The sequence below is a fragment of the Mesoplodon mirus genome (genome assembly GCF_964341445.2).
Source record: "Mesoplodon mirus genome assembly, chromosome: 3".
In the NCBI taxonomy this organism is placed as follows: domain Eukaryota; kingdom Metazoa; phylum Chordata; class Mammalia; order Artiodactyla; family Ziphiidae; genus Mesoplodon; species Mesoplodon mirus.
Genome location: NC_138978.1, coordinates 63,071,079 through 64,173,439, shown reverse-complemented (window position 1 = coordinate 64,173,439; position 1,102,361 = coordinate 63,071,079). Strand labels below are relative to the sequence as shown.

The following is a 1,102,361-nucleotide window of genomic DNA, read 5'->3' as shown; positions in this document are numbered from 1 at the left end:
TGAAAATGGAAAGTAAGTGTTGTTTTGTTTGTTTATATATTCTTTGGTTTTTAGAAAAATTTGTAAAAACATGAATATTTAGGCATAAAATTTTTTTTACAGAGAATTATTAGTATAGTTTCATCTGAAGCAGTTCTTTTTCCTTTTAAAATATGGATGAAGGGGCTTCCCTGGTGGCGCAGTGGTTGAGAGTCCGCCTGCCGATGCAGGGGACACGGGTTTGTGACCCGGTCCGGGAAGATCCCACATGCCGTGGAGCAGCTGGGCCCGTGAGCCATGGCCGCTGAGCCTGTGTGTCCGGAGCCTGTGCTCCGCAACCGGAGAGGCCACAACAGTGAGAGGCCCGTGTACCACAAAAAAAAAAAAAAAAAAGATGGATGAAGCATGATGGAGAATCATCCCCAGTTACATTCTTTTTGAATAAGTTGTAGAGCCTTCTTTTTACATCCCTCTTGCCAATTTATATACACCAAAAAACCTATAGGACATTGTTCTAAGGAAATATGAGGACTTGCCCAATGCAGTTGCTTATTTGAGTTTTTGCACTGTATGATGAACTTTATATTCTGTTATTATCCAGAGTCTTTTGCAAGGTATGTAAGGCTACTCATTGTTTACCTACTTTTTGCCTTTCCAAGCTCATTTCCTGTCGTCATCTCTTTGTTTCAGCCTGTGCCAGACTACTTCTTACTATCCTTACCAAAGACGTTTGCTTAATGTTATATTGCTAATACTTAGTACCCAGTGCATAGTTTTTGTATCCAGTAAATACTTATTGAATAAAAGAATGATGAATGAATGGTTTATTTTGAATGAATAAATAAATAAGAATTTTTTTCTGGCTGACGATGTCAAAGAAAATGCAGTCCTTTGTAGAAAATATTCTTTTGGTGGAGAATAAAATATTACCTACCCTCATGCTTAGTAAGAAGTTGTCTTTTTTTTTATGTTGAAAGGTTTATTGTTATACTTTTTCTAACTTCTCTAAAATGTTTCTATCTTACAATATTCTACAAGTAATGTAAAATTCTGTATTCTTTACATCACTTCTTATTGATCAGTGCTGAGAACCATAGACAGTAAGAGATTGAATTGACTAAGTGATTTAAAAGATATAAAATATTTTTAAAGTTTGTTTTTTTCTATGGATTTGCTTTGTTATTAAAAATAGTGATTATTAAAATTCAGTATGAAATTTTCTGAGTTTTGATCATATTCTTCTGAACTTTTATGCTTTGCTATTTTCTTTTTCTTGTTACCCTTGTCTCATTTATTATACATGTTTCATTCCCTTTTAGCATAATTTTATTTCTATCAGAGTAAGAAAAGTTGAAATACTAATGAATGTCATAGGAAGATGACAGCATGTGGAAAAAATTTCCTAATATTTCTTTCTTTCTTTCTTTCCTTTTTCCTTTTTCATTTTAGAGCTCCTCATCTGGGTAGAGAACTGGTGTGCAAAGAGAGTAAGAAAACATTTAAAGCCACAATAGCCATGAGCCAGGAATTTCCCTTGGGAATTGAGTCGTAAGTTTGTTATTAACTGCACAAGTTTATGAAAGAAGCTATTAAACTCTAAAGGCTATAACAATGTTGGCATCTGAGTGGTGCATTTGAGGCCTTTGAAATGTAAAAGCAACCAGCCATTGCTTTGACAGTGTGTCGTGCTCCCTTCTAGAAATTTTCCAGCTCACAAAATATTAACATTTTAATTATTTTAACCAGATAAATTTTTGAATAATTATTTTTTAATTACAAAAGTAATACATGAATACATGCTTATTGTAAAAAACTAACAGTTTGGAAGTTTATAGAATAAAAATGGCAGTTTTCTTTCACCTCAGGTAAATAACTGCTGTATTTTTGTCTAGATTTTTTCTGTGTTTTTTTAGAATTTTTTATAAAAATGGGGGAACAGTCTACATTTTGTTCTGTTAGTTCCTTTTTTTCTTTTAAAAGTGAGTTATCTTGGAGTTCTTACAATAAATACATTATTATCTATCTTTTTCTTCTTTCCTTGGTATTTTGTAGTATTGATGTATTGCCATTTATTTTATCACCCCCCTACTGATAAACATTTTAATTATTTGTAGTTTGTCACCCTTATAAACAGTACTCCTGGAGTACTTGAATATATCCTTCCAAACCTGTATTCATCAGATGCTCATTAAAAAAAATCGATTTGGAGAGATGGATGGAATGGGAGGTGGGTAGCTAGAGCCGATTCTGACAGAACTGTACCTTTAGGCTTCTCATTAAAGTAAGGGATGAATTGAAGTCCTAGGCTTTCCTTTGTAGATCCTTCCACTTTCAGTCTGGCCTAATACATTAAAAAAAAAAAATTCTCACGGAAGAGAGCAGGACCCTTCTTTTCTACAAATTCTGTGCACATCTCATACTCCTCAATAGCCAAGCTTTGGAAGAGTAGATAGAATTTGGTATACAGTCCTCAAGTTATTGATCAAAGAGGGAAATAAATAAATAGTTCTCAGAAGATGTGGGAAGGGAATTAGCCATACATACAAATCTGCATAATTTATCATATCTTGGACCCAAATGACTCCAAGATGCACCAGATATATACTCTAATGAAGAAGAATAATGTGGCAAATTATAAGATGTTCTCAATTTTAGGAGTTATCCCAATTTCAGAGATGTTAATATGTGAAAAAAAATGGGTATTTTAGAATTTATAAAATGTGGAATTATAGCCATTCCCCCTGCAAAAAGTAAAATAAGGAATATAGATAGCATGTAAAAGCCAGAAAAAGAACTCATTCTAGAATAAAATATAAGTCAAAGAACAGAAGAAAATTCCTTGTAAATACTATAGGAAAACATAAAAAGAACATGAAATTGGTAAACTAGATCACTCTAAGATGAGATGGTAAGACAACAGGATGAAATGAAAAGGAGATTGTAAAGCTAAGGAAATAAATTAAGCACTAAATAGCACTATTGCAAAACAAATACAGTAGAAACAACAATGAACAGGATAGATGTGACCAAAAATTAAATTTTTATAGCTTATAGTGAATCCAGTGAAAGAAGAGGTTAAAGAAATTTGAGAAGTAATATTTATGGAGGAGAGTGGTTCAATATAAGGATCATTGCTGTTCCACTTAAATAGAAAGCCTCCAAAATGTAAACAAAATAGTATTCAAAATATGATAGAAGAAAATTTCTCTGTATGGAAGAACTAAATCTGTAGGCTAACATTAGGCTCCAAGAAAAATTGATAGAAAAGGATTAGTAACAATGATTATATTGGTTAAACTATTGTATTTCAATTATTAATAGAGAGCTCTAAAGGCATTCAGGTCAAAAAGGGTAAAAAACAGCCTGGTCTTACATTTTTTCACATCTTGACATTGTTGAGGCAAAGAAAGTGTGATCTGATAGTATATCTAGGTAAGATGTCATTTACATATCGCAATTGAAAAGGCACAGAAGAATTCAATAAATATAGCAGCCATGAGCCTTTTTTGAAAGAAAAATACTACTACTTGAAAATGAAATTCATCCAACCAAAGGATAAAAGAAGTTAAAATATAATGACTAACATAATACTGAATGCTAAGAGACCTCATGAAATTGTAGTTGAGGGAAGGATTATAAACTGAAATTTTATGCCAGTCGGATTTCCCTTTAGCATGTAAAAAAGAAACACTCAGTTATCAAATCTATAAGAAATCAAGGAATAATAAGTACATAAGAGCCCTTCACATACACAAAATTGACAGTGAAATTCAGGCGTCCAAACAGTGAGGCTAATTAAAGAACTTGGGAATTTGTAGACTTCAGGATGAAGACTAGTGTAAGCCTGAATCTGCTGAAATATAGATCTAAAATCAACAACTGTGGAAATTATGGCTGCCCAATAAAATGTGAAATTTATTAACTCTGACACAGTGAAAAGAATAATAAAACAAAAAATGAGGAGGTAGAAGGAGGTGTCATTTTCTCATCTTTAATATCTGGAAGTCAGTAATACTGTGTAAGTTTGAAGCATGTAGTTATAAAACAACATAAAGACACAATGAAATCAATTTGAAAAATTTTTTTCTCCTTCCATTTTTCAGATTATTGAATGTTTTGGAAGTAATAGCTCCCTTCAAGCACTTTAATAAGCTTAGAGAATTTGTTCAGATGAAGCTTCCTCCAGGCTTTCCTGTAAAACTAGGTAAGAGAAAAATTTTCATGTAAGTTCAGTGTCTATTAGAAATATGGAGCTGTTTACTAATATTTAAGAAGAAGAAATATGCTTTGAAGGAAAATGGATTTCCTAGTTTATATTTTTATATGGTTTTTCTGTAATTACATGTATTGATATTCATGTTTTGTCAAATATATAAAGTTCCTGATGAAAACTCTAATTCTACTTGATTTAAGTCAAATGTAATGGATATGCAAATATTTCATTCAAGAGGGTGTGGGTGAACTTATGCTGCACTGTGATAATGTTTTAATGTGAAATATAGGGAGACTGGATTTTAGCCCAAGTTTTCAGCAGACTCTGAGTTTCTGAATAGTGGGAATGTTTCTGTTGTCAACAGTCATTATTCAGGGATACAGTAATACTCCTTACATTTTATTTTTCAGTCTTAAATGTGTAAACTTAATTTTATTTTAAACAATGATCTTTCAAAACAGTAAACTCTCATTTTCATATATATTTATCTTCTTAACTATATTAGAAAACTGGGAGCAAGACACTATTTACAGGTTCTTTAGGAATTGAGGTTTAGATTTAGCATTGATTTAAGCTCCAGGAGGGCCTTCAATACCATCCATTGATCCAGCCACCAAATATTTAATCAGTGCCTGCTGTGTAATGGACCCTTTTCTATGGGGGGGATGAGAGACAGCAAAAAGCCCCTGCCATTTTGGTGTTTACATTATGGATGGGGTAGGGGGATATTATATAATAATATAACTTTTATATAATTCCTCTGATATATTTTATCTTGTTTCACTCAATATTACTGAAACCACATCTCAGAATAATTAGGCCAAAATGCTTTGCTCCCAGAAGTAATGCTTTTATTGCTAAAATTAAACTCAACCTTCTCAACTTTCCAAATTTGGGAATACATTTTGTGAATTAAAATTGATTTTAAAACATGTTCTAACTATGTCATTCTAGATTCCCTTTGTGATGTAAAAGCACTGGGAACCCAGTGTCTACTTGAGTAAACCAGTGATAAGATTCTAGGCAGAAACTGTTAGAAAACTAAAGCTGAGTGTTTGAGCTGTGGATCATTACATGAGTATTTCTGCAGAAGCTTAAAATCCCACTGTAATTGTCTGTAGCCAGAAAATAGTTCAAGCATTGGACTCTCTTCTATGTACTGTATTTAAGGGGCACAGCGACAAACTAGAATAGAGGGTAGGGATTAAATATATGAAACTATTACTGTATTCACATTTTTTTAAAGTCCCAAACACAAATCAAACCTTACAATACAAGTTTTTTTATGAAAAAGAAATACTTTGATTATATAGAAAGGAAAAAAGTCTACAATACTTTTTTGCAGGCATGTCTCTGATATAGAGCCATATTAACAAGGGATTTATAATTTTTTGCTTGTATATTTATTGGGAATTTGCTTACCTCTGTCTCTCTTGTCTCTTTGTCCTTCTTTCAAAATGACCCTATAAAACTCCAGTCCTACGTCAGTTTAATCTTCAGTCATTTCTGTTTCTATATTTAGGCTAGAAGGTACAATTGAGGGGAAAAATTGGGGTACTGTTAACACAATTACATGTTTTCAAAAGCAGCCAGAACTTTAAATGCTGATTTTGAATGATCTTTTCTCTGATTTACTGCTTCCCTCATTCTGCTTTCAAAGGTTAAATTTGAACCTCCTTCACCAGTCCCCATCCCCACCCCCCACTACTTCCTCCCACAGTCTAAGCAGATGAATTTTGTTTTCTTAGTTACAAAAAAATGCCATCAAAAATGAGACCTCCCTCATTACTCCCAACTTCTCATACAAACTTTTCTGCCCCAAGCCCTATCTTTTCCTCCATCTTTTCTATCTCAGTGGAAGTGGTGTCCCTTTTCTTAGCTTGATTATTCTCTTCATTTGTACTGTGGATCTGTTCTCCCCGCTTTTTTAAAAAGCTTGCTCTATCAGTTTCCCCTTATTTCTCCTTTATCTTCCAACTCCTTCTGTACAGCCTTTTTCCTCTTAGCCGTTAGGTTTTGTTCAGGTCTTTCTCCTTTTTTTTTTTTTTTAACAACTTTATTGAGTATAATTGCTTCACAATGGTGTGTTAGTTTCTCCTTTTAAAGTTAAACCAATTAAAGGTCTTTCTCCTTTTAAAATTCAGCCAATCTAGGGAGTATTCTGGGCTTTTACTGCCCTGGCCCGGGTTCAGTCCCTCGCTGGGGAACTGAGATCCTGCAAGCTGCACGGTATGGCCCAAAAAAAGAAAAGTCAGGCCCAGGGAGGTGAGGGGAAGATGGCCAAACTTCAGAAATAAAATTCAACCAATCTAATGAAACAATCCCTTTAGCTCCACCCTACCCAGCACTTGCCTTTAATCTTTGCTTTTCATAGCCGAGTTGCTTGAAAGTCTACTTTTATCTCTCCGTTCTTTCTTTCTATTTATAGTTATATTATAAATGGGGGAAGGTGAAAGGAGATAAAGGGAGGCAAAATTTTTCTACTTCATTTGAATTGCTAAAGTGATGACACCAGGAGCCTATGATAAATTAGTAACATATAATTCATACCTAGAGCAACCACTAAAGAAGGTGTACAAAGAGATACACTCAAAGAGATACACTCAAAAACAGTATAGATAAATAAAAATAAAATTCTAAAAAGTAGTCATGTTGGGACTTCCCGGGTGGTCCAGTGGTTAACACTCTGCGCTTCCACTGCAGGGGCACAGGTTCGATCCCTGGTTAAGGACATTTCACATGCTGTGCGGTGCAGCCAAACAAACAAACAAACAAATAAATAAATAGTAGTCATGTAACCTACAGGAAGGCAAGAAAAAGAAAAATATATGAAAAAAGAGAGACAACAAGCAAGAAAACAAAAAATGAAACAGCAGACTTAAGTCTTAAGTATATAAATCATTCCATTAAGTATAAATAGTCTAAATAGAACATTTAAAAGATATAGATTGGGGGCTTCCCTGGTGGTGCAGTGGTTGAGAGTCCGCCTGCCAATGCAGGGGACATGGGTTTGTGTCCCGGTCCGGGAGGATCACACATGCCGCGGAGCAGCTGGGCCCGTGAGCCATGGCCGCTGGGCCTGTGCGTCTGGAGCCTGTGCTCCGCAACGGGAGAGGCCGCAACAGTGAGAGGCCCACATACCGCAAAATAAAAATAAAAGATATAGATTGGAAAAACAGATTAAAAAAACATGACTCTACTACATGCTATCTTCAAGAAACTCCCTTCAAATATGATATTGGCAAGTTGAAAGTGAAAGGATGGAAAAAGATATATCATGCAAACATTAATCAAAGGATAACAGAACTAGCTTTATTAATATTAGATAAAGTAGATTTCAGAGCAAAGAAAACTACTGGAGTGCAGGGGGGCATTATATAATGATAAAGGTGTCAATCCATGAAGAAGAATAGCAATCTTAAATGTGTATACCAAACAACAGAGCTGCAGGATAAGTGAAGCAAAAACTGAAAGAAATGAAAGGAAAAATAGATTTTCAATTATAATAAGAGTCTTCAGCACCCTTCTCTCAATAGATGATACAACAACTTGAAAGAAAATCAGCAAGGATATTATAGAACATCTCTACAACACCATAAACCAAAGCACCTAATTGGCATTTATAGAACAGTTTACCCAACATCAGCAGAATACACATTTTTTTCAAGTACTCATGGAACATATACCAAGATAGGCCATATCTTGGGCTATAAAACAAACCTTAATAATTGAAAAACAATCACAGTAGAATCAAACTAGAAATTAATAATAGAAAGATAACGAGGCTCTCCAGTTTGTGATATTTTGTTATGCACTCTTCTAAATAATTTATAGGTCAGTGGTGAAATCTCAAGGAAAAGAATATATTGAGCTGGATGAAAGTAAAATCACAAATATCAAAATTTGTATAATATAGCTAAAGTCATGCTGAGAGTGAAATTTATAGTACTAAATGCATAATTACAAAAAGAGAAAAAGTCTTAAATCAATAATCTAAGCTCCTACTTCAAGAAGTTAGAAGAACATACAAACCCAAAGCAAGCAGAAGGAAGGAAATAATAAAGAGTAGAAATAAATGAAAGAGAAAACAGAGAATAAATAGAGAAAGTCAGTGATGCAAAGAGCTGGTCCTTTGAAAAGAGTGATAAAATCAACACATCTGTAGCAAGACAGGTAAAAAAGAGAGAATGAAACAGGATAGCATGACAGATCCTGCAGAAATCAAAAGGATATTAAGTGTAATAATGAATGAAAGGGAAAAAAAGGCATTCAGAGTAGAAAAAGGAAGAAATAAAATCTTCTCTATTTGCAAATGACATGATTCTATGAGTTGAATCCCAAAGGTTCTAGAAACAAACGAGTTAATGTATTCTGCAAGATGGCAGGATAAAAGTTAAACATACAAGAATCAGTAATATTTCTGTATATTAGCATTGAACACACTGACACCAAAATTAAAAATTAAATATTTTTTATGATTGCAAAAAAAAGGAAATAGATGTAAATTTAACAAAACATTTACAGTACTTGTATGCAGAAAATTATACAACACTGATGAAAGAAATAAAAGAAGATCTAAACAAAAGATTTACTTTTGTAGAAGATTGGATTGGAAGATTCAACATAGGAAAGATGTTAATTCTCCCCAAAGAGAAACATGGGTTTAACACAATTCTTATCACAATCCCAGCCATATTTTTATTTGTAGATTGAGAAAAGATTATTTTAAAATTTACATGGGATGGCAAAGAAACTAGAATATCTATATTAGTTTTCGAGGGCTGCATAACAGAATACCACAAACTGTGAGTGGCTTAAACAATAGAAATTTATTGTCTCCGTTCTGGAGATTAGAAATCTGAGATCAGGGTGTCAGCTGGGTTAGCTCCTTCTGCAGGCTATGAGAGGAAATCTGTTTCATGGCCCTCCTCTAACTTCTGGTGATGTTTTCTGGCTTGTAGAAGCATCACTCCAATCTTTGCCTTCATCTTCACATGGTGTTCTTTTCCTGTACGTGTGTCTTCGAATTTCCCCTTTTTGTAAGGACACTAGCCATTAGGTTAGGGACCACTCTAATGATTCTTAATTTGATTACTTCTGCAAAGACCCTGTCTCAAAAAACAGTCACATTCTTAGGTTCTGGGGGTTAGGACTGGAATAGATCCTTTTTGGAGGGGAAAGAATTTGACTCGGAACAATAGCCAAAACAATTGTGAAAAAGAATGAAGTGTGAGTAATCAGTCTACTCCATTTCAATATTTATTGTATAGCTATAGTAATCAAGACTGTATGGTATTGGTTGAGATATAAACATATAAGTCAACATAAGAAAAGAGAATTCAAACATAGATCCTTATAAATATGCTCAACTGATTTTTGATAAAGGTACAAAAGTAGTTCAGTAGAGGAAAGATAGCCTTTTCAACAAATGATGCTGGAGCAATTAGACATGCAAAGGCAAAAAAAAAAAAAGAAACTCCACCTTAATCCTACAGCTTATACAAAAATTAACTGAAAATGAATCATGGACTTAAATTTAAACGTAAAATAAAACAATAAAACTTAGGAAATAAACGTAGAAGAAATTCTTAGGGATCTAGGTTTAAGCAAAGAGTTCTTAGAGTTCACACCACAGTATGACCCATAAGAGAAAAAAAATCAATGAAATGGACTGCTTCAAAAGTAAAAAAACTCTTTACTCTGTGGAAGACCCAGTTAAGAGTAAAAACAAAAAACACAAGAATGCTTAAAACTCATCAGTAACAAAATAAACAAGCCAGTTAGAAAAGAGCAAAAGACACAAAAAGACATTTCACCAAAGAGGATATATAAATGGAAAATAAGCACAAAAACAGTGTTGAGAATCATTAGCCATTAGGGAAGTGCAAATTAAAACCACAGTGAGATATCATTACATACACCTAACAGAATGGCTGAAATAAAACATGGTGACAACTCCAAATGTTTGTGCAGATGTGGAAAAACTGGATTGCTCATACAAACTGGATTGCTGGTGGTTATGTAACATGGTACAGCCACCCTGGAAAACGTTTTAGCCGTTTCTTAAACAAACAAACGACTAACCACCCAACTTCCATGTGATCAGTCAATTGCATTCCTAGGCATTTATCCCAGAAAAATAAAGATATGTTCACACAAAAACCTGTATACAAAAATAAGTTTGTAATAGCCTCAAGCTAGAAACAACCCAGCTGCTCGGTACAGATTCTCTTCATCTCTTCCACTCTGTGTTTATTATTGATGTTCATATGGTTAAATCTACTGGACACTTTTCTGTTATCTGACTTAATCTCTCCAAGATTTCATTCTTTTTGTGGAGCCCTTGTCCCAGTGAAAGCTGGTAGTTTCTCTGCAGATTTCCTCCCACTTCTTTGATAGAGTCTCTCTTGATCTTCTTCCTGCCTCTCTGACTCCTCCTTCTGGAGCACATCCCTCCTATTACTTTTGTCACCCTACATTATATTCTCATTACATCTCCCTAAACTTAAGCCAGAACATGTTACTGCTATGCTCACAACCTTCCACTGGCTTTCCACCTCATCCAGAGTAAAAGCCGAAGACTTTTTCTTGACCTAAACCCCGCTTGATCTGGCTGCCTATTTCTTCTCAAACCTCATCTTCTGCTTATCTTTCCCATACTCATTTGGCTGTAGCCACACTGATCTCCTAGCTGTTCCCAGAATAAACCATACACTTTCATTTGAGGGCTTTTTTACTTATTCCCTCTACTTGGAATTTTCTTCCTCTAGGCAACTGTGTAGTTCTTATCTCAGGTGTTTGCTGAAAGGTCACTTTATTGAGGTTTTCCTTTGAACCCTAATCAAGAACTCTTACCCTCAACACTGAAACTCCCTATCCCCCTACTTGCTTTATTTTTGCCTACATACTTAGTCACAATTATTTTTTACCTATTTGTGGTTTGTATCTCCCAACCAGAATGTAATCTCCATAAATGCATGATTTGTTTTCTACTGTTTCCTGGTATATATCCAATGCCTAGAACAAGGGTCATCAAGGTCATCAAACTTTTTCTGAAAGATAGTAAATATTTTAGACTTTACAGGCCATATGGTTTCTGTCACAACTATTCAACTCTTGTTGGAGAATGAAAACAGCCATAGACAATAAGTAAACCACATGTTCCAATAAAACTTTACTATGGACAGTGAAGTTTGAATTTCATGTAATTTTATCTGCATGAAACATTATTCTTTGTGTTTTTTAAAAAACTACTAAATTATGTAAAATTTTTTCTTAGCCCACAGGCCTTACAAAAAAAGGCCAGGCAACAGGCCTTAGTTCGCTGACCTCTGAATTAGAACAGCATTTTTACTTAATAAGCACAAGTGAATGATCTTTTCCACCAGAAATAACTGGAAACTCTGTAATCCTTATGTTGATTTCTTTGTTTTTTTTTTTTTTTTTTAAATGAGAATATTACTTTCTGCAATAGAATACTAGGCTTGTAACAGTCAGCCTTAGTTTATGGTATGCCTTTATTCTAGGCATTCAACTTAGCTTTCACAGAATCATTTCAGAGTTTTAAGTAACCTTTAGAGTTTATTTTGTATACGAAATCCTTGAGCCTCATAAATTAAATGATTTGTAGGAATCAGAATCCAGGTTTTATAATGTGTTCTTTCCAATAAATCGTATTAGGAATAAAACTGCAGAGTGATTAAAGTATTTGGCCATTTTTGATGTCAGATATCACTCATAATTTCAGCTAGAAATGTATTTTATTTAGAAGAATATTAGGCTGTGGTGGTACGATATTACTCCAATTCTGATGAGATTATTTTTATCCCATATATTAAAGTGATGGATTGTTTTTTAGTGTTTTAAAACAAAAAAAGGATGAATGTATTTCATTTGTATTAAATGAAAAAAAAATAAGCTCAGATTCAGAGTATATACACTACAATCTGAAGAAAAGATATCAGAATGCAAAAAGTACAAATGTAGCCATCCCTTTGCCCCAAGAAAAAATAGTCTAGTGGAATCTGCCGTCATAGTGCTAAGACTGGGAAGCAGTGGGACCTTGAGTTTTTGATGTAATTCTTGATGCCTTGGTGTCTTTCTCTCCTCACAAGTAGCCAAACTCTTCCTGCAAACACACATACTCAATATTAGACGTATATTAGGATTTGTCTGGTCCTTGAATAACACTTTTTACATTTTAAGGAGTATAGATATCTCTAATAGTATTTCATAGTCTATAAATAGGTTACCATTTCATTTTACAGTGTTATCATTGATTGTCCTCTCTAGATATACCCGTGTTTCCTACGATCACAGCCACTGTGACTTTTCAGGAGTTTCGATATGATGAATTTGATGGCTCCATCTTTACCATACCTGAAGACTACAAGGAAGACCCAAGCCGTTTTCCTGATCTTTAACGGACACAGAAAATGATGCCATTCAACCAAGGAAAGCTAGAGAATGCAGAGACCCCAGAAGTGAATTCAAATAGAAGGGACAAACGTTTTCATCGAAGAAAAGGGAATTATGTTGGATCGACACATCAGTGATATGATATAATGAAATGGGCCTCTAATAAGAATTCCAGCAAGTTTCCTGATGTGCCATTTTCAGTCTTTTTAAAAAACACATATTATAAGTGTAATAGTTTGACATCTTAATGACCCCAAGTCCTTCTTATGTAAAACAGCTATGAGTGCTGTGATTTGTTTTTTAAAATTTTTACACTTCTTGTTGAAATATATATGCATATAAATATATCTATATCTATATCTAAAACACTCCTGGACCATTAACATAAATTAAATGTCTTAAGAGATATGAAACCCTTTTAAACTTGTCATCTTATATTCAAGGTGACCTTTATAAATATTCCTTCAAGCTTTGTTTTCATAAAATGTAAAGTATGTAACATTATGTATAGTTCAGTAATTTGAATGTTTGTTCAATATAATGAACTAGAAGGAATGCAGTTTTCTGTAGCTGAATGAACCAAATGGTAACCATTAAACAATTGCATTTATATGTTGCAATACACTTCAGAAGGAGCATTCTCTCTGCAGGGAATAAGGTACCTCCTTTAGCACCTTAGTGCAATTCATTGTGGTGCTATTTGTTTTTACCTGAATTATTTCTTCAATGGAAAATGTTTGTTAATAATCTTCCTTTCATAGAAACTTTTTTTTTCTAAACTTGAGTTTAAAAGTCCTTTTTGTGTTCATAATAAGCATGCTTAAAGATATTCTTCTTCCAAATCTGAGCACTTTAAAAAAAGTCCAAATTTTTAAACTTGCTTCCTAATAAGTGCACATCATTCTGATTATTTTGTTTTTAGTGGAATATGGATGCATTTGTGTCAGTTTTAAAAACAGTCCACATATTTTGGGCATCCCTACATATTTAATGCTTTCAAAATAAGGTAAAAACATTTTATATGCTAATAGAATATATTTGTTACAAGCTAAATTCCAGAAACATACACAAGATTGACAATTCCTACTGTTTATTTTTTTAAGTAAGTCACAAGAAAATATTGATTTTAATTATCTCCAAAGTGTTAAAATCATCCATTACTCATTTTTGCACATAACATTTTTCATACTTATTCCAAGATGGTTTGAAGGTCCAACAATGACAATAAATTAGGGAGAATAATGTATAACAGTCATAAAATGTTATGTTGTATTAAAGAGCTTAGCTAAAGAAATGTTTTTTAAATGTATCTTGAAAAATGTGTCAGAATGCATCTGTCAAGTTTTTTAGAGTGACCAGTAACTTTTTTCAGGATTTTAAATAATTTGAATGAGTTTAGAGACCTTTATTGAAGAGATGACTTAAAAATCCGAAGCATCAACCATAAGAAAAATTTTGTAATAAACATCTTTAAAGCTGCATCTTCCATGCTGGTACATACTACATTGCATATGTTGACATTTTATTAAATACATTTTATAATGAAGAAAAATAATCATAGTTAAAAATTCAAAGACCAGTTTCTACCTTATGTGGGTCTGTTGAATTTTGTGGAAAGGGTGGGTAAACCCAGACTAGTTTTATTAAATAGAAGTTGATCCCTATTATTTTGGGAATGTTTGTTGGATTTACAGATTCTATTATCCTGTCAATGATTATATGAGGTTTGAGATACTGAAAGGCAATGATCACTGTTGCTTTTAGGCTCCCTTACTTTGTGGGAATATGGTATACTTTCAGGAATATACTGCAGACTTTTTTTGTAATTCATTGGGGAAAAAACATGGTAAATTGCAGCTTGGGATTTATCAATTTCCTAAAAGCTGTGACTGTTTTGCTGGGGTACACTGGAGGTAGGAAGACTACTGAAAACTTTTGCACTTGAATTTTGTTTTTAACTTTTTCTTTCATAAAGAATAGTAGAGATTATCCATTCCAAAATGTCTTTTATCTGATCACAAAGGACAAGCAAATGTCAGTATCTCTTATGGTGGTAAAAATAGGAGTTATTTAATGCAAATAAACTTTTCAGTGTTAGACTTTTCAAAATGTGCCTTTTAATCCAGCTAATGAATGAAGCTATATGCCGTGTTTCCAGTAAGTAGATAAAAACGCTATATATTTTGATACTCTTACATGGTAATCTAGATTTTGTAATGTAGGTTCATAAAATTCTCTTTGCCTTCCATTTGTGACTGAAAAAATTGTTTAAAACTGGGGGGCTATAAAATGGTTACCTTAAATGGCCTTTAGAAATGTTCAGTATATCCTGCTACCAGTATGGTTTCAAAAGAATATAGGATTCTTTAAGAAAATTCCCTAGAGACAGTTTGCCTGTCTAGACATTCATGTACAGAAAATTATCAAGCTTCATAAAAAGGGAGGCAGAAAGCTGATGCTCTGATTATTGTGAGTATAGCTACATACAATTGTCTAGATATGAACACATTTCAGAGAAGCTGATAGCCAACAGAAGCTGAAAAAACTATTCAGTTTTTCTCCTGTTTAGAACTGGTATTGAGCCCCACTCACACTAATAAAAATGTGTTTTCATAGTGTTATTCATGCACAGCTTATCATTCACATCTTGGGGAAGGGTGGTGAATAATAAGTGCTTAAGTGAAATTTCTCCCTAGTTTTCACTAAGCCTAAAGCAGACAAAGAGCTTGTTTTGAGGCCACAAAAGGACTAAAGAAAATACTGAGTTACTTTTGCTGTTAACTTTTATTTGTCATAATATGGTTGAGAAAAAGTTGTAAAAAACGGGGTGAATTCAAAGTCCTACTTGTAGTATGCTAGCCTCTGAAATTGAGCAAATTACTTAGTATGGACACACTATGCCTGTGCTTAACTCCAGCAAAAGGTATCTTAACTGTGTTTTCCAAAATTAACAAAATGTATCCTTACCAAAGTTGCTATACTTGGGAACTTTCAAAGACAACTGACAGTGAAACTTAGATAAATGGACAGGAGGTATTAAATCACTTGTAAAAACATTAAAACTAAACTCGGTAAAAGCCCATCATTTGTATATTATGAATTAGCAAAAACTGCTTTTGTAAAGCATTTTATATCAGAAATCTGGGCCAATAGTATCTTAGAATGCCATCGAATGTCATCTAAAAATGTCATCTCAATAGCATATATATATATATATATATATATATATATATATATATATTTTTTTTTTTTTTTTTTTTTTTTTTTTTTTTGCGGTACACAGGCCTCTCACTGTTGTGGCCTCTCCCGTTGCGGAGCACAGGCTCCGGACACGCAGGCTCAGCGGCCATGGCTCACGGGCCCAGCCGCTCTGCGGCATGTGGGATCTTCCCGGACCGGGGCATGAACCCGTGTCCCCTGCATCGGCAGGCGGACTCTCAACCACTGCGCCACCAGGGAAGCCCAGTAGCACACTTTTTAGATCATGTGATCATCCTTGTAGTACTACCTAGTGATGAACTTTAAAAAAACTGTTACAGCTCATTTTAGGAATAGTACTTCTGGCCATAATGGCACATGGAATTAGAATTTTCCTTTTGCCACAGCACCTAAAAAAACTGAAGCAAATTTCCTAAGGGTTTTAAAGAAAGGTATTTGGCAATCATTCCTGAATTTGCTCGTGTTTTGCAGGTGAAAATGATTAATTAGCCTAAAGCAGAAACTGTGTAGTATAAAAATACAAAAATAAGACACACCTGTACCTCCCATAGAATTCTTGGTCACTGAAGAAGACTGACAGTGACTGGCAGGAATGTTTAAGTAATGAATATGGGTAGCGTAGGAATTGTGAAGAAGTGAAGCAGAAATTATGTAGTTCATACACGTGGCTTATCTACTTGGTCCTGCAGTTTCAGCCCATTCTTGTGGGTTCCAGCTTATGGTTCCAACTTATTCTTACCCCTCTCAACTATCCTTTTCTTGACTGCCTGTGGGCTTTAGTCTCCAGCATCAGATGCACAGCATAGACATCTTTGAGACTATTAAACCAGCTCCCACAATTAAGGTCAAGTCTCTGTCAACAAATCTTTTTGGGTCATTTGGCTCCCTGGATTGAATGCTGACTGATTGATAAGAACAAAATTACATGATGCTAACCTACAGTCCGAAACTTGATATTGAACGCCTACTGTAACATTTAAGTATATTCTTAAGAATATTCCCACTAGCAAAGAATTAGCATGGTTCACACGTTATTTTGCTGAAGAATGTCTATGAATTTTACATATTTTGATATTATAAAATGAAAATGGGAAAATAAAACTAAGTAAAACAGACTCAAAATCAACAACTCCAGAATTAGTCTCATTTAAAAACTACCTCTAATAAACTCTCAGTAACATATTCTGATGCTCTTTAAGAGTATCAGTAGAGTTTCCATATTTAAATACAACTACATATATTTGATCAGAGAAAATATTTTAGATAGGAGTGAAATGCACTAGCTAGATTTGAGACAAAAGGAACAGAAATCTCAATTCCAGTTTAGAAGATGTCTATCAATCTTCAAACAGCATAAACCACTTAATCTGGTGCCCAAGTGAAGAAAGTGGTATTGTTTTGCCAGAGGAAAAGTAGGCTTGTACAGGCTATATGACACTGAGAGCAGAACATGAGTTTTAAGATGCAACTCCAAGGTGAATGTAAAATTAGTTTTCACTATTCTAGTAGAAGCCCAGTTTGTCTTTCTTCCCTAAGTAACTAATATTCTTCTACCTTCCACATAGAATCACTACCAGGGAGCTTATTATCCAAAACCTATATTCACAAAAATGTAAAGGGAAACATAGCCATATCTGCATGCAATTTATCTTAGTGCTTTTGCTAAAACGTTACCCCAAACTAAATTTTCATATAGTTTTGAAAAGCTCCATAATTAAATAGCAGGTACCATTTACTGACCCAGGCACACAGGGCTACATTTTTTTCTACCAACTACTTTACAAGGTAGATATCACTCCCATTTTACAGACAGGAAAATGAAGGTAGGAAACACAGGTCTCCCCAGCTGTAAATGAAGCTGAAATTCATGACTGGGCTCTTAAATAGCTACTACCTCATTCACTCATGAAGAATTTAAGGAAATAAATAGCACAAACATTTTTCTAACAAAACCACTTTTATTTTAAAATCATTTCCACTACCAAATACAGAACAAAATTCAGTGTGGAGGCAGTGTTCACTTGATTTCGACTGGTTATGTGTTAAAAGGCTTCTGTCCCGTGCAACCCTACCTTTGTGCATAAATGTTCACTGAAAAATAACCTAAGTATAGACTCCCTTCACGACAGCATCTTAAGTGAGTGGTGCTATTTTAAAGCCCCAAATTTCTTAATCCCTTTTGAGAAATCAGCATACTATATATTCAAAGACTACAAGTGAGGGAATAAAATTTGAGTAGTATTAGGCTTAACCAAGTGAAACTACCAATATCTTACTTTTGACTTACAAAACTGACAATATCATTTGGTTCAATCTTTAAATGTTTTTCTACTAAAATTTTCTGTAAATTTAAAGAATGTCATTAGCGTTCAACTTCGTGTTTAAAAATGCAGTGATTTTTAGGACCATTACTAGAACGTCTTACTCACTACAGACAAAATTCCCTTCCATAAAATCTTTAAAAAGTTACTACAAACTGTAAAAACAACACTAGCTTATCTATACGGCATTTCACTTCTAAAAGTTAAAAAAAAATTATATTCCAATTTGGATAAAAGCTACAATTCCGGCTCATTTTCCCCTTAATCCCAGCCACTCAGACACTACTCATTTCATAAATGAATAAATATACTATTTAGTATTGTACAATAGATACATACCATTGAGTTTCTATACTATTCCAGAAAAGTATGTTTATATTCACCAAAAATATAAATTTACTAGATATAGGTGGGATCATTTATCCTAACGTTCATTGCTTTACTCAACCCAAGTCCTACACCCAAAATATAAGAAAATTACACTTAGAAAAAGACTGTTTTAGATAGAAATTAAACTAATTTTGACAATTCTAATGACAACTAATCACTACAGTGATGGATTCCATCTTACTACTATATTAAAATATGTGGACTGAAAGGAAAAAGAACTTGATATGTAAAATGAATGAGGTAAATGCCATACATTCAACAATGTAAATAAATACAAATACGGTTTTACAGGAACATAAACATAAGTTTAAGGGTTTTATTATCAAAGTCTTGTAAAACAATTTCAGAAACTGTACATCAACATGGCACAGACTGTAGCCTACTTTTGTTTTTACTGCACAAAAGTGAAGCTTGGAAACTCCTGTAAGAAAACAGTTGCCTAACTACTTTGCATTTAACATGGAATCACTGTGTGCATAAGATTACTACTGCAGTAACAGTAACACAAAATTTACTGGTTTTATACAACTTGAGATCAAATAAAAAGTACATTATCAAGTAGATCTGTCTTATTTTTAAAAGCATATGAAGGTCAATTTAAAATGCACTATCCCCCTTTTCCAACAATGAGATTAAAACAAATAAAAGAGTGGACAATTGAAAATCAGGACAAGAGATAACTTTCTTTTACAGATGGACTTCAGGATAGGCAGATAACTTTCACTGATGTAGATGTTCAATAAATTATTTTAGGAAAAAAAATTCCCAAACACCTTATGAAAAAGTATACAACTCTACTTCAAAATATGCTATTTACTCACTGCCAAAGACAGTTTCATTTGAAATCTTGTTTCTGTAATTAAAGCCTAATTATAGCCATCAAAAAAGGTTAGTGCATATATAACCCTTCAAAGTTAAACAAAAGCCACAAAAATTTAGCCACAAGGCTTAAAGGATTATCTATTTCAAATGCTCATTTCCAGATGTAACTATAAGAATGTTAATTTGTCATGTCAACAAACAAGACCATAAGTAGATCCATCATGTTGGAGGATTTGAATGACATTTAGAATATTCCTGCCACAATTAACATGCAATCAGTGCATTCCCTACATGGCTCTATTACGGCAATGAATCAAATTCTAGAAATACTATAAGTGAACTTAATAAAGGAGATCATACAACATAAACAATCCATGCCTGCTGTAGATGCATGCAGCTTTTCATTTTTGTTATGAAGCAGCACCAGAATAGTAAAACTGCTTGTTTACTCAATCAGATTTCAACCTGTCAAGAACTGGTTACCCATATATCATTTTTCTAAAAGCTTTTGGATGTAAATAACTAATATCAACATCAAGAGCTTTATAACCATTTATGACTCAGAGCTGTATACATCTAGATTTGAGATGAACAAATACAGCATTAAGAAATCACACAGAGGAATGACACTGATGCACGTATACAGTTGGGATTCCCACAGAGGAAATATTCAGTCACTCATATCCATGTCTTCTTCATGATGATCATCGCCATTCACTTTGGATTCTCTTAGTGAATCACCAGTTCCCTTTTCCACAGAACACTCTTTTGCTTTAGGAGAAGCTGACTCTGTCAGTTTCTTCTCCTCTTTCTTCTCTTTCTCGCTGTCATACCCCTGCTCCTCTTCATCATAGTCCCGTGTAACCTGCTTTGCCAAGGAGAATAAAAAAAGTAAACGTCTTCACAGGAAAATCACTTCTTTAAAGTACCAGCACCAGCCCAAACACCAAAATAAATTAGTTTGTAAACATACTTTTACATCTTTATCACTCTCTGATTTTCTTTCCCGTTCCTTTTCCTTATCTTTACTTTTCTTCTTCTTGCTTGTGGATCGTTCTCTTTCATCTCTGCTTCTTTCTTTGTCTTTATCTTTCTTCTTCTCCTTTTTATGTCTAGGATGACAGTAAAATGCTGACAAGATGCTTGAAACGAACTGCTCAAGAACTATCACCATTATTTAAATAGGAATAAGTTTAAACTTGTTTTAGATGGCAAACTTGACCCAAGTTCACTTGCTATAAAGAGGACAGCAAAGATCCAATTTCAAGTCCCTGGATACAAGCTGTATGTAAGTAATATAGGGATGAAGACTATAACTTGATAACAGGTCTAAAATGCCAATCCTAAACAGTATTTATTATAACACAGACTCAAGTCATGAAGGGAATGTATCAGCGCATTCTTAAGCATTTTAATTCCTGAAAAGGAAGAAAAACTCGGACAGTTCCTGAAAAACAGGATAGATTTAATAAAAGATTAATATCCTTACCTCCTAGGGGATGGTGAACGAGACAATTTTCTTTTGGGAGACCTAGGCTTTTTAGGAGATCTTGTGCCACTTCTGCTTCTTCGTCGTCGTCTCTCTCTAGAACCACAAATGTGCAAACTAGACTTTAAAATACAGTATTATCCAAAAAATGCAGACACATCATAGCAGATGTGTCTATGATGGAGCTCCACTAGAAAGAGAATTCTGACAACGAAAGACCCATTTTCAAATACTGTTCTGAGCCTAAGAAGCAAATGAATACTAAAAAACTGCAATTCTTTTTTGTAAACTATGTGCCTTTCCTTTAATGCCTAGCAATACTTCTTAAAGACATTATGTCATCAAAACATTAGAAATGTTAAACTTGGGGAAAAACTGATTAACAAAAGTTCTAACTCAAGGAAAAACAGTCTGAAGTAAATTATTATTTATGGAATCAGTTCTAGATTCATTCAGTGGCCAGAACGTGTATAGGATAATATGCTGTGTTATGGAAGGCAGTTGCTAATAAAATCCAAAATTACTTCTAAATCATTAGGTAAAAATTTAGAGAACTAGAGTTAGTGGTAACACAGATCAAACTGACTTCCTGTTGTCTAGCAAACCATGCCCAATTCATGCCCTACTTTGAGCAATTAGCGTTAAGATGTACCTCTCCTCTCTCTTTAAATTTTGACTTAAAAAAAATTCTGCGTCTACAACGCAAACAGATGGCAAGGAAAGTTCTGCCCTGTTCTTGGACTGGAAGAATCAATATTGTTAAAATGACCATACTACCCAAGTCAATCTACATATTCAATGCAATCTTTATCAAAATACCAATGGCATTTTCGTAGAACTAGAACAAATAATTTTAAAATTTGTATGGAAACACGAAAGACCCCGAATAGCCAAAACAATCTTGATAAAGAAAAACAGAGCTGGAGGAATCATACTCCATGTCTTCAGACTGTACCACCAAGCTACAGTAATCAAAACTGTATGGTACTGGCCCAAAAACAGACACACAGATCAATGGAACACCACAGAGAGTCCAGAAATAAACCCACACACTTATGGTCAATTAATCTATGACAAAGGAGGCAAGAATATACAATGGAGTAAAGACAGTCCCTTCAGTAAGTGGTGCTGGGAAAACTGGACAGCTACATGCAAAAGAGGGGCAGAACATTCTCTAACACCCTATCCAAAAATAAACTCGAAATGGGTTAAAGACCTAAATGTAAGACCAGATACTATAAAACTAGGGGAAAAGTAGAACACGCTTTAACATAAATCACAGCAATATTTTTTTGGATCCATCTCCTAAAGGAAATAAAAGCAAAAATGAACTAATGGGACCTAGTTAAACTTATAAGCTTTTGCATAGCAAAGGAAACCATAAACAAAACAAAAAGACAACCTACAGAATAGGAGAAAATACTTCCAAACAACGAGACTGACAAGGGATTAATCTCCAAAATATACAAACAGCTCAATATCAAAAAAACAACCCAATCAAAAAAAACGGGCAGAAGACCTAAACAGACATTTCTCCAAAGAATACACACAGATGGCCAACAAACACATGAAAGGATGCTCAACATCACTAGTCATTGGAGAAATGCATATCAAAACTACAACTGAGGTATCTGTCACCTCACACTGGTCAGAATGGCCATGATCAAAAGGTCTAAAAATAATAAATGCTGGAGAGCATGTAGAGAAAAGGGCACCCTCCTACACTGTTGGTAGAAATGTAAATTGATGCAGCCACTGTAGAAAACAGTATGGAGATTTCTCAAAACACTAAAAATGGAACTACCATATGACCCAAATTCCACTCCTGGGTACATATCCAAAAAGAAATCCACAAAAAAAACAAAAGAAAAAACAAACCCACAAACAAACAAAACCAAACCCCACACAATTTCGAAAAGATACATGCATCCCAATGTTCACAGCAACTTTTTTTTTTTTTTTTGTGGTACGCGGGCTTCTCACTGCTGTGGCCTCTCCCGTTGCGGAGCACAGGCTCCGGATGCGCAGGCTCAGCGGCCATGGCGCACGGACCCAGCCGCTCCGCGGCATGTGGGATCTTCCCAGACCGGGGCACGAACCCGTGTCCCCTGCATCGGCAGGCGGACTCTCAACCACTGCGCCACCAGGGAAGCCCACAGCAACATTTTTTAACAACTGCCAAGATATGGAAGCTATGTTAAGTGTTCATCAACAGAAGAATGGATAAAGAGAATGTGCTGTAACTATACAATAGAATATTAGTAAGCTATAAAAAAGAATGAAATTTTGCCATTTGCAGCAACATGGATGGACATGGAGGGCATTTAAGCTAAGTGAAATAAGTCAGACAGACAAAGGATAAATCTCCAAAACATACAAGCAACTCATGCAGCTCAGTATCAAAAAAAAACAAACAACCCAATCCAAAAATGGGCAGAAGACCTAAATAGACATTTCTCCAAAGAAGATATACAGATTGCCCAACAAACACATGAAAGAATGCTCAACATCATTAATCATTAGAGAAATGCAAATCAATACTACAATGACATATCATCTCACACCGGTCAGAATGGCCATCATCAAAAAATCTATGAACAATAAATGCTGGAGAGGGTGTGGAGAAAAGGGAATCCTCTTGCACTGTTGGTTGGAATTTAAATTGGTACAGCCACTATGGAGAACAGTATGGAGGTTCCTTAAAAACCTAAAAAGAGAACTACCATACAACCCAGCAATCCCACTACTGGGCATATACCCTGAGAAAACCATAATTCAAAAAGAGTCATGTACCAAAATGTTCACTGCTGCTCTGTTTACAATAGCCAGGACATGGAAGGAACCTATGTGTCCATCCACAGATGAATGGATAAAGAAGATGTGGCACATATATACAATGGAATATTACTCAGCCATAAAAAAGGAATGAGACTGAGTTATTTGTAGTGAGGTGAATGGACCTAGAGACTGTCATACAGAGTGAAGTAAGTCAGAAAGAGAAAAATACCATATGCTAACACATATATATGGAATCTAAAAAAAAAAAAAAAAAAAAAAGTTAAAAAGAAAAAAAATTGGTGAGGGCTTCCCTGGTGGCGCAGTGGTTGAGAGTCCGCCTGCCGAGGCAGGGGACACAGGTTCGTGCCCCGGTCCGGGAAGATCCCACATGCCAAGGAGGCCCGCGTACCGCAAAACAAACAAACAAACAAACCAAAAAAAGTCAGAAGAACCTAGGGGCAAGATGGGAATAAAGATGCAGACCTACTAGAGAATGGACTTGAGGATATGGGGAGGGGGAAGGGTAAGCTGGGACAAAGTGAGAGAGTGGCATGGACATATATACACTACCAAACGTAAAATAGATAGCTAGTGGGAAGCAGCAACTATACAGCAACATAGCACAGGGAGATCAACTTGGTGCTTTGTGACCATCTAGAGGGGTGGGATAGGGAGGGTGGGAGGGAGGGAGATGCAAGAGTGAAGAGATATGGGGACATATGTATAACTGATTCACTTTGTTATAAAGCAGAAACTAACACGAGATATGGGGACATATGTATAACTGATTCACTTTGTTATAAAGCAGAAACTAACACACCGTTGTAAAGCAATTATACTCCAATAAAGATGTTAAAAAAGAAATAAGTCAGACAGAGAAAGACAAATACTGCATGACATAAGTTATATATGGATCTAACAAATACAACAAACTAGTGAATATAACAAAAAAGAAGCAGGGACACAGACAGAGAAAACAAACTAGAGGTTACCAGTGGGAAGAGGGAAGGCAGGGGGCAATATATGGGTAGAGGATTAAGAGGCACAAACTATTAGGTATAAAATAAGCTATAAGGATACACTGTGCAACACAGGGAATATAGCCAATGTTTTATAATAAGTATAAATGGAGCATAATGTTTAAAAATTGTGAATCGCTATACTGTACAGCAACTAAACTTAAAAAAAACAAAACAAAAAACAAATCCCACCTAATGACAGCAAACTATCGGGTGTAAGACAGGCTCAAGTATGTACTGTACAACATGGGGAATACAGTCAATATTTTGTAATAACTGTAAGGGGCTAGTAACCTTAAAAATTGTATAAACATTAAAAAAAATTAATTAAATGAAAAAAAAGTATAGGACTTGGAAGATGACCATTATATGATTTAGGGACAAACAAAATAATCAAAAAAATAAATATAGCCCTATACCTTCAGTTGTCTTCAACTTAGCTTCCAAGTTAAGCTTTAAATAACAAAAACCACCTTACAAGTCATCTGTGACCCCTGTCCTGGAAGCCATTACCCAGAACTTTCCCTTCATCAAATATTTAAGTTTGTCAGGGTTGTATACCTTACACTTTATTGTACTGCTTTGTGTAACTAATATCCCAAATTCCTTAGATGGAAAAGATGTTTTTTATATGGTATTTCTGTGCCCTTTGATAGACTGTAGTACAGTGGCAAACAATAAAAATGTATAGAATATGCCATAATTTAAGAATGATTCAATAATTAAATAGGATAAGGTGCTTATGAATAAATCCATTAAATAAAAGAAACAGGCAAACAATATGCCTCCAGTTTTTAAGGTAAGAAAATACATACTGCACATCCCATCTTTTATGCCCCTTTGCCACCTCAGACCTACTCTGGCATTTCCCTGAGCACTTATATCTGGTTTAACTTTTTTTTTTAATATATTTATATGTATCTTTTTAAAGAAAATATTCAGCACCTTGAAAGAAACCCCATATCCTTTAGCTATCACACTCCGACCACTAATCTACTTTGCCGTTATAGATTTATCCATTCTGGGCATTTCATATGAATGAAATCATATACAACATGTGGTCTTTTGTGTCTAGCTTCTTTCACCCGGTATGTTTTCAAGGCTCATGCATATTGTAACATGTATCAGTACTTTGGTTCCTTTTTACTGCTGAATAGTAATCTAGTGTATGGAATGTACAACTTTGTTTTATTTGGGTTGACTTTTTGGTTTTGAATAATGTTGCCAAGAATATCCATGTACAAGTTTTCGTGTGGACATGTTTTTGTTTCTCTTGGGCATATCACTGGGAGCAAAAATGCTGTGTCAAAAAACGCTCCCTGTTTAATTTCTTTAGGAATTGCCAAACTGTTTTCCAATGCAGCTGCACAAGTCTACATTCTTTCTAAGAGTGAGCTGTAACAGTTTTTTATATATTCTAGATACAAGTCCATTATTGGAAACATTATTTTTCTAGCACTGACAATTGTCTTTACGTTCTGAGTGTTCTTTGAAACAAAAAAAGTTTTTAGTTTTCATTATCCCCAACTAATCTATTTCTCTTTTGGTGCTTATGCTTTTTGTCATATCTAAGGAATCACTTTCAGATACAAGGTCATGAAAGTTAACTTACATATTTTCTTCTAACAGGATTTTCGTTTTGGCTTTTAAGTCTTTTATCCATTTTTTTTAATCCATTTTGAGTTAATATTTATATACAATGTGAGACTCCTAAGTGAATTTAATCAAGATTAAGAAAACAAACACTGCAGTAAAATGTGTAAACAAGACTGGAAGAAAATGATTTGCTGAGAAATTCAACAGCTTTAAATTTTGAGAGAACTAAGCCTCATCTGTGTCTGTGGTAAAAGATTTACGGACTCTTAGCGATGCTAGGAGTCCTAACATTTGAAGGAGAATTATTTCCTTACAGTTTTAAAAAAGTACAATGACCCTTTACTTTTGCTTAATGGAAAATGAAAAATGTCAAGAAAATGTTACTGGGACTGACATATACACACCACTATATATAAAATAGGTAAGTAATAAGAACCTACTGTATAGCACAGGGAACTCTAGTCAGTACTCTGTAATGGCCTATATGGGGAAAGAATCTAAAAAAAGAGTGGATATGTGTATATGTATAACTGATTCACTTTGCTGTACACCTGAAACTAACACAACATTGTAAATCAACTATACTCCAATAAAAATTTTAAAATAAAATTTAAAAAAAGTAAAAAACAAAACAAAAAACAGAAGATTGGAAGAAAATGGAATTAAGTATGGCCAGGCCTTACTACTATCATATGAATTCCATTTTAAGTGTGAAAAATATATTTTCTGAGGAGAAAGTTTGCAACAAGGAATTTTCACTACAGCAGGTTAAAGATAGAATTACTACTCTAAGAATTACACAAATCAGAACTTGCATTGCCTCCAATTATTTTATCAATGAACCACTATATATGGGAAAAAATATTAACATGTAGGTATTTTAAATATAACTTACTATGATAAAATGAATTTAATGTGAAAATGCAGTATACTTTAGCCATTAAAACTCAGATGTTTAGGGGAAAAAAACCCACACAAACAATTCAAATTATGATGTGAAATGCATACAGCAAACATAAAAACAGACCTCTGCTCAATTCCCACATTATTTTAAATACACTGTACACCATAAAACATTAAGTGAAAAGAAAAATGAACTTTAGGTTATTCTCCACAAATTGCCTTTAAAAACACTTCACCACGGGCTTCTCTGGTGGCGCAGTGGTTGAGAGTCCACCTGCTGATGCAGGGGACACGGGTTTGTGCCCCGGTCCGGGAAGATCTCACATGCCGTGGAGCGGCTGGGCCTGTGAGCCATGGCCGCTGAGCCTGTGCGTCCGGGAGCCCGTGCTCCGCAACGGGAGATGCCACAACAGTGAGAGGCCTGCGTACCGCAAAAAAAAAAAAAAAAAAAAAAAAAAAAAAAAAAACCAAAAAACTTCACCACTGAAGTATGTAGCCATGTACTGGAAAACATTTCATGTTCACAGCCTATTGATAGTCTTGCAAACAAAGCTTAAAAAAATGAAAGCTTAGGAGAGGGGGAAAATGGAGGAAGAGTAAGATGTGGAGATCACCTTCCTCCCCACAGATACATCAGAAATACATCTACACGTGGAACAACTCCTGCAGAACACCTACTGAACGCTGGTGGAAGACCTCAGACCTTCCAAAAGGCAAGAAACTCCCCAAGTACCTGGGTAGGGCAAAAGAAAAAAGAATAAACAGAGACAAAAGAATAGGGACGGGACCAGTGGGAGGGAGCCGTAAAGGAGGAAAGGTTTCCACACACCACCAGAAGCCCCTTCTAGGGCGGAGACTGAGGGTGGCGGAGGGGGGAAGCTTCAGAGCCGTGGAGGAGAGCGCAGCAACAGGGGAGCAGCGGGCAAAGCAGAGATTTCCCCCACAGAGGATCAGTGCCGACCAGCACTCACCAGCCCGATAGGCTTGTCTGCTCATAGGCCGGGGTGGGCGGGGCTGGGAGCTGAGGCTCAGGCTTCGGTCAGAGCGCAGGAAGAGGACTGGCAGCATGAGCACAGCCTGAAGGGGTTAGTGCACCACGGCTAACAGGGAGGGAGTCCGGGAAAAAGTTAGGACCTGCCAAAGAGGCAAGAGACTTTTTCTTCCCTCTTTGTTTCCTGGTGCTCGAGGAGAGGGGATTAAGAGCTCTGCTTAAAGGAGCTCCAGAGACAGGCGCAAGCCGCAGCTAACAGCACGGACCCCAGAGACGGTCATGAGACTCTAAGGCTGCTGCTGCCGCCACCAAGAAGCCTGTGTGCGAGCACAGGTCACTCTCCACACCTCCCTTCCGGGGAGCCTGTGCAGCCCGCCACTGCCAGGGTCCCGGGATCCAGGGACAACCTCCCCGGGAGAACGCACAGCGTGCCTCAGGCTGGTGCAACAACATGGCAGCCTCTGCCGCCGCAGGCTTGCCCAGCATGCGAACCCCTCCCTCCCCCCGGCCTGAATGAGCCAAAGCCCCCGAATCTGCGGCTCCTTTAACCCCGTCCTGTCTGAGCGAAGTACAGACGCCCTCTGGTGACCTACACGCAGAGGCGGGGCCAAATCCAAAGCTGAACCCCAGGAACTTGCAAACAAAGAAGAGAAAGGGAAATCTCTCCCAGCCACCTCAGTAGCAGCGGATTTAATGTCCACAATCAACCTTGATGTACCCTAATATTCGGTGGAATACCTGAATACACAATGAATCATCCCAAATTGAGGAGGTTGACTTTGAGAGCAAGATTTATGATTTTTTCCCCTTTTCCTCTTTTTGTGAGTGTGTTATGTGTATGCTTCTGTGTGAGATTTTGTCTGTATAGCTTTCCTTTCACCATTTGTCCTAGGGTTCTATCCGTCCCTTTAAAAAAAAAATTTTTTTTCTTGATAATTATTTTTTAATTTTAATAACTTTATTTTACTTTATCTTACTTTATTTTATTTTCTTCCATCCTCTCTCTCTCTTTCTTTCTTTCCTTCCTTCTACTTTTTCTCCCTTTTATTCTGAGCCGTGTGGATGAAAGACTCTTGGTGCTGCAGCCATGAGTCAGTGCTGTGCCTCTGAGGTGGGAGAGCCAACTTCAGGACCATGGTCCACAAAAGACCTCCCAGATCCACGTAAAATCAAACGGCGAAAATGTCCCAGAGATCTCCATCTCAACACCAACACCCAGCTTCACTCAACGACCAGCAAGCTACAGTGCTGCACACCCTATGCCAAACAACTAGCAAGTCAGGAACACGACCCCACCCATTAGCAGAGAGGCTGCCTAAAATCATAAGCCCACAGACACACCAAAACACACCATCAGATATGGACCTACCCACTAGAAAGACAAGATCCAGCCTCATCCACCAGAACACAAGCACTACTCCCCTCCACCAGGAAGCCTACACAACACACTGAACCAACCTTAGCCACTGAGGACAGACACCAAAAACAACAGGTACTACGAACCTGCAGCCTGCAAAAAGGAGACCCCAAACACAGTAAGATAAGCAAAATGAGAAGACAGAGAAACACAGAGCACATAAAGGAGCAAGGCAAAACCCCACCAGACCTAACAAATGAAGAGGAAATAGGCAGTCTACCTGAAAAAGAATTCAGAATAATGATAGTAAAGATGATCCAAAATCTTGGAAATAGAATAGAGAAAACACAAGAAACATGTAACAAGGACCTAGAAGAACTAAAAAGCAAACAATCCGTGATGAACAACACAATAAATGAAATTGAAATTGTCTAGAAGGGATCAATAGCAGAATAACTGAGGCAGAATAACGGATAAGTGACCTGGAAGATAAAATAGTGGAAATAACTACTGCAGAGCAGAATAAAGAAAAAAGAACGAAAAGAATTGAGGACAGTCTCAGAGACCTCTGAGACAACATTAAAGGCACCAACATTCGAATTATAGGGGTTCCAGAAGAAGAGAGAAAAAGAAAGGGACTGAGAAAATATTTGAAGAGCTTATAGTTGAAAACTTCCCTAATATGGGAAAGGAAATAGTTAATCAAGTCCAGGAAGCACAGAGAGTCCCATACAGGACAACTACCAGGAGAAACACGCCAAGACACATATTAATCAAAATGTCAAATATTAAATACAAAGAAAACATATAAAAAGCAGCAAGGGAAAAACATCAAATAACACACAAGGGAATCCCCATGAGGTTAACAGCTGATCTTTCAGCAGAAACTCTGCAAGCCAGAAGGGACTGGCAGGACATATTTAAAGTGATGAAGGAGAAAAACCTACAACAAAGATTACTCTACCCAGCAAGGATCTCATTCAGATTTGATGGAGAAATTAAAACCTTTACAGACAAGGAAAGCTGAGAGTTCAGCACCACCAAACCAGCTTTACAACAAATGTTAAAGGATCTTCTCTAGGCAAGAAACACAAGAGAAGGAAAAGACCTACAATAACAAACCCAAAACAATTAAGAAAATGGGAATAGGAACATACATATCAATAATTACCTTAAATGTAAATGGATTAAAAGCTCCCACCAAAAGACACAGACTGGCTGAATGGATACAGAAAAAAAGACCCATATATATGCTGTCTACAAGAGACCCACTTCAGACCTAGAGACACATACAGACTAAAAGTGAGGTGATGGAAAAAGATATTCCATGCACATGGAAACCAAAAGAAAGCTGGAGTAGCAATTCTCATATCAGACAAAATAGACTTTAAAATAAAGACTATTAGAAGAGACAAAGAAGGACACTACATAATGATCAAGGGATCGATCCAAGGAGAAGATATAACAATCGTAAATATTTATGCACCCAATATAGGAGCATCTCAATACATAAGGCAAATACTAACAGCTATAAAAGGGGGAATCGACAGTAACATATTCATAGTAAGGGACTTTAACACCCCACTTTCACCAATGGACAAATCATCCAAAATGAAAGTAAATAAGGAAACACAAGCTTTAAATGATACATTAAACAAGATGGACTTAACTGATATTTATAGGACATTCTATCCAAAAACAACGAATACACATTTTTCTCAAGTGCTCATGGAATATTCTCCAGGATAGATCATATCTTAGGTCACAAATCAAGCCTTGGTAAATCTAAGAAAACTGAAATTTTATCAAGTATCTTTTCCGACCACAACGCTATGAGACTAGATATCAATTACAGGAAAAGATCTGTAAAACATACAAACACATGGAGGCTAAAAAATACACTACTTAATAACGAAGTGATCACTAAAAAATCAAAGAGGAAATCAAAAACTACCTAGAAACAAATGACAATGGAGAAACGACGACCCAAAACCTATGGGATGCAGCAAAAGCAGTTCTAAGAGGGAAGTTTACAGCAATACAATCGTACCTTAAGAAACAGGAAACATCTCGAATAAACAACCTAACCTCGCACCTAAAGCAATTAAAGAAGAACAAAGAAACCCCAAAGTTAGCAGAAGGAAAGAAATCATAAAGATCAGATCAGAAATAAATGAAAAAGAAATGAAGAAAACGATAGCAAAGATCAACAAAACTAAAAGCTGGTTCTTTGAGAAGATAAACAAAAGTGATAAACCATTAGCCAGACACATCAAGAAAAAAAGGGAGAAGCCTCAAGTCAATAGAATTAGAAATGAAAAAGGAGAAGTAACAACGTACACTGCAGGAATACAAAAGATCATGAGAGATTACTACAAGCAACTTTATGCCAATAAAATGGACAACCTGGAAGAAATGGACAAATTCTTAGAAATGCACAACCTGCCCAGAATGAATCAGGAAGAAATAGAAAATATGAACAGACCAATCACAAGCACTGAAATTGAAACTGTGATTAAAAATCTTCCAAAAAACAAAAGCCCAGGACCAGATGGCTTCACAGGCGAATTCTATCAAACATTTAGAGAAGAGCTAACACCCATCCTTCTCAAACTCTTCCAAAATAGAGCAGAGGGAGGAACACTCCCAAACTCATTCTACGAGGCCACCATCACCCTGATACCAAAACCAGACAAAGACGTCACAAAGAAAGAAAACTATAGGCCAATATCACTGATGAACATAGATGCAAAAATCCTCAACATAGCAAACAGAATCCAACAGCACATTAAAAGGATCATACACCATGATCAAGTGGGGTTTATTCCAGGAATGCAAGGATTCTTCAATATATGCAAATCAACCAATGTGATACACCATATTAACAAATTGAAGGAGAAAAACCATATCATCTCAATAGATACAGAGAAAGCTTTGGACAAAATTCAACACCCATAAAAACCCTCCAGAAAGTAGGCATAGAGGGAACTTTTCTCAACATAATAAAGGCCATATATGACAAACCCACAGCCAACATCGTCCTCAATGGTGAAAAACTGAAAGCATTTCCACTAAGATCAGGAACAAGACAAGGTTGCCCACTCTCACCACTGTTATTCAAAATAGTTTTGGAAGTTTTAGCCACAGCAATCAGAGAAGAAAAGGAAATAAAATGAATCCAAATCGGAAAAGAAGAAGTAAAGCTGTCACTGTTTGCAGATGACATGATACTATACATAGAGAATCCTAAAGATGCTATCAGAAAACTAGAGTTAATCAATGAATTCCATAAAGTAGCAGGATACAAAATTAATGTACAGAAATCTCTGGCATTCCTGTACACTAATGAAGAAAAATCTGAAAGTGAAATCAAGAAAACACTCCCATTTACCACTGCAACAAAAAGAATAAAATATCTAGGAATAAACCTACCTAAGGAGACAAAAGACCTGTATGCAGAAAATTATAAGACACTGATGAAAGAAATTAAAGATGATACAAATAGATGGAGAGATATACCATGTTCTTGGATTGGAAGAATCAATATTGTGAAAATGACTCTACTACCCAAAGCAATCTACAGATTCAATGCAATCCCTATCAAACTACCACTGGCATTTTTCACAGAACTAGAACAAAAAATTTCACAATTTGTATGAAAACACAAAAGACCCCAAATAGTCAAAGCAATCTTGAGAACGAAAAACGGAGCTGGAGGAATCAGGCTCCCTGACTTCAGACTATACTACAAAGCTACAGTAATCAAGACAGTATGGTACTGGCACAAAAACAGAAAGATAGATCAATGGAACAGGAACAGAAAGCCCAGAGATAAACCCACACACATATGGTCACCTTATCTTTGATAAAGGAGGCAGGAATGTACAGTGGAGAAAGGGCAGCCTCTTCAATAAGTCGTGCTGGAAAAACTGGACAGCTACATGTATAAGTATGAGATTAGATCACTTCCTAACACCATACACAAAAATAAGCTCCAAATGGATTAAAGACCTAAATGTAAGGCCAGAAACTATCAAACTCTTAGAGGAAAACATAGGCAGAACACTCACTCTATGACACAAATCACAGCAAGATCCTTTTTGACCCACCTCCTAGAGAAATGGAAACAAAAACAAAAATAAACAAATGGGATGTAATGAAACGTAAAAGCTTTTGCACAGTAAAGGAAACCATAAACAAGACGAAAAGGCAACCCTCAGAATGGGAGAAAATATTTGCAAATGAAGCAACTGACAAAGGATTAATCTCCCAAATTTACAGCAGCTCATGCAGCTCAATAACGAAAAAACAAACAACCCAATCCAAAAAATGGGCAGAAGACCTAAATAGACATTTCTCCAAAGAAGATATACAGACTCCCAACAAACACATGAGAGAATGCTCAACATCATTAATCATTAGAGAAATGCAAATCAAAACTACAATGAGATATCATCTCACAGCAGTCAGAATGGCCATCATCAAAAAATCTAGAAACAATAAATGCTTGAGAGGGTGTGGAGAAAAGGGAACCCTCTTGCACTGCTGGTGGGAGTGTGAATTGGTACAGCTACTATGGAGAACAGTATGGAGGTTCCTTAAAAAACTACAAAAAGAACTACCATATGACCCAGCAATCCCACTACTGGGCATATACCCTGAGAAAACCATAATTCAAAGAGTCATGTACCAAAATGTTCATTGCAGCTCTATTTACAATAGCTAGGAGATGGAAACAACTTAAGTGTCCATCATTGGCTGAATGGATAAAGAAGATGTGGCACATATATACAATGGAATATTACTCAGCCAAAAAAAGAAACGAAATTGAGTTATTTGTAGTGAGGTGGATGGACCTAGAGACTGTCATACAGAGTGAAGTAAGTCAGAAACAGAAAGACAAATACTGTATGCTAACACATACATATGGAATTTAAGAAAAAAAAATGTCATGAAGAACCTAGGGGTAAGACAGGAATAAAGACAGAGACCTACTGGAGAATGGACTTGAGGATATGGGGAGAGGGAAGGGTAAGCTGTGACAAAGTGAGAGAGTGGCATGGACATATATACACTACCAAACGTAAAACAGATAGCTAGGGGGAAGCAGCTGCATAGTACAGGGAGATCAGCTCGGTGCTTTGTGACCACCTAGAGGGGTGGGATAGGGAGGGTGGGAGGGAGACACAAGAGGGAAGAGATACGGGAACATATGTATATGTATAACTGTTTCATTTTGTTATAAAGCAGAAACTAACACACCATTGTAAAGCAATTATACTCCAATAACGATGTAAAAAAATAAAAAAAAAATGAAGGCTTAAAAAAATGGCGAGAATTCATAATGCTACCCTACCTGCTCGCACTTCTGGAACGTCTGGCTGTGCTGTAACTTTTTGGTGGTGTTTTGGAACGTTTCTTTTCTTTGTCTTCTTTCTTTTTGTCTCTAATAAATGAAAACAATTTATGAATGTATTAGAAGATTCAACTAATACATACTTCTATCATACTAAAAACATACTAAAAACAGAAGTACAGAAGTACAGAAGTACAGTGAAATCTAATCTGATTCTTTAATATTACTGTGATACAAACTTAAAAATAATAGTAACTCAAGTGGCGTATTTGTGGTAAACAAATTTTAAAAATCCTATTTTCCTGGTATTCCACGTAAAACTTCTCTCCATGAGCAAAGCAGACTATATGGCAAGAAAACAAGGATGTTGGCCAGTTTCTTAGTATGTCTGGCGATAAATGGTAAGAGTTTAAATAATTTTCTCTAGGCTCTTCAACACTGTTTTTCTCTCAGCTAAGTACCAGTTTCCCAACCGATCCTCGCTCTAAATCCTCTACTGACAGGCCAAAACCCCATCACTATTGTAAGTTCTTCTTTCAAAGCACACACCCGATGTAACTAACCTCTTCATGGATGAAGCCAACCTTGTAACTTTTTCCCTGCTGCTATATATTCTGGGCTATTCAATGCTTTTAGAAAATAAACATCAAAATGGACTGGTACTACAACCAAGCCTCAACTAAAATCTTTCTACAGATTCTTCTAAGTTTACTTTTATTCCCCACAGCATTTTTCGCCCCAAGATTCTAGACAAAAGGTAAAATATATACCTTTTTATAATATATGTATGTCCCTTATATCCTTATACTCGTAAACACACACCTATTTTCAACTGTTCTACAGTTTTAGAGATTAAAGTATCTCTTCCGTTGTTCTAGGCTAGTCCCACCCTATATCCTGTGTTTCATTCCCTCCCATCTTTGCTCATCCTGCTCCATCAGTTATCCTCTCTATTCATTCAAGTCTTTATCACTGAATTTCTAGATTATTTTAATAGTCCCTTAAGGGGCCCCAGTCATGTTTTCCACAAATTGATGCTATACCCCGAATCAGAAATCTTTCAAAATACAAACTTGAAAATATTAATTTCCTGCTCATCACTTTTCAATTCATTCCTGTTGCCTCCTGGATCAGCCGCAAACTCCTTAGTGTGAACAACAGAGCCTTCTATGGTGATATGTCTCTTTAACTTTCCTGGTCCTTCTATACCAAAATACTTGTTATTTCAAGAATTCATGCTAACTTTATAAACATTCTCTACCTGAAACCATGCCCCCCCCCAACCCGAGTCCAGTCAAATCTATCAGAATTCAATACTCAAGCGTCACCTCTCAATAAATCTCTTCTGACATCCGTAACAATGGCCCTTCCTTTGTAATTACATTCATCTCTCTTCTAGTATAAAGAAAGTTCCCTGAGGGAAGGAATGCCTAATTGCTTTGTATAAGAGATGTTTCATTAAGTAAGCTTGTTTGATTGACTGAATTAAGAGATGACTAACTGTAAAACATGAGTAAAAGCCTCATTAGAGGCTGAACACTCAGTAAAGCTATCCCAGAACCTGTCCCCACTTGAGTTATATGCTTACCAAGAATAAATTTTGTTGCCCCCTCCCTGTGATCCTTACTATTTTAATTACATAATTAAATATATAAATGGGTAAAGCAGTATAAAATATAGGGCTGCTTCTAGAAAATTAAGGCAAATATTTTAGAAAGAGATAAAGGACATTTGTTAAAAATTAAGTGTTGTGAAATTGTATTGTGTGACAACTAAAAATGGGGGAAAAAATCGAGGTATTTCCAAGTAACAGAGTTCTCAACACTTTTAAAGGTGGTTTAAATGAAAAGAAAGTGATTTGGTATGTATTACTCCAGACTAGGCCTAATTTCAAACAGTTTGGCCCTATATGAAAAACCAAATTACTAAATGCATGTTTAAGTTGAAATACAGTGTTAAGGTGGGGATGTGTTTTTTAATGAATCCTCACTTTAATTCTCTACTAGTCCCCAAACCATGGGATAAGACTGTTAAGTATGGTTCAGCCTCTGGAATATAGCAATACTGAATTCATATTTACAAAGGTGCTCACGATGAGGTATATAAAGATGAATTAGGAAGGTATGATTGTCTGCCATAAACTCTTTGGCATACCAAGAGATGTGGCTGGTAACACTAAATCCTTAGTAATGGTTGAATGGAAAAGAGGAAATGAAAAAAGGCAGTAGAAACAGCTAAGAATTTTTACTACGAAGAAATTTTATCTAGGCCTTTAGCTGTAAGCAGAAATCTCAAGTTTATGAAGGAGCACAAGAAAACAATGTCAGCCTCCTCCAACAGTTTCTTCCTCAGTATAGTCCTATCTCCTATCATAACCTCTTCTTTGTCATTAAAGCAGCAATATTTGGGGGTGTTGGGAACTCTAAAATGTGTCTTCCCACTCAGTGTTTGTTAATAGGTTTTTACTGTACCTGTTTTTTGATGTGCTCCTTGACCTTCTACCCCTCTCTCTGGAATGAGATCTTCTCCGTCTTGGACTTTTGGATCGTCGTCTACTCCTTGACTTAGAATGTGATCGCCTTCTTGATCTGCTTCTTGACCGCCTTATAATGTAAAAGGAAGCAAACACATGTATGTAAATGGAAAAAGACTAGCTCTGTTTCTGACTATTTCATATAAGCATCAGACAGAAGATTCAGACATGTGGACTAGCCATCAGTAAGTGAGGGTGATTTCCTGCCATTATTTATTTACTCCACACAACATGTTTGATATCCCAGAAATTAGTAAATACCTTTTAACACCTAGAATTCCTCACCTTTTAATCTTTTGCTCAACCTGTCAAACCAATCCTACTTTGCCCATTAAACTACAACTCCAAACTTAAAAATACTTCTAGAGAATGAAGAAAAACAATAAATATCTGACTCATATGCATCATTTCGCAATTACATAGCATTTTTGCAAGTACACCTTATTTGATTCCTCACTATTGCAAGTTAAACCCATTTACTACTTATCGAATACTTATTTATGCCCACTACATGCTTTACAAATACTAACTCATTTACCCTCATAATAAACCTAATAAAGTATGTACCATTATTATTCCCATTTAAAAAATGGAAACCATATAGTGTGTTGCCTTCTATGATTTCCAATTGTTGTTCCCTGAAATATATTCCACTTCTTCGATTTACAGTTTAAGAGAAATCCAAGTATGATACAGATATATTCAACTCAGCACAAACTGCCTTTTCTACTCTTATGTGTCCTCAACATTACATCATCATCTCTTTCCTGCCATGTAAGAGATGTTTCTCTCTGTGCCTACTGCATACCACCCTGACCCCCATACTTTCTCTAAAAGGTTAAGTGCAATTAACCTTTTGATGTTCTTTGATCCTCCTTCCTATATTTTATTCCTTTCTATTTTAAGAAATGAAAATAAATTGCAGTTCTTTGCTTAGACTTGGTCATTTAATTTCTAGTGGACCATTCAACCTCTTTCCATGGAACACTTCAAATACAATTTAAACTTTTTGCTTTCACTTTTTCAAAGTGCCAAAGGACGGACATTTTAGTAATGTAGAAGATTTGTGTTCAAATCTCATTTATAAGCCAGTTAACTGAGAGCATTCATTATTTAACCTCTTTGAGCCTATTACTTCAGCAAAGAAAAACAATAGCACCTCCATCACAGAATAGTTGAAATTATAAAGGCCAGCTCAGTGCCTTACTGTAGACATATATATTATATACCGACTCCCTCTTCTCTTACTAATATGCTAACGTAGTATTGCCATCATTCTCTAGAGCAGCAAAACCCATTGGTAGCAGTGTCTCATCAAATTCAGTAACTTTACGTTTTGCTCATTTCTTATTTGTGACCATATTTGAAACTATCTACTAAAGCAATCCCTCTCAATAACATGTCTATATCCTAGGAAATTTTCATGTAATGCTTACCTACCTTTTTCTAAGCTCCATAAGGACAAGGGGTATATATGTCTATCTTATTCACCACTGTACCCTTGAGCAACTACTACAGTGTCTTGACTAGTAAAAGGTACTACTAATATATTTTGAGTGAAATATTGACCCTATAAAATATCAGAACCATCACTTTCTTATTAAGAATTTTTTTAAAATTCTGGAAAACCAAAATTGATGCTATTAGAATTAAGTATTGTTCATCTTTTGAGAATTCTGGCTTTAACAAAAATTTAAGTCAACAATCATCTTAGCACAACGGTTACACATTTATCCTACCTCTAATGTATATAGAAAAAAATAGTTGTAGGAAAAAATCATAAGTGCATTCTTGTAGGTTTCCAGAAGGAAACAATATAAAATAGTTAAAAAAATCTAATAAGCAGAGGTATTACATCAATCAATTTATTATAAGGTGCTGAAAGTTATTCTTCAACAGCATTGCACTGCAGAGCCACTTCAACACAGTTTACGTAAGCTTTTAAAAATTAGAAAAATAAAGATCATATCATGTATCTAAATATGTAAAAAGCTTATTGAACGTAATGGTCATTTTATATACCAAGATGCTTAAAATACTACAGCAACTCATAATATTTATCTTTCTGTTATGAGGCATTACTACAAGTGTTCAAAAGCACTTTGTTCAGGGAAATAAATGTTTCATTGTTATTTCCCATTGGTCATAATTAAAATTATTATTTGAAAGCCTTAGCATGTCCCTGTTATGTACAAAGGAAAGAGATATAGGTTCTCCTTTTTAAGTCTTTTTAAGTGTTAAACTAAGCTATGAGAGCACCTGTCCTGGAAGGTTAGGATTCTAAGTACAGGCACAGCTCAGAGATTCTATGAGTTTGTTCCCAGACCACTGCAATAAACTGAGTAGCGCAATAAAGTGAGTCACAATGAATTTTTGGTTTCCCAGTGCATATAAAAGTTATGTTTATACTATACTGTAGTCTGTGAAGTGTGCAATAGCATTATGTCTAAAAAACAGTGTATGTAATTTAATTAAAAATGTGGCTAAAGATTGCTAAACATCACCTAAGCTTTCAGTGAGCCGTAATCTTTTTGCAATAGTAACAACATCAAAGATCACTAATCACAGATCACCATAACAAATATAATAATGAGGTTAGCTATTTTGGAGTGGCAATTGACAAGTGTGGAAAGATTAAACCCAGATGAATAGTAAAGATCCTTGAACACCATTCTAAGGTTTTATGTGTCAACTTATTAAGACAATAAGGATCTTCTAAAGGTTTCATAGAGCTGTGACATGTTCTAGATTTGGGTTTTTGAAAGACATCTTTAAGAATGAGATGGGCTGGGGGAAGGTGGGTGACAGACACACCAGACAAAACCACCCTGTAACATTCTGCTACAGACTGAATGTTTGTGTCCTCCCAAAATTCTTATGTAAAACTGAATAACCAATGTGATGACATTATGAGGTAGTGGCCTTTGGGAGGTGACTGCAGTATGAAGGTGCAGCTTTCATGAATAGGATTAATGCCCATATGAAAGAAGTCTCAGAAGACTCCCTGGTCCATTCCCCTATGTGAGGACACAGTGAAGAGACAGCAAAGTATAAATGAGGAAGCAGGTCCTCACCAGACACCAAATTTGCTGACACCTTGATCTTGAACTTCCCAGCTTCCAGCACTGTGAGAAGTAAATTTCTATTGTTTATAAACCACCCAGTCTATGGTATTGTTATAGCAGCCGAATGGACTAAGACACAGTAGTCTAAGAAATGACTTAACAATGTTATGGGGCCTGTCAATTTTTTTCTTCAAAATAATAACAAGATATTTTTTGCCTTTTCCACTGTGACATTTACACTAATGGTGCAAGAGCAATGGTGGTGTACAAGTGCTGGCATCTCCTTATTACAAATCAAGGTAGTGGTAACTGAACCTCCCTATTATCTACTGTATTCTTCACTGGCATTTGTAGTATGCACTTGCAGTAAAAAGAAAGAAAAAAAAAAAAACCCTGCCATTTTCACTAAGGATGTCTTTGATAAAGCCAGTAAAAACTCTTAATTTTATTAAATCTAGTCCCTTGAGTAATATTAGAGTAGTATTATTGACTAGTAATATTAAATCTAGTCCCTTCAGCAATATTCTGTGCAACAAAATGGGCAGTATGCGTAAATCACTTCTGATACTTTATAGTTCAATGACTGTGTCAAGGAAGACACCTGTGTGACTGAGTGTCAGCTCAGCTAATTGCATTTGCCATGAAACATCATCTTTACCTGAAAGAACAAGTGACAAACCATGGTTGTTCAGACTTGGGTATTTGGTAGAACACTTTCATGGAAAATGAGTAAGGTTTATCATTTCAAGGAAAACTAATTTGTTGCCAATAATAAAATTTGAGCTTTCAAGAGAAAATTAAATTTTGGAAAACTTGAACACACCATTGTGAACTTGACAGCTTCCTAACACTTTAAAAGGGTTTACCGATGAGATGTGTGGCGATATTACCAAGTCATTTTTTGATCTTGTGTAACAAAATGTGTCAACATTTGAAAACTTGCATAATGCAATAATCAATCATTTTCCAAACCACCAATGCATAACTGTACAAAAGCATGCCTGGGAAAAAGATCCATCAAGGTGTAAGAAAGATCAATAGATTTTAAAGTAGCAAAATATAAAAGGTTCACTATTACGGTTTCAGATTCCCTATTACTATTATCTTTTAAGAAAGCACTCTTGTTAAGTTTTGGTATTGTATCAAAGAATACTATTCCCAATTACCAGAAAAGACTATAAAATTACTTTTCCCTCTTCTCACTATATATTTGTGTAAGATTTTCTACATATGTTAACTAAAATATACTGCAATAAGTTGAATGCAGAATCCTGTACATGCCTTCTAGTAAGCCAAAGGTTAAAGAGATTTGCAAAGATTTAAAACAAAGCCATTCTTTTAATTTTTCTGGAAAAGTTTTGTTTCAAAGCTAAGTTAATACAAATGAGTTTACTATTGTTATTTCAGATGGTTTCAAATTTTATTATAGCCAACAATGATAGATATAACCCACATAAACAAAAGCTCATCGGAGTACTCAAATTTTCTACAAGTATAGAGGTCCTAATACCAGCAAGTTTGAGAGCCACTGGGCTAGAGAGACCCTTACAAACTTATATAGGAATGTCATGTGAAAAAGAAAATACACTGGTCCTTTTAAATTGCCTAGTCTTACTCTACGTAGGATAAAGAATAATCGGTACTATCATGTGGTCTGTCCAATAATACAAAGAACAATCTCAAAAAAGGATAACAAGTTGTCATCTGCAAATATTCAAGCTTTAGATGGTAATCTGCAGGCTGCATGACGACATTCCATGTTCAAACTCTCAGGAGTCCCGTGAAAAGTCAGAACTAGAATTCAAGTTAAAAGTTTCAAGTCCAGTGCTCTTTCTATAGTACTAATTCATTTTAGTGCTCAAATCCCAGTGGCTTCCTCCTAAGCCTGGATTTTTCGGGGTTTTAAAGTATCAATCATCCATGTCTTTTCTCCATTTATATGTGTGAACACTTATTCTCATACTCTGCTAATAGCAGTAGTTACCAAAAACTTTAACCAGGAGGTAATTAGGTTAAGAGATAATCAGATGTGACACATAGAGAAATTATCTTTGTCTAACCTACAACTTACTACCAAAAAGCAATCAATCTAATAACCTGTGCCTAGAAGATGAGGGAGTCCTCCTCCTCCTAGAACGTGATCTTGACCTCGAGTGCCTTCGTTTTTCTTCTTTCTTATCTGGATTTAAAAGAAAAGGAACCTGGCTTTAGACATCATCAAGCAGGAAGATTATTCCCATTCAGGAGTTATTTTTATAATTTATTACCTTAATTTTCAGCTTTAATACAAAATTCTTAAATTCAGGCAGCTAAAGGTTCCTTTGACTATTTCATTTGCCAGACTTAGGAGGCTGTCAAGTGTCACCCATAAAACAATCTATGAAAATAATTACCTTTCTCATTCTTGACCCTTTAGAGATTTCTAAATCATGAGCCTCTTTTTCCATTCCTAGGTTCTACTTCCCCAAATACAGCTACCATTCACCCAGATTAAAAGTATAATCTTTACATGTTTATGTATTAATAGCATCTCCCCAACCAGTACTTAAATGTAAAATGTTTAAAAAATACGTTTACGCTAAAAATATAAACATTAAAAATTGTTGGTCCAGCAAAATGTTCCTTCTTTCATTCATCACTTAGCTCTATGCTCCTTTCCTATATAAATAGTGTCTCATTCATTAACTCTTTTCACTATACTGCTGGGACAGAACTGGATTTTACTAAGCTAGCTCTTTTTTTAATCTGTCTGTCCTTCTTCTTCCTCACTGATTTTCAACTGTGTAAGTGCAGGGAGCAGAGCTAGAAAGATCTGTCATCATTTCCTAGTTTTAAAATAACACATAAACTCAACTTACTCCTTTAACTTAGAACATAATGAAAGAGAAATCCAGCCATTGCATTCTTCGTATATGGACTACCAAAGTGAGACGGAGTTCCTCTTTTACATTTAGATCATTTCATTAATAGGATTCAATTTATTGCGAATGTCATTACTAATAAATTAACAAAAATCTTGGGGCAAAAAAAAATTCATAAAGCAACCAATTTTAGTCATTTCAGTTATGAGTTTTCAATGAAAACAGAAATGGTGTTCTGGCTTTGGAGTCGTACAGGTCCAGTTGTCTATCAAAAGTTCCTACTGCTTGCCATGTGACCTTGGGCTAATTATTTAATAATCTGTTGATTAAATGAGATAATACACATAAAGCACCTGGTATTAATTTATCCATTATACTTAACAATTATTTGCCTAATACTATATATAATAAAAACCATCCCATTTATTAAGAAATAGAGTGAAAAATGAATAAAACATTGTTTTTAATGGGGGAAAAAAAAAATCAGGACCAAAGATCAAAATACATGCAGGAAGACAATGGGACAACCATTCATTTCATCTCAAAAAGACAATCTGCAAAGAATAACATATTTGCTTTTCTTTAAACAAATGGCATAAACAGAAGATCTTTAATAGGTTTTCTTGGTCAAATAAAAGACTGAAATCAATTAGGATACCCCAACTTAGGCAAACATAAATGATTAAAAACCACCAAAAAAAAAACCCAACCTCATAAATTAAAAACCACCAAAATATCACATGAAGCATTAGGTAATCCTAGGCACTAATGTTTCAGAATGAAGAATTCTTTGTTTAGGGAGTGGGAGGTGTTGGACACTGTAGGATGTTTAGTATATCCCTGGCCCTCTACCTACCGGATGCAGCTGTTACCAACATGACAACTAAGTGTCTCCAGATATTTCCAAATATGCCTGGGTAACAACTCTTACCCATATCACCCACCCACTCCCAAATGAGAATCACTGCACTAAATGATCTTTTATCAAAATACAGAAAATAAAATTTAAAAAAATTACTGAAGTATTATTCAACAAATTTCCAAACATAATTGCATAAACCTATTTTACCTGGTTCTATAGCAGCAGAAATTAGGGACTGTGCTTCTCGTACTCTCTTCATGGCTTCCTCTATTTCTTTACTAGAGGTATCTGATTTCAGACTTGGTGAAACAAGACCAGCAGCTACATGATTCAACCTGGAACAGAACCAAGAATTGCATCTGGAATATTTAAAAATGTACAACAGCACTTCAAATAAACACATGTTCCTATCATCATTTTAGTAAGATACTCCTTGAAAAAAAGTGGGAGGGGGGAAACTCCACAATTTTGATAAAATTATATGTAATACGTATATAGTATAGTAAGCTTTGGATATTTACACTGGCACCTGCATTTTAAAAGACTCAGAGATGTGTGGAATAAGAAAAAAAAATCTATTTAATTTTGCTCAACATCCATGAACTTTCTATACACATTTTGACAAATGTTAGTACATGGGAATATGCTGATGCTAAATATTTTTGATTAACAGAACCTTCCTTAATATGATTTAAAAACTTTCTACATCATCATAATTTTGTTGGGGAAGAGAATTACTTTTAAGCTTGCAGATGGGGAGAAACTGAGGCAGAAGCCAATGGCACACCAAAATTACTTATGAAATTCCTGAATGAAAAGGCTAAAGATACACCTTAAGGGTTTATAAAAGTGAAAAAATACTGTAGACACCAAGTTGAGGCTGGTAGTTATTTGTGGGTAGAGTGGGAAATGTAAACAAGAATGAGTACACAGGGAGTTTTTAAAAACTGTATTAGTGATTTTTTTTTTTTTTTTTGCGGTATGCAGGCCTCTCACTGTTGTGGCCTCTCCCACTGCGGAGCACAGGCTCCGGACGCTCAGGCTCAGCGGCCATGGCTCACGGGCCCAGCCGCTCCGCGGCACGTGGGATCCTCCCAGACCGGGGCACGAACCCGTGTCCCCTGCACTGGCAGGTGGACTCTCAACCACTGCGCCACCAGGGAAGCCCCTAAAAACTGTATTAGTGATATTTTTATAAGCAGGGTGGTAGACACTTGGATTTTACCTGGTAATTTTTAAGGAAAAAAATGCCACTAACTACTATAATCAAATGAGTCTGTCCTGCCTCCCCCACATGCTCTCCCACTTACCGACAGTGACTTTCACCAAGTTAAGAAGCATTAAGCTCAGATTTAATATACTAAGAAATTACCAATGAAAATATCTCATGAATTTGTGATATATCAAGTAGGAAGTATAAGTTACAGCATGAAGAAAACTTTTCAAAGCCCCTAAAAAGATGTTGACTATTATTATGTGACATGTATTACGCCTTTACTCTGGGCTAGTGTTTCCCTCACTTCTGTCTTGCTCTTATTCATCCCCTAGGGCAGTGGTCCCCAACCTTCCTGGCTCCAGGGACCAGTTCTGTGGAAGACAATTTTTCCACAGATGGACGGGGTGTGTGTGTGTGGGGGGTGTGTGTGGGGGGTGGTCCAGGCATAATGCGAGTGATGGGGAGCAGTAGACGAAGCTTCACTTGCTCGCCTGCCACTCACCTCCTGCTGTGCGGCCTGGTTCCTAACAGGCTGCTGTGGACCGGTATGGGCCGCGGCCTGGGGGTTGGGGACCCCTGCCCTAGGGCTTAGCCTCTCTGATCTTTGAACTAAGTTCTCCTCCTTGTAATAAGTTCCCATAGCACCTCTGTACTTCCTCTAGTTGGATGCACATGCTTTACTATAGTTAAATAGTGTCTCCCTTTCTGAGTATAAATGCTATGAAGGCACAAGCTTATAGTAGTAGTCAGTATAATTTTTTAAATGAATCAACTAAAGACAACACTTAGCTCTTTACTTGTCATCCTGGTTTAACCTATTTACAATGATTTTCAAAGACCAATACTTATTCCAAAACAAAAACCCTTTATAGATGGGCTTACCTCTGGATTTTTTCTCCTTGTTTCTAGAAAACAGGATTACATATTGCATGCCTTGAGAAAACCTTCTTTTAGCTATCAAAAATAAAATACCTGTTCTCTAGATATTACTATATCTCTATCACCAATGGAAACAGAAGAAAAAAATCCTTACTTGGGATCAACAGTACTCATAAGTTTCAGCAACTGATCTGCTGCAAGAGACTGGAAAAACAAAAAAATAGCAATGAGAACACACAGAACTATAAATGATTACTATTTTAATTTTTTTAGTATGTTGAAATGTCCTAGAACAATCTGGCAAACCCACAGAAACTAACATATCCCAAGCACAACAATGACCAACAGAAATATAATGCCAGCCAAATATATCATACTAAGTTTTCTAGTTGCAACATTAAAAAAGTAAACAGGTGACATTAGTGACTGTAGTACTGGATACCCAGAGCTGCTTTATCAGGTTAATTATGAAGATTATGAATCTGAACAGTCCAGATTTTATAGAATAATCACCTCCTCCTTATTTTAAGACTTTCTAAAGGCAAGTAACATTTTAAGGAAACATATAAAACAAAACTCAAAGTGCTTAGTCAGTATAATAGTCAAAAGAATTCCATGAAGTAAGGACTTCAGAAAAAAGTTTAGCTAACTCGCAAAGAGGGAAAACAAAAATTTCCAAGTGAGTAGATAAGAGAATAAATTATGAACACACATTCCTATCACTTCATGACTTTATTTTGACTTCGTAACATATTAATGTGGTGTGGGCTTCCTGTGAAACTAGTCTACTTTGAACTTTATCAAATGAGAAATTCTTTGATGGGCAAGGGGCCAATAATGCAGTGACCTTTTAAATCTCTCATTAACAAGTTTACATAAGAAAAAATTACTACAATATATAACAGTCAGTTATCTCCTGCTCTTGAAATGCAAACTAACATTTAATGAAGTAAATTTTTAAATTACAAAAATGAGCTCAGAGTTGAAGGGTATTAAGTTATACCTGAGAGTTCAAGTTTGCTCCAGGAAGCCCAAGTGCAGCAAGGGCAGGATCAAGAGTAGGAGCTCCCAAAGCAGCCAATGGAACAGCGCCAATCTGTGAAATTTCAATTTTTATTTATTTAAAATCTTGTTTCTGTTTCTTATACTGTGGGGGTTGGGGGAGTGCGTCAACTTTTATTTCCTCTAAAGGCCAGATAATAACTAGTTTAAGTCTGTAGGCTGTGGGGACTCCGGTGCAACTACTTAACTATGTCATTGTAGATCAAAAACAGTCAGAGACAATACATAAATAAGTGGCCATAATTGTGTTCCAATAAAAATTAACAGATAACGGGGGTCTGGCCCAAGAGCTATAGTTTGCCTATCCCTGCTATAACATGATGGCTTCATTTTTCACTCATCACAGCACATTTATCCCTAAAATCAGTATTTAGAAAAAATGCAAAGATTTTCACACATTCTTGTGCCATTTATGAATACTTACTGCTTCTTAGCTCCAAATCCACTGTTTGTTGTTCTATTGTGTAATACTGAAGGCAGCACCCTTATAAGCATTTCTCCTTTGACAGCTGGCACGATGTTAAGCTTTATTTTTCGGGGGGGGCTGGAAGGACACTGACTGTGGAAGGGATTCTTTCTAGTTCTTTTGTCTCCTTTCTGATTCTTATTGCAGTGCCACATGGGACACTCAGTGGCGTTCACCTCAGTGAGTTTCAGTGCCATCCTCTTAGGCAGCTTCCTAGTAAGTTCCGTGGTACCCCAGAGAACTTTCTACTGTATCTACCTCTTTGAAGGAGGTCTGAATCTTAGCCTTGAGGGGGAAGATGTGCCCGCTCACCTACATGTGTTTCTTTCTTGTGTTTTCTTCCTTAGCTTAGAAGTAGAGGTTGCTTCCTATACTTGCGATTCTGGTACTCATTAGAGTTCCCTTAGTAATCTCCTGTTACTAATTAGTAATTCCTTATACTAAAACTTTTCTCCTTCGAATTACGGTATGGTTCTGTCTCCTGCCTGACCTAATTCTGATTAGTCAGTTTAATGCACACATACCATGCAAAATCTTATAACTTTGGAGGCCGCTGACCTTCTCTACAAGCACTGTGCTGAAATTTCTCCTAGTTTCATTATTTAGTAAAAATAAGTTACCAAACTTCCTGCAATGTAACTGTTTACTGAGTTAAAACACTGTTAATACAGTTGATCCTTGAACAACATGGGGGCTGGGGTGCTGACTCCTCATGCAGTCGAAAATACACCTGTAACTTTACAGTGAGCCCTCCATATCTGCTGGTCCACATACCTGGATCATGCAGTACTATAATATGTATTAGTAGAAAAAAATCCTTATATAAATGGACAAAGCAGTTCAAACTCATGTTGTTCAAGGATCAACTGTACTATTATAAAAATGGTTTAGTTATTACACAATTTTATACATCAAAGGCATCTACAAATTACCCAGATCTTTGAATTCATCTTTATTTTAAGCCACCTACTTTTTAAAGCCCAAGAGCAAGATAACAACACATGAAGGAAAAAAAAAAAAAGTCTGAACTTCACCTTAATTTTCTTTTGTAGTTCAAATGAACATACTATTTTAAACAACATGTGCAATAGAAATCTTATGCCTCCTGACTTATGGGCTATTTTGAGAGCCAGTGACAAAACTGATAAAAGATATTTACAATTCTCAGAATGTTCTTAAAATGCAAACTACCACTTTAATATTTATGATTACAATACTACAACCTTCTACAATGCTCTGACCACGTGGTAACAGTATATGAACCAGAATCACAACAGCACTCAAAAAGCACAAATATATTTCCATTCTTTAAGAATTCAACAGAACTAATACCTGGGTAAGTGGGTTAGGAGTAGGCAGGAGTCCACCACCAGGCAGAAGACCTGCCACTGCGTTAGCTGGTGCCAACAGAGACAAAGCCTTAGTCTCATCAGGAATAACTCCTGCAGAGAAACATCCATGCATTAGAACACACTCTTTTGCAAGACAGAAAACACACAAAAACACCCAGAAAATGTCTCCCTGATACACCACCTGAGTTTGTTGAAAGCATTTATGTTCGCTAAAATATAAAGCTTGATTTCTATGATTATTTATCATTAATTTTATGTCAGAATGAAACTTCAATGTGTGAAAATCTGTATCCTTTTTCTCTACAAATGGTTAAGTTTCTAGAGTAAAAAAAAATAGCACAATACACACTACTTTTTTGTTAACACTGCCAAGATTTCATCACCTGTACTCGATTTTTAAGTCATGAACCAAACGTAAGCAAGCACAGTCGGTTCTCCAGGGGTGTGCTCTCAACTTTCAAAAGCTGTTTTATGAACAACGACTCGTGTCGGCTGCTTCACTATAAAGCACACAGAAAAATCAAGATACACAAGACAAAAAAAGTTTGATTTAGGGGTTAATAATATGGTACAGTTACTATGATTTTCTTTTACACCTACCATACAAATTTTGTAAAAATTAAGAGAAGAAAAGTATGTAAAGGAAATATTCTGTTGGAATCAAGCGTAGGGCTTTTGCTGACTCATGAAAATGAATATGAATGTTTCTGAAGGTCTCTGAATACACACAGGATGTGTGTGTGGGAGTGAGTGAGAGAGAAAGAGAGAATAAGTAAAACAACATGGCACATTCCTTACCTGTACTGTAAAATGCCTTATGTTCCAACATGTGCCATGCTAACCATACCAAAAATGCTGCTACATAGTGTCAGTTGAAAAGCTAACTTAGCCAAACTCCTAAGCCAAAAACAACATGTATGTCTGTTTTTAAAGCCTAATCTGTGTATTCAGATAAAATCTAAGGGCCCTAAGACAAATATTTATGTAGACAATTTAAATTCTATCCAACAGCAAAAGCCCTATACAGATGGATTAATCTGTTAATGTGCCCAAGCCCCCAAAATGAGAGTTCAATAATACAATTAAACTACATATTTGCAAATACCAGTAGTATTTCTGTAATACATATTAAGAAACTGCATCTCATCATAAAACATACAATATGTACAGGGCACTTAAGAGAAACTGGATAAGCTGCAGAAGAAAACTGTTGGGTGGTATTTTCAGCAGGGCCTGGTATATAGTTCAGGCTGAACCAGGGAAAAGAACTGTAAAACACAACAACAAAAAAGAAAAACCACTGTTAAATAAAGGTAATGGTTCCTTCCACCTAAACTGAGAAGTGCCGATAATATAAACAAATGTATACTACACAGCACTGTTATCTTGCTTGTGTCAGAGCTGTCATCAATTTAGATACCAAGAGTTATGGAGGGGGGAGGGGGGGAGAAGATCATTTAGATATAGGGCATTAATGCATCATTATTAACAAACCTACAAAGATTATGGGATAATTTTGCATGCAAAATTATGTCTCAAGAGGATAATATTAAGTATCAACATCTTACTAAAATTAGTGCATTTGCAACATTTCTGGCAAACTAAAATCCTCTTGAATTTATTGTGAGACACCTGATAGAAGATCTGCATCCATTAAAAAAAAAAAGTCATGCATCTGATCCTCTGATTAAAAAAAGACTATTTAAAAATAAAACTACAATTTAAAAATAGCAATGAGGCCCCTCACCAGTTAATTTTCATGCGTCAAGAGTATTTTTTTTTACTGCTGCTTTGATAGAACCATGAAATACTGCATGAATGTGTAGAAACGAAAGAAAAAGAAACAGACAAAAGAAACAAACATTAACCAAGGAACCTAAATAATCCCCAAATCCATTACTATTAAGAGTTCCTTCCAAATCCAGCTATCTCAGTTTTACCAGTTATGACTATTCCTTACCGTAGACTTTGTGTCTATTGTTCTAAAACACTGACCAAGAACCAACACCAAAGCGTTAAGAGCTAAAACCAGGGTGAATGGTGACAAAGGGATTGAGTACATCAGATATTTAGTGGAGATAACATTAATACAGCATACCATACCAAAAATTACAGTAATACACTAATAGATTCTGAAACTAAATATTTCTGTAATTCTATATATGTACTCCCTGAATATTTCACTTTCAAAACAGATCCAGAAAAATTATTATGGTCTAAAAATATTTATGAAAGCCAGTTATATGATATACTGTATTATGTTCAGGGCTTGGGAACTATAATACTTAGCCAATAAGAATTCTTTAAATTAAAAGGCTAACTAATGTTTTGTAAATTACTCACATGATTTGACCCTTGTTCCAAAAGCTATGTTCTACTTTTTACTTATCCTAAATTTGAATTCTGTAAATTTTCTCTTGGTGATAAGTCTTATCCTACAACAGGCACACTGATATAAAAGAAAATGCTCAATCAAAACATACTAACTCATAAGTTTATCAGCATATATATATTTTAAAACCTTAAAATTGGGCTCATACACTTTAATATCACGGACATAGATTTACTATTATTATATAGCATGCCTTAACCCAACTATGAATGCAATTTAATTTCTTTAGAAAACCACAGAGGCAATTTTTCTAAGTTTTAAGGACTAGACATTTCACAACTTTTACAAGGAATGGTGTAAATGTTCACATCAGTATTCAAAGATCTAAGATAGCATCTAAAGTTAACAATATCAAGATTCTGCTTCCACTGACCAGTTCACTAAGGAAAGGGGAAAGCATTTATATCCCGGTCAGCATATATGTTAATAAAATCCAGTAGTTTTAACATATTTCAGTGACTTCTTTGACTCAAATTTATAGTTACCAAAAAGCAAATAAAGTAGCAGTACATTGGGAACAAACTAATATATGTCTCAGAAAATTTTACAAAATGGAATTAATAGAGTGCTGTCTTGTCACAGTGGCTTTTTTAGATCCAAAAACCCTGCTCATTATTTTTCTGCCAAATTACTTTAACAGCCTAAAATGTAAAAAGAGAGAAAAATGTAGTTAACAAATGGTTACACCAGGAAAACACCTGGGGGACTTGAGTGCTTGCTGGCCTTTAGTTAATGTCTAGAATCCCCTGTAGCTGCAGAGGACCCACTGTTTTTCAGTCATCTGGAAGAGTTTTGCATTTGCCTTCTCCACTACAAAAATCACACACACAAATAACAGAGAGAAGAATTTATTATTTAGAGATATTCTAGAAAATATAGCAAGAATGAACAAGAAAATCTGGCATAAAAACAAAACACCCAGTGCCCATCTGGCACCTAAGCTATAGGAAATCTTGAACTTTCATAAAAACCAAAATCATTGCGACCCTTGGTATACTGAAATTCAATGTGGGATACATTTTTTAAAGTTATCAGTGAGAAGAATCACTAAGAGGAATCACTAAGGAATAAAACCAACCTGGTCACATTTATTCAAAACAGAAACAACATCATGCATTTATTTGAAGGTTTCTGTGTAAATGTACATGGCGTGAACTGTTCACCTTCAGGACTTTTTCATAAAACAACATTAAATTAACTAAGCAGATATTAGGGATATGGTTTTAATGAACTTAAAAATGCTTTAAAATAATGCAAAAGGTTAAATATCTTATAAAAACAGACCTGATTTCAAATTTTTAAGTTAAAAAGAAAGCCTTCAAGTAAAAATATGGACCACAGTATAACAAGGGTTTCAAAATGTTAATAGCTTAGATTTTTAACATGCTACTAATGCTCACTCTAAAACTACACTGAGGTAGATGGTCATCATAGGATGCCCACATAGGTAGTTAAACAAAGCACAAACCTTCTGCATATGGTACGACTATCAAAGCTCTGTCAACGAATACAGTGTTTGTCAGATGCTGTGCCACAACTGCTGAGTCCGGATCATGGAACTTAACAAAGCAGACTCGGGATGAGACTGGCAAAGGCGAATCACTAAAAAATAAACAGATAACATAAAAGAAGAGAAAAATATCAGCTAAAACAGAAATGAATGATTCACAAACGACGCTTGCATTCCAAAAGTAAAAGAGGCAGATAAAAATACATAACTGCACACATATTAGTTAACCAGTTCAAAAATACGTGACATTTCCAATAGAGTACTACCCACAGAACTGACTGTAGCAAACTGCACCTAGACAAAAACAATCACTGTTTAAACTTACAATGCATCAAGTTACAAACAGTTTGAAACTATAAAGTCTCAGAGTCTGAACAGGTCACAAAAATGTCAACATTTATTTCATAATAACAATACCAGCCATTTAAAAATACAGGTAACAAGTAATTAGTTTTGGCTTAGAGAACTTTTCATTACGGCTAACTTTTCAGAGTTAAAAACAAAACCTTTCCATTTTAGGGACATACGAATATTGTGGTTAAGTACATCTATTTGACAATGAGTTTTCTTGATCTGCCACTAAATGCCCTGTCCTATTAAACCTACAGCATATTAAAACTCCCAGGCATTATAAATAGTTAAGGCTCTCCCAGTAGAGCACTTTCACAGAGAAAAAGAAAATTAAGCACACATGGGAATAATACTACACCCCGCCCCCCCAATTAGGCAAAATTTCAGTAAGCAAAGAGTCACTCCCCTTGGCAATTGCGTTCTTATATAAAACAAAAACAAGTTGCTAAGGTGCAAGCAATGGTAGGTCTAAGTAAGATAAGATTAGAAAAAGCAGAGTTTTTGCTGTTTTTTAAAAATGTAAGATGGTTAAATTTCAGCCAGCCACTAAACTCTCTGTGAAAGGGAAAGATTAAATAAACAAAGGCAGGGGTTGCCTTAACACCAAACCAAAAGCTATTTGAAAATCAATACCCTAAGGCAGTAGTAATCACGTCATCCCTGGTTTATACTAGAATCATGGCGGGAGTGGGGGGGGGGTACGAAACTACAATTACATCAAGATCTCTGATGAATGAAGTACTGAGTGCTGCCTTCTTTAATTCTCCCTGACAATTTTAATATGCACCCACGGTAAAGATAGGTTCAAAGCAAAGCTGTCAATGTATATATCATAGATATCGAAATGGACTTAAACCATCTTGTTACAGAAGTTTACCGCAAAATGTCTTTGAAAGGATACATTTTTTTTTTAGTGTAAAGCATCACTGGTCTAAATTAACAATGTTGCACCCAGTATATTGAAAAGAATGCTGTTGCGTTAGTTTTAGTACTAAAGCTATAACAGCTCTTCGTATTTCTTTCCTGACTTTCACATTCTTACCACTAAATTAAAAAGCTCTTTAAACGCTATCATTTTATGTTCTTAACATTTAACACAATGCCTTGGCAGGTAGTGAGCACTTAGACTTCTTAAAAAGTGACCTCTACCATTTCTTTGATACCATCTATTGTCATTTAACTAAAAGAAAAAGATAATGACTATCAAATATTAGGTTTTTAAAGAATATAAACATAACACTTCTTTTAAAAAAATTAGGGGGCTTCCCTGGTGGTGCAGTGGTTAAGAATCCGCCTGCCAATGCAGGGGACACGGGTTCAAGCCCTGATCTGGGGAAGATTCCACATGCCACGGAGCAACTAAGCCCGGGCACCACAACTGCTGAGCCTGTGCTCTAGAGCCCGCGAGCCACAACTACTGAAGCTTGGGCGCCTAGAGCCCATGTTCCGCAAAAAGAGAAGCCACCGCAATGAGAAGCCTGCGCACCGCAATGAAGAGTAGCCCCCGCTCCCCTCAACTAGAGAAAGGCCGTGCGCCGCAACAGAGACCCAACACAGCCAAAAAATAAATAAATTTAAAAAAAAATTAGGAAAGTATGCCTACATTCTCCCAATGTATTTCCATTTACTTGGCAATCTTAAATAATTCACATTTTTTTCTACCCACTCATGTCTGTGCAACATTAGTTGGCTATATCAAACCTTTAAGTGGTGGTGAAGTAAAGATAAAATACAAACAATTTAAATATCACGGAAAAGACAGTCACAGTAAGACAACTCAGAAGAACATAATTCATTTCTCTCCACTTTAAATAGTCTTGTTTAAAACCATTGCTATTTGGTCCCACAAGTATACTGTCATACTTTCTCAGTTAAAATTAATAAGAGATGTTAAGATAAAGAATTGATACCGGAAATTAATTTTCATACCCTAGAATGTTGTGCAAGTATCACTGCTACAAATAAGATTGTCTTTGCTCCTTATCTTTAAGAATTAATACAGAAGAGGCAGTGCAGCTGAAAAGAACTGAGGAGCAAGACTGGTGGTGGTATTGTCTCTACTTTCTTAAGAGTGACCTCTAAGGGTTGTTTCAGAATCTTCTGGGATGCACATATAAAATTCAGATTACTCTTTTCCATCTCAAGCCCGCTGAATCTGAGAATCCCTTTTTTTAACGGGAAGGCTCTGATTCTTAACAAGATCCGTAGCTTATACTCGTGCCTGCTAAAGTAGAACTGCTGGTTTGGGTCAGAAGTTCTTTCAACCCTCAACTTAATACTGAGCTAACCATTTCTTTTTTTTTTTTTTTTTTGGTACGCGGGCCTCTCACTGTTGTGGCCTCTCCCGTTGCGGAGCACAGGCTCCGGACGCGCAGGCTCAGCGGCCATGGCTCACGGGCCCAGCCGCTCCGCGGCATGTGGGATCTTCCCGGACCGGGGCACGAACCCGTATCCCCTGCATCGGCAGGCGGACTCTCAACCACTGCGCCACCAGGGAAGCCCTGAGCTAACCATTTCTGAGCAGAGAATTTTGAGCTTATCAACAAAGCATCTCCTAAACCCTGCAAAACAGCAAGCGTGTGGCAAAGTTAACAACTCTGTTGACCTCATATGCCCTTTCCATCATATGCTCTTATTCAGTTCTAAAGAAATACAGTAAATTGTTGCATTTATTTAAAAAATTTTAAAAGGTTAACTATGTTCTTTCCCTTACCTAACTATACTTACTTATATGATCATTAAAGTATCTCTTTTTGGTCGCTGAAAAGTTAGTAATGAATTTATCTGCGGTGTTATAAGTAGCCTTCAGTTACTGCGTAACTGGCATATGCGTCTCAAGGATCATTACCTGATAAGGACTCCTGTTACATTCTCCACTCTGAAATCCCACTAAAATCAAACATTTGAAGAATACCTACCAGGCGTAAAAGAATGATTCCACTCACAAGTTGTTTGGTTAAATCAAGGAAATCCTTATCAAGTGGCAAAAAAGAATCAGAACATTGGGGTTCGAATAATAGTTCTGACACTAGTAGAGGGGCTTGTGTATACAGAACCTATGTGAATTTCAGTCCACTCATTTGTAAAACAGGGTAAAATACCTTCTTCTTCTGGATATGAAAGGACTGAGCAAGATAAAATAGGAAAGCATTTAGCATACAAGAGACAAACCATGTTGAATTTTCAATATGCATTTTAAGAAAAACCAGAATCAAAGTAACATTTTCTTTTAAAAAGGAAGAATGAGGGAACACTGACAGATGCTTTCAGATAGCTGTAGGTAGGGCTATCATACTGAAAAGAGGGATAGAATACTATTTCCTGTGAAGAGAGATTGTATTATCACTGCGTGAAACTATAAGCCAGCAATTTCTGGCTTAAAAGAACCAAGAAATAGATGGTTCAATAATGAAACAAAGGGAGACACCTTGAGGAGGTTGTCAGTGAAATGTCTGGCATAATCCCAGATCCTAGGAATTTTCCCCCTAAACAGGCACTTAGAACTGAAATTAGTTTCAGCAGGTATGGGTTGGGGCTCAGTCATGTAAGTTCTTTAAAAATGCCGCTAGGGTGATGTTGATGACCCCAAGGGACCTCATTCTAGAAGAGGGAGGAAGTCAAGCTTGTAAGCTGGTGAATGGTGCTACACACAAAAAGCAGTTAAACTGAATAGAGAAGGCAGGGAGAAGGGGTGTTGTATTTTTATATAGTGTGATTAGGTGACATTTGAGCAACAAAAGAAAGCAAGCCCGTCACGGGCATATCTAGGATAAGAGTTCCAGGTGGATAAGAATACCTTTTAGGAGAAATACACACATACCCATTAAAAGAAAAAAAAAAAATCAAACACCAAACGTGTTTACAATCAATAGAATTTTAAGTGATCCGAGTCATTCAATCTTATTCTACGTATAAGAGTAAATTTTTGGAGTATTTTTGGAATGATGAACCCCTTTTAGACTGCTAGGGATTCCATAGCACATTATCCCCAGCAAACTACTGTTGAAAACCGTAGCGAGCTTAAAGAAATTGTCAATAAAGTAATTCCAAACTGTGCAGGTCAGATTAGCTGAGGCTTAAATTAGTTAAAAAAACAACAAAAACAACAATGTTAAAATGAACAAAAGTAAGCATCTACATTCACACTATTCAAACCGGAAAGGCCACTAGCAATGTAACATTCACTGTATTGTTACCTTATGCATTTTCAGAAGAGAAAATGATCTGTATGTGGGAGTATATATGAAGGAGTCAAAGAGAAAAAATGTGTCAATATTTATCTATTCCTCCCAATATAGGGGAAAGAATCCTCTTAATGCATAGCACCCCCAGATCATGTTACCTGGTACACAAAACTCTCCTGGTTATGATGGAACCACTCCTTTGACTACAAATCAAAAGCCAGACTCTGTTCCATCGTGACTTCCTCTAAGATATGGACCATGCGTTAGGTAAAAGATCCAGTAAACTTCCCACACTTCTTTCTCATCTTTTTATAAAAGTATCATAAAAAGAACACCTTCAAAATAAGAGCATTTTACAGTCAGCACCTATAAAAAAGTTCTTAATGACTTGCTGGACCAGAAATAATTTTTTCATAAATAAATCCAGTATCTCACATATTTTGAGAAACAACATGATTACAATCAAGTCATCAATAACAATCAGATATGTCACTTTTATTTTCTGCCATTTACTGTTTATTAATTTCACTAACAATTTAATAAAGGGTATGTTGTGAGAAAATAAGAGCAAAACATCTATAAGTTCCTATTATGAAAGTTATTTGTCCTTCACTGTCAAAGCAAATTTCTGTTCAAAATAACTGTAACAAAAACTTGTTTGTTCCTAGACTTCTACACTTCATGTAAATTACTCTGAAATCTCCCTCCACATGTATATTCCCTCAAAATTAAAGACAACACAACACCTGCAAACAATAATAATCATCTGAAAATACTTCAAGTAGAAAGTGATGAAATACAGTAATAGTTAAATACCGCAGTATGATCAACTTCCATTAATTATTTCAGAGAAGTGTACAGAGATTAACGATTTATTACATCCACAACCGTGGATTCCTTGAAGATTCCAATTTCCTGTTTAGAACTTAAGTGACATCATAAAAACTCTTATGGTACAGCGGGTACTGAGTACCCACTGACAGTAAAATCTGAATTTTCACTCTTCCCAAAGAGCACTGGACTGTTTTATTATTTCAAATTTTTGCTCTAATATTTATCACATTTTGTCATAGCTTATTTTTTTTCTTTACAATTACTGCACTCATTCAATACTTTTGTGATACAAATAAGAAATGAGACAGTAGGATAAAAACAAAAACCATATACCCCAAATTAAAAAGTCTAACATTCTACAGAATTCCTTCTGAAGAACAATTCTGAAATATAAATATGTACATTATTTAAACAAAGGAAAACCCAAGGTTTCAGCTATAACTCATTCTCTCATTTTAAAAACTACTTAGGCTCACTGAATTAACTGTCTGTCCAAACGAGTATTAACTCTGAATTATGTTCACTGGGCCAGAATCACTGAACAACAATATTTAGCATTAAGTGAACAACAGCCTATAAAGTTCAATATCAAATTAACATAGAAATGAATATTTTTGTTACTTTCCAAAGAATTCAAACATTTGTTTTTTATAAAGAGATTAACCTATATACAAAATACATCAAGTGGGCAGTTCGCCTTGATTTAAGTGCCCAAAGAACGACCACGCTGGCACAATTTAAGGAAAAAGAAAAGAAAAGAAAAAAAAAAAATCCAAGATTAGAAGCGTCTCCTAATCCCCCAAACCCTGGCCCTGCTTCTCTGCATTATTATTAGGCCTAATGCACAGATTGCTTGCGTAAGTAAGTAAACGCAATAGCCAACCTCAACTAAAGCAGCCTAGCCCAGGGAAACATGAACAAGGGCCTGCAGGAAATGCTGTGCGTTAGGCCCAGGCTGAGGAGTTAGCAAAAACCGTGATGGTGGACGATACTCACTCAGGCGGGAAGAGGCGCAGTTCGTCGATCTTCCCTAGGAAACCGAAGAGGGTCCGCATCTGCTCAGAGCTAGCGCTCGGGGAGACATTAGTCACCTGGATTACCTCGGTGCCGCCGCCTCCGCCGCCGCCGCCGCCCCCCGGCCCGCCGCTGGGGCCGGGGCCCGCAGTGCTGGGGACGATGGTAGTGTTGCTCATGGCGCTGCTCGCGTACTCGCTCCTGCTTTAACACATCAAACACACAACAAACAGTGAGAGGGAGGGGAATAGGAACCGGTTCGCCGGAGAGGGGACAGGACGGTCCGAAGCTGCAGCCGCTGCTGCCGTCGCCGCCGTTTCTCCGCCCCGCCGGTCGCCGCGGGGAACGAAGAGGCCGCGCGAGCTCGACACCACGAGAAAACAAACGACCGCCCCCACCTCGCTCCAACCACCTTACTCGCGGCCCGAGCTCCCCACAATGCCTTGCGGCGCAAGGGCGCGTCACTATCGGCTCCGCCCCGTGCCGGCCCAGCAAGCCTCACTCACAGCCGGAGAAACGCGAGAGGGACCCCGGTCTCGTGAAAGGAGTCATCTCCATCCCTCTGTGCTCCCTTTTTTTTTTTAAAGACAAGAAAAGTGGAAGGCGTTAACTTTTTTTTTTTTTAAAGCAAGCCTCCACTCCCCGGCAAAAAACTGCATGCACACTTTAGCAACTATTCTTATTAAAAATGCCCACGATATTTCTTTCTTTGTACAGAGTATCTTCTACAGATCTGTCCAGTTACTAATGAAATTTATACCCTAGCTATCAAGACTTTCCTCCCTACCACTATAAAATTTTCTAAATCTTTACACACATCTTTGTAACACTGAATTTGTGACGAATTTGCTTTCCCACTAAAATCTTCAGAAACATATTTTAATGTTACACTCACTAGTGCTTTATAAGCTAATTTCACAAATTCACTCTTTTACACTTGATCTTAGCCAAAAGGCCGAGAAGCGATACAAATTCACTTTTTAAAAGAACATTTTACAGTACCTAAATATGTACAAGTATGTGATCTAAAATTTCTACAGAAAAACCTGCTTTACATGCATATTCTTGCTTAAAATAATTTTGAAGCTTTTGATCATAAAAAGATCCTTGCCTAATTTTTCAACCTCATGTGAATTATTCTCCCACTTTCATCCAGTGTTATCCAATGACTTGCAGTTCCCAAACCTGAAAAAATCTTTTATTTCACAGTGCCTTTACACAAATTATTAATGACCTCCCTCATTTTACCTAACTGCTGTCCCCCATAGGGCCTTCCTTGCCTCACTGACACAACTTCTGCAAGCAGAGTTAGGGTTTCCTTCTCACCACTCAACAACAGAGGTACATATATTTGTTATACTGACATGTACCCCACAAAACTCTGAGTTTTCTGGGTCAGTTTAGGACCTAGCACAATGTCTGTCACATAGTCAATGCCCAATAAATGTGTTGAACACATGCACAAATATGCCTTAATGACTCATTTATTCTAAGACAATTGTTAAAAAATTTACTTGATCCTAAATATTTCTGGAGGCCAAAATCTGAGGACTTATACAATGTTTTCTTTAGTAAATACTTCTATGGAATAATGCAACTGAAAGTGTAATTTGTTAGAGATTAGAAACTAAAGTTACTGAGATATGGATGTAGAGCCAATTGGCTAGGTTTTCTTACTATTACGTCATTTCTGCTTGTTCTTATACAAAGGGATGGGTAGGTTGAATATACGCCTAGAAAAATTACAATTAACTGCATGTCATTCATAAATGTGTACCTGTGAATATAAAAGATGCCAGATAATTAATTTTCTTATTTTGAATCAGACATATGTAACTGTCAAATACAGATTCTTAACAGTTTGATAAAGTTAATTAGTATATCAGTACCCACAAAATGGAGGCCGCCACAGTAGCCCAGCCCAAGTAACAAATCTAAACCTAAGTCAGCCGGCACTCACAGGAAACACCTGTCAAGGAAACCTAACATAGCAAATCGCAATCTTCCAACTCAGTTTTAGCTATATTACCTTGCCCTAGAAAATAGGACCTGCTAGCCTTATGAAGAAATTCTCCACCTCTTGGCCAATGCTTCTTCTAATTCTTTATAAAACTCCCTCTCGCCCAAAATCCCTTGTGAAGAGTGCTCCACGCTTGCCAGGCACTGTACTCTCCCAATCCATGGATTGTTTTCCTTTGAATAAATGGCATCAAACACCTTACTAAATTGTTTCAGTTTTGTCACTTGATACATTTAACTCTTATAAGAAGTGGCTATGATGTTCTATGACAAAAGGGCAAATAATACAGGGGCAGGGTTCATGCCTGTCTTGTTTTTTTAAATGTTAACATCTTTTTATTCTCTGTGGTGGATACACAGAAATCTTTTCTATTATTCCACACTTTTCTGTATGCTTGACATATTACATAATTAAAATTACAAATTGAAGCCAAAGAAAAACATAGTTCTGTGATAAGATAAATCTTTTAAGTCCTTAGAAACCAGGTTACACATAAAAACTAACTGAACACACAAATAGATGGTGCTTGCATATGGAGAAACAGTGGCAAAAAAAAAAATCGTTCTAATAAGGAGGATTTCTGAATATTTTATTTTCAAATCATCTAGCAGCTAAAAAAAAAAAAATGCTGGACTTACAGCCAGAAGACTGGCTTAAAATAAAATACTACCTTGTTATTAATTAAGTGTGATTTGAGGAAATTTCACTTCAAAGAACCTACTTCAGTCAGAAGCTGAGTGAGGAGCTGAATCATAATTTTGAAGATCCTTTTAGGTCTAATAAATAGATTAAATAACTAAGTAACTACCTTGTGTTATTACTGTCTGTTTCCCATAGAAATGAAATAGCTAAAGGCAAATAACTAATATACGAAAGCAAATAAATATATCCAATCTATACTAGTATTAAATCACTTTAGTTTTATTTAGCTTCCCAGTTGAACAAGACTATAAAAAGTACAGAATCTGGACACAAGTATCATGCCTGTCTTATTTACTTTAACCCCAGTATGATGAAAATGTTAAAAAAAAAAAAAAGCCTCACAAGTTCCTTCAAATATTATTATGCCCCTGCTATGTTTCAGGATTTTCCTAGCCCCTAGAAATACAGCAGAGAAAAAAGACAGGCAATGTTCCTGATCTCATGAAATGCCAGGTTCGGTATGGCAAACTCTCAATACAAAAACAAAGACGTAGGGCTTCCCTGGTGGCGCAGGGGTTGAGAGTCCGCCTGCCGATGCAGGGGATACGGGTTCGTACCCCGGTCCGGGAAGATCCCACATGCTGCGGAGCGGCTAGGCCCGTGAGCCATGGCCGCTGAGCCTGAGCGTCCGGAGCCTGTGCTCCGCAGTGGGAGAGGCCACAACAGTGAGAGGACCGCGTACCGCAAAACTAAAAACCCCCCAAAAAACAAAAAAAAAAACCAAAGACGTAAGGGAGTAATGTGCTGTGATGAAAATAAACCAGGATAGGAGATGGGGAGAAGGTGTTATCTGAGCTGAAACTTTATTAAAAGGAGGAAGCAAAGCAATCCAAGCGGAGGAAATAGACAACTAGAAAGGTACTCAGGATGAGAACAAGTTTGAAGCTTTCAAGGAAAGTAGGAAGACCATTTTCTTTGTTGATTAAATGCTTTACAGTTTATATTTCAGAGAGAGACTTATAAGAAAATCCTGTCAGTATCATGTGGAAAGTGAAGTGAAAGAAGCATGCATAGGGAAGAGCCACTGCTCATTTTTGGGAGTGGGTTTGGGAAGGCTTCCAGTTATATTTGAATGAAAATTATTACCAATCTTACTAATGGTTGATGCTATTTCCAAAGCAAAAAGTAACCTGTCATTTTGGCCTCTTTAGTCATATTATGGCCTATTAGTCATGTTTGGCCTATACATGCATATTATAGTGCATAATTTCTGATAGGCTTTTTTTTTTTTTTTCTTTTTTTCAGTACACGGGCCTCTCACTGCTGTGGCCTCTCCCATTGCGGAGCACAGGCTCCGGACGCCCAGGCCCAGCGGCCATGGCCCACGGGCCCAGCCGCTCCACGGCATGTGGGCTCCTCCCGGACCAGGGCACGAACCCGCATCCCCTGCATCGGCAGGCGGACTCCCAACCGCTGCGCCACCAGGGAAGCCCTCTGATAGGCTTTTGAAACATGAAAAATAAGACTCCCGATAGTAGTGCGCTATTGCTCACAGGTGGGGAACTGCTACTACCACCACACTGCTAAGAAAAAGTTAGAGGTGCTTGATATTGGAAAGAAAGTCTCTCAAAGAATATTAGAAAATAATACTTGATGCAAATCCTCAAAACAGTACCAATCCTATCAGTCATAATGAACAAGCTTTAGTTCTTTCCAGTATCAAGGTTCTAAAAGATCTCATGTATAAAAGAATGAAACTACACCCCTATCTTATACCACTCACAAAAATCTGAAATGGACTAAAGATTTAAATGTAACACCTGAAACAATAAAACTCCTAGAAGAAAACATAGGAAAAAAGTTCCCTGATGTAGGACTTGGTAATGATATTTTGAACGTAGAAAGCATTAAGCAACAAAATTAAAAATAAACAAGTGGGACTACATCAAACTAAAAAGCTTCTGTACAGCAAAGAAAACCATCAATAAAATGAAAAGACAACCTATGGAATAGGAGACAATATGTACAAACCATATATCTGATAAGGGGTTAATATCTAAAATATACAGGGAACTCCAAAACACCTCACATCTGTTAGAATGACTAGCATCAAAAAGGCAAGAGATAACAAGAGTTGAGGAGGGATGTGGAGAAAAAGGAAACCTTGTGTACTACTGGTAGGAATGTAAATTGGTGCAGCCACTATGGAAACAGAAACACCATGTTGAGATGTCTGTATCCCCATGTTCATAGCAGCATTATACACAATAGCCAAGACATGGAAAGTGTCCATCGATGGATGAATAGATAAAGAAGTTATATCTAAAAAACAAAGAAACAAACAAAACCAAACTCACAGAAAAAGAGATCAGATATGTGGTTATCAGAGGTGGGGGTGAGGGGAGGGAGAATGAGAAGAAGGTGGTCAAGTGGTACAGACTTCCAGTTATAAGATAAATAAGTACTTGCGATATAATGTATGACATAAGTATACTTAACAATGCTGTATGATATATATGAAAGTTGCTGAGAGAATAAATTCTAAGCAGTCTCATCACCAGGAAAAAGTTTTTTTTAATTTTTCTTTTATTTTCTATCTATATGTGACGATGGATATTAACTAACTTTGTTGTAATCATTTCAAGATAAAGGTAAGTAAAATTGTGATTCTGTACACTTAAAACTTATACAGTGCTGTATGTCAATTATATCTCAATAAAACTGGGAAAAAGAACAATTGCAATAAATACATTTCTAAGGGAAAGAAAAAGACCTCATGTATTTAAATGGAAATTCTTTAATTAAAAGATAGAATAGCCATAGGTATGTACAATAACTCTACCCACTGGACACCATGTTCCCAGTTGGGTAAGTCAACTTACCTGTTACTGTTAGCCACCTTTGTTCACACTACTGAAAAAGATTGTAGAGTCCTCTAAATCAGGGGTCCCCAATCCCCAGGCCACACCACTACGGGTTCATGGCCTCTTTGGAACCGGGTCGCACAGCAGGAGGCAGGCAAGGGAGCAAAGCTTCATCTGTATTTACAGCCGCTCCCCGTTGTTCGCATCACCACCTGAGCCCCGCCTCCTGTCAGATCAGCAACGGCATTAGATTCTCATAGGAGTGCAAACCCTACTGTGAACTGCGCATGAGAAGGATCTAGGTTGCGCACTCCTTATGAGAATCTAATGCCTGATGATCTGAGGTGGAGCTGACGCAGTGATGCTAGCGCTGGGGAGTGGCTGCAAATACAGATTATCATTAGCAGAGAGGTTTGACTGCACAGAGACCATAATAAGTCAATTGCTTGCATACTCATATCAAAACCCTGGGCTTCCCTGGTGGCGCAGTGGTTGAGAGTCCACCTGCCGATGCAGGGGACACGGGTTTGTGCCCCGGTCCAGGAAGATCCCACGTGCCGCAGAGCGGCTGGGCCCGTGAGCCATGGCCGCTGAGCCTGCGTGTCCGAAGCCTGTGCTCCGCAACGGGAGAGGCCACGACGGTGAGAGGCCCGCGTACCGCAAAAAAAAAAAAACCCTATCAGTGAGTGGCAAGTGAGAATTAAGCTGCATCTTACAGAGTAGACTGGACATAAGCAACAAACGTCAGGTGTCACTTTCTCCCATCACCCCCAGAGAGGACCACCTAGTTGCAGGAAAACAAGCTCAGGGGTCCCACTGATTCTGCATTATGGTGAGTTGTATAATTATTTCCTTATGTATTACAATGTAATAATAATAAAGTGCACAATAAATGTAATGTGCTTGAATCATCCTGAAACCACCTCCCCCAGCCCCCCACCCCCGGTCTGTGGAAAACCTGTCTTCCATGAAACCGGTCCCTGATGCCAAAAAGGTTGGGGACCGCTGCCGTAAATTGACACAATTTTGCAAATCTGCACAAGCAACAGGTCTTTTACCAAATTAGTTGTTAAGCAGCTCTTTCCCTCTACTGAATATACTTTTTGAGGACAGGGAAGGCAAAGTATTCATCTCTGTGTTTCTGATATCCAACAATATTTTACTGGAACAAAGTAAGCACTTGACAAAAACTTACTGGTATCATCTGTGTGCTAGAAGCTTTAAAAATGCCTTACACAATCTACTCAACAAAGGCTTGGTGAATGAAGGCAGGAATGCATTTGCTAGATTTACAAGGAAGTTTGGTTGAGAAACTCTCAAAGTATTTGGCTATACATTTTCCCCCCATAGCTATAGAAAGCAGTAAGAAAAACATGGGAAATAAATCGCTGCTTACAAACCATAACTTAAAAAAAAACCAAACTTACCTGCAGATCTGTTTTGTCTTTCTACTTCTGCAAATTAGATAACTGTATTTCTCTATTTCTAATTCTATTGATTAGATGATTCTATAATGATTAGTATCTACTTTAAAATCATAATCGTAAATCCCACACTCCTTTTTCTGCTCCATCTAAAATGAAGGGGAGAGACTAAAGGATAAGTCAGCATTAGGGGGCTACTGGACAGAATGATGGACGGACACACACCATAACAGAAAAAGTCTACTTACTTCCAAATACTTGTTTTGTTAACTTATATTGTCTGTCAATAGCAGAAATTCTATATCTACATTTTAAAATTGACAGCATAGGGTCTGTGAACACCTTGAAACTGTAGGCAAAAATCTGTATTTTTCATTTTATTTTTCAAAGTTTGTTTTTATGATTAACATAGAGAGAAAAGGAGTTAGAGCATTAGGATACTGTTGCCTATAGCCATACACACAGTACTCTCAGCTGTGGTCCATATAATCACAACCAATTTATTTGTAACAGATTTATTGGTGTTTGGATTGAATAGGGTCAACAGAAATATTTGCAGGGGAAAGCTCCAGGTACTGACTACTCACTAATATCCTCTATGTTATATGAGATTATTTTAGTCTCAACTGAGAAAAGGCCATTTGAGGGACTGCTTCATAATCTTAAAAAAAAAAAAGTGAAAAAAAATCCAGTACTTACATGTATCTTTATTCTAAGTAAATAGTTTCAAGCATTTTAATACTAAAGAGTTTTCCCTGATCAAGGAATTAGACATCTGCACAATTTGAGCTCTTTTTCCCCTTACGCTGTAAAATTAACTTTCTCATCATGAAGGAAAATTATTTCTAAAGAGTCATGAAACTGGTAAAACCGAAAATGTACTCAGCTCAGTAATTTAATGATCTACATTAGCTGAATGCTTTTAAAATGCACTTTAATCCTCACAACACTTAAGAAGTGCTACAGTGATTAAGAATGCAGGCCTAGAGTCAAACCAAAGGGGCTCTGCCACCAATTAAGGTATTTGCAATCTTTGGCTCACTACTTTGTGCTTCAATTTCCTCATGTGAACAATGAGGATAATAATAATTTCTAACTCACTGGGTTGTTTTTTGGATGAAGTGAGAATACAAATGCTTAGAAAACATAAATATCAACTACTATTATTATCCTTAATCTACAATTTAAAAACTTTCAGTTTGAAAAATGTTTACCTCAACTGTGTTCCATTTTATACCATCACTCTATTTTAGGCTAGTATCTTGGACTATTACTACTTCATCATTTACGTGAAAGATATCAATCAAAAGAGTTAATTTATACAGTAAGAGGAGTTTCTTACTTAAGATCCCACATTTTAATACAGGCTTTTGGTGGCATATTTTTTTTACAAAGATTATAAAATAATAAATGCAAAATGTAAAATATTAAAACTATATGAGTGTAAAAAAGTAGAAGTCTCTCATTCCCATTCCCCTATGCATGTTCTCAACTACTGTAATAGGCAATGTGAACCTCAATTTCCTTATGTGAAAAATGGAGATAACGATACCACTTAAAGTTTTTAAGATTAGAAATATTATGGATATGAAATACCTAGCACAGTGCCCAGGACATAGGTACTCAACAAATGCTTTATACCATTACAAGAAAGTCTGTGTTCCACTTCCTCTTCTCTTCAACAGATGAATAATAACAATAATACTTCTGGTCTAACCTTAGAGCATTACTGTCAAATGTGAAAATACTTCGTAAGTGGTAGTAAACATGTGAAGTATACTATTATTAGATGCTCCTTCTCCTTTAAGAGGCTGCTTCAATGGAAACATGATGACAGATTTCAGATTTTCATATTCATTTTGTTCCTAAAGCAGCACTTTACCAATAGCATGTGTAGATAGATGACAGCTAAACAAAACATTCTTTTTTTGATAAAACACAAATGCTTCATGGAAAACTCTTGCTAGGAAGGCTTCAATTACTTTTCCATATTTTTAGAACAAGATTGCTATTCTAATTTTCAAAAGACAAACAACTCCACATATGCTTGATCAATCTTAAAAGTACTGTGACATGGGTTAGAGCAACAGACTACCAAATAACCAAAGCACCGATTAAAAAAAAAAAAGCAAAATATTAGTAAATACACAAAACAATCTGAATTTCTGATACACGCTAAAGCAAAAGGCCACAATGCTTTTTTCCTTCAATTTCCATCTCAGCCACTTTTAACTATGAACTGCAGTTAGTTTCAAGCCACAATTAGCTCATGTTGAAGTCTAAAGCACGTGGAGACATTGATCAAATAATTATTTTGAAGGAAGGAAGAGATGGTGGAAAGGTAACTTTTTAGGAAACGAGGAATCAAAAGAGAAGCAAAAAGGTCAGAAGCTCTAATAATGGAAAAAAATCAAAGCTTTATTAACAGCAGATAAATTTAGTGATGAGTGCAAAACATGTATCTCTACAAAGATGAAGAGCAAAAGCTCTGGGTTCACAGATTTGCACTGTGGAGACCAAGTATTTAAATGTTCACTAGTATTTCAACCCCCCCCAGTAATAGTACCATTCAAATCACTTAAGCATATGTAACTGTGATATTTTAAAGGATGGAAAAAAAATGATGTAGAAAAAAAGTAGTGGACACTCTTGAAGGTATTTTGAAAGTTAAGCTAACGTTTTTCTTAATTGCAATTGTGAGTATAAATACTCCACCTCCAAATTTAACAATCAAATTTTTAAATAAAAATCTATCAATTGTGAATGTCAACAAACTATCAAATTATTACTATTTCCCCCGTATCAACTTCAGTTGGTACTAAGAATGAAGTCTCAGGGGCCATATCTTGTCTCATTAAAACTGTTGGGGACGTTTGCTTATACAGAACATTTACCATGTATAATTATTTAATGTCTCTTTTTGAAGTATTAAGCAAATGGAGTTGCAAGCCAAATCCAATAGAATAAAAATGTTGGCGGGGTGATATAAAGTCAAATTTTAAAATAGTGGATTTTGATTAAAATGATTTTTCTTTAAACAGATCCATTTGGTAGTTGTTTTGTATCTGTTAACACAAAGAAAGAATAGTATTATGAAGTACATTCTCAGATTTGGTGCCCTAATTTTATCTCTGTATTACTTTACTACTTTAAACAAATTCATAAAACCTACACAATTGATGTTAAAATTAAGAGTTGAAATCACACAACACATTAATCTTGGAAAAACGATCAAGAAAACAGCTATTTAATGTTAGGAGTAAGAATCACTAGGGATTATGGGAAATATTTTCAGCTGATTTTAGAAAAAGAAATAATACCATAAGTGCTTTTTATTTAGTGACATAAGCGACTGCTTTATAACCACCACCTGTGTTTTAGCTTTTTTAAAGACTATAAACAAACAAAAAAACTAAAAGTAATTAAAATAAAAAAACTTTAAAAAAAAACCTACTTCTTCCACTTCATGTGAAAAACATCAGCAATGTAAAAGCCTTTTTATAAGAGGAAAGTAAAAATATTTTCCTAAAGCTAGTGGACTGTAATTCTTTTACACTGAAAGTAGAGAGAAATAGAAGACAACATTTATATCAAATATTAAACCTAGAGCAAGCTCACTGCTTCCTGATTCAAAAGTAAGAAAGGGAAGCACAGGCAACATACAAAGGATGAAAATGCACCGTCTCCAGAAAAAATTACCACACAATGCTCCAATGACAACAAAATACAATTCAAAGCCACATTTGAAACTATGAATAAATATGCAAAATATGTACTACCTTCAAGGAAACAGCATGTTTTCTACTGACTACTTTTAAGTTGGCAGTTATAAGCCTAAATGGAAAATAAATGGGCAAAATGCAATTTTCAAAGGAAACTAAAGCACCATTAACGTTGAATATTTAAAACACGACGAGTCCATGTGCAATATAATTTTGCTCTCAATTTTGATAATTCAAACCAACTAATTTACAGAGTAAGGACAAACATAGAAAGAAAACTTTGAATAATAAGCATATGAGAATGTAAAAAATTCAACTCAAAGAATACTTAATAAGCAATACATGTTAGGTCCAACAGCTCCAGTCAATAATGACAGTATTAAAAAGTAGAATGTTCTCTCAATAAATAACGTTAGCATAAAACAGTTCTCACAGATAAGGCAATGTTCTGAAAGGTGAACATTATACTGATTCAGTATAGGCTAAATCTAAATCTCCTATTTTATAGAAAAAGAAAACTTCCTAGAGATGTCTGCAATCAAATTCACTTTGCTCCTGATGACATTAAAAAAAATTGTGCTCAAAAATTTGCACAAATTAATGCCATTTTCCTTTGCCACAATTTCTCAATTTGCCTCAATAAATTCATCTTACCAATTGTAGCTTTCAACTTTGAAAATATTTAACATGTAGCAATGTTCATAAGAATAACACAGCCATGTTTTAAAATCTTATTAAATTTTAATGGTAGTGATAAGCTGCGCTATCTTACTTTGATAAGTCATACTTTCCATTATGAAATAGAACGGCATTCTTTGGCCGATACAATTCTTAGGGTCAATATATTTTTGGTTTCTTCACTTTCTGTTTTCATTTAGCAAAGCTAGAAGACTGAAACCTTCCATACTTTAATAAAATGAATATAATAAACAGTAGCTAGGAAAATTCTGTTACAAATGGCAGCTATGCAGTAGTCTCCAGCCCCTACAGAGGAGATATCCATTTCATATTATTTTAATAATCCATCTTTTTTTTTAAAAAAAGCAAATACTTTAGCTTCATTGCTCATGTTGAAAAAGGTTCGGATTTTTTGTTTTAATGCATCTTTCAAAATACAATGAATATACAGTGTTAATTCCCACGAATATAACTATATATAACTACACTTTCTCATAAAGAAGCTCAATTAAGTTGATAAGCTTTCAGTTTGCATGAGTTTTAGATGAAACATGATTTTCCTGATTGCATGAGGTAATAATTTTCACCCTCACTTGTTCAATCTGCACTTGCTACAGAGGTACAATACACAGTGTACTACAGATATATACTTATAAAATTTTTATACATGTCGGTTCGTATCTATTGAAGTTTACCACAAGAGTGCAGTCACTTGGATTTTTCAGAAATACTCTGACATTAATCAGGATATGCTTCTCATACAAAATGCAACAATGTTTCAACATACTATAATTAAATGTCAATAATGAAATATTTAACTTCAAGTAGAACACAATAAATCAAAAAACTGTATCTTCCCTATAATTAAAATAAAAAATTGAACTAAAGAAGAATCTATTGTAGAGGGAGAGGTGGCTACTGTAAAATTTTATACTTGAGTAAATAATCCTCCAAAGGTAGGCTGCTACATCCTACAAAAGAGAAAAAGGGTTTTCTCTAATAAATAATTACCTTCTAAAACATAATTGAAGTCTTCCTAAAAAATGGTTTGAAGACAAAAGTTGAAAATGGTGAAATAAAAGCCACTAGGGAAATCATAATGATTAACAAGAAAGGTTTTAGAGAGAGAGAGAGAGATCTAGGTTCAAAGGCCTGGTTGTACCACTTATAGAAACTTATGACTTTTGGCAAGTTTCTTAATCCTTTTTAGCCTCAATTTCTTCACCTGTAAAACTGATCCTTGTGCTAAATAAGAGATAGTAAAAGAGGTATTATCAGCACTGAGCCTGATACTTAGGGCCCAGTAAGGTAACTATAATGATTATTGTCAAGACAAACTTGGGTGGGGGGGTGTTTATTAGTGACCTTGCAAAAACTGCTATGTTCCTGGCTTTAAAACCCACTCTGCTTGTTTGATAGTGTAATTACTGGTAGTTTTCTGCCGTTCACTTTCAATGCAAAGGACTCCAGAGAATTAAGAAGAAAAATAATCGAGGGGGTGGGGATTTAGAAACCTGATTTTACGGTTGGCAAGAACGTGGACTCAGGCAAAACCGTGTGCACTGCAGAATTTGTTAGCGGGCCGTCATATTCCCTTTTAATTATCCTAATGATCCCCAGCCGAGCTGATGGGGGTTAAAAGGATATCTCCCGGTATATGCTTTTTAAAACAAAATTACTTTAGGCAAAAGAAAAGTCTAGCACCCAGGACAATACTAAAGAGGATGAGTTATTAATTACTTATTGAATGACTCACTAAAGCTGTATATTTCAGGCAGAAACTAACTGTCCAAGATATACGACTTACTGCACAAAATTTTCATCTTCCATTCTGAACTGGATGGAATCCGTTTCCTCACCAAGCTCTCAATATTTAAAACTTCATCTTCGCTTAATTATTTCAAAAAACCCGAATGAAATAGGAATGATTAACCCTAAATTAATGAAAAAGGAGTGAGCTTTAAAAGCTGTCAAGTAAACTGCCTAAAGTTACACAGTTTGTAAGCTACATAAGGAGTTGGCATTCGAACTCGTAGCTCTCGGGCTCCAAAATCCAATAAATCTCGCTACACTCAAGCTTGCGCTTCCACTTGACTTCCCTAAACCATCCGGTAGAGAGAACATTCATTATGAAGCTTTTCTTTTCTTTTCTTTTTTTGTGTTTCCTTCTCTGTTGCCAACCCTTCCATTTCACACTACCTCCTATGTTGGGCTACAAATTCCATACAACAACAGTCGAGGTGCACTAAGGCTAGGAGTCGGAGTATAGGCCCGAAGAACAGAAATTGGTTTTACTTCCTACGCGGAATGGAGGTCTGGCGCCAGCACCAAAAGCGACAAACAGGCAGGGGTCCAGAGAGGCTGCAGACCGCGCCCAGGTCTCAAGTTTTAGTCAAGGCCCACGTTCCGGCCAGGCGAGGGGAGCAGAGAAGGTTATCCTTTCTTGACACCCTCGCCGCCGCGGGAACACAGAAGAGAAGGTTGGAGTCGCAGTAATAGTGCCCACAATAAATTAAAACCCCCTCTTCAGCCCGTTAAACGCACTTACTTGAGCGAAGTAATTTCCAAGACACAAGGCCGACACCGGCAACGGGAAGGGCCCCTCGGTCCTCCTGCCCGAGACGCTGGCGGTGACGACATCCGAGCCGCGCCGCCGAGAGCGAAGGCCCGGCGCACGGAGCGCGCGCTCCCGACAGGGGCTGGGCGGCTCCGCGGCGCCACCTTTAAGCGTCACTGGCGGGGCTCTGCTTCTAAACACCCGGGTTTGAACATGTCGCGGCTGAAGGGAGTAGCTGGGCGGGATCCCCGAGCGGGGTTCCGAGCTGAGAGGGGAGACTGCGGTGCCTCCGTACCCCAGGGGCTACTAAAGGCGGCGAGGAAGAGCGGGCAGTTAAACCTGTCGGGCCGCAACCTCAGTGAAGGTAAGATCCAGAGGTACGACCCGATTGTGCGACCTGGCAGAAAGCACTTGCCCCACGTAGCCTCCCTTTCCTCTGGCCTGGGTTTGGCCGCCTTTGGCCCAGGCTCCTAGCCAGGATCCCGGTGCTCGAATTCAGGCACTCATAACATTTCCACTGGTTCGGTCAGCTCGTTCGGTTCCTCCTTTCTCTCCAGGAGTGTCTGGTGCAGGGAATGTGCTGGGAATACGGTCAAAATTTAAACGGGGCGCTTTCTGGGATTCCTACATTCTGTGGAATAAACAACATAATGTTTGACTAAATTAGCTATCAAGTGATGGGCACATGCTTTGTTTCTTTGGCCCTCTGTTCCTCCTCTTAATTTAATCACTTAGGGCAGTTATCAGCGCTAAAATTCTGTATTTTATCTGCTCCTTTGTGAACTTAGAGTGAATGCCACTGTTCTCTATCAAGACGCTTTTCTGTGTGCAACTGGAGAGAATCCTAAATACAAGGAATAATGAACATAATCCTAAATTGAAGATCAAGGTGGATGCCATACAGAGTGAATTTGGGGCCATCCTGAAAATCTAGTAAAGATAAAAAGCACAAATCTGGACACCATGAATGAATAATAGCCAGATGCTCTTCTGATTTTCTGTTGTATATGGGAGGGAGTGGGAAGTAGGGAGAGAGAGATTATGGCATTCCTCCTGTTTTCCTCTACTTATATTTAGGTTTAAGGCTACCTGGGATTAAAAGCTTCCATTTCCTTGTAATGATTGCTTTTTTTTTTGTGCCATGTATAGAGTTGACCGTGCAGACAAATACTTGCTGAATGAATGAAAGGGTATATGACAAAATCTCTGCTCTACGTAGAAAAGCTTTTAATCAATGGGGACATTAGTATTCTAAAACTACAGATGTGCATATACACTTGCTTTTTCCAAAGCCTGGAACTTTCTATGTGATACCTGACTAGGGTTCACTCTGCTTCCTGTAGGACTCTGCTCAGATAGGCCCTTCCTAACTACCCTATCTAAATACCATTGCTAACATGTATTCTCTGTTTTTTTAATAACATTTATTACTATCAGAATTTATATTATGTATTTATTTGTTTATTGTCTTCTCTCCTCCACTAGAGTATTAGTTGTATGTGGTCAAGAAGCTTTGTTTTATTAATTGTTGTGTCCCTAGCACTCAAAATAGTGCTTAGTACATAGTAGATTCTTATTAAACATTTGTGGAAGGAATAAGTAAATGAATGAGTACTCCCAAATACTAAGTGTGTGCTGGAATGTACTTACTGATTGGATCCAGATGGTTTAGTCTATTAAAGTTTCAGGGAGCAAATGAATTTTGACTCCTAGCTTCATGATGACATGGATCAGGGCTGTTTAGGTCATTATTGTATAAACAAAGCCTAACATAATATCTGGCACATACTAGGTACTCAGCAAATTATGTTGAAGGTACAATATTTCATAAGAGACAAAAGATGTAAATGGAAGAGGCACATGGTATCTATAGCTTATATATAAAAAAGGAATTCTTGTTATCATAGTATAAAAGGTGTTTGTTTATCTAGTTGTAGCCTTCAACTTCATCTGTTGTCTCTCAGCCTTTGATATCCAAACTGCTGTAATTCTGAACTATTTGTAGTCCAGTATGGGGCCGTGTTTCTTATCTCCATATCTTTGCTCATGTAACTTTCAGATGCTTAATCTCCCTGTGTTTTATTTTCTCATTTATAGTGTGATAGTAGGAATAGGACCTACTAAGGTTTAAATGAGATTATACACAAAAAAGGCCTGGTACATAAAAAGTACATGGTAAAAATTGGCCATTGCTATTACTGTTGCAATAGCCTCCTAAGTGGTTTTCTGAATTTCTTGTCTTAAATCTCACCCTCTAAATCAGTGTCATTACCAAGAATTATCTTTCCAAAACAAAGATCTTACTATGTCATTCACATTTAATGACTCCCAGTAACCCACAAGATTCAGCATAAAGTTCTTAGTACAACAAACAAAAAAAGTCTTTTGAAATCTTGCCCCTAAGTGTCTACAATAAAGCCTCCTGTCTCTTTTCGAATCCTATACTTTACCAACAACAACAATAGCAAATCGTTTTTCCCCCCGAGCAACCGTACTTTAAGGTTTTTTTAGAACAGTTTTAGGATTCCAGAAAGTTGAACAGACAGTACAGAGAGTTCTCATATACCCTCTCTCCCCAGCTCATAGTTTCCCCTATTATTAACATCTTGCATTATGTGGTACATTTGCCACAATTGATCAGCCAATATTGATATGTCATTATTAATTAAAGTCCATTATTTACGTTACTGTTCACTCTTAGTCTTATACAGTTCTATGAGTTTTGACAAATGCATGTCATGTATCTACCATTCCAGTATCATATAGAATATTTTCACTGCCCTAAAAATCACCTGAGCCCTACCTATTTATTCCTTACCGTGCTTCTCCAGAAGCCCTGGCAGCCACTCATCTTTTTTTTTTAAAAATAAATTTATTTATTTATTTGTTTTTGGGTGTGTTGGGTCTTCGATGCTGCGCGTGGGCTTTCTCTAGTTGTGGAGAGCGGGGGCTACTCTTCGTTGTGGTGTGAGGGCTTCTGATCTCAGTGGCTTCTCTTGTTGTGGAGCATAGGCTCTAGATGCATGGGCTTCAGTAGTTGTGGCTCGCAGGCTCTAGAGCTGAGGCTCAGTAGTTGTGGTGCGTGGGCTTAGTTGCTCCGCGGCATGTGCACTCTTCCTGGGCAAGGCTCAAACCCGTGTCCCCTGCATTGGCAGGCTGATTCTTAACCACTGCACCACCAGGGAAGTCCCAGCCCCTCATCTTTTTACTCTTTCTATGGTTTTGCCTTTTCCAACATGTCATATAATTGGAATCATACAGTATGTAGCTTTTTCAGGCTGCCCTTTTTCACTAAGTAATGTGCGTTTAAGGTTCCTCCATGTCTTTCCATGGCTTGATAGCTCATTTCATTTAACACTGAATGATATTCTATGGTATGGATGTACCATTTTATTTATCCATTCACCTTTCAAAGGACATTTTGGTTGCTTCCAGTTTTTGGCAATTATGAATGAAGCTGCTGTTTGTGTTCAGGTTTTTGCGTGGACATAAGTTTTCAATTCATTTGGGTACAAACCTAGGAGTGCCTTTGTTTTGCTTTTTGGAGCTTTCTGGAATTTTTTTTTCCCTGAATATTTTTGATCTGCAGTTGGTTGAATATGCACATGCAGAACCCAACGATACAGAGGGCGGACTGTATACTCCAGGTCTTTCTTTCGTCCTTTATATTTATATGATTATATAAATGTATTTGTAAAGTGCAGTCATGTCAATTGTTTCTAAATTGGAAAAATAGAACCTAGCCTTTAATTTTGGTGTATATAACAAAAAGCAGTTAAAATTCTGTTGATTCTTTTTTTTAAGAGCAAATGTGGATTTTTATTTTGAAAGAAATCATAATACATTTTTAAAAAATTTAAAGCTAACAAATACCAAAAACATTCCAATTTTCAGAAAGGACAATATATATTTTTTACTAACTACCTAACAGCTATATACAGGGCATGATTTCTATAATGCTTTCTTTCCTACATTTTTGACATCAAATTCTTTAGTCACTTCTTCATATGACAGTGGTTTTGCAATATCATTTTCTGTTGTAAGAATGGAAAGGTAATTCAGCCCTTCCTGTAGCATGGTTGCTATAATCTTTTTTTCCTTTAATCACAGCATTTAATCTGTTTACATTTAATATAATTATTGATACATTTGAGTTTAAATCTATATTATTTTCATTCTTTCCATTTTGTTACTTTTTTCTTGTTTTATTTTGGTTTAATTTTTTTAAAATTTTTATTGGAGTATAGTTGATTTACAATGTTGTGTTAGTTTCAGGTGTACAGCAAAGTGAATCTGTTATACATATACATATATCCACTCTTTTTTAGATTCTTTTCCCATATAGGCTATTACAGAGTACTGAGTAGAGTTCCCTGTGCTATACAGTAGGTCCTTATTATTTAGTTATCTATTTTGTATATAATAGTGTGTATATGTCAATCCCAATCTTCCAATTTATCCCTCCCCACCAAAATTCTATTGATTCTTATTCTTAAGTGTTGGCCTCCTGAAATGGATTCTTCTTAATGCGGTCACTTCTAAGAGCTGTGAGGCATTTTATTAACTAGATGGGGTTGTTAACTGGTACCCGTACAGTGCAGATAAATATTTACCTGTAACTGAAATCTGTGTACTCTTGAGGGTTTTTAGATACGCTTTCTTTTCTAGTTCCTTTGCAAAAGAACTAGGTCCTAGTTCTTTTGTAAAAATACTATTTCTTATTTTCCTCTGTATATAACCAATATGTCTACTATAGAAAAAGTAGAATCTATATACAGCATAAAAAATGAAAATAACCAACTACGGTTATCACTGTTGATATTTTGGAGGTTTTTCTTTTATAGTTTTTTTTTGTGTGTGTGTGAATATATTTAATTTACTTTCTGTTTTTTATTTTTAACAAATTCGGAATTGTACTGAGTTCTGCTTTTTTGACTTCTATTTGTACATTTTTCAGGGACACTTGAAAAATAGTCATTAAAATAATCAGATAATAGTCTGTCTTATGAATATTGTGATTAATTTAAATATCCAAATATTGTTGGCAGTTTTAGAGTCATCATTCTGAGTGTCAGTTCTATAAGTTACTTAGAAAGGTATACCCAAACAAAATAACTAATAATAACAAACTTCAAAGAAGAACATTAGAAATATTCTGGAAATTTTAAGTGACAGCTCTTTTTATGAGCAGCAGTGTGGGAATATATTATCTTTTGTTCAATATAGATATTGCAGCTCTTTTTCATTGGACCAGATAAAATGAAAGTAGAATTGTAAAGGAGATATTGATTGTTGCCTCGTGCTTGCATGACCATGGCAGAACAGTAGTGTAGGAATGTTTTTGAGTGACTCATCAAAAACTCAGTGAAAGTAAGAGGGGCCAGTGTTTGGAACAAAAGAATGCTGTAAATTCTAAAGGAAACCACACTATTGAAGTGACAAGAACATTGGTAAGTGGATAATTTATTAAATAAGCCAATTAAATTTGTTTGGAAACCATATTATTTGAAAGAGAAATATGGGTGTAAGGCTATCATTCCTTATCTTGAAGAGAGCAGTTTGGTTAGTTTCTGTTTGTGGAATTAAGTAAATAGGTCTAGGGCTTCTAGGCCTCAAGATGTCATGTTGTCTGTTTTAGGGTAATGAAAATTTGCCATGTTCAGTTTGTACAGTTTGTTGTGACAGGATAAAAAGTGTAACACAAACCATATGTTTACTAAGATTTTAAATAACCATCCTTAAATCTGTATTAACCATGTTCTGCTTTACTATTTAGCTTAACTCTGTATTTTGACTCCTGATTGTCTTAATGGAATTTACTGTTATATTCTAAAAAGCTAATGAGAATTAACCAAAGTATCAGTTTTATAACAAATAATTCCAGAAAGATATGCTTCCAGCTTCAAAACAAGCTAATTCTTTTTTTTTTTTTTTTTTTTTTTTGCTGTACGCGGGCCTCTCACTGTTGTGGCCTCTCCCGTTGCGGAGCACAGGCTCCGGACGCACAGGCTCAGCGGCCATGGTTCATGGGCCCAGCCGCTCTGCGGCATGTGGGATCCTCCCGGGCTGGGGCATGAACCTGTGTCCCCTGCATCAGCAGGCGGACCCTCAACCACTGCGCCACCAGGGAAGCCCAAAAAACAAGCTAATTCTTAAACAGTTCTTAGAAATGAAAACACGAGAAAAGTGCCTTAATCCATATGTAATGGTAAAATCTGAGGTGAACATTTAATTTTTAGTATACTGAAATCCAGGGAAGTCTACTTGTTTAGATTATAAAACAAGGACCTTGACAGTTAATTGAAAATCCCATTCCTATTTCTTGATATGTTGATATATTTCTAAATGTTAGTATTTTAACCTGTTGGGATGTGTATCCCAAGTTATCGCCAATGCCAAAGTTTATTTAATAAATTAGTGCAAATTTAAACTTACCCCTATATTAATATCATGTTCACTCACTTGCATTTTAATATGTTTTCTTGAGTAGAAGAGAAAAAATACAGGCTGGGAAGAATGGAATTATAGTTTCAGTGAGGCTTGTCTTCACTATAAAACTGAATGTACCCTCAAGTTAATGTAATAAATTCAAGCATGTTTTTCTCTTAAAGTGATTAGTAAACATGTTTCCTTTTTATATGTTTAACATTGTTTCACTTTTTTCTTACAGTATCCTGGACTTCAGGAAAGAAGTGTTCGCTTCATGCATTCTAAAATAACAATGGTTCAGGTGTTCTAAACCACAAAGATATATTCCTTTGAATCAACCTAAAGCTGCAACTGAGTTAATGCCTTTCATATAACCTTTTAATTTTACTTTGGGGTGTTTGTGTGTGTGTGTGTGTGTGTGTGTGTGTGTGTGTGTGTGTGTGTTAAACTTTAAAGATAGCCTCAAAGTGGCACTATAATATTATGGTTTATCAATTTGGAATTCTTTGTTTAATTTAATGAGGCCATTGGTGGCCATACATAAACTACTGTGGAGAAAATTGGAATGTTTACCAATGAGCTTTCCCGGATCCTTTACAGAGTGACTTGATCTATTGGTTTATTCTTTTAAAGTGCTCATAATTGGGTAGACAGTTTAGTAAATGGCATTTGTAAGATAAACTATTATCAGAATATTACCCTGCATCTAGCAAAAGCCTTTTTGTGCTACTGTTATTGGATTCTAGCATTTAAGTGACAGTAGGGCCCTCTCATTTAATCAACGAGGAAACTGGGGACCAGAGATACTAGGTTACTGGCCAGTTTGATTAGTTATACAGTTTAAACCAGAGCCTTAGGTCCCTGACTCTTTGGTCAGTGGTATGTCCATGATGCTATACTGTGTATCATAGTTGAATATATTTACAATCTTTTAGAAGATGGTAATCAACTTAGACTAAATATAGACTTTAATGGGTATGATTTTCTGCCTTAAGTAAACAGTTATTATTGTATACTGTGCATGATCATTATATTTATGAAACTGTCCAAAGGAGTCCAAAAAATTTTTTAAATCTCATGATTTATTGCTCCTATAGTTTACTGGCTACACATTCTTTTATTCAGCCATGTAAACACCATTTTAGATGTGTTTTTTATTTCTTCTCTGTTTCTTCACCTACCCACTTGTATCGTCCTCAAATTAGACAGTTCTCTGCTGTCAACCCATTTGTGACTCCCTATTTCTGTAATTAGCTGTTGTCAATGGAAGAAGGAATGAATTGCCAAAAAAAACATGTAAAGAAATCGTTTTTCAGTGTTTGTTAAGGGTCATGCCATCCCTTGTGGAAGTCTCTAGTCACATATGGCTATTTAAATTTTAATTAACCAAAATTAAATAAAATTAAAAATCAAGTTCTTCAGTCACTTTAGCCACATTATAAGTGCTCATTGGCCATATGCAGCTAGTTGCTACCATATGGAATAGGGCAGATACAAGATATTTCCATCATTGCAGAAAGTTCTGTTGGGTAATGCTGCTTAAGGGTATTATCTACCCTGTGAGAAACATATATATGTATATGTATACATATATATGTATGTATGTATGTATACATATATATACACATACACATATATACACTTTAATTTTTTTATTCATTCACATATATACATATGTGTACATATGCATTCATAAGATTGTCTTGATATATTACATCATCTATATTTTAAAAATTTTCACTCTTTATCTTTAGTTATCTTTATTGGGGTATAATTTACAAACAGTATGTACATTCATTTTAAGTGTACACTTTAATGAGTTTTGACAAATATATACAGTTGTGTAACCTTTACCAAAATCAAGATAAAGAACATTTCCAGTACTTGGAAAGTTCCCCTTGCTGTCAGTCTACCCCCACTGCTAGCTCCATGGAACCATTGGTCTGCTTTTTGTCTGTATAGATTAGCCTCTTCTAGAATTTAGTTCAAATAGAATTATACATTTGCAAATTTTCCGTGTTAGGCTTCTTTTGCTTAGTATAACGTTTTTTGAGGGTCATCCATATTGTTTACAGAAGTAGTTCCTTTTTATTGTTGAACAGTAATAGTCCATTGTATGTATGTATTTCAGTTTGTTTATCCATTTACCTGTTGAGTTGGGTTTAGCTTTTGGCTATTATGAATAAAACTGCTTATGAGTTTTCAAGTACAGTCTTTGTGTAGACATATGTTATCATTTCTGTTGAGTTAAATACCTGAGAGTGGAATCGCTGGACATATAATAATACATGCATATTTAACTTTATAAGAATTCACTAAACTGTTTGTCCCTAGTAACATGAGAGATTCAGTTGCCATACATCATTACCAACACTTTGTATTGTCATTATTTTTAACATTAGCCATTCTTATGGTTGTGTTACAGTATCTCCTTATGGTTTTATTTACATTTCCTTGATGATTAATGATGTTGAGCATATTTTCAACTGCTCATTCGTTTTTTGTATATCTTTTGCCAAGTGTTCAGATTTTTTGTCTGTTATTAATTGGGCTGTTTGTCTTACTGAGTTATAAGACTTTCTATATTCTGGGGATGCAAGTCCTCAGATATATTGTATATCTATATTGGTATCTATCTAATATATTCTCTCAGTCTGTGACTTGCCTAATTTTCTGAACAATTTCTTTAGAAAAACATAAGATTTTTTAATTTTGATGGAGTCCAATTTATCCATTTTTTTCTTTTATGATTATACTTTTTCTATACTGAGAAATTTTATCCATCCCAAGGCTGTGAAGATTTTCTCCTCTGCTTTCTTATAGAATTTTTATAGTTTTATCTTTTACATTTAAGTCTGTGCTCTACTTGGCATTAATTTTAGAGTGTGTCACAAGGTAAAGGTTGAGGTTCATTTTTTATCTATACGAACATTTGTTGAAAAGACTATTCCTTTCTTATTAAATTACTTTGGCAACTTTGTTGAATATTAATTGACGTTATTTTATTGCCTGGAAATTTTTCTGAACTCATTTTTTTTTTTTTCCTGTTGGTCTATATGTCTGTCCTTATTCCACACTGTCTTGATAAGCTTTATGGTAAAAATTAAAATCAAGTACTGTTAAGTCCTATCGCTTTCTTCTGTTTCAAAATTGTTTAATCTATTTCAGTTCTTTTGCATTTCAGTATACATTTTAGAATTAGCTTGTTAGTTTCTACAGAAAGGCCTTCTGGGATTTTGATTAGGATTGTACTGAATCTATAAGTCACTTTGAGAAGTGACATCTTAACAATATTGAGTCTTCAAGCTGTAACATGGTATATTTCTCTACTTATCTAGACCTTCTTGAAGTTTTCACAGCAAAAACCACAGGTCTTTCATATATTTTGTATTTTCATACCATAGGTTTTGCATATATTTGTTAAATTTAACACTGAGTATTTCATGGTTTTAGATGTTATGTCTTGTAAATCCTTAAGCATTTAAGAATGTTTTCAGTTACTGATTGCTAATATGTAGAAACACAATTGATTTTTGTATATTAAGCTTGAAGTCTGTGACCTTTCTAAACTCATTACATATAACTTTTTTTGTAGCTTTCTTAGGATTTTCTATATAGATGTTCATGTCTGCTAATAGAGACAGTTTTACTTCTTCCTTTTCAATCTGAATGGCTTTTATTTATTTTTCTTGCCTTGTTGCATTAGTCAGAACTGCTAGTAAAATATTGACACAGTAAGAATGGGCATCCTCACTTTGTACCCAATTTTAGAGAGTAAGCACTGAGTTTTTCACCATTAAGTATATTGTTAGCTGTAGGTTTTTCAAAGATACCCTTTATCAGGTTGAAGGAGTTCCCTTTCATACCTAGTTTTTTGAGAGTTTTTATCTTGAATGATTGTTGAATTTTGTCAGATGCTTTTTTTTTTCATTCCTTGAGAGTCATATTGTGTTACTCTTTTTCTGTTAATATGGTCAACTGCATTGATTCATTTTCAAATGTTAAAGCAGCTTTGCATTCCTTATATAACTCACTTGATCATGGTGTTTAGATTTGGTTTTTGGTTTTTGGCTTTTTCCTCCCCCCCTTTTAATGTCTTTGATTTTGGTATCAGAGTAGTGCTGGCTTTATAAAATGAGCTGGGAATTTTTCTTTCCTCTATTTTCTGAAACAGTCTGTAGAATCAGTATCATTTCTACTCTAAATGTCTGTAGAATTCACCAGTGAAGCCATCTGGGCCTGGAGTTTTCTTTGTGCGAATGTTTTAAATAACAAGTTTAATTTCTTTGATAGATACAATGTGCGTTATTGTGATTTATAAGAAATATATATATTTGGTCATTCAGATGACCAAAATATATTTCTCAGAGATATTTGGTCTTCATCCATAGTTCCTGGCCCACAGCTCCAAAACCCTTGGAATTTCCTGAATAAGATCAATGGGAGCATCCTTTGTTATAATATTTGGTTTCTTGTCCTCAGTTCCTGAAAAACAAAAACAAACCCCCCCAAAAAAACTGCTTCAGAGCCATAAAAGTTAAATGGTGTCTTGTTAACAAGACTTTAGTACCACAAGTGAGTTTATGTTAATGAAAGTGACTTTTGCAAAACACCTAAGGATGGAGGCTGGTTGCCAGGAGAACTAACCACAGATAGAATCAGAATCAGAAACTCTGATTCTGGGGAGGAGAGAGGGGATAGAGGTTTAATCAATCACCAATGGCAAATGAGTTAATCAATCATGCCTATGTAATGAAGCCTCTGTAGAAACCAACAAAGGAGAGGGTTCTGAGAGCTTCTACATTAGGGAACCAGTATGCTCCCATGTGCCATTGTGCCAGACCATGAGCTCCACAAGGATGGAAGCTCCCTTTTTCAGACCTTGCCCTGTGTATCTCTTCATCTGGTTGTTGGTTTGTATCCTTTAATATTGTTCGTAATAAATCTGTGATCTAGTGAGTAAATGGGTTTTCCTGAGTTCTGTGGGCCATTCTAGCAAATTAACTGAACCCAAGGAGGGAGTCGTGGGAACCTCTGCTTTATAGCCAATTGATCAGAAGTACTGGTAATAAGCTGGGCTTGTGACTGGCCTCTGAAATGGAGGGCAGTTTTGTGGGACTGAGCCCTTTACTTGTGGAATCTGATTCTATGTCCCCTAGTAGTGTCAGAGTTGAGACACCAGGAGGGTGTCTGAGAACTGATTGTGTGGGGAACAATATGCACACTGGAATTGGGTCCAGGAACCCTTTCAAAAGGCTACTCAGATTTCCTGTTGCTGTTGTGCTTTATTTTTTTCCCCCCTGAGGGAATTTGTCCATATCCTCTAAGTTGTTGAATGTATGGATATAAAATTGTTCATCATATTCCCTTATCCTTTTTTAAAAAAATAAATTTATTTATTTATTTTTAGGGTCTTCATTGCTGCGCGCAGGCTTTCTCTAGTTGCAGTGAGCGGGGTGGGGGGGGATACTCTTCATTGTGCGCGGGCTTCTCACTGCAGTGGCTTCTCTTGTTGCGGAGCACGGGCTCTAGGCACGGGCTTCAGTAGTTGTGGAACACAGGCTCATTAGTTGTGGCTCACGGACTCAGTGTTGTAGCTCGTGGGCTCTAGAGCGCAGGCTCAGTAGTTGTGCACAGGCTTAGTTGCTCCATTTCTATCTTCCTAAGATTGTAGTTTAGATCATTGTGAGATGGGATTATATATGAGCAAGATTGGCCATGAGTTGATAACTGTTAAATGTGGGCGGTGGGTACGTGGAGCATTATTTCATTATACTATTTTTAAATTTATGTATATATTTGACATATTATATAACTTTAAAAATTACATAAGGCAAATAAACCTAACTCCATAGTAAATTTTTTTCACATTTATATGCCTATTGACATTTATTTTTTACCTGATAGTTTCTGTTTTGTGAATTGGTAAGCTACTTTTAGGATGGCTCCACTGAATTCCTCAATAATTAGAACAATATACCTTTCAGTGGTTCTTCATATTTGTGGGGAGGGAAGAAAAGTGACATGAATCTTGGTGCTATAAACTCTTGAAGAAATCGAGATATTTCACAAACAATGGGGAAAAGAATGAGCAGTAAGTCAATGTTTATGGAAAAGCAAAGTGATACATATTTAATAACAGTAGTATGGTATCAACAGTTATCCATCCCGTGATAGTTCCTACAAAGACAAATTTGGTTAACCAAAATATCTGAAGCAATAATGATAAAATTTTAACATTCATTTAGTGTAGTTGATGGGTAACAGATATTTTTGTTGTGTTGTATACAAATTTCTTGTGTTCTCCACCTTCCTCCTTACAAAAAAAGATATTTTCTATTTCATTGCCTTTTAAGTATAATCGTCTAAATGTATCTATGTATAGGTGTTAAGATAAAAATATATGCAAAATGCTCTACATATTTTCTTTAGGAGTAGACTTGTGCATATCACATAGCTTCTTCCATACATTTTTTTAAATGTTTTGTATTGTTTTGTCTTGCCTTGTTTTTTTTGTTGTTGTTCTTGTTCTGGAGCTTTTTGTTGGTGACCCAAACTGGTATGGCACATTTGTAACTTTTTTTGCTTAAGGGTAACATTGATTTTTAGTCAAATACATAAATGTACCCATTTCTGTTGACTCATTTGGTGTCAGTAACTTCACATGCTAGTGATGGGCTGATGTGTGTTTCTCATTCCTACTCAGTCATCCATATCTACCCACCAAAATAATAATAACAACAGTGAAGATACATTTTATGCTGCTTTTGTGCTCAGAGAGTTAGAAAGAGTGGTTTTTGTTTCTTTGCCTTGCTTTAAAAATAAACCTCTGTCCATAAACATGGGTGGATTTTCATTCTGTTTTATTCCCATTTGCTGGGGATTGATTGATAGAAGAGTAGAGAAATACAGATTGCTTAGGCATAGAGAAGGGTAGGAAAGGGATCTTATAATTTATTCTAATACAAATATAGGTACCTCATTTTTTTTGAGTGAACGGGTTTCAGGAACTTTGCTTTGCTTCTGTAAAACCATTGTATTGGATTGCTCGACCTGATTGTGTCCTGAACTTGAAACTTTGACCACACCTTTCCATTTAATGTCATTTTAAAATGATAGTCAGTAACTGTAAGGCATAACCAATGGTTGCCTTGATTAATATTAGCTAAAGTTCTAGATCATACCCATATATTGCCCTACTGGTATCAAGGAATGAAGGACTATTTAAAACAGTTCTGCTATAGCACTAGAGCAAGTTAATATTTTCTAGATCTTCAAGTGTTATAGTGATAAGCCTGGACTCTTTCTATTTATCTTGAACAGTCTTATTTGCAGTGTCAAAGGAATTGCTGTATATGCTGCAACAGAAATAATACAATGTTGTGTGATGGGATAAGAAATAAAATTGTACGTCAGATAAAATAGAGAGCAGCTACCAGAGTCAGATATACCTTACAAATATTCACTGAGAAGCAAGACAATTTAGTTTTTCCAGGGCTTAAATCCCATCTAGCTATATAACCCTGGGTAAATGATACATTCTCTGTGCCCCATTTTTCTCATCTGTAAAGTGAAAATAACACCTACCTCATGGAGTTGCTATGAGATATAAATGAGTTAGTTTAAATGTTGATTTCCATACGTTCTCTGTTATGGTAGCATAATGGTAGAGTCCATTCTTTATTTGTCTTGTAATCTAACGACTATGTGCTGTGCAGGGAATGTATATAGTAAATGTAGTTGAAGATAAGAGTGAGATCTAATATGAAAAATACATATCCAATATTCTGTTTTGGAATAAAGTCAACTTCCACTGTAATGTAGTTGTAATTCATTGCTATTTGTTTGATTTATTTGAAAGTGTTTTTTTAGTGTTTCAGAAACTTCTTTTCAGTAGATAAGCAGAATAGCTGTTATAAACATATGTACTTAGTATCTCACTTCTTTCCCTTCTTTTTTTTTTTTTTTTTTTTTGGTGTGGTGGTGGTGGAAATAGTGCCTCAGTGTGTTTGGAGAATAAATGTGGATATCCCTGAAGAAGCTAATCAGAATCTTTCATTCAGTGCCACTGAGCGATGGTGGGAACAGACAGATTTGACCAAACTAATCATATCAAACAATAAACTTCAGTCACTTACTGATGACCTCCGACTCCTTCCTGCACTGACTGTTCTTGATGTAAGTTGACTGATTATAAATATGGATCTTCGTCTGAAAAGACTCTAAAGTTAAATTTAGGCTTTGAGAAACAGAAGACCCATGTTCAATCGGTAGAGTGCAAGGAAGAATAACAAATTACTGTGTTCGGCATAGCATAATGGTTAAGAGTGCAGAGTCAGAACATCAGGCTTCAAATTTTGACTCTGCCACTTGATAGCTGTGTGATCTCGGGAAAGTTACCTCTTTGTGCTTCAGTTTCCACATTTATAAACCGAGACTAGTACTACTACCTGTTTTTAAAAATTGTTCTTTGAATTAAATGAGTTAATGCTTACAGACAGAATTGGTATTTAACAAGTGGTTGCTGCTGCTTGTCTTTTTTTTTTTTTTGCTATTATTTTTATCATCATTATTATTCTAGGTGTTAAAGCAAGTATTTAATATTGTTTTGTTTTTGTTTTTTTGGGTTTTTTTTTTTGGTAACTTATCTCCAAGACTGACTTAAATTATTGGGCTTAAGTTTTTGTGTGTTTATTCAGGGACTATGTTTTTAATACCTAGTTGCCATGTCATGAGTAGTTTATTTCATAATCCACAAACTTCTGATATACTTTACTTAGGATCATCAAAAATCTTCCATTTCATGTCTGAAAAAGTTGGATGTAGTCAGATTTCTAGAGAAGTTTTTATTTTCTTCATTTGTAAAATGAATGGATTGGCATAAGTGTTCTCTTAAAGGTTCCTTGTACCTTGAAAGCAATATGATTCTGTAAGAACATGAGAGAAGTCTCCCTCCTCATTTATTTTTTGGAAATGTTGACATAAATCATACCATCAGAGGGCTGTTAGTTTCTGACCCTGTCATCTCTCATTTGAGATTGAAGTTCCACTCAATGAGGTGAAGTTTTTTTTTTAACTGTAGTATTTTAAAATTGATCTCTTATCACTTCATGATTTATGAGCAGCAGTTTGGTCAAACTCCTTTTTCTCTTCTGTACTCAAAACAAATTACCAATAGCCCATCTATGCTCTTGAGCTAGAATAACGAGACTGTCATCAGAGAATATTGTACAATAGCAAAGCTCATGGTTAATTATAAGACTAAGATATTGACTGTGTCTTTTAATAACTTTTAGATACATGATAATCAGCTGACATCCCTTCCTTCTGCTATAAGAGAGCTAGAAAATCTTCAGAAACTTAATGTCAGGTAAAATTTAAACTTATTTCAGTATTGCTAGTATAAGGGTGTAAATCTAACATTCTTTAAAATTTTTTCAAACATTTTTTCTAACATGTAAAAAATGTTTTGTATTATCTCAGAAAGTGATTAAGCAGGATAATAATTTTAAGTTTTAATTCTCAGATTATTTTATTTTTTGTTTTAGAATTGCCTGCATGTTTTCTGGTTTTACAAATTTAAGGCCAGATGATTTTTTAAAAAATACTTTTTATTTTTATGAAATAATTTTTAGTGGTTATAATGAGGAAAATTTCATGTTTTCGATATTAGTAGTTTTTAAACTTTTCTGAGGACTCCTGGGATTCCATGGGTATGCGTCTGGTACTCACTGATGGGTACATGGGAAGCCAGGTGGCTAAGGCCCTAGCTAACTCTGTTTGCCCTTCAGTACACACTCAGACTTTCAAGAAAAATAACTGCCTTATATGTTATATATACACAGGGGGAAAGGGGTTAGGGAAGATTTAATTTAGGAGAAAAAAATGAAAAAGTTTAAGTGTTCAAAATGTAGTTTGAAAAGCTGGGGCTTATAAAATAGATATAAATCTATCTATCACAGCATGATAAAGTTGCAGTTTTCTGGAGTTAACTGGTTTGAGGGAGAACAGTTCCTCAAATAACAGTCCTTATTTGGTGAAAAATAAGACTGGAGTTGCATATTGCATTCATCTGGACATGCCAGGCCCTCAAACAGAAATAGCTATTTTTGTCTTGAGTGCTACGTTGAAACCTAATCCCCATGTAAAATGTGACTTCACTGTAGTGTATGTATGTGCACATCTTTGTCAAAATTCTAAAACTCATATGCAGTGTAAAAATTATAGCTCAATGTATTCATTTATATGTAAAATCAAGTTGATTAAAAGGAACCAATCAAAAGCTCACAAATTATATGTTTGGTTAAAAATCTTTATTTCTTTGAAACTCTCAATTTGATTACTTTAGATTACTGTCATTTTAATGGGTGTGTACTTTTAGGATGTAAAGTTTGTAAGTACTTAAAATTAGTAACCTTACTTCATTTTTTTTAATGAGCCCAGGTAGTCGATTAGCAAAAATGCCTTTATAAATATTTATTGTATTGTCACCAAATTGTTCAGCATTTGTTTTATCAATCAATAGCCATAACAAGCTGAAAATACTCCCTGAAGAAATTACAAATCTAAGAAACCTGAAGGGTCTATATCTCCAGCATAATGAACTAACTTGCATACCAAGGGGATTTGAACAACTTTCCAACTTAGAAGATTTAGTAAGTTTTGATTTTGCAATATTTATATAATTTGGGGCTGGTGGGATTTTTCATTAGGCTGAAAAATTGGATGTATGATGAAATCATGGGTACATGGGCAGCTGATTGTATGACTAGATTATCAGAAACTGTGAATTACAATTAGAGTGCTAAATTAGTAATTGTAAATTTGATTTTCTTATGTTTTTCTTATGAAGGAAATCACCTTAGATTTTAATTTAGGAATAGAGTTTGGGAAAGGAGCCATTGAGGATGACTTTGTTATTCAGAGGCTTTTATGGCTTAGCAAAATAGAGGAAAAGTGTTTTTAGCGTATACCAATTCCCTTTTTTATCTCCATTTTCATTTCCTCCTCTGTAGCCCTTATGGCCCTTTTGTCCTCTGAGTGTCCAGATAATGCCTTCAGGGCCTGCTTTTTCTACCCTATTTTTCAAAATGGCCATATTTCCTGGTAAAAATTTTTATTCTATCCGTTTCACATCTTAAATAGAGATAACCATAGAGCAATGCAAGTATTAGTTTAGTCATATTGTTAAGAATAATACAAACAATAGGCACTTTGCTATACATATAGCATATTACTATATTTACTGTACATATAGTATATTACATATTACTTTGCTGTGTATATAGCAAAGTAGATAGTTTTATCCCCATTACAGATAAGAAACTAAGACTTGTTAAAAAAAAAAAAAAGTAACTCATCCAAAGTCATATAACTAATATGTAAGGAATTTAGGAATTTAACATAAAATAATTTGACTTCAAAGTGTATCCTTTTTTTGTTCCCCCACTTTACCACAGAAGAAGTAAGACTCTACTGTAAGGTATCCTATCTGAAAGACTTCAGCTGTATTAGATCAGATGTTCTAATATAAATCTCTACTCCACATAGTTATTTCATGTTACATTCTTGTTCTAGTCACAATTACATGTTTTGAAAAACTCATTAGTCATTTTAGCCTTAAAGTTTATTTTTTATTCAAGGAAAAATTGCTTCTTTTACTTATTTTTTCTTGATATTTCACCCATCTGCTCTAGTGTTTGAAATCAAAATACATACTCTCTTCAACCATTTCTTCAGTAGCTCTTTGTTTTTCAACCTGATCAGATTGGAAATAGGTTTGGAAAGTTAAAGGCATAGGTAGGTGAAATGAGTGGTAAAGAAAGGAGCCATCAGATTTCCTTATAAAATCTACTGGTAAAAGATAGCAATTGATTTAAAAAGAAAAAAAAAAAAGAGCCTAGTAGAAAGCTTAAAGGAAACCTAATAAACTTTCCTTATGGGTTCCCAGATAGTCATTGCATAACGAAAGGATGTTGCAGCTGAGAACTGTGTTCTTAAGGACTCGTTATCAAATAAATCATAAATGTGAGCAACAATATATTAAAACATTAAAAGTATAAGATCTATAATAATTTAAGCTAGTAATATTTCTTAAAGTTATATAAAAACTGCTTAACACAATGGTACTAAATAAATATTGAAGAAATGACTTAGCATAATGATTAATTTATATGCACTGTACTTATTTTGTATCTAATTTAGTCATTAACTGCAGTAATTGAATATTTATTAGCAATTCTGTTGTTTTGGGTTCTTTAAAACTTAAGAATTTGTGAATCTTTATCAGAAACTTTTTTTATTTTTAACTTTTGATATTGGAATAATTTTAGATTTACAGAAAAGTTGTAAAGATAGTACAGAGAGATCCCATATACCCTTCACCCACCTTAATGGGCGAACTTTTTTTTTTTTTTTCTTGCGGTACGTGGGCCTCTCACTGCTGTGGCCTCTCCCATTGTGGAGCACAGGCTCCGGACGCGCAGGCTCAGCAGCCATGGCCCACGGGCCCAGCGGACTCTCAACTACTGCGCCACCAGGGAAGCCCTAATGGGTGAACATTTTACATAACTATGGGATATTTGTAAAAACTAAGAAATTAACGTTGGTACAATATTACAAACTAAACTACAGATTTTATAATATTTTCCCAGTTTTTCCACTAATGTCCTTTTTTTTTTGTTCCAGGATCCAATCCAGAATACTACATTGCATTTAGTGTCAGTAACTTTTGATATTACTAAATATTTATTTATTAGTAATCTGTTGATTCTTAGACCTTAGAGTATTTGAGTTATATATTATTATACTGATGTTGTAGATTATGATAATATGTTATTTTATGTTATTATAATAATAGTATGTTTTAAAAAATACACTGATCTAGCATTTTTCCTTTTTCTATCTTAATTTATTTGGAGTTACAGTTGTTTAACGTTAGACTAAATCATAGTCTTCAGAGAACAGTTCCTTTAAGTCATTTTTTTCTTATTTATTGTTGCCACTTGCCTTACCTAACAGTTTAATGATAGCTGGTGTAGTACTTATATCTGATTTGAATGTCGTAAGAAGAATACCTGATTCATAACATTGTCTTTTAAAGGGACTTTCAAAAAAATATTCTGTCATAAAAGACAAAACAGAAACAAAGACTTAAAACAACATCAAGGTATAGAGATTAATTAGGCAAGTTTGAATGAGTGAAAACTAGAGAGTAGAGTAGACTTCTGTACTTAGTTAAAGCAGACTTGCTGAGGTCAGCAGAACCAAGAGGGAATATTTTTTTTCCTCCCAAATTAAAATGGCCATTTTTTTTCAGCTTACTTTTTTTTCTTCCAAGAATTTTTCTTTCTTGCAAAGATGTTTTTCATTTAACCATACAGTTTGCCTGATTTATTATAGGTACTCAACAAATATTGGATGAAAAAATAGATTTTTTTTGAAAGCATGACTTAATATTAACAGAAACCTTTGTGTAAATTAGTTTTGAAGTCAGAATTCATTTTAATTCCTCTCTGCTACATTATTAGGCACATAGTAGGCCCACAGAGTATATTGAGGTAATGAATAATGATCTGTGAAATTGTCAGTGAATGAGAGTTACAAAACATATCATCTGTAAATAGTTTTTTTAATGTTGCAATGCCCTCAAAATTCTAAAATTCCCCTTAGGGATCCTTTCTTTTTTTATTTACTTGTTCATTCATTCATTTTGTCTTTCTCTTTTTAAAGGATCTTTCGAACAATCGTCTTACAACTGTTCCTGCTAGTTTTGCTTCTCTATCCAGCCTGCTAAAACTCAATCTTTCCAGTAATCAACTGAAGAGTTTGCCTGCAGAAATAAGTGGAATGAAAAGTAAATCTTCTCTATTTTAAAAAATAAAAAAATTTGAAGTTGGTGCAACTTACATTTAAAAAAATAAATTTTTATATAGTTAGTTACAGAGAAGTAAAATAATAGATTTTATGGTGGTAAATGCAAACAGTAACAACTGGTCAGATTTTCTCCAGGCCATTGTAGTCTAGCAAGTTTGTAAAGAATTACCACCAGGGGACTTCCCTGATGGTCCAGTGGGTAAGACTCCATGCTCCCAATGCAGGGGGCCCGGGTTCAATCCTTGGTCGGGGACCTAGATCCTGCATGCATGCCACAACTAAGAGTTTACATGCCGCAACTAAGAAGTCCGCATGCTGCAACTAAGAGTCCGCATGCCACAACTAAGATCTTGTGTGCCACAACTAAGACTTGGTGCAGCCTAAATAAATGAATAATAAAACAAAACAATAAAAAAAAAGAATTACTGCCAAAACAATACTTTGGCATATCAAGCAGAGAAAAAGAAAATAAGATTATAGATTGTGGTAATATTGTATACCTGAGAAATTGATTAAGGTTTTGAGCTATTCTATCTCTTCATTCATTTATTCAACATTTACTAAGAGGTCATTCCCCTTTCCTAGGTGATGCCACCTATGATACATGGTTATGTTATAGCTGTATCCTCCTTGAGGTCCATAAGTAATAATGTCAAGAGATAGTATAGTTTTACTCAAATTGTCAGTTCTTTTAAAAAAAAAAGTTAAAATTTAGTGGTTCCATTAAAGTTTACCATTGAACCATTATATTTGGTGTATTGTAGAACTAATATTAAGGGATAAAAAAAACTGAAGGTACATTTCAGTACCTTTTAAGTAAGTATACTTAATCACGTTAGAATTCTTGATTTAGAATCCAAAATCTTTATAGTGACTTTTTTTTTTTTTTGTCTAAAGGCAAACTATTATTATTTCTTAGTTGATGACCACACTGTGTCAGCTATAGACCTTACTACTCTTTTTTGCTAATCATATATGAGCCTTTTCATTTTTTTAAACCTCCCTTTTGTGGAGGAAGTCATAGATGTGATTTTGTACCATTGATTACAGATTATTTTGCAGTGAATTTGTACAATTGTGCTGTTTGACTTAAAAAATTAATGTATAATTGACTAACAATATTATATTATCTCAGGTGTATAAGATAGTGATATTTTTATACATTACAAAATGATCACTGCTGTTTAACTTTAGATTAATGGTTATTTGTAATTTATAACAGGAATGCATAAATTAAATCTGCCATAAATTCAATTGATATTTCAGGGGAGCCTTTAGTTGTGATACCAGTAGTTGATTCTGCTTGCCTTTGCCATTTTCAATAAAGGTATCAGAAAGTAGAGCTAAACATAAAATATGATACCTGGAGTGCATATGTAAGCATTTTTTTTTCACAAATTGAGTAGAAATGTTGAGAGAGAGGAGCAAATATTGAAGTCAATAGAAAAATACTTTGAACTTACAGCAGTTTTTTTAATATACTATATAATTATGCTCAGATGCTTTCTTTCCTTCAGCTATGACAATGATACTTTTAAGCTATCACCAGTAGGACATTTAGTTATTATTTCACTCTTCATGATGAGATTCCAAGAACAGTATCTAACATTTGCATGGCTCTTTGTAACTCAGAATACTTTTAAATATATTATTTTGCTGCCACAATAGTTCTACAAGTTAGTAGGGATGCATATTATTTACATTTTAAAGATTCAGAAACCTAGGCTTAGAAATTATGTAGTAAATTGTAGAGCCAGCGTTTGCATCTTCTTACTCCGTCCCCATTGCTCTTTTTTTTTACTTTTACTATTTATATTTTTTAATTTATTTTTTATTGAAGTATCATTGATTTACAATGTTGTGTTAATTTCTGCTGTACAGCAAAGTGATTCAGTTATACATATATAAGCAATCTTTTTTTTAAAAAAATAGATCTTTACTGGAGTATAATTGCTTCACAATACTGTGTTAGTTTCTGTTGTACACCAAAGTGAATCAGCCATATGCATATATATGTCCCCATATCCCCTCCTTCTTGAGCCTCCCGCCCATCCTCCCTATTCCACCCCTCTAGGTCATCGCAAAGCACCAAGCTGATCTCCCTGTGCCATGCTACTGCTTCCCACCAGCTAACTATTTTACATTTGGTAGTGTATATAAGTCGATGCTACTCTCACTTCACCCCAGCTTCCCCCTCCCACCCCGTGTCCTCAAGTCCATTCTATGTCTACATCTTTATTCCTGCCCTGCAACTAGGTTCATCAGTACCAATTTTTTTTTTTTTAGATTCCATATATATGCGTTAGCATACGGTATTTGTTTTCATCGTTCTGTCTTACTTCACTCTCTAGGACAGACTCTAGGTCCATCCACCTCACTTTCTTCTGTGTACTGCTTCTATTCTCAACCAGTGCTCTTAGATGCAAACACTTGTGAAAGCTAGTTTCTAAATTTAAAACAAACTTGCTTTATAGAATTTATTGGATCTAGGGTAGATCAGACTGTGACATTTTTCTCAGTGATCTAGCCAAATAATACATAAATTATCATATTATAAGTTGAAAGTAGTACTATTAAATTTGTTTTGGAAAGCAGTTAACTTCTTTAAACAATGAAAGAAGTAGTCTAAGGCAGTACATCAATTCAGTGTTGAATTATGTTAAAATTGACAGGCTCAAAGTACAGGAAAAAAAGTTGTAAAATGCATATTGCCTATTCAAACTATAGGGTTGAGAATATATAGTGGAAAATATATGGTGGCCATTGTAAGTGGAAGAATTTGTAATATGGATTAGGGAGAAAACTGCTTATTAAAGTCCTAAGAGAAAGAAGATCTTTACTTTTTTTCCATTTTTGTTTTCTGTTCTGCCTTTTAAGAAAGATCCAGGAGGTGAGAGAGATGCTGCAAGTGAGAACATTCTTCTTGAGCTATCTATACCTTCTTATCAAGAGTGTTAGCTAAGTTGTTAGTGAAAGAATGTAACTTAAAAAAAATTAGAAGAAGAAAGGAAGGAAAGAAGACAGGGAGAGAGGCAGTATGAGTAGATGAAAGAATAAGAGGGAATACATAGAAATCCAAGGGTTTTTGACAGAACATCAATTGCCTATTTTAAATACAGATGTGTCTAAGCTACTACTGGCCAGAGTTACTTGACATTCTTTCATACGAGTAGTATGCTTGTATGTTTACCTTAAGCTTTTTCTTTTTAAAGATGTATAATTACTGAGAGAAATAATCTCATAGTATATAGTTATATATAGTATATAATCTCATAGTATATAGTTTATATATTTTAGTGTACTTTAAAGGAGTACTAGAGTACTTTGTTTTTTAAATCTTTACAAAGATGACCTGCACTATTATTAAACATTGATTTTAATATCATTGTTTCTCTTTAATTATAACTAAATATAAAACATTTTTAGTTTAATTCAGTGGTATTCTACGATTCTTGATTATTATAGCAGTATAGAATATCACAGGTTTGTAAGTCCTCATGATTATGTACACATTATTTGAATGTATATACAATTATAAACCAGTATTTTTTCTGTATTAAAATATCTTTGTATTTCACTAAATATATATTACAGGATTAAAGCATTTGGATTGTAATTCAAATCTCTTGGAAACTATACCTTCTGAATTGGCTAGCATGGAATCACTAGAATTGCTTTATTTGCGGAGGAATAAATTACGTTTTCTACCGGAATTTCCTTCTTGTAAATTATTAAAGGTACTATTTAGTTGATTATTAAATAACTATACATTTTCTGAAAGTTAATCGTGAAAATCAAATTTTAAATGTATTTTACATTGAGAATATGTGTTAGTTATGTGTTATTTTTTCCTATATTCCTATTTTTCAGAATTTTAATGACTAAATATATTAATGGTATTGTTAATAATAGATTTTTTTTAAAAAAGCAGTAATCAATTTTAAAAATAAGAATTTGTCCATTTCATCTGGAGAGTAGTTTATAACTGGAGAAGTAGTAGATGATGAGGCTAACAAAGTAAGTTGGGACCATAGTGCAGGAAACCTGGAATACCAGGAATGAATATGTATCTAATTCTATAAGTTGCCAACTCATGTTTACCTCATCATAAAGTCTGTTTAAAATTAATTACTTTTTTTGGTATTAAGTGTATAGCATTAACATTGTATTTAAATTTGCTATGCTTTGCTTTTCTGTATGTATACTTTTATGCATTAGTGTTGAGTTTGTTTTGTTTTTTGTTTGTTTTTCTGAACATAGTTGCTTTACAATGTTGTGTTCCTTTTTGCTGTACAGCGAAGTGAGTCAGCTATATGTATGTATATATCTACTCCCTCTTGGACCTCTCTTCCAGCCCCCCCACCCCTTCACACCCATCTAGGTCATCACAGAGCACCGAGCTGAGCTCCCTGTGCTATACAGCAGGTTCCCACTAGCTATCAGTTTTACACATGGTACTGTGTATATGTCAATACTAATCTCCCAATTTGTCCCCCAATCCCCCTCTGTCCACACATCCATTTTCTATGTCTGTGTCTCTATTCCTGCCCTGCAAATAGGTTCATCTCTACCATTTTTCTAGATTCCACACATATGCGTTAATATACAATACTTGTTTTTTTCTTCCTGACTGACTTCACTCTGTATGACAGACTCTACATCCATCAACATCTCTACAAATGACCCAATTTCATTCTTTTTTATGGCTGAGTAATAATTCCATTATATATATATACCACATCTTCTTTATCCATTCATCTGTTGATGGACATTTAGGTTGCTTCCATGTCCTGGCTATTGTAAATAGTGCTGCAATGAATATTGGGGTACATGTGTCTTTTTGAATTATGGTTTTCTCAGGGTATGTGCTCAGTAGTGGGATTGCTGGGTCATATAGTAGTTCAATTTTTAGTTTTTTAAGGAATCTCCATGCTGTTCTGCATAGTGGCTGTATCAATTTACATTCCCACCAACAGTGCAAGAGGGTTCCTCTTTCACCACACCCTCTCCAGCGTTTATTGTTTGTAGATTTTTTTTGATGATCGCCATTCTGACCCGTGTGAGATGATACCTCATTGTAGTTTTTTTTTTTTTTTTTTTTTTATTTTTTGCGGTATGCGGGCCTCTCACTGTTGTGGCCACTCCCGTTGCAGAGCACAGGCTCCGGACGCGCAGGCTCAGCGGCCATGGCTCACGGGCCCAGCCGCTCTGCGGCATGTGGGATCTTCCCAGACCGGGGCACGAACCCGTATCCCCTGCATCGGCAGGCGGACTCTCAACCACTGCGCCACCAGGGAAGCCCCCTCATTGTAGTTTTGATTTGCATTTCTCTAATAATTAGTGATGTTGAGCATCTTTTCATGTGCCTCTTGGCCATCTATCTGTATGTCTTCTTTGGAGAAACGTCTATTTAGGTCTTCTGCCCATTTTTTGATTGGTTTGTTTGTTTTTTTAATATTGAGCTGCATGAGCTGTTTGTATATTTTGGAGATTAATCCTTTGTCAGTTGCTTTGTTTGCAAATACTTTCTTTCTGAAGGTTGTCTTTTCATCTTATTTATGGTTTCCTTTGCTGTGCAAAAGCTTTTAAGTTTAACATCATACACAAAAATACACAAAATGAATTAAAGACCTAAATGTAAGACTGAACACTATAAAACTCTTGGAGGAAAAAATAGGCAAAACACTCCTTGACATAAATCACAAAAAGATCTTTTTTGACCCACCCCCTAGAGTAATGAAAATAAAAACAAAAATAAACATATGGGACCTAATTAAACTTAAAAGCTTTCACACAGCAAAGAAAGCCATAAACGAGTTACTTTTAAACAGAATGGTGACAATGATATAAATAACTGAAAAAAATATCATTTAATAAGATTAATTATCTGATAATCTTAGATTCTGCTAGTGAGAAATCAGTATATATAATAATCACTAATAAAAATGTTGAGTAACAAACCTTTATTATAATATAAATAACTTTTTTAACTTGTACTGATTTGTTTTAAAACTTTAATTTTTTATCAGTATAGTTCTTGGATTTGTGTTTTTATTAATTCTGTAAATGTAACTACTAAATCATTTCTCTGCTTTGGTTTTATAAACTTTGAACTTTCTTCCAGATTAAACCTTTAATTAATTTTTAAATTACTAGGAAATTCTTGAAAATTTTCCTTTTTGTCATTTTTCTTTAACTGTAAGATTGCTTAAATATAATTAAAAATTTAAGCATCTTAGTAATTAGATAACTTTCCATGTATTTTTCAATGATTTGAAATCAAGATTTCAATTTTATTTTCATTATCTAGTATAAAGTTGAATACAGAAATATACATGATTGATCTTTGCTTTTGTAGGAATTACATGTAGGTGAAAACCAGATTGAAGTATTAGGGGCAGGACACCTTAAGCATCTGAATTCTATCCTTGTGCTAGACCTGCGAGATAACAAGTTAAAATCTGTTCCAGATGAAATTACACTCCTGCAATCTTTGGAAAGGCTTGACCTAAGCAACAATGATATTAGTAGGTAAGTTTAAAGATGGAATGAATAAGAAATCATTTCTGTATTTGGTTGTAATTCATAAGTTATAAAAGCATGTAGAGATCTCTTTTATAAATCAAATTCAATAACTGTTTATTGAGTAGGTATCATGTGTAGACCTACAAAGACTTTGTTCTTGGCAGCAAGCTTAATATGCTAATGGAATCAGTTACTCCAACTCAGTAGGACACAAACTCTACGGATAACTCCTAGATCAGTGCCTGGGTACATAGAAGCTGCCTGATAAATATTTGTTGAATTTGTTAAATGACGTAAAGCCATGGGAGAGATACGAAATACTTTGGGGGTTTAAAGGAGATACAGGAATCACAATTTATTGAGAAGACTCAGGGCAGACTTTGTGGAAGAAGTAAAATTTTTAGATGATATTATAGAACTGGGACCAGGGTGAAGCAAGTTAATTGCCTAGAGCACAAAATTTAAATGTACGCACAGGGTCATGCCTCATTATAGTCCTATCATGTGATCTTTGAAGGATGACCACTATTTTCAAGTGCATGTGTAAGGTGGTCAGAATGACTCATTTGGCAGGAGGAAACTGCACAAACAAAGCTCTGAAAGTTTAGAAAATGAATTGTAGGTACATATAGAGAGAACAGCAAGGAATCGAGTTGAGATGGTAGGGTGCATGAAAGGAGATTGTGAGAATTTAGTTCTTGAAAGATAAGTTGAGGCCATGTGAAAGAGTTCCTTAAAATGCCTGTGAAGAGCCAGTTTTCGTTAATTAAGAGGTGGGGAGATTAACAACAAAACCAACTTGATTGTAATCTCATTAAAAAATAAATTGGTGATAGTGGGTCAGATACTTTGGATAGGAGTGGTTTTGTAGATGGGAATTCTAAAAAATTCTATTAATCTAATAATGATCACTAAGGAGCACTTGCTATATCCAATTTACTGAGTTGACATCTTTGTAGATTTCTCTCTTATGTAATAAGGACCTAAACTGTAGTGATAATGGGAATGGAAAGAAGAGGAAAGATGTGAAAGGTGTGATGAGTTAGAATAAGTAGTATTTAGCAATTGATTGTGTTGGAGCTGTAGAGGAAGAGGGTAGTGAGCAAAGAATCATAAGGAGTTATAAAACCATAATATTTAGAGATGGAATTATTTTACAGATACATAAAAAAAAGACTCAGACTCACCTAAGATTGTATGCCAGTTAGGTGTCTGAAGTTTTATGTTTGGATGTCAGAAACATGGTTTGCTCTTCACAGAAGTAGAAAGGTTAAGCAAGGTAGACTTTCTTCTATGTGTATATTTCAATAACTTTTTAAAAATCAAAATTGTTTTCACAGTGTACATATGGCATATGGTACATCTTTTTATTTTATTTTATTTATTTATTGTTTCTGGCTGCGTTGGGTCTTCGTTTCTGTGTGCGGGCTTCTCTCTAGTTGCGGCGAGTGGGGGCTACTGTTCGTTGCGGTGCGCGGGCTTCTCGTTGTGGTGGTGTCTCTTGTTGTGGAGCATGGGCTCTAGGCATGCGGGCTTCAATAATTGTGGCTCGCAGGTTCTAGAGTGCAGGCTCAGTAGTTGTGGCGTGTGGGCTTAGTTGCTCCATGGCATATGCATGTGGGATCTTCCTGGACCAGGGCTAAAACCCATGTCCCCTGCATTGGCAGGCGGATTCTTAACCACCGTGCCACCAGGGAAGCCCCATATGGTACATCTTGACCATAGATTTGAATGCTTGGACAGTGACCATTCTTTCCACTCACTTCTATTTATGACAGAATTAATAAGTGACCTGGATATTCCTAAAAGTACTTATAACTAATGAATGAAATAATCGCTTGCCTCATAAATACTGACATATACATTTTCCCCCATAACAGTCTTATTTTGGCTACTACATGAAAGCAGCAGAAAGCAAATATTTAAAACAAAAATGATGACAAATAATATTAAATAAATAAAGTAATGGGTACAAATATTTCTGATATATCTGTTTCTCTTTCTCCAGAGCTCTGGATATAAAGTGTGTGTATATCACAGGGCCTAGAACATAATGAAACTAATAAGTATTTTCCTTCCTTTCATCTGATCTCATACTTCCTAGATATTAGACCATTCTATGCATTTTTTGCCCCTCCAGAATCTCCTCTAACTAAAATATTGATTCCTTGCAATGCTACCAGAGTAATTTTTATAAAGTACAAATTATCAGGTTGTTCTTCTACTAAAAAACTTTGATGATTCTCCATTCTTATAGCACTGTTTCCCAAATATGGTTATGTATCAGACCACATGAGAAGCTTTAAGAAAAAATGCAGATACTGAGGCAACAATGAATCAATCTTTAACAATGGAACCTTAGAATTGTTTTGAGTTTTATTTTTAAAAATTCCTAGGAGATTTTGATGCGTCTGGTTTTCCATCCAGCAGTTGGGAATCACTGTCTTGCAAGATAACATTCAGAATTTTTAGTGTAACAGCCAAGTACATCTCAGAGTCAGACTTCATTCAGTCTCTCTTTGTCATCTTTCACTTCCACAGGTATCCTACTCTGACAACACTGAACTGCAAATGTACTGACTTTTTCATTTTCTTTACCTTAGAATGCCCTTTTCCTGCCTGACTGCCTGATGGAATTCCATTCTTTTTAAGCCCAAATCCAGGCTTTGCTACTCCCTTCTCCCTCTACCCCCCTTGCTAATTTCTACTTCTGTACTCTCAGAGCAACTTTACTTGTTTAGCACTTGTCTTATTACATATATATAAAAAATATATTCATTTGTTGACATATAATCTGCATACAATAAAATCTACCAATTAAAATATACAATTTGATGATTTTTGACAAATGTATGTAATTGTATAACCATTGTTACAGTCATGAAGAACACTTCTGTTTCCCTAACTTCTCCTCCTACCCTTTGCAGTCAATCCCCTGTTCATATCCCCAACCCCTAGCAATCAGTGATGTGCTCTGTCACTGTAGTTTTGCCTTTTTAAAAATTTCATATAAATGAAATCACAGCATATAGTTTTTGTGTCTGTCTTTTTTCTTGTGGTATAAAGCTTTTGTGATTCATTCATGTGTATCAATAGTTTATTCATTTTTATTCATTTTTATTGCTGAGTGTTATTTCATTATACAGATATACCACAATTTATTCATCTCTTCACTAGTTAGTTGATGGATATTTGGATTACTTTCAATTTTCTGACTATTGTGAATATTCATGTAAGTCTTTGGTTGGACATTATTTTCATTTTTCCTGGGTAAATATGTAGGAGTGGGATTGCTTAGTTGTATGGTGAGTGTATATTTAACTTTAAAAAACTCCACTTTCTAGAGTGGCTGTGCTATTTTATATGCTCACCAGCAACATAAGATAATTCCTATATTTTGGTTAGCGATACATGTGTCCTTTTCCTTTGTTCAACTAAAAATTTTTTAAGGGAACGTTCTTGTTATCCCTACACCAATGCCTAGTATATTATAGATGCTTAACAGATTTTGAGATTTAATATTTATGTGTATAAACTGGTTATCTTTTTGTGTACCAAAGATAAAAATTACTTTCTTTACTGAATGAAAATATGAGTTATGCAATTGAAAATTATTTTTTCTCATTTTTTTTCAATTAGGAAATATTTTGTTTGCTTATATTTACTTTTTAGCACTGGATACAATTTAGCAAATGTTTTATAGCTCACATTCTTTTTTTAGTAATCACAATATGATAGTATCGAAACAAATTTCTCTCTTTTTTTTTTTTTTTAAAACAAGTTTGGCCTCTATTTCGAGAGGAAATATTTTAGGCCTAAATTACTTAGGCTTTCTTTGACACTATTTTATGGTGTATAGTTTGTCATATGTTAGTTTTATAATCTACTACTTGGTTGAATTATACTTACCCTTAATGTCTTCCTTGAAATCAATTTAATCTTTTGTAGTCTGCCCTGTTCATTGGGAGAACTTCATTTGAAATTCCTGGCACTAGAAGGAAATCCTTTGAGAACGATTCGAAGAGAAATTATAAATGTAAGCATATTTAGAATTCAGTGCTGGGTTTTTTTTTGTTTGTTTGTTTGTTTTGGTTTTTTTTGCGGTACGCGGGCCTCTCACTGTTGTGGCCTCTCCCGTTGCGGAGCACAGGCTCTGGACGCGCAGGCTCAGCAGCCATGGCTCACGGGCCCAGCCGCTCCACGGCATGTGGAATCTTCCCGGACCGGGGCATGAACCCATGTCCCCTGCCTCGGCAGGCGGACTCTCAACCACTGTGCCATCAGGGAAGCCCTCAGTGCTGGTTTTTAAATTTGATATTGAAACATACACATTGATCTATAAAACTGCAATGTATGTCTTGGTGAATATGTCTTTCTCCCCACATTTTCAGAAAGGAACCCAAGAAGTCTTAAAATATCTACGAAGCAAGATTAAAGGTACTTTTCTATTTTCTCCCATATTTTGAAGGATAACATGAAAAGTGGTAAAGAGTTAATAGTATATAAATTTACATGTATTTTTGGTGTAAATATTTAGAGAGAATGGTCCCTGGCAGGTGTGGCTCTAATTCTGAATCCACTAGGCCATAAATATGCTGAAATTATTTAAAAAAACATTAAATTCACAATAATACTGTTCTATCCTTAATCTCTTTGAGTTGTGTTATACTGTATCAATTAGAAAATATAAAAAAAGATTCTGTAAGCACCTAATGCTTTACCTTTGAAAAAAGCACAAAACTTGACTATTATGGTATAATATAAGGGTTCTATTGACTGGGAAATATATTAACAGGCATTTGAATATATGGTCCATTCATAGTTTTGGTAAGTTCTGACAAAAATAAAGACAAAACACATTTTTTAGGAATGCTAATTTAGCACAAACATGCACCAAAAGAAAAATTACCATAAATTTAATTTTTAATGTTTCACTAAAATTGTGATTTATTCCAGTTTTTATTTCATGTATGTTATTGTAGCACACACTACATGTAGAACATTAAGAAAAAATTTTTTGTGCCAGTGTAATGCCGCATAACAAACCACTCCGAAACTTAGTGGCTAAATACAGCAGCTATTAATTTAGCTCACAACTCTTGGTTATGCACAGCCTAGTCTAGCACCATATTGTCAGTCAGTGATGTTAAATAAATAAGATAATTGTATACTTAAGTAATTTATATTTTCCATTTTGCCCTTCAAATAAATTGACATAATTTTCTAAGACTCTCATTTTCTGACAATCAGATAATGTCCTTTTCTCTCCAGATATACTTTCTCCTCAAGCAAGATTGATTATTCTGATATAAATCAGTTAGAAGTCATGTCAGAATAATCAAAAAAAAATTTAAAGCCTTTTTTTTAGACTAGTTTAAGGTTTACAACAAAATTGAGAGGAAGTTACAGAGATTTCCCACATGTCCTCTGCCTGCACACATATACCCTCCCTCAATATCAGCAACACTCACTAGAATAGTACATTTTTTACAAAGGATGGAGCCTACGTTGACACATCATAATCACCCCAAGTGCATAGGTACCTTAGGGTTCACTCTTGGTGTTGTACATTCTATGGGTTTGGACAAATGTATAATGCCATATATTCATCATTGTAATATACAAAGTATTTTCACTGCTGTAAAAATCCTCTGTGATCTGCCTATTCATCCTCCCTCCCCCACACAATCCCTGCCATCCCTGACAACCACTGATCTTTTTCTTGTCTCTGTATTTATGTCTTTTCCAGAATGTCAAATAATTGGAATCATGCAGTCTGTAACCTTTTCAGATTGGCTTCTTTCACTTAGAAATATGCACTTAAGCTTCCCTCATGTCTTTTTAAGGCTTAATAGCTTATTTCCTTTTAACACTGAATGATATTTCACTGTCTGTATGTACCACAGTTTATCTACTCACCCACCTACTGCAAGACATCACGGTTGCTTCAAAGTTTTGACAGTTATGAATAAAGCTGCTATTTTTTGCATATGGATGTCCCATTGTTTCAGCATCATTGTGAAAAAGACTATCTTTGCCTTTGTATATTCCATTGTATTACCTTTGCTCCTTTGTCAAAGATCAGCTGACTACATTTATGGGGGTCTCTTTATGGATTGTCTATTCTGTTCATTGATCTGTTTGTTCTTTTGCCGTATCACACTGTCTTGATTACTATCTTTAAGTTGGATAGCATCAGTCTTCCAATTTTGTTCTTCTCTTCCAATACTATGTTGCCTGTTCTGGCTCTTTTGCCTCTCCATATAAACCTTAGAATCAATTTGTTGATACTGACAAAATAACTTGCTGGGATTTTGATTGGAATTACATTGAATATATAGATCAAATAGGGAAGAACTGACATCTTGACAGTATTGGATCTTTCCATCCATGAATATGGGATATCTCTCCATTTATTTAGATCTTCTTTGATTTCATTCATCAAAGTTTTGTAGTTTTCCTCATATAGTTCTTATTCACATTTATTAGATTTATACCCGAGTATTTCAGTTTTGGATGCTAATGTAAATGGTACTATGTTTTTAATTTCAAACTCTACTTGTTTATTGTTGATATAGAGGAAAACAATTTACTTTTATATATTAACCTTATATCCTGCAGCCTTACTATAGTATAATCACTTATTAGTTCCAGGGGGTTATTTTTGGATTTTCTAACAAGATGATTGTGCCATCTGTGAACAAAGACAGTTTTATGTCCCCCTTCCCAATCTGTGTACCTTTTATCTCTTTTCTTGTCTTATTGCATTAACAAGAACTTCCTCCAGTGCAGTGCTGAAGAGGAGTGAGTGGAGAGAGGGCACATCCTTGCCTTGTACCTGATCTTAGGGGGAAAGCTTCAAGTTTCTCAACATTAATTATGACAGCTGTAGGGCTGTTATAGTCTTTATTAAGTTGACAAAGTTCTCTTGTTTCTGTTTTACTGAGTTTTTATCATAAATGCCTGTAGGATTTTATCAAACACATTTTATACATCTATTGATATGACCATGTAATTTTTCTGTTTTAGCCTGTTGATACGAAGGATTACATTAGTTGATTTTTGAATGCTGAACTAGCCTTGCATACCTGGGTTAAATCCCAGTTGTTTATGGTGCATAATTCTTTTTATACTTTTTTAGATTTGATTTGCAAGTATTTTGTTGAGGATTTTTACATGTATGTTCATGAGAGATTTTGCTTTCTAGTTTTATTTTCTTGCAATTTCTTTGTCTGGTTTTGGTATTAGGGTAGTACTGGCCTCATGGAATGAGTTAGGAAGTATTCTCTCTGCTTCATTCCTTGGAAAAAGATTGTAGAGTATTGGTATAATTTCTTCCTTAAATGTTTGGTAGAATTCACCAGTCATACTGTCTGGGCCTGGTGCTTTCTGTTTCGGAAGGTTATTAATTATTGATTCGATTTCTTTAATAGATAATAGGCCTATTCAGATTGTCTGGTTTTTCTTGTGTGAGTTTTGGAAGATTGTGTATTTCTAGGAATTCACCCATTTCATCTAGGTTATCAAAATTGTGGACATAGAATTGTTCTTAGTATTCTTTCATTATCCTTTTTTGTGTGCATGGAACCTGCAGTGATGTCTTCTCTTTCATTTCTGATATTAGTCATTTGTGTCCTCTCTCCTTTTTTCTTAGCCTGGCATAGAGGCATACTAATTTTATTGATCTTTTCAAATAACTAGCTTTTGGTCTTATTGATTTTTCTCTATTGATCTCCTGTTTTCAATTTCATCAATTTCTACTCTAGTTCTTATTTCTTTTCTTCTTGATTTGGATTTAATTATCTCTTCTTTTTCTAATTTCCTAAAGTAGAAACTTCGATTGGCGATTTTAGATCTTTCTTTTTTTCTAGTACATGCATTGAATGCTGTGAGTTTCCCTCTAAACACTGCTTTCAGTGCAAACAACAGATTTCAATAAGTTGTGTTTTTATTTTTATGTAGAAATCTTTAGATTTCTTTTTTGAGCTATGTGTTATTTAGAAATGTGTTGTTTAATAATCACATATTTTGAGAATTTCCAGTTATCTTTCTGTTATTGATTTCTAGTTTAATTTCATTGTCCTCTGAGAGTAGACATTGATTGCTGTACTTTAAAAAGGTATGTTTTATGGCATTATAAGGTACAAGGTCGATTAAATATATTAGGATATATACTAAGCTGTTGTATTGTACATGACTTCTTCTCATATGCCATTGGTCAGAACTTATATTGCAGCCACTCATGTAAGGGGAGCTGGGAAATACAGCTTTTTTTTTTTTTTTAAATAAGAAGCAGCTTTATTGTCATGTAATTCACATGCCATACAATTCTTCCATTAGAATTGTACAACTACATGTTTTTTGCTATATTAACAGGTAAGTACAACCATTGCCATAGTCAATTTTAAACATTTTCATCACCTCAAAAAGAATTGCAGTACCTTTTGGCTATTATGGATAATGCAGTGATAAACATTTATTTACAAGTTTCAGTGTGAACGTGTCTTCATTTCTCTTGCATATACATCTAGGAGTGGAATTGCTGGGTCCTATGGTAATTTTATATTAAGTCATTTGAGAACTGCCAGACTGTTTTTCACAAAGCAGCTGCACCAGTTTACATTCTCATTAGTATTGTATTAGGGTTCTGATTCTTCCACATCCTCACAAACACTTGTTTTCTGACTTTCTGATTCTAGCCATTCTAGTGGGTATGAAGTGGTATCTCATTGTAGATTTGATTTGCATTTCCCTGATGAATAATAATGTTGAACATTATGTGCTTATTAGCCATTTGTACATCTTTGGAGAAATACATTGCCCAATTGAGATACATTGCCCAATTTTTAATTATTTTTATTATTGAGATGTAATAATTCTTTATGTAGTCTAGATATAAGTCTCTTGTCAGATATATGATGTGCAGATATTTTCCAGGCTTCTGTGGGTTTGTCTTTTCATTTTCTTGATAGGGTCCTTTGAAACACAAGTTTTTTTTGAATTTTGATGGAATCATTTTCTTTCTTTTTTTGCTTATGTGTTTGGTTTCATATCTAAAAGTCCTTTGCAAAATCCTGTTTTATGAAGATTTCTCCTATTTTTTCTTCTAAGAGTTTTATACTTTTGCTCTTACATTCATGTCTTTGATCCACTTTGAGTTAATTTTTATATATAGTATGAGATAAGGGTACAATTTCATTCTTTTGCTTGTGACTATCCAGTTTCTGTGTACCATTTGTTGAAAAGACTTCTTTTCTCACTGAATGGTCTTGGCATTTTTTGTTGAATATCACTTAACTATAAATGTAGGATTTATTCTGTACTCTCAATTTTATTCCATTGATCTATATATCTATCCTGTGCCAGTACTACACTATCTTGATTACCATTGCTTTGTACTAAGTTCTGAAATTGGGAAGTGTAAGTCCTACTTTATTCTTCTTTCTTGGGTTTGTCTTGGCTATTCTGGGTTTCTTGCAATCGCATACAAATTTTAGAATCAGCTTGTTAATTTCTACAAAGAAGTCAGCTGGGTTTCTGATAGGGATTGCATGGAATCTAGATCAGTTTATGGAATATCGCCACCTTAGTTTTTTTTAATCAAAAAGTCAATAAATGTATATGGTAAAAAAAATTCAAGCAATATACAAGAACATACAATGAAAAATAAATCTATTTCTAACAGTAGTCCCCTCCCAAGAGACAACAGCCTGTCTCTTTACATTCTCCTTGATGCTGATTATTAAAAATAGCTCTTTGGAAAGTATTGAGAATATTCTATTTCAATATGTAATCATGCTAATATACATGTATATTTAAAAAATAATGCTGGGTTTTGTTGCTGGTTTAATATGTCTCTCTGCTGATGTAATTTGGCAGTATATATTACATATTTTTTAAAGTGACATAACCAAATCGCTAGGGAACTTCTAAATACTAAAGCATTTCACTTGGTATTAATATTTCTCTCAGTGTCTTTTATTTCTATTTGATATTCTGTCATTTATTCTGTGCTACTTCTGTAAATAAAATATTTATATGATATGTATTTGTGTGGAAAATAATCACTTAATAATTATTGATTAATGAATAACTGATGAGCTTAATGCAAGAGAAATACACTTGGTATTATTTATCAAATGTTCACTAAATGCCTACTGGGTTGAAGCAAGATCAGGGATACTACTGATTTTTTTTTTTTTTAATGTTCTTTTGGCAAGCCTCTGCTCTTAACATATGAATAATAGGATCGTTTTATCATTTTTGCATCGCTAAAAATTAATAGACTTATTTTATTTCTGTCTAGATTGCTGAAGTCTCTTTTGCCAAAAAATCACAAAGCTGTCTCTTCAATGTGTATGATTTTTGTTTGTTTTGTTTTTTATGCCATATTATGACAGTGTGAAACATTAAACGGTCTCTGGAGATTAGTGAAAGTATTGATTGTATGTAAATGTGTAAGTAGGTATGCATGTTAGGAAATATCTATTTAAAATAAAGTCTTATATTTGCTAAGAAAGATCTTAATGTGAGTAATGTACCAAAAGCTTACTTGACTATGCAAATTGCCAGATTTTAAATGATTGGGGATAATCAGCTTCGTAGTATCCTAAACTGAAAAGATAGGCAGATGCCTATTTGGTAGAAATTTTGGGGAAATAATACTTTTCCTTTGTTAACAAATTACTTCATTAGAAGTAATACCATATTATTTTTGCTTAAGAGGAAGGATTGCTTGTCATTGTTTCTTCTGAGACATTGTAGTTATCCTTTATTCTTTCCTACTCCTAAATTTTCTTATGGTAGGATTTATTAAAATATTTTGAATTTTATTTCTATTAAATAAAGATTAAATTCTAGATCTAGATTTGAGATATTGGAAATAAAACATATGAAAAGATATTTTCACCAGTAATATCTATCAATAGAAATCATGTAAACTATTTTTAAGTATTTTTAAAAATTTTTTAAATGACTTTGCAGTATAAATATTGGTTTTTATATAACTTTTCTTTTGCCAGATGATGGACCTAGCCAAAGTGATTCTGTTACTGAGACTGCCATGACACTACCAAGTGAATCTAGAGTCAATGTACATGCCATCATCACATTAAAAATATTAGACTATAGGTATGTAATTCATTTTTTTAAAAATTGCAAAACACATAGGAAACTTTCAGAAATAATCCTTCAGAAAAATTGGTGAAGAATTCATCAGAGTGCATTAGTACTTAGAATAATAGCAATTGCAAAAACAGTGATGAGATAAAAGCATATTAAAAGTACAGTGAATTTAAATGCCCATTCCTTAGGTGATTTGTGTTTATTAGGCTTAAGAGATAGATAAATGGTCGCTAATAGTAAAATTTTTATAATAAAGAACATTTTATTATTATAAAAAATAAGAGTGACAGTATTCATTGGTAATAAAATTTTCTGACTCAGTTACCAGCATCCAGAGAGAATTTTATATTGGAGGGGCTCCTATATTGGTAACTAAAAAATAAGTATCATTTATTTAATGAACACCTCAAGCAGGCAAAGCGTGAGAGGTTGTACTCTGTTTATATATTTGAATACAAGTCAAATAATATGTCATAATAATGTGCTCTGGTAGCACATATGATAAACCTGAAATAATTACAATGTTGGTATATAAACTGAGGCAGAAGCCTAATAATTTTTATATATTATGTGTGTGTGTTCGATTGGAGAAAGAAGATACCTATGCATAGATTGGAAGTGGTTGTCAAGTATTCTTCAGTACCATCTAAGGCAGCAATGATAAAAACAACCAATACTGTCAAAACTCTTGCAGTGATTAGCTCATGTCTGGGTATTGTAATGAAAATAAAAAAGAATACAGACTCAAGTTAGATAGTGACTGGGTTTGTTCAGTTACCCACACAGCCAGCATTAATTTCTGGCCTCTTTTCCTTAACGTATCAGTAGGTACCACCTGCTGAACGGTTAAGATTCAGTCTCTGTTTCAGATTTGTTATGTTCCATTCACATAGAAATCACTACCCTAAACCACCTTCCTTCTCTGACACTGTAACACCGGGTAGTACTCTTCCCTACTTGTAGTTGTGTCCTTCTTCTCATAGCATAACATAGCAATTTAGCATATCTTATCTTACACATAATATAGCCATTTATTCAGTAGGTAGTTGGAGTCTACTAGGTATGTATCAAATTCTATGCTAGCTGTTGTACTACACTGAATGATCAGACAGACTTGATTCCTGCCTTGGAATTTCTTAGCTTAAATTTCCTTTTATCTCTGGCTTCCATTCTTCACCCTGCATGGATATGATTTATTGAGTTTCTATTCTGTGCGGGACATTGTACTAGGTACTTCACATATGCTCTTGCTTTTAATAATTTAAAAAATCTATAAAGTAGTAGTGATACAATTTTTTTTGGTGGGATATAATCATTCCCATTCTTTAAAGGTACAGATGTCACAAAAGCATAATGAAGATAGCACTTAAGACCATACATCTTAAATTGTTTTGATTCTAAATGTATTGTAATTTGTTTTCCTTGGAGGCTTTAATTGGACAGGAGTATCCTATTCAAAATATAAATTATTTCCCAATCTTAAGGCATAAATGCCTTCAACTAAAGTTTTAAACATAGCGTAAATCTTCAAAGTTTAATTTGAATAAATCAGTTTCCCATGACTTGAGCATTTCTGATGGAAAAGATAAAAGTGCTCCATCTGCACAGCAGAAAATGGGTCCTGAAAGCAAAAGTGGAAGGCATAATAACAGTGAAATCTAGGCGTTTTATCATTTTTTTATCCTTTTATCTTTCTGTATACTGTATGCTTTTCTTATACAGTTCTCCCATAACACACATTATATGTAATATTGTTTTCTTGCTCATACAGTCATTCGACATTCCATTGAAGATTCTTTTAAGTGGATGAGGTTAGGCATTAAAAATTGTAAAAGAATAACATAAGCATAACAGCTAATTATAACATCAAATTGTTAAATCTGCAAACGTCAGAGTTCTACTATACTTTCATTTAAGATTAAATTTATATTTTATTGAAAATATAACTGAAAATTTTAATGAAAAGGAAATGTATGTTTATATTTGCAAAAATTCTGACATAAATAACAATGAATAATTCTTCAGATTCTAATTTCATAGAACTGAGGTTTAAGGAAGGTAAATTACAAAGCTTATTTTATTAATGGAAGAACCAGGAATAGTTTAATCCAAGGTCACTACCCTGTGTACCTTTTCACATGCTAAATGAGAGAGAAACTGGTTTAGGTTATGAGAAAACTAGTTTAGTACAGTGTTGAACTTTTAAAAATGATTGTTGTCTTATAGTTAACTATATACCCAAAGAAAGCTAACCTCTGTTAGAGATTTTTAAGAAAAGGGGTGAGAACAGTTCTTTAAATTATACATTTAGTTTTACTCTGAGGTAGAGGAATCTATTTACTGTTCCTTTACTGTATGACTTTTGGACATCTTAGGCTCTGAAGATATCTCTCTGTTTTTATTCCCATTGAGTATATGACTACACAGAAGGTGTGGCACAGTGTTATGACACAATATGTTGTCTGAATTCCTAACAGTTAACATTTTGTGGGTTGGCAGGTTTTTTTAGTAGCATTTTTACAGAACTTCATAATCAACTGTCTTGAAAAATCTCCTTATGAAATCTTTAAAGGCCTTAAAAATGAAAAGCAATAATCATATCTTTCCAGATTGCTAAGAATGATGCATTTTAAACCATTTTTCATTTAGTGATAAACAAACAACTTTGATTCCTGATGAAGTGTTTGATGCAGTAAAAAGTAACATTATCACTTCTGTTAACTTCAGTAAGAATCAGCTATGTGAAATACCCAAAAGGTAAGAACTGTTCGTGATGCTATTTCTGTTAAGTTGTGAATCATTCTCAGTTGTACTTGCATCTTATTTGCAAGAATAATTACTTTTCATAGTTTTTTAATTAAAAAGTACATGTCAAAATTCTTACATTGTTAATATTTGAGGGATTTGGCAAAATTTACTTAAGTATTCCCTGAGACACTTTTAACATTGGTTCTGAGAGATAGATAGGTTAAAACTTTCTTTTTCTTTTACATTTTAAACTTGGAAAATAGGTATTAGAATTATTAAAAATATTACTTTTTTCCTATATAGTGAAATATCAGAGGAAAGTTTTAAGAGACCATCTAAAGCCAATTTCATGTAGATTAATAGGAATTTGGGGCTTTATGTTAATGAATTGCCAAGCCAGTGAATTTTTCCACTGATAGTAAAAGCAAAATTGACAACTCTGTTAACATTTTCCTCCTAGAAAAGGATCCTTCATTTACAAACATTAGAAATCATTTGCCTTGTACTTTGTACTATTTAATACATCTCTGGATGTTAATTATAGCAAAATCTTTAGGTTTTGAGAGAATATTAGTTTAGTATAGTGTTGAACTTCTAAAAATGATTGTTATCTTGCCATTAACTATATACCCAAAGAAAGTTGGCAAACAGCGTTGCAATTAAAACAGCAGTATGGGAGACAGGATAGGGTAATCATAAAGAATTAGGGCAATAGAGTCAGTTGCTTGTATCTATATCCCAGATCTATGAGCTTTGTGGCTTTAGGCAGGATAACTAGCTTCTCTTAGTTTCCTCAGGTGTGAAGTAGAGATAATAATAGACCTATTTATAAGAATTAAATTAAATGACATATCCACTTAAAGCATTTAACCAGTACCTAGCACTTAATAAATACTTAAGTACTTTTAAAAAAAAGAAAAAGAAAAAAGAAGGTGATGTATTGGGGAAATTTCATCTGACTGCCCCAAATTTTTTTAGATAGCTTAAAATTTTTAAAAAGTCAGACAAACTATTATTTGCTTTCTATTTACAGAGAATAGTTTGAGGAATGTAGATCTTGAAAGATGATAACCTTAAGAGATTCTACTGAGAAAGGGGATCTAGTTCATTTTCTTTTTCTTTTTCGTTTGAAGTGTTCAGAAGGTATTTGAGCATTTAGATTGGCTCTTAGATAAGACAAGTTTGCCTTGGGGATCCTAGATCAAACAAGCTGATTGGGGATGAAGATGGAAGGAGTTAAAAGATATTATGTTATTGCTTACTTTCTCATTTTATCCCACAGTCTGATTATTTTTATGCAAAACAGTATGCTATTCTGTTACTACAGTTATTTTGTCATGTTTTTTTCACAAGTCACAAAATTGATTGCAAAAATAATACTTATTTATAAAATATTGGACTAAATGAAGAGACAAGTAATTTATGGTCTCATCACTGATTTATTCTATTGACTTCCTGGCATATTTTATTTCAAGCTGCTACCCATTTAGAATTACACATATAATTCGTATCTTGACTGGTTTATTTGTCATAAACATTTTCCCATGTTGTAAACAATACTTTAAAAATGTAATTTATCTATATACCATAAGCTTGATTATGGCAGTAAATAAAACAAAACATTGTATCTCTAAGCCAAATTTTCAGAAGAATTACTAAATCAGAGTATGGCTCTCGATATATAAGTCCAAAAGCTTTCCAAAAAAGTTTTATCAGTTACATATCCAGACTTATGGTATCTTTCACAGAATCTTCTTTAGCACGGCATTTGATATTCTTTCTTTTTTTTTTCTTTGCTAATATGATAGACAAAAATGATTTACAGTTTAACTTTTGTTTTTTGGCAAATCATATGTAACATCTCTTGTTCTTAAATTAATATCATACTTTCAAACTACTAAGTTTGATCAGGTTTACTTAGAAGTATTTAATTCTTCCTCTCTAAGTATTTGGCTTAAGTTGCTTAGTAGTAACACTTAACAAACCTAGGAATTAACTTACTATTTTCTTGCCATCATGATTAAATGATAATTTGGATAAGATACTATACTTTTAAAATGTTGCCATATCATATTTAAAAAACATTTTGATGTATCAGATACTTCTGGTACGTAGATGGTTTTATATTATGGAATCTAAAACGATAACTATGATGTTACAGAATATATGTCTAACAATTTATTTTATGGATTCAAGTCACAGATATAGTATAAACATTGCCTAGATTGAATTTTTTTGGTCCATAATTGGTTTAAATATAAACTGAATGGTTTCTTAAACTTCAATCTACATTTAAGGTCAAATAGCAATTCTTGGATAGATAATATTATGGCTGTTTTTAAAAACCTATTTTTATCAGTTACACATCCAAACTGATTGCAATTTTTATGAGAAAAGTAACAGTTACAGAAAATCTTAATTAGCAAAAATAATGTAAGATTTTTTTCCTCTGCTTGTAGTTTTGAAGTTCTGACAGTGAATTCAAATAGTATTAACATTTAAAAATTATCTTTGTTTCAGGATTGTGGAACTGAAGGAAATGGTTTCTGATGTCAATCTCAGTTTTAATAAGCTTTCCTTTATATCCTTGGAATTATGTATGCTTCAAAAATTAACTTTTTTAGATCTCAGGTATTTATTGATACTATTGCTTCCCTTTTAAAAAAAATATTTATTTATTTTATTTATTTATTTTTGGCCACATTGGGTCTTCGTTGCTGTGTGTGTGCTTTCTCTAGTTGTGGCGAGTGGGGGCTACTCTGTTACGGTGCATGGGCTTCTCATTGTGGTGGCTTCTCATTGTGGAGACAGGCGCATGGGCTTCAGTAGTTGTGACTCGTGAGCTCTAGAGTGCAGGCTCAGTAGTGTGGCCCACGGGCTTAGTTGCTCTGCGGCATGTGGGATCTTCCCGGACCTGGGCTTGAAGCTGTGTCCCCTGCACTGGCAGGCAGATTCTTAACCACTGTACCACCGGGGAAGCCTTGCTTCCCTTTTCTAATAGTAACTTATCTTTGTGTTATACCTAACTTTTGCCCTTTCCCTCATGTTTTTCTAAGAAAAGAAATTGGTCTTTAGTTTATTAATAACATTTTAGAAGAAATCTGTAATTAAGCATTTAGGAAATATTTTAATCAGATGTCATCTGAAGGTAATTTACAAGTTATGTGACAAGACAAAATTACTTAAAATATTAGAAAATATTAATACATTATTTAGATTCATGCTTAGGCAAAATTACAGATAGCACATGGAAAGTGTTTGCTTCACATTGTTTCTTTTTTGCATAAAACTCTCAAAACCCTATGCTGGCACAGCAGCTAGCATGACTTCTCTCAAAAAGAACCTGTTTGGTTTCAAAATATTATATTAACCATGCAAGGCAAGAAATAAAGAAAAAGAACACTATGAGTGGCAATAAAAAGAAAAGAAACTATTTAAGGCTCTACAGAGGTAATAGGAAGTTTAGTTTAAATATGTCCTAAGTTGAAGTGACAGGATCAGAAGTGTCACAGTTTTGGGGGGGTAATAATAAGTATTTCAGGGTTAGATAGTCATTTATTTTCTTGGGCTTTAAAACTTAATTTGTAAAATATGTTTCTATTACCTGGGCTTCTTACTGCTCATGTGTTGTTATTTTTAGCTGCTCTTGCTTTGCTCAAACAATAAATTACAATAAGCTATTTATATCTGTTTGAAGATTTATTCTTCCTGTAGAGACAAAATTTTTTTTATGGGATTAAAGCAAATACACTAATAACTCTGCTCCTGCTAAATGCGGAATTGCTTCTTTTTTCCAGGGGTAATTACACTGGCAAAACAGTTTAAAACCTCATTTTAGTTCAGTATTAATGGAACAGTGAGAATAAATTCCTGCCTCCATTGCTGCTGACTTTATTTTTCATCCCATTCTCCTGTGTGTGTGTGTGTGTACGTGCGCATGCCTCTGTCTGTAACTATACCTGGAAATTTCTAATTAAGTGACTAAAATACGCCTTTATGTTTGCTATCAGTAGGTATAAGACTCCAGGAAAAGATAGAAACCATCATTGTGTTATTCAGCACAAATTAATAAAGGCAATAACTGGAAAAAAGTACAGAGAAAAGAAAACACAACATATGTTGAGAAAGTATGACTCATATATTAGGCTTGACTTCTGAATGCAAAGATATAGGTTAGAGAAAATTATTCAATTATGATAGATAGCCATCTAGTTGGATATAACTTTTTCACAAATATTTTCTATTATTAGAACTTATACGGCCTCTAGAGTGCTTCTACCTTCTTGTTAACCTTTCTTCTAAAATTGTTCCCAGATCTTTTCAGTAGTAAATGAGATTCCCTTTACTGCTGTGTTTTATTGTAAGATCTTAAAAAATTATACACTGTGCAAATTGAAATTCTAAACTTAGAGTAGAAATGGACTTACTTAATACTTATGTAGTAGAAAGCTCCAAGTTTCTAAATATATAGAATCTCTTTATTTTCCTGTTTCATCTTTTTCAAGTAATTTTTCAGTTGTTCTTGGAGTAGAATTTAATGTCTATATGTGAAATATTTCTATTAATCGAATACTTATAATACTTGTGATATCAAATAATGTAGTATTTATAAACATAACTAAAAGGGCTCTGGCTTTGGAAAATATTGTTGATTGCAGTTTGAAGGAGATAAGGGATTAGTTTACAGTGTTTACCCTGTTAAATCTATTATTAAAGAGTTAATTGCAGTATCAGTTGGTTGCACATTGCCATTAGGATTTGGCACATTAATCAAATACTTGAAGCAGCTGACCGATTCAGAATTCTCAGGACACAGCCTTAATGAAATCAAGAATTGACAAACTGAGCTGCATAAATTTTTGTCTGGTCAACATTTTAATTATAAACTAAAGTTGTACAAATTTTCAAACTTTGTAAATCATCTTTTTTCTCTCTAATTTAGGAATAATTTTTTAAATTCTTTGCCTGAAGAAATGGTATCATTGATAAGACTACAAACAATCAACCTTTCCTTTAATAGGTAAGAAACAGAACAGACAAATCTGAATAAAAATTTTCTGTGGAAAATTTGTAGGTCTTACTAGAGAATACAACTAGAAGAGCCAAATAAACAAAAAGGCCCTATATGTTTTCTTTATTTAAATATCCAGGTTTATTTTCACTTAGTTCTACTTAGAATTAAAAGTGATGTGGCTTTTTTAGAATTTTCACAACTGATGTCTAGTAGATTTTTTGTTTCTTTTAACCATTTTAAGAAACCTGTAACCTCGTAGGAAGACAGATATGCAAATAAATAATTCTAATCGCTGTAGTGGAAGCACAGTGCATAGACATAGGTGTTTCCAGAGATTACTTGAAGGTAGAGGAGGTAGCTCTGAAACTGAGGCTTGGAAAATAGACATTTGCCAGACACACAGGGATATGGCATCCCATGTAGAGCAAATAGCATGTACTAAGGCACAAGGATGTGAGAAAATGATGGGACACGTCAAGAAGTTCAGTATGGCTCGGACCATAAAGTGGCGAAGTAGAAGAGTGGAAGTCACAAATGAAGTTGGGTGTGTAAGCAGTAGCCCTTTAAGAGCTTTTTATGCCCAGTGAAATTTAGATTTTATTCTGTAAATACTATGAAGATACTAATAATTAAGAATAGCTAATATTTATTGGGAGCTTATTTATTAATATTTATTATCTGCTGACACTGGACTAAGTACTTTACATGTATTACCTCATTTAATCCTCACAAAAGCCCTACATGGTAGGTTCTGTTATTATGTCCATTTAGAAATGTAGGATTAGGAATTAAGTAACTCACTTAAGGTTCACATAGATTATAGAGCTGGGGTTTGAGCCCAGGTGGTTTGACTCTAGAAGTTGGGCTCTTAACTATGTCATATTGTTTCCTATGGTGAAAGTTGATTCTGGTAACAAGTTAATATAAATATTAGTAGCTATCATTTAATATATTACAGATACTATACCAAGGTCTTCAAGTATATAAGTTTAGTACTATTATTATTTCTCATTTACAGATGAGAAATCTAAGGCACAGTGATGTTAAAATATTACCTATTTAAGCTTTTGTTCCGTCTACTCTATTATTTGTGTTTTCTCATGTGTAGGTTATACCACTATTGTCATTATTTAAAAATATATGCACTTCTCAGATTTCTTCTCATTTTTATTTGTGAATTGAACTATCGGTTCTCTATTGAGCTATCAATTGCATTGTTAATTAATGTCTTTTGGGGAGCTGGCAAAACCTAACCCTAACTTCTGTGTTAACTGGTGAGCTACATCTTTTTTAATTACCTTGTTTATGGGTTGTGCGGGAAAAAGAGGAGATACTACTTAGGGTGGTTTGGTCCATCTGTACTCCTTGTTATTGATTGTCCGATCCCTCTGTAACTTCAGAGGTGCCTTGAGTTTACCCTTCATTATTGCTTTTTTTTTTTTTTTAACATCAAGGCAGCAAAGGAAGGGCAGTATGGGGAAGTGAAAAGGCCAACTATAAAGCTTTCTTTCAGCTCATCCTTGTCTTTTCTAGTTGAGGCAGCAGTTTGTCTCACACTAAAACCAAACTAGCTTCTGTCCCCCAAGAGATCCTCAGGGATTTTGTGTTAATTACTGAGAATTGCTCTGAGAGCCATAAGCTTTCCCGTCTCTCTTGTGGCATCTTCAGGGTTGCTTTGGGTGAGAAAGCCAGCAGCCTATAGTAGTTTTGTCATTTTTTCAAAAACCAAAATGAGTGTATTTTTGGTTGTTGAAAAAATGACAAAACTAGTCAGATTTGAAGCTTAAGTCAAAGCAAAGTATAAATCTCTAACTTTTACTTAAAATATTGGCAGTGATTCTCTTTCATAAGAAGTAAAAGTGAACTAAGGAAGAATACCTACATGGAGACATTATACAGAGAGCATTTCAGGAAGATTTCCTTGTCTCCTGAATGAGAAAAGAAAAACATAGGAAAATTTACTCCAAACTTTTGTTTGATTTTATACATTAAATAGGAACTGTTACAAGTCTGTCCACTTAACATATATTTCAAGGTTTCCAGAATTAATCCAGGTTTAAAAAATTTTCTGAAAAATTTAAATGCAGAACTTATACCAAATATTAAAAACTTACATTAAGAAAACTTTAGCTCATGGTATCAAACTTAGGACCATCTATTTGAAGGGATGATTTTGCTTCTGATTCTAATATATTTAGGTGTTCTGTTCATATTCTTATAGGTTCAAAATACTACCTGAAATTCTGTATCGAATTCCCACACTTGAAACAATTTTGATTAGTAACAATCAGGTTGGATCTTTGGACCCTCAGAAAATGAAGACAATGGAAAATCTGATTACATTGGACCTTCAAAATAATGACCTCCTACAAATTCCACCAGAGCTCGGTAATTGTGTGAACTTAAGGTAAATGCACCATTATACTAAGTTTTCCCATTCGATTTGTTGAAGGGTTGTTTTTCTGTTTTGTTTGTTTTTGTTTTTTGAGGTACTCTTGCAGGCAAGTTGAAATAAAAAATTTAATGTCCCATTAAAAAGAACAGGTAACAGGGCTTCCCTAGTGGCGCAGTGGTTGAGAGTCCGCCTGCTGATGCAGGGGACATGGGTTTGTGCCCCGGTCCAGGAAGATCCCACATGCTGCAGAGCTGCTGGACCTGTGAGCCATGGCCGCTGGGCCTGTGCGTTGGAGTCTGTGCTCTGCAGCGGGAGAGGCCACAGCGGTGACGGGCCCGCATACAGCAAAACAAACAAACAAACAAAAAACCAGGTAACAAAACTCCGAATCCCAATTCTGTTTTTCAGATGTTACCAAATATATTTTTTAGTTTTGTTTATACAGTATGTATATGTGTAAATACAGCAATTGATTGTTTCTAGTGATACTTTTCTCATCACTATGTATGTGTATAATCTGAAACTCTACTGCATAAAAATGTCAAGGAAATATAAATTCCTTAGCTGTGCATGTAAGTTTTTTCAATATCTGATTACAGCCTACTACCATTTTTTCAAGGCCAGCATGGTCCTTCTTACTCTGTGTTTGCTGTTACCTCAGCCTCAAGTGCCTTTATCCTGCTTTTATCAGTAATCAACCTAATTATCACCTTTGAAAACCTTTCCGATATTCCAGGCAGAGTTAGTCCCTTCTCTGATTTCCCATCCTGCTTTATGTGGACTCATTTATACCATTTCTTTGTCCTCCTTTGGAAAATAGTTACCCCAGTGCCTAGACCATAGTAAGCACCTAATAAGTGCTTGTTAAGTGAATATAAAGGGAATTTGAGACATGAACAGAAAGCCCAGTAGTTAACAGAATGTGTCAGAAAAATTTAATTATTGAAAATTATAGAAGACAAGTAAGTCGATTATTGTTATGTGTAATAGTTGTATTCTGTAAAGTCTCTGCGAACACCAAATTAGTGAGTACTAAACCATTACTCCCTAGGGGAAATAACAGAGTTAGGCTCTTTCAAGCCTCTGGTCACGTTTTCATCAGCCAATCAACATATAACCTTGTGTTACGTGTGTTTCTGTATTAAGATGCCTTATTTAATATTGTTGATTCATTAATATAGAGCTATGGCCAAACAGCACTGTGATTTATGCCTGAATGAAGCTTACCTAACATATGTATCTTCTGTGTAAGATACATGATATCCTTCTTGTGCTTAGAAAAACTAGACAACACTTCAACATTTTGCTTGCAGGCCATATTAAACAGTGAAATCACCAAGAAAAAGTACAATAATACAAAAAATGTTGCACTAAATAGGCCATGGAAGGAACATTTGTTTACAGTATGGGAGCTGAAACAAAAAAGGCAGAGTGTCACCTTGTTTGAGCTCAGTTGGGAATGTGCCTGTCAAGTGACTCAAATGTTTTGCTGCTCTGTGCATGTCCAAAATGACCTTCAAAATGCCACATGTATTGATTTGGAGGTTACTGGTAAATTTTAGTGAGTAGGCAAATTACCAAGTTTGGAGTCTGTTTGAGTAATGAAGATTGACTGTAATTAACTTTTTTTCTATAAATTAAGAAAATCATTCTTTAAAATAATTCCCAAGGCACAGGAATATTTGAAGATATAATTTAGATCTACGGTATAATATGTTGTGAATCCTTTGACTTTTATTTACATAAACACTTAAGTTATTGAAAATTAATATAAAAGTCTCTATCTTATAATTTAAGATATTTCATTAATTAAATAAAGAAACAAATCAACCAGCCCTTAGATCTTAAACTGAACCTCATTTCAGAACATTTAAAATAGATTTTGTATTTGTGTCTGGTCAAGGGAAGGAGTATGAGGGCAGGCGTGTTAATGTTCCCAGTGTGGAAAAGGATATATCGACTATGTTATAGTCTTTGGTATGAGTATTTGTCAGTTTGCTCATTCTAACACTTGTATAAATATAATTCAACCATTTAGTATATGATCATTATAGGATTGAGAATGTGATGGGTAAAATGATGGTTCATATCCCAGCTCTTCTGTTTAATAGCTGTGTGATCTTGGACAAGCCTTTCTTACCTTCCTGAACTTGTGTTTCCTTATCTATAAAATAGAAATATTAATGGTGCCTACATCACAGGGTTGTTAAGATAATTAAGAGAGTCAGTGAATGTAAGTTACTTAGAACAATACCTTCCACATAATATGTATTCATTTAATGTTGTTTCAGTCATTATTGTAGTTACAATTCCAATTGTTTTAATGCTTAGATTTGAAAAGGGACAAATTTTTTAAAACACACAAATTTTACTTATAAAATAGCAAATGAAATTAGAAGAAAAGCCTCCCTAATGGAAAATGTTTTAAATTCTTAATTTCTCTCCTTTGTTTAGGACATTGCTACTAGATGGAAATCCATTCCGCGTTCCTCGAGCAGCCATATTAATGAAAGGAACAGCTGCTATTCTGGAATATTTGAGAGACCGAATTCCTACTTAAGTTGGAGTTGTTACATAATCTTGGTCATGTTAATTCTTAGAGTTCTTAGATTGATAACTAACATATTTCTAAGGTATCATGTACATTTATAATGGTGTAACTACGTATAGTGTTCATACATTTGCTCTGAATGTTTTGCATAAGATTTATCCTCACTTTCATTCCCTTATAACACAGCAAACAGTTTCTTCAGAAGTGAATTTTTATTTATCACAGTTTAATATTTTTATAATGACAAAGCATTGTTGTAGAGGTGGGTTTTTTTTTCCCATTTCTGTTTGTGTTACGTATATTATGACCAATTGCATTGAATATGACCATCCAATTTCTACCTTTTTATTGGATATAAAATTGAATTGAATTTTATTTAATACTGTTCTTTGGCATTTAAAAAAATAAGACTTTTCATTATCCATAATAGGACTTTTATGATGTGGTTGGTGTCAGTATAAGTTTCAAATTAATATTTACCGGCTTGCTTTTGTTTATGTAGTTGAAATGTCTTTACCTAGCCTTTTTTACATGTTTCATGAAATCATTTTGTCGGGGTTTCTAATGTCACAGAAATGCTACATAAGATATAGTTATTGGTGGAGAAAATAGTAAAAGTGTTGTTATAATTGCTCTCACAATTCTGAATTTAAAACTTGACTGTGTTTTTTTTTTTTTTAAGATGTCTTAGTGTTAAGTTTCCATACAGTAATCTAGTACTTCTAGATTCAACAAATTTAAAGAAACTGGATCTGCATATTTTTCCCTCAGAGTGTGAGCATTTAAAAAATACCTTTTGTTCTTTAAAAAAAAAGTACTGAAATTTTATTAATTTTTATGGATAACAGCAACAGAAAATAATAGCATATACTACATAGAAATCTTGAAATGTATTTTGTTTAAATACTTACTAAGCAGGTATTTGTATATATAATTACTCTGTTGATGTGTTCTAATCCATCCTTGTGCATTTTTTTTATTTCCAGGGTCTTAATTTTTAAATTTGCTTGAAGTCATGTGGTAATTTTCTAAAAGGGAATTTGTTATATTTGATAAAAATCAAATATGAACATTTGTATTTATACCAAAAATATCAGAAGTAGGCTAGTCAGTCATTATAAAACATACTATGTGATTCTATTAAGTAACTAATCAATAAAATGTATATTAGTTGATATAAATAGATGGATGGATAGGTACGTAAGTAGGTAGATAGATAGGTGGATGGATGGATAGATAGCTTTTGGATGATTGAGACATGCTCATATTATGAAAAAAAAATCATTGCTAATAAAGATAAATACTACATGTTCATTAAAAAGTTACATTTTTCAAATATTGATTACAATGTTTATGTTTTTGGTTTAAAAGAAACATGCCCTTTTCATACAACTCTGTGGCTGCCTAAGAAATCTGCTTCGGTATTAAACAAAAGACATTTTACAATAAGGTGACATTTTATTATTTATACAATAAAGAGACTTTTATGTTATTCAAAACACTTTTTTAAATACTGAAAAAGTTGAGTACACCAAAGCCGAAAAATGGCTCTGCTATACACTGCACAGCATTATTTTAGTCCCTGTATTTTGTATCTGTACAGAAAGCATCTTCAAAATGCATTCTAATCACATTGTACACCTTTACTGATTAGTGTCAATACGTAAAATAAAACTGGAGAATACAGCTTGCATTTGCAAATTAACTGACAAAGTAATTTCACTGATTCAGTAAATTTAAAATATAGATTCATAGGACTTCTTTGCACATAAAATGAAGCAGCTTTCAAGGTTGTCATGGTCTCATACTGCAAAAAAAACATTAACTACATTCACAATCTATGTTAATAAAGTAGTAAATATGTCTTCATTCAGTTTTTATTTACATCAATATGTAATTCAACTAAAAAGTACTGTTAATTGTGATACAGTAATTTCTTTTTTAACACATACAAAAATGACAATTTTTATATATAATTTGAGCTCAAAATCACGATTATCTGAAAATATTAATTACAATACAGCCATTTCAATTAAACATGTCATGATTTAACTTTTTATAAAATGGTAAAATTTGTTATTAAAGTAAGCAATTTGTTTTGAATTGGCTAGAGTTCACCCACGTAGAAAACCTTAAATGGTAAGAGGTGTTTCCAGCCCCCTCCCACCCGAATTTGTATACAGCCACCTAAGCTAGCAAAGAGACAGAAAAGGCCCCAATTTATAAAGATTAAGCCTCTTTTGCTATACCGCTGTGGCTTGTTGTTTCTTCCATAAAAGCTTTACAAGGGTAGTGTCAATAAACTATGCAGTGAAATGCATGCATTAATATACAGTATGTCTGTAAAATGTTAGTGTTTAGTGCACATTAAAATGTTCACAAAGACTGCAAAAGAAGTCATAAATAAAGAAGCACTTACAAAGATCTACCAATTGTAAACTTGAAAATTACTTGATAATATAATGGAATTTCTTTGAAAACAGATCCCAATTCAAGTTCTTTCTCTGGCTAAAGGAGCTCTAGTTACTTGGCCTTAAGATGTCACTGTTTAGCTGCACATATGGTAGAGAAGTCAGATGTCATAAAAGAATATGAGTCTAGAGACTGTCTTCATTTTACTGAAATAGTGGCCCAATGTTGCATCACTGCTTAGGATTTTTTTTTAAACTTACAGAAGAGTGAAATATTTCACTAACTGAATTATATGACCTCAAATGAAAAATGGAAAATTTGTGTGTGTGTGCATGTGTTTAGCATATGGAAAAATATTAATATAAATAGGTGGAATTAGAGCTTCATTATACAGTAATAAAAGGATTATGCCCCAAAATAACCGAGGTCAAAAGAAATCAATTATCAAATAGTTTAGGAATGAGAGAATTTTCATGGATACTTAAAAATCCTAAAAACATAGTATCTAGTTTCTTTTTAATTCTTAACAAACCAATTAAAATTTAATCACTATCTTTGTTTAGAATTGCTGTTGTTAATTTAATATTTCTTCTCTGAATAAAAAGAGGCTATAGTTCATATTTATGGTTTACTTATATACAGCTGGGGGGTCATGCCCTTGGCTGGTTATAAAGTGGGAAAAATGAAACTACAGTACCTGCAAACCTTACTTTTTGCAAGGTTGTTTTTGATGGTCTTTGAAATTTATAAACAGAATTCAGTAGATTTTTACCTCTGATTTTTCAACTAGGAAAAAATTCCTCTTTCATATGAAGACAGTGTCATTGTCCTTAAGCTTCCTTTAGTCCCTTCTATACACTGAGTACAGAGAGAAACTTGATTGGCTCTTGACACAAAAATATCTGGTTTATCTATCAATTATCTTTCTCGTGAATACTAAGGCTTGCATTTTTGAGGAGGAAAACGTAGTTGAGGATGTTAAAAGGAAATGCCTAAAAACACCATAAAGCAGTATTAAACATTTATTGCATTCCATTGACACTAGGTGTCATCAAAGCTAAAACCAAATTTTCTAGAGTAAAACTTAACATAAAACGTTCCTTTCTGCCCTGAACAGATGCCTTTCCACATTCAAGACCAATCAGAGTCCTCTGAGTGGAAAGACTGCAAGTATTGAAAATAACATTTATTTTAGCAGTACATTCTGAAAATAAATTACCATAGCAAATATGGGAACTGCTTTATGTTCTATCTGCCTGAGAGTTTCATCTTGATTTTCCTGTGGACTATTCAAAAAATTACATAAGATCTCCTGACTAAATAAGGGAAGGGGATTGGGGAGAGAAAGATACAAAGAAATATAATGTGATTTTTTTTTCCCCATTCATCAAATACTTTCACTAATCTAGCTATCATAAAGGTCAGTTGACCTGCATACCTGGGCATTATTTAACCTCATTACATGTGCAAAACAAGTGCAAAGAAAAACACCTATGTATGTCTATACAGAGACATAAAACCTGAGTCACAATAAAAAGTTTTTAATATAAGAAAACTTCTCTTAATGTAGGAAAATAATTTCTAAAGGGCCAAAAATACCTTTATACAATATAATCTGCTAACTTTAAAACTCAGTGTGCATAAGCATCACATATTTTTTAAGACCCAACAAAAAAAGGAATCATTTACAGTTTTCTTAACTATAGCTTAGATACCTATATTTCAACTTCTAACATCTATTTTCATTCCCCTGAATTCATTAACTTTTCTAAAAGAAAAAAGTTAAAAGCACATTCAAATATGAGGACTGTTTAATTTCTGATTAACAGTTCCTGCTTTTTTCTAAATATTGAGGACATAGGAGATTCGGGGTTTCTAGGCATATAACTTAATGTCAAGCCACAAAGGAATTCTAAAATTCAAAAGAAAATATATAATAAACATTACTTGGAAAAATATTTTGTGGATAGAGTTGGGCCAAAGTCTGCATGAAGCCATTCTTATTTGCAGGCTCCCTTTCTGCAGATGATTCACTCTTAAAAACTCCTTTCCCTACACTCCCATTTCCTTAGCTTTCATTTTATTTCATTTCCTTAGATTTCCATACTTGAACCGTGAATTGTGCCGACTGAAGCTCCATGGTTCACATTCAGCCACAAGGTACAGTGTCTTCTTCACTTAACTAAATCTTTATCTTTTCCTCTTCAGGAGCTCAGTTTTCTGGGATGACTCCCTGGCCCCCTCTCATGTACCCCTTTACTTATTAGGAAAAAAATCTGTTTAAGTGTCCCTACTGTCTTATCACTAGACATTGATTTAAGAATAATTCAAGACATACTTATCTCCTGGGCTGTATACATCTCAGATGCATACTGAGAAAATTTTATAGAAAAATGAGGGCAAGTTGCTTCTCCATCTGCCCCCAGATAACATTGTCATTAATTATGCATTTATGTCAGGTAAGTCACTGACAGAACAGGAAGCCATCTGAACCAAAAGGTTCAATCCTTGCCTCTGTAGTTGGATATAGGGCCCTGGGCCTTTCAGTACTTGTATCAACAGGTGAATGGATTCTGGACAGTGTCCTTGAACGCTGACTTTCCTCTCTGGGGTCAGCAGGCCTGGTTTGGGGAATCGGGTGGGAAGTGCATGTGGTAGCTTAAGGGATTAGAGGCATTAACCTAGGGAACTGTACCCTTGCTGCCTTTTTATATGACACTTGCCTGAGGATCACTGCAAGGATTTTGTATTGTGCAGAAGGCTAAAAGCAGAGTTACACTTTCTCTGCCAACAGGCTTGTTACCATGGGAACCAATGCAGAAAAATGAAAAAATGACAAGAAGCTGAGAATTAAATGTGGAGAAAATTGATAGTTGGTTTCAACATGGCAATTTGAGCACTTGAGATTTAAACAGGATGTTCCTTGTGTGGCCAGACCAATGAAAATGGACAAAATGATGTGCTGGTCTCTGGTCCTGGAGGCTATCTGGGGAATGCAGGAAGAAAGCAGTAAGCGTGCTGTAGTTTGGATAAGGGGGGCTCTGTAAAATTCAGATCCATCTCTGGTGATGTTGAGCTCTTCAGCCCAAATGTTAAATTAACCATATGATCAAAGGTGTCCTTCAAAAGGCATGCCCATGCTTAACTTGATAAATGAAAGCAGCCTGCTGTAACAATTCTCACCTTTCCAAAGCCAACACACACTACCTGACAAGAGTATTGCATACCTAATATGTTATTGCTTGAAAACCTTCCCAAATTTAAAAAAAACAAAAACCAAAAAGACACAGCTTTCAAATCTGTGGTCCCTCTCCCCCCTCCCCCCAACAAGGCAGCTAATTAACCTAGAATTTAAATTAGTTTTATTCAGGAAACCACTATTTCACTTTACCTGATACAAGTACTCCTGTGTACCCTCCTTTGTTATTCTGGAGTTGATAATAAACTGATCAAACCAGATGAGGATTCCAAGACAATTTGTAAAAAGGACTTGGAGTTTCAGCCTAATCTGAGAAAGCAGACCTACATATTGCACTTTTGGAGGCTCCAGGGAGACACCTGTCCTGTCCTCTAGCTTCCCAAAAGGCTGCTTTCTGAAATCCTATGATTAATGCCTCATTCCTGTGACCAACCTTTGGCCCATATTTAAATGTAATTCCCCTGAGGAGATGAGGGAAGGTCACACTATAGAGGACTTGATTTCACCCTTCCTGCTGGAGAGCTAGTTTTCAAGTAGTAGTGAAACCCTTCACCTGATCCACCCTCCTAACAATTAAAAGCTAAAAACAACATCACCCAGGAAGTAGGAGACAAGCCATTATTGTATAGTTGTCTTTGGGGTATGTCTAACTTCAAATGGTCTGAATAAAATATGCTGTTTGTGTGGTTTAAAGTCCACTGGCCACAGATTTCACTAGAGATGCTTTTTTCTTTCTCACTAATGACTTGCTGTTCTAGTTGTTAGAATTCCTTACTGAATCCTTTGACAGTCTCAACAATGAGTTCTTGAAATGCTAGAAGCCCATTACATTTCTGTTTTTCCAAGTGTGCATACAGAGTTCTGAAATGCAGTAAAACACCTTATTTTCTACTACTTGCAGAGTTTGGAGGCAAACTTGATAATAAACAGAAATTTGAGTACAGTTTCTTGCTTCTTATATCAATATTTCAGTGAGTTTCAGGATTTGAGACATCTATGTTTCTGAGGGTAGGAAGCCTTAGAATAACCTGATGCAGGGCTAATCTTTAAAGCTGAAGCACTAAGGACAGTTCAGCAGATCTCTTTCTGAGATAGACAAATAAAATATAATAGGGTCTTCACAAGCAGTAATGCCTTTGAATTTGACATATGATAAATAAGAGACTGCTTCTTTTAATTTCTTTTATCTCTAAAATCAGGCAGCAGATGCTTGGAGGAAGACTAAATGGTCTGCCTTAAACTAAAGAATGATTATCTTTTTCTGTGAGTTTTAATACTAATTCTCTCACTGGTAGATCATACTTTGGACAAACTTGAGCTCTCCACCAGGCCAAGAGGCCACCTGACATTAATATATTTAATAGTCCTACAACATCCCTTCATTCTTTAGACAAGAATTTGAAACAGTTATAACACATCGCATGATATATTGAGAATTTAAATTTGATTCCTTCAGTTTTTTTAAACAATTGATTTCCCTTCTCAATTTTTTTGAGGTTGTGTGATTCCCTGCTGTATCATGTACCATAAAGATTTACAGACATAACTTTTACATAGTTTTCTCTAGTATATCATTCAGTTCAGCATATAGTTCACAAATAGCCAGTCTTGCCAATATTAGGACATTTATTGCTTTCAGCTACCACAAATATTTGGAAATCAAAAAAGTTGAGTGGAATGATGATCTCTGCATGGAAGGCATATGATGAATAGGTCTATAGATCTAATATGCATGATGACTATAGTTAACAATATTGAATACTGGAAATTTGTTAAAAGAGTAGATTTCAGATGCTCTCACCACACACAAAAATGGTAACTATGTAAGGAGATGAGATGTTAAATAGATAGACTGTAGTTATCATTTCACTATGTATTTGTATATCAAATCGTGTTGTACACCTTAAATATATGTAATTTTTATTAAAAAACTTAAAACAAAAGGAGGAGGCATCACACTCGATAGCTGTCCTTTCTGGATTAAGGTGAGGTGTTGACTAAATAAACAGATAGTTCAATTTAACAGAGCCAAAAGAAAAATAATGGCCTCTCATACTGACCACTGACCATACGTATATATGTAGATACTGGCCTTTTTTCAATACCTTTCAAACTTGATCTTAAGAAATATGCCCAAAGTGATATCTGTAGGTCAGAATCCCTCTGATTAAGAATTTAAGAAGCATGATCTCATTTTCAAATTCAAGCATGCTACACAGTCCATTGCAAATAGTTTTAATAAACTTCCATTTTCTAAGTTGCTGCACAAAGCCACTAAATTGCTTCAAGGTTAAACCCACCGCTTCATCACCAAATGGCAGCTAATTTTCCAGACCATGGTTGAACTCATATACTTTTTGAAACCCCCTTTATTATACAGTTGCTGTCCTACCTCTAGGCTAATCCTAACCTGAGTTTGACAATCCTTGATTTTAACCTCAAAGAGCAAATAAAAACTCAGGGGTTTTGTTGCATATAAAACCATATCTGCTATTTCTCTTCAGAATCTCCTTCAGAATAACTTGTGGGAATTTAGATGGCTTCCACTCCTTAGTGCTTAAGAGATGTTACCAGGGCAGCTGCAACGGTCAACACTTAGAGAAGGGTGTGGGGATTGGCCACATAGGTATTTCAGCTGTCCATCTAAATGGTATGTGTGAGAGTTGGTCTGTATCTGCATAGTTCTAGGCACTCTTTAGTTTTCTACTTTCTAGAAAATTTTATCATAGGTACTGCTCAAGTTGCATTTTTTACTGAACTCTAATGGATCCTGTTCTGTTCTTAAACACACAGAAAACATCTTCCTAACGTGGGGTTGTTTATCAATAGTCAAGAGTGTGATCTTTTCCTTATATATAGGTACATAAGTATTTAGAATATACAAGTCCACTAAAAGTATGTACATTTTTAAGGTGTTTAAAATACAAATTATTTTAAAGCAAAGATTTCAAGAGATACTAAAGGTTAACTGTTCTATTCTCTCCTTTCCTGATATTGATCTCTTCCAAGTGGAACAGTAGGCCTTTGTTATCAGGCTTTGGTGCCCTCCCTCCAGGAAGCTGGAGATGCCCTTGATTTCTGACTTTGACTCCTAAGGGGCAACCCCTAGGAAGGGCAAAGACAAATGAAAGAGGAAAGCGAGAATTTAGCTAGTGATCATCCCTCCCAGATATGATTTGTTCTAGACCATACTGCAGAGATTTACATTCTCACTGTCGCCTGAAACTTTGTCTTTTTTGGAAAAGAACATATATCAGGGATAGAATCCTGCCTTCCTACGGGAGTAGAAAAAAATTCCTCATCCACATTAGAAAAACTTAATAAAGCTGAAAGGAAGCATTTGCCATTTTATTACACTGAGACAAAAAGTGATAATACACTGTTCTCGCCTTATATTTTGTACCTACACAGTAGCATTTATTAGACTTTTTATGTGTCTGTCTCTCCATTAGATTGTGTTTCTTGAGGGGAGGAACCATGGCTTATTTATATTTATATTTCCCTCTGTTCTCAAAATCTTTTGCTCATTAAATATGTTTATTAAATTGAATGCACAGGAAGAAAAAATAAATTGTTTTTATCACTGATAATTTTTCTTAAAAGATAAACACATAGATTGGCTACAGGACAAATCTTAGGATAGTTCAGAGGAAGACTTAGGAGAGAATTACTTAACCACCTCTCCAAGCTATAGATCTATTCAAACTTACATACAGGTCTGGATAAATATTCTAAATATGAGTGTATATTGTTGTGGGAGTGTAGGTGAATGTACCGGGCATATTTATGGAAAGTTTAAAAAGAAAAGAAGACATAGTCCCTTACCCTTCAGTAGTTTATGATGATCTAGGTCCCTAGGTCACCGGGATAGTAACTATCATTTTGGGGAAGTACGTGAAAACCTAAAGAAAATAGTACCCGATTGTGTGTGTGTGTGTGTGTGTGTGTGTGTGTGTGAGAGAGAGAGAGAGAGAGAGTCTTGAGTTTGAATTTTTCTGAGAAATGGTCACAAACAGATTTGTAACATTTGCTAGCAATATTCATGGTTTTATAAAGAACACAGAGTAATGGCCTGCTAGAGAATCTGTCTTGATCACAACTTAGCAATAAGTATTTTGCATATCAAGTGCAAAATACTTATTGCTAAGTTGAATGACACCACAAGTAAGGCTGAAAATTTATGTCCAAAGACTTGCTATAAAAGATGGATAATTTAAAACAAACAGAAGGACAGCAAGTAAAATGTTACAAGTCAAGAACATAATGATAAAGGAAAAATCAGATTTGGAGATTGAGGCTTGCCCACGACTTAACAGCGTTTTCTTTTACAAGTGATTTCTGGCTTAATGAACATCAGTAGAAGTAAGTGGAGTCTTGAATATGTCCATCATTCACTTACTTTATAGGGAGATGACACAATTGGATAATCAGCATTCTGTTGGGAGGGGGGAGGCATGCAAGGAGTGTTGCAAAGGGATGCAGGCATTTTAAGCAACGGTTCCTCGCAGGTTTCTTCTTCCCTCAACTGCTTAGGGCTCCACACCCCAACCCAACCTTGGTGGTTTTCTCATTTGTTGTACCTAAAAACAGAGCTTCCCAACCTCTTTACATCATGGCACAGATAGAAAACGGTCGTGTTTGTTCTGAATAATGGGGTATAGGTGAGTAAAATAGATAAGGCCTCTCTGAGCCCCAAGTGAAAGCAATAAGTTACAAGCCCCTGTGCTCTGAGGGGATCAATATCTCAGTACTTGTGAGAGCTAAGCTGGCTGCTGAATGGAAAGCACTGACCTAGAAATTGCTCCCAGGAATACAAAACTAAGACTCTCCATACATGATAAAATATAATACTTTAGGTACTAGTTGATACCCAAGATCTAGAGATAGTCCAGTACCACAAGCATTAATAAACAAACAAAAAAACCCCACTATTGGAGTACAGAAATGGCTTTCAAGTAACTCTTCTCTCATTCTCAGTACAAATTCTTCCTAATTTATATTCTAATATTTAGTTCCAGTTTCTACAACCAAACCTATCATGGAAAGCTTTTGGAAGTCTGAGAAGGGATGAAAAAGATGATGAAATAGAAAATAAGGCAAATTAAACAAGCCAAAATCTGTATTCAAAAGAATAAAACCCTGGTGGACACCTTCTATATTTGCTTTAGAATGTGTGGCCATGTTGTGTACAATTTAAATTGTTTAGGAAATATTTTTCTTTTCTGAAAAGAGAAGAAGCATACTTCGTAAGCAAACCCAAGATGGTGCACTAAAATTGGCACATTTGAGGTCATAGAGAAGTTATAAAGCACCAACCCCCAAAGAAGCTTGACTGAATTTGCTAAGAACATACTGTGTTAGTGGTGGGTGATCATGTGGCCAGAGGAAACTGTTTCCTTTGGAGGAAAACACCAGAGGATTTAAATAGTTTTACCTAGACTTTGGGAAAGAACACTGTGTTTTCTTTCTACTTTTGCTTGGGTTTAAAAGAAGCAAAGATTAGATGATTGGCAGAGAAACACCATGAATAAGTAGGCCTTTGGTGGAATTAGTAAAGGGGAGGCTCAAACAAGGATGATGACTAAGCTCTGAGAGTGAGGGTATAATAAACTTAGAAGAGGTAAACAGAAAATTTTGGTTTTTTAAAACAATGCTCTAGCCAGTAGAGGCCCTGAAGTTCCAAATGCTTATGAACCAAAATAGCTTGAGGCCACAGGTCACCAGAGCTGCTCTGGGCTCTGTGCCAATACCCAGACATGCTGACTGAAAGAAGGGAGGTTGGGGGACATTGTAAACTACCCCTCGACTCTGTTTATCACTTTATGAGACATAGTTTGAAATACATTCCATATTCACTTTATAATAAAGTAAAATCTGATTATAATATTAGGCTAAGTATTTGTGCACATCGATAAAATGAAAAGTTAGGAGTTTATGCTAGATAACTTGTTACTGCCAGATGTCAGCTAGAAATAAAGCTGTATACAGATATACACATATTCAGATGTGGACTAGTTTTAGAACTATATAGTCAAGGCTATATGCTAGGCACACTTAATTCCTGATGTTTAAGTTTTGGAGAGCTCATTTAAAAATATATATTTTAAAAAATTTGTGGCAAATATCTTCCCACATATTTGGAATGAGCATATTTGAAGGAAACTCGTTAAAATAATGGCAGATAAGCTACAAAATATTTGGAAAACTGAAGCTAATTAGAGAACGATTAAACTGGCAGATGTCATAATTAAACTGAACAACTGGAACATCAGAATTTTAAATCACACATTCACCTGAGGCTGAGAGAGAGAAAGCAGAGTCTCTTTCTCTCTGTGATTGGCTACTAGGTGGTTGATACAACTGAGAGGTTTAGTCAAAAATTAGAAACTGCTTAAACTCAAAGCTTTTAATTGTTTTTCTTGTATTGTTTAAATTTAGAGCATTATTTCAAATTAATTCTCTCAAAAGAGTGTGGAAAGGGGTGTTAAAAGTTTTATCAACAGTTTATTAATATTTTTTTATGAACAGTTATATCAGTACAACAGGTATAAAAATGGACTGTCCAGAGCGTGTGGTCATCCAAGCTACAGCCTTGCTGACTTAGATATATAATATAGATATAAGGGCTCCATCTTGTGGCAGCTCTTCCAAACTGCAGACATGTTCCTAAAAAGTGTGGATCTGTCCTACTAAGTACGAGGATACTATTGATATGCTAGACTTGAATCCAGTGATTTTAAACAGAGGGTCTTATTGGGATGAAACATATGATTTGTTGCTTTATTAGGGTGGGTTAGTGAGGGAAGTGGTAGCCTCTTCTCTGGAGGTTTAATTCCCTGAAGGGGAACCAGATCCTCTCAAGGTCCTTTTCTGTCTTATGATAGAACAATAATTTTCCTCATCTTCTCGCAGAACTTTTACCTATGGCTATATTGTTTGTTATTGGCCTTTATTTCAGAAAAGTCCTATGGTAATATTTTTTTTATGAGCTAAGTTTTAGTGATTTTTTTTTTCCTTTACTGAGAAGTTACGTGACTAAAAAAAATTACCCACTATATTACAAAAATACTTTCTGGCATAAATAACGATTAAACGAAAGATATTTCTAATATATGCCTTATTTTTCATTTTGAATTCTTCTTTCTACTTCTGGAAGAGTATCAGGGAGGTCAACTACCAAGAAGAGCTGAAAGATCACTCTTCCTGCCAGGAGAGGAGGGAGAGGAAGGGAATTCTGGGGCTGGCTGAAGGAGGGGTGTGGTCACCGGGAGACCAGAGGGTGTGTCTGAATTTGGGTCTGATCTCTGCCGTCCAGTTTCTTTCATTCCTCTCTACCAGCCTTTTGTCTCCATTCTTTTCCCTTTCTCATTCTTACCCCCTTAATGACTTAATAATTTCTCCCCTTCATCCAGCCTATTCTTACTCTTCCTCACCTTTCTAAAATACTCTTACTGAAAATACTTAAAGAACTACTATTCTAAAATACTCTTACCCACTTACTACTCACCTGTTACTCTCTCAATTAATATTACCCTTTTCATTTTCACTTCATTTTTGTTCAAACAGAAATCGGCATTGTTTTCCTCATGTAAATATATAGACACTGGGCTATAAGACCAAGGTGTAGGCTTCTGGGCAGTTTGAGGCACCCTACTATCAAAGAAAATGATGGAAGTTTCCATCAAGATATACTTAACGGCTCCTAGATACAAAATTCCATGAAAAGATGCCCTAATCAGCCTGGTAGCAAGTTCTCCTCATATAAAGAAATTAAAAGGCAGAGGCAGATGGAGTAATTAGTATTTAGTATTATTAGTATAAACAAAACAGTAAATGAGAAATGGATTTAATGTTTGAGACGATTTCACTGAATTCTGTATTCAATTTTCTATGAAACCCAAATAGAAAAATACGGAAGATACCATTGAGAGAAAGCTAAGAAAGAAATGCTTTATTTCCAAGGAAAGCAAGATACTATGAGGTAATAAAGAAACTCTGGTTAGGAGGTTACCAACCTAGTGTTCTTCTCCCTTAGACCCTTTGGTTTTTTTTTTTCAGGGGCTGAATTATATTATTTTTGCCTCTAATGAAGGCAATGTATCTAATAAAGCCAATTCCAATGGCAGTATAAATAGTTTTCTTTCTACTTTGAGATCAGTAGGCCAGATTTTGACCTCTATAAAAGTTTGGGAGGGGGCATGGGGTTTTATCAAGGTAACCAAATTTTCTGTGATTTATGTAAATAGTTCATCATGTTAATTTAAAAGCTTTTACAGTGGCCTGAGAATTCTGGCTGGAGTGTATGACATTTCACTTTAAGGATGAATATGGTGGAATCTGTCCATGAAATGATCCAAAATGCAGTGTGAAAATATTGTTATGCTGAGCTATGGACAAAGGCCTGTGGACAGACTTTTCTTATTCTAGAACAGGCAGCATGAGGCAGTGGTTTCATTAAATTTTAGAGCTAAAATAGGATTGGGGATTCCCTCTTCTAACTACCTTTCCCTAGCCCCATCCCTATCACAACTTCGTTTACTATTGCCCACATCTCCAAATTTTAAAGATAGCCTTGGCAAAGTAATCTACCAAGTCACAGTGTACAGGTAGAAGAACCTTAAGTATGGACCTAAAACCAGATCTAACGATGTACTTTGTCTCCTTAGTTCACAGCGTTGCTTCACCTCTCCAGGCCTTGGGCCTCTGGTAAAATGAGGGAACTGGGCTTAATTATCTCTAAGCTGCCTGTAAGATCAAGACCATGGCACTAAAAGTTCAACCTTATGCACTCATTTCTCTGAGAGATTTCTGCATCAATCTGCATGACTCCTTCAAAGAAAAGAAGACTCAAACAAGTCAAAAGGATAGATATGATGTTACTCCAATTCAGTGAACAAAAGCCATTTCTTAAACTTTTTGGACAGTGTTAAGGTCCTTAGAACACATAAAAGGGAAACTAAATACAACTTTTGAAACACAGCACAGTAACCTAAAAGGTCTTAGAAGAAATGCTGAGGAGGAGAGGAGTATTGGGTTAAGAGGGAGAATTGAAGAAAGAAAAATTAGGAATGAACTGAGAAAATGAAAGTTTCATGGTTTAAGTTGATTATGTAAATTGAACATCAACTTCCTGTTAATTCAGTATTTATTAAATGTGTTTATGTGCCAGGCCTATCATCCACTTAATCATTGTGCAAATATTTATTGAGCATCTACTATGCTTCTGACACTATGACAGGCACTAAAGATACATACTAAAAACCAGATGTGCCTTCTCAAAGCTCTTCTGTCTAGAATGCCTCTCTTAAGTATTGTCTGATCCTCTCAAGGAGCATACAGGTGATAGGAGAGGAAAGAGCAAATATATATATATCAAACCTCTATGACTGTTGATAGAATGTGGTAAGTACTGTAAAACATACAAAAAATAATATGATGGTATTAATATGAGGGAAAGAAATTTCTTCCAATTAAGATTAGGGAAAGTTTCATGGTGGTAATGTTTGAACTGGACCCTGAAGGCCGCATATAATTTTGATAATGTAGAAAGAGAATGGGGAGAGGAAGACATTCCGGTAGAGGGACCATTATGGGCAAAGGTTGAGATTAGAAAGTACTAAGTGAAAGGTAAGGATTTTTAGGTGTCTAAAACACTGAGTATGTATAGATTAGGTGAAGAAAAACAAGCAATTCCTAGATTCAGATAATCAAACTTTCCTTGGAAGAATAAATAGATGTCTATGATATGTGAATATGTGTGATCCTACCTCATGCAAACAGTATTTTCATGGTCTGGGCTGAACAGCACACAGTGAAAATACTCTTCACCACACTGAAGGAACTGAAGTAAATAAACATGAAGTGCAGCCAGCTGAATGAATATTCAACTCATTGCATTTCTGAGGGGGTCACTCTAATATTGGACCCTATGGACTCACATGCTTCCTGACAGTCTATAAGAGGCAGTGGTCATAGGAGGGACTCTTTGGGGACATTCAACATAGAAGAATCTCTTCAATCAAACATGCCAAGCCTTTTAAAATACTGACTTCTATCTCTTTCTTCCATCATGTCAGAGGAATATAGACACAGTGCTGAGCCAGGTTGAGGGACATCATTTTTTCTAATAGTCTCTCTCTTCTTTGGAGCGAACAAATTGGCAAAATTCTCTTTCACAGATTCGAAGGATTATAGCTGCTATTTATCTTGTCCAGTAAGGCATCCACTCTTGCCATTTCTAGCCTATCAAATATTGTCCTAAGTCTTGGAAAACATTCATATTGCCTCCCAAAGGCCATAGGACCCAGTGGGGAGACCTATCTGTAGCTCCAAATGGAGAAACCATGCTCAAACCCAAAAGAGATTTGACTAGATAAAGATGCTGCTTCCTTTTGCAGTACATGGGCTGAGGGCAGGGACAAAGGGACTCACCATATGGCCTTGCACTGTCTTTGATCTGGAAGTTCTCTCATCTTTCCACTTGATTGTGAGATTCTGTGCAGAGGACACCATGTTACAGCCCTTGCAGTGCCTGGTATGTAGTAGATGCTCAACGAATATTTATTAACATTGCATTTAATGTTTTTGTTATATTCTTCAATAAAATGTCCCCAAATGTTTTGAAATTATGAATGACATACCTTAGGCATCTGAGATTCAGCTACAGTAACTGTTCTCCTATGGAGGAATTGTGGAGATTGGTGATGAAAATAAGTCTCTGTACTAAGATATTTTACTCTACGTATAGAGATACTTGACTATTTGTAGGCTGCTTACACATCATGTTATTTTAAAGCAGGAAAAAACCTGGCACAAATAATACAATTTGTGTGTTTGTACAACAGTGATAGTTTTAAGAAAAAATATTTGTATTTTCAAAAGTAGAGAATGGTTGGATGATTCATTTAACTTTTTTCCCCAACACCCTTTCCTACACACATTGAAAATTATGCTAGCTTAAAGAATGAAACATTTTAAAAGCTCCCCACCCCCACCCAGCCCCCCCAAAAGGGCGAGGCCTACAACCTCAAGAGTCACAGGATTTCAGTGCTTTCTACATAAACACTGCTTGAATTTCACAATCTTCCACTCTGAGGTGCTGCTATTAACAAAAACAAAATTAGGCAAAAAAAGTGAGTTTTGCAGCCCAGGCTAATTTGGGGAGATATTTGTGTGGCTGAAGAGATACCCTTCTCATCTGTGCCTGCCTTACATCCAGGTCCACTTCTTATCTTGTTCAGTGCTCAATGAGTTGTTACAAAGCATAAGCTAACTGTTACACAGCAAAATCCAACAAGGGAAACACTACCAGATAAAGTAATGCTTATAAAGTTGGAGCCAGTGAATTATTTTCCTCTCTTTACTTCCCATGGAACTGCTCTCAGGGAAGATTATGATAATCACATAGTTAAAAGCCCAAAGGCTTCAATATTCCTAGGTTTTCATTTACTCTTTTTAATCAAAACTTAGAGTGGACTTTCCCCCTCCATTTATCAGAAATCTCGGCATTCTCCAAAGTAAAAGTTGTACAATTTATACCCTCACAGTATAGTGTTTCCAAACCATTCTCTTGCAGACAGTGTCAAAGGTGAAGACGATTGCAACCTGTCCCCATAACAATCAAGTGGGAGCCTCAGAGAGAGTCCTCAATACCGTAAAGTTCAACATTTTAAAAACAGAAGTGGAAACAGTTCTATTAAGGCATTGCCACCTTCACCCTTGCATACAAGCTTTGTTTGATGTTGTCAGACTCATAAGTGCTTTCACCTTTGAGCCTTTGTTAATGCTACTATTCCAAGTTCCTTGATCACCCAAGAAAGTTCCTCCAAACTGGGAGCTGAAACCATCAGCTGATACTCAGGGGTCTCCAAACAGAACTCTAAGGGGGCCTCTTATTCTTGTGTCAGCAGGATAGAAGCGGCCATTTACTGCCTTTGGAACATCATGGGGAGTTGAAGGAATGGATGTTCAGCAGCAGCAACAGTGAGGAAGAGAGGTCAGTTTTGCATACTAGAAACAAAAATGCCCCCCAGAACGTTCAGAATATAACTAGAAAATTTGATTGTATCTGCCTTAGTTTTATACAGTGGGGTGTTTCAAAAAATATTCTCTGAATAGTTTAGATCAAATGAAGCTGAAAGATTGCATAGGAGAGCTGATACACAGGATCTCCTATAATATTGCCCTACATGCTTTCTTTGGTGCACATTTATTTTTCCACAGCCCACATTCTATTTTCTTGCTATAATGTATACTTGGGGGATGGTTTTGCTGAGCAATGGGGAAATACTCTGGGCCAAGTCAGGATGCTTTTCTTAATGGAAGGTGTATCGCTAAGGAAAAAGTTCATGCAAGTGATCTTAAATCTGAAGATTTCCCCCCAATTCCCAGATGATCAGGTAACTACAACCATAAGAGAGGGCACCTCACCAACCCAGTGTCTGAACATTTTATTAAGCCTCAGAATGGTTTATCATTTCTGTGAGAGGAACTTTACTAGACACTCAGCCCTAGTTTTCTGGATACTACATGAAGGACTCATCTTCTTAACTTATTATATTTCATTATTTGCATAATTTTTTACTGACCCAGTGTTTCAATAAACCTGCTGTTTTCTCAGTATATCAGGAATCAGTCGAATATGTTGTCTAATTGAATTTACCAAAGATTTAGAGTGGTGGTCTTATGCCAACGTGGCTTTTTATCTGGTTATGTTGTATTGCCCTTTGATAAGAGGGTATTCATCAGAATACACCTTCTTGATCTGTGTGCCAGTGAGGGGCAGAAATTTACTGAGGACAGCATTAAAAGCCAATGGAAAGACAAGTTGGCAAACACACTATATTTTCCAAAGCTTTAAGTTGTGGTGGAGATATTAAATCAATTTTATGAATAAAAGTAAAATGTTTTTCTGGCTTCATCAATTATTTTGGCAAATGCAGATACTTTTCACCTAATATATGACCATATAAGACTAATTTCTTCAAAGCCTTCCTCCCTTTGAATATTCCCTCTCTTTAGCTCTCCCAGTAAAAGGTATTTCAGTCCTGCTTTTAAAAAGTAATTATATTAGTGATATATGTATATCATCTTTAAGATTAAGAACTAATTAATGCTGATTTGTCACCCTCTCTTTAAAACTGCTTTCCATCCCAAAAACACAATCCAACATAAGGCCCCAAAACAACCAGGGCTGTTTGACATCTATGTAATTACAATTCTTATTAACTGGAACACATATATTTTTAGATTTCAATGAACAATAGATTAGCATGATGTACATATTTGTATATTATATTGACTTTCAATATTCCTTGTCAAAAGTACCCTTTTATTTTAAAATCGTTATGTTTGTTTAGGTAGCTTGTGTTGTCTGGCAGGCTGGAATTATCATAATAGAGCTTTTGTGACAATGTATGATAAGCCATGTAAATAGTTTTAAAAACTGTCCAGTAATGCCTATTTGGCTTGCAAAATCTGCAGCAATTCTACTAATAATTTTTAGTGCTTATTCTTTCCATCTCTGATTTTTCTCATTCCCCTCTGTTAGGTACAGGACAGCTTCCTCAGCAGAAAGATTCCAATAAAAATCAAAGACAAAGATGAGTCTATTGGAGTCATCATGAATTCCACTCCTTTTTTTGTGGTTGTTGGTTTTTCTTTTTTTTAAAGGCACACCCTCAACTTTTGTTGTTTGTTTTTGTTAAGATAAACCAGATTCTGATTTCAGAGAGTAAAGCCAATTATCCAAAAAAGACAATACTCAGAAATCAGTGTATTATTGGTTTTGGTCACCCATGGAATCAATTAGACTTTTGTCCCCTGTAAGTGATCAGTGATTTTTTTCAGTCCACCTAAAAAAAAAATACCTCTTTTCAATATTACCTGCCTTTTTTCAGTATGCAGCATGGCAGTACAATTGACAGTGAGGTGCTTTGGCACATCAGATTTCTTTTACAGTTGGTCAGGGATCACTTTTCTCTTTTCCTCATTTCCTGAGAACAGGAAGGATTAAAGCATGGCCCAAGACAATGTTGTCACATCAGGAGTGGTAGAGGTGTTTACTAGGATTATGATCCTCTCAGCTTGGCCTCAGAAGCATCTCCTGAAGCCCTGGGTTTGATGTGGAAACCTGACATAAAAAAAAAGACTTGGGAGGTCCTTTATCTGGCTCTTCTCCCACCTCTCCCATAAAAGATTAAACAAATCCAATGGGATGATTGGAGGTGCTTCATTGCCACTGAACTACTCCCATGGGTTTGTTGTTCCTTTAAGTGATCTTGCGAGGCCAGTGAGGGCCTCTATCTTGATTAATGATGATCATCCTATAACAGTGGCTGGATATGGTGGTTTGGTGTGAGGTTTTGACAAAGAAAAAATTAGGCTCTGAAAGACATTTCTCATCAGAAACTGTCAATATATTAAAATGCATTTAAAAGTTACTTCTGGGAAGCATATTAAAGAGGCCAATCACTTAATCATTTGCTAAATGTCAAAGCCTACAAAATCATAGTATAATTATAATGTCACTCTGACATAAAGCAACATCAACATTAGTGCCTCATCTATAAAGTGAAGTATCATTTGCCTTCAAGTGACAAATTCTATTGCCAAAAAAATACCACTGTACTTCTAATAAGTGACACTCATTTTAATAGACCCTACAAAAATACAATATTTTCAATGTCCCCATAAAACAGTTAACTTACAAATATTACTCTCAGAGCTTTGGTGACATCAATATGTGACACTTGTGAAAATCCTAACAAAATACTTGGAACGCTAGCATGTAAAGTAAATCCATTATATATATTTTAAAAAAGAGAGCTATGTGAAAATATGAGAAAGAATGCATATAACCAACTCTGGAAAATTATTCTGGAATTTCAAATTAATAATTTAATCAAATTAATGACTAATATATAAAAAATATTTTTAAAGGATTATAAAATGAATTTTGATCATTTATAGAGGAAAACATTTCCAATGTAAACATAACTAATTCTATACTAATTATGCTAATCTTTGTTTTCAGCGAGACAATTTAGAATTGTATATACTTTGAAACTTTGGGGGAAAAAAGGTATTTTCTCTATTTCTGCCCTCAAAAGCAGGCACAGAAATTAATAATTCAGGTAGACCATGGCTCTGAGAAATTATATTTGAAGTTTCATATTTAATTACCAAAGTTTTTTATCACCCACCATAACTTTCTAACAATAGTCTTTCTTAATGATAAATTTTATCAATACCCCAAACTCATTTTAAATGATTTAAAAGTAGCAAATTGGATAAAGCAACACACAAATAAATTCCACATTTACAAGTAAAGAAATCACAGGGGCTACAGTTTATAATCAACATAAACTTGAAAGAAATAAAGCAACACCTTTCCTGCCACCCATCATTCACTGCTTACATTTGGGGTGAAAAAGATTTATCTACAATGACCTTTAGTCTGTTTCTAAACTCTGCATGTTTTGTAATTAGCTAAAGGCATTGAACAAATTAGTTTGTCCTATTTTTATTCAGGTCCCAGAGATAAATGGCTAATTTATGAAATATTTCACTCTGTGTTATGAGAATTTAGCAAATGAATATGGAACCAAATATAAACACTTTATACCATATGTACAGTTGCTTTCATAAGGCATTATCTTGTAATTTTTATTGAAAAAGATTCAATATAGTAAAGTCTTATTTTAAGATATATTTTCTTTCTCAATCCGAGATGTTTAGTTTATGAAAATATTGTTTTTTCTCTATATTCTTTTTGTATATATGCCAACATGTACCTTGTGCTAGAAATATTTTATGGGAATTACAATTCTTTATATTTGTATTTTCTATATAAAGGCATATACAACTTTGAGGCAGTGTTTCTGATGGAGAGCAGAATTCGTAAAGAGCTTGTGTGTGCTTCCGTGCTCCGAAATTATATGAAATCCACTTCAAGAAGAAACTTATTTGATTAAAAAAAAAAACAAAAACAAAAACAAAACTGCACCAATGCACAGCCAGAGGCTGACAGTTAAAATAATACATGACCACATGAACATCATATTTATATAGTTAACATTTTTAAGGATGACCAGTGCTAACATATAGTATTATACATTTGGCACTAATGTTTGCCATTGGTCCAGCAATTGGCAAAATTTGTTTCTATGTATAAATTTATTTTTGAACATTAGGTCTGGCTAGACGTATCTTCACTATTTATAAAAAGTATTTAGACAGTAAGCTCACGTTGAATAACTAGGTCTACTGTGTTCTGGAAACTCTTCAGTAGTAATACAGCTTTTTCATGTTCCATATGTACAAAACTATGTCCATTTGCCTGTAAACACACAAATAAAACAGGGCAATCAATGTAAGATACTTGTTTACCACATTATCATTGTTTCTAACAAAAAAATTCAAGGGAGTATTGAGCAACCAAAAGTCATGTGTTTTTTAAATTCACAGCAGAATTGCAATTATGGGAACAACTAATTTCACCCAGCTTCAACTCAATTTATTAATTCAACAAATATTTATCAAGTATCTAGTATATGCTACTTAGGATTGTCCTAGTATAGTTCTAGTCACTGTGCTAATCATAGAGATATACTGGTCAGTAACAGACAGATACATTTGAAATTTAATAGTTGTTTTGTTGTTGTTCTGATTTGTTTGCAGGAACTTAGTTGAGATGGTTCGGAAGTGTTCATAGGACCACTGCCTTTTTGTTGCATAATCACTGATATAAACCCATCAACACAGTCAAATGTTTCACTCATGCAAACCATATAGTATAGTTAGATCTTATTTTGATCCACTGAAAAGTCCTTAATTTACACGTTTTTATATTAAAAAGATAATTTTTATTTCCCTCATTTTTGAATGCAAATATATTCATTATTTATACCAGTGGTTCTCAATCCCATCCAGAAATGAATAAATTTCTGTGTGGTCTAGATTCATCTTGTTATTTTATAAATGAAAGAGCTACACCTCAGAGAAGCCAAGCAACATGACTAAGGTCACACTGCTAAGCTAGGGCTGAGTCATCTGATACCATAATATTCTTACTATTTCTCTCAATACTTTACTGACATAACACTACAATTGTTTCTAGTGATTTGAACTGATATTTCATTGATCATGATAAAATAATCAACATTTTCCCTTTAAAATTTTGCTATATCACCTCCTACCATAATTTTTTTTCTTTACAGTGTTTGCAAAGCTGTAATTGTCATTCAGATTCCTAACAGGTTTAATTTAACCTATTCGAGTACTGGTAAAAATAACATTTAGTCCTAAATTTGGATCTACCAAAATGCTAAATCTCTCATTCTTATAGTTTTAACTCTGGCTTAATTGTGTTGTTGTAGTTACACGTGAACTATTTCAAAAGTAGAAAGACTAAGTCAGACTATCTGCTAGGGCAATGAGACTTGAGAGGAAATAAAAAGGAGAAAACTTTTAGGGTAGAATCAATAGATTTAGCATCTGATTGGACAAGTGTATAAAAACAAACAAGAATCAAACTGTGAGGCCATTAACAGAAAATGGAAACCTTGGAGGAGCAGCAGGCTTAGTTGGGAAGACAACAGAGTTTGTGGTACTGACGACACATGCAAGGAAAATGTTGCACATATATTTAGAAATAAGAGACTGGAGTTCAGGAAGGATGTCAGGGTGGCAGCATTAGAAACAGAAGTTAGGTTTTACCACACTCTGGTATTTACCACAGAGAATGCTGAGAGAATTATCAGAGAATAAGTTTAAAAGGGAGCATTGTGAAAGAAGGGAAATCTAACTAGGGGAGCAGGATGGAGCCATGGCTTTGGATGTGTAGAATAGAAGTTAAAGACAGTGTTTGCCGTTGACCCGGGCATCTAGGTAAATTTGTCTGAAGTGAGGGAGGGAAAGGTCAAACAGAGCCCCATCCTTCCTGCTAGAGGATGGCAGAAAGTAGACGCTAGCCTGATGGCTGAACTAAAGAATGAGGATACCAATGCACTGAGGGGAGGGAACAGGAAAACTGGCAGGAGGAGAACTGGAAAGGGTCATCCTAAAGGGGATCAAGGTAGAGGGCTCATAAAGGTAGCAGGAAATCCAAGAGGGTCAGGTATTTCCTAGCGGCTTCAATTAACCCTAGTTTTCTGAGGCACAGAGGAAAGAGCAGAGGAAGACCATAGCTTGATTAATTCTGTCCTGGAATCTGGGTCTGTTTCCAAGAAACAAGGCTTCAAGATGTTCAGACCCACAGTCCAGGTTCTGATTCAAGCTAGGGAGACTCCTTGTATAAATTAGCTTTTAATATTGCTTTAAAGCATTGGCTTTTAGTTTTCATGCTTTGTAGGTACAAATGATAGTTATATAGCTGGAAACACAAAGAGTTGATTTCCCAGAAGGAAATAAGCAGGTTGATAAATTAGACCACTGTGTCAAATAAACATTAGGACTCTACCTGTAATTCTAGTCCCCAGGAATGTGTTGGCTCTAAGCCAGAATTTAGGTGAATCTCAAGAGGCTTATTTAAAAGAGCATAACTAGGGACTGCCTGGGAATGGCTTCAAATTACCGAAAGGATTCTGGAAGATCAGAAAGCAAATTATTTTAGAAAGTTTATTAAAGATTAAATGAGTTAATATATGTTAACTGCTTAGGACAAGGCCTGGCACACTGTAAACGATCAATAAATGTTAGCTACTACTATTAATATTACTTCACTATTACTTTCTTGAATTTAAGAAATTCAATTTTCATTAAGCCATAAGAGTAGAAGGACGAAATGTCAGAGGAAGGAGCTGTTTAGTTAACCTTAACTTTTTTTTTAAGATGAAAATGTGAGGATCAGAGAGTTACACGAAATATCCAAGCTCACACAGCTAGTGGCTAGATGGGAATTTATGTCACAACTCTCTGTATCTTGACACAATTCGTTTCATTGGTGTTGTGAGGTTGAAACAAATGTTTTAGGTTCATTAAATGAATTCACTTGTTAAGATTAATTGCCCTATTTCTTGATATGGAACATTATGGTAGGCCTGATACCAGGGGAGGTAATGACAGAGGGGTTTGAATGGAAGGAGAAGATAGAATCTCAGTTCTAGAGAACTTTCTTTTATATTCTTAGGACAGAAGAGCCAAGAAAATTTATATTGTATTTGTTCAAATGAATATGGCTATCTGGCTTACATCTTAGATGGTTCAGACAGGGAATTAGACAATTATGTTACTACATGTGTGCAGGGCTTTTCCAATTAACATGAAGTTCAGAAAAATCACAATATTTCAACTAGAAATGTTTCATGGTTGTTTCATGTGTGTGAATAGAAGAGCTTAGGAAATAAAGGAGGATACTATTTAATATTAATTGCAGAGTATAAATCTCATGAAGCTTTGAAACGAAAATGCATATAATCTACATTTATGCATTTGACATTTTGAATATGTATATAATATAAATACAAAAGATGATTTGAAGGACAAATGTTAAATTAATAAAGTTTTAAAATATGTTGCCACGTTTGGCTACATATATGTTTTATATAAACACACAGACTATCATGGATTATAATAAAATGTGTGCAATTTTGAGGAAATTGCAACTTAAGTGAATGGTTTAAGTCAAAATGAAGTTAATAAGAAAACAATCTATGAAAGGAAAGATATTCTAAAAATTTTATGCTTCAAGAATATATAATTAATGGATTTCTGGCTTTAGCTGATTTGAAGTATAAAGGATCATTTTACAATAGTTTTTATGTTTTTTCCAGAAGGTATACTTCCTTGTTTTAATTCCACTTGACATCTGTGCCACAAAAGGTTTTTTAATTTCCCCTTTGCATGATTTAGACATGACAAGATAGAAGGTTAATGAAAATAACATTTGCAATTCTAACAAAAAGTAGAGCTTTGTGATTACAGCTCATCAATTTACTGTAAAATATACTCAGTTTCTGGATTTCATCCTCTTATTCCTTCCTGAATTTATCTTTGATTTTCTTCTGCTAAATGTTTTGTTAAGTGGATAAATTATGGATGTTTATATCAAAGAAATTCTCCAGAGGATGTTGTAATTCTCCCAGGAATTCTGTTGTATTCTTATTATTCAAAGCTCTAAATTTAAAAACTAGTTTCTTAGAAGGCTTGGCCACAAAATTGGTGGGATTATCCAATAAGAAGGACAGCACGATACTTTTAAGAATCCGAAAGAGAAATGGGATTAGAGACTTGGTGTATGATTTTGAATTGATTAAACTAACCCTCAAGGGACAAACATTTAAAGGGACAGTATACATGTATTTTGTATGTTAGATATACATTAGTACATTAATATAGTGTCCTTTGACTGACTGTAGCTCTTGGGATGAGGGAAAATGAAAATATACAGCAACCATATTAGAGTTATTGGGCAAGTCTTCATGTTGTCTAATCCTGACAGCCAGACTATATGAGACCAAACAGTGGGAATCTTAGGTAATTATAATTATGTTTCCCATTAACTACCTGGAATTATTTCCCATTGGAGAATTTTAATCTGATAGAGTAGTCTCATTAACTATTAGGATATATTTAGGGCTGAGTATACTGTATAAACAGTACTCCAATAACTGTATGCCAAGTCATTTGAAAAATTTTCCTATCAAAAAATCTGACCTACAGAACTTAAATTCTTAGAGAGTTCCAATGAAAAATTTACACTGCACTTTTTAAATGTGAGGAAGTTTGAAGTCTCAAGTGGCTTTTACTGTAGTATTAAAAAACATTCATGGCAATAGAATTAGAAATGAAAAAGGAGAAATAACAACTAACACTGCAGAAATACAAAGGATCATGAGAGATTACTACAAGCAACTATATACCAATAAAATGGACAACCTGGAAGAAATGGACAAATTCTTAGAAATGCACAACCTTCCAAGACTGAACCCAGAAGAAATAGAAAATATGAACAGACCAATCACAAGCACTGAAATTGAAACTGTGATTAAAAATCTTCCAACAAACAAAAGCCCAGGACCAGATGGCTTCACAGGTGAATTCTATCAAACATTTAGACAAGAGCTAACACCTATCCTTCTCAAACTCTTCCAAAATATAGCAGAGGGAGGAACACTCCCAAACTCATTCTACGAGGCCACCATCACCCTGATAACAAAACCAGACAAAGATATCACAAAGAAAGAAAACTACAGGCGAGTATCACTGATGAACATAGATGCAAAAATCCTCAACAAAATACTAGCAAACAGAATCCAACAGCACATTAAAAGGATCATACACCATGATCAAGTGGGGTTTATCCCAAGAATGCAAGGATTCTTCAATATACGCAAATCAACCAATGTGATCCACCATATTAACAAATTGAAGGAGAAAAACCATATGATCATCTCAATAGATGCAGAGAAAGCTTTCGACAAAATTCAACACCCATTTATGATAAAAACCCTCCAGAAAGTAGGCATAGAGGGAACTTACCTCAACATAACAAAGGCCATATATGACAAACCCACAGCCAACATCCTCCTCAATGGTGAAAAACTGAAAGCATTTCCACTAAGATCAGGAACAAGACAAGGTTGCCCACTCTCACCACTCTTATTCAACATAGTTTTGGAAGTTTTAACCACAGCAATCAGAGAAGAAAAAGAAATAAAAGGAATCCAAGTCGGAAGAGAAGAAGTAAAGCTGTCACTGTTTGCAGATGACAAGATACTATACATAGAGAATCCTGAGGATGCCACCAGAAAACTACTAGAGCTAATCAATGATTTTGGTAAAATTGCAGGATACAAAATTAATGCACAGAGATCTCTTGCATTCATATACACTAAAAATGAAAAATCTGAAAGTGAAATTAAGAAAACACTCCCATTTACCATTGCAACAAAAAGAATAAAATATCTGGGAATAAACCTACCTAAGGAGACAAATGACCTGTATGCAGAAAATTATAAGACACTGATGAAAGAAATTAAAGATGGTTCAAACAGTTGGAGAGATATACCATGTTCTTGGATTGGAAGAATCAACACTGTGAAAATGTCAATACTACCCAAAGCAATCTACAGATTCAATGCAATCCCTATCAAACTACCAATGGCATTTTTCACAGAACTAGAGCAAAAAATTTCACAATTTGTGTGGAAACACAAAAGACCCTGAATAGCCAAAGCAATCTTGGGAAAGAAAAATGGAGCTAGAGGAAGCAGGCTCCCAGACTTCAGACTATACCGCAAATCTACAGTAATCAAGACAGTATGGTACTGGCCCAAAAACAGAAATATAGATAAATGGAACAGGATAGAAAGCCCAGAGATAAACCCACGCACATATGATCACCTTATCTTTGATAAAGGAGGCAAGAATATACAATGGAGAAAAGACAGCCTCTTCAATAAGTGGTGCTGGGATAATTGGACAGCTACATATAAAAGAATGAAATTAGAACACTCTCTAACACCATACACAAAAATAAACTCAAAATGGATTAAAGACCTAAATGTAAGGCCAGACACTATCAAACACTTAGAGGAAAACATAGACAAAACACTCTATGACATAAATCACAGCGAGATCCTTTTTGACCCACCTCCTAGAGAAATGGAAATAAAAACAAAAATAAACAAATGGGACGTAATGAAACTTAAAAGCTTTTGCACAGCAAAGAAAACCATAAACAAGATGAAAAGACAACCATCATAATGGGAGAAAATATTTGCAAATGAAGCAACTGACAAAGGATTAATCTCCAAAATTTACAAGCAGCTCATGCAGCTCAATATCAAAAAAACAAACAACCCAATCCAAAAATGGGCAGAAGACCTAAATAGACATTTCTCCAAAGAAGATATACAGATTGCCAACAAACACATGAAAGAATGCTCAACATCATTAATCATTAGAGAAATGCAAATCAGAACTACAATGAGATATCATCTCACACTGGTCAGAATGACCATCATCAAAAATCTACAAACAATAAATGCTGGAGAGGGTGTTTAGAAAAGGGAACCCTCTTGCACTGTTGGTGGGAATGTAAATTAATACAGCCACTATGGAGAACAGTATGGAGGTTCCTTAAAAACTAAAAATAGAACTACCATACGACCCAGGAATCCCACTACTGGGCATATACCCTGACGAAGCCATAATTCAAAAAGAGTCATATACCAAAATGTTCATTGCAGCTCTATTTACAACAGCCAGGACATGGAAGCAACCTAAGTGTCCATCAACAGATGAATGGATAAAGAAGATGTGGCACATATATACAATGGAATATTACTCAGCCATAAAAAGAAACGACATTGAGTTATTTGTAGAGAGATGGATAGACCTAGAGTCTGTCATACAGAGTGAAGTAAGTCAGAAAGAGAAAAACAAATACCGTATACTAACACATATATATGGAATCTAAAAAAAAAAAGGAAAAGAAAAAACAAATTGTCATGAAGAACCTAGGGGCAAGACGGGAATAAAGACACAGACCTACTAGAGAATGGGCTTGAGGATATGGTGAAGGGGAAGGGGAAGTTGGGACAAAGTGAGAGAGTGGCATGGACATATATACACTACCAAACATAAAATATATAGCTAGTGGGAAGCAGCCGCATAGCACAGGGAGATCAGCTCGGTACTTTGTGACCACCTAGAGGGGTGGGATAGGGAGGGTGGGAGGGAGGGAGACGCAAGCAGGATGAGATATGGGGACATATGTATATGTATAACTGATTCACTTTGTTATAAAGCAGAAACTAACACACTGTTGTAAAGCAATTATACTCCAATAAAGATGTTAAAAAATATTCATGGAATAAAACATAAATAAGAATTTCTCTTCTGCCTTAATTTCACACATGTACTGCAGCTTGAATGTTTCATGAATTCAGGCTCAAAAAAAGACATGGCAAAATAGAAAAGACTCAACTGAAGAATCTGTCCATTATTTGTATAGAAAGTCAGGCATGGAAATGGTAATAAATAGTAATCCTGAGGATATTTACTTATTGATCTACTTTGACTTTAGAATGCCTGTTTTCTTCGAAAGAAGCATGTGGAATGAGCATCTCTAAAAACCTATCTTGGTTTGCAAGCAGTTCCCCAACAAGCTGCACTTTATTTCTGTACTTTACCACAAAAGGAACTGCAAAATCAGCCTCTCATTTTCAGGGAACTGTTTGTAGCCAGGTTGGTCTCTGTTTTGGTGGAGAGCTTGCTGTTAAGAAAAAACAGACTGGGAGTTGATTTTGTTGCATGTTTGAAGTCAGCTTTTTCCTGTCTCTCTTCCTCCATTTTCTGCTCTGTGTAATTTTGGGCACGTCTACTTCCTGGGCTAGGTGTGTAAAGGTAGAACCTTAGTTCTATTTCCTTGTTGCAGTGTTCACGCGGCTTGGCATAACACTTTGTATCTTGTGGGCATTTAATGCATATTTGACAAATCAGGAAATGGAAAATGTGATGCTATCAGTAAAATTTGCTCCAGGAGAATCAGTGTTGTATAATGGAAGAGGCTCAAATGAACTATTTAACCTCTGTCAACCACAGATACCTTGCAGGGTTGTTGTGTGTTCTAAATGACCCAAGATGGGTGCTTAATTGATATTTTTATTTCAGCCAAATTATGGAAGTTAGAGCCAGCTTAATGAACTTAATTTGTCTTTATTGTTTTTCATGTTTCACTTAGTACCTAAATATTATTTTTTTGATTTACAAAAAGTATTTACTCCGTCTCTAATTAGTTATCTGTGCTGAACTTTATACACTGTGAACAAACCATATGGATAAAAGTATGCAGTGAAACTGGCTTATAAAATCATACACGGTTAAAAAATTATTTTTGGTTATCTTCTAACCAAATGCTATTTTAAAATATTTGCACATGTATTTTATCATTATAAGCAATAATTTCTCTGAACATTAAGTGTTATATGATGCTGAACCCCCCCACCCCCTACCCCCCCACCCCCACCTTTCCCCAAACCTCCCCAATGTTTTTGATTTTCAACCACCAAATAAGATCAACAATAGAAAAGTGTTAACTTATTTAGCCTTGTTGGGAAATGCTTTAGTGAAATTTCCAAATACTTTATTTCTTTAAGGGTCCCACACTTCATTTTAACCATAACAAAAATTTCTCCTCTTTACTTTTTGTAGTCTTTTTGGGGGAGAAATCTTAAAGAATTCAGAGAAATAAATGTACTCTAACCCATTCTTAGTGACTCATGATAATAATTATGAACATGAACACTCTCTGGAATGAAGCTGTGGACCCAGTTAGTTTCTTACACTAGAGGTATTCCCCTAAGAGTGTTCTGTGGAAGTGGCTAATTGATGTTGTTGGTCAAGAGGGCTGCATGGTTAAATATGTTAGGATATATCATTTTGTACGATTTTTCAGGTTCTTAATATGCTTACAACGTTGTGAAATTCTGAAACAAAGGATTGAGTCTGAGGTGGCTCTGAACTTATTTGAGTAAGGAACTCTTTTTAAAAAAGATATTTTAAAAGATTCCATTAGGAAACACTATTCTATACTGAATGACTCTGTTTTACTTTTTGAATTTCTTTTCTTTCTTTTAAAAGACGTTTCTCTCTCTTCCTGGACAGTGAAACTGTCAGCTATGACTTCTTGCTTCTGGCAATGTGCCTGGATCCAGACGCTTTCCCCTCGGTGGTCTGAAAAACTAGGTAAAAGACTACATGTATGAAATAAAGTCTCTCTTATGAGTAAAAGGCATGAGATTTATTGCATGGAATTTGTGACACTTATTATGGCTTCTCATAGCACTTTGTTTGTTTAAGGTTGTTGAATAAATAAACTTTAGCTAAGTAAGATAATACCGTTAGCAGCTAACCACACGTACTTGTCATTAAAAGAGGTACAAAGCTTCCATTCAGATAAGGAAGGTTTGATTCAGTGATTGTATACAGATATAGCACCGTGTATCTGTATAAAACTGACCCAGCCATCCACTGACATTTATTTTGTTTAGACTTCTGAGAAGTTAAACTTTTTCTTCCCATTCTGAACATGGACAGCTGTAACTCACTATCTCCTCCTCACCTCCATCCCCACTCCAAGCCATGTCTATGTTGAATTCTCTAACTCAGTGAGAAACTTTAAAATCTTAGGGTTTTCTTTCTTCACACCTGGGATCCCTCTCCCCTCTCACTGTATTCCACACTCACCCATTCTGGCATAAGGCTCTCACCTCTGCTCCTGGAGACAGATGCCAGTCTAGCCCATGGGTATTCTTCCTCCTACTCATCCTCTTTCTCTCCTCTCTGTTAAGCCTGGAGTAATTCCTGCTCCATTAAGAGTAAACTGTCTTGATAGCATGCTCTGGCCCAAACAACCTACCAACAACTAACTGAAACTTGACAGACATATTTGTTGACAGTGATTTCTCGACTTGTCTCTATGAATTGGAGGACAAAGGTGTTTCAAGACTAAAAAAAAAAAAAAAAAAAAAAAAAGCGGGCTTCCCTTGTGGCTCAGTGGTTAAGAATCCACCTGCCAATGCAGGGGACACGGGTTTGATCCCTGGTCTGGGAAGATCCCACATGCCACGGAGCAGCTAAGCCGGTGCACCACAACTACTGAGCCTGCACTCTAGAGCCCGCGAGCCACAACTACTGAGCCCGTGTGCCACAACTACTGAAGCCCGCACGCCTAGAGCCCATGCTCTGCAGCAAGAGAAGCCACCGCGGTGAGAAGCCCGTGTGCCACAACAAAGAGTAATCCCCATCCACCACAACTAGAGAAAAGTCCGTGCCCAGCAACAAAGACCCAACTCAGCCAAAAATAAATAAATAAAATAAATAAATTTATTTAAAAAAAAGCACGACATATCAGGTTTGTTCGAATTATCATCTCTTTGATTATTCTATTTTGGTATCTTTGAGATATAGCCATAGACAAGGAATATACTTTGGATTACAAATTCCAAACTCTTAAAATTATTGCAAAGTAGAACTGGATGTCATAAACTAATTATAAATAATATAATTTCTCTTCGGTCAAAGTTAGGCTCTTGTCCTGGGAAGGGGTGGGGCAGGTAAATGAAGAGGATAGGTATTGACTACCATGATAGACTAGAATACAATATACTTACAAGTGAGCTGTAGGCTACAACTGTGAGTCATGTTAACTATCAAGTACAATATATTCTTTTTTTCCAGTCTATTCATCTTTTCAACAGAGTAACTATAATTAATAGATATTCTATATTTAAATATACTTTAAATTGTATAATGAATTAGAATGAATATTTTAACTGCAAAGAACATTAGAAAAAAGAAACTATGATGTTAAATCAACAAAACTGCTGCTTCAAAAATGGTCAGATATCGGAAAATTCACATAGCTCAATTTAATAACATTTTTTATGCTCCATGTGCTTTCCCTGGTTCTCTCTCACACTTCTGTAATTCGACTTGACAGAAGGTAAGGCTGTGAGGGGTCAGTTGTCCTAGCACAGTGCTCTTTCCTCATGCCACACTGTCTTAAACCAAAATGACTTTCTAAGCACAGCAAGTCATTTGAATATGCACATGAATTACAGTATCTATTCTAGGAAAATGAATAGTAAAATGACAGAATAATCATGTGCATATGTTTTAATTAACATCATCCCTTAATACACACATCTTCATGTAACTCAAATAACATGCTCATAATACCATAGCAGAATAAGAGAAAAGTGGGTAAAAAGATTTACAGGAAAAAAAAGATATAGCTCTTATATAACAAATTCTGGGTTTGGGGGAAATTTGGGAAAGATACATCTCTTGCTATTTTATATCTCTTTTGCTACTTGCTATTGGGTTAGATCAAACCCAATAACTGCCATCACTTAAAGGGGAGATCATTCGTTGTTTTTGTTTTTTCCTTTTACCTTGATTTTCCAGGTAGTATGCTTTCATAAAGGTTTGTAAATAAAGTTGCTCCAGTGAGGATATATTCTAATTATCTTGTAAGTGACAGATAACTCAATGTTATAAACTCATTTTTTCCCAGTGTTCTTTAAACTAAGAGCCACAGTATTATAAAGAGACAAATATATAATTTGCTCTCTTAGCATCTGATGTTGGCAATGATTTCAGTTTAGAATTAACAATTTTTATTTCCTTCAGAAAATATAATTGGCCACTTGTCCTTTTTAACTAGTATGAGTGAAACTAAACATAGCAATTTATTTGATTAAAGTCTATGGGCATTTTTCTTTTACTGAAAATGGACTTTGATTTTATTATACTAGATACAAATAACTTCTATAGCAAAAATAAAATGTTACATCATTTATAGTCATTTGTGGAGAGAAGAGAAAACCCAGGTGCAGCTCTTCTGCAGTTTTTGTGACTTTTAACTGATTTGGCTTATAATTCCTTCCTACTTCTTGCATTGGGAATTCATTTCTCTGTGCATTTTGCTGTTTCTGTATACATCTCAGGGACTAGAAATACTAAACCCTCATTTACCCACATATAACCCTTCTAGAATTTCACAGCCAGAAGTGTATTCTAACCCTGCAACTAGAGGGGTTGCAAAAAGTCACCTTGTATACAGCTAAACTTTTGTTCAAACATCTCAGCAGGGAGAGTAGAGAGATATAACCAGGTGTTTCATATTATTCAAACAGTAATAAGCTTACTGTTGAGAAATTAAACATGGACAGTCTCTTCTCCCTCATCTAAAGTCACATAGATACCCTATTTGGGTACTTCATTATTCTTACTACACTTGATACTTATGCATAGATTCCTGTATGTATCAATTCTTCTTTCATTCCCAAAATAACACCATTCATTTAAACATAAATATTCAGAACACTTGCCATGTGCCAGGTAATGGGGATATAGGATTCTATAGGTCTGAAATGGTTTCTGACCTGCCTCTCAACCCCAAAACAATAAAGGCAAATAAGAAATGTAAGAGGAGCTTATGTTCAATCACTTAATTCAAGTCATTCAGCTTAATAACTTGGGTACATATTTGTTTCAGTGTTGGCCTTAGAAAGCATTGCTTTTTATGTCTTACCTGAAGGATCTTATCACCAGGCTGCAGCAGGTTGGATGCTGGTCCATCAGGCTGAACCCTAGTAACAAAGATACCCTATAAGTCAGAAGTAACAGAGGTTAGGATTCTATTTTCAAGAACTAGATCTACTTAAAAACTTTTTCATTCACATAGAAAACAGTGAAAACAGATTAAAAAGTTTACACATGTGAGGTTAAAATATTATTATAGTATTTTAAGCAAAGCACCACCCTCTAAATCAAGTTTAAGAAAAGCAACATTTTTACTTGCACAAAAACGCTCATATTGTTTTGTTTTGTTTTTTTGTTTTTTTTGCGGTACGCGGGCCTCTCACTGTTGTGGCCTCTCCAGTTGTGGAGCACAGGCTCCGGACGCGCAGGGTCAGCGGCCATGGCTCACGGGCCCAGCTGCTCCGCGGCATGTGGGATCTTTCCGGACCGGGGCACGAACCCGTGTCCCCTGCTTCGGCAGGCGGACTCTAACCACTGCTCCACCAGGGAAGCCCTTGACTATTATTTTATCCCGGCAGTCAAAGTCTGTGCTACCTAGTTAATTTTGATTGCCGTTCTTCAGCTTATTGTACGGGAACAGTTTTAATAATTTTTGTATGAATCCAGACCATAGGAACTGAATTGTGGCCACCATATTGCAATGCTGAGAGGAACTAGCAACACTCCACAACCTGACTGCTGAAAGAATACCAAAGGCATGTCTCTAGCAGGTTTAATTTCAATCATCACAAAGCTCTGGGGGGTTCAACCACTGTTCTGGAGACTTGCTTTGAAGCTTTCTCTTATGGTGGCCTGAGTCTTCCTAAGCATTTATTGCTGTTTTCTAAAGCGTTAATATTTGTTTTCAATCAATAAATTTTACCAACTAAGAAATTGCTACTGCCCATTGGCATAGTTTCTCTTTCTCTCTGTCTCTTTCTCTCTCTCTATATATATATCCTATCAGCCAGCATATTGCCACATTAGTCAAAACAGATAGCAATGAGTGTTATGTTTGATAATGGTCTGTAGCATTCATTATTTTTGGAGGTGGAATGTTTCCCCAAAGACTGCCTGAAAAGGCCAGTGCCCTAATTTTTCACTGTATTTATGTATTGACATATAAACACTGTCATATGAAAGAGAGCAAATAACTCTGAACCCATTTTTGTGGTCTCTGTTATGATGAATATTGATGAGAAATATGAAAACTTTGACACTGTTTTCAAAAAGTTCATTGTAGCAGTGTGTGTGGCACTCAGTATAGGGTCTATAAATGTTATTCTAATTATTGAAAGTCTGAAGGTTGAGCTACAATCCAGGGTCTTTCTTTGCAGCAAAGCCTGCAGTAAGAGATTCTGAGTCTCCCAACTGTACCAGATTTACTGTCAGAAAATTCTTCATTATTCTTAGTCTTAGAGTACATTGAAAGGCCGACATTTGTTATCTTTACCTTGAATTCCCAACAGATAAGAGGATTTGCATCTTTGATTTAGGGAAGGGGAAGGCAAGAGGGCTGGAAAGTCTCTCCTGTATCATCTGTGGTTTCCTAGTGGGGGCTGTCAGTGATAATGGCTCCAATTATTGTTTACTCTCAATAATGGACATAGGTCCCAACAAGAGGGCTTTCTGATGGTTCTTAATAACTTTTAGAGGCTACTTCCTTTGGTAGCTCCAAGCCAACATCAGCTCTGTAACAATGGCTGCTAGAGTCTAGTTACTGGCTTATGGCATTTCTGACTGTGTTTCTCTAATGTTTTGCACCTCATCACCAGCTCTCATGTTCCTTAGTGGCTTGACAGCACAGTGGTTTTCCCTTAGCACCACCTCTAGAAGGTATCTCACAGCAGAGCAACAAGACAAGTATTGCAGTCCTTTCCAAAGAATGCAAGTCTTTTCTCCTATCAGACACCAATATCTGGGTGTGCTTGAGACAGACACAGACACAGACACAATGGACTCATGTATCACAGAGGGACCCCCATAGGTTTGAACCAAAGCTAATCTGGAGAGCACTGGCTGGATGCTACAAATAGGCTTGACCTTTTGCCATTTCATGTTTCTTCCCCAGTTTTTAAACCAGTCTTCATATAAGTCATAAATGAAGTTTTTCCAAAAGTACCCATAATGGGTTTTTTAAAAGTTTTACTTTTCACAAGTAATTTTGAAAATGGATGAGTATAGAAGGTTTTTCACAGTGTTAAAATCTGACCTTGTCTTATTGGTTACCTAGTCTCTGCACCTCTGGACATAAACCTTGAAGGACTCAAATTCCTTGAAAGTTAGTCTACAAGACCAACTTTTAACATTCTAACTTTAGAGGAGAAAGGAACTTTATATGGCTTTTTAATGATGAAGGTGAATGACTGTGACAGTCTCAGCTATTGTAAATGTAGACACCAAAATAGAACTTGTCTTAAGGGAATTACAAGTTCAATTTGTGAAATATGCTTTTCTTTAAAATTCTGAAAAAACTTGGCTCTAGCTGATGCTAAGAAATTGGTTTCTAGGAAGGCCATATCTCAGATAAAAATTGCATACAATTACAATTACAATTACAATTCAGAACACATTGGTTATATATTATAGAATATGGTATCATATGCTTTCATATAATTATAAAAGTTCAAAGAGCATTTCTGGAGAAAAAACTGACCCATAAAGATAGCAAACACAGCCATAGATTCAATAGCTTGCAAGGGGAAACTTTTTTTTTTTTGGCCAAATATTGGCAAATAATTTCTTTTTATGAATTGAGCAAGGTTAATATTAAGCTATGATGCAGTTCATAGAAGCAGCATTACACATACACAGTAGACTGTGTTTACTTAATCCCTGTGATTATTAGAAGACACATCAAGAATAAAGGTGTTTCAATAGATTTACTCTCTATGAGTCAAAGTGTGAAAACAAAATATTTTAAGGTTAATTGCTGAGAGACAAATCTTGAGCTTTGAACAATTTACTACCTTAACAACTGAGGAATTTATATGCAGCAAGTGAAGAGATTTATCCCATGACCATTAGAAACTGAAGGAGAGGGCAGAGGGAGGAAAGGAGAGAGGGAAGGAAAGGAAAGAAAGAGAAAAACAGGAGGGCATTGGCAGCTGCATATGATGATTCAGTGTATGACTGAACTTTAGCTGACAAAACAATGAATTGTAAAATCCATAAAAAATGAACAGAAAGAAGAATTGCTTTAGAAACCTAAAAAATTTGAGCCTCAAAAGACAGAGATAGAAATCATACAACTGACCAAAGTCCTCTAAAAATTTCACAAAAATCTTATGCACAGATGTTTAAAGGTATCCAAAACTCTCTTTCATTAAATTTTAAATAAAGAAATATTAAAATAAAAATCACTTGGTTGCATTTGTAAAAAATAAAACTACCATATGACCCAGCAATCCCACAACTGGGCATGTACTCTGAGAAAACCATAATTCAAAAAGAGACATACCGCAGTGTTCATCGCAGCACTATTTATGACAGCCAGGCCATGGAAGCAATCTAAATGTCCATCGACAGATGAATGGATAAAGAAGATGTGGCACATATATACAATGGAATATTACTCAGCCATAAAAAGAAACGAAATTGAGTTATTTGTAGTGAGGTGGATGGACCTAGAGTTTGTCATACAGAGTAAGTCAGAAAGAGAAAAACAAATACCGTATGCTAACACATATATATGGAATCTAAAAAAAAAAAAAAAAAAAAAAAAAGGTACTGATGAACCTAGTGGCAGGGCAGGAATAAAGACTAAAGACATAGACATAGAGAATGGACTTGAGGACACAGTGAGGTGGGGAGGGGGAAGCTGGGGTGAAGTGAGAGTAGCATCGACTTATATACACTACCTAATGTAAAATAGTTAGCTAGTGGGAAGCAGCAGCATAGCACACGGAGATCGGCTCAGTGCTTTGCGATCACCTAGAGGGGTGGGATAGGGAGGATGGGAGGGAGGCTCAAGAGGGAGGGGATATGGGGATATATGTATGCATATGCATATGACTTATTCACTTTGTTGTACAACAGAAACTAACACAGTATTGTGAAGCAATTATACTCCAATAAGGATCTATTAAAAAAAATAATGCATTGGAGCAACAGGAGACTAAACCCATAGAAATTGGCTATGTGATTACAAATATCTTAGTAACAACGTAATGGAGTGATCCTAACAGAAAAAATACACTTGCACCATTCTTTTATGTCATTGTAAAGATTTGTTTAGTAGCCAAAAAGAAAAATGTATATAAACAGTTTTCAAGATACTGCCCTTATGACTTGATAAAAACAACCAAGAAGTAAGCAGTTTATTTCCTTTTATCTGAGATTCCTGTTAGAAATGACAAATTGACTACTAAAAAATCGATTTTTTTTTAATAGTTTGGTGTTGATCACCAGGCACTACTCTCTTTTGGGGAATTTGAATATAAGAGTTGAAATTATGTTTGGCTTTGATTACTTTATACAGGCGTACCTTGTTTCACTGGGCTTCACTTTATTGCACTTTGCAGACAATGCAGTTTTAAAACTGAAGGTTTGTGGCAACTTTCTGTCAAGCAAGTCTATCAGCGCCATTTTTTCAACAACGTTTGCTCACTTCATGTTTCTCTGTCACATTTTGGTGACTCTTGCAATATTTCAAACTTTTTCATTATTATTCTGTTTGTTATGGTGGTCTGTGATCAGTGACCTTTGATGTTACTACTATGACTCGCTGAAGACTTAGATGATGGTTAGTATTTTTAGCAATAAAGTATTTTTGAATTAAGGTATCTACATTTTTTAGACATAATGCTACTGCACACTTAATAGACTACAGTATAGTGTAAATGTAACTTTTAAATGCACTGAGAAACCAAAAATTTCGAGGGACTTGCTTTATTGCAATATTCATCCTATTGCAGTGGTCTGGAAACAAACCCCAATATCTCTGAGGTATTCCTGTTAGGAATTATAATTGTAATTTTCCTTTTATTGATTGCTCCAGTATTGCAATTATTCCATAACAGTTAAAAATTTCTGGGAGTCTGTGTATTGTTGACTGAATGTACATTTTTTTTGACAATTAGATAATTCCTTTAATCAAATAACCATAAATTCCTACTCCATCCATTTCAAGAGAAATTTTACTTTTTTTTTTTGCTTTATAACAAATTTAATCAGTTATACATATACATATGTTCCCATATCCCCTCCCTTTTGCGTCTCCCTCCCACCCTCCCTATCCCACCCCTCCAGGCGGTCACAAAGCACCGAGCTGATCTCCCTGTGCTATGCGGCTGCTTCCCACTAGCTATCTACCTTACGTTTGGTAGTGTATATATGTCCATACCGCTCTTTCACTTTGTTACAGCTTACCCTTCCCCCTCCCCATATCCTCAAGTCCATTCTCTAGTAGGTCTGTGTCTTTATTCCTGTCTTACCCCTATGTTCTTCATGACATTTTTTTTTCTTAAATTCCATATATATGTGTCAGCATACAGTATTTGTCTTTCTCTTTCTGACTTACTTCACTCTGTATGACAGACTCTAGGTCCATCCACCTCACTACAAATAGCTCAATTTCATTTCTTTTTATGGCTGAGTAATATTCCATTGTATATATGTGCCACATCTTCTTTACCCATTCATCCGATGACGGACACTTAGGTTGTTTCCATCTCCGGGCTATTGTAAATAGGGCTGCTATGAACATTTTGGTACATGTCTCTTTTTGAATTATGGTTTTCTCAGGGTATATGCCCAGTAGTGGGATTGCTGGGTCATATGGTAGTTCTATTTGTAGTTTTTTAAGGAACCTCCATACCGTTCTCCATAGTGGCTGTACCAATTCACATTCCCACCAGCAGTGCAAGAGTGTTCCCTTTTTTCCACACCCTCTCCAGCATTTATTGTTTCTAGATTTTTTGATGATGGCCATTCTGACTGGTGTGAGATGATATCTCATTGTAGTTTTGATTTGCATTTCTCTGATGAGTAAAGATGTTGAGCATCCTTTCATGTGTTTGTTGGCAGTCTGTATATCTTCTGTGGAGAAATGTCTATTTAGGTCTTCTGCCCATTTTTGGATTGGGTTCTTTGTTTTTTTGTTATTGAGCTGCATGAGCTGCTTATAAATTTTGGAGATTAATCCTTTGTCAGTTGCTTCATTGGCAAATATTTTCTCCCATTCTGAGGGTTGTCTTTTGGTCTTGTTTATGGTTTCCTTTGCTGTGCAAAAGCTTTGAAGTTTCATTAGGTCCCATGTGTTTATTTTTGTCTTTATTTCCATTTCTCTAGGTGGGTCAAAAATGATCTTGCTGTGATTTATGTCATAGAGTGTTCTGCCTATGTTTTCCTCTAAGAGTTTGATAGTGTCTGGCCTTACATTTAGGTCTTTAATCCATTTTGAGCTTATTTTTGTGTATGGTGTTAGGGACTGATCTAATCTCATACTTTTACATGTCCCTGTCCAGTTTTCCCAGCACCACTTATTGAAGAGACTGTCCTTTCTCCACTGTATATTCCTGCCTCCTTTATCAAAGATAAGGTGACCATATGTCCATGGGTTTATCTCTGGGCTTTCTATCCTGTTCCATTGATCTATCTTTCTGTTTTTGTGCCAGTACCATACTGTCTTGATTACTGTAGCTTTGTAGTATAGTCTGAAGTCAGGGAGCCTGATTCCTCCAGCTCCATTTTTCGTTCTCAAGATTGCTTTGGCTATTCGGGGTCTTTTGTGTTTCCATACAAATTGTGAAATTTTTTGCTCTAGTTCTGTGAAAAATGCCAGTGGTAGTTTGATAGGGATTGCATTGAATCTGTAGATTGCTTTGGGTAGTAGAGTCATTTTCACAATGTTGATTCTTCCAATCCAAGAACATGGTACATCTCTCCATCTATTTGTATCATCTTTAATTTCTTTCATCAGTGTCTTATAATTTTCTGCATACAGGTCTTTTGTCTCCTTAGGTAGGTTTATTCCTAGATATTTTATTCTTTTTGTTGCAATGGTAAATGGGAGTGTTTCCTTGATTTCACTTTCAGATTTTTCATCATTAGTATATAGGAATGCCAGAGATTTCTGTGCATTAATTTTGTATCTTGCAACTTTACCAAATTCATTGATTAGCTCTAGTAGTTTTCTGGTAGCATCTTTAGGATTCTCTATGTATAGTATCATGTCATCTGCAAACAGTGACAGCTTTACTTCTTCTTTTCCGATTTGCATTCCTTTTATTTCCTTTTCTTCTCTGATTGCTGTGGCTAAAACTTCCAAAACTATGTTGAATAAGAGTGGTGAGAGTGGGCAACCTTGTCTTGTTCCTGATCTTAGTGGAAATGCTTTCAGTTTTTCACCATTGAGGACGATGCTGGCTGTGGGTTTGTCAAATATGGCCTTTATTATGTTGAGGAAGGTTCCCTCTATGCCTACTTTCTGGAGGGTTTTTATCATAAATGGGTGTTGAATTTTGTCGAAAGCTTTCTCTGCATCTATTGAGATGATCATATGGTTTTTCTCCTTCAGTTTGTTAATATGGTGTATCACGTTGATTGATTTGCGTATATTGAAGAATCCTTGCATTCCTGGAATAAACCCAACTTGATCATGGTGTATGGTCCTTTTAATGTGCTGTTGGATTCTGTTTGCTAGTATTTTGTTGAGGATTTTTGCATCTATGTTCATCAGTGATATTGGCCTGTAGTTTTCTTTCTTTGTGACATCCTTGTCTGGTTTTGGTATCAAGGTGATGGTGGCCTCGTAGAATGAGTTTGGGAGTGTTCCTCCCTCTGCTATATTTTGGAAGAGTTTGAGAAGGATAGGTGTTAGCTCTTCTCTAAATGCTTGATAGAATTCACCTGTGAAGCCATCTGGTCCTGGGCTTTTGTTTGTTGGAAGATATTTTATCACAGTTTCAATTTCAGTGCTTGTGATTGGTCTGTTCACATTTTCTATTTCTTCCTGATTCAGTCTTGGCAGGTTGTGCATTTCTAAGAATTTGTCCATTTCTTCCAGGTTGTCCATTTTATTGGCATAGAGTTGCTTGTAGTAATCTCTCATGATCTTTTGTATTTCTGCAGTGTCAGTTGTTACTTCTCCTTTTTCATTTCTAATTCTATTGATTTGAGTCTTCTCCCTTTTTCTCTTGATGAGTCTGGCTAATGGTTTATCAATTTTGTTTATCTTCTCAAAGAACCAGCTTTTAGTTTTATTGATCTTTGCTATCGTTTCCTTCTTTTCTTTTTCATTTATATCTGATCTGATCTTTATGATTTCTTTCCTTCTGCTAACTTTGGGATGTTTTTGTTCTTCTTTCTCTAATTGCTTTAGGTGCAAGGTTAGGTTGTTTATTCGAGATGTTTCCTGTTTCTTAAGGTGGGATTGTATTGCTATAAATTTCCCTCTTAGAACTGCTTTTGCTGCATCCCATAGGTTTTGGGTCGTCGTGTCTCCATTGTCATTTGTTTCTAGGTATTTTTTAATTTCCTCTTTGATTTCTTCAGTGATCACTTTGTTATTAAGTAGTGTATTGTTTAGCCTCCATGTGTTTGTATTTTTTACAGCTCTTTTCCTGTAATTGATATCTAGTCTCATAGCATTGTGGTCGGAAAAGATACTTGATACAATTTCAATTTTCTTAAATTTACCAAGGCTTGATTTGTGGCCCAAGATATGATCTATCCTGGAGAATGTTCCATGAGCACTTGAGAAAAATGTGTATTCTGTTGGTTTTGGATGGAATGTCCTATAAATATCAATTAAGTCCATCTTGTTTAATGTATCATTTAAAGCTTGTGTTTCCTTATTTATTTTCATTTTGGATGATCTGTCCATTGGTGAAAGTGGGGTGTTAATGTCCCCTACTATGATTGTGTTACTGTCGATTTCTCCTTTTATGGCTGTTAGTATTTGCCTTATGTGTTGAGGTGCTCCTATGTTGAGTGCATAAATATTTACAATTGTTATATCTTCTTCTTGGATTGATCCCTTGATCATTATGTAGTGTCCTTCTTTGTCTCTTCTAATGGTCTTTATTTTAAAGTTTATTTTGTCTGATATGAGAATTGCTACTCCAGCTTTCTTTTGGTTTCCATTTGCATGGAATATCTTTTTCCATCCCCTTACTTTCAGTTTGTATGTGTCTCTAGGTCTGAAGTGGGTCTCTTGTAGACAGCATATATATGGGTCTTGTTTTTGTATCCATTCAGCCAATCTTTGTCTTTTGGTGGGAGCATTTAGTCCATTTACATTTAAGGTAATTATCGATATGTATGTTCCTATTCCCATTTTCTTAATTGTTTTGGGTTCGTTATTGTAGGTCTTTTACTTCTGTTATGTTTCTTGCCTAGAGAAGTTCCTTTAGCATTTGTTGTAAAGCTGGTTTGGTGGTGCTGAACTCTCTCAGCTTTTGCTTGTCTGTAAAGGTTTTAATTTCTCCATCAAATCTGAATGAGATCCTTGCTGGGTAGAGTAATCTTGGTTGCAGGTTTTTCTCCTTCATCACTTTAATTATGTCCTGCCACTCCCTTCTGGCTTGTAGAGTTTCTGCTGAGAGATCAGCTGTTATCCTGATGGGGATTCCCTTGTGTGTTATTTGTTGTTTTTGCCTTGCTGCTTTTAATATGATTTCTTTGTGTTTAATTTTTGACAGTTTGATTAATATGTGTCTTGGCGTATTTCTCCTTGGATTTATTCTGTATGGGACTCTCTGTGCCTCTTGGACTTGATTAACTATTTCCTTTCCCATATTAGGGAAGTTTTCAACTATAATCTCTTCAAATATTTTCTCAGTTCCTTTCTTTTTCTCTTCTTCTTCTGGAACCCCTATAATTCGAATGTTGGTGCGTTTAATGTTGTCCCAGAGGTCTCTGAGACTGTCCTCTGTTCTTTTCATTCTTTTTTCTTTATTTTGCTCTGCATCAGTTATTTCCACTATTTTATCTTCCACCTCACTTATCCGTTCTTCTGCCTCAGTTATTCTGCTATTGATCCCATCTAGAGTATTTTTTATTTCATTTATTGTGTTTTTAATCGATGCTTGATTCATCTTTAGTTCTTCTAGGTCCTTGTTAACTGTTTCTTGCATTTTGTCTATTCTATTTCCAATATTTTGGATCTGGGAAATAGAATCTTGGATCATCTTTACCATCATTATTCTGAATTCTTTTTCAGGTAGACTGCCTATTACCTCTTCATTTGTTAGGTCTGGTGGGTTTTTATCTTGCTCCTTCTCCTGCTGTGTGTTTTTCTGTCTTCTCATTTTGCTTATGTTACTGTGTTTGGGGTCTCCTTTTTGCAGGCTGCAGGTTCGTAGTTCCCGTTGTTTTTGGTGTCTGTCCCCAGTGGCTAAGGTTGGTTTAGTGGGTTGTGTAGGCTTCCTGGTGGAGGGGACTAGTGCCTGTGTTCTGGTGGATGAGGCTGGATCTTGTCTTTCTGGTGGGCAGGTCCACGTCTGGTGGTGTGTTTTGGGGTGTCTGTGGACTTTTTATGATTTTAGGCAGCCTCTCTGCTAATGGGTGGCGTTGTGTTCCTGTCTTGCTAGTTGTTTGGCATAGGGTGTCAACACTGTAGCTTGCTGGTCGTTGAGTGAAGCTGGGTGCTGGTGTTGAGATGGAGATCTCTGGAAGATTTTCGCCATTTGATATTATGTGGAGCTGGGAGGTCTCTTGTGGACCAGTGTCCTGAAGTTGGCTCTCCCACCTCAGAGGCACAGCACTGACTCCTGGCTCCTCAATTTGGGATGATTTGTTGTCTATTCATGTATTCCACAGATGCAGGGTACATCAAGTTGATTGTGGAGCTTTAATCTGCTGCTTCTGAGGCTGCTGGGAGAGGTTTCCCTTTCTCTTCTTTGTTCTCACAGCTCCTGGGTCTCAGCTTTGGATTTGGCCCCGACTCTGCGTGTAGGTCGCCGGAGGGCATCTGTTCTTTGCTCAGACAGGACAGGGTTAAAGGAGCAGCCTCTTCGGGGACTCTGGCTCACTCAGGCCGGGCGGGAGGGAGGGGCACGGAGCGCGGGGCGAGCCTGCAGCGGCAGAGGTCGGCGTGACGTTGCACCAGCCCGAGGCGCGCCGTGCGTTCTCCCAGGGAAGCCGCCCCTGGATCCCGGGACCCCGGCAGTGGCGGGCTGCACAGGCTCCCGGAAGGGCGGTGTGGACAGTGACCTGCGCTCGCACACAGGCTTCTTGGCGGCGGCAGCAGCAGCAGCCCCAGCGTCCCACGCCCGTCACTGGGCTCCGCGCTTTCAGTCGTGACTCGCGCCCGTCTGTGGAGCCCCTTTAAGCAGCGCTCTTAATCCTCTCTCCTCGCGCACCAGAAAACCAAGAGGGAAGAAAAAGTCTCTTGCCTCTTCGGCAGCTCCAGAGTTTTCCCGGACTCCCTGCCGGCTAGCTGTGGCACATTAGCCCCCTTCAGGCTGAGTTCTCGCCGCCAGCTCCAGTCCTCTCCCTGCGCTCTGACCGAAGCCCGAGCCTCAGCTTCCAGCGCCGCCTGCCCCGGCGGGCGAGCAGAGAAGCCTCTCGGGCTGGTGAGTGCCGCTCGGCACTGCTCCTCTGTGCGGGAATCTCTCCGCTTTGCCCTACCCAGGTATGTGGGGAGTTTCTTGCCTTTTGGGAGGTCTGGGGTCTTCTGCCAGCGTTCAGTAGGTGTTCTGTAGGAGTTGTTCCACGTGTAGCTGTATTTCTGGTGTATCCGTGGGGAGGAAGGTGATCTCCGCGTCTTACTCTTCCGCCATCTTACCCGGAAGTCCCTGAATGTACATTTTATTCCTGTTTATTTCTTGGTAAAATTCTTAAGCTTAAAGATTTCTTAACTCTTTGGGAAAAATAGGTGAAATATTTTTCATTTCTTTTATTTTATGAATTCTTTAAAGCCTGTATTTAATATAAGACCTCAACTGGTGGTGAATATATGGATTGTTGAGCTTCATACAGTTTACTGATTTGATCAGAGTTCCTACTGGCTTTTCGTCTCAGCTTTTTTTCCCTTCTTTTAAATTAATTAATTAATTTTGGGCTGCATTGGGTCTTTGTTGTTGTGTGCAGGCTTTTTTCTAGTTGCAGTGCGCAGGCTTCTAACTACGGTGGCTTCTCTTGTTGTGGAATATGGGCTCTAGGTACGTGGTCTCAGTAGCTACGGCTCGTGGGCTCTAGAGTGCAGGCTCAGTAGTTGTGTTGCACGGGCTTAGTTGCTCCATGGCGTGTGGAATCTTCCCAGACCAGGGATTGAACCCGTGTCCCCTGCATTGGCGGGCTGATTCTTAACCACTGAGCCACCAGGGAAGTCCTCTTCTCAGCTTTATATATAGCATAAAATAGTAGATGACATTAAAAACAAGAGTGGGAAACTGTAGGTGGCTGTGGCGTCTCCTTCCTAGGTACTACTAAAATAGTATCAGTAATCAGCTTTCTGATTATCATCCTTTCAGTCTTCCTCAAAGCCCCTTCATTTGTCTAATTTTTTGACACTATCTACACCACTTCAAAATAATGGATTGAAAAGTGAAGAATTCGGTCAAAGCTTTTTTGTCACTTATGCTAAAATAAGGTTTTTAAAGTAAAAAATTATTGTAAACTACATTCAGTCAAACTATGATTCTTTTAGATAAAATATGGTTTTATGTAGAGTAGACCATACTAGAAGTATTGCTTAGAGATCACGGTGAAATCAGGAGGTCAAAAAGGCCAGTGACAAATGTCCAGAGGACACTCTAGTTGTGGATTCTTGATACATTGACTGACAAAGTGGCTCTTAGGCCACGGCTGTGCATTGGCAGTGTGAGGTGGAGTGAAAAGGGAGGGTTTTTTTCTCACTTTTTAGTCTCTGTATTTCTATATTATTTGAATTTTTATAGTGAGAGTGTTTTCATTTCTTACCTGTATAATTTTTAAGAGATATAAGTTAAAGAAAAAGGACGTTGCAGTTGTACACATCTGAGACTAAGAACATATTATGATTTTAAAGGATGATTATGTCGATTATGTTGAGAATGCCCTAGTTCACAATCAGTAGGAGGTGGCTAAGTAAAAGTGGTTCTCGATTCTCTGTCTCTTTCACCACTCTCACATTACAGCTCAGAGATGGACACCTTCAGAGAACTGAAGCCACCCCAGCTGGTGTGTGCAAGTCATACAAAACCCAGCATATGGTAGGGTCTTCTTGCAGTATAGGAATAAGCAAATCTTGTACCTTAGTCTACGTATCCTACTAAATTAGTCAGAGAGTCAAGGTGGAAACATTTTTTTAAAGTAGAGGATAGGATGAATGTATGATTTTTCTCTCAATAAACACACAGACCTTGGTATACCTCAATGAACAAAGAGAAACATAAATTTATGATACGATTTTTCTTTAATCACTTTAATGTTTACTCCAACACTTCCTATTTTCTATTAATAAATGTTCTTGGCGGTTAAATGATAGTGCCTTGTTATGGGAATGTGGTTTGTGTATGGTAATGGGGTTTGATCCAGTGGGTTTCAAAAATGGGAAATAATTTCTACTGCATTATACTTAAAAAATAGAATTGGTTACTAAGATCATGTATAGCTATGTTAATTATACTGTAAGGATGATTGCAATTAAACAAGTGCATATTTGTAATTTTGTACCTTATACAGTAATCATAAACTGTTACTACTTGTTTACTGCTTAATGTAACTCTGAATTTATTAACAATATATATTTTAAAAATATATACACACACATATATATATATACATATATATACATTTTAAAATAACATAGTCTAAATTCTGATCTAGTAGTCCAACTTTCCAGCATAATTCTAGCACCTTCAGGTTAACTTGGTGTCTGGAAATCTGTTCTCATCTGTTTATGGTTTTCCTTCAACTCATTCAAAGGATCTTAGGGAGGATTTAAGTTGGAACTTACAGAAGTTGAGAATCAACTCTTTGAGTTCTCATGATTTCCTTCACACGCCCAAAAGAGAAAAATGACACAATAAAAGTGTTTTGCAGTTACTTGGGTTTCCTTCTCAGCTGTTTTCGATTTCTCCGATCTTACCTATTGTTACCTAAAATTTTTTCCCATCTAAGTGTGTTGCCTCCAAACTTCCCGCTTTTTCTGATCAATATCATTTTCTAAACCACTTTCTTTCGCTGCCAAAGAACATAGATTTGGCTCAATTAGTGATTACTATCTCTTAGAGAGACTAAGACTATATTTGTAGAATATAGCAGTGTCTTTTTTAAGAAAAAAATTAATCAGAAAAATTACAAGTATTTAAAAGCAGATTTAATGGGTCTCATTGAAAAAACTATGACACAGCAAATTTCAGGATCCACACTGAAGTATCAGTTGCTTTGGCAATCCCTCTCAGTTAGATGCCATGGTTGAAAGCACTCAGGCAGTACTTCTCATAGATGAGCATATCAGAATTGCTGGTACTAAAGTACTTTTAGTTTGAAAGATGAAGAATATCCATTGTTTTCATAGTTGCATAATGGACGCTTTTGGGGACCTGCCCAGATTCCCTTTATCAGATTCATGCTCTCATCCTGCAGGTGCTGCTGGCAGCTCACATCTAATCCTTCTTTTGAAAATTACCCTCAGCCTGGAGCATCCTTACTGGGAAATGCTGGGAAGGTTATGCTCCTTCCCATATAGTTAATGACTGATACCAGGGTGCAAAAGGCTGTTACCCTCCTCAAGGTGAGACAACTCTGTGGTACCATTGATGCTCCAGAGCACCCTGTACCCTGTACCATCCGGTTTCCACTAAATTCACATCTTTGTGGATTTCCACTTTCTTCACCTGACCTATCCTGCATCCCTTATTCTCATATAGATTTCACTGGACAGCAATTCTTCAATTAACTACTTGCACAAAAGTCTTCATCTCCGGTTTTGCATCTTGGAGAGCTGGCTTTAGACAAATATAAACTACAAAAATTAAAGCTCTGCAGTATCTTCTTTCCTGGAAGGTATACATAGATTCTATATTTTGCTTACTAGCAATTCTTTGGAACCCAGTACCAGGAGATAAAATGCACCTCTGCTCCCCAAGCATAGAGCAACTTTGGGGGTAGATTGGGGGAAAAATGGATAATATTGTTATTAAATACATATTATTGAGATACATCTCAAATGTTATATAGGTAAATTTAAAAAAGCTAAACAATATTGCTACAGGCAGAGACATGGAAGTTATTACTTTTTAATTTATTTTTGTTTTATTTCTATTAATCTGGATTCACAATATTTTCAAGAATTCTAGTTGGTTGTAACATTTTCAAGCAGAAACTAGAAATACTATGGAGGTCCCTGCAATACCACTTAAAACTTGTGTTAGTAACTTTATAAATGGCATATGAAAGATTTCACAGGTTTCCCAAAGATCTTTTGGACCCTCAGTAATTAACTTTCTCTCATTGTTGGACCTGTCAATTCTTGTTAGTTATTACCTAAAATATTATTTATGAACTAATTTTAAGTGCTTTCACATTTTGATTGAGAAGTCTCTGACATTTTTCCATCAAATAGCAACAAACTTAAAAAGTCCCAAATCCTTTCCCACACCATTTTCTGTCTCCTTATTTAGCTTATTTTGTTCCATGCTAAATGGCTGAAATGATGCAGCAGACAGAACATAGATAATATTTAACTCTAGCAACTAGTATAGCTGGCTATGTACTTGGACTTTAATTTTAATGAAAATTGTTTTACTGATTGTTAAAGAATATCACAAAGTGATAGCAATCTCAATTCTAGTGACTTTCTAAATATATTGTTGAATTAAAATGTCCCAATCAATGTTCTTATTTAAAATGGTACTTTTAAATCGCCTTATTTTTTCATATGTATGATGGAATGATATTTTCTTAAAGAACCAAGTCTGTGTTGAGTTATATTTTATTATATCTTTTCACAAGCTGAAATCTTATATGTCTTCTTTATAATATAATATCTTGATATTGAAATTATCCAATTGGCTAAAGCACACTGCCATGCCTTCTTAAAAGGCCTCATATAGGTGGTCATACCTATAGGAATCCTATTAATAGGAGATTGCAAAGACTGCATTTCTATCAATATTTCTGAATAGATTCAGTTCTTTTTCAACATATAAGACAGAACAGAACAGGCAAAAATGCATTTTTTATTTAAAAAATTCTTGCTTTTAAAGTCCTCAAACAACCAAGTGGTGTTCTGAACCTCAAACTGCAGTGTGACTAAGATGCAGCTGAAGTAATTGTGTTGTAAAATAATTTGTTTGTTATTTATTTTTAAAAATTCAGTTTTATATATAAATTATATACATTTATATTATATCTATTCCTTGCTCCTGAATGTTACTTTCACATAATTAATAGATTCCCCAAATTACTTTGCATTACATAATCGCTTGAAGTAGAATTAAAGATGGGACAGATATATAAATTATATTATACTATTAACTTAGAAATATATAAAATAAATCACCTTTGTCTAGGAATTGTACAAAATGAAGGAACTATTATATGTAATTTAATGTTTATGTAGTAAATATAAATCATATGCTGTGTGGAGTTCTAGACAAATGTGTTTGCTATTCCTGATTTTTATATCCATGGAGAATACATGACAAGGTGTAGACATAGGATATGCACCTTTTTCATAAGTCAAGAGCATATCTTTTGCAACTTTTTATTTATGAATCACCCAGTGTCATGAGGCTGAACAAACCCAGAAAATTATTCTTTTGCATTTTCGAATTTGCTACTGCTAAGCATGCCTCTGGGTATTGTTATCCCCAGGTAAAGATGTCAAATAAATGCTTTGGATCTGCACATCTAACCTTTCTTCTCTTCGTAGTATTAATCGTATAAAACTTTTATTTGATGCAATACTCATCTCCACACAAATTTTCTTCTAGGGGTGGAAGGTGGGATGTAAATAGGAGGGAGGCTGTTTGGCACCTGGAATCAATTTTTTAGAATTTATGTAGAATTAGATATAGTAATTTATTCTGAAATTCCAGAACATTTATTTAGAGTATATTGGTGATTATAGTATTTTACATTTGCCATGCCTATAATATTCTTCCTTGGCTTGGGATTTTACCTGTACCATGGGCAAATTAAGGCATTAAAAAAAAAAAGGATTGTTTCTTCTATCATTTATGTGTCTACATGCCGATTGCCCAAATCAGTGGAAATATGGGTAGGCTCTCTGGCATCTGCTCAGCATGAGTGTTTATGATAAAACTGTGGAGAATAAGTGGTTCTTTCGGCCCAATGTCCTAGTATGTATATTTCCTGATATCAAGTGATTTGAGGATATTCATAATACAGCTTCCATTTTGATCCTGTGACTAGGTGATTGTTCATGGCATTGTTCAGTGCTGTACCTTTACAGTATATAGAGAAAGAGGCTATGAGTTCTTGTTAATATCTTTAAACTCCAGAAGCTTCGTCCTTCCTTCTAAAATGAGGCAAGGTGGGATATCAGTCCCTAAATGATGAACTGTGTGAATACATCATTAAAAATTTATTTATTTTCGGAGTCTCAGGCTGCCTTATGAAGTCACACAACAACATGATATCAGTCATCCATTAATCCAGTCTCTTCGTCCTAACAACATCTCGTGGAAACTGTATTGGTATATTACTTAAATTTTGTAATCATGAATTATTATTTTATGAACATTTAAATATAGGGAAAGATTACTGTGGTTTGTTCCATTGGCAGGATCTCCACTGTAATAATACCTTAGTCCAAAAGTTATATAAATGCTTAGCAATCTAATGTATATAGTATGCTTCTAATTATCTAAGTTCAGTAGAGAATACATGCTGACTTCCAAAGACTTGAAGCAAATATCTAGACTATAACTAATTACAGTGTTCTGTAACACTTTCAGTATTAGATTATTGTGTTAGTCTCAACTCTAGAGGGTATAAATTTGTCATGAGGCTCTTCAGCTAAGTGGTATTTGCAGATAGAGGTATGTATCATAGTTCTTGTTAAGAGAAAAGGATTTGGAATCAGATCAATTTGGGTTCAAATCTTATCTGCCACAGGTCAGCTAAATGACCTTGGGCAAGTTAATTAACCCCTCTGGGCCTCAACAAAATGGGGAATAATAATAATCAACTAACACAAGTTGCTAAGAAGATCAGATAAGTTCATGTATATAAAGAGCCTGATACAGTGACTAGCACATTACAGATACTCAGTAGAAGTCTATACTTTTATTATTATCATCAGATTTGTTGGATCAAAATCTTTTCTCTCTCTGGAGCATCGTGCCATCTTGACAGCAATTTTTCTCTATAATAATAAACCAGATAATGGCTCCATCCACTTCACAGGGAGGGCAAAGGCAAGCATTATATGAAGGCTTTTTCATCTGGTTTTCTACATTTTTCTCTTTCCAAGTATGTAAAAGCAGTTTTCACCTGGCAGTGAACCCAAAATAATGAACTCCATGATGAGTGAGTTGGGTTGTTCAACTACTAAACACTGTTCTGACAATGATATGAACTGCAGGACTAATTGTGCTCCATCCGTTTAACCTAAGGAGACCATAATCAGACTACCTTGGCGTCTTCGAAAAGAGTTAGATTTGCAAGACCAGATGCTGTTCTAAGCTCTCAAAGTCTGGTACAAAACAGTCTTCATATCTTAATCCTCAGTTCTCTCTAAAGCCTCAGTTAACTTTTGGGCTGTACCAAGAGTTTTTCTGCAATAGTCTCACATTACCACAGAACCTAAATTGGAACTTCTGCCAGACTGAACAACACAACTCACTTTTGTCCCAGTTTCATACTCTCAGCCCTTAGGGATGACTGCTTCATGCTTTTCCTATCTGGCTGTAAACCAGATAATCAGTTTGGATGCTATTTCACTTTAGTCCTTGGCATTTGGCTGAAACAGTGGTTCCTAGCAATCATAATGAAGAGAATGGAACAAATCTATTGGCTATTTTAGTACAGAAAGTCTTCAGTGACTCTAAGACATTCAGATATCTTGGATACTTAGAATTTTGAGTGTCATTACAAAACACTTAAACATTAATGAACAGTAAGTAAAATAATATAGTATGCTCAAAAGACTGCTTCTAACCCATGACTTGTTTATTGGAAGGGGGTATGTATCATAATAAAGTTTAAGCTTTTGCATGACTAGAACTCCTTATAAAGAAAGCATCAACCTCTGACCCAGGTTGAATTAAAACATCTGTTTATTTTGGTTCTCCTCATCCCTCCTCACAGCTGTAAATTAGCCAATTTATGATATAATTGTCCTTCAACATTGGAGAGAAGAGTATTTTTAAAGTTCATTTTCATTTTCTCACTGTTTGATATTTTTAGGTTGATATAGACACTGGATTCCACTCTAAATTTTATGCAACCTCTACAAGAATGGGGCACTGGGGATAAAAAAATGCAACTGAATTTCCTCAAGATTAATCCCTTTCCTTGTAAGTGGATTAAATTCTTATAGAAATTGTCAGAGCCAATGTCTTTAGATCGCCTCAACACTTTTTTTTTTTTTTTTTTTTTTTTTTTGCTGTACGCGGGCCTCTCACTGCCGTGGCCTCTCCCGTTGCGGAGCACAGGCTCCGGACACACAGGCTCCGCGGCCATGGCTCGCGGGCCCAGCCGCTCCGCGGCATGTGGGATCCTCCGGGATCGGGGCACGAACCCGTGTCCCCTGCATCGGCAGGCGGACTCTCAACCACTGCGCCACCAGGGAAGCCCCCGCCTCAACACTTTTAACTAAGTATCTACCATATGTTTGGTGTGGTCAATAAATTAAGAGCAGTCTGAGTCTTCTGTAGATTTGGAACTTTTAATTACTCTGATCAATTTTGCTGTAACAGAGATTCACTTTTCAGATTTTAAGTGTTTTAGAAAGTAATCAGGCAAAGAAAAGTGCTTTTGAGGGGAATCTTTCAATGGATAGATTATATAATTCAAGCTCTGTATCTGTTGCATTTAACCAAAAGAGAAATTATAAGATCATAGATATAGTTCAGTCTCACTAGAGTCATCAAAATGTTGCAATGAAAAAGTAAATGAATAGTTATAAAGTGTTCATATTTCATCACAGTGGAAGAATAACAGGCAATGATTTGAAAGCCTCACACCTGCTATCCCCTTCAGTTGAAAATAAAAGCAGAAAAGTAACAGCATTCATACATCTTGACTACTTAGCAACTTGTGCATCTTTTTTTTTTTTTTTTTTTTTTTTTTTTTTTTTTTTTTGCTGTACGCGGGCCTCTCACTGCTGTGGCCTCTCCCGTTGCGGAGCACAGGCTCCGGACACACAGGCTCCGCGGCCATGGCTCGCGGGCCCAGCCGCTCCGCGGCATGTGGGATCTTCCGAGATCGGGGCACGAACCCGTGTCCCCTGCATCGGCAGGCGGACTCTCAACCACTGCGCCACCAGGGAAGCCCTTGTGCATCTTTAATTGAAAAATATCTATTACCCTGTGCCTTCCAAAAATATCGTGAAAAGATATATCTGCTGATGAGATAGGAGAGGAAAACATGTCTTTTGAATTTCAACTATCTTATGAATGATAAGGTTGTTACCTTTTCATTGAAAGAACTTATGGAAGAGATGTAAAACCAGAGACAAAAAGAGGGGTCAAGATGAATAAGACAATGATTTGAGGCTTTTAAAAATACCATCATATGTTTCTGATAATTTTGACTTTTCATGCTTTTTGTCTTAAGATATATTAATAATTTATTAAAATTCAGTAAACACTTGGTCCTACTAGGCCATGAATATTTAAATTCTACTAAATCAATGATTATCCTCAACATCATTTCAAAAAGGAAATGTAGTAGTTACTTATACACAGACATTTCTAACTGGAATTTCCCTAATTATATATGGCTGCTTCATATACATTCCTTATATTTGAATACCTGCTCCAATCAGTTAACCAAAGAAACTCTTATCTATGGCCACTGGGGATTTCTTTCTACTCCTTTCCATCCAAATAGTCCAACCTCTTTCTTTCTTCCTCTTCAGAAAGGAAAGGAAGAGGTCATAACTAATGGTAGGAAACAAAAAGACTGGGAAGAAGTAGAGGAAAATAAGGGATTAAAGGCTATGGAAATCTCCAAAGTAGGGGCATCCAAATTTTTTCAGAAATATGTCTTTAAGCAGAAACTGATGTGTGGGTGATTTTTACAATAGTGTTAAGTTGAAAGGATCCTCACCACCTTGTGACTCAAAGGTTAAGTCGAGAGCCTGAGGAGGTTTTATTCATAGCTAATTTCTGTCTTTCTTCATCATCCCAAAGTTTTATGATGTCACTTAATGCAATTAAATTTGATGAGGTCAAAAGCAGACAGTTTCAATGATCATCAAATTATAATCACTAATTGTTTAAAAGCTGAGAGTATTAAACCCTGATGGCAGAAGGGAGGTTACATAGCTCAGGGTAAATTTTTTTGCTTAAAAAAGTCAAGTGGTCCATAATGGTATCAGACAGGCCAGATGTGAACATGTGCAGCATGGTGGATATTCAGCAACGTTTGAGGTTAGAGTTGGGAGTGGTGGTGAACCTTCACCCATGATTTGACAGACAGGGGTGAGCATAAGAGGAGGACCTCATTCCTCTGCCATGGCTAACACTGATTTTCTCACAGAATATTTGTTTCCCATGGTCTTTCAGTTCTACAATTCTATTAGTGAAGTACTTTAGAAACATGATGGATTAAAGAGATGGCAATCAGCTGGCCCTGGCATTGAATCATTATTTATTCATTCTGTTACTATGAGAAAACTTTTTCCCAAATCAGTGATCCACAAATAAAATTTTGGAAAAAACTTGTTAGAAATTGCCTATATAGCTTCGTTTACAAATATATACAACTGTGAACAAAACAAAAAGCAAAAACAAGCCACTTCCTTTTCAAAGAGAATGCTTAAATTTATTTTTTCTCATTCATAGGATTTGTCAAGCACTGCAGTGAATTCTTTTTTCCATTTGCTGAAAAAGTTTCTAATTGGCTTCATAGTTAGCTAGCTTATTAAAGCACAGTAAAACCAAAAAATTGAAAAAAGTTTTTTTGCTACAGTAGAATATAGTGTTTTTCTAATTAAAATTGACAATAAGAAATTCAGTTCTTACCTTGTCAGAAGGTTTAAATGGATTTCCTTGTCCACTAATTCCACCACTGATACTAAATCCAAGGCCAGGATTCTTTTCTATTCTCACACAAAACTATGCAAAAAAGATATAAAAAGGTAATCAAATACATATAAAAGCTAAATATCTTCAAATAACTGTATCCCAATAGAAAATATTCACATTTCACTTAAGTTCTCAGGGTTAGCCTATGTTAACTTGGTATATAAAAGACAATATAAACTCTGACAAAATAGTGTTTCTATAAGTATCAGTTATAATTGGAACTAACTTAAAATTACCTGGAAAGCAGACATGAGTAAATTTTTATTCGTTACCTGTGCAGGACTAAATTTTGATTAGCAGTTTTTAAAACTTAGAAAACTCCTTAAAAAAAAGATTGTACATTATTTTAATTATCTACTTTAAACATACATATTGTCTGACTAATTAGAAAGTACTGTATGAATAAGTGAAAGAAAATTTGCAAATGTAGAGTGAGGGAAAAGATGGCTATTTGATTAATTAGTTGATTAATTATTTACACATCTTTATTGGAATATAATTGCTTTACAATGTTGTGTTAGTTTCTGCTGTATAACAAAGTGAATCAGCTATATGTATACATATATCCCCCTAACCCCTCCCTCTTCCGTCTCCCTCCCACCCTCCCTAGCCCACCCCTCTAGGGGGTCACAAAGCACTAAGCTGATCTCCCTGTGTTATGCAGCTGCTTCTCATTAGCTAACTATTTTACATATGGTAGTGTATATATGTCAGTGCTACTCTCTCACTTCGCTCCAGCTTACCCTTCACCCTCCCTGTGTCCTCAAGTCCATCGTCTATGTCTGCATCTTTATTTCTGTCCTGCCCCTAGGTTCGTCAGAACCAATTTTCTTTTTTTTTAAGATTCCTTATATATGTGTTAGCATACAGTATTTGTTTTTCTCTTTCTAACTTATTTCACTCTGTATGACAGACTCTAGGTCCATCCACCTCACTACAAATAACTCAGTTTCGTTTCTTTTTATGGCTGAGTAATATTCCATAGAATATATGTGCCACATCTTCTTTATCCATTCGTCTGTTGATGGACACTTAGGTTTCTATCATGTCCTGGCTATTGTAAATAGTGCTGCAATGAATATTGTGGTACATATGGTTTTTCTCTGGGTATATGCCCAGTAGTGGGATTGCTGGGTCATATGGTAGTTCTATTTTTAGTTTTGTAAGGAACCTCCATACTGTTGTCCATAGCGGCTGTATCAATTTACATTCCCACCAATAGTGCAAGAGGGTTCCCTTTTCTCCACACCCTCTCCAGCATTTCTTGTTTGTAGATTTTTTGATGATGGCCATTATTACTGGTGTGAGGTGATACCTCATTGTAGTTTTGATTTGCATTTCTCTAATGATTAATGATGTTGAGCATCCATTCATGTGTTTGTTGGCGATCTGTATATCTTCTTTGGAAAAATGTCTATTTAGGTCTTCTGTTCATTTTTGGATTGGGTTGTTTGTTTTTTTGATATTGAGCTGCATGAGCTGCTTGTAAATTTTGGAGATTGATCCTTTGTCAGTTGCTTCATTTGCAAATATTTTCTCCCATTCTGAGGGTTGTCTTTTGGTCTTGTTTATGGTTTCCTTTGCTGTGCAAAAGCTTTTAAGTTTCATTAGGTCCCATTGTTTATTTTTGTTTTTATTTCCATTTCTCTAGGTGGTGGGTCAAAAAGGATCTTGCTGTGATTGATGTCATAGAGTGTTCTGCCTATGCTTTCCTCTAAGAGTTTGATAGTTTCTGGCCTTACATTTAGGTCTTTAATCCTTTTTGAGTTTATTTTTGTGTATGGTGTTAGGAAGTGTTCTAATTTCATTCTTTTACATTGTAGCTGTCCAATTTTCCCAGCACCACTTATTGAAGAGGCTGTCTTTTCTCCACTGTATATTCTTGCCTCCTTTATCAAAGACAAGGTGACTATATGTGCGTGGGCTTATCTCTGGGCTTTCTATCCTGTTCCATTTATCTATATTTCTGTTTTTGTGCCAGCGCCATAGTGGCTTCATTACTGTAGATTTGCAGTATAGACTGAAGTCTGGGAGCCTGCTTCCTCCAGCTCCATTTTTCTTTCCCAAGATTGCTTTGGCTATTCAGGGTCTTTTTTGTTTCCACACAAATTGTGAAATTTTTTGCTCTAGTTCTGTGAAAAATGCCATTGGTAGTTTGATAGGGATTGCATTGAATCTGTAGATTGCTTTGGGTAGTATAGTCATTTTCACAATATTGATTCTTCCAATCCAAGAACATGGTATATCTCTCCATCTGTTTGTATTGTCTTTAATTTCTTTCATCAGTGTCTTATAGTTTTCTGCATACAGGTCTTTTGCCTTCTTAGGTAAGTTTATTCATAGGTATTTTATTCTTTTTGTTGCAGTGGTAAATGAGAGGGTTTCCTTAGTTTCTCTTTCAGATTTTTCGTCATTACTGTGTAGGAATGCAAGAGATTCCTTGTTTTTTTAAATAAATTTATTTATTTATTTTTAAATTTTTGGCTGTGTTGCGTCTTTGTTGCTGTGTGTGGGCTTTCTCTAGTTGTGGTGGGCAGGGCTACTCTTTGTTGCGGTATGCGGGCTTCTCATTGTCGTGGCTTCTCTTGTTGTGGAGCATGGGCTCTAGGCACACAGGCTTCAATAGCTGTGGCACGTGGGCTCAGTAGTTGTGGCTTGCGGGCCCTAGAGGTCAAGTTCAGTAGTTGTGGCACACGGACTTATTTGCTCCATGGCATGTGGGAATTCCCAGGCCAGGGCTCGAACCCGTGTCCTGTGCATTGGTAGGCAGTTTCTTAACCACTGTGCCACCAGGGAAGCCCAAATGTAAGAGACTTCTGTGCATTAATTTTGTATCCTGCTGCTTTACCAAATTCATTGATTAACTCTGTAGCTTTCTGGTAGCATCTTTAGGATTCTCTATGTGTAGTATCATATCATCTGCAAACAGTGACAGCTTTACTTCTTCTTTTCCGATTTGGATTCCTTTTATTTCTTCTTCTCTAATTGCCATGGCTAAAACCTCCGAAACTATGTTGAATAATAGTGGTGAGAGTGGGCAACCTTGTCTTGTTCCTGATCTTAGAGGAAATGGTTTCAGTTTTTCACCATTGAGAATGATGTTGGCTGTGGGTTTGTCATATATGGCCTTTATTATGTTGAGGTAAGTTCCCTCTATGCCTCCTTTCTGGAGAGTTTTTATCATAAATGGATGTTGAATTTTGTCAAAAGCTTTATCTGCATCTATTGAGATGATCATAGGGTTTTTCTCCTTCAGTTTGTTAATATGGTGTATCACATTGATTGATTTGCATATATTGAAGAATCCTTGCATTCCTGGGATAAACCACATTGATCATAGCGTATGATCCTTTTAATGTGCTGTTGGATTCTGTTTGCTAGTATTTTGTTGAGGAGTTTTGTATCTATGTTCATCAGTAATATTGGCCTGTAGTTTTCTTGTTTTATGACATCTTTGTCTGGTTTTGGCATCAGGGTGATGGTGGCCTCGTAGAATGAGTTTGGGAGTGTTTCTCCCTCTGCTATATTTTGGAAGAGTTTGAGAAGGATAGGTGTTAGCTCTTCTCTAAATGATATAATTTGCCTGTGAAGCCATCTGGTCCTGGAGTTTTGTTTGTTGGAAGATTTATAATCACAGTTCCAATTTCAGTGCTTGTGATTGGTCTGTTTATATTTTCTATTTCTTCCCGGCTCAGTCTTGGAAGGTTGTTTTTTTCTAAGAATTTGTCCATTTCTTCCAGGTTGTCCATTTTATTGGCATAGAGTTGCTTGTAGTAATCTCTCATGATCCTTTGTATTTCTGCAGTGCCAGTTGTTACTTCTCCATTTTTGTTTCTAATTCTGTTGACTTGAGTTTTCTCACTTTTTTTCTTGATGAGTCTGGCTAATGGTTTATTAATTTTCTTTATCTTCTCAAAGAACCAGCTATTAGTTTTATTGATCTTTGTTATCATTTCCTTCTTTTCTTTTTCATTTATTTCTGACCTGATCTTTATGATTTCTTTCCTTCTGTTAACTTTGGGGATTTTTGTTCTTTCTCTAATTGCTTTAGGTGTAAGTTAGGTTGTTTATTTGAGATGTGTCTTGTTTCTTGAGGTAGGAATGTATTGCTATAAACTTCCCTCTTAGAATTGCTTCTGCTGCATCCCATAGGTTTTGGGTAGTCGTGTTTTCATTGTCATTTGTTTCTAGGTATTTTTTGATTTCCTCTTTGATTTCTTCAGTGATTTTTTGATTATTTAGTAGCATATTAGTGTTTGTATTTTTTACAGTTTTTTTCCTATACTTAGTACCTAGTCTTATAGCATTGTGGTCAGAAAAGATACTTTATATGATTTCAATTTTAGTAAATTTACCAAGGCTTGATTTGTGACCCAAGATATGATCTATCCAGGAGAATGCTCCATGAGCACTTGAGATGAAAGTGTATTCTGTTGTTTTTGGATGGAATGTCCTATAAATATCAATTAAGTCCATCTTGTCTAATATGTCATTTAAAGCTTGTGTTTCCTTATTTATTTTCATTTTGGATGATCTGCCCATTGGTAAAAGTGGGGTGTTAAAGTCCCCTACTATGATTGTGTTACTGTCGATTTCCCCTTTTATAGCTGTTAGCATTTGACTTATGTATTGAGATGCTTCTATGTTGGATGCATGTTTACAATTGTTATATCTTCTTCCTGGATTGATCCCTTGATCATTATGTAGTGTAGTTCTTTGTCTCTTATAATAGTCTTTATTTTAAAGTCTATTTTTTTCTGATATGAGAATTGCTATTCCAGCTTTCTTTTGATTTTCATTTTCATGGAATATTTTTTCCATCCCCTCATTTTCAGTCTGTATGTGTCCTTAGGTCTTGTACACAGCATATATATGGGTCTTGTTTTTGTATCCTTTCAGCCAGTCTATGTCTTTTGGTTGGAGCATTTAATCCATTTACATTTAAGGTAATTATCAATATGTATGTTCCTATTACCATTTTCTTAATTGTTTTGGGTTTGTTATTGTAGATCTTTTCCTTCTCTTGTGTTTCCTGCCTAGAGAAGTTCCTTTAGCATTTGTTGTAAAGCTGCTTTGGTGGGTTGAATTCTCTTAACTTATGCTTGTCTGTAAAGCTTTTAATTTCTCTCTTGAATCTGAAGGAGATCCTTGCTGGGTAGAGTAATCTTGGTTGTAGGTTTTTCCCTTTCATCACTTTAAATATGTCCTGCCACTCCCTTCTGGCTTGCAGAATTTCTGCTGAAAGATCAGCTGTTAACCTTACGGGGGTTCCCTTGTATCTTATTTGTTGTATTTCCCTTACTGCTTTTAATATTTTTTCTTTGTATTTAATTTTTGATAGTTTGATTAGTGTGTCTTGACATGTTTCTCCTTGGATTTATCCTGTATGGGACTCTGGGCTTCCTGGACTTGATTGACTATTTTCTTTCCCATGTTAGGGAAGTTTTCAACTATAATCTCCTCAGATATTTTCTCAGAAACTTTCTTTTCCTCTTCTTCTTCTGGGACCTCTATAATTCGAATGTTGGTGCATTTATGGTAGTTATTTCCACTATTATTTCTTCCAGGTCACTTATCCTTTCTTCTGCTTCAGTTATTCTGCTCTTGATTCCTTCTAGAGAGTTTTGTTTTTTGTTTTTTGCGGTATGTGAGCCTCTCACTGCTGTGGCCTCTCCTGTTGTGGAGCACAGGCTCCAGATGCTCAGGCTCAGTGGCCATGGCTCACGGGCCTAGCTGCTCCACAGCATGTGGGGTCTTCCCGGACAGGGGCACGAACCCTTGTCCCCTGCATCGGCAGGTGGACTCTTAACCACTGCACCACCAGGGAAGCCCTTTAGAGAGTTTTTTATTTCATTTATTGTGTTGTTCATCTTTGTTTGTTTGCTCTTTAATTCTTCTAGGTCCTTCTTAATCATTTCTTGTATTTTCTCCATTCTATTTCCAAGACTTTGGATCGTCTTTACTATCATTAATCTGAATTTTTTTTCAGGTAGACTGTCTATTTCCTCTTCATTTGTTTGGTCTGGCAGGGTTTTACCTTGTTCCTTCATCTGCTGCATGTTTCTCTGTCTTCTCATTTTGTTTAACTTACTGTGTTTGGGATCTCCTTTTTGCAGGCTGCAGGTTCATAATTCCCTTTGTTTTTGGTGTCTGCCCCCAGTGGGTGAGGTTTGGTTCAGTGACTTGTGTAGGCTTCCTGGTGGAGGGGACTGGTACCTGTGTTCAGGTGGGTGGGGCTGGATCATGTCTTTCTGGTGGGTAGGGCTGCATCTGGTGGTGTGTTTTGGGGTGTCTGTGAACTTAGTATCATTTTAGGCAGCCTTTTCTGCGAATGGGTGGTGTTGTGTTCCTGTTTTGCCAGTGGTTTGGCATGGGGCATCAAGCACTGGAGCTTGCTGGCCATTGGGTGGAGCTGGGTGTTAACGTTGAGACAGAGATCTCTGGGAGAGCTCTTGCCAATTGATATTACATGGGGCTGGGAGGTCTCTGGTGGTCCAATGTCCTGAAATTGGCTCTCCCACCTTAGAGGCTCAGGCCTGACATCCGGCCAGAGCACCAAGACCCTGTCAGCCACATGGCCAGGTACGTGGGGATTTTCTTGCCTTTTGGGAAGTCTGAGGTCTTCTGCCAGTGTTCAGTAGGTGTTCTGTAGGAGTTGTTCCACATGTAATTGTATTTTTGATGTGTTTGTGGGAAGGAGGGTGATCTCCACCTCTTACTCCTCTGACATCTTGAAGGTCCCCTGATGGCTATTTAATTTAAATCAGTTGTTACTGCTTTCTAGGAGAGTAGAATATTTCATCTTCTCGGTAGATAATTCTATTGTTTAGACATAGCAGGGGTTTTACTGGGTTGGCCAAAAAGTTCATTTGGTTTTTCCATAAGATCTCAACAGAAAAACCCAAATGAACTTTTGGGCCAGCCCAATAGTTTGAGAAAGGGGAGAAGTTTTATCCACAGTTAGAGTGAAGGTGAAACAAAAGAAGAAAGAAATACTCAGTAAAAAGAGTTTTGGGTTTTGGCAGCAGCTCCTGAAGAGGCAGTTACAAATGTTAGAGGAAAGAGGAAAACACTGTGAGAAAGAGAGAGGTCAAAAATATGGAGAAATTGTGACAGGGAAGAGTCAATAAATATTTAGGACCGTGAAGGCTAATATTCCAGTATTCTGTGCTCTATTACCTCCCCAAACCCGAAATCGTCAATGAAATATGTTAAACATCAGAGCCTTATCCTTTGCAGTACTGTTGGGTAATGATGGCATTAGGAGTAGGTCCACCTTGGGGTAAGGTTGGAGTAAAGATAACAGCTATTATAAGAATTGATACAGGGACTTCCCTAGTGGTCCAGTGGTTGGGACTCTGTGCTTCCACTGCAGGGGGCACGGGTTTTATCCCTGGTTGGGGAACTAGGATCCTGCATGCCACATGGTGTGGCAAAAAAAAAAAAAAAAAAAAAAGGAATTGATACAAGCAACGTAGATCAAGAATTCAGCAGAAGGGAAATCAGTGTCAGGATGATCTAGAGAAACTATAATAAACCTAGGAATTCCTGATGATCCTGAGCTGGGGATGTGTATGTGTGGGCTGTGGAGAAAATGTTAGCTTTCCATGTAAAGTGGGATGGGGTGACCCCAGATAACTGAAAGACTTGGCACCCCAGAGGTAGCATACACTTTGGTTACACAAAGGGAAAAAAAAACAACTTTTATGACTTTTAAGTACAGAATGAGTATTGGAACTAGGGTGAACCAAGTATTACCAGAGATTAGCAGGCAAAAGATTATCATTAAAGAGTTAAGAAAAAAATCTAAAGAAATATATTAGCATATATTTTGTATTTATATAAATATATATTGGAAATGTTCTTAAAGATGATTGGAAATATTTGCTTTTTTAAGTAGCTCAATGTTTTCCCCAGCAACATTGCTTAGCCTATTAATTTGCTTATGGGAAAATGCAAATGTCCCAAATGTTCTCTACATCTTTATTTTTAAGGTACCTTCAATACTTACCTCTTAGATAGTTCAAGGCAAACTTGAGTCCTATTCCTGACTTAATTAGCATATATTGTGAGTCAATGGGAGCTGGATCAGTTAGGTTTGGCCATTTAATAGGCCTATCCTTAATTCAGTCATATTCTTTCATAGTAAACAATGTTTATTACATAGTTCACTTGCAACACAAGGACCCAAAACTATCCACTAAAGTGATTTTTATGATAGAGTCATTAATGAACAGTTTCTAAATATGAGTAACTGCAATTACCATAAATACTCTCCTATATTTTTATTTTAAAGATTGGTTTAATTACAACTTTTCCTTTAATTGATCTAGATTTGTTAAAACTAGTTATCATAGGGTGGTAGAAACTACAGTTTCTAATAGTTTTGTATTTATATGGCTCACAGTCTGTGGATCTGAACATATGATAGTTTGATTAGCTCAAAGGAATACTTTAGCTTTATTCGTCACACCAGTTCACCTTGTAGTCCTTTTTTTGTTATTAGTGGTTAATTAGAAAATGACAAGAAAAGAACTAATACTATTTAAACATTTTACTGTTGCTTTTCCCATATATCTGTGCATTTCCAATAAAATTATTTAAAATTTGGGTTATATCTTTCTAATGTGAAAATTTTATATTGTATAACATAATATGTGGAAGGTGTACACTTTGGGCTTTCTCCAGGCCACTATAAAAACTGAAAGGAAACATATGTAACAGATTTTATTTACAAAGTAAGTTGCTGAGGGTACTTTCTAGTCATTCTCTTTCAAGGTAGTGACTATGTCTATTTTATATTATTGTCAATCTGGAAGACACTAAAAAATCTTAGGAAAACAAATTTCATACGTGCCAAGTATCTGAAGAACTGCTTCAATATATTTTTTAATAATAGAAATAATAAAGATGACACTGTGGTTTTATAAATGTGACAAACAACCACAAATTCTGATCTGAAGCTAGGCTCCCCTTGGGCACGCTATGGTATGGCTAATAGGTTGTGTTGGGACTGCTAGTTCCATAAAGCGTGTCAGACAGAGTATTCATCTCACATAGAAGGAGTTCCACCTGTCTGCTAAGGCCCAAAGGGGCCATAAAATGTAAGAGGAGGGAATGCCTCACAGCCAAGAAACAGTCTGAAACTAAAGGGGTTTAGCAAAGAGGAAAGGCAGTGTTCTAGAAAAAGGTCAGATCTAGGAGGCTAATAAATAGCTTATTCAATGAAAATCAGCTTTTCTATTTTTTGTTAAGTTATTGATATCAATGAGTGAAATTGCTGGCTGAAGATAACAGCAACAGTTTGGCAGTAAATGGTGCATTTGCTTCTTTCAGAGTCCACTTCCATCATTTGACTACTTGATATTTCTGGTTTGTGTTAATCTTGCTCTAATTAAAATACTGGGTCATAACTTGGAGAGGCCCATGACAAAATGGATTGTAATGTAGCAGTGAAGCTCTGTGAAGTCATAATGTATAATCTCTGGAAGGAAGTGATCTCATTTGGTCTTGCAATGCTCTAAAACCTAGTAGCAAGAACAAAGGAAATAGGTGTGTGGGGGGGGCGGGGGGGGCACGTGTGCATGAGGTGTAATTCAGGATTAGAGAATTGCATTGCAGAAAGATACCCGGTGATGCTGTAATTAACGTGCTTCCTATGCTTTCTTCTAGTGACCATTCACTTTCCTAGCAGTATGTATTATGAAGCTTTTAGTGGACACCTGCTGTTTTTGCTGCTCAAGATCCATTCATTCTTTGTCTGGCAATTATAACCTCAAATTCTCTTTGAAAACTACCCACTTCTTTATTCTCAGCCTATATGCTTTCAGTTAATCATGTTATCTAGACCTAAAACAAAGCACTGGATCCCCTAAAAATATGATTTATTATAGGATGAGCAGGTCACTTGATCAACTAGGAGTAATGAGATGCCTATTAGGATTTTCAGGAAAGAGAATCTTGCTCTTTCTTGCTTGTTTTAAGTCTGCGAGAGTCTGAAGCTCTTGAGCTATCTTTCTGTCACGAGGGGAAACCTTCTTGGCACAGGAACCAGCCGACAGAGAGAGAAGTCATGGTTTCCTCTGAGCCTAGCATTAAACCTTATCTGAAGCTTCCCCCATCTCTGGAGTTCCAGCTGATATGAGTTTAAACATTCTCCTTTGGCTTAAGTCTTATTAGGTTGAGTCACTCATAATCAAGAGGCATAGTTGACCAAAAAATATTGAGAAGAAACTTGCTTATTTGTAGATATAAAAGAATTGATTTATCTTTTATTTTAAAAAGAAAACAAATTATACACTTGTTAGAAAATTCTTTTGGGAAATGAAGTGAGCAGAATTTCAAATATTCTGTACTGTAAGAAATTCAAGGTAAATTTTTGATTTAAGGACTGTTAATTGCTGAAGCATCAAGAAAGGACCTTGTAACTAAAAATGTTTCACCTCTGAGGCCATTTCCAGGTTTGAACCCTGAGAGTATTAACATAGAGAAGGTCTGGTGAAGAGACATCCACATTCCACATGGAGTTTTAATCAAGTAGGACATCTGAATCATCTCTGAATGTCTATTATGTTATCTCTTCATTGACTATCTAGAACAGTGACTGGAACATAGTTAGCACTCAATTAACTTTTGGTTGAATAAATAAATCGGTAATATGCATATGTGACAAAAGATACTCTCAGTTATTCACTGTCAAAAGTGTATGATGACTCTTTCTTAAAACGTGGTGAGTTTTTCGAAGATATGCCAGTTATTCAAAGAAGTGCTCCAATTATATAATTAACTGCTTGGAAAAACCGCTGTAACTTTGAAAATGAAAATGATTGTAGAAATCATGATTCATGCCTTCATGCCACAAATATTTATTGATTTTCTACTAAGTGCTAGGCACCTTATCAGACAGACAAAAAATCCTTGCCCTCATGGAACTTACATTCTAATGGGGAAGACAGATAGTAAACATGTGAACAGGAAATAATTTCAGATAGTGATATGAGCTGTGAAAAAAAATAAAGCAGGAAAGTAAGTACAGTTTGACGGAACAGGAGTGAGGAGCTATTTTAGTTGGAGTAGCTAAGAAAGGCCTCTCTGAGGATGTGACATTTGAGCAGAAATGTGAATGAGGTAAAGGATCAAGCAACAGACAATAAGAAAAATGGGAAAACTATTCCAGGCAGGGAGAACAACAATTTTAAATGCCCTGAAGACAGATGGATCTTTGTAAAGTCAAAGAACAGCAAGACGGCATATGGACAGACATATAGATCAGTGAAATAGAATGGAGAATCAAGATATAAACCCTAACATTTGTGGTCATTTGATTTTCAACAAAAGGTCTAAGATAATTCAACGAGGAAAGAATAATCTTTTAAACAAATGGTATAGGGACAACTGAAAATAATGAAAAATAATGAAAAATAATGAAAAATAATGATTTTTACCTGTACCTAACACCATACACAAAAATTAATGCAAAATAAATCAGGGACTGAAGTGCAAGAGCTAAAACTATAAACCTTTAGGAAGAAAATACAAGTAAATCTCCGTCATCTTGAGTTAAGCAATGATTTCTTAGATATGAAACCAAATGTTATAAAGGAGATGACTGACTTTATCAAAATTAAAAACTTTGGTGCCTTAAAGAGACCATCAAGAAAGTGAAAAGACAACCTACAGAATGGGAGAAAATATTTTGTATCTGGAATATATGAACGACAGTTACAGTTCAAATAACCTAATTAAAAAATGGGCAAATAATTTTAATAGACATTTACCCAAAGAAGATATATGAATGACTAATAAACACATGAAAAGCTACTCAACATCATTAGTTATTAGAGAAATGTAGATTAAAAACACAATGAGATACTATCAATACTTCACAAGATGGCTATAATAAAAAAGAAAGACAATAACAAATATTGGTGAAGATGTGGAGAAATTAGAACACTCATTCATTGCTGGTGGGAGTAAAATGTGGCAGACACTTTAGAAAAGAGTTTAGAAGCTCCTTAAAATTGATAAACATAATTACCATATAACCCAGCAAGTTCATTCCTAGGTAACTACCCAAGCACAATAAAAATGTACCTTCACACACAAATTTGTACATGAATGTTCAAAAAGCGGAAAGAACGCAAATGTGTATCACCTGATGAATGCATAAGCAATATATGGTATAGCCACATAATGGAATATTATTTCACAGTCAAAAGGAATGAATTACTGATACATGCTACACTAAGCACATTATGCTAATTAAAATTAACCAGTCACAAAAAAACTTAATATATCATATGATCTTATTTATATGAAATGTCCAGAATAGACAAATGTATAGAGATACAATGTAGATGAATGATTGTCTAGGGCTGGGAGCAGAATAGAGGGCAGGGAGTATGGAAGATGACCGCTAATGGGTACAAGGTTTCTTTTTGGAATTATGAAAATGTTTAAAAATTAGATTATGGTGATGGTGGTACAACTGTATAAATATACTAAAAACCACTGAATTGTTCACTTTAAACAGGTGAACTTTACCGTGTGTAAACTATATCAATAAAGCAGTTAAAATCAGCAACAACAACATGATCAGCATGACGAGAGAGAAAATGGCTAAGGAGAGAGTAGAAGGAGAGGAGGCAGGGTCCAGGTCTGTAAGGACTTCATGCCATAGTGAGGATTTATAAGGGTTCAGAAGTTTTCAAGCCACTAGGGATTTTTAAGCAGAAGACTGACATGATCTGATTCATGTTTTAAAGAGATCACTCTGGCAGTGGAAAACAGACTGGAGAGAAGCAACCGGCAAAAGAGAAAACAATTGTGGAGCTACTGAAGTAGATAGGAGTGAGGTGATGGCTGATAAGGTGGTAGCAGTGCAGGTGATGAAAAGTGGTGAATTCAGAATATATTTTAATGGAATTGCTGTGTCTTGTACGTGGGCTGTGAGAAAGGGGAGCCAAAGATATTTGGCCATAGCAAAAAGATGAATAGAAGAGCCATTAACTGAAATGGGGAAATCTAGAAGAGAAGCAGGTTTGGTAGGGGCAGGGCCGGGAAACAAGAGTTTCTTTTGACTATGCTAAGTTTAAGAAATTCATTGGACATCAGGTTGAGATATCAACAAGTGGGTAATTGAATATAAACATCTGGAGTACAGGGGAGAGGCCAGAGCTGGAGATACGTAAATCTTGGACTCATCCATCCCAGAAGTGAATGAAATCATATAGGTGTGAGTATGGATACAAAAGAGAAGGGGGTCAAGGTTTGAGCACTGGATCACTCTATCATTTAAAGGTCAGGAACAGAAAAGGAGTCAATAAAGAAATCAGGAAAGAATGGCTAATGTGGAAAGAGGGAAAGCGATAGAATAGTGATAGCCAAGTGAAGAAAATTTAAAGAAAGAGTTCAGTCAAGCCACTTGCTGAGAGATCAAATGAGATGATGATGGCGATTTGATTATGGGACTTGACAGAAGTAGAGAGAATGCTTCATGGTACTGAAATTAAACTAGAGATTAAATTTGCTGCTACTTTCACTTTTAGTTCCTGGTCTTATAGGTTATTATATAACAGTGCTTGTACAATAAAGAGTGCTATGCAATGATAAGGTATTATAACTTTTGTTGTGATTTACACTATGTGTATTGCACAGCCATACAAAGTCTACATAAATCTTCTTTGCATTCCTAAAATTTCTAATGAGCCTGTGTCATAGACTAAAAAAGGTAATAATTATAAAAATATATAAATGTTAATATTAAAAAATATTTTTTTGATCCTTCTATTTTCATATCTTTTTCTGTTGTGTATCAGAGATGCAAGTCCAATGAAAAGTGCTAATTAAATCTTTTGAGGAAACATACTAATAGATTGATGAATAAAATCCTTTTAGTAGCATTTTCTAGATCTTTCAGAAAAAAATAGCCAACTCTGTATGTATCTAAAAAGTAGAAACTCAAATGTTTTTTAGTCTGTAAATGCATTTTAAAGGTTATTCACTTCATTTCCTTCATTTTAAACTTGAGGAAACCAAGAAGACCATACATGTATTTAGTGGAACACTGAAAGAGGCCTTCTGATTCCTACTGTAGTGTTTACTGAATCCTACTATTTAACTGCACATAATTCATAAAGTCAATTTGTAGAATTTGTGGTGTTGAGTTAGACATTATTTGTGTCAAAGTATGAATTTAGAGTTGCAGTATTACTTTGGTTACTGGAGAATAAAATTCTATGGGGAAAATATGCATAAATAGCAGTACTTTAAGTAGAGCAGGATGAGGTATGGGATGTCCCTGAAATCATTTGAGTAAATAATATACATTAAAACCATCTTAATATCTATTTTCTAACCATCTTTATTAAATTATTGCCTCTTAATTTTAAAATTCATAATTAAAAAACCCAAATATTTCCAAGTTTTTCTTCTTATATCAAACACTCAAATAGGATAATGTAGGATAATGTATTTTTCTTCACTTGGTTCCGAGTGAACCTCACCTGCAACCTCACCTGGATGAGGTGAGGTTAGATGAAGCCTCACCTGGAACCCTTGTGAGCCCTTCAGGCAACTGATCAGAGCATCTAAAGAGATGTCTGAAATCATGTCTTAGCCAAAAGCTTCATGTACTCCACATATTATTAAGTATCAAAATGATTTCTTCCAGGGTACACTATAGCATCTCCTTCAAGGAGGGTTTCAGAGCTTAACTGGTTTTTGTTAGTTTGTTTGTTTTGTTTTTTGTTTTTGGTACGCGGGCCTCTCACTGTTGTGGCCTCTCCCGCTGCGGAGCACAGGCTCCAGACGCACAGGCTCAGCGGCCACGGCTCACGGGCCCAGCCGCTCCGCTGCATGTGGGATCTTCCCGGACCGGGGCACAAACCCGTGTCCCCTGCATCGGCAGGCGGACTCTCAACCACTGCACCACCAGGGAAGCCCCAGAGCTTTGTTTTTATTTCCCCTTGAATATGATGGGTGTGAGCTGCTTTGTATAACTCACAAGGCTTATTCTAATGTAATTCTAATGTAATGTTACAAGTTCTCTTTTAGGCACAAACTTTAGTTCAAATGTATACTCACAGGAACTGGCAGGAAGCAGCTATGGAACTCTGGCCCTCCTGATATGTTAGGTTCATTAGCGGATATGTTCTCTTGTCTGGGGCAGACATGGACTTGAGTGTGCACTTTTCTATTTTTATTCTTCCAGTGTGGGCTTACTCTTGACCTCTATGTTTGGCTATAGTGCAGCAGGCTGTAGCATATTATGTGGTAGACTCATGAAACTGGATTTTAATTCTAGCTCGACTTCTCTGAATCTTAGATTTTTAGTCAGTAAAACAGGAACTGCTCTATCCACCACAACATTATTGATTAGATTAAATCAGTTAATACATGAAAGGATTTTGAGACATTTGAAGCATCATGCTGATGTTTTTCCTTCCTAATTCTGCTTTGAGGTCTATATGTTCCACATATACAGATATGCTTTGCCTTGGATTATACATTTGCAAAACAGAAAAACCAAGTTTATGTTAGTTTCTTTAAAAACTATTCAACAAGTTATGTATGACTTATGTATACTTCTAAATAGTGTTAATAACAATATGTTATTAAGCTGGCAAATTGCCGAGTTATGGAATATCTCGATATCAGTTCTCAGCCTTGGCTACACAATAGAATCATCTGGGGAGTTTCAAAAGTTCCCATTACCCAGCGCACATCCAGGCTAATGAAATCAGTTTCTTTGGGGATGAAGCCAGGGCATGAGTGTTTTTCAAAGCTCCTGAGCAGGGCTTCCCTGGTGGCACAGTGGTTGAGAGTCCACCTGCCAATGCAGGGGACACGGGTTCATGACCCGGTCCGGGAGGATCCCGCGTGCTGCGGAGCAGCTGGGCCCGTGAGCCGTGGCCACTGAGCCTGTGCGTCTGGAGCCTGTGCTCCGCAACAGGAGATGCCACAACAGTGAGAGGCCCGCGTACCAAAAAAAAAAAAAAAAAAAAAAATGCTCCTGAGCAACCTCCATCGGGCATCATGGAAGTTCCTCAAAAAACTAAAATAGAACTACCATATGATCCAGCAATTCGACTCCTGGGTATATATCCAGAAAAAACGAAAACACTAATTTGAAAAGATATATGCACCCCAATGTTCATAGAAGCACTGTTTACAATATCCAAGACATGGAAATAACCCAAGTGCCCATAAATACACAAATGGATAAAGAAAACATAGTATATATACACAATAGAATATTACTCAGCCATAAAAAAGGATGAAATTTTGCCATTCGCAACAACATGGATGAACTTGGAGGGTATTATGTTAAATGAAATAAGTCAGACAGAGAAAGACAAATACTGTATGATATCACTTATATGTGGAATCTAAAAAATAGTACAAATGGATATATGCAACACAGAAACAGACTCATAGGCATAGAAAACAACCTTGCAGTTACTAAAGGGAAAGGGTTGGGGGAGGGACACATTAGGGATATGGGATTAACAGATACAAACCATTATGTATAAAATAGATAAACAGCAAGGATATATTGTATATCACAGGGAATTATAGCCATTATCTTGTAGTAACTTATACTGGAATATAATCTGAAAAAAATACTGAATCACTATGCTGTATACCTAAAACTAACACGATATTGTTAATCAACTATACTTCAATTAAAAAAAAAGCTGAGCAGATTCTAATGTACAGCTGAGGTTGAGAACATCTGATAAAAAGTATTATTTTATTGTGAAGGGGATGATAAGCTGAATAGTCACTTGGACTGGGAAATAAAGGGAAGAGCTAAGAGAATGGATATGATGGCTAAGAGTTTTCATGTGGAATGGGAAGGAGTCAAATCTTACTTTCTGGCTTTCTTCAGCTCACTGTTTAGTACAACTCTATTATTCTCTATTATGTTCATCAATAATCAAAATGGTTTATGCATTATAATCCATTTTCTAAGTAAAATTCCCTGATAATGAATTTCAAGTGACATGCACATGATTTTGTTGTAGATAATTTGTTAAAAAGGATATCCATTATTATACATAAGATTTCTAGTCTATGGAAATTAATGCCTTGAATCTGGGTCGCACATTATGGTTTAAAAATCACTTCCATAGACCTAATGAAACTTAAAAGCTTTTGCACAGCAAAGGAAACCATAAACAAGACCAAAAGACAACCCTCAGAATGGGAGAAAATATTTGCAAATGAAGCAACTGACAAAGGATTAATCTCCAAAATTTATAAGCAGCTCAGGCAGCTCAATAACAAAAAAACAAACAACCCAATCCAAAAATGGGCAGAAGACCTAAATAGACACTTCTCCACAGAAGATATACAGACTGCCAACAAACACATGAAAAGAAAGGATGCTCAACATCTTTACTGATTAGAGAAATGCAAATCAAAACTACAATGAGATTTCATCTCACACCAGTCAGAATGGCCATCATCAAAAAATCTAGAAACAATAAATGCTGGAGAGGGTGTGGAAAAAAGGGAACACTCTTGCACTGCTGGTGGGAATGTGAATTGGTACAGCCACTATGGAGAACGGTATGGAGGTTCCTTAAAAAACTACAAATAGAACTACCATATGACCCAGCAATCCCACTACTGGGCATATACCCTGAGAAAACCATAATTCAAAAAGAGACATGTACCAAAATGTTCATAGCAGCCCTATTTACAATAGCCCAGAGATGGAAACAACCTAAGTGTCCATCATCGGATGAATGGGTAAAGAAGATGTGGCACATATATACAATGGAATATTACTCAGCCATAAAAAGAAATGAAATTGAGCTATTTGTAATGAGGTGGATGGACTAGAGTCTGTCATACAGAGTGAAGTAAGTCAGAAAGAGAAAGACAAATACTGTATGCTGACACATATATATGGAATTTAAGAAAAAAAAATGTCATGAAGAACATAGGGGTAAGACAGGAATAAAGACACAGACCTACTAGAGAATGGACTTGAGGATATGGGGAGGAGGAAGGGTAAGCTGTGACAAAGTGAAAGAGCGGCATGGACATATATACACTACCAAACGTAAGGTAGATAGCTAGTGGGAAGCAGCCGCATAGCACAGGGAGATCAGCTCGGTGCTTTGTGACCGCCTGGAGGGGTGGGATAGGGAGGGTGGGAGGGAGACACAAAAGGGAGGGGATATGGGAACATATATATATGTATAACTGATTTAATTTGTTATAAAGCAAAAAATTAAAAAATAAAAATAAAAAAAAGGAAAAAAAATCACTTCCATATATTTTATGCCATTTAATCCTAGAGTTGAAAACAGATGATACTTAACGTCTATGAAAAATAGATATGTAAAAGTGTATTAAATTAGAATTCTTAGATATTTTGCCTTGTTTTATTGTGATGGGTAGTTTGAAAGTTGAGATGGTTTCATCATTCAGGTGGAACATCAAAGTTTACTAAGTACTTCTTTATGGCTAAAAAAGGCTAAGTGTGCTGGTTAGGTAAAATATGACATTAATTTAAGTTCATTCAACTTCATTAGTGGTAGCATTTATTATGTATGTTCATTGCTATATGGAACTTATTTTAATCAGATTAGAAATTCATTAGTTCTTTAGGTCACATTAAGAGATACAGAGGTATACTTTTGCTAAAAATAAAACTTTCCATTCGTTGAGTATTTTTGCTTTTCAAAGCATTGGAAGTGTTCATGTGAGTTCCAGTCAGCATACCATCTGTATAAGGCAGTTCTATAACTCTGAATTGTAGCTGAAACACGTTTAACTAATATTATTTGACAGAAGGGGACACTGAGGCCACAGCAAGCATCTGGATCATGTGGTTAATTTAATGGTAAGATTGGTACACAGAACTTGGGTTCTGGGTTAGACAGACCTGGATTAAAATTCCAGCTTGACCAATTATACCTCTCACAAGTAGCTTGACCAATTATACCTCTTACAAGTTACTTATTTTCTCTGTGCCTTGGTTTCTTCATTTATAAAAAGGAAATGAGATTATTGTGAAGACTAAATGGAACAGCATGTGTAAGCAGGACCAGCTATGTAATTAGTGGGGCCTGATGCAAAATGAAAATGTGAACCTCCTTGTTGAATGATTTTTAAGAATTACAAGCTGGTGACAGCAGAGCATTAAACCAAGTGTGGGGCACTTCCAAGTGCAGGACTTTGTGCAGCTGCACAGTTCACACACCATGAAGCCAGGCCTGTGTGTAAGATACATGGTATTTATAGCATAAATACACTATATATAGTATAAATAGCATAGTAGGCAGTCAATGTATGGGAACTGTTGTCTTTTCTTTTCCTACTTTCATTCAGACTTCTCTTCCCTGAATTAAAAAAAATGTAGATTCGTTGTAATTGGTTGTTTTTCACCTGTAGCATTCCAATAAGTGATTACTTTTTTAAAGTAAAATCTCCAAGCTTTAGTAGAAATTATTGTGCTTTATCATGTTGCACACAGCATGTTTATTTGTACTGTTTATTTTTTATTTACTTTTTTTAACATCTTTATTGGAGTATAATTGCTTTACAATGTTGTGTTAGTTTATACTGTATAACAGAGTGAATCAGCTATACGTATACATATGTCCCCATATCCCCTCCCTCTTGCGTCTCCCTCCCACCCTCCCTATCCCACCCCCTTAGGTGGTCACAAAGCACCGAGCTGATCTCCCTGAGCTATGTGGCTGTTTCTCACTAGCTATCATTTTTACATTTGGTAGTGTATATATATCAATGCTACTCTCTCACTTCATCCCAGCTTACCCTTCTGTACTATGTTTATGATGTCTCCTTGCACTTAAAAATTATGAATGACTTAGATTTTTTCCATATTGTACTTGACCAAATTTAACATTGTTTTTGTAGTAATCATTTAAGAAAACTCTGTTTTCTCTTAATGGCTCTTTTAATGCACCACTAGAAATGCCTTATGAAAATAGAGTATCTTGATTTATATGCCTGAAACCCATATTAGAATTTTCAGTTACCTCCTTGGTCTTTGCAGTTCAATCGCTACTCTATAATTTTCGTGTGAAACTATACAGTTCTTAAATGCTTTAAATATTTTCCTCCTTTTTTTTCTTGTTAAATATGGAAAAAGTCTTGCTTTAAAGGGCACACACACATATTAGAGAGGTCTGAGTTTTCAAAAGAAAAATGAGTTAGGAAGGTAAAAAATACATAAAATATTTTTATTATGAGAGTGAATTATATAACCTCCGTCAGCCTCTTTCTGTTTGTTTGTTTGTTTGTTTTCTATCTATAGACTAGGGAGGTTGGACTGATATTCATTAAGTGCCCTCCAGTATTTTAATGCTTAAAATCTTGTATTTCTATTTCTTTTGTTTCCTATTTCTTTACTCTCAGTGCCAGGCTTACTTTGTGTGCATGTGTGTGCATGCAGAATTGTATCATTTGACTCTCTCAAAAACTTTTTGAATGTTGTTGGTGGATGGTAATGTTCTCATTTTATAAGGAGAAAAACAGAACCTCAGGAAAGAGTTAATGACTTGACCAGATTCACACACTTTAATAAAAGTTAACATGAAACTCGAACTCCAAATTCTGAGACCTATTCCTAGTATTCTCTTTCCTGAATGCTATAGAACTAAACAAAGAAGTGGAGAGGTTAGAAAAAGAAAAAGAGATGAAAGAAAACAGTGTAGTAGTTGTGGTGTGCTGGAAAATGTTTAAGAGCTGGCTGAGGGAAGGGGAGGGCCCTGGTTTGTAGTGTTTGCTTATTTCCTTGGTGTAATTATCCCCACAATTTCAACCTATCAGTGTGGTGTCGCTGAAGGTAGAGTTGGGAAGATATGCACACAGTAATGAGCCAGGACGAATATGCTCCAGCATGCCACTGGTAATGGATAAATATTACACTGAATCATGAAAAAGGTTTTGAGAAACTGTCTCCAGATTTATAACTCAGGGGAGGGGGGAGCATAGTTTGGGGACTAGTACTATTGGTTTAAATGCTCCTTAGGCTTTCTCGTGGTCACTCCAAAGTTTTCATCTCAGCATTCCAAACCATTTCAGTCTGAAACCAAGGCAGAAAAGACCAGGAATTCAAAAGGAATTACACTTAAGTACTTTCCTTAATATAACCATTGAATGTTTAAGTTTTTATCTCTCAGTTTGAAAGACACCTGATGTTGTTAGAGTTACAAATCAGAACACTTACAATGACTATAAATACATTCTTTGAAAGAATCATGATATTTTAAGTTTGATAAGCATGTAAACTAAAACTTAGTAATCCTGTCATTAAGTCAAGCTATATACTTTATATATTTTTTGAGAAATAATATAAAAAAGGCCTTTAAATATAGAGTGTTCAGAATAACTGTATGCTAATACTAACCCTACTATTCAAAGTAGGGGAAACAGAGGGCATTGATCTCAGTGGATTTTAAATGTGCTGATTCTGGGAGAAAAAAATTTTGTAATAACTTATTAATTATTCCTGTTAACAAGAATCATTAAATCAGAGAACTGGATTGAAGTTATGATATTTGTGGGGGAGAGGATATATGAACAATTTTTAACCTAAGATGCCTGTGGTAAAGCATAATTTAAAACTTTATTAACTTTTTAGAATCTCTGGAGAATTAAAAACCTCACCTCATTACCTGATTAAAGACACCTGTCTGATTTATTTTACCTTAAATCCAACATTTGGCCTAGATCAAGGCAGGATAGGAAGACGATTATCTTAAAAAACCCTATCTCAGCTTCAAGAAGGGTATTAAGAAACACAGGAGATGTCAGGATCAGCTGGGATCCAAATAATAAATGACTCAACAGCATAAAGGAAAAAACTGGAGGATGAAAATAATCTTGTCTGATATGTTTAGGAAATAAGGATGGTGATACGTGAAGCTTTGAATAAGCAATAATAAAGTGAAACCTTTATAAACCATATTAAGGGGTTAGAGAAGTCAGTGGGAGCTTTGCCTAGTTATCTGAAGAATGAAATAAGAGAAATTAATTTTAATTAAATTTAATTAATTTCTCTTATTAATTAATAAGAGAAATTAATTTCTGAGAGTATTAATATCTTGATGTCTTACTTTCTAACCTTAATATGACTCAACAGATGAGATCTTATTCAGTGTTCTGGCCTTAAGAAAGAAAAGCAGAGTCTACAATGGAAAACCAGATCCTAATTTAAATAGGTCAGAGGAGCAGCATTTTTTTTTTACTACATGGCACTTATCAATAGCTTTTGGAGCATTTCATAACTGTTTCCTTCCTAACTGCTCTTTATCATTTTGTTCATAGCAAAGCTTTATCTCTGTATTACTCAAAAATCAGAAGATAAAACTTTTAAAAAATGTTCCCACAAATCGAGGGGAATATACAGTTTAGTTTTTACACTGTCAATTTCACCAAAGGCCTTGGTAAATATACCGAATCCATTGAAGCTCTTTGTAACATTCAAAAGCTGTGCTGCAGAGCTAAGTTGGAGTTGGGAGTGGGCAGAAGGAGGTGCAGGATAAACCAGAAAAAAATATTCCAATTCATCAATTTTTCTTTATGTGAAATGGGCATCTTACCAACCATCAATTACTATATGTTGTAGTTCTTAGCCAATGAAAATAACGATAAAATCCCTACAAAGAGTGCTCTACTCCATTCAACATGGTGACAGCATTAATGTGTCCCAAACTACATTAATGAAGGAAGGCAAACCACGGATTTATGGGACTTTCCCCAAATATTTCCTGAAAATTGATCAATTATAAAAACTCTACTCACCTGCTCTGGATAGCCATCCATACTCCTTTGCCCTTTAGTTTGAATTAAGCACCGTCCAGGCTGAGGTCCCCGGGTGGCCTGTGAAGAGGGGATCTGAATAGGCAATGGTGACTGAAACTGCTGGATGGTCACTTTGTTTATGTTTCCTTCATATGGCTGCTGCTCCCGGCTACGATGTTGAAGGCTCTGGGACCCCATCAAGGTCTGGATGTGGCTGCCTGCCTGTGGAGAAGACAATCTGTCAGAAGATTTGTGGTGCTGAAAGGATGTGATTAAAGTAGAAAAAAAAAAAAAAGTACAGAATACCTCTCCGGTAAGTAAAGTGGCATCATTTGGGCTTTCAGCCATGACTAGGAAGGATAATGAAAAAACAGTAAGGGTCTGCCTGCCGTGGTTTGTGAAAATGCTAATATCGGAGCAAGGTCACGTTAAATACACTTGTCGTCATCTGATGGCTTGCCAAAGCTTATTTTAGCCCCCATTTTAAGGAAACAAAGTTCAGTTTGCAAAATCTCAAGAAGAAAAAAAAGTCACAACTTAAAAAATAAAGTGGAGTTCTATCTGGCATTTCATTTAGAATAATAGCAGGGAGAGAGATGTAATATATGAAACATCAGGGAGAAAATTATAGAAACTACTTTCTAATTCTGCAGCAGAAGAATTGACTTGCATATTTGCCTTTATGCCACACACGTATAGTAAGCTTGTTCAGGTGAGTATAATCAATATTTATTATTTTTCTGCAATATTAAATCAAGAGTATGGTTTTTGCAATCTTTAAGTTCCATTAAAAATTAATCATGTGATAAATTCCTGCGAATATCTGTAGCCTGTAGAGGCACTAGACATGGAAAGGTCTTTAAAGTGAACTCTGCATGCAGATCATCTTCACATGAGCTTTCAGAGAGACTCATCAGTACCTCATTCAAAACAACAATGATCATTTATCAGCCCCTGAGGGTGGTTGCTAGAGGAGAAAGGGCATGCTTACTTTGGTCTCCCATCTTTAAATGACTGGTGCCTAATCCTGTTTCTCGTTCATTCCGATTTTCTTACCTTCATTCTAGCATGGGCTCCTTGAGTCATTCTACCTGATATCTTTTCTGTCAAACAAGTAGTTCTGTTTGTGAGCTGATAACCTAGAACATGCCATTTATTTATTTATTTAGCCATGCCTCGCAGCTTGTGGGGCTCTTAATTCCCTGACCAGGGATCAAACCCGTGCCCCCTGCAATGGAGGGGTGGAGTCCTAACCACTGGACTGCCAGGGAAGTCCCCTAGAACCTGCCTTTTAAAATTAAGTATGGTTTAACATGGAGGTCTAACATGGGAAGTGAATGCTTATCTTTAATACTTTTAAACCTACGTTTTAATGCTGTGCTTGGTACTTCACCCATTATTATGGAAGGATCTGAGGAATTACTTCCTGAATTCATTGTCTTTCTTGTTGACCTTTTAAGGGTAGGCAATTTGGAATTTAAAAGTAAATTTCACCTTAGAATTCATTAGTTAGGAAAGTTTGTGAATTTTCCTGACTAATCAAGATTTTTAATTACTATGAAAAAGTCAGATTGGAGGTATAAAGGAAAAATTATTAAACAAGTAATCAAGGAAAAGATGAATTTTAATTATTTTAAAATTCTTAAAGAAGAGCAACATAAGAGACATAGGAGATGACAGTGATCATGCAAAATCATTTGGAGAGGGAAGGAATATTGTTTGATTCCAAACAAGAGGTAATTTCAGTGAAGAAAATATTCAAAATTATTATTTAGCAATATGCAAGGCAAAGAAAAAATAATTTGAATATATTTTAGATATCTAATTGATTGTCTTATTATGTACAACTTTTTACATTCAAAAACAGTAAAGATATTTCAGTCATGAGAAACTGGAGGAAAAGATGCAAAAAAAAGTTTCAGGCTATAACAGCACAATAACAAAACGATTAGCAATCTAATACTGTCTAATGCAACCAGGGATCAGAAAATTATGACATCATAAACACAACTAAGATAACCTCATAAAGGGCAAATGTGTATTTCTCTAATGTATCTATTTCCTTCTTAGAAATCTAAATGAAAGACGTCACAACTTTCTCAGCCATTCTAGAAGACTGAACACCCTTCTGGTCGAGTTTTTCCTTGTTGCAAATTCAATTCTCTCCTACCTCCTTGGAATTTCATGTTCTCTTGTTTGGTAGGCAAGGAAAGCCATGATAAATCCAGTATCACATTTGGAGCTGCTGTACTCTGAATGAAGTCACTGGCCTGATGAGTTATTTAGTTAGAGAAAACAATTTCCTGGAGTTATAGGAGCTGGGCGTGTAGGCCGACTAAGGCTTACTGGCCTGGCTACTGAACAAGCAATTGATTTTACATTTATATCTGCTTCTCACATCCACTGGTATAATACTCATGGGTCTTCAGTTAGTCCTTGAGCCAGTGGGAGAGAGGAAAATTGGTTGTTTAACTGAAAGTGACAGACAAGCAAAGAATTTTTACACCCAGAAAAACTTAGAGAGCTCCAGAACATAGCTTTAGTCCCACAATGCATAATCCATTAGAAAGTCAATAATGACTGCTTAATAATAATTTCATTGATTAGAATATTCTGGTAATGGTCTATCTAAGGGTAAAAAACCATAGATATTATAGAACTATAATAGCCTTTAGACTTATTTTTATGGTTTATTTTTTTCCTTCTGATGGGACAGTTTAAACTTTAATTATGCTTTGATTTGAAACACCTTGAGGGCAAGCACCACATATTACTTACCATCTTTAATAAACGGCACAGTAACTGGCACTTAAAAAACAATGGCTACTATTCAAATACTAGGTGCTAGATAATGTACTAAAACTTATCTTATACATATTGCCTCCTTTAATCCTTACAATAGCATTAAGGGATAATTATTATTAGTTATTATTATTTAATTTTACTAAGGAGGAAACTAAGGCTTGGAGAGGTTAAGTAACTTTCTCCAGTAATTTGCACAACTGGTAAACTGGCTGGACTGGGATTTGAACCAAGGCTGTCTGGCAATCAGAGTTCATGCTCTTAAACACAAAATTACATTGCAACCACCATTCCCCAAAATTGTCTCTCTTCCTACAATAGTTGAACTATGAAACGAAAAGAAACCACAGAAAGGAACAGAAGGATCTGATTGTTAAGAAAGGATATATTAAATTTCTTTAGCAGCTCTTCAATTTGCCAAAGGGCCATTCCTACTTATTGAATTAGGTCTATTATCTATTTTAGATCCTACGTATGTGACTTAGAACTTTATACTTGAGCAATTAGGAGGATACTCTGTGTATTTAGTAATCTTTCCATGATTATGAAATAATGACACTCAGGTTCACAGATGGCTTGGCAAAGCATAAAGTGGGCATGGAAAGAACATTCTGTAAAATGATTCTGTTCACATAAGTAGCAGTTTTTTCACTCTTTATTGGGGCTACCAGGTGCAATAAATGAGGATAGGGAATGACAGCTATAGAAAGCAAAGAATTAACACTAAATTCTTTGTGAAGGTAAGCAAATATAAATGACACAAGACATCTAAAGGGACAATTATGGTGTGGAGGGACTGTAAAGAGTAAGTTATTTTGACTGGCACAGAGGCTTAAGAAAGGTAATAAGGATGCTCATGGTGAAGTACAAAGGACTGATGAAAATGTAGGAAATATCGAGACTGGATTCTTTCAGATAGAGGGTTAGCTATGAGAACACTGACTCATACTGAAGGAGAATTTGAACATGAAGGTTTCTATAAAGGCTGAGGTACACATCTTGAATGATAAAAAGAAATAGAGATTTGACATTTGTTTTGAACTTTCAATGGGAGGTTGGACAAAATAACATGTATTTGAGAATGATGGAATATGATGTTTTCAAGTTGACCCAAAACCATACTGTCAAGGTTTATGGGGAAAACTTCAATATCCATAGGACCCAAGGAAATATTTATGTCAAAGTCACAGAAAGAAATGCGATTTGATACCAAATGGCACTGTTCATATGCAATTCATCTCACAGCTTATCAGGCTTATTATGTGGAAAGTTGAAGTGTTTGGGAGGTTTTGTATGGTATAAAATAAATGACTTTTTCACTACAACAAAATTTTGGTTCACATTATTTTCTTAGGAAAGAATGTTAGACTGAGAAGTGTATTACTCAATTTGTTTATCAGTTTTACTACCCATCGTCGCTCTTGGACCACTTGTGGTGCTCCCAAAAATCAAACACAGCCTCAAAGGATGACAGTTTATGCCACTGAGAATATTCAAATGGGTACAACTCATTCTCTAAAATTAAGTTCAAAAGAGTTCTAAAGATGTTTGGGATCAGTGTCAACAATACAGAATTACATACAAAGGATAATTAAGTAACTGATTTCAAGGAAACATCAGCACTCATTTAAATGAGTCAGTTTCAGTAATTTTGTAAAACAACAACAAAACAGTCCTATCACTTTCTATCTGCACCATGTACTCTGCAGTGTTTCTCCTTCCTTTGTTTTTTTTTTTAACATGCACTTTAGGTTTTAGAAATCGAGACACTAGGATTTCTGCTCCTGGTATATGGAGTAGATATACTATTCCCTATTCCCTCCATTAAGAACAACAAAAAACTCTGGACATTGTACATAAACAAATATAGGAAAACTCTGGGAAGTAGACTGAAGAAGCTAAGGACCAAATAACAAGATGGTGGTAAATTTCTCAGGTTTTATTTTTGTGTCATATATCCCAGACTAGGAGTTGAAAAAGTGGGCATCCCCTAAAATGCCAACCAGCGCAGACAACAAAAGCCCCAACAAAAGCCTACTCTCTCTAGCCAAAGAACCAAGAAATAGGGGCATCCTAGAAAGACAGAAAACTTTTAGATTGCTCTACTACAGCCAAACAACACGGAAAGAACTGTGGTCCCATCCCAACAATGCCAGCAAAGTCCAAGTGGGAAGCTGATACTTCTACCCTTATAAGGATTTAACAAGGCCCAACACTCCTGCTGGGGTGGTGTCAGAGAAGGCCAAGTAAGGTGTCACTGCATTCATCCCCACTGGCCAGTAGTAAGCCACTCCTCACCCAGTGGTGTTAATGGAGACCACATAAGGAGCATGAACTTACACTCTGACCCAGCAGTAATGAGGCACTCCTCTACCTTCCCATTAGAGTGGTTAGAGGAGGTCTTAGTAGAGAGTCAGGATTTTCTCCATCACCCAATTATAAAGTGGTATCAGTGGGGTCATCTGGGAGCTGGAACTTCAATCCCCACCTAGCAATAATGAGGAGACTTTGCCTCAAGTGTCACTGGATGCTAAATGGAAAAATTGGACTTGTACCTCCATTTGGCCAAAATGAGGTGCTCCACCATTCCCCAACTGGAGTGGTGTCAGAGAAGACCAGCTGCAACAGATGGTTAAATACAATCCAGAGTTTTGTAACATAATATGAAAATGTCTAGGTTTTAATCATACCAAGAACCAGGAAGATCTCAAACAATGAAAAAAGACCACCAATAGAGGCCAACATTGAGAAGACAGAAATTAGAATTACCTGACAAAGATTTTTAAGACAACAATTAAAAAAGTGCTTCAATGACCAATTACACACATGCTTGAAAAAAACTAAAAAATAGAAAACTTCTGAAGAGATATAATGTCTTAGCAAAGAAACAGAAGATATAAAGAAGAAACAAATAGAAATTTTAGAGCTGGAAAATACAATAACTGAAAAGCTCTGTGAGTAGACTTAATATCAGAATGTAGAGAACAGAGGAAAGAAACAATAAACTGAAAGATAAGACAGTAGAAATTATCTAATCTGTAATGGAGAGAAAACACATTGAAAAAACATGAACAGCCTCAGAGACTCTGTTCAGAAGTTCCAACAGTAAGGAATATTATCAAAAAAGACGAGAAAGAAAGTGGAGCTGAAAAATTAAAAGAAGAAATAATGGCTGAAAAATTCTGAAATTTGGCATATCTTATAGATTTAAGAAGCAGAGAGAATCCCACAAAGGGTAAACCCAAAGAAATCCATGCACAAACACATGATAATCAAACTTCTGAAAACTAAAGGCAAAGGAGAAATCTTAAAAGCAGCTGGAGAAAAATGATGTCTTACCTATAGAGGAAAAACAATTTGAATGACAGTGGATATCTCATCAAAAACCATGGAGGACAGAAGGAAGTGACACAATATTTTTCAAGTGCTGGAGGAAAAGAATTGTCACCCCAACATCCTATACTTGTGAAAATATTCTTCAGTAATCAAAGGGAAATTGAAACATTCTCAGCTGAGGGAAAATGAGGAGAATCTGTCACCACTAGACTTATCCTAAAATAATAGCTAAAGGAATTTCTCTAAATCAAAAGAAAATGATAAAAGAAGAAAATTTGGAACATTAGGAAAGGAGAAAGAACATGGCAAGCAAATATATGGGTAAAAAAATAAGCTTTCTTTTTCCTCTTGAATTTTCAAAATTATGTTTGATGATTGAAGTAAAATTATGTTACTGTCTGAGGTGATTCTAAATGTATATAGAGGAAATATTTAAGACAATTATACACTGAGGAGGGTGAAGGGACATAAAAGAAGGTAAGGTTTCTATACTTCAGTTGAACTGCTAAGTGATGATGCTAGTAGGCTCTTATAAGTTATATATATGTAATGCAATACCAGGAACAATAACTAAAAAAGCTACACAAAAAGATATACTAGAAACACTGTAGATAAATCAAAATTAAATTCTAAAAAGAATTCAAACAACTCAGGAGAAGCAGGAAAAAGAAATTAGAGAAGCAAAAAAAGAGAACAAACAGAAAACAAGGACTTAAAAAGACTTAAACCTTAATGTGCCAAATTAAATTAAATGCACAGAGATTAAATACACAAATTAAAAGACAGATCCTGGCAGGCTGGATTAAAGAACATTATTCAACTATATGCAGACTATAAGAAGTCACTTCAATTGTAATGAGCTAGGCAGGTAGATATTAAAAGAATCAAAAATAAATATCATGCAAATATGAATTAAAGGAAATGAGAGGTGGCTACATTAATACTATATAAAGTGGATTTCAGAGCAAAGGAAATGTACTAGGAATAAAGAGGATTTTTTTTTTTTTTTTTTTTTTTTTTTTTTGCGGTATGCGGGCCTCTCACTGTTGTGGCCTCTCCCGTTGCGGAGCACAGGCTCCGGATGCGCAGGCCCAGCGGCCATGGCTCACGGGCCCAGCCGCTCCGCGGCATATGGGATCCTCCCAGACCGGGGCACGAACCCGTATCCCCTGCATCGACAGGCGGACTCTCAACCACTGCGCCACCAGGGAGGCCCTAAAGAGGAATTTTATAGGATGAAGAAGAGTCAATTCACCAAGAAGACATAGCAATCCTAAATGTATACACAACAAACAACAGAGGTGCAAATGTGTAATGCAAAATTGATAGAACTAAGAAAAAAATAGACAAATTCGTTATTGTTATAATTGGAGATTTCAACACCCTTCTCTAAACAACTGATAGAAGAACTAGACTGAAAATTAGCAAGAAAAAGAAGAATTCAACAATACCATCAACCCACCAGATCCAATTATCACTTACAGAACATTCTATCTGACAGCAGCAGGATACACATTCTCTTCAAGTTCCTACAGAATATTTAATAAGACTATATCCTGATTTGGAAAACAAATCTCAACAAATTTAAAAGAACTGGAATCACACAGAATGTGTTCTCCAACCACAATAAATCAAACTAGGAATGAATGATAGAAAAATAAAAGGAAAATATTCAAATACTTGGGAGCTAAACAATGTAGTTCTAAATAATTCATGGATCAGAGAGGAAGTCTCAAGGGAAATAAAACAATATATTGAACTGAATGTAAATGCAAATTTGAAAAATACAGCTAAAGTAGTGCATATACTAGAAAAGAAGACACCTCAAATCAATAATTAAGATACTACCTCAATAGCTTAGAAAAATAGGAGTCAAATAAACCAAAAGCAAGCGAAGGTAGGAAATAATTAAAAAGTTCAGAAATTGCTGAAACTTAAAATGAATTACAGGTAAAATGAATAAAACAAAGAGCTGGTTCTTTGAAAAGATCAATAAAATTGACATACTTCTAGCAAGACTGGAAAAGAAAAAGAAGGCCACAAATTACCAAAATCAAGAGTGAAGGGGATATCAATAAAGGCCCTACCAACATAATAAGGATAATAAGGTATAATACTACGAATAGCTCTACATAAGTAAATTTGACAACTCATATGAAATGGATCATTTCCTCAAAAAACACAAACTACTATAACTCACACAATATGAACTAGGTAATTTGAATAGTCCTGAAGCTATCAAGGTTGGATATAATTTAAAAACTTCCAGGAAAAAAATCTCTGGACGCAGATGGTTACACTGGAGAATTCTATTAAAAGTTTAAATAAGAGTCAACAGTAATTCTACACATAGTTTTCCAGATAGTAGATGAGGCAGAAAAGCTTCCCAATTTGTGAATAAAACCACATAAGGACAGTACAAAAAAAAAAAAAAAGAAAGAAAGAAAGAAAGAAAGAAAAAGAAAACTACAGACTAATATCCTTTAGAATACAGATGCCAAAGTCCTTAACAAAATATTGGCAAATAGCATTCAGCAATATATAAAAAGAAACATCATGGCTGAGTGGGGGTTACTTGAATAATACAAAGTTTTTTCAGTATTTGAAAATCAACCAGTGCAATGCCTTGTATTAATGGGCTACAGAAGATAAATCATGTGATCATATCAAACGAAGCAGAATAATGTTGTCTTGAAGATGAGTGTATTTATGTTAAGCACCTTAGTACAATGCCTAATATGTATTGTAGATACTGTTTTATGATTATGACAACCAAACTGTTAAGCTTTATTTTTTTCTTCTTGTGGTGTTTGTATTCAGCTAGGGCAATTTTGATGCCAAAAATCTATGTTCTCCCATTTGGACATTAGAGGACAAACTTTTACAAATACATGAAAGGGAGATCTGAAGCTTGAAGGAGAGGGGGTAGGAAGTTGCTGTTTCTCTTGCCCTAGGGACTTGGTGACAGTGCATTCTGCTGGCACAGTGCAGTATTGGGGGGGGGGATTCAAATTATTTGCAGAGCTTAAATTTTTTAGAGCCAAATACTGGTGATATACTCCAGTGCTTCAAATGACAGATAAAAAAGTGAGGCAATAGGGCCTTTCCCTTCAGTGCATATGCCTTAGGATGGCTTATATGTGCAGGCAGTCATTTGTGGCTTAGTGTATCTCCATAAGCAAATTTTTCTGTGATTAAATGCCAACTTATAAAATATATCTCTGGAATTGGAAATTATTAATCAAAATGAAAAAAACAACAGAGGATCCATAATAGAAAAAATGGTGAAATTAGAGCTAAATCTACACATTCCACAGAGTTTGTTGTGTGATGATGCTGACTTTTACATTCCTGAAATAAAATGAAAAGGAAGATGTTAGCACTAACAATAAAAGTTTGACAATCACTTATCTTGCCCTTAAGATTTCTAGGAACTAAAGGTAGTGAAGTAAGTCAGATAAAAATCAAGTGTCAAGAAATGGCACCTTATCATTTTGACATCCTCTAGTTGGCAGCAATCCTTGATCATCTGCCAGTTGTCATGTGGTTTAGGTCTTCAAATTACATACTCAATCACGGACATTTTCATTACAATGGATTAATTTCACATTTTATTTTTGCTTTTATATTTCTTCTGAAATGAAGATAGTATAAATGTTATTGAGTTAGCTCCATTTTCTGAAGTAGAATAGTCGTTTGTTTTAAGGAATACCTATGTCAAGAATTGATGAAGTAAGTAGTTTTAATCTGTCACTGTTTTCTATTGCTTTAATCTGTGCCAAGATTTTTTTTCCTCTTACTTAATAGCCATTTGATAGGCACTCTTTGGGTTTGCACTTTTATTAAGGAAATAATTTAGAGTCAGTCTGGATAAGAGCAATCTCCTGATTTTATGACAGTAATGTCCCACACTACTGGAGATAGCTATATTGTTGCACTGGTATTAGGAGATAAAGTAATGTGCTTTGTGAATTAAAGAATTAATGTTGTATTAAGTATGAAAATCCAATACAAAAGCGACTGTGAAACTAAACAATACTTTATTCAGCTGTTGTTCTTGCTGTAAGTTAGAGAAGAATTTTCCATTCACATTTCTACAACTTCCTACCTGCACTATTTTTTAGAACAAATTTAATTACATAATAGGAATAAAGTAAGTTTCAAAAATACCTATGAATTAAATAATACTAAAATCAACTGATTAAAATATAGCATCCTGGCTGTTCAGATCGACAAAAGGAATATTTGAAATGGATCATTAAATACAGAAAATTAGTCCATTGATTTTTTTTCAAAAGCTTCTTCCTGATTTAGCCACTAAGTGTATGGAACTGCCTCTGAAGGATCCCATTTTCATGAAATTTTTGACTTCCTACTGGCCATGTACTCTTGCTTTGGCAATTAATTCTTGTTAAGCAAGCAAGTCTTTATATATTTTCAGCCTTCTCTCTCTTATATAAATAATTTCCAATTATAGGGAGATTTGAATCTAATTGGATGTATTCATTCTTATTTCTCTAGTATAGCAAAAGGCATGGCTTCATGGGCACACTGGAAAAGGTAACACAATCATCAACCAATAAGCCTTTTTTAAAAAGAGTACAATTTAGTTCATCTGAATAACAGTTCTGATACTGGTAAACCCAAAAGAAGTGCAATACAAAATTCTCAAGACTAGATTTGAACCTTAGCTTACAATTCCTATAATTGTTCTTTGGATTGTTCTATATATTTTAACCTGTACAACCCCAAACAGTGCATTTTTATCCTGTTCTAGAACAATAACATATTTATTCCATAAAGGCCATGCTGAGGCTAGTGTGGTAGAGACAGAGGCATGTATTTGTTAGGGAGGGAAATTAGTGGCTGTCTTAATATAGACAGTAAATATAAGCATCAAAAATTTCAATGAGCCTTCAATACATGTTTGATAGATGCCTAAAAATGTCATCAATAGTTGATCCTTAATCACAGAAGTCCCCTAAAATATAATTTTCATCTATTTACTTTATTCCTAATCCTTCCTAACCTGGAGTGATATTTATGACAGTGGGTATGTTCACCTCTCAGGCAACTGGTGTGATTGGAACTGTTGCTTAAAACTCCCTTTTCAACCTAAGGGTGAAATTAAGGTGTGGATACTTACTATTCACACAAATATTCAGTTCCAGATTATTTCTGAATACTAAAACTCAAAGGAAAGTGGAGTTGCATTATCATTGATCTAGAGAGTCAAAGTTCTGCTAGGGTTAGAGGTTCTTTTTCATTTGGACACATTTGGTATTTTCCCACAGTTCCACTTTCCTTTTTAAACTTATGTCCCTTGAAAAAAGTGGCTTTTGATCAAAAGAAAAACTCAATATATTTGCGTGAGAAATGTCTCTCTGGGGGCAACAGATAGTGCTAAAAGTTTTTGTTTATTTGTTTTTGATAATTAAAAAATCTATAATTGTATGACTTCATCAATCTACCCTTTCACTGACTCACTTCTCGTTTGGGGGGCAAAGCTCACTGATAACAAATACATTTGACTGCTATTTCTTTTTGAAGTCCAGCAGCCTCAGTAGAAGTGACACCAACATGAGTGAGGGTGATAGGAAGAGGATGGTTGAGGGAAGCAAGGAGAATCTCAACCTACCAACTGACTCAAAAAGATCTCTTTTCCTAATGTTTATAAAAATGTTTGGAGTTCAAAATGACTCTAAATGCAGGATTCCAGTCTGTTTTTGAGTTTCAGTGATGACCCAGTCTACCAGAAGAAAAATTTACCACAACCAGTGCAAAATTTGCTCCTATCAGAGGAGAAAAATGAGGCTTGGGAAAGAGAATCAGAAAATAGGGAGTCAGGATTGTGCTTGGCATTACTCACAGTAATAGAGAATATTGGTTTTGTTTGCTTATGGACTGATGAAGTCAAGTCATTACTCCTGGGCATTCTTCACTGTTAATAATGCATATTGCTTTAGGAGGGAAAAACTACAAAGCCTCAGGTGAAACTTACACTACTTGACATATTTCTTTCTGTACAAAAGGAGAGTTTAGCTACGGCATTGACATTCACTAAAGTTTCAGAAGCATTTTTTTAAAAATTTCAATATTACTTTAAACTAGAGCAGATATGCTTGACTTTTATGTTATTGATGGAAACAGGAAACATTTCTATTTCTCTGTCTCTTATCTCTCATATGTTAAGGTTTACCCAGTTGATTTTCATATCTGCTTCATCCACACCTTGACTTGCTCTCTTATAGCCTCAGGATTTGTTCTGATTATTGCCATTCTTATGTTTTCTAATATTTAAATCTTCACCTATCTTTCTTGTCTATTCCAGACTTTCCTCTATTTCTGTGTAAGTAAGTTACATCCGCCTTCCGCCCCTGCCCCACCTCCCGTCCCCTGTTTTTGATATAAGGGATTCCAACAGCAATAATGTCCATTCTCAGTTAAATACAAAAGCCAATAATTGTAGTTACATTTATTTCAGTTGCACATGTATAGAGTACTGATAGCAATATTTGTTTTTAAAGGCAGTAATTTTGGAGAAAATTACTTTTCAATGACTACAACTTAAAGATTATACATTTTAGATAAGATTTTTATAGCATAATAAAATGATTTTATTTAAATTACTAGATGTATAGCTTGATTTTTCTTAAGTTGATTTTCTTTTAAACATCTACTTATTTAAAAATGACATAAATTTATTCTTATCCTGTGAAAAATTCTACAACAGACTGATTTTTGTTACCAAGTGAAAAATCAATCCCAGTAGTAGTTTGATTCAGTTGTTTTAAACATAGATGATGGTGCGGTTGTATAGTCAATAGCAAAACAATTTAAGATTTTCAAAAGATATTTTAGACTTGATCTTTCTATATATGTATAAAAAGAAACAGTAAAATGCATTATACTAAGAAACATGACAAATGGCAAAATTATAATAAGGAATGAATGTTAATAAATTAAAAAAAATTTAATACGTCATATGGTCTGAAAAAGCAAAAATTTCGATTTGGGGGCCTGTGAAAGAAAGAATTAAAAGAACATAAAAATGATCAAACCCCACATAATTTCTTTTAGTTTCTGCTAATGAGTTCCTGGGCATGCCTCAGAGATGACGAGCATCTGGAAATCCTGACGCTCTTAATGGCTGAGCTTCCAATGCCTGGCATTGTAGATGTGAGAAAATCATGGGCAAGTTCAGCATAAGGGGCATGTCTGTGAGCCAAGACTAAATTAGCTACATTTTTATACCTTTTTCTTCAGCTATGTACATCCTGATGTTGACCCTTGATACCCACCTTTATTATTCTAACTGCCAAGTCATTATGCACTTAACCTAGAATAACAGACACTTGAGGAGGGAAGAGTCACTAATGCTGAAAGAGACCTTTGAATGTCTAGTCTTTACATATTAAAGAATTTTCAGATTTAATATCACTGGAATTTTAAAGTTTCTTGGATACCCTTTCAAGAAGAGAAACGTTTTAAGTTTCATTTGTTTTAATATGTCGCTTCAGCCTTTTTCCTGCAATGTTTTCCTGCTCCAGCATTTTAACATACCCTTACAGGTATTGTCCTTCAATTTAAAACCTTCTCAGGGATATTCAACCTTTTTAAGACTTTCAATACTTTTAACAGAGTTTGTCATGTCAGATTTAGAGAAAAACAGCCTTGTCATCCTTATGGAGAGTTCTACCAAATCAGAGTACAATGTCTGACTTTAAAATGAAAATGGTTTTCGTTTATATTTTACATTATGACCTTCATACTATATTCGGTTACATTTAGGAGGGTCATCTAAAATATTTAGTCACCCATGTGATCTTGGCAAGTAACCTAACCTCAATTCCAAGTCTCTAACTGAGAAAGTCTAAATTCAGTTTCTTCTTTCATTAAAGTGGACAAAAATAATAGTGTTTACCTCATATGATTGTTGTGACAATAAGACGAACAAATACATGAAAGCATTTAGCACAATGCCTGACACAGGGTAGTATTTAATGCATGGTACCTCATAGTTCTTACCGTGGTGACTGCGACTTAATCCAATAGACTGAAGCAGTAAAAGCAGTGATGCGATACGACTCTAAAATGCAAATACTCCTTCTGAGCACTTTTGTTAAAAACTAAACTTTTTAACAGCAATTCTCAAAGTGCTCAAGTAGTACTGTCTGGAATTTGAGGGTGTGAGGGTGGATTTACCTTACTGTGACATGTTCTTCTAGCAGTGGTTCCCAGACTTTTTGAATTAATGGACACCAGAATTTGAGATTTTGGAGACTGACATAGCAAGAGAGAATTTAAAAACTACCTCCTACTATTATGCCACTGAAAAAAGAGGGTAGGATTTAACACCCTCAACACTTTGCCATATATTAGCCACTCTCAGGTACATAGAACAATGATGGTAGATACAGGAGCAAAATTCTTTCTGATAGATGAACACATTGTGTTTATTTTATATATCTAAACCTCTGGATCCACAGCTTGGAGGGTACCCACATTTGTTCTCCTGTAATGCTTGGAGTACTGCTAGGCATAGCCATAGGTATTACCAATATTAGTTCAAAAGATACAATAACTAGAACAGAGAGCCACAAGTTCAATCATAGTCTTTCTAAAATGGATTTCCCACTGAATCTCTGCAGCATCACAGTACTTTCTGATCACAGTAGTATCACAGTACTAGTACTACACAGTAGTATTATCCTAGTAGTAGCATCATAGTAGTATCCCTTGGCATAGAGAAAAGATTTAAAAAATCTTCTGCAGAGACTTTGAGAAGCAGGCTGAAACGGGTACTGACTAAGACTTCTTCACCACTTATTATCCTTGATTCCTCATTCCATTTGTAGTTTAATTTCTGATTTTTCATTCTCATCCTATCTAGCCTAATGACTACTTACTTCAGGACAACGACAAAACCAACACTGACTTTTAAAAAAATTGATTGTAGAATAAAATATAAGCTCAAAGAATAATAGTACAACGTTCACCCCTATTTTGGTAAATCCAGCAGCCCAGGCTAATAATCCCATTACCATTTTCATTTCCTTAGGTTGATTCTCACTAGAATTTTAACTTGATATCCTCAATTAATATATAATAAACTAAAATTGAATATTTAAAGCATTCTTTATTCTCTTTAATCTGTGACATAATAGGTAAACATATCCATTATTAGGTTCTAAAGTCTCAGATTTTAGGCAAAAGTGTTATAACATGGGGTAGTCAGAAAATGCTTATGATAGTAGGAAGAAGCTATAAGTGAGTCTACACATGAAAGACATGGTAAAATTTTAAATACATATTACATTATTTTACATTTGACAAGATGTATAAAAGGCTACTGAAATTTTCAGATAGATTAAACAATTATTTTAGCCATTAACAAGAATAACTAGCTCACAAATGTTTAATCAATACAGAATTGCATGGGGTTCTCAAAGCAAGTAGAGAAGCAAGCAAATGATCATCATGATTTGTATTGATGATATGATTAAACATAATATTATGGACTTTGAAAATAGATTTTATGTAAAATGGATGCATGAATGGATAATGTAAACAACTGTTAATACCATTTAGAGTAATAAATGAATAAGGCTTTTCCTTTTATGGGAAAATTATAGTAGCCCTTTGCAACTAAGTATGTGATTACGGTTCTCTCCTTTGGTTAGGTTATGTAAGGGTCCCTTGGTTCTGATAGGTACTCCTTCAATTTCCTACCATCACATTCACAATCTCCTCTTTTTTCATAAAGAAGCAGATTTCCCTACTTTCCTGAGATTTCCAACTTCCTCTTCACCAATCGCTTCTCATCAGCCTTTAAATGTAATCAGGTGTTTGCCATCTTAAATATTCCTTCTATCTTCCTCATATCCCCTTCCAGATTCTACCATAATTCTCTTTCCTTTTAAAAGGAAACTCCTTTCCTGAGTTTTTTTAAAGTTTCTCTATTTCTTAATGTAGGTTCCTATGGATTCTGCCCCTTCAGTTAAGTAAATTACTTTTGCCAAGACCACCAATAACCTTTTTGTCGTTAAAGCCAAGGAGCCTTTACTCACCTTGCTTGATATTTTTTGCACCATGTGATACTGTTGACTCTTCCCTCCTTTAAACATTTTTTTCTACTTGATTTCTAAGGTGCCACTTTTCCTTGTTTTTCCTTCTACAGTTTTTTAGTGGTCATTGGAGTTGAAAGTGCATCTATTCTATTCCAACTGATTAGTCAAGGCCAATCATACAATTCCATTCATCTTGCTAGAGGTGAGAAGTCCTTAGCTATTTTGGATCAATGAGATGTAAAAAGAGGCTTGTGGGGGGATTTAGGGAAGACAGGTTTTGCTTGTAAGAGACAGCTATGGGAAACTTGGTTCTCTCTCCTGATGGATTGGAAGGAGGAAGCTTGTTATCTTCAATTGCCATGGGTAGCCATCTGATAATTATGAAAGGAACCAATTTTAGGATAAAGGCAACAATATGAATGGAAGAATGGACAGGGAAAAAAAACCCTAAATATTTAAAATTATCTAACTGAAGACTAATCTGAGCCTTACCCTAGATCTTGTCTACTTCTTATGTTAGCTAAATATTTTAGTGTTCAAGGCTGGAATTTTCTATAACTTGTGGTAGAAAGACACTTATTGACAAAATCGTTGGTCATTCCTTCTCTGTTCTTGTTTCTAAGGACATGCCTTAAATGTTGGTGTTCTGTGGAGTTCTATGTCGTCTATCTGTCTCACTCACGACTCAATTATGACTTATGTTTTAATGATTGCTAAATTTATATCGCCAACTAAGATTTCTCTCCTGAACTTCAGGAAAATATAGCTAAATATCCACGAAAAATTTCCACTCAGATTTCCTAAAGATACCTCAAATCTACATCTTAAAATTTAAACTTCCCTCCCCTCCTCCACTTACACCTATTACTCTTTTGCTTTCCCATCTCAGTGAATGGCACATCATGACTCATACAAATTAGAAACCTGGGGATTAGTCTTGGAACTCTTAGCTGTCTCTTAGGCCCTATGTCCAGTCAATCACAAGATCACGTTGGTTCTACCTTTTAAGAATATATTGGATCTTTGCATTTTCTCTCTACCACCCGTTGCTTCCATCTACTCTCCCTTGGATTACAAGAGAAGCTTTGTAACTCATTCCGTGGCCTCTAGTTTTTCTGCTCCCCAATTCATTCTCTGAAAAGCTGTCAAAGTGCTCTTTAGATGAAAATTTAATGACGTCTCTCCCCTGTTTAAAACACTTCTTCCCATTTCTTTCAGGATAAAGCCCAGCATAATCTGGTTTATGCTTATCCTCCTAGCTTTATTTTATGCCACCCTTCTCGCTTAACTTTCTTTAATTTCTTTACTAAACTGGTGTCCTCTCCAGGTGCTCTCCTAGCTATCTTCACAGGACTATATCTGCAGTGCAGGATATTGCTCAATAGGCAGATGAATAACGTGTATAACACCTGCAAATCAGAATATTAACAATTATTTTGGGTAAAATAATTTGATATTTAATATATCTTTTAAAAAAAGCACTGAAGTATTTATCAAGGGAAAAATCACCACTTATGTTACAAAGAAAGTATGGGATTATGTAGTGTATATGTTATGAAGCACAATTATAAAATGAACATTTATGAGCTTAAGAAATAGAGTGTAAGAATCACAATTCAGCTTAAGAAACAGAACAGTACTAAAACTAATAACAGCTTCCTCCCTGATTCTACCCCCAGCCTCTCCTTTAGAGATAACCATAATCCTAAATTTATGTTAACCATTCCCTTATAAAAAGTTTTCTCACTCATATACTTATGCTTAAATAATATATTTTTAGTTTTGCTTGTTTTAGAGATGTATAAATATGTAACTCTTGATGTGTGCCATCTTCTGAAACTTGTTTTTCACTCAAACTATGCTTCTAAAGTTTATAGACATTATCCTGATTATAGCTAACAAATGTTCATTGCTGTAAAGTATTCCCTTGTGTGAATATTTTTTATCACGTTTCTTGTGATAGACATTTAGGCTTATCCAGTATTCTACTATTGTAAGTGTTGGTACCTTGAATGACATACACAAGAGTTCTTCTAGGATAATATCTTAGGAAGGCACTTATTGGAATGTTGGGTATATGCATATTCAGCTTTATAAGATAATTTGTTGCCAATGTGATTGTGCTTTATACTCCCACAAGAAGTATAGAGTTTACATTGCTCTTATACTTGCAAAGAACTTATATTTTCATACTTCTTAATTTTTGTTAGTCCAGTAGGTATAAAATAGCATTTTTTCTGTTTTTCCCTGATTGATAAAAAGGTTCAGTTTTATTTTAATGTTAATTTACTCTCCTGATGCCCTTGTATTTCACCATACTTTTGGTACTGTGTTATATGTCTTTTCATAATGATTTGTAGGAGTTTTAAAAAATATATTTGGAATATAAATCCCTTGTCCCTCATATATGTTGCAATTATCTTCTCTGTTATAGCTTTCTTTTTGCTCCCTTTATGGTGATTTAACATGAAGTATTACAATTACCTACTTATCACTGAACTTACCTCACCAGACTAATAAGTCCTAGAGGTAAGACACCATACCATATCTTATTCATTTTTGTTCCCTAACGTCTAGCAAGTACTCAACACATAGTAGTGCTGCTTAGCACATACAGTTGCTCACTAAGTGTCTGATGAATGAATGACAGGATGAATGAGTTGCTATGACTTTAGAAATGGTGAATCAATCTTTTGTGGTCAAATTTCATTTTATGCAAATTGGCTACACCATTCTGCTGAATCCAACAGAGTCAGAAAGTATACATTACACAATTTCCTGTAGCTGCACTTCAAAGGTGGGTGTCAGACACAAATAAGAGGTGACAGATCTTCAGAGAGGTGGCAGGATGTTGTTTATAAAAATTCATTACCAGCTCTGAGCATTTGACAATGCTCACTTTTCATTCTTTTCAATGCACTTACAGTTAACCAGACTCCCTATTGTGGGATAGTATTTAGCCTAAATCTATCACAAAGTTAGAAATGATGTTAAGACGCAAGATATGGATTACATATTACAATGGATATGAAAGATTCATGGTTTGTGTCATTAATTTGAAATTGGTTACCTTTTTAGTAATGGTGTCCGGAGGTACATCCCGCCTCCCAAGAGGATAAGGATTCCACTGGCCACTAGGAGATACATCTTCTTGTCCATTGTCTAAAATGTTGCTTTGCTGGGACGGGGTCTATTGCAAAAATGGTATGGCATTCTTTAGTGATGTAATAGAAGTTTATCATAGTTTTCTGAAAAGAGTCCCTCATGATTATGGTAAAATTAATTTTGTTTAATCACAGAAAAACATATATCCTAAACTGGAGGTATTATTATACACTATTTACGTGGTAAGAATTGTAAATTAATAGCTTTTTGGAAGCAGTGAGAAATTCAATTAAAATAACCATCTTATAGTTATTTACTGAATTTTAAAGAGAAGTTTAAATTTACAGTACTGGAATAAAAATAATCAGGATAAAATTAACCAATTGTTAAAAACTACAACATTTAAAAGTTGCTTCATTTGTCTCTTTAGTGTGATCTTACCATTTAGAATATAAACTGAAACCATATAATACATAGTATGTAACTTCCAATATTCCAAACCATAACCTAAAACAAATTTTATAAGGCTGTATTGATTCTGGGAGAATGTGTCTTGCACTAATCCAAAATGGTATTAACACTAGCATAGTGCGAGATTCGTGGCACTATGACATTATCTACAGATCGCTTAGAGGAAAGATTAACACATCAAAAAATATTGTGCTGTTAGAATTTCAGTGTAAATAAGGCATAATTGTTTTGATTCCAAATTTATTTATATAGATCATTTATGCATTAAAGTTTACACTCTTCATATATATTTTATTTTTGGCTGATTTACTGCTTATTATTTTTAACAAATAATAATACTCCTGTCTTTATTGTTATTACTACTAGATACTTTGGGAGGCTTCTGTAGTCTGACCTGAGTAACAGAAAATAATCATACATCATCAGAAAGATGGCCTCCCGTGGAGGGATACAGTAATGGGATATTTTTCCTGTCAAAGCCGATTAACTTTTTCCATAGGCTTTTTCCTCCTCTAAACTATGGGATATACAAGTACTGCTTGATTTCCTGGGGAATTCTTATGTGGTGAGATATTATACTCAATGTTTCCTATGCCATTTTCTCCACATGTTTTGGAGGATCCCTATGGATAAAGAAAGCCTGGTTAGAGAGTGTATGTGCAGCTCTTTGTGTGAAGAATGGTCCTCCAACCCTGGAATGAGGGAACTGGGCCATTCTTTTCATAACATGGCACAGATGGACTGCTTGCCAGGGTTCACCCAGTTATACAGAGTGCTCCTTCCTAATTGTTCTCCTTTAGAAAACAATTATATAACCACCCTATCTGCATTTTGGCTACATGCATTTTTAAAAAGCATTGCTTGGAACTATTAAAAAATAATATTTATTATGACAAGATTAATTAAACAAAATTAGATGAAATTTTCCTGGGGTCTAGTGGATATGGTGAAAAGTAAGGAAATAATTCAATTTTCTTCTTTGACTTTGGCCGTGTGAATTCCTTTTTCATGAGCATATCAGAAAGTATGAAAAAAGAGAAAAAAGGTGCTGAATTGAGGCTCCTGGGTTAGTTAGGAATGAATTTACATGTGTTTGTTTGAAAATCAAATAGAGGTAACATATTTAAAGTATATATTACTTGAAAATAACCAGATAGCTATTCAATGACATCTGTCTGATTTCAAGCATTAATTTTCTAGTCTTTACCTTTTAGAGATTAATGTTTGCATATGCCCACACACGGTTTTTCTAGCTATTAATATGATAAACTAAACTGTTAAAATTAAGCAGTTAAAATATAATTATGCAGGGCAGGCACTACTGGACAGTTTTCTTTTTGAATTTTTAGTACTCATGTCTTTTCTGGTTTGGTTTCTTTGCCAATGAAGTGGAATAATAAATATATTCAACTAGCTGGGTCTGTGGAACACAGATTTTTGAGAAGTGGTCAAAATTCAACACATATAATCTTTTTTTCCTCCATGTCATCTTCATTTCCATCTTTATTTCCTCCACTAAACTCCCTTCAGCTACTCAGACATGACTCCTAGTCACAGAGAGCAACTGAGAATTGCAAGATTCTTTTCAACGTAAAAGAAGGCTAAAACCCCTAGTCAAAATCCTAATATCATGATAATGAGATTCTTCATTAATTTAGCAATTAATCTCTCTCTTTTTAAAATTAGAATTAACAACCGCACCAATTGCTTTATGTTATAGGGCCCAAAGAGAACATAAACATGCAGACACGTGAAAAAATACTTTGACTAGACACCAAAATTAAAGGAATTTCCTGAAAGCAATTTCCTTTTTTAATTTCAAGAATGCTCTGCCCTCTTTGTTTTTCTGAAGTGAGACACCCTAGGGGTGACAGGTTTGCAAAAAATAGACCGTGGAAAGAGTTTATTAATGTTTGGGAAGGAGGAACCCAAAAGAGAATTATGTAGTGGGTTCACATTCTTTCTCAAAAGGAGTGAGTATAGCTATTTACAAAAAAATGTACTTCTGATAAACTACTCCTGAACTTTACATAAATGCAGTTACTTAGTTGTTAAAATTCTATGAAAAGTTATAAGGAGCAACTGTCACTATTGAATTTTATTATTTCAAGGGAAATAAGCAAATTGAGGTTCAATTATCTTTAGTACCACATTCTAGTTATTTTCTTTAGATACTTCATAAGATTAAGAATTAGTCTTTTCCTCACCACATATGACCAATTAAATATAAAATACGTGGAAAATCATCACAATATACCATTTCTTCAGCTTCTAAATTCTGTAGATCCTTAATATTTCAAAATAAAAGAAAAACTCGTCAATGTGATTTAGTGAAAAGTCAGAAATTATATTTGTTAAGAAATTCGGTAATGCTAGTAGAAGTTTTGCTGAACGGATGCTAATCCCAGAGAAGACTGTGGACATTTGTATATTTAACATTTATGATTTTGACTACTGTGAATGATCACAAGCATCTATTGGAAGGAAGAAGTAATTTCTAATTTGCTGAGACATAAATGTACATGAATATGTGTCTCTATATATCTGTGTATGCATGAGCATGTATATGAGTGTATGCATGCAGGTATGCATATGTGTGCCCATATGTGAGGATATGTGTATGTAGAGGATTCACATATATGAGTAAATGAGCTTAGCTGATCCAGTAGCTTTGCTCTTGACTGTTAATTAATGGGTGCACTGACAATTTGGGAAATTCACTTATGGCATTTAGTTGGAGGAGAGTGGTATTAGAATTTGGCACTGTTCAAAGGTCTTGGGATATATTCCTTAAGAACTCAAGGATCTATTTTGCTTAGTAATTGGCACATGGTTCACAGAGGGCATTACCACAGCTTCAAAAAAAATGTGTGAAAACAACTTTCCCCAAAGTATTTTCAGTGAAATTATTCTTTTTCTGCATATTTTTTGAAAAAAGTAGATTATAAAGACAAATATACACCAAGTTTGGATCTTAATTATTGTGATTTCACAGGGTTCAATCTGAAGATGGTAATGTAATGTCCAGATGATTTTAAAGCTAGTATTTCATTATAATGGTGGGGAAGCATCTGTACGAGTACTAAGCTTATTTTGGTAATTTTAATCACTGTCTATGAGGATTTATGTGGATTTACAGGCTGAAGGCTTTTTTCATAATTAGAAAGATAAGTGAATCCTTCTTGAGCAATAGGTAGCCAATAATAAATGAAGCAAAATCAGTAGACACTACAGGCATAAGTTACTCCAAGGTGCTGCAGAAATATTACTTTGCTTTCAGCAAACAAAACAAAACAAAACAAAACAAAACTGGAATTAAGTAAGTAACACTTGGAACTAGGGTGAACGAATGCATATCAGATATTGTTACTATTTGATCCTGAGTCACTTGCATAGGTCTATAAGAAAGGACATTAGAAATTTGAAAAGAATTTAGGTGCAAACATTGCTATCTAAACTCTAATTCAAAAGATGGTGGAATAAGTATCAACTAATAAAACAGATACTGAGGCCATCTTCTTCCAGGCAAAATTATATGAAAAGATCATTGAATACATATGTTTCCATAATTTCAACTTCCCTTCCTCTGAAATTGTAATTTATATTAGTGTCTGTTTCAATAAGCCAATAAGCAGTAGGTACTATGGTGTAATATTATGTTGGTAAAAGTTAAAAAAAAAAAAGAAAAAAATTATCAATTTCTCCAGTGTAGAAGAGACCACACTATTTATATTGGCAGCTGGACACCTGCAGATGGGGAGTTAGAAAAGGCCAGGGATTTCTTTCCCAGCCTTACATATCTCTGGAGCAGGAGTATTATGGCTGATTAAGTTGTGATTTTCTTAGGTTCAAAATCTTTGGTCTTTTCCTGCTACCAAACATATTTCTTGGTGCTACTGACTGCTCAGGAAATGCAAGTGGATCTTAAAGAGGGCAAGGTAACTATTAGCATTTATTAAGCTCAGCTGAATAAAAGAGCACTGTATCTGTAGCACATAGGGGATGATTTGGGTCATGATATATTTTAGATTAGTTATTATGTTCTACTTGTGTATTCTTTTCTCCATCCCATAAGATCTACTTTTCTGGATTATTGTGAAGATACTATAATTATGTATATGAAAGAGCTTTATCAACCATTATGAATTACAGTCTATGAAACTGTCCGATTTTATAAAAATTTGAGAAGACATCATCATATACAAGAAATAGCAGGGACTTGAGTGCTAAGCAGAGTTGGATTCAAATTCTACTACCATGCTAGGTGTTGGGGTTACAACAGTAAAACAGTGAAAATATAGTTGAGTTCTTTTATGTAACACATGAGTCTCAGTTTCTTCTATACAATGGTGAGAAATAATTCCATTCACGGTTTTTGTGAGGGTTGTGCAAAAAACAAAAAATTTAAAGTATCTCATGGTACTATGTACATGGTAGATTTCCAATAAATCCTAGTCTTTATTCTTCTCCTATCAAAATATTTATTTTTTCTACCATTAATCTGGATAATAAAAATGACAGTTTGAACTGACATTTTACAATATTATATTTCTCTTTGATAACATAAAATTTCAAGACATTAGCTAAGCTCAATCACAACAGAACACATCCAAAGAAGCACATTGAACCATCAATAACATCATAGGAAGTTGTCCTAAATGCTTTTTGGAGAGGCAGTGAATAAATGACAAATGAATAAATGAATGAATAAGTGAATGAATAAGTAAATAAATAGAGAATACTAATAATTTATAATTTAATAGCTGACTTATATGCCTTAGATGTTCTGGTTATAAATACTATTAAATTTTTTACTAAATTAGAGTAAGCATCAAAAGATGAAAATATTAAAGGAAATTAAATTTATTAAACTAATTTTGTGGTTTTCTTTATTTACATTCTGTTAATATCAAAACACCTTCTGTAAAATTACCATAGAAAATATAATTTAATATCTATAATACAGAAAGACTATATTTAGCTTGTAGTCCATGAAAAATGTACAGTACTTGACCTGGAATATAATAAATATGAAAAAAATAGAAATATTCAAAACACATAGCAAAATCTGGGAGAGTTTTTTCTTTTTATCCACATAAATATTCACTGTGTAAATACTTCAAGTTCAGAGTTCTTCAATCTTTATTCAAAAATAGTTATATCATTTAAGTAGTTTATTACAAATTTGTTTAAAAGAAAATTGAGAAAAAATTATTAGATATGTTTTGGTAGTCTAAAAAAAAAAATCCAAACCGAAAAACAAATAATTTGCTCAGTCAGGACCTCAGGTAGTGCCCTTTTGTCAATTACCATAATGGAGGGATGGGGAGGTAGGAATCACAAAAAGGTGCCCTCTCTGGGTACATAACTTGCAAGAAGACAATCTCAGTGTAACAGAGAAAATACAAAAATGTGCTCCTTTCTTCTAATTACAAGAGGTTAAGTCTTGCCAGCAGAGAGTGTGGAGAAAGGGTCTGGATTTCAGCCCATGAATGTTCCCTGGGGAGGGCACCACCTATACAAAAGTATGCTGCAACTCCATACCCAGTTCTTAACTGGTAATACGTGAAAACATTCATTTAGATTCCTTAGGACACTTCATTTATTCTTTCTAGGACACCCCAAAATCATTTACCACAGTACTTAACTAGAGATAGCCAGTGTTATCATTCAGGAATTTTATGAATAAAAAGATAGCTCCAGGATTTTCACAGGAGAATGAACAGTTTTTGTCAATTTTATCTACTGAAATATTTTTATTTTGATCTTACTCTATATTTTAGTACAATTCTCATGGCTAACAATCATTTAGAGGCTGTAATGATATCTTAAATAGCTGCTACTAATTTTTATTATCTTAAGTGGCAAGATGAAAGTGCTGTAATAGGTTTTTATGTATTTGTAAATCAAAGGAAAATAATTTTTGCCTATCTCCTCTCCTGGTGAGAAGGGTTCCAGGAAACTGAGCCTCAATCATAGGACCGGTTATCAACAGTTAATGGAGAATCTGAAAGGCTGCACCTTAAGAAAGGTTGACTCTAAAGTTTGGCAGAAAAACCAAACAAATTTTCAAATTAAGGAGCTATGCAGAAGAGATGTACCTGAGCCAAAGGCAAAAGGGCAGAGACTTAGATTGGAATCCATGAAAGGAAGTAGAGCATGGAGTAGTCTTGAAAGTGATTAAACATCCAGTAACCAAACCTGATAATGTTCCTGCAATAGCAGCAAGGTAGCAAAGTTGTCCAGATGCTTAAATGTCTACAGTTTACAGGGCTTAAACTCATCATTTGGGTCATAAAATCTTTTGGGGGCAATGGAGTAGTTGCCCTGTTTATTTCCATCTCTTGCTTTCTTTCTTCTCCCTTTTATTTATTTATTTTTTGGTGTGTATAATAAAGTATTGATGATAATTCGTTTTGAGATAGACTATTTCAATACTTGAATTACTATTTTTGGGGGGCCTGGATGGCAGCTTGTTTATTTATTTATTTATTTGTTTGTTTATATTGAAGTATACTTGATTTACAATATTGTGTTAGTGTCAGTTGTATGCAAAGTAATTCAGTTCTATATATATGTGTGTGTATATATATACTGAAATGTATATATAAATTTTTATATATATTCTTTTTCAGATTCTTTTCCATACTTGAATTATTCTTGGTTTGCAAGTTAAGGTAGTTTCCAAAAAGAATTCCTTTAGGTCATCTCTGTGCCCAACTGAGTAAGGTTGCAATGTCTCCAAATATAACTGTAATATTTCTGTTACAGATCATCTTAGAGCTATAGTAATAGTTAATGAATCGATTCTATAGGGTACCCCCCAAAACATCAGGAAATTAATATAGCAACACAGAGGTACCTAATTTATATCTGGAGAATAATTTATACATTGAGAAACAGTGCTTCAAGTGTATTACCATTTTTCAGACACTGAATATATCTATATTATCCTATAGATTGATGAGAAAATAGGACTAAAAACTAAGCAAAATAAGGGGTTATCCATATGATATAATTTCAAGGGGTTCAAGCAATAGCTTCTTTCATACCAAGATCTCTCAAATCTGCTCACTGTATTTTGAAATTCTATGATTGTATTTTAAGGGTTTGATTTCTATTCAATTACCAAGCCCTCCAGGAAAGGTATCTATTTAAGTTGTGATAGCTCATCTGTTCCTTAGCACAAATAAGTTTCAAGAACTTTTTGAACACTGGTTTTGTTAAGGCAGAAGATGAAAGCCCTGGGCATCTAAGAGGACATGAAGAACAGACTAGAGGCTCCAGTGAAAAGGGTCTCACTGATGGTCGTGTGCTGGAGCCGACTTGTACTAGCTCATGAGAGCTGACTATTCTCAGTCCCAATTCTGAGTTCATTGATGTCAAATTACTACTTTGAAATTGGCCAGAGAGGGAGTGCTTTATCACTGACATAGGTAAACACCATAAATCAGTCATTTTTCTCCCTGGAGAGAGTTACCTACACAATACTGGTCCTGTAACAGGAGACTGAGGACAAGGAAAATAATTTTCAAAAGTTTTCAATTAAGTTAGCTTTTTTTTTTTCCCCCAAAGTGATCATGGGTGATAAAAAAGCTGTGAATTTAAATGTCTCTTTAATTTTATTACTCTCCTCAGAGTAGGAAGCAAACTATACAGAGTTAGGGGCTGTTATTAAGGCTAATTTGACAATAAAACATGAGTTTGTGGTCTTATAACACTCACTTTTCTGGGATGGGAGTTTGCTCCATATGTTCATTAATTTGATTAATAGAAGAGTGTTTGGAGGCTACCATCATTTTGTTATCCTTATTTTTGCATTGCTTTTTTTTTTGTAAAAACTTACTAGGTTAATGACTACATTAATAATATAGTCATAATGACATATTGTGTGAAAATGACTCATTAGTTTCCATCGAAAGGTAACTAAGAGTGCATTAGTCAATTTAAACAGGTAAAATGTGTATTCTCTGTTTTGCCTGAATAAAACAAGCAGAAACGGTCCTTTGACAATGGAAATGTTTCCTCTTACAGTATATTCTCTTTCAAATAAGCCTATATTTTCATTTAAAATCATGTGAACTTTCCACTTTTCCATTAACCCAGGATGAGTAAAAAGTTGCTAGCTAAGCTACAAATTTGTTTCTCATGTTTTACTTCTGCGTAATATTTCCTACAAAAAAAAAATGGGCTAAAGAAGTATTTAGAAGTGCCAAACACTTAATTTTCATTCTAATTTAGAACTCCATGTCTTTTCCAAAGGAATCAACTGAAATCCAATAATAATTTCTTTGTGTGTGTGTCTCTTTGTTTTGTTCTTTTATTTTTATTATTTCTTTCACTTCATGAGGATTAAAACTGTAGTTCACATCCATTCTCAATCTCAGCTCTTGTACTCAACCAGCATTTATTTAATCTTTTCTTCTGAGAATTCCTTACTTATAGCTAGTTCACTGGTACATTTAAGGCTTAGATTAATTGACCATAACTGTGTGGGTTTATTTCTCAGCTGTCTATTATGTTCCATTGATCTATGTGTCTGGTTTTATGCCAGTGCCATCCAGTAATAATTTCTAGTTCTGTTCTCAGAATGCATCAGCAAGAGAATAATAGGGTGGTCTCCAAAAAAGTAAAAAAAAAAAAAAAAAAAAGGTATATATCAATACATACATATACACACACAAAAGAAAGAGAAGCAAAGAATAAAAGAAAATGAATAATAAGAAAAAATGAGTCTTAAAGCAACACAAAAAGCCATGTACCTGCTCAATCCAAAAAGTAAAGCTGTTAAGCAGGAACCTGATAATCAATCTAGCTATAAATATTCATTCAGCAGCTAAGAGTTTGGGCTCTACATTGTTTGCCCTTGTGCTTTTTGGACTCCTGAGAGTCTATAAGCAGGGCCGTATGTACAGCCCAAACACATTACGTGAACAAACAACATTAATTGGCTTTGGTATGCTGACACATGTAGGGCAGTCCATACTTACTTTCTGAAGAGGTAGTTCTTGTAGATCAAATTTAGACTTAGTCTGCAAGTTTAAAGTCATGCTTCTGCCTGCATGCATTGCTGAAATACCTCCATAGGGCAGCATGCCAAGGTTAACTGTGCTGTGTTTGTAAGCAGCATTCTGAGTAGAGGAAATAATCATGTGACAGGATGTGAACACATGCTCAACAAACTGATTATTACATGAACATGTTTAAGTTTATAACATTTAACTTTAAGCAGGCAAACAGTAACTTTCCTTTTTAAACATGCACTTGATCAGACAGAAGCATACAGTAAACAGTGTTAGTTATGCACATAATGAGTACCATCCAAAACTACAGAAAAGACAAAAAGCAAAGATAACATTCATTTTACATTTGGTGCTAACTCAAAGGCATAAAATCTATCTCTTATATATCATGATTGTAGTGACTTTGGACAAATGTTCATCAGTGGCGGTCTATTAATTCAAAAATTTCAAACAGCAAGGTCTTAATCAAATTTTGTCAGCTGCAAATCTCATGGTCTCTTTCACATTGTAAGATTAGCACATACAAATTAGCTTAGCTTATAATTCTGCCTTAAAACTAATACACTGAAAAGTTAAAGCCAAAATCAGTTGCTTTTATCTCTCTGTCTATAGGCATAATTATGGCAACTCAGAAAAAAAGAGCTCATCAAAAAATCATACAATCTGACCAGTGGATGATTGAATTTGCTTATTAGTTTAGTTAAACCAGTCAACTTGTATGTGAATCCAAATATTCTAACTTTTTTGTTGTTTCTTAAAAATTACATTTTAAACTGGAAAAATTTCATAATGAAACTAAAGGAACTATGATTTGAACTATTGATGCTATTTATCTGATATACCTAGATACCTATAGAACATTCTAGTGATATTTGCATTGTAGCTACCCTTCAGTAGGTGCATCTAAAGTTATTCCAAGTGTCTGATAAGTAGTTTGTTTTTTTCTGCAGAACTTCATTTAAAAATTAAAACATTTTGTATACCATGTCATCAAATAGTTTCCATCAGTACAATCTCTACTTTCCACCTATCATGGACATGTAATAATTGACAGCATTTGGCCCTTTTAAGTAATTCTCTTAATTTGGAAAAAAAAATCTACAGAAGTTAACTTAGTATACTTTTAAAAATTGAATATTATTGAACATTAACAGCAGGCAGCTATTCTATTCTGAGGGCATTATTTGCAAAGAAGTGATTTTTAGCACCAGAATTCCATCAACTGAAAGACTATTATACTCCTGATGGTGTGCTGTCTACTAATCATATTTATTATGGATCCCTGATTATTTCATCCAGAGATTTTTTTTTCATTGTCACCATGCCAAAACTGAAAAGGACACTGAATATTTCAATCTAGCACTTGAATGATTCCTTAAGGGTTAAAATGACTCCAGTCTAGTGCTCTCTCAGCTCCTATGGAAGAGTAGCAGTCTTAGACATATGGGTTCATGTTTTCATTTATCTCAGTCAAATGGGGCTATATAGTGGAAGCATGAGCCTTGAGATAAAACTAAAGGAGAAAACAAGCATCTTTAATCTAGAGTAGTACTTGGAGCTGCCTCTCCAAGGTCAACACCGAGCAAGATCTTTAACCAACATTACGTAGAACACTTAAGCTTATCCAATGTCCAGGCTTCTAGGCAGTTCTCTTTTATAAGGAATGGACAAAGATCTTGTAGTTTCTAGTGTAACTATTTGATTTCCAGGGTTCAAATCACTCAACTAAATTTCACTGGAGGAAGCACACTGTGTCTGGGGCAATCTGACTTTGGGTAGAATGTTAAGAACAACAGTACAGAACTATTTTTACATAACAACTCTGTGTTCCAGCACCCTGAATTTATCTTGCTTTAAGTTTTAAGAAAGATACAGCCTGAATAGCTCAGTAACTCAATTTAGAGAGGGAAAGAAAAGTTACTTGGAGAAAAGAGGAAGAGCTTTCAAGATTTGATAGCTTGAAGCAATATTCTAAGGTAATTTAATTTCATGGAATTAAATGAGAAGCTATTGAATATACATTGAAATTGCTCTGAAAAATGAAAGACAGACTGAGGGAATTATAAAGACGGAGGATATGTGAAGACTAATTAAAAAGAGAGGTATTGTCACAGTAATGGAAAAATACATACAAATTTACTTTTAGTTATCTGGATCTGGAACAGGCAGGGCCTCCAGACTTCTGCTGATCCAAATCCCCCTTCCCCAGTCCTATTTTCCTCCCTCCAAATTCCTGCTCCAACTAGAGGGGTCACCTACTTTTCAGTAGCTCTGATCAAAGGAAAGGAACCATTTATTTGGGAAACCAGTAAATAAATGATGGTACCAAGTGCTTAAAATTTTGTCTTTTCTTTTTCATGCTTTGTTTTCACTCACTCCTCTGTTGCCTCAAATTACTAGTCATTGTATATATGCTCCAAAAAGCTTCTTATAACCTTTCTTGGCTAGTTCATCTTACCCTGTTACGTATGGTCGTGTCTACACGAGGCCAGAGTTCCCAAACTGTACTGTTTTATTTGGCCCCAAATATTTTCGCCCTCCAAGTTATCTGTCTACATGGAGGGTATAACTTGAGGTAAGGCATGGTGACAACCGACCAGGTGTCTCCCACTGACAGCCAGTCATGAGGCTTTGATGAGGCTCCCTTCAATGGGACTGAGCACACCTATTTGAAACAGACATTCTGATGAAATACTTTGCAAGGCAGAACCAGTTTCCACATTGAGAAACTAATACCCACACCCACACTTATTAGTTCACTCTTTCCCTATAAATAATTGTTTTCTTGTCATGTAGACACGACCTACAAACAATATAATTATTTTAAAAGAGTACACCTGAAAACATAAAATTCAGCATTAAGAAAATATATAATAAATTCAGTGACCTGTGTTTTTAGCAGGACACCAAATAAAATAAAACTATTGAGTGAAACATTCTAATGGTATATTATTACCCAGATCCCCAATTTACACTGAGCATTTAAATCTAGAAAATGAGAACAAAAGGCCCTATTTTCACAAAAAGGACTTTTAAGATTCTAAGGTCAATGCAGAGTACACAAAGCCCTCTACACCAAAGCCGCAAAGTATCAATACACTCAATGGTGATGGTCAATTGATCATAGTTCTAGAAAATGCAGACTTCTCTTGAGAGATACAAACAACAACAAAAAGTAATTCTAGGCCTTATACAAGTTTTTTTGTTTGTTTTTTTTTTTTGCTCTCCTCAATTGCTATGCATTTCATGATTTGTTGTGATTCAATTTTTAGCTGCATTGGGATTAATGTCCCCCCCCCCCTTTTTTGCTGCAATATACACACTAATTTGTACGTTTGTATTCTTTATAAAGACATCATCTATTTTTGTTGTCTGTAGTATGATTTGAATTTAACCATTTCTTTCTATATGAAAAACAACATTCTAAATGGCAGGATTTCATTGAGTAAAATAATGTGTATGAGGGCATTCAATCTCTGCTTATTTTATTTTTCTGTTTCTTGCTGAGAAGATTATTGCTCATTAGAAGTAATAACTTTAGTAGTCCCATAGCAGTAACTATATGCAAATTGTATAAACAAATTAGGTCTGATTTTAATATAAGTGAGTCTGTGCAGAAAGGGGTAGAATACTCACTTTTTATAGATTCAATAAAAATCATACTCTTTAGGTCACTAGAGAACAGTTTTGTGTCCTAGGAGATGCATTTTGCCTTAATGGCTAGAAAGCAATTGAAGCACTATCCCATATAACAGAGTCAAATTCTTTCTTACTAACCATATTTAGGATAGTTTTGATAAATAATTCACCTGTACATTATGAACTCTCAAAGAGCATCAAACAGTATCCATGAAAAACTATTATGATCAATTTCCCCACAATATAAAGATAAATAAAATGCTGATCATCTATTCATTCATGTAGTTCATGCTTCACTACATGTGCTTAGAAATGCCAATAAAGTAAAACTAAAGGCAGGAGGGATATTCTTACAGAGAAATGCCAAACATACCCTGTCTAACCTTCTAGCTTCTATATGTCTAAGCAGCTGTTGTCTCCAGTCTGCAGGCATTTTACCACAGCTCTCCTCTCCCTTCACAGGAGTAGGCCTCGTCTTTATATCACTGTTATCTGATGGCTTGTCACCATAGTTACCCAAGTTATAGTCAGATGGTATTTTTTCCAAAAGAGCTGCCATAGTAGGCCTAGCTGAAACTGGCCTGGTTTGGGAGGCACCATAACTCTCTGTACTGTAGCTTCTTGCAGACAATGGCCTCCTTTGGGTAAGGTTTTTAACTGGAAAACTTCCCGCCTGAGCTTTCACTTCTTGATATGAAGGGTGTTCATCTTCATACCTGCCATTCCTTTTCAGGAACTGGGACTCAGTCACTGAAACGCTGCTTTGGCGATCCAGACCTCCCCTATATGGAGGTCTGCCGTACCTATCATTCGGAGGCAGCTCATGAGGTTCACTGACCCTTCTAAACATGGCCATTTCTGTGGAACTTGCCAGGGAGTCAGCTCTTCTCAAGAAGCCTGCCCTGGCACCTTGGCTTGCAAACTGGGCATTTACTACAACATCCTCATTAACAGATGGCTGAGAAAATGAAAATATTTGCTCCATCGGTGGGTATCCTCTGTAAGCTCTAGGACTAACCAAATCCTTGGTGATGTTTTTGCCCGGCTGTTGCACGTACTCAGAATTGTGTTGAAATGGGGGTGGTATCCTCTTTTCAGCTTTAACCTCCACTGCTCCTTGGGGATTGAAGCTTTGGTCAAATTGATAGACTTTTTTTGTCATGGAAGCTTTTTGTTGTTGTGGCCCTTTACTACTTCCATAAGTGAGCATCTCATCATCCAGCATCGGGACTGACTGGCTTCGAGACATACTGGACATACCATGCTCTGGTCCTAACATTTTGTCAGGTCGTTCGTGACTTCCTAAGTGATCACTCCCAGAAGCATAGTTTTCTAATGGTATATTATAAACCTTGTATGTACCAATGTCAATCTCATCGATACTCTGTGACTTCTTGAATTTATTGGACTTGATGTCTTTCATTAGTGGGGAAAGCCTCTCTGTGCTTTTGCTAATTGAAATAACACCTTTAGAAGATTCTGGGCGGCAGTGGATTTGAGAAAAGACATTACTGAGACTCCTGTTGGGATTAGAATCATGATACTCCCATGGTACTCCTGGAGAAAAAGGACTAGGTATTTCAGCAGATTCTTTCATATGTTCTTTCCTTTCAGGCAGTGGGCTGGTGGTAGGGGTTGTCTCTAATTTGGAAGGGAAAGCAGTCCTGTCTTCAAAAGGACTAGGGGTTCTGGTCCAATTCTGCCAAGGATTGGAAGGAGGCACTTCTGTTTCTGGTGTGTGTCTGTGTGTAGACTGCTCAAGTTCCAGGGGAACACCAACAATCCTATCCTGCCTAATCAAAGGCCTGCGTCCATGAGAAGATGTGCTTCTAGATTTTGAACTCAGGAGAGGATTATTGTTGGCATTCTCGCCTGTGGTTTCCTCTGCAACAAACCCGGTGTTATCATAATGTGAGCCATCAGTCCAGTTGTCAGTGAAAGTGTCACTCAATGGCAGCCGGTCAGGACGCTGTGGTAGATTCCCTGGGGGGACAGCCTCCCGCTGGCTGAGCAATGGCTTTGCATCAAGAGGCTGTGGGAAAGATTGTGCAATCCTGTGAACACAATGGGAAGAAGGAACATGAAAATGAGGAAGATCTGGGTCTTTGCCAGAAAGAACAAGCAGGCAAGAATACCACCATCCTTTGTTCAACTGATCATTCATCCACACCTCAATTATGATTGACGATAGCATTATTATTCCATGTCCAAAAAAAGTCACCCCTTTACCCTGCTCTAACTTTTATTTCTTCTCAGTTATCATTACCTTCTAATATACACAGTTTACTTACCTATTATATGTCTTGTGTCCTCTGCTAGAATGTAAACTCATGAGGGCAGAGGTTTATTTCTCTTCAGGCCTAGCATAGTGCTTGGCACATAGTAGGTACTAAGTACATATTTGTTGAATGAATGAATGAATAAATGAGTGAATGAAAGAAATATAGATATTTTTAGTAATGGTCCTGAAACATGTCTGATAATTAGAGCTACCTGATTCCTGGTCCCCATCTCTGGAATTTCTGATTCAGTACATTTCCAAACTATTAGTTGAGAGTACATTTCTTATCAATGCTTCTTATATCTAATGAACCCAAGTTGTCTTCAAATAACATATTTGAGGGACAGGTATTGGAAGACATTAAACCCATTGTATAGTGTATGCATTCACATATCTTTTTCTAGAATGTAAATTAAATTAAATTAAATTAAATTATGAGTTCTGGTCATTGGCATGTTTATTCTGGTGACCACAGTGTCTCTACAAGATGCTCATTTTTCTAAGTTTATTCTAAACCGTTTCACACTAATATTGAATTATATATCTTTTATTAAAGACTTTTAAGTGCTTTTGCTAATTGGAAAAAAGTTCATTTAGAAGGCATCTTCCAAAAGTACCTAAATCAGTCTCAGCTTATATAACAAATAATAAATTTACAAACTGAAAGAGTTAAGATTTTTATCATGGGCATCAATGAGTAGAAATAGTTATCCGTCAATTACCAAAGAATATATTGTTAACAGTATTGACATTATCAGTAAATTTAAGTGAAAGTCATTGACTACCTATATCATATGACAATTTTTATTTGCTATTTGTACTGTGAAACATAGCAACCTGTTACAAAACAAGGGAATCAGCGCTGGGTAAATGCTACTTCACTGAGTCACTTTATTGACCTCCGTGGCTTTTGATTTTAATATATCTGTAAAATGGAAGTAATATAGAGTAAGAGCCATTTTGGAAGGATTAAATACTTTTACTTACATTCTAACTTTTCCAGGTGGTGATAAAATGATGATGATGAAGATGCTGATGAAAAATTTATTGAATGTTTACTCTGTACTTGGCACATTAGTGCTTTCCATGAATCTTTCTTTAATTCATAACACCATTTTGGATGGTGAATGCCCAAATGTGTCACTATTATGTACTAAGGCAAACACAATTTTTGATTTTCGATTAAAAATTTTTTTGGTTCTATCATCTCAACCTGTTAATGTACTACCCTCACTCCCGTAAACAATGGTTTTGCTGTGTAAAATGGATTTATCCACTCTTGGAAATCCCAGGGGGACTACATTTGCTTACCTTCCCCTCTGTCTTCTATGCCACTCATGTGCTGAATACAATCCCAAAATTAAGAAGATTCCATTTTTTAAAAATGTTGCTGAAAGTAAGCATTTGGGGACAGAAAAGAGGGAATTCTAAACACACCTGTTACCCCACAAAGAATTATGTACTGCCTCTTTAGCTGTTGTCTGCAAGGACCCCACTTTAACCCGGGTGTTAGAGGATCCTGAGGAAGCCTGGGAAGGCGAGTAGTCTGAGTAAGTGCCTGAGGAAACACTGTTATTCAGACAGTGAGTTTTGTCAACTTCAGACTCATCGGTTGATTCTGAAATGTAAATGGGAAAATATTATAATGCTGTGAACATTGACAAGTATAAACACAGAAAGGCAAGTATGAAAAACAGCATACCAATGAATATTAGAGATACATATTTATAAAATATTTCTATAGACTATGGTATATCATAATTTACAACTGGTGATTCATCATGCACATGCATTTGTGGCATATTTTCCACATCAGGTTCACAATGTTACCTTTTTTGTCCTTCCCTAGCAGAACAAGTTTGGGTGGGTACAGAGGGGTCTCAGCTAATGAAGGGTGAAGTTCCCCAATCCTCATTTCATTAGCTGGATGAACAAAAGAATCCTGAGAGATATAATAATACAGGACAAGGAAAGTAAACATTTAAACATTGGTTAACCAAGATAGCAATATCTTTATTTGGCTCAGATACAAGATGGGACTCCAGAATTTAATTCACCATGACGTACTAGGAGGAGTGAATCATATGTATCTCTGAGGTAAGCACTAAAATGTTTTTTTGTTTTTCTAATTTAAATGAGTCCATTTATTTAGCAGACATTTTTTGAAAGCTGTTTATATGCCTGGCACTGTGCAAAGAACTGTGGAGTTTCCAAAGAAAGACAAAATGTCACCAATGTCCTGTGGGAGTTTACAGTCTAGTTAGGGAGATAGATGTAACTCATAAAACACGACTGAATTATAATAAGTCATATATAAGTAATACAATACATAATCTATAACATATAAACATGTAAGAGTTCTAAGGGATGAACTCTTTTAAGAGTTCTAAGAGGGATATATTGCTGACCAACTAGTTTTTTTTTTTCAAATATTAACAAAGTTAATGCACAATTGGGCCCTATAAATACAGCTTTTACTGCCAATCTCCCTCTTAATTCCTACTGTTACCCAAGTGATCTTCTCAGTTTCTTTAGTTTTACCATGCATTCTTCCTAAGGTTTCTAGTTTTCTCATGATCAATCTAGCCTGCTAAATCTTCAATCTACATCCTTTCACTCAGTATAATGAGCAACACTGGTATAAGAATATAACTTTATGACAAATAAATGTATTTTAAAAAAACCGATGAATTTTAAACTTCTGTAACTCAAATTATTATTCCTGGTTAACCAGGTAGTGGGAGGACATTAGGAAAAGCAACATTCTCACTTCCTTCTAGGTATAAAAATGGCTTGTTTATGCTCAGGAGTAAGTAGTGATATAAATTTATGCACAGCAGTTATCTTTCTGTCTTTTCCCCTTAAACTCAATTTGAATTCAAAGAAGAATTTTCAGTTTTTTTCGTTCATTAGTACTTGTTTGTTTGAACATTAAGGTAATACATTTAGAAGTATTTTGTTAAATTGGAGAAAGAATACACTTGAGGACAAAATATAATAATGCAATGGTTCCTGCCTTATAACTAATTGGTTGGTAATATCAGAAAGAAACTCTTACTATACATTTTGTCTACCCCCGCCTGCTACCGCAAACATGGGTATATCTGACACTTAAAAAAATAATATTTCAGTGGGAGAAGATTGGAAGATCATCTAGTCCAATCCTTTCATTTCTTAAAGGTGGATTCTGAGACTCAGTGAGGCCCAGGCTTACATAGGTAAGTAGAGAAAGACCCCGCATACAGGTAGGATTCCTTTGGGCTCTAGTCCTATGATTATCCCTTACATTGCTGCCTCCTGGTTAGCTCAGCTTGAGCATATTAGAGACTTAAAATGCAGTATTGTATATATTTGAAGAGGAACGGAAAAGAGAATGGGATTGATGGAAATTCTGGAGATGAATAGGAAAATCTGTGTTTTCATGGATTTTGAAAATTATTTCAAAAGTCTAGCATAAGAAACTTTGGATAAAGTTTTGAGTTGAGAGAATAGAGTAAAAGCCTTCACACATCTTTAGAGACATTTATTAAGTAGAAGCATATGCAAGTTTGAGAAATGGTACTATGAAAGGCATAAAATATGTTAAGACTTTCAAAAATTTTTCAGTTACAAAGTCGCATATTTCTGTTTTATTACTGCTTTATCACTTATTAATCAGGTTGCTCGAGCAAGTCACTGTAACTCTCTGGATCTTATTCAATTTATCAATAAAATGGGGGTAATAGATAATAAGAATTAGTGCAAATTTCTGTCTAATACTAACATTCTATAAATATATAACTTATTTGTTGAAATAATATTTTAAAAAGGAAATATTCTTATGACATTTTATTATAGAAGTAAAAGCATTTTGTTTTAGTCAAAAACAAATAAACAAAATAGTTGTACAAGCACAGAAATGTAAATATAGTTAAGGGTTTCCACTACTTTTTTTTCCCCTTATGCCTTACACATTCAGTACTCGTTATCTTTTATGTATAGATCAAACATTTACACTTGTATCTCACAATTGTGACTGGAGCTCTGCATGGCAGCTATAGTTTGACTTAAATTCTAGTCTCTGACCCTGCTCAAGAATTTCTATTTTGAATTAAAAAAGAGCCCTCATGACTGGGAAGAATGATATCAGCTAATCATGAACTTGCATCTCTTCTCTAGAATTCTGTGGCCCTCCACCTAGGTAGAGGACTACTACTGAAACAAGAGTAATGGATTTACACTGACCCAGTTAGACTCTCTTATCTTTATGAGCAAAATAATGATGATGATGATGGTGGTCATCAGTTAAGAAGAATCTATTACCTGTCTACTATTGTGTTACTATGCTAAACACTATTTTATCCCTGTTGATTATTTAAATGATAATCTTATTTTTATTGTTATTTATTATTTTAAGTTGTTTATTATTATCATCTTTGTTTTACAAGTAAAGAAATGGAAGCTCAGAGGGGTAAGCTAATAATTCCAAGTCACAAGCTTAATAGGTGGTAGAGCTGGGATTTGAACTGGAATCTGTTCTTCTTGGAGGTCTTCTATTGGATACTGTATATGCTATATTGTCTATCCTAAGAAAAGCTCACTTCTCAAAGGGGCTTCACATAACAAAGTTAACTATCCAACAAAGGAAATTAATAATTGGCTTTGCCTGTATAAAATCTTATATAAATAGCTGGAAGAATCAAGTTCATGTTGGAAAAGTGGGTGAAACTTTTGGGACTACTATGGGTGAAGACAGTGGAAGTTACCAGTAGGGAATCAAATTTAGTGGAGTTCCCATTATAAGTAAATTGAGCCATAATTTTTTCTGGTGAGGGGACAGAGATTGAGGGGAAAGAAAAGTAAAATCTTTTTTTTTTTTTTTTAACCTCATTGCCCTTCCACTGGTCAAACTAAATCTTGGCTGATACTGCTGTAGTGAAAGGGAGCCTAAAGCCTAAGGTAGAAGTCAAAGGGGGAAAAAAAGCTTATGCCTGAGCTTTCGAGTCAAAATAAAGGCATTAATAAAAGCATTTAAGGAAACTTTCAAGGGTAATTGACTATTCTCTTTTTCCTGGAGAAAGATGTGATTCCTCTACAGAGAGAAATTGGACTGAGTCTCCTAAGAAATGGAAAAGTGCCTTCCTTTATGAAAGTGGTTAATGCAAGCTAGTGACTCAAAGAAGTATTAAAGGAGAATGTGGCAGGGTCTCCCTCTCTTGTGGATGGGAAAGGAATGGTCATTTACTGCAGCTTTCCTCTGTACCATGAACTGTGCTCAGAACTGTTATAAATATTTGTTTTCATCTGATTTCATCTCCACCAAAACTCTGAAAGACTGTTACTATTATCTGTATTTTTAAAGATAAAAAACCAAGGCTCAGAAAGTTTTCAGTGACTTGTCAAGGTCATACAATTGGTAACAAGGTGGAGTCAAACTTTGAATTCATGTATTCTAGACTTAAGTCCTTTCCCCTGTTCTGAAAACTGTGCTCTTGAGGCACTCACAGTGCTGTTGCTAATTCACAGGGACACATGGGTTATTTTAAATATTTGAGGGGAAAAAAACAATACTTGACATCAGTCAGATTCTGTAAGAACTGCTACCTTGAGGTAGCTCTCAGTTTCAACATTAGATTGCACACTTCTTTTGATTAATAGTCTTTGTGAATCTGGGTTTTTGGTGGTTGCTGTGATAAAAAATAATCAAGTGCCACTCGAAAATCAATGTGAAACAGAAATTAGAGTTGTAGTACCCAATATGATTCCAAGGTTTGAGAAGGTAGGTGGTGTCCAACAGGTGCACACATTCCATGAGTAAGTAGTTTTGGTTATTTAAGAATGAACTAAAACTATTATTTTCTCTTTCAATTTATGTGTATTGTTTTTTCAAATAACCACTAAGTGGGGCATAAATATTTATTAAGTTCTTCAGACCTAACAATAATAATTGGAACTGTTAGGTATTTCTTGGCTATCACTGTATATTAACCCCTGATACTTTTGAGCCTTTGAAATTTTGATTTTCAGTCTCATAAGCTTTGGTTTTTACATATAAATAAAATCTGGCTCCTTAAAAACTGTTTCTAAGTCACCCAGTCTATGGTTTTCTGTTATAGCCATCCAAATGGACTAAGATACTAGGGGAAAAACAAATGTAATCTCCACAAGGCATATATGAAGGAAAATGGGGGCAAAGGAGAACCTTCATATCTCTCTGACCTCCTTGTTCTCATGGCTCTCTTGGCCATATTCTCTATGTTAAAACTCTTGGCATAGGGTTGCAAATAGAAAGTGATCAATAAATGATATATCTTTCCTTTTCCCTCTTTCTCTGGTGCATTTGTAACCTATTTACCTTGCTTCTTCTTTCTGTTTTCTGCTTTTGCTTCTGCCTACCTCTGTTTGTTTTTTCTTGGTTTTCCATATTTAACAACATGGATAAATATGTCATACAGTGTGTGATACCCTCTTCCACCTTCTTGGTAGTATGATCTAAATAATGATAACCCAAAAATGTCAGGCACAGGTAAAACATATAATAAAAATGCATAGTATACACTGATCAGCTAGACACTTGGTTATTTGTATTTATTATATCTAGAAGTAGAATAGAATTAGGACCCCTTAATTTGGGTGCAGTAATGAGAAGGGAGGATGATACAGAAAAGGACATCTCCTAGCCCTAGGATGGCTAAAAGTTGGGGACAGAAGAAAAAATATTGATATTATCAGTGAAATTTCTATTCAAGAGGAAAAGGCTAGTAGATGAAGAAAACTAAGAAAGAGTGGGGTGAATCATAGAAATAAATATAAAGCTGAAAGTTGAGCTTCAGTGATATTTAGCTTGGCTGCTTTAGCAAATTAAGAAGATTAGATAGGCAATACAAAGTCACTATAGTGTTTTTTTTTAAGGAGGACAAGATTAGATATGTGTTTTAAAAGGATCATTAGCAAGGCAATGAGGGGGCTTGGGACAAGGTAAGCCAAGAAATTGACAGTTTTTACAGAAATGCAGGACAGAGTTGAGGACCTGAAGAGATAGAGGAGATACACGTAGATGAAAATGTATAGGAGTTAGTGACTGGAAGGGGCAGGGGGTGGGGAGAAAAAAGGAGAAAGAAATCAACATACCTCCCAAATTTCTAGCTTGAGTGAACCGGTAGATAATGGTGCCAGCTGACATCAAGACCAATTATACTGAAGCAGAAGCAAGTTTGAGGATGAAACATTAAAATTAATTTGGATTTGTTAAGTTTGAAGTGCTTGTGGGACAATTTTAAGATTTTTTTCTACTATTGGGATATTATTAAATTCATGACCAAAGCCATCTTTGTCTCATCTCTCCCATCCCTGTATTAAGCAATTTTAGGATCTATGTATTTTGCAGTAGTTATTCAGTTTATGGGTTATCATGACCTTACAGTTATTTTGATGTTAAACTGTGATGACATGAGATCTAAATATAAAGTGTATGTGTATTTAGGGTGTACCCACTAAATGTTAGTTTTCCTCCTTTTTATATTATTGCAGTATCTTAGAGATAAAAGAAAAGTATGTTGCTTTGCTATAGTATATCTGTAATGTATTAGAGATGAAAAAGTATAATAATATGAGTTTTATAAGCAAAATGAAAAAAACAATGAAAAGAAATATTTACTTAAATTTTCTTCCCTAGATATCCAGCTATATTCCTCTCTTTTGGGTCAGGCTTGTACTTCCACTGGCAGATATACACACCATGCTTATTTTTGCTTAAGCTTTCTTTTCTCTTTGCCTAGAATGCCTTCTTCTCTTTTTGACTTTAAAAGAATCATCTAATCTTTAATATGCAGTTCAATCTTAAGCATTTCACATAACTTTTAAAGTGATTGGCAGTGACTGCTTATCACTCCATTTTCTTAGAGTATTATATTCTCCATCACACAACCAACGATGTTATCATGTTTTATATAATACGTTCTCTAATGGCTTCATCTGTGTTAAGTTTACCTGGCTAGGCTCTCAATTATTTGGGGACTATTCACACATTTCATATTTCTTTTCTCTCTCTCACAGTGTTTAACACAGTGCTAAATATAGAGTTGGTGTTTAATGCAAAAAACTGATGCTTTGAATGCAGATTTGTAAAAGAGTTTTGTCAGCCTAGATTTTTGAGCAGCAGGTATAGGAACTTCTAGATGTACTCATATCAATTATGTTTCTAATGAAGATTAAAAGATGATAACCAAATTAGTTGAAGAGTAGATGAAATAGTACAGAGGTGGCATAAATGTAGTTGTATTCTTTTCAGACCATACAAGTTGATAAGGATGAATATCTAATTCATTCTAAAATATAGGAACTAAGCTTCATATTAGATTCCATAAAGCTAAATTTCAAAGTTATTGCCCCTTTTTATATAGTAGTGTTTCCTATAAAGGGTGTAACCCAAACACAAAAACATTTTAAAAAATTGGCTCTAAATCTGATCAAGAATTTTACTGAGATTTGCAGAATAATAATAATAATAAAAACTTCATTTAGGTTCTTCTAATGACTCATACAATAAAAGTTTGGGGTAGTCAAAGGAATATCATGAAAATGATTTAGTGCACTTACTGGCCAGGCCTAGCTGGGTGAGCGAATTATTCCTTCTGTGTGTATTGGAACTTTTGGAGCTGTATTAATGATTTTAGGCCATGAAGGTGCATTTATTAAATGCAACCCTCATAGTTTGGAAGAGTAGAGAGATTCATTTATATATTAGGAAAAAATGCACTTATCAAGGAAGATCTGTTCAGTTAAAAAAACATATCATTTAGTAATTCCAAAAAATCCAAACCACACTGGCAATTACCAATAACCTTGAAATACCTCCACTGTAATCTCCTTTGGGGCTACAGGCCACTTGTGTTCGTATTTTTCTTTCACAGTTTGCTCCGTGTTAGCAGTTGGATTTGAATTCTCAACACGCACTCCATGGCTTGGCTTACCCACCAGATTTTGAACAGATTTTACCATATTCTTTAAATCCTCTGGGTAAGGAGTTGGATATCGTTTTAGGTTTATTTCAACCTAGAAGTTTATAAAAAGAAATTTAACATAAAAATACCTTCAGCAAGCATGTTCACAAAACTACTCCATTTTATGTGCAGTAGTATAACCAAATGCAATATAGTGAGTGTTGAGCTGGCTGAAAAACTGTGTTGTAGAGTAGAACACACAGTGTTCTTTTCACATTCTGCCTCCTGGGACTTCTCCCCAGGCCTGGCCACCTTTCTAGATTAAAAACAATTTTTGGATTATATCTTATGTTTAGGTCTACTCTATAGATGGTTGAAATAGCAGTAGGTCAAACACTTAAGTGATTGGTAATCTCTGAAAAATTTAATTAAGTTACTATCAGCTGCTTTTATACTTTAGAGGCTGTTCCCTTACCTATTTTAATTATTTAAAAATAATCATTTTGACATTAAAAAATATCTTTGGAGTATCAATGCAGGTGATAGGAGAAGACCCCAAAAGATTTACAAGTGAGTTATCATGTATAAAAAAATGGGGAGTTGACAGTATCTGCCATCAAATATGCACCAGCTCTGTGTTAATTAGCATGTTACATCAAAAGGTAGGGTAGCTAATTCTTGTTAATAACTTAAAAAAAATCCTTCAAGGAGGCTTTTATATTTAGTTTTTACCATAATAAAGTAACATGCTTTATAGGTTACATCTTACAATAAAGAGAAATAAAAAATTGAGAACATTGTCTAGGGTATTCTAGGTAAATATGTAAATTTTGTCTTATACTTATCCAGAGACTTATTTCTATTCTTTTTTTTTTTTTTTTTTTTTTTTTTTTTTTTTTTTTTGCGGTGCGCGGGCCTCTCACTGTTGTGGCCTCTCCCGTTGTGGAGCACAGGCTCCGGACACGCAAGGCTCAGCGGGCATGGCTCACAGGGCCAGCCACTCCGCGGCATGTGGGGTTTTCCCGGACCGGGGCACAAACCCGTGTCTCCTGCATCGGCAGGTGGACTCTCAACCACTGCGCCACCAGGGAAGCCCTATTTCTATTCTTGAATTCATTTTTGGTGTATCAATCTGACTTTAGGGAATATATATATATATTAATTACTATTCTTCACATTTAATTCAGAGAGAGAAAATATGAGACATTCCATACAAAATATCCCACCTTCAGAGTACTTAAAATATACTTAAAATGGAATAGATACAAATTATCCAGGCTGATTAAAATGGAGTGGGAGGAAAAATAAGGGGGCATATTTACTTTGCTTGGTTTATTCCAATAGTCATGTCTTTTTGAATCTGAGTAGAGCCAACTTTACAAAATGCAATGATTTATGTGATTGTGGTGAGTATGTGTTGGGGAAAGTGTGTGTGAGGGTGCATTGGGGGAGGGTAGAGGTGGAAGAGAAGCTGAAAGGGAAGAAGAAAGAGGGGGATAAGAGATAAAAAGAGAAAGAGGGTGGGGCACACACATACACACCCCCTCCACACCTATGTAACACATGGGATGTAAGAAACTATGATAGTGATATAGATCTGAGGATTATAAATATGAATTAAAACACTTTTGCTCATCTTCAGTTTTAGCAAATCCACCAACTTTGTTATTCTAGTATTTCATCTTCCTGTGGCTCACTGTCCATGTCAAATACTGGGATTGGACTTCAGTAGATGATTTTTAACATTCCTTTCAGAACTAAAATTACAAAATTATTTTTCCAATAATTTTTTGGGAAGCTGGTGAAAAACCAGATAAATTTATTGTGTAAATCTCATTGAAATGTAATTTAATCTTTAATATGCTGAAACAAATATGATGAAGTTAATAATATATAGAAACAAGGCTACAAAAATATAACCCAAGAAAAAAAGTTAGGCTTTACCAAAAAAAAAAAAAGTATAAGTTGTTAGAGTGTAATATAAGTATATCTCAGGGTACTTTATAATGCATTCTTAAATAAACATAAAAAGGATGATAGCCATGCTAGACAAAATCCATTGGGATGAATGCATTCTTGGATCTGCTGTTTAAATTGGTATTAGAAATATTAATCACAAATTTGATCTACGTTTAAAAATTATATTGTTGAACTTGTTTAAAAGTCCTTGATATCAAAGGACTTAAAAGTCAAAAAACTACATTTAAAAAATGTAAATTGTAGAATGGTGTGACTATTATGCCAATTAAGAACATCTTTAAATTTTTAATATGAATGAAAAATAACTTTCAAATAGGTCCTTAAATTAAAATTCTACACACCTTAACAATCCTCAATATTAAAACTACACTTCTAAATTGAATCAAAGGCAAAAAATGGGACGTGTTCTTTTTTTTATATATAAATTTATTTATTTATTTTTCACTGTGTTGGGTTTTGGTTGCTGCACATGGGCTTTCTCTAGTTGTGGTGAGCGGGGGCTACTCTTCATTGCGGTGCACAGGGTTCTCATTGTGGTGGCTTCTCACATGGCAGAGCACAGGCTCTAGGTGCATGGGCTTCCGTAGTTGTGGCTCGTGGGCTCTAGAGCACAGGCCCAGTAGTTGCGGTGCACGGGCTTAGTTGCTCCGCGGCATGTGGGATCTTCCCGGACCAGGGCTCGAACCCATGTCCCCTGCATTGGCAGGTGGATTCTTAACCACTGCACCACCAGGGAAGCCCCCTGGGACGTGTTCTTTCTTAACTGAATTAAATACATCGAGTAATGTATTCTAATTTTTGTAGATGCTGTGTCTCTTCTGACGCAGAGGCCTATTTGCTAATGGCCATGGTACCGATATTTTCTGGTTATTTTATAAGCAAGTTAATGTTATATTTTGGTCACATCACCAGAATATATTTGGGTACTTTATCTCTGTAAAAATATTTAAATGTAGAAATAAAAGTGGATTTGCCATTAAGCTAAAGAAGCTTAAGTTTTAGGGACTGTCACCTGCATGGGCTCTTTCCAAAGCCTTGTGAGGAGCCCTACTTATGTATTTACATGGTTATTTTATATTATTTTCCTTAAAGAGGCTCCTCTCCAAATTGTGGAAGCTTCAGCTCTCATAAAACTTGGATCTGTTCCACCTATACAATAAGCTACTTGCTTCCCATTTACTAGTCTACTAGCAGAATTTACTGGACTTAGAGTCAGAAGACCCAAATTAAAACCACAGATTTACCCCCAACTAGCTATCAGCCACAATCTTTCTGTCCAGTTTCTACTCATGTAAAATGGGAATGATAATATCTTGGGTTAATCTAGAGCTCGAATGAGATAATAAATGTGAAGTCCCTTGAAAATGTATGATTTTTATGCAGAGATTAGATACTATTTCTAATATCAGATTCTTCTTATGTATTTTTTGAATCTGGAGTCTTTTGGCAATCTAGTTTTATTATATATATGTCTAACTATAATACCTGTAACTGGATTTTTTTCAGGTTGTATGCAGCAATAACTATCATTTACTCATTATCTGCCATGTGATAGGTACCATGCAAAGTATTTTATAAGAATATATAAAACTAATTATTATTAGTTATTTATATAATAAACAATACTTATTTTATTATTTACCATATGGATTTAATTATATATGAATAATAAATAGTTATAATTAATAATATTAATTAAAATCTATAATTATAATTAAATCTCATTTTAATTTCACAACCCATTTGTAGCATCTGTTACCATTTTACAGAAGGAAAACAGGGACTCAGATGGTGTAAGTTACTTGAAGGTCATACAGCTACAGGAATCAATGCCCATATTCAACCTCAGGTCTAACTCCAAAGCTTATGCTTCACAAGTGTTACTTGGCTCAGAGCTATTCTCTGGTATAGGTGCAGCATATATTTGTACAATCTTGTGGAAGAAGTAGTGTAAATCTAAAGTGTGAATTTTATTGAGTTAAATAAGATAATTTCAATTTTTAAAACATAAAGTTAACATAATATTTTATAATTAAAAACACGAAAGTATAGTATTTTATAATTCTGTTATGTTTGTAAGCTCTCTAAAAGCATATTTTTATACACTTTTACAGATTGTTTTGCCTCTCTATTTTTCAATGCATGTGTGAAGTGCTTCAGAAATGAATAACCATGATCATAAACACAATTATATTAATAGTTCAGTAATGCCCAGTTAGTTTCTTTATATTGCTAAATATATAGGCTATAAATATTCCCTTATTCTAATATGGGATATATGTAATAGGTGGGAAAAATTTGTCAATTATGTTCTTACCAAAATGTTGTGTTTATCACTCACCATAAAGTATTTGCTCATTTTACAGGTACATTTTATTAAAATCAATATTTTTACTGAAATGTTATTTTATTTTGGAAAATAGAAGTGTTTCACAACATTCTATATATCTCAGATCTTAAGAAAGTGCAGTAAATGCAAATAGTAGCTGCAAGATGTTGGAGACTCCCAAAGATTTAGCAATGAAGAAAGAAATAATGTTAATAGCTAGGGCATTTAGAAGTGATACCTTGAATTCACAAAGAACTATGCTTTTCTTATATAATGATTAAATTATAATTTGATTTGATTGTAAATTCCAGTAAGAGAAATAATAGTTAATGCTTTGGTTATTAATTGTGAAATATCTTATTCTAGGAATTAATTGGAACATTTTACATAGAAAGGAAACTTATAGCAGTTTTAGTTAGGATTCTCAGCTTGCCATATATTGTAGAAAGAATATAAGACACAGAATAAGAATTTAGTCCATTACATGTGGATAAGGTTTACAAAAAATGTAGTGTTCTTCCACAACCCATTAAGATTTTTTTTCATTAAACTCTTCAACACCCCACCCACTGAGATAATGAAGCCCTATCTGCCAGAATTCCCAGGCCAATCTTCTCTTACAGGAATTCTCATCATCTGTGCCTTCAAATTAAAGGGAAATTGATACTTTTCAACAGATGTCCATCTTTGTGCTCAAAGTCCACTCTCAGCAAATTTCAATTCAAATCTCATGCTGTTTTAGAATCAAGTTTTAATTATTTAATCTCCCCCAGAATTGATATTACAAAAAAATGTGTGTATGTCTGGGGACAATTTAGATTGCATCAGTAGTGTCATCAACATTCTGCCCGACTATTGGTATTCCCACACTTTAAATAAAAATCTTGAAAAATAAAAACATAAATAAAAATGAAGCACCCAACTTAAAAAACATGCCAGATATCCCACCAGTAGGCACATCATATCGATGTTCCCTCCCCCTCTGACTCAGTTCTCCCCACCCCATTGCCAATGTCAATGAATAAAAAATTAAACTGGGATCAAACACTGGCAATTGAAAGGTTTCTATATGATCAACATTTCTTAACCCAAATCATGCAGAACATACCCCATAAACCACTGTTCCAAGGTTGCCTCTACGTAAGGGATTCTCCTACCCCAAACACCTAGGCCTACCTGTCTGCCACTTAGAGAGGGAAGAGTGGTGGATTGTGCTGCAACTGGCAATGGAGTACACATGCTCCTTTCCTGCTGGAGGCCACTTATACAACCCCATGCCAGCTGTGGGTCATTCTGGGGGACGGGCATATCTTGGATCTGCTGATCACACCTGGCCCATGGTGTGCAGCAATCGCCAGACAGTCTGGCAGGTTGGAGAGTAATCCCACGCTGGCCCCTTTCCCAGGGGGCTTGGCAGGGGTGATCCTGTGGGAGAAGGAATCTCCATTTTCTGGGAGAAAGAGGAGCACTGTAGCAAAACTTTCACTTTATCATTTTTCTATTCTTGATTTTTTTTTTCATTCTGGGTAATGCATTTAAAACAATCATCAGAAAATTAGTTTTAATTCTATGTAATAAAACAGTACCAATATTATATGAAGCTAAAGGGTCACAATTTCTTCACACAATGCAGCTTTCATACTAAACTAAACTGAACTAAACTTTCATACTTTCATACACTAAACACATTATAAGTAGGGCATTATACTCTAGTCTATTTGGAAGTTGATGCCATAGGTCAGTGGTTCCCTTTAAAATTTTATGTAAATAAAAGGTAAAATGGTGCTAAATTTAATGTACATGTAATGAGCCAGAAAAGTATAATTAAGTTAGTTCAAGATTTCAGCATATTCCATTCATCATCATACTTCCATGATGATTTATTTAGAAATTTGTTTGTGTTCCAATTTGTCCAATAGCCAATGGCATTGGAAATACTCAAATTGGTCAAAACCAAGTAGTTTGAGATTTTGGAAACATATTATTTCACCAATATATAAAATAAATCAAATATAAATAAACATAGAGAAAATGTACTCTAAAGTATAATGAACCTACTCTAATTATAATCAAACTTGATCACATAACACACAAACAGGGCTTCTAAATGTCTGTTTGCATTTGCTATATTTTATGCTTTCAATGACACATATACCAGTATTAAATGCACTCTTTTCTTCTTGGAGCCTTTGAATATAGGTTACTTTTTAGGAAGAAGTATGTAGTTTTTGACATTCAATGAAGTAAAAGAATGAATCAGAGGTCCAGTATAGAATGCATCATCCATTTGTTCTGGATTTAACATATAAAATCCTTACAAGAAGAACTGAAATGCTCTAAAGATCTTTTTTTTTGTTTATTTTTAGTTAAAAAATGTCTCTTTGGTTATTAGATAGCATTAATCAACCATTCAGAAACATTTTTTAAGCCCAAATCTTTAATAAAATTGTCATTTTGATTTGGGAATCCATTTTGATTTCTCCACAATGATATAGGTAGGCTTTGTCAATTACCTTACTGACTAATTCCAGTAAGGTTCTAGAGTATGCTGGTTTGAGAAAAAAGTTTAGAAAATGTGAGAATGAGGGGATAGAAAAGAACACATCACACAATCCAGATCTATTAATAGGATGCATATACAATTACTTAGGTAATTAGTCACTAAGGGTGAGAGAGCTGTTAGTATCCATGATGGAAAAAGTGCAAAAATAATACCATAAAAAATTGATGAGAGATTCAAGATGTTGCCATGATGATAACATGAAGATCTGATGTTGATATAATCCATATAAATTCTGTTATTTTCAAATTTATATAATGTAAAAATACAGATTTTAAAATTCCGACCTTGTTACTTGACTTAGATTAGTGCCAATAAAGCATTTTTAAAAATATGCTTTAAGGTGAAAAATTTTAAGTAATTTTCCCTAAGGGGCATCACCTACTATTAAGCTCTTACCTCCATTAAAACTTGTCCTCACACTTAAGAAAACTCATAAAGTCTTCTCAAATATTCCAGAGACATAGAACCTTTCTGAGGTTTTAATGCCAATGTAATATATTAATCCAATGGTTCTTTCATAAATGTGTATTTTGGCTTCACACAGTCTGCATGATGCCTTGCCTTGATCAGTGATTAAAAAAATAAAAACACACATCTCAATGTTTCAAAGAGGTAATAAGGTGAAGCCCATCACCCAGACTTTTTTGTTTGATTTTTAGTTTTTTTTTTTTTTTTTTGGCTTTCTCTCAGCTTGAATCTCTTTCATGTTGCTATTCTGTAAGATGGGGTGGCATATGAAATTTTCTCAGTCAGGATGTTAGTCTCATTCCGAAGCACAAAAGTGCTTCCAAAATCATCGTCCTGCTATAATGAAAGGTATCACCATGAGACTTTAAGATGTATCTGACCTTCTAGCAGAGGTCAGTCAATTAGTCCCAAAGGCTATTTGAATAATAACAATGAACAAATAAAAATAATGAGAAGGAAGAGGAAACAAAAATTAAAAGGTTCACCTTAACTTTCCCAGCATTTTCATCATCTTCCTTTTTTTCTTCAAATTCAAAAGCAACAGTCATGCGTTGTTGTCTCTGTTCTTCCCACAGTGTAGGGTTAAAGCTGTCACTGTCTGACTGGAAATCTACAGTTAGATTCCAAAGTGTTATTGCTTTTTAAAAAAATCATAAATTGTTATTTAACAGAGCTTAGTATGCTATGCAAAAAATGGTGATAGGTACTAAAAACAAATACAGAAATAAAAAAAGAAAAGGAAAAATAAAGAAACAGAAAGAAAGAAAGAAGTAAAGAGGGAAAGAAAGAAAAAGAAAGAAGGAAAGAAAGAAAAAGAGGGAAAATATTCCCCTCATGTTTGTTACATAGTCTTTTAACATCTTAACTCACAGTCAGCTTTCTTAAGTATACATTAATTATATATTGGGGTTGAGAAGTTTTCCAGTGTAGAGAATGGGCTCTCCATAGCATAATTATGATAATAGACCTGAATTAGGTATTTTAAACCATTATCTCTTTTAATCTTCAAAACAGCACAATGATAGAAGTAATATAATCCTCAATTTAATAATGAGAAAACTATAGCTGAGTTTAAGAAACTTGTTCAAAGCCATGCAGCTTCTCCACAGACAATGCAGGATTCTATACCATGACTGTGTGATTATACAGTCCATAACTGTAACCACTAAATGCTATTAGGATGTTATAAAAGGTATTACATAACTTTGGTTTTGCAATAAACTGTCCAAGATTGCAACCTTTCTTGTCGTTGTTCGTTTTTGTTTGTTTGTTTGTTTTTTGCGGTACACGGGCCTCTCACTCTTGTGGCCTCTCCTGTTGCGGAGCACAGGCTCCGGACGCGCAGGCTCAGTGACCATGGCTCACGGGCCCAGCCGCTCCGCGGCATGTGGGATGTTTCCGGACCGGGGCAGGAACTCGTGTCCCCTGCATCAGCAGGCGGACTCTTAACCACTGCGCAACCAGGGAAGCCCTGTCGTTGTTCTTTTGTGTGTCTGGTAGGGGGCAATGTAGTGGTGCTTGGTTTTATGGTAAAAAAGCATTTGGAAAATAGTCTTTAACATTCAGGTCTCAATTAATCTAAATGTGTCTCAAATTAACAGGGAAAAGAAATGGCTTATCAATCTTTAACTTACATGTTGGTTAATGGTAATATCTTCTTTGCAACAATCCTGTGAAGATCACATGAAAATGCAATAAAAGCACTTCCCAAAGGATAACCTTTATTATATAAAACTTTGTGTGTTGCCAGGAATTCTGCAAATTTACTCATTACACTCCTGCTTGAAAAACCAAAGGGTGACTTGCTTAAATTTCAAGAAAACTTTTCTGTTACCAACTCTGCTTTCCTCAAAGGAAAACAAAGTGAAACAAATTAAGCTAATTCCTAAAACATCACATCTTACCTAACTAGCTCTACCTCATTCCATGGAACAATTTAGGGATTTAATCTGTCAGGCTAGATCTCAGAAATGGCCAGAAAATATGAGACACTTTTCATTTTCCCCTATATCCTTTCAAAATGAAATATTTTGTTAATCTAGGGATATTAAAATGAAAATGTAAGTAAAGTTGCATGAATAAAGCATAATCCTTATTTAAAACTGTTGTTATACCCTATGTAAACACAGTGGTTTTTCTTTCATAAATTCAAAAGATCAATTTTACTGAAGCCTGAAAAATACATATGAAACAATCTTTCCTTTTTCTACTTCTGTAAGTCAAAATTTGAATAAAAATATCCTAAAATATCTCAAAATAATTCATTTCCCTTTTTAAGTAAAAAACCTAAAGACATTTATTATAATCATCCTGAAAATAAGAACTACATAAGCAAATAGTTTCTTTTAAAAGTTGTTCTCTTTTAAATGGGTTGGGTGGATTTAATCCATGGGTGGATTAAAGTGGGTTTACTCTTTCAAGAATTACTATTACTGTTAGACTGTGGTAAATGTGCATGTCAGCCTGTGCTGGCTTGGGCTAAGGGGTCTGTGCTGAGTTCCAAATGGTAAAGGATAAAGCTACTTTAAAAATTTTATGAGTAATGTGATCATAGGAGAGAAAATTTTATTATTGAAAAAGGTTTAAGTCTTTCAAAAATTATTCCTATCATAATTGCTGACATTGTTTAGGAAAACTCAAGTTGAAAAATTAGTCGTTTGCAAGTCATCTCTTTACGGTTGACTCTTAACATGAAATAATTCGGGGCCTGAGATCAGGACTAAATGTTTAAATTGTGTTCATAAAATTAGTGAATGCAGGAAATAAACCAACTTATCTTCCTTAAGATCTGACTGTTCTTAGCTCATTTCAACTGGCTAGGTATCACCTTCTGTTAACTAGTCCTGGGTTTTGCAATCCACCAAGAGAAGATGTCGCTACTAAAAGTCAACATTATTTTCATGACAGATATAAAGAGGAAGAGTTATGTTTTTGAAATCTTACTTAGAATATTACAGTACGGAAGAGAAGATATCTGCTTAGAGTTAACCCCCAAATGATTTATGTGTGTCATGTAATTATGTGTCTTGCCCATGTGCCAGTATTGGCCAGAGATTAGAATAAAATTAATCCCTTTTATTGATAATCATACAAGCATAGGAGAAATTTCTACTGACTGTTTACCTTCATCACCACGAGGTTGCTGTGGAAACATGTAGTTAGTCAATACTCTTTGCTTTGTTTCTGGATGGGCTTCAGTTTGTAAAGGGATAAGGGCTTTGGACTGGAAGCAAAGGACATAAATTAGATTAATAAGATTGGAAGTATAAAGAATATTTCTTTTCTATAGCATAAAGGTCAATAGTCTGGCCTCACTGTGCTGAATGAACAGTTAAAGTAAGGAAAAAGGTAATGAAATAAGAAAGTATAACATAAAATAAGACTATTGTAGAGGAATATTTTGAAATTCTAAGGTTTTCATAATGAGATTTTCTTTTTCTTTAGAACGTGCTTTTATAAGACCTATTCATCTTCATTGAGTAATGTCAGTTTTGATCTTGAAGAGACCAAAATGTGTCAAACTGTTTCAACTAAGTAAACTTTTGGTATAGTCCTATATTTTCATGAACTGTTGCCCTAAAAAATAAATGGAATTTGCTATCGAATTTATACTATACAAGATCATCTATGAATTTAATTAGGTTAAAACATAAGCATTTATTTTAAAGAGATTTTTGTAACCAAAGACAGGGTCCACATACACATAAGCAACAATCCTTGTATTTGATATATCACAATATATTTACCTATGTATGGTAACATTTAATTCTCTATTATTAATTTTATTTCAGAAATACTATTTATGAAGGTATTTTTTAGAACTTTGATATTGTATACTATTTTTATATAAACATATTGAAAATAATCATATTATTTAATGTTTTAAAACACACTTATTTCATGACATTTATTAATAAGAGTGAAGCACAAAGGGGATTTGGGATACCAACTTGTCTCATGAAACTAAGTCAGAAACACATTAAATCACTGTTCTAAATAAAAGCTAAATGGTGCAGCCACTGTTCTGTTCATTCTCCCACAAGAATAATAAATCATGACATTAGGGGATTTTTTTTACAATGCAAGACTGTAGAAAAGACTGTTCCATTAGCATAGTTCACGTTGATTCCAGAAATGATTTATTTATAATGATATATTGATGCTTTGAAAAATCTACAGTCCATTGGTAAGACTTGAATTTGAATGACAATCTAATTTTTTTTAGTAGATGGAAGAAAGTGTTGTAATGACTGTAGGAATACAAACATTATTCTCACACTTATATTTCACATTTTGTAGAGGTTTATTTTAATTTTTTACAAAAGTAGCCCAATACCTATGTCTGAACAATTCATTTACCAGTAATGCTGTTTTTATGCTCAGAAAATAATCATAACAAACTAAATCCAAGATGATTTGTTTTTACTTGTTAATTCATATTTTGGGGTAGGATGTTTTAAAATTTTAGGATTACAAGAAAAAAGTAAAAAGAAGAAAAATAAACTATGTCAAAATCGTCTATCACCAGTTTTTCTGGTGGCAAATCAGATGTCTTCAACTATTTCTTTTTATTTTCCAGTTAATAAAATTATTCATTAACACTCAATTACTAATTCAATTATAATCTATTTTCATAAGTATAAGAATTAATATCAAAGCAATTTCACAGAAGATACTGGTAATAGTAACAAAAGACATCACAAATTTTTTGAATAAAGTTTTAGAATTAAGTTGATTATAATTAAAAGCACACACACACACACAAAAGGAACATGGAGGATAATAATTCCCTCTTGTGGGAATTGTGGTAATGATTTCTTATTCTTTACCTTCAGAGGTATAATTAAAGTACATCCTCTGAGGACATGTATGTACCACCTAGAAAAATGATCATTTTATGTATTAGATCTCTGAGAATGAAGTAGAAGCTAGATTGAAGCATTTAAAAGGGGTGAGAACTATAGTACTGTTTGTCCACAGCAATGAAATACTTATTTGTATTATTACCTTTACAAAAATCTCTCCTCCAGGGTATAAAGAATCTATATTTTGCAGTGATTGTCAAAGGTACCTATTGGGAATAAGTTAGTAATTCAAAGTTTCAACTGTAGTTCATTTGAATAAACAAAATAAATCAGGTAATAAAAAATTTTACCTGATTGTCAGAAAGCCACAAAGCTGCAAGCTCCTTAAGTTTGGTAAATGAGAATGGTAAATTCTTCAATCTGCAAAAATAAGAAAAGTCTAATAGCATGGGTGAAGATGGATAAATTTCATTTTTATGAAGAATTTTTAAAAATACTATAACTTATTTGTTTCATTCTTCTCTCTACTTCTTTCTCCATTGAGCAGCCTGAGTAATCTTTTAAAAGTGAAAATCTTGAGTTTACAACTTTTATCAGCCTACTCTGAGGATTAACCAAACTCTTTTCTTCTGTCTGGAATATTCTTTCTCCCATACTTCAATTAACTAAAATTCCACATATTCTTTAACTCTCAGCTTAAATGTCAGTTCCTCAAAGAGGCTTTTCTTGACTCCTCATTTAAATTTCTTTCCCCAGTTTAGTCTCAAAGCACTTTCATGGATCATATCACAGTTTGTAATTTTTTGTTTAGTTTTGTGGTTATTTTTTTACTGTCTGTTATCCCCATAAAATTGTAAGCTCTATGAGGGCAAGAGGCCATTTCCACCTTACCTCGAAAGGAATTTACAGCTCTTGAAAGAGTGTCCTTTTGTTCTTTCACCCTTCATATATTGTGTAATAGATATTCAAAGAGGGAATCTTTAAAAATAGCATTTTGAGATAAGTGAAGTTGGTATCAGCCTTGGTATTCAATCAAAATTATGTATTTAGCTTTGGCTTCAGCCTGTAGAGGGCCAAATCACCAACTGCCTGCTTCAACATACTGTATGATATCCCTGAAATTGTGTATGATCAATATATTGTCATTACATGGGTTACCACCATAGCTAGTCAACAGAGTGAATAATACAAACAAGGTACACCAATGAATTTATTGTTACTTTCTGCATGTTCACTTTCGAATACAAACATTTTAGATATGACTTGGAATGAAAATTTCCTTGAAAGTCTTTAATATGTTGGAATTCTATCAGCCAAATGATGAATAAAATATTTTGATAACAGAAGTGGAAAATGTTACAATAATTAATAAGGATGGTGGAAGTAGTTAATTGTATATGCAAAAACAATTAAGCACTATCAAATAATTTAATAAATATGAAAAGATATTGACAAGCCAAGAAACATATCAACAGAGTGTGTATTATCTAGGTAAGTTTAGGAAGGTTATAATAACCTTTCTGAGCTAACAGAAACATGTAAAACATAAATAAGTATATAAAGAATGACAGGGATTAAATTATATCACAATTATTTTAATAGAATTATTTATTATACTAGCATTTATAACATTAAACCAAATTGCCCATTAAAGTTTTCTAATTTTTTAGTTATTTAAATTAAGTCAGAAATTATGAAGTAATGTGTTATGAGGAGAAGTTTTTACATCATGTGGAGATGAATTAAAAGTAGAATATCAATTCTGCCACATAAAAATTACATGAGGGGAAAACTGTCCAGAATCATATACAATAGCCATGATAAATCATCAATCAAATAATAAATGTAGAGTATGGAAAGAAACTGTCAGAAAAGGATGTTAACCTCATTTTTCCTTGCTCTTCCAGTGACCACCATTGCAAGTGAGCATTTATTTAGTATCATAACTGTGTGGTGTATTGATCACAGGAGCAATCTTACAGTTGACAGTGTAAAAGAATCATTGTTCCTGAACTATAATGACAAACTTCTAAAATTTATTACATTTTAAATATAAAATAGGAATAATCATGACTTTGGGATAACATTTAATATTTAATCTTTTATCCAAGCAGTTTATTCTCTGACAGTGATGTTCAACTTTAGCCTCAGCTTTGACTGAATGTTGATTTTAATCTCAGGTTAAGATTCATTGATTAATTCATCAATTTAAAAATATTAATTTGGCTCTATACTATGTTCCAATCACTGTATCAGAAGACAAACTAGCTTATATTTCTGACCAGATGAAGTATTTTAAACTCCTACTATTATGAGATTCTCAATGTCTCATTAAAATCTTTTGCATTGGCATTTAGCAACGTGCTGTCCTATGATACATACTCACATGTGCTGTATTTGTTGGATAAGTAACTCCATTAGTAGTCCTAACTATGGGTCATTTAAAAATATTTTATAAGCATATTTTCCATATCATCATGTAAATTATTAATGTATAAAATTTGAGCAGACCAAGTATTTAGGAGAGACTTCCAGCTCACCATGAAAACCCTCCCTCCAGGTTGACAATAATGGAGCTTGGTTCCACCGGGGACTGTAATTGAATCCACTGGAATCCATCTTCCTATGGTATCTCTATGACCATGTTTCTAATCTTATTCACAAGAATATAATTAGAAAATTCTGAAAAATGTCTTACTGAAAGTTGGGCACATTTAATGCATTTCCTTCATTATCTTGTCTGTTAAGAGTCAAAACAAGAAATGGGGTTGATTTTACATGAATTACTCTTGATGCACCAAGCTATGAAGCTTCCGTGTCACCTTGATTTAAAAAAAAAATTCCAAAGCCTTTAAAAAATATTTTATTTCTTACATGGAATATTTTAAGCTACTAAGTGAATGGTTTTTGAAATTCACATTAGTAATTTTTTCTTAGACAAACTAACAAACAAATGAGAACTCCCACACTTAGTGAAACCTTAGAATCTGAACATTCTCTGTGATTCCATAAAAGCTAATCTTTGTTAGTTTTGTTGCAGTCTCTTAGCTTCTCATATTGTCATTTATCTGACTGAAACTTAATGAAAACAAAGAGTTCAAGTAGTCTATTCTAATCCACAATCACTTTATCTTCTTAGAAGTTATTTTTAGTCAGTATTGATTTTTATCCTTTCCTATTTGAGGATGACTGTGGTAGAAATAAAGATGAACAGCATTTTCAGCCATTCACCAATATAACAACTTTGTCACAAGAAGAGGACCTATCCTTTCTTTGTTCATCCTTTTCAGAACATGATTAAATAACCATTTGGTTGTCTTTACTATAATGTGCAAACATTATGACTTTTGAGTACTAGCTTCTTGGCAATATTCTCACCAGTGTTCTGGTGGTATGGACAGTATATACATAGCTCAGTTAATTTACTGGAGACATAAATATATACATGAAGACATATATGTATGCATACATACATAACTGTGTACATATTTTTATTAATAAATTTTGTAGATTTTCACTACAGTTATTTTTCCATGTTTTCATAATATTATGCTTTCTGCATATGGGAGGGTTTTGGTACATAAATTTGGGTGTATAAATTTTACATAATTTTAATATACAATATATGTTTCTATATAATCAAACAATAAAAGTTTGAAATATCAGTTTAAAAACAATTTAGATTCTGCCATTTTCTAAATGGATATTTGCATACTTATATAAATATTTGCATTCCATATACTTCATAAGACAGAAAAATTTTTCAAAATTATTGATAAGAAACAATAATTTGCTTTTAGAAAATAACATGTGATTGTGAAATATTGCAGAAATACCTGTTGTCACTCAAATTTAAGACTCTTAGTTTCTGCATCTGTCCAATCTCTTCAGGAAGAAATTCCAGTTTATTGGAGCGTAGAGACATAACTGTTACATTCTTACAGCTTCCAATCTATGGGTAACAAAAGAAAAAAAAAAGTAAAGAATCACAGTGTAAACTATTTTTATACTGACATTTATAATTTATAAAGTAATTTAATTAAGTTATAAATTTCTTTATCACTTTTAAGACTATCAGTATGTGTATTGTTTTATTTTTTATAATCTCACTCTCTAAAATATGTCTATAATACATATATTCCTTTAGATATTAAGACTGTGTATCTCATATTTTTTTACATATTATGAAGGAAAAATTTTCTTTTTAATTTCATGATTAGAATACTTGTTAGCTTCATTGTTTTCATAAATCACATTGTTTTTGTCTATCCGAGTAAATACTAATAATCTATGTTTATAATAGATCATATATACTCAAAAATGAAATATTGTTGATATTTCCTTTGAAAAGTTAGTTTTATTTAATGTTACATGGTATTTTTATTTTTATTCATAACTTTTGTCTCTAAATAATGATATATGAATTATTGTTTCTGTATTATGAAAACATTTAATAGAAAATGTTAAATTGAAAATATACTTCACAGTTTTTTCTTGACATGAATACATGAAAGTCCCATTTAGAGATGAATGCTAATGGACCATTTTGGTGGATCCTGAAGTTAAAACAATATTATGCAACATGATACTTTAAAAAACTTATTTATATTAAAAACTTTCACTTAGAACTGGAAGTATAGTTATCTCAAAATTTATTTATTGTTTTTAAAAGCAAAATATATAAGTTGGATTAGTTAAAATTGTATTCCTTAACATGAACTAATTTATAATATTTTATTACTATTTTTGGCAAGCAGTGTTTAAATCAAATGTATTTCCTGGGTCAAATATAAGAACTTATAACTTGCCATTTAAAAAAGAATGATTAACAAGTAAATAATTCCTATATACATTCACAGCTCAACTCATAAGCTACACTGCTACTGAACCTGTTAAGATTTAATCCCCAAACAGATTCATTAAAAGAAATTAATAGAAACAAGTTTATTCCTCACTTCTCTGGGTAATTCTGGAAGGAAATTCTCATCGACTGCTAATGTCCGAAGACTGTGAAGGTAGCCAATAGTAGAAGGTAGTGACTCCAGTTCGTTACAGCTACAGTCAAATTCTTCTAATAAAGATAAACTGAAAATTAAATATATTAGTTAGACATTTTAAAAGGTCATGTGGCACAAAAGTTTTGGAAAAACCATATATTCAAATTCACCAACCAAATTATTTATCTAGTGACTGCGTAATATTATATAAGTTAATTTATCAGTTCAACCAAATGGTTCAATACCATTTAATAAGTGGTTCAATTTGCTGAAATAAATGTAGTTCATTTTTCTCCTTTCTTAATTCACCTGTCATTTAAATGAGTCATTGAGAATGACAAAAGTTTTGTTTGTTTTTATACAACTTAGGTGTCACATATAGTCAGAGGCTCATAATGTATATCCTTGGAATAAGTGCATATAACTGGCATGGGCAGGTAGAAGGGTATAGAGGGTAGGTCCAAGAAAGGGAAGATGGGGGGGCAAAATATTAACAACAAAAACACTGATTAAATGCTAGGTATTTTACTAAGCATTTTAGAGATAAAAATAACTACTCTTTTCTTTAAAATAACTCTAGAAGATATCTATTATTTTAAACCCATTTTACACATAAGGAAATTGAGGCATAAAGAGGCTAAATAACTCGTCCAAGGCCACACAAAGTAGGAAAACTAGTACCTAAATGCAGACAATATGGCTCCACTCTATTTTCTTGCTTCTCAGCCTATGCATCAGTAGCGGAGGCTACGGACAGGGCTCATTTCAGCCTGCAGATGTGTTTTGGTTGGTTTACATAGTATTTTAAAAAGTGGTAAACTCTACATAATGACCCAGACTTTTGCAGCCTTTTGAAAAAGAAGAAGATCTGCAAATACTGGGCCTTTATTCTTGCATGACAATAATGGAAACAGAGTAATGGCTGCTGTCTTCAAATGAGCACAGCTCTCCAGTTTGCCAAAATCTCCACCACTCCAAACTTAGCCTGCTTTACCCCAAATCTACAGAAAGGAATTGTATGAGTACACTTTCAAGCTATTACAAGGGAACAAGACATTTCATTGTCTGGTTTGAGATAACTGGGAAAGAAAGAGTGCCTGGCACAGAGTAAGTGCTAGCTATATTTGAGTTGTCATGGATGTTAATATTATTACACTGTTATTACCATTCATATCATTGTTTTACTGTAATAGGAAGGAACCCTCAAGGATGATGATCTCACCAGTGTAAAGGGAAGAATGAATTAGAATTAGCTGGAGTAATATTGTAGAATCAACTTCCCTTTTTTATATCTTGGAACTAGCTGGCTTGAATGCAATTTATTCCCATAATTTAGTTAACAAGTGAACACAGAAATTAAGCATTTGGGTTTTAAGTTAGAATGGATTTGTGTCCCAGTCTTGTCACTTATTAGACATATTATCTTGGGTATCAAAAAATAAAACAAGGGGCTCCCTGGTGGCGCAGTGGTTCAGAGTCCGCCTGCCGATGCAGGGGACGCGGGTTCGTGCCCCGGTCCGGGAGGATCCCACATGCAGCGGAGCGGCTGGGCCCTTGAGCCATGGCCGCTGAGCCTGCGCGTCCAGAGCCTGTGCTCCGCAACGGGAGAGGCCCGCGTACCAAAAATAAATAAATAAATAAAACAAGGATCAGAGCTCAAAAATCAAAGCTGATTTTATTTACTGCCAGGAAAGGGAACACTCCCTGTTCACACTCAGAAGAAATTCACTTAGTAGTGCACTGTGGGGGGAAAAGTCAGTGCTAAAAGGGGGTGGTGACAGGAGGTCATGATGACCATGCTCATTAAAGATGAAAAATTTGCATTATGGAGAGGTTGGAATAAGTTCACAAGTCTGTGTACAAGTAGGTAAATCAAGTCCCATCATTCATGGGTCAGGGAAGAATCTAATTCAGTCAAGTTCAGTCTGACCCTGATCAGGGTAACTCATGATTTATGGTCCTTAACAGCTTCAACTGGTTAGAACCCAGAAGTGGTGAAACACAATATTCAGCTGTGAATAATAGCTCTTAGGCAAATGCTTTTCCTTTTGCATAGCCAAGTCATATTATTTTTCCACAGGCCTTAGTTTCTTTGTATTTGCGGTGAGGATACTAGTAATTCCTGCCTCATGCAGTTTCTCTGAGTATTTCATGAAATACTGTAAGTAAAGAACTTAGCACAATACCTGCCATAAAATACACACTCAGGAAATATTTTCTCTTTTTATTAGTGAACCCTGAGAAATTAATTTCTAAAGCCTTTGAGGCCCACACATGCAGGGGTGGTCATGTCAATGGGTACCAGACATACATGGCTGTGTGACTCGGTATGTATGCATTGGTGGTGGCAGAAACCAATGTATGTGGAAAACCCAGTAACAGATTATTTGTTTCTTAAAAAAAGTCCAGCACAGTGTCATACACATATAATACACTAAGAAAATTTGGTAGAATTGAATGAAAGAGGTTTCTATCTATGGTTTGTGGTCATGTACTCAGCAAGTGGTCATGAAAGTACGAGGGATTTTTAAAAATAAAAACTAGTGAGACAGTGGCATGTACATATATACACTACCAAATGTAAAACTGATAGCTAGTGGGAAGCAGCCGCATAGCACAGGGAGATCAGCTCTGTGCTTTGTGACCACCTAGAGGGGTGGGATAGAGAGGGTGGAAAGGAGGGAGATGCAAGAGGGAGGAGATATGGGGACATATGTATATGTATAGCTGATTCACTTTGTTATAAAGCAGAAATTAACACACCATTGTAAAGCAATTATACTCCAGCAAAGATGTTAAAAAAGTAAAACTTCAGATGTATGTTCAGAGGTAGAAGTCAAAGAATTAAACAATTAAATAATATAATTAAGGTTTCTTATTTTTCTTTCTTTTATAAAAACATTTTTGAAGTTAGTCTTGAATCATAGTAAGGCACTCCTTACTTTGCACAGATTTCAGTTATCATGGTTTCCTTGAATAACATTAGTCCCCCAACAACATTGCTTAAATTTCAGTTACCTCGGTATATTAACTGTGAGTAACGCATAAAGTAAAAACTTTGCTGCTAACTCTTCAGTCCACAAATTGCTGTGTAAATAACAGATGTACATCATTATCAGTGACTAGTCATATTACTTTTTTGAGTCTGTCAGTGATCAGCCTCTGCATATCCACTATTCAGTTCACACACAGACAGTAAGTCTTGTAGTTATGTTGCCTTCTTGTCAATCGGCTATAGAGAGATACTATAAGCACCATAATTTAACATTTAAAGTGCTACTCCTGTTGGATAATGCTCTTCGTCATCTTATTGCTCTTGGGGATTTAGATGAAAATGTGAAAATTTGCTTTTTATCACCAAGAACAACTTCATTAATCCAACCAGTGGACCAAGGAGTTATTTCAACTTTGAAGGCCTGTTATCTCACACAGACTTTTGAAGAGGCTATTGATGCTACAACTGGAGATCATACAGTTTCTTTAGCTGAGTTTTGGAAGAAATATGACATAAAGCATTCAATTGAAAATATTCAAACATCAGGGCAGGAAGTAACAGCAAGTAATACTCATGCATTGTAGCAGAAACTTTTAGCACACTGTGCAAATAACTTGGCAGGATTTGAACTGAACATACATGGGATTATAGAAGAAACAGCTGACTATGGGAATGCTGCCTGCCACTATTTGAGAGCCTGTAGATCTGCTGCCAGAGGAACTTAGTGAAGGAAAACTTGTTGACATCAATGAGGAAAGTGGTTGTAATGAAAAGGATGAAGATGTCTCAGAGGAAGTGACCCTGACAATAAACTTTACATTAAAGGAACTCTCAGAGATATTTCATGATATTGAAAGCACAAAGGGTAAAAGTTTGGAAGCTGATCCAAGCTTAAAAGGAGGATGACAATTCACTGACTCATAGAAAAGATATTCATTCTGAATTACAACTTACACAATGAAAAGAAGGCAAGCACTGTTCAAAATAATTTTGATAAGCTTTTTTTTAAAAAAAAAACCCACTTTAATTCTTGACGGTCCTAATGTTTACAATGACTGTGTATTAAATCCATTTTGATTTATTATTTTTCCATTTCTCTATACATTTATAACCAATAGCAATAGTACTTAATGTTTGAAAAGGTTTAAAGATTTTTTGTCAGAACAATCATAATTTCCTCCATTGATTCTTAAGACTATTTTGCATAGTTTCAGTGTGCGTGGTTGTTTTCATAGTCCCCACTACTGTGCAAAGTGAGGACTTCCTACAGTAAAAAGACAACATTTTTACTGCATCATGGGCTATACTGAATTATAATTTATAGCTGAAAGTATTTTACATTTTTGGGTTACAAAGAAAATCTATTATGTGCAAAACACATTCTTCAATGATCTCTGAATTCAAAGGATTCAAACTCAAAATCTAACAGTCCAGCTGACTTTATTGATGGTTATCTTGTTATAAATCACCTAAGGTATTTTAATACAGGATCCTATATGAATACAGTTGTACCACATTTACTCAGATTATCACTGGCATTCAAAAGATAGACCAAAATTAGTGAAATAAATCTGACAGAGAAAGACAAATACCATACAATTTCACTTATATGTGAAATCTAAAAACAAAAATAATCAAAAAAAAAAAAAAACCCACAACCAAGCTCATATATACAGCGAACAGTTTGGTGGTTGCCAGGAGTAGGGGATAGGGGGTAGAAAAAATGGGTGAAGGTGACTAAAAGGGATCAACTCCCCATTATAAAATAAATAAGTCATGGGGATGTAATGTATGACATCATATAGTTAGCAATACTGTACTTGAAAGTTGCTGAGAGTAGATCTTAAAAGTTCTCATCACAAGAAAAAGGTAACTATGTATGGTGAAAAATGTTAAGTAGATTTACTGTGGTGATCATTTTGCAATACATACTAATATGGAATCATCCTGCTGTACATCTGAAACTACATTACCCTTTGTACAAAAAAAAAAAGATAGACCAAAAGCTACCTTTTTTAGAAGTTTTCTCTATAGTCTATAATAGTACACATTAAAAGTGAAAACAGCTGCAAAGGAAGTATAAAGTACTTCAAAGCAGTGCTTCCCAAACATTAGTGTGCATATGAATCACCAGCAGAACTTGCTAAAATGCAGATTCAGTGATTTGGGGTGGGGCCCAGATTCTGCATTTGAAATAAGCTAGTGTGTGATGTAGAAGCTCCTGGTCCTGTGACCATACATTTTTAAATAAAGTACTTGCAAATATGGCAAGAGTAACATTAAAACACACACACACACACAGATGGAGAGATATACCATGTTCTTGGCTTGGAAGATTCAACATTGTGAAAATGACTTTACTATCCAAAGCAATATACAGAATCAATGAAATCCCTACCAAACTACCAATGGCATTTTTCACAGAACTAGAATAAAAAATTTCTCAATTTGTATGGAAACACAAAAAACCCCAAATAGCCAAAGCAATCTTGAGAAAGAAAAACAGGGCTGGAGGAATAAAGCTCCTGGACTTCAGACTATACTACAAAGCTACAAAGTAATCAAGACAGTATGGTACTGGCACAAAAACAGAAATATAGATCAATGGAACAGGATAGAAAGCCCAGAGATAAACCCATGGTCACCTTATTTGTGATAAAGGAGGCAAGAATATACAATGGAGAAAAGACAGCCTCTTCAATAAGTGGTGCTGGGAAAACTGGACAGCTACATGTAAAAGAATGAAATTAGAACACTCCCAAACACCACACATGAGAATAAACTCAAAATGGATTAAAGACCTAAATTTAAGGCCAGACACTATAAAACTCTTAGAGGAAAACATAGGCAGAACACTCTATGACATAAATCATAGCAAGATCCTTTTTGACCCACATCCTAGAGAAATGGAAATAAAAACAAAAATAAACAAATGGGACCTAATGAAACTTAAAAACTTTTGCACAGCAAAGGAAGCCATAAACAAGATGAAAAGACAACCCTCAGAATGAGAGAAAATATTTGCAAGTGAAGCAACTGACAAATGATTAATCTCCAAAATATACAAGCAGCTCATGCAACTCAATATCAAAAAAAGAAACAGCCCAATCCAAAAATGGGCAGAAGACCTAAATCGACATTTCTCCAAAGAAGATATACAGATTGCCAACATGAAAGAATTCTCAACGTCACTAATCATTAGAGAAATGTAAATCAAAGCTACAATGAGGTATCACTTCACACCAGTCAGAATGGCCATCATCAAAAAATCTACAAACAATAAATGCTGGAGAGGGTGTGGAGAAAGGGAACCCTCTTGCACTGTTGGTGGGAATGTAAATTGATACTGCCACTATGGAGAACAGTATGGAGGTTCCTTTAAAAAACTAAAATTAGAACTACCATATGACCCAGCAATCCCACTACTGGGCATATACCCAGAGAAAACCATAATTCAAAAAGACACATGTACCACAATGTTCATTGCAGCACTATTTACAATAGCCAGGACGTGGAAGCAACCTAAGTGTCCATCAACAGATGAATGGATAAAGAAGATGTGGCATACATATACAGTGGAATATTACTCAGCCATAAAAAGAAATGAAATTGAGTTATTTGTAGTAAGGTGGATGGACCTAGATTCTATCATACAGAATGAAGTTAAGTCAGAAAGAGAAAAACAAATACTGTATGCTAGCACACATATATGGAATCTAAAAAAAAAAAAAAAAAGGTTCTGAACAACCCAGGGGCAGGACAGGAATAAAGATGCAGACATAGAGAATGGGCTTGAGGACACGGGGAGGGGGAAGGGTAAGCTGGGACGAAGTGAGAGAGTGGCATGGACATATATACACTACCAAATTTAAAATAGATAGCTAGAGCCGCATAGCACAGGGAGATCAGCTCGGTGCTTTGTGACCGCCTGGAGGGGTGGGATAGGGAGGGTGGGAGGGAGGGAGACGTAAGAGGGAAGGGATGTGGGAACAGATGTATATGTATGACTGATTCACTTTGTTATAAAGCAGAAACTAATAAAAAAATAAAAATAATAAATAAAATAGATAGCTAGTGGGAAGCAGCTGCATAGCACAGGGAGATCAGCTCCGTGCTTTGTGAACACCTAGAGGGGTGGGGTAGGGAGGGTGGGAGGGAGACACAAGAAGGTGGGGATATGGTGATATATATGTATACATATAGCTGATTCAATTTGTTATACAGCAGAAACTAACACAAAATTGTAAAGCAATTATACTCCAATAAAGATATTAAACACACACACACCCCCCCACACACACACAAAAGATATGTCAATGATGGCTAAAATTCATGTATAAATATTATAAGAGTTGTGTTCGGTAAGGTTTTACCTTAGATCACATATCAGTACAAGCAACACTACTCCAAGTAGTAATGCTTGACATTAAACAACAGCAACAATATTGACTTAATTTTCTAAAAACATTCTCCACATTTTTCTCTACTTTAGTTTGGTCTTTATGAATCAGTCTTGGATGAGAAGATATTACTGTATCATTAACCCTCAATTACCTAGCTAATGGGGAAGAGGAATTGTGAATATACTACATAGATAATCTATGATTAAACTTTAACATCATTTATGACCATTAGAAACCATTAGATACCATTAAATCTTCTATTAATGTAGATGCTAATAAACATAAAAATAAATGACTTTGGGCTTCACTTTCTTAGTTCACTTTTAACTCTTAACAGAAGTAATGTAATTCCGTGAAAATGTTCAGACAGGCTTGGGTTCCAATTCTAGTGTGGCCACTTAATATCTGAGTGAACTTTATCTACTTATTAATCCCTGTTTTTTAATCTATAAAATTGGTTGATAATGCCTGATATGTAGAGTATCAGTGAGGATTCAATGTATGCTACCTTGCTAGCACATTTACCTTGGACTTCCCAGCTTCTAGAACTCTGAGAAATAAATTTCTGCTGTTTTAGTCACCCAGTCTATGCTACTTTGTTATGGCAGCCTGTGCAGAATAAGACAATGCATTATTATCATATTTGTAAATAAGTATAAAACATTTTTCTTGTTAAGAACTGGATCTTTCATTCATGTTATATTACTAATCCTTACACAGATGAGCATAAGAAAAATCAATAAACAAATGTTTTTTTGCTTATTATTATGGATGACTATTATAATTTATTGAAGGCTATCTAACACTCAGTCTCACAGTAACCTCAGAGATGTATTATTTCCATTTTACAGTTGAGAAAACTACAGCTCTGAGATGTGAAATGACGTGTCCAAGGTCAATTAGTTAATGAGTGGAGAAGCCAGTCTAGTTCCAAGTCTTGCAAATATTCCCCTGTGCCATACTGCCTAGGTACAATGAAAAGATTAAACATGTTCAAGACATGATACCAACATTTAAGGAGCCCATATACTAGTTGGGAGGGAATAACATTATAATTTAAAGGTAAATGATGATACAAAAGATAAATAAGAGACTTATTGGTGAAAATGTAAATTGATACAGCCACTATGGAGAACAGTATGGAGGTTCCTTAAAAAACTAAAAATAGAACTACCATACGACCCAGCAATCCCACTGCTGGGCATATACCCGTAGAAAACCATAGTTCAAAAAGAGTCATGTACTACAATGTTCATTGTAGCACTATTTACAATAGCCAGGACATGGAAGCAACTTAAGTGTCTATTGACAGATGAATGGATAAAGAAGATGTGGCACATATATACAATGGAATATTACTCAGTCATAAAAAAGAAACAAAATTGAGTTATTTGTAGTGAGGTGGATGGACCTAGAGTCTATCATACAGAATGAAGTAAGTCAGAAAGAGAAAAACAAATACCATATATTAATGCATATATCTGGAATCTAGAAAAAATGGTACACATGAACCAGTTTGCAAGGCAGAAATAGAGACGCATATGTAGAAAACAAATGTATGGACACCAAGGGGGGAAAGCGGAGATGGGGCGTGGTGGTGGTGGGATGAATTGGGAGATTGGGATTGACATGTATACATTAATATGTATAAAATAGATAACTAATAAGAACCTGCTGTATCATAAATAAATAAATAAATAAATAAAATTAAATTTTAAAAAAAGAAGCGACATAGGTCAATTAGCAGCTTAGATTTGAAATCTGATAACTTCTCTCAGCCTCTGTTTCTGTATCTGTTAATGGGGAGATAATAATACACATTGAATAGTGTTGATGGGGCCTTTAAATAAGAATACATGTAAAGCACCAAACATGGTATCTGGCACAATATGAGCAAACACAAAAAGTTGTTTGTTACTATTTTCATTGTACATTCAATTATTAGAGTGGCTGGAACTCCTAGGCACAACTTAAGATTCAACAACAAAAATAACTAATTTTACAAGTCATTTGGTACAAAAGTCATGGATGTTGAGAAATGAATTCTTTCAGCAATTTTTACTAGTTGGACTATTAAAAATTAATAAAGATAAGCCTAACCTATTGAAACATTCGATGTGCAGAATGAGAATATTTTTGGTCACTGCAGCTGATCTGAACATTTTGGTGCACAGAGTTCTAGGTAGAATGTCTCATAATAAAATAAAGACCATTTCACTACTTACAGAACACTTTCTGCATGTGATCTGGGGTGCCATTAAATAGGATTCTAATCAAATTTTATCTCTAGCCTTGAACTAAATCTCTGATCTATCAGTTCTGAATTCCCTAAAGAAAGCAAAGCCATTATATCATTATTATTATTTTTACTTCATACAGGTTGTTTATTAAGGTATACTATAAAATTTTAGAAATTTAGTTTATTTTTTGCCACAAGTGCTACCTTGAAGTGAGAACATGTTAGACAACGGCTGTCACAATTTTACCATCCAAGACATGATGTATTATAGAACTGAAATCTTCAAACTTTTTCATTTTAGGACCTCTTTACACTCTTAAAAATCATTGGTAATCTTAAAGTACTTTTAAAAATATGGTTTATACCTATTGGTATCTATAATATTATAAATTAAAAGAGGCATTTAAAATAGTTATTTATTATTCATTCTTAAATAACAATAATAAACCCATGACATGTTAATGTAGGTAACACATTTTTATAAAAGTAAGTATACTTTCCAAAACAAAAACCTTTAGTGAGAAGAGTGACTTTTTTATTTTTGTGAATCTCTTCAATGTTTAGCTTAATAGAAGGCAACTGTATTCTCATATCTGCTTTGTATTCAATTTGTTGTGGTATATTGTTTTGATTAAGTTATACATAAAAAAAGTCCAAACTCACACAGATAGGTAGTTGGAAAAGGAAGGAGTGTTTTCATGGTCTTTTTGGATAATTGTGATTATTCTTTGATACTACACCCAAACTCAACAAATGGCAGTCTTTTTAGGGGATACAGTAATTGCCATGTAGAATCTGAAATACATCAATGAACTTTTCTTACTTTTCATACCAATACATTAAAATCAACTAATCTTTTTGCACTTTGAATGGGTCTATTTCTCATGTGTGATTTTGTAGCTCACGCATTGGTCATTTGGAAAGTGTTGCTTCACTGAGTTGAACAGATTTTCCAAATGTTGACACATTTCATATTACAATATCAACAAATCACATTCATTATTACACCAGTGATATCACACCAGTCTTATCAGGAAAGGCTTTAAATATTGGGAAGCTGTCAAACTCATAGTGGCAGATACAAATTTTCCAAAATTCTAATTTTTACTTGATAGCTCAAATTTCACTGTTGGCAACAAATTCTGTCAGTTGTTTTCCTTGAAGGACAAGCTCACTTTGTTCATTTTTGACAAGATGTTTGCCAAATACTCAAGTCTGAGTAACCACAGTTTGTCAGTCATTCTTCCTTTTTTTTTAAATAGACTTTATTTTTATAGCCATTTTAGGTTCACAGCAAAACTGAGCAGAATGTAGAAATTTCGCATATACTTCCTACTGTTTTTTTTATTCTGCCTTTTTGTATTGTAATAAAATATAGTCATATAGTCCATTTCTTTAACACTTCCCCTAATGGCTTTATATGAGTGTCAAAACATCAAATTGTAGACTTTAAATATATGCAGTTTATTGTACATCAATTATAGCTAATAAATGTTTTTCTAAAAAAAAGCTAGGCTTTCTCCCTACCACCCCAAGTACACCCAAATCTGTTAAATTATGGATTTATATAATTCTTCACATGAAATGTGGGGCAAGATTCCTGTAAAATGGCCTTACATAATGTGAGAATAAAGACAGCTTATTGATTTCTCCCTTTACACAAGTTGTAAACAAAAGAATTTCAGTGCAACACTGATAATAACATACATATGTTTCTTAAAGAACTGTAAATCAAACATTAATGGCAACATAAAATTAGAAATAAATCACTCTCAAATAAATGGAATATATTTGTCCTTAAAAGGCAATGATGACCTTTCACCTTGCAGCTTTTTAAAATGCAAGCTAAAACAGATGCTTATCTCCTTAAAGTCTAAAAATACATTGTTTCCACAAATATCACATTTTACTAACAGTGTAGTGGTAACATATACATAATGCAGATCTTATAAAAATTGATTTGGTTTTGTAAGACATAAGTGAATTTAGAGCTGTTAGTCAAAAACATCAAATTAATAGTATCTGGAAAATTACAGGCAATGGTATAATTGAAGGTCTGGGTAATCAATTTGCTTATGAAAGAGTGATGGTTAAGTATTTCTTACGATATTATCAATATATAGTTGGGTGTCAATGCAGTGTCTAAATATAAAACTAAATTAAGATAAATTATATACAAATATATAACTAAATAAAATGTGGTCTAAAATGAGTTTACATATGAACAAAATTATTGATATCTCTAGCAGAAAATGTGTGAAAGTAGAAAACTCAATATATTCTTTTGTTTCTGGCTTTAGAGAGACTGACTGATATGAAACTTTGTCACTTACTTTCCGATTGTATTGGGTAGCATTGTAAGTTGATTGTCATCTACTTTTAGAGTAGTTAGTTTTTTCAACAAACCTAAAACAGAGAAGAAGATATATTAATATATAAGAATAGATTTCTGACAAAAAATACAATATAAAAGGAATCGCTTTTTACGAGTTGTAGTCCTGATCAAACTACTGCCCCTGCCCACCAGTGGAGCCAGAGGGGGGCTGACAGTCTCAACATCACTTGATTGGGTGATGAATGTTTGTCATGCTAATTGGCTGCACTCTGCTTATATCAACCTACAAACTGATATTAGTGTGTCTAGTTTTAACCTTCCAGTTACAAAAAATTTACTTACATCAATGAGAGTTCAAGTACATTGATGGAGACAATAAAGAAAACATAGGGCTCCATAGAAACCTGAGTTGGCAGTACTACTACCACATTTCCCTTTTCTATTATGCAGCAAATGGACCAGATGAAACTTTTCAAGCCAGCTGTGTTCAGTATTTAATTAACCCTAAGCACTAATAACTAACATTCCTGTTGTGATACAAATTGAAAACAAATCTGAATTAAGCCTAATAATCAACAAATGGGTACTGAAGTACTGCAGTGTAATGGTTATAATTATTGACTTGGAAAATTACAACATATGACTTCATACTCTTTCTGTTACCACAAATTCTTGACTTGGATCAGCAGTAAGCACAAAAACTTGTAGTTTTTAATCTATCAAGTAGAACTGGTCAAGAATTGAAGTTCCAACTATTTATATTTCACTGTCTGATTTATGCCCTCCATACCCTTACTGCTTGATCTACTCCTACTCTCAGGGTTTCAAAGAGCAAAAACCACAGAGTAATTGAAGAACAGCTTCCTTTACCCAGTCGTAACAGAACCCATTGTATCAATATGGCTTAAATAGCTAAAATCCAAGACAAAGCATTAACAGTGGCTAATTCTTTTTTTACATTGGAACTATAGATATACACTATAGATGACTTGTTTTGCAGAAAACTTGTTCTGATGGATATAGTAGGTTCCATGGTTGAAAGCGTTTGGGAAATCTAAATTAAACAAAATCAACCAGATTTCTTTAATGAAGTTTTTCTAGGAATTTTTAATATGCTAATATAACAGGGTGACGCTAAAGTTATTGGGCAACTTGTGTGTATGCACAGAGTATCTTGTATAGTGGTGTTTTGCGAACATGCTCTCAGAAGCACTGCTATAGCTCATGCCTACTCACCTCAAGTATTTTGAGCATACCTTAAAGGCAAAAAGTAAGTCACAAGAAGTCTGAAATAAAGCCATTGTTGCACTTTAAGTTTCACTATGCTCAGTTACGTATTCTGCAGAAGCACTCAGAATTTCTGCTCCGGTGGAGAGAAATGTTATCACTATCAGACTGCTGTGAGAAAATACCTACAATATTTGGAGATTAATACATCAGCTTGTGCTGTTAGGATACATGGCTGAAAACAGTAGCACCTGAGAAAGAAGACAATTCTCACTGGGGTAATTAATCTCTGAAATTTGAATACCCACTGCCATATTCATCTATGCTCAAAGGGTGACTGAATCACTTTAGCTTCTCTGGTGCATGTGTAAAAAACTATAGACCTTGGAAATATAAAAGAACTCCTGAGCTTGTTCATCAATTGTGAAAAGACAACAGGGGACTATGAATTACAGCTAACTTTTTTATGAGTTGTAGTCCTGATCAAACTACTGCCCCTGCCCACCAGTGGAGCCAGAGGAGGGCTGACAGTCTCAACATCGCTTGATTCAGTCACGAGAAATTTTGGGCTGGGTTACAGATGGCTCTGCAAACATGAAACCAGGTTGCAAAGCAGTCTTTAAGAGAATCACAGTTCCTAGGTCTGAAGTAGTGGTGAGAAAATTTCGAGGCAGGATAGGGATGAAGGCCAAAAGATTGATGCAACAGATTTTTTTTGAAGAATGGAGTAGTGGCTCTGAAAATTGACAGAAGCTTCTATAGCTTTAAAGGTTGAAGTGAGTTAGGGCTCCCTTCTTAGTTCCACGTCTGTGGACTTAAGGGAACTTCACTCATTTGTGGTGTGGCTACTTTGTTACTCACATAAATGTATCTCTTTGGGCACATTCTGGAGCTTCTGTAGGAATCTGGTTGTCCTTGGAGTGGAAATAGGCCACCAGCCTCAGCTCTGTTGCTCATGAATTCCTCTTGCAGATAAATACTACATAGCTATATCATATCTGCTTGGACTCTCTTCTACCCTCAGGCACCAAAGGTACTTTATCCTATTTCTTCCTCAATTCCCCACCTCTTTATCCTATATTCCCAACTCAGATATACTGAAGAGGAAGAAAAAGGAGGGTTTTTTTGGCTATGATTTTAGCTACTTATATATAACTATATAATAAGCAGTAATGTATTAAACATTAATATCAAAAATAGCTAATGTTTACATGGCATTTACCCTAGATAATAGAATTTTGAAATCCAAATGGTTGTGCACTCACTCATCATATCTACGATTATAATAATTATTATATTATGATAGTCCCTAACATTGATTGAACATTTATTATGTGCCAGGTACTGTTCGAAGCAAGTTTACATATATTAATTCATTTATTTCTCACAATAATACCCTGATGCAGGTACTATTACTTCCCCACTTAAAAGATGATAAAAATGAGGCACAGAGAGATTAAGTAGCTTGTGTGAAGTCACACATTTAGTAAGGTAGAAAACCCAGACTTTGAACTCGGGTAGCTTGACTACAAAACCTGTCTTTAACCACTAAGTGAATAAGATAAATTATTTTGGAAAGTAAAAAAATTGTATTCTCCTTTACTGAGTTTCTCTGTTATCCAAAGAAGATGGTTATTAAAGCTCTATCTAGAAAATGTAAAGAGCCCCCTTCATTTTCCCTGCAACCAGCACAAGGAAAGGGACTCAGCATACAGGGTTCATTGTTGAATATATCACTCCATTCAAATACCCCACAACTGCAGAATTAAAACAGGTGTAAAGGAAGTAAAGATTTTATTTTAGTTGCTATTTCCCTTTATTAATACTGTGACGTTTCTTGTCTTTTATTCTTTTAAATGTTGGTAGTTCAATAGACGATTTATGCTTAAATAAAGAAGAAGAGATGCAATTTACCATCCAATCAGAATCAACAAATTATTTTAGGACCTTTGAACAGAGTTCCCAGGTATTTCTCTTGACCAAGGAGGAAATTCTTAGAGGAAAGTCAACCATTCTACGTGTATAATCAGGTACTCTGGCAACTCTGCAGATATATAAATGCAATTTTCCCTAAAAGGTCAATAGCGTCCAAAGAGAGTTCCAGGAGTAAGCTACTAACATGTTATTTTCTTAATTTGAGAACCACTCAGATTCTAAGTGAAGGTGTTAAATATGTAATACCACCTGCCTGTGCTGGTCTGTTTTATCATCCCAGGATCTAGTCTGATATTTTCTATCATCTATACATGCTGCCTTCCCCAGACCAGAAGGCTAATTCCCTAGTCTGCTTTCTTAATGGAAGATATTTTAAACAAATAATCATATCATCTTTTATTTCACTATGTGACATTTTCATTTCCAGAATTTCTAATTGGTTCTTTTTTATAACCACCTGTTCTTAGTCACAGCTCCTGTTTTTGTTTTACAAGTTATTTTTATTTTTACAAATGTTATTCTTCCTTATATCTATTTGAGGATCTGCACATACTTAAACATTTTTTTTTTTTACATTTCTTGATAATTTTGGTTTCCCTTGGGGTAAATTTTCCTATTGTTTGAGTTTTTGGTTGTTGTAACATTAGTTTTCCTTTAAAATTTTTGTTTTCATGCCCATTTGTGAGGGTAAATATTTTTTCCTTAACTATGCTCACCCCTCCCTGTCTGGCACTTATGGTTACCTCCACCTGACCCCCAAGTTTCTGGAGTTCAGAACAAGGTCTTATATTAGCAACACGGTACTCTCATTTGAGGTGGATATTGCAGATTCAGTCCAAACCAGCTTGTGACGGGCCGTAATTTTCAGCAGTGAATCTGTATCTGTTCTCTCCTTCCACCCTAGCTCTACATATTAGTTGCAGGTTTTTTCAAGTCTCTCTTTGCAGAAAAGGGTTCCTTCCCTGCCTCAGTCCCTGTAAGTCTGTATTCTTCTGTTATGCTTAAGGTCTTTTTTTTTTAACTACAGGAACAATTTATGGCTACCACTTCTGTTTGTGGTCTGAAGACCATCAGTCAGGCCTGGGGTCACTGCTGTGTTTCCATTATGTCTCAAATCCAGGTATATGTTCATTCTTCTTAAGCAGGGTAAAATTATTTTATTTACTAAATACTTAAGGAGCACTTACCATACACCAGGCATAATTCTTTGTACAAAGGAGGCAGTAATGAACAAAAATATGTTCTTCTAATATAGTTTTTCCATTCTCATTGTGTCTTTGAAGAGGTATAGAGTGGTGATTGAGTAGGAGAGTAAGATATGTATTTTGACCATATGGTTATCTTGACCAGATGACCATGTCTATCATCTTGACTAGAGGATGCTCTTTTAAACTATTATATTTCCTTACCTTCTACAACACTAAATAGTATTTTCTAAGCTTATCTGATCATAAGTTTCATCTAGGATATTTAACAAGAATACATAACAGAGGGCTTATTACACATTTATTGAATCAGAATTTTCACAGAACGAGCCTGGAAATGTGGAACTGTTTAATAAAGCTCTCAGATAAGTCTTATGGTGGAATAAGTTGGAGAAACACTGTTATAAAAATATATAATTATATAAATAAAAAGGTCATCAAATCTACAAAGAAAAAAAAGCCAGCCTGTTCTGTTAAACTAGTATTCTCTATTAGCTTGAAAGAATAGTGAAAATGGAAGCAATAAAATATTGAAGAAAAATTTGGGAAACTGTTTTGTCTTCTAGCTTCCCTTCAATCAGGCTACCTAGGTTGTGACTCAATTTTCAGAAGCATTAATAAGTTCCGGAACATATGATACATCTAATTCAGAGTGTTAAAAACTACATTCCAAAGTTAAGTAGTTCGATAATTATTCTCCTAGCTGTTTCCTCTCATAAATAATAATAAGATATACATACAAAATGTTTACTCATATTTAAATTAGATTCTTTCATTATTTTACTCAGATAAAAAGTTATGACAAAAATAGATTGAGTGGTGAATATATACTAACCGACAAGATATCTGGCCTCATGAATCTTAAATATAAAGGTGAGATGTCTTTTTTGAATGATAGTAATATAAGATATTTCATATTGTGTTATTCCTAATTATAGTGATGTTACAATATTATTAAAAATAGAATATAGCCACACTGTGGATAGAAGCTACTATAATTCTATAGTAATAAAAGGAGACATACATGTTTATCAAAGTACTTAAATCTAAGATATAGATTCCTTATAATAACATTTTACAACTTAGGAGATCTAAAATTATTTAAAATATATCAATTTAGTAGGATCACTTTAATAGGAGAGTCTTCTTGAGTTTAACAACTATAGTTACCATTTCATTTTAAGATATTGGTAAAATATTTTATCACCTTGAGTAATGATCATGCTAATTTATTAATATCATGCTAAGAGTATATACCCTACATCTGTGAATGAGCTATAGAAAACAGTATATTTGACATAAACATTCGTGATGAGATATTATGTTCTCACCTATAGAGTCAGGCAACTGTTGCAACATATTGGATGATAGTAAGAGGTCCTCCAGGGCTTCACATCCAGAAATGTCCATGTCAACCGTTTCTATTCTGTTTTTTGACATATCCAGGTATACCAACGTCTTTAACTTCCCTATAGACTTGATGACATTGCATAAACTCAGGGTTAGTAGAGAAACTTTCAGGAAATATTTTAAAGTTGTAAAAACCACAACACTATAAATTAATTTTAAAAGCAAATGCAACAATAACAAGTTTTGGCGAGAATGTGGAGAAACCATAACCCTCATACATTTCTAGGAGGAATGTAAAATTATACAGCCACTTTGGAAAACAGTTTGGCCATTCCTCAAAATATTAAACATAGAGTTTCCATATGACCCAGAAATCCCTAGGTACATACTCAAGAATGAAATATACATCCACAAAGAAACACAAATGTTCAAAGCAGTGTTATTCACAACAGGCAAAAAGTGGAAACAACCCAATGTCCATCAAGTGATGAACAGTTAAACAAAATGTGGTATATCCATAAGCTGCAGTATTATTTAGCAATAAAGAGCAATAAAGTAGCGATACATGCTACAAAATGGATGAACCTTGAAACATGCAGTGAAAGATGCCAGTCACAAAAGACCACCTATTGTATGATTCCATTTATATGAATTGTCCAGAATAGGCAAATCTATGGAGTCAGAAAGTAGATAAGGATTGCTAGAGGCTGAAAGGTCAAGAGGAGGGGAGTAACTGCTAATGTTTCTTTCAGTGGTGATGGAAATGTTCAAAATTAGATTGTGGTGATGCCTGTTCAATTATGTGAGTGTTTTGAAAACCATTGAACTGTATACTTTAAATGGGTAAATTTTATGATATGTGAATATATTTCCCAATAGAGACAATATGTTAAAAGATAGCAGCAAATGGGCTTCCCTCGTGGCGCATTGGTTGAGAGTCTGCCTGCTGATGCAGGGGATGTGGGTTCATGCCCTGGTCCGGGAAGATCCCACATGCCACGGAGTGGCTGGGCCTGTGAGCCATGGCCGCTGAGCCTGTGCATCTGGAGCCTGTGCTCCTCAACGGGAGAGGCCACAACAGTGAGAGGCCCACGTACCGCAAAAAAAAAAAAAAAAAAAAAAAAAAAAAAAAAAAAATAGCAGCAATAATCTCAAAGTTGCTGTAGAATTAAGTAAATTGAAAGAAAGAAAGAAAAAGGAAGTAAGGAAAAGAAAGGAAAAAAGTTGCCACCTAAACAACATATGCTGACATTCTGATTCTTACAATTTCAAATGCATAAGAAACGTATTAAATCATGATTTGGACTTCATCTTACTACGCAGAATCAATTTGTTCATTCAACAGTCCTTTTGTTCTTTTGAGGATCTACTATGTACCAGGGCTTTTGTTATATACTGGAGAACAATCATGAATAAGTCAGCTATGTGAGGGAAGAGACTTGTCATGATATAGATAAAGTCTTGGAAAGAGACTTGTCATGATATAGATAAAGTCTTTAAGGTGCTTATAGCAGTGAAGGAAACTGTCAAATAAATAACTATAATACCCTATGATATGTACAATAAAAAAAGCATGTAGAGAATGCCCTAGAAACAAAGGGATGTAAATTGCCTGGAAGACACTGCTGTCAAGAAAAGGAGAAACTGTACCTGGAAGAGAGAACAGCACAGAGAAGTGTGAGGAAGCGTGGTGTGTTTGAGGGAGAGTGGGAGATTCAACGTCACTGAATACAGTGATGAAATTAAGCATCATAAGAAGCCAACTGTTAAACGGCCTTGCCTGTCATGTGAGGATTACGTGATCTCTATCTTATAGGCAAGGAGAGCTATTCAAAGCTTTTAAGATGGTGAATGACATAATCAGATTTGTGTTTTGAAATAATGACTTCAGGGAAATGTGAAGGGAAGATTCATGACTGGGGTTAGAGTAGATCTGAAAGGATTAGAAGGATTTGGAAGCAGTTTAGCTGAGGAGATGAAAGGGACCTGAGTTAAGGCAGCAGAAGTGAGGATGAAGAGGGGATGGATCGAGAAAAATTTAGATGTGAAATGATTGGATTAGTAACTGATTACTGAGGACAGGGGAGGAATCAGGTCATACATTGCACAGGGAGTGAATAGTGATTGTTTAGCTTGGATACGTACTATGGGAATTAGAGCAAGATAAAATCCTTCATTTTCCTTTTCTTTAAGGGCATGATTTGCAAATAAATGTCCCACATATATCTGTGTTCAATGGGTCATCTGCTTGTTGGTCTACCTGTATACAATTTACTATACTGTCTCTACTTATTTGACAGAGTATAAACACATAAATATTACATAAACAAATTTATTATGCAAGCACACACTTGGCACTGTGCTAAGTACTTTATACATATTACTTGACATAATACTTTATATTCTTGCTGCTCAGAACGTGTTTTACACAGCAGCAGCATTGGTACAACCAATGTTTGTCAGAAATGTGGAATCCAGACCCACTCCAGACCTATTGAATCAGAATCTGCACTTGGACACACATTAAATAAAGCTTAGAGGTTAAGTAATGTCACATGCTGGTTTCCCTGAGAACTGGAGACAAAGAGAAATTTATGAGAGAGATTCTTGGAATTAATACCAGGGGAAAGAAAGAGGGAAGGAAGGAAGCAGGATTGGACAGATGAAGGTGGGCTATGATGAAGTTTTGAGGAATTCCTCAGCTGACCCTTCAAATAGTATTGAAGTAGCAGGGAAGGGGCCAGGCCTTCAGAGTCTTATTTGATTGATCACTGGCTGCAGGTCTCCTGGAATAGGGGTGTAACCCTGCATGAGAAAGTTCTCTCAGCTGAGGCAATTCCTGAAGAGGATGGAGAGCTGCAAGCAGAATGCCCAGAAGCTGGGGAGTTCATTCAGGAGGATGATGCATGACAGGATATACTACAAGTAGCATTCCAAAGTTGCCCCATTAATAAGGGGTGGAGCTAAAATTCAAACTCGTTTTTACTGGAATTCAGACTACAAAGCCTACTGATTACATTAGCACTTTCTGACTGACGCCTTAATTAACTCAACTCACATCTCTAGCCCTGCTCCTCCAGTTCCCCATGTGGGCAGAGGGCGAACAGTCTTAGAACAGGTGAATAGTTGCTAGGCTCGGAACTGGGTACTCTGGGTGAGTCAGGCCACGGGACTGAGTTTCTCCTCATGCCTAGAAATATGTTCCTTGGAAAAATACTGTCACTTTACTTATAGCTCTCCACCCCAAGGAACTATTATGTTACCTTAGCTCATCTCTTCTGATGAGCATAGAAAGAATAATATATGTGATTATGTGTCTATGTGTGTGTATATTTCTTTTTTTGTTTCATTATGATGAGAAAATTTCTTTTCTCTTTGAAGCTTCCTGAATTGCTATTTCCAGCAAACTCAATAAATATTTTGGTGTGAAGTTTCTAAATATCTTTTTTCGGAAGCAAAATAACAATTTGGTGTTTATTTTTATCTTTCTAAACCCTTACTTTCAAATATCTTATAAAAGCAATAGTAGCCTGGAGTGTTAAAGGCCTTTGAGGCCCAATGTCTCAGAGTTCTTGAGGATGCTAAATGTTGCTCCAGCATCTCTCTGAACACAGAGGGGCCTACAGATGAGTGGTGGACAACAAATAAAATGTGGAAACCATCACAAGCAAAAGAAGATATTGGAGTTTGCTGTTTAGTCATATTTTGGTTGATTGATCTTAGAGTGATGGCCACAAGACAGAGCTATGTAGCAAACTAATTTTTGATCATTATCTATTTGCTTCTCTGATTTATGAAAAACAGTGGAAAAATGAAAGCCCAGGCTTCCAAAAGTATTTAAAAAGTATATTAGCTTAATGTATTTTGGTACATGAACTAAAAATAAAAAGGAACTTGCTTTTTTCCCTGTGTCTTATGACAGCAGTCCCCAACCTTTTTGGCACCAGGGATTGGTTTCATGGAAGACAATTTTTCCACAGACCGGGGTGGGGGAGGGAGGATGGTTTGGGGATGATTCAAGAGCATTACATTTGTTGTGCACTTTATTTCTATTATTATTACATTGTAATATATAATGAAATAATTATACAACTCACCATAATGCAGAATCAGTGGGAGCCCTGAGCTTGTTTTCACTTGCCACTCACTGATTGGGTTTTGATATGAGTCTGCAAGCAATCGATTTATTATGATCTCTGTGCAGTCAAACCTCCCTGCTAATGATGATCTGTATTTGCAGCTGCTCCCCAGAGCTAGTATCACTGCCTCAGCTCCACCTCAGATCATCAGGCCTTAGATTCTCATAATGAGCTCGCAACCTAGATCTCTCACACGCTCAGTTCACAGTAGGGTTCGTGCCCCTATGATAATCTAATGTCGCTGCTGATCTGACAGGAGGTGGAGGTCAGGCGGTAATGCCAGCGATGGGGAGAGGCTGTAAATACAGATGAAGCTTCGCTCGCTCACCCACTGTTCACCTCCTGCTGTGTGGCTTGGTTCCTAACAGGCCATGGAACAGTACCGGTCCATGGCCCAGGGGTTGGGGACCTCTGTTTTATAACACTAAATATTTAGGATTAATCATCCTGTGAAACTGACAGACATGGGCTGAAGACTGCATTCAAGATTAACCTTTCAAAGTCAAGCATTTCTAGGTAATTGCATAACAACTAATTGCCAACACTGGACATTAAAAAAACCATGCCTGTTTAGGGTAGGGAGATGTGGGGTATTCCCACAAAGAGCATCACAAAATGTGGAATTAAGTGTGCTAACTAAAGTGAGAAATCCACTTAAACTTGGCAGTATATAATAGAAAATCTACTTTTGAAGCAGAAAAAAATTAGGCAACACTGTTTTACAGAAGATTTAATCACTCCTTTTCCATTTAAATAATACACTAACTAAGGAATTAGAGGTCTGAGTTGATTTCCAAGGTTGGATTTTGGGAATGGAGTAACTGTGAAAAGTAAGATGAGCCTAATTCTCATTTATACCTTCTATTGATTCTATAGCAACAGAATTTTGGAGCATCAGAGGAACAAAAGCCTCTGGAGCTGGTATGAATTACAGATCCACCATTTACTGGCTGTGTGACCTTGGCCCAGTTACTTACTCTTTCTGTTTCAGTTTCCTCATCTATAACATGGGGTTGGTAATAAATCTGCTTCACAGGGTTGCTGTGAGAATTTGGTGAATCATTTGTAAAATATCTAGATAGTGCTTAGCCCATGATAAATGCTATGTAAGTGTTTTTGAATAAATGAATACATTGAAGAAGCAGATATAAACTTTTCCAACTAGACATACATTCTGATTCCTCAGTATTTGCATAAGGGATTGATCACTGTCTTACTTGTTGCCCCAGGGTTTGTACATAACTTGAATATGATACAAATCAGTCTCTGCTATGTGTAGTGGAATACAGATTTGTCTCTATGTTATATGTGAGCCCCTCAAACAAATATATTCAAGGTCATTGAGTATATTATTTTTGTAACCCTGACATTAACATGGCTTCTAGTTCATAGAGGTATATGTGTGGTTTCAAATGGTTTTTGAATAAATCAATAAATAGAAAACATGCATGCTTTTCTGTTTTGCATTTGTGATGATAGTAGAAATGTATTCCTTTGGTGAGAGGAGAAAGTATTTTTTCCCTAATCTTTTGTCATATTTTCTTCTTTATGTGGTCCCATCCTTGTTCAAAAGAGAATAAGCTTCCTGTTCTTGTTGCTTTTGCAAAAATTTAAAAAAAAATTTAAATGTTAATTCAAACTAGGAATAAGTTTGACTTTGGGAATGCACATCTAAACCTCAGTGACTGAAGAATTATTACACAACCAGCTGCCCTGGCTTCTTAGTCCAATGCAAGGAGTTTAGAGTTGGCTTTCACCAGAGACCCTTGTAGTTGTTGTTGGTGTTGGTGGTGGTGTGTGTGTGTGTGTGTACATGCTTATATTCAAGTGCACGTATTATGAGTGGTAAGAAGCAGTGTTTTATGGAAAGCCATTCTTTCACTGGATGAAAAAGGAATGAATAGTCACACTCAATGAGTTGACTGATAAACCTACTTTTCAGGAGGTATTGTTGGATTTTCTGTTATTTGAGAAGAAAAATCGATTCTAGTTTAACTTTCTATTTTTAACAATTTATGCTCCTTGCCTTTTTCAAAAAAACTCAAATGCGTTCTATTGGAAATCACCTGAACCAAGAGAGAGAGATTTATTTTGTGCAAGAGCTCTAACAATATGAGCAGAAACCATTATCTAGTTACCTACAAGAAGGTTGATTTTATAAAACTAAGACTTGGTATTATGTATAGCATTGTTTTTCATTTAACAATGTGAACTTTTCAGCTTTTGAAAAACAGTATATAGGGAAGGAGATGAAAAATATACTCCTAAGAGAATAAGAAAAAATTTCATACATTTTACACATCTATAACACTCATAAAAGTTATATGAAATATTAAAAAAACAAATTAGTGAAAAACACTTGATGACGGAACACTCCTAACAAATGTTTAACTTTGAAATGAAAACACTGGGATTTAAGATGTAAGATTAATCATTATCAGTTATAATTAATATACAACATAGATGCTAGACAACATGGAATAATAAAAACTTACATACCCCAGGTAGCACTTGCAATGCATTATTATCCATCCACAGCTCTCTTAAATTTTGTATTTGATCCATAACTTCAGGCTAGGAGAGGAGTAGGGAGAAAAGAGAGAGGAGAAGAAAACTAAATTACTCTTTTCTCGTCACAATATAACATGTAATTTCTTGGATCTGGAGCTTTGATTTGGGAATCTAGTGTTAATCCTCTAAAAAATTCCAAGTTTAACAGACCTCTTCCAGCAAAACTGGTAATCCCTGAGGTAGCTAACCTAGAATTTACGTGGAAACAATCAGAACAACAATAATAAAAGTTAAAATCTATTACTCTCCCTTAACACCTTACAATTATCCTTTGTAGTATTTATTATACTCTACTCTGTCTTCTTCACTAGAGTATAAGTTTTTGAAGGGCAGAGTAATGTTTGGTTTTTAATCACTGTATCCTCATATCCCCATTGTTTGCCATGATACTTGGTAAATAGTAGGTTTTGATCATATGTGTGTATTAACACCATACACACAAACATCTCCCCCCCTCGCCCCTCTCCCAGGCATTACATTACCATGATGTGATAATAGTATAAACCCACTCATTTCTTATCTTTTCATTTACTCAACAAATAATTAGTTGTTGAATAGTGTGGATGCCTACTACGTGGAACACACAGTGCACGATCCACAGTTATTCAAACTCAGTTCCTGCCTGGAAGTAGCTGATGATCTAATTGGGGAGACAAATGCATATAAATAACTAAAACACAAGACATCATATGGGAGAAAAGAATAATGTAGAGAAGTCCAGAGAAAAAAGGGAGATAATATAATCAAGATGTAACCTACAGTGCATAATGAAACACTTTAAGTCCCTAACTAGAAGCTGTCTCTAGCTTCTATCTCCTGGGCAGCAGACTATATAGAGAAGATAGATGTTGCTATTGCTGTCAGCATCATTTCTTGATTTATGATGACCTATTGCTGTTTTCTTTTCAGAAATCATCCCCTCCCTCACCCTAAGGCCACCTGCTTCCCTTGAAATTGAATCCTTTTTACCACTTCAGGGAACTGACAAAGGCCTGAGCTAATTAGTGCATTATCTTCACCTGGCCACAGGGTTTGGCTCAAGGATCCATTCAGAGCAGATAAGAAGAAATAGTTCTCTGACTGGGACTTCTGGGGAAAAGACTTGCTCTTGCCTACTGGATTTGAAACTGGAAGGGTACAGCCCTGGGGGCTTCAGGCACGAGGAAAGGGGAAAAGCCTGTTTGAGTTAAAAGATGGATCCTGATGACATCATATAAGCCTAGAATTAAGCCACACCTGAAGTCAGATTTTTTTTTGTCTCTTCCAACTGAAAAAAATATCACTGAAAGAAGATACAACCATAGTTTAATAAAATTTGAGACCTAATTAGGAAAGCCAGTGTATTTGATAGAATACTTGTGGAAAAGAATGGAATTGTATCAATGTTACTATTAGACTATTGATAATTGTGGGTCAGTACAATACACTTCAGAGACTTCCAGGACTACTTTGGAAATAGTCTCTGATACATTTAGCCTGCAATTGCAGTGGAAGGTGGTACTATTCCTGGGAGAAGTTTCATTTATAACAAGCATCAAAACTTAAAGTTACAACAGGGAAAAAAAAGGACTGCATGAGTAAGTGCAGGGGGATACTTTGTGTAGGAAATATTCCACTGTCACTTAGATCGTAGGGAACAGGCAGTGAACTACTGGAAAACATCAGTCACATGATGCAATTTTTCTAAGCCCAGGCATCATGCAGACCTTAGGAGAAGAGAAAGAGTTGCATACCTGATAAGTTCAACACAACTTTATGTATGTAATAAGATAGAGATTCGTGTATAAACTTGAAACAGTGAGCCTTATTCAGGATGGACTAGATTATGCTGTGGTAACAAATTAATCCTGAAATCTCAGTGTCTTAACACAACAGGATTACTTCTTACTCTCACTATATGTCCCATGTGGTTTTCTGCCCCCATGATCTTGTGTTACTTGCAAATCAAGACTTCCAAAAGAGCCAAAGCAGGAACGACTATGGAAAACTAGCCACTGCTCTTAAAGATCTCAGGCTGGAAGTGACACTTATCACTTCTGCTTATAGCTCATTGTCCAGAACTGTTTATATGGCCAGGACCTAAGTTTAGGGAAGGCTGGGAAATGTAGGAGGAATTCATGGAATATTTGGTGAACACTACTGCCCCTGCCACACAGTGACACCATATGAGAAAAAGAATGACAAGAAGGAATATATAGTACTTTCATAATTTAGTTATCCCTTCATTCAGTAAGTACTTATTAAGCAGCTTCTAGGTTCCAGACGCTGCACTAGAGTCATAATGCATGTTATGGTCTCTGCCTTCAAGAAACCCATGGTCTATTTCTTGAGCAAACATACAAAGAACAAATACATGACATTATGGGAATATAAAGAAGGGGGTACCTATATGCTTTAGTATTGAGGGAAACCAGACATGGATTCATGGAGCTGAGATGTGAAGGAGCTGGTCAGAAGAGAGGAGAGGAGAGGAGAGGAAACACATTTTAGCCAGAAGCAGAGTGGTGAGAAACACCATGGTGTAGGAATGTTAACAACAGGCAGTTTGCTTTACATGATTGTCAAGTTTAAAATGGAATAAGTAGCAGAAAATGAGCCTAACAAAAGAAGGTGCCGGTCTGTGAAGGCCTCATGTTTTGTTAGGGAGGTGGGACTTTACCTTATGGTCTAGAAGCATAAAAACTTTCTAAAGGAAAGTGATTTTGGAAGACCAATGTTTTATATGTATCACTCTATCCTGGTGGAAAAAGGAAACAAAGAAACCAGAAAAGCTTATTAGGACTAGTAATAAAAGAGATAATGAGGAATAAAGAGAAGTTGGATTCAGAAAACGTTTAGAAGATGCATGGCCCCCAGTTTCCCAGTACTTAGTAGTGCCACCAATGGAGGTGCAGAATTTGGAGGTAGGAGCAGATTTATGAAAGAGACTGAATTTAGTTTTGATCATGATTAGCTTTAGGTTCCTGTGAGACACAGGTGGAGATGTCCAGAAATCAGGTGGCTATTAAAATCTGAAGCTTAAGGAATAGGTCTGTGCTAAGGTTGTACGACTTAGGCATTTTGTGGAAATAGAAACCCATGTGGATGAGCTCCCTACGGGGAATGTGAAGGGACTCAGAGGTGCAGGTGACCGAGGAAGGAGCCCTGTGGAACACTAACACTTGAGAATTGAAAACAGGAAGTGCTGCTGGCAAAGCCCATTAACAATTCCCAAGAAATAAAAATAAGATCCTGGTAATAAAATAAATTCTAACCTTTTTTTTCCCTTTGTACTTCGTCTAGTTTCACTTGCTCATAGGGTGCCGGGTGCAGAGGCCTTGCCCCCCACACTTCAGACTAGAGTTTCTTGTGCAAAACAGCTGCGCCCAACACCTCAGCTCTAGGCCGTGTGCAGAAGTGCTGTGCATGATACCGAAATCCAAGATGGCGGCAGTGGGCCATGTGTAGAGACACTGTACCCAGCACTGTGATCTGGAGTGACTGCCGGAAGCAGCACAGCTGAACCAGACCCAGGAGAACGCTGTGCCTGCCCTGATGAGGAGACCCCTATGAAGCAGCTCAGCCCACAGCCCATGGGGGAGAACTTGTGCTGTAGGGCACGAGCTCACACCTCTCCATTCTCTGATCAAAGAATAAAGCTTTCCTTTGCTTCGGAACCAAATTCAGTCTCATTCTATTGGCACAAGCAACACCAAGCAGAAGGACCCTTGTTGGGGCCTGACTCGAAAGGGTCAGTAACAGAAGGGCAAACTACAGAAGAAGGCAAGAAGAAATGGAGTCCAGAGGAGTAAAGGGTTATTAAAGTCCAATGAACAGAATTGTGTTAAGAATAAGTAAGTGAACAAGAGTATCATATACTGGAGAAGTGTCCAGTAAAATAAGAGATGAAGATGTCCACTCAATTTTGGAAATAGTAGCATGCTGGTAGCCATTTCATGTGATAACTGTATTATAGTGGGTTGAAGATAAATGAGGCAAATAAATGGGGACAATACAGATAGAATATTCTTTGTAAAGTTTGGATGAGAGGTGAGGAGAGAAGTTGTGGGGCTAGGCAGAAATTGAGGAAGTTGAGAAAAAAGAAAGCTGATAACAAGACACTAGCAAAGAGGAACAGATTAAGGACAGACAAAATGGTATAAAATTAATGGAGTAAATTCCAAGAGGTGATAAAAAAAGATGGGATTGATAGCACAAAAAGAGAGTCTGCCCTTGAATAGAAGTGAGACACCTCATTTACTGAGACTCAAGGGAAGGTAGTAAGGTTGATGTGGTTGTAGGTGGGCATAGTGGGGGAAGGCTGGAAGTTGAGAGGGAGCATGTCTGAAGGTCTCAAATTCTCTTAATGAAGTAAGGAGCAAGGTAATCTGTTGAGCTGGCAGGGCAAGAATTTTTTATACGAAGAGCACTTTGGGAGAATGGTTCATACTGGAATTGTTGGAGGGGAATCAAAGAGGAAATTAAGGGCAATCAAAAGAGCTCTATCAATGGTAACTATTTTAACTTTTGGGGGAGCCAGGTGGGAAACTGACAGTCTAGGAAAAAAAAAAAAGAAATAGGAAATTTCAGGTTTCCATGAGGTCAAAGAGGAGTATAGTAGGAGTGACAGATTGAGAGAAGTAGAAGGATAAAAAATTAGATGAGAGAGCAAAAGTTCAGAGTTTAAGATTTCTGAAGTAGTTCCAGGCAATGAAAAAATTCAAGCTTGTAACCCTGGGTAGTATGACATCTTGGTGTGTGTGAGCAGGGGAGGAAGCTGTGGGAACATAAGGTCTTGCATGATCTCCAAGGATTTGGGTAACCTTTGGTGGACTGCATAGTTTGCTCCCTTGGCTGTGCTACACAAAGTGGCAGATAAAACTGATCAATTATACCTCTAAAATACCTCTCACAGTGGGTTCTACTGGGGACCCTAGACATCTAAGACAACTAGGAGAGGGATTACTGATGCTAACCTATATTTCTACTTTATTTCAAAAGTTCCCATTTAATTTATTTAATAATATAATAAGGTAATAATAGTCCTACTTTACAGATGAAGAATCCGATAATCATTTTCTGGGGAAAATGAGAATAGTTTGATGAGGGTTGCATAACTGCAGCTGGGATTATTACTCAAGTCTCCTGGCTCCAAAAATGACATCATTTTACAGCTTAAGACTGAAATTCTGAAATAATGAAGAATGCTGGTGATCACAAATGCCCAATAAAGAAAGTAGAGCATATGCTGGATTTCTAAAAAAGATAATATTTTTATTACTGGGTGTTATAATAAAATGTGTCACAGAGGAAATTTCAGCAACTTTCTAATAAAAACAGAGACAAAATGTATTCAGCAGATCAATACATAACCTTGTTGAAAAAACATGAAGATGCAATGACGTCTCATGACCAATAGACAATTTTAAAGTGGATCTCGGAGCTAAACTAAATGGCTTACACCCAACCAAACACATAAATTGCCTTTTTTCATACCGCTTAATTTCATTCTCAAAGTCAATTGTTTGCATTAAAAATGAGTGAATTAAATCAAGAATGGCTTGGCATATTCAATGCTGATGAAAGTGCTATGAGCTGGGCACTCACATAAACTGCTTTGATGATTATAAATTCATTTGGTCTTTTAGGAAAACATTTTCAAATATGTATCTCATTTCTCAAAAGTGTTCACATTTGTTTTGGGGCAACTATCTTACTGAAATCATCTGAAATATGGAAAAATCTTATTGCAGAAAAATTTCATTGTAGAATAATTAATAATATTAAAAAGTTGGTCACACTTTAAATAAACTACAGCATAAGGAAAGAGATAACCAAATTATGATAAAATGTGTTGGTATAGCATACAAAAATGAATTATCTATATTTTTATGTAAGATATACCTTGCAAATAATAGCGAATGAAAAACAAGTTTAGAAAATTCGTATAGCACAAATCAATTGAACATAAATTTTGAAAAGTTATATATTTATGAATACATAAACATACAGTGAAAATAGGAATATATAGAATAGATGCACACCAAATTAAAAATAGTAATTGTTCTGGGATTGGAGTAAGAGTAAGAAGGAGAACATAGAAGATTTCTACTTGATCTACAGTGTTTTATTTCTTTACAAAAAAAAATCTAACTCAAATACAAAAAAAATAGTTAACATTTGTTCCTTTTGGTTGGCAGGTGTTTAATACATTACTTTAAAATTTTTATATTTTTATATTTGTTTTCATTTTTAAAACATTAGAAAAATTATGATGGAATAATAATTTTTTTCTTCATTTGCATTTCTTCTGTATTTTCCAAATTTCCTACAGTATATAGGCATTAATTTAATAAAAAATTAGAGAACATTTCAGTGTCTTGTCTTACATTTACACTTACCTAAACCACTGTAGAATTATCTTTGAAGTGATCTTACTTTTATTAGCTGAAATGAGCTAAGAAAAGGGTTACATCAGTTTTAACAAAAATAGAACATATATTTTCCATGACTACAGACTACAACAAATTCAAATAACTCCTGTCATGTATATGCAGTTTTATCCTGTTCTCTCTCTTTTTTTTTTTTTGCAGTACGTGGGCCTGTCACTGCTGTGGCCTCTACCGTTGCAGAGCACAGGCTCCGGACGCACAGGATCAGTGGCCATGGCTCACGGGCCCAGCTGCTCCACGGTATGTGGGATCTTCCCAGACCGGGGCACGAACCCGTGTCCCCTGCATCGGCAGGCAGACTCTCAACCACTGTGCCACCAGGGAAGCCCTATTCTGTTCTCTTGATATGACTATATGTGTTACTTTTATTCCATTAATTTCGATAATAGAGTTTGATTCTATTTATTTATACATCTATTAATTTTTTTCTTCCAATGAGGCTAAGAGAAATGTTCACTGAAAAACATAACATCTGACATTTATCTAATTTTATCAAAATTAAACTAGGAAACTTTAAAATTTAAAAACAGAACTTTACATTTGAAATGTCTTAAAATTGTTGAGATTACCTGGCAGACACTGTAATAACAAAACTTTGTTATTTGCAGAAACTATGCGGAACTGGAAGGCAACAGTATGGAACCTGCTTCAAAATGCTGACAAATACACTAGAAAGTGGTTTTTCAAATCCATAAGCATAAAATAACCAACGCAAATTTAAAAAATTATATTCTCCAATCAAAGTGACCCAATTATGATATTTCATTGAGATGTTTCAGTTATTATAGTTTTTCTAAATTTTGAGATCAATACTTTAAAGTATTATTTTACTTTTTTTACTTTTACCATTTTTGTTTGATAATGTTAGAGTTTGCAATTTGCCAAGGAAACATGACTACATTTTAAGAAACTTTCCCTCATTTTCCTTCAATTTTTTATTTAATAATACACTTAGCTTATTACCAGCTCTATGGCTCTCACAACTGGGAAATCTTTTATTTATGAATTCCATGGTGCACTGTTGAAACTCTTTCTGATACACAAAATTACTAAAACTGTTCAGCTTTTTTTTTTTTTTTTTTTTTTTTTTTTTTTTTTTTTTTGGTATGTGGGCCTCTCACTGTTGTGGCCTCTCCCGTTGCGGAGCACCGGCTCTGGACGTGCAGCCTCAGCTGCCATGGCTCACGGGCCCAGCCGCTCCGTGGCATGTGGGATCTACCCGGACCGAGGCAAGAACCCGTGTCTCCTGCATCGGTAGGCGAACTCTCAACCACTGCGCCACCAGGAAAGCCCTGTTCGGCTCTTGATGACAAGCCTACTTGTTCATTCTCTCAATTTTTCTGTCCTACATGCCTTTAGACTGTTTAATTTCTTCAGTTAATTTCTTTGGATATAAAAACGTTAGCTCCATAGAGTCCGAGCCTATTTCCAGGTTACATTAGTTTCATGTTTCTCAATTTTATTTCAGATGTCACTCCTACTAAAATGTTCATAAATTTTGAAGCTTTGATTTTGGTTTAATTACTGTAATTAGGTAACATGTAGGAAAATATTTTTATATTTCAGAAATTATTGAATAAATAAATAAATAGACATTCTTAACAATAATAATAAAATGCGTTGCTGAGAAAACCAGATTAATTTATAATTAATTAAAACACTTTCAGCCATAAACTAATAGGAATATTTTAACATATATGTGAATGTAATACATTCCATTTAAATAATCAAGTGAATATATTGATGGCACACAGGAAGTAATCCACAGATGACATGATGTCGAGAGGGAGAGACAATCCATTAAATGACTGAATTAGTATCCAAAATAATCTGAAAATATTGGAAGACATTAATTTTCATTTGTTTATAAATAACATTCATTCAATCAAGAAGTACTATGCACCCCATGCAAAGAAGGCACTATAAAGGTCTTTGGGAATTTAATTCAGACTGTAATAGGGCTGTCCCTACATCTTTTCTGTCAATGTCCTGTTCTATATGCAAAATATGTGGGTTGTTGCCCTCTAAGTGCCTAAGCATTAAATGTCTTCAACAAACTAGAGTGTATTCAGAATATCTGGAAACCATGCCATAGAAGAAATGGTTAAAATGCCTTAAAATGTTGGGCTGAAAAATGGAAGATGTAGGTGTCAAAGATACCCATCTTTGAGTACCTGAGGGTTGCTGTAAGGAAGAGGGGTTGGGTTTGTTCTCTCTTCACCCCCAGGTCAGAACTAGAATCAATGAGGAAAGTTGCAGGAAACTGGATGTAAGTAAGTATTACACAGGAGTGACTTTTTCCCAGTTAGATCTCTCTAAAATGAAATAACCTAATTTCCTTTAGGAGACAGTGACTTTTCTCTCAAAGGAACACATAGCTCCTTAAGAAGATATAAATAAAAAGAACAAAGCAATTACAACAACAAAAGCTAATTTCTATTGGTCACTTGTGACATTCAGGCACTTTTCCAAATGCATTTACATAGATTATTCTCTGTGAATCTTCAGAACTATCATTGGACAGGTGGGTACTATTATTGGACAGGCAGTAAGCAGAATGACTAAGAGCATGGTTTCAGGAGCTAGCCTGAGTCCAGACCCAGGCTTTGTCACTTACTTGCTGTCAAATGTTGGCTCAGGTTCCTCTTCTGTAATGGGTAGATAACAGGAGTACTCCCCACATGGGGGGATAATGAGGAATAACTGTGTTACAACATTTAAAGTGCTTAGAATAGTGTCTGTTCTAAGTGTTAGTGCTCAATGCTCAGTGCGTGTTAGCTATTATCCCCATTTTATAGACAAGAAAATTTAGGCATAAAAAAGCAAATTACCATGCCCAGAATTATATGGCTAATATACACAGAAAGCAAGAGCATGATCTTGAAGTTTTGTAAGATATAATGAATAAGGTTCAAAAGGAGATGAATATTCCAGAGAAACGGTATGGTTCACATCTAGCATGATGCTACTTGGGCAGGTGGCCTTAGAATGAAGGTGCCAAAAGAAATCAGATGTTAAAGACAGATTTTAATTTACTGAACAATTTTACTCAGTTAATATTTATTAAGAGTCTATTATGTACCAGGCACTAGAGAAAGAGTAGTAAACAAAACAACCAAGCCCTCATGGAGATTACATTCTGGTGTTTCACGTTTCCTAGGCTGGGTCCTACTAAATGTTATTAACAACTGGACAAGGGAAGCAATTCTGGTTTCATGCTTTCCAATTTAATGTACTACCCTCCACCTAGATTGCAAACTTTGATGACCTAGTCTCAATCTAAATTTAAGAGTGAAAACTGTATAACAAATACATTCTTGTCTCATAATTTGAATTGGTTTTCTTGCCTTTCTTCTCTAAAGAACTGCAGCTACTTCCTTCCTCCACCCTCTGTCTACACTGCAGCCAGTAGGTCATTTCATTATGTCCATTCTTGCTTGAAACAGTTTTTCCATTATCCAAAGAATACAAAGCCCACATACCTTGACCATATCAGACAAAATGACCCTCATCTGACCTTTGTTTACTTCTCAGCCTTTTCTTTCACAGCACCCTCAGTTAAACGTGAGCCTCAAGGAAAACCCAACTCTTTGCTGTTCTCAAAGGCATCAAGATTTATCTTGCAGTCTGGTCTTTGCGAATGTTGTTCTTAAAACCTGTTCACCTGATCCCTGACTGGGTTAAGAATCCTTCCTTCTGTGTTGGTGTCCCTACTGTAGTATGCAAATTACACTGTATGATCTTTGAAGCAGGGAACTGAATCTTGTTCACCTCTGTATCTCCAATTCCTTCCATGGTAATTTGTGCATGCTAGTGCTTCAAAATTTCCATCTGAATTGAACAAAACAATCTACATTCATAATCAGTCTTTTCCTCTACACTATCTCAGTAACTCACTCCCAAGTTCCCACTTAAAGTTTGTCATCACAAGTATATGTATCACTTTTGAAGTCTCAATTGCAAATATACCACTGGCTGACCATAATCTCCTATACTTCCAGTTCACCTACTCCAGTACCCTAGAACTCCGTAGAAGAGGTTATTGATATGATATATCACTGATATGCTAAATTTACCTTTATTTGCCTATCTTTCTTTCCTTACCACATGTAGATTCATGATAAACATTCCATCATTATAAACAGTTTCTCTCAAACATCTCTCAGCAGATGTGTCCTCTTTCCTTCTGTCACATTTGCCTAGATGAACTTAGTGTTTGTTGAATCCAACTTTCCGCCTTTTCTGCTACTGCACCAGGATTAGCTGAAGAAAATCACACTTTGTTTGACTGGTTTTACTGTAAATTCATGACAAGTACCTGAAATGTACACTGAATACTGACAGCGACTCTATTACTTTTCCCTGAGAAGTTACTTTTCAACTCTCTGAGACTAGTTTATAGTTCTTCAATCTTGGATCCTCCTCTTACCCCAGTTTATAACTTAGCCTATATTTCTCTGAAACAAATGAACAAGCAAACACACAACCTGAGGTGGATTTGTTCCAAAGGTAATGAAGCTTAAGTTTCAGGCTTCCCACATGCATGGTTAGAAAAATTTGCAGAGGAATATATTTTAAAAACAATTAGTTAAGATTCCTGTTGTTTGCTACATAGACTTTCCCTCCATCATAGTTCCTTGGGTGTAATGTGGCACAATTGGAATTGTGTTTAGTTGAAGCTGAGTTGGGGATACATTTAGTTTGAATTTAGTGCATTATGTTTATGTGTTTTGTAATCACTTCTGGAGTTTTCTTTCACTAAGCACCTCTGGCCCTCCCAAATTTGTATCCCCTTTTGTCCATTTGAGATCTGGGTCATATCTCTTCCATCTTTTCTTGTCTTTGCAGGGATCCAGGCCTAGAGTAATCTTTTTTCCAACACACATCAATCTCTGTCTCTACTAGGTCGCCTCCAGCCACATTCAAACATGCTTTAGTTTGTCTCATTGCCTGTAGAGTCTCTTCCAGCTACTTTTCCATTTGTTTGCTCTTCTTCACAGAGACACTTTAGAAAAAGTTTGGCCACTATTTACCTTTGTTTTCTTATCTCCCATTTACCCTTCAAGACACTCTGATGTGTCCCTGAAAACTGCTCTTGTGCAGTTTTAGGACTGGGGTCCCTAAAATACAGCTACATGAGTCAGACTTTTAGCTGCTAAAGTCAGACAATAAAGGATAATTAGCAAATCAGGGGAAAAAAATCTTAAATGTAAAAATGAAAAACATATTAAAGACTAATTGATTAAAGAAAATTTTATAGTTATAAGTATTTTCAGGATACAGAAAAAAATTTGCAGTTGCCAGTGCAATTTTAAATTCTAGAATTGTTAGGTGATACATGGATGCTCATTAGTGCAAATTATAATTATGGTAAAATATAATTTCTATGTTATACCTATTTTCTCTATCTCTTATTAATGTTGAAAATACAGACATATACTTTTAGACACACCATATTCTATAATTTACAATTCCTATGAGCTAATCTATGAAAATATCTAAAATTGTTTTATTTCCTCTGTATCAGATAAATATTTTTTCCAATATAGTTATTTTACTGAATGAAAAACAAACCTGAGTCACTATTTTTTTATTTATCACTGTTAGTCAAGCCCACCCCCAAATGTGGATTAATTTACAATAGCAGTGAGAAATATTTTTTAATGAAACTGCTAAGATGTACGTAAGAATCTATGTATAGCATTAGTTGTATTTTCTATAGATATTGGGAAAATTCTTTTTATATTACTACTTGATGATAACACTATTGGATTTTACTTATTTAATACAGTGAAAGTTAGTTTATCTGGCAAACCAATAACCTGAAATCTCTTTAAACTGTTAGTTCCACTCTCATTATTGTAAGCCTCTGGAGCAGGGCTTACATCCCTGAATCCCTAACACTTAGCAGTACGCTTGTTGCAAGAATGCCAGCAATGACCCTTGAAGGTCAAACAGATGTACTGCAAAATTGATTTACCTTCTGAATCATAAAAGACTTCTTCTATTCAGAGTGATTTCAATGTAATTCAGAATTTAAATGCTTTGAAAATCAGTAATCAATATCTGGTGTATAAGTAATTAGTTTTCTATGAAGTATATAATGCCCAATTACTTGAACAAAAAATAATAGAGAAATTATGTCACCAATCTGTTAAACAGTAAGAAATGAAGCAAATAAGAAACTGGATTGTCAAGTATGCATGCATATCTTTTCGCTTGAAACCCAGTAAATGATAAGGCAGATCATTATGCCTTACATCAGTGGAAGTTAGAACCTATATTAAAAATTGTAAATCTTTCCATGTGAAGATCATGTTGTTAAGTGTTTGGTAGCAAGAGTAGCTCATTAGAGGTAGGTAAGAACAGAGTCAAGACAAGACCCATTCATATTTGGGTTCCAAAGTCATCCTGTCTTCAATTTAGCAATTAGGAAATGCTAAAAATGAGTCAACACCATTATATGCCTACCACTTAGCTTTATGTTTAATAAATATCTGTTAACTGAAAAAAAGAAAAAAAATAGTATTATCTATCAGTAGAAGCCTTTAACCATGCTGCATTTTAGTGTTCCCATTAGAGAAGTGGAAACACTTGTATCAATACTTATCCTAGTTTACTTCACTACACAGTAATGGCACTTACATCAATAAAATCTTGTATTACACATCACGAGCTTTTAAACTGTATTTTGAGAAATATAAATACTTTTAAACATTGGACTTTTTAAATAGAATTTGAGTTATTAAGTGTGCATATTTTAATTTTATTATCCTTAACATATTATAGTTTGTTTTATTTATTACTCCTGAATATGTTGTCCTCTACATTTACAATATATTCTAATATTTACTATTCACTTATACATTTATTCTCAAAGATCAGATCAGAACACAAAAGATATAAATATTGCTGCATATTTACTATGTTTGTTTGACCATATCTCACATAAAACAATATGAACTGGTAAAGAAAATTTATATCATTCTACAACATCTATCCTTAAACCCATTTACTCTAATACTTATTATCTTAATAATAATAATAAACAACTAAATCTAGCAACTTATAATACTTCTCATTATTAGTATTAAAACTTGGAATATTTATTTGTAAATATTCTAACTGGCCATTTCTGAACATTTAACAAGTACTTACCAAGCACCAAGCTCATGTCCAGCACTCTGTTATGGGATATAGGTGTATGTGCATGTGGGGAAGGGAAAACTCAAGAGTATTGTGATATGATTTTAACATCTCATTGTTTCTACATTTGCTTTAAAACACTTTAAAAGTCTTGGTTTTATTTTTTTCTGCACAAATTCTATCATGTGAACTACACCAATAAATTTTATATTTTTTAATAGTTTCACATAACAGTTGAATGAGCTGTTCGCCAGGGTATATATCTGTCAGTAGGTTTCTACATCAATATACCCAAATTATTCTTATGGTACTGTGCTGATTTCTTTATTAATTCCCATTTGAGAGCTAATTGCTGCTATGTAATTTAGTAAAATTATACTATTTATTGGTGCAATCTAGCAGGATCAAGGTTATGTAATTTGAAATTACATGCTTGATTATTTTGCTTGTCACTATAAAAAATATGGTACATTTTATCAGACAAATCTTTCTTTTATATTGCAAATTATCAAGGAGTTTTGAGGTTATAACTCAAATCAATTTGTATTGTATCAACTTTAAATGAGAAATTTCCTTACCTATGTAATCTTACTTACTATTTATATTCTGGAACTCCCTGAGTTGTCATCACATACTTATACCTTACCTACCTAGCTTTCCACCCTCACTTTTGTGACTCCCTCTCAATCTATATTGCAGTCACTCATCATGTTCCTTTCTACTACCCCTTCTGCCCAAAGTGCTTTTCCTCCTTTTCTTTGCCTGGTTAATTTCCACTCATCCTTTAGATTTCAGTTCAAGATCACTCCTTGAGGAGAGTCTTTGTATGGCCAAACTCCATTAGATGATCCTCAACACTTGTCATGGCTGGAATTTTACATTTCTGAATGCACTTGATTAATATTTGCTTTCCTCACTAGACTATCAACCCCACAAAGGCAGGGACTATCTCTGTTTTCACTTTATTTTGGATACTGGGAGTCTGACAGAGTGATCAATAAATATATTCATCCAACAGATTTGATTGACCACTTAACATACTTCAAGTGCTGTTCTTAGTGTGGGGGATATGACGGAGAATAAAACAAAGTCATAGAGCTACATTCATTCATCCAAGAAAGAATGAATGAATAATTTGTTGATACTAATTTTTCCATATCAACCTCTCTTCCATGTAAGAATGAACCTTTCAATTTGTGTCATGCACATTGTGCATTACCATTAACATTTGATGTACAGTGCTTTGCAAGTAGTAGATTGCTAATAACCATTTGCCAACTTGATGAATAAACTCATGTCCCACTGGATTAATTACAGATGTATAGGTCCTGCTATGTCACAGGAACAAAGGAATATATTTTAACTGCAAATTTATTATATTTTTTGTAACAAGTTATTCTTTTCTTCACGTGTGAACAGAATGATTTCTTAAATTTTTGCCTATCATATTATGGTTATTTAATGTTCAAATTCATATTAGCGAGTCAACAAGGAATATTGCTAAAATGTGAATTCCTACAAACATAATGTGAAAAAAAAGTTTCCCAGGCTTCCACTTGTAACATATGCTATGGCCTATTTTTTTCTTTTTCATAAGGAGTTGTGAACAGATGTTTGGGCAGGTTAATTCTGTACTAAATCTTGTACTTCTACATGTGCCGTGCTGGCCAAGTCAGCACTGTAGCTCTCTTGTTGGTCATTAATCACCTCAAAACCACTTATTTTTGCTATTATTAAATTAAAATGAAAATGAGAGTTCTACTAACAAAAGCTTACTTTATACAGTGGGGAAGCAGCCTCATCTCTCATTCCTCTGCCATGAGAACCTTTACTCTTGCTACACTAATCTAATAATAAACCCTCAGCATGCTTGTGTTTCCTCATCTCTATCTATTCTTGTGATCATATCAATCTCTTGGCCAGGATGCTCTCACCCCTCCCCACCCATCCAAAACCAGCTCATTCTTCATGGCCCAGCAACTTCTGTGCCTCACGGAAAGCTAAAATTACATCAGTCATTCCATTAACATTCATCAGCTCCACAGAGTTTGAGTTTCTGTTCAAACAGCTAGGCCATATACTCAGGGAAAATACAAAGATTAGGTAGTCACATGTCTTTCCCTTATGATGTTATAGTTTAAGAGAGAAAAAAAGTCAGCATTCACTCAATAAATACTTACTAACTGGTGACCACTTTAAAATTTGCTGTGGATAAGAATCATCTGAAGAGTCTGATAAAATGTAGATTCTTGGGCTCCTCATGAAACCCACTGAATCAGAATTTCTGAGAGTATGACCCAGAAGTCAAAAATTTTAACAAGTGTTGATGGTAATTTGAGCATGCTTCTCTACTATACATGGCTTGCATAGAGCGGTTACTAAGATGAATGAACAGATTCTCTGCCCTCAAGGAGCTCACATCCTAGTTAGGGCAGGTGGTTAATCACAATGCAAATGAAAGATTATGTAATTATTACATTAAAAAATAGAATAGGCTTGTAAGCCAGTTTCAGGGACCATAGGGGATGGAAAGAATCAATAGCATTGGATGCACTGAAACTACAAGTTAGCCTCATTGGGTTCTGAGGAATTAAAATCCCTTTAAGACAATATTCATCAGGAAGTAGAGGAGGTAGAAGGAAAGGTTGTTCTCTGTGACCATGCATCTACATGGATAGGGACAAGTATGACATAAGAAAGAAAGTAATGGGTGCAGTGGAGGTCCCCTTTGAGGGGCATTTATAGGAGGGAAAGATTATTTCTAGCTAGTAACATAAGGAAATTTTTGAGGAGGTGCTTCATTGGAGCTGGGTCTTGAGGAAGGGTAAGGTGTACAAACTATAATATAGACATGAGCATGAAGGAAAGCAAGGATATTCCAGAAGGAAGAATTAGTACAAGCAGGGACACAGAAGAAGGAAAGCAAGCTGAAGGCAGGGAGAATAGCAAGCAGTTTAATTTGGCTTAGAAAAGGGTATGAGAAGGATAATTTTCTTATAGTTGTGGATTTAGGGAAACACTCTAGGAAGGTAAACCAGACCAGATCTTAGGGAACCTTGAGTACTAGACCTCAGAGTAGCATTTACTCCTTGGACAACTTGTTTGACACAATATATGTTACTTTTTATACCTTGTCTCTCCAACAAGCTTATATTTTCCTTGAAGGCATGGGCATGTTTCACGTTTCCTTCAAAATCCCTCAGAATGTAGCACAACGTCTAGCATACAGCAGAAGTTCTAAAAATTTCTGTTGACTGATTAGGAGAGATTGTTTTTGTTCTCAGAAGGAGAGCTTTCATAGCATATAGGAGGACTATGTACCACTGGGGTTTTCTTCACTCTGTTGGCACCATGTTAAGCATATGAGAAGACTGTCACTGTTGACAATCACAGAGGTCATGCTGTATGTGGAGGTGTCTAAAAATGAATAATGCAATTTTAGCCCATTGGGAACTTTACTACAGATGCATGTTCTTTTTCATTTTCTGTACATTAACTGAACATATTTTCCTAAATTTGTAAAAATGTGTACGTGGAATGGAAATAAATAGTAACGACTACCCTGTAAAACAACTGTTGGAATATTTAAAAAGTAATGACGATTGTAGTTTTATTTGGGCTACACATTTAAGGAAGAAACCTTTTATATTGTTTTGTTTTGTTGGGTTTTCTTTTGTTCTTTAGAGTTAAAGAACTGGCTCTCAAATTCTTCATGGACTGTACGGCTGTTGAAGAGGGTTGTGAGATGTTTCTTCGGGAAAAGGCACGATAGCTAATCCACCCCCATAACAAATCCATATGGCCAAGACATTCAGTAAATACACCCAGACAAAACATAAATATTTAGTGAAAACCTACTACATGTATGAAAATGGTCTAGGTTCTGGGATATGTTGGTGAACAAGGGGAACAAATTCCCTAATTTTGTGAAACAAATTCTAATAAGATCTAGTAGTTTGGTGCAATTGTTCCAACATCAACAATAGCAATAATTAGCTATATTATACAATATTTTAAAGTTTGTAAAACTTTTACATGTGTGTTGTGTTATTTTTCACAACTCTCTTCCTTTCTGATTTTGCATACAATTTTCTTCTATTTTTATCTATTTCCATAGGGTCTATTATGCCAGTGATTCTCAAATCTCTATTGCTAGCTCAGACACATATGTTTTAGACATTTACACCTATGTGTTCCAAAGGTTATTCAAACTCAATGTGTTCAGAACTTCCATCTTCTCGTATTCAACCTCCTCTCTTCCTGTGTTCCTCTTATTTCAATTAATAACAACATTACCCAACAAATCATCCCTATTACAACTAGAAGCAACAGACCTGATTCTTTCTCCCTTTTATCCACCTTCCCCTTTCTGTCATTTCTTTATTTCTTGAATCCATGGATTTTTTTCTTCATTTCTTCTGTCTTCATGTCTTAGTTCTGGCTATATAATTCGTTTCCTAAACTATTATAGTAATTTTCACTTATCACTGTGCTTAATCTGTTCTTATTAAAGTTCTAGCTCCTATCACAATTTCTAACACAGAGTAGGTTATAAATTTTAAAAAAATGTTGATTTAGTGATTAATTCGTTCTTCAGATTAGGGGTAAAATTTAAAATGTAGGCTTAAACATATTATTCTCCTACATAAAAATTTTCAGGCTGTCATTCATGAGATAATACCAAATTCTTAGCATGACGTTCAAAGACTCTAGTGCTTTTACTTCAGTTGATTTTTCTAATCTTGTCTCCTTTTATCCTACAAAAGTACCTGTATGCCAACCATATCTAACCACTTAAAGCTCTCCAAGCCTACTCTTCTGTTTCATCCATCTGTAACTTCCATGAGCTGTTCTCTCTCCCCTACTTACCTTTCAAGTCTTTCTTTACCTTGAACCTCTCTGTCTTTCACTCTGAACATCACTCTTCAGTTCGCCTATCTTATTTTCTATCTATACATCTACCTTTGTATCTTATTTGTGTTGCTATCATTTGCATTTCTCTTATTAGGCTTGAATTTCTGAAAGGTAAAGTTTATGTTTTTTCATCTTTGTATCCTCAGTGCTTGCAGAGTACCTGCATAAACATAGTGTAAACATATGGTGAATGAATAAACAGCATGTTGATTCATATGTCAAAATGGGTTTATCTCTCACCTTTCCTGAAGTTTCACTGAAGCAAAAAAACAGAAACAAAACTGAAAACAAATAAAGGGGAAAAAATGCTGCTGCTAGTAAACAGGAAATGGTAAAACTAAGAAACCAGAACTTAGAGAATTTTGTAGAAGATACAAAGTAAATCCAATTACATTTAAAAAATCCAGTGCCAATCACCTGTGACTTAATAAAAACCAAAAGGAGTCCCTCTGGGAAGTCAGAATTACTTGGTTTCTCTAACAAGTTCTAAAAGTTTGTGTTAATTAGTACTGGTTTTGAGAGGGGAAACTTGCAGCATCTATTAAAATGAAATATGCATAGCTAGTCATCTGGCATTTCTGCCTCTAAGAAGCCATTCTTTGCAAATATTTGCATTTGTATGCGAAAAGTTGGTCACTGCATAATTAAAATAGCAAAATATTGGAAACTACATACATGTCCATCAATGGGTTACAGATTAAATAAATAATGTGACACCCACTGTAGGAAACCACATATAACTTTGAGAGAAGAATAAAAGATGTGCAATGACCATGATACATTCTTCAAGTGAAAAAAATGCATATGCATGTGCATGTACACATTTGTAAATGCATAGAAAAAAAGTGGGATGACAGACATTGAATTGTATGTACCTCTGGGGAGTGGGACTGGGAGGTTGCTAAGGGGGATTTTCCTCTTTTTCCTTTTTCACTTCTATATTACAATCACTTTTATAACTAAAGAGCAATATAAACAGTTTAACAATTTAAACAAAAAAAATTTCCAGACATGGAATAGGAGGGGCTGAGATCAAAACCGGCCATAGTTAGTCCATAAAGAACAATCGAAGGACTTCTAGATGGTCAGGATTAGTACTTAGAGTTATTTCACTATCTAGGACTGCTCATTACAGATCTGGCCCATTGCCTTCTAATATGAATAGTAGGGTCAGTTAGAGAAGGAGGCAGTATTCCAGCTAACTTCAGGTTGGTACGACAAAAGCAGCAGTGAAGTTCCACTATGTGTTTATCCTCATTAGTAATTCTTCCTCCACATCTTGCAAACAAGTACAGCTTTAGCCCCTAGGAATCCCCTAAGAATGGCTAGAAGAGATGGTGGGTTGAGAGAACTCAACTAGAGCACCTCACAACAGGTAGCTGACCACAGCGTTGATTATCCAGGCATGGACTGTGCATTGGACATTTGTCACCTAAAGAAGGGTCCTCTGCTGCCATCCACTCTTCCTAAAGGACCCAAATGATATTTACTTGTTTGTCTACCTGCTTTCTTACTCACCAGAGCCAGTATATAGTATCCTGCTTGAGGAGAGTGAAGTAGGGGAAGGGAAACAGAACCATATGAGACAGAATTGTTTTATAGTTGGAGAGGTTCAGTGCTGTGCTTATCTCTGGGTATAAGTCTGACACTGACTCTTGGCTGAGATAAGGACAGTGGGATAATTAATGATTTATAATGCACTAAAGTTTGAAACTGCCCTGGTGGTACCCACTGCTGGTTTATTAGGACTTATGCCTGGCATTACAAGTCAGATAGTCTGGCTTGGCTTTGTGTACAGAAGACCATGAAAGACACTACTGGAGACTTTTAGGATGCCTCCTGAAACTAAGATTTATCATACAAATCTTGGTGATTTTATCCAGAGAAGCAGCATGTCGTGTGTGAATAATGACTTTGGGAAGCTGTACTTGGAAGGCTCTTGGGCCCCTGATGTTTGCCTGCATTCTGTTTCTACTGCTTTACTGTATAATTTACATTTATTGAAAACCTTATGTGAGAATGCTCTGTGGAGTCTCACAAATCCTTTCAATTATCTGTGTTGTAATTTTTGCAAGAACCTTGAATAAAATATAGCTGTAGTAGTTTTTAATGCTGCATAACAAATTACTGAAAATTTAGCAGCTTAAACCAACACTCATTTATTAATTCAAGTTGGTCAGAAATCAGGGCGTGATGTAGTTGTGTTCTCTGCTTAGGGTCTCAAAAGACTAAGATGGTGGTATTGGCTAGACTGCATTATCATCTGGAGCTTGACCTCCTCTTGCAAACTCACACAGATGTGGCAGGATTCAGTTCTTTGGGGTTGTATGAAGGACGTCCTTGTTTCCTTGCTTGCTGTCAGCTACTTTCTTGTTGGGGTCACTCTCAGGCCTAGAGAGGCCTATATTCCTTGACTATGGCTCCTTTCAAGGGCCCTCTCACACTTTCAATCTCTTTAATTAAGAAGAGTCCATTCCCTTTTAAGGAATAACCTAATTAGGTCAGATTCATGCAGGATAATCTCTCTATTTAAGGCCATCTGATTTGGTATTTTAATTATATCTACAAAATCCCAGTAGCACTTATATTAGTGTTTGATTGAATAACTGAGAGAAGACCTCTGTATTCCAGAGGGTGCAGATCTTGGGGCCCATCTTAGAATTCTGCTTTCCTCAACTGCTCCCAATTGTTAACTGAGTTTATTAATACAGACCATAGCATTGTGTTCCATGGAGCCACAGGAAGTAGAAAAAGACTCTTGGGTATGAGAGCACTCCCTCACTTTAGCAGGACAATCCTACTTTTATCTATTGTACAAAATTACAGTCTGTAGAAATTACAGCTATTATATTTTGTTTATACTTTTTATTTTGGTAATCACATCTAAGCTCATAATTTTAAATTGTACATGTACACTTGTATTTCTTTCTTTCTTTCTTTCTTTGGCCTCACTGCACAGCTTGCAGGATCTTAGTTCCCCAACCAGGGATTGAACCTGGGCCTCAGCAGTGAAAGCACAGAGTCCTAACAACTGGACCTCCAGGGAATTCCCTATACTGGTATTTCTTAAGTGTATTGATCTGGCCTGAACTTCTGCCCAGACTCATAGTTAACAGCCTTCTTGACATCTCCATTTGGATACATAATAGGCATATCAAATTTAAGATTTCCAGAATAGAACTGATATTTCCCTCTAAAATTACATCTCTTGTCCTTAAAATATCTAGTTGGCTGATTGGTAAAGGTCCTCCCTTATACAAAGCTAGTCTGTACAAAATGGGCAACGTAGGTGTTTTTCAAATGTGCAGACACCAAAATAAATTGTCATAGAACATTAAGAAACAGGGAATGGCCCAAAGAAAGGAACAAAATAAATCTCTAAAAACCAACACTAAAGAAATAGAGACACATGGATTACCTGAAAAAGAATTCAAAATACCCATCATAAAAATGTTCAACAAACTTAGGAAAATGATACATGAAAAAACGAGTAAAAAATTAATTTAAAAATCCAGAAACTTTTGAGCTGAAAAACACGGTAGCTGAACTGGAAAATTCACTAGGATTATTCAACAGCTGACTTGATCAAGCAGAAGAAAAGATGAGACATTTGAAATTATGCAATCAGGGGAGAAAAAGGAAAAAGAATACAAAAGAGTGAAGAAAGCTCAAGGGACTTATGGGATACTGTAAAATGTATCAATATATGCATTATGAAAATTCTAGAAGAAGAAGAGAGAGACAAGGGCAGAAAGCTTATTTAAAGAAATAATGGTTGAAAACTTCCCAAATCTGGTGAAGGAAGTGGACATTCAAATGAAAGAAGCCTATAGTTCAAAATACTGTACTGAACACTTAAAAATTTGTTAAGAGGTTAAATCTCATGTTATGCACTTTTTTTTTTTGCCACAGTCAAACAAGCAAACAAACAAAACCCCTGCATCTTGTATAGTATTCTACTCAGAAGTAGAAATGTCATCTTTCAGTTGCTTAGTCTCAAATCTTAAACTCATCCTTAACTACTCTCCCTTTCATCCCTGACATCCCATCTGTCAACAAATCCTATTGCTTCTACTGAGAGACAGGTTTCCTCTAAACTTAATGAAGTTCAAACTTTCAGGCCCCTTACTTGCATGAACTCCTTTCCAGATCCTGGGAGGTGGCCTGGCAAAGTGTTCACATGGCCATATGTTTTTGTGCAATTTGCACAAATCTTTTTAAGGTTAAAAACTTAAAACATAATTCACATATCATACATTTTACCCTTTTAGAATATAAAACTGTGTGATTTTTAGAATATTTAAAAAGTTGTTCGACTACCATAACTATATAATTCTAGATCATTTTCATCACCCCCTCTTCCAAAAAAACCCATCTCATTCTTCCCATTCTTCCCTCCTCCCCAGACCCTGCAACTACTAATCTACTTTCTGTCTCTGTGAATTTGTCTATTCTGAACAGTTCATATAGCTGTAATCATATAACACATGGCTTTTGTTTCTAGCTTCTTTCATTTAGCATGATGTTTTCAAAGTTAATCTATATCAGTCCTTAATTCTTTGTTATTTCCAAATATTATTCCATTGTATGGATATACTGCATCATGCTTATCCATTTATCAGTTAATGGACATTTGGATTTTCTTTCTACTTTTTGGCTATTATGAATATGCTGCTATGAATATTCATGTACAAGTTTTTGTGTGGATATATGTTTTATTTTATTTTTATTTATTTATTTTTTGCGGTACGTGGGCCTCTCACTGTTGTGGCCTCTCCCGTTGCAGAGCACAGGCTCTGGACGCACAGGCTCAATGGCCATAGCTCACGGGCCCAGCCGCTCCACGGCATGTGGGATCTTCTCGGACCGGGGCATGAACCCGTGTCCCCTGCATCAGCAGGCAGACTCTCAACCGCTGCGCCACCAGGGAAGCCCCGGATATATGTTTTAAATTATCTTGGGTAGTGTGGTTGGGTGAATATTGTGTTGGCTCCCCACAGATATGCACATCTTACTCTCCAGGGCCTGTGAATATATTACCTTACATGGACAAAGAGAATTTGAAGATATGATTAATTTAAGGATCTTGAGTTGGAGAGATTATCTGAGTGTCCCAATGTAATCATAAGTGTCCTTATAAGAGGAAGGTAAGAAGTTCAGAGAAGGCAGAGAAGGAGAGGTCATGACAGAAGAGAAGTTGAAGTGATGCAAAGAAGGGGCTGTGAGCAGAGGAATGCAAGTGGCTTCTAGAAGCTGAAAAAGGAAAGAAAATGGATACTTCTCTCAGAAGAACACAGCCCTGATGATACCTACAGAACTTTAAAATAGTAATTTTGTGTTGTGTTGTATGTATTGTTTTAAGCTGCCAAATTTCTCATAATTTGTTACAGTTCAACCACAGGAATCGTATTTTGGAACTTGGAAGTGGGTTACTGCTGCAACAAATACCTAAAAATGCAGAAGTGGCTTTGGAACTGGGTAGTGAACAGAGCTGGAAAAATTCTAGCTAAGAATGCATGATCAAAAAAGCCTAGATTGCCTTGAACATACTGTTAATAGAAATATGGATGGTAATGAGTCCTCCTTGTCTCTACTAAGGAGGACTCAGAATGAAGTGAAGAGCATGGTACAGAAAATCTGTATCTTCTTAGAGAACATCTAAATGATCATGAAAACACTGCTGGTAGCAATGTGAACTCTAAGCCCTCACTACTAATGAGGGCTCGGAAGGAAATGAGGAACACGTTAACATGGAAAATGGAGTAAAGGAGATCTTTGTTATACAGTAGCTGAATTGTATCATACACTTATGTGGAAAGCATAACTTGTATGAGGTTAATTTGATATTTAGCTGAAGAGATTTCCAAGCAAAATTTAGAAGGTATGGCCTGATTTCTACTTGCTGTTTGTAGCAAAATACAAGAGGAAAGAGTAAATTGAAAGAACTATTAAGCAAAAAGAAACCAGGACTTGACTTGGGAAATGTTCATCCTATACAAAAAAATGCTAAAATTAGGAGATTCACTACCAGGAAAGTGTGCTCTGGAAATAAAGTCAGGGTGTGCTGAGGCAAACTTTTCTAAGGATTAAAGTGCCTTGTAAGGATCAAAGTGCTTAGGTAGGTGTTTCACGGAACCTGTTAGACATCTTAGAGGAAGCCAGGAATAGAGATGAGATTATCCAGGAAAGAACTGTGGGGAACCACTTGTGCAGTGGAGAAATCTTCAAGATATAAATGGGAGACCCACAAGGCTCTTTAGACTGTTGTATCAACAGAAACACTTCCAGCAAGGACTGAAAGGAATAGAGAGAGGACAAAATAAAAGAAGACTGCCAGACTCCTAAAATTCTGTAAGCAGAAAACAGGCTGATAAATCTACTCAGCTGCAAACCTTGCTTTCCTACCAGGAAAAGGAAGAATGATGCAGAGGGTAAAGCCAAAGGCACAGAGCAATGAGTCTTGAGCCACAGAGTTTATTCCCTCGCCTTGAAACCTCCTGGAGTTTGCGTGGGTGCATTTTGATATTGGTTTTGAGTGAAGAGACTACTTTTGTCCTTCCATTTTTTTTCCCGTTCTGCATGGGAATCTCTGTAACTGTTATCCTATGCTTATTGCACAATCATATTTTGGAAGCAGATTGACTGTTTTCTAGTTTTACAGGTCTACAGATGGAAGGTGATTTGGACCCAGGATAGATTGTATACAGAACCTTACTTATGCCTAATTTAGATGCTTTACATGATGAAATTTGGGACTTTTGAGCTGATGAGATTTAGATGAGATTTTTGTACATGAGTTGATTTTGTAATGAGTGAGAATTTTGGAGAACTTGAGTTGGGGTGGATGCATTTTCAAGTGGTTAAACATGAATCTTTAGGGACAGGGACCATACTGGTAGGCTAAACAATGGGCTTTCAAAGATGTCCACGTCCTGACCCCTGAACCTGTGAATATTCTACCTTACAGGATAAAAGAGAATCTGCAGATATTATTAATTTAAAGATATTGAGAAAGAGAGATTATCCTGGATTATGTCAGTGGTCCCAAAGTAATCACAAACGTACTTACATGAGGGAGACAGCAGAGTTGGAGAAGACAGAGAAAGAGATGCAATGATAGAAATAAAATCAAAGTAGGAGACATAATGACAGACACAGAGATTGAAGTAATGTGAGAAAGGGGTCACTAGTCAAGGAATGAGGTAGCCTCTAGGAGCTGGAAAATGTAAGGAACAGATTCTCTCATGAAGTCTCTAGAAGGATCAAAGCCCTGATGACACTTTGATTTTAGGACTTCTGACCTCCGGGACTATGAGACAATAAATCTGTATTGTTTTAAGCCACCAAGTCTGTGGTCATTTGCTACAGATCAGCAATAAGAAAGGAGTACAGGTATGTGCCTAGGCCTGAAATGCTAGGTAAAATTAAGATCTTTTAACTATAATTTCTACCCTGGCTTCCACTATGTTGCAATTTCTCTCATGTCATGTGGTGATGGAATGGCCACAGGCATTTTGGGGAGACAGATGAAAGGGAGTTACATGGAATACCTTTAGTATAGATTTAATGGAATATATTTATATGGTTTGCAATCATGTCTCCACGTAGTTAACCTGTTGTTAGCCACCTAGAGTAGAAATGGCTTCCAGAAATACTTTGTTCATTGTGTCAATTCCCCTGACCCTCATGACATGAAGGTACAGGGCCAAGGAAAGTATTGGGACATGAATATGTCCTTTGGTTCTCAGTGTGTAGGTGGATGAAGAGAAACAAGGCTTGAAATGCAGGGAGTCAGAGGTTTTCCCAAATTTGACAATCCTAGAATTTTACAAGCTGTATCAATGAAAAATTGTAAAGATGAAACAGATGTTTCCAAATTATCAGGAATAAAAACCATGGTAGAGGAAAGCCTGGATTATTTTTCTATTATCACTGTAGAAAATGATATTACAAAATATTTGTCATGTGAACAGACTGTCAAAGAGCATGAGGCCAACATGTAGGGGGAAAAAAGAGTATCACAGATATGTGCTATTATGTTATTTTTCTGGATTTAATGATATTTATGACATTTGTCAGCTTTTCAAATTGTATTCTATTAATTTTAATTTGTAATTTAAAATTCATAGTTTCTTTTTTTTCATCTTAAATAAACATTCACTTTTATACTTAATTATGTATTCCTAATTTTGTATTATTTTTTTGAAAGAAGGTGTCCCTAATTTACAAGTTCAGATCCTACTTCTGGCTATATCTTTAATATTTACCCAGAAATCCGTCCTTCTTACCACCCCCACTGCTACTGCCCCATTCCTGGACACTGCCATGTCTTGCCTATATTATTGCAATAACTTCCTAACTGGTCTCTTTGACTCCACTTTGACCCACTTTCCATTCATCCTCAACACAGCATTCAAAGTGATCCTGATAATATCATGTAATGCAGTGTAATTAAGGTAACATACTATAACCAAATGTAGTGTAATGTAACATGACAATGTACGTCAAACCATGGGTTCTACCTGTTCAAAACCTTCCAGAGGGTTTCCACTTTACTCAGAGTAAAAGCCAAAATCCTTGAAATGTCTTACAGGATTCTACCTCTCCCTGTGCAACTACCTCCGAACTCCCCAAATTAACTTATCACCTACTCTTCTCACTTACCCTTCTCCAGACCTTCTAGTCTCCTTGCTGTCCACAAGTCAGGCCTGCTTTCATGTCAGGTGCTTATACATCCTGTTCCCTCTGTTTAGAATGATCTTCCACCCAGATATTAGCATGATTTGCTCCCTCGCCTTCTTTAAGTTTTTGCTAAAATTTCACCTGCTGAATAAAGCTTCCCTGGCCACCCTAACAATTACACTCTCCATACCTGCATACACAAACACACCCAGACCCACACACCCACACACACACTGCCTCTCTCTCTTTCTCTCCATCCTCCTTTCTTTATATTTCTCCTTAGCATTTTCATTGTCTTCTGGGTTTGGTTTGTTGTGAAACCTGAAATCAAATAAATTTTTTATTGATTCAATTTCAGATAATACATCCAGATAGTATACATTTCAGCATATCAATGAGGAAGATGTCATGTTGAATTTGATTACTTTAAATACAGTTTTTGTTAGTTTTTGGATGATTCATAATCCCTATTCACAACTCAAGAATATTCTTGGGTTTACTCCCTGATTACATAATACACTTATTTTCCTTGTAAAGTGTTGGTTATAAATTTGTACTCTTATTTCACATAATTTTTCCTGGATCAATCAGAGAGCATTTCTTTTTTCTTTAACTTCTATTGTTGACACTATTGAAAGAATCACCAAGGCACTTGACTACATTGAGATATATGCCATTCTTAGAAAAATCTATTTATGGAAAGGGAAACAGAGCTAATTAATTTCATTTATAGTACCCAGTCTTATTGCAATAATAAGAAATGGCAGTGAGAGAAAAACTGCTTCCTTTGAAAACAGAGGCCAAGATAACTTATTTTATTGCTAGGAAAAGGAAAGTTTAAAAACAAAGAAATTAGTTTTTTGGTTTTTTTTTTTTTTTTTGTATGTGCAACATTGGAAATTGCTTTTTAAAGCCCTCGGTCAACAGATGTTGTACCTGTAAAAGCCGAGACCCCAGTTTGATCCTCCTATCTAAAAACTCCATAATTATTTTCAGACATAAAACACCTTTTAATTGAAAGATTCATCAAGGATTCCTTTCAAATTCCACTGTTGGTGGAAATACAGTTTTATTTATTGGTCACAGTTCTAAATTTTGTACTTTAAAGTTTCATGGAGAAACTCATTTAGAAGTATGTTTTAAAGTGAATTGAAATTGATTCCTAAAAGGATAGCTAATTATGGAATGATTGTTTTTCATATAAACTAAGCATTTCCTCCACCTCTATTATTGCTTAGTTTGAATCAAAAATTTTCAATTTATGTAGGCATGATTCTGATGAAGAGAATTGACTTAACTGTTTACTGTTAAAGTCAAATGATTCATTCATTCATTAGAAACAGTTATCATAAGCCAATTGGGAGTTGGTACTCTGCTAGGGCCTGGGAAAACTTTCTGGAGAAAATGATGCCAAAATTGAGTTGGCAAAAATAAACATTTGTTTTATTTTAAATGTTTAAGATATTGTCTTTTAGCTGTGGCTCACTTTTCTAATATTCTACTCCATAATTCTGAGGTTAACTACATTTCTTTTTCTTTTTTCTTTTTTTTTTTGCAGTACGCGGGCCTCTCACTGTTGTGGCCTTTCCCGTTGCAGAGCACAGGCCCCGGATGCACAGGCTCAGTGGCCATGGCTCACGGGCCTAGCCACTCCGTGGCATGTGGGTTCTTTCTGGACCTGGGCACGAACCCGTGTCCCCTGCATCGGCAGGCAGACTCTCAACCACTGCACCACCAGGGAAGACCTACATTTCTTTTTTGATAGTTGACTCTGCATCAGGCCCTGATGACTGGGTGTACTGCAGCGTGCTGGAAGGCTAGAGAAGGCAGAAGGGATTTGCTCATTCTACTTACTTCCTGGGCATTTAGTATCTCAACAGCAACACTGCTCCCTGCAGTGACAATAAACTCCAGCAACAGCAGTTGTTTTCAGCTTGTATTTTTTCCACACAATTAGAACTAGCCTTATTAGCTCCTTGAAGACATCAGATGACTGGTGCCCCTATTTAGAGGTCTGAGTGGCAGCTTCAAGTTTTCTTAATTCCTTACATTACCATCTTCCATTTGTCCCTTAAGCTAGAGGTGGTAGCTGCTTCCTAGAGTTATTACATCTGTGGTCCTTCAGAGTCCGCTTTCTGTCTTTCCAGTTTTCTAGTACATGATTATCCATTCCTTATATTAAACTTTCTTTGTTAAATACTTGATATAGTTTCTACCCCCTGCCTGGACCTTGACTGATACAGAAACTGATGTGTCTCCATTTTAAAAATTAGTTTCGGGCTTCCCTGGTGGTGCAGTGGTTGAGAGTCCTCCTGTCGATGCAGGGGACACGGGTTTGTGCCCCGGTCCGGGAAGATCCCACGTGCCGCGGAGCGGCTGGGCCCGTGAGCCGTGGCCGCTGAGCCTGCGCGTCCGGAGCCTGTGCTCCACAACGGGAGAGGCCACAACAGTGAGAGGCCCGCGTACAGCAAAGAAAAAAAAAATTAGTTTCATTTCTCAAGTTTCTCTTGATAACCTCTGGCAATGTCTGTGATCTATATAAATTCTATATGTGTATACACGCACACAAAATCTATGGCCTCAGTAGTTTTACAAATTCAGGAAATGGAAGTGTTACTAATTAGGATGTTTTAAATATCTTCCCTGAAAATGGGATGGCCTGTTATAAGATGATAGATTGTATTTTTATTACTCTGCTCTTTCTTATAAGCTTTACTTGAAGAATAATTAACAAAATTTTATTAGTAGGTGTGGCAAACCTACATTGTAATTATCTATAAAGGAAATTACCGGATATGTAAATATAATGCTTGCCCCAGGTATACATGCATCCTAGTTAATTAAGAATGAGCACACCAGGGCTTCCCTGGTGGCGCAGTGGTTGAGAGTCCGCCTGCCGATGCAGGGGACATGGGTTCGTGCCCCAGTCCGGGAAGATCCCACATGCTGCGGAGCGGCTGGGCCCGTGAGCCGTGAGCCATGGCCGCTAAGCCTGCGCGTCCGGAGCCTGTGCTCCGCAACGGGAGAGGCCACAACAGTGAGAGGCCCGCATACCGCAAAAAAAAAAAAAAAAAAAAAAGAATGAGCACACCTTGGGCAAACTAGGGAGTTGAACTCATTGGCTGTTACACTACTGGTAAAGCTTAATTTAATTCTAATCAATTTCAATTACAAGTTAAAACAGCACTCGGCTGTTTCAAATTTCTATGAAAACACATTCATATTATTTATAAAACCAAACAGGTAGTCCGTACAACTATTGGCATTTCTTCTCCATTATTTTGCTCAGAGTGACTCCATTCTTTACTTGATTTATCCATTTGATATTTTTGTTTGATTCTATGAAATAAAGTGAAAAAAGTCAACAGAAACAAATTCAGTTTGAATATTGAGATAAGAAATTCTTGCTTAGTGTGATCTGCAGCCTTATTAAGCATTTAAAATAGTGACTTGTAGAGTGCAGACTATTTTTTAAGTTTTTCTATAAAGAAGCTTTATAGAATATAAATCCTCTAATACAGTCCATGGATAGCTGAATTTATGAAATCTTTTTATAAAGATGACTTGACATACTGTTTCAAATATTAGATAGTTAAAACGATGCTATTGGGACTTCCCTGGTGGAGCAGTGGTTAAAAATCTGCCTGCCAGTGCAGGGGACATGGGTTCGATCCCTGGTCCAGGAGGATCCCACATGCTGTGGAGCAACTAAGCCCATGTGCCACAACTACTGAACCTGTGCTCTAGAGCCCATGCACCACAACTACTGAGCCCACATGCTGCAACTACTGAAGCCCACGCACCTAGAGCCCGTGCTCTGCAATGAGAAGCCACCGCAATGAGAAGCCTGTGCACCGCAAGGAAGAGTAGCCCCTGCTCGCTGCAACTCGAGAAAGTTAGCTCACAGCAACAAAGACCCAACGCAACCAAAAATAAAAAAACAAAACTAAACAAAAATGATGCTACTCATTTCCTGATGAATTCCCTGAACTTTTAAATTCAATCCATCTTTACATGTGTTTAAAAAATGTTTTTTTATCACAGAAAAATATATATTTTTTACTCTTTAAATATTTTTGTTGCTGTCATTTAGGTGTTTTGTTTTTTAAAATCCATGTTTTGTTCTTTAATCCAGAATTTGAATGGTCTGTAGTTTAGAAATATCTCTGTCAGTAACTGACACATTAAATAGCTCAAAGAGTTGAAAATACTCTTAAAATGATCTCATCATGATGCTTCAAACTCTGGAGAATGAATCCTGGCTAATTTTAGGTGCAGAGGCAGGAAGACTTTCTTTAAGGACATGAATAGATATTTTAAAATTACTCTTTATCTGATTACTTTTCCAGAAAAAACTTACAAAATAATTAATAAAATGGTATTTCAAAATCACTTATTTCAAAATCACTCATATTCATATTTAATCCAAATTCCAGCAGGAGAGACAGAAGATACAGTTAAAAGGCAACATTTGAGGAGATAAGGACTGTTAATTTTTCAAAACTGATAAAAAACAGGAACTCATGGATAAAGCACACAAGAATAATGTATACCAACCTCATGTATGAGCACAGATGTAAAAAATATCCCTGACAGTATGGAATTGAATATAGTTTATATAGAAGGTCATGATCATCGTTATATCATGATCATGGACTCTAAGGCATACACAGACCATTTCCCAGTCTGCTTTTAGCCTCCTCTGAGCTGAGCAATTTTCTCTTTCTGGCTTGCCGAAAAGCTTTCTTATTTTGCTTCTTATGACTGACTCTTTTGATGAAGGTTCCCTTAGCAGAGTTTTTGGGGGCTCTAAGTGACATTTTCCTGTATGCCACAGTCCTCTGCTTTTGAGGGAAGGGGGGGATGAAGAAAGGAAGTAAAGGAGCTGGAAGCTGGAGCTAGTTTTGGGGGATGGTCAACCATGATCCCATACTATTATTGGATCCATCTTATCTCCTCGGGGCTCTGCTACTCAATCTGCTCCATTTTCCAGTATTCTGGTTCATGGTGATTTGCTTTGGGGCTCCATTATTTCCTGCACCAGTTCAGGACAAATAGCAATTCTTAGTTCATTGGAGAATATATATATATACCTGAAATATAATCCTACCATACAGCTTTTGGACCCATGATAATCACTGAATTTGTTTTAGGGTCCCTGACCATTTCATGACATTGGGATGTTACTAATTATTGTAACAGTGTGAAGAATGTACTATATAGAGTGTACAGAGGATTTTTAAGGATTGATGCTATCCAACTACACACATCAACCTACTAGTGTCCCATCTCTGACCAGGCTCCAAATAATGCTCATATGACCTCATTAAAAGAAAATGGGGGAAGGGAGAAAGAATATACCAAAAATATTAATAATGATTATATATGGGGATGAGGTCACAGATTACTTTTACTATTATCTTTATACTTCTTTTAACTTTCTAATAATTTTAAATGAGCATTTATTAATTTTATATTGATAAAAAAGCCATGAAAGAAACACACATAAAAAAAGTTTTAAGAATCTATTATGTTCCTAGCACTGTGTCTAGTATCTTCTAGTGGTTATTCCTGTAGAAACATAAGATAATTTCTTTTGTTTACAATCTTTTATTGTTACAAAAGCATCCATAAGGAGATATTTCTACTTCAAACCTTATTTGGGATATGTACATTGCTCCTCTGGCAAGCAGACTTCTGTTCTCTTCATTAGGTTTTCTCATTCTCATTCTCTCTTTTTTTTTTTTTTTTTTTTACTTACTGCCATCTCTTCACATCTGTCTCTTTACCATGACACACAAAATGAATCATCTAATAGTAATCTCCTAGGTGTCAATATCTAGTTACAGATTGGAATTTAATTCCCTTTCCTCCATATGATCTTGGTTTTAGAGGCCTCTTATTAGAGCAAATTCTCTTATTTTCACATTAAAAATTGGTACAGCCACTATGGAGAACAGTATGGAAGTTAAAAATCTACAAATAGAACTACCATATGACCCAGCAATCCCACTACTGGACATATACCCCGAGAAAACCATAATTCAAAAAGAGTCATGTACCAAAATGTTCATTGCAGCTCTATTTACAATAGCCAGGATATGGAAACAACCTAAGTGTCCATCATCAGATGAATGGGTAAAGAAGATGTGGCACATATATACAATGGAATATTACTCAGCTATAAAAAGAAATGAAATTGAGCTATTTGTAATGAGGTGGATAGACCTAGAGTCTGTCATACAGAGTGAAGTAAGTCAGAAAGAGAAAGACAAATACCGTATGCTAACACATATAAATGGAAGCTAAGAAAAAAAATGTCATTAAATACCTAGGGCTAAGACACAGACCTACTAGAGAATGGACTTGAGGATATGGGGAGGGGAAAGGGTAAGCTGGGACAAAGTGAGAGAGTGGCATGGACATATACACACTACCAAATGTAAGGTAGATAGCTAGTGGGAAGCAGCCGCATAGCACAGGGAGATCAGCTCGATGCTTTGTGACTGCCTGGAGGGGTGGGATAGGGAGAGTGGGAGGGAGGAAGATGCAAGAGGGAAGAGATATGGGAACATATGTATATGTATAACTGATTCAATGTATATGTATAACTGATTCAATTTGTTATAAAGCAGAAACTGACACATTGTAAAGCAATTATACTCCAATAAAGATGTAAAAAAAAATTGTTACTGTCAGAGAAATAACAGCTAGTCCCACATATATGATGAATAAAATTCAAATATTTGATTAAAAGTAAATAACATTAAAAATGTGAAGTTCCAGAATTATACTCCCCCCAACCCCACCAAATAACTAGTATCAAATAAAGCACCCCAGTAGAAATGCAAAAAAAAATTTAAGAGACTTAACTTTGTGACAAGCATAAAATATTGGGAGTTCAAAAGTAAAAAATGCTTTTGCTCAGATAGCGATTTCTTAGACATCAGAAGCATAAGTCAAAATATGTGTATTCAAATTTTACTTTTAGTAAGCTTATTTTCAAAAAATAAACATGCCCTATTCAACTTTGTCGATGCAAATATTTATAGTAAAATATTGATTCACAAAATATCCATACAAAAGGCTTGCAAAATTATATACCTGACAGAATTGAAATTCGTTTCAAACATACATTAAGTGTTTATTATAGATTCTCTTGCATGAAATTCTTTCAAAAAGTCTGTGAGATATATGGGTTTGATACCCTTATTTTATTGAAAAGGAAGCTGAAGATAGGGAGAGAGCTATAGACTCAAAGGTACCTAGCTAACCAGTGATGGAGTTGAAAGTTAAACCTGAGTCATCTGAATCCATTGTCCATGTTCTTTCAATTACTAGGCCAAGCTACATGTCTTCATGGAATCATGGGTAGATCCTAACTTCTTAACAACTAATTTAAAAAACTTCCAATATAAACTAGTTTTGCCACTGTTATTCACAACCTTTACGTCTCTCTCTAATTACACTAATAAATATTTCCTTTAAAAATGCCAGAGGTACATTAAACTATGTACTGGGTCATTTTGCTTTACTGTGTTGAGGCCACCTTGCCAGCTGCCCAATAACAAAGTTGGGTGCATCCAAAGCAGAGCAAGCTTGGCGGTGCGATGCAGCAGGTAGAAGGAAGCTCTGAAGTTTATTTTTATTGGACCTCTTTCAGTTTGCCTATCATTTGGACTCTCAGAGCCTGTAGACTTGCTATGGGGTCACTATTAAGGTTATGGCTGGTGAGGTTCCTTCACAACAGAAATCGGGGATGGACTTCCAAGCATGGCGCTGGAGGGAAGACAGGACAGAGACTTATGCATGTATATGCAATGGTAACTGGGTGATGGTGCTGCCAGCAAGAGGAAGATGGCCAATGCTCCCAGGGGGTATTGCTTGAGCCCAAAGAACCAACTGGCAGGTTCAGAATTGCAGATTTAACACAGGAGGCAGTATTAGCTGCAGACATCAGCCCAGAGGCCAGCACTTCTGAAAACCAGCCTGAGGCCAAAGGGTATCTTTTCCTCATGTCAGAAAGATATGTACCTTCCTTCACACTCACTCAAATTCCATCTTAAGGACACAAGCAGGGGAAGGCAACAGGTTACAGAGAATTTCTATGCAGGGAAGATGAACACAACCTAAAGGAACCATGTAACTTCTAAAATTAGATTTAACTTCTAATCATAGAAGAATAAAAGAATAAAAGTCAGTTTTTACCCTCAATAAAGAGTTGATAGAGGCTGGGACAATGATCAAATTAGTTACGGTCAAAGTAAAACAAGTTAATTTTTTTGCACATTCAAGTTGTAGTGTGAATTATACCCTATCACCCCTATACACTGGCATTTACTGAGAATCACTTTTTCCAGGCCCTGTACATTTTTTTAGTTAATTCTCCTACAAACCTTGGAGGGGAGGAACCATTATAATCTCCATTTTATAGAAAAGGAAAATGAGGCTTAGAGAGGTTAAGTCATTTTCACAAGGTCATGTAGCTATTAACATAGCTGCAAAAGAAAAGCTGATTACTCACTTAAATGTTTTAATTTAAAAATAGTTAAAATATAATTTAGGTGAATTGATTTTTGAAATTTGAAGATGTTCAAGTGGAAGACCTCTGAGTAAAACAGGCTGGGTCTGCTGGTAAAAGAGTATTTTATTTTTAATTTGCATTTGAGATTTTGGTTTTCAGGAACATTTAAAGAAAACTTAAGCCTAAAAGGAGTAGTCAAAATTCTGTCAATTTTGCTGGCAGTGAGGTCATAACATATGTTCACTAGAAAGACACTTTCAATACAATTGGAAATAAAAGGCCATTGATCACTCCTCTCATGCTATGCCCATTAAGCAGCCAAAGCAGAAGTCTTCAAGGTATGGACTCTGAGTTAATCAAGTCTTGGTTTAATTCCTGTTCAACCACATAAAAGCTACATAAGTCAGTGACCACTTTGAGCTTGTTTCCATGTTCCATGGCAACATGGCAAATCAGGATTAAATGAGGCAACATATATAACACTCTGAACATGGTGCCTGCTATATAGGTGGTGCTCAAAACTGACAATTTGCATCTGCCTATCCATACCCTGGCTTTTTAAAGTTAATCCTAATATTATTCAGTTCCCTGTGGCTTACTATATAGATAAACAATCACTTTAATTCCAGATTTTATTTCATTTTTATATTTAGCAAATGTAAATGTGCACCTGATGATTTAATGCCTGGGGTTATAAAGACAGAGCAAAAGAAATAATCCCCTGGGTTATATTTATCACATTTAGAAAATGCATTCGCTTACCAGCTCACTGAATTCATTATTGCCTAGGTCAAGTCTTTCCAACTGGGCCAGTTTGTGCATTGACCTATAACAGATGGAGAAAAATATTATTGTGAGGCAGTGCATGACACATTGCTCCAAAAGACATTCCACCCACCTCCCCATCAGATTTACCTGGGTGTATAGTGCACAGATACGGGGGTATTTTTTAGGGAGAAGTAAGTTGCAAATATACAGTAACGTATGCAAACTGCTGCCTGAAAACCTTTAGTAGCTTACCATATTTCCAAATGCCAGTCTATGGATGGAGTTCTGGCCTGGATGCTTAACGAAAATCTGGGAAGCTTGTTAAAAATCTATACCAATAGGAGGTACCGATTGGGGCTCCAAAATCCATATTTTTAAGAAGCCCCACAGGTTTGGACACCAATGGATAAACCCAATTCTTAGTAAAGCGTTCTAAAATTCCACAATATGGCCACAAATTCATCATCAATCTTGTCATTTTTCACTTCCTTAAATGAAGTTCTGTTATAGCAAAACTTTGTTTTTCTTCTTTTATTGAGGTATAGGTTGATTTATAATATTATGTAAGCTTCAGATGTACAACATAGTGATTCACAATTTTTAAAGGTTAGATTCCATTTATAATTATCATAAAATATTGGCTATATTCCTTGTGTTGTACTTTATATCCTTGTAGCTCATTTATTTTATACACAGTAGTTTGTACCTCTTAATCCCCTACCCCTAACTTCTGTACTCATTGTCTCCTAAACATATTGGCTTGAATGATGCTGCAGCTTTGAACAACCTTAAACCTCGGGCAAGAGTTGGTGCCAAAGATTAGACATACCTTAGCACATGCCATGTGCAATCAGCATTTACCAAACCATTCTCAAGTATAACATACAACATAAGAAAAGAGAGCATTTTTCTGATTTTCAAGTTTTTTATCTCCCTACTAACCAGAATGCTGTCTCCAAGTCTTGACTATACAGAAATTCTGGAGGCATTGTTGACTCAAATCTCAAAAAGTTTTCGTTCCTTCACCTTTAAAATTCATGTAGTAATTATCTTATAGGGCTTTTATGAGTAGCAAATGAAATACTATTGTAATTCAGACTCTGGCAGGCACTCAGAAATGCAAAAAAAAATGTGTGTACTCTTTCTTCACTCAGCAACTGTTATTGAAGGATTATTATGTGCTAGACAATCTTCTGGGGCCTGGGGAATAGCACTGGATGAAAACAAACAAAAATTCCTCCTCGAAACTAGTTTACATTCCAGTGGAGATGATAATGACAATAAATAAAACAATTAAGTAAAATAAAATAATATACTAGAAGGTTATAAGTACTATGAAGAACACATAAGAAGAGGAGGAAGATAGGAAGAATGCATATAACATGACTGCAATTTTTAATAGGGTAATCAGGTCTCACTGAGAAGAAACTTGAGCCAATGCTTAAAGGAAATGAAGGAGCACCATAGTGCCTAGACTCTGCAGCAGGGACACGTTGCTTGCTTGAAGACATCTTAGGTAACCAGTGTGGCTGAAGTAGACTGAGGGACAGGAGAAGTAAAGAGATGATATTGGGGAGTTAGAAAAATGGGGTCTTATAACCCAAGACTTTGGCTTTGATTTTGAGTAAGATGGAGGGTCACTGAAAGGTTTTGATCAAAGGTATATTGAAGTGACTTGTTTTAAAAGGATACCTATGATTTCAGGCTTGTAGACAGACCGAGGAGGACGAAGGTGGAAGATGGGAGATCAAACAGGCAGTTAATGGAAAATGCCAAATGAGAGGTGATGGTGGTCCGGTCAGGTTGGTGGCAGTGGAGGGGGTGAGAAGTGGTTGAATTCTGGACATATTTAAGATTAGATTCAAATGTTTTGTTGATGAAATGATTTTGGGGAGTAAGAGAAAGTAGAGTCAAATGTGATTAAAGTGTGTTTTGGTCTGAACAACTAGAAGGATGAAGTGTAATTGACTGATGGAGAAGACACGGTGAGCAGGGTTTTGGGTTCATCAAAAGCTTGGTTTTAAATGTTCTCATCCTTGTCCATCCCCCCTCAAATTTCCTCCCCAAAAGATAAATATGTGAAGTGATGGATGTGTAATTAATTAGATGAGAAGAATCCTTTCATAATGTATACTTCTATTAAATCATCACAATGTACTTTAAATATCCTACAATTTTATTTATCAGTTATACCTCACCTCATAAGGTTGAAAAAAAATGTTAAATTTGAAATTTCTATTGTAAAGCCAACTAGAGATGTCAAGCAGGAAGTTACATACACAAGTCTGTAGTTCAGGGAAGAAGTCCAGGCAAAAAAGATCATTTGAGCATAGTCAGCATACAGATAGTATCAAGCCTTGAGCATGTGAGATCACCAAAGGAATGAGTGTAGATGAGAAGATAATAGGTCTAAGAAGACATGAGGATGAGCCAGGAAAGAAGACAGAGAAGCTACTAGGATCACAAGAGAAAAGCCAGAAGAGTGTGAAGAACTGGAAGCCAAGTAAAGACGGCATTTCAAGTTGGAAGAAATAACAAATTGTAAGAAAAATTGATGATATACCTGAAAAATGACCGCTTGATTGAACATGTAGGTTAGTGATGACTTTGAGAAGATCAGTTTTCTGTTTTAAGCTTTTGCTAATGCTTTTTCTCCCGTTCAATATGCCTTTATCCATACATCTTCAATACTCTTTATTCAATAACATAAACATACTGATTTCCTACTATCTCTCAACTTTTAAGGTTATCAAGATGAAAGGTGTTTTTCCTATTATCAGGTAGCTCATAATCTTGAAAGAAAATGGTTAAGACAGTGGGCCATGTTTATCCAATAGACTAAATGCCATAGAAAATATATGTGTAGGATTCTAAAGAAGTGCTTTTTCAGCATTGGGGAGTGGGAGTAAAAAATAGGAGACTCGGGCTTCCTTGGTGGCGCAGTGGTTGAGAGTCTGCCTGCCGATGCAGGGGACACGGGTTTGTGACCCGGTCCTGGAGGATCCCACATGCCGTGGAGCGGCTGGGCCCATGAGCCATGGCTGCTGAGCCTGTGCGTCCGGAGCCTGTGCTCCACAACGGGAGAGGCCACAACAGTGAGAGGCCTGCGTATGGCAAAAAAAAAAAAAAAAAAAAGAAAGAAAGAAGAAATAATATGTAGACAAGGGCCAGATCATGAGATCATCCATGTTAAACAAAGAAGTTTGAGTTTTACGTTGAAGGCAATGGAAACTTTAAGATTTAGATAGGGAAGATATATCAAATTTTTATTTTAGAAAGATCACTTTGACAGCTTGGAGTGGTGTGGGAAATGTGGAGAAGATGTGCTAGCAAAAAGGTCAAATAAAAAGAGTGTCCTGAAATCTATGTGGGATATAATTGTGGCCAGAAATAAGACAATGGCAGTGTGGATGATATGGTGGGAACTATAAGGGATGCATTGGTGAAGACATACTTGGTAATGATGATAGTTGGTTGCATGTGGAAGATAAAGAAGAGGAAGGAATTGAAGCTAGTTTCTGGATTGAGTAGCACTGTGGGAATGTTGCAAAGGAATAAATCTGAGGTGGAGAGAGCTGGATGTAGTGAATACTTTAAAAAATACTATAGAGAATTTGAGGTGAATGTGTGAGTCCTATGTTAGGAGAAAATGTGTGTGTGTGTGTGCACACATGCTCACACACATGCACATGTGTGCCTGTGTAAGACTGGAGCTCAGGTGAAAGGTCTTGACTAGAAATAAATATTTGAAAAATAAATAAGTGATGTTTCTTGTCTACTCCATCACAAAGTTATCTCTCCTTTTAAGCTCACATACTATCTGCTTTCTTTTCCATGATTTATTTGGCATTGGTCACTAACTTTCTTGAATTGTTAGTTTTTTCATATATATATATATATATATATATATATATATATATATGTTTCCTTTATGTTTCAAGATGCCCAGAAGGGTCTGTGTGGGACCACTAGCAGTCCAAAGATGGCTGTGAAACATTGGCCAGCATTGTAAGAACATCTGACTCACCTCTTGCCAAACCTATACCACTGGATAGGTGCTTCTAGGGGAAGGGGTGGTAGTGGCTGTGCTCCATGAAGAGAGAATTAGATTTTCTTCTAAGCCTTGGAATACTGAGGAGCAGCAGATTATCTCAAGCTTTGTTCCTAGACCACATTGTAGTCCAACAAACAATGAACACCAAAACTTTGGGAACCAAGGTGAAGGACCAAGTGACCAAGTATGGCAATGAATGAAAAATGACCACAGGAGTAGTAAAGCCACCTGCATTTGACTTGACCATGTAGCCTTAGGCAAAAAGTATTCTAGTGAGAACCATCATGAGCTGAAGACCAGAAGCCTTTCCACAACTTCCTGTAGTTCTCACTATCTCCAAGATGCGTATCACATAAACCTGAGAATATACATTTTTTCTAGACATGGTGGTTAAAGAGAAAGACACAATTATTTTTATTAAATGAAGACATGAGTGATGTCTTGTACTTGAGTGTCCTAAAGTAAATTTTATTGGTTCTGGGATTTATCTCTTTTTTCTAGGCTAAATATTGGTGACCTCTTAAATCATTTCTTACATGATGGGGTTTCCAGAAACCTAAACACCCTGATCATCTTTATCAAAGCTTCTCTTCCAAACAGGATGAGATACAAACCTGGCACTTTTGTTTTTATAGATAAAGCTTTACTGGAACATAGTCCTGCTCATTTGTTAACATATAATCTATGGCTATTTTGCATTGCAATGGCAGAATTGAGCAGTGAGACAGACCATATGGACCACAGAATCTGAAACATTTCTATCTCTGAAGGCCAACTGGCACTCAGAATTAAACACTGTTCTTTAGACGTGGGCTGACCAAGACAATGTATAAATGTATCTATTATGTCTTATGTTTCTATTAGTGTAGTTTGTTTGATTCCTTTTGTATGGGGATAGGTAGCCTCTCTGCCACCTCTAAGACTTTTTCTTTTCCCATCCTAGTTTTAGGCTACTGCTTTTGAAATCTTTGACTCATAAATTCATACGTAAAAACTATATTTTAAGTTTATAACATAGCTTCCTACGATTCCTTTGCCATTCTTCTGAATGAGCAACAATTTTCCTTTTGTTTGCTCTGGAACAACAATGACAAAAGGCTTTCTCATGAGGTTTTCTAAACTATTTCCTGAAGCTTATTTAAGTTCTGTTGTTTAAAATATCTTTTCTTCTATTTTAATTTTATCTCATTTTATTTTCTTGATCCTAGTTTCCATTAATTACTATCAGCAAAGTTTCATTCTACCATTACATTCTTACTTCCATTTTTAAAGTTACTTTCCAATATGATTTCTTACATATCTTTAAAATTTTACACTCTTATCTCTGCTTTTTGAAAATGTCATTCTATATTATTTCTTACATTCTACACCTTTCAAAATGACTGTCTTTACCCACAAGATTTTAGACAGTCTGTAATGCAGCCTGTTGCTTTTCTTGTTCGTGTGCTAGTTACTAAACTATAATCATTGTCAAATTGTCCAAAAAAAGTTCCTTTTAGATGAAATATGTAATAGGTTTTTAATTTAATTAGGACACAAACAAGTAAGGCTTTGTCAGAAAAATAAAATAGAACTCATGGTATTTTTATGTTAGTAGTGTTTGTGAGCGTTCATTCATTCAATTTGTGCTTCCTTATGGCAGGTGTCACGTGAACACTGAAGTTACAAAGATTTCTGGGATGCAGGGTTTCTCAACCTTGGCATTATTGACATTTTGGGCCAGTTAATTCTTTGATATAGGGGACTACTTTGTGCACTGTAGGATGTTTAGCACATCTTACATAGTCTCTACCCAGAAAGACCTATTTTTAAAATGGGAATGACATTTCAATGAATAATTACTTCACAGGGTGATAAATGCTAGGATAAAAGTATGCATAGATTGCCATAGGAGCTCAGAAGAAGGAACATTTGACAGTTTGGTAATTATGGAAAACTTTAAGAAAAGGTGAAGTTTGAGCTGGTTTTTGGATAACTTTGTTATATGAGTCATATATGTGAAAAGAAAGAATGAAAATGCTCAAAGAGTACATCTGAAGCTGAGGTTTTTCTGTGATTATAGCTTAAGTCCACAATACTAACATGTATCCTTAAAGAATGTAAGAGACTTTGGTCCAAAGTGAAGAAATTCTAAAAATTCCCATTAGAGTTTCTTGCACGAATCCCTGTCATTCTATCCTCACGGCTGGATAAGGGGACACTTGGGATGCAGCTATCTTGTGCCCTGTAGGATGTTTAGCAGCATCCAAGGCCTCTACCTACCTAATATCAGTAGTACTCTCTGCAGTTTTCACAACCACAATGTCTCCAGGCATTGTCAAATGTCCCCAGGGTAGAGGTTAGGGAGGCAAAATTACTTCTAGTTGAGATCCACTGTGCTAGAGGAATATTCCAGGCTTTTATCTCCTCTCCTTGCTGATTCCTTGGAGGGTGAGCCTCTTATCTCCATTTGTTTACCTCTTTACTCTACTAGGTGGGGTCCCATGTGGCCTGTTCTTATACACTTCAAGCAGCCTACTTGATTATGTACTCATTTGACTGTACTCCTTTGTCCTTACAGTAAACACATGTGGGTCTGGGGTCTATCTCTATGTCCCAACACAGGAATCTAACTGGTGTGACTTCCCCTTACAAATGGCTTGAAGGCATGATCACTGCCATAAGTTAGGGAGAAAATATCAGGACTTGTTACAGTTTGGGTCACATTCTCTATCAGTTATGCCTACAATTTGATCATCTCCTGTCTGAACCGAATATCTTTCTGATTATTTAGATTCATTTGTAAAGTTCACCTAGTTATCTGAATGAGCAAGTTCTAATGAAATTGGTTGTATTAAATGATGTTTACCAACTTACGTTCATATTATGTATGTAAAAATTGTAGAAATGTATAAAATTTCCATGATTGTTACATTTAACATTGCTGCTTCTCTTGCCTGTAATGTTCTAACTCATAAATCTTCTCATAGCTGGCTCCTTTTCAACTCAGCTCATATTTTTCCTCCTCATATCCCTTTACCCAAAATTAAATCTCCTTCCCATCTTCATGTTATATATTGCCCTGTTTCATTTTCTTCTTAACACTTACCCCTGAAAATATTTAATTTAATTTTTTAGGTTAATTTTGTATTTTAATATTTAATACTGAAAATTAAAACTTGTTTACTTGCTAATTATTTTCCCCCTGCTAGACTGAAGCTTCATGAGAGCAAGTAAGTTATTGATCTTACAAATAGCTTCTCAATCAGTTTGTTTAATGAAGATATTCATATGTGCATGAATGAATAACTCTTTACCAGTGAGCTGTTTGAATTCTAGAATATTTACAAAGGAAAACCACTCAATTTTTATCAGGCATCTACAGTTAATTAACAGTTTCCAAGGAGAGATCCTGATAGGCCTGTTTTAATGAATATTGTAATGAATATACATTAGCTTACTTATTGTAAACTATGCGTGATGATAGAGGCAGATAAGGCTGAGATTCATCCGTCCCAGGATATCTGCATCTTGTGTTAAGTTGACTTCCTGACATTTTCAATAGTAGGTTTTAAAAAATCCAAATAATAAAAAATACTAAGTGAAATATTTAGATGAGTTTTTCATTTGTTTGGATATCTGAAATATAGCAACAAAACTCTAAATGGAGAGTAGTTTAGGGCATAGACTCTGAATTCAGACAACCTGGGTATAAATCCTGATTCTACCACTCACTTAGCTGTTTGACTTTAAACCAATAAGAACATCTTTGCACCTCAGTTTTCTCATCTGTAATATGGGAATGATAATAAGAATCCTTACATCATAAGGTTATTTTGATGATTAAAATAGTTAATACAGGTAAAGCACATAAATTGTGATTGACATATGGTAGGTGTTCTTTAAGAGTTAGGTATTGAAATACTTACAGAAGAATTTCAGAGTTGGAAATATTTTGAGAGATTATTGAGGTCAGAGTTTCTTGAAGTTTTCCTAAGGACTTATAAATGTTGCATGATTTAAAAAAATTTTCAGGTGGCCAGTACATTTTGGCAAATCTTACTTTAAAAATGTTAAATAGATTTCTTATCAGTAGGACTTCTTATAAAACATACAAATGTTCATTGTGATTATTTAACAGATTCAATTAGTTTAGACAATATCCTGTTTATGTGACCAAAAACATTTTTCTTTTCTTTCCCACAGGACATTTCTTAGACTAGGAGAACACTGTAAATGCTTTTTTGCAGATGATGAAATTGAGGTCTTGTCCATCCCAGTCCATGGAATCATGGACATACTTAGTCCATGAAAACACAGGCATGTGTGTTTCCCTATAATGAATATAGGATTTAAATTTGATCGAATCATCTTCTTTTGTCTTCTTGAAACTCTGACCTGTCAGGCCCTGCATCTTAACTCCCAATATTAACTTCAGGCTCTTCTTGCATTTATGACTGTTTTGGACATGCTTCCCTGGTTTGACTTTCACATTCTCCTTAAAAGACCATGTTGATTTTTGCCATTTGGCCTTATGCACAGCAACCTCAGGAAAAAGAAGTGCTCCCTTACTAGAAGAGACTTGGTGACTTGTTCAATGTCACACAGAAAGTTAATGACAGAGCTGGCACAGGATCTCTTTTCACAGCAGTGGCCAATCATCTAAACCTGGCCTGGACTGTTTGGTTGACCATTGTTTAAATATGAATGTTTTTATGAAAAGTATATTTTCTAGAGCTCACTGTAGTCTATGCCAGGGGTCAAGAAACTTTTTCTATTAAAGACTAGACAAGAAGGGTTTCATGCTCTATAGGCCATATGGTCTCTGTCTCAACTACTCAGTTTTGCCATTGTAGTGCAAAAGTAGCCATATATGACATATTAACAAATGGACATGGCTGCGTTCCAATAAAGCTTTATTTATAAAAGGGGGGCCACCAAATTTGGACCATAAGCCATAGTTTTCCAACCCCTGGTCTACATCAGTCCTTAAGACCTTACATCTAGATAGCTCCATGGGTTTATGATATAAGCTTGATCCCTAAGAATATTTAAATTTTTAAAACTTGATACAATAGATAAATTAAGAACTGGAAATATTTATTATTAGATAATTGCCACTAGATAACTATATTTATATACTATTTGAAATTCTCATTTCTTAGGGTACATGTTACTGGAATCTAGGGACATTTATTCTTAATACTGTCCTTTGGTTGCATTTATGAAAATTAAGTCCTTACTAGCATGCTATTACTTTATAGCATTTATCCAATTGCAAATCTGGTAAAAGATTCCAATTGGAGCAATGACGGGAAATAACACAATATCTTGGTGCATCTGTCACTTTGATAAAATTATACAGTCTATGATTCGTTTTTTATCAGACTGAGAGGTTTTATCTATTCAAGTGTACAATTACTTCTGAAGCCACGTAAAGTTGGCAGAATTTTGTTTCTCCATAAATTCCCAGTGCAGTAACATGGGTTTGCTGACTCTCACAAGATTCTGCAAATTTTTGGCATGGGCTTATTCATTCCATCTTTTAACTTGTCTTTCAAATGTTCTCAAACACTCTCTAATTAGTGGCTATTCACGCCACAAGGATAGGAAAACTCCCCTCAGTTGCTACTGTCCAATGTTTCTCTTGTATTGGAACTTAGGGAAAGAATATATTATCTTTCCACTTTACTTAAACCATGTCCTATGTTAAATGGACATTTACATTTTATACTTTGGACCTACTGATTCTACCATATTATCATGTTCTTCTCTTGTTCACAATCTTTCTTTAAATGAACCTTGTATTATACATTTTTCTTTTCTTTCTTTTTTTTTTTTTTTTTTTTTTTTTTGCGGTACGCGGGCCTCTCACTGTTGTGGCCTCTCCCGTTGTGGAGCACAAGCTCTGGACGCGCAGGCTCAACGGCCATGGCTCATGGGCCCAGCCGCTCAGCGGCATGTGGGATCTTCCCAGACCGGGGCACAAACCCGTGTCCCCTGCATTGGCAGGCGGACTCTCAACCACTGTGCCACCAGGAAGCCCTGTATTATACATTTTGAAATAAATCATTCCTTACAACACAAGTACTAAAGACAAGAAGGCCCAGGAATTGATATTCTTTAAAAATGCAACTAGCAGCATACCTCATGTTGAAGAAACATAAACTTATCTTTACAAACAAGGAAAAATTTAAAACCCATTGTCCAATAACGTAATATAATTTCTATGATAAAATGTTTTCTATAAAGATTCTCCCTTAATGGCCTACATGAGAAAATAATCTTAAAAAAAAAGAGTGGATATATGTATATGCATAACTGATTCACTTTGCTGTACACCTGAAACTGATACAACATTGTAAATCGACTATACTCCAATAAAAATTAAAAAAAAATCTTCCTCGATTATTACTATAACTTAAGCCAATGTTACAGCTACAATATTTATGTACTCTCCATCATTTCAATTCAACTTTCCCCTAAGAACAGCAACGAAAAGCTAAACTGGCTTCTTGGATCTCCCAGAAGGATATGTAACCAAACTAAACATCTATTATTTTGTCAAAGAATATTGGGAAGACAATTTTTTAGAATTCTTCTAATTAAGCAATTTGTGAATGCTTCTAATTAAGATGTTCCTCCTTGCAGTATTTAAATTTTTAGAATAAATATTTAAAATATATAATTTATATCAAGCTCTCACATATTTTGAGTATTTCCTTGGGAAATATCTTTTCCTTTTAAATATTCAACATTTAAAAGTTTAAGCTGATTTCATGATGTCTTATTGAAAAAATTTTCTTTCCTATAACTACGTATCTCTAATTTAATGCATAACATGAAAAAAAGATTCTGTATGAAGAAATAAACTTACAAGTAACCTCTCAAGAATAGCTTTAGTTTATATAGTAAGATAAACTTCTCCAGTGAAATAGATTAAAGTATAAAATAGAACCTTGTGAACAGCAGCCAGCTGTAAGACAAATTCTGCACTACTCTAATTAGATTAAGGAGAAGACTGAATTTCATTTGTCTCTCTCTAGTCTTCTTGGGTTTATGACCAGAACTAGTCATTCATTCACTCTGAACGTGACTTTTCCCACTGGCCAAAAATTATTGTGCATTCCTAACTCATGACAATGCAGTAAAGATAAAATTGTACTTGTAAGATTTTTTGAACTCTTTCTGGAGAAACGGTGCCATATGAGCAGAAACCATGACAATTATCTCTGTGTATGGCCACACTTCAGGAACTGAAGCTCCTGGCTTGCACTGAAGCAGTCTAATCAAGAAGTTATGGGAAACATAATCAGCTATGAAGATGCTCATTTTCACTAGAATATGCTGCAACCTACATTATAAGCTCATGAAGAGATTTCGAACGCTACTGAAAAAATACTCAGGCACAGTTAAGCTATTTTAAAACTCATAGATAACTGAGCAGGGAAAAACAAGTTTCTTTCCTAAGAGACTCTTCTCACACACACACACACACACACACACACACACACACACAGGCTCATTGTTTCAGGCTCATTATTTCTTCCTATTATTCAATGAAAAAATTACAACTTGTCACTTTGGGCTTTGTAAATATTAATTCATGTACTTTTATCTAGATCTGGCCTTAGATTGTTGATACCCTGACTGATGTAAAATACAGAAACAACCCTGTGACTAAGATGTCGGAGAAGTTGACCTTTAGCAGATAAAGGCCTTTGAAAATAATCTGCCAAGGTAGCCACGGCTGGTTTCCCAGGCAACTGTCATTTCCTTTCCCTTTCTTCCTTGCCAGCGGTATCTGCCCTGCATCAGAGACTGGAAATCCCAAATAGTCATGAGGCAAACCTCCTCTGCAGCTAGGATATGAGCATATGACTCAGTGCTGGCCACTAGAACAGGAAGAGGAGAAGAAGAGATTCTGAGGGAGATCCTGAGAAAGATTTTTCCCCTTGGTTTAAAAGAGGGAGAGAGGCATGAGAACTTTTTTACCTGTCCCTCTTTTTCCTCTTTTTTCCATGGTTGGATGAGAATGTGATGTCTGGAGTTGCAGCAGACACTATGAAACCATGAGGTAACAAGTCCAAGGATGAAAGCCAACACGCTGGGAATAGCAGTGTAGAAAATTCGAAAAAGACCGAGCGTTTGGTAAAATCATTAAGCTACTGAAACAAACTTTGGAACTGCTTATGTTGAGACTTTGTTATGGACAACAATGTACCTATTATTTAAAAAGTCACTTTTACTCGGAATTCTGTTTCTTATTGCCAAAAGCATACTTCTAAATACACTCATTCTACTGAGCTATTAGGTACCTAAAAGAGCATCACATGGTTTGTTGGTGGCAGACCTAAAGTAAAAATAGAGGCCTTTTAAGGCCCAGAAGTGTCTGATACACCACACATTAAAAAAATTCCCGATTTATTAATTTGAGTTTTAGTAGCTTTTAGGCAAAAAAATATAAAATAAATAGTTTTAACACTTTTGTTCTTGATTAGAAAAAAACTTTTTGATAATACTAAGCTAGCAAAGAAATTAATATATTACTACTTAAATTAAGTACAAAGGTGCTTTTGGGATCATGAGAGATAATGTGCATTGACATATATACACTAATATGTATAAAATAGATAACTAATAAGAACATGCTGTATAAAAAATTAAATTAAATTTAAAAAACAGAAAATATGTATAAAAGTATTTGCACAGCATTTGCAGCTTTAATTGATTTTATTTTTTCTTCCACTTTTATTGAGCTATAACTGAAATATAGCACTGTATAAGTTTAAGGTGTACAGCATGATGATTTGACTTATATACATCATGAAGTGATTACCACAATAAGTTTAGTCAACATCCATCATCTCATGTAGATACAAAATAAAAGAAAAAGGAAAAATATTTTTTCCTGTGATGAGAACTCTTGGTACTTACTCTCTTAACAACTTTCCTATATAACATACAGCAGTGTTCATTATGTTAATCATGTTATGCACTACATCCTTAGTACTTATTTACCTTATCACTGGAAATTTGTATCTTTTAATCACCTTCATTCAATTACCCCTCCTTGCCCCCTCATCTCTGGTAACCACAAACCTGATCTCTTTTTCTATGAGCTTGTTTTCTTGTAGGTTTTTGAAGTAGAACTGACCTACAACACTATGTTAGTTCCTGGGGCACAACATAGTGATTTGACATGTCTATACATTACAAATCGATCAACGTGATGTCTAGTTACCATCTGTCACCATACAAAGTTAAAACATTATTATTGACTATATTCCCCATGCTGTACATTTCATCCTTGTTACTCATTTATTTTGTAACTAGAAGTTGTACTACTTTCCCTCACCTATTTCACTCATCCTCCTGATTGCTCTTCCCTCTGGCAACCATCTGTTCTCTGTGTCTATGACTCTTTCTGTTTTGTTTTGTTTGTTCATGTGCTTTGTTTTTCAGACTCCACATGTAAGTGAAATCATATAGTATTTGTCTTTCTCTGTCTGACTTATTTTACTTAGCATAATACTTTCTAGGTCCACCAATGTTCAAAGTAGTTTAAGTTTTTTCCTTCCTGCATTTGACTTATCAATATTCTAGTTTTCCATTTTGACTATTTCTTTTTCATAAATTATTCTGTGGGTTTTTGTATGATTTCTGATGTTTATAATTTCAACTTTTCAGAAACCATGACTGTGATTCTATATATATTCTGTTTCTTTTATTTTTTATTACTTTATAGTTTTGAAAATATGGTAAAGATGTTAATATTTTCAAGTTTGTATACCTCTTCACATTTATGTTTATTATATCTTCAAAGAAAATTATTCCACAAATCTTTTTTTCTAAATTCAATTAATTAGAAAAAAATATTTTTAATTATTATTATGATTATAAATTAAAATTATTAATTTTTCTTAATTTCCTGAATTAAGTTTCTTCTTAAAATAATATTTGCCTCAGACTCAACTAGATATTTTTTCTTCTATGTATTTATTATTAGAGATTCTTCCCTTAGTATTTGAATGCTAAAACCTGCATTACTGGTATATTTTTTCATAGTGTCTATCAATACATAGAAATAAAATTAGCTTTTATTTAATAATTGGAACTATATGTGCTTTTAGATGCATATGTTCACTTAAAATAGCAATTTAGGAAAAAATTTCACTTAGGATAACATTTTGATTGGTCTTAATCAGAACTAATTTTTCCCCATGGATATAAATTGGCATAAAGATTATCATGCTAAAATATGATTATAACAATCAGTACTTAGAAGTTGTGAAATAAAATATGATAGGATAGCAATCAGAAATAACAGACTGTACAATAGAAACCAAATAGAACAATGGGAAAAAATCAACTCTAGATGAGACCATTGTGAAATGTGCCTCATAATGAAAGCTCATTTCAATAAAAGAACTGTAAAAGGCATTGAAGTCTAATAGCATTATTTCTTATGGGTAATTATATTTATATAAAGGCAATCTTCCTTTAAAAAAGTCAAAAGTTCAGCCATTGATTCTCAACATGCTGTCAAAAAAATAATATTTCTGAACCTGAATTTTACTGAGGAAAGATTAACTTTTGTCAATGTTAAAAACACTTAGCTAACTGTCCAAAAAGGAAGAAAGGTCTGATTCTTCATATCATCATTATCATTGTAGACAAAATAACAAGTTGACTATCTTACTTTTGTACTACCCTGATACTTCATTTTACAAACTCCTTGTAAATTATGCCTTTTAAATTCATTAACCAAACAATTCTTTCATTAATATAACAAACAGCTCTTGAGTACATATCAGATGGCTAGGCTAAGGGCTGGCACTAAGATGTGGTCACTTCCTTCAGGTACCTCACAACTTAGTGAAGTGTACATAAAAACCTACAATTAACAATAATAATGGATAATATGAAATTTTTATTATGTGTTTAACAGTAATTCAAGGATTTACACAACAAAACACAGTCCCTGCCCTGCTGGAGCTTATATTCTATGAGAAAATTAAGAAATTAAGTAATTTTGAAACTAATGTGTTAATTTATTATGCCTGGGATTCATGCTACCCAGAAGACGTCATGTTTTGAGAACTTGTAATTCAGGAACTGACCCAGAGATGGCTTCATATCAGATAATATTGACATTAGGGGTTATGAGATGAAGAGTTCACCAGATCGAGGAGGCAGAAAGAGATTTTCAAGCAAGGAAAATGACACGAGCATCGGCATTCTCCTAGGTATTAAAGTATTCGATATGTTTGGGAAATAGAAAAGTATTTTCTCAATAAAATTCTCAGCAACATGAAGGGACTCAGAGGACTTCTTTGTTTCCTTAGCCTTAAAGCCCAAAGAAGACAGAAAGTTCTTTCTCAAAGCAGTTCACTCATGGAGAAGACTGGTTCAGAGAATTATTCCCTTACCAGGCCACAGTGGGTTATGTTCCCAGGGCAAACTGGACCTTCACACTGTGGGCAGAGCTCACAGGTCTTGTGAATGGAGAACCATCAGTGCCAAAATAAGAAGATGGAGCCCAAGTCCCTTTAAAGAAAGGAAGGACTGGTTGTCCCAATAAAGCAATGGTAGAAAGAACTTGCCTCTTACTTCTCTATTTCCTATTTTGATGAATGTTACCACTACCTCCCTTGTAGCCTAAAATAGAAACTTGGAAGCTATTCTGAACTTGTTTTTTCTCTATCACCTTCCAAATTAGTCAATTACAAGCACCTGTTTAGTCTACCTCTGTTATATGTCTTGAATATATGTTCTCTTTTCATCCTCTCTGCCTGACCCAAAGAAGGCTTCATATCAAATAATACTAGAACTAGGGTTTAAGAGATGAAGAGTTCCTTAGCTCCTCTCACTTGTTAGTTTACTTACTTCTTGGTTTAACCTCTTTTACTTCTTGGACTATGGTGACACAGGCCTTGTAACAGCCTCTTTGCTAGTCTGCCTGCCTCTAGTTTCAACTTCTTCCAATCCATACTTATCATTGTCACAAGAGTAATCCCCCAAATAATTTGGTCATGTCATTTCTGGGCTCAGAAATCAAATTATTTCAGGAAAAGGTCCAAATTCCTCAACATTGCATTCAAGGAAATTATAATTTGACACCAGTTTACCTTTCTGGTTTTATTGCCTGCAAAACCTCTACACATATTATTATCTACGGCCATTTATAGTGTCCTAAATGAGCTAGGTTCTCTAATGGGAGCCATTCTCTGGTAGACTTATCTTTGGAGGTCATGAGACTAAATTTAGCCCTTTTAAATATATCTCAGAGGACTTCTCAGATTAAAAAATACAATTGAGAATAATTGAATTTTTATGAGGAGCAATTACTGGGGAAAATATTTGTTATGGTTTTGCCACTTGAAAAGTATTAGGTTATCAAAAGAATATATTATCAAATAAACTGTTATAATTTTTATAGGTCAAAAAAATACCAAAGCTTTTGGTTTGTATGCAACTAATATGAAGTCTCTCATGTGAAGCTGAGCAATAGAAAATAATATTTAAAAATCTATGTAAGGGATGTAATGTACAACATGATGACTACAGGTAACACTGCTGTATGATATATATGAAAGTTGTTGAGAGGAAATCCTAAGTATTCTCATCATAAGAAAAAAAAAATTTTCTTTTTTTACTTTTTATTTTTTTTTGCATCTAAATGAGATAATGGTTGCTAATTAAACTTATTGCAGTAATCATTTCATTATATATATATATATATATATATATATATATATATATATATATATATATAAAACCATTATGTTGTACACTTTAAACTTATACAGTGATGTACTTCAATTATATCTTGATAAAATTGGGAAAAAATTAAAAAAAAAACTAACTGTAAGTGAGTCATAATGTACCAAATAAAAGGAAATTTAAAAATTCTATGTAAAGAAGCTTTCCTAGAACATCAGTGAAGTAGTAGGTAGAGTCTGTCACTCTCTCCTAATTTAAGAGCTATTAAAATAGACATGGATTCTGAGATTTACAATAAGGACCCAGAAGTAATGGAATCTCTATTATGGTGACTTCTAATTCCACATGATGTGTTCTTTTGAACTAATCAACACCACTGGATCTTCTCTCTTCATATCAGTTCACAGGCAAACGACTCATCAATAATATCACTTCTTAGCTAGAGCAGGGGTTTTCAGACTATGGCCTGCAGGCCAAATCTGGTCCACTGCTTGTTGTTATATAGTCTACAAATTAGGAATAGTTTTTATATTTTTAAATAGTTGAAAAAATCAAAAGAAGAATAATATTTCATGACATGAAAATGATATGAAATCAAATTTTTCAGTGTCCATAAATAAAGTTTTTTGGAACACAGCCATACTTGTTTGTTTACATATTGTCTTTGGCTGCTTTTGTGCTACAATGACTGAATAGTTGTGATGGAGACCCTATGGCATGCAAAACTTAAATATTTGCCATTTGGCCTATTGCGGGAAAAAGTTTGCTGATCCCTGATTTAAAGTGACACGTCTTATGCACTGAATGTTTGTGTCCCCTCAAAATTCATATGCTGAAGTCCCAACCCTCAAGGCAATGGTATTTGGAGGTGGGCCCTTTGGGAGGTAATCAGATTCAGATGAGGTCATAACGGTGGAACCTCACCTCCTGCAATTGGATTAGTGTCCTTATAAGAAGAGGAAGAGAGACCAGAGCTCCCTCTTTCCCTGCCATGTGAGGATACAGCATAAAGGCATAATCTTCTAGCCAGGAAAAGGGCCGTCCCTGGGGGACAGAATCAGCCAGCACCTTGACCTTAGGCCTCCAGCCTCCAGAACTATGAGAAATAAATTCCTGCTGTTTAAACCACTCAGTCAAGGCCATCTGAGCTGACTAATACAATACCTAATATTTGGAAATTATAGGTTTGGTAATTTTTTAATTGGCTGCCCAGCATCTGGCATTTTGGTCATTTCCATTTTAGGAATCTTGGTAGGAGGCAAAGCGTACCTACTGAAAAGGGAAGAGCAACCCTGACAGCTGACAGCTGGTAGCTAGCCTGGCTGCTACCACCAAGCCATGGTATTTCTCTGCTGATCATAAGCAATTTCACAAAATTATCAGTTGAGGACTCTTCAGACAATGATGGAATAAAACAAAAACAAGTCAACTACAAAATCAGACCTGGATAGAGACAAAAGCAGACCTTGTGCTTCTATTACTATAAGGAATTACTTCTTCTCCAATGGCAACTCCAGCTACTCTCCATTCCCCTGGTCTCAAAGGTTAAAAAATGCCCAAATCTCCAATAACCAAATGCCCCACTTTCAGAGAATACCTGATCCAGAAAAAGAACCACATTCTTAAACCTTCTCCAAAATCACCTAAAACCCTTCCTAACTCCCTCTTACTGAGGTGTTCCATGGTTTTCCATGGTATGCAGCCTCCCTTGCTGCAACAATTAATAAACCTAATGTTGGTGGTAAGTGTACATGGTGGTTTTTGGCTGCTGGGGATCAACATCCTTTTTAGAAGCCACATACCTGGTTTTCAAGTCTCTCTGGCATCAGTGAATTGGGGCCAGGGGCTATATAAGTCAGACACATACTCCCTTCTCGCCACAGAAGCTAACTGTGGAGAATTCATTATGGCTTGAGCAGCAGCAGCAGCGAGAGTAACACATTGCAGGGTGATGGTGCAGTAACAGTGGTCGGTACCTAATGCTTGCAGGGTGCTGGTGCAAACTGTGGCGTTCAGCATTCAGTGGTGACAATGATGGTATTACACCACACTGTTCTTTCAAAAATTGCTTTTGCCTTTTTTCTAAGTTTCACTTGTTGTCTTATAGCCTGTTCTTTCATTTATTCAATGTCCTATCATTAAAGTCTCTTTCAACTTAAATCATGCAGAGTTGGTTATCGTGTGACTAGTTAAGAATCTGTTGATACTGGAACAACATTCTACATAGTATCCCCCTAAGCAACTTCATGCATTTGATGACCGAAATATAACTCTCTAGTCACAGATGCTCTTCTAAGTTCCAGGTCTAATTTTTTTTTATTGTTTACTGAACAGTTTTGAATATACCATATGAACTTCCAATTTATCATGTTGGAAACAAAATTAGTCATCTTCCCAGACCTCCTCTATTTCCTGCCTGTGAGTTGACACTACCTAAATCAGAAACCCACGACTAATTATTCACAAGTTCCATGGATTCTACTCTCTCTGAAATCTATTTCTTCTCATCTCTATGGTCATTGTCATAGGTCTAGTTCAAAGTTTTGTTTCTCCCATGAATTACTTCCATGGCCTCGATAACTGATTACTGTGTCTTCCATTGTGCCCTCTATAACACACTCTCCACTTAGAAGCCACAGATATCTTTTAAAAATGCAAATTATATGATGACAAATAAATTTCCTTTGCCAGAACAAAGTTGCTTCTAGAATGAAAATTCACATGATACTGGCATGTTCAGAAATGCTCTTGAGTTACTACTTCCAGGATATGTTCAATTGGAATGTGTAATGGTGTCTGTGTTTCTGTCCAATAGAGATCCTTTTTGGTCTCTATTGTAAGCAAGAAGTGACTCTGCTAAAGGGATTTTTAAAAACCTCTGCCAACCCTGTAGCACAAAAGTGTCACAGTGTAAGTTGATTCTATGAAGCATTTATTTGTTCATTTAACAAATACTTATTAAGCATCTACTATGTATTAGGCTTTATTATAAGATATAACATTGTAGATAAAAGTAAAACAGATAAAACCTCCGCCCTTGTAGAGCTACCATTTTAGTGGGAGAGATGTCTGAGAAGGAAATAAACATAAATGTACAATATAGCATGTGGTGAAATGCGCTATGAAGAAAATAAAGCAGGGTGAGAACGATTGAGAGCGTCTGGAGAGCTTCTATTTCATATAAAGTGGTCAGAGAGAGCCACTGTTGAAAGTTAATATTTTATCCAATTTCTGAAGGCAATGAAGAAATGCTATGACATAATGTAGTGTATATAAACACAGAAGGCTATACTGTATAAAATCATGACTTACGTAGTTAGACTGTCTGGGATTAAATATGAGCTCTGTAACTTACAAGACCTTATAACCTAGGGCAAGATATTTAACATCCCTGTGCCTCAGTTTCTCCATAAAATGGGAAAAATATGAGTATCTACATTGTTGGATGGTGCATCTTAAATAAATTAGTAGATGTAAAGTGCTCAGAGCACATGATAAACACTAAAAAATAGAAGTTATTATTATTTTGAAAAATGTATGGTAAAACAAAGAATTGAGGTTAGGAGGAAAAACTTTTAATATCACACAATATAATCCATAATTTGTAGACAGTAGGGGAAGCAAAACCTTCAGTAGAAAACAAATAATGAAGACTCAGAGGCTAAACTTGGAGCAGGTACACAAGAAACCAGAAAGAAAAATTATGTATCATTCATCCAAGTATTCGTTGAATACCTACTATGTACCAAGAACCATGCCCACAATGGACATGGAGGTAAGAAAGTTAGATATTACCTTCTTTTACAGAAATTTTATAATTTGACAAGAAAGGCATACAGTAAAATAGTAATTACAGTAAAAGGTGTAAATGTAATGGTATAGAATGTACAAGGAGGATATTATAGGAGTAGATAATTGGAATATTAATAAGAGCTATGGAATAAAAAGCATACATGCCAGATAACATATGGAAAATTATCTAGACTGAACCAAATGATTTCACTTTTACTTTAGCTGTTTAGCCTCACTTTTACTTTAACTGTTAATCAAAGTGTAAGATACCTATAGAAGAGTATGTAGCAGAAATGTAATGGTCACTGAATTTTCATATACTGAACTGGTTACCCATGTAAACAATATCAAGATGAAGAAACAAAATGCTTTCAGAGTCCAAAAGCAGTCTCCCTCATGCATGCTTTTAGTCACTAATTACCTCCCAAAAGATAACCACTATTATAATTTCTGATAAGATAGACTAGTTTTGCCTCACATTATATTCTACATAAATGAAAACATATATATTCCTTGTGCCTGACTTCTCTCCTTAAGCATTCATGCAGAGACTTGTACGTGACCATTCAGAGCAGCCAGATCGTAACAGAGAAAAACTGGAAAAAAACTTTCAACTCAGATATCCATCAAGAGGGGAAAAGATAAAAAAAATTGTGCTATATTTATACAATGGAATACTATTCAGCAATAAAAACTGATAACCATTACAACATAGACAAATAAAATAATAATGCTCATTGAAAAAAGCCAGACCCCCCAAAAAAGATGATATACTCTAAGATAACATTTACATAAAATTCTGGAAAATTCAAACTAATTGGTAGTGATAGAAAGCAGAATAGTATTTGCCTGGGTGGGGAGTGAGTAAGCAGTGCCATGAGGAACCTTTTTTGGACGATGGATATGTTCATTATCTTTACTGTGGTGATGCTTTTGGTGATGTATATATGTTTCAAAACTTATCAAATTGCTACTTTCAATATGTGCAATTTATTAGATATCAATTATACTTCAATAAAGCTGTTTATTTTTTTAAAAGAGTTGGATACTTTACTAACAAATGTTACCAAAACTTTCCCGAATTCAGTATGTATTCAAATCTCTAAAAAAAGATATCATCACATATCCTCAAAACTTCAGTCCAGTTTGAGTGGACTCTACCTTGTTGTGCCATGGCTATTAAGAACAAGGCTTCTGAGTCAGGCTGCCAGGGTTAGAATCCTTCCACCTCACCCTACCAACTTTGTGACATTGGGTAAGTGATTTCTTTATGTTTCAGTGTCCTTACTTATAAAATAAGGATAGTACTAATACCTACTTCAGAGAGTTAATGTAAGGGCTATATGAGTTAATATATGTAAAGAATTTAGAACTCAATAAATATTAGCAATTATATGACCTATAAGAGTTAAATTCTAATGCCCATATTAGGTAAAATTAAATGGCCAGTATTCCTTGCAAAATTCACTGAATTAGACTTATTTCTCTTTATGGATCTAACCATTATACTGGCATACAAAACACTACTCGAATAGGCTTTTCTCTACTTTTCAAACCCCATCTTTTTATACGCACAAGCCAATACATACAACACAAATGAATCTCCTAGTACTTTGCATAATTCATCAGTTTCCATTCATCTCTCTGCTTTTGCACATGATCTTCCTTGGCTAGAATATCTCTTCCACAGAACCAAAAACTCAGTAAAAGGACCCAATATATCTTTGAAATTCTCAACACATAGTACAGTGCTCAATTGTAAGTTTTCAATAAATGTTGGGAAAGTTTTCCTTGATTCTAACTTTCTTTCTCTTATTGAGTTTTCTGTCACTGTGTTTAATACATTTATTTCTTGTGCCCTAAGCTTGGTATTAAAGGAATATACTGTTTTGCTCTTCTGTTAGAATTACTAAATGACAAAACTAGAACAACAGTTTGTATGTTGCCATCTCAGTGTATCCATATTTACTGCTGTTTTTTAATCCTCTTTATTTCCAAGTCTTTTTTTTTTTAACAATTTTAGATGCCCACATAAACCTGTTGATCCAGAGAGAAGACTGATGAGAATTACATTCTTCTGCTTTTTCCTAAAAATTTTCCAGTTTCTGTTTGTTTTCCTAAAGAGTAAAATGTATATCAATTATGTACACAGAAAAAAAGTTTGATTTCAAGCATGATCAATTTTATATTAAAAAGTAAATTTAGAAATATCTTAGAGTAACAAATGCTTTGATATTAGAAGCTACATAATTTCTATATTTACTTATATCAAAAATACTGAAAGCACATTGTTCAGTAATTACTATAGAAACATCCTGAACTACTTAACTGTATTTTGTGGTAATTACCATAGAAAAAAATGTATATTTCAAAGTTTTACCAGTTTTTGCGAAATCCTTCTGCAAAGCATCAACTTAAAATGAAAATTGCAATTCTAAACATTTGCCCTCGAGAAAAAATATAATATAGAATTAATATATACCAATAAATAGCATAAGCTGACACAAAAATCATTGCATTGTCTGTGGGGCTAAGAATATTATTTATATGGTGGCAAATAACATTAAAGTTCCTATTACCTGAATGGAAAATATCTTTTATGCCTTCCTTACCAAGTTAACGTGCAGATCAAAAAATTACTATTGAAAGCTTTGAAAAATGTAATACACGTTTGCTGAATAAGGTATTGGTACCTTTACAATCTTGTATGTTAGGAAATGCTAAAGAAGAAATCACCTTGATTTTAAAAGGTTGGAGAGATAAAATTGATAGTTAAAGACACTCAACCATAAATTAAAGGCAGGAACAAAACCTTACGTTATCACAAATAAACTGACACTCATAACCTTATGAAACTCATTGATCATCTTAATTTATCACCATGAGGACTGAATGGTTAACCTCTGATTCCAGAACCCAAAATGTACCCTGATGTATTTTTTTTAAATGGAAAACACCTCAAAAGAATAAGCAATTCTTGCCATATGTGACAAATATCTATAATCTAGAAGAGGCATTAATAAGATTTGATTCCTAATCAAGTACCTTGGAGATAAATCAATCAAGAACACCATCAGCATAAATTGAAGTTGCTAAAAATATCATTTAAGCAGGACTACAATCTGTACGTAAAACAGTGAAGTCAGTACATTATGGAGCACAGGAGAGAGAAATGGGTTTGAATCCAGGTTTTGCCACTTTCTACCCTGCTTAATTTCTGAGACTCAGTTTCCTCGTCAGTTAAAAAAAGTGGCAAGCCCTACCTTACACTGTTATAAGGTTTAATAAAATAAGGTTCGTGGATAAAGAGCCTAGTATATCCACTAAATAAATATTTGTTCCCGTTCACTGTCAAGGAATTCAAGACCACTTATGGGCTAAAACAATTTTGTCTAGATTACTGTTTTACTGGAGGAGAAGACAAAGACTGAGATGTAGTGCATATGACTTCATCTATCTTCAGTGCCAGCCACTCACAAGAGACTGAAAAAATGTGTACTGCACTGTGTTTAAGTACATCATTTGCTTTATTTATGAAATGTTGCTGTAACATTTATTTTCTCTTTTTTGAGTTTTTCACTGCTGCCTTAAATGCCAACTCTTCCCTATTACTCATGTAGTCAAACATTTTTAGTAGCTGTCAGTTAGCCAGGACCACCTCAATCCACCTTTCAACTTTTACTTCCACTGCTCATTTTAACTTATTCAACTGTCAGCAAAATCAGGTCATTCCGTAACTATGCCCTCTACGTTCTTATATCCTTCATTTCCTCTGCAAGTATACCACTGCTTTCTTCCCAATAGTTGAAATATAGCTTCCCCTTTAAAACCTAGATCAAATGTCCTCAAATATGTCCTCCTTATCTCTCACTGGAAGTAATCTTATTTTCTTTAAGTATTTGGGGGGATTACTTTTCTTCCTTTCTTTTCTTTCTTCTTCATTAGCTATTCATACTATTTGCAAGCCACCATTCTAGGCATTCTGGAGAATGAATAAAACAGCATACCTCGTCCTCAAGAAATCTACAATTTAGAAAAATGTAAAAGGCAAGTACATAAATAAATAAGACAGAAAGATAGATGTATAGGCCTGATACATTGGAAGATTAAAGGATGGATAGTAAGAAACCAGTCAAGTAGGTGAAGAGAGAAGAGAAAGGGCAGGGTCATTACCTTATTTAAAAGATACCTGCTAAATTTTAGAATGATGGACTAAAACTATATTTTAGTAATTCAGATAAAAGTGACACCTATACAAGTACTCAACAATATTCTAGTAGCCTGAGACTTCTGGTTTTCTGCCAATAAATACATATAAATTATCAGTCTTTATCCAATTTATATTGATTGCTGTAGCAGAAGCAAATAATATAAAACTGACAACACCTAATGTAACTTTGTTATGTTTTGTTTATGACTAAAAATTTGTAAAATAATCATATTCTTTTGTGACAAAATTCAGATCTGCCAGTTTTGCTCCAGGAAAAGTTGACTTGATTTAAAAGAAAATAAAAATGGCAGAAATCATAGTTGGTAAAATTTGATATGAACAAAAAAATAAGGATGGGAGAGTATATGAAATTCTTAATAAATATGCAGGAACCTGTAATTTCTGAGAAACGTAGGGAGATGTATTCTATTTTCTAAGACGCTGCTAAGAGCTATAAAAGTTGACTTCTCTCCATGAGATGTCAACAAGATGTTGAAAGGCAATTCAATATGTTGCTCAAATGGTGGCCCAGGTTCCCAGGAGGGACACTTATCTTACAAGGAAAGAAGGGGTTCTGTTGTAATATTTGGTATCCTGGAGAATGGGTAAGCACCTCTTGTGCTGCCTTCTTCTTAAGAGTTATTTTTTGTTTTAGTTATTATTGTATATTTAGTCAAATTCTGGTTTGATATGCATATTCCACTACCCATGAATGTATAATCAATAGAATATATTTCTAAAAGATAGCTCAATAGGAGATTACTGTTATTTCAATAATAACAAATGTACATAAACGCATCTTATCCTTTTACCAGTTTATCTAGTTTAAAAAATATATATACCTAGAGGCTAAAAATTATGTAACTTTATGAAATGAACACATTTAATATTTTTGTTAAATTGGTGTATGTGACTCCTCTTAGCATAAAAGATTAGAGCGCCATAAACATTGTGAAGGAATTTATAATCACTTCCACTTGTTGGAACACTACAGTGACATAGCATGAACACTGGGCAAAAATGAATCAAGTATCATATTCACTGGTATTTGATTTATTTTTTACTTTTTTTTTCTTTTTTCTTTCTTTTTCTTTTTTTTTAATTTTTTGCTTTATAACAAATTTAATCAGTTATACATATACATATGTTTCCATATCCCCTCCCTTTTGCGTCTCCCTCCCACCCTCCCTATCCCACCCCTCCAGGCGGTCACAAAGCACCGAGCTGATCTCCCTGTGCTATGCGGCTGCTTCCCACTAGCTATCTACCTTACGTTTGGTAGTGTATATATGTCCATGCCTCTCTTTTACTTTGTCACAGCTTACCCTTCCCCCTCCCCATATCCTCAAGTCCATTCTCTAGTAGGTCTGTGTCTTTATTCCTGTCTTACCCCTATGTTCTTCATGACATTTTTTTTCTTAAATTCCATATATATGTGTCAGCATACAGTATTTGTCTTTCTCTTTCTGACTTACTTCACTCTGTATGACAGACTCTAGGTCCATCCACCTCATTACAAATAGCTCAATTTCATTTCTTTTTATGGCTGAGTAATATTCCATTGTATATATGTGCCACATCATCTTTATCCATTCATCCGATGATGGACACTTAGGTTGTTTCCATCTCCGGGCTATTGTAAATAGGGCTGCTATGAACATTTTGGTACATGTCTCTTTTTGAGTTATGGTTTTCTCAGGGTATATGCCCAGTAGTGGGATTGCTGGGTCATATGGTAGTTCTATTTGTAGTTTTTTAAGGAACCTCCATACCATTCTCCATAGCGGCTGTACCAATTCACATTCCCACCAGCAGTGCAAGAGTGTTCCCTTTTTTCCACACCCTCTCCAGCATTTATTGTTTCTAGATTTTTTGATGATGGCCATTCTGACTGGTGTGAGATGATATCTCATTGTAGTTTTGATTTTAGTTTTTAATTTTTTACTTTTGTAATCACTTCTGCTGATGCAGTTTTAAACCATTCCAACTTGATAACAATTATTTGTTACTTGTTAATGTCTTTTCCTTAAGAAAAGTTTCCTTTATCCTATATATACAAGGTCTCAATTGTAATATGTTATCATAAGACAGGAATGCAACATGGTTTACTGCAGTTTGGTCACGCCACCAAAATAATTATCAAACAAAACTACTGCACTATGCTGTAGATTTTAACTGCAGCTCTGTAAGACTTTCAAAATTTAACAATGGAATATCCAGTTCCTTACTTGGAACATGATAGAGGAAGAAGTATTTCTTAAATACTTTAAAGCTACTTTCATGCAGAATGTTTTAAGTAATCTTGAAAATGACATTTGAAGGACATGATGAGAGCACATTATAAAACTATACTAAAATAGCACAATTTGTTTTAAAGCAGAGTCAGAGATTTACTTTTGTGTTCTTAGAAGAGCAACATACCTTTCAATATACAGTTTCTAGAGACATATGCAATATATTGTGAAAATGACAGAAGTCAATGAGTATATGACACACAGGTTAAAACTATTTTGTACAAACTCCATTAAGTAGTTTTATGAATTTTTACATAAGATCTTTATGAGTACTCATGGAAAAATCAGTGTTTACACAATTTTAACTAAAAAAACAACATCCACTTTCAAATATATATGTACTTTTTACAAAGGTCTATGCATTTAGGGCCATTATTTTATAAATTCACATAATTAAAATACATTAAGACAGAATGGAAATATTCAGAAAAGTACATTTCAACTCCATAGTGTAGATTTGGCGAAAAATGACAATTCGTAATTTCCTAATAAGGAAATAAAACAGAAAAAAACGAAAAAAAACAAAAAATAAAAATACCATTAAGGTCAATGTATCTATCCTGCTCATATCTGGTTTATGCAAAGAATGTTCAAATTATATTTAATCAAGCAATAGTTCCAATAGAACTAGTATAAATTCTTTGTATCTTGCCTTGTTCCAAAAAGGAGTGAAGATGGGGTGAAGAATGAATTTGTTGGACTGCACCAAGATGAAGATCTCTGGATGCTGAATTTCAAACTCTTCAAAATTTCAATATGAAACATACCCTACTTTTCTAAGTCAAATGTATAACATGTTAAAAGCAAATGCACCCATTGTGTCAATTGTTATTTATTTTGCAAAGACATCATTACAGAGGTTCATTCTACATGCAAATTGAAACGTTATGTCATTGAACTGTATAGATAAAGCCAATGTGGTTAATTAACAAATATGTTTTATAGCTACAAAATAATTATTTCACATTAAATTACATAAAACGAAAGGATATATAAAACCAATCAATCACTGGCCTTTCATGTTTTGACTGGGACCATCTGGGAATAATCTTTCACTTTGCAAAATAAGTTCACAATGGAACATCATTAAGTGGTCCACACAGAAAACCTGGGCAACCCTATTCAGTCTCTGAAGTATATAACTGACTAGAGAAATTCTCTTATTTACTTCATTAGGATGTCTTTTAAAATGATGGCTTATTCTGGTCTAGTCAAAAAAATTTATACAAAAAGTATATATGACAGCAGCTTTATATAAACTAAGAGTGAAATAAACTGGACAAAGATATGAGTATTAATGTTTTTTTAGACTGATAAAATTTCATGTTAATTGAAAGTTAAGGCAACTGAACACACTTGGAAAAAAAATCAGGTTGCTCTATATTAGTCAGAAATGTTATTGTTAAGCTTTAACAAAGACCAAACATTTTGCATAACACTAGGCAGTAAGAAGGCAGCCCCTGTCAGCAGGTAGCACACCAAAAATGTTTGGTTTCATAATACAGTTTGGGAGAACTACCTCTACAAAGTCTATTCGTGCTGATGCTCCTGATGCTGCCATTTCTGGTGCCCGAAAGCTGCTGACTCCACATCCTCTGTTGTAGGTGTCACTGTATAGTCTCAGGCGATTGGGCAAGGGGCACACTCTGGATCTTCAGATGCTAAGATGAGAAAAATCAATTTCAATGCCCAAAAGATGGAACTCCTAATGCAGAAGGCGACTAAAATAGTTACCAATTGGTCTACAGTACAGGGATGTGAAATGTTTGTTTGTTTTCATATAATTCTATATAAATATGTTATAAACAAGATTTTCATAAAGTGGTGCAGTTCTAGGATTAGACAGGTACTAGATAGGATAGAAACAGAAAATCAGACTGAGTGGTATTTGACAAGATGACTAAAAACATGCATACTTCCTAAAAGAAGAAAGCAAAATATTCATATAAAAATCATTGCATAATAAACCAGTCTCATGAAAATAACTTGCTTAAACTTTTATTTCCAAGGTTATTTCTACTCATTTAAATTAATTCTACAATAACAAGCATTATTGATGTCTGCTGTTTAAGGCAGAACACAAATGAGCCCATTGGTATTTTACTCTGAGTTTGTGTCCCTTTTTCTCTCTGAAAATGACAAAATTTGGTTTATGAATGTCCTCTGTTAAATAAAATTTTCTTCTCAGATTTATCAGTTCCCATGATATGTAGAATAATTCAGCTTAATCTATAGTTTTTAACAAAAACTCTTATATGAGATAACAACACTGAAGAAATCAGTGAGATACAGAAGGGAACATACTGTAAAAGAGTACATTTTATTATATTAAAAGAATTTTGAGTGAAAGAATGTTTTGGGTTGTAAAAAAAAATCATTCCTTCTATTTATTTTTTACTAAATATTTAAAAAAACAACTTTTGTCCAGTATCTTCATGTTTTAATAAAAACATGTGAAATTTGTATCTTGAAATATATTTTAAAAAAATAATTGATTTGATTTTTTAAATGATATATGCATATATGAGAACAAAATCATTTACAAACTATTTACCATCTCTGGAAACACAGCAATAGCTCAAATTAATATACAATGAGTTTTGAATTAAATCAGTAAAATAACCATCTTTTTTATTTAAAAAATTGGCATTTTTATGACAGTCATTTATACAGCTTGTGCACCTGAATCCACTATATATGATATACTGTAAAGTGACAAATGATCACAAATTATAACGACAAACTCCTACTGAACATAATTTTTCATCAGAAGCCATCCTGAATCAATTAATTACGCTATTACTGTACCTTAATTGTTCTCTCCTTTATTTCCAGAAAAGCTACCAATCGCATATTTCAATTAATGACTTATACATATTTTGCTTACAACTTTGATGTACATTTTATTCAAATTAATTAAATGCTACAATTTTACTAACATATGATTTAAAAATTGGATATGCTTAAATAGCAAAACAAAGCAAATTATGTTTTCTCAGATAAATGCAATTATGGTTACACATAATGTTAAATGATGATTGAATAGCTTATCTGCATTAGAAATTTCTCTTTGCTCCAGTTAGACTTACATTTTCAATTAAAAAAATAAAAACATAATCTTACATTACAATATTTTTGCATACAACTGAAATTAATGCACATTAATCTTAAAGCATTTTCATAGTAGAAAGAAAGAACTAGAGTCTTCAAATCCATATGATTATTAATTACATTGGAACTTGGCAAATGTTCTAAAAGTTGAACAATTCAATGCTTACATTAGGTAGATTAAAAATGTACATAGACTGAGCAAAAATTACCAATCTGCAAGTTTAATTGACAGGCAATACATACACAGATTATTTGTGAGGATATTTTGTCTCAGATTCTGCTAGAGTTTTAGTTTTATTTATGTATTTTTGGGTATAATATTAAATAGTTATTTAAAGAGGTGTTTATGGACAAATTGATACAGCTATTCCACATTATCTTAACTCTCCCAATATATGCTTATTAAGTTCACATTCTTAATTTAGTGATAAAAGGAAAATATTAGCATGTGCAAAGTGTTACAAAGAATGCTATATTTCATATTTCATATATACCAGTATATTTTATAAATTAGATGAGGATAATTCTATATAGCTCAAGTTCAAGCTCAAGTTGAATATAATTGTGCACTTTGTGTATTTTTCTTAGATAATTTGAAATATGCAACTGGATATCTGCCAAACTCAAAACAATGAAATCTTAGAGTTTTGTTTCAGATCTTTCTGCCTTATCATTTGACCTTCCCATAGGGCATATAGATTATTCAAGAATGAATTTGTTTAACAGAATAGTAATATAGCAGTCAGTAATCTCATCCCACTATTGAACCAGCCAAAATTCAACACCAGCTGAAAGCTTAAAGTATTACAGCACACAATTTGGCTTTGAAGATAGTGAAGCTAGGGCACAAGTACAAATCATTTTCTTTAAACATCACAGTGATCAATAGATAAATCTTTATAATGGCAAGTGACATTTTATTCTTTAAATACATTGCATAAAATTTTCCAACCTATGTGTCATTTGCAGTATGAGATTATTAAAACTCAATGAATTAAGAATGTGCTTTTATTACAAAATGCAGTCATCTAACAGAATAGTCTTTAGCTGACTAGTAAGAAAATTTAAAACATATATTATTTTATATATAAAAGTTGAATTAATAAATACAATTTTGTCCAAGCTAAATCAGCTTATGAAATTCCTTTGCTTTAAAATATTCCATATAACATTTTGAAATATTTTGTTGATATGCTAAGGTATTTCAAAGGCACTTAATAAATAAATGTAAGAGTGTTTTATCTACGGCCTCCAAGTCACTACAGGATTGCATTAAGAGATAGAAAAGAGAGGGAGTGACAGATTCTGTTTGGAGAATTGAATAAATAATTCTAAGAGATAACCTGTGATCTAAGTCTTTATCTTGCAATAAAAGATCACCATACAGTGAAAAAGAGGGAAATCTAGGCACGGGGCATTACATGTATGAATTTATTAAAACTTTAAAGCAAATAACTTATTGGAAACGGTGAGATATTCTTTCCTGAAGAAGCTTAATATGGAGAGGATTGTTAAAAGATGAAGCAACTTGTCACGTGTCGTTACATACTTATTTTTATACTTCCCTTTTTTTGTTCAACCATAAAGAAGGTGTTTTGGGTGAAATTCTTACTTGTGCTCTTTTTTTTTTTTTTTTTTCGTGCAGGCTCAGCGGTCATGGCTCACGGACCCAGCTGCTCCGAGGCACGTGGGATCTTCCCAGACCAGGGCATGAACCCGTGTGCGCTGCATTGGCAGGAGGACTCTCAACCACTGCGCCACCAGGGAAGCCCTTAGTTGTGCTTTTGATCCTGAACCCTAGTAACATTTTCTAGGAAGCACCTGGCTTAAGTTTTCTTCTCTTTCTTCTTCAGTGTTAATCCTCCCCACTTTTTTTCCCCCCTTGGGCTGCATGCAATCTCCTCTGCTGCCTCCTCTTCCATGTACACCTTATTCCTAACTCATGTCAACATTTATTTCTTGTTCATTGAACTAAAATTTATTGAGCATCTACTGTGTTCCAGGCAATGTACTAAACAAAGGAGAGCAAGATGGGTTGGTGTCTGTCCTACTTTCTTCTCTTCTGAAAAGGGTAGTCTATTTTTCTTCCTCACCATTCACTCACCAACCCACAGCTCTCTGGAATTCTAGTCCTTCCAAGTTAATAAAACTGCCTCACTTTTAGGGAGTTAGTATTACTAGTGGTTAATCATGCCAGTTTTGGTGACAGAAAGAAGTCTAGAGCTGACTTGCACTGATCTGCTGCTGTCTGTTGATCTTGAGATAGTACTTTGACTTTCCTGAGCCATTGTTTTCTTAATCTGTAAAACAGACATAGTAACCCTTCTCTCAGTCTTAAGTGAAACTCAAAGTGAAATATAATTATATGCTTTATAATGCTTCACCCAGTGTCTAGCACATAGAAGTTCAAGGAATTGTCCTTAAGTATCCACGTCCAAAAGTCCGTCTAATTCCAAATCCAACTAACGTTTCTCAGTTTTTGTCTTTAGGATCTCAAAGCTCTCTTTGACTATTGATTATTCCCTTCATCAAAACTCTCTATTTCCTTAGATTCTATGATGAGGCACTCTTCTGCTTTACCTCACATTTTCATATCTCTTTCATGGGCTCATTTTTTGACTGATCTGTAAATGTTGGTTTTCTGTTCTAAATCCATTGCTCTCATCACTCAGATACACTGATCTGCTCCCACTGTTTCAAATAACATATGTACTAATGATGCCCAAATCCAGAATTCCATCCCAACAATCTGTCTTTGAGCTTCAGAATCCTATATCTAACTCTATACTAGGTATAGAATTGAATCTTCCCAAATTGAATTAATTATTTCCCCTCTAACCTAGCTGCTCTCTCTGGAATTATTATGATTACATGTGTTTTACATTCATTGATTTATATACATTCACTGTTCTAAACAACATAATGATTTCTTGCCTACATTATTAAAACAGCCTGTTCATCCATCTTTTCTCCCTCAAATCCATATTCCACATGGTTAACAAAGGAAATTTAACCATATCACTCTCTGTTATGTACTGAATTGTGTCTCCCTTTCCTCCAAATTCATATGTTGAAGTCTTAACCCCTGGTAACTCAGAATAGGACTGTATTTAAAAATAGGTCTTTAAAGAGGTCATTAACTTAAAATGAGGTCACCAGGGTGGACTTTAATGTAATAAGGATACCAGTTATTGGTGTTCTTATAAGAAGAGGATATATGGGCACAGATTCATGGAGGGAAGACCATGTGAAGACATAGAGAGAAGTCAGCTCTGTGCAAGTCAAGGTGAGAGACCTAAGAAGAAACCAGCCCTGCTGACACCTTGATCTTAGACTGCTAACCTCCAAAATTGTGAGAAAATAAATTTCTATTGTTTGAGCCAGTCTGTGTTACTCTGTTGTGGTGACCCTAGCAAATGAATACACTACCCTGTGTATATATGTCTTTAACAGATGCTCAGAGTACACTGGATAGAATCTCAACATAACAAGCTGTCATAGGGCTAACACACCTTCCTATCTAGCTTCCTTTCTGACCACTCTCTGACATCATGAATGTTTCAACAACCCTCAACTGCTTACAGATCCCTGTGCACACTGTATTCCTCACTTATGTACCTCTATTACTGTAATCCTCTTCATCTGGTTAATTTCTATCTAGACCTTTAAAGTCAGCTTAATCATTATCTTTCCAGGAAGCCATCCCTTACCCTAACTTGATTTTTGAGTAATGCACATAGAAAACTTATAAAATATAAATAAATAGAAGGATGGGGAAAAGTCACCATAAATGTTTAACCCTAGTAGGACCATTATAACTCTAATGCTTTTCTTTCCAGCCTTTTTAAGGCCAATTTTTACACAATTGAGATTTTACTGCACAAGCAATTTTGTTTTCTGTTTTTATTTGATATGATATTATTATTTGAGCATTTTCTTATCATTAAAAACATAATTTTAGTGACTTCATAAAATATCTCACCATGTTGACTCATCTCAATTAATCTAATCATCCTACTAGAACTAGAAATTCATCCCTGATTGGTCTGGGCTTAATAATGAATTTTATGGTATTATTCTCAAACTTCTAATTCTAGATTTCTCTCCTGGTCTTTGGATCTGTATATCAGTTGGACTTCTTCATCAGAGCATTTCACTAAAACTTAAATCAGTTCCAAACTAAACTCAATATTTCTAACTAGTATCTGTCCTACCCTTTCTATCTCTCCCAAACCTTCTTATATCTCTGTTTATAGCACAATAATTCACCAAGTTTTCCAAACTTGCAACCAGTGGTTCATCCTGATGTCTCTTTTCCTTCAATCTTTCCCAACTCAAATTCAATCATTTACTAAAGCGTTTTTGACTCTGTCTTTTAACTATATCTTGTGTCTTTACTCTCCACTCCATTGTTATTCATTTAAACTGGTCCACATGATCTTTAAGCTACTGAAATGTTCTCTAACTCCATCTCTCTGTCTCCAGACACCTCAATTCCTTCCTCCATAAATTTGCTTCATAACTGCTAATGTAACTGTTAAAGATTCAAAGTGATCATGTCACTCCTTAGCTTAATATTCTTCAGTGGATTACTGAATCTTTCAACACCATATTCTGACCCTTAAAATTGCTCTGTACTTAGGGTTTTACATGTGTTATTCAATCCTTCTTGCACTCCTCTGAGGGAATCAGCTGACTTCTCCATTCTTAAAGAACTTGTCTTAAAGAACTTTTTGTGACTCTTTACTTATGTGTCTATTCTCATACTGGGAACTTGCAAGAACAAGTTATAAAACTAAAAATAATTGCTAACAGATCTAAGTATCTATGTTGACAAAAATCTTCACTGTAGGTTCACGGTAGGAAGGATATTAAAAGAGAAAGAGGAGACTAAAAACTAAGCAACTTGTAATAAAATAACAACCAGAAATGAAATAAAAATATATTTTTTTATATTTCTAAGTTCCTTTGGCATGGAAATGTATGATAATTTTGTAATAGAGCCTTCACTAAACTAATGTATTTATACCAATGTCCCTAAGGGCCTGAAAAAATATGACGTAGTACTCCAACTGTGAGTTTAAATGTATATGTACACTTTTCAAGGTTTAGTATATTCATAAATGTTGGAAAAACTAAACATATTGCTAAAAACATCATTATTCTAAGAATAACTCAATCACAAGCAGTAATCAATAAAGGTACACATTCATCATTTCAAACATGGAATCTTAATGGATCCTTGACGGTAAGCAATAATTACCAGAGGAGTACTAATGCAGAATTGATATTCAGTGTTAACAAATTAATTTTGAAGCTAATTGAAAAGAAACTTTGCTTTGAATAACACCACTATAAATAATGGTTGTTGTTATGATTTTTATTATGATTTTTAAGAATGTTCTGATGTATACCTTATATGGGACACCTGGTAATACATATATTCTTAAGGCAGGATTATAGTAAGATGTTTTATAAATAGAAAATGGTAAGTAACCCTTGAAGTCAGAAGGTCTGTGTCTAAAAAGTCTGGATGCCATCAGATCCTAACCTCTAAAAAGTTCTTTAAATTTACTTTGGGAGGATGAAAGGACACACTGTTCTACCATCCAGCCTGCTGCCGTGGGCCACACATTGCTGGTTCTTCAGATTCTCTTTAGCTTTATGGCTATACTTCCAGACCCTGCAGCCACCCCAAGCCTGACACAGCAACCTTGTCTCCCTTGAAAACCACATCTCCCATAAAAAAAAAAAAAACCCAAAACATTAGCTTTAGTGGAGAGGAAGTAGGAAGAAGACTCCACTTTCTCTCATTTTTACTATCTATTCTTTTCTTTTCAGACCTAGTGACTTACACACACACACACACACACACACACACACACACCAAATCTCCTTTATTCCATTAGAAGACTCACTCACCTTCCTTTCCAATATTTGAGTGTTAAAATGATAACAAATTTATAGAAAAAGAATCTTGTTGAATTTATCTTAGGTTTCATTCCTTTGTCATTTGAGAATTTGCCACCTTGACAAATGCAAATCAACTCATGATCAAGTGTTATATAAGATATATTTAGACACAGTTATTCCTTTCCAAATATTCCATATACCCCAAAATGTTCTTTTCCTTTTGGCAGTAGCACCTAGGAGTTATGTCTTCACTCATTACTGTTGGTGGATCTGAAGTTATCCTGTTCACAGGCTGATTTTTCAGATAACTTCTGAGGTGACTGGTACTTTGTTCAGATACTCTGCCTTTCTGTCATCTATTATATAAAAAGAACTGTCATCAGTGACTCACTTATTCTGAGACTCTTAAGGACCTTACTTCCTTGGCTGCTGGAATCTAATTTAATTGGCTACTAGTGTTGACTCCTAAAATTTCACCATTGCTTCATTCTTTCAGCCACCCTTAGTTCTTCCTTCTAATAATTAGGGTTCGTGTAGCCTCATGCTTGATATAGCTGGTACTTAATGAATAGTTGCTGAATATTGGATGGATGTTTTACAGATGGTCAACTGACACCTCTACTAGGACCATAGCTGGTACGTAAGTACCTGCACTAGTAATTAGTTTACCCTTTTTGGGCAAGGGAAGTTATTTTCTCTAGATTTGTTGCGGGTAACGTGAAAGTAGTTCCCTCTGCTAGGATGTTCTCCAGTAGAATAACTAGAATCATCCTATTTTTATACTGGGTTGGCCAAAATGTTCATTCATGCTTTTCTGTAAGATGTTACAGAAAACCCGAACGAACTTTTTGACCAAGCCAATACTTTCTGTTCAATACTCATTCTGTCCCTAATGGCCAACAGCAGCAAAAACCTTTCTGCTTGCAAACATGCTGAGACCTTCTCAAGGACCAGTTTATCTTTGTGCCCTCATATTCCTCTTCACTAGAAACAAATAGCGAACTTCCCTAGCAGAGCAGTTGTTGCCATATACTAATTAGTAAGTCTAAACCTGCACTATATTTTATTTGTCTAAATATTCAAATTTCTCTAACATATGGTATTGCTTCCAAGATTCCATGTATCTAGTGAAAAAAGATTGTCACCATACCTTTTTTCTTCTTTGGTTACAGAGCTGCTATTGAAGATTAGAGGGTTTTAATACCCTTTGTTTTCAGGGTTAATATCCTTTGTTTAAGTGTGTGTTTCATCAGTGGTAGAAATCTTGCAAACTGTCCTTCAATCTGATAATACGATTGCTATGTTGCCTTACCTTCTAACATTTCAAACATAGGGCTATGGATAGTTAATGGTTTTTTCTTAACAACAAACATGGAATATATTTAGTGAACTTATTAGTGAGTGCTACCCTCTACAGTGCTTGGAAGATTCAAAATGGGCTTCAACCCTTCTGTTCTGGCCAATATTTTTTCCACACTTCTTTTTTTTAACATCTTTATTGGAGAATAATTGCTTTACAATAGTGTGTTAGTTTCTGCTGTATAACAAAGTGAGTCAGCTATACATAAACATATATCATCATATCTCCTCCCTCTTGGATCTCCCTTCCACCTTCCCTATCCCACCCCTCTAGGTGGTCACAAAGCACTGAGCTGATCTCCCCATGCTATGTGGCTGCTTCCCACTAGCTATCTATTTTACATTTCTTAGTGTATATAGGTCCATGCCATTCTCTCACTTTGTCCCAGCTTACACTTCCCCCTCCCCCTGTCCTCAAGTCCATTCTCTAAGACTGTGTCTTTATTCCTGTCCTACCCCTAGGTTCTTCAGAACCATTTTTTTTTAGATTCCATATATATGTGTTAGAATACGGTATTTGTTTATTCTTTCTGACTTACTTCACTCTATATGATAGTCTCTAGGTCCATCCACCTTACTACAAATAACTCAATTTTGTTTCTTTTTAGGGCTGAATAATATTCCATTGTATATATGTGCCACATCCTCTTTCTCCACGCATCTGTTGATGGACACTTAGGTTGCTTCCATATCCTGGCTATTATAAATAGAGCTGCAATGAACATTGGGGTACATGACACTTTTTGAATTATGGTTTTCTCAGGGTATATGCCCAGTAGTGGGATTGCTGGGTCATATGGTAGTACTACTTTTAGTATTTTAAGGAACCTCCATACTATTCTCCATAGTGGCTGTATCAATTTATATTCCCACCAACAGTGCAAGAGGGTTCCCTTTTCTCCACACCCTCTCCAGCATTTGTTGTTTGTAGATTTTTTGATGATGGCCATTCTGACTGGTGTGAGGTGATACCTCACTGTAGTTTTGATTTGCAGTTCTCTAATGATTAGTGATGTTGAGCATCATTTCATGTGTTTGTTGGCAGTCTGTATATCTTCTGTGGGGAAATGTCTATTTAGATCTTCTGCCCATTCTTGGATTGGGTTGTTGTTTTTTTCTAATATTGAGCTATAGGAGCTGCCTGTATATTTGGGAAATTGATTCTTTGTCAGTTGCTTCATTTGCAAATATTTTCTCCCATTCTGAGGGTTGTCTTTTTATCTTGTTTATGGTTTCCTTTGCTGTGCAAAAGCTTTTAAGTTTCATTAGGTCCCATTTGTTTATTTTTGTTTTTATTTCCATTTCTCTAGGAGGTGGGTGAAAAAGGATCTTGTTATATGTATGTCATAGAGTGTTCTGCCTATGTTTTCCTCTAAGAGTTTTATAGTGTCTGGTCTTACATTTAGGTCTTTAATCCATTTTGAGTTTATTTTTGTGTTTGGTGTTAGGGAGTGTTCTAATTTCATTCTTTTACATGTAGCTGTCCAGTTTTCCCAGCACCGCTTATTCAAGAGGCTGTCTTTTCTCCATTGTATATTCTTGCCTCCTTTGTCAAAATTAAGGTGACCATAAGTGTGTGGGTTTATTTGTGGGCCTTCTATCCTGTTCCATTGATCTATATTTCTGTTTTTGAGGTAGTACCATACTCTCTTCATTAGTGTAGCTTTGTAGTATAGTGTGAAGTCAGAGAACCTGATTCCTCCAGTCCCGTTTTTCTTTCTCAAGATTGCTTTGGCTATTGGAGGTCTTTGTGTTTCCATACAAATTGTGAAATATTTTTGTTCTAGCTCTGTGAAAAATGCCATTGGTAGTTTGATAGGGATTGCATTGAATCTGTAGATTGCTTTGGGTAGGAGAGTCATTTTCACAATGTTGATTCTTCCAATTTAAGAACATGGTATATCTCTCCATCTGTTCGTATCATCTTTAATTTCTTTCATCAGTGTCTTATAGTTTTCTGCATACAGGTCTTTTGTCTCCTTAGGTAGGTTTATTCCTGGGTATTTTATTCCTTTTGTTGCAGTGGTAAATGGGAGTGTTTCCTTTATTTCCCTTTTAGATTTTTCATCATTAATGTAAAGGGATGCAAGAGATTTCTGTGCATTAATTTTATATCCTGCTACTTTACCAAATTCATTGATTAGTTCTAGTAGTTTTCTGGTGGCATCTTTGGGATTCTTTATGTATAGTATCATGTCGCCCGCAAAAGTGACAGTTTTACTTCTTCTTTTCTGATTTGGATTCCTTTTATTTCTTTTTCTTCTCTGATTGCTGTGGCTAAAACTTCCAAACTTATGTTGAATAATAGTGGTGAGAGCAGGGAACCTTGTCTTGTTCCTGATCTTAGTGGAAATGGTTTCAGTTTTTCACCATTGAGAACAATGTTGGCTGTGGGTTCACCACTGAGAATGATACTGGCTGTGGGATATATGGCCTTTGTTATGTTGAGGTAATTTCCCTCTTTGCCTACTTTCTGGGGAGTTTTTATCATAAATATGTGTTGAATTTTGTCAAAAGCTTTTTCTGCATCTATTGAGATGATCATATGGTTTTTATCCTTTGATTTGTTAATATGGTGTATCACATTGATTGATTTGCATATATGGAAGAATTCTTGCATTCCTGGGATAAAGCCCACTTGATCATGGTGTATGATCCTTTTCATGTGCTGTTGGATTCTGTTTGCTAGTATTTTGTTGAGGATTGTTGCATCTATGTTCATCAGTGATATTGGTCTTTAGTTTTCTTTTTTTGTGACATCTTTGTCTGGTTTTGGTATCAGGGTGATGGTGGCCTCTTAGAATGAGTTGGGGAGTGTTTCCCCCTCTGCTGTATTTTGGAAGCGCTTGAGAAGGATAGGTGTTAGCGCTTCTCTAAATGTGTGATAGAATTCGCCTGTGAAACCATCTGGTCCTGGGCTTTTGTCTGTTGGAAGATATTTAATCACTTTTTCAATTTCAGTGCTTGTGATTGGTCTGTTAATATTTTCTATTTCTTCCTGATCCAGTCTCAGGAAATTGTGCTTTTCAAAGAATTTACCCATCTGTTCCAGGTTGTCCATTTTATTGGCATATTGTTGTTTGTAGTAATCTCTCATGATTCTTTGTATTTCTGCAGTGTCAGTTGTTACTTCTCCTTTTTCATTTCTAATTCTATTGATTTGAGTCTTCTCCCTTTTTTTCTTGATGAGTCTGGCTAATGGTTTATTAATTTTGTTTATCTTCTTGAAGAACCAACTTTTAGTTTTATTGATCTTAACTATTGTTTCCTTCATTTCTTTTTCATTTATTTCTGATCTGACCTTTATGATTTCTTTCCTTCAGCTAACTTTGGTGTTTTTTTTGTTCTTTCTCTTATTGCTTTAGGTGTAAGGTTAGGTTGTTTATTTGAGATGCTTCTTGTTTCTTGAGGTAGGATTATATTGCTCTAAACTTCCCTCCTGGAACTGCTTTTGCTGTGCCCCATAGGTTTTGGGTCATCGTGTTTCATTGTCATTCGTTTCTAGGTATTTTTTGACTTTCTCTTTGATTTCTTCAGTGATCTCTTGGTTATTTAATAGTGTATTGTTTAGCCTCCATGTGTTTGTATTTTTTACAGTTTTTTTCCTGTAATTGACAGCTAATCTCAGCATTATGGTCAGAAAAGATAACTGATACGATTTCAATTTTCTTAAATTTACCAAGGCTTGATTTGTGACCCAAGATATGATCTATCCTGGAGAATGTTCCATGAGCACTTGAGAAGAAAGTCTATTCTGTTGTTTTTGGCTGGAATGTCCTATAAATACAAATTAAATCCATCTTGTTTAATGTATCATTTAAAGCTGTGTTTCCTTGTTTATATTCACTTTGGATGATCTGCCCATTGGTGAAAGTGGGGTGTTAGAGTCCTCTACTATGGTTGTGTTACTGTCGATTTCCCCTTTTATGGCTGTTAGCATTTGCCTTAAATACTGAGGTGCTCCTATGTTGGGTGCATAAATATTTACAGTTGTTTTATCTTCTTCTTGGATTGATCCCTTAATCATTATGTCATGTCCTTCTTTTTCTCTTGTAATAGTCTTTATTTTAAAGTCTACTTTGTCTGATATGAGAATTAATACCTCAGCTTTCTTTTGATTTCCATTTTCATGGAATATCTTTTTCCATTCCCTCACTGTCAGTCTGTATGTGTCCCTATGTCTGAGGTGGGTCTCTTGTAGACAGCATATAGACAGGTCTTGTGTTTCTAGCTATTCAGCCAGTCTATGCCTTTTGGTTGGAGCATTTAATCCATTTACATTTAAGGTAATTATCGATATGTATGTTCCTATTACAATTTTCTTAATTGTTTTGGGTTTGTTATTGTAGGTGTTTTCCTTCTCTTGTGGTTCCGGCCTAGAGAAGTTCCTTTAGCAGTTGTAAAGCTGGTTTGGTTGTGCTGAATTCTCTTAGCTTTTGCTTGTCTGGAGAGCTTTTAACCTCTTTTTTTTTTCTTTTTTTTTTTTATTAGTTTCTGCTTTATAACAAAGTGAATCAGTCATACATATACATCTGTTCCCACATCCCTTCCCTCATGCATCTCCCTCCCTCCCACCCTCCCCATCCCACCCCTCCGGGCGGTCACAAAGCACCGAGCTGATCTCCCTGTGCTCTGCGGCTGCTTCCCACTATCTATCTACCTTATGTTTGGCAGTGTATATATGTCCATGCCTCTCTTTCGCTTTGTCACAGCTTACCCTTCCCCCTCCCCATATCCTCAAGTCCATTCTCAAGTAGGTCTGTGTCTTTATTCCTGTTTTATCCCTAGGTTCTTCATGACATTTTTTTTTTTATCTGAATGAGATCCTTGCTGGGTAGAGTAATCTTGGTTGTAGGTTTTTCTCTTTCATCACTTTAAATATGTCCTGCCACTCCCTTGTGGCTTGCAGAGTTCCTACTGAAAGATCAGCTGTTAACCTTATGGGGATTCCCTTGTATGTTATTTGTTACTTTTCCCTTGCTGCTTTTAATATTTTTTCTTTGTATTTAATTTTTGATAGTTGATTAATGTGTGTCTTGGTGTGTTTTTCCTTGGAATTATCCTGTATGGGACTCTCTGTGCTTTCTGGATTTGATTGACTCTTTCCATTCCCATATTAGGGAAGTTTTCAACTATAAGTTCTTCAAATATTTTCTCAGAAACTTTTTTTTCTCTTCTTCTTGTAGGACCCCTATATTTCAAATGTTGGTGAGCTTAATGTTGTCCCAGAGGTCTCTGAGACTGTTCTCAATTCTCTTCATTCTTTTTTCTTTATTCTGCTCTACAGTAGTTATTTCCAATATTTTATCTTCCAGGTCACTTATGCATTCTTCTGCCTCAGTTACTCTGCTATTGATTCCTTCTAAAGAATTTCAAATTTCATTTATTGTGTTGTTCATCATTGTTTATTTGCTCTTTAGTTCTTCTAGGTCCTTGTTAAACATTTCTTGTATTTTCTCCATTCTATTTCCAAGATTTTAGATCATCTTTACTATCATTACTCTGCATTCTTTTTCAGGTAGACTGCCTTTTTCCTCTTCATTTTTTTGGTTTGGTGGGTTTTTATCTTGCTCCTTCATCTGCTAGGTATTTCTCTGTCTTCTCATTTTGCTTAACTTACTGTTTACACATATTCTTAATAGTACATGTTTGAAGCTGTGTTGAATATTGCCTTAGACTTTTATTTTTAACTTTGTCAAGGGAACTCATCCATCCATTCATCCATCCAGCCATCTTTCCATTTATTCTACATACTTGCTACTGCTCTAGGCAAAGGAGATAGAAATATTAAAGACACTCTGCCACAAAGGAAATCATTGGCCTTGAAAGTAAATAAACAGTTATAGCACAACAGGATAACCTTTTTTATCCTAAGAGAACACAGAAAATGGCTGGCTGAGCCAGGCTGAGTGAGTTCAGAAAGGGCCCTCTGGGGGAGTTTATCTCCACTGAATTATAAGTAAATGAATCACTTAATCAAAGAGTAGGGAAATATGTACAGGGCAGAAGGAACAACATACATAAAGGCCAAGAGATAAGAGTGTAATTCAGGGGTGACTGGAGCATAGTGTGTGAGGAGGGGAAGAAGAGATAGTTGAAAGGTAGGTCATAAATGGCCATTATCTTAAAGAGTTTAAATATTTGTTCTTGAAGGCCATTGAAGTTATTAAGGATTTTTATGTAGATAATGAGTTAATATTTGCACTTCAGTTTTGGAAAAACATAGTGGAGGGTGCAAGAGTGGAGGCAGGGAAATAGATAATTTTAATAGCTGAGGCATGAGACAATGATAACCTAAACTAAAGCAATGGTAATGGAGATAAAGAGAAGGGAAAACAGATGAAAGTCACTACTTATAGTTGTAATTTTACATTTATTTATGTGATTATTTGATTAGTATATATCTCTTTTATTAAATATAAGATCCATGAGTACAAAGGTAGGTTTCATTTCTGCTTACCATCGTATCTCCTATGCCTAACACAGTGCCTGGCACACAAATGCTTAATAAGTGTTTGTTGTGTGAATTCGATAATGAATGAATTTAAAATGTACATTCATGTTAAATGCATACTATGAACTGAACAGTGTACAAGGCAGTGAAGATTCAGTGATGAATAAGCTATGCAAGATCCCTTCTCTCAAGGAGAAATTTTAGAAAGGGGAGAAACAAGTAATAAGTAAGAGAATTTGCAATAGTAATCAGTGTTACAAAGAAATTAAAATAGGGTTTTTGGGAAGTGCTGGTGTGGGAGAGGCTACTTTAGATGGAAGGGTCATCAAAGAGTTCTAGGGCAAGTGACATTTGATTTAAGATACAGATGATAACAGAGGAGCCAGTCATGGGTGGCTCTGGGGGCAGACAGTTCCAGACAGAAGGCAATGAATAAGCAAATTAGACAGATTTGACAGGACTTGTTGACTGATGGGAAGAAATAGGCCTAAGATGATTCACAGGATCTAGAAAATGTTATTTCTGTTCTTTCTAAATGAGCTTGGGAATACTGGAAAGACTACTGACAGTGATGGAAACGTGAAGTTCAGCCCTGGAACTGTGGACTTTAAGGTACTTGTGATGCACTGAAATAGTAGATGGCAATTCATCTCCAAGATACTTTCTTTCTAAGAACAGAAAGGATATAGGCCACAACTCTAAAAGATTGTTACAACAGTGTTCTCCAGATGAAACTTTTTAGCTGACAATATCTTCAGTTGACTACGTTTCCTGAAAGTCTTCCCAAAATCTCCTACAATTCAGGACCAGTAGACTGTGTTCTGTCTGGAATTCTCTAACATCATGGTCACCCAAACATAACATGATTATTAGTTATTGGTAGGCTTTAGACGGGACTAATTATTTCCAGGCAGAAATCTGGAAATCTAGACTCTTTTACTGAGCTCTTCACTACAGTGCTTTAATACTGTTTTAATTTTTGCTTTCCTATAAAAAGAGATTCACGGGCTTCCCTGGTGGCGCAGTGGTTGAGAGTCCGCCTGCCGGTGCAGGGGACGCAGGTTCATGCCCCGGTCTGGGAGGATCCCACATGCTGCGGAGTGGCTGGGCCCGTGAGCCATGGCCACTGAGCCTGCGCGTCCGGAGCCTGTGCTCCACAACGGGAGAGGCCACAACAGTGAGAGGCCCGCGTACCACAAAAAAAAAAAATAAAGAGTTTCACTTATGTTGAAAGAGGCCCAATGGTTGGGGGATCTCATCCACTATTTTTGCCTATATGTCATATGTAAAAACCTACTACCATTTTTTTTCGTGTTCAACCTAGTCTTGGGGATTGGGCTCAGATCTGTGTGGTGTACTGCAAATATGTTTCAATACTATCTTGGGCCATAGATCCCTTTAGGCCATTGATGAGAAGGGAGAAAATAAAACTTCTTTACTGAGGATACTTTTGTGGTTAGCTCGTAAGGTGTTGTACAGACTAATGACCATCCAAGGTAGAAAGTGTCCTTTGTGTGCAGACAAACCAGAGACTGCCCTGCTACATACACAGCTACTGCAACTTCACAATGAAATATTATCTCAATAGAGAAGGCTCAACTATAAGGAATTTGACCTGATAAGCCTGTCTTATTTGTCAGATAACTTTAAAAGAGTGCCAGAAAGCTAGACTTTAGCAACTGATTTTATCAAGTGCAGGTAGGACCTGATAGCCTCTTGTCTTTGAACTACTAAAACCTATGATTTCTAGCTGTACCACACACTGATATAAGGCATAAAGCAAAGAGCCTCTGGTCTAGAATTAAGATTCTTGATTAATTTCTTCTGCCATGGCTATATGAGTTGGACACTTCCAATGATAGCTGGATACTGCCTGCATTTTTTAGCTCTAGGCTACCAGTTTTACACTTCCTTCCCTTGAGCTTGATTTCCTGCCTTCTTGGATGTACTTAGCTTTTATCAAACTTTTTGCTAGGCTCCTCCTCTTTAGTCTGATTTCTACACTTAGCTCTCTGTAAGCTAGATTGGATAAATTGCTTCTCATGTTCAGCAGGACTCATAATGTAAATTGAATCTGCTACATTTTAGGAGTCCAAGTCCAGTAAAGAGTATTTGCAAATTCTCATGTTCCCACTGCTAGATTTTTGCTGACACTCTCGTTTTTCTAAAGCAATATGTTGATACAAGGTCGTATTAAGTTGTGCCCATTGAATATTGTTTAAGAATCCCATTTACTGAATTTATTCAAAGAACATTATGTATGAACTTAGAGAAATATCAACACTGTTGAAGATGTGGCAGATTATAACGCAGACTCATAAATTGCTGATAACAAGTGAAGTAATTAATTTGTAGTTCTTTTCAACTTCTTTTATATTTGAAAATGTTTTATATATATGTTAAAATAAGCTATCGCTTATAAATTCATAAATGTGATTGTCATATATGCTTTTTGCAGTGCAGTTTTAATTAAATTATTTTTTTTTACTTTTGTTATCTTTTCCTCCTTTCCCTTCCACTCTTTTACTTACTTCTCATCCTGAATCCAGCCTCAAGTGACCCAAATATATAATCTAGTATGTAGCCTATTATATTTTTCTTGATGCTTATAAAATTACATACAAATACACACAAATATAAGAAGTGCTGGCATTGTTTGTTTTTTAAAAATTAAATTATACTGCATGCCATCTTCTGAATCTTTCTTCCCCCTTCAATAATAACTTGTAGAAATCATCACTTTAATGACTTTATCATGTCTCTGCACCATTATTTAGTCAGCCTTCATTCTGTTAATTTTTATTTTATTTTTCCAATTTTTTTTACTCCAAACAATACTGCCATAACCTTGTAAGTTAAGTAATCACTGACAGTTTTTATATACTGTAGAGATACAGTCTAGCTCCATTTTATTTCAAATGAATCATCAATTGCACCAATAGCATTTATTATGTAATATACCCTTTTCTACTGCTTTAAAATACATTTTGTCATCTTTAAAACTATTATAGATACTAAGATCTATTTCTGATTTTGTGTTTATTCTATTGACTTACTTCTTATCTTATGACAATATTTATTTGATAAGAATAGTTAATATTATATTCCAATATTTGACAAGGTAAGTGCTTCCATCATTAATACTTTTTGTTATACATTCTTGACTGTTATCCATAATTTTTTTTCTCATACAAATTTTAAGATTATTTTATCCAATTAAAAACTTTTGAACTTAGAAGATGGGTTAAATAAATGTTGAATTTCATTAATAATAATTTCAGAGAATAACTTTTTATATTAAACTTCCCATTTAAAAATGATTTGTCTTTTCATTCATTCAGATCTTCTTTTATGCCTTTCAATAAGAATTTATATTTTTCTTTCATAAGCATTATGTCTTTCTTGTTACATTGATTCCTGAATACTACTTCATTTCTGTTTCTATTGGGAATGGAATATATATTTCAGTTTCTTTCATCAGTGTTTTTTCTAGAATGGAAAAAATACCCCTACTCATATTCATATCCTTACTTTTTTCTCCAAACATCTTGCAAATACCTTTATTCTTTTTAATAGTGTATTAGGGCTCAGATCTGCTAAATGTACAGAAGTATGACTATATGGTAAGCAAATAATATAACTGTTACTGTCAGTTATTCCTACACTGATTTATGTCAGGCAGATCTACCTTTGAAATCCTAATCTATCTTTGAGAGTAGTGCAATATTGGGCAAGTTGTTCAACCTCCTTAAGTCTTATTTTCCTCATCTATAAAGTGGAAACTGATAATGGTAACTATATTATAGTGATTACATGTGGATTAAATATATTGACAAAAATAAAACACTTTAATACAGTGCCTGGCAGATATAAGACATTGGGAAATGATGGCTACTATTATTACTACAGCTGCTGAAGAATTCATAGACAAAAACCAGTTTAAGGAGTAAAAGTAAATTTTCCAGCAGCATTGTTTCTTAAATTTTAAATGACAAATAGATATAAGATGTTAAATATGCAAGCTTGAAGAGCTTGGATTCTTCTGAGTGCCAGGAGATTCTCCAGATAATATGGAGCAAAGAATGACCCAAACAGGAAATACAATGATAGTTGACTATTTTGCAAAATAAAATCCAACGAAGAATATGTATTTCACCTAATAAGGCTTTTAAAGTTTAAGAAACAACAATTAAAAAAAAAACACTTATCAGGAAATTAATGTTTGCATAAACAAAGAAAAATAATGGAGAACTAGAATGGTAACTTAAACTGTGTGAATTGTGGGAACCATTGGAAAAAAAGATAATTGAGCTCATAAGTTGACTGTAGTAGAAATGGATACATCCCATATAAATGTCTACTCACATCATTTAGTTCAAGGTAACTTATTAATAAAGGAAGATTAGTGCAGTTTTTAAAAAATATTAATACATCTTATTAAAATCTAACTAATTGGAGTAAGTTCTCTAGGAAAGATTTTGTTGCTTTAAAAAACAGGTCAAAATGAACATATATTTTGTCAGTTTAAAGAAACTTTTTCCAGTTTTAGATTTCTTACTCCTTTCTCAACTTTGCTAGTTCTTAACAAAGGCATTATATGTAGAGAAAAAATTTAAGTTTTTGTAAAAAAATCTTAAATTTTTATAATTTAGCTAAGAAAATCTCCCCAAAAGTGATTAACTTACAGTTGTCAAAAGAAAGAGACTTGGGACTTCCCTGGTGGTGCAGCGGTTAAGAATCCACCTGCCAATGCAGGGACACGGGTTTGATCCCTGGTCCGGGAGGATCCCACATGCTGCAGAGCAACTAAGCCCGTGTGCCACAACTACTGAGCCTGCACTCTAGAGCCCAAGAGCCACAATTACTGAGCCCGCATGCCACAACTGCCGAAGCCCGTGCGCCTGGAGCTCATGCTCCACAACAAGAGAAGCCACTGCAATGAGAAGCCCGTGCACCACGACAAAGCATAGCCCCCGCTCGCCGCAACTAGAGAAAACCTGCGTGCAGCAACGAAAACCCAACGTAGCCAAAAATAAAAATAAATAAATAAATAAAAGAGACTTAGTAGCAGAATTCATTAACCCTAACTGCCACCAGAACAAAATCAAAGGGAATAAAAATTTTGACTCAGCTTATAATAAAAGCCTTTTAACCAAAAAGAAAATACTGGATATTCAGATTAGCTGTCTGTCAATAGCGTGTTGAATTTGGGGATCATAATTGATATAATAATAATAGTTTTGATAACATATATATATAATAAATCTACTATATACGTATGTGATACTAATATATTATGTTAGAAAAGCTATTGAATACATTTAGTCTGAATAATGAAAGACTAATAATGCATGTTTTTATTGTCTGAAAATATAAAAAACTGTCTTCATCTAGTTGCTGGAAATTATCAAAACTCTCAATTCTTATACATTTACTAATGTGATCCTTATGTACACAGATGGTATAAACTGAGCCACTCTCAGCAGAAACATGCAATAATATGGGTTGTATGTGAAGCAATGGGTTGATCTGGGAAAACTCTTTTGGGGGAAGAAGGGGAGCTTATTTTTGTTTGTGAATAATGACATTCATTTCCTGATCAGTTACCTAGGGTTAAGAGTGGCAATTTATCATTGCAAAACCCATTTCCTTCAACTTAACCCTTTCCAGATCTTTACAGAAAGTTTGTCCTTGATTGCCTCATAAGTCCCATTTTTTTTTTTATTAAACACCTGATTGGAATATGAATACAATCCAAATTTTACCGTTCTTATTTCTGTATAAAGGGGCTTTTTGTTGTATACCAACACAGAAGCTCAACTAAACTGTGTTTTGTGCATGTCTTGATTGAAAAATTTATAGTCTTATAAAAAACAACAGTGAGTTATCTTGACTATTTAAAGCTATGTGGAGCAGGATCATCATTCAAATGACGATATTCTTTTTTCTTTTCTTTTTTCTTTTTCTTTTTTTTTTTTTTTTTTGCGGTACGCAGGCCTCTCACTGCTGTGGCCTCTCCTGTTGTGGAGCACAGGCTCCGGACGCTCAGGCTCAGCGGCCATGGCTCACGGGCCCAGCCACTCAGCGGCATGTGGGATCTTCCCGGAGTGGGGCACGAACCCGTTTCCCCTGCATCGGCAGGCGGACTCTCAACCACTGCGCCACCAGGGGAGCCTCACTCTATTCTTTGTACGTCACAGAATCAGGAAGAAGAGCCTTTGCTAAATATTTTCCTCACCACCAGTGATTATCTATTTCCCTTGCTTAACAGGAAGAATCACGAAGAAAACAGGTACATTAGGGAAGAATTGGATTATTAAAACAAGTCAAACATATAAAAATACTTCCTAAGTTTTCATAAATTCAAATGGATTATTTTAGGCAGAAATTCTCACATTTTTGTGTGTTCTCTGTAGGTTTTCTCATACTATGAGTTGCGGTGGCATGCTTTGAATGCATTACAAAACTCATGGCAACATTAAACAAATCAGCAGTGATTCAATGCAATAGCTATGAGAGTATAACAATATCATACAATATTTATGAAAGCATCCAGAACGTTAAATTATTCCTGTTCATCTTTATATACAATTTGGCTGTTTGAATAATACTGCTCACTGCCTTTACCTGAACTAGAACTTGTTATAGAGGGTCATGGACCTGAACAAGGCAAAGCAAAAACAACATTTAAATGTTAATTGGAATTTGGCATGTATGTGAAGTGTTGATGGGGTTCTCATGTACCACAGCATTCTGGTTAAGAACAACTTTTCTAAATTGGCTGGAAATAATTCTAAGGATTTTGAATTTATCTTTATATCATCTTGATGGATATTCAGGAAATTGTATTGTTTTTATCTAAGACAAGAACATTTTGAAAACATAACAGATCTTAACCTATTTACTATCAAGTAAGTATGGAAATAACAAAGAAAGGTGAATACTTGACCTTAAAAGTATTGTAAAATGTATATAAATATCAGCAAATAACAAAATATACACATCTTCATTATCCACTGTGTGAACAAAAAATAATAATTTGATGTGTTTCTAAGATTGTTTCTATAAATAAAGACATCTTTCTTCAGTCACATTAATGATCAGGCTTTGATTAATTGTTTTGACTTGAGTAAGTTTGCCAGATTTCAGCATATGAATATGGGACACATAATGTCTGATTTGGAGTGTGGTGTACAGTAGTGCACATACAATATTGCCAGGTTGCAATTATGCTATAGGTTTATTGCCTTCTGGTTATGCCTTCTGATTCCAAGATAAATATGAATTCTCTGAAAACAAGTGACATTTATTTCTTCATTTATTCAACAATAATTGACTGATTGTTTAACTCTGTGCAAGGTAGGATTCTAGGCATTGAGGAGGTTACTATGATAAATAAGGTAAAAGGACTCAGAGGACAGTTCTCAGGAACTAGAGGTCAGATAAAACAGGAAATGCAAAATGGGCACTTTTGCCATGGCAATTTAGTGCAAATATGTTATGACTCATGGTTTAGCGGGTCAGAGTGGGTGATTATAATACCAGTATTTTGGTTTCCTGAGCAATGGCTATCTGGATCCTGCTGTGTAACTGCCAGTGTGAGGTACAGCAGACAAAGCAGGAACAGAACTCGTAAACTTGGAATGAGTAAACTCAAAATTCCCAATTCAAAGGGTGAAAGAAAAAAGAGAAAAGAGAACATCCGGAGAGCCCTTCTAGAATGGTAATACTGTGTAGCCCGCATGGGTATAGCACCCTTCTCTATGAATTTCTTTTTATCTTGAGCAAGGACTGCTGAATATTTGAGTCCCTCTGAGAAGCTTCTCTTGGCTTCCTTTTTGTTCCCTCCCTCTGCAAGCTTAAGAACCATTTATTATGCATCCACTGCGGGTAAGCATTATTGGGTATAATATATATGTAGTATTATCTATAGTGTCTAAGTACATAATACATGTGGAAAACTGAAGTTGAAAGAAAGTAAGTCACTTTCTCTAAGGCACAGAGTACTAAGGCGTGAAAGAGATTTCAATTCATGTTTGTCCACTGTAGAGCTCAAGACCCCTTCTCTTGGCCATGGTTTCCTTCTCTTGATGTAGGCAGGGAACCACAGGTTGAGTTAAGAAAAAATATTCCAGACTTTATTCTGTAAACCCCAAAAGAATCACCAATTGAATTTTTGATTTTTTAAGCATATTGATATATTCTGGAAATTTGAATTAGATTTTAAAAGAAGATTTTTAATTTTACTATTAACCTGTTGGAACAGCTCATCTAACAGTTGTTTTTTTCAAAGCAATACTTATTTTTTATTACATACTTTTCAAGCAATAACTTCATTATGTGTGAGATTAATAAAGATTTCTGGATTCCCTTTGCATCAGACCACCCCAAGTATGATGTTAAAAAAACAGTTTATGATATACCAAAAATTCTGTTCTTGTTTAATCATACTTGTTTAGTAGTCACAGAGGGAAAATCAGTATGAATTTTTGTTTGAAAATGCAAATAGAGAAAAGTAACAGAAAAATACTTTTTTCAGAAGAAATTTTCGGGAAGTTAATTATCCTTGTTATAATTACATTCAAGGTTTCAACTTAAAAAGAAACCAGATTTACCTATTTAATACTTACTTCTCAGGTAGAATAAGAATGGCAAACACAATCAGTTTGTTTAACGGGATTTTGTATCATCTATCCAAAACCTTATAAATGGAACGTCTGCCAGAGTTTTATAAGGGGGTAAATTTTATTCATGAACCAATATTGAATGTTAGCCATTGTAGTTGATAGAAAACATACAAAATATTATATATGTTACTGAATTACACCTGAAACAAGAATTTCAGGTTTCCCACTGTTACTATAAAAGGTAACATCTATCCCTTGCCCAAATCAATTGAGTTCATATTTCTCATCTATTTTCTCCCACAGTTTGCTGAGTTTCAGTTTTGCTTTCATCTTGGATTGAACTCTTTCGACATACTTCTTCCTATGATAGTCTAAATACTTTTAAATGCAAAATTTCCTGTCAGGAATTTTATCTAAAAGGAAAAAATAAAAGGTGCTAATTTCTTAACGACAATTCAAGGAGAACAGAATTAAAACGTTGCTTATCTTAAAATTTCAGGTAGATCACAGACCACCAAATAATGGTTCCTTCACTACAACGATCACACTGTGTATCATCTATTAGTGTTCTTTCTTTGTTGTGCTTTATTGTTCATAATAGCAGTCTCATCAAGGGGGTGTGTAGTACCTGTATATGGGTATCAGGGATGATTTAAAGATTTTGTAAACATTTCCAAGCAAAATGCATTTGATAAGCTATAGAAACTTTGGTAAACTACGTCTATAGAAAATTATAATTACTTTATGGATTTTCTGATACAAAGTGTTTTAAATGGTTTGCTTCCCAAGCAACAACATTTGGCCACCTAGAAGAGGTCATATTGCCTCACAGTACACTGTACCTTCGTTATCTCTTTCTTTAGAACACATTTTCATTTTATATAATGCTATGGAAATTCATTCCATATGAAGAGTACTATAATAAATTTTCTTATAAGGAAACATAGTCAAAGAATATACCCAGAGATGATATTTATTTTTTAATTAAAGTAGATAACACATTGATTAACTAATCCAAGAAAGTAAATAAAGCCCATGTGTAACTAACAGTGTCAGTTTAAGCCATATCTTTATATGGCTAACTTTTTTTTGTTAACGTATAATTGATTTACAATGTTGTGTTAATTTCTGCTGTACAGCAAAGTGATTCAGTTATACATACATATACATTCTTTTCCAGTTTTGGCCTTGGCTTGCGGGATGTTAGTTCCTTGGCCAGGGACTGAACCCACACCGTCAGCAGCGAAAGCATGGAGCCCTAACCACTGGACCACCAGGGAATTCCCCTACATTCTTTTTTATATTGTTTTCCATTATGGTTTATTAGGATATTGAATATAGTTCCCTGTGCTATACAGTAGAACCTTGTTATTTATCCATTCTATATAATAGTTTGCATCTGTTAACCCCAAACTCCCACTCCATCCCTCCCACGAATCCCCCCCACCACTTGGCAACTACATTGCTAATATTTTCTTAAAGACAAAGTAGAGCAACACCAACTTGACATCTGTAGTGTACTCTCTTCAAGGGTAAGGATGAGTGGGAAGACTAAAAGGTATGTGGGTGAAATAAAAAGAAAGAAAAACAATGTGCCTTATGTGTGACAATTTTTCAATAATCAAGAGCCAACTGCAGTGGACAAATTATTTAATGAGAAAAAATCACAGAGTTTAACTTTCTATTCATTTCTGGTTCTTACAATCAATCAGGTATACACCAGGTGCCCACTGAATGCTTGGTAACGTTTGAGGAACTAAAACACTTCTTTCCACGTTACACTGTCTGCCTTCATTCATCAAGTGTTCTCTGAAAACCCTCCTTATGCTCCACTTTGTTGCAAATAGAAAGATAAATAAATAAGATATAGTTATTTCCTTTAAAAGTTTACAGTCTTCTTGGGGATATACTCATAGGCAACAAATCCAATATAACGTAATAAAGGCTATCATAGAGACATGTACAAAATGCTGTGGTAGCAAAGTGGAAGGAATAATTACTTGTGCCTGCAGTGTCAGGAGACACTTTATAGAGAAAGTGGCATTTGGACTGTAAAGATTCATAGTATATCAAAAAAGAGAGAAGGGCAAATAAGACATATCTTCTGACCCTTTAATATCCTCAGTTACTTCCATCCTCCATCTTGGATTCTGTAGCCCCAGATCCCAGTCACTCTTCTGTAAACACCCCAAGTTCCCTTGCCCCTCTCCTCCTCCATCTGGCATGCCTGGTAAACCCAGCCACCTGTCTCCTTCTAAGCCTGCAGTAATGTAACCGACTTTCTGAAGAAGTCTGCTCAACTTTCCTGAATGGACTTCTTTCACATATATAACCTTAAATTCCAAATGGGCAGTCAGCACTGCCAGATGATTCTATGACACTGCCTTAGTGTATTCACTTTCCCATTCTCTAAGAGACTTATCTTTCACACTCTCTCTCACCTCCTCAAATCTCCATTATTCCCTACTCCCTCTCAGGTGATGACACTTCTTCATGCCCCATAGAGAAAATCAAAGCAATTGGTTGAGAATGTTCTTATCTTTCCACTCCCAAGCCATCAATCTATCTATATTTATATCTATTTTCTCTAGGACACATGTTTCCATGTGAGAAGCATCCTTGCTTCTTCGGCCACTTCCTCCACTTGTGTTCTGCATCTCATTCCCTCACTTCCTCAAGCATTTGGTCTTGTAGTTATTTTCCTTCTCTCCTGCATTATTAATTCTTTTGTTTCTACTGACTCATTCCCGTCATTGTGAAAATACGCTTTAACATTATCCTTCTTAACAAATCCTTTTCCTGACACCATACTCCCATCCAGTTACTGCCACCTTTTCACTGTTCATTCTGCAACTAAACTCCTAGAAGGAACAATCTGTACTTGTTATCTTCCTTTGTTTTTTGTTTTTTTTTTTTTTTTTTTGCTGTACGCGGGCCTCTCACTGCTGTGGCCTCTCCCGTTGCGGAGCACAGGCTCCGGACACACAGGCTCCGCGGCCATGGCTCGCGGGCCCAGCCGCTCCGCGGCATGTGGGATCTTCCGGGATAGGGGCACGAACCCGTGTCCCCTGCATCGGCAGGCGGACTCTCAACCACTGCGCCACCAGGGAAGCCCTATCTTCCTTTGTTAATCCCTACTCTCTCCTCAACCACTCCAGTGAGGCTGCACATAATGCATTATTGAAATAGCTCTTACCAAGCTCCCATCAATGACCTAGATTTTGCTAATGCCAATGCTCAGTTTTCTGTTCCCATCACACTTGACCTCCAACTAGTGTTTGATACAATTGACTCCTCCCTCCCTCTTTTTTCTAGACTTCTGTGGCACTTCCTACGTTTGGTTTCCTTCTTAACTCTCTGGTTGTTCATTCTGAGGATCTTCTGTAGAATCCCCTTCCATACTTAAACTATGAATATTAAATTGTCCTAGGTTTAATTTTGGGTCCTCAGTTCTTCTCTATTTATACTCTCAATTGGTTAACTCGACCAATCTTATTTTTAAATATCATCTATAGTGTGATAACTCTTAAATTTATATCTCTATCTTCCTGAGCATATGGCTTATGTATTCCACTGCCTACACTTGATGTTCTAATAGGCATCTCCAACTTTTCTTTGCCAAGATCAAACTTCCGATTCCCCACATCTACTCCTCTTCAAATTTCCTCTACATCAAGAAATTATGCCACCAGTCACCTTGTTAGTCAAACCCAATCTTTGGGAATGCTCCTTAATTCCTCCTTAAATCCTTAACTTTTCCTCTCACCACAGATCCTTTCCATCAGCAAGGTTCCACCTCCAAATGGATCCCAAATCTGACCACTTACCACCTCCAGAGTACAATCCTAGACCAAACTACCATAATTTCTTGTCTACACTATTGCAATCATCTCCTAATTTGTATCTTTTCAGTTTTGTCCACCTAGAAACTCTTCTCTGCAGAGTGGCCAGACAGATCTTTGTAAGGTTTGGTCAAATCACACTTCTCCCTTGCTCAAATCCTCAAAGGGCTTTTCATTGCAATTAGAATATAGTCTTTATTTCCAAACATAGCTCACAAGGCACGTCATCATTTTGCCCCACCTGTCTCTCCAACCTTATCTCATACTCCTTCACTTTGTGCTCATTATGTTCTGGCTACACTGGCCTTTTTGTTCATGACACAACAGTCTTGCTCCCTTCACAAGTGTTTTTACACCTGCTGTTCCTTATTGTTGTTTTTGCTCTTCCTCTAGAACTTTGTATTACTTTCATCATTTAAATCGTGCAAAGCCCACCTTTTCATAAAGGTCTTTTCTGACCAGCCTAGCCAAAAAACAAAGAATAAAAAAAATCCAAAAACCAACAATCAACCAATTAAACAACCAAAAAAAACCCCAAATCCAATCACTTCCTATAACATCATCCTGTTTTCTTTATAGCAATTGCTTGCCTTATTCACTTATTTGTTTATGTGTTTGTCATCTGTCTCCCTTAATTAGACTTGAAAGTCTTTAAAGAAAAGAGGATCTGTCTTTATTGTTCATTGTCATATTGTCACATCCTCTAGCACATAGAATAGTGTCTGACACATGTTAGGTACATACTCAATTAAAGTTTAAACTGACTTGTTCATTATATGAAGTGAGAATTTATTGGTAAGTGTACAGAGGCACAAATCTGCAAGTCATATTTAGGGGATTAAGTGGGGAGTAATTGGAGGGAACTTGGGGGTCAGGCTGTGAAGGGTCTTGAATGTCATGTTTAGTGGTTTGGACATTATTGTAAAGGCATGGGAAGCCAAAGATTTTAAATATTAAATTCTCTCTTAAATAAAACCTTGAGTTATGAGATCTTCCTTTTATAAGACTAAAGTATGTTAAGTATATTTTAAAATGTATTTCTACTTAGTTGGATGTAATATTTAAAGAGATGCCCTTTAAGATTCTATTTAGTATAAGAAATGTTTTTACTTTTGCTTCTAAAATTTCATGAGATATTTAATCAAAATAAAGCTTTTGCCTGTAAAAATCTGTTTAATTTAGAAATGTTTTATGATAATCAGAAGAGTCAATAGCTTTAATGTAACTTAAACACACAATTTATTTATCTAAGTTGCTATTGAACATTTCTTAATAGAGATGTGTTATTCTTACTTTTTAACCACTTCATGTAGCATATTTTCTACCCCATCTTTATAGAACAAACATAAATCTGAAGAGCTAATGCTTGATAAGAGTCACAGTGCTTTAATCTGATTAATTTTATTTCTAATCTTACTTATAAAATTATACAGCATTTACTTTATAACTAGAAAAGATTGTTATTATGTACTAAATGTTAACAGAGGTACTTTTAATGTACTGAATTAAGTTTAACTATAAAGAGAAAATGAATAGAAATACAGTGTAGTTAGGTAAAGGTTTGGGATAATTTTGAATATAGATAATGGAAAACTAAACATAATGGAATAGGAAGTTTGGCAAGGAAGAATTCACAGTTTTTTAAAGCCATAAAAGGGCAAACTAAAATCTCATATTACTAAAAGGAAATGCAAAATATACATTCAAGGAAAGTAATGTCATGAAGTTAGTATCTTATGTGAATGTTTATTTTTAATATTGCTCAGGTATTGATCTTAAATGTCACAGAAACTGTGGAAAACTATAGCAACTTAGAAATATTTCTCTTTCATCTGTTCAGCAGGAAATCAAGCTTTTTTAGGATGTATTTTGCATATTGAAAGACCTGATTTAACCCTGCCTTGAATAGAGAGAAGAACGGAGGCACGAAGAAAGCAGAAAATCTATGGAGAGTTAGATATATTTCACTTGTTTTCATGTGTCTTATTGAGCCAATTATCAGTAATAGTTTGTTATTTACTCATCAAGAGTCTTTTAAAAAATGAAAATCAAAACAGGTGGCAGGGAAAGCTTTTCAAATGCTGGAATAAAACATATCTCCTAACGATTAGTTTTTTCATGCACTTTCTAAAATACCAGAGAAGGACCCCAGTGAAAATCAATTCACCATTTCCTCTTGAATGCCCACTGTTGCTGAAACTGTTCCATCCCAAAATTAGTAATTGGAAAGAAAAAATCATGCTGCTCAGCAGTTGCTTCCTTGAGAGTTGGACTGTGGGGTTGGACCTTCAAATAACATAGTCAAAATGACAAAAAAGTCTCTCACAAAATGAAACTTATTAGATTCCTGAGTCAAACTATAATCAGATTAAAATTCCTGCAAAACTCTGCCTTGAAAAAACTCTAGCAGAGTTTCTAAGCTACCACTCTGAATGCAGAATCCATGGCTAATTTCACAGCAAAACTGATGGGAAAATTAAGGGATGATTTGGAGTTTTTCAGAGAGAAAAAGGGAAGGTTCTAAGGAAGATGCTTGGAGATACAAAGGTGCATTGTATACTGTATATAGCAGAGACACTCTGTGGGATGGTGAATGTTGAAAGATAATGACACTGGAAATGTTGACTCTAAGCTGTGAAGTGTCTTGACATGTTTGTCTTCTGCAAGCTGTGGGCAGTCATTGTGAGGTTTTACATTAACATGTGTCATGGTGTATTTTAGTAAGAAAGCTCTGACAAGAATAAGGAGATGGATTACAATGGAGGAGGTAGGAAGAATGAGTTACTGCAGGCTAAGACGGGTAATATTAAAGACCTCAAGTAGGGCAATGACAGAAAGTAGAGAAGAGTGTTTAGATGTGGCATAAGTTGATGGACAGTGGATTTGGGGGTAGTAGGGGAGGAAAATAGAATTGAGATTTCTAATTTCTGTAATTAGGTGGATGGTACTGTCACTAGGCAGTATATAATAAGATGCCTGGGATTTCTGTTTTGTTTTGTTTGGTTTGATTTGGTTTTTCTTGGAGTGGTGAGTGGAGAAGAGAGATGAAGGTGATTTCAGTTTTGAAATGTGGTGAATACTCCATTTGGGTTCTGGCTATTGGAATATGGAATTTGAAATCAAGTAAATCTGTGTAATTCACCATATCTGAGACCACAGGAGTAGTCTGTTAGCTAGGTCCTTTGCGTCTTTGTATATTTTTACAAGACTCTGAGACCAAGATCAACACTAATGTAAAGTTCAGAATATATTATATCTCTAGTAAAGATATTACATTTTTTCATAAAGGGGAGAGCAATCATCCACATTAAATTGTTTGAATTTGTAAATCTGCAAATGTTGAATATGTTCCTCTCAGTTCTTGTTGAGAGTTTTTATTTATTTTTTATCATGTATTTTACTATCTGAGTTCAATTCACCCAAAGAAACCACAAACCTTAAAAAGAAAAAAAAATAGTCTTTAAGAATTGATTAGTAGCTTCATTTGCAAATATTTTCTCCCATTCTGAGGGTTGTCTTTTCATCTCGTTTATGCTAATCTTTCCTTGAATGCTTTTAAGTTGTCTAAGTACCATAGAACACACCTTTGTTTAAATGCTTTTATGGTTCTAAATAATCATGACTCATTTTCATCAACTATTATGCAAAATATATTTCACAGTTTAAAGACGGCAATGACCACCCAATATTCTTTTAACATAAAGACACTGAAGTTCAAAGAATTTAAATAATTCATAAACAAGAAGCAAGGGCCTGAATACAAGTCCAGGTTTGTCTGACTGCAAAGTATACCCTCATTCAAGTACATTCTGGCTCTTCTTACGTGAAATAGAACTAAGTATAGGCTAATTGTTCCATGAGAGACTAAGCCTTGAGATCTTATGAAACTGAAGTCATAGCACTTTCAACCTCGCTATTATACCAGGACGTTTTCATCTTTTGGTAAATTTAATCATCAGGGATCAGAGTGGCTATTGATTGAAGTATTCTGAAAACAGCGATTTGATCCCATGGTTTTATGTGGTTTTTGTGCCCTCCCCCTAACTCCTCACTGGACTCAACACAACCTTAGCTAACCATAATACTCTCAACCTTAATTTTATGTTGAAAATACAAGGCTAAAAAGAAATATAATTAGCTCACATGTTAGGGAGCTCACACTCTTTTGTGAATCGTTGGAAAGCATATATTTGATAATTTAGAAGGGAATCTAATAATTATATTGTTAGAATGCATTATAATTTGTTGAATGCTTTTAAATATAACATGTCATAATTACCGCTTATTTCATTTGAATTTTAAATATAAGACCCTGTGAGAAGAAGTAAAAAAAAATCCTAGTTCTAAGTGCGATTCTCTAAAGCCAGAGGGCACTAATACGGTTACCCTTGATTAGCTAGCTTGTCACATTATCACCTTCGAAAAAGAAAACCCAGAATGGGAGGGTACCATGGGTGTAACAAAACACCATACCTTGTAAATTGATATTCATTCGTAAAAGCATAAGGTAGTACCATTATAAAAATACACTGTATCCAGTTATGTATTACAGTCACAAAAACAGTTAATAGAAACATCAAAAAGCTATTTTGTAAGCTGTGCCTGACAAAGGAATTTTTTGTTACAATAGCACTAAGGAAACTATTGATGTATTTCATTGTAGTAACCAGTACAGTAATGCCAAATGAGACAAATTCATTAATAGGACACGGAAATGAGAATAGAAAATGACTTATTCACACCTGTCCAGTTTAGAATACATATTGTTTTATGACTTTTTCTTCATTATGCTGACAATGATAACTGGTAGAAAAATAGATAATAAAGGAAGAGAGGTTTTAAAAAAGAAAACATGACAAATACATTATATTTTTGTAAGTCTGCCTAAAGAGTAATCTTATTTAAAAAATATAAATGAACTTATATGAAAACTAAAAACATGTTATTTGCAAATAAACAGAAATTTGAGTGAAAATTATGAATATGGAGTATTTATTGCCATTCAGGTTAGGAAAAAATCCACAATATATATATTATTCACATATATAAAACCTCTATCACTGAAATTCTCATTTTTATAAATAGTTAAGCATTTTAGCACATAAATACATACTCTCCCTGGCCCTCTATATCTACAAGAATTTCGGACATAAAGCTGATAATTTTCTCAGTGTTAATAGTGTTTATTTTTTAATTTTTGTATGAAAATAGCTTTTTAAAATAAGTTTTTATGTTGAAACAATGCAAAAAATTATAAAAAGCTTCAAAGTACTATACAAATAACTTTTGTGAACTACTCGATGGTAAACTACAAACCTGGTGCCCCATCATTCCCCTGTATTTTAGTGTGTATTTCTTACAAACAAGAACATTCTCCTACCAAACCAAAGCAACCATCCAAATTACGAAATTAACATTGATACATTGCTACCATCTAATCATCAGACCCTACCCAAGTTTTGCAAGTTTTGCCAGGTGTCCCAATAATTTTTTTTTAATAGAAGAATCAATTCAGAAACACTACTTTTAGTTATAATGCCTCTTTAGTCTTCTTCAGTCTGAAACATTCCCTCCGTCTTTTCTTAACTTTCATGATCTAGTGTCTCTCATTAACAGTGCTTTAATGTAACTCTGGTTTCAATTTATATTTATAATTCAAGGTTATCTTTTTCTTAGAGTATTTCCAGATAACATACGATGCTTCTGCACCTTCTGTGAATATATGTGTGTTGTGTGTGTGTGTCTTTAGACATTCACAGAGAGGGAATACTGTAGAGTTTCTGAACCTTTGTCTTTGGGTGGGGGGGAACACAATAAAAGCAATGATGCTCAAGGAATAAAATCATGTAAATAATAAATACATTATTTACTAGTTTTCAAGTTTACATAGCTTAGTAGTTTCAAAGTATCATTCATGCTTATACTTGGAAAGTTTTCCATTCAATTATTCCTTAATGATTTTTTTTCTATGGAGAGTCCAAAAATTGTCATAGATGATAGTGAAATAGAATTCTATTAATAACCCCAAAGAAAATTTGCTCAACAGAATGTTATCTTTTGAGTGAATATACTAGAAACAATTATATGATTAAAATAATCCACTCAACAAATTTAGTTCTTTAAAATTGAGAGGGCCCTCTTTTTGGTGCTCTGTCATAGTATACTAGGTATTTTGACATGGCTTATTTTACATAAAAAGCCAAATCTACTTCTAGGTGAAAATAAAAATGTGAAAACTCACAATGGGCTATGAATATATTGGAAATAGAGACAATTAGGATTTTACAATTAATCTGTTTCTGGATTCCATAGCTTTTTCCAGCTTCACAAAGAGTCTAGGATCTAAAAGAAGTCGTTGCTCCTTCAGACTTATCATTTCTCTAATGGAATCCCTTCTTCTAACAACTTTTAGAGTTCCTTATCCATCAAGTTCATCCATTTTTCCCTTTTTGGATCTGTTCACCAGGGTTTACTTACTTATTGATATTTCCCCAGCAATTCCACTGCAACATGTTTGAAATATTCCTCTCTTAGTTATTCTATTATGACAGCAGATTGAGGAATCACATTTCATGCCTTGTGTTCCCAGGTGGCAGGGCAAATATAAACATTAATATTAGCTTAACCTGTGTTTCTTTTCTTCATATTATTTCATATTTTTATAATTATCACAGACAAATTTACACAAGATCATATTTTGGCTCAATTTGAAACAAAGTTACAGTCATAATGTTATCAACGGACAGGCCATATTTTAACTTTAAGGTTTTAGAAAAGTTCTCATAAAAATGGAAAAATTTTATTTAAAGATAAAACCCACCATTATTACTAACCATTTGTATGCTGTTATGTTACTTCCATGGAAATGGTTCCTCAATTTCATTTTAAAATATTATCTTATCCCTTTATTTTTATCTTGACATATGTTTCTTAACTAAATGTATCACTTTTTAATGACAAAGTCAAAGAAATAAGTCATAATACTTTTGGATTTTCTTTAGTTGTTATAAATATTAATTGCCTTAATTTGAAATTATTTTCTTCCATTGTCATGACTTGGTTATTATATGTAACTTGAAACCACCTGAAAAAGAGAGTGTGTAAGTGTGTGTGTGTGTGTGTGTGTGTGTGTGTGTATAGGTTTAAAATTCAAGGCTCAGGCTTCCCTGGTGGTGCAGTGGTTGAGAGTCCACCTGCCGATGCAGGGGACACGGGTTTGTGCCCCGCTTTGGGAAGATCCCACATGCCGCGGAGCGGCTGGGCCCGTGAGCCATGGCCGCTGAGCCTGTGCTTCCGGAGCCTGTGCTCCGCAACAGGAGAGGCCACAACAGTGAGAGGCCCGCATACCGCAAAAAAAAAAAAAAAGAAAAAAGAAATTCAAGGCTCAGCTATCAGCCACTGAGAATCCACTAACCATTTATTCTTTTTGCCTTCATGATGCTCACCAAAGACTCATCCTATTTATTTATTTTTTTTGGCGATATGTGGGCCTCTCACTGTTGTGGCCTCTCTCGTTGTGGAGCACAGGCTCCGGAAGCGCAGACTCAGCGGGCATGGCCCACGGGACTAGCCGCTCCGCGGCATGTGGGATCTTCCCGGAATGGGGCACGAACCCATGTCCCCTGCATCGGCAGGCGGACTCTCAACCACTGCGCCACCAGGGAAGCCCTCATCTTATTTTAATATTTTGTATCCTATATTATTTTCTATGGGAAAAAATAATCAAGTGACACAAAATGTCCAGGTCACATGACAGATATTTCTTATTGTGAATCAATATATCAGCATTCTTGTTTATTTATTGAGTACTCCCCTATATGCTGGGCACTGATTTAGGCACTGATTTAGGAGATTCAGCAGGGACAAAACAGAAAAAATTCCTTTTCTGAACAGAACTTATGTTCTCCTGAGGAGATCATCTCCAAGCAAACAAAAAGTCAATACAATTTAGAGAACCATAGGTGTGAAAAATCAAATGGAAGAGTGAAATGGTATAAAGGCTAAGGGGGAGCAACCTTATATGATGTGATCGGGGAAAGCCTCCAAGGAGGCACCATTTGAAGAAAGATAGGAATCCTAAGGAAGCTGTAGCCTGAACAGATTTGAGGTAAGAGAATTCCAGAGAGAAACAGTTAGTGCAAAATCTCCAAAATGGGAACAAATTCATTTTTGGACTAGCCTTCAAAATTAATTAAGAGGATACTTCTGCTATGAGGACAAATTTTATCATAGAAGTTAAAGGTTTTTTCTTTTGAGTTATCTAGTTTTTTCCAGATATTCAATGTCCTCAATTATTAAACACAATCAAGAATGACTGTATCAATGAGTTTTAAGCAAATGTGTACCTTAGGAAAGGAACAGTGTGAAAAAATTGATAATACTAAATTCTATTTAATAACAGAAAGAATTTGTCCTAGAATCTGCACATATCAAAATGTCTCTATCAGTTTACTTTAAAGAGACATTTTAATGTATGTTATATCATAATTCTTCACATTTTTACATTTTTCATAGCTTGCCAGGCATTTAGACTTTAAGACAGAAGATGAAAAGAAGAGAAAATCACTGAAGACCTGCTAAAGATTTGACATCTTGTTTGTGTCCATGAGGAAATCATGAGCTATCTCTTCTTGGAGTAATTATTAAAAAGCTATAATTGTTTTTCCTAAAACTGTCTTTCTTCCTTTATTTTCATTAGAAGTGTAAAAATAAAGGATAGTAGAAAGCTCTCATATATCTCTCTATTACAGGTCTAGATTGGTGATCAGAAGGTACTACGTATAATACATAGTAAAAACAGAGTTTATCTTTATTCTCAACAGAACTTTCTGCAATTCTCATTTTTATAGACATCAAAACTAAGATAAAGTTCACCATACATTATGCATGTCCTTGGTTCTTTTGATTTTTGTCTATAAGGTAAAAAATAAGCACACTAGATTGAAAATAATTTTGCAAATTTTTTAAATGTAAAAACTGTAACAGCTATACATATTGTACAAATATAACAGTCTACCAAGGAAACCCCGTGTCATTTCCACACATCTTTACAAGTTTTTTAAAAATTTCCAAACAAAGTTAAATGCATATTATTCTACTTATTTGAATTCTGTTTGATACTGGGCCACTGCCTCACAGCCTACAGAATACCCATGCACCAATTATGAGCATTGTTATTCATTACTCTGAACTGTTCACACATCTATCTCATATAAAGTCCATATTACCCATCTATGGTCAGGCTTTATATTTAAATTTATATTTTAATAATACATAGTTAAAAATCTGACAACCTGTGTCAGATTTATTTTTTATTTCATTTCAAAACTGTAATTTAAGAGCAGAGGGGAAAGGATTCTCCTCCACACCTTCAATATTTTCTCTTTGACCCAAATGTTCATGGTTAGGTGAAGGAGACAATTACTCTTTCACCGTAGTTTAGTGTGTAATTAGCCTTGTTTTCACTTTACGTTAAATGTAGACATTTAAAACATGGGGGTTGGAAATGCATTTGCAGTAGATTAATGCTGAACAAGTAACACCTTCAACCATATTCGCATTTCTGTTTGTGCCCCCAACGTGGAAGAGGTGCCTTCTAAGACTATGCATAGTGCTTTGGCTTAGAGAAAGACCACTCAAAAGTGCAGGGTATCCAGATATGGTGACATTCCTCCTTTTCACGTTCTCTCCTTGTCTTCCACTTATGGAGGAATGAATAGATATTTTATCTCTATGTATATATTTAAATTAAATCTGTATAATTATTAAAAGTTTTATATTGCCCTGACAGAATTTCCATACATATCTGTGTAACAAAATGTACTTGAGAGTATTGTATTGATATACTGGCTCAAAAAAATCAATGAAATTCAGTGTAGTTTGCTTAGAGAAGGAATATAAAAAGAAAAAAAATAAAATTAAGTTTTGGTTCAGCAGACGAAAGGTCTCTAAATCCTGCTGACATGTTTCAAAAATTAATCACTGTACTCAATATTTTTCAGCAATACTGCAGGAGGGTTAAAAATAGCAACATAGTACTTTCAATATTTTAACTGTAACATATACAAGTCATAATTATTTATTTGAGTAAAAAAATCCCCACTTTAAATAATTTTTGACTTTCAAAGATATTTTTTTCTGTACAGCACAAAATTCTATCATTAGACATAAATAAGACAAAGCAGGATGAAACAATTTTATTAAACTAAACATTGAATAAAATGTTGGAGATTAGTTTTTACATAAAAATATTCTGTATTTTTATGTAAACCAGATTTTAAACAGACTATTAAAAAGGTACAGTTTGAAAGAATGTATAAATATAAATTTTCTGCCAAATCATTTTAGGATCTCTGGAAACATTTTAATCATTTTTATGAAATATTTTTGTATATTTTTGATTTAAAAACTGAAAATTATCTCAAACCATAAATTAACTTGAAATGTTAAGCATTCTATTAGGTTGAACCTTTTGAAGCTGTTGATGATTTGGGGGCTATAAAAATGTCAGTTTCTTAAGTTTCAATGCAGTAACTTCCTGGTGTGTATGTTCAGCTATGAGAAGAATCTTAAATGGTCTCTTCCCACCTTTACTTGTAATTACACAGTTTTATAAAGCAGATACATTCTTAATATGAATCCCTTATAATACTGTACATTTTAGCCTCTAGAAAAAAATTGTAGAAAAATTAACTCAATCATAATGACAAAGCATAGCCAAGGTAAAAATAGCTGTCTTTTTCCTACTAATAAAAAGTCACAATTCAAATTTAGAAAATACTCAGCCACTTACTTTGGTAGAGTTTTCAAGTGATTTTCTCTTAACTCCAATATCCGCAATTTGGCAAGTCTGTAGAAATAAATTTAAAAATTGCTTCTTAATATTTCTCTATAAAACAATATTCTTATGGTAAAGTAAACTGTTACTTTATTATCCAAACAACTATGTTCAAACATTACATACCACGGTTACAGGTTTTTAAGAATTATGCAAATTGGTTATGAGTAGGGTTGAATCAACATTGGAGAATAACAAATATCCCTTTCTTAAAAATAAAGTTTTTTCAAAGATATCATTGAGACCAAGTCATCTAAATCTCCCATGTTTTATAAAATTATATTCACTGTTGTTTGATTGTATGCATTCAACAGATTATTGAATATCTACTAAATACTAGATGCTGCATTCACTGAAACATGGTGATACTTCCCCTCAAGAGACAATAAATGAAGTTGTAATGCAAATAATATAGCATAGTGGTTAAAAGCTTGAGCTTTGTGATCAGACAGATCTGGGTAAAATTCAGACTCTTTCATATCCTATCTGTTTTTTGCTGTGTGACACTGGGCAAAGTAATTAACTCCTCATAACTCCAGTTTCCTCATCTATAATGAGCATGTGATAATAGTACAAAATTTATAGGGTTTTGAATATTAAATGATGGCACACATGTAAAGCATAATGCCTGGCACACCATAAGTTTTAGTATGTTTTAGGTTATTACTATTCTTTAATTGAAAAATGGGAAAAGTGCTGTATAATATACCACATTTAATTGACTCTGAGATTAACATCTGAACATTTCAAGTGGATGCACATTTAAAAATTTATAGTATCATCTAGCCTATGATAGTACTGGAGTTGGGATAATCTTGTGAAGGGGATGAGAAGTGTTCACAGTTTCTGTTGCTTGCATAACATTTGTAATTAGAAATGCATTTCACATTTAAGTATTTGTTAGTGTTTGCAATCTGGGACATGCTATTGTTATTAATGCCTATACTGAGCTTTAAAATGTACTCAGTTGAGGCTACTTTAGGACAAATGTTAATTGAATTATCCAAATCCTTAGTGATGTGGGAATATTTCACTATTTGAACTATACAATTCACCTACAAGGTCCCATATTTACTGTGCTTTTAGATATTCAACTAGTTCTCTTCTCCTTTCCTTTTTGTTTTGAGTTCTACCAAATTTCCAATTTAGTTTTAATCTTATAACTCAACCTTTATTTGAAATAAAGTGATTTAGTTCTTCATAGCATGGGTATATCACTAGTTAAAGAAGTTTCTTAAACATTTATATATCTCAAATCTTCTTATATTTGTACTATTGTAATAATATTTTATGACTTAGTTTGGCCTTTAGGAACACTAAATCTCAGGTTTTAGAAAGTATCTTAAAACATTCTTTTGTTAAATTATCCAGCTGAAAGTTATAGAGCTTTTTAGATTACAATAATAAAATAGAGCATTTTTTTGGCAGACAATTCACATAAAATTGAATTCTAATTCCTAAGTGGTTTGGATTTTGGAATTATGTTATCTGTTTGCCCAAATTTCTTCCCCTATATTAGGACTAGTAAAAAAGAACTGACAAAATGCAAGACAAAAAAGTGTGTCTTAGGGAGATAAACATTTCCTGATTTAATAAACCAAAGGTATATTTGTAGTGTTGTCATTAGTACAAGAAGGAAAATCTACTTTATGTGGACAAATGGTGAAGTATCAATTCATTTAGAAATGAGGCAAATGCTCTTTTGAATATCTGTGAATTTTCAGAACTGCCCAAGTGTATGGTATTCATAGGTATTGTGAAATCATGATGTACAAAAGTAAGGGAGTTTGGAAAAAACTTTCGAGGTGATTTCTGTGTGCAAATGGAGGCTACTACCTGTTAAGGGACTTCATTATTCCACTGGGTTCTTCTTAATGTCATATATTAGCTTCTGCCAACAGATTGGTGCCGAGTTATACTCAGTCAGTTATTTGAACAATTTTAAAGATGATCATTTAGAAAAATGCAGTTAACAATAAATTTAAAATGTCTTAACTTTCAAGATATATCTTTTATATTTAAAATAGCCAAGACATGGAAACAAACTTTCCATTGACAGATAAATGGATAAAGAAAATGTGTGAATATACATGTATGCATGTGTGTGTATATGTGTGTGTATATCTATCTATCTATCTATCTATATATATATATATAGTCATAAAAAAGAAGAAAATCCTGCCATTTGCAACAACATGGATGGACCTTCAGGGCATTATGCTGAGTGAAACAAGTTGGGCAGAGAAAGATGAATACTGCATGATATCACTTACATGTGAAATCTAAAAAGAAAAAAAAAACCTCATAGAAAAAGAGATCAGTTTTGTGGTTACTAGAGGTGGGGGTGGGGTGGGGGAACTGGGTGAAGGTAGTCAAAAGATACAACTTTACAGTTATAAGATAAATAAGTACTGGGGATGTAATGCACAACAGTATTATTATAGTTAACACTGCTGTATGGCACATGGTATATTTGAAAGCTCCTAAGAGAGTAAATTCTAAAAATTCTCATCACAAGGCAAAAAACTTTTTCTTTGTAATTATATGAGGTAATGGATGTTAACTAAATTTATTGTCCCAATCATTTTGTAATAAATTTGTCATTACTATGTTATATACCTTAAACTCATATAGTGCTATGTGTCAATTATACCTCAATAAAACTGAAAGAAAAAAATTCACTCTAGAACATCTAGAAAACATTGAAAATATAAAGATGAAAATAAAAATCATCCATAATTTCACTTCCAAGGAAATAGTCTTTTATTTCATGTACATTCATATTAGTATGGAAAACAGTTTATATATAGCTATGATATGTTTTGAACATAACATCATAGGAATTAAAAGATATTCCTCTAGGCAAAATTATAAATTGCTACATGGTATTGTCATATGGATGTACCATAATATATTCAACCAATCTCCTAGATGGATGTGTGCTTCCATATTTTTCATATTGTAAATAATGATAAACATCCTTGTCCATAAATCCTAGTGTGATACATGATGATATGATACATTTCTAGGAATGAATTACAAAGGCAGTGGTTGTAAATATTTTCAAATCTTTTAAAGCTCACTGCCCTGCAAGGAGTATATAACATTCTACAGTTTCATCAGCAGTGTGAGGTTATCTCTCTTCTCATAGTCTATAAATAAATTTACACTTTTTATAACACGCTAGAGCACAAAGACCCTTTGTTGTCATATTAACTTGTACTATTTTTATTATTTATGATGATAAACATTTTTTGTGTTGCCAATTTGTACATTTATTATGAACTGCCAGTATGTGTCATTTACCCATTTTTTTCTAATGAGAACTTTAACTTCATACGCATTTGTAAGAATTCTTTATAAGTTAAGGATATGATTTACTTTCCATATTCAGTGGAAATATTTTCCTATTTATTGTTTTACCTTAATTAAAAATTTTTTTTCTAATATTATTTTATTTTAAAAGCATTTTATGAATTCAAATCTATCCATTTATGATATTTTCTTTTGTTTCTATGCTATAAAGGCATTTTCCAACTCAAGAGTCAAAAATATTCATGTGCATTGTTTTCCAGATCATTTCTGATTTTATTTTTTTTTATATTTAACTCTTTAATTCATCTGGAATTTGATTATTAATGACATGTAAAGACCTAACTTTATTTTTTGCAAAATGTTTCATTAATTGACATGGTCTCATTTACTGGACAAGAATGAGGGTGTCTTTAATTCCAATGGTCACTTTTGAAGCCTCACCTACTGGTGCTGGTACAGTACTTACCTAAAGTGAAAGAAAATTGTATCATTTAAACTTCTTATTCTTACCTTCCAAAATTGGCTGGAAGAAATTCAAGAAAGGCATCATTCAGGTAGAGCTGGGTCAGGTTTAGAAGCTGTGTGAAGCCATCAGGGAGTCTAGAAAGGAGTTAAAGGTTTAGTCATTGCATAGATGTTGCCATAGAAACAGAACAAAAATATATATCTCTAAGGAGAAAAAATAGAAGTGTAATACATTTTCAAATCTCCTTTGGTATCACAGTAATGGAAGAATTTACTGAGCATGTTGTTACAGCTTGAAAATTTTGCCTGTTATTTAAATAAATTGGCATTCACCCACCTCCGCACTGCTTTCCTATGCTGAGATTTGTCATTGCCAAAGACAGAGACAACATTTATTACTGTTGCCCTAACCTTATGCACACCAGTGAGATATTTTTATGGAAATTTCAAGTTGTATGACATGTTTTGTAATTTTAAATTTAATGTATTTTCTCAATAGCATATTCACATATATAGTCAGGCAATGCTATCTACTCATTCAGGTAATAATTAAAATTTGTCTACAGTTTGTGACAATGATGACTAAAGCTGCCCAACATGAAGAGGGAAGGAGTATTTTGTCCCTTTAACTGATAATTTCTTTAATGCAGGCCCAACATACATGTACATTATAATTCAAATTGATCCAATTCATGTGCATTGAACAAGAACATTGTCACAGTAATTAAACCGAATCCTAAAGATTTTAAGAAGCATTAAAAGAGTTGAGAAAATATCCTACGGGAAAATCTTACTAGTTAGATAAAACAATTATTTGAAATGTTTAAATCAGTTTTACCAAAAAGATTTAACTCCAGGATTTTTCTTAAAAGGATAATTTTTTTTAAATAATTAAATTCCAACTTAAAAATTTAAATGTCTTTATCTAGGCTTTAGACAAGACCATGTTCTTTCACAAAATACTTCTAAATACTGTTCATATCTGCCTTCCCCTAAAATTCCAACCTATCTCCTTCCTTGAATTTACTGACAAAATTATTTAAAGAGCTGCCTCTACTAACTATTTTTTACTTTACTCCGCAAGCTATTGCTTTCTGGCATCTACCCTAACTCTATTCCTGAAACTGCACTCACCAAAGGCTCTTAAGCCCTAATTCCATTAACTTCATTTCATTTTGTAACCCACACTGCCTAGAAACAGTTGCCATCACTGATTGTTCTCTCCTTCTGGACTCCTAATATACTCTTCCTGTTCTTCCCCCTACTCCTGGAACACTATATCTGAGTTTCATTGCACGGTTTCTCTCTTTCCTCTGACCAATCTTTGGTAATGAAATGTTTTATGTATATAAAAGAGTATAGCAGAACACTCTATACAAAAATCACAGCAAGTTCCTTTTTGACCTACCCCTTGGAGAAATGGAGATAAAACCAAAAATAAACAAATGGGACCTAATGAAACTTAAAAGCTTTTGCACAGCAAAGGAAACCATAAACAAGATGAAAAGACAACCCTCAGAATGGGAGAAAATATTTGCAAATGAAGCAACTGACAAAGAATCAATTTCCCAAATATACAGGCAGCTCCTATAGCTCAATATTAGAAAAAAACAACAACCCAATCCAAGAATGGGCAGAAGATCTAAATAGACATTTCCCCACAGAAGATATACAGACTGCCAACAAACACATGAAATGATGCTCAACATCACTAATCATTAGAGAACTGCAAATCAAAACTACAGTGAGGTATCACCTCACACCAGTCAGAATGGCCATCATCAAAAAATCTACAAACAACAAATGCTGGAGAGGGTGTGGAGAAAAGGGAACCCTCTTGCACTGTTGGTGGGAATATAAATTGATACAGCCACTATGGAGAATAGTATGGAGGTTCCTTAAAATACTAAAAGTAGTACTACCATATGACCCAGCAATCCCACTACTGGGCATATACCCTGAGAAAACCATAATTCAAAAAGAGACATGTACCCCAATGTTCATTGCAGCTCTATTTACAATATCTAGGACATGGTAGCAACCTAAGTGTCCACTGACAGATGAATGGATAAAGAAGATGTGGCACATATATACAATGGAATATTACTCAGCCTTAAAAAGAAATGAAATTGTTATTTGTAGTGAGGTGGATGGACCTAAAGTCTGTCATACAGAGTGAAGTAAGTCAGAAAGAGAAAAACAAATACCGTATGCTAACACATATATATGGAATCTAAAAAAAAAAAAAAGTTTCTGAAGAACCTTAGGGTAGAACAGGAATAAAGATAGAGAATGGACTTGAGGACACAGGGAGGGGGAAGGGTAAGCTGGGATGAAGTGAGATAGTGGCATGGACTTATATATACTACCAAATGTAAAATAGATAGCTAGTGGAAAGCAGCCGCATAGCACAGGGAGATCAGCTCGGTGCTTTGTGACCACCTAGAGGGGTGGGATAGGGAGGGAGTGTGGGAGGGAGATGCAGGAGGGAGGAGATATGGGGATATATGTATATGTATAGCTGATTCACTTTGTTATAAAGCAGAAAGTAGCACACCATTTTAAAGCAATTATACTCCAATAAAGATGTTAAAAAAAATAAAAGAGTATATATGTACCCACAGTATAATTTAATAAATAGAACCGGTACCTTTAACACCCTCTAGGTGTCCCTCCCTGACTACATCTATTTGCTCCACAAATTCCTGAATGATGTTTACTTTTCTGCTTTTTAAGGAGTTTTACCACACCTATTTAAATCCCTAAAAAAAGAAAAAAATGTCACATGGCTTTGCATGTATTTAAACATTATATAAATCAAATCATACCATGAATATTTTTCTGAGACTTTTAATAATTCATATTATTAAATAATTCACTGATTAGTTAAATGAAATTCATTCATTTTGATGTAGAGGACTGATCACCATAACACAGTATTCCACTGTATGAATATACCACTATTTATTTATCATTCTCCATCTAATTGAACATTACAGCTGCTTCTAGTTTTTTGTTTGTATTTCTATCATATGTTCTATTTATTTTTAACATATATTCCAGTGTACAAGAGTTTACTTAAGCCCCCGCGCCTTGAGCACCTCTGGCCCAGCCATGACTGCGCTGTGCCCGGATATAGGGTGGCGGGAAGAGAGCCTGAAGGGGTTAGTGCACCACGGCTAGCCCGGAGGGAGTCCGGGAGAAAGACTGGAGCTGCCGAAGAGGCAAGAGACTTTTTCTTCCCTCTTGGTTTCCTGGTGCGCGAGGAGAGGGGATTAAGAGCGCTGCTTAAAGGAGCTCCAGAGACGGGCGCGAGCCGCGGCTAAAGGCACGGACCCTGGAGATGGGCGTGGGACGCTGGGGCTGCTGCTGCTGCCGCTGCCACGAGGCCTGTGTGTGAGCACAAGTCACTGTCCACACCCCACTTCCGGGGAGCCTGTGCAGCCCACCACTGCCGGGGTCCCGGGATCCAGGGAAGGTTTCCCCGGGAAAGCGCACGGAGTGCCTCGGGCTGGTGCAACGTCATGCCGGCCGCTGCCGCTGCAGGCTCGCCCCGCACTCCGTGCCCCTCCCTCCCCCCCGGCCTGAGTGAGCCAGAGCCCCCAAATCAGCGGCTTCTTTAAACCCGTCCTGTCTGAGCGAAGAACAGACGCCCTCCGGCGACCCACACACAGAGGCGGGGCCAAATCCAAAGCTGAGACCTGGGAGCTGTGAGGACAAAGAAGAGACAGGGAAATCTCTCTGTGCAGCCTCAGAAGCAGCGGATTAGAGCTCCACAATCAACTTGATGTACCTTGCATCTGTGGAATACATGAATAGACAACGAATCATCCCAAATTGAGGAGGTGGACTTTGAGAGCAAGATTTATGATTTTCTCCCCCTGTTCTCTTTTTGTGAATGTGTATGTGTATGCTTCTGTGTGAGATTTTCTCTGTATAGCTTTGCTTCCACCATTTGTCCCAGGGTTCTATCCATCCGTTTTTTTTTTGTTTTGTTTTTTTTTTCTGTATGCGGGCCTCTCATTGTTGTGGCCTCTCCTGTTGTGGAGCACAGGCTCCGGACGCGTAGGCTCAGCGGCCATGGATCACGGGCCCAGACGCTCCGCAGCATGTGGGATCCTCCCAGACCGGGGCACGAACCCATGTTCCCTCCATCGGCAGGCGGACTCTCGACCACTGCGCCACCAGGGAAGCCCTCCGTTTTTTTTAAATTAATTACTTTTTTATTTTAATAATGCTACTATATTTTATCATACTTTATTCTATTTTACTTTATCTTCTCTCTTTCTTTTTTCCTACCTTACCTTCCTCCCTCCCTCCCTCCCTCCTTTCTTGCTTTCTTCTTTCCTTTCGTTCCTTCTTTCTTTCTCTCTTTCTTTCTTCTACTAATTCTTTCTTTCTACTTTTTCTCCCTTTTATTCTGAGCTGGGTAGATGAAAGGCTCTTCATGCTGCAGCCAGGAGTCAGTGCTGTGCCTCTAAAGTGGGAGAGCCAACTTCAGGACACGGGTCCACAAGAGAACTCCCAGCTCAACATAATATCAAGCGGCGAAAGTCTCCCAGAGATCTCCATCTCAACACAAGCACCCAGCTTCAGTCAACGACCAGCAAGCTACAGTGTGGGTCACCTTATGCCAAGCAACTAGCAAGACAGGAACACAACCCCACCCATTAACAGAGAGGCTGCCTAAAAACATAATAAGGCCACAGGCACCCCAAAACACACCACCAGACGTGGACCTGTCCACCAGAAAGACAAGATCGAGCCTCAACCACCAGAACACAGGAACTAGTTCCCCCCACCGGGAAGCCTACACAAGCTACTGAAACGATGTTAGCCACTGGGGACAGACACCGAAAACAACAGGAACTACGAATCTGCAGCCTGCAAAAAGGAGACCCAAAACACAGTAACATAAGGAAAATCAGAAGACAGAAAAACACACAGCAGGTGAAGGAGCAAGATAAAAACCTACCAGACCTAACAAATGAAGAGGTAATAGGCAGTCTACCTGAAAAAGAATTCAGAATAATGATTGTAAAGATGATTCAAGATTCTATTTCCAAGATCCAAAATCTTGGAAACAGAATAGACAAAATGCAAGAAACAGTTAACAAGGACCTAAAAGAACTAAAGATGAATCAAGCATTGATTATAAACACAATAGATGAAATGAAAAATACTCTAGATGGGATCAATAGCAGAATAACTGAGGCAGAAGAATGGATAAGTGAGGTGGAAGATAAAATAGTGGAAATAACAGCTGCAGCGCAGAATAAAGAAAAAGGAATGAAAAGAACAGAAGAGTCTCAGAGACCTCTGGGACAACATTAAACACACCAACATTCGAATTATAGGGGTTCCAGAAGAAGAAGAGAAAAAGAAAGGGACTGAGAAAATATTTGAAGAGATTATAGTTGAAAACTTCCCTAATATGGGAAAGGAAATAGTTAATCAAGTCCAGGAGGCACAGAGAGTCCCATACATAATAAATCCAAGGAGAAATACACCAAGACACATATTAATCAAACTGTCAAAAATTAAACACAAAGAAATCATATTAAAAGCAGAAAGGGAAAAACAACAAATAACACACAAGGGAATCCCCATCAGGTTAACAGCTGATCTCTCAGCAGAAACTCTACAAGCCAGAAGGGAGTGGCAGGAAATAATTAAAGTGATGAAGGAGAGAAACCTGCACCCAAGATTACTCTACCCAGCAAGGATCTCATTCAGATTTGATGGAGAAATTAAAACGTTTACAGACAAGCAAAAGCTAAGAGAGTTCAGCACCACCAAACCAGCTTTACAACAAATGCTAAAGGAACTTCTCTAGGCAAGAAACACAACAGAATTAAAAGACCTACAATAACGAACCCAAAACAATTAAGGAAATGGGAATAGGAACATACATATCAATAATTACCTTAAATGTAAATGGATTAAATGCTCCCACCAAAAGACACAGACTGGCTGAATGGATACAAAAACAAGACCCATATATATGCTGTCTACAAGAGACCCACTTCAGACCTAGAGACACATACAGATTGAAAGTAAGGGGATGGAAAAAGATATTCCATGCAAATGGAAATCAAAAGAAAGCCGGAGTAGCAATTCTTATATCAGACAAAATAGACTTTAAAATAAAGACTATTAGAAGAGACAAAGAAGGACACTACATAATGATAAAGGGATCGAACCAAGAAGAAGATATAACAATTGTAAATATTTATGCACCCAACATAGGAGCACCTCAATACATAAGGCAAATACTAACAGCCATAAAAGGGGAAATTGACAGTAACACACTCATAGTAGGGGACTTTAACACCCCACTTTCACCAATGGACAGATCATCCAAAATGAAAATAAATAAGGAAACACAAGCTTTAAATGATACATTAAACAAGATGGACTTAATTGATATTTATAGGACATTCCATCCAAAAACAACAGAATACACATTTTTCTCAAGTGCTCATGGAACATTCTCCAGGATAGATCATATCTTGGGTCACAAATCAAGCCTTGGTAAATTTAAGAAAATTGAAATTGTATCAAGTATCTTTTCTGACCACAATGCTATGAGACTAGACATCAATTACAGGAAAAGAGCTGTAAAAAATACAAACACATGGAGGCTAAACAATACACTACTCAATAACGAAGTGATCACTGAAGAAATCAAAGAGGAAATAAAAAAATACGTAGAAACAAATGACAATGGAGACACGACGACCCAAAACCTATGGGACGCAGCAAAAGCAGTTCTAAGGGGGAAGTTTATAGCAATACAATCCCACCTTAAGAAACAGAAAACATCTCGAGCAAACAACCTGACCATGCACCTAAAGCAATTAGAGAAAGAAGAACAAAAAACCCCCAAAGTTAGCAGAAGGAAAGAAATCATAAAGATCAGATCAGAAATAAATGAAAAAGAAATGAAGGAAACGATAACAAAGATCAATAAAACTAAAAGCTGGTTCTTTGAGAAGATAAACAAAATAGACAAACCATTAGCCAGACTCATCAAGAAAAAAAGGGAGAAGACTCAAATCAATAGAATTAGAAATGAAAAAGGAGAAGTAACAACTGCCACTGCAGAAATACAAAAGATCATGAGAGATTACTACAAGCAACTCTATGCCAATAAAATGGACAACCTGGAAGAAATGGACAAATTCTTAGAAATGCACAACCTGCCAAGACTGAATCAGGAAGAAATAGAAAATATGAACAGACCAATCACAAGTACTGAAATTGAAACTGTGATTAAAAATCTTCCAACAAACAAAAGCACAGGACCAGATGGCTTCACAGCCGAATTCTATTAAACATTTAGAGAAGAGCTAACACCCATCCTTCTCAAACTCTTCCAAACAATATCAGAGGAAGGAACACACCCAAACTCATTCTACGAGGCCACCATCACCTTGATACCAAAAGCAGGCAAGGATGTCACAAAGAAAGAAAACTACAGGCCAATATCACTGATGAACATAGATGCAAAAATCCTCAACAAAATACTAGCAAACAGAATCCAACAGCACATGAAAAGGATCATACACCATGATCAAGTGGGCTTTATCCCAGGAATGCAAGGATTCTTCAATATATGCAAATCAATCAATGTGATACACCATATTAAAAAGTTTTAGGAGAAAAACCATATGATCATCTCAATAGATGCAGAGAAAGCTTTTGACAAAATTCAACACCTATTTATGATAAAAACCCTGCAGAAAGTAGGCATAGAGGGAACTTTCCTCAACATAATAAAGGCCATATATGACAAACCCACAGCCAACCTTGTCCTCAATGGTGAAAAAGTGAAACCACTTCCACTAAGATCAGGAACAAGACAAGGCTGCCCACTCTCACCACTCTTATTCAACCTAGTTTTGGAAGTTTTAGCCACAGCAATCAGAGAAGAAAAGGAAATAAATGGAATCCAAATTGGAAAAGAAGAAGTAGAGCTGTCACTGTTTGCAGATGACATGATACTATACATAGAGAATCCTAAAGATGCTACCAGAAAACTACTAGAGCTAATCAATGAATTTGGTAAAGTAGCAGGATACAAAATTAATGCACAGAAATCTCTGGCATTCCTGTACACTAATGACGAAAAATCTGAAAATGAAATCAAGAAAACACTCCCATTTACCATTGCAACAAAAAGAATAAAATATCTAGGAATAAACCTACCTAAGGAGACAAAGACCTATATGCAGAAAATTATAAGACACTGATGAAAGAAATTAAAGATGATACAAATAGATGGAGAGATATACCATGCTCCTGGATTCGAAGAATCAATATTGTGAAAATGACTCTACTACCCAAAGCAATCTACAGATTCAATGCAATCCCTATCAAACTACCACTGGCATTTTTCACAGAACTAGAGCAAAAAATTTCAAAATTTGTTTGGAAAAACAAAAGGCCCCGAATAGCCAAAACAATCTTGAGAACGAAAAACGGAGCTGGAGGGAGCAGGCTCCCTGACTTCAGACTATACTACAAAGCTACAGAAATCAAGACAGTGTGGTACTGGCACAAAAACAGAAAGATAGATCAATGGAACAGGATAGAAAGCCCAGAGATAAACCCATGCACATATGGTCAACTTATCTTTGATAAAGGAGGCAGGAATGTACAGTGGAGAAAGGACAGCCTCTTCAATAAGTGGTGCTGGGAAAACTGGACAGGGACATGTAAAAGTATGAGATTAGATCATTCCCTAACACCATACACAAAAATAAGTTCAAAATGGATTAAAGACCTAAATATAAGGCCAGAAACTATCAAACTCTTAGAGGAAAACATAGGCAGAACACTCTATGACATAAATCACAGCAAGATCCTTTTGGACCCACCTCCTAGAGAAATGGAAATAAAAACAAAGATAAACACATGGAACCTAATGAAACTTCAAAGCTTTTGCACAGCAAAGGAAACCATAAACAAGACCAAAAGACAACCCTCAGAATGGGAGAAAATATTTGCAAATGAAGCAACTGACAAAGGATTAATCTCCAAAATTTATAAACAGCTCATGCAGCTCAATAGCAAAAAAACAAACAACCCAATCCAAAAGTGGGCAGAAGACTTAAATAGGCATTTCTCCAAAGAAGATATACAGACTTCCAACAAACACATGAAAGAATGCTCAACATCATTAATCATTAGAGAAATGCAAATCAAAACTACAATGAGATATCATCTCACACCAGTCAGAATGGCCATCAACAAGAAATCTAGAAACAATAAATGCTGGAGAGGGTGTGGAGAACAGGGAACACTCTTGCAGTGCTCTTGGGAATGTGAATTGGTACAGCCACTATGGAGAACAGTATGGAGGTTCCTTAAAAAACTAAAAATAGAACTACCATATGATCCAGCAATCCCACTACTAGGCATATACCCTGAGTAAACCATAATTCAAAAAGAGACATGTACCAAAATGTTCATTGCAGCTCTATTCACAATAGCCCGGAGCTGGAAACAACCTAAGTGTCCATCATCAGATGAATGGATAAAGAAGATGTGGCACATATATACAATGGAATATTACTCAGCCATAAAAAGAAAGGAAACTGAGCTATTTGTAATCAGGTGGATAGACCTAGAGTGTGTCATACAGAGTGAAGTTAGTCAGAAAGAGAAAGACAAATACCGTATACTAACACATATATATGGAATTTAAGAAAAAAAAATGTCATGAAGAACCTAGGGGTAAAACAGGAATAAAGACACAGACCTACTTGAGAATGGACTTGAGGATATTGGGAGGGGGAAGGGTAAGCTCTGACAAAACGAAAGAGAGGCATGGACATATATACACTACCAAACGTAATGTAGATAGATAGTGGGAAGCAGCCACAGAGCACAGGGAGATCAGCTCGGTGCTTTGTGACTGCCTGGAGGTGTGGGATGGGGAGGGTGGGAGGGAGGGAGATGCATGAGGGAAGGGATGTGGGAACAGATGTATATGTATTACTGATTCACTTTGTTATAATGCAGAAACTAATAAAAAATAAAAAAAAATTAAAAATATAAACTATGGAAATCAGGAATAATAAAATAAATAAAAATGTATTTTCTTGAAGTATAGTTGAAAAAAAAAAAAGATTTGGCAGATTCTAAGGCAGACCGCATAATCTTCGCTTTCAGAAGTTCATGCCCTGCTAAAATCTTCTCTTCTTGAGTATTGGTAGGACTTGTTACTTGCTTCTAATCAATGGAATGTGGCAAATAGAATATGATGTCATTCTCATAACTATATTACATTATGTGACTCCATCTTGCTACGATACTCACTCTACTCTGCTGTTGGCCTTGAAGAAACAAGATGATATGTTGTGAACTGTCTATGGAGAGAGTCACCTGGCTGGGAACTGCATCAGCCTTTAGGAGGCAAAAGTGGCCTCTATCTGTCAACCAGCAAAATACTGGGGCTCACAGGTTTATAACAGCGAGAAAATGAATTCTGCCAATAACCTGAATGAGCTTGAAAATGTATTTCTCTCCAGTTGAGCCTCCTGATGAGACTGTAGTTTGACTGATCCCTTGATGGTAGCCTGGTGAAACTCTCAAACAGGGAACCCAGCTAGAGCATGTCCAGATTTCTGAGCCACAGAAACTTAGAGATAGTAAATATGTGTTGTTTTAAGCCACAAAGTATGTGGTAATTTCTTGCACAGCATTATAAAACTAACACAGATTTTGGTATCTGGTATTGGGATTCTGCTGTAATAAATTCCTAAAAAATGTGGAGTGGCTTTGGAACCAGGAAGTGGTCAGAGATTGCATGACTGTTGAAGAGCATCATAGAGAAAGCCTTCATTTTCTTGAAAAGTTTGAAAGTAGAAATCTAAACTTTGACAGCCCTTCTGGTAAAAGTTCAAAAGGAAGTGAGAAATGTATTATTTTAAATTCCCTCAGCCTGATAAAGGGAATGTATTAAAAAAATAGGTAACAATCATATATAATGGTGAAAGTCTGAATGCTTTCTCCCTAAGATTGGGAACAAGGCAATAATATCTGTTTTTACCTCTTCTATTCAACATTATACAGGAGGTCCTAACCAGGACAATAAGGCTAAATAAATAAATAAAAGAAGTACAGATTGAAAAGGATGAAATAAAACTGTCTTTATTCACAGGTAACATGATAGTCTACACAGAAAATCATATCCTTTCCCCCACAAAGCTACAAAGTATTTACTAGTACTAATAAGTGAATCTAATAAAGTTGCAGGATATAAGGTCAATATACAACAATCAATTATATTTCTATGATAGAAAAATTATTTGTAATTGTCCCCAAAGCATGAAGTACTTGAAATAAGATGAACAAAACTTGTACAATATTTGTAAACTTAAATCTACAAAACATTGATAAAAATTTTTAAAAGATCAAATAAGTATAGAAATATATTATGTTCAGAAAAAGGAATACTCAATATTTTTGACATGTCAATTCTGCCCAAATTGATCTACAGATTCAATAAATCCTTATCTAAATTCCATATTTTTTGGCAAGCTGATTATAAAAATTATATGGAAAAGCAAAGGGCATAGAAGACCCCAAATAATTTTGATAAAGAACAAAGTTGAAGGACTCACATTCCCTGACTGTGTGAATTACTACAAAGTTACAGTAATTAAGATAGTATAAAACTGGTGTTAGGAGAGGCATATAGATTAACATAAAAAAATGTTTATTAACATAAACCTATCAAATAATTTTGATAAAGAACAAAGTTGAAGGACTCACATTCCCTGACTGTGTGAATTACTACAAAGTTACAGTAATTAAGATAGTATAAAACTGGTGTTAGGAGAGGCATATAGATTAACATAAAAAATAGAGAATTCAGAAATGGATCCAAACACATATGATCAATTCATTTACAAAACAGGTACTCAGATAATTTTATAAAGAAATCTATATGCAATAAATAAATAAAAAAAAGAACCACAACCTTCACACCTTACATTATATATTTCCAAAAATCAACTTTAAATGGATCATAGACCTAAATGTAAAACCAAAACCACAAAAGTTCCAGAGGAAAGCATAAGGGAAAATCTTTATAACTATAAATTTAGTAATGAGCTAGACAGGGACAAGAAGAATAAACCATAAAAAAATTATAAATAGGGCTTCATGAAAATGAAAATCTTTTTATATTTGAAAGTCACTATTTAGGAAGTGAAAAGATAAGTCATAAGAGCAAACAAATATCTGATTTTTAGCCAGAATTTATAAAGAATTCTTATAATTCAATAATAAAAATACAAGTCAATAAATATGAACCAAAAATCTGAACTTTTAACAAAGAAGCAATACAGATTGTAAATAAATACAAGGAAAGATGCTAATTTGACATTTAAACTATAAATTAAAACTACAGTGAGATATGACAATGAGATACTATATCTACTAGACTGGCTAAAATAGAAAAAAAAACTGACAGTACCAAATTCTGACAATAATGAGGAACAATGGAAACTCAGATTGCTGGTTGGAATGCACAGTGAAATAGTTATTTTGGAAAACAGTTTGGAAATTTCTTATAAGGTTATGCATACATGTACCATACTACAGAGGAAACTAATCCTAGGTGTTTACCCAACAGAAGTGAAAACAGATGCTTACACAAACACCTGTACAGAAAGGTTTATACCCACTTTATTCATAATAGCCCCAAACTGGAAATAACTTAAAAGTCTATCAACTGAGGAATAGATAAACAAATTGTGTTATATTCATACAATGGAATTCTACCTAGAAATAAATGGTAATGTAGTACCAATTCTTGAAATGGCAGGAATCAATCTCAAAATCACTGTGTTAAGAAAAAAAAACACAAATTATGACACCATTTATATGATATTTTGGAAAAGGCAAAACCATGGGGACAGAAATCAGATCAATGGATGACTGGGCTGAGGGAAATTTTGGGGATAAAGGAAATAGTCTATATCTTGATGATTATGGTGATTCCATAACTATATACATTTGTCAAAATTCACTGAGCCGTACACCTAAAAGAGTGAATTTTACTGTATGTGAATTATTGGGTTGGCCAAAAAGTTCATTTGGGTTTTTGCATACATCTTAGGGAAAAACCCAAATGAACTTTTTGGCCAACCCAATATATCTTAAAAAAACCCAACCCTGACTTTAAAATTGATATACTATTTAAATTGACTTTTTTTTGAGTAATTTTTTAATGAATTCCCAAACTTGCTTTTAGTGTTAGACACTTTTTGATGAAACCAGTTATATTCATTTATCTTTTAAAAAGTTAAATATATGAAAGGAATTCAGAGGCATAGCCAATAAAACTATAGATTTTAAGCTTTTTAAATATGTAATTTATCATCTGACTTCCACGCTCAAAGACCTGACCACGATTCCTAAGTACAATGAGCTATTAGAATGAAAGAGATAGAAATCAAAATATTTCATCATCTGCCCTGGATTATGACTTAAGTCAAGGACATGTCTATAGTCCTGTTGTGAGGTTAGCAATATTTATTTCTTTTATGAGAAAGTTGCATTTTTGTCTAAGTATTTTGGAGAATACTTTTCACCTTTTTTTCCCCTCATCATATTCTACATTTGAGGTAGAATATGGTTTATTCAAACATAGTTTATTCCTTGATGTTCCACACTTTCTATGAAAGGCCTCAAATTATTTCACAAACCATTCACTGTAAAGAGCCTCATCTAAACTTCTACCTCGTTCTTTTACATTCTATTTCATTTCTAGTTTCACCTACATCCTCTTCTCATGATCCATAGAGAAACCATCCTCACTACTCCCTCTCCTCAACCCTATTGGTGAAAATTTTCCCTTTAAATTCCCTTTGATGAACTTCCTTTTGTCTTCTTCTGGAAACACTAGATTCATTCAATGCCTTTCCTATGAACTTCAGTTTCTCCCAGTCTCCCCATCTTCATGTGGACAAAAGACTGAGGGATTTTGCTCAAATCCTGTCAGTTTTTGTATTATTAAAATGCCAGTCTTACTTTGCAACTCATTATCTCATTACCACTGATTAATTTCATCCACTTCCAAATATTACTACAACTTTCAATAGACTTTCTAGATTTTACATCCACTTCCATAGATAAGCGACTTTAACATTCAGGTCCAGGGCTTACCCAATCCATTCACTTCATGGTTTCTTGACCTATTTGATTCCACAATATACCCTATCACTATGGCATATCGTAATTTGAAACATGGTCACATGCTGGGTTTCACTTTCCCTTGGCATTTCTCTACTAACAGATCATGACACACAAATAACATATTTCTGATCACAGTATTTTTACCATCCATGTCTTCCATTAGGCTATCCTCACAAAATTGTCTTTTTGCTCTTCCTGTGATATCTGGTACCTAAATACAGTACTCCCTTTTTCTGATCATACTTAATTCATTTTCCACCTTGAATCACATGACAGCTATTTGCATGCGCCTTATACACTTGCACTCTCTTGAACTTTCATCAGAACCTTGATGCTAATTTTCCAGCATGACCATAACTAATAACTGTTTTCTTAGTTTTGGCGCTCTTCCATGGAATGTTGCTTGAGAACCACAAAAAATGATGACATGGTTTCCTTCAAAGTAATGCCATCTTGTGTCAATTAGGCCTTCATTGTTACTCAGCAATGCTTTTACTCATTTTTTATTGAACTATCCTGATTTGATTATTCCTTTCCCATCATTCTATTAAACTGAATTTTAAATACAGCATTTAAAATTCATTTACTATGCGAGTTTCCTTTATCTTGGTACATTATTATCCAATGGAAATATAAAGATAAATAAAATGTAATCACTCATACTCACTTAGAAATTGGATTGACACTGGCTTCAATAATTGTTAAACACTTACAGCACTTTATGTTTTCTGGAAATTCTTGTACACCTAAAATTAAGAAAATAGTACATAAAACATACTAAATAATAGTTTTAAGATTAAGAATAATTAATTAAATACACAGTGTAAACACCATATGGGTAATCACATGTAAGAATAATAACTTATTAATATTATACATTAGTGTTATATAATATACATACATTTTAAAAATAAAGTATGAGTGTTAAATAATATTTTATGATAGTAATAATTGGAAATTAGATATAAAATTGAGAACAACTTAGCATAGGATATACCTTGGCTGTTTACTAATCTAAAGCAATAAAAATAGTTGGGATTATTTAGTTATTATAATGCTGCTACAAAAGAAAGGGGAAATCAGCAGATATAAGAAAACAGAAAATGACATCTTTACTCCCTTCATTTTGTAAGATTGAGAAGATTGAACATGTACAATGTAAAGATACCTAAGGAGAATTCACAAAACTGATAGATATTCCCAAACTATTAAGAAGCTCTAACAAATTTTGTGCACCTCTTTCTTGTTGGCACAGAGTGCAGCTCTACATCTGCCTGAAAGGGTGGCAAGGTGAGCAACCCTTCCTGGGGTCCTCTCTGGAGTCTCTGAGGTACCCAGCCTGGCTGACTGCCCTTGTAGAACTGCTCATCTGCTGTCACAGCTGTGCTGTTGGCTATGTGACAGAAAAACACAAGTTTTTCTTACTGGAAATCAGTAAGCCAAAACCCAATCCATAAATTAGGATTTTATTCAGAGGAATAAAAGATGTGGAGGATGCTTCAATCAGTTGATACAAATGAATTAAATATGTAGTTGGCCCTCCATATCCACGAGTTCCACATCCACAGATTCAACAAAGCGCAGGTAGAAAATATTAAAAAAACAAAAACAAAACTCAGAAAGTTCCAGAAAGCAAAATTTGCTTGAATTAAATTTGCTACACATTGGCAACTATAAACATAACATTTGCATTTCATTAAGTATTATAAATAATCTAGAGGTGACTTAAAGTATACAGGTGGATGTACATAGGTTATATGTAAATACTACGCCATTTTATATAAGAGACTTGAGCACCTGTGGATTTTGGTATCTGCAGGGAACCAACCAATTTTGGTATTTTCTGGAACCAATCTCCCACAGATACTGAAGGATGATTGAAATAAGCCCTACAAAAATTAGAAGGGAAAACAGCTATATGAAGCCATTCCTATATCCCTGCAGTACTGCTTGCTCTCAATTTTTGAAACTATTGTTAAGCGTTTAAAAAAATGTCTATGAAGTACTAGTCCTGCCAAGTACTTCGTATATTACAGAAGGATAAGGAACACTTTGTGGTAGGATTTAGTTGAACTTTTTGATGATAGATAATCAAGAAAAAAAAAACCCTCCACCTTCCTAGATTCTGTTGACCTAGACCACCATGTCCACAGGGTTTCAAGGTCCAGAGAAGCAGCAGGAGGAGAGCCAAACCAAACAACTCATTTACCAATGCAAAGTGAGGGTATGAAAGATGGTGTGAAGGCATTTCTCATGCCACTTCTCTCTATGTGAAGATTCACCAGAAACTGTGCTGTCCTAAAATTATTGCTGAAGGATTTTGCCTTCTTAATAAAAACCCAAGGAAGTTTAGGAGCACCATTACATATGAATTGAATGAGAAAAGCAATTACCTTTTCTGGAAAGGTCATAACACCTAGAGTTGTCCTTATTAACTAGAGGTTAACAAAATGTCACAGAAGTCAATAACTTAACGCTTAGCTATCCCCAACTTTTCCCCTGAGCATTCGTAGTCACTTTGGATATCTGCAACCAACAGGAGTATAAGGCTTTTTCTTTTCTCCCTTTAGCTTTTTCTGCCCAGTTACCAATCTGGGCTCATTACAAGCCAGTATGCCTGATGCCTTATCTCCACAGGTGCCTGCCATAGGATGATATTTCCTGAAATTATGTGTAAACCAAGACATGGAAGTAGAAGCAAATTAAAGTATGATTTTAAAGAAAAGACTGTAGTGTATCTCTTTATCTTCTGCTGAAAATGGAATTCCCTGCTGTGGTGAAAATGCTACCACATTATTTGTTTAAAAAAAAAAACTCATATTATATTGTTTACAGTTAAACTTAAAATTGTTCAGAGCAGAGTCCATTGGATTAAAATGGAATTTCAACGTTATAATTTACTGTTTGGGTAACCCTAGGCAAGTCATTTAAATGTTCAATGTCTTAGTTTCCTACTCTGAAATATGATTATTATATGAATGGTTTCATCAGAGAGTTGCAGAGAGGATGGAGGGAGATAAAGAAAGTAAAGTAATTGGCACAAAGTGCTGAATATCTGTTATCTATAATTATTAGAAACAAATAGAAGCAGAGGGTGTCCGTCAACAAAGGAACCAACAATCATGTCGAGATGAGCTGGCTAGTATAAACTTGTAAAATTTATCTACCCAAGAGAACAGCAAAGAGGTAGGAATTAGTGTGCTGAAAGAACATCTCAGTATCTTATCAATATAATAGCTGCAATAAATGCTCTTGCAGATGGGAAGTAAATAATAAACATATATTTATAAATAAATATTTGTATGTTATAATGTAAATATTTAAACATATATAACTAGTCTATGCTGAGCAATATTTTTGTATGTTTGTAGAGGTTTTTATAGCTGCTTAATTTGCTTATGAAAGTCAGAACACATTTGGAAAAATAGGTTGTCAGGGGAACTTTACCATATATACTAATATATGGACCTTAGACTTTAGGAAAAGTTCTTAGAGCATATCTTTAACTTATAGTTCAGTCTAAACATGGAGAGGTACTAAAGCACAGTAGTTAAAAGCATGGGTTGGAAGGATAACCTAATCTCAGTATTGTCACTTAACTAGCTATGTAATCTTAGTCAGACATTTTAATATTTGAACGTCACTTTCTCATTTCTTGCCTAATTCAAAGGGCTGTTCCGATTATTAGATAGCATGTTGTAAAACACTTAGTATCATGTCAGCCACTTAATAAGTATCTAATAAACGAGATAAAATTCATGTATTAATAAGAGGAAAGTTAACTTACACTTCTTTATGCCACTGTGTAAAATAATTTAATTCTCTTAATAATCCTATGAGGAAGATATATTAGGCAATATTATTTTCATTTTATGGATGAAGAATCATGCATTCACAAAGATTAGGTGACTTATTTAAATACCTAATGGATGTGTATAGATGGGAACGAATATAGGTGGGATTTATTTAATTTTTTTAACACCATGTCTATTGTTCCTCTTTATTACATTACTTTATTACATTACTTATTAAAATTGTTTACTGTTCCTCTTTATTACGTTACTATATTAAAAATGTAGAGCCCACTTTTTTTTAAGCGTCTTGCTTCTTTTCCTTTTTTTTTTTTTTTAATTTATTTTTGGCCTTGCCAACCGGCTCGCAGGATCTTAGTTCCTGGACCAGGGATCAAACCCGCACCCTCGGCAGTGAAAGCACAGAGCCTAACCACTGGACCACCAAGGAATTCCCCACAGAGCTCACATTTTTATTAACCGATTTTTGAGATTGGTCTGTCTGGTCCTCTGAAACACAGTGTGTTTGATTTTTAAAAAGGTTATAAATACATATATTTATACACATATATATTGATATAATATATATAAATATACACACGCTATTCAATTCTAAAAAAGTTCATACACACTTTTTTTTTTTTTTTTTTTTTTTTTTTTGCAGTACACAGGCCTCTCACTGTTGTGGCCTCTCCCATTGCGAAGCACAAGCTCCAGACGTGCAGGCTAAGCGGCCGTGGCTCACGGGCCCAGCCACTCCGCGACATGTGGGATCTTTCCACACCGGGGCACAAACCCACATCCCCTGCATCGGCAGGCGGACTCTCAACCACTGTGCCACCAGGGAAACCCCACACACACAATTTTTAAGATTAACTTTGTTTTGATTTTCAAATTATGCATCCAGAAATAGGATTTCACTTTAACAATTTATCTTATTCCAGCCATTTTTATTTGTGATTATTGTAAAAAACCAGATTCAAGTATTTGTAGGCCATGCAACTCAAGTTTTAATCCCTATTTTTCAGTTGAGACATCACATAAATTTTCTAACACAGGCCTATAAGGAACTCTCTTCTAAAGGCATTATGAGTTCAATTCTTTTGGGAATCCGGGAGATTCAAGCTCATGGTATTTAGCTTAGATTCAAACCTAGGCTGCACAACAAATAAAGACTGTACTCTGAAATAATTACACTGGAAGCACTGTGTTTTACAAGCAAAATGATATATTTAGTTTAAAAAATGGACAATTGCCTCATTCACAAATATCAGATGACATCAATAGATATTTACCCTTCAAATTAGGACACTGTGATAATATTTTCCCAATATGTTCACTTCAGTAACTATGCCATTAAATCTATTTTCAATATGTTCACAGAAATTCCATCAAATGAGAAATAGCATTTCTGCATTTTGAACTTAAAACACCTTGGAAACAAAGCTTTTAATGCAATGGAGTTATGCAAAATTGTGTTAATAAGCTATTAATATCTTGAGGAAGGAAAGATGTAAAAGTCTACTTTATCTGATTGGTTTCTTTGTCCTTACCCTTTTAAAAAAATTAGGTTGAGAAAGCTCCTGCTTGCTCAACTTTTAATTATTCAAGAACTAATCCACTTTGTGGAGCTTTTATTTTTCTCTTTCCTGCTGTTTTCATTTGACCATTGCAGTGCTCAGACATTCTTCCACCAGAGAAGGGAAAGGGGAGAATTCTGAAATCATCAAATGTGGCTCTTTCCTTCTTAGCATGGGAGAAGTTGAAAGTCATGGCTACATTTAGGTTTTAGTAATTCAGTTAATTATTTTTATTTAGACTACCCTTTCTATTACTAATGGAGGCAACCAAGTCTTGACAGGAGAATCTTAAATCTGTAATTAATATAGTTTTCAACTTTATTTAATTATAAAAAGATTATTGATGTCAAAATTAAAATCAAAACAAAAATGTCACTAAAAGTGTGTTAGACTTTAAGTTGGTTTTAAGTTGGTATTAAAGTATGAAAGCAAATATTTTTCCCAATGCAGTAGATAAATATGGAATCTAAATGTGGCAAAAATTTGTGATAATCAAATATAGAACCTAACATTAGCAATAGCATCACTGATTCCTATGTCATAAATGGAAGATCCTTTAAAGGCAAACCTGAGTGTAAGACATTTCTATAACATATAGCTACCTTTAATATCATCACTTTTTGAATATATTTAAATAGTGTGTTATAATGTTTACCTGTCCCTGTCTACCCTTTCATCTGAATCATCAGTCTAAATATTATCCATATAAACACATTTAAATTCTATCATCTGCATGAAAGTTTGTTCAACTATTTTAGTCCATATGACCTTCTCTTCTTAAGACTAGCATCTTAGATTGTATTATTTCTGAAATTAAGACTGAAAGTTAATGAGACACAATATATGGTCATAAATTGAGGAATTATTGCTTTATCATCTTGTCTTACATGGCTCCCTGATATTTTAATTATAAGGTCCCTAAAAGGGAAAGTCAACATTCAACAAATATTGAGTGTTTACTCTGTGTTAGGAATTGTATTAAACTTTGGTGATACAGTGTAAGAAAAATGGATACATTCTCTTCATTTGTGGAGCTTATATTCTGGCAAAGGAACACATACAATAAACCATAGAGAATTAGCATACACATGAAATACATTAAATAGTATTTAATTTTTGAGATATGCTATGGAAAATGTAATTAGAGCAGAATAAAGATAGATCAGAAATGCCTGAAGATTTCAAACTTAACTAGGGTGATTAGGGTGAGCCTTATTAATTGGAAAGATGGCAGTTGAGAAAAGACTTGAAGAAGGTGAGAGAGATAGGAATACAGATATCTGGAAACTGAAGGTGGACAGTAGGAGAATTTTAGACAGAGTGAATAGACATGAAGATTAATTATTCCTGGTGTATTCTAGGAATAGCAAAGAGGTCAGTGTGACTGGAACACAGTGAGGAAGAGAAGAGTAGCAAATAATTAGGTTAGAGAAGTAATAAGGGGTGTATGATGGGGAGACGGGGGTGTTGACTCATGTAGGTGTTCTTAGGCCATTACAAGAATGGTTTTTACTCTGAATGAAATAGAGAGGCATTGAAGGATGTGTGATACAGTCTGATTTTTAATTCGAGAGGATCACTCTGGCTCCTGAGTAGAGTGGTCTTTCTGAAAGGGAGGTCAATTAGGTGTTATTGTAATAAACCATAAGGAGAATTGATGGTGGCTTGCATCAGGGTGGGAGCAATGGAGGGAGAAGGAAGTGAGTGGAATCTGGATGAATTGTGAACATAAGACCAATAAGATAGCATGATGGATTGGATGAAGAGTATGAAAGAAAAATGGAAATCAAGAACAACTCCAGGTTCTTTGTCCTAAGCAACTTGAATAAAGGAGTTATCTTGAACTTAGATGGGAAAAACAATATGTGAAATAGGTTTTGGAAAGAAGATAAATAGTTCACTTTTGGACATGTGTAATTTGAGATGTCTGTAAGACTTCTAAGAGAAGTTGTCAGATGGGTGTAGGAGAGAGGTCTAGACTGTAAATTTCAAGATGTAGGATTCATTATCATTTAGATCAGGGATCCCCAACCCCCAGGCCATAGACCAGTATAGGTCTGTGGGCTGTTAGAAACCCGGCCGCACAGCAGGATGTGAGCAGTGGGTGAGCGAGCGAAGCTTCATCTGTATTTACAGCCGCTCCCCATCACTCGCATTACCACCTGAGCTCCGCCTCCTGTCAGATCAGACATGGCATTAGATTCTCATAGGAACCTACTGTGAACTGCGCATGCGAGGGATCTAGGTTGTATGTTCCTTATGAGAATCTAAGGCCTGATGATCTGAGGTGGAGCTGAGGCAGTGATGCTAGCGCTGGGGAGTGGCTGCAAATACAGATCATCATTAGCAGAGAGGTTTGACTGCACAGAGACCGTAATAAATCAATTGCTTGGAGACATATCAAAACCCTGTCAGTGAGTGGCAAGTGACAAGCTGCATCTGATGGCAGGCTTTATAGTGGCAAGTGAGTTGATGTACCTCAATTGTACAGCTGCATCTGGTGACAGGCTTTAAGTCAGAATCTGACACTTATTTTAGTCCGTGTGTGGCTCACCCATTATTTTATTTATCACTTCCATCCACGCCTTTCCACACTGCACACTTATCTCAGTCACAGTTTTGGTAAGCCCACAAGCTAACCCTAGCCAAAATGAGTAAAAAACAAACATCACTGGAGAGCTTCTTTGAAAAGGGGGAAAGACCCAATGATGAGACAGCAGAAGACTCTACGACTGCCAAGAAAAAGGAAGATGTATTTAAAAGAAAATACCAAGAGTCCTACTTAAATTATGGGTTCATTGCAACAGCTGATTCACATTCTCCAAGCCCACGTTCTATAGTATGTGGTAACTGGCTCTCCAATGAAGCCATGAAACCTTCAAAACTGCTTCGCCACATGCAGACCAAGCACCCTGCATTAAAAGACAAACCTTTGGAGTTTTTCAAAAGAAGAAAAACATGAACACGAAGAATGGAAGCAATTACTGAAGGCCACCACTTCATCAAATGTGTCTCCACTGAGAGCATCATCCTTAGTGGTTAACCACATTGCTAAAGCTAAGAAGCCCTTTACTCTTGGTGAAGAGTTGATCCTGCCTGCTGCTAAGGACATTTGTCATGAACTTTTAGGAGAGGCTGCAGTTCAAATGGTTGCATATGTTTCTCTATCGTCTAGCACCAAAACTAGACGAATTGATGAAATAGCAGAGGATATTGAGGCACAATTGTTAGAGAGGATTAATGAGTCACCGTGGTACGCCATACAGGTTGACAACTCTACTGATGTTGACGACAAGGCAACAATGCTTGTTTTTGTGCCATATATTTTCCAGAAGGATGCACATGAGGATACGTTATGTACACTTTTGTTGCCAACCAACGCCACAGCTGCAAAACTATTCAAGTCTTTGAATGATTACATGTCAGGAAAACTGAATTGGTCATTCTGTGTTGATATATGCACGGACAGAGAGGCTGCCATGACTGGACCGCTTTCTGGTTTCACTACTCGGGTCAAAGAGGTCGCTTCTGAATGTGAGTCCACACACTGTCATCCATAAAGAAACGCTGGCTATCCGAAAAATGTCACCTGAACTTAAAGACGTTTTGCAGGATGTGATTAAAATTATCAACCACATTAAAGTACATGCCTTAACTCACAGCTGTTCATGCAGCTCTGTGAGGAGATGGATGTAGAGCACACATGTCTTCTCTTATACATATACACAGAAGTGAGATGGCTTTCTAAAGGCAGATTACTGGTCAGAGTTTTTGAGTTACGAGAGCTGCTCCAGAGATTTCTTTTAGAAAAACAGTCACCACTGGCAGTACATTTCAGTGACACAGAATGTGTCGCAAATCTTGCTTACTTGTGTGACATATTCAACCTGCCCAACGAACTCAATCTGTCACTTCAGGGGAGAACGACAAGTGTGTTCAAGTTGGCAGATAATGTGGCTGCATTCAAAGCCAAACTGGACTTATGGGGGTGACGAGCGAACATTGGGATTTTTTTTTTTTTTTTGGTGTTTATTTATTTATTTATTTATTTATTTTATTTTTATTTTATTTTTACAAATTTAATCAGTTATACATATACATATGTTTCCATATCCCCTCCCTTTTGCGTCTCCCTCCCACCCTCCCTATCCCACCCCTCCAGGCGGTCACAAAGCACCGAGCTGATCTCCCTGTGCTATGCGGCTGCTTCCCACTAGCTATCTACCTTACATTTGGTAGTGTATATATGTCCATGCTGCTCTTTCACTTTGTCACAGCTTACCCTTCCCCCTCCCCATATCCTCAAGTCCATTCTCTAGTAGGTCTGTGTCTTTATTCCTGTCTTACCCCTATGTGCTTCATGACATTTTTTTTTTCTTAAATTCCATATATATGTGTTAGCATACAGTATTTGTCTTTCTCTTTCTGACTTACTTCACTCTGTATGACAGACTCTAGGTCTATCCACCTCATTACAAATAGCTCAATTTCATTTCTTTTTATGGCTGAGTAATATTCCATTGTATATATGTGCCACATCATCTTTATCCATTCATCCGATGATGGACACTTAGGTTGTTTCCATCTCCGGGCTATTGTAAATAGGGCTGCTATGAACATTTTGGTACATGTCTCTTTTTGAATTATGGTTTTCTCAGGGTATATGCCCAGTAGTGGGATTGCTGGGTCATATGGTAGTTCTATTTGTAGTTTTTTAAGGAACCTCCATACCGTTCTCCATAGCGGCTGTACCAATTCACATTCCCACCAGCAGTGCAAGAGTGTTCCCTTTTTTCCACACCCTCTCCAGCATTTATTGTTTCTAGATTTTTTGATGATGGCCATTCTGACTGGTGTGAGATGATATCTCATTGTAGTTTTGATTTGCATTTCTCTAATGAGTAAAGATGTTGAGCATCCTTTCATGTGTTTGTTGGCAGTCTGTATATCTTCTGTGGAGAAATGTCTATTTAGGTCTTCTGCCCATTTTTGGATTGGGTTGTTTGTTTTTTTGTTATTGAGCTGCATGAGCTACTTATAAATTTTGGAGATTAATCCTTTGTCAGTTGCTTCATTGGCAAATATTTTCTCCCATTCTGAGGGTTGTCTTTTGGTCTTGTTTATGGTTTCCTTTGCTGTGCAAAAGCTTTGAAGTTTCATTAGGTCCCATGTGTTTATTTTTGTCTTTATTTCCATTTCTCTAGGAGGTGGATCAAAAAGGATCTTGCTGTGATTTATGTCATAGAGTGTTCTGCCTATGTTTTCCTCTAAGAGTTTGATAGTGTCTGGCCTTACATTTAGGTCTTTAATCCATTTTGAGCTTATTTTTGTGTATGGTGTTAGGGAGTGATCTAATCTCATACTTTTACATGTCCCTATCCAGTTTTCCCAGCACCACTTATTGAAGAGACTGTCCTTTCTCCACTGTACATTCCTGCCTCCTTTATCAAAGATAAGGTGACCATATGTCCGTGGGTTTAACTCTGGGCTTTCTATCCTGTTCCATTGATCTATCTTTCTGTTTTTGTGCCAGTACCATACTGTCTTGATTACTGTAGCTTTGTAGTATAGTCTGAAGTCAGGGAGCCTGATTCCTCCAGCTCCATTTTTCGTTCTCAAGATTGCTTTGGTTATTCGGGGTCTTTTGTGTTTCCATACAAATTGTGAAATTTTTTGTTCTAGTTCTGTGAAAAATGCCAGTGGTAGTTTGATAGGGATTGCATTGAATCTGTAGATTGCTTTGGGTAGTAGAGTCATTTTCACAATGTTGATTCTTCCAATCCAAGAACATGGTACATCTCTCCATCTATTTGTATCATCTTTAATTTCTTTCATCAGTGTCTTATAATTTTCTGCATACAGGTCTTTTGTCTCCTTAGGTAGGTTTATTCCTAGATATTTTATTCTTTTTGTTGCAATGGTAAATGGGAGTGTTTCCTTGATTTCACTTTCAGATTTTTCATCATTAGTATATAGGAATGCCAGAGATTTCTGTGCATTAATTTTGTATCCTGCAACTTTACCAAATTCATTGATTAACTCTAGTAGTTTTCTGGTAGCATCTTTAGGATTCTCTATGTATAGTATCATGTCATCTGCAAACAGTGACAGCTTTACTTCTTCTTTTCCGACTTGGATTCCTTTTATTTCCTTTTCTTCTCTGATTGCTGTGGCTAAAACTTCCAAAACTAGGTTGAATAAGAGTGGTGAGAGTGGGCAACCTTGTCTTGTTCCTGATCTTAGTGGAAATGGTTTCAGTGTTTCACCATTGAAGATGATGCTGGCTGTGGGTTTGTCATATATGGCCTTTATTATGTTGAGGAAGGTTCCCTCTATGCCTACTTTCTGCAGGGTTTTTATCATAAATGGGTGTTGAATTTTGTCGAAAGCTTTCTCTGAATCTCTTGAGATGATCATATGGTTTTTCTCCTTCAATTTGTTAATATGGTGTATCACATTGATTGATTTGCGTATATTGAAGAATCCTTGCATTCCTGGAATAAACCCAACTTGATCATGGTGTATGGTCCTTTTAATGTGCTGTTGGATTCTGTTTGCTAGTATTTTGTTGAGGATTTTTGCATCTATGTTCATCAGTGATATTGGCCTGTAGTTTTCTTTCTTTGTGACATCCTTGCCTGCTTTTGGTATCAAGGTGATGGTGGCCTCGTAGAATGAGTTTGGGACTGTTCCTCCCTCTGCTATATTTTGGAAGAGTTTGAGAAGGATAGGTGTTAGCTCTTCTCTAAATGCTTGATAGAATTCGCCTGTGAAGCCATCTGGTCCTGGGCTTTTGTTTGTTGGAAGATTTTTTATCACAGTTTCAATTTCAGTGCTTGTGATTGGTCTGTTCATATTTTCTATTTCTTCCTGATTCAGTCTTGGCAGGTTGTGCATTTCTAAGAATTTGTCCATTTCTTCCAGGTTGTCCATTTTATTGGCATAGAGTTGCTTATAGTAATCTCTCATGATCTTTTGTATTTCTGCAGTGTCAGTTGTTACTTCTCCTTTTTCATTTCTACTTCTATTGATTTGAGTCTTCTCCCTTTTTTTCTTGATGAGTCTGGCTAATGGTTTATCGATTTTGTTTATCTTCTCAAAGAACCAGCTTTTAGTTTTATTGATCTTTGCTATCGTTTCCTTCATTTCTTTTTCATTTATTTCTGATCTGATTTTTATGATTTCTTTCCTTCTGCTAACTTTGGGATGTTTTTGTTCTTCTTTCTCTAATTGCTTTAGGTGCAAGGTTAGGTTGTTTATTCGAGATGTTTCCTGTTTCTTAAGGTGGGATTGTATTGCTATAAACTTCCCTCTTAGAACTGCTTTTGCTGCATCCCATAGGTTTTGGGTCATCGTGTCTCCATTGTCATTTGTTTCTAGGTATTTTTTAATTTCCTCTTTGATTTCTTCAGTGATCACTTCGTTATGAAGTAGTGTATTGTTTAACCTCCATGTGTTTGTATTTTTTACAGCTCTTTTCCTGTAATTGATATCTAGTCTCATAGCATTGTGGTCGGAAAAGATACTTGATACAATTTCAATTTTCTTAAATTTACCAAGGCTTGATTTGTGACCCAAGATATGATCTATCCTGGAGAATGTTCCATGAGCACTTGAGAAAAATGTGTATTCTGTTGTTTTTGGATGGAATGTCCTATAAATATCAATTAAGTCCATCTTGTTTAATGTATCATTTAAAGCTTGTGTTTCCTTATTTATTTTCATTTTGGATGATCTGTCCATTGGTGAAAGTGGGGTGTTAAAGTCCCCTACTATGATGGTGTTACTGTCGATTTCTCCTTTTATGGCTGTTAGTATTTGCCTTATGTACTGAGGTGCTCCTATGTTGGGTGCATAAATATTTACAATTGTTATATCTTCTTCTTGGTTCGATCCCTTTATCATTATGTAGTGTCCTTCTTTGTCTCTTCTAGTAGTCTTTATTTTAAAGTCTATTTTGTCTGATATGAGAATTGCTACTCCAGCTTTCTTTTGGTTTCCATTTGCATGGAATATCTTTTTCCATCCCCTTACTTTCAGTCTGTATGTGTCTCTAGGTCTGAAGTGGGTCTCTTGTAGACAGCATATATATGGGTCTTGTTTTTGTATCCATTCAGCCAATCTGTATCTTTTGGTGGGAGCATTTAGTCCATTTACATTTAAGGTAATTATTGATATGTATATTCCTATTCCCATTTTCTTAATTGTTTTGTGTTCGTTATTGTAGGTCTTTTACTTCTGTTGTGTTTCTTGCCTAGAGAAGTTCCTTTAGCATTTGTTGTAAAGCTGGTTTGGTGGTGCTGAACTCTCTCAGCTTTTGCTTGTCTGTAAACGTTTTAATTTCTCCATCAAATCTGAATGAGATCCTTGCTGGGTAGAGTAATCTTGGTTGCAGGTTTTTCTCCTTCATCACTTTAATTATGTCCTGCCACTCCCTTCTGGCTTGTAGAGTTTCTGCTGAGAGATCAGCTGTTATCCTGATGGGGATTCCCTTGTGTGTTATTTGTTGTTTTTGCTTGCTGCTTTTAATATGATTTCTTTGTGTTTAATTTTTGACAGTTTGATTAATATGTGTCTTGGTGTATTTCTCCTTGGATTTATTCTGTATGGGACTCTCTGTGCCTCCTGGACTTGATTAACTATTTCCTTTCCCATATTAGGGAAGTTTTCAACTATAATCTCTTCAAATATTTTCTCAGTCCCTTTCTTTTTCTCTTCTTCTTCTGGAACCCCTATAATTTGAATGTTGGTGCGTTTAATGTTGTCCCAGAGGTCTCTGAGACTGTCCTCTGTTCTTTTCATTCTTTTTTCTTTATTTTGCTCTGCAGCAGTTATTTCCACTATTTTATCTTCCACCTCACTTATCCGTTCTTCTGCCTCAGTTATTCTGCTATTGATCCCATCTAGAGTATTTTTTATTTCATGTATTGTGTTTTTAATCGATGCTTGATTAATCTTTAGTTCTTCTAGGTCCTTGTTAACTGTTTCTTGCATTTTGTCTATTCTATTTCCAAGATTTTGGATCTGGGAAATAGAATCTTGGATCATCTTTACCATCATTATTCTGAATTCTTTTTCAGGTAGACTGCCTATTACCTCTTCATTTGTTAGATCTGGTGGGTTTTTATCTTGCTCCTTCTCCTGCTGTGTGTTTTTCTGTCTTCTCATTTTGCTTATGTTACTGTGTTTGGGGTCTCCTTTTTGCAGGCTGCAGGTTCGTAGTTCCCATTGTTTTTGGTGTCTGTCCCCAGTGGCTAAGGTTGGTTTAGTGGGTTGTGTAGGCTTCCTGGTGGAGGGGACTAGTGCCTGTGTTCTGGTGGATGAGGCTGGATCTTGACTTTCTGGTGGGCAGGTCCACGTCTGGTGGTGTGTTTTGGGGTGTCTGCGGACTTTTTATGATTTTAGGCCACCTCTCTGCTAATGGGTGGCGTTGTGTTCCTGTCTTGCTAGTTGTTTGGCATAGGGTGTCCAGCACTGTAGCTTGCTGGTCGTTGAGTGAAGCTGGGTGCTGGTGTTGAGATGGAGATCTCTGGAAGATTTTCGCCATTTGATATTATGTGGAGCTGGGAGGTCTCTTGTGGACCAGTGTCCTGAAGTTGTCTCTCCCACCTCAGAGGCCCAGCACTGACTCCGGGCTCCTCAGTTTGGGATGATGTGTTGTCTATTCATGTATTCCACAGATGCAGGGTACATCAAGTTGATTGTGGAGCTTTAATCCGCTGCTTCTGAGGCTGCTGGGAGAGGTTTCCCTTTCTCTTCTTTGTTCTCACAGCTCCTGGGTCTCAGCTTTGGATTTGGCCCCTCCTCTGCGTGTAGGTCGCCGGAGGGCGTCTGTTCTTCGCTCAGACAGGACAGGGTTAAAGGAGCAGCCTCTTCGGGGACTCTGGCTCACTCAGGCCGGGCGGGAGGGAGGGGCACGGAGTGCGGGGCGAGCCTGCAGCAGCAGAGTTCGGCGTGACGTTGCACCAGCCCGAGGCGCGCCGTGCGTTCTCCCAGGGAAGCCGCCCCTGGATCCCGGGACCCCGGCAGTGGCGGGCTGCACAGGCTCCCGGAAGGGCGGTGTGGGCAGTGACCTGCGCTCGCACACAGGCTTCTTGGCGGCGGCAGCAGCAGCCCCAGCGTCCCACGCCCGTCACTGGGCTCCGCGCTTTCAGTCGCGACTCGCGCCCGTCTGTGGAGCCCCTTTAAGCAGCCCTCTTAATCCCCTCTCCTCGCGCACCAGGAAACCAAGAGGGAAGAAAAAGTCTCTTCCCTCTTCGGCAGCTCCAGAGTTTTCCCGGACTCCCTCCCGGCTAGCTGTGGCACATTAGCCCCCTTCAGGCTGAGTTCTCGCCGCCAGCCCCAGTCCTCTCCCTGCGCTCTGACCGAAGCCCGAGCCTCAGCTTCCAGCGCTGCGCGCCCCGGCGGGCGAGCAGACAAGCCTCTCGGGCTGGTGAGTGCCGCTCGGCACCGATCCTCTGTGTGGGGATCTCTCCGCTTTGCCCTACCCAGGTATGTGGGGAGTTTCTTGCCTTTTGGGAGGTCTGGGGTCTTCTGCCAGCGTTCAGTAGGTGTTCTGTAGGAGTTGTTCCACGTGTAGCTGTATTTCTGGTGTATCCGTGGGGAGGAAGGTGATCTCCACGTCTTACTCTTCCGCCATCTTACCCGGAAGTCCCAGGATGTGAACATTGGGATTTTTGACATGTTTCAAACATTAGCAGAGATTGTGAAAGAGACGGAGCCAGGGCCTTCTTTCTCCCAGCTGGTGCATGATCACTTATCTCAGCTTTCAAAAGAGTTTGAGCATTACTTTCCAACCACAAAAGACCTCCGAACAGGGAAGGAATGGATCCATGACCCATTTGTGCATAAGCCAGGTGAATTGACTTTCTCTGTTTTAGAAGAGGATCAACTGCTTGAGATCGTAAATGATGGGGGCCTTAAAAGTATGTTTGAGACAACTTCAAATCTCCATACCTTCTGTATTAAAGTCAAGGCGGAATAACCTGAGATTGCCATAAAAGTACTGAAAAGCCTGCTTCAATATCCAACATCCTATCTTTGTGAAGCAGGGTTTTCTGCAGTGACAGCAACCAAAATGAGATTATGGAGTAGACTGGACATAGCAACAAACTTCGGGTGTCACTGTCTCCCATCACCCCCAGATGGGACCATCTAGTTGCAGGAAAACAAGCTCAGGGCTCCCACTGATTCTACATTCTGGTGAGTTGTATAATTATTTCATTTTATATTACAATGTAATAATAATAGAAATAAAGTGCACAATAAATGTAATGTGCTTGAATCATCCTGAAACCATCCCCCCACCCCACCCCGGTTTGTGGAAAAATTGTCTTCCACGAAACCGGTCCCTGGTGTCCAAAAGGTTGGGAACCGCTGATTTAAACAGTATTTAAACCATGAGACAAAATGTGAGCACCAGTGATGTAAATGTAGATAATGAAGAAAAAAGGACAAGGGGCTGAACCATGAAATACTCCAAAATGAGGTTGGGGAGAAGAGGAAGAATCAACATAGAAACCTGAACAAGATCAATCAGTGAGATGGGAGCAAAAATAAGAGTATTGAATCCTAGAAATCAAATGAAGAAAATGTGCAAAGTAGGAAGAAGTGTTCAACTGTTTCAAATGATGTTGCTAGGTCAAGTAACATGATGACCAAATATTGCCTTTGGATTTAGTAATGAGGAGATCTGTATGACCTCATCTGGAATTGTTTTGGAGCGGAGGGCTTAAAGACAGGGGAAGGTTTAAGAGAGGATGAGAGGAAAGAATTGTAGATAGAGGATATAGAGAACTCCATCTAGAGCTTTTGCTGCAAGGGAGTGAGGGACTATTAAGGGAAGAAAATCCAAGAAATTTTCTATAGAACAGAAGAATAATAGCATGTGTGTATACTGATTAGAATAAACAAGTAGAGAGGAAAATCTTGATGATGTGGTAGAGACTGAGGATAATTTCTACAGTGATATCCATGGGTCAGCAAGAGAGTATGGTTAACCAGTGGAGAGACTGGCTTTAGAGAGAAACAGGAGTAGTTTACCTATACTAATTTGGCAGAAATGAGAGAATATGGGTGCAGACACTGGTAGATGAATTGATAGGATGTTGACAGTCTGGAAATTATCTTTCAAGAGTTTTGATTTTCTCAGTGGAGTAGGATAAATAACCATGAACATGGGACAGGAGATGTGGGAGTTTGAAGACAGAAGAGAACATGTGAAATAGTCACCAGAAAAGAATGAGAGTCAATAGACGAAGGAAGTACAACATGATTGTTGGGAAGCATTAAGGCTCCACTTCAGAACAGCAATCATGAACTTAAAGTCATATCAATCAGTGTGACTGTTTTCTTCCGGATCTTTTCAGCCATAGGTAGAGAGCTGGATTCAGTCAGGGTTGTAATTTTACTGAGCATACGTAGATATAAAAAAGAGAAGCAGGGCTTCCCTGGTGGCGCAGTGGTTGAGAGTCCGCCTGCCGATGCAGGGGACACGGGTTCGTGCCCCGATCCCGGAAGATCCCACGTGCCACGGAGCGGCTGGGCCCGCGAGCCATGGCCGCGGAGCCTGTGTGTCCGGAGCCTGTGCTCCGCGACGGGAGAGGCCACAGCAGTGAGAGGCCCGCGTACAGCAAAAAAAAAAAAAAAAAAAAAAAAGAGAAGCAAAGGTATCAAGGGGGTCATTTGATGACTGACCATAAAATTCAAGCCATGCAAAAAGGGCAGAGCAAACATCTGCCCTTGAGAGAGGTTGAGAGAATTCATGAAAAGGTGGTGGTACTAATAGATTGGTGGTTCTGATGGGGTCAAAGGAAGGTTGGAGTGGTATAAGAGGGAGTGTTCTGGAAAGATAGGAGGATGGAGTCAGTTGATATTCAATTTCTTGATATTTCTGACAGTACCTAGACCAGACCTAGGAAAACAACAGAAACTGAGCAAGTGTCTATTAAATTGGATCTAATTATATTTTTGCATCAATATCCTGAAGCAATGAACTAAAACGCTACAAACATGGAAAAAAACATACGATCTTAAGTACAGATGCTTTAGATTGAAATTACCTTTTCTAAGATGAAACAGGTAACTCTCTTTTCATACAAAAATAATATAAAGGACTTCCTACAAATACCAAATCTTAAATGATTTAGTGTTCTCTCAAATGCATTAAAGTTTATGTTTATTGCTTTAAAAAATTTATATAAACCTGTATACATGATAATAGTTATAGATAGTGCATTTTGAAATGCTTCTCTGAATTCTCTGAATTTCAGAGGTATCATCAGCCCAAATGGTCTACCCCATAATGTAAGTGCCGTAGGCTGAAAAAGGATTAAAACCTTGATTTTATAGTTTGTATAAAAAAGGAGGGATATATATTGATAACACTTTAATATTTTCATCTGATATTTTAAATGTGATACCAATTTTTATATATATTTTTTTCAATTTTGAGAAAGCAAGTAGGTTTTTCGATATCTAGTAAATTGGATTAGATTTAGGAGCAGAAAGAATGGAATTTATTGAGGAAACATTAACATTATAAACACTTTGCTTTAGTTCATCTTCACAACAATTTTATAAGATGATTTATTATTGCTATTTAAACTAATGAAGAAACCGAGGCTCAGAGGTTTTGAAACCAGGACAAGCTTATTCCAAACACTGTCACATTATATGTTTATTAAGCTGCCTCCATCAAATCCAGGATTTAAACTATTTGGGGGTATAAATTTTAGCTACTCAAAATTGACAATGCAACATTCATAATAGAGCACAATATATTGGATTTGTTGCATACATACTCTCCAGATCAAATACAAACAGCCCCAACTTTCTAGAACTCTGAGTTTAATGCATAGTCAAGATTGACCATGTGGCATTCTTATAGGGGCACTGTAAACTGTATTTGTTCTATAATTACCTTTGGTCAAATTTCAGGTAGTACTATCAACTTTCTGGAACTTTGAGTGCATTGCTCAGGTCATAATGTTCTTTATTTCTGAATTTAATATACTCACAAGTACTATAAGCTTAGTTCCAAGTCTATGTCCTCTTTCTATATAGTTCAACCAATAGCTATTAGAAGGAACAAATAAGAAGAGGGGGCTACTCAAGATAGGCAGAATGTCGATATGAAGACTTGATAACTCATGGTCTGATAATAAAGGAGGTGATGGGAAAAACTACAAAGTTAACACCAGAACTCTTAAAGTCTACCATTCTTTGCATAGAGGCAAGCATCTACACATACTAAAAATTTAATAACATAAACCATAATGAACTCAAGTCAACCTGGAAATGTTCAATTGCATTCATTATACTAATTGAAAGAAAATAATGTGATATGAAACATTTCTGGGATAATTTCCATTCAGAATGATTCAAATAAAATTTAAAATTTGAGGTGTAAAAAGATAAACTGTAATTTTTTTTGAAAATTATTTTGTGTATAAACCCACATTCCCCAAGGGTATTTGGTAAATGAGGCAATACTGTATTAAGTAGGAAGTACTGATTAGAGTTAGATTTCAGAGACACAATCTATTATATGGGAGAAAGCAAAAGCATCCAGCAGTTAGGTTAGTAAATTTGGGAGAAAATGTACAGGCTAGTCATATATTAAAGACAGAGAGAGAGAGAGAAAAGAACAAACAGACTGGAATTATTTGCTTTACCTCCAACCCTTCAAATGAAGGGAGCCAAGAACTCAGTAGGGACCCAAGCAAGAAGAATTAAAGGTCTCCTGTAAGACTCTGCCTATCTTAGTGGTATTATAAAGAGAAAAGCCAAATACAGGTAAAGTAATCAATACTTTGAGGTAATCATGCAACTGATTCTGACTTTAGGACATGTCTGCCTAGAGAAAATTTTGAGAAATCTTTATGACCTTGACCAACAAGTTCTTTCATAGAGGAATGAATAAGACTTAGTCAAAAGGAGTTAAAATGACACCTGCCCTCCTAATCTTCTCTCTGCTTCAACAACAAATATATTGAGTCACTACTATATTAAATGGACCTATTTAATCTTACCTCATTTTTGGCTAATGATTTTTTTTCATTCATTATCAATCAACTGCTTTATTGAGCAGTTACTATGCCTGCACTTTGATAGTGGCTATTGTGAGTCTAGAAACAGTGCAAGGTGCAGCAGTTCTTTTCAGGAGTTTATCCTGAGGCTGAAAGGGAGTATGGCCTAGTAGAGAGAGGACTCACAATGCTTCATTGCCAGTTCAATTCTGTTATTTTACAAGTTCTAGGAATTACTGGGGCACACGAAGACAGGTTAATCAATCAGCTCAGGAAAGACTCTGCTGACTCTAGGTGACAGAACCCAACACAGACGTCAGAAGGATGAGGGGGTGGGAACAGTTCCTTTCTCCCTTATATTTAAATATATTACCAGATTGGAGGCTCTATCCCCCATGGAGTAAGTGCTGGCAACACAAATAAAAATTATATGTTGGTTTTATTTCCTCATGAAGACATTAGAAAGAGTTAAAAATCCTGGCATCTAGCTAAGAAGGTGGCAGGAGAACAGACCTGGTTTTTGTTGCCATCATATTCCTCTATGGAAATAGAGGAGTCAATCCTCTATTTTAACACTATAATCTTGAGCAGAAGTAGACTCTGTAGAAAGGAAAGTAGTCTTACAGTAAGGGAAGTGCTAGTGATTTTCAGATAAATAGCACATTAAGAGCGTTGAAAGTGAGGTATTTAATAGGGCAAAATAATAGGCTTCACTCTAAACAAATGGCCTAATGATTTGCCAAACATCAAAGAACATATTTATTGCTAATTGAAAACAACTGCAGGGTAATATTTTCTCCCCAACCCACATAAGGCATCCCAAAATAGACTTCCTTAAGAATTTATATATATACTACTAGAGTCTCTATTCTTTTCTGAATATGCTCAAAATTTTAAAGATTTTCATCATTTAACTGGTTACTCATATCTTCTTTCTCTGGTGTGTTTGACAGAAACTCCTCCTCTTCACTGAAAGCTGAAGATATTATTTGTCTTCAGTGTTTTGTATGCATTTGGAGAAGGGGTGGAATAATTGGCAAGTCAGTAAAACACATAATAATACCTTCAACTCTGATCGCCTTTCATTATAACTAACAACAGTGAATTGGCCCACTATGATGCTGTTCAAATTCATTCTTGTATAGAAATAAGTTTTAGAGGATGAGAGAAAAAATAACTTAATTGCTGCAGAATTAGGAAGCATTTTCACATTAATTCATTTTCATTAAAGTCCTTAAATTAGAGTGTCATAGTCTCTCTGAAGCTATGACAAATCAACAATCAGACCTAAAACTGAATCACTGCCCAGTTAAACCTTATCATTCATTATCTTGCTTTATCATATAAAACAATTTACTCCATTATGACCATGTATCAGCTCTGCAAACAGGAATAGACTATTTATTCAGATACCACACTATCATAAAATGCAGTTATCTCTGATGGACATAAGATTATAGTTTTACTGTTGGATTAAGATCTGAGCAAGAAAGGATAAAAAATCCATTGGCATGGAAAGCCAATGATTTACTCATGGATTGCTGTATGTAATTTTTGGGAATTTTCCTGAGAGAGGAAGGGTGATTTACATGCAGCATGAATTTTTATTTACATCTCTCTCTCTCACTCTCTCTCTCAAGAAAGATAAAGGTTAATGTACTTATTTTTAAAAAGAAAGACTAGAATCTTTATTGAACACAAGAGGTTGAAATCTGCTTTCAATGTTCAAGCATATAGGAATCACTAAGATACAGTATTTGTCCTAGAAAAGCCTACAATGTAATGAAGAATAAAGAATATTATTAGATGATCCCTAGCCTGTACTCAATAATCTGAGAATAGGTATTTTTATCACAAGCAACCAAGAATATTTTTAAAAATTGACCATATCCTAGGCCACAATATGAAAGTCAATGAATAAAGAGAAATCATGCAGACTATGTAGTCTTCAACATATTTCAATAAAAATAATTTGATAACTAAAAAAGCTTCAAGTTTATTGGAATACTATAAACAACTGAGGAAACTGTAAGAAAGTAGGAGGGGCATAATAAAAAAGCTGCAGTATAAAGTAGAATAATAGAAATTAATGATTGGAGAAAAAGCCAGCCAACCAAAAAGTATTGAGAAAAATAAGTCAAAAAAGTATTATTTGAAAGATTAGTAAAGTAGAAAAACCTCTGGCCATATGGGAGATAAAAACATACAAGATAGATGGAACAATTAAAAAACGTTAAGAATACAAAGAAAGAAACAGCCATGGATATGGTAGAGATTTATAAAACACATAAAAGAAGTCTATGGACAATGCTTTACAATAAAATTGAACATCTGGTGATGGAATAGATTATTTCCCAGGAAATTATAACTTATAAAAAAGTCATCAAGAAGATATAAAGGGATGTGGATGTATGTAGAGACTATCATACAGAGTGAAGTAAATCAAAAAGAGAAAAACAAATATCATATATTAACGCATATATGTGGAATCTAGAAAAATGGTACAGATGAACCAGTTTGCAGGGTAGAAATAGAAACACAGATGTAGAGAACAAACGTACTGACACCAAGGGGGGAAGTGGGTTGGGGGTGATGGTGGGATGAATTGGGAGATTGGGATTGACATATATACACTAATATGTATATAAGAACCTGCTGTATAAAAATAAATAAATAAAATTCGAAAACAAAAAAGAAGATATAAAGGTATAAGAATGGGAAAGAAAAGAAAATTGTCACATGCAGATGATATAATTTTATATACAATAATTCAAAAGAAACTACTGGTTATATATTAGAATTTATATTTCAGCACCATGGCTGATTGTAAGATCAAAATATCAAAATTAGCAATGTTTCTATATAGGATCAACTAAAATTTACTTAAAATTTCTAAAAGGAATACACGAATTCCATGGCGGTACAGTGGTTAAGACTCCGCGCTTCCACTGCAGGGAACACGGGTTCGATCTCTGGTCAGGGAACTAAGATCCCGCATACCGTGCAGTGTGGCCAGAATAAATAAATAAATAAATACAAATAGAAGGAATACAATTTATAAAACTAGAAACTTAAACTACTCAGAGATAACTCTAATGAAATGTGTGCAGCTCTTTCTTGAAAGAAATCACAACTTTATTGAAAGACACAAAATAAGATCTAAATAAAGGTAAGTACCATGTTCACGGATTACAATACTTATGTCACAAAGATATCAATTCATCCCAAATGAATCTTTAAATTCAAGCCAATTAAAAATATTCTAATAGATTGTTTGTGAACTTCATCAAGTTAATCTAAAATTTATATAAATAACTGAGTACCAAGAACAGGGAGACACATTTTAAAAAGAAAGAAGACCTGTAGTATCAAATATTAAAACTTAATGTTAAGTTATAATGCTTAGAACAACGTGATATTGGTACAAGAATAGGCAAGTAAGCTGATGGAGCAAGACAAAGAGTTTGGAAAAAATGTCTTTTATATGTAAAATAGGTATATTTATAAATTAGAAAACAAGAGACTAATAAATGTTGATGGAACAATTAATCATCTATTCAAATGGAAAAAATAAATTTTGATAATATACAGCACAAAAGATAAATTGCAAATGAATTAAAGGCCTAAATGTGAAAAGAAAACTAATGGTTTTGGAAGAAAATGTAGAAAAACAGCTTTATGATATTAGCATATAAAAGAATTTCTTAAATAAGCTGTAAAAATACAGCCTACAAGAGAAGAGTGATAAATTTTAGTATATTAAAATTGGCAACTTCTCTACAACAAATGACATCCCGAGCAAAACAAAAAGACAAACCACAAACTGGGAGGGGATATTTGTAACCTATTTAACCAATAAGAGAATAGTGTTCACAGTATGTAAATCTTTCAAATCATCAAGAACCTAACAAACAATCCAAAATAAAAATGGATCAAAAAGTCAATTTGCAGAGAAAGATACTCTACACTTGTTAATAAAAAGAAATGAAAAAGCGCCAACTTCACTGGTGATTAATGAAATATAAATTAAAATATTGAGCTATCCTTATATATCCATCTGACTGGCCAACATTTAAAATATCGAATAACCCCAGGTATTAGCAAGGATATGGAGCAGTGGAAACTATGGTACTATGCTGGTGCAATTATATTCACATTGATCATTAAGGACAAATTTTAGAAACATAATGTAGAATGAAAACTTACAGAATAACATACACAATGTGTTAGCACTTCATTGAAATTTTAAACACACTAACTCAGAGGAAGGAAAAAGGGATGGAGATGAGAATTTACAAGTTTCATTAAAAAAAAGCTACAGTGTTATATCTATAATAAATGCCATCAGTTTAATCTACATGGTGGGCACATTACTGTCTCATATAATTTTCTTCATGGTTAAAATGTTTACCGTTAAAAAATTAAAGCTACATGATCTTTTTTTTTTTTGCCTGTGTTGGGTCTTCGTTGCTGAGTGTTGACTTTCTCTAATTGCAGCAAGTGGGGGCTACTCTTCCTTGCTGTGCGTGGGCTTCTCATTGCAGTGGCTTCTCTTGTGGAGCACGGGTCTAGGTGCGTGGGCTTCAGTAGTTGCAGCAGGGGGGCTCAGTAATTGTGGCTCATGGGCTCTAGAGCGCAGGCTTAGTAGTTGTGGCTCACGGACTTAGTTGCTCCGTGGCATGTGGGATCTTCCTGGACCAGGGATTGAACCCATGTCCCCTGCACTGGCAGGCGGATTCTTAACCACTGCACCACAAGGGAAGTCCCTATTTAAATATTTTAATATAACTAAGTGTCAAGTGTTTTCAATACTAAATTGAGTTTTGAATGATAAGTAAGTTTGAACCATGGGAAAAGAGGTGTGAAAGGTGATTTAGGCAGAGGAAATTATATAAATAGAGTCACAGAGTTATTGTAACAGCATTAAACATTTGAGGCAGCTCTTCAATATCTAGACCATAAAGTTAAAAAGTATAAATCATCTTTGTGAGATGAGCAGATGGAATGGAAGTGTAGGTGATCAATTGTGGGAACTTGTAATGCTTTGTTAGGGAGCCTATGCTCTATCCTAGATCAACTGAAGTATCTTAAGAAGGAGAGCCACCTAGTCATATTTACAATTTAGAAAGTGCTGAAGCTACTTTGTGGAGGATAGGTTTGGGAATCGTGGTGGCGATAATGAGAGGGGGAGACCAATTAGAAGGCTACGTTAACCAGTCTGGAAACAGACAAGACACTAAATTAACATGGTAACAATGGGAATGGTAAGAAAGAAACAGACTAGACATATATTTAGGAGGTAAAATTGGTAGAATTTGTTGACAGTGCATATGGGAGCCAGAAGAAAGAATGGATTTTTGCATTGAATATCTATGTGGATAATAGTAACATTAACAGAAAACTGGATATAATGGAGGAAAAGCAGATTAGGGTGGATGATGAGCTTCGTTTTAAATATGTTATGTTTGGAGGTGTTTATGGAACATATTATAGCTATGTCCAGCCTGCAGTTGGCTATACCAGTCTAAAACTCAAGGGAAAGGTCAAAGCTTGACATGAAGTAGTCATTCTCCCAAGAACAGAATATTAAATATATTTCTATATGGAAGGTTGGAGCTGATTTTAGTGGTTACTCATCACTTACTGCAGCATCATTTCTGTCTTTTCCAGCACTCAGTTACAACATTTAACATATCCCAGTATAAGAGGTGGGGACCCTATACTATGCAGGGTCCCTAATGTAATATAATATAAAAATATATTATATATTTTAAAAGAATGCTAAAGTATAATGTTTATTTACCGACCAGACATTTACTGAGCACCTGCCATGTATAGATATTGTGTTAGTAGCTCCAAATAGAGAAATGAATAAGATAGTCTCTGACTTCAAGGGTTTTACAATCTTGTCAAATACATAGGGATATATAGAAATTAAATTACAGTATACCTGAAACTAACACAACATTGTAAGTCAACTATACTTCAGTAAAAAGTTTAAAAAAAATTAAGAATAGAATTGCGATATGATCCAGATATTTCACTTCTGGGTAGTTTTCTAAAGAAAACAAAAACACTAATACAAATAGATATATGCACCCCAATGTTCATTGCAGCATTATTTACAATACCAAAGATATGGAAGCAACTGAAATGTCCATCCACAAATGATTGGATGAAGATATGTCATACATATACAATGGAGTATTACTCAGCCTTAAAAAACTCTGAAACTGCAACAAAATGAATAGATCTAGAGGGTAGTATGCTAAGTGAAATAGAGAAAGACAAACACTGCATGATCTCATGTTTAGAATCTAGAAAACAAAGCAAAATGAAAACAAACTCATAGATATAGAGAAAAAAATGGGTGACTGCCAGAGGGGAGGGAATGGGGACTGGGAGAAATAGGTGAAGGGGAATAAGAGGTAAAAACCTACAGTTATAAAATAAATGAGCCACGAGGTTGTAATATACAGCATAAGGAATATGATCAATAATTCCCTAATAACTTTGTATGGGGACAGATTGTTCTTAGACATCTTGGTGATTATTTCATGTATGCAAATGTCAAATCACTATGTAGTACACCTGAAACTAACATAATATTGTATCAATTATATTTCAATAATTAAAAAATGTGTCTTTTAAACAGCCAAAACATTTGAAAATATCAATAAAATAAAATTTACCTTTTGAAATATTAAAAAAATAAATTACAAAGTGAGACGGAAGTATAAAGATATACAGAGGAAGAAGCAATTAATTCTCTTTGTGTATAGGATGTCAGGAAAGTTTTCCAGAATACATAACATCAGAGATGTCTTTTTAAAGGTGAAGAGGACTCTGGTTGATGAGGGACAACAGTGGGAGGAAGAAATATTTTGGGCAGAGAAAATAGTATCATTTCTTGTGTCACAGTAACCAGCCTGATGCATTTGAGAATGATAATTTGGCATTACCTGGGGATGAAATGGAAGGGAGATCGTTTAGCTGGCAGTATGATTAGAGAGGTAGTGAAAGCTATTCACAAAAAATTTCTAGGTACCTTTCTGTCCACAATAGTTCACTTATCTAAAGGTTTTAATATAAAGTAGTATTTTTGAATTATGGAAGGAGAAATGGTGAATCAGGATAAGTGGAAGAATTAGACATGACAAGTAAAGATTGGAGGCACAGGCACAACCAAGATCAGATTTAACCTCAGCCTCCAATTGAATTAATTTCATCAAGGGTCACTTATCAAATTCCAACACAAGTCAGGCAAATGTTTACCTAGATTGACTAGCAATTACATGAGTACTTGCCTCCAAATAAACATTCATTTTCTGTCCCTAAATCCCAATACTGATTATATTCTCTCATGTCTTGACTCTTTTCCACTGGGGCTATTCTAACCTTGTCAAACTGTGATGCTGACACTGCATTTACTTTCTGCTATCTGCTCTTTCTTCACTTGACAGATTCCCAAAGGATGTATTATGTTCCTTAAGTAACTGTCTAGGTCTCTGCCACAGAATTCAGTGACAGCTTTTTAGGTATGATTTTGTGAAAGGACTGATGTGTTGAAATCTTTTACTGTTTGTGTCAATTCTAGCAATGGCTGATATGTCATCATGCTCATTAAACCTTTTTACTATACTAACCTTGCAGAATGATTTGTCATTCTTTGCTTTGTCTTTTTCCATAATGTAGCAATCATAAGCATAGCTAAAAGCCCCTAAATACTACTTACTAGGACTTCTAATGATGCTCACAGACTTACTTCTAAGTAGGAGTATAACCTGCAGTTTACATACTGACAACACAAATTTCTTGATGCAAGAGGACTGCTAGGAGATGATTATAATGCTCATAAAAATGTCATATTTCTTAGGAGTTTTGTGTTTATATTTGGTGATGAATTTTCTTCTGATTCTCTTTAAGAACAAGATAGATTTTTGTTTTGTTTTGTTTTTGCAGTACGCGGGCCTCTCACTGTTGTGGCCTCACCCGTTGCGGAGCACAGGCTCTGAGGCCATGGCTCACAGGCCCAGCCACTCTGCGGTATGTGGGATCTTCCTGGACCAGGGCACGAACCCGTGTCCCCTGCATCAGCAGGTGGACTCTCAACCACTGTGCCACCAGGGAAGCCCTAGATTTTTTATTTACATGAACTATCCAGCCAAACCTGCCTGAAGGCCAAGTGATGTGTTATATTTGACCATATGACATTTCTCAGAAATTGTAATTTGAAAATAGAATTTGATGTGTGAATGTATATAAATAGCATTATTTGTTATTAAAGTACAGAACTATCAATTCATAATAATATGTGACCTGTAAATCTATTTTTAAAACAATAAATGTAGGCCTTTATGTTATCTTTCAATGGGCCTAAATCTAGTTGCTGTTCTCTCTCTAAATCGGCAAATGGTCCTTTTAGGTTTGGCTTCATGAAAACCCCTTAAGTGGTAAATCAAGTTGGTATAGAAAGACGTGTGTGTCCCCCATTTGAAAATTTTATTTATTTATTTATTTTTGGCCGCAACACACAGCATGCGGGATCTCAGTTTCCCTACCAGGGATCGAACCCGTGCCCCCTGCAGTGGAAGCGCAGAGTCTTAACAATTGGACTGTCAAGGAAGTCCCATGCACTCTATCTGTTTCCTTCAAATGAAATGCTCTCCTTTATTCAGATGCTACTGTGCTTCATGGAATTCCTCAAGCCATATGCCTTACTTGAACTCTGATATTCATTGATTATTTGTAAGTGTTAGTCTTCTTTCCCCAGTGATACTCTAAACTTTTCTATGACTCTCACATACTTGAACTGAAGAAATCACTAGCCATTTAAACTGGTACATTTCAACAAATGTTCAATGTTCCAGAAGGATCATTCATTCGTGAATTCATTCAATAAATTTTATTGAACTCTTACAATATGCCACACACTGTTTTAGGCAACAGAGATGTATCAGTGACCAAGACAACAATAAAAAATTAGAACATCACTGAATTTTAGTTTTAGTTAGGGGAATCTAGACAATACATAAACAAGTTAAAAATATAGTATGTCAGTTTCTCATAAAGACTATTAAGAAAATAAAACAGGCAAGGGACATAGGGTATGCTTCTAGTGCATAATAAGAATAGTTGTTTTGAAGTGCATAATATTGTATTGTTAGCTATGGGCACTATGTTGTGTTGGATGGCAGATCTCTAGAATTTATTCATCCAGCACAAATGAAACTTTATACCCATTGAATAACAACTCTTATTTGTCCTGTCTGGGCTTGGTTATCATCTCTTAGGGTAACTTTACTTAACTACTCTGACTGGATTATGTCCTACTAGTATGCATATCCTTCCCCTCCAATGTATCTTCACACTCAATTGTTTATTTAATCATCCATAATTATGTGTTTAATGTCTAACGCATGTACTAGAATGCAAGTTTCATGAGGGCAGGGATCTGTTTTGTTGATACCTATTCCTTTCGCACCAAGCATATTGCCTGAAGTTACCAAAGCAATACATACATACACACACAAAGTTTAACTGACTAGCTTAATGGTGAAGGGGTCATGTTTTATATCCTCATAGTGTCTAGACATAACTCTTTTTGACTGATCCTTGCTTTATTGTAATAAAACAGTTAGCCAAGTTTGCATGGAAGGAAATGAGGATTTAGTGAACGTATTAGGACACAGGAGACTTCCACAAACATTTAGAAGAAAAGATCATCAACATGAATATCAACAAAATCACCAGATATAACAAGTTTAGCCAAAAATATAACAAATACTACTGAGCACTTATTATTCACCAGGCATTGCTCTAAATGTTTGAGATACATCAGTGACTAAAACAGAGTAAAATCCCTCCTGCCACATAATGGAGTTTGCATTTTGGGGCAGGAGAAGATAGACAAGACCATAAAAAATCAGTAAGTCATATATACTGAGAAGATGGTCAGTGCTGTGTGAAAAAAATGGAGCAGAGTAAAGGAAACTGGGAATTCAATTCCAAGAAGGGTTAACAGGTAAGCCTCATTGAGCAAGTGATACTTGAGACATGTTGGAAAAAATTTTACCCTGAGAATGAGGAAAATAAGTGGTGCAAAGTCAGTAAAATAGTCTAGAAAAGATTAAATCACATATCTGAGTGCAGAGGGAAATAAGGCCTGAGTGAGTCAGGGACATTAGTAAGAGGGGAGAGAAGTTTTCTGTTCGATTTATAATTAGGATTTAGCTTTTCAACAAAAATTAAGCTAGAGTTGCAACAAAATCAAAGAAAAAGTGTATATCATTTGCTAAGAGAAAACATTAAAACATATTTTCAGTTAAAAGTTCAAGCTATTTAGAGATGAAATGAGAATCTTACCATTTTTACTGATGTCGAGTTCTTTAAGGTTAACTAAACTAGCAATAGTGGTTGGCAAATTTGAAAGGTCATTGTCAGGAATACTTAGTTTTCTTAGAGCTTGACAGTTGAACAATTGCTGTAAAAAGAAAATAATAATTCATTAGATCTCAATTTGGTTAAGTCCATTCATATACAAACTTAGTAACAAAATTCAATTCACCATCTTTACAAATGTGATAGTAAAAGGGCCCAACCCGAAAAGGCTCACCTTCTTCCACACTCATCTTCTGGATTCTCTTCAGAGTTTTTTCACATTCCATTGCCATGTTAGTACCTCCCTACTCTCTGCTGCCCACATTCGCCACCCAAGGTATTCTACTTTTCCCCTTCTGTTTAACATTAGTGTTCAATTTGCCACTGAACCAATTGATTTATTTTTTTCTTTGAAATAACTTCTGGAGTAGCCCCTTCCTTTTTATTCTCACAGCTACCAGGATTACCTCAATTCTCTTTCTCCACAACCACAAATTTCTTCCATTTAATCATGTTGAACAGTTGTTTATCTGACATGCAAGAACTGCAATACAGTTGAATACATGAGCTCACATTTCTTTTGTGTGTCCCCACACTGCTTCATAAATATCTACCAAATGAAACATTTAATCTCTGATACTTGGTGAAAAATAACCACTAGTGATTGGTTCACTTCTTCAACCAATCCAAAAGTACTAGATGGGGAAGAGTCAAGTGTTAATGTAATGGTTCTTAAATCCAGCATGGTTTTAATCACTGGTGGGTGGAGATGCTTGGTTAAAATGTGGGTCCTTGGGCTTTACCCAAAGAAGTACTGATATGGTGGGTCTGGGATGAAGATCAAAATCTTCATTTTTAACAAACACTCTAGTTGTCTGGTTATTTTTATGTAGGTGTTTCCAGTATCACATTTCTGGAAACAATATGGTTAGATTTTTTAGCTATGTCCATCTCATCTTGACTAATCAAGATTTGAACAGCTGGATCAGAATTTTTGATTCATTTCTGGAAAAATTATCTTAATGAGATCTTTTCTGTTGGACATTTCTAATTCTGTTCTGCTGAATTTCCACAGATGAAGTCTCTGGTATCCATGACTATGCAATTGGCCCACAGTACATTTAACTGCTGCTTGTTCTTAAATGTAATTCATAATTTATAGACAAAACAATGTAGTATGTGGTTGTTATTTCTTAACTCATTAGCTTTTAAAAAAATAGATTGTGCTGGTTATTACTTAAGATAGAATATGTAGTTTCTTGCTTTTGGCTCCTTACAAAGATCATTTGCAATACTTCATGTAGTACTAGGATTTCAATATTCTCCATAGAAATGTTGCTACTTCTTTTTATAAAGTCTAAAAATGAGAACTTTGATAGATAGTTTCCGCTAACTACTAATTTTCCCTTTAAAAATAGAAAAAAAAAATGTCTACACTCATGGCCAAAGTTAATTTAAGTTTTTGTCCAGTCTCTATCATTCTGTTAGGACCATTGCACTACATGCAATGTGGTTAGTTATAGATGCATAGATTTAAAAATATCAATTGCCTCTTGGCTGATACTGGTAAGATGTATTAACTAATTTTTAGTCTGATTGTTATAACCATTTTATGTAAAATTCAGACAAATTATTTTCAAAACTGTTTTTTGCTTTGTAAATTCAAGCCTCATCTCAACTAAATACTCAGTTTATCTCAAGAATTAATAGAGGTCCCTATATTCTTCTTCAATTTTAAATGAAGCCACATCAGGAACAAAAGATTTGGGCACTCCTGAACACCTTATTACATAAGAGCATCCAAGATCCTAAGATCTTGAGAGAGGCTAAGAGCATGGCATTTGGAATCAGATTCATGTAGATTTAATCCCCACTTACCTACTCACTTGCTGTGTGATCTTGGGAAAGTTACCTAATATCTCTGAATTCTATCAATTTCCTCATCTGTAAAGTGGGGACAATAACATTGCCTAACTTGAAGGATTGTTGAGAGGATTAAATGAGTTACTATATGTCATCAGTTCTAAGTCTTGCACTTTTTCATGTATTAACATCTTTGCTGTCTGGGATTCATCTTCCAATCAACATTGTTATATCTGTAAGCAGTGTTTTTTTTTTCTTAGTGGTACTACAATAATGGTAATGGTGTTTCTTATAATCAATGGCCTTGGGTTTGATGAAATGAATTACTTGTAAAAGTGTAAAACTGTGTTTGGCACATAGTAAGAGTTTGACAACTGTTAGCAATTACTAGTATTTAAATGTTAATACAGAAAGAGAAATATACCTATATAATAATCTATTTCTTACTTTTCTAGATGATGAGGTCTCTGAAGGCAGGAGTCATGTCTGATTCATCTTGGTGTCAACCTGTTTCACCTTTGTATATATCAAAGTGACTAGCACAGTGTCTTTTACATAGTGTATGTTGCATAAATATCTTTGAAAATATACTTAGATAAGTAAAGAGAAAATGAAGAGAATGGTAAGCTCCAGCTGAGTGGTACTTCACTGGTTTGGAAGTTTCAGATAGATAAACAATCTCAATGGAATCTAAATTTAATAAACAAACAGTGAACTCTTGAATATGAGTCATGATGTCTATAAAGTGGCAAAGAAATTAAGAAGACATTTTAGTGATTCTTTCAATATTCATGTTTTGAATGAAAATGATGTAAAGAATGATCATGAAATAGCTGTAATTCTTCAATATAGTATAAAACAAAAACTCTAATAGCTAATTAAAGGAAGACTTAATGACTATGCCAAGGTAAATATCAGATATAATGAAAACACACTGGTAGAATATCTGCCCTAAGTTATGTTGATGATGGTGACAAGGTTGACTCATGAAAGTATTTCTGGAAGAGGTAATAAAAAATGGATCACCTAAGAGCCAGCACAAATTAGCCAGATGAAGGCTAAAGAGGGATAATGTTGTATTTGTAGAAACTAAAGATACTCCAAATTCAAAGACTGTGTAACTCAAACTAGTTTCAAATATTTGCCTGACAGCATGAGGATATTTGGATCATGGAGTGAAATCTCTGCATCCACAACATCTACATGTATTTAAAATATATTTATTGAACACCTATTATATAGTATGGTCTATGTTCAGCACTGAGGGTAAGAATGTGAAAAGATACCCATCAATTTCTATTTTCAGCAGTATGATGGACTAAATATTCAAAGAAAAACTTTTTAGTACAGCAAAATCATACACACACACACACACACATTCCTTTAATGCATAGGTGAGCTATGGCTGCAAAATACTGGAATTTCTCAAACTCTAGAATAACAAGAAAATGCTAATACACCGAGTTAAGTGGGTCTGTATTTAGCTTTTGCTCTGGTGGTATCTGTTGGTTTCTGGTGGCTGAAGACTGAGGGTTTTTTTGTTTGTTTGTTTGTTTGTTTTGCAACTGGAAGCATAGAAGACTGCTTGGGATTTGAACAGAGGTTGGAGATTGGCTTAGAGACCACTCCATACCTAGTTGGGTTCTCCTGAGAGTGATGCCATCAGTGAGTGAAGTTAAAAAAACAAACTGGGTCCTGCAAAAGGAGTCAGTGGTGAATGCATGATTTTCTCAGTTTTGTCTCTGAGTAAAGCGAGAAGAAAGAAAGGAAGGAAGGAAAGAAGGAAGAAAGAAAGAAAGGAAGGAAGGAAGGAAAGAAGGAAGGAAGGAAGGAAGGAAGAATGAAAGAATAGAAAGAAAGAAAGAAAAAAAAAGAAAGAGAAAGAAAGAAAAAAGAAAGAGGGAGGAAAAGAGGGAGGAGGAAGAAAAGGAGGGAGAAAGGAAGGAGGGAGGGAAGGAAAGTAGGAAGGAAGGAAGGGAAAAGAGAGAGGGAGGGAGGGAGGGAGAAAAAAGAAGATAGGGAGAAAAAGAGAGAGAGAACAAATAAAACAAAAACAAAATGTCTAATTGTGGGATTAAAAAGTCAGTGTAGGTCAAAACAGAAAGCGGTATGGTAGTGGCATAAAAACAGATATACAGATCAATGGAGCAGAATTGAGAGCCCAGAAATAAACCCACTGATGTATGGTCAACAAATGTTTGACAAGAGAGCCAAAAGGATGCAATGGGAAAAGGATAGTCTCTTCAATAAATGGTGTTGGGAAAACTGGATAACCACAAGCAGAAAATGAAATTGGACACATATCTTATACCACTCACAAAAAAAAACTCAAAATAAATTAAAAACTTAAATGTGAGACCTGAAACTGTAGAATTCCTAGAAGAAAACATAGGAAAAAATCTCCTTGACATTGGTTTTGGCAAAGATTTTTTGTGTATGATACCAAAAGCAAGGTCAACAAAAACAAAAATAAACAAGTAGGACTACATCAAACTAAAAAGTTTGTGCAGAGCAAAAGAAGCAATCAGCAAAAATAAAAAGGTAACCTCTGGAATGGGAGAAAATACCTGCAAACCATTTATCTGAAAAGGGGTTAATATCCAAAATACACATGAAACTCATACAACTCAATAGTAAAAAAAAAAAAAAAAAATCTAATTAAAAAATGGGCAAAATATTTGAATAGACACTTTTCCAAAGAAGACATACAGATGGTCAATAGGTATATGAAAAGATGCTTGTCATCACCAGTCATCAGGGAAATGCAAATCAAAATCACAATGAGATAAGAACTCACACCTGCTGTCATCAAAAAGACCAGAAACAAGTGTTGGCAAGGGTGTGGAGGAAAGGGAACCTATGTACATTACTGGTGGCAATGTAATTGGCACAGCCATCATGAAAAACAACATGGAGGTTCCTCAAAATATTAAAAATAGAACCACCATATGATACAGTAATCCCTGTAACTTCTGCATATATATCCAAAAGAAATAAAAACACTATCTCAAAGATGTATCTGCACCCCAATTTCACTGCAGACAAGACATGGAAACAACCTAAGGGTCCATCAATAGGTGAATGGATAAAGATGTGAGATCTATACATATGTATATATATATATGCACTATACTATCCATGAACGGTTGAATTCTCAGATGTGGAACCATGGATCTGGAGAGCCAACTATGGCACTTGAGCATCCACAGATTTTGGTATCCGTGGCAGGTCCTGAAACAAATCCCTCACAGAAGCTGAGGGAAGACTATATACAGATTTACAGCTGTCTGGGGGTTTACGCCCCTAACTCCCATGTTGTTCAAGAGTCAACTGTATATACAATGAAATATTATTCATCCATAAAAAACATAAAAATTCTGTCTTTTGTCACAAAATGGATGGACCTTGAAGGCATTATGCTAAATGAAATAAATCAGATAAAGACAAATATTTACTGTATGATCTCATGTATATGTGGAATCTAAAAAAGCTGAACTCATAGAAATAGAGAGTAGGATGGTGATTGTCAGAAGCTGGGGGGTGGGAGAAATGGGAAGATGTTGGTTAAAGGGCACAAATTCCCAGCTGTAAGATAAATAAGATCTTGAGAGGTAATGCACAGCATAGTGACTATAATTATCAACACTGTATTATATACTTGAAAGTTTTTAAGAAAGTAGATCTTAACTGTTATCAGCACACACACACAAACTGTAATTATGTGAAGGGATTGAGATGTGGTACGCTATTGGTAACTTACTACATTATTGTGGTACTCATTTTGCAATATATACATGTATCTAATCATCACATTGTACACTTTAAACTTACATATGTTACATGTCAATAATATCTCAGTAAAGCTGAGAAAAATCAACATAGAACTAAAATTCTGAACAACAGAGGCCTATGTGTCAGAAAAAAGGGAAACAAAAACATTCTTAGATTTTTGCATTGTTTGGGAGGAGGGTAAAGACACTAATTAACTTTAGATTAAAATTAAGTATGAATGTTAAAATTTCTAGGGTAACAATTAAAGAAATATAAATAAGGTGTATGATTTCATAGTGGGTAGAAACAAAATAAATGGAATGAGATAGAGAAAATAAAGATCTTTAATACACATAAGTAAATATTTACATATAATATAATCTTTAATACATATAAGTAAATACTTTGAAGAAATACGACAGATAGAAATGAAGAGTAGAATGGGATAAATTAATACAAATATACCAATAGCTGCCATTAATAAATATGGATTAATCTCTCCAATTAAAAAAAAGACTATCAGAGTGGACTAAAATTAAACATAATCAAGTTATATCCTATTACCAGTGATACACCCAAAACTTGATGGAAGAAAGATAAAACTGGCAAAATTAACCAAAAGAAAGCTAATGCAGCAATACTGATTTAAAGCAAAATGCATTACTAGAGAGATAGTGACTTTATGTTAGTAAACACTTCATCTCACCAGGAATATATAATTCTAAACTTGTATGCACCTAGTATCATAGCTTTAAAATAGTTAAAGAAAAAGTTGACATATCTACAAGGAGACATTGCAAATCTACTATCATAATAGGGTATTTTAACATGTATCTCTCAATAATTAATTTAAAACAGATAAAAATAAAAGAAAAGGTACAGAAGAATTGATGGCCACTAGCTTGTCCTAGTGGACACATATAGAACATTAAACTCAACTACTATAGAGTACTTTTTTAAAAAGCGCATATGAAAACCTTGTGATTAGCCATGTACTAGAAAGACATAAAGGAAGGCTCAACAGACTTCAAAGAATTAGTAATAAAAATACCAAAATCTTGGACCATAATGCAATTGTTATAAATTATTAACCAAAAGATAGCTTTAAAAGCTTCTATATTTGGATATACATAAAGTTAAATTTAATAATCCTGGGTCAGAGAAGAAATCACACTGGAAATTACAAAATATAAGCAAATAATAGCAAAATATTAGCAAATAATAACAAAATATTACCTGTCTAAAATGGCAGAATACAGCTAGAGTAATTGGCAGTAAATTGTAGCCTGAAATGCTTACATTAGGAAAGATAATCAGGTGAAAATGAATGAGTTAAGCATACAGCTTAAGAAGACAAAAAAATGTTAACAGAATGTAGAAGGGAAACAACAATAAAGAAGAGTCCTTTGCAACTCACAGTGGTCTATGAAGTAGGAAAGCTAGAGATTCTGAAACAAGCCCCAGAGTGGGAACTCCTCAAACAGAGGGACCACGTCTCTTCCAGGTCACTGTATGTATCTTATGATAGTTTTTGTCTTTTTAACATTTTTTACTGTGAAATCTAAATACACAAGAGTGTATATAATATGTATTTTTTTAAATTATGATATTATAAAATAAAGAGCCATACTCCTCAATCCAGCTTAAGAAAGCTACTTTATTCTCCTCCCAATCATGTCCCTTTGTCACCTACCTGATCCAGCAAAAAACAACCAATTTCTCATTCTCTTGCTTTTTACCACAGTTCTAGTAATCCTAAATATAGATATTGTTTAGATTTGTCTGTTAATTTTTATATAAATGGAATAATAGGGTATACTTTCTTCTGTAACTTGACTTTTTCATTCAATGCTGTGTTTTAACATTATTCCATGTTTATGCATATAATCGATTAATTCACCTTTACTACTTTATGCTTCATATAACACAATTTTCTCATGTAGTCTACTGTTCACAGACTTTTGGGTTATTTCATTTTTTTGAACAACGTTGCTGAGAATATTCTTATATACATCTGCTAGTGCACATATACAAATGTTTCTCTGAGGAGGTAGGAAAATTTACTAAGTAATAGAATTTGTATTTTTCCCAATGTGACTGTAACAATTTAAAGTCCCACCAACAGGGATAAGAATTATTTCTTCATATTATTTCCAAAATTTGATATTTTCAGTCTATTTTTCCAATCTGTGGTATGTAAAATGGTAACAATTTATTACTAAAAAAGTTGAACACCTTTTCGTGTTTTATCCATTTGAAAGAGTTCATCACATATTCTGAATATGAATTTTTGGACAGTTCTCTCAATATATGGCTCATCATTCCATTCTTTTTATGGTAGTTCTGATAAAAAGACGTTTACAATAGTCAAATTTATCTCTCAGTTTGAATGTGTGCAGATGGTCTCCTATTTTTTCCCTACCTAAAAGTTTTAATGCTTTGATTTGACTCATTTGGAATTTATTTTTGAGAATGATGTGAAGCAAGGATTCATTCTTTTCTCTTTATAGATGACCAGTTGTTCCATTTAAAAATAGGTCATTAATTTGTCCACTGATTTGCAAGACAAGTTCTGTTGTATTTCCACATAAGTACGGGTCAGTCTTTGGACTTTCTATTTCTAGTCCACTGGTCTATTTGTCTATCTCTCATTCCATCTGGGTCACCAGAAATCTAAGACTCTGATTTGTGTTTGTGCCAGAAAAGAATGGGGAAGGAATATAGAGAATTCCTGGAGAAGGAAGAAAGAGTCCATCTAGGTTTTGAGAGAGAAGTTCTGTGAGCAGAAGGTAGGGTGGGGAAGTAGGGGTAGATTGGGAAGCACAGAGCAGTTCAGGAAGCTGTAAGAGGAGGAAAGGACCAGAGGTATGTTAGGAATGGCAAAAAATTAAAAGTGACTCTAAGTTTTGTGGAGGGGGATAGAAAATGTAGATTTCAGCCAGAAAGTGAAAGGGTTTAACAGTCAGGGCTTTATCCCACAGGAGGTGTTCAGATGGTGATTTTTAATCATTTTTGAGTCAACCTTACTGAGACTCTCTTCAGAAACACACACACACACACACACACACACACATACACATTTGCCGCCAATTTCAAGGAGCTTGCAAATCACTGGAAGCCCATGCATGGTTCTGTGGACCACATTAAGGACCTCCATGTGACTTCTAAAAAGGCAAATGTGATCAGGTCCATCTCCTGCTTATACCTTTTCAGTGGCTCTCTTCTCTCTTCAGGACAAAGTCCAAGTTTCTTAATATGGCTTTCAATGCCCTTTACCTCTATAGAGTCTTATCTTGTCATTCCCCTGTCTCTTGTCTTTTTCTCATACCTTCCCTCCTACCATCCTGCATGACCACATCTCCAGACACACTGAGCAGCTGCCAGTTTCTGTATCCACCATGCTCTGCCTTTGTAAATGCCAGGTCTCCAGCTGAAGCTTTTTTCCACCTCGCCCTATCTCACCTCCCTTCTACCGTCTTTTCCAAGCTCAGGCCCTCTAACCTTTCTGGTCACAGCTTAAGACTGGTTCACATGCTCCATTTGTGTACTTTCATAACATTCTGTATTTATCTCTATTGAAGCCTGGATGCCCCTGTTTTGGGATTACTAGACCGTAAGCTTCTTTAGTTTCTGCAGCATCTTCAGTGTATAATGTAACGCCCGACACGTTGTACTTTCTCAGTAAATAGTTGTCCTTTCATGAAAATTCTTAGGCAGGGGAGTGGCAAATAATAAGATAGTGCCATTTCTTAAGTGCCTATTATATAGGTGCAAGGCACTAACCTAGATTTTATAGTATATATCTACTTCTTGCAACAATGTTGTAAGGAAGGTATTATTATTTCTACTTTGCAGATGAGAAAACTCAGGAGGTTAACTTTTACAAGGTCATATATGTAGGAAGTGCCAGAACCAGCATTCAAATTCAGTTTTGTCTGGTACAAGGCCATTTCTACTTCAGTGCATTGTTTCCTCTGTACCATCAGATCTGTGCTTGGGAGAGACAATAGTGATGACTGACAACAGCTGGTGGCTGTCTGGTAGGGGAAAGTGAATGAGATAGGCGGAGTCTTCCACCCATAATAATGGTCCTACGGGGGTTAGAGGAGAAGACTCGGATTCAGTGACTATCTTTTGACAGCAAAAATCTAAATTAGAGTAAATCTGAGTATATGTTATAGCACTTTGCTAACCCTGAAGTGCTACATAAATGCAAAGTATTATAATTTGGATTAGCATTTTATTATCACCTTTACACTCAAGCTTGGAAAATTAAGGACACAATGACGACATCATGAATGTGAATGACCAGATCTCAAAACATAGTTCCTTAGAAAAAATAAGATAGGGTGTTTATTTTTTCCACTACAAATTTAAAAAGCATTAGTTGCTTCTGAATTGTAGAGACAAACCCCTTTCCTGAGAAGTTTCATGTAAGATTATAAATATTCAATGAGACTATTATTGATGCCCTATGTTGGCACAAGTGGATTCCACCAGGGAAAAGAACTAATTGTCTAATGAGTTGGCATTACTGAATGGCTGGTTTCGTAGAAGTTCTTCCTTTGAATTCCTTTACAATTATTTAGGCTACAGTGTTTCCAAATTCATTTGAAAGCTGTTTCAAAGAAATAATTATTTTGTACACATTACAATGAAATGTTTTAAACTTCTTTAGTTTAATACAAGTGTTAATAATTATCTTTAGTTAGAAAAGGGCCAACTCAAAAATAATAGAATAAAAATAGTTTTAATGTATGCACTTGGTGAAATTGTAGGCTTCTAAATATGACATTCATTCACTTCTTTCTTTCTTTACTTCCTCCCTCTTTCCTTCCTTCCTCCCTTCCCTCTCTCCTTCCTTTTCTTCCTATCTTCTTCCTTTCTTTCCTGCCTATTTCCCTTCCTTCCTGACTGCTTATATTCAGTGAGCACTTCTTGAACATCTACTTAGTGACAGACACAGCACCAGGACCCAAAGAAGAATAACAAAGTATCCCCTTCCTCAAGAATACAGTCACCTAGCGGTTATAAATACACACAAAAAATAAGATGCAATGTAGTAAATACTAGATAAATACTACAACAGAGAGAGGGCTTTGCAAAGTGCATATTATTCCAAAAGAAACATTGCTAGACTTTGCCTTTAACCTAGAGAATTTGGATGCTTGGATTTGTGTGCCTTTTCAATGATTCTACACTGCTCTCTCACATTATCATCCACCTTGTAGAGGTTCATAAGCAGGAAAGGGGCTGACTCAGATTTTTGTTTTTGAGAAACTGACTCCTGTGACCAGAAGGAGGCAGAAGGACAATGAGAAAACATCTAGGTGAAAAATAACGAGAATATTAGTTAAGGCACTGTCAGGAAGAGTGAGGCACTCTGGGAGGAGAAATCATTAAGACTTGGTGCCAGTAATACATAGGCAGTTAAAGGAGGGAGGATTTTGTGGTCCAACAACACTTTAAGGTCTCTAGTAGTAGTGGAGTTGTGGGCTGGTGTGGGAGGTATGGAGCTGGACAAATGCTGGTAGCATCAAATAAGATTGAGGCTGTAGGGGAAGGGAACACTTATAATCCCTTCTAGTGCATTTTAGCAATATTGGATGTGTTGCAGAGACAAGATCTTTTCTTCCCTGGAGAAAGATGGCAACTACAATAAATACTCAGGCATTTTATCCTAGAAAACAGTAAATATTATTGCTGCTGTTTTAAAAATACACACCTTTTCAGCAACAATTTGCCCATTGGTGGTGTTGAATCATTTCTCCCTTTGGAACAGCAAGTTTATTTTACCATTTGTCAGTGTCTTAGAAAGAAGGGACTATATCTGTTTTATTGGAATAAGAGCTGTCTGTTTGAATATATAAGACATAGCACCTTGCCTTACCCATTCTGCTTGATAACAATTTTCATTTAAAATTTTTTAAATGAATATATTCTTTAATTTACATACTCATGATTACTTCACTTGATGGTGCAAGCTTATAACACCAGGAAATAAATAGGAAGAGTGAAAAGCTGGATATAAAAGTTCTATAAATGTTCTTAATTTTGACGTAGCTTAATGGCTGCTAAGAGTTTGGGGTAAAATCTTGTTATCTCTTTAGTACTTAAGACAAGTGATGTGTGTCCTTTGGGATTTTCTTTTGTTGCCTTTTTAATAACTACTAGCTGGTAAAAAAATTTTGGTTAATTCACATTTATAAAAGTATTGGCTTTGTCTTTAGAGAGTAATCAATATGGTGTGTGAACAACTGGGTTGAATGGCATTAATTTAGACCTTCATATTAGTATAAGTTGATATATATGTATATATACATATATAGATATTAGTGTAAGCTGGTATATATATATATATATATTTTTTAAATTTTTAATGTCTATGCCCTAATTAGTTCTAGGTACTAAAAACCTAACCTGTGCTGACTAGCTCTGCCTAGGTCAGTAAACCAAAGGGAAGATGACTAATGGTATAGCTGCAGTCTCTTTTTCACTTATAGTCATAATGAAAAGGTTATAAACTTTGGAAGCAAACAGACCTAGATTTGAATTCTGATTTCATGGTTAACAGGTGACATGCTATTCAGCAAGTTCCATACATTTTCTCTAAGGCTCAATTTATCATTTAAAAAGCCCAATTAGACTGTGCCCTAATTTTATCTTTAACAATGTGTTTCTGCCAAGCCGACTTCCTTGACCCTCCAGCATAACAAGATGTGTTGTCTCTCTACCGTGGTTGTGTATAATCTTGTGGACATATTTCTACAATCCACTTTTGCAAACTCAAATTCTTTATGCAACAAATATTCAGTGAAATCTAACTTTGAACCAAACATTGTGTTTCCTGTCGAAACAAAGATTAAATAGACATAGTCCCATATTTTAGTGTATTTCTTTTTCAATCTTATTTCCCCAGAGTAGAGTAGGTATTCAGCAAATATGTATTGAATGAATAACTACAACAGGTTTGGTGAGTGTAATTGTAGAATTGTACACATGGTAATACATAGGCACAGAGGAGAGTTAAATAACCATGCCAGTGAGTGAAGCATGAAGATTGTAGGAGAAGGTGACAACTGAGATGAACCTTGAAGTAGCATGTGAGGCAGAGAAAACAGGATGAGCTCAGAGGCAAGAAAGAGCTTTGTGTTTCAGGAACACTTCCTGTGAGAGCAAGAGTAAGAGATTGGAGAGGCAAGTTGTAGCTGGACCATGGGAGGCCTCCTATTAGCATTACATGCTCAGTTGTGTGGTTTTTTTCCTGCAGGTTAGAGAGGAGACAGGGAATAGGCTTAACCTTGGGGGTAGCCTGGTCATATTTACATTTGGATCTACCACTGTTGGCTGTGTGAATAATAAATTGGGAAAAAGAAAATCAGGTTTAAGACACATCATCAATAAGGAGACTGTTTCATTAGTCTGTTGAGAGATGATGAGTGCCTGACAAAGCCTCTGTTCATAGGGTGGAGAGAGCAGATTTAGGAAATATTTAGGTGGCAAAGGTGATAGGACTTGGCCACTGATGTGATGTGGAAGGTGAGTAAGTAGGAAGAGTAAAAAATGACAGGGTCCTGGCATTGGGACTGAATGGATAGTCACCAACTGAAACAGAGAATATAGGACAGGAGACAGGTTTCTAGGGGGAAATCAGACGTGCTGAGTGTGAATATTCAAGTAGGTCCAGAACACACATTTAATCTGAGGACTGAGGGGTAGGGCTGAGCTGCCACAAGAGATTTGTGAGTCTTCAGTACAGTGGCTGAAAACGTGTGTCTGGATGAGTGCGATAACCTAAAGAAAACAGGAAGCTCCTTCCTCCTCTCCCCTGAAGTTTGTATTGTAAAAGTCACAAATGAAACTTTATTGCCCCGTTTAATGGATTATCTAGTTTTCGCCTTACTTGGCCTCCCTATTCCATTTGACCATGTCATCACTCCTTCCTTAGAAGTCTTCACTCCCTCAGTTCCGTGACTATGCTTCTAAACAGAGTTCCCACTTCTGTCTGCCAGCACCTCCCCATGTCCCGCCCTGCTGGCCTTGGTCCTTCTCCAGTTCTCTGGAGGCAGTTTCCCTGCAGGTTGATGGCAGCATTTCATGGGCAGTGAAGAAGCAGCCACCATGGATGTTAATGAGTAAATTCACGTGGTGAACGTATATGCAGTCAGTTCTTAATTATTTAGAACAAAGAAAGAGAAACTTTATTCCTATTAAAGGCCACTGCCACACAGAAAAGAGACAACTGAGAGCCATGGGACTTAAATTCAACACAATTAACCTTTTTTGCCCCCTCAAAAAAAAGAAAAGAAAAGAAAAAAAAAAAGAACAAACGTTTATCATCCACTTCAAATTTAAAGAAAACAGAAAACTCTCTAGGCAGTCAAGTAGCATGCACACGTATACACATATGCCAAAATGAAAAATCAACAGCAAGGCTACATTGTTTCCAGGAAATCAAGAAGCAGCAAAAACTTCCTAAAGAGAGAGAGAGAGACTATTGTCACTTTCTGGAATCTCTGGTCAAGATTCAACTCATGTATTGCTGTTTTGGGTTCATTACAGAAACAGCAAACTATCTCTTTGTATAGAAAGGATAAAATCGCTAGGATTTTGTTAAAATTAATTTTCACATAAATTTTGAAAGAAAAGATATCTGCAAAAGATTTTCTCTCTTTTTATATCACTATTAATTTAGAAAAAATAACTTCCTTTCTGCAAAGTGATACTATCATTTCTCATTTTATAGAAGAAGGTCAACTTTTTGGTTTTCTTTATGGTATTACAGCTCATAAAAATCGTCAACATTTGTTGAAGGTTTTATGCTTTGCCAGGCCCCATACTCACACTTCACATACGTTATGTTATTTAATCTATAACAATGAAGAAAAATTACCACAAAGTCAATAGTTAACAAAAATAAGATGTAGGTAAAACAGTCCAACAAGGTAGATGGTATCTCCTAGATGGGGAAGAAACTGAGATTGAAAACCTTCCCCAAACTCAAATTCAAATTTAAATCTGCCTGATTCTAAACCTCTACAGCTTTCCACTACACCAGACATTTAACTGCTAATTGCTCTTCATCTCAGCAACTAGAGTTCTAGTGAAATTTTGGAGCTGACCTTTGAAGTTAAATATACCATCCAGCCAGCAAAAACTGTGAGCTTACATTATTCATATCCTTGGCTTCTCTTCTTTTCCATCACCACTCAGCACCTGACTGTTCACTATCTGTGGAGTCTAGTCAAAGGCCTCTTCACCATCTACCTCAGCACCTCTAACAACAGAATACAACCAAAACAATTTTTTGTCTTCATAATTCAGATGAATTTTGTGTTTGATTCCATAACATATTCACTTTTCTCTCTTAGAAATATTTTACTTAATTGTCAACCTAGAAAAATGTGCTACATGTATGCTATAGTAGATGCTAACATATCTGTATTAATTTTTGGAAGCAAATGTTCACATGTTGATTTTTACATATTACTATAGGTCAGTTTTATGTTAGGTCAGCTTCATTGTAATCACACTGACATAATCCCATGTTTCTATATCAAGTTGAGAATAGCCTGACTTCTCAGGAGTCCCTGGTCAAGAATTGGATCATGAAATTTTTCTAAGCCTCATAAACACTCTAGAGAAATTATTTCTCTAGAAATTTAGAGGATCAATATATAGAAAACCAAACAAATAAAAATGAAGCAAATTTAGAAAAAAAAAGAAACACTTAAAAAATACACTAGAGAAATAATCCTCCATCAATTTCCTAAAGGCCAATTTCATTCTGGGAGTCCAAATTGCTGCATTAGTAGAATGCTCTCTCTGATTTAGAACCACTTCATATACTAAGGATGTAGCTGGGAAATGAATAATACTAAAACCTGTATTAATCAGTTAACTATTATAAGAACAATTGAAAAGAATAGATAGCAGATATTGACCCTCCTTTATAAATTTACATTTTCATTTTTTATGTCATTTAACTTGCTCAAATGATACCTTATAATTTACTTGAGCATCAGACATTTACCAATGTGTCTTATGGATCATTTTCAAAAGAAAGTACCATAATATGGTCAGATTTGGTCAATGCTGCCAAAAGGTTAACCCCTGGTGCTACTTCTATTCCAGCTCAATTCTCTTATTTTTCTTTTTATTATTTTGAAATTAATTTTTATTTTTATAAAAGCATTATATCAATTTGTTGCATCTTATCATTTGCATCTTATTATTCCTCCTCTAAAGGTAGTTGCTTTAAACTGTTTAAGATACTATTTCTTGTATTTTCATCTGTATTTCTAGAGAACACAATGCGTTTTTACTTGTTTATCAATTGCAGACATTGTCTATTTATTTCAGATATTGCAGTTGAAAAGTCATATCACTTTGCCACCTCCACCATCACTCTCTTTTTCTTCATCTTTTCAGTATACTTACATCTGAATTTTTAGTTAAATCAGTAATGTTTGTTTGCACATTGCGTTTGTTTTTTACTCATAAAAATTTGTTTCCCTTGAAGTTTCTTCACTTTTTATTTGCTTGGTTTTCTATGCATATATCTTTAATTGTTTCCAAATGCTCCAGCAGCTCTGCCAAATGCCCAAGAGTAATATTTCAAAATGCTAAAGCACATCAGATTTTGCTAGGCCCACATTTTATTCTGGAGGACCTCACTCCTGCACCCAGTATAGCCAGCTCCAGTATGGGCAGATAGCTCTGTCACTGTGATGCACACATGGCTTCCACAGATACTCATTTGCTACTCCACTGAATTGGGCTCTGGTTTCCTGGATCTCATACCTTCCTTCTTTTGGTTCACTCTCACATCCTCTAGTAGAAAACTGGGAGTCACCTGTGACTCATTTTTATCCTTACCCAGAAATCAAGATATCAAACAGATGACCAAACCCAGTAAATTCTGCCTCCCCAAATCCTCTCCAATCTGTGTCCATTGTGTAATCTTTAGGGTCATTACCCTGGGCCAGGACACCATCACCTCTCAGATTCCTACAAGCTCTGCCTAACTGGTCTCCTCGCCTCTGGGCTTAAACTTTTATGTCTATTCTTAGTGCAGCTAGAACTATCTTTCTAAAATATATATATATCTGATCTTGCTACTACCCAGGTAAAACTTTAAATGAATTTCCACAAATTTCAGTATAAAATTCAAACTCCATATCTTAGCATGGAAGGCCTCTACAATTTCTCCAGCCTCATTTCTCCCATTGTCTCTTTTGCACTACATATTTAAGCAATACTTAACCTACAGTTTCTTACCTATCTTTGTCTTAGTTGCAATGATATTCCTCAGGGGGAACTCCACTGAATGTTTCCAAAACACCCATTGTTTCCCACCCATCATAGTAGACAGCATGCAACATACTTGATGCAATTACTTGTTCAATGTCTGTTTTTCTTGCTAAAGAGTACCTAAATCCATTCAGTCATTATTTTCCTAGTGACTAGCAAGTATCTGGCACATAGTAAGTATTTTTTCATGAAGAAATTAATGAATATACATACTCGGTTGCAAACTCAATTTCCTATAGGATCTAGATGGGTAACTTCATTGCTGGGGGCAGCCTGAGTGGGATCTGTGGCAAACTAGATCTGCTCAATCAAAAGAGCCTATTGATATGAGACACTAAGTCCCACCTAACTGCTACCAATTGAGCATATGGACACCACCAGATCTTCCTTTTTTTTTTTTTTTTAAATAGAGGCCAGGAATCTGGACTTTTTTTGTAAAAGTTGGTATTTTACAAGTTGGCTACAGCTCATTTTCAAAAATAGGCCAAACAAAACATGGCTGCAAAGATAGGTTTGTATTGTCAGCCCTGCTCTGATGAGGCTCAGTTTGAGATCTCTCAGCATCTTTTGGGGTCTTTGTGAGAATGCTCGGCTGATAGCTCACATTTTGCATCTAAAGCAGAATTTGTCATGTTTTTGTGCACAATAGCCCCTTCCAATATATTTTTAATAATATCATTTTTAAAATCATTTTAATTGTATCAGTTCTCTAGCTTGAAAATCATATCATCCTTGATTCCTCCTTCTTGTTTATCCTCCAGTCTAGACAAATGCTAAATTCTAGAAGGAAGGTCTTTTTTTCAGATTAGTCAAGTGGAAAGGACATGAGATTTGGAGTAACATTCTATTGCTAGTCCATAGTTTCTATTATATGGACTTTGCCTTTTTCTAATTGTATAACATTTGGTAAATTTTTTTAAACTCATTGTGCTTCAGTGTCCTTGGACTTAAAATTAGGATAACAAAACTTATTTGTCAGAGTTGCTCTAAGGACAAAAGAGCTACTTCATATGAAGTGCCTAGCACAGAGCAGATGCTCAATAAATGTTGAATTTCCTGTCTTCTGCTCTTTTCTCACCTCTTCCATCTGTCTTCTTTTCCTTTTCTACTGCTAATACACAGGTCCAGGCATATGAGCTAATATGAGTTTAGAGGAACTTGGCTTTTGCATCTGTTTCTCAACTACCTGCCACTTCAAGGAAAAACTTCACAAAATAGAGGTAATTTATATACTTAGGAACCTTAATTCATTTGTAAATTATATTCCTCTGTAACCCTAAGCTTCACATACCTCATTCTCCCATGCTCTCAGCTCACAGTAGGATCGCCACCTGTCATCTTCTTGGCTCACTGATTCCAGTATTTCTCTAACATATTGAAACCATTATCATTTGAATTAAATTTCAATATCTATCATGTCCCTTAAGTCCTACCAACCATCATCATCTGTACCCATATTTTCTTTCTTCTCTCTTATTAAAATGGATGAAATGTGCCTGTTCCTCTCAAAGGCAACCCCTTCATGCATTCTGTGAATCCTGTGTCCTTTTGCATTCAGGACTTTGCTCATATAATTATCCCATAAATTTCCTTCATTTAGTTTCTCCCCCCTTTCTTTTAATTTATTCTCATTAGTGTACAAATGTGCTTTAATGTCATTGATCTTAAAAAGCAAATAAACAAAGATTATTTTGACCTGAAACTTATCTCTAGCTTGTCTCATTTCTCTTCTTTCTCTTGCAAAACCTCTTAAGAGAGATCTATATATCATATATATATATATCCACCATTGTCTCTTCAAGCCATTTCATTGGGTTTCCACCCAACTATTCCTATCAAGGTCACCAACTACTTCTATACTAGCAAATACAATGGTACCTCTTCTGATCTAAGTCAATTTCTTCTCTTAAAACATCTCTGTTCTTAGCTTCCATGACAATAGCACATGGGTTCCTCCAATATCCATAGCAACACTTTCTCTCCTTGCTTTCCTAATTTATCAATGGAAACTCTTTCTAAATCCCTTTTTAGGCTTTAATCTCCTATCTCCCAAATCCATTCTAATAGCAAATCCTATTAACTTTACCTACAGAGCATGCTTCTATTTTCTTCACTACCACCAATCTAGTTGAAACTACTAACTTCTCACCCATATAACTACTGTAGCCTCTAATCTCCTTGCTTCCACTCTTAACTTACCACAATGTATTCCCACATTGCACCCAAAGTGGTATTTTAAAATATATATATATAAGTTATTTACTATCACCATTAAAAAAATTCTTCAGTGGTCCCCTATCTCACTTTGGATAAAATCTTAAGCCCTTTCCTGGCTTGCTTGAACTTACAGGATTTAGCCCTGCTGTCTACCTACATCTCCTACTGCACCTTATACAGCTTTCTCTTCATTCATTACACATCCATCTTCTTTCTGTTCTTTGAACATGCCTCACTTATTCCTACCCTAGAGTATTTCCTCTGTCTGGAATGCTCTTTCTCAGATCTGCATGGAGGATTCCCCTTGTCATCCAAAGCACAACATAAAAGGTCACTCCTTAGAGAGGCATTTACTGTCCTCTCAACCTAAAGTAGTCTCTCAGCAATTTCCTTGCTTTAATTTCATCATGATACTTGCCATTATCTAACATTTTCTCTTAAATATTATTTTCATTCATTTTTTGCAGCAATGTAACTTTTGTGAGAACAGGAAGTTGTTGATCTTGCTCAATAATGTATCTCCAGCGCTAGAAGAGTTGTCTACACATATTTGATACTCAAGAAAGGTTTGTTGAATGAATGAACAAATCAATGGATATATTTTACCTAAAATTTATTTTTTATATAATTTCCCCAAAACTGGCAGTAAAAATTAGCAAATGAGTTTCATTCTCATTGAAATTTCAGTGAGATTTGATATTTGGGTAAAGGTTAGTAATAAATGATGGGATGAGTAAGTCTTTAGCTGGAAGATAAAACAGTTCAAAAACTGACTGGGCTACTATAGAAGTCCCAGTTTCTCACTGACACACATAATAAAGAGTTGTTGGTACTATCAACTTTTGAAACAAAAGAACATTGTAAACAAAAATAGAAATCTGAGTAAGAAAAAAATATCTAAAATTTTCCACATATAAACAATGTTTTTTACAAATTTGTCCTTCATCTTACTTTCCTTTGGACCCCTAGAGAGTCCATCTACATTATTTATTTATTGAAAAAAAAAAAAACCTACGCATTTGAATGCCAAAATGATTGCAATAAAAGAACAGATTTGGATAAAGACTTTTCAGGCAAGAGATTAAACAGAGTCAGATTTTGATTATTTATGCATCACTCATGTGACAGTTTTATTTTGGACATTGTTTTTAATCATATTCAGATGAATTCTATACCTTTGGCGCTGGAGGACAGAGTAAATTCACACTGTGCACACTGAACACCTTTGAGGGAGTGAGAGAGTTGGAAAAGGCCATTGTTTTCACCTTTATTGGATCTTCAGAGAGCCCTCCATAGATATATGTGGAGCTACTTATGTAACATGCCATGGTTATAGACAATTCTATGTTTCTACAAGACAAACACTTAAGGAATTATCTGTTAATGTGAAAGTTGTTTTTAAAAATGAGGCAATTTTATTAAAGAAGTGGCAGCTTTTATACTCTACATTTGCAAATTTAGCCCATGTTTAATCTAGAGCAAAGTTTTTCATATTTTTTACACATGACAATTGTTTAATCAGCAGCTATAGTGATTCAAGTAGTTTCTTTTATTTTGAAAGATTCCTCTTGAGTAGAAGAAAAAAATAATCAATGATCATTCAAGCTTTGATAAACAAATCATAATTATGAACAAGCAACTCAGAATTTGTACCCCTAAAATATTTCTTCTCTGGTTCCTTTGATGTCATTAGACTTCTCACAAAATAAGCAAGTGCTCTTGATTTCAAACAATTTTATTTAAAGTTGTAAGAAAAACATGGCTTCAGGCTCCCAAATTCTAAGTAGCAGACATCAGTGAATTAAAAGAAGAAAGAATCAATAAAATTGCAGATATATGATGTGTAGAATACTGGAGGACACTTTGTTTTTGTTTGGCTTGTCTGGAAGCCATTTCCTTTTTTCCATTAGAACCTCAACCTTCTTTTTAAGAGCATCCTTAATTGTATAATAATATTTTGGGAGGCATCTGGAATTTGAATCTTGAATAAATGTCATGGTTACATGGGGGTGTTTGGAGGTACACTCCTCACAAGAGCAGCAGTGTGTGGTCCGTACTGTCATTGTGCTGTGAATTCTGTGCAGCAACTCAGAGCTCTCTTGGTTTCTACCCTTTTTTTTTTCATGTAAAGATCTTCAGGCTCCTATTGATTTTAAGCCTGAGATATATTTTGAATAGATGTTCATCTTTACCATACCTTTTTATGGCCTATAATAAAAAATAAATAAAAACAAAAACTGACACAACTGTAAATCCATATTAAATAGTAAATCATAGCCATTTGTTGACCAATTAACATTTTCTTGTTATTGTAGTATGGTATTTGTCTAAATTTATGTTAAAGAAGCCAATCAACTTCATTAAATATATGCCCTTTCTTATCAAAATAAGCTATTTCTCTTAGTTCAAGAGTTATATATCACTTTGCCATTTTTATAGGGCTTTCATGTACTTTATATTATTTGGTGCTCACTGTGATCCTAGGAGATGGGCAGAAATAAATTTGTTAGCATCTAATGCAGAAGAGGAAGCTAAGGTTCAAAGGGGTTAAGTAAGATGTCTGAAGTCATATGATGAGCTCATTTCAGAACTTGTGTTAAACCTAGGTCTTCTCTCTTCAGAACTTACGTCTACTGTAGTACTTCTGTGATAATAACCAGTAACTACAGTCACTACTCTGTTTGTCAGAATACTTCCTTATACTGTTCATCATTTTTATCTATTTAAAATGAATCTCAGATGAGTGAATCACAAAACGTTAAGTGTGAAAGGAATTTTAGAGGGATTTTTCCACCCTCTACCACGATACATGTAAAAGTATGTTCTTTGACATCTATCCTTTGACTGCTTCTAGAGTCAAAGAGCACATTCCTTAACTTGGGAAAATATTATGTTGAAGCTCTATTTTATATGGATAAAATACTTAGAGTTTGGGAGTAAGAAAAAATGCAGAGTGTACTATATTAAGTAGTGGATTATGGAGGAGCCACAAAAATTATCTCACCTCACTTCAACCCCAAGAATCAGCATCAAAACTTAAGAAAAAGAAAAAAACCAAATTAAATGAGAGAGTTTGATTTTCTCTGTTCTCTGCAGATATGTGCCCACATTTCCTGTCCTTCCTTACCTCTGGCCACTGTCAGAGGGCTTACTCTGCAAAATAATACACATTGTTTCAGAGGGAGCTATGCTGATATTTTATAACAATGAAAACTTATTTCACAGTATCTTACTACTGGTTAACACTATTGAATTGTACTCGAAATCTTCTAGAGATATAATTAAGCCTAAAGTTTTGTTGGGGGAGTAAGTGGCAATGGTGGGCATTGTTATTTTGTGTAAGATAATGGGTAAAGCTTCTCTAGGAAGGTGATACTTGAGCAAAGACCTGAAGGAAATGAAGCAGCAGGCCATGTGGAAGAGCAGCGCTAGCAGAGGAAAGAGTGGGGACCAAATCTCTGAGTGGAAAGCTTGCTTGGCTTTTATGTGTAGGCTCGGCACAAACAACTCCAATATAGTTGTCAGAACCCGTTCATTGGTCATTAACTTGGAGCTCTATTTTACCTGCTGGCTGCTGGCAAATGATTCAGGTGCGGTTTTTTTTTGTTTGTTTTGTGTTTTTTTTTTTTTTTTTTTTGCTTATTTATTTTCTTAAGAGTCCGTAGGGATTTCTTCCATTTCATGGTCAATGACTGGATCCAAGCCATGACAAAATTTTCACCAGTCTAAAATGTCCCTCTTTGATAAATTTTTGTCTGTTTTATATTGGATGATCAATGTCTTAGCTAAACAGCCCTGCATGAGTGGTCAACACAGAATCGTGAGCACCATGCAAGTGTTTTTCGGTAGCCCTTGCCTGGTACCTGGCTTCTCAATGTCTGTTTTCTTCCCAGAAGAAGCAACTGCAGATATGCAGGTGCTTTTTTTCCCTAGCATCTCTTAGCTCACTGACAATATTCTACACTAGACATAATATTGTTAAGATGATGAAGCATCTGGGAAGCATGTCCTTGAAAAGCGGTCTAAGGAACTTGGAAACTTGTCTTGGAAAACAGAACTCTAAGGCAAAACAGAACTCTAAGGAATTCTATGAATTCCTTTAAAATATTTTAAGGATCAAGGCAGTAATGCCAGAAGCATAATTCCTCGTCCAAGGAAGGCAGGCCTTAATAATCTTAGTAGCACTCTGAGTGCCCAGCCAAGTTTTAGATGGATAGATAGGTGAATGGATCTATACCATCAACATACTGCAGAACTTTCTAACAATCAGAACTTTCCAACAATACAATGGTCTACTTCTTAATTGAGTGACTTCTTCCATAATAAAAAGGTTCATGGAAAGGTTGGATGACTATTATAATAGAAATAAGAGGTAGACATTTCTGCACTGGGGGGAAAGTTGGACTAATTTCTAGTTATAGGATCTTGGAAAGCAGTGGTCCCTGGCAACACTCATGGGGCACAAAGCAAAACTTTAGTGATACATTTTGACTTGTTACTGTAGCACAATCTATTCTATCCTAACTAACACATAGTCTTTGGTGTTAGTTTTGGATAGGAATTTAATATCCCATGTGGCCTAAGATAAGTTAATTAACTTTTCTGGCCTTGATTTGCTTATTATAATAATTGAGGGCTTAAATAAAATAATTTCCAAAGTTGCATTTACTCAAAAATGACATAACGTGATTCTGTGAATCAAGGAAATTCTCAGGGGAAGTGGTGGTATTAGCCCTCACAAATGTGCAGGTGTAGCTATATGGGTCAATAACCTATCTCTCACTATGGGCAGAGGGTTGTTTTTCTAGAAGCTGTCTTTGGAGATTTCAGTTAGAAATGACATCATGCCACAACATTTTTTGAGAGAGTCAATACCCAGAACTATCTTGAAATGTTACAAAATCTTACTATTGTACCCCGGGTAATTAACATAGAGAATTTCCTTTATCTGTGGGAGGAGAATGATAAATACCAATTATTATTATTTTTCTATTTCAGGTACTCCACAAACATTATCACACCAAGTACCCTACCCTCCTATGTATCTATCTATTTATCTATCTATCTATCTATCTATCTGTTTAATCCCAGGAGTTGATGATATTATTTTCCCAGCTAAACAGTTTCTCCTAGTTTCTGAAGAAACTGAGGCTTTCAGAAAATAAAATACCTTCCCAACTAATTAGCAGTGCTAGGAGCTAATCCCAGGTTTGTCTGAGTCCAAAGCCTAAGTTCTTAATCTCTAAAATACATCTGGATAGTTTATATGGGGAAAACTTTGTAAGTACAGTACTGCAGATTTAGTCCCATCCTCTTTTATACGTGGATAAATTAACCTCTTCTACCAAATTCACTCTGTGTCTTTCAATTTTGGTCACATATTGACTTTAACAAAATTATTTCTTTAATCTTTTTTAAAGTTCCTCTTCAGTTTCAAGAAGTTTCTCTGTAGGTTTTCTCTTTATTGCTCTTCTTTTTCACATTTGTCTTCCCACTCTATTACTTCATATATAATATACATCTGTGATTGTCTCTTACTCTGTGTATAATTTTAAGTTTCCAGTTCCAAATAACAAGCAAAGCAGTACTAAATTATAAGCTGTGTGGGTTTCTATCACTCTGTGAAAAGCATGTTATTTTGTATTTTTACCTTTTACTACAAAAAATTAAGCAACACAGATTGAACTATTCCTAATCAAAACACTACCTGTTCTTTCATATCTATTTTTTGCATCTTTTCTAACACACTCTTGACATTCTTTTCCTAATGCCATTAACCTTGACTCTGTTCTCTACCTGCTTTATAAGAATGCACAGTACAGACTCTTGGCCAGCTAGAACATTCTCAGTATAAAATATCGGAATGAAAATAATTTTTAAAATGTATAAAAGGTAATTCTTGCCATAATGTAATATCAAGAATAAAAATGGTTATCTCATTACTCAATAAATCTGAAATCACAATGGTAATAATGTCAAAATAATACCAAGAAAACAGTAAAATAAGATGGCAGACAAAAAATACTTCACTTAATCTAACTTTGAAAGGTTTAAATCCCCTAAGGGCTCAATACTTTGCCTACAAGTCCTTACAAACTTTGATTAAGAGGAACTTTTCCTCGCAAAACAGCGATTTTATAGCATTTTGTTTGTGGTGTACATTGTGGTAATCTCTCCAACAGTTCTTCCACCTCATTTCCTTGTGTTGCAGCCAGTAACCACAACTCCACAGAGGTGGCCCATCATTGTTTAACCCAATCAGAGTAATCTCATTTTTCTTGACATAGTGTATCCCATAGCAAATAGACTGGATCGACAATGAACATGTGACACAATTAAGGTCAATGAGACCTAAGGACAAGTTAACTGAAGAATTCTGAGGGAGACACTTCTCGTCCTTCTCAGAAAAAGAAAGAGTTTTCAGAAGCCAAAAATGTCTAATTTGGGATGCTGTGGACGTGAACACTAGAACAGTTCTAGCCATTCTGCCCCATGAGAGAAAGCCAGCCTCAGAATAAAGCTGATCCCACACAAAGCAAATAGAAACATACCAAGTCTGGAGCTTGTTCTGAGATGCATTTTCCACTTATGTGAGCCAATCAAGCCTATTTCTTGTTTAAATCAGTTTGGATTGGGTTTTGTATTACTTGAAACACACATAATGAGCCCTAATTGATATGTCAGTCCTTTTGTTTCTTAATTTACCTATTTTTCTAATAATGTACAATTATATCCATGTATTATTATAATAAAATCTCAAAGTCAGATAATTTAGATCATATCTCAATAACAGATACTTTAGAAGAAAGGAACTTACAGGGCTGTTTTAGGAAACTAATAATATTGAACTTTGGGAGTCAAAGAAACCTTGAGAGATTATGTGAAAGGTCTTTGAAATAAAGCATACCAATAACAAAAGATAACAATTTCTCCTGAATTCTAATACATTGCAAAAGTGTTATTAAATCCTCGGTTCACTTGTATTATTTTTATTTATTGTTAATCCAAGCTCTCTTCATTACGCCCTTAGTGACTGACTTGATATGTAAAACTCTCCAATGGCATTTTCTGCCTGATGCATCAAGTCAAACAATGCTGTGTAACTCTCAAGACCTTTCATAATCTGGGTTCCCTCTGCTCTCCCTACTTTACCTACATATGTCAACACTCTCCCACTTGCGCCTGCAGCTGCAGAATCTTCACAGCTTTGCTGCTCCTCTCCTCCCCCTCTACATATATTCCATCTTAGTTTTTGCATCTGTGCTTTTTGGTCAGGCCCTTCCCCATCCCCTCCAAGAGTGGACCTCTTCTCTATACATAAGCCCTACCACAGGATTTGGTTCTTTGGCTCTGATTATACTTTATTGTGTATTCACCTCTAATGCTTCAGTTTTCTCTGTGATTAGGTTGTCAGATCCTTGAGAGCAAGGGTTGAGATTTATTTCTATTATAACCCCCCTAAAACTTCAAATACTGTGTTGCAGAGTAGATATTAAATGAGTATGTAGTTGATTAATTAACCATGTTTTTACTATTTGTCTTATAGACTCTGTTGCATGCATCTAGAAAAAGATTTTAAATGGCTGGATTGCCTTAGGGCTGCCAGATTTAGTAAATAAAAATATAAAATGACCAGTTAAATTTTTATTTCAAAGAAATAACAATCTGTTTTGTGTTTTAGTATAAGTATATCCAATGCAATATTTGGGATGGAATTATACTGAAAAATGGCCTGCTTTTTAGTTTAAAATTTAAACTCTACTGGATGTCTTTTATTTCATCTGGCAATTCTAGATTGACCTGACCTAAAAAAACACAAAACTTCGTGCTTAATTTCTTAAATTAGAGCTAAATGCCACATTTATGAATTGCTTAACCTTATACAGCCCTACTAATCAAGTCCTGTAGTACATGAAGTTCTCTGCAGTGTTTCATCTAGCAGCAACAACACATAGATTGATTATCCATTATGTGAAGGTCACCATGAATCCTTCTGTAAAGGGAGGCAAAGATGAATAAGAATGAAAGATTCATCTAAGATGAATAAGCTCTTTCCTTCTACCCTCAAGTAGTTCATAGCCTGGAGGAAGACACAGCCCATTTCAGTCCAGCCTCCACTTATGTGCAATATGGATGTTAATCCATATGGCCAAATTTTTTTTAGGTCTAACTCAGCCCTCCTGGGCAAAGATTCAAGATGACACTATACACACAGGTTGTCATAAATGAAGGATATTTGTTTTGAAGTACACATTAAATAGTTCCTGTCTCTGAAGTGTTATATAAACACTGTAATGCATCATCCTAAATGAAAACAATTATTCAAAAATCCTTTTCATCAGAACATTTTACTCTGCTTTTGATATTAAGTTAGTTTTTATGATGGGAGATATATTTTTCTGGTTCTTGGATATTTAACATGCATTTTTTTTTAGCGTAAGCAATGGAAATGTATTGCATGACATTTTTCCCCTCTTGGCCATTAAGTTCTTCAGGGTTGAATGTCATTCCAGCAACTTAATCTGAGTCATTTATTTAGGTGAACAATAGGATCCAATGATTTAGATTTTGAACCTTCGGCTGTGTGGCCTTAGTCTGCTTTAGCTAATCTCTCCAGTGTTTTCTGGTCACAGGAGACATTTTCTTTGCATAACATAATGGCAGTGTGTGTGTATGTGTGTGTAAAGTTTGACATTAGTTAAAAAATTTTAGCTACACTATATTTATAAATTATATGCCATATAAATTCAGTGATGTTTGTAATAACAAAAGATTTCAAATTCTAGAAATAACAGCATGTTTTTCATAATAGTATACTTGACTCTTTGTGTGTGTGAGTGTGTGTGTGTATGTAAAAGCATTTCTTAGACTTGTAACATATAATTCAAGGCTTTAAAACAATGTCACCTTAACATACAACATACAAATTTTCAGTTCTGGAATAGAGGGTACCATATTTTCCCTTTCTTTTCTAAACATAAGCTATTGATCTCAATCCACCAACCTGTTATTTTCTTGGAGATCATCTTAAGTTAAAATAAAAAGGCATATTACATAAAATGATGATTTCAATGGAGTTCAATTGGTTATTGGCATATTACATGAAGTTGCAAATGGAGTCGCATTAAAAGGTAATGAGAATATTGGGAAAAGTTATTAATTTGAATGATTTGTCAATTACCTAGATAGAAGGCTGTAGTTAGCATTATCATTATGCCAAGTCTCTGGAGTTATGAAATACTCATTTGAAGTACATATTTTAGGTTGTCAAAAATTACCTTTGGTAGCTCTTCAATTTGATTGGCATCTAGGTAAAGTTCCTCTAATGTCCGTTCAAAGTTAAAGACCTCCTTTGGCACCTGCTGAAGACTGCAGTGGGAGTAATCTAAAACTGAGATGATTTCTTCTTCACCTCGGAAACATCGGCACGGCACAAGTCGGCCGATGATTTTCCGCTTGGTGGTCATCTCCAGGCACTGCACTAGAGAAAAACAGAAAACAAACCAACTGCTTAACCACCTGCATTTGGAAGGCATTCTTATAATATTTAAAGCTTAGAAATTTACTTATGTTGTATATTTTATAATTATATAAGGCCGTAAAGAAGTTTACATAAGACATGCACATTCAATAGATCATTTAATCCTTAAACAGCTCTCCAAGGTATGTAAAGACACGTTCTTATTCCCATTTAACAAATAAAGAAATGGATTCAGAAAGGATCAGAATCCCATCATCACACAGTTTTGGAATGGCAGAACTGGGCCAGAATACAATCCTGACTTAGTGCAATGCTTACACTCACACTTGAAACATGGAACGATAATATGTTTTTTTTTTAAATTTTATACAAATTGCAGTGCAGAACAGAAACCTCCAGAATTTGTTGAAAAAAACCCACATTTCTCTCATTTCTGCAAAATAGTCAAGTTTTACTCATAAGGTTTATGATATCCTCTTTTTGACTCAAATTTATTCCATTAATCGATAATTATTTATTAAATACCTAATATGTTCCAAGCATTGAACTAGGTACTGGGGATAGAGAGATGAATTGAACAAAGCTCCTATTGGAGCTACAGTTGTATTGGTTATTCACTTCAGAATAAGAATCGGTCCCTGTGAATTCTTTTATTTTAATGGGAGAAAACAATCATGGCAGAAAGTTCTGACATCCTGGCATGTCTTTTTCTAGGTTAAAATGACCCAAATGCCATGAAATCTTGCACAAAATTGGTATCATGGCATCTATAACACTTTATTAAAGTTACTGTTTTTCATATCATTCTTTCCCTAGACTGCAAGGCTATTGAGGGTAGTAACTGTGTTTTGTTCATTTTTACAGTTGTATAGGTTCTTGACATATAGTAGATATTCAATAACAAATGTAAAATGAACAAATCAGTTCATGAATGAATAGATGGATACATTTGGGACTCTCTCCACAACCACCAACAGATACTGATAATTTGCTTGAAAATTTTTACATTCTAACTAAAATGTCACTATCTCTGTGAATGTCTCCCCAGGATAAATGAATAGCGTCTTCCTCTGAGCTCCCAGGGCACTAAATCACATTGCTTCCTAATTATGTGTACTATTTCCTTGTGTACTGGGTGAGTTCTTGAAGGAGAGGATCTTGTCTTATTCATCTTTGGATTCACAATAATAGTACACAGTTTGCCATCTGCAGAAATAGTACTGAATGAGCATCAATTTGAAACTCGCATTTTAGTCATTGATTTGATTTACTTATCAGCATAAACTTACTGCTGAAACAGAAAGTAGTGATAGTTCACAAAAATAATATAGCATTTTGTTTTGAAATGGCTTAGATTAAATCAAATTTGGAGGCAAATGAATACAATATGTTTAAGAGATGTTGAAAGTGCAGCCCAAAGTCATTTTTATTCCTCCTTTTACTTATGAAATTAATAAAATTATATTTTGGGACAGGTTCATGAGTCAGCTCTTATAGAAGGTTATAAGAACATGGTAATCTTTAGAAGGTTTAACTAAAACAGTAAGAAGATGGTCTTTCCTCTCCATTACTTTCTATCTCTTGAACTCCTACACTTCTCATTTCTGGGAGCTTGAATCACAAGGTTTTGTAACTTTTATTTTACTCGACTTTCCTTGAAAGCCCTGATTGTAGGTTGATCTCTACATGGGATCTAGCACATATCAAGCAACCAGTAAATGCATCTAGTAAATCTATGACATATATTAGGTACCTAGTTAATATTTGTTGAGGTTATTGCAGTTGTAAAGGTAAGTGATGATGGCTCAGACTATGATAGTTGTAGTGAGCATGGGGAGAAGTGATAGACTGGAAAGGTATTTAAGAAGCAGAATCCAAAGTGTGGGTAATGGATTAGATAAGAGGTGGAAGGGGTGCTGTGGAGAGAGGGAGAAGTCTTGAAAAATTCCCAGGTTTTTAATTTATCACTAGTAGCCACATTGACTACCCAGCTGTGATGCCATCGAGCTGACTCAAGGTGTGTATCCTGTCTGTCTCTATGACTCACAGGTGAGGAATCAATTGTTCATATGTTGTTTTTGCCCAGTTCCTTGCACTCACCATTTTGTGCTGAACCTTGTAGCTACTTCTTGATACCCATCTGTTGCTGCATTGCAATTTTTTTTATTATGAAGAGAAAAAAGAGAATATCCAGGCCTGGACCTGAACCATTTGGCCAGAGAGCCCACTGTCCACTAAGACTTTTGCAATTTAGTTCACTTAGGACTGCTTTCCCTTTTGTTGATCAGAAACGTAGCCTCTTCTAGTCATCTTTCCGGTCCCTTGTCTCATTCTTACAATGTGCTGGGCTTTCCCCCTGACCCAACTTCTCTTTCCTTCAATCCCACTAAATTCTGAAATTGTGCCTTATGTCATGATCAGTAACTTCATTGATCCTTTCCACTGAAGGCTTCCTCGCCTTCATAGTCTCAACTTAAAACATGGTTCACTTATAGCCTTTAAAAGTGGAGCATGCTGATTTTCTCATACCTTAAACACTTCAGGGTTGGAAAGTAGAATTGATATCCTCCCTTGCTCTCTAAAAATTATTAATCTTCTCTCATCCTAAAAAAGTCCTGCTCCTTTGATGGTCTCATTACCTGGTAGTAACATCTTTCTACTCTTTTTCATATCATTCATTACCACCTCTAGAACCCATTGATGACTTTGGTATCTGATTCATGGACTATCTCTCAATGGGAACTCCTTCCATTCCTGATTTATGCTCTCTACACATTATAGCTTTCAACTTTTTTTCATCTTAAATTTCTAAGTAACTTGATTGTAGTGCTACTCCATAATTTTTCCCTTGCAGATATCTAGTATGTAACATGGTAGTTCACCTTTCTTCTAACAAAGTTTCAACGAACTTCTAACCAACCAAAGTATATATAGCAATTTTGTTTTAAATGAATAGTACTTATTTTATTATAGCTATAAATATCACTGTAATTCAGTCACATTTTATTTCTTCTGCATCTTATTGTTTCTTTAAAAATTGCTTGTTTTTTCTTTGTTTGGTTTGTCTATGTGTCTTTCATAAATTCAATTTCCTGACTATCTCCTCTTCTCTTGATATAGTGAAAAATGTGTAATCTGCATATTTCCCCCTGGAATAATCTTTTAGGGGCTCTATATCTTCCTGCTTCAGTCTGGAGTGGTCACTTCACTTTTCTAGACCTGATATGTGTGTGTGTGTGTGTGTGTGTGTGTGTGTGTGTGTGTGTGAGATCCTGGAATTTCTCTTCACTGTCATTCTGTGAATTTTATATTTCCTTCTGTTTTATTCCTATTTCCTGGACCACATGTCTTTTCTTTCTAGACTTATTGGACTATAACATCCAATGGTGAAATATAACATCCAGTAACTTACTGAGAAAGAATCTACAGTAGGAACAATTTTGAGACCTCTGCATATACGAACATGATTTCATTTCACCCACAAACAATTGAAGGTTTGGCTGGATATATACTTCTAGGTCAAAAATAATTTTCTTTATAAATTCGAAGAAATTTTTAAAGTATTATTTTCTAGCTTTTAAGGTTGTTGTCAGGAAATCCAGCTCTATTACTATTCAAAATCCTGTTTTACGCCCACCTTCCCCTTTCCCAAAATATTTTAGAACTTTTATTCTTAGTATTTTGAAATTTCATGACAATGTACTTTGATGTGTTTTTATCCATTGTACTGGGTACTAGATGGGCCCTTTCACGTTGGAAGCCTTTATCGTTAAATTATGTTAAATTTTCTGTTATTATTTAATTGATGATTTCCTCCTCCTCTTCATTTTTTTTATTTTCTTTTCCTGTAATCCTGATTAGTTGAAAGTAGGAAATGTCCAGTAATTTAATTATTTTTTCTCTTGTAATTTCCATGTCTTTGTTTCTTTATTTTATTTTCTGGAAGATTTTCTCAACTTCATCTTCTGAATACATCTCCTGTATTATCTTTTATTAGATAACATATTTTTATTGTCCAAAAATTGGTTGTTGCTTCCTAAATGCATTCTCCTTTTTAACAGTATCATGATTGTATTTCAGGGTGCCATATCATTTCATTTCTCTAAGAAGATATTAGCTATAGACTTTTTTTTTGCCTTTTTCCCCTGCTCCTTGCATTTTTTCTGAGTTCCATTTTCTGTTTGTTTCTTTTCATCTTTATTTTTCATGATAGGGGTCTTCCACAAATATCTGGTGATCCCTGGCTGTCCTTCAATATTGAAGAGTGACTTTCTAAAGAACTAATTGGAAGTTTTGTATGCATAATAGGTATCACTGCAGGACGATTGGCAGCAAGCCAAAGAATGTTCTGGTCTTCAGCCTGAGGCATAGCTATGAAACAGGAGGGAAGGAGGCAGGGCACAACCTTTAAAAGAATGACATAGCCATAGTACATGATGAAAACTAGTGAGAACCAACTAGGTACAAGATGGAGGAAGATTCAACTTCCAGTGGACCTTGAGCATAATTATTCACTCATTGTAATACATTAGCATGTTAAATGACACTCCCACAGGTGCCACGACAGTTACAAGGCTGACCATAAAAGGCCAAAAAGTGGGTGGTAGCCGAATTCCTGGAAATCTCTGCCCCTTCCCCAAAGTAATTGGAATAATCCTCCCACTCATTAGCCTATGAAATATGCAGCCCATAAAAACTAACCATGTCATATTTCGAGGCTTCTTGCCTCTTGCCTTCCAAGATGGCTCACACTCTGTCTGTGGAGTGTGTTTCTATCTAAATAAATCTGTTTCTTACCTATCACTTTGTCTCTGAATTCTTTGGCGATGAAGAAAGACCTTAAATTCACTGGGAAGAGCTATGCAGTTTTGTAAATAAAGATTTAAGTCGATTTTTCTATTTTCAGTACTAAGTCTCCTCAGTTCTTTGTCTGGTACCTGTTGTCTCCAAGACTCTAAGGAAGACTATGAAGCAAATCAATTTTTACATCCCTTTGTGGGTGCTTTATAATGTAACTGACAATGTACTTTTTATATACGTGAATATAAACTACATCTTCTTTCCCTGTCTTCTTAAGATTTGTTGAAATCTCTTATCTCCTGGTGTCTTCTTTTCAATTTTGTCTCTCCTTGTGAGTATATGCATTTTAAAACTTCTTTTAGTTTAGTGGAATTTTGGTTGTAAGTATAGATCAATAAGGAAGGTGGGAGATTAACTTTCATGTTTAAAAGAAAGTTTTCCTTTAAGCCCCTTCATACTTTTAATCTCTTCTTACTTGACCTATTAGGAGCATTGGACAGAAAATTATAATTTTCTTTCAGAAACACTCTCTTCCTTTGGCTCCCCTGACTTCACAATCTTCTGACATTTATCCTTCCACTTCGGTTCCTCAATTTCAATCTTTTAAGAAGATCCATCTTCTCTACCAAATATTGACATTTATAGTACTAGAGAGTTATTCCCTTGCTAGGCTTGTTGCCCTTCTAATTGTACGCTCTCTCCCTTTCAATCTTTACAATCTCACTCACCTTTCCCATCTCTTTTCATTTAACTTTGATGAGTGATGGCTATAAAGCTTCTCAAATTTCTACTCAGATTTATTTCCCTCATCATTTCCACTGTGTGTTTTATGAGCATCTCAAACATAATATGTTCAAAATTGAAGTGATGCTCTTCAAAGGTATGGAGCCCATCATCATAGTCAAGACCTTGGACACTGAAGCCAACTCCCTGGCTGTGTGACTCTCAGCTCATATTTAACCTCTATCAATTTAGTCATCTCTAAGATAACAGAGTACATACCAAGCTCATAGAATTGTGTCTTCAAGTTTTAAGCATTCACTAAGCATTGGCAATTATTGTTCTGCCCAAACCTCCTCCTCCTCCTCCTGTGCTCTCAGACTCAGTGAATGACAATACAGTTCACCTAGTTTCTCAAGGTGGAAAGCTTGGCAATGTTCTTGACTCTTCTCATTCCCTCACTTCCCACATCCAACAATCACCAAGTCCTAATCCTTCAATAGCCTAAACATATCCTGATTCAAGTCTGTTTTTATTCATTTCAACTGCCTAGCAACATAGTTCAAACTATTTTCTCTCGCATATGTACTTGTCTCTCTCTTTCTATTGTTCTTCCACCACAGTGAACCTGGAGTGACCTTTAAAAGCACTAACATTATTATGTCACCTTCTTGCTTCAAATACTTCAATGATTCCTCTCTGCCCCCCAGACAGTCTAAAGTCTTTATTGCAGCTTAAAAGTATGATATGGTCCTCTGGCCTGACTGCTGTCTTCCACACTCACATCCAGCTCTCTGTGCAGCCTGGCCACGTACCACTCTTCTCATTGTTTTCTTTGCTCTTCTTATTCATGGCTTCCTTTGCATTTCTAGGACTACATGATCTTTCTTCTACTAGGGCCTTCAGAAATAGGGCTGCCTTTGCACAGGGTACATTTCCTTGCTCTTTTAAAAAATTTTAGATTAGAAGGGAAAGTAGCCTCTCTTTATTCAATATGTTCCAACTCTGTATGTCCTCGTCTCTATATGTTTCAATTATATGCTGCCATACCGTTTGATCACATTTTAATTATGTATTCAAATCAATCTTGTGCACTAGATTGAAACTTCTGTGAGGACAGGGACCATGTCTAGCCTTTAAACACTGTATATTTCCAGTAACTTTAGTATCTAGTTCAGAGTAGATACTTTAAAAACATTAACTGTATTAGTAAATGCATATGGTAAGTAAAGATGATTATAATGACTTTTATTTGTATAGTCCTTGCAAAATTTCAAAACAATTTACAATTTATCACCTTTTTTTCTTAATGAATAAGCATTCATATATTATTTTCTGTATTTCAATAATAAACTAATTAAGGTTTAGTGAGTTTGTAATGTGCATAAGGTCACACACAGAGTAATTAGTAGAACTAGGATTAGATCTCATTTTTCTTGACCCCAAAGTCATCATTTTTTCCCATTAGCAGACCCTGCATTACATTTACAGTGATACACATAGATCAGCATATGAGAATTTATCAAACATGAATTTATTAGTTGTTCTATACCAAACACACATACACACACACATACACACACACACTCACACACTTGATAGTTATTTACACATAGACTACTTCATAGGTGCAAACAGAATGATGGGGTAACAGTGAGGGAAATAACATCGTTCTCTTCTCTGGTGATAAGAGTTTAAACATTTTTTTGCATGTCAAAAGTATGAAAATACAGTAGGGTAGAATGAGTAGAGCATAACATACAAGAAAGCACATAAATGTTACATACATGATATATAGAAGCAACTTTTGCTTTTTCCTGAAACATGACCATTGCCCAGTATACCATAGAAGCATGTGGCTTCACATCTAGTGTATGGACATTGACTCAAAAGCAACCAGATTTCCTGTTTTACTACTATCCTTAGCAAACATCCAAAAGAGGAATTCTTAGATTTTCAGTTTTTCAAAGGGATTTAAAAAGGCAAGAGGAAAACAAGTTTTCATCTCTTCCTGTTAAAGTCCTTCCAATAAATTCCTTAAGTCAAAGATAAGAGTATTATCTTTTTTGGATTCTCATTGCATGGATTCTCTTCTCTCTTGAATCATATATATATATATATATATATATATATATATATATATATATATATATTTAAAATCTGAATTGAATAGCTAAAGGGGATTTTTCTTTTTCTATAGCCACAGCATGCAGTCAACAGTCTCCCTTTCAACACTCTCCCTGAGTCAAATGTATTTAAATAGCAGGGCTCACTAACATAGCCTAACATAGGTGAAACAGCAAAAAGACTCATCTTGCTACAGTCATCAGATCCTTCTGTATTCATAATTTAAACCAAAGAGAATTTCAACCACTTGAGAATTATGCCTGCAGTAGTTGACCCAAGCAATAAGAATATATGTATCAAAACACCTGATATCCAGTACCACTGCATTCTCTAGGATTTTAGACCCATGTATGCCAATGTTACCCTTGCCTAATATTTCATCCCTGGAAAGTTAAAGGGATAAGGAAAAGTTCAATCTTTCCAAGATTTCTTGTGATAAATACTCTGGCTGTCCTCATTAGTTGGCACAGTCTTACATTTTTCAAATGACAAATGTTTCTAATTTATTCACTGAGAAACCCTTTGCTTCACTAAGTGTGCCACAGGGATATGGAAACCTGCCAAACTCTCTCCATGTCCTACTTCAAGAAACATCTTTAAAACCATTACCTAATCTGAAGTAGTCTCTGAAACTCCCTTATCAAGACAACATACATGGTGATTCTTGGACTTCAAGTGGAGCATCTGAGGTTTGTTTGTTTTTTGATTGTTGAAATGTTCACATTTCAAAAATACTCAGATTTCATGGGTTTGTTTTCATCTTATCATTACAATATCTGAAAGCCTGCCATTGTTATCCACAATTTGATTTGATATCATTACAAGGAAACCAGTTTGTCTTCATGAAGATCAATGGACTGTTATTAGGATAAACACATTAGTGGTCTTTAATGCTGATATTATCACATCAGCAATCAAAACAAGAAATCAAGAAGGAAAGCATGGTGTCTGGTGCCAAGAAAAAGCTTTTTTAATATTTTTAATTCTGCTTTTAGACAAGTGAGTTTTAAGAATAGCAATGCTTCCATTCTCCTTCCTCACATATTTCCCAGGAATTTTCATCCACTGACTTCAGAAAGTCTCTTTCTATGAACGAGTCCTAATATAAACCATCATCTCTGATTTAGTTTCTAACTGCTTAATGAGCCACCTATCTTTAAATAAAACTCTAGTTGTCTAAAGGAGAACGTGAAAATATTTACTAAGTTCCTACTCTGTACCAGACACTGTGCTTTCCCTCTTGATTTCTTGCTTTGATTAGTTGTGTTTTAATTCTCTTAATGCTGTACTTTGGAGTCATCTTTTACTACTCCTTTCTTTCCTTCTGTATTAGGCATTCAATGTCTCCCCTTTCTTTTCCTTACCATTCAGTCAATCTAGTTCAAATCCATACCATCTCCTAGTAGTACTGCCCAAAGTAATACAGTACAAAAGTATACTATTTCCAGACACCTTTCCTTTACAATCATTTATGCAGCAAATATTTATTAAGTGTCTACTATGTGCTGGGTACTGGGTTATATGGTGGGAAAAACCAGTGGGTAAAAGAGCTATGTTCCCTGCTCTAATAAATTTCCTGGATAGTGAGGGAGATAAACATTGAACAAAAAATTAAACAAATAAATCCATACTTGTACATTGTAATAATTGCTTTAAAAGAAAATATTAGAGTTTTATCCATTTTATATATTTACACATTAAGTATCTTGATTAATCCCCTAAAATGCATGTCCATTCCCCAGTTCTAAAAGCTTCACTGTGTCTACATTTTCAATAGCAGTATTTCCCAGTCCATGTCTTTCCCAGTCCATGTCTCCGTATCTTCTTCTAAGAAATAAGCACTGTGCATTAGCAAATTAAGGGCTCAGAGAGGTTTTGTGACAAAGAAATATGCTTATTTTTGTTCAAACCAGTGTTTCCTAAACCACTTAAAATTTAAAACATGTAAAATGTTATAGTTTATCACCATAATTAGGAATTAGTCTTCTGAATCACACATTTTAGTAAAGGCTGGTCTACAAGATTCTTTAGCTTGACAATCAAGCTCTCTTTAATCTACTTTTCAGCTGTTTTATCTAGTACTTCCAAGTCTGTGCTCTACCTTAAACCACACCCAATACTTAATGTCCCTGATCCACTTTCTTCATCTATACCAATCCTGCCAATCTATGGTAATACCATTACATCTTTATAAGTCATGTTGAGTAATTTTATTTATTGGTTATTATAATGTGTTCACAGGTCTTAAAACATCACAGTAGCCGATGTTAAAGAAGCTTGTGTTTTGGAACTTCTGGGAATGACAAATAGAATGTTTTGTTTTACTCTTTAATTTATTTAAGTCCTTGCCTACTAGTCATAGTGTGCTCCAGTAGAAAAGAGATCCACAGAATCTGAGTTTGGATCATTTATTGAAGCTCAAATTCTTCTTTATAAAGTCTTCTCTAACTGTTCCAGACTATAAATAATGCTGCTTTCCTTGTCTTCCTCCTCTTCCTTACTATTATTATTGTCGTTTTAACACTAATTACCCTAAAGAACATCAACGTAAGGCTTATAGAATCAATCTGAAAAAAAATCTCGAGAGAAGATTTGTACTGAGTAGTGGCATTTACGAGCTTACTAAAAAATTTCTCCTTATTTTTACATAGGTGAAAAACAATATTTTAATACTCCTGTCCTTCTTTCTCCATACATCCTCTCCTAGAATTTTTATCTACTGACTTACTTAAATATGCAAACATGACTGTAGAGGACAGTAGAAAGCAAACTTCAAGCTTAGCTTAAAAATGGCCCAAGTTCAGGAAAAAGTTCTAATTCTATAATAAAATGTTACAGCTATGTTTCTTGAAGAATTTTGCTTTCAGGCAAGTTGTGAACCTGAGCCATGAGCAGTATGAATAAACAAATTTCTAAGTATTAGGGTACTCTCAAAGATCTAACTTTCAAAATGTGGTAACCTAAAGTAATGAGTCTCTGGAATAATATCTGAAGACTTGTTTATACAGAGGTACAGAATAAGAAAATAGAAGAGAAGTAGTCAGATATAGGCAATTTAATTAATAGTATCTTAGGTTTGGTTGGAACCTTAGTCTAATCACTTGTCTCATCCTTGAATAAATTACTCAGATCATGGTCTTATACCTTACTATCTCTTGACATATTTTGATTTTGTGATATAAGGTAATTATTTATGTTCTTAATGATGACTGAGTTATTATGAAAAAGATCAATTATTCAGCATGATTTATTGAGAAGCCAGAGATATGTATAGTACATTTAGATGTAATTTAATGAAATATTTTATTTAATAAAAATTGCAGTATATGATGGTTAATATTTAAAAAATATTTGTAAAAATTTGTAAAAAATATTTGTAAAAATTTCACCTTATGTGAAACACTTTACTCCACACTTTATTCCAAGGATTTGAATAGGAGTTTCAGTAGGAGCTAGTAAGAAAACATTTTCCATGCAGTTGTCTCAGCTCAGGGATCCTTGCCTTTTGTGATGTGACACAATGTCAATATGGTGCCCTTCACAAGACACCATGAAAGGCCCATGTTTTCAATCTGATATAAACAACTTAGAGAAAGCATTTTTAAATGGGATTTCATGCTGCTTTATATTCATTCTTCAATCATAAGTACAGATAACTTCTGATATTATCTCTGTTTATTAATATTTTAATTAATTCTGATGACGGTGGTACTTATGCCTTCAGGATAGTTAGAACAAATGTTGCAATTTTGAAACTCAACTAAATAAACAGGACTTCTGGAGATAATTTTTTAATCAATTAAGTTTCTTTTTGTATAAATCTAGGCAGTTACTTTATAATTGGAAAGATTTTAAGAGATTCATGAAACACATAAGCCTGCTTGAGGTCACCCTCGGGCTGAAAGAAGAGTAAAAAATAAAAGAAAAATTAATTTAAAAAGCTTTCTGCAAGGAAGTTAAAGGCATGTGAGAATGCACTCATAGATTTAATAGTTGTTAAATGAAAAGTTCATGAAAGCTTAAAATGGAAGAATCAGAGGCTCATTTTAAAATTGAAATATTTTGTTATGATTCTGAATTTTTTTCATTGTTAGTCTCTCATATGAGATTAAAAGAATAATTTCAAACAAGAATTTAAAACATCCTGAGTATTTAAATACTTATCTTTATTAATTTTGTAAATGCTCTATGTTATATATGGAATTTTTTGGTTTATATTCTTACTGAATTAAATTATTTAGGAGATGATGAAAGGCAACAGGATTTGAGAGAATTAAGAGAATAAAATCAGGAGCAAAAGTTTTGCAAAGAGAATTGGAAAAGGCTTAAAGAAGGCAGGTGAGCTCTTTGAATGAAAAGAACATGCCGAACTAACAGAGTCCTGCTGGTAGATGGAATGTACTTCAAAAAGACCACATGTTACCAGAATAACCATTTCTAAAATTCAAATCTGAACATGTGTAAAACTCTTCACAGGCTCCCTGCTACCTCACCATGAATTCTGCACTCAAAAGCCAGATGTATAATCCTCTGCCAAGACTTCAGTCTCCCTGTGGACCACACTCACACCTTACCTTCCAGGCCTTCTTGCCTTTGCATTTCCTGTTCTCATGAACCATATTGCTTGCTCATCTCTCCTGAGTTACTCTTCCTTATCCTTTACAATGAATTCAAGGATTACCCTTGTAGGAAAATGTGCCTCTACTCTCCCTGTTACAGGTGAATATTGTCCTCCCCAAATTCATGTGCTGAAGTTCTAACCTTCAGTACCTCAGAATGTGACCTTATTTGAAAATAGGGTTGCTGCAGGTGTAATTAGTTAAAATGAGGTCCTACCATTGTAGGGTAGGGCGCTACTCCAGTATGACTAGTATACTTAGAAAAAGAATGCATGTGAAGAGAGAGACACACATAGTGAGAAAATGGAGAGAGACATGGAGAAGATGCCCATCTGTAAGCCCAGGAGAGAGTCCTGGAACAAATCCTTCTCTCACAGTCCTCAGAAGGAACAAACACGTTGATTTAGTACTCCTAGTCTACAGCATTATGAGACAATGATTCCTGTTGAGTGAGCCACCTAGTTTGTGGTCTTTTTTACAGCAGCCTTAGCAAACTGATACAACCCCCTCTGCAGCTTCCAAGCAAAAGTAGGTGGCTCTTCTACAGAATCTATAGAACCCGGGACCCAATCTGGCACAGACTTATTAAAATTGTTTCCTTGTGAATCTCTTGAGGTAGCATTAATTAGACCATGAACTCTCTTTTTTTTCTGTTTGTTCTCTTAGTCTAAGGCAGACAGGCATTGTGAAATTCTCTTTTGTACAGATTAATGAAAAAAGGGAACAATGGAAATTTTGTTTGGCCTTAGATTCACCAACCTGTTGAAGAAGATTTAAAACTGCAATTTCAGATGCAGATAAAATTGTACAACAAAAGTATAAAGTTAGATATTCTAAAGAACAACATGTGTGATATCACAGAATGAACAAAATGTATAGGTAACCTCCTTAATTCTCAGAAATAAACATCCTGGAAAATAAGTGACTCTCAATGTCTTTAATCAACACACTTAGGGAATATAATAAACTACTTGAACCTAAAAATTTAACACAAAGAGTTAAATAAAGATTTCAGAAGTGTCTTGAAAAATTGATATGATGGTTCTCATATGGAAACGATAGGCATATCTTGTTTAGAAGTGGTTCTAATAGAAAAAAGAGAGCACTCTATGTCAATATGGATATATTAAATGGATAGTGGAGGGAAATTGAAGAACATTTTGGAGAGGATAAAAATAGAAATTATATTACCTTAGAAAATACACTATTAACCTCCAGATCATGTGAAAGATATATGAATGATGCTTTCCTAATGAACATTATCACATTGGCATGAAGAGAAAAAATAGAAGTAATGAGAGAAGAGCTCTTTAGACATTTTGGACACATAATTCTGCTCAATCAAAATTTTGCTTTTTAAAATTCAGTTATTTTCTTCAGAACATAAAAGCAATGTCTATTTATTATTAAGAATTTGGAAAATATAGAAAAGTATAATAGGAAAATAAAATTTGCCATACTTCTATCATCCAGAAATAAAGCACTATTAACATAGTGGAGTATTTTCTATCATTCATTTAAGGTTGCACTCTGAATACACACATACAGACACACACATACATGCACACACATACAACACATACAGATATTACTAAGATTAAACATGTTTTGTCGTGCTTTTCTACTTAGCATTATACTATAAACATTTTCTCATATCATTAAACATTCCTTAAAATATACTTTTTGAAGACTATGAAATATTGTTGTGAATATTTCTACCAATTTATTTGACCAATCTTCTTCTTATCCTAGAAATTTATATAGCTTGCTATTTTCCCAAATTATAACAAGTGCCTTGATAAAACAACCTCAAATATAAGTTCTTGTGCATTTACTAGGTGAAAAGAATTTGAATTTTTATTCTTCTTGATAAATATTGCAAAATTGTTCAATTATTTGTACCAATTGATATTGTCCAGAGTATTATATATGAATATCCAGTTCCTTGCACCAGTGCCAGCAGATGTTATCAGTTTATTTTCAATCTTTGTCAGTTTTATAGTGTTTAATTTGAGGTGTTTCTAATCTCTTCCTTTATTTGTTCCTCCTTTAATTTACGCTTATAAAATCAGTTTGCTGAATGCACTTGACTCAATGGATTATAAATAGGAAACACTTTATTTTTTATCAGTCACTGCCTTTAAACATCATCTTTGGGAACTCTCTTCTCGCCTCCTGGACAAGAACTTTTGTCAATTCCATACCCTTCTAAATTTTCAATTAGAGGAACAATCTCATTTAGATAATTGTATAGTTCCAATACAGTGTGTGAATAATCCAAATATTTTTGGAAGTTTTCTATTGGCCATGGTTTTTGAGCAGGTGGTTCCATTATAAGAGAACCAAGTAAATGATTATATAAAGGATACATCTTTATATGTGAAAGGTTAATAGAATTTAATCTCTCACTTGGTTGGGTGTTTTAGGTTGTATATAAGGTTAATAGAATTTAATCTCTCACTTAGTTGTGTGTTTTAGGTTGTGTGTTTACAGTACCATGAATAAATGGGGAAAATATTTCTAAGATTTTGTTCTCCATTGTCACTAATGGACTCTTTCAAATGGAAATGCCTCTTGATAGCACTTCTGCTGACTGACCTTGAAATCCAAATATTCTAAGCTTTAAATCAAGAATATTTATTTTTCTTACTGACACAGGATGCCACAGACCAAATAATTCTTTTACTAATATAAATTCAATGTTTTATTTTGTTTATAAACCCAGTTAGAGCTCAATCCACCTCTAGCAATTATAGTGGGATTAACATATGAATGCTGTCAGAACAAATCTTTTTAATTCACATTTTCTAGATATACGTAGAACAAAACAAGGTACAGAAATGAGCATCAATGGAGAAAAAATGCACCTGGTTTCTCATTAAGTAGCAACAACTGTCTCCCTAGACTGGCTCTGAACCAAGGGCTAATCTAACCTGAAGCAGAAAAGCAACGTAATTTCATCATTCTCCTGGGCCATCTGCTTAGTTCTTAAGGATGGTAGAAAAAATTCATTAAAAGGGTTTATATGCATTGTGCTAGTGTGTTTGTATGTGTGCATTGGGGTTGAGAGCATGCTGTGTCAAAGTAGGGGAAAAGTTGAACACTTTGAGATGAGTGAATATACCAAATAATTAGAGGAAACTTTTTAGCTTTTTAGATTAAGCATTTAATTTATATTGTAAAAATGTTTTTTTTCCATAATAAAGGGAATATACATATTTAGAATAATTAATTTTTTTTCTGCCACCCTCAGAGTTATCAGGAGTACTGGTGGTCTGTTTTGCAAAGATTATAATAGATATAATTGGGTAGAGTATAGAAACTAAAGGGAATTTTATCAAATTTTTAAAAACATTTTTCACTGAGAAATAGAGTAAATATGTAGTCATACAATCAAGATATCAAAGAGGCAAAAGATTTTTTTTTCTTGTTAAAAGGTTATACTTCAGGTGAGTCTCTCAGATGGTTTTCCCCAGTGAATTTCTCCCCTGTACAGATTCTCTTATTTACTACTACTCTCTTTAAAGTGATAACAATGGTTAACACATGCTCCCATTATTTTCTCCCCCAAATCTGACCTTAATGTATTGCCATCTTTGAGTTAATAGGTCAACACTCATCCAGTCTCCTAAGCTACACCTTTGGAACCATCCTCCACACTATATTTTCTGTCATTATACATTTTCAATAACACAGATGAGTCAGAGCTTTCATATGCACCCCTCTGCCCCCACCCCACCCTGTAATCATTGTTGGAATGTTAGATCCTTTTGCTTTTACTTCCTCTGACTTCTTAAATAGCTTTCTAGTTGGTTTCTACGTAGCCTATCCTGTGAATGCCGTCAACTTCTTCCACCCAGCATACCTCCACAATGCCTCGGCATTCTGCCATGCTTTCGCAAAAGCATTTCTCTGCCAGTAATGATCTTCACTCTTTTTTTAACTTGGAGAAATCTTATTCCTCCTGAAGACAGCTCAAATGACACTCCCTCTGCAAATCTCTTCCATCTTCCTCAGCATGTAAGTTACATCCCTTCTTTTGCCCTTTGACTTCTAGCATTTATTCTGGTAAATTGTCAAAGCTCATTCTGTGGATTATCGTGACCCCAACCTGCTCATCCCTGACCAAGACAGACAATTCCAGAATTCTTTACTTTAAAAGTATCCATTCTTAGTCAGCTGAGGATTCAAATTTCTTTTTTAAATTTCAAAAGAAAGTCAAAGCACTTTCATGCTTTACTATACATTACATATAGATGACATCTGAATGATTTATCATCTTCCTTATGAAATGTCTTCTATAGTCATATTTGTGTTCTAAGTAACACCTTGGCAGGTTATAATAAACATAACCAGATGCCAACTCTGTTTTCCTTCACAATAAAATATTTTGTTTTTTTTTTCCTTTAGTAAATCTATGGCTCAGAAATGCTAGTCTGCTTCTAGTACAAAATAATATGTATCAATTTTTAAAAATTATTTGTTAGTTATAAATTACAATTATGCTCTTTAAACAGTAACAAAATTATCGACAACATTGAAAGCACTAATATAATTATATTTTCAATCACAAAGATTTAAGATAATGAAGGTCTATCTACAGTATATCTCTGTGAAATAATAGTCACCCTATTTTCGTGTTTTAATCTGAAAATGACTGACCATGCTAGTGCAGAATTTCAAAAACATTATCAAATAAATGCGTCTCATATCCCCAAATTATTCACAGCAATTACTGAGATATCTCACAATATTTATACACATACACATAAATATATACACACACATATATAAATATCTTCTAATGCCATATAATCTGAAGACACTAAACATACCCAAAATAAAATGTATAAGATAATACAAAATTATTTTACTCATAAAAATATTTTTCCTCTAAAATTACTATTGGTTTGGAAATCTTTTCATTGGAAATATTTTGCCAGTTGATTATATATAACTTATACAAAGCAGCACGATTATAAGTATACTATATCAAGATATCAAGAAACCTGTATCATAATCCTAATTTTGATACAAACCTATAAGTGTTTTAAACTATTTGATGGTTAGTTTTTCATAGGCAAATAATAATTTTAGACTGAAATAGCTCAGATCTTTACCAGAAGTTATACCTTATGATTCGAATTATTTCATATACTTAGCACTGCTTTATTCAACTTGGAATACATGAGGATTTTAGGCAGTTTTCCTTCTGAGTTTTATGTTACATAATTTGCATAAACACACACATACACAAATATAGTTCTGTTCTTGTTCTTTCAAAATTATGTTCAAATCTTCATCACTTTTTAAATTTTAGCATCACTGTCTGAATAATTTGTGTTGGCTTAAACAAATAAATGTCCATCTTGAAATGTCCTGAGGGTTCAAATGGGGAAAAGATCTGATCAGATCTGCATTTGTATCTTGCTCCCCACTGAAGAATAGTTGGAAGAAGGCTCAGAAACCAATCAGGAGGTTCTTGAGGAAGTTGTGTCCAGAAAGGAGGTAGAGATGTGAGAAGTAAACACAGTAAAATATTTAGTAAATAAATAAATTAAAGTTACAATCAGTAAGACTGGTGATAGCCTGGTCATGGTTGGTAAGTCTCCTTTAGCTTGTTCCTATACTGAATACCTTTGGAGGCTGGTAGAATTTGGTTATTTCTTCCATCTCCTCATGCATGTCTCTGTTCTTTATTTTTACCACTAATCATTGTCAAATGTCTGCTTCTCACCACTGGTTCTCATCTACACAGCATTTTGGTGATCTCTACCTTCAGTATTGGCATCCAGCATTTTTCTCTTGTCTGAGGTTCTCTTCTTTTCTTTTCCTTTCTTTTGGTTTCTTATTCTTTTCCTGCTCTTACTCATTCTCTCAGGTCTTAGGATACATGTCACCTTTGTGGAGTTTTCCTGATCATATAGTAGATACTTAATAAACATATATCTTGTGTAAATTTATGAATGGATACTTCCACTAATCTGCTCTGTTTTGGGGGTTGGCAACTGTTATGGACTGAATTGTATCCCCTCAAAATTCGTAGGTTGAAGCCCTAATCCCCAACGTGACTGAGAGGGCCTTTATAGAGATAACTAAGGTTAAATGAAGTCAAAAGTGTAGGTCCCAATCCAATAGGACTGTTGTCTGTTTAAGAAGAGGAAGACATACTGGGGATGTGCACACACAAAGAAAAGGCCTATGTGACAGCAAGAAGGCACTGTCTGCAAGCCAAGGAGGGAGACCTCAGCAGAAACCAACTCTGCCAGCACCTTGATCTTGGACTTCCAGCCTCCAGAACTGTCAGAAAATTAATTTCTGTTGTTTAAGCCACCCAGTTTGTGATATTTTGTTGTTAGCTCAAGTAGAATAATACAGCAATCCTTGATGTGTATGGCTATCATAAATAAATATATTTCTTCCTTTTAATTTAGAAAACTGACCAATCATACAATAGAGCCCATAAGCTCTCATCTCTTGCTTATTTTCCCCATTTGTTTGTTCACTATCTTAGAGGCATTTTTCTGATGTTATTCATCGGTGAATGCTGGACAGTTATGAAAGCAGATTCTGACTAATAGATGACAAAGGCTTTTTTTTTTTTTTTTTTACTGTAAACTTTATAAGTGAATTTACTTTGACTAATGATAGCTCTTTGTTTAATAGCTTATACCAGCATCCAGTTTCTTCTCTGGTGATTGACATCTTGAAAATTCAGATTTATAGTCACCATTATATACAAATTAAACTTGTTTTTGGCAAAGTATGACTTTATATCTTTAATAACTAACTCTTCATTAAATTAAATTAAATGTAAATTATCTAGCATAGTTAACCAGTGAGTTGCCCATTTAACCAATAAATAGCTTGCTTTTCCTTTGATAATAAAAATGTAAATATTCAGAGCAATTAAAAGAAAAAGAACACAAAGGTCTACAGTCAAATCACTTAACTTCTAAAAGTGTGCTCCCAATCTTATTTTAATCTTGTGCTCTCTCATTCTGTATTCATTCTGAGACTCTCCAGTTTAAATATCCTGTAGCTGCTAAGCAGTCTTGGTGGTAGGAAGATAGGTTCAAGCCATCCTGATGCTTGGTGGGTTGGAAGCATTCCTCTTATATTCCTGGGTTTACAGTGGACCTGCTGAAAGCCCATGGCTGTCCCCCACTGTGACTAACACCTTTAATTACCATCCTTATCCTTATCTCAGCCTGCCTTCGCTAGCTCCAGCAAGGCCAAGGGCAACTATATAACTTATACTATGATACTTCCTAGCTAGTGCTTATCTCTCTACCTTTTCTTTTCCAAGTCAGACAGGAATAGATGGAAAAAAGCAACTTGATTTTCTTTCTCTATGGCCTTTATATATAAGCTCAACCTTATCTTAACAGTGTTCTTTCCCAATGACATCACTTCACCTCTGTTACCATAGTGACCGGCTACTGCTATCTTGCTTTTAGTCAGGTCTCTCAAACCCACTTTATTTTTCAATATAGGAATTTTGCATTAGACTCAGTAACCTAAAAACTGCTGTTTGGGGTATTAATTATAGTCTGTTTCTTCTCTCTAAGGAATTTCTCACTTGGCCATCTTTTTCTAGGTCCTATTTGTTTCCAAGCTATTAAGAGTCCTCCAAGAGCTTACTCCTGCATACCTACTTTCTACTATCTCTCCAGGGTTCACTTAAGTTTTTTTTCAAAGCTGCCGAGAAATAGTCAATTTTGTAATTCCTGATAGTTTATTAAGTAAATCAGTTTAGCTCTTTCTGTGTCTTATTTCTCTCACATAAACTACCCCTGTGGGGGGTGGGGGGGCTTGCCTTTTACAACTGTTTTTGAATAAAAACAGCCTTTTTTTCTGTCTTTCTCAAAGGGGTGCTATTCAATATTTCTAAGCAACTGGCTCAAACAGCAGCCTACTGATAAACTAACACTATGCTTAATAAGAAAAACACATAAAGGCAATTTTTTTAAAAGTAGGCCTTTTGTTTTAAAGAGTTCCAGATTTCAATTTTATAAGATATTCAATGAACTGACTATGGAGAAAAATAAAGAAGTAAAAACTGGCAGGAAAAAAAAATCTTAAATAGGTTTGTATCATTCATAGATCCTATAAAATACTCAATTACAGATTAGTACCAGCTCTGGGGTAGGTAAAGCAGAATGATGAGAGGGTAAGACCTACGAAATTACAAGATCAAGGTTCAAATTTCAGCTCTACTCATTACTAGCACTACCATCCCAGTTACCTTCCAAATGAAATAGTAATGTTCCCTTCTAAATAGGACTGAGTGAAGTAATCAATGAAAAATTTCTCATTAGATCTCAGTACATTCTTCTCCTATGGTCTCAGTGAGACAAGGTGGCCTTCCTCAAGCAATTCAGCTCTCACTTGGCACCCAAAATAGTTGTCAGTAAGCCCAAACAAAATAAGCTTTCCCTCTGGAATAAAATAAGGCAGTTTCTGCCCAAAACAGTCAGATTTCTTTGTTGGACAAGTGCAATGTGAGCCCACAATCAAATTCCTTGGTTTGTGAAATAAATGCATCAAAAGCCCCTTCTTCCCCTTCTTTCTTGTCACAAAAAGAAGCAAAGAGTAAATTCCAGCCATAATATTTATTAAAAGACTCAGCTTCTTAGTCTTTAATCCAAAACTTGAGTATAAGACTGGTATGTTTAAGGATACCAGGGCTGACCAAGGGAAAGACACAACCACAAGACGGCAGTATTTCACAACAAGCTCTATAGGTGGCACTTGGACAAGTTTGCAAGCAAACTTTGGGAAGTGCTTGCTTCAGAGTGGGAGACCTTCTGGAGACAGTGGTGTGGGACTACTGCCCAGGAGGGGACTAGGACAAGAGAAAGGAATTGGAGGAGGGGCTTATATATCCAGATGATGTTGTTCATTAGCAGCAAGATAGGAAGACTCTGAGTTGGAGAACTGCAAAGGGTAGCAGGCTCTTCTGTAGCCTTTGGGTTTGTCTTATCCATGGCTAGCACATATTGGGTGCAGTTTTGTGAGGCATGCAAAGCAGGCAGGCTCTAAATGGCTGATATTATGCTTTGGGGGCTCTATTTAAAGTAATTGGATGTGTAAGAATTTGAGTTCGGCTCTGGCAGGCTTTAAGCTAGCAGTCTTAGCCTGCTGTGAAGACAAACTATAGGGGACAATACACAGGTCATACTTGTAGAACTTTGGTTTACAACTTTATTGTCTCCAATAAATTCAAGGGCTCATAAGTATCAAAGGCAAAGTAAAGATAATGATGGTGATAATAATAATCATGATGGCTACATTTAATTAGGTGAGGGCCTACCCTGAATCTCATAACAAGGAGAAAAATCTGGCAGTTTTATTCCCTTTATACAGACAAGAAGACTAAATACCAAAGTAGTGAATGCATTGAGATTCAATCACAGGACAGTTTAACTTAAAAACTATATTTATCCTCTATACAAGCTCCCTTCTTATCACGAGAATAGACTTTTGTATTAAAATTAACTGAAATTTTCTGCAACTTTCTAGAAAGAAATTTTCATCTTTCAGAAGATGTTCTTTTCCTCTGAAAGAGAATCATTACTTAACTTATTCACAAACACTGATGAGATATTTTTGAAAGTCAATTTTTGATGACCTAAAATGTCTCATTGTCATTCAACTACTATTGGATTATGTTAAAATATGAAGAAAATATTCAGCAATTTTTATTTCTATAAAAAACTAAAAATAAAAAAACTAGTACTTATAAAGTTCCTTGTTTTTTCTCAGAGGTGAAGATACAGCAAAGTGACTTAGCAAGTGTTTGCATATTAAACATTGCAGAGTTGCTGAATAAATTAATAATTGCCTGTTCTTAGTCAATCAGTCAAAAATAGTAATTGAATCTTATAGGAATTTAAAAAGCAAGCTCTATAACACTTTTTCTGCAGTGCTTAGTCTTACAAATTCCAAATGCCACTTTTGGAAATAGAAAATTGTGAAATAATTTCAACGTATGTCATGGAGACTTGCAGAAAAGCAGAAAAACTATTATTTTAAAAATAATGGGGCAATGTTAGTGTTACTAAATATATACATTTTCCCAAGCACCAAATTCTGAGCATTTTTATCAGCCAAAGTGAACTAGACTGACAATTAAATCTCTATTGCTTTCGTTGAATTAAACACAAATATTTGGGCTAAAAACAAATTCATGAGTAGTCCACAATGCTGAGAGACTGAGAGAAAGAAAAAGAGAGAGAGATAAAAAGGGAACTTCTTGAAATAATATTAATACAGTGTATGAAAATGATACAATATGCCCATTTTGCAATCCCTAATGGCAATTCAGTAAAGGGTCATCAATGGACGCTAAGACTGCTGGGTAAAAAGTTATCGGAGTCAGGATATTCACATACTTTCAAAACCCACACATTATTTACCAATTACAAAGGAGAAAATATACAATGGAGGGATTTGGCACCACCTCAATTAAGTGGTCAAATTTAGTATCATCAATTGAGGGACAAACTGACATTCTATACTTTCTGATGTGATAAGAAGCAATCAGTACCAACAATCTAAAGTTTGTGCAATGAGGCTATGATTAACAAATCTAGTATCTTGGACATTTTAAAAGATGACTGGCCAAGACTTTTTAAAAATTTAATGTCATGTAAATGTTATTAGTACTAAAGGGATATAATAACCAAAATGTATGAACATAGACTGGATTCAAAACAAAAAAGTCATAAATGGCATTTGGGGGACAATCTGAGAAATTTAAATGTGGACCACATATTGGATGATATTATTGAGCAATTGTAAATATCTTAGACCTGACAATGGCACTGTAGTTGTGGAAAAGAATGCCCTTATTTTAGGAGCAATAAGGTACAATTTTTAAAGGTAAAGTATCATAATGTCTGTGACTTACAGAGAAAGAGATAAAGCTAATGTGGCTAAATGCTGACAATTGGTGAATCTAGGAAGAGGATATAAAGGCACTTTTTTGTCTATTTTTTTATAGATATGGAGATTTCTGAAAATTTGGAAAATATTTTTATTGTTTCATGATATTTCTTTGCATGTTGCCATTGGATAAGGAGGCTGTTTATCCACACAACTTTTAAAAATTATTTACCAGGCATTTTGCCCATAGTGTACTAAAACTGAATTTAAAAAAAATGTCTCAAGCAAAAAAAAAAAAAAAAAAAGAAAAAAAAAAAAGAATTACCAATGGGAATAGGAAGTCAAGGAATAAGAAGTGAAGAGTTCAAAACTCTTATTCAAAAATTTTATTTGAACAGTAATTCTATCCATAAAAATATACCCAGAATTGAATGTGTAGAAAGACATGCATAATTGCTCATAAAAGCAAAGAAAATTTAAAATAACTTAAAATATAGCTATAAAGGGTTAGTTAAATAAATATAGAATGTACTCATAGTAGAATACTGTGCAACCTTTAAAAATGATGCAGATAAATAACGTTTACATTGGTTATATACCCTACTCCGGTTCATATATCTCTCATTCATTCAGAGATAATATTAATGTAAAATCCACATGCTTACTATTTTTTAATTCAAAATTGATTACATTAATGAGAAAATCTTTGCCATATATTGCTCAGAGCAAAAAACCTTAACAAGTTACATATTCAGAATTATTCCTTTTCATGTGTGAGTGTGTGTGCATGTAAGTGTGTTCAGATAAAAGTACCCAAAGCTTAATAGCTTCTTAATAGCTTCTCTGATGGCTAATGGATACTTCCAATTTTCTTTGTTTTGACTGTATGTATTTTATAATTTTTCTATAATCACTGTATTTTTCCCCAGTAAAAAGGTAAAACATTAATATAAAATAAAATAAAATAAATTAAGCAGGATCTTGGATTCTTGATAAATATATGTGACACTCTCAATCTGATATTCATGCTATTTTACATGAGGCTCTAACTTTTGCAACGTACCTCATTCCAAATAAAAGTACATCATCAACTCATACTCCTATTTATGACCACCTGAAGACTGCAACAGGAGACAGTAAGCCTAGCTGAGTTGCTTATGGTAGATTAGTGCAGTTAACAATGATAAGAAAGCATGAGGATGATTTCTAAGATGGAAAACTTCTGCTTGTACAGATGCATAATTGGAAGTTAAATGCCTTTAAAAAATTACAATTTTATCAGAGACATGATTTCTCTGCATAAAAGAGTTGCTGTGTTGAGAAATCAGTGAAAGAAGTTTTTAATGCTAGCAAAGAATGGTTTGCTAGCTTAAAGAAGTGAAAAGTTGATCACGACATATAACTACCAAAATTCAGGAGAGACATGCAAGAATTGATGTAGGAGGGCCTAATTTATGACAAATTTCCTACCATTATTCAAAAATAAAATTAAAAATAAATTGGGAGTCACTTGAACCTCAGATGAGTCAGGTGCTCAGTTAATGCAAATAAGGAAACATAAGCAGAAAATAACAAATAATCAAATCATGTTATTATCCTTGTTTTCTGGATAATTTAAATAAAATTACTTCACTGACTTAATTTTCATGCTCTCTTCTCTGTCCCTGGGTTAATAATGTGCCCTCTCACAGAATCTGAAGAAAGGCATGTTCACAGAGAAGTGGAACAAGGACCAATTATAAGCTTAATTGCATGTCTAACAGGGAACATCAAGTCTCATCAAGAATCTTGCCAGAATTCCACTAAAGGGCTTTGGATTAAGAGTCAGGAAACCTGAATGCTAGTCCCAGTTCTGCCATTAAGTAGCCACATGATTTGAGTCAAATTACCTTTTTTCCCCACTACAGTGTTCTCATCTATAAATAGAGTATATGGGGACCCATTTCTATGATTCTCTAACCTTACCATGTCTTAAATAGATAAGAAAATACAGGCTCCATGTATTTTTTTCTTTAATTATGTTTTCTACCAAAAACATCTAGATCTTCTCCTACACTGGGATCTCCCCTAGGAATTAGATATTCTTTTCACATCTAGCCAGTACAGAGCCTCTGGATGGATTCCTGAGCTGTTGATGAACTCCTACTGTTTCAGAAATGTATGGAGGCCCTACTAACTACAAAATGCTTTATGTCTGAGGTGTAAAAGTGGTTTACTATGAAAGTATGTTTTGGCAAAGCTATGTTCAAAGGAGCATGTAGGTTACAATCCAGTCTGCATTCACGTCTAATTTTTTTAGTTCAATGAAAATAAAGCATTTTTGTTTCTTAAAAGGGGACAGAGACAACTCTTCATTCACTTTGTCAAAATTTAGGGTCAAAATATTGCAAGTGGGTTTCCCTGGTGGCACAGTGGTTAAGAGTCCGCCTGCCGATGCAGGGGACACGGGTTCGTGCCCCGGTCCAGGAGGATCCCACATGCCGCAGAGCCGAGCGGCTGGGCCCGCGACCCATGGCTGCTGAGCCTGCGCGTCCGGAGCCTGTGCTCTGCAACGGGAGAAGCAACAACAGTGAGAGGCCCGTGTACCGCAAAAAAAAAAAAATAATAATAATAATAATAAATAAAATTGCAAGTCTCTATATCTTCTTCAGTAGAGGGGCTCCATTATTTACTGAAATTGAATTTTTCCTCTTGATTTTTGTCCCTGTTTGTCAATATGAAATAATTTTATTTCAACCCCTCACAACAGAATATTAACACATAGAACATTAAAATAATTACTGTTTTACAGTTCCTAAATTTGGACAAGATGTTTAGAGTCTTTATTTCTAAACTTTTAGGTAACCTTTTTAATTGAGTAGAGCTTTTTGAATTTCTCAGTGATTGCATACCTTAGTCATAATTGTGTGCATCTTCTTTTGGACAATTAGCTACATGCATGTTTCCTATTTTTCCTTAGATTGTGAAACACTGTCCAATTTTCTAAAACTATGAAAAATCTTTAAAATTTTTATCTACCATAGTGTTAAATGTTTCTTTCATTAAAAAATACCCACCTTTGGGCTTCCCTGGTAGCGCAGTGGTTGGGAGTCCGCCTGCCGATGCAGGGGACACGGGTTCGTGCCCCGGCCCGGGAAGATCCCACATGCGCCGGAGCGGCTGGGCCTGTGAGCCATGGCTGCTAAGCCTGCGTGTCCGGAGCCTGTGCTCCGCAATGGGAGAGGCCACAACAGTGAGAGGCCCGCGTATCACAAAACAAACAAACAAACAAACAAAAACCCACTTTTTCTTCAAGTTATTTTCAGATCTTTTTAACAAAAAGTATTTTTAAAATTAGCTGATTATGATTACTACTAAATTGGAATTACTTTTGCAACTTGTAATACATTTTTATTGAGAAACTGTTTTTCTATTTTATTATATTTTCTAGGAACTAAGTGGTTTGAAGAATAGTTCCATAGTTTGTATAAAACAAAACAAGTAAAATACTCTGTCTAGTGTTTTCAAATAAATTATCTAGTTAGCCATCAAAATGTCATATTTTTCTTAAAAAGTGAGTAAACTTAAGACAATATAAAGGACATTTTCACGTTTTACCTGAAAATACCAAATAACTTATTGTTAATAATAAGCAAGATTTTTTAACATCATCACTCCTTTCTCAGAAGCACTTATAAACTGCTGAGAACATCTGATGCTATTCTCTCACTCTCAAAATGCATCAACAGAGAAGCCTTGGATAGCTTTGCTAACATTTACAGATGGAGACCACTTTCAATAAGTTTAGCATTGAACATTTTGTTTTGGATAATTGTTTTCCGCTTTGCTATTTGACAGAGAAGTGAACACCTTTCAAAATTACAATCTGAGCAAAAATGTACTTTGGAAAAGGACATCTAAATGCTTTGACTTTTTTTTTTTTTTCAGCAGGTTAAGTTAGATGTAATTTATTTTCTGTTAGCTACTCCAAATGAATCTTATTTTCTTGTGTTGCTTCTACATTTTGATAAAACAATAGAAAATTTATATAATTGCCCAATAGCTAGTCTATCAGCATACCCTTTAGAAATTTGTTCCTTTCCCTTAGGCATAGCTGCAAAACTGTAAGGCAATCCACTTCTTTCACTTGCCAAATAGGTAATAATATTAATGGAATGTCAGTCTTCTTGATTGTAAAAAAAAGTTGTGGGATTTATTTTCCTAGTTGAAAAAGTTGATCTGCTTTCTTAAAATGAAAGGAAGTGTAATTAATTTTCACATTTCTTGGCTAATAATCATGGAAAGAGCTGGGATTTGGAGTCCAGTGTTCCCTTTCCAATTCTCTTACTCTCCACAATGGCAGATATTTTGATGTAGCGATAACTACCCAATCTGTCTTGTTCACAAGGAGAGCTCTGCACAGTAGATGAAGCCAATGAACTGAAGGATGGCTTTATCCTTCTTTCCCTTGCTGCATATTTTATGGCCTTTAATGTAGCTTCATTCCTTGTTAAATGCATTCTCCAGGCAATTTGACAGATGGGACTGATTTTCTTTTTTTCTTTTTCTTTTTTCTTTTTCATTTTTTTGGTGTTTATATGGTTTAAAGCAAGGATAAATCTTCCTTTTTCAGACAGTCTACAGTTAGAACTCCATAAAGCTGTACATAATTCAGGGTTTTTTTAGGGGGATGGTTATATGGGGATTTAGTATATTACAACTTCATAATTTCCAAAAGAACCCTGCCAATACATCTTAAATATTAAACTATTCTATTGATAATTTAAAAAGAGAAATAAAAATATGGTCCTATATATGCTATAAAAAGTAATAAAACTGCCAGTAAATACACATCCCCGGTAACTGCTACAGACAGTTGATGTTGCATTAAGCGCCTATAGGAAGCATAAGGATGCAGGGTGATAAAAGTGGTTGACATGATGGTATAAGTGCATATCGACTCAAGTCCCTCCTGGGAACTATTTTTACACTATCCTCACACTCAGAGCTGCCATAAATTAATAATCACTAAAATGATGAACAGCTTTTATTTAACCTTCTTCTTTATTCATGAGCATGTGATTATGGTAAGATTTCATATTTGTAATTGTACAGCCTGTTTACTTAGTGTCTTCTTCTAAGGAAATGGAAAGCCCCACATGAAATATGTAAAACTAGACTGTTCAATGCAGTCAGAGCCTTGCAGTGATACACCAAGTCTTGGTTTGTAATTTCTAAGTTCCTTAACTTAGAGCTCCCATGGAAAGCCTCTTTTCTATTGGTAATTGATTTAGGAAAAGCAATTCCATAAAATATGGTTATTTTTTCACATAACACATATTAATGGCAATGGCCATGGAAATCCACTTAGGCTCACATCTGCCCATATGGTACAAGATAAGCTAAGAGTAACAATTAATGAAGAACAGTGAAGGAAAAGAGAGCTACCTAACTGGAGGCCATATAAGTAAATGAAGCATCTAGCTAAGAAGAAAATCTGGCAGTAATGGAGTTAGCCGGCAAGAAGATGGTGGTGGGAAAGAATTTGGAAAAGATTATTGGCCGCAATAATAAAATCTCTTACAGCAAAGTATTTAAGATAGTAGCCTAATCCTTTACATTCATTTTTTCCACTCTCTCCTGGGGTGCTTTGAGGAGCTGCCAAACCTAGATCCCCTTGTAGGATGGAACCATTCATTCTTCCAGCTGCTGGAAGGTTGACTACCAATGGCTCATAGGTGCATCCCTCTCTGGGCACTGCCTTTTTCTGAAGGCAATGACCTCCCCTGGTTACACTCCTCCAAAGACTGCCTGATGCTTGTTTAAAAGCCCAGATACCTTGCTTCACTTTGGCATAATTCTGAAGGGCTTCCCCAGCGCCAGTGCTATCTGTAGGGTCTCTTGAGTCCTCTTGTTGCAATGTCATCATAGTTTAATTTCTCTCTCTACCCAGCACTCCTAAATAATCCTTATCTTTATCTTGGAGCCTGTTTCAAGAAAACCCAAAATAATAAGATAATAATCTTTATCTCAGAGCCTGTTTCCAAGGAACTCAACTGAAGACACACTCAGTTCCTTACCCTATACTATTATGAATTTCTTCTACAGTTCCCTTACAATACCTTAACCACCAGATTCCATGAATGCTTAAGTTTCTTTGCAGCTTTTATTTAACTCTGTTGACCATTTTTTTCCCCTTAGCACACTCCTTTTTTGCTTCCATAAACCTGCTTAACCCTGATACTCTCCCTACCTCTCTAAATGCTTTTGTTATTGTTTTTGTTTTTCTCTTTTTTTTAACCCAAGTTTTGCTCTTGGTTCTCTTCTGTAGGAGTTTTTCCACGTGTAGATGTATTTCTCATGTATCTGTGGGGAGGAGGGTGATCTCCACGTCTTACTCTTCTGCCATCTTCCCCCAAAATCTCTGGTTCTCTTCTTATTTTGTTTTTTACTTTAGTTTTCACTTCATGGTAAAACCTCCTGAATCCACATTTTTAGCTCAGATCTGTCCTATGTTTCAAAAACCTACTTGCGGGCTTCCCTGGTGGCGTAGTGACTGAGAGTCCACCTGCCGCTTCAGGGGACATGGGTTCATGCCCCGGTCCGGGAAGATCCCACATGCCATGGAGCGGCTGGCCCGTGAGCCATGGCCGCTGAGCCTGCGCGTCCAGAGCCTGTGCTCCACAACGGGAGAGGCCACAACAGTGAGAAGCCCACGTACTGCAAAACAAACAAACAAACAAACAAACAAAAAAACACCTACTTGGTATTATCCCCTGAATATCCTATGGCTGCTCCTCACAGCCACTCCGCCTGTCTCCTGCCATGGTCTTCATAAATCTACCCTCTATCCTATGGTCAGAGCCGCCATGCTCAGTGCATCAATACTGACAGCTATTGTCATTGTTCCATTTTTGTTGCTTTAAGAAGGCTTGTTCCATTTCTATTTCATAAACATATGACTCTAGAGTTTTATAATTCTGGTAAAATTTTATGATGTTCTCTCCATCCAATTTTTCTCATGCAAGCTCTTTTCTCCTGGCAATACAGTAGAAAGAGAATGGTCCTTTGAGTCATATAGAAATAGATTGCAATACTGATTTTCCCTTTAGTAGTTGTAGTGACCATGGAAATGTCACTTAACTATCTTCTCTGCAGCTCAATTTCTCATGTCTCTTATAGAGGTATTATGAGGGTTAGAAAGCGAGAAAGTTTGTGTATAGATGAACTTGGCCTACATAAGAGTTACTCAATAAGTGTTAATTTCCCTCTCTTCTGCCCTTCCTTTCCTCTCCAGGTTTTTGGTTCCAGTTATGATTTAAAGAACTATCAGTTCCTAAATTCCAGCTAGAAAGTTCTCAACCAGATCACAGGTAGGAACTGGGCTCTTTCTTCAGCACAGATAGGAATAAAGTCAGACATGACAGCATCAGGAGCTCATTCACCTGGCATCAGAATACCTCAGGACACAGAAGCTAGGATGCTGGCTCATGCAGAGATCTCCAAAGCAGCACAGGTATGGCCAGGAGCCTGGAGTGTGCAGCTGGTAGTAGTCTTTCTCTGCCCATCATAGCTTGAGAGTCAAGTACAGTCTGTGTCAACTTTCCTCCTAACCTCCAGCTTCCCTCTCATATGATCACTACTTTGTGACTCACCCACAATTACTTTCTTTTCTATCATAATATTCATAACCTTTAGACATCTAAGTTGTATATTGGCATTACAGGATCTGAAGAATCACGTCATCAATTTCATTCTTTAAATTTTGAATTTCTGTCCATATAGATGCCATATGTAACCTGTAACAACTGGCTATCAATTTTAGGTTATTCTTCATGGACAATATTATATTATTTTTATTTCTCTCTGAGTGTCTAGCAACAAAATGACTGTTGCACACTCAGTAGAATATACACTTGGAGGTTTTGGGTTTTTTTAAAGTAGTAGTATAGGCTTATCTCACTTTAAGGAGTAAATAGATAATTATTTGTAATAACAGTTGAAGAGGATTTATTTAAAATAGTAAGTTCCCATAGTACACTGAAAATATTTTATTTACAGAAATTCAGTAACCACACAATTGTGGAATTTTTGTGGCTCTCTCTGGCATTCACAAGTACAGGTCTCCGTGACTTTTCATCTCAAAAGAAGATAGCCTCCTGACTGATTTCTACATCTCCTGCTTCTCCCTATTCCAGTACGTTTCTCAAGTGGTTAGCAGGATTCATTTTTCAAATTAATAGCCCTATCACTCTTCTGTGCAAAACACACACACACTCATGAGAGTGTGGATTTCTTCTGTTTGTTTTATTTACTGCTATATTCTAGCACCTAGAACAGGGGTTAGCATACAGTAGATGCTCAATAAATATTGGTTGAATAAATAAATCCTAGTATAAAAGTAGCACAAATTTGTCCTTCTTTTGGGTATAATTTTCCAATTTTATATTCTTCTTTACAAACTATGAAAGAAACTTTTTTTTCAAAAAAGTTTAGAAGAGGTTCATAAGTTTTAAATACAAATTATGTTCTAAATATACTTTCTTTTGAAATAAATTTGTCCAATTTGATTTGTATTTCTTGATTCTTAAAAAATTATTATAAGTAATGTTTATTGTGTGCTCACTATGTGCCATGTGTCCTGTTGCTTCTTATTCCAATCCATTTCTCATACTGTTCTCAGATTCATATTTCATATGAATAGCCCCAATAACATCATTTATGAAGGCGTGGGTTTTGTCATCTCTGTTTGCTGCTTTATTCCCAACACCTAGACAATCTCATAAGACAAGTACAATAAGCCCCATTTTACAGATGAGGAACACAGAGGCAATGAAAGGTTAAGGAATATACTCAGTTTTATACAGCCTTAAACAGTAATGCTGGATTTCAAACTAGATGATTCAACTCCAGAACGTGCACTTTAACCACTGACTCTGACCTCATGACTTACATGTCTTTGCTACCCTTCATACCCAACTAACACTGTAACTTGTAAAGAAGAAAGGCTCTCTAACCATCACATAAGCTGAATAGTAATAGAAGTAAAAGTTTTAATTCCCACATACTCTTCCAAATAATTTGTGGCAATTATCCAGTAAAACATGGAGTAAGTAAGAAATAACCCAAGAGGACTTCTGACAACTTTTTTAACATCAGAAAAAAAAACAAAAAACAAAAAAAACCCCCAGTATTCTTCTCCCTTTCCTGGCATTTTGAGATCAAGTTTTTTTCTCTTAACCCAGTTAAGTCTAAAACAAGGTTTACTATCTCTTGTTCACTGACATTTCTTCTTTAGGAAATAACATTTTCAGGATAGCTGCATAAAAGTGTGAAGCCATCTCTGAATTTCACATTAAATATAAAACATTCCATAATTGTATAAACTGACTCTTCCACAATCATAAATGAATTAAGATTAAGGTAATGAGATAATTTAGGAAGACAGACTTCCTGTCATCATAATCTATGAGAACTACACAACTCCTTCCAGAGAATTAATTACCATTATAAATTATATAGAAGGATTATAGCAGAAGCAAGTTAATTTTATTACAAGAAAAGATGTATTTTGCCTCACATAGCTAAAAAAATGACAAAAAGTAACATACACAAAATCAAATTTTAGCTAGGAAAAATATTTGTAATGTATTTGAAAGACAAGGGTTGATATATATATATAATATACAAAGTGTAGTCACAAAGTGATAAGAAGACAACAATTAAAAAGTAGGCAATAATATACAATTTACAGAAGAGCATATGACAAATATAAAACAATGCTGAATTTCTGTAGTAGTCAAGAAAATGCAACTTGAAGGAATTCAGATATTACTATATATTCAGCACAACGAGAATAAGAAAAGAGTTTACAACCTACTTCTGGGTGGCAGTGTAGGACAGGATATTTACATATAATCCTGTAGCAATCTAAACCATCACAGCTTTTGAGTACAATACCCATCGATTAAATTTAGCAAGTCATATGCTTCACATTATAGATAATGGTAAAAATTGGAACAAAGTCTATGCAGGAGAATTTTACAAAATCTACCAAAATTGCAAAAAGGCATACCATTATATATAACAATTAAATTTTTCCTATAATATGCTTGCATGGATGCAAATAATCTATGTATGCAAAGACTGGAAATGACATAAATCCACACGATGTACTATTAAGGAGTTGTAAAAAAAAATAAAAATTAAAATAAAACAAGAAAATTCTTTACAAACAGATTTCAAATTATCTCCTATATTTTCTACTATGTGGAAAAAGCAAGTTTATCAAACAGTGTCTAAAATGCTATCTATGTGTCCGTAGACTTATGAAAAATATCTCTGGAAATTTATATAAGAAACTGATAATAGCAATTATCTCCCTCTAAAGAGGGAAATTGGTTGGCTGGGGATAGAATTGAAAAAGACTTTTTTCAGTTTATATCATTTGGAATTTTGATTTTTTTTTTTTTTTCTTTTTGCGGTATGCGGGCCTCCCACTGCTGTGGCCTCTCCCGTTGCGGAGCACAGGCTTCGGACGCGCAGGCCCAGCGGCCATGGCTCATGGGCCCAGCCGCTCCGCGGCATATGGGATCCTCCCAGACCGGGGCACGAACCCGTATCCCCTGCATCGGCAGGCGGACTCTCAACCACTGCGCCACCAGGGAGGCCCTGGAATTTTGATTTTTGAACTATATAACTTTTTACCTATTAACATTAATAATAATAATAATGCTTTGGTATAATAATGTTAATGTACTTACTGTCACTGAATTGTATGCTTAAAATGGTAAATTTTATTTTATGCATATTTTACCATAATAAAATGATTTTTAATTATATATGTGTGTATATGTATATATACATTTAAAGTATATTTATGTTCCAATAAGCCTGTACCTGGGTGTGTATCCTTTGGAAACAAATATAAATAAATAAGTATATATTCAGGCTCATATACCTTTATATTAGGTGGTAAAAAATTGGAAATTGTCCCTAAGTAGGAGATTGTTTAATAAAACTTATCCATATATCATAGACTCTAATGAAGCTGTTAAAAAGAATACATTTATGAATGGATAAATAAACTGTGCTACATCCAGACAATGGAATATTATTCAGTGCTAGAAAAATAAGTTATCAAGCCATGAAAAGATATGGAGGAAACTTAAATGAGTATAACTAAGTGAAAGAAGCCAAACTAAAAAGGCTACTTTTTGATTCCAATTATGTGACATTCTGGAAAAGACAAAACTATAGACAATGAAAAGATCAGTGTTGCCAGAAATTAGGGAACATGGAAGACAGAAGATTTTTAAGGCAGTGAAACTGTTCTGTGGGATACTATAATGATAGATGTCATCATACATTTGTCCAAACCCATAGAATGTACTACACCAAGAATGAGCCCTAATGTGAACCATGGGCTTTGAGTGAAAATGATGTCGATGTAGGTCATCAACTGTAACAAAAGTGTCACTCTGGTGAGGGATGTTGATCATGGAGAGGGCTATGTATGTGTCCAGTCAGGTGATATATGAGAAATATCTGTACTTTCTGCTGAATTTTGCTGTGAATCTAAAACTGCTCTAAAAACAGTTTATTTTAAGAAGACTTCTAATGAGAGAGAAAAAAAAAGAAAAGAAAAAATACATTAGTCTATTTTAGTTGACATGTAAATGTTTCTATTCTACTGGAAAACAATGCATAAAAAGTGGTTTTGGCAGCACCAATTCTCCTAGAGAGAGAAACTGGAAAAGCCACACAAACATCTGCTTTCATGCGTCAGAGAGCTAATGAAGCTACAAAGCTAGTTGCTAAGTTTTCAGAGTGGGGAGAAACAAAAAGAGATGAGCTGAATGTCAGAAGCTCCTTTTTCTGTAGACATGTGCCAATTCTATGACAGAAAACAGAGTCTGAGAATCTGGCTTTATTATACTTTGATCAGAAAGCCACAACTAGGGAAAGATAAGTAAGATGATCTTGTGAGCCTAATGTGAAAATTAAAGAATTGAGAAACCTTAGATTTATATTTGATCTCTCCTTTGAGTAATTTGCTGTACTTTGATGCTTCATGACAGAGAAAACTAGAGTTTTATTTAAATACCTCTGAAACACAGGGCAGAATGTGCTGCCTTACTGACAAAGATTCATGAGGGGACAACTATCATGATGAACACACCAAGATTTCAGTTGAAAATCTTAGAGGGCTACATGTTAAAAACAGAGATCAAGCAGAGATAGACTGACACCTAGCCTGTACTCACCTCTGTCCCTGAAAAAAAAATAGGTAGAACACTTTTTCTACTTTATTTGCCTAAATATTATCCCCTAGAGACTCTAAACTTTTGTATACTCAATGTCTGGCATTCAATAAAAAAATTACTTAAACAGATGAGTTCATAATGACCAAAATATATGGGAATAAACAGACACTAAAAATAGATGCATAGGTGATCAAGATATTACAGTTATTAGACAAGACTTTAGAGTAACTGTGATTGACAGGTTCAAGAAAATAGTAGAAAAGATGTACACAATAGGTCAGATGAAAATAAATAGACTTTCACCAGATAATTCGAATATGTATAAAAGGATCAAATAGATATTTTATAACTGAAAAATATAGACTCTGAAATTCAGAACTCAATAAATGAAATTTAAAATCAGATTAGAAATTGGACTAGTGAACTGGAACACAGATGAGTAGGTACTATCCAATTAAAGTAAGACTGAAAAAGGATATGCAGTAACGAATAGAATACAAGAGAAATGTGGGGCACACAGTGGAAAGATCTAACATATATGTAGTTGAGGTCCCAGAAAGAAGAAAGAAGGAGTTGAAACAGTACTTGCAAAGATGATGGCAAAGAACATTCCAAAATTGATAAAAAGCTTTAACCTAGAAATTCAAGAAAATTTACAAACTCCAAGCAAAATACCTGGAAAGAAAACCACACCTAAGCTTATCATAATCAAAGCACTGAAAATAAAGAGAAGATCTTAAAAGGAGTGTAAACAAAAATGCAAAAACAACACAGTTAAAAAATAGGCAAAGGACTTGCACAGACATTTTTCCAAAGAAGATAAAGGGCAATGAGCAAAGAAAAGGTGTTCAACATTATTGATTACTACGGAAATGCAAATGAAAACCACCATGAGATATCATCTCATGTCCATTAGGACGGCTGCTATTAAAAACAACCCACAAAATAATGAGTGTTGGTTAGGATATGGAAAAATTGGTTTGCTTGTGGCTTGTGCACTGTTGGTGGGAATATAAAATTTTGCAACCACCACAGAAAACAGCATGGCACTTCCTCAGAAAACTACAAAGAAAATTATCATATGATCCAGAAATTTCATTTCTGGATATATACACAAAATAATTGAAAGCAGAGATCTGAAGAGATATTTGTACACCCATGTTCATAGTAGCATTATTCACAGTAGGCAAAAGGTGGAAGCATATTTATTTATTTCTAGCACATTGGCATTAAAAGAAATACTAAATAGAGTCCTTCAGATATAAGGAAATTATTCCCAAATGGAAACACAGACATGCAAGAAGAAATGAAAGACAGTGGAAAGGGTAAACATGCAGGTAAATATAGATAGATATTGATTCTACAAAACAATAATGGAAACCTCTTAAGTGAGGGTTAGGATAGCTGTAGAAAAACATATCACAATAATAAAGTCCTCTAAGATTCAATCAGTATCAGAGAACTGTTGAAAGTTACTATTTGTATTAAGCAGTCATATGTCAAGAATGAACGTTGATATCTCTAGAGTAACCACTATAATATCACTATAAGTATCTATTTAATACAAAATCCGAAAGAATGCAATAAAGGAGAAAAAAGGAACCTGATCAGTGAGTTAAAGAGAAAATAAATAGTAACATAGTAGATATAACCTAACTATATTAGCAATTATATAAATGTAAAAGGACTAAATACTCCAAGTAAAAGATCAATATTAGATTAGATTTTTTAAAGGCTACTATATTATGCTTACAAGAAATCATAGATATAACAACACAAGAAGGTTAGCAAAAAGAAATACCATGCAAATATTAACTAAAAGAAGCTGGCAGTATTGTACTAAAAGCAAAAAGAGTAGATTTTTAAAGCAAGAATCATCATTAAAGGCAAAAAAGTCATATCATAATGATAAAGTTTTAAGTCCATGAGGAATATAAATGTTAATTGTGCTGATATCACTTGGGTGGCTTTTCAGGTAATTTTTACTTTCTTCAGCATACTTTCATGTATTGTTTGAACTTTTTACAATGAGCATGGATTATTTATATAATCTGACATAAAACAATAAAGCTACTTTTATTGTGGACAAAGAAAGAAATAAAACAATACAAAGATTTAAGAGTAATATGTTTTCTCAATTAAAACTTTAGAAAGACTTGATGGCTATTATGCCCTAATGACAACTATAAAAATTAAGCCTATAGTAACAGAACAAAAAATATTAAAATAGCACTGAGGAGAATCAGGTAGAAAATCTCACACAAAAGTGTTACATAATCTCATTTCCCTTAGTTTTATTTGTTTATTTAAGGATTTGAAGACAGTCAAATAATTCTGAGTGTATTTTCTGCAAGAAGAGGATAGTAATACTTTTTTTTTTCAAGTAACATTCCTGGAGACACACTTTATTATTATTTTTTATTTATTTTTTATTAGTTTCTGCTTTTGGATAGTAATACTTTAAAAAGAATGTGGGAATAATCCAAAGGGAGAAAAGCACTGATTCATTTGTTCATTCAATAACTACTTATAAGTAATTATAATTAAGTACTATGTGCCAGGTACTAATTGAAATGATTACTTATGATGCTGTGAAATAATAGTATATATATATATATATATATATATATATATATATATATATATATATATACACATACATATGTCTCTGCCCCTAGTCCTTGACACAGGGTTCCTGAAACCCTTTATAAGTTTCTAAGTGATAAGAGCACTAGGTACATCTCTTGTTCTAATATTTGGTCTTTGACCCTGGTTCCTGACACCCTGATCCTAAGTCCCTTGGAGTTTCCTGGGCGATAGGAGTGTCTTTTACTCTAATGAGGCAACTTTGAGTGGGCTCCTGGATGGCTCCTGGGTTGGGGCTGGTCCCCAGAAAGACCATGGTTAGAAGCTTGGAATTTTCAGGCTCATCTCCCATTCTCCAGAAAGGGGAGAGGGGTTGAAAATGGAGTCAATAATTGATCATGCCTATGTGAGGATGCTTCCATAAAATCCTAATAGTGTGGGGTTTGGAGTGCTTCCAGATCGTGAATACATCCACATACTGGGAGGGTGACACATTCCAACTCCACGGGGACAGAAGCTCCTGCTCTCGGGACCTTCCCAGACCTTGCTCTATGTATCTTTTCACCTGGCTGTTCATCTGTATCCTTCATCATACCCTTTAATAAACTGGTAAATGTTAAGTGTTTCCCTGAGTTCTGTAAGCTATTCTATCAAATAATAGAGTCCAAAGGGAAACCAAAAGTCTTGGGACACTACGATCTGTAGCCTGGTCAGACAGAAGCTGTGGATAACCCAGGGACCTACTGCTTGCAATTGTCATCTAAAGTGTGTGTGTTGGGGGGCAGTCTTTGGGACTGAGCCCTAAACCTGTGGGATCTGACAATATCTTCAGGTAAAGAGTGTCATAATTGACTTAAATTATGACACCCAGCTGGTATCACAGAAAATTGCTTGTTGTGGGAAAAAATCTCCATACATTGGTGTCAGAAGTGTTGTGAGTGTGATAGTAGTGTGAGAGGAGAGACACAGGAGGACTGAATTTTTCCCAACCCAGCAAATAGAGTATTTGTCAGCCTACTGTGGAAAATCATTTATGAGGTTACTAAATGAAATAATAATAGGCCATTTATATTTGATACAATTACCCAGCAATAAAGATTCCCTTAACCAAAGTATATTAAATTGAATTAGTTCTTCAAATTATGGGAAGTTTTAGGGTGTTTTAAACTGAATTATACTCTGAGATTAAGTAAATCTGAATTAAGAAAATAAAACTACCCAAAGATAAATCTGAAAAACATAAATCTATTATTGTGATTGACATAGGAAGGAGATAAGGTAGAGAATAAAGGCACTGTATTGAAAAGGATTCATAAATCCATCTGGCTTCCAAAGTTGGATTATCTCCACGAGGGCTCCCAATGACTGCCTAATTGTGATATCCAAAAGCTTTTTCTCCCTCAGTCATCCTCCTTCTAGGCTTTTCAGCAGCATTTAACACAGTTAACCTTTTTGGATCTCTCTGCTTCTTTGGTTCTTTTAAAACAAAACAAAAACACTGAAAGCCAGTTTTCCTCTTACTTGTGACTATTGCCCTGTTTTTGTTGCCAATTCCACTTCCTCCAAACAGAATTTTGATGACTAAATATTGATGATCCCAGGAATTGTACTAGGGTAATGTTCCCTTTTCACTCTGTATGTTTTCTGCCTGGTTAAATTCTGGTGGCTTCAACCATCATCCCTACTCAGAAAAAAAGCCAATGTAATCTAGTTCTAGAGCTCCAGTTCTGCATTTCCACCAACCCTGTGATATCCCCATTTTACTATGCTACAGACACATGAATTTCACATTAAAACTAAAGATACCATTTCAACATCCTTTACTAAAAGTAAACGGCTCTTCTTTTACTGTTCCAGATCTCAAATAGTGGAAAAACTATTCATCCAAACCAGGTTCCTGTAGAAACCAGTGAAGAAGATATTTATTTCAAATCGAAATCCTTCTATCTCTACTGACACCATTTAGTTTGGCTCCTAAAATTTCCCACCTGGGTTACCGCAAGCATCAATTTCTTTGTGTCCAGACTCTCTCCCAGCAGTTCACCAGATTTTTTTTTTCCTTTGTGAGCTCTTCAATACCTTCAAAGTTATGGTCCTCTTCATTTCTTTCTGAGCTAAATTTGATGCTGACTATTACAAATGTATTTCTAAACATATTTTGATAACGTTCTCTCCTTTAGTACCAAGGTAGCCTAACAGAACTATTTAAAAAAGAATCTGAAAAATATATATATAACTGAATCACTTTGCTGTAACACCTGAATCTAACAGCACACCGTATATCAACTATACTTCAATTTTAAAAAAGTCATTGAATTTTGAAGGTGCTTTCCTTTCCAGTGCCTTATAGTGTAAGCTTGTATCACTGTATGACAATCCAAGATAAAAAGTCCAAATTTATAAACCAAATACATTAAGGACTAATAATTTACATTATAATGAGGTTTTTCATCTCTATTGAGTTATTGCTTAGCATTTTTCTTTTCAAAATGAGTGGCTCAAATTGTATAAATATTTGATAGAGTTTAGAGGAAAGGTGTTTATCATCCATGACTTGTCATTTATAAAGCCTTAAAAGAAGATTGAAAAGGAAGAAACTTCTGTTGGTTTATTTAATTATTTAGGAATGTGTAACGTTAAAACACAATTTTAAACATTTTTTATAATTATAGAAATTTCTACTATAGGATTTTAAACATAAAAAAAATTTATGGACAATTTCTCAAATATTTTGATTGTGGATACTGCCATTATTTCGTATATATTTATCTTTGCAAATATATTTTAATCACCATTACCACAGAAAATACCTGTTGAATTAATAACTATTAATTTTATCTTAAAATATATGTATATTATGTGTATATGTGCATATAAAGGTATTTATGTGTATATATGTATAATTTTAACACGTAAAGTCAGTTTCTACATGCAAACTTAGTTCCTTAATCCATACCAATGAAAGAGTTGATGTAAATACTTTCTAAAATCCTTTTAGCTTTAACATGTTCTGATTCTATTACAACCTTCAAGATACATTTGAGGAGAAAGAATCAACTCCATCCACTTTAATATGCAACAGTGAGATTTTCAAAGATTCTTCTTTCTATTGAAATAATCTTATTTACCCTTTCCACATTCTTTAAGTCCTTTTTGTATTCATTCATCCAAACATTGCATGTTTTTATCATTGAACCTCCTATTTCATTTCTTGCAAATGTCAGTGAGTACTAATAAATGGAAAGCTCCTGCTTTGTGCCTGGATTTTATTTGATATAACCTTGAAATTTTGAAATGTAACCTTCAAAAGTGAATGTAATTTCTCTCTAGTTCTTAAAAGCATGATTGTAATATAATTTCTGTTAATGGTTTAGGAGAGGAATTAATACATTTATATAGCAGTTAAATATGTCACAAGGCAAAGGGAGATCTTATTCTTAGATTGTTGAATTAGGGTTCTGAAAATAAGACCTGAGAGAGAATACAGTATTTAAATTCATCTTTCTGTCCATAATAATTTCATTATTATGGACAGAAAATTAACTTCCTGAAATACATAGTTATCATTTTTCTTCCTAGCTATTTTTGTGATGTAATATACTTAACACAAATAATACTAAGTATAAATTTAAAATTATAAGACTATTTGGTCATTATAGAGGAAAATTCCCAGAATACTACTTAATTCTATATACTTAAGCATAGTAAAATAACACAGTATCTACTTGCTAGTTATTCTGTCTCTGCAGACTTCTAGGTTGTGACCACTTTGACTTGCATTTTTTTCATGTAGCGGGCTCCTTTAAAAAAAAAAGAAAATGTAAAAAATTTTAATTAACTGTTCTTATAAATTGACAAATGCATCTAAAACATAAAAAACAAGAATGGGTTGTGAAGAGCTTAATCAGATGCTTTTCTAATCGTCAGGTTACACATCCTATTAGCATATTTCCACAAACACTATCACTTTAGGTATTTGAGCTGTGAATATATAAACTCAGTGTGGAACAAAAGGATGATACTGTTGTCTAATATTCCTTCTTAAAGTAACACTTCAATAGCTGCAAGGAAAATTCTTTCACTAGTGATTTTCCTCCTTGCCTGTTTTATACTTAATAACTAAATAAATGTGCAATGTATCTCCTTTGTTTCTAAAAATTATAAAAACAAAATTTCTTATAAAATATTTCATAATTTAGATTCTTACAGGTCAGAGTTGCCTTTTACTCTAGTTATTCTGAATGAATAAAGTTTTAAGATCTTACTGTTAAACTTTAAACCCTGATTTGGTAATTCCCAGTAATCATTAAAGCATAGTGCTTATTATATGTGTATATATTCATAGCTTAATGTGTACTATATATTATAATTACAATAATTGAGCCTAAAATACTCATATGCATTTGTAATAATCAAGTATTTTAGAAAAGTGACCTCCACGAGATTTATTTTTTTTGACTTCCACAAGATTAATGCAGATATACATTTATTTAGTTTTATAGTTTTCACTCTGATACATTTACAACCCATGGATGATATGGGAAATTAAGAAAACAGTGATAGCTTGAAATTATTTATTTGAATACTTAATGTAAAACCTTTATGTTTATAAAGCCCATGAATCTCTGTATAAATGTGTGAGTCAGGACTGTATGGAACCTCCATTTATTTGTAGAACAGAGAAGTATCTAGTCCATGCACAGAGTCAGGCAGAGCCTGATGTGTTTCAAAAGTCATAAAGGGAAGATTTCTTGTTATTATTTAGTGCAATTTTCTCACCAAAAATTTAAAAAGGGGAGTGAAAGAACCAAGAAAATATTCAAGATAGGCTTAATAAAGTCAATTGTACACAGTAAGATTTAGATATTAAAAAAATCTCTTCTTGAAATTAGGACTCTACAGGATATTCTGGAAAAGAGTAACTGTAGTGAAAATATATAAATAGCAGTCAAAATGCTGGAGATTATGTTTATTTAATTAATGTAATTCTTTATTTGTATAAAATACAAAATAAAATCGTAAATAAAATTTAGCAAACCATGTGTTTAGGCTGAAGTAATTTTCTGATTACAAATGCATTATTAAAATGAAATAGAAATTAATAAATTTTATAGTTGTAATTATTGTTAATAATTGTATCTTTTAACCTTTATATGAAAATTAAAAGTGATTTACACACCACCATTACAGTGTTACATTATGAAATGCTTACAGTCTGCAATATATTATCCTGAATTTTATAGAAACAAAAATATATAGTCTGATTAAATACTATTTATAATAGTCTAGGCCTACAGATTAGAAAACTGGAATCATCTATTTTAACTTCTCTAGCTGTAAAATGGCAATCATAATTAACCTTAAGGGTCCCATAAAGATTTTTTTTTAATTATATAAATTCTTAATAGTTGAGCGCTCTCCTTAGGAGAAAGGTATTTATTATTATTTTATTATAACAAGTAAAATTATAAGCCTAAAATATATTATTCCAGTATCCAAGAAAGTGATATATATTTAAAAATAACTTATTATATTCTTGTTTTCTGTTATCTTGTTGCTACTTGGTTGAAGACAAAAACTGCATCTCCACTTTTCAGGCAGATTCACTATTCACTATAATGAGAGAAATATATGTCTGAATTAGAACAATAAATTATTATTATTATTACTATATTGTTATATGATACTGTACTGTAGTACAATATACTATTATAATAACAATTATATTATTATTATAGTTATAATATTGTAGCATAATATATAGTTATGTTATTTTAAGGATAGTTGCTTTTGTTTTCTGCAAATCAATGGAACTGGGTCCTGCCACAGCTGGTGTAAATATACACTCTTCAGAGAAGTTTATTAGGATATGAGGAAGATACTTACTCTTAAACACAGTATTTTAATTTTGCAAGAGACCTAATATTCTTGGTTACAGGTAACATCACAGTTTTAAGGCCATGTTGAAGGGGAAGAAAAAGAACCTTTTGGTTATAATAAAGACCAGCATACCAGTCTTGATGGTTTCTTTTTACTAAATAACTTAAAATATCTTAAAAAAATAATAAATTTTTTAGCTTTCTTTTTTTTTTTCAGTGCTATCATTGGCCTGGTTGGTCCAGGGTATGCCTGGCTAAGTGCCTGAGCCTCCAGGTTAAAATCCATTTTAAAAGACTTAATGGGTTTGTATATATATGGAAGCATTGTTTGAAAGCTTTTTGAAAGGCTCCTTGCTTTGGGCTAAATTCTTTCTGTGTATTTCTGGCTTCCAGTTTTTAGTCAAAAATTTTGAAATATAACCTCATTTAGTGCCTTAATTGTATTTATATGATGAGACAAAAAATAAAAAATTCACTGTGTGCAATAGGTGGATGTTAATTCTCACTAGCTTGTGCTCATTACACAGCCCTTTCCTTCCCGCACTTTCTATAGTTTTTGATGTCCCGAGCTGCATTTAACCCCTGTTTGAGCTGCCTCTTTGTCCTGCTACTACTCAAAAGTAGAAAGTACACATGAAAAGTCCTTAAGGTATAAGTTCTTACTTAAAATATGGTCTCCCGGGGACAAGGCCTATGTTCAGTTACACTCCTTTTTTTTTTTTTTTTTTTTTTTACGGTACGCGGGCCTCTCACTGTTGTGGCCTCTCCCGTTGCGGAGCACAGGCTCCGGATGCGCAGGCTCAGCGGCCATGGCTCACGGGCCCAGCCGCTCCGCGGCATGTGGGATCCTCCCGGACCGGGGCACGAACCCGTGTCCCCTGCACCGGCAGGCGGACTCTCAACCACTGCGCCACAAGGGAAGCCCTGATCACTTAATTTAAAGACACATACCCCAGTTTTCTATCACTTGTCCTTTCCTTCTGAGCCCTTATCAGAATTGATCACTATTAATTTGTTTCTTTTCTTGTATATTTTCTATATTTGTTCCTAGACTGTGAACATAATGAGGTCAAGAACTGAGTTTATTTTGTTCAACACCTAGCACAAAGTAGAAATCCAGTATTTGCTGAATCAAGTATTGAATGACAGCCCTATAAGCTAGGTAGTGTAATCTTCATTACTGGATGGGAATACTAAGGCCATATTAGTGGTGACAGAATTCCAATCCAGGAAGGTCTGACATAAAATCCCATACTCTTTACCACACTGTGATAATGATACCATGCTGTTTTCCTATTTCCTGTCTCAGAAAACTCAATTATTTCCTATTTCTTACATCATTAAATCTAATTTCCTCTGCCTGACTTTCAGTTCCTTCTATAATCTGGCTAGTTAGACCAGTCGTGCATCTTAAAAAAAATTAGTGCACAAATACACTATGGGATGAATGAAATGTTGTTTAAAACCATAAGAGAAAATGATTTCAGGTTGCTTTTTGTCAAAAATTAGTGTAATATGAGAAAACAGTGTGATCTGGCTTCTAAAAAGTCCAATGAAAAGGCTAAATGAATGTAAATGTAATTTCTAGAGCAGTCAGAGGGGTGGGTGTTAATGATGGTGCATGTAAGACTCTGTTTCTGAGGACAAAATGACTGGAACTCAGAAAAACTGATAACAGGACAGCAAAATTCCTTTTATCCATGCATGATAAATGATTTTGCTTTAGGCTTTGGGCCTGAACAAAAAACACTCTACCACACAAGCAAAATGGAACCAGGAAAAATGAAGTAGGAAACAAGAGAGGAAAAAAAAATGTGTTTCTACTTATATTTGATAACAATGTGTAGATGCTTTCATTTACATTATCTCATTTAAGCCTTAGAACCAGGTCATTAGCATGACTGTAGGGCCTGACAAAAGCATGAAATAATTTAGCATTCAGTCATGCAGTAACAAAATTACTGAAAATAAAAGAGTTACAGCCTGAGTACCAGGGTGAAAAGTCACATAAGAAACACTTAGGTAATCAGATGACCTTTTTTTTTTTTTCCCCTTTTTTTTGGAGGAAAGATATGGTAGAATGCATTGATTGATTAAAACTATTTGAAGCATTTCCCTATCCTACTGCTCCTCTTTATGGGTGCTTCCTCCATGGGAGGATAGTACTCCCTGCCCCAATGATATTAGCCTAGGCCAAGTGACTTGCTTAGGCTAATGGAATACCAGCCAAGGGGAAGCTTTAAGCCAGCATGCGTTCTCTGTCCTTTGTGGCAAATCTTAGCTATGGGCTCCATTTTCTTTCTAGACTTTAGAACAAAGAGATAATGGAGCAGAATCACAGTCAATATGCAGCCAACATGTAATGGTAATGAAAAATAAACCTTTGTTCTTGTAAACACTAAGGTTTAAGGTTGTTTATTATTACAATGGTAAAAGCTGTGTATGAATAAGTAGGTAAAAGTGTCTTTCTAATTCTGGGAAAGTTTACAAATCAAAAATTGAGATCTTGAAGAAAACCACTTTCCATTCATAACTTTAAAAGTTTACCGCAAGAAAAATTTATAAATGTTGTTTATAATATTTAAAAAACTTTGACGTGTTAGGCCATATGGGCACATGATTCCAAATGAAACGAGAAATAAATTATTTACTGAGTTGTGACATTGAGTTCAAATATGCAGGAGAATTTTATTTAGTTGATTTATAATAGTATTGTAATGCTTACAAAAACTTGAAATTTACTATGTTTATACATTAATTGCTTAGATTTTTAAGAGTGGTTTAAGTCTTTGGGAAGGTTTTACTTGTTACCTCAGGGTTTGAAATAATAAAGAAGAGAAAATTTATTAGATTTATGAAGAAAAACATATTTAACAATTTTAAGTAAAAGTTTTCAAGCGATTGTTAAAACTTACCTGATTTATAAATAGAATAAGATTTGTATGTTCAGTCTCAAAAAAATACTGAAAAACTAGGTGTAAGTTAAAAACTTTAACTTTTATAAAATGAAAATTAAAAACTGCAAATAAATAATAATTTCTTTATTAAATAAATAATCTTTCTGTGCACAGAATTCATCCTATAACATTAAGAACTCACAGCAACAAAAGTCACTATGAAGTAGTAAAGTATTTCCCATTTTATAAATAAGGAAATGAAGACTCAGAGAAATTAAAGTTGACCCAAACCAAAATTATGGTAATTCTACAGTTTTGTAATTCTACAATTTGTAAAATGGCTTTCAAATGCATCATAAAATGTACTTTATTCTCTTTTTTTGCATTTAAAATGTAAATGTATGTTCATTTATAAAATCTTTCTAAATCATCACATATAAATAAAGTCTTAGCTATTATAGATACTTGTATATTGAAAAAATTATTCTCTGGTTGATTTTTCTTTTGAAATTTTTTTGCTTCCTCACCTGGATGGGTTATTGCTGAAGAAGAGAAGAGATTTATTCTACCCCAAGTGACCAATAAAAAAAAAAAATGTGAACATAGCAAGTTCTTGGTAAGTGCTCACTGAACTAATGAATAAAATGCACATAAAAAGCACATTTTATTTATTATCCTTTTATATCCTTTTCTTTATCTCCTTCATAAAAGAATCTGAGGAGGCTTATAAATAAAAGATAGATACAAACTTGTTTTAAGTAAAAAAAAATATTAGAACCATAAAAAGGAAAAGAAAGAAAAGATCTTATTATAAGACTAACATTTACTGTGACTTAGCATGGAATGTATCTGTTTGCTTCCCTGGAAGACAGGCAACAGGGCAAAAGTAGAGGCTATACATGTTCTTAATCTGTTTCAAGGAAGCACATTAATTCTGATGCAGAATTCTTAAAGGTGTTTAATTTGTTGATTCACATAACATACAACCGAAAATACCTGTAAATAATAACATTGACCAAATCCTTAACTTTTTCAAGTTTAGAAAAGAAACAGAAGACCTTTCAATAATGTAAAGAATAGTGATTAAGTCAAATGCATGAAATATCTGTCCATCTATCTATACATCCTTTTATGTTAATAGCCTTTACTATGAAGTATTTTTATGTTAGTTAAAGGGCAAGCCTCAAAATTAAGCTAATATTCATTAACTCACACATTATATACATGATATATATGTGTACATACACACACAAATGTATCTGTGCAATTTTGGGAATTTGAAGCAACAATTTATATAATCTGTTGGATTCCTATAGATCAGAGATTTAAACTTATTCTTGGAATAGATATGTAGATATGTAACTAGTGGTATATCTTAAAGGATTTTAAAGTTATGCCACCATTGGATAAACTAGAGACAGTGCAATTTAAGATTAAAATATAACCTCCTTCTAAATTCGCTTAGTCCTACCTAAAAACTTATCGAAAACATTTAGAATTGACATTGAAATAGAAAAATTGAGCACCAACTTTATGAAACAAAGTGAAGTAAGATTTGTTTTTGTCTTAAAGCATTAAACTATTAGAGAAAGTAAATAATCTATTTTTTAACCACTTATAATATTCATAAATAATGACAGAGAGACTCATTTCCATGAGATTTTTCAAGATAAAGTAAATCAGGACAAGGTAAAAGTGAAATGTGGTTTGTAAATTGGAGGTAAGATTCCTCTAAAACTTTTGGTGTTTTCAGACTCTTTTAGGTTATCACATTAAGTAATTGAAAAAGCATTGAAAAGCATTAAGTAATTGAAGACTGGAGTCTATGCAGATGCATCAATGAGCTCATGAACAGGCTGCCTCATGAACTTTCTTAATGATGGTGTGGAAAATACATGGCACCAGAAATATGTTATGTTTATGTAATAAACATTGCAGTTGATCCTAGGAGAGGAAAACTTGTCTGGATAATGGCTAGTCATAAAACTGCTCACCCTTTTCTGACTGCCATCAAAAAATCGTTTCTGATTTTTTTTAAACACAAAAAGTCATTATGGCTATTAAGTACATATTATAGTATGCCTAGAATACTGTCTACAATTCATATATCATCAGAAATATTCATCTCATTAATATGCTTTCTAAGTGCTATAATTATCTATTCAATCAAAACTAATTTTTGCATCCTTTATATTTTTTAAGTTCACCTCTTAATCACACTCAGCCTTGACTGTACCTTCAGTATTCATTTCGTCTCTTAAAAGTTGGCAAACACAGCCTTTGAATCCAGAATTAAAGAGTGAGCCTTTAATGGTCTCTTTTCCCTTTTTTGCCCTTCCCAATTAATTTTATAACAAGTTTAGTTAAGCGTTTGGCCTAAAGGGGAAAAAATCTGAAAAACAAAAAAGCCTCAGAAAAAGCTTAGAAATCATTTTGTGGTTGATGATGCAGGAATGATTGCACCACCATGGATTATTCCTGGTAATACTAACCAAAGTATTATTAATAACAGGATGCCAGCAAAAATGCTGATCACAAAAGCTGTCATGTTTACTGTCATCTGTAGTGCTTGACTTTAAAAGACAGCAATAAGAACTGATGGACTTTATGATGTGCTCTATCTTGCCTGACAGTAAACTGATAGGCATGTGGCATGTCAAACGCTACAAGTGAAAATACGTTCTTGATTAAACATGATGCGTGAAGACCTGTGAGCAGAGAGGTAACATTATTCACTCTTCACGCATGCAACCAAATGGCACAAAAAGTCATATATAGTTTGCTTTTAAAATTAAAGAGGAAGTATTTAGCTTTGGTCTTGATGACAGGAGATTCAAATTCACACAAAATAAAACAATGTCTGGTTTTCAAATATTTTTTATAAAAAATGTAAATTAATTAAAAACAGAATGTAGAAAGTATTGATGCAAAGACTTTCTTGCCTTTATACCTTATGGACACACCATCAATTCAAACAAACATGTAAAATGTAATCTTTTCTTTGGCCTATACAACACTGGAGATACCATTTAAAAATCTTTGAGTACAAATATCTTTTGTGCAGTAGTTTGAAAATAAATTAAGCCAACTCTTTCTAAAATAGCATGCTCTAATTAAATAGTTAAGTTTTCTTTAAACTAATAAAACCAGAGAATCTTCCAAGGGAGCTAGAATACATTCATTTCTTTCAGGACTTTTATTTCATAGGAACACTTACTTATTCTGTATATAGAACAGTCTCACATGGATCAGAGTTTTAGTTGTGTTGGGGCCAAGGGCAGGCCACCCCAAAATATGCCTCAATGACATATTGATTATTCTGAATTAAAGTTACTTAAGAAATGGCCAATACAAGAGGGACACTTTGAGCCTCCTCTGCCTCCCTGAAAGCAGTAAAAAAAAACTTCCCATGTGAAAAGTCCACCTCTAGTGGTAGGACCCCCTTATCTCCAGAGATAAGGAATTAGGAGCAGAGAAGCCTATATAAGCAAACCTTGTTACTTTAATTTACTATCCAAGCCCAAACTCTCTTTAGATTCTTCACAAATTGAATCCCCGGAACCTAAGTTTCCTTGTACTGTCAACTCCTCTCAAATATATTGTTTCTTTATTTAAAAAGTATAAAAGCTGCCTGCTTTTGCCTCTTCTTAGATCCTATTTCTATGAGACTTCCATGAATATGAATTAAAATTTGTTTCTTTTGTTAATCTGTTAACAGATTCTCCTGTTAATCTGTCTTGTGTCGATTTTATTATTAGTGTAGCTAAAAGAACTCAAAAGGGGTCAAAGAGGGAAATGTCTCCCTCCCCGACAGTTGATATTGAGTCCAGCTGTAAATTCCAAGGAATGTGAATTCATAAATATACCACTACTTTACTACGTTATCAATGTAATGACTTTGTTTCATTTAATATGAGCAATTAAACAACAAAAATTGAAGTGTATGTATTTTTTAATGAAGATGTATTCTGCTATTCATTAATTATTTCATTCATTGGGCAAGTATTTACCAAGCATCTCCATGTGCCTGGCACTGGGTTCAGCATAGGTAATGCAGGTAGAACAGAGGTCCAGTCCCTGTCTCCACAGGGCTGACTCTAGTGGAGCAAAATTCCAAACATGACATTCTACTAATAGTGTTACTGTTTTGGGGGATATTTTATGCTAACTTTATACAAATAAGCCTGAAACATTTGAAATGCATTGATTTTCTAACTAATATGTTGTTGTTCTTTTAATATACTTAGTTTCTTTATATGCAACATATGATTTGACAATTTAGAGAGAAAGTTTCTTGAGGCTTGGTCTGTATCATCCATCATTTTAAAGCCACAAGTATAGTTTTATCTAGCACAACTAAAAAAATAACTTGATCTTAAAACAAATCACCGTGGTTTTGCAGCTAGAGCTGCAGCAGGTCAAAGTCAAGATTGTCAGAAGTTAACAAGAGAAAGGTACTCACAGTGGGGCACAGAAGGGTCATGGGCTCCAAACTAAGGTGGACATCTCCTGGGAAGTTGTCAGGCCAACAAGGATTCCTTCTTTCTGAGAATGGCCTTAATACAAAACACAATATTACCCTGGACTTGGACATAGAGAAGTGACTCAAACTGGGCTGATCAAATTCTCTCTTTGCTGAGAAATAAAACTTGAAATGCAGAGATAGTGATTTTGAATCTTTGGAACTGAATCACATTAATTGTTTTTTATGTTTTTTTCTCTTTGAGAGAGAACAGCCACGAACTTCTATTGCTGAATTCCCTAGAATTTTCTAGGTTCCTGTCCCTTTTTTCCTCTTTTGCTCCTCTCTTCCCCCTTGGATTGAATGAGGAAGTTGAATGTGTCTCCCAGATCCTAGATAATTTTTTTCAGGAGCTAGTATTGCTATTCTATGAAGTAATGGAACCAGCCTCACCAGAGGTGGAAATAGCTCGTGGCATCATGGTTATTCTGGCTTCCCATCCAGTACTGTAAGGATGGACATGAAGGTGCCAGGTTAATTTGGTTTTTTTGCTAGGCCAGCAGAAGAACTAGATGGACTCACAATTATAATGGGTTGCTCAAACATAGACTTCAGTAGAGGCAGCAAGATACTATAGAGGTGATATTCCAAAGCCAGACTGATGTATGTGGAATTTATGAAGTAATAATAATAGCAAATAATTATATAGAGCCAGAAATTGTTCTAAAAGCTTTACATATATTAGCTAATTTAATCTTCCCTATTGTTTTCAATGAATAAGCTGAGGCACAGAGAGATTAAGTAACTTGCCTACATCACACAGCTGGTAGGTAGTAAAGTTGGCACTCAGATGCCAGTGGCTTGGCTCCAGGATCTGTGCTCTGAACTACGCCTAGCTGGTCTATGCTAGCTAAATTCAGGTTCTACTGTTTTGGACCCCCACCCCAGCCAGATCAATGATTTAAAAGGGATCAGATTATTGAAAGAGAAGGAGACTTTGTGAAGGAATTTCACTGGAGTAGCTATTTCCATGGTATGAGTACCCTTTCCACCTAGGGGTAAGGAAGCTCTCTTGGTTGGTTTTTCATTCTGCAACAGGAGTTCTAGACATCGATGTGCAGTCACATCATGGCAGACAAAAGCTGTAAGGACTTCTGCCAGAGTTGGTTCCTGGTTGTGAGTGCCACAGGAGTGCTGGAGGTGGGGTCAGACATGTTGCCTACTTCTCAGGATTCTACAAGGAGACATTTTCCCTACCCTTCCTGGGCTCTTGCCCCATTTTCTCTTTTCCAGGGATGCTGATTGGTGAGTTCTGAAGAAGAACTGAGAGTAGATGCTACACTCAGAACCCCTCCCCTCCCTCCTCTGGATCCTGCCTGGGACATCTTGTTTCACCCTGCAAGTTTCTAGTTGTACAGCACTAGGCCCCGTGGAATGAAGCTACATGAGCTAATTCATAGGAAGATCACGGTAGCCAGGCACTTGAGCTACATCCTCAAGTGTTAGTGTTATCAGTAATAAAAACAAATAGGCAAAAAGTGAATTTTGGTGAGGTAAATAGCACCTGGAGAAGTTTTTGATGGGGCCAGGACATGGAACTATGGGCTTTCAGCTTTAGCAAGTAGGCCACACAAGATTTGATTGGGGGTTTATTACAGTTCACAGCAGTTTTATTCTTAGGCAAGCAGTTGTTTTTGCACAGATAGGGCTGTTTTATCAACACTGTATTGGCCTTGCTGATCTTAGTGGGCATTGGCCACAGTGTTTAAGCTGCTGTAGTTTGACCTTGAACTTTGGGCTTGATACCCACATAAGCCCTGTCCATGGCCTTATAAATTAGAGAACTCTCATTGTGGATGTATCCACAGAAGAGTAGTGAATTTGATTAATAAACAAATGAAAAGTAACAGGGAGCCCTTTTAATGAAGAGAATCTGCCCTCTCCTAGGTGGAATTGAAAAAGATAACAAACATGTCACTGAAAAGACTGCATATATAAAGGTCACAAAAAGAAATAATAAAGTCTGTTTGGAGCACTTGGTCTTTAAGAATTGAGTTTGTTAAGGTATCCAGGAGGAATTGAAATGGTATGAAAAGAAATATGCTTCAGTTTTACTATCAGAACAGAAGCAGTAGAAGAATAGAAACAAAATAAAGGAAAACTGGCTAATTATATTGGAGGAAAAGAGAACTTTCCTTAGGAGAAATATTGAGATTTTATAGGATATATTAGACAGATATGAAATAGAAAATGGGAACTTCCAGGCCAAGAGATACAAATATTAAAAGGAAATGGACAGACTCAGCTCTGATGAATCTTAAAGAAGAAAGTCGAAAAGCGAGAGATGTTTCAGCTATACCAAGTCAAACAATTATGACAGGAGCCTAAAGAAATCTAACCAAAACAGAGAGACAGAATTTTAGAGAGCAATCTGGAACGAATCCCCAAGAGATGGCAGGGTCTGGGAAACTACTGAGAATGTGGCTTTTCAAAGTGACAGCAATTGGGAACCACAACTTGAAGAATGGGGACATGATACCAAAGCATCACAAAACCTGGACAAATTTAAGGATAGGAAAAAATATATTTAAAGCATTATTAGGGGAGTTTCAAAGTGATAAAATCATTATAGATGAGGGTACAGGTATTGCCTTGCCCTAAGGAAACCCTCCAGAAATTTATAAAGTTAGCATTTTAAAGGAAGATCCAGCAAAGACAAAGCATATTAAAGGAGACATATTACAGGAAAAGGCATGCAGAACAATAAGAGATCAAGTCTGGATTTTGATCCTGACTTCATGGGAAATTTTTTCCTCAATGGGATTATCCAACCCAGACAGGTGAGGATGGATATGATTTATTTGAATAGTGAAGTCTATTGAAAGACTCATAATTTACTGATTTCATATTTCTCATATAAGAGACCTCATGAGACAAAGTTTAGAAAAATATGTTACAAAAAATATGAGTCCAAAAGCAGTGAAAACCTAAAAAACAAAGTACTAGGAAATAGTACTAGTTTTACACTATTAAAGAAAGAAATAGATCACCTATAGGAACAATATAAACTCTTAGAAACTCAGTTCAGACCCCCTGAAATAGAGCTGCCAGATTTAATGAATAAAAATAAGACACTGTAATAGTTAGTTTTATGTGTCAAACTGATTGGTACACAATGCCTGGGTATGTGGTCAAACATTATTCTGGGTGCTTCTGTGAGGGTGTTTTTGGATGAAATTTACATTTAAATCAGTAGATTTTGAGTAAAACAGATTGCCCTCCATACAGTGGGTGGGGCTTATCAAATCAGTTGAAGGTCTTTATAGAAAGAGACTGACTTCCCTGGAGAAAGAAGGAATTCTTCTAGCAGATGGACTTCGGATTTGTATTGATGTATCAGCTTCTTCCTGGCTCTTCAGCCTGCAGGTTTTGGACCTGCCAGCCACAATAATCATGTGAACCAATTCCTTAAATATATATAAACACACACACACACACACACACACACACACACACATATATGCTACTATTTTTGTTTTTCTGTAGAATCCAAATACAAACAGCTTTACCTGAGTTTCAGATAAGGAATGAATAATATTTTCATTTTAAATGTGACCTAAATCTCATATGAGATGTACTTACAGTAAAAAAATTTTTGTTGCTTATCTGAACTCAAATTTAATCAGGTGTCTTGTATTTTATCTGGCAACATTACCCTAAAATCAGTAGAACAATAGAGGGAGATGAAACACTATGGGCCTATTTCACTTCTGTGAAAAAGATATACAGAAAGAGATTCTACTCAAGGCCTGCATGGAATAGCCCAATGTTGAAAAAAGCAAGTTTATTGAAAGAGCAGACGCTTAGCCTCATTAGGTCCCTAGAGGAACGCATTTCTGAAGTAACAACAGCTGCTTTAGGCCAGGAGCATGCTGAAGTTAATTCTCCAGATGAAACAGATAACAATGACAGCAGCTACATAGGCCTCAGCAATTCCATAACAGTACATATGGCAAAGGGCACTAGGGTTCCAGGACTAAAGACACTTGTTCACCCGACTTTTAGAAACCATGCTATTAGACAGACCCACATTCAGCCCATCTCTGGCACTCAAAGAGGCAACAATTTTCAAAGGTTTGAAAATATTGCCTGGGGAAAAAGGCACTGCAAACAAGCTGAACTAGGGTATTCAGCATTGCACATTTCTAAACCTTGCAAAAAGGCAAAGTGTCTTAATAGCTTCTCTCTGAGAGAGGAGATAGTATGTATAGGTAACTATTCCCCATTATATCACCTATGCATCATGCCAAAATTAACCTATGGATGGGAGAGTTCTTCCAGTTAAATTTAAATACAGAAGTCATAGAGTTTACAATTTGTAAACTGGTGTGGCTAACTCCTTCATCTCCTTGTACATATGCCATCTTTTGTAAAAGTTCTACATATTCTAGTCTCCCTACTTGAAATTGCCCTCAAATCTCTCTCTAATCCTAAACCCCCATAACTTTGCACTTTTATCCACTGTCTGAATCATTTTCTAATGAATTATAACTCATTTATTTTGTTTAATGTCTGCTTTCCCCAACAAGAGCAAAACTGTTGAGAATGGAAATGTTTGCCTTTTTTGGTTTGATTTTTAATTTTTTTCTCACAATGTATCACAAACACCCAGAACAGGGAGAGAGGCACATGGTAGGCACTCAAACAGTAGATATTTGTTGAATAAATGAATGTAATTTAATCATATTGCAGAAGCCTTGCTAACCATGCAGGACATTATTTGGGATGACAAGTAGAACATGAAGTGTCAAGATTTTGGTTTACAGTGGTCTTGGAGTTAAATCTACCCTGCTCCTCCTCTCTGTCCCTGATGATACCAGAAGAGTCCATGAAAGAATAGCAGTTTATATATGGCAGAGACTGCCCTAATAAATGTTTAAGCTCAGTAGTTTAAGAGATAAAAATTCTAAGGAACATTGCAAGTGGAGGTGCTTCTTATCCACTCACTTATTTTCTTTGTGGAGAGATTTCCCCAACACTATTGACCTCTTATCTCATTTCTAACTCTTATTAGGAAATGCAATTATTTACCAATTATTTGAAGAACTTGACATGCATAGCCCAACACTTTCCTCCATCTTTCTTTGGGGTGAAGCTGCTTCAGGAAAGACACAGTACACTGGTCTGTTTCTCATTGCTATAAATTTTATAGGAGGAATTCCCCACATGAGGAGGCCTGTGGCTTTTCTGTACTGCTGTGGCTGAGTCAGTTAAGTATGCATAAATCTTGAGTACAGTATGAAGAAGTCCATTGTTGCCAAACATCACAGCTATGTCCTCCAATCTAGCTTTTAAAAGTAATAAAGTTGATGATTGATCTCTAACTTCCTGACATCTTGTCAATATCTTAATTGGTTCCAAAATTGGTCTGGAATACGGAAACTACTTATTGGATGCCTTTAAACTCCAATAAGTATCATGGCATGAATCAAGTTGTATCTTTTATAGTTCATTTGTTTTTGGTAAATCTCTATTAGAGTGATACTTATATATCAAATATTGTGCTTAATGCTAGTGGTAGACAAATGAATAAGATGTATCTGCCTGCCCTTAAGCAACTAACAACCCAACGGGGAAAAAATAGACATGAAAGCAAATGATAAAATACTGTGTTGTAAGTACTGCATTAATAATCTGTGCAAAGTGTTTCAGGGACTAATAGGAGGGAGGTCCTGCCCTCTGCCAAGGAGAGAAGGAGAACTTTTCATAAAGAAGGAATAAATTAGTAGAGTGGTAACTACTGAAATATACAGAAGGATATAGAAAGGACTGAAATTTTATTTGAAGAAGGCTTTCACCAGATAAAAGAACCAACGCTTAGCAAAAATATGTAGCAAGTGAATTTGTTTTTCAAACTCCTCACCTATGTAACCATTTTTTGACCTTTCCTTTCTCTTCCTGGGCATTCAAACATCTCTTGAAATTTGATTCCTTGCGATTACTGAGATTAGTGATCTAAAATCACTTTTATGATAGTCTTAAGATTTGACTAGCATTACCCTCAAATGAATTTGCATTTTAAAAGAAGTCCAGGGACTTCCCTGGTGGCACAGTGGTGGAGAATCTGCCTGACAATTCAGGGGACATGGGTTCAATCCCTGGTCTGGGAAGATCCCACATGCCGCAAAGCAACAAAGCCTGTATGCCACTACTACTGAGCCTGCACTCTAGAGCCTGTAAGCCACAACTACTGAGCCCACGTGTCACAACTACTGAAGCCCACGCACCTAGAGCCTGAGCTCTGCAGCAAGAGAAGCCACCGCAATGAGAAGGCCGTGCACCACAGCGAAGACCCAACAACGAAGACACAATGCAGCCAAAAAAAAAAAAAAATTAATTAATTTAAACAAACAAAAAGAGAAGTCCAGTGAAGAGTCAAGCCCTAACTCAAGCGAATGGTTTGCTAAGCCAAAGGTGCTAGGAAAATTAGTGCTAGTGGATCTTTTCTAAAATTATATCCTAAATAGAATCTTGGGAGAAATATGGCTGCAGATAGCTAAGGAAGCTGGTTTAAACCTGGAGATATTCCAGAGAAGAGTTTAAGACATATTTTTGCCTGAATTTCTATTATTACCTTGAATGGAAAAACTGTCTAAAATACATCAACTTTGTACAAAGTTTGCTTGAGCCTGATTTCAATTTTCCAATTGGTCTAAGAAGGTTCAGGCTGTAAGTCTAATTTAATCTAACCTCCCTTTAATCTTACTTTTACCTCATGCCAAAATTATTAGTAAGCAACATGTAATAATTTCAGGTGTGCTGATAAAATTCAAGTTGAAAATGCAACGTTATTTTTTGTTATGACACTGTATAGTCACAATCTAAGATATTAATAAAGTTAAACAAGAGTAAGATTTTCTAGCTAATGAGAAAACACTGACCACTTGTTTCTCTTGAGCCCCCTTGTACTAAAACCATGTATATTATTCCTTTGGCTTTGTTGTAGGAATTAAGAAAGGGTCACCTAAAGAAAGACCTAAGAAATGAGGAGTGGGAAGGACTAGTCTCCTAGAATGGATATGCTAACTAAAACGATAAGCAGAGCTGGGTAGGAATGTGTAATTCAGCAAACCTGATGTTTTAGATACATGACTGTTAATTTACAATTCTTTAAGCTATATACACATTATATACATTTCTTTGTATGATAGTTTATGTTTAAAAATTCAGAAAATGAATCCTGGAGAGCTAAAATGAGGACACAGAATACTGTAGTGTAGGTATATAGCATGGAACAGTAGGAATAAGGTAGCTTCTGGAGTCAAACGAACGTTTGCATCCCAGCTTTGGCACTTACTAGCTGTGTGACCTTGCATAAATTATTTAACATGTCTGAGACCCTACAGCTTCATCTATACAATATGGCTAATAATAGTTCAAATTTGAAAGAAAGAAGGGCTGGCTCTAGAATGGAAGGGAGATGTAGGGAAATGGGTCTCATTCCAAACCAGAAGGAACTGTATTTTAAGGAAAGTTAAAGGAGCAGTTGAAGATAATGGACACATAACTGCCCACAAATTGTAGGGCTTAGATAGGAAAAGAGGGCTGTGAATGATTAATAGAGGCCTGGAAGTCACTTTAATATCAGTGCCCAGATTCTTGATCTCCCAAGTACCACCTCTTCTGTTCCTTGTTCCCATTCCCATCCCTAAAATATTTTGGGATAGCTAAGTATATACAGACAAATATACAATACAAACAATAGCATAGGATACCGTGCTGAATAACCTTACCTGTTCCATTATGCTAGGTCAAATGGCAAATACATAATCTTACTTTCATTTCCTTACCTTATCTAGGATTACTTTTAATACCAAACCAGTTCTTGAACCTGATCGGTCCAGTATAACAGGCTTAAGCCAATGAGTGCATAGCAGTCTTATGGTGTATAGTAATGGTACAGGAATAGGAATTTATCCCAATTTAGGCTAGTGAAATGACAGGGAACATTTTCTAGGATCATCTAGGAGGTTTGCTAGCGTAAAGAGAAGCCCGAGAAAAGATAGTAACTCTTCTGCATACTGACATTGTTATGCACATGTGTGAGGCCTATAACTACATAACATGGTGTTACCATCCTGAGGATTACTTCAAATTTCCTTAGCAGATATGCGCCCTTCCCCACACCCACTGCATAAGCCCCCAGACCAAGTGAGTGAGATGACAGTAACACCCGGTCATCAACATCATACTTGAGTCATTAATACATAGTTTGAAATAGGAACCTGGTAAAGAATACAAGTATCTGGGGATTCACCACAAAATTGAGATGAAGTCCATGAGAAGAAGGGTAGCCTTAGGATCTTCTTAATTAAGGCACTCCACTTCTTACAATGTGTCTAGTGTTCCCTACTCCTTTATCCTATTTACCATAAATCATCCAAGGCTTGACTGGTTTTCAATCCTTGATTCATTGACACATACTTAATATAAACTTCTTAATAAGGATGGTGCATCAGCTCTCTGAAGGAGAAAACTAAAATGGGAAACAGAATGCCAAAAGAATGGGTAACTAAAAAGCAAGAACAATCACAACAGAAGTGAAAGATGACAACTTGATTTGGAGGGATGCCCAGATGGAATTCTAGACAGAAATGTGTATTTATAAAACTGTCCTTGAATCATCAGCGAAAGGTTAAATCATGTTCAGTAACTTCTAATATGAAGGCAGGAACCTGACTAATTATCATGATTTTCACCAAACTGGTTAATACAAGAATATTTTGACATTTGGAAAGGTAGCATTCAGTTATTTGAAAACAAAATAATTTTAAATGTTATCTCCTGATAATATAAAACAGATTGTTTATATTAAGGAAAAGTAAAATATCAATGCTATAAGGATAGAATTATGTTATTAGGAATTTAAATTTTATGATGGTAAAATAAAGAAAGAAAAACTTTTCAATTAATTTTTCTTATTCTTCAGAAACTGAACAGAAAGGCTCTGTGGAATTTTAGTTCACACAGTATGGACTCAGGGAAATTTTGAGGAAAAATTATACCTTCATAGATATTTCTCTATATGAAAACAATTGTGTTGTTTTTTTTTTCTTTTAAACAGGCCACAATCACAACTATGCTACCAAGAATTACTTAGCTATTGAAAACTAAATTGGACTGAGTAAAAAATTTAAAAGAGACAACATAGCAAAGTTATTGAAACAAAGTTTAAGAAAATACAAATTTGTAAAAAACTAAATTGAAGTCATAAACATTTAGGATTGTTTAGGACTGTTATATCCTCTTGGTGAACTGACCTCTTTATCATTATGAAATTATCTTCTTTACTATGTTTTACTCTGGACTTACTTTTTTCTGATATAAATATAGTCATTCAAGCTTTCATTTAAATACTTTTTCTATCCTTTTATGTATAACCTTTTCATATTTTTACATTTAAAAGGCATTTTGTATAGCAACTTTTTCTCTCTCTTTTTTTTTTTTCTTAACCAATCTGACAGGTTTTCTCTCTCTCTTTTTTTTTTTTTTTTTTTTTTTTTTTTCGGTATGCAGGCCTCTCACTGTTGTGGCCTCTCCCATTGCGGAGCACAGGTTCCGGACGCGCAGGCTCAGCAGCCATGGATCACGGGCCCAGCCGCTCCGTGGAATGTGGGATCTTCCCGGACTGGGGCACGAACCCGTGTCCCCTGCATCGGCAGGCGGACTCCCAACCACTGCGTCACCAGGGAAGCCCCCCTTGGTTTCTAATTCCTCTATTTTTTTTCTCTTGACTTCCTGTGGGTTACTTGAATATTTTTTAGTTCAACTTTTATTTATTTATAAGTTTTTAGTATAAATAATGAAGTAAACAGCCATACTGAGAATGTACATATATCAAGGAACTGCAGAGATCTCTAGACCCTAAAGATGGCCCTCAGCTGGAAGTCAGCAAAAAGAGGGGCCCTTGGTCATAGAACCACAAGAAAGTGAATACACAAGAAAGTGAATTCAAGCCTAAGTAAGCTTGGAAGTAGGTTCTTCCCCAATTGAGCTCATGATGAAACTTCAGCCTGGTGAGACCCTGAGGCAGAGAACCTAGACAAGCCCTACCTGGATTCTTGACCCAAAGAAACTGTGAGATAAAGTGTTTTAAGCCAGTAAGTTTGTGGTAATTTATTACATAGCAATATAAAACTAATATAGTATCATAAAGAGACTATTAGTGGTCTGAATGAAAGCCGTTTCAGCAGAGTGATTGGGTAGGAGCCAGACTGCATTGATTTGGAGGAATGAGTCGGGGGTAAGTAAATGGAGTGAGTATAGATAACTCCTTTGAGAAGTTAGCCTGAGAACAGTCTGAGAATGTAGGGCTGTAGCTGAATGGTGCTTTGGTTTTGAGGACAAAGTTTTTATTTTTATTTTTTAATGGTAAGTAACTTGAACATATTTAAAAGTCTGTCTTTTACAAGAATCAATTTTTACTGAAAGTTTGCTTGACTATGTTAAATGTAATATAGTTAGATATAATTCACATGAAATAATTGGTTAAGAGCTATGTCTGGTGACCTAATGTTGATATTAATATTGATAATATTGTAAAAACTATAAAAGATTATAAAAGACAGCAGTATGAATTCTGTTATTTAGCAAAATCCTCTTATTTGCAATATCTCCAAATTCAAGAGGGCTCACCTTGCATTTGGAGGATCCTATTGCCTGAGTCAAGTTCCACTATTCTTTCAATTCTCAGTAAAACAAAGCCACTATCATTTGGCTTTCTATGATGATTTTCTAAGGTGGCAGCTTTCCATGAGAACTGACCAGTAAGTCTTGGTCTAGATCCCATGTTGAATTTGTAGAATCATAGGGAAAGAACTTGTGTGAGACAAATTACTATCTAACACGAATTACTATCTAATATTGCTGCAAGAATTCCAGCTTTATGTCATTTGTTTACAACCTGTTCCTTGTTTTATATTATTATTTCTAAAAATAGTGGTTATAATTTCTGTAGATTTTCATTTCTATGATCAAATCATGCTTTCTATTCTCAGATGGTTAGTTTGAAAAAAGAAGAACAATAATAATAAATGAAGCGGAAGAGAGAGAGGAGGAAAATAATTTGCCACGTCCTAAGTTCTATACCAGGTACTTAATAAAAATCTTCCTTAAATCTCCAAATAACCCTTCAAGGTAGGCTCTTTAATTAATCTCATTGTTCAAATAAGTAAACTGAGTCTTAGATTAAGGAAATAATACCCAGGGTCCTGCAGCTGTTCATTAGGTGTCACATTAAAACACCCTTATGGTGACTTTTAAGTTAATGTCTTAATTAACTACTATATTGCTCCCATTCTAAAAAAGAGGATTCTTTCTTAGAGAGTTAACAGTGGTCTGTACAGGACAAGAAGGACTGTTCATTAAACTAACAAGGGATAATGAAGACCTCTCTGGCAGAGAATAATACTTTACATGTTTCTCATTTCTCATTATGTCTTTCCATGTTCAATAACATAGTCAATCCAGCTGAGCTCCTGTAGTGATATTTCAAAAATTGTCCTGACTGCCACAATTCAATTGTTGAGGACTTGCTTGTTACAACACAGGAAACAGTTATATTATGTATCTTACGTTATAAAACAATAAGACTTAACTCTGAAATATGTCTATCATTAGTCTTTTGTATCCATGGTGATTTAATGTCATCTTGCCGTCAGTCATTGACTTAGGCTAGTGGTTTTCAGACTGGAGCTTTCATCAGAGTCTCCTGTAGGGCTTCTTCGAAACACACAGATTACTGGATCCGACTCTCAGACATTTGGATTCAGTAGATGTGGTTTGTAGACCTTAAAATTTGTGTTTCTTACAAGTTCCCAGGTGCTGCTAATGCTGCTGCTGGTCTGAAGACCACACTTTGAGAACCACTCACCCAGACCAGGGTTTTAAAACTTGTTCTGTAAAGAATCAGGTATATACTTTTGGCTTTGTGGACCATATAGTCTCTGTCACACTGCTTAACTCTTTCTTTGCCATGGAAAGCAGCCATACACAATAGCTAAATAAGTAGGAGATGGCTGTGTTTCAATAAAATTTTATTTACAGAAACAGGTGTCGGGATGGATTTGGTAAATGGACCATAGGTGGTCAACCTCTGGCACAGACCAACTCAGTATAAGAGGCCTGAAAAATAACTTTGTATATATTAAATATACTCTGTGACTCCATGAGAATCAACTATAGATTTATCCACAAAAACCCTCTCTAAGTTTCTAAATAAAATCTGCAGAACTATAACAGAGACTAAGCTGATTGTGTTAAACCAGCACAGAGGAGAAACCCCAAAGCTTTCCGATGAACCCAATAAAAAAGCAATAGTTTTATGCACGAGTCTGAATCTTATAAACAGTTTTTGTTCTAACATGCCCATGAACTATAACTTCATTTTCAAATTTTAGTTTTAATTGGATATTGTTTATAATGCTAGAAACTATAAATATACCAAATAAAAGAAAACTAACACTATATTGAATGACATAGATGCCAACCCAATCAGATTATCTATTGACTTTATAATAAAATGAAACAAAACAAAGGTACTCTACTTGCCATAAGTGTGCCCAGATTTAATATATTTGGTCTTTACCTGGAATGGTGTACTTCAAACTAATTTAAAATGCCAATATAACCCTAAAAATCTACTAAACTATATACACCAGTGAACCCACTGCATTAGCTCTATGGTTACAAAATGTAAACTCCTGTAAAAAGACATCATTCAGAAATTTTTTTCTGAATTTTTGTCATAATGGATTGTGATTTAGTACCCTGAAAATAATTAGATGCAAGTGCCACGAGGAAAGCTAGTATTATGGGTCATCTTATAAACTTAAAATGCAAGTATTATGTTAACCATCTCCAACAATGCTATATTTAGATGCAATATTTAGATAAAATCCCTACAATTATATATTGTAACATTTTGATAATTTAAAGATGGATTAAAATGGCTTTCTGAGGGGATACATGACTTATTTCAAAATCTTTTCCTAAATTCGATTAAATCAAATGTTTCATTTTGATCAATGGATTTAGATTTGCTACTAGACATTTATTCTTTAGTCTAATGAAGTTATTTTCAAAGAGTCCTCAGTTTAAAAAAAAAAGGTTGAAATAGAATTGTGGTCAAATGACAATGGAAAATGTTCACTTTAAACACACTAAAAGTTTTTTGTTTTGTTTTTGTTTTTTTGTTTTTTTACTTCAGGACTCTTTGGAAATAATATTTATGGTACAGATATCTAAGAAAGATGTGGTAAATTGTGTAGCTTTTTCCAATCTCATTTGAACATGGAACCAAATTATTAGTAGAGCATTTTGAAGTACAAGAGAAACACTTAAGAAAACAATGTTCTTAGTGCCTGAATCCAGGTACCATATGATATCTTTTTAAAAATAAATTCAATTAGAATCAACAAGTATTTGTTAAGTACCTCTGTTATTTGACTTATCACTTAAAGGTTAACGTTTTACTTTTACTATGCCACTCACCTAAGTCTATCTAGAACGTAGTTAAACCTATTAAACATACTTACACTCCTCTTCAGGCCTCTTCCGAAGGGCTGCACGAACTTCTTTACAAGGACTTCTCTGATATTGTGGGGGATTCCTTCCCCTTATTAGGTTCTCCATCCTACAGGAGGGAATTAACAGAATATTTTAATACCAAAATCTTGATAAATTTTAACAAGTTAAATGGTTTAAATCAAGAGTCAACAATTCAGGTAGACCACACCATTAAGAGTATCTAGCAAGGAGTAAGACAGTAGGGAGTGGCAGTGAATGTGGTAAACTGGAGAGTGCTTGACTTTTCTTAGACATTCCAATTTTAAAAATATAAAAACACATGTGGATGAAACTCATACGCACAGTCTCCAGTTAGAGACTGTTATGGACTGAATGTTTGTGTCCCCATCCCCTCCATTCCTCCAACCCTTCCCCTCCACCCCCCCATTCATATGTTGAAACTCTAATCCCCAGGGTAATGGTATTTGGATGTGGAGCCCTTGATAGGTAACTAAGTTTAGTTGAGGTCATGAGGGTAGGACACGCATGATGGAATTAGTATTTTTATAAGATGAGGAAGAGAGACCAGAGCTCATTCTCCCCTGCCATATGAGGACACAGTGAGAAGGTAGTCATCTACAAACCAGGAAGAGGGCTTGCACCAGGAACAGAATCTGCTGGTGCCTTGATAGTAGGCTTCTAAGACTCCAAAACTGTTAGAAATAAATGTCTATTGTTTCAGCCACCCAGTCTGTGGTATTTTGTTATAGTCCAAACTAAGTCAGAGACCCATTAACTAAAGAATGATTACTTATAAAGCAAACACATTTATCAAAAATCAGGTTACCCTTTAGAAAGAAAGATCATATCTTTCACCAACATTCTGAATACCAGTTTTCAGGAGTTTTAATTGCTGCTTTCCTCTGTGCTAATGATTAAATTGGGAGGAGTTTTCTAATTCTAATCATTGTGCCTTCTTGAAAATATGGTTAATATAAAGTGCACTTCTCAGTTACTTCTGATGCTGACAACCAGAAAATAATAATAAATGGACCAAATGCAACTTGGGTTGGCATATTAAACAGCATATACTCTGTGGTTAGTATTTTCTGGTTTTAGTAAACCTTACAGTTTTGTGCCACCAATGCACACTCTGCTTATTTTGAAAACATTAAACAACTATTGAGTGTTTAGGATTTGAAAATTCAGAAAACAATGATATTTATCATTTTAAAAATATAAACATAGCTTTTAACATCTACATAATTATTCTAATGGGATATCACTGGTTTTAACAAACATGCTGGCTGATAGCATGTATTGAAAATGGTGTGGTTGTTGTGGGTTATGGTGGTAGAAGGTCTCCTAGGGTGAGTAGTACAGAGAATTATATTTCTAGTGTCTAGAGAGGAAATTGGGAAAGGATAATCCAATAAAATCAATATGTAAAATGGTGTGAAATATGAGATAAATAACCTTTTGTACTGGAAGAATAACATAACACTATTTCTGTGAGAAGCTATCACTGGTTCTTAGAAATACTTTTCCAAATACACTTCCTTAAATCAAACCATTCATAGGTAGGGACTACTTTATATTCGTGTGTATGCTCACTCATATGCCCATGCTTGTGTATGTAAAGTACAAAAAAACATTTCTCAATGTGTGATGATAACTTGAAACTTAGTTTCACTTGAAGATCATTTCAAGTGAGAGAAAGAGTTCAAGGTTATAATAATACAATGACAGGAAATCAAGTGAAAACCTCAAGAGTTTAAGACATAATTTGGGGGCAAAATTAATCTTCCAGGACCACCCCTGCAGTTTCAGTACAAGGATTAGCCATGTAAATTATATAAAATGTTCTAGATTCTGACTCGAATTAATTCAGTCCACTATTTTGATTACATGTTTCAGAAAATACATGAAGTTTCATGATGATATAATAACAATTTAAGTGAACTTTAGTTAATCACTAGTATTTACAAGCTCAAGATAGTAAAATACAACAAACATAACCTACAAATGCAAGTATCTACATAAAATTGTGATTTAATTTTAAAAACCAATTAGTCATCGTGATTATACAGATGAGGATGACAACTTACCCTGGTTGGAAATCTATGTAAACCAGTCTCTTAGATAGGCTATTACTTTTCCTTTTATGTATCTGACTATAGAGAATGTGAAAACAAAAATGGTCTAGTTGATTTCGATGTAATTATATTTGAGGGTATGTCAGAAAAACTAAAATACAAGTTAGAAAGTACTGCCAAAGGCTCCAGGAGAGTTTCACTTACATGGTTGCTATTGGCATCAAAGATCACCAAGAATCATGGTGCCCAAATGTTGCATTATGGGAATGCTCACAAGCAGATATGCAAGAGATTATGCAATGTTAGCAATGCCGCATAGTTTAACTGTGATGAGCCTAGGTTCTGGAATAGACTGCCTGGGCTAAACTCCCATTCTGTCTCTTAAAGGATGATTTTAGGGAAAGATACTTAGCTACTTTATACCTTAATTTCCTCAGCAATAAATGGGGATAACATTAGCTACCTCATAGGACGGTTGTGAGGATTAAATACGTTAATAGTGTACATGTGCTTATACTGTGTCCGCCACGATACAAGAGCTCAGCAAGTGTAGTTATTATTAATCATAATTATCCCAAATAAGAATGAAATCATATACTAAAATTTTAAATGTCTGGTATGTTAGGAGAAATATGAAAACTAGCCTTTAATAAAGAAAAAGAACAGATGACACTGTTGAGAAAAAAAATTCTGGCTAAACAATGTTCTGGTTATTGGAAAAATACAAAACATCCATGCACATAAATGGCCAATTTTCAAAATGAAGAACTTAATAAACTGTATTTCATTTTATTCAGTAAGATTTAAAGGATTACTCTATGACAATCTTCCAAGGATACTCAGATGGATAAAAGTGGGCTGGTATCCTCATGAATTAAAGTGCTAAATAACTTATTCTTTCTTAGAGAGTTCAGAAGATGTTACAAAACTGTATAGTGCCCTTTGACCTTAGCAAGAACAATGAATATATCTTACAATGTATTACCATTTATCATTTATTCCATCTAATCCTTACAATAACCTTCTGAAAGAACATTTTGAAGATGAGGAAGCTAATGTTCAAAAATGTTCAGTGACCTGATCCTGGCCACACAGGAATTAAGAGGTGCAACTGAGATTTAATCAAGGTTTTCTGATTTTTTAAATCTTTTTCTAGTTGCTTTTTAACCCACTATTTCCATGAGTCTATGATTAGCTATAGATAATTTCACTAGGAGACTAAATGCTTGCGATTCTACTATATCGTGCTTATTTAATTTTGATGGAATTCTTATTGAACATAATATTAATATTTAAATTAGTATATACTCATATATAAATAGTATATATTACATTAAATATAATACTACACAAATATATATATTTGTAAAAATGTTTATCTGCTAATTACATGTTGAGTTTTTTATCATTTAGGTTTTTTCATTGAAATGTTTGCTTCTATTAGTGATATTTTAAGTTTTTAGAACCACGAAAAAGATAACTGGGGTCAAGGAAACTCACTGTAAACTAAAATACAACACAGTAATAGATGAATAAAATTAAAATAGCACTAAAAGTCATTGAAATGCTAAATGTTACACCCAGTGGAAAATACACTTTGAATAAAATTAAATGTTTTATACAGCAATGTTCATGTACAAACTATTATATAACTCTGAGACTTCCATCCTCTTGAGATTACACTTCTGGCCACTTGAACTCTTCCACCAGTGTCAGCTATGATCTACAGTTTGCATTAGATGGTCAGACAAAATGACCAAGAATGAAGTCTTAGAGCACAGCCGGGACACAGCTATTCTAGCTACTCTCAAGCTTGGCATGTCACCAGAGGGAATGTGTTAATAGTTCCAGCAAGGAGAGATTAAGTGTGATGACCACAGGCAAGACAGATGCTCTAACAACTCATTGAAGAGCTCTGAAAAGTGCAGCCTACATGTCAACTGCTGGGAAGAAATAGGGGCATCCAGATTAATATCAAACAGCATGAAAAAGCAATCAGAGGCTATAAGCAACAGTATCCACAACTCTCTTGGTGGTGTCTCCAAAATTTAGGTCACAAAATCATCTGCAGAGCTTTATACAACTACAGATTCCCCCATTTCCAGTACTAAAGATTTCCATTCAGTAGACTGGGGTCAGGCCCAGGTAGATATATTTTTCAACATTAATCAAGTACTTCTAAAGTAGCCTTACACTGGTCCCAATACTGGCATTGGGAACCCCTGTAAATAAAAATATATATATATACTTGAAGAGGTAGGAAAGGGAAGTTCAGTGAATTCATTCTGCTGATACAGAGGTGAGGTGAGGGCCTAGTGAGGAGGCTGCAGTTAGGATAGGTACTATCAAAGATGAAAAGAGTAGCGAAAGCAAAAGATTCAAAGGCTTGCCAAGTTGGCTGGAGGTCAACTAGATGAACCTGGAGGCTGACCATTTATAATGCTGATCATCTCAACAGTGAATTGATTTCCTCTACCAAGCTTTGGCAGACTCAGCTGGATCAGAGAATAAGTCTGGATTGACCTAGAATTGTGGATTGGGTTGATGGTCTGGCCAGTGAATAAAGCAAGGGAAGCATGGGTGAAAATATGGATGAAGTGGATTTACTCAGTATGGAGGAGGAAGAGGAAGAACGATTGAGTGCCTGGAGGAAAAGAGAGTTCGACTAAGAAAATAGAGGTATCAGGTATTGGTATTTCTAAATGTCTATTATGTGCCAGGTGATTTATTAGGTTCTTTATATATATTACTCATGCTATTCTTATTTTTTCATGGCTAATCTGAGGCTCAGTGATGTTAAATAACTTGCTTAGGATCACACAGCAAGTGCAAAAATTAGAATTTAAATCCAGATCTGACTCCAGAGCCCATGGGGTTAGCTACTATGTGGACTGTGTAACAGAAATTTCTTTAATGGTGCTAATGCTCAGTATCTGTGCTGTCCAGTACAGTAGCTGCTAGACATATACACAGTATATTCCCACTTGGAATGTGGCTAGTGTGACCAAGGAGCTGAATTTGTAATTTCTAAAATTTGATTGAATTTTAGTTTATTTAAATTTCAATTTCAATATGACAAGTAATCACTCTATTAGACAGCATTGCATATCTAGAAGGCCCTATTAACTTAGCACATGACTGGTGAAAATCCAGTTCTCCACTGAAGACCTCTAAATTAAAGTCAACATGAGCAGGAAAGTAAAGTTATGGAAAAGTATTCTGTATGAGGATCTTTTGGAGACAAATAAACAACTTAACTTCTCACTGTAGAACTGGCTTACAGTAACCCCCTAGGAGCTTCCTTGCAAAAACACACTTTTCATGCAACTATGGTTTTCAATTACGGAGCTCTCCTCCTAGCACATTGAAGTACCTTGGATACTCACTTGAAACTTCTTCCTATTTCAGGGACTTCTTACATGCTGTTTCCTTTGCCTCAAATGATCTTCCTCCTATTATCTAAATAACTCCTAATCACTGTTCCAATCTTCACTATAACATGACTTTTTAAGAGAGTTTTCTTTAACTCCTTCATCTAACTAGATCTCCAAATATGGTTCAACCCTGCAGCCTAGAATTTTCTATCATAGCACTTATCACATATTGCAATTACATATCAGACTTCTGGATTTCTGTTTAATGCCTGCCTTTCTCCTGAACTGTAAGTTCCATGGAGGCACAGACAATGTCAGTTTTATTCTCCATTCTATTGGAGAATTTAGTACGGTGCTTCATGTTCATACTCGTTGCTTGAATGAATGAATGAATCTATCTCTCCTAATCTTGCCATAACGGAAAATAGATGATGCTGGGATCATTCTGTGTGACCTAGGTGGTCAACCTAGTGAGTGGCCTTTCAAATACTGTGGCTATCATACCTTTACCCCCAACTCATGTGCTTCCTCTCAGTCATTCATTGGCACCCCTAACACTTTCCTAGTAGGACATCACCTTTCACTGAACAGCCTCTCACCACCCTACTCTGCACCAGCTGCCAAGCATGAACAGACATTGGATAGCAGGTTAAACTGCCCCAGGTTCCCTTTGCTGCAAGACCAAGGAGATGAGAGGGGGTGGAGGAGACAAGATAGATAGAACATCAGGAGCTGCTCTCCTCAGGGTGATGCATCCCTGTGGGGACTTTCTCCAGCAGAACCAGGGGAATTCCCTGTGTTCCCACAGGTAGATTACAGGGGATTATGAGTAACGAAAAGAGATTTTATCATGACATCAAAAAATCGATTAAAAAGCAAAATCAACTTGTTTTGCTTACAAGATTCCAACGATATGGAGGCTATTTTTCTCCCTCATTGAACTTATTACTATACTTGCTGCTTTGTGAGCACAACCCAGACTGGAAGTATGTAGTGCTTAATGGGTCTATTTGATAATTAGACAACTTAGATAAGCCCCTAAATGACGTTCAGTGCACAAGTAATGAATTGAGTATTTGCAAACCCCTTTGCTTTGTGGTCTGTAGGCTTCCTAAGACTCCTTAAGGAAATTTTAAAAAATCTGTAAACTAGATATAAAATAAATTACAAAGAGTAAATATCCTTAATTTATTACTTTCTAGGAAAGTAAAAATTCCAATTTTGTGTTAATAATTATCTTTAATTAAACAATCTGAAATAAATGCAGACATTTTTCAAAAAATCAGACTGGCATTTCATTGAGCATTTATTTAACTTGATTATAAGCAGAATTGGACGCAATAAGCTACACACCTATAAATAAACACAATCTTTTATATTTAGAGTGACAATCTACATGAGTAGGAAGCTTAGTAAGATCTGTAATAAAATATGGTAGCATTTGTTACCTTCAAACTTGACAATGAATGTACAGGAGCATTTCTTTTAAAGTACAATGGCATACAATATTGACTACAATCTGAAATTTCATCCAATTAGTTCTGGGGTAAACAGGGTACTACCTTTCAATTAGTTGGAGTCCAAAGTTTAAAGTGTCTATCATGTGACATAAGTCAAAGATCTTTTTTCTTTCCATAGCTACTCCATCTTTCTTGGTATTCCTTAGCACAGTGCCTAGACTATGGTAAATGCTCCATAAATATTTAATTAATGATTTAATGGATGGATGATTGAAGTCTGCTCCTTCCTGGCAGTAATATTTGGAAGATTTTCATTTTTCATTCCAAATTTTACCCATCCTTGAAGATATATTTTTAAGTTCCAATTCTACTAAGAAACAAATCCAACCACTTCAAATATACTCAGTGCTTGCCTTCCGAATCTTCTATATGATATTTATTAAATGTTTGGAAGTGTAACCAGTGATTTTCTAGCTAGTATTATTCTTCAGTTCAATGTTTGAAATGAAGAATTACTCATCTGTATTACTCATATAGATTCTAGACCATTTGAGGGCTTTGACATAACACACTACAGTTGTTGAAATACTTCCATATAATTTATTTCATTTCATTTTCTTGACAATTCTGAAGTAGGTATCAGTGCATTACTATTTATAGATGAGACAACAGGAAGTCTGAGCAATTAAGTGACATATGCAGAGTAACACAGGAGGGCCAGAGGAAGGACTTGAACTCTGGTCTTTGGACTCCTAAAATGCAGTTTTCATTTCATAATGCTGAGAAAATATTATCAGTCTTTTCTTTTTTCTAATGTCTAGTGGATCATAAAGCAGTTCTCTTACTGAGTTGTAGGTGTTCACTAAACCTTAAAATATGGAATATTTATGTTATTGTGGTTTTGACTTACACGTCTACAAGTCTAAAAACTAAATAGAAATAATTAATGGAAAATAAAAATATAAATAAATAAATAAATAAATAAAATAATAAGAATTTAAAAAATGAAAGTGTGCTTAAGCCTGCATATGGGAAAAGGAAAATTAAGATTGCTCTATTATTTTTAGAAATAATAATTAGTAGTCTGTTCTACCCAGGAAAAGAGAATAATAAGGGGCAGCATGCTGTGACCATCCATCTTTACAACGTTCTAAAGCCAAGTAACCCCCCAGCACTTCAGAATTCCTTCGTTGGCTTTGAATTCAAGAAAAAAGAGGAAAGAGTTGAAAAAGCAGTGGAAAGTGTTCTTGCTTTATCACTGAGCTGCTGTTTCTTTCTTTCTTTTCTTTTTTTTCCTTTTTTATGGAAAGTTGAGCCTGAATTCAGCACAGTGAAACAATCTCCAAACCAAACTAAAACTATGCATGCATATTAAGCATAAGGTAGCCATTAAAAAGTCTCAAGTGTTTATAAAGATCCAATTTGAACTGCACATAACAGTGCAAAAATAATCAGTACCCAATTATCTCAGTCAAATATTTTGAGTTGATATTTAATAAGGACAAACTGGATGAAATTAAACAGCAAGATTGTTGCAGGAAAAAAAAAACACATCTTAACTACACTTAAACTGCTTGGAAACAGAGTGAAATGCCTAACATAACAAAATGATAGGTAAAGCACTGTCCACTTGGAAAAGAGCCAGATGCCTGATTTTTAAGGTCAGTGATGATTTACCAAATATTCAAGGATCATCAATAGTCTCAAAGGAGAAACTTGTTTTTACGTTGCCATGTCACACATTTAGGGGATGACAAATATAACAGTATTGTTTTCACCTTTTTTCAAGAAAATAGAATTCAAAATAGATGGGTATCATTATGGACTTGAAAATGTAGATTCTACCTTTTCTAAATGACAAATCAAAACTGGAATGTGAATGGTATATAATTTACTCTATAGAGGTTGTAGCAAACAACTGTTCCATGAAAATCTATGAAATTAATGAGAAGAGCTTGGGTAGCAATGGGAAAAAAAAAAGTCCAGCTCCTCATAAATTCAGGAAGCACACTATTACAAAATTCTAGTTTAAATTGATTTACTTTCCTCCTATTTAAAAGAAAAAAATCTTTGTATTTTTTACCCTCACAAAAAGTAGTACTATATCAGAAGTCTGTTATCTTTATGAAGGTATTTTATTAACAAATTGAACTGGTACAAAGAATAACAATCTTCCCTCAGTGAAGCTCCTTACAGAAATAAGTGAGTTACATGAAATATTTAGGAATATGTTCATTGCCAAAATCACACACACACACACACACACACACATACACAAAACATTAAGTTCACTAAAATCAGAGTTATTCAGAAAATAAATCCCTTAAAGCTATGTATATCAAGTGGATGAATTAATAAAATATTTGCCTATAAAAAGGAATGACATTCACAGGATGGAAAAAATGTAAAGAAGGCATAATAAGAAATAAATCAATACATCCAAAATATTCAAAACGTGTTTAGTTTACTCTTAAAAGCAAAAACAGAGCTGGCAATGTAGAAGAAATATATCAATTAAAAATGGTGAGAATTCTTGAAAAAGTTCTAACGTTGAATCAACATAATTATGCAAAGATAAAATTGATGCTAAAAAATAGAGAAAAATGCTAGTGCTTTAATAAGATTATTAACACTCAGGTTTTAATACTATTACCAAAATTATATCTGAACTGTCCATCATTTTTAAAATTTAAGAGCATATGGAAACTATTTATTTAAAAATTTGTATTTTGAATACCATGAAATACAGAGATACAATATAATTACCTACCATCTAGAAATTAATACAATATAATATATATTTATAAGTCCAGTCAGATTCCTTTTCTCCATTCTTTCTTTCCTTCCCCCACACACTTTGACTCTAAAGATTGAGGAAAATACCTGTCAATATTTGGGTTTCATGGTTTTTGGTCAACATTTATGAAATGAGAATACTAATGCCACCGGAATATAGAATCATCTCTCCTCTGGAAAGTCTTCTGTGATTTCACCCACCTCCCCAACTATCTTCTGTCTCTCTGTCCTATTATGGGATCCTACACATATGTCTTACTGCCTCAGCCTCCACTAAAAATCCCTGAGGACAGAAGTTGTATCATTCCTGGGGATCTAGCACAATTCACTGAACATAGAAGAAATTAAATATTCATTTTAAATGATTGAATGAATGAGTGGTGTGAGGAATAAATGTATGTCCTGTACTGCTCTAATGTGATCTACAGTTATACAACCTCTTCATATATATTATTTATTCCTCATAAAGAGACTATGGGCTTAATATTTTACAGATGAAGAAATTGAGACTCACTTCCCCAAGGTCAGCAGCAAAGCCAGACTAACGTCTAGACTTTCTGATTCCTGCTGCCCTTTGTACCTGAGCACAGCTGCCTAAATGAAGGCTCTGCTCATTTCCAGGTGATTCCACTTTCACCTGGAGCCTCATTAAGTCTCAGAGGAGGGACTACTAACATATATAGCAGTTGTTTAGATGCAGAAAAAAAATGTGTGTGGAAGGACTTAATTATTTCTCAAGAAAAGCATATACTCCTTTCTCTAAGTGAAATAGGGAGAGTTGGCAAATATGAAGTAATATTATCTTCCAAATGTGCATAAATATCTAAACATATACTATAATGTATAATGCAAATGACATCACAATCTTTTAATCAGGCATGTAAAGATCAAGTTCTTCCCTAGAGTTCTGCCTTCAGCCTGTTATCCTGCATCCTATCTCTGAGTAACCTCTTTTTGGTAGTTGTAGCCCACAGGCCAATGGCTCTGTCACTGGACTGAGATTTTTGAATGTTAGGACAATGTTGCCCTAGTAAATTCTGTAGAATTGTCACACATGGCACAGAGACACAGAAGATACTCAGCATTTTTATGACTGAGTACTGGGTTTGATGGCTATCATTCTTATTGATGAGAAAAAAGAAAACTTCATAATCAGAATCATATTTGTAATTTCTAGGATGTCTTAAAGCACAAATACTTTCAATCTCTTAGTATTTTATACTAAGATGAGAAAAAATGGAACATCTTGTATCTTTTACTAAGGAAAGAAGGGTCAAGATGACTCATCTATTCCGGAAGATAGGTTTCTGGGAAAAACCCAATTTAGTTTCTATTTGAGACTGAGTGAGTACCTGAACAGCCTGAACCACTCAGATGGACATCACATAATTATGTGCCAATTCTAGGAGCATTTAGAAGCACCTTTTGGCATTTTATAAAAATTTATGGGGTCACAACAAAGAATCATATCCCATGGAGCATAGCAATTTCACCTTGTAAGTCCTCACCTGGCATTTCCTTTCTCAGTTCCTTCCCTCTGCATGGCCAGAAGGGTTTACTTTTCTTTGTTTCCTTTTGCTTATCTTCTACTGGTTTCTTTTGTGGGTAAGTAAATACATTATCCACTAAAAGAATGTTAGAGCATATGTTCACAGCCTCTGTCATACAACCTTTGCTTCCCTATGGTCTACTATCAATTCAGCAGCCAGGGAGTCTTTTAAAATCATGAGTCAGATTGTGTCACTGTGTTGAGCCAGAAAGCTGAGGATTTCCCTTCTACTCAGAGCAAAAGCCAAAGTCCTTTACGATGGCCCATGAAGCCCTTTGTGTTCTGCTTCCTGTAACCTCTCCTCACATCCTCTCCTTCCCCTCTTAATCAGTTCCAATAGTTCATTCCTCCACTAACACTGACTCTGATTTATGGTGATTTATTGTGATTTTATATGATGCTATGCTATAAGACCTCTGTTAACACTGGCATCTTTGTATATATCAGAATTATATTGTTAAGAATATATAAAATTACTTTAGGCTCAAGTAAGAGCCATTAAATGCCCAAGCTATCAGTATAAAAGTGATGAGTTAAAAAACAGCTGCTATAAGGTACACTAGAGAGAATCAATAAAATGGTATACAGATTTTAATAGATTCCCTCATTTTCAATATTAATAAACCAAATGAATTTATCTCACTTGGAAGAAATGTTCTGTGAAGAAGAATGGAGGATAAATAAATCCATGTATACTTGGTGAAGAACTTGAAATAAATGGATGGCCTAAAAGACAACATGATAAAAATAGGTGATTTCATCAGGACTATTCTAGACAAAATTTTTAAACAGGAAAAAATTCAACCGCATGAACCCTCAACTTTCTTTTTGTTCATTTTCCTCATTTCCTATGTTTTCTCTGCTTTTATTCTACCTAGTTTCTCTGAAGATCTGGGTAAGTCAATAACATCTTATGGTGGATTCATTCAATATTACCCCTTACAATATTGTATAGGTAGAAGATACATAAGGCAAAAAATAATATGAATGCATTTTACTTATAGTGGTTCAGATGCATAGCACCTGGATGAAGGGCAGCCTTGGGAGCACTTTTCAAATTGGACAATATAGGTAACCTTGGAATCTGATTCTACCTATGGTTCTATTGTTAGCCTGAAGTAATTCTACCTACAAGAAATATCTTGAAGTACTGGCAATCCTTTACATAAAATCATCTATTTAAAAGACAGTGGATTAAGATTTCAATAAACTGTTGTTTTAAACAAATAATTATAATGTTCTTGATTAGCTATTATACTTTAAAATATTATTATGCTCTTGGTATTTCAGATTAATCATAGAGTAACAATATTTCAGGAATGGTTCTCACTATTAGAAACATACAAGTGCTGGTGAAAAACTAGGTCAGTGTGAATATGGGTCAGTTACCAGTACCTCCTCGCACTCACAGACTCACAATGCAAGTACCTAATTCGGAGTCTACAACCGACTATGGATTCTTATGCCTTAATGAATCACCATGATTTTGCTTTTAATTGAATATTTATGTCTCCTACTTTCCTTTTCTTCCCTTAGTTTTTATAACTGTAAGGTAGTGAAGGATTATAGTAGTTATTTCTTGATGCTTTCCATTTTATTGTCACTAAAATGATTTATCTCTACTATCACTAATATCATAGACATTTATCAGCAGTTAATCAATCTTTAGGACCTAAAGGTTCTAATGAATGGAAACACCCTTTCGAAATTCTTTTTATATTGAGAGAAAGGTTTGTGCTACAAGATATTTTAAATAACCTAGAGAATCTTGTTAGGAAACTAAAGCCACGAGTGGATGACTTCACAATTTTTTAAAAATAATATTCTTTCTCATTTATCTACTACTATATACAAAATAAGCTAAATGTCATTCTTTCAAATGTTACACAGCAACAATCTTTTTGATGTTTTAATTAGAAAATGAGTAACAGGTTGAGAAGCGATGTACTATTTCACACATAGGTCTTTAATTAGTCCTCTTGATATTTACTGCCGCTCTTTCTCTCTATTCTGTTTTCTGGATTAGTGGTTCTCAAATTTTGTACTGTGGATGACAAAATTTTCACTGGGGAAATGAGAAAAATAGGCAATATTTTGAGGCTTGCTTTAAGCAATCTTTTTGGTACTAAAATGTTCTTTCTCATAAATTGATGGTGATAATCAATGGTAAATCTGTCCTTATTATTCTAATAAAATGTCCCAATTAAAAAAAATAGCATTGCTCTGTGAAATTCCAATGTCTGGGGACCACTGAATTGCATGATCTTGGGGAGGATCATGGCATTCTTGACCAACTTGATAAGTTGGAGGTTGGTGATACCTTTGCTTAGAGAAAATACAAAAAGCAAGGGGAGGTGCTTAGCACCATTCCTGGCACACAGCAGGCATTCCAAACATAGTAGCTGAGTGAATGTTAAGTGAATGAAAGCACAATTGTAAATATGGACAGATATATTTGAATATGTGTTGCCCAGTCAGAAGTTTTGCACACTGAATTGATTTTGAAGCCTATCTGCCTGGCAGCACTCTAACAATAAGCAGTATAATACGCACCAGTGAAATACAGAACCAAAGAAATACCAATAACTGATCCACATCATAAATACCCTTAACCAAAATCTATCTGAAGACCTAGGAGAGAAAAAAAAAAGTATTTTCCTTCATAAATCCAGCTTAATTCCAGGAGAAAACTCAGAGGATAAAAATATCAAAAGATAAAACAATCTTTCTTGAATGTACCTTCCTTTACATGAAAATTTATTTTCTCATTCTTTTAGCAATCTTATTTTACATAGGAGTCTCTAAACATGATTATAGCTATATTTGCTAGTATTGAATGATACAATTCCTAAATCTTTGACTTAGAGTGGCATTTTCTTCTACAATGGCTAGCATTATTTAAATAGGCATTGGTTATTTTTACCAAAGTTAGATAAACAGATGCATTAATCAGATATTATATGTCTATTTTATGATCTATTTTGAAATAACTACCATCACTAAAACTAAGATTTTATTAGATGTTTTCCTCGTGTTTATTAAAATAACAAACACATTCTTGATCAGAAAATCATGACGTGTTACTACAACATGAAAAAAATACATCATTTCATATTACTGATTTGTTTTGTGCATTTTAGCTGAAGTCTAATGTCTAGTAACCAGAAGGTATGGAAGAAAAGTGATCTTTAAATTGATTGTGTTATGGGCTGAACTGTGTCCCTCCCCAAATTCATATGTTAAGGTCCTAACTCCCCCGTACTTCAGAATGTAGCTATACTTGGAAATAGGGCCTTTAAAGATATGACTAAGTTGAAATCAGGCTGCTAGGGTGGGCATTAGTCCAAAATGACTGATGTCCCTATAAAAAGAGGAGATTTGGACACACAAAGAGATACCAGGGGTATGCACAGAGAAAAGACCACGTGAGGACATAGTGCAAAGGCGGCTGCCTGCAAGGGAAGGGGAGAAGGCTCAGAAGAAATCAAACCCACTGCTACCTTGATCTTGGACTTCTAGCCTTCAGAACCTTGAGAAAATAAATTTCTGTTATTTAAGCCATCTAATCTGTGATATTTTGTCATGACATTCCTAGCAAATAATAAGGTCTTTTGTGCTAAAGGTTAATTGATTATTTTATTAACTAAGGTTTTAGATCTGATTACTGCCAAATGAGGAACTCTTTCCTGAGCTTGCCTTGGTCACTTTGGATTGAGATGGGAGAGAGACTGACTCTATGGTATGGGTGTTAAGTCAACATTTAAAAAAATTAGAATCATTTTAATATAAAAGCTTAACTCTTCAATAATCTCTCCTATAGTTTTGGAATTTTATATTAATATTAAATAGTTTTCTTTGGATAGGATTTTTTAAAATAAATAACACCAAGAGCAATAACTCTTAATAGGGGGTAAGTTAAATAGCTACAGTTGGTGTGGGAGTAGAGACAACTTCCCAGGTCAGAATCACAGCTACACTTTCTATTGGGCAAAATAAAAAGGCAATCTTTTTTATCTTGGAAAAAAATTAAGAAACATTGATCTAGAATGCTACTGTGAGTTTAACAGTGTTCATTGCAAAGTACTAAAAATATTCATGTTTACCTATCTTGTATTCAGTTATTGAGAAGCCTCAACTACCTGAATTATAGCTGAGACTATGCAAGGAAGCCAATAACAAAACAAAAATAACACCTCTAAATCTTAATAACAACAAACTTTGTTCTGAGACTCAAATGAGGTTATACATGTGAAACACTTACAGGAGTACTTGGTGCTCAGTAAGCAATCAATAAATTTAAGCTAATTTTATTCTAGTATAATATCAATATTTGTAATAATGGTACTTACACATGAGGAAAAGTTTAAACTATATTTATTCTATTTTATTGACAAAAGCAAAGAAAAATGTACACAACAGTTAGAAAAATGTCCATCAAATACTGTTCAACAAAATGGATGCTGAGGCTTAATAATGCACGTTCAGTGAATAAGCTGATAACCAAAATGTATTGTGAATGTATGATTACAGGAATTATATAACTCATTTTCTCCTCTCTGTAACCCTATGAGGTCAGCATTTCATGGAGGAGGACATAACATTGTTCAAGGTCATTTGCAGCTAGAAAGTGGTGGAGCCAGAATTTGAATTCAGGCCATTTGGCTCTAGAGACCAAACTATTAACCAAGACAATTGGACAATGTTTCTTTTAAAACTAAAATTTATTGTACCTATGTAATGCCTGTATGCTCTTATTTAACTTTCCAAACACCATTATCCAGTAACATTTTTCCCCTTCAGAAAAATATCACTTCCTAATTATGCTGGAAAAGTGAAAGTAATTGTAATACACAAGTGGTTTACCTGGAGCCTTCTCATTATAACCACCTGGGGAGGCATCTTTCACTTAGAATACAATGTTAATGGTGGCCTGTGGAATTGTGGATCCTGGCAACCATGGGTTACCACAGGCATTCACTAGACCAGACTATCAACTCCGGAAAGCGGAAACTGAGCCATATTCACTAGCAGCCTCAATGTCAATCAAAGTGGTTAGGATAAAGAAGTACTCAATTTGATGAATGTTAGACTAGTGCTGGCATACGTTTTTGATAACCCAAGACCTTGAGTTTAAACTACAATGCATTATTTCAGGGGACACTGGTCAACAAGAAAAAGTTACAATTCCACATAATGCAAATTAAACCAACTACCACATTGTTTCAAAGAGTATTAGTCAGCCCTAGTCCTGAAAGCTCATATAAAAAATGCTATATAACATTTTCTATTTTCAGGATAACTCATCAGGCCTTGTTAACATTATTGAAACACTTGCAGTTTTGTTCATATTATTACATAGCTTATTATTATTACAAAAGTCATTAGGTCAACCTGATAATTAATATACCATCTCATAAATTTAAGAACTCAAATTTTCATCAATCCTTAGAGCAAAGTTTGAGGGTAAAATTTCAAAACTTGACAAGTAAGCAGGAATGCTTCCGTTTTGGTGGTTACTGTACTGTGAATTCTTTAAATTCTTAGAAGCATTCTAGTAGATGCCTTGTGCCCCTTTTTCCCCCTTTTTACTAATACAGCCCCAATTTTTCTCAAGGTAGTAGGTTTCAAACTCCTTTGACTCTAGGGGTGGCAATGGGACCCAGTCCAGGCTGAAGTTCTGTAAGCCAAGGTCACTAGGGGCTTCTGGGAAAGCTCTTTAAAAGAGACAGACTTGGTTGGGCTTTGTCTCTGTGTTTCTTCCCTTTGCCCTTTCTCTTCCTCTTGACTGTAACATGGGTATGACGGTAGAGATGGTCCACGCAAACGTGCAAGCAGTAAGCAGGGCAAAAGCCAAATGTCTGGGTAGACAGCTGGAAAAAGCTGGGGTTTCCAGTGGCAACTCTGAGCTACTTCACTGGCCTGATCTTACTACTTACAGTGGAGGTAAGTATAGAAAAATAAAACACATGTTGGTTTAAGTTAGTGTGGGGGGGACTTATATTACCAGCAATTAAATGTAATTCATAACGTATACAAATGTCTTTTAGTAATAAATGTATTTAGGCATACATATAAAATTTGTGAATTCTTTTATTTAATTCTATTATTTAGCGAGTAGAAATTTATCACAGAAATCCGAGCAAGTCATAGCTTTCTCAATGTGCCTAACTTGCTTCAGGGATTCATTTGCTTATTGGCTTGATGAGACCAGTTAGCTGTGAGATATGGAATATTGCACCATCTTAGAAGAAAACCTCGATTATGATGAATGGCAACAGGGTACACAAACTGAAGCCAATCTGTTTGAAATACTGGCCAGAATATCTGGTATGAGTAATTCTGATAGTTTATCACCAAATTGTGTATCTTTTATTAATTTCATTTCTGAGAAGTACAGCCCATTTATGTTATTAAAACAATTTATCACTTATTAATAGTGAATAAATGGCAGGCAAGCTGCCATATTTGCTATTAACTTGTCTTAACTTTTCTCTCACTTGTTTTCAGAAGACAATTAAGTGCAGCTTCTCTTGTAGCCTAGTAACAGCTATCATCTATTTAAAAATGAACCTATAATGCATAGAAGAAGTATACTGGGCAAGGGTTCAGAAACGACTTTTTAAAACTGAAAAGCTAGATTATCTGTGTTAGAATGGTAACTTTGCTTTTTTGCCTAGCATCACTACAACAGTGCACTGTTGGGAGGCATCTTAAGGTCTATCTGGCATGTACTCTGTGACAAGTTTGGCAATTTAAATAAAGGTTGTTGTTTCTTCTTAACACAACTCTTATTTTGGAAGCAAGTATCTCCTAGGAATTTATATCGGAATAACCACAATTAAGATATATCTTTTTTCATCGGATTTGTTTAAGTAAAAGGTAAAGAGATCAGCAGTTTTCATTTTAATATTTCACCCAAAACTGTGTTTTGAATTTTATACATACAGTTTTTTGTGTTTGTTTTTAAGATGAAGAAGGAGATTCACTAAAAGAGAAGTGAATTAACAACCTAACTAAACCAGTGACATAAATTTAAAACTTCCACATTTGGGGGGTATTTTTCTGAAGTTTCTTATACTGCCGTATTTTGATATTTTTGTCCCATTTCTAAGATAAATATAGGATTCTTAGTGTCATGTCTTTGCTCTTCCCACTGTGCTTTTGACTTTTAAATAAATTACCAAGTTTATTTTATCTGCTGCTGCCTTTTAAAATAGCTCTAATAGATACGAGGTAAAATGTTCTTTGCACTGACAGAAGTTCTTGGATATCCGAAGTTCCATTATGACCAAAGAAGATGCATAATTTGGTCTCAACTACAAAGAAAGTTAGAGGTAAGTTTCTTTCAAACTTTAATTTTTTTTTTCCCTAAATCACTATTATAGTTAATTTGTAAACTAGGTTAAACTTGCCTGGAAAACAATTTTATTTATTTATTTATTTATTTATTTATTTATTTATTTATTTATTTTATTTCTTTAAGTAGATTTACACATGTGAAACTATATATAAACAATATGAATAAAATATTAAAGAGTTATTATTTATGTCTAATTTATGTCTAATTTCATTTCAAAACTTAGCTATATTCAGGTGGTACCTCTGGCTTGTCAACTAATTAGAAAGAGTTGACATTCATCACTTATTTTTATGAATCTAGATGTGCCAAACTGTCTTGGTGGATGATTTAGCTGGAGGCCTCAGTCCATAATTCTTGAATTGACATCTATACTTGTCAACACTGCTGTAACTTTCATATGAGGATAGCATGCCTATCTGTGGCAGCTATAATCGAATGAAAAATGTGCTAAAATACACCCATTAAATTAGGTAAGCTATTGACAGTGACAAAGAAATGATGCTTGCAAATTGCTCCCAAATTCTGCCTAAGTATGTCTGCAAATTTGATACACTCGAAGTGCATTTAAAAAGAAAGAATTAAAATTTTCAGATTATAAGAAATTGCACATTACATTTTATTCTGAAGGTGTGGTTTAGAAACACTGATTGAATACAAACCTTACAGCCGTGCAAGTATCAAAGACTTCACAGACAGCCCACAATGGGTGCTTAATGAATATATGCTATGTATATGAAAGGATGCATTCATTTGTAACAAATGACATAGATGCTTAGGCTTTTTATTAGAAAGTTTTTTGAGAATACGCCAAACCATTTTTTAAAACATAAATTCGCTCTTTTTTTATGAGGAAGAAATAGAACTAATAGTGAGGTAAGAGGGAAAGAATTTGCCTTGAAGGAAAAAAAAAACACAAAACAAATAAAGAAGTAACATTTTTACTACTGTGCTATATCCTTGAGTTTCATTAGCAGAAAGTCACACTGACTTTAACATTTTGTTTGGGAATATTGATAGATTTTCTTACTGTACCTTGTAATCTTTACTGCATGCTTGTCTGTTATCATTCGCAAAGCATTCATATTGGTACTGAGGTTAAACCTCCTTGAGGATTGAGCCTCATCTCCACATGACTGTCATTGAAGCCTAAGAATTAGCCTATGAGGGAGTCTCTTGAAATCCACCTTATTCCTTAAGTCATTCTTACCAGCCTTTCTCAGGCCCTAGGACAAGTCTAGGGTTGCTTGCAGTATAAACTGGCAGTTTGTTAATTGCATAAAGCCCTTCAGGTTAGGAAATCTGTTCACCAAACCTTACGCTCGTTCCTGCATGGAGCTGCACCTGCATGTAGGAAGGGATGTCACGTGGCTCACAAAGGTGCTAGATGGATTAGTGGTGTCTTTGCTGACATCTGTCCTAGAGGGTTTCTAGAGCTTTGTGAATTCCTTCTAGTTTCCACTCCTACCTTCCTCCAATTCCATTATCCAAAGGTAACAGAGATTATTTTCTTAAAAAGATAATTATAAAAAGATAAATATAACTACCTCTCTAACAGTTTTATGGTTCCTCGTATTCCAAATAATTAATGAAATTTTATGTCTCATACAAGGTCCTTCAAAATCTGAAGCCTATCAACCTTTCCAGCATTCACTTCCATTCTTCCATAGCCCTGCAAGTCTGCTTAGAGTCTAGGTTAGGCAAAGCAAAGGGATCATTCCTCACTTCCCAGAGCAAAAAATAGTGTTTTCTCCTTCAAAATTGGGAAATAATAGTAACAACTAACAATTTTGGAGCATCCATTGTGTCTAGGCACCATTCTAAACACTTTACAAGGTAAAGTAGTTACTATTATTATTCCCATTTTACAGGTGAGTAAACTGAGGCACAGAGAAGTAAAGTAACTTACACAGCATCATGTAACTAATAAGTGGTGTAGCCAGGATTTGACTACAGAGAGTATGACACAGAATCCAAGACTATCTGTAAGTTCATATTCCCATGAAAAACAACCCCTTAGAAAACTGAAAATCTTGAAAAACTGCAACTCAAGATCATTCATAAATTTTTACTTCTATGTCAGCACACTATTATTTTTTCAAAATAATAATAATATATTCTCAACATTTTCTGGTGGTTTTCCATACCATAGAAACTGTATTTCCTTCAAATATATACTTTGTGCTGTCTAGAACATGTCTCATCACCTATTTTTACCTGGTGTCTCAAAAAACCAAAAACCACTTCAAATGCTTATAACAGAGAACTGAATGCAGGGACACTGGTGACACAGGAGGTGGAGGAGCTGAGAAGCCCAAAAGGGGACAGAGATTAGCAACAGCAGGAAATCACTATCAATATTACTTTGTAGAAACAGAGGGAGGAGGCGTGTTTCTGAAGCCTGGGTGTGGATTCACCTGGCAGAAACTGAACCACAGTAGGCTTGTCTGGGAGGAGCCAGCACCAAAGGGAGATGTAGCCTTTGCAAGCTCAGCCCTTTGCATCAAAGAAGTGGGAGAGAACTACTCTGTCTTCTCCCTTTCTTCTTTCTCTTTTCTTCAAACCTTTCTTCTTTCTCTCTTCTTCAAACAGAATCTTCCACCACTAGTTCCAGCCAGAAACCAGCTAACAGGTCACCACCACAGGGAGCATGGACAAGGCAGAGGAAGGGCAAGGCTTGGCCCTGAGGCACAGAGTCTCATGTCCTGCACATCTGGTGAATGTCTCATTCTTAGGCCTTCCTCACTAAGATCTCCCTGCTCCTCTTAGATTCTCCCACAGAACCATACAATTCACTTCTTTTAACACCTAAGTATTACACAAATGAACTTTTCTACAAAACAGAAACAGATCACAGACTTAGAAAACGAACTTATGGTTACCAGGGGGGAAGGGTGAGGGGAGCGATAGATTGGGAGTTTGGGATTGACATGTACACACTGCTATATTTAAACCAGACAGGCAACAAGGACCTACTCTATAGCACAGGGAACTCTGCTCAACACTCTGCAATAATCTAAATGGGAAAAGAATTTGAAAAAGAATAGATACATGTATACATATAATTGAATCACTGTGCTGTACACCTGAAACTAACACAACATTGTTAATTAACTATAGGTCTGCAAACTAACAAATGGCACAATTTCACTCCACAAGAGTGATAGATAATAGAAGCTGTAGAATGAAACATTTTTTAGTGTTCAAAGATATAAAGGAAGACTTATGTTCCAGAAAGCAAGGATCTGTGTGTGTATCTAAAATACATCTAGGGCCTCCCTGGTGGCGCAGTGGTTGAGAGTCCGCCTGCCGATGCAGGGGATACGGGTTCGTGCCCCGGTCTGGGAGGATCCCATATGCCGCGGAGCGGCTGGGCCCGTGAGCCATGGCCGCTGGGCCTGCGCATCCGGAGCCTGTGCTCCGCAACGGGAGAGGCCACAACAGTGAGAGGCCCGCATACCGCAAAAAGAAAAAAAAATAAATAAATAAATAAATAAAATACATCTAGTTAGCTAGCTATGTCAGGTGAATTTGGAAATGAAGCAAGTACAAATTAAATATATAATCTCTGAAATAAATAAAACATCAGTGGAAAGGTTAAACAGCAGAATAAAACCAACAGAAGAAAAAACTAGTTTATTATAAGGTTGTCCTGAAAAAGCACCCCATATGCAGACTAAAGTAGATGAGAAATATGAGGGAAATATTAAAAAGCATGCATGATTATGTATAGTCAAGGCACATTTAATAGGATTTTAGAAAGGAAAGAATGAGGTAGAAATATTCAAATAATTGACAGAAATTTTTCCAGAAGTAAATAAATATATAAATTTCAAATGGAAGGAGATCACAAGATTTGAGCAAAATAAATGAAAACAAATCTACACCTAAATAAATTGTAGTGTGAATACAAAACATTAAACAAAATAATAAGGTCTTAAAAGAGATAGAATGGTAGCAGACTTCTCATGTGCAAAAGTGGTAGCCAGAATTAAAATACCTTCAGTGTTGAAAAAAGTAGGTGAAAACTTAAAATTTCACTTTATGTACACTATCTTTATACTCAAGACTGAGAGCAAAAATAAAGATGTTTCATTAAAAAGTTGAGATACTTCTGCTTCACAGAATCTTTAAAGAACGTATTATAAGAAGAAAGCTAAATTTGGTAGGGGATGTAGGAAGGAAAAGTCACTGGTCAGCAAAGAAATTAGTAAAATATATTGATAAATCTAAATTCGTATTGACCTTAGAAATTAAATAAGACTAAAATTGATAGCCTTTAAAGTTAATAATGGAACTAAAATGCTAGACAGTAGCAAAATGGGAAATTAGACAACAATTATTCTATTGTTTTTTCATCCCATCCAAATCCTACCCTATAGCTCTCTTCCTCCATTCTTACAGACCACAACTCTTCATTCAGTATTTGCCAAACAGTTCTATCTCACGTTTCAGTCTTTCTTTGTCTTCACAGCTAATTTGTCATATGCTTCAGGAGACTGCATCAAGGACTACTAGCTAGATTAGAAAATGCTGACATTCAAATTGGAACTCAAAATTTAACTTGCATTATGCTAGGAAACTACAAAGCCAAATGTGGATAATTCTCTAATATCTTGTTTTTATATGAGTGCTATTCTGAATGTCGTATATGTACCACATGCTATTATAACTGTTTGAATTATACTGGATTTGCTAATTTACACTAGTTTATTGCTTTACTCCAAAAAGATGAAGAAAAATGTGAAATAATGGATTAAGTGAAAATCTATGCAAAAATACTCATCAGACCCTCAAATCGTTTTAAAAAAAGAATAAAGTAAAATAAATATATGAGGCTCTAGCACTTTAATAGCAATTCTAAGTTATTGTGTTTTTTTTAATTTTTTTAATTTTTTATTTTTTTTGCGGTATGCGGGCCTCTCACCACTGCGGCCTCTCCCGCCGCGGAGCACAGGCTCCGGACGTGCAGGCTCAGCGGCCACGGCTCACGGACCCAGCCGCTCCGCGGCACGCGGGATCCTCCCAGACAGGGGCACGAACCCATGTCCCCTGCATCGGCAGGCGGACTCTCAACCACTGCGCCACCAGGGAAGCCCCTAAGTTATTGTTATAGCCACAAAAATGAAATTTAAAAGATATGGCATGTAGCATCCATACTTCTCCATTTTGAAAAAGGAAGTAGAGCTGCCAGCTTAACTTTAAGTATGCTGTCCAATTAGCCATTGTGTATATTTTTAATCATTCATATAAATAATATACTGTCCATAATCTTTGAATGTCAGTGATGCATCATTCATAACAAACTATTATAAATTCTCCACTATAAATTATGAAACTTAACATAACATGGTCTCTGACCTTGAGGATTTTGCAATCTGGGACAAGAATAAAAATCCCCATTAGATTTTATTTTAAGTGTTTACTGGAAAAATCTTTTGGGCACCAAGATATCATAGCTCTAAATTAAAAACAGTTGGGACCTTTTATAGTATGATTCCTATAAAACTTTATCTTTAATTACAGCATTATAAATGCATAGTAATATCTTTTTCTAATTTATTGTTTTTAAGACATATTTCTTCATTAAACATCAACTTATTTATTACAAACGTATTTTCTAAAAGAGGGAGTAGAGTGTAATGGCTAAGATCCTGTGCTCTGGAGTCACATGACCAGCTTTCAAATAGCAGTTCAAACACTGATTAGCTGAATGATCTGGGGATGATTATTTTTTCTTCTTTTTTCTTTTTCTGGATGATTACTTGTGCTCTGTGCCTCTCTTTCCTAATCTATAAAAAAAGAAGGATGATGGAAAACATGAAGAAAATTTCCTAAAGTTGAACAAGTAGAGAAAAGAAAATTAGAGATATCAATTTTGAGGGTTAAGTATCTTAACATTAAAATTCCAAGAAGAACACAAAAATGGAGAAAAATTATGGAAAGACAAGGTTATTTTCCAGAACTGAAGTCCTGAGCCTCTATGTTGTGAAGGCCCACTATATGACTAAATATTTTTTGATGTTTAATGCTATATATAGTAAATGCAATTAAAAAATTCATTTTGGAAAGGTTTGTTGCTATTATATAGAAATGCAATAGATTTTTCCATATTGAATTTACATATTTTGAATTTGCTAACTTTACTTAGTTCTAGTTTTTGTTTTACGGATTCCTTTGGGTTTTTGATGAAATCAATCATGTCATCTGAGAATAAAAAAAGGGTTTTACTTCTTGTTTTCCAAACTTTATGCCTTACTTTACTGAGGAGCTAGAACCTCCAGTATAATGTCAAATATAAGTCATGGGAGTAGATATACTTGCTTTGTTCCCTATTTTAGGGGAATACTTTCAATTAATTATTAAGTAAAATATTAGCTGTGGATTTTCATGTGTACTCTTATTAGGTGGAGAAAGTTCTTTTCTATTCCAGAAATTGCTAAGGATTTTTATGATTAAAGGGTATTGTATTTTGTCAAACACTTTTTCTGCACCTATTGTGATGGTCATATGTGTTCTCTTCTTTATTCTGTTAATATGGTGATTTACATTAATTTGTGAATGTTAACCCTCAGATAAACCTCACTCATTCATGATGTATTCTCATTTTTATATATCGCCAGATTAAATTTGCTAGCATTTTGTTATCAATAAGAATATGGAAGACTGGAATATCACTCTTAATCATCTTAATCTTATTGACATTTATTGAATACTATGCCCAACGACTGCACAATACCTATTTTTTCAGGTGCACATGAGACATACTGCAAGATAATGAAATACAAGACAATGAACGAATAAAATCTTTCAAATTTAAAAATTTTTCTCCAAGCACTACTTTAGCTGCATCCCATAGATTTGGGTATATCTTTTTTTTTTTTTTTTTTTTTTTTGTGGTATGCGGGCCTCTCACTGTTGTGACCTCTCCCGTTGGGGAGCACAGGCTCCGGACGTGCAGGCTCAGTGGCCATGGCTCACGGGCCCAGCCACTCCGTGGCATGTGGGATCTTCCTGGACTGGGGCACGAACCCGTGTCCCCTGCGTCGGCAGGTATTTTTTTTTTAATTCAGTTTGAAATATTTTCTAAAGTTTGTGATATCTTTTTCACCCAACGGTTACTTTTAAATGTGTGTGTGTGTGGGGGGGGTTTATTTCAAATATTTAGGGATTTTCTAGTTTTTTGAAAAATAAAATTCTAATTTAATTCCACTGTAATCAGAGAACATATCCCATGAGTTAGCGAAGGTGTTACATGGCATTCTTCCTAAACCAAGCAAGGGGGGAGATTCTAAAATAATTACACAATTTTGAGATTTCTGTAAAGTGTTTATATTAATCTGACATTAATCCTTCCACCTGTTGAGTAAAGCAATAATTTGAGAGTAACAGAAGAACAGAGAGAGAGTTTGGGGTAATTGAGATGCACCCACCACTTGGCCTAGCAAGGAACAAACTATGGTCAATCAATCATAAGACAAATTGCTTATCATTAAGAAAGAGAACTTGAATTGCAAAAGAATGTGGGCTGTACCTTTGAGAAAACAGCTAAAGGAAGCTGGAGGAGAAAGAGCTGGACAGGAATTTCTATTATACAAGAGTAGAGGCATGATGGACCCACATCTACAGGATCCTTTGCAGTTATTAGTACCTAAGCCCTAAAAGAAATTTAGCAATGAGCATCCTCCACCCAGAAAGCACTGACAGAAGATGACATGTGGCAGTAGTCAACTCAGGTCTTTGATAGGGGCCAGATCAGCAAGAGGCACTTGTCCTTCATCTCTCTCTTTCAGGACCAACACATAAGAGGAGAAACTGTTTTAGAAGAGGAGGAGGAGGAGAAGGGAAGGAGCAGATCATTCCCCTCACCTACTGAACTGATGACTTTCCTGGTTCATTCTAGCAGAAAAGAGAGAAGGATTTGTCTTGTGGTTGAAATTTTAAACTAAGTTGAAAATTTAAATATTAGAAACCGATCAGAAAATTATGGAATCTGCCTAAAATGTTTTTAAGGGGCAGCAAAGGCAGAGTGTTGTTGAAAATAGTGGTCAATCGAGGAAAAAACCCTCAAAACTGATGTTTGAATCCCACTGAATTAAGAACGTTTATAAGTAGGATTAATTATAAAACAGTTTAATATAAAAACCATGAAAAGGTGTAGGAAAATGGTATGGGAATACAAAAAAAGAAAAGATCAATTTCCACTTTGAAAGATAGGAAAATAATGTATATGATTATAAACGCATAATTACATGACCCAGTGAGAAGAGAAATAGCTAAATCATCCCTGCTATACAAGCCATCTCACTGGAATTTTATAGATATTCTCCCATGTAATTTTCAGCAACCTTGTTTTATCCATTTAGCAGATGAAGAAATGAAAGCTCAGAAAGCTGAAGTAATGAAGTAATTATGCCTTAAATTGGAAATGGCAAAACTGAGATTTGAATGCTCATGTGACAGATTTTACTCTGTGCCTCTTGTCAATGTATATTATTTCTATACATAATTTAGAAAGACATGTTCTAAATTAAGTTTAATATGTCATTAACCACTCAGTTATTTAGTTTGTGGTTATTTCTAGGATATATAATTAACCAAGGTAGACATTGTGTCTTATACAGAAGATTTGCCTTTTTTTTTTTTATCTTCTAGAGATTATGTATATGATACATAGCTCTCTACTTTGAGGACTGATTTAACATCATGTCACCCTCAAGGCCACTAACTGAATTGAAGCTCACTATGTAAGGGCTATCTCGAACAGTCAGTCAGTTTAAAATGACACTTCTCCTGAGGGCTCATTCTGCAGTGGTGTTAAGAGGCATAGGACTAATCTAGGATAAGTGATGGCACTGTTGGTTCAGCATACCAATTAGTGGCAGACTGCTAAGCATGTAAGCATGCCAAACTCTCTAGTGAATTATTATCACTGCTATTAACAAAATAAATCTAATGTGGTCTACTGTGAAAGGCACCGCACCATTTATCAACGCATATATCAGGTTCTTGATTCATAGGCTGAGACTTCCCACTTAAAATGTACATTTTAAATAACTAAAAAACATTTAAAGTATTAATTTCATACTATGTTGAACTTAGAGAATATATGTTTTCTTTGAAAAAGTATGTAATTCATGTGACAGTGAATAATTTTCCTTGCTGATAGAAGAAATGATACAGACAATTCAAAAGTCATTGAGATTTAAATTAAGATTACATTAAATTTTCTTTTAACAGACTTGTCTTCTAATGTTAACATACTTACATTAATGTTAAGAATAAAAACCAACATGATTTTCTATCTCTGTGTTTAACAATTCTGGGTGCAAGCATCTCTTTCTGTCCCAGGTTTAAACAACACTGAAAACAACAGCAATAACTTGTTACAGGAAATAGTTGACAATGTAAGATGAGACTGTGAACTAACTAAAACTGAAATAGTTTGCTAAGATTAAATAGTAAACTAAAATAGTTTATATGTCAAGCCTATCAGCTTACTCATCAAGATACACTTTCCTAGCTGTGCTCAACAATTCGAAGCTATTGTCAAAACTATCCAAAACCGAACCAGTTCTCTACCTTGCAAGATCCACCTTAAAATCATCCAACTCAGGGCCTAAAATCCTATAAATTTTTCCTCAGACCTCTCCATTCTATACTATTAAAACTGTGTCATGATGATCTTCTCTAACTATTGCACTAGGTTGACTACACTAAGCTTTGTTTAATCAATGAGTCTTTGGGGAGCTCCATTGAGAAGTGGACAGTAGACAATTTTTGGAAGTCCCACTGAGATCCAGTCAGGATATCCTAAAGGCTATGGCTCAAAACCCTTGGCATGGAAGAGGCTCTCCCTTATATTTCCTTGGATCTCTTACTCAGGGGTGTCTCCAATTGTGATAGTGAGGAAAGTTCTTCATTGGATTTGAGCTCCAATTTCTTTTTAAAAGCTTCCAAATGCTATATTTATTTTGGTCTAGGAATCTTTTGACTATCTGTTCAGATTTTAAAATGGTTATCTCTGGTGGAAAAGATAACACAACTAACAATACAACCAATGGTTTCTTTATCTATCCTTGGCACTTTCCATGGTGAGCCTTTAAAAAACAGTCAATTGAAAGAAAATGTTTATAAGTTTGATAAGCCCAGCCTAAGTCTATTCTACAGCTTCAAAAGAGACAAGTTTAGAGGGATTGTCAGACTTGCTGCTTTTGAAATTACTCTGCCTTGTTTTGCACTGTTACAACATGTTCTTCTCCCACTGCAGTCATGGATTACATCTTTAAAACTTAATTGTCTGCTACACCTAAATAAAGGATTTCAATCTCTACCATTATGATAACGTTTCTGGAGATTTCATCAACTGGAAAAATATCAGAAAAAACTCTACATTAAGACAGTGAAAGGACAGTATCATACACTATATTTTTAAATAATTTTTTATAGATTTATTTATTTTTGGCTGCATTGGGTTTTCATTGCTGCGTGTGGGCCCTCTCTAGTTGCAGCGAGTGGGGGCTACTCTTTGTTGCGGTGCGCATGCTTCTCATTGCAGTGGCTTCTCTTGCTGCGGATCACGGGCTCTAGGTGCACCGGCTTCAGTAGTTGTGGCTCGCGGGCTCAGTAGTTGTGGCGCATGGGCTTAGTTGCTCCACGGCATGTGGGATCTTCCCAGACCAGGGCTCGAACCCGTGTCGCCTGCACTGGCAGGTGGATTCTTAACCACTGCACTACCAGGGAAGTCCTATCGTATACTGTTAATAATGAATATAACCGTAAAAGGCTAGAGTGTTGTTCCTCACATCTATATCCTTCTGAAGACCTCAAGCTAAAGGCTTTAGGAATCCTCAAGAAGCAGACAAACTCTGAGAGCATGATAAAGTGTTTGCCTAGAACTTCAGAGCAAGTAGACAACTCTACAAAGTAGACAGCTCCCACCAAACATCTTCTGATAAAGATGGCAACTGCATGAAATAGGTTCCACCCAAAACCCACAGAGCAAAATCCACGTATCTAGAGTCACAGACTCACAGTCTTACCTTGATCTGCATGCTTTTGGGTTTTCTTCATTTTTCATAGCTATTTTATTTCCCTTTTACGGTTTTGAAATTTGGTATAATTAACAGATATTTTTCGCCTGGTAATTATGATACCTCAAAGTCCCTATATTTAATATTGGTTTTTGCATTTTTAGGCCTTGGTGTAAGTCAAATATCAGGCAACAATTAACCTGCTTGTGTTAGACTAAAACATACGACCAATCCAGCTGTTGGGTCTGTATTCATTTTTATTTCAGTTCCATCCAGTTTCCTAAGATATCAATTTAAAAAAATCAGTAAGTTGGTCTCCGGGTAGTTGGGCTGAACTACTAAGGCATTTGTAGAGGGCAAACAATGCAACAAGACAGAAAGCCAGATATCTAAAACTGCTTTAAGGATGCACCTATATGGGAAGGCTCTTGTCTTCACAGAAATAACACCCTGAGTCCTTTCACAGGGGCTTGTTTTGGTAGTAAAATTTTCACAGAAATAGAGCCTTGCAAAAAAGCTTAATAAGTACTGGTATGTATTCTGAGGTTGTTTGACTTTTACAGAAGTGATAAGAAAACCACACCATTCAGACTCAAATCTAAACTCTTGCTTTGTGTCTATCAGTTGATCTCTACATTAGACAAGTCATTGTCTGGTGCATTGGTAATTACTGATGAATGATGTCAGACAATTAAATGCTATTCAACAATACCATTTGATTATTCAAATGAAAGAAATCATTGATAGGCCTCTAAAAACTATTATTGAATTTGGGACACAAAAGCCTATTGGTTACTACCTACAATTTAGATAGGATCTTCTATCTCAATAAACTAATACTTTGCAATCAATATGGTCTCCAGTATTATGCAGAGTCCAGTTTGGACCATTAATTTTCCCCCTTTGAAGGAAAATAGACAATTTGATCCAGGAAGGATAAAAGAGGGTCTCAGTTTGAGTTCAAAACTTTAATTTTTATTTGACTTACACCACGGCTTAAGAATACAAATTTTTTTATTGATCTCTTCATCTTCCAAGCTTATTTATTTCTCATTGTATAAGAGACCTGAAAACTTGGTGGACGCCTACCTGCTTTAGAACAGGGAATAGTAGGACAACAAGACAGTAGGCCGTAGAACTTCTCACCCAAGAAATCCATAAAATTGGACAGGTGATGGCTCAAAGTACAGCTCCTTTAGATATTATAATTCTGACAACTTTAAGTGGAACATGTGTTTTCTTAGGTGAAGAATGTTGTACTTATATTCTGACAGTTCTCTGTGGTTCCAGAAAAAAAAAACAAACTAATTCCAGAAAAGAAATAAATAATACAATTAGGTGATTTCTCTAATGTCTCCATATCGGTTCTGCAGATTCTTTAGAGTGTGGATGGGTGCTGGTCTCTTGACTTAATTTATGCTCTTAATTTGGAAGTAGACTGCAAACTCTTTTTTTTTTTTTAACATCTTTATTGGAGTATAATTGCTTTACAATGTTGTGTTAGTTTCTGCTGTACAACAAAGTGAATCAGCTATATGTATACATATATCCCCATATCCCCTCCCTCTTGCGTTTGCCTCCCACCCTCCCTATCCCACCCCTCTAGGTGGTCAAAAAGCACCAAGCTGATCTCCCCGTGCAATGCAGCTGCTTCCCACTAGCTATTTTACATTTGATAGTGTATATATGTCAATGCTACTCTCTCACTTCGTCCCAACTTACCCTTTCCCCCCCATGTCAAGTCGACTCTCTACATCTGAGTCTTTATTTCTGTCCTGCCCCTAAGTTCATCAGAAACATTTTTTTTTAGATTCCATATATATATTAGCATCTGGTATCTGTTTTTCTCTTTCTGACTCACTTCACTCTATATGACAGACTCTAGGTCCATCCACCTCACTACAGGTAACTCAATTTCATTTCTTTATATGGCTGAGTAATATTCCATGGTATATATGTGCCACATCTTCTTTATCCATTCATCTTAGACTGCAAACTCTGATTATAATACTTCTGTTTTTGTATGTGTTGCAGGGATCAAATTTGGATTTCCAGAGTTTTAAATGCTGTCACACAGTGACTGTTTCACCTCATCAAATGATACAACAAATAATCTCCCAACAAAAAGAACAAGAATATATGCCACTTACAAAAACTGGAATGACTGACATCAGAAGATGTACACATGATCATGACATATCAAACAGAATTATGGATCTGTATTAATCATTACTAGACCATAATGATCTATATCACAGTTTAGGATTAGAAATGACCAAAAGAATGTGACTGAAAACTGCAATAAATGTACACCCTTGACACCGTGTTAAACAATAATGAGAGCAGGATTTCTTTCCTGTACCTAAATTAAGCAATACTGAGACACTGCATGATTTCCTGCCCAGTGTTACTATTGAGAACAAACAAAATAAACCTGGTTATAGTTCTAGGAAATACTTGCTTCTGAAAGATAATTCTGTGAAGTAACCAAATATTTTATTTGCCAAGATTAATATATTATTTACCAAAACTTACTTCATTATACCCTCCAATCCCAACCTATTCTTCTGCTTGCAAAGCCTGCCTTAAAATCTCAGACAAGACTCAGACCCTAAAAAAGTCCTACCCTGACCTCCCTATTCTGAGACACTAATAAGATTCTCTCAAGGTGGTGTTTTGTCTTATTGCACTGAACTTAAGAAACTTAGCTTTGTTCCATCAATATGCTTCTTCGCTTATCTTTTAAGAAATTCTTTGTTATTCTTTTAGAAAATCAACTGTTGGCATATAAAACTTATTCTATATAATTAAATATGGATCACACAAGAAGAAATAAATATATCAGGAAATACGTTAGCTATAAGGAGAGGGATTACATGAGGTAAAGAAATCACTAAAGGTAATTCACAGAATAGATATCTACAAATAGTCATAAAAGGGAAGAGAGAGAGAGAAAGAGAACTAACATATATCTGGAAACCCCTCTTGCAAAGACGTTTGATATTTTACATATACTATCTCATTTAATTATCAAAACAACCCTATCGATTTCCCAAAATTTTAGGCAAGGAAATAGAATTGATGAGATAAAACATTTTGCCTAAGCCACCATGTATACTTAATGACAGAGATGTGATAAGAAATCAGGTCTTCTAACTACCAGTCCTGTATTACTATTTCCTGCTCAGTTCTGCAGTTCTGAATTATTTACTTAGAAATAACCTCAAGACTATGAACAATATTAGTTTTTTTAAATTTAAAATGTAAAAGAAATGACCATTTTATTGGAAAATATAAACAACTGCAGCAGACTCAAGGAAGAATTAGAAAATCTAAATTTATTTAGGACTATTAAAGATATTTATCCAGTAATCTAAAACCTACTCCCATCACACAAAATCAAACAGACACCACCACAAAATCCCCACTGAGTCTAGATGGTTTGGGTAATCTAAATCTTCCTTACACAAACTATTCTAGAGAAATGAGAAAAAGGGAAAGAAAGTGAGAGAAAATAGAAAATGGTAGGGAAAGTGGAAGGGAAACAGGGGAGAGGAAGGAAGAGAAAAGAAAGAGAATGTTCTCCAAGTAATATGAAGTCACTGTAAGCTTTATGTCAAAGAATAAGACAAGGGCAATATGAGAAGAAAATTAGAGTCTAATTTCATTCATAAACATAGTTGAAATATCATGAATAAAATATTAGCAAGCTAAATCCAGTCAGTATAAATATTTATATCTTTCATGATCAATATACATTCATTCCAAGAACGCACGGTTGGTTTAACTTTAATCATTCTATTATTGTAATTCCCCCAGTGAAATTATTAAAGGAGAAAAACCATATGACTACTTCAGTAGGTGCAAAAATGAATTTTAACTCTGAGTTTTTCACGTCAACTAACTATTTTAAATACCAAAATTTCTTTAACCTGAAAAAGTTACCCACCCAATACCTTCAGCAAACATCATACTTAATAGTAAACATCAGAAATATTTTCTCTATATTCAGAGAGAAACAAAAAATACATCCACTATCAACGTTTGTATTTGACATTGTACTGGAGCACCAAAGAAACTCATAATAAGAAAACAAATAATTAAAAGATCCTAGAAGTTCTTTAGATAATCACAGCCTTTCTTCCTCCTACAAAATTTACCTCTGTTATATATACATTTATTCACATTTATACACACATGTATATTTATATGTGTGTGCATGTTCATGTATAAAATTCTTTGGATCTGTAGGGATGTTAGATTTCATTTATTTAGTTACTTGAGAAGATATCCTAAAGTTTAACTGGACTTTACTCTTTCCTTTTGCCTCTGAAAAAACAATGCAAGCTTTCTACCAGAAAAACTGTCATATACTAGGAACAGAAAAAGTATTCAATAGATTCAGAGTATAAAATAATTAAATAGAATCGTATATGTTGTTGCATGGCCTGAAAACATGAAGCTGACCATTTTTTTTCCCAAGAAATGCATAACTCTACAACTTTTCCTAGGTAGTATTGAACTGATGCACAGTAGGTTCTCTCAAACCAGGAATTAAGTTCAGCATTCATTAATTTATTCAATCACTCAATAAATATGTCTTAAACAAAGCCTACCACTTAAAATGGTGAATTAATCCCACATATTAAGGGAACTTGTTTTAATCTACTTTATAATATCTATTTTCTAACATCAGCATGGTTTGTGGTTATACACTGCACTGTGCTCATTTTTACAAATTTAGTACCCTATATGGGATTATTTCATATGTTGTCAATATTGACATATTTTTAATTGAGATATAATTCACATATAACATTGCGTAAGGTTAAGGTATATGACATATTTATTTGATACATTTATAGATTGCAATAATATTGCCACCCATAGTGTTAACTAACTCCTCTGTGTGACTGTATGAAGTCACATAATTAACATTTCTTTTTGGTAGTGAGAAAATTTAAGATCTACTTTCTTAGAAATCTTAAAGTATATAACATAGTATTGTTGACTATGCTGTGCATTGGATCTCCAGAACTTATTCATCTTCTAACTGCAAGTTTGTATCGTATGACCAATATCTCCCCAATTCCCCCACCTCACATCTCCTGGTAAGTACCATTCTACTTTCTGTTTTTACAGTTCACCTTTATTAGATTCCACATATAAGCAGTATCATATAGTGTTTGTCTTTCTCTTTTAGACTTATCTCACTTTGCCATGTTGTCACAAAAGGTAGGATTTCTTTCTTTCTTAATGATGAATAATATTATATATAAATTATACATATATATATATATTTCTTTATCAATTTATCCACTGACAGACACTTAGGTTGCTTCCATATCTTGGCAATTGTAAATAACCTGTTAGAATGGCTATTGTCAAGAAAACTAGAGATAGGTATTGGTGAGAATATGGAGAAGAGGGAACACTTGTACACTGTTAGTGGGAATGTAAATTGATTTAGCCACTATGGAGGTTCCTCAAAATGTTAAAAATAGAACTATCATATTATGCAGCAATCCACCTTTGGGTATATACTCAAAATAAATAAAAACAGGGTATTGAAAAGATATCTGCACTCCCATGTTTATTGCAGCATTATTCACAATAGCCATACTGTTTTTAAAATAAACAAATAATGTATGACATATACCTTATTTTGATATTTAACTACATTAGTTTCATAGGTACTGGATGGGTATTGCTAATTCTTACGCACACACTATCAGCTTTTTGGTTGTTTTCCTTAAGCAAACATTATATTTTTGCCCTGGGTTATTATTTTAAAAATACAGAAGTGGAAAAAGCAAAGATTACATTACAATGTTGCCTGTAAAATAAATTCCAGTACAAAAAGTCCAATTATTTTCATTACACAAGTATTTCAGGTGGACAAAAAGATTAAAAATTCTGTCAATATTTTTTGTCAAAAATACAAAGTTATTTAATTTAAAAAAATACAAAGTTATATTACTTGGTTACCCATACCATATATGCTATTAGCTCTGATTTCTACTTTTTTGATCTTATCTTTATTATCTATTTTAGATTTCTATAATTACTACTTTGCCACATTGATTCAATACACCAAAATTATTATTTTCATAATAGATTCCATAATTATTTAAAAGTAGTTTTAATATCATTTTCTTCCTTTTAGTCTTTTAGTAATTAAAGATTAATCATTTCCGGGGAAGATGGCGGAAGAGTAAGACGCAGAGATCACCTTCCTCCCCACAGATACACCAGAAATACATCTACACATGGAACAACTCCTACAGAACACCTACTGAACGCTGGCAGAAGACCTCAGACCTCCCAACAGGCAAGAAACTCCCCATGTACCTGGGTAGGGCAAAGCGGAGAGATTCCCACACAGAGGATCGGTTCCGACCAGCACTCACCAGCCCGAGAGGCTTGTCTGCTCACCGCCAGGACGGGCGGGGGCTGGGAGCTGAGGCTCGGGCTTCGGTCGGAGAGCAGGGAGAGGACTGTGGTTGGTGGTGTGAACACAGCCTGAAGGGGCTAGTGCACCACAGCTAGCCGGGAGGGAGTCCGGGGAAAAGTCTGGACCTGCCGAAGAGGCAAGAGACTTTTTCTTCCCTCTTTGATTCCTGGTGCGCAAGAAGAGGGGATTCAGAGCGCTGCTTAAAGGAGCTCCAGAGACGGGCGCGAGCCAAGGCTAAAAGCCCGGACCCCAGAGAAGAGCGTGGGACCCTGGGGCTGCTGCTGCCGCCGCCAAGAGGCCTGTATGAGGGCGCAGGTCACTGTCCACGCCCCCCTTCTGGGGAGCCTGTGCAGCCCTCCACTGCCAGGGTCCCGTGATCCAGGGACAACTTCCCTGGGAGAAAGCACGGCACGCCTCGGGCTGGTGCTACGTCACGCTGGCCTCTGCCAATGCAGGCTCGCTCCACACTCCGTACCCCTCCTCCCCCTGGCCTGAGTGAGCCAGAGTCCCCTAAGCGGCTGCTCCTTTAACCCCCGTCCTGTCTGAGCAAAGAACAGACTCCCTCCGGCGACCTACACGCAGAGGCGGGGCCAAATCCAAAGCTGAGACCTGGGAGCTGTGAGAACAAAGAAGAGAAAGGGAAATCTCTCCCAGCAGCCTCAGAAGCAACGGATTAAAGCTCCACAATCAACTTGATGTACCCTGCATCTGTGGAATACATGAATAGACAACGAATCATACCAAATTGAGGAGGTGGACTTGGAGAGCAAGATTTATGATTTTTTCCCCTTTTCCTCTTTTTGTGAGAGTGTCTGTGTATGCTTCTGTGTGAGATTTTGTCTGTATAGCTTTGCTTCCACCATTTGTCCCAGGGTTCTATCTGTCCGTTTTTGTTTGTTTGTTTGTTTGTTTTTTCTTAATAATTATTTTTTACTTTAATAACTTTATTATATTTTAGCATACTTTATTTTATTTTACTTTATCTTCTTTCTTTTTTTGTCCTTCCTTCCCTCCTTCCTCCCTCCCTCCGTTTTTTCTTTCTTTGTTTCTTTTTTCTACTTCTACTAATTCTTTCTTTCTACTTTTTCTGCCTTTTATTCTGAGCTGTGTGGATGAAAGGCTCTTGGTGCTGCACCCAGGAGTCAGTGCTGTGCCTCTGAGGTGGGAGAGCCAACTTCAGGACACTGGTCCACAAAAGACCTCCCAGCTCCACATAATATCAAACGGCGAACATCTCCCAGAGACCTCCATCTCAACACCAGCACCCAGCTTCACTCAACCACCAGCAAGCTACAGTGCTGGACACCCTATGCCAAACAACTAGCAAGACAGGAACACAACGCCACCCATTAGCAGAGAGGCTGCCTAAAATCATAATAAGTCCACAGACACCCCAAAACACACCACCAGACGTAGACCTGCCCACCAGAAAGACAAGATCCAGCCTCATCCACCAGAACACAGGCACTAGTCCCCTCCACCAGGAAGCCTACACAACCCACTGAACCAACCTTAGCCACTGGGGACAGATACCAAAAACAACGGGAACTACGAACCTGCAGCCTGCAAAAAGGAGACCCCAAACACAGTAAGATAAGCAAAATGAGAAGACAGAAAAAAATGGAGCAGGTGAAGAAGCAAGATAAAAACCCACCAGACCTAACAAATGAAGAGGAAATAGGCAGTCTACCTGAAAAAGAATTCAGAATAATGATAGTAAAGATGACCCAAAATCTTGGAAATAGAATAGACAAAATGCAAGAAACATTTAACAAGGACCTAGAAGAACTAAAGATGAAACAAGCAACAATGAACAACACAATAAATGAAACTAAAAATACTCTAGATGGGACCAATAGCAGAATAACTGAGGCAGAAGAACGGATAAGTGACATGGAAGATAAAATAGTGGAAATAACTACTGCAGAGCAGAATAAAGAAAAAAGAATGAAAAGAACTGAGGACAGTCTCAGAGACCTCTGGGACAACATTAAATGCACCAACATTCTAATCATAAGGGTTCCAGAAGAAGAAGAGAAAAAGAAAGGGAATGAGAAAATATTTGAAGAGATTATAGTTGAAAACTTCCCTAATACGAGAAAGGAAATAGTTAATCAAGTCCAGGAGGCACAGAGAGTCCCATATAGAATAAATGCAAGGAGAAATATGCCAAGACACATTAATCAAACTGTCAAAAATTAAACACAAAGAAAACATATTAAAAGCAGCAAGGGATAAACAACAAATAACACACAAGGGAATCCCCATAAGGTTAACAGCTGATCTTTCAGCAGAAACTCTGCAACCCAGAAGGGACTAGCAGGACATATTTAAAGTGATGAAGGAGAAAAACCTGCAACCAAGATTACTCTACCCAGCAAGCATCTCATTCAGATTTGATGAAGAAATTAAAATGTTTACAGACAAGAAAAAGCTGAGAGAGCTCAGCACCACCAAACCAGCTTTACAACAAATGCTAAAGGAACTTCTCTAGGCAAGAAACACAACAGAAGGAAAATACCTACAATAATGAACCCAAAACAATTAAGAAAATGGGAATAAGAACATACATATCTATAATTACCTTAAATGTAAATGGACTAAATGCTCCCACCAAAAGACACAGAGTGGCTGAATGGATACAAAAACAAGACTCATATATATGCTGTCTCCAAGAAACCCATTTCAGACCTAGAGACACATACAGACTGAAAGTAAGGGGATGGAAAAAGATATTCCATGAAAATGGAAATCAAAAGAAAGCTGGAGTAGCAATTCTCATATCAGACAAATTAGACTTTAAAATAAATACTATTAGAAGAGAAAAAGAAGGACACTATATAATGATCAAGGGATCGAACCAAGAAGAAGATATAACAACTGTAAATATTTATGCACCCAACATAGGAACACAGCAATACATAAGGCAAATACTAACAGCCATAAAAGGGGAAATCGACAGTAACACATTCAAAGTAGGGGACTTTAACACGCCACTTTCACCAATGGACGGATCATCCAAAATGAAAATAAATAAGGAAATACAAGTTTTAAATGTTACATTAAACAAGATGGACTTAATTGATATTTATAGGACATTCCATCCTAAAACAACAGAATACACATTTTTCTCAAGTGCTCATGGAACATTCTCCAGGATAGATCATATCTTGGGTCACAAATCAAGCCTTGGTAAATTCAAGAAAATTGAAATTGTATCAAGTATCTTTTCCGACAACATTGCTATGAGACTAGATATCAGGAAAAGATCTGTAAAAAATACAAACACATGGAGGCTAAACAATACACTATTTAATAACGAAGTGATCACTAAAGAAATCAAACAGGAAATCAAAAAATACCTAGAAACAAGTGCAATGGAGACACGACGACCCAAAACCTATGGGACGCAGCAAAAGCAGTTCTAAGGGGGAAGTTTATAGCAATACAATCCCACCTTAAGAAACAGGAAATATCTCCAATAAACAACCTGACTTTGCACCTAAAGCAATTAGAGAAAGAAGAACAAAAAAAAACCCAAAGTTAGCAGAAGGAAAGAAATCATACAGGTCAGATCAGAAATAAATGAAAAAGAAATGAAGGAAATGATAGCAAAGATCAATAAAACTAAAAGCTGGTTCTTTGAAAAGATCAACAAAATTGATAAACCATTAGCCAGACTCATCAAGAAAAAAAGGGAGAAGACTCAAATCAATAGAATTAGAAATGAAAAAGGAGAAGTAACAACTGACACTGCAGAAATACAAAAGATCATGAGATTACTACAAGCAACTCTATGCAAATAAAATGGACAACCTGGAAGAAATGGACAAATTCTTAGAAATACACAACCTGCAAAGACTGAATCAGGAAGAAACAGAAAATATGAACAGACCAATCACAAGCACTGAAATTGAAACTGTGATTAAAAATCTTCCATCAAACAAAAGCCCAGGACCAGATGGCTTCACAGGCGCATTCTATCAAACATTTAGAGAAGAGCTAACACCTATCCTTTTCAAACTCTTCCAAAGTATAGCAGAAGGAGGAACACTCCCAAACTCATTCTATGAGGCCACCATCACCTTGTTACCAAAGCCATACAAGGATGTCACAAAGAAAGAAAACTACAGGCCAATATCACTGATGAACATAGATGCAAAAATCCTCAACAAAATACTAGCAAACAGAATCCAACAGCACATTAAAAGGATCATACACCATGACCAAGTGGGGTTTAATCCAGGAATGCAAGGATTCTTCAGTATACACAAATCAATCACCATGATACACCATATTAACAAATGGAAGGGGAAAAACCATAGGATCATCTCAATAGATATAGAGAAAGCTTTCAACAAAATTCAACACCCATTTATGATAAAATCCCTGCAGAAAGTAGGCATAGAGGGAACTTTCCTCAACATAATAAAGGCCATATATGACAAACCCACAGCCAGCATCGTCCTCAATGGTGAAAAACTGAAACCATTTCCACTAAGATCAGGAACAAGACAAGGTTGCCCACTCTCACCGCTCTTATTCAACATAGTTTTGGAAGTTTTAGCCAAAGCAATCAGAGAAGTAAAGGAAATAAAACGAATCAAAATTGGAAAAGAAGAAGTAAAGCTGTCACTGTTTGCTGATGACATAATAGTATACATAGAGAATTTTAAAGGTTCTACCAGAAAACTACTAGAGCTAATCAATGAATTTGGTAACATAGCAGGATACAAAAGTAATGCACAGAAATCTCTGGCATTCCTATACACTAATGATGAAAAATCAGAAAGTGAAATGAAGGAACCACTCCCATTTACCATTGCAACATAAAGAATAAAATATCTAGGAATAAACCTACCTAAGGAGACAAAAGACCTGTATGCAGAAAATTATAAGACACTGATGAAAGTAATTAAAGATGATACAAATAGATTGAGAGATATACCATGTTCTTGCATTGGAAGAATCAATATTGTGAAAATGACTCTACTACCCAAAGCAATCTACAGATTCAATGCAATCCCTATCAAACTGCCACAGGCATTTTTCACAGAACTAGAACAAAAAATTTCACAATTTGTATGGAAACACAAAAGACCCCGAGTACCCAAAGCAATCTTCAGAACAAAATATGGAGCTGGAGGAATCAGGCTCCCTGACTTCAGACTATACTACAAAGCTACAGTAATCAAGACAGTATGGTAATGGCACAGAAACAGGAAGATAGATCAATGGAACAGGATAGAAAGCCCAGAGATAAACCCACGCACATATGGTCACCTTATCTTTGATAAAGGAGGCAGGAATGTACAGTGGAGAAAGGACAGCCTCTTCAATAAGTGGTGCTGGGAAAACTGGACAGGTACATGTAAAAGTATGAGATTAGATCATTCCCTAACACCATACACAAAAATAAGCTCAAAATGGATTAAAGACCTAAATGTAAGGCCAGACACTATCAAACTCTTAGAGGAAAAATAGACAGAACACTCTATGACATAAATCACAGCAAGATCCTTTTTGACCCACTTACTAAAGAAATGGAAATAAAAACAAAAATAAACAAGTGGGACCTAATGAAACTTCAAAGCTTTTGCACAGCAAAGGAAACCATAAAGAAGACCAAAAGACAACCCTCAGAATGGGAGAAAATATTTGCAAATGAAGCAACTGACAAAGGATTAATCTCCAAAATACATAAGCAGCTCATGCAGCTCAATAACACCAAAAAAAAAACCCAATCCAAAAATGGGCAGAAGACCTATATAGACATTTCTCCAAAGAAGATATACAGACTGCAAACAAAGACATGAAAGAATACTCAACATCATTAATCATTAGAGAAATGCAAATCAAAACTACAATGAGATATCATCTCACACCAGTCAGAATGGCCATCATCAAAAAATCTAGAAACAATAAATGCTGAAGAGGGTGTGGAGAAAAGGGAACACTCTTGCACTGTTGGTGGGAATGTGAATTGGTACAGCCACTATGGAGAACAGTATGGAGGTTCCTTAAAAAACTAGAAATAGAACTGCCATATGACCCAGCAATCCCTCTACTGGGCATATACCCTGAGAAAACCATAATTCAAAAAGAGTCATGTACCAAATTGTTCATTGTAGCTCTATTTACAATAACCCGGAGATGGAAACAACCTAAGTGTCCATTGACAGATGAATGGATAAAGAAGATGTGGCACATATATACAATGGAATATTACTCAGCCATAAAAAGAAATGAAATTGAGCTATTTTTAATGAGGTGGATAGACCTAGAGTCTGTCATACAGAGTGAAGTAAGTCAGAAAGAGAAAGACAAATACCATATGCTAACACATATATATGGAATTTAAGAAAAAAAAATGTCATGAAGAACCTAGGGGTAAAACAGGAATAAAGACACAGACCTACTTGAGAATGGACTTGAGGATATGGGGAGGGGGAATCGTAAGCTGTGACAAAGCGAGGGAGAGGCATGGACATATATACACTACCAAATGTAAGGTAGACAGCTAGTGGGAAGCAGCTGCATAGCACAGGGAGATCAGATCAGTGCTTTGTGACCACCTGGAGGGGTGGGATAGCAAGGGTGGGAGGAAGGGCGACGCAAGAGGGAAGGGATATGGGAACATAGGTATATGTATAACTGATTCACTTTGTTATAAAGCAGAAACTAACACACCATTGTAAAGCAATTATACTCTAATAAAGTTATATAAAAAAAGATTAATCACATTCACTAAGCTTAAAGCAAACACTAAAGTTATTTTAAATACTTGAATGTCAGACACTTCCCACTCCTCATTCCTCAATTTTTCTTCTCAAGTCAGATTTTCTTTTATACTTACTTCAAACTTCAGTCAAGTGTCTGCCTATACTTTTAGATCTGTTGGCCTCCTGTGACCATCCTTAAGCTTAAAAACCATAACCTGTCATGTTTCCAGGGCTGAGATGTCAGTGGCTGCATTGTAACAATTCCGAAGTATCCTAAGAGAGGTGGTCACAGGCACTGTGGCCATACAGAGCCATAAAGTTAAGAGAGGAAAGGGTAATTTGGATTCTATGGACACAAAGGAGTAAGAATGTAGAGCTGATTAGTGGAATTCTTAGGTTCGCAGAGAGTGAGCCTTGCCTTCACCCCTCACCCAGAAAGCATAAAATGATACAAAGTTTCAACAGAAACACAAATAAGGCATGTAGAACAATGTTATTCCAGAATCGAGAGGTAATTTTATGATTCAGAGCATAGATGAAAACTATAACAGAACAGCTGAACTACATGGAAAAACATGTATTTGCAACAACTTGAAATGACTATCTCAAAGATCTTTGTAGACCACACAATGAGTATGTAAGGTACTACCTAAAGTTTTCAAAATCAACATAAAACTAGATGGCAATAAAGCTTGGTGGTTAAAGCAGGCTCTACAGCCAGACTGCTTAGGTACACTTCCTGGCTCTTCTGCTTTTTATCCCTGTAACCATAGTAAGTCACTTAGGATTTCTTTGTGTCCCAGTTTTCAGATCTGTAAAATGTGTATATTAGTATCACTGACTTGATTGGGCTGTTATAAGAATTAAATATGTTATTAGATAAAAGTATTTAAAATAGTACATAACACACTGTAAGTACCTCTAAAATATTAACTATTATGAACATTAGCTTTTATGTCACTAAGTATAAATGAGTTAATTCCTCTTATACTGCAAAGACTCTAAGATTTGATCATTAAACAAAGTCCAAATGTAAGTTAATTCATAAGACTAGTACTCAAAAAAATAAGAGAAAACGTTAAAAGTAAAGTATTAGTCAGAACTATACCAGCAAACATGAACCAAATAAAAACTCAAATATTAAGAAGATACTAAAAAAAAATTTTATTTATTTTTATTTTTTGGCCATGCAGCTTGCAAGATCCTAGTTCCCTGACCAGGGATCAAACCCATGCCCCCTGCAGTGGAAGCACAGAGTCCTAACCACTGGACCACCAGGGAATTCACCTAAAAAACATTTTTTAGCACCTTTATTGGAGTATAATTGCTTCACAATAGTGTCTTAGTTTCTGCTTTATAACAAAGTGAATCAGCTATACATATACATACAACCCCATATCTCCTCCCACTTGTGTCTTCCTGCCATCCTCCTTATCCCACCCCTCTAGGTGGTCACAAAGCACCAAGCTGATCTCCCTGTGCTATGTGGCTGCTTCCCACTAGCTATCTATTTACATTTGGTAGTGTATATATGTCCATGCCACTCTCTCACTTCATCCTAGCTTACCCTTCCACCTCCCCGTGTCCTCAAGTCCATTCTCTACATCTGAGTCTTTATTCCTGTCCTGCCCCTAGGTTCTTCAGAACAATTTTTTTTTTTTTAGATTCCACATATATGTGTTAGCATATGGTATTTGTTTTTCTCTTTCTGACTTACTTCACTCTTTATGACAGACTCTAGGTTCATCTACCTCACTACAAATAACTCAGTTTTGTTTCTTTTTATGACTGAGTAATATGCCATTGTATATATGTGCCACATCTTTATCCATTCATCTGTTGATGGACATTGGACAGATATGGTTATTTAACTTTGAAAAAATGTATAATGCATAATCATGAATCCTTATGTAATAAATAATAGGGTATTAAAATATAATCTGCAGAAGTGTAAAAACACAAAAAATAAAATAATGGAATAATGATTGAAAATGCAACTCATTTTTTAGAAATTTTTTTCCAAAATAAGTATGCCAAAAAAAAAAAAGTAATGAGATTTGGATACTATATTCTTGTTGATTTAATATTTGCAAGTAAAACTTGGTAAAATATGGAAACTTCTTATTTAAGTAATGATGAAAGATTAAAAACACTATCAGATATTATCCCACAAAGGAAACCCCAACAAATTATCAAAAGAACAAATTGTAAATGCTCTATTTTTGTGATTTCGTTGCATGAAAACTGTAAAGTTTGGAAATTATAAAAATACCCTACTTAACTCTTAGGCTAGAGAGAACATTAAAACAGGAACTTGAAACCATTTAACAAAATTATAGCCTTAAAATTAAGTATTTATTCATTAATCTCATATCACTGAGTTTCCAGTGATGAACAAGGCAAACACAGTCCTTGCTTAGTTGGCTTACAGTTTTGTTGGGGAAGGGATAGAAACACTTACTCATTAATTCATTCATTCACCCATACACTCAATAAACCAATAAGTTTTCAAATAATCAAAGTGGGGAAAACCCTGAGAAAAGAAAGAACAAAATATAATAGTAAATAAAACAGTGATTTGGAGTGTCAAAAGTTATAAAAGAGAAAAATAAATGTAAAACAGTTTCTTGAAAAAAATTAGTAGAATGAGATTTTATATAGTAATTATGTAAAAAGATTAATCAAAAGTATGCAAAATTAAGAATGAAAGATATAGAAAATTTTAAATGGTATAAGGGAATACTTGGCACTGAATTATTAATTCAACAAATATTTATAGACCATATAATACATCCCAGGTACTGTGCTAGATGTTGAGGATAAAATGGTGAACAAAACTGTCTTCTTTCCCCACATAGTTCAAAATCTATTGTGGAGTCTACAAAAAAGTATCCAAGGAAGTAAAATATAATGTGATAAGTACCGGAGTTTTGGAGCCATGCAATAGGCTATGGGCACACCTAAGAATGGCCACTCACCCTGTCTTTGAAATCCAAGGAAGTGTTATAGGAAGAAATGCATGAGGTTCTGCCAGAAGGAAAAGCTTGCAAAAAAGTCTGTAAGGTTAGAGAGAACACATTTTATTAGATAATCTAAACAAGATTAAGACTGCCTGGTGCAGAGAGAAAGAAAGAAAAAAGAGGCTGTATTGAAAACAGAGGTTAATCAAAAAGTCTTTGGAAGCATAATAAAGGTTTTGAATTTTAACCTTAGGTCAACAGGGAATCTTTGGAGTGACTTGAGTAAGAGGTAGACATGATCAGATCTAAGATTAAGATAAACACACAGGCTAGCTACAGAGTCGAAAATTGTGAACACGCTGAGAATGCTGAAAATTGGGTTGAATTTCTTTATCAAGCAGCTAGCCAGAGTGTAGTAAAATAACAAAAGTAAAGACTGGGGTTTTAGGGAAAAGTAGTGGCAGAAGTCTAAATGACACACTATTACCTAATTTAACAGAGTTCTTTTTTGAGGGTTATCTGAAACCAGCCAAGCTTTGATAATAAAATGCCATCTTCCCTCCCCTTTCTGGCTATTGCTCTTGGTCAAAAGCTATTTTAGGGCTTTATGGAGAGAGGAAAGAAAGGAGACTGGCAGGCAGGCCCCTGGTATTCCTTAGTCCCTGGTCACAATGATATCAAATGGACTAGAAGATCACTCTATCCCAAAATTATCAAAATTACATTGAACTCAGAGATGATTATTATCGTTACAAGACACACTGCATGTAAAATGAAGAGAGATGAGGTTCTGTGGCAAAACTTGGAGGGATATCAACAATTAAGAAATTTTAGTTAAAGGGGTGTAAAGACTGAGAGGTAGTCAGAAAGCAAGGAGCAAATAAAATAAGTAGGGTATGGTATCATGTAAAACAGCAGAAAAGAGGATTTCATGGAAGTTGTCATTATGGCCATTAGCAGTTTTGGCAAGAGCAAGTTCAGTGTAGTGATGAAGACTGAAATCACACTGCAGTAGATTAAGTTGTGTAACAGGGTTTTGAAAAGTGAAGGCAATCAATGTAGACAATTTCCTCAGAGGCAGTCATTTTTGAAGCATGTGACCCAGGAGCTAGAAAGGAAAAGAGTGACAGATTTGGCTACATAACTATCAAGCAATTTATAAGACAAATGGGAAAATTTTTATAATACATTTTAGTAAATTTATAAGTAGCTCCTCGAAATATAAAGACAAAAGGTTAAAGGGTACAAACCAGCAATTAGTAGAAAAAGAAATAGCCAATGAATATTCGAGAAGGTGCCAATATCATTGCTGAAAAATAATTAAAGCAATGAAGTACAATATTCAACTTTTAGATTATCCAAAATTAATTATACATAGTAAAGGTGGCAAGTATAGGTAAATGGAACTCTGGATGGGTTGGTAACTGTTACACACATTTTTGTAAGGTAATTTGGCAGTAACTATCGAGCTTTAAATACTGAAATCTCATGACATATCAATAACAATCTTGTAAATCTACCTTACAGAAATATGTGCTAATTTCACTATAGTCTGGAATAGCACAATACTGAAAAGTCCTCTATACCAAAGAGACAACCCTTTTAAGGAGGTTTGTTGGGAATTGGAGGAAAGCAATGGATTGTAGAGAGGGGAGACAGGAGATAAAGTAGTGGAGGGCAAGTTGTTTGTTTGTAATGGGAGATACTTGTGGAAGATTAAATGAGAAAGGGAAGGAACAAGTAAAAGGAGATATGTTAAAATACAGAGACAGTGGATAATGGATGGATGGAGGAAGAAACAATGTAATCCCAAGCATTGGATAAGAACTGTGATAAAGGAGAGGAGAAAAGAGGACCAGTACACATGCCAGTATGATTATAGATTTGGTCACAGAAGTTTGAAAAATTCAAATTGGACGATGTCTATATTCTCTATAATTTAAGAAGAAAAGTAGCTCAGTTGTTGAGAGTTGGAGGAGATGTATTCAAGTTAGATTTTGCAGATGTGAAAAAGATAAGAAGTAGGCAGTGTATACAATAAGAACAACAAAAAAAGTAAAATACAGAAATATTAACTCTAACGACATCAATTTATGGGGCGATTTACTCTTGTCAATAGTTAATAAAGGCAGAAAGAGAACTTGTCAGTGAGTAAGAAGGACAAAGAGAAAAGAACTGAGGATACATTGGAGAGACAGTGGTTAAAGGGATATATTAAGGAGTCAAAAGTAGGTCAAAATGGAAATGAAACAGAATCGATAGAAAGTGTAGAGTTGTTATGGGAACGGGGTCTCAATGTCTTTGAAGAATAGGTGATAAGCGGCTGAGTGACTGAGCTTGGAGAAATGCAGGTTGCAGAGAGTGAGATGCTTAAATAAGGTTATAAAGAGTTCGTGTTTCCAGCTGATTAAGAACCAAGGTATGAATAACATGTTCCTCGAAGGAAATACTATACTAAGTATATCAAACTCTCAATCAATCTTAATTTATAGATTGATTTGCAGTTTAAACAAAATCCCTATGCAACTGAAAATATTGTCCAAGTTGTTATTATAATGCCTTTTTGAGAAGAGCCAATAGATTTTTAATAGGTTTTACATTTTTAAAGAAGTCTTAAGTTTACAGCAAAACTAAACAGAAAGTACACAGAGTTTTCGTATACTCTCTGCCCCCTTCCAACCCACAGCCTCTCCACCTAACCACAACCACACCAGAATGGTACATTAGTTACAAATGATATGTCATTATGTATCGTTCCTCTTGTTGTACAATGTATGGGTTTTGACATATATATAAATCATATATTATGTATGTATTATGTATTACCATATAAATAACACAAATATAAAATACATGGGGGCCTCCCTGGTGGCGCAGTGGTTGAGAGTCCGCCTGCCGATGCAGGGGATACGGGTTCGTGCCCCGGTCTGGGAGGATCCCATATGCCGCGGAGCGGCTGGGCCCGTGAGCCATGGCCGCTGGGCCTGCGCATCCGGAGCCTGTGCTCCGCAACGGGAGAGGCCACAACAGTGAGAGGCCCGCATACCGCAAAAAGAAAAAAAAAATACATGTATGTAGCTACCACTATAAGATAATGCAGAATAGTTTCACTGCTCTAAAAATCCTGTGTGTTCTGCCTATGCAACCTTTCCTGCAACCTCTATAACCTGGAAGCCACTGATTTTTTTAATGTCTCAACAGTTTTGCCATTTCCAGAATATCATATAGTTGGACTCATATAATATTTAGCCTTTTCAGATTGGCTTCTTTAACTTAGTAATATGAATTTAAGTTTCCTCAATGTCTACTCATGACTTGGATAGCTCATTTATTTTCAGCACTGAATAATGTTCCTTGTCTGGATGTACCACAGTTTATTTATCCATTCACTGACTGGAGGACATTTTGGTTGCTTCCAAGTTATGTGAATTATAAATAAAGCTGCTGTAAAGGTCCACATGCAGGTTTTTGTGCAAATTTTTAACTCCTTTGGCTTTATACCAAGGAGTGTGATTATTGGAGAGTAAGTGTAGTTTTGTTAGAAACTGCCATACTGACATCCAAAGTGACTATATCATATTGCATTCCCACCAGCAATGAATGAGAGTTGCTGTTGCTCCACAACTTCACCAGCGTTTAGTGTTGTGAGTGCTCTGGATTTTTGCCATTCTAATAGATGTGCAGTAATATCTCATTGTTGTTTTAATTGCAGTTCCCTAATGGCATATGATGTTGAGCATCTTCTCAAATATTTATTTGTCATCTGTATATCTTGTTTGGTTAGATGTCTTTTCAGAATTTTTGCCCATTTTTTAACCATTCATGTTCTTATTGTTGAGTTTTAAGAGTTCTTTGTATAAATTGTATAACAGTCTTTTATCAGATATGTTTTTGGCAAATATTTTCTTTCATTCAATGGCTTGTCATCTCATCCTCTTGAAAGTGTTTTTTTGTATAGCAGAAGTTTTTAATTTTAATGAAGTTCAGCTTATGAATTATTTCTTTCATGGATCATGTCTTTGGAGATGTGCCTAAAAAATTAACCTCAAGGTCATCCAGATTTTATCTTGTTATCTTCTAGGAGTTTCTTAGTATTGTAATTTACATTGATGTGGGTGACCCATTTTAAGTTAATTTTTGTGAATGTGTAAGATCTGTGTCTAGATTAATTTTTTTTTGCATGTAGATGTCCAGCTATTCCAGAACAGAAGATTCTCTGTTCTCTATTGCTGCTTTATTTCTTTTTCAAAGATAAGTTAATTATATTTGCATGGGTTCATTTCTGAGCTCTCTATTATGTTACATTGACCTATTTGTCTGTTCTTTCACCAATTCCACATTGTCTTGATTACTGGGGCCTTATAGTAAGCTTTAAGTTGGGTAGTGAGTCGTCTTACTTTGTTCTTCTCCTTCAATATTGTGTTGGCTATCCTAGGCCTCTCCATATAAACTTTAGAATCAATTTATTGATATCCACAAAATAACTTGCTGAGATTTTCATTGAGACTGTGTTGAACCTACAGATTAAGAACTGACATCTTGAAAATATTGAGTATTTCTATCAATAAACATGGAATGGGGCCTCCCTGGTGGCGCAGTGGTTGAGAGTCCGCCTGCCGATGCAGGGGATACGGGTTCGTGCCCCGGTCTGGGAGGATCCCATATGCCGTGGAGCGGCTGGGCCCGTGAGCCATGGCCGCTGGGCCTGCGCATCCGGAGCCTGTGCTCCGCAGCGGGAGAGGCCACAACAGTGAGAGGCCCGCATACCGCAAAAAGAAAAATAAATAAATAAATAAATAAATAAATAAATAAATAAACATGGAATGTACCTCTATGTTTTAGTTCTTTGATTTCATCAGAATTTTGTAGTTTTTCTTGGATAGATTTTATACATATTATGTTAGATTTATGCCTAAGTATTTCATATTTTAGGGTGCTAATACAGATGGTATAGTGCTTTTAATTTAAAATTTCAATTCTTCATGCTGCTAAATAAGAAAACAAGTCTAGATATTTTGTAAATGCAGAATAAATATTATAAATAACCCATGGATCAAAGAAGAAAGAAAAATGGAAATTAGAAAATATTTTTGAAAGAATAATAGTAAAAATGCTACATACCAAAACTTGTGAGAAGTTTGTAAGTGTATTTGTTTACAGTTAAACTTGTTTATAGCCAAACTCTTGAGGAAATTATAGCCATAAAATCATGTATTAATTAAAAAGTAAGACTGAAAACTGATAATTAAGAATCTATTTACAGAAATTAGAAAAAGAACATCAAGTTAAGCTTCTGAAAGTACGGAAGTTGGGAAATATTAAAGGAAATAGAATAAATTAATGAAATAAAAGTAAACATACAGTAGAGAAAATTAATAATGCTGAATATTGGTTATTTGGAAAGACTGACAAAACTGATGAAGCTCCTGACTGTGATTAATTCAGAAAAAATAGGGAAGGCAAATATAATATCAGGAATGAAAATTAGGCCATCACCAGATGTTCTGCAACATTAAAAATTATTAAAGGCTATTATGAACAACATTATGCTCATATATTTGAAATTTAGATGAAAGAAAAATTCCAAATAAAATACAGCCTATCAAAATGTGGGCAAATAAAAGTCAGAGTACCCCTATAATTATTATTATTATTATTTTTTGTGGGCCTCTCACTGCTGTGGCCCCTCCCACTGCAGAGCACAGGCTCTGGATGTGCAGGCCCAGCAGCCATGGCCCATGGGCCCAGCCACTCCGTGGCACGCGGGATCCTCCCGGACCGGGGCACGAACCCGTGTCCCCTGCATCAGCAGGGGAACTCCTAACCACTGCGCCACCAGGGAAGCCCCCCCATAATTATTAAAGGCATATAATTTGTAATTAAAACTTCCCCCCAAAATCTCCTTGTTCACATAGCTTTAGCAATAAATTTTACTAATTATTTAAGGAAGAAATAATGCCAACCTTACACAAACTTTCTGAGAATAGAATAAGGAAAACTGTCCAACTCATTTATGCAGTCATTTTAATCCTGATATTAAATAAATGTGTCAGAACAGTATGAGAAAAAATTTTTAGCCCAATCAAACATAAATACAAGTTACTAAAAAAAATGAGGCAATTGAGTCTTTCAATATATGAAAATGATATTATATCATGATCTAGTTGGGTTCACTACAGGAATGCAAGGTTGCTTGAACTTCCAAAAAATAAATCAATGTAATCCACCACATTGAATAAAGAGGAAATAATTTTAAAATCATAATATTTTTTTTCAAAAAGTATATGATAAATCTCAATATTTAACCATGAAAATATACTCTTAACAAAAAAAGGAATAGCAAAGGATTTACTTAATCTGATAAAGGTTATCTACCAAAACTTATCTCACACATCATACTTAATGGTGGAATGTTGAAATCTTACTCTGATTCTGAAAACCAGACAAAAGTGCTCCCCATAACTGTTTATATTTTATGTTGTATGTATAGTGCCATAAGATAAAAAAAAAAGAAAAACAATGTATAAAGATTGTGAAAGATGATACAAATATATATATAGAAAATTACCAAAGTCTAGAATAAATTATTATAATTAACAAGAGAGTTTATCAAAGTTCTTGGCTACAAGACTAATATTTAAAAATCAACCTTATTTCCAAATACTAGAAACAAAATTTGGGGAAATTGTAGAAGTTGAAAAAATGGCATTCACAATAGCATAAAAATATATGAGGATAGAATAAATTATGTATACAATATCTTACAGAATACCATAAAATATTATTGGGGAAATGTAAAGAAGACCTATAGAGCTAGAGGATATGTGGATTGGACGATGTGATAGTAAGATGTCAATTCTCTGCAGATTTATCCTTTATTTATATTTTAATAAAATCCTAATCAAAATCACAATGGGGTGGTTTTTTTTTTTCTGAGGGATTAGACAAATTGTTTCTAAAATGCCTTTGAAAATGGATCTAGTATAGTCTGACATCATGTAACAAAGATAATGGCCTGTGTAAGTATAGGCAATTATAGTCTAGTATATAGGCATATAGACAAGACAATATAGAATAAAAACAAGGATGGGGGGCCTAATCTCATGAATAATATGAATTATTACAAAACGACAGCAATTAAAATATGAAGTAATGGCTTAAGGATGGAGAAATAAATCAATGTAAAAGAATAAGGTCCAGAAAAGATGATGCATATATGGATATTTGATTAGTAATAAAGATGACGCTGCTAAACATAGGAAAATGATTATTTTTTCAATAAATACTGCTAGACAAACTAGGCAACCATCTTGGAAACAACTAGATAAAACTTGATATCTACCTTACATCACATATGAAAATCAAATCTAAATGAGTATAGATTGAAATGTAAAAAGCAAAAAAAAAAATCTAGGAAATAATACAAGAGAGTATCTTCATGACTGTGATAGCCAAATATTTGGATATGAAAAGCATATATCACTCAAAAAAGACTGATAAATTACATGTTAAAAATTTTAAAAACTTCTTTGTTAAAAGATAAGTGGAAAAAACAAACTATAGATTGGGAGAGAATATTTAAATCGCATATAATTAATATAAAATATTTATACAGAATATTTAAAGACATTCTACTAATAAATAAGAAAAGGAAGAGCTGAAAAAAATACATGTGAGTCTTAAACAGGAATTTCATAAATAATCATACCCAAATGACTAATATGCATATAAAAGGTGCTCAACATCATTAGTCATCAGGAAAATGTTATTTTAAACCACAATGAGATTCTACTACATGCCCGCTGGAATGGCTAAAAGTAAAAACTACTGACAATACTGTTGATAGGGGCTGATGTGTAATAATAGGAACTCTCTGCTGAAGTGACTAAATATCAATAGTTCAATAACTTTGAAAAACAATTTAGCATTATTTACTAGAGCTGAATATACATATATTTTGTTATCAAGCCATTCGACTACTGGGTGTAAAAGAAATGTGTGCACATGTACATGAAGTGAATGTTTACTGCAGCATTATTTATAGTAGCCCCAAACTGGGAACACACAAAGCTCACCTCACGAAATGGAAACTATGCAAAAATGAACATGGATAAACTGAATCTCATAAATACAATATTCAGCAAAAGAAGAAGACAAAAACAAAGTGAAAGAAGTTTTTAAAATGATAATTAAAATTTAATTTTCAAAATTTTTTGAAGTCTTGATTCTTACAGTAAGGAGGCTTAAATTTATACCTGATTATTGCACTGTTAGAAAAAAAACCACCTCTATGGGTTTTTATAAAGTCCTAGCTCTTGGGACATATTTCAATATGGTAAAGCAGATGATTAAACTGAGAAATTAAATATTTAGTCATATAAACCTGTTGTTTCTTTTAGCAAAGATACCTATCTTTGGAATTTGGATAGAAATGTTGGTATTCTCTCAGTTGACTGAGAGTATTCTATGCCAATAGATAATCTCTCCATTTCCGAATCACTGAGGACTGAAGAAAATATATCTTTTGCCTCGTGATGCCATTTAAAACTCTATAACACAGAAATATTGATTTAAGTCAACTGAATTTTAAATTAATTGTCCTTCAGAAGGTGTCTAAGACATGTGCCTATGGTTGGGCCTGGGGTTCCCTTGAAGGAGTGTCCATTTCCACTGTCAGTTGTACGGGGAAGAATTTTATCTTCAGATTGGATCAGAAGTCAAGGTAAGGATAACAAGCTCTTCTTCCTTTCTCAAAGCTCCAAGGGGAAGTAAACTTGATTTATAAAAATGCTCTGAGCACTTCCAGGAATGCCAGACAAGTTTGTCCCTGCCCAGAGGAGGCTGACCAGGAACCAAGATGTAGCTTGAGAAAGACCTGAGGCCAGTCCCAAGCCTGTCATCTATTAAGAGCAGTCACCTCCAATAAAGTTGTAAGCTTCTAACTCGTGAGTATACTTAGTATCTTTAGTTTTTACTTGCTAAATTGAATAATAGTCTAATCTCTAACATGTTTCAGATAATTATTGGGAAGATCTTTCCTACACTTGAAAAAGCATATGATTAGGGCACTGTACTGTTCTCCTGAGACACTGAGCCTCCTAAAAATCCATTATAGTTCTCTGTACCACCTCCACTTCAAGATGAGTTTCTATACAGTTCTCTTCATTTTGAACAGTATGTCAGGTATTGGGTTTCAATTAAGTCAGTATTTCCTAAGAGTCAGATATTGATGTATAAAGTCCATCATCACTTCTTTTGGTTATAGAAAAACCATGAAGTCCATAATCAGAGATGCTAAGGCCAGACAAAATAATGGAGTATCATCAAGTTATAAGAAAAAGGACAATCTTTGTTTTTTTCATGACCTTGTTGAATAGACTAGTATGTAAGAAATGGACCTGAACTAGGTGAATAGCCATATCTAGACAAGAGTCATTTGGATAGTAACTATAATGAAAGTATGTTATACACATGGACAAGAAAGTTTCTGTCCCAAAACTAGTGCCAAGGCAATAGTGATTTAGAAAATCAGCTACTTTCCATGTGACATTTATTCTCATAGAATTTTCCACCAATATTGAGCAACTAGTAACCTTAGAAGGGTAGAAATCATTTTCATCTATAGTTATACAGAATGAATTACCATCATATATAAGACATTATTGAGATAGAAGATGAATATGGCAGGATTTCTTTGTTTAAGAAAGTTATGAGTTTAGTTTCAAAGTAGGCCAAATAATGTACACAAATAATGTAAAATAAAGTATAATAGAGGCTCTAGGAAAGATCCAAATAGAAAATTGAGAGTTCAGAGAAGAATAATATTACATATAATCATCTGGTAAAGCTTTGGGTAAAGGTCAGTACTCAGAGAGACACTGAATAATCAAAAGGACTTAATTAGGCATAAACAGGATGGAGAGAACATTACTGATGAAAGAAAAGGCATGGGCAGGTAAAAGGCTGAGAGAGTGCAACCCAAGTTAGAAAAAAAGTGGTCCAGTCCAATAAGGGCTTGGAGAAAGTACATGGCAGTAAGGAAAGAAATGTCAAGGCATAGAAAGAGGCTTTGAATACATTCCAAGTTGGAATTTTTACTTAATTCAGGAGACACTTGAGGGCATTGAATGAAGGAACTATGGAAGTTGCTCTATCAGTTAATAATGAGTAGGAATATTTGAAATGAGGCAAATAGAAAAAAGATGAAAAGCAGGTGAATTATGTAGCCTATTTATTGTAACAGTTCTAGAAGAGGGTTGTGAGATACTTAACAGGCAGAATGACAGAAAAAAATGGAGGGTGGTGGTAAATTTACCTCTTCCAGAGACTGAACTTGCTAGAGCAGTTGCTACTAGACTAGTTAGGAAGTCTGGCACGGACATACCTTTACAAATGAAAATGGTGGAACCTGACAAGGCAATCTGCAAGCTACCACTTCGAAAGTAGAAAAATAAACATATTTTAGTAAAGAGATTGAGTATGATTACTAAAGAGATATGATATTTCAGCCAGGAAGTTTTCTAGTGAGAGAAAATCTTCCATATGCATCTGAGACTAGAACATAATCTAAGTTCAGTTCTAGAGGTTTCCCTAAAACCCTAAGATTCCAAACAGTCTGAGTTAGAGAATCTATGAAAACTAATAAAATCTGTAGAAAATCAGATGGCCAGGCTTTGACTTGGGAACAGTCATTTTTTTTACAACAGAGTATTTAAAAAAAAAAAAAGGGGGAAGGATAGGGAATATGGAGTTAGATAAATCTAGGTTTGAATTCCAGTTCCAGAAGATGTTGTATAAGTTTCCTCACCATCTTGCACCTAGGTTTTCTCTTCTGTAAAGTGAGGATAACAATGCTACGTCTTGGGATTTTTAATGAGTATTACTTCAAATTTAAAATTAAAGCACCTTGTCCAGACCAATTCATAGTGAAGGCTCAATAAACGGTAATTACAAAAAAAAAAAAAAAAGAGACATATTTACAAAACAAGAAGCAAATATCAAGTAGAAATGAACATTTCTTCCTTGGAAGAAATACTGTCAAGGACTTTCCATTTTATTTCCATTAAAATAGCTATAATTTCAAAACAAAAGCAAAAAGTTAGTGAGAAGAGTAGCATTATTTACATTATTGAAAATTTCTTTAATGTTGGTTTAATGTAAGTAACTGGATTTTCATATCTGTTTCTGCATATGAAGAAAATTTAGCCTCACATAGATAAGTAGTTGGAAAAGGAAGAAGTATTTTAAAATGATTTTGGATACTCTTCTTTGATGCTACATGAAAACTCCTTGTTTCTTAAAGCCTCATTGCAATATGGAATCTGAAATCAGATCAACAAACCTTTAATCTTCTATTACATTAAAATCCATGACTCTGTCTTTCACTTTGAATGGATAGTTTACCAATATATGATTTTGTAATATAAAGCATTGATCATTTGCACAACACTAGAGCACTGAGTTGTCTTCCAAATGCTGACACATGTCATTATACAATATCATAGTACCGCCAACCTCATCAGAAAATCCTCTGAACACTGGGAAGCCTTCAAGGTCATAGTGGCACAAACAAGTTTTTCAAAATTCTAATTTTTACTTGAAACCTTGAATGTTACCATTTGCCACTACAATTATTGCCCTTGAAATAATTGACTCACTTTGTTAACTCTTAAGGAAATTTCTGCTAAATATCCAAGTTTGAATTGTCTGTTCTTTCAAGCAGAAATAGTATACTAAGGAAACAAACAAACAAAAAAAGACAAGTTCAGTTTGAAACTCCAACAATAGAACGAGGACTTTTCCATGAGACAACCATTGGACTTTGGTATGCAGCAGAAATACCCTATGCATAATTCCCATTACTTCATGCAGAATAAAAAAAGATTTTCACTCAAAAGTTAGGATTTATTAAAATAATTAATCTTCCTTCATCAAGGACATTCTTAAAAGAAACTGATGATATTTTGATTGCAAGTGAGTGGCAGTGAAGAAGATAGTACTATTTCAGTTTGATGCCACTGCTTTGATTCTTGTGAAGGCACAAGCAGCTTTACTCACCATTGCTTTTTTACCATCAGTGCAAATGTCAACACACTGAAAAAGACACATAATTTTCATTAGTTACTAAGAAAAAGTTTGACCTTACTGGCCTCCCCAGCCCAAAGGTCCACGGACCACACTTTGAGAACTGCTGAACTAGAAGTAGTCACAGATGAATGGGACAGGGGTCTTTGAAGCCTGCACACATGCCAACCCCTCCACCAAACAGAGAGCTATATTGGACTGTGACATGAGTAAGAAATGAACTTGTATTGCTCAAGCCACTCGAGGTGGAGGTTGTTTATTGCAGCAAAAAGCGTCTCTAATTTAGAAAGTTATACCCTGAAGTTCGGTGTTAACATGACAAAAACTAAAATATGGGCATTAAGCTAATGCTAGATATTTGGGCTATAGATGGCAAGGAGACAGAAGCTATAAGGCTGGAAAACCCTATTCTGCTTTTTCAAACATTTGGTGAAAATTTCACTAGTGAAAGCTCGGAAGCAGGCACCTGCTCACAGAGCCTGTAGCTCTGGAGGAAAGAATGAACATGATCATGTGTATCAGATGCTACTGCTGTTTTCAGTAGAATATAAGAACGAGATGAACTTAAACGAGAATTGGCGGATTTGTGAGCAGAAATGACAGGGAAGAGAGAGCCAATAAACTTAAGGCCTTCAAGGAATGTTAGAGACAACAACTTCTAGGTGCCAAACCATAGGAAATAAGACCCCCAAAATTTGCCTCTCAGAGTCAAAGTTCTACTGAGTTTTAGCCATCATAACAAAGGTCAGATTTAGGATATAGCCTCTCTAGCCATGTCTGAAGGCCTAAGGTAGCTACCATTAAGTAGAGTCAGACTGGCATACACAGGAAAGAACTTAGGGTATAGCTACTGATACAGAGTTGACTTGAATCACATAGATCAAAGGCCTACTACACCCTTCTCTTTCCCAGCTTTATGTATATATATATATATATATATATATATATATATATATATATATATATGTATGTCAATAGAACCTTGTTCACATTTTAAAAAAAAAGCCTACTACGTTTTTAAGAAAATTTTATGGCCAAAGAAATCAGGATCCTGAACTTACTTGATATTTAAAATGACTCTCTGGCCCCAATACTTGCACGTGCCAGAAGTAAGTTGTGAATATTGGGCATCCACCAAGATAGACATACCCACCAATTCTCACATCAGATCTGGTGATGGAGGCTAATAGAAAAGAAAGAACTTCCCAGACATAGCCTGGAGCCAGGGAACTTTAAAAAAATGGATGAATGTGTTCTTCTTATTAGAATTGGAGTCTAATTAAGAAACATTCCTCCCATCCCCCTCACAGCAGGTGTCTTCACATCCTGCCTAGTTATGTTTCATAATTGTTATGGCCCAGTGTCTTCCATTCTTCCACTATCTAAAAATAAGTTTCTACTATTTTTTAAATTATGCTCCATCATTGCACATTATTGTTATGCATGAGGTTGTGGATTACTTTTTCTTTTCGTTCTTAGGCTGTTGGCCCACATGGAACCACATTTAGGTCTCATGAAGAGGACTGCCTATCACCCAAGTAGTGTCCCTACACTTTGGTGTGGATCCAGGGACTAAATGGGATTTTGGGTTGCCTTTCTGGAGGGGAAATGAATCTGTCCTATACATGGGAAAAAGAGTAAAACAAGTATGTGATGTTCTGAAGAGTGGACTGTAAAAGACAGTGCGAGTACTCACCAGTTCCCATGTTCTCCCCTTCTTCCTGAGGAAAGTAAGAGTACATTTTCCACACCCTTTTGGCATGGCCTTCTGACTTATTTTTGGACCATGGAATGTGAGTGGAAGTGATGCATGCCAATTTCTGAGTACGTTTATACCTCATTCTCTTCCCTCATCTTCTGGTTGATGATGAAAATTCCAAAGATTTAAAGGAACTAAATGCAAAAAAAATAAAAGGAGTCCAGACCTCTGGACAGCTGCTTATATAGAGTGTACTCTGTTGACCTGCACTGGACTTTGAAAAAAAAAAATGTGAAGTAAGCCTTTTATTACAATTGTTTACTGAGATTTAGTTTTTTGCTTGTTTGTTTCTTTTATACCAGTCAGCTACCTTGACCTGAAGGGTTGAGACGTTGAGTCCTGCAGACAAAATCATTTCCTCCCCTTGCAGACCCAAGCCCCACAAGCAATCTGGGCATTTCTGAGTTTTGACTCTAAATATATAACATACTCTTCAGCTCACAAAGATTTTTGCATCACACTCTATCCTTGCTGCTAATGTGTTCTTATAAATAACACTCCCAAGATAATTCTGACCTTTCTTTTTAAACTGGAGATTTGATAACTGTTGACTTGGAACCTACTATGTGCCAGACATTGTAGTAGATGCTGGTGATACAGTGATAAGCAAATCAGATGTGATCCCTCACCGCATATTAATAATGTGCTTGCTTCTGTTGACTCATTTGCATCTGACTTATATCCTCTTGATTTATGTTAGATGCCATCTTAGTCCTGCTTAGAGATGAATTCTAATCTCTAGCTGCTGCCACCCATATTCCAAGGTAATTGGGACATCCATTCAACTATCACAGCTGTGAGTAAAATGTTTGAAAAAGAGAAAGGCAATAATGAAACTGGCCACCAGACAATTGCTGGTTTTGTTACTGATTAGAAATTTAATGTCTTTGTCATGTAACTTGGGACAAATAGATGTAGCATTAAAAGTGCAAATACGGTATGGAAATTAAATTATCCTCAAAGAACAATGAATGACCTTGGCTTCCAACATTTAGAGTTAGGCACAAGTTTTGACAGCATTTTTTTCAAAAACACACGTTCCTCTCATTTTCCTGCAGTATTGTCTAAACATGGAAGTTTCCTTGGGTTGGAGAAGTACTGCATTATGGAACAATTAGTCAATTAACTTCATTATTCCTACTCTAGCCTATCCTTTGCCATTATGAATATGTCTCTTCCACTTTGAAATACAGGCTATTTAATTTCTCTGGAAACCTGGTAAAGCTAACATTTTTGACAACATATCTTTAAGGTAGAATCGAAGCTAACCTTGGTCATTCATTAGCAAGGACCTTAAGTAAAATTTATTTTTCAATTAGTCTTTCTAGGCTTCAGATTATTATTTTCCCTCATCATAAAGTCCATGAATATATCAAATCATTAAGGCTTTGGAAAAGAGTTTCCCATTAAGTTTTCCACATTACAAAAATGATACATTTAAATAAAATATTGCTGAATTAATTGAGGAAGCAAACACACATGACTTGAAGGCTTCATTTTTATTTTACCAAACATCTGATTATGAGAGCTCTGTGCATATATGGTAGAGTACTACTAAATATTTTTATTATAACAGAATTATTGACCTATTAATATTTTAGAATGTAAGTACAAAAAAGTTAGGCATACTTTTTTATAGTAACCAAAAGAATCTGGATTTTACTAATAAAAATTCACTTTCTAGATATCTAAAATTGACATTAAATTTTATTTGCTGCACCATGATTACAAGCCTAAAGGTTTTAGAAAATATAGTCACTGTTTCTTGTAAGCTTCTTGTAAGCTTCTTGTAAGAGGCTGATATTAAGAATCATACTTTTTTGTATACCTTGCAGTGCTAGCACAGCACTGCTTTCAAAAATGCACTTGAGAAATATTTACTGAATTCCTTTGACAATCACATTTAAATTTTGCTTTATCTTTTAAATTACAGTAAATTAATAATTTCATTAAACTTGATAATACATACTTGGTGATTAAGTCCCATCCTCTAGCCCACCCCCCTCCCCAAGGGAGTTAAAAATTCTTGTCTTCTCTGTGTTGAGGGTGTTGGGGGTGGGTTGGGGGGGTAATGTTAGGAAGGGATTGCTTCCTGCTCATTGGGGATTTTCTCAATTCAATGTGTGCTTATAACATTATAATTTTTTAACTTATTTACAATTATACTAATTTTGCAAAAATAATGATTTTCATTAAACTCATAGTAACGTGAACCTACATTTCATACAATTGATTTTTTTGCACCCCCTCCAAATTTCTTACTTCATTAACATATGTATATGCATATATATACAATATATATATATACAATTGAATGTATATCTATAGTCTCTTATCTTGTCTCAGCTTAACCACTTACAGAGGTTTATTTTTCCTCACGTTATTAGAATTCTGAAAGTAGGAAGCTGTTGGCACTGATTTAATAGCTCAACAAAGTCATCTCCTTGTTCTTTTTATTATTTTGGCCTTTTCCTCAAGATAGCTACTGCAGATTTCTTTCAACTTGATAAGCCTCTGTTTCCTTTACTAGAAAAGCAAAATCATTTCAAGAACACCCCAGTAGTCTTCTGCTAAAATTTCACTGACTGGAACTATTGTTACAAGACCAAGCCTAGCTGCAAGGGAGGCTGGGGAAATGAGGAATTATTCTTTTAGCTCCAATAGATGCAAGTGGCAAGGGAGAAGGAAACTGAGTGTTTAGCACAAAAGCATTTAAGTTCTTTATAAAAGGGATTAAATAGTTGATAAAATCTAACAAGTTATTTTAAAGTAGGAAGAGTAATTATATGGATCTACAGTCCAGCATATTTATATTTAATCTGAATATCTTATACTAAATATTTGGCTAAAAGTAAAGAAAAGAAGAAGAAAACTACCCCAGGCTCTTGTAAAGACAGAAATACAGTATACCTAAACTAGTTTTTATCCTATGCAGTGGGATACATTGTGGAGACATCTATATGTTACACTGAGAAAGATTTGATATAACCTGTGTCTTGCCTCCAAATTTGTGGTAAATTTTTTCTAGTCATTCAAGTAATTACAGTTGCCTGGTGTTATTACAAATTCCACACATTGCCACAGTAAGTAGATTAGTTGCATTTTACAAATGAGATAGATCACACAAGTTGTTAAATTCTGTATCCCTCAAGTCACACAGAGTTAATAGGAGGGCCAAGATAAGTAATCAGTGCCAGGAAAGGGAACATGAATGAGGCAATGAAAGTTGCCTAAGCGTGATTTAAATTGCTCCTGTTCCTTCTTTCACAAAAGAACAGCCCAAATTGGTGTTTGGTCAGTGATATCAACATGACACAGAGGCCAGGACAAATAAAGCTTTATCTGCCTACAGCACTGATAGGTAAAAATGAACACATCCCTAGCTGATTTGCATTCAGTTTTAGTGGCATAGAAAAGAGTGATACACAGTTGTCACATACTCCAGGGTTGTATTCCAATTGTATTTAATATTGCTTGAAATATGTTGACAATGGGATTGGGTATGGAAATTGTTATAACGAACAGTTTATTATTATGCTCCTGAGTGTTTGTCTTAACAATAAAGTTCTCTGAGAAGAGAACTTGTGTCTGTCAGATTCATTTTACACTGGTGTCCCTCCCATGTGCCACTGCAAGCACAAACGTGATTAGCAAATGCTCTTGATAATGTAAGTAAACCAATAAATTTTTCCAGTGGAGAGCTTGTGTATGTATAGGATGTATACATATATATCTTAATATGAAAAAACAAGTGAACTGGTTTGTCAAGAACAGAGCTATTAGATGTATAATTAGATGAATGGTTTCCAATTGCTGAAACTTTATGAATGATAATATTGTGTTCTCACAATTATATGCTAGATAAATATTCTTATATTTTTCTCATTAGTCCTTACTCTTTGCCAGGCTATTAATGAAAATCCATAATTGTTTTTCATTATCCCTTCCTCTTGGATATATGTTTTTTTTTCTGCCTTTTATCCTGTGAGTGTAATTAATGACACATCTTTCCAGAATAATTCTTCTCCAGCTTCCTCATGTAAATGGGGTTTCAGGAAGTTCTCACCTCAGAAGTTATCAAAATGCTTACATTTGCCAAATCTAGAAACATGTTGCTTTGCTCAACATTTGTAAATATATGTTCACTTAAGCAGCAAATATTTCAAATCAAATGGTCTTACTGTACACTAGTCAGTGTGCTAGGGGCTGAGAATACAACAGTGAACAAGGCATACCCCCTGATCTCACTCATTGTACATACAAGCAAAAAACACAGCAAAGATAATACATTGTGGTCCACATCAACAAGGATGCACTGAATGTTCACACACTGAGGTCACTGAGACACACCTCATGAGGACTGGAAGATGATGCCTGGTGTGAAAACCGAAGGCTGAGTGAAAGTTCATTGTGTGAAGATGGTGTGGGAAGGTAAGATTGTTTCAGGAAGAAGAACTAGCATATGGAAAGGCCAAGAAGTGAGAAAAATAGGCCAAATTAGAGAACCTGAAGTTGTTTAATGTACCTAGAGCTTACAGTGCAAAGAGTGAAAAGATGAGTCTTGCTTTAGTACTTACTTGTTATGTGATCTTGGGCAAGTTACTTGAGTTGGATAAGTTATTTAAACCCCTGGATCTCAGTGTCCTCATTTGCATAGCAGAGATAGTTATATCTTTAATGCAGAGTTGTAAAAATGACAATATGTGTACATATATTTAATTTACAAAATTAAGTTAAAAACATTAGAGATGTTTTAGGTAAATTACATTACCTAGTATAAAATACACAGACTAATTTAACAAAATAGTCCCTCACACCAATGCTCTAAAATCCCTGACGTGTTCCTTCACCATTATGGGTATTCCCTCAAGTCAAAATAAAGCTTCTATGTCAGTGACAAGAGTTTCAGAATAAACCTATTCTTCTCATTAAGAATATTTCATAACAATTTATTTTCAAGTCAGGCCGTGGCTACTTTCTATTAATTAAACCCTGTGTATCAAATCTTATAGCAGAATGCCCAATAACCTAATTCTTAAACTTCTCACAAATTTAATTTACATGTATTTAAATGTATTAGAATATTGGGCTTCCCTGGTGGCGCAGTGGTTGAGAGTCCGCCTGCCGATGCAGGGGACACGGGTTTGTGCCCGGTCTGGGAAGATCCCACATGCCATGGAGCAGCTAGGCCCATGAGCCATGGCCGCTGAGCTTGTGCGTCCGGAGCCTGTGCTCCACAACGGGAGAGGCCACAAGAGTGAGAGGCCCGCGTAACGCAAAAAATAAATAAATAAATAAAAATAAATAAATAAATAAATAAATATATAAAATGGAAAAAAAAATTCAAGAAGTGTTTTTTGTGTAACTGTGAGCCTGAAAGTGTCTGTTATAAAAAAAACTTTATTTGGTAAAATATTCTGTGTAGAAAACTGTGCTTTTCCTTAAATTTCTGAAGTATTTTTTCCTTGGGGATTAAATATACTCACCAGTCTTGTAAGAGTTTAACCACTATGTGTCAATTAAACTAGTATACAAGAAATGAATTTCCTTGTTAGATTAGGAACGTTTTTTTAAAGGACTGTCTCTTAAAAATGTGCCATGTAAAAAATCAAACATATCCCTAATCTAATTACATTAAAATACACACACAAAAAAAGAACCCCAAAGACCCTCTTCATTCTTCCACAGAGGCAAATAGTGAAACAAACAAAAGACAAAGAGGCAATTTGTTAAGGCACTTCAAAAGGCCAATAAGCATGTTGAAAAAATCAAAATCACTAGTAATCATGGAAATGGAAAACAAAAATTAGTTACGAATTCAGGATATCAGACTGGAAAAGATTTAGAAAGAAGGAGGGGAAGAGAAGTAAAGAAAGAAGGAAGATAGACTAAAGGACATGTGCCTGAACCCAGTGACAATCTTGTCATCATTGAAAATAGGGCAACCTGAAATTGTATGCTTCCTAATATGGTATATAACACCACCAATAAAGCATTTTTGTAAAAAAAAAAAAAAAAAGAACTTGAATCCCATCAAGCCTTTAGATATAACCACCAGTGTATATGAAGAACAAAAAAAGAAAAAAAAAAGAGGGAAAAAAGAACAGGTTAAACAACACCACAACTGATTAGTCAAATCTAGATCATGGAAAATTGTTGAGGAAAAATGATCCTATTTCTTCAACATATAAATTGAAAAAAAAAAAAGAAAAACAGGAAATCATTACAGAGTTCAATTCTTATCTATTAGAGATATGCAATGAATCACTTATGAGTGAAATGATATATGGATTTTCTTTACAATATTATAGTAAACAAAATAAATATCAGCATAGATGAAACAGAAGCAGTAAAATAATGATCACTGTTGAAGATGGCTGATGGGATATATTGGGGTTCATTTTAACGTTCTTTCTACTTGTTTGTATATTTGAAAAAAACATGGAAAATAATTCTGGAAGGTCGTTTGTAAACTGCCAGTGGTACAAGTCCTCATTGCTATATATATTATTCTATATAAACAGTAGGCAAGAATGTTCAGTGTTTATTGTAGCATTGTATAAGAAAAAACTATGAAACAACCTGAATATCCAAAAATGGAGTATTAGTTAAATAAACTACACATATGTCACTCATTAGAAATCATAACTTACAAGAACAATTATTCACTTTGGCTAAAAAGAGGGCTTTGAAGTTAAGTAGACAGGTTCAAATCACATCTATGTCCCCTACCAGCTGGGCACCACTGTATGTTACCTAACCCATGTAAACCTCAACTTCTCCATCCATAAAATGGTAAGTGTAACAGTACTTATATTAATGAGGTATTTTCAGGGTTAAGTGTTATTAATTTCTGGGTAGTGGGATCATTGTTGATTTTTCCTTCCTTACAATTTTAGGTTTTTCTACTCTCTCTGTCTGTCTCTGTCTCTCTCTCTCTGTGTATAAACGTCTCCCTCTCTCTGTATGTATAAATGTAAAAAATTAACTCACAATTTTTATAGACTCATAACTTTATCTAACCTTTTGATTTCATATGGTAAAATTTTTTCTTCAGCTAAGAATAGAAAAATGTAAATATTAACATATTGAATCATCCTCTACTATTGTTCTGTCTAATTAATCATCTTTATGAATATGTAGAAGTGGGTTAGATTTGAATATTCAAAGGTTAAAATATCATGTTATTGGGATGAATGCACAGAATAAAAGTAACATTCTAAGCATTGTAAGAAAACAAGGCTGGTCCAAGTTCAAATTGTGAAGCCCACGGTCTCCCTCCATTCTCCTTTCTCTGATTTTACAGACTAGTTCTTTCCCTTCCCAACTAAAAAGCTTAATGTTTTCATGCTGCCTCTGCTAATTGTCAAATATCCTATTATCTTGAAATATTTCCTATGGAGAAATACCAATTTTATAAATATCATGTTGTATTAGACTACATGAACATGTTTTCTGCTATGTATCATTAAGTTAAAGATACATATGGCAACTTAGGGGAAATTCCACGTCCTATTTTAAAGGTATTTGGGTAAGATATTTGGTAGAATATAAGATTTCTGAGGACAGGGTTCTCACAGGTCTTGTTTGCTTCTGTATCTCTACCACCCAACAAAATGTCCAGTATGTTGAAACACTTAACAAATATTTACTAAATTTGTTGAAGAAACTGAAAAGAAATTAAGTTAGAGACTGAATGTGGTAAGGTGACTGTTCTGTCATATTTTTAAAGTTATTTTAAGGGGTTGTGGAAGCTGCCTGACAGAGCAGGACTCTACCTGAGTGCCTGGCAGAGCCATCGCATCACATGACCACCTCCAGACAGCTGATGGGTGAGTGCAGCAGAGAGTTTCAACTGTGGTCTCAGAATTCTCAGGCGGCAGGAGATGATGCCACAGTCTTTGGGGTTGAGGGTCATGCCAACAGCTTTGCAGAGCCTTGGAATGTGAGGAGGAGGGCTCTGGCAGAGGCAGGGGCCAAAGCCAAAGATGGCCAAAGAAATGTGCCTCGAAGAGTCCTTTCAAGTTAGTCTTGAAGGCACAAAGAAACAAAAGAGAAAAGGAATAAAAACTTGGTAGAAATTGGCAAAAGCCAAGTCATTTGTAGTTGGGCCATGCCAAATGATCACCAGCATTTCTACACTGTTGAAAAATTACCTGAACTATAATAAAATGTTAGTGTTAGACTTGGGCAATGAAAAATCCAAAATGAGAAAGCCCAAGATATCATCCTAAGGTCAGAAAAGAATGTTACTACCTTGAATGTCAGCTATTTCCTTTGAAAGAAAGATATATTTCAGAACAAAGAGAAGAACCTGCTCAAAACCAGTAGGTATGTCCCTTTAGCATGAACTCCAACAGTAATGACTCCATGGACTTATTTTTGAAGGGTTTACCTCAAGTTTCTCTTCAGGAAGCTGACTTTTTAGAACAAGGAGAATCATTATAAACAGAAGAACCAATACCAGCTATTCCTCAAGACCGACAGATTTGATTTTGAATATTCTAGTTCAGGTGACATAATCTACTGACAATGTCCTTTATGGAACATCCATCCATGGCAGTTTAAAGAGTAGTTTTAACAATTTTGGTAATTTGATACCATGGATGACTTTGAAAGAAGTCATGAATCAGGGACATTTTTTTAATTGGAAAGAATTATATTTGCAGATTCAGCTAGAAAGAATTACTAACATAAAAGAAGTTATTTTCGAGCCTAAATTTGAACAAACTACACCTAACCTTAGAGATTCACATGAAAGAAAAAGATAAAAGAAAAGCTAATGTAAAGAGAAAATCAAATTGTGTATTAAGGTATAGAGGGAGAAAAAAATGAAAATTAAACAGCAACCAAAAAAATCTGTCCCCAAAAACATTTGGATGGTTCTGTCAGTTTCAGTAATGCTTACAATCTTATTTTGGTATTATGTTACTCCTTTCTGACAAAATAAAATGAGAAATGATTCTAAAAGAGAAGAAAGTAACAATGAGTCTGAAATGAGCACTAGTGAATTATGTCTAGGAGATGACAATGATGACTTTTATTTGCCTTCCAAAACACTTGGCTAGTACATTCAAAATCTTGTCAACTAATGAGACAGGAGCTGCATCACCAGGTCTCCATTAAAAGCACTAAAACATACTGATGAACAAAAGACTGAGGATCCCAAACCAACACAAACTCTTATCAATGCACCACCTGAAACTCTTCAGTCAACTCATCTTATTCTGAAGGATATCACCAGTGTCAATTTGTCTCCTGTAGTGAAAAACCAGAAAATCAAATCGTTTTCCAAAAAAGAATAAAGAATAAAGAAAGCACAGCCTTGACCTTGCCTAAGTGTAGGTGCGCAGTCAGAGTGAACTATCAGGCTCTGATTCATTTTGAAACTAAAAAGAGCGGACCTTTTTAGACTTGTGTTTCTTGAAATCTACCATTTCCAACAATAAAAAAACCCCACAACTCAAAAAAATCAATCAAATATAATGATGTTTTTGTTGGATGGATGTTGTTGAAATTGTCCCACACCCCTCTCCTTCCTTTGCTCAAAGAGAGAATCTGTAAGATAGTATATACCCGGGTCAAACTGCCATGGCCATTCTTCAAAACTATTCTGAAAATATGACATTTTACCTTAAGTCTTTAATAAATTTAGGCTGCTTTTTTTTTCTTTTAAACATAAATAGCTAGAATTGAATACTAAAATAGTGTATATTTCTTACACTGCCTAAAACCTTAATTATAATCAAAATATATATTATACTTACTTTATTAGAAACCAATAGGATGTTTTAATTATGTTTTGGCAACTTCGTGTTTTTAAAGTCGGAGATATGATAGTGAGTGATTTTTGAAGATGGATGGAGGAGCTTTTGAAACTCCTTACTACAATATTTGAGTAAAGTAACTCCTTGATATTCAGAGTAGGATACATCCTAAGTTGCTTGTGAACCCCTTATACCACTGTTGTATTTAATTTCTCAAACACAGTTGCCCCTTGAACAACATGGGGGTTAATCAGCCTATAATTTATAGTCTACCCTCTTTATCCAGAGTTCCTCCAAACCCACAGATTTAACCAACCACGAACAGTGTAGTACTATAGTATTTACTACTGAAAAATATCAGCATAGAAGTGGACCAGTGCAGTTCAAACCCACCTTGTTCAAGGGTCAACTGTAAAGTCTGTTTGAGATCATGACAAGAGAATTGATGGTTCCTTAAGATCAGGGACTAGATAAGTGACTAGATCTGAATGTTCTCTAAAGTACACTATTTAAAGTAATGCCTCAGTAAAATCACAAATGTTAAATGTGTGAATTCCAAGGGTATTTTGTACTTGCTTTATAGAAAGTTTTCCATCAACCACATGAGAGGGAATTATTCAGTTCAGAAAATTTGAGACATATACAGACACATATGTATATGTATATATATATTTCAGTTTTTAAAGCAACTGTAGTTTGTCCCTTTAAAAATAAAATTCTTTATAAGATAAAATAGTAACTTTGAGTTTAATTTTCAATTTAATATTTAGGGATTATTACCCTAGCCTTTTGGCTTAGCACTAGGATCATTCTCTACATCCTACATCTTGGCACACTTATTTTTCCAGCCATAATTGTCAATGAGGCCTATGTTCTAGCAAAGTCAATTTTCATTCTAAATAAATAAATAAGAAGAACTCATGCCCTCCTACTTGTTATGTGTGTTCTTCCATACCACATCTTTACCTTATCTCAGACTATTGAAATCCTTTTCATCTTTCAAGACCTACATCGAATATAACCTCTTCTAGGAACTGTCCTCCAGTATCTAGAGTCAGGGACCAATTAATGTCCCTATCTAAATGGAACTACAGTTATATGGCAACTAAACCACGTATCTCAATTGCAATTATCCGTATACACATTCCATCCCCCTAATAGACCTAATGGCTTCTAAAGAAGACATTTTGTCCTATTATTTCTGGCATCCTCTACAGCATATAGTCAAGAGCCTTGCACAAAACAAGTTGTCAATAGCTTTGTTGAATGCATTCTATATATTTAATAGAACAGTCCAGTTCTGTCAGGACAATCATCTTCACTAAGGTGAGAAGATACCTGCCTAGCCAACCAATCACTCTGAGGTCCAATGGGATGCCATATGTCAAAACCAGATTGCTCTCACACATTTAGTGAATGACTGATTTTTAATATTTTTCTTACATATACATGATGTGTCTTTTTACCTCATTGGCATAACACCATGAGTAGTAAATTGTTTAATTTTCTTTTACAGAGTAGATATTATTTAATTTGTATTATTTTATCTCTCTAACCCTACCATGTAGAAAGTTTCTCAGAGCCACCCTAATATATGTTACCTCACCTAATGCCAGCAAACCCAGGGGATTGTGATAAAAATGTTGGTAGATTCACATCTACTTATAAAATAATTACAACAAAGCCCATAAAACAATAAAAAGTGATGTTAAGACATCATAGTCCTTTTCCAAAACCTAATCTATCATGCATAGTATTCTCTTGTGGTCCTGCTCTATGCTAGAGCTAATCCAGTAAACCAACTCACTAAATCAAGTTAAGGTATTAATGAGTTAATGTTTTTCTAGTTCCAAATAGCATCTTGATATTAATGAAGGACTTCTGTAACTCATCTGCCTCTCACTAATAGCAAGGATTATTTGGGGATTTTACAAGTTGTAAATTGTTCTAAAGGGCCAATACAAAATATCCCATTATTTTTTATAGACACTTATTTAAAATGAAAAATGATTTTGTTTTGAAGGGCAAAAATAAAATTGTGGTATTTAGCTCTGTGGCCTAGGATCAAATCTGGAATGACTACTAAACAAAATAAAATTAGTAAACTGTATAATTTTTAAGGGGCTTGGAATTTTAGACTTTGAAAATAACATATCTACGTAGGTAAAACCCTAGAAATAGCAACATGGAAGTCATAACTTGTCTTCTAAAAAAGTCCCAGATATACACTTTTTCCCCCCGGGTCCAAAGAAAAGGAAAAAACAAACCTTAAAATATTCAAGAACTTGATAAGGCAAAAAAAAAAAAAGCAATTTATAAAGCTGATGTAAATAAATTATAAATTTTATACTGTTCATATGTTTGAAAAGTGATTCATTTATTTTCTAACCATATTTTTGAAAGTTAAATCAAACTAATAAGGATACAGGAAGAAAAAGGCACAAGCAGGACAACTACAGGGAGACTGGTTACTATTCTTCCTAACTTGTCATTCACATTCTGGTATCTCAAAGAATATACAATAAATTTAAATACAAACATAATCAGAAATGTGGAGATTATTAAAGAAATACTACATAAGAATGAAAGGATTTTAGAGTTGTATGATACAAAATATCTAGCCCCTATGATCTAAAAAGCAATAAATGAAACCAAAATTTCCACTTATTTTTTGCTTAAAAATCTGTTTCCATTAGATATTGGAGTGATGCATGTATAAACCAAAGATCGCTAAGGGCTGCCTAAGCTTAAGTGATCAGAATCTAGAAGAGAGGCATGGGACAGACTGATTTTTCCCTTTGAGCCTCCAGAAGGAATCAACCCTGCTAACACCTTGATTTCAGACTTCTGGTTTCCAAAATTATAAGGGAATATGTTTCTGTTGTTTTAAGTCACCCAGTTTGCAGTAATTTGTTATAGTAGTCCTGGGAAACTAATATAATACAAAAGAACAAGGGGGTAAAAATAGTAAAGAAATTCAATAATTTAAAAATTAATTTTAATTTGCTTTACCAAAATCCATTTCATTTGAAATTTTCCATTTTCAGGCTTTGTAAAATTCAGATATATAATAAAATATGTATCATAACATCTAGCTATATGCCACTTTTAAGAATCACTGGTCTATTTCAAAGAACATTTACTCTCTTGTAGTTTACTTTGTGTACAGTATTCTAATCATTAAGCATTATGGTCAATCTTGCACTGCCAACTAGAAATATTGCTTTTGTCATTAGTACTATCAAGTAATTATGACAATGTAAAAACAAATGTATTCGAGTGAATCTATTTGGAGATGGCAAAAAAAAAATGCTGTCAAAATTATAACTGAACAGGGAGACAGAAGATCTCTGTTCTGTTTCTTGCTCGGGCATTTTAAAGTCATATGGACATGGGACTAACTAAATCTCAATTTCTTTACTTGCAAAGTAAAACTGACAAAATTTGCCCATCTATCTCCTTAAGATTCTTTTTGAAAAAAGATGAAAAAAAATGAAAATGTTTTGTACATTATTGGGGTTAGATACTTCAAAGTTTTCTTAAGAGTAATGTTTTTTAATCATAAAACTGCAAAGAAAGTATATGTGTGAACCAGTATAAGTACCTTTACAAAACTATACAGCTATCAAAAGCAGTAGCTTATTGAAAAGAAAAAAAAAATAGCAGCAGCTTCTTTTAAAGGTGAAGAATAAAAATTTGATTAACAATTTTTAAATTTGAATATCATTTGGGCCTCAAATAAATGTATATTCACCTTATTCTTGTTAATAAATGAAAAAGAAGAAATTAGGAAAAGTTTGGAGCATTACATGATGCTTTTTATTTTATCTTGTTGATCTGGCAAAAGTTTTATATATTGATATATTTTTAAAAATTATTATCTTTAACAATTTGAAGATTATGCTGTTATGCTGAAAATTACTATATTGGCAGGGGAAAAGGGTGTTAACCTAAGTAACTCTAAATGAAAGGAGTCCACTAAAGGCAAAAATAACTGCACATAAGTACTGTTCTCTAGCTGATAAGTTGTTTCCCACAAGAAAATGATTTAACAGTTCTGAAACCACTATACATATATAGTGGGACTGAACAACTAAGCAAATGGATAGGAAAAGGTGGAAAGTAGGTTCTTACTATTGGGACAGGTGGTTACAGAGAAATAAGAAGAGGTGGGTAGAATGATACAGGTGGTAATGGATTAGAGTTGGAGAGAGAAGGAACTCATGTTTGGCTTAATATAGATACAGAGAGTTATATATAGAAGTATTTTGGGGCATATATATACACAGGTTAGTATGCACACATATATTTTCTTGTTCTGTCAGCTGAGAAGACCTGGAGGCAATGACACCCCAGTAGTGATAACACACCTAGTGCCTTGATATTGGTTTCTAAAACCATTCTTTAATAAAAGATTCCAGAGCTCCTTGGAGAGATGGCTGATTCTAAAACTGGGATAGGAAATATACAAGATGAGCCAGGAGCATCTTGTAGCACCACAAAGTAAGGAAGTGACAAAACTATGGGTGTGTGTCAGAGGAACTCAGAAATCAAATAGAGCATTAATAATGGTTAAAACTGGAACAATTTGAGCAATAAAATAAAGTTGTATTGTATTATAACCCAAAGTATAAAATAAACATCCATGAGTCACTATTGGCACTTTATCACTGTGTTCTTCCTCCCCAAGTCCTATAGCCCCAGTCTAATCATAAGTAAAACATAACACAAGTCTCAATAGAGGGATATTCTAAAAAATATCTGACCAGCATGCCTCAAAACTGTTAAGATCATCAAAAACAAGGAAAATCTGAAAAACTAACACAGTCAAGAGGAGTCCAGGGAGACATGATGACTGAATGCAATGTCATATCCTGGATGATAGAGACAGAAAAGGACATTAGGTAAAAACTAAGAAAACATGAATAAAGTATGGACTTTAATGAATAACAATGCATCACTATTTGCTAATTAATGGTGACAAATGTACCATACTAACGTAAGATAAAAAAGGGGAAAGTTGGCATGGGGGTATATGGAAGCTCCCTGTAACATCTTGTAATTTTTCTATAAATGTAAATACCTGTATTACTTCTACAAACGTTTTTAAAAATGATTATAGTTATGGAATTCTACAGAAAGAAGAAGATTATTCCCCCATTCCAATGACTTCATCTTATATGTGAAACTAAGACACATACTTGCTCATGGTCACAAAAGTTATTGAATGAACTAAACTGAAATTTGTACTTAGTTCAAAGTATTGTCCTCTGTAGTATAATATCAATTTATTACTGAAGACAAATGTAAAATTCATGGTTTTATATTTCTGTTACTTGTTGATGATGCCATTTCAGTAGACCCTTTACATAATTCAGTAATACTTTATATGGTATTAGTTCACAGTAATTTGCTACTAGTAGCTTTAACTAAAAGATTCTAAGTAGCACGTATAGAATATCACATTGTACATTTTACTTTTTAAGTTAACAGAATATACTGAATATGACCTTTTCTAAACATCATGTATGTGCTTTTCTATAATAGACTGATTCCCTAAGTTTAGTTCAGATGTGTATTTTTGCTTGCCTTACAGTTCTAAACTTCGTCCTTGCAGTCACTTTGTGGAGCTCATCTATCTCTTCTTCCATTACCGTATTTCTAGTTTTTACTTTGTTATACACTTTGCAAGTGTTTAGCAGCCAGTTCCCTTCTTCAGTTCTGTTACTTCTGAGAAGTCTGCTATGTTGTATGAAAGAGAGCACCAAAAACACAGAAGTCTTGGGTTTTGCTACTTTTTACCAATGTAATTTGAAGTAAATCTGTAATCTTTGTGAGCTTTTAAGGATTGTATAAAGATGCAAGTAGATATATGCTACAGTCTATATATGTCTTTAATTTTGTTTTCTGTAGGAAATGAAAGTAGGTAACTAAGCTTATAATAAGATTTTTGAAACAAAAATAGTCACAGTAGAAATAAATAGCACCAATAACCAATAAACATTTATTGAGAATTAACATTTAGAGCTTCTAAGATGTCCTGCACTATACTACTTTACATCCATTATTATATTAAATCTCTATGTAGTATATTTATTACCATTTCCATTGACAGTTAAGGAAATCAAACCCCAGAGAGGTTAAATGACTTGTCCACATGAGTTTTAGTGCTGAAATTTGGGAGGGGGGCATTATTTTTTCAACTTAGAGTAGTTTGTTTTATTTTATTCTTGCTAAATTTTAATTTTTCTAATATGCATAAAAAGCAGCAAAAACAAAAATATAAACCCAGAAAAAAAACAAGGCTCATAGAATCACCACAGATAAGGTGCTGCTTTTTCTTCATTGAAAGTAAATTGTATCATTTAGAATGTATTTGGCTGAAAGTAATAGAAAACATGGCTTACAGTGGCTTAAACAATAAAAAAATATTGTTTTAGCTTGATGTATGAGGTAAAGTATAGTGGTAGAGTGGCTCTAGACTTAGTCTGTGTCTCAAAAGGGTCACCATGGAACTGGTGAGCTTCCCTCCCTATTCTGCCAACTCCTGAATCAGATTCATTCTAAGACCGGCTAATTTTGTGGTCAAATATAAATGCATTGGTTTCAGGTATAATATAAATAAGAAAATATGCATAGGAACAAAAGGAGCAGTTTAATTTATCTGTATTTTCTTAGGAGTAAGGAAACTTTTGCAAACCTCCTTTCATGTTTCATTGGCCAGAAGTGGGTCTAAACCAACCACTGGCAAAGGATTGGAATGGTCATGATCGGGCTAGACCAATCATGATTTACCCTGCAGCTGGAAATAGATACATCCTTCCCTGAGACTTGTGGGGGAGAGAGATATCCAAATAAAAATGGGGTTCTGCCAGCAAGCAAGAAAAAGGGACTGGATGGCAAGTAGATAACTAGTCATGTCTGCTGCCATCCCACAATCAAGTAAATGAAGGGGCCAAGGCTAAAAAACTCCAGGCTCCTACACCCACTACTTTTCATTTATATTATGTTGTTTCTGGTTTATCAAATGTGACTTTCTGATGAATGATATTATTTTCCAAAGCTTATATAATTAAAGGTCTTGTTATAGTTTTATTGTACTGAGTTTAAAAAAAAAAAACCTGACAACTTACGACATGGCTTAGAATGTAAAGACTGTAGTTCACCCTATATTAGGTCTAGTTTCCTGTTATAATTTACATAAATTATTTCTTGAGACTAGAAGGTCTCAAGCAATGTATGGAAGTTCCCAGTGAATATTTAGCCTGCATATATGCTCACAGAGTAAAGAAGCACTGTAACAAGATAAATGATTAAGAAAGCTGCCAGTCTGCTTCCTCAGGTACCTAAAAGAATCCTTGGTAAATGTAGCAAAATGAAAAAAACAGGTACACCAAAAAGAAGTTGATGTGAACACTATCTGTACTCCATTTTATTTGTGTGATCCTAGGTCTATTACTTACCCTCTCTGGTCCTTTGATTCTTCATTTGTATACTGAGATAATTTCTTCTTCAACCTTATGTGGTACATATTAGCTAAATGTAGGAGATGAGTAATGCACACTGTTTTTTCCTTTTCATACTTTCCCTGTAGAGATTCTTCCTAGAGCTTGAGACACATTTGAGGCAATTACTATGTTTCATTTGCCATGTCAAGTCAGGTAAGAAAACTGTGTGGACAAAATATATGAAATCCATGGTGACTCTGAAAAGTCTGAAGAACATGTATATAAAAGAAAGAGAGCAAAAGGCTCAAATGGGACCAAAGTTAATAATGTTCAGTAGAAATACCTGGAATGTGAAATCTGTAGAATGTTGGATCACTGACTTTGCTAATGGTATCCATGACTTAATTAATTTTGTCTAATATCCCTTTGTGCATTCTGGCTAGAAACACCTTGGTATGTGTTATGGTTAATTTTATGTGTGAACTTGTCTGGGCTACAGTGCCCAGATATTTGGTCAAACATCATTCTGGATATTTCTGTGAAGGTGTTTTTTTTGGGATGATATTAAAATTTAAACTGGTAGACTTTGAAGAAGCAGATTACCTTCTGTAATGTAGACAGACTTCTTTCAATAGTTGAAGACCTTAATAGAAAAAGACTGACCTTCCTTCCCATCTCCCTGCACCTCCCTGCCACACACACACACACACACACACAGAGCAAGAGTGAATTCTGCCAGAAACTCCCTTTGGACTGGAACTGAAACTTCTATGAGTCTCCAGCTTGCTGGCCTGACCCATGTGATTTGGGAGTCATCAAAGCAGAATCATGTGAGCCAATTCCCCAATTCCTTAAAAAAAACCTGTGTGTGTGTGTGTGCGTGCATGTGTGTAGATATATACATACATACATACATATATATATATATATATATATATATATATATATATATATATATATATACATATATATATCCCATTGGTTCTGTTTCTATGCAGAACTCTGACTAAGAGAGTATGTATCCTGGGCCTGACTTAAACATTTCACAATGTAATGAAAAGACACATATAATGGGAACAGAAGACATGCTTTCAGATGGAGTCTGCCATTTCCTAATTCTTGGTAAGTTTCCTTGGTTGTTTCTTATTTGCTCTGCCCCCAATGGGCTTCTATTTTCTTTATTTACTATATGGTGATAATCACATCTACCTTACAAGATAGCTATGAATGTCAATATACGTGAAAGGTATTTTCTAATTACAAAGTATAATATTGGTTATCATAGTTATTCTTACCATGTTAAGCATCATTATTCACATTGCTTGCTAGAAAAAGACCAGTTGTTCAATGGAGACAAAGGGACTTTTCCCTAGGGAAGCATAGCCTACGCCTCAAAAATCTAAATCTGGCTTTTGGAAAATTCTTAGGAAAAAAATTCTAATGCAAGGAAATATCTCATAAGTTCTGACAATAACAATGAGCCTGCCCCCATGTCAACTATACACCAACTTACTGTTCAAGAAGGCCTTTACAAAGACTACCAGCCCAGAATTGTACTGTGTTTGCTTAAGATATTACCATCACTACATATTTTAATTTATTTAAACTGGATCAAAACATGCTCCCTGAGATTCCCCATAGATTACATTCCTGAATGTTTAGTCTCTGGATTGCAGGTAAATTAAGTTTAGTAACATGACACTCAATAGAAACAGAGTAGGAAGAACTCACACTTTGTTTTTAACTTTTTAGCTACAATTATATAACTGTGACCAAATGCATCTTTCCCAGTATGCATTAGTAGAAGGGACAACATGTTTGTATTTAAATTTATTCAAGTGATACATTAACAGAATTTTGCTCCTTAAATCAATTTACCTCCATTTGGTGGATGGAAACAGTCCCTCATCCTCATAGAATATTCTATTGTGATTTTTTTTTTCTGTCAAATCTTCCTTGCTTATTCTCTCCCTATTTCTATGACTGTGATTTAAATGATATCACTGAGTCACAAAAGTATTTGCAAAGGTGCAAACTACAAAGAAAGTGACCATATAGCTGTATGTTAATATGTGATATTGTTTGAACTAATATCCTAGTAGTTTATGTTGAAGTTAGAGGTAAATGGACATCATCAGAAATAGGTTAGTCAGTCTAGCAGACTGTACTTCAGACATCTCTTCTTAGTATCATCCCACACTCCCTCTAAAACCCGGCCACTTGGAGGTTTCAAGTCCATAAACTTACTTCAGTCAACAGCAATATTAAGCATTTATTATGGGCCAGGCATTTTCCTAGATGCTGGAGACAGCTTGCTTGATGCTGTGATTCAAATTAAATCTTGAAGATCTATTATTTAAATTACACCTATTGGAACCAGTCTAATTTAAGGAACATTTTTATTTATAGTATATGGTGAAAGGAGACAAATTCTAGAGGAGGTAGGAAAGGCAGTAAGTTGTTCTTCCTTCTAAAGACTCAGAGAACTCAAACCCTTTAGTTTAGAAAATCAGTTGTACTCTTTGTAGTCTCTGGACCTTTGTACATGAAATTATTTTTAGTTTTAAACTTTAAAAATTATTTATTTTTTAATCTATTGACTGTGTCTCTCTCCAACATCTTCCCCTTCTCTTCCCAAGATGTAAATGTCATTTCCACCCAGCAGTTCTCCTGTCTTTCTGTGTCTAGGTTTGATGACTACTTTCCTCTCTCATATCATCATGTATTTTCCCAGTCATAGAATTAGAATGCTAGCCTTGGTTTTGTTTTGTCTCTTCCACAAAACTATTAACATTCTGCCATCCTGCATTTCTTTATTGATATTTACCTTTAGGGCACAGAGTATGCACTCAAAATATAATTGTCAAATAAATGGATCAGTTAAGCCACAATCAGTATAGAAATTCCAGACCCTTTCCCTAAACCTAATGACCTTCATGTCTCTACCCCATTCATTCTTTCATTTATTCATTCACAATTATGTATTAAGCCTCTACATCTGTATTTTGAAATCAGAATTAAATATGCAGCATGTTCTGCTTAAGAAAATATATCTGGATATGAATTAGTTAATTAACAAGGTCATCAGTAACTGATATTGAAATACATATTATTTTCAATATACTCTATAAATTACTTAGTTTTTACTCATCACATATCATCTATTTCCCTCCCCCTCCTCCCCAGCCAGAGTATAAGCCCCTTGAGGACAGGGATTTTTGACTATTTTGTTCAGTGTTTTACCCTAAGTTCTTGGAATAGACCTGGTACACAATAATTACTCAATACATATTTGTTGCATTAATAAAATAATAAATTAAGGAATATACAGTAGAAAGAACTCTGGTTTGCAAGTTAAAGCCCTGGATTCAAGCCCTGGCTGGGAAACTCTGATAGTACCAACTCCACAGAGTTTTGCAAAGATTAAATAAAATAATGTTTGTAAAAGCAAATTGGGAAACACTGAGTGTAAGGAATTATCGGTAATATTGAATCAGGAACACATCCTCTTATAATAAGACTGATAAAAGATAACAGTAGTATGTATTAGGTTTTATTTTTCAGTTTTATAAGATAGTCAATGAAAATTTAAATAATTTCTGAAATTAATCTGCCTGCCCCACCAACACACAAGACGATACCAGACTGTTGTTCCTAATCAGCATGCTGTAACTAGCTCTGTGTAGATCCTGCATAGCTCTTACACCAATGAGAGAGGGGAAGGAGAGGAAACGCTGCTCACAGACTAAGCACATGTGCCACAACTGAATCCAAAAATGCATTTGTGGGTGAACTCCCTTTCTGTTACCAAAATAGGTATGAAGAAAAAATTTTCAAATAAGTTGTAATTCCAAATGAGAAAAAGACACTACTCCAACTGGCTTCCCCAAATCTATCAGGAGAAACAGCCACCCGGACTGGGGAAGACTAATATACTTCACACCACCAAACCTATATAAACTTGCACCATTGTTTCCTTCTATTTTCAGTGGAGAAAGCATCTCTCTACCTTTCAATGACTCCACAATTAGATTTCTTTCCTTCTTGCTTTTCAACAGCCTTCGTCTTTGGCTAGTCACTCTCTACTGCATCATTGAAAGAATATATATATATATATATATATATATATATATATATATATATATATATATATATAATTCTTTTAATTCTTTTTATATGTATGTGTGTGTATATATATATATATATATATATATATATATATATATATATAACTGAATCACTTTGCTGTACACCCAAAACTAACACAACGTGTAAATCAACTATATTTCAAAAAAAAAAAAAAGAAAATTCTTTGCTTCTCTAGTGGATCTTTCCAAACAAACAAACAAAAAAATGAGAATATAAGTGGGTCCGCTTTCAGCTAAACCTGGTAACAAATTTCCCCACAAATCCAAAAGACTGAGTTCCTATTCATTTGAGATGAAAGAAGAAGGTTTGTCCCAATTAAAGCTGAAAATGTATTTATAGCCACCATTTAGTTATGAAACAGGTTATCTTTCTGAGACACTTTAATATATTCTATCATTTTCATCCATGGTTTTATCTCCAGTGGTTAACAGTAAGGGCTCTAGAATCAAATGGCCTGCATTTTTGTTCTGTTTTCACCATATAATATGCTATGTGGTCTTGAGCAAGTTACTTAATCTCTGGGTTTTTTTTTATCCAGAAATTATACTAACACTAGGGTTGTGAAGAGTAAAGACAGTAATCCTAATAAAGTAGTTAGAATAATGCTTGACACAAATGAAGTGCTCTTATTATGAAGAAGGACTTGTCTCAGAAGAGAAAACAAAAAGTCTTTGCCTTAAAGTACCTGGATAGTCCTTCTCCTATAGACACAGACCCATAGGTATTATTGTTCAGTTACGTGTAATTGAGGATAATTACTTAGAAGAGTCAAGTAAAAGGTAATTAAATTACATAATCTACTCTATGTGAGACAGTTTAATAGCCTGAGTAGGCAGTCACTTGCTGAATATATTATTAAATATATATTTTAAGTAAAAATACGTGCTTTATTATAAAAGCTAAGCAAGTTAAAGAAAATTTACTGGAAACTTAAATGGTATAATTGTAGTTAAATATTTTCAAAAGGGGCAAATGATGGGATATTTGTACAGATTTCCTAATATACCAAATATATTATTAAAGTGCCATCTGGCAGAGTTAATTGCTGTTGGAATAAGTAACGTTATACATCATTTCACCACACTTGACATGGAGTAAACCCAGCACAGGTTAAACTTTACTATGTGTGGTAGTGCCTATTGTACCATTAGAGCAAGAAAACTAAGGTAAGGAAAATAATGTTGTAAGGGTAGCAGCTGCAGTGGAGTAATTTCTATTGAAAAAAAATATGAATTACCAGGCAGCTTTTGGTCCAGTAGTGGTTAAAAGCCAGACTTCCCAGGTTTGAAATCCAACACTATTCATTACCAGCTGTAGACCTTGGTAAGTTAGTCAACTTTCTTGTGCCTTACTTTCTTCATTGGCAAAATGGACACTATGATAGTAACTCTTTCCTAAGACAGTTGTGAGGTTTAAATGAATTAATTCATGGGACGTTTAAAATAGTGCCTGATATATGGTAAATACTCAAAAAGTGACAACAAGCATTTTTACAAAACTCTTTTTATGTACAGTGACATCATTTTCTACATATGTTGATATTAAAAGGGAATGATATGACTCCTTTTCACGCTTTAGGATAGTTTAGGTAACACTTCCTCCAGGTTGAGTAGGAGTTAGCCAGGTATATGGGTAGCAAAAGCATTGAGGAGAGAAGCAATGTAAGGAATGGAAAGCAAATGCAGGATTTGACCAGATCTAGGTTTTGAAAAGATACCTGTTGGCACCAGAGACTATGACTCAGAGGGCTAAAATATGGGAGGCAGAGAGACCAGTTAAAATACCATTGGAATATTTCAGGCCAGAGATTTTGAGGATCAGGACTAAGGCATTGATAACAAGAAGAGAAAATCACAGGTGAGCATGAAAGTCTGTATAAATAGAGTATGGACAGCACTTAGTAATGAATAAGATACAGGAAGCTAAGAAAAGGGAGAATTCAATACCAAGCTCTGAGGAGCATGTTATAAAAGTAATTCCAAAGGCATTTTAGAACCGTTAGGAGCCATAATAGAACTGTTAGCATGAGAACAGAGCTTTCCTGGAGTGACTTTGAGGAAGAGAGTACAATTGCACTTATGTTACTATTTATATTCTGGAATGCTTTCCAAATAAAATTGGTCACAGTAAGCACAAACAATACTACTATAATCCTTTCGGAAAATAATTTCATGGTATGCATAAAGAAGCATAAAACTGTTTACAATCAATCATACAAGAATTTTACTTCTAATAGATTATTCCAATGTGTTTAGTAAGTAAGGGGATAAAGAGGTATATACACAAAAATGTAATTTGGACATTATTGATAATAGGAAAAATGTCTGCAGAGCCTGAATGACCTTTAGGAGAAAGCTAGTTATGTAGTATATCAACTTCATAGAATGTTATACAGACAATAAGAATTACACATTTTAATAACCCCTACCACTTACTGAGTTCACTGTATTAGACACTTTATAGATTATTTCATGTAACCATCATAATTCTCAACAGTAAGTATTGTTATCCCCATTTTACAAGGAAAATATTAGACTGCAGAGAAATTAAGACAGTTTCCCAAGGTCACCCAGCTAATGAGTGGCAAAGGGACTGAAGATGTTGCCTATGGATAGGTTGTGTTAAGGGATTAGGATCAGTTTCTGGGTACACAGCTGTAAGAAGTTCCCAGCCTCTGTTTCCACAGCTGGGACATAGCAGAACAAAGATTTAAGCTCAGATCAGGTTCAGCTGAATACAAAGCCTGTTCTCTGAACACCAGCTTAGCAAGTCATGTTTAAACGAGGAGAGCTGAACATCTATGGTTTCAAATGTGAAATGTGTACACCAAAAAGGTAAAGAAATAAGGCTACAGGAGAAATGAGAACTGTTGTGTTGTGAAAGTTTAAAAAATTTCCTTAGATATTGTTGCAGTTTGGTTTCACAAAGAAACATTTAAAAATAAATAAGTATTTAATTTTTAAAAATCTTTTATAGCATATTTCACACACCCAAGACTCTTGCTGATATTTTAAACTGTCAGTATATTTTTTTAAATCAAGGAATATTTATTGAATATTTACTATTTACTTAAAAATAAATGTGAAACATTGCTATAACCACATGTGAATTGGTTCTAAAAGCAAAACAATATAAAAAGTATAAAGCATGTGTTAAATGTTCAAATATAGTTTTACTATTATTAAAACCACTTGGATTCTACTGTGGGTTTTTCATGAACTTACATTATTTTTTAATTAATTTGCTTATAATAGAAGGTGATTCCTTTCTCAATTATTCCAAGAATAATCAAATTTCTAAATACAGAATTTTAATTTTATATGCTCCATTACTCACCCTCCCTTCCATGCTACATACTGCAAAGTCAAACAAATTTAATTCACTGAAAAAAAATGGATTCTTTGAAAAAACTGTATACAAAATGAAACAATGTATTAATTCGAAATAGTTATGAAAAAAAAAAACTTAAAACTTATATGAGGCATTAAAAGGTAGCATTTAAATGTCAGGATTTCTAGGTTTGGATCCTAGCTCTGTCTCTTAAGACCTTGAGAAAAATCATCCTTTTCAATCACGCCTTATGTTTTCCTTATTTGTAAAATTTAGAAGATAAAATTTCCTTTCTCCCATAGATGTTGTGAAGCTTAAATACATGTCAGACATTTATAAAAGTATTCCTGATACATGAAAATATTAGCTGTGATCAATAAATCTAAAAGTAAGATGCTTGCCATTTCTACTCCCAATATAAGTTCTTAAATTTCCACAGTGTCCCCTAAATGATCAGTAATGCTTTAGCCAAAACCTTAGTAGAGGAAACACTGCCATAAATTTAGTCCTGACCTCAAATCAAATCTTCGCCCTCCAGATAGAAAATTTACATCAGCATTTGGCTAGCATTAGGTACTTTATAAATGACCTAAAACTCAATAGTTATGAAAATGTTCAAGTGCTTCCAAAACGTCAGCTTTTTTTGAGAAAAAAAGAATTGCGCCCTCTCTCCTTTTTTTTTTTTTCCTTTTTATCATTTTGTTAGGGATAAAATACAATCTCTGAATTTTTCATTCTTGATCCCTTTCAGGTGATGTCCTTATGTTCTTTTGAATCAGCAGATTTTAAATCATGATTTAATTTCATTTAAAACTTTTATTAAATTGGAGCATCTACTCCTTTTTACAGACTGAAAGGATAAGGGATGTGTGTGTTGGCTTGTGTGTGTGGGGTGTGTGTGTGTGTGTGTGTGTGTCTGTGTGTGGAAGGGACAGGAAAGAGAAAAAGAATATGAGATAGGCAAGATAACCTACATTACCGTATTGTAGCATGTGACACAAAGTAATTTCCTTTATTCCCCTCTAGACTATAAAGCATTTAATGGTAGGAATTAAGTCCATCCCCAGCACTTCACATAGTGCCTTGCATATATGGAACATAATTAGATTAATATAATTTTTAATAAGTGTTTACAGGGCAAGAAGGAGAAAAAAATTAAAAAGGAAATAAATGGAGGAATGGAAATAGTGAGAGAGATGAGAAAAGTTTTTGTATAACTGAGGTAAAATGGTAGATCTGCCTTAAAGAGCTATTATACAGACAGATGTGTCAAATTTGCTAATGTTTTACTAATAAGAATTTTAAAATGCCCATTTTTTGGTTGATCTGATTCCTGTTTATTCTAATTAGATGAAGAAATGGACAGTTAATTACCCACTTGATCATCAATCCTGAATCACAGATTAGATTTCTGATGAATTTGCATATAGTATAGAAAAAGAAATATTTATCTTGGTGATATTGGGTTATGAAAAATTGTGGAATCAGAGGGAGTTGTCAAAATACTAAAGATCAGATTTATAAATGTGTAGAGAATGGAAATCCATCATGAAAGCTATTATTTTTATTATGCTTTTCTATAGGGAGATTATTTGAGGATCATATGGCTTTACTTCAAAGCATGTAAAATTGATGCCCACTAGGCAGAGAGATTTTTCCTCTTGACATCTATGAGGAACCACTATTCTGTCAAACAGCTCCTTACTCTCCACCCTTTTCATGAAGTGGCAACATAAAGCGTTCCCAACAATATTAGAAACTGGTGTGAACAAATGGAACCAAATGTATGTGAAGTGGAAACTCTTTCATGGTAATTGAACAACTCATTTTTGGAACACTGATTATCGACTGTTTTATTTCTGCCTGTTTATTTTGAGGAAATCTTTGGAAAGTTTCAAGGAGTAAAGCAAATGAACCCCTATAACTGCTGGGTACAACATCTCCCTCTGGTACACTATCCAGAATCAGTGATCAGTGATTGTACCCTGCTATTTTCATAGGATTTCCTAGAGTTTATTTTCCCATTTCAAGTAATCATTATCATCCTCATCTAACAAAAATTAAACTTCAATTAATGTATGGCTAAGATTTCCTGTATTTAAGCAAAATGGCTATACTTTCTAACCACCACTTCTTAATGTAACAATATTAATAAATGATTATCAATGATATTTTATAGCATCTTATATATTAAAAAGTGTTTTCAGATTTATTTTCTTTCAATTCTTACATCTCTGTGAAACCAACAGAATTCAGAGACTTTCTACAAAGGTCATACACTGTATGTATTTGTTTTATTTTATTGAATTATAGTTGATTTACAATGTTGTATTAATTTCTGCTGTGCAGCAAAGTGATTCCATTATACATGTATATTCTTTTTCATATGCTTTTCATTATCTTTTATCACAGAATATTGATTATAGTTCCTTGTGCTATACAGTAGGACCTTGTTGTCACTTTATGCATTTTTGATATCTGTAGCTTAAATGTAATATTAAGCATGGGCTAATGAACTGGCTAGAACTGGACATGGTTAGCTGAACAGCAAATCTGTGACCAGATGCAACTAGGCTATGGTTGGCATTGTCAGGATTAATTGGACACAACATCACTTAAGAAACCTGGAACATGTATATACTTCTACTACCTCCTTAATGCTCTAAAGACATGTATTCACCTGACATTCTAGTAAATTTTATATTAGTGTATCACTTGTTGAGACAGAGATTTCTAAAAAAGGCTTACCAATCCCCACTGTTGCTGACATTTTTGGAATACAATAGGCTCCCTTTGCGCAGAATAGTATATATTTTTAGGCTTCTGCAAAGGTTGCAAAAGTTCATGGCTGATAAAGCAATAATTGTTAGCTGTTGCATTTATTGTTAATATCATTAGACTTTGCTGATTCTGATTGCCAACCAACTCTGTTAAGAATGATGGAAGAATACAACATAACTTTATTGAGCACCTATATATGCTAGGAATTTACTGGGTACTCTATTTACATTATCACATTTAATACTCACAAATATTTATGAGATATTAGCCCCTGTTTGTAGATAAAGACACTTAAGCATAGCTTTTATCTTCAATTTATACTCTGAGGATATGGAATGTACAGAATAAACAATCAAATTTTTTACCTATCTTTTTTGGGGAAATTTTAGGATATAATTTTAAAAAAACAATAGAATCTCTAAATCGCAGAAACTAATAATAAGACCAAATATTTGGATATATTTCATGGATAATATTCATTCTTACATTTTATTCCCACCCTCTTGTGTCCCTTAAGCTGTGGAGCTGGTGATCTTCACTGCAGAGATAGAGGATGAACACAATTAAGAACAAAGAAGTTATTGTTCAGCCTTGAATTTCAAAATAGAGCATTTAAGTCCTTATCTGGAACAATAGGCGGAAATCCAAACACTTGTTGAGACAGAGGTTTTTCTTGTAATTTCAAAAGCTGGACATTAAGTATCAAAGATCAAGCTAGAAAAAAAAATGGCACAGATTGTGACTATCAGCCACAGAGTACAAACAAGTGCTTGGTGACTTAATATCTGACTTCCGACCCCAAAAGAAACACGTATTTCACCGTATAGGAAGAGGAAATGATTCAAAGTGAACGGAACTAGAGTATGGATACAGTGGGTGCCTAATGATTGGCTCACTATTAGGATTAAAACCTCAGGGTGAGTGTGACAGAAATATCCAAATGGCTCTAATGGCATCTCTTCAGGGCTTGTGCTTCTCTTCCCAAAATATAACCCTGGAAGTCTACAAGCCTCTTAAAACACCTCAGATCCACAAATGGTATCTGGGCAACAGCCCAGGAAGGTTTCTACAGACATGGGCCCAAGGACCACCTCATAGAGTACTTTGTATTCCAGTGATACCTGAAAGTTTCTAAACTAAATGTTTCTGAGGTGAGCATGAAGTGCTGAAGGGACAGATGTATATAAAGAGATGGGGAGGTGAGATAAGAACATAAAATACAGACACCTGAGTGATCGATGGTCCAGGTGGGTTATACAGAAATGTTAAGGGCAGCTGTAGTGTGGACTGGGTTGACCCAGAGGTTGAAAACTTCAGTAGAGGCCAGAGAACAAAAGAAGAGGGGGGCATGGGGGATAGGTACCCCTCCCCCAGGATGTCTCTCTCTCTCACACACACACACACACACACACACACACACACACACACACACGTACCAGCAGTAGCAGCAGCATGAAAAAGAAGAAGAATATACTGTTTTAGATAAAATGTGACTTGGTAAATTTGTCAGGAAAATATAAATTTACCAAATACCAACTGAGAACTTTTGTGAGATACTTTGATATAGGTTATAAATAGATTTTAAGAGTTGTATTTTGGAACATCAGAGTTTGTGACTCTAAGTTTAAACCTACTAAACTATTAAATTAATATTTTAATAATATTCAATAGCTTACAGAATATTTCCATCTATTCTTCTTTAATACTTTACAAAACATTTCCATCTATCTTACTTGATTCTCATGGCCAAATGGTGAGGTAAATATAAATATTATTATTTTCTTTACACAGATGCAAAAAACCAACCCTTAGAAAAATTATGCAGCCTGCTCCAAATTTCCTAGTTATTACTTGGTAAAGCTAGAGCCTAAATCCAGCTTTGATAATGCCAAAGCTTAGACTTTCTCCACTTTTTTGTATCGTCTTTACTTTATTTAATGTTGATATACTCAATTTGGAAAATTAAATGTTTAGAATCTTCTTTCATCTGCATCTAACAACAAGAAGAAACAGACAATTTAGAGTATAGGCCTGATCACATTATCCTTGATGGATCTATATGTATATACTGGTTCGTTGTCAATTTTTTGTTGTTCATTTATTCCCTTGTTATTCATTTATCCCTGAAATATTTATTGACTAGGTACTGTATGATAAGAGCTGGGTGTACAAAAAAGAATAAGGCGCTATTTCTGATATCATAATGCTCATCCTAGGAGAAAAGACACATAAACAATTAAAATATAATTAGATTTCTGGTAGAGGTATATGCAAATTACTTCCAAAACACAGAGGAAAAGCCACTAACTTTCTCTGGACTAGAAGGAGGAGAAAAGTTATAGAAAGTCTTCATGGAGAAAGTGATATTTCTAAGAGCTAAAGAATGAGTAAAAGTTTGCCAGTATTTCCGGCAGAGAACATGGCTTGGAGCAAGGCAGGGTATATTTTTGGAGCTTCTAGTAGTGTGACAGGGCTAGAATATTAAAGGCATCTAGGAGGGGAAGTTAGAGCAGAAGTCATTGTGTATATATGTAATCCATGGCAAAGAGTTTGAACACAGGGAGTCAAGGATGATTTTGAATCAGGAGAGCTGTCATAAGTAGAACTCCTGAATTTCACAAACTCTCAAGGCCAGAGAGCCCCACAGAGGTTGGATTGGAGGAAGAAGAGTCCAGAGGGAATAAGGGGCTGTCAGGGGCCACTGCAGTAGGGCAGAGGAGACATAAAGAGGTCCTGAACAGAAAGAGCAGTAGTGAAACCAATGAGGGTAAAGGGATTTGAAAATATTTGAGAATTAGAGCTCACAGAACTAGAAGAAAAAGCCTATGTTGATAAGGGAGGGAAGAAGTAAGAGATTTTAAATTTGGGTGACTGAGTAAGAAATATAAGCAATAATCAAAGAGAAGTGATATAAGAAGGAAGACACTTCCTATCAGTAAAGTACTCTATGTATTATACCATATTTTAACACATGCATACTTAAAAATATCCCAATAGACATCTAAGTATACAAACATGTACAATATATTTCTTCAGGTAAATATACTAAAGGCAAGAAAATAGTACCTCCTACAAATGACATTGTTTGGATATAGTTGTGAAAAGGGCATAAGCATGTTAGGAGTTACTAGAATCGCTTGGATTCTGTTTTGTTCCTCAGAATTCAGAAAACAGTAATTCCAAGGTTTAACAATAAATGAGATTCCTTAGAATCTTTGATTTTGTTGCTTAGTAAGGGACAAAAGACAGTATTTTGGAGAAATAACAAGTATTTAAGTAATACCCATTAAATTCTTAAATAACACTTGAAATGCCAAAAATAAAAGTCAGCTAAAAATTCCTTTTTAAAAAAATTGGGGTATAGTTGCTTTACAATGTTGTGTTAGTTTCTGCTGTACAACAAAGTGAATCAGTTATATGTATACATATATGCCTTCTCTCTTGGACCTCCCTCCCACCCCCCCCATCCCACCCATCTAGGTCACCACAGAGCACCAAGCTGAGCTCCCTGCGCTATACAGCAGGTTCCCACTAGCTATCTGTTTTACACCTGGCAGTTCACATACGTCAATCCCCATCTCCCAATTCATCCCCCCACCGCCATGTCCACACTGCTATTCTCTACATCTGTATCTCTATTCCTGCCCTGAAAATAGGTTCTTCTGTACCATTTTTCATATATACAATGGAATATTACTCAGCCATTAAAAGGAACGAAATTGGGTCACTTGTAGAGGCGTGGATGGATCTAGAGACTGTCATACAGAGTGAAGTAAGTCAGGAAGAGAAAAACAAATATCGTATATTAATGCATATATGTGGAATCTAGAAAAATGGTAAAAAATGCCTTTTTAAAAATAATAGTTTGATTTAAAAAATCTTCATTGCCATTTACTAAACTGAAAAGACTTATTTTTCAATTAAAAGAAAAAAATAACATTTATCAAGAGTTATTGGAATTATTTTAGTTACTGGCATGCATTAGCTCATCTAACCCCCCACCCCCACCCCAATACCCTATCAGAACAGGATTACTTGGCATATTTTACACATCAGAACCCAAGGCTCAGGAAGACTAATCTGTCCATGGTCTCACAGCTGGAAAAAAGCAGCATTAGAGCCTGTTCCAGAACAGCTGAAGCTAAAGCCCTTGCTCCTGACCAAAACTGCTACATGATCTCCCTTCATGTTTTGTCTTTGTAATCAACAGAACATATACTTCACTGTGACCTTGGGCAATTCATTGGTACTTTTAGGGGAAGTATGAACTCAATATGGCAAGTGGTATAAGGAGCAGCATTTATTAAGACTCAACTAGCAGTGTTAGGCTCTTTACTTGTTGCTTTGTACCTATTATCCTATGTAATCTTCAAAACACTCCTTTGAGGGAGCTTATAGTTATTATTTCAATTGTCCCCATTTTACAGAGGGGTAAACTGAAGATCAGAGGGGAGGGGAGGAAGCGTTAGACATACAACACATACAGCTTACTGGTAAAGCGGGTAAAGAGTATGGAAATCCATAGAACTCCTCAACCACTTCCTCACAATGCCTCCTCCTTGAAGGCATATACAAGGTCTCTTTGGAGACCTCAGCTCAGTTTAAACTGAGAGGAATATAAATAAAAAGAAGGAGCAGAGAATAAGTTTAAGTTGTAAGTGAAATTTGAAAGCTTGTGAGCTTCAGCTTAAGAAATTGAGACTTTTTATAAGCAGTGGGGAATTACTGGAGATCTCCCAGAAGGAAAATTAATTTTGTATGGAAGGCCTTCACAAAGATTAATTTGACAGATGGGTGAGGGAGATTAAAGTCAGAAAAACTTATTAAAATAATATATTAAATTCTTACATATAGGGAAAGAGATAGGAGGAAACAAAACATTTTTAAATGGGTCAATATTTTAAATTGACAAAAATTGAAATTAATTTTATTTTGAAATTTTGGTTTATCATGTAACATAACTGGAGAGAGTAAGCTTGACTGAGTGTCAGACCAGCTCTTGCTACCCCTGCTTTTTAACAATAGTAGATTTAATTCTGCAAAAACCTTCTGTTCTCTATAGATTCATACTAGCATCCATAATCCTTCCTTTTTTTTTTTTTTTTTTTTTTGCATTACGCGGGCCTCTCACTGCTGTGGTCTCTCCCGTTGCGGAGCACAGGCTCCGGACGCGCAGGCTCAGCGGCCATGGCTCACGGGCCCAGCCGCTCCTCGGCACGTGGGATCTTCCCAGACCGGGGCACGAACCCGTGTCCCCTGCATCGGCAGGCGGACTCTCAACCACTGCACCACCAGGGAAGCCCAATCCTTCCATTTTAAGAATCACTTTTGTAAGCAAAGTTTTGTATTTAGTTGACATTCACCATTTTTGTGATATAAAGGAACCAAAGGCACTACCTTATAAAATGTATAAGGTAAACAATGGAACAGTTTGCTAATTAAAAATTTTAGAAAGATATATATTTTGGTAATAGTTCATGTACTTCTTCCTGAATTCACTGGTGGCTGAAGGTGTCATTCTGACCAGGTCAGTGGCCCTCATTTAACTGGCTGCAAGTGTTTTATCACATATTTCACTTCTAAGAATGTTAACTGTGATTGCCCACAATTTATTCTTGACATCTGCAAGCTTTTCCAAAGCTTCTCTTTTTTGTGTTTATGGTGCAGATGAGTATCAACATCATAGACATTTCCATGTGTGATGGGAATTATCTTCATAATAGTGACTTAATTTACAAATATATAAATTATGTGTAAGATATAGACTATCATCTTTTCAAAGGCTTTATATTTCATCTAGCCTGATCTATGCAAATGGTAAATATATCCCTGGAAAAAAAAAAAAGAACTACAACATTCTACAACGTGAACTTTTCCTTATGCAATAAAACTTCCTGTTACTCTCTATCTTTTCAACAAAAGAGAAAATTACTTTTTAGTCTATAAATTGTGCATGCTTCCCTTTCTCTTAATTTGGCACAAAGACCTTTAATGAACATATATGTAATATAATATTACATATAATTTTATTTTTTCCTAAAAATCATATTTGCTCACAGAGCCAGTGAGCATTACATAAGGAAAAAAAAATTATAGCATGCCTAGATGAGTTCCTGAAATGACAGTAGTTCATTAATAAATGTTATCTTTCTTCTTCTCCTTTTACTCCATTTGTATGTGTATTCATTTTGAAGCATTTTTATAAACGTCCAAGATAAGACAGTTTGAAGAATAAGAAAGATAAAACTGTACATGAGTAGAGCAGTTCACACTCAATAAACATGTATGGAACATTTTGTATGGCATTGTGCAGTGCCAAAAGAGAATGTGGTGGCAGAGGCTTTCCACAGGAAGTGAGCACTCATTTGAAAAAGGAAAGTAGACTAGGAGTTAACCAGGCGAAGAGAGCACTTAATGAGAACAGCACAGGAAAAGACCCTAAGGTTGTAGGTAACAGGCCTGTTCGAGGCATTGAAAGAGGACCAACATTTTCGGACATGTAGGAAGTCAAGTTGGAGTGTGGATAACAGGCAGACTTGTGGGACTTGTGGAAAAAACTTTGGATTTTGGTCTTTGTCCCAAAACAAATGGCAAATTAATAAACTTTTCACTGATAAGGTGACTTAATTTGCATGTCCAAAGTATTACTAATACAACACTGTGCTAGATACTTTTTCTTACATAAATTATTTAATCATCACAACATTTATGTGAAATGAGTATTATTATGTTTGTTTCAAGGGTGAGTAAATTATGACGTGAGAATTAAAAATAACTTTCCTAAGTTTACCCAGCAAAAAAGTAACAGAAAAAAGTTTAAAAGCATATTTTTGATCTGACTGCAATTCAACTATTCATATCACTAAACCACAGAGGGCAGCAAAATAAAATTTTGACAGACATTTGATAAAATAAAAATTTAAGGCCAGGACGGCAGAAGGCAAGAGAGTAATATAGGTTAACCAACAAAGGTAATAAGAATTCCATGTCTTCTAAAATAGAAGAGCCCCAAAATACCCTCAAATATTTCTGTTGTATAGGATAGTAGAGAAATGAAATTCTGAGGAAATAATCATTCTGTCCCCCTTTGACACTGAAGCTCTTTTTTGTTGATCTGCTTGGAGTTCACTTTCATAAAAACTATAACCAGTCACAACAGGATATTTAGGATGAGGGAAGTAAGTGATCCCAAGCTCTGACAAAATCAAAAACCAAAGCCAAAGCCAAAACTAATGCCAAAACTAAAGAGTTATATTCAGCAAAATGAGTAAGCCTTTCCAACTGCCTCAGATTATCCTGGAGTCGTGTTCTCTCTACCATTTTGCTTATTTAACTGAGCACAGAAGATACTCAAGGGGTAACGCTGGCAGTCCCAAATACCTTTCTGTCCTTCAGAGTCCTCGAATATACACTGATAATTTGGTGTGATAAAGTGAAACCCTCCGGGAGTTACAGTGCAGATATCACCCTCTGTCAATCGAAGGAAAAAAAAAAGGAAGAGCTAATGCAATGCAATCCTGTTTGGACCATAAGACAGCTCAAATGACTTTGCTGAACTCTAATTCTGTTGGTAACCTGTAACTGAAAATAAATAATGTCTATATTTTCTTAAAATTTCCCCAGTTGGGGGTAAAATGTTTTTCTGTTAAAATAGAAAGTGAGAAACTATAAAATAATTATATTTTAGCATGATAATTCTTGAATATAAAACATAGTCATTTTCAAACACAGCAACCTTACTTGCCTCTGTTTTATGCATTGGAGTTTTTTTGTACTGTTTCACTTGATAAAAACATTCCATGGGCTTCCCTGGTGGCGCATTGGTTAAGAATCCACCTGCCAATGCAGGGGACACGGGTTTGAGCCCTGTTCTGGGAAGGTCCCGCATGCCGCGCAGCAACTAAGCCCGTGCGCCACACCTACTGAAGCCCATACACCCTAGAGACCGTGCTCTCCAACAAGAGAAGCCACCGCAATGAGGAGCCCGTGCACCGCAACGAAGAGTAGCCCCTGATTGCCACAACTAGAGAAAGCTGTGCACAGCAATGAAGTCAAGTGGTTTCAAAAGAACACCAAAGAGGGCTTCCCTGGTGGCGCAGTGGTTGAGAATCTGCCTGCTAATGCCAGGGACACGGGTTCGAGTCCTGGTCTGGGAGGATCCCATATGCCGCAGAGCAACTAGGCCCGTGAGCCACAACCACTGAGCCTGCGCGTCTGGAGCTTGTGCTCCTCAACAAGAGAGGCCACGATAGTGAGAGGCCCATGCACCGCGATGAAGAGTGGCCCCCACTTGCCACAACTAGAGAAAGCCCTGGCAGAGAAACGAAGACCCAACACAGCAAAAATTAATTAATTAATTAATAAAAGAACACCAAAGAAGTTTAAACACAAATGCTCTTACATATTTACTTTCAAAGAATTTATTTTAATCATAAATACATCCAATTTTAAGGATTCCATCTAAAAAAAAAAAACTTTGTGAAAATACGATTCATGAAATAAATAATAGTCATAAACCACAGTTCTAGATAAAGTAGACCTGAATAAAAATAAAATATACAAGGTTTTGAACATTAAAAGGAATTTCAGATTATAGCTTTATCAGTTGATAGTTAACTATCAGTTATCTGAGAGTTCCAAAGTACAACTATTCTTAAACCCTAAATCACTCCACGGATCCTCCAGATTTTCATAAAAGAATAAAATTTTACTTCATAACTAAGCTTCAATGTTTGAAAAATAAACTCTCTTCCCTCAAGCTAAAACTGAATTATTATTTATCTAAATTTCAATATGAATGTTATTTTTTCCAAGTGCCCCATGGTAGGGTAATAGCTATGCTAGGGAAATAGCAGGGCATAGTCCAAGTAATTTATTTGAGAAATTTATAAAATACATTTGAACTCAAAAAAAAAAATCAAAATATATACACAAGTAGTACTGTATTAAACAGACCTGCATGCTGGCCAGGATAAAAGGGGGAAAAAACAAAAGCAAAAACAAAGAAGAGAACTAAGAGAACTCACAGTTGATATCCACTGCCTCTATTATATTTGGTGCCAATCCACTTGAAGGCAGTTCTGTTATGGTAGGAAAACTCTTTTCAAGCATAAATGCTAAGAATGCTACCCAAGCCATAAGCAATGATTTGAAAAGAGTCAGAGTCCCTAACAGCATCACTGAGCCTTGATTATAGTTACATGATTTGTTTTAGCCAATGGAATGTGAATGGACATAAAATACACTATGTGTGAGCAGAAGCTTTCACTGAACTTGAGTGGGTCAGTTTGGACTCTTGTTCCTGTCCTCTACCAGGAAAACAACACATCCCAGATAAGGGTACTCCTTCAGCCTGGAGGCTGGAGTGAGAAGACTGGGTGAACAGAGCAATGCAAAGTTGGTGCTGTAAGTGAGAAATAAATGTTTGTGGTTGTAAGCCACTGAAATGTTTTGGGGTTTTTAGTTACCACTGCAAATACTAACTGGAAGAAGGGGTAAAATAATATTTTACTCAGTTAAGCCACAAATTGTTGGTTACTTGCAGCTGAACATATTCCTAAATAATATATCCATAATATGTACATAAATAAAAAGATTATCATTTTACTTACATATGCACTCTCTGGGCAGCAATTTACAATGTGTCTGAACTGACAGAACTTAGCATTAGAAAATTATAGGTGTGAAGGCCTAAAGGAAAGGGACCACACAGGTGATAACTTGCAAATGTGTGTGGCCTTGCCCAGAGAAGTACGCAGCATGGATACCAGGGTAGTTACAGGGCTACAAGAGAATAGGAAATACTTGAGATGGGCTGCTTAAAACAAACTATACCAACAGTTAACAGCCTTCTGTTCATCTCAGGCAACCAAATGTAAAAGGACCAGAAGTAAATTGCTCTTTCCAAACTTTAAAGTGTAACAGAAACAGGTGGAAGAAATTAGTGTTCAAAAGGAATGGATACACATTCATGTTTTCTTTTCATGCCAGAGAATAATTAGAAGAAAAGCAAGAGAGCAAAATCAAGCGAGTCACTCTAATGCATACTCAATTATCATTTATTTGAAAACTTTTTTTCCTTAAAAAGAGGCTTTAATTATTTTCCCCACAACAGTATTCACTACATTTCCAGTAATTTTATATAGGGATGTTTAGGTTTATAAACTGATGCTCTGATTCATGCTTCCTCAATATCTCAGTCAGTTATTCAGTTTCCTTAATATTAGTGTCAATGTTCTAGTTACGCTTGAATAGATTAGCTCCCTATCCAGGATTCTTCAGACAATAAATTGTACCTCCATGTGTCCAGTTGTTCCTGTCAGAAATCTTGAAATAATCATTGATACCATACTTATTATCTCTAGCCCTCTCCCACTATCAATTCAGCAAAGAATACAAGAGGTTCTACAAGGCATACTCACTTCTATCCACCTCTTTGCATTTCTATGACCAAAATCCTAGCACAAGATACCTTAATATCTTGCCCAACCTACTGTAAACATCTCCTAATTTAAAAATCCCTACTTCCTCTCTGACCTTCTGGTAATGCATTTTAAACAAAGCAACTCAAGTGATCACTTAAAAATATGAATCAGTTCACACCACTCTTGTGTTTAAAAATGCTTAATGACTTCACATAGGATGTAGAATAAAAATCTTATATTCTTAACTGGGTCAATAAATTCTGAAGTGATCTGGTTCATGCCTGTCTCATATTAATGCCAGTCTCTCCTTGCTCCCTAATATTCAGACACACCTCTTTCCAACTACACTGCCCTCCATTGCACCACCTTCTTCTGATTTAGAGTCTTTGCATACACCATTTGCCCAGCCTGGAATTCTCTTTCTCCCTCTCTTTGCTTGGCTAACTCCTATCATCTAAGATGTCTTACTTAAATATCAGTTCATCAGAGATGCTACTTCTCCTGCTCAGATCCCTATTACATTCACTCTCAGTACCTTGGTCTTTTCCTTCTTAGCTCTTATCATAACTTGAAGTCGTATATTCCTAGAGTGATTAGTTGTTTAATGTCTGCCTACCCCATTAGGCTATAAGTGCCATGAAAACAGGGGTCACATGTGTAATCAGCCTTGTCTAGCACAGGGCATGGCACAGAGTAACAGCACAATAAATTTTCAGAATGGATGAATGAATAAATGCATGAACATGGATAAAATGTATTAAACTGAGAAAATGTTGCAGATTCTAGTAGATTTGGTAGAGTTTTTATCATAAGTATTGTCCCAACAAGCTACAGAATGAGAAAATATGTATCTCACTGGTTTCTTCAATTTGTTCACAAATCAGAGGAGCTACTTCTGTGTTGTACAAGAACAATGGCAGAGTTCTTAGAATTTAGGTGTATCAAAATATGTGTGAACACACAATTATAAACTGAGAAAGTCAAAGTGCTTCAAACATAAAAATTTCTCAACTAGATTGATCTTTGTATCTTTTAAATATAGCTTTTTAAATTACTAAAATTTTTTTTTTTTTTTTTTTTTTCTTTTTGCGATATGCGGGCCTCTCACTGTTGTGGCCTCTCCCGTTGCGGAGCACAGGCTCCGGACGCGCAGGCCCAGCGGCCATGGCTCACGGGCCCAGCCGCTCCGCGGCACATGGGATCCTCCCAGACCGGGGCACGAACCCGTATCCCCTGCATCGGCAGGCGGACTCTCAACCACTGCGCCACCAGGGAGGCCCTAAATTACTAAAATTTTAATCACACAAAACAGAATACATTTTTTATACAGCAGGTTCTTATTAATTACCTATTTTATACATATTAGTGTATATATGTCAAACCCAACCCCCCAGTTCATCCCACCACCAGTCCCCACCCCTTGACAACTGCTTTCCCCCCCTTGGTGTCCATACGTTTGTTCTCTATGTCTGTGTCTATATTTCTGCCTTGCAAAATGGTTCATCTGTACCATTTTTCTAGATTCCACATATATGCATTAATATACAATATTTGTTTTTCTCTTTCTGACTTACTTCACTCTGTATGCAGTCTCTAGGTCCATCCACGTCTCTACAAATGACCCAATTTCATTCCTTTTTATGGCTGAGTAATATTCCATTGTATATATGTGCTACATCTTCTTTATCCATTCATCTCTCAATGGATATTTAGGTTGGTTCCATGTCCGGGCTATTGTAAATAGTGCTGCAGTGAACATTGGGGTGCATGTGTCTTTTTGAATGACAGTCTTCTCTGGGTATATGCCCAGTAGTGGGACTGCTGGGTCATATGGTAATTCTATTCTTAGTTTTCTAAGAAACCTCCATATGGTTCTCCATAATGGCTGTATCAATTTACATTCCCACCAACAGAGCAAGAGGGTTCCCTTTTCTCCACACCCTGTCCACCATTTGTTGTTTGTAGATTTTCTGATAATGGCCATTCTGACTGGTGTGAGGTGATGCCTCATTGTAGTTGTGATTTGCATTTCTCTAATAATTAGTGATGTTGAGCATCTTTTCATGTGCCTCTTGGCCATCTGTATGTCTTCTCTGGAGAGATGTCTATTTAGGGCTTCTGCCCATTTTTTGATTGGGTTGTCTGTTTTGTTAATATTGAGCTGCATGAGCTGCTTATATATTTTGGAGATTAATCCTTTGTACATTGATTCATTTGCAAATATTTTCTCCAATTCTCAGGGATGTCTTTTCATCTTGTTTATAGTTTCCTTTGCTGTGCAAAAGCTTTTAAGTTTCATTAGGTCCCATTTGATTATTTTTGTTTTTATTTCCATTACTCTATGAGGTAAGTCAAAAAGGATCTTGCTGTGATTTATGTCAAAGAGTTTTCTTCCTGTGTTTTCCTCTAAGAGTTTTATAGTATCCGGTCTTACATTTAGATCTTTAATCCATTTGGAATTTATTTTTGTGTATGGTGTTAGGGAGTGTTCTAATTTCATTCTTTTACATGTAGCTGTCCAGTTTTCCCAGCACCATTTATTGAAGAGACTGTCTTTTCTCCATTGTATATCATTGCCTCCTTTGTCATAGATTAGTTGACCATAGGTGCATGGGTTTATCTCTGGACTCTCTTTCCTGTTCCATTGATCTATATTTCTGTTTCGGTGCCAGTACCATAGTGTCTTGATTACTGTAGGTTTGTAGTATACTCTGAAGTCAGGGAGTCTGATTCCTCCAGCTCCGTTTCTTTACCCTCAAGATTGCTTTGGCTATTCAGGGTCATTTTTGTCTCCAAGCAAATTTTAAGATTTTTTTTTTCTAGTTCTGTAAAAAATGCCATTGGTAATTTGATAAGGAGTGCATTGAATCTGTAGATTGCTTTGTGTAGTATAGTCATTTTAACAATATTGATTCTTCCAATCCAAGAACATGTTATATCTCTCTATTTGTGTCATCTTTGATTTCTTTCATCAGTGTCTTATACTTTTCTGAGTACAGGTCTTTTACCTACTTAGGTGGGTTTATTCCTAGTTATTTTATTATTTTTGTTGCAATGGTGAATGGGATTGTTTCCTTAATTTCTCTTTCTGATCTTTTGTTGTTAGTGTATAGGAATGTAAGAGATTTCTGTGCATTAATTTTGTATCCTGCAACTTTCTAAATTCATTGATTAGCTCTAGTAGTTCTCTGGTAGCATCTTTAGGATTCTCTATGTATAGTATCATGTCATCTGCAAACAGTGACAGTTTTATTTCTTTTCCCAATTGTATTCCTTTTATTTCTTCTTCTTCTCTGATTGCTGTGGCTAGGACTTCCAAAACTATGCTGAATGATGGTGGCAAGAGTGGATATCCTTGTCTTCTTCCTGATCTTAGAGGAAATTCTTTCAGTTTTTCACCATTGAGAATGATGTTTGCTATGGGTTTGTCATATATGACCTTTATTATGTTGAGGTAGGTTCCCTCTATGCCCACTTTCTGGAGAGTTTTTTATCATAAATGGATGTTGAATTTTGTCAAAAGCTTTTTCTGCATCGATTGAGATGATCATATGGTTTTTATTCTTCAATTTGTTAATATGGTCTATCACATTGATTGATTTGTGTATATTGAAGAATCCTTGCATCCCTGGGATAAATCCCACTTGAGCATAGTGTATGATCCTTTTAATGTGTTATTGGATTCTGTTTGCTAGTATTTTGTTGAGGTTTTTTGCATCCATATTCATCAGTGATATTGGTCTATAATTTTCTTTTTTACAGAAATATAGATTAATGGAAGAAGATAGAAAGCCCAGGGTGATGGTGGCCTAGTAGAATGAGTTTGGGAGTGTTCCTTCCTCTGCAATTTTTTGGAAGAGTTTGAGAAGGATGGGTGTTAGCTCTTCTCTAAATGTTTGATAGAAGCCATCTGGTGCTGTACTTTTGTGAAGTTGGAAGATTTTTAATCACAGTTTCAATTTCATTACTTGTGATTGGTCTGTTCATAGTTTCCATTTCTTCCTGCTTCAGTCTTGGAAGGTTATATCTTTCTAAGAGTTTGTCCATTTCTTCCAGGTTGTCCATTTTATTGGCATAGAGTTGCTTGTAGTAGTCTTTTATGATGCTTTGTATTTCTGCAGTGTCCATTGTAACTTCTCCTTTTTCATTTCTAATTTTATTGATTTGAGTCCTCTCCCTCATTTTTCTTGATGAGTCTGGCTAAAGGTTTATCAATTTTGTTTATCTTCTCAAAGAACCAGCTTTTAGTTTTATTGATCTTTGCTATTGTTTTCTTCATTTCTATTTCATTTATTTCTGATCTGGTTTTTATGATTTCTTTCCTTCTACTAACTTTGCGTTTTGTTTGTTTTCCTTTCTCTAGTTCCTTTAGGTGTAAAGTTAAATTTTTCTTATTTCCTGAGGTAGTATTGTATTGCTATAAACTTCCCTCTTAGAACTGCTTTTGCTGTATCCCATAGGTTTTGGATCATCGTGTTTTCATTGTCATTTGTCTCTAGGTATTTGTTGATTTCATTTTTGATTTCTTCAGTGATCTCTTGGGTATTTAGTAATTATTCTTTAGCCTCCATGTGTTTTTTACATTTTTTCCCCTGTAATTGATTTCTAATTTCATAGCATTGTGGTTGGGAAAGATGCTTTATATGATTTCAATTTTCTTAAATTTACCGAGGCTTGATTTGTGACCCAAGATATGATCTATCCTGGAGAATCTTCTGTGTACCCTTGAGAAGGAAGTGTAATCTGCTGTTTTTGGATGGAATGTCCTATATATCAATTAAATGTCTGGTCTATTGTGTCATTTAAAGCTTGTGTTTCCTTATTAATTTTCTGTTTGGATGATCTGCCCATTGGTGTAAGTGAGGTGTTAAAGTCCCCCAGTATTATTGTGTTACTGTCAATTTCCTCTTTTATAGCTGTTAGCATTTGCTCTATGTATTGGGGTACTTCTATGTTAGGTGCATATATATTTATAATTGTTATATCTTCTTCTTGGATTGATCTGTTGATCATTATGTAGTGTCCTTCCTTGTCTCTTGTAACTGTTTTATTTTAAAGTCTTTTATCTGATATGAGTATTGCTACCTCAGTTTTCTTTTGATTTTCATTTGCATGAAATCTCTTTTTCCATCCCCTCACTTTCAGTCTGTATGTGTCCCTAGGTCTGAAGTGGGTCTCTTGGGAATTGAATGGGTTGAGTGGGTTCAATGGGAATTGAATACAATTTTATATTAAAATGTAAACTAGAGGCATGTCCATAAAACAGCCCTATAATTGTGACACCATAAACTGGACATCAGGATTCTTTCAATAGAATTTCACTCAGTGAATTTGAAAGGAAGAAATGTCTAGGTTATCTTGAGTAACAAACACTGCCCCAAATCTTAACGCAACAATGCATTCACTCTTGCTCATGTTACATGTTGAAAGGGGTGACTTTATTTAGTGTAATTGTTAATGGGCCAGGCTAATGGAGGCCCCATTATGACAAATGTGTCTGTAATTGCTGTATCAGGTGAAGAGCAAATAGTGTACTAGGTCATAAATACTTGTACTCAAAAGACATACTCCTCACTTTTAGCTCCTATTGCATTGGCCAAATTAAGTCACATGTCAGCCTAACTGCAAAGAGGGACTGGGGACTTAAATCCTATGATGTTCTCAAAAAGGAAAGAGAGGAAAATCCAGAGGAACCACACTAAATGCTGCAAGAGTCAGAGACATTCAGAGGCATAAATGAAACAATTCATTCACACAACATGCGTTTTTTCTGCACTATGCTGTGAACTAGTATGCTAGGAATAAAAATCAAGTGAGCCACTATACATGTGCTAGTTTTGGAGACAGCCACTTAATCAATTATTTAAGGATGCTAAGAATGATACATATTCACATTTTGAAGAATCCCCAAAAGACCAACTTACAGTGATCTTGGGTGATCACACAAATCACACAGTTTAAAGCTTTGATCTTTTTTAAAAATGTAATCAAATCACTCTAAAGTTTCATTAAAGTGTATTAATAGTCATATATATTTCATTTAACTAAGCAGTCTAAAAAGAATGTACCAACTTAACAGTGATCTTTACTCAGCTTAAGGGTACATTTCTCACATGTCTCAGAACGAGAAGAGAGTGTAAAACCTTTCAAGTAACATAGGGTTTTTTGTTGCCTTCCTTCTCAGTGTAAATACTGGAAGCTATTATATTACTTTTTATAATATGAGCCCATCAGACTATAATTCTTAACTCTCAGTAAATGTCCTAAAATGCCCTACTTTTATACCAAAAAATATATTTTGTCCATTGTTAAACAAAAATATTAAAAACATTAAGTGACATTTAAGACAAGAAAATATTCATCCATATTCCCAGAATCCAAATTCAATTTTCTTTTTTCTGCATTCCTATCTTTCACACATTATCATACAAAGAAATTCTACTTGGAAAAAGGAGAAGAAGATTAAGAATATATCCCATTCTAAAAATCGTGGATAACTTTACACATGCAAAGAAGACATGTACTCTTGAGCTTTGGGGCTGTCCTTGTCACATGCAGAGCCAAAAAGGGTGACAAGTGCATCCCCAAGACTGTGTGCAAAAAGACTGATGTTATTCCACTAGCAGTCACTATTACACCATGTATTCACAGCTGAATTTATGTTAATTAACAAAGAGTAGAGAAGATATATACCTTGCCAACTGTTCCAGGAGACAAGGGCCCCTGGCCTGGCTCAGAGGGTGTATTTAGGATAAGATGTATAGAGAATGCACCTAGGACTAAGAGCTTGACATATATACAATTATATTTAGGAAAGGCAGACATTAAACACTGTTTGTACAAACCATGCTCTAACTTTTTACTCACCAGTACATTTTAGACTTTAAGATAAATGCATTCTCAATTACCCATCTTCCTAGTTTTTCCAATATATTTTCGTAAATGAGCATGTACCCAATCTGTTAATTCATATATTTATTAACTATTAATAACTATATTTAGTAACTATATTAATAACTATATTTACTAATAAACCTTATTTTCTTCATAAGTGTTATATAGAAATTAGATATACGTTGCAGTTCTAGTAGTTTCTGTACCAAAGTACAAAGAATACATCACCTTTGCACCTCTCCCCTTGTTCATATCCCACTTTGGTATCCACTATGTTTGAGTTTCAGCAGCTTGCTTTTATTCTGCAGGAAGCAAACCTTATTTATGTCGAGATAGAAAAAGCAAGCAAGCAAGAAAATAAGCAAGCTAGCAAGCAAGGAAGCAAATACAAAAGATCCCTTACTCCTTGTAGTACCTGTCTAAATAATGTCTCTTTAAATAGCATTAGATAATTTGAAAGACAAAACAAGAATTATTATGGAGGTAATTCAAACCCTGGGCCGGTAAAAGTTGACATTTTGTCTTACCTTTAACACCTAGTCTTAGGACATTCAGATTTTGTCATGTAAAATGGTGTGTGGGATTATATTCACAGATACTGAAATATGTTCCATTCTATAACACCCACGAGTCCCAGAACAGTACACTGAAAGCTGGCATGAATAAGAACCATTCCACAAATGAAAAGCAGAGCTAACGTTCTGATATGTAATGAACTAATTTAGTCACTATATTTTTTTCTTCAATTTTAAACATTATTGCTACACTAAGTTTTCATTTGTCCTTTAAAAATGGTTATGAGATGTGGCTATGCAGGTAGTCTTGTTAAGTAAAATTTTGTTTGTAGATATTTCTGTATGCCATTATTTATAAGCCAAATACATATTTTAAGAGATGTACATCATCATTTCAAAAATGTTTTATAATTGTTGCTAATATGTTTTGGTAGTAGGTTAGAAAACATCTTGTCTTAAGTTTCCCAGTAACTGAAGATTCTAGATAAAATGTGTTCAGAATTTTAGCATTAGAGAAAACATTAAATGAGAAATATTTGTTTCAGTTTGTCTCATGAAAGAACAGAGAATTCCCTTCTTTAAAGTCATAACAGTCATAACATAACAGATAAGTAAGTAGATATTTAGCAGTAAGAGGGAATTTATTATTTCAAAGGACCCTTCAAAATATAACTTTGTAATGCAAAACAAATTAACAGAAATGAGTATATTTTTAAAAATTTCAACTATATCATATTTTATTTTCCTGATTAAAATGTTTTCCTAATCAATATTCAAGGCAATATTTTATAGAAAGGCCTAACCTAACTTTAAATAATTCTTGTTTTCTGGTAAGAAAAATCATTGATTATCCTTAATGAAATTAGCAAATTTAGAAGAAAATTCATTTATTTAAAAGGAATTGAACTTTCCTCCATCATCTAATATTTAGTTGGCATTATTCTAAATAGATCAATAATTTAAAAGAACATTTTAATTCATTAAAAAGGCTGTAGTATCCAAACTTAGAATACTTTAATATTAGTGAAATGAATTCCATATTTCTTAAATAATGGTACATTTTTTAAAATAGAATACTTAACAGATGGTAAATTTATAGAATTAAACTGCCTAGATAGTCAAATCAAAGTGGAAAGATAAGGCAATTGTCCAAAAAACTTAGGCTAAATAAAAACTCAGGCCAAAATTCAAGCCAAAAATGAAATGAGAAAGAAATGTATTTTGGGTGCGTCATCTTGTTGGCTGACTTCATGAAGTGAATTTAGTAGACTAAGGTTTCCATCCTTATTTCCCTTTGCTAAGATGTAAAATTTCCAGTAGTTCCAAGGGTGTGGTTTTAGTGGCCGAGGTTGGAAGCCAAGAGATCTGGTTCTATTTATGTTTCTCTCACTAACAGATGTGTGACCTTGTACAAGAAAGCACACTTATCTGGGCTTAGTTTCCTCTTTGGTAAAATAAGACCCTCTAAAGTCTTTTCCTTCTCTGAAATGTTATGAACTCATGAAATAGTAAGATGACAGCTATGTGAGAGTATGTATTATAAAACAGAGTAATTACAGCTGTATGTGTATGTGTGTGGTATGCTCAATGTTCAACAATATGGTATTACCCTAAGGATATTGCTAATATTTAACAATCACTCGAAGTTTAAATAGGTATTTGATTTAATTATAATAGCTTTTATAATTGTCTTAAGAAATTAATCACACTTGAAGTAGGGAAGAAAATTTTTTTCATGTCTTGAGTTACACCAACTCAGAATAACACCGGAATAAATATTCAATGTGATGTCAGTGCTAAGAATATGTATTCGGAGGTACATCTCCATTCTAATGACTCTGTAAGATGCCTACTCATGGTAAGAACTGCAATGGTGAATGCATTAGATGCAGAAAACCTAACCAGTTAATATTCAAGAAGTCTAATTATTTGCATTTTTATTTTAGTTACACCATTTGTGTCACATTAATTCTTCAAATTCAGCTGACACATTTTAGCTTTGTATCCATTACTCACCTTTTTAGTACAGCAAAGGTCTTCATAACATTTAGGCACTATCTCAGTAAGGTTCATTTCTTGCCTTTCCTTCCATTATCAAATAATTTGATAATGCAGACAGCCATCTATAAAATATTTTGCCACTACACAAACCTATATTTATCTCTTTTAGTATAATAATAGCATAAAAGCCTGTAATTTTTTTCTTGGGGAATTAAATCAAATGCTCTCTTAGACTGTTTTTCCCATCTTTTCCTCTGCTAGCTCTGTATACCACCTCCTTCTCTTTCTCCCTGTGAAAATCTCATAATGATAGTACTTACACTATCAGTATTTTTCTTTTCAGGTCACCTACCTCTTTTGTATAACTGAAACCTACAGAGTCTCACTTGTTCTCATACTATTTTACCTCTTGAAGAGCACAAAATTTAATTCTGTCCATCTGAACATACACACACACCACACACACACTTCCACATATATCCTGCTATTCTCTTGCTCTTAGCAAATTTGTTATGCTACCACCTTGGGCCTGGGATAACCATCACCTGAGGCTAAACATGCTCTCAACTTACTGAACTTCATGTAGAGTAAAAGTACCCTGGCACAACTGAAGAAACTGCATCTTTAAGAAGCCAGTAAATGAAGTATTTAAACAATGTTAAGCATCTACGCTAGTGTTAAAATATTTAAATAGATCATGTCAATGCTAATATAAATTTCAGTACTTCATCTCTGGTAACTACTGTTGCTTTCATGTTTATTAAAGTGAAATAATATTTTTCTACAGAGATTTTAAGTAATTTATCAAGCAGTGAACAGTACAGTGAAAGTGAGTATATGCAGGAAATCCTTTGGGTTATTAAATTTATTTAATAATTTTTCCATGTGTCATTGAATGACAAATGATAATTTTTCTTTTATGGTTAATAATTTACATAGCATATGTGATAACTCTCCAGAGGTTTATATATCAAATCACAATTTCAAAGTAGATATTACAGCTATTGACTCAAAATTGCTTTATTGAAAACTCCCTTAATGTACTTTTATATGACAGATTCTAATAGTCTATTAAATGTTTCTGTCATGAATTAATTATGCCAGGAATATAAGCAGCAGTATCTTCTGTACCAATATTAAATAGTGGTCACAAAAGCAATATGGTGCATTATTGCCAAATAGGTCGACCACTTTGAAAAGTTGTTTCAAAATATTAAGTTTTTTTTATTCATTAGGAAATAATTCAATGATCTACAGATTTCTGTCATCTAACAAGCAACAATTTTTGCCTATGAAGGAGAAGGCATAGTATGGAGAAAATGGTACAGGAGCCAAATCTGGGTTTAAATCATCACCTTGTAGCTATGTGATATGGACGTATCACTTCTGTCTTTGAATCTAAATTTTCTAATCTTTCAAATGGTGAGAATAATGCTTCTTAAAGGATTATTTTGAAATAAGGCACCTGACTCATGGTAGGTCTTTAGGAGCTACTATAATTATACACTATGGTAAGAAAAGCCAGATGACAAGGGATGGTTCCTGACCACAAAAGCTCAAGAATTTTAAGCATATCACTTAATTCCAAGATAGGAAATAAACATATTTAACTATTTAAATGGATACCTTAAAAACATACTATGCCATCACTACATATAACCACACACACACACACACACACACACACACACACACATTACTATAGAAAACTTCATTTGTACCAAAAAGTTTATGTTGCACTCCTCTAAAATGTACCATTTTGTCTTATTATTTGCTATGTGCTAGAATTATAAATTAGCAACTATTACTACTTCTATTTTACAGCATTAAAAGAGTCTGGTTTGTAGTTCCAGGATCACATGTTAATTCTGGGAGTACCTATGGTTTTCTTAATCCTCTTTCACTACCTCAGGATAATTCACTAGAGTATTTTCTATAAAAACATGGATATTTCTAATGATTCAAACCCTATTCACAAAACCTGGCTAAAAACTTCATAAAGGAAAAATATTACTGTTTTGTGGCCATCATTTTTCAAACATTGTTGATTTATAGTACCACTTTAAAATTTGAGTTTTCATTGACAATTCATGAATCAGTATTTTAACATACATACAAAACCTACCATCTAGGCATCTCTTTTCTGATTTTGTGGTTCCTCAGAGTAGAATTTAATAGCTACACTATATGGTCAAATTGCTATTTTAATCTTAAAATTCCAATTTTTAATCCTGAGACATTAAAAACCCTCCACTGAATACTGATGTAGTAAACGGCTTCAAAGTAAAAATGTCAAGGTTCTCAGAAGATCCTAGAATCATCTTCAGTATGTCCTTCCTTGAAGATATGAATTACTTAATGGTCATTTGGCTTGGCACAAACTAAAGGTCTGTTCTGTGTCACAGATGTGAATTAACGTTTCCCACAAAGCCATCTTGCCAATTCACGTGACTGACTAGACCCAGCCAAAAAAGAATATGGATGATACTCTACAAAGCAGCCATTCTTACTGGAGAGACCAAAGTACTCCAAGTAATGTCTTTCATTGGTTATGTGGTTGTTATAATTATTATACTCAATGAATAGCATATATTCTCTAAATGAAGAATTTTCCAAAAATTACGAAATAATTTATGTGAAGGAAAAAGAATGGAATATAGATCCAGAAATAACTCAGATGGTAATTTATCAATAGTTGGTTACTCTTTGTGCACTCTGTTAATTTGGATATGAAATGAAATTATAATATCATGGAATGAGGGATCCATCCTTATACTGGGGCAACAGTCATCAGAAGATAAAATTATAGTAAAAATGGGTGTAATTTTGATACATCAATGAAAACATAACTTATCTTCAAATTTTCAACTGTCTTATTTATTTTTTCAACTATTTTTAAAAGGTGGACATTTTAAGTCATAATTAAAGACACTAGGTTTTTATATCAAGTATTACCATGTACTATGAACTGCAAATGAGAGAGATCTAAGAAATACCCCTGAGAATTAACACCATGTGGATAATACAGTCATTTAATGATTTCATAATTGATAAAAATTCATAGTGATATTAATCTATATCTTTGCAATTTTTTAAATCAAAAGCACACAAAAATACAGATGCACAAAAGCACTTTAAGCTATGTTCTATATTTTATAGAGGAAGTAGAAAAATTAAAAGCTTACAAACAAAAGTGGAATGAGATTTTAACTAAGAAATTTTAATGCCAGACTAAAGCAGCACTAAAATTCGGAATAAAACATGGCTGTAACTGAAGCAGGTTTATTTCTTTAAGAAGTGCTTTCTAATTCTGAAGCTGCATATGTGCAGGCACACGTGATGGGGAATGTAAGGGTTGCCATGGTAAGTACACATCTTTTCTTGGGCAGTCAAGTATTTTTAAAACTGTATAAAGAACTCTCACTTCATAATATGTCATGGAAATTGACTCTGCTTTCCTTACCAACACATATTAGTATGATGCAATGCAGCACAGGACAGAAATAGCCCACATTTCTAAAAACTTCAGCCCATTAAGATCGCTTATAAAACATGGAGTGAAAATGAAATAAGAAATCTCCAAGTCAGGGAACTAATTAAATGGTGGGTCTAGAACAAGTTCTACCTCCATTAAATTAATAAATAATCACACCCCAGGACATTCCACATGCCTGATACACTCCTCGGGAGTCCAAAACGCAAAGAGCACTAAACACCACCCTTAATATACTTTAGTCATATGACATTACTTTTAAGGAAAATTAAAATCATTCCTACAGCCCTACTTTCTCATTCTTTCCCGGTGCGATCAATGGTTTCCAAGAAGCAAGGATGTGACTCTGCTCTACTGTCTTTTGCACAAAATCTCGTGGTGTTTCTCTTAAGAGTCTGTGAAGTCAGTTCAAGACGCCTGGATGGAGGCGTGACACTTGGACTGGGGAGGTGGCAGAATCTGTTGAGAAACGCAGCAGGTTCTGAGGCGCTAGAGAACCCACGTGTGCAGGGGCTGGAGAACTTTTCCGCCACGTCTCCCGGAAGGAATGCCTCACTTTTAAATAGGGGGCTAGCTGGGGCGAGGGGCGGGGGTGGGTGGAAGGTGGGCAGTAAAAGAGGAGAGGTGGGCGGCAGAGCAGAAGGTTCAAACCCTTCACAGGTATCTACTCGTGCTTCTCCACATTCTATTCTCGCCCCCTTCAACTTTATTATTTTTCCCCCTTAAAGGAGGACTTAAGCCACACGGATGCCGAGCATCTCATAGGCTCAGCCTGGAACAAAGAAAATCGAGTTCCTAATACTGTATCGCTCCTGTTGGAGATCACGTGTCCTGCTTTCAGTGGAATGCACTCTTCTCGCCCACGCTATAAAATCTCTACTGTGCTTAGAAATTTTACCCAGGTTAAAATATGCTCACATACAAATTGCTTTTCATCTACCAAGAGAACCACATTTCAATGTAAACAGGTACACATCTTTACGTGGTGACCCAGTTACCATTGCAGGTAAATTCGAAAGTGTATTGGGAAAGTAATGGAAAAGAGCAGGTGGAGGACCTTTTATGTCTCACTGAGCGTAACCCCCTTACCCCCCATACACACACCTTTTCTAATTTCTTTTAAAGGACAACTTCGAAAGGAACGTGGGAGTCGTGGGAGTCTCAGATGCTTCCTTCCTGAAGCCGATTCCCGGGAGTTGTGAAAGTGACCCTTCCCTTCTCTGCCTGGCGCTGTGCCCTCTCGCCCAGCCCGCTCGCTTTGTGACTTGATGGGGAGGAGACAGCGAGGGAGAGGGCGGAGGCGGGTCCTTTATGCAGCCCTGATGGGCAAGAAGTAGTATAATGAAGCAATTCTGCAGCCATCTCCGTTATTATTAAGTCACACTCATTTTAAAGGCATTCTGTACAAGCCGCATCCCCTCACCCCCATTCTTGACTCTGCAAACTGTAAGGCAGGACACCCTGTGGCAGCCAATTGAGTTGTCCGTGAGCTAAGGTGCTGTGGTTATCGTCATGTTAATGTGCTTCCCTCCCTCTTTCCACGTCGGATCTGAAACTAGTCCTGCATCCTTAATGACTCTAAGAGGAGGATGCAAGAGGCTGAAGGGGGCTGAGCACTGAGATTGGGAATAGATCTGGCTCACCAGCTTCACCGTGCAGCACAAAGAAGATGTGTGGGCAGGAGTTGTCTAGCTTAGGGGGAAGGAGACATCGCTTTCCCTGACTCCCAGGGAGAAAGCTTTCGCTCCATCGCTCCCCCAGTTCTTTCGGTCTTCCAGTCTCTCATACTCCTTCTTTCCCTTCATCCCCTCCCCAAAACCCCACCCGTTCCCTTCAATCCCCAAAGGCATAAAGATTTTCTAATTGTATTTTTCAAACAAATAGACATCAAACAGGAATACTACAGCTTCTAAGATAAAGGGACAAACGCGACCTGCCACAAGTGTGTGTGTGTGTGTGTGTGTGTGTGTGTGTGTGTGTGTGTGTGAGAGAGAGAGAGAGAGAGAGAGAGAGAGAGCGAGAATATCAAACGAGTGCTTCATCCTTCAGACATCTCCAGGAAAAAACTGACTGGAGATACCCAAGATAATAAAGAACTAAGATCAATCTCAGCTCAACCAACGGTCCCAGCACCAGCACCCCAATCTAGCTCTTTACCTTTCCTTTTTGCAGTATGTAACCCTTTAAGCTCACCCTCCAGCCCAGGCCGCTTGGCGCTCCCCTGCACCCGCACAGCTAGCACCCCATTCTAAATGCCCCGCAACCTACCACCTCCCCGCCGCCTCCGCGGGCAACCGCGCAAGCAGCTCCCAGAGGGCGCTGAAGGCTCCGGTCCTCCCACCCCCGCCCCCGTCGGCCACCCGGGTCCCACACCTCGGGCGCTGTGGCTGTCGTGGCGAGGCCCCCGCAACCCCCTTGCCGACGGAGCAATAGTGTCCTACTCACATCGCCGGCGGGAGAAACTGCCCATGAGGTTCCGGAGAGAGTGAATCGTGCAGTTGCCAAGGGTTATTCCTTTAAGTGTTCGGGGGTCCGCAGTGGAGTGGGCACGAGGGTCCTCGGAGGAGAGGAGGGGTGAAGGAGGAGAAAGAGGGGATTCCAGGCAGGTGCCACGTTAGACCATGATGCTCGTGCCCTTCAGGTGGACACCTGGAGAGGTTCCGGCGGGAAGCAGCCGAGGGGAAGCCCGAAGCGCTGGCGGGGGAGGCAGGAGCGCATCCACTGCCCAGCTTCCGCCTGCCCTGCGCGCCGCGCTAGCGACCGCAGCAGAAGAGGCAGCGGCGGTGGCGGAGGCGCAGCTTCCTCCCCACCCCCAGAAGGCTCCACAGACAATGAATCCTGGGCGGAGAAGATCCGAGCAGAAAAGGCGAATCTTGCACCCAACTCCGTAACACCCCCTGCCCGCTGCCGCGCCTCTCCTGGGCGAGGATCCCCGGGGATCGGGGCGCAGCGGGCGGTTCGGAGGGGCAGTGCGCTCCCGCGGCTGCAGGCGGTGGCCGAGTGGGCGGTTGCAGGTCCCTCCAGCGAGAACCCGCTGCCCAGGGGCTGAGTGTCCGTGGCTTCGAGCCCAGGGTTCGCCCGGAGTGGGGTCCTCCTCGGTGCAGTGGCTCGGTGAACAGGTGCCAGGATTGGCAGGCGAGGAGGCGCTGCTCCTGGCTCTTGGCTGTGTCTCCGTGCTCTCCCCGCCCCCTCTCTTTTTTCCCACCCCCTTTTCCGACGACACCAGCTGCAGCTGCTTCAAAGTGTAAAAAATGTCAAGGAGATTTTCCAGCAATAGGGGAGGGGGTGACCACATTCACAGCCCTCGGCCTCTTTTTGAGATACTCGCCTGCCCCTCTGACCTCCACTCGGGCTTCCCCAAATTGTGAGAAGAAAAATCCCAGTCCGGCGGAGAACTGAAATGGTCGCCTTCTCCCGGCTCCGGCACAGGCTGTTGTTAGAGAACGGGACAACAGGCCGAGCTCTCTCGGTTCTTTCAGTCGTCCGCCGTGCGCCAGGCAGGTGCCCGAGGCACGGCGCCGGGCAGCGCTGGGCCGCCGGTTCCTCCCGTTGCCGGACCGGCCCGTGGCGCTCGGGCGGCGCGGCGTCCTGCAGCGCGGGCGACTCCGCCGCACCAGCGCCCCCGGGCCTCTGCGCCTTCCAGAGCGCCCCTGCACCCGCACCGGCTCGGTGACGCTGCGCTCGTGGCTCCGCAGGCTGCCGCTCCTGCTATCTCAGCAAAGAGGCGGCCGGGAGCGCCTCCTCGGGGTTTCCTCCCCCTCCCGCCTTTCCCGCTGCAGGTTGTTGGCTGACAAGGAGAAAAGTCTCTGCTAGCGGGTCGGTCGCTTCACGTCAGTCAAGGCAATGACCTTTGTGCCTGCTCTCACGTTCCCTTCTCTTTCTGGGGCCGGGGTTGCTGCCCTGGGAGTGCGCAAAATGAGAAGGGGTTTTCTAACGATCCTTCACGTTTTCACTGCCACGCCTCCTGCCATGAACACACACTCTCACACTCACACACACTCATCTGCTCCCTCACGTAAAAGCACACACAGACACTTTATTATCTCACACTTGTCTTTAAACTCTCATAAGCAGCAATATGTTAAGACATATTGACGAAGCTGGTACTATATTTAGACTTCTCGTTTATTCTCTAAACCCATTGGGTCAATTCTCTCTTTAAAATAAGATTTATTATCCTGGAATCACTTTTTTTTTTCTTTTCCTGGAATATAGGCTATAGCCTTTTTGTTTCCTCATTATAAGAGAGAAAGGATTTCCCTTTAGTTCTCTACATCGCTAATACAGTCAGATGTCATGGTATTCATTTGCCACTCTGGGGTGGATGCAAACTCACAGTTTACTAAAAAGAAAATGCATTTGCTCATATTCTTGGATTTGCAATGCTAAAATCTTCAAGGTCAAAAATCATCTTTTCTGGCTGCTAAGGATTGTCTAGGAAGAGACTTTGGAGATTGACACCTAATCTGCAGAGTACCAAGAATGATTATTTTCCACTTTACCTGGTCCATGAAAGTGGGCTGACTTTTAAGGATAACTTCCCAGTATATCATATTATTTGCATGTAAAAGGAAAGAGGAATGAGAGCATATTTTGAAAATCCAGATCATTTTAAAAGTGTATTATAAAACACCACTGAGAAAGGGTTCTGAAACGGCAAGGAGATGAAAAAAAATTTTTTAAGGACAAATTTTGAATTGACCTCTGTGGAGCTCTATTTTATTCACCCATGGTTTTGTCCTTGTAAACATTTGCCACATCTTAGTATCTCAGCTGGATGGAGTGATATGAAAAATTTTAGGTACTGATTGAAAATCTAAAAAAGGCATAACCTCACACAACAGTTATACAATTGCAGCAATCCTTTACAGGCCTCCAGTTCTTTTGGATACAGTTTACACAGAACTTTCACATATATTCTTTTATTTAATCCTTTCCTAAAACTATTTGGTGGGTAACGTTTTCCACACTTATAGGAAGGGCACAAGGCTCATCTCAGAAACGTACCCAATTGCCCTGTACTTGAACTCAGAATTTCTTATTTTAACTCCAGGATTCATTCCCTTTTACCAAAATATTTGACAAAAAAAAAAATTATATGTAAAATCACAGCCAATTATGAGGAAACTGCAGATCATTGCAAACAGGTAACATACCTACCAATGAACTTACATCTCAGGTGTTCAGTGGAACTTTCCTAAATGAAAACAAAATTGTTCCCTTCTAATGGGGAAAAAGATATTTTATTGGAACTCCAAATTAAAAATTGATGATGCCCCTGTAATATATTTCAAACCATACACCCTCCTTTCCTCTTTGTCATATCCTAGAAACTTGATTTCAGACTATAGAGGTTCAAATGGATAAAAGATTTTAAATATGTGCAGGTGTGATGTAGTGCCTATGGGTTTTTAACAAACATGATTTTAGCATGAAAAAAATAAGAAGGAAGTATTCTCTGTAGAATGGACTTTGGATACAATGGCCCAATTTTTTTTCTAAGGTTTATGAATCTTGAACAAATTTTGGCCACCTTCGCTATTTAAACAATGAAGCATACTGAAGAGATTTCAGTGGTTTCATAGAATTAAGGAACTATTGAAATGCAAATGCAGATGCTGTATTTGAACTCCAAGTTGCCCTCTCATCAACCCTCTGGAAATGCAGATGACTGCCTGTAAATTGGAGAAAGATGAATGCAGAATATCCTTAGGCTGTCACTCAAGCAGAGGTCCAACACCAAAAACAGTAACAACTCAAAATTAGGTCAAGGCAGTTTTAACAGATTAGCTGTTCAGATTACACCTAAGAATGGCTAGAATTGAATCCATAAAATTTTGTAAACTGTTAATCAATTCCTTTGACTCACACTGCTAAAATTTTTGAAAGGATAAGCTGTTTCCAGGATAAGCAGGACTAACCTTATTTGAAAATAAAAGACATATGGTGATATTCACAATCAGGCGCCAACTATCTTTCTAATATTTTTCTTTGGAGGCCTGGTATGTCACACTTGTCTTAAAAAGATTTCCTCTTCGGCAATTCCTGATTTTAAAAAAACCCACTTATAGAAAGCACAATACTTTCAGTTTTACCAACCATTAGTGTCTTAACAGGATTAGCTTAATTAGATATTGGTCCTTGGGGAAATAAAAAAAACTTTGTTAAATTCTGATGTATGGGGACATAGATCTCAAGAGCTCGGAGCTGGTAGAGCTTGGTAGGACAGGGTCAGTATCAGTGGGGTACCATAAGAGTATGGAGTACTGTTAGCTTTTGAAAAACAGGGAGAAACTCTGAACAGGAAGTGGGAGTCATTAGATTCTTCTTCAAGTTAATCTGTTAGACAGCCTTTACTGTGAAACTAATCTCTCAGTTTAACAATCTAGTCTAGCTAAAGAGAATGGTTATTGTTATATTGAATTCATTTGGATAATTATTTTTCATTTTTAAACATTAATTTGCATATTTATGATATACAAAATACAATGAACACTAATGTACACATCATGCATTTCTTTTAAGAAGAAAAATATGATTGATAAGATTGAAACTTCCAGGACTTCCCTGGTGGTCCAGTGGTTAAGACTTCACCTTCCAATGCAGGGGGTGTGGGTTGGATCCCTGGTCAGGGAGCTAAGATCCCACATGCCTTGTGGTCAAAAAACCAAAGCATAAAACAGAAGCAATGTTGTAACAAATTCAATAAGGACTTTAAAAAACATGGTCCACGTTAAAAAAAAAATCTTAAAAAAAAATAGGATTGAAGCTTCCTCTCCCATTCCTCTATTTCTTCTCCCCTTACCCACAGAGGTAACCTCATTCCTAAATTTTTGTATTTATTTGCACATTTGTACATTACTAAATTTCATGCCCTTATACTGCTAACAACATGTTTATATTGCTTTGCAAATTTTACTCTTACAGAAGTGATATAGTGCAATATATATTCTTTTGCAACTTGCTTTTGATTTTGAAAGAAAATGACATTATGTCTGTGAGTGTGAATTGTCTTGATATGTGACACTCTGGTTCACTAATTTTTACTGCTGCATGATACTTGACTTTATGAATTTGTCATTTTCACCTTCTGATGACAATTTTTATTTTAGTAATGCTGTTAGGAACATGTTTGTTTACATCTCTTTATGTATATGGATGAGAGTTTTTCTATTTTATATACCATATAGGAGTGGATTTCCTGGGTTGTGGAGTATATTCAATATTCAATTGTTTTCAAACAATTTACATTCCTGCTATCATTTGTAAGAGTTTTCTTTGATCCACATCCTGGCAGTACTTGGTATTATCAGATACTCTCACATTGTCCAGTCCAGTCCGAGGCATGTAAAATGGTATTTCATTATGGTTTAAATGCGTATCTTCCAGCTTAATTATAAGGTTGAGAACCTTTTTATATTTATTAACAATCCACATTTCCAATATGAATTGGTTTGTTTATATATTTCATGAATTTTTCAATTGAGTTTTCTTGGTGTGTGTGTGTGTATTTGTGTGTGTGTGTATCCTGGATTCTAATCCTTTGTCAGATCTCATCTTTAATTTTCACTCTTAAGATGATGTATTTTTATGAAAAGAAGTTTTAATTTAATACTGTCAACTTTATCAGTACTTTCCTTTATGATATGTGCTTTGTATCTAGTTTAAGAAACCCTTTACTATCCCAAGATTATATATTTTCCTATATTGTATGCTAAAATCTTTAGAATTTGAATATTTTACCTTTCAGACTTTAAACTATCTGAAATTGACTAGATAGAATAAGGTCTTGTGATTTCACAATCTGTTTTCAAGAGATCAGTGGCATGAGAAAAATTAAAGAAGCTATCATGGATTTACCCTGTACTTAAGAATTAATAGTCCAAAAAGAAAGGATAAAGAAAAGTCAAAGACATTTTGAAAAAGAATAATATGAGGTGCCTTGTCTTCCTTGTCAATATTGATTGTGAAACTACAGTAATTTAGGACAGTTTTCAATTGAAACAGTTTAGAGAGATAGGTGAAACCAAATACAAAGGCCAAAAAATTGAGCAATGAGCTTTTATACAACAGAGGAGGCAGAAGGCAATCAGCTACCTCCTGAAGAATAAAATGGAAACTTAAACAAAAATTAATACCTTACTTCACACTATAGACAGAACAAAATCATATTGGCAGTTTTCTCTCACAAGCAGTTCAGACAAAATTTAATATACTAATACTCCAACAGGAAGGTTATCTTAAATGAAATATAAGTAAAAAGACCAGCTAAGAGTAATTCAATATATTTTTAAAAAAATAACAATATAGGTGAGTTCACTAACACATTATGGTATAAATATTTTCTAAGAATGTCTTTGCTATCTCTGGGTAGTTTCCTACCTATATAAAATTTTAAAATACATTTTCTTCATTCTAAAATGAATATGTATAGTTAAAGCAACCAGAAGTTCTTTATGATTATAAAATTACATTATCCCATGATCTTAATTTTTAATACAGTATATTATTATTAAGTTGAGTAGTTAGGAATTTTAAAAAACAGGTAAGGAATTGATGGTTTTACTAGCAAAGTTTTTTTTAACGACAGCTATAAACTGCTGAAGAATTTTCAGTGGTCTGTAAATATAGGAATTCAAACTGCATAACTAACCAGAGTTCAGAAGGTTTCATGCACGCACAATCCAGAACATATACAACGTTCACCTTCCCTTAGATAACATAATCCTTTAACCCAAGAACCTGTACGTTGTTAACATTAAGTTGTTTCTATGCTAAATTAGTCAGTAAGAAAACACCAATTATCTTTCCTTAGAAGTTAAGGTAAAATAATATTTGTTGCTTTTTTTCTGCTTTGTACTTTGTCATACCTTAGCTGAGATAGGCTGAAAGCTAGGCATCTTTCATGAAACAGTTAGCCAAGTTGTGAACGCAAAGGAAGAGTTCTTGAATGAAATTAAAAGTGCTACTCCAACGAACACACATATGATAAGAAAGCAGAACAGTCTTATTGAAAAGAAAACTTTTAGTGGTCTGGATAGAAGATCAAACCAACCACAACATTCCTTAAGCCAAAGCCTAATTCAGAGCAAGGCCATTACTCTCTTTAATTCTATGAAGCCTGAGAGAAGTGAGGAAGCTGCAGAAGAAAATTTTGAAGCTAGCAGATGTTGGTTCATTATGTTTAAGAAAAGAAGCCATTTCCATAAAATAAGAGTGTCAAGTGAGGCAGAATGTACTGATGTAGAAGCTGAAGCAAGTTATCCAGCAGGTCTAGCTGAGATAATTAATGAAGATGGCTACACTAAACAACAGATTTTCAATGTAGCAAAATAGCCTTCTATTGGAAGAAGATCCCACCTAGGACTTTCATAGCCAGAGAGAAGTCAATGCCTGACTTCAAAGCTTCAAAGGACAGACTGACTCTCTTGTTATTTGTTAACACAGCTGGTGACTTTAAGTTGAGGCCAATGTTTGTTAACCTTTCCAAAAATCCTAGGACCCTTAAGAATTATGCTAAATCTACTCTGCTCTATAAACTGAACAACAAAGCCTGGATGACAGCACATCTGTTTACAACATGGTTTATTGAATATTTTAAGCCCACTGTTGAAATCTGCCACTCAGAAGTAGACTCCTTTCAAAATATTACTGCTCATTGACAGTGCATCTAGTTACCCAAGAGCTCTGATGGAGATGTACAATGAGATTAATGTTGTTTTCATGCCTGCTACCACAATATCTATTCTGCAGTCCATAGATCAAGGAGTCATTTTGACTTTCAAGTCTTATTATTTAAGAAATACATTTTTTAAGGCTATAGCTGCCATAGGTAGTGATTCCTCTGATGGACCTGGGCAAAATAAATTGAAAACCTTCTGTAAAGTGTTTACCTTTCTAGATGTCTTTAGAAACATTTGTGATCCATGGGAAGAGGTCAAAATATCAACATTAGCTGGAATTTGGTAGAAGTTGATTCCAACTCTCATGGATGATTTTGAGGGGTTCAAGACTTCAGTGGATGAAGTAACTGCACTAGTGGTGGAAATAGCAAGAGTACTTTAGAAGTGGAGCCTAAAGATATGACTGAATTGCTGCAATCACAGGATAAAACTTTAATGGATGAGGAGTTACTTTTTATGGCTGAGCAAAGAAAGTTGTTTCTTGAGATGGAATCTAGTCCTGGTGAAGATGATGTGATGGTTGTTGAAATGATAACAAAGGATTTAGAATACTACATAAACTTATTTGATAAAGCAGTGGCAGGTTTTGAGAGGATTGGCTCCATTTTTGAAAGAAGTTCTACTGTGGACAAAATGCTATCAAACAGTATTGCATGCTTCAGAGAAACTTTTCATGAAAGGAAGAGTCAATTGATATGGAAAACTTTAATGTTGTCTTATTTCTAAAAAACTGCCGAAGTAACCCCAGCCTTCAGCAGTCACCAACTTGATTAGTCCAGCAGCCATCAACTTTGAGGCAAGAACCCCCACCAGCAAAACCATTACGACTTGCCAAAGGCTCAGATAATGGTTAGCATTTTTTAGCAATCAATTATTTTTAAATTAAGGTATGTACATTGCTTTTTTAGACATAATGCTATTACAAACTTAATAGACTACCATATAGTGTAAACATAATTTTATATGCACTTAGAAACCAAAATATTTGTGTAACTTGCTTTATTGTGATGTTCACTTTATTGTAGTGGTCTGGAACTGAACCCACAATATCTCCAAGGTATGGCTATAATTGTTTTCTTGTATAACACAAGTCTTGGAACCTCAATTATAGTGTCAGGAATTTGCTTTGTTCTAGAAAAAGAATTCTTAGGAAAGAAAGTCTTTCCATTCAAAGATGGGAAAATAGACATAGCCAGAAAGATATTTATCCTATATTTTTGCTTATTATGTGAGACCACATCTAAAACCTAAATGGAAATGATGGAGGAAAGTATAAGTTGAACACAATTCTAAATTGATTATAAGGCAAGGTATACTAAGCTGTGATGATTTTGTTTATTTGCCTGACAGAAAATAGTCAAATAGTGGTGCCAGACACAGTAAGTTCAGCAATTTGAGGTTTTAAAAATTACTTATTTTTAGTAAAAGCAGGAGTAGTTTGGACATATGTAGTCAGGACCCCAGAACTTTTTGTTTAGGTCTCACTGTTATGCTTACTTCAAGATGAAAGAAATGGCTTTGAGTATATAAATCATACTGGAATATTTCAATGTATTCCAGAATGGTACTATTTAGCATAGAATCTAATCATAGTTCAGAGTGGAGACTTCATACTATTGACTATTAAGAATAACTGATATAAAGTTACACTGCTTGCTATTATCCAATTTTATTTATGTCTTCAGCTCTATCATTAGAAAAAATGTTTGTTAACATGAAACAAGTAGAGATTCATTTAGATCCAGGATAACATTTTATTTCAGTGAATTTTTCTTCTCAACAGTTTACACTTAATACTTTATCATCTATAATTATAAAACCCCACAGTTTCAAAATTTTGGGTTAGATGAAAATGTCTTTTTTTACACTTTATTCTTGAATAATAATTTAGTTGGTATATAATTCAAAGTTGACAGTTACTATTCCTTAGTATTTTGAAGATATTATTCCATGTGTTTTGGTCTTCATTGTTACTGTTGAAATATCTGCTCTCAGTCTAATTGTCATTTCTCTGTAGACAATCATTCCTTTCATTTTTGCTGTCATTGAGATATTCTCTTTTTTTCTTTGTACACTGATGTATTTAGGCATCGATTTCCTTCCATTTTATTTTCTAGTTTTTAAATTTTTATTTCTCTTATTTATTTCTATTTATGCTGTTAGAGATTAAAAATTAATTTTTAAAAAAATTTCAGCTTTTATCTCTTTAAATGCTGTCTCTCCTCCATTCTCTATATTGTCTCTTTCTTATTTTATCTTCCATATCACTAACTACTCTATAACATTTTTCTCTCTTCTGTCTCTCTGTGTTACATTTTCTGTAATTAGTGGCCTTTATCTTTCAGTTAATTGATTCTTTTTCAACTATCTAATGTGATGTTTAACCTACCATTAAATTTTGAATCTCACTAATTATATTTATAATTTCAACAAGTTTTTTTTGTTATGTATAAGATTTTCTGATCTGTTCTGAAAGCATATTTCTTGCTCATGTTTTTGATTCACTCTTTTATTTTGCATGCTGGTCTAATAATTTCAATATCTGAAATTCTAGAAGTCTAATTTGGGGTGCTGATTTATTTTCTCTTGACTCTTGCTCATAGTGGTATATTTCCTTGGATTCAGAGCTAATTTTCAGTTGGATGTCACATGTGGGAATAATGTGAACCCTTGGTTAAGGATGTTTCCCTCCGGGCTTCCCTGGTGGTGCAGTGGTTGAGAGTCCACCTGCCGATGCAGGGGACATGGGTTCATGCCCCTGTCCGGGAAGATCCCACATGCCGCAGAGCGGCTGAGCCTGTGAGCCATGGCCGCTTGAGCCTGCGTGTCTGGAGCCTGTGCTCAGCAACGGGAGAGGCCACAGCAGCGAGAGACCCACGTACCACAAAAAAAAAAAAGATGTTTTCCTCCAATAAGGATTTGTATTTGTTTTTTTTCAGATGACCCAAGGAGTTAGCTACCCAAATCATTTTAATTTTTAGCTGTGGGTTTCCCAGATCATCAAATAAGTCCCAAGTGCTCGAAAGACCATGCCTGTGATTACAAAGAAAATACTTTCTTCCCAAGCAAAAGACAAGGTTGAAGCAGACAATGTGCTTTGTAATTCCTGTTTTCCAGGGGTAAATATTTTTAAATTAAACAGTGAAAATGTAAGCCTTCAAGGGTTCTATCTTTAAGTTAATTCCCACCTATTCTAGGCTAAAGGTCTAGTGTCCTATTCAGCTGCCTGTTAATAGGGAGATTCTGTTATAGATTACTTATTGGCAAATGCCTTCAGAGGAGTTGTATATTTAATGCTTCTTACCACTATGGTTTCCTATTTTATCAATTGTTTGGCTTTCAAGAATTAATCTTCTTTCTTGAAAGTTAATTGTCTGCAAAACAATGACAAAAAAAGGGTAGTTTTAAAATTTTTATCCAGTTTTTCTAGATGTTTTGTCCTAAAAGTATTTTGATGATATTCAGACTGCCATGTTTTGGAAGTGGAAATAATTTATCTATTACATCACAATTTTTGAGGTGATATTTTTCAGTGTCAAAATGTTGAAGTTACTTAGGTTAAATAGCATTTGTATATTTCCTTTCTATGAAGCATGCTGTTAGAGGAGACAGTAGAAATGAGCCTTGCCACCATGATGTTGTTACAAAGGACTTTACGGACTGATAGCTTCTAAGTGAAGCAAACAGAAACATACTTGGTTATTATTTTTGATGACCCTAATCTATTTTCAGGATCAGTGTAAGCAAAAGTCTCTTTTAATACCAGGTATCGCCATCAGATAATAAACACGTTCCTCTAAATGAGTTAGTTTTTTATTATAGAACACACTAATAGATAGCATTAATGATTATTATTTGATTAAAATCTACTCTCCTGATAGCAGTATGCACAAACAACTTGAGTCATAAATGATGTTCCAAACATTCATCTAACAATTGAGAATTTATATCTGAGACATAAAAGGTAGAAAACCAATCAAATTTAGCTCCTTTTGAAATAGATGGATTCTGTGATAAAGATATAAGAGAATTCAATAATCTAGAAAATTATGAAAGAAGAAAAAGACTAGTAGCAATATAGCATTGTTAAAGAAAAGGGTATATTAAAAATTACCAAAATGTTTCTCTGATATTTTTAATGTTTTTTTTCTTATCACAGAAATGTTATGCTTATTGTTAAAATCTCAAGCAGTACAGATTTTATAAAGTAAAATATGAAAGTACTCTATAATTTTTTTCCTTTAAATAACCATAGTTATTAGTGTGGTGTACTCTTCTGAATTTATCTCAACATATAGTAACATAAAGTTACATATATTCTTAAATTGACCCCTCAGAAGTATATTGTTTATATGTATGCATATTGCCTTATTACTTGCTTTTGCTGAACAATATATGGTGAAAGATTCTTCTGTTTCAGTTCTAATATAGTAAGATATCCTGTTCCTTTTTAATAGCTTTATAGAATGCCATTGCATTGATATACCATTATTTATGTAACCTCTTTTCTATTAATGGCTATTTGGTTAATTTTAATTTTTTTCACTATTGCAACAATTTTGCAATTAATTTCCTTGTATATATGTCCTTACATTCTTATGCATAACTTTTATAGCATATATTTTTTAGAAATATAATTAGAAAACTGTATATTTTATATAATATTAATATGAATCCAATATATTAATAATTATTGTAATATAATAATATGATTACATAAAATAATTATAGTATTATTGAAAACTATACATATACAAAAATTTAATAGATAGTACCAAAATCCCTCCCAAAATGCTAAACTAATTTATGTTGTCACCAGCTGTTCATCAAAATTTTTGTTTTTCACCTACTGTTGACCTTAGGTACCAATCATCTTTTAAACCTTTCCAATCTAATAAACAAGGACATCTCATGATTAATTTGTATATCTGCAACAGTTATTAAATTGAGGTTAAGCTTTATGCCTTTTATGAAAGTTTGAAATGCGATGGTCTTGTTTCATCATATTTTTTATCTGTGGCAAGAAAATAAGCAGAAATGAGGCAACAATATAGAAATCAAAATATTACCTATAGAAAATTAGTTTTTAGGTAAGTCTGATAAGAGTTTAGTAAAAGGAATAGGTGTTGAAGTTTTCTCAGTTCATTACATATCCCTAAAATCCCATCCCCCCAGCTCCTTCTCATTTCTTTACCAAGAAAAAGGTCACAGATCTGAGCATCTCTGATATCCTCTTGCATTTAAACCACATCAGTAAAGTAAACTTCACCCAGTTGATTTAAAGGAATGTTTTAGTGTTTGGACTGGAATTTGGCACCACATGGATATAGTCAAAGGTTTTTGATAACCTATTCTTCCCACGAGACACTAACACTTCACATTATGTAATCTTCAACCTCACTAACACTTGCTTAGTTTCATTGCTTGAAAATGACACAGACCAGTATCTCTGAGCTTGGGTTACTTAGTGTATTTATTCCTGCATAAGAAAATAAAATTAAATGCAGTTCACTGTCAGTCATTTTGTTTTAAGCTTGATATTTGGTTTGAAATAAAAACAAGTAGTATTTGTTTCTCTACAGTGGTTTCTCTATGCACTACGAAGCATTTTAAAATAATAAGTAAGAATCAAGGAGTGCTGAGAATGAATAGACAATACGTAAATCACTATGAATGTAATTTATTCAAAGTATTAAAACAGTGGAGGTGGTTTTTACTTTCATCATATGAATAGATACTGGATCAGGATGCAGACATTATCTTTTAAATTAAACAAGGTGTTTTATAATGTTAAATGCATGTCTAAAATAACTGGGAAGATTTTACCATTGTTATTTAACCCTTATGTATTGTACATCTCTAAACATGTCAAGATATATTTCTGTTTCCCTAAAGTACACACTCGGATAATTTAAGAATTCTATGCTTATAATAACATTACATTTAAAGAGATTATTTTACTTCTCTGGAAATAAATCAAAATTTTATAAAGGTAGCAGAGTAATTACATAAAAAATTGAATTTAAAATTGAGCTGCCTGCTTATATTACCCACAATGTGTTTAAATATCTTTATGACTGTAAGCTATACCAAAATGATCTAAGTAAAAATTCATTTTTATTTATACTTTACCACTGTTTTTTCTATGCCCATTAATATGACTGATTTTTGGAAATTATATGCTATTAGCAGATTTCCCTAAAAATGACTACGAAACTTAAGGCTTTTTGAGTTCTGTTTTCAAATTCTACTTCTACTGAATATATGGTTAATTGTATAAAATGAGGTTCAACATATTTAATGAATACCTACTATGTGTAAAACACTTTCATTGAAAAGAAGAATATAAATTACACTGCCTGATTTGCAGTTACCAGCTGGGACAACTAAAGCTTTTAGAGAATAGAAAGAAGGTCAAAAACTCCATTCACTTGATGAGATTTATTCAGCAATTTATAGAGTTGATGCTAATGTCTGTTACTTTGCCCCACTGTGATGTTTGCCCCACTGTGATGTTGAGAAAATCTTTACATCTGGAAGTAGACTCTCTTTTAAATTATTTTTTCCAAGAGGGAATCCAAAATTTCAACCCCCAGAAGGCTGCTTTCTGTTGTACCATTTTTGTACAATTGTACTCTGTTGATGTACCTATCAATTCCTGCCTATAAATTCCCATGAACTTCCACAATGAAGATGAAATAGACTAAGTCTTTGTCTTACAGGAGCTTAAAGTCAAGTGAGCTCACATAGGTATTGTTTGGAAAACTCCTAACAAAAATGGGCTACTGGATTCTCTCCTTCCAGTAACATAAAATTCAACTATACATACTATTCAAGAAATATTGGAGATAAGGGAATATTCCTTTTGTTAATTCACTTTCCTAGATGGCCTATTCTATAAATAAACCAAATAACATATAGTAGAGCATTTACCTAGTGCAGAGAACTAGTGGTGACATAGACAAGTGAGGCGCAATCCCTTGAAGTAAGTTCAATCTAGTGAGAGGTGTAAAATATATATATATCTTTGAAAATTATTTATACCTTTTATTGTTTTCTAGAATGGGATGATTCATAGTAGCTGGATGAGTTTATTATTTTATTTTATTTTTCTGAGGACTGGAATGGGCCTGGGTATGAAAGCTGAGGGTAGAAGCTGATACTGGATACATTATTCTGCAAAATCAAGTGGGCAGTGGTAGTGTTAACAGATGACATGAACAAGAAATCAAAGAGGAAGGTAGAGGTTACAAACCTGGGCACTATTTGGTGCAGAATTATTGAAGAGATCCCAGAGAAGGACATAGTTTGAGGAAGAAAAACCGACGGTAAGATTATGGAAGTCAAATGCCACAATGTGATTCAGCTCAACTCCATCAAATCTGTACAGAAGGGACTAAACTGAAGAAATTCTGATTGTGTTTAGATTTCTTATAGTAAGCAGTAAAGGAACAGCAACCACAAACCATCTTCTGGAGGGATGAGACAAAATCACCACATGAGGATGATCAGCTTACAGTGGGTTACATATATATATAAGGTAAATAATAATTTATGGTATAACATGACTGATTTTGAGTAAATACATCAACAGGAAGTATTTTATAAGTTCAAGAGAAGATTGGTGAGGAAAAATTTTTATAAAGAGATCTTGCCAATTTATGTCAAAAAAACACCCACTGTCAAACAGGGACCCAAGCAGCAGTTTTCTATATACCTCACAAAGTTCCAAAAGATGGCATGCATGTGTGTACCTGGGGAGGATACTCATATCAGAATATGAGTTTGTGTTCCAGAGAATGTGAGAATATGTTCCAGCCCTGTACTTATCCTGGCAGTTAGAGATTAGATTATAGTTGTTGTCCATGGGGACAAAGTACCTATCAGAGAAATCAATACTAACCTCTGCTTAAAACTCTGATATAAAAGCATTTCCATTAAAGGTTTTGGCAGTTCTCTGTTTAGATCATTGGACAGAGGAGCAAACTCAGCCTTTTTTTTTTTTTTTAATGGGAATTCTCGAAAAGACATACTGTCAACTTAAGACATGGTATCTTAAAATTACATTCTTATAATTAATCCAAGCAACCATGAAGTGCTTATAAAGGAGTATATAAAAAGCCTTGAAAAAACAGCTAATTAGAATAATTAGGTATTACTTTCACTGAATATCAATATCCTTAGACTATCCTATCTTTGAGTAGTCCTAAGTCCTACTTATACTCTTCACTATCTTTTGAACTATGATTACTCATCCACTCATTTTCAATATTATGTCAAATAATATAACTTGGATATACAAGGACATTAAAAACATTATGGGGAAACTAAAATACGATGAGTCCTGAAGAACCTGTACTTCTCCCTGACATAAAACATTAAATACAAAACTTCAGATGATACACTAAAGAGGTAATCATTGGAAGTACACTAGTTATGGGGTTAAGAACAAGGTGTCAAATCTACATTCAAATCCCAGTTCTGCTAAACACTGTCCAAAGGTTGGCAATTTTATTTTTGAATTTAATTTTATTTATTTTTTTATACAGCAGGTTCTTATTAGTCATCCATTTTATACACATCAGTGTATACATGTCAATCCCAATCTCCCAATTCTTCACACCACCACTCCCACCCACACTGCTTTCCCCCCTTGGTGTCCATACATTTGTTCTCTACATCTGTGTCTCTATTTCTGACCTGCAAACCAGTTCATCTGTACCATTTTTCTAGGTTGCACATATATACGTTAATATACGATATTTGTTTTTCTCTTTCTGACTTACTTCACTCTGTATGACAGTCTCTAGATCCTTCCACGTCTCAACAAATGACCCAATTTCGTTCCTTTTTATGGCTGAGTAATATTCCATTGTATATATGGGCCACATCTTCTTTATCCATTCGTCTGTCAATGGGCATTTAGGTTGCTTCCATGACCTGGTTATTGTAAATAGTGCTGTAATGAACACTGGGGTGCATGTGTCTTTTTGAATTATGGTTTTCTCTGGGTATATGCCCATTAGTGGTGTTGCTGGGTCATATGGTAATTCTATTTTTAGTTTTTTAAGGAACCTCCATACTGTTCTCCCTAGTGGCTGTATCCATTTACATTCCCACCAACAGTGCAAGAGGGTTCCTTTTTCTCCATACCCTCTCCAGCATTTGTTGCTTGTAAATTTTCTGATAATGCCCATTCTAACTGGTGTGAGGTAATACCTCATTGTACTTTTGGTTTGTATTTCTCTAATAATTAGTGATGTTGAGCATCTTTTCATGTGCTTCTTGGCCATCTGTATGTCTTCTTTGGAGAAATGTCTACTTAGGTCTTCTGCCCATTTTTGGATTGGGTTGTTTGTTTCTTTAATATTGAGCTGTATGAGCTGTTTATATATTTTGGAGATTAATCCTTTGTCCATTGATTTGTTTACAAATATTTTCTCCCATTTTGAGGATTGTCTTTTCATCTTGTTTATGGTTTCCTTTGCAGTGCAAAAGCTTTTAAGTTTCATTAGGTCCCATTTGATTATTTTTGTTTTTATTTCCATTACTCTAGGAGGTGGATCAAAAAAGATCTTTCTGTGATTATGTCAAAGAGTATTTTTCCTATGTTTTCCTCTAAGAGTTTTATAGTGCCTGGTCTTACATTTAGGTCTCTAATTCATTTTGAGTTTATTTTTGTGTATAGTGTTAGGGAGTGTTCTAATTTCATTTTTTACATGTAGTTGTCCAGTTTTCCCAGCACCACTTATTGAAGAGACTGTCTTCTCTCCATTGTATATCCTTGCCTCCTTTGTCATAGATTAGTTGACCATAAGTGCGTGGGTTTATCTCTGGGCTTTCTATCTTGTCCACTGATCTATGTTTCTGTTTTTGTGCCAGCACCATATTGTCTTGATTACTGTAGCTTTGTAGTATAGTCTGAAGTCAGGGAGCCTGATTCCTCCAGCTACTTTTTTTTCCCTCAAGACTGCTTTGGTTACTCGGGGTCTTTTGTGTCTCCATATAAATTTTAAGATTTTTTGTTCTAGTTCCATAAAAAATGCCATTGGTAATTTGATAGGGATTGCATTGAATCTGCAGATTGCTTTGGGTAGTATAGTCATTTTCACAATACTGATTCTTCCAATCCAAGAACATGGTATATCTCTCCATCTTATTTGTATCACCTTTAATTTCTTTCATCAGTGTCTTATAGTTTTCTGCATACAGTTCTTTTGTCTCCCTAGGTAGGTTTATTCCTAGGTGTTTTATTCTTTTTGTTGCAATGGTAAATGGGAGTATTTCCTTAATTTCTCTTTAAGATTTTTCGTCATTAGTATATAGGAATGCGAGAGCAAATCTTGGAAATTTTTGAAAAACCTGTCAGTGCCTCAGTGTCTTAATCTGTAAAATAGAAATATCTACTTATCTAGATTGTAAGAACGTTAAATTAAAACCCAAAAAAGTGCTTAACATGTGCTTGATACATAGTAAGGGCTCTATAAGTGATAGATACTATTTACCACTAACTGTCGTATTTAAATGTTAATTTAGACTATAAACAAAACCAATTACTTTCAGAAACATTGCAACTACAAATAATGACTCTCTTTCCCACTGGAGTATAAGATTTATTCAAGCAAGAATAATGTCTATCATATTCAACAACCATTCTCATAAGCCTTGTCACATGGATGTTGTTGAATTGTATTTGTTGACTTATTGAATGAATATGCATCATCTGTGGAATTTTTACAGAACATTAATAATCCCAAATAAATTTGAAAGACTACATATCTACACAGGGTCAATCAGATAGTTGAACTATGTCTAAAAAAAAAAAAAATAGTCAATTTCACCAAATCCTACTTTGGCTGTTGTGAAGGTGGAGCCAAGTTTGTAGTCATTTGTTTATGATAAAAACACCAATAAAGGTCAACACAGTTACTTAGATTTTATTCTCATATTTTTGTGGTCAGCAATTCTCTTCAGGTAATATTGTAAGGTACAAAATGATGAATAGTGTTTAATCTGAGAATCTAATAGAGTAGAAAAGCCATGGATACAAGGAAAGTGATAAGGACCATTAAGGGAGTACTATTAAAAAGCACTGTGAGTGCTCAAGTAGGAAACTATTTATTTATTGTTAATTATAAAAACTACTAATAACTAATTGATACATTTGATAACAAAATCCTTATATGATCAATGTTCTCCCATCATTTTTGACCTCATTCTCTACTTACTACTCTCACTTCCTCTAGCTATACAGGCCCCCTCACTGTTCCTCCAACCTTCTAAACATAATTCCTTTCCAGAAAATTTTGTATTTTCTCTTCCCTCTGCTTAGACTGATTCTTTACCAGATTTTCATAGAACTCAGCCTCTTATTTACAGATTATTAATCAAAACTTGATTTCTCAATGAGACCTTCCTTCCTCTGAAAATTTTAGCCACATACACAAGCTTCATATCACTCTTTTCTGTTTATTTTTTTTTCTCCTGAGTACTTAGCATTAAGTATGATATATCTTATCTTGTTTATTGTTGGTTTTATCCTATTATAAAGTAAACTCCATGAGAGATTTTTGCCTTCTTCTTAACTTGTCCATGTCCAGTGCCTGGAAGAATGCTGGCACATTACAGGTGATCAATATATTTTTCATGGATTAAAGAATGAATAAACTAATGATTGTTTGAGCCTTTATGGTTCAGAAGGGGCACTCACACACATTTGTTCTTTTGCTCTTCCTAATGATTCTGTGCAGTAGATACTATTACTTTTAGCAGAGGAATCACTTGAAGACTTCTTAGAAGAGATGGATGGCATTTGATAAGACCTTGAAGATTGAGAAGGAGATTTGGAAAATAATATTTAAAATACTACATTTCCAAATTAAAAAAAAATTAAGAATCCTTATTGGTCCTACCATTTGATTAAAAAGAAATATTATCTTTGTGACTGTGATTAATATTTTAAGTTCAGATGTGTTTTTTATGCACGTGTGCTTACAATTCCCCAACTTCCATGCCATGGGCACCTGACATCACAAATGGCCCTGATCATTCTTTGCATGACTTTTTCCTCTTCCAAACTTTCCCCTCCAGCTTCTTTATTCTCTGTCTGTCTTTTTAACAGGAAAGTATTATAGAGCTTTGATTTAAAAAGAAATCAATTTCATTATGTTCAAATTGTGTTTAAAATACTCAAAAAATATTGTCTGGAGAGTAGTATGCGTGAGTAATTTGCCATGTTAGGCACCAATGTTGCCTATTAAAAAATCAGAATCAAGTTTTCAAATGTGATAAAATAGATTCCACTGTATTGTGAGCTCCTTGAGATCACAAGCTTTATCTCTCCATTTCCAGGCATGTAGTGTGTGCTTATTCAATTTTTGTTTAATGGATATTTGCTGCATTAATATAAATCATTCACTGATTAGTCAAGAATGGAGAAGTTGAATAGGGTTATGAATTTATTTACTTATTACTTCAACAAAAACTGAGTAAGTTCTAACAATGTTTAAGGAACTATTCCTGGTACTGGAGATATAATGAACTAGTAAGTTTTGACTGCCTTCAAGGAGATTGCAAGATAGTAGGAAAGACAGACATCAAGTCATAATTTAATTCTCCTTGTGGTAAGTGTTATGGAGAAAGTGCTATGAGAGTAAGTAACAAGAGAGGGTTCCTGATTATAACGCTACCACTATAACTTAAAAAAAAAAATTTAAGTTTTTCTCCTAAAAATTGAGCAGACACGTGGAGTAAATAACACTAAGAACCTAAACAGGAAAATTAAGATGAAAAGGTCCTTCTTTTCTCTGATAAGTTTTAAACAAGATGTTTTAATGCTTTGGAAACCTGAAGAAACAGAATTGGGGAATGAGGAGGGTAACTGACAGAATGGATCTGATTCTATACATCACCGTATTCTTAAATCATTATGTTTTACATGCAGTATAAGCTCAATAAGTGTTACTCTACTAAATTTATTTATTTATTTATTTATTTATTTATTTATTTATTTAAGAAAGCAACACAAGATAATGGGTTAAAAGGTACTTAGACTTAAGAGGCTATAAGAGTTGAATTATTTTAATTGGGGACTGGAAGTAAAATTTAGAGAGAAATAATATGGACTTGTACAAATGGATATGAATTTCTTTTAAATCTTCTTCTTCAGTGCCTCAGTTTGTTTCAATATTACTTCTAATGTGTCCTTAGCTCGCTTACATGGTTGTGCTAAGAATCAGTGCTGATCCAGAGGAATATTAAAAAAATTAAAAAGTCTATCTCTCTATCTACCTACTATCTATCTATCTATCTATCTATCTATCTATCTATATCTATCTATCTGTCTATCAATGTAGGTTACAACTGTACCACTCTTCATTAAAACTCTCATTTTGAGATTATGCCATTTCTAATTTTTAAAGTTGAAACATCATTCTTCTAAGAAATATATAATATTTGTTAAATCACAAGGCATTAAGTGAACTGGATTAGGTCATTTTTTTCTATCACAGGTGACTGATTTGTAGAGACACTGATGTTCATATTAATCCTTCCTCTCTCACCTTGGTTTGCACTAACCACCTGCTTATCTTCTGAGGTAGTTAAAAACAACTCTGATTATCCAAAGTGGTAAGTGGTAGACTTTGGTGGGAGTAGAGTTGTTTAGAAGAAACAGTGTTAAATTACATTTTATACAGGAGATAGTACGGGACAGATATTGTTGGTTGCATATGCTCAGCCATTATCGTCTTCTTACTTATCAACAGAATCCAAATTTTGTTCAGATATTGAGCACTGATATGATAAAGGAAAAAAGGCCAGTGTATTATGAAAACACTTTACCCATGCTTGGTTTGCATTTGCCATAATTTAGGAGGAATAGTGTGCTGTGATTTTTCTGGGGCATTATTTTCCTTTCTGATAAAAAAGAAAGAGAAATATAGAAAAATCTTGTCCCTACCCTTGCTTCAGACTTTGAATGATATGAGCTGAGGCAGTCATGTGGAACTGTGACAGTCATCTTCAGACCGTGAAGAAAAGACAAGAGAACCACTGATAGGCTGACCCAGCACCCTGAATTTGTTCACCTGTTGAACTGATCCTGGGCCCACCTACTTTCAGACATTTTGTTATTATAGAAAGTCAAACTATTTTAAGCCACTTTTAGTTGTTCATTCTCTAATATAAAATCAAAATCATTATAACTGATTCATGGGGAGTTTGTGTGAATCTAAAAGAAATCAACTATGTAGTTAGTTTATATCTTAATTTATTGACATAGTATCTTGATCACAAGTGAAAATTATATACAAAATGTACATAGTATACATTCTGAATAAAATAGTAACATCCTTGGATAGCCATCAATGAAACACTTCATTTGGTATACTATTACTCTTAAGTAAAGTTCTAAAAGTGCTGAAAAGATAAGAATGCATTGGTTAAAGCACTACCAATTGTAGTTAAACAACATATCTGTAAGTGCAGTATCATAAATTTTTATTGCTATGAAAAATATAAAGCCAAAGTTTTAAAAGACCTTACCTGAGGCCTGAATCAATCAGCCAAATGGTGGGGAGGGTGTTCTAGACAAATGGAAGAGCATGAACACCAGTTGTCCTGAAAATGCCGCCAATGAGGGTCCAAACCCTATAAAATTCTACTTGGTGAGAAGGCTGAGAATAAAACGTAGCTTTCTTACTGTACTTAGGGTGCTTTTGGCTGCAGAGATCAGAAAATAGGACTCTGATATATAAGGAGTATATATCAGAAAGCCATTGGCTTAAATAATATGAACTCTAGACAGAGAGAAGTTCTCAGAGGTGGTTGGCCTAGCACCTCAACAGCGTCGTCAGAGACCCAGGTTCCTTCAGTGCTCTTACTCACAGACACCCTAAGTGATTGGGTGGTTGCCAGTAGTAATTGAAGCCACGTTCTTTCTCGTTCATATACAAACACATGGCGTGAGAGGAAGAAAGGCTTTTCATGACTCTCTTTTAAATGTTAGAAACAAATTTTTTTCTAGAAGCTTCTACCAAACTTTCTCGTTCTTACTGGTTGGAATTGAATCACTTGTCCATTCTTCCATCAGTTCCAGACAAGGAGGAATGGGACTCTTAAAACAATGAGAACTATTCCAGAGCTAAGAGGTGGGGGCATTTTTCCTGAGCCATGTGAGCTGCATGAGAAGGGCAATTATACCTGAATAAAAGTGAGGTTCTGATAAAAAGACAGAAGAAATAGATGGGTGAGAATAAACAAAAAAAGAAGCCAATTGTTTGTTATTCACCAAGAGCCTACTATATTCAGATTTGGTAGTAATAACTCTTTATTAAATTATGTAATTATCATATTGTCTACACAAGATAGTGAACATCGTGGTAGACACTACTAGTGACCTAGTGTATCTATCAAATTTGCTGGGTTATGCTGAGGTAATAACCCACAAACCTCAGTGTCTTACAAAACCAGTGCTTCATTTCTTGTTCATGTTACATGGCCCAAGCAGCTTTGCTCCATGTTTTCCTCTTTCCAGAACCTGGGTTGAAGGCATATCCTTGCATGAGATCTGTGGGCCTTTTTGGGAAAGGGAAAAGGATGATGTCAGAACTTCATGATGCAGTAAAAACTTCTGGTCAGAAGTGGCTTATGTTACTTTCTACTCACACTTAATTAAGTAAAATAAATTTCATGGCCAATCCTGATGTCATTGAGTCAAGGAAGTCAAATCTTCTCACAGGCAACTAATAATTGGGAACAATAATACACTAATACACTGTACCACCCCTAAGTAGAACATTCAGTTCCTCCTCCTTCCTCACTCCTGATGTGTCTAAGTGGTGTGGCCAGGATTTGAACATTGGTCTGCCTACTTCTGTGCACCTTTTCTAACTAGTGGTCTAAGGGACCACACGAGGATATAGAATAAATTACTTTTAGATGTATTTTAAAGTAAATAGTTGAATTATTTTACCAATTTAGGAATCGGTGGTATTCTTAAAAATAATTCTATGTCAGTGTTTGCAGCTTAAGATACATGTCACTACAGCCATAGTCCATGAACAATTTGGTCTCAGGGCCTCTTTACACTCTTAAAAATTGTTGAGGACCATAAAGCGTTCTTATAATGTGGGTTAATCCTACTATCTGTATTTACCATAATAGAATTTAAAACTAAAAAAAAATTAAAACTAATTTATTAATTCATTTAAAATTATCAATATTAGGCTCATTACATATTAACATAAATCATGTATTTTGTTAAAATAATTATATATCTCAAATTTTAAAAAGTGAGAAGAGAGGCATTGTTATGTGCACTATTGCAAATTTCTTTAATGTTTGATTTAATAGAAGACAGGTTATTTTATATGCTAGATCTGTGATATATATTTTTTTGGTTGAAGTACATGAAGAAAGTTCTTACATAGATAGATAGGGAGAAAAAGGAGGAGTATTTTTAGACAATTTTGGATATTCTTCTTTGATACTACACTAAAGCTTGACAAGTGACAGCTTCTTGAAAGTTAGTTTCAAACAGAATCTGAAACCATATCAATAAACTTTCTGTATTCTGTTACAACAAAATCCTTTGGTTTCTTCTGCATTTTGAATATATCTTTTATCCATGCCTGATTTTGTACCATCAAGCACATTAATTTGAAAATATTAGTTCACTAATTTATGCAGATCTTTCTGCATAATTATGTTGCAAAAATATGTTGATGCATTTCATCATACAATAAAAATTATATTTATTAGTATTGACACTGATCCCATCAGAAAAGTTTTTAAGTATTGGGCAGCTACAAGCTCAAGATGGCTGACATAAGTTTTCTAAAGTTCTAATTTTTGCTTAAAAGCCCAAATTTTATCACTGGCAACAGTACTGTCAATGTTGTCTTTGAAATGGAAGGCTCACTTTGTTGATTTTTGAAAAAATGTTTGCAAAATAGTCAAATAGTTTGTCTACTTGTCATTCTTTCAAACAAAAAATGGTGTTTTGTGGAAAAAAGTGATTATTTCAGCTTGCACCTTAAACAATTACACAAGTGCTTTTCTTGATTCAGATACAGATTTTTTGTGTTATTCAGAAATGTTGTGGCATACTTCCCACTTTTGTCACAAGGAATATATTAAAAAGAAGTGCATTCAAAGGTAGAGTTTTAATAGAATTAATAATTTTTATTTCTTCATCAAGAACATTCTTAAGTGAAAATGTCACTTTTATTATTTATTATTTTGTTATTATTATTTTTCATGAGAGTGTGTGGTGAAATACAGTATAGATAGGTGCCACTGCCTTGATTTTTGTTAAGAAGCCAGCAATCTAACCCACCATTTCTTTGGTACCATCAGTATAAATTTCAACATAGTGAATAAAGCAAATAATGTCTTGGTATTATAATGAAAATAGTTTTGGCCTTGTGGATTCCTTGTAAGCGCTTTGAGTTTATCCAGGGCTCCACACACCAGTCTGAGAACTATTGCTCTATAAAACCCTTGTAAAGTGTAACCAATTTAACTTACATATTCAGCTTAGTTTAACAAAAAATTGCAAGCTCGTTCTCTTCTTGGCATTGTGATAGGTGATAGAGTTAAAAAGATGTATAATAATGTTCATGTTTTCAAGAAACAAGAGCACTCAAGAGATATTACTCAGCCATAAAAAAGAATGAAATAATGCCATTTGTAACAACGTGGATGGATTTAGAGATTATCATACTAAGTAAGTCAGACAGAGAAAGAAAAATATCATATGATATCATTTATATAGAGAATCTAAAAAAATGATACAAATGAACTTATTTACAAAACAGAAACAGACTCACAGACTTAGATAAAAAACTTATGGTTACCAAAGGGGAAAGGTGGGGGGAGGGATAAATTAGGAGGTTGGGATTAACATATACACAATACTATATATGAAATAATCAACAGGGACATACTGTATACCACAAGGAACTCACTCAATACTCTGTAATAACCTATGTAGGAAAAGAATCTGAAAAAGAATATATATATATATATATATATATGTATATGTATGTATATATATATATATATATATATATATATATAAAACTAAATCACTTTGTTGTACACCTGAAACTAACACAACATTGTAAATCAACTATGCTCCAATATAAAGTAAAAATTTTTTTAAATAAATAAAAGCCCCAATAGGAAAAAATAAATAAGCAGCAAGGACCTACTTAATATCACAGGAAACTATACTCAGGATCTTGTAATAACCTGCAATGGAAAAGAATGTAAAAAAAGAATACACACACACACACACACACACATATATAACTGAATCACTCTGCTGTACATCTGAAACTAACACAACACTTTAAATCTACTATACTTCAATAAATATTAAAAAAAAATTTCATTCTAGGCCCAGGAGTAGAACTGTGAACAGATAACTGCCTTACAGTGTCATAAGTGTTCTGATAGGCAGAGGGAATGATTGGAACAGGGAGTGACCCTAGTTTAGTCTCTGATTTAGGTAACAATATCCAGAGCTGAAAGGAGTTTAGCCAGGTGAATAAATGGGTGATAGAAGAGTGTTCTGGCCAAAAAAAAAAAAAAAAAAACCTCTGAAAAAAAGGTATAGAGGCGTTAAGACTTATATGTAGTTTAATATCTCAAAAGGTGAAGTTAGGAACAAGAAAATTGGGGTAAGTTTTAGATCACTTAGGTCTTTGTGTGTCTAGCTAATGGTTAAGACTTTAAAATGCTGGGATTAAATCAGCAAAACAAGGGAATAGTTAGGCATAAGTATTGTTGAAATAAGATTTGGGAGAGGTGATGTGTGGGAAAGGGGCAGCTGTAAGAGTTTAATTTGGAAGCTCTTGAGTTTGTGTTCATGAGACACCAAATAAATTGGTGCTCCTAGAATATGAAGCTTAAAGGTGATATCATAAGTAGGGATATAAATTTGCTTCATTAGTGTAGAGATGGCACATGAAATTGTGACTGGATTAGATTGCTAAAAGAATGAAAATAGAAAGTAGTGAACCAAGAACGGATCTCTTGGGAAATGGGTTTTAGCAGGGGAAAAAAGAACCTGTGAAGGACATTGCAAGCAAAAAGGTAGAGAGAAGGGTGGGAAACTGTTTTTGGATGAGATCAGCACTTAAATCAATGAACTTTTAGTAAGCTGATTGTTCTCCACAATGTTGGTGGGCCTCGCCCAATCAGTTGAAGGTCTAAATAGCATAAAATGTCAGCTTCGTCCAGCAAGAGTGTTTCTCCAGCAGCCAGCTTTTGGACTTCATCTGCACCATCAGCTCTCTGGGGTCTCCGCCTGTCAGCCACACTGCAGATTTGGACTTGGAAGTCTCCATAATTGCATGAGACAATTTTTTATAATAAATCATATACATATATGATTATACATATGACATTTATATATAATATTGCTATTTATATATGTATGCCTATCTGCATCTATATCTATATTTACCTATAGCTATATCATTATCTCTCTGTATATCCCCTATTGGTTCTGTTTCTCTGGAGAGTCTTAAGAAATATAGAAACAGTAAATGTATAGTATCATGAGAACAAAGTTGTAGAGCAGAGAGTAACCAAATATGTTCCTCAGGATATCTTTTCTGTGCATGTTAATGGGTACCAAAAAACGTTTTGTTGTAATTATATCTGGGAATTTCTTGGTGCCTTTTAAAATGCACTCATAGTACAACCCACAAAATTGTAAAATGTGTAGATTTTTAATATTTCAAATCTAATCTTTCTCATTCATCATCACTCTTCTGGGTAGTCAGGAGGTTGTTTTCTGTTTTTTAAAAAACTACTCTAAACTTTAAAAGATTACCTAGTTGTAATAGTTTTCAGTTTAGGTTAGTCCTTTATTGGTAAAGGCTCTGTTTCTCAGAGTTTTACACCCTCCCCCTGTTCTTCCCTCAAATGTCATTTAGATTTCTGGGGGAAATTACTGTGTCCTTGTTGGGGCTACCAGTGATTGCAAAGTCACTTAGTATCCATGGAGTCATAAGGTGTCTTTTTGAACTCTGTACGGATTATTCCCTGTCCATTTGGTCATTGCTCTTGCAGCTGACATTTGGTGCCCAAGTTGGCAGATCATGAGCATATGATATTTTTCCTGAGCTTAGCCAAGGACCTTTTGTCCTCCCTGATGACTTGGCTCCACCTTGGTCCTCACCAGCACTTGAAGTTTGGATACACCCTAATTGAGCCATAACCTGTAGCTAGAGTTACATTCCCCTGTCCCAGCACTCTCTCTAGTAAACTCTTTAGCCAGATGCTTTCTGTACCCACTGCAGGGCACTTGGGAAGGTCTGGACACCTGCCAAACCACAGGGCACCCCGGCATTGACACTGTTGGCAAGTAACTCCGGTTAGCCTCTGTCCAAACACACGATGCCACCACCTGTACTTTGTTTAATATGGTTGCCTCTGGTTGTGCAGAATCATTCTGCAGGGGACTCACCTAACCAACGCTAGTGAGGGGATAGCCTTTCTGCTCCAGAATTGCCCCTCATCTACATAGCAAACAGCCCTTCCTTAAGGCTGAAGATGAAAGTTTAGAACACACACGTCCCCTCAAAACCTAATTCTTCTACTTCGGGATTTCTTCATATTCCCAACATTCATCAACATTGTCAGAAAAGGCAAAATTTCCCCTTTCCCTCATTTTATTTTCCTTTCCTCTCTTGATCTGAAGTTTATATGCTACACACATTCTTTAAGTAAATACTTGACTCAATGAAGTTTATTCTTATTACATTACATATTTCTGGCTTACTCCAGAAAACTACAGGGACCTTGAAACATTAAATCTCCCCTTACCATCTCTATCTGATGTCCGGTATTTTAGGTTCAACCTGATTATACACTGAAATTAGTCACTATCATCATTATTGTTTTATACAGTTGATGCTTATTTAGATTTGCCAATATCAATTACTATGCTCATCATATTTCTTATATCACATTCTTTCTTTCTGGATTTAAAAATCTCCATACCAAAATGTAGAATTTAGTAGCTATTTCAAACAGTCTATGAATCACAAACTCTCTTAAGCTTTGTCTAAAATGTGTTTGCTTTCACTCCTGATTCACAATTTATGTGAGAATAGAATTTTATATTGATGTTATTTTTCTGTAGCATTTTGAAGAAGATATTCTAACATTTTTCTATCTCCAAGACTGTTCTATTATTGCTGTCTACCTAAATATCATTCTTTCTAGGTAAACTCTCTTTTGTTTTAAGCTTTTTTTATGTTATACATGCAATTTTTAAAATAAGTAACAATGCATATAAAGCGAGTAGAACAGAGCATGGCACATAGTAAGTACAGAATAAATCTTAACCACTGCTATTGCTGTTACTTTAAACATACAAATTTTTCTCTTGCAAGTTTCTTTATTTCAAGTTCTTAAGTTGCTGATTCTTTTGTATGCATTTTCTGTTAACTCTCCCTCATTATGTATTGGTTCCTTACATGGTAGTGGTTTGTCACGTTTTGTGTGTGTTTGTTTTTGTGTTTTTGTCTTTGGTAGGGAGGGGTGTGATTATAGCCATTTCCCTGTGGGAGCTCCCAGAACTGGTTGGTTTTTTGTTTTGTTTTATTTTACTTTTTATTGACTTATATTTGACATACAACATTCTGTTAAGTTTAAGATGTACAGCATATTGATTTGATGCATTTATGTTGCAATATGACTGTCATAGCAGCCTTAGCTAATACCTCTATCATGTCACATAGTTATTTCTTCTAGTGTTGGGAACAATAAAATATAGTCTCTTAGCAAATTCAATGTTTATTATAAAGTGTTATTGTGTGTAATCATTATACTGTGTATTAGGTCTCCAGGATTTATTTATTTATTAATTGTAAGTATATACTCTAAAACAACATTTCTCCCATTCCCTCACCCCAGCTGCTTGTAACCATCATTTTACTCTCTGCTTTTATGATCTCAGTTTTTTTAGATTCCACATATAAAAGATCTCATACAGTATTTGTCTTTGTCTGACTTATCTCACTCTACATAATGTCCTCAAGATTTATCCATGTTGTTGCAAATGGCAGGGTTCCCTTCTTTCTCATGGCTGAATAATGTTCAATTATGTACATACACCACTTCTTTATCTATTCATCTGTCAGTAGATATTTAGGTTGCTTCCATATCTTGGCTATTGTGAATAATGCTGCACTAAATATTTCTACATATTTTTATGGGAGACTGTTCCATGCCAACTCAATTTACCATAATTTTGGAAATCTATTTATTTTTTATCTTGACATATAATAAGTGCTCATTACCACCATTTTTTTAACCTCTTTATTGGAGTATAATTGTTTACAATGGTGTGTTAGTTTCTGCTGTATAACAAAGTGAATCAGCTATACATATACATATATCACCATATCTCCTTCCTCTTGCATCTCCCTCCCACTCTCCTTATCACACCCCTCTAGGTGGACACAAACCACTGAGCTGATCTCCCTGTGCTATGAGGTTGCTTCTCACTAGCTATCTGTTTTGCATTTGGTAGTGTATATTTGTCCATGCCACTCTTTCACTTTGTCCCAGCTTACCCTTCCCCCTCCCTGTGTCATCAAGTCCATTCTCTACGTCTGCATCCTTATTCCTGTCCAGCCTCTAGGTTCTTCAGAACCATTCTTTTTCTTTAGATTCCATATATATGTGTTAGCATACAGTATTTGTTTTTCTCTTCCTGACTTATCTCACTCTGTATGCCAGACTCTAGGTCCATCCGTCTCACTACAAATAACTCAATTTTGTTTCTTTTTATGGCTGAGTAATATTCCATGGAATATATGTGCTACATTTTCTTTATCCATTCATCTGTTGATAGACACTTAGGTTGCTTCCATGTCCTGACTATTGTAAGTAGAGCTGCAATTAATATTGTGGTACATGACTCTTTTTGAATTATAGTTTTCTCAGGGTATGCCCAGCAGTGGGATTGCTGGGTCATAGGCTAGTTCTATTTTTAGTTTTTTAAGGACCCTCCATACTATCCTCCATAGTGGCTGTATCAATTTACATTCCCACCATCAGTGCAAGAGGGTTCCCTTTGCTCCACACCCTCTCCAGCATTTATTGTTTGTACATTTTTTTATGATGGCCATTCTCACTGGTGTGAGGTGATACCTCATTGTAGTTTTGATTTGCATTTCTCTAATGATTAGTGATGCTGAGCATCCTTTCATGTGTTTGTTAGCAATCTGTATATGTTTGGAGAAATGTCTATTTAGGTCTTCTGCCCATTTTTGAATTGGGTTGTTTGATTTTTTTTGTATTGAACTGCATGAGCTGTTTATGTATTTTGGAGATTAATCCTTTGTCAGTTGCTTCATTTGCAAAGATTTTCTCTCATTCTAAGTGTTCTCTTTTCATCTTCTTTTTGGTTTCCTTTGCTGTGCAGAAGCTTTTAAGTTTCATTAGGTCCCATTTGTTTATTTTTGTTTTTATTTCCATTTCTCCAGGAGGTGGGTCAAAAAGGATCTTGCTGTGATTTATGTCATAGAGTGTTCTGCCTATGTTTTCCTCTAAGACTTTTATAGTGTCTGGCCTTACATTTAGGTCTTTAATGCATTTTGAGTTTATTTTTGTGTATGGTGTTAGGGAGTGTTCTAATATCATTCTTTAACCTGTAGCTGTCCAGTTTTCCCAGCACCACTTATTGAAGAGACTGTCTTTTCTCCATTGTATATTCTTGTCTCATTTATCAAAGATAAGGTAACCATATGTGCGTCAGTTTATCTCTGGGCTTTCTATCCTGTTCCATTGATCTATCTTTCTGTTTTTGTGCCAGTACCATACTGTCTTGATTACTGTAGCTTTGTAGTATAGTCTGAAGTCAGGGAGCCTGATTCCTACAGCTCTGTTTTTCTTTCTCAAGATAGCTTTGGCTATTCAGGGTCTTTTGTGTTTCCGTACAAATTATGAAATTCTTTTGTTCCAGTTCTGTGAAAAATGCAATTGGTAGTTTGATAGGGATTACATTGCATCTGTAGATTTCTTTCGGTAGTATAGTCATTTAGAAATTGTGGATTCTTCCAAGCCAGGATCATGGTATATCTCTCCATCTGTTTGTATCTTCTTTAATTTCTTTCATCAGTGTCTTATAGTTTTCTGCATACAGGTCTTTTGTCTCCTTAGGTAGGTTTATTCCTAGGTATTTTATTTTTTTGTTGTTGCAGTGGTAAATGGGATTGTTTTCTTAATTTCTCCTTCAGATTTCCCATCATTAGTGTAGAGGAATGCAAGAGATTTCTGTGCATTAATTTTGTATCCTGCTACTTAACCAAATTCATTGATTAGCTCTAGTAGTTTTCTGGTAGCATCTTTAGGATTCTCTATGTATAGTATCGTATCATCTGCAAACAGTGATAGCTTTACTTCTTTTCTGGTTTGGATTCCTTTTATTCCTTTTTCTTCTCTGATTGCTCTGGTTAAAACTTCCAAAACTATGTTGAATAATAGTGGTGAGTGTGGGCAACCTTGTCTTGTTCCTGATCTTAGAGGAAATGGTTTCAGTTTTTCACTATTGAGAATGATGTTGGCTGTGGGTTTGTCATACATGGCCTTTATTATGTTGAGGTAAGTTCCCTCTGTGATTCCTTTCCAGAGGGTTTTTATCATAAATGTGTGTTGAATTTTGTCAAAAAATTTTTCTGCATCTATTGAGATGACCATATGATTTTTCTCCCTCAACTTGTTATTATGGTGTATCACATTGGTTGATTTGCTTATATTGAAGAATCCTTGCATTCCTGGGATAAACTCCACTTGATCACTGTATGTGATCCTTTTAATGTGTTATTGGATTCTGTTTGTTAGTATTTTATTGAGGATTTTTGCAGCTATGTTCATCAGTGATATTGACCTGTAGTTTTCCTTTTCTGTGACATCTTTGTCTGGTTTTGTTCAGTGTGATGGTAACCTCATAGAATGAGTTTGGGATTGTTCCTCCCTCTGCTATATTTTGGAAGAGTTTGAGAAGGATAGGTGTTAGCTCTTCTCTAAATATTTGATAGAATTCGCCTGTGAAGCCACCTCATCCTGGACTTTTGTTTGTTGGAAGATTTTTAATCACAGTTTCAATTTCAATACTTGTGTTTGGTCTGCTCATATTTTCTATTTCTTCCTGGCTCAGCCTTGGAAAGTTGTGCTTTTCTAAGAATTTGTCCATTTCTTCCAGGTTGTGCATTTTACTGGCATATATTTGCTTGTAGTAATCTTTCGTGATCCTTTGTATTTCTGCAGTGTCAGTTGTTACTTCTCTTTCATTTCTAATTCAGTTGATTTGAGTCTTCTCCCTTTTTTTCTTGATGAGTCTGGCTAATGGTTTATCAACTTTATTTGTCTTCTCAAAAACCAGCTTTTAGTTTTATTGATCATTGCTATCAGTTTCTTCATTTCTTTTTCATTTATTTCTGATCTGATCTTTATTATTTCTTTCCTTCTGTTAACTTTTGGGTTTTCTGTTCTTCTTTCTCTAATTGCTTAGGTGTAAGGTTAGGTTGTTTATTTGAGATGTTTCTTGAGGTAGGATTTTATTGCTATAAACTTCACTCTTACAACTGGTTTTGCTGCATCCCATAGGTTTTGGGTCACCGTGCTTTCATTGTCATTTGTTTCTAGGGATTTTTTGATTTCCTGTTTGATTTCTTCAGTGATCTCTTGTTTTCTTAGTAATGTATTGTTTAGTCTCCATGTGTTTGTACTTTTTACAGATTTTTTCTTGTAATTGATATCTAGTCTCATAGCATTGTGGTTGGAAAAGATACTTGATATGATTTCAACTTTCTTAAATTTACCAGTGCTTGATTTGTGACCCAAGGTATGATCTATCCTAGAGAATGTTTCATGAGCACTTGAGAAGAAAGTGTATTCTGTTGTTTTTGGATGGAATGTCCTGTAAACACCAATTAAGTCCATCTTGCTTAATGTATCATTTAAAGCTGTGTTTTCTTATTTCTATTCATTTTGAATGATATGTCCATTGGTGAAAGTGGGGTGTTAAAGTTCCCTAACATTATTGTCTTACTGTCAATTTCCCCTTATATGGCTGTTAATGTTTGCCTTATGTATTGAGGTATTCCTATGTTGGGTGCATAAATATTTACAATTTTTATACCTTCTTCTTGGATTGATCCCTTGATCATTATGTCGTGTCCTTCTTTGTCTCCTGTAATAGTCTTTATCTTAAAGTCTATTTTGTCTGATATGAGTATTGCTACTCCAGCTATCTTTTTATTTCTGTTTGCATGAAATAACTTTTTCCATCTCCTCACTTTCAGTCTGTATGTGCCCCTAGATCTGAAGTAAACAGCTTATATACGGGTGTTGTTTTTGTATCCATTCAGCCAGTCTATGTCTTTTGGTTGGAACATTTAATCCATTTACAGTTAAGGTAATTATTGATATGTATGTTCTTATTACCATTTTGTTAATTGTTTTGAGTTTGTAGTTGTAGATCTTTTCCTTCTCTTGTGTTTCCTGCCTAGAGAAGTTCCTTTAGCATTTGTTGTAAAGCTAGTTTGGTGGTGCTGAATTCTCTTAGCTTTTGCTTGTCTGTAAAGCTTTTAATTTCTCTGGCAAACCTGAATGAGATCTTTGCTGGGTAGAATAATCTTGGTTGTAAGTTTTTCCCTTTCATCACTTTAAATATGTCCTGCCACTCCCTTCTGGCTTGCAGAGTTTCTGCTGAAAGATCAGCTGTTAACCTTGCAGTGATTCCCTTGTATGTTATTTGTTGCTTTTCCCTTTCTGCTTTTAATTTTTTTCCTCTTATTTAATTTTTGATAGTTTGATTAATATTCCTCCTGGTGTGTTTCTCCTTGGATTTATCCTGTCTGAGACTCTGTGATTCCTGGACTTGATTGACTATTTCCTCTCCCATGTTAGGCAAGTTTTCAACTATAATCTCTTCAAATATTTTCTCAGTCCATTTGTTTCTCTCTTCTTCTTCTGGGAACCTTATAATTTGAAATTTGGTGTGTTTAATGTTGTCCCAAATGTCTCTGAGACTGTCCTCAGTTATTTTCATTCTTTTTTCTTTATTCTGCTCTGTGGTAGTTATTTCCACTATTTTATCTTCCACATCACTTATCCATTCTTCTGCCTCAGTTATTCTGCTATTGATTCCTTCTAGAAAATTTTTAATTTCATTTATTGTGTGATTCATCATTGTTTGTTTGCTCTTTAGTTCTTCTAGGTCCTTCTTAAATGTTTCTTGTATTTTCTCTATTCTATTTCCAAGATTTTGGATCATCTTTACTATCATTATTCTGAATTCTTTTTCATGTAGACTGCCTATTTCCTCTTCATTTGTTTGGTCTGATGGGTTTTTACCTTGCTCCTTCATCTGCTACATATTTCTCTCTTTTCATTTTGTTTAACTTACTGTATTTGGGGTCTCCTTTTCACAGGCTGCAGTTTCATAGTTCATGTTGTTTTTGGTGTCTGCCCCCAGTGGGTGAGGTTTGTTCAGTGGCTTGTGTAGGCTTTCTGGTGGAGGGGACTGGTGTCTGTGTTCTTCTGATGAGGCTGGGTCTTGTGTTTCTGGTGAGCAGGATCACATCCGGAGTTGTGTTTTGGGGTGTCTGTGAACTTATTATGATTGTAGGCAGCCTCTCTGCTAATGGGTGTGGTTGTGTTCCTGTTTTGTTAGTTGTTTGGTATGGGGTGTCTGGCACTGGAGCTTGCTGGTCATTGAGTGGGGCTGGGTTTTATCGTTGAGATGGAGATCTCTGGGAGAGCTCTTGCCGATTGATATTATGTGGGGCTGGGAGGTCTCTGGTGGTCCAGTGTCCTGAACTCAGCTCTCCCACCTCAGAAGCTGAGGCCTGAGACCCAGCTGGAGCACCAAGACTCTGTCAGCCACATGGCTTAGAAAATAAAATGGAGAGAAAGGAAGAAAGGAAGGAAGGAAGGAAAGAAAGAAAGGAAGGAAGAATAGAGCAACCAAACCAAAAAAACAAATCCACCAATGATAATAAGTGCTAAAAACTATACTAAAAAGAAACAGACAGACAGAACCCTAGGACAAATGGTAAAAGCAAAGCTATTCAGAGAAAATCACACAAAGAGCATACACATACACACAAGCAAAAAGAGAAAAAGAAAAATATATATATATATTTTTTAAAAAAGGAAGAGAGCAACCAAATCAATAAACAAATCTACTAATGCTAATAAGGTCTAAATACTAAACTAAGATAAACATAAAACCAGAAACAAATTAGATGCAGAAAGCAAACCCCAAGTCTACAGGTGCTCCAGAAGTCCACCACCTCAATTTTGGGATAATTTGTTGTCTATTCAGGTATTCCACAGATGCAGGGTACATCAAGGTGATTGTGGAGATTTAATCTGCTGCTTCTGAGGCTGCTGGGAGAAATTTCCCTTTCTCTTCTCACAGCTCCTGGGGTTCAGCTTTGGATTTGTCCCCTCCTCTGCGTGTAGGTCGCCAGAGGGCATCTGTTCTTCGCTCAGAGAGGACGGGGTTAAAGGAGCAGCTGATTCGGGGGCTCTGGCTCACTCAGGCCGTGGGGAGGGAGGGGTATGGAATATGAGGCGAACCTGCTGTGGCAGAGGCCAGCGTGACGTTGCAACAGCCTGAGGCACATCGTGTATTCTTCCGGGGAAGTTGTCCTTGGATCATGGGACTCTGGCAGTGGTGGGCTGCACAGGCTCCTGGGAGGGGAGGTGTGGATAGTGACCTGTGCTTGCACACAGGCTTCTTGATGGCGGCAGCAACAGCCTTAGCATTTCATGCCCGTCTCTGGGGTCCACGCTGATAGCCGGGGCTCGCTCCCATCTCTGGAGCTCATTTAGGCGGTGCTCTGAATCCCCTCTCCTCGTGCACCCCTAAACAATGGTCTCTTGCCTCTTAGGCAGTTCTAAACTCTTCCCCAAACTCCCTCCCAGCTATCTATGGTTCACTAGCCCCCTTCAGGCTGTGTTCACGCTGCCAACCCCAGTCCTCTCCCTGGGATCCGACCTCCGAAGCCCGAGCCTCTGCTCCCAGACCCTGCCCGCCCTGGCGTGTGAGCCGACAAGCCTCTCGGGCTGGTGAGTGCTGGTTGGCACCAATCTTCTGTGCAGGAATCTTTCCGCTTTGCCCTCCGCACCCCTGTTGCTGCACTCTCCTCCATGGCTCCAAAGCTTCTCCCTTCCGCCACCCTCAGTCTCCGCCCACAAAGGGGCTTCTAGTGTATGGAAACCTTTCCTCCTTCACAGCTCCCTCCCAGAGGTGTACGTCCCATCCCTGTTCTTTTGTCTCCGTTTTTTCTTTTTTCTTTTGCCCTAACCAGGTACGTGGGGAGTTTCTTGCCTTTTGAGAGGTCTGAGGTCTTCTGCCAGCATTCAGTAAGTATTCTATAGGAGTTGTTCCATATGTAGATGTATTTCTGATGTATTTGTTGTGAGTAAGGTGAACTCCATGTCTTACTCCTCCGCCATCTTGAAGGTCCCTCCCAGTTTTTTGTTTTATTATTGCACATCTGGGTGGATATAGAGATCCAGTGCTTAGGAAAGAGATCCGTAGTCATTTATTGTACTCATTTACTAAGAAGATCATACAATTTAGCTTATTAGAGACTTCATAACAGCATCATTCTCATTATTTGGTAAGCAGCATCCTCATTCTCTTTTTACAAGTAAGGAAACCAAAGATGAGATTAAATTAATTACCCTCAGGCAACAGATACAACCAGGATGATTATCCAACACATTAACTCCAAATACGGAGTTCTTTCTTTTGTAAGTTTGCTTATAAGTTTAGGTGAAAATCTCCAACAAAGTGAATATTATTCTATGTAATGAAGGTTTAACTCCTTACCCTCATTAAGTATTATTATAAAATATCAGAGGCATATAGAAATAAGTCAGAATTCCTGTCAGCATTTTGTGTGCTGTTTCTATTTTAGCTGCCCTGAAATCTAAAATGCGGCCAAAGGCCTTGGGTCAAGGGTAATATATGACAAGCAACTACTTTCATAAGAATTATGTAGGTGAAAATGGAAAATTAATGTGTGATGATTTTGTGTTCAATGTCAAAAAGTTAAAGTTACTTTTTCTTTTAAACTGACTTGATTCAAAGAAGGGCACCATAATTGGGATTTAAAACCATACAGCTATCTTATTTCTTTTTAAAATACTAATAAAACTATCTATGTTTTTAACAGATTTACCCCAAACTTGCCTATGGAAATTTAGTCTGCAGTCATTTGTTTCAGATAGAGAAGCTTATTTGTTTAATTAATATATTATCTAAAACTGTGTGTATGTGTGAATGGACTCACACCTAGATACATATACATTATATTTATAAATGTTTTAGTGTAAAAATTCAGATGACTTTGGACTTTATAGTATAATTACTTTAACTTCATATGGCATGAAACTGTAGGAAATACATTTTATAGGTAAAATATAAGATATTTTATCAGTTTTCTATCTATGAATGTAAAAGCTAGAAGCAAAATTAGAGATAATCTAATTCTCCCTTTGCATTTCAAAGATGAAATAACATCATATCATAGAACCAAGATTAAAATCCTGGTTTTTGCACCTTTCAATATGTTATGATTCTTCTCAATATATTAAAATATAAAGGGTAAAGTCATGAAATTTAACAAAGTTAAATGCTTATTTTATTTATTTTAAATTGGGGTGTATAAACTATTTAATGAGATTCATTTATTCTGTGTTTTCCCAGAACAAGTTACATCTATTTAGACAACAGAATTGATTTGTTTGAAAATTCATAGTTTTTAATGTGGCTGCTTTACATGGTGAAATCAATTGAGTCAATGATACAAAGCTCACATTAAAATATTTTTTAAATGTTAGAGCTAGCATTTTTGCTTTAATGTTTGTCACTAGATTTGAAATCAGACACCATCAATATTGACTTCTTCCAATAATAACTCTCTTGAAATAAAGAATAGTAATAATAAAATAGGTAACAGTTTTCCACTGGCATAGCAGTTTTTCAATTATGAACTGTCTGGATTCAACACTGGGCCAGTTACTTAAACTTTCTGTGCCTGTGTTCCATCTGAAGAATGGGGATCATGATACCACTGTGAGAATGAAATGTGTTAAATATGTAAAGCACCTAGAAGAATGGCTGTTGCATAGTTAATAGTGAATGAGTCAGCTATTACTGTTTTCGTTGGTGGTGGTATTATTTTTGACTTATTTATTTTATTGTTAGGAACACTTAACATGAGATCTACTCTCTTAACAAATTTCGAAATGTTCAATACATTATTGTTGACTCTAGTTACAATGCTGTTCAGTAGCTCCTTAGAGCTTAGTCATTTTGCATAGCTGAAACTTTAAGCCCATTGATAAGGAACTCTCCGTTTCCTCCTCCCGCCAGTTCCTGGCAGCCACCCTTTGACTCTTGGAACCTAACATTTTGACTATTCGTTGTTATTACCATTATAATAACCCTGACAGTTGGGAGTCTTCAAAAGAGCTTAGACCACCTGATAAACGGGGGTAGAAAAATGTACTGATATCTTTAATTGTTTAGGTCATTAAGATTTATAGGGTAATTAAATTATTATAGAATTTAATTATGCTAACCAAATGTGCTGTTTCCAGTTAGATATTTAGTCCTGGTCAAGAACAGCACTGTAGGGCTTCCCTGGTGGCGCAGTGGTTGAGAGTCCGCCTGCCGATGCAGGGGACACAGGTTCGTGCCCCGGTCCGGGAAGATCCCACGTGCCACAGAGCAGCTAAGCCTGTGAGCCATGGCCGCTGAGCCTGCACGTCCAGAGCCTGTGCTCTGCAACGGGAGAGACCACAACAGTGAGAGGCCCGAATATCGCAAAAAAACAAAAACAAAAACAAAAAAAAAACAAAAAAAAACAGCACTGTAATAGTGTGATTCCAGATGATCTAAAGCTCTTTTCATATTCTGGATTTGTGTTAAGCATGGTTCTCAACATCTTAAAGAGGGCTAAAATAATTAAAGATAATATTAATATTTCATATCACTGGTAAACTTGAGTATTTAGTAAGGCCAAAGGTGAACAGTAAAATCAAAGGTTATTAATTCAAAGATAGTATAACTAGGATAGACTGAGATTTACTAAGGCAGCCTTCTCTGAGGTATTGCCTAGTTCATCTGTCAAGTATGAATGATACTTTATTTAAAATATTAGATCAGATTAGATCTTCTTATCTTCTTTTCTATTTTTTCCATATGTGGTCCTGTGTGCCCAGCAAAGGGTAAAGACATTCATAATTGGCAGTTGAAAGATTAGCAACTCTCCTGATGTTTATCTACTTTTTCTCACTTCAAAACATTGTAATGAACTATACTGTGATGCTTTGGCTTATATTTGATCATATTTACTAATGAAGTCATAGGTTTAAGGTGGAAAACAACTTTTAGACTGCAGAGTTGTATTTGTAATAGATATTGTGTTTGCCTTGCCAGTATCTCTATTACCTCTTTCTCATTTTGTAGCCACCATTATGGAATTTTGACCACACCATGAGCAACAGTTGAGTTGAAGCAATAAAGGAAATTCTGCATTTCTTGCTACAGTTAATGGTTTAGGGATGGTCATATAGATTAAGCCAGGCTTAAGCCATCTGGTACAAGATATTCTCTTGGTTACAGTGAATGTAACCTAAGTTATTTCATTCAGAGGGGATCTTAGGACATTATTAGCAATGGTTGGAGAAAGAGAAGCCCCCTTTCTCTGGGATGTTATCAAGGAAGCATTAAGCAGTTGTTTTTCTGCCATGAGAAAAGCAATCTGAAGATGTAGCTAGTCCATAATGATGGCAGAATTGAGAGAATCAGAAAGAAATGTAGCTGCAAATACATGTAGATGCATCTTTGAAGATATCTGCTCTTTAAAGAAAAAATTTCCCAGCAAATCCTTTGACTCTATATTTAAAACACATTCAGGATCTGACCAACTTGCACATTTGTTGCTATGCCCTTGTCCAAGACACTTTACCTCTTGCTTGCCTTATTGCAATAGCCTTTGAACTGGTCTCCCTGCTTCTATGCTTGTCCCCATTTAGTCTATTCTCAGCACAGCAGCCAAGTAACTTGTTGAAGTGTGTGACCTTGCCACTTCTCAGTATCCCCTAATAGCTCCTCATCTCATTCAGAGTCAAATCTAAGGTTCTTATAGTAGCCTATAGAGTTCTTTCTATGTGCTCTGAACAGTATTTCCTCTCTTGACCTATCTTTCTCCACCTTCACTCTCCCTGAATCTGCTCAGACCTAAGTGACTTCCTTTCTGCTTCTTAACATTCCAGGCAAACCCCTACTTCTTTCACTATTAATTCCCTCTGCCTGGAATGCTTTACACCAAGATTTTCTCATGGACCGCTCCTTCATTGCATCAAGGTCTTTATTCATATGTTACTTTTTCAGTGAGACCTTTCAAGATCAAACTATTCATACAAGCACCAACCCCTTATACACACACATGCACACACATATCCCAACTCTACTTGATTCCTTCTCAGCTTTATTTTTTTCTCTATAGTCCTTATCATCATCTAATTATTATTTTACTTATTAATTTTACTTATTTTGTCTTCTCTTTATTGAATACAAGTTCCAGGAATGTTTCTGTTTGATTTGCTGTTATATCTCCAAAACATTTCCTGGCACAGAGTTGGCACTTAATAAAAACTTGTTGAATGACTCATGGATCTCTGGATGAAATTATTCCTAAAGTCAATCTCCCTTTGAATTTTCAATTTACATAAAGAATACATTCTTTTTATTATTGAAGTCAATTTAAGTTTAACTATCTTTTCCTTGCAACTAAAAGCACTGTAACTGAGACAGTAAATATCTGATGGACAGAATGAGCTTGCCAGAAGCAAAACTTGAGATGAGAATTCATGTGAAAGTGATTTATTAGGAAAAACTTTGTTATGGGTTGAACTGTGTCCCGTGAAAAGATGTTCAAGTCCTAACACCCCCTCCTCATACCTGAGAACGTGACCTAATTTGGAAATAAGGTAATTGAATATGTAATTAGTTAAGATGAGGTCATACTGGAGCTCTTAATCCAATATGACTGGTGTCCTTATAAAAAGGAGAAATTTAGACATAGCCATGAGCCAAGGAGAAGCCCATGTGAGCATGAAGGCCAAGTATAGATGATGCTTCTACAAGTTAAGCAACTACAAAGTCTGCCAGCAGCCCACTAGAAGCTAGGTCAGAAGCATGAGACAGATTCTCACAGCGCTCAGATGGAAGTAACGCTGCTGACACCTTGATCTCAAGCTTCTAGCCTCCAGAACTGTGAGGCAACTCCAACCCATTGGTTTGTTATGGCAATCCCAGGAAATAAATACAGACTGCTAGGGGATTTCAGAAGTGGGACTGGGACAGGAAGAAAAGCAAGAAAAGGGGCAAAGCTCTACAAAAGGTAACTTTTGTTCAATCTCACAGAATTCTATGAACAGTATAGGTACCACTTCTGAGTTGTCCTGGTCATGGCAAGGAGAGCAGGAGCTTTAGAACTTCAGTCCAGAGCAGCCATTGGTTAGGGGTGCCCACTTAGTTTGTGTGGATAGAAGAGGTTCTTCAGGGTTTCCCTGTGCTCAGACAAAGCTTGTTCCAGAAGCCAGAGACCAGCCTTTGAAAATGATCCATGAGTGCTTACTGCCAGCTCTTGGGAGGACAAGAACAATGGTGGATTATATGAGGAAAATTGGCAAAGGGCTGGAGGATGTGGGTAAAACACTGAGAGCATCTGCCACAGTGGGTTGGGAAGCAATAAGGGACACTGAATAGCTGGAGAAAAGGAGGATGTAAATCATATATACAATCCATTGCTTTTCTGTCTAGTAAGGCTCTGTGGTTATATTTATCTACATTATTTGAGTTAATAAACTTGAAAAGACCCCTATTGTAAACATAAGATGTGTGCTGAGTATCTATAAATAATTTCCTAGTGTTTAAAATCATATTTGATTTGAGAAAAACAAAAATGGGAACAAATGAGAAAGTAAAATACTGACATAAAAATTTAAAAATGTATGAAGGTCACAACTGTCTTTTAAAAAATGTGTGTGTGAAGAGAGAATTGGAGGAATTCATATTTGTCTGCAGAGCCGTGGAAATACAGGAAAAGCAAAAAAGGACCTAATAATTGGCATTCTTTTAATCAAATATACTTGTTGTTGGTTCCCAGGTACAGAGGCAGTTTCATTTTGAAATATTTTCTTGCTTGCCTGCAGCTGAGAGACAGAGGGACTGGTTTCTAAAAGTTAGACAAGAAACTCCTGATTCCACTGCTTATTAAAAAAGAATGTGCCTGTATGTTTACCTAGCTCCAGTAAGGTTAAAGAATTGTATCAATAAAAGATATTGTCACCAACTGTATGGTTGATCTTTTCTGTGCAGGAATCCACTGTCTTTCCTACTATACATAGGTCAAGATTGCATTTTAGTTTTCATTTGTGACTTTTCTTTAAAAGGCTTTTCATTTCTTACAGGTCATTATTTTTGATACATTTGATTGAATCCTTGCACTACCTGACGCAGGATTGATTCTGACCCTAATATGTACAAAAAGTAAGGTTTTGTAGTCATAGATCATTGCATTGTCTTTATTTATTTATTATTTTTTTTCTATTGTAAGGTATCTTGTATATAATGGGCATGTCTTTTATTTTGGAAGACTTTTTCAGTGGCTTAATCAACAGCATTTTATTACTTCCTCTTGTTAATAAAACCATAATTTCATTCAAGAAACTATGTGTCTGGCCTCATCAATATTTGTCAAAGCCCATCATAACTTGAACATTTCCATTCGTCCTAGTCAGTTACTGTTTTGACCAATGGAACGCAAACATCTGTGAAAGGACTTCTGGGAAATATTTTTCTTCCTGGTAAAGATCCACAAAAGGGAGAAAGGAGAACTCTTCCATCTCTTCCTCATTTAGATACCTGTGACCTTGAGGAAACATGCCAAAGGGAAAAAAGCCAGCAAGATGCATTTGCCTGAGAGGAAGGATTGAAAACCACCTGGTATCTTAACAATGTTGTTGAGCTGCTAGAAACAAACTTGCGACAATCACCTTCTAGTTTTGTTAATAAACACTAAGTACCTGTAGAGTATAAGCTACTATCATTCACGTCTGTCTCCTTTTATTTGGTACTGAATGCAACCTAGCTGAGGCACTTATCTTTTGCATACTTATTATGTGTTTGCCTAAAGTATTTCTTTATTTTTGATATCTGAACATGAAGCTGTGCACCTGTGTTCATTATTTCCCAATACTCTGCTGTGCATTATTCCTTAATGTCACACATTTGTGATGTGTGTGATCATCATATCATTTTTTTCCAGTCGCTCTGTTTTAGCTCATCTTCTACCTATGGTGTTTTATTTTTTTTTTATTTTTTATTTATTTATTTATTTTTTTTTTTCTTTTTGCGGTATGCGGGCCTCTCACTGTTGTGGCCTCTCCCGTTGCGGAGCACAGGCTCCGGATGCGCAGGCCCAGCGGCCATGGCTCACGGGCCCAGCCGCTCCGCGGCATATGGGATCCTCCCAGACCGGGGCACGAACCCGTATCCCCTGCATCGGCAGGCGGACTCTCAACCACTGCGCCACCAGGGAGGCCCTATGGTGTTTTATTGATCTTAATTCAGCATGATACTATAATGTAGGGTCCTTGCATTACACAAAGTTGAGTTCAAGCTCCTATTGTGCCATTTAACATCTGTGTCAAGTTAATCAAGGTACTTAACCTCTCTGAGGCTTCAATTTTCTCATCTGTAAAATGAGGAAACCAATGTATCTTCATTATCTTTTATTATGAGGATTAAATAAATGCTTAGTAAGTAACCAGCAGTGATGCTTATAAAGATAATGCTTCTGCCCTAAACATTTGCATTATTCATAATCTAGTGTGTTGGCTTGTTTGCCAATGAACTCAGTTCCATTAATACAGGGGGTTTTTTTGTTCTGTTTATTTTCACTGCTGTATCTCTAGTGCCTTGAATAGTGCCTGGAACAGTGTAGGCACTTGATAAATATTTGTTAAATTATTGAATGGATTGAGTTACTGACCTTGGTTTTGGTGACCCTGTAGTATAGGGCTCATAGTCTTAGAGAAAATTGCACAGTATTATAGGAAATAATTCATCTATTTAACAGTGTTTACATAAGCAGGTACTTTGCAAAGAAATCTGAAGATCAGGGGTTGCCTACATGCTGGATCTGGCTGACAGACAAGTTTTGTTTGTCTTAAAAATGTTTCAATTTTTTTTTTCAATTAGTTGTCAAACAAATTTTTCTAAAAAAGAAACTCTACATAAAATTAGTTTCTCTTTGCCACTGGAAGATTTTAAATCACTGCATGGCAATCATCTGAAACTGTTTAGTAGCTGCCTGCTTTAGATTGTGCAGGTTCTCAGAATCCCTGCACTCACTCCCATTTGCTGACACTGGTTGTTCACCATTCAGTACACTTGCACTGTAGTTTTGGTTTTGTTTTTTAATTTTCAACTTTATTGAGGTACAAGTAACAAATGAAACTGTAAGATATTTCAAGTGTACATTGTGGTATCTTGGTTATTTGATATATATAAACATTGTGAAAGGATTCCCCCATCAGTTAATTAACATATCCTTGTCTCACATATTTATTTATTTTATTTCTTTATTTTTTTTTTATGAGATTGCACCATAGTTTTTGTTAGGGTTACTCTACTTCATGTGTGACTATTATCTGTCCGGTTCTTGTGGGCATTTGAGTTTGTGATTTTTGCAGATCTGACCCTTGAATTTTACCTGAAGTTTGCTGCTTCATGATGACCTGTATCATACCCAAGTCTTCCTTTATCAAGGAATTTTACCAAAAAACTCAGGATTATAAACTATTATTTAACTTATACTGTGTGGTCTCATTACTTTAGAAAAATTAACCTTCATTTTTAGTTCAAATAAAAAATGCACATAGTTCAAAAAATAGTACCAAAAAACTAATGCAGCAGGATAATAAAATAGAATCTCTTTTTCAGTTTCGTCTGATGCCCAAAGGCCAAGAACAAAACAATTGCTACCAAACACCCCTATATTCTGAAGCTGGGTGCTTATAGACCTGTGTTGTACAGACTAGCCAATCGTGGAACTGATTCTCCCAGCTTTGATGATCCTCCACATCATGCAATAATAGGGGAGGCTGAAGAGTTGGAAGAGAGGATTCCTGGAGAGTTTTGTCATGTGCTGTGTGATTTTCACCTCTATGAGGTGGTGGGGGAGGGATGCCTCCCTCTCATCTCAAGATGCATGAGAGGATCCTTGAAAAGATCACTCTGATAATTTGCATGTATCTCTTGGATTTTCATAAGTGCTGGTAGCTGACTCACATCTGGGAAAACTAAAGGTGAACAGTAATAAGTGAAGTCACTTGCCTGGCAGCAGAGCAAACAGATGAAGTTTTTCCAATTTTTCCCTTCCTTGGAAGGAAGCTGCATTTCCATTTTGTCTGGCAGGAACGTGAGACCGTCCTAGGAGCCCTGTGGACCTATAAGATGTACATAGTCTGGAGTCAAGTTAAAACAGTATATTTTAAAGGCTGAAAGTGTTATTTGATACAGAAACTGAGTGTACCATCCTAAGAGAACAAGTAACCAGTGGAGAACTGTTACTGTTCACAGCAAAAACGTTTAAGGGAGCCCCAGAAAAAACACCCCTGAGAAACTCACAAAAGTGCCACTACCCACAAGAGGAAAAATCAGAGGGTGAAGGAAAAGGAAAAGCATTAATTAGAGAAGAAGGCTTCCATTCTCTCCCATCATCACTCCCAACGTTCACTGAAGTCTCCCAGCCTAAAACAATCCTGAGGATTGGGGAAAGGGTTTTTTGCCCGCCTCTCACTGTTGTGGCCTCTCCCGTTGCAGAGCACAGGCTCCAGACGCGCAGGCTCAGTGGTCATGGCTCACAGGCACAGCCGCTCCGCGGCATGTGGGATCTTCCCGGACAGGGGCACGAACCCGTGTCCCCTGCACCGGCAGGTGGACTCTCAACCACTGCGCCACCAGGGAAGCCCCAGGAAGCCCCTGGGGAAAGGTTTTAAAATGGGCAAAACTGTGGAACTCTGCAATTATGACCTGAGTTTGGATTATGTAGTTACTATGCTTAGATCTAAAAATGACCAGAGGACATTTTACTGTCTGAGAATGATCTGAAATACTTATTGTACCTGCTAGAAATTTTACCCAAGGGGTAGCGAAAAAAGAGACTGCATATTGTATTTGAAAGAGTAGGACAGGCATCAATTAATTTTCTACTTGCACCTTATTGGATCCTGCCCATATAATAAAAGAGTTGCCATTATATTAAAAGATATCTTTATACAGCACATCCTCTCCATTGTTATGCTTCCCAGAGGCAGCCACTTTTGAAATTTTTAGCTGCACCTTTTAGTATTTACATCCGTACTTCTATATACTATGCATACTCAGATTTCTCTTGATTGATTAATTTTGACAGAATCTTTTTTTTTTTTTTTTTTTGCAGTACGCGGGCCTCTCACTGTTGCTGCCTCTGCCGTTGCGGAGCACAGGCTCTGGACACGCAGGCTCAGCGGCCATGGCTTACGGGCCCAGCCGCTCCGCGGCATGTGGGATCCTCCCAGACCGGGGCATGAACCCGTGTCCCCTGCCCCGGCAGGTGGACGCTCAAGCACTGCGCCACCAGGGAAGCCCCTATTAAGCTTTTTATTATAGCAGTTAAGAGTTCGGATGAGCTAACAATCCTTCCTCTTATCTTCCCAATATAATTATATCATAATTCTTGGTAAAATCATTAGTTTTACATTACTAGGATTATGCAAATTATTGAGCCATGTAGTATACTATGAATACATTTCTTTAAAAAATTTTTAATTTTACCTAGAGCTAATTATTGTCTCACTTTTATCCATTTGCTTAGTGTTACATGTACCAATTGCTATTATTTTTCTAATAGGCCTGCCAATTCCTTACACTAATGTTCACAAATACTGCCAAACATCAGATGATTTATCATTTCCATGCTTTTATTTTCATCTCCTTTCTCTTCATCTCCCTCCCCACTCCAGTTTTTCTTCATCTTTTATTCCTTATTTCTGATGAATAAGCTGTCACCCAGGGACTTCCTTCACTTTTATTTTAGAAATTCCCTTTGCTTATCTTCCATGTTGCTCAGATTTTTCTTTCTTTGTTTATCTCCTTGTTTTGCTGAGATATATCATTTGTTGGTCTCCTAAGAAGGTGCATGAGATGTATTTTTTTTACTCTTTACATGTAAGAAAACTTTGTCCTCACAAGTGATTGAGAATTTGATTAAATATACTATTTTAATTTGGAACTCATTTTTTCTAACTATATTGAAGACATTGCTGATTGCTTTCTAGTAACTGAAGTTGCTGTTGAGAAGTCCAATGCCGTGTTTTCTTCTTATTCCTTTGTATCTGACTTGTTTTCCCTGTCAGAAGGTTTTTAGGATCTTCTTGGTATCCACAGTGCTCTGATATTTTATAATGCTGTCTTGGTATGGATCACTTTTATTCAATGTGTTAGATCCTTGCTGGCTCTTATCAATGCAAAATTCAAGTACTTTGGTAATGGAAAATCTTTTAAAATTAATTCTTTGGAAATATTTCTCTTCTTTTTCTCTAGTTTTTCAAGAACTTCTATTATTCAGATATGTGACCCCCTACACTGACTTTAATTTTCTCTTTCCTTCCTATTTTTGATATATTTGTCTTTTTATTTTCCTCTTAGATGATGCTATTTTCAACACTTTGAATTTTTCTTGAGTATTTTTATTTTAGCCATCATATTTCTTATTTTAAAGAACTCATTCTTCTCTGTTTCATTTTTATAGAATTCTGTTTTATCAATGCAATGTTTTATATTTCTGATAATATCAATTATGGTTTTTCATTGCTTTTTTCAAAACAAACTGGTCAGGAGATGTGACTTAGGAGTGATTTCACTGTCATCATTTCTTGACTGCTATACTTTAATTTTAAGGCTTTTATTAAAAAAAAAACCTCACCTGATTATTAAAAAGTCTACTTCTTTCATTCTATTATTTTCATTTAACTATAAGACTATTTGTTATTATATAGACAATGTAAGTAATACAAAATAACAGTTATTTACACCACTTTACACACTAGAAATTATTTCTTCCATATGCACTTATAAAGTTTGTGGATGATACTTTTGATATTCTGGTCACAAAACTACTATTTTAATAAGTCAAGAATGACATTTACATTTCATTCAAAATCTATATTTTGGGGTCATTAATAATGCAGGAAAAATATTTTGCAGATTAGTATATGTGTACAAAATTATTGAAATAAATGTTCCATTTATAAAAAAAACTGCAACTGTTGCAGTAAATAGTACTTGGTTTTTGTGTTTTGTTTCAGTACACACTAATTTGGGGGCCATACTTTCACAAAAAAATATGCAGTAGTTTCCCCTTGGACTGAAGAACAGCATATATTTACTATTTGCTGCAGTCTGCTGAAAGCCTGCAGCAGTTTGTGCCAAATGCATTGCAGATGCTGCAGGAACAATAATGTATTCATGATGTGTTCAACTACATTTTGACAGGAGCAGTTTCTAGATGTGTTTAGTCAACTCCTGGCCTTTGCAAGGAACATAAATATAGATTGTTTCATATTCTATGCATATCCATCAAATTTGAAATAGAATGGACCCTTATAAATGGTAATATAAAAATCCATGAAGGTGATGAAGAATAAAGTAATAAAAATTTCATTCAATATAATTTGGAATCTGACAGGTAACCTATGAAGTATTTGTTGTTTGGATGTAGAGTGTCTACTTAATTCATGCTATAATCTATGAGCCAAGTAATTGAACAAGTCAAAGAATGTTCCACATAATACCTAAAACTAAATATAATGAAAGGTGGAGTTAGCACCACTCAAAGATGAATATGATTCTTCAGATGGTTAGTGTAATTGAAGTACATATATCAGTAAAGCTTTAAACTGTGCTATAATTGATAGATTTTTGTGATTACAATTATGAATATTTTCTTTTTAGAAAGTGTGGTATAGATTTCTCATTTTCCATCAGAGTTTATCTTCCCTCTTCCAGAGAAATAGATTTTTAGCTAAGTAGAATGCAACTCACAATAAAGATTACATTTCCAAACCCCCATGTGCAGCTAAGTTGCCCACGTGACTAAATGTTTGACCAACAAAAGGTAAGTAAAAGTGATGTGTGTAATTTTCATGTCTTACCCTTATTGGGAAGAGATAATGCCCTTTGCCTTCCCTTTCCTCTTTCTGCTAGCTGCAATATCAACATAGTGGGAGACATACTACTCAGACAAAAGCAACACTTTACAAATGATGGCAACTTTATGAAGTCATGTGGCAGGGTCAGCAAACAAACTCACACTTTTACATAAACAAGAAATAAACCCCTTCCTTTAAAGTCTTTCACAGAATCGTGCTTGATCCAATATGTCAGAATTAATCTCTTTCACCTCTATATTTACTTAGCATGTAATTAGAACCCTTGTGTTTTCATCTTATCCTGTTTTGGATTGTTGTTGTTTTTTAATTAATTTATTTATTTATTTATTTTTGGCTGCATTGGGTCTTCATTGCTGCGTGCAGGCTTTCTCTAGTTGCGGTGAGCAGGGGTTACTCTTCATTGTGGTACATGGGCTTCTCATTGCAGTGGCTTCTATTCTTGCAGAGCATGGACTCTAGGCTCTTGGACTTCAGTAGTTGTGGCATGTGGGCTCAGTAGTTGTGGCTCCCAAGCCTAGTTGTTCCGTGACATGTGACATCTTCCCGGACCAGGGCACAAACCCGTGTCCCCTGCATTGTCAGGCGGATTCTTAACCACTGCACCACCAAAGAAGTCCTGGATTGCTTTTTATGTGTGTGTATTTGTTACTCTCATAACACCATTACACAGTGATGGTTTTTCCTATCTCAATTCCACCAAAAACAACTAGCATGCTATACTCCAGTCCCACTGGATTCTTTGAATGGTTTAAAAATAATTTTCTCTCAGGGTCTTCACACTTGCTATTCCCACTACCTGGAATACTAGTCTCACTGACATGTTATATAATATTATATAAGATAATATAACTTATTTTGTTCAAGTCTCTATTGAAACGTAACCTCTCCCAGATGTCTTCCCTCATCCTATTTCACTTTCTTTACTCTGCTGATATGCAATCAACAAGGGTCCTGGAGCAGAAATTTTGAGGAATTGCTGAGACAGAAAGTAGGAAATATCAGGGAAAGATTCCTGAGGTGATGGGAGTTATTTTGGGAAACTGAGCTGAGAGAACACAGGTACAAGTGGAAGGAAGGAGAATTTTAGGGTCATCTCTTGGTGTGCATTTGGAGAAGTTGAGGGGTTGTCCCTTTCTTTTCTTATGGTTGGCTGAATGGTGAGTAGTCAGAGTATTTGCCCACAGGTTTTAAGGAATAAAAGTGTACATTGAAACCTGGTAAACAGAGTACCCACATTAGCAAATAACACAAACTGGAGTTTGGCATCCAACTTGCTTGCCAAACCCAACTGATTTGGCACCTAAACTCCGAAGATATGTCCAGCCATCCCAGTGTCCCATCACAAGCACCACAGGCAGAGAGATAAAGAGAATAACCAAGAACCACTGACTGTTCAAGAAAAACTGACACCATGAAAGAGACACAAAACTCTACAAAAATATTAGAACAAACAGAAAAAGAAGTAACTATGAGTTTTTCTGAGCCTACTGCATGTAATTTAAAAACTAGAAACACTAGAAATCAGAGAGAAGGCAGATAATGACTAGAACAAAAAAGTCGTTGCTCAGTTTTGAGTTTCAAAGGAGAGATTTAAATTCCAAGACTGAGACAATGGTTTGAAAACCAAACATATTTGACTTTAGTTGAAAGGAAAGGTTGTCCTTGTTTTCATAAGTTGAGCTGTAACTATAAAAAACAAAACACGGAGGACTGAAACAAAGATTGCCATGGAAAGAGGAAGCTCAGGGGTGAGAAGCCTGGTGCTTTTTAGCTGGTAAGTTCCTAAGAAGTGGCTATCTCTACATTACCTTCTGCAAATAAAATCCTGATGTTCATGCATGTGTGTATGTGGGTGAATGTGTATTTGATAAAGATGACCTTTCTCTCAGAGACCTGCCAAAACATACTTATACAGAGTAGCAGGGATTTGGCTTCACACTTCCAAATCCAGAGAGCCTGCAAACTTCCTAGAGATGCCCACTAAGGTTGAAGAAAATGGGAAGGAATGTGTCTAGACCGATAACCTGAAGACAACTGCTACTAGGTGAAGGCAAACAGCTAAGAAATTCAGAGCTCCCCACCCTTACCCCCTTTACCATCAGCAGTGTTGGAGGGGCAAAGATACTGAAAGGGCAAAGGAAGAGGATGTAGAGTCTATGGAACATGGAACAAGAGCTCAAGTGACACCAGATAACAGCAGCTGATGCTAGTGCAGAGTGAGATTCAAGACTAGGTGTAACCATATATGTGGAGATCAGTAGAAGAGAGGAGAGAGGCTGGCATTCACAGCAGATTGCTCTTTCCTGACATCAGGATTATATATGCCTAGGTAACAGTTTTCACTTTTATAACAGAAACTCCTCTAGCTAGTTTAAGCAGAAGATTAAATCACACTCACATTCAGTTTTACAACCACAATTGTGATAGATATTTATATTTACTTTTGAATTTAAATGAAATTATGAATAAATACTTTATGAGTAAAATACATGTAACATTTCTTAAATTATTTTTTTATTTTATCAGTCTTTTATTTTTATGATGTTACTATGAAAATTCTTTGATTCATCTTTCATTTGACTGGATTACTTCAAACAAAATTTAAGAAATCATACATGGGTGATATATTTGAAAATGTCTTTTTATTGTCAACACATGTGAATGATGATCTGGATGGGTAAAGGTTTTTGATTTGTACTCTTATCCCTCAGCTTTGGACACTGTTCCACTGTCAACAGCTAAAGTTGCCAAAGAGAATTGGGAGGTAAACCTATTTGTTTGTTTTCCTTTATAGGAGACTTAGTTCTTTTTGCTGAATGTTTCTTAGATAAGCTAAGTATTAATATAAAATTTGTGACAAGTAAAATTGTCAATCTTTGCTATTTGTTTTTTGCTTGCTTGTTTTTATTTTTCTGACAAGCAGACCTCAGTGAATCCTTTGGAGATTCAGATTTATGTAATCTTTCATTTCAGGAAATTTTTCTTTCATTCATATTTGAATTTGGTTTTGTTCTTATTTACTAGCTCAGTTGTATTCTTTAGGCATAACAATAATCTTTGCGTTAGATAGTTGTTTTTTTCCTTCTATTACCTTTTTTAAACTGTTTTCCAATGTATTATGTATAATTTTCTGAAATCTCTGCCCCATGCCATTGATTTGACCCTCTGAAAAGTGGGCTGCATTCTTTCTTTTCTCTGGCTTGTTTGTAAGTTTTACTCTATCTTTACTTTTCTCTTTAATTTATTTTCTTATTCTGCTACTGTCTCTTTCATATAATTTATTATCATAACTTCTATTTCATAAAAGTTGTTTTCCTCAATGTCCTTAATTGTAATAAAAATATTTCTTTTTTATCTTTTGTCAAATTTTTGCTGAAGTTCTATTTTTTCTGTTTACTTATGTTTATGTAAGATAAGTTCTATTTTAAGTCCCTGTGTCACAGAGTACTATAAGTAGAATCGCCTCGACTCTCTTTATGTTCATCTGTGCAGTCAATGCACGTATATTTATGGAGTCTCTGCTCTGCTCTCCACCAGGCACTATTTTTGGCCCTGGACAAAAATAAAGGTTAACAAGACAGACAACCGACCAGCTCTCTAGTAGGTTACATTCTAGTGTGGAAACTTAGGCCATAAATATATACATAGGATACTGTTAAACATCTGTAAGCACTATGGAGAAAGTGACATGTGGGAATGCAGCAAAGCATGACTTTAGGGCTGGTGCATATTTAACTACTATTAGGCTTTCCTGAGGCTGCTAGAAACTAACGTTATAAATTCAGTGTTTAGCACCGTGGTTGCTGAATGGGAGCCCAAAGAACTGGGACAGTGAGCAATGCAATCTAAGTTATCTTTTTTTATTAATCATATTTTTCCATTAGACTAGGAATATGTTTTGTCTCATTGATAGTGTTTCCTTAGAGTTCACTTTCTTCTATTTTGAGTGAAACAGTTATCTTGCTGAAAATTTGTTAGCTGCCACATAATTACTAAAGGATTTTATATCACAGCCCAAATATTATTTATCTCTATATGGTTGTTTCTAATAAGTTAGCCTCCAACTCTCACTTTTTCTCATGAGAAGGTCAGGTTAGATGATAGATGTTCTAACCCTGCCTATACTGATGACTTGAAGAAATATGTCTTTTACATTTTGCCACAGAGCTGCCTACTTTTATTTTTAACCTTTATCTATCAGAACCTAGACAAACCAGTAGAACTTCCTGACTTATACTTCATACAACTGTAGTATACGTTGGTTAACAGCGTCTTTCCTTAAGGTGGCCTAGAAGTTTTTGTATCAGATGCGTTTTCACCAGAATCTTTGGTAGGAGGTTGAGCTCTCTGGTTTTGGATTAAATAATATTTTTATCTTTATTTGGACTTTTTGTGGTTATTAAATTCCTTTGTTTTTAAAGGGGATTATTTGCTGACGTACTTATTCTAAAAATTTCACCATAATTGTTGGATGTCCTACTTCTTAGTGTTCTTCATTGTGCATTTAGAATATTTGTTATTACTTTGTCATTATTTTGTCCTTTATATGCAAACATTATTTCTAACATTTACTTACCAAAGTAAATCTACTGGTCATATAAGAAGAAATGCAACACAACACTGTCCTGTCTTTATGAAACCCTCCAGATTTATTTGTTCTGACCCATTTCATAAACTACAGAAAAAATAAACAGAAGACAGAAACATTTTATGATAATGTATTTAGTTAAGTGAGTCCTAATCATCTTTCAGTAGTACTGAATATTAAAATATACATACATGCATGCATACCACGAACAACTTACAGCTCTCAATCACTAAATAGTTTGCAAGGAGATATAATGATGATAGTATAAGGGGAGATTGGTTATGAGAAAATTTAAAAGTTCATTTTGGTTTACTGCACTCTTAGCACTATAGGACTTACCATACATATTTTAAAAATAATGAGCAAACTCAAGATTCTTCACATTTCTCTTGCCTCCAGAAACTGGTTAAGTTTCCACTATTAATAATACAAAAACTATTCTCTGGAGAATCAATGTACTCTCTGACTAACACTGTGAGACTATATCACCTATGTTATTTAGTTATTTCAGGGCAATGACCTAAGGGCCAAAAAAATGAACACAAAATTCATACTGAAACCAAAGGAAAAAAAATCCTTTAATAACTTCCCTTTGTTTACAAAGGCCGTTGTAAAACTGCCAGTGCTTGTGTCCTCAGGGTATACAAGATGATCCACTGTGGTGTAGAAATAAAATTTTAAAATTCCTCATTATATTTACCTTTATCTTATACTTTAAAACTGTTTATAATTTGCATATGCTTTTCAGAATAAGTACAGTAAAACACATCTAAATTATAAACAATTAAGTTAGTCTGCAAATCTTGGAGTTGCAAAGTCAGACTTTTTTTTACTAATACAAATCTTGGAGTTGCAAAGTCAGACTTTTATTTACTAATAAAGTACATAATAAAGAAAAAAATGGATGTCACTGGATGTAGATAAAACTTCCCCTCATCATCCATTGAATTATTTTTGCACCTTCATCAGAAATCAATTGCTGAATTTGCATGGGCCTATTTCTAGATTTTTGAACTGTTCCATTGATACAGGTGTCTGTCCCTTCACTAATATCACATTGTCCTGATCAGTGGAACTATATAGCAGGCCTTAATATCAAAAAGAGGTGCATCGGTGGCTTGGACCTCCTGGTCAATAGGAGCATGGGGCTGAGCTGCCCATGCAACCGTCAAGTTGCTAACATGATTATGCAGATCTATCAGACATAGGGGAAAAATTCAGCCACCTCACCCAGATTCTGCAATCCCTATGAGGCTGCAGCTGAAATACTGAAGAGCTGTGTGGCTGACAGGGTCTTTGTGCTATGGCCTCATGTCAGGCGTGAGCCTAGGAGGTGGGAGAGCCAAGTTTAGGACATTGGACCACACAGAGGCCTCCCAGCCCAACATAATATCAATCGGCAAGAGCTTTCCCAGAGATCTCCATCTCAATGATAAGACCCAGTTACACCAAACGGCCAGCAAGCGCCAGTGCTGGACGCCCCATGCCAAACAACAAGCAAGACAGGCACACATCCCACCCATTAACAGAGAGGCTGCCTAAAATCATTATAAGTTCATGGTCACCCCAAAACACACCACAGGACACAGTCCTGCTCACCAGAAAGACAAGATCCAGCCCCACCCACCAGAAAACAGTCACCAGTACCCTCCACCAGGAAGCCTACACAAACCACTGAACAAACCTCACTCACTGGGAGCAGACACCAAAAACAACAGAAACTATGAACCTGCAGGTTGCAAAATGGAGACCCCAAACACAGTATGATAAACAAAATGAGAAGACAGAGAAATATGCAGCAGATGAAGGAGCAAGGTAAAAATCCACCAGACCAAACAAATGAAGAGGAAATAGGCAGTCTACATGAAAAAGAATTCAGAGTATTGATAGGAAAGATGATACAAAATCTTGAAAATAGAATGGACAAAATACAAGAAATGTTTAAGAAGGACCTAGAAGAACTAAAGAGCAAACAAACAATGATGAACCACACAATAAATGAAATTAAAATTTTCTAGAAGGAATCTATAGCAGAATAACTGAGGCAGAAGAATAGATAAGCAATCTGGAAGATAAAATAGTGGAAATAACTGCTGCAGAGCAGAATAAAGAAAATAGAATGAAAAGAATTGAGGACCATCTCAGAGACATTTGGTACAACATTGAATGCAGCAACATTTGAATTATAGGGGTCTCAGAAGAAGAAGAGAAAAAGAAAGGTCTGAGAAAATATTTGAAGAGATTATAGTTGAAAACTTCCCTAACATGGGAAGGAAATAGTCAATCAAGTCCAGGAAGCACAGAGAGGCCCATAGAGGATAAATCCAAGGAGAAACACACCAAGGCACATATTAATCAAACTGTCAAAAATTAAATACAAAGAAAAATATTAAAAGCAGCAAGGGAAATACAACAAATAACATACAAGGGAATCACCATAAGATTAACAGCTGTTCTTTCAGCAGAAACTCTGTAGGCTAGAACGGGGTGGCAGGACATACTTAAAGTGATGAAAGGGAGAAACCTACCAACAAGATTGCTCTATCCAGCAAGGATCTCATTCAGATTCGATGGAAAAATTAAAACCTTTACAGACAAGCAAAAGTTAAGAGAATTCAGCACCACCAAACCAGCTATACAACAAATGCTAAAGGAACTTCTCTAGGCAGAAAAGACAAGAGAAGGAAAAGATCTACAAAAACAAACCCAAAACTATTAAGAAAATGGTAATAGGAACATACATATCTGTAACTACCTTAAATGTAAATGGATTAAATGTTTCAGCCCAAAGACGTAGACTGGCTGAATGGATACAAAAACAAGACCCATATATATGCTGTCTACAAGAGACCCACTTCAGACCTAGGGACACATACAGACTGAAAATGAGGGGATGGAAAAAATATTCCATGCATGCAAATGGAAATCAAAAGAAAGCTGCAGTAGCGGTTCTCATACCAGACAAAATAGACTTTAAAATAAAGACTATTACAAGAGACAAAGAAGGACACTACATAATGATCAAGGGATCAATCCAAGACAAATATATAACAATTGTAAAAATTTATGCACCCAACATAGGAGCACCTCAATACATAAGGCAAATGCTAACAGCTATAAAAGGGGAAATCAACATTAATACAATAGTAGTAGGGGACTTTAACACCCCACCTTCACCAATGGACAGATCATCCAAAGTGAAAATAAATAAGGAAACACAAGCTTTAAATGACACATTAAATTAGAACAAAAAATTTTACAGTTTGTATGGAAACACAACAGACCCCGAATAGCCAAAGCAATCTTGAGAGAGAAAAACGGACCTGGAACAATCAGGCTCCTTGATTTCAGACTATACTACAAAGCTACAGTAATCAAGACAGTATGGTATTGGCACAAATACAGAAATATAGATCAATGGAACAGGATAGAAAGCCCAGAGATAAACTGACGCACATATGGTCACCTTATCTTTGATAAAGGAAGCAAGAATATACAATGGAGAAAAGACAGCCTCTTCAATAAGTGGTGCTGGGAAAAGTGGACAGCTACATGGAAAAGAATGAAATTAGAACACTCCCTCACACCCTATACAAAAATAAACTCAAAATGGATTAGAGACCTAAATGTAAGTCCATTCACTATAAAACTCTTAGGGGAAAACATAGGCAGAACACTCTATGACATAAATCACAGCAAGATCCTTTTTGACCCACCTCCTAGAGAAATGGAAATAAAAACAAAACAAAACAAAAAACAAATGGGACCTAATGAAACTTAAAAACTTTTGCACAGCAAAGGAAACCATAAACAAGACAAAAAGGTAACCCTCAAAATGGGAGAAAATATTTGCAAACAAAGGATTAATCTCCAAAATATGCAAGCAGCTCATGCAGCTCAATATCAAAAAAACAAACAACCCAATCCAAAAACGGGCAGAAGACCTAAATAGACATTTGTCCAAAGAAGATATACAGATTGCCAACAAATGCATGAAAGGATGCTCAACATCACTAATCATTAGAGAAATGCAAATCAAAACTGCAATGAGGTATCACCTCACACTGGTCAGAATGGCCATTGTCAAAAAATCTATAAACAATAAATGCTGGAGAGGATGTGGAGAAGAGGGAACCCTCTTGCACTGCTGATCGGAATGTAAATTGATACAGCTACTATGGAGAACAATATGGAGGTTCCCTTAAAAACTAAAAATAGAGCTACCATATTACCCAGCAATCCCTCTACTGGGCATATACCCTGAGAAAACTATATTCAAAATGAGTTATGTACCTCAATGTTCATTGCAGCACTATTTACAATAGCCAGGCTATGGAAGCAACCTAAGTGTCCATCAACAGATGAATGGATAAAGAAGATGTGGCACATATATACAATGGAATATTACTCAGCCATAAAAAGGAATGAAACTGAGTTATTTGTAGTGAGGTGGGTGAACCTAGAGTCTGTCATACAGAGTGAAGTAAATCAGAAAGAGAAAAACAAATACTTTTGCTAAAACATATATATGGAATCTAACAACAACAAAAAAGGTTCTGATGAACCTAGGGGCAGGACAGAAATAAAGACGTAGACATAGAGAATGGACTTGAGGATAAAGGGGCGGGGAAGTGTAAGCTGGGACGTAGTGAGAGAGTAGCATTGACATAAATACACTACCAAATGTAAAATAGATAGCTAGTGGGAAGCAGCTGCATAGCACAGGGAGATCTGCTCGATGCTTAGGGACCACCTAGAGCTGTGGGATAGGGAGTATAGGAGGGAGATGCAAAAGGGAGGGGATATGGGGATATATGTATACATATAGCTGATTCACTTTGTTATACAGCAGAAACTAACACAACACTGTAAAGAAATTATACTTCAATAAAGATGTTAAAAAAACAAAAAAGAATATCAAAAATAGTGATTTCATCCACTTTGTTATACATTGTCAATATTAGATTAGCTATTCTAGAGCCTGTATCTTTCCATATTAATTTTAGAATAAGCTCCTATATGTATATAAAAATACCTAACACGATTTTAATAAAAATTGAATTAACCTATAGAACAACTTGGAAAGAATTGACATTTTTAATATGTTAAACTTTCCAATCCTTGAACATGGGATTAATCCTTCTTCCCCTCAAAAAGTTTCTGTGAATATCATTTAACTAATATACTGAAATAATATGAATATTATTCAGGTAATATGGTAACACACAGAAACTTGGTCTTATTAATTTAGATTTCTATTTCTCTTTTTTCCCATAACCACTTTTTTCATAATTTCTCCTGTGAGTTGCACTGTTATTTAATGTTTGTTTTTTTAACCACTTTATTGAGGTGTAATAGTCATACAAAAAGCTGTACATTTTTAATGAATACCATTTAATAAGTTCAGAGATGTTTATACTCATGAAAGCATCAGCACAATCCATGCCATAAACATATCCATCCTCTCCAAAAGTTTCTGTCCACTCTTTTTATTTATTACTATTATTATTTTGTGATAATAACACTTACTATAAGATACACTCCCTTGAAATTTTAAAGTATATAATATAGTATTTTTTACTATAGGGGCTATGCTGTATAGCAGATCTCCAGGATTATTCATTTTGTGTCACTGAAACTTTGTACATTTGTGATATCACTTCCCATTCTGTCTTACTTCCAGCCTCTGGAAACCACCATTTTATTCTCTCCTTCTATGAATCTGGCTTTTCTGAATCCTCATATAAGTGATATCATGTAATATTTGTCTTTCTGTATCAGGCTTATATCACTTAGCATAATCTCCTCCAGGTTTATCCATGTTGTCATAAATAACAGTATTTCCTACTTTTTAAGGCTGAATAATATAAAATTGTATGCATATACCACCTTTTCTTTCTTTATTCATCCACCAATGGACATTTAGGTTTCTTCTACATCTTGACAATTGTGAATAATACTGAAATGAACATGAGAGTAAAGATATCTCTTTGAAATCCTGACTTCAGTTCCACTGGGCATTTAGTGCTCCGAAGTGGGATTGCTCAACCACATGGTAGTTTTATTTTTAATTTTTTGAGAAATTTCCATACTGTTTTTCATAGTAACTGCTCCAAATTACATTCTCACCAACAGTGTCCAAGGGTTCCCTTTTCTCTATATCTTTGTCAATACAATTTTTTTTAAATAATAGTCATTCCAACAGGTGAGAGGTGATATCTTATTTTGGTTTTGATTTCCATTTGCCTAATGATAAGTGATGTTGAGCACCTTTTCAAATATTTGTTGGCCATTTGTATTTCTTCTTTGAAGAAATGTCTATTTACTTCCTTTGCACATTTAAAAATTAGGATTATTTGTTTTTTTCTTTTGTTTTGTTTGCTATTGAGTTGTAGAAGTTCCTTATATTTTTTTGGATACTACCCCTTTATCATATATATGGGTTGCAAATACTTTATTCCATTTTGCAGGTTGCCTTTCGTTTTGTTGATTGTTTCCTTCACTGTGGTGAAGATTGTCAGTTTCATGTAATCCCACTAGTCTATTTTTACTTTTGTTACATATAATTTTGGTGTTCTTTCTAAGAAATAATTGCCATAGCCAACATCAAAAAGATTTTTCCCTGTGTTTTCTTCAAGGAGTTTTGCAGTTTTAGGTCTTACATTTAAGATTTTAATCCATTTTGAGTTGATTTTTGTGTATGGTTTACGATAAAGATCCATTTTCATTCTTTTGCATGTAGATATCCAGTTTTCCCAACATCATTTATTGAAGAGACTATGCTTTCCCCATTGTGTATTCTTTGCAGTCTTGTTGAAAATCAGTTGACTGTACACTCTTTACTTCTTTTTCTTATCTTATTGCTGTGGCTATTCCTAATTTTCTGAGTGCTTTTATTATGAATGAGTGTAAGATTTTATGAAATGTTTTTTCTGCACCAATTGATATCACCATATGATATTTCTTCTTTCATCTGTTGATATGATCAATTAAATGACTAATTTATTTTCAAATATTGAACCAGACTTGCATACCTGGAATAAAAACTACTTGGTCATGGTATATAGTTCTTCTTTTATACATTGTTGGAATCTTCTTGCTAACACTTTGAATATTTTTGCATCTTGTCCATGAGTAACATTAGTCTGTAGTTTTCTTTGTTGTACTCTCTTTTTCTAGTTTTGGTATCAGGATGATGCTTGTTTCATAATATGAATTGATAAATTTTTCTTCCTAATCTATTTTCTGGAAGAAATTGTGTAAAATTGGTGTTAATTCTTCTTTAAAACTTTGATAGAATTCTCCAGTAAATCCATCTTGACCTGAAGACTTATTCTTTGGAAACTTTAAAATAATATTTAAATTTCTTTAATTTCTTAAACTTAAATTTCTTTAATGATCATAGGACTATTCAGGTTGTCTCTTTCATCTTGGTTGAATTTTTGTTGTTCATAGTATTCTCTAGTATGTGTAGTGATATCCCTAGTTTCATTTCTGAAGTTGGTGATTTGTATCTCCTGTTTATTTTGGCCAGCCTTCCTATTACTTGATCAATTTTATTGATTTTTAAAAAATAATCAGTTCTTCATTTCACTAATTTTCTCTATTTTTTTCCTGTTCCAATTTCATTGAGGTTTTTATCTCTTATCTTTATTGTTTCCTTTCTTCTGCTTGCTTTGGGCTTATTTTGCTCTTCTTTTTCTAATTATTTGACAGAAAGAAATAAAATGAGGTGTGATCAATGCTGTGCTGCCTTATCTGAGGCTGTGACCATAGAATAACACCAAATAAAAGTAAAACACATATTTCATTTATATTCAAAATTGAAATCTCCCATCTGAATTTTGGTAAACAGCTGGATGAACTAGAACAACTGTATAGTTAGTGTCCTGAAATATGAGAAGTTGTGGGAAAATTCACTTTCTTTCATGAAAAATATGCTAAAGTTGAATTGTTGATTTGGGGTGGTATTTGCAATGTCCCCAGCTGATCCAAATTAACTGAATGTTTGACCTCAATCTAGATGTATGACAGAGCCTAAGTGGAATGAATGCTGCTTGATTATGATAAAATCAAAGCAGTGAGCAAGGGTTTTTTTGGTATCTTTTTTAGACAACATTTTAACTAAAACAAATATAACTCATTATAAAATATATGAAAATTTTGGTCTGCAAGTGTACCAGCAATAACCAAACTAAAGTATTTTTATATTGGATCAGAGAACCTTACATTAAAACAAATCTTTGATAAAGATGAAAATTTTAGACAGATACAAAATATAATACTATAACTTTAATATTTTCAATTAATTTCTTTGAAAATACTGCATTTTACTCTGGGTTAAATCTTAAAATAATAATAAAATCTTTAAATGAGTCTTGAGAAGAGTGACCATGAAACACAGAGTAAGTGTTTGATATAAGATTTTTAATGACAGGATAATTTTTTATAAAAGTTCTAAAAACTTTTGGTAACTGTGTAAACTTTACTTTCATATGGATGACCTTTAAGATTTTATAACCCTTAAAACTCAACTTGCTCATAATTAATTAAAAACTTTTCACCTTTTTCATTTTCTTTTAAAAGCCTGTTTACTTTCATTTCACTTTCTTCCTTTCTTTTCTTTAATGCCCTCTTAACTTCCAAGTATTAATCTAGACTAATAATTCCAGGTTTTTAAAAATATCTTTTCCTGTCACCACATCTCCACTTAATTCAGTTTATCACCTGTCACCCACAACATTGCAGTTGTCTCCAATTTCCCTGCCACTAGTCCTGCCCCCAACCAAAGCAACTTCCATCCATTGCTTCTAAAAGTAGGGGTCATTCATCAGATCACTGGAATCATATAAAGTTTTCTTCACCTGGCTTTACAAAAGGATAAATGTAGAAGTAGAACATGCCTTCCAAACACCGGAATGCCTTGAGATAAATGAAAGAAATTTCCTGTGAATTATCAAAGTGCCAAGCCTTAGAAATAGCTCAATTTAAATTATATGTATATATTTTTATGTGAGTGATATATATTCTATATCATGATATAAATGATATTCATATAGATGATTTTACATATATTTCATGAATATCATAATTATGGCATCATTGCAAATTGCCCTGAAGGGACAGGATGAGCAATAGAGTGCAGTTTGGCTACTCTGAATGCTGATCTTTAAACTTGGTGTTTGTATGTTTTCTTTTTGCCATTTTTCTTTAAACTCATTGCTTGACTCAACACTTAGAGCTCTTAAGCTCATACTCTGCCTCTAAGAAAATAATAAATATTATTTCTCTCAAGCAGAAATAGCATACTGTAGTACAGTAAAAAATTTAGCTTGGGAGTCAGTCAGAAAGTAATGCAGACTTCTCAGAACCCAGTGCAGAGCTCCTTCACTGTCCCCTGTCTACACACTTAGCTTCAGGTCTGCCCAATTTGGGATCCTTTTCCCTCTTCTCTTTTCCCTTTACAGGGAAGGCACAGAGATGGTGGCAGCTAGATTTGCAGAGCCAAAGCTACTTAGTAATAAAAAGTAGTGGTCTCTGGAACAATACCATGTGAAAAACAATAGGAGCCAGAATGTATGAGAAAACAATTATTATCTTTCTTTCTCAACCCACCCAGGATACAGAATATCAACCAACTCCCTGCCTAGACGTGGGATGCAGTTTTTAATCATTCTGAAAACAGCAGTATCTGCTTAGGTATTTGTGGAAAGCAAGGTACCAAAAAAAAAAAAAAAAAAAAAGACAGGTTTTAAATTCTAAATCTTTCATTCCACTTAGATTTTCAAGTTACCTGAAATCTTTAAACCTTAGTTTGTCTTCGATACAACTGGACTTAGAATACCTTCCGTTTCAGAAGTAATTAGTAATAACAACAGTAATAACTGATCTATTTACTGTTTACTCTGGTATCAGGATAATCTAAGTGCTTTGCATGCATTACTTCATCATCCAGCAACACTGCTGAGTGGCTTCTGTAATTATCAAAATGAGGAAATTTAGGCTTACTTTGCTTAAGGTGACTTACACAAAAATTACCAAATAGGCAATTCAAACCTAGGACTGCCTGATTCTGGAACATGATTTTCAACCATCATACAATACTGCATTGGATTAAATGAAAATATGTATGTAAAAGAAACTGATACATAACATGTGCTAACTAACTACATGTCAGTTTCTTTCTCTATTTATGTTTATAATAATGTTAGCATCTGAACAATGAAATCATAAAAATATTGGTTTTGTTTTACAGATTCATATATCAACAAGTCTTTGACGTTTTAAAATAATTTTACAGTATTAAAAATAAACATAAAAGTATAGGAATAATCAAGGAAAATCTCTTGGAGAAGGTAAAATATAAAATGACTTTAAAGAGATGGTACATACTAACCAAAAGGAGGGAAGTGAGAAGGTGCTTTGCCCTATACATAAATATATATATATATACTATTGTTTTAAATGGAATTAGTTGTACTTTTTTATAGATCTTACAAAGTCCCTGTTACAAAGGTCTTCATTTGTCAATAGAAGTTAAGAGTTTTACTTCCCCCATAAAACTGACTTTGAGTTGTAATGACCTATTTTAGCTCTATGAGCCATATCCTGGGAACTCTTTAAATGAAGAACTCAGTTCTTCATTAACATCCTGACTTACATGTCCCTAGTGTTGCTACAGCTGCTTAATTCAGCATAAGATCCTTGTTGGGAATGCTTTGATGGAATCAGAGGCAAATGTTCCCTTGCTTCAGTGGATGTATTCTGAACAACCAGACGTATTCATAAGCCAAAAAAAAAAAAAAAGCTTAAAAAATAAAACATAGGTAACAAAACTAGACAGTCACAGATTTTTTTTTTGGCAGAGATAATATATGTCTGTGAGGCTATTTACCAAATTAAGTGAATAGAACTTGATTTATGATCATTTTTATTAACTTACTACTTATGAGTAGTTTTACTTGGGCTAGGTCCACATACATAAATTTGCTGCACTTGGTCGAATAATAGATTAAGTTCCACCCATATCCAGACATAAGTGTTTGAGTGTAGACTCCAAATTAAAGTTCTCCATATACTTAGACTATGTGGTATGCTGCCATCCTGTTACAGGAATAACTCAGTAAAACACCAGGTTAAACACTTGTACTTACAGAGTGTTCCTGAAATGTTGGTGGAGATATGTTAATAATCATCAAGGGATCCAATTTTACTATATATTTATAAATAAAAATCCAATGTGTTTGCATTTAAAAGTCAATAAAGTTTATAAAGAATGAATGAAGGTATTCCTGAAAAGGATAATTAATGGAACTAATGATTAATAATAATTTGGACCAAGTACTATGGTAGGTGCTGTGATGGAGATTACAACTCTCTTCCAGCATCCATTTTCCTCTTATTTATTTTGGTATTAGACCCCAAAACTCCAAAATTAAGGCTGAGAAACAGGATGGTCTGCTAGAGACTACACTGTCCATGTAGAAATCAATATAACATACAACATGTTTCAACTTCTTGAAGACAAGCTGTCTGACCTAGACTTCCTCTCTTTCTTGCTCCCAAAACAGGAATGCAGACGTGGGGTTAGCCAGCTTCAACCACAAGTGCAAGCATGCCATAGGTTTTAATAAACCATTATGATGGAAAAATATAAGTTCCTGGATGGCTTTGTGAAGCAGGGCTCACCTACCCACCCTGGTCTGTTAGATGGCAGAGAAACACATTTTTTTTTTTGAAGTAACTATAATTTTAGGTCTTTTTGTTGTAGTATCTTAGCCAACACCCAGTATAATAAATGGGCTTTACATATTTCTATTCATTTAACCTTTAAAACAACTGGATAGCATGGGTCCTATTATCCCTATGTTAATGTTCAAGAAACTGGTCTATGTAACAATCGAGTCTCCAGTTCATATACAGGTTTGAATACAGAACTCATGCCTTTTTAACAACTATATGACTTTTGTTCTAAATTCATATCCCCCTTCCATTCACATATGTTTGTTACTGAACGTCTTTCTCTCCTCTTCTCCTAGGTGTCTAGCTCCTCTATGACTTCCCTGGTGTTGTCTTGCTTCATCAACAGCTATTCTCAATCACTTCTGGATTCAGCATTTCCCAGAACTGCAGTGATGAGTTGTTTTGGTTTGTAATGCATATGTTTTCAGGGTACATAATCGAAAAATAATATTGAAAAAGTTCCATTTTTCACAAGATCATGTAAACCAAAGAGAAATATATCTGATTGCATTAAAAAAGAAACAGTTCAATGAAATAAATATACCGTATCCCTTGTAGGTGTAGTGACTGAAATCTGGTTTAATACATACATTGAAAACTGTTCCTGGCTTACATTCTTCCTCTCCTTCCAGAGTCTTAGTGACTTACATTATCACTGATCTCTACGGAAACTGGAATCTCAGTTCTTTGCCTCTCCGCCTCCAATGACTATTTCTTCCACTCCACCTCAGCCATCTGCCCTTCTGGATACACACTGGATGTTGTCATCATCAGGAACTCAGCCTTCTCTTAGATCGGGATTTCTAACATCCCAATATTTAACCATAACTTTCTATACTTCTACAACATTTGCTCTAGAACAACAACTCCTTTAATTCCTCAACTTCCTTGAGACCTTAGTATGACTCCACCCTTTCTCATTATCTCTTTGCCTCTTCCCTCTCATATTCCTGAATTCCTTGTTCAAGTTTAGTTCCATAGTCTATCATTATAATCACAACTTGGCAAACATCCCTTGCTCACTTACTCCTCTCTCCCTCTGTTATTATCTGATATACTATCCCCAACCCTAGAGAAACCAAATTCTTTTCTCCCCCGTGCCTGTACCCAAGGAAAGGAAGATTGCCAGAGAAAATCACATAACACTTTTCACTTTAAATTCATAATTACAAACCTCAAACAGGTCCCTGATTCGGCACATCAGTTCTGTTGTGTTTTCCTATAAAATTCATTTCTCACTCTCTGAAGTAATTATTTCACATCTTGTTCCACCTGCTCCTGTTTCCTCCTGTTTTGGTAAATAAAGTCTCCTTTTTTCTTTGTTTTCTATACTGCATCCTTCTCATCTTCTTGAGGAACTGGCTTTTACTTTTATCACTCCAATCTTCTGGCACTCCCTTTCTTTGTTTTATCTCTACCTCAGTCACACAGAGGGATGTTCTGACAATAACCCCTCTTTTCTGTATCATCATTTTCTCCTTTTCTATTGTGTATCATTCCCATTAGTATATAAATTCCCATCTTACAAAAAAATCTGCCCTCGATCTAGCATGTGCTCACTATTTTCTCTACATTTCTTTGTTTCCCTTCATGGTATAAAATATTTTGAGAGAATCTCCTAATGTCTTCATTTTTTCAAATACTTATTATTCTGTTAACTTTTCTAGTCAGTCTTTTATTCCCACTGGGCCACTGAAATTGCCATTTTCTATGCTCATCTTATTGGACCCTGAAGCATCTTTCAACATAGTTGACCACTCTCTTTTTGAATAAACCCTTTTAATTTTCATAACACTATGCTCTACTGGCTTTCTTCCAAAGGTTTTAGCTGTTATTTTTATATGCAACTATTAAAATTCTTTGCAGAGCTTAGTTCTTGGTCCTCATCTTTATATTTTCTTGCTAGATGAGCTCATCCATTTCTATGACTTTAAAATCATCTTTATGTTGTTAATTCTTATACTTACATTTACAGTACTGACATTTTTTCTGATATTTTTACTTCTATAACTGAAGGAATATTTGACTTTCTCACTTACATATTTCATAAGCATTTCAGAGGTAACATATCCCCAAATAGAACTATTGAGTTTTCCCCAAATCTTTCCCCCCCTAATATTTTCTCATCTCAATAAATGGCATTAAAACTGGATCAGTTGCTCAATTCAGAAACCTGATAGTCTTTTCTGACATCTCCATGTCTTGTAGATTTTATATCCAATCCACCCCCAGTTCCTTTGGTTCTACATAATGTATTTCAAATATGTCTGCTCCACCCCATCATCATTTCTTCTACCTTAGTGTAAGTAACCATCAACCCCAATCTGAATTATGTCCTAACTGGACTCCATAGTTTCACTTTGCACATTTACAATCTATTCACTAAACCCTCATATGATCAAAATATTTTCTACCTTAAAAGTCATCTCAGGCTTCCCTGGTGGCGCAGTGGTTGAGAGTCCGCCTGCCGATGCAGGGGACACGGGTTCGTGCCCCGGTCCGGGAAGACCTCACATGCCGCGGAGCAGGTGGGCCCGTGAGCCATGGCCGCTGAGCCTGTGCATCCGGAGCCTGTGCTCCGCAACGGGAGAGGCCACAACAGTGAGAGGCCCGCGTACCGCAAAAAAAAAAAAAAAAAAAAGCCATCTCTATCTGCCCATTGTCCTTGGAATAAAGTCTGTTTTTGTTGTGGTTGTTGTTTGTTTGTTTTTCAAATCACGCATACACTTCCTGCTCACAGGGATGCACAGTTGCTTGTCTACCCTCCAAACTCATGTTGTGTCATTCTCCCTCTTGCTTCACTTCTGCACTTCAGCCACACTCACCTTCTGATAGTCCTTTGTATATGCTAAGCTCTTTTCTATCTTAGGCTCTGCACTTTTCTTTCCCTGTAACTAGAACCATCTTCCTGGACTTTCTTTAAATCTGGCTTATCATATTTTAGATTTAAGTTTAAATATCTGTGGAAGCACCTTTTTTCTATTTGTTAATTTCTAGTAAAAATAATTTAGCAGGAGTTTTTTGTTGTTGCTCTTGTTGCTAATGCACATCAATCTGTCTGTGTTACCTCACCTCCATGGTGTACAGCATTTAATATAGGAAGTATTATAGAATTTGCTCTGTTTTCAAAATTATTGACTCGGAGAAGTGCTAATGAAGAGAAGACTTTATGGACAATTTCTTTGATAATAAAAGTTCAGCTTAGTTATTCAAGGTGAAAATTAATGCAAAGGTTTTTGTTTTTTTTTCTGATTATTCAGGTCACAGTCAAGTTGCTGCAGTTTGTGCTTAGCTGTGAAATAGCAACAAAAGCCAGTCTGTCTATGGTTTGCATACTACTCTTAGATACTGTACTGAGCTGTTTATCTATTCATTACAATTTCTCACTCCAGATTTAATCCTGCAAAGAACCCTAGGGAACGGGATTAAAGCCAATATGGATTAAGGTCCTTAGAAAACTATTCATGACACAGAGTGTATAATCGAGTGTGTATTCGGTGCAAAACAGTCAAAAATTCAATTTGATTGATAATATGTGTTACTGAATGTTATATTGGTATGGTGCTGCTCTTGAAATAGTAATTAAATGTCTGCCTGGCTTTTATAAAACCTTTATAGAAGGTTGAAAAGAACTGTCTAAAGGTGAAACTGGACTCAGCAGGACTGTAATTTTATTTCACTACCTTTCAAAAATACAGTCAGCTTTTGTTAAAAAGTGTAAATAACATAGACATTACTCAAAATTTATCTTTAACTAAAGGAGTCTTGCTCAAACTTAGGTGTATCTTTGTGTAGTGATACCTGCCTTCAAATGTTTAGAATTACACATTCTTACTGAAGCCGGTTATGAGTAAGCCATACATCATAAGTTACCTAGAGACATCATGTACCTCCCCTCTTAACTTTTCTCTGATTTCTACCTTATAAGACACTTATGTCTTTGAAAGAAATTCTATGAATTCCATTCTTTACTGGCTCTGATATATACTATCTACTAATTCAACATTAAATAATAAAAATATTGTCATCATATTTAATTGCCTTTAATCACAGGTTCTACTCAAGGGTCATTTTTACAATGCTGTTTTGAAAAAACAGTTTCTGTAATTTGATTTTCTCTTTTTGAAAGAACAATGTTAAGTGGCTAACCTTAAATAATATGATGTAAATTTTAACTGGAACATAAAAGCAGGTTTTATTCCTTTTATTTGTGAATGTACTAATATGTGTAAAAATCTAAATTCTAAAATGTTTGTGGTAGGGACTTCCCTGGTGGCGCAGTGGTTGAGAGTCCGCCTGCTGATGCAGGAGACACGGGTTCGTGCCCCGGTCCGGGAGGATCTCACACGCCGCAGAACGGCTGGGCCCATTAGCCATTGCCACTGAGCCTGCGCATCCGGAGCCTGTGCTCCGCAAGGAGAGAGGCCACAACAGTGAGAGACCCGCGTACCTCAAAAAAATAATAATAATAAATAATAAATAAATAAATAAATAAAATGTTCGTGGTATATACCTATACTAATCAACAGGGAATGCCTACTGAATTCTAAACCTTGTGGTAAGCTCAGAAGCCATACACAATTGTAAAAACAATCATACCAACAATTATAGATGACCACAAAAATCTTTTATATCCTTCCTACTGAGTATTCTGTGTGAGATAAACAACTGCTTTCATTGGCAGAATAAAGTAGAAATGATGTTGTACCAATTTCTGAATACATACCCCCAAATTGACTGAACCACTGTGTCACTTGCCACTTCCTGTATTGTGGTTGCCTTGCATTTTCTTTCTCTTGAGACTTTTTCACCATGCTGTGAGGAAGCCCAAATAGTCTTATGCTGAAGCACAGGTAACAGCCAATGTCAATGTGTCAGCTGTGGTAGTCAGCCTCTAAAGTGGCCCGCAATGATCCCTGCCTTCTGGTATCATGACCGTGCAGGCCCCTCCCACACTAAATAAAGCTGAACTGTGTGACCAATAGGATACTGCAGAAACAGCAGTATGTGACTTCTTAGGCTAAGTATAAAAAGCCATTGCAACTTCTGTTTTGCTCTCGCTTGGATTACTCAGGGGAAAGACAGCTGCCATTTAATAGGGTCATAGAAGCAGTTCTGTGGAGAGGTCCAAAGGGTGAGGGACTGGTCTACTGCCAATAGCCAGTACCAAATCATCTTCCATCTGAGTGAACCATCTTGGAAGCAGATTCTACAGCTTCAGTCAAGCCTTCATATGACTGCAGCCCTAGTTAGTGTCTTGGCTGCAGTGTCATGAAAGACCCTGAGCAGAACCACTCAGCTAATTCTCAAACTCCTGACCTACAGAAATCATGTGAACAAAGCCAAATGTTTATTGCCTTTGTAAGTGATAAATTGGAGTTAAATTGTTATGCAGTAATAGATAACAAAGACACCAGCCATTGAATGAAGCCAATTTGGAAATAGATTTTCTAGTCCCAGTTCAGCTTCCACACTGCTACTGTGTAGGACAAAGACAAACCATCCTTGCTAAGTCCTGTCTGAATGGCAGATTTGTGAACAAAATAAATGATTGTTGTTTCAAACCACAAATTTTTGGAGTCATTTGTGTGCAGCAATCAATAACTGGAATGTACCATGACCAAGTAATATATGTTTCTACTACCAGAGAATTTACCATACAGAGGCAGATAAATAAATTCACCAAAGTATTATAATGGGGTGATAAATCAGGTTATTAGTGTACAGAGGAGGATTGCCTAACCTAGACAGAATGGTCAGAATTCTGAGAAGGCTTCCTAGAGTAAATGATATCTGAGTCTTGTAAGATAAGATTTTATTGTGATATTTGGAAATATGGTATGCCCATATGAATGAGTATTATTTACTTTACTCCTCACTGCCCTTGGAAATCCAGTTTATAGTCTTCTATAAATATCGATAAATAATAACTATCTTAACATAAATACTATTCTAAAATTGGTCATTATTATTGTCTTACAAAAATCAAAGCCACTGTTTATAGGAACAAGCACATTTAATATCTCTGATTAAATTAAGATTTGTATTCTAGCTCTAATTAACCATCATTATATCTGTGGAGAGAACAGTTAGTCCCACCATCATCAAAATAAAAACATTTTATGCTGATTACAGATCTGGTCTCAGAATGTTTTTGGAATATTTATTGAGCCATTAAGGTTTTCTTATTAAACTATTAAGACCTTTGCCTCTCTGTCTTGCTCCCTTTGCTTCTTCTGGGCCATTCCAATCCTCCTGGTTGCTAGGATAAGTGTGTGGAAGCAATCTAAGCATCAAGTTTCTGCAATCATTCTTCAGCTTACATTGCTCATCAAGAAAAAGAACTTACACCACTTTCAGATAACGAGTTCTTCAAGACAGTGACACCAAGAGCAGAACTGATGATACGTGGGTATGCAATTACATACTTCCTATATACACTCTTAGCAAAATCATAGAGAAAAACAGGTGTGCCACTCACAGAAGATTTTTTAAGCACAGGTTCACATTAAGCATTGGTGATACAATTAAAATTCTTTCACTCAGGACCTTAGATTTTGTTGGCACAAAGACCTGGACCTACTTACTCTAAAATGGTGTTAATTAGGCAATGTGTGGCTGGTTCTATTTCTAATTTATTTCATTGGCATACAGTGCTATTCACCATAATGGCATTAGTGTAGAGAAGGAGCCCTCCTTTGGGGGAAATCAGGAGGAGGAAATATGCACACAGCCTTAACCACTGTCTTAACTATACTTGGGAAAACATCCACTTTGTTGTTTATTTACTTAATTTTTTTGATTTGAGAACATATAAACTTTGGCCAAGTTTCCTCTTCTTTTTTTGTCTATTTCTTACAACATTTTGGTGAAGTATGCCCTTGCTAAAAAATTCCAAAACCAAACCATTTTATTTCATTTGATTGTCTTTGATGCTTTTCCTGCCTCCTATTAGCAGAATCTCCTTCTCATCATTGCTGTCTATGCTTGTTAAAATATCTTTTTGGCTGTTCTAACAAAGACAAACTAACACTGTTTTAAATAACATAGAAATTTCATGCAAGGATACAAGTATAAACAGTCTAGATCTTAAATGGAGGGTCCATACATCAGAGACTGCCATCATCATAGTGTGACTACTATATCATAATCTAAGATGATTGCTATTATAATGGCTACAATCCAGCCAATGGGAAAGAGATAAAGGGGAGTAGAGAGCATGCTTTTTCACTTGAAAACACCAACCTGGAAGTTTCACATATCACTTTCATTCAAAACTAGAACCAGTCATATAACCCCACTTAGCTGCAAGGGATACAGAATTTTATTGGACACATGGCATACTAAAACTTGGAGGTTCTGCTACTAAATAGAAAGAAAGAAATGGTAATGGACTCTGTGATGAAGAATTACAGAAATGTTGTATACTATTTTTAATTATGGCTTCTGAGGAGATTTTTGTATATGCTGAATAAATATTGTTGCATAGCTATGTAGAATCTATGTTTAAGGATATGATAACATTAGAAATCATAATTATTCTTTCTTCAGAGGCAGAGCCTCCTGAAACTCTTAAGATTCTTCTGGTATCAAGGAACAGAAAACTATTCAAGGATCTTATGGATCTTAGAGAGGAAAAACTAGAAGGGGGAATTTCAAGTGGAAAATTATAGGTGGTCCCTTGCCTCTCTCAGGCACTGTGTAGGCTCTCTGTACTCTGCTGCTCTCCTGAGTTGGCTGCATTTATCTCTACAACAACCCTCAACCCACTCCAACTTAATCAATTTCCACATATACATATATTCAGAAAATAGCCACCAACTCCAACTTAATGTCATGACCTCCCAACTATAGTACATATTATTAACAAAGTTGTTTTAGATCCCAAATTCCTGGAATTGAAATCAGGCTGAGCCAATTTCTATTTAACCACAATTCCATAGTCACTGACCAGCCTATGTGTGTTTTCTCTGAGTCTTCACTCATAACGTAATCATCACTGCCAGGTATCATTTTGTTTGCTTGTCTCACTTAGGGAAAAAAATTAAAACAAAACGTTAAAGTTCATTTTATATTAAAATGAGAGAGGATAGGGTGGGCAGTGGTAAATGCCAGAAGTCCACTCTGCACGTCATTTGCCAGCATCATCATTATCATTCTTATACATCTATGATTATCTTCACATTTTGTAGGGGGAACATCATATGATAGACATTTAAATAGAATTTTTGAGATAGGCATCAATGCAAATAGCAAAACAAATGAGTTTAAAATCACTGAAAAGCTGGAAAACTGCTTAGTTTCTTTTTTTTAAATTAATTTTTATTGGTGCATAGTTGCTTTACAATGTTGTGTTAGTTTCTACTGTACTGCGAAGTGAGTCAGCTATATGTATGCATATATCCCCTCTTTTTTTGGATTCCCTTCCCATTTAGGTCACCAGAGAGCACTGAGTAGAGTTCCCTGTGCTACACAGTAGGTTCTCATTAGTTATCTATTTTATACATAGTATCAATGGTGTATATATGTCAATCCCAATCTCCCAGTTCATCCCACCTCCCCTTTCCCCCACTTGGTGTCCATACGTTTGTTCTCTATGTCTGTGTCTAGTTTCAAATGCTTATTGAAGGACTAAATAATATTACAGGAGATGGAGAAGGGCAATATTAAACCTAAATCACTGTAAAGAAAAAAACAGAAATGAGAAGTGTAAAAAAGAAAGGATAGTAAAAGTAAAGAAAGACACAGAAAGAAGAAATGAACATAAAATAAAGAAAATAGAAATGCACATATTTGCATTAAGAATTGGGTGCAAGCATGTATTAAAAGATGAATTTCAAAAATTTTCAAAAATTAGTTTAAGCACCACTCAGTGATGTCAGAAACACAAAGCCCAGGCTAAATGATTTTTTTAATTGTTTAAGGAATTTATGTAATAAATGACATCACCGTTTTGATATTTTTAGTTAGCTTATGCTATCTCAGGAAGCAAGGAGGAATGCATGCTACTCACAGCCAACTTCTATTCATATATTCCATACATATTTATTGAATGCCCAGTATGTGCCAAGTACAATTGGCCTTCAAGTTGGGATTCTTAATCAACAGCTCTTTCAGCAAACTGGTCTTGCATGTATGTCAATATTAGTAAACGTTGCAGGTGCTTTGAATGTAGAGTTATCTAGAGGAAGGGGAACATTTCTCAGAATAGTGGACTCTCACACCCACTTTCTATGGTTATTAAGCAAACACATAATTCTTTTTTTTTTTTTTTTTTTGCGGCACGCGGACCTCTCACTGTTGTGACCTCTCCCATTGCAGAGCACAGGCTCCAGATGCACAGGCTCAATGGCCATGGCTCATGGGCCTAGCCGCTCCACGGCATGTGGGATCTTCCCGGACCGGGGCACGAACCCGTGTCCCCTGCATCGGCAGGTAGACTCTCAACCACTGTGCCACCAGGGAAGCTCAGCAAACACATAATTCTGTAGCACATTTTGAGCAAATGTATTGACTACTAAGTAAATGCAAAGATGTGTATGCCTGAAATGCTGATACTGATATGAGCTGTGACAAGTTTATTATTTATTGAATAATTGTACACAGACAAAGGAATAATTTATATTTAGAAGGACTTCTCTAACAATGTGTTTATGATTTTGGAAAGCAAGGTTAGATTTTAAAAATCAATGTATTATATTAATACTGTGATGGTAGATTTTATATGTCAACTTGGCTGGGCCATGGTGTCCAAATATATGGTCAAACATTATTCTGGATGTTTCTGTGAGGGCGTTTTTAAATAAGATTAACATTCAAATCAGTAGACTTTGCATATAGCAGTTTGCTCTCCATAATGTGGGTGGGCCTCATCCAATCAGTTGAAGACCTTGATAGAAAAAGGCTGCCTCTCCCAAGTGAGAAAGAATGTTACCAGAAACTGCAACATTGGCTTTTTCCTGGTTCTCCAGATCACTGGCCTTTGGACTTGAACTGTACTATCAACTCTTCCTGGGTCTCTAGCCTGCTGACCCACCTTAGATTTTAGACTTTCCACCCTCCATAATCACACAGTTAATTGCTTAAAATAAAACTCTTTACACACACACACATACATACACACAAACACACACACATACCTTATGGTCCTGTTTCTCTGGAGAATCTTGACTAATATGATAAAAACACACTTTCTTTTAATATTTTCATCTCATTCATGTGACATGTTTGAAAAAATGACCAATTTAAGCTTAAACATTCATTTCAAGTGTCTTCGTTTCTGAGGCATTATCTTTAGTTTGTCAAAAGAATTTTTTTCTGATACCATCTCCAAAAGAAAGCATTTTGGGGGCTTCCCTGGTGACGCAGTGGTTGAGAGTCCACCTGCCGATGCTGGGGACACGGGTTCGTGCCCCGGTCTGGGAAGATCCCACTTGCTGCAGAGCAGCTAGACCCATGAGCCATGGCCGCTGAGCCTGCGCATCCGGAGCCTGTGCTCCGCAACGGGAGAGGCCACAACAGTGAGAGACCCGCATACCGCAAAAAAAAAAAAAAAAAAAAAGGCATTTTGTCTTCTCATTGAATATCACACAAAATTTTGTAGGATAACAAATGATGACTATTTCTCCTTGGAGGAAAGACTGAACTGTTTTAATGTATCTTTCCAAAGGAGATAGTTTTGGCAAAATTCCTGTGAAGCTAAACTGATATGGACCAGAGACAGATCTATGTGTCAGATCTAGTACTTGTGCCTCAGTTTGGCAGATCTTTATCTTGTGCTGTCAGAATTAAGTAAAACACTGCTATGTTTACAAATTCATATAATCTTCACTGTAGAGATGTATTTTCATTTTCTTCTGCTTTTAGCCTTACTGTTACTGTTAATTTCTTTCTTTAAGAAATACATCCTCCCAACTTCCCCACCCCAGGACCCAGCTTCACCCACCAGCAGCCTGCACGAGCTCTGGGACCCTCTCCCTGCCCACCCCTCCCCATCCGCCAGTAGGCCAACACCAGCTCCAGGACCCCTGGCCTGCATACATATCTTTGTATGGTAACAGATGGATGGTAACTAGACTTATCACGGTGATAATTTTGCAATGTAGAGAAATATTGAATCCCTATGTTGTGCACCAAGAATTAACAGTGTTGTAGGTCAAATATACTTCAAAACCAAAGAAACTTACAGAGAAGGAGATCAGATTTGTGGTTATCAGAGGTGGGGGTGGAGGGTGAGGGAACTGGGTAAAGGTAGCCAAAAGGTATAAACTTCCAGTTAGAAGATAATTAGTAGAGATGGAATGTACAACGTGATAAATATAATTAACACTGCTTTATTTCATATATGGAAGTTGTTAAAAGAGTAAAGTCTAAGAGCTTTCATCACAAGAAAAACAATGTTTTATCTTTTTCTTTTATTTTGAATCGATATGAGAAGATGAACGTTCACTAATCTTATTGTGGTAATCATCTCATGATGTATGTTAGTCAAATAATTATAATGTACACCTTAAACTTATACAAGGTTGTTTGTCAATTACATCTCAATAAAACTGGAAGTGAAAAAAGAAATACTTTCTCCCCCACGTGCATCACTGACTAGTTTTTAGATGTATTTAGTATTTGTGTGTATTTGTGTGTATGTATTTGTGTGGCTCTTGCATCCATGCCATTTATGGATTGTATGGATAATAGGAATAGCTTGAAAAAGCAAATTTGGCTCCAAGTTAAACTGAGTGAAAACATGAGACTCAAGTCCCTTGACTATCTAGCAGTGTCTTTGGTAAAGAGCCTCCTTGTCCACCATTTCTGTGACATTTATCATTCTTCCTGATGAGCTAGAAGTGTCACTGCTATTCCTCTAGCCTGTAAGGGTAATCTAAACTGCCTAAAGTCCCATGTGAGTCTGAGTCTTCTTAAAATTCTACTGCCATCCATCTCCTTCATATTTAGGGCCTTCAAAATATGACCTCACTACTTCAGTATTTTGTCATATCACCATATCCTCTACAAGAGTATCAGAAAACCAGGCATTAGCCTCCCAGTTTTCTTCCATAATCCTTCTCTCTAGGTCTCTGAGGCAAATTCCAATCAAGCTAACACAAAGTACATTTGAATGACATCACTCAATAACCTGTTAATAAATGTCCTTTGCTACCACGCAAACGAACTCTCAAAATGTGTTGTGTGTGCTTAAGCTCTCTGAGTTTTAGATAAATGGCTGTTTATCCAAACTGGCAATAGCCCTTTATTTTCCATGTTTTTGAATTTTAATCCTGGTGTCCTGGAACCCAACATCTTTACTTCTGGAGCCCATTTTCAAGCAGTAGTACTCCTTTGGGCTGCTGGATTTCCGTAAATGGAAAATTTCTTTAAAGTGGCTTTATTCTCCACTGCCTTAGACTAGCTACTGATGTTAGTTACACAAGATCTTTGTTAACTTCAAATCATCAGGGTCTCACAGGACCTTTCAAGCTCTCAAAACACTCGTACCATTAAGTGAAGATCAAATGTCACCAGTTTTGTCAGTTCTCAACCCCATTGCTTCCTATCACTCCACATTAATATTATGGTTCAGTAAGATTTTGGTAGCCCCTCAGGTTAGTCCATACTTTCTTCTCCTTTGAGATGGTTGCATGTCACAAGAGATGTCTAACAAACTGTGATCTGAGCCACAAAGAGGCTAGCCCATGCACTAGGTTAAATAGTGGAATTGAGAGATTATGTTCCCACCTCATCATGCTGGCTGTATGCATGGTCCCAGACTAGTTCTTAGATATATGTAGGGCAGAAAAGTTAGAATTGAAGGTATCCACAAAGGCACAAAGCATGATTAATCCATATACATATAAGTACATATATATATATATATATATATATATATATATATATATATATATATATATGTTACACACACTCACACAAAAGCAACAACAATATGCTCCTTCACTTTGATGGATAATGTTAAGACATTTTAAGACTTATTAAGAGATTGTCTCTAGTCAGACAGATAGTAATGCCATGAATGGTCTATAACCAAAGAAAAATAAACTTGAAAGTAAAGAATACTCTTCACTTTTGTCATTTCTGGTGAAAATTGTGGATCACTTACTGAGTGTAGTCTGTCAACTTAATGAGAAAAATATAGACGGCTAATTAGTGGTTTAGAAAAGAATATTCCAATTGCTTGCCCTTTTTTGGAAGTAAAATTATAATTGGTATATTGATCAACATTTATCAGGCTAATTAAGCAAATAATGAAAATGTTGATTTAAAATCCGTTATTGAATGATACATTTCCTCCAGGTAAGATACAGATCTAAGCAAATTAATTATCACTAGATCAATGTGCTCCAAATTTTTAAAAATCATTAGTATTACTCACTATTGATTACTTTCACACTGATCAAATAATTCTGGTACTATGACATAATATTACATAGTTTGTGCTATTTCTTAAGTAATAAACTTTATGTTTTAAGGTAGCTTTAAGTTCACAGGAAAATCGAGTGTTCCCATATAATCATCCTCATATGTACACAACCTGGCCCACTATTGACTTCCTCATCACAGTGGTACAGTTGTTACAATTGATGAACCTACATTGACACACCAATATCAGCTAAATTCCATGGTTTATTAGGGTTCATCAAGGTGTTGTATATTTGATAGCTTTGGGCAAATGTAAAATGACATGCATCCATCATATACAGAAGAGTCTCACTGCCCTAAGTGGTCAAAGTGTATGGCCATGAAGTTGTATACCTTGCTTTCCAGTAGAAAAAACAGAGACCAATCACACGTTGCTTCCTGATGAGCTCAAGGAAAGTGACTAAGCCTGTTCTGCCTATGTTTGTTAGGTATATGTATATGGTCTGATTAGCTCTTTTGCATTTAAAGTAACTTGGTGACAATCTCTGGTCAATGAGGGTCACTTTCCATGCTCTGGGAAAATGTCAGGAAATCATAAGATGAATTTCCTGGGATTTACCAGGTCTTTGTAGTAAAATCAGCCTTTGGCAGAGTGCCTTAGTAGGTTTCCAATAAATAATTAAGAATTTGATTTAAGCAGATAGAAAAATCTAGAATACAGTTTAGTCCACATTAAAATCATTTGCTAAGCTTTTAAAACTGTAGATGCCTGGGCTCTACCTCATTAAAATTTCTGATTATGTCGATTTGTAGTATAACTTAGATATATGGACTTCAAGAAATCTAAGCAAATAATATGGAAGCAGATGAACTAGGCCAAATTGATGGGATAGAACGCAGATGCCATCCATTTGGGCAGCTTTCTTTCCTGCTCAGGGACTACTTCCTGTCTTGCTCAGTAATAACATGGACTATATAAAGACAGAACCACAATTGACATGTCTTATTGATAATGTGACACTATGGAATGAGTAAGGGCTTTAAAATCGGTTTGACCTGGATTTTAACCCTGGCTTGGCTACTTATTTGAGTCAGTTTCCTCCTTTATGAAAAGCAAATACAAATACCTACTGGGTTCCTGTAATGATTAAATAGTCATGTGATAAAACTGACCCAACACCAGACAAAGAGTTAGTGCTGAGTAAATATTTCTCTCATACAATACCCCATCTCTGAACATGCTACACTCACAATATGACACATGTGACTGAACACAACTGAGAATGGTGGGCCCACCACATAGACATGCTAATTCAACTGCTCATATCTATAGCAACAGACTTGCCCAGATTTATAAAGAGAAATTGATTGTATTATTTTAATTAAAATAGGTGGTCCCTAGATTGCTATTAATAGATTATCCCTTAGGAAAAGAGTATGCTTTGGTTTTAAAATTCTCCATTGTCAGCATCTGTTACTTTACTGCATTAAAAAAAAAAATAAAGCATGTATTTGTGGGTATAAAGGTGGGATGATCTTATGCAGAGAGATGACGGTACATTTTTCTCCTTAATCTAGGTGGAGCATATCCGGGTGCAGACATCATTTTCCTTTACCCTTGTTCTTTTATTTTCTGAACTTCATTCTGTCTTGAACCAGGTTGTGAAGTTTTACTAAATTTTCCCTGTGAAAAAATGATTTTGAACTTGTCAATCCATCAGGCATGATCACTGGGAAATATTTGTACAAAATGTACGTACCAGGAAGCTGAAACTATAAAGCTGTGTTTTCTACTTGTCACTGTAAAAGAACATGACAAATTCATTGTTATTCTGACTTCACTGTTAGCTATTCTACATACAGTGGTCACATAAGCGCTATGATTGTCACAAGCAGTAGAACTGGATGTATCTTTACAAAAATATCAAACATCACTGCACTACCAGGGAAATGCCCATTATTCCTAGTAAGACAAGGTATATCAAAAGGTCTTTGATTAGTTCACTATGTGGTTGGATAACTTTGGCAGTGAGCTAATTGTGTTGTTTTAATAGGTATTGGGGGAAGGTAGGTTTGTTACTTTTACTTTTCAACCCACTTTCTAGCTGGTTTTTCTATAAATGTATGCAGTTGCTCATTAAAAATATCATATTAAAGCACATTTATCAATTATCAAAGTAAAAGACAAAAAAATAAAATTTTCAGGGAGACTACCATGTGCTAGACATTGTGTAAAATACTGGGGATACATGGGTGACTACATAAGATCCTAATTTTCAAAATACAGTTGACCCTTGTTGTAGGTTTGAACAACATAGGTCCACTTGTACGTGGACTTTTTTCCAATAAATTGCTGGAAAATTTCCCTTGAGAGTTGCAACAATTTGAAAAAGACTTGTTGATGAACTACATAGTCTAGAAATATTGAAAAAATTAAGAAAAATTTAAGTATGTAATGAATGCATAAAATATATATAGATACTAGTCTATTTTTATCATTTGCTACCATAAAATATAACAAATCTACTATAAAAAGTTAAAATTTATCAACACTTACCCACACAAACATTCACAGATCATATATGGTGCTAGAGAAATGTAAACAAATGTAAAGATGTAGTATTAAATCATAACTGCATAAAGTTAACTGTATAAAGTTAATATACTGTACCACTGTAATAACTTCATAGCCACCTCCTGTTGCTATTTTGGTGAGCTCAAGAGTTTCATGTTTCTGCTTAAAATGCCCTGGGACACTAATCATCTCCCAGTGAGCAGTTCTTCTATAAATTGCATATCAGAGTAAAAAGTGATCTTTTGTTGTTCTCCCCTATTTTGCATGGTGCTTAACCCAATCCTGTAAACCTTGAATCCTACCAGGGATCCATACGAAGTGCCACTAGTGATGCTGGAAGTGCTCCAGAGAAGAAGAGAAAAGTCATGACATTACAAGAAAAAGTTGAATTGCTTGATATGTACCCTAGATTGAGGTCTGCAGCTGGGTTTTCCCACCATTTCAAGAAAAATGAATCCAGCATAAAGACGATTATAAAAACAGAAAAGGAAATTCATGAAGCTGTCCCTCTAGCTATACCAGCAGTCATGAACACCTTGCACTTTTTGCAAAATACCTTTTTATCTTTTTTTTTTTTTTTTTTAGACTTTAACAACTGTTTACTACTGTTGGGTCCCCGCCGTTTAAGATTACACAGTAAATCCTCTTTCAAATCTTTGTTGAAATGCTCAACAGAAAAGCTTACTGCACAACAAATGCCACACATTACTATGTAAAATCAAGTTGACTATTTCTTGATTTTGGTCTTCTCTGAGTTTTCTATTTCTTGGTATTCTTTCCTCAGCTCATCCAATGTATTTTTGCTTTCAGAAAGCATTTCTGTTCGGTCTGCAAGAAAGAATATGTCGCTGTTCTGCTGCTGCCTATATACTTTCCTGTTCTTCTTCAGGTTAGAAAGTTCATCCATAACAATTTTTTGTTCTTTAATCTTGCTGCTGAGATCTTCCTTGTGCTGGGTCGAGTTGTCGGTAGGGACCAGCCCAGAGCCGTCCTCGGGTCGTGCACCTCGGCTGGGCATCTCCACGGAGCGTCAAATATGCAGGATGTGCAGCCCGGAGAGCGTTCTAGCGGCTTCCAGTCCACAGCCCCAGAATGTCTGAGCTCCCAGCGGCTCCATCCCCCCCCCTTTTTATCTTGTATTGAAAATGCAGTTTTTATGTGGGTGCAGGTTTGCTGTAAGAAAGGCATACCTATAGTCTAATATGAGTTGAGAAAAAGCAAAGTCATTATGTGACAACTTAAAGCAAAAAGAAGATGAAGGATCTAAAACTGGATAATGTAATGCTAGCAAAGGATGGTTTGATAATTTCAGAAAGAGATTTGGGTTAAAACTTGTCTCTGAAGTTAGAAGTTCCAACTAGTATAGGGACTACTTTTTGAAGTTCTTTTGATATTGGATAATGCCCCTGGCCACCCAGAACCCCATAAGTTAAGTTTTGGGGGTGTCAAAACTTACATGCAGATTTTCGACTGCAGAGGGTGGTGGTTAATGCCCCTCATCCCCTGGTTGTTGAAGGGTCACTCACAATCTATGGGAGGGCAAAATAAAGGCTTCTATATAAGTGTGATTTGTGCTGGGGTGGAGCTGCACACAGAGTGCCGTGGTAGCATAGAGATGGGCTGCAGTTAGGGGAGGCTTATTTGATGAGATTATAACTCTTGGTGTATATAATGCAGGAGAAAGGTGGTAGAAAAGGGCATTTTAGGCAAATGGAGTTGCTGGCACAAAGCCGCAGAGGCAAGAATGAGTGTGGGGCTTTGGGGAGCTGGTGGTTCAATGTGGTTGGAGTCTGAGTGGAGGTAGTCATGACAACAGATAATGCAGATAAGTCAGAAAGTAACCAGATCAGAAAGGTTCTCAATGCCACAAAGAAGACTATATTTTACCCCCAAATTTACAAGACACCAGTGTAAAGGCAATGAACATATTTGCAGAGAAGTTTTGTAGCAGCATGGAAAATAGATAGGATGGGAATAATGTTAGAATTAAATTAAATCCCTTTGGTTAAGTGCTGTTAATACTGTTACTCAACTTTTACTCTCCCGGAGTGATTCCTACAAATGCTGCAAGAGGAGGATGTTAAATTACACAGAACAGATCATCACTATTTCTGTAACCAGGGACAAAAAATACACCTCTCATAAGCAAGCAAGATTCATGTCTGCCTCCAGGGACACTTCTCATTAGATAAGGGCAGCACTGTTACAGCACTCCATAGGACAGAAAATCAGGCTGCACAGGAGGACTCGTGGTGGAAATGCATTTTCAGCAGTTAAAGAACAGAGTACACCTTCAGCCGTTTGATGCAGGAATGCAGTCCCAAATCCTACCAAGAAAAGTCTTCTGGCACTCTGTGGGTAAGGTCTCTGATTACTGCTTCTTACTTCAAAGATGTCCACCAGGGGCTTCCCTGGTGGCGCAGTGGTTGAGAGTCCGTCTGCCGATGCAGGGACGCAAGTTCGTGCCCCGGTCCGGGAAGATCTCACATGCCGCGAAACGGCTGGGCCCGTGAGCCATGGCCGCTGAGCCTGTGCGTCTGGAGCCTGTGCTCCGCAATGGGAGAGGCCACAACAGTGGGAGGCCCGTGTATCGAAAAAAAAAAAAAAAAAAAAAGATGTCCACCATTATCTGAAGCTCACATATCTGCTTGAATTCAGATAAAATCAAGAAATAAATAATTCATTAAATTGTAAAAATTGCCCTCAATATGTTCAAGGCTTTGGGTTGTAGAAGTCCCCAAAAATGATAAAATGTGACAGGAAGATACTTAGAAACTGCTAATATGATTCTAACATTTTTACTTCAATAATTGTCTTAATACTTGTAGGGCTGTGTTTCAGAAAAGGAGAATAGACTTATTCCACAGGGTTCTAAAAGACTCTTTAAAAGAGTATGTGGGGGGAAATGATAGAAAAATTGACTTTATTTCAAAATAATAAAAGTATTTCTGAAAATTCAGAGCTTCCTCATTTTAAAAAGCACTGAGTTTTCTGTGGCTGGAGGTGTCGAAATGTATGTTAGTCTAAGAACTGTCTTTAGTCCGCAAAGATTTTTTTTTTAATTTTAAATAATTTTTGTTTTATTGAGGCAAAGTGAACACATCCATGTAACCAATACTCAGCTTGGGAATAAAATATTATGTAATGAAGATAAAAGTGAAAAAAACATTGTAATGACTTTTCTACAAGGTTAAATGTATCTAGTGAAAAGCCTGTTTTATCCTGAGCTTATGTCTTTCTTTTCTCCTTTCTTTTTTTTTTTTTTTTTTTTTTTTTTTTTTGGTGTTTAGATACCCTTTCTACTGGAAAATGATATTTGTAGATCTTAGACTTTCTTGGTCGATGTTTTTACTGTCTTTAACTTGACAAAATAAAGTTATTAAAGCAACACTGGCTTCCCTCGTTACTTATTGAAATGCCTGTCTTTCATCAGCCATTAAACCTAGAGTGTAGGTAACTACCTATAAGAGATGATAGAAAGGATATTTACTCATTGTATACATGAGGAGTAGAATATCTTTAAAAGTTTTTTTTTTTCAAATCTGGAAATCAAACCAATTAAATAAAATTTTATTTCAAGAGTTAAAGGACTTTTTGAAAAATTTTTCTTTTCTACCTGTTTGTTTCTCTGAAAGTGAGTAGATCTAAATAATGTATTTGCTTTATGGTTTTTTTAAAGATTTTTTTTGATGTGGACCTTTTTTTAAAAATTAATTAATTTATTTATATTTATTTTTGTCTGTGTTGGGTCTTCGTTTCTGTGCAAGGTCTTTCTCCAGTTGTGGTAAGTGGGGGCCACTCTTCATCACGGTGTGCGGGCCTCTCACTGTCACGGCCTCTACTGTTGTGGAGCACAGGCTCCAGATGCACAGGCTCAGTAGTTGTGGCTCACGGGCTTATCTGCTCTGCAGCATGTGGGATCTTCCCAGACCAGGGGTCGAACCCGTGTCCCCTGCATTGGCAGGCAGACTCTTAACCACTGCACTACCAGGGAAGCCCGCTTTTTGTTTTTTTTAACAAATGTGTTTTCTTGTTTTCACAAATTTTAGCCTACTTCTCAATAGCTCAAGAGATGCTAGAATCCTTAATGGTAAGTACGTTATGGTTTCACATTTAAAAAAAGAAACAACTACAAACAAATTCATTAGGACATTTTTAATTGTTCTTGAATAAACTATACTTCTAAATTTAATACAGCAAACATAGTGATTTTTATGAAAAAATCAAAACATATATTTTATGCTTTTAAATTATTCTAGAGTTATAAAACATTTTAAATTGCATTGTATATTTTAATGTGAAATTTTTTTTCCTGAAAATATTATTAACAACAATAAACTGCTTTGCTATAATTTCAACTTGCCCAGAAATTTTGCAAACTACAAGAAAGGGTCATTGCAAATTGATTGCTACTCCCAGAGAAGCAACTCAAAACCGCATTACTGCTGACATGTTAGTTGAATTATCTTTGCTTGCTGAAAGATAGGAGTTTAGAGAATGATGGTTGAGCAGAACTGACTGTTTTTCCAATCAAAACTCTGGCTGACATGCTTTATCTAGCAGGTTTGAGTAATGTCCTCATTTTTTAAAACTCTGTTATTATGTGTCTGCTAAAGTCCAGAAATACAGTTATGTCCCCTTTGTCAGTTTGCTACAGATAAAAAGAAAAATCGACCAATATAAGTCTAGATAACAGATATATAACTTATGAATCTATTATTTCTCATGATGGTAAAATAGATCAGAATGAGACATCCATGAAAGGAGGGTATTGGACATATGGTAAGTGGTTTAAACAGATAAGCCACAACTTTGTACCACGTCCAACCACAACCTCTGCAGTATTATTTGAAGAGTGTTTAAAATTACTGAAAAGTGAAAGAAACAGTGATATTTAATTTAATAAATGTTTAATGAGTACATTCTATATCTTGGAAATTATATAAAATTCTGAAGAGAATACAAGGAAAAGCATACCAGAAACAACTGGAGAAATGGACTAATTTATTGTTATAATTATGAAAATTTACCAAGTGGCTCAACTGACATGCAGTCTTTGAAATTACTCCTTCCCAAATATAACACAATTTTTAACTTTGTAAGTGATCAAAGCAAATTCAAATTGAAATAAGATGTATGATTTATAATTACTAATTCATCCAAAATTAAATATTTTAAAATTCTTCAACACTGGAAAACTTGTAATAAAACTACAGCAATTATGTATTGTAAGTGGTATTGTAGATTGGCACAAATATGTTTTAAAGTCTATCAAGAAATGTCTTTAATGAGTGGTACATTGTTCATATCTTTTGAAATATTAATGGACCATTTGTTCCTGAGAATTAATTTTGAAAACATAACTCTTTGGGGAAAAAGTTATATGAATTTGGAGGCTCATCACAAAAAAAAATTTAAATGAGATTATTGCTAATGTTGTGAAATAGGAAGATACTGAGGAAGTTACAGAACACCAGTTCCATGAAATATAATGTGATCATAAACATTTGTTATAAAAATAATTTAGCATATTTCTAGAATGATTTTTATGTCAGGGAAAAAAAACCTCCACAGAAATGATAATGAAAATATTAGAGTTTCTAGGGTAGCCAGAACTTGAGGGACCAGATGAAAGGGAGAAGGGGAATTCATCAAGGTGTGCTCAACTTTCTACATGCTGTTTTTCCTCTTAAGGCATTTGCTCATTTTCAATAAAAGTCAGGAGGCCAAAAGGCCAAGAAGCTTGCCAGAACAGATGCTGCCAAAGAAGCTAGTGAAGTTTCAAGGCAATCTCATTAGGCTGGGAAGATAAAATTTGAGTCTGAGATGGCCAAAACACCTACATGTGAAAGTTCAAGATCTCAGTGAGAAGAAAAGTGCAAATAAGTCAACCTTACACATGTTTAACTCCCAAAACATTTGCTATTTCAGCTGCACATGACAAAAAAAGGTAAGAAATCAAGCAGAAAGTTACTGTGAAGCAGAATAGAACTTTTGGCAGTTTTCTGGTGCTGAAAAAAATGGAGTTTAGTAGTTACCAAGAATGAGGGCTTTAAAATATAACCCAGGCTGTCAGTGGGGACTCCAGGAACATAGGCAAAAAAGAGGAAGCTGGAACCTAATAGAGACTGAAAACCAGCCTCAAGTCTGTTCTGTCCATGACTAGATTGAGGTGATATACCTATCAGGGTACAGTGTACACTATCTCTAAAGGGAGATAGCATTATGCCAAGGCCACAGATTTTCAGATGTAACATCTGGCATTAAAAAATATATTATTGACACACAAAGAAACAAGATTAAAGGGAAAAACAGGCAATCCAAACAAATCCAAACTCTTCAGGAGACTGTAAGAGAATCCAGAGTTGCAAATATAACATTCACAACATCCACAATGTTAAAGAAAAGAAAAAAACATACGAAAATATGACCCATTCTCAAGAGAAAAGACAAAATGGAGGCCATCCCCAAGAAGACCTATATATGGAATTAATCTCAAAGGATTTTATAATAAATGTAGAACTGTGCTCAATGATGAAAAAGAAAATCACTGATTTCTCATTAAAAACTATGTAGTCAAGGGGCTTCCCTGGTGGCACAGTGGTTGAGAGTCTGCCTGCTGATGCAGGGGACACGGGTTCATGCCCCTGTCTGGGAGGATCCCACATGCCACGGTGCAGCTGGGCCCGTGAGCCATGGCTGCTGAGCCTGTGCGTCCGTAGCCTGTGCTCCACAATGGGAGAGGCCGCAACAGTGAGAGGCCCGCGTACTGCAAAAAAAAAAAAAACAACAACAAAAGAACTATGTAGTCAAGAAGATAAGGAAATAACATTTTTAAAGTGTTAAAAGTAAATTTTAACCCAGAATTCTATATACAATGAAAATATTCTATAATATAGGAGGCAAAATGAAGATATTTTGAAATAAAAGATAACTAAGAGAATTCATTGTTGGCAGACCTCTACTTCAAGGATTGCTAAAAATAAAGTCCTTCAGATTGAACAGAAATGATACCAGATAGGAATTTGGCACTTTAGGAGAAAATAAATAGCATCAGCATTTGTTAAATATCTGGATGATTGTAAATATCTTCTTCTAATTTCTTTAAAATACATATACTATTTAAAGCAAAATTATTTTTTCTTGTGGAGTTTGTTATGTATGTTAGATATGTTACATAACTATAACATAAAGAATGGAGGGAGATAAATGGACTTATATGGTGGCAGGGTTTCCAATTTTTTTTTTAATAGTACAATATTACCTCTAACTAGACTGTTAAACATTATGGAAGTATATCAAAATATCTTGAGAAACAAGAAAAAAAATGACAAAAAGTATAACTAAAACACCCATAAAGAAATTAAAATGGAATCCTAAAACTATTCACATAATCAAAAAGAAGTCAAGAAAGGAGGAATAGAAACCAAAATCACAGACTGAGGGGCAGTGTCAAACAGCAAATGAATAATAAAAACATCAGGTCTAAATTCAACCTAAAATTATCAACCATATTAATAATTGTATTAAAGTTTCAAACATTAGCAAACATTAAACTCAGAGACTGTCAGATTCAAAAGAGGAAGACCAAACTATTTGTTGTCATAAGGGATGTACTTTAAATACAAAGACAAAGGGAAGTTGAAAACAAATAGAAAAAATATACTATGCAAACAGCAAGCATAGGAAATTGAGAATCATTATATTAATATCAGATAAAACAGACTTCAAAATAAAGGATGTTACAAGAGATAGAGAAGAACACTTCTAAATGATAAAAAGAGTCAAAACATAAGGATGAACTAAAAACCATATGTGTGTATGTACCTAATGTCAAAATCTCAAAGTAGGTAACACAAAAATCCGTAAGATTAAAGAAAGAAACAGATAATTCCACATAGTCAAAGACTTTTTCTTTTCTCCTTTGTCAATTAATAGAACAATTAGAAAAAAAAAACTCAGTAAAGACATAGATGATCTGAACAGCACTGTCAGCCCTTTTGACCTAATTAATATTTATACAATCCTATATCCAGCAATCTTAGAATATACATTTTTCAAGTGCACATTGTATGTCCATCAATACAGACTATATGTTAAACTATAAAACAAACCTAAATAAATTTTTCAAAATTCAAATCATACAGCATATATTCTCTGACCACAATGTAATTAAATTAGAAACTAGGAGTTATTAGATAATAGTAAGATATTAGGAAAGCATAAAATACTTGAAAACTAAATTACAAACTACTAAATAATTCATAGGTCAGAGAAGAAACTATAAGGGAAATTATTAAACATTTCCAACTAAATGATAAGGAAAATTGAGCTCACTAAAAAGTACGGGATGTAACTAAACCAGTGCTTAGAGGGAAATGTATAGCTTTAAATAGATATTTTAGGAAAGAAAGGTATTTAAAATTAATGACCTAGGTTTCCATCTTAAAAAGATAGAAAAATAGAAAAAATTAAAGCCAGAATAGGTAACAAGGATGAAATAAGAAATAAAATAATGGAAATCAATGGAAAACAAACAATGGAGAAAATTTTAAAAACTAGGCTTAGCAATATTGATGAAATATAAAACAAAGAAAACAGACTCCCAGTATCAGGAATAAAAGATTATCATTTTGAATTGCACAGATATTAAAACGATAATAAGGTAGTTTTATGACCAAGTTTATGCCTATAAATTTGTCAACTTAGATGAGAAAATTAATATTTAAAAAATATACCTAGTCCAAATTGATACAAGATAAAACAGAAAAATCTGTTTAGCCCTACATATATTAAAGTTAATGAACTTCTTATCCAAAATCTATAGGCACTCCAGACTCGCATGGTCTCTCTCAAAAAATTCTCTCAAATATTTAAGGAAGAAATATCACCAGTCTTAAGCTTAGTGAAAAAAAGAGTAGGGAAGAATTAGCAAGTTATTGTTACAAAACCAGCACAATCCTAATATTAAAATCTTACAAGGCGAGTACAAAAAAAATTGCAGCCCCCCAAATCCTCTTTACTATTGGTAAAGATATTACCAAAATACTAGCCAAATACAGCAGTATATAAAGAGGATACTATATCAAGATTAAGTAAGGTTAATATAGAAAAATCAATTTCATTTTTATATGTCAGTAGCAAAAAATTAGAAAATGAAATTTAAAAAACAATTCACTTTACCATAAAAACAAAAGCCACAAACTAAGTAGTAAATTAAACAAAAGATGTGTAAGACTTCTACCCTGAAAACTGAAAAAGTGAGAAAATATTTAAGAAGATCTAAATAAACAGACAATTCATATATTCCACTGATTGGAAATTTTTAATTCTATACAGAAATGAAAAAGGCTTAGAATTTCCAAAGCTAGATTGAAAAAGTACAGAATAGAAGACTTACACTATCTGACTTCCAGACATACTGTAAATCAAAACGATGTGGTACTGTATAAGGGTTGATAGAATAAGGAGCTCCCAAATAGATCCTCACTTTCAACAAAGGTGCCACATCCAATGGAGAAAGGAAAACCTTTTTAACTAATGATTCAGTTATATATATATATATATATGTTTCATCTATATATATATGTTTTCAGATTATTTTCCATTATAGGTTATTACAAGATATTGAATATAGTTCCCTGTGCTATACAGTAAACCCTTATTTTTATCTATTTTATGTATAGTAGTTTATATGTATTAATCCCATACTCCTAATTTATTCCCCCACTTCCCCTTTGGTAACCATAATTTTGTTTCTATGTCTGTGAATCTGTTTCTGTTTATTTATGTAGATTCATTTGTACTTTTTTAGATTCCACTCATAAATGATATCATATAATACTTGTCTTTCTCTGTCTGACTTCACTTAGTATGATATTCTCTAGGTCCATCCATGTTGCTGCAAATGGCAATATTTCATTCTTTTTTAGGGCTGAGTAATATTCCATTAATATAATGGAATATTAATACATATATTCTAAATAGTGCTGTTATGAACATTGAGGTGCATGTATCTTTTCAAATTAGAGTTTTCATCTTTTCTGGATATATGCCCAGGAATGGGATTGCTGGATCTTATGGTAGCTCTATTTTCAGTTTTTAAGTAACCTCCATACTGTTTTCCATAGTGGCTACAACAGTTTACATTCCCACCAACAGTGTAAGAAAATATATACCTTTACTTTTCTTAATCTCAATTTCTTCTTCTGTAAAATGATATTTATAAAGATTAATTAATTATAAAACATAAATTATAATTACATACTATATACAAATATTTATTAATTACCAATATAAAGGAATGTTATGAAGTTTACATGAGATAATGAATACAGTCTACACACTGTGTATTGTAAATGGTAGATTCTATTACTGCTGTGATTATATTAAAAATCACATTTAAACTGCAAGGGTCAGAGCCACAGCTTGAAAAATCTGTTATGCTGTGAAAGGATTTTAGATTTCATATATGGTAGACAATGGAAAGGCATTGAATAATTTTATCCAGAAGAGTACCATGATACAGTTTGCATTTTAAAGAGATCATTCTTCTTGCAGTATAGAGGTGAATTGGAGGGCACAATAAGAAAACAGATATAAGACTATTTCAGTTGTCCATGAGAGAAATAAAAAAAGTTTTAACCAAGTCAACCACAGAAACAGAGAAAAAAGTATAAGTATGAGATTATAAAAAGCTGGAAATAATGGAGCATGGTTACCAATATAATGTTGCAACATGGAAAAGGAAGGAATCAAGAATGACATTCAGCCCCCAGAAGGATGATGACTTCATCAAGATAGCAAATCCAATAGGAAGTACAGGTAGGAAGGTAGGCGGTAGGAGGGTAGGACTAGATTAATAAGATAAGGTTGGTTTTGAAGAAGTAGAGTTTGAGTTGCCTATAATACATAAAAGCACAGGGATCTATCACACAATTCGGTTATGTTGGCTTCAACTCGGAGTTTAGGACATTTGTGGGTTTCCTACATATAATACTTAAAGTTATGAGACCATATGTGACTGCTTATAGAGATTAGAGTGATAAAAAGAGAGCTAAGGATTAAACTTTGGAAAACATAAATATATAAAACATAGGTAGAAGAAAAAGAACTCAAAAATGGAGGCCGAGAAAACACATCCATATAGTACAAGGGAAATCAGGAGATACTCATGCTGAGGAAGCCAAGGTGGAAGTGTAACAAGAAGGAAACCGTCAACCTTACCAAATGCTACAGGTAAGTAAACTAAGATTAGGAGAGAAGAAATGCCATATGATTTAACAATCACTGGGTGGTTTGTGATGTCTATAGAGGAGTTTCATTGCAATGGTGATCAGACTGTAGATAATAATCAGACTGTAGAAGGTTGAAGTATGAATGAAACATTCTAGTAAACTGTTTTTTTTTTTTTTCCCAAAACTAAGCACAGCAATGTTTCAGGTCCCAAGTCTTCTTCCAGAATTTTGCTACACCCTATCAAAGGTGAAGTCTATTTCTTATTTCCTTGAACTGGAATAAGACTTTGTGACTGTCTCAATGAACAAACTATAGCAGTGTGACTTCCAAGTTTAGATCATAAAGGAAATAAAGATTTTGCCTCTCTCTCTGTCTGTCTCTCTTCTTTCTCTCCTTCTCTCCCTTTCTCTCTCATCGCTGGTTCTTGAAACTTACCAACCATGTTGTGAGGAAGCCTAGGTCACATGGAGATTCTACATATATTCTGGCCAAAGGACCCAGCTAACTTCTCAGTGCTAACACCAGCACCAACTTCAAGAGTGAGCAATTCTTTGAATGATTTTAGTCCCTATCTTTTGAGCTGCTCCAGCTGAGACATCTGAGGCAGAGATGAGCTATCCCCTTTAAGCCATTCTCAAATGGTAGATTACATATGCTAGATGTTTTAGGCCACTAGGTTTTTGACAATATTTTACAGCCACAATAAATAGTACAGATGCAAAGGAAAAGAAACCATAAATGTAAATTATTCTTTGGAAGTCCTTAGCACTGAAGAATTACAGGAGAAAATGAAATTAATATCCAGATGAAGATAGAAGGTCAAGAATGTTTGGGAGTTTTTAATTTTGTTATCAAAACAGGGTCATCATAAGAGGAATCAACATGGTGGAGTAGGAGGACATGGAACTCACCTCCCCCATGAATGCATCAAAAATACATCTGCATGTAGAAAAACTCTCACTGAAAACTAAATGGAGGCTAGCAGAAAGACTCCTATACAACCAAGGCTGTAAGAATGGAAAGAGAAGCAATCAGGTTGGGACCTGTGCCCCTGGGAGGGAACTCAGAGAAAAAGCAAAATTGCATGGACAGAGACCCTCAATGGGAAGTGAGCAGCTGGAGCCACATATTGGGCACCCCAGCCCTAGGGTCCAACAAATGGAAGACAAGTCGCCTTCTCTTGTTGGAGGGCTGGTGGGACTAACAAGAGGGCTATGGGAAGCCCAGACTCTCCTCATGAGGAATGTGTGAATGCTTGCTTGTTCCCAAAGTAGGGTGAAGAGGCTGGATTGAAATTAAAACTGCACAGTTGGCTGACTCATTTCCCACACCACTCCAGCATGCATCTAACCTAAGCTGGCTGTTTGTGTCCTGTAGCAGCTCCACACAGGAGCAAGCAGGGCTGCAGTGGCCAAGGAAACTACTTGGCCAGCCATGAGACCCTGAGGCGGCTCAAACCTTAAGTGACATCTAAACAGGAAGGTGGTAGCTATTACTGGTGATTGCACAGGCTGTGCATCAGAGGCAGTCCAGACTTGTGACAGTGACCAGACCACCACAGCCTGCACCCCAGCCCTTGTCAAATACTCACACCCGCCCCTCTTGTTCCAGCACTGTTCCTCTCTGGGGTGAGGTAAGCCAGTGCCTGGAGGGGGAACCGAGCTAGCTCAGAACCAACCATCAGGACTTCTGCTCCAGCAACTTGAGACCTGACCCTGCCCTCAATAGGGCAGTGACACCAACCGAGCAGAAGGGAAGCTCTGCGTCACACCTGGCTCCAGGCCTAACCCCTCCTTATCCAGCCCCACCTCTATCAAAGTAATAGCTGCCAGCACACTCTGAGAAAAGACATGACTTCTGTTCACATGAAAACCAGCTGCCCCATCAAATCCAACAAGACAGCAAAAAGAAAAAACAAATTAAAAAAAAAGGAAAACAATTTTTCTATTAAAAATGAAGGTGCTGGGATTATTTCAAACTATGTACGTAGCTAAGGGATACATGTTTATGCTGTTTGGAGGATGCTCCATTTCATTTTGACAACAAAACCAGATTCAAGTATGTACAATAAGAAATCACTGTGAATTTTCTTCTGACCATTCTTATAACTGCAGAAGTGGTTCAAAGACCTATGTTCAATTTGCAGATGTGCATGTACCTGCATGGGAAGTACTGAATTATATAAATGTTTATTTCCTGTTTGTCCTATTTAGTACATACTATGAAGCAAATTCTCCATGCTTTGTTCTTTATTAGATAAATGAATCCATAATCAGTCTTTGCACAGTGAAAATAAGCAGTAAGAAAAAATTCCCATTAAAGTTTGTTCTGAATTATGTTCTGTTTTTCTAGCTCAGCACTGGAGACTTTCCTGTATTTGATAATCTCTTATGTAACTACCATTATTGCTAATATTTCTTCTTTCTCTCACCTCAGTGATAAATGTGTACTTCTTGTTCATAATTTTTAGCCCAATTTTAAAGAGATAAGTGGATCATTTTCATTATGAACATGGAGCTGTGAGTTAACTTCGTGGCACTTCAGCTTGTTTCTTTGTAACACGGAACAATTATAGCAACTTCATGGATTTTGGTCAGTACCAAAGATATACCACTCTTGATGTGTAAATCTGTAAGCTATGAATTATTCTCCCCAACAGTTTCATCTTAGAAAGACTCTTGTTTAAAGACTATTTTCTATGCTGAAAGAACCTAAAATATTTGCAATATTTAAAAATATTTTGAAACTCTATATTTGTTTAGTAGTAAGAAGATTACTTTCTCATCTTCATCTATAAAATGAGGATAATAATATCCAACTTGTAGGATTGTGGTAGGAGTTCAGTGAAAAACTTATATACAAATCCCTAAGAAGAGCACAGGGCATATGGTAAGCACACAGTAAATACATTGTTATTATCAATATTGCATAACCATGTCCACACACAAACATTCGGAGACAACAGGGACCAATATGGAAAATAATCTGTTGTTTTCATTACATGAGGTTAGTTGATTTTCTCCAGGGAACATGTCCCAAGATACTGGATATGAACAGGGGCTGAAGATTTTTGCCAGCATATATAAAGATCTATTCCTCTTTTTCTTTTACTTTATGCACTCAATAACACATTTTGTAAATTTCCTGAACATGTTATTTGTTAAGTGTCAGCCTAGTCAGCTTGCATTTGTAAGAAAAATGGATTTCTCAATTGGAAGAAGAAGCTATGTCTCATCAAGTAGGAGACACAAGAAAGATAAGAACTGTGAGGATTATTTATTTACACACTTAGATGCTGTTTCCTATGTGGTATCCATTGTTTTAAGCACTTTAACCATATTAATTAATTTAGAAATCATTTTATATATATATATATATATAGATAGATAGATAGATATGATTATGGTAGCCTCTATTACTCTTTCTGTTTTACATATAGGAAAATTGACACACACAGGGTTAAGCAAATTTTTCAAGATCATACTGCTAATAATTGGAGTTGACTTGAACACAGGGAGCCTGGGTCCAGAGCCCTTGCTGTTAAGCACTACATAGGCTCTTTCTAGAAACTGTTGGTGCCCTCTGTCATACAGCTTTTTTTTTGTATTCTGGTCACTATCTCACCTTTTGGCCTTTTGCTTTACTGGGTCATTGATTCAATCTCCATGTGAGAATGTTTACTATCTTATCACTACTTGGCCAAGCAAGCATGGTTAGTGGAAAGCACTCAGATCTGAGAATCAAAATTTAGATATTGTTATCTTTGTTGTGTGAACTCTATTTATTCCACTATCTTCCATAAAGCCTTATTTTTTTGTCTGAATTTCATAAGGGAAGATCTATGCTTAAGTAAGAGGGAAATGATAAGATAAAGAAACTTAAATAGAAATTTTAAATCACAGAATTTCCAAAAAACTGATATTCTGGGATTCTTCACAGATAAATCTAAGAAAAATTATTTTACAAACTCATTTTGAATGAAATACTTTTTATACAGAAAATCTCAAAATTTCATACCACTAATGTTTTGAAGAAAAGATTTTGGAAATTCTTGTTTACTTAGTTTAACTCTGAAACATAGTTTCTTATTTTTATGAAAAAGAGTTTATTTTGTATGATTCTAAATAGAAAAAAATGCTTTAATTATGAAAAATAAGGAAGGAAATCAATGGTATTTATATTCACTTTGATTCATTATTATGTTTTCATGCAAAATCTGATCAAATATCTAGAAAATTTCTTCTTAGGAAGCTGGAAGATAAACTAAAAACCAGGCTGAAATTAATACTCAAACTAATACTAATACAGTGAGTCTTCTGTAAATTTGTGTCTCATTTCTTAATGGCAGAAAATCTATATTACTCATCTTTGTATCCCTTGTGCCTAGCGGAGTTCTTTGCACAGAATAGCTCTGGATGGAATGAAACTAGTATGGCAAGCTTTTTCCAGAAAATTCCAAGTAAGAATGACCACTGAGAGTGCCATTTAGGTTTGTTTTCACTAACATTGCAATGTTTTTGTAATACAAAAGATATGCCCCTTAAATCCAAGGACAGCTTTATTGTTGACCAAATACAGAAAAAAAAATACGCTTGTTGATGGGTGGAAAACAACTTCTGAAGATCTGAACAGAAGTATTTAAAATGAAGTGTTTTCAATTTGTCATTTCTTATCTTTTCCTAAAGTTACAAAATAATTTCTATTCAAAAATGATTTTTTAATGGATCAATTCTCTCATTGTAGTGTGATAATTTTTAACACCTGAAATGTCTCTTCAAATCCAAGAACTTCTTCAGTCCGTGGTGCTCAGTGCTTTATACTGAATTTCTATAAGCCACATCAAAGCTTTCTTTAACAAGCCTTTTTGAGTATCTACTGTGTAATCATTCAGTTTCCTTTCTCTCACCAAAGTTCAATGTTTTATAGGTCCTAGAGTTAACAATAAAAACTCTGACACCCAATCATGTTAACTTAGACCATCACAGACATAACCTCAGGTTTTGTAAAAAAAAATCTGCTTTGTTTTGTGGGACATAGAAAGAGACAGAACATTAATTTTATTGACACGTTATACCATTGTACAATTAACAGTATTGCTACTAAAAGTATGGAGACCCTGGATATCTTAAAGTCATATGGATTAATGTCTAGTGTCTAAAAACTGAGACTTTGGGGCAGCGCCAAAGGAGACAGTAGTTCTCAAAAGCATGTAAGTGGTCCCAGGGTGAATCAACGCAGGCTGACAGTGCTACTTATGAAAAGTGCTGCTCATCTATATCCACAGGAGGTGAAGATATAGAACCAGAACATAGGAAGAAAATATCTTCTTCCAGACTCAAATATGAAGTCTACCTCTGTTGCCTGCTAACAATAGAAGGCCCAAGCACTTCTATTTTAACACCCTGTATTCAGCATACTGAATTGTTCTGTTAAATTTGGATATGGCTAATATAAATATAACTCTTCCACAATGGTGGAATATGAAACTCACTGAAAATATTATATCTTGTTATACATCCTTTTCTTCTCTCTCTGTTTCTGTCTCTCTCTTCACAGTCATGTAGGATATTTTTCTCCACAAATATTTTTCAGTATGTAATTCTTGGGCTCTAAAACCATAAGTAATGATGTCATACACCCAGACTTTAAATATCTAGCTCTGACCTATGTGTTACTGACTTAACAAAGTCTATAAAAATTTCAAATGCTTGGCAGATTTTTCTTCATTTTAATAGCAACTGTTAGATTTTTTTTTTAAGATGTTGGGGGTAGGAGTTTATTAATTAATTTATTTATTTTTGTTGTTTTGGGTCTTCGTTTCTGTGCAAGGGCTTTCTCTAGTTGTGGTAAGTGGAGGCCACTTTTCATCGCGGTGCGCGGGCCTCTCCCTATCATGGCCTCTCTTGTTGCGGAGCACAGGCTCCAGACACGCAGGCTCAGTAGTTGTGGCTCATGGGCCCAGTTGCTCTGTGGCATGTGCGATCCTCCCAGACCAGGGCTCGAACCCATGTCCCCTGCATTAGCAGGCAGATTCTCAACCACTGAGCCACCAGGGAAGCCCAGCAATCGTTAGATTTTTAAAAATAATTATTGGTTCTATATTTATATCCTTAATGCCTCAGGGCAAAAGCAAATATCTTCCAAATACAACCTACTTCCTTAATAAAGGTGATATTTATTTGAGATTCGTTTAGTAGAGACTTTCAACAAATACATGTCATGCACTCTTACATAGAAAGGTATTAGAAAATGTCAAAATAAAACAATAAATCCAATAACGAATATATGGTGACTTAAATAGTGACTTTAATTATACACCTAAACTGTAGAATTACACCCTGTAATGAGATACACATACCAATCCCCCCCCGACATCTCAGACAAAACTTTACTCTTCTTAGATATAGAATTTAGACTTTATTTTGAAGTTAATTCAAAAGTAAAAAATAAAACAATAAAAAGCAAAACAAGATAGATACTATAATTACTCTACACAATTTCTGATGTTTAATTAAGAATTAACATTTAAGGAAGCAGGACCAAATGGCAAAAAATTTGCAATAGAAATGGACCTACATATCATCCAGGGTAATGGGACATGGACATAAAATAATTATTATGGATATGTTCATAGAAATAGAGGGAAATGTCAAGAGAGAGAACTGATCTGTGTAAAAAAAAAAAGAATCATATGTATATACTAATGGAGATGAAGAACTTGATAGATTTGTTATAACAACAAATTAGACATGCAATAAGAACAATAGTAAATTAGAGGACAGAGCAAATCAGTACACAAAGAGAAAAAATAAAGGATGAAAATACCAAAAGGAGTGAAAAGGGTATGGTGAAAAGATTTAATACCAAATATAATTGGAATTACAGAGGAGGAGAAAAACGGGAGTGGGGTAAAAACAATAGTTGAAAACATAGTAGTTGAAAATTTTCTAAAACTGATCAAAGGTATCAGTCAGTGTGATTCAATAATTTCTATGGACCTAGGAACAAATGGCACACACCTAGGCACATAATAATAAAATCTACTTCAAAAAAAAAAAAAAGAAAAGAAAAGAAAATTGAAAACCTTTAGAGTAAGCAGAGAAAAAGCAGATCGAGGGAACATCAGTGAGACTGACAGCTGACTCATCAACAGAAATGATAAAACCAAAGACAACAAATTGCTTTGTTAAAGTGCTGAAAGCAGTAGCTGTCAACCTCAGATTCTACACAGAGGAAAAAGTATTCATTAATAGATAATGCAAAATAAATCATTTCTAGACAAAGTTTGAGATAATTTACTGTCAACAGTCATGCACTTCAAAAAATACTAAAGGATGCTCTTCAGACGAAAGAAAATAATCTCAGATGGAATCACAGAAATACAGAAAGGAATGAAGAGCACCAGACATGGTAAATAATGGAAAACACCACTAGAAATCTGAGTATATTGGTTAGGATCTAACAAGGAGACAGAAACCAAACCAATTATTAGAACAGAGAAAATTTTATGTAAATATTTGTTCACTAATAAAAGAAAGCTAACTATTAAAAAGGGCAAAAGAAGACTCTAAGAAGCACATAAGTAGCACATACAAACAAAACAAACAAACAGAAAAACCCAGTTGTTATTCCTAGGCAGAGAGAGAATGAAAAATAAAAAAAACTGAAGCCTCAGAGATTGTCCCTCCCTACTCTCCCCCTGCGTCTTCCCAAAACTGAGATTCATCTTTTTTTCTTTTTAAGAAGGCATGACTTCCATAGGAACACACTACCTCATAGGGTGAAGAAAGATTCCAGAAGGTACAGGCCAGAAATGGTCTTTAGAAATGATTGGCCACAGATGGAAATTGTCAGCAGGCTGGAGCTGATTTAAGGAAATAGCTCTCTAAGTTGGGAAACAGTTCCCTGAGGATATGACCAGAGCTGCTGTGCAAGCAGCCCACTGGAGCATCTCAGAAGCAGCCATTGGGTAGCTAGAAATAGGTTCAGCCAGGGCTACCAAAAAAGCACAACTAGAGCTTATGGAAATGGCCACTGAGTAGGGAGAGCAAGGCCTGAGGGTGCAGATAAAACTGGCCTGTGAGGTCTGTAGGGCACCCTTGCTAAATAAACCATGGAGGACCTTTACATAGAAGAAAAGTGTCTTCCTGCTTCTTTACCTTCTGTTGTCACTACAGTTTCCTCTATTAGCAAAGTCTGACCTTGCTTCAGACAGCAGAAGAAATGTTCAGAGGGTACAGCCCGAGTATCACAAAGCAGGAAAAGAAAGGTGGATTTGTAGATGAGAACAATAACTTGATATTGGTTCACTGATATTGTCTTGTGTGGTTTAATAATGTGTATAATTGCAATGCATGTGAATAATAGCATAAAATTGAGAATTAGCTGAAAGAGTTATTTTCCTGGGCTCTTTATTATATCTACAAAACAGAAAATGTACCAATTTAAAGTAGAATGTACCAAGTCAAAGGTATTTATTGGTATCTCTAAGGAACGTACTAGAAGAATAGTAAAAGACAATATGACTAATAAGCTCAGTTGGGAACAGATAGAATCATGAAACATGCTTGATTCAACAAATAGAATATAAGAAAGGGAATAGAAAAAAAGTAATGAAGCAAAAAGCAAAAAATAATGTGGTAGATAAAACTCAAATCAGTATTTACATTATGGGTATAAGCTAAATTCACAGTTTAAAAGAAAGATTTTAAAACTGGAATAAAAAGATACAAAGACAGGGCTTCCCTGGTGGCTCAGTGGTTGAGAGTCCACCTGCCAATGCAGGGGACATGGGTTTGTGTCCCGGTCCGGGAGGATCTCACATGCTGCGGAGTGGCTGGGCCCGTGAGCCATGGTCACTGAGCCTGTGCGTCCGGAGCCTGTGCTCCGCAACGGGAGAGGCCACAGTGGTGAGAGGTCCGCGTACCACAAAAAAAAAAAAAAAAAGATACAAAGACAGATTGAGATTGAAAGTAAAATAATAAAAAAGATACACTGTAAAAACTGTAACTAAAAGAAAGCCAGGAAAAGTATATAATAATAGACAACTCAGACTTGGAGGCATGAAGTATTGCCAGGAACAAAAAGGGAGTTTTCACAATAATAAAAGGGTTAATTCAACAGAAACATAATATTCCATAATTTATAAAATTCATATAATATAATTCATATCATAGATATAAAATATCCATAGAAAATTCTAGCAGGATTATAGGAGAAATAGAAAAACCTATAATTATAGCTGGAGATTTTATCATACCTCTGTCACTGAGGAAAAAAAAAAAGACCAAAATTTAGTAAAGAATAGAAGATTTAGACATCATGATTAACAAAATGTTCTAATTTACATGTTTAAGCATGGCATCAACAAATGTGGAAAACATTTTATATTCAAGTACTCATGGAACATTTACCAAAATTGACAAATTATTATGCCATAAAGCAAGCCACATCTTGATTCAGAGGATTTGCCCCCCATGGGGAATTTAAGCTAATACTCAATAATTTTTTAAAAATCTAGAAACTCCCCAAATGTTTGACATTAAGCCAACACTTGTACATAACCCATGGGTTATTTCAAAATGAATATTAGAATATATTTTGAATAAATATTAAAATGCTACTTATCAAAATGTGAGGAGCAGCTAAAGAGACATGTTTAGATATAAGTGCATAAATTAAAATATAAAAATGGTTAAAAGTTAACAATTAAAATTATCTATCTCAGAAACCTACAAAAAAGAACAGCAAATTATCTCCAAAATATGGAAAAAGGAAATAATGACAGTATGAGCAGAATTTCATGAAATAAAAACAGACATGCAATAGAGAAGGGCAGAAAATCCAAAAGCTGATTCTTTGTAAGAGCAAATAAAATTGTTTATCCCTTAGCAAGACTGAAAAAAAAAGAGAGAGAGAAAGAACAAAAACAATTTCAGGGATAATATGGAGGACATAATCACATATCCAGACATATTATACAAGTTAGGAGAGAATATTAAGAAAACTAAGCCAACAAAATTAAAATATAAATAAGATGAAAATTTTTAGAAAAATATTTAACAAAAGTAAGGAGTAAAAATTTCAATGACCTTATGTTCATTAAAGAAATTTAATCCATATCTAAAACTTTACCACAAAGAAAACTCCAGATCCAGATTGCCTCAACAGTAAATGAAACTGATTTTTTCATTTTCAATGTAACACTCTTACACAACTCTTTCAGAGGGTATAAAAAGACTTCCCAAGCTGTTTTATGAGATCAGTATTATGTTGAGCACAAAAGTTGAAAATGGCATTACTAAGAAAAATAAATTACAAAACAGTGGCAAAATCCTAAACATAATATCAACAAGTGTAATCTAACAGTATATAAAAAGGATGCCACATCATGACTAAGCAGAGTTACTTCCAAGAATGCATGTTTGATTTTGCGTTAGGCAGTTAATAAAAATAATTCACTATATCAGCAAGATGAAGGAGAAAAACCACCTGATTGTAAATATACCCAAATCACTCGATAAGATGCAAAACTCATAATAAAAACCATTGGCACACTAAGAGTAGGTGGGACTGTTGTTAACCTAATAACCTACAAAAAATTCTTTAGCAAAAAATTATATTTAATGATGAGCTACCAAGTTTCTTGTGTGTAGAAACAAAATAAGATAACAGAGTACTAACACCAATTTTATTTAACATTGACCTGGAAAACAAGCTATTCCAATAAGGTAAGAAACATATAAAAAATATAAAGTTTAGAAAGAAATAAGTAGATTTTCATTATTCACAGAAGATTTGATTATGGATACAGAAAATCCAAAATAAAATACAAATAAATTATTGGAATTAGTGAATGAATTTAGCAAGTTCACCAAATACAAAGTCAAAATTTAAAAAATCATTTGTATTCTAATCATTACCAATAAATTAGAAAATGGTGTAGAAAAAAACAATCTTTGAAACTAGGTGATGAAATTTCATTTAACTGAGAATAAATTTAATGCAAGACTTCAACAGGTAAAACTACAAAATACCAAGAAAAATGAAAAACCTAAATAAATGATGGAATATTGTGTATCCATGGATTGGTAAAGTCAATGTTGTAAAGATGTTATTTCTACCCTAATTATTTACAGATTCAATACAATCTCAATTAAAATTCTAAGAGATTTTTTTTGTTTGGTTGTTTTTTGGGGGCAGGGTGGAGGGGTAGAAACTGACAAGCCAATTTAAAAAACGTTTATGGAAATCTAAAAAATCAAGAATAGCAAAAACAATATTAAAAGAAGAACAAAGTTGAGTGAGGACTTATACTACCAGGTATAAAAACTTATTACAGAGCTAGTGTAATTAAAACAGTATGGTTCTTGTGCAAGGGAAAACAAATAGATTGATGGCAAATAATCTGAAAGTCCAAAAACAAACCCATGTCTCTGTGGTCATTTTACAACAAAGGTGACACAGTAGTGCAGTTGGGAAAGGATGGTCTTTTAAATAAATAATGTTGTGTTTATTGGTGTAGTTATCAGAAAAAGATGCACCTTAACCTCTAATTCACACATATAAATATAATTTTTTACCTCCTTTGTAGGTATAAATGTGAAATTTAAAACAATAAACCTTCTAGAAAATAACATAAGAGAATATTGTTGTGGCCTTGAGATTGGCAAATATTTAAAAAATAGGAATCAGAGAACACCTATTATAAAGGAAAAGATAGAAATTAAACTGCCTCTAAGTAAAAAATCTTTTCTTCATCAAATATTCCACTGATAAAGTGAAAACCCCAACCACAGAGTAGATAACAGTTTTTGAAATACTGATATTTTTACAAAGGACTCATATCCAGATCATGTACAAAATTTGTATTAAGCCATAAAAAAAAGGACAGGTGGCACAACAGAAATATTAGCAAAATATCTGAACAAAAAGAATATATCAAATTGACTATAAGCATATTAAAAGGTGTTGAATGTCATCAATCATCAGGATAATGCAAGCTACACCCTCAATCATATGCCATTCTACTTAGAATGGTTTAAAATTCATAATACCCAGTTTGGGTTCAAATGTGGAGCAACTGCGACTCTCATGCATTGCTAGTGGGAGTGTAAATTAGTTCAACCACTTGGAAAATTACTTTGAAATATCTACTAAAATTGAAAATATGCATCTTTTGGTCCTGCAATTCTAAACTAGGTAAAAATATAACAAAAATGAGAACTAAAGACATATACAAGAATGTTCATAGCAACATTATTCAAAATAATTCCAAACCAGAAGTAAATGTTAAAAACATTTAACAATAGAATAAGCATCAACAAAAGAATGAATAAAATCATTTTATATTAATATAACCCAGAAATTAGAATGAACAAAGTGTTGCCTTAGGCAGAAACAGGAAGAAACCACAGATATAATATTGAAAAGAGGAAGTCAAACACAGAAGAGTACATATAATATTATTCTATTCATGTAAAACACACACACACACACACACACACACAATAAAAGGACAAAACCAAAAACTAGTTGATGGGGATAGAAGTAAAAATATGGTTTCCTTAAGATAGTTAATGACTACATGGAGGCTTAAGCAAGGATTTGTGGGTACTGGTATCTTGGACTTGTGTGGAGTCTACATGGTTGCATTCATTCAGTTTATGGAGCTATATGCCAAAGATTTTGGGGGGTTTCATATTATATTTAATTAAAAATATATCTACAATAATATCAACAACAATAATAAATATGACTCTCTTTTGTTGACAAATTTTCCTAAGTTAATGTACACAGTGCTTTTTAGTCTGTTTCATTTAATTCTCACATCAGTCTTATGAGTATATTTATTAACTATGTTGATAACGCATTGATTCTAGGAAGGTTAATCAACTTCCTTGTCACTGGTAAAGCTGCGATTAAAGCCCAGGTCTGCTGACTTCAGAAGACATGCTCTAAATCACTCTACGGTACCTTCCCCAATACATTGAATCATATCGCATGCACTGAAGGGAACAGCTTCAGGCTGAAGGTCTGTCTTACTAGAGGAGATAAAAATGAGAAGTATGATAAAACATTTAGGCTAGAATGACTGAGTGCCACTTGGGACATAATTGCTGCAATCAAGTTATGAAAGAATCCAGACAACACTGGCAGAATTACTGCTATTGACTCAGATGAGCTGAGGTCTGAAAGAATGTGCTGTTGGTTATCTAAAATGTCAGCTGGTCACAGGCACCATCCAAAATGGTTCAGAATCATGACAAGCAGGGTAGTCCAAGAGGTAGGAAAAATGACAAGAAAGTCAGTGAATATTAATGAAACATTCTCAGATAGCACAAGGGTGGAGTAAGGTGGGTTGTTTTCATCTTCTTAGAGCACCTATTCATTTCTCATGTGGTCCAGGGAGTACCTGGTTGAGAGGTTTTAAAAGTGGGTAGTGGGAAAGGCAGGAAATAGAGAATATGGCTTGAAAACCTTAAAATCTACCCTACAACCATAAAAATCACCCTGATCCACTTAGTAAAATTAATAAAATTTCTTATCTGATTCATAGGCTTCGAACAAAATGTTATGTATCAGTGCATCTCAAACTTTCTCCCAAATACCCTCAATGGCTGAAGACAGTGAAGTCAAAACCCTCAGGGTTCTAGGAAACAGTGCAAATTATCTGAAGCAAGCATAAAATTTCTTTGAAAGTTAGTGTTTTATTTTAAAATTTCATGCTTATTTTGCCTTCTACTTCATAATACACCTATGTTTGACTTAATATGAAATCATTAATATGAAATCATAAGTAATGTTTCACATTACTTAGAATAAAATTGGTCTTCTAGGAAGCTTTGCCAACCCCTTTCATGCTTAAGTATCTCCATTGTATATACCCATGGAATCTGAGAAAAGCTGCTATAAGAAAAAGACTTTAATGCTATTAACTGTAAAAGCCTGTGAGAGTATTGTTTGTCATCATTGTTATTATTGTTTTTATCATAAGACCACTACTTTGGTAAGAAAATTAGTTAGGAAGCAAATATTCAGCTGTGTTTTCCATTGGACATCTGTCCTAATGGGTAGATGCAGTGTGATGAGGGCTGGCTCTATGCTTCAGGGCCAGACCATCCTGGGGTTTCCATCCTGCTTCCTATCCCAGGGATTAGCAACAATCCAGGTGGTTTGCCTTACAGCTTGGTGCCTGACAGTATGGGCTTCTGCCCATTAAAAACTATTTCAACAAATCACTGAACACGGAGTTTCTATGAAAACCGAGAATGTCAGGCACTACTTGACAATTTAACTGCATATGTACCTGCCATGAGTTATTTACCTGCCTGTTAATCAATTTAACCATAAATACTATTGTAAGAAAAAGAGAAACTAATTAAAAATCAGCTTACATGTGAATCAATAATCCCTCCAATGCATGATTTGTGAAAAGAGAACTAGATGACTAATAAATCAATTAGGGTCTCTCTTCTACCCTGGGGCTCAGAAAAGACAAGAGATTGTTTCATAGTATGAAATGGATAGTGCCTTGTGACTTAGGGGCAATTCAATTCTTTAACTTGCCTGAATAAAACATTTTAAATATCTAGTGACTCTGTTACTGCTTCTACTGAAAACTCCAAATAGTCCACTGGTCAAAAGGAAAAAGGTGCTAGAACAGAAAGACCTATACACATGACAGTTTAGAATTTAAGACAAGACTGGCATCAAATGGTCCTGGTACAACTTTCAACCTCATCACTTACTGGCTGTGTGAATTTGGGGAAATGACTTCATGTGGGGAGTCTTGGTTTCCTCATTTGTAAAATGGAGTACATACCTCACATGGTTATCCTAAGGATCAAATATGATGTTTGAAGATGCTTGGGGTAGTGCATTTTATATGAAGTAGGGAATACACTCTATTGTTATGAGTACAGGTACAGGAGGCAGACAGAATATGATTTAAGTCTGGGTTCTTCTGTTTTTTAGATGTGTCATCTTAGGCACATTTCAAGAACTTTCTGAGCCTCAGTTTCCTTATTTCTAAAATTGGAATACTAAAACCTATCATCCTAGATGAATAGATAATATAGTGTCTGACATATGTAAGCATTTAGTGAATGATAGCTACTTGTATTACATTCTGGCTTTTCCCCCAAATTTTCTGAATCTACATGCATATTAATGGATGTGACTGGCAAAATATATTTATTCTGCTATTGATTATACCTAACCATTAGTGAGTCATAACATACATGTATTATAATTACTTAGCAATGAGAAGTGTGTGGACAAGAATACCATCTTACTTTCTGTGCAGTAGTTAATAGTAACTGTTTCGGGCAAGGCTCAATGCAAAGTACCGTAGGGAGCTGGTATAGGACATGCTGAGGTAAATAGGTGTCTGCCCCCATGGAGCTAAAGATGCATTGCATGAAATAAACTATGGCTGTATATAAATAAGAGAGAAAGCTGAATATAGTGAATGATCTCACGGAAGATAAAAAGGTAAATTTGATCTGACTTAGAGAATAAGAGATGGATTAATGGGGCATTGACAGTTCAGAAGAATTTCAAAGAAATGTGAAAGTTGGATAAGTATATCCTAGGTGAAGACAAGATGAGCCACAACACAAAAGAAATGAACTACAGGGTATGCTTGTAGAATGGTGAATTTTGGCCCAAAGAGAAATTGTCTTCTGGAATCTTCAAGTGGTCTCAGTTTAGTTCTGCTGGAACCCAGAGTGGTGTGAGTTTTTGTGTGTTATTGAGAACTGAAGCTGAAAAAGTAAATTCGGGGTAAAAATTATGGAGGGCTGACTACAGGCTAAGGGATTTTAGGTTTAAAAAATAGATGGTAGGGAGTTTTTGAAGTTTTTTTTTTTTTAGCAAAAGTATGGCAAAATGGATTTTAATTAAACATGAAAATTAGTTCTAGTATACATACTATACATCAGGAATTGTGCTAGGCAGTGGGGATATAAAGAAAAAATGAGACCTGTACCTTATCTTCATTGTGCTTATAGTGTAATAATGGAAACAGATGTGGTAACAATAATTACAATAGAAGTCTGTACAAGTGTCATAGACTTCATTGATTAAAAGAAGCTATTAATTCTATTGGGAGTATGTGTATGTGCATTAGGGGGGTAGTTTAAAATATAAAAGTGGGGGCTTCCCTGGTGGCACAGTGGTTGAGAATTCGCCTGCCGATGCAGAGGACACAGGTTCGTGCCCCGGTCTGGGAAGATCCCACATGCCGTGGAGCAGCTGGGCCCGTGAGCCATGGCCGCTGAGCCTGCGCGTCCAGAGCCTGTGCTCCACAACGGGAGAGGCCACAACAGGGAGAGGCCCGCGTACCTCAAAAACTAAATAACTAAATAAAATATAAAAGTGCTCTCTAAGCTGATTAGGTGATAAAGTCAGATAGGACATACTAGGTAGGGAGGAAGCATATGCAAGAGAATTTAAGTAATGATCAATGGGTAGTGTTACAAGAAACTTCAGTTCCATATTTGAAGTTTGAAGAGCATGTGTGTGTGTGTGCATGTGTGTGCATGTGAACATCCATGCACATGTGGGGACATGTGAATACATATATTGGGGAGGTTCAGCAAAAGTGAGAGAGAGAAGAGACTGGAGAGTGGTTGGGAATCCATACCGTCAAACTGAATTATAAAATATAACATAGATTTGAGAATTATAAAATTTTAACTTCATAGGTAGTAAAACACCTTGGTTAAGAGCATGCATGACTTCTAGAGTCAGACTGTATGGTTCAATAAATCCACTTCTAGTACTTATTATCTCTGTGCTTTCAAGTTACTTAACCTTTATTTTCTTCAGTTCTCATCTGTAACATGGAGGTAATAGCAGTACCTGTTTCATAAAGTGTGTATGTGGATTAATGGGTTAATATTTTTAAAATACTTAAAGCAATATTTGTTAGATGAAAAAAACTAGATAACTCATATATGAATATAGAAAATCTACCAGGTTGGTAGGAGTTAACTGTAACTTAATCACCAACATTGACCTATCTACCAAAAACAAAAGATTAGGGACAGAAGAGGGATGGCCAGCAAAGACACTGAGTCCAGAGAAGCAGTGAGAATTGACCCTCATTAGTTGTTGAAGTTGAGGAGGACCCATGCAGTCCACGCTGAAACAAATGCCTGTGCTTGGATGTATTGAAAGTCTCTAGGCTTCTACTTCCTCAACATATTTCTAAATTAAAAGAAATTTGTTGGGAAAACAAATCAACAAAAATAAATGCCGTGGAAGAGTAGTTCTAGAGACTGTGGGAGGCACTCAATTGAGATTAGAAGACGAAAGAATGTAGAAGCTATTCTTCGGGAAGTGGCAGCAGCAGTAGCTCCAGCAATGTCCATTTCAAGTAGTGGCTCCAGAAGTGGCAAAGGTGAGAGGCACTCCCTCCACTCCTGCTAAATAACAGAGATGGCAGCTCAAGGAATATCAGCTGTGTGTGAACTCTTGGGCTCCTGCAGAGTGATGATGACTTCCTATAGTTTTTAACCTAAGGGTAATAACACAAACCCTTTGTTCCATCAGCCCTTTCAACATTTTTATATCTAACACCCTGAATTAAACGTCTGTCTACTTCAAAAACCTTTCTGTTTCTCTGATTTGATGCTTTATCTAGGACCAATAATCTTAGACTTTGGGTAGCCAGGCTTTTTGTGTTTTACCCCACTCTCTTAAGCAGTGGCTATGATGAAGGATTCTTGAGAGGCTGAATAGCTACTACACTGGGAATGTCAAAGAATTTTATATGGGTTATAGAGTTACAACATAATTTGAATTCAGCCTTGTCATGTTTCTGATATTAAGGTAATGACTGACACCCTAAGAATGAAAATAGTTGCATTTGGGTGGATTTGGATGAATCTGAGAACTTTGAAGCTCTGTATTACCATGAGGTTCCCTTGAATATTGATGTAGCCCTTTCTTTTCTATTTGTGGAAACTAGGAAACTCTTGCTTAAAGAAAATCAATGACCTTGCCTGACAATGTCTATTTTTCTCAATTTCCATTCCACTAACCTCCATTTCTATGACTATAATCAAAAACCCCAGATATACCCCAGTGGAAAAAGTACAAAGTCTTAGTATGGAGGAGGCACCTACTCACTAATAAGTATGGTGAGGTTTTTATTTATATCAGCAGAGACTAAAAATACAGTACAAACAAACATACAAACCTTCAAGTTGCAAACTTTCAAAGATGTGAACATGCATTCCATCAACATCAGGCGTGAGTGAACTTGCAGCCTCCCTCCATCTCCTATTGCTGATGATCCTTCACCTCTACCATCTCCCACCTCCTCTCCCTCCTCCAGTCATTAACTCTTCTTGCTTGTTCACTCGATGCCAGCCCCTGGATGCCAGCTGTTGTACTGTACTACTGTATTTTTCAAGCTACCGTACTGTATGATTAAAAATGTTTCCTTTATTTTTTGTGTTCATTGTTTTTTATATATTATTTGTGTGAAAAGTATTATAAACCTATTATGGTGCAGTACTGCATAGTCGATTGTGTTAGTTGGGTACCTAGGCTAACTTTGTTGGACTTAACAAGGTGGACTTACCAACGTGCTCTCTGAATGGAACTTGTTGGTATGCAAGGGACTTACTGTATGTATGAGAATGTATGTTGTGCTAGATCAAGGAAGATGAAATCACATTACACTGGGATGATTTTACTGATATGGCTGCACTTAACTAACAGTTATGGACTGAACTGCCTTCTCCTCCCAGTGTCTCATGGTATAACCATATTTGAAGACAGACTCTTTTTTTTTTTTTTTTTTTTTGCAGTACGTGGGCCTCTCACTGTTGTGGCCTCTCCCGTTGTGGAGCACAGGCTCCGGACGCTCAGACTCAGTGGCCATGGCTCACTGGCCCAGCCACTCCGTGGCATGTGGGATCTTCCCACACCAGGGCACGAACCCGCGTCTGCTGCATCGGCAGGCGGACTCTCAACCACTGTGCCGCCAGGGAAGTCCGAAGACAGACTCTTCAAAGAGGTAAAGTTATATGAGGTCATTGAGTAGATCCTAGTCCATGTGACTATAGTTGAAGATAGGGCCTTCAATGAAGTGACTGAATTAAAATGATGCCATTAGGGTTAGGCTGTAAGCCAGTATCGCTGGTGTCTTTATAAGAAGGAGAGACATGAGTATGAACAAGGAAAGGCCATATGAGGGATGCATTGAGAAGGTGGCTATCTGTAAGCCAAGAAGAGAGTTCTCACGAGAAAGCAAATCCGTCAATAGTTTGATCTTCGACTTCTGGCCTCCAAAACTATGAGGAAATAAAATTTTATTGTTTAAGCCACCTTGTCTGTGGTATTTTGTTATGACAGCCCTAGCCAACACTGACTCACATATTTAATGTGTTAGCCCCAGAAGCCAGGAGTGAATTAGGCAGTTCATTTAAATGATGGGAAGCCTTTGGACTCATTTGATACCTCAATGCAGTGATGACTAACATTCTATTCCAGGATTTACCTGGAATAATGGAGAATGGTGGTGCTTGGTGGGGGTAGGGTGCAAATGAGAATTACTTGGGAGGCTTGTTAAAACATGGATTACTGGACCCCACTCCCAAAATTTTGATTTAGTAAGTCTGGGCTGAAGGAAGAGAATTTGCATTTTTAACAATTTCCCAAGTGGTCCAGGGGCCATAATTTGAGAATCACCAAGGCAAGTCAAAGGTACTCTTTTTACCAAGGAGCTTCTCAAAATCTTGGTAAAGGGAGCACCATAATTCATCAAAAGTTTTCTAGTAAATTTCCTCTGCAGATCGGGAAAAATGGTTGTAAAACAAGGGGCAATAATAGGATGCTGGAGTGGTGAATGCCTGGTGGCAATACTTAAAACCCCAGACACAAGATAGGATAGAGTTAATAGGCAGCAAAGCCAGAGGACAAACAAAAACCCACAGGGAGTTTTAGTAGTGGCTAAGTAATCACTTTGTTCCTTGGAATGGAAGAGATGGACAGCTTACTAAAATATTACTTGATCTAAATAAAATAAAAATAAAATTCTGGGTCTGGTGGCCAGAATTTTGACTTGAATTACCACAAAGGGCTTTTTTCCAATTCATAGATCAAGAGTCACTTTATTCAAGGGAAGGTCAAGTTCTCTTGCACTGCCACAAGTAATACTGTAAATCTTCAACTGTTTACTAAAGGAAATGGAGGGAAGTAGACATGGGGAGGATTATTAAACAATGGCTCAGATTTGACACTAATCCTCAGAGACCTAAAATAACACTGTGGTCCAATAGTCCAAGTAGGGGTTTGTACAGGTCAGATATTAAATCAAACCTTGGTTTTAGACTTTCTCAAAGATAAGTGATTATCATACATAATCGTTCCTGAAAGTACAGTTGAAATGACATTTTTTGTCAAACAGTAAATCCCATATTGACTTCCTGACCCATACAGTAAGGTCTATTATTAGGAAGGGCCAAGTAGAAGCCACTGAAATGTCAATAATAATGAAAATAGAAAATCAAATGAAATATCACAACCATGGGGACATTTCAGAAAGCAGTGCCACTATCAGAGATTTGAAAGCTGCAAGGTAGTGATTGCTATAACATCTTCACTTAACTTACTTTTTGACTTGTGAATAAGACCAATGGATCCTGGAGAATGTGCATTGTCATGAACCTAACCAACTGGTTACTCCAATTGCAGCTTCTGTGCCAGGTTGATCTCTTTATTTTTAACATCTTTGTTGGAGTATAATTGCTTTACATTGTTGTGTTAGTTTCTGCTGTATAACAAAGTGAATCAGCTATACGTATACATATATCCCCATATCCCCTCCCTCTTGTGTCTCCCTCCCACCCTCCCTATCCCACTCCCTAGGTGGTCACAAAGCACCCAGCTGATCTCCCTGTGCTATGCAGCTGCTTCCCACTAGCTATCTATTTTACATTTGGTAGTGTATATATGTTCATGCCACTCTCTCACTTCGTCCCAGCTTCCCCTTCCCCCACCCCATGTCCTCAAGTCCATTCTCTATATCTGCATCTTTATTCCTGTCCTGCCCCTAGGTACTTCAGAACTTTTTTTTTTTTTTAAGATTCCATATATATATGTTAGCGTACTGTATTTGTTTTTCTCTTTCTGACTTAATTCACTCTGCATGACAGATTCTAAGTCCATCCACCTCACTACAAAAAACTCAATTTCGTTTCTTTTTAAGGCTGAGTAATATTCTATTGTATATATGTGCCACATCTTTGTCTATTTGTCGATGGACACTTAGGCTGCTCTCATGTCCAGGCTATTGTAAACAGTGCTGCAATGAATATTGTGGTACATGACTCTTTTTGAATTATGGTTTTCTCAGGGTATATGCCCAGTAGTGGGATTGCTGGGTCATATGGTATTTCTAGTTTTAGTTCTTAAAGGAACCTCCATACTGTTTTCCATAGTTGTTGTATCAATTTACATTCCCACTAACAGTGCAGGACTGTTCCCTTTCCATGACACCCTTTTCAGCATTTATTGTTACTAGATTTTTTGAATGGCCGTTCTGACCAGTGTGAGATGGTACCTCACTGTAGTTTTGATTTGCATTTCTCTAATAATTAGTGATGTTGAACATCTTTTCATGTGCCTCTAGGCTATCTGTATGTCTTCCTTGGTGAAATGTCTATTTACTTTTTCTGCCCATTTTTTAACTGGATTGTTTGCTTTTTGGTATTGAGCTCCATGAGCTACTTGTAAATTTTGTAGATTAATCCTTTATCAGTTGCTTCTTTTGCAACTATTTTCTCCCATTCTGAGGGTTGCCTTTTCATCTTGTTTATGGTTTCCTTTGCTGTGCAGAAGCTTTTAAGTTTCATTAGGTCCCATTTGTTTATTTTTGTTCTTATTTCCATTACTATAGGAGGTGAGTCAAAAAGGATCTTGCTGCAATTTATGTCATAGAGTGTTCTGCCTATGTTTTCCTCTAAGAGTTTGATAGTGTCTGGCCTTACATTTAGGTTTTTAATCCATTCTGAGTTTATATTTGTGTATGGTGTGAGGGAGTGTTCTAATTTCATTCTTTTCCATGTAGCTGTCCACTTTTCCCAGCACCATTTATTGAAGAGGCTGTCTTTTCTCCATTGTATATTCTTGCCTCCTTTATCAAAGATAAGGTGACCATATGTGCGAGGGTTTATCTCTGGGCTTCCTACCCTGTTCCACTTATCTATATTTCTGTTTGTGTGCCAGTACCATACTGTCTTGATTACTGTAGCTTTGTAGGATAGTCTAAAGACAGGGAGCCTGATTCCTCCAACTTCGTTTTTCTTTCTCAAGATTGCTTTGGCTATTCGGGGTCTTTTGTGTTTCCATATAAATTGTGGAATTTTTTCTTCTAGTTCTGTTAAAAATGCCATTGTTAGTTTGATAGGGATTGCACTGAATCTGTAGATTGCTTTGGGTAGTATAGTCATTTTCACAATGTTGATTCTTTCAATCCAAGAACATGGTATATCTCTCCATCTGTTTGTATTTTCTTTCATTTCTTTCATCAGTGTCTTATAGTTTTCTGCATACAGGTCTTTTGTCTTCTTAGGTAGTTTATACCTAGGTATTTTATTCTTTTTGTTGCAGTGGTAAAGGGGAGTGTTTCCTTAATTTCTCTTTCAGATTTTTCAACATTACTGTATAGGAATGCAAGAGATATCTGTGCATTAATTTTATATCCTGCTACTTTACCAAATTCATTGATTAGCTCTAGTAGCTTTCTGGTGTATTCTATATGTACAGTATCATGTCATCTGTAAACAGTGACAGATTTACTCCTTCTTTTCTGATTTGGATTCCTTTTATTTCTTTTAATTCTCTGATTGCTGTGGCTAAAACTTCCAAAACTATGTTGAATAATAGTGGTGAGAGTGGGCAATCTTGTCTTGTTCCTGATATTAGTGTAAATGGTTTCAGTTATTCACCATTGAGGATGATATTGGCTATGGGTTTGCCATATATGGTCTTTATTATGTTGAGGAAAGTTCCCTCTATGCATATTTTCTGGAGGGTTTTTATCATAAGTGGGTGCTGAATTTTGTCAAAAGATTTCTCTGCATCTATTGAGATGATATTATGGTTCTTCTCCTTCAATTTGTTAATATGGTGTATCACATTGATTGATTTGCATATATTGAAGAATCCTTGCATTCCTGGGATAAACCCCACTTGATCATGGTGTGTGATCCTTTTAATCTGCTGTTGGATTTTGTTTGCTAGTATTTTGTTGAGGATTTTTACATCTATGTTCATCAGTGATATTGGCCTGTAGTTTTCTTTCTTTGTGACATCCTTGTCTGGTTTTGATATCAGGGTGATGGTGGCCTCATAGAATGAGTTTGGGATTGTTCCTCCCTCTGCTATATTTTGGAAGAGTTTGAGAAGGATAGGTGTTAGCTCTTCTCTAAATGTTTGATAGAATTCACCTGTGAAGCCATCTGGTCCTGGGCTTTTGTTTGTTGGAAGATTTTTAATCACAGTTTCAATTTCAGTGCTTGTGATTGGTCTGTTCATATTTTCTATTTCTTCCTGGTTCAGTCTCGGAAGGTTGTGCATTTCTAAGAATGTGTCCATTTCTTCCAGGTTGTCCATTTTATTGGCATATAGTTGCTTGTAGTAATCTCTCATGACTTTTTGTATTTCTGCAGTGTCAGGTGTTACTTCTCCTTTTTAATTTCTAATTCTATTGATCTGAGTCTTCTCCTTTTTTTTCTTGATGAGTATGGCTAATGGTTTATCAATGTTGTTTATCTTCTCAAAGAATCAGCTTTTAGTTTTATTGATCTTAACTATTGTTTCCTTCATTTCTTTTTCATTTTTTTCTGATCTGATCTTTATGATTTCTTTCCTTCTGCTAACTTTGGGGCGTTTTTGTTCTTCTTTCTCTAATTGCTTACATGTAAGGTTAGGTTGTTTATTTGAGATATTTCTTGTTTCTTGAGGTAGGATTGTATTGCTATAAACTTCACTCTTAGAACTGCTTTTGCTGTGTCCCAAAGGTTTTGGGCCATCATGTTTTCATTGTCATTTGTTTCTAGATATTTTTTTGATTTCCTCTTTGATTTCTTCAGTGATCTCTTGGTTATTAAGTAGCCTATAGTTTAGCCTCAATGTGTTTGTAGTTTTTACAGTTTTTTCCTGTAATTGATATCTAGTCTCAGAGTGTTGTGGTCAGAAAAGACGCTTGATAAAATTTCAATTTTCTTAACTTTACCAAAGCTTGTTTTGTGACCCAAGGAATGATCTATCCTGGAGAATGTTCCATGTGCACTTGAGAAGAAAGTGTATTCTGTTGTTTTTGGACGGAATGTCCTATAAATATCCATTAAGTCCATCCTTTTTAATGTGTCATTTAAAGCTTGTGTTTCCTTATTTATTTTCATTTTGGTTGATCTGTCCATTGGTGAAAGTGCAGTGTTAAAGTCCCATACTATGATTGTGTTACTGTCTATTTCCCCTTTTATAGTTGTTAGCATTTGCCTTATGTATTGAGGCATCCCTATTTTGGGTACATAAATATTTACAATTATTATATCTTTTACTTGAATTGATCCCGTATCTTTATGTAGTGTCCTTCTTTGTCTCTTGTAACAGTCTTTATTTTAAAGTCGATTGTGTCTGAAATGAGAATTGCTACTCCTGCTCTCTTTTGATTTCCATTTGCATGGAATGTCTTTTTCCATCCCCTCACTTTCAGCCTGTATGTTTCCCTAGGTCGGTAGCGGGTCTCTTGTAGACAGCACATATACGGGTCTTGTTTTTGTAGCCATTCAGCCATTCTATGTCTTTTGGCTGGAGGATTTTATCCATTTACATTTAAGGCAGTTATTGATATGTATGTTCATATTTAAGGTAGTTATCTATATGTATGTTCCTACCCAATAGGTAGTGTTCTTATTACCATTTTCTTAATTGTTTTGGGTTTCTTATTGTAGGTCTTTTCCTTCTCTTGTGTTTCCTGCCTAGAGAAGTTCCTTTAGCATTTGTTGTATAGCTAGTTTTGTGGTGCTGAATTCTTTTAGCTTTTGCTTGTCTCTAAAGGTTTTAATTTCTCTGTCAACTCTGAATGAGACACTTGCTGGGTAGTGTAATCTTGGTTGTAGGTTTTTCCCTTTCATCACTTTATATATGTCCTGGCACACCCTTCAGGCTTGCAGAGTTTCTGCTGAAAGATCAGCTGTTAATCTATAAGGATTCCCTTATATGTAATTTGTTGCTTTTCCCTTGCTGCTTTTAACATTTTTTCTTTGTATTTTATTTTTCAGTTTGAATAATATGTGTCTTGGCATGTTTCTCTTTGGATTTATCCTGTCTGGGAGTCTGTGCTCTCTGGACTTGATTATTTCCTTTCCCATGTTAGGGAAGTGTTCAACTATAATCTCTTCAAATATTTTCTCAGTCCCTTTCTTTTTATCTTCTTCTGGGACCCCTATAATTTGAATGTTGGTGCATTTAATGTTGTCCCAGAAGTCTCTGAGACAGTCCTCAGTTCTTTTCATTCTTTTTTCTTCATTCTGCTCTGCAGAAGTTACTTCCACTATTTTATCTTCCAGGTCATTTATCCGTTCTTCTGCCTCTGTTATTCTGCCATTGATTCCTTCCAGGGATTTTTAAATTTCATTTATTGTGTTGCTCATCATTGTTTGTTTGCTCTTTAGTTCTTCCAGGTCCTTGTTAAACGTTTGTTGTGTTTTCTCCATTCTATTTCCAAGATTTTGGATCATCTTTACTATCATTACTCTGAATTCTTTTTCAGGTAGACTGCCTATTTCTTCTTCATTTGTTTCATCTGATGGGTTTTTACCTTGCTCCTTCATCTGCTGCATATTTCTCTGTGGTCTCATTTTGCTTAACTTACTGTATTTAGGGGTCTCCTTTTTGCAGGCTGCAGGTTCATAATTCCCGTTGTTTTTGGTGTCTGCCCCAATGGGTAAGGTTGGTTCAGTGGGTTGTGTAGGCTTCCTGGTGGAGGGGTCTGGTGCCTGTGTTCTGGTGGATGAGGCTGGATCTTGTCTTTCTGGTGGGCAGGACCACGTCCCGTGGTGTGTTTTGTGGCACCTGTGAACTTATAATGATTTTAGGCAGCCTCTCTGCTAATGGGTTGTGTTGTGTTGCTGTCTTGCTAGTTGTTTGGCATGGGGTGTCCAGCACTGGAGCTTGCTGGTTGTTGAGTGGATCTGGGTCTTAGCATTGAGACAGAGATCTCTGAGAGAATTCTTGCTGATTGATACTACATTGGGCTGGGAGGTCTCTGGTGGCCCAATGTCCTGAATTTGGAAATTGGCTCTCTCACCTCCAAGGCTCAAGCCTGACACCTGGCTGGAGCAAAAAGACCCAGTCAGCCACATGGCTCAGAAGAAAGGGGAGAAAAAAAAGGGAAAGAAAGAAAAATAAGTAAATAAAATTAAAAAGTTATTAATAGAAAAAAATTTTTTAATATTATTAAAATAAAAAAGTAAGAAAAAAGAAGAGAGAAACCAAGCCGATAAATAATCCAGCAATGGTAACAAGTGTTAAAAACTAAAGTAAGATAAATATATAAATCAGAAACTGGTCAGTTGCATACAGCAAACCTCAGGTCTACAGTTGCTTCCAAAGTCCACTGCCTCAATTTTAGAATGATTCTTTGTCTATTCAGGTATTTCACAGATGCAGGGTACATCAAGTTTATCGTGGAGATTTAATCCACTGCTCCTGAGGCTGCATGGAGAAATTTCCCTTTCTCTTCTTTGTTTGCACAGCTCCTTGCGTTCAGCTTTGGATTTGACCCTGCCTCTGCATTTAGGTTGCCCTCTGGAATCTGCTTTTGGCCCAGACAGGAGGGGACTAAAGAAGCAACTGATTAGGGGTCTCTCAGGCCATGGGGAGGCTCACTCGGGCCATAGGGAAGGAGGGATATGGAATGCGGGGTGAGCCTGTGGTGGCAGAGGCCGGCATGATGCTGCAACAGCCTGAGGCGCACCGTATGTTCTCCCGGGGATGTTGTCCCTGGATCACTGGACCCTGGCAGTGGCTGGCTGCACAGGTTCCTGGGAGGGGAGTGTGGATAGTGATCTGCGTTTGCACACAGGCTTCTTGGTGGCTGCAGCGGCGGCCTTGGAGTCTCATGACCATCTCTGGTGTCTGCACTAATCACCGCGGCTCACGCCCATCTCTGGAGATCGTTTAGCAGTTCTCTGAATCCCCTCTCCTCACACACACCGAAACAATGGTCTCTTGCCTGTTAGGCAAGTCCAGACTTTTTCCTGTACTCCCTCCCGGCTAGCTGTGGCACACTAGCTCCCTTCAGGCTGTGTTCACGCAGCCAACCCCAGTCCTCTCCCTGGGATCTAAGCTCCAAAGCCTGAGCCTCAGCTCCCAGCCTCCATCCATCCTGGCGGGTGAGCAGACAAGCCTCTAGGGCTGGTGAGTGCTGGTCGGCACTGATCCTCTGGGCGGGAATCTCTCCACTTTGCTCTCTGCACCCCTGTTGCTGTGTTCTCTCCGTGGCTCTGAAGATTCCCCACCACCACCCCGTCTCCACCAGTGAAGGGGCTTCTAGTGTGTGGAAACTTTTCCTCCTTCACAGCTCCCTTCCAGAGGGGCAGGTCCCATCCCTATTCTTTTGTCTCCATTCTTTCTTTTTCTTTTGCCCTACCCAAGTACGTGGGGAGTCTCCTGCCTTTTGGGAAGTCTGAGGTTTTCTGCCAGCATTCAGTAGGTGTTTTGTAGGAGTTGTTCCACATGTAGATGTATTTCTGTTGTATTTGTGAGGAGGAAGGTGATCTCCACGTCTTACTCCTCTGCCATCTTAAAGGTCCTCCCAGGTTGATCTCTTAACTGGAATAAATCAGCATAGTCCCTGGCATTTCGTATGGAGCTATTAACCTGAAAAATGTTTTTCTTATAGTGTTTACTAAGAACTATGATAAGTATTGGTTTCATATGACAATGACAACCGTATACCTTTACTGTTTTATCACAGAGCTATGTCAGGTCTATGGCTCTCTTGATATGATCTAGGCTATAGGAATGTTGACCATTCTGCCTTTACAAAAATATCACACTAGTCCCCTATATTGATGACATCATGCTATTTGGACATTATAACCAGAAGTGTTCTAACTGACTTGGTAAGACTCAAAAATCCCAGTGCAAGAGATACATTAATAAAAACTAAGGGGCACCTAGTAAAATTGCCTTGAATATAGTGATCTGGGACATGAACAAATTGAAAGGCAAATTTCAGTCCATACATAACCTACTACCAAGAAAGAAGCACAATGTTTGATGGACCTATTTGGATTTCAGAAACAATACATAACCATCCTTCAGGGTGTTTCTCTCATTCAATTACTAAATAACACATAAACTTAACTTCTGAGAGGTGCCTAGAGTAAGAGGAGGTTTTATAACAGTTTCAGTGCATATTGCAAGTTTTCCTCCACTTGGTCCATATTGCCCATTATATTAAATGATGCTGAAAGCATACACAGTAAGTTCCCTACATATGAACCTTCAAGTTGCAAACTTTCAAAGATGCGATTGTGCATTCCCATGTCCAATAATGTAAGTTAGTTCACGTGTCTGGCATACGTTGTCATGTGTGTGCACCCTCTACAAGTGGTTGTGTTTTTGCATACTTTACTGTATACTACTATAAAGAGTACTGTAGTATAGTATCTTTATTTCAAGCCCAGGACGTTCAGAAGCAAGAGTTAAAAGCAGTGGTGATGTGGCTGTTACTGCTAAGAAGGGCCAGGAATTGGAGGCCAAGAGAAAGGACAAAGAGAGACAAGAGGAAGAAGAAGTAACTGTAGAACCAAAGAGATGCACAATGCAGGAAATGGCAAGGGGATTTTCTTTATTTGAGGAGTCACTACTAGTTTTTGAGGCACAGGACCAGACCTCAACATAGAACAGTACACGAAGGTTGCAACAGCCATTCTGAATGCAATCCAGTGCTACTGTGTCATCTATGATGCAAAAAAGAGTGCTACTACCCAGACGTCACTGGATCATTTTTTCAAGAAGATAGATTGAATTGAATCCAGCAAGGAACCAGAACCTGTGCCATCAACGTCAGGCATGAGTGAAAGTGCAGCTTGCCCTCTGTCTCCTATTGCTGATGATCGTTCAGCTCTACCATCTCCCACCTCCTCTCCCTCCTCCAGTCAGTAACTCTTCTTGCCTTTTCACTCGATGTCAGCCCTGTATGCCAGCTGTTATACTGTACTACTGTACTTTTCAAGGTACTGTACTATAAGATTAAGAATGATTTCTTTATTTTTTGTGCTTGTCTTTTATCTATTATTTGTGTGAAAAGTATTATAAATCTATTACAGTACAGTACTATATAGCCGATTGAGTTAGTTGGGTAACCAGGTTAAATTTGTTGGACTTACAAACCAACTGGACTTAACGAACATGTCTCAGAATGGAACTCATTTGTATGTAGGGGACTTACTGTATGATAAATAGAAATCCTATTGATACAAGCCTGGGGGGGGTAAATCACAATGTTTAGGGAAAAAAAAGTCTCAAGTTCTCTTTAGAAAATAACTATTCTCTTTAAAAAAAAACAGCATCTTGCTTGCTATTGGCCACAAGTAATGTCTGAATCCCAGACTGTGAGACAGAAAGTGACAAAATTGGGTTCACCTGCTCCACCAAGCCAGTGAATGCATACATCAAGTAGAAGTGAGTAATACAAAATTGGGCTTGATCAGGTTTTGAAGGCACAAGTAAATTGCATGACCTTAGACCGTTATGGTAACTATATTGTTTGCTCTCCTGCAACACAGAGGTTGACAAACTTTTTCTCTAAAGCACTAGATAGTAAATATTTTAAGCTTTGTGGGTGTTAATGATCGTGGTCACACCTACTCAGCTCTGCCATTATAGAGTATACATAAAGGATTGTGACTATGTTCACATATACCTTTATAAAAGCAGCTTGGATTTGACCTATGGGCCATAGTTTGCCAACTCCTGTCATACAGAGTTCCTTACAATTAGTTTACTGAAGGAGAAAAATATTAGGCCTGTGCTTAGTAAGCATTTGGCCCAATATGCTGGCACCACTCAGAAGAGAACTGTGCAACATTACAGGCAGGCATACTCAAGGAAAGTCCTGAAAGATAGAAGGGTAAGGGAATTCCCTCAAAGAGCAGAAATTCAAACAGTACATCTAACTGACACTTTAATAGAGATATGATGGGCCTACAATGTGTGTATCTACACTGATTTATGGAACATAGCTGACAGCTTGGCCAGGTAGTCAGAGAAAAAGTTTGGCAAATTGTTAACAAAATGATATACAGGTGAGGTATGTGGATGACATCTCATGAGAGACACAGGTTGTGATTATGTTTTTGTTCCATGTGAATAACCAATAGAGGACATTCAGAGCAGAAGAGTATCTCAATAGTCAGGGAGATAAGATGGAATTTTGTTATAGTCAGTCAAGTTCAGTCAATGTCTTTTTTCATCCTACTGTGTGTAGTGGGTTGAATTGTGTCCTGAAAAAAGATATGTCCAAATCTTAGCCCCTGGAACTTATGAATATGACCTTATTTGGAAACAGGGTCTTCATACATATAATTAAGTTAAGGATCTTGAGATAATGTCATCCTGGATTTAGGTGTTTTCTAAATCCAATGACCAGTATCCTTATAAAAGAAAGAAGAGGAAGGACTGAGACATAGAGACACAGGGAAGAAGACCATGTATGTAAATATGGAGGCACAGATTAGAGTTTTTGCTAAGAGTTGCTGGCAGCCTTCAGAAGTAGGAGAGAGGCATGAAACAGATTTTTCCTTAAGGCCTCCCATAGGAACCCATCCTGCCAACATTGATTTCAGACTTCTGGCCTCCAGTACTATGAGAGAACAAATTTGTATTGTTTTATGCCATCCAGTTTGAGGTGTTATAGCAACCCTAGGAAACTAATATATTATTTTTGCTTAATGAAAAAGTGGACTTGGCATCAAGGGTTGAAGGCTCTACACATGCTCAATCACCAAGGCTGATATGGTTATTGCCCATGCAGTGTTCCCAGCCTGCCAACAATGAGATCAGTGTGAGCACAGAACACAGCACCATTTGAGGGGAAGATCAAGCCATCCAGCACCAGATTGATTGTAGTGAACCCTTTCCCTCATAGAGTGGGCAGTGGTTTATCTCCACTTCATGATATGAATAACGCCTTCCATACTTGCAATACTTTCACATGTGAACTCATAGAATGCCTTATTTAAGGTCATAATATTCCACAAAATATTGCTCCTGAGCAAATAACTAATTTTACATCAAAAGAAATATAATAAGAGATTAAAACTATAGAACTCATTTTTTCTCCATTATCTTGTTGCAGATGGCCTTGTGAGATGTAGGAATGGCCCATTAACTAATCAGTTATGGTGCCTCGTGGGAGGCAAAACCTTGTGAGGTTAAGATGTTCTGTAAGATCTGGAATATGTTTAAGACACGCTGCTGTTTCTTCCATGGCCATGACTGGACTTCAAAAAAATAGTTGAGGAAGGGGGGTAGAAGAATTAAATTTGACCAAGATTCTGTGAGGAGGTATAGCATGTATTGAAAAGGATAAAATTTGATTTCAGCACATTCGTTTGTAGGAAATTTCACATTTGTCTTTAAAAGAAAAATAGTCTTTTTATTTTTCATAGGTGGATAGCTAAGGTAATTAAAATAAACACTTTGAAAAAACTAGCATAGTAGAGCAGAACAGGAGTACTAGTCTATTCAGCAGATGTGAACCTCCATTAATGTGAATTTAGAGCTATTCCAATATTAATAGCTATGCAAAAGTAACAAGCTGTTCTACTTTGGTTAAGTAATGAGTGCTTGGAAAATATTACATTAGAAATCCTATGATCCAATGATAGAGTTTCAGTGTTCCTACCCCAACCCTTAGTACCACTATTCTTTTTATAATTAAATTTTAATTGTTGATGATTTTCTATTTCCTTCCCTTGATAGTCTTATTTTTATAAGTTAGCCCACTGTTGTACTATTGGAATTTGGGACATTTTATTTTCTGATTTTATGTTCAATTTTTGTTGTGCACTCTGTCCTCATTATTACAAGTATAGTTTACCTCTATTCTTTAGACAATGATAGCTCAGATAGAGAATGATGAAGCACACGTATTACCAGCTGTAAATATCACTGTCAAAAAGTCATTGTGTTACATTGAACATCAAAGTGTTTCTAATCACATCTATAAATCTTAGGAATATGATTAGAATATACAAGCCAAAAATAATGATTTCTATAACATGCCTAGAAATGGAACATAATGAAACATTCAATATGTAAACTTACAGAACCTAAACGTTGTGGTATTATATAGTAGAATTTCAAGCCAAAGAACAATGGCATTTTTAAAATGATGCTTTTAAAATAAATGTATTGCATGCTGCATTACATAGGCATACCTCAGATATATTGCAGGTTCCATTCCAGACCACTGTAATAAAGTGATTATTGCAATAAGGCCAGTCACATGAATTTTTTGGTTTTTCAGTGCATTTAAAAGTTTTGTTTACACTATGCTGTAGTCTGTTAAGTGTACATACCTTAATTAAAAACACTTTATTGTTAAAAAATGTTAACCATTATCTGAGCCTTCACCTAGTTGTAATCTTTTTGCCAGTGGAGGGTCCTGCCTCAGTGTCAATGACTGCTGACTGATCCGGGTTGTGGTTGCTGAAGTTTGGGATGGCTGTGACAATTTCTTCGAATAAGATAATGAAGTTTCTCCATCAATTGACTCTTCCTTCATGAAAAATTTCTCTGAATATGCAATGCTGTCTGACAGTATTTTATGCAAAGTAGAACTTCTTTCAAAACTGGACTCAGTCCTCCCAAACCCAGCCACTGCCTTAGCAACTAAGCTTATGTACTATTCTAAAACCTTTGCTGTCATTTCAACAATCTTCACAGCATCTTCATAAGGAGTAGATTCCATCTCAAGAAACCACTTTCTTTGCCTATCCATAAGAAGCAACTCCTCATCTGTTCAACTTTTATTGCAACAATTGCAACAAAGTTATATCTTCAGGCTCTCTTTTAAATTCTAGTTTTCTTGCTAGTTCCACTACATTTGCAGTTACTTCCTCCACTGAAGTCTTGAACCCCTCAAAGTCCTCCATGAGGGTTGGAATCTTCTTCCAAAGTCCTGTTAGTGTTGATATTTTGACTTTTTCCCATGAGTCACAAGTGTTCTTAATGGCATCTAGAATGATGAATTCTTTTCAAAAGGTGTTCAGTTTACTTTGCTTAGATCCATCAGAGGAATCACTATGGCAGCTACAGACTTACAAACTATATTTCTTAAATAATAAGACATGAAAGTCAAAATTACTCCTTGTTCCATGGGCTGTAGAATAGATATTGTGTTAGCAGGCATGAAAACAACATGACTCTCATTGTACATCTCCATCAGAGCTCTTGGGTGACCAGGTGCATTGTTAATGAACAGTAATATTTTGAAAGTAATCTTTCTTTCTGAGCAGTGGGTTCAAAATATTCAGTAAACCATGTTGTAAACAGGTGTCCTGTCATCCAGACTTCATTGTTCTGTATATAGTGCACAGGCAGAGTAGGTTTAGCATTATTTTTAAGGGCTCTAGGATTTTCAGAATGGTAACTTAGCATTTGCTTCAATTTAAAGTTACCACACCGGTCAGGATGGCCATCATCAAAAAAATCTACAAACAATAAATGCTGGAGAGGATGTGGAGAAAAGGGAACCCTCCTACACTGTTGGTGGGAATGTAAATTGGTACAGCCACTATGGAGGACAGTATGGAGGGTCCTCAAAAAACTAAAAATAGAACTACCATATGACCCAGCAATCTTACTCCTGGGCATATACCCAGAGAAAACCATAATTCAAAAAGACACACACACACCACAATGTTCATTGCAGCACTATTTACAATAGCCAGAACATGGAAGCAACCTAAATGTCCATTAATGGAGGGATGGGTAAGGAAGATTTGGTGCATATATACAATGGAATACTACTCAGCCATAAAAAGGAATGAAATAGTGCCACTTGCAGAGACGTGGCCTCCCCTCATAAGTAAGTCCCCCTGGTGGACTTACTTCACAGAGTGAAGTAAGTCAGAAAGAGAAAAACAAATATCATATAATATTGCTTATATGTGGAATCTCAAAAATGGTACAGATGAACTTATTTGCAAAGCAGAAATAGAGACACAGGTGTAGAGAACAGACTTATGGTTACTAAGGGGGGAAGGGGAGGTGGGATGAATTGGGAGATTGGGATTGGCATATATACAGTACTATGTATAAAATAGATAACTAATGAGAGCCTACTGTATAGCACAGGGAACTCTACTCAGGGCTCTGTGGTGACCTAAATGGGAAGGAAATCTAAAAAAGAGGGGATATGTGTATACGTATAACTGATTCACTTTGCTGTACAGCCGAAACTAACACAACATTGTAAAGCAACTATACTCCAATAAAAATTAATAGAAAAAATAAAGTCTCCAAAAAAAAAAAAATAAGATTACCAGCTGCATTAGCCCCTAACAAAAGAGTCAGTCTGTCCTTTGAGGTTTGAAGCCAAGCATTGACTTCTCCACTTCAGATATGAAATTCCTAAATGGCATCTTCTTCCAATATAAAAGGCTGTTTAATCTACATTAAAAACCTATTATTTTAAGTGGCTACATTCATTAATTATCTTACTTTCTCCATCACTTGCTGAAGCTTCTACATCAGTACCTGCTTCTTTACCTTGAACTTTTATGTTACAGAGATTGCTTCTTTCCTTAAACCTCATGAACAAACCTCTGATAGTTTCAAACTTTTCTCTTGTAGTTTCCTCATCTATCTCAGCCTTCAGAGAATTGAAGAGAGTTAGGGCTTTGCTCTAAATTAGGCTTTGGCTAAAGGAAAGATTGTGGCTGGTTTGTTCATCTATCCAGATCACCAAAACTTTCTCCGTATCAGCAATAAGGCTGTTTCACTTTCTTATCATTCATTTGTTGACTGGAGTAGCAATTTTAATTTTCTTCAAGAAAATTGCATTCACAACTTGGCTGTTTGGCATAAGAGGTATAGCTTTTGGCTTGTTTCAGCTTTCAACATGCCTTCCTCATTTCCAGCTTAATCACTTCTAGCTTTTTATTTAAACTGAAAGACATGTGTTTCTTCTTTTCACTTGAACACTTGGAGACCATTGTATAGTTATCAACTGGCCTAATTTCAATATTGCTGTGTCTCAGGGAATAGGGAGGCCTGAAGAGAGGGAGAGAGATGGGGAATGGCTGGTTGGTGGAGCAGTCAGAACACACACAGCATTTATTGATTAGGTTTGTGACTCCTCAAAACAATTCCAACATTAACATCAGAGGTCACTAATCACAGAGCATCATGACAAATATAATAACAATGAAAAAGTTTGAAATATTGGGACAATTGCCAAAATGAGACACAGAGATATGAAGTGAGCAATGCTGTTGGAAAAAATGGTACTGATAGATCTACTTCAGGCAGGGTTGCCACAAATGTTCAATTTGTGAAAAACACAGTATCTGTGAATCACAATAAAGTGAAACATGAGAAAAGGAGGTACCGCTGTACAGTAATGCCTCAGCTGTATAGAGAACTCTTTTAATGAGAATCATGTAATTGAAACAGAATCATTGATAATGTTAAATAGAGCTGCACAACCACACAAAATCCCTCAGTGTCCACATCTATATGTCAAGGCCCAACTGAACATAAATAAAGTAATTTTTGAAAAACCAGGATAACATCTGTATTAAAAAGTTCCCCTTTATAATTTTTTTTGCATTTGTCTCTCTAAAAATCCTGGTGGACAATTCCTAGAAACTGAAGCACTTAGTAACCTGTACCTCCACCTATTAAAATTAAGGCAGTTCTTATAGTTGGTGATCTAAACTTGTGTATTGACTGGTACAAATTTCAATCATGAATACATTACCTTATTTGAGTAATTACCTTTTAACTCTACTTTCCTCCAATTTTGTTAAATTAAAATGACTAGGACATTCCTTGGCACATAGTAGAAACGTTACTCAATGAATGATAGGTGCTTTGTTCATTACTCCTCTCCTCTCTCTGCACTTAATAAATTATCCTGAAGACTAATTCTCTGATGGTTCTGAGAAAGAACTTTTTGTAGTGAAGCAGTGCATTTGGAGAAGGAGAAAACCATGATTTACCCATCTCTTTATCTACCATTATGCTTTCGTGTATGGGAATAGGGAGTGGGATGCTTATGTGGCTTCACTGGACAGTTGAGCAAGGAATGTCTTTCTTGCAACCAGCTGAATCTTAGGAGGAGCTGTTAAGTGAGGGTTGTTCCATGTTCTAATGCCTGCTTAAGCTCCCAATGCTTGTTTAAACGCAATGGCCTAGGGGAAGGAGAGAAGTCTGATTACAGATTGGTCAAGTCAAATGAGTGGGCATTTGGTCCAGATTGGTCAATTGGGACAAACAGTGTTGTTAATCATTATGAGTCAAATAATGTGGATTTGGAGAGTCTGTGGCCTTGTCATAGATAAGCAAGGACATCATCTGGGAGCCTTATCTAAGTCATATGGGGAAGAATGTTTCTTTGTAGTAAACCATTTCCTGGAATACAAAAGAGTGGAGGGATTTCTTAACCTTTGCTCTTTTCCAGGATCACATGCTTCAAGTAAAGTTCAGCAATGTCAGTCCTCTCTTTTATGTAAAATAGTAAAATGTTGGAAATAACACCAGCCCCTCTTTGAATTCACTCTATTTTATAGACAAATTTTGGCTGCAAATCTCAGGTAAATCTATGTACCATCCACTCCCAGGGCCAGGTGAATTGCACCAGTTCCAGTTTCCAGGAACTGTTTGTGGTACTTAGAGAATTCCACCCTCAGGCAACGTTACCAACAGTTCAGGTGATACCTGGTTTATTCCAACATTGTATTTAATAGGGAATAAAGGGAACATGAAATCTTTTTACCTTCTATCTCTTTAGTGTCTTATTTTTTTTTTATTTTTATTTTTTGCGGTATGCGGGCCTTTCACTGTTGTGGCCTCTCCCGTTGCGGAGCACAGGTTCCGGACGCACAGGCCCAGTGGCCATGGCTCACAGACCCAGCCGCTCTGCAGAACGTGGGATCTTCCCGGACCGGGGCACAAACCCGTGTCCCCTGCATCGGCAGGCGGACCCTCAACCACTGCACCACCAGGGAAGCCCTCTTTAGTGTCTTATAATTATTGCTTCAGTGAAATCAAATAATCAAATAAACAGAATACAGTTTTCAATTTTGTCAGGTGTTTCTAACATAAGGTTAATAATGTTTTTATCTCTTGGTCTTATTGTGAAGATTTAGAGATAATATTTAATGATAGTTCAGATAAGAGAAGAAAGCTTACGGAGGAAATACTTTTCATATGCAGGTGACCTAAATCTTTAAATAATCCCAAGTAAGTGATTTTCTAACACTTATTAGTTTCTTCTTTCAGCCAATGAATACTTTATTTAGCACCTAGTATATGCCAGGCCCTGGATAATGGTAACATAAGAATGAATGGGATGCTTTCCTGCTGTCATGCCTTTATAGTCTAGTAGAGAGGTCTAACATATAAAATTTACTTATAACCCAATTCCAGGAGTACAAGTAGAGATTAGTACAGGATATTACTAAAAAGTAGAAGAAGGTGTAACTAACTTCTCTCTGAGAGAACTCAGGGATCTTCTCACACAGGAGTGACATTTGAATGAAATGCTGAAAGAAGAATGGAAATTAGCCAGACAGAAGGTGAGGAAGGACTTTCCAGGAAGTAGAAATAGCAGTTGTAGAGGCAAAAAGGCATTTAAAGCATGTCATGTTTGAAGACCCACCAGTCATATAAGGTGGACAGAGGGTAGGGGTAGTGGAGAAATGGTTGGCTATGGGGATATAGAGCAGAGTATTTCTCAAAAGGTGATCTCAGGAACGCTGAATCTGAATGTCCTGGCCTGACTGTTAAAAAATCAAACTTGTGGTCTTTAATTGAGACACCATTCAAGACTTGCCCGTGGAGTAAGAATCTAAAATCTTCATTTTAAACAAACATCCCAGAGGACTCTGATCCACTCTGAAGTTTGATCTTCACTGCTATAAATGTTGACAAATTTAGATGATGAGGTTCATATCTACTAAATGATAGAGATTAAACTTTATAAGTATTTGCATTAAAATGAAGGTTTTAAAATTGGAGTTAGACTGATTACATTTTCCATACAGTAAGATCACTGGCTGCAGTGTAAGTGATAATTAGGGAAGGGGGGTAGGAGGATGACACAACGATAATAATAAAAAATGAGTTAAGACCTGGTTGCTACAGACCCAGCAAGAGATGTTGTTGTTAAGGGTTTAAAGTAAGGTGTGAAAATATTTGAAAGATATTTAAAAGGCAAATTTTGTGAGAAATTAGAGGTAGAAGATAAAGTAGAGGAAGGAGCCTGAAATGACTGTGAGCTTTCTTGCTTTGGTGACAGTATTTCATAAAAGTGTGTGTGTTATTACAAACAAAGCAACTGGCAAGGGATTAATCTTCAAAATATACAAACATCTCATGCAGCTCAATATCAAAAAAACAAACAACCCAAATCAAAAAATGGGTGAAGATCTAAATAAACATTTCTCCAAAGAAGACATACAGATGGCTAAAAAGCAAATGAAAAGATGCTCAACATCACTAGTTATTGGAGAAATGCAAATCAAGACTACAATGAGGTATCACCTCACACTGGTCACAATGGCCATCATCAAAAAGTCTACAAAAAATACATGCTGGAAAGGGTATGGAGATAAGGGAACCCTCCTACACTGTTGGTGGGAATGTAAACTAGTGTGGCCATTATTGAGAACAGCATGGAGGTTCCTTAAAACACTAAAAATAGAGCTACCATATGATCCAGCAATCCCACTTCTGGACATATATCCTGAGAAAACCATAATTTGAAAAGATACATGCACCCCAACATTCATTGTCCATCAACAGAGGAATGGATAAAGAAGATGTGGTACATATATACAATGGAATATTACTTAGCCATAAAAAAGAACAAAAGAATGTCATTTGCAGCAACATGGATGGACCTAGAGATTGTCATACTGAGTGAAGTAAGTCAGACAGAGAAAGACAAATATCATATGATATCACTTATATGTGGAATCTAAAAAAGGTACAAATGAACTTTCTACAAAACAGAAATAGAGTTACAGATGTAGAAAATAAACTTATGGCTACTGGAGGTAAGGGGGAAGGGATAAATTTGAAGATTGGGATTGACATATACACACTACTATATATAAAATAGATGACTAATAAGGACCTACTGTATAGCACAGGGAACTCTACTCAATACTCTGTAATGACCTATATAAGAAAAGAATATAAAAAAGAGTGGATATATGTATATGTACAACTGATTCACTTTGCTGTATACCTGAAATTAACACAACATTGTAAATCAACTATACTCCCATACATTTTTTTAAAATATGTGTGTCAAATGCTTTACACACTTCACTATGTTAATACTTTCAACAACTCTGAAGGAGCCAAGATATTTGTCTTTATTTTATTTCTCTGTTACAGTTCATGAGACAGGGTCTTAGAAATGTTAGTCAAGTTGTCCTCAGTCCCAAAGTACATAACAATTAAGTACCAGTGACAGGATTCAAATGCAGGCAGTCTGGGTCTAGGCTCCACACTTTTACTCTCACACCTACCATGTTTTCCTACAGAATTAACCAAAACATTGCTTAGGAAGGGAGGATTGTTATTGTTTCACTCTTGCACATAGCATTGAAGACCTCACTCAGGAAGTCTATGATGTCCTGGATAGATTATTAAACTAGTACTGATGAGAGTTTGTTTCTTTGTACACTGTAGTTTTTACCTTGCTTCTGTATTAATTGCTCAGTTCTCTCTTTTATGAGGTTAAGATCTGAGAATTAAAGAGTTGGTCTTCCTTTAAATAGCATAGTACCAAACAAATTGCTCTGTTTAGAATCACAGTATTGGCCACAACTTCTGTCCGTATGGGAATGGCATCATTTCTTTTCATAGTAAATGATCTTTCACTTAACAAAGTATCTTCATAGGCTGTTTTGGGTAGAGGGAATGAGAACTTCCTTATCTCCCTGTACCCCACGGTAGAAGGAAACTGTGAAACTTATGTCCTGCATAAGAAATGATGAGAGATGGGGAGCTGGAAAGAAAGGAAGAAGACAGAAAAAGAGAGGACATAAAGGGGCAAGTGAATCTATCAGGAAACACTTTCTGGTGGTAAAGGTGGCCAAAGGAAGAAAAGATCCAGTTTTATCCTTGCTTCGTGATGCTGTGATGTAATCCTTACCCTGTTAGACCAAGTGTTTCTTACTGATGGTGCTGTGAAAAAATAAAGAAAAAGGGGTAATGTCCCATGTATGAGTCACTATACATCAGAGAGTATATTTTTCTATAAGAGGTGATCACATTCTCATAAACCTGTAAAATTAAAAAAAATTATCATCAAGCAGGCCTTGGAAATTTACATAAAATTGCCTAGAAATATCAATCTCACATCCAGTAGGAAATCCCAAGCCTACTTAATGATTTTTTTTTTTTTGCAGCGCTGCATGTGGGATGGAAACCATGCCCCTTTCATTGGAAGCACGGAATCTTAACCACTGGACTGCCAGGGAAGTCCCAAGGGGTTTAGTTTTTAAGTTGAGCAGCAAAAGAAAGGGATGGTGAGGGAAGGAAATAGGGAAGAGAGAATAAAAGGGAGGGAAGTGAAAGATTTAGGGGCAGAGAATTAGGATCTAAAAGGTAAAGAGGAGCAGCAGGGTGTGGGAGAGGTTTGAGGTGGTGATACAAGGAGAAATGTTGCTGGTTGTCATGAATTAATCCTCTTCAAAGTTTTATTAAGAATAAAAAGTAGCATGCTCATTTAATTCTGCAAGCAGCAAAATCCTCCTAATGTTTCCTCTGTTTCACAGTGGCTGGGTATTAGGAGCCAGATTCTCTTGGCTCCAGGGCTTGGAATACAATTACTGTTCTACTAAGAGGGGCGTTTGAGCAGGATTTGGAAGGTGGAGGGGAGGCAGAGCCATATTCCTTTTTTCTTTGGCGGTGGTAGGTGAGTGCATGGGCTTTAGCAGATGTAAGATTTTGTAGAGGTTTTGCTGTGATTGTTAAGAACAGCATCTGCAGGTTTCCGTTCTGTTTGGAAAAACCTGGTTACCACCTGGTTCTCCACACTGCACCTGTAGTGTTGAACCTGAAAGCTAGTGGAAGTTTCTCCTGATGTTTGCATCTTCAACCCTTCCAGTGGTTTTGCAAACAACTGATTCTCTGTATTAAGCCCTCTTTTGCTAAAAATTCTTAGAGTGATTTCTGTGTCCTGACTGAAACTTGGGTTTGGAATTGATGATGTTGAACTTTACCTGAGCCCAGTATGCCTAGAAAATACTAATAGTTCTGAAATACCCCACCCTTTTGTTCTCAGAGGCACCTGCCTGCTAATATTCCAAGATAAGACCTTGCTCCATCTTTCCTCATAACTCCTGTACCACTGCAATGATTTCCTGTGTACCTGCTTCTGTAATACCAGGGCCCCTTCCTTCTCTTTGAGACAGTCTTCTTTAATAAATGTTCCCCCTGTTAACAATAGCCTGAACAGTCATCTTGATTGTCTGGTGCACTTTGTCTTTCACAGGATCACGCTTTGTTAATATGACTCTGCACAGAAACTACTTACGTCAGGATTTCATAAGGGCTATATCAGCAAATTTTTCAAGATCAATGGATGATACTTTTTCATTGCTTTCTATCGTCCTCCTGAGACACATAGTTTAAAGAAATTTTCTAACACCCCGGTGTCATTGTGGGTTCAAATGACATCATAATTAAGAATTTATTGTAACTTTCTCTAATATAGGATTTTTCCTCTGATCTTCAATTTTTTAAAACTGCCCATTATGTTAAAATTGCTTTTTGGCTCTCAGGAAGGAGACTGTAAAAACACAAGCTTTCCCAAGACCACATGGGTAGGTCACATTATTCTTTAAAACTTCTACTGCTTGCATTTATGTCCTAGAGCAGGTCACTTATCTTTAAAGTTTAGATCCTCTGTAAAAGAAAATAATTTATTGAAATTTTATGATAGTATACAGCAAAGGTAGCACTCTTATTTAGAAAGGTATAATAATATACTTATGTATTAATATAAATTTCTGCTATGAGCATGTTTATCTAATAAAAATCCAGATTTTAACATAGAAAAGTTTACCTTTCTAATCATAGCCTAAAACCCAAACTTTTTTATTAGTTGCATTCATCATCTTGTCTTTCTTTTATAAAGAATTGTCAAAATAAACAAAAAATGTCCATAGGAATTTGAGACTGTAGTATCACATTCATGGCATTTTCCACTTGAAATAAAGCTAAATCCTTTCTTCTTTTCTCAAGAATTTTTTTCTGTTATGCCCCTTTGTTTTCACTATAGAAGTCCCTTTCCGTATCCAGTTCATAATAGCTAATTTTCCCCATCAATGATTCCATCTTCTTTTCACATGTGCATAAATTATGGCTGATGTTCTAAGCAGTGGGTGACAAGAAGTGTGATGCAAAGAAAAGTGAGAAATGAAAAACTGTACAGATTTTATGTTATTAAACACATCCAGGCTTGCTAGATTGAAAAGAAAATAAAGGTACCATCAGAGTAGACTGTGGTAACAAATAACTCAAATTCTCAGTGATTTGAATATCATGTTTTTTTTTTCTTGTTCATGTAGGTCAATAGGGAGCTCTCTTCATTTTAATGTCCCAGGGACCCAGAGGACGGAGCAGCAGCATCTCAAGTGAAATAAGTTACCATATCAGAGTGAACGGAGGACTGAAAGTCCCACTTAAGCAATTAAATGTTCTGTGGCTGAACTGGTAGATGTCACTTTCACTCAAATCCATTGGTCAAGAATAATCACCTGGCCCCACTCAATCACAAATTGTGCCTGGAGAGTAGATAGAAGAAAGCCAGAAATATTTGGTACATAGCACCATTAATGACTGCCACGGAAACTGAGGCAGATAATTAATTCTGTAAGATTTTTATAAATGGTATTATTTGGGTTGCACTAACTGGGTCATACTCATATGTTGTATTGGGTTTTACCTACATGAAGCAATTTAGAGAAATTGGCTTCTTTTATGCAGGAAATGATTAATGTCTACAGGTATAGCTATTGTATCCAATGTTCTTTTCATTGTAAGATCACTCATGTATTTATTGAATATCCAGCATATATAAGGCACTCAGGAATATGAAGATGAATCATCATGTATGGTGTACTCAGAGAATTCACACCATACAAAAAGAGATAAGATAGATGCATATTATTATAGAATTTATGAAATACTAAATGTGAGAATCTGAATCAGGAAAAGATTACTTTGGGCTGGGCAGGGAAATGAGAGTAGAAGAGATCATATTTTTGTTGGGTCTTGAAGATTATCAGTTGAATGCCTGTAGAAGTATGGGAGCATTGTAGAGAAAAGAATGGTATGAACAAAGCAATGGTGGTAGAACATTGTGGTTTGTGTGAGAAACAGAGGATATCAGCAAAAAATATGTGAAGTGAAGAAGAGAGAATATTGCAAGTGTAGTAAAAAAGATGGCAATAAAGCAGATGAACTTAACTGCAAATATCAGCAAAGAATTTCATCTGATATCATATCAAATGTCATAAAGTTTAGAAAATGATCTAGGGGAGCTCAGGTGAGCCAAAAGATGAAATAATACCTCTATTTATGATATGACATTGAAGAAATTAAGAACTTTAGCTGTGAATGAATTTTGAAACAGAGTTCTCAGGGAAAGAGTTCAAAATGATTTAAGGTTAACTCTAGCACATTTAACATGTGGAGCTGACACAATTGATTACTAGGTAGGACCAAGACTACAGAGAAAGCAGTAATAAAAATTCATTCATCTGTTCACACATTTATTATTTTAGCAAGCACTCAGTCCAAGAAACCACAAGTAACTCAATGCTGCCAATAATCACGTAAGCCTGGAAGTAGATCCAACCTCAGTTGAGTCTCACATGACACTGCACCCTGGCGGACAACTTGAGGTGTTGTGAGACCCAGAAACAGAAGACCCAGCTAAGCATTGCCCAGACTACTGAACCACAGAAACCATGAAATAATAAATGTGCATTGTCTTAAGCCACTAAGTGTGTGGTAATTGTTATACAGCAATAGACAAGAAATACAGTGACTGAGCCTAGACTTTAGGCCTGCACACTATATATAAGAAAAGTTGGAAAAATGAGCATTTGAACTTGCTAATTTCTCAAACACAGGAGATAGTCTCAGAGGTTGGGAACCTGTCTGTATTTTTTGTTTCCTAAGGTTGATGCAACAAATTACTACAAACATGGGGATGTAGAACAAAAGCAATTTATTCTCCAACAGTTTTGGGGGTCAGAAGTCCAAAATCAAGGTGTTTCCTGGACCAAACTCCCTCCAAAGGGACAAATCTGCTTTGCTGTTTTCAGCTTCTAGTGGCTTCTGGCATTCATTGGCTTGTCGCAATGTAACTTAAATCTCTGTCTCTGTTTTCAAATCACCTTCTTTTCTGTGTCTCTGTGTGTCTTTTTCTGTGTTTTATAAGCCCACTCTCATTAAATTTAAGACCCACCCTAATCCAGTATGACATCATTTCAATCCTTACCTTAATTACCTTCACACTAAATTTCCATAAACACAAATGTGCTTCCTGACCAGGAGGAAGTTCTCCAAAAGTATTGCCATGTGATTAATTTACTATATCTTGATTTACCTGGTAAAGGTGACCTAGACAGGCCATTTTTTTCAGTATGGCTTGAACTACTTATTTATAATTCAATACTTCAATCAAACACACATTTTGGGGAGATTTAGGGGAGATTTCATTTTTGCAGGAGAAAATATCTTAGAGCTTAATACCAAACGAACGATTACTCTATTTTAATTTAAGCTCCCATCCTTGCTCTATTCAACACTTATATGTGAAGCAAGAGTTCATATGCAAGTCCACTGAAATATAGAAGGGAATACAACTATACATTTGTAGTAGTGACATGAAGACCCTAAAATAATGCTCTGAGTAGAAGAAGGAAATGGAAGATTTTTCTTTGAATAGGAAGTTGTTTGAACTCTGAGAGTATTTCCAATTGTCCTTCATTCAACTTCAGAGGCAAAAAGTTTTGTCAGAAAATTTTGAAGTCAACTGATTCTTTGCTTATGAATTATGGCCAGTGAGGTCATGTTTATTGTTTTAAAGGTTCTGTCTGCATTCTGATAGTGAGCTCCAATAAAGAACCCTCCATATATTTTCTTCTGAATTTCTACATGCTCAGCAGGATTGAGTTCTGGAGGCAGGAGGAGAGTTTATAAAGGAAAAACATTATTTTTAACATGATTTACTATAAGACACAATAGCCACTTTTTGTGATTCAAAATAAAACCAGTTTCAGAAATTCTATGTAAAATTTTATAAGGATCTGGTTATGAATCCAACCTTTAGGTTGATTCTACTAGACGTTGAAGATGGATATGAGCTATCCTTAAACTGTGAACTATGCACTCTGCCACCACTTTTTATCAACTATGTTTTCTACATGCCTTCCTTATCTGAAGTTAGGTATTATCTTCTGCTTATGTAACAAACTCTTAAAGTAATATTGATTTGGGGTTATTAAATGTCAATCCTCCTACTTCATATATTGACTGATTCTCTGCTTTTCAAGCATTAAATTAAGAAATACTTTGTACTGTTAGTCATCATCATGCTATAGTTTAATGGTATTAAGTAGAATCATGATATAGCATGTAGTCTTGACAAATGCAATTTTTATTTACTGTACAATGTTGAAAGTTACTGGTATATTCTCCTATCTATAGAGTAAGCTCTTAAGCAATGCACGAATAAAGAAGGAATGTAAGTTTGAATTATATAACTCAAAATTTTTATTGGCAATCTTCTAAACATTGTTAAATTATATCAACTTCAAATTTGACTATATTTATCACTTATTAATAACCAAGGTTGATTCAGTATCAAATTCTAGTTCAAGGTATAGAAACCAAATCCAACATGTTGTCTCTATTATTCAGTTTAAATATAGATATAATTCTGACCTCCAACTCTATATTTAGACTGGTATCAAATGTTCTTTAATTGCCAACTTTCTTCTGATGGCAAGAAAAGATAACCAACAGGATTCTTTAAAGATATGTCTAATCAGTCAACACAGCAAAAACTTAACACCATTCAAAGAAGCTTCCTAGAAGTAAGAATGTCTTATTTATTCATTCATTTAAAAATCTTCATTAATCTGCCACTATGGATCAGCCCCTGTGATAGGTATTTTTACCCTGTATCAGGTGTTTTGTTGCCCTTTGTCCTCATAATTCTTCAGAGTAGCTGGAATTTTCTTCTTTTTGCAGATAAAAAAGTGAGAATCAGAAAAGTTAAATGAATTTAGCAAATAAATTACTTGACTTTAACCAAACATACTCTATAGATTTATGTATAGTTAAGATTTACATAAAATAAATAAACATTACATGCTAATTAGGAACTCTTTTTTAACAGCAAATAAACTAAAAGTGAATTAAGCAATTTAAGGTTACTTTTATCATATGTCAGATATCTATAGATTTCTGCTGACATTGGTTCAATAGCTCAAATATATAGAAACCAATATTTCTGAAATTCTTTACCCTACACCCCTGCCCCAGCTACAAGAATTATCATATACACATTCCAGGAAAAAGAAAAGAGGAAGAAAGTAGTGGCAATGACACTGATTCAGACCTTTTAACCTAGAAAGCAAGAGCTTTCCCAGGAGCCATTCTAGCAGATTTCCAATTATGCATCAAGATCTGTATCACATGACCACTCTCTTCTTACAAAAGAATATGAGAAAGTGAATATTCTTTCAGCCTCAGTGATAGAAACAGCAAAGGGAAAAGGGTAGGAAATGGCTGTTGTATTTCCCATACAATACAACCAGAAATCATCACAATACTTGTCTAAAAATACTGCCTATACTTCATGGTAGGAAAGAAAAAAATCCACAAACAAAAACAAAACAACAGGCTTCCCTGGTGGCGCAGTGGTTGAGAGTCCGCCTGCCAATGCAGGGGACATGGGTTCGTGCCCCGGTCCGGAGGATCCCACATACCATGGAGCGGCTGAGCCCCTGAGCCATGGCCGCTGAGCCTGCACGTCCGGAGCCTGTGCTCCGCAACGGGAGAGGCCACAACAGTGAGAGGCCCGCGTACCGCGCAAAAAAACAAAACAAAACAAAACAAAACAAAAAACAGTAAGGCAGTTCGGAGAAGAGCATGCCAAAGTGTGTGTACCCGTGTTCATTTACATGTGGGCCTGTATGTGTGTGGGAAGGGTGAGTGAAATATAAAGATCAACATCTGGAACCTACATAAAAGATATAGACATAGGAAACAGGACCAGGAAAAAACAATAAAGGTTAGTTTTTAAATATGACAGCTAATTTGTAATCCAGGAAAAGTTGCAGAAAACACACTCCACATAATATTCATTCCCTCAGTGGCTTCTCATTGCTTATTAATTTTGGTAGATACTCCTAACTTGATCTTTAAGGTTCTTCAGTAAATGGTTTCAGAACAATTTTTAGTTTACCTTCTACTCTTAATAATTCTATATTACAGACACTCAGGTCAAACCTATTCCTTGGATATGCCCCATATTTTTCCAACTTACTCATGCTATCCTCCATCTTAATGACCTTTCTTATTTATATTTTCTTGTTTTTAAACAGGATGCCTGCTATTCAAATCTCAGGCATCCTTTAAGCATGTCTTAGGTGACAGTTTCTCTATGAAGACTTTTAATTTCTCCAGTTGAATGTGAACATTCATACAACTGAATTTTCATAACACTAACACTTTTTTCCTTATAGGATGCCTGATGCTTGCCACGTATTTGTTTCATTTAATTATGTACTTGTTTTCCTTTAATAAGAATATATATTTTTTAACCTTTTGCTACCTTCAGCAGTGAGTCTAGTACCTTGGATAGAAAAAAAAAAAAGACTGAGTGAAAAAAATGTGTTGATTTAATGAACAACACAGAATTTTCTACAGATGACTTTTATTGATGTTTACTTACATCTCATCATACCAGATAAGATTTTCAGGAATCCTTAGTCAAGACAAATATTATTCACAGTAGCTGGATGATCTATATAAACACATTAAGATGGAATAATAGATTATGAGGATGAGAATTGGTGCAATAGGTCTATTAGAAATGTAAATGCCCATTTATAACATTTTGTAGGAAAAGCATTTAGAGCATCCCATCTCCCTTCCCTTCCAAGTACTCTGTGCTATATATAAATTTAAAATGACTTTGAAGTCTGAATTTGATGGCATGAGATCAACTGTTAGATATAAAGGAAAGAGTGATATTATTTTAATAATGTTTTTCATATAAGACAAAGGATTTTTGTTAGGTTCTGGAAGGGATTTGTTTCAGAAGATTAAAATCTTTCCACTTAATTAATCACTAAAGGTTAATTTTATACAAGATTTATGTCTCATGAGCATGGAATCCATGGTCTCCCAGTTACACGTTGGTCTTGTAGAAAATCCAGCTGCTATCCTTGAGGCCAAGATTAAGGCAGTATCAATTACTTATTAACCATATTACTCTTGAAATATAGCATTGACATCTGCACTGTGCTCACTAGAAGAGTCATTTACTCTAATACTCTTGATTTTGAACCACTGCACGTGATTCTTCCTCAACAACAGCAGCTCATATTGGATCTCATCCTACTAAAGTAGCTCATTTTTGATCTGTACTGATGGCTTGGCATTAAGCATATCAATTGTATTTCAGAGTTTATTACATGTGTCTGAAGCTCATACAATATTGAGTATAATATGATTACCTGATTATTCTGCTAGGCTTCAAATACAGTAAATAGGATGGGGTTATGACAGAGTGGAGCATATTGAATAACATAGCTCAGCAGGTGTCATGACATCCATATTTCTTCCCAGTGCAGGGGGTACTAATGTCATAAACAGAAAATTAAAAATGAGCTCTTTTGTAGGAAAAGTAAAGTTGCCTGTTGTTGTTGCAGTTTGTGTAGAAGACAGAGGCAACTGGAGGAGAAATACGCATATACAAAACAGTGCTGAAAGGCATAGCAGGGTGCATACAAAGCACTTTAAAAGAAAGCAAATATCAAGGCAAATATTTGACATATTTACCAAGGAATTTTCCTCAGATCTTCTCTTACCCTTTGCACTCCCCCCTTTGGAGGGACAATGTAGCATAAAAACATTAAAAAAGTTAAATCACTTAGGATTACAAAAGTCTAGTCTTTAGGGTTTTTTTAAGTCTAGACTTTAAAGAGCTCAGATATAACATGCCACAAATGATGACTTTGAAAGAAAAGATGAAGAAATAGACTACCCACCTCATCTCTCTCTCCAGACTAGAAGTAAATGAGAAAAAGACCACAGAGAAAAGTAAATAACTTAGTCTATGATGTTTACCCAAGAAGTGGATTTATGCCTTGCCCTTGCCCCACCACATACAGAGCTCTTGGGGAAGGATAGGGGAGAATATTCTGGATATACTTAGAGATCTACGAGCAGAGAGGAATTGTAACCTTGTCTTCAGAGTAGAGCCTAGAGTAACCACACAACCAGTATGTTGCTAGAGCAAAAGCCAAAGCAAGAACTAAGCCAACACCCTTCAAAGTAGAAGTACAAAAGGTACCCATAGTCTGATGGGTTTAGAATTAGCAGAATGTATCTTTTGTACATGGAGAGCAGTGTGGCCATGCTGGAGGGATTGGTGCCCTGAGTTTAGAACAAAGAGAGTGAGCAGCTCCCTGGGTGAATCCTTGTCTATAGGTGAGATGGGAACAAGCAATGATGGTTAGAGTAGGTAAATGAAAATTGAGATTTTATTGTGCTATCCCACTCTTAACATGACAAGACCAGAGTGCTACATAGTCCCCTCTTCCTATAGAATTTGGATATAACCTCTGGGAAAGGATGGTGAGACTCCAAGTTAACTGAACATAAATTTCCAATTTCTAGAGGAATGTGGATTTAAAATAAAGTCCATTAATACAAAACATAACACTCCACTTCTTACACACTCCAGTTTATGGCTTGCCCAATATATACAACATATCACTGATAAAGACTTGGTGCTTAACCTGAATTTTAAAGAAAGATAACATAATTTTATCCATCTTGTAACATTAGAACCAAACACAAGATATCACCATTCTACAGCAAGTGGGTTTAAACAAGAGTACCCCATGCCTCAGAATACAGACCACATAGGCAGAAGAAGAGTGGGGAGTAGAAGAGCATCAGAATAGAAACTTAGTCTTAAAGCTATAGAATTTAATTTTTTGTCATTTTCTTAAGTGAGAGAAGTTAAATTTTTTTTTTTTTTTTTTTTTTTTTTTGCGGTACGCGGACCTGTTACTGTTGTGGCCTCTCCCGTTGCAGAGCACAGGCTCTGGACACGCAGGCTCAGCGGCCATGGCCCATGGGCCCAGCCGCTCTGCAGTATGTGGGATCTTCCCAGACCGGGGCACAAACCCGTGTCCCCTGCACCAGCAGGCGGACTCTCAACCACTGATCCACCAGGGAAGCCCAGAAGTTTAAATTTTTTATTGTAACCTGGATATATGTTATTAAGAGTAAACAGTACATAATTACATATAGTAAAATAAACTGACTTCTGTTTCTACATCGGGGGTTTGGTCATTCTTAACAAATCCTTTTGTCTTAATATGTTCTGAGATTGGGAACATTTTCAGGCATTGTTACAGATCTATATTTGACCAAAGTATCTCCCATCTGCCTTTTATAATTAGGAGTGACCTGTGTGAAAAAAATAAGTTAGTTATACACCTTATGAAATGTACTTTATCAAGATTTCTTTCTTTCTAGATTTGCTGAATACTAAACATTCATTTTGGAGTCCTTGGATTTAACTTGTTTGACCTAGATATTACAATAGTGTGGTGTTCTAATTAAATATAGATGGATACAATTTTCCCTAAATCTTTATCAAGTACATATTTGAAAATAAGCAGATTTCATAGGTCTTGAGGAATGGCATTGATATGCCATCTCCCATCAACTCTACTCCAACACCAATATGTTGAAAAAGTATTTTGATACATAACTTAGATCCTTCATGTAGAAGCCTGATATTTTCTCAAAAATATTCAGTGTGTTAGTAGAGAAGTGGGAGAAAAAAGAACTTAATATTCTTTTCCACTTAGAACACTAAATGTCTATCAGTGGAGGGGAAATAACATTTCAAAATGTAAAAGAAATGATAAGAATAGACTTAACTATCTACATGTTTAAATGCCCACCCCCCCACCAAAAGATCTCAGTATAAAAATGTGATATTCTCCACAGTACATGGCACACCTATTTTAACCAGGGATGTATTAACATAGGACAGGGGGATGATAGGAGGGGTTAGCTGGAGCATGCATAATCAGTTGAGAGATTTTCTTTTTCATTCTGAATCCTAAAATGCAATTTTGAGATAAAGGTGAACAATTTCAAATTAGTCTCATAGTCAATGTCTAACTAAGCTCTCTGGATAAACCTTTAAAAATACTCTTAAACCTACTAAACAAAGGAGAATAGCAACTTAATATTTGTTGTTGTTCTGAGTGTAAGTACACAATTTCAAAATTTTCCACAGGCTGAAAACCTGTGGAAAATGCATTTTGCTATGAAAATTTGGTATCAGAGTTTTTTGTCAGCGTATGTATTCTAGGGCAAGCAAGTGGTCCTCTGTTATGGATTCAATGTTTGTATCCTTTCCCCACCCCCAGATTAACATACGGAAGCTCTAGCCATCAATATGATGGTATTTGGAGATGAGTTCTTTAGAAGGTAATTAGGGTTAGATGAAGTCATGAGGATGGTGCTCTCATGATGGCATTAGTGACCTCATACGAAGAGCCACCAGAGAGCTCACTCTTTCTCTCTTAGCACAAAGAAGAGGTCATATGAACACACAATGAGATGTCTGCAAGCCAGCTCTCACCAGAACCTGACCAAGCTGGCACTCAAAGCTTGGACTTCCAGCCTCCAAAACTGTGAGAAAATACATTTCTATTGTTTAAGCCACACAATTTATGGTATTTTGTTATGGCGCCTTCTACTACAGCCTCTTAACTAATGAGTAGGATCAGAGTTCCAGGGGGTCAAGAGAGGGAGGGAGGCGTTTTCAGCCATAACTTCCTGTGTTGCCCGTGCTTACAAAGCTCTTAGTCTTGGGGCTCCTACACAATTACCTCTTACATTTCCTCCTAAAGGCCTCCTTTCCTTTTCTCTGTATTTCATGACTTTCACTTCTGATCTCCTTTGACAATAGCAAGCAATAGGGCTTTCTAGGGTTTTTTTCTGCTTTTAGTATTGCTACCTGTGTCTCTGAGACCTACTTTAGATCAGGCATCCATCTGCTCACTGTTATTTCAATGAAGAAGCAGGTAGGGCATTTGAGTGTTTAGGCTGAGGTTGCAAGTAAGATGAAGAGATAGAGAAGAGAAGTAGAAATTATCAGTTTACTATGTGAGAAAACAGAAGTAAGTTGAGGAAGGATGCACTACTCTTTAAGGGTGATTTAATAGGAAATGAACAAACAAAAGAACTGCAGTTGTTACACAGTCCAGGTTACTGCTAAGAGCTACAACCTGCATACCAGGAATTGGTTGGTTTGCCCACCTTTTAGAGATGTGAACTTGTTATAATCTTAGGTAGGTCACATCAACTCTCTAGGCCTCAGTTTTCTCATTGGTAAAATTAAAAGTTTGGATCAGATGAATTCTGGGCTTGCTTTCAGATCTTTTTGGAACAGGATGCTTTTATTTTTGCTTTGAATTCTGTCAAACAAAGTTTCTATTAAAAAAAAAGATAGGTCACCTTTATTCATTTTTTTTTTTTTTGGAACCAGTTGATCTGTCCTTCTTTACATCAGAAACCCTGCAAGAGGGAATCTTAGACTCTGGGTTCAAAAGGAGTTGAGATCATGTACTCCATTTTACTCAATGCAGCCAATACAAACAATGCAGTCTTGATGTCCAGTAGACACTTGGCAGGCTTCTGGTTAGCTCTCCTAGAAAATTTTCACAAATAATTTAGGAAAAATAAATTGATTTTGTTGAAAAAATCAAGATCTTTGATATTTCTTCTGAATAGTAATTTGTATTCAGTGTCTGCCTATTGGTACTAGTCTGTTAGTGATCACTAAATATGCTTGATTTCCACCTGGTTGAATGTCTTTCATTTCTTGCATTGTTCTTCATATGACATGGGTTCTAGAGCCCTCAGGCCAATGTCAACGTTACTATAAACATGCTCTGTTCTTGAAACATTTCTAATTAATTGGATGGTCTATAGTTGAGTGCTTGTGCCAAAATTCAAGACACCCTACAGCCAATGGAGAGCCTGAGAGTTTCATTCGCATTGTAAACTGAGGACAAACCATCATGGGTTACAGTACAGAAGGCCATCGTCTGCTAAAGAAACCATGACAAGGTTTGGAGGATTGTAAAGCATGAAGCTCTGGAGTTTGTGAAACAAAGGGGAAAATGGCTTCGTTATAGCTGAATATATGATACACTAAAACTCTGAGAGAAATGACATCCTTTGCAGTTAAAATGATGGATAATTAGGGGGAAAAAAGGTTTTCTTAATTTGTACTTTAAAAAGCTGTCACAGATGCAATACTGATGAGACACTTGCCTTAAATCTGCAAGGCACAAATAAATACAAACATGAGTCCATTTACACATCATTTCTTGACATAAAGGGGAGAAGGCTAGTAATTTCTAAAACATCAAACTGTTCTTAACAAATATTTCCAGCCAAAGGCAAATTCCAACATGATAGGATTTTCATAAGGATTTTCATAGGATCTTCACATCTGTAAGATCACCTATGACAAGAAACTAAGTCTCTTTGAGATCAAACCCATTTTATAGTGATATTTTTTCTTTTTGTGAATAATGCCTCATTTCACACAGAACTGTTTTTAAAGTTCTGCATTACAGTGACAGAAGCTTTTCCTTTAGGCATTTCTTGAACTTTGCCATTTTTAAACATGTGTAATTTTTTCTGTGATTTCCCATTGCCTATGGAATACCCCACCTCCTATCCTAAACTTAAGGTGTGATACACTTCCAGCCCACCCTATTCTTTCCCCTTCCACCTCCCAAGGTGATTAAGGTCCTCATCCCATTACAGCGTCAGTTCAAAGTCCAAAACTCCACCACTGAAAGCTTCTAAATAAGGTACCAATGAGTAATCAGTTAAATAAAATTTGGGGCAAAATTCTTCTCCATCCCCGGACTTTTGAAACAAATGAAACAAGTTATCTGCCCCCAAACGTCCCAACATATAATCGTGGTGCAGGCACAGGATATAAACACTACTGTTAAAAAAAAAAAAAAAAGGTGGAAAATGGAAGGTAAGACAGAGTCACAGATCTAATGCAATTCTGAAATCCATCTGGGCATAATCCAGCCAGAGTTCTTTGATTAGATTTCAAGGCCTGGGAACTCTCAGTTCTGCCTTCTGGGTACTTGCTTATACCCACTGGGCCCTTGGTTCTGCCTTCTGAATCATCATTCCTTTTTCATGAAAAATAGCAAGTGTTTGCAGCTATTTTTATCAGCCTGCCAGTAGAATTTTGAGAGTTCGGGAGCTTCTTTTAATTTCACACTCTCTGTTTCTTATAGTCCGAGCTGGAAGTATCTCTGCTGACATAATTTCCACAAGAATCTTGTGGGTCTGTTGTGAATTTCACAGGGACTCATTCCATCACACAAAAACTACATGCACAGATTTTTAAGATAATGCCTTCTCTAGCCCAACCTCCTGTCGAGGTGACTTAGAGAAAATATTCTCAAGCTTCCTAGAGGCCCTCTGGTTTGATTGAGAGGATCTGTAAGCACATCCTTAATCTCTTATGAATGAATCCTCTGATTTTTTTTGATCTTTCTGAGGTTTCAACAAAGGACTATAGAGTCACGCTCTCAGCCTTTTCTCCAGAGTATGCTTTCCAGACTGTGAGTCTCTTAAATAGTTCTTCCCTCAATCTGTCTGTTTCCTGTCCCATTTTAACATTTTAACATAAGCAACAAGAAGAGACTAGGTGGAATTTTCTTTTTTTTTTTTTTTTTGTGGCACGCGGGCCTCTCACTGTTGTGGCCTCTCCCATTGCGGAGCACAGGCTCCGGACGCGCAGGCTCAGCGGCCATGGCTCACCGGCACAGCCGCTCCGCAGCACGTGGGATCTTCCCAGACCGGGGCACGAACCCGTGTCCCCTGCATCGGCAGGCGGACTCTCAACCACTGCGCCACCAGGGAAGCCCCAGGTGGAACTTTCATATCTTTGCTTGGAAATCTCTTTAGCCATACACCCAGATTCATCACTTACGAGTCCTGATTTCCACATAACTGTAGGACACAATTTCTGCCACTACGTAATGAAGATCCATCCCTCTTGCCTTAATTTCCAATAATGACATCCACACTTCTTCCAGAACCTTCGTCAACAACATTTTCAACATCCATGTTTCTCTGAACAGTCTGCTCAAGGTCACTTTGACTTTCTCTAGCATGCTTCTCACCATTTTCGTTAAACTTCTCCCAGCTTCTGCTCACTGTTTAGTTCCAAAACTATTCCATTTATAAGTATTTGTTGCAGTAGCACCACAGTTCCAGGTCCAAAATCTCTATTAGTTTTCTATTATGATGTAATAAATTACAATTTAGCATCTTAAAACAATGCCCATTTTTAACTCACACTGTATGTAGGTCAGAAATCTGGACATGGCATGGCTAGGTTCTCTATTCAGGGTAGAACAAGGCTGAAAAACAGATTTCTGCTGGGGCAGCACTTCTCATCTGTGGCTTGAGATCCTCCAAACTCACTGATTGTTGGAAGAATTCAGTTCCTAAGGATTGTAGGCCTGAGGTCCCCCTTTCCTTGCTGGCTGTCAGTAGGGCCACTGTCAGCCCCCTCAAGGCACTCCTCTCCATGGGCAGTTCAACAACATGGATATTTGCTTTCCTCCAGGTCAGCCAGAATGCGTCTCTCTGACAATTTATTCTGCGACCAGCCAGAGAAAATTCTCTACTTCTAAAGGGCGCATATGATTATGTCAGGCCCATCTGGACGATCTCCCTTTTATAAGTCAACTGAGCCATATGATATAACATAATCACAGGAATAAAATCTATTATTTTCATTAGAGGTACATAATTTAAAATTCCTGGAATTATACAGGACATGTACATCAGAAATTTTGGAATTCTTCCTACTATTATAATAATATACTGAACAATGTCATCTAGCCCACAGTCTGTCTCTAAAGACCTATATAAATCAGGCTCAATTATTTTTTTCCCATCCAGATACAATATCAAAGATACTATAACAAAATTCCCAAAATTACTGTATTATAAGCTTTACTATTTTAAGTAATACTTAAGGAATCCCAGTGAAATCTATATTGAGATTACAGGATTCAATTTACTAAATATAATACAACAGAAACTTAAATTTTACATATAATCATTTATGGAAAAAAAAGTATTTTAAGCACAAGTAATTCAATTTGTACTCAAAGATCAATCATCTTCTTTTATTACAAAAACTGAGCTTACAGAAATCTTTATGGAAAGAGGAAACAATTATGTGTGTTCTCACATTATACATATTTGCATATCAATAAATATAAAGGTTGAATATCAAATGGGAAAAATAGCTTTGTGTATATAAATGCAACTGAGAAAGGCTTGGAGGTCCTTGCATAGTAGTTCTCAGTCTTGGCTGCCAAAATGTATTCAGGGAGATTGAAAAAAAACAAACTTCTGGGTACCATGTCTAAAGATATTAATTCAGTTGCAGGTCATGGTCTAATTATTCTTGTAAATGTCTCAAGGAGTTGACAATTTAAAGTGAGAAAAAAGACACTACAAAAGTTAGCTGTTTTCACCAAGGATTTAATATTAACTTTTAAAGTTTAATACAGAGAAAAATACAAAGTCAAAAGTGTATAGCTCAATGAATGATCACAAAGGAACATACCCATGGAAGGTCCACTCATGTCAAGAACAAAGAACCAGAGCATCCCTCATAATACTTCCAAAGTATTAAATACCTCCTCCCCAAGAGTAACCATTTTCTTGAATTTTAACACCACAGATTAATTTTGCCTACTTTGAATTTCATACAAATTAAATAATAAAATTTTTAAAATCTGATTGTTTCACTCAACATTATGTGTGTGAGATTCGTTAATGCTGTCATATGTAGCAGAGATTTGTTTTCTTCCATACTCTATATTTCCTGAATTGTATAAATGTATTGCAGTTTGTTTACTCCTCGATTACTAGACATTTGGGTTATTTCCCAGTTTGGGACAATTATAATAATGTGATAAACAATCTTGACTTATACATAGATGTCTTTTGGTGCACATATGTACACATTCCTCAGTCTGGGATTGCTGGCCCATAAAGTATTCACATGTTCACTTTAATAGTTACTTCCATGTAGCTTTCTTAGAGTGATTGTACCAGCTTATACTCCTACCAGCCTGTGTGATAGTTCTCATTGATCCACATATTTGCCAACAGGACTAGTGTAAATCTTCTCAATTTTTAGCTGTTATAGTAGCTGTGCAGTGATGGCTCATTGCAGTATTATTTTTTATTTCATTCCATTTCTCTGATTGTGGCAATTTGAAAATTCTCTCATATGAAGTGCCTGTTCAAGTCTTTTTGCCCATTTTTCTATTGAGCTGTCTGATTTTTCTTATTGATTTATAGAAATTCTTTATATAATTTGACCACAAGTTCCCATTTAAGTATGTTTTGCAAATGTCAAAACTACATAGATTGGTTTTGCCCTCTTTTAAGGGTTTCTTTTTGTTTAAGAGTAATTTTAATTTTAGTGTAGTCAAAGATGTACTCCTGGAAACTTATTGTTTCTACCTTATAATCTATAAGCCTGACTGTTTGCCTTTCAGTTTAAGCTTTATTAAACATAGTTTTTATGTGTAGATAATTAAGTAAAGATCAGGTCATTGTTTTTCTGCACAGATACCCAGTTAACCCAGCACCATTGACTGGAAATATTAGATGAAATTCTCTAGAGATAACTTAAGGTTCTAAATAATGTCATCTTACACTAGTGGGGTTTTAAAATTTCTTCTGTAAGATGCTAGGTTAAGGGCATTTAACTTTAATGGAAACAGGGATTTAGAAAATTTGAAGCCCCAAGAGGGCTGGTATATTTCAGATTGACCCTTATTCCTGGGGCATAAGTTTTTGGTGTACTATTTTGGGACCCCTCCATTCTTGGTGGGCTCTGATCTGTTTCTCCAGATAGTGAGTCTGCCAAAAGTTCTGTTCACTTTCCTAACCTTTCAGTTACTACTTTCAAATAAGCAAATGCTTGAGGGGAAAGCTGTCCTAAGTGTCAGGTTCACTTTTTTATGTTTTCTTCATCTTTGGGACCTTAGTCTGGTGAACCTTACTTCCTTGGTAGCTTACAAACAAGGCTTACACACAGATCTTGTTATTTTGTCTAAATTTTTTCTAGATGTTTTAAGCAGGAGAGTTGGTTCAAAATAAACTAGTCTACATTGTCTAAAACAAAACTTTGTACACACTGCTATATTCAAAAATGTAATTAAGGCCCCTAATGGCTATCTAATTTCTTAAAAGAGATAGGAACTCAGTGATTTTCTGTTTATCTGATTTCTCATGATATGGAATAACATATATGTTTAATTTATTATAAGTACTTAGCTCTTTTAAAAGAGGTCAATTTGGAATCAACTGGTGACAAATCAGTGGAAGAAATAAATTTTTGGCCAGAGAAGGGAGTCCTTTAGGCACCTTTCAAGTGATAACTCAGAGGTAGATATTAACTCCGTCCCTGTAAAGGCTCTCCCGGTAATGGGGGTGGTAGAGATTTTCTGTGTTTGTAATAGTGGTGTCTGGAAACTAATGACAACATCTGTTTCTGTTGTACAATGACAACTATGGCTCAGCACCTGGTTTGGGGAGAGCAGAAATACTGTGATATTTTTTCTCATTTTGATTTTCCCCCATTTATTGCTCTGTCCTAAATCTTTGTATTGATTAAGAGAAACACGAGTTATGTTTGAAGCTATAGCTAGATGGTTAAGGAGAATCCATAGGTCAGCTTATTCCAACCAAAACAGATCAGTTTGATCTATATCACCCCTGTTTTCTCTCTTGGTCTTTCTACTCACGTTTAAGCCTTAAGTATATTTAAGCATATGATGTTATGATGGTTAGGACAATAGAATCTGTCTTTACTTATTAGCACATTAATGTTTTCAGCTCTTGCTTCACTGTTGATAATAATTATGCTAAAAAGAGTGGGGAGGAAAGGGACATTCTGAATCCATAGAGTTCTCTCAGGGTTTTCATATTCGATAATTTTCAAACATTAGAGAAAAGAATTTGGTACATTTCCTTCTCTTCTGACCATTAGTAGTACTAAATAACTCAAAAGTATACAATAGGGCTTCCCTGGTGGCACAGTGATTGACAGTCCACCTGCCGATGCAGGGCACACGGGTTTGTGCCCCGGTCCGGGAGGATCCCACATGCCGCGGAGCGGCTGGGCCCGTGAGCCATGGCCGCTGAGCCTGCGCGTCCGGAGCCTGTGCTCAGCAACGGGAGAGGCCACAACAGTGAGAGGCCCGCGTACCGCAAAAAAAAAAAAAAGTATACAATATACAAAATATTGAGATTTCTGAAAGTGTGGTCCAGAGATAAACTGCACAGAGTCTGAGGGTCTTTAGAATGCATGTTCGATATTTAGATTTATAGTCCTCACCCCAGATTTAAGTCTGAATCTCTAGAAAAGGGCCCAGGAACTGGAATTTTAACAACTTTCCTGTACAAATATGATTTTTATACACATTATTTAACATTTACAGTGGGAAGTTTTTTTACATACATTACCTCACAGAGGTTTCTAGATAGGTAGGATTATCTCCAATTCCCTAATGGGGAAGCTGAGACACAAAGAAGTAAACCACTGGGACAAACTCACATGTAAGTTGAGCTGGCACACCAGCTAGTTCTCCTGCCACCAAGTTCAATGCTTGTCTCACTACATCAGCTTTATTCTCTACCAAGAATCTCTATCTTAGAAAAGAGATTTTTTTTCCCCACATACAGCTTTTCTTAAGCTGCATACATCCAAACAACCTCATATTTGCTCTGTGATAGCAATTATTGTGACAGGGTATTACTAACAACTTTCAGTGCACACACTGGGTTTTTCAGTCACAGAGTGCCCAATTTTGTCAAGGCATTTTAGTGCTTGCTTGAAGGTTCTGTGTATAAAAGCCATGCCCTGGAGAGAGTGCTTTTAACACCCGTGAGCAGAAGTGCAACGTGAGGTCACCAGGAGCATGGATGCTGCCACTGTTAGAGCAGATACAGATGACTTCTAACAACCTTTGATGAATGACTCAGCCCCAGCTCCACAGAGGTGAAGCTCAGCAGAACCACTCAGAATTACCTTCTGGAACAAACAAGAAAAAGTGGCATTTCTTATCTGAGAATAGGAAACTGGCCAGCAAAAATGTTACTGATAGAGACTACTGATTAAATTACTGATAGAATATTACTAATTTACTGGACTGACTGGAATTTGGGGTATTTTTTTTAGTTGTTTATTCCCTCAAGCAAATACATGAAGATAACAAGCGTGGCTACCACTGACAGCTACTGATATTGAACGCAGCATATGCCACAAACTCAGTGTAGAGCTTTATAACAACTGTCTTCTTTACTCATCACAACAAACTTATTATTTGTTTTCATAAGAGAAAACTAAAGACTAGGGATGTCAAGTAATTTGCCCAGGGCCACCTTTCCTGGTAAATCCTTGTCTATCTGATTCTAGAACCCATTAACTTAACCACGTTACTATATTTTCTTTCTTGATATACTGAAGATCTATTTTCATATGATGTAGATGTGTTATAATTTAAAACAAGTAAAGAGAAAAGACTAGAAAAATCTTTTTTGTTTCTCTCACTGAGTGAGAGTTTTTCTAGTAGTATAGTACCATGAGAATGTTCTTCTCACTCTAACACAAGGGATTAGGATATGCGGGCACTAGCCTTCATTCTTCTGCCCATTTTTCATTCCTGAAAATTTTAATTTTTTGAGGAATTTCCATATTGTTTTCCACAGTGGCTGGACCAATTTACATTCCCACTAACAGTGTATAAGGGTTCCCTTTTCTCCACATCCTCACCAGCACCTTCTGTCTTTTGTCTTCTTGATGACAGCCATTCTAATTGGGACATGACTTTTAAATTTTAAGTGTGAATTTGATTAACTGATCATGCAGGCTAAAGATATATGGTGGCCAGTAATTGGCTTGTCTATCTATCAGGCCAGCTGGCCAGGAAAACATCTAGAGTTTTAATATTGTAGAAAAGGCAAGAGATTTTACAGGTTAAAGGGGAAAAGAAGACATTTACATGCCCAAAGAGAAAGCAGTTTTGAGAGTATATGCCACTAAATTCAGGACCAAAAGGAACATAGGGTAGCTGTGTCCTGCATAACTGAATTTAAGTCTCAGATGTGCAGAGTGCAAAGGAATAAGAAATGCAATGAACGTAGTCCAGGCAAAAATAGCAGTAGCAGCAAAAGTATTCTCTTAGGAGTTTTCCCAATCCATATTAGTAGGCAGAGCCACATCTTTAGAGGAAATTAGTTATAATTTAGGAGCTACATCACTTGAATGGCTCTGATTCAAACATGCAGAACAACTTTGCAGCCCTGCTGGGCAGAAGGAAATTTTATTATTGCATGGTATTGTTCTCTGAAGTTATATAAATTGTCTATTTTGGTAATGTTATTGGTATCCACACTTTCCTTTTTCCTTATTCCACAATGACTACTGTATCACTTATTTTCAGATAATAATTTTATACAATTACGTTTTTCATATTTCATATCCATGAATATTCAAGAATATTCATTTTTTTCAGATAAGAAATTAAAACAATTTATATTCTAACCTTTATAAATCCCAAAATGACTGAACAAACTGGAGGGTAAAATTTCTAAAAATAAATATGGTTAAAATATTACATACTGACACTTGACCATTACTAATGGGGATCATGCTCTCAGGGTATAGCATTACCAAAGAATATCACTGTATCAGTTAGCTATTGTTAACCTCCCCATAATTTAGTAGATTAAAAAAAAAAAACTTTTAGGGGAGGCAGAGACAAGATGGCGGTGTGGGAAGACATGGAGTTAGCAACTCCCCACAACTAGGGCACCTGCTGGTGGCTGGGGGGACTCTGACACCCAAGAAGATGGAAGGAACCCTAAAATGAACCCTAAGTGAACTGGTAGTACGTAGGGGGACTGAGGGATGGGGAGAAGTGGAGGCCAGAGAGGATAGGTACCCCTGAGGCCAGGGAGATCAAGAGAGGCAGGTGGGAGGAGCTAACCAGGAGGAGCAGGATAGGAGCAGGAGAGTAGAGGAGGGATTTTACCCTACCCACTTGAGCCCAGGAAGTCTGCAGGGCTCCCACATGAGGTCCCCTGACTTCTGAGACCAGGGGTGGGGAGCATGCCTGGGCCCCTTCTGTTCCTTGAGCCTAAGCACTGCCCCCCAGCCCTGTGGGTCTTAAGCATAGGCCCTGTCCACTGCCCAAACCTCACCCTTGCTTAGGCCCTGCCCTCCACAGCCAAGGCATTTTCCCCCTTGTTTTTTTTTTTTTCCCCTTCTGCCTCTTTTTTACTATTGTGATACTGATGTACCTTCCAGTTGTTGATTCATCTAAATTTTTATTTTTATATTCTTTGTAACATATCTGTTAGTTTCCTAGCCTAATTTTATTTTTTATTTTGTTATTGCTCTCTCTTTTTTTTTTTTTTTTTTTTGCCACTCCACGCCGCTTGTGGGATCTTGGTTCAGGAGCCACAGATTGGGCAAAAGCTAATGCACTGGGAGCTCTGAGTATGAACCACTGGACTAACAGAGAACCTCAGACCCCAAAGAATATTCATCAGAGTGAGGTCTCCCAAAGTTCCTCATATCAGCACCAAGACACAGCTCTACAAAATAGCCTACAAACTCCAGTGTTGGAAGCCTCAGGCCAAACAACAAGTAAGACAGGGACACAAGCCCACTCATTAAAAAAAAAAAAAAAGAGAGAGACAGCAAAAAAATATGTCACAGATGAAGGAGCAAGGTAAAAACCTGCAAGACCAAATAAATGAAGAGGAAATAGGCAATCTACCTGAAAAAGAATTCAGAGTAGTGATAGTAAACATGATCCCGAATCTTGGAAATAGAATGGAGGCATGGTTGAGAAAATACAAGAAATATTTAACAAAGATCTAGAAGAACTAAACAACAAACAAACAGAGATGAACAACACAATAACTGATATGAAAAATACACAAGAAAGAATAAATAACAGAGGCAGAAGAACGAATAAGTGAGCTGAAGACAAAATGGTGGAAATAACTGCTGAGGAGCAGAATAAAGAGAAAAGAATGAAAAGAATTGAAGACACTCTCAGAGACCTCTGAGACAACATTAAATGCACCAACATTCGAATTATAGGAGTCCCAGAAGAAGAAGAGAAAAAGAAAGGGTCTGAGAAAATATTTGAAGAGATTATAGTCGAAAACTTCCCTAAGGTGGGAAAGGAAATAGTCACCAAGTCCAGGAAGCACAGAGAGTCCCATACAGGATAAGCCGTAGGAGAAACACACCAAGACACATATTAATCAAACTAACAAAAATTAAATTCAAAAATATTAAAAGCAGTAAGGGAGGGCTTCCCTGGTGGCACAGTCATTGAGAGTCTGCCTGCTGATGCGGGGGACGCGGGTTCATGCCCCAGTCCGGGAGGATCCCACATGCCATGGAGCAGCTGGGCCCGTGGGCCATGGCTGCTGAGCCTGTGCGTCCGGAGCCTGTGCTCCGCAATGGGAGAGGTTACAACAGTGAAAGGCCCGCATACCACAAAAAAAAAAAAAAAAAGCAGTAAGGGAAAAACAAAAAACAACATAGAAAGAAATCCCCACAAGGTTATCAGCTGATTATTCAGCAGCAACTCTGTAGGCCAGAAGAGAGTGGCAGGGTATACTTAAAGTGATGAAAGAGAAAAACCTATAACCAAGATTACTCTACCCAGCAGGGATCTCATTCAGATTCAATGGAGAAATCAAAAGCTTTTCAGACAAGCAAAACCGAAGAGAATTCAGCACCACCAAACCAGCTTTACAACAAATGCTAAAAAAACTTCTCTAGGTGGGAAAAACAAGAAAAGAAAAAGACCCACGAAAACAAACCCAAAACAATTAAAATGGTAATAGGAACATACATATCAATAATAACCTTGAATGTCAATGGATTAAATGCCCCAACCAAAAGACACAGACTGGCTGAAGGCATAAAAAAACAAGACCCATATATATGCTGTCTACAAGAGCCCCACTTCAGACCTAGGGACACGTACAGACTGAAAGTGAAGGGATGGAAAAAGAGATTCCATACAAATGGAAATCAAATAAAGCTGGAGTAGCAATACTTGTAACAGATAAAATAGACTTTAAAATAAAGACTGTTACAAGAGATAACGAGGGACACTACATAATGATCAAAGGATCAATCCAAGAAGATATAACAATTATAAATGTTTATGCACCCAGTGTAAGAGCACCTCAATGCATTAAGCAAATGCTAACAACTATGAAAGGAGAAATCAACAGTAACACAATAATAGTAGGGGAATTTAACACCCCACTTACACCAATGGACAGATCATCCAAACAGAAAATAAATAAGGAAACACAAGCTTTAAATGACACAATAGACCAGATAGATTTAATTGATATTTATAGAACATTCCACCCAAAAGTGGCAGAATACATTTTCTTCTAAAGTGCACATGGAACATTCTCCAGGATAGATAACATCTTGGGTCACAAATCAAGCCTCAGAAAATTTAAGAAAATTGAAATCATATCGAGCATCTTTTCTGACCACAACACAATGAGATTGGAAACCAATTATGGAAAAAAAAATGTAAAAAACACAAATACATGGAGGCTAAACAGTGCATTACTAAATAACCAAGAGATCACTGAAGAAATCAAAGAAGAAATTTAAAAATACATAGAAATAAATGACAACGAAAACACAACAACTCAAAACCTATGGGAAGCAGTAAAAAGCAGTTCTAAGAGAGAAATTTATAGCAATTCAATCTCACCTCAAGAAACAAGAAAAATCTCAAATAAACAACCTAACCCTACACCTAAAACAACTAGAGAAAGAAGAACAAAGAAAACCCAAAGCCAGTAGAAGGAAAGAAATCATAAAGATCAAACAGAAATAAATGAAATAGAAATTACAAAAACAATACCAAAGATCAATAAAACTAAAAGCTGGTTCTTTGAGAAGATAAACAAAATTGATAAACCCTTAGTCAGACTCATCAAGAAAAAAAAGGAGAGGATGCAGATCAATAAAATTAGAAGTGAAAAAGGAGAAATCACAATGGACACTGCAGAAATACAAAGGATTATTAGAGACTACTACAAAAAACTATATGCCAATAAAATGGACAACCATGAAGAAATGAACAAATTCTTGGAAAGGTACAATTTTCCAAGACTGAACCAGGAAGAATTAGAAAATATAAACAGACCTATCAAAAGTAATGAAATTGAAACTGTAATTAAAAATCTTCCAACAAACAAAAGTCCAGGACCAGATGGCTTCACAGGCTAATTCTATCAAACATTTAGAGAACAGCTAACATGGATCCTTCTCAAACTCTTCCAAAAAATTGCAGAGGGAACAACACTCCAAAATTCATTCTACAGAGCTACCATCACCCTGATACTAAAACCAGAAAAAGATATCACAAAAGAAGAAAATTATAGACCAATATCACTGATGAATATAGATGCAAAAATCCTGAACAAAATACTAGCAAACAGAATCCAACAGCACATTAAAAGGATCATACAGCATGATTAAGTGGGATTTATCCCAGGGATGCAAGGATTCTTCAATATACGTAAATCAATCAAGGTGATACACCATATTAACAAATTGAAGGATAAAAACCATATGATCATCTCAATAAATGCAGAAAAAGCTTTTGACAAAATTCAACACCAAGTTATGATAAAAACTCTCCAGAAAATGGACATAGAGGGAGCCTACCTCAACATAATAAAGGCCATCTATGACAAACCCACAGCAAGCATCATACTCAATGGTGAAAAACTAAAATCTTTCCACTAAGATCAGGAACAAGACAAGGATGTCCACTCTTGCCCCTCTCATTCAACATAGTTTTGGAAGTCCTAGCCACAGGAATCAGAGAACAAAAAGAAATAAAAGGAATACAAGTTGGAAAAGAAGTAAAGCTGTCACTCTTTGCTGATGACATGATACTATACATAGAAAACCCTAAAGATGCCACCAGAAAACTACTAGAACTAATCAATGAATTTGGTAAGGTTGCAGGATACAAAATTAATGCACAGAAATCTCTGGCAGTCCTATACACCAACAACAAAAAATCAGAAAGAGAAATTAAGGAAACACTCCCATTTACTATTGCAATAAAAAGAATAAAATACCTAAGAATAAAGCTTCCTAAGAAGGCAAAAGACTTGTACTCAGAAAACTATAAAACACTGATGAATGAAATCAAAGATGACATAAACAGATGGAGAAATATAACATGATCTTGGATTGGAAGAAGCAATAATGTGAAAATGACTATTCTGCCCAAAGCAATCTGCAGATTCAATGCAATCCCTCTCAAACAACCAATGGCATTCTTCACAGAATTAGAACAAAAAATTTTACAATTCGTTTGGAAACACAAAAGACCCCAAATAGCCAAAGCAATCTTGAGAAAGAAAAACGGAGCTGGAGGAATCAGGCTCCCTGACTTCAAACTATACCACAAAGCTACAGTAATCAAGACAGTATGGTACTGGCACAAAAACAGAAATTAGATCAATGGTACAGGATAGAATGCCCAGAGATAAACCCATGCACGTATTGCCACCTAATTTATGACAAAGGAGGCAAGAACATACAATGGAGAAAAGACAGCCTCTTCAATAGTGGTGCTGGGAAAACTCAACAGCTACATGTAAAAGAATGAAATTAGAACACTACCTCACACCATACACAGACATAAACTCCCAATGGATTAAAGCCTTAAATGCAAGACCAGACACTATAAAACTCTTAGAGGAAAACATAAGAAAAACACTCTTTGACATAAACCACAACAAGATCTTTTTTGACTCACCTCCTAGAGTAACAGAAATAAAAACATAAATAAACAAATGGGACTTAATTAAACTTAAAAACTTTTGCACAGCAAAGAAAACCATAAACAAGGCAAAAAGACAACACTCAGAATGGGAGAAAATATTTGCAAGTGAAACAACAGACAAAGGATTAATCTCTAAAATATACAAACAGCTCATGGAGCTCAATATCAAAAAAAAAAAAAACAATCCAGTTTAAAAATGGGCAGAAGACCTAAATAGACATTTCACCAAGGAAGATATACAGATAGCCAAGAGACACATAAAAAGATGCTCAACATCATTAATTATTAAAGAAATGCAAATCAAAACTACAATGAGGTACCATCTCACACCGGTCAGAATAGCCATTATCAAAAAATCTAGAAACAATAAATTCTGGAAAGGGTGTGGTGAAAAGGGAACCCTCTTGCACTCTTGGTGGGAATGTAAATTGATACAACCACTATGGAAAACAGTATTGAGGTTCCTTAAAAAACTAAAAATAGAACTACCATATGCCCCAGCAATCCCACTACTGGGCATATACCCTGAGAAAACCATAATTTAAACAGAGACATGTGCCACAATGTTCATTGCAGCATTATTTACAATAGCCAGGACATGGAAGCAACATAAATGTCCATCAAGAGATGAATGGATAAAGAAGATGTGCCACATATATACAATGGAATATTGATCAGCCTTTAAATAAATGAAATTGAGTTATTTGTAGTAAGGTGGATGGACCTAGTCTGGCATAGGAGTGAAGTAAGTAAGAAAGAAAAACAAATATCGTATGCTAACACATATATATGGAATCTAAAAAAAGAAAATGGTACTGATGAACCTAGTTGCAGGGCAGGAATAAAAACGTAGATATAGAGAATGGACTTGATGACATGGGGTGGGAGGGCAAAGCTGGGGTGAAGTGAGAGTAGCATGGACATATATACACTACCAAATGTAAAATAGTTGGCTGGTGGGAAGCAGCAGCATAGCACAGGGAGATCGGCTCAGTGCTTTGCGATGACCTAGAGGGGTGGGATAAGGAGGATGGGAGGGAGGCTTAAGAGTGAGGGGATATGGGGACATGTGTATGCATATGGCTGATTCGCTTTGTTGTGCAACAAAAACTAACACAGTATTGTGAAGCAATTATACTCCAATAAAGATCTATTAAAAAAAACAACAACTTTTACTTGTTCAAGGTTTTGTGGGTTGGCTGGGTGATTTTTCCAGTGTGGGTTCATTCATGCAATTACATTCAGCTGGTGGGTTTGCAGGGGGACTGGGCATCCAGCAGGGAGGACTGGAAAGCTGGGTCTCTTTTTCCTTGTAGGGATTCATCTTCAAGGACACTAGACTGGGTTTCTTCACACGCGATTTCAGGCACTATTAAAAGAGTGCAATCCTCAATGACTATCAAGCATGTACTGAATTCAATTTATCCTACTGGACAAAACTAAATGATCTGGCCAAGCCCTGCATCAATGTCCAAGGGGACTAAATGAGGGTGTGAATATCAGATGTAATTCATTGGGGGCCTTGAGCATAACAATCTACCACCAGCCATAGCTCCCGTTCTCTCTGATTTCACATGAGGAGTATTAACCAAGCATTTCTACCTCACATTCCCAAGTTAAGTCATGCCTGAGGATGGACTAATGCCCAAGTAGAAAAGATAAAAGTCCCATAGTGGAGGCAAAAGTTGCTTCATGTGTCAAGGATTTCACCTGATTTTTGTTGCCTCCACTCCATTCCTCTGTTCCCTTACCTACTCTCCCTCTCACTGACTTCTCACTTGCTATAGACATCCTTCCCCTTGTCTTCTCTTTTAGCACTTGTCTCAGTTATGGCTCAATCAGAGAAGAAGATAGGAGATAGATATTAAAATATTTATTGCCAGACTCATGTTGATTGTGGGAGCTGGTTAGGAAAGTCCAAAATTCATAGCACAGGACATCAGGAAGGGCAAACTGAACTCTGGGATTCTGGGTCGTGAGATGAAGCTGCTATCCACAAATGGTATTTCTTCTTCAGGACAACTTCAGCTCTTAAAGAATCAGGCCCACCCAGATTATCTAGGATAATCTCCCTAACAGCAAGTCAACATCAAGATGTGATTAAGGACTTTAATCGCATCTACAAAATACCTTCACAGGAACATGTAGATTGCTATTTGATTGAATAACTGGGGATTGTAGTCTAGCCAAGTTGACACATCCAAAGACCAACACAGCATTTTTCAATACTTGCTATATAGTAGCAAATTTGATATCTCTTATTGACTTGACTAGCCACTACTGCATTTTCTTTTTCCTAAAATCTGTGGTTTTTTTCTACAAGTTCTAGCTTGGCTGCCTAACCCTGACTCATGATATTTTTTAATCTAATCTTACGTTCCTGTAATGTTTTATTTTCTCTAGTGGTAGAAACTGGTCATGGATGCTTCTAATTTTCAGTTTACTTCACTGTTTTTTTGTTTTTATTTTTCCCCAGTTTCCCAACAACTGTAAGTGATTACAACCATGTAATTGATTCCTTACATAAAACACCTTACATGGTTGTTGTTTTCATGACAGGACCCTGACAAAGGCAGTATGTAAAGTATAGTATAACATATAGTTCATTATAGTAACTCAATGTATATTGGTTATTTAATAAAAGAAAATATATATATATATATACATGAGCTGCTGGGTTTGAGTTCATCCTTGGTTACATGTGATGTTTTCATTTTTCTTACATCCATTGCTATCTTTCTGTTGATTCATCCTTTCATCTACCCATCATTTGACTATTCCTATAGAACCTGATCTACGACCATCTTTACCATCTCTGTTAATGATTATTGCATTTTTCCAGTAACTTAGGTCAAAACCCTGGGGTTAATCTTGACTCCTCTTTTTCTCTCATATCCCATATCCCATATGTCAGTGAATCTGTTGGTCTCCCTTCAAAATATTTGCACTTCTCAACATGTGTTCTGTCACTACCTTGGTCTAAGCCTCCTTCATTTTAACTCTTGACTGGACACTGCTAACAGTGTCTATAATAATCTTTCAGAAATGAGTAAAAAATGCTATAAAATTTACATTAAAATATGGGGTTTTTTTTTTAGTGCCTTCTGGCATTTGCTTTTCCCTCTCTGTCAAATGTTCTCTCCCGAATCCTCCTGGCTTATTGCTACAATTCCTGGAGGGTGTTATTCAAAAGTCCACTTCTTATTTCTGCCCTTTTTGACCACCACATGTTATATTTCAACCAACACTCATTTCCTGCTTTAATTTTTGTCTTTAGCATTTTTCTCATTTATAATCTATATTTCCCTCATATAGCAAGTCAACGTCTTGAGGGCATAATTATTGTCCATTTTGTTCCCTGGTATATCCTCCAAGTCTAGAACAGTGCCTGGTATGGAGTAAATACAATTGTTTTGTTGAAGATATAAATGAATGAATGAATGAATGAATGAATATTATTTAAGTGATGCAATGACTCTTGGAGGATGACTATATAATTAAGAAAAACAACAACAACCAGAAAACTCCCTAACCAATGTATACCAAAGTAGACATGAAAAAGCATTAGGCTGTTGTTCAGCTTTATGAAAATTTCAGAATGTTTTTCCTTAATTGCAAATAGCCACTCTAAAATACTGTAGAGCATCAGGAGAAAAATAAACTAAAATATAGAAACATAAAATTAAAGAATATTTTTAATAGTGAAGAATAGGTTTTATAGAGACATAAAATTGAAATACATACTTTGGTAATTAATAGGAGGGGTAATTTTCAGTATTGATGTAATACTTAAGATCCTCTCTCTTCACAGAGTTCAGAGAGACTTGAAAGATCTAAGGCTAAGAAGGAAATTAGGATGGCTTCTATCCTAAGTTGCACTAAGGGACCTCTTGATATTCTTGAAACAACTTCCATATTGAAAAATGCCCAAGTAATCTTCCACCAATTGGAAATATCCCCAAATTGTCATATATATGCTGGTCACAGAGTAGTCTTAAAAACGTCACTAGAGGTAGTGAGGTAGTGTATATGCCAGGAACTGGCAACACCATGGGCTCATAGAAATGAACTAAGAGTCTCAATAAGAGGTTAATATTTCAAAACTGTAAGTCCAGATCTAAGACCTGGGGTAGGAGTGGGATTTAGTAAAGTCAAATGAAATTTGGGTTAATGTCATTTTCTAAAGGATATGCTATCTGTGATGTGGAGCTGTACATTACCTACTTCTTCGAGATAAATGAGATTTAGGGCAGCAGTTGTGATGTTAAAGTCACAGTTAAGGAGAATCATCTAAGGCAATGTAATAGGTACCAGAACCAGGATTCAGCTCTAGAAATCAAAACTGTCAGCCACTCATCAGCAGGTCAGGTGTCTTCCATTCAGCTTTGGATTTAGGTAGAAGTAATTCAGGAAAAAATGTATGTATGTATGTATGTATGTATGTATTGTACGCATGTATGTATGTATTCATCAGAGAGTTAGACCAGGCAGGTAAACTTGCCACAAGGGTAAGGAAGTTCTTGCCTAGTCCTTTCTTGGAGACTCAGAAATTACATTTTCCACAGCCACTTAGTCATTTGGATGTAGGAGAAGCAGGTTATTTACACACTCACATTCCACAGAAGGTATAGAACTCCTGGTATCTCGTTTGGTCTCCCTATTATTGCCTCAGTGTCTGGATGAGGTGGAACCCAGGTCACTAGCCATAGCTGTTGGGAAAGATCAGTAAAGAGGGACTAATCTTAATGCCTGACTTTTTTATTAAGATATAAATTTTGGCTTTAGAGTGACAATAAATGAATGCCCCAGAAAACAAAACTTAAAAAGAGTAATATAGTAGTGTTCAAAATATAAGTATATTTTTGTAAACAATATATAGAGAGGATGTGAAAGAGACAAAATATTCTGTAAAAAGTTAACAGGGTTACCGCTGAGTGAAGAAATCATGTATGAATTTGTATTTTATTTTTCTATTCCTCCTTTGGACTTCGCTAGTATCTTATAGCTGTATATTTATTATTTTTCTTTTTTTTAATTTGAATTTGAATTTAGTCTAGTAGAGTCCCAAAGTCACACATTTGCTGTTAGTTTCATGAATATTAATGGGAGATCTTGTTCTAAACCAGGAGGTAAATCACCAAGATATATTGTGAATTTACTACTAGCCCCCAACTCTGCCAAGTGTTCAAGAGCAGTGAGTCTTAATTTTTTTAAAAAAATTAGATTTGAGAATGCATAACAGTTTTGAGCACTTTAGATCAGCTAGGTGCTTTGTGACCACCTAGAGGGGTGGGATAGGGTGGGTGGGAGGGAGACGCAAGAGGGAGGAGATATAGGGATATATGTATATGTATAGCTGATTCGCTTTGTTATAAAGCAGAAATGAACACACCATTGTAAAGCAATTATACTCCAATAAAGATGTAAAAAATGCATATCTGAAAATTAATACATTTTGCATAAAACTTAAGGGTGTTAAAAATCCCTGAAATCCAACTTGGGGCCATTCTGTGCATCACACATTAAAATCTGAGGGTTGGAAAAAAAAGTAAAACCCTATGTCTTTTCCTCAGTTTTTATCTATTTATGGAAACCAGTCCTATAGCCATGAAAAATTAAGCAGCAAGGGAGAAGCAAATGAATGGATGGATGAATAAATGAATAAATTAGTGATTGTATATATGCATACATACATATGTACAAAATTTCTTCAAGGGAATATACAAATAATAGATAAATGAGAAGGATTTATGTTGTACCAGCAAATTAGGTACAATTACACCAATTACACAAAGCAGCAGAATTATCTGTCAGGTAAACTGACCTATAAAATAGATTAATCCAACGGATCAGGATTAAGCTTTAAAAAGAAAATATAGCCCTAATAGCACTTGAAGTCCATCCCAACTTCCTAGATGTAATAATTCTACTTTGTTGTTATTGTTGCTGTTTCTATATGTAGAATAAGTAAGGAGTGACATAAAAATAAATATTTCCTAGTCAATCCAGCATTTGGCATTGAGGTAGCATGGCATAGTGAAAAGAATTAGGAGTCTAAAACAATCTAAAATTTGAATGTTTTTTTACCGTTTGTTAAATATGTTCTTTGGGAAAAACCTTTACCTTTCTGAGCCTTAGTCTCCTCATCTATAAAATGGGGATATTCTGGCTATTTATCGCTGTGTACAAATTACTCTAAAACTCAGTGGCTTTAAGGGATAATATTTCATTACACCTCATGTTATTGAGAATCACTAATTTGGGCATGGCTCAGCTGGACAGTTTCTCTGCTCCAAGAAGTGTTGGCTGAGGTCACCCATGTGTTATTCATTTGGGAGATTGTCTGGCCTGGAGGGTCCTAAATGACTTTACCCCCTTGTCTGGCACCTTGCTTGGGGGATGCTTGGACTCAGCTAGGCTTAGATGATTGGAGCACCTACATGTGGGTGCTGTAACATGATACCCTCAGGGTAATTCGACTTCTTCATTATGGCTTAGGGTTCTAGAGAGAGGTTTTAAGGGAAAGGAAATGGAAGCCCTCATCAGTCTCTTAAGGCCTCAGTCTTAGAAACTGGTAGAGCACCACTTCTGCTGTGTTTTTTCACCTTAGAAATCACAGAGACAACATACATTCAAGGTGAGGACACACAGACTCCATCTCTTGTTGAAAGAAATGTCAGAGAGTTTATGGCCACCTTTTGTCTGCTTCAAGGAATAATATTTCCTACCTTATCAGAGTTATTATGAGAGTTAAATAAAATTTAAAATATATGAATCACGCTTAATGAAATACTTGAAAAAATTAGAAAGCAAGCATGCTGCATGTTTATCTCCCAAGAATTGTTCCTACAAACTACCTTACTTTCTGGGGTTTGTTTATCTTCAATCCTGCATAAAATTTCAACAGATATCATAAAACAGTTAGTCATCATCAGGTATTCAAAGGATATTTTCTTTTCCCAGGTTTTAATAACAGAACAGTCCATAAACATTTGAAACATTGAATTCTCATTCAATTAAAAACTTTTCTTTCCCTTTATCCTCTAGTGGGGATAGGCTGGGAATGCTTCCATTCTTATTTTCACCTCACATCTTCCAATGCCAGGTAGTTGTTTTGTGACACAATAGAAGGTAAGAAAGTTACGGAACAAAGGAGGTCTTACTTGTACTTTGTGTGTGTGTGTGTGATATGTGGGCCTCTCACTGTTGTGCCCTCTCCCATTGTGGAGCACAGGCTCCGGACGCGCAGGCTCAACGGCCATGGCTCACGGGCCCAGCTGCTCCACAGCATGTGGGATCTTCCCGGACTGGGGCACGAACCCGTGTCCCCTGCATCGGCAGGCGGATTCTCAACCACTGCGCCACCAGGGAAGCCCTCTTACTTGTACTTTTAATGTTTCAGTGACATCCACTAGATGTTGTGGATGTCCAAAGCCATTTACTTATTTCTTTTGTCACTTCTATGGATCTCTAATTTTAGCTCGTTGGTGCATGTGGCAATCTCCAGCTGGCCACATCCATCCCCCTCTAGCTCTTGCCTCTAGCTTCTTTATATCAAGATCACCTTAGTCTTTGGAGGAAGCCGATTGACATAGAGTCATTTTCAGGACAATTCATGGCTATGTTCTTTCTGACACATGGAAATCACACAGGAAAAGTCTAAAAGTTTGTCTTGCTTTCAGTGAAGACTTTTTATTCTGCTGCTCTAGGCTACTTCAGCTAGTCAAATCTGCTAGCCTTTAGACGTCTTAGGCATGAATCCGATAGTAGTCACTGCATCCTTCAAATTGCAGGAGTTGCATACCAGACTCTCCAAATTCTTAAAGAATATCTTCCTCTCAGGCAAGAGCAAAGTAATCTCCTCCCATGCCCTGTTTTTCACTGTGGTTGACATCAAGAAGTAGAATATAGGACATACTGACAATTTTTCCAAAGCAATCCAAATGTTTGCTAATTCTTCACATATGTTATTTATCCCCAAAAAGGGTGGTGAGCTAAGAATTTCAATACCATTTTTACAATTTTAAGCATGCCATGCCTAGGTAATCTGATGCCTTGGCTTTTTGAAAACATGGCCCCCAAAATTTTGATTCCCATTAAAAGGAGGGTCTATGTCTCCTCCTGTTGAATGCATGCAGGATTTGATCAATAGAATATGGGGAAAGTAACACTGTGTGACTTTTGATGCTGTGTCATAAAAGATGATGTAGCTTCTGCCTTGCTTGCTGAAACACTTACATTGGAATCCCTGAGCCTCCATGTAAGTAGTCCAAGTTCCCTGAGGCAGCCATGCTGTGAGGAAGCCAAGCCACCTAGAGAGGGCACACTCAGCAATTTCAGTTTTCAGTTCTACTATTTGAGTTCTCCCAGCCCAAGTGTCAGACGTGTGTGTGAAAGAGCCTTTAGAAGATTTTGGCTCACAGTTTTTGAGTCACCCCCAGCCCTGGAGTCAGTTGAGCGATCGTATATTGTATACATATTTCTGACCCACAGAATCTGTGAGCATAATAAAATGGTTGTCTTATGCTTCTAAGTTTTGTCTTAGATGGTCACCCAGTAGTAATTGGAACAAGAACTGGCTGTGTGTGTCTGTGTGTGTGTACGTGCGTGCATGCATGTGTTTGGTTGGGATCTCAACCAAATCTGAGTGAGAAAGAGTCATATTAATGTATGATTACATAAAGCACTTGGAATACAATATATACTTAATAAATAAAAGACAGTTGTTATTCTTCTTGAATAATACAGGGGAAAAAATCTCAGAAAGACTGCTTTATTCTCAGTATGGCAAGATCCAGGAGTTTTTAAAACCATTTTTTTAAAACATGCCAATAGGAATAAAGAAGGGCTACCCAGGTAGTCTGTGCCATTCCACACTTTGTCAAGGCATTTACTTGTTTGCCTGTCACCATACTGCACTGTTCATATGACATGTGATCTGTCATATGACAAGGATCAGTACTTCTACTGTACACAGCCTGTTAAATGCAGATGATGGGGTTCAGGAGAAAGTGGCAGGACTGTATCCAAAATAAATACAGGAAAATCTCATTTGATCAGAAAACAAAATGCCAAAAGTGAAGGAAATTCTTGAAAAGCATCTGCTCCCACCCACTACTTCTTCTATCTTACTTTGAGTCTAAAGAATCATGAAATCATGGGGAGCTCTGGGGAAACAAATGTGGTCCTTCATGAGATTTGTTCAGGTCTTCAGACCTGCAGAAACTCACATGCATCAAAGGGACTCATCTGTGTAAGAAATGCATCATGCTTTGGTAGTCAATTTTCTCTTGACAGCTTGCAAGCAAATGGAAATTCTAGTTCAAGAAATCTTTGAGCTTTAATCAACTGAAGAATTTCAGGCTTTGATGAGCTTATATTTTTATATACTAAAGTCCAAATTCCTCAATACTCTACTATTTTGTAATGTATACCTACAGAGTTATTTGCTTAGCCCCTTGCCTTATCCTGAAAGAGATCCTTCTACAGTCATCATGGTGATATGTTGATCTTGTATCAACCAAGCTTAAATTATCTCCGTGTAAGAGACTAGCCAGGAAAATGTTCTTATCACCTTATCTTGAGCCAACTACTTATTTCTTTATCAATCAATCAGTTACAAAGTGACTACTGGGGACCACCACGACAACTGTATAAGGAGTTCTTTCAGTATAATGTCAGGGACTAAGCAAAAATTTCATGAGCATCCACTATGAAAAGCAAAGAAAGACAAAATTATAGCCTATCAATTAGAGACAGTGTCAGCTGTGAGCATGGAGAATGAAGCCAACCCAGAGAGTAGAGCAAAGACAAATGATATAAAGGGAATCCTAATACCATTATAGTTCTGAATTCACTCCTTTCTTGGGACCAAAATGTTCCTTGACATGTGGGTTCATGAGATATCACATTAGGCTTATAAATATAATCATTTCTTTACTTGTTTTAGCTAGGAACAATGTGTCTCTCTACCTTGCTCCAAAAAAATCCTAATACACCCATCTTTTAATATTCCCTCTTCACACTCTGAACTCTAGCCACAAAAATGTCTCAGATACCTGAGTTTGATATTCTCTTTCTTCTTGCTAAGTGTTTACACATGTTGCTCTTTCTGCCTTCTCCCTTCCTTCTCCTTCTCCTGGGCTCACCCAGCTTGTTCTTGCCCATGCTCTATAGTTCAGCTTAGAAATCACTGTTTTGGAAACTCTTCTTAACCCCTTACATTACACTTAAGTTCTCCTTAAAGCTCCCATAGTTCCAGTATATTTCCTATCACAGAAGATATTTTACTATATTTGCCTGTGTCTTCCAATAGACAGTAGGATTTTTTTTTTTTTTTTTTTTTTTTTAGTGGGATCTTCCCAGAGCAGGGCTCGAACCTGTGTCCCCTGCATTGGCAGGCAGGTTCTTAACAACTGAGCCATCAGGGAAGCCCAGACCATAGGATCTTTAATATACAAGGACCTGGGTCATTCTTACCACCATCATATCTCCAGGCCCTGCAATACAGTCTGGCACATGTAGGGATTCAATAACAATATCTCAAACAAATGTACAGATTTACTTTAAAAAGGCATTCTCTTGTTCTTTCTTGCTCTCTCTCTCTCTCTCTCTCTCTCTCTCTCTATATATATATATATATATATATATATACACACTAAAGATGCATAAATTACATTGGTTATAAAGGTAATACATACAATAAAAATAGTGAAGTAAACAAAATGTGTTCTTTTTAGTCTGAATAGTTTGTGCTTCTCTGTTCCTCTGAGCTTGATTTCCTTCTTTTGTTCCAACTGAAATGCTTTTGTTTTTGTTTTCACTGAATCTGCCATTCTTGAATGGCTTCTCATATTCCAGACCCTCTTATTTTCCTCTTTTCCAGCAAAACTCAACAATTTTGTGACCTATTCCTTCATATCCGTCATGGGCTGGGACACTTATTGACACATTAGCAGCATAGCCATTGCTAGCATGCCTTTTCTAGTCAGTTCATATGCATGGTCTGAGTGACCTTCTGAAGGAAATGTCTCAATCAAAAAATATAACTCACTTCATAAGAAATTCATGTCAAGGCAGCCCAGAGGGAAGGTAACATTTTTAAGCAGGTAAGACCCTGTATTCCTCAAATCAAATCAATAGTTACCCATCCTCCTCTATTGTAGGGTCAATCCCACCTATACATAATATCAGTGTATCTCACATATGTGAGGAGAGAATTATCAATTATCCTTACTTTTTTAAGCTCATAAGAATAAGTACCTTGTAGATAATCAAGCACTAGAATATTTATGCTGGCAATAAATAATAGGACCTAAGTAATTCCCCCAATCTGATTCTATTCTATTTAGCAAATTGCCCTTTCTCTTCAACACTCCTTAGTAGATATATTACTCAATGAAATATGAATGTGAGGAAGAGCCAATAAAACTTGCTACGCTTAGCAGAAGAGATGTGAATAGTGGTCAAAACTTGTACTTTCAGGATAGGTCATATTCTTTAATTTTTTTACTAAGCTCTTCAACAATCTTCTTTTGTGGGGTTTAAGGTTATCTCTGCTTCACTTTATTCATACTGTTTTACAGCACTTTACCATGTTGTGTCATAAATTTCTTTCTCTGTTTATGTCCCCCATGTAATTGCTCTGTATTCAAGGATAGGGTCTTTGTTATATTGGTTTTGAATACTCAGTATCTGGTACTCTTCAGGCACTCAGTAAAGATTTGTGGTAAAATAAAGAAAATTCATTCTACATATTATTATTTATTTGGATGCTCTAATAACATATAGTCTAGAATTCAAGTGATCTTTATTATTTCTCTTAAATCATTTCCTTCTGAAGATGCCATGGCATGTTAACCAGGGTTCTATTACTTACTAACCAGAAAGGAATGAACATGCACACCTCACCTGTTTATGTTAAGGAACAAAGGCTGATGGTGTGATTTGCCCACTTTCTTCCCAGCTGTGAATATGTTTACATCCATGATTTCTGTTCATTTTCTTAGGGCTTCCTCGAGACTACTATCTGCAATAGTAATATATGAAAACTGTTTAATTAAAGAAGGTATCTCTGCAAGGTTTAAGTGTCAGACCCTATGGCAGTTTGAAATTTCAAAATCTTGAACTTTGTTCTCTGATTTGATCTTTCTCTAGCCACTTGTTTGTATCTTTATTTTGTAATATTCTTAATGTTACATTCCATCAGTCTTTCTGTACATTTTATGTCTAGTTGCTTTTAGTTTCAATCACTAAATAAATTAGCTTGATTATTCAAGCTAATAAATTCATCTTGATTATTATATTCTACAGGTACCTTTTCTTCGCCCATCTTTTTGTTCATTCACTCCTTAAACATTTATTAAATATCTATTTTGTACCAGGCCCTGGGCTAGAGATATAAAGACCATGAATGCAGTCAAGGAAAAAAAAATGCAGATTTGAAAAAAACAAATAAATACACTTCAGTTTTTATGAGGGTTGTTTTTTGTTTTGTTTTGTTTTGTTTTGTTTTTGTCACAAATAACAAAGTCTCAGCTTGAACTAGCTTAAGCAAAAATGGGAACTGTGAGCTATGAGTGGCCCATTCTGGACCATATGCCCATCCTGAACTAATGGACTGTCCAAGTGGCAGCAAGTGGGGAAGAGTCTCTGATTGGCCTAAGTTGGGTTATTAATCACTCCTTATCAATGAACTGGGGTCACTGGGTCATGTCAAAGTTGTACAAAATTGCTATTTCCAAGGTAAATATATATAATGGGTAAGAAATAATTATTGGAAAAAAGGCATGTGTAGGAAAAACTATTTTCTTAGCACAGTATTTGTGATAAGTTTAGGGAATTGTGGTGTCACAAGTAGGTCGCATATTAAGGGATGAAGTCAGAGAAACTTTATGAATAAGGTGTACCTAGAGCTTAAAGTCTCGAGTGATAAATGTGTGTTTGCTGGATGGGTCAAAATTGAGAGTAGAAAACTCCCCAGGCAAATGGAACAGCTGGAGCAAAGGCTTGAGAGTAAAAGAGCCTGATGAGTTACAGGCACAGTGTGTGGTCTGAAAACAGACAATATCTGTGGATGGAAGAAAAATGATTGAAGGGGGGATTCAGAATGAGATACATATTGGAGGGGCAGTGAATGGCTGGAGGATGGATTTATTCTGTAGATTAGCTACTTTCGGTATTTTAAAGCACAGAACTTTTTTTCACTGCAATTAAAAATGTACATGGAAATCCAATATATAAAAGAGGTAAAATATTGGCTTACTCTGCCTAAAGGCAGAGGGATGAGTCCAGAAGCAGACAGAGCTGGCCCAACTTGCTCTCATCACCCCTTTAGTTTCCTTGAAATATCTTGAGGACTACTGCTGTAAACAAAGGAATCTGAAAGGGTTGTATTTTGGAAAGAGTTCTCTTAAACTGTATGGCTGATAGGGTGGAGACTCAAATTTGTAAGGAGATGATTTTAATAGCCCAGTTGAATGAAAAACTAAGACTATTTAAAGCTGGGATGAAGATAGGAAGCATTATAAGACAGTCCCTTGGGAATAATGATTACCTAGCATTCAAAGATCTCAGTTCATAATAATACACACAGCAACATGAATGAATCTCAAATTCAGGCTTAGCAAAAGAAGCTAGACACAAAAATGTACATACTGCATGATTTCATTTATGTGAATTTCAGAAAAGCAAAAGCAATCTCTAGGGCCTGAAAACATATCAGGGATTGCCTAAGGCCATGCCTGGTTGTGATGGGGAATTGATTGCCAAGAAGCACTGGGAACTTACTGGGCTGTTGTCAGTGTTGTGTATCTTGATTGTGGTGTTTCATGAGGGTATGAAATTTTCAAAAATCACCAAATTGTATACTTCAAATGAATTAGTTGTATTGTTTATAAATTATGCCTAAATAAAGTTGATTTAAGAGGGAAAAAACCTTCAATTAATAATTGGGTCTATTACTAAGTAACTGGGTGACTTTAATCAGTCCAGTATATCTTCTGAGTCTCATTTTCTACAACTGTATGATAGAAATAATGAATAACTCTACTCCAGCCTACCTAACAAGTTTGCTTGTCAAGCTAAAGCCAAATCTATAATGGATAAACAAGCACTTTTTACCCACCATAACAAAAGATTAGAGATATTATTATTGGATCAGAAATTTGAAGACTAGGATGATAACTTGTTCTAAATAAAGGGTCTGGGATTAGTCATATTCTACAGGGCTGGTGAAATGTTTGTCTACAAACTCTAAGTCGTGGGCTTCCCTGGTGGGGCAGTGGTTGAGGGTCCGCCTGCCGATGCAGGGAACACGAGTTCGTGCCCCAGTCCGGGAAGATCCCACATGCAGCGGAGCGGCTGGGTCCGTGAGCCATGGCCGCTAAGCCTGCGCGTCCGGAGCCTGTGCTCCACAACGGGAGAGGCTGCAACAGTGAGAGGCCTGCGTACCGCAAAAAAAAAAAAAAAAAAAAAAAAAACCTCTAAGTCATAATTCAATTCAAAATCGAATCAAAATTATCCTGGTCAATTTTTAAAAGAGATAAGAGATTAAATGATGTAGAATGTTATTAATTTTCCTCAAATTTGGCTACAGAAGAAAATAATGAAAATACATAATTTATATATTATTCTTGTTAAAATAACCTTGTTTCATCACTATCAAGGAGCATTTATAAACCCTTTACTATTCATGAAACCGTGTGTGCTTAAAAAGAAATATGACATGTGTTAAGTTTAAATTAAATTTCATTTTAAAGTATTCATGATTTAATGTTAAAGCTACCACAAGGAAGCATTCAGGAGCTTAAATCTAGAATAATAAATTCTATAGCAAATATAATATAGTATGGATAGCCTACCTTAAGATAGCATGAATAATTTGGATTAGATTTCAATATACTTTTACAAGAAAATAAGAGTTTGGACAAACTCCAGAAGTTTAGATGAAATGGGTGAATAAGTAGAACAGGAACTCCAAGAATCATTTTCTTATGCTCCTGGAAAAGTAAAAGTTGTTGTAAGAAACAAAAACAAAAACAAACAAGCAAACAAAATTTTTTTAACTCTGCTTGTGGTCTTGTAATGTCTGGTTTGTGCCTGTTTCCTGTGGAAAGGTACATTCATTATCTGAGGAGAGACATCACAGGTTGGCATTTGTAAATTTTCTGTAGTCCAGGCTGTAACCCTCAGTGTTTACAGTCTCCAAACTTAGTTTTATAAAGCTATCAGGAAGTAATATAGGGGCTTCCCTGGTGAGGCAGTGGTTGAGAGTCCGCCTGCCAATGCAAAGGACACGGGTTCATGCCCCGGTCCGGGAAGATCCCACATGCTGTGGAGTGGCTGGGCCCATGAGCCATGGCCACTGAGCCTGCCCGTCCAGAGCCTGTGCTCCGCAATGGGAGAGGCCACAACAGTGAGAGGCCTGCGTACCACAAAAAAAAAAAAAAAAAAAAAGTAATATATTTTGTAGCAACAGATCCCCATAAAGTGAGTTTAAAAGTGATGAATAGAGCAAGAATACCAACAGAATACCTTGTTATGAGAAGTATAACTACTGTAAGAAAACAGTAGGTGAACATTGTCATTCCATTTCCTCTAGAACATAATTAGAATATCATATGGTGGGCATGAAAATACAATAAGAGGCGTTGGAAGAATTGGAATCAAGCTAAAATAATTTGTCAAGATAATCAGAATAATTTGTGATAATGAGAATCGCCTTTCCAATGGGATAGAAGTTAGGAGTACTATAAGGCACTTTACTAAGGCTCCTCCCTGGTGGCCAGTGTTTCAGTGAAGTGGACAATCTTGCCTTTGTGACTCTTCCTTTATTATTCAGCTGCGGCAGACCAATCCCTGGTCACTTTCAATTGATGAACTCTTTCTTTATAATTACTAACATATTCAATTAGATAACATTGAATATGAATACTCTGAATCATGATATATTAGACCTTACAGATACTTCTTGCCTTCTTGGAGCACAGTCATGTTTGCATCGTTTGCAATTTCTTTATTTTCTTAAAAATGACAAGAATTACAGGTTTTTTAGGGAATAAGTTTTGTCATTTTTGTATCTCTTATCTCAATTGCTAAAGTTCTAATCACATGCTTGAAACATAATTATTTATTAATTAATTGATCAGCATGACTCAAAGTGAATTCTTTCCCTATCAGTTCAAACTATTATCCATATATTTAACATGGTGAATGATTAAAAATAAATATATACATAAGTAAATGTTTCCTGAGTAAACACTTATTTATAGTCAATCCTGGTGTTACCCCAGGAAACTTATTTCAGTCTTTCTTTTCCTTTAGAATAAAACATTTATTCTCTGTTCATATCAGTCAAGGGTCTGTTGCAAGTATCAGATAAGCAGAAAATAAGTGGTGTACTAAGAACATTGTTGGAAGTGTTAGAGGACCAGCTGCAGACTGAGGATCGATTACTTCCAGAACAGCATCATAGAATGGACACTAGGGGAGCTGCTGCCTTCTAATCAGGATGCCTAGGAGTCAGGGAGCTGTTCCTCTAACTCCTCGCTCCAGGATCAATCCAGCTTTGCTCAAGTCTGAAGGTCAAGATGTTCTCACCAAACTCTCAGCTCTAAGGCCTGACCACCTCAGCTCTAGTTGTGAAATAAATGGGAACCATGCCAACTACTAGCTTCAGGAGTATATTATCGCAAATACGTTTCATTCCAGTAAAACAGATGTTCTGCAGGTTCCTTGCCTTCTCCCTGTAAATGTCTGCAAATGTGGGGAACAGCTAATGGAATCTCTGATAAAACTAAAAAGGAAAATCCACACTCCTCCTCCTTGTGGGCCAGTAGAAACAGAAGAATTCCCAGGAGGGGGACTGTGCATCACTTGTTACTTCCAAATCTCATAAGGGTGTATTTTGGCTTATCAGAAGCTAGTTCATAGGTGGAACTGAGCTGTCAGGGAGTTTGGGAAACAGGATTGAGACTAGGGTGAAGCAATAGAGATATCCAGGGCACAGAGTTTAAGGTGGCACTCATTCTAAGGTGCCAGTCCTGTACTTGCACAAGCCTTAGAGTGAATTCATTCTTAAATATGTGGGACTGGACACCTCACTTGTCTCACTCTAGTCCTGGCCACACTGAGAAGCCTTTAGCAAATGGAGTGGTTTGGAAGAGAGTTCACAAGCCAGTTTGCAGTACTGGCCACAATCTGAAACTCATCTGCTTAAGATTCAGCCAGTCCTTTCTCCTGGCTGGTCTCCTTTCTCAAACCACCAACAACAACCCAATGGCCACACAAAGCCATTATGTGTGCCTTTGTCTACCACAGTACAACTACCTCACAAATAAATGAAAATTCAACACCTTTTCTCCATTTTAAGTGAAAGACAACTGTTATCACCTGTAAGATACCCAAAAGAAAACCAAATGCCCTGAGACCATAACATTCAGTAATCTGCTTATTTTATCTCTTTGTTCAAGAATCCTGGTAGCCATAAAAACATGGCTCTGATCAATCTGATTCATGGTAAAAAAAATAACTTTTTGTTATTCTATATGTCATTTTTTAACTGGGAAAGAAATTATTTCTGTATTCTTTCAAAATTTAGAGTCATCTCCTAGATAAAATGTCAAAAACAAATTAAAACCATGATTCAGACTTTGTGCCTAGTAGGAGAAAACATGATCAGAAGATATTGCTGCAAAGTTCCATAGATAAATAATCGGAGATATGAGGATGTTACTGAAAGTTTCTTGAAGTAGTTTTCCCTTTTAACAAAGAATACACAGAGAGCTTACCTCGGATGATACTAAGCATTTAATAGAGGAGAAAGAATCAAGCCTATTTGCCTCTAAAGTAATTTCTCAGCTGACTGATTTGTGAAACCATAATCAAGAGGAAAATTCTCCTTAATAAGACACTAAAAAGACAAAGCATGCATGTAAGACAGTACCAGGAGATTCCAATGGCAAAGATAAAGTGAGGAAGACAGGACTTGTCAGAGGAGTGAGGGTGAGAACTGCAGTTTTAGGTGGGGTGTCTGGGAAATGCATTACTGAGAAGGCGACTTTCTAGAAATAACCCCAAAATGAAGGAGGAAAGTGTAATGCTTGTAGATATTTGGGAAAATGGTAGAGGATCCAACAAATAAAAGCATTGAAGTAGACACGCCTTCTGCAGTGTCCCGTGTGCCTGGGGTGGTGGGAGGGAGCGAGGTAGGGAATGTGATGGAAGGGATAATAAGAGAGCCGTGTATGGCCTCGGTTCTGGCCATTTGTAAGGACTGGTCATTAAAAAATAAAATCATTCAGGACCCAAAAAAACATTCATTCAGGACCCAAAAAATAGAGCAAAAACATAAAAAATAAATACAGGCATTTCCTTAAGCTGATATAGGAGACCTACAGAAACATCTAGAGTGCGTATTATATTTGAAGATAAAGTATTGAGTTAAGTATTCTGACTAATTGGATTTTAATGATTGTACCTTTGATGATTTTTATAGGGGATTTTATATTTGAACCACAAATATATAATGTCTGTTAAACAGATTTATTTTTATTTGGAATAAAAGTCTGTATATTCCAAGTTATGAAGATAGTTTTCTTTGTTATAGAAACATTAATTTTATTGTCTTTCACATTTAGATCTTCAGTACATCTGGGATTGATGTTAGTATATGGTATGAGGTAAGATTAAAATTCTTTTTTTTTCCCATTCAGATATACAATTTGCATAGACCATTTATTAAAAAGTCCATACTTACCCACTGCTCTGCAGGGTCACTCTTATCATAAATCATCTAAGCATAAATAGTCCTACTTCTGTAGTCTGTGTTTTTTCCATTCGTCTGTTTTTCTACTCTTGAGCCCATACTAAACTCTGTACATTATTGTTGCTGCATATTAAGTTTTGTTATTCTACCTTGATCTTCATTAGAACAATCTTGGCTTACCTTAAGCCTGCTGCAGTTCCACAAAAAAAAAATAAAATAAAATAAAATAAAAGAAACAAAAATATAACGATTAGAAAGAAAAAAGAAAAAATCAATATTGTAGATGTTGCAGATGATATGATTGTTATTAAAAATAATGAATCCACAGATAAAATTATTAGAATTAATAAAAAAATAAAGGATAATGGGTGTTAAGCCAATATTCAAGATAAAGGCAATGATTGATTAGAAAATGTAATCTAAAATAAACCATTTACTACATATAGGGAGGAAAAACATGATATTTAGGAATAAAAAAATAGTTTAAGATTTTTATGAAGGAGGTTGTAATACTTATCTGAAGATATTATAGAAAACCTAAATATGGAGAGGTGTTCTTATCTTTAGATTCACTATACTAAAAATGACACCTCTCCATAGACCAGTATTCCCACAGGATCTTTGTGGAAATTTACAACTAGGTTTTTAAATTATTTGGAGGTATAAAGTGTCAAAAATAGCCCTGAAGAAGATTTTCTTTACTGTAAAAAAATTACTATGAAACTAAAGTTATTTTAATAGTATAGTACTGGCATAAGGATAGAATTCTAGAAAAATGGAACAGAATAGAAAGTCCATAAACAGTCATATCTGTGTATGAAAATATAATTTAACTTATGACATAGTTGTCAGAGCAGATGAATGGAAATAAATGGTTTTGAATTATTGTTTATCCACTTGTGGAAAAAATGTCAAATTAACTCTCTACATCGTTCAAGAATCAATTCCAGATAGAATAAATATTTAAATGGGAATGAAAACCTCTATAATTATTACAGAACATTTTTTATGACCCCAGGGCAAGGAAAAGTTTATTAAACAAAAAACAGAAAATGCAACTCATTTAAAACAAACTGGGAAAATATATTACTAGATTAAAATAGCTTCTGATCATCACAAATACCATAAAGACCACAAAATACAAGCTAAGAACTTAAAAAATTCTCACAACATATATAACCAACAAAGATTTATTACCCCACCAATCAATCAACAAGAAAAAACAAATTAAAATTGAACAAAAAGCACAGACATTTCATAGAAGAGGTATATGAATGACCTTTGAATACACAGAAAGATGCTCAAGCTCATTAGCAACCACAGAATTACACATTGCTGTCTCAGTAACACATTGTTTTACAGCACTCTGTGTTGTCAGGAGTGCGGGTCAATGAGAACTTTCATCCACTGCTCATCAACTGAAAATTGTAGCAAACACTCTGGAAGACAGTTCGCCAGTGTCTAGTAAAGCTCGGAAAATCCTGCACCAGTACAGAGGAAGGTAATTTACAAGGCAGGATTGTTTGTGATAGAAAATAAATTTTAACATTTTAAATGCTGATCAATTGTAGAATAGATTAACAATTGTGCTAAATTCATACAGTATGATAATATTCAGCAATGAAAATAAATTGACTACAGCTATGCACTGGGTTCATCTAATTCCCAAAAACATAATATTGGGAGGAATATATCACAGAACCACAAACAGTATAATTCCATCATTTAAAAAATTAAAAAAATAAGCAACACTAATTATATATTCTTTACAGCCACCTATATATGTGGCAAAAATGATAGAAAAATTCAAGGAGCTGATTAGTACAAAAATAAGAATGGTAGTTTCCTCTTGAGGTGAATGGGAATAGTGTGATTGAGGGGGTACACACAGGGGACATAGATGAAGCTCCTAAAATACTAGCCATGGTATCTCTTCACTTGGGTTGTGGGTCTCCAGTTATTCCTTTAGTTAATAGTCTTTAAATTTGAATATGTGTTTTAAAGCTCTCCAAACTTAAGGTATGTTTAACAGTAAAGTATTTTACACAAATAAATGGGTAATTTTTATCTATTTATCCTTGTAAAATAAAGACTTTGAAGTTTCTAAATTATTTCAGCACTCACCTTTACATAAAATACTTCTATGATTCCACTTACCCAGATCTCCAGCTTTATTTGATTAATTCACATGCCAACATTTTTCAGATTTCCTCAAAAATCTACATCCACTTACAGAGCTGTATTCTTTGATCACCTAAGAAACTCATTATCTGGTAGAAGAAAAGTCAAATGAAAGGATTTTTATCAGTATGTAATTATCCTCAGCTTTGCCTGTTTCAGCACAGGGAATTGAAGAGCTGCTGGATTCTGAATCAGATGATCTGCCAGGTATTTATAGACAGTATCTCAATTAATTCTCATGAACTCATAATGCATCTGTTAAACTTCTATTTTGCAAATAAAAAACAGTCTCAGGAATGATTAAGTAATGTATGCCTGAGTACCCAGCTAATAAAGGATAGAAGAGAGAAGTAATCTCCTGTTTTCAGGTCCTAAAGCCATGGCTCTTCCCACTGCATATGGCCACCCTACAAGGAGACTGGGATTGCCAGGTGCCCTAGACATCAAGCACAGTGCTTTCGATGGATTAAGAGCTTAATACATATCTGATGGATGAAAGAATAAATAAATGAGTTTCCTGAAAAATATGGTCCTTACCTGAACATTGGTTTTTATTTTCTTAGTCTGTGGATCTTTCTCTCACCTTCGAAAATGTGTCTGTATAACCCTGGACCACAGAAGTTCATTTAATAATCACACTTTCTCATACACAGAGCATTTTAAACAACATGCTAAATAAACAAAGTTACCATAATTCAATTCTTTTAACTGTTTTCTCCCCCTTTTTTATCATACTATATTGTGCCTTAGAAAACAGGACTGTAGCAACACACTTTACTAGTGGTAACTACTAATAATAAGTACTGCTATGAAAATTACATAGGATAAAAGTTTCAAGTTATAAAAAATGAATTAGGTCTCTGTTACAAATTCTATAATTTCAAAATTCTGCAAAGTGATTATATCACAGCCATATTATGGTAGATGGAGGAAACTTTTACTTTTTAACATAAGGTTTCCTCAAACTCAAACTATACTTAATTGAAGAGTCTAGAGACTATCTCTCCCTTTCCCCTGAAGTAGCTATGCCTGTTAAATAATTATTGTGCTTCAACAGCTTCTTAATTTGTAAGCAAGATCAGTTGGATAAGCAAGCATCTGTACTATTCCCCAAGACCTCTATCCACCAGCTTGGGAATGTTTTGCTAATAGAATCACAAGGCTTTTATTGTAGAATTAGTGAACTGGAGAAGAACATTTATTTGCATGTCATACATGTAGTATTTTTTAAACCTATAAATAATGAAATAAAGTACTTGGATTTAGTCTGAAAATAATTTCTAGGTGCTTTAGGGAATTGGTGCCAAGAAAGAGCCTGCTCAAGGGCTTGCTCACTGTATTCATGTGTCATAAAACAGCTACAGACTAACTGATTCTCATTTTAAATAGTAAAGAAAGACAGGCTTTTCATCTTTTGGGTAATTTGTATTTAATATTGATGAAATGATCAATCTGAACAATTTCACAATTCCTTCCTCACTGCCTCTCTCCTTTTTCTTTCTTTCTTTTCTTTCTTTCTTTCTTTCTTGCTTTCTTTCTTTCTTGCTTGCTTCCTTGCTTTCTTGCTTTCTCTTTCTTTCTTGCTTTCTCTTTCTTGCTTGCTTTCTCTCTCTTTCTTTCTTTTGCTTCCTTCCTTCCTCCCTCCCTCCTTTCTTTTTCTTTCTTTCTTCCTTTCCTTATTTCTTTCTTTCTCCCTTCCTGCTATCCTTTATTCACTCTATTTTTCTCTTCCTTCTATTCTTTTCTAACAGGAAAAAGACAGCAAAGGCAGAATTTTTAAACCCTATTATTGCAATAGAAAAAATAATCTCTGGGTTTTGAATAATGGAGCAACTTTAAGAAAAATTTAGTCCTGACAGTAAGCTGGTGTATTAATTTGTCAAAAAATTTATAATTTGCTGTGTCCTACTCTGAAAACAATAAAGAAAATTCAATGTAGCTGAAGACCCCTAAACTAAGAAATAGTACAGACATCAAATGCAGGCCCTAGTCTCACCTCACCCTAGTTGTGTAATTTTAGGTAGCTGGTTTAGTATTCTCATCTACAACATAGAGTGTTTATTGAAGGAAACTCAAATGAGATTTTTCATGTAAAAGCAAGTTAAAAATGGCAAAGCTTCATATACATTCAAGACGTTATTATTTGAGAAGAAGAGAATGTTTCTTTTCTACCCTTTAATGTTTGCAATTACAATGGCTGCAATATTTCCTGGATTTAATGTAATTCTATTTGGCTTTTTGGAGAAGAGTAATTAGAAAATGGAGGTCTTCCAATCTGGTGTTTTGATAAAAAGTTGATATATTTGATGTTGTAGGTACTCATATGAGAATATCATCTTACCTAAAGCAAACCAGCAGAATGCTTTGCCTTACAGCAGTAATCTTATTTAGTATTCAATTTGTCAGCTGTGTCACAATCAGGAATATTTTAAACTTACTTTATGTTAAATTCAAATGTGGAGTACATAAATATTTATCCAAGCTATCAAATAAACCAAATTCTTAGAGTGACAATAAAGATATATGTATATATTTTACAAGATTAAACCTCTTCTGGTTTCATTTTTCCTGTGTTTCCATAATACCCTCTCATTTAACTTGGTTGGTTGGTCTGCTTATACAGGTGAGTGTAAGTTTTTAGTTCTTGGCCTGCCCTCTCGAGCCTGGTATGATCAAGACCAAAAAAGAAGAGCTTGCCTTTGGTTTTTTTCACTCAGCAGAAAGCAAGTGAAGATTCTGGACTGGGAGTGGATGGGCTCAAAGACACTGGCATCTTTACTTGGCAAAATTTACTTGCTAATTTAAACAACTGGAAGAAAAGAAAAGGTCAGAGAGAAGGTCTCAAAAAGGATTTTGGAGCTAGTGAAGACTTTATTGAGTATGTAAAAATTCATTAATAATTTGGAAAATACTACCCAGAAAGTCTTCCATGATTGTGCTTGTATTGATTAACATGCTGAAATCTCGTTTTCCTCCCTAGCTACCTATGAATCCTTGGGGAAACTCTTGTTTTGAGTTTTAGTTTTCTTACTTATTCCCAGAACGTTTGGTGAACACCATACCCTCTCTGAATTTTAATTTCATCTATAAAATTATAATAACACTAAGTACAGGAATCCTGAGAAGGTTTCCATTATTATCTATAAACACATACAATGAGGAGGTTAAAATGAATAGGTAATTTGTACCCTACTTATAATTGTTTTGTTCATATTAACAAGCTTTTTCCCGGGGAATTGTCAAAAATGGCATGCTTCATTTACATGAACAACCATGCAACTTTTGAATTCTTTATAACTTGAACAGGGTAGGTAGTACTGTTTTATTTATCCATGAAACAAAAGAGTAGCAAAGCAATGATGTTGTTAGCAACCAGAAGAGGCATAAAGCAATATTACTCCATTTCTCAGTCATTTTAAAGAAAACATCAATTGTTATGACTGCCTTTCAGCCTTTGTGTGATAAAAACTCACTTTGTCTCCACCCCTCCCACAGAAGAGTTTTCACTCATGGTATGAACCTGCATCCTTCCTGGGTTGGTCAATCAGAAACACTCCACTCCTTTTGCTTCAGTCAGATCGATCAGTTGAGGGTGGTGAGTGGGATCTAAGCTAGATAAAACAGACTTTCTTAAGACAATTAATATATGACTAATCAGAATACATTCTTATACACTATATTCATGTCTTCAGAAATTGATGACTAACCTTCATATCCTAGAGAAAATAGAAAAAGATTAAGAGATGTCTGATAACATTGGCATCAAAAATGAAAAATCATGGTCATAGAAAAACACTTAGCAATGTCATATTCCATTAGTAGCATTATGAAGCTTTATTTCCATGTCAGGTATGGTTCCTTGCATTAATATCTCTGAATCAGGGACTTCCCTGACAGTCCAGTGGTTAAGACTCCATGTTCCCAATGCAGGGGGGCGGGTTGGATCCCTGGTCAGGGAACTAAGATCCCACATGCCGTGTGGTGTGGCCAGAAAAAAAAAAAAAATCTCTGAATCAGCAAAATTAAATTCATTAGACAAAGAACGTCTAAGCTGCTTGCCTCAGGTTTCCCAGGTTAAGGAAGTAGTCCTTGGCCTCACATAGGAAGAAGAGAGAGCCCATCTCTAAAAGGAGACAGGTCCAGATCCTGATCCTGAAGGAGCAAATCCTTTGTTTACCACTCAAGGTATCCAGGTGGACGAGGAAGAGGAACAATAGTCCACACACATCAAAGTTAGCTAGCATTTTATCTGCTTCACAATTTCAAACCCAGAAAATGGTGTTCCCAAATTTAAGTAATACCTTCATTCTTACAGAGGAATGTTTGCAAGACTTTGAACAAGACGTCATCTTGTTCTAGCCCCAGATTCATTCTTGGATTACAATAAGTAAGAGAAAGGAAGGAAAGAGGCAAGATCGTCTCTAGCAGCAATTATTTTCCCCCAACAACCATCTCTCTCATATATATTCCCAGGTAAAGTACTGGAAGATATTTCCATTTATATTTTCTTGTAGGTGATTTCACTAGTTCCTGGTTTTAAATCTTACCTGTATGCTGATAAAATCAAAATTTATAATTCAACCTAGAAATGTCCCTTAAAATTCCAGACTTCTGTATCCAACTTTCTTTACTTCCACCTGGATGTTTAATATCATGTCTAAAAGAGAACTTCTGTTCTCCCAAATTTTCTTTTTCAAAGTAACTACCTTTCTGTTCATGTTCACAATTTGGGAAAATCCTTCACTTACTCTTTTTAATCCATTTAAGTCAACTTCCTTCACACAATCACTGGAGAGATTTTTCTCAAATGTCTCATAAAATAGAAATTCTTTTGGCATGCAATGCCCTTTATGATTTACTTTACTTCTATCTTTAACAAGTACTACTTTTCCAAATGACCAGTAATCTAGTCATAATAAAGAATATCTATTTCCCATAAAGTGATATGCTCTTTCCATATGCTGAAACATGCCCAGAATTATCATCTTCCCACCCAGTTCCTGCTGGCTTCCCATCCATACTTTAGAATTCAACTCAAGCATCACTTCTGTGAACTGACCCTGACATTCAGGAGCTGCCTTCTTTTGTTGCCATAGCATCTTCTGCTTACATATATTAGAGTTATTTTCACTTGGAATCTAACAATCTGAAATAATATGAAATTGTGTCTCTTTTCTCTTCTTATTAGATTATGAAGACTTTGAGGCTAACAATTTTTTCTGTTTTTCTTCTTGTCTTGCTTATCTTTAAATCAACAGGAACATAGCACAGATTCTGGCAAAAGATGGTACTCTACTAATATTTTGTTAAAGAATAAATGCTACCAAATAAAAAGCATGGTTCTGTTCAAATAAAAAGCATGGTTTTGTTCATTTAAGATAAATCATTTAAGAATTATTTCACATTATTTTGTTAGCTAACATATTTTTGTTAACTAACATAGTAGGCGTTTAGTAGTTGTATTCCTCTGTTGACACCATCTTCACCCTTAATACCTGACAAACAAATCTGCAACCTAAAATACATTTTTTACTCCACTGTGAAGAGATAAAAATAATTTGTATGAAAACTATGTTTAAAGAGTGAATTATTAAATCTCTAGCATAGTTCAAGGTATAATAAATACCCTTATCTGTGATTTGAGGTTTGAGACATTTTCATAAAAGGAAATTTGAAGTTTGAGTTTACAGTGGTTTTACAAGGACCATCCTGACAAGCAGAGAGATGTTCTAGTCATCTATAGTTAAAGAAGAAAGCCCCAAGGTGGAAAGGAAATAAGAAGTTCTGGCTCCAGTTGTATAGAGATCATGATCCCTGAGCAAAATTAAAGGTGAGAAATCTAAATCTGGAAGAAAAATATTTTAAAATATTAGTGAGAGAAAGGAAAAAGCAATCTTGAAAAAGGAACATAAGGCTGGAAGTCAGCAGACTTGACTCTGAACTTTGCTTATTGGGGGAACTTATGCAAATTCTCCATTTGTCCTAATAGTGTAGATACAGCCAGATATGTCTGCCTTCACTTTCTGCCCTAAAGTAAGCAAAGGTTAAGATGGGAAATAAATGAGGAAACACTTTTGAGAAAGGAAAACCCTCTTCTAACTTAAGCAATTATTATTATTATTATTATTATTATTATTATTTACAATAATAGTAATACTGCACAGATTTTTTAAAAAAAACAATATTAATAAAACAAGAAGGACTTCCGTGGCAGTCCAATGGTTAGGACTCCATGCTTCCACTACAGGGGGCACAGGTTCAGTCCCTGGTTGGGGAACTAAGATCCCACATTTTTAGCAGCATGGCCAAAATAATATATATATTAATAAAACAAGGTAACTGGTGATGGTGCTCAGTTTTAGGGGGAGTCTGCCAATGGATACTAACTTTGAAGTGTCAAGTTGCTCCCCAGATACCTGAAACTATCTTGTTCGCCTTCTTTACCCATTTACATTCTGTCATTCCTTCACACTCAGATCAAGTTAGAGAATTTTAGAGGTATTGGGCATTTCAAAAAATCATTAATCTAATTGCTCCTCTGTTTCATAGCAAAGGAAGCATATAAAGCCCAGAAACATTACATAATTTGCTCGAAATCACCCTGCCCAGGGTAGCAACACCACAAGATCATATATTTGCCAACCACCAATTTGATACCATTTCTGCCTCATGAATCCTTCTGTCTACCTGCAGCCTGGAGCCTAACTACTTGAGTTCACACAGCAGAAGACTGCAAGTAAGAATCAAATCCCATCTCTGTCACTGACTGATTGATTTAGGCAAATAATTTATCTTCTCTGAACATCGATTCTTCATCTGCAAAGCAAGAATATAATAAATGGAAAAAGTAATTAAAGAAACATTTATAGAACACCAGATTTCATGCTTGGTTCTGAAGATACAGATTTAATTGAAACAGACCATACTCCTAAAGATCTCACAAATTTTCAGTGCAGCATTTTATAAACTGTACTCCATGGCACCCTGGTCCTTTAGGAAGTTAATATTGTTTGGATGGAAAAGTATAACTGTATGTCAGATATTGGAGATTTGTAATGCACATTAGCATATTGAAGACTTTCAAAAATTCTATTTTAAATCAGTTTAGTATAAACAAATAAAGATCTGAGATAATATTTATGAAAGTCCCTTCTTAAGTGTAAAATGGAAGACATATAATTTTCATCCTTCTCTTCTGCAAATTCTTATTAGAGTTCCTACTTGTCTTTTTAAATTTTTTTACTTCACTAGTCTTTTTTCTTTCCTTAGTTCATGTTTCCTAAGTAGTCAGTGATGGGCTCTTGAGGTACATTCAGATTCAGCTAATGCAATTTGCCAGGCACTGAGCTAAGCATATTCTCCATGCTTTCTGCCCCAGCACATAATAATCAGTGTAAAATTATTGGCTGCTGCTGTGAGGATGAAGCAAAACTGCAGATTCCTCTGAGCTGGAGGCCAGTATCCATGAATCAGAGAAGTTGTCTTCAACACCACTCAGAATTAAATTGCCACTCACTCTTCTCATTAGCTCCTTTGAAACTTGGTGCTTGATGAAATATGTTCGCTTTTGTTCTGAAAGTCAAGTTAAAACAAGGACGATAGCAAACTGCTTCAGCACATTTAATAACAGCAACTATTGACATCAATGAAGCACTTCCTTATGCCGGGCTCTGTGTTACACGGGAGATTATACACGTAGGCATTTACTCCTTCCCATAACTCTACCAAGCATGTTGTTGTCATTGTCGTTGGTTTGCCCTTTTTTTTTTGGCTACTGTTGATATGATCCTGTTTTGGAGAGTTTATTCTGTTAATGTGGTGAATTAGATTTGTTGATATTTAAATGTTAAACCAAAGTTGCATAACTGTGATAAAGCCAGCTTGTTCTTGATATAATTTTATTTGATTTTAGATCTGAATAGCAAGTATATATGAAGAAAGTTCACAGCAATGTTCATTAAAGATATTAGTCTGTATTTTTCTTTCCTTAAAATCCTTAAAATGTTTTTGCTAGGTTTTGGTATCGGAGACATACTGGGCTTATAAATAAATTGGGAAGTGTTCCCTCGTCTTCTATCTTCTAAAATATATTGTGAAGATTGTTATTTTTCCTTCCTTAAAAATTTGATAGAATTCACAAAAATATCTTCTGGTCATGAAGTTTTGTTATTTTGGGAAGGTTTTGATAATGAAATCTTTTAACATATAATCGCTATTCATATTTCTATTTCAACACCTTGTACCAGTTTTTTTGAGTTATGCAGTTCAAAGAATTTGTTCATTTTATCTAAGTCATCAAATTCATTGACCTTATGTAATTCATAATATTTGCTTATTATCCTTTTATTATCTGTAGGATCTGTAGAGATATCCCAAGTTCATTCTTGGTATTGTTAATTTGTATCTTTTCTCTTTTGCTCTTTATCAGTATAACTAGGGTTTTATTAATTGTATTAATTTTATCAAAGGACCAACTTTTACCTTTGTTATTTTCCTCTATTATGTCTGTTTTTTATATCACTTATTTTTCTTCTTCAGATTTTTATTTTTCATATTCTTATATTTATTTTTCATGTTTCCATTTATCTTCATTTAAAATGTCCTTGCTTTTTCTAGCTTCTTATGTTGGATGATTATAGTATTGAATTCAAACCTTTCTTCTTTGCTAATATAAGCAATTAGGGCTGTAATAGTTTCCCTCTAAGCACTGCTTTAGCTGTTTACCATGAATTTTGATATATTGTATTTTCATTATCATTCAGTTTGATATATATTCTAATTTCCCTTGTCATTTCTTTATTAACCCTGGATTCATGTAAAAGTGTGTTGTTTACTTTATAAATAATTGAAGATTTTCCAGTTATCCCAGATATCTTTATTTATTAATTACTAATTTAATTATCTTATGGTCAAACTCTTCTGCAAGAATCAATATTTTCAAATTCATGAGAAATATTTTATGGCCCGATAGGTGATCTGTCTTCATGATGTTCCACGTTCGTTAAAAAGAATGTGTATTCTGTAGTTGTTAGTGAAGTATTCCATATCAATCAGGTTTAGATCTCCAGCCATGATTGTGGATTTTTTTCTCGATTTCTGTCATTTTTTGCTTCATGTATTTTGAAGTCTGTTATACATATATATTTATATATACACATAGAAAGTGAGAGACAAGAAGTATGTGTGTGTATGAATATATGTATACATATATGTTTATATGTACATATGTGTGTATATATATACATATCTGATAATAATTCTTGTTTTGATGTAGACTTCATCTAATCTTAATATAGCCACAATTGCTTTCTTTGCATGGCATATATTTTCTATTTATTTACCTATCTGTGACTTTATGTTTAAAATGTATCTCTTGTAGACAGCATATAGTTGGGTAGTGCATTTTTATCCAGTTTGACAATTTGTGGCTTTTAATCAAAATGATTAATTCAGTATATTTAATGTAACTTTTACATTGTTTGCTTTAATTATAAAATTTTGCTAGGTGTATTTTTTTGTTCTTTTTTTTTCCTCTTTGTTCCTTCATTTTTTGCCTTCTATTCAATTAAATGAATATTTTTGAGTATCCTATTTAAATTCTTCTGAGTTTTTCATTTTTATTACTATTCTATGTATTCCAATATGTATCTTTGACTTCTCAAGTCTTCCTAGAGTCATTATTGTATACTTCACACTAAATATATTTTTAAAATGCACCTTACAACACTAAATCTCCATTTTTGCTCTCATTAGATGTTCTATTTTTGTCATATATTTTACATGTATAAATATTATAAACCTCATAAGAAAATGTTTTTTTCACTTAAACAGTCAATTATCTCAAGGAAATGAAAAAGAAAAAAAATGGTAGTCTATCCTATTTACCCAGAAATTTACACTTTCTAGTGGTTGCCAATCCTGTTTGTTATAGGTTGAATTATGTCCCCTCAAAATTCATATATTTAAGTCCTAACCCATAGTACTTCAGAATATGATCTTATTTGAAAGTAGGGTTGTTGCAGATGTAATTAGTTAAGATGAAGTATTAAGGTGGGCTCTATTCTAATATGACTGGAGCCCTATAAAAAGGGAAAATTTGGACACAGAGACATATACACACAGTGAGATCGCCATGTGAAGATGAAGGCAGAGATCAGGGTGATACTTCTATAAAATAAGGAACACCATATATTGCCTGCAAACCACCAGAAACTAAGAGGGAGGCATAAAACAGATTTTCTTCACAGCCTTCAGAAGGAACCAAAGGCTGATATTTTGATTTTGGATTTCTAGCCTCCAGAACTGTGAGACAATAAATTTCTGTTTCTCAAACTACCCAATGTATGGTATTTTGTTGCAGCAGCCTTAGCAAATTAATACACTGCTCATAGATCCAATTTTCTATTATAATTTCCCTTTAGCCTGAAACCCAATGGAGTTGCTCTGTATATTTTCTGTAGGTATATCCAGTTCCTTAAAATTAGCTAAAGGCAAGTTTTTCCCACTGTCCTTAATGCCCCAAACTTGACTCACTTCTTTTTTTCTATAGCTGTTTCTGATCTTTTGGGAATATTCCTGATATAAATGAGCTTATCTGTTAACTTTTAAGAAAGTCATCTCAGAAAATTGGCCAGAGTGGCAGTTTTATATTAACCTTCTGACAACTTATTTTGCAGGTGAATATTTAAAATAAGGAAGTCAAAACTGGAGGAAATAAGCAATCTTCCAAAATGGGCCTTACAAATAATGATAATAATAAAAACAACTTATGTTCCCTATTCCTTAAAGTAGCAGCCATGCCGGCATTCAAATTACTGTTGTTAACTTAGGGTAACACATTAATTTTCAGAAATGTTTCATTTATAAAGAGGCAGGGAAAGTCCTGCTTCCTGATAACTACCTCATATTTCCATTTCAGGTGAACAGAAATTGAATGGAAATACAGTTCTTAAAAAAAATGTAAGCTGAAAATAAGTAACTTCTTGACATCCAGTAGAAATGGCAGCTTAGATGGGAAAGAAAATTTTGTTCATACCCAGCATCAAATGTATCTGCAATATTATTGAAGAAGTAATGAGAATTTATCTCCTGATGTCATTTAATACCCATTACTAAAGGAGTTCTCAATTGCTTGTTCTGTGGGTACATACACACCTGGGCCTTTGGTGCACACACCAAAAGATATATTGCAATTATGTTGGCTGTATTTTCTAAGCCTAACATCATGTCACATGGTTTGACCATAATATTTAATATTGTAATCAAGATAACATTATACAATTTAGAATGTTATGATAATCATAATATATATATGTACTAGAACTGAGAGAGAAAACTAGCATTAAACGAATATTTATTATTATGCATTAGACATATTGTATATTGCTCTACTGATTTCTAACAGCATCATTATTGCTAGGCAGGAGTTGTTATTTTTACTATAAAAAATTAAGATTCAGCTAATAAGTGAAAAGATAAAATATGAATTTAAGTCAGTCTGACTTATACAATATGTTAAAACATTTTATAACATCTTTCAAAGAAAGAAGATTAATTAAGAAGCCACTGAGCATTCAGATTAAGACTATATAAATTAAGATATAGTCAGTGGTAATATACAAAAAATATTTAAGAATGTTTATGAAATAAAATTTATAGAAGTTGTCAAATATTTTTATGTTAGTAGATGAGGGAAAAGAAGAATTTAGAGAATAAGTCAACAGTTCTCAAGTCCACATACATAAAAATAATACTAGCAACTCCCCTTTTTTTATCCTGAAATAAAATTTCTAGATATCTAAAAATTATCTGCATCCATTTGTTAAGCAAAATCAGTATAATCCTTTAAATGTGACATATAAGAGAAATTAAGGGAAAACAATTTTAGCAAAATGTACTTCAGTATATAAACCACAGCATGATTAACTTGGGAAAGCATAAGGAAGTTGTTATACCTTAAATGGATGAATGAATGAAGAATGAACGAAGTGATTCTACAAATTTTTGCACCCATATGAATAATAACTATGACAGCTACAAAAGCAGACTCATGGAGTAGTTATTATTGGAGACTCAAAGACCATGAGCTGTGTTGCCAAAAGTGATATAATTTTCTGTAATGATGAAAACCTCTTGGCAGTATTTAGGAAAATGGACAGTTTACATGGTGTATGAATTTCTGGAAATTCATTATATATTGAAACTGCTAAAATTCTGTATGCTTAATGTAAAAGAGAGTTGGATTCAAGGATGAAGGAATTAAAAAAAAAGGTTTTATTTTACCTTTCTGAATGTCTGGTAGGACATTTAAAATTCATTCAACTTGTGACACAATTTTGGGGAGAATGTGGGCAACCTGATCTACAGGTTGCTTAGTATCTCTAGCCACTACAAAAGAAATTGTACTGGTAACCCTCAATTTTTATGACAACCCCAACCCAAAAGACCACACAAATGTCCAAAATGCCCCATTAGGAGAATATCTTTCCTTTGGAGAACTGCTGCACTAAGATCTTGAGCCTTGGTGTTGGGGATTATGTAGATGCTGTTCATAAAGGTTGGGAACATGTAAGAAAGAGCAAGTTTTGGAAGGACAGATAATGAGATCAGTTTTAGATATATTGAGATGGAATTAATGTAGGATATTCATGTAGGGTTATGCATGACAAGTTGGAAATAAAGAACAATAATTCAAAAGAGAGACTAGAGAGTAGTTTGGAACTATAAGAATGGGGTAAATGGTCAGAGAAGAGGATATAGAAATTAGAAGGAAAGAAATATAAAGACAGATCCATTCAAAATTATATTTAGGGAAAAGAAAATCAAATGGCAACCAGCAAATTAAAGCAAAAAGTAAAATACAGAGAGATAACAGAAGTAGGACATATATATATATATATATTTTAAATTTATTTTTGGCTGCATTGGGTCTTTGTTGCTGCGTGCAGACTTTCTCTAGTTGTGGTGAACAGGGGCTACTCTTCGTAGCGGTGCACGGGCTTCTCATTGCAGTGGCTTCTCTTGTTGTAGAGCACGGACTCTAGGCGTACGGGCTTCAGAGGTTGTGGCATGCGGGCTCAGTAGTTGTGGCTAGCGGGCTCTAGTGTGTAGGCTCAGTAGTAGTGGCTGACGGGCTTAGTTGCTCCACGGCATGTGGGATCTTCCCGGACCAGGGATCAAACCCATGTCCCCTGCATCGGCAGGCAATACTTACCCACTGAGCCACCAGGGAAGTCCAGGACATACATTTTTTAATGAAGAAAACAGAAAGAGACATTTAGAAATAAAGAGTGGCTGGCACTTCCGGGGAAGATGGTGGAAAAGTAAGACGTGGAGACCACCTTCCTCCCCATAGATACACCAGAAATACAGCTACACGTGGAACAACTCCTACAGAACACCTACTGAACGCTGGCAGAAGACCTCAGACCTCCCAAAAGGCAAGAAACTCCCCACGTACCTGGGTAGGGCAAAAGAAAAAAGAATAAACAGAGACAAAAGAATAGAGACAGGACCTGCACCAGTGGGAGGGAGCCATGAATGAGGAACAGTTTCCACACACTAGGAAGCCCCTTCACGGGTGGAGACTGCGGGTGGCAGAGGGGGAAAGCTTCCAAGTCGCGGAGGAGAGCACAGCAACAGGGGTGTGGAGGGCAAAGCGGAGAGATTTCCGCACAGAGGATCAGTGCCGACCTGCACTCATCAGCCCGAGAGGCTTGTCTGCTCTCCCGCCGGGGCGGGTGGGGCTGGGAGCTGAGGCTTGGGCTTCGGTCAGAGTGCAGGGAGAGGACTGGGGCTGGCGGTGTGAACACAGACGGAAGGGGCTAATGCACCACAGCTAGCTGGGAGGGAGTCTGGGAAAAAGTCTGGACATGCCGAAGAGGCAAGAGACTTTTTCTTCCCTCTTTGTTTCCTGGTGCACGAGGAGAGGGGATTAAGAGCGCTGCTTAAAGGAGCTCCAGAGATGGGTGTGAGCCGCGGCTGAAAGTGCGGACCCCAGAAATGGGCGTGGGACGCTGGGGCTGCTGCTGCCATCGCCAAGAGGCCTGTGTGCGACCGCAGGTCACTGTCCATGCCCCCCTTCCGGGGAGCCTGTGCAGCCCGTCACTGCCAGTGTCCCGGGATCCAGGGATGGCTTCCCGGGGAGAGCTCACGGCACGCCTCAGGTTGGTACAACGTCACGCCGGCCTCTGCCGCTGTAGGCTCGCCCCACACTCCATGCCCTTCCCTCCCCCGCAGCCTGAGTGAGCAAAAATCCCTGAAGCGGCTGCTCCTTTAACCCTGTCCTGTCTGAGCAAAGAACAGATGCCCTCCGGCGACGTACACGCAGAGGCGGGGCCAAATCCAACGCTGAGAACCGGGAGCTGTGAGAACAAAGAAGAGAAAGGGAAACCTCTCCCAGAAGTCTCAGAAGCAGCGGATTAAAGCTCCACAATCAACTTGATGTACCTTGCATCTGTGGAATACATGAATAGACAACGAATCATCCCAAACTGAGGAGCCGTGTGGATGAAAGGTTCCTGGTGCTGCAGCCAGGAGTCAGTTCTGTGCCCCTGAGGTGGGAGAGCCAACTTCAGGACACTGGTCCACAAGAGACCTCCCAGCTCCACATAATATCAAATGGCGAAAATCTTCCAGAGATCTCCATCTCAACACCAGCACCCAGCTTCACTCAACCACCAGCAAGCTACAGTGCTGGTCACCCTATGCCAAACAACTAGCAAGACAGGAACACAATGCCACCCATTAGCAGAGAGGCTGCCTAAATTCATAAAAAGTCCACAGACACACCAAAACACACCACCGGAAGTGGACCTTCCCACCAGAAAGACAAGATCCAGCCTCATCCACCAGAACACAGGCACTAGTCCCCTCAACCAGGAAGCCTACACAACCCACTGAACCAAACTTAGCCACTGGGGACAGACACCAAAAACAATGGGAACTAAGAACCTGCAGCCTGCAAAAAGGAGACCTCAAACACAGTAAGATAAGCAAAATGAGAAGACAGAAAAACACACAGCAGGAGAAGGAGCAAGATAAAAACACAGCAAACCTAACAAATGAAGAGGAAATAGGCAGTCCACCTGAAAAAAGAATTCAGAATAATGATAGTAAAGATGATCCAAAATCTTGGAGATAGAATAGACAAAATGCAAGAAAAAGTTAACAAGGACCTAGAAGAACTAAAGATGAATCAAGCAATGATTAGAAACACAATAAATGAAATTAAAACTATTCTAGATGGGATCAGTAGCAGAATAACTGAGGCAGAAGAATGGATAAATGACGTGAAAGATAAAATAGTGGAAATAACTACTGCAGAGCAGAAGAAAGAAAAAAGAATGAAAAGAACTGAGGACAGTCTCAGAGACCTCTGGGACAACATTAAACGCACCAACATTCGAATTATAGGGGTTCCAGAAGAAGAAGAGAAAAAGAAAGGGACTGAGAAAATATTTGAAGAGGTTATAGTTGAAAACTTCCCTAATATGGGAAAGGAAATAGTTAATCAAGTCCAGGAGGCACAGAGAGTCCCATACAGAATAAATCCAAGGAGAAATACGCCAAGAAACATATTAATCAAACTGTCAAAAATTAAATACAAAGAAAACATATTAAAAGCAGGAAGGGAAAAACAACAAATAACACACAAGGGAATCCCCATAATGTTAAAAGCTGATCTTTCAGCAGAAACTCTGCAAGCCAGAAGGGAGTGGCAGGACATAATTAAAGTGATGAAGGAGAAAAACCTGCAACCAAGATTACTCTACCCAGCAAGGATCTCATTCAGATTTGATGGAGAAATTAAAACGTTTACAGACAAGCAAAAGCTGAGAGAGTTCAGCACCACCAAACCAGCTTTACAACAAATGCTAAAGGAACTTCTCTAGGCAAGAAACACAACAGAAGGAAAATACCTACAATAACGAACCCAAAGCAATTAAGGAAATGGGAATAGGAACATACATATCGATAATTACCTTAAATGTAAATGGACTAAATGTTCCCACCAAAAGACACAGATTAGCTGAATGGATACAAAAAAAAAGACTCATATATATGCTGTCTACAAGAGACCCACGTCAGACCTAGAGACACATACAGACTGAAAGTAAGGATATGGAAAATGATATTCCATGCAAATGGAAATCAAAAGAAAGCTGGAGTAGCAATTCTCATATCAGACAAAATAGACTTTAAAATAAATACTACTAGAAGAGACAAAGAAGGACACTACATAATGATCAAGGGATTGATCCAAGAAGAAGATATAACAATTGTAAATATTTATGCACCCAATATAGGAGGACCTCAATACATAAGGAAAATACTAACAGCCATAAAGAGGAAATTGACAGTAACACATTCATAGTAAGGGACTTTAACACCCCACTTTCACCAATGGACAGATCATCGAAAAGGAAAATAAATAAGGAAACACAAGCTTTATATGATACATTAAACAAGATGGACTTAATTGATATTTATAGGACATTCCATCCAGAAGCAACAGAATACACACTTTTCTCAAGTGCTCATGGAACATTCTCCAGGATAGATCATATCTTGGGTCACAAATCAAGCCTCGGTAAATTTAAGAAAATTGAAATTGTATCAAGTATCTTTTCCATCCACAGCGCTATGAGACTTGATATCAATTACAGGAAAAGATCTGCAAAAAATACAAACACATGGAGGCTAAACAATGCATTACTTAATAATGAAGTGATCACTAAAGAAATCAAAGAGGAAATAAAAAAATACCTAGAAAAAAATGACAATGGGGATATGACCACCCAAACCTATAGGATGCAGCAAAAGCAGTTCTATGAGGGAAGATTATAGCAATACAATCCCACCTTAAGAAACAGGAAACATCTTGAATAAACAACCTAACCTTGCACCTAAAGCAATTAGAGAAAGAAGAACAAAAACACCCCAAAGTTAGCAGAAGGAAAGAAATCATAAAAATCAGATCAGAAATAAATGAAAAAGAAATGAAGGAAATGATAACAAAGATCAATAAAAGTAAAAGCTGGTTCTTTGGGAAGATAAACAAAAAAAACTGATAAACCATTAGGCAGAACCATCAAGAAAAAAAGGGAGAAGATGCAAATCAATAGAATTAGAAATGAAAAAGGAGAAATAACAACTGACACTGCAGAAATACAAAAGATCATGAAAGATTACTACAAGCAACTCTATGCCAATAAAGTGGACAACCTGGAAGAAATGGACAAATTCTTAGAAATGCATAACCTTCCAAGACTGAACCCAGAAGAAATAGAAAATATGAACAGACCAATCACAAGCACTGAAATTGAAACTGTGATAAAAAATCTTCCAACAAACAAAAGCCCAGGACCAGATGGCTTCACAGGCGAATTCTATCAAGCATTTAGAGAAGAGCTAACACCTATCCTTCTCAAACTCTTCCAAAATATAGCAGAGGGAGGAACACTCCCAAACTCATTCTATGAGGCCACCATCACCTTGATACCAAAACCAGGCAAGGATGTCACAAAGAAAGAAAACTACAGGCCAATATCACTGATGAACATAGATGCAAAAATCCTCAACAAAATACTAGCAAACAGAATCCAACAACACATTAAAAGGATCATACACCATGATCAAGTGGGGTTTATTCCAGGAATGCAAGGATTCTTCAATATACACAAATCAATCAATGTGATACACCATATTAACAAATTTTAGGTGAAAAACCATATGATCATCTCAATAGATGCAGAGAAAGCTTTTGACAAAATTCAACACCCATTTATGATACAAACCCTGCAGAAAGTAGGCATAATAAAGGCCATATATGACAAACCCACAGCCAACATCGTTCTCAATGGTGAAAAACTGAAACCATTTCCAATAATATCAGGAACAAGACAAGGCTGCCCACTCTCACCACTCTTATTCAACAGAGTTTTGGAATTTTTAGCCACAGCAGTCAGAGAAGAAAAGGAAATAAAAGGAATCCAAATCAGAAAGAAGAAGTAAAGCTGTCATTGTTTGCAGATGACATGATACTATACATAGAGAATCCTAAAGATGCTACCAGAAAACTACTAGAGCTAATCAATGAATTTGGTATGTAGCAGGATACAAAATTAATGCACAGAAATCTCTGGCATTCCTATATACTAATGATGAAAAATCTGAAAGTGAAATCAAGAAAACACTCCCATTTACCATTGCAACAAAAAGAATAAAATATCTAGGAATAAACCTACCTAAGGAGACAAAAGACCTGTATGCAGAAAATTATAAGACACTGATGAAAGAAATTAAAGATGATACAAATAGATGGAGAGATATACCATGTTCTCGGATAGGAAGAATCAACATTGTGAAAATGACTCTACTACCCAAAGCAATCTACAGATTCAATGCAATCCATATCAAACTACTACTGGCAGTTTTCACAGAACTAGAACAAAAAATTTCACAATTTGTATGGAAACACAAAAGACCCTGAATAGCCAAAACAATCTTGAGAACGAAAAATGGAGCTGGAGGAATCAGACTCCCTGACTTCAGACTATACTACAAAGCTACAGTAATCAAGACAGTGTGGTACTGGCACAAAAACAGAAAGATAGGTCAATGGAACAGGATAGAAAGCCCAGAGATAAACCCACGGACATATGGTCACCTTATCTTTGATAAAGGAGGCAGGAATGTACAGTGGAGAAAGGACAGCCTCTTCAATAAGTGGTGCTAGGAAAACTGGACAGGGACATGTAAAAGTATGAGATTAGGTCACTCCCTAACACCATACACAAAAATAAGCTCAAAATGGATTAAAGACCTAAATGTAAGGCCAGACACTATCAAACTCTTAGAGGAAAACATAGGCAGAACACTCTATGACATAAATCACAGCAAGATCCTTTTGGACCCACCTCCTAGAGAAATGGAAATAAAAACAAAGATAAACACATGGGACCTAATGAAACTTCAAAGCTTTTGCACAGCAAAGGAAACCATAAACAAGACCAAAAGACAACCCTCAGAATGGGAGAAAATATTTGCAAATGAAACAACTGACAAAGGATTAATCTCCAAAATTTATAAGCAGCTCATGAAGCTAAATAACAAGAAAACAAACAACCCAATCCAAAAATGGGCAGAAGACCTAAATAGACATTTCTCCACCAAAGATATACGGACTGCCAACAAACACATGAAAGGATTCTCAACATCTTTACTCATTAGAGAAATGCAAATCAAAACTACAATGAGATATCATCTCACACCAGTCAGAATGGCCATCATCAAAAAATCTAGAAACAATAAATGCTGTAGAGGGTGTGGAAAAAAGGGATAACTCTTGCACTGTTGGTGGGAATGTGAATTGGTACAGCCACTATGTAGAACAGTACGGAGGTTCCTTAAAAAACTAAAAATAGAACTACCATATGACCCAGCAATCCCAGTACTGGGCATATACCCTGAGTAAACCATAATTCAAAAAGAGTCATGTACCAAAATGTTCCTAGTAGCCCTATTTACAATAGCCCGGAGATGGAAACAACCTAAGTGGCCATCATCAGATGAATGGATAAAGAAGATGTGGTGGGCTTCCCTGGTGGTGCAGGGGTTGAGAATCTGCCTGCTAATGCAGGGGACACGGGTTCGAGCCCTGGTCTGGGAGGATCCCACATGCCGCGGAGCAACTAGGCCCATGAGCCACAACTACTGAGCCTGCGTGTCTGGAGCCTGTGCTCCGCAACAAGAGAGGCCGTGATAGTGTGAGGCCCGCGCACCACAATGAAGAGTGGCCCCCGCTTGCCACAACTAGAGAAAGCCCTCGCACAGAAATGAAGACCCAACACAGCAAAAATAAATAAATAAATTAATTAATAAACTCCTACCCACAACATTTTCTAAAAAAAAAAAAAAAAAGATGTGGCACATATATACAATGGAATATTACTCAGCCATAAAAAGAAACGAATTTGAGCTATTTGTAATGAGGTGGATAGACCTAGAGTCTGTCATACAGAGTGAAGTAAGTCAGAAAGACAAAGACAAATACCATATGCTAACACATATATATGGAATTTAAGAAGAAAAAAAAATGTCATGAAAAACCTAGGGGTAAGACAGGAATAAAGACACGGACCTACTAGAGAATGGACTTGAGGATATGGGGAGGGGGAAGAGTAAGCTGTCACAAAGCGAAAGAGAAGCATGGACATATATACACTACCAAACATAAGGTAGACAGCTAGTGGGAAGCAGCCGCATAGCACAGAGAGATCAGCTCGGTGCTTTGTGACCACCTGGAGGGGTGAGATAGGGAGGGTGGGAGGGAGACAAAGAGGGAGGGGATATGGGAACATATGTATATGTATAACTGATTCATTTTGTTATAAAGCAGAAAATAACACACCATTGTTAAGCAATTATACTCCAATAAAGATGTAAAAAAAAAAAAAAAAAGAGTGGTTGGCACTCTCAAATACTTTAAAGAAGTGACGGAGAAAGAGCTGAAGAACCAAGACAGTTCAGCAGAATTTGGTAGCATGAGACAGTTAAACGCCACATGTGGAAGGGATTGAGAGGAGTAGAAACTGAAAATGCAGGAACAGGAATATGCATTGTTTCCTTTACCAGCTCTACTTGGCATCAGACTCGAAACATTCAAGTTTCGAGCTTAGTCCAGGACAGACAATTGTTGAGAACAGCTAGACAATCTAGAAAAAAAACCCAATCTGGTAGCATTATAGTGGCCACATTCTCATTGGCATGTGGATCTGGAATGAATCCTATTTCCTTCACAGCATTCAGTGGATCTTAGATGAGCTCTGGGCATAAGACTAGCCATTCATTGGTCTCCATATCCTGTAGAGATAGAAATTCTGCCATGGCAGTGCCAGTCTGTCAGGGTTTGCACACTCAGGCTCCTGTGCATGCTCTGCTTCTGAAACCAGACCAGCTCCAAAACCCCAGTGCCTGATTAGAACCCTCGTCTCACTGAATAGACCTTCTGGTCTGCAGTCCTCTGTGCCTCGGTGCAAATATCCACACTAACCAAAGACGTCTTTGAAACTTTGACAAGCCCATACCAGGTGACACCAGGATCTCTTCCATTCCAGTTCTTCATGCTGTTATGGACATCATATTTAAAGTGTTGGCTTTACAACCAGGATTCTAGCTTCTTGATCTTCCCCATTAGCTGTTATGTTCCTACATCTGTAAGAGGCAAGCCTAGATGAATAAACTCAGCTGAGGAGAACGAGGTGAGTGCAGAATGCCCACTCAAGAAATTTAGAGGTCAAAACGGCACAATGGACATTTTCCTCAAGCAGTATTATTGATGAGATAATTGAAAAGCCATCCTGGGACAAAAACTCAGATATTAAATAAACGACAACTTGCTTTAGAGAGAGAGAAAGAGAGAGAGAGAGAGAGAGAGAGAATAATAAGCCAAAAAATTCAGAGTAAGGTAACTCTTATGGGGTGTTGGGAGAGTAACATGATTGTATAGTGTCTTCAAAGGCAGTGCTCACACATATTTTATTTCTTAAAATGGGTAACAGTAGGCATTTGTTTTATTATGGATACACATATTATTGGGGTGTATGTAATATTGCACATGAATAGAAGGTATATTTTTTAATGGGGTGATAACAACCAAAGCATCATCAACAATAATCTAATCATTTGTTATTTGTTCCAGATATTGTGATACTTTTTTTTTTTTTTTTTTTTTTGTGGTACGTGGGCCTCTCACTGTTGTGGCCTCTCCTGTTGTGGAGCACAGGCTCTGGATGCGCAGGCTCAGTGGTCATGGCTCATGGGCCCAGCCGCTCTGCGGCATGTGGGATCTTCCCAGACTGGGGCATGAACCCGTGTCTCCTGCATCGGCAGGCGGACTCTCAACCACGGCGCCACCAGGGAAGCCCTGTGATACTATTAATTTTCACAGAAATTCTGTAAGATAGCACCCACATGCTACAGAAGATCAAGTAATGTGATTGCGAAAAAGGGCCCTGGAGTCTGAGGACTTAGGTTCAAGTCTATAAACTGCCACCCACTTGCTATGTGTCCTGAAGTAGTTTACACACTGTTTTTATGCCTCCACTTCATCATCTGTAAAATGCGGATAATAGAGCTGTCTACCTCCAAGATTGGTTATGAAATAATCAATGTACAAATGTGTTGTTATTCTAATTCCTTTTAGTATTCCTAACTGATGGTGTCAAGCTTCATAGTTCCAAAGTCTATGGTGTTCCATTGTTTAACTTAAGGGCGGGACTGGCAGACTATTTAAGAGAGTGAGGATAATTAATAAATCAAGGTCTCAGGTAGTAAGAGAGAATGGAATGATCTCATTTCTTTTAGGATTTAGCCTAATAGGCATAACAGGATAGGGCATCTGGTTTCCTTTTCAGCAGTAATTTTGAAGCTTTCTCTGTCCTTTGCAAAGCTGGAGATTTCACATGAGCTAGATCTCAAGGGCTCTGCTTGGCACCAGGAATAAGTGCATTTAACCAGGTTTAATAGGAAGAATAGCAATGCCTTTGCTGAAGTAAAAGTCAGACCATATTTTTCCTTCTTCTCAAATATTGTACTTGATACCCCAGCCCACCAGGAGAAAGATGTGCAATTTTCCATATTTTAAACACAGTACACACAAAACCAGTCTATGTATCAAGTAGGAGCCATAGATAGCTATTATTTCTACCTGAAAATATTTTAATCTAAAAAAAGTCAGGAAGAACTTTGTAAAAATTGGACAGAATTTTATGGAGTCATTTGAATATATTCTAGGGAATGCCCAGTGTCCATCAGCGATCAGCAAATGAAGAGGTTATTCACATCACGATGGCTGTTTCAGAGGCAGTGTAACATGGTGGTTAATGCTGTGGGCTCAGGAGCCAGAGTGCTTAGCTTTGTACCCCAAGTCTGTCACTCACTAGCTGCATGACCATGGACAAATTACTTAACTTCTTTGTGCCTCAGTGTTCTGTTTTGAAATGGGTTCATTAAGAGTACTGACCTCATAGGACTTGAAAGGTTTAGGTGAGTTAGTACTTACTATACAACCTGCTGTTCTGAGAAGCATTCCAGGCACTTAGTAAGCAATCAGTTCTAAATGTTACCATAATATTAATTATTTCTTTATACCATTGACATTGTTTTATTTCAGAGGAGTTTATTATAACTCATAAGAGACTGTAAAACTTTGTGATAGTAAAAATTGCTTATTCAATTTATAATGAATGATTTTTAAAAAAAATCAGTGGAAGACTCTTTTAATCATCAAGTTGGGAGAAGACAATGGAAGCTAAAATATAATATTTTAGCTTCAGTATGGTCAAAATATTACACACCCTTTGAAACAACATTTCACTTATGGTTATTTCTGTCAAAAAGAAAATTTCCAGATATTTGTGCAAAAACAGACATAAGGATGTTCAGGAAAGTGTATTTAATAATGCTAAAAATTTGACAGCAACCTGAACATCCAACAATGGAAAATTAATTTACTAAACCATGGTATAATACTACATGCATTAAAAATATGTTGTTAAAGAATATTGCTGTGTAAAATGGTAAGTAGAAAACTAAATGGCTACAAAACAGCATTTATATTATCATAATGTATAAAGGCAAACATATGTATTAAGGTTTACATACAAATTGTATATACAACAAAATACTTATAATGGGGTATTTAATTAGTGGAATTATTGATTTTTTCTTCCTTTGTGCTTCTCTGTATTTTCCAAGTTTTTGGAATTGAACATATATTAATTTTATATTTATAAAAGGTTATTGAAATCAACTATGACTAAAAATATTAGATATGTAAATGGTAAATTTACAAGTATGTAAAGTTCAAGTTATAAAAATAATAAGGATATTAATTTCAAGAAAATAATATCCAAAAATTTTAGTAAATATAAACACGTTTTCCCTCTGACAGATTCAGCAAACACAATCCAGATGCTTTAACAGCTCCAAAGAGGACAGAAATTTAAAAATAAACCATTAGTTAGAAAAGCATCACAGGCCTAAACTTTAGGTGGCTGATTATTGGTAGACATTAGGCACTTTATGAACCTAACTGTGATTTGATTATTTATAATAAAGGATAACATAACTATAAACAAAGCATGATGTGCATTATTGGTGTGCTGAAAACACTGATGTTCATTTCATTACCAGAAACTTCACCTATTAAAAATGTGAATATTGTAGAATTCCTTTACACTTATTAATTCATATATTTTTTTCAAAACTATTTACCAAATACTTTCTAAATTATTAATGCCTTGGACTAGGCAATTTAAATAGAGAAATGAATTGTATGTTTCCTGTTCTAAAGGCTTTATACAAGTTATAATACAATGTTTTGCAGTACATTGTATTGTTATGTGTTATAAATAATGTGTTGTATGTAGTTGTGTGGCTCTTTCCAGATTCTTGGAGAGCAATACCATAGAAATGAATATCGTTTCCACAAGACTCTTAGGCAAGCAAAGCTTTTTATTAAAAGAGATAGATATCTTCTGCACAAGGGAGAATGCAGGGAAAAAGTGCAAGCTCTCCAAGTGCAAGGGGTGAGTTGCTTTTATAACAAAAGAGAGGGTTTGTCTCATGATCACTGATAATTTCCAGAAGTGGTCAGAAGTCTATGATCAGAAGCAGGTGGCTCCATTGTGGCAATCAGGAATAGCGAGGGCTTCTGAGAGAAGGAAGAAATGCTTGAGAATTTTCTGCAAGAAAACACAGGAACAGATAAGGTTAAAATTTACAGTTGAGCTTCTTGTCTTGTGGCAACTAGGTACACTCCTTAGTGTAACAGAGATAGTTAATCTTTTATCCCTGGGAGGCTGATTTTTGTCTCTGGGACTCAGGCCCCCAGGGCCTTTGTTCTTTAGCTTTCAAGGCCTGTTTTGCCCAAGGCCATTCCCATGTCCTTTTCCAAAATGGCTATACTCTTGTCTTCATGTATCATTTGTGTATAGTTACAGTACAATGTGTTTTGTTCTGGATTAGCACCTAACATGAAATGAATTTTGTTGCATTGTATTAACTCGTTCTAGAGTCCTCATCATTAGTACTGAGAAAATTGACTCATCATTTCACTTAGTACCCCATGTCCAAATAGACACCATATTCCAAACTGTGTGATACAATAATTTTTAAAGATTTAAAGTCAAATGCTCTGTCCTTTATCAATCCAACTTCACCAAAATCAGCTTTAAACTACTTTAGTCGTTATTAGTCACTTATGGATATGGAAAAGTACCTCTAGATTGATTAAGATAGTCACACCTGAAATTCATGAATTGCAATGAAGGAATAATACTTGTCCAATCCACTGGTTTTAAATTTCTTCCAGCTCTTCACTTGGCAAGTAGTTGTCTAAGAGCTTGACATAATCAGGATTAAATGTTGTTAAGTATAAAAGGCTGAGAGTATATTTGGATTTTCATGTCATTGACATTCCATGGATAAGAGTGCAAAATCAGTCACTCATCATTTTGAGCTGTAAAGAGATTTTGTGATTCAAATCAGAAAAAAAATTTTTTTTCACTGAATCATCACAACTGTAGAAGTGGTTTTGACTTTGATGGCACTCAAAATTAGTGAGGAAAAAAACACCTCAAAAGCCTGCAGTAACATCAAAATATTAACATTGCATCAGCTGGCAAAGCTGTCTACCTATTTCAGGACAGTTTTAGCTCTATAGTTCAGAAGGATTAATAAACCTTTATCTTCCCAGTACACTATATACATTTCTCTGGGTCTCTGCCAATCTTTTGGATGGACCTGAGCTTATTAGTGTCCCTAAAAGTTGTAGCCAGAACAACTCAGAAGCAGTTCTGCTACCTCGAATATAGTTACGACAAACTCATAGCATTGTGGAAGTAGAAAAAAGAATAGGATCAAGAATTCTTTGACACTAATGGACAGAAATACTCTCAGTGAAAAATAACACACAGTAATCTTGACAGCCAAATCTGACCATGTCCTGCTTCTCACATCATGATCAAGTCTACTATCTAAAGGGACTATGGCCAGAGTAATTGGCAGGTGTATAAAAACCCACCACAGAAGTTCTTGGAAAGGGAATATATGACTGCACAAAATAAAGTGGTTAGCCTCATATAATGAAAGTCTGTTTTCCTGGCATCAAAGAAGGCCCTCGATTGGAGAAAAAGAAGAAGATGATGAGATGACGATAAGAAGCATTTATATAGTTCTTACTAGTTGGTAAACACTGTTTAATTATTTGTATATTTTAATTTGTTTATTCCTCAAAGAAATGCCTATTATGTTAGTACTATTCTCATCCCCACTTTAAAGATATGAAAACTGAAACTCAGTCAGGCAAATTCACTTGCCTAAGGTCACACAGGTAATACATAACACAGCAAGGATTCCACCCTGGCAGTCTGCTTTGTGTCTGTGCTCTTAAGTCCTCTGTTTTGCCATCAGCAAATAGTGAGTGAATAGATGCATAGCAGCAAAATATTTTCAAGAATCAAAACAAACAAAAAGGGTCTCCCTGGTGGCACAATGGTTAAGAATCTGTCTGCCAATGCAGGGGACACGGGTTCGAGCCCTTGTCCTGGAAGATCCCACATGCCGCGAAGCAGCTAAGGCCGTGTGCCACAATCACTGAGCCTGTGCTCTAGAGCCCACAAGCCACAACTACTGAAGCCCATGTGCCACAACTACTGAAACCCACGTGCCTCGAGCCTGTGCTCTGCAACAAGAGAAGCCACCGCAACGAGAAGCCCACGCACCGCAACTAGAGAAAGCCCGTGCACAGCAACGGACACCCAACACAACCAAAAATAAATAAATTTAAAACAAACAAACAAATTCATATATGCTCTTGAAAGTTCTTGACCCTGTCTTTCAGAGACGTAAACAGTGATAAGCAACTTATGACCCATAGGTCACACAAAATCTAATTCCATAAACAAGAGAAAAAAATAAGTTAAAGCTGATGCAATGTGAACACTGCAACATGATAGCAGTTGAATAGCAGTTGATATTTGGCACCTGTAATTACAAAAGGCAATTTAATTATCCACCCCTCATATTTTTTAATTCTCTGGGAAGAAAAACTCTCATCAATGTTTATTCCCTCAGCATGTGAAATGGCTGAAATCTCTGCTTTGTTTCTCATCTTCACAGCCCTGCTTTCTCAGCCTCTCAGCAACTGTCTATGAATCAGCCAAGGCCTGGCAGAGAAAAGCATTATGGACTTTGGATCACCTCTCCGGATTTTCTTTTTCTCACAAGGCTTGTGTCTTGGTAGCATTCTGATAAATGAAAATAAATTTGCTTTTAAAATATTGTTTCCAGCTACTCCAACTCTTCTGAATGGGAGGCTTCGTTCAAAACAAGGCAGATTAATCCATCATTGTTAATTAAAGACCTGACCTCCTACCCAAACTTTAAAGGCAGATTTTTTTTCCAGAACAGAAAATAGAGACCTTTGATCATTTGACCATTAAGACAATTGTTTACTCTTAAATGCTCACCAACCAGTAGTAGGTAGCTAAAGGGATGTACTTTTGCATACCAGTCTACATAATTTTCTCTTTTCTTTTTCTCAAATAGGTATTTTTATGGCAGTTACCCCCTTCAGGGTTCATAGAATATGGGATTCCAGAACATAAAATCCAACATCAGGGCCTTATAGGGGTAATGCACATCATTCAGTGACTATGAATTGGGAATTAGAAGCAGTAACTGTATGAGTCTTGGTTATATCTTAATGGAAAGAGAGAGCATGCATTTTTAGTTATAGGAGAAATAGTTGCATTGTACTACTGTCAACAAAAAGACGGAAAATTTTATTCAAGCCAAATTTGAGGATTATAACCTGGGAAGAACATTTTAGAAATCTCTGAGAACTGTTCCACTCGTTAGAAGTCAAGGCACAGTTATATAAGTTTTTTGAGACAGAAGGCTGTACATCAAATGACATATTATTGACAGTTTACATAATCCAGATCTAGGTGCCATGTGAACTCTTATCAAGAAGCAATATTATCTTTAAGAAGCTGTCTTATTGATGCTAGGAGAATATTGCTCTGTATGATTGAGCGGTGTTTCTGCCAATGGGGAAGGCTTGGTTGATGCATAATGCAGGTACACAATGCACAGTGAGGGAAAGAGGAGGCCAAAGGAAAGAGAAGATTTTTTCATTTAAATTTTTCTTGTCTTGCCATAAGATATGAGTTTTATTTCACACTACTTATGAGCATTATTTAAATGGTGGTAATGAGATGAAATTTGTGTTTGTGTGTGTGTGTGTACATTTGTATATGCCTGTGCCATCCAAGTTGTTGATTGTGTTTTATATTTGTTGCTTTTATAGCCAACCTTCTGTGCTTCCTTCTATTAAGTGAATAGAGAATTTTATTTGAATATACCTTTTCCCTACTCCCTCAGTTCAAGTGATAATGGTATAGCTGGTTCTAACACTTGTGTATGGTCAGGCCACTCAAGATGGCTGTTCTCTTGCTCTTTGTACATCCCCTGCCCGACCAGTGCCTGCTTCACCTACACCCTACCCACTTGACTGACCTTCCTACATACTTGCCCCAGGCTCCAGTTAGTGATTGTTCCAAAAGGCCGATTCAAACAGTTGCTAATCAGGGAAGTGAGGGAATGCAGAACCTAAGGAGGAGCAGTCAAGAAACAATAGTGCAGCCATGGGACAAGGTCCTGGTTCCTCCTCAAGGAATATACATAACAATATATCTTTGAGTTCTTTTATAGGAACTAAGGCCTCCACCCATATAGAAGATGGTAACTATAGGCTCAGACCCCAGACTGGTTGAAAACCAGAGGCTGAGGATTGAGAGTCCTGGAACACTGCCCTGTTACCTCACCATCAAACAGTCAGAAGAAAGTCATGCACCCTGAAACCCTCACTCCAAATTTTGCCTAGAAAAATTTCTCCCCAGAAACCATCAGGGAGTTTGAGATTTTTTAACATGAGCCACCCATTTTCCTTGCTTGGCTCTGCAATTATCCTTTCTCTTGCTCCAAACTCTGACGTTTCACTTTGTTTTCCTCACTGTGCAGGAACTTGCATTCCATACCAAACCCACGCTCTTCCTATAATTGTCAGACCTAAGATTTTTTCTAGAATTATTGGGAAAGAAGCATGCTATGTCACCGTGGTTTCTAAGCTGGGATGATATAAGGTTGAAAGAGTCATGGGCCACCACAAGAATGTGTGAGCCTAATTGTGGGAGAAGTAGAGCTGAGGAATCGAGAGAGACAGATTCCTGATGATCTGAATACTTCCTGATAACCACCTTTACCTAAAGGAAAAGGGAACTGCTATAGAAGGATCCCAGAAGTCAGACAGAGCAGACTGTATACCATCAGAATTTATACATTTCCTTTATGTTTTTCTTTTTGCTCAAGCTAGTTTGAATTGGATTTTTACAATTCATATCTGAAAGAATTCTGATTAATTCAATTGATAAATATTTTGTGATTGCTCGATGGAGTAGGATTTGCTAAGCAAAAAAGAAGTGGGAGAAATTTCAAAGGAAGAGATATAAAGATTTCACTGATGTCAGTAGATGAAAGTCACTGTGATGCTTCCCATAAGACCCTTGAAATTAGGAAAATAAGATTGCTCTGTGTGAATTAAACCAAGAAATCAATGCCTAATGAATAAAAATTAAGATAAGTCACACTAAAGCTAGAATGTGGATTTTGTTCTGGTGGTATAGTCTTTGGAATTAAAAAGGAGATCTATGGTTTCCTCTTTATCAGGCCTGGCATTGTGAAGGGTTAGTTGGAAAGCCTTACCAAACATCTTCATGGAAATTTTCTTCTTCTTTTTTTTTGATCCAAAAAATCAGACCCAGCTCATCTTGTAACCGAGCAGGACCCTATGGGACCTTCCCAGAACAGACTACCTCAGCACCATGTCCTCCACCTGCCACTTGTCTGCAGAAAAACCGTAGCCTCCTAGGCCTTCCCTGAGTTCCAAAGAGTAAATGTAATCAGAGAAGTGAGAAAATGCAGTAAGAAAAGAGAACAGTCAAACAAGTCAAAATAATACTTTAGCCATTAAACAAAGTCAAGGACTTTTAGTTCCTCTTCAAGGGCTATAGATAGTATTCTGAACCATGTCATTTGAGTTGCTTTGAAGATACTGAAACGACTTCACCAAGTGGGAGCAGTTAACCGTATGCTGCCTACAAGCACATATGTAAACCCCAGACCAGTTGGAACCAGGAGGTTGATGATGTTGATTCCTGATTACCTCACCACCAACCAATCAGAAGAATGTCCACAAGCTGATCACACACCTCACAACACCCCTCTCTCACCCTATCTTTAAAAACCTTTCCTTTCAAGCCTTCATGGAGCTTGGGTCTTTTAAGCACTAGCTGCCCTGGACTCCCTGCTTGTTGTCTGCAATAAACGCTGCACTTTCTTTCACCACAGCCCGGTGTCAGTAGGTTGGCTTTACTGCACACAGGCAAGTGGACCCAAGTTTGGTTCAGTAACTATTTGACCCAAATATCATTCCAGTAGTTGCACTGTGTTCCCTTTTGTGCTATAAGATGAGATATTTAATTTGTAAAATTCTGTGTAGAATGCTGAAACTCAGAGAGAGAGAGAAAATGAGAGAGATTCCTGTAAGATGTTGCAAATCTGCCAGGGCTCCAAGACCCATGTGAAGGGAAGAGAGGTTGAATAAGGTTATTTTCAGTGAGCTGAAAGCATTGTACTTTAATTATAAAATTGCAGGTTAAATAAGCTAACCAAAAGGACAGGAAATTAAGACAGAGGTAGTTTGGGAACCAAGGGATTTCTCCAGTTGCTGTAGCAGATGCTGGATTTCCTGCTGAATTACCTCAGAGAGGTCTGCATTCTGGAAAGTCAGATCTCTTGAATAAACTCAGGAATTCCATTCTATGGATTTTTAAGATACATACCAACACATAAAATGGTTTGATTACATTCTGGGAAAACAAAGTTCAACTTGGCCAATCAAATATTTGGTCTATAAAATATTGATTTAATTGATAAAAAATAAAATATAACTATTTCATTTCATTATTTTAGTGTCACTTACAGTTCATATCTTTGGTCCCTGAACCATAGTAATTCAATAAATTTTGTAAACAAACAAATAAAAAGTAAAATTGTCTCAATTTTCCTACCAAACCTCAGTGAGTTTGCTTCATCAAATTTGCGGTTGGTTTTACAGAATTAACTACTCCAGTAAGTCAAAATGCTTTATTCAGTCATTTTGTGTTACACTAGCTAACTTTTAAGATAAATGGCTGTAGCATTGCATTGAAATGAAAATAAGAGCAATAGGAATTTTTTCCTGAAAAAGAAAAATGCCGAGAAATGTCTACTATTATTTGCTTTTAGTTTGTGATGCAAAGAGAAAAACACACAGGTAACATACCAGAAAAGGATGTATTTCTATCCTGTGTAAATTATTACACTGGATTTTGAAAATGTTTTACAGCTTTAATATGCTGGTTGAGAAACCATTTTTAGAACTTGCAAATAGAGCAGGTTTACCATTCTTCAGACTCTCTTTACTCTTTGAAGTCTGCACAGTGGCCATATCAAGTGCCCACAGCATTATGTTGGCAGTGTGCTTTCTCTGACCCCTGGGGACTTTTGCAATAGTGTTATTGACCCTTTGATATCTACACTCAAATTTTTTGATCTTAAAAGTAGAAAAATAAATATATTTGCTTATTTCTAAAACCATTTTCACACAAAAAGTCTGTATTCACCTGTTGTTTATTTCCTTGAATGGTTTTGTTTTCTATTGAATCTTTTCTATTTACAAAGTATAATAGAATCTAACAACTGTGTTATGATCTTTTGAGTTTCCTTTAGCACCCCAGTTAATTGACCACCAGCAATAGTAAGATATTTATGCAGTGATAGATAAGCATCCAGAAAGTAAAATCAAAGAGTCTGCTTAGGTAAGAAATGTTAACAAAACAGTATTTGAAACAGCAAGTAGGTGGAAGCCCAGCAGGAAGCTGGTGGTCAGAGGCAGCCTGGAAACTACATTAATGAACATCCAGTTTGAACCTGAGAGGACAGTGTCAGCTACTTACTTCCATCCTGCTCTGAGAAGATTAGTGCTCTACAGGGAAGCCCAGGAAATCAGGGTAGATTAGTGCCAAATTAAATGAAAACAAGATACACCCACAGAAGGAGTATTCTTTTCATCACTTTAGAGAATCCTTCCATTTCATAAACTGCACAGAATTAATGAGTTAAGTTTGCAGAAGCATTTGCCATAAATGCTTAAGATTAACTGCAAAAGATGTCTAGAATTCAAGCAGAATTGTGATGTACTAACAAAAACTTATTTCCAAATGGTACAAATAATAACCCTCATGCAAATGTAGAATGAACATGTCTAAAATTTATTTGACTTATTAATTGATGAAGGATCCGTATGATAGTCAATGTGATTCAAAGGGCATTTTAAGAACTAGATATTTATAGGATATTTGATAAAAGAATTTTAGGAAGAATTATTGGGTTAGATTAAAAAAACTGGTAAATGTTATACTGTTCACATTTAGGGTTAACTTTCTTACAATAGAAATGATTTGCACTTCTGCCATATGAAATCTCCAAGTTCACATGTAACTTCACAGTCTTAACTCTTAATAAATAATAAGCATAAATGTCAAACAACAGTACATTCTCTTAAAGAATTAACTGTTAGGTGATTCAGTTAAACAATGCTTCAATGTGACATTGAAAAGATATGCAAGCATTCTTTGGCCTTATTTATATGTTATTTATATGTTTTTGGATACTTTTTCCTAACAACACTAAGCAGATAGGCAGGAAATAAGTCTTTGTATTTATAACAAAGATGTGCCATTACCTCCTCAATGTGTAATAGCCATAAATTTTCCTGTTATGCCAACTAATTGTTTTAAAATACTGATCCTGGGACTTCTGTTGTGGCGCAGTGGTTAAGAACCCGCCTGCCAATTCAGGGGACACAGGTTTGAGCCCTGATCCGGGAAGATCCCACATGCCTCAGAGCAACTAAGCCTGTGCATCATAACTACTGAGCCTGCGTTCCCATGAGCCACAGCTACTGAGACTGAGCACCACAACTACTGAAGCCCATGCACCACAACTACCAAAGCCTGTGTTTTCTACGGCCTGCATGCTGCAACTACTGAGCCTGCATGCCACAACTACTGAAGCCTGTGCACCTACAGCCCGTGCTCTGCAACAAGAGAAACCACCGCAATGAGAAGCCCACGCACCGCAACAAAGAGTAGCCAATGCTCACCGCAACTAGAGAAATTCCATGTGCAGCAATGAAGATCCAAACGCAGCCAATAAATAAATAAATAAACAAACAAAAATTAAAAACATAAAATACTGATCCTATTTGTCATTTATTTCTTGCCTAAAATATTTTATAGTTCTTTGAGGGGAACTTAGCTTTCTCAGTTAATAATATGTAAAATCTTCAAGGGCACACAGATTAACTTGCTGTTAGAATATCAAAAACAGACCATGTGATTTCAGATCAAAGACAAGGACTAGCTAGATATTAGAATTTTCTCTTCCAGTTTGGTGGATGTAGTAGGAAGAATAAGAATTGGAGAAACACTGGAGAAAAATTGTAATATTGGAACTCAAAGAACTTGGTGAAATCTCGTTCTCTGATTTCAATTTGGATTGGTTATTATAACTTCTAATAGTTAATAAAATTTTCCAAGTTTCTGTGAGCTAGACAGTTTCTGCTTTCTCTAATTTTACTTTAGGTCCTATGAGGCTATGGCTAGTATAGAGAGAAATCCAGGGACAAATTATATCCAGATAATGATTGACAAAGTTGTCTTGTGTAGCCGGTTAACTTAAAGATTTTCTCAAGAAATTACCAATCTCACGTTTGAATCTCACTGGGATTAAACATGACAATAAGCCTGGCAGTTCAATCTTTATTTTAAAAAAAATCATCAATAATCCTTGTTCTCATGCTATTGAAAACAATATAAATATACATGACTTTTGCCTTTATAAAGTTGACATTTGGCAGCCATGGTACAGGCAAAAAATTTCAGGACCTGCATAAGAAATATGTAAATCAAGATAACTCTTTGTTGTGTCTGTATAGGTAACTGATGAATTAGAATTTTACATATTGTTGTGTAAAAATGACTTTTTAAGCTTTTAAAAAATACATTCATGGATATGAAGCAATATTTTATATCCTAGAAGTACTTTATTAATTCTTAGTCTCTTCCAACAGTCAGTTTCTGTGTGCAGTTGTGAATTTAAGTGTATGTATGAGAGAGAAACAAAATTTGTTTTGTTTTTTCTTTTGGAAAGTAAAAATCATGGGTGAGGCCAGACTGGGTAATACGGTCAGGAGAGCCAATGTGGTTTGAAAGAATATCTGAGCACCAAGGTCCTTGAACTGTGACCTATGATCTAGAGAGTCTCTCAAAGGATTGTATGACTAAAATTCTGCCGTGGGAATGTAAAGTCTTGAGAGGCATATGTGAAGAACATAAAGAAGCAAGAAAGGATTAATGTAGCTGCAAAGGCTTTAAAAAGTAGCATCACCGAACAACTTTGGTGAAACCGGTAGTTTTGCACATTAAACAGTAGACTTTTAAAAATGCTGAGAGGGGACTTCCCTGGTGGTCCAGTGGCTAAGACACCATGCTGCCAATGCAGGGGGCCTGGGTTCAACCACTGGTCAGAGAACTAGATCCCACATACCACAACTAAGAGTTTACATGCTGTAACTAAAGATCCTTCATGCCACAAATGAAGATCCCACATGCTGCAACAAAGATCCTGCATGCTGCAACTAAGATCCAGTGCAGCCAAATAAATAAATAAACAAATAAAATGCTGAGAGAATCTCGGAAACTGCTATAGCCAGACTCATTCTAGACTCTTTACAGCCAACTTTGTGATGATAATCAGGATTAAAGGAGAAAAAATATCGTAAATAGCTGTTCATTGAGGCTGGCATGGACTTAGAAGGAGAACAAACCAAGTAGGTGGCAGGGACGGTTTACTAGTAGACAGAGATAGGTGGGTGACATGGTGTTGAAAGAGAAGGAGAAGGACCTGAAACAAGAGGTAAAACCAATAGATGGGATCTGATTAGACTTATAAATGAGTGATAAAGAAGTTAGACCAAATGACCATGTCCTTAACATGGGGTTGACCATAAACTCAGATACTAGAGGCGTTCTAAAGGAAGAGATATCAATCAGTCTGAAGTATTTGGGGAATGGCTCACTGGAGTGGGCTTATATCTTCAGGTTTTAAAATTGTTAGGACTTCACTAGGTTGAATAGGGGAACTACTACAAAACAACTTATAATGAAAACTTGTTAAAAACAGCTAGTAGCTACAAAAAGCAACAAACTTGCCAAATTAAAAAAAAAAACACGTGCATGAGAAAATAGAAAAGTGTAAAATAAGATTTTTTTCTCAGCTCTGCTGCACATCTCTTTGCTTCTATTAAGTAGGTCTATCGTACTCGCAGTGGGGTGCCCTTCAGAGACAAGGACATTTTTCAAATGTCAAAAAAATCTTCTAATCTGATTGCTAAGCATGCCAGGATTAATGTAAAGAAAGGTCAAGTTCAATAACACATACGAAAAAGGAGAGTCTGAGATTTGATCTAAATGATGGCTATAAGCATCGATTAGTCAAACAAGCCCAATCATAGCTATTGGTTTAAACTGTGGAATAGCTGCCCTTCAAGGTATTTTCACTTTACAGTGGTTATTTCAGACCTTTAAGAACTGTTAAGGACATTGATGGTGGATGGTATTACATTTTTTAAATTCCCGAGGAGATTGAGGAATACAGTCAGATAAGCTATGACGAGTCTGTTATTTGGATCTTTTTTTCTTTCTTAAATAGTTTATTTATTTATTTGACTGCACAGCTCTGAGTTGCGGCCTGTGGGATCTAGTTCCCTGACCAAGGATTGAACCTGGCCCCCTTCTTTGGGAGTGTGGAGACTTAACCACTGGACCACCAGGGAAGTCCCTGTTATTTGGATCTTAAGTGTGGTGGAAAATAACACATTTTTCCTGCAATAAAAGCCCTACTAAGAAGCTTGAATCTATTATGTTAACTAATGAAAGAAGTACTTAATTAAGTTTTAGTTAGGGTTTTAAACTAATTAAATATTGAGAATTAAAGTACACTTAGAGAATTCTAATTCCTAAAATTATCCCCATATAAATGAAAAAAATATGTAAACAAATACAAATAATTTATGAATCCTGCATGATATGACCATATTCCTACCTAAGAATTTCAGATTAAACAGAGTTACCAGGAAAGATCAGGAAAAATAACACTATCTTGTGGGTGAGAGATTCTTTTTTTTTTAATGAATTTTAATTATTTCCCCGGACTTTAATGTTATCTGTTAATGTACTTTATGAAAGATGAAAGCTAAAGTTTATTTTCTCATTAGCTTCATTATTGTCTCTGGCAGACATTGATTCTCTCCTTACCTGGGCCTTCACTTCAGAAATATGTAGAAACAATATGAACGTAGTAGTCATATTCCAGTGTGGGGGGGATTCTTTTTATCCATCAACCATCTCTTAAATTTCTTGATTTTCAATCAGACCAACTGAGTGTCTATTTAAAACTTTAAATAGCATGAGACAAAATTAAATTCAAGGCAAATTGAATGATATAGAAAGTACCACTTTATAACTGTAACTTGCAAATCCACAATGAGGACATAGTTTGTCATGAATATTTGAATATTATAGCACCAAAATACCAAAAGCCATATCTTCAAGAATTACATGAATAGAAAGATAATAATAAATACAGAAATGTACCTCTTTTCCCTCATGTTAGATTGCATAGAAAATAGTATAAGTAAGAATAGAGGGTTTTTAACAAAAGAATTAATAAAGTTGGATGAATATAGATCTATAGATATATGTAGTTAAAGAAAGGAACTCAACCATGGAACAGTTATAAAAATGGACTACATATTAAACTCAAAGAAAAAGTCATTTAATTCCAAATTTGAAATAGTACAGACTGCATTATCAGATGATAATATAATTCAACTGGAAATCAAGAGCAAAAATAGAAGCCAAAGAAAATCTCCAACTATCTCAGGTCAGCTCTGAAGGGGTTACCCTTCTGGGAATCACACAGTGTTCACACCTTGCTCCTATTATTAAGCTTCAGGAGCCCAAGGATTTCTTTAGGTAGAACAGTCATAGGCTGCTCCTTGACGGATTTTTTGGCAACAGTTTCCTTAAAATCCTAGAAGGCATCAGGACTATTTGATTCTGGTCAATTTCAGAAGAGAGTAAACTATTTCCAAAGACAAAGATCTTAAACCTCAGTTTCCCTGGTGATCCAGTGGCTAAGACCCTGTGCTCCCAAAGCAGGAGGCCAGGTTCAATCCTTGGTCAGGTCAGGAGACTAGATTCCACTTGCCACAACTAAAAGATTCTGCATGCCACAATGAAGATCCCATGTGCTGCAACTAAGACCTGGCACAGCCAAATAAATAAATAAATATTTTTTAAAAGAGAGAGAGAGAGAGAGAGAGATCTTAAACCTAAGGAATCTTATCTATTGGTCACTGGTCTTTTTCCCTACCCAGTGGTTAATTTGGAAAACAACCACAATTAAGAAAACACCTCCTTTAATCCAGCCCTTGTCTGATTGTGCACTCCCCTTGTTTGTCAGGGAAAGCTTACAAGAGACATTTTGGAGAAATCCCTGGAACTTCAGTGTTGTCAATCTCATGCTTGCTAATTTTACTGCTTCAATACTGTATAGGATAGATTAGGGTTCACATAACAGAAATCATTGCAGCTAGGTTAAGTAGAAAAGGATTTAACAGAGGGAATTTGGTGCTTTCAAAATCACTGGGAGAGCTGGAGCTGGGTCTGGCAGGCTCTAGGCTGTACTTCTATAGGAATGACTCAGAACTGGCCCTCGCAAAGCTGCTGCTTCTGCTGCTGTCAGGAAGTTGGAGCACTGGAAGCCACCTTTACAGTAGTTAGGATCCTGCTGTTTTACCTCAAATGCAGCCAGCCTTAAGAACCTACTTGCTTCTCAACACTTACCAAAAAGATAACTAATTAAAATATCAAAAATATTATGGTATGTTTTTGTTAAGTAATTGTTGCATTCGAAATTAGGTACCTCCTTCCCTGCAACTATGAAGACTTCACTATAAATAGTAGTCATGTAACCCTTACCAAATGACAGCAAAATGCTTCAATAATTAACAAGATTAAAAAGCACCATTGCTTTGGTTCATCATACTTATTTTTCCCGTGAGATGCAGTGCAGTTGTGTGGTTAAGCAAAAAGTGTTGCTGTCATACAACATGAGTTCAAACTCTAGTATTAACTGTGAAAGCCTGGGGCAATTTAATGATGCTAAGTTTTAATTTCCTCACCTGTAAAATGGGAATGATAATAATATGACTACTGATAGAGACATTATGCAACTTAAGTGAAATAGTGTACTGAAGTACTTAAAACATCACCTAGCACATAGTAAGCCCTCAGTGATGGTGAGACAGGTTTTACTACCACCACCTTGCTACTTTTTGTTCTCTCGTTTTTCAAGTACACTACCTCTTTAAGTCATAATCTCACATCTGTCACCATTATGCTAGCGGCAATTGACTTCCTACATCCCCAAATCCACTGATCTTTATTCAGCCCACATTCATCTTGGTTTCTCTGCTGCCTTTGACATTGTTCATCATTCTCATCCATTCTCACACCATTGACACTGATGGCATATACCAGCTTTCATGCTTTCCCCCCAGTTCCACCCTGCATGCTCAATCTGTCACAGCAATATTTGTGGTCATCTTTTTCTTTTTCATCTATCATCCCAGTGCTAGTCCTCATTATCTTATGCCTGTGCAAATTTTTTATTCACTTGCTGATGGCTGACTTTTTTTCATTATCTCTGCTTCAATTCATTTTGTGTACCAACTGACAAATGAATATCTTTAAAATACTGATTATGTCATTCTTGTGCTCAGAAATTTTCAGTGACTTTCAATTGCCTACCAAATGAAGTTCAAACACATTGGTCTGGTTATCAAAACACTTCTCATTCATCTCCTAACATGCCTTTAAGGGCTTCCCTGGTGGCGCAGTGGTTGAGAATCTGCCTGCTAATGCAGGGGACACGGGTTCGAGCCCTGGTCTGGGAAGATCCCACATGCTGCGGAACAACTGGGCCCGTGAGCCACAGCTACTGAGCCTGCGCATCTGGAGCCTGTGCTCCAGCAACAAAAGAGGCCTCGATAGTGAGAGGCCCGCGCACCGCGATGAAGAGTGACCCCCCGCTTGCCACAACTAGAGAAAGCCCTCGCACAGAAGTGAAGAACCAACATAGCCAAAAATAAATAAATAAACAAATGTGGGTTTAAAAAAAATAAAAAATAAAAACAAACAAAAAAAACATGCCTTTAAGCCTCCTATCCAGTAATTTCTGAAATGTGACACTCATCACATACTATGCTTCTATTGAGGCTTTTCTCCTCATGGAAATTTCCCTGGAATGCCCTCTTCCCAGCCATTTCCATCTCCTGAATTTTTATTTATCCCTTTAGCCCTGGTTAAAATTCTTTCTTCCCTAGGATAACCCCAATTAGGGGCAATCAGTCTCTCCCTTTTCACAACATTAAAGATTGATATTCATCACTGAGTGCATTACATACATGTTAGAGCCAATTTTTTGTAACATCACCTAACTGGTATATTATACCAGGGTCAGAAAACTTCCTTAAAGGCCAGATAGTAAATGTGTAAGTAAATATGGCTTAAAGACCATATGGTCTTTGTCACAATTATTCAACTCTGCCTCTTTAGTGAGAAAGTAGCTGTAGACTGCTTATGTAAACAAATGGGCATGGCCATTTTCCAATAACACTTTATTTACAAAACAAAAACAGTTGGCCAGCCCAAGGGTTGTAGTTTGTTGATCACTGCACTAGACCATCAACTTCTGAAATGCTAGAACCACGCTATATTTATTTGAACACTGTTAATACTACCACTAATGAGTCATTCAATACTTCCCTATAGTCTATGCCAGGAACTATGCAAATGCTTTTTTTTTTTTTTTTTTTTTTTCGGTACACAGGTCTCTCACTGTTGTGGCCTCTCCCGTTGCGGAGCACAGGCTCCGGACGCGCAGGCTAAGTGGCCATGGCTCACGGGCCCAGCGGCCATGGCTCACAGGCCCAGCCGCCCAGCAGAACGTGGGGTCCTCCCGGACCGGGGCACGAACCCATGTCCCCTGCATCGGCAGGCGGACTCTCAACCACTGCGCCACCAGGGAAGCCCTATGCAAATGCTTTTATGCACATTATTTATAATCATTGCAGTGACTTTAAAAACTAAGTATTACTATATTCCTTTTGCAGATGAGGGAACTGAGGTGCTTACCACAAAGTGAAATTCTTATTTTTACATAGTTGTTTACATACTTGTGGTTGACGCTCTCTCTAAAAGGAAACTATAAAAATGAAGAATAAGTCTGTCTCCTTTGCTGTTGTCTCTGGCACAGAATAGATATTCAACAAGTGTTTATTTAACCAATTGAGTGAATTAAGCACAGAGTAGCTAACCCATTTGTCCAGGGTCACACAAACAGTAAATAATACAGCAGGAATTCAAATTTACATTTTCCTTTTTTCAGTAGTCCTTCATTTTTTCCAAGCAAATATTTCTTGAAAACCCACCGTATGCCATGGGCTGTGAGCTTTTAACCATACAGAACTGCCTAACATATTGTATACAATAATAGCCAACACTTATAGAGCATTACTATGTGTCAGGCTCTGTTCTGAGTACCTTATACATATCAACTTATTAACAATCCTGTAAGGTAGGTATTATTATTATCACCTCTAGATATAAAATTTAGGTACAGAAAGCTTAAGCAACTCACAATATCTAGTAAGTGGTATAATCCAGTGCTTTTTAAAACGTTCACTTTATTGCCTTTTGATAAGTAGTTTCTAAATACTGATAAACATTGATTTTTCTCCTTACCTCTTCTTTTGACTAGTCAATAGATTATATCTTAAAATAAGCTGCCTTTCATAGCACTAAGATCCGTGTTTCCTGAAAACCACTCTCCCCTAAAATTAAATTTTAATTCTGATCATACAGAACATCTCATTTTCACCTTTTCATTTGCTTGTACTTCTTCCCCAATCTGGAATACCTCCCATTTTCTCTGTCACTTTAAACTCTCTCGAGGTAGGGAGATATATTTATATTTTCTTTTTTAAGTTTAATAACACCATCTCCTAGAAGATAGAAAATGTTCACTTAACCTTTAAACTATACCTGAATTCAATTCAGTAACTAGCATTCCTGGAATGAATTAGCCTGTGGGTCATACCCTAATGTTTGAAATCTTACAAAAATCTTCCATTTCACTTAATATTGAGCTAGTAATATGTATAATACTCTGCATCCAGTTTTTGTCTTTTTACACATTATATATCAAGTTTCTCATTATGCATCAAGTGAGACATTAGCCATATTTTAACTTCCCTTTCAGGTATTTAAACATGCCTTTCTTCCATCTCTGGGTAGTGACTTGGCTAAGAGCAGGGACTATGACTGATCCATCACAGTATTTTGCATAAAGCGTGCTCCTAGACACTTGTGAAATGACTGGATGAATAGGTATACATGTGCATATGCAACATCTACTTCATCTTCTAATTAGAACTCATCTTAAATTGACCTCCTAAATACTTCTCAGACTGCTGTTCCTGTCCTTATTTCACCACAACTGCTGTGGTTCAGGCCCCCAGAGCCTTTCAACAACATTCTTAGCACAGCAATGGGCCCAGCTTCCTTACACTTCATCTCACCCAACTTCTCAGTTCATCCTACTCTTTGCTGCCAAAATGGGAAATTTGGTTTCATTATGGATTACATAGTTGTCCACAGGTTCCATGATTCACCCAACTGCCAATTAAAAATATTTTTAAAAATTCCAGAAAGTTCCAAAAAGCAAAACTTGAATTTGCCACATTCTGGCAACTATGTACATAACATTTACATTTTATTTACAACATTTACATAGCATTTACACTGTATTAGGCATTATAACTAATGTAGAGTTGATTTAAAGTATATGGGAGGATGTGCATAGGTTATAAGCAAATACTATGCCATTTTACATAAGGGACTTGAGCATCTGTGGATTTGGGTATCTCAAGGAGGAAGGGGTGGTCCTGGAACCAATTCCCTGTGGATAGAAAGGGAAGATTGTATACTCTTCAGTGTCCTCCCTCCCATACTGTAGATGTAGGTCAAAGCTCCTTCCACCTGCATATAGCCCTCCTTGCCCAGCTGTCCTGCTCACATACATTCTGTATCCAGTTACACTGAGTACAGTACTTGAAATTTCTGGAACACACCACAGTCTTCTACTCAACCATGACTGTGGACATATATTTCCTTCTGAATGGAATACCCTTTTTCCCCCTCTGTGTGAGATGCACTTTTCTCCCAGTGTGGCACTCTTTCTTGACTTTTAAGACTTAAATATCACTTACCCCATGAAGCCTTTTGCCATGCCCAAAACTAAAATTTGTTCTCTCTCCTCTGCTCCTGTGGCAACCTTTTTTTTTTTTAAAATTCTGAATATAATGTGTTCGTATAGCTATTTTCCCCATTGAAATGGAAAATCTTTGAGAGTAGCAACCTTCAAACACCTGTAGCCTTGTCACAATGCTGCCATAAAGTCAAGCCAGCAATAAATACTTTTCAATGAATGATTTAACTAATCAATCAATAAATTCATGCTGACATTAAAGAGGTTAAATATATGCTATAGAGATAAGAATCACTCAATACAAAATTTTGGAACTATAACATTGATAAAAAGATTTTGAGTATAGCATTCATTAAAATCATGGTATGTGGTTATATATGCATATCCTCATAACTTTATTTGGAAAGAAAATGTCACCAGTAAGTGATTAAATTGCTTAATCAAATAATATCTGGCATTTGAAAATGGATAACCTGCCAATTGAGTTGTAAGAAGTTTCTAATTAAAAATAGATATATAAAGGAAACTGTGTTGGTTTTTGATGGCTACAGTATAAAAATTAATTATATAGTTATATTAAATGTACCATGAGTATATTAATTTTCCTAAATGATATTTAGTTATTGGTCTCAGGTTTTCCTATTAAATTACTGCTAATTGCAAATTTGAAGAGTATTTACTTTAATGTTGAGGACAATACCAAAAAATCTTATTTCAAAAGAAAAATCTACGTTAAAAATGGAAAGTATTCCTATGTGACTGATGCGGCCAGTAGAATAACATTCTAGTATACCACCCCTACCTGCCCCCGTCCTGATTACACAGTTTACAATGTTTGTGTGAGGGAAACTGCAAGCGAATAAAGTATCTACTTTTATCAACCAAATCAAAGGAATTTTCTGGTTTATTTTATTGCCAGTATCACAGGAATTTGAGGCACCTTTCAGTTACTTAGTGGGACATTTGATCAGAAACAATCTTAGAAGACTATCATATTTTCGATCTTTTCAGAAGGAAAAGTTTGGCATAGGGTGAGTAAAAGGTATCAAGATACCAATCTTTCAAGAACACTTTTCCTCAAGTGGCTCCGGGGTCTGTTTAGAAACCAAAATGCTTTTGCCTTAGATAGTGGAGTAGGGGTTCATGTTGATGCAGAACCAGAGTTTTCCAGGGAAAATTATGATGCTTGAGCAAAATAAATAAAATACAGTCATACTAATAAATTAAGTAGAAAGGAATAGTCAAGTGTGGTACTTTTTTTTAACAACTGGTAAGTGTTCTCTGGCAAAAATATAATATTTAGAGCTTAGGACTGAATTATTCACCCAGTAGGTGTTCAATAGCCACTGGTTGAATGAATGAGTATTGCAATTCAAGTTGTAAACATCCCTTGAAATAAAGCTCTCTCTTACAAAAAGAAGTGAAGACTCCAAGTTGGAGAATATCCAATTTTAGGATGGTGGAGTTATGCCCAATGCATGCAAACCAGCCTGTCCAGAAGTCCCCAGTGAAGCCTCTCACAACTTTTAGCTTAAATACTCATAAGGAACAAGAAAAATAAATAAACTTAAAAAAAAGTCTTTGATTTTCATGGCATTTATTGACAGAACCCAGGAGGTATTATAAGAGATCATAATGATTCTGGTTTCAGCAACTAATTGATGGTCAACAGACACTTTATCTCATGAAAGAAAGTCCCTCTCTCTGCTTAAAATAAAATTGGAAAATAATGTATCTCTCTGTCTACCCCTTTGGTAAGAGAACAAAGATATGTACAAACCATAATATTTTACAGCTGCCTCTCCACCTTGGAAAGGCCACTGGCTCCATGAGGACCAAGTATGTTTATTTTAGTTCACCACTGCATTGACAGTAACTAGAACAGTGTCTGGTACCCAGTTTTGTATTTAATAATTATATTTCAAATGAATGAGTTGTTGAAAGGTATTTTTTTAAGGATTATTTCTCTAATTCTAACTTCTCCTCTTCTCTGTCTCTTGCCTACCCATTCTTATCTAATCACTTGGTAACTGCAACCCCTAAGGGACAACACATTTTATTCTGAGAAATGTGGACCCCACAAAGAAGTTCTGAAGAACCTTATTAGTACAAATTAGATAATGTAGTTTTCTTTATACATCACCAATTAACCAGGCAAAATGGCTGGGAGAATATCCAATTTTAGGATGGCAAAATTATGTCCAAAGAATTTCAAGTAAACTACAAATTTTACCTGAGGAAATGCACATTCATCTGTCTGCTAAGCAGTGGGGTGCTACATTAAACTGTGTTTATGGTGCTGTGTTTATCACTTGTTCTGGAGGTAGGGTGTGAGTCCTAATTTGTGGCTTTTGTTGATTTCTATGGCATATTTTAAGACCCTATGACTTAAGGCAGAGTTATGGAGCTGGCTCCAAGACACCACTACCTCCAGGTATTTATACCTCAATAACAAATGCTTATACAATAAACAAACAAAATAGTGATATAATAAATAAAATAAAATAATAAAAATAAACAATAAAAAACTGCTCCTCACTAATTGCTAAGTACTATAAAAGTCCTTTATTTGCTGCCTATCTATTCATGTATTATAGTACTTATTATTTTTATTTTTTATTTTGAAAATGCTGTGTCCATAGCAGATGGTAATTTACTTAAAAGCAGAAAATTACTTCAGTTATTTATTCAACAAATATTTTTTATCAACTGTATGAATTCTCTATAGTATACAACATATAGACTTAACTATAGAATGGGATTGAAAAAAAGCTTTATTTAAAAAACTAAATTCTCTCTGGATTCTCTGTAGTCCTGTCAGCTTCCCAGTTTCCTCCCTGACTGATACATCCTTGTGTCTAATGCATTCTCATGTAGTATTTGTTGCCTATACAACTCACATGAAGTTTAATTTTTTATGTATCTTTACATATAGTTACAGTTAAATAACCCATATCCAAAATAAAGTAAGTTTCTTCTAAGTAGAGATTGGATCTTATTGTTCTGTGTCCTTAGAAGCCAGTGGAGGGTTTTTTATGACCCAATAGTTCTTTTATACCTCCTTTGGTTTCTAGCAGACAGATTAGATTCTCAATAAATATTGGTTGCATTTAGTGGAATGATTTTCTCAAACTCTTAAATAATTCTTCGTTCAGTTTCTTGATGTAGTTATAAAATTATATAAACATGTCACTGTTTTAAAATAATGAATAAAAGTTATAGTTACTTCTCCATTTTAAAAACTATATATCCAAAGTATATTAATGTTTGGTATCAATGATAAAAGTGTTTTCCTGACTAACCACTGGATATAAATCAAACCATATTGCCAGATAATGAGAGAAAAATATATATTACATTAATAAATCATTGAAATAAAGTTGTTAGCCTTTCTGTTGAACATATTTCCATGCTAACAGAAGATATTCCTTGAATATCTCCACATGTGCTTTATAATTAGGGAAAAAAAACCTGATTCCAACAAAACCTTTTAGGTTACAACTATATTAACTCTATCTGTATGTTGCTGAAATAACAAAAGGCTGTTAACCCAAGAATATAAACAAAGAGAAGAGTTAGAACTAAAGCACTTTTTGACTTTCCATCCAGATATAAGATACCTTGAAAACACAGCTACTCCTAAAGAGCAAGTCTCTGCAGTAACTTTTTTAAATTATAAAAAAACTGGAAAACAGAAAGGCAAGTGTAAACTGACTGTATGTTAGGTAATCTATTTTCTTTTCAATGTAATGAATAAAGAAGTAGACATGATCTTAAATTGACAGTGACATAGTCCAATAAATATACTCACAGGATATCTTATATCCTATCAAGCAGGAACTATAAAACTGCCTTCTCTGAATGTCTTCAATGATTTATTAAATCTCACACTTAATAACATAAGGTGTGACTTTAGAATATGGCATTGGTACAGTATCCAGGCAAGAAAATTCACTTCCCTTTTTTCTCACAATTATTCTGTGGTAGAATATGTATATTTTCCTCCCTAATGAATTGATGTTTCATTTTAATGTAATTTGTATTTGATTTTTGAATAAGTGATACATTTACCTATTCAAAAAAAAGTGTACTGTAGAAAGTCTTCCTACTACTACTATTAGTTTTTCTTTACCCATTCCCTCGTCTAGAAGCATTAAATGTTACATATTTTTAATCTACCCTTCCCTACGTATACACAAACTTTTTTTAATAAATGAAAAGATACCATTCAGTCCTCCTACTTCTTACTATTTTTCTTGAAATGTAACAATATATATCTTAGGAATTGCTCCTTATCAGTGCATAAACTTCTTCCTCATGTTGTTTTTTATAACTCCATAATTTTCTATTGCATAGTTGAAGCCATAATTTATTTAAACAGGTGTTTATTGATGGCCTTTGGGGTTGTCTCAATTTCTTACTAATACAGATCTTCCTTGATTTAGGATGAGATTACATCCTAACAAATTCATCGTAAGCTGAAAATATTATACGTCAGGAATTCATTTAATACACTTAACCTACTATGATGGCTTGGCCTGCCTACCTTAAACGTGCTCAAAACACATTAGCTTACATTTGGGCAAAATCATCTAACACAAAGCTTATTTTATAATAAAGTGTTGAATATCTGATGTAGTTTATTGAATAGTGTATTGAAAATGGAAAACAGAATAGCTGTATGGGTACAGAATGGTTGTAAGTGAATCAGTTTTTTACCCTTGTGGCTGTATGGCTGACTGGAAGCTTTGTCATACTGCCACTGTCCAGCATCAAGAGATGGCTAGCCTGAGAAATGATCAAAATTCAAAATTCAAAATACTGTTTCTACTGAATGCATATCATTTTTCCACTGTTGTAAAGTCAAAAAATTTCAAGTCAAACCATTATAAGTCAGACACCGTTTGTACAAACAATGCTGAAATGAATAACTTTGATCATACATCATTTTATTTATGTGAGAGAGTATCTGAAGAGTATATTCTTTGGAGTAGATTTGTGGGGAATAGGAATGTGTGCATTTGTAGTTTTGATTTTTGATGCAATAAAAATTGTCTTCCATGGAGTTTGCACTAATTTACATTCTTACTATCACCGCAAGAGAGTATTTTCTTCTTCTTCCCTAGTCAAAATACTTTTAATGTTTCTGCCATTTTCATAGGTGAAAAACATAACTTCACTTTTTAAAGTGAAGAATGACACATGTACAGAAAAATGTACAAAATCACAACTGGATCAATGAATTTTCACAAGCTGAACAATTCCATGTAAGATAAGAGAAAGAAATTAATGATTAAAAAATAAAAATGTGAAGATAAAACACAATTGTACTTAACAATAGTAAAAAGTATATGTCCCTTTGGCCAGAGAGGATCAGTTGAAAATGTTTTATAAATGAGAAAATTCAGTCTGCCTACCAAAATAGCATAAAGAAATCAATAGCTTTTACATATACAGAAAAAAGAAGGATTTAAAAGATATAATGAAAAAATATGTCTATTCACAATACCAATAAAATAATTAAAAATAAATATAGGAAAATATATTTTTAAATATATAGGAAAATCTATACTAAAAAGTAATTGTTACTGAGGGAAGCCAAAAGATTTAGAGAAACAGAAAGGCATAGAGTTTTGAATAAGAAAATTTAAAGTTGTGTGTTCTTAGGCTAATCAAAAAGTAATGCAAAAACAATAATAAAATGCAATACTAGTAGCATTTTTATTTTTTTAATCATTAATTTCTTCTTTTTGTTTTAAGTGAACATATATAGTAAATACAACGTAACTTGTTGACACACTAAGTATTTTACAGCATAGCTTTGGTCTACTTGATTAGCCACGGAATGAGAAAGATGAATTTTAGAACTACTGGATTTTGGTTTTAGTTCTTCTTGTAACTTTCATAATTAATGCTTTATTAATAAGATCTTAGTTAGCACTTAGATATTAATACTCATAGCTTATTTGTGAATTGAGTTCTTATAATTACAGAGTGACTCTTTTCTCATTTAATGTTTGTTTTCTCCTGAATTCAACCTTGTCTAAGATTATGGTAGTGATCCTCTTTCCTTTTGTCTACATTTACCCCATATAACTTTCTCCACCCCCGACTCTCTCTCTCTGTGTGTTTATGTGCATGTTTATGTGTTTGTATGTGTGTTTTCAATTTTATATTGTTTCTTGAATATAAAAGATCTAGATTTTGTATTAGGATCAAGTCATATGTAATCTTTTTGCTTTGTTTAGGGTACTTGTATCTTCTGTTATTGTTCAATGTTTCTTTTTGCTTCTAATGGTTAACTTTAAATGTATATTTCTGTATAATACCTTGATTTTCTACTTCTTTAGATACTATCTATTGATTTCTCACCTTAACAAATGACATCATAATTCTATCTTCCTCTCCTTTCCACTCTCTTCCCTTTCCTCTCTTCCCTTTTCTCTTTGCAGATTATCTTATTTTTCTTAGCATTTTTCTTTGTTTAATTAAGTATGTTTGTACTGGATATTCTCCACTTATTTCTCAAGAACCACTATCTGTAATTCTCCATTCTACTCTGTGACCTGAAAGGCTGACACATACGGTATGGGCTGAATCAAAAGTTTCTGTTACTTTCTGGCTTCCAAGTGCATCAGTCAATGGAAACCCCTGTTGAGTGACCCTATACTATCTAATAGGTTCTCCCTTACCTTCACATCTGTAGTAAGAGTTCCTCACTGTTGCTAGTTCCTGAGAATTTTACCATTTCTAGCTGGTTTCCTTTAACTTTGCCAGCATTAAAAAAAAAATCCACTTGTCAACTCTTCTCAATTATCCCATTCAAGTATGTCATCTGCCTCCTGCAGAGACCATGACTGATACATTATTTTTACCTCTACTTATTGATTTATCAACTTCCCATAGTATCTCTGGACCTTTTGTTAATAAATATGAGGAAGTCAGAAGGCTTATATTCCCTCTCATCATCTCTATTCCTTTCACTTTTAGTTTCTTTTTGAAAAATATAATTTCTGTATTGTCTCAGCTTAAACTATTCACATTCCACTTTACAAGCATATTACTTAGTTTATTTAATATTAGACCCACTGTCAAATATTTAGTGTTCACTACCATTTCTTCTGCTATAATGTCCCTGCCATCCTTGGTTATGGAAATTTGTTCTATAGTGCTTTTATTTTTAAGAAAGAGTCATGAGAATAACATCTCTGATTTCTTGCTTCTTACATTTTGAAAATATTGAAAATATTTGTGCCTTCACATTTGAATTATATTTGGCTGAGTACAAAATTCTTAGGGGAAACTCACCAATTCCCCCTCCCCTCAGCTGCTGGTAACATCTATTCTCTTTCTTTCTCAATAAATTTGCCTATTCTAGATACCTCATATAGGTAGAATCATACAATATTTTCCTTTTTTGTCTAGCTTATTTCACTTAGCACAGTGTTTTCACTTAGCACAATTTCACCTCAATCCATAATGGGTGATGATATTCTTCACTATATCAATTCAGTTTATATCCATGTTGCAGCAGGTATCAGAATTTCATTGCTTCTTATGGTTGAATAATATTATATTGTATGTATACACCACATTTTCTTTATTCATTCAAGTACTGATGGACACTTGAGTTATTTCCACCTTTTAGCTATTATGAATAATGCTGCTATGAACATTGGTGTACAAGTATCTGTTTGAGTCTCTGCTTTCAATTCTTTGGGGTATATGAGTACAGTTGCTGGATTGACATTTTGTTTTTAATCCTCTTTCACTTTTTTTGATGGTCATTGTTTGTGGTAATGCTTCCACATATGTTATTGATTATAGCCATAAAACAGCTCATAGTTTTATTACAGGATATGTTTATGTTTCCAGTTTTTATTTTTCTTGCTAATTTTGGGTGTTATCTGAGAAGAAAATGTGAGATAATGTTAATTTTATTCTACTACTTTGAACAAGAAGTATTTAATCAGTTCTTACTGTCAACTGATTTGTCCAGAGATGCTTAAAATATCAATGCTAAATTTATTTCCCTTTCTCATATATATATATATATATATATATATATATATATATGTAAATTAATAATAAAGTTTAGTACTTAAGAAAAATAAATGAGTAACCATTTAGCACCTACTATACTCTGGGCTGGGTGCTTGGGGCTTTAAAATTATATATTATTACTTAATTTATCTACTTTAATCATTAAAGTAAGCCTTTAATGTAACTATTACTCCTATTTGTTAGATAGGTTAAAATCTGTAACAGAGAGCTTGAATAATTTTTTTCAAAGCTACAGATCTAGCAAGCTATCTAACTGAGAGTGTACTCAGATCTTTCTAATGCTATGACTCATATTCTTTTCTCTGTAGCAAACTCCTACCGACTGTAATGGCTAAGTTAGTTTTCAGTAAAATCAAATACCTCAATTTATAGCACCAAAAATGATAAGTATAGGCATTAACCAATTGGAGACTTTTAAATGTAAGTGTATAATCCATTTGGTCCAATTCAGGAGATTATATATATATATATATATATATATATATATATATATATATATATATATATATTTATATTTATTTATATTTAAAAACAAACAAAGAAAAACACTGAGAAGAAGCAGGATTTTTGGCTTGGTGTCATCTCAAGAGACTGAACTCCCACTTAAAATAAGAAAAACATAACTTCAGCGTTACCTGGTAGTTACCAATTAAAAGATTGACTCAATCTGTCATTCTATTGATCTTTTCATTTCTCCCTAGGTTTCTTAGGTACATTGTAGAAAAATGCTGAATACTGACATACATCTACAGTAAGGGCTAGCAATGCACACATTTGTAAATATCATCTTTGCTATGAAGATTATGCTTATCTTGGCTTAAATAAAATTTTGTCACTCTCTTTTAATGAAGATCATAAATTAATATGTCTAGGTGAAAATACGTTTTCAATTTCAAAGTATATTTGCGTGTTATATATCTTGGATGCCACAAGGTACACTTAACTTAATGAAACTTACACAGCTCTTACAATAAGACTCAACTTATAAGCCACTAAGTTAATATTTATACAGAATTATAAAGAGAACTGTAATTTTAAATATTCTTATTGGTCATTTTTATTATACATTAATTATTTTTCAGATTTCAGTGTTTTTATGGATCTTAAGAAATACAGTATGTATTTATGTACTGTCTTGTTTCAGAAATAATTTAAAGCAATGTGTAAGTGGATATGTAAAATAAAAAAAGAAAAGAAGAGTAGGGAGAACCAAAGGAAAAATAAGTGATATATATATATATGTATATATACATAATACATATCAATTATAGATCTTGATATGGTGAAGTACTTTGCCAAGAATATAACCAAAGATATGAACACAAAGAAAAATTTTTGTGAGTTTAAATATATTACAGAAACAATTTTGACACTTTAAAATACTATATATGAAATAAAATTTAAATAAAGTAGGTTGAAATATATATATATTATAGACCAAGTTGTCAAATATCTATAAGGAAAGACTAAATAAATAAGGCAGTTTTAGAAATTCCTAGGTACCTGGCCCAATTGCCAGCTCCTAGTAATCTAATCTCATCTCAATTTATAGTAATACAATTTTTCACATTGTGGATTGACACAGACTGATAATTTTGAGCAAATATATCATGTGAAGGATTGAAAACAAACAAAAACTAAAGAAAATAAAACAAAAGTGGAGGTATGTATTGATAAAATATTCCTCAAGTGAAAATTTGAATTGTGTATTAGGGTAAAATTTGGAAGAAACACAGACGTCTGAAAATAAAATATCATTAGATGGATAAATTATGTCCAGAGGAGAAGTTGTTGTATAACCACTAAAATGTTTTTGCCAATAATATTTAAAGGTATAGCAATATATTTATTGATAAGTGAATATCTGGTAAAAATGTAGTGTATTTCGATTTACAAAATCATACCCTTGTCTTTTTCTATCTAAACATTTAGATATGGATTCTTATTTGGCGATTGTCTCGAGGTTATTTATGGGTGATTTATTTTCACCTCTGATTTTTTTGTTGATATTGCCCTTTTCAATTCTTCTACAGGGAACGTGCACTGCATTAGTAAACAGAAAAATTATTTACATGAAATAAACTGTTTGAAAAATGAAAGAAAAAGAAAGGTAGGGACATAAGTAGGTACTAGACATTTGACAAAACATGCATCCTGAAATGACCTAACCATTTGATCTGAACTCTTAAAAGCCAATAAGTAGTTTAACTTCATCCATAAGAGGAAAAGGAATTTTTCAAAAGAAATCAAACAGTCATGGTATTAAAGCCAGACATGAATTACTCTAAGGCTGATTTTTAAAAACAGCATTCTGAGATAAAGAACAATATCTTTGGTAACATCTTTAAGACAAAGATTTAATAATGATGCACAAAACTGTCCTTTTCCTTGACTAACTTTTACTCATCCTTCAGATCTTCAGTTGGGATATTGCTTTCTCTAGTAAGCCTTTCTGAAGCCTCCAGAATGAGTTCCAAGCTCCTCCTCCACTTGGCTCCTAAGGCACCTTGCACTGCTCCCACCACAGCACTTTCCTCTGAGTTGTATGCATCAGTATACACCTGTATACATCACCAGGCTCCATAGGACTGAAGACATCTCTGTTTGGTTCACTGTCATACCCTTGGTCCTTAGCCCAGTGGTTAGCACATATTGGTGTTCAATAATTTGTTGAACTAAACTGAATTTCATAAGACTATCTGTTACTAAATTTCAATGTAAACTCTTGGTGTCATCAAATCAGAAGACAATTTACAAAATAATTTGGGAGGAGCTGTAGCCTTTATAATATAGTACGTATGTTTACCTCTCCACTGATCTGGCTTGATATTTTAGAATATCAGAGAAGGTGGATGGACTGTTTGCTCTGCATATAATTATTCCTGTACATTATATCTCTCAAATGAATGTTGGAAAAATACTGGGTTATAGCCAGCTCAAATTTGTTTAGTAACTGGCAAGGTCTTGATACACAAGTATTTTTTTGCTACCAGTTATTTAAAGACTCATGTGCCTTAACAGATCATGGGAGATAATGATAAACATCCATTTTGAAAGTTGTCTGAAAACTCGTCAGTAGGATCAACTCTTTTCTTCGAAATATTTTGATTTCATTTATGCACATAAGTAAATAGACAATTTAGATCCAAATTATGTTCCTTTTTTCACTGACACAATAGTTACCTGCTTCAAATAAAAGTTAAGCAGTGAAAACTCACAGTTGTCCCTGCCATCACTAGAAATGTGATGGGTCAAAAAAAAAAAACAGTCATTTGATTTATGGTATTATGCTCTTTATAAAGCAGTCAAAACATTGAAATCATATAGTAAAAATACTAACGTTACTTATAAAATAACTGATTTTAGCTCTGCTTTTTGGCCACAATTATGCACCAGGACAAATCAAATGCTATGGCCTGAACTTCACCATGAGGACTATAATTGGTAAACCTAAATCAAAATCAATATTATCCTCCTAATTTTAACATCAACCAGGTGACAAATGTCCCCAAATATGAGAATCTCTTGTTAACTAGCTAGATAAAGATGTTAATACACATTTGAACTGCTAATAAGATTGGCACTATTACCTCAAGTGACAATATAGATATTTCATACCATCTTTGGTTTTTTTTGTTTGTTTGTGTGTTTTGGATGTGCAGCATACGATATCTTAGTTTCCTGACCAGGGATTGAAACTGTGCTCCCTGCAGTGGAAGCTCAGAGACTTATCCACTGGACCACCAGGGAAGTCCCTAGATACTTCAGACTTAAATAGCTAGTTAGTGAGGACATTAATTAGAAATAGAACTAATACCCATCATCAAAGCTTATTAAAATGTTTTTGATAGTTTATCAATTTCCAGAGTTTAATCTTTGTACAAACTCATAATACATCTTTCACTTAACTAAAGTGGGGCCATTTTTGCTCACATGCTAACCATAGTGTAAGAACAATCACTATAACCCACTGGGCATACTTAATTACTTTCCAAAGGATTATTGACTTTAACCACCAGCACTCGATCCATAATGGTTGATGATATTCTTCACTTTATCAATTCAGTTTATATGAATTTTTTTCAGTAGTTAATGTTGTCATAGAAGTTCATTTATTTAATATGCTTAAAGGATATTTACCACTTTCTCCTCATTTTATATACTGAGAGCCAAACAGCTAAATGACTTGCTCATAATGCAGAGCTAGTTAGTAACAAAACTGGGAAAAGGTCTTCATTCTCTTAACTCTCAATTTAGCACATGTATTTACCATAAAAGAAATTTTAAGATTTAAATGCAAATAATTTACTTATGCATAAATGCATGTTTATAGAGATTTTTGAAACATGTACTGAATCTTTGGGATACAAATACTCCATAGACTTATTTTTAAATCATTAAATTTACTTTTTATTTGTAGGTAGATAAAAGAGAGATATATCTCTTCAATAGCACAAATATTAATAATATTATTTCAAGAGGAAGTGATGACTTGAAAGAGAGATAGCAGTCCTAAGAGGCACCAATATAAGTTCATTAGTTGGTCCCTCCTCAAAAAGCCATAGCCTTTGTGTGTATTAGGATTCTTAAAATAAATTTGTTTTCCATATTGAATAAATTGGTATTCGTATTTTTATTATTTTTTCCTAAAATATAATATTAAAGTAAAATCATAGTTTATTTTTCCATTTTTATATTTCTGGGTTATTCTGCTATTTAACTTTCCAAAGTGTCCAGTTAGATGTAAAGTGTTTAAACCATTGCCATCTCATGACAACCTTTTTTTTTTTTTTTTCTGTACACGGGCCTCTCACTGCTGTGGCCTCTCCCGTTGCGGAGCACAGGCTCCGGACACACAGGCTCCGCGGCCATGGCTCGCGGGCCCAGCCGCTCCGCGGCATGTGGGATCTTCCGGGATCGGGGCACGAACCCGTGTCCCCTGCATCGGCAGGTGGACTCTCAACCACTGCGCCACCAGGGAAGCCCTCATGACAACCTTGATACTGCTGATATCTGTCAGATGATAGAGGGTGTATATAGACACCCAAACAGGTTCTTTTTAAAATTCAGGATGAATGATAATTTAAATCAAGGAATCAATCATTTTTAGGAATACAAAATATTATTCAACTATTTTTTTCACCTTTAAAACTCTTATTTTCATAAATTGTAGAAAGCATATTTTGGTAACAGATAAACTATCAAAATCCATCTTTGTATGAAAGAATGAAATGTATAAAGAAAAGTGCATATAAAAGACTACCTCCTGATTTTTCCCTCAGAATTTCAAATGGTGAATAGAATTTGTGAAAAATATGATAGTAAATTTTATATAATCTCTCTGAAAAATCATTTGTTAACTCATTTTTGACTAAAGGCCAAATATAATATGTTAGTTTTCAAGATGTAAACACTAAATTCCATGCACAGCAGCTGTTGGATTATCACCAACAATCTGAATTTACTTACATAGCTTAAAAAAACAGTTCCCTATATTCCTAACCACAGCTTTTCACAATCAAAACTGCCATATTCTTCACATAATTACATCTAAACATATAACTAACCCTCTAACAATTGTCTCTATGCTGTATCTTTTACATTCTTACAGTTGAAACCCATAACTTAGCTCTAAATTTTTCTTTGTGTTCTGACATTTAAAAAGCAACGTGCTGTATTTACCATTCTCTGCTAACTTCTTTGACTTCATGAATTTCCTCCATTCCTTTTTCTTCTCTTCTTGTTCCAGAGTTACCTTTGGTCTTCTGTGCCAATTAATCTACCCCAGAACATCCCATTAATTTTCTTGTCTTTCCTGAAACTTTTTCTATCCATGACAGTTTCTGCCTTGTTTCATTGATCAGTTCCTCTTGCTGGTTTAATCCTGGAAAACAACTGTTTCCATTATAAATCTTGTATTCTCTTCTTACCTGTGCTTAAGACCCAGAGCAGAAATCAATATCTGGCAGCAACTTCTTATATTCATAGCATCCTTCTTACATCTACTTATTCACTGAATAAGCACCTTTCTAGATAGAGGGTGAATGAAGATGAAAACAATATAATCCTGCCCCATGTGGAGGGCTAGTTTAGCAAGGAAAAAGTTGTAAGTAAATAAGTGAAACAATATAGGTCTCAATCAAGTAACTAATGAATCAAACATTTTACATGCATCTGATTGAGGGCCTACACGAGGCAGGCACTGTACCAAGCCCTGAGAGATGACAGAAAACAAAATAAACATGGTCCTCTCCCTTGTGGAATTTATATCTCAATGAGGAGATAGAAATTGAATGTAGTCATTTAAACAGCACTTTGGAGACTACTAATTTATCACCTCTGTTTCTTTAATGCTGAAACTACATTCTCGTGCTTCATAGTCTGAAGATAAATATGGCATTAAACAGAATGCTTTGACCTACATTTTATGTATATCAGGCTTCCTGTAATAATGGACTGAAATCACAATGTTCATCACTTCCTGGCTATTTGCTGCAGCTGCATCTGTGAGCTGAGCTGGTCACTGGGAGGCCTCCAACCATAAGGCTATGTGGAACTGTCATTTATCTTCATTCTGCAGGGTGATATTTCACCTCACCAATATCCCCATATTGACAAAGCTTACAGGGACCATTTTTTCTTTGCTTATAAATCTCTGGGCATTGGACATATGGAAACACATTTTTATCATCTATAAATATCATTATTTGCCAAAGAAAATCAAGGATAATGACAAAGTCAGATTTCCCAGAGGAAAGAAATCTCAATGGATTAGAGCAAAGATGCTTCATAAAAATGATGTGGAACTTTGAAGTAAAATCAGCTAATGAATCATAAGCAAAACAATTTCATATGCATTATCTTGCTTTCATTTTTATATCAGCCTTTTCAGAAAGGTAGGACAGGTGTTACAATCTTCATGTTATAGGGAGAAATCTGAATGGCTCAAGATCATTGTCCATAAGGTTCCTTTGGATTCCAAAGTGAGGGTTCTTCTGCTACAAATGGAGAGAAGAATGGGAATGCATCTGGATAAGGGAGAATGTCTGGCTGTGTCAGGAACTGTGCTGGTGAATTATGCATATTATCCCATTTAATTGAACAAGAGAAATAAGAGAGGTTCAAGGATGGCTAAGAAGCTGATGTCTAACGGAGCCTTACAGAATAAGAATGTAAGAATTCCCCAAGCAGGCCCCAGTAGTAGGTTCATCTGGTCCTGTGTTCTTGTCTGTTTGTGGCACTTAGAGGCAGGCCATCTGTGACTGAACCTCAAAATTTTGAAGATATGAAGATATATGTAGAAGACACTAGTCCGGCGAGAAGACCTAAGTTCTAGGTCCAGCTCCTCTATACACACACACAGACACACACAGATACACAGACACAGACACAGAAACACACACACACACACACACTCACTACTAGCTCTGTAACTTTGAATCATTCAAACTTCTCTGAACTTCAGTTCTCATTATCTCCTATTCTCATTAATATAGTTATTTTTTACTAGTTATATTGTACTGACATTACAGTTATCATAAGTCGTCACTGACTCATTGGGTTCACTGACTTCTGAAAATAGTTTAACCGGCACGGGCTAGAGAGAGGTTTGCTTAGGGGTAAAAAATAATCTACAGCAAAAAGAGAACACATGCTTATGTCGTTCCCAACCCCATGTTCCTTTGAAGGCATATAGACAACTTCTGATCCTGATGAAGAAATGGTAGTAGGGAAATAATTCCCTGGTGCCAACTCTCTTTGCCAGCTCTGCAATCCATATAATTATATGCACGTTTTTCTTTGTTATCAATAAAACTAATGACTAGGCTGGCTTATCCATGGTCATTTCAGCAGCATTCTAGAATTGCTGCCCCACTTTACTCCTGCAGAATTCTGTTTAAATATCAGACTGGCTAAATTACCAAGATTCACCAATCAAATGCTTGGTAGAGCTGATGAAAAGATTTTCAAATAAATACCATAACAAAAACAATTCTACTAATTCACCATAAAACTGTAAGATGTTTTGACTTTATGATAATTGCTGGTCAGAAGCTCACTATTGTTTTCCATGCAGAATTTCAAAATTGACATTGATCTTGTCAGGGACATCCCACAAATGTTTTTCCTTTAAGATGAAAAGAGTACTGTGAGTGGTGAGCAGACACAACTGCAGGCCCTTTATGTGGCAGAGCCCTATTGATATCTGAGCCTCAGTAGATATACAACATCCTTCGTTATTCTTTATCTTTGCACCTTTTCTCCTTTTCTTTCTCTATCTGTTGCTTTCATGGGTATCCTTGATGGGAGAACAAGAGGATTTTTTCAAAGGACCAAGTATACTCGAGTCATAACATCCTTTAAACAGCAGGGAAACCAAATAAATAAAAGTCCTCTTTTTCAATGTTGTGCCTAACTGTGCTCTCAGGAAAGATAATTAACTGAAGAAAAATTGCCAGAAATAGAGGTGCAAGGATTAGACTTTGAAAATGAACCTGGAGTCACATATGTATTTGTTAATGGATAAAAGAAGAAAAATGCTTTCAGGAGGGATTGTTGAGTTTTTATAAGGTGTTTTCAAGACAGTTTAAATGTAAAAGGTTCATGTCTACTGGATACATTTTTCTCAGTTCTTGTTCAAAACAGCAGTTTTTGAAATGAATGACACCAGCCTAAGATATTATATAATATGATATCCTAAAAATAAAATATCTGAACATCAAAATTTCCTCAGTGTCCTGAGGTTCTCAAGACGAGTGGAAAAAAGGCTCTGAAATAGGGCATAGGATGGAGAGCTGTGAAAAGAAAGTTAAAACATACAAAACAAGGGCATGGAAGCTTAGAAAGCACTTTTATCTGCCCATTTCATCTACTTTTCTGCTGGAAGTAGTGTTTCAATTAACTAATCAATCTACTTTCTCCTTGATCTCATAATGCAGTTGTCTTTTTTATTATTTTATTTAAAATATTGGTTTTCTTACATTTTGTATTTCATCTCAGGGTAGTGTTTGCAAACTCACAAGGGGTTTGAAGTTTCACATCCTGTTGAGGAAAGATTTTAAAGCCAGACATTTATATCTGCCAGTTTCTAATTTGGCCCATGAACTGAGGTTACAGGGATTTAAGCTAGAATGTGAACTCATCCTGACTCCTGTTACTTAACTCTTTTCATGCTAACTCCAGTCTATTGTTCCCCATAACCTTGCCTTGATTACTTTCCTCATTTACATACTTCAGGTACATCAGTCTGAGATTCCGTGATGCTGCATATTATAATTCTTGTCTTTTATACAACAACTGGGTTTAATAAGCATGAAAAAGAGGAAGGGATGTAATCTCTCCACTAATGTCTCAGGTAGCAAAATAAACTTGTGACCTTTTTCTTTTCTTTTGCTCAAGTTAGCTATTTCTTCAAGAATTCCTTCAAGATACTCTGTGTTTCAATAGTAGTCATCATTGCAGTACAAGAATTCTGTTCATGTCCCAGATAGAGTTTTGCAAGTTTTTCATTTTGTCCTTTTGTTTGTTTGTTTATTTTTTGATGCTGTCTCCTGGCACCCCTTATCCTGAGTATCTGTAATTCCTGCCATGAGTGGTAGGACAGGAGAGGAAACCAAAAGAGTAATGGTACATTTTTCTCCTACCATTTTCTCTTTGCCTCTTCCATGTCTTTAGGGGCATCAGTGTCAGATACCTGAAGTTTCATGTCTTGCTTAGAGAGCCTTCTAAATAAATCTCTCCTATTATCTCTCTCACAACACACTTTTATTTTCCTATAGGGCACTTATCACAATTTGCAAAACTATTTATTGGGAATGGGATGAAGAGACAGCTTGCTTAAAGAAGAATTCCAAATAATAAATATGGACTCCTCCCCTCCAGGAGGTGAAGCTTAATTCTCCTCCCCTTGAGTGTAGATTGGACTCAGTGACTCCTTGTTGATGAAGAGTATAGGAAGGTAAAAAGAGTAATTTTGCAGTGGAGAAAACTGGCTCTACTTCTTGGCCAATGTTAACATCACCAATGATTAAGTCATGCTGAGAGCATGTACCCCCTAGTATAATGTAATGAAAGTGCACTTTATCCTTGCATTCTTCTCCCAAACCCATAACCCCAGTCTAGTCATGAGAAAAACATCATACAAACTTAAATTGAGGGACATTCTGCAAAGTTCCTTACCCGTATTTTCCAAAAGGATCAAGATCATGAAAAGTAAGGAGAAACTGTCACAGATTGAAGGTGACTAAGGAGACATAATGATTAAATGCAATATAATATCCTAGATTAGACACTGAAATAAAAGACATAAATGAAAAAAACTGGCAAAATCCAAATAAAATCTCTAGTTCAGTTAATAGTATTTACCAATGTTAATTTCTTACTTTTAACAAACATGCCATGTTTATATAAGATGTTGACATTAGGGAACTCTCTGTACTATTGAAACTGAGCAGGACCCTGTGGGGCTCCTGGACACAGAAGCCTTTTGATGTCCCCATTTCTTGTTTGTAGGGAATAGACTCCAGCCTCCATAACCTTCCCTGAGTTCCAAAGGGCAGATTTGAACTGTTGCTAATCAGGGAAGGGAGGGGATGCAGAGACAAGGGAGGAGGAGTCAAGAAACAGTAGTGCCGTCTTGGGGCAGGGAGCTGGTTCTGCCTCAAGGGATACACATAACAATATCTTTGAGCTCTTCTGCAGAACTAAACCCCCCACCAAATTGAAGATGTTCCAGAGAGAAAGTCAGTTTGATAACCTCGAGAAACTCATCAGGAGACCACCTGAGGCCAGATTAAAGGAACCAGAGAAGCTCATTAGGAGAACACCTGAAGCCAGATTAAAGGAGTGCAGGCCCTGCACACACCTTGATTCTTATTAGCAACTCTGCCCTTGAACCATTGCTATAAAACTCTTCACCAAATCCTCCCAGGTCAGGGCACACAGTTTTTGAGGCCTGAGACTGCTGTGTCCCCGCTTTGCCAGGCAAAGCAATAAAGTTATTCTTTTCTACTTCACCCAGAACTCTGTCTCCAAGATTTGATTCAGCACCGGTGCACAGAGGCCAAGTTTTTGGCATCAAATTCTCTTCATCTTTTGTGTAAATCTAAAATTATTTTACAATAATTTTTTTAAGGAGAGTGAAAATCTTTACTGGGTATAGATTTGTTTACTGTCTGCCTCCCCCATGGTACTGTAAGCTCTAAGAGACCAATGAACATGACTATTATATAACTCTTTTTTATCCTGGGGCCTGGAATTGTAAGGTTTCCTGGTAAGAACTCAGGAAATGTTTGTTGGCTGAATAAGTATAACTGCATGCTGAGGACTTGTCCAACATCTGCTGCTTGCAGATTCTACCAGGATTTTATACCAACACTGGGGTGAGCTCAAGACAACATAGGCATAAAATGAGACCTAAGACATTTTCTCATACGAAAAAACATGTACCTTCTTCTATAGTCTGTCACAAAATGAGGTTCATTTAACTGACACACAGCAAGGCAAACACTGAAACTCGGAGGTTTACAGTAGAGAAAAGGTTAATTCACAAGGCAGCCGACCAAGGTGGCAGGAAAGCAAATCTCAGATTTCTTTCCCCTAAGATAAGGGTTAGGGCTATTTATGGGAAAAAGAGGCAGGGTGGTTTGAGGTGTGGGAAAAGGTGGTTGGAGGTAAGAAAAGTGAGGTAATCAGTGGTCTGTGCAAGGGTAGTCAAGCTTCAAGGCTCTATAAGATGCAAGTTCAGAAAATGGTGGCATTTGCATGTTCTGAGGGTGGAGTTTGGGACCCTTTTGTGTCAAAAGGTTACCCATGGGACACTCACACAGGCCCACTTGAATGGTTGGTGGTCTCAGCAGGTCTGAACTGGGCAAGAACTAGCTTAATGTGCCTGAAAAACAACTTAAGCAACCATTACTATAATGAAGTGGGAGTTTAGTTTAAAATCAACTAAAAGCCAGTGACTAAAAGCAAGTGAGGCAGATTATGCTTGGTGGGGCTAACCAGGGTATAGCCCTCATTTTCATTTTCATTGGTCACATTTTTTTATTTCTATTTCTGGCACAAATTTCTCTGATGGGGTTCAGGATAAGTTACTCCAGGATAAGCTACTTCAAAATATGGCAACTTAGCATGTTAAATATTTCAAGCTGAAGGAATTTGAGAAATGGTGTATGCAGGGAGGAATTTCTGACCTTCCCTTGAAGTAGGCCATAAAACTGTCATGTGAGAAGTGCTCTCCCAATACTCAGAAGAAAGGAACATTCTTATCTTTGAAAATGAAGGGACAAAGAAAGAAATCTGAACAAACAGGCCTTGCTAAGTTTCCCCCAGTTTACTATACTTAGCTCACCTTTGTCCTATCACATCTTTTCAGAACTTCCCATTACTCATCAAACCTAGCATGAAAACACTCAAATTTAACCATTTCTCTGGGTCTTTATTTCCTTACGAAGGCTCCTGTGTCACATAAACTTATATTAAATAAATTTGTATGCTTGTCTCTTGTTAATCTCTCTCTTGTTATGAGGAATCCAAGTAAGAACTTAAACAGGTAGGAAAAAAAATTAGTTTCCTCCCCTACATTATTTTGATCCAATTACAAAAAGCCAGATCTGACAATTAAGTCAGCCATTTGGAATCTTAGCGTTTAGAGTTAGAAATGCACTCAAATAATCAGAGGTTACTTTGTTTTGGTAGTGAACCTTTATCTTTAAACAAAACCATTAGTGAAATTCAAGAGGGACAAAAGCTCAGCTCTCTATTTTTCTTGAGGTCCTAGCCGTGTGGCTTTCTCCTTATACTTGCAGACCTTCAAGAGGAGCCCCGGGCTCTGCAGAACCCAGTTTGAAAACCAGAGTCATCATTTTGCTGGTAAGGAACACTAAAGACCTGAGAAGTGAAATGATTTGGCCACATATCACTTACAGAAATTTTGATAAGATCAGGAGAAAAGCCAAACTTTCTTGAGGATCTTTCCTAATGAGTTCAGTTAGGTTGTTTAGATGCAAATTATTCATTTTCTCCATCACACATTGAAATTCTAATTTATTTTCCCTAAAAACAAAGATATTTTTTGACCGAATAAGATAAGAAAAATATTACTCTCCATCTTCCCATCTTCCTCATGGTTTTCTTCTTTGTTTCATGAGAATTTTTTTCTTTTCAGAGCCTACCAATATATCTATGGGCAGAGAGAAGTTGAGATCTCTTGTTTAAACTTTGTAAAGTATACTTCTCAAATCCTAGTTTCCATGATGACTCTCACACCTCATATGAAGACTTATGAATTTCTCTAAAAGTTGATCTATGATGTGTACAATAAAGTTAAATATTGAGATTGACATTTATATGAAGATATGTGAACCTCTCTGAAACTAGACCGCCCCAGGATATAATGAAATGTTAAGAATAAAACAATTAATTTAAAATGTGTGCCGAGCCTTACCAGGTAACTCAGAAAGAAATAAATCATTTCAGGGCATACATTATATTAATTGGAAGTAACAAAGTATAATATAGTAGAAAAATTATTTGAGTAAGGCATCAGGAAATCTGGATTCTACTTCTGATTGGGTTATACATTTTATACATTCATTTTGAAACTCCTAAGATTTGAAGGGGTGAACAGGAAACGATGAACTCCTTCTCAAAGTTGTGCATAGATCTGAGTTTACAATAACATCTTTGCAGGATGTGAAATGAGAGCTGCTTTTTGGAAGGCATTTCCTCTGCTTTTTCCAGAGCACAGGGAATACTTCATACGTGTCTAAAGTATTCTAATACCTGATTTTACTTTCATACATTTCTCATGCCAGTGCACATTTCCTATACTAATGAGGCTTTCTGTTAAGTCCTTTTCTGCTAATGATGTCTAAAAACCAAAGGCCAAGTAATGAGTCAATCAATAGCCTCCATTAAAGTCTCTTTGTAGAGCCTCTTCTAATTTTATCTCCTATGGTGTGACCTCCAATTTGCATAAGAGAGATACTACTTAAACTTACATGCAATAAGTTTGATTGACTGAGCCTGACAAAGGTGGGGGAGCAATTGCCTAATTTAAAGCACATCCAAAAGATGTGGGAAATGATTAAGACTGTGCTATAATTACTCTAATAATTCTTATTTCTGCTGGTTTTTAAAATGAACTCCCTCATATAATTTTAAAATTAATACCCCCTAAGTTTATTTTCCTTAGGTCAGGGTATAAATCCCACTAAAATAATTCTAAATCAAGGGGCAATGAACAAAACAGTGGACATTTCAGGTACTGAAGGAAGAAGAAGAAATGCCTTATCCCAAGACATTTTGTTACCTAGTGTCAAAAATTTTACATTCTGGTTTGTAACACCTCACCCCCTCCCCAGGGCATTCTTCCTAAATTTCAACAGTTAATTATTTTAATGTGTTAGAGTTGGCCTCAGGGATCCCTCCACCACATTCACATTCATTTTCTCCTATGTTCTTATATCATCCCTCTAATGTTTTCTTTGCTGTCCAGGGACACATCTCTTCTTTCTTGGTGCCTCTCTTTTCAGACAATTCTCTCACCCCTATCTCTCTTTGTGGAAAATGCCGGTTTTACAACCTTGTTTTTAATACGGATCTTAGAAGGGTTTCCTTTTATTTCAAGTGTTCCTATTCAATTTATCTTTCTCAATTGTTCTTATTACCATTATTAAATGATTTTCCAAGGTTTAGTGAGAAGACTTCATTGGGCACAGCAACATTAAATCGATACTTAAAAGAATAATATCTAATATACACTGAGTGCTTACTGTGTGTCTGGCCTTGGGTTAAATATTTACATAAATCATCTGACTTTATTCTCATAACATCCTTTTTAATTAAACACCCAATTTGCCCCCATTTATAGATGAGAAAGCTAAGGCTTGTTAAAAAAAAAATCAACAGAGTAAATTTGAAAATTTAATTGGCTTTATTCAATGATTCATAAACTGGGCAGCATCCCATCTAGTAAACAGAAGGGCACTCCAAGGGGTTGTTCAACTTCAAGGGGTTGCTCCAAGGGTGGAGCAAGAAGGTATGAGCAAATGAAAAGAAAGAATTGTTTCTGGCCAGGCCATCTTCTTTTGGGGGTAGGGAAAGGCAGGGGTCTTTACAATGCAGATTAACTCCTGTTAATCAGGAAATTTCAGATTGACTGTTTTAAAGGTCACATTTCTGGAAGGGGTTGAAAGTGCAATTAAGTCTTGTTTTACTGTCATAGGGGACAAATGACTCCATTTGGGGCTTGTTATTTCTTTTTAACAATTCCCCCCTTTGATCAAACTCTCTGCCTAACTGAGAGATGTGATCAAAATTGAAGACATTAAAGCCCCTCTCCACTATTGTTCTATATCTTATGGCTTTTTCTGATCCTTTGTGTGGTGTCACTAGGTCATGATGTTTTTGCTTAATCCCTGTGACATTCACAGGTCAGGGCTTCAAGTTTACAATCTTTAAGTCAGTTACTCTCTTTGTTTTTTTTTTTTCTGACATTCCAGTCTTAGGGAGATCATATCTAGTGGTCAGCACCTACAAAAATGCATTTAAACTTTTTGATAAAATACAATGTGCCAGGAAGCGTATATGCATGATAATTCCAAATGTTTGGAGTGCACTTCAGAGCTATGGTCCCCAAGACCTGAACCAATTAAGGAAAGACCCTGTTGAAGGAGTCACTCTTTTAAGCCAAATGGCTTGCTTAATCATCTTATGTAATTGAGTTTGAACTTCCCCAGAATTTTCAATCTGGGTACAACACATGGTGTTGGCCACTGCACAGACATCTCCTTGCTCACCTAAAAGATAATCAAGGGCTATCCTATTATCAGGATCAACTTTAACCAGAGAGTCTACGGATGTTTGTTGGGCAGTAATTTTCTTAGCAATGGAATCTGCAATGTCTCCAAGAGTCAAGGAGTGATTTCTGATCATATTCTCATTTGTATGTATTCCTAATCAGGAAATATCCAAGGGTCAGTCAGGTTTTTAGTGCACGTGGGAAGAGAATTTCCTAGCTTGAAATAAAGAGTCATCCTAAATGCTTTACAAAGATGGGTGCTGCTGGTGAGCTCTCTTAGTGAGTGGGGACAAATTTTACCTCTGTTAGCATGGGAATGTGGAGGTGAAGAGAGGGCATTGTCTTTCCAGGCCAATGTGAGAATAAAGGAAAGAAAGACAAGAAGAAAGGGGTCCATGTTCAGTAAAAGTATGAAGTCTTGATCTGTCATCTTGGATGGAAGGAGTCTACCTCAGTCAACTGCTTCTCTTCCTCATCAATTTGATTCGGAGTTCTCCAGCATTCCTACAGGACCAGATGTCAGGTGGGGTGTTCTTAAGCTATGAGGTGTGCACCCAAGGCTCAAGGTCTTCTAGTTTTACAGAAGTGTCGGTGTTCAGGGACAGTTGGTAAGGTCCCTTCCAATGGAGTTCCAGGAGTGTCTTAGTTCTTAGTCAGTCCAAATCAGAAGGGTGGGAGAAAATTAGAAACATTAGTTTGGTGAGTTGTAGTCAGATATTTGAGGATATTAGAAGAATTCAGGATTCAGTCCAGTTTAAGGTATATAATAAGACCTCGAAGACAACAGGACTAGAATCTAATATCTACAAAGATGCAAACATAATTTTTCTCTCCACAATTATCTTCATTTTTTACCAGAGATAATCACAGTAAAACTAATTTGTTTGACAAGGAATATGAAAATAAGAATACTCACTGAGAGTTTCTGAATTCTGGAGGACCTAGGTAGGAAGAAAAAGTAAATGCTTTACCTCTTTACAAAAAGGTATATCTTACCAAAGTGTTGATAGCTTTAGAGAAAAGATTTCTTTAAATCTAGAAAAAAATTAAGAACCTGTAATATTTTAAACACAAAGTCATAAAAATTATAATCATCCTCATCAGTTCATTTAATTCTGTGTTAGTACTACTACTTCTTGTTCTGCTTTATCTGGTTTTTCCATTAGTTCTTTTGACCTTGCCTGATGATTGAGGGTAGGGACAGTGATAATTCAAGGAGGTTTGCAAAGTTATCTTTAAGGATCATATGAGTTGCCCAGTGAAGTGGGTGCCTTGATAACAGGAGACTGTGGAAGATATACTACGAATGAGAAAAAGCATTTTCTAACTTTCTTTGCCACTGTGAGGACATTGGCTTTGTAGCAGGGGAAGGCTTTAACCCATCTGGAAACCATATGTACAATAACAACAACATATTGATAACCCATGCTAAGTGGGAGTTGAATGAAGTCCAGCTACAGGTGTTCAAAGGATCCAGAGAGAGGAGGTCTGAGGCCTCTAAGGACAAAAATAGTTTTTCTTAAATTCACTATGGTGGGTAAAGGAATGCAAAAACCAGAAAATAGGTTTTCCAGGGAGCCAGAAAGAACCAAGCATCTGTCTTGTAGTTCCCATAGCCCAGCCCTGAATGTTCATTAATATATAGCTATGTTTACTTCTCTTAATTTCTCTGATTTAGGAGCAGACTATTTTCATGTTACAAGGACATCAGGATGGCAAAAGTCTGGCAACTGAGTGGCCAGTTTTGCAAAAGCAGAACAGATTTTGCCTACATTTGCCACAATCCTAATAGCTTCTCTTGCTGCTGCCTTTGCATGAAAGTCAGCTAGGGCATTTTTTTGATATTCAGATTCAGTCCATTTAGTGTGAACCTCATTTTTTGTCATCAAATTACTTTTCAGAAAGTAAGAGAATAGCAGTGGGAAGATCACCTATTTGTTGCCCATTTTTGACCATGGTCCCAGAGAACATCATATGCTGTAAGACAATGGCTAGAATTACAAGTGATAACATTATACCAAGGCATATCACATTTCTAGGAATTTCACACAGTTTCTAGAACACTTACATACCTGTGCCAATACAAAATAAAGAAGGTCTAGTATTACTTTTAAAAATATATTATATTAAATATTTATTAAATATATAATATAACAGTAACACGTTATACTAAACAAATATTTAACACTAGAATATATTTAAGTGTGATAGATCACAACTAACTTAGAACAATGTTTGGTATATAACAGGCATCCAATACATATTTGTTGAATATGTAGCTGACTAAGAAACTTCAAATCCATGAATTAATTCATATCTATGATAAAGTAAGCCTTTGATGTCAAATAGCAATCTGAAGATATCTAGAAGATAAAACTATTACTGCCTGTGAGCCATTGTTAAAACAATATGGAAGGACTACCCATATGTTACAACAAACATGGGAGATTCCTTTTAATTTTATTAATTTTATTCTATTTTATTTTATTTTTTGAAAATTTAAAACATTTTTGTTCTCAAACAAATATGAAAGTCTCTTTTACTTAAAAGGTAAGGAAAGGAATATAAAGTAAATTGTTGATCTTATTGTACAGATAACTGTTCCATAAAAACAATTATATATAAACTTTCAAATGTCTTGCCCACCCCCTACCATGCAATAACCCCACTTACCTAAAGTTGTTGCTATTTATTTTTAAATATCTTTTTTTTTTCTATTCTTTTTCAAATTATTTTCCCATTTAGGTTATTACAGAATACTGAGCAGAGTTCCCTGTGCTCTAGAGTAGGTCCCCACCGTCTATCTATTTTAAATACAGCAGTGTGCATGTCAATCCTAAACTCCCAGTCTATCCCTCCCTCCCCCACCTTTCCCCCCAGTAACCATAAGTTCATTCTCTAAATCTGTGAGTCTCTTTCTGTTTTGTAGATAAGCTCATTTGTATCATTTTTTTTCAATTCTGCATATAAGTGATACCACACAATATTAGTCCTTCTCTATCTGACTTACTTCAGACAGATGTATGTATGTATGATCTCCAGGTCCATCCATATTGCTGCAAATGACATTATTTTGTTCTTTTTTATGGCTGAGTAATATTTCATTGTATGTATGTGCCACATCTTTATCCATTCATCTGTTAATGGACATTTAGGTTGCTTCCATGTCTTGGCTATTGTAAACAGTGCTGCAATGAACATTGAGGTGCATGTATAATTTCTGACCAAGCTTTTCTCTGGATATATGCTCAAGAGTGGGATAGATGGATCATATGGTAGCTCTATTTTTAGTTTTATAAGAAACCTCCATAGTTTTTAGTATTACTTTTTATTTGGCATTGCTTTCCAGGTAAGTTAACATATCAAATAGGCTTAATTAGTTGACCAAATCTTTTGAAATGTTCCAGAGACCCTCTGAAAAATTTCAAAATTAGTTTGTGGTCAGAAGACTTCATTTAGAATATGATTTTGGAAAGTCTGTCAAAAATGTCAAAACGTTCTAAAACACTTGACTAAATAGGATCACAGATTATGATGACATAATACTTAATATCATTTAGCAAAACTTAGGTCTTTTAATATTAAGAGGACTCAGTTTTCTTAAGTAATCAAAGACCTGATGAAGACAGAAAACAAAGAAAATTATTTTGATAAAACACAAGACCTTTGTTTTCTAGGTCAATCTCTTAAAAGATAAAGAAGAACTTTGTTTACAATTTCTTATTAAGAGCTGATCAACAATCCCAGAAAACTTGTCCTTTCAGAAGATAAAAGAAAATTAAAGTTAGTTTTTTAATTTGTAGTTTCCCCTTTACCGTTTAAGGTAATAAACTTAGCAGTTTACTAGAAAGTCCCTCAGAGTTCAATCAACATTGGGAGGAACCCATATGGAAACATTTGAGTTGATGTTGATGAATTTGCATAGAGTCTTTGAGGGCAATCTCTTTTCCAGTCCCTCAGTTGATTATAATTGAGATATCAATTTCTGAGCCAGTGTTTAGATGATGAATCCCTAGGAAGGTATAATGGAGGAGACCCAGGTGTTATTTTGGGTCTCTGGCCTTGGAGCTGTTGTAGCTGCAAAGTTATTTGTTTGGAAGATTTCTATTTGAAACCTTGCTCCAGAGTCCTTTCAAAAGGCTCAGCTATAGTCACAAGTTCAATCAGGTTGGTAGCCTCCCATCCTATATTCTGCCTTTTTAACCACTAATCTCAGGAAATAATCCATTTACAAATGGGCAGCTAGAGTAGTCTGGGTGACCTTAGTTCCTGTATGGAATTCCAAATGCCCTAAAAAGAAAGCTTCCAAATGGGCTTTAAAGTCTGTCACAGATTCATCTCTCTTTTGTTTGCATGATTGAAAAATAGATCAGTCAGGTGGACAGGGAAGATTTTTAGGAATAGATCATGAGTACGCAGGTGAAAAAGGATGGAGGAGCCAGCAGGAGTCACATCAGTAGTCACATTGGTCCTGCCACCCTTTGTTATAGATACCTCTAGTGTCTTTAATTTTTCATTAGCCTTTTGTAATGACTCTTTTAATGAAGCTATTTTGGGATCTTGAAGCCTTTTATGAACTTCGGCATACCAGTTAAAGTAGGCATTCCATTCTATCTGTCCAGTTTGGGATCCCTTTCTCTCAAGTTCATTTCTTAAATGAATAATATGGTCTAATTGTAATGTTCCACATAATAGCCGTTATAATTATAGATTATTTTTAGTAAAATATTACCATCTTATTAGATATCTGAAACTTTCAAGACTACAGTTGTCCAACATAAAATGAGCAGGTATGCTGGAATGTGGTATGCTCAACTTTTGGATATAAAGGATTCCACTTCTTTTAGCTAGGTCTTTGGTTCTCTTGGAGCCAGACTAATACCTAGAAGGGATATGCCATGGAGTTGGGAATTATGGGGTATTTTACAGTGTACCTTGTTTCTCAGAAATTTCCTTGAAGTTGGCGGGTGACTAGTGTCAATCTAACCTGTTCCATGACTAACTTATCTTATCACATGATCTTCTTGAGGTGACAAGCACTCTAACAGCTTTTAAATGCCTGACTCGTGCCCATCAATTTTTGTGACTTTTTGGCTTCCAGGACTTCCATAAGCAATGACTTTACCTCATGTGCATATTAACAGAAACCAGCAGTAAACAGAAATCTAGAGACTGGAAAAAGGATTGTACCAGCAGCTTTCTAAGAATGAGAACTGCAGACTGACTCCAAACAAATGGAGAACTGAAGCTTCTACCAGCAGTTGTCAGGGTGGAATCTGGGGAAGAATTCCAAATAAATGGAGGAACTACAGCAGTTCTCCATGCAGAGTCTGGGGACAGAATTAAGGGCTTAGGTTTTTCATCCAAATAATTTTGGTCTAAAAGGCTAGGGACTTAGCCCCAGGCAGAACCATTTGCTAGCTCTGTTGGGCTCCAGGCAGAATTGTTACCAGCTCAAGCTGATCTGCCCTGTAAAAAAAAGTCAGTGAGACTGGGAGCTCGAACATAAGGAGGGGGGATCTCAAACTGAGAGGAATGAGGAAGTTACCAATCGCCCCTGGGAACAGCAAGAAATGCAGTGAACTCAAAAGGATTTGTGGAGTGTCATCTCTGTTTCTCATTTTCCCCAAATGACGTAGGGAGTTTGTTTCAGATCCTACTGCTGTCACTAATTTGTTAAAAAACAAAATTCAACAGAGTAAATTTGAAGATCTAATCGGTTTTATTCAATGACTTATGAATTAGGAAGCATCCCATCTAGTAAATAGAAGGGCACTCTGAAGGTTGTACAAATGAAACGTTTTTATAAGGAGAAGGAAGGTGGGGTAAGAAGGTATTAGCAAAAGAATATAAAGTATTGTTTCAGGCCAGGACATCTTCTTTGGGGGAAAGGGAATTGCAGGGGTCCTTATCATGCAGATTACCTCACTAGCATTGATCAGAAAATTTCAGATTGATTAATTTAAAGGTCACATCTCTGGGAGGGTTTGGAACTGCAATTAAGTCTTGGTTTGCTGTCATGGAAGGCAAGTGACTCCATTTTGGGGGTGTTATTTCTTTCGAACAGGCTTAAGACAGTTTAAACAGAAACAGATTCAACACATAGATTTAGGTACTTATCAAGATCACTGAAAAGTGGGAGGTGTGGTCTCTATGCAGGGTCTCTGGGAACAACATCTACAAACATAACAGGACAGGACTGATTTCCCTGGAAAAACATGGGGGATCAGGAGGTCTTTGCTAAGCTATTAAATATAAGAACACACAGCTAGAGGTGCAAGCCATGAAACTGGGAGAAAGGACCAGGAAGCCCTTGAAGCCATCATGATCCCCTCTTGATACTTACAAAGCTAGACACTAGTGCACTGCTGCAGAAAATGCCCACATTTCTATGATATTTTCAAGCAGCATAGTAAACTAAATGCAATGGGAATGTGGTCTACGTCGTCTCTCCTCTACCTTTCAAAACTTTGTTGAATGCAATCGAATGAGTGAACCTAATTTGTCACCAGATTCTGGCTGCAAGGGAATGTGGGAAATGTAGTTTTCAGTCTTTCAGCGTCTAGTGTCATCCTAGTAAAGGGAGGCATCCTAGTAGAAAGTGGGAATAAATGTGGAGTGTCAATTAAATAAGCTATATCCAACACAAAGAGTAAGTGACTGACATAACACAGAGCTAGTAATCAGTGAAATTCAGAGTACAACTCAGGCTGATTGTTTGCAAATCCTGACAACTATACTACACTGCCTCTACACCAAGATGCTCCATATTTCCAAATGCATGTTTTGGGGAACATTAATTTGTGTGTTTTAACAGGAAAAATCATCCAAACAAGGACTAGAAGGTGGAAAAACTACTAGATGTTGTCTTTCCTTTCCTCAAAGTTATTAGCTTATTATAATAATTAAGATACTATATGCATTTTTGATGTAGATAAAGACATGTGTTGCTTACTTACTATATGTAAATTATGCCAAACCAGAGAACATGGCTCCTTTGAAATATTCTGTGTTCAAATCTTATCATGCTGTGATCTGGAGGGAGGCTGATTCTTTTGATATTATTGTTATAATTTTAAAGCCTTTGCAATCTATAATTTAGAAGTCTAAATATTTATTTCAGGAACTCCTACCAGATTCTCTTGGTATCTTCAAGGTTCTGGGATAAGCATCCACAACTGTCAAAATGTACCTGACTTCAGGACTCATGGTATCCAGAGATGATCTTGGGCTGATAGCATTCCTCTGCCAAAGGAAGTGTAAGGAACGCAAAGATGCTAACAGCAGGAGGCCACTCTCCTTCGCCCTACCAACTAGAAGTGGAGTGACAGATAACTGCTAATGCTATCTCACCTGCCTTATGTTCTTTAAGATATCTGTGTACCTTAGGTTCTTATGTACCTTTAAGATTCACAAAGACATTTTCTGAAACAGAGCTTTTCCTTTGCCTTTAAAAAAAAATGTTGTCACTGTTATTACCAGCTTCAGTGACTTTTCTCTTACACAGATAGGTCTGGGAAAAATTCAGTAATTGCATTCAGTGTGTTCATGAGAGCAGGGCATGTTGCTGACAGTCAGAATATCTGATTTCTCTACCCTTGACTTAATGTGTGAACTTGACTAAGTCACTCCACTTCTCTCAATCTCATTCATCCTCAAAAAATAGAAGACACATCACTGGATAATATTTGAGTGAAAGCAGTATTCAAAAGAATCTCAAGACTCCAGTTTCATATATCTTCCCAACTCTCTATTTTATTAAAATAATAAAGAAGATGGAAAAGTCTTTTTACATAGCTTTCAATCATAAGGATATTGAAAGAATATTCTATTTCATAAGAATAGAAAGTTAATGATGCATTTGCCATATACATTAATTGTTTTTTTCTTTCTTTCTGGCATTTCTCCTCGCCAAAATGTTTTGTATTATGTTGTAAGGAAACTACCACTTCCAATAAGACAGGTAGCTTGAGTTTTCTAAAGAGAGAAGGGCAGTTATTTGAGTGGCAGAAGTTAGTAAACTTGCTTGAAGAAAACGCAATTTATATGTATGTGTGAAATCTATAGTGTTTAAAAAAAACCCAGGAAAATTCCCATTCCTAGCTGCCACTTCTTTTTGGTTTTCATAATTGCAGTGGCAGGATAATAAACAGACTGCCAGAAAGTGTGTGAACATATTCTTTTGTCTGGTCTCCTGAAACAGTCTCATTGAATAGGGTCAATTATTCAATAATGATCTTTAAGCTCTTACTATGTGTAAGAAAAGTGTACAGCATTTAGGACCCTATGATCTCTTTTACTCTTTGTTATGCATTTGTTGAGCAATGTAAGCAAAATCTTTCTAACTTTCTTATACAAAAAGGACCTGGTGTCTTACTTTTGGCTTGGGTGCCAAGGACCTTTTTTCTTTAAGTAGAAAAATTATCTCCTAAGACTTACATGGCAATTATGTAAATTCATTGAGTCCTGTCTAAACCTGTCAAGTGAATTGGAATACTTTATAGGTTTACAACGGATATGAACTTCTGAAATGTGGACTCCCCAAATTCAGAGGGTCAGCATCTTTTAGGGCAATGCTGACTTATCTGTGACTCTTTCAAATCAGTTGTAGTATTCTGCCTTCTTCTTGTGGCCCTGGGGAAGGATGTGGTTCTGACAAAATAGCAATCTCTTTGATTGATAAATTGACCTACTATAAAGCAGGTTTTCTTTTTCTCACTTGCATCCTTTTTTGTTTTTGTTTGTTCTTCTAGGAGTTGTTTAAAAGGGTGATCTTTCCACAAGAAGGAATACTGTTCTTTGGCTGAGCGTATTTCTTCCTTTTTATTTCCCACTAGATTTTAGACTCACTGAAGCATGGAGTGGACATTTTGTCTTAGTTATCTTTTTATTTTCCTATAGCTATATTTTCCTTGCCTACTTATACTATAAAACAATAATCAATCACCTTTATCAAATCAATTTTTTTAAGTGTGACATTTTTGTTGTGTCAGGCCCTCTACCAAGTAACATAAGGAAGGATGATTACTGCCCTTTTTGAATTTATTTCCAAAAGAGGCACTGCTACAAAAAATAGTTCTTGGCATTCTTCGTATTTTCATTATTATTTCATCATTTTTATATCATTTTATTTTCCATGGTTTTACTCAATCCTGACCTTATTTGTTTGTCCATTTTTCCCATTTGATTAATTCAGTGAGAGAGGGACAATATTTGTTGTTTACCACTTTATCGGCGATATTGTGCTAATAGATTCTGTATCTATTATATCACTTAAACATCAAAACCAGCCTGTGATTAGGAATTACCATCTTCCTTTTACAGATAGGAAAACTAAGCCTTCAAGACGTTAAGTGTCATCTTAAAGGTTACACAGTTGGTAAGTGGCGAGGAATGATTGTTTCTAAGTGATCTACCATTCTCAAACATACTTCTCACAACATCTCTACAACATCTCGCTGTTATTGGAGTTCTAAAAGAGGAAGGAAATCATGTTCTGTATGTGATACAAGACTCTAGTTCACCTGCAATTCTGATTCCACCTTGTAGCATGAGAACAAACAGAACTTGTTTTGATAAAACATCAACAGAGATTAATAGCTTTTCCCCCCCAGATGTGATCCAAGCATGCTAAGGTGCTCAGATAAAAGGTGTTACATAAATAAGCTGCATTCTTTTCAATCTAATATGATTATGAGTGGTAATCCAATGATGATAGGTGACAATATAACTTTTAATTTTTTAAATAGTTTTTATCTTGCTTTGTTGTAATCATTATACCTAATTAGTGTCTTAATTAAATATTCCACCGAACTTCATCCTCTCTAGAGAACATTTGCTATTTATATTATTATTTAAATATATCCAAACTTGTCATCACTGTGATGCCTAACATAATAACATTAAAAGCTCTCATTCATTGAATATTTACTCTGTGCCATCATTGAGTTGCTAAGTATCTTCAATGCAAGACATTAATACTTTAAATAATCTTATGGAATATGCTATACTCTCATTATTCTCATTTTTCAGATAAGGAGACTGAGGCTTATGGAATTTTCTCCACACTCAAGGCTCAGCTCAAATGTCACCTACTTACAGAGTTTTCCTTATCACCCCGTATCAAGTTGTATCTGGGTTTCCCGTGCCCCTACCACCTCATATTCTATGCCTATACACTGCAATTTTTTAAATAAGTAACTAACCACCGTGTGAAATTATACATATATGATTCTTTTTGTGTTTTATATATATGACAATTTTTGTTGCTGTTCTATTTTATCCACCTGCAGTTAAGATCCATAATGCTGTGAGCTTGTTTTGTTACCACTGTTATCTCTAATGTCTGAAACAGCCTATAGCACAGACTTAACTTTAGATAAATAATTGTTATTAAATAAATAAATTAATGAAACAATTGACTTGGAAACAATGTTGAGAGCTGAGAAAAAGACCCAGTTTTTTCTACCTCTAGTTCAATTCTCTTTGATTATATTCTGTAAGGTTATATAAGAAACCTGAGTTTATGCATTTTTAAAGTTTGGGAATAGAAATACTGAGATTCATTTTTATTTTATCTATAGCTATATAGTTTCCTTTAAATTGTACTAGGTTAATATGATTAAAAGCAAAACTGTTGTGGCCTCTCCCATTGCGGAGCACAGGCTCCAGACACGCAGGCTCAATGGCCATGGCTCATGGGTCAAGCTGCTCCACGGCATGTGGGATCCTCCCAGACCGGGGCACGAACCCGTGTCCCCTGCATCGGCAGGTGGACTCTCAACCACTGCATCACCAGGGAAGCCCTAGCGAAAGTTTTTAATCTGCTTGGAGAGCAATCTCTTCAGAGAACTGTGTGCAGTTTGGTGCTCTTACTCATAATTCAATCTCATTTGTGAGAGCAGGAATCTTCATTAAACAATAAGCTATTGTCACAACGTTTGAATTACTATACTATTCAGAATATATTTATTTTAATTTCTTTTAAAGTTGCCTAAAATTCACATTTTTACTCTCCTTTCTTTGATTAGTTGGCAGTAGTAAAGCCTTACTCTGTGTCTACACAGACCTCTTTGATATGGCTCACCGTCTTTGAGTCTGAAAAGGGACTTTTTATGAAACCTCTCTTGGCTCATTTTGCTACAAGTTAGAAAAACTCAAGGAATGAGAGCTCAAGAACTGAATTTGTATTCGGATGACTTTTTTAAATTAATTAATTAATTTTTGGCTGTGTTGGGTCTTTGTTGCTGCACGCAGGCTTTCTCTAGTTGTAGTGAGCAGGGGCTACTCTTCGCGCGGGCTTCTCATTGCGGTGGCTTCTCTTGTTGCGGAGCACCGGCTCTAGGCACTCGGGCTTCAGGAGTTGCAGCACGCAGACTCAGTGGTGTGGTGCACAGGCTTAGGTGCTCCATGGCATGTGGGATCTTCCCGGACCAGGGCTCAAACCCATGTCCCCTGCATTGGCAGGCAGATTCTTAACCACTTCACCACCAGGGAAGCCCTGTATTAGGATGACTTTTAAAAGTACAAGTCAATTGCCAAGAATGCTGCAAACGTGAAATCATTTCATTTGTGATCCTGCCAGGCGGCGGTCCTAATGACTCTGTCTGATTCACTTGGCTGTTTTACTTCTCCAGCAATCTATCCCTAGATGGTTGAGACTAGGGACTGAGTTGTAGCTAGGATTTGGGTGGCTAATCTGCATATATCCTAGGTGAGGTATATTAGAAATTGATGCCAAATGAGGGCAATGGACCTTTTAAATTCCAGCTTGAAACACTGGATTTGCAAAGCATCTGCCATATGCACTGCTTTGGCTTCAACTAGACTTTATTTTAAAATTCTTGTTGGGTAGAAGCAAGAGTCATGGCAGGATTTCTCAGTATGTGGATTTTATCACATGATTCTCATGTGAGTACATGACTTTTCCTAAATGAGAATACATACACAGAGAGTACCATACATACTACCAGGCTGGGCATTTAACTGTCTCACACCAGCAATAAAGAAGCACATGTATTCAGAATTACAATTTTAGTAAGAGTGCAATGCCTTGGGTGCTGAATCTGGGAGCTGGCATAAGCCTGCATGATCTCAGAACCGAACTGAACCTGGGGTAGGCCACTGGGGGAGAGGTATTTCTCCAAGGGTGGTGTGTGGCAGCATAAACATGACTGTGAACCATAATTACTATTATAAGGAGCTGATTCAGGGAATCAAATTCAGAGTGTTAACTTAACAATTATTCCGGTATTTGTTAAAGATGATGAGGAAGACTGCATTCAAGGGACTATTGCAATGGGGTTTTGCAGTAGAGGAGAGGACTTGGACTAGACTGTATACAAGGAAAAATGGGAATGTATAGGCAAGGAGCTGGGGCGGGGGGGTGGGGTCTGTGGACCAGAAATAACTAAAGGAAATATCAGAAGTAAGGAGGGGGGATTCTGGTTAATTAAACAGACTGGACAGGATTCTTGCTGAAGGCAGTTCAGGGTGATCAGATATCACCTGGGGAATGATGGGGAATGAGCAATTTGATCAAACATTGGGGATGATCCAATTTATAGGGTGGAGGATTCTCACTAAACTGATTTGGCAAGACTCTTGCTCTTGCAGACAAGACCCAAGGGCAGGGCCAAATCAAAAAAGTGTCCAGAGGAACCTGACTAAAGTTTGGTTAAGGAACGAGTCTTCATCAAGGGTAAGGCTATATGTACTCAGAGACAACAAGAAAATGGTTTACACAACCAAAGTCTTCATCCAGGGACATCATAGAATCAGCAGTGAAGGGTGGCCGAAGACAAGACCTTGCATGCAGGCAGAATGGTCAATGGAATTTCCTTTATATGTTGAAGTCCATGGTCATGAGGGTGGAAGTGAGGGCAACTTGGAACAGGAGGAGAGGACTGAGCAGATCGATGAGTTCCTTGCTCCCTAAAATGAGGGCTCCTAAAGCTAACACCTTGATAAAGATGAAAGCAGTGAGTAAAAACTGGGCTTTTTCTCAAATATGAAGCTTTTGTATCCTATCAGCTATCATCAGCCTTGTCTAGATGTTTTCAGTCAATTTTTTAAAGCTACTATAGGTGTATTTTGTGGTAACACTCCCAAATCATTCTTTTAGCCTATCCCCTTTCTGAGGGTTACAAAGATGATCATTAATTTCCTAATATTAACTAAATTCAAGCAGTTTTTTGTAAAACTTTCCTAGGTACTTTTCTATACTTTATCTTACTTGACCCTTGCAACAGTCATGAATGGGGTGTGTGGGGGTGTGTTTGCATGTGTGTGCATTAATATTCTCTCAGGTTGAAGAAACAGAATCAGAGAGGTTAATTGGCTTGGTCAAGGGAACACAGTTTGGAAGTAACAGACCTGGGACTTAAACTTGAGGCTTCTGAATCCAAATCCTGGGCCTTAAAACAATATTTATGATGGAACATTACACATACAAGGAGGATGTTATTTTGTTTTTCTTTTCGTGTGTTAGAATTGTGTCATGAAAAAATAGAGAAAGCTTCAATAGTTTTCCTACCTACTCTCTCAAAAGATAATATACATGATTGTTTGTTTGTTTTTTGCTTGTTAAGAACCAAAATATGCTCCTGTTAGTGTCTGTCTAGTCACCAAATAATGGACATACAAATGCATCCATTTTTGTGAAAATATTTTCATCAAGCCACATGGAGCCTCTGGGAGGCTCAGTACCCACAAATTCACTAAGGGTTGGTTTTGGTTAGTTTAGGTGATTGGGGCCCAGGCTAAAGAAGTCATGAAGAAAGACAAAGACAAAACCCCTGGGAGGGTCAGTGGACTTTCTTCTGCTCTAGGGTCAAGTACATCCCCCTGACCCTGCCTTACTAGTGACTGAAAGGGAAACTGCACCAGAGAACTCTGGCTGATAGATTGATGGGTTGATTCATTTACTCATGTACAGCCTACTTCATGCTAAGCACTTTGCTAGTTACAAGGGATTCTAAGAGGAACAACAATGTGGTCCCTTTTTCAAAATTTATCATTTCTTGTTCAGTGGTATGGAAATGCTTGCAATATCATGAACTAAACAGAAGCCTGAAGTGACTGGTACATAGGACAGTAGACTATAGGAAAGCAGCGTGACACCATAGTTAGAACAAAGACTCTGGAGTCAGACTCCCAATGTCTAAATGCCACATGTGCAACTTGCAAGCTGTATGGCTTTAGCCAAGATATTCCACATCCTTGTGACTCAGTTTCCTCATCTGGAAAATGAGCATGAACTTACCGTGGTAGGGCTAGTTTGAGGGTTAAATAGGCTAATATTTTTAAAGTGCTTGGTGCTTAGCAAGCACTAAAGAAGGTTTCATTAAATAAATAAAAATAGGAATCAGGAAAGGCAGGAAATAAGATTGGACAGGCAATGAGAATGAATATTTGTTGAGTATTTGTGAACGCCAGGCACAGTATGGCCCTTAACTTTTAACTGTCACAGTGATATGAGTCAGTAGGCTTAGGATCTCCATAACACAGAGGTTCTCAACCTTGACACAACTGACATTTGAGAATGGATAATTCTTTATAGTGGGGAGCTGTCCTGTGCATTGTAGGATATTTGGTAGTAACCCCGGCTTTCGTTCATTAGATGCCAATAGCATTCTTCCCCCATTTGTAAAAATAAAAAAGGTCTCTAGACATTGACAAATGTCCACTGGGATGCACAATCAACTGCTCCCACCCCTACAGAGAATCAATCACTGCTAAAATCAGGAAAATGAAGCTGAGAGAGGTTAAGCAATTTTTCCAAGTCGCACAGTGAATAACAGTAAAACAACAATGGGAAATTAGTCTGTATGACCCCTGTAAAGACAAAGATATAATGAATAATGTTCTGTAAAGATGAGGACATAATGAATAAACTTTAAGAAAGTTTCTAGTATCAGGTTGTGAAATCCATGCTATAGTGATTGACTTGATTGTTCGTTGACGATAGAATTAACTTGATCAGGTGTATATTTGGTGTATAACATGGCACATAGACTGAGGAGGTGAAAAACTGAAAAGTGAGAAGGTATGCAATCATCCAGATGTGACATGGTGAGGACTTGAACACAGGCTATATAGAACGAAAGAAACAATGACTGAAACCACTGCAGAGTACAATTTGTTAAGATTATTCATCATTGTAGTCAGCCTATGTGAAGGACTCCATATGCCTTTCTGACTTTCCTTTTGGTACCCTTGCCACAAGATAAACGTATGAAACTGTTACTTAACTTTACACTTTAGAGGAAGTGGGTTAGGTCCTGACAGATTAGTTACAAGCACACACAAGGTCATACAGATAGTCATTAGTTCTTAATCTTTCATTTTAATCCCTGGGACGCTCTGTCTCGTCACACTTCTTTCTAATCTAAATGATCTCCAAAGACTGACTGCAGGAGAATGGATATTTACAAAGCTAATTAATACCAGTTTATTGTATCTGCTTCGATCCACTTTACTTACTGACATGGCACAATCCTGAATAGCCTTTTCAGATAGGTAAGGTGCAGATCCTCTCACCTGTAAGTCTGATATAAATCCCTTCTTCCTCTTTTCATTTATCTCCCTGCCCTCCCTCTCTCTCTCATCATCTCTTTTCAGCTCCCTCTTCTTTTGGTGTGATACAAACTGTACAAAGTACACTGAAGTTAATTATCATAATAATAGGATCAACAAAACAGCTGACATTTATTAATATTTTGCTTTGTGCCTGGCACAATTTTAAGCTCCCTGCATTTATTTTATTTTTTAATTTTTTATTTTTTTTGTGGTATGCGGGTCTCTCACTGTTGTGGCCTCTCCCGTTGCAGAACACAGGCTCCGGACGCACAGGCTCAGCAGCCATGGCTCACGGGCCCAGCCGCTCCACGGCATGTGGGATCTTCCCGGACCGGGGCACGAACCCATGTCCCCTGCATCGGCAGGTGGACTCTCAACCACTGCGCCACCAGGGAAGCCCTCCCTGCTTTTATTAACTCATTTAATACTTACCACAACTTTATAAGGAGGATATAATTCTTATCCCCATTGTACAGATGAAGAGCCAGGCATACTTACTTCCCAGCATTATCAGAATCAAAGGGGCAAATGGATACACTAGCAAACTGCAAAACACGACAGATTTGAGCTGATGTTATTATCATTTTTCTGACTTCATTATCTAACAAAGTGAAATCTGACAACTCTACTTAACCTAGACCGTTAAAACCTACAAACAATAATTGGAATGGAGAGCAGATGCTCACTATTTAACAAGGTTTGTTCTAACAAATAATAAAAGCTCTTCGGTTCCTGTTTACTTTGTTGAAAATGAATTTTTGTTCACTTTAAATTAGGTCAGGCATAATTAGGATTAAGGAGTAACCAGACTTGAAAAATGGCTGTACATAAGTGTCACCTATCTGGCCAATATATCTGTATTAAAAGAATTAACCTGAATGACTAAAATGCACTGAACTTGTGCATTTGATGTCTGTTCTCTACTCAAAATATTGAGGGATGGACTTAGTGAGAAACAGACTCTCCACCAGAGGCTAATTTTGTCTTTCTACCAGACCATATCACAGCTATTAAGGCTAAGTATAGAAATCAGGCTAAGAGGAATATGCTATGATGTGTAAAAATCTGATTTTCTCTTAAAAATCTAAAATATTTCACCAGCCCACACACCCTGTTATGGTGTGATTCTTTTGTGTTATGATTCCTACTCATTTTGTGTGAAATTGCTAGGATTCAAGCTATGGTAAGTAATTCAAGATGGAGTCACAGTGGCCAATGTGAACTCCACGATAGTTGTTTTGAAATGTCTGATAGGGGACTGCAAGTGTCTTAGAGTGATAAATAAGAGTGTTACTTTAGATAAGGAATTGGTTTGGTAATGTCAGAGGAAAGACTTTACTGGAACATAGGAGCAACTATAGAGATAAAACCCCCTAGGGTATAACCATTATGCCACGCTGGCAGACTTCTTAAAATGAAACCACTGAGCCAAGACACTTGAAGACTCCTTTCTGGAGGACCTGACTCCATGCTGCTGCTGGGAGCTGGTCTAGTCGGCGCTGCCAGAGGTCCTGTTGGAGCAGAAGGTGACTTTCCACTCAGGCTTGTCTCAAGATCTGTTGTCGGACTGAAGACCACTGCTCATGCTGAGATGCCTCTTCCTGAACTTCTCCTTGGAGTGGTTTGTTACCCCTTTTTCTAATTTCACTACTCTGACTAACCTGTGTTGTGTTCTAATTGTGTGCAATATACTGAGTGATTTGTGAGTTGAATATTAGCTACGTTTCATGTATTTCCAATCCATGATTTTTACCTGGGCTTACCTCTGGGACCTGACAAAACACACACTCTGTATCTCATCTCACTTTTATCACTAGTATCATAAGTATCTTCTTTAAACTTAGTGACTTCTTTTCCACTGCATCCAAGTGGAAATGTTTGTATAAGTGGGTCCATCAATTACCAAAAAGTACCTCGTGGTCAGATCCAGTGGTCTCATGAATGTCTTAGTCCTTTCAACTATTCTTCACCACATTTCATTGAACTTGCTTCACTTTTCTCTTCTTCACTCCTAAAATTTCATTTCTTTAGAATATTGAGTTTCTAGTGTTCACTTCAGCCTTTTCTCTCTTCCATCTCCTCCCCTTCCCTTCACTTCTCACTACTTCCCTCTTCCTTTCACTCTCTCCCTCTTCGCCCCCACATTTCTGTCTCTGTCTTTCTCTCTCTTTTATTCTTTCCCCTGGACTCATATGCTACATTTTTCTAGATGATGCTTGAACTCAAATGTTTTATGTCTTTATAAATGTCCCCATAGTTCTCAAAATAGTGGCAGCCTCCCTCTCTGAGCTATACTATACTTTGATGTCTCTGGTTGTAATTAAAAAGATATTTCAGGACATCAGTAGACCAAATCCAGTGACATGTTTCACTTTCCTTTAACGCTCCATGAAACAAATGCCCAGAAATACTGCATTCAGTTCTTTGCCAAAGGTGGGATTTATCAATATTCTGAGAAGTCCAGGCAGGGCTAGCTGAGTGAAAAGAGTGCATAAAGAAGGATCCTTGCTGGTAGACAAGCTCCTATGAGCAACTCTTTCTTCAAGGGAGAAGGATTTGTTCTGATTCCTTTCATTATCCTTCTTGTGAAGAAATTAGGAAACATCCAAGCATAATTTTGCTTGGCTTTATTCAGTATTCAAAGGGACATATTTTCCTACAAGTTAGTTATTTAGGCATAAACATACAAAGATAAACATTGCATGATTTCTAAGTAAAATGGCTTTAGGTATGAAATTTGAAGAGGTTGTTTAATCTTTTAATATAAGAGGAGCAGCCTACCTTTTTGGAAAGGGCAATCACATATTGACAATCTCTACTTAAGAGCAATAGAGTATAGTCACCATTTGTTACTTCCCTTTGCTTTCCATGAAAAGGAAAAATTGCTACTTGGTGGTGTGATGGAGAAGATTCTCCTAGAATTGTCCTTTAACACTATGAGGTTTGAGCTCCACATATATTTCCACTCTTCTAGGCAATGACAAAAGAGAAGGCAGGCAGATTTCTTAAACAAGTTATGGCCAAAATTAAATTTACTAATTGAACTTCAAAATCTGCTCAATGACCATATTTCCAATTTCCAATTATATAGTCAATATCAATCTAACCCTTCAAACTCTAAAACTCAAGAGTCAATTTTCTCTTCTCTTTCTTCTTTACCCTACATAAGCAATTAGTCCCAAAATCCTATTGTCATGCACTATTTATTGAACACTGAGTACATGTAAGTTACAAAGACCCCCCTTTTCTGTCCCCTTTGCCACTGCCTTAGTTAGCTCTCCTGTGAAGCTACTGCTGTTGTCACCCCACTGGCAGTTTGGCGTTCAGTTTCTCAGCATTCTGATTTTATATTTTATCTGTTTCCTTTCTACATCTTTAGGCTTAGCTCTTCCTGTTGCCTTCTTTGAATATTTTACTGAACTCTTCTAACTTCCAGCCCTTTGCACACTTTGTTTTTCCTTCTCCCCAACTCCTGCTCATATTTCAAACTTTAACTTATATGCTGCTTATTTCTTTTTTTTAATAGACCTTAATTGGAGTATAATTGTTTCACAATACTGTGTTAGTTTCTGTTGTACAACAAACTGAATTAGCCATATGCATACATATGTTCCCATATTCCTTCCCTCCTGAGCCTCCCTCCCACCCTCCTTATCCCACCCCTCTAGGTCATAGCAAATCACCAAGCTGATCTCCCTGTGTTATGCTGCTGCTTCCCATTAGCTAACTATTTTACATTTGGTAGTGTGTATATGTCAATGCTACTCTCACTTCACCCCAGCTTCCTCCTCCCCTGTGTGTCCTCAAGTCCATTCTCTATGTCTACTTCTTTATTCCTGCCCTGCCACTAGGTTCATCAGTACCTTTTTTTTTTTATTTTTTTTTTTAGAATCCATATATATGCGTTAGCATACAGTATTTGTTTTTCTCTTTCGGACTTACTTCACTCTGTATGCCAGACTCTAGGTCCATCCACCTCACTACAAATAACTCAATTTTGTTTCTTTTTATGCCTGAGTAATGTTCCATTGTATATATGTGCTGCATATTCTTTATCCTTTCATCTCTCGATGGACATTCAGGTTGCTTCCATGTCCTGGCTAATGTAAATAGTGCTGCAGTGAATATTGTGGTACATGTCTGTTTTTTAATTATGGTTTTCTCAGGGTATATGCCCAGTAGTGGGATTGAGGGGTCGTATGGTTTTACATTCCCACCAACAGTGCAGGAGTGTTCTCTTTTCACCACACCCTTCCCAGCATTTATGGTTTCTAGATATTTTGATAATGGCCATTCTGACTGGTGTGAGGTGATACCTCATTGCAGTTTTGATTTACATTTCTCTAATAATTAGTGATGTTGAGCATCTTTTCATGTGCCTCTTGGCCATCTGTATGTCTTCTTTGGTGAAATGTCTATTTAGGTCTTCTGCCCATTTTTTAATTGGATTGTTTTTTTTGTTTGTTTGTTTGTTTTTTGTTTTTGACATTGAGCTCCATGAGCTGTTTGTTTATTTTGGAGATTAATCCTTTCTCCATTTTTCATTTGCAAATATTTTCTCCCATTCTGAGTGTTGTCTTTTCGTCTTGTTTATGGTTTCCTTTGGAGTGTAAAAGCTTTGAAGTTTAATTAGGTCCCATTTGCTTATCTTTGTTTTTATTTCCATTACTCTAGGAGGTGGGTCAAAAAAGATCTTGCAGTGGTTTATGTCAAAGGGTGTTTTTCCTATGTTTTCTTCTAAGAGTTTTACAGTGTCTGGTCTTACATTTAAGTCTTTAATCCACTTGGAGTTTATTTTTGTGTATGGTGTTAGGTAGTGTTCTAATTTCTTTCTTCTACATGTAGCTGTCCAGTTTTCCCAGCACTGAGTGAAGAGACTGTCTTTTTTCCATTGTAAGTTCTTGCCTCCTTTGTTGTAAATTAGGTGAGCATATGTGTGTGGGTTTATCTGTGAGCTTTCCATCCGGTACCATTGATTTATATTTCTGTTTTTGTGCCAGTATCATACTGTCTTGATGACTGTAGCTCTGTGGTATAGTTTGAAGTCAGGGAGGCTGATTCCTCCAGCTCCATTTTTCTTTCTCAAGATTACTTTGGCTATGCAGGGTCTTCTGTGTTTCCATACAAATTGTAAAATTTTTTGTTCTAATTCTGTGAGGAATGCCATTGGTAATTTGATAGGGATTGCATTGAATCTGTAGATTGCTTTGTGCAGTATAGTCATATTCACAATATTGATCTTTCCAATCCAAGAACATGGTATATTTCTCCATCTGTTTATGTCATCTTTAATTTCTTTCATCAGTGTTTTATAGTTTTCTGAGTACAAGTCTTTTGCCCCCTTAGGTAGGTTTATTCCTAGATATTTTATTCTTTTTGTTGTGATGGTAAATGGGATTGTTTTCTTAATTTCTCTTTCTGATTTTTCGTTGTTGGTTTATAGGAATGCCAGAGATTTCTGTACATTAATTTTGTATCCTGCAACCTTACCAAATTCATTGATTAGTTCTAGTAGTTTTCTGGTGGCATCTTTAGGATTTTCTATGTATAGTATCATGTCATCTGCAAACAGTGACAGTTTTACTTCTTCTTTTCCAATTTGGATTCCTTTTATTTAATTTTCTTCTCTGATTGCTGTGGTTAGGACTTCCAAAACTATGTTGAATGAGAGTGGCGAGAGTGGACACTCTTGTCTTGTTCTGGATCTTAGTAGAAATGTTTTCAGTTTTTCACCATTGAGTATGATGTTTGCTGTGGGTTTGTCATATATGGCCTTTATTATGTTGAGGTAGGTTCACTCTATGCCCATTTTCTGGAGAGTTTTTATCGTAAGGGGGTGTTGAATTTTGTCAAAAGCTTTTCCTGCATCTATTGAGATGATCATATGGTTTTTATCCCTTAATTTGTTAATATGGTGTATCACATTGATTGGTTTACATATATTAAAAAATCCTTGCATCCCTGGGAAAAATTCCACTTGATCGTGGTGTATGATCCTTTTAATATGTTTTTGGATTCTCTTTACTAGTATGTTGTTCAAGATTTTTGCATGTATGTTCGTCAGTGATATTGGTCTCTAATTTTCTTTTTTTGTGCTATCTTTTTCTGGTTTTGGTATCAGGGTGATGATGGCTTCATAGAATGAATTTGGGAGTGTTCCTCCCTCTCCAATTTTTTGGAAGAGTTTGAGAAGTATCCATGTTAGCTCTTCTCTAAATGTTTGATAGAATTTGCCTGTGAAGCCATCTGGTCCTGGACATTTTTTTGTTGGAACATTTTTAATTACACTTTCAATTTCATTACCTGTGGTAGGTCTATTTATATTTTCTAATTCTTCCTGGTTCAATCATGGAAAATTTTTCCTTTCCAAGAATTTGTCCATTTCTTTGTGGTTGTCCATTTTATTGGCATATAGTTGTTTGTAGTAGTCTCTAATAATCCTTTGTATTTCTGTGGAGTCCGTTGTGATTTCTCCTTTTTCATTTCTAATTTTATTGATTTGCATCCTCTCCCTTTTTTTCTTGAAGAGTCTGGCTAAGGGTTTATCAATTTTGTTTATCTTCTCAAAGAACCAGCTTTCAGTTTTAGTGATCTTTGCTATTGTTTTCTTCATTTCTATGTCATTTATTTTTGCTCTGATCTATATGATTTCTTTCCTTCTACTGACTTCAGGTTTTCTTTGTTCTTCTTTCTCTAATTGCTTTAGGTGTAGGGTTAGATTGTTTATTCGAGATTTTTCTTGTTTCCTGAGGTGAGATTGAATTCCTTTAAACTTCCCTCTTAGAACGGCTTTTAGTGCATCTGTACCCCATAGGTTTTGGGTCTTCATGTTTTTGTTGTCATTTGTTTCTGTGTACATTTTAAATTTCTCCTTTGATTTCTGGTTATTTAGTAGTGCACTGTTTAGCCTCCATGTGTTTGTCTTTTTTACAGTTTTTTTCTTGTAATTGCTTTCCAATCTCATAGCTTTGTGGTCAGAAAAGATGCTTGAGATGATTTCAATTTTTTTAAATTCTCTGAAGCTTGATTTGTGACCCAAGATGTGATCTATCCTGGAGAATGTTCCATGTGCACTTGAGAAGAAAATGTATTCTTCCACTTTCGGGTGGAATGTTCTATAAATATCAATTAAATCTATCTGGTTTATCATGTCATTTAAGGCTTGTGTTTCCTTATTTATTTTCTGTTTGGATGATCTGTCCATTGGTGTAAGTGGGGTGTTAAAGTCCCCTGTTATTATTGTATTACTGTCGATTTCTCTTTTCATGGTTGTTAGCATTTGCCATATGTATTGAGGCACTCCTATGTTGGGTGCATATATATTTATAACTGTTATATCTTTTTCTTGGATTTATCCTTTGATCATTATGTAGTGTCCCTCCTTAACTCTTGTAACAGTCTTTATCTTTTTTTTTTTTTTAAAGGTGTCACATTTTATGTATTATCTTTGGCTGTGTTGGGTCTTCGTTTCTGTGTGAGGGCTTTCTCTAGTTGTGGCGAGTGGGGTCCACTCTTCATCACAGTGTGCAGGCCTCTCAGTGTTGTGGCCTCTCCTGTTGCGGAGCACAGGCTCCAGATGCACAGGCTCAGTAGTTGTGGCTCACGGGTCCAGTTGCTCCGTGGCATGTGGGATCTTCCCAGACCAGGGCTCGAACCCGCGTCCCCTGCATTAGCAGGCAGACTCTCAACCACTGCGCCACCAGGGAAGCCCCAACAGTCTTTATCTTAAAGTCTATTTTATCTGATACAAGTATTGCTACTCCAGTTTTCTTTTGATTTACATTTACATGTAATCTCTTTTGCCATGCCTTCACTTTCAGTCTGTATGTGTCCTTAGGCCTGAAGTGGGTCTCTTGTAGACAGCATATATATGGATCTTGTTTTTGTATGCCTTCAAACAGTCTGTGTCTTTTGGTTGGGGCATTTAATCCACTGACATTCAAGGTTATTATCAATATGTATGTTCCTATTACCATTTTCTTAATTGTTTTGGGTTTGTTTTCGTGGGTCTTTCTCTTTTCTTGTGTTTCCCACCTAGAGAAGTTTCTTTAGCATTTGTTGTAAAGCTGGTTTGGTGGTGCTGAATTCTCTTCGGTTTCGCTTGTCTGAAAAGCTTTTGATTTCTCTATCGAATCTGAATGAGATCCTTGCTGGGTAGAGTAATCTTATAGTTATAGGTTTTTCTCTTTCATCACTTTAAGTATATCCTGCCACTCCCTTCTGTCCTGCAGAGTTTCTGCTGAAAAATCAGCTGATAACCTTATGGGGATTCCTTTGTATATTATTTTTTGTTTTTCCCTTGCTGCTTTTAATATTTTTCTTTGAATTTAATATTTGTTAGTTTGATTAATATGTGTCTTGGTGTGTTTCTCCTAGGGTTTATCCTGTATGAGATTCTCTGTGCTTCCTGGACTTGGGTGACTATTTCCTTTCCCATGTCCACTAAGTTTTCTGCTCTAATCTCTTCAAATATTTTCTCAGATCCTTTCTTTTTCTCTTCTTCTTCTGGGACTCCTATAATTCAAATATTGGTGTGTTTTGTGTTGATCCAGTGGTATCTGAGATTGTCTTCAATTTTTTTCATTCTTTTTTCTTTTTTCTGCTCCTTGGCAATTATTTCCATCATTTTGTCTTCCAGCTCACGTATTCATTCTTCTGCCTCAGTTATTCTGTTATTGATTACTTCTAGTGTACTTTTCATTTCAGTTATTGTGTTGTTCATCTCTGTTTGTTTGTTCTTTATTTCTTCTAGATCTTTGTTAAATGTTTCTTTTAGTTTCTCAATCCATGCCTCCATTCTATTTCTGAGATTCTGGATCATCTTTACTATCATTACTCTGAATTCTTTTTCAAGTAGATTGCCTATTTCCTCTTCATTTATTTGGTCTTGCAGGTTTTTACCTTGCTCCTTCATCTGTGACATATTTTCTTGCCATCTAGTGTTTTTTTTTTTTTTTTAAATGAGTGGGATTATTTTCCTGTCTTACTGGTTGTTTGGCCTGAAGCTTCCAACACTGGAGTTTTTAGGCTGTTGGGTAGAGCTGGGTCTTGGTGCCGAGATGAGGACTTCCAGGAGACCTCACTCCAATTAATATTCCCTGGCTTCTGAGGTTCTCTGTTAGTGAAGTTGTTTGGACTAGGACCTCCCACCACAGGAGATTCAGCCCAACCCCCAGCTCATGAACCAAGATCCTTCAAGCCATGCAGGGTGGAAAAAAAAAAAAGAAAAAGAAAAGAAAACAATAACAAAGTAAAAGATAAAATTAGACTAGGAAACTAACAGATATGTTAGAAAGAATATAAAAATAAAAATATAGATGAAACAACCAGAAGGTTAAACAAAACCACAATAGTAAAAAAGAGGAGGAGAAAAAAAGAAAAAATGGTGGAAAAGGCCTTGGCTGTGGAAGGCAGGTCCTTAGCAGGGGCAAGGTTTGGGTGGTGGGAGGGGCCTATGCTTAGGATGCACAGGGCTGGAAAAGGCCCTGGGAGGTGTATGGGGTTGGGCTTAGGCTGAACGGAACATAAGGGGTGCAGACATGCCTCCCGCCTTTGGTCTCAGAGGGCCGGGGACCCCCACCTGGGAGTTCAGTAGGTTTCCCAGGCTCGAGTGGGTGGTGCCAGCGCCCTTCATTCCTCTCCTGCTCTTCAGGTCCTGGAGGCTCCCTCCTGCTTGCCTCTCCTGTTCTCCCTTGGCCACTCTCCTACTCTTCTAGGACCAATGCATCCCAGAGGGGGCCTCTGAGAGCATAAGACCTGGACCAAGAGCCGGGCAGAATTCCCCAGCTGAATGGTCAGGGGAAACGCTGGGCGTGCTCCCCCTTGATCCAAGCCCCCAAGGGTCCCTCCATGCGTGGGAATCCCTCCCTCCTTCAGCTATCCCTCAGGGGCGCCAGTCATGTCCAGCCTCCACTTTTCCTCACCTGAGTCCCCCCACATCCTACCGGTTTGCTTCGGGGTTCTTCCTATAACCTTGGGTGTCAAGGTCCCTCACCAGTGGCTGGCAGGCGTCCTAGTTGTGGGGAGATGTGTTTTCATTCAGCAAATACATATTGTGTACTATTGTTTAAGACACTGTGATAGGTGTTAGATTCTAAAAGTTACAGTCTTGTCATTTCCTACTGAGTTTACTTCAAACTTCATCTAAAAAGTAAGGTTTTCCACAATGTGATTCCTACTTGTCTTTCTAAGTATCATTTCCTCTCTCTTCCATAAACACTTGTTCATTAACATGGTCATACCACTCACCACGAATACTCATCAGCCTGCTCACTACCCATATGTTCCATGGATACTCATAACTCTGTGACTTTGATCTTTCTCCTTGTTCAATATTAAATACACATCAAGGAATTTTTTTTAATATTCATTCACTTAATAAATACTTATTATTTGTTAACTGGATATATGTTAGTTACTGTGTTAGTGCTGTGGGTATGAGGGTTGACATCATAGGGTGTCCTCTTGAAACTTGTTCTCATCATTTTGAACTTTTATCCCTATGTCGTGGTTCTAGGCTCACCTCCATGAAACCTTTCCTGATAACCCCATCAGAGTTAACTCTCCTGCTCCTCAGCCTCTTCCATATTTACAAATCTACTTACTACTTATTCATTCTGCTTTGTACTTGTGGTCAGTTGTTTATGTAAGTCTGTCTCTGCTAGACCTCTCAAAAGACAGAGAATATGTTCTATTCACTTGCTGGTATAACAGCACCAGGCTCATGTAGACTTGACATAAAGGTTTAATAAACATGTAAATCCCAATTATCCAAAATAACAATTGCTTGTCAATGAGAAAAGTTGCCTGAAAGTTTCCTTTAGAATATAATAAAGGAAAAAGTTTACTACATCCTGGCTATTCTGTTACAGTGTAAACTCTATTCCATTTTGCTCACGTTTGTGTTCTTAGCACATAGTGCAGTGCCTGAACATCCTAAGCACTCAATAAATAGCTCCTCAGTGAATAAATAGACTGATTACTTACTCTTCTGTGAACTAGCTATGTGCCTAAAACCTCAACTCTTTGAGCTTCAGTTTCCTCATCTATAAAATGGTATAACAAGTCTTAACTCACAAGTTCTTTGTGAGGCTTAAATAACTGTTAGACCTAACTTGTTGAATGTTGAGTTATTACCATTATTTGCTAATTTTAAAGTCATGTCTTGGAAATCTTAACCACAGTTAAGGTCAGCATGACTTGTGTACTTGTTAATGAGATAATTTAAGTGAGTACACTATTAGACTTCTATATTTTTCCTCATTTTCTCTGTTCAAAAAAGTATACAGGGCCTCCCTGGTGGCGCAGTGTTTGAGAGTCCGCCTGCCGATGCAGGGGATATGGGTTCGTGCCCCGGTCCGGGAGGATCCCATATGCCGCAGAGCAGCTGGGCCCGTGAGCCATGGCCACTGAGCCTGCGCGTCCGGAGCCTGTGCTCCGCAATGGGAGAGGCCACGGCAGTGAGAGGCCCGCGTACCAAAAAAAAAAAAAAAAAGTATACAGGTGGGCTTCCCTGGTGGCACACTGGTTGAGAGTCTGCCTGCCGATGCAGGGGACACGGGTTCGTGCCCTGGTCCGGGAGGATCCCACATGCTGTGGAGTGGCTGGGCCACTGAACCTGCGCATCCGGAGCCTGTGCTCTGCAACGGGAGAGGCCACAACAGTGAGAGGCCCGTGTTCTGCAAAAAAAAAAAAAAAAAAAGTATACAGGTAATCAAAGGTAGATGATGTTTCATGTTCCCTGCTTTACTTCCTGGAATTCTAATATATGGTTCATTGTGACAAGGAAGTTTCAATGTATTTCATAAATATGAAATCTTAGGATCAGTTTGGACCATTGTAATCATCTCATTCTTTCTCCGCTTAATGAATGCAAAATTTAATTTTCAATAATCATTACTTCTTATCACCAAGCCTCAACTTTAATACCCCCGATATTAGGGAGTTTACAGGTATGATGTCTTGCCTTCTATTGTAGTGAAATTCTGCCCTGTCTCAGTTTTCCTATAATTTTTGAAAGTTGTTCTTGTTCCCTTTCTAAAACTGCACTGGAAAATCCTACTTCTCCTCTAGGCCACCTGAATTCTCACTATCTTAAGGCAGTTATTAATTCATCCTTGAATAATTTTTATCCAGCTAAGTATTTCCAGATTCTTCAACCAACCTCATACCACATGGTTCCTGAGTCCTCTGGCTTTCTGAATGTCCTCCTGCTAAATCAGATTAAATTATATTTTCCATATAGTGTTATCTACATAACTTGGGGAGCCCAGTACAAAATGAAAATGTGAAACTTCTGGTTAAAAAATTTTCATGATTTAAGAGAGCAACAGCAGAGCCTTAAACCAACTGCAGAGCCCTTCTAGGTGCAGAACTCTGTGTAACAGCATAGGTTGCATGTTGATGAAACTCCGACTTTATGGAGAAATTTCATTTCCACAGTCTTCTATGACACCTCAGAAAGGGTTATAAGCCCTATTGCATGGTCACATCGCACACTGATATTTTCCTTTGTATATGGTGACATAAATTCTAGTCCTGATTCACATCTGTTGCCACATTGTAATTATTAATAGTATCCTTTTACAATCTCAAAGTGTATTCATTTGGATGTTAAACTGTATACATATCTATCTCTGAAGCAGGAATCAAATCAATTTTGTCTATTCCTGTATTTCCTGGCCCTTCATTGTGCCTGTAAAATAATTGACCGCTTAATAAATATTAAGTGATACTGATCACAATGTGAGATCTTGGGAAGAAAAGCTTGACACATTTCTCAATTTTCTTTAACTTTTGTGCCATAATGTTCCATATCAATATGTATATCTGCACATAAATACTTGTTTCCCTTCCTATACTTTTAGTTCATTTCATGTATTCCCACTCATGAGGATTTCCTGGACTCTACCATGTAGAATGATCAGTTCAGATCTTTTTTGTGCATTTCTATAACTTTGTTGTTCTTATCTATTTAATGACACTTACTACAATTGAATTATAAATGGTTTTTTTAATGAACCTAATTCCACACTTAGCCTATAAGACCCTAATCAACAGGAATGTTATTCATGAGGGTGATCTGTGTTATTGTGGGTTCTTAAAATATGTTTGTGGAATATGTAATCAGAAGCAAGAGAAGTAGATGACAGTTGCATTTGAATTTCTAAGGAGAAATTCTGTTCTCATAGTTCTTGTGTAATACACATGTAAGTATCATTCAGGGGTTTTGCAAAACTTTTCTGCATGCTGGAGAAAATTGCATTCCAGCAGTGTAGGACTCAATTTTGAATAGAACCTTCTTATCAGATTAAGAGTATTCTTAGAATTATCAGTCATGTTACAGAGGTTGAGAAAAGAACACACAGACTAGAACTCATGGGCCAAAGTTCAAAGGAAATTTGCTCTCAAGTTTTAGGGAAATATAGCACCATGTCTAATACGTGGTAGGCACTTAAATCATATTTTCCCATTTGATTTAATTTGAAGCTGTCATTTGATTTAAACAGTAAGTAAATCTAATATGTGCTGAGCACTAGTTTTGTGGATAGGGGACTGCAGTGGATGTTGAGTAAATATATTTCTATAACTGGCTCTACCACTGTTTGGCTGTATTACCCTGGACAACTCACTTAGCTTCTCTGGTCTTGAGTTTTCTTATCTATAAAATTATATAACTAGATTTTTAAAAAACTACATATTACCTTCAAGCTGTAAGATTCTTTGATTCTGTGGGTTTAGTGTTGTTGTTGTACTACAGGGTACATACCTGAGGTCTATATGATTTGATTATATAGGGCTTTGAAAGTCAGAAAAAAAGAGTTAATCATATTGCAGAAAGCAAAATAGACTCATGAAAATATGGGACATTATAAATGTCATAGGTAGCATTAGAAATCAGTAAAAAATTGAGATATTAATTAAATTGTACTGGGACAATTGGCTTATATACAGAAAAAAATAATATTGATATCCTACCCCACACCATAACAAAAGTAAATTCCAGGTTGATTAAAGACAAAAATATGATAAGCAAAATTTTTAACTTTTAAAAGAGAATGCAGGAGACTATATTTATGTCCTGATTGGAAAGGCTTTCTTAAATAAAGTGGGGAAACCAAGTAACAAACCACAAATGAAGGCATCAATAAGTTGACCCCATAAACAAAGCTAAAAGAGAAACCATACCCTGGGAGAAGATATTTGCAATGCATGTAAGAAAACAAGATTAGCATTCATTACATATAAAAAGAAATCTACAACTCAGTACGTAAAAGACAACCTATTAGATAAGAGGATAAAGATATGAACAGAAGGCATAAAAATATACATAAAGAAAAGATGTTCAACTTCACATTTTCACACCCATCAGATTTATAAAATTAAGTCTGCTTACGTCAAGTGTGTGGAAGTGTAAATTGAGGATGGTATTGTACTCAGAGGTGGGAATTCAGGCGGCCTTACCAGTGATTTGAGAGGAAGCTATTTAGGGCTCTGTCATTTTAGACAAAGGTTGCTGAAATACGGCTAGGAATTTAACAGATCTCCATTTTAACCATAGATTATCGAAGGCATCAAGTCATGGAGGTAGTGAGTGGTTCCTGATGTTTATCACTTACGTATGTGTGTATGTATGTACGTATTTATTTGGTGGGGTGGGGTTTAAAAGGAAAACTATCGTGGTGAAGTTGGTAGCTATTCAAGGCTGTAAAAGCAAGAAGGGAAATTCTGTGTTTCGCTGCTTCTGGGTAGAGGAGTGCCAGTAACAGCCCACCAGTCCTTTGCTTAGACATTCCGTGACTAAAGAAAAAGTGGAGTTAGATATACAAAACATCAAAGTTACAACTCAAAATATACTTTACGTGGCAACATAAAAAGAAGGCTCAACTGACATAAAGGGGCACCTCACCTACATTTTTCCACAAGGAAAAGAAAGTGCAGACTGAGCAACAAGCAGAAAAATTCTGATAACAAGGAGGGAACAATAAATACACTAGAGAAATACATAAAACTACAAAATGTCTGTTTTTTTTAAACCTTGCAAAGATCAGGGGAAAGCGTAAATGCAGTCCCCCACTACCTCACATTATGCAGTCAAGTTTCCCACATTTGGGGAAATCAAAGAGGTCAGCACATCCGGAGTGCAATGGATAAGCCACGCCCTGGGAAAATCACCTTCATGATCATGGTATCTCCCCTGCCAGGTAAGTATGAAGTTGATCACTTTAAGAGGAAAAAAAAAAATGTACGGTAGCAAAAGAGGTAGAATGCAAATGGCTAAAAAAGAAAAACCTCAGATAACCTTATGCACATTTGCCACTGTTTTACCATGAAACTCTTTTATTTCAGGCTTGTCCTGAATTTGCCTTCTCGGACCTTATACCACTAACAATTTTGTTTTATTCCCTTGGCATAATATTTCCAGTAATAGCTCCTCCTCAGTGGCTCTGGCTGTATTACTTGGTACTTTCTTCCCCTGGCTGACTGCTATAATTCATAGACTATATATACTCATATTCATAGCATAGATACATGTATCTCTGCTTAGAGTTCTCTCTCTCCTGTGACTTAGCCATTCCTTCTGTTTTCATCACCCATCTAATGACAGTTTTAGTCAATTTCTGACCTCTTCTGCCACAGCTTCAGAACTGGGCTACCAGTTCTTGAGCTTAGGACCTGAAATACATAGTTCATTTTGGGAAAACATAAGAATCCCAGGCTGGTTGTAATAGCTTAGATCCGTAAAAGGACATCTTCTTGAAAGGTATGTTGGGGTTATATGATGAGTGACTTGTTAGTAGACTAATGGTTTTGCAAACACTTGTTCCACCACATGAAATAACAACTTTGATTGAATCATTTGTTTTTGTCAACTGACTGTTTCTAGTGTTTCAAATTCAGCAATTACTTCTGTTTTTTTTTTCTTTCATTTCCCTGATTCACTAAGAAAACAAGATTTATTCCCCTTCTTCAGAATTAATCTTACTGTTTGTGACCCCTGCACTTTCTCTGATAAATCAGATAGCTACATTACTTGTTTTTGTCTCAACCACCAAGACACTTTCTATGCCACTGCTGACACCAAGATTTTTTTAGTCTGATGAGTTGTTGATGTGTGAACATGTTTTGCTTTCATGAAATGAACATGTATTCCTGGGTATGCAAATGGAATTAGGCTTGCTAAGCTGAATCAGGGCTGGTTCTGAAATAGTGGGAGAAATAACTATAATTTACATGAGGAAATAGTCAGAGATTTGGTGTCCTAGAGACCTAGATTTTGAATATTTGAGTCAGTCATTTGTGGGAAATTAGAAAAGTTAATTAAGCTTTCTGAATTTTAGGCTTATCACATATAGTGACTAAATTGCCACATTTTCTTAATTTTAAGATATCAAACATAAGGCATGTCAGCAATTTAATAGCAGCATTTCACAAAAATTATAGCCTATATCAAATGCAATGCATGCATCAGTATAAAAAGGTATAAACAAGTAGATGTTTTAATATCATGAAAATTTAATAAAGCCTATCTTGCAAGGTCTTGTAATACAAAAATAAGTTTTATTTATAGTAGGCACATCTGTGGGTATGTATGGCACAAAGTAGGCATTCAAAAAACAGTAGCTATCGGGCTTCCCTGGTGGCGCAGTGGTTGAGAGTCCACCTGCCGATACAGGGGACACGGGTTCGTGCCCCAGTCCGGGAAGATTCCACATGCCACGGAGCAGCTGGGCCTGTGAGCCATGGCCACTGAGCCTGCGCGTCCGGAGCCTGTGCTCCGTAATGGGAGAGGCCACAACAGTGAGTCCCGCGGGGAGAGGCCACAACAGTGAGAGGCCTGCATACCGCAAAACAAAACAAAACAAACAAACAAAAAAAAAACACCCAGTAGCTATTATCCTCACTTAACTGAAATAACATATGGTACCTTGCTATTCTTTAAAAAGTTAATACAAAATTAATCTGAACCCACAAAGTCTATGTCATGTCTACGGTCCTCCCAATATTTCTGCACATCCCTCTGGGTTCACGTCCTCCCTGGTAGCTCTTGTTCCACGTTCTTGCTTCTCTTGAGCTCTGACTCATCTCATTTTCTGTGTCTGTTCTCTTCTCTCACCTCTGATTTTCCTTTTATTTTTCCTCTCATTCACTCAGGCTTTTGTGTGTAAGGCAGGCTTCTTTGAATGTTTAGAGTAACTGGATTTGATCACCATAAAATATTAAAGATGACTTATAAGCTAGTTATTTTTGTTCATAAAATCTCCTTGTCTGCCTGGTCACCAGAAATTTCTTCCTAGTAATGTTTTCCTCAGACTCTGGAATTCTGCCATATTGCTTCCTCTCACCAGCACATTCTTTTTTTTTTTTACAACTTTATTGGAGTATAATTGCTTCACAATGGTGTGTTAGTTTCTGCTTTATAACAAAGTGAAACAGTTATACATATACATCTGTTCCCATATCCCTTCCCTCTTGCGTCTCCCTCCCTCCCACCCTCCCTATCCCACCCCTCCAGGTGGTCACAAAGCACCGAGCTGATCTCTCTGTGCTATGCGGCTGCTTCCCACTAGCTATCTACCTTAGGTTTGGTAGAGTATATATGTCCATTCCTCTCTCTCACTTTGTCACAGCTTACCCTTCCCCCTCCCCATATCCTCAAGTCCATTCTCAAGTAGGTCTGTGTCTTTATTCCTGTCTTACCCCTAGGTTCTTCATGACATTTCTTTTTTCTTAAATTCCATATATATGTGTTAGCATACGGTATTTGTCTTTCTCTTTCTGACTTACTTCACTCTGTATGACAGACTCTAGGTCTATCCACCTCATTACAAATAGCTCAATTTTATTTCTTTTTATTCACCAGCACATTCTTCATTCCCTACTTTCTCCATTATAAAAACTTGGTCATTTCTCATGCAGAGTACTTTTTTTTCTCTGTGAATATTTAATTGTATCCTTTTAACCTATGTATTTAGATTCCTACCTCCTGCACCCAAAAGACTAACCAATATACACTCTGAAATATAGAGAATTCTCTTCTTAATAAGTCTGATGTTAGTTATCAATATACTTTCCCAAACAGCTACAGTTCATGCAGGATGTATTTAATGTTGTCTAAAATGTTAAATCCAACTTTCCATCTACACTCTACCTGCACCCATGCAACTGAACATGGCTGGAGAAAAACATAAACTATGCTGACTAGTCTTACTTTAGATTTATGACCATGAACTTCAGATGTGCCCTTAATGCTGCCTGGAAATCATACTATGTTTCCTTACTCTATCCTTTGCTGCATTCTCATAAACAGACACTTCACAATTCCTCTTTATTTAACACCACAACACTGATCTTTCTTCTTCATTCTCTCTCTTTTATTTCAGCTTGGACCTTGTCCCTTGATAATCTCATCCCATCTCATGGCTTTTAATGTTACCTATGTGCTGATACTATACACACACATGCACATACACACACACACACACACACAGACAATGAGGATCATCTCCTCCCTTACCACACTTTCCTTTGAGCTTCCTCGTTTGTATCCAACTGCCTATATGATGTCTCCACTTGGATGCCAAATGAGTATCTCAAACTTATGTCCAAAACTGCTGCTTCCTCATCCCTCCTCTACAGTTCGCCCCACTGATTACATTCCAAATCTTAGTTGATGGCAACTCCATTCATTCAGTCACCCAGGCCTAAAATCTTAGAATCACTCTTGCTGTCTCTGTCTCTAACACATGCCACCCCAAATAGCAAATGCTGTTGGTTTTATCTTCAATATATCACGAATTCAACCACTTCTTAAGGCCTTCTTTTCTATCTCACACAACCATTTAGCTACTGGATTATTACAATATCCTCCTAATCGGTCTCTCTTCTAGCTCCCATGCGTTCCTTCAGACTCTTCTCGATAGACTATCCAGAGAGATCCTGTTAAAATCCAAGTCAAATCCTATTATGCCTCCACTCAAAATTCTCCCATGGTTCCTCAGTTTTGCAGAGTAAGAGCTAGTCCTTATAATGATCACAAGGTTGTGGTAGTCTCCATGCCCTCACTGCCTCTCTTTCCTCCTCTCCTATGAATGGTTCATCTCTGACTCTATTCCAGCCACATCAACAGCCTTCTGCTCCCGAAGTCTAGGCTCCCTCCTCCCTAAGGACCCGTGCAGTGGCTTCTCCCTCTGCCAGAATGCTGTTCCCTCAATAGCCACACAGCTCGCACCCTCATCTCCTTCAAGATCTTCCTCTAACATCACCTTCCACTCAGACCTGCCTTCACTACTGCATTCAAACTACAGCTACTTTCTGCATCCTGGCATTCCTGAAAACTTTTACTCATCCATTTTTCATATGAAATTTATTACTTTCCTACTTAACATTTAAGTTGCTTATTTAATTTGTTGTTCAGTGTCTTATTTTCAATATCAGGATATAAGCTTTGCATCTTTTTTATGACGGGTCTTCAGTAGTTGGTGTAGCAATCGGCAAACTATAGACACTCAGTAGATATTTATTGAATGAATAAATACATGAAAAGATAATATACAATAATTCACTAATTCATTCAATTATAACACTCAGAATGATGTTGAGGCTACAACATGAATAAATTCTAACAACTGAGGACTTTATAGTCTATTGGGAGAGTTAAGTATATAAATAAGGTAGCATAAAACAATAAAAGACACTGTTACAGAGTTATAAAAAAGTACTCTGGGAAATATAGAAGACTAACATGGAAAATATGGGTGACTTTAAACAATGTTTTGATGGCTCATAGGATACAGCTGGGCAATGAAGAAGAAGAGTGTAATCTAAATAAAGGGTGTGACATGTATAGTACAGGGTAATGAGAGTCTTTTCTTTTTTTCATTTCTCTCCAATACTGTATGACTGAGCAAGCCAGTTCAAAAGAGGTGTGCTCCATAGGTTAGAGATTTCTGTCTGCTGTATTCACTAGTATTCACTGTATTCACTGTGTACCCCTAGTACCTGGAACAATATTGGGCACATGGTGGATTCACAGTGTTTCTTTGTGGAGTGAATTAATGGACTTCTTATTATAAAAAAGAGGGTTTTACCAAATGAATTTAAAGTCTTTTTCAGTTCCATTATCCTAAATTACAATGAGTATGCTTTGAATTGTCAGGAAGAACCTCAGTGATTAGACCAACCTCAGAACAAAGTGGCTATTAGAGGAAGTGACTATCTCCCCATCCAACAAGGCTTTCACTGTTTAAAGATCTACATGACCCCTTTCCAAGACACTGTACAAAGTATTTCTGAATTTGATTAGGAGTTATGCTAATGCCTGTCTTGAGTCTGGTGCTGCAAAGATGACTTAAAAAAAAATCCATGTGGTCCTCTCAGAAGCCATACAATGCATAAAAGAAATCTAACCTTTTGCCAGCTCTGCACCTCCTTTGGATAGATCCTTGTTTTAGGTGTTGTTGTTGTCAAATGCATTTACCTGAATCCAGTCTATCTTTTATGGTCACATAAATAATTAAATTACAACTCAGAAGGAAATTCAGAAAAAGGCATGGTTCTCTGTGCACCAAATATTCTCAAAAGCTAAGGAATATCAAAAAAGAAAAAAAAAGTTAAAAGGAAGGACAACTTTCATTTTGTGGAAATTAGATACGCTATTGTTAGGCAGTGTGTACATAACTTCATTAGCAGATAGTACTTATTACGGGACCTCAGAGACACTTTTTATTTTTAACTCAACAACCTTTCAAACCAGCTGAGCTTGCTTAACCCACCCCACTGTTGGAGTGCCATTTGATCACCAAGGAAGATTCACAGGACCAGGTCATGACTCTGATGCAGGAGCCCCCTGCACTGACCATCGGCTAAAGGATGGACAGTTTTATTTGGATTATTTTTACTTAGAGCTTTTGGTTCTCATTTCATCCAATGCTTACAAGTCCCCTTAGTATCAGACTCTAATCCAAATATTTGTACAGATTTCCACTGTCTTGTTCCTTGAGGGTCTTATGGCAGAGAAAACTTTAAGCTGTCGCATACTCTTTATTTCCACTGGAATTCACCCTTACCAGGTAACCTAAACAGGATAATGTATGAACTTTCGGGGAACCCTTCTTTTGGCTTTCCTCCTTAAACCCTAAGCTAGAGCCAATCCAATCACACTTTACTTCCTTTTCTCTTCTGAAAGGATGCATCAAAGTTTATTGGTAATAAGCATGGGCTCCAGAAACAGACTTATGTTCCAATCCTAATGCATAATACCGGCTTCATGACCTTGGGTGTATTACCTTTTTAAGCATCAGTTTTCTCATCTGTACAGTGAGGATAATAGTATTTGCTTCATAGTTATAATGAATAATTGAGATCATGTGCAATAAGCATAAAGCACCATGTCTGACTTATATACTAAGTACATTATAAGTGACAGTAATTTTTATACAGGACAGTCCATTCCTCACCTCAGTTATATCATACTAGCCACTGGATAGGATAGAGCAAATGGCATCCATCCTACTTTATGTTTGATCTAGTTAATTTTTCTTCTAAAGATTTCACTTCCAGCCCTGCAAAAGGATATAGGAAGTTCCCATATATAGCAGCCTCATTATTCAATTTTTCTTCCCATATGTTTTTGATGCCAGGACATCCACATGAAATTAGAGCAAAGAGGGAGGCTTTGTGATCAACACCATTTCCCTTCAAAATGCTTATTCTTATCAAAAAACTTGTTTCTAGACCATGCAGCCATCAATGTGAAAGATTTTGAGTTACAACTTTACATTAAAACAGAGCTTAGGAAAAATAAAATAAACATTGTATACAATGTTCTTTAATTGAAGATAACCAGTTAACCTGTCATTCTATGAGGAGGTTATTTTTCTGAGAACTACTCAGTAGTCTCAGGGGACAGATGCCTAGAATATTATTCTGTTGCCACTGCACAGGGCGAGAAGAGAAGAATGACTGATGGGTCCCTGGGGCTATTCAATGATACTGTGCATTGCCAGAAATAGGACACACAGAGGACAGTGACATAGTGAATATCTTTATGTCAGAGACATGCTAGTTATTCTTGTGCTATGGAAAGAGAGTAGAAGGAATCTGGATCTTCCATCTGGATCTCCAGGTGATACCATTTCCAGCTGCTGCAAACAGGTTGGTTGAGCAATGTGCTATCCCAGAATTCCACACTAGTGAGCCCATGTAGTCACTTATTCATTCAGCAAATATTTGCTGAGTGCCAGCACTTTACCAGGTGCAAAGAATACATTGACAATCAAGGCAAAAGGAATCCTTGCCTTCAAGGATGTTCTATATCAGAAGACAGATAAAATGAGGAGAGTTGCTATAAAATTCAACAGGGAGATTTGATTTAGGCAGGGAAGTTGGGACCAGGGATTCCCCACTCCTCTCATTCCCATCTTCTCCTTGCCCCCTCACCCCTCAGTCATGTCTCTTTGACCTACAGAATGCCTGCCTGAAGGGTGAGTTGCCGGGGGAATCTGAGCATGCTCCAAACCTCTGGTTTCTCTCTTTTGAATAAAGAGCCTCAAGGGATTGTGCAACCCAGGATCTTCATTTCCCCAAGAAGACAGTTCAGCAGAGGGACTCTGGCCCTGAAGGGGGAAAGCTAGAAATGGTGAAGGGTTGGTTTAATTCAGACTTCAGTATCAGAGCTAAACCACATTCTCCAATCAGATTTATGGATCTAAAAATGAGCTGATATTTTTATAACCATCTGTCTGTCCTGAGCCTAATTTCTCAATGGATTCTAAACTTGGAAGAGAAAATAAACATGCTGTTTATTGATGTCCCTTATACCCCATCATCTTATAGCATTTGTCAGATATCTGAGGAGTAGATGCAAGAAACTGGCATTTAAGAACCAAATTAATCCACTGGCAAAAAGAGAGATTGAGGTTTTTGGCTTAAACCGAGGAGGTATTGAAATTTTTTGCCAGTGCTAAAGCTAGGAAGTTTATCTGTGTGGGGCTTTGCATTTGGTTACTGAAGACGGTGACACTTGGGGTATTGCAATAACCAGAGAACTTTATGACTGACCTTTATGACTGAACTTGATGTGATTTAAGAAGACACATAGGGATCAGATCATAGAGGAAAGAGAGTATATGTGCCTTACCTAAACCTCATCTTAAGATAGGCAGTATTTCAATACACTGGCTTTTTAAGGTCTTGCTGGGCAGAATAATTCTTTTTCCTGCATTTACTGAATTTCTTAATGAAGACTATAGGCTAAATATTTAAACTCTAAAGACAGCTAATCTCAGGGAGGGCTACCGAACACTGGTATGTGTTTTGTGCCAGGCATAGGGAAGAAATGCAAGGTTATATACTCCCAATTCTGTTTTTCTCTATGTAGATCAAGGTTCAGGACTAAGTGGAGAACAAAGCATGGCTAAACTCTCGGATTTGTGTAGGTTATCTTTAGGCTCCTGGGTCATCTTCCCTACTAACAGGTTGTCTCTGCTTAGTACTCTGAGTTATTGGTTACCTAAGCCTTGACCATGGTTTTTAGATTACAGAGATTCATACCTTGGTATTGATCACAGAAGCATGTTAGTCTTTATTAATTAACAATTAATTAACACTTTGAAAGGAATGGAGAATCTGGCTTCTCCTTGGATTGACATAGAAACTCCATGAATTTTTCCCAAACTCATGAGTTAAGAAAGAACGTACCTACATAAATACAATGGAATATTACTCAGCCATAAAAAGGAATGAAATTGTGTCATTTGCAGAGACATGGATGGACGTAGAGACTGTCATACAGAGTGAAGTAAGTCAGAAAGAGAAAAACAAATATCGTATATTAACACATACATGTGGAATCTAGAAAAATGGTATAGATGATCTTATTTGCAAAGCAGAAATAGAGACACAGACATAGGGAACAGACATATGGATACCAAAAGGGGAAGGGGAGGGTGGGATGAAATGGGAAATTGGGTTTGACATATATACAGTACTATGTATAAAATAGATAACTAATGAGAACCTATTGTATATCACAGGGAACTCTACTCAGTGCTCTGTGGTGACCTAAATGGGAAGGAAATCCAAAAAAGAGGGAATATATGTATATGTATGGATGATTCACTTTGCTGTACAGCAGAAACTGACACAGCAGTATAAAGCAACTATACACCAATAAAATAAAATAAGAAAGTACCTAGATTACTCAGCTTTTAGAAGTTAAACTTGCTGAACAAATCAGAAAGGGAAAAATAATTTCTAAATATGCTTATTTCTTACCATCAGAATAGTAACAGTGACAAGAAATAAAATTCAAAAAGGTCAAAATGAATTAAAGAACAAGATAGTTATTTCTAGATCAATAAGGATGATGAAGAGCAAAGGATAGAAAAAGAGAGTTGAGTTTTTAGAAGATCAGGGTTATTTCTCTAAAGGAGCCTGGAAAGGCAAGGTGCTGAGAAGCAGATGGCAGGTGTTTTGGTTCTCCCTAAGCCCACGTAGCTCAGGTTCAGAAGCATCAATATTTACAATGAGGGAAACTGTATGGTGATTCTCCGGTATAAACAAATATAGAAAAGAGGCTTCAAGTGTCAAAGAACTTTCACAAGTAACAGTGGTAATGATCACTATGACAGAAGACAAAGACTTCTCACAAAAAAAGGGTGGAGCCTGTGTCACTCGACAAAACACACAGCACGGCCCTGAGTGCTAGAGGGTTAGAGGGAAAGCAGAAAGAAGAGATTTTGCATATGCCAAATGGGGAAGAATGGCATGTCTAGTAAGATCTCGTGACTGAAGCTGCTACTTGTGCTCAGTTACGTCTTTTAAAGAAGGCAAGGATGTCTCAAATGCTATTCTCTGAGAGTTGGTATGGTGTATATGTAGATCCTTCCCCCCTGCTCTCCCCTTACAAACGACAAACATAGCATTACAATTAAACTTATGGGAGCTTTTTCTCATAAGAGCTTAATTTCACAGTCTGTAGCCTTCAGATTACTGACATGAATTAATAGGCGTCCTGGTAAATCGCTAAAACCAAGACTTCCCTGTATCTCTCCTCTTTTCCTCAGCTACTACGTTTCTGCTTTCATTTCTGGCACCAACGTGGGTCTGGATTGTACAGAGTATAGGGTTCTGGGAGCAGTATTTTTGTAGAGGCTGGAGACTGACTTGAATTTTTAAATTTTGCAGTGTGGGGTTGATGCTGTGATATTCTTTTATGTCCAAGTATTAGAAAAAACATGGCACATAAGCGGTTTTAAGTTGGATTAATTCCACATTGACATGATTTAGAAATTATACTTTTTAGTAGAAGCGGTCTACTCAGTCCCAACTCTACCCAACAATAGCATCAGAGATCTCTCTGAGTCAGACTGAGCAGAATAAGAAATTGGGTGATTGTGATGAAAGAATTTTACATTCTATTTGGTATTAACTTGTAAAGAAAAAGGAATATAACCTTTGGACCTCCTTTTGTGTCCATGTTCTTCATAATCAGAGATGGTTTTTATTCAAATTTAGGACTTCTTTAGGATTGTTTTTAGAGGACATGTCTATTTGTAAATCAGAAGGAAAAATTAAAGGATGGATTTTCTACCCAGGATTCAGAAATTAGTTCCATTCTGGCCCATTTCAAAGCCTTTCAGAGGCAAAAGCTAAATCGCCCACCTGTTGCCTGGCAGGACTTTAAAGGATGAGTGTCTGATATTGTGAGGTGGCCTCAGGAAGGTAACAGCATTACCATCCAAATCTCCTCTCACTTGTAAACCGGCTACACCAATAGTTGACCATAGACTTAATGAATAAACTGAGTGGGTTAAAGAAATAAAAAGCTGGGGACATTGGAGACAGATACTTATTCCATATTCTTAATTTTTCAAAGGAAAGGGGAATGGAGAATGGAGAGAATTTCTACTCAGCTTCCTGGGAAAGAAAGTTTTAGATGGAAGGCTCTGACTTTCCCTCCAGCCCCAAGGGAGGAAGAGTGACTTGCCTGACACAACAGTTTGGGAGAAGAGACTCAGTTCGGTCCTTCTGTTTTTCCTCTGCTTTGGGAGCAACACTCTGGCCTGCTCTTTACAACCCCTGAAATTGGGGGATTAAGTCCAATTCAGAGAGAGTTGTAGAAGTCCATCTGGCTGCAAATTTATAATTATATTCATCAGTCAATTTTGCTTTCTCTCTGTCTTCTGCATCTTATTTCTCAGTTGGCTTTTAACTCAAGAGATCGAGGAAGGGTTTTTATTTATTGCCTCCACTGAAACCCTAACAAGGGCAAGACTACAATATTGGCTTTCCTAGTGAACCTTTTAAAGATTTGAACAAATATAAGTTGTTGGGCTGGGCAAAGAAATAGTGATGGTGGAGTGGAGATTTCTAAGCTAAAGAGAATAGCTTTGCAAAGGCATGGCACTGATAGAGCAAATAACATAGTTAATAAACTGAAACAAATCCAATATGATCAGAGCAAAAAAAGTAGCAAGTAAGCGGATCTACGTACTAAGGAAACATTGTGTAGAGCTTGGCTATGGAGTTGAGATTTTTGCCCTAAGGTAGGTTTGCCAGATTAAGTAAATAAAATTATAAGACTCCAGTTTAATTTGAATTTCAGATTAAAAAAACGAGTATTTTTTTTTAGTACAGGTATGTCCCATGCAACATTTGCAATATATGCAGTATGCTTACACTAAAAGCTATTCTTTGTTTATCTGAAATTCAAATTTCACTAAGGGTTTTCTATTTTATCTCACAACTCTATCCTTATGGAAATGGCAAATCACTGAAGTCTTGAAAACATTCAAGTGATCAGAAATCAGAGAGAGAAAACTAGTCATGCAGCAAAAGGCAAACATCTCTTTCCAAATGTTCTCAATTTTCTTTAGAGCCCCTTCCAACATGGCCTCACCATAAAACCTATAATAATGAGAGCCTGTTATATCCTGTGACTCATGATAATATTGTAAATACAGGCTGATAAAGATAAATTACAGTCTCAGTAATATGGCAGACGAGGCTGACTTGTAACAAAAATGGAGTCTGGATTCTATCTCTTACCATTCATGCTCTGTAGAGAAAAAGCAATACACAAAAGTGACTGACGAACATAGCAATTTCACTTGTGAAACTGGGCACACTCATTTTGCCTCCATTGAAATCTAGGTTCTACACCTCCCTAATCTACAAAGCCTGTGTTTATTGTGCCTGACTTTTTCAGAATGCAGTGACTTCTGCTGGGTTCGTGGCCACCTCAGTCTGATTCACAGCAAGGTGTTTTAAATGGGCTGACACTGCGATTACTCACACATGATCCATCAGAAGAACACATCCTGTGCTACCTGCAGAAGAAATGGGCACTATACCAGTAAACAGAAACCATTCTCCTGACTTAATATCCATTTTCTAAACACAAATCTTCTTTTGTAATTGACTTCACTTGTTTCCTAAATACCTCTATGTCCCTTCTTTGTAACCTTTCCCCTAGGAGTTCTCTCATATGGCAGTTGTTAGAATTCTAATTGCAACTCTCTGGAACAGAGTAATGGTCAGATTGGAACGAGTTGTTCTCACCTACTGATGGGTCAATTTGTGGGCTTGTAACTGTATGAGTACATGCATCACCAGGAAACCAGTCTCTCCATAAGAGGTCAGTAAGTGGTAGGAGCAGTATTAAAATGGAAAAGAAAAGAAAAGGCCAAAGACAAAGTTTGAAAAAGCACTGACATTTTTTTTAAAAGGCCAGATGTGTGGCTACAATACATGGTAGGTACTTTAAAACACCTCCTTATCCCAGAAATGTAACACATGTTATTGCTAACCTTCAGTATGTCCATCCAGTCCTAGTGTCAATATTACAAAAGTGAAACTGAAGTATAGGAAACCCAAGCCTGAGTACATGGCTGGAATTACTAGATTTCCGGGCAAGCCAAGACCATACTAAGTGAAATAGAGTTCAGCTAATAAATATCCATTCAGGCTAACATTTGATGAATGCTTACCATGTGCCAGGAACTGTCATCAACACTTTAATCATAACTATTTAATACTCACTACAATCCTACAAGGTAGGTCTTATTATTTTTACCATTATACAAGTAAGAGAATTGAAACACATGAACACAAATTTTTAACCAAGCTTACACAGCTCAAGAGTGATAGATCAAAGATATAATCCAGGCAATTTGACTGTAAAGTTATACTTTGAACCACTATACTATTCTTATTCTGAGGACTGAGCACCTTTTAACAGCAGAGAATCCTTTTGTGGTCTACAAAATATGAATAGAGGTTAGCTTACATTGCTTTGCCTTGGTAATAAGTTTAAGTCTAACAGTTTTGTCAATTTCCCTTTGCAGTTCCATGATTCTAGGTGACTTTACAAGGATTTATGTTACATTTTAAAAAAAAGTATGTGTGGTTGTGAACAATACTTGCTCAAAGCAACAATCAGTTCTGTGCTTTGATTGAATCTATATCCATTCACTCTTTTATTCAAAAGTCATGCATGGAGTGCCTGGTGGCTGAGGTGCACTAAATTTGGTTATCAAGACATTGTTCCTGATCAGAAGAATTGCACAGCCTATAGGAATATATAGACATGCAAAGAGAATATATGGGAATATATAGGCATGCAAGGAGACAATTAGAATGGTAATCACATTGCTTGTTTACTAGTTGTAGGCTAGGCCAATGCTCTAGAGAATATGTAATTCAGTGTCTTAAAGACTCCCAGCCTTGCTCTTTTCCCTAACTGCTCACTTGGGACCTTTCCACCTCTTACAAAATATCCCCAAAGATTTCTAGAAATACCCAGTGGATGCTTCTTCTGGTACATGAACTGATCCATTAGCTACAGGGACTTTACAGTAGACACACTGATTAGGAGAGTCACAGGAGGAGAGAAGGAACACCATCTTGTTCTCATTAAATTGCTAATGGGAACTTCACTAGAACCACTGTTGACAGTGGCCCTAAGCCACTCCTCTCCCTTGGACCATGGTGGGGTGGGGAGATTGCCTGTGCTCTGATTCTGAGTTACTTAATAGGGTTTAGTTAGTAGGGCATTCTGTAGCATAGCCCAGTTGTACTCAAGGTCTCAGAGACTCTCAGAAAAGCAGTATCCCCAGCTGTGACTCTTCCTTCTCTAAAAAAGCCAACGTATCCAAAGGACTAGGCAGGAACACACGCTTCATTATTTTCCATTTTTGTTTCTGTCTCTTAAGAGCTTGAAACAAACAGATAAAACACAACAGAACAAACCTTTCCCTGTCCTTTAGCCAAAACACATAAAAAGTCTCATGCAAAATATTCATGCAAATTGTGGCCACCAGCCCACTAATAATGTGCACAGCCTGATTTAGTTTGGACTCAGATAGGACACCCTGCTACACACAGCACATGGTAAGTGATATGAGACATGAACAGAGTTTGAGGCATGTAGAAGATCACTCTGTCTGGAAGCTCTGGAAATCTTTTTCGAAGCAGTGACCCTTGGGCTCAATCTTGAAAAATGAGTAGCAATTTATTGTTCATCGAAGAGACATTATGGCATGTTAGGCAGAGGAAATTGGATACAAATGTCTGGGTGTACGGAAGAGCTTGGAGTTCTGGGGTGAGTGGGAAGTATAATGTGCTTGGGGCACAACTTGTGCGTTAGGCTGTCCCTGTGGGGATGCAGTTTGGGGAAGTGAGGCTAGAAATAAAGGATGGGATCAAATTCAGAGTAGCCACTATTCTGTGCTATTTTCAGTCAAAAGTTTTCTAAGTGGATCTCAGTGTAGGGGAGGAAAAAAATACTTTTCCTCTCTACATATCTTAGGTTCCTTGGCTGGGGTCCTATAAATTAGACTAACAAAGGACAGATGACAAAGAGGAAAACAAACAGAAGTGTATTAGCATGTGCATCACAGGCATACACAGGGGGGCACTCAGAGATGAGTAACTCACAGGGGTGGGTAGAACTTGAGTTTGTATAGCATCTTAACAAAATAATAATAAATTTTAGAGAAGTGACAAAGGAAAAGGGCTTGTAGCTTCTAGGGGCAGCAAATGTGGAAAGGCAAATATACGGAAAAACTAATGGTAGATAAGGGCTAGTTTGAGCAAGGTTTGTTATGTTGGTTCCTTTAGTGTCTTCTCTGGGCTGATAAGGGTTTAGACTTGTCTCCAATGATTAACTTTTGTCCTTCCTTATTCAGAGGAGAGAGGGGACACCTTTACAAATTTATGTCCTACTTTTAGGCAAATATGGGGAGGGCAAAGAGCTTTTCTCATATCTGCTTATTCTCAAGTGACTTTAGCTAACAGTCTCTACTGCTCAAATTGCTCTCACATATAATTTTTCCTTTGATCGTCACAATAATTCCATGGAGTTGGCAATGCAAAGGCATTGTTCCCACTTATAGATTTGGAGATTGTACCCCAAATGACAAAATGGCTTGCTCAACATATTCAGCTCTTTGGAACCCTGCATTTTGTCATCCAGAGAAATTCACTTGTGTCCTGGATTCTCAGTTCTACCATAGTAGTGTAACAGTAGGATTATAACATTGGAGTGGTGAGGGCATTGGCATGAAAAAGGGTGGCTTCATATCTTTGCTCTGGTCCTTACTAGCTATGCCCTTAACTGAGTTACTTTACCTCTTTGGCTCATGTCTTCTACTCTGTGACATAAAGATAACAATCCCTATCTCTCAGAGTTGTTGTGTGCATCAAATGAGAGCGCCATACCTGCTACTTAATAAGAACTAAATATATCATTGCCTAAAATCATTATCATCATTTTTATGAAGTAACAGTGGATAATGGGAAATATAGTATGCAAATGAAGGGACATGTAGATTCAGGTATTTATTCTGATTTCCTGCTCTGACCCTCAAATTCAGATTCCCAGAAAACAATTTTTTACTTCCATCCATATGTGCTTATATTTAAAGAGTTCCACTAGGTCTGATTGGCTGCTATTAATGCCAGAATCCTGGTTGAGCTTGGTTGCTTTATAGTCTCTCACAGCTTTGTAATGTTAGGGAAAAGAATCCCTGAACTATCATTGTGGGGGCCATGTTTATGAATTATTACATGTGTTGCTGGACCACTGTGAGCACTCAAATTTATTTTTATGATCATTCTCACTTTTGTGTAACTCAAGGTCATTTATTTGGCCAGCTAATGAAATGACTGTAGCAAAATTATGAGGAAATGGTCTAACATCACTATTCCAACAAAATGACTTATTGATATTTAATGTAACATTAACATTGTCTTTCTTAGAAAATCTCTAAGACATGTTTTAAACATATATATCCATATTCTCCCCTGAGAGAGAATTTTACTGTTTACTTAATGAGTCAGTTAAGCTGAAACAAGACACTATATTCTTTTTTTTCTTTATATAGAAATAGTCATGTAACTTGACCTTCTGTCATCAAAAGTAAACATGTTAAGAAAATCAGTGGTAAACATTTTCCAGAGTAAGCTTCAGCTTGATCCTTGCTTGCTGTCTGCAAGGGACTGCTGCTGTGGGAGCTTATGTCTTAAAGATTTCCCTACCCTTGACACCTTGGGTAACTTCAATAGCAGGAGCTTTGAGAATCTAAATTACTCATCTCTGCTATGCATTTACGGCTATCGTTCAGTTGAATGAAATTAAACTTGCCACTTGTACCATCACACAGAAGAAAATTATAGAACAACTTTTTAAAAAAATGTTATTTCATTTAATTAAGGAGCAAATAGAATTCTGTTCTACTTCAATTCTTTGGTATAAAAAAAATACAACATTGAAGAAAAGGGAAAGCATTAAGTTTCTATGAGAAGTTCAATAAGTGAAATCAAAATCACAACTGGGCATTACTTTTAGATGCTATTTATGCAACTGTTCTTTCCACTACATTTATCAGAAAGTCTCACCAATTCCTAAAAGTCTACCACTCCTACTCCCTTGTTAATTTTGTCCTTGGTATTTTTTTTTCGGGGGTGGGGGGTTCCTCTGGAAATTACTTTCATTTCTATAGAGAAGTTTGATTAATTTCTAACATGGAGAAAACAATAAGGAAGCTTGGGGCAGATCTTTTTCTTGGTTCTCACACTTCATTTTGTACTCGTTTTTAAAAAATGTGTAGGTTTCACATGAAAATTGTGATTAGTGGATTGTCTTGAAAAGTCAGAAAATCTGGCCACAGTAAGTCTATGTTTCAGCATGACAAACATCAGTGGGAGCTGAGCAGCAGCTGCCTCCTTTACATGGGATACGTGAACTCCACAGTCCACAGTCCACACCAGTCTCTATTGCCTCTCCACTAAATCATCCTGCTTTACTCAGGTAAATTACTGGCATGACTCTGAAGATATTTGTAATTATATAGCTACTGATTTTTCCATCTAGATTTGGATTGATAGATATTATTATTACTATTATTTTATTAGTATTACTGTTTTTTAACAACAAAAGAATGCCTACCAGGGAGGTAGGCAGACTCAAAGTCTATCTCTGATGACTTTAAAATTTTTTCTAGGATATAGGTGACCTTAGGCATTTCTCATAGGTAATTTTCTCATTTTACAACTGGAGATAGTAATTCCTATCTTTTTTAGTTTTATGATAATTAATAAGATGATGCATATAAAACATAATTCCTAAAGCAGAGTAGGTGTGCAATAAATGTTAGCTACAGTGTTCTATGATATAACAAAATAAATGTGGTTTTAAAAATTGACTCTGCATTCCTATCACTCCATTTCCTATAAAAGATGCCCTGTATCAGGATTTTTGATTTTCAGTTGCATTTTCCCCCTTGAGTGGTCTGGGATAATTGCCAATGGACATGCTGCCTCTGTCATTCCAGGCGAATCTTTTGGTCTTGAGCTTTGAGCAGGATAATGAATGAATTGAAGGAAAGCTGAAGCAAACATGTGGGTGGATATCCCTTGTCAGAGCTTTGATTTAGATTCCTTGAAGAACAACAGAAATGTTCATTATATTTTCATTCCTTTCAAAATGCAAAGAATAGCAGAGCTTCAAAAACAGGACAGTAATGCACTACCCTAGAGGAAGCCGTTTGAAAAAATTTAAAAGCATCCTCTAAGAATCAGGGCATAGATGCTTTCCTCATTATTTCTCCTGCACATTATTTGGCACCATTATCTGTTTTGATCCCTTTCTACAGATTTTCCAACGTTAATGTGCTGCAAATGTGATTCTTGGATCCAGTAAACGGTCTGCAGCTCACACTCATGTAGAACTCAGTAGGTCATTAAACAGATTCCTGATTTACTGCCTTTAATTTCTTCTTCAGGAGCAGCAAGAGAAGCTTGTGGGTGGAGGTGGAGGATCTCTAATTACAATCATGGATAGAGAAATGGTTTCTTCTGACATTTTTCTTTCAGAGAGACTAAGCAAAACTGTGGTACAGTTTAACAGTACTCTTCTTAACTCACTGCAGGTTGCCATGGAAACAGGAATCTCGCATCAACATGAAAGGCATTTAGGGAATCTGTTAGGCTTTAATATTAGCATGATCTAAGCATTCTTGCTCACCACTAACAAGTCTAGCAACTCTTTACAGTATCATTAATACTCATTAAATCTCCCTGCACGTGGTTTGGGGGATCTTCATATTGCATTTGAGGTCATTTTTGGGAGTGACCAACTCATCAGAGAACATGCATTTTGTAGAACTACACTTAGCTCATCTAGCATATGAAATAAGACTCACTCTACTTACACTGCTATTTTCACATGATCCAGATTTAGATTTTAATAGAGAAGAACATGATTGCAATGTCAATTAAAGAAATCTGCTAATATTTAGGAAGTTTATTTATAATAAAGAAGAACCAAATGGGAATTTTTGTTCTATAAAACAAGTTTAATAGAAACAGGCCCTTTGATTACTTGTGCTAGGTAACTTTTAGGTTAGCTCCCATGTGTAAGTTTAGTTTTGCTAAATATATATTTTTAGCATTTGTTTTTGAGGACAATTTACTTCAGAATCTTAAAACACTAAAAGGTATGTTGCTGGCAAAATCACGTGGACTTTTTGTTTTTCTCCCAAGAGCCATAAGAATGTGATTTAAGGGGCTTCCCTGGTGGCACAGTGGATAAGAATCTGCCTGCCAATGCAGGGGACACGGGTTCAATCCCTAGTCCGGGAAGATCCCACATGCCACGGAGCAAGCCCATGTGCCAGAACTACTGAGTTTGCACTCTAGAGCCCGCGAGCCACAACTACTGAAGCTCATGTGCCTAGAGCCCATGCTCTGCAACAAGAGAAGCCACTGCAATGAGAAGGTTGTGCACCTCAACGAAGAGTAGCCCCTGCTCGCCGCAACTAGAGAAAGCCCGTGTGCAGCAACAAAGACCCAACGCAGCCAAAAACTAAACAACAACAACAAAAAGAATATGATTTAAAAGCCACCAATTTGTTTAAGGCAATTATAGCAATGACTAAATTACCATTTTCTTTTATTTCACAAAAGAAGGGAATTTTGGTGGACTTATTGGGGAAAAAATGAGAGATATTTTTGAATTATGTTTCAAACTCTTCCAATTATTTTTATGTGAATTGAAATGTCACTGATTCATCAGTTAGTCTTCTTCTCCCCTTGACCTCCTGAATTGATTCTGTGTCTTCCCACTATTGAAAGGTTCTGAGTGGCTTTTAATGCCTATTCCTGGCGTAGGGCAAGCAGCAAGTTTTTGTGATGAATATATCAGCTTTGGAGTCAGAAAGCCCAAGTTCAATTCTCAGCTCCACTGTTTGCCAACTGGGTGACACTGGGCAAGGTATTTAAACACCGTACTTCCATTTCATCATGTGGTTGTTATAAGGTTTAAGTGAGATAATGCATGTGCAGTACTTAGCAGATTTCTGCTATAATATATACATACTAGCATATAATACACATGCAGTGAATTTTAATTATGTCATTATTATATTAATTTTGTAGCTTAAATAATCTGACAACACTGCTAAGCCAATATTTCCCTTTTTTATTAAAACCAAACATCGTAGCAGAATTTAGCTCTCCTTCCTTTCTCTGAGCTTGCTGTTCATCTTCTTGAAAAGTGGATTATACTAATAAAGTATCCAAAAACCAGAGAACAGGTGAGAAATGAAAATAATAAGGTCATCATAAACTGGAAATTTGATTTGTAGGTGGCAAGTTAAATAAAACCAGCCACCAGTCATCTGTAGTTGAGAAGAATTAAAATGTGTCTATCAGTAGTTTAGTTGCTGGCTCATCTAGCTTTTAGACAAGAATCAATTAGTCTGTAATAAACTACTTATCATGAACAGAAGCAGAATCTATGATTACTCTAACTTGATGTTTAATTTCTTATATGCTGAATTTTAAACATGTAAATGAATTATTTCCCTTTCTAAGTCACATGACATGGAAGCAAAGTGAATAGACAAAATGGTATCAGATGGAGACAAAAGGTGAACTTAAGGACTTAAATAGTTAGCTCTTAAGAACGCGGCTTAGGTTTGGGCTAATAGTGGAATTCTTAAAGCTGCACCCCAGAATTAGACAAGTGTGAACACCCAGGCATTGGAAGCACTAGAAAAGAGCTTCAGGGGCAGAGATTACCACTAGAAAACTTGTAGCATGAATGAGAATAGAATGCATGGTCACGGTAGGCAGGCAGCTTCCAAAGACAAAGAAAGGAGAGAACAGCTGAGATGCTTATGTCTAGTAGCTGCTCTGGCCAACTTCAGACTGGAACACATGCTCTATGGAGGTGGGCAGGTCTGAAAAGAGAGAAGCGGGGAGAGTAAAGTCAAGCCAAGCGTTCCCAGTTTCTTATCCCCCAAATCACCAATCAGATGAAAAGGAGTGACTGAGACAGGAGTGTTACTCCGATCGATGGTCCTCCATGTTGGTGGATAATGAATATGTTAGTTTGTGAGGGCTGCTGTAACAAAACACCACAGACTGGGTGGCTTAAGCAACAGAAATTTATTTTCTCACAGTTCTGGAGCTAGAAGTCCAAGATCAAAGTGTAGGCAGGTTTGGTTTCTTCTGAGACCTCTCTCTTTGGCTTGCAGATGTCCCCCTTCTCACTGGCTCTTCACTTGGGCTTTCCTCTGTGTGCTTGTATCATTGATGTCTCTTTATGTGTCCAAATTCCCTGTTACTGTAAGGCCATCAGTCAGATTGGATTAGGACCCACTCTAATGGCCTCATTTTAATTAATTATCTCTTTAACGGCCCTATCTCCAAATACAGTAACGTGCTGAGATACTGGGGGTCAGGACTGCAACATGAATGATTTGGAGGGGACACAGTTCAGTCCATAACAATCAATGTGCCCGTAACAGCATAGTAATAACTAGAGACTGTGCATCACGATGAATATTTCTGTAATTTACTCTTTCCTTTGTGTCTTAGGTAGCTTTTTTGGGAGCTAAGCTGCCTTCACTATGAGGCACAATGAGAGGCAAACCTGCAGCCAGTAGCTTATAGTATCAGTGATCTACAGAAACAAAATGAGAAATTGCCAAGTCTATCTTAAAAAGACCATTTAGGGGCTTCCCTCGTGGTGCAGTGGTTGAGAGTCCGCCTGCCGATGCAGGGGACATGGGTTCGTACCCCGGTCCGGGAAGATGCCACATGCCGCGGAGCGGCTGGGCCCGTGAGCCGTGGCCGCTGAGCCTGCGTGTCCGGATCCTGTGCTCCGCAATGGGAGAGGCCACAGCAGTGAGAGGCCCGCGTACAGAAAAAAAAAAAAAAAAAAAAAAAAAAAAAGACCATTTACTGCCTGGTTTCTTAAAGGACATATTAAATTCCAGCAAGTTCAAAATGTTCCAAAGTGGCTAATCATTTCGGAAGTGCCAATAAACATGAAAGCATAATTTATCTTTTGAAAAACGAAGGATTATGTTTTACCAGATTTATTCTGTTATATTTCTATGTGACATGGGGTTCTAAAATCACATTAAAACAATTTCCTCCTGGAGAACAGTTTGTTTTAATAAAGCTAAACACAGAGAGTAAGAATAATGATAAAACCTGTTATCTTTGGAACAAATAACTATAAATGAAATGAAATTAAGTGAAACCATAAAGAAAATTCATTTGTTCTTTCGTAGCACCTTTCCACGGAGACATTAAGAACTTTACAAATGCTCATTAGGTAGGTTATCTAGTACACTGCACCTTGGAAATTACCTTTGTATTCAAATTGAAATTTTTCAGATCTTGCAACCTGACTATGGAACAAAGAGAAAAACAGAAGTTTCTTCAGAAATTCCCAGATCCACATCTAGGTGCCTATGTTCTGCTCATCCTCTGAGTATGCCACATAAATGGGAAAGATTTAGGACCAGGCCTTCCCCCAAACTTCTGGATTTCATGTTAATCCATAGGTAGATAATGGAAAAAATGGATTTAGGGGAACAAAAAAAAACTCAGCCCCAATTTTTTCATTGTGTTTAAATTACTAATATCAATATCAAGAATTAAAATTACTTGAATCCTATACCAGACATAAAACATTTTAAAGTTCACGATTTCAAGCCTTTCTTGAACACAATGACCATGGCATTCTGCTAAGGGCTGTGGAAATACCAACACATGGAATGAAACATGGTGTCTAGTCCAAGGGTGCTCACAGTCTAACTGGGAAATTAGACACTAACAACTGTCATGTATAACCATATGTTATACACAGTATTATATATAATAACTGTAGTACTTGTTTATAAAGTCTAGGTTACTTAATGAATAGAAACAGAGGAAGCAAAGACTCACTAAGTTTAGAGAATCTAAGAAAGCTTCTCATAGGAGAAGACATTTAAACTGGGTCTTGAAGGATGTGAAGGATTTTGTAGGAAAATGTTTCCCAAAGATTAAGGCAGAACATAAGAGAACAAAAGAGAAAAATACAGATGAGACATAGTGAGTGGAACACTTGGTGTGAAAAACAGTTGTGAAAATCAGATAATGTAGGACCTTGACTAAGATTTTGAGAAATGGGAGAAATAAAATGATTTGTTCTCCTGGAAGACAGTTCTGGAAGCATGTGAGGGTAGTATGCACATAGGAAAGCAGGCAGGTGGACAACATTTCCTATGAGAGTTTACTAGCCAGATTTTCAAGGGCAGCCTGAACATGATGTCCCTTCCTAAGTTAACTTATTGCTCTAAATAGCTAAGAGCTTTGAAGGTGTGGTCACTTTAATGTAATGTTCTCACATAGTCTATCAGTCTGTCACCTCCCCCATGAGGAGCATAATGTAACCTTTTATAAAGAGAGAAATTCTAGTTTGTCTAAACAACACAAAATCTAAATTCTTTCCAGAGCACCCCTTTATTGAACACTTTACACGTTTTTACCTTAAGTTTATGGCTCTCGGTTTAGCTACATCTTCCCATTTTTTTTCCCCAGACTGTGAACAAGATCCTACTCAAAAATCAGGTAGTCAATGATAAGTATGCCTTGTTGCCTCCACTTTACAAAATCTCTCTCTCTCTTACCTCTGCTATTATTAACATCTCTTATTTCATTGTGCCGTTCATTATATCTTCAACCCATATGCCATTAAAAGTGCAGCCAAAGGTTGGCTGGAAGCCCATTCTCAGATGTTTTAGAGAACTCAGCAGTGATCTCAATCAGGTTGGGCAGCATCACAGTGGGTTTCTCCCCACTTCTTGGCTAGTGAACCTGGGCCGAGATTTTAGCTTCACACTAAGGGTTTTATTCTTTTGAACAAATTCATGATGTCTGTTGATTAACGTTGCTGAAATAAATTACATTGAAGTACAGGACTTTTTACATGTGTTGCCAAATTGTTCTTAGTTTTCAATTGGTCTTCACTCAATGATAACTTTAAAATGTGGACCTCTGAGTGTATTGTCTCTAGCACAACCAAATGCCTAATTGACACCTCCATTTAGATATATCACTGGTACCTGAAATCTAGCCTGTGTGCAAACACACCTCTGGGGACTGCCTCCCACAGCTGTCTTCCCCATGTCATTCAATGGGGCCACTATTCACCCAGTTGACCAGGCTTTACACTTAAGTAATGTCCAGGCCCCTTTCTTTTTTCTCATTCTTTAAATGCAATCTGTCACCAAGTCTTGTTAGTGGTACTCTCAAAATATATCCCAAATCTAAGTAAGCTCTTCCTACCAGCTTCACTGCTACTTGCCAAGTAAAAATGGCCTGAATTGCTGCATAATTCTTTTAACTAATGTCCCTGCTTTTGCCCTTGTTCCCTACATTCCATTCTCAATATACCAGAAGGGAATAAAGCTTCTGAACATGTAAGTCATATCACATAACTCCTTTGCCCCAAATTCTCCAATACTTTCCTACGACAGTCACAAAAATACCTTACGCCTGTTCACAGCTCACAGCTGAAGCCCATTACCCTTTCAACCACATCTGGGCAAACTGCTTAGAAGGCCTAGAAGGCTGCACCCTCCTTTGGTGCAGGTAGGCCTCAGCCCCACCACTAACCACAGTGAAAGCCTAAGCCAGTCTCCTTTCTTGCACTGTCGTTTTTGTTAACCAGCTCAGGCCGCTCACCCTGTTCTTCCAAAAAGTCTGATTATATAAGGAATAAGCCTTTTCATACTCTCTTGGGGTGTGTGCGTGTGTATGTGTGTGTGGTTATTGGTCTTGACATCCAGAACACATTTTCAGGGGGGTCCATCCTTGCTGTGCTACTAGCTAGCTAGCTATCTGTCTTCTATCAATCATCTATCTATCTTCTCTCCTCACCAACTTGGAGTTTTCATACTTGCCTCATGTATGTACTCTTGGTGGTGTGTAAACCTTTTGCTCCAATTTATTCACATTTAAAAATTCTATACGAGGACTCCCTTAATCTCTGCATATAGGCTTTGAGTTTGGGCCTTTATTCCTTCTCCTAAAAACTTTTTTTTTTTTTTTTTTTTTTTATGGTACGTGGGCCTCTCACTGTTGTGGTCTCTCCCGTTGCGGAGTGCAGGCTCCGGACGTGCAGGCTCAGCGGCCATGGCTCACGGGCCCAGCCACTCCGTGGCATGTGGGATCCTCCCGGACCGGGGCACGAACCCGTGTCCCCTGCATCGGCAGGCAGACTCTCAACCACTGCGCCACCAGGGAAGCCCCTAAAAACTTTCTTTGTATCATTTATTACCACGTGTTATCCCTGATGACGACTCTCTCCTTGACCAAACTCTAGATAGGCACCTCTGAGCCTGACTAGGCCCCATCCTTGGCATGTCTTCAAGAACCAGTTTTAGGGGCTTCCCTGGTGGTGCAGTGGTTGAGAGTCCGCCTGCCGATGCAGGAGACACGGGTTCGTGCCCCGGTCCGGGAAGATCCCACATGCCGCGGAGCGGCTGGGCCCGTGAGCCATGGCCGCTGAGCCTGCGCGTGCTGAGCCTGTGCTCCGCGGCGGGAGAGGCCACAGCTGTGAGAGGCCCGGGTACCGCAAAAAAGAACCAGTTTTAGTAAAAATCCTGTCCAATCAGTTTAGCCAGAATCCCCCCTTACCCCTGATGTGTCTCCTTAGTAGTTTTCTATCTACAGACCCTTACCCTGCTCCTTGGCTATAAGTTCCCCTTTTTCTTTGCTGTATTTGGAGTTGAGCCTAATCTCTCCATACTGCAAAACCCCACTGCAATAGTCCCTATAACTATCAAGACAGTTCTGAATAAAATCTGCCTTTCCATTTTAACAAGTGTCAGAATAAATATTTCTTTAGCACCACTCTTGGATATTTTCAGAAGAGAGAGAGCCTTCTCTCTTATTTATCAACCTGCTTATCATTAAGAACAATTCATCTGCTCTAATGGGAATTTAACCTTCTTCTATTTATCTCTGTCAAATTTTCTGGATTTTGAGAAATTAATTTTAAGTAATGTCATATTATGGTCAGAAAACACAACGTCTCTCACTTTATTACAATCTCTATTTATACAAACTCTATCAATTTTCTTGGTGATCACTTCACACTTTTGATAATACTGACCAACCTATGAGCACAGATATTGACATCCAGAGTCCCTAATCGTATTCACATACAAGTAATACTTTACTGTGTGGTTTCTCTGATTGTTTTGTTTATTTTTAAACCTAGACACCTAGATGAATTTACTCCACATTTCCATGCTTTAAGTTGCACACAGAGCAAGTGCTACATTCCCTGGGCAACTTCTCTCTTTTGCATTTATAAGGAGCATATATTCCCAAGTCTTGTCCTCATCCTTTCTTAATAATAGCTGTAGTTTTCATCTTGACATTTTGTGTTTTTCTACAACAAACATATAAAATATTCCCCCCTCTTGGTTTGGTGATCAGCACTTGCCTATCAGTCATGGCACATTTGCTATCACATGCCTTCCTTTTCTCCCCGGTTAACCTGCCTACACTCTGTGACCAATGCTTCAGAATTCACTCAGAACAGTTTTCCAGCTGCCCATTTCAATATATTTAAATGATCTCAAGAGATAACATCTATTTGCTATTCAGTATCATTGTCAAGAACCCTTAACATAGTCTCTTATCAAAACATTTTTCTCTTTTTTTCTTCCATCTTTTGTAGTTAGGGACTGAAATCTAAGAGGGGTCTGTCTGCTGGGCTGCTCAGTCCAGGCTTTACGACTGAGCCTGGATCAGAATCCTGGAACCAGTCTTCTGCTTCATTGGTCTCGAAGCACCATTTTATTGATGGTCTCAGAATTGAGAAAGCTAAAACTTCCCCTAACTGAGCTCACAAGCAATTGAGACATAAAATAGAACGTTCATCTATTAATAGATAAAACATGATAAAGCTAACCAAAGATTGGAATATTTATACTGTTTGATTTGCACATTCTTTTCCTCTGAGAACAGCTGTATGAGAAACTGTAGTGTTTTTATGTGAACTTGATATGACGGCAAGGCTGTCATAAAGGCTAGTATAATAGATCTACTATATTGTGATGAACCACCTCCACTGGTAAGGACAATCCTGCCAAGTAGAGACTCAGAGCTTCTCTTGGATGGTTTTCTTCTGTTCTAGTCTGCATGCAGACCGTTTTCTCTCCATTCACATATTCTTTCACGGGACAATAGCTTCAAAATAATAACTACCTTATATTAAGTGCCTGCAATGTTTCTAATGTTTTAAGATAATAATAATAATAATAATAATAATAATAATAATAATAATAATAAACACATTAAATACTATACTCCAGGCACTGTTCTAAATAACTTGTTTATCCTCATAGCAACCTTATGAAGTAGGGACTTATTACAGTCTCTATTTTTAAAAATATACATAATCTTTACAAAGGAGTGTATAAAATATGAATATTGATAAAACGAACACCTAAGTATCCACCACCCAGCTTAAGAAATAAAAAATGCATCTCCCTCCTTTCCTACGTTATCTCAATGGGCCAGTATCTTGAATGTGTTGTTAATAACTCCCTTTCTTCTCTCTTGGTTTATTGGTTTGTCTTTTATCTTATTGATTTGTAAGGCTTTTATTTCACTATATCCTGAATATCAATATTTTATGTTTCATATAAGATGCTGATAACTTCTCCCAGTTTATGGTTTTATTTTCACTCTCTTTACTGTATCTTTTGCAATTAATTTTAATGTAGTCCAATTTATCAATCTCTCTCTTTATAAGATAAAATTATTTTTTTCTTGTTGAAAAAATCCTTCCCAATCCTGAGGTTGTAATAATATTATTCAATGTCGCTTTCAAAGGATTTGATAGTTTTGTCTGTCACCCCCAGAAATGATTTTTTTGAATGTTGTGGCAGATAGGTAATTAGTTACATCTTACAGATAAAAAATCTGAGGCAAGGACATTGTCTTACTCAGGTTTACAGATGTTAAGTTGTAGAGCTAAGATTTGAATCCAGGCAGTCTGATTTTGGAGCCCACACACCTATACTGCCTTTGAGGGCATTATTAGAGAAATTATACAGATGTGGAAACTGAGGCTCAGCAAGGTTACGTGACTTGCCCAAGGCCACACAGTCAGTAAGAGCTACAGATAGTATGCAAATTTTAACACTGCTTAGATCAGAATTTGTATATTTTCCTTTATATGTCCTGTCTTCCTAGGACCACATGCTGGTCTGTGCATTCTATTACCACAAACTCTCTGCTCTCTGTTTTATTTTGGGAGTCATTTTCTTCTCTTCTGCAGAGAGCTGGTTTTACCTGTACTCTTTGTTCTTAACTTGTTTAACCCACAAAGTAAAAATTTATCTCCTGGTCTTGTATTAATCTTATCTCATCTTTTTCTGAATTTATTACATCACCTTATTTCTTAGTCTGAATTTATATGTAATTTTCACCTCTTAGAGCCCCATCTGCTGACCTTCTGATATTCTGCATTCAAATTCTATTTACAGCAGATCATTTTACTTTCAGCTTCATGTTACCTCTTTTTCAGTGATGGCAATTAACACATCAAGGATTTCTTTGATCTTGCTCCTTCCCCTCTCCTTGAGCTCACCTTTTACTGCTCCTTACATGTAATTTTGTTTCATTCTTTCCTTTGTTCATTCAACCAGCACTCACTCAATTCTACTTCCTATGTTTAAGGCACTGTTCTAGATGCTGAATGAAAAAAATGTTCTCGCCCTCATGATGCTTGCATTCTAGTGGGAAGGCAGGTAATAAACAAGTAGACACATAACGTCAGATGATGTAAAGTGCTATGGGGAAAGGAAAGGAAAGGAAACGAGTGTGGTCAGCTGGAGTAGCTTTTCTTTTTTTTTTTTTTAATTAGTTGATTTATTGGATAGCTATGGGAAAAAAAACTAACAATTGGCAAGTATCCTGAGTCCTAGATTTGGTTAAGTACTTTATTTATTTATTTTAAGTTTTATTATTTTTAAAGTATTTTTATTCAATTTCACTTACACTTAACTACTTCTCTAGAAGTCAAGGATGATAGCTGACTTCTCCTTGCCATGCCTTTCAAGGGCAGAGATACAGGTAAACGTTTTGATAAAAGTGGGCTACTGTTTCTGAGTCTTAAAGATAAATGTTGGCTACTGTTTCTGACTCTTAAAGATGATATACAAATGCTCCTTTTTATGGTTACTTTGAGTTCAAAGGAAGCAGCAAGCTTGTCACTTCTGGATTTTTAGAAGGTCCTTAATTCAGCCTAAATTATCTCAAAGTACAGCCTTTATACAAACAAACTACTTTTTCTATTTTGCTGATACATCTTCCTCTGCTCAAAATGTCACTTGTTCTACTGTCACATAATGAAATTCTGCTCATCTTTCAAACTCCAAATTAGATATCACCACCTCATTCCCCACCAGGGATACTTCTCTGACCACCTGATGCAGAATCCAAGAGCACACCCAAGCATGTTGCATCACTCTTAGTTCATTATACCTAGTCTTGCAGTGCTTTAGTGTCAAACACATAGAGTCCGCTAGTATATTGCAAGTTCCTTAGGGAATAAAAACAAGACTAATTTTAGGGAATTTCAACTACAATAATATTTCTTATTTAGTACTGTATTTCTCCTACAGCCAGAATTTAATAGGCCTATTGTATAAATTTTTAGAAGTATTTATTGAACTGAATTGAATTGCATGATTAGTCAGACCGAATAGTCTTTTCTTCTTTCATGAAATCATTTAGGATCTGCTCTATGCCTTGAACTGTGTCATGAAGTAAAGATAATAACATGAATATAACATCGGTCTTGTCTTATAGACTGGTGAGGTAGACAGATGAGATGAAAACATGCAGTGCAGTGGAAATACAGAAACTGGTGAGCCAGCACAACTGCCTAGTTACCAGCTTTGACACTACCTATCTGTATGCCTTGGATATGTCTCCTAATCTATTGGTACCTAAACTTTTTCATTTGCAAAATGAGGGGAATAAATTCCCACCTTTCAGAGAGACTTTTAGGTGTACAGATAATGCCCAGAGCATAGTTATCAATAAGTGGGAGACATTATTATCACTGTAGTATGACCTTGCGTATCAGCTAATGTGAGAGCAGCCAGGATTGTTAAACCAATTCAGCCTGGAGGATTAATCCAGATGACTAAATCAATACAGTGGTATGTCCACTCAAACCAGACTTGTTCTTGGGGGCACAACACTGCTTATAGAAATGACCACTGTCAAGATCACCTCAACTTTCATGTGTAAGAGAACGTGAAAGTAGAGGGACTTTCATGGTGGTGCAGTGGTTAAGAATCCGCCTGCCAGCGCAGGCGACACAGGTTCCAGCCCTGGTCCGGGAAGATCCCACATGCTGCAGAGCAACTAAACCCGTGCACCACAGCTACTGAGCCTGAGCTCTAGAGCCCGTGAGCCACAACTACTGAGCCTGTGTGCCACAACTACTGAGCCTATGTGCCACAGCTACTGAGCCTGCGCTCTAGAGCCCATGCACCACAACTACTGGGCCTGTGTGCCACAACTACGGAAGCCGTGTGCCTAGAACCCGTGCTCTGCAACAAGAGAAGCCACTGCAATGAGAAGCCCATGCACCACAACGAAGAGTAGCCCCCGCTCACCACAGCTAGAGAAAGCCCGTGTGCAGCATTGAAGACCCAATGCAGCCAAAATTTAAAATATAAATAAATAAATATATAAATAAATTTATTTAAAAAAAGAGAATGGGAAAGTAGGTAACATTTATTGAATGATTGTTATTTTGTTACATTCTTATTAGGTGTTTCATATACATTATTTCATTCAATCTTTACAATAGCCACACTGGTACGTGGTCATTATTGTTCCCTTAGTATACACATAGAAACTGAGATTTGGAGAAGTTAAATATATGCATTTCTAATATTGTAGTCCAAAACAGCCAATTAAACTTCAAAAATGTGTGTGTGTATGTGTATAATATATAAAGACACCATAGTCATTTCACTAGGAGGCATGTTATTAAATAGCGACTTTGAATATCTGCCCTCTTTAACTGCAATTCAGGTGTGTTTATAGAACAATGTCATCCCTTTGCCGAATCAAATGACACATAACGTACTGTCTAGCATAACAACTAAAACCTAAGGTGTCCTTTGAAAATTTCCAGTCTACTTTTCAGAATGTAGTAGGCATAGGATTACTGGCAAATAGGAGTAATCTTTGCCCACTCATATAAGCAGACAGCTACTGTACCTCCCAGGTAGTAGAATAGCAGAATATGATTTCTAGATGAAATCATCTGTTTGTTGGGGTCATCATTGTTATTATATAATCTAGGCTGAGTTGATACAAAGAGCATAATTAAACATTGTTACGAATTTTTTCTGTGCCTCCAGTGGCACACCAGCAGCTATTCCCTTTGCTTTTTTTTCTTTGAATTACTAGAACATTGTTGGCTGTACTTTGTATTTCATATACCCTGGAATGTAGTCAAGCTCTTGATATTGTAATCCTTTAACTGAGAAAATATTTAGAATTGCTTTTATGAAAGAATATTGCTGTATATTCAAGGCTGAAGTATTAGTGCTCTTCTGCTCTGCCTCTACGATTTTTTAAAAATGTAGATTCATATATATGTATAATATACATATGTATTTATATGTTGTATAGATAAATAAATGTTTGAAGTGCATGTGAGTGTACCCATCGACAATATTCTTTTTAATAAAACAAACAACAAGATAATAAATAATGAGTAGGATTTTTTAAAATTGAGCACAGTGATAAATGTGCCCAGGTCTGCAAATGTGAAGAGAGTTCAGCTAGCATTTTTAATACCAAAGATAAAAATGACATGTCAAAGGAATATATTTTTCTGTGATAAAAGGTAGATGACTATTCCAAGTCGGGATCTGTCATAACAGAAGTGGCCTCACAATATGGCATCCTTAGCCCTTGGCAACAAGGACAGTGAGGACAATTAAAGGAGACAGGGCCTGGCTCTGTGAAACTGGCTCTGTCGGCGTGCAAGCCTGGCATGGTTTGGACAGACCTCACCGCTCTGTGCCTGGGGAAGGAAGAGGAATGTCCAACCTGGACTGTGAGGCAGGGCAATGGTCTGTGAACAGTGCTGGTGGTGGGCAACTAATATCATTCAGCGGATGGTGTTCTCAGGTTGATGCAGTGAATCTCATAGTCTTAGACAGGAAGTCAAAGTGCCACTAAGGAGAGGAGAACAATAGGCTGGTAAGAGCTAGACAGTTTCAGAGAAGTTCAGGTTACCAGGCAAATGGGGTGGGCAAAGAAACCAACGTACCTGCCTTGTCTTCTGGAAATAAAAGTATTAACGTGGTATAGAGGTTGTGGAGCAGAGAATCCTGTGACTCAGAAGCTTCTTGGACTCAACCAAGAGCTTACCCATGGCACACTAGACACTGGGCCCATTGGCTGCATAATGCAGTCCAAAGCCCCTCACATGATAGTAAGAGACCTTCTTATGGAGCCTCTGACTTTGCCATAATTGGCTTGGGAGGGTGGTAGGCAGAGAGGAGCTTGGAAAGGTAAAGTTGGCTGAAATTAGGTTGACCTGAAACTGCAGTCTGTTATTGACCTACCAGATAATACTTGAGAGGCAGGAAAAGGAATGACCGTTGTTCTGCTTTAAGATGAAAGGTATGCCCTTTGCAGCTCATATTTTGAAATTCTTTATTAGGGATTTTCCAATTTGAAAAACAAAATCTTCCTATCCAAATGTCCAACTCAGCATTTTTGGGGACCCATAATTATCTGAAAAAAGAATAACGGAATGAATGCAAGAAACAAGATGCCTTAGATTAAAGAACAAAGGCAAAGATAATCCTCATTTCTGTGATGTTTTTCACATAACTGAATGTCCCCAAATGCTTCACAAAGCATTTAATTACATGCTAGCAGCGGAGGAAATGCTGGCATTGCTGTGTGCCAGCTTCAGCCCACGTAAAGTGGGGAATGTCAAGTTAACTCCCTAACTGCAAGGAATTTGCAGAAAGCTCGCTCCCAGTTTTTTCTCTTGGAAAGCACAGTTTCTCATTTCTTATCACTTACACATTTCCTGGGGAATGAAGTGGCCTAAATACACTACATCCTAGCAGGCAGTCACAGGATGGTAGTCAAGATAAGATGATAAAAATGGGTGCTATCTGCAACCTAAGAGTCCACAAAAAAGACCTGAACATCTAGGAGTATGTAAGAATGGTGGGCAGGAAAGCATTTGAGAACTTCAGCTGGAGAGAGACAGAATTGGCAAGGCCAGGGGTATATAAAACAGGCTGGGAACATTTTAGGTTTTGCTTTAAAGGTTGGCCTACATTTCAGCACACCCACTCTCTTTAGATCCATAGGTAACAAAGAGCTCCCACAAGCTCTTTGTGGGAGCCCTTAGTGCAAGGATGGCATGATTGACCAGACCCTGAAATAGTTCAACTGTGAACCTGGATGAGTCATGGCCTTGAAGCCTGAAACCCTAACACACACTGGAAGAACTGCTTATATTTTAGTAGAATGGGATCATGAATAAATGTATAGACACAGCAAAGACTCTAGACTAAATCTCTTCTATGAGGAAGAGACTGATATACCACTGACATGAGTTCAGGTTTTATTTTGTAGACAAAGGGCATCTGTTAAAAGATTTTAAGCAATGATAAGATAATTATTTATTCAATTTCTTAGAAAACATGTACTGAGAATCTTCTTGCGTGCCAGGCACTGGGGATGTATAAATGAAACAACCTTTGATCCGAAGGAGCGCACAGTTTACTAGAAGCAACTTCTTGTGTAAATAAGTAAGTACAGTTAGATATTGGTAGTGCTTTAGTATCATCATATTTTATGTTTATTTAAGGATAACAAAGAGATATGAGGAATTGGTCAATTTAACCTAAGTATTTAAGGTAAGAGGTTTAAGAAATACAAGCTAAAAGAAGAGGCGGATGAGCTGACTTTAGAAAGATCAGTGAGATCTCATCTGGTAAAGTAGCAGGAAAGGGGCATTTTGAGTACAGGCAGAAACATGGTCAGGGGCATGGAGACTTCAATCAGGCTGGCTTGTTTTGGAAACTGGAAGTAGTTGAGTATATCTGGAGTGCAGGGGTGAAGTGGTATAGTGGGAAGCAGCTAGAGGGGCAGATAATCATCTTAAAGTCCACACTATGGGGTTCTGAGTCTAACAGCAGTGTGAAGAACAAGTTAAGGTTGATATCAATGAGATAGTTAAGAGATCAGCATAACTGCCCCTTCAGAATAGGTAAGAAGAAAATATTTGCAAAAGACACATATGATAAAGGACTGTTATCCAAAACATATAAATAAATCTTAAAACTCAACAGTAAGAAAATGAATGATTAAAAATTAAGCAAAAGAGAGACCTCCCTGGTAGTACAGTGGTTAAGAATCTGCCTGCTAATGCAGGGGACATGGGTTTGAGCCATGGTCCAGGAAGATTCCACATGCCGCAGAGCAGCTAAGCCCGCATGCCACAACTACTGAGCCTGCACTCTAGAGCCTATGAGTCACAACTACTGAAGCCCGCGCACCTAGAGCCTTCTCAGCAAGAGAAGCCACCACAATGAGAAGCCCACGCACCGCAACAAGGAGTAGCCCCTGCTAGTTGCACTAGAGAAAGCCCGTGCACAGCAACGAAGACCCGATGCAGCCAAAAAAAAAAATTAAATAAAAAAAATAAAAATTAAGCAAAAGATCTTAAAAGACACCTCACCAAACAAGATATACAGATGAAAAATAAGCATATGAGAAGATGCTCAACTTCATATGTCATTAGGGAATTGCAAATTAAAAACAATAATGAGACACCACTACATATCTACTGGAATGGCAAAAATCCAAAACAGTTAAAACACCAAATGCTGGTGAAGCTTTGGAGCAACAGGAACCATTATTCATTGCTGGTGGAAATGGAAAATGGTGTAGTTACTTTGGAAGAAAGTATGGCAGTTTCTTACAAAACTAAACATACTCTCTCTAATAATCACAATCCTTGGTATAAACTCAAATGAGTTAAAAACTTATGTTCACACAAAAACCTGCACATGGTTGTTTACAGCAGCTTTATTTATAACTGCCCAAACTTGGAAGCGACCAAGATACCCTTCAATAGGCAAGTGGATAAATAAACTATGATATATCTTGCTGATGGATTCAGTGCTAAAAGAAAATGAGCTATCAAGCCATGAGAAGACATAGAGGGAACTTAAATGCATATTTCTAAGTGAAAGAAGCCAATCTGAAAAGACTATATTCTACATAATTCTAACTACATGACATTGGTAAGAAAGGGGGAATAAAAAGGGAGAGCACTGAGGATTTTTAGGGCAATTAAACTAATCTGTGTAATATTATAATGGTAGGTACATGTCCTTATACTTTTGTCCAAACCCATAGAATGTATTCATACAACACCAAGAATGAATCATAACATAAACTATGGACTTTGGGTGATAATGATGTGCCAGTGTAGGTTCTTCAGTGACCAATGCATCACTCTGGTGGGGAATGTCAATAATGGGGAAGTTATGCATGTGTCAGGGCAAGGCATATATTGGAAATCTCTGTACTTTCTGCTAATTTGTTCTGTGAACCTAAACTGCTTTTAAAAGTAAAGTCTACTTAAAAAAAGATAGTGCCTAAACAAAACAATAGCAATGTGGATGAAGAGGAATGGTCAGATGTCCAACAATTAATGCTAGAAATGTGATGTGGGGATGACAGTGAATTCTGGCCTGGATAACCAAGTAGTTGATGAGGTTGTGTATTACTTTAGACAATAGTATTTCTCCACATCATCACAGACTATTGAATCATTACTAATTTATAAATAGAAAATACTTTCAAGCATTTGTTGTTTTATAAAGTATTTTTTTAGATGCATCTCATTAAGCTTCACAACATCTAAGCATTTAACACATGGCTTGGCAATCAGCAATCACTTGTTGAATGAATGAGTGAACAAATGTACAATGATGTTGCATAGGGATTGAATTGTGTCTGTAACTTAAATCTTGAGTATTATGAAAATTTTTGAATCTTGAGTATTATGTAATCTTAAGTATTATGCCTGTAATTTGGATTCGATTCTGATTCAAAGTCTAGTGTTTACTGCACTGTACCACAATTGCCACTTTTTAGACAGAAGGAAAAATACAGAGATTAAGCCACAGTCATATACCCAGGATTGAACCCATCTTACCACTTGTACTCTGGGCCTCTACTTACAAAATGGTAATGATATCATTCTTATGAGGCTGTTTTATGTTTAAATGAAATGAGATGATGAAATCTCCCAACACATAGAAGATATTCGACACAAGTTAAAGGAATCTGCTTTGAACATATGTTGTGCTAATTTATAGCAATTCTTTACTTTTTTCATTCTTACCAGTTGCTACTGCTAATGTAGCAGATTACTGCTATAGAATCTGCTCATTACATTAACACTAGATATGATGTGGAAAGGCTCTCAAAAAAAAAAACTTCCCCCTTGTACTTCTTCTCAAGAAAGTCCAAACATTAACAAGTCATGTGTCACATAAATATGTCTCAGACTAAATTCTGTAATAGACAGTCATCTACTAACAGACAGACACACTGATGGCCAAGCAACATACGTGGAAAGTGAAAGGAAGCCTCAGGTCTCTATCATTCTGGGTGCTGAAATAGTACTGGAGTGAAAAATTAACTCCAGAGAGTTATGAAAAATTCCAGTGTCAGGATTCTAATCTTATTGTTATAATCTTGTGGGAGAAAAAAAGTCATCAGAAAAAATGGTCTAACCAAGGGCCAGTTATGAATACTAACCCTTGGCCACTTGTCTGCCTGGTATAATGATTGAGTTCAATAGACATCATACATGTATTTAATTATATTTAGTACACTTATAATTTAAGCGATGTTGTTTAGAAAAAAATCACAGACAACACAATAAAAGGGAAGTTCAGTGAGGGGATGGAAAAAGCCTTTTGGAATCAGGACACATGGGTTCTGATCTCAGCCCTGCCAATAATGGACAGAATAACTTTGGGTAAACCACTTTGCTTCTCTGAGCTTCCATGAATTTTATAGGACATTGCAGTGATTTATAGCATTTAATATAATGTTCTAGTTAAGGATGCTTTATAAACTCTAAATTTCCATGTAAGTAGTTAGATTGATACTGTCTTTGCTGTTCCAATCATCATCATCAAATTTAATTTCAAGCTCAGAGTATTAATCAAAATTGGAGCATAACTGTTCATCAGTGGGGATTGTCTTGATCAGCACAGTCCACTGAAAATATAATGCAAGATACATAAACAATTCTAAATTTTCTGGCAGCCATAATTAGACGTGAAAAGAAAAGGAACAGGTGAAATTAAATTAAATACTATATTTTATTTAACCTAATGTGTCCAAACTATTATCATTTCAACATGTGATCATCAGAAAAATCATTAATAAGATTTTCATGTTTTTTTATATTAAATCTTAAAAATCTGATGTGTATTCTACACTTTATCCCATCTCAATTAAATACTGAATTTTCACCGAAAGTACTTGATCTGTATTTAGATTTCATAAAATTTAGAGAAAAGGTAGAATCACATATCCAAGTATTCCCAAACATACTTAAAATTTTCCCATAACTGAATTCAGTGTCAGTGTTTAAAGTTAAATCAATTAAAATCAAAACTTCTATTTCTCAGTTGCACTAGACACATTTTAAGTGCTCTGTAGATGCAGGGCGAGTGGCTACATATTGGACAGTGCCAGCTCTAGAGTATAATGTCTTCAGGGGTTCAGGCGAGCTTGTAGATAAAATATAATAGTACAACAGGTACTAGGTATAAGCAGGGACACGAGGGTACAGGAGCACAACAAACAATCCATATTAAGAAGAGTAACAATAATAATAATTCCTCACATTTCACTTTAAGAAGCACTTATTTGATATCAGAAATGTACCAGCTGCTGGGGATTCAGTGATGAATGTCCCTGTCCTCAAGTAACTTAGTAGCCAACATTGAGTTAGATTAATAAAAGCTATATAACAAGTTACAATTTAACTACAGTTATGCAGGTGTTATTTAATCTACTTAACAAACTGTGAACTAAGTAGAATTATCAGGGTTTTTTACGTGAGGGTAAGTGAGCTGAAAAATGCTATTCCACAACATTGAAATGAAACCTGGGGCTTAAGGACACCACTTGGCAGGGTCACAGAAAACTGGAGAGTGATTTGGGCCCCCTAAAACAGCCCCCTATACCAGAGAGCACCTTATTTTCTCTCAAAGTGATTGGCACTCCAGTCCTTCAGTTAGTATATCCACACTATTGAATTGTGCACCCCAGTGAAAGGTGAAAGAAGTCTAGAATTTAGCAGGTCTTACCCTTCAGTAATTAGTCTTAGGATCCATCAGCAAAGCACAGCTACCCCGCCTTTAATTCAGAGACAGGTAAAGCTCAGTTGTATGCTTTAAAAAAGAAATGTTTTATTCTGAATTTCATCGTCATGGTTTGTATCAATTTTTTCTTTGTGCTATGTAAGAGAAAAAAAGGGTAGACTCAAAAAGGAGAGGATAGGAAAAGAGGAAGTAAAAGAATTAAAAATGGAGTACTTCAGGATCTTAGTTACTTCCAACATGTTTTATTCTGGCACTGCATATTACCTTTTACAATCAGTCCTTCTCCTGTTTCATGAACCTCCATAACATAAAAGCAGACTTCTAGCAGCCCTCACAAGGACTTCATCCTAAACCCCTTTTCCTGACTCAGGCTGTGCACCGCAATGAACCTTCTCCACATAATCATTTTTGGATCTGATGCTTTAGCAAAATACTTATGGCTTCAAACCAAGGTTCATTCTCAGATTATGATTAAAATAGTCTTCGGACTATAATGCCTCTGCTTCTCTTCATTTCCCCTTCCTTTTACAGCTCTGGACCTGCTCGTTTGCAGGGCCTGCTCAGTGTAATCTGTACTGGGACACCCTCCTATGGGTCAGGAGATACTCCATATCTGTGTCTCCAGATAGAGAGGAGAGAACACTCTGTGGTCTTAGTATCACCAAGGCTTGATGAATAAGTGAAGGGTGGATGGATGGATGGATGAATGGATGGATGGACTGATGCCTTAGTGATAAGGTATGCAGAACAGATGGAAGGATGAAGCAAAAGACAAGGTGACTATACATGCCAGAAGCTCTTTGTTACCCAGCATTCTATTACCTGGCACTTCACCACTTCTGCAGCACAACGATAACTAAAGCAGCTAAAAGCGACCCTGTGGCTCTGAAAAAGCTAATGTGCCTTCTGAATTCTCCAAAGAAAAAGTGCATTCAAAATAATTCCATGCTCAGGATATTGGGTTGAACTCAAATGTTCTGAATAGGCAACCCAAGTAAATACTGAGGTATACAACATGGATATGCTTTTTAAAATCATAGAAATTAGAGATGAAAAGGTAATTTGAAAATTACTTAGCCCATCAGTCTCATTTAATGAGTTGTCTATATTCCCTGCATCTACTTCCTCTTTAATTATTCATGAACTCACTTCTATCATGTTTGTCCTCACCACTCCCCCAAACCGCATTTGTCAGGGATATTAATACCCTGAACAGTACTAGATTCTAGGGTAAAGTCACAGTCCTCATTGTTTTCAACCTATTAGGCAGCTTTTGAAACAACTGATCACTCTTTCCCTGAAACTACGGCTTCACTTGGTTTCCCTCTTATTGCGCGGCTCCCTCCTTCTCAGTCTGCTCTGATGGCCCCGCGTCTAAACCTTGCTCAGGACGCTGGTCTTCTCTGCCTCCACTCACTCCCTTGGCAGCCACGTGCAATTCCATGGCTGCTTTATCCGTGTTTCAGTCATTTTCAGATTTTTATCTCAAACTTCGAGCTCCCTTACTCTCCAGGCTCAATTGTCGTACTGCTGACTCGAGATTTCCTCTCCTATATACTTATATATCTGTATCTACATCTTTATCTATAGCTCTATATTTATATCTATGTCTATATCTATTTACATCTAACTTGGATCCTTTGATTCTTCTCTCCCCTCCCCAAATCCACTTTTCTCACAGTGTTCCTCACCTCAGTAAATGGCATGAAATTTTAAAATCATCACAGATTATTCTATTTCTTACAATCTCACATCCAATTCATCAGCAGAAAAGCTATGTTATGAAATCTGCCTTCAAAATGTATCTAAAACCTAACTATTTTTCTCTGCTTCCCCGGTTCCCACCCTAGCCCGAGTCATCAGCAGTGGTTCCTAACTGATCTTGCTTCCACACTTGTCCCCCTAACAGTATTTACTCCATATAAGGGTCAGAGTGCTTTAATAGAGCAATCAGATTGTGCCTCAAATCTGCTCAAAATCTTTCAGTGGAGTTTTCTGCAACTCAGAGTAGAAAGGAAAATGCCTTCCCACTAGCTACAGGCCCTGAATGACTTGGTCTTGCCCACTCTGACCTCATCTTCTTCCACTAGCCCCTTCTTCACTGTGCTCTTACCACAATGGTACCCTTATTATTTCTGGAACATGATAAGCATGCTCTTGCCTCAGGCTCCTTGACCTTGCTGTTCCCTTTGCCTGGAATGTTCTTTCTCCAAAAATACACATGCTCACTGGTCTCTGCTCAAATACCACCTTATCAGAACTGCCTCCTCATACCATCCTATTTGAAAATTGTATCCCCTTGCTTCTTTAACCTCGGTACCCAGTTTCACTTTTTATAACTCTTACAATAACTTGCACACTATATGTCTATCCATTTGTTTTTGTCTTCTCACATACAATGTGAACTCTATGAGAAAGGGACTCTGCCTGTTTTGGACACTACTACATCCTCAGCACCTAGAACTGTGTCAGTCCCTAGTAGTGACTCAACAAATATACATTTTAAAGTATGTGAATGAAATAGAGGCTCAGACAGTAGCTTGGAGCGTCAGTAATAAGAACTGGACCTCCTGACTCCCAGTTTGGTGGTATCCTGCCTGAACATTAGTACACCAAGAACCCAATCTCTGACTGTGGAGTTATAGAAAGGGTACTGTGCACACTCATATACTGAGGGTAGAACATCAACAATTCATTCCATAATCATTGTTGAGTACCCACTTCGTGCCAGACACTGAAGTACAGACATGAATAATACCGAGCCTCTGCCCTCAAACTACAAATTATCAACTAATCGTGGTGTAGTTCGAACCCAGGCAAAGAATTCTTCCAGACTCATGGTGTTTGTTTAGTTAAAAATGATGATGGGGGCTTCCCTGGTGGCGCAGTGGTTGAGAGTCCGCCTGCCGATGCAGGGGACACGGGTTCGTGCCCCGGTCTGGGAGGATCCCACATGCCGCGGAGCGGCTGCGCCCGTGAGCCATGGCTGTGGGCCTGTGTGCCCAGAGCCTGTGCTCCACAACGGGAGAGGCCACAACAGTGATAGGCCTGCGTACCGCAAACAAACAAACAAACAAACAAACAAAAAATGATGATGCCTAGTAAGTCCTACATAATAAAGAAACAGTGGCCAGGCAGCCAAATAAAAGGTATCCTAAACAGTAAGATGACACATGCAAACCCCCAGAGTCATAAGACAGCCCAGCACGGTTAGGAAACTGCTAAAAGTATGGATGAAAGGAAGGCTGTAAGGAGAGGAGTGAGACTAAAGAGATAAGTAGGGACCACATTGTGGAATGCTTGAGATAACACTATAAAATAACACTTGTAGATAATTCTACAGGATGTGGACTCTAATCCTAAAGGCTGGTGGAAATCTCTGAAAGGGTTTTAAATGGGAAAGCAACATGAGAAGGTTTGCACTTCAAAAAGATAATTCTATTTGTCAATGTTGAGAAACATTCTTGGAAAAGAGGCAGGAAAGCCAGTTAGGAGGCCATCGTCATAGAACTGGTGCAAAGTTATGGGGGTCTAAGGTGATGACAGTGAAATTTATTCTATTATGCAAATCCTATTGGGATTACAGCATTTCCAGTAAACATCAACATGATTCCTCTATGTTCCTGAAAGAAAGAAAGGATGGCAAATAAGGATCATAATAAAACATCCTTCAAGGCCAGCATCCAAACTTTTTCTCATTCAGAGAGCAGAGGCATATTTATATATGAAAAGATTACCATCTTGATAATCAACTCTGACAGCAGAGGCTGGTATCAGTGACAAAAGTAGAAAAGATGAGGAGCTTGTAATGGTATATCTGAGATAAGCACCTGGGCTTTTTGAAAAGGCAGAGACAAGCAGAGACAATTCAGACATAAGCCTGCAAGATTAGGGAGAGCTGGGGTGTGGGAAAAGAGGTGAGACCTTTCCAGGGAAGTTGGAAACATGACACTGAAAATGATATCCTTCTTGGGGCTGGAAGCAGGCCAAGACCCAGTGGGAATGTTGTTACCATTTACACTCCCTTGACTTATGAAGCCTTGTATCTCTTTATACAGAAGGACAATTGCAACTGTGAACAAAACCTTACAAGGGAGAAGCAGAGAGAAGGACTGGCAAAATAATCTTCTGAATGAGAGAATGATTTTCCACAATGTAAGACCCATTGGCAAGTGGCTTATTTCTTCCTAATAAAGACCAGATCTTTGAAGCCCAAGTTCTGATGTCTAATGATACATTGGAAAACACAAGGAGAGAGATTTGAAGAATGTCAGAGAAATTAGAAGATTAAGTTTTAAAGGTTCAATTTTGTAAATCATTCAACCTCCCTGTTCCTTTTCCCCCCTCACATCTAAAGTAAGGGTTATAGACCCTGCCCTGTCTGCCATACGGTGTGGGAGAATTACACTACCAAACGTAAAATAGATAGCTAGTGGGAAGCAGCCGCATAGCACAGGGAGATCAGCTCAGTGGTGCTTTGTGACCACCTGAATGGGTGGGATAGGGAGGGTGGGAGGGAGGGAGATGCAAGAGAGAGGAGTTATGGGAACATATGTATATGTATAGCTGATTCACTTTGTTATAAAGCAGAAACTAACACACCATTGTAAAGCAATTATACTCCAATAAAGATGTAAAAAAAATAAAAGAAAAATAAAAGAAAGGTGAAACCACTTTGCAAATTCTATATGAGTATTGATAAATATCTCCCTTGGGAGATCTTTCTAAATGATAAATAAATCATTCTGTAGGTTAAAATTTTAAAGCTCACATTAAAAGATACTTTTACATTTTGCTTTTGTTGCTCATTTTCCCTCATGAAATGCTAAAGTCACACTGAATTGTAAATGTTCAAACACATATACACACAATGAGGATCTGGCTTCCTGGATAAGTTGCTGCTCTATTTTCTCTTGTCCTTCTTTTCTTAGCTACTTTTAGACCATTCGTTCAAAATGATCATTGGTCAGCAGGTGCCATGTGAATAGAACTTTGTAGCTTCCAAGATGACAGGCACACAAGATGAATAATGAATAAGTGTAAAGAAAATGTGAATAAACCTCAAATGTTACCTTTTCTCACAGTCTCTGGCTGTCGGATTTTCAATACTGACTGTGACAGATGCATACCAGCAATTGTGCAGCCAGGATTCAGACACTTATAAAAACAGACTGATGCTAAACCCCATGATCTATGGAAGTATTCTGACTCAGTTCAGTGTTTTAAGTTCAAGAATTCTTAGAGGCTTGCAGGCACCAGCCACTTCCTGTTCTTGCTTCCTTTACAAGGTGCTATTTCCAAAAGATGTAAAATGTTGGGAAATGTAATTGAGAGGAAATAATGTCAGGGGCAAACATCAAGGCTTGGTTAGCAGAGAAAATCACTGCCCCTATTGTCAGACCACTGGCAGTATAGACACAGGGCACAAGGTAAGCTAGTTGGGACACCAGGGTGCTGATGAGAAGAAAAAGGTGGACAGTGTATCTTGGGCAGAGTCCTGACAGCTGTGAAAGCAGGCTCATTTGGGGAAATTAAAGAAATTTAGTATGTGTGGAGCCTAGACTGAGAAATAAAGTGTGAGAAATAAAGTGGAGAGAGATAGGACTAGAAGGTACAATGGAGGCAAGACGGAAGGGCTTTCCATCCATTTTAAAGGTGGTTGAGGATTGTCCTGTATCTGGCTGGGGCAATGCCTGGACTGCAGTGTGTACAGCAGCTGTGGTGTCTCAGGGCCTAAGTCTCAGGGTAGTAGCTGTTTTCAGGATTTGTTGGTGGTTGTGACCTGTCACTTAACGGTTAGGAAGGCTTGTGAAGAAGAGGTGCTATAGCTTGGAGGCTAAAAATCTACTTTCTCGAGTCAGATAGCCTGAATCAAAATCTCAGTGAGCTGTGCAACTTTGAGCAGTTATTTAGCTTCTTAAGTCTCAGTGTCTTCATCTCTAAAAATGAGGGAAATAATAGTACCTATTTCGCACTGTTCTTCGGGAGATTACAAGAGTGTTTAGCCCAGTAATTGGAATACATACGAAAAAGCAAACATGTTTGCATTTATCATTACAGTTATTATTTTTGTAAGTTGACTTCCATAGTTTCCCCAGCATGCATGATATATATATATATATATATATATATATATATATATATATATATATACACACACACACACACACACACACAAACACACACCAATGGAACATCTGAGAGATTTTGTTTTTTGTTTTTCTCTCTGTCAAATGAATAAAATTAACATTTACTATGTGTCAGGTACTGTGATAAATGCTTTCTATACATTACCTCATTTTATCCTCAAACTTTTCTGCTCTTCCCATCGCTGTTATAAGTGAGATCTCATGGCTTGTAAGAGGTAGAGCCAGATTACAATCTAGCTCTGTCCTAATCAAAGTTTAAAGCTCATAATCATTGTACTAGAATGCCTACTGTGAAGATGATGACTTTCCTTTTAGGATTATAATGCAGATCCCTACAAAGTTTCCCATTTGCATTCCTCTCTTTGGGGTTAGCACCCACGTAAAATATAGTATACTATATATGCTCATATAAATCTATATTCATTGCCTTTCAGGAAGAAAGATAGCACTACTGAAGAGAATCATAGCATACAGGTGTAGTTTTAAATACCAATAGTGGGGGCCTCCCTGGTGGCGCAGTGGTTGAGAGTCCGCCTGCCGATGCAGGGGATACGGGTTCGTGCCCCGGTCTGGGAGGATCCCATATGCCGCGGAGCGGCTGGGCCCGTGAGCCATGGCCGCTGAGCCTGTGCGTCCGGAGCCTGTGCTCCGCAACGGGAGAGGCCACGACAGTGAGAGGCCCGCGTACAGCAAAAAAAAAAAAAAAAAAAAAATACCAATAGTGGTGAGCAATCTGTGTACATACAAACTAATTTATACTAATCACTAGTAGAGTCTTCTATCTACACCTAATTCACAAGGTAATTCCTTTCATGTGCCCACAAGAGGACTTTTTCATTTTATGAGTCTCAATGATTTCTTACAATTTCATATCTAGTCTGTAGAATAATATTAATATCCTCAATATCAATTAATAATATCAACAATCACAACAATAATAATACAGATTACTTACTAACACTGACACTCTACCATTTATAGAAGTAAGGTATGCCAGGCACTCCTTAAGCACATTATATATGTTATTATATATATTACATATATATATGTAAATAAAAATTATCCCCATTTACCATATGAGGAAACTAAGATTAAAAGAGGTTAAGCAATTTGCATAGGGCCATACAGGCTGCAAATGGGGAAGTCAGATTTCAGATATAAAGAGAACTGAGTCTAAAACCTATATGTGATCTTTCTACTTACTGTACTCCATCAGAAAGAATTTTTTTTTATTCAGCTCCATTTTCTCTTGCTACAAATCACATATACTCTACTCTTCAGTGTTCTAGAAGTATTTAGAAATACTGTTCTCTTCAACCCTCCTCTACTACAGGACTGAGGGCAGGCATGGCCTACAGGGTTTTATGTGGCTAGAGACAGAGAAAACCTTGGGGAAGGGCAAGAGAGGGGAATAAGTTGCTAAAATTAAACTGTTAAGCAACAGGTCCCAAATAGAAATTCAAAAATCAAAACAGGAATCAAAACTCTGTGAAGATTCAAAAAAGCTGAGAGAGCCAGAAGGTTTTGACATCTGTTGTATGTATGCAATTTATAAATTTGCAGACAATATGGTGTGTGTGTGTGTGTGTGTGTGTGTAATGTATTTGGATTTATAATCTAGAGGTAGTCATCTGAAGAATTCACAGGTTATAGGAATTCTAGAGCAGAAATGCCCGAGCTCCAGAGGTGCTTGTTACCTGAGTCAGCTATGTTTATTTCTGATCAATACCAGAGGCTTTGCTAATTAACTTAATAAATATTAAGAATGGGTTTTTAATGGTGACAAATTAGTAGTATTCAAGATCTATGCTTTGTCTAAGATATTTGGAGACACTCCTCACCCTGGCATAAATAGGAAGTCCAGCGAGACCTCCACCGTTCACTCTCAGGAGAGTGGATGATGACTGTAAGACTAATTGAATCCTGCTTCTATATTTTGCATCATCTCTAGTGAACCCAGAGACAGCATATCATGTTCAGAGCACCTAAAGGACAGAGAACTGGTATATCTTTGAATGTACAGAGTAGGGCTGTTGAGCTGTTATTTGTTACAGCTTTTTAAACAAATAGCATTTCTAAAAAATATCTCCAAGTGTGGGTGGATCTGCTCTGACACTTGCTTTTATAATAACCTGCTATCCAAGTATTGATGTTGTCAGAGAGTAGCTAACACTCATCTCTAGCTAACTGCAGCAGCTACCAAAATCTACCACAAGTAATCTAATAAATGTACATAGACCATTTGGCTTCAGCCAGTTCTCTACAACAGCAACAATCTAAGCCTGGAATATGAGAGCTATGGAAATGAGAGCAGGGATAGAGGATTGAATATAAATAGAGGAGGATGCTCTCGGGCAATTTGTCATAATAGGTATCAATGTCTGCTTTTTACATTTACAAATGAGTCCATTTTGGCACCACCCGCTTGCAGACATCTGAGATGTAAGAGGTGGGGTGGAAGTTGACACCTTCCTTATAGCCAAGATTTCTTTACTGATGATCTTATTTTGCCAAAATAATTACAAGGAAAATGAACTATCAGCAGCTCTTCTCTATTATATGCCAAATATCTGGTTATTTCCAAGAATCCAACTTTTTGTCTCCATATTGATCTAACATGCAAGTTACCAATTCTTCGCCTTAGTATCTGCTTAGACCAGCTTCACTCCATTTCATTAATCACTTATTGAGTACCTAGTTATGTTATATGTGTATCATAGATTTCCTTAGTGAAAATCCTCAATAAACTTGATGTGGTTCTACAAATTGTTCAGACCAAATGATCATCTAAAACAGAGTTTAGTTCAGTGTGGAGGTTGATGCTATGATCAATCTTCATGCCGATTTTCCATTTCCCTAAATACAAGTCACATTTTGGATTCACGTTTCTATGTCCTTTACTGTTATTGTCACCAAAGGTTACAAACTTTCTAGAGAAAGCCAAAGTCTGTGTGAAGACTTTCTATAATTAATGTAGGTGAAATATGCTGTCAACTCTTTTAAGGATTGCTATAAATACACCAACATATAGCAGAGCCATTTATCTTTTCCAGGTTTTTTCTTTCTCTCATAATGCAAAAATAAAGCAAATGAACAAACAGAAAACAAACACACACAACACACACAATACACAAAAACAAAAACCAAAGAACCTCTTTCTTAATGACTTTCTCTAGAATGCTAGATATCTTTTGTTGTAATATTGAGAGAGGGCTAGAAACATATCAGCTTTGTGGCCCTTTATTGCACTATACAGCAGGCATAAGTCAGACTGAATAAATCTGTTCCTCTTTCTTTAGTGTGTCTAAAAAAAGAAACAGTAAAACCCATCAAAGCATGTTCTAAAGAGAGGCAGTTTTCTGTTATGATTCTACCTGTTTGTGCCTGTTTGAGCCTGTGCTTATCTTTTCATTCAGCACAGAAGGGTCAATATTTGGAAGAGAACAAGAAGGATATTTATGAAACTGTAGGAACACACATTTCATTAAGCAGTGCTAGCTGTGCCTTCCATACTTTTCTGAGCCATCTCCATAGGAAGCCAGCATAAATGCTACTTATTATTTTTGTGAATCGAGCTCTTAATTTGCATCTGCTTTCTATTGGATAAGTCCACGAAATTGAGATCACAAAGTTTAAAAAGGAGAATACTTGTTTAATGTTCCATGGTAGTCAGATTTTGTGCTTGATGCTTGCTCACAGCAAAAGCCTTGCAGGCAAGAGGCAGAATGAGTAATTTAACCAATCATTGACTGCTTGAGTCCATTATGTAAATGGAAAATAAGGCCATTGTATTAATGGGGGAAAAAATGGAAAAATAAAGTCTTATCTTAGCAGTTCATTGTTTAAAGAGAGACTTATTTTAATGCCTGTCATATAAAATGGGTCTTTTAAAAGCAATACATAAAAATTCAAAAAGGAAGTCTCTTCTGGGATTATAAACATACATGAATCTATCGTTAAGGTTCTAATATAGCATTTCTGTTTTCTTTGTTGGATCTAATAAATAATAATCACAAACATCAAAATATATTGCATTGTGAAAAGTTTATAGACCTGTATTGGAAGTTGACTTTTTCAGCCTCAAAAACCAGCCCTTACTAAGTGCCACTTTAATGGCGGGAGCTTTGTATATTTGTTTGTTGTAATCCTTACAACAGCCTTGTGAGGCAGTTATTATTTTTTTTTCTGATGATGGTTTGATATTATATCTGTTTGATGATGTATCAGTTAGCTGTTGTTGAGTAACAAACAACCATAGCTCTCCATGATATACAACAGACAGTTGAGAGCTTATGCATCTGGAATCAGCTCTCCTGATCTTGGCTGGGTTTTCTCACAGGTCTAGAGGTTGTCTGGCTATCAGCTGAGGTGACTGGAGCTATTTGGCTCTGCTCCACATGTCTCTCAAACTGCCACAGGCTGCCCCAGACATGTCCTTCTCATGGCAATAGCAGAGGTAAAAGTGGACTAGACTAGTGGAAATGTGCAGTTCCTTTTATAAAGCTCTGTTGGCCTACTCCTATTAACACCTCATTGGCCACAGAGATATGGAGAGAAAATACACTCTGCCTCTTGATTGGAGGCACTCCAAAGTCCCATGACAAGGGATGAAGAATTGGGCCCATTAAAGCAATCAATCTCAAACAGACTACAAAGGCTTAATATTTTCTATTTATTTCACCAAATTGCTGTCTATGAACTTTCAACATACCTGTAATACTTGCAACTTTTCTATACACACTAAAAAACTAGAAACCATATCAGACTCTAAACAGCTCTTCATGGATCACTTAATTATTCCAAAACTTTCCCAACTCATTTATTATTTTTCTTAATAATGAAGATGGTGCTGTGACAGTCACCATTTATTGACATTTTTTATATGCCAGACACTGACTAAACACTTTTAAATCTTACAGTGATCTTACTGAGTGGGTACTATCATCCTAGTTTTATAGATGAGAGGGAAAATGAGCTGTAAGGATATTGAGAAACTTGTCCAAGTTTGTCCTGTTAGTAAGTATTGAAGCTCAGATGGAAGTCCAAGTCTACGGGATGTCAATACCTGGAATCTCAGTAGCCAGTCTATCACATTTTAATCCATCCAAATGCTAGTCATTTGAATTGCCTGCATGTTGTTATCTCATGCCATTCCTCTGTAAGGAAAATTACAAATATTTCTTTTTGCCTTTTGCCTATCAAAAAAAGGTTATGTCATTCTCATGACACACAAATTCCAACATAATCTGGGTATAATATCATAAACTTTTTCCCAGTAGACAGTATTTGTTCTAACTATGCAAAGCACTCGACCATGACCTGCAGAAGCCTGCTCCTTCCTACTTTCCTCTCTTTGTCCAGATTGGTTTGGGCCCTCTCTAGCAGTATCGCGCTTCACCCATCTGTCTTCAAGATGTCTCTAATTCAAGGAAATGTCTACTCCAGTTAAAATGACACTTTCAGTTTGTAAAAACATTTAAGAGTTTACAGAATGCTTTTACATTTATAGACACATTACTAACTCTTATAACAGGTGAAAGGGCATATAAAAATTAAAAATAATAGGCTTAATTCTCTCTATTGAAAATAAGGGAAAATATCCTTCTCTCTTTTTTCTGACTGTTTACTTTAGAAAACTTAAACTTATAAGTACTTTCTCTTTGCTTTGAAATGCATATAAATTCTTTGAAAAACTAGATAGGCCCTTTGTCAGCTTTATGACCAGGAGTATCTTTCTCAAATACGTGGGAGCCATTTCTTTGAAATATAAACATCAAGGGAGTTAGCACCCCTACCTCTTCGTTTCAGTGGGAGGGTATGAACCCAATTTCATGGATCCCTTGCTCCAAGTTGCATAACTGCTTCCTATTATAAAGATATGAAAAGTTTGTTTTTCTTCTGGATAAAGCCAATTAACTAATACAGAGAGTCACTCCAACTATGAAGTGATATTGGGATGAACTATGTGTGGCAAATGGTAATGTCAAGTCCTCTTACTTGAGGACAAATTTTTTTTTATCACGAGCACAGGTATGTAACAAGTCATATCAGCTTGGCTACATTAAAGGGTGAGATTTCTTTCTGTCTTTGCAGCCTCTTAGCAGATTGCCTGTGATGTGCAAAACTTCCTGGTTTAATTTTTGTGTAATAATAAAACTGTTTTCTTTCCCTACTAACTTTGTAGAGAGAATTTTTAGGTTGGGAGAAGATTTTTTGTCTTTAATGATATTTCCCCAACACAATCCACAAGGTAAATATTACTACACTCATTTTACATGCTAGGAAACTGAAGATCCACAAGATGAAGTGATTTGCCTATCCAGACAGTCTTACAGCTTACTATGTTGTAGAACTAGTGGGTTTATAAATTCACGAAGATTGGGATCATGTCTGTCTTGCCGATAATTTTATTACCAGTGTTCCACCAAAATATGGCAATAGTGAAAGTAAACTTAGTATTTTTGGAAGAATAAATAAACCCTGAATCCTACATTCATTCCACTATTATATTTGCTGCTAAACTTGTAGCAATTTAGAGTTATGGTGTGGTACCCACAACAGCTAGGAAATTAAGGAGAAGGATTATTATCTGACTGTGAACTAGTGAGAACAAAATATAATGGATCAGAGTAGAGATATTCAAAAACTCTGAAAGAGAATATTCTAACACCTAGGACTAAACTATAACTTAATTAAATATATAAAAAGATATAAATAAATAATGCAGTGATGTTTGGAGATGGGGTGTGGTCAGCAATGGGATCACTGAAAAAAGACAACAGAAGCAAATTCTGGCAGAACTGATCCTGTTACTGGTCACATTGGTAAAAGCAACTTCAGCCAATAGTGTCATTGGCAAGATCATCCCTAAAGTGAAATGGGATCATCAGATGATCTTGTCTCAATCCTGTTAAATTATATAACTATCTAATTCCTGTAGGCCCATTAAATGGTTTAGTTAATAAATTTCAAGTTATTTCAGTCCCTATTATTTTCTTTTCTTAGAGTAAGTCAGTTAGTTTCTGGTTCATATTTGCTTTCTCATCAGGCATGACTAGCATAGAAGAGTATTCAACATGTCATTTTTGTGTCTGTCTCAATTTCATTCTAAATTCAGTAGCCCAAGTTAGTCAAACTCTTAGGAGTTGACCCCTTCTGGGCACTGACATGAGTGAATCTCTGGGCCTTCAAAGAATAGAACCATATTAGATGGGCCTTCTCTCACACCACCAGGTCTCAGTACATTTTACATATGACACACATGACAGTACAAGCTCACGTACCTAAAACACCATCTCAGGGAACTATGCCCTAGCTCTAGCCTTCCCCATTTGCTGCTCATTCAAGAAAGTGTATGGGAATGAAAGTAAGAGAACATTACAACCTATGGCATACTTTCACAAAAACATGCCCAATAAAACATTTCCATACTTTACCAACAGGCATGCCATTAGACAAAACGTGGGGAAACTATACAAGTTTAGAAAATTCTGATATGACAAAGCAGTAGTTTGCTGGAGCTGGTTCATACCAACTCATAAGAGCTAAATCCGCTTGTCTCTTTCCATCTCTGCATTCAGTAATGTCACATGGGTACTTTGAAATAGGCCAAGGTGGGAGTACTGACATGAAATCTGAAAAGCCTACAAATTGGAGATTATTTTCCAGAGCATATTTTATCAGCATACCTTTGGATGATAAATTCTTTATCACAGGACTTCTGAGAGATTTTTAAATTATAATACCCATGATGTCTTTAAGATATTTGGCCATGAAATACTTTTGTCAAGACAAAATTGAATGCTTTATAAACTATAAAAAAAGAATTAATTTAAAAATTATATTATCAACTATTTTACTGGTTAATTACGTATGGCATACCACCCTACTGATCATTCTTTCACTTATTGATGTATTTATTCAGTAATAATTCAAGAACCCACTAAGCAACTGACACTAGTGTACCAAGATACTACAGTTGAATACTGTTTTCTGATGCCACTTCCAGCTGTTAGTGTATTCTGAGTTTTACTGTTCTCAGTGTTGAGATTTTCATCCACATGTCCCTGAAAGCAGCTCCTGTTTAGTCATTGGCAAACAGTGAGATATTCCATGTTCCTATACAGGACCTAATATCCTAGGCATCATGCTAAGTTCCTTAAATATATTATCATATCCAATCCTCATCCTTTGATGGTACCATAGTATTTTTATTATCCCAACTATTACAGGTGATGAAATTCAGTCACATAGAGATTAAATGATCTGCCCTAGGTCGCATGATAGAAAATTCTAGAATCAAAATTCAAACCTATTAAACAACTCATAGGTATACTTAACACTAGGATTTACCACCTCCGGGCAAGATATTTAAGGTTATGTTGTGACACCTCCATGCACTCAGAGGGGAGGAACAAGCTGAATATGTTCACTCATCTGTTCATTAAGCATTTATCCAGTACTTACCATGAGCTATGTTAATCGTGTTTCTCAAGATATGTTGTGTATACACCAGGTGTGCTCAGAAGTGTTCCATGGGGGTTCCATGCAGAGTCTCAGAAGAACTATAGCTCATCTTCCCAGAATTCAAAATTTCTAAGAGGAGGAGAGTATATTCTCATGTTAAAACAAGCAAAGATGCATTGGGAATAGAACACAAAATTTATGTACGTTTTACATAAGCACTGGAAAATTCTCAGAGATTTCACATTCTGGAGTAGCAACTACCTTGGCCTAAGCGTCAGAATTCTTGTTGTCCATTGATGAGCTGGGAACACTTTGTAGCTGAAAATCTCCTAAATGTTAGCCATTACATTAGAGTGCAGGTTCCAGAGTCAGAGGACCTGGATTTACCTGACTGATCGGTTTTTTTGTTATCTTTCCTGCTCCATTCCCAAAGTATGCTGGACTTCTTTCTGTTCCTACTCACTCTTCACTCTGGCTGGAGCTCTCTTTCCCTAGATCTTCTTATGCCTGGTCTATCTCCACATTGAGCTTAAGCTAGACTTTCACTTATTCAAACCTTCTTTGACTCTCCTATCTAAAGTCACAATCTATTTCTATTTTCAGTTTTGAGGAAATTCTGTAATGTTTTCCATAGTGGTTGCACCAATTTACATTCCCACCAACAGTGCACTAGTGTTCCCTTTTCTCCACATCCTCGCCATTTGCAAAAACATGGAAGGGCCAAAAGCATGGATAGACATAGAGGGTACTATACTTACTGAAATAAGTTAGAGAAAAACAAATACTGTATGTTATTATTTATATGTGGAATCTAGGAAGTGAAACAAATGAAATGAATATAACAAAACAGAAACAGACTCACAGATATAGAGAATAAACTAGTGGTTACCAGTAGGTAACCACTAGTTTTTGTTCTTGTTTTTTTAATTTATTTATTTATTTTTGGCTATGTTGGGTCTTAGTTGCTGCACGTGGGCTTTCTCTAGTTGTGGCGAGAGGGGGTTACTCTTCTTTGTGGTGCACGGGCTTCTGGCTTCAATGGTTGTGGCACGTGGGCTCGGTAGTTGTGGCTCGCAGGCTCTAGAGTGCAGGCTCAGTAGTTGTGGCACACAGGCTTAGTTTCTCCACGGCATGTGGGATCTTCCCGGACCAGGGCTCGAACCCATGTCCCCTGCATTGGCAGGCAGATTCTTAACCACTGTGCCACCAGGGAAGCAGACTCACAGATACAGAGAATAAACTAGTGGTTACCGGTAGGGAGAGGGGCAAGGTAGGGGTAAGGAGGGGCTTAAGAGGCACAAACTATTATGTATAAAATAATCTACAAGGATATATTGCACAGCACATGGAATATAGTCAATATTTTATAACTTTAAATTGAGTATAATCTACAAAAATATTGAATCACTACACTGTACACCTAAAACTAATATACTATTGTGAATTAACTATACATCAATAAAATAGAGTAAAATACAGTCACACTCTATTACCATATTTACTGTATTTAGAACTATGTGTACTTTTTTTCATAGCATATATCAGTATTGGAAATTATTTATTTTATATTTGTTTTTATTTATTGCCTCTATCTTTTAAAGGAATTTAAGCATTCCAAGAGCAGGAAACTTGTCCACTTGTCCACAGTTTTATTCCTAACCCTCATAACAAAGCCTAGCATAAAAGGGCATTTAATAACACTTGTTAAGTGTTAAATGAGTGAATAAATGATGAAGTGTATAAACCATTTGTTACTTTACTAACCCTTCTCTCTCAGTTTCTATACCTATTAAAAGGGGGAAAGTATGGCATTTTTTTTCATAGTGTCACAATGAAGATTTACAAAATATATAAAAAGTGCTTATAAGAGTGCCCAACATATAGCAAGCACTTAATAAATTTATTATTATAAGTGAAAGACACATAAGAATCAATGTATACAACAAAGAAAATCACTTTTCTATAGTTTCTGCGTTTCACGGGGACTGTATTGAAGAGGCATTCTAACTTAAAAATGTACAGATTCTTTAAACCCACTGTCTCAAACCACAACTAAGCATCAGGTAGATTTATGTTGGTCTTGTCACTGTGGACATAAGCTGCATTATCCCCAAAAAGTAGTACAAATCATAAAATTCTTCCCTCATAAGAAGGCTATAAAATGTTAGCAATAACGTAAAAGACAATGGCCATAATGATTAACAGCAAGGGCATGGGCAGAAAGCTGCGTTATCTGGTTAATATGTTTTAAATGTTTATGAGTTTTGAATGTGTTTGTTTATGTATTCGGTGCTGACCACTCACATAGAAAAAATGACAATGATGCTTGCCCTTTTTTAAATTTGAAATCGTAAAATCTTTCATTGAGGCTGCTTCAATGCTATAAAAACTAGCCTATGTGTCCATTATCAAAAACTTCCATTTTTAGACTATATTCCATGTTAACAGAAACATTTTGGTGTAAAGTGGGCATTTTACCCTAAAATCCTATTTTACAAAGCTTATCCAAAAATTGGGGTTATTTAACTGTTATAAGTTAAGAATTACAGATTAAGTTGCGGTTCTTTTTCACAGGTTGATAAACAGTCATATCTAGCTCATTTCCGAGCATTAAAAAAAATACCATTGTATAACCTATTATGAATTTTGTTGTAGGTACAGGGGAAAAAAGCAGTTTATATGGCAAACCAAGTCCTGTCAATGATGTTTACATTCTAGTGTTGGAGAACGGGACAAAAATAAAGTAAGTGTCCAGAGCATTCTGAATCTCAACTCTGGCTCAAGTTGTCTGGTGGATCTGAGGGCCATTTTTGAAGTTTTGGCATCCAAACTGGGATACTGCCAGAGTAACTGCCATGCTATCAAGCACTTTGCTTTCTAAGGGTAAGTTAAAGAAGCTCGTTTCCTAACACAGCCCACCGGTCACTGTATCTGGTACTGATTAACTCTGTGTACTAGTCTTTCATTCAGTAGTAACAAGAGTCCTGACTGCCATGTTCTCAACTCATGTCCCAACCTCTTGCACCTGCTATTCTTGTCTCCATACTATTTCTTCTCTTCTCTATTTATGTAGTTCAATCTTCCCCTACTTCACCATCTCTATGATCTGTATATGATCTGTATGATCGGTTCTGTTGTGAACAAACTGGCTTTAACTTTTTAATTAATTTTTTCCAGATCATGAAAGAAATACATGTTCAATAAAAGACATTTATAAAATTTTAAAAGTATATATTAAAAAGAACAGTTGTATTGCCCCAATAGCACAACCCAGATATAACATTTTTGGTATTCGGTGTTTGCCTACAATCTTTTTCCCCACATGTGTATCTTTACTAGGTAAATGATTTTTTGGAATTTTTGATATTTTCTAAATTGTGGAGGAAGCCAATTAGGGGATCACTCTGCTCCTTTGTTTCTCTATATACTGGTTCTCACTATTCTCCAAGAGGAAAAATCAGAGTGGAGGGTTTAGAAGTGGAAACTGGTACATGAGTTATCCAGCCCCTCCCTCTTTTCCTTCTCTTGGGACCCAGTCGCCTATAAAGGAGCACACTTTTTGTTCTACTCCTCCATGTGGTAAGTCTTAGTGAGGTGGGTACCCGGTGGGAGGCCTATCCCAGCCCAACTCTGCTGAAGACTGAATGGGAAGCTCTATCTAATTTTGGAGTGTTACAAAGACCACATGCCACTTTCTTCAACTGCAGCTTTTTTTGTAATAAAGGTGATATTTTAGCCTTCATTCTGAGGAGCTTTTAATCTTATTTTTCAAGTTGTTCAGGACTTGGACAGGAAAGAAGGATGTTGCTTTATTCTTCACACAGAGACAAAACACATGTGCTCTGTGGTGGATGCTGTGATGTGCCATCTAGATGGTCCTTTCATAAAAGCTTGTTTTCCCAGCTTCTGGAATTAGCATCAGCACAGGGCTGTCAGCCCCTTCAGGGACCACCTCAGGTGTGAAGAGCATCCCCATCCAAGGTCATGACCTTTCTTTGGAAGCCTACATCCAATAGCTGATTGATGCATGGGTATAAAGTCCTGGTCCATCTTTTGGGACATTCAATTGTCATTTTAGCTCCAGAGCTCCCTGAGCATCAAAAAAAGATTATCATTGGGTATAAGTCATAAGTTGGTTTCTTCTTTTGCTTACAACTGCTTCCTTTTTCTCTGTTCTACAGATGTTGTTCCCAAGGCCCCTCCTTAAGAAATATCCGACATACCAAATTCCATCTCTGAGACTGCTGAGTCTGCTTCCTAAGAAACTTAACCCCTCACATTTATATATACAAATACACACACATCACTTTATTAAAGGTATTTGTTGTAATAACCACATATTATTAATAATAGAGAAATCTAATAATAGAGGAATAATATTGTATTCAATGGTGATTCCATAATTATTCTATCTAACTCCTGTTCTTGGACATTTTTTGTATTCCTAATTCTTGCTGTTTTAAATATCACATCACAAAAAAACCTTTGTTTACAAATATTTTTGCACATATCTAAATCTAATTGTGAAGGATAAACACATTTGTGAGAGTGAAATTACTGCATAAAATAAGATGCATATTTTTAAAACGTCTTGATGTTACTGTCAATTTGCCCTCTGAAAAATCTCACACCAATACACACTCCCACAGCAGGAAAGGTGAAAGTCTATTTCAAAGCACATTTACTAACATTGATGTTTTAAATAATATATTATCTAGTTATTTAATTATGTTTTTATTTTCCTTATTAATGAGTTAGAAAATTCATTTATATATTTATTAGCCAATAAATATTATCTCTTTCTTTGTGAATTATATGTCCACATACTTTGTTTATTCTTCTTGGTTGTTATTTTCCTTAAAAATATTTTATAAAACTTTTCAAAACCAAAGAGTATTGACATTTGTATAGTACTGAGCTTAACCTGAAAGAAATCGATCATTCTCTCCATTTGAGTGTTCTTCCATGATATAGTCTATACCAATGATTCTCAACTGCCGGCAGTTTTGCTTCTCAGGGCATCTAGCAACATCTGGAGACAATTTTGATTGTCATGACTTTGCAGGGAGGGTAGGGAAAGGAGGTGCTACTGGAATCTAGTTAAAATCTAGTGAATAAAGGCTAAGGATGCTGCTAACCATCTTACAACAGAGAAGACCACTAAAACAAATAATTATCCAGCCCCAAATATCAATCATGCCAAGACCGAGAAACCCTGGTCTGTACAGAGAGTTCTGCAAAGTTCCTGGTTGAGTTTATTCATAGGGGTGTGTGTGTGTGTGTGTGCACGTGTGCAAGCGTGGGCATATAAAAATCCTTCAATTACGTTTTCTGACTTAATGTTGGTTGAAATGAATTACTTTTTATGTGTGTATTTTGAAACTCTAAATCTTTTTTTTGGTATTTATATATTTGATTTCTTACTCTCCTGGGTTTTCTATTTAATGATATTGTTCCTGATAATAATACAGGTGTTATAATTTTTTGGGTTTTTTTGGTATGCAGGCCTCTCACTGCTGTGGCCTCTCCCATTGCGCAGCACAGGCTCCGGACGCGCAGGACCAGAGGCCATGGCTCACGGGCCCAGCCGCTCCGCGGCATGTGGGATTCTCCCAGACTGGGGCATGAACCCGCGTCCCCTGCATCGGCAGGCCGACCCTCAACCACTGCACCACCAGGGAAGCCCAGGTGTTATAATTTTGAAATTATTTTGTGTATAATGTAGGTAAGAAAAATTAGTAAGTGTATTGACGTTTTTGGAAATCAGGGTTTTCAGTTCCTCCAGGACCCTACATGCTATAAAGCACAACTATTACTTAATTATAGTATAGGGCTGTTATTTTCTAATATAATAGTATCACTAATAACAGCTACTATTTACTGAGTCTCTCTGCTGTCTGTCTGGTGTGTGTCACTCTACTCACTGATACACACGCAATACTCCGTTTGTTCCTCATAATAATTCTATGAAGTGGTTATTATTTCCCCCACTTCACAAATGAAGTTCAGAGATTTTAAAAATATGTCAAATGCTATCCAACTAAAATATGGCAAAGATTCAAACTTTTGCATGCTCAACTCCAAAGCTATGCTCCTTCTATTTAAAATATTAAAAATGGAGCTAAAATATCTTAGTAAATTCAGATTTTTAGCCTATAGCTGATACTATTTGTTTTTGCAGATGAAATTTGAGGATGCTTTTACCAGGTACAATCTACCTCTGAGACTGTGATTGGAATTGGACGCATAAGTACATTTAAGTTATTTTCAATTATCCACTAATTTAAACAATAAATGTTTTCAGTCAGGGAAGTAATAAGAGGCACTGATATTTATCCTTCAACAGCTTCATGTTGAAGGGACAACAACTGCTATTGATTGTCAGTGTGAATATTACTTCAATGTCACAAATTTCTCAATAGCTTTTTTGGTTTTATTGGCATGAATTGTTTGTTTATATATATCATTCTTTCACAAGATGTGAATTCCTAGCATATTTATATTTTCTTAATCCTCCTCAACATACATAAAATGTCAGTCTGGAATAATTATAGGTAGAGCAAATACCAAGTCATTTTATGTGACAGGCACCTAATGGCTTCTGGGACCTGGTCATGTCATAAGCTTTCTTTGCTGAAGTGCTTTTCTGCTCCGAAGAAACCTTCTTTGAGGCTGAAGCTGTTCTCCCCTCCCAGACTGAAAGACAGTAATGAGAGGGTTAACTAGTCCAATTATTTGTAAGTGTAACTGTTCATAATTTGAAGAGGGCAAATATCCTGCTTTCTGGAGCTTATAGGAAAGAGAGGAAAGATTCATATTAACTAGGAGAGGTGAGCTTCCTTTGTCATTTCTCTTTCAAGGAAGCTTCAAACACTTTGCACTGAGGGAAAACAAAGGTGTTAGACTGTTAGAAAAATAATTGCAGCATTGAAGCTAGGGACTGCTGTGAATAGCGGCAAGTGGAGAGAATTGTTAGAGCTCAGGAAGTTCAACAATGGACTCTTGTTTTGACCAGTTTATAACAGGAGCCATATTACAACCTAAGTAACTCTGGAGGTCCACTGGACTGCATGCTCTTAGTTTCTGGGAACTATCCCTAGAATCTCATAAATTCTCTTGTTTTGCTTCAGCTAGTTCAAATTGGTTTATTTCATCAAAACTAATGAGTTCTAATGAATAAAAGACTACAGTAACCAATTCAGATACTGAACCCTCTGGGGAAAAGTATATTCCTTTTTTTGAGCATTAAGCCTTCAGCTCTGGGAGACAGGCAAAATGCACACTGTCCCTCAGATGAAAAGTTCAGTTTCTCTGGGAAATCTATTTGATTAGCTGTAGAGCTACTTTGCTAACCAGTATGCCAAAGAGCTAGAATCTCTAGTATTCTAGAGCTAGAATCTAAGCTAGAATCACCCTTTTCGTGGTGTAGGTTGCATTTCCATAACAGGTCAATTAGACAATGAAAAATCACTTCTCGAAATTAATTCAACACACTTCATTGCCCTTATGTTGGTTTCAGCAAAATGTCTAATATATATTCATATGCCTTGAACAAAATGGTTCAGTAATTTGTCTTCAGCTGCTAGTCACTATTCATTCAGTTCAATTCATTTTAAGTGTGATTGTGTCCAGACTGTTGTGTGATCTGATTAAAGAACCACAAAAAAGACATGTAGCTTCCCTTGGGAAATTTGTATCTTGGGGGTTTACATTTCTCGTCTGAAATAAATAAGTGACTAGTTGGTTACTTCACTACTTTACTTTCATTGAATAAATCATATTTTGGAGTCACAGCCGTTAAATTCTAGGTGATGCTGCCCAGGCAAGTAAAAGCCATGAGGCTGGTTCAGTGATCCATGGAAAACCAATTTCCCTTCCAAACTGAGAGATCTCAAGAGAAGAGAAGACAAAACAAAACAAAAAATACATGATTCTAAATGAACCAGACTCTTGAAGTTGTGTTCATCTCTAACAGCTATGATTCAATGATCCCAAAAGATAAATGTATGAAAACAAGAAAGAAAGACTTCACCTGAATGTGGAAGAAAACCATCCACTGAAGATGAATGATTCATGAAATAGTTTTCCTATTTTTTAAAAACTCGTCTGCAGTAAAAATCTTTTTGAATGAGAAATTACATTTGGGATATTTTCTCTATGTACACTAATGTCTTTTTTTTTTCTATTTTGGTTCTTTGCAAATGGGTCTAATCCAGGTAAAAAAAAAACTTGAAAATTCAGCTTTCTTATCTGTAGAATGGGATTAATAGTACTAATATTTTAGGGCTGCTATGAGAAATAAAGGAAATAATTCATGTAAAAATGTTTGAAATTCTAACCATTTTTATTAATGTAAGTTCATTTATTCATTCAGCAAGTATTTGCTGAGTGAGCCCTTTGTGTCAGGCACTGTTCTAGGTTTTGGAGATGTAGCAGTGAGGAAGACAAGATCCATTCCTTCAGAGACCTTACTTACTAGTGAGAGAAAAAAACATTAACAATAAATGATAGTATTTAATTAGTGTTCATTTACTTTGATGTGATAATGGTTATTGGGATTGTGTAGGAAATTTCCTTATTCCTAGCATAAGGTGAAGAATTTAGGGGTGAAAGAATGATGAAGAATTTAGAGGTGATATATTGCAATGTTTTCAACTTTAAAATATTTGGCAAAAAAAGTCTTATGTGTATCTGTATATGTATACATATATGTTTGTATATTTGTGTGTAAATGTGTGTATACACACACATATGTGAGAGAGAGAAAGTAAATTTGGCAAAATGTTAACAACAAAATAAATAAATAAATTTTAAAAATAAATAAATATATGCTATAATATTTAGAAATGATCTTTCCTATGAAGAAAAATATTCATTTTAGTATAGCTCTTTAACAAAAAGCTGTGACATATCAATAGGATTTCCAGACAAGAGGGATTACCAGATTTAGATGGCAGAATAGAATGATCCTAATAGTATCATTCATGATCTTGTCCCACTAACCAACCAGACATAGTGCAAAGAAACTTGAAGTTGAAGAGGATAGTAGAAGTCAAACTACTAGGGGTTACATATATTGTGAGTTTTGAAATCTTTATCAAAGTAAACAAACTGAACAATAGGTAAATTGTATATATATTTTTTAAAAAGGTTGTTAGTTCTGGATTTGGTAACTTTTTGAAGTAGGTTAATGAAAAGAAAATGTAATTGGCCAATATTTCTGAAATTGAATACTCTTTCTGCCCCTAAAGAACCTATTAAAATAGCAATTATAATAATGATAATGATTAATAAATACTTATAATGATAATAATATAATAGTAATAAAAATTGTTAATATTTATTGAAATCTTACAATGAATCACATTTTTGCAAAGCCCTTCAAAAGCATATCCTCACTGAATCTTTAAAACACTATGAGGAAACAGACTCACAGACATAAAAAACAAAATTATGGTTACCAAATGGGGAAGGGGTAGGGGAGGGATAAATTAGGAGTTTGGGATTAGCATATACAAACTACTATATATAAAACAGATAAATAATAATGTCCTACTGTATAACACAGGGAACTATATTCAATATCTTGTAATAAACTAAAAGGGAAAAGAATAAGAAAAAGGATATATACATGTATAACTGAATCACTTTGTTGTACATCAGAAACTAACACAACATTGTAAGTTAACTACACTTCAATAAAAGAAAAACACTTTGAGTTACTTGCCATTATCTTCCTCAATTTACGGGTGAAGAAAGCAAGACTTACAGAAGTTCAGTACCCTCTTCAAGGACACAGAGTTGGTACAGAAGAATGTCAAATGCTTCTCTATTGATTTCAGAGCTCTAAAAACACTTTGCTAATACTCTTTGTTCTTACCGGATTATGAACTTTTCCTTCATTACCTATTCTGTACAGTTTATTCAGCATCTTATTATATTGGGTACCTTATATATCATGTCTTTCTTAATTATCTAAAAAATATGATGTCTTAGTCAGCTATTGGTATATAGCAAACCATACCAAAAATGAGTGGCAAAATCAATAAGCATTTTTTCTCACTCATGGATTTTTGAGACAGACTGGGAGCCAGCTAATCTAGTTCAGGCTCAGCTAGAATTGGCTGCAAGCCATGGATCATCCAGATATGATCTACATGCCTTTCATTCTCCTTGGACCATTCAGCTAACTTGAGTATATGTTTCTCATGACTATGACAGAAGCACAAGAGAGCAAACCCCACCCAACCCCACCCAACCCAACACAAGCAAATGTCAAGACTTTTTCTCATCAGACCTTATAAAATTCCTTCAGCCAAAGTAAGTTACATGGACAAGTCCAACATCAATGGAGTTCAGGAACATATTTGGACTTAGTGGAAGAAACTGCAGAGGCATATGGCAAAAGACATGGCTACAAAGAAGATAAAGGTTTGGTGACAGATGCAATCTACCACAGATATCTACAATATTATTACAGATGAAGAATCAGAGACTTAGGTTGCTTAAAAACTTGATTTTGGTTAGCTAGCTCTTAACTGAAACAGTAAATATTTTCTGCCCATTCTCAAAGAAAAAATGGCTTTCCAGTATTGGGAGATGTTAATGAAGAAAAAAGAAGGAACTTGAGAGAGTTTATGGTGTATGCCTCTATTCTTCCTCTGTGTCCCTTGCAATACCTAATCTTGTTCCTGACCCACAATGCATGGCCAATAAATGTGTGATGATCAAGAAGTAGCCATCAAAAACTCTAATTAAACCAGAGGCAAATGCACAAAAATGATAGTGTTGAGTGGGACATTTTTATAGGTACCTTTTCTATACTCATGGTATTTGTACAGAAGGAATTTTAAAGTAATGCAAAAGTAGAGTTGGCCTTTGAGCAAAGAAATACATATATTTTGGGGAGAGAGATGATTAAAATGAAACTCTGGCATTCCTTAAGTAGCATTATTAAACAATCTATTTAGCAAACCTGTTATCCTCCTCAGTTTTTACTAGGAAAAGAACAAAACAAAGCAAAACAAAAACAGATAAACCATGATTACAGACTTGTGCTTCCCAAATGGAGGAAAATTTGGCCCTTTTGTTTCTCATCCTTCTAGAGATGCAAATCTTGGGCTTTTAATAGACAGTGATAACTTGATTTGCTCTCAACTCAGTAGTTTTCAGTATAATTGATGCCAAGAAAACAAATGTTGCAGGGCAGTTACAATTGTTTTACAACTAAGAGAGATCTTTTGGGTCCATTGCACTGCAAACATGTTGAAATTAGTGAAGATATATAGAGCATGTTAACTCTTTAAAAGTAGATGAGAAGCCAGAGATGTACTATGAAGAATGAGAGTCAATGACTACAATAATAAGAGCTAAGATTTATAAAATGCTTACTATGCAAGAGTCAATACTGCACTATTATAATCTGCATTATCACACTCAGCCCTAATAAGAACTCTTTATTTTTTCATGCATTCAATAAATACATGGTGACCATCTGTTCTTTAGTAGACCTTGTGCTAGTTGGTGGCAATATACTGAGGAACAAAAGTCATCATGGCCCCTGTCCTTATAGGGCTTATATTCTAAACAAGTAATCACAAAAATAATTATAACATTGCAACTGTGTCAACTGCTATATAGATTAATTTAATCAGTAATTAAACCTGACTGAAGAGGTCAAAGAATGCTTCTCTGAGGAAATAATTTGAGTTGAGATCTGAAGGAAAAAGATGACTTAATTAAAGGGGAGAAGAGCATTTGGTCAGAGAGAAGAGAACATATGTGCAAAGATGAGGCAGGAAGCAGAGGTGCTCTGTCCTCTGGAATGCAGAGTGAAGAAAAGCAGAGAAGGATGAGGCTGGAGAAGAGATGGGGGCCAGACCATGCAAAATGTCGTTGATAGAGATGTTTTGTCTTTATTCTAAGTACATGGGAAGCCATTGAAGGGAACCAGAGGAAGAAGACCCAGCACAAGTGACATTATCAGATTTTCAAACTGTCTAGCTACTAGGTGGAGATAGGATTGGATAGAAGAAGGCGGGCAGGGTGAATGCAGATGGACTACTTCAATAACTACTGCAATTATCTAAGAAATGATTACAGCTTAGACTATTTTGATGGCAGTGGAGATAATGAGAAATACTGTCTTTTGAAATTCTAAGGCACACTTGAAAAAAGTTTAACGTCTCTGAAATCAGGATACTTCTTATAGTCTCTGTGCTATATTAATTATCCAATTGCCATGGCCTGTGTAAGTGCATGGAAATTTGCAAAATCCAAAAGGTAACAGAGCAATTCTCTTAGAAATGGTATATAGCCAAATTTCGTGATGACAATACTGTGTGAAAAAACCTGGTGCTCTAGAACTCTTAAGTCAAGCAATGTGTCAATGCATGCATTGGCAGCATTTTTTCTGTTATGGGTACTTAAAGTAATGGTGTATGTTACAGATGATGGGATTTTAGATTCACTGAAATATGACAAAAGGATATTAGAGGTTAAACCAACAAAGGCTAGTTAGGTATTGATTATGGAAAATAAGGGAAACAGATGACTCAAGTGCCTGTTTTGGTTAAAAATATATGTAACTTTATGAATCAAGAGGTAAATAATACCATACCAATATTATTCCCATTTAACTGGCCAACTAATTGAAATAAGTGGAATTAAGAAAACTGTCAAAGGCCATACAATTTACAGGTGGCAGAGACTGGATAGGTCTGATTGTAGTGCCTGATATGCTAAGATATATACAAAATAAAACCTGGACCAACAAATATCAGAGAGTAAGTAACTGATTCAGCAATGTATGGAAGTATATTAAATATTACTTATCTCACAAGTAATTTTAAAAATATAAACTAAAATAATAAAGGAATATTATGTTGTCTGTCACATTATTAAAAACAAAACAATAAATTAAATGATTAATAAAATAAATTATCATCAGATATTGGCAATATTGAGTATAAATTCCCTTTCATAATGTAAGAGAAAACTAACATTTAAGAACAATAAAAATAAAATAAGTGTGACAGAAAGGAACACGTGGGTCAGATATATGCAAATAATTATTAATTACACATAGGAAACTGCTATTTTGACATTTTCTAGACTTGGGTAGCATTCTACATTTTCTTCTTTTTGTTTATCTTTTTCTTTTTCTTCTTTTCTTTTTTTTTTTTTTTTTTTTTTTTTTTTTTTTTTTTTTTTTTCTTTTTGCGGTATGCGGGCCTCTCACTGTTGTGGCCTCTCCCGTTGCGGAGCACAGGCTCCGGTCGCGCAGGCCCAGCGGCCATGGCTCACGGGCCCAGCCGCTCCGCGGCATATGGGATCCTCCCAGACCGGGGCACGAACCCGTATCCCCTGCATCGGCAGGCGGACTCTCAACCACTGCGCCACCAGGGAGGCCCCTTCTTTTCTTTTTGAGAGGGAGTGGACAGGGGAAGAGGACACCAGCTTTCTTTTACTACAGTGTTTTCATGAACACTGCTCTTGGCTCACGTTCAGGATCCTGGGATCAATTTCTAATTCAGACATCCTCAACTATCTCTCATGTCAAGAGCCAATTGAGATGACATCTATCAATGCCCAGCATAAACACTGTCATCCCAGTGAGCTTCAGCCTGTCTGAGCAGATGGGGCTTAAATCTCTGGACTCATTATTTACCTTCCAAGCCCTTCCTCTCCTCTGGCAAAGCACTTGGACACAGTTACACATAAAGCTAAATGGCCTGCATTTTTGTTCATAGATTGTACCTTGTCCTTTTCTTCCTTTTGGCACCATGGTTTTAGCCATTTATCATCTTTACGGAACTGATTCAAGAAGATTTGTGTGACTAATCCACATCCTTAAATAATCTGCTACGGTGTAATCCTTGGCAATTCTGAATTTCACTTGGAATTCATGAGAAAGGTGTCACTGGCTTGAAAGCCATGTGAAGTAAACCCTAACTCCATCCTACCTGGCTGAAATAAACCAGAATATTGATTTCTGGGTTTCTGTAATAACTGTTGGTTAAAGAGGGAAAGAATAGTTCAGTCAAACTATTGAACATCTCATGACATGTACATGTACATTTGCAAGACCATGACTTGCAAATCCCACAAAGTGGTTGAAAAGTATAGTTTGGGGGTTTAGAACTGACAATCACTAAGTAAACTTTTCCTTGTTTATCCCTTTCATCTTTATGAAACTATCATCTTTTTTAAGAAGAAATTTTATTTTATTTCATTTCTCTCACTCTTGAAGTCAATGCAATGCCACTCTCCTTGAAATTAAAAATGGAATACTGAGGTCCGAGTAATACTAACAGACGTATACTGAGAATAAAAATGTTAGGCTCAAAGAGAGGCTGATTATTTTTATATGACAATGTTGTGATACTTTACCTAACATACTTGATATATATGTTAAAAATTGGGACTGCAACCTTAAGGAATCTTATACACAACAAGTTGCAAACTGGTGACATACAGTCTGAATTCAGTTTTCAGATGGTTTTTGCCTACTGTTAATTTTTTAAAAAATTAGTTAACACAGTGAAAACCTGGAGAAATTTAAATAGAATTGAAAACATTCTGCCATGGAAACAATCAACCACGTTCGATCCATGTTAATATAGGACTTCTTCTAAGTTTCCAAGCTCATAGTATATTTATAAGTTAATCAACGTAATTATTTTTCTTGCAGTACTAGTTTTTAGTTTTTTAAAAAATCATTTTCTCTATCTTTTCCATTATATTAATGTGAAAACTTTGCCTCTAAGTTTCATCTCCTTATTTTTGTTTGCTTTGCATGTCTAATTCCCTAGGATGTACCAAGTTCCTTTATTTTTCATCATTTCTTGAAAATGTACTCACTCAAGGCTATATATTTTTCCATGTGAATTGCTCTTTCTGTACCCTATGTTTCGATATAAGATGCTCTTCTGGGCTTCCCTGGTGGCACAGTGGTTGAGAGTTCCCCTGCTGTTGCAGGGGACACGTGTTCGCTCCCCGGTCTGGGAAGATCCCACATGCCACGGAGCGGCTTGGTCCGTGAGCCATGGCCGCTGAGCCTGCACATCCAGAGCCTGTGCTCCACAATGGGAGAGGCCACAACAGTGAGAGGCCTGCGTACTACAAAAAAAAAAAAAAAAAAGTTCTCCTGTTCCTTGTTTTATAGATAATTTTAATTTCACTTCTGATTTTTCCTTGTTAATCTAAGTTATTTATTAGTGTCTTTCAAGTTGCTAAGATTTTTAGTTCTAATTTGATTGGCTCATAATCAGAAAATCCACCCTTAAAAAATCCTGACTTTTAAAAAATCTTAGGACATTTTTATGCAGACACATACTAAATAAAATTCCATATATTCTTTATTAGATCATTATAATATTTTATGTTTATTAAATAGAGCTTATGGATCACATCATTAAAGTCTTCATAGTCTTTATTTTTAAAGATTTTGTCTACTGAATCATTTTAATTTTGGAGACGTATTTTGAAGTCTGTTATAAATTCACAATTCTATCTTTTTTTCACTTTACTCTTATGTTTTTTAACAGTTATGCCTGTGTAATTAGGTGCTGTATTGTTTGGAGTATACACATTTATGACTATTATGTCATCATATTGGGTCTCATTACACAATGACTTATTTTAGCCATTTTTGTGCTTTTAATATTAAATGCCATCTTATCTGATATTATTATTGCCATTACGGTTATCTACTTATAGCACTTTCTTAGTATCCCTTTTCCAAGCTGTGGTAGATAAGATATGGGTAATATATAATACACAGAATATATATTCCCATCTCACAAATATCAAGATAGGTGATCCACAGTTGAATTTGTGGCTAAATGCTATTAAGTCCAGGGCTTCTATCTTCTCAATGCACAGATCCCATGTTGTATTCTAAAATAGCTCTCTATCTTCTATCACATCCACATTCCAGCTAATTGGATGGAGAAAGGAACAAATGAGTGGACAGGACCTTCCTTTTCAGGGGAATTATTTGCGAGTTGTAAACATCACTTCCATTTTTATCCATTCACCAATAGTTCATCTTTTAAATTTATTCTTGGTGCGTTAGCTCAGCAATTTCATTCATTTTTTCTCCCTGTACAATTTATAAGTTGTGCTGTATATTTCCATTTCTTTTTCAGGTACATAACCTCTATAATATAAACTGAAATTGTTACCAAACAATTCCTCCACAAAAATGATTCTGTATAATAAAAACTTTGGTCTCAGCACAAAGAGAGGTGTGGTCCCCGGTTCCTTTAGGGTAACATCTAGACCCTGATGATTTCTCAAGTAATAGAAGTTACTTTGTTATTCATGGTTGGCCCCTCTGACAACACTTGATCATTTATGCTAATGAGATGACTCATGGTGGGCCACTAGGTAATTTATACTAACAAGGATAGGGGCTGGCCATGTCAGAAGACCAACCATGTGATTGATTAGAGGCTTGGGACTTTGAGTAACATGTGATCAGCCTGACCTCCAGGGAGCAGTAGTGGTAATGGAGATTGAATTCAACCAAGTGGGCAATAATGCAATCAATCATACCAACATGATGAAGCCTCAGTAAAAACTCTAGATACCAAACTCAGATGAGCTTCCTGGGATGCATATACTGTTACACATCAATGCTAGAAGGGTAACACATCACTGAGGACATGGAATCTTCATGTTTGGAATCCTCTCAGCCCCCCATTCTGCCCTATATATCTTTTCCTTTGGTTGGTTCTGATTTGTAACATTTTGCTACAATAAAACTGCCATTATAAGGATAATGCTTTCCTCAATTCTGTGAGTTTTGGCAAATTACTGATTCTGAGGAATACTGTGGAGACCCCCAAATTTATATCAAGCTGGTCTGAAGAGAGGATGGCCCTTGAGAACCCTAAACTTGTGACTTGGCTGGTGTCAGAAAACAGACAGACTTGGAAGTCTTGACTTAAGGACTGTGCCCTTAACCCCAAGTTTGGCTAATTCTGGGCACTCGACTGCACTACTTCTCCTCTACTCACTTAAAACTAAGAGTATAAGACTACTTCTACTATACTCTCATACTCTCTCTCCCTACAGATAAGTGATAAAAATACTTTACTTCCCCTCTTTTTCCTATTCTTACTCCAACTCTTTTTGACATATTATTACTCTTATTTCTGTACTATTATTAGAATTTATCTTGCATATGCTTCCTGTATTTCAGGAACTTCATTTAACATTGCATTCTTGCAATGTTAAGCATAACATTCATTCTCAAAGGATCTGTCACTATTTATTTAAATTTAACTGTTAGTTTTATTGCTCACCACTTGTTTCCTCCTGATTCATTTTTCCCATCCTGAGTTCTAAGCTTTATCTCCTGATTCTTCTTTTTTTTTAAATGGATCAAGTTCTTCAGAATGTTTCTCAAATGTGGTGTATGGGTAGTGACAATTCATCCCTATTTTCCTAGGAAGTCCTACTTGCTTTTGTGGAAGTATTGATAATGCAATTTTTCACTTTCCCTTAGGATGATAAATTATATTCCCCTCCAGCTTTCCTAGCAAGTCCTAGTTTATGCCTGTTATTGTAGAATAATTATTAATAGTGGCACTTTTCACTCTCAATTGGAAAGATAAATTATATATTACCCTATGTAAGGGAACACATATTCTGAATTCTTGAGTATCTGTATCTATCTATCTATCTACCTATTTTGGTCTTATGTATTAATACCTTGGTCAGATATAGGTGTCTAATGTTTTAACTTTTATTTCTGACTCATTTATTATCTATTTATGTATTATTTATTTATTTATGTATTATTCCACCATCTTCTAGCTTATTTTACTTTTGCAGGCAGTTTGATCTTTCTGTTTGAAATGTTAAGAGATTTTTTTTTCTTTATCTTTAAATTTAGAAATTTTAATGCCTAGGTACATGTCCCTTTTTTTTTTTATCACTCATACCAGCAACTCAGTGCATCTTTTAAAATGATAAAATCTGGTCTTTCTTTAGCCCAGGGATATTTGTGTTAAATGGTTGTTAAATTAGTGTAACCCCTACATCTGCTCCTTTCACTTTTTCTGGAAGTTCTATTATTGGCATGTTATATCCTGGATCTATCCTCAGAACCTCTTTTCCATCCATATCTGCACTTTAAAATATTTGCTCTGAACTTTTCTTTCCTTCTATTTGAACTTTTGGATACTAATTCAGGTCTCAACAATGGTCACAATTTCTCCATTTTACTTATCAAATCGTTTAGCTGGAAATCATGTTTTAATGGTGAAATTTTTACTTCCAAAAAGTAATTTCTGTATTTAATCTGAATAGTCTTGTGTTTTTATTACTTTTCTATTCAAGTTGATGTTTTTCTCCTCCAGCAGCTATATTTTGTCAGCCATCTGATCTTTTGATTGTCCTTTCTCTGCAGGTGTGGGACCCCCTTTAATACGTTATGATTTTTTTTTGTCAGCTTACTAGAGACAAGTTCTGAAATTCCTTAACTAGCAATTGGCTCACAAATTATGGGATGAAAAACATTTTCTAACCTTGTGAGCTGGCAGTGTTCAGAAGAGAGCCTGAGCTGGTGGTGCTCTGAATGGTCAACAGAAAGAAATCTTTCAAATCTTCCTAAACTGTAAGCTTAATAAGTCTTTTATCTCTACCCCGAAAGCCAAACCTCACTGTTCTACAGATTACTGACACTGTGGGAAGGATGACCAGAAAGAGAGAGAAGCAAACAGGGAGAGAGAAGTTGTGAAGTTGTATAAAAAAATTTTAATTTGATTGGTGCTGCAAAATTGAGTATTTCTGCCGTGAACAAAGATTCACCATCACAATAATAGTACCAGTTTGGAAAACATAACAAGAAAGACAAAAATTGGTGGCAATCAGAGCATCAAATCATCTAAGGTGGAAAGCCAAAGGAAAATTACTTTTTATGCCTGATTTCAATAACAATGTAACTTGATTTTTTATTCAAAATTGTATCTTACTATAACAGTTAAAGAAGTCTTTTCCCTTGAAATGACGGTTATGATAATTGAAGGCAATATCTAAGGCAGAATAAAAATGTGAAATTCAGGATAAATTTATCCAACTTTCATGAATTAATAAAAAAATATTGAAGATGGTGGGGACACGTACCCTATAAGGAGAAAAAGTAATTTCAATCAATTAGCATTTGATTTGGGTGCAATTTTCTATGACTACTTTGTTTTTCTTATTTCCACCATATGTTTATTATCTTATAAATAAATTATGTTTAGTAATATTTAATTAGCTGATATTTATAAAGCTGTCTAAAGATGGGCTTTGTATAATTGCTAGGAGGTTTTTTTATTACTAAGTATCAATATTTTGTCTGTGTACTTGCTGCATATAAAGAACATTAATTTTTAAAATAGCAGTAGAATCTCTCATTTGACATACCTTTATAGAATGAATCAGGGGACTAAAGCATCTGAAGAAACATTCTCAAAGAGTTAATTTCTAGCTTATACAACTATTTACAGAGCTCAGATATATGTTCAAAGCATTTCAAGGCCTTGAAAAAAATCATGCTCTAGTCACAATGTCACTGTCCTCAATATTAACAAACAGGTAATCTCGGGTTACAAAGATGAGCATTCAAGAAAGGCTGCTGCATGGCGTTCATGAGAAGATATGTAGTGTGATTGAGAACTGACCTATACCAATTTGGTCATAGATAAAAGGAGCTACCGGTAAAGTCAGAGCTGGCTGGTGTTTCTTACTCCCCATAATATAGCTGCCGGGTTATAAAGAAAGCAAGTCATGAATTAGTCCTCAGTTCTGTCCCCTACATGGACATTTATTAGATTACTATTTATTAGGAAAGCTGGTACAGAAGGGGTTCATATAATCTGTTTTCTACACTTTAAGAATCCCCAGTTTTATGTCCTCTAGGTGAGTCCATCACTAAGTGGTTTTGATGAGGACACGGCAAAATTCCTGAGACAGGGAATCCATCTGATTGGCATCATGCAACCCAGGCATTCTTCCAAAACCAATAACAGGACACATGACCAATTAGGGGATCAAAAGCATAGATATTGTCTCTGAGAGGAGCAAATAACAAGCAAAGATGGTTTAGCCAAGCCACATATCTTGAATGTTTTTAATTTTTCAAACGTCTCCTTTTAAAACTAAATGATGAATACAATGGAATATTACTCAGCCATAAGAAGAAATGAAATTGAGTTATTTGTAGTGAGGTGGATGGACTTAGGGTCTGTCATACAGAGTGAAGTAAGTCAGAAAGAGAAAAACAAATACCGTATGCTAACACATATATATGGAATCTAAAAAAAAAAAAAAAAAGGTTATGAAGAACCTAGAGGCAGGACAGGAATAAAGACGCAGGCGTAGAGAATGGACTTGAGGACACGGGGAGGGGGAAGGGTAAGCTGGGAGGAAGTGAGAGAGTGGCATGGACTTATATATACTACCAAATGTAAAATAGCTAGCTAGTGGGAAGCAGCCCCATAGCACAGGGAGATCAGCTCAGTGCTTTTTGACCACCTACAGGGGTGGGATAGGGAGGGTGGGAGTGAGATGCAAGAGGGAGGAGACATGGGGATATATGTATATGTATAGCTGATTTACTTTGTTATAAAGCAAAAACTAACACACCATTGTAAAGCAATTATACTCCAATAAAGATGTTAAAAATAAAATTTAAAAAATGATAACAACATTAATTTTATCAGTAAAAACCCATTTTTTATATCTACTGCCCACTTAGTAAAGTATCAGTTGTGGATTAGGTGTTGATAGCAGAGGATGTGCTTCTCTGCTATCTCTGGAATGTGACCCTTTATCATATTGCTAGTTGAAGATCTCTGGACTCTGAAGTCCTGATAGCATGGTACTGTCTCATCGTCCCTAGAGCTAAAAATAACTGGTACACGTTAACTATGTTGAAGTGTTTTAAAGCAAATTATAGGCATTATAAAAAAAACGTGCTGGAAGAAGTATGGGATTTTGAATAAAGGTCTCTTTAGCAAATACTTGCTAATGTATGTGATGTTTCAAAAATAATTTAACTTCCTGTAGTCCCAATATATTCATCCATAAAGAAGAGAATGTAGTAATACATATTTCATAGGGTTGTGATGAGAATTAATTGAATTTTCAAAAAATGCTTTATAAATGGTAAACATTACTTTTAGGTTTAATAAAGGTTAAATCATCCTTTTTTTTTTTTTTTTTTTTAGTTTCTGCTTTATAACAAAGTGAATCAGTCACACACATACATCTGTTCCCACATCCCTTCCCTCATGCATCTCCCTCCCTCCCACCCTCCCCTTCCCACCCCCCAGGCGGTCACAAAGCACCGAGCTGATCTCCCTGTACTCCGCGGCTGCTTCCCACTATCTATCTACCTTACGTTTGGTAGCGTATATATGTCCATGCCTCCCTTTCGCTTTGTCACAGCTTACCCTTCCCCCTCCCCATATCCTCAAGTCCATTCTCAAGTAGGTCTGTGTCTTTATTCCCGTTTTACCCCTAGGTTCTTCATGACATTTTTTTTTAATTCCATATATATGGTTAGCATACGGTATATGTCTTTGTCTTTCTGACTTACTTCACTCTGTATGACAGACTCTAGGTCTATCCACCTCATTACAAATAGCTCAGTTTCGTTTCTTTTTATGGCTGAGTAATATTCCATTGTATATATGTGCCACATCTTCTTTATCCATTCATCCGATGATGGACACTTAGGTTGTTTCCAGCTCCGGGCTATTGTGAATAGAGCTGCAATGAACATTTTGGTACATGTCTCTTTTTGAATTATGGTTTTCTCAGGGTATATGCCTAGTAGTGGGATTGCTGGGTCATATGGTAGTTCTATTTTTAGTTTTTTAAGGAACCTGCATACTGTTCTCCATAGTGGCTGTACCAATTCACATTCCCACCAGCAGTGCAAGAGTGTTCCCTTTTCTCCACACCCTCTCCAGAATTTATTGTTTCTAGATTTCTTGATGAAGGCCATTCTGACTGGTGTGAGATGATATCTCATTGTAGTTTTGATTTGCATTTCTCTAATGATTAATGATGTTGAGCATTCTTTCATGTGTTTGTTGGCAGTCTGTATATCTTCTTTGGAGAAATGCCTATTTAAGTCTTCTGCCCATTTTTGGATTGGGTTGTTTGTTTTTTTGCTATTGAGCTGCATGGGCTGTTTATAAAACGGAGCTGGAGGAATCAGGCTCCCTGACTTCAGACTATACTACAAAGCTACAGTAATTAAGACAGTCTGGTACTGGCATAAAAACAGAAAGATAGATCAGTGGATCAGGATAGAAAGCCCAGAGATAAACCCACGCACATATGGCCAACTTATCTTTGATAAAGGAGGCAGGAATGTACAGTGGAGAAAGGACAGCCTCTTCAATAAGTGGTGCTGGGAAAACTGGACAGGGACATGTAAAAGTTTGAGATTAGATCATTCCCTAACACCATACACAAAAATAAGCTCAAAATGGCTTAAAGACTTAAATGTAAGGCCAGAAACTATCAAACTCTTAGAGGAAAACATAGGTAGAACACTCTATGACATAAATTACAGCAAGATCCTTTTGGATCCACCTCCTAGAGAAATGGAAATAAAAACGAAGATAAACAAATGGGACCTAATGAAACTTCAAAGCTTTTGCACAGCAAAGGAACCATAAACAAGACCAAAAGACAACCCTCAGAATGGGAGAAAATATTTGCAAATGAAGCAACTGACAAAGGATTAATCTCCAAAATTTAAATCATCCTTAAGGGTAGGTGGAAGTATGTTTTTGTAGACAGAGAAGGAGGGTTTTCTTAGTCCTACATTATGCCAGGGATTTTGCTACTTGCTTTATTGAGAAGATAGAAAAATATAAGCTCTATAATCTTTAATGTCAAAGTAGAAAACCTATAAGCTCCATACTCTTTGATTCAGTCATATCTAATAAAAATCATGCTGATACCAGAGGCTATAAGGGATCTTATTAGCAAATGTTAATGAAAATTGAGGGAGGATAACAGATTGTGGACTCAGGTACATTGCAGGAAGCAACTTCTGAACTCTAAAGTCATTTACTGCTCATTGATAAAGATAAAATTTTGGAATGTTTGCAAGGCATTTGACTTAGTGTTATCACAAATACACACTCTATTTCTTTTTTTTTTTTTTTAGTTTCTGCTTTATAACAAAGTGAATCAGTCATACATATACATCTGTTCCCACATCCCTTCCCTCTTGTGTCTCCCTCCCTCCCACCCTCCCTATCCCACCCCTCCAGGCGGTCACAAAGCACCGCACACTCTATTTCTTGCTAGAGTAAGATCTGTGTCAGATTTATACTTGTTCTCTATCTCCTCATCATAAAACTCCTTGCCTATTTTTGAAGACTTTCCTTTAAAATTAGGGACTTCAAAAGTTTAAAGGTCTCTCTTATGAAATGTAACCAATAATTCTGAAGCTATATATTCTAGTTGCTTGCATGCAACAAGCATATTATGATTCATAATTGTTTGCTGCCCCTCCCTGGAGGACAATTATAATTTCATGACCAGTTGATGACAGAATCAGCCAGTAAGTGAGAATAGAAATGAGTGAATTCCATTTCAAGCAGAAATTTTAAGCACCAGTTCACACTTTCTCTTTGTTATGAGTCAACAATGTTTCATACATTGGATATTGCAGAGGGCCCAGAGGGAATACACCATGAAGAAGAGCCATACACCACTCCATGATGGACACATAGCATTAGTGACAGATGAATCTTTGCTGTTGCAGAACACTGAGATTTTACAGTCATTTGTCACTGCAGTCTATCCTGCAGTGATCCACTCACAATCTGTAACTTCATTTGTATATAAGACATTTAAAATCCATTGTTACTTTGTTAATCAGAGAATATCATATTTTGTGTCTGACTTTTTTCCTTCAAGACACATGGTGACTGACACTGATTATTTTTAAAAATAATGTGAAGGGTTTTTTTTTTCTTCAACAGCAGCTCTACCTGGATCTAAATTAAATAGGAAGCCAGCAAGGCAGGTTTCTTTTGTCCTATATAAGAAAAGCAAAGAAATATCACTGGCAGTAGAAAAGTACTAATACTGCCCAGAGTGATCCCAGGCATGTAGTAATTGCTCAATCAATATTTGTGGGATGAATGGATAAAATATAATATCAGTTAATTCAAGTAACAGTGACATGTAAATTGGTCTTTTTTTTCCTACAGTATTAGTCCGCTCCTGCTGTTAAATAATTGTATAAGAAACAAACCCAGAATTTCAGTGGCTTAGGAAATTAATGTTTCCTTATTCATAGGTCTGTGGGACACTTGGTATGGCTCTATTTCTAACTATAAGTCCAGTTTAGGTCTGTTCCACATGTTTCTCATTCTAAAACTTGTTATTCAGTGAATTCTGTCCTCATGTGGAACCATAGAAGCTCAATAGAATAAGTCAAACCATGCAACTATACTTTCTGCTTGCATACCTCTGCACATTTAATTACTCAAAACAAGGCACAGAGCCAAGCTGAATATCAACAAAGAGGAGACGCAGTCTCTATCTACTCTCCTGGAAGGTCCATAGCAAAATTTACCGACACAAAGTTGTAAGATAAGGAGGGCGTACAGGGTGGGAACAAAAATACTAACTCATCCAACAAAGATGACTTGTTTTCAAATAAAAATTTAAAAGAAACAACAATAAACAGCAGTAAACTCCTTTACAGTACTAATTATCTCTGCTGAGAATTTTACAGCAATCTTTGGTCCACTGAGGACTGCTTAAACTCAATCGTTATAGACAGTTGAAATTCTGAAATTGAGTAATGTATGACATGGGAATCTCTGCTAGGAATAAATGATCTTTTTAAAAAATCTAATTTTAAATTCAAGAAGTATTTGTGAACTTTTAAAATTTATTTTGAGTAAGGCTTTGTAATGAAACACATGTAACTATAATTCATATGTTAATGAACATGTATGATGGTGATGGTTAATTATATGTGCAAACTTGGCTGGACCACAGTACTCAGAAATTTGGTCAAACACCAGTCTGGAGGTTTCTGTGCAGGTATTTTTTAGATGAGATTGATGTTTAAATTAGCAGACTTTGAGTAGAACAGATTATTGTTCAGAATGTGGGTGGGCCTCATCAAATTAGCTAAAGGCCATAAAAGAAAAAGACTGAAGCTCCCCCCAGGAAGAATGAATACTACCTCCAGACTACGTTTAGACTCAAGCTGAAACATTAACTCTTTTCTGGGTCTCCAGCTTGCTGCCCTGCCCTGCAGATTTTGCCAGCCACTGCAATTGTGTGAGCTAATTCTTTAAAATAAATCTCTCTATATATATACACATATCTTATTGGTTCTGTTTCTCTGGAGAACCCAGACTAATACAATGACTAACATTACCTATGAATGGCAGAAAAGGTATGAATTGGGAGATAATTATGAATTTTACAGTTATGAATGATTAACGCATATAAAAGATCTCTCATTTTCAACATGAAGTAAAAGTATCCACTCCTTATTAATTGATAATAATAGAGACAAGGTGAGGAATGCAGATACAGCATCATCGTCAAATCTACCTTCTGCACCAAATCCTTTAAAAATTACAGAAAAATATGTTTTAAATATAATAAGTACAGAATATAATGGAAAATAAGATAGAGTGACTTCAGCAGAACAGAAATTTTGAGAACCACCTGAAGGGTGAATTGCAGACATAAATGATTGGCCAGAGACAAAATTAAGAAAACCACAGCCTCCAAAATATGAAGAAAAGCTGGAATGTAAATTCAAGCAATTTTAATGATTCTTGAAACTCAGAGTCAGATTGTACATAGAGTCAGAGAGGACCCTGGAGATTTTACCTAAGCAGAACTATATTTTTGGGATGCTGAGTTCTTTCTCTTCCCTTGCTCTAACTGAACAAGGAGCAGCAGGGACATTTCTGAGGCTCCTAGTGCGGGCCTGGGTGTCTGAGAGAAAAGCAGAGCAAAGCTTGAGCTAACGCCAGTTTGCAACCTAAGTTGAAGTTGAGGTAAAGGGATGGGGGAAGAGTGAAAAGCAAAGAAAGGTGGTTCCTGACAGAAAGGAAATGATTTACAGTGCTTCCAAGCCAAATCAAACATTTTTATTCTGGTAATTGGTGGAAGCCTGGGGCAAGAGGACTAGTTCTTCTGTCTGTATTCTCCCCAGCACATCCTGAAGTAAAGCTCACTTGTTGCGTCCTCCACAAAGATACAAACCTCACAGTCACCTCAGGCAGTCAGAGAGAAAGCTATTGGTGACAAAGACTGGCATACATGCAAAGGAACTGTTTCTCAGTACCCTGACTAATCTGCTAGTCCTTCACTCCTAACTCAGATTGGCAAACCACGGATCACCAGACTTCTGGAGAAAGGCAGTGAACTGAAAGAGAATGAACAAGATAAACAAGATACTCTGTATTTAATATATTTTAAACATATTTTTCTGTAACTGTTAGCAGATTTGATGCAGAAAGTAGGATTGATGACGATGCTGTATCTGCATTCTTCACCTAGTCTATATGATTGTCAATTAATAAAGAGTGGAGGGGCTTCCCTGGTGGCGCAGTGGTTGAGAGTCTGCCTGCCGATGCAGGGGACACGGGTTCATGCCCCGGTCCGGGAAGATCCCACATGTCGCAGAGTGGTTGGGCCCATGGGCCGTGGCTGCTGAGCCTGCGCGTCGGAGCCTGTGCTCCACAACGGGAGAGGCCGCAACGGGAGAGGCCACAACAGAGAGAGGCCCGCGTATCGCAAATAAATAAATAAATAAATAAATAAATAAAGAGTGGATATTTTTACTTCATGTTTAAAATGAGAGATTTTTTACATACATTAATCATTCCATAACATTGTAAGCAAAGAATAGTTAACTTTGGTAAAAGATCAGAAATCCCAAAAATAAAGGGGGATTTTAAAAAATTATTAATTAACATTCTCCAAAAAACAGAGTAACTCTTGCAATAACAAATATTAAGAATCTGCACTATGAAAATTACTAAAATGAAAAGAGTAGCTGAAATTAGAGAAAAATCAGAATGGTGAAGTAGAGAAGAGAAATGGCTAAAGAACAATTTAATGACATGTAAAATTAAGTCAGATTTTTAAAAAAGTAAAAAGACAAAGAAATTAAAAGTCAAACAAATTAAGACTCATAGAGATCAATGCAGGATATCTAATATCTGTCTAAAAGGAGTTCCAAATCAAACAATAGAGATAATTGATCAAAAGAAATAATAGAAGACGTTCCCACTGAGATAAAGACATATGGTCTTAGATTAAAATTGTCCACTGAGTGACAAACAGCATAAATTTAAAAAGAAAAGAACCTACACATATCCTGATTTACCTAAGAACTTCAAGAATAAAGAAAAACTGCTAAATTTTTCAAAATCACTAAGTCACAAAAGAAAAAGATTTCCATTAGGGACCTGGGTGGTGCCTATATTGTAGAATGGATCTTACATTTTCTACAAAAAAAAAAAAAATTGGAAAAAACCTTTGAAACTATAATTTTACACTTAGCCAATATTTTGGTCAAGAAGAGCAAGTTATGACACATGAAGAAAATTAAAGGACATTCTGCAAGAAAGTGAAATGTGAAATCAAGAAAAACACTGAAATTTAAGAAAGTGCTGAGTGAAGAAATGTAAAAATAGTAAAGTTTCAATAAATATGCAATACCAAAAATAATATGTGGATCAAAAATCCAATACAATCATTACATGAAAAATTGAGGATGGGCAGATGGAAGAGGAACTTGGTGATAAGTGAAACGGCAAAGGTCCTCGGATTGGATTTTGATCAAAGAGAGAGTATAAATATTAACTTTAGACTTTATTATTCTTAGAAAAATAGTCAAAATATCAAAATCAAAGGTAATCATTGGAAGCCTAGAAATATAATGTATAATTTTTAAAACTTAACTCAAGAACACTTCAAAAAACTGAACTGAATGATAACTATAGAAAAAGGAGAAAAGATAGCCAAATTTCTGCCTATAAAATTATTGGAATCACAAAATTTATAGGCAATTCCTAGCAAATTTTATGACCCAATTGTTTCTGTGTTATAATTTTTAACTCTATCCCTGACTTGTATCTGTTCCCTTAATTAACAACCTCTGTGACAGTAAGAAATGAAATGATGAGGATCTAAACGAAGGATGACTATAGGGTTAATGCAGAGTAAAGGGATTTCCATGAGATTAAAGAGATAGAATTGCAAAAACTGGATAAGTGCAATGTGGGGATGAAGGAAAGGTAGTAGTTAAGGATGATTCCCAGTTCAGCCGATAACTTCTTAAATGTCATTTACTTGAGAAGCACCGTGTGTTGTGGGGAGAGAGGAGATGTTAAAATATAGGTACAGTATGGCATAGGACCTGGGTCAAGGAGTATGACATTTGAAGGCTCCAAATCATTAACACCAAACCTCATTCTACCTGGGCAATTTCTTAGCAACTCCAATTGTAATGCTCGGCCTTCTTGAGTAAGGAGTCAGAGTTAATGTAGCAGCAATGGTTTTCACTTTTATTCCCAATCCTGTGCCCTGGTTCCTGGAGATAACATCTGAGGAGCTACAGTCCAACAGAGACACACTGATGTCATGTTGACTAACCTTAGGTTTTAGCTAACCTTAGATTTTGTAAATCACTGTCAGTCATTTATTACTTGAATATTTTGTACTCATGCAGGGACTAGTCAGTCATTTCTGTTCTTAGAAAATTACTTGCTCTTCCCAGAACCATGCAGGTTAGTCTTAATTGTCTTTATCCACCTCTCTCAATGTACACACAGAGAGAGGGAGCAACATATATATATATATATATATATATATATATATATATATATATATATATATATATTCTGTAGGCAGATATATGTGATCAAACAATACGTATTTCAGGGCTTCCCTGGTGGCGCAGTGGTTGAGAGTCTGCCTGCCAATGCAGGGGACACAGGTTCGTGCCCTGGTCCGGGAGGATCCCACATGCCGCAGAGTGGCTAGGCCCATGAGCCACGGCCTCTGAGCCTGCCCATCCGAAGCCTGTGCTCCACAATGGGAGAGGCCACAATAGTGGAAGGCCCACGTACTGCGAAAAAAAAAAAAAAATTCAATATTCCATAGCTATTATATTCAAAAGAGAAGCAGAGTACTAATATGTGCCAACATTATTAAGTTTTCAGAATATGTAAAATGATAAAAAGATTCTAAGATAATTCCACAAAGTAAGCATAAGTCCTAACAACAAAACTGGAGAAGGAATAAATTTATTCTAATCAAAAAGGATTTCTTTCTAAGAAATACAAGGAGGGTTTAGCATTAGGAAAATCATATATTATAATTCACTACATTAGTAGATTAAGAAAAAACAATTTTGATCATCTTGATAGATGTAGAAAGCATTTGATATGATTTTTGTTTAAAAACATCTTAGCAAGTTAGAAATAGAAGGAAACTTATTTGACAACATGTGTATACCAGAACTTCCCATCAAAACTTATACTTAAGGGTAAGTAGTTTTAAAAGTTACACTGAACTCAGGCACAAGTTGTAGATACCAACTACTACTGTCATTAGTCAATATCTTACTGGAGATTCTAGGCAAAGCAGTAGATTTAGAAAAATAAATTAAAACTTTACATATTTAAAAATGACACACTGTCAGAATTTACAAATGATATAATTCTCTACCAAGGAAATCCAGGAGAAATTATTTGAAATATTCAAAAAAAATTCATAACTGGCTTTAGTAATATTACTGGATAAAAAGATCTACATGCAAAAAAATCACTACTTTATACAATAGAAATAAATAATAATAAAAGGAGAAAATATTACTTGAATTAGCACCAAAACTATAAAACGTTTAAGAATATACCTAATATAACCACTACCTATTCAAACAAAGAGGTAAACTTTTACTAATAAACATAAAAGAAGACTTAAGTAGACATATAAAATTCACAAATGGAAAAACTAAATATTATAAATATATAAAATTCTCATGTTAATCTGTAAATTCAAAGCTATCCCAAGCCTATATTCTCATATGATTCTGACAAGTTAATTCTTCAATTAAAAATGAAAAGGAAAATACATAGGTAGTCAAGAAATTTTTAGAAAATAAAATAAAACCTTTTATATATCTAAAAGGTTTAACCTTTTAGGTATCAAGCAGACCTATATTTACATGTACCCAGATTTATCTAAACTGTGAGGTTTGAGGGCACAGGTCCCTACAAACCATCCTCATTTCTGACACCAGTTGCAAGTTCATGGGGTTCCCCATACCATCCTTAGGTGCAATAATTAGCTAAAAGGGGTAAGGGAACTCATTGAAAACTGTCACACTCATATTACAAGTTGTTGAAGGAAAAGGATACAGATTAAAATCAGCCAAGAGACATAGAGTCGAGTCCACAAGGAGTCCAAACATGGAGCTTCCAGTTGTCCTCTCTCCACCAAGTCATGGACTGCCTGGTCACATTGTAGACAATCTGCACAGAGTATTGCCTGCCAGGGAAGCTCGCTTCAGTGTCCAGAGTTTTTATTGGGGCTTTATCACATAGTGCCTGCATGGTTGACTTTTAGTCTCAAGCTCTCCTAGAAGTTAGGTTAATATCTTTAGTCATCAGTTCTTCTGGAAGTTGGAATTGGTATGTTGAAGCTCAAAGTCCTCATCATAAATCACACTGTTAGATTGTCCAGTGGCCAAAACCCTCATAGACACAAAGGCACTCCTGTCAGGCAGAATATTCCAGGGTTCTAGAGCTCTCATCTCAGTAATCAGGGGCAAAGCCAAGACTTCTCTTTGGGTAAGGTTAATTCTTCACTACACAATATGGAAATTTAGTGTACAGCATGGAATTCAAATAGGAAATAATCTGTGCATTTTCATATAAAAGTAATGGGAAATCTCTGGAAAAATGTATACTAAACTATAAACTATAATATATGCCAATGTATGAAGAAAGCATAGGAATACTGAGGGTCAGGAATGTAAGGAGGGATTCATTTTTTGCTCTTTGTACTTCTAAAGTATTTGGATTTTTTTTTAAACAATAAGAATCAATTAACTAAAATGTTCATTGCAGCTCTATTCACAATAGCCCAGAGATGGAAACAACCTAAGTGTCCATCATTGGATGAATGGATAAAGAAGATGTGGCACATATATACAATGGAATATTACTCAGCCATAAAAAGAAACATAATTGAGCTATTTGTAATGAGGTGGATAGACCTAGAGTCTGTCATACAGAGTGAAGTAAGTCAGAAAGAGAAAGACAAATACCGTATGCTAACACATATATATAGAATTTAAGGGAAAAAAATGTCATGAAGAACCTAGGGGTAAAACAGGAATAAAGACACAGACCTACTTGAGAATGGACTTGAGGATATGGGGAGGGGGAAGGGTAAGCTGTGACAAAGCGAGAGAGAGGCATGGACATATATACAGTACCAAACATAAGGTAGATAGATAGTGGGAAGCAGCCGCATAGCACAGGGAGAGCAGCTCGGTACTTGGTGACCGCCTGGAGGGGTGGGAAGGGGAGGGTGGGAGGGAGGGAGACGCAAGAGGGAAGGGGTGTGGGAACAGATGTATATGTATGACTGATTCACTTTGTTATAAAGCAGAAACTAATAAAAAATATCAATTAGTAGATATCTTGTGTGATTTAAATAACTATTTTTAAAAATGAGATTTTCCCCACTTCCACTAAATAAACATGAACATAAATCTATACAAATCAGGTTTAAGAAGAACCCCATTTTTAGCTCACATGCATTAGTCTTGGCTTACCGGCTCTCCTACTTACCTCTGAGAAGATGGAGGTTGGAATGAGCTGACTGCAACTCTATGAGTCTATGAACATTATTTGTATATGTGGAGCCATTTCCCTTTTTTTTTCTAATTTCTTTTTTTCTTAATCATTATTCCCAGTCAAATGGCACAGGCTTGAGAAGGTCAAAGACAGCCAGAGATTGCACTCTGGCCTACCCTCAAAGTATCCTTTATGAACTACCCTTTCTAAGTCCACCCTTTAAAGACAATGTTTCCCACACTTCCTCCCCTGCTCTGCTTCTCTCACCAGACTGCAAAGCCTCAGAGGGTGAACTCAACTGCCTTGAAGTTGTCTTTTATCATTTGTGGCAATTCACGAATTATATTCCCTGCCTCCAATTCCATGGACTTCATTTTCTGTGTTTGATCTCTTTAACCTCTCTGTAACCTGTTTACTCTGCATTAATCCTAAGTCAGTCTTAGTTTAGGTCTTCATCATTTCATTTCTTAATATCATAAAGGTTGTTAATTAAGGGACCAGATGGTAATATACATAAGTGAAGCAGACAGCTCTAAGAAAATCCAGAGTAGTGAGGGCTATGAAGGGCTGGAGGATTCTTGCCACTTTTAAAATCATTCCCTTTCAAAGTTTTGTTTGCTGTGTTTGTGTTTTGTTTTGTTTTCCATCATTGTGGCTAAATACTTCTGTGGCCAAATTCTGAGCTAGTTTGAAAACTCTGTGAACATGGTCTCTATACCATGTATCTTACAAATCTATTTGGCTTCTGGAATGATCTATTTAGAAATGTAAATCTAATAATGTCATTCTTCTACTCCAAAGTTTTTCAGTGATTTAATTCTAGGCTAAAATCAAAACACCTTACCCTGGCACTCAATCTTTTAATTATCTGACTTCTGATTATCTTCAGCTATATCCCTTACCATTTCCATTTCACACTGTGATTCCGCTATTCTGAAATTCTGTCAGATTATACAATGTCCTATGCTCTACATTGTTTCTGTGACATTCGCAACTTTTAGAAGACTTCCCTGACTTTACTTACTTCATTTACTTGACCTTCCCTTATTCCACTCTGATGTAAGTCTCTTGTTCATTGTTTTTTCACTGCCACTGACCTACTTCCTTCAAAGCAATTTTTACAGACTGCATGAAATAGTATATGTTTGTTTTCTGCCTCTTTCACTAAAATGTGTGCTCTTTAAGGTAGGCTTGATGTTATGTTTATCTCTGTAGAAATGGTATTTGGAACTTAACAGAGAAAATATCAATATCTCTTTTTTTCCTGAATGGATTTTTCTTCTTCTAACTGTAAAGTTAGCCATTACTTTCAATAAAGCACACTCGTGAACACAGGGTTTGGCAACAAACAGGATTCAAGTCCTTCCTCTACTAGGTACTACCTGTGTGACATTAGGTAAGTTAGGTAACCTTGATAAACCTCAGTTTTCTCATAGTGTCTACCTCATCAGATGACTATGAAGATTTAAATAATATAATTCATTAGTACAAAGCCTAGCACTTTGGAGCTGTTCAAAACTGCAGATTATGGTCATGGTAATAGTACAGATCTTCCGCAACTTAGGATGGGGTTACACCCTGATAAAACCATCACAAGTTGAAAATATCGTAAGTTGAAAATGGATTTAACACAGCCAACCTACCAAACATCATAGCTTAGCTTAGCCTAGCTTAAAGTTGCTCACAACACATATATTAGCCTACAGTTGGGCAAAATCATCTAACACAAAGTCTATTTTATAATAAAATGTTGAATATCTCATGTAATTTATTGGAGATTGTACAGAAAGTGAAAAATATTACACTTCTAAGCATACGTCAGTTGTTTACCATCGTGACCATAAGGCTGACAGGGAGCTGCAGCTGCCCAGCGTCACAAGAGAGTATCGTACTGCATATTGCTAGCCTAGGAAAAGATCGAAACTCAAAATTCAAGATATGGTTTCTACTGAATGTGTATCACCTTTGTACCATTGTAAAGTCAAAAAATTGTTCAGTTTAACCATCATAAGTTGGGGACAGTCTATAGTAGCAGAAATAGAAATGATTCTGATAACATTTTAAAAATCAAACATTTGAAAACATTTAATTTACTTAAAAGCTAAACTGCAATTGAAAAGAAACAGTAAAGCATACTGAACTCTTATAGTGGTTCTCAGTAAACCCACACATACCTTTTCTTGCCTCAAACTGAACTAATTGCATCACCCTGTCCTTCATCCCCCAGCCTGCTCCTCCTCCTGGATTTCCTATGCACCGAATAGTATTGCCATCCATACCCTTGGTGAATCCAGTGACTTGGGAAGGCCTTCTTGACTCCTCCTCATCATCAACTCTACAGCCAATCATCAAATCCTGTTGATTTTATCATACAATAGCCACCATATTAGTCTCACTACATTTTATCTTGCCAACCCTAACTGATTTTCTAAACAGCAGCCAGAAATAATCTGAACATTTCTCTTCCCCTCAGTACTTCCCATTGTGCAAACTCCTTCTCATTATCTAGACAAGTCTCACAAGACTCGCCAGACTATGTTCTGGCCCAATACTCCAGCATCATCTCTGGCTACTCCCTCCTTTACACTTGGGCTCCACCAGCTTATAATTCATTCCATTCATCCAATCTATCTTGCTTTTTTTTCACTACTAAGTCTTCACACAAGCCATTTCCTTGTCTATAACTGGCTTCCCAAGTCTTCTTAACCTGGCAATCTACCATTCATTACTCAGTTCCACCATATGTGTGATTTCTTCCAGGAAGCCTTCCTTGACACATATCCCTTCTCCCTCTATGGCTCATGTAACACAGTGCTTGACCTGTTTCACTGTATTAAAAATGCCTGCTCACTTGTCCTCCTTTTATGCTCCCTTATACTCTGAGCTTTATGAAAGCAGAAAACAGGTGTGTCTTGCTCACCATTGTATCCCCAGTGCTTACCTCAATACCCGCTGCACATAGTAGGAACTGCAGTACCCATGCATGATAAAAAGAACAAATGGACGAGTGGACTGTTAAGCCTATTTTGAAGCTGCATCTAGGTCAAACTGGTGGGTGTAAACTCCTTTCATCTTTATTCTAGCCTCTGTGGTGACCCTGGAAGAATCACTGTTTTCTTGAGTTTTCATAGATGTCTGTAGCTAGTCTGTTTGAAGTTCAGCAGTTCTATGAAGTTCTGTGCTGTGAAGTATAGCAACTCTCCTCTCCTCAGCAGTAAGAGATTTTTCACACTTTATTTATGAGAATAGAAGTGCTGATTCTTTCACTGCACAGTTCTTCTCCAACTAATTGATTTTATTTTCATAAACTTAGAATTACTTTTCTAAAACTCTACTTGATTCTTCTTTTCAGTCCTCTGTGTTTAGAGTGCCACTGATTTTTATTACCACTATAATTGGTAAAACCAACCAGCTATGCTGACTGGGTCAAGGTCTTCTTATTTAGTTTAGATATTCAAACTTTACTTTCTGACTTAAAAAAACAAACAAAAAGTACATTTCCCGACATCAGTGATTTGATGCATATGGAATGAAACTATCGCTACCATCTATAATCTTAATTCTTTGAAGGAAACCGTGGAAAATCTATTCCCTATCTCTATTAGCTATTTCCAATGAGAGGGATGCTTAGATGTTAGTGATAAAAATCAAATCCTTCCCAAAAGTTTTGTCATCATGCACTTGTGAGGATAAATAAAGGAACAGTTCATCAAATGGAAAATACATATGGGATTTGGAGCTGGATGAAAATGAGTAAAGTTAGAGTCATGGCTCTGTGACTTCGTAGCTTCATAAACTTTGGTATTTTATTAAACTCTCTTAGACTCATTTTCCCCATTCTTTCTTTCTTTTTTTTTTTTTTTTTTTTTTTTTGCCGTACACGGGCCCCTCACTGTTGTGGCCTCTCCCGTTGCAGAGCACAGGCTCCAGATGCGCAGGCTCAGTGGCCATGGCTCACGGGCCCAGCCGCTCCGCGGCATGTGGGATCCTCCCGGACCAGGGCACAAACCCGTGTCCCCTGCGTCGGCAGGCGGACTCTCAACCACTGTGCCACCAGGGAAGCCCATTCCCATTATTTCTTAAACAGTTTACCATAGTACCTACAGTAGCATTGTTTTGAGTGTTAATTGAGTAACACACATAAAGTGCCTTTTATCTAATGTTATTGTGCAGAGTTTAACTATATAATTTACAGTTACTCTTTGCCATGAAGCAACATCTGCAGCAGAGTTTTTGCAACAGTATGCTGTTATATAATCTGAGCCTGAAAGATGCATGCTGACCCTGTCATCTTTGTAAACAGCCCTTTGACGAAAGCATTCCCTGGGACCTATTTTTACATGTTAGACACTCGTCTGATCCAAATTTTCCCCATCTTCACTTAAGGTGGTTCCAAATTAGTACAAAAGTTATAACATTCAAAGAGCTCTGCTACAGAACATGTCACAATGCTTGGCTTTCAGCTTTCAAGATCATCTGATGTCAAGTGACGGGGATTACTATAATTTTTTCTGAACTTCCTTCTTGAGATTTGAAATGGCATATTCTCCCATACAGTCCTGAAGAATTTGCTTGAATCTGAAAGCAGAATATGGATAGAACACTACTCAGCCTAAGCTCAGCAACTGATATGCCTAAAGATTTTATAGAGTTGGCACTTCTCACTTGCTGACTCACATGGGAAGCACTCTCTACCTATATATTGTGGCCAAGATTTCTATTGAAAATAAGCTTCTTTAATTTTGTAAGCATTTAATGAAGTGACTTCTCTAAGCTCTTTACCTGAATGACTAAAAATGACAACTTTTATTCATAGGGTTGCTGCTGAAGGGAATGTGCTTTGACTATCTATAGCTGATTCACAAGCCATCTAAAACAACAGACACCCTAAAGTGACCAGCAATTACTCTTGTATAATCCCCTCCCCTTAAGTGCAGGAGGAATCTGATTTCTTTCTAACAGTATATGGCAAAGGCAAGGAGCTATTACTCCCTTGATTAAGTTACATTATATGGCAAAGGTGATGGGATATCACCTTTGATTCAGGTACATTATATAAGACTCTGTCTTAGCAGATTAGAGCAAGAAACATTGTGAACTGCAAGTGGAGAAGGCCATATGTCAGGAAACTGTGGGTGGCCTCTAAGACCTGAGAGAGGTCTTCAGCCAACAACCAGTGAGAAGCCAAGGCCCTCAGATACATAGCTGCAAGTAAATGAATTCTGTCAATGACCCAAAGGGGCTTGAAAGTGGATTCTTATCTGGCCAAGGCTCAGATGAGATGGCAGCTTGTCTGACACCTCGATTGTAGCCTTGTGAGATTCTCTGCAGAGGACCAAGCCAGGCCATGACCCAGGACTCCTGACTGAGGGAACCGGAAATAATAAACATGTTTTAAGCCACTAAATTTGTAGTAATTTTCTATATATCAATACAAATAAATACAGTAGCCTGAAACAAAAATGTTTTTTTTATTTCTCAAGCTTCTCTGGATTGACATGGGCTCACGTGGGGGTCAGCAGGAGTCATCATGTGGTTGTTTTCAGCTGGAAGCTCAGAATGTATGGAACAGTCTTAACACTCCCTCCCCCTCCCCCCATGTCTCTCCAACAGAAGAGCTGGACTTCTTGCAGAGCGGCTCAGAGCTCTAAGCAAGAGAAAGTTTAAGTTGCCATCTCTCTTAAAGCCTGGACTCAGAAGTCCTAGAACCTCCCTTCTGCTATACTTTATTGGTCAAGGCAAGTCACAGGCTATTTCAGTTTCAAGGTAGGGGAAATAAGCTCCACCTCTTAATGTGGGAGCATCCTAAACATCTGGAATGGGGGAAATTGTTGATGGCAATATTTGCAGGCAATTTGTTACAATCCACCCTCTGGCCACAGTTCACAATCATTTCACGAGCAGAAGCCTCTCACCCCCACTCAAAACTCAGAAGTCTTATCAGGCTTAACATCCAGTTTCTTGTGATCCACATTCATGTCCAGATAAGGCTCTTCTAGTGTGGGTCTTGTCAATCTGGAGACTTGTAATTTAAAAAGACTAAGGGAGATCAGCTCGGTGCTTTGTGACCGCCTGGAGGGGTGGGATAGGGAGGGTGGGAGGGAGACGCAAAAGGGAGGGGATATGGAAACATATGTATATGTATAACTGATTAAATTTGTTATAAGGCAAAAAATTTAAAAAAATAAATAGAAAAAAAAATTAAAAAAAATAAAAAGACTAATTCAGCAGACAATGGCAAGGTACATGTTCTCAGAGCACCCCACTTCTGAACAAGGAAAATTCCTTGATTAGGATTCAGTCTGTTCCCTGGGAATGATTTTTTATGGCTCTAAGCTTCATCCTTGAACTCTTACCTCTGCCTTTCAGATCATCTTTTTGCATAAGAAATGTCTTACATTTATAGCTGAGTGGCATTTTCAGCCTTCATCCTGCCAATACAAAGTTGAGAGCCTAAAAGTCTCTTCATTTTAAATTTTCTCTGTCCCTTTTCATCCAATCTAATTCAACTACCTTAAAAAAAAACAACAACTGTGTTTCCAAGGTATCAAATTATAATCCACTACACTAGAAAAATGCCACAACCACAGATCTCTTTAAGTCACTCTCTACTTTGGGCTGAGATTCAGGATGCTCTGGGGTAATATCTTTAAAGTTCTTTGAAGGCTTTTCTCGGTCAAAAGGGTCTACAAGGCACTGACTTAAATCTCTCAGTGTTTTTAACAAGCAGTATTAAAGTTATGCCATTGATTCGATTTTAACTCTGAGTCCACATTTTGCTGTCACAGCTTCAATTTGATCTTTGATCTGAAGCTATTTCTTATGCTGAGAACCTTTTGTAGGTTTGAGTAACTGGCAATGAGAAATAGTGTTATTTTCCAACCCAGCAAAACCCAGTTGAAAATATTTCTTCTTGGTTCTGTTGAACACTGAAAATTTCCTTCTTTAGTTCATTTGTCTCTTATAATATCTTCTCATAGCTTAAAACATGTTTTCAAAATGTTGCCTGGAAAGCTTCCAAGCCATACAGAATTCATTAGGTACCTCTTCTATCTTCTAAGTAACTTCAGACAATAATCTTAATTTTTCTGCCAATACTTAACATACCCTACACTTTCTCCAGTCTTTCATAGCAATTTTCCCAGTTTTCTGGTCTTCCTTCATTAACAATCTCCTCATCACCATTCAGGCCTCTGCCAACTACTCGGTCACAATGCCAATGCCATATATTTTATGTTGGAAATAGCACCAAAGTTCTTACATCTGAATAACTGCCCCTGAGGAGCTTTATCCACATATGAGCTTGATTAAGGTGACAGGATCCTTGACTTGGAGCTGATTTCATAATGGGATGTGACTGGGGAGAGGTGAAGGTGTTTTGCAGATTGGGGGGTGTGAATTGCTGTGGCAGACTACAGAGATAGATGGCCTCTGAAAACGGTTATCAACATTTCTTCCACCCTTGTACACACATGCCACTCTTCCCATCAAGAGGTGTAGTCTATTTCCTCTCTTCTGGAAACTGGTCTGGTCCCGTGATTTGCTTGAATGCAGCTGAAATTACATTCTTGGCCCAAGAGTTAAGTAGACTGACATCTGCTTTTTGCCTCTTGGGGACAGTCATTAGACTAGTATATATCAAGAGGCTACATGTAGAAACACTGTGGTGGATAAGATGCAACTTTGGTCACTTCCCCTCCAGTGGACTTCCCCATTGAATGTAACCTCATTTAGCCTGTACAATGTAGGAAAAAATACCCAATTTAGCCCAGTCAACACACAGAACTATGAAAAATAATAAACTGTTTTTACATCACTAACTTTTTAGTGCTTTTTTATGGCAGCAACAAGTAACTGAAGCAAATCTTGATCATGGAATTATATATAACATGGTTATATTATGGATCAGCTAAAACTGTGGTTTCTTCAAGCATAACTGACTTATATAATCATGCCACTAAGATAGTTGCTTGTATACTTCAAAATAAAGTATCTGAATAATGTGGGATTGAGAATAGTTTATTTACTTATTCAGTGATTTTATTAAACATATTAGGATAAGTCAGAAAGACAAAAGACTGAATAAGATACATTGTATATTTGGGTTCCACAAATGTGTAGGAATTGATTCCTTGATATCTTGTTTGTTATAAGGTGGTTGTAAATTTCTCAACAAATGTATACCAAAAGGTAGGGTGACTGATATTGAACATTAATAATATGCCTACTAGATATGTTTTTAATCCTGTCGTGTACTCACATATTAGGGCGGAGGCTGGATTAATATTCTTAGGAGAAGCTCAAATTAAATTGCCCTTCTTTGTTTAGTTTTCCTTTTCTCATTAGGATTCTATCCTCATTAGCTGAAAATACAGTGTCTTGTAGTTAGCAATAACCAAGCAAAGGTTATGTTTTATTTCTAAAAATTATATAACTAACCAAGCTTTATAAACTAAAGGTTAGGAAAATATAACCCCATAAGACACAATGAAATATAAAAATACTCAGATAATCATTGCTTTTTCTGTGGGGAAATTGAGTTTTCAGGGAGATCAAGTGTCTTGCCCAAGATTGAATCCACTTCTGTTTGTATCAGAAATCCATGCCTGTCTCTTTTTCTTTTCCTCTGTGTACAGAGTGCCTCCTAGAAACTGAGGTTCTCTGTAAAGTGTGAGACCTGGGAATATAACATTGAAGAGAAAGTGGTGAAAGGTGTGTGGTTGAAGGCAACTCTAGATGGTAATATTCTTTTATAGAACATAAGGTTTTGCTTATTAATCACTTGTAGTGTCTGCCTTCATTTTCTGCAATGTTAGAAGGTCCAGTACAATGTTTCAGGTCTTAATTATACTACACCAACTTCCTCATCTCTCAAGAAAAATTTTTCAAGGAGAGGGAAAAAAAATGTCATCTAATAAAAAATATTGCTACATTTTAATGAGTGTTTACTATGTGCCCCCCAATAATTCTGTGTCCAAGAAATGTTTATGTAATAATTTCTATATCTAAGGATTAATATCACTTATAATTTTTACTCTAAAAGTCAAGACAGATAGCAAGACAGGTCATGTTATTGCAAAAGTCTAGTGTAATGAAATCATTGTGCCCAACTGGTTACTTTATCTGGTTACACCACCAGAAAACAAAGCAGGAGAAAGAACCATGGGTCTGTATTTACAAAATCTAACCTAGGGAGCTCTCAAAAAATTTAGTTTCCCGTTCCACACCCTCAGAGATTCTGATTAATTAGTTATATCAGTCACAGTTCCAGCAAGGGTCAAAAGAAGTGATTCGAAGAATTTATGAAGGGACTGCTAAAAAAAACTAATGCAAAAAAAAAATCAATAATGTGGAAATATCACAATTTTAAATAAAGTGTCATATGGCACCACACTGGAACCTCAGGCAAAAGGAAAAATCAGAAATAGTGATCCTGTCTTTATTTAAAATTTTGACATTGTGTTCACCATGGATTTTTTGCATTAATTTTGATTTTTAAAAATTAGTGCATTAAAAGATTATTTATCTTGATTACCGAGTTTTCTGACATACTCCTTTCCCCTAAGTTTTGTACTCAAGGTGTGTACCTGTGTCTCCTCACACCACTTGTGTCCTTGCCACACAGAATGTGTGACATCACCAGAAACATGGCACCACTTCTAACTGCTTAGACTCATACCACAGCTTTACTACTTATCAATCCTATAACCATGGATTATTTACTTTACCCCATGAAAATTTTTTTTACAGATTTCTTTTGAGAATTAAATGAAATAATCCTCAGAAACAGTACAATGCTTGACACAAAGTTAGTTCTCAATAAATAGCTAGTTTATTATGTTTGGAGTTCTAATTTTGACTAAATGAGGAAGGACAATTATTCCTTTTATGATATTATAGACTAAAGTAAAGTGGGTTTTTTCTTCAGAATTTTGGGATGTTGTACCAGTGGCAACAAAGAAAAGCTCTGCTTGCCCTAGGCCTTCTAAGAGGTCTCATTCCAGACCAGCTTTCTGAAACAATGGAAATATTCTATAATCTTTACAAGTCACTAAAAGCTATTTCCCCCTGACCCCAACCCAGTGGACTAGCCTCTTCTCACCACTCCAGCATTTGCTGGAGATTAGATTACATTCAAAGTCTGCAGTCTCTGCAGTAATCTCCAAAGTGGGAGCTGCAAACCCAGCAATATGTAAGATGATCCATTGGAAACAGGGAGAAAATAGAGAACATCATATTTATTTTTAATATAAACATGAGGAAGAAATTAAACTTTCTAATATTCAGTAAATGGGCCAGCCTCTTCTTTATCTTGCCTTACTCAGTCTCTGCCTTATTCAGTTCTCACTCTACCTAAGCTTATTATCAGAAAATAATCCCAGAAAAGAATGAACACTTCACACAACAGAACTGTTGACAGTAGTGTTCTCATTGGGTGGTTTGTGTTTGAACATAAAACATTTTGCATTTTATGGGATATCATATAGTTAACTGTGTTAAAAAAATAAAGATTTAAAAATAAAATCTGTAGGGCTTCCCTGGTGGCGCAGTGGTTGAAAGTCCGCCTGCTGATTGATGCAGGGGACATGGGTTCGTGCCCTGGTCCGGGAAGATCCCACATGCCGCGGAGCAGCTAGGCCCGTGAGCCATAGCCACTGAGTCTGCACGTCCGGAGCCTGTGCTCCGCAACGGGAGAGGCCACAACAGTGAGAGGCCCACGTAACGCAAAAAAATAAAATAAATAGGGCTTCCCTGGTGGCGCAGTGGTTGAGAGTCCGCCTGCCGATGCAGGGGACACGGGTTCGTGCCCCGATCCCGGAAGATCCCACATGCCGCGGAGCGGCTGGGCCCGCGAGCCATGGCCGCGGAGCCTGTGTGTCCGGAGCCTGTGCTCCGCAACGGGAGAGGCCACAGCAGTGAGAGGCCCGCGTACAGCAAAAAAAAAAAAAATAAATAAAATAAAATAAAATAAAATAAAATAAAATAAAATAAATAAATAAATAAAATAAAATAAAATCTGTACAATACTATGTAATAAAATGAGAACTGGCTTAAAATCTTTTGGCCATATAGTAAAAAGAGTTGAGCTGTTGACCTTAAAGGTAAATTATGTGTTTTTGTTTTAAAAAAGAAAACAGTTCCAAATTTGCTGATTTTTTTTTTTCTGGTATGACAAGTGGCTGTCGGGTAGCTGCTACTTATCAGATCTTTAAATAAATAAACTATTTTAATTCATCCCTTCAAGTTAAAAGGGATATTTCAACAATAAGCAAGAAAATAATTGCTTTTTGAAAGAAATTCTTGCTGTGGAGAGAGAATCTGGAAAATAGATGCTTAGAATTATTTCCATCCTTCTCTAGTGTTGCTGCCCAAAATGCTGTATATCACCCATAAAAACGCTCATATCTGCAGACTCTAAAAACTCAGAAACATAGTCTTTTAACCTTCATAAAATTCTCACAAATAGTATTCGGCAGGGAGGGGGTTTGAAACCCTTTTTTAAAAATGTAAAAGCACAGTGTTTTATAGTTAGGTTGAAAAACAACCAATTGAATCAAAGAAGGAAATTTACAAGATGTAACTTAATGTAAACTATCCATAAGTGGTGAATAAACTTAAAAATCTTGTGTAATAATTTTTTAAATTGCACTTTATGATGCTTTTCTACCATTTGGATTTGTAAATCTTTTTCAGCTATGGCAGCCATAAAAATCAGGAATAAAAAAATGAAACCAAAATAAGACCTTTATATTGGCATGTCACAAAATGTTAAAGATTAAAAGGCAATGAGGCTGTACCACAATGTTCATTGCAGCACTATTTACAATAGCCAGGACATGGAAGCAACCTAAATGTCCATTGACAGATGAATGGATAAAGAAGATGTGGCACATATATACAATGGAATATTACTCAGCCATAAAAAGAAACGAAATTGAGTTATCTGTAGTGAGGTGGATGGACCTAGAGTCTGTCATACAGAGTGAAGTAAGTCAGAAAGAGAAAAACAAATACCGTATGCTAAACACATATATATGGAATCTAAAAAAAAAAAAAAAAAGAAAATGGTTCTGAAGAACTTAGGGGCGGGACAGGAATAAAGACTCAGATGTAGAAAACGGACTTGAGGACACGGGGAGGGGGAAGGGTAGCTGGGATGAAGTGAGAGAGTGGCATGGACTTATATACACTACCAAATGTAAAATAGATAGCTAGTGGGAAGCAGCAGCATAGCACAGGGAGATCAGCTCAGTGCTTTGTGACCACCTAGAAGGGTGGGATAGGGAGGTTGGGAGGGAGACACAAGAGGGAGGAGATATGGGGATATATGTATATGTATAGCTGATTCACTTTGTTATAAAGCAGAAACTAACACACCATTGTAAAGCAATTATACACCAATAAAGATGTTAAAAAACAACAACAACAAAAAAGACAATGAGGCATATTCAATCACATTGCTTTCCCCTTACTTATAATATATTTATATATTAATAACAATATATTAGTGAGAGTAAAAATGATTGTATACCTTTAATAACATTTTATCTCATTCTTTTAAAGTGTATATTTGTATACATTAATAATAATCATAAGTACCATAATATACGTAGGTATTTTGTTTTTTTTTTCTTTTGTGGTATGCGAGCCTCTCACTGTTGTGGCCTCTCCTGTTGCGGAGCACAGGACCCGGATGCGCAGGCTCAACGGCCATGGCTCACAGGCCCAGCCGCTCAGCGGCATGTGGGATCTTCCCGGACCAGGGCACGAACCCATGTCCCCTGCATCGGCAGGCGGACTCTCAACCACTGTGCCACCAGGGAAGCCCAACATATGTAGTTTTTTAAAAAGAAATAAAAAGGCTAATATTGGGAAGGTCCAATTCTTTCTTTTGAGTTATCAAAAGTGTCTGAATGTTTGGAGAGTTTATTTCTAAGTCTACTCTGTATGTCTTGACTTTCTAATTAGGTCAAAAAAGACTTAGCACATATATTCTTTAACTTATGCTCACAGCCTTTAAGATATTGTTTACCATGTAAAAGTAATAGGCAACAATAAAAATAGCTATCACTTATCAAATGCTATGCCAGGAATTATATTGGTGTTTCACCGTACAGTACAAGCTGCTAAGGAATACTCTGTTTAAGCCCCGTACTCTATTTATGAGGTAATACATTGCCTTATGATATACCAAGAAACTGAGAGTCAGAGCAGCTAAGCAACTTTCTCAAGTTTACAAAGCTAGTAAGTGACAAACTTATGATTTAAATACATTTCTTTCTGGATCTGAACAATAATATTACTAGTAAAATAAGTATAGTAATAATAATGTCTAAGATTTATTGAGTTTTTATTACATGTCAGGATTCTAAGTGCTTTACATTGTATCATATAACCCTTACAAGAATTCTTGGAAGTAGGTACTATTATAATTATCCTATATAGAGTTTATTAACTAGAGTGTAACATAGCATTTAAATAACTAACCCAAGCTAGTAATTGGCAGAGGAATATTTAAGCCCTATAGACCATCCCTTAAGTATACCGTACTGCCCCTAAAGATTATGCTCTTTACAATATGGCATCCATCTTCTTACAGATTGATTGACATTCACTGATGATAATGGTATCATTGTCAATCTCATCATCCTAGGATTATTTCTAGGGTTTTATACTTTTAATGAATTCTTCAAAGAGATAAGATGAATGAAGATCATAATGTTGGAGGCCAAACCCAGAGAGAGAAATTTGAAAATTGAAAAATTTGTCTACATAATTTAAGTTCTGGACTCCTTTAGATAATTTAAGTGTAAGTGCTTTGTTTACTTCCTCAATTTAGCTTTAGAATTGTCTCACTTCTCCACATCACTGACCATGTCTGCTGCTAGGGACTATGTAAAGCAGAGTTCTTTTCATAATTAGACAATAATAGTGACTAAGATATTCCCTGTAAAATATGTGGTAAGTTGGCAAGCCCTTATTTAATGTTTAAATCAGGTTGTTGTGGCACTTGTGAATTTTTTTTAATGGCGCTCGTGAATTTTGCATTCTAGGCTTTATACCTTGTGGAATTCAAATCACTTGTAAAAAAATTTAGATTTAAACACTGTAAGTTGTCTATTTATAAATGCCTTAACAATCTACCCTATTAGCTATTATTAGCTATTGATTGAAAGGTTTTCAAGAAAAATGAAATGTAAGATGTACTACAGGCAAATATACATTCTGCTTCCAGTGATGGAAATGCTTCTGTTAGATGTTGAGGAATCATAACTTTAAACAGGTTGTGCTTTTCCCCATAGATTCTGTAGAAAACTCACTGTGACTGTGTAGTTTAACTTCTATTGAAAGAAAATTTAGTCTCAATTCACTGATTATGATGCTATGTATTAATAACTTCCTATTATGCTAAACCAGCTGGACACACTTGACTAACTCTGGAAGGCAGTGGACGAATACGTTAGCTGTGTGGCCCAAGTTCTAACTTTCCATCTGTGAGTTGGCCCCATTTGCTGATACACTATTTGGGAGATTACTAAACAAAGTTAAAAGAGTGTTTATAAAAGCAGTGGAAGATGGGCACAGAAAGGCAAGATAAAGAAGGCATTAGGAAATAAAATTTTTGCTATTCATTAAGCTTTTCAAACTTAGACCTCTTAGACCTGAGGAATAACTCAGGGGCTCTCTATATGAAAGAGTTACAAGAGAAGGAATGTCAACTCAGTTCAGTTTTGTTCCACAAATATTGATTCACCACCTCCAACTAAGAGTAAAACCAAATGGACTATTTTTCTTCAGTAATAGTGTATTGTTGAGCACAGACATGGACTAATTCTGGATGTGACTTTTCAAGCAAACCTCTAGAAAAAAACAAAAATTTGGACTTTTAAAAAAAGATTCTTATTCTGTCTCTCCCTCTCTCTTTTTTTCTCCCTCTCGATCTCTCTTCCTCTCTCATCTATTTAGGTATCAATCTTATTTACAAAAGGCAATCAAACATAGATTATGATGGTAAATATTAAAATGGTTTAATGTTTTCTCCAAGGACAAAAATGTCTCTTGAGAAAACTTATGTCATTGAAAAAGAGTGAAAACAACTATTTTAATCATATACTACAACACTTTGTGTACAATTAATATTATTTCTAATATTCTGACATACTGACGATGCTCTGGATGGACCTAGAGTCTGTCATACGAAATGAAGTAAGTCAGAAAGAGAAAAATGAATATCGTATATTAATGCATATATGTGGAATCTAGAAAAATGGTAAAGATGAACCTATCTGCAGGGCAGGAATAGAGATGTGGATGTAGAGAACAGATGGGTGGACACGGGGAGGGGTGGGGTGTATTGGGAGATTGGGATTGACATATATACACTACCATATGTAAAACAGATAGCTAGTGGGAACCTGCTATATAGCACAGGGAGCTCAGCTCGGTGCTCTGCAGTGACTTAGGTGGGTGGAATACTGGTGGGTGGGAGGGAGGTCCAAGAGGGAGGGGATATATGTATACATGCAGCTGATTCACTTCGCTGTACAGCAGAAACTAATACAACATTGTAAAGCAACTATACCCCAACTTAAAAAAATACATGAAATTGATAGAGCCACTATGGAGAACAGTATGGAGATTCCTTAAAAAACTAAAAATAGAAATACCATATGACCCAGCAATCCCACTACTGGGCATATACCCTGAGAAAACTATAGTTCAAAAAGAGACATGTACCACTATGTTCACTGCAGCACTATTTACAATAGCCAGGACATGGAAGCAACCAAAGTGTCCATCAACAGATGAATGGATAAAGAAGATGTGGCATATATATACAATGGACTATTACTCAGCCATAAAGAGAAATGAAATTGAGTTATTTGTAGTAAGGTGGATGGACCTAGAATCTGTCATACAGAGTGAAGTAAGTCAGAAAGAGAAAAGCAAATACCGTATGATAACACATGTATATGGAATATAAAAAATAAATTGGTTCTCATGAACCTAGGGGCAGGATAGGAATAAAGACACAGATGTAGAGAATGGACTTGAGGACACGGCAGGGGAGGGGAAGCTGGTACAGGTGAGAGAGTAGCACTGACATATATACACTACCAAATGTAAAATAGATAGCTAGTGGGAAGCAGCTGCATAGCACAGAGATATCACCTCAGTGCTTTGTGACCACCTAGAGGGGTGGGATAGGGAGGGTGGGAGTGAGATGCAAGAGGGAGGAGATATGGGGATATATGTATATGTGTAGCTGATTCACTTTGTTATACAGCAGAAACTAACACAACATTGTAAAGCTATTATACTCCGATAAAGATGTTAAAAAAATACATAGATTAATTAGACTGTGAAAACCATTATGTGAACTTCTGCTACAGTCAAAGTAGTAAAAATGTTCCGATTTCCAGGGATTTGCAATGAGGTCAAAGGCTTCACCATGCTCCCTAAGATAATATTTCATGAAAATTTCAATAAACTCCTATTGAAGACCCAGTATAAGTCAAACAGAGCTCTTAACATTTAGCAAGAGAAAGAAGTGCAAAAGTGTATGTTCACATGATTATGTGGTGATGTGGTAATAGCAGTAAGACCAAGGGAAGATGTTACCGTGGATTGCTATAGACAACGTGTAAGAAAAGTTATGGAACAAGACTTCAAAGAAGAGCAGACTTACTCTACTCCTTTATTATAAAGAAGTTCACTGACAGGGGAGAAAACAGAGAAAGAATATTCTAGACCCAGGAAAGCTGAGAGATAATGATAAATAATATTTATGGAGTAACCGCCGGACATTTTATTAAAATTCTAAGCATGTGCTTGCTCATTAAATCCTTATTTAGGAAAATCTTATGCAGTAGGTAATCTTATTTCAATTGTAAAAACAAGAATGCTAAATCTCAGATAGGCTAAGTAATTTACCAAAGATCACAGAACTAGAAAATGGTTGTGCCATGATTTAAACCGAGATAGTATGATCACACAATCCATGTTTTAATTTATTTATTTATTTTTTAAAATTATTTTTATTTTTTATTTTTTTGCTTTATAACAAATTTAATCAGTTATACATATACATATGTTCCCATACCCCCTCCCTTTTGCGTCTCCCTCCCACCCTCCCTGTCCCACCCCTCCAGGCGGTCACAAAACACCGAGTTTATCTCCCTGTGCTATGTGGCTGCTTCCCACTAGCTATCTACCTTACGTTTGGTAGTGTATATATGTCCATGCCGCTCTTTCACTTTGTCACAGCTTACCCTTCTCCCTCCCCGTGTCCTCAAGTCCATTCTCTAGTAAGTCTGTGTCTTTATTCCTGTCTTACCCCTATGTTCTTCATGACATTTTTTTTTCTTAAATTCCATATATAGGTGTCAGCATACAGTATTTGTCTTTCTCTTTCTGACTTACTTCACTCTGTATGACAGACTCTAGGTCCATCCACCTCATTACAAATAGCTCAATTTCGTTTCTTTTTATGGCTGAGTAATATTCCATTGTATATATGTGCCACATCTTCTTTACCCATTCATCCGATGATGGACACTTAGGTTGTTTCCATCTCCGGGCTATTGTAAATAGGGTTGCTATGAACATTTTGGTACATGTCTCTTTTTGAATTATGGTTTTCTCAGGGTATATGCCCAGTAGTGGGATTGCTGGGTCATATGGTAGTTCTATTTCTAGTTTTTTAAGGAACCTCCATAACGTTCTCCATAGTGGCTGTACCAATTCACATTCCCACCAGCAGTGCAAGAGTGTTCCCTTTTTTCCACACCCTCTCCAGCATTTATTGTTTCTAGATTTTTTGATGATGGCCATTCTGACTGGTGTGAGATGATATCTCATTGTAGTTTTGATTTGCATTTCTCTAATGAGTAAAGATGTTGAGCATCCTTTCATGTGTTTGTTGGCAGTCTGTATATCTTCTGTGGAGAAATGTCTATTTAGATCTTCTGCCCAATTTTGGATTGGGTTGTTTGTTTTTTTTGTTATTGAGCTGCATGAGCTGCTTATAAATTTTGGAGATTACTCCTTTGTCAGTTGCTTCATTTGCAAATATTTTCTCCCATTCTGAGGGTTGTCTTTTGGTCTTGTTTATGGTTTCCTTTGCTGTGCAAAAGCTTTGAAGTTTCATTAGGTCCCATGTGTTTATTTTTGTCTTTATTTCCATTTCTCTAGGAGGTGGGTCAAAAAGGATCTTGCTGTGATTTATGTCATAGAGTGTTCTGCCTATGTTTTCCTCTAAGAGTTTGATAGTGTCTGGCCTTACATTTAGGTCTTTAATCCATTTTGAGCTTATTTTTGTGTATGGTGTTAGGGAATGATCTAATCTCATACTTTTACATGTCCCTATCCAGTTTTCCCAGCACCACTTATTGAAGAGGCTGTCCTTTCTCCACTGTACATTCCTGCCTCCTTTATCAAAGATAAGGTGACCATATGTCCGTGGGTTTATCTCTGGACTTTCTATCCTGTTCCATTGATCTATCTTTCTGTTTTTGTGCCAGTACCATACTGTCTTGATTACTGTAGCTTTGTAGTAGAGTCTGAAGTCAGGGAGCCTGATTCCTCCAGCTCCATTTTTCGTTCTCAAGATTGCTTTGGCTATTCGGGGTCTTTTGTGTTTCCATACAAATTGTGAAATTTTTTGTTCTGGTTCTGTGAAAAATGCCACTGGTAGTTTGATAGGGATTGCATTGAATCTGTAGATTGCTTTGGGTAGTACAGTCATTTTCACAATGTTGATTCTTCCAATCCAAGAACATGGTACATCTCTCCATCTATTTGTATCATCTTTAATTTCTTTCATCAGTGTCTTATAATTTTCTGCATACAGGTCTTTTGTCTCCTTAGGTAGGTTTATTCCTAGATATTTTATTCTTTTTGTTGCAATGGTAAATGGGAGTGTTTCCTTGATTTCACTTTCAGATTTTTCATCATTAGTGTATAGGAATGCCAGAGATTTCTGTGCATTAATTTTGTATCCTGCAACTTTACCAAATTCATTGATTAGCTCTAGTAGTTTTCTGGTAGCATCTTTAGGATTCTCTATGTAGAGTATCATGTCATCTGCAAACAGTGACAGCTTTACTTCTTCTTTTCCAATTTGGATTCCTTTTATTTCCTTTTCTTCTCTGATTGCTGTGGCTAAAACTTCCAAAACTATGTTGAATAAGAGTGGTGAGAGTGGGCAGCCTTGTCTTGTTCCTGATCTTAGTGGAAATGGTTTCAGTTTTTCACCATTGAGGACGATGCTGGCTGTGGGTTTGTCATATATGGCCTTTATTATGTTGAGGAAAGTTCCCTCTATGCCTACTTTCTGCAGGGTTTTTATCATAAATGGGTGTTGAATTTTGTCGAAAGCTTTCTCTGCATCTATTGAGATGATCATATGGTTTTTCTCCTTCAATTTGTTAATATGGTGTATCACATTGATTTATTTGCGTATATTGAAGAATCCTTGCATTCCTGGAATAAACCCCACTTGATCATGGTGTATGATCCTTTTAATGTGCTGTTGGATTCTGTTTGCTAGTATTTTGTTGAGGATTTTTGCATCTATGTTCATCAGTGATATTGGCCTGTAGTTTTCTTTCTTTGTGACATCCTTGTCTGGTTTTGGTATCAAGGTGATGGTGGCCTCGTAGAATGAGTTTGGGAGTGTTCCTCCCTCTGCTATATTTTGGAAGAGTTTGAGAAGGATAGGTGTTAGCTCTTCCCTAAATGCTTGATAGAATTCGCCTGTGAAGCCAACTGGTCCTGGGCTTTTGTTTGTTGGAAGATTTTTAATCACAGTTTCAATTTCAGTGCTTGTGATTGGTCTGTTCCTATTTTCTATTTCTTCCTGATTCAGTCTTGGCAGGTTGTGCATTTCTAAGAATTTGTCCATTTCTTCCAGGTTGTCCATTTTATTGGCATAGAGTTGCTTGTAGTAATCTCTCGTGATCTTTTGTATTTCTGCAGTGTCAGTTGTTACTTCTCCTTTTTCATTTCTAATTCTATTGATTTGAGTCTTCTCCCTTTTTTTCTTGATGAGTCTGGCTAATGGTTTATCAATTTTGTTTATCTTCTCAAAGAACCAGCTTTTAGTTTTATTGATCTTTGCTATCGTTTCCTTCATTTCTTTTTCATTTATTTCTGATCTGATTTTTATGATTTCTTTCCTTCTGCTAACTTTGGGATGTTTTTGTTCTTCTTTCTCTAATTGCTTTAGGTGCAAGGTTAGGTTGTTTATTCGAGATGTTTCCTGTTTCTTAAGGTGGGATTGTATTGCTATAAACTTCCCTCTTAGAACTGCTTTTGCTTCATCCCATAGGTTTTGGGTGGTCGTGTCTCCATTGTCATTTGTTTCTAGGTATTTTTTAATTTCCTCTTTGATTTCTTCAGTGATCACTTCGTTATTAAGTAGTGTATTGTTTAGCCTCCATGTGTTTGTATTTTTTACAGCTCTTTTCCTGTAATTGATATCTAGTCTCATAGCATTGTGGTCGGAAAAGATACTTGATACAATTTCAATTTTCTTAAATTTACCAAGGCTTGATTTGTGACACAAGGTATGATCTATCCTGGAGAATGTTTCATGAGCACTTGACAAAAATGTGTATTCTGTTGTTTTCGGATGGAATGTCCTATAAATATCAATTAAGTCCATCTTGTTTAATGTATCATTTAAAGCTTGTGTTTCCTTATTTATTTTCATTTTGGATGATCTGTCCATAGGTGAAAGTGGGGTGTTAAAGTCCCCTACTATGATTGTGTTACTGTCGATTTCCCCTTTTATGGCTGTTAGTATTTGCCTTATGTATTGAGGTGCTCCTATGTTGGGTGCATAAATATTTACAATTGTTATATCTTCTTCTTGGATCGATCCCTTTATCGTTATGTAGTGTCCTTCTTTGTCTCTTCTAGTAGTCTTTATTTTAAAGTCTATTTTGTCTGATATGAGAATTGCTACTCCAGCTTTCTTTTGGTTTCCATTTGCATGGAATATCTTTTTCCATCCCCTTACTTTCAGTCTGTATGTGTCTCTAGGTCTGAAGTGGGTCTCTTGTAGACAGCATATATATGGGTCTTGTTTTTGTATCCATTCAACCACTCTGTATCTTTTGGTGGGAGCATTTAGTCCATTAACATTTAAGGTAATTATTGATATGTATGTTCCTATTCCCATTTCCTTAGTTACTTTGGGTTTGTTATTGTAGGTATATTCCTTCTGTTGTGTTTCTTGCCTAGAGAAGTTCCTTTAGCATTTGTTGTAAAGCTGGTTTGGTGGTGCTGAACTCTCTCAGCTTTTGCTTGTCTGTAAACGTTTTAATTTCTCCATCAAATCTGAATGAGATTCTTGCTGGGTAGAGTAATCTTGGTTGCAGGTTTTTCTCCTTCATCACTTTAGTTATGTCCTGCCAGTCCCTTCTGGCTTGTAGAGTTTCTGCTGAGAGATCAGCTGTTATCCTGATGGGGATTCCCTTGTGTGTTATTTGTTGTTTTTGCCTTGCTGCTTTTAATATGATTTCTTTGTGTTTAATTTTTGACAGTTTGATTAATATGTGTCTTGGTGTATTTCTCCTTGGATTTATTCTGTATGGGACTCTCTGTGCCTCCTGGACTTGATTAACTATTTCCTTTCCCATATTAGGGACGTTTTCAACTATAATCTCTTCAAATATTTTCTCAGTCCCTTTCTTTTTCTCTTCTTCTTCTGGAACCCCTGTAATTCAAATGTTGGTGCATTTAATGTTGTCCCAGAGGTCTCTGAGACTGTCCTCTGTTCTTTTCATTCTTTTTTCTTTATTTTGCTCTGCATCACTTATTTCCACTCTTTTATCTTCCACCTCACTTATCCGTTCTTCTGCCTCAGTTATTCTGCTATTGATCCCATCTAGAGTATTTTTCATTTCATTTATTGTGTTTTTAATCGATGCTTGATTCATCTTTAGTTCTTCTAGGTCCTTGTTAACTGTTTCTTGCATTTTGTCTATTCTATTTCCAAGATTATGGATCTTGGAAATAGAATCTTGGATCATCTTTACCATCATTAATCTGAATTCTTTTTCAGGTAGACTGCCTATTACCTCTTCATTTGTTAGGTCTGGTGGGTTTTTATCTTGCTCCTTCTCCTGCTGTGTGTTTTTCTGTCTTCTCATTTTGCTTATGTTACTGTGTTTGGGGTCTCCTTTTTGCGGGCTGCAGGTTCGTAGTTCCCGTTGTTTTTGGTGTCTGTCCCCAGTGGCTAAGGTTGGTTTAGTGGGTTGTGTAGGCTTCCTGGTGGAGGGGACTAGTGCCTGTGTTCTGGTGGATGAGGCTGGATCTTGTCTTTCTGGTGGGCAGGTCCACGTCTGGTGGTGTGTTTTGGGGTGTCTGCAGACTTTTTATGATTTTAGGCCACCTCTCTGCTAATGGGTGGCGTTGTGTTCCTGTCTTGCTAGTTGTTTGGCGTAGGGTGTCCAGCACTGTAGCTTGCTGGTCGTTGAGTGAAGCTGGGTGCTGGTGTTGAGATGGAGATCTCTGGAAGATTTTCGCCGTTTGATATTATGTGGAGCTGGGAGGTCTCTTGTGGACCAGTGTCCTGAAGTTGGCTCTCCCACCTCAGAGGCACAGCACTGACTCCTGGCTCCTCAATTTGGGATGATTTGTTGTCTATTCATGTATTCCACAGATGCAGGGTACATCAAGTTGATTGTGGAGCTTTAATCCGCTGCTTCTGAGGCTGCTGGGAGAGGTTTCCCTTTCTCTTCTTTGTTCTCACAGCTCCCGGGTCTCAGTTTTGGATTTGGCCCCGCCTCTGCATGTAGGTCGCCGGAGGGCGTCTGTTCTTTGCTCAGACAGGACAGGGTTAAAGAAGCAGCCTCTTCAGGGACTCTGGCTCAGTCAGGCCGGGCGGGAGGGAGGGGCACGGAGTGCGGGGCGAGCCTGCAGCGGCAGAGGCCGGCGTGACGTTGCACCAGCCCAAGGCGCGCCGTGCGTTCTCCCAGGGAAGCCGCCCCTGTATCCCGGGACCCCGGCAGTGGCGGGCTGCACAGGCTCCCGGAAGGGCGGTGTGGGCAGTGACCTGCGCTCGCACACAGGCTTCTTGGCGGCGGCAGCAGCAGCCCCAGCGTCCCACGCCCGTAACTGGGCTCCGCGCCTTCAGCCGCGACTCACGCCCATCTTTGGGGTTCCTTTAAGCAGCGCTCTTAATCCCCTCTCCTCGCGCACCAGGAAACCAAGAGGGAAGAAAAAGTCTCTTGCCTCTTCGGCAGCTCCAGAGTTTTCCCGGACTCCCTCCCGGCTAGCTGTGGCACATTAGCCCCCTTCAGGCTGAGTTCTCGCCGCCAGCCCCAGTCCTCTCCCTGCACTTTGACCGAAGCCCGAGCCTCAGCTTCCAGCGCCGCCCGTCCCGGCGGGCGAGCAGACAAGCCTCTCGGGCTGGAGAGTGCCGCTCGGCACCGATCCTCTGTGCGGGAATCTCTCCGCTTTGCCCTACCCAGGTATGTGGGGAGTTTCTTGCCTTTTGGGAGGTCTGGGGTCTTCTGCCAGCGTTCAGTAGGTGTTCTGTAGGAGTTGTTCCACGTGTAGCTGTATTTCTGGTGTGTCCGTGGGGAGGAAGGTGATCTCCGCGTCTTACTCTTCCGCCATCTTACCCGGAAGTCCGACAATCCATGTTTTTAAACAGTACATTACACTATATCACAAAGGTGCTGAGATGTAGAATAGCATGATATTTCCAGGGAGTACCAAGAAGGTCAAGGAGGTACTTGCTTAAAGCAGAATGTGTGTGTGTGTGTATATATGTGTGTGTGTGTGTATATATATGTATATATATATGTATATATATATATATGTAATGTGTGTGTGTCTGCTCTCTGTATTTATGATATTGCTTAGTCTTGGTTTCTGAGAAAGTAGTTACTTGAGACACAGTAGATTTATGCTTTATTGTTTTGCACCCAACATAAGACTCTAAATTCCTCAAACACAGAGACTGATTGATTTTTTTCATAACTACTTCTCACTAGAATTGAATGAAATATAAATTCCTTTTTTCCCCTTTCACTTATTTGGATACATTCATCCTTTTTTTAATAACAGTTTCTAATTTTTGTTAAGAAATCACTCCTCTCCTCTTAATTTATGAGCTTTGTAGAGCTAACATCATGCCCATGGGAGATATAGGAACCAGCCTGGAAAATCAGACCATCACATACCTCTGAACACAGACAGATTTGTTTCATCGATGGCATATGACACAATCATGATCAATGAGAATCACTCTTGGGTTTATGGGGGTATATCTGGAGGAAAGAATTACTCTTCCAGCTCAGATTTATGAGAAGAGGATGCAAAGCGGGAGCTATTGTCAATCATCTTGCCACCGCATTTTGGCAATGATCCTTATTCTGCCTAAGTATAAAAGTAACCATGAAGGAAAATATATGACATTACTTTAGTCTTAAGTGTGGATAGTAACTGAAACAAGTGTTTCTTGTTTAGGCTAGTTTGAGTATGACTTTCTGTTAGCTTAATATGAAAGACTGAAAGGCTCCTGAACAATACACTGATATATATATATATAATGGCACTATGGTAAGCAGCTTCTGACATGACCCCATATTAGTTTTCTGTGGCAGCTGTAACAAATGACCACAGACTTGGTGGCTTAAAACAACAGAAAACTATTATTTCACAGTTCTGGAGGCCACGAGTCCGGAATCAGTATCACTGGGCCAAAATCAAGTCAGCAGTGCTGTACCCCTCTAGAGGCTCTAGGGAAGAATGCATTCCTTGCTTCTTCCAGCTTTGGTTGGCTGTTGACATTCCTTGGCTTGTGGCTGCATTACCCCAATTCTGAAGGTCAGCATCTTCAGATCACTCTATGCGCCATCTTCATATCCTCTTTTCCTTTCTATGTATAAATTTCCCTCTGGCTCCCTTTATAAGGATGTATGTATTGTTTTTAGGGTTCACCCAGATAATCCAGGACAATCACCCCATTTCAGGATCCTTAATCACATCTGCAAAAGTTCTTATTTTGCCACATAAGGTAACATTCACAAGTTCTAGAAATTAGGACACAGATATCTTTGGGGGAGGGCATTTTTCAACCTACCACAGATCCCAATGATGCCCACTTCCCAGTAGTCATACTCTTGTGTGATGCCCTCCCCTGAGTGGGGGCTGGACCTAGTACCTTGCTTCCAATGAATAGAATATGGCAAATTTGATGTGATGTCACTATGTGATTAGTTTATAAAACAGTTTGACTTCCATCTTGCTAGTCTTCTCTCTTTCCATTTCTTTCTTGGCTTACATACTTTGATGAAATAAGCTGCCATGTTGGATTGGCCCATGTGGCAAGGAACTGAGGGAAGTCTCTGGCCAATAGCCACTGAGAATCTGAAGCTCTCAGTCCAACAGCACATGTGGAACTAAATCTTACCAACAGCTAAGTGAATAACCTTAGAAACAGAATATTTCCCTAGTTGAGTCTTTTGATGAATACAGTCTATCCAACATGTTCATTGTAGCTTGTGAGAAACCGTGAAGAAAAGGACTCTGCCAGCCCATTCCCAGATTCCTAACTCACAAAAACTATGAGATGATAAATGTTGTCTTAAGCCACTAAATTTTGAAATAATTTGTTAAGCAGTAATAACAAGGCACTAAGTAAATATCCACTGAATAAAATGATAAGTGAATGAGGCTCGTAAGTGTTAACAGTTGGTCTATACATGGTAGAAAACAGGTAAGAACAAGAAAGGTGTGATCTGGAAAAGATTCAGTCCAGTAATCAATCAACAATAATTTGTAAATCTCACAGAGATGGTACACTGTTCTGTGTTACTGAATGAACAAATTTTATCTGGGTATAAATTAAAATATCTACTATAGAGTATATCGCCATGAAACCTTTGATCAACTTAGAAAAAAGTCACAAAAGTTATTGATTCTGTGTTTTTTTGATAATTATGCCAATGTGCTCTTTACTCCTTTTATTTTCTGAAAATCTGTGTGACTGTCAGCTATTGCTATATAAAAAATAACCACAAAAATTTCAGTGACAAACAACAGTAAGTATTTATTTTGCTTACACATCTGTAGTTTGAATGGGTGGGTGAAGAATCAGTTGATCTAGATAAATTTCAGTTGAGCAGCTCTCATTCACCGGTTAAGAATAGATCTGATCTATGAACGTCTTTTCCACCTCCTGGAATCAGGTGGGCTTGCCAGGACACATATATTCTCTCCATGGCAGTGGCAAGAGGACAAGCAAAAGCATTCAACGGCTCTTAAATAGAGCTGCCAAGTAAAATACAAGGTGCCCAGTTAAATTTGAAATTCAGATAAGCAACAAGTATTTTTTAGCATAAGTACATCTCATGCAATGTTTGGGACATCCTTATACTCAACTAAATTATTTCTTATCTGAATTTAAAATTTAACTGGACATCCTGTATTTTTATTTGCTATATCTGGCAACCCTAATCTTAAGACACAGGTATGGAACTGGCAAAGAAAGCCACATGGCAGAGCCCAAAGCAAAGGGTCTGGTACATATAAGCCACGGAAAGGAGAGAGTGAATATTTTGAACAAAAATCTACCACAATTTGTTAAGCCCTGCAATAAAAGCAATAGAACATAAGTTAGATATTTTAAACCTTTTTCTTATTTAGTTTTCAAAAACCCATGTCAACAATATAAAATAATATCATCAATTCCATAGACCATAAAATAAAATCAGTCTCATTATCTTTGTTCTCATGTTTTACACTAAAGGTAATACACAAATATTTCCCAATAATATGTCAGTTAAAGTTAAATACCCATTTCCTAAAATAATAGTATTTTTTAGTTTCAATTCCTCCATGCATAATTTTGTGCCTGTTTGTATTAAAACAAGTCTGTGCTTATCTGAATACTTTTTTTTGTCATACCTTGGCTACAGTGCAAACTTCTGTTTAATCTCTGCATTAGAGAATCCATTTCAAGCACAGCTCCAAACATGTTTATGTATTAGAAGTTTTTAATACATTTTTAAAAAATACTTGTTTTGAGTAGTTTTAAATTCAAGGATAATTTAGGGGAAAATACAGAGATTTCCTATATACCCCCCTACCCCGACACATGCATAGCATCTCTATCAGCATCCCCTACCAGAATGGTACATTTGTTGCAATTGATCAACCTATATTGACAAATTATAATCCCAAAGTCCACAGTTTACCTTATGGTTCACTCTTGTTGTTGTACATTCTACGGGTTTGATCAAATGTGTAATGACATGTATTTCATCATTATGGTATCATACAGAGTATTTTCCCTGCCCTAAAAATTCTCTGTGATCTACCTATTCATTCTCCCCTTCCCCTTCAACCTCTGGCAACCATTGATTTTTTTACTCTCTCCATAGTTTGTTTTGTTTTTTATCCAGAATGTCATATAGCTGGAATCATAAGTATGTAACTTTCTCAGATTGGCTTCTTTCATTTACCAATATGCATTTAAGTTTCCTCCATGTATATCCATGACTTGATAGCTCATTATTTTTAGCACTGAATAACATTTCATTGTCTGGAGGGTCACAGTTTATTTATCCATTCATCTACTGAAGGACATCTTAGTTGCTTCCAAGTTCTGGCAATTATGAATTAAGCTGTTATATACATTGATGTTCAGGTTTCTTTGTGGACACGGAGTTTCAAATCCTTTGGGTAAATGTCAAGGAGTGTGATTGCTGGATATGGTAAGAGTATGTTCGTTTTGTAAGAAATGACCAAACTGTCTTCTAAAGCGGCTGCTCCACTTTCATTCCCACCAGCAATGAATGAGAATTCCTGTCACTTCATACCCTCGTTAACATTTGCTGTTGTCAGTATTCCAGATTTTGGCAATTCTAATAGGTGTGTAGTAGTATCTCATTGTTGAGAGTTCTTCGTATATTTTGGATAACAGTCCTAATCAGATTATGTCTTTTGAAAATCTTTTCTTCCAGCCTGTGGCTTGTCTTCTCATGCTCTTGATACTGTCTTTCACAGAACAGAAGTTTTTAAGTTTAATGAAGTCCAGTGTATTAATCATTTCTTTTATGAATCATGACTTTGATGTTGTATCTAAAAAGGCATCACAATACCCAAGGTCATCTAGGTTTTCTCCTCTGTTATCTTCTAGGTGTTTTATAGTTTTTTCAGTTTACATTTAGGTATGTGGTCCATTTTGAGTTAATTTTTGTGAAGGGTCTGTGTCTAGATTTTTTTTTTTTTTTTTTTGCATTTGGATGTTCAGTTGTTCCAGCACCATTTGTTAAAAAGACTATCTTTGCTCCATTACATTACCTTTGATCCTTTGTCGAAGATCAGTTAACAATATTTAAGTGGGTCTATCTCTGAACTCTCTATTCTGTTCTTTTGATCTATCAATATTTGTCTATTCTCTCACCAACAGCACACTGTCTTGATTACCGCAGCTTTATAGTAAGTCTTGAAATCAAGTGGTATCAGTCCTTCTTCAATATTGTGTTGGCTATTCTGGGTCTTTGCCTCCACTTTAGAATTAGTTTGTTGATATCCACAAAATAACCTGATAAGATTTTGTTTGGGAATGCATTGAATCTATATATTAAGTTGGGAAGGACTGAGAAATTTTTTTAAAGTATGTTTTTCTATGCATTATTTTATAAAATCAGAAGCCCTTTAATCATCTCTGGTAATTTTGATCCAATAACAGAGTTATTTCACACTCTGGATTAATGGATTATTTTCTCTTGTCCTAGTTTGTATGTAATTTGTGCCTACGCAGTTCCTGCTACATGCTCTGCCATGACATATTTTTAAAACTACAAGGTGAAGCATTATTAATATTACCTCAAAGCAGGAATCATTCAGAAGCAAACAGATAAGCAAGAACAGATAAGCATATCTTGACTTTGAATGAGAAAACTATTGTGAGAGGTATATAGCCTTTTGGATGCTTTATATGCATCTATTCACTCCTTTATTCACTATTGAGTGTACATGCATTTCTTAAGTATCTATGACATAATAGACATTGCACTAGATGCTGAGAATAAAAAATGAAGAAGTCACCAATCTTTTAAAATAATATAATAATATGTTTTTTTTCTGAGTACAAGATAATATGCCGCACAATTCGCATACATTGTTTCCTGTAATCATCACTGCAAACCAGATAAACTGGGAGTTTTATTTCTCATTAAACTAGTTAAGAAACTGAGGGCTATGAGGCTGGACTTGCCAATGATTGTAAGTTAATGACACACGGGACCAGAATTTAAACCCCAATTTTTTTCCCTTCTGGAAGCCATGTGTTTTACTCTAAGTTCACTGTCTGGTAAGAGAAACTTTTATGAATGTAGAAGATAGAATTGCACAGGGTTTGAGAACATGTGCTTTAGAGTCAAATAAACCCAGGTTTAAGTTTTGATTGACACAGACTGTACAATCCTGGGCAAGTTATTTAGAATTCCAATGTTCAGTTTATTTGCAAGGGGGGAAAATGGAAAAAATAGCACTGATATCACAGGCTTCTTAACTAGCATCATGCCTGGAACAGCCCAGTAGGCACTCAGTAAATCTTTCTGGATAGATGTAACAAAGCATATTAAACATTTTTCACACTCTTCCCAGACCATAATCAGTACTTAATAAATGTCAAATTCCTGAAATTCCCCTGACTACTGGAGTTCTGATGTATAGTAAGTTCCTGCTTCTTTTTCTTTTTCTTTTTCTTTTTTTTTTTTTTTGTTACATATTCCTCCACTTTTTAATAATGGCTAGTTTCCATCCTGTAGTGGCTAGGACTCTCATATTAACTTATCTAAATTAACAAAAAAAAACAATTAGTGAACCTCTGCTTTATAGAAACATGTGATTAATTGTGTTATACAGGAAACACTGCTTTCACTGATTTTGTCATATCATATTTAATCCACACAGCAATTTCAGGAGGACACTGGGTTTCATAATATTTAATAAGAAACATAAAATATTAGCTTGGCTTTATCCTCTGACTCCTCACCATAATAATCAAACTCAGTAATAGTTCATGGACCTGTGAATTTTATAAAATATGGGAATCTGGTTGTATTTACACAAAGCAGATCAAAATACCAAAGACTAGATGGTCTGAATCAATTTTTCATACCTGGGTAATCATCTTGAATTGCCTTAGTTGTAATGTAGGGGTCTGTACTAATTGTCAAGTATACTCGACATGTAAAAATGAATGATCATTTTTACATTAATTTTGCCTGGTAATTTGCTTCACCTATCACTGCTTTTTTTCCCCAAGTAATCAGGCTACATTCTACTTAAAGAAAATTCCCAAACACAGCCTTTGCAATCTGGTTGCTTTTATTAACCACTACTGGGCTGGAGGAAAGCAGAGGCATACTTGTTTGACTGAAGGAATTCTGTGCTATTCATCAATATGGAGTACTTTTTTAAAAGGTAGGATCTCAAACTTAATATTATTTGGTCTAGGAACTCAATTTTAAGTCATATTAGGTCTAAGATGTAATATAAGCTTGGAAGCAGTATAAAATAGCTTTGGACTCAGAGTTATTCGATTTGAATCCTATGTCCTTCCCCTGTTAGCAGCATGACCTTGGGAATTTACTTGTGATCCTAACTTTTGTCATCTCTAAATAAAGATGATAATATCTCTTTTTCCAGACTGTTGTAAGGATAAGATAATGTATGATAAATGTTTAGCACAGAGCCAGCATAATACGAGGCACTCAGGTGAAGGTATCTAGTGGGCAATTTAATACATGGCCATGGAGCTCAGGAGCAAAGTTGGAGCTATAGAAATAGAGAATTGAGAGTCACCACTATATAGATAGTAATATATAAAAATGCCCTCACATTTGAAAAAAAGGTAGTTCATTTTGAAGACCAGGGCTTTTAGTACATCCAAAGATGCCAGTCAAGTGAAAGGTTCATCACTAGTTATAACATCAGTATAATCAATCATGTTTTGAGTCCCAGGCCCTGTAATGAGAAAGAAAGCTAAGACTTTAGAAACCTAGAATGACAAGCCAGTGTTTCTGGCTGTCTGTTCAGTGGCATGTCCATGCTGATTTCAAACTAAATAATCATCACTCTTTTGGTGAGTCCGATGATGCTTTTATCACAGCAGGATAAATTCCCCTTGTCAAAATTGGCACCACTTATGCAAATGAAATTTGAAGGATTCATTAGCTAAATGGTAATTGGAGTAGCTTGCATTAAAGAAATGATATACAAAATTTCTATCAAGAAAAATCGCTTCATTTTTACAATAACCTTTAAAAGGTTTCTCAGAAAATGATAAATAAATCAAGATTTTAGAATTATTTTATAGATATTTAATGCATTCACAGTTGATACTCTGTTCATGATGCATTTTAACATGCATTCCTTTGCTAGTCATTGTCTTTGGTTACAATATACTTCTTATAGTGCTAACAGGAAAGACATTAGGCATTATTTGAAGGTATAGCATTGTACTGTCAATGAAAAGAAATGTAAAATCAACAAGGTTTTACTGGAAGAAAATTTAAGGTTTCCTAATCATCCCAGGTAGATTTGATCAATCCCTTATATGTACAGCAATAACATCTATCACTGACCTTACTCATTCAATGAGTTTGAAAGTATTTCTTTCATTTTCCAGAAAAGTTTGTATTGAATTGATATTTTTTTCCTTAAATATTTGTTATAATTTATCAGTGAAATCATCTGAGTCTGGAGCTCTATTTGTGCTAAATTTTAATTTTAAGTGAGTTTCTAATAGTATATAGTTGAGTCTGGCTTTTTTTTAACCATTGAAATAATCTTTATCTCTAAACTGGGGTATTTAAATCATTTACATTCAATGTGATTTCTGAGATAGCTAAGTTCATCATCTTGCTATTTGTTTTCTGTTTGTCCCATTTCTCCCTGTTCCTTTCTTCTGTGTTCTTCTGGAGTCGCTGGGCAATTTTTAAGGTTCCTTTTTATTTCTCTTATTATCTTATTAGCTGTAAATTTTAAAAAATATTTTAGTGATTGCATTACAGTTTAGAGTATATATCCTTAATTTATTACAGTACACTCCAAGTGATATTATATTACTTCATGCATATTATAAAAATCTAAGAATAGTATACTCTTATTTCTCTCTTTCTGGCCTAAATGCTATTGTTGCCACACATTTTACTTACAGATATGTAATAAAACCCACAATGCATTGTTATTACTTTTGTTTCAACAGTTAATATCCTTTAAAGAGATTTAATAAGCAAACAGTCATATATTTACCCACATGGTTACCCTTCCCAGTGCTGTTCATTCATTTATGTAGATCCAGATTTTTAACTTGTATCATTTTTGTTTTGCCCAAAGGACTTCCGTTAATATTTCTTGTGCTGTGAGTCAGCTGGTAATGAATTCTTTCAGCTTTTGTATGTCTGAAGGTGCATTTATTTCACCTTCATGTTTAAAATATATTTTTGCTGGGTACAGAATTCTAGATTGACTTTTTTTAAAATTTCCATACTTTCAAGATGTTGCTATATTTTTTTCACACACACTATTTTCAAGGAGAAATCTGCTGTCATCCTTAAATTTGTTCCTTGGTATGAAATGTGTCTTTTTTTCCTCTGGCTGATCTTACAATTTTCTTGTCATTGCAGGTTTTGAGGAATTTGATCATGATATGCCTTGGTTTAGTTTTCCTCATGGTTCTTGTTTTGGAGATTCATTGAGATTGGATCTATAGACTTACCTCCCTTCTCTTCGCTTTAGGAACTCTGCATTTGCATATTGTGCTGCTTGAAGTTGTCCCAACAGTCCACTGATGCTCTTTTCATTTACTTTGGCATTCTTTTGACTTTGGTCTTTTTTATATCTTCCATGTCTCTACTTAACTTTTTGAACATATGGAGTATAGTTATAATAATTTTCTTAGGCGTTCTTTGTCTACTAATATCTGTGTGTATTTTGGGTTCATTTCAATTTTGGATTATTCTCATTGTGGGTCATGTTTTCTTGCTTTCTTTCATACCTGATAATATTTGATTGGGTGCATACATTGTGAATTTTACCTTTTTATGTGCCAGATATTTTTGTCCTCATAAACATCCTTGAGGTTTATTGTGAAATATAGCTTAGTTACTTAAAAACAATTTGATTCTTTTGAATCTTCCCTTTATATTTTGTTAATTACTCTCCACTATTAAAGAAAGACTTTCTTGACTTCTCTACCAATGCCCTGTAAGTTTTTCCATTTAGGCTGGTGGAAAGAGGTACTATTCCCAGTCCTGCATGAATATAGAGGCAATGTTCCATTTTTTCTCCAGCCTCAAGTCGTTTTTTCACATGCATGTACTGATCACTTCATGATTGGATACTTGAGAGGGATCTTCTGTAAATTTCAAAGGTTTTTCTTCATGCAGCTCTCTGGTATTCTGTCAAGCCTGTTGGTTTTCTTGAACTAACTACTCATCTTTTCAACTCAAAGAGTCAGCTAGTTTTTACCTGAATTCCCTCTCCCTCAGCTGGAGCCTGAAACTGTCTCAAGGCACTAAGCTTAGGAAATCATAGGGCTTATCTCATTTGTTTCTTGTCTTTCATGGGTAAAGTTTTGTAACTTAATTCCAGTGTATTAAAAACAATTTTTCCATATAGTTGTCTCTTTTTTTTTTTTTTTTTGGTCTTTTTCAAGGTTTTTTTTTTTTTTTTTTTCTTTCGGTACGCAGGCCTCTCACTGTTGTGGCCTCTCCCGTTGTGGAGCACAGGCTCCGGATGCGCAGGCTCAGCAGCCATGGCTCACGGGCCCAGCCACTCTGCGGCATGTGGGATCTTCCTGGACCGGGGCATGAACCTGTGTCCCTTGCATCGGCAGGCAGACTCTCAACCACTGCGCCACCAGGGAAGCCCTCAAGGTTGTTTTTTACTTGAGTAGAAGTCCAGATCCTGTTACTTCATCATATTAGATTTTAATTTAGATGTGAATATAGTGTCTTATATTTTCTTCCATGTTCTTTACCATTATGCTACACTACATTATTGCAGTTTTTCTCTTATAGGGGAATTATAAAGGATATAAAATATACAAGGGGTACTAAGGATGTAGATGGTGAGCTCACATCTCACTGAAAGAATAGAGAAAGTTGATAGTTGTAAGGAGAGGTGAGGGAAAGAAAATTGATAGAAGGCTAAAGGCTGGATATGCCACTGAAGAGAGGGAGCCAGAAATCCAATGAGGGATGAACAGACAGTTGCCAAGCAAATACCCACGGCCAAGTTGTAGTTGGACCGAACAAACCTCTAGTAAGCCAAGCTTTATGGCTCCAGCAAACACTGTAGTATAGAAGCAGGAACAGAGCAGAGAAAGTAAAATGTGAGGATAATGTAGGGCTCGGTACTGGAATGCAAAGAGAGGGGTGGGTCGGGGCGAGAGAAGATGTTGACAATAGAAGTAAAATAATTCAGGTAGCTGGGTTGGCAACAAAAAATACCATTTGACCATAAGGGGACTCATTTAATCCTTTAGGAAAACAATATTCTAAAATAGCAATATGCATGGAAAACAATTTTTGTGCTTGAGAGGAAGCAGTGCAAGAGACGACAGGTGAGGATAGTTTAAGTTTGGACAGTACCAAGGGAACTCAGGGATAGAACTTTATTCTGTTATTTGTGGCACATGGCTGATTAGAAGTGGAAATAAAGGTTAATAGAGGCAGAGGGTAATTGACCATGAGACCAAGTGTCTGAAAGATAGTAAATGCATTGAAAGGAATGATATTTTTGAGCCAGATGCTGTAGAATTCCAGGCAGAGTGACACTACCAGGAGGGAGCTAGTGTGGATGCTTCCCCAGAGCTGAAGAGCAGAGGGAAGATGGTGGGGAAGTGAGGAGTTGGTGCCAGGCCAAATCCTATGTGTGATCTTTCTAGCCCAATCATATGCAATTACAAAGCTTTTCCTTGCAGGCCTCATGGGAGGAAGCTGCCTTCTCCACACCAGACTTGGTGCATAGCCTGTGCATTGCAGTCCTGGAGGGAGTTTTAGTCAAGGACTCAAGCCCCACCCCCGTCCCTGGGCCAGCCAGACATGCTCATATACATATCTGTACTCCTAATTCAGGCACCTCCATTCAGTTCAGAGGCCTCCTTATTGAGGGCCTTGGTGGAGGTACTTTTCTCCACTTAACTTAGTACCTTTCCACTCCCATCCCGTACCAGCACCCCCTGCCACTACCACGCACACAGGTCTATAAAAAGGCAGTGACCTTCTGTCCAGGGTCCTACACAGTAAGAAGATTCCCCTGCTTGTGCTAATCCACCTGACTTGCCCGGTGCGTTCCACAGAAAGAAATGGAACACCGAGGAGCTAGGGCTACTTCTTGCCTCTTGCTTGCTGTGTCACAGTTAAGTGAATGAAAGCTTGAAAGTTACTTTCAATTTGCCTCATTACCCTAATTGTGCACCTTGGTATCTGGTTCCTCACCAGTCAGGGACTAAAAAATGAACGATTTTCAAATTAAAATTAAATTATTTCAAGCTCCATAGGACCAGTTGCAAAAGATAAGCCTAAACATATGAAACTCTGCTAGTAACAATGAAATAATGTTAAATTGTCCTGGTACAAAGTTTTACACATCACATGAAGATGTTTTTCCTCTATGAGTTTCTGCAAACTGGATAAAAGTCAGAAAACTAGTTAGTGAGGGTAATCATGGCATTCTTAGTAACCAATGCATAATGTCACAATTATATCAATTAAGCAAAAACTGATGCTGATTCTGTCATGATAGAATATGTGACTGATATTAAAACTGTTCTTTGAAGATCAGAAACTTACTAATTTTATATAATTTACAGTGTTGAACTCAGTGTGTAAACCATGACAGGTACACAGTAAAGATTTGTGATTTCCAACTAAATTAAATACTTAGGCTATTGTTTTATTTTGTTTTGTTTTAAATTTGATTTTGTCATCCATATGTCATTCAATCATTTATGCATTTTCTTCAAATGCTTTTTAATGTCTCCTACATACCAGCTACTTTACGAAGCCCTAAGATAAAAAGCTGAAAAATACATGGTTTCTGATCTCAATGAAATAGCAGTATTTATACAATGCTAGCTCTCTTCTGAAGACCATCACTCAGCGTTGATAAGATCACTTCTAATGAGACTGTACTAAAATCTCAAGAGGAAAATAAGCAACTTTTAAACATCAAATGCAATGGAGATAGATGATTGTGAATGCTGTATAATAAAGAAAAAATAATAAATAGGGTTATTCCTTAAAGATTCTTAGAGCACAGCAGAAAGACAAATATTCTTAGATTTTTTTTACATCTGTGCAGGATTTTCTCCATTCTGTTTGTTTTTCTACCAGTATCATGCCTTGTCTCCAAAACATTTACTGTAGATGTAAAAATCTAAGTAAAAAGTTTCTTCCCCATTTTCTTCCTCTCTTCTTCTCTCCCTGCCTCCCTCTTTTTCTGCTTTCCTTCTTTTTTTCTTTCATAATCATACAGGATTATCTCAGTAGAAAATATAGCAAGAAATTTGTTAGGTAAACACTTGACCTAGATAGGCCTCTTTACGTGTGGTACAGTGGCTTAAAATTGGGAAAAGTGCACTAAAAATATAAGCTATTTAAATTCACATAGGATGTCCTCTTAGACATGCTTAATGATTTGCTTGATTCTAATTGCAGTACAAGAATAAGATGAGTGCCCGGACCTCAAATCAAAAGGCAAAATTGTCTACACTTTTAAAAAATGCACTACCTTTTTTCTTTTGGCATTTTGGAGCTAGAAAACAAAAATAATCTCATAGGCAAAAGAAAAATTGATTAAAACATTTTGAGAATACCATTTATATATGTTTACCATGTCACATACACAGCACTTACTTAAGAAAAAACATTTGGGGGGTATTGAAAGCAAAGAAAAAAGCCTGTAGTCAAAATGGATTCTAAGGAAGAAACAAACCTTTTGACCAACAGTTATCACAGTTATCTCACCACCTAGGAAAATAATATATCCTTGCTAAATATTCTAGGGCTAAAACCTAGGTTTAAATTATAGCTCTAGATTTAGGGATGCTGCAAACAAAATCATCCGTTCCAGAGAATAAAGAAAATTCACTTATTCTTCTTTCTCCCTCCTTCTTTCCCTCTCTTTAATCTTTTCTTCCTTCTTTCCCACTCTTTTATTCCCCCCAAAATGTGACTACTTATTATACAGAAGAGTAGGTACTGAGGTGATAGAAATAAATAAGACAGATTTCTTCTCTCTAGAAGATCAGCCGCAAAAGAGAAGCTTAAAAATATGAAATTGGTACAATATATCATAGTGTGTGTCATAATGGAGGTTTTATCAAAGTGCAATGAGAACACAAGATCTACGATCTATTTTTCTGCCTGGGGGGATCAGAAAAGGATTCAGAGGGAATATGAAATTTGAGTTGGATCAGGAAAGTTGATGGAAATTTTTTGCAAATTACTGTTACCCCTAGTTTTATCCATATGTCACCAGGGTCCAGGGCAAGGAAGAAGTGCTCACCAAATGCCTCTGGGATCTTGACTCTTCTCTGTCTCAAACTTTAGCTTCTCTTATTTCATGAAAACAGGAGAACAGATGATGTTAACGGAGCCCTGCCCAAGGCAGTAAATCCAGCAGAGTCCCTCGGAGGCAGTCCCAGCAAAGAGATGGACAAGAGAGAGCTCTCTGACAAATACCAATGACTTCATGGCAGCCTGTCAAGCTTCTGTATCCATCAGGAAATAGGAAGCATAGACACACAGGAACACATATGAAAGATCATGGGCCAAGGAGCAGGGTAGAGAAAATGATCAACATCACAAAAGAGTGAAAGAGGTAATATATAAGGATAATAATGCCTTACATTTGCATGGCAGTTCAGAATTTCGTATCTCTTTCATATACAGCATTTTCTTTAAGACTCACAGCAAATCTGTAAGACAAACAAGGAAAATATTAACTTTTCTATTTGACAGTTGAGGAAATTGAGGCTCCAACAAGTTAAGTGAGTTGCCAAAGGTCACACAGCTTAGTTTCCTAACTGTTAGTCCAGGATTTCTCTTGTTTCTTGTAGTCTGATTGTGGCATTTGTCTGGGGGTATTCATGCTGTTGCTATGAGTGAAAAAACCATGCTCCAGGAATCGTGGTTTCCAAATTTGATTCTCATTTCTGCCATTCATTCTCTTCATAATAAAGAAATAATAGTAATAAACAAACAAAAGGTCACTATTCTTTCTGATTACAGGGAGCAGAAAACCACAATCAGTACCTGATTTGTTAATTGCTTATTTTTTTGCCAGTTCCTGATTCAGAAGCACATTCATAACCTGAAATGATACATACCTGTAGTATATATAACCTGTACCATACTGTACTATCCAAAGTTGCCATATCTACCCTCTGAAAGTGCCCAAAGTATGGTGACTTAGTAATTTTATAACCAAACAAGACACAAAGCTCACTGTTTTAAAATGCACAACCATAGTGCTGTGCATTGTAGAACAAGTTCATGGGGCACATTCAGCTCTCATATTTGATGAAAAATGCAGTAGAGGCAGTGACTAGCTCTCAATTTTTTTTTCTTAATTTTGTCTTTTCATATAAACCTTAAAATAAACTAACAGAATGGCAATGATCTTTGTCCCCATATAACCAGTAGTGTAAAACACAGCATTTAGATTAGCGGCATAATATAGGTAACATTCAGGAATAGAAGTTTGCCCCACAAAAAAATAATCTAAATGGTGATGCTCAAGAACATAGGATATAACTTTCCAGTGCTTACCATCTCCAGGCATTTGTGTAACCATCTACCAGCTTTGCTGCAATGGTATATCACATGTATTGTTACTGTTCCTTCAACTTGAACTTTTTGCTTTTTCACTTAAATCGACTTATCTTTTAAAAAAATATCACTTACTCTAATACGAGAGGAAGCCCCAAAATAAAAATGACAAAAATAAAAATCATATTATTAAATTGTAATATTGTTCTCCACCTTGAGCTCTTAGATTGATGCCCCTCGCTTTCATGAGAGAGAGAGAGAGAGAATTTGTCTAGAGAAGAGCTAAAGATATGGGGGCATCAAATTGAATATTCTCTTTGATGATAATCAGAAGGTTTGGAAGAGAAGTGAAAAGAGCTTGCCCAGTGTATGATCCACTGTCATTTAATACTACCTCAACATGCTACCAAAAATCATCTCTTACCCACAGCTAATACTTTGGGTTGCACTAACATATAAATTTTCTTTCTTCACATATGTAGTATATAGGAAATGATTAATACATATGTGTTAAATATATGTTAAATCAAATCTGGACTGATTATCTCTTTAGTACCTTTGTCTGGACCAATTACCTTATAATCCTAATTGATGGCATCAGACTTTCAACACAAATATGCAAATTCCAAGAACAAAGTAAATACTTGGTAATAACTAGTTGATCAGTATTTGGATCGGTTTGGACAGAAAAGGCATGTATTCCCACCATCAAACTGAATGATAGGGATGGAGGCCCCTTTATACTTTGTGCTATGCATATTCAAATGAGATATATGCTATTTCTATTTTTCCATTAGTATGTTAGATAGGATATTGAACTACAAAGTTTCACATAGAACTCAAAGAAAAAATAGCTTACATATGTTAACTATAGTATAAATATATGGAAGAAGCTATTGTTTCTTCACATTGACTCATCTATTTAGGAAAGCTGACCTTTATTTAACTAGAGTTTCCAATTTAGACTTGCCCCTAAAATGACTATAGCACATGTTCAGTGTCAAACATTCAACTGTTATTCGTGTTGACATTTTTCACATATTCTATCCTAATCGCATCAGGGGAGCATAATAAGGTTGTACCATGTTTTAAAGATAAAGAAGGTTCTGTAAAGCAATAAAAGAAATGTGTTTTACATATTAATACTGGATCTCAGAGGACCCAGGGGTGGAATACAAGGAAACCTGTTTTTTGAGAATGATAAACATCATTCAAGTTCAGAAGCATTTTAGTGATGTTGAAAACTTAATAAAGAAAAATATATAGAATCTAAAATGTGAATGCATTTTCATAAAAAATAAAATAAGTAAATATACATTGGATCATCAGTAAGAAAAAAGGAAGATAAAATGAAACAAATTTTGATTGATACATACAGGTTAATATTAGGAGATATTGTGCACATATGTTTTAAGTTGTATATAGAAGTAATCTAGTACCCTTTTTAAAAAAAATTAAACCATAGAGGTTAGAGATGAGGTCATGAAGCAAAGAAAATACATGCTTCCATGTACTTCACACTTTTAAATGTGCATAAAACTGACAAATTATAAAACTAAGAAGTCACAAAATTGCTGTAGTGTATATTTTTATTACCCCATTAATCCAAACTTATCTAATCACTATTCTGCCCAAATCCAGGGAGATGGGCTAATTAATGAATGTTTTAGCCATGTTCATCACTATAATTTTACATGGATACAACAATAGTAAAGGAAAACTTAAATGAAAGAAGAACAAAATCTTAAAATACTGAAAAAAACCTCCACTGCTGGTGGGAATGCAAAATGGTACAACCACTTTGGAAGTCAGACAGCTTCTTACAAAACTAAACATCCCTACCACATGATCCAGCATTCACACTCCTTGGTATTTACTCAGAGGAAGTGAAGACTTATGTCTACACAAAAAATGCACACAGATGTTTACAGCAGTTATTCATGACTTCCAGAATGTAGAAGCAACCAAGATTGTCCTCCAACAGGTAAATAAATAATCTGTGCTGTATCCAGACAATAAAATATTATTCAGCCCTAAAAAGAAATGAGCTATCAAGCCATGGAAAGACATGGAGAAACTTTAAATGCCTATTTCTAAGTGAAAGAAGCCAATCTGAGATGGCTACATACTGTATGATTCCAACTATATGACATTCTGAAAGAAGCAAAACTATGGAGACAGTAAAAAGGTCAGTGGTTGTCAGGGGTGAGGCAGGGGCGAGAGATGAACAATCAGGGCACAGAGGATCTTCAGGGCAGTATGATATTATAATGATAGCTGTATGTCATTATACATTTGCCCAAACCCATAGAATATACAATACCAAGAGTGAGCCCTAAGGTAACTATGGACTCTGGGTGATGATAATGTGTCAACGTAGGCTCACCCTTGGTAAAAAAATGCACTGTTCTGGTGAGTGGTGTTGATAATGGAGGAGGCTATGCATGTGTGAGGGCAGGGCATAAATGAAAAATCTCTGTATTTTTCTCTCAATTTTACTGTAAACCTAAAATTGCTCTAAAAAATAAAGTATTTAAAAAATATTTAGGAAGACAACCATGTTCAAAGTAAAGATATTGACAAAGTGACAGTTCTGAGCAAATGTCTTATTAGATTTACAGATTATGTTTGACAAAGTAGACTCCAGCACATTTATATATACTATTTTCTCAGGAAAGGGTGATAAGCTAATTTTATGGAGCTATATCTACAGGGAAGTCTTATCTTCAGATAAGTCTTTACATTTAAAGGTCTCAAAAAATGGACCAAAGAACTATTCAATGTAAAATATTAGGTACATAAGACTGGACAGAAATCAATTTTAGGGAACTCTTCATTCAATATTTCATCATTATTTACAACTCTCAGCAAAGTGATCAGTCTTATTCATTCAACAAATGTTTACTGTGTGTTGCCTGTATGTCAGACACAGCTTTAGTGTCTAGAAAGTTTTTTCTGCCTAACCAAACTGTCTTATTTGGCACCATTCAATTTATTAGACAGTTGTTCCTTATTTCATTTTTTCTGGATTAAGCCTTTGAAGCTACATAGGTTAAGTCTTCTTTCTCTTTTAGAAGACATCCTCCAAGATTAAGGAAAACATCCCTAATTTACCAGAACAGACTGCAAAACCAAATACAGTTGAACAACACAGGTTTGAACTGTGTAGGTCCACTTATACATGGACTTTTTTCCAAAGTAAATACTACAGTACTACAGAATCTGAGGCTGGTTGAATCCAAGGATGAGGGACAGTGTACTCAGAGGACCAACTATGAATTACATGTAGATTTTTGACTAAGCAGAGGTCAGTGCCCCAACCCCTGCATTGTTCAAGGGTCAACTCAATTTCCTTTTCTGCTCCTAAGTTCTTGGCATATACCTATTTTTAGTGCTATATTTAGTTCTTTAAAACACTAATCACAAAGATGTGACTAGTTGATTACATGTGGAATTTCCAAGGTTCAATCCATGAGTCTCTTCCCACATGGAACAGTATCTCCAGGTTATCTTGTACAACAAAAACCTCAGGACTATGAGTATCTCTTCCCAGACTTGCTGATTGAGGTTCAGGCATGATTTTCCTATTGACTGATAGTCATTTTAAATTGAATGTCTCACAAAGATATCAAAGCAAAATTTCTAAATCTCAATGTCTTCTCAAAGTCTTTTTTTCCACTTCTCACATTCTCTATCCTGGTAAATGAAGCCACTATCCACTCATTGTTCTAGGGTAGACTCTTTGAAGTCTCACATTCTTAATTCTTCCTCCTAATTATCTCTCAAAGATGGTCTCTTCCTTAGTTTAAACATCTCTTATTTCTCATCTACATCACTGGAAAACCTCCAAACTGGTTTCTGACTCCTGTTTTCCATCCTCTAATCATATGCCATGCAGTTCTATGAAAATTATGTCATTCCCTGCTTAAATTTCTGAAATTATTATACATATCTTGTATAGGATATGTACCCATGTAAAAGATTTTTCCCATCTTTCCTTCTACATTTTGTACAAATTCTATCCCTTAATTGTTCTACTCTAATTGAGAGTTTCATTTACCAAGTCCTGGTGAAATCTATAGTCTTATTTACTTTCTTGCATTAAAATCTGAATTTTATCTTATCTTCACTCACATTCTGCATTGGAACAGAAATTTCTGAATGCATTGGTGGTGTTTTTAGTCTCCTAGTCACATGCTAATATTTTGAATTACTGGGCAATTTTATCATGATGTTTTCCTTTCAATCCTATCCAGTGTCTTTCACAGTAAATAGTGATCTCATGTGTACTCAGCAATTAAGAGTATATTGATGTCAATAGTTAGTACATATAAATATAGCAAGACTGTGTAAGCTCAAATCATTACTGCTTTTCCTGGAGTTATTCAACATATTATAGTCACTATATGCATGTTAGCCTGTTGGTAGGGCCAAACAGGGTTTGGAAAACATAGGAATTAGATAAAGATAATTAACTATTCAAGGTATTAAGCTAAAGAGTAAGCTTAGTGGGCAAATGGATACTCAGTTTTTCTCTATATTTTGTCATATTTTGATTTTAGGATTGTTTTAAATACTTCACTAAGAAAATTTTCATACTCAAAAGTAGAGGGAATGAATTTCTATGAATTTCTGTCTATTCTGGCAATAGAAGTCTGTTTGTGTCCTGTGGTTTGTCATTTAACTTTTGTACTACCTTTTCTCCTGTTCTCTCAAGATAGAATGCCAATAACCTCTCCTAAGAGCTTTAGAAATAATTTAAAAATTAAAGCTTTCTGATGGAAATGCTAAATACAATTTAGATTTAAATACAAATACAATTTAGATTTAATGGGAGAATTGGGGCATGTAAATTTAGCAATCAGAGCAAGAGAGCAGGGTGTTGACTGTGTTTTATTGATGAGAACTGGGAATCAGGGTTGCAGAGTTATACTCCCAACTCTGTTACTTTCTGCTGTTATCAGGAGAAAACATTTAACCTGTCTCAATTTAGCCATCTGGAAATAAAAATTGCTTTTCTTTTCTGATGCAAGCCTTAACTAGATTATTAAAGCTATCTGAACTCACTTTTTTATTATTTATTGCAAAAAAGATATACAATTTTAAAATAAATATTACATCATGCATAAGGGTGTTTGTATTAGAATGCTCAGTTTCCAAGGCTGAGATAAATGAAGCAAAGCCATCTGTATGGGATGCCAGACAGAGCCTCACGTCCTAATGGTTCAAGAGCCTAGCAGTGTAAGTGTTTATGGTCCATGGGTCAAAGCTAAGAAAAAGATCACTTCAGGAGAAAGATGATGTGCAACTAAGTAACTCCCTACCAACTCACACGTGCAAGGCAATGAGCTCCAGTGTCCTAGGGAAAACAAGTATACAGAAAACCCAGATGCTGGAAAACCTTTAGTAAGATCAATGAACAGTAATCTCTGGGGAAGGACCAATTAAATAGATATATAGAAAGTAACAGAGTAACAGATAGTTCTGACATAGGCCAATGGCCTATGTCAATGGTCAAGTCACAATTCTTTGTCCCAGAAGTTTTTGAGTTATGTTTACTCAAAACTAAGGCAGAGAAGAGATTTCTGGATGTCCCACAATTGTCATTAGTTTTTCTTTCCTGTGAGACTGGTTTCCCCTGATTGGTTCTTATGTAGCAGAGAGGTCTGTTCTACCACTACCAGCACTATCACCCTGGTGTCTGTTAGGGGCATGCTCCTCCCAGGTGTGGACATGGAGCTGAAACCAAATGCAAGAGGGTTCTGAGATGCCTCTATGGGGCTAAGCTGCTTCTTAACTCAAGACTTTGATCCCACCCATCTCCCGCCGACTGGCAGTATCCCTGCCCCCTCTTCAAACTCCTACAGCTATAGAAGACCTCATGTCAGGTCACCAGCTCTCTGCCTTTGAACTTGAATGGATTTAGTAATCCACAAACTCTTTCCAGACCCTGATGCTCTTGCCTAAACTGAAAACTTCCTCCCTCTGCCTTTCTTCTGATTTTTCTCTCAGATTTCATCAACCATTTTGCTTTGTGCTCTCCTCACCCCTCTTTTAATAGAAGTCCAGACCTTCTCCCTTTCCTTTATCAGAGTCACATTGTTGTTCACTTGATTTCGGCTTTAGCTGTGGGATTATTGACCACAAAAGGATTGGAAAGGGATTTTAGAGATGTATCTAGTCCATATTCTCCATCTGGTATCTGACCACTCGATTGTACCTTCCAGTCTCTGCTTCCAAACCTCCACTCACATAAAATTCATTCCTTCCTGGGCAGCTTTTCTCATTTAAAGAGAAGTAGAAATTACCTGTGTACTTGTCAATTATTCATCAATAAAGCTGGAAAAAACAAAGAATCTTTGCATGAGGAGCTTAAAAAAGGAGACTTTGATCTTAGACAAAGAAATAACAAAAAGGATGTGGGGGAAGTTAAGTAGAAAGGTATCTCATTCCTATTTTAACCTGACAATTCTTTAAAATTATTTTTTTTTAATTTAAAAAATGAATCAAATTCCTTGTATTTTAGTTCCTAATACATAAAATGGAACCAATAATAAACCTCACCTAAATGTCTTACCCTAAATATCTCATAGAGTTGTCATGGAAACCTAATGAAATAATGTATAGCAGACTCTCACTTGGGCCTCAATCAGATCCAGTACTAGGGTTAATCAGAGCACAATTTGTGAGTTGATGGGGGGGCCTGCTCAAAGAATCTATGTATTTGGCATAAGTGTCCCTGAAGGTGAAAGAATTAGGGGAGAAAATGTAGCATAAAATATGTTAAAGCAAAGCATTCTGTCCACTTCCATGGAGATCACAGCACTCCTCTGGCACCTCAAGGGTCAGCAAGGATATTAGCATTCTCACAGAGGCACTAGTGGGCATTTTTAAAGTAATCTGGAGAACAGAGAACATTAAGAAAAGAATACAGTACAGATGAGAAAGAAAATAAAGGGCTTCTTGTGGTAGCAGTAGCTGACACACAACATTGTGAGACAAGGTCAAACATCTCCTTGGGACTCCTAGAAACACCAGGATGGGAGGGGCTGCCAGTTTAAGTGCCAATGGGATCAAGATGCCCCACAACTGTTTTTTTTTGTTTGTTTGGGTTTTTTTTGTGGTACGCGGGCCTGTCACTGTTGTGGCCTCTCCCGTTGCAGAGCGCAGGCTCTGGACGCGCAGGCTCAGCGGCCATGGCTCATGGGCCCAGCCACTCCGCGGCATGTGGGATCTTCCCGGACCGGGGCACGAACTCGTGTCCTGTGCATCGGCAGGCAGACTCTCAACCACTGCGCCACCAGGGAAGCCCCCCCACAACCGTTTTTTAATGTTAACATCACCTACTTGAATCTGAGGAAGAAAAGTCACATTATCTATATTAAAGAGCTTTGCAAACTACAAAGTTCTATGCAAATGTAATATAATACTATGCTTTTACATGAGTAAAGCCTCTGGGCATGTCTTTTCTGTTACAGATGTACACTTTTAAAAGAAAAAAATATACAAACTTTTTATCAGTCTTATGAAATTAAAGTGCAAATCTGAACCACTGAAATGCAGAGAAAACAGGTTGCCTTACTTTTCTCCTGAGGAAGCTTCTATCTATTTTTAGACATGTATAGGAGTGCTGCTCTTGAATAGCTAATTAAAGAGCTAAGGGGTAAAGTCAATGTGGGGGAAATTCTTTTGATAACTTATACACTGCATTTATTTCCTCTGGAATAATCTGCATCATCCATAGAGTACCCACTTAATCAATGTTCTTTATCAAGCACCATTTCTGGGAAAGGAGGAGAGGGGCAGGTGTAAAAAATACTAAAGAATCCTTCTTCCCCCTCTTAAGCAAACCCCTTTAGTCACCTGTGCTCAATTTTATAATCTTGGAAACCACCTGTCTGAAAGATGATTTTCCCTCAAACTCCAGCATACTGAACTTCGTGCAAAGTTAAAGCAAACATGTTTTATGCATGATCTTAGAGTCTAGATGAATGCAGTGAGCAAAACTACATGGACAGTCCTTTTCCACCTCTGCAGACTAATTATGGCCAGTTTGGGCTGCCTGACAGAATCCCAGTTCTGCTCTTAATCTAAATCTGGAGTGGAATGTCCCTAATGTATAAGCATTTGCTTTCAGGATGGACATAGACACTGGGCCCTATTCTCTAGAAACTGCAGTCATTTTATCTACACTCTGAAACAACAAACAAATACATTCCTCGAGAAAGCCTGATATGTGGGAGGCACTAAACAAACATTGGTCATTAGTTGTTGATTTTATTCAACAGTGAGTGATTACTCATTGCCAACCCTGCACTAAGTGGTTGGAATAAGGTTGTGAAGAAGACAAAGCCCCTCCCCTCCTGGAAATCACATGCATAATAAGTGCATAAACAAATAAAGGTTGTATTTTCAGATGATGTTCAATTTTTTAATTTAATTTAATTTAATTATTTTTTATACAGCAGGTTCTTATTAGTTATCTATTTTATACATATTAGTGTATAAATGTCAGTCCCAATCTCCCAATTCATCCCACCACCGCCGTCTCCTCCCGCTTTCCCCTCTTGGTGTCCATACGTTTGTTCTCTACATCTGTGTCTCTATTTCTGCCTTGCAAACCAGTTCATCTGTACCATTTTTCAAGATTCCACATATATGCATTAATATACAGTATTTGTTTCTCTCTTTCTGACTTACTTCATTCTGTATGACAGTCTCTACATCCATCCACGTCTCTAAACATGACCCAATTTCATTCCTTTTTATGGCTGAGTAATATTCCATTGTACATATGTACCACAACTTCTTTATCCATTCATCTGTCGATGGGCATTTAGGTTGCTTCCATGACCTGGCTATTGTAAATAGTGCTGCAATGAACACTGTGGTACATGTCTCATTTTGAATTATAGTTTTCTCTGGTATATGCCCAGGAGTGGGATTGCTGGATCATATGGTAATTCTATTTTCAGTTTTTTAAGGAACCTCCATACTGTTCTCCATAGTGGCTGTATCAATTTACATTCCCACCAACAGTGCAAGAGGGTTCCCTTTTCTCTACACCCTCTCCAGCATTTGTTGTCTGTAGATTTTCTGATGATGCCCATTCTAACTGGTGTGAGGTAATACCTCATTGTAGTTTTGATTTGCATTTCTCTAATAATTAGTGATGTTGAGCATCTTTTCATGTGCCTCTTGGCCATCCGTATGTCTTCTTTGGAGAAACGTCTATTTTGTTCTTCTGCCCATTGTTTGATTGTTTGTTTTTTAATATTGAGCTGCATAAGCAGTTTATATATTTTGGAGATTGATCCTTTGTCTGTTGATTCGTTTGCAAATATTTTCTCCCATTCTGAGTGTTGTCTTTTTGTCTTGTTTACAGTTTCTTTTGCTGTGCAAAAGCTTTTAAGTCTCATTAGGTCTGTTTATTTTTGGTTTTATTTCCATTGCTCTAGGAGGTGGGTCAAAAAAGATCCTGCTGTGATTTATGTCAAAGAGTGTTCTTCCTATGTTTTCCTCGAAGAGTTTTATAGTGTCCAGTCTTACGTTTAGGTCTTTAATCCATTTTGAGTTTATTTTTGTGTATGGTGTTAGGGAGTATTCTAATTTCATTCTTTTACATGTAGGTGTCCAGTTTTCCCAGCTCCACTTATTGAAGAATATGATATCCATTTCTATTTAAAATCATGCAGATTAATTCAGATGGTGAGTATAAGAAGGTATGAATCATGTAAAAATCTCAGGGCAGAGCAGCCCAGGCAGAGAGAACAGCAGATGTAAAGGCCTTGAAGGGGCAATAAGCTTGGCAGATGGGAGTGACAACGAGAAAGGACTGTGGGAGCTAAGAGGAACACGTCCCAGAGGCTGGGGGGCTTCATAAGGCTTTGTGAGCCCTGATCAAAATTTGGGCTGTATCAGAATGAGAACAGAACTCTTGGAAAGAAACATTTTGGAAGGAAAATACAAACTGAACTGTGTTTGGAGGTGGCTCTAACGGCAATGTGGAGAATGGACAGTACAGGGCAGGAACAGAAGCAGGTCAACAGGCCAGAGAATTATTGAGAGGAAAGTTAGTGTAAGTTGGGATGAGAGTTCTTATTTTAATTTTTTCCCAATTTTTAGTACAATTGTAAGAAATATGGTCCTGTGCAGCTTTTTTGAGATTCTTTTTTAAAGAAGTCTGTTGCTAAGCAGGTTGCTATGGAGACTGAGCAAAGCCAGGAAGAAAATGACTTCAGTATCTTATGCAGACTTCATTTAAATACCAGCAAAGGGAGCCAGGAGTAGTTTAATCCCCCAAAGGAGAAAAATGTATGAGTTATAAAAGGTCAGAGAAGGAACTTGTGTGTGTATATGTGAGTGTGAGTGTGTGTCAGTATGAGTGTATGAGTGACTGTGAGTGTGTGTATGTGTAAGCAGGTGTGTGTGTGTGTGTGTGTGTGTGTGTGAATGTATGTGTGTGTATGTTTTGGATGTATCTGTTTTAACCACTCCCAGAAGAAAGATTATTGGTGGCATGCCTCTGGGTGACTAAAAATTTGTCTAGAAAGGGGATGTAATGCTTGATTCAAGAAAAGTTAGAATTAGTCAAGATCCCATTGGCTGATCAAAAAAGTAAGTAAAAATAGGAAAATTGAACTCATTTGGGGAAGAAAGCAAAATGTAGTAATAGGAAAGTCGATTTCTCACTAGAGATGGTTTAGAATAGTGTAAAGACAAACCTAGACTCTAAAATTAGACAAAAAATTCAGTACCCACTTAAAAGCTATGAGACCTTGGGAAAGGTTCTTAAATATTTATAAGCTTTGATGTCCTCAATTGTAAAATAAGTGGAAAATTTTATTTTGCTGATGGTAGCTGAAAATGTTAGTGGCTCCTCCAACAAATTCATTCTCTCTTTCCATAGCCAGCAATATTTGGGAGACAACTGCCTAATTCAGGCCTATGTTTCTCAGCTTCCTCCTGAGTCTTTGCTCTCTTTCCCCTCCCTTGATCCCAAGTTTGGTCATGTGAGTTCTTCTGGCTAATGGAATATGTGTATGTCACTTCCCAGGCAGTTTTTAAGAAGCAGTTGTGCTACCACACATGCTCTCTTTTTCGTATTGGCTGACTAACTGTGGAGGATGCTGAGAACTTAGAGGAAAGAGCAATGACAAAATGGAGGAAGCCTGGGTTCTAGAATCAGCCCATGTAGGAAAGAAAATCACTTAAAAAGATAAAAAATGGGACAATTTAGATGTGTGTAAATAAACTTTAAGTCGCTGAATTAGTAAGCTATTAAAATTTGGGCATTGTTTATATTGCCAATACATGTGCTTATTATGAACACTGCAAATGATCCATAGTCCATCACTTAGCAATGCATGTTTGATAAATTAAATGTATTAGTTTTATTACCTTGCACAAATTACTTAACCTCTGAGTCTTAATTCACTCATGTGTAAACCATGTCTCCCCTAAATATTTTCATTTCCACTCTGAATATCCCCAATTCTGTTCATCATTCTTCAAATGGAGGAGTTTTCAGATCTTGCATTATTTTTTTTTTAAGTTTTTAGGTTGGTCAATGCTCCTCTTAAAGGGCACCACTCAGACTTAAACATATTACCATAAACAAGTCTAGTATAGTGGGATTATAACCTTGTCTGTGTTAAATATTAGACATTTGTCGTAGTTAAAGATCACATGGAAACAGGTGAAACCAGTGTCTCTCTACTTATTAAGATAGTAATGAGCTGATGTGTATAAGAGAGCCTATGCCTTCGTTTCGTACTGATGCAATCATATTCTGGGACCAGAGTATAAATATCATTGTATTTATTTTAACTCATTGTTTTATCATGGGTATCACCCATCACATTAAGTATGTTTTCCAACTTTGTGTTATCTCCAAATCTGATAAACATGGCTCCTGTATCTTTTTCCAAGCCATTATTAAAATGCTGAGTTGAAAGGCCAAGTTCATTATATTTTCTTCTGGAGGACAGTTTTAAATATACCAATAAATAGCCACATTTTAAAATATATATTTCCAAACAGCCATCAATCATCTTTATACTCAGAAAGTGATTTTGATATGTTGATGAATTTCCACTTTTTATATTCCTAGGTAATTTCAACTTCCTATTCACCCATCTATAACTAATCCACTATTTGGGGCCTATCTATTTGAGAAGCAGATGCATTCAACAAACATTTAACAAAGTAGTTCTCAAAGGGCAAGTCTCACTTTCAAAGGGGTGTTTTAGAAATTTGAGAGTATTTTTTCATTGTCACAATAATTAGGGGACCCCTTAGAATTTAGGGTATAGGAATGACCAGGGATGCTATATATACTTCAATGCACAGGCCTGTCCTGCATATTAGATAATTAACTCACATCCGGCAACTATCAAATATCCTGTGGGAGGGGCTTCCCTGGTGGCGCAGTGGTTGAGAGTCCGCCTGCCAATGCAGGGGACACGGGTTCGTGCCCCGGTCCGGGAAGATCCCACATGCCACGGAGCGGCTGGGCCCGTGAGACATGGCCGCTAAGCCTGTGTGTCCGGAGCCTTCGCTCCGCAATGGGAGAGGCCACAACAGTGAGAGGCCCGCGTACCGCAAAAAAAAAAAAAAAATCCTGTGGGAGATTCATGTAGATGAATAATCTCTATATAATATCTGAGCTTATGTCCTAACTCTATTTTGCACGAAAATACAAACACATATACACACACATTTTCTCTGTTTTAACTACACAGAATTTTTCAGAAATGCCATTATGCTAATCAGCAAAAAGTACTTTCTTAGTAAATCTATCAAGACTTGTTCACTTTTTTGGAAAAGCGCACCATAAATTGAAATAATCTTATGAAATTTAAGTTTCCATACAACACTTCCGTGTCACTCTGCACTTTTAGTTGCTGCATCCACACTATGTCTATGTATATATACACTGAGTCTATATATTAGCTTATATTTCAACTAACAAAGATAAAGATGTAAATAATATTCAAAAGTTTTCTGTTTTTCATGTTGTTTTCATAAGTAAATGCAAGTGTCTAACCACTTATTATGCCTTCTAGTGTATTCATACCTTATCCTTTACTAATGATACACATGCTATTTTGTGATAAATTGGTTTCTTCTGATTTTTTTCTTTTTATTAGAGTTAGGATATAATATTGATATTTTTTTTAAATGTGTGTAAATAGGCTTTATTATTTAAATTTCAGGACATTAAATGGGATATTTCATATTATTTGTTATAAAAAGGGAGGAGTTAGGTCTGATAGGATTAAAAACATCAATTTAATATTTTATATATATAAGGAGTTCTGTGGCTGATTGGTAGAGACTAGATAAAGAATAAGAAATAGCTCTGGTTTAAGGAAGAAAAGAATAGATTAGAAACAGCTATGTAATAAACACAATGATGGACATATGAAGAAGTACAAAAGACACACAGAAAGGAAGCACCTAATTCAGTCCTGAGCATGTAGCAGGTGCTCTCATTGCCGCTTGACCCTCATCATTCTTTTATCTGCTGACAGGTTCTTACTGCAAGCACTTGTGATTTTTCTGCCTCTGGACATGCTCTGATCATCTTTCTTTGAGAATGTCCACCCCATGCTCAGGGAAGGCTGGAAGTACGACCAAGATAATGGCCTATTCCCTCGCAAGAGCAGTTCTCAAGCAATGAGGGAAGAGAGTTGCTGCATACATATCCCAGCTTCCTCATCCCTCAGGTGGGATTCTGAGGCATTTTCTATGCAATTTCTCAGAGATTCCCAACATGACTGAGCCCCAGCTTCCCACAGTGATAACTTGCTTATTAATTTTCCTTGTATCAGCTTCCTTACCTCCCACACATCATTTTTCCACTTCTGTTTTATATCCTGGATTCATCTCCCAAAGAAACTGCTTGAATGCAAGTCCTCATTTTCGGGTACTTCTGGGTAAGCTCAACTTAAGACAGGTTGTAAATTTCATTTGCATGTTTGCTCTAAGATCCATTCCCTACCTCCTCCCTGATCTGCTTTGCATCTCAGGGAACTAACTTTCCCAGCATCCCCTTGGCAACTGACATCTGGTTGGTGTGGGCTATGGAAGTCACTGGTGGGCAAGGGCAAGAATAGAGGAGAAAGCAAGAGATTTATATATTTCTCACTCTGCATGATGGCATTTCCAGCAGCAGCTGTGCTTTCTCTGGTTCAACTCCCAAGGAGCAGCCTGTCATCAGGTCCCACCTGGCAGCCCATACCCCATGGTTCTAGCTTTTGCAGGACAATCCCAAATCCTAGTCTCTGATAAACCACCTGTTTCTTTTTTACTTCCAGCATGATGTATCTAGGAAATTCAAACAATTTAATGTTGTTGGAATACTCGGTGTAAGATGGTGAATGACAGGAAATTAGCTAGAAAAGTAGGAAGCAGTTAGATGAAGGAGGATGTCAGATGCATTTTATGGAGTTTATCCTTTAAAGTAAAATTTCCTGAATTCAAGTGCTGTCTCTTACTTTTCTTTTAGAAAACGCTTCATAGTGTTGAGTTATTCAACGGTATGTGAATCCTTACTTTTAAATTACAAGACAGTTTTTTTCATATATTTTAGTCTGTATATTTCTTTGGGCAACAAAATTATTCCCTATCCCAGGGACAATACAATGTAATGAGGCAGACATCACACTGGGGGTTAGGAGATGTGAATCATAAAACCTGTCCTCCCACTTTGGGATGATGATGACATAAACAATTTTTTTTTTAAAAAGAACAAAAACCACTGGAGGTTACTTCAACATATGCATAAATAGCTGCCCTCAAAATGCTTCTTAATTCTTGCTACTTTAAAGAAAATTACAGGCTAAAATTCAGATGTATATGGGTCAAGACACTCTGCCTTAAATGAGTTACTACTTTTTACCTTTTCAGTGAAAACAAAATCTAAACACTGTACCAGGACTACCTGTATTAACAGAATTCAGGAAACTGTAAGTTAATTGCTTTTCTTCCTGGTTCCTTCTTCCCAACACTAAAAAAAGAAGGGTAATACAAAGAATGGTTGCCATAATGAACCATGGAATACTAAATGCCAAAGTTTAATACAAACAGGTAGCAACAATTTTGTGCTTCCCTATGTTTTCAGAGGCCTGATGAATTCATTACAAGGGTTGATAAATTAGCTGAAGCTTAATTTATTTTAATCAATATATTAAAAAATGAAAAGGAAGAAAACCTCTAAAACCACTGTTGCTATTTTATTTCCAAGCCCCATCCCCATAACCAAATCTCAGCAGAAGTCACGATAAGTTAGGGAACAAAGTAAAGCAACTTTGACAAAAACTGCATTTGATTGATGTGGACACAGAGAGGGGTAAGCACAGCTCAGCCATTTCTAGAGACGATTCAAGTGCTTTCAAGTCTTCATATCCTACTGCATACTAAACTTCCTTAGTTACCAAAAAAATGCTTTCCTTTGTGGGAAATTGGCAATTTCCTTGGCATTGCAGTATGACATTTTCCCCAATAGGCTGTCAAAAACTAGGGCATTGAATTGTAATTTTTGCCAAGTAGTTTCCCTTTTGACTTATAAAAACAAGTGATATTTCATCCTTCTTTACTGGATTCACTTAAATGCAACATAAACTCAACTCTATGGGCTCTATCAAAGTGATAAAATTTGAAGAGTTCAAAGAACATCTATTATTTCCTTAATTCCAATAACTATTTTCTGCCGTATTGCACTGTGTGACTTCTTTGCTTCAAAAGAAATTATCATTCTTTAGCCATAAAGAGCTACTCGAGGGGCATGCCACTCCATGTTCCCCATGTATTCTGTAATTTAGAGACTGCCATGATTCTAAAACTGAAGTACAGTTCAAAAAAAACTCAGTCAAGGGGATAGGCCAAGACTTCTAAATACCACATTTTTAAACAGGCTCATTGATTCCTGAGAGGTAGCAATTTGCCACCATATTTATAACTTTCACTAAATTGAAATCTAATAAGATTTTCAATTAATCAAAAAAGAGTTTATTGATCTCCTGTATCATGTAGCTTGTGTCTGACAGGCTTGGCTGTAAATCCTGGCTTTAGTTACCATCTTTACAATGCTGAAAGAAAACTCTAAATTTCCTTAAGTCTCAATGCCCTCATATGCAGAATATTGAAATACTGATTTCTTCCTTAAAGTAATGCTGTGAAGATAAAATTAGATAATTCTGTGGAGTCATATTCTGGATATATTTCTTTTTCTTATGTGATTTCAAGTACAAGTACTTGGCGGAGTTGCCGTGGGGAAGGATTTTAAATAGTTTGGGTGATTGCTATGGACTGAATGTTTGTCTCCTTCCCAAATCCATATGTTGAAGTCTTAATCCCCAATGTGATTATATTTGGAGGCGGGGGACTTTGGGAGGTAATTAGGTTTGGATGAGATCATGGGGGTGGAGCCCCCATAGTGGAATTGAAGGACTTATAAGGGGATAAAGAGTCCTGAGTCCTCTCTCTTCATCACGTGGAAACCAGGAAGAAGGCTGGAACTAGAACCTGACCATGCCATCACCCTGATCTCAGACTTCTCAGTCTCCAGAACTGTGAGAAATAAATGTTTGTTGCTCAAGCCACCCAGTCTATGGTATTCTTGTTATAGCAGCCCAAGCTGACTAAGACAGTGATGTTACCTAACATCCACTCAGTGAGCAAATGTCCTAGAGCAAGCACAAAAAACTGCTGTTTCCTGGGATTAACCCAGTTTCCACTTGCCTTGCACATTTTGAGCATCTAACAGCACAGTGTTACTCTAGAGTTAAAAGAAATATATTTTTCCTAATGTGACCCTTAAATGAAAGCCAATCACTTCATTACCTGCCCAACTCAAGAAACAGCAATCTGTTTCCATGATAAACAACAACAACAACAACAAAAACTGGTTGTTTTGGCCTTACTAGGAGATTCGATGACGGTTTTGGAGAGACAACAGTGAGCAGCAGCTGGGAGCTAGACCGGGATCGAATCCTGGTCACGGCAGTGAGAGTGCCAAATCTCAACCACTAGACCAGTAGGGCCAGCAGACAAAGTCTGGGTCCCAGTTCTTGTCTGCCTTGAAAAAATGTTTTTTGACAAGGAGACAGTAGGTAAAGAGGAAAGTAGGGTGTTTATTAGAAAAGCAGAGGACATGCCAACAGATGCATGGGCGAGCTGAAAGAGAAGTAGCACCTTTGGGAAGTTTAAATCATTTATAAGGGGGCAGTCTTCTGGGTTTTTATTTTCCTCTGACCAATCATCTTGCTTTGACCCCATGGCTGATTAGCCTCAGGGCCCTCCCTTATGTGTGTGCACATCCTTTAGCCAAGATGGATTTCAGTGCAAGGGCCTTTGAGGGAGTTACCACAACTTATTATGGTCTGGCGTCCCCTCCCTTTTGACCCCCCGAGGAGCCTTTCTGTGCACGTGCAGTCGAGGTCTCCCTGACCCCAAGCATGAGAAATATGTGACCTCTTGATCTTTTACCAAAGCAGTGCTTAGCCCATCTCTGCCCCTGCCATTACTGTTATCTTAAAGTGTCCACAGGAGACCAAGTTCAGCTATTTACCCTGTCCCTGTTGTATTTCTATCTTGAAGTATAAACAGGAGACTGGCTGTAAATGTTTAACCTGGAGCCCATCTATCGCCTGCCTCATAACTATCTATAAAGTAATAACATGAGATTTCTTTTTGCCTTCCTGGAGAATCAGGTAGGATTCATGTTGTAGGGAACAGAAAAACCAACTCAAACTCCTTAAGCAATAAGAAAATTGGTTCCTACTCCTAGATTAGGGGTGACTCAGGCCTCAAACAATATTCCTGAGACACAGGTCTTTCTCATCATTTCATAGCTCTGCATTTTCAACGTTGGGCAGGTTCATATGAAGGTCCTTCCTTCTTCGTCCTCAAAAGGATCTTGACGTTACAAAAATAGGAATTCAAATTTTCTCATGGCTCAAATCAAAGCTCAAGAATTGTGTCCTGGTTGTTTTTGTGTGGGTCATATGACATCCCTGAATCAATAACTGTAGTCAAGGGGATGGAATTCACTAATTAGTTTAATTCAATCAGGACTCACTTTGGAGCTGTGATGAGACCAGTCCCATCCAAATTCCACATGGCTGGAAAATGAGGGATTATACTAGAAAGGCAACTTGATTCAATTTTGGTGGGCTGTATGTTTCTAGAAAAAAAATATATATATATATATATAACTGAACCACTTTGCTGTACAGCAGAAATTAACACAACATTGTAAATCAACTATACTTCAAAAAATAAATTTAAAAAAAAGAAAGGCAACTTGATACTGGGTAAAAGACTAACAAATAATCACCATGTGTGCTGACTTTATAATCGAATCCTCACGTAAAATGTGATTCCATAGGAACCATGTAAAAATATCTCTCCTTGTGCTGGGCACACACATGTTAATGTCTCATCTGCTCTCTTGTCTTTACTGTAATTGGATTTCTTATGTTATGTTAGGTCCAGAAGAGGATACAAAGAAAGTTTGGAGGTTCCCCCAGAAATTAAAATAGAACTACCAAGGAAGTCCCTGGTGGTCCAGTGGTTAGGACCCTGTGCTTCCACTGCAGGGGACATGGGTTTGATCCCTGGTTGGGGAACTAAGATCTTGCATGCCATGTAGCCAAAAAGAAAAACAGAACTACCATATGATCCAGCAATTCACTTTTGGGTATTTATCACACACACACACAAAAAAGCAGTAAATCAAAAGGATATATGCACCACCACCACCCCCCATATTCATTGCAGCATTATTTACAACAGCCAAGATAAGGAAACAGTCTGTGTCCATCCATGGATGAATGGATTAAAAAAATGGATAAAGATATATGTGTGTATATATACATATATATATATATATATATACACACACACATGTAGATATATAATGGATTATTATTCAGCCATGAAAAAGAATGAAATCTTTGCCATTTTCAACAACATGGATGGACCTCTAGGGCATTAAGCTAAGTGAAATAAGTCAGACAGGGAAAGACAAATACTATATGATATCTCTTCTATGTGTAATCTAAAACAAAACAAAACACCAAGATCATAGGTACAGAGAATAGATTAGTGATTGCTAGAGACAGGGGGTGGAAGGTGGGAGAAATGGATGAAGGAAGTCAAAAGGTGAAAAGAAAAAAATGCAGTTGAAGTAAAACAGACACAGAAATTTTGAATCATATTCAAAATACCGACTCTCTCTCTATATATGTTTACATTCTAAAAGTATAAAAAAAAATCTGCCCTCAAGGATTGGTCTTCATAAGAAAAAAAAAAGAAAGAACAACTTGTGAGAGTATTAAATTATGTGCTAAATTGAGTAGTACAGATATTCAATCATTTTAAATTTCTGGCTTTGCAGTGCATTATGAATAAAATATTCTATCTCACTGCCTTACATTTTATAAAAATGTTTTTGAAACATGGTGGGTTTCACAGTGCAATTCCAAAATCAGATTGAGGATGCTATTTTATAATAGCACAAATTTTAGAGATAAGCAGATCTGAGGTTGAGTTTATTCATTTAACCTTCCTGAGATTATTATAGTAGAGGTTATAAATATCTACTTGCGGAATATCGGGAGGATTAAATGAGGAGATGCACCTAGCACACTACCAAATACAAAACAAATAATGAATAACCATTATTGTTATTACCGTAATTTGTGCCTGGAAGTCTGATTTGGCATTCAAACAGTCTCTTCCATAGAGGCAATAAGGACCATATAAATATAATAGTTTGACATTTTGTGATAAACCAAAGATATTTTGGTACACACACACACACACACACACACACATAAACACACACTGCTTCTCTGCAGAGTTGGTCACAGAACAGCTCATGGATGGAGATGCTGGGAGTTATGGTCTGCAAAGTCAACACTCAAGCACAGGAAGGAACGTTGCCCACCCTATGGCATTCTGCTTCATCCTGCCCCTGTCCACACACATAATTTGCATGAGTAGGTGGTATCAACCCCTTAATCAAGTGTGACTCATTTCCTTCCCAATATATGAATCAAAAAAGAATAGAACATGACCAGACCCCCAGGCATTTAGCCGGGTTACGCCATTCTTCCAAGAAGTTAAAGAAATACACATTAAACATTCAAGTGGCTTGTCGAGAAGGAATTTTCTGTTTAATGGAGCCATTCTGTCATTCTTTCCCAAACTGTCATGGAACTGCTGATAGAAATTCAGAAGAATTTTAGCCGTTGAAGCAAAACAAGTCAATCACAAGGAAAGAACCAAATGTCACAAAAGGTCTCCTTCCTTCTGAAGGGTCTTCAACTCAGCTATTCAAAAATGTGGTTCACTCTCTCAGCAGTATCCTCTCCTAGTTTTTCTGTGTTTGGGTGTGATTTCTGTCTTTGCTAGCAAGCCGGAAATAGCCTCTTCCCTCCAACATGCGCATGTGTTTGTGGGGATGGAAAGAGAAAGGAGGAGAGAAGTAAAAAGCAAATGGAGGCAAACATGGGACAGGCATCTCCCACGAGTCCCCGGCTTGCAAGGGTACACAGGCCCATTCAAGCCTGAGCTCTCCACGCTGGTCTCCCCCCTTCCTCTGGCCGCCGGCCTCATGAGTCATGACCAGAAGAATCTCCACCTTTCTTTGTAGGCGAGTAGGAGACTGTCTGGGCTAGAATCAAATAGACAGTCAACTGCTGCAGTGAACAACCCCTACTGTAAATTCTTGTGTGCTCGTTACCTCCAGAACAGCTCTTGATATTTTATCAATTTATTCACTGAGGGAAGAGAAGTATCATCAAGAAAACACATGGGATCTTGACAAATTTCTTCCTTCATTGCCTGCCTGTGCTGAAAGTGCCATCTTTTGAAAGTGTTTACATTTTTTTTTTAGTACATGAAAACACTCATCTGCACCTTCCCCTAGGGACTTTTCCTCTTCATCTCCCTCCTGTTTTAAGTTTGATTTCTTCTTCTAGAGTTAGTTATAATTCATGGAACTGTGCTTACAAAGGTAAGTTTCTTTCAAGTCAGCCACAGCTCACTAGTCCAGGGGCCAACTTGAACACGGGTAAGGCAGTCTATGGGTGTCCCTAGGGGAGAAGGCAAGAACTTACCCACAACTTAAGAAGAGATGTCCCTGAGATAACTTACTCCCCATCACTGATGTCTGTATCAGCTGCTGACTTAGAATTAGATTCCACTCTGTGTTCACACATATGGGGGTGGAAAAAGGGATTGGGCAGCCAAGAGTTATTTGAATGATTCAGCTACAGACACCAAACTGTGCTAGGTGGTTACCAAGCAACAGTCTCAAAAGCCTCCTGGCAGCTCTCTTTAGGATCTCTCTTCCCTTTGCAGTCAACCCTCCTTTGCTTAGCCTGTACTTTCTGCCTATAATGTCTGTCCCCTTCTGCTCTTGCTGAATTTTCTATTCACTCTTCATGACTTTTCAAGTGCCATCTCCTCTCTGAAGCCCTTCACTGCTCTGACATTCTCCATGGGAGAAAGAACAGTGGAGTGGAAATTAATCTAATGGACTCAGATCAACTTTCTGAGCCACACAAGCACACAAGTTAGAGGTCTCTAGCCTCCCCCCACTTTGGTGTATATGTCCACTATTTTTCTCCACTGGGATAAGGTTAAGATTATGGTACCAACACTGAATAAAACCTGGGCATTTAGGCAACCAGGTCTGTTTTATAAAGGGTGAAATATATCTCATAGAAAAGGCAATATAAAATCTCTTCTCCCTAACAGCTCTCAAGCCTGTGCTCTATTCCCAGGGCCAAGTTGCCTCCTGACTGGCAAATAAGAAAAATATACCTCAAATCAAGGAATTTTATAGAGAAGTATGTGACAAAATATATGACTAAAAATAAACAAATCAATAAATGCAACTAATAGAAAGTGAGGGCTTGTCTATATCCTAACACTTCTAATGAAAAATGTTCCCATTTGAGTTTCACTTTGTACCTTTTCAGGGAGGTTTAATGTACGTTTCCTCATTTTTAGTGGGCATAACAGGATCTCTGGAGTCCAAAGGACTAGGTTTTAGTCCCACTTCTGCTATTATTTACTATAAAGATTTGGCAGAACTATTTTATCATTTTAAACTTCCTTTATCAGTAAAATGGAAATATGAATACTAGTTAACATTTATTAAGCATTACTATGCACTAGGCATTGTGTTATATAAGCTTTACATATGCTACCTCATTTAATACTTGTAAGTACCATGTGGTTAGCCCCAGTTTATAGATAGGGAAGATCATAATAATAATTGCATTTATCACAAACATTGATTGAAGGGCCCTTTATACTTGAGGTAGATACTATTATTATCATTTATTAACAGATTAGGCACAGAGGTACTAAGAGGATAATTGTCTGCTCAAGTTCATACAGCTTTTAAGTACAGAGTTCGATTCCAACACCAGTCTCTCTCTAAAGCTTGTGCTTTTAACCAGAATGCACCACTGACCTAAAAGTTTCTGCTGCTGAGCTGCCTCATGCATTTCTTGGGAGGAACCAATAAGATTTTAAAAATGAAAAGGTTTGAATGCTGCAAATCTCTATAACAGCAATGGGAAATGCATGGCTTCTGTGTCACCAATCTCTACCAATATCTCCCTCTGTCCACTAAAGAAATTGTTAATTGCAGGTGTCATCAAGCTATGGCCCTGCAGTGAGCCAAATTCTGCCTCCTGTTTATATAAATAAAGTTTCATTGGAACAGACTCATGCCCATTTCTCTATGTATTGCCTTGACTGCTTTTGGGCTGCAGTGACAGAGTTGAGTTGTTGCAACACAGATCGTACGGCCTTCAAAGCCTAAAATATTTACTATTTGGCCCTGTACAAAAAAAAATTGGCCAACCCCTGGATTAGAGTATAATTTTCTACCAACCAATACATAGTTTCAGAGTCATTATCAACAAATTGCTCCTGGAACCCCCTAAGATTGATTGAAATTTGACAAACAAATAAAACTGTTAGGTATTCCTATGATTTAAAATATCATTTATCATTACTACTAAATCAAACAGAGAAACTGAATCATTTATATATCAGTGGACTTAACTAAGGTCACATTTGGGAAGTTAGGTTTCTTGTTGCTTGGGCTTCTTAAACTTGGGGTGGAAAGCTCTCTTCTCTAACCATGGAAATCGATTAAAGAGAATTTCTGACCCAGGGTTAGGTATGGGTCAGAGTAGGGATTACTGAGTAACCCATGTACTCATTCCATTATTTCTGGTGATCCTTCTGTATGTGGCCCCTGCAGACTTCAATATCACACTATGACTAAATCTGCCACCTAGATGAACCAAGTTTGATTCACCAAATATCTGAAACAAAAGGAAAAATGCAGATGAGAAAGGAGCTACGTGAAAACCTTCAAGGGAAAGCAGTGTAGAGAGAATGAAGGGGGTGGGGTTGGGTATGTTGCCCATTCTGGTACATTCAGAAATTCTATTTCATGTCAACGTCAAATCTCATTATCTTGTTCCCAAAGGCCAGGCACAAAAATGACCACAGCACACCTATCTTAACCTTGGGAGGGACAATTGTTAAAGTGCATGACGTCAGCCATATACAGAGTGAGCTGAAGAGCAGCAATGAAGCCTATATACAACAATGCCCAGTAGCTAATCTTAAGGAAATATTGTGCATGCAGATTTCCAAGACACCCACATCTCGGAGATAATGCCAGTGAGTTAATCAAATAGTTTTCTGCCTGAACAACTGTGATACCTAAAGCTGCTAGGAACGTCATTTTTAGACATCCGTGGGAGGGATTCTTTTTGTAATTCTGCATTTCTTTAACTCCCACCACATGTCTAGGCTTGCCTTCCAGAGACACACATTACCACCTTTTCAGAGCAGTTTTTTTTTTCTTCCTTCCTTTTTTTTTTTTTTTTGGCTGTGGACTTAGTAGCCTTCCTAGGGCTGATTGCAGTAAATGCTAAAATAGCGAGCATAATTTCACTGGCACTACATGAACTGACCTGCATGCAAGTCCTGTTGGGGCCCCTAGAATTGAGTCCGTCATTCCTCCTTTCCCTAAATCTGCTTTGTTCTTACCTCCTCAGGCACCATTCCTCCCCTGAAGCATCCAATGAGAACAAAGCATCAGTTAACTCTGACACCTTTAATTGAATGTCTTATAAGACAAATCCTAGGACAATGTTGGTGAACAGACCATAGAGCCAATGTCCTGAAAGACGATCTCTGAGGGGCGAGCAAGGTTCATAAATAGAACATGCAAAAGAGTGGACTAAGTTCTGTGACAGGAGTGAACAAAGGAGAAAATGGAATCACATAGAGGGGAGGGAGTGTCGTGGAAGGCTTCCAAGAAGATGTATTTAAGCTGAGGTAGGAAACATCAATGATATTTAGCCAAGAAAAGGTAGTGAAGAGAAAACTGTTCCAGTCGCAATGAACAGCATGTACAAAAAGACCTGGAGGAGACAAAACATTTGGAAACTGCAGGAAGGCAGGTAGAATTAGTTAAATAATTAGGCACATAAGCTTGGTGGTCCGAAAGCGCTGAATGTGAATCTCAGTTCTGTAACTTTGGGCAAGTTTTTTAACCTTTATGTGCCTCAGTTTTCTCATCTGTAAAATGGCAGTGATAAAAATACATGCCTTATAGAGTTATGAGGATTAAACAAATAAAATGCAAGTGGCACATAATACGCACTCAAAAACTGTCAGCTATTATTACATTAACATTTTATTACCTTATTATAATTCATTATTTGTAGTATTATCATTGTTAATTATTTTTAATATTAAAAGGTTACTTTTTATTATTAAGCCTCAATTTAAGTCTCATCTGAAGAAAACTGAGAATAACAATACCTTACCTTCCTGGGTTTTTACAAAGATTAAAATTATTCCTGGGTTTAAGTAAAAAAAAAAAAAAAATGGTGATACATAACTCTGTTAAAAATGCTTTCACCTGCAAATAATGAAGACCTTCTGATAGAGTCAATTTAAAACAATAAAAATAAATATTAGGGGGCATTTTTCTCACACAAAAAGAAACCTGGATATGGATTCCTGCTGGTGTTGGTTTTGTAGGTTGACAGGGTTTGGGCAGGCATATCTTCAATTCTCTTGAAATTTCTCTTTTCTTGTTGCTTCTGTCACAAATTGTGGCTTTGACTCCTGACATTAGATCCATATTCAAGGAAGAAAAACTGGGGAAGGGGTTATGTCAGGCACATGTCAGGTTATGTTCCCTTTGAATAGGGAAGTGAAACCTTTCCCAGAAACTTCCAGGAGACTTCCACCTACAACAAATTGACCAGAATAGCACCATGTGACTACCTCTGGTTCCAGGGAGGTTGGAGAGTGAGCATTCATCTAGGGAAAATGCCACTCAACTCAGTTGGAGTTTGTCAGCAGGGAAGGAGAGAATGGATATTAGGCAGACAATCAACACTTTCTGCCATAGTATTATTTACTGACTCTTCCATGTGCCAAGCTCTGTGTTGAGTGCTTCATACAAATTATTTCATTTACTCCTCACGTTTCATACAATGATGTATTTATTACTAGTACAAGTGTTGTTGTTTAACGGATAAGGAGATGGAGGCACAGACACAGAAAGAAACTTGGACACCGTCATGCAACTACTAGGTAGTGAAGGTGGGTGTCAAAGCCAGACAGACTGACTACAGGCCATTGAGCAAAAAAGAAAAGAAAAGAAATTATTCATAGAGCCTCTCAAAATTGTACTCGCACCTATGAGCTACTATCATGGTTGGAATATAGCGTGTAAGATGGCAAGATTTCGCCTTCGTCTGAATGTCCATCCCACAACTCTGGCACTCAGCTTTTTACCAGTACCTGTACTGAGCACTGTGCCATCTCATACATTCTCCCTTCTGTCACCACCCCTGCCCTTGTGCTTCTTGAGTTAGGGATATATCCTAAACTTCTTTAAGTCCACCTCTCCATCAACAGCTTGTCTTCAGCAAACCCAAAAGAATGCTGCTAATCAAAATCAACCAGAGTGGGGCTTCCCTGGTGGCGCAGTGGTTGAGAGTCCGCCTGCCAATGCAGGGGGCGTGGGTTTGTGCCCTGGCCCGGGAAGATCCCACATGCCGCGGAGCGGCTGGGCCCATGAGCCATGGCCGCTGAGCCTGCGCGTCCGGAGCCTGTTCTCTGTGACGGGAGAGGCCACAACAGTGAGAGGCCTGTGTACCGCAAAAAAAAAAAAAAAAAAAAAAAATCAACCAGAGTTTGTTTTTAAATTCAAAAGCCCTGAATCTCACTTTTCTAGGCATAGAGTCTGTCCCTTAGAAGCCTCAAAGTGGTGGTACTGTAGGGAGAAGGGACCACAGGCTGGGTATTCATGGCTGGAGACTGATTTCAAATATGCCAGCTCTTCTCAGTTAAAGTAACATCATTAACTCTTCTCCCTTGCTCCTCTTCTTAGGTTTTTCTCATTGCTGATTTGAGGGAATCAGAAAAATTCTGTATTTCTTGTTAGGAATAGCATAATAGGGTTATGTGGCATCAATGTCTTGGCCTAAGACCTATCAGTCTGGGAATGTGTATCTTCATTAGACATCAGTAACTTAAGGTCTATTACAGAATGGAATAAGTAAATCATAAAAGCGAACATGTGCCTAGACCTAATACAGATCCAGCAGTGGGTCCAACTCAAGTAGGAAACAAAAACAAAACAAAACAGAATCAATCTCTATGCCTCTTTTTTTCATTAGACTTTATGCGTGAGAATAATTTGAGCTTGGTCGGTGTGGTGTAGTCGATGCTATTTGTTTGCCGAAAGTTCCTCTTTTTTTTTAAATGCAGTTTTTGTTTTTTTTCTTTGCGGTATGCGGGCCTCTCACCGCCGTGGCCTCTCCCGCTGCGGAGCACAGGCTCCGGACGCGCAGGCCCAGCGGCCATGGCTCACGGGCCCAGCCGCTCCGCGGCATGTGGGATCTTCCCGGACCGGGGCACGAAGCCGCGTCCCCGGCATCGGCAGGCGGACTTTCAACCCCTGCGCCACCCAGGAAGCCCCGAAAGTTCCTCTTTTAAACTGGGTTTCTGCAAGGTCCACCCAGCCTTGCTCCTTTTGCATTGGAACCTTGTGGCCAATCAATTAGTTCTAGTCCCCGTGGGTATCCCTGTCCTGATGACCTGCTTGTCTAGACAACCCCTTCAGTAAGGATGCTCTGGGCAGAATTCTGCTCTAGGATACTAACTTGACAATCAAACCTGAGACTTTTCAGGGTAGAAAAGAGACCAGCAAAGAGTGGAGAGGAAATGGGGAAGCTGTGTATTGTGTTACAAACACAAAAGTTGGATACACCTGACTTTGAATCCTAATACAAATGCACTGTTTAAACTGGGGCAAATTAATCTCCTGAAGCTTCATTTTCTTTATCTGTAAAACATGAAGGATACAATTCTAATACCTGACAGAATAGACTTTAAATTAATAGTGCCTGGTACACAGGCATTCAATAAATGAGTCATTTACAGCCAGACACGGGGCAGAAGCATTAACAAAGCATATGGTTAGCACAGGAATCTGATCCCAGGGGAACCAGGAGACCCAAGGGAAGTCTCTTCTTCCTGGAGATGCTTTCTCCAAGCTCACTTTATCTTAGGTCTTGCCCTTCTCTCTCCTCAGCTAGAGCTGCTTTTCTGAAATAGCCACGTGCTGGCCCCCTGCTCTCCTACCCACAGCTCTCTGTCAAGCCTGCATGCTCACCAGCTCTGGGCAACTTTTAGTTACAAAGTAGAAGTTATGACAATTCCAGCCATGGGGTTTTTGCACTGTTGGTGAGCTTGATCAGATGGATCAGCTGGACACTTCTCCCCCTGTGACTAATCACACGAGTACATCAGCCTCTGATATCTGAAGGAGCCAGAGCCTTCTGGGTCTGCTTCTAAGAAAGTACAGTAATTCCCACTGTCATCAGTGATTTCTGCATGAGCAGCCTTACCTGCTAGCAACACAAGAGGAATGGGTGAACTACAAACTGTGACTGGTGTCCCTAAGCCTGGTGCAGTAGGGCTGAATAGGACAAGAAGAGTCTGAAGGGATGGAAGGATAACTCAAATTTTACTGCTAAGCAGAATGCTTTTCAGCCTAATGATTTGTGTTTTAAACAACCTGCCTTGGCCATTTGAATTACAGACTGTATGTTTTCTCTATGGTGACCTCAGCCTCTGCCTATTTCAATATAATTTGCTATCATTTGTCTGAGGTTTCCTTCTTAGAGGTCACATCTGCATGCCAACTTCCTTCACCAAGTAACTGGTGCATGAGACAAGTATGTAAGATCTGTCCGTGTTCTCCATTAGGACTAAAAGCCCACAGCTGGGATTCAGTAAAGATATTTTAAACACAAAGTATTTAACCTTGTCACACTCACAGAGCCACTGCACCATCGAGAATAGGAGAGGGTAGCCATTTGTGTTAGAAAAACAGTATATGCACATAGGAAGTCGCAATTCTAACTAGTACTGAAGCACAGTGGATATTAGAAAGCGTATTTGAAAGAAAAACCAATTTTATTTGTTTTACATAATAATGGATTCAGAGAAGTTTTCAAAACAGGAAAATTGGTTGACTCATCAAAGCTTATTTCCGGATCTTTTGATAGGCCAAGTATCTACAGACTGTAAGCCAAATCTAAATGTCCTATGTGCTTTCCAAAGAATGTCTCAATATGTCAATTTTCTTCCACTTTGGAAGAAAGGAAAACAAAACAGCTGAAGTTTTCTCAGAGCAAGAGGAAAGTATTAGCTCCGTTTTGCAAAGTAATAGGCCAGCATTAAGTACCTTCCTTTAAATAAAAAAAAATTTTTTTTTCTCTTTCTCTGCACTGTACGGAAAATTGTGTCTTTCCTCACAACTGGGCAGCATTTCAACAACAAAAAAGTTTTCCGCTGAGATTAAAGATCATCCCAGACATCTAATTTCTCAGGGCATAGAGTTCCTGCAGCCAAAAATGAGATGAACTCTGGTATCAGGAAGAAAGCTTTCCAAAGCCCCAGTCTGTAGTTGAGTTGACTTGCCCAGAATGACATATTTGGATGATCCAATCATTTTAAAATAACAAATGCTCTCTTAAAGAGAAGGTAAGCTCTAATATCATTAGAGATCCCAGTGTTGCTCTGATTGTTACACTCTTTTCTTCTTATCTATAATCTGATAACCAGTGGGAAGCCAGGAGAACAAAGCCAGGTCAGACACTGTACATCAATCAAGAAATCAGTTGTACTACAAAGACAACTCACCTAGTGGTTTTGAAAGTTTATGCCATGAGCCAGCATAAAATGTAATCATCTCAGGAGTCAGGGCATGCTTTAGAGCTTGAGAGGTTCAGCAGGAAAATATTTTATCGACGTGGATGATGGTAGCATAGATAAAAATCTTCATTTCAAAATGGTTTTAATAAACAGTTCAGGATAAAGGAGGGCCTTATGTAACATTTCCACGGGGAGCAGGGTCCTGAACGGCAGCATGGGGAAATTTAGAACAAAGAGCAGCAGGCATGTTCCTCAGACACCATTTGTACATCCTTTCTAGTATAAGATCTGGCTAGCCCCACTGAACTGTGGAATACTGCTGCAAGAAAAATACCTTCTCTTAAAGCCCAAAAGGATTTTTTTTTAAGTATGCATATTTTTTTTTCTGTCGTTGACAATCCAAAAAGTCATTTCTCTGTTATTGGGCTCACTTCAGTAAAAGAATGAGGTGGCACTCTAAGGTTCAGAATCAAGCTTAACTGAGTTTATTGAGTTTATCATTGATCTTCTGACATTAGCTGGCCAGCTGATGAGAGCAAAGCATCCTCAAGTGAGCTAGGTCTACAGCACAGAGGGAGAAAGTTGATTACGTGTCCTTACTTTTTTTAGTTCCAGTTACATAAGAAGGTCCAATATCTAGCACTTTATCTCTTGTGAAGCTGTGATGTTCTCCTTTTTCCCCAATATAATCTAGGAATTGTGATGTGTTTATCTATGTAAATGTGGGTTTGTTATGTCCATTTTATTATACTGAAAACTTCGTAAGATCTCCCTCCTAGGCCCTTTTAAATCATTGCCATTGTCAAAATCAATGGCATCATTTATCTTTACCAAACACTAACAATAAGGCAGGCGCTGTGCAAAATGCTTTCTATACATGATCTCATAATCACCTTGTGAGGAAGATAATATTACCCCCACGTTATGTAAATTAGAATATAGGCTCAAAAACATTAATTAACTTGCCCAAGGTCACCCAATTAGCAAGTCACAGAATTGAAATTTGAACCTAGTCACCTGAGCTTAAACCCCTCTTTCAACTTTATTCCATTTCCTTGCTAGAGTTTTACATTTCAGTGACCACAGTCCCTCATGCAACATCCAGCAAAGAAAAACTGCAGTTTACTTTTAGTTTAAGGGGTTGGGGAGATCCTGTAACTCTGCAACAATCTAAAAATTACCTTATAAATAAAAATGCTTTGAAAATCTCACCCCTACACTATGTTCCAACCACACTAATCTACTTGTTATTCTAACTGGGCTCTGCTTTACACTTGCTTTTCTGTTTGCCTCTAATTCCCTTCTTAAATTTTACAAAATGTTCAGCCTTTCCTTATTCTAATGCTCAACAGCATATTTATTATCAGTGTTGCTAAGAAGATTTGCTCCCTCCAAAGCCCTCTGTCAAAGCCCTCAGGCTTTCTGCATGTGTTAACACCCTGTGTTTGGGTTCTCTTGTCTGTGTGTTTAATGCTGAAGTCTTTTCCCTCAGGATACTCCAAGCTCTCTGGCTCATAGCCTTGTGAACTAACCCCTTTGCTTTGTGTCGCAAATAGAAGAGAATACAACAAATAAAGGATTCTTTAAAGTCTCTTTCATAGTGTGAACTTAAAACAGCCCCTTTCCTACCTATACCACTCACTTCCTCAACTGAATAGAGATATAGACACTCTCAAAATTTCTTTCCTACCTACACCACTCACTTCCTCAATTGAATAGAGATATAGACACTCTCAAAATTTCTATGTTAGATGCTCCGCTTATCTAACTATTTTATGCTGCATTTCCATACCAAAAAAAACACATTTTATTGACTCATAACTCTTACATTTGAAGAGGATCTCAGATTTTTTTAGTCTTTTTGCACAGAATTATAAGAGATACTTTGGGCAGTATGTGAAGCCTTGAACAGAAAAAAAAAAAAAAAAAGAGTGCTAGTGTTCTTCCACCCAGAAAGTCCTGTTAACCCTTGCAAGGCTGCTGTCTCCTAACACCTATGTAGCTAGTTAGGGCTGTGCTTCTACATTAGTGGAGAGCATTTCTGAGTCGCTTTGCGATGTAGATAACAGCACTAGCAACTGGTAAAGAAGAAAGTATAGAATCCAAGGTTTCTGCATTCAAGGAAGTATGTAGCTCTACTGTAGAAATCCTGCTGTAGAAATTCTGATCATGATGGAAGATAACACTGAACTTGTACGAGGTGCCAAGCACTGTATTAAGTACCTTACATGCATTCTCTCCCTTCATCTCCTATAGGGTGAAATAATCATTAGCTTTTGTTCAAATTTGAGGCAACAGGGTAAATGTGCCTGTGTTATCACAACCAGTAAAGGCAGAGTCCACGTCTGGAGCCTATACCCTTGACCACTAGACAATGCTAGAATTTACTAAAGTGCTGCAGAAATGAACCTCTACTGCTTCCAAACAGAGGAGAACACAACAAGAGTTCATCAGAAAATGACAATGAGGAAAGAAATAGACCATTTTCCTAAGTGAATTAATTGGTTGTATCCAATTTATTTATTCAAAAAGCATTTGTTAAACCTACTTAGTATGTGCCAGGCACTATCCTAGATGTTGATGATATATCAGTGGCTAAAAGAAACAAAAATCTCTCACATTCCTGGGGAGGGAATCAGACAGTGATGATAAATATATAAGGTAGGTGTTTGATAATGATAGTTCTGGGTAAAAAAAATAGAAGGAAGAGCAATAAGGAGTCCCAGGGAGCAAGAGGTCAGGGAGATGAGGGAAAACCAGAATGAAGAGTGAGAAGGCTGGTCAATGACAGTGACAGTGGTATAGGAGGAAAACCAGGAGAGTGTGATGTCCTAGAAGCCAAGTGGAAAAAACTTTCCAAAAAGGAGGGAGTAATCAACTGTGTCAAATTCTGTGGTTCCCTCAGATGTGCTGTTTGCGAAAAATGGTGAGGTCAAACACCTAAATGGAGCAGATTCAAGAGAAGACAAGGTAGACAAATTGTAGGCAGCATGTTTGCTAGGGCTGCCATAATAAAATACCAGAGACTGAGTGGCTTAAACAACAGAAACTTATTTTCTCAGAGTTCTGGAGGCTGGAAGCCCAAGATAAAGGTGTCGGTAGGTTAGGTTTCTTCTGAGCCCTCTCTGCTTGGCTTGCAAATAGCTGCCTTTTCACTGTGTTCCGCAGTGTCTTTCCTCTGTGCGTTACACCTGGTATCTCTGTGCACCCAAATTTCCTCCTATAAATAAGGCCATCTGTCAGATTGGATTAGGGCCCACTCTAATGAACTTATTTTAACTTAATCACTTTGTTAGAGGTCCCATCTCTAAATACAGTCACATACTGAGATACTGGGGATTAGGGCTTCAACACAGGATTTTTGTGGAGACACAATCCAGTCCATAACACGGCAAATATAGGCAACTCTTCTAAGGAGATAGGCTGTCCAGAGGCATAGAAAATTGGGATTTTAAAAAAATCTTCTAGGTCCTTGCTGTGACATGGATGGACCTACAGAGTGCCATACTGAGTGAAGTAAGCTAGACAGATATCACATGATATCACTTATATGTAAAAAAATGATACAAATGAACATATTTACAAAATAGAAATAGGGTCACGGATGTAGAAAACAAACTTTTGGTTACCAAGAGGGAAAGGGATTTGGGGAGGGAGTAATTAATTGGGAGATTGGGATTGACATATACATACAACTGTATATAAAATAGATAACTAATAACAACCTACTGTATAGCACAGGGAACTCTACTCAGTACTCTGTAATGACCTATATGGGAAAAGAATCTAAAAAAGAGTGGATATATGTATATGTATAACTAATTCACTTTGTTGTACAGCAGAAACACAGCACTGTAAATCAACTACACTCTAATAAAGATTAATTTCAAAAATAAATAAAAAAATAAAGCATATGAGCATAGGACAAGTTATACTGGAAATATGGAACAAAAAAGAAAAGAAAATTGGGATGGTAATTGGGTTCAGTCAAAAAAGAGGTTTTCTGTTGCCTTTTTATAGCAGAAATGACTTCCATGATGTTTCATATTACTGCATTTGATCTGGTCAGAGGAACAGTTACTTAATATTGCAAAATAGGAAATTATACAGAACACAATTATATATTATGTGTAGTTTGTTTTGTGTACTCCTGCTTAAGTTAAACCTTCAAGAACTGTACTCAGAATATATTCTTCCAAATTCTACTTTCAATGAATGTCAATAGATTGTTAAGGATAAAGGTATGAATTCACAAAAATTTGGAAAATAAATTTATTTACTAAAGGACTTCTCAACTTTTTCAATAAGTAAATCACCTTTTAGTTTTAAAAGAGGGGACAGACTATGCAGCATTTCCACACACATATAATTGCAATTTTCATTTTCATATGTAATTTAATGCTCTGGTGCTCATAGCACAACTTTTGGGAAATGCTTCTCCATTTTAATAATAATAATAACAATTAATATATATTGATGGCCTACTATGGGTAAAGCCAATGGGTCTCAATCCCAGTGGAAAGTCATTTTCATCTAGTCATTTGCTATTGTTGTTACTGTTGCTGTTGTTGTTGTGTTGTTTTAATCCCTTCAGACATACTAAATCAAAATCTCAGCTAGAGTTGAGGATCATCATGCTAAGTACTTTCTAAGTATTATTTCATTTAATTGTTTCAACTGCTTTAAAGCATAGGTTCCATTAGTATAGTTCAATATATTAGGAATGGTAGATGTTTGGCCTTAGGACTACCATTCTCACATCTCTCATCTATGGAAGAAAGCTCTAATTATTTGAACTGTTCTTTCTTACTGCACCTTGACTTTGCTTTGTAAACTTTCTTAACACAGTGCTTCAAGCAGCACTATCAACCTGAATTAGCCTAATAACGTGAATTTATTTGCTGTTTCTGTTACATATAAATTGTCTCATTGGGGAGACCCTATCTAAATATTAAAGTCAAGATTCTGTTGCTCAGAGTGGGTGAAACCAGTAAATAACCATCACATCACTTTTAGGATATTGTTGCTTTAAAAACTTTTTTCTCTCCTGTGTACATTTTTCACAAGTAGCCTGGTAAAGGGAAATTTATTCAGATTATTTTTCTCCTAACACCTAGCTGAAATTACTTTAAAAAGAAAGTAATTTTGAATGGTATGGGGAAAGAGGGGGTATAATGGGATGTTAGGTTGCCAGCTGAGGTTTGAACAGTTAAAATATGGGTGAAGTAAAGGTAGCACCAGAATGAAAATAATAAGTAAAGAATGGAAAGAGAGAAGGAAACCAAAACAAAGCCGCAAATTTTGAAAGTTTGCTGAGAATTCAAATGACTCTAATCCTGTTACTGGAGTTAGACTGCGTTAAAATATGCTCTTAAAATGTTTCTTGGGCTTCCCTGGTGGCGCAGTGGTTGAGAGTCCGCCTGCCGATGCAGGAGACACGGGTTCGTGCCCCGGTCCGGGAGGATCCCACATGCTGTGGAGCGGCTGGGCCCGTGAGCCATGGCTTCTGAGCCTGCGCGTCCAGAGCCTGTGCTCCACAACGGGAGAGGCCACAACAGTGAGAGGCCCGCGTACTGCAAAAAAAAAAAAAAAAAAAAAAAAAAATTGTCTCTTATATGTTAAGCTTTACCGTTAGCTGACTGCAGGGTCAATTTCTCCTATTTTCCACACCAACTGCCTTATTTGCATGGAAAAATACAAGAAAAAGTTCAGGACTGAATTCTCTCATTGTATATATTCTATTTTGAACCCAAATTACTAATGCTCTTCTTCTTCTTAAAAAGCAAATTACATGTGACTTCGGAAGTCAATTCATGAATTTACCAGCCTTTCTAACTTTGCAAATCTTCTCACCTTGAATTGGAGAGTTAACCCCCTGGGAGGAACCTTAAATGTCTTAGACTCCAAAGTACTTGAGTCTCTTTTTTTTTCTGAACTTTTCACTTCAATCGGCATTTTGAGCTTGAAAAACTCAAATAACCAGAAGTAAATTATCTATGAATGAATGAAACACCTGATCTTGGATCAAGAAATAGATGAAAGACCCAAGCTATAAAGCTAGAATGGGCTGCAAAGAGAAGGCAAGCATTTAAGGTTAGATCACGTTGTGACACTGCAAGAAGTCAAACGAAATCTCCAAAGAAGGTAAAAATAACAGTCCCAAGCAAACCAAGAAAGATAAGAGGCCTAAGCTAACAACAAAGATTCCTTATTCATAATTGATGCTCTATTTAAGTACTGTGCCGAGGAGAGGGCTTTGTCACATGTTCATCAGTAACAGGGTTATTAAAAGAATACATCAGTTAATAGGATAAACAAAGATTGTGCTGCAGCTCACATTGCAAAAATCAAAACCTCATGAAATGTATCTTCTTTAAAAAAAAAAAAAAAAGAGTCAACCTGCTAAAGGAATGAAAGCTTGACCACTCTCATCCTTCATCTTAGCTTATTTTGTTTTTTATAATATAACAGAATAGGCGATTAACTTTAATGGGCAAATGGACTATATTTCTAGGAACGAAACTTTCCTCTTCCTTCCAGATTTAAATCAAGAGGCTTGAAGCTTTTGCTATTTAATCAGATTGTTTGTTTCATGGAAATAATCAATGGTGTCAATAAGCAGCATCTGATAATTGGTCAGCGCCGTGCAAAACAATGCGCATGGGTTGAGCTACATTTTTAAACCTGAGATGTTCAGGCCCTGTTTTGGTACTTTTCTCATCTCATAAAGCTATTTGTGTACAATGCTGGCAGGGTGCAAATCATGATAAATCTCTCTCTATTAAATACACTTAGGGTTTGGGGACTTCATGTTTTCCCACCTGGAAATAGCTTCCGTGCTCCCACCCTCCCCCTCACCCCCCATATTGAATGCAGCACCTTGCCACCCTAGCACTGAACTCTTATGAAAGATAAATTATATCAGTATCTCCCTCAGTCAGCAAACATACTTAGGCTATGGAACTAGAGAAAGGCACAGCTTTCACAAATGCCTGTCATCATATTTAACACAAAGAGGGGACAGCGTCTACATTTCTCATTCTCTGATATATGGACTTTAGGTGGGAGAGGTTTGTAGCTGAAGACTGTTAGTTATCATTCTTGGTGATCATTTGCATTTATGCAGCACCTTTTACAGGAGTAAATCAAATCATTAAAGCTATTATACTAATGAAGGCAAGGTGGCAAGTGTCATTACCTCCATGTCTGTGGTGAGAGAGCAAGGATCTCAGAGGAGCCAGAAAAGGAGCCCCCGACATGCTTCCCCCAGACTCAGACTCCATGGAGCTTACAGGCCTTGAGAGAAGTCCTTCAACACTTTGATGAGGTCATTTCTTTTTTTTTTTTTTTTTTTTTTTTTTGCGGTACACGGGCCTCTCACTGTTGTGGCCTCTCCCGTTGCGGAGCACAGGCTCCGGACGCGCAGGCTCAGCAGCCATGGCTCACAGGCCCAGCCGCTCCGCGGCATGTGGGATCTTCCCAGACCGGGGTATGAACCCGTGTCCCCTGCATCAGCAGGCGGACTCTCAACCACTGCGCCACCAGAGAAGCCCTGATGAGGTCATTTCTGATCCTCATATAATGAAAATTGTTTTCCAAAATTGTTTGGAGGCTCTGATTTTCAATTTGTATCAGACAAACCCTGTGCTCCAGCCCATATCTGAAGGGATAGAGCAGTCCTTATTGTAAATGTTTCTCTTCAAATTCCATCAGAGGGGTGGTGCTCCTAGGACTAAGGAACTAAGCATTTTGATCCATCATGCCCATCATACCGCAAGTCTTTGAAAGATCTTAAAATCGTAGTCTCTCAAGATTAAAAATGACATTAAGGTCATCTGCTTTGACCCTCCCTAAATTTCCTTTATAGTAGCCTACCAAGAGGTCCACTTAAGGCCAGCTGTATGGCCAAACCACAACTGATTGATGAGAGAAACTTCTGATCAATGAGACAAAGTCTCTCATTTATTCAGCATCATTTACATAATGCTCTGCCAGCGCCACACCTTAAGAATACAGTGACAAACCAGAGGAACAAAGACCCTGGTCTCAGGCAGGTTTACCTGCCCCTCCCATCACTGCCATGCTGTTAGGACTCCAAAACAGGTTGAAGAAGGACAGATCTTCCTCCCCTGAGCAACACTTCTGGGATTCCATAAAAGTCTATTAGACCATCTTTTTACTTCTGGTGAATATATTTCAAGCATTTCATCAAAACATTCCCTTGAAAGAAAGAGCTATTTTGTCTGCAACTTAAAACTTCTAAATCCTTAAGTCTCTCTCAGCTCAACCTTGCATTTACTTACCATAAACTGTCTTTGAATGTGGTGATCACTGTCTGGGTTAGTAAATACTGTGCATAGCAATGCTCCTCTTCTGGCTTCTTAGTAGGAAAAATACCTTTTTTTTTTTTCCTATTGCCCCACTCTAGTACCACAAGCTGACAGACACATAAACACATTGGCTGAGGATCTTGTAAGTGCCTCCTACTTAAGTGCTTCAGGAGATCATTTCATGGGTTCTCTCTATGCTTCTATTAAGAAATAAACTAAGGCATATTAAAATTTTAAGAGTTTATTTGAGCACTGGGGTGGTTAGGAGCACTCCATCAACCAGGAACTAGTGACAAAACTTTTATAGAGAAGACACAGAAGCAAAGTAAGGAAAGTATTTGATTGGTTAACAGTTTAAACCACTTCCTTATTTGGTAAAGCCTAGTTGGCTGTTTGTGATTGGTTGTCCTTCAGTTTCACTTTCTCGACCTTGAGGCATTTGCAGGTAAAGGCTTTGGTTTACTTATTAGGCTGTTAAGGCATTAGAACCACTTTAGTCTAATAGCTACCTTATTTAATTAAATTTAACACTTCCATTACAAAGACAAGCCCCCAAATTTTAAGTGGACAATTAATAAATACCCAAGCATATTTTCAAATTTAGGTGATATGTTCATTTGACCAATGAGAAAGATGTGCATTTGTCAAGGTCAAATCTGTTTTAAGCAGAGAGATTTCTAATTGAAGCCTCAAAATCACTAATAGCAAAGAAAATGAAAACCTTTATATTTTCAGCCTGTTGATTTTTTTTTCTTTTTTTTTTTTTGGTCTGAATATTGTGTCTCCAGCTAGATTTGGGAATTGGAATAAGATAACGCACATTCCAACAACATGTTTATCACACACTCTCCCAGGCACTTTTTGGAAGCTTAGTGGTATCTCCCAAGAATTCAAGAATTCTGGTCCTGTGCTACTTTTCTACCTGTCACATTAAAATGATGGATGCTTTCTTATTTTCCCAGGGCAATTTTTTCCTAAAGGACTATATAGAATCATCTGAAAGATGAGATGAAGAGACCATAAAAGGAGGGAGAATCTGGCTATTCAGGTTGGGTCACATGGAATCTCCAGGATTCAGGATTTGGTCTTCAACTTCTTTTTTATTTTTAAATTTTTTTGCATAAGCTGAGTTGATCATGGTCTTGGGACTGACTTGTTAGCCATTTCATGACATCAATAAGTAAGTTAAATTCCTAAATACTAATTTTCAAAAGGGAATATAACTTTGATGACTAGACTATTAACATCTACAATTTTAGGGCACTGACTCGCTGTGTCAGTGTGCACAAGAAATTAACTATTAGTCAAAGGTTGTTGTATCAGCATGTATGGTACAGTGAGAATAAAACGAAACAGAGCTAGTGGATATGGACATTGGAGTTAGAAGTCAGAGGTTTAAATTCCAGTTCGACCAGTTGCTAGCTATGAAACTAATTTCTTTGGGCCTCAGTTTTTTTATCTGTAAAATGGGTGTAACAATTGTATTTAATTCACATCCTGTGAGGAACAAATGAATACAGAACACAGCTCTAAGTAAGCACTGAGTACATATTAGAACTTTTCCTGAAATCAGAGTAAAAAGATTTGTATAGTCTAAAAGCATATTTCATCCAGACTCCCCAAAGTCTGATGAATTCTCTGTGATCATTACAGAATTGACCACTCTGTTGCCAGATAACTGTAGTTCACCAGATGGACAGTCTTATTAATGTGTGATTTGTACTAGGTTCAGTTAGAGCTAGCTTTAAATAATCATCCAGAAACTAGTTTCAGAGCACGTAGGTGTGTAAAACTTTCTATGTGCTTACTAGAACTAGAACACTCTAGAGCTGTTCTCTCCAATGAGGTAGTTACTAATTTTATGTGGCCACTGAGTATTAGTTCTAATTGAGATGTTTTGTAAGTGTAAAATGCACACCAGATCGCAAAGTCTTAGTATGAGGAAAAAATGTAAAATGTCTCATGAATAAATTTTTATACTGATTACATGTTGAAATGACAGTCTTATTGATATATTGGGTTAAATAATATACATTTTAAAAATTAAGTTCATATATTTCTTTTTTACTTTTTTAAAATGGCAATTAGAAAATTTATACTACATATGTGGCTGACATTATATTTGTTTTGGACAGTACTGTTATAACAAGAAGAATGAGTTTCCACAGTGAAACTTATTTTCATTTAATAGTACTTTTCTAAATCAAACATTTAATGTGTACACTAGAGCCCAGCAATTTCACTTTTAGGAATTATCCTGATATAATCAGATGTATGCACAATGGTGTTCATCACAACATTTTGCAAGCAACCTAAAAATGTCCATCCACGGGGAATTAGTTAACTAAATTAGGATTCGTCTACACTGAGGAATGCCTTGTAGCCCTTTAAAGTAATGATATCAATTTCTATTGCTTGTAGTGGGCAGCTGTTGCTTTCAACTTCTAAGTCTTTATTTCTCTCTCTTTCTCTTTTTTTTCAAAAAAAATACCCTCATTTTCTCTGGAAAATCACCCTTGTTCACATTCTCGGTCTTTGCTATCAGGGTTTGTTCTACTCTTTACATGCAGAAGGCATGTAACCCAAGCTTGATTCATTTGTGTTTCACCCTCCTGACCTCAATATTTGATTCAGGAGTGGTCATTTCATCAAAGACTGTTCAATCAAAGCTAATCTTGGCACTTTCAAAGAGCTGGACTTGAAGGTGAGCATCATATATAAGCCTGTTGATATGTGCCACCAAGTTGTCCACTTTTCCATAAACAAACCAATGAAGCCCATGCCCTCATGGAGCTGTAGGGTAAGAAAATTTTTCCCTTCTTCCCATCTAGTTTCTTTGGTCAGTCTAATAATTAAATTGACATAAGACAGATTAACAGAAGAAAAACAAATTTAATTTCACACATATAGGAATCCCATAAAAATATGAGACTCCAAGAAATGACCAAAGCAGGAAGCTTTTAGACCTTTTAGACAAAGAAACAATTAATTTGTGAAGAATTGACAGGATAAAGAGGTTTGGGCTTGGGGTAGTAAATGAGTGAAGAAGTAACAAGATTTGTTTATATGGCCTTCTTGGTCCTAAATTCCCTATCTCTAGTAATAAGGATATCTCTTTACCTCCTGGTACAGGGAAGGTACCTATCACATGGAAGATTTACTTCCTGCTTTCAAGGGGATAAAAGAGAATCAGAATGTCCTTCTTGCACCAGCTATTTCTCAAGTAACTTTAATTCAAAATAATCAATATGCCCAAATGGCATATTTTGGTGTGGCATATTCTCCCCTTCAGTGTCAACAGACTAAGTAACTTCAGAGTGTTTTAGAGCAAATAAAATAGAATAATGGAATAGATAGTGAGAGAGGGGTATGCTTTACCTATGATGGCCAAAGTAGACCTTTCTAAGAAGATGACATTTAAACTGAGATTGAATGGAAAGGAAACAGGTACATGAAGACCTGGGAAGATAGGGACCATTATCATATATAAAGTTCCTATGGCAAGAAGGGCCCAGATGGTCTGGGTATCAAAGGGAAGTCTACTGGGGCCAGGGAACAAGGGAAGAATGTGAAGAGCAGAAGTCATAAAGACAGATTACATCCAGATCAAGTAAGATATTACAGACCATGACAACATTTAAAGTTCATTCATTTTGCAGTACAAAGGTTTTAAGCATAGGGGTAAGGTCTGCAAAGCATAAAGAAAGGTAGTCTGCTTTTCCCTCTTACAATAAGTTTTCCACAGTTAAGTATCTTAAGCTCATTATAAGAGAAAAAAGGTATATTCACAAATATCACTCAGAATAAGTGTATTTGTAAAATCTCTAGCATGTCATAATCCTCATCACTAATTTTTAGAACATAAAGATTATGCCAGTGGTTAAGTGGAGTATTACATAAGGCAGAGATATATCATCCTTCAAGCCTAGCTCTCATTCAACCTGAACAGAGTCCTGGAGACAGAGACTATAGAAACAACAGGAGTTAGGATTATTCTCAAAAGGTCAGTAAATGTTCCAGAGGAGAAACCACCAAGACAACCATGCAAAGTAGTAGAGTCCCAGAGGGTCTGCTGTTGAAAGAAACCAAGCCAGGTCTAAAAGAGAACTGGCAATGAGATAAACCTTTAAATGCCACTTCACATTTGGCATTGATTTATTTGCTCCTGGATTTTAACTAATGTGCCATTCTTAAAGACACATCTGTAGGAGACCAAGAGAAAATTTTTTTTTTCCTTCAAGCAGATGTCTGAATGTCATTTACCTTTTCTGATGGCTGAAAAAACTTAGTTTACCAAATCAATTCACTTGGGCTAAGGTAGCATATTGAAATTAAAATGAGCCTATCCCTGGGCCAGCTTTGTGAAAAATTGTGTTTCTTTTGCATAAGTAACTTAGTATCAGGTTTCCAATTCTGAACACTTTCTATTATCTTAGCGGATGGCTTTTTAAAAACCTTCTTCAGTAGCACTGTCCCTATCACTGGCCCCCAGACTACTCCCTACCACAGTCAAAACCTACTTCTATCTTTTAATCATCTTCAAGTGGAAATGACCATGTGAAGTGCTAAAGACACCTGTGGTTATATATATTTTAGTGGAATTTAACTTTTTCACTTAACAAACACATACTGTGTACCTATTTTATTCCATGAGAAATGCTAATTGTAAGGAATAATGATAAAACACAAGGAAGGTCTCTGCCCAAGGATCTCAAACAATCATGATAGCAGTGTGGGATAAGCGATATGACAGATATATAGTTGAGGAATTACAGATGCAGAGAAAGGGTATGTGGAGGCGCTTCCTAGAGATGATGATGCCTGAACTAATTCTTGAAAGATAGGTGGTAAAGCAGAGAAGGAACGGTCGGAGGATACTCCAGGGAGAGGCAAGAGAAAATATGAAGTGTGCAAGAATATATCGCTAATCTGGTTGTGTAACTTCAGGCATCAGGCAATAGATGCAAAGGGAAGGAAACACGCGTTGGCCTTCCTCAATGTCTGAAATCATGTGAATAAAGTTACACGCTGACTCTGAAAATATTAGACTTGGATAAAAACAAGTATAATCAAAAGTTAAGGGGTTTAATAAACTATCCAATAAAGCAGAACAATATCCACTCTATTTCTAATATAGTCCAGATTTATTTTTAGAATCTTATTTTTTAGTTTAGTCTTCCAGGTAAAAGTATTTTATAATCTGCTTTATTACAGTAATATTTTGAAGCACTCTTATACAAATACATATCCACAAAATAACAAGATAAGAAAAGTGAAACAAGGTAGGGGAGTAATTCTTAATAAATATTTATGCAGTAAATGCATGCTGTATGGTTTGTGGTGGCCCTGGGTAGGGCTGCTCAGACATGCCTTTAAGAGAATCTGCTGTGAAGAGCATAGTTGGCAGATAGCTTCTAGCTGCCACATCTTTGGATGCACTACAGTGTTCTCTCCAAGCCCCCACTCACCCTGAGTTGCTCAAAGCTAATGACTAAACTTGGAGGGGATACAGGAAGTGCACCATTTCTGCCAATATGACATTCCTCTGATGAGTAATCTTTATTCTGTGCTTACCCTCGTCTGGACTGAGACTTTCTCGGAACTTCCTCACAGCCTGAGGCTCTTACTACTCAACCCTCTTTTCTCTCCTCTCTCCTTTCCCAGGGCCCAGACCTGCATCAGGGTCTGAAGAATCTTCCTGCCTACTCCTTTCCCTTCCCTTTATCTTCACAGGCATTGCTCCTAATAAATCTCTTTCATTGGCTAATTCTATTTTGGCCTCTGCTTTTTGGAGGGCCCTAACTGACATCAAAGCCTTATATTTCCTAGAGGTGGACTCCATTTTTGGTTCTGATCTTCTTAGCGCTGTTGAAGAGTGTGAAAGATGGTATGTGACACAACTCATACCACAATCTAATAGGGTGATATTATAAGAATAAGGAAAAAAGCAGCCATTTACAAAATAATATAGCAAAAAAGAGGTATAGTAACATTCCTTGTCAAGAATTCTTCCCTTCTGTGGCATCTTATAGTGCTGTATTGCTGTTCATTCCTTCATTCTTAAGATTTTCTCTGTTCTTTGCTTCTATAACACATCTTGTGGTTTTCTATTTCTTTGGGATCTTCTTGTGCTATTTACTCTTTAAACCTTTTTTTTTTATTTCCCAAGTGTATATTATTGATTACTTCTCTCACTCAATAGAACTATAGAACTCTATAGTACACCCTCTTCTTGTACTTCTACCCTGAGTTTGAGATATGTTGGTAAGTGTATGTATGTGTGTGTAATGTATATGTTTTCTATTGCTATTGTAGCAAATTATTGCAAACTTATCAGCTTAAATCAGCAATCGCTTATTATCTCACAGTTTCCATGGGTCAGTTTTGGGTACAGCATGGTTCATTTGTTTCCTTTACTTTGGATCTCACAAAACTGAAATAAAGTGGTTGGCAGGCTGTGTTCCTCTCTGGAAGCTCTGGGGAAGATTCCACTTGCAAGTTCCTTCAGATTGGTGGCAGAATCCAGTTCCTTATGGTTGTACAGCTGAGTCCCCCTTCTTTGCTGGCTGTTAGCTGGGGGTTCCCTTTCACTATTAGAAACCTCACTCCAATCCATGCACATGGGTACTTACATCTCAGAGCCAGCAATGGCACCAAGAATCCTTCTCACACTTGGAAGCTCTCTCATGTCCTTTTCTGTTGCATCTCTTTGACCGATTCTTCTGCCTTCTTCTTCTGATTTTAAGGGCTTGTGCGATATATTGGGCTCACTTAAATAATCTGGGTTAAACATTCTATCTTAATCTCTGATAGTAACCTTAGTTATATCTGCACAGTCCCTTCACAACAGTATATAGACTAGTGTTTGATGGAATCATCAGGAGACAAGAATCTTGGGAGGGTGGAAATCTTTAGAATTCTCCCTATCATTATTTGTATGTGCTCAAGACACCTCAAATTGCAGTATGTCCAAAGCTGAATTTATTTCTTTACAATTCCTTACCCAATATTATTTATCCTCCCGTATTTCCTCTCTCTGTTAATAAGACCATCATCCAGTGTCATCTAAAGCAGAACCTAGTGTCAATACCTTTTATGGCCACATCCAAACAATCAGTGGTTCAAAACCCAAATAGAAGGAGCTCTGGAAAGACCTTAGGCTTTTACTTGGGATACCAATGTTACTTCTGAAATGTTTCTAAAACCCCTCAGGTCTTCCCTATCCTTACTATTACAATCCTGCTTTAGATCCTCATTATCTTTTCCCTATACCTTTACACTGTTGTGTTAATCTCTTGGTTTATCCCCTTATTCCCTACTTTCTACTTCTTCACAAACCCCATTCATTAGAGTAAACATATAACATTTAAATTGAGTTCTAAATCCAGCAATGGTTGACTGGGTTATTTCAGACAAACTTTCTTATGGATAACAATTATAAAAGTCAGGCAAATCAGGCTTAAAAAATTGGAAGGAATTGAAAAGTTACCAACAACAAGAATCTGGGAGAGGAAGGAAAGCAAAAGAGGTAAGCTTGACAATTAGTACTACTTTTTTCTGTTCAGGAATTTACTAATTCTAAAAGTACTGTTGGAGATTTTGAGAAGGTATGCAGAGTTTCTGGCAGACTCAAGGGGCTGGGAGAACCAAAACTGGATTCAGGACTCACCAAGCAGGAAGGACGCTGATATCTACCTGGCTTTCTATTATGACTCCAAATGGTTAAACATATGAGAAGGTATGACAGCCATGAAAAGAACTAAATCTCAGCTTCAAATCCTCTCAGGCCTTTATTGTATTAAGATAATCTGGTATTGCTATTGTCTTTAGACTAGATGCAGGCTAGAAACAAAATTTAAAAATTCTTTTTAGAGAAAAAAAATCCAGTCTCAAATTATTTTTATGATTTTTATGTTTAATGTCTGACATTCCATAAAACATAATTGAACATACAAAAAGATTTAATCAAAAGCCAAGAAAAACAGCAAATATAAAAACAGACCCACCAGAGACACATGTAATTAAATGTTCAAACCTAATCATTAAGATAAATGTGATAAATATGCTCAAATAATTAAAATACAAAGTGGAGAATTTAAGCAGAGAACTAGAACCTATATAAAAGAACAAATAGAATTTTAGTACTGAAAAATATAATGACTGAAAGTAAAAACTTAATTGATGGCCTTAAGAGAAGAGTAGACTTAAATAAAAAAGAATCAGTATACTAGAAAGTAGTTTAGAAGGATATATCTAGACTAAAGCACTGAGAGATTAGAGGATTGAAAATCTAAAAAAAGCCTAAGAGAAATAGGAGTTATGTTATTAAGGACTATCACACAAATAACTGGAGTTCCAGAAAAAAAGAGGAGAAAGACTGGGCCAGAACCAATACTTAAACCTAGTCTGTATTCACTAATATGGATGGATAATTATCTTAATGGTAGAAAGGTTTGAATGCTCAGTCACCTTCATATCAATTCTCCTTTTTTGTTATTCCATCTTTTATGCACTTAGCATTCATAAAAATTAATATATAAGGTGCCCACACATCATGTATACTCTAATTCAGAGACAATTTAAGAGAGTTTATGAAGTTATTTGATAATACATTATTTTTGCCTTTTAAAGTTGTCTTTAGAACCTAGTTCTCCCTTAAGTATGATTCCAATGTGTATTTATCAAAATAACCAGTTTATTTTTAGGCAGCTGAAATAAAAATCAGTGTTTAATACTGGCTGGCCTAAAGAATAAAATCTTGGCTACTTGCCATGGATGCAAGACACAATGTTATCCCATCCTGTTTAACAGCTAAGTTTTTATCTCCTCACATTCCTTTATTTTAATTCTATTATTTATGGTTAAATTTACTTAGATTTTTATACTACTTCAAAATCACTTTCTCTGTTTCTTCAGCTGTTTTAACTAGTCTTCATATGACAGCTTCTTCTAAAGTGCAAGCTTAAAATACCTTTAACTAGAAGATGTTTTCTTTGTGAGTTGGAATCAAAGAACTACATTCTCCTGAATCAGCTCTCAATTTAATGCACACATGACATTGAGGAGCTTCCCCATTAATGTCATGTTTATTTTGACATAAACCTATTTCACTCCATTCTACTCTTCTGCCTTGGTTATTAGAGATGGATTCTGACCCACTGAACATTCCTCAAGAAAATATTATATATATATGTAATTATTTAATTGTGTTCTCTTCTGAGCACATAGAATTTTTGAACAGTTTTAAAAATGTTTTTTGAAGGGAAGATATTGATTACTAATATCAGTGGGTCAGCTCTATGTAATACATGAGCAGATTAGGCTTTTACCCACATATTGTAGAAGATCTGCCTCTATCCTAAATTATTACACATTTGCTAGTTATGATATTCTACCAATAGTAATTATTTTTATATGCTAATTACTATTTTAAAAGCAAATCATCCTGAAAAGAGTATCACATTGAGTTCCTCACAGACAGCTGTATTTCAGCTTGCTGCCCCAAATTCATGAGCAACCTGAGATAAAGACATTCCCTGGATCTTTGGCAGGCAGGTAAGCACACAAGATAGAGGATGGCCAAGGGGCAGACAAAGAGAGAATGTAGGCATGAGATGCCAAGGGTATACTTGCTTATCTCCCAGTTTTGTGGAGTAGGCCAACATCTTCACCCTTGTCATGATTGGCTTTATGACCTAGAGTATAGTATGCTTATCCGGAGATACCTTTTTAAAATAGAAGTATGATTTATAAAGAATTATAGGAATCATCAACTTTAGTCTCACAGTGTGGTTTCAGGGTTTTCCAATCACCAATAATATTTTCTCCATCTCTCTCAGTATATTTCCTTTTGATTTATCATTGGAGCCATTCTGGTCTATTTTGTCTATAAAGCTTTATCTTGTCTTGTAACCCACAAGGATTCCCTGATACTTTGAAACATTAATTTGACACTGACCTGTGAGACAACATAAAAGATTTACTATTTATATTATTGAAGCTCCAGAAGAAGTGAGTCTGGTACAAAAAAAAATTTTTTTTGAAGAAATAATGGCTGGAAGAAACTTACAGATTAAATGCAGTTTAAAAAATGCCCTTAAAGGGTAAACTCATGGAAGTTCACACTTAGACACATGATTACCAAACTGGTGAAAACCAAAGACAAAGGAAAAATCTTGAAATCAGCCAAAGAAAAATGACATTTTATCTATAGGGGAATAATGATTCAAATACAGTGGATTTCTCATCTGAAACCATGGAGGCCAGGAGACAATAAGACATTTGTCAAGTGATGAAATAAAATAATTGTCAACCCCAAATTCTATATCAAAAGAAAATATCCTTCAGGATTGAAGGTGAAACAAAGACATTTTCAGATGAAGGAAAACAAGGAGCATCTGTTATCAGAAGACTTACTCTGAAAGAAATATTAAAGAAAATTCTTCAATGAGAAGAAAACTTTAGGTGGAAAGAATTTCAGAAATGAAGGAAAAACAACAGAAATGGTAAATAACTCATTAACTGTACTAAAATATTTTATCTTGTTTTGTAAAATATGTATAACAGTTATATTTAAAAATTATAACATTGGTGAGTTTTGAAATGTGTGTAGTGTAATATATGTGCCAACTACAAAAAATGGGATAAAGTAAAGGAACTGTATGGTACAAGATTTCTAAATTCCATTTAAAGTGATAAAATATTAATTCTATGTAAAGTGTACATAATGATCCCTAGAGAGATCACTAAAATAACTAAACACAAAATATAGTAAAAAATTACAGAAGAAAAAGCAATACTAAAAAGAAGTCAAATAACTTAAAAGAAGACAGGAAAGGGTAAACAACAGAATAAAAACAAAATAAAAATAAATAATAAAATGCTAGACATAAATTCAAGCATATCAGTAATTACATTACGTGTAAATGATCTAAACACACCAAGTAAAAGATAGACTGTCAAAATGGATTAAGCAAAACAAGGCCCAATTATAAGATATATACAAGAAAGCCACTTTTAATATAATGATTTAGGTAGGATAAAATTAAAAGGATGAAAAATGATTCTCATAAAATACTAATCAAAAGAAAACTAGAAGAGTCATGATAATATCAGACAAATCATATGTCAGCACAAGGAGAATTACCAAGAATAAAGAAGGATATCACTTAATGATAAAAGGATTAATTCACCAACAAGATATAATAACCCTAAATATATATGCATCTCACAACAGAGATCCAAAATACATGAAGCAAAGCTTATAGAACTAAAAGGGTAAATGGACCAATTCACAATTACAGTGAATTTCACTGATCAATAGAACAAGTAGATAGAAAATCAGCATGGATACAGATGACATGCAATAAAAACATCAACCAACTAGATCCTATTGAAATTTATAGAACTATCCATTTAACAATAGCAGAATTCCCATACCTTTCCAATGCACACAGGACAATTAACAAGATAGACCACATCCTTGGTCATTAAACAAATCTTAATAAATTAAAAAAAATGAAATAAAAAAAAGTTTGTTTTATGGCTGAAATGGAATTGAACTAGAAATAAATTGAAAAAAATATGTGAACAAAATCCTCGAATACTTTGAAATTAAACTAAGAGCAAGAGGAGTTTTCAAGAGAAACAGGGACATTTTTGAATTGAAAGAAAATGAGAATATAATATATCAAAATTTGTAGGATGCAGCTAAAGCAGTTCTTAGAGGGAAATGTATAATTTTAACTATTAGTAATATAAAAGAAGAAAGGTCTCATAATCAATAGTTACTTTTTCACCTTAAGAAACCAGAAAAAGAAAAACCCTTAGCAAGCAGAATAAAAAATAATAAGGAAAAGGGCAGAAATCCATGAAGTTGAAATCGGGGAAAAAATAGATAAAATTAGTGAAACCCAACTGGTTGTGATGGTTAATTTTATGTGGCAACATGGCTGGGCCATAGTGCCCAGATATGTGGTCAAACATTATTCTGGATGTTTTTGTGAGGGTGTTTTCGGATGATATTTGCATTTAGTTTGGTGAACTTTGAGTAAAGCAGATTGTCCTTCATAATATTGTTGGGCATCATCCAACTGGTTGAAGGCATGAATAGAACAAAAGACTGACCTCCACCAACTAAAAAAAAAAAATTCTCCAGCAGGTTGCCTTCAGACTTAATCTGAAACACTGGCTTTTGTAGAAGACTGCCTGTGAACTCAACCGCAACTCTTTCCTGCATTAACTGCCATATTAACAGAATAAATGTGAATCTTTGAATCATAATATCTCTAGTTTAGTTAATACCTAAATGCTAATTAGTTCAACCACCTCTGTTCCATGAAAATTTTACATAGCATCTCACCTACTGGGCCATCAAACTCCTACTTAAGTATCTCCTATAAAGTACAAGTTTTGTATAAGGGAAGCAGTCTGCATTTCACAAATAGGCAGATCTGTTTTTGATTCATGGCTTTGCCAATAAGTAGCTATGTATTCATGATCATATCATTTTATTTCTTTAGGTCTCAACTTCCTCATCTTTGAAATGGGGATTTTTATGGAGATCTTGTAAAAATAAGAAATGATATACATAAATCACCTACACATTGTAGGCACTCAATATATATGTAGTTCACATTGGTGCTACAGGAATAAGGTAAAATGAATTTCAAAATCTTCTCTTTACTACATTTAACAATTAACAATATGCATCTTAAATCTATGGTCTGTCTTTTTTCTCTGACACTGGCACCTAGAACAACTCCTAACACATAAAAAGCACCTAATAATTTTGTTATTATCTGAATGAGAAATAGCTTATGTCAGCTGTTCTCAACATTTTTTGTCTCATTATCCCTTTATACTGTAAAAATTAGAGGATCCCAAAGAGCTTTTGATTATTTTGGTCATATCTATCTATATTTACTGTATTAGACATAAGAAGCAAATATTAATTAAATTTAAAATAATAAAAATAAAATTACTACTTGATAACATAAATAACAAACTTTCTAAAACAAAACAAAACAAAAAGTTAGTGAGAATAATGATGTTGTTTTATATTTTTGCAAACCTCTTTAATGCTTGGCTTAATAGAAGTTAACTAGATTCTTATGTCAGCTTCAGCATCCTATCAATTACACTATGTGGTTTTAATTGAACTATATGAAGAAAATCCAGCTTCACAAAGCTCTGTATTGGAAAGAGGAGTATTTCAGTAGCATTTTCAGATAATTATAAATATTCTTATATGATAGAACACCAAAACACAAGTGGTAGTTTCTTCACAGTTATTTGCAATGTGAAATTTGAAATCATGTCAGTGAATTCTGTTGCCTTAAATTCTATTAATCTACCTATAATCTGAGTGAATCTTTTACTCGTACATGATTTTGTAACATCATGCATGGATCATTTCGAAAATATCGGTTCAATGATTTATGCAGACCTTCCATATGCAAATGCATTTCTTTAGACAATACCACCAATAGGTCACATTTTTTAATATCATCACTGAGCTCAGCAGTAAAGTTTTTTTTAAGTACTGTGAAGTTGTCAAGCTCACACTGCTGAATAAGAGTTTACTAAATTTCTAATTTTTGCTAGAAAGCTCAAATTTTAACATTGGCAACAAATACTGGCAGTTATTTTTCTTAAAATGACAGGTCCACATTGTCCACTTTTGATAAAATGCTTGCCAAATACCAAAGTCTGAATAACCATAGTTAGTCTGTCTGTCGTTCCATGAAAATAAAGCAATTAGCTCATTATATTCAATCACACAAGCGCTTTTCCTTGAGGCAACCACTGTACTTCAGTATGCAGAATTGCTTTATGTGTACTTCCCATTTTGTCATACAATATATTAAAAAGCAAGTACTCAAGGGTCAATAGTTAATAAACTCAATAATATTTTACTACAGACGAATTCCCCACTTATGATGGTTCAACTTATAATTTTTCAACTTTATGATGATGTGAAAACAATACACATTCAATTCAGGAGAAACCGTACTTTGAATTTTTAATTTTGATCTTTTCTGGGCTAGTGATGCTGGGCAGTAGCAGTTGGCCGAAGCTCCCAGTCAGCCATGTGATCACGAGGGTATACTTACAGCCATTCTGTACCCACACAACCATTCTGTTTTTCACTTTCAGTACCGTATTTAATACATTACATGAGATATTCAACACTTTATTATAAAATAGACTTTGTGTTAGATGATTTTACCAAACTGTAGGCTAATTTCTGAGCATATTAAAAGTAGGATAGGCTAAGCTATGATGTTAGGTGTGTTAGGTGTATTAAATGCATTTTTGACTTACGATGTTTTCAACTTATGAAGGGTTTATTGGGATGTAACACCATTGTAATTTGAGGAAGATCTGTACTTCATTAAGGACATTCTTAAGTGAAATTGGCATTTTAAAAAAAAATTATAAGTGTTTGATGGTGAAAAGCTACTAGGATAGCTTGTTGTCACAGCTGTAAGAGCAAGTTTACCTCCCATAAGCTCTCTAAGCTAGTTATTGTATAATAGATCATTATTTTGGAATTCTAAAACTTGCCTTTTGCATTTTTTATAAAATCGTTTATCCTGGAATTTCAAAATAATTATTTTTAGATGATAATAAGGTTAGTAAGATTACTAAAGGTAATAACCAGTGATAGCAAAGTAATCATTGAGAACAAACTGAGTTAATCTCTGAAAAAGTATATATTTATACCCTAAATATACTACCTTAGAACATTTAAAATACATAAGTACACATCCTATTAGCTTTCAAAAGGAAGATGTCATCACACTTCAGGTAGCCTCTGGAAGATCCCACCGTATACTCAAAAGAGAATAAGAGTGAAAAAGGTGAATAACATCTTAG

At 35.8% G+C, this 1,102,361-nt stretch overlaps 5 protein-coding genes and 1 long non-coding RNA gene across 17 annotated transcripts in view; 3 read left to right on the top strand and 3 right to left on the bottom strand.

Annotated features, from left to right (window-relative positions):
• ANKRD13C (ankyrin repeat domain 13C) overlaps nucleotides 1-15,224 on the top strand; it is an 81,465-nt gene extending 66,241 nt beyond the window's left edge. The window contains exons 10-12 of the mRNA XM_082612143.1: nucleotides 1,340-1,527; nucleotides 4,083-4,183; nucleotides 12,485-15,224. Of these exons, the coding sequence (XP_082468269.1) occupies nucleotides 1,340-1,527; nucleotides 4,083-4,183; nucleotides 12,485-12,615 (420 nt within the window). The 3' untranslated portion in view covers nucleotides 12,616-15,224. The remainder of the gene's footprint in view (nucleotides 1-1,339; nucleotides 1,528-4,082; nucleotides 4,184-12,484) is intronic.
• A 2,543-nt stretch (nucleotides 15,225-17,767) lies between these two features.
• On the bottom strand, nucleotides 17,768-73,412 carry SRSF11 (serine and arginine rich splicing factor 11). 8 transcript variants are annotated; one of them, XM_082616415.1, is made up of 14 exons: nucleotides 73,331-73,412; nucleotides 59,415-59,636; nucleotides 53,008-53,141; nucleotides 49,128-49,237; nucleotides 47,271-47,363; nucleotides 46,422-46,471; nucleotides 44,380-44,507; nucleotides 42,547-42,628; nucleotides 37,323-37,454; nucleotides 34,852-34,941; nucleotides 33,566-33,607; nucleotides 20,852-20,968; nucleotides 20,336-20,474; nucleotides 17,768-20,230 (listed from the first exon to the last, which is right to left on the bottom strand). In XM_082616415.1, the coding sequence occupies exons 2-14, from the start codon at nucleotides 59,609-59,611 to the stop codon at nucleotides 20,033-20,035; spliced, it is 1,512 nt and encodes a 503-aa protein (XP_082472541.1). In that variant the 5' UTR covers nucleotides 59,612-59,636; nucleotides 73,331-73,412; the 3' UTR covers nucleotides 17,768-20,032. The 8 variants fall into 8 exon arrangements, with proteins under 8 accessions (XP_082472541.1, XP_082472547.1, XP_082472548.1 ...); XM_082616421.1 differs by having other exon boundaries at nucleotides 59,415-59,633; nucleotides 73,331-73,411; XM_082616422.1 differs by lacking the exon at nucleotides 33,566-33,607.
• Nucleotides 73,413-73,521: 109 nt separating this feature from the next.
• Nucleotides 73,522-125,340, top strand: LRRC40 (leucine rich repeat containing 40). Its single transcript, XM_082616414.1, has 15 exons — nucleotides 73,522-73,703; nucleotides 87,765-87,946; nucleotides 89,065-89,138; nucleotides 90,294-90,423; nucleotides 93,500-93,623; nucleotides 97,238-97,380; nucleotides 100,002-100,174; nucleotides 104,117-104,204; nucleotides 104,560-104,605; nucleotides 111,190-111,298; nucleotides 113,942-114,049; nucleotides 116,561-116,671; nucleotides 118,983-119,060; nucleotides 121,276-121,461; nucleotides 123,904-125,340. Exons 1-15 carry the CDS (start codon nucleotides 73,553-73,555, stop codon nucleotides 124,007-124,009), a joined length of 1,809 nt encoding a protein of 602 aa, XP_082472540.1. The 5' UTR covers nucleotides 73,522-73,552; the 3' UTR covers nucleotides 124,010-125,340.
• A 3,101-nt stretch (nucleotides 125,341-128,441) lies between these two features.
• On the top strand, nucleotides 128,442-292,398 carry LOC309800161. 4 transcript variants are annotated; one of them, XR_014293407.1, is made up of 9 exons: nucleotides 128,442-128,572; nucleotides 141,521-141,606; nucleotides 203,774-203,903; nucleotides 240,344-240,414; nucleotides 241,498-241,535; nucleotides 279,446-279,609; nucleotides 280,542-280,634; nucleotides 281,508-281,592; nucleotides 292,062-292,398. It is a non-coding gene; the product is annotated as an uncharacterized lncRNA (long non-coding RNA). The 4 variants fall into 4 exon arrangements; XR_014293409.1 differs by having other exon boundaries at nucleotides 241,449-241,535; XR_014293406.1 differs by lacking the exon at nucleotides 279,446-279,609.
• On the bottom strand, nucleotides 145,843-647,898 carry LRRC7 (leucine rich repeat containing 7; the record flags this gene model as incomplete). Of its 2 annotated transcripts, XM_082614056.1 has the most annotated exons (26): nucleotides 647,544-647,898; nucleotides 534,682-534,779; nucleotides 469,659-469,861; nucleotides 441,202-441,319; nucleotides 411,104-411,182; nucleotides 396,268-396,357; nucleotides 392,398-392,454; nucleotides 325,239-325,302; nucleotides 288,708-288,782; nucleotides 282,051-282,195; nucleotides 276,351-276,423; nucleotides 264,339-264,468; nucleotides 263,220-263,335; nucleotides 259,734-259,803; nucleotides 257,702-257,801; nucleotides 255,064-255,188; nucleotides 252,724-252,972; nucleotides 247,150-247,350; nucleotides 240,148-240,259; nucleotides 239,755-239,935; nucleotides 236,410-238,090; nucleotides 222,869-222,988; nucleotides 203,591-203,812; nucleotides 180,737-180,829; nucleotides 158,656-158,730; nucleotides 145,843-145,950 (listed from the first exon to the last, which is right to left on the bottom strand). In XM_082614056.1, coding segments are annotated over exons 1-26 (4,587 nt in total). In that variant the 5' UTR covers nucleotides 647,546-647,898. The 2 variants fall into 2 exon arrangements, with proteins under 2 accessions (XP_082470182.1, XP_082470181.1); XM_082614055.1 differs by lacking the exons at nucleotides 145,843-145,950; nucleotides 158,656-158,730; nucleotides 180,737-180,829; ... (14 more) ...; nucleotides 288,708-288,782; nucleotides 325,239-325,302 and adding an exon at nucleotides 353,583-353,960.
• An 82,088-nt stretch (nucleotides 647,899-729,986) lies between these two features.
• Nucleotides 729,987-730,518, bottom strand: LOC309800372 (ASDURF protein-like). The gene has a single exon (XM_082614456.1). It carries the CDS (start codon nucleotides 730,415-730,417, stop codon nucleotides 730,127-730,129), a length of 291 nt encoding a protein of 96 aa, XP_082470582.1. The 5' UTR covers nucleotides 730,418-730,518; the 3' UTR covers nucleotides 729,987-730,126.
• Nucleotides 730,519-1,102,361: the final 371,843 nt, after the last annotated feature.

Excerpts from the sequence above, each read along its gene's own strand:
- SRSF11 (XM_082616415.1), bottom strand. The coding sequence starts at position 59,611 with ATGAGCAACACTACCATCGTCCCCAGCACTGCGGGCCCCGGCCCCAGC. Across the intron at positions 47,364-49,127 it reads CTCCTAACCCACTTACCCAG|ATTGGCGCTGTTCCATTGGC; the intron begins GTATTAGTTCTG and ends GAAATTTCACAG. Across the intron at positions 20,475-20,851 it reads CGTTCACCATCCCCTAGGAG|ACATAAAAAGGAGAAGAAGA; the intron begins GTAAGGATATTA and ends CTGTCATCCTAG.
- LRRC40 (XM_082616414.1), top strand. The coding sequence starts at position 73,553 with ATGTCGCGGCTGAAGGGAGTAGCTGGGCGGGATCCCCGAGCGGGGTTC. Across the intron at positions 93,624-97,237 it reads AGAAATAAGTGGAATGAAAA|GATTAAAGCATTTGGATTGT; the intron begins GTAAATCTTCTC and ends TATATATTACAG. Across the intron at positions 104,205-104,559 it reads TTCGAAGAGAAATTATAAAT|AAAGGAACCCAAGAAGTCTT; the intron begins GTAAGCATATTT and ends CCACATTTTCAG.
- LOC309800372 (XM_082614456.1), bottom strand. The coding sequence starts at position 730,417 with ATGCCCAGCCGAGGTGCACGACCCGAGGACGGCTCTGGGCTGGTCCCT.